Source organism: Acinonyx jubatus, chromosome F2 (genome assembly GCF_027475565.1).
Source record: "Acinonyx jubatus isolate Ajub_Pintada_27869175 chromosome F2, VMU_Ajub_asm_v1.0, whole genome shotgun sequence".
NCBI classification, from domain to species: Eukaryota; Metazoa; Chordata; class Mammalia; order Carnivora; family Felidae; genus Acinonyx; species Acinonyx jubatus.
This window is the reverse complement of record NC_069394.1, coordinates 37,032,206-38,068,625: the sequence shown is the minus strand read 5'-3', so window position 1 is coordinate 38,068,625 and position 1,036,420 is coordinate 37,032,206. Positions and strand designations below refer to the sequence as shown.

The 1,036,420-nt window shown below is 37.0% G+C and overlaps 4 protein-coding genes, 1 long non-coding RNA gene and 1 other non-coding gene across 18 annotated transcripts; 2 read left to right on the top strand and 4 right to left on the bottom strand.

Moving 5' to 3' along the window:
- Positions 1-112,950: 112,950 nt before the first annotated feature.
- OSR2 (odd-skipped related transciption factor 2) lies at positions 112,951-120,700 on the top strand. 2 transcript variants are annotated; one of them, XM_027064150.2, is made up of 4 exons: positions 112,951-113,356; positions 117,424-118,192; positions 119,259-119,358; positions 120,120-120,700. In XM_027064150.2, the coding sequence occupies exons 2-4, from the start codon at positions 117,537-117,539 to the stop codon at positions 120,300-120,302; spliced, it is 939 nt and encodes a 312-aa protein (XP_026919951.1). In that variant the 5' UTR covers positions 112,951-113,356; positions 117,424-117,536; the 3' UTR covers positions 120,303-120,700. The 2 variants fall into 2 exon arrangements, with proteins under 2 accessions (XP_026919951.1, XP_026919953.1); XM_027064152.2 differs by having other exon boundaries at positions 112,953-113,356; positions 120,202-120,700.
- Positions 120,701-188,814: 68,114 nt separating this feature from the next.
- VPS13B (vacuolar protein sorting 13 homolog B) lies at positions 188,815-983,669 on the top strand. Of its 12 annotated transcripts, none has more exons than XM_053208413.1 (62): positions 188,815-189,102; positions 189,536-189,723; positions 213,772-213,915; positions 255,100-255,220; positions 266,276-266,443; positions 270,822-271,003; positions 275,114-275,288; positions 283,981-284,249; positions 289,445-289,540; positions 290,011-290,133; positions 290,639-290,776; positions 291,705-291,792; positions 298,417-298,608; positions 302,963-303,132; positions 306,127-306,321; positions 318,300-318,424; positions 342,518-342,699; positions 430,584-430,718; positions 431,693-431,866; positions 524,862-524,971; positions 530,896-531,040; positions 571,960-572,087; positions 579,220-579,454; positions 615,201-615,421; positions 627,307-627,510; positions 636,721-636,892; positions 637,395-637,509; positions 640,098-640,239; positions 643,320-643,728; positions 653,021-653,132; positions 695,883-696,086; positions 710,262-710,388; positions 712,734-712,877; positions 775,401-776,088; positions 795,092-795,229; positions 820,761-821,156; positions 838,933-839,135; positions 841,757-841,964; positions 842,255-842,439; positions 882,775-882,971; positions 891,001-891,182; positions 892,466-892,815; positions 898,222-898,383; positions 923,844-923,999; positions 932,070-932,333; positions 933,000-933,083; positions 933,261-933,436; positions 934,160-934,330; positions 934,686-934,887; positions 936,015-936,203; positions 938,768-938,914; positions 940,906-941,189; positions 943,694-943,821; positions 944,032-944,231; positions 957,404-957,522; positions 961,247-962,055; positions 966,164-966,340; positions 968,248-968,418; positions 975,056-975,232; positions 977,325-977,427; positions 977,999-978,248; positions 982,088-983,669. In XM_053208413.1, the coding sequence occupies exons 2-62, from the start codon at positions 189,577-189,579 to the stop codon at positions 982,334-982,336; spliced, it is 12,057 nt and encodes a 4,018-aa protein (XP_053064388.1). In that variant the 5' UTR covers positions 188,815-189,102; positions 189,536-189,576; the 3' UTR covers positions 982,337-983,669. The 12 variants fall into 12 exon arrangements, 11 of the variants coding, with proteins under 11 accessions (XP_053064388.1, XP_053064389.1, XP_053064391.1 ...); XM_053208414.1 differs by having other exon boundaries at positions 530,893-531,040; positions 820,764-821,156; XM_053208416.1 differs by having other exon boundaries at positions 530,893-531,040; positions 977,999-978,317; positions 982,088-982,207.
- On the bottom strand, positions 525,716-525,819 carry LOC113600720 (U6 spliceosomal RNA). Its single transcript, XR_003421835.1, has one exon. It is a non-coding gene; the product is annotated as a U6 spliceosomal RNA (small nuclear RNA).
- Positions 543,577-543,906, bottom strand: LOC113600642 (40S ribosomal protein S29-like). The gene has a single exon (XM_053208426.1). It carries the CDS (start codon positions 543,904-543,906, stop codon positions 543,670-543,672), a length of 237 nt encoding a protein of 78 aa, XP_053064401.1. The 3' UTR covers positions 543,577-543,669.
- LOC113600643 (uncharacterized) lies at positions 652,974-671,933 on the bottom strand. Its single transcript, XR_003421741.2, has 3 exons — positions 671,654-671,933; positions 663,094-663,221; positions 652,974-653,174 (listed from the first exon to the last, which is right to left on the bottom strand). It is a non-coding gene; the product is annotated as an uncharacterized LOC113600643 (long non-coding RNA).
- Positions 983,670-984,430: 761 nt separating the features above from the next.
- Positions 984,431-1,003,492, bottom strand: LOC106980041 (cytochrome c oxidase subunit 6C). Its single transcript, XM_015078012.3, has 4 exons — positions 1,003,373-1,003,492; positions 1,002,227-1,002,353; positions 994,432-994,560; positions 984,431-984,550 (listed from the first exon to the last, which is right to left on the bottom strand). Exons 2-3 carry the CDS (start codon positions 1,002,338-1,002,340, stop codon positions 994,447-994,449), a joined length of 228 nt encoding a protein of 75 aa, XP_014933498.1. The 5' UTR covers positions 1,002,341-1,002,353; positions 1,003,373-1,003,492; the 3' UTR covers positions 984,431-984,550; positions 994,432-994,446.
- Between the last annotated feature and the right edge of the window lie 32,928 nt (positions 1,003,493-1,036,420).

The window sequence follows — 1,036,420 nt, the reverse complement described above, 5'->3', positions numbered from 1 at the left end:
TGCTACATTTCACTATAATTACGTCTAATTACAAAGAAAATAATTACTGTAGTGAGATCTCTCAGTGCACCAATTTCAGTGCGCTGTGGTCTTGCCAGCTATTCACTTGGGTAACCTGGAAAACCTATCACAAATTATGGTGCATAGAAAAGTACTCAAGAAACGTTTGTTTTCCTCCTTCTTGTCATGGGCCCTCTCCCCTACCTATTCCCAAGGCCCTTACCTCATCATAATTTGATCCCTTCATTCATTGTTTGTATACCATTTAACCTTGAATTCCATATGTAAATATCTTTCTTAGGACCATATCCAGGTGCTATGTAACGAGTTTCCTTGCTTTCCTTAGAAATTATCAAGATTTAGAGTCATAGAGTCTTTTTGAAGATTAGAATGAAGTCTATGAAGAGAATGTTAAATAAAGGAATTTGATGAACATTAATCCAAATTAAACATGTCTATTTGCAGTTTTCCTCTTTTTTGCATTGTTTTGATATGTAACAAACTTACATGATTTATTTTCAAACCATTATATTCCCCCCTAAATTTAGTTATGTTCAACTTTAGACTATTCATTGTTCACACCTAAAGTCAAATTCTGCAAACAAGAGAGATCACAAAATTTTATACTCATTTGCATTATTAAAGATCTATAGTCTAATACAGAAGTAACAAGACAACAAAAAACTAAATTGTTAAAATGTAAAATCTAGGAAGAACCTTTGAAATTATTTCATTCTATCCCTCATTCTGATCCTCACTTCCATGCCCTAGTCACATCTTCTTATATTTCATCAGAAATATCTCTTTCAGAGAATGTCATGTCATCCTCTTAAAAAAAGTGTCGTATTTTGAAATGGGATCAGTTGTCATACTTTCAAATGGACTCTGAATTGTTACCAATCTTAATCTCCAGAAAGCCTTTCCCAGTCAAATCACCAGCACCACCACTCCTCCCACTCTCTCTGCCATTTATGTTGTGAAAGAGATGTCTCTCTTATATGTGCCCATAACACACCGCGCTGGCTCTTGTATGATGCTTATTGCACTGAATTGAAGTTGTTTATTTGACTATCATCCCAACCAAGTGAGTCTGCTGAGAATCACACTATGTATTTACTCTATCCTTTGCATAGCAAGTACCTTGGATATAGTAAGGTTGGATAGCCAGATTCACTCCATTCTTTTCCATTCCTTTCCATACAGGTTCACCTGTATGGCTGATATCATTGGATTCTAGGCTCTCTGGCTTACAATTGGGTCTGATGATCGGGAGATGCAGCAGGAGATTATCTGAGGGAGAAAGGAGAAAGGCTATTTATTCTCCTGGTTCCCTTCCTGTAAGGTCACCTGGGGCCCAGCTCTCCTTTGTTCCCTTCATCCCATTTGGGCCTACAGGTAGTGATTGCTCTGCTATTCCCTGGGTTTCTCCTCTATTCCCTATGTTCCCTTAGACCTCAACCCTCCTCAAATGTTCTTAATTTGAGTTCCTGTTAGAACCCTGACTGAGATACCCATAAAAAAGTTTTGTGAAAGGAAGAGGAATAGTATCTGAAAATAAATCTCTGAGGCCTTCCCTCAATCTGAAAAGGGCTAAAAGTTGTTGTGTGACTCTAACAGGATCAGACACTTGGCCTACAATATCTCATTACACCCTTAAAACTACCTTGTTAGATAGTTATACCCACGTTAAAAGGGAAGAAACTGAGGCTCAAAGGGGTGAAGGGAGCTACCCCAGGCCAAATAGAAAGTCTGCATTCTTGGGGCGCCTGGGTGGCTCAGTCGGTTGAGCGTCTGACTTCGCTCAGGTCACGATCTCACGGTCCGTGAGTTCGAGCCCCGCATCAGGCTCTGTGCTGACAGCTCAGAGCCTGGAGCCTGCTTCAGATTCTGTGTCTCCCTCTCTCTCTGGCCCTCCCCCCATTCATGCTCTGTCTCTCTCTGTCTCAAAAATAAATAAATGTTAAAAAAAAAAAATTAAAAAAAAAAAAAGAAAGTCTGCATTCTAACCCAAGCCTTCCTAACTCCAAAGCCAAGCTTTAACCCACTTTAAGTCAGTCAACAAATATTTACTGAGCCCTTATGTATATCAGACACTGATCTAGGAGCTGGGGATTCCTCAACGACAAAAGTAAACAGACAATAATTCCTGTCCTCATGAGGTTTACATTCTGGTTGGGGAAACATAATAAAATAAATCAATACTATTAGGCGTTGAAAATTGGTAAGGAAGAAAAGTAAAATGGGAAAGGGGGATATAACATGGAGGGGAAGTGACAAAATTTAGATTGATTGGCTGGGGAAGGCCTCAGCAAAAGGGTGAGTGAGGAAGTCAGGGGAGCATCGTGCAGACTGCAAAGGGAAGAGAACCAGGAAGCCCAGGAAGCAGTAAGTGGTAAGGCCTGGGAGGCCAGCCTGCCTGATGTGTTGTGTTACTAAGTAAAAAGAATTGTTTTTCTCCTGAATTACTCAGAAAACAAAACAAAACAAAACAAAAAAATGCCTCAAGTTTCCATTTTAATTTGTCTGTGGAAAGCCAATCTGAAGATTCCAAGAAGGAAAGCATAAAAATTATCATTAAACCTGCAAATAAAAGGCAGCAGCCTTTATGAACAATGGGAAGCCTTAGAAAAATTTGAGATCTTAGATAAGGGTTAGAAGTAGGGTAAAATGTTTCCGCTTCCAACCATTCTAGTTGGAATGGAGATTAAGTGCACACTCTACTTACATTAGCAAATACCTTACCAGAATTTTTAACTGGGTGTCCTAAGAGAAATGTAAGAAAAATCTGCAATTTGAGACCCAGTTCCTTTTAATAACAAAACTGTATTTGTTGTCACTGAACATGTACACCACAATGTTTTGTGGGTAGAAAAATATTAACATAAAGATTCCTTGCTATATTTGCTGCTGCTTTTTATTGCAACTGTGTATATATGACTGTTTCTATCATTTTTATGTTTCTTTGAAAAATAATACTAATTAACAACTGTTAATCTTTCCTGCCATTACGGGGAAGTGTTTGGGCAGAGAGAAAGTTCTGATCAAATATATTACATTATGTAACTTTTTATAACTTAATTTTATAGTGAGCTTAGAACTAGCATGTTGCATTTGCTTTCAACTACCATCTTCTTTTATGAGAGCAATCTTAAACTTTTATTTCACTTATTTGTTTCCCTGGCCAAACTGTAAACCTTTTGGGAATGAGAACAAATCTTATTCACATATGTCATCTCAAAAGTCTGGCATATCAGTTAACTACAAGAAACATCTTAAGATGATTTTTAAAACCAGGAGCCTAGGGGTAGGTGTTCCTAGGCTTGATCAATTCTTTCATTTACTTCCATTTCCTGCTCTGCAGTGCACAGCCTATTATCACCCTCCCCTCAAATGATGGCTGCCATCGCTTGGAGACATGACAATGCCCAGCAACAGAAGAGGGTTATTTCTTTCTGAATACCACTTTTCAAAATAGTGGAAAAAGCTATTCTAGAAGCCTCTTTGTAGATTTCCCTTCATGTCTTAATGGCCAGAATTGTGTCACAGACACGTTGTTGGCAAAGGAAATAGGATCGTGAAAACCTGTTTAGAACAATTGTGATTCACCCCATGGAGCTGGTTTTACAGCTGAGACCGGCACTGGCCTTTCCTCAAGCTTATGGCCAAGAGAAACATGAGAGAAGAACAAAATTGGGATCTATTACTGTGAAAAAAAATGGAAGAATTGTTAATAGACAATAGCCTACAATTTCTGCTTATGTTTATAAGTACCTAGAACATTATGGTCACTAAGTAAATGCTTATTGAAAGAATGAATGGATTTCTACACACCGAAAGCATCAGGAATTTTAACAGACATAGGTAAACTATATATTAAGTGAAAGTAAATATGCCGTTTGTCATTTTATTTCCTCTAAGTTCCAAATTCATCTTTTTTCCAATTTTTTATCTAAATTCTAGTTAGTTAACATATAGTATAATATTGGTTTCATGAGTAGAACTCAGTGATTCATGACTTACATATAACACTCAGTGCTCAACACAACAAGTGCCCTCCTTAATGCCCCTCGCACATTTAGCCCATCCCCCACCACCTCCCTGCTATCAATCCTCAGTTTGTTCTCTGTAGTTAACAGTCTCTTACGCTATGCCTCCCTCTCTGTTTTTATCATTTTATTTTTCCTTTCTTTCCCCCTATATTCATTTGTTTTGTTTCTTAATTTCCACATATGAGTGAAATCATATAGTATTTGCCTTTCTCGGACTGACTTATTTCACTTAGCATAATACACTCTAGTTCCGTGAACACTGTTGCAAATGACAAGATTTCATTCTTTTGACAGCTAGGTAATATCCCATCATGTATATATACCACTTCTTTATCCATTCATCAGTTGATGGACATTTGGGCACTTTCCATAATTTGGCTATTGTTGATAATGCTGCTATAAACCTTAGAGTGCATGTGCCCCTTCATATCAGTAATTTTGTATCCTTTGGGTAAAAACCTAGTAGTGCAATTACTGGGTGGCTGGGTAGTTGTATTTTTAATTTTTTGAGGAACCTCCATACTGTTTTACATAGCGGCTGCACCAATTTGCATTCCTACCAATAGTGTAAGAGGGTTCCCCTTTCTTCACATCCTGGCCGACAACAAACACATGTTGTTTCCTGTGTTGTTAGTTTTAGCCATTCTGACAGGTGGGAGGCGGTATCTCATCCTGGCTTTGATTTGTATTTCCCTGATGATAAGTGATGTTGAGCATCTTTTCATATGTCCGTTAGCCATCTGGATATATTCTTTGGAAAAGTGTCTATTCATGTCTTATGCCCATTCTTAACTGGGCTGTTTGGTTTTTGGGTGTTGAGTTTGATAAGTTCTTTATAGGTTTTGGTTACTAACCCTTTATCAAATATGTCATTTGCAAATATCTCCTCCCATTCCGTAGGCTGCCTTTTAGTTTTTTTGATTGTTTCCTTCACTGTGCAGAAGCTTTTTATCTTGATAAAGTCCCAATAGTTTTGTTTTTGGTTTTGGTTTTGGTTTTGGTTTAGGTTTTTTTTTTTTTTTTGCTTTTATTTCTCTTGCCTCCAGAGATATGTCTAGTAAGGAGTTGCTATGGCCAAGGTCAAAGAGATTGCTGCACATGTTCTCCTCTAGGATTTTGTTAGTTTCCTGTCTCACATTTAGGTCTTTCATCCATTTTGAATATTTTTGTGTATGGTGTAATAAAGTGGTCCAGTTTCATTCTTTTGCATGTTGCTGTCCAGTTTTCCCAACACCATTTGTCGAAGAGACTGTTTTTTTCCCCTCCATTGGATACTTTTTCCTGCTTTGTCCAAGATTAGTTGACCATATAGCTGTGGGCCCATTTCTGGGTGTTCTATTCTCTTCAACTGATCTATGTGTCTGTTTTTGTGCCAGTACCATACTGTCTTACATTACAGCTTTGTAATATAGCTTGAAGTCCAGAATTGTGATGTGTCCAGGTTTGTTTTTCTTTTTCAAGATTGATTTGGCTACTTGGGGTCTTTTAGGATTGTTTGTTCTACCTCTGTGAAAAATGGTGGTTTTTTTTTTTTTTTTTTTTTAAGTTTATTTATCTTGAGACAGAGCATGTGTAAGCAAGACTGGGGCAGAGAGAGGGGATCTTAAGCAGGCTCCATACTGTCAGCACAGGGCCTGATGTGGGGTTCCAACTCATGAACCATGAGATCATAACCTGAGCCAAAATCAAGTGTCAGACACCTAACCAACTGAGCCACCCAGATGCCCCACTAGTGGTATTTTTATAGGGATTGCGTTAAATGTGTAGATTACTTTGTGTAATGTAGACATTTTACTATAGACATATTTGTTCTTCCAATCCATGAGCATGGAATGTTTTTCCATTTGTTTGTGTCATCTTCTATTTCTTTCGTAAATGCTCTATAGTTTTCAGAGTACAGATCTTTTACCACTTTGGTTAGGTTTATTCCTAGGTATCTTATGGGTTTCAGTGCAATTGTAAATGGGATCGGTTCCTCGATTTCTTTTTCTGCTGCTTCATTATTGATGTATAGAAATGCAAAAGATTTCTGTTGATTTTATATCGTGCAACTTTGCTTAATTCATGTATCAATTCTAGCAATTTGGGGGTGGAATCTTCTGAGGTTTCTACATAAAGTATCTTGTTTTCTGCAAAGAGTGAAAGTTTGACTTCTTCCTTGGTAATTTGGATGCATTTTATTTCTTTTTGTTTTCTGATTGCTGAGGCTAGGACTTCCAGTACTATGTTAAATAAGAATGGTAAGAGTGGACATCCCTGTTTTGTTCCTGACCTTAGAGGAAAAGCTCTCCGTTTTTCCCCATTGAAGATATTAGCTGTGGGTCTTTTGTAATATGGTTTTATGATGTTGAGGTATGTTCCCTCTATCCCTACTTTTTTTTTAAATTTTTTTTTTTACTGTTTATTTATTATTGAGAGACAGAGAGAGACAGAGCATGAGCATGGGAGGGGCAGAGAGAAGGGGAGACACAGAATCCGAAGCGGGTTCCAGGCTCCGAGCCGTCAGCACAGAGCCGGACGCAGGGCTGGAACTCACAAACCATGAGATCATGACCTGAGCCAAAGTTGGACGCTTAACTGACTGAGCCACCCAGGTGCCCCCTTCTATCCCTACTTTGTTGGGGGACTTCATAAACAATGGATGCTGTATTTTGTCAAATGCTTTCTCTGCATCTACTGAGAGGATTGTGTGGTTCTTATTCTTATTTTATTAATTTAATGTAGCACATTGATTGATTTGTGAATATTGAACCACCCCTGCAGCCCAGGAATAAATGTCACTTGATCATGCTGAATAATTATATTAATGTACTGTTGGGTTCAATTTGCTATTATCTTGTTAAGAATTTTTGCACCAGGGATGTCCATCAGGGATACTGGCCTGTAATTCTCCTTTTTAGTGGGGTCTTTGCCTGGTTTTGGAATCAAGGTAATGCTGGCCTTGTAGAAGCAGTGTGGAAATTTTCCTTCTATTTCTATTTTTTGGAATAGTTTGAGAAGAATAGATGTTAACTCTTCTTTAAATGTCTGGTAAAATTCTGCTGAGAACCCATCTTGCCCCAGACTTTTGTTTGTTAGGAGATTTTTTATTACTGATTCAATTTCTTTGCTGGTTATGGGTGTGTTCAAATTTTCTATTTCTTCCTGTTTCGGTTTTGGTAGTTTGTATGTTTCTAGAAATTTGTCCATTTCTTCCAGATCGCCCAATTTATTAGCATATAATTTTTCATAGTATTCTCATAATTTTTTGTATTTCTGTGGTATTGGTTGTGATCTCACCTCTTTCATTTGTGATTATATTTATTTGGGTCCTTTCTCTTTTTTCTTGGTAAGTCTGGTTAGGAGTTTATCAATTTTATTATTTCAAAAAATCAGCTCTTAGTTTCGATGATCTATTCTACTGGGTTTTTTGTTTTGTTTTGTTTCTATATCATTTATTTCTGTTCTAATATTTATTATTTCCCTTCTTCTGCTGGCCTTAAGCTTTATTTGCTGTTCCTTTTCTAGTTGCTTTAGTTGTAAGGTTAGGTTGTGTATTTGAGACTTTTCTTGCTTCTTAGGTGGGCTGTGTTGCTATATACTTACCTCTGATGACTGCCTTTGCTGCATCCCAAAGTTTCTGGACTGTCATGTTTTCATTTTCATTTACTTTGTTTTTATTTCTTCTTTAATTTCCTGGTTCTTCATTCTTTAGTAGGATATCCTTTAATCTCTACATATTTGTGGTCTTTCCAAATTTTTTCTTGTAGGTGACTTCAAGTTTCATAGCACTGCGGTCTGAAAATATGCATGGTAAGATCTTGATCTTTTTGTACTTGTTGAGGCCTGATTTGTGACCTAGTATGTGATCTATTCTGGGGAATGTTCCCTGGGCACTCGAGAATATGTATTCTGCTGCTTTAGGATTAAATATTCTGAATATATCTGCTAAGCCCATCTGGTCCAGTGTGTCATTCAAAGCCATTGTTTCCTTGGTGATTTTCTGCCTTGATAATCTGCCCGTTGCTGTAAGTGGGGTGTTAAAGTCCCCTACTACTATTGTATTGTTATCAATAATTTCTTTATTTTTTTATTAATTGATTTATATATTTTGGGTATTTCCAAATTGGGGGCAAAAATATTTATAATTGGGGTCTTGTTGGATAGACCCCTTTATGATTATATAGTGCCCTTCTTCATCTCTTGTTACAGTCTTTGGTTTAAAGTCTAGTTAGTCTGATACAAGTATGGCTACTCTGGCTTATTTTTGACATCCGTTAGCACAGTAGATGGTTCTCCATCCCCTCACTTTCAATCTGGAGGTGTCTTTAGGGCTCAAAGGAGTCTCTTACAGGCAGCATATAGACAGGTCTTGTTTTTTGTTTTTGTTTTTGTTTTTGTTTTTTTATCAATTCTGATACCTATGTCTTTTGACTGGAGCATTTAGTCCATTTACATTCAGATTGATTATTGATAGATATGAATTTAGTGCCATTGTATTACCTGTAAAGTCATTTTTTCTGGAGATTTTTTTTTCTCTGTTCCTTTCTAGTCTTTGTCTTTCTCACTTAAGGAGTCCCCTTTAGTATTTCTTGCAGGACTGGTTTAGTGGTCACAGACTCCTTTACTTTTGTTTGTCTGGGAAACTGTTTATCTCTCCTATTCTGAATGACAGCCTTGCTGGATAACGTACTCTTGGCTGCATATTTCTCCCATTCAGTATGTTGAATGTATCATGCCACTCCCTTCTGGCCTGCCAGGTTTCTGTGGAAAAATCTGTTGCTAACCTGATTTGTCTTCCTTTGTAGATTAGTGATTTCTTTTCCTTGCTGCTTTTGGGGCCCTTTCCTTATCTTTGTATTTTGCAAATTTTACCGTGATATGTCTTAGTGTTGGAAAGCTTTTATTGATTTTGATGGGAGTTCTGTAACTCCTGGATTTGGATGTCTGTTTCTTTCTCCAGATTAGGTAACTTTTCAGCTATAATTTGCTCAAATAAACCTTCTACCCCTTTTCCCTCTTTTCTTCTGGGAGTCCTATGATATGGAGTTGCTGAGTTCCCTAAGTCTACAATTTGTGATCCAATATTTTTCTTTTCCTCTTCTTTTCATCTTCATTATTTTCCATAATTTCATCTTCTATATCATTTTTTCATTCCTTTGATTCTTCCATCCCTGTGGTCATGAAGCGCAGTCATTTTTGCACCTCAATTATAGCATTTTTTTATTTCACCCTGACTAGTTTTTAGGTCTTTTATCTCTGTGGTATGGGTCCCTCTGGTTTCTTCTATACTTTTCTCAAGCCCAGCTAGTATCCATATGATTGTTGTTTTAAACTCTGGTTAGGCATATTACTTATATATATTTTTGTTAGCTCCCTGGCCATGACCTCTTGTTCTTTCTTTTGGAATGAATTCTTCCATCTTGGCATTTTGTCTAAGTCTCTGTCTTTTGTGTTTTAGGAAAGCCTGTGCCTGGTCCTTTCCACTAGAGCTGAAGCTTTGCAGCACTCTATGATCAGTAGGCCTGGTGTGTGTTGGGAGAGGGGGGAGGGGAAGGAGGGTTGTGCTGGTTTTCTGGGGGAGGGACCTACTGCTTCTCTGGCTCTCAATCACATTTGCGCTATTAAAAAGGCACCTACAGAGGCACCTGGGTGGCTCAGTCAGCATCTGACTTCAGCTCAGGTCATGATCTCACAGTTCACCAGTTCGAGCCCCACATCGGACTCGTGCTGACAGCTCATAGCCTGGAGTCTGCTTCAGTTCTGTCTCCCTCTCTCTCTGCTCCTCCCCTGCTCACATTCTGCGCCTCTCTCTCTCTCAAAAATAAATAAAAATTAAAAAGGCACCTGTGGTGGCACCTGGGTGGTTCAGTCAGTTAAGCAGCCAACTCTTGATTTCAGCTGAGGTCATGATCTCATGGTTGTGAGATTGAGCCCCGTGTCAGGCTTAGTGTGGAGTGCAGAGCCTGCTTGGGATTCTCTCTCTCTCCCTCTGTCTGCCCCTTCCCTGTTTGTGCTTTCTCTCTCTCTCTCAAAATAAATAAATAAACTTAAAAAACAATAAAGGCACCTGCAGATTACAGGGGACCAGGCAGCTCAAGTTTCTACTGTGTGTGCTGCAACGCTCACTGAAGTCCGTCTATGTTGATAGTAGTGGTAAAAAAAAATTGGCATTGGCCTGCTCTCTTCCCTGGAGAGGGGAGTTTGCACCCCCTGCTATTTAGGAAGCCCTCACAGAAGAGCGAACAATTTCCCCTCTTGTGTCCCAGGCTTCTGCCAGATCCCTGCCTTCACCCTGTCTGTACTCACACCATCCACATGCCTGATGGTGACACAGTCTCCTGTGTTTTATCTCAGGCCTGCTGCTGAATTTCAAACTCCAAATTTTAGGAATCCAGTGTGGCATGGACCACACCGATCCTCTGGGGGAGGGTCTCACAGCACTGTGGCTGTTACTGGTTTGTCCCAAAAAAGCAGTTGCATGACTGCACAGGGGCTTAGATTTTATGGTAAAGCATAGCAAGAATCAGGCATCCAGGTTAACTGCCCTCAGCAGGTGTCTCTGCTTGTATGCTAATGAATGGGACAGCTCAATGGTGCCTGGCAGCTTTTTTGTCCCCTGAGAGGCAGTGCCACCTCTCTCAAGTGCTCTCCAAGAAGGGGAACTATCTCTCCCAGAACAACCCAGGGGATCCTCAGACCACACTGTCCACTCCTGGGCCTCTGCTCTCCTCCACACAGAAGCACCACTATACCCACCAGGTTCAACGTGGCAACGGTGTGGACTTCTAAAATTTCAGACTTTCAGCTCTGCTGACTGTAAAATCTTTCACTAATCAGTCCCTTTTGTTTTCCTAGTCAATAGTTTTGGGGAAGTATTTTTCTTGTGCAATCCACTTTGTGATGCTTTATCTCTTTCTCTCTCTTTCTCTCTCTCTTCTCTCTGTGATCAGGGCTCTTCTCCCTTTGCAGCATCTGAGATTCATTTCTCCCCTAAATCACAACTCCACACTTCCTTCCTTCCATAATTCGGTCTCTTTTCTCCCTGTATTTGTGCCGTTTATTCTCTCAGTACTCAGATTGATTTCCTGGGTGTTCAGAATGATTTGATCATTTTCTAGCTGTGTTTGAGGGACAAGACAAGCGTAAGGTCCTCCTACTAATCCTCCATCTTAACTCCTCCCCACCCACCCCCAGAGTCATCCTTCACTGCCTGCCCTGTTAAAATGGAGCCAGGTTCTTTCAATTTTTTTCTTTTTCAGATAGACTGATGTTACACTTTGTCAATAGAGAGCCATGAAGAGACATTGCAAAAGAGCTTTCTTCCCCGGTTTATACATTTTCCATTGGTAGGCTTCACCACTGGAGACTGCTTCTCTGGATCCTGCAAGATGCGCTTCTTTGCCAATACTTGGCTCCTGCAGTGCAAGGCAGCAACAACACTCAGTGGTCAACAGTCTCTCTCCCCACCACAACTTGCTTCTCCCTTGAGCAGTTTCGAGGCAGAGTGTCTCCACTAAGAAAGCTCACCATGAACAGTCTTCCCCAGCAAACTAAAAGAAAGATTTCCAGAAAGTTCCAGAGGGCAGATTTCCAGCAAGTTCCATCACCGTGGCACCACAGCAACTTTTCTGCCATTCAGTGAGGCATAATTGTGCCCTCTCTAACGAAGTCTATGTCTCAACCCTAGGAGACCTCTGAGGGAGTACTCCTGATTTCTGCTATTCTATATTCTTTAGAGTTCTTTTTGCCTCTTACTAGCCTATCTCTTGTTATTCCAACCCCCTGTTATAGTTAATAACTCTTTCTATTAAACTTTCTCCATTCTCTGTCTCTTGTGGTTTCTGTATCAGATTGGACCTTGACCCAAACAGAGAATAATAGCAAAGAATTTCAGGCCCAACCGTAAATTCAGGGGAAGGAATGATAAAATCAGATTGATTCCATTTTTAGTTCAATACATAATTATCTACACCAGCAGTTCTCAAACTTTTTGGTCTCAGGACCTCTTTACACTCAGAAACTATAGATAACCTTAAAGAGCTTTTGTTCATGTGGGTTGAACATCTATCTATATTAAGAAATTAAAACATCAATTTTTAAAACACAAGAGTACACAAGTACACGTTCCAATAGCTATCAGAGGAATGACATCATCACATGTCATGTAGCATCTGTAAAATTCTACCATAAACTCATGAAAGAACAAAAATGAAAGGGCAAATAAAATTTTAATATTGTTTTTTAAATAGTTTGATTTTGTGAACCCCCTGAAGTAAACTTGGGTACCCCCAGAAGTACCTAGATCACTCTTTGAGAGCCACTGAATTTATGGTAACTTTATGTAAACACACATGGTGGAAAAGATATAGAAGATATGGTCCTTGCTATCTAAAACTATAGTTTACTTGAAAATATAAAATTTATTTTCATGTAAGGGTAAAATGATGATTTAAGCCTTATGTAGTAAACTATCAATAAATTTTGTCATTCAGAGAAGTGCTATGGTTCAAATTGATATGGTCTAGAACTCAGCCAAACAAAAATGCCTTCCATTTTACAAAATCCACTCTGCTTACTACATCACTTTTAAGGGGGGAAAAAAAGAAGTTTCCATTATATACAAAGATAAGTTCCAGAACGAGCTGAAGATATCTCAAATACTCACAACAATGGATTAAGTTAAGACACTGAACATGGGGACAGAACTAAGGAAAAAAAAAAGAACCAATGCTAAGAACCTGGCAAACTCCATCAGTCAAAGCCTTTCCATGGCTGGCCTTTGTTGCATTAATATAAGTAACTAGAAATAAATCTGTTCCATGTGTTCATTATTTCTCTTTTTATATTTTTGTTTTTCAAGTTTCTTTTTATACCTGCCTATGGTCTCTGAATAATCTCTAAGTTGGCTTTTTTTTTTAATGTTTATTTATTTTTGAGAGAGACAGAGTATGAGCAGGGGAGGGGCAGAGAGAGAGGGACACACAGAATCTGAAGCAGGCTCCAGGCTCCGAGCTGTTAGCACAGAGCCCGACGCGGGGCTCGAACTCACAAACCAAGAGACCATGACCTAAGCCCAAGTCGGCCACTTAACTGACTGAGCCACCCAGGCGCCCCGTGTAAGTTGGTTTTGACTGACCTAAGCAGAAAGAAGATGTGTTTACTTCCAGGCCCGGAAAGCTAAGGAAATAAGAATATCCCTAGACATGTAGTAGTGACAGCAGTTAACATTGCTGGAAAACTGGACAATGAGACCTAGGGCAATAGGATAAAAAGGGGAGACAGACATTTAATAGATAGACAGAAGCTGAAATAAAGTGGAACCATCCTTAAGCCAGCCTTAGCACATGATGCAATCAAATCAAACATAAATCCAACTTCAAGAAGTTTGGAGAGATGCAGATTTTTACTAACATTCTCACGAAAATGCTGAGGAAGGAAATACATGGTATATTAACACAGCACAACTTACTAAAAATCTTTACCCATCTTTCTCCCTTAAGTTTTCATGACAGCCATCCATATGCTTCTCCCTTGCTCACCAAACTCCTACAGTGCTTCTCTCCTGCTGTTTACCTCCCTTTGCTGTTACTTCAGGCCTTTTTCTACTGAGAATAATCTGACCTCCTTCTCTTCAATTCTGTGGCTCTTCTAGCTCTACTTATCTTTGTCAGCACAACATAGTTCTAGGAGACAAGAAATGAAGGATTCCTCCTTAAAAGGGCAGGGCAAACAAGAGAGAAAAAGACTGTGAATACTCAGATGTTAATATTTTTGTCCCTGTCAAACATTCTTTCAATCAGCATTTTTTAATTGGGTTGCCAGACACAGGCAATGAGGTATGACCTCTACCCTGAACTTATGGGGTTTTCCTATTACAAGATTTCCCATGCTCCTTCTTTTCGATGCTTTTCCAAAGCGAGTGATTACTTTACAAAAGGTAATTTTTTGCTTAATGAAGTGATTACTTTACAAAAATTACCCATGGAAAACCTTTACATGGTTAATTTCCCTCAAGCATTTAAACTATGATTTCAATTTCAGTGTTCACTGAGAAAGAGGGTTAAGATGATTGTGGTTTCTATAATTTCTTTTGAAAGAAATAGTCAAAAGCATTAGACAAAGTTGTCTCATGGCCACCTTCTTAATAAATCACCATTGACGAAGGACTGTTAGATCACCACTTTATATTTGGCCACAAATGAAGGGGAGGGAGAGTAACAGAGAAGCTTCTAGACACCATGGGTTTATGCCAACTAAACTAAATTTTTAAAAATTGTAAATCAAGAGTGAGAGCATTGAAAACATAGATAAACATAACATTAATTTTTATCCATATTAGTTATCTATTGCTGCATAACAAATTGCCCCCAAAATTGCCAACTTAAAACAACACACATTTATTATCCCCTAGTTTCTGTAAGTCAGCAATTTGGGTGCAGCTTAGTAGGGCCCGCCTGCTCAGGGTCTCTCATAAGCCTGTAGTCAAGGTGTTGGCCAGGGCTACAGTCATTTACGGGTTTAATCTGTCAATTTAATATAATCCCAACTTTTTAAAAATTAAAAAAAAAACACTTTTAACGGGATTTAAAAGGCAAACTCTCAATTTCAAATAAAAGAGAAATTACATGAAAAATGCCCAAAGCGTTTGAAAGGAAGAATAATGATGAGAGATTTGCCCTGTCAAAATGGCAAAACATACAATAGAATTATGGTAATTAGGTACATGAAAAGATATTCAACATCGCATATCAATCATTAGTAAAATTCAAGTCAAAAACCACAATGAGATATCACCTCACACCAGTTAGAATGGCTGTTATCAAAAAGACAAGAAATAGCAAGTGTTGGTGAGAATGTGGAGAAAAAGGAATGTCCTTGCACTGTTGGTGAGAAGGTAAACTGGTGCAGCCACTATGGAAAATAATATGGAGGTTCCTCAAAATATTAAAAATAGAACTATCATATGATCCAGCAATGCTACTTCTGAATATTTAACTAAAGAAAATGAAAACAGTAACTAGAAAAGATATATATGCACCCTCCTGTTCATTGCAACATTATTTATCATAGCCCAGATATAAGTGTCCACATGGATGAATGGATAAAGAAAAATACAGTATAACTACAATAGAATATTATTCAGCCATAAAAAAGAATGAAATCTTGCCATTTTCAACAATATGAATGGACCTTGAGGGTGTTATGCTAAGTGAAATAAGTCAGACAGAGAAAGACAAATACCATATCATATGACTTCACTTACATGTGGAGTCCAAAACAAAATAGAACAAATAAAAACCAAGCTCACAGATGCAGAGAACAGACTGGTAGTTGCCAGAGGTGGGGGGAGGGGGGAGGGGATCAAAATATACAAACTTTCAGTTATAAAATAAATAAGACTTCAGGACATAATATACAGCATGGTGACTGTAGTTAATAATACTGAATTGCATATTCAAAAGGTGCTAAGAAAAATCTTCAAAGTTCTCATCACAAGAAAAAACATTTTGTAATTATGTGTGTGCCAGATAAACTAGACTTACTGTGGTAATCATTTCACAATACATACAAATGTTGAATCATTATGCCATACACCTGAAACTAACATAATATGTCAATTATACCTCAATAAAAATTTTTGGTAATTAAAACAATGTGGTATTAATTCTAAATTAGATAAATTAATGTATGTAATGAATAATGAGCCTACAACAGAACCATTTTCATGTGGAAGTGTTGTTTATGATAAAATGACATTTTCTATCATGGGGGAAAGAATGAGCCACTCAATAAACTGTATTGAGACAACTGACTATTTGAAATTAAAAAAAAAGGAAATAAACACAATACATATAATACATACATACATATCATTAGATCTCTGTTTATATACCTCTCTATCAGGATTTTTATTTGCAAGCAATTGCAGACCCAGCCCAAACTGCTTTATACAACAAAGGACTCCTTTCACTAGAAGACCCAGAGATGGAGCAGACTGTAGGGTTGCTTGATTTAGTGGCTTGATACTGACATGAAAGACACTGAGGGTTTTTGTTTATTTGTTTTTCTTTTCTTTCCTTTCCTTTTTTTTCTTTTTCCGTTTCTGAGTTCTGACTTCTGTAATGTTAGCTTCATCCTAACTCTAAATAGCTGCCGAAGTTCCCAGCTTCAAATCTGCACACCAGGCTGCCCAAGAGGAGAAAAAGCATTATTCTGGTAGCTCCCATAAAAGAAGGAGAAACCTCCTCTCCCAGAATGCTTCCACAGCTTCCCCTCTTGTCACATTGTCTCAACGTGTCAGCTTGACCATTCCCTAACAAGCAATGATTTGGCTTCTGCTTAAACAAATGATTGGTCTATCTTACTACATCAGTGTGGAAAATTGGATGGAAATACAATTTTGTTTGGTCTAAAAGAGCAGGGCCCTCTCTCAGAGCTAGAAGTGGTGTCAATTTCCACTATAACTGCCCCAAACAGAAGAAATGCCAATTGCACAAAAGAGGGAAGAAAGAAATAGCCTCAATGTCCACTATGATGATATATCAGAACAAATTGCAGATACATTAGAGATCCAAATGGTTAAAAATAGACAAACAGGATTCTCCACCCTCAAGGAAGTAGAGCAGAACTCCTTATACCTTAAGTGTGGTCTGTACATAGTGGCTTCCTTCCAAAGAGTACTGTATGAAAAGGTGGGTAAAACAAGTTACTTTTCAGGTAGAGAAACAGAACCTCAGCTGAGTGATCAAAGTCAACATCAAGAGCGATAAGTCATATTGGTTATACATACCCTCGATCTGATGTGATGTGAAGGACACTTTACCTCCGTGGTCTTTCTTCCCAAGTCACAAAACTCAGTCTCACTATGAGACAAACATCAGACAAATCCCAACTACGGGATATTCTACAAAATATCTGGCCGGTACTTCTCAAAACTGTTCACATAATCATCAAAAACAATTAAAGTCTGAGAAAACATCACAGACCAAATGAGGCTAAGGAGACATAAAGGCTAAATGTAATGAGGTATCCTAAATATGTATTTCCTAGAACAGAAAAAGGACATTAAATAAAAACTTAAGGGTATCTGAAAAAGGGATAAACTGCAATTAACAATAACATCAATATTGGCTCATTAATTGTGACAAATGTACCATGCTAATGTAAGATGTTAATGATAGAAGAGATTGGGTTTGGGGTATATGGGAACTGTGTTACTTTCACAACTTTTTTGTAAATCTAAAATTACTCTAAAATCTAAAGTTTATTTTAGAAATCTTTTAAAACACATTAAAGACCTCCAAGACATGTTTTAGAAGAGCACATAAGAGAATATTTTTATAATTATGAGATAGAAAATCTAATAAGAAAAATGCAATGCTCAGCAACATAAGAATTCAGAACATAAGAATTCATAAGAAGAAAGATAATAACCAAAATGAGCAGATGCCTAACAGAATGAAACAAAAGTATCTGCACACATATTAGATGAAGAGTTACTATCTAGAATACAATGAGATATAAAGAAACTTACTAGGGTAGGACAATCAAAACAGACAAATGGGCAAAACATCTAAACTGACAAATTCACAGAAGAAATTCAAATGGTTAGTAACCATGAAAAGATGCTTAACCCTAAAAGATGCTTAATAATCAGGAAAATGAAAATAAAGCAACAGCAGTGTTTGTAAGTCATCTGTTTGGGAAAGGAAGGGGAGGGGAAGGGGAAGGAAAAGGTGGAAAGGTGGAAAGGAGGACGGCAACAGAGAGAGTATATGATTGACATTGAGAGCAACTTCATTTTATCAAAAGTGTAGGATTAAAACATGCATAGCTGCTTCAAGGCTTTAGGAAGCCTATGAAAGACCAACTGTAAACTGTGTTGCAAAGCTTAATATAGAATTCAGTGAGGTAGAATGAAAACAATCACTCCCTTTGTTTAGGGAAATATCTTGATAAGCTTCTTTGGGTTGGAAAGGGGACACTGAAAGGCTTGCTCTATATAAGAGGCAATATGTAAACAAAGAGACCTGGAATCGGATTTGGAAATGTATATAAGTTCCGAATGTCTCTGGACTCCAGGAAAAGACTTAGTGAAGCGCTAAAATAGAAACAGAATTAGGTTTGACTGCCACACTATTGAAGTGTATTCAGGGAGACATTGGCCTTAAGGTTAGACACATTTTAAAGGCTTGTGTTAAATTTCATCTTCCCTTAAAATTTAAGTGCCAGTAATTAGTAGCTAGTTAATATCTATTCTAAGTTTGGGAAGTGACTATTTTTGCAGGAAAAATATAGTTGTGGAAAAGTTTCAGCTGTAAGCCTTAGACGTTCCCAGCTGGAGGAAGCCTAGCTTTTGGAACGCAGCCATGTCCAAGCTCAACCACTTACCTGGGGGCACCAAATTCTAGGCATGGTGCCTAGAAGGAAATAAATAACTTCATATGTTTTAATTTATAAAGCCATGGCAAGCATCAAATATACGGATAAGGTTAATTTAAATTTATTCCACAAATATAAGAATATTAGCAAGAGAGGAAGCCCCTTCAAGCTTCAAGAGGCAGTATTAATATTACTAAAAGAAAGTGCTAATGTTTTAGAATAGGAATTCACGAATTCATGCAATCATATAGGTTGAGAATATAAATAGATTTAAGAAAGATTTGAGTATCGTTATGATTATAGTTATCTCTGGTAGTATCACAGACTATGGATACATCATAAACTTTTTTCTTTAAAGAGAAAGAAATTTCAGGCATACTCCAAATATTTTGAAAGTGTCATAATGGAAAATAATCACTTTTTCCCACAAAGTCCCGTTTCATTCTTGAAGACCTCTCCCTGGTTGGTCGGTACCATCACAATTATCTATCTCTACCACCACCATCAGCAACACAGACTGAACACTTTCTTTATGCTAAAAGGTCTACATGAATTTTCTTATTTTTAAGTGTCAGATCTTCTAAAAATGCAAATACCTCTGGATGCTATTACTAGTTAGCACAGTAGCAGTGATCAGAAAGCAAGATTCTTTGAAATAGAATACAGAATATAAACTCTGGGACTTAACAGGAATGTGGCACGAAAGGTGGGAAACAAACACTAATTTTCCTTCCTTCTTAATTTTGCTTAGGATGAGAAGTATATGCACACATAAAGCCAGGACAAGTCCAAGATGCTTGTTATGTTGTGTTTTCAACTGGCTCCTTTTTATAAAATGCTTCAGGGATAGTCATCAGAGAACCTATAGAAAACCAACAGGTGCAGAGCACTTTCCTAAGTGGTATGATTAAATATTTTTTACTTAGAAAAACAAAGTCTCTAATCAAGAAAGCCTGGGAATAAATGGTAGTAAGATAGGTTTAAAAAAAAAAAGCAGTATCGATAGGTATACATCTGGGGTGCCTGAGTGGCTCAGTTGGTTAAGCATCCGAATCCGGCTCAGGTCATGATCTCACAGTTGGTGGGTTCAAGCCCCATGCCGGGCTCTGTGCTGACAGCTCAGAGCCTGGAACCTGCTTCAGATTCTGTATCTCCCTCTCTCTGCCCCTCCCCCATTGTGTTCCCCCTCTCTCTCTGTCTCCTCTCAAAAATAGATAAACACTTTAAAAAATAGGTATACATCCAAAACACAACTGTTTCAAATATTTTAATTACATTTTTAATTAAATGTGGCAATTTTCAAATAACATTGTACCATGAGCATTTTCTGTTAACTAAACAGTCTTTGTAATTATCATGTAATTGCTGTATAGAATTTTATAATAATTTACATGGTCTATTTTTAAAATTTAGATTGTATCCACATTTTCACTATTATATACAATGGTACAATGCACATATTTGTATGGAATTTATTCTGTGTTTTAGTACTATTTTCTGAGATAATGTCCACAAACAAAGTTAATGGGACAAGAAACACGAGCAATTTAAGGCTTTTGGCATATTGCTATCAAAAAAATTGCTTTCCAAAAGACATTTTCATATGCTCATTTGGAAATATAAATTATTAAAGACTTTTTGGAGTGTAATTTTATAGTATCTTTCAAAATAAAAATGCATGTAGCCTTTGAAGCATCAATCCCACTTCTAGGAATCTTTCCAACAAAAATAGTTACACATATATTCAAATACAGATGTACAAGGGTTTCATTTTAGCATTGTTTAAATTAGGAGGAAAATGGGAAATAACCTAAAACAAAAGGCCAAATAAATTGTGTTATGGCTATATTATGGTGAATATAAAGCTGTTAAGAATTAAGTGATTTGGCATGCCTGGGTGGCTCAGTAGGTTGAGCATCTAACTCTTGATTTCGGCCCAGGTCTTGGGATTGGGTCCCTCATCTGGCTCTGCACTGAGTGTGGAGCCTGCTTGATATTCTCTCTGCCTCTCTGTCTCTCTGTCTCTCTCTCTCCCTCTGCCCCCTCCCCCTCTTGCACTCTATCTCCTTAAAATAAAAAATAAAAATAAGAATAATTTTTTAAAAATAAATTTTAAAGAAGGAATTAAGTGATTCTACAATTCTTGACATGGAAAGCTCTCTTAGAGAGTTAAGTAGAGAACAAAAGCTGATAGATAAATAATCAGGTAGAATGATTTCATTTATAAAAAATAAGTAATTAAATGTTTGAAGATTCATTCAAAAATCAATAGGGATTGATTGTGGTATGACATTATGAATGTATATAATACCACTCAATTATACATTTAAAATGGTTAAGATGGTAAATTTTGTTATGTATATTTTGCCACAATTTAAAAAAAATCAGGAGGGATCATACACCTGTGGCTGAGACTGTTAGCTGTCCCACCAAATCCATTCTCCTCTTCTTATACAGTAATAGATTATCAAATTTAGCTAGATACATTTCGCAGCCTCCCTTGCAGTTAGAATTGGCCACGTGGCTAACTTCTGGCCAATAAGGGATAAGTAGAAGTGTTTATGACACTTTCTGAGAATCTTCCTTAAGAAACCACTAATATATTTTGTTGGCTAATTCTCAATAGCTTAAAACAGCAATTATCTATTTTCATGGATCTGTGGGGCAGCGGGGCAGCTGTGCCCCACATTCATTTAACCTGGGCCTGGGATGAAGGGACAGTCGGTCACTGGGGGAAGACCTTCCCCTATGGGCAGCAGGGGTACAGTAGGGCCAGCAGAGCAGTGAAGGTGTAAGAAGCCTGGGCTTGAAGCTAAAACACTGTGACTTCCATCTGCAGCCATTGACCAAGTCTTATGGCCAAGCCAAAAGCCAAGAGGAAAGGAAGTATACCCTGTCTATGACGAGGGCAAGAGAGGATGTAAATGAGGGGGTGGGGTGGAGGAATAGGATAGTTAGGGTCTATACCACATATTTTGCTTGAAGATATTAAGTTAATTGCCTAGGATTACATATCTAGAATGTGTCGTAGCCAGGCATTCAAACCTAAGTTTACTGGATCCAAAGCCTATCTTTTCATCTCACCACTGCGCATTTTTGTATATTTTTACTCTATTTTAATTCTGATAGGATAAATTATCCCTCATTACTCAACTTTTTCATTTTGTCTTTGCTATTGCAATGTGTTCATCATTCCAAATGAATTTTAAAATCACTTTGTCAAATCCCAGAAATCAAACAAATAAGAAAACAGACTGGAAATGAACCTATATGGTAACTTTGGGAAATGCTGACATTGCTAACTTTCCTAAAAGGGATTTTGGTGTGTTCATTGTTATCAATTTTATTCATGTGGGTCTATCTATCTTATTAACACTACCCACAATCCTTTTGGGTTTCCTAGGTATCCAGTTATTTTATTTACAAATATTAATAATGTTGTCACTTTCTAACATTTACAGTTCTTATTTCTTTTCTGCCTTTTTATGTTAGACAAAATTTCCAGAAGGTTATTGGACTTTATTGACCAAAAAATATATGATGATAGTTTAAAAGATTGTTTTTAAATCACAGTAAAGAAGTGTCCTTCTATATGGGGCGCCTGGGTGGCTCAGTCGGTCGGGCGTCCGACTTCAGCTCAGGTCATGATCTCACGGTCCGTGAGTTTGGGCTCCGCGTCGGGCTCTGTGCTGACAGCTCAGAGCCTGGAGCCTGCTTTGGATTCTGTGTCTCCCTCTCTCTCTGACCCTCCCCTGTTCATGCTCTGTCTCTCTGTGTCTCAAAAATACATAAAAAACGTTAAAAAAAATAAAAAAAAAAAGAAGTGTCCTATACTTTTTAAAGAGGTTTTTTACTTAAAGAAATTAGTATTTAAATTGGCAGAAGACATGAATAGACATTTCCCCAAAGACAGATATCTGGCCAACAGACACATGAAAAGATGTTCATCATCACTTATTATCAGGGAAATGCAAATCAAAACTATAATGAGATATCACTTCACACCTGTCAGACTGGCTAAAATCAACAACACAGGAAACAACAGGTATTGGCAAGGATGGGAAGAAAGGGGAACCTTCTTACACTGTTGGTGGGAATGCAAACTCGTGCAGCCACTCTGGAAAACAGTATGGCATTTCCTCAAAAAGTTAAAAATAGAACTACCCTATGATCCAACAATTGCACCACTAGATATTTATCCAAAGGACGTAAAAATACTGATTTGAAGGGGCACATGCACCCCAATGTTTATAGCAGCATTATATACAATAGCCCAGATATTTAAACAGCCCAAATGTTCATCAGTTGATGAATGGATAAAGAATGGAGTAATGGAATTAATTAATTCTATCAATGAACAATGGAATATTACTCAGCTGTAAAAAAGAATGTCTTACCATTTGCGACAACATGGATGGAGTTAAAAAGAATATTATGCTAAGTGATTTAAGTCAGAGAAAGACAAATACCATATGATTTCACTCATATGTGGAATTTAAGAAACAAAACAAATTATCAGGGGCACCTGGGGTGACTTAGCCAGTTAAGCATACGACTCTTGATTTCAACTCAGGTCATGATCTCACAGTTCCTGAGTTTGAGACCCACATCAGGGACACACTGACAGTGTGGAGCCTGCTTGGGATCCTCTCTATCTCTCTGTCTCTGCCCCTCTCCCACTCTTGGGAGCACATTCTCTCTCTCTCAAAACAAAACAAGACACCTGGCCTTCCAAAGTATACTGAATGAAAAAGTAAAACAAAATAAAAATAAACAAATGAGGGGTGCTTGGGTGGCTCAGTCGGTTAAGCAGCCGACTTTGGCTCAGGTCATGATCTCGCGGTCCGTGAGTTCGAGCCCCGCGTCGGGCTCTGTGCTGACAGCTCGGAGCCTGGAGCCTGTTTCGGATTCTGTGTCTCCCTCTCTCTCTGACCCTCCCCCGTTCATGCTCTGTCTCTGTCTGTCTCAAAAATGAATAAATGTTAAAAAAATAAATAAATAAATAAGCAAATGATCACAGGAGGGAGAAAAGAGAGAGGCAAACCAAGAAACATACTGTTAACTATAGAGAACAAACTGATGGTTACCAGAGGGGAGGAGGGTAGGAGATGAGTGAAATAGGTGATGGGGATTAACGAGGGCACTTGTCGTGATGGGCACTGGGTATGGCATGTAAGTGTTGAATTACTAAATTCTACACCTGAAACTAATATTATACTGTGTATTAACTAACTGGAATTTAAATGAAAACTTATTTTACAAAGAAGAATTTGCATTTAATTTATCAGATGCTATTCAACTATCACTACGTGATCATTAAATGATCTTATTTCCTTATTATCTTTAACATATCTTAATGATTTTCCTAATATTGAAACAGTTTCCTGGGTGGATTATTATTTTAGTATGCAGTTAGAACTGATCTACTAACATTTATTTAAGATTTTCAGATCTAGGCTTTAAAATCCAGAAAATATTGTTTCAAATGCACACTACATGGTTTTGTGGGAGTAAAATCTGCCTATAATTTTGACAAGTTCCCAAGAAGGTTTACATTCCCATGGTCTCCTCAAACTTCAAGTTCCTGCTTTTGTTCAATTGGATCAGCTGATGGATGGGCCTGGCATGTTGTTTCTTACTCCTTCTGTTTCAGAGAGTTAACCCAAATGTGGAATTCAACCCATTTCTTAGATTTCCATCAAAAACACACTCATACATAGCATGTATATATAATATACTTAGGTAAAATGAAAACAATATAAAATCCCAAGCTAGACATGTCTGGCCTAAAAGCCCTTTAACAATTTTGGATCTCTTGTCTCCTGCTTCATTGCTTAGACCTCTGCTTTCTCCACTTTATTTCCCTGGCCAATTCCCCCTCTACCAGATAGAACAAAACTTTTCTACTTTCTTATACAAAGAAGTTTAGTTCTCTCTAGTTTATACCCCTAAACTCAAGCTTTGGTGTCACTTTAAATATCTAATCAAACCCATCAAGGTGCTCACCACCCCCTCCAAAAAAAGAAAGAAAAACTCATTTCATGTATGTTAGTCAGATTTACTGCAGTAACAAACAACTCAAAATCTCTATGGCTTCCAAGAACAAGCATTTATATACCGCTCATGGTTTCTGCCAGTGGCTGCAACTCTGTTTTGTGTGTCTTCTTATTCTACAAACCAGCCTAAAGGAGCAACCTCTATTAAGAACATGTCATTCTTGGGGCACCTAGGTGGCTCAGTTGGTTGAGCGTCCGACTTCGGCTCAGGTCATGATCTCACGGCTCGTGGGTTTGAGCCCCGCATCAGGCTCTGCACTGACAGCTCAGAGCCTGGAGCCTGCTTCCAATTCTGTGTCTCCCTCTCTGCCCCTCCACCACTCAGGCTCTGTCTCTCTCTGTCTCTCAAAAATAAATAAACATTAAAAAATAAAGAGAGAAGAACATGCCATTCTTAAGGTATGAAGAAAGGCAAATGAGTTGGCAGAAACACAAATTGCCTTTTAAAGTTTCTGCTTAGAGCTAAAACATTATCACTTCCTCTCATCTTCCATTGACACAAGTCACATGGCTAACTTAGAAACTGTGGTGAGAAAGTACACTTCATCTATTCTCTTACAGAGAAGAGAATAGCTAGAAACATTAACATAATTTATCACAATGTAAGAAGAGTCACCCTCCTTATAATTAATTGTAAACAGCCACTTTCTCCTTTTCCTTATACTATATTCATGATTAAGATGGGTGTAGTAGTGGTTCTGGGAATCATGAGTTGTGAGCATCGGAGGGTGCCTCTCAGAAAATCTAGAGAGCTTTTCTAATATGTGTGACCTCCCTACCCCAACCTTCACCACCATTCTGATTCATCCTTGGAGGTAGAAGCAGATATGGGCATTTCAAAGGATCCTCAAGTGATTTTAACACTTCCTATTCTCAAGTCTTTTGAGCACCACTGGAAATGGGTTTTGGGGGAATGCTCTTATATTGTGTCCACACCATTCCTGACACTTTAAATACAACGAGTCCTCCACTTTCTAACACTGTGACACAAAAATAAACTCAAAATTGATTAAAGACCTGAATATGAGACCTGAAACCATATAAAATCCTAGAAGAGAGCATAGGCAGTAATTTCTTTGACATTGGCCATAGCAACATTTTTCTAAATATGTCTCCTCCGGCAAGGAAACAAAATTTTAAAATAGTATTGGGACTACATCAAAATAAAAGGCTTTTATATAGCAAAGGAAACCATCAACAAAACAAAAAGGTCAACCTACTAAATGGGAAGAGATATTTGCAAATGATGTATCTGATAAGGAAATAATACCCAAAATATATAAAGAACTTATACAACAAACTCAACTCAACTCAACACCAAAACAAACAAACAAAAAAGAAACAAATAGTCCAATTTTAAAAATAGGCAGAGGACCTCAATAGACATTTCCAAAGGAAACATACAGGTGGTCAACAGACATATGAAAAGATGTTCAACATCACTAATTATCATGGAAATGAAAATCAAAACCACAGTGAGATATCACTTTACACCTGTCAGAATGGCTAAAATCAAAAAGATAAGAAATAAGCGTTGGTGAGGATGTGGAGAAAAAGGAAATTTCACGCACTGTTGACAGGAATGTAAATTTGTACAGCCACTGTGGAAGACGGTATGGAGGTTCCTTAAAAAATTAAAAATAGAGATACCATATGATCCAGTAATTCCACTATCCACTACTGGGTATTTACCAAAGAAAACAAAAACATTAATTCAAAAAGATATATGCAGCCCTATGCTTATTGCAGCATTGTTTAGAATAGCCAGTATATGGAAACAACCAACATATCCATCAATAAATGAATGAATAAGGAGTATATGGTATATATATTTGTGATACATATAATATACACACACATGAGATATATATATGAGATATGTATATAATAGAATATTAATAAAAATGGAAGCATAATAAAGGGATGGAATATTCATATTGATATAAATGGCATATTAATAAAAAGGGATGAGATTATGCCATTTGTGACAACATGGATAGACCTAGAGGGTATAATGCCAAGTGAAATAATTCAGACTAATAAAGACAAATAGCATATGATTTCACTCATGTATGGAATCTAAAAAATCTAGCTAACTAACTAACTAAATAAACAAACAAACAAAAAGCAGAATCAGACCTGCAAATACAGAGAACAGACTGATGGTTGCCAGAGGAAAGGGGGAGTTGGGAGATGAGCAAAGTAGGTGAAGAAGAGTGGGAGATACAAGCTTCCAGGTATGGAATGAGTAAGTCATGGGAATAAAGGCACAGCCTAGGGAAAACAGCCAATGATATTATATTGTATGGTGCCAGGTGGTGACTACACTAGTGGTGAACGTAGCATAACATACAGAGATGTTGGATCACTATGTTGTATATGTGAAATTGATGTAATATTATGTGTCAACTATACTCAAATGTTTAAAAATGTTAAATAATAAATACAATAAGTCCTTCAATGAGCATTGCAGTAAGCACATAGAAGACATGAATAGGCAATAATATCTGCCTCATGTATTTGTCCAGGACTCTCCTTTTGCCAAGAGAAGGTTTTTACCTAGCAAGGACTGCAGACATTTGCTACTTTTTTTTTTAAATGTATATTTATTTTTGAGAGAGTGTGAGTTGGGGAGGGGCAATGAGAAGGGGGCGGAGGATCTGAAGCAGGCTCTGCACTGTCAGCGTGCCTGATGTGGGGCTTGAACTAACGAACCCAGGTGGGGCTTGAACTCACAAACCTCAAGACCATGACCTGAGCCAAAGTCGGATGCTCAACCGACTGAGCCACCCAGGTGCCCTGAGATTTGCTACTTTAAAAAAAGAAACTACTGTTGAAATTTTTGCAGGAATATATTTTTAAAGCACTCAACCAAGAAGAGTGAAATATAATTTTAGATTGGACTGAATTTGTCAATGTGGGTGCACTTATCAGAAGTGCTGCTTCCAGAGTGCTGGCTCAAGGAGTTGGGTGTCTAACTGGGTTGGATAAAGCAAATCAGGCTCCACAACGCGCCTCATTAAAAAAAGTGGAGATGCCAAAAATCCCTTGGCATAGGTACAGGAAGGAAATTAACGACTCCTTGAGATAGGAATGCTGGAATAGATCCTACTTATATACCCACAACTATTACCCCAAGAAGGACCGGAATGACTATCCCTTCCCCAAGACCTTAAGACCTGCACTACTGAAGGAAATTCCAGTATCTTTTTCTTATGCTTCACTATTTTCTGAATTTTGGAAATTGCTAGTGATAAATGTTGCAATTGAAATGTGTTGCCTAGTTTCATTTGGGAAAGGAGAATCTTGAAATTGCAGAAGTGAGATAGCCTCCATCAACAATCAGAGGCAATCTGTGCATGATTACAATAGGCAGAAAGATCAGCTTCGTAATCAGAATGATTTCACTTTCATAGCTCTCTGGCTATGCCTATTTGAGCAAAGAGTTGTCACTAAAGTCTTGATTTGTATGACCAAAATACCCTAGGTAACTTAAGGCCTGATTTGAGCCAAGACAATAGTCATGACTCCTCATCCAATTTCCAGAGCTGAATCCACAGATCCACAGGCATCTTGCTTGAAGGGGAGACTAGGTAACATAGTAGCAAAAGTAGATTCTTTGACTATTACCCCTAGGTATTCCTAACGGCCACTTGAAAGTATAACTATGTCCTTGGATGAGAGAAATAATTAAGACTTCTCAGGAACTTTTAGATACTTGCTCTAAGCTGATAGTACTTTCTGGCACAGAGAAATTCACTGAGACCCACCTATCAGAATAAGGACATACCTGGGTCAGGTAAAATAAATGAAGTTTGACACAGTCAGACTCTAAACACATTCATTCTGTCATTTTGTTCCAGTTCCTGTGTTGAATAAAATATTCTCAACAACTGGCAAAAAGTCCCAGATATTTTCCCTACGATGGTAGGAAGAACAAAATGGAAGATACCAGAGTTCCCTCTCCCTATTAAAATAGCAAAGCAAAGGCAATGCTATATCCCTGAGGGAATTTCAGATATTAATGCCACTGTTTGTGGCTAACCCAACAGCTGTTTTTACTTGCTCAACACAATGCCTTTTTTATTTTAAAGTTATAAGACAACCATGTGCCTCCAGGAGACTGAACTCCTCTCTAGGACCAGGGAGTGAATTTTAATTAGACTAAACCCAAACCTAAATAATTCCATTCTCCTTGCATTCATTGGTTTAGGAATGGGAATATGATGCCATTCTGGCCAATGAGATGTGAGGGAAAGCCCGCTAGGAGGCCGAAAGTATCCCCACAGTCTTGAAGAACGACAATGGCTGGCATGATCAGACAGTTGGGACAAAATGGTACAGTCTCAGGCCCTAGAACACAGTGACAGAACTAGGAAATGCTCTTTTCTACATTCTAAGTAATCAGAGCATCTCAATTGCAATGATTTGAGATTGTCTATTAGTTTCTTCTGGATCCCTGGACTTGCTCTGGTTCCTATCCTGTCTGAGACCTGATGATTCAGTATTTTGTGTTTTGATTCTGTGGCTACCCCACAGCCCTCTGATAAATTCCTGTATTTGCTCAGAGTTCATTTCTACTGCTTATAAAGAACTGTAATAGATGTACCTTCCTATGTATTTTTTTAAAAACTCACATATTTTCTTTATAATTGTTTTTGTTTTGCACTCACTTTTATATTTATGAATGTTATTTTTATATGTTTCCTTGGTTTTGTTGTGTGTCACCAGCTTTTTTTCTGCTACAAATTCTCAATTTTTTTATTCTTTAGTTTTGACAAATTTCTCAGTGCAAGAGTGTCCATCATGAGAAATTTTTGAGATAGGACATACAAATGGTCCGTCTCTGAGATCTTTTATATCTGAGAATGCCATTTATTTGAGATTATACATAAATGACAGCATTCCCTCCCTCAAGTTTCTATGGATATTGTTTTATTGTTTTGTGGTATTTGTTATGGCACAGAGGTCTGAAGCTAGTCTGATACGTTTTCCATTGAAAATATCATTTCCCTTGTTTCTATACTTGAAAGTTTCCTCATAGTTTAATTATTTCTGCTCCTTTGTTGGTTTTGCCTTCAGAATTTCTACAAAGTTTTTCTGGATTCTTGCAGTTGCTACTGACAGAAAATCAAATTTATGTATAGTGGTCTGAATTTCCTTGCAAAAAAGAGTTCACACTAGCCAGTTTAAGGAGGGAGATACCTACTAAAGTCTATTCGCTTACTAAGGAATGACGAAAAGGCTTGTAGTAGCAGGCTGGACTTCCAGAACAACCCCACAAGCCACATCTAACATCTACCTCAGTGAAGTTGCTGGTCTGGCTGCTATATCCCTGCTAATTTAAATGAAAACTATGCTACCTCTGTCATGGTCATGAAAGCTGCCAGACCAGGAAATTGCTGTCACCCTTGCCGATCACACAGAGCTAGGGACGGACTAGACATCAGGGCTTCTGTCATAGCTGCTGCAAAAGTACCCAAATGCCTCTGGTGACAGAGTGCTGCCAGTATAGCCACTCCATGATACTCATAACCCCCTTTCAAATCTCATTCAGATGTATCTACTTAGTGGATACACATCACATGCAGAAATCCTCAGTGCAAAGGCATCTGAGTAATGTAGACTTTAGTTTTCCAGCTTGTGGTGTCCACAAAGTCATGCTAGTATGGGCTTGGAGTCTTGTTGAGTGAGCCAGTTTTCAATATCTGCCACATTAACTTAAAAAATAAGGGGAATTTTTATTGGCCGATGTACTTGGGAAGTCCAAGGGGTACAGTTGGCTCTAAACAACTGGAACCAGAAGTTCAAACCATGTTACCAGCATTCTCTCTCTCTCTTCCTATTTTTCAGTTCTGATTTTATTCATTCAACAAACATTTACTGAGTGCTATGTGCCAGACATTGTTATTAGTGCTGGGGATGCCATAAAAAACAAAACACATATTGATCTCTGCCTTCTTGCCTTTCTTCTCTAGTAGTTCTGTTCTCTGGCGGATTTTCTGAAAATGGCAGCAAAATTAGCTCCCAGTAGCTTTAAGCTTTTGGGTTACTTCAGATATCACAAGGAGAAAGGACTTTTCTCCCACAGAAAGCATACAAATTCTACCCTCCCCAAAGAAGATTCTAATTGGTTTCCTTCTCTCTCTCTCTGCACCTCTCCTGCTCACAAGTGTGCGCTCTCTCTCCCTCTCAAAAATAAACATTAAAAAAACCCTTATAAAAAATATGTGATGCACCTATGACCAATCAGAGTATGGAGGGGCACACATCATATGCCCACCAGATGTTGGTCAGGCTGTTCCGAATTAGAAAGAGCATGCTCCATCCCTAAACTACCCAGCATACTACACACACACACACACACACACACACACACAGAGCACACAACCTTATTTCTGTACATTCACTTTAAAAAGTGTTCCTCCCTATGACAACACAAGTTCCTCTTCCACAAAAGAATACACACTCTCTTCCTCCCCAAAAGAAGAAACTTCAAAATTCACCCAGTTACCATATAATGTTCTAAAGTCCAGGATTTCAGGCCCAGATGACTCATCATTTAGCAACCTATGGATAAATGAGAAATATAACTACCCCCGACATATTCAGTATTTCAATTCATGAGGTACAACAGAAAGTTACAACAAAAACCCTTATTTGAAAATGGGAAACCAGCTTCTGGCCCCCACTCTATGGCATATACCTATACTTCTGGCCGAAAGACTAAAGCCCCTGCTCTGGCAGCAGACTAGTTTAAAAACAATTTTTTTTTAACGTTTATTCACTTTTTTTGAGAGACCGGGCGTGAGTGGGGAGGGGCAGAGAGAGAGGGACACACAGAATTGGAAGCAGGCTCCAGGCTCTGAGCTGTCAGCACAGAGCTGGATGTGGGGCTCGAACTCACAGACTGTGAGATCATGACCTGAACCAAAGTCAGATGCCTAACCAACTGAGCCACCTAGGCGCCCCTGGCAGCAGACTACTTTTGCATCATCAACCCAATGGACTAGTAACCAAAACCAGAGATTGGGCAGGATTGTGATTCTTGAACCTAAACCCCTAGCCCAGTGGCTTTTTCTCTTTGCCACAGACTGTGAATGTCTGCCATCCCCCTATCCTTGTTTTAACTGTACTCCTCCTGGCCTCTGTCCCTCAGTGTGACCCAGCACTCCAAAACCCATAATCATTCTCTGGATTACATCCAGTGGTTGTATCTTAGCAGTGGAATTACTCTTGCTTTTGTGGGGCAGAGAAGTAACAGCAGGAAGCGTCTGGGTAAGGCCCAGGGGCCAGCCTTCTACCCTTGCCAGTTTTCTCGTCCACCACACTCCTCACCTTCCTGTTTTTACTCTCACTATCTTTAGCTTCAGGCTCAAGTCAAGAATACTGCTGTTAGAATCCTTCAAATGTATATGAGTTGCTGACTCTTAAGGATCCGAAATTGCTGGTTACAGGCAGAAAGAGACTCTCAGCAAAGTCATATGGATGGTATTGCTTTTCTGCTTGCTGTTGAGACCGGAGTGAGATTTTTCAAAAGAACTTCACTGAGATAAAATTTCCATGCCATGTAATTCACCCATTTCAAGTGTACACATTAACAGCTTTTAGTGTCTTGACAGAGTTGTACATCCATTACCATAATCAATTTTAGAACGCTTTCTTCTTTTTAATGTTTATTTACTTATTTTGAGAGAGAAAGTGTGTGCTCATGAGTGCATGAGCGGGGGGGCGGAGAGAGAGAGAGAGAAAGAATCCCAAGCAAACTCCTCACTGTTGGCACAGAGACTAACCTGGGGCTCAATCTCATGAAACTTGAAATTAGCCTTAGCTGAAATCAGGAGTCAGAAGCTCAACCAACTGAACCATCCAGGCATCCAATTTTAGAACACTTTCATTACCCCAGAGAGAAACTCCACTTCCTCACCTCTTTTTTATTTAATAGTTTATTTATTTTTCAATTTACACCCAAGTTAGTTAGCATGTAGTGCAACAATGATTTCAGGAGTAGATTCCTTAGTGCCCCTTACCCATTTAGCCCATCCTCCCTCCCACAACCCCTCCAGCAACCCTCTGTTTGTACTTCATATTTGAGCCTCTTATGTTTTGTCCACCTCCCCATTTTTATATTATTTTTGTTCCCCTTTCCTATGTTCATCTGTTTTGTATCTTAAAGTCTTCATATGAGTGAAGTCATGTATTTGTCTTTCTCTGACTAATTTCACTTAGCACAATACCCTCTAGTTCCACCCACATATTTGCAAATGGCACGATTTCATGCTTTTTGATTGCCGAGTAATACTCCATTGTATATATATACACCACATCTTTTTTATCCGTTCATCCATCGATAGACATTTGGGCTCTCTTTTTTTTTAATGTTTATTTATTTTTGAGAGAGAGACAGAGACAGAGCACAAGGGGGGAGAGGCAGAGAGACCCAGAATCTGAAGCAGGTTCCAGGGTCTGAGCTGTCAGCACAGAGCCTGACATGGGGCTAGAACTCACGAACCTCAAGATCATGACCTGAGCTAAAGTCAGACGATTAACTGACTGAGCCACCCAGGCGCCCCTTTGAATATGCCCCTTTGAAACAGCACACCGTGTTGTTTCGAAAGGACACATGCACCCCCATGTTTATAGCAGCACTATCAACAATAGCCAAAGGATGGAAAGAGCCCAAATGTCCTCTTTCTCTGAATCCTCGCCAACATCTGTTGTTGCTGCCTGAGTTGTTAATGTTAGCCATTCTGACAGGTGTAAGGTGGTATCTCATTGTGGTTTTGATTTGTATTTCCCTGATGATGAGCGATGTTGAGCATTTTTTCATGTATCGGTTGGCCACCTGGTTGTCTTCTTTGGAGAAGTGTCTGTTCATGTCTTTTGTCCATTTCTTCACTGGATTATTTGTTTTTCAGGTGCTGAGTTTGGTAAGTTCTTTATAGATTTTGGATACTAACCCTTTATCTGATAAGTCATTTGCAAATATCTTCTCCCATTCTGTCGGTGGCCTATTAGTCTTGCTGATTGTTTCCTTCGCTGTGAAGAGGCTTTTTATTTCAATGAGGTCCCAATAGTTCATTTTTGCTTTTGTTTCCCTTGCCTCCAGAGATGTGTTGAGTAAGAAGTTGCTGCGGCTGAGGTCAAAGAGGTTTTAGCCTGCTTTCTCCTAGGGGATTTTGATGGCTTCCTGTCTTACGTTGAGGTCTTTCATCCATTTTGAGTTTATTTTTGTGTATGGTGTAAGAAAGTGGTCCAGGTTCATTTTCTGCATGTCTCTGTGCAGTTTTCCCAGCACCACTTGCTGAAGAGACTGTCTTGATTCCACTGGATATTCTTTCCTGCTTTGTCAAAGATTAGTAGGCCATACATTTGTGGGCCCATTTCTGGGTTCTCTCTTCTGTACTATTGATCTGGGTGTCTGTTTTTGTGCCACCACTTCCTCACCTCAATCCTCCCATCCTCCCAGCCCTTAAAACTGCTAATCTGCTTTCTGCCTCTACAGATTACCTTGTTGTAGACATTTCATATAAGTGGAATCATACACTCTGTGGTCCTCTGTGATGGACTTCTTTCACTTAGCATAATATTCTCAAGGTTCATCCATGTTGTAGCGTGCATTAGCACTTCACTTCTTTTATTGCTGAATAATATTCACTGTATGCATATACATTTTGATTATCCACTCATCAGTCAATGAACATTTGGGTTGTTCCTTCTACCCTTTGGCTATTATGAATAATGTTGTTATAAATGTTCATGTACAGGTTTTATGTGAACGTATTTTCATTTCTTTTGGAGTATCTATGAATGGGATTGCTGGAGCATATCCTAACTCTGTTTAACTGTTTGATGAAAACTATTTTTTTTACGTTATTAAAAGTATCAAAAAGTCACTAACTTACTCCAATATCTTGACATTTTCTTCAAGCCACTAAAACACTAGCCACAGGGGGCATGTGATCAGATTTCCAAATACAACAGGTGACAGTCTAATTTGTGTCTACCCTATAAGCCAGATGTTCAGTACTCAGGTGGGAACAGAAGAATTCTCATTATCGCTTATACCTCAGCTCAGAAATTCTATATTTTAGAGCCTGACACTTGGACTATATTCCACTTCCAGTTACCAATCTTTGTCTTATGATTACAAATGATTAAAAAGTTAGGTCTTACAGGGATGCCTTGATGGCTCAGTCAGTTAAGTGTCTAACTCTTGATTTTGGCTCAGGTCATGATCTCACAGTTCATGAGTTCAAGCCCCGCTTTGGGCTCCAGGCTGATAGCATGGAGCCTGCTTGGGTTTCTCTCTCTCCCTCTTCTTTCTGCTCTTCCTCCACTTGTGCTCTCTCTCTCTCTATCTCAAAATAAATAAATAATTTTTTTCAAAAAATGTTAGGTCTCACATTATTGGGAGTTTGTGAAATCTGATTTCAGATACATCTGGATACAGGAGTTCAAAACTGTAAAGTAAATGCCATCTCTCTACTTTTCAACAATCTTTTTTCTATTTTGGCTTAATTTTCAGGTGGGCTTGCTTTACTTGACTGCAAAAGTGCCCCCTTGCAGCTCATGATTCGAGATTCCAAAAGGGACCCATATTGGTCCCTTCATAAAAATGCTAATTGACCCTAGTGAGGGCAAGAGATCTGGGGAGCACAGGGGAAGCCATTCTTATTCTGGGTCACCTTCCATTTCCAGATCCAAGGGAATAGGATGGTCAGCCCGAGTTCCATACTCATTCTCATGGCAGAGATGGTGGGGTCAAATGATTGACAGCCAGGTATGGCATGAGAGATTTCCAAAAGGAAAAATATACCTGGAAGTCAAGAAACAACTGTCCCATATACTTTCTGTATCTATTATACTCAATTTAATCATTTTCATTTTTATGTCTTTATCAATTTTCTGTGTCCTATGAAATATTTTTCAAATTTGCCCCATACATTATTCATTCAGTTTTCTGAAAGATTGAGTCTGTAATTACCCTCCTGTGCTTTGGGTTTCTGTGTAGTTTTTAGAATATCATTGATGTTTTAAAATATTTATTATGGGGGCTCCTGGTGGCTCAGTCAGTTAAGCATCAGATTTCAACTCAAGTCATCATCTCACAGTTCCTGAGTTCAAGCCCCACATCGGGCTCTCTGCTGTCAGCACAGAGCCCACTTCAGATCCTGTCTCCCTCCCTCTCTGCCCCTCCCCCACTTGTGCTCTGTCTCTCTCAAAATAAATAAACTTTAAAAAGTAAAATAAAAGAAAATATTTATTATGGATCCATTCTTCCCAGGATATTATGCTAGGACAAGGACCCTGTCTTCAGAGAGATTACTGTTTGCTGGAGGAGGACACCAATGAACAGATAATTACAGTAAAGTGGCGTACCTAAAGTAAGCTCAGGGTGCTTGGATGTGCCTAGCACAGGCACCCAACCCAGCCTGGGAGGATTCATAAATTTTCCAAAGGAGACAGTCTTTAAAGAATGAGTGTTCACTGCATAGGGAGTGGAGACCAAAAAATGAAGGGAATTTCAGGTCAAGGCACGGTGTGTGCAAAGGCATGAAGATGTAAAAGCGTATGTCAAGAGAGAGGAACACTGATTACTTCAGGGAGATCAGTACATGCAGTGCAAGGGGAGCAACAAGAACAAGGCCAGTGAGGTACCTAGGGACCACGTCATAAATAACACTGCAGCTGTGTTCCTGGGGGGTTGGGTTTTTGTCCTGCGAGTAATGGAAGGGTTCAAACAGGGATGTGTCATGATCAGAATTGCATTCTAGAAAGGCAATTCTAATGACAAGGTGGAGGATGCCCTGCAGATACAAACTGTTCAAGAGGTTACTGCAGCCACACTAGTGAGCGATGGTAAGGATCTCAATTATGAGTGTGTGGCAGGTATGTGACCTTCACAAAAGAAAAGGAAGTCAGAGCCAAGAAATGGAAGGAGTAATAAAATGGTGGGTAGCCTCCAGTTCCATATCATCCCTTAGACTTTGCAACTAAATGAACCAACAAGCTACCTTTGGAGCTAAGCTCATTTGTGTTGGGTTTCCAGACTTTAAACTAAGAGAGTCCTGACTAACTCAATAACAAATCAAATAATCAATCCATCCCTACCTCTATCAATTAATATGGTGCTTTCTTCAAGGAGATGGTTTACAAATTCACTTGTCTGATTCTTCTCTTTATCTCTTTCTACTCTCCTCAGAGTTCTCGTCTTTTCCTTCAGATGTGAGAAGAGCTGGAGGGTGGAAAAAACTTCGTAGGGGTGATTCTCACAGTTTATTTTTGTTGTGTTTCTCTCAAATCTCCTTACATGTTTATGTTAGATACTACTGTGGGTCTCATGTTATCCACAGAATCTTAAAAGGGATTATTAGCATAGCTGTGGCTTTCTTTCTTTAAAATAGACCCCATCTTACTTGGAATTTGTATTCCTCAAGGGATAGTCTTTTTCCAGATACACAATACTAAATATTTTAATCAAATATGTGATCAGAAATATTTTCCATTTTACTTCTTTTATTTATTTAATGGACTCATGTTACCCATGCTTTTTGGAAGAGAATTATTTGGGATAAAGGCTCAGATTTTATATTCCAAAATATGAGAAAATGATTTCTTGCTTCTGGGACATATAAAATGTCAGTTTAATTGTGCATTGTTTGGTATAGTCATGTATGGTTTGAGAATGGATTTTAAATTATATATACTAATATTAAATTACATTAATTTTTTTTGGTAGTTCTCTGTCATAGTTAAGGGGTTGGGTTCTAGAACATGTCTTGAACAGGTTATATAGATCATTTCAGAATTCTCCCATTATTTCAGTTCTCCTCCTTCCTCATTCCCCAATGTGGTTAGATAGTCCCACACATCTGCATCCTTGAATCCCAAGACACCAAGCTTAGGGAGTAGTTTCTGCCTTCACCACATGCTCAGAAAAACTCCTGGATTAGTTTCTATTCTTACTGCTGGGCTCTGATCTTTCTGCCTAAACCTTAGTCTGCCTTTTATTTTATTGCTTTTTTTCCCTTCCCAGATTTGCATACTTCGTGGTTCTTATCCTTCCCCTGGGGTCTGGTGTCCTACTGGCTCTGATTCATGGCTGGTCCTGACTTCCCTACTAATGCACATTCTGGCTTCTATTGATTCACAGGTTGCTGATCCCTGACTGATTTTTTTTCCCCTTCCAAGTCTTGCAGCCAGCCACACTCATTGTGGTTCATAATCCTGGTGTAGATTTATCACATCTGCCTCCAATGCTTACAGGCAATCAAGTGGAAAAGCTCAGACAGAGAATCAGGAACCAAGAAAGACACATACTACTGAAACTGACTCAAAAAGAAATAGAAAATTGGAATAGAACTATGGCAACTGAAGGGACAAATAAATAACCGCCCCCTCCCCAAAGTGCCCACAAAGTAGAACGTAGGCCCTGATGTTTTCACCATTGAATTCTGCCAAACATTCAATGAAGAATAAATCTAAATTCTTCACCAACTCTTCCAAAAAATAGAAAAGGAGGGAACACTTCCCAAATCATTCCATGAGGTCAATGTTACCCTGAAATCAAAAGCAGGCAAACACATGGAAAGAAAACTATAGAACAATATCTCTTGTGAATATGGAGGAAACTAGGCAAGAAAAAGAAATATAAGGCATCCAGATTGGAGAAGAAGAAATAAAACAGCATTCACAGGTGACATACTCTTCATACACTAAAAAATTATTAGAACTAATGAATAAGCTCCTGAAGGTTGCAAGATACAAGATCAACATGTAAAAATCAATTGGGGTGCCTGGGTGACTCGGTTGAGCATCTGACTTCAGTTCAGGTCATGATCTCACGGCTTTGAATTCGAGGCCTGCGTCAGGCTCTGTGCTGACAGCTCGGAGTCTGGAGCCTGCTTCAGATACTGTGTCTCCCTCTCTCTCTCTGCCCCTCTCTCACTTGCTCTGTTTCTTTCTCAAAAGTAAATAAAAACATTAAAAATTTTTAATAAAACATATGTAAAAATCAATTGTATTTCTACACTTGTAATGATCAACCTAAAAATGAAAATAAGAAAACAACCCTTTTATGAGAACATCTAAAAGAATAACATGATTAGGAATACATTTAACAAAAAAGTGTAAAACTAATACTCTGAAAACTAAAAATAGTCTTGAAAGAAATTAAATAAAAGCCAAATAAATGAGAAAACATTCCCATGTTCATAGATTAGAAAACTTAACATTGTTAAAATGTAAATAATCCCCAAACTGATCTATAGATTCAATGCAATTCCTAACAGAATTACAGATGACTTCTTTTTGCAAACTGACAAGCTGATTATAAAATTTGAATGGAATTGCAAGGCACCCAGAATAGCCAAAACAATTCTGAAAAGGAAAAATAAAGTAGAATTTACATTTCAATTTCAAGACTTAATACAAAGCAACAGTAATCAGGATAACATGGTATGGTCAAAGGTAGACATAAATCAATGGAACAGAATTAAGAGCCCAGAAATAAATTCATACATCTATTTTCGGCAAGGTTGCCAAGACCATTCAATGGAGAAAGAATAGTCTTTTAAACAAATGGTGTTGGGGACAACTGGATAGCCACATGCAAAAGAATGAAGTTGGACCTTACTTTATGTCATATACAAAAATGATCTCAAGATGCATCAAAGATAAATGTAAGAGCAAAAACTACTCATACTATAAAAAAAAAAACTTCCACATACTATATGACTCTACTTATATGAAAGCCTAGAGTAGAGAAACCTATAAAAACAAAAAGTAGATTAGTGGTTGCTTATGGCAGGATATGGCATAAAAAGTGAATTATATGGTATATGAATTATATCTCAATATAACTGTTAAAGAAAAACAAACAATAACCAAATCCACTCAAAGACTTATTAAATGACTTTTCAAAACATTAAAAAGCTTTGAAAATCTACTACAGACTCCTGAAGGTTTAGCTTCACAGATTTGTTTATTTTGCAATTAATGAAGGTTAAGAGAGCATTCTCTAAAATCGTCACTTGGAAGCTTAGAGTTTCTAGTTGTGACTCTAAGCACAAGTACACAACCATCATGTCTTTTAAAAGAGAATTTATTTGCCTTATTAACAAATCAAGAGTACTGAGTTTCTATCAAAGAGAGCAGAATAAAGGGAAAAGATTAAATGTTTTATTTGCTTAGATTGTTTAAAGAAGTATGCTAGAGAATAATAGATGGGTTTAAACTTCTTTTAGAGTTACTAGCATTTCAAGTTCTTAAAAAACGAATAATGCACTAAAGTCCACTTAAAACTTGTAAGAGTGACATCAATGACCATAAAGTAGAGGCTAAATGAGTATTTTAAGGTAAAATTCATCACTATCAACTACTGGCTATAAGTAGTGAAACTAAATACAGAGTTAGTGAGCTAGGGATGAAAGGGGAAAATACACATAAAGCCTAGGGAAGGAGCCATAACAATATTTGGATGAGAGGATAATGACAGAATTATTTAGGAGGGAGGCAAAACTAGAGAAAAGAGAAAAGGAAAAGGAAAAGAAACCCTGTGGGAAATATTTCAATAAGTTCTGGAAAACATAGTGATTTTGATCAGATCGTTTTTTAGTCATTTTGCCACATGTTTGCCAATAGCTTGAATGTGCAAGTGGACAGCAGTTTTTGTGATACAGTAAAATAATTTTCTAAAATAATAAGGTAGGCCTGGTGATTTTTTTAATGTTCTCTTGTACCTGCTCCCTATGTTAGCAAGAAAAGCTGAAAATTGAGGTATAGACTTAATCATTATTTGCCCAGTCTAAAGGAATATGGGAGGGGATTCAGGGCTCTAAAAGGGAGATAGCCACACATTAATGGAATTAAAAATTCCATTAATTATGAATTAATTATTTAATTAACATGAATTAAAAATAGGATTACCAAATATTTGTCAATTAGAGGAAAAAATCAGTTCAGTTTCTGTAAGGATAAATCATGCTTGACTAACCTGCAAAATTCGGAAGGAAAATAAATGTGTAGAGAAAGGGGAAAACATGAATGTATTTTTTTCTTGGGAAAATCTTTGAAATTTTTTCACACCAATACTTGTTTCTTAATTGAGTTACCTAGGATTCAGCAGAAGGTTTTGTTGTGGTAAAGAATAAAATCAAGTTAACAGGGAAAGAACATTATTGAATGGAGTAATGCACTGTGTATTTCCCACGGAATCAATCCTAGGCCAATCTGATTTAAAGATTTATTATGTTTTGGAAAAGACAGTGCACGGTAAAATCTCTAAATTTGAAAATGATACTGAATTTTTATAGGGAGTGATATGCCAAAATGAGAGGGATAAAGTATGCAAAGTAAAAATGGCAGATGAATTTTGGCCTAAGTGCAACTTAACAAACACATTAGTGGGAAAATTACCCAAGCTCTAGTTATAGATGGATTTGATTGCTAAGTTACAGCAGAGCACAGGGTTCAAGGCATCACTGGGGCTATTCTTTAAAGATATCCTGATGTGTTATTGAGGTTCAAAATGTCAATACAAGATTATTGGAGACAAGACAATTAACACTGTCGATTATTCTATCTATGAGAAAATGACTGTCATGACTGATCTCGGCATGTTTCTAAGACCCAGAAGGGTGACTAGAAGGAGGTGGCCATGCAGGACACCTTTTATTCTACCTTGTGCAATGATTATCACATGGCATGAACATACTTATCCATAAGGACAGAATACCAGCTTGGCTGCAAATGTCCTGAGACATTTTCTGAGAAACTACAGTGTGAAAGGCACTCTACTAGGTGCTAGGGAAGATACACAGATACATTTATTTATTTCAGCTCCTAGACTACCCAGAGAAAAAAGACAACTGCAATACAGAGGGGACAATAATTTTGCTCTATGAAAGGTGTGGATGTGCGTGTCCAGAGGAAGGAGAAATCAAACTCCATCTTACTTTTTATTCATTCATTCAGCTCACATTGATTGAATATGACTCTTCATTCATGCATTACATCAGAACTTAGTTACTGCTTACTAAGTGCTAGCCACTGTTCTAGGTGGTAGGGAATAACAGTGAACAAGACAAGGTCCCTGATCTCTACAATTATGATAGATTTTTTTTTAAGATACCCAAATAAACCTGATAACATCAGATAGATAAGTAGTATGAAAAAAAAAAGCAAATGAGTTTGATGGAGAGGCTGGAGGTTGGTGGCTTCTTTACATGGGATGACAGAAAAATTCTTTCAGAGAGGTGACATCTGACTTGGGACATATTGATGAGAAGGAGCCTATCATGTGTAGAGCTTTCTAGGCAGAGGGAGCAGCAGGTGCAAAGATTCTGATGTGGGAAGAAGCATGGTGTGTTTGAGGAGCAGAAAAAAGAGCAGCAATAGCTCAGTGTGCCTGGAGAAGTTAGACAAGGCTGGAGGAAGATCTGGTTCTCCCCTTGGAAGATTCCCTCTGGAATAAAGAGAACATGTCAGCAACTAAGTGATAATATAAGGAATATGCAGATATACAGTTTTATTTTAAATGTGAAGCAGGAATTAAAGATAATTGGTTATGAATTCTATTTTCAGAAAGAGCCAGGAACATAAAGCTGAGGAACAGGAACTATGGATAAGGATACTACAAACACACAAAAGTCCAGCCCTTGAGCTAAGATTGAGCTACACTGTAGGGGTAGAAGCAGCAGCAAGGGTGGGCGATGGAGGTACTGTCCAGGGCTGGGAGGCTAAGCTTCTTACATAGTTGGATTTGAGTGACCCCTGAAAGGTTAATCAAGCCCACCCACCCCCTTTTCCCCTGAAAACCTCTCAGGACTCACTGAGGTCTCCGGAGCTTCATTCACTTGACTTAAACTTTGGTCCAAATAAGATACAAAGAGCCCCAGGAGGAGAAATGCATTATACTTAATTACCCTGCAGTGTATTATTAGTGCTTCATTTCTTTGGGTACTTAATCTTCAAGAGATCTCTGTTAAGAGGGGATGACAGCACCTCGGTATGAATTTGTGTGGATAATTATAGCTCTTCCATCTTTATAATGAGGTGGGAGATAGTAATAAGGCACTTGCCTCTTTTGGATCAGAACAAATTGGGATTTTGGGGGAGGCACAGAGAAGGCCATATGAAACCAGGTTCAAAGTCCAGGGTCTGGCCTCACCTGTGGGACCTGGGAAAAATTATTTAGTTATTTGGAGTCCTAGTTGCCTTATCTGAAGGAATGCCAGACGAAGAGATTTGTTGTGGAGATTTAATTGGATAATTTAAGTGAAAGTGCCTGCCAGACTCGTAAATGTTTAATGGTCTTTCTTTCCCACTCAAGCCTGTGGCCCAAATTCAGGGGCATGGCTGGGTGTTCAGGGAGGCCAGTCCGAGTGGGGCTCCCCTGAGGAGCAAGGGAGAACAAGTCAGGGTCATGAGGAGAATTTGGTACTTCTTTCTAGGCAACACAGAGAAGATATGTGAAAAATGAAATTTTGCTTAATGCCCAAAAGAATCCTGAGTTTGGAAAAACTACAGAACCTCTGGAGTAATGAATTTTCTTCCTTCTTAATTCTTTCTTCTTAATGTGTCCTTCTAACACAGACATTGGTTTCAAAGGTGTTAAAATATAATAGGACTAAAATAATTTACTGCCAGGATTTTGATAACAAAATCCAAACATAAGAACCACCAACTCTACTTGCCAGAATTTAAACCAAGTTAACCTCAAATCAATATACAGTACATCCAAAGAGGGAAAACATTTACATTGCCTGACCTGGGATTCTAGCAAACAAACTCTAGCTATGTCAATTCTTAGGCCTCTTTAATATCTCATTAGTCTAGGTTCACATCAATCGTTTCTTGCCAGGAAAATGGGTTTTTAAATGGGTTTCCATTTGGAGATGGCTCAATGCCAGCCTGAGCAGGGCTTTTTAGAGGCATTGGAACACTCAAATGTCACCAGTTAAAGTCAGTACAATTTCTACTCGTACAATTTTATTTAATGCAATTACTTAAAGAAACAAAAAGGCAGACATAAGGATACTGGTATCAGAGGGAATGCAAAATCCATTGAAATGGCATCTACTGAAGGAGTCAGGTGACCTGTGTTAGGCTCTTAGTTCTATTAATAAGCTAAATATAGGACTTAATTGGATAAAGTGACAGATGTCTAATATTTTTCATTCTTATGTACACGGAACAGGTTCAAACCAGCCCCACATAGATTCAGGCACTCACCCTGTGGATTGGCCAATTTAGTTTGAGGCAAGGAGGCACTCCCAAACATACCAGACTCCTTGGAAATATGTTAAGTGGTATTGATGATGGCCAGAGCTGCCAAGGGTGTCAAATGCATTTAAAAGTAAGCAGAGCCCAGGCCCGCTGCTCCCTGGGCAGCGACACAATTGATTTCAGGAGGGCATGGTTCCTTTTCAGTGGCGTGGGCAGGAGGCTCCCAGCCAAGGATCTCACCCGATGCAGAGCACATCAAGATATTTTGAAAGATGCTAGAGTTGTAGCTCTCGTATTTGTGACAATAGTAAGAATGGTAGCATCATCTTTAGCAACATTTGGCTTCTCTTTTTATTCTTTGTTTGATCTCCTTTTAGGAGGGGCAATACAACATTAAGGTGAAGGACAGACTCGGGTGGATTCCTCAGGTTTGAACACCAGCGCTAACACTTTCTAAATGGATGGTGCTGGGCAAGTCACTTAACCTCCGTGTGCCTCGGTTTCCTGATATATATTGTGAGAACAGTAATATGTACCTCAAAGAATCACTTTGAGGAATTCGTAAAATACAGACTGTTTAGGCAGACCCGGCATGTGGTAGATAAGCAGTAAAGTTAGCTATTGTCATATTTCTGTGGGGGGGATTAGAATAACACATATTTAATATTTATCCATAAATTATGGATAATATGTATGGATAAATATTAAATACTTAATTTAATAAAACAATTAGTACACAAAAAAAATTTTTGTGGATTTAAATTAATAAATTTAATATTTATCCATAAATTGTGGATAATATTTATGGATAAATATTAAACACTTAATTTAATAAAACAATTAGTACACAAAACATTTTTTTAAAGAAAAAACACCCATTTCCATCCACATCCCTACTATCCACAGACTATCTAAATATTTTAGGAAGGAAGTTACCAGGTAATTATAATTATTTGCCTATACAATATATACTTCCCTTCTTCCTTAGTAATTATACCCTGATTTTGTTGTGGCTAGCAAACTGTTTTTCCTACCTTCTTTGCAAATAAGATTCACCATGTGACTAATTTAGAGCCATTGAGATGAAAATGCTCCTTAACAGTAGAATGGATAAATAAGATGTGGAATGGAAAACTACACAGTGATGAGAATGGACAAACCGTAACTAACTCAACAACATGAAAGAATCTCACAAACACACTGTTGAGTAAAAGAAAATAGGCACTACTGAGTACACCCTGGATTATCCCATTTATATAAAGAACAAAACCCTGGCAAAATAATCCCTGCTTTTAGAAATCAGGATAATGGTTACTTTTGGATGGGTAATAATATGGGGTGAGAGACACGGGAGGGGCTTCTAGGATGCTGGTAATTTTCTGTTTCTTAATTTGAGTGATGGCTACATGAGCATGTTCAGTTTGAGGAAACTCACTGAACAAATATACTTATATATACATATCTGCATTTATATTATATTTCAATAAATCTAAAAACCATGCAAAGCTCCGATGATAAAATTCCACACATCAGCCACCAGATGAAGATGGACTGGTGAAACACAAGTTACACAAGTGTTTGGAAGTTGCTGCTTCACCCAGGGGTGAGGTTGGGTCTGTACATCACACAGCTGAAGCTAGTTCATTCAGTCAGCAGTCCTGAGGAAAAGCTTTGCTAAGCAAATGTGCTTCAGAAGGTAACCAGGAGGGGTGGCTGGATGACTCAGTGGGTTAAGCATCTGGCTCTTGATTTCAGCTCAGGTTGTGATCTCACAGTTTGTGGGATCAATCCTTGCATCAGGCTCTGTGCTGACAGTGTGGAGCCTGCTTAGGATTCTCTCTCTCCCTCTCTTTCTCTGCCCCTCCCCCCCCAACATACTTTCTCTCTCTCTCTCAAAATAAGTAAACTTAAAAGAAAAGAAGATAACCAAGAATTCAAGATGATAGTGATATCTTCCCCAAAGTGAGAAAAATCTATATTGATGTCAAGAAGCCACATAAATCCAATAGGGTGTCACTGCATCCAATGTAGTGTAGTGAGCACTTTATGAACTCTGAAGAGGGAATTTTATGCATGCTATCTCCTTGAATCCTCACAAAATCTTTCAGAAGTAGATATTATTCCTTTCATTTTAGAGGTGAGGAAACAAGACTCCAACACATAAAAGCCTCCTTGAGAAATGAAAAATATTATTAGTGGCAGTCCCCTAACTTATTATCAACTCCTGTATTATTCAGGACTCTGTTAGTTGCAAGTAATGATAACCCAATTCAAACTAACTTAAGAAAAATTGGAAATGTTTTTGGTTCCCATGCCTGGGAGGTGTAGGGATATAGCTAATTTCTAGCATAGCTGGGTACAGGGTATCAGGTTCTTTTAAGTTTAGGTCTTACCACTTCTTCAATAGGCCTATGCATGTGTGTGATGTCCTCCCCCATCCCCAGCTTTACATCCTACCAATTCGTCAGTCTAGCAAAAAGCAACAGCCTTCCCAATAACTCTGGAAGAAGAGTCTGGAGAAGGCTCTGATTGACCCAGGCAGGGTCATGTGTTCATCCCGGGACCACTTGATGTGGCCAGGGAGAAGGACGATAACGTGGCTAGAGGAGATAATGGCATTGCCACACAAATCACATGAAATGACTTTGCTGCGGGGAAGATGGGTTCTGTCACCCAAAGAACAGACAAAAACAACAGGCTTCCACTACAATGCCCAAGGAAGATTTCCCAGGCATCCAATCATTGCTGACCTGTGACTATTTAAATATCACTATTTCCATGCAGTATATGAACACCTTTCATTTGGGTAGTGTTTCACATCAAAGAGCTTTGAAATGAATATTCTCATTTAAGTCTTACAGTAAATACTGGGAAGAAAAATTGTTCTCATTTCACAGATGAAGGAACAGGCTCATGAGGTAAAGAACAAATGAGGTTATACAGCTGGTAAGTGGACCCCAGTTTGAAACCATACCTCTCAGCCTCCCAACATAAGCAGTACTAAGTGGACTTCCTATACCACATTAGTTTAAGTTATTTTTCTTAGTTATTTTGAAAGCATAAGAATAGGCCACTGCTCAGGGATACTCCCCAACAAAAGAACATCACAATGCCTTTAAAACAATAGTAGGCTAGTGTTATTGGCTTTAGAGCATCTTTCCAGAAACCAAAGGTGGTCTTCATATCACCTGGCAATACAGTGGAGGATCCAGACTTACTGCAGCCTTGTCACAGCCCCTCAGTGACCATTAGATGGGACAGCCCACTCACTTCTGTGTGAAGCCCAGAGCCTTCCCCAGGACAATGTACAGGGCTGCTTCAAGCTGCTTCCCCCTCTGGCCACACAGTCCCCAGCCTGGGGTGGTCAGAGGCCCCGCAAGCAGTGTTCCCAGGGTGCAGGACCATGTGCCTGCTAGCCATGTGTTGCTGCTGTTCCCTGCTCTGTCTGGGCCCTGTAGCTTTTAGGCCACGGGGCTTAGATTTCTCAGGCATGCTGCTGATGGTGCAGAAATTCCAAATGCTGTGAAGTTCTCAAAGCACTTACTGTTGAGAGAGTGTCTGCGTCTAGTTTGTGAATTCCATCTATTTGGAATTCTGAAAACTGAAGGTCCATTCTTCAGGGTCAGTAGAGGCCTTACATCATCAACAACAAACATTCACTGTAAGCCTTTCTATGTCTGGGGCTGTGGGCAGCTACCGACAAGGTATAACTGGGTCTCCTCTAGAATCAGGCTCACCCTCTGACCACTTAAGGCGCCTAGGAGTTTACACGCACCCTCCATCCAAGTGAAAAGAGACACCGATCCACGACTAACCAGCTTTTACAAGATGCTCCCCCATGGCATTGAGACATGGGATTGCTAAATTTTCATGAGACAGAGGTAGTCAGAGGCACAATAAATTCTCAGGTGGTGAGGCATTGCTGTACGACTCACGTGAGGTGAGTAGGAACCCAGGAAATAATTTACTGACTGTGCACCGTGTGTCAGACATTGTACAAACATTAGCTGTTGTAGGGCAGGTTCCCCAGGAAAGAGACTCTGGGGTGAAGGTTCACTAGGAAGTGATCTTAGCACCAACACCTGAGAGGGATGAGCATGCAAGATTGGGCAGAAGAAGAAGTAGGGTGGTGATGGGGGTGCAGCAGAGGTTTCAGCCAGCCCCGCCACTGGAGCCTCAGGAGGAGGGATGGACCCTCAGAGTGGTCCTAAATTGAGACGGAGTGGTGGCGAGCCTTTGTGCCCTTCCCACACACATAACTGAGAAGTCATGGGATGCCAGATGGCCCTGGAGAGGGAGCATAATCTGATCTGAGTAAGACAGGCTCTGGAAGAGCCTCAGCTGTGAACAGTCAACAGCAAGGGAGGGAGGGTCCTGAAAGGGTGGCCTGCCCTTCTGGTTGGTGGCAACCCAGAATAGCGAAGTTGCCACTGCACTGTATTTTTTAAATCCATTCAACTGTCCTAGAAAGTAGTTCTTATTATCACCATTTTCAAATGAGGAAACTGCACCCTGGAGAAGTTAGCCTGTCTAGGTTCACATACCTGGGATTTGAACACAGGTCAGACTGCATACAAAACCTGTAATCTATCTACCACACTATCCTGCCTCGGATAAGAAGTGAAAGGAAAGGCACAGAGAGGGTGGAGGAACACTGGAAGCAACCACCTAACTCACAGTTTTGTGAGAAACAGATCAGGAGATGCAGATACAGTGACTGAGAACACAGTCTCCAGAACTATCCTGGCTGGCTTTGAATACCAGCTGTACTGCTTACCACTTAACTTCTCTTATAAAATGGAGATAATATTAGTACATGCCTCAAGGGTTTTAATAAAGTTTAAATAAAATAATAAATTCAGTCCATGCCAAGGGCCTAGCACTGTGGCAGGCCTATAGCAAGCACCTAGTAAACATTAACTACTCTTATAATTTTCCCACTTAGGGTAACTTTTGATAGTGCAGGAAATGTTCTCTTTAGGATTCTGCCAAGTCTTTGCCTACTATTTCCAAAGAATGATCCATCTCTCTGGGTACCATATACATGGCCTCATTACCAGTCAAGGCTCTAGATTGTTCCATGGACCTGGGTATTTTAAGAATCTAGTTTTTAGACAGTCAGGGTAATTCCAGAAATCTGAAAAGGAGCCAAGTGCCAACCATACCTACCCCTTAAATACATAATTCTGGAGGCAGAATAAATAAAAGAGAACTGTGAAAATAGCTCTTTCTTGTCTGCCAAACAAAATACCTTTTATTGAAGTCAGCTTTTTAGAAACCTTGGACAGTGAAGGAGTTGAGGGTGTTCTACTCTCAAAGAAGCCTCAGCTGAGTTTTGTAATCCAAATCCCACAGCCTGGGAGAGAGAGATCGTTAACCTTGTTGCTGTGATTTCACCACTACTTCCTCTGGAGAGCAGAGCACAGGGAGCTAAACCCTCAGTGCATGTTTCCTAGGTGTGTGGCCAGTATTTTATTACCGCATACTCCCCAGGAACCACTCAATGACTCAGTGAGTTCTGCCTTCAGCTCAGTCTGCCCACCATGTAGCCAAATAAAAAAGGACCCAGAAAGTTAAGTCAACGACTCCTTTTAAAAAGTAATTTTTAAGGAGAAAATCATTCATCCAAGTGTAGTGAGTTAAATGGTCCCCCTTCAACAACCCCCCCCCCCCGCCCATGCTATGTTCACCTGGAACCTGTAAATGGGACTTTATGTGGAAAAGGGGTCTTTGCAGCTATAATTAAGTTAAAGATATCAAGATGAGATCATTCTGAATTATCTGTGTGGACTTTATAAAGGCAGGCATCCTTATAAAGAATGACAGAGAAGGGCGCCTGGCTGGCTCAGTCGATTGAGCATCCAACTCTGGATTTCAGCTCAGGTCATGATCCCAGGGTCGTGGGATCAAGCCCCACATTAGGTTCCACACTGAGTGTGGCGCCTGCTTAAGATTCTCTCTCTCTCCCTCTGCCTCTCTCCCCCATTCATGCACACTCTCAAAAAAAAAAAAAAAATAGAAGAAGAAAGAAAGAAAGAAAGAAAGAAAGAAAGAAAGAAAGAAAGAAAGAGAGGTTGAGGGAGATTTGGGGCACAGAGTAGGCCAGAGAAGACAGAGGTAGAGGTTGGAGTGATGCCCCAACAGCTAAGGAATCCTATAGCCAGCAGAAGCTGGAAGAGGCAAGGGAGGATTCTCCCCCTGAGCCTTCAGAGTGAGTGTAGCCCTGCCAATACCTTGATTTTGGACTTCTAGCCTCCAGAACCATAAAAGAATAAACTTCTGTTGTTTTAAGCCACCTAGTTGGTACTAATTTGTTACAGCAGCCAGAGGAAACTAATACACCAATTGTTTCCTATATAACCTAGGAGTATATCTGTGCTACCCATCAATATGTTTATGATTCTTTTATACATTCAATAAATAGAAAATGCCAATTTAAACAATATGACCAAATTTTTGTTATAAAACAACACATGAAACTATTCATTGCCCAATGAATACACTACATAGTTTTCAGAATAAAGACTTTAGAAGTCTAGATAGATAGATAGATAGACAGACCCCATATCCTGTTCTCTTGTCCAGATTTGAGGAAGTCACTTCTGGGATTGGACCAGTCTCCCTCAAGGATCTAGAAATATCCAGTTCTTTTCCCTTCAATAGGCCCAGACCAGAGATCAAAAATTCAAATGTCCATAGGAGCCAGGCAGGTATATTTTTCAATGAGTTGGGCCTCATAAAAAATATTTAGGCATATGGGGGACTGTGACACACTGGGAAGAGCATACTTGTCACAAACAGGAACTCCAACTCAGCTCAATGATTATTGTCACAAAGGAGACAGGCTGGTGTTACCAAATCTTATTTTTCAAGAGATACTGGATTCAAATGTTTCTGTATGAAACCTGTGTTTTAAATGTGGACATCTAATTCAACTTCTCTTAAAACGTTTTTCACAGGGCACCTGGATGGCTCAGTCGGTTAAGCGACCGGTTCTTGGTTTCTGCTCAGGTCATGATCTCACAGTTTGTGAGTTCAAGCCCCCCATCGGGCTCTGTGCTGACAGCATGGAGCCTGCTTGGGTTTCTTTCTCTGTCTCTCTCTCTCCCCTGTTCGATTTCTCTCTGTCTCTCAAAATAAATAAATAAACTAAAAAAAAATTATGAACAATTACATTAAAAATGTGTTAAAAAAAAAAACATTTTTCAGGCCACACAGAAGCTCAGACCTTTAGGTTTCCACTTGTGATTTAGACCTTTATAAATAAGGTCATTTGACTCTTCCCAGAGGGTAAAAGAAATGTAGGCTTTAGAACACAATGCCTGGGCTCCTTTGTTGGGAGAGATATGGAAAAATTCCTCTCATTCTTTGCTGATAAGCTTACAGCCTTGAACACAAGACATAGTTAATTTTGTAATCAAGTTATTCTGCCACATGAAAATTTTCATAAATTGCCCTGCGAAGTAAGCATTGTGTCAAGGCACACAGTAAATGCTCAGTGAATGGTAGCTATCACCTCTGCTCTGATGGGTATGAATTTTGTCCTCCTCCTTTGGATAGTCCGACAATAGGGATGGAGTAGAATAAGTGATGCCCAGAAACTGATGAAAGAGCCCCTATTACTCAAACCAAGCCCGCAGGGCCTGTTCAAAGGCAAGTGGCCTTATTCCCTCCATTCCCTTCAGTGCCAAGCAGAGCCATAGAAAGCTTCTACTGTGGCACCAAAGTCAACAGCTCTTGGTGTTCACTCTGGTCCCAGCACTGCTTCTCCCTATTCCTATCAAAACTACAGTCCTCTGTGGGACACAACATGGGAGCAGCTGGTACACTTAGCCTCCGTCAACCCTTAGAGTCCCTCCATCTCTTGGATAACTCAGCCCCAACACCACTAGGAGCCTGGGGTTTGGGGGGTTGGGTGAAGAAAAGGCTTTCAATTCCCCTAGGGGACAAAAGCACCACCAGCACCCAGGCTGCTTGGAAGAGTAGATTAAGGACCAAGAGAAAAATTTATTTCTTTTTCCTTACTGCAGAAACATAAACTAATCTCAGTGGAGATTATCACATTATCATATTAGGGAGAAATACTCCTAAAATCCAGACTTGGGAGTCTGTGCAGGAATGCCATTAGCAAAGTAGTGCCCAAGAATGTCAACAATAGACCAAAAGCATAGGCAAGAGAGACAAGGAGGCATTTTTATTGGGAAGAACTATGGGAACACTCTCGCCACACTGAGCTCCTTAAAGTTTTGGTTTCCCGCGTGTAGGGAAAAGTCTCTTCGGCCAGGATATATAGCTTCTGGGCCTGGGACAATGACTGCTCCCAGGAGGACTCAGTCAAGGTCATTGCTAGATGGTCTCTAAGAAGCTGTGTGAATGAGGGAAGGCCTTGATCTATCTGTTTCAGCTTCTTCTCTAAAATGTGACTAAAATTAGCACATCTATTGTGTGGACCAAGAGAAAAATACATGTAGTATTTTTTTTAATTCAAGTTAGTTATCATACAGTGTAGTATTGGTTTCCAGAGTAGAACCCAGTGATTCATCACTTACATATGACATCCAGTGTTCATCCCAACAAGTGCCCTCCTAAATGCCCATTCCCCATTTAGCCCATCCCCCACCCACCTCCCCGCTAGCAACCCTGTTTGTTCTCTGCATTTAAGAGTCTCTTAGTTTGCCCCTCTCTCTGTTTTTATCTTATTTTCCCTTCCCTTCCTCTGTGTTCCTCTGCATGTACTTTTAAATGTAGGCAACATGCTTGAAAATTTGCATTTTGAAAAGTAAGAAATGCCCTTGAGTAAACTGCCAACTCCTCACAGAACAGATAGAGGAACTTTTATTCTGCCCAGAACAAAAAGTTCCTGGCTACTCTGTTAAAACTCTAACATAGCCTTGTAGTGTTATCTAAGAATTTGTTACATATTTCATAAACTTGGTTAGCGAGGATGACTCTGATTAGAGACACAACTGATTTAGGATTATGACATTTATTCTAAACAGTTTTTGAAACAACATGCATTACCATATAACTAGAGGTTCAAAATAAATAGTTCTTTTAAAGTTTATATAGGCTCTGTAATGACCATGCTGCCCATAGCTAAATACAAAAGGGCATTTTGATAACAAAGCAGTATCAGGTCAGCACTTAGAGTGCAATTATAATTCTATCAACTGTGGGTCTGGAATTTAAAATAGCACCCCAACTGAAACCATCCGTACTGCCTCTATTATACTTCAGGAGACTGACTGTACAGTCTACTTTTCAAATTTCAGAGTTTAAGATGTTAGAACAATGCTTTCAACTGACCTTTTAGGCTTTCTATTCTAGGTTCACTTTTTAAAATTTAGCAATAATACTAGGCTAAATTCAGTCATTCCATGTTTTATGGAAAAAATAACTTGAAAAGACATTGGAATAATTACTACGTACTATTATTTAAGTGTTTTCCAGAACTTTTAAAGACACAGTAATAAAACAAAATAATTATAGAATTTGAAGGATTCTAAAAGAACTAGTCGATTCTTTGATTTTACAGATGAAGAAACTGGGCCCAGAGATCTCGGTGACCTGACCTGCCTAAATTGGTGTAACTAAATCATAGCTAAAGGTATTGCAAAAAAAAGTCTATTGATAGAGAATTCTTTCAGAAAGATGGGTATTATAAATTAGTGTATTTGTGCAACCATGCCTGTCCTCTTACTGTAGATGGGTTGTCATGAGATCAATATAATATTATTATGGAATTGATACATTTTGAAGTTATAAAGGAAAACTTGAAGATCTGCTCCCTGAGGGTATAAAGTGAAACAAAGAGAACCTAATTAGAATGGGTCATCATGGAATATCCCAGAAATTGCCAGTCTATGGTCATCCATATAGGAATTACCTACAACAGCGGCACTTGGGTGGCTCAGCCAGTTGAGCAACTGACTTTTGGTTTCCCCTCAGGTCATGATTTCACAGTTCATGAGATCAAGCCCTGTGTCAGGCCCTGTGCTGTCACTGTGGAGCCTGGTTGGAATTCTCACTCTCTCTCTCTTTCTCTGCTCACTGACTTTCCTCAAAATAAAAAATAGAACCAACCGCAACAGCAGTGTTCAAGGTTTGCCAGTCTGTCTTTCATTCAGAAGACCTTAAAAGAATTTTTTATAAGTTTATGTAGTTGAATAGTTGAAACATGTAATTTCTGACATATTTTAAATATAGACATTCTAAAATAAAATGGTTATATCAAATTTAAATGTATCTAAAATAATATAAATAGGAACACCTGACTGGCTCAGTCAGTAGAGCATGTGACTCTTAATTTCAGAGTTGTGAGTTCAAGCCCCACATTGGGTGTAGAGGTTACTTAAATAAATAAATCTTAAAAATAAACAAACAAACAAACAAACAAATAAATAAATAAATAAATAAAATACCATAATAGTTGGTTGCCATCACACATCATGCATTAAAAAAAAAACGAAAGCCTTAACAATCCCTTCTTTAACTGTTGAAAATTCTACATCTTTCATTTCCTCCTAATTCTTACACAGAATTTCATCCTATTGTGATTTTTTTAATTTCCTGTTTAAAATCTTTTATCAATTTCCCTATCATGTATCTCTGTAACAAAAATATTAATACAAATTGAATTTGTAAATTTTTATCTTGTTTTCTGTGACAATTCTCTAAGTGTTAAAATCATTCTCTGATTTGATTCATTGTTATAATTCCTAATAATATACCATAATATAATGCAATATTTAATTAAAAACCACTAAAACATAAAAACTAATTTATAATAGAACTGTGACTGTCTTAATGAGATTAATAGGACGTTCTTTTTTCAATTAGTTCATGATCCCATGATCCATGGATTAATGTGACTTATTGCTAGAATAAAGTAAGGTTTTCTATCACTTAACATTTCTTTCTCTTTTTTTAAGTTTCTATTTATTTATTTTGAGAGAGAGAGAGACAGAGAGAGCAAGTGGGGGAGGAACAGAGAGGGGGAGAGAGAGAATCCCAAGCAGGCTCTGTGCTGTCAGTGCAGAACTCCATGTGGGGCTCACACCCACAAACCCATGAGAAACCAAGAGTCCCACACTTAACCAACTGAGCCACCCAGGTGCCTCATGTTCCTTGTGTTGTTGTTGTTTTTTTTTTAATAAATGTAAATGCTATTGTTGAAAGTGCTCCTATAAACATTGGGGTACATGTGCTGCTATGAATCAGCATTCCTGTATCCTTTAGAAAAATTCCTAATAGTGCTATTTCTGGGTTGTAGGGTAATTCTATTTTTGAGGAACCTCCACGCTGTTTTCCAGAGTGGCAACACCAGTTTGCATTCCTACCAAGAGTGCAGGAGGGTTCCCCTTTTTCCACATCCTTGACAACATTTGTTGTTTCTTGAGTCATTAATTTTAGCCACTTTGACCAGTGTGAGGTGGTATCTCAGTGTTGTTTTAATTTGTATTTCCCTGATGATGAGTGATGTTGAGCATCTTTTCATGTGTCTGTTAGCCATCTGGATGTCTTCTTTGGAAAAGTGTCTATTCATGTCTTCTGCCCATTTCTTCACTGGATTATTTGTTTTTCAGGTGCTGAGTTTGGTACATTCTTTATAGATTTTGGATACTAACTCTTTATCCGATATGTCATTTGCAAGTATCTTCCCATTCCATTGGTTACCTTTTAGTTTTGTTGATTATTTCTTTTGCAGTGCAGAAGCTTTTTATCTTGATGAGGTCCCAATAGCTCATTTTTTGCCTTTAATTCCCTTGCCTCTGGAGATGTGTCGAACAAGAAATTGCTGCAGCCAAGGTCAAAGAGGTTGCTGCCTGTTTTCTCCTCTAGGGTTTTGATGGTTTCCTGTCTCACATTTAGGTCTTTTATCCACTTTGAGTTTATTTTTGTGTATGGTGTAAGAAAGTGGTCTAATTTTATTATTCTGCATGTTGCTGTCCAGTTCTCCCAGCACCATTTGCTAAAGAGACTCTTTTTTTCCATTGGATACTCTTTCCTGCTTTGTCAAAGATAAGTAGGCCATACGTTTGTGGGTCCATTTCTGGGTCCTCTCTTCTGTTCCATTGATCTGGGTGTCTGTTTTTGTGCCAATACCATACTGTCTTAATTATTACAGCTTTGTAGTAGAGGCTAAAGTCTGAGATTGTGATGCTTCCTGCTTTGGTTTTCTTTTTCAACATTAATGTGGCTATTCGGGGTCTTTTGTGGTTCCATACAAATTTTAGGATTGTTTGTTCTCTCTTTGAGAAGAATGCTGGTTCAATTTTGATTGGGATTGCACTGAATGTGTAGATTGCTTTGGGTAGAATTGACATTTTAACAATATTTATTCTTCTAATCCATGAGCATGGGCTATTTTTTCATTTCTTTGTGTCTTCTTCAATTTCTTCCATAAGTTTTCTATACTTTTCAGTATACAGATCTTTTACATCTTTGGTTAGGTTTATTCCTAGGTATTTAATGGTTGTTGGTGCAGTTGTAAATGGGATCAATTTCTTGATTTCTCTTTCTGTTGCTTCATTATTGACGTATAGAAATGCAACTGATTTCTGAACATTGATTTTGTATCCTGCGACTTTGATGAAAGAGGCTAAATGTCCATCAGCTGATGAATGAATAAAGAAGATGTGGTTTATATATACAATGGAATACTACTTAGCAATGAGAAAGAATGAAATCCTGCCATTTGCAGCAATGTGAATGGAACTGGAGGGTATTATGCTAAGTGAAATAAGTCAGAGAAAGGCAGATATCATGTTTTTACTCATATGTGGAACCTGAGAAAGTTAAAACAAAAGACCATGGGAGAAGGGAAGGGGGAAAAAAAGTTACAAACAGAGAGGTAGGGAGGCAAACCAAAATAGACTTTTAAATACAGAGAACAAACTGAGGGTTGATGGGCAGGGGCAGGGGAGAGGGGAAAATGGGTGATGGGAATTGAGGAGCGCACTTGTTGGGATGGGCACTGGGTGCTGTATGTAAGTGATGAATCATGGGAATCTGCCCCAAAACCAAGAGCACACTGTATACACTGTATGTTACACAACTTGACACTAAATTATATTCAATAAATAAATAAATAAATAAAAGTAAATGCTGAGAAATCTTGTCACATTTTAAAAGTTGGCAATAATGGAAGGAATTTTGTTATTGCAATGCTGATGAGGTTCTGGTTTCCTTCTAAGTTAAATTTCAAAAATCATAAAACGATACATCATCAGAACTGTTGTGTAATGACCTATCAGCTGGACTATATTCTCCTTTAAACTGGTGAAAGCATTGAATTGGAAACCTCCTACTTTACAAAGGAGTTTGTCACTCAATCACTAGAGTCACTAGCTTTCTCTGTTTCTGGAAAATCTAACGAAAAGACTTTACCCAGACTCATTAAATAACCATTCATTATACTTGCTACTCTTTCACTTAGAGGCATCATGTTTAATCCTTTAGAATTGCAGTTAGGAGAACCCGTATCAATCTTAATTTCGTTGTACTTTAGCCAACTCAACTTTTTTTAGTAATGTTCTTAATCAACACATGCTTTACATATATTTTTTCAAGACTTGGAGCTGCCGATATGTCATGTTTGAGTTATGGAAAATATCTACCCAATAACCTACAGAGCTAGTCCTCTTGGTCAACTCAGTCAGTCTTTTTTATTTTCAGAAAAATCCTGCCTTCATGTTTTAATCCAAATGAATATGTTAATTCATGTTTCAAAAACATTGTAAAAACCACTGAGAAATATCTTCAGGAAAGTACCATCTATGAATACTTAGAAAGATTAAATTGATATAATTATAATTCAACTAATGTATTCATTTTTTTAAGTTTATCTTTTATTTATTTTGAGAGAGAGAGAGAGAGAGAGAGCACACAGGAGGGACAGAGAGAGAAGGAGAGAGAGAGAACCCCAAGCAGGCTCCACACTGTCAGCACAGAGCCTAATGCGGGGCTCAAACTCACAAACTGTGAGATCATGCCCTGGATCAAAATCAAGAGTTGGATGCTTAACCAACTGAGCCTCCCAGGGGCCCCTAATGTACCCATTTAATAACATGTTATTAAATCATGATAAGCAAGATAAGTGAAGTTGCTGCTTCTCATCACTTGATTTGTAAAAATGTAACATTACATGTGACTACATTTTTAAGTTACTTGTGAGGTGAGTGGTATCATAAAAGGCATAGTATTCCTCTGGAAAATCTATCTGTATTAAACTCTCATGAAAACAACTATGGACAGTCAAAACAAGGATTGACCATTACTAGAATGGAGCCAGCCTTTCACAGAAGGCTAACTTCTTCTGCTCCTAACAAATTTCAGGGCAACCCTAGTGGAATTGGTGAAATAGTCATTTTTAAAGTTGAATGATTTGATACTCCAATAGTTCACAGAGTAATCAAAGTTCAAGAAAAAGATAATGAAGACATCAGGTTTCTAACTTAAGGAGATAATAATGAAGTTGATGATAGAGGGGCTTACACAAACAAGGCCACAACTAGCTTGAAAAGAAAGATGGGGTGGGGGAGGAGTTACAGGGTTTTTACCGTATGTTAGCATGGCCACCGTAATAATGAATGACTATCCAAACTTCAGGTATGTTCCTTTGGCTCCAATGAGTACCTATGTGTTACTAAAACATGAATCCTAAAATGAGAAGCAGCTCCTGGGACCAGATTCAATTGAATTCTGTTGAAAAAGACAAAAACTAATATACTTAAAATATTCCACTTCTGTATAAAAGGAAACAATGCAGAGATATATGTTTGTCTTGTTCAAATAAATGATTTATCAGTAAAAAAAACAAAAGATGCTTTTCCCTTTCTATCATTCCTTCTGTAGTTATTAATTGTAATTCTACTACATAAAAGAGCTTTCTCTTCTCCCTATTAATTAATTAATTTATTTATTTATGTCAGTACAGAATAATGAATTCTTATCCTATTCTATGAATGATAATCCATGTTCATCTTTATTTTAGTGCTCAAATTGTCCCAGATTTGGCCATTGGGTATCCCTTCAGTTTCCTTTGGACACACCCCTACCATTTGTAAGGGCTTGCTTGCTTTCTGTCATTACAGATGTTCTAGACTCAGGTGTATAACATACTGATTTGACAATTCTAGGCTTACTCAGTGCTCACTATGACAAGTGTAGTCACCATCTGTCACCATGCAACATTATTACAGTATTATTGACTATATTTCTTATGCTTTACTGTTCATCCCTGTGACTTATTTTATAACTGGAAATTTGTACCTCTTAATCCCTTTTCTATATTTCACCCATCCCCCCGCCCACCTCACCTCTGGCAACCACAAATTTATTCTTGTATTTAAGAGTCTGTTTTTCTGTTTGTTGATTTGTTTTGTTTTTTTTGGATTTCATGTATAAGTGAAATCATATGGTACTTGTCTTCCTCTGTCTGACTTATTTCACTTAGAATCATACCCTCTAGGTCCATCTAACTTGGCCTGGTCTTGGTTCAGTTAATTAGCCAGTGATTTTATACTCTTGGCAAGAACAGGTTCTGGTATATTAAAAAAAGTTTGTGAAAGTTCCTAAGGCCATTCCCCATAATGATGCGGTCAGTTACAACTGTGTTATAGGTGATTTGTTCAACACATTTCTCATCGTTAATGGGGTGGTTCAATTGTTTGAGATTTATTTAATCTCCTTTACAAGGCCATGCACACAGGGAACTTGGTAGATGGTATTGCAGTATTCTCTGTGGTTTTCAGCAAAAACAATTCTTTTAACAATGGTTCCCAGCACCACAGAACTTTTTGAAAGGATTCAGTCATTCTTGAGGTCATAGTACATACAGACAGTACTTTAGGTCCTAAGAAAATAATAGTGACCCCCTCAGAGAAAGACATGGTTACAACCATGAAGCTTATGTCCTACAATGTCAGAGACAAGTTAATCATGCAGTCACAGATAAATATGAAGTTAAAACTGGACAAGTTCTAACTTGGGGGAGGTACACGGTGCTACAAAACTGTATAAACAGAGATCTGATCTAGTTGCTATTTTTTGTGGAAAGAGAATGAGAGGTCAGGAAAGGCTTCCCCGTGAAAGTAAAAGTTGAGCTGAGGTTCAAACAACAAGTGAGTATTTTATCAGTCAGGGTTCAGATAAGAAAACAAAGCCCATATGAGGCAGTTCACTAAGGAAGTTTAATTTAGGAGATGAATTATGAATTACTAGGGTATGAAGAACAAACAGGAGAGTTTGGAAGCTGGAGCTACCTCAGGACTTGGAGTGACATAGTAAAGTGCCCAGGAACCAGGGCTAGTGGTGACAGATGGCAACACAGAGGAAGGGACTGTCTGCAGATTCTGGAACCATAGAGGTGATTATAGCCACTGCTGAGAGATGCTTCACAAGTTGGGGATGTTGGGGTTACCTGGCTTTCTACCTTCCTTCTGCCCTCTAATTTTCTGCCAATGATTTCCATTGACCAAATACAGCTAGAAACCAGTTGGAAAGGAAGCATAGAAAATGGAGTTTGCAAGGGTCAGCCCTCTACTATATAGAGCAGAAGCAAGGGAGGAAATAGATCTGAACAAATATCTGGGACAAAGCCAGTGGGGGAAGACAGTGGAGGAAACAGGCAGGGGATAGCATGCTAGGCAGAGAGGTGACACATGACAGAGGCAAAGAGCAAGATGAAGCTGAGAGGAAGTAGGGCCAGACCGGGCAGGTGCAGCAGGCCATCTTAATGGACTTTAATGGAAAAGCAATGAAATGCCAATAGTGTTTTTTTTAATTAGAAATTCTTAATGTCTATTATTTTTCAGAGAGAGAGAGAGCACGCAAGTGGGAGAGGGGCAGAGAGAGAGCGAGACACAGAATCTGAAGCAGGCTCCAGGTTCAGAGCTGTCAGCACAGAGCCCAATGTAGGGTTTGAACTCACAACCCACAAGATCCTGACCTGAGCTGAAGTCAAACACTCAACCAACTGAGCCACCCAGGCGCCCCATGCCAGTAGTGTTTTAAGCTAGGGGTCATTGTAACTGACTAATGTACTTTAAATGAAAAAATAATTTTCAGTTATTCTGCAGAGCTGAGTCTCTATATCATCAGCAGGGAAATGTTTTGAATACTAAGGACTGGTAAGATAAAACAAAACTCCAGTGAGCCCACTGATCACCATAGTGGGAAACCAGATGTATCTGGCATATAGACAGAGTTGGGACCACAAACCACGATTCTCCATGTCTAACTGAAGGCCTCTGCAACAGTAGCTATAGCACTTTTGAGCACCTAGTATGTGCTGTGAAAGGGGCCCAAGGAAGAGAGAAGAAAATAAATATTTTTTTAATGCTCCCATATGCTAAGTGATAGTGGGATACACACACACACACACACACACACACACACACACACACACATTCTTATTTAATTTTTATAACAATCCTATGAGATGGGTATCATCATCCCTAAGTTACAGATGAGCAATCAGAGGCTCAGGAATATTCTAGGTCACCAGCTAGGAAGTGATGGAATCAGGATAAGAACTCAGGTCTTCTTGATTTAAAAGTCTAACTCTTGGCTGTGAATGGTAAACTCAGACCCTCCTCAGACTCAGTTTCTCAGGCACTCCACTGGCGGCTCTGAGGAACCATCTTTAATGCCATCCAGGTTGGAGCAATAAAATATGGCTTCCTACACTGAAGCAATGCTTTCTGCTGTGCTATTTCCCTGGGCCAGGCATGGTGAGCAATAACAAACAAAAGCAGGACACCCAAGCGGTTACCATTTCCTTATTTAAAGTGGGACAAGTACAAAACTGATGGGAGTGAAGCATTCTAAGGACCCAATGAATCAATTCTGGTGGAAGGCTGGCAAGTGGCTTCTCTAAAGATGTACTAGTAGAGATGAATCCAGGGCGAGGAGCAGCCAGCAGGGGTGACTCCATTCTGGACGAGGGCACTAAGAAGAACACCGTATTATTTACGCCTGGACAAATTACCACAAAGCCAATGCTAGGAAGAATCTATGGCTCAAGAGGCCTCCATGTCTTTGAGGCAGGTGCTTGACAAGCTGACTGCATGTCAGATGGTTGGAGACCAGAGTGAGATGGGGCAGGGGAAGCCTTTCACAGGGTGAGAGAATCAAGTATTCATATGGGGGGAAGGACCAGACAGAGTGATGGCTGAATCTGGAGGTAGAGGTGGGTTTGAGGTCTGAGCTGGTAGGCAAAAGCAAGTGGAGATGACAAAAGATGGTCCCCCCAGTGCTCCAGTGTTTAAGCCTTGTTTTGTGGGACAGCAGGTGGACTGACTTGATTTATAGGGCAAGGGTTGGGCTGGACATTTCTAGTCTAAACCAGTGGTTTTGAAATTTTTCAAAGCAGGGAAACATTTTCTCCAAAGGAAATCTTAAGTGGAAGTGTAAATAACCAAGACAAATAAAATGGAATTGCTCTGGTGGAAGCCAGTGATGGGGACCCCAGGTCCTGCCACGTTAGACCTGCTTCTCCCTTCCCAGGCCCCCTGATGGTCCCACACCCAGATGTTGAAGCCAAGAGGATTCATAAATGCAGTCATAATCTTCTCGACTGAGAAGTTAAATGAATCCAATTCTTAAGTATGTAAATTAGCTAGAATGTCTTAGGCCTCTGTTGGATGGAATCCAAAAAGGAAAACTGAATTAGCACACCAATAATCATTTTCAGCTTGCTCTCTCGCCAGGCCCCATGGCCCCTGTAATTTAGCTGGTTAAACCTTTTCCTTGGGGCCAAACAGCTAACCTTGAGCCAGGTGGGCTTACGTGTATGAACCAATTCAGAGTTTACTGTCCAAAGATGAAAGAGAAAAGCCGGCCAGCACCTTCTGCTCATCTACCTAAGGTTCCCAAGAGCAGAACTCAGCCCTCCTCCCTTCCCACTACAAATACACAGAGTAGAGGCCAGCCCAACAGAACTTCAAACAGTGTGACCTTGCAGCCCTCTCAGACAGATTACATGAAAACAAGCCAAAGCGAACACAACTGTCTTTACCAGTTTCATAAAGGAACCGCCTGGGAACCATTCCTTTTCAGACCTAATTATAAAGTCAGTTTTAAATTACAGCGCAAGATGGTATGAAAGCCAGTGTTCAACAAGCAGAACAAACAAACACGCAAAGATAAAATGCAGCGAGCTTTCACCCGAGGGCTGCTGCCAGTGACAGCAGGAATGGCTCTCTTTCACCAAGTCTGGGGTGCCCTGGAAAACTTCATACCCTGCCAGGAGACAGTTCTCAAAGCCCCCCTTTACAAAGCACTCTTGTAATAAATAAATAAACTACATTTCCCAGAAATCTCTTTGCTCTGGCCCGGGGCTATATTTTCAACCACTCTGTAATTGTCCAAGAAAAATAAGTAGAAACGTTTCATGACAACCTTTTGACATAGAGTTGACTCAGCTCATTTCAGATCTCATTTTATCACCAGTTCCCTTGGGCAAGTTTTTAAAGATAAAAATACCAAACTATTAGACTATGCCAGGATCAGCAGCAGCAGCACTTAACAGAGCAACAGTCCAGTGCTTTTTACACTCAATGTATACATCACGCTTCATTCAAACATTAGCATGCATCGGAATCTCCTGAAGGGCTTGCTAAAACGCAGGTTGTTGGACCCCAAACCCGCAACCTCTGATTCAGTGGGTCTGCAGGGGGGGTCCCAAGAATGGGCATCTCTATCAGATTCCCAAGTGATGCTAATGCTGACGGTTCCCAGTCACATTTTAAGAACTACTGATTTAGATGATCCATGTGGCCTATGCCAAAACTGTGCGGGAAGCAGACACCGTTACTGATTTCTACTTATTCTGATTTCTACACATTTTGAACTAGCAGTACCTGTGGAAATGAAGACCCTAGCCTTCCCTAGCAGTGATAGACAGGGTAAAAAGCAAAGCAACTAGTTCGGGAAGATCCAGAAACTGACACTGTCTGGCTCAACGCTTTTCATTTTCCCATTAAGGAAATTCAGTCTCAGAGAGAATCCATTTGTGTAAAGTCTCCTGGTGAGTCTGTGGTTGTGCTGGGACAAAGAGCCCCATGTCTTGTGGGGCTTCCTCTCCAGTGCTTTTGCCAGCTCTGGAGTAAAAAGAGATGAGAGGACCAGGCAAAGAACAGGGAAGCCATTGTGATTCTGATTCATACCAACTTCTCCACTGGCCCCTACCTGGTCATTGTCTTTGCCCTGGCAGAGGTATGGTTCTTCTGCTCAGATCCCCAACCCAAGAATTCCTACCCTCCCTTCCTTCTTCATTTAGCTCCTTTATAGCCTAAGATGGGCAATCAAAGTTGGGCAGCCACATAACCACAACAGCCTTTAGTTATGCTACTGAGGGTGGGGGTGGGGAGGAGGGTGAATTAATGAATGTAGAGCCATTTATTTACTTTACTATCTACCTTGTCTATGTGATAGCAAGCAAGGCTAGAATCTTTGGAAACACTGACCATACTCGCTGCATCAATCCGCTACTCTTGCTATTATAAAGAAACTAACTTTTAAGAAAAATTGTTCAGGTGGGGCACCTGGGTGGCTCAGTTTGTTGAACATCCGACTTCAGCTCAGATCATGATCTCGTGGCTCATGAGCTCGAGCCCCACATCTGGCTCACTGCTATCAGCACAAAGGCCACTTCGGATCATCTGTCCCCGTCTCTCTCTGCCCCTCCTCTGCTCGTGCTCTAAATAAATAAATAAGAACAAAACAACTCCTCCCAGCTCCCTCCTTCTTCTCCATAAAATGAAGTTCCTTCCTTTTGTTTGTAAGACTTGCCTATGATTTAAAAGAAGAAGGAGGACGAGGAGGCGGAGGAGGAGGAGAAGAAGGAGAATTGCTCAGACGCACCAATCACTCCCATCAGCCACCAGGGGTCACATAAATAGAAGTTTTCACTAGACCTTTCTAATTCACAAACCTACCCTCTTCCTCCACGGTCCTTGGTTGCAACACATAATTCAGCAACTAGAATCCCTTGAAGACGAAAAGAAAACATCTATAAAACTAGTCTTTTTCTAATTCCAGAGACATGAAACCATTTAGGAGTTTAGGCCAGGGTTCACAACAATCCATTATCTGAAACACAGATATTCAGATAAACCATTACTTTGGTAAAGATAAACACCAGTCAGCTAGGCGTTGTTTGTCCTTGAATTGAAGTACGATCTCATTTTATTGTCTTAGCCTTGAGTGTGGTTATCAATGCCAGTAACCGAGAGGCTTCATTGAAAGATGACCATGCTGTCCAGCTTGCAAATACCTTTGTCAGTTAACAGGGTCTGCTGAAAGCACATGGGCTTATACACTGTTGCACAAGCGAAAAACTTCTCAACGCTTCTTAAAGGTACCAGCTAAGAGACTGGTCAGTCTGCCCAGGCCAGGGTTGCAAAGACAGCAAAGACCAGGCACCGTGTGGTGCAGCTGTTGTATTGGCCAGAAAAAGTGCTGGCAGCCCCAGGAAAAACAGACTAATTCACTTACAGGAACTTTCCTGAAAGAGTCTTTTAAAAAGGATTTAAGGCAGACCAGGTGTACTTTTTTCTTAAATCTCATTTCTGTGTCAGGTATTCTCATTTATGGTGGTAATACTGTTAATGTGCCACATTAAATATTCTTTGTTTGCATCATAAATTATAATAAAAACTTATAAAACATATTTAGTGCTAATTAATGGTTCCTAGGTAGATTCCTTTAGAAGTGTATGTAACATCTAAATACCTGTGCCACAGTACTCTGTAGACATACACACACACGCACACACACACACACACACACACACACACACCATGGATTGCTATATAGGTTGCCTGGAATTTTGTTAAAGATTTTGTAAGCCACGCATACTTTTTAAAAAGATTTTTTTAACATTTATTTATTTTTTGAGAGACATAGAGACACAGAGCACAACTGGTGAGGGGCAGAGAGAGAGGGAGACACAGAATTGGAAGCAGGCTCCAGGCTCCGAGCTGTCAGCACAGAGCCCGACGCAGGGCTCGAACTCACAAACCATGAGATCATGACTTGAGCTGGAGTCGGATGCTTAACCGACTGAGCCACCCAGGCGCCCCCATACTTTTTTTTAATAAAGCCATTTCTGTATGTGTGTGTGAGATATAAACAGTAGTAATTGATTCGTAATTGAACAGTAGTAACTGCTTCAATTCAGCAATGTCATTGCTGTTAAAAGAGTTCCAGCTGTCAGCTGCTCCCATTATAAAGAGGAGGTGGGAAGATTGTGATCCAGAGGGAAAAGAAATTGCATAAAGGTGGAACTTCATAACATGAGAGGCAGGAGTTGGGACTCATGTCATCATTTAGGTGAAAATTGCCAATAATCCGAATAATTCTAGGAAATACTCTGGCCCTTCACCAGACTTTGAAAACACTCAGGTCACAAACACCACAGTCCTCGCATGACAAAAGATCTCCTTGTGTCAGTAAATAAATATGAATGCCAGAGCCATCCTTAAAGGTGAATATATTGGGAGTAGGCAGCTGTTTGCATAATGTGATTTTAAGTGTGACAAGCACGCACCCCACCCAAAAAATAGCTGTGCTACAGACCAACCCAGGTCATGGATGCCTGCAATTCTGCCACTAAGAGTATTTCCACCCCAGTCAAAACTTAGGAATCAACCTTGACTCCTCTCTCTCGTTCTCTGACCCCATTCAATCAATCACAAATTCCTCCTACACAGCTCTTGACTCTGCCCCTTTATCTTCATTCTCTCCGACAGTGTGATAGCTCAGGTCAACTCCTGCCAGTGTGACTGCATTGCCTCCTGACTTGTCTCTTCCTTCATTCTGGTCTCCACACTGCAACTAATGTGATCTTTTAAGATGCAAATCTGATTATGACAATCCCCAGCTTAAAAGCATTAGCTGGCTCCCCATAGTCCTAAAGATGAAGTCCAGGTTCCTTAACAGGGTTTACAAGGCCCATGTGGTCTGGTGCTTGCTCCTGCTCCAGCCTCGACTCCTGCCCATCAGCACATTCACACCTTTCTGGTCCCTCCTTCTTGTCTCCAGGGCTTTGTAAACATCATCCTTTTTGCTTAGAACACTCCCTCCCACTTTCTAGTCTTCTTCCCAAAGACTACATAACCCTAAATTTATCCCTATTTTAGCATTTCCTTCCTATGTAAGCTTTACCCATTTGACTGATTTTTTCACAGTTAGAGTGTGTATTTCATGAATGCCAGAACTGTTACTTACTACTGTATTTCCAGGAGTTGGCACAATGCTTGTCACACAATAGTCACTCAATAAGTATTTGTTAAATAGATGAACAAGTGAATTCTATTAAAGGTCTTACATTCTATTAACATACTGATTGGGGGAATTTACATTTGTATGGTTTTCCTTATGACAGCTCTCTGAAGATATGTTTGAGATATGTAATGAAATAAAGGCAGAACCGGCTCTGAAAAATCAGAGGACAGTCAAAAGACAATACTAACCGGGGCACCTGGGTGGCTCAGTCGGTTGAGTGTCCGACTTCGGCTCAGGTCATGATCTTGTGGTCTGTGAGTTCGAGCCCTGCATCAGGCTCTGTGCTGACAGCTCAGAGCCTGGAGCCTGCTTTGGATTCTGTGTCTCCCTCTCTCTTTGCCCCTCCCCCACTCATGCTCTATCTCTCTCTCTCAGTCAAAACTAAATAAAACATTAAAAAAAATTTTAAAGAAAAAAAAGACAATACTAACCAAAAGAAAAAGGCACCGGCAAGGAAAGAAAGGACAGGTACTATTGGAGAGATTAGAGTGGCCCTTCATGGGTGTAAAGAAAATAGCAACCAAAACCTGAGTTTCGCCCTTGATTTCATCCCTAAGGCCCCCACTAATGAAAGGTTGGTTCCACGGGGTGGGTTCAACATCAAGATACCTGCATTTGGCCCAGTGACTTTACCTGGGGCTAACCCCATAGCTATGCCCTATTACCAGGCCTATACCATGGAGAAGCTATGAGGGCAAGGCATCGAGGACTGGACAGACTTATTTCACCTTGGCCAGTTTGACTGAACTCATCTAGGTAGACTTGGCTACTTTTTGCTTATCACAGCCTTTCAAAGAAGTATACAAATTTCACCAGCCCATACTTTATATATTTCCATACCCAACTACACTCTTTTATCTATGATCAGTGTAGAAGAGGATAATATATAAAATTAATAAGTTTATTTTCCTATTGACCTGCATCAATCACTCAGTATGTTTCTGAGCAAAAGGGAAAGAATATCTTCTTCCCTCCACCCATTATTAGGAGCATTCCTGAGCCCTCAGCCATGAGTTCCTGATTTTTTCTCTCTGGATTCTTTCCTTGGTAGATTAGTTCCATATCATGGCTCTCACTTTTGGATTTAGGTACCATTCTAATGATTCCTCCATTTAAAACATCCACCCTGACCTTATAAGCAGACTTCAGGCCCACATTTGTCATTGTCTACAGGACTCTTTTTTTTTTTTTTTACTATCTCAACACGAGCGACAAGTTAACATGTCCATAATCTTGCCCTCTCAAAAAAAATTGACCCACAGCTGCAGTGTTCTTATTTTCACCAGTGGTATCACCATTCTCCCAGTGACATGTCAGAATGCTCTACTCCTCCCACTAGAACATAAACTGCCTCCTAAAGAAGTCCCACCTTGACTACTCCATTTAAAATTGCAACTCTACAGCCCCAGCATTCTTGACTTGCCCCCTCACCTGTTCCATTTTTTTATAGCACTTATCACTGTCCACCACACTACATAATTTATTTACTTACAATTTATCAGTCTTTCCCCAATATTAAGTAGAATGTAAGCACCACTGAAGATAGGGATCATGTCTGTTTTTATTCACTGATGTCATCCCAGTACCTAGAATAGTACCTAACACCTAGTAGTGCTCAATAAATGTTTGTTGAATTAATTCACAAGTGTATAGAACAAAGTATATATTATAAAACATCTCTCCTATAACTAGAACTTAAGTTCCATGAAGTAGGGACTTTGTTTTGTTCATTGTTTTATCTTCAAAATCTAGATAGTGCCAGGTATCACAGGTATTCAATAAAAGTCTGTTGAATAAATGAATGAATGAGTAGGAACTCATTGAGTTCTGAGTATGAAGTTAGGTGCTTAGAGATTCAAAGATAATTTAAAGAACTATGATAATTTAAACATCATACCCTGGGAGGAAGATATGTGATAGAAGTAGAAACAAAATGCCATGGAAGCTGAGGAGTAACAGCACTGAAGTTAATTCTTCACTCCTGGGTCTTGAAGACTTAGCTATTCACCTGCCCAAATGCCAGGGAAAGCTCTAGAAGGGATTAAAGCATTCGGTATGGGGTAATGCTTCTCAAATGTTACTTGCATATGAATCACCTGGGGAATCTTGCTTAAATGTAGATTCCAGTTCAGTGGACTTGAGGTGAGCCCTAAGATTTTACATTTCTTTTTTTTTTTTAAGTTTATTTATTTATTTATTTTGAGAGAGAGAAAGAGAAAGCATGAGTAGGGGAGGGGCAGAGAGAGGGAGAGAGAAAGAATCCCAAGCATGCTGTGCACAATCAGCATAGAGCCCGATGTGGGGCTTGAACCCATGAATCACAAGACCATGCCTTGAGCTGAACTCAGGCGCTTAACTGACTGAGCCACTCAGGTGCCCCAGATTGTATAGTTCTGACAAGGTCCCAGGTGATGCTGGGGCTGCTGGTTCTCAACTTCATGTTGAATAACAGGTGTACTCAACTCAGGACCCATTCTCCTTTATTTCTTTTTAGTGGACTCCAGTTTTGTTCATGTATCTGACCATCTCTCCCCCAGAACTCAGAGGAAGTGATCCTCATGCTACTCCAGGGTTAGACTAGGATTGAGCTCAAAGCTTCTTTAAGCTGATAAGTGGGTGAGTGAGAATAAGGATAGGAACTAAGGATTTACAGTCTATGTTTGGGGGAAAGGTTTCTCTTTCCCTTCTGCTGTCCTTAAATAAGGAAACATGTGGCTTGACCACTACAGGCAACTATGCTACATAAACAACATCACCTTACAATGAAGCCAATGTCAAGAGTGCTGAGTGGAGAGAAGGAGAGAAGTAGAGTCCTTAAGGATATCACTTAGCTGGTGACTACATGAGTCTGAAAGTTACTCTACCTGTGATCTGATCTAATAAATTTCCTTATAGTTTAAGTCAATTTGAGGTCAAGACTTCTCTTATTTCCAGCAGAAATCATCCTAATGCTTACATATGACCTTTTTTTTTAAGGGAATAAATATTTATTGAACACCTACTATGTCCCAGGCACCAACCTAAGGAAACAAGACAGATATCTGTATCTTCATAAAGTTTATAGTCTAGAATTTAAGTTAATTTGATAAAGTCCAAGTTGATGAGATTAGCAAAATTTCATTTTATATAGTATTTATTTCCTTGGCTGCAGACTATTTCTTCTTTGCTGGCTCTGCCTCTGAAATTGTTCTTATTAATCATTTTTTGCCCTGAAAAACCGACCTAATCCTAAGTCAGAGCTTTGTCTCCTCACACTTGAAAATTGCAACAATATCCTAATACCACCTCAGATCTAATACACAAACTAGTACCCCATCAATCTTCCTACATCATCAAACTCACAGGACAAAAATCTCCAGAGACACATGTTGCTTATAGCAGAGATTTTCAAACTCATTTTTATTAAAGCTAAAAATGATTTCTTCAAAGGCAAAGAAAGTTTCTTCCATAAAGTCTCAATGCATAAAATGAAAAAATCAGTGTTGTGCTGTGGAAGCAGGGAAGGGTGAGGGGCAGCCACAGTCTCCCCACTCCAACCACCCCTCCATGCACCACCCAACATACCCAGTCCCCTGAAGAGTCATGGAGTTCAACTGGAGCCTTCATTTCACATGGTTTCACAAACACTGGTCTGGTGGTAGGGTGAAATCAAACGCTTCCACTTGTCATCCTATTATCTGCTTCTATTATCTGCCCCCATTCTTGATTCACTTAGGTCAGTCTTCCCACAACATTTCAAGCACACACACTCATTCTCAATCTTTGCTCAGGTTATTTCTTGCATCGGGAACAGTGTATGTCCACCTCGATGTAAAACTGATCCACCTTCACAAGAAACCTGACGCCACAGAACATGCACTCCCAGGGTCCAGACAGCAGGCATTACCAATCAATCCCTATCCATCAGGCATTCTTTCCTTGAAGTCTGGTAGCATGGCAGTCCTTTTCCTTGCATCGTAATCGTCAACCACTATAAACCCCAAAACAGCAAAAAAGCCAAAAAAATTTTTTTAATTAAAAAGAAGAATTTTTTTAATTAAAAATATTTTTAAAAAAGAAATGTCCCTCCCCCGTTGTAAATGCAGCTCTCATTCTATCATTTTATAGATTCAGATTATCACTTAACTATAAAATCACTTAACTGTGAGTTCCTCAGCTAGGTTATAAATGGCTGGAGGGTAAGGACTATTTTTTCTTTCTTTCCCTTGAATTCCTAGCCCTGTTCTAGCCTCCTAGTAGATATTAAATGAATACACACTTAGTAAATGAATATTAAAGTAAATATTTGTTTCTTCTAAAGCATCCTTACATGATCACCACGGAGTGTCAAAACATGAGGCAGCACTAGACCTTGAAAAACTACATTAGGAATCAGGAAACATGAGCTCTTCTCCCATGAGCACAACAAGGTAACTGTGTGCCATACTGTGTTCCGGGCCTCAGTTTCTCTCATCTATAGGAATGGGTCTGATTCAATTATTCTGAGGAATGATGTTAGGGATGGTGTTCAAGTTTGCTGGGAGAAGAAGCACTCAGGTTACCAGGTTGCCATTTGGAAGTGGGGTCCACAATAGGCAAAGAAGATTGTACAATCCACAAAGAAGGATATATACACGGCATTCTCCATTTCCCTGGCTGTATTCCGGGTCCCTAGACTTCCAAGCCATGGCCATACGCCAGGCCTCATGGAGAACTGGAACAACAGCTCCTGACACGGAGTGTGACTGACTACCCTTCTTTGTGTCAACTCATCATCAGTTTATCCTGACCCAACAGACTCTGCCACATCTCACAGCAAACGCTGTCAAAGGCAGTTAACCTCCCACATATCCAGCTTACACATGATTGTCTTTGGATTGGACACCAGTCCCTGGTGCAATCAGTTGGGGCCAAGGTCTCAGGGTTGGTTTCACTCAGAGAATACTCTGGCAACATTATGTAGGAAAAAACTGGTTGGGGCCACTGTTTTCAGAAAAGGGGGCTGCAGGTATGGCACAAACCTTGTGCTCTTTTCTCTCCTTTTTCAAGATGTTTTATGTTATTTGACCAAATACTGCCAGCCCTCATAAAAAGCATTAAGAAATATGCATTATGGGGTGCCTGGGTGGCTCAGTCAGTTAAGCGTCCGACTTCGGCTCAGTTTATGATCTCACGATTTGTGAGTTGGAGCCCCGTGTTGAGCTCAGTCTGTACTGATAGCCCAGAGCCTGGAGCCTGCTTCGGATTCTGTGTCTCCCTCTCTCTGCCCTCCCCCACTCATGCTCTCTCTCTCTCTCTCAAAAATAAACAAACATTACAAAAATTTTTTTAAAGAAATATGCATTATAAGTAAAAGATCAGCAGGACGAAATGTAGCAGTAACTTAATCTTTCTGCTCAGTAGGAAAGTATATGGAATGGAAGTAGAACTAGAGAAGAGAGAAACTATACAAATGCATAAAATCAACTCCCTTAAAGACCTTCTGGGATCCAAGGACCTTAAACATCATACAATATTGCTTCAGTATTCAAAAAATTACATTTTATGTCCATCAACTGACGAATGGATAAAGAAGATGTGGTTTATATATACAATGGAATACTACTTGGCAATGAGAAAGAATGAAATCTGGCCATTTGTAGCAACGTGGATGGAACTGGAGAGTGTTATGCTAAGTGAAATAACTCAGGCAGAGAAAGACAGATACCATATGTTTTCACTCATAGGTGGATCCTGAGAAACTTAACAGAAGACCAGCGGGGGAGGGGAAGGGGGAAAAAAAGTTACAGAGAGGGAAGGAGGAAAACCATAAGAGACTCTTAAAAACTGAGAACAAACTAAGGCTTGATGGGGGGTGGGGGAGAGGGGAAAGTGGGTGATGCGTATTGAGGAGGGCCCTTGTTGGCATGAGCACTGGGTGTTGTATGGAAACCAATTTGACAATAAATTATATATATTAAAAAATTACATTTTAAAGAGGACACAGAGTATGAAAGTGTTTTATAACTTTCTAATGCGTAGCTGATTGAAACACAGCCCGAAATGCATGCTAATTACAAATAGATGGGACATTTTTCTCCCCACCTCCTTGTCATCAAGGGGGTATAGCATGGTGATGAAAAGTTTGGACTCTTGTCAGAGAGAAACCTAGAATAGAACCCTCAGCGCCACCATTTTATCACCATGTGACGTTAGGAAACTTTCGTAACTCTCTAAGCCTCTGTTTATTTGTAAAATGGGGATAACGATTCCTGCATCATAGGATTATTGCAAGGATTAAGTGAGATAAAAAATAAATGAAGCCCCTATGCTTTTATTATTCACTATAAGCTTTTATTACCAACTATAACTGTTCTTAACTCTCAGCTTCCTCTCCCTCCCCATTCACGTTTTCAGTTAATCAATGGCTTTACAGAAATATGCTTAGGGATTACATAGGTTTAAGAGAGAGCAGAGAGAAAGGGGAGAGGAGAGAGGAGAGACCGTGGTCGCAGGGAGGCCCTGCACATGGGGCCTGCCTCAGCCTCTCCTGCCTGCTCAGCAGGAGCAGCAGGGGCTCCCAGGCTGAAATTCCATTCCCAGGTAGCTCACAGGGCAGATCTGGTCACTGCTGGGACGTGTGGGCTGTGCCCACCTGCTGCCTCACGGCAACCTCATTCCACGCTGGCTCCCTCGGGATGACCGAAGCCGCTGTGGCCTGGGATGGAGGCAGCTGGGGAGGGCAGGGAAGCTTTATACGTTCTGTGAGAGCTTCTCAGTTGTCTGAAATCCTCCGCTTTTCAAAGTAGGGCTGATCCCGCACAGAAATGTGAAACTGCTGTGCGTCGAATAAATCATTAATGGGCAAGCTGGGAAAGAATGGGCAGTAAAGAGGACAAAGGGTCAGCCCTAGGCCTTCTCAGAAGGATTGACTTCACATGTGCTCTCCGCCTCCTCATGCCATTCACCAGTCAACTCGCAAGATGATTTTCGCTCTTCCGAGGAGGCGCCTGGGGCTGTGCCAGGAAAACTCCAGGAGCATTCCACCCAGTTGAGCACTCCCTGCTTCTTGAAACTCTATTCTCTCGGCTTCCACGACGTCATCGTCTCCTGGGCTTTCTCCTCCTTCTCCAGCTCACCCTCCTTTGTCAGCCACTTCTCCTCTACTTGACCTCTAAACATCACAGTTCCTTAGGACCTGGCGGTAAGCCCTGTCCTCTTTCTGAGCCTTCCTTCTCTCTGGGTGACCTCACCCATTTTCGATCCTGGTGACTCCCAAATCTTTATCTCCAGCTCCGACCTCTCTTGTGACCTCTACATCTGTAGATCCAGTACATACAAATCTCCACTTGTCTTCCATGGCTTAACGGGTCCAAACGTAACTCCTCCAAATGGCCCCCTCATCCAGTGTTCCTCTCTCAGTAAGTCTCAGTCACACCCGTATCTGCCCAGTCGTACATGTGTACCCACACCTGGGAGTCATCCTTGACACCCTCCTCCCACACCACCCCCATCCAATTCATCACAGATCCTTCTCAATTCCTCCTCGAAAATATTTCCTGCACCCTCCCACTGTCACCATCCTGGACCAAGCCTTCTCTTCTAATAACCTGCCAGCTAATCTCCCTGAGCCCTCCATGTGGCAACCAAGCATCACCTAGAAACATAACAGATGGGATTGTGTCACCATCCTCACAAAACACTTCAACAGCTTCCCATTGCACTTAGTGGTAAGCAGTGTGTCAGACGCTGTGCAAAGAACCCTGCGTGTATCACCTCAGTTACTCCTCACAACCTGCACTTACCATCCTATTTTACAGATAAGGAAACTGAGGCCTTGAGAGATGAAGTAGTTTTCCCAAAATAGGCAATTGGAACGAGCTAGGATTTGAATTCAGTTGATCTGACCACAGAACCTAGGCTCTTTGATTACTGCTATCCTGCCTTTCACTTAATCCAACCCTCTAACAGCCTAAAAGGTGCCATATGATCAGGTTTCTACCCACCTCTCCATTGGTCTTTGTGTTATGTTACAGTCATATCATTCTTCCTTCAGTGACTCTAATACCCTAAGCTCTTTCCTGCCTCAGGGCCTTTGCACATGTAGTACCCTCCATAACATTTTTTCCCCATATGACCTAACTCCTTCTCATCCTTCAGGACTCAGCTTTACAGTCACTTTCTCACCAAGAGAACTTTTCCTAATTCCTTATTAAGTTATTTTCTGATGTTATGCTTTCTTATTGCATTCTGCATTTTTATTTCAGAGTACTTACCAAAGTATGTACGTAATATGTAATTGTACAATATATAATATTTGCACATTATATGGTTATTTAATGTTTATCTCTCCCATAAACATTAGCTCCATGAGAGCAGAGACTATGATCACTTTTTCATCCTATATCCCCTGAGCTTAGCATAGTAGTAGATGCTTCATTAATATTAAATAATCAAACTTATTTATCTTTAAAGGATAAATAATTTATGTCCATCAGTAAGAAAAACACTACATTCCCCAGAAGATAAATAGGTAAGTGATGCAATTGACAATTAACAACTTTGGAATAAAACAAATAAACAGGGTGATGTTCTACCTTATTGAGTAATTAGATAACCTGAAACAGAAATGAGATCTAATTTTTTTCATCTATTTCAATAGCTAAAATGAAAAAAATAAATATAACTTCTTAATACTGATGGTGAAGTTGGCCCATTAATGTTTTTTAAAAATGTTTATTTATTTATTTTGAGAAAGAGAGAGAGAAAGAAAGAGAGAGAGTGGGGGAGGGGCAGAGAGAAAGGTAGAGAGAGAATCCCAAGCAGGCTCCATGCTGTCAGCACAGAGGCTGATGTGGGGCTTGATCCCATGAACCATGAGATCATGACCTAGCTCAAATCAAGAGTCGGGTGCTTAACCAACTGAGCCACCCAGGCACCCAGGCCCATTAATGTTTTGATGGTGAAAGTGTTAATTGATTTCAAAAAAGAAAAAGAAAGAAAAGAAAATCGTACCAAAAAGCAATTTGACAAGCATTAAGAATCTTAAAATATTTATATCCTCTATCCCATCATTCTACTTAGAAACTTCTATTGTAAGAAAATAATGTTAAGACAGAAATTGTTTCATACAAAGATACTTTACCTCAGCATTATTTATAATAGTGAAAAACAAGGTACAATCAAATGTCTAACAATAAAGTCTAGCATACCACTGTATTATGCAGTCATTAAATTTACGTTTATCACAACTTCATAAAGCCATGGGGAAATGGCAAAGCTTCAACAATGAATGTATCAAGTGAAAATGCACAATTGCTTATATTAAGACTGAATATAAGGCAACTATGAATACTACATTATCCTAATGAAAATTTAAAAAATTTTTTAATGTTTATTTTTTAGAGAGAGGGAGAGAGAGAGAGAGAGAGAGAGAGAGAGAGAGAGAGAGAGACAGGTGTGAGCGGGGGAGGGGCAGACAGAGAGGGAGACAGAATTTGAAGCAGGCTCCAGGCTTTGAGCTGTCAGCACAGAGCCCTACACAGGGCTTGAACTCGAAGACCACGAGATCATGACCTAAGCCTAAATCGGATGCTTAACTGAGCCACCCAGGTGCCCCAGAAAAATTTAAAACAATTGAGTTTTAGGGGCAGAAAACTGGAATATGTAAATTTTTAGCAATGAAAATGAAATAGTTAGATATCTCCTTATAATATTTATTAATTTAATTTGAAATATATAGCCCAAATCACATGTATAGAAAATATACTGATAAAAAAAATTTTCCACCCTCATATTTGATGAAAACATTTTATTCTAACTCTTCAGAGTTATGTTTGATAGCAGTATCTTCATCATCTGTAAAGAGATTATCTATCAATTTTTTAAGGATTTACTTATAAATATAACCAACACTTACAATTGTGTAGTCATGACCTCAGTGTATTAGTCAGGCTTCTCCAGAGAAACAGAACCAATAGGATATAAGAGGAGATTTATCTTAAGGAACTGGCTCACCTGATTATGGAGGCTGAAAAATCTTCCTATCTGTATTGGTGCTGCAAGCCGGAGACCCAGAAAAACCAGTGATGTAATATGGAATACAAAGGCCTGAGACCCTGGGGAGCTAGTGGTGTAAATCCCAATCTGGGGGCAGGAGAAGATGAGATGAGATGGCCCAGCCCAAGGAGAAAGGCAGGAAAAAAAGTGACAAATTCTTCCTCCACCTTTTGTCTTATTCAGGCCCTCAGTGGATTGGATGATGCCCATCTACACCAGGGAGGGCAATCTACTTTACTGAGTCTACATTTCAAATGCTAATCTTATCCAGAAGCACCCTCACGGACACACCCGGAAACAATGCTTAATCTGGGCACCCCATGGCCAGTCAAGTCAACACATAGAATTAACCATCACACTAAGGAATGAATTATTAACTTTGTATTAAATTCTTTATTAACTTAAAGATTTCAGCAGATAACTTCAATAAATGCAGAAAACTATCATTGACTGACTTTTTTTTTAAGTTGTTTTCTAAAGTTTATTTATTTATTTTAAGAGAGAGAGAGCAGGGAGGGGCAGAAAGAGGAGAGAGAAAATCCCAAGCAGGCCCCACACTGTCAGCACAGAGCCTGACGCTGAGCTCCAACTCACCAACTGTGAGATCATGACCCGAGCCAAAATCAAGAGTTGAACGCTTAACCAACTGAGCCACCCAGGTGCCCTTGAAGTTGTTGTTTGTTTTTTTTTTTTTTAAGTTAACATGTCTTCCCCCAAACAGTATGTTGTTATTTAAAACAAAATAATTGAGAGAGCTACCTGTGATAGATTTTGTAAAGACTTGAACATAGAATGACTCTCTTTTCTGAGGAATACTTTTCAGGAAACCCTGTCTGTTATTGGATATACATAGTGCATAACTTACAATAGAGTTTTTAAATAAAGCCTTATCCCTATACAACCTGCATTACTGGATGATTAATCATTAGTCCCTCTCAGTTGTTGCTGGGTAGTAAGAGACTGCAGTGTTAAGTGATACTGCACAGGAAGTGTTCCTGAAGTCTATGTCCTGCCTGGGAGGGTATCCTTCTTCAGCTCAAACTCTAGAGGAAATTAGTCTTTCCACCAAAAGGCATTTAAGGTGTCCTTCCCATGGTTATGGCGCTCAAGAGAAATCCAACTGGACAGAGAGAATGCAGCCGCGAGGACAGCCTGAGTGCATAGCCCACCAGAAAGAGCTTAGTGGTCAACCAGCACACTTAGCAAGGGAAACAGAGAGCAGATGCATCACAGGGATCCTGGTGATGCCCATACCCAGCAAGGCAACCGGCAGCCAGCAATTTTTGCAGACTGCTGGAAGGAGCACTCTGGAAAAGATTGTCACTCATTCTTCGAAAGAAAGAACTAGGGACCAGAGTTAGAGGATGCTGTTCATCTTTTTATAGATTGTTGCATATAATCCAGTAGGTAAACTCTAGTTCCCTCTCTTTCTTAAGTTTTTCATTTTATTCTAGTGTAGTTGATGTACAGTGCTATATTAGTTTCAGGTGTACAATATAGTGATTCAACAATTCTATACATCGTTCAGTGCTCATCATTAAGCGTACTCTTTAATTTTTTTTAATGTTTTATTTATTTTTGAGACAGAGAGAGACAGAGCATGAGCAGGGGAGGGGCAGAGAGAGCGAGAGCGAGACACAGAATCCGAAGCAGGCTCCAGGCTCTGAGCTGTCAGCACAGAGCCTGACGCGGAGCTCGAACTCACGAACCGCGAGATCATGACCTGAGCCAAAGTCGGATGCTTAACCGACTGAGCCACCCAGGCGCCCCTAAGTGTACACTTTAATCTTTATTTCTCTTTACAAAGAGTGAGTTTGGTTATTCTAAGTAATTTATTTTGTTGATTCCCTGAAGCTCTAAGTTAAAGGAGCTCTCTTGGTATAGACAAATTAGGTGGACCACAACTAATTGTTAAGTCAAGATTCTGCCCTTGGAGTGATCAGTAATATACCAGCAGCATCCTTTACAAAGTGACAAAGACAGCTACAAGGGTGTGTGTTACTCATAGAAAATATTCTTAGAGCACCTGGGTAGCTCAGCCAGTTAAGAGGCTGACTTCGGCTCAGGTTATGATCTCATAGTTTGGGAGTTCAAGTCCTGCATCGGGCTCTGTATTGACAGCTCAGCCTCTGGAGCCTGCTTCAGATTCTGTATCTCCCTCTCTCTCTGCCCCTCCCCAGCTTGCTCTCTCTCTCTCTCTCTCTCAAAAATAAATAAACATTAAAAAAACTTTAAAACCTTTATAAAAATATATATATTCTTAAGGAAATATTCCAAAACATTGGTTTCAGTATATTTTGAGTGGCAGTCTTATAGGAGTAATTATCCTCTTTTTTTTCTATTTTCCAAATTATATTACTAGGAGTGTACTTTTTAATGAAAACTAATGAAATAAAAAATTTTAAAAAGAACAAAGTTTAATCCTAGATTATTCATATTTGTTACAACGGATACCAGTGTTATCTAGCCTTGAAATATTGATAAAAATTCTTCTTAGTTATAGAAAAAAATTAAGAGTTTGCCTACATACAATCAAAAAGAATGAAATCTTACTATCTGCAACAACGTGAATGGAACTAGAGTGTACTAGGCTAAGCTAAATAAGTCAGTCAGAGAAAGACAAATATCATATGATTTCTCTCATTTGAGAAACAAACCAGATGAACATAGAGGAAAGGAAGGAAAAATAATATGAAAACACAGAGGGAGGCAAACCATAAGAAACTTGTAATTTTAGAGAACAAACTGAGGGATGCTGGAGGGGAGGCGGGAGGTGGGATGGGTTAAATGGGGGATGGGCATTAAGGAGGACACTTGTTGGGATGAGCACTGGGCGTCATGTGTAAGTGATGAATCACTGGGCTCTACTCCTGAAATCAATACTGCACTGTGTGATAACTAACTTAAATTTAAATGAATAAATAAATAAAGAGTTTGCTGATACGACACCATATCTGTCAAGGTTTTAGAGAGCTAAGCCCCTTTTTTCACCTCCTGAGTTTGAAACCAACTGAGAGATAAAAACAAGAATAAGATAGTTAAAGATCAAAACTTTTATCTCCAAGAGTGGATTGGAGGATGTGACTTTAGGTCTGTCGCCAGATTGGCCTTACTCACACTGTGCTTGCAAATTATTCTCTGCCTGGTCACAAGGAAGAGCTAGAGAACCGGAGGCTTTCCTGATGAGGAGGGAACATGCCTTGCTAACAGTCCTACATGGAGAGCGGACCAGAGAACGTTTTTTCTGTAGTCAGCTGAGCCACAAGGAAAGTGAAGTCCAAAAGGCTGAGCCATACCTCCCCGGTTCTAAGGTCCAAACATAAACCAGAGATAGAGGAGAAGAGGGAGCTTGGGAATATTACTTTAAGGAAAGTCTTCTATGTGGAACTATGAGACCAGAGGAAGAGAAGAATCCTAACCCACCTGCAGCATACTGAATGGGAAAAATTTCATTCAGATAACTAAGACTATGTGATCCTAAGGAACAGTTCTGACTATGCTTAAAACTAAATGAAGAAAGGATGGCTGGGTGGCTCAGTCGGTTAACCATCTGACTTCAGATCAGGTCATGATCTCACAATTTGGGAGTTCAAGCCCCACAGCGGGCTCTCTGCTGTCATTGCAGAGCCTGCTTTGGATCCTTTGTCTGCCTCTCTCTCTCTCTCAAAAGTAAACAACAACAAAAAAAACTAAATTAAGAAAAACTTTGGTGTTAGGTAAATGCAAAAAGAAAAAAGTCATTAAACAGAAGGATCTCTTGTATTTTGAAAAACAAATATGAGTTTTCCTTAAAATGTGCAACGATATACTTATTTGATTTATGCTTCATTCATATTCCACAAATTGAAAGTATCTTGACAATTAAATCTAAAATTAGAAAAACATTGTTGTGCCCGATAGAATTCTCTCTCTCTTCTCTAAACACTACCTAGCCAGAAACAAAGGAATGAGAACCTCTGGAAAAGAGAGTAGAGAAACTGTTATTTGTTTTTAAAAAGTCAATCCAGAGTATAAAGCTGGAAAGGAGAGCCCATCCTCTTAGCCTGAGTTGCATAATCTTCAAAGAAGAGTCCCTGGAGAGTCATAACCAGGTATGTTGTTTCAGCACCCACACTTGCTGGGCAAGACTCTGGCCTTCATCCAGGCTCCTTGGGACAAGATGTCCACATGTGTCTCCATGCCTCCAAGGAGATTCCAGGTGAGATTTTCACATAGATATTGCAGTGTTCAAGCCTCTTGCACCATATTTACCCACTCAGGCATTAGACTAACTCCCTTTCTGCAACACAATGTGACTGAACCAGAGGAAAAGAATCTTCCACATCAGGTACAAATGAATATCTCTGCTTAGAAGGAAACAGGAGTCCAGGAAGGGGAACAGAGTCTCCATGGCAATTGCCGTTGGCAGCCAGGGCCTGTTATCTGGGGCATCTCTTGACTGAGAGACCTTGAGACTCTTAGCTTCTATTCCCTTAACTCAAAAGTACCAAGGCTGGATTTATCAGGCTGGAACTGCATTAAAATTCTGATTTTTCAGCTTCTTTCTATCCAGATATTCTTATGGTTAATATAATAAACTAAGGTAAAAGTTAGTTTGGTAATTGTTCTCAGTTAATGCCAATTTTTTTTAAAAAGTCTGTAAGGTAGGCTTGTGAGCGTGCGCGCACACACACACACACACACACACACGCCACTCACAAAGTAAGAAGCTTGAACTATTTCAATTGTTTGTTCACACAGGCCCAAATTACTCAACCTTGCACTTCATGTTCCTGCTATTGACATGTTAATTGTGCCAGGTTGTTTTTAGTACTTTTAAACTGTCCTCATCTCTCTTTAAGTGGCATAGATTTCTAAACATGGGTCCTCAAAACAGGATGGTTGAGCCAGCACCATATGCTCGGGGACATGTAAGAGCTAAATGTACTGATACACTGAACACGTTCTTGAAAGATGGATCTATCACACAAGGGCAGTAAAAGTGGTTGATTGAAGGAAAACGTCCTGAAAAATGGAAGATGAACACATCTTTCATTATATGGAATCACATTTTATGTGTTGTAGGACAATTCCCTATTTAGGACTACATTTTTAAAAGAACACTGAATTTAGGTCCAAATTTATTTATTTCTGCCACTTACCATGTAACTTTAGGCAAGGTCCTCAAACCCTCTCTCTGAGCTTTAGTTTCCCCTCGAATAGTTTCCCCTCGAATGGTTCCCCTCGAATGGTTCCCCTCGAACCATCTCAAATGATGGTTGTGAAAATTGAGTAAGAGACTGTAAAAATGCCTGACAAAGCACCTGATAGATTCAAAAGTTATTTGGATATTAAAACACTTATTTTACCATTTGAGAAATCCTTTTGAAATGCAAATAATAATCAGCAATGATTCTGTGTGTGTGTATGATTTTTAAGACAGAGTCTTATTTACAAATGTGCTCAGGTAAGAAGTATTTGTTATTTTGTAAAAGCCACACCATAAGGAATATGGTCAATGATATTGTAATAGCCATATATGGGGGTCAGATGGTAGCTATGCTTGTGGTGAACATAGAATAATAACTTGTCAGATCACTAAGTTGTATGTCTGCAGCTAAGGTAACGTTGTGTCAACTCTACTCAAATTTTTAAAAAAGTATTTGTTATTTGGGGCTTCTGGGTAGCTCAGTCGGTAAGTGTCTGACTTCGGCTCAGGTCATGATCTCACGGTTCGTGAGTTTGAGCCCTGCATCAGCGCAGAGCCCCCTTTGGATTCCTCTGTCTCCCTCTCTCTGCCTTTCCCTGACCCTCTCTCTCAAAAATAAACAATTAAAAAGTATTTGTCATTCTGTCACATGGAGTACCCACCACTCAGACAACATCCACCATCCTCCTGAGCACATCCAATCCTTCTGCAAGGAGCAATTCCCTCCCTCCCTCCACTGCCTCTGCTTCCATTCCTTTATCCTTCAGCACCCCTCACGGATGCCAACATGGTATCTCATACCTCTTTACTAGTGACAGAAACTGAGCATTAAAGCATCGTTTTACCCTCCTTCTACTTTAGGATAGCTTTTCCAGAAACCATTAAAGGCAAAAGAAAATTCTTCCTGTTTCAGAGACTTACAAAAAGAAGCAGCAGACTCAACACCTCCTGCTGGAAGCTCTGAAAAGAGTCTTCCTTTTACTGTTTCAAATGTACTTCTTTTTCCCCGCTGTGGCATGAGCCTGTACAAGCTCCAGAGGACAAGTCTCCTCGAGATAAAGGGTGTGTTAAACCCCAGCTTCCAGCCTAGTGCTGAACACACAGGGAAGGACGCAAAAATTTTTTTACAGGCAAATAGGGAATAAGCATCAGGACTAGAGTCAGTCTTCACAACTTACACCCAAGTTTCATTTTCTCTGACATAAGTATAATTACCCTCCCTATCTCCCCTGGTTATTGGGAGGACCACATGACTATGTGTGGCTGCAAAGCATTATCCAAATAGAAGGCATTATTATTAACCATAACACATGCAACAAATATTAACTGATGTCACTGTTCTAGGCTCCAAGGATACGGCATTAAATTAGCAGATCATGGTCTCTGTTCCTTGTACAGCTTAGTAATTGTAAGATAATTTCTGTCAGGGATTAGTACTAAGTGGGAAATAAACAGAACTATGTAATTTTTAAAAATCAGAGGAGAGATGGGAGTGGTTCTAGGTTAGTTAGCCCTCTTTGAGGTCAGGGACTTTGTTGATGAGACCTGAGCAGTGGGGAAGAGCCAGCCGTGAGCAGATCTGGAGGAGGAGCATTCCAGACTGAGAGAGCATCTGCACAGGTCCTGAAATGGACATAAGCTTGATGTGTCAATGGAATAGGAAGACGGCCAGTGTAGCTGGAGCATGGTGAGCAAATACGAGACAGACAGAAGGTGAAATCAGAAAATAAATGGTAACCAGGGCATCTAGGTCATGGTGAGGATTATTTCAGAGACCTGATGAAATGCACACATTTCTGAGAACCTGTTTAACTGCCACAACACATAGTAGGCAATTAATAAATATTTAGATTAATTGATTTCCTATGGATAAGCTTTGGATAAATCTGTGATTAATAGCCATCCAATTGACCAGGACTCTTGAACAACTGGGAGATGTACCAGCATAGCTCTTTCAAAGAGGACAGCAATGCAGATTGCATTCCAGGAAGCAGAATCCAGAGACGGGCTTTTCATCCATCTTGGCAGAAACCGTTCCTATCCTGATGTAGATTCCAGATCCCAGCAACCCCTTGCCAAATACTAGGAACTGAACCCAAGTTTAGGGCCATGTCTTTCGGGTCTGAAGACTGTTCCTGTCAGTAAGGTAGGGGAAAGACCATGAGCTCAAGACCCTTCCTTTGCTTCTTACTAGCTAAGCAACCTTGAGTAAGTTACCTAATAATAACAGAAGCAAATGTTTATGTAGTGCTTTCTGTGGGCCAGGCACTGTTCTAGGGACCTTACTTGTATTAATTCATTTAACCTTCAGTTGCACCATCTGTAAAGAGGGGATGATAATAATAATGCTTACTTGGTAGGCTGGGATATCAAGTATAAAACTGACATATAATAAATGTTTCCTTGCCTTCCCCTTTTCTTTTAAAGACTCAAGTGACTGCCTTCAAAAGCACTAGTAGAGATAAGGTATGTTAAGTGCTTGGCCCATAGTTGGTGCCCAATATATCACAGCTATAATGGCAGAGATGTTATCAAGTCTTCCCCGGTAAAGGTAAGTCCTGGTTTCTCTGAAGGGTCAAAGTCCTGCTGAGTGACTTATAGAGACCAGCTATTTGGTGTACATCTTACTGCTAACTTATCCTAGAAGCTGATTGAGTACCTGGCACATAATAGGTGCTCAGTAAATATTCTTTCCTCTCTATTGAGGCACAGATTTACTGTCAAACCAGGAACTACTTTGAAAGGTAGCTGTCTTACCTCAGAGAACACTGTCATCAATCAACTGTATCAACAGTATTATCAACTGTAGAGAAAAAAAATCTAAATCTTCATTTTAGGTGGTGATCTCCAATGTTCAAACTCTTACCTCAGCAGAGAGGTTGGCAACTGGGACATGAGAAGGGGGCCTGGTGCCTTTGCCAGCCAGGTCAGGACTGGCCTCGCAGTAAGGCAGAGCAGAGTAGCAATGTTACAGCCAAGCAGAAGAAAGGGTCAGGGGAGCTTGGGTCAAGCAGATGGGCCCAAAGCAGTGAGAACAAACCCTGCTAATGATGGAAGTAGAGAGAGTTCACAAGCAAAGATTTCTCAAGCAAGATGCAGCTGTGTATCAGTGTACAAATCCTATATCCTACCCTGGTTATCACCATACACACAAGGTCCTAGGGGCTAAGAGTTGAGGGGTCCCCCCCTATATCTCCTCCACCCTAGCTGGCCATGAGACCTCACCTTGGAAGAGGGACCCTTTGGATCTAATGTCTATATCTCCATGGACCTTTGTGAAATGCCAAGATTTGACTTGAAAGGGTAACACATCCATCTATTAGCACCTACCCATAGATGAGAGTGTATTGTTTCAGCAGATAAGCTGACTCTTGTCTTAGGAAACTGAGAGTAGAGTTCAGAGATAGGACACAGGTCAGAAAAATCTTTGTCAGTTCGAAAACAGGCCAAAAAAACACACGTTAAAAAAAACCCTGAGGTTTAAAAAAAAAAATCAGAACAATGATTGCCTGGGGGGATTGACCAGGAAGGTGCATGAGCGAACTTTCTGGGAACATGGAAATTCTATATTTTGATGCAGTGTAAATTACATGAGTGGTGTATCCATTTGTCAAACTTGTACAGCTAAGAGCTGTGATTTCAATGTATGTGAATTTTGCCTTAAAAAGCTGTGAGAAAAATAAGAATGGGGTAGGGAGGGAAAGTCGAGGTAGAGATGATACAGAAACGGCAGCATGTGATGGATATATTGGAGTTTATCATAGTATTTGATTTTTTTTTTGTATATATTTAGAACTTTCTATAATAAAAAAAAAAAGTATTTGTCAGGAGCAAAGGAAGGATGACCAGAGGCCAGGAAGGGGCTCTGCAGGATGAGGGCCCACACAGTCAAAGGGCAGCATGGGAAATGGCATAAGTGCCCAGGGAGAGAGAATTTTGTCTCCTGCACATTGCTTGTCCAGTTTAATTCTACATGTTACTTTTTTTGTGTGGGGGGGAGAAGGAGGGCCTTATTAATCTGATCCTTCTCCGTTGACTTTTCTAACTGTATGAGAGAAAGCTAATATTTTTATGTATTTGTACAGCCACTGTTTCAATAGTTACAAGCACACTAAAGGGAGGGGAAGTAGAAGGTAAACCTGGTTTAAATGTGTCCTAGGACAGTCCCGCTCATTTCCACTGAGAGACTGCAGAAAAGAGGGACCCACAAGCCCAAACTCAAGCTGCGTAAGAAACTTCCACATGAAGATTGTTGTTTTCCCAGAAATGACTCTCCTCAAACAAAAACCCGGGGGTGGGGATAGGGTAGTGAATAGCCTTCATGTGTAGATGGATCACTCCACCAGAGATGCAAACTCATGGAAATTAGCAGTAATGAGACATAAACAGTCAAACCTCAAAATAACATCTTTGGCCTTTAGAATCAACACAGCTCTCCTGTCAGCCTGCACCTGGCCTGTCCGGCTGGGTCCGGGAGCCAGTGGGGTTTTAGGCCCCTTTTAACAGCTGCCAAGAGCACATTACTCATGGCCAGGATGTCGGCCTTTTATGTTGCCACAAGTGGCCCAGCCGTTGTTGGGGCCTGGCGAAGTCCATTGACGGTTTTTCCCAGGGCCGGGGCTTTGCTGTCTGATTTTTCCAGCAGCTCCAATTTGTTCAAATGTTACCAATGTACACTGAATAAGCCCCCCAGGCTCCTGTGCTGGCTTGCAGCCACGCTTGCGTCCAGGCCCACATCCTCTGGTCCCCGGAGAGACAGGGCGGGAGGCTGAAGTCAGAACAGCAAAGGGCTACAACCTCACCGGACAAACTGTTCGACCTGCCTTGTCAATGCCTGGATTCCTCCCACAATGTGAATAGTTAGGAGGTGCCAGTTAAATATAGAAAGTCTACCAAGAACATAACTGTGAAACTGCAAAATAAATAAATAAATAAATAAATAAATAAATAAAGCCTAATAGTAATACTTGTGTTTGAAATACATCCTTGAAATGGGTTGGTCCGTGGCATGGATGGGTGGGTGTAGCAAGTGAAGAGTCTCATCTACATCAAATTAGTAAGGGCCCTCCTGGAACAGTGGGGCCTGGTGAGATTGGATTTGGGGTTAAATCCTAATGGGGTCATTAGTATCTGATGACATAAACTCATTCTGTTTACTGCAGTTATTCATTTACCATCTATTTTTCCTTCTAGACTTTAAGTTCTTCGAGGACAAGGAGTAGTGTCTTTTATTCACTGCTATATCATCATGGTCTGGCCCAGAGAAAATCACAGAGAAAAAGAAAATCTACTGAATGAAGGAATATGTTGAATACTGAATCTCCAAGTTGCTACCACATCTTAGGGCCTGGAGGCATTTCCTTCTGCACTAGGTTCCTTGTTGGCAGACATTGTTAGCTGGATACGGGGCAGCCATGCCCAAACCCTTCATCCCTTTGTCTCTCCCACTGTGGAGATTGGAAAGTCTCCCCTGTAGCTTTGGGTCTCGCCCATAAGGCATAAGAGGGACTCTGCTGAGGTACATCTAGGATAGATTTTGCTTCCTCATCAAAAAAAAAAAAAATCAGACAAAAGAAGAGAAGTTGCTGGTGTTGCCCTTCGTCTCTTGTTTCTGCTCTGAATGTACACTGTAAAGCCTACACTGTGACAGTCATTGTGCAACCAATAGTGACAAGCATGGGGAGGAAAATGCAACATCTAAGAATTATCGAGCAGAAACACAAAAGTAACCTGGGTCCTTGGGCTTCCCTGAGTCACCGAATCATCCCTGGAACCACCCGCCTCTTGCCTTCTTGTTAAGTGAGATAATTCAAACATTTATTCTGTTTGAGCCACAATTAGTCCCATTTGTTTTCTATCGGCTACATTCAAATACTTCATAGCTGGTAATTTTTCTAACCTCCACCTTAGAGAGAGAGGACAAACACTGTTTTATTCAACTTGTTATTCCCAAGTACATAGTTCAGAACATTGTAATAGTAAGGGCTCAATAATTATTGAACAAATGAATGAATGAATGAAGTGAGTGAACTAACAAATCAGGAAATGAATAAAAAGTGATTCAAGAATTCATTTATTGAGCTTCTACTATATAAGGCTTTGCTGGTTGTTGAATGAGAGCTGTTAGATTTTATTATTTAGTTGAGTATTTTAGAACTCTAGTATTTATAAGGTATTGGTTACAAACTATTGTGATTCTTGGTTCTTACTCTCTGATTTATATAAATTATGGATTATTAAAGTGCACGTTGTTTATTTTCTTTGTTTTTGTTTTGTTTTTATTTTTTTTTAACATTTATTCATTTTTGAAAGACAGAGTCAGAGCATGAGCCAGGGAGGGGCAGAGAGGGAAGGAGACACAGAATCCGAAGCAGGCTCCAGGCTCTGAGTTGTCAGCACAGAGCCCAAGACAGGGCTGGAACCCACGAACCGCAAGATCATGACCTGAGCCAAAGGCAGACACTTAACTGACTGAGCCACCTAGGTGCCCCTATTTTCTTTTTTGTTTTTAAGATTTTATTTTTAAGTAATCTCTACACCTGGTGTGGGGCTCCAACTCACAACCCCAAGATCAAGAATTGCATGCTCTACGAACTGATCTATCCAGGCGCCCCTGTCTGATCATTTCCTTAATGCATACATACTCATTTGTTCTCAAAGACTGAAGAAAGATAACTATTACTCTATAATGTTTATTAATGGAACCCTGTCTATAAAATATGGAAACTATTTTTCTTTTTTGAAATTAGCTACAATTGGTTCCACTGAGGATTGACAAAATCTGGCTGTCTGCTAACATCATTTCATTTAGGACATTAGGATGCGTACTATCCATGGTTTTTCAAAATGTTTGATGTTTGGAGCTTCTAATTAAAAAAAAATGTGGAGCCTTGATCAAATGGAAAGGTTTTAAACATATCTGTTGCAAATTGTAATGAAGCAAAATTTATACTAGTTGACAACCAATGACCCATATTAGAAGAAGTTCTAAAATAACAAAAAGAACAGAAAAAATGTATTATGTTAATAAATCTAGGGATTCAGTCTGTGGGCATTATAATAAAATTTCACTTTTCCTTTCATACTATTCTCTAGCAAGGCCCAAGTAAAACAAGTGTAATAAATTTTCCATCAACAGGTGACAACACTTGTTTGTTGTTGTTTTTTTTTTTTTTAAGGTGGGCCTTAATTGCATCTCAGAACAAATGCATCGATAGCTGGTGAAGACAAATATATATTTTTTAAAGCAACTGCATCCAGAAACAACATCCTCATGCAAACAAAATAAGAACTATGGCAGAAGAAGTCATAAAACAACAAACGAACAAGCCTGGAGCCTAACACTACTTGTAAAAATGGCCTGCGAAACCCCAGGGACATTTCCTCAAAGATGGATCCTCCCTGGGCTGAAATTACCTAGAGTCTCACAGTAGAAGGATAAATGGTCATGCAGCCTGAGGCTGACGAACAAAATGGAATACTCTGCAGTTATTAAAAAATCTTACGTCTAGGGGCTCCTGGGTGGCCCAGTCAGTTAAGCGTCTGACTTAGGCTCAGGTCATGATCTCACGGTTTGTGAGTTCGAGCCCTGCATCAGGTTCTGTGCTGACAGCTCAGAGCCTGGAGCCTGCTTCGGATTCTGTGTCTCCTTCTCTCTCTGCCCCTCCCCAACTTGTGCTCTGTCTCTCTCTGTCTCTCAAAAAATAAATAAATGTAAAAAGAAAAAAATTTAAAAAAAAATCTTACGTCTACAATACCAGCCAAGACATGGAAATGTATAGGTGGAATAAAATGAACAAAGCAGAGCATAAAACTGTATGTACACGCAGATCACTGCTTTGCAAAAACATGTGTGTTTGTGTTGACAATGACAGGAGAGAATTTGGAGGTGTGTCAGTGGTTTTATGCCAAGCCAGCAAGTTCTTTAGTTTTTTTTTTTTTTTTTCTTTTTCTTTTCCTTTGGAAGTTGTTTAGATTCACAATATAAGAAAAAAGGAAACCCCTAGCGCTAAAACTGTCGATGGTTCCCTGAAAGAGTTGTCAGGTCTTCTTAAGTGGCTCATGGAGGTTTGAGGGCCCAGAGAGTTCATGTCAGGAAAGTAAGGAAGCATGAACACAAGGACACCATTGTTGCCCCCCAAAAACTTCGAGGAGGGTGCAATGGAAGAAGCAGGCCCACCTCTTGTTTCTTCCAACTGCAGTTTGAATGGTAGGGAGAAGACTTGTCTGTTGAGTAAGTTTGTGAACAAAGGCTGATTGCTTCCCTTGTCAATAAACAAACATTATCTGCTTCTGTTTCTCTGTTAAATTGAATTTCTGCCTACCCTGATTGGTTATATAAAGACTTTATGTACATGGGAAAAAGAAATGACAAGGATGTATAAGCAGGCAGCCCTGGGTAGAGTTGTGAAGTCTGTACATTTTTTTTCTTGGGGATCCTTGCTTATCTTTTATGCATACTTTTCCTTCTTTCAAACCTTCAGATAGCTCACAAAGCCACTATTTCTATCGTGCATCAACCTATTCAGTGACCAATGGATTATTTCTGTCCAGAATTCTTTAAATAATTTTTCTTTAAAAAAGACCATGACAAAGGGTGCAGACAAAGGGATGAATCACTATAGACTGAATTTTGGGCATGGAGGTAGGGTTTATATGGGCATGGAGGTAGGTTTGGGATTGAGAACCTTAAATCATACTGCCTAGGCAACAGTCTTTGTGAAAGCCTGAACTGAGGGACAAAGAGTCTAATTTACTGACTCAAGGTCCAACAACTAAAAAGAGGGAAAGTCAGGAGTGGAAGTCAGGTCTTCAGAAAGTGGTAGGTATAATGAGAAGCTGTGAGAGTTCTCAGGAATGCGGATGGACCCAGCTTTCTTTTCTCATAGGGGAGTGGAATCAGGGACAACCCTCCCCCACACCAAGTTTGGGTCCTACGGCCATAAAATGCATTGGGATTATTTCTGGTTTGTGATACAAGAAGTAGGATGCCGATTAGAAGGAAGAAGACAAAATCCTCTTTTTTTTGATATGGTGGGAAATGACAAGGGAGGAGACCAGCAGAGAAACTGCTCCTATTAATTATTCAAAGCTAGATTCCCCTTGGAAAGTTGTCCTGTGATGAGAATAGTGTCACCAAGGTCCAAACCCTCTCCAGGGTTACCACTAGAAGGCCAGACTGTCTGATCAGAGTGGGTGCTCTCCAAAGTCATCCCCAGATTTTGACTGTCCCCTCTCTCTCTACATCAGGCTGCCAGAACTCTCCTGACAACCCCTATAACAAAGTTGGCATCCAGTTTTAGGCTCAGTCATCTTAATTTTTCTGGTAGCCTTAGGGATAGTAGCAATTTGTCTTTCAATTTAAAATTATAAAATAAGGTATCAGAGTTGCAGTATCACAAGGCATGAAAAGACACTCATTGAAAGTTTAAAGAGAGATACACAGAGGCACCTGCTTGGTTCAGTTCGTTAAGCGTCCAATTTTGGCCCAGGTCACGATCTCATGTTTGTGGGTTTGAGCCCCACGTCGGGCTCTCTGCTGTCAGCACAGAGCCTGCTTGGGATCCTGTGTCTCCCTCTCTCTCTCTGCCCACCCCCCAACTCTCACGCATTCCCTCTCCCCCCTCTCTTTCTCTCAAAATGAATAAATTGGGGCACCTGGGTGGCTCAGTGAGTTAAGTGTCTGACTTTGGCTCATGTCAAGATCTCGCGGTTCGTGCGTTCGAGCCCTGCATCAGACTCTGTGCTGACAGCATAAGAGCCTGGAGCTTGCATCAGATTCTCTCTCTCTCTCTCTCTCTCTCTCTCTCTCTCTCTCTCTCTCAAAAATAAACATTTAAAAAAATTTTAATGGATAAATAACATTTAAAAAATAATAAAGTAAGGAGAGATATACAAATATTCTGCAAAAACAATCATTAGCTCTTTCAAGGTCATAGAGCAGATTGGCAGGAGAACTGGAAAGGAGACTTGTTTTCTGTACTGTACGTTTCAATCACACATTTATCCAAGGGACCAGGATTTTGAGGAAATAGTGATACAAAAACCTTCGCATTTTATGGTATGGAAGGCAGCTTCATGTCAAAACTCTAAATTCATTCAAACGCCTGTAATTTTCATTTTTTTCAGTCCCTCTTTCCATCTGCAATCTGTATTGTTTTTGGCTCAGGCACCATTTTTTGATTGTCCTTGCTGCCTGCTGAGAATGCGATCTCTAAAGCACTCTGTTTAATCTTTGAATCAGCTCAGGAAGATGGAATTACCATCTCTGGAAAACTGCAGTTTCGTGTCAAGGAACTCACTGCAGCTGCAACAATAAGATGGAAATGTGGCTGGCTTGGAGGAGGCGAGGATAAAGGTATGGACAGGATTAAGAAAGCCTTGCTTGCCCCAGTGAGTAGAATGATCACATAAATCACAGGCTAACCTTGGCTCCACTCAGCTCATATTAAAGTATGTGGTGTCGCAGTCTCCCCTTAATTAGGAAATGTCATCTTGAGCATCAGGATGGAAGACACAGGTGCCAAAGAGGGGCCAGAGAGAGAACAGAGGATGAGGAGGAAGTGAATAATTTGGGGGACAGTGACTACTATTTTGATACGAACCAGAACGTCTGCAATATTTCAAGAACTATGTATAAGGGCAAGAGCTCTTGGAAAAGTGCCTTCCAACTTCAAAATGTGCCTGACCATAAGAACACTGATAAGCATGGGGGGAGAGCAGATGGAACACTCTGGGCTGCTTGTGTTTCCTCTCTGGATAGTTATTCCGAGATCACATTTGCAGCTGCTTTCATCTGCTCTTCAGAAGTTCTTGTATTTGGGGAATCGTTAATTTTGAAATAAATACCTACTCACTGACATGGAAATATAATTTATTAGCCAGCTACAGAACTAGTTATTACATTTTTAGAGAATCTGGAACTTTCCACCCTACTCAAGAGGCCATTTGTGGACACTCAAGGTTTTCACACCTCATGTGGCCTCCATATTAGTGTCCTGAGCTAAGACATTAAAAATAATGCTGTCTTCAAGAAAAACATTTAAAAATTACGTTACCCAGGGGCGCCTGGGTGGCTCAGTTGGTTAAGCTACTGACTTCAGCTCAGGTCATGATCTCACAGTTTGTGGGTTTGAGCCCTGCATCGGGTTCTGTGCTGACAGCTCAGAGCCTGGAGCCCGCTTCAGATTCTGTGTCTCCCTCTCTCTCTGCCCGCCCCCCCTCACCTCCGCGCACACTCTCTCTCTCTCAAAAATAAATAAAACATTAAAAACTTTTTAAAAATTGTGTTACCCAATAATATGGATGGGGACATGGGAAGAGGTTTTTGAGTAAGAGACAGAGCCCTGAAAGAATGACCAGCAGAGAAGAGACAGTGTAAAATGTAGTTGTAAACGCAAGTCTATTGAGAAACAATGCAGAGCCTCATCTTGTTAAAATGGGACCGACACATGTTGGGATTTGGGGCAACACAAGAAGAAATTAGGGTAGGGCAGAGGTGACACCATGAGAAAACTGACCCCAGGATATCTAAGGCACAGTGTCTTCATATACAACAAGCTTAGGCATGGTCAGTATCAGCTGGTCCAAACCAGTAAGTAAGGTAAGGTCCTGAGAGGTTTGCAGCAGCAGCAGTGGGTAGTAGTGTGGGAGTCAGTTAGAACCACAGGGGTCATGGGATCAGAATCCAGACCAGGCTGTATAAGGGCCACGGCCAAGCAAAATGAAGTTCACAGTGTGTCCCAGTTCTATACAAGGTCAGGCTTTCGAGGCTGGGTAACCAAGCAGCTATGGAGCTGGAATCAAAACATCCAGATGGGCGCAATCCTGAGAGTGAGGAAGATGGTGCTTCCATTTTAGGGCTACATTAAGCCCAAGGTTCAGCCTCCGAATGTGAAATCATGCTGGCAATCCAACTTTATTCCAGATCATACTAGGGGGCAGGGCTGAGGCTACCTGTCTCATTTCCGTCCTGCTCAATTCCTGTCCTGCAGGATTGTACCAGGTGTTGGCCCTGTAGTAGGCATATGTTATTTGTCTGTCCAACTGCCCTTCTTTTTGGAATGATGCCTCTATGATTCAATGTGATTTGAGTATACTGCCCTCCCAGTACACAAAGGGGGGAATGTGACTCAAGTCTGGCCAATCAGATTACTTCATCCCCCCTCCCACAGTGATTTATCTAGAGATAGGCATATGCACAGGCTGAGCCAAATCTTCTATTCTTCTCCTACTACCAGCATTTACTGAGTGCTTACCAAGTGCCAGGGACTACTCTAAATGCTTCATTCAGATGCATTATCTTATTTGACCCTCCTATCAATTCAATAAGGTAATGCTATGATTACCTTCCCCTTACAGATAAAGGAACTGAAACAAAGATAGGGTACTTTGTCTAAGATCAGACAGCTAGGTGGTAGAGACAGACTGTGTGACTAGGCAGTTTTGTTCCAAGGCTCGGGCTATTAATGTGTAAGGAGACATACTCGCTTCCTCCGGGATTGTAAACTACAAGGATTATGTAAACCAGAGATACAAACCACCATCTCCCCTGGCCTCAGTGTGGGAGTTGTCTTCAGTAGAGGAGAGTGAGGCCATGTAATGTGAAAAGCAAAGGGAGAGAGAGAGAGAGAGAGAGAGAGAGAGAGAGAGAGAGAGAGAGACTCATAATATGGCTTGAATTCCTAAATCCAGGTGTGCCTGAAGCCATTCAATCCATGGACTTGTCAGTTACATGGATCAGTAAACTCCTTTTATGGCTTAAACTAGTCAGAGTTGGGTTTTTGTCATTTGCAAAGGGTCTTGGCTAATATAGGCTTGTCTATAAGATATGTCAGTATCCACGGGAGAGAGGGGATTGGGGAAGGTCAGAGCAGAGGAAATGAATTAGGATGTTAAAAACATGCTGGCATCCTATGACATGCCTACAATTGGGGCATTTCACAGCTCCATTTGTCCTAACATTACCAGTGTGCCCTGCTCCCATCTACTCAGTGATGCTCTGTAGACATACTGACTGTCCCTCTGCAGACAGAGCCATGGCCCCTGGAAAGAAATCTAAAGATAAAGCAATGCAGGGCTCTCACCTCACTAGGAGAAAATGTTTGATCTGTCTTATCAGTACCTGGGATTAGAGCACACTGCAAATAACCTGTAGAATGATGGCTGAAACACACACACACACACACATACACACACACCCTTGAAAGTTGCGAAAAGCAAGATAATCGCAATGCTTGTGCTTTGAAATACACCTTTAAAAGACTGGGGGAATGAGGGATTGGTTGGTTTGTTGGTCAGTCCCTTAGGGATAACTAGATAGAGTTAACATCTGTTCCAACTTCAACTAATTAAAAGTGGCCTTCCTAGGCTCCTGGACTTACAGAGCAGAGCAGTTTGGTGTGGTTTGGTCTTGGGCTAATAACACAAGTGAAGTTCTTAGCACAGTGTCTGCCATGTAATAAGTACTTGTTACCCAAACACCATTGTTTTTTTTTTCCCTCTTCTATGGCTTTCCAAAGATTTTTCAATAACTGGTATTATTTTTCTAATTAACAAATTCTATAGTGGAATGAGTGGGAAGGACTTAATAACTGAATGGGCTATTGAAAAAAAAGAATCTCTAATCAACATTCCTGCACATGGACAAGGGTTAGAGCCAGAAAAGACTTTTAATTCAAACACCAAAACTGGAGAAACTGAGGTTAAGTAAATACCCAGGGTCACACAGCCTATGAGTAACAGCACTGCAATTAAAAGTTCAGGTTGGTACAAATTGTGCCAGCCTCAGTCTGCATAGATGATGAGAATAATCAAATCTTTATGCTTTTTGAGTGTATTATAATCTGAGGTTTTTTTTCTTAATTTAATGTTTATTTTTGGAAGAGAGAGAGAGAGACAGAGAGTGAACGGGGGAGGGCAGAGAGGGAGACACAGAATCCAAAGCAGGCTCCAGGCTCTGAGCTGTCAGCATAGAGCCCAATGAGGAGCTGGAACCCACGAACCGCCAGATCATGTCCCAAGCCGAGGTCGGATGCTTAACTGACTGAGCCCCCCGGGCGCCCCAATATAATCTGAGTTTTAAAATCTGGATTACGGGCGCCTGGGTGGCTCAGTCGGATGAGCGTCCAACTTCGGCTAAGGTCATGATCTTGTGGTTCACGGCTTCAAGCCCCACATCAGGCTTGCTGCTGTCAGCCTGTCGGCACAGAGCCCACTTCGGACCCTCTGCCCCCCTCTATCTCTGTCCCTTTCCTACTGACACACTCTCTCAAAAAAGAAATAATAAAGAAACATTTAAAGTCTGAATTATCACAATTTTCTCTGTCATCAAATGAACTAGCTTAAAAAGTAGAAATTGCTTTGCTTACTCAACAGAAACTTTTAGAACTTTGTAGCAAAATGGACCTTAGAAATCAAATAGAGGTGGGGAAGACCACATTAAACAGATATCTTTAACTGTACGACTGACATCTCAGAGTTTGGGTTGTGCCGACACCAGTTTTGACTCTTCACTAGGAAATCTAGTATACAACTTCTCTCAAGCTTTTTTCTTAATGTTTATTTATTTATTTTGAGAGAGAGAGAAATAGAGAGCAAGTGGGGGAGGGGCAGAGAGAGGGGGAGAGAGAGAATCCCAAGCAGGCTCCATACGGTCAGCGCAGAGCCTGATTCGGGGCTCAACCCCACAAACCGTGAGATGATGACCTGAGTCAAAACCAAGAGTTGGATGCTTAACTGACTGAGCCACCCAAGCTTACATGATACCAGAATCTTTTTTCCTCAGCAAAATTATTAAAATCTTGAGGCATCCTGAACACCATCTAGGAAATGGTGGAGTAAACGACTGGAGTTCCTGCATAGGTGCACATTTTCTTCTATAAATCCTAATTATTTTCCTGTCCCAGAGTGACAGATCCTTCATTTTTCTGCTCAGTGCACCTCAACTCCCCTCACTACGGAGCTCCTGTTGGGGTCTCCAGGTTCCTGTTCTCTTGTGCCCTCAGCCCCAGAGCGTGTGAGAGGGAAGCCAGAAACTGCAGCTGCCGGCCCAGGCCTCCAAACTCCGCTCCCCACACTGCAGTTCTGAATTCCCCCTGCGTGTAATTATAAAGTATGTGTTCAGCTATTTACTTTCCCTGTTCCATGCAGTGTGTAACTGAATAATACAGCTCACAAGTAAGCCCAGCTTTTCTGCTGCAAGGTCTGAATTAAAAAGATTACAACTCTATCATTCTAGCTTAAAAAGAAACCACTACTTACGTAGCTTTAAAAAAAAAAATGGAAACAATGATTCTCTGTCTTCTCAGAGATGCAAGCAAAATGGTAGAATTAAGACATTTACATGGGTTTTGTTGTTTCTGATGGCCCTAAACTGCCTCATTTAGAAAGGTAGAAGATAAAAAATGCTTGTGTTTCTTGAATTTCCAGGAACCGGGTCTGGCAGCTGATTCCCTGTTGTCTTTTAGAGTTTGGAGCAAGAAAAATTACAACCGAAGTGGTGTCAATTTGCTCTATTTATCTTGGGAATTAACTTTAAAGCTTAATTGTCAGAGACAGTGACCTCTAGACTCATGAAAATCCCCAGGGAATCACAAAAGCGGACTACTTGAGTGGAATGTAAATGTCACTCTGGGGTGACCTGGCCTGCACAGCGCCTGAAGGAAAATGCTCAGCCCTAGAAGGAACGAGCTGACCCCACAAGTTTTTGTCCTTCATTTCTCAACATCCAGATCTGGTTCCTAAAGCACTGCTTCTGTCTCCTGCTGCCCAGCTGGTTACAGAATTGCCTGTGGATGTGCCTTGTCACGGAGAGACTGGGTATCTTGAAATGACCTGAGTCAGCACCCAACTATTGACCTCATTCAGCTCCTGAATGCCCCTGAAGAGATGGTGCAGTGGGTTGAAGAAGTTCTGCTTGCTTAAGAAGAGGGTTCCTGGGCAGAGGGGCGCCTGGGTGGCTCAGTTGGTTAGGCATCGGCTTCGGCTCAGGCCATGATCTCACAGTTTGTGAGTTCGAGCCCCGCACTGGGCTCTGTGCTGATGGCTCAGAGCCTGGAACCTGCTCCGGATTCGGTGTCTCCCTCTCTCTCTGCCCTTCCTCCACTCATGCTGTGTCTCTCTCTCTCTCTCTCTCTCAAAAAATAAATAAATATTTTTTAAAAATTTTAATAAATAAAAAAAGAAGAAGAGGGTTCTTGGGCAGGATTTTGTCTGGAAATTTCCCTTTGCTCTGGCAGAATTTGGAACAAATGTTTGGCTGAAACCATATACTATCAAATTAATAGAACAATTGCAGGATACAGGACAATAACTCAGAAAACAAAAATGCAAGCATACAGCTCATAAAGTCTACTTTATGGAAGTAGCACAATGCTGAAAAAGTACACGTTGTACTCAGTGGAATAACCACCCCCACCCCAACCCTTCCCCAGCGTGATCCATCTTGCACACATTCAACTTAAAAAAAGAGAGAGGAGGAGGAGGAGGGGGAGAAAATCATTTGAGCAAATAATGGCCAGGCCTCTGCTGTGGTCAGTGGTAAGCCCAGATGCTCAGCAGATAACATCACCATTGTAATGAGGTAACAGTGGACAGCCAGGAGAGAAACTGGGTTTGCTAACAGTCTTTTCTAAGTACAAAAAATTCTGTCGACTGGCCCTGCCCCAAATCATTGCCTTGTAAGAGAAGAGCACTCATGGGGCGCTTGGGTGGCTCAGTCAGTTAAGCATCAGACTCTTGGTTTCGGCTCAGGTCATGATCTCACAGTGTGTGGGTTTGGGTCCGCGCTGACAGCACAGAGCCTGCTTGGGATTCCCTCTCTCTCTCTGCCCCTCCCTCCACCTCTCTCTCAAAATAAATAAATAAAACTTACCAAAAAAAAAAAAAACCCGACCAATAACACTGAAATAGATTACCCTCTAGTGTATACAACAATACCCTGTTTTGGAATCTGTTAGCATAAGTTCAGAGCTGGGAACCATGGTTAAGAGCTTTCTTTAAAATTTGGAGCTCATTGATTGATTTAACCTCGATTCACTCAGAGCATGTTGTTCTTTTTGACCAAAGCACAACATCAGAAGGGACTTTAATGGAATGATGGGAATGGAGGGATAGGTGCACTTAGCAAACCAGATGAGCCAAATCAATCCTGGTGATCACTGGAATATCAGATAAAGCAGCCAGATGAACCAATGACTGGATCTCAGAATGGTTTAAATAGGCCTTCAGGAGTGTTCACTCCTATTAGTAATGATTAACAAGGAAGTGGAAAGGGAAATTTGGGAATCAAGCATAGTTTATCTTTTCAAATTGGGAGAAAGTGAAAAGTCAATGAAAGAGAAAGATATGAAAAAATATAATCAGAAGGAAAATAATTTTTGTGATTTGGCATCTAAGGAAAACAAGGTAGCATGGAGAGGTGCTTGCTGGTTTCCAAGGTTTTCCTGTTCTAAGTTATACCAAAGCAACATTTTGGATCAATATTTTTTAAACAGCCGATTTAGGGACCCAGGAAAGCTAGTTACCTGGGGAGATCTTTAAATACCTAGATTCCCAACTCCATCTATAGAGAAAGTCTCTTGTATGGGGAGGGAAACTGTACTTATCAAATTTAATACATACATTGAGACTGGACATTTAAAACATTCGCATAGAAACAGATAAGCAATAGGAGACCATCATAGGTTCTTGATGGATCAGAGGAAAGTGATCAAACAGATCTTTAGGGAAACAGTCTGGCAGTAGATAGGGTTATGGAGCAGTTCTTCCCAAATTTAATCTACAGGGAAATCACCCAGGGATCTTTGTTAAAATTCTCATTCAGTGGGTCTGGCTGCATTTCTAACCAGCCCCAGGTGAGGCCAACGCTGCTGGTCTTCCACCCACACTTGGGAAAGCTAAGTCTGGAGGGTGGCTGAGGCTGGAGTCAAGTACTCACAGGCTCACGATGTGGCACAGCAGACTACTGGGGTCAAGTCAACACCTTTTCCTTGGAGAGAAATTGCAGCTGCAATCTAGGTGAGACTGCGAGGTATAACAGAAAGAGGCCCTTCTGAAACCAGGAGGTCCAGCTGTGGGCCATTGAAAGTCAACTGGCTTGAGAAACTTTCTGTCCTCCTGGGCCTCTGTGACCACACAGGCAAAATGATGGAATTGAATTATGTTGTCTCTAAAATAATTTCTCATCCCATGGTCCTAAATCCTCTAAACCCAACACAGACAATAGGGTCAAACCAACTTAGGTGGCCTTGTCTAAATCTGCAGGTTATTAGTAACTGTATTTTAAAGAATCAACATGAGTATCTTGCAACCTTTTGGTATGTTTGCTGTAAAACATGCATGTCCTTCCTATACATCAATTGTGTACGTTACTATTTAGACACGTAATTACACCCTAAAAAGGGGGAAATACATTTGCATGTGGGGGGTTGATAAACGAAAATTCTATTGTATACAGACTGAAAAACATTATACTTTATTTTTAAAATATTGTAAGGGCTGGTATAAACAACTCATCGCTTACAGATGTGTGTAAAAGCTGCACGAATTGTGCACATTTACTATTTGGAGGGGGAAAAAAACCTTGGTTTTAAAAATTGTTTGGACTGTATGTTCTTTTCCTTTTTAGCAGGGTGGGGAGCCAAAGGATTAGAATTACAGGGTAGAATATAAAATACCTCCTTTAAGGAAATAAATGTGTAATAGGAACTATCTAGCCAGTTCTCTCAGGCATGGGAATCCCCTGAGGCTCGTGTAAATGTGTATAACTATGTCCTCCGTGTCACTCCAGATGTTTCTGAAGGGAAAGAATCTTTCTCCCCGCACACTGGCACTAATGCTCTGCATGTGACCTCCATGCTCAGACTTGCCCCAAGCCAAGCAGCATCCTGCAGAGGTACCCCAGGTGAGACTGGGGATCCACAGGCCCTTGCCACTCCCCGCCCTCTATACCTGGAAATTCATGTTTGTTGATAAGTATTCTCCTGGGCTTGGAGGGGAGAATCAAGCCTGTAAATATTAACATGGGGTAAGGCTCAGAAGAAAAGTTTACCAGGCAGAGAGGTCAGGCCAGGACAATTTAAAATGGTAATTAAGTCCTGAGGCGCCTGGGTGGCTCAGTCATTAAGCGTCCTACTCTTGGTTTCGACTCAGGTCATGATCTCACAGTGAGTGCGAGCCCAGCGTAGAGCTCTGTGCTGAGAGCTCAGAGCCTAGAGCCTGCTTGGGATCCTCAGTCTCCCTCTCTCTCTCTGCCCCTCCCCCTCCTCCCCCCACACACATGCTCTCTCTCTCTCTCTCAAAATAAATAAACTTAAAAAAAATCTTTAAAATGGTGATTAAGTCTCTCCTCACTTTTCTTTGGAGATTGTCCTTGGGCTGCAGCCAAGGGGAGGCCTCTGCACTGTGTGTGGGGTCCAATTGTAGTTTTCACTCTGCCCCTCGGGGCAACTGAGCTGCACATTTTCACAGCAGCCTCGGCTGCCCCCGGTGTAAAGAGTCAGATCCTGGCTTCTGCTGCTGCCCCCCAAGCCTGCTTTACATGGTGACAGGGCCACAAAGGATCTAAGGCTTCCACTTCCCCTCTAGGATGTTCTGTCTCATTTCTCACCCCATATTCCAAGAATAAAAATGAAGTACTCCTGCAGAAGACCCACTCACATGGCCCTCCTGACACCTCAGGACCTATCCCACAAAGGAATGCTGCCACGCGGTACCGGTGGTATTCCTCACAACCCACAACAAGGTCATCTCCAGGCAAGTCCTGACACCTCTTGTCTCCAAACCTCACCCACCTTCTTTGTTCACACCTCCCCACTCTAGGCAGAAAGTCACACACCAGTAGCCACAATTAAGTAGTGACAACACGCTGAGGGATTCCAAAACAGAATCCTGGCCACTCAGTATAGGGCTTAAAACCATAAAAGCAGCAAAGGGGACAGTGAACACTATCTGGAACCAATGACAGTATTATGGTACAAACACATATACATATATAAAGAATCAAATACCAGTCCTAGACATCCTTGGCAGAGACTGTTGGCATCACCCAATATCCATTCTCTTCTTCTTCTTTAGTAATAGAAGCCTGAATTTTAGCTGAGCATATAGCCACCCAGACTGAAGACTACATTTGCCCACCTCCCATGCAGCTGGGTGTAGCTGTGCGTCTAGGTTCTGATTTCTGTAGAATCTCCTTAAAGAAGGGGTGCTTGACCTTTATGTCTTCCTCCTTGCTATTGGCTGGAATGCAGTGATTTTGGACTATAAGGTGAAAATCATTTCTTGACGTTGTGGAACAACAAGATAGGAGGAGTCCAAGTACCTGATAATCAAGGAGCTGGCCACCATATTGATTCTGGCTTGCCTATGTTTGTGTGAGAGATAAATAAACTTCTCTGTTGATAGGGTGCCTGGCTGGCTCCGTTGGTAAAGCATGGGACTCTTGACTTTGGGGTTGTGAGTTCAAGTCCCATACTGGGTATAGAGATTACTTAAAAATAAAATCTTAAAAAAAATTAACTTCTCAATTATTTAAACCCCTGTGATTTTGGATTTTCTAATACTCATAGCTCAATTGTATTCTAATGGATACAATTTCCCTCCTCTTAAGATTTCATATGTCAATGGCATCCCATTTTTTTTTAAAAGGGGGGGGTACACCTGGGTGGCTCAGTCCATTAAGTGTCCGGCTTTGGCTCAGGTCATGATCTCACGGTTTGTGAGTTTGAGCCCGACACTGGGCTATGGGCTGACAGCTCAGAGCCTGGAGCCTGCTTCAGATTCTGTGTCTCCCTCTCTCTCTACCCCTCCCCCACACATGCTCTGTTTTTTTTCTCAAAAATGAAAAATAAAACATTAAAAAAATACGCAGATTGATTTCTTTAAAAAAAAAAAGTAACATCCCAAAATTAATTGTATCATTGTTTCATTAGAGAAAATATCCAAAATGATAGCTTTGAAGCTTAAAAATCTATTCCTTGGGGCGCTTGAGTGGCTCAGTCGGTTAAGTGTCCAAATTTTGGCTTAGGTCATGATCTCACAGTCCATGAGTTCAAGTCCCATGTTGGGCTCTATGCTGACAGCTCAGAGCCTGGAGCTGCTTTGGATTCTGTGTCTCCCTCTCTCTCTGCCCCTCCCACTCCCTCTCTCTCTCTCTCTCAAAAATAAATAAACATTAGGGGCACCTGGGTGGCTCAGTTGGTTAAGCACCTGACTTTGGCTCAGGTCATGATCTCACAGTTTGTGAGTTCAAGCCCCACGTTGGGCTCTGTGCTGACAGTTCAGAGCCTGGAGCCTGCTTCAGATTCTGTGTTTTCCTCTCTCTCTCTGCCCCTCCCCACTCGTACTATGTCTCTCTCTCTCAAAAATAAATAAAACATTTTTAAAAGTTAAAATAAATAAATAAATAAACATTTAAAAAATCTAGTCTTCATAAATTTACTCCATGTATTCTCTAATTGCAATAAGACAAAATAACAGAGTACGACAGAATGTAATTAATATACAACATAGTATAGTGTTCCTACTTTTCAGTAAACAGTGAAAATTTCTCTTGATATCTTACTGTCAAGGCAGATAACATTTTTCTCTAGAAATACTTGCTGCAGTGACTTAATTTTTGTACTCTTGACCACTAGATACTAGGCACTGGGTCAAATTTCTTCCCCTTGATCTCCTTCCCAAGTCCTTGGAGGAGTGTGAAAAATAATTGGGGACTGATGAGGTCAGTTCATGTTAATGGATAAGAAATAATTGTAACTACTTATAACATTGATATACATCCATGTAATTTAACCCTCAGAGTATTTTTTATCAGCAGATTCAGAAACTAAGGCTCTAATAAGTGGCATAACTTCTTCAAGATAATAGACTTTGGGGTGCCTGGGTGGCTCACTAGGTTAAGTATCCAACTTCGGCTCAGGTCATGATCTCATGGTTTGTGGGTTCAAGCCCCACATCAGTTTCTGCTGGGACAGCTTGGAGCCTGAAACCTGCTTCGGATTCTGTACCTCCTCCCGCCCCTTACCCCCTCCCCCCCCCCCCCCCCCCCCCGCTTGTGCTCTCTCTCAAAAACAAATAAACATACATAAAAAAAGATAATAGACTATTAAGTAGCGACCTTGGATCCAGGTTTTCTTATTCCTACTGTATCATAATTACCTGTTTATTTGCCTGTCTCTCCACTAGACCATAGCTCCTTATTCATTGTCTCCCCAGCACCTACCACAAGACCTACTCTACTAAACATCACCAATAAATAAAATACGTTAAATGAATTAACAAGTCTAAAATCCCACTCTGTCATTGCTCCCTTGCTCTGCGAGGGTTCTACAAGCCAATGCTCCTAATATATTCCAGGTCACTCCCAGGCCATATGGCCTGTCAAAAGAATGTGGTCAAGGCTGAGATGGAGGGGAGCAGAACTGGTGAACACACCCATATGACACACTCGTGTTCTCCTCCACGCTCTCCTGGGCCTGGGCGGGCCCACCACGTAGGGCATTTGGATGTGTGCCTCATGGCCTGGGAGACAACTTGCACTTTGTGTACTTTTCCAGGGAAAGGAAAAGGCAACCGTGGTCTAACACATGTTAGAAACGCTGCTGCCTGGTGTCCTGACATCATAGCATCCACCCAGACTGATTCCTGGAGGCAGGCCAATTTGCCAGGCATGGGCTGGGGAGGGTAGAGAGAGAGGGGACATGAGAAGAGGGGTCAGGCACTGTGACATGGAGTATGTGGTTAAGATAGGCAGGGTGACCAGCCATTGTGACACAGTACACGAGGTAAGAATAGAATGGAGCCTCTCCGCTTCTTGTATCTGTGTGTCCCGATTCACGGAAGTTGTCTAAGTTTTGAACTTAGAGGCAAAGATAATGGGGCTCATCTTTCATTGCAAGACCTGGATTCTCTGAAGCCAGCTGGATCTGAGCTGGTCCTGCTTTAAGTTCTCCCAAGGAACAATGAGTATGGGGCCAGCCTAGCTGTCTGCTACTTCCTTTACCCCTCCCTCCAGCAAGGGTGTCAGAGGAAGAAGTGTGGTGGTTTGTTTGTTTTTTCCCCCCTGTGTCTCCCTGCAGAGTCAGGACATGAAAACAGCTTGAAGTGAGCCAGTGGTCACCAATCATAAGGAATCTACAGCTAAATTATCACCTGGCATGATGGAAATAACATTATTCTAAAATGTTGTCATGATACTAAGGTCTTCCAGTTGGAAAACCAAAAGTTAAGGCTGTGCTGGCATTCATTTTCCAATAAATGAGCTGGCTTAAATACTGCCTTTCTCTCCTCAACTTGTAAAAATGATCTAAAAATGTAAGAGAGAGAGTTCAATAAACGTTTTAAAGACTGCTATTAAGGAGAAATACTTTAACAATTTAACAAAACCAGAGGAAACCAGCCTTAAAAACCCTACCTTTCTTGTCCTTGCCCCACTCCCAAGTCAGGATGAAATTCAGGGTCTCAATAACACAACTGCCTAGAACCTGGCACAAAGTAGACACTCAAAAATATTTGGTGACAAAGAATTCTATGTGCCTTATGAGTTGGCACCTCACAGACACTTTTAGAGTTTGCTGACTTGGCTTTGATTCAAAAATAGTGTATTAATCCTCTGGGGAATATTCACAGGGAAACAGCTACAGGGATATACATTTTTCTTTGTTAAAACTTGTATCTGTATTCAAATATTGGCCTTGGTATTTCCTAACTAAGTGCTGGCGGCTTTGAATGTTACTGTGTCAAACCATCTGCACTGGAAAGCAAAATCCTGTTAAGAAATATGATCACAGGTTGTAAAGAGATTATCATGTTCTCGACCATCATACATTTCATATTTTCAAAATCCCCAAAAGAAAAGGACATATTAAAATAGCAACCTTTGTCACAATGGAGCAGAGTACTCTTATACAATTTGTGATTATGGTCAATATGAAAATTCATTTTTTTTAAATTTTTTTTAACATTTATTTATTTTTGAGACAGAGAGAGACAGAGCATGAACGGGGGAGGGTCAGAGAGAGGGAGACACAGAATCCGAAACAGGCTCCAGGCTCTGAGCTGTCAGCACAGAGCCCGACGCGGGGCTCGAACTCACGGACTGTGAGAACATGACCTGAGCCGAAGTCGGCCGCTTAACCGACTGAGCCACCCAGGCGCCCCTGAAAATTCATTTTTGTGTGCCTTTTCAGTGGCTTCCCTGCACTGGCTCACTAAAATGCAATCTTTTTTTTTTTTTTCCTGAATCTAAAAATAGACAAGAGGCTTCCAATAGACAAGAGAGCCTGTTTTTTAAGGACCTGCCACTGCTTGTGAGGCAGGGTCTCCTATTGTTCTCACTGCCCACAAACAGAAAATCTTGAGGAAAGCAAGTGGTCCAGCGGGGGTGGCTCTTTGCCTGGCTAAGAACAGAAGTTCAAGTCAGGGTTCTGAAGAGAAAGTGCAAGGTGAAAGTTTGAGGTTGATCTGGCATTAAGAAAATTACCAAGCTGGAGTTTCATTCAAAGTTTTACATACTGGGGGGGGGGGGGGGGTGGTAAATGAGTCTTATACTCCCATGCAAAGGGTAATGGGATTTGACCCAGTCTAAAGGTGACAAATCTGCAGGTGGAGGATCTCTACATCAACACCCAGGTGTACCTGACCTCAGGAAGCTGGGAAGTCAAGGATCCCAAGATGCAAGAAGGCAGCAAGTGGGAATCAGTGAGTGCAGAGTCTGTGAGCACCATGCATGTCAGTTTCAGCTGCCCTAAGAGCGTCCTGTGCAGCCTCAGGGAAACCCAAAGGCACAGAAGCTTCCAGCCCAGGTCCAGACAGGATCCGCAGGTTGTGACACTTGCTCCTCTCAGCTGGTGTCAGGCACTCTGACCCAGTGCAGGGAGGACAGGGAGAGTGTGGGCAGTGTGTGTCAAGATGTGTGAGAAGTGTATGCAGCAGACTCACAGAACCACTAGGATGTGATGGAAAATGGGGGGGGGGGGGGAATACTATCATGAGAATACTGGGCAAGGGAAAGAGTGGAGAGTCCCAAAGGGTCTGAAACTAAAATGAAGTGCAACAACATGTGTGGTCCCTAATAGGGACATTTCCTGAAATTATACCAGTTCCTGTATTAGATAATAATAATAACAACAACAAACTGGCCGTGAAATGAGAAGGCACCCATACTGCTTTCTCTCCCTCGCACTTGCCCACACATCCTGACCTGCCTCCATGAAGGGAGGGTTCGCGCCTAGATCCCTTGACAATCCTCTGCAAATCTCCAAGGACTTGGAAGGTACCTCTGGAAATCAGGTGAATGAATAAATGAATGAACTAATGAATGAGCGAATGAATGAATGAAATAGCTGCCCCAGGCCAGACGTTTACGTCTGCTGTCTGGTGGAAAGAGAAATGAAGGCAAGGAGGGAGAAAGGAATAGAGGGAGAAATAATTCCGCACACCCGCGATGGCCCTCAATGTCAATATGATCGAGGTCAGTGGTTCCCAGACTTTGGTGTGCATCAGACTCACCTGGAGGGCTTGTTCAAACACAGTTCTCGGGCCGCACTCCCACAATTTCTAAGTCAGTAAGTGCGGCCAGAGAATCTGCATTTCTAACAAGTTCCAGACGTTGCTGATGCTATTGGACCGCACTTTAAGACGGATCCCAGCGTCCCAGGGGAATGACCTCTGCAGCGAGTACTGGAAACTCCAAGGTAATCTAAGACATTTAAAAAACAGACCACAGAGAACCGAGAGCACAACTGCTCCGATCCAGCTAGCTCACCGCGGTACAGCGATGGGAGCCCATTGGAAATCAAGATTTTTCGTTTGAATTTTCCCAGTGTTAAAGCGTTGGCAAGTAACTTTGTATTTTAAGTGAAAGCGTAACAAAATTAGGCTTGCAGAGTCTGTCCTAGTCTTTGCTGAGTATCTTTTCGGAGTGCGAGGGCTGGGACAGTCCCACGCTGGGCGAGTGGAGGTGCCCCAGCACCAGCCACAGGGCCGTCCCTCCTGGGAAGCTCCTGGGTCTTGTCCTCTGATGCTTAGGTCTTCTTAGTCACGAACACCAACGAGCTCCGTTAGAAAAGCACCTTGAATTCGAAGCTGTCCTTTGGCTCGGGAGCGTACGCTTTGACCCGGCTCTCTCGAGGCAAACTTCAGGAGATCCGCTTCCCTGGGGGCACGGACGCTGAGCGCGCGCCCCGTCCCGGCACACCGGCCCAAGCCCACGCCCTTGGCTACAGGCGCCTGCCTCCCGGCCTCTGTGCTCCACCCGCGCCCAGCACGTGCCGAGCCAGCCCACGCTGCTACCTGCTCCTGCCCCCCAGCGGGACCTCTCCAGACTCCGCGCAGCACGAAGGCGCGGAGCCGTTCTCAAGGGCCAGGGCCTTCGCAACACCACGCGACTCCAGAAAGGCTGTCGGATCGCGGGGCGGCCTGGATTCGGCGCTGGTCCTTGCTGCTTCGGCATCGGGGAAAGCCAAACACCGATGGGACCCAGGCTTACAAGAGGGTCTCCCCCTAAGCTTGCCCACCCCTGCAAAGGCCACGTAGATCCGACCCGATCTAAGGCCTACGCAGACAGCTCCCCCTTCCCGGTGACTCGATGCCACGCAAACCGGCGGCTGGAAGGGCGCCAGCTTTGGCCTCCAGCCGAGTGAAGCTGAGCGAGGGCACAGACGCAGGGAGAGCGCTGCCTGAGGCTGACCGGCCTGGCCCCATTCAGGAGGTGGCTGGGCCCAGGGATTGGATGGCTGGAAGCGGCGAGTGTCCCTCAGCACCCACACCCCTCCGCCACGTCCTGCTCCGGGAAGGCTCCCGGGGCGATCTGGGAGCCTCGCCACGCGCCTCTTCCCGCTCTCGGCCTTAAGGAGAGCATGGTCCGTCCAGGAGACCCATTCCCGACAGGGCGTCAAATGATGGGGTAGGAGGAAGCATAAGTCGCGGGAGTGGGTCAGCCTTTCCTAATACGGTCCCCAGAGAAACTCTCTTGCCTCTCCCACAGGGACAATGTCTGAGGCCTTGGAATCGGCTGGAATCTGAGCTGATCAGAACAGGACCGCCCACGAACTCCTTGCATTGGGGTCAGACCTGGGGTCTTGCCCTGCCCTGCGAAAGTCAGAGCCTCCCAGAGCGGCGCCGTGAGTCCGAAAACTTGTCTTAGAAATTCTCTCCAGGCAAAAAGTCGAGAAGTGTTGGGGCTGGGGGGGGGGGGGGGCGGGAGGAGGAACCGCGCGGGGCGTTCACCAAGGCCCCAGCGTTAGGGCCTGACAGCAGGCCAAGGCCTTCTCCCCAGAAACCCTGCGGCGCACATGACTCTTCCTCCACAGCAAAGGGGCCCAGGTCGAGGTGAAAGGAATCCAGCGGCCAGCGGGGTCTCTGGCGGCTCCGCACTCTCACCGGGTGGCCGCCCCCGGCGCCCGCGCCAGGTAGTGCTCGGCAATTGCCTCCAGGGGGCGCTGCGGCCCTTCCCGCCGGCCGCGGAGCTCTCTACCCGCGACTGCGCTTTCCAGCCCATCCCAGTGTAGAGCGCCGACTCGAACATACTTTTCTAAAAGATAAAATTCTTAGTCTTTTGGTCCCTGTTCCACACCCTCAGTTCTGAGCCCAATGCCCGCGATCCTCCTCTAGGTTTTCGCAGACCTCCTCACAGCGCCCAAGCCCAGAGGATACCTGGGCTTCCCGCTCCTCGGGGCTGGAGGTGGGAGGGAAAGCGGCTAACAGTGCGCGAAGTTCAAATGCAAAAGGTCTCAGCTCTAAAGAGGCTGAGGAAGTCTGGGGAGAAGGGAGGCAAGTCCACAGAGGTAATGGCAGCTGGGATCCCTGGAGAAAAAAGATGGGGTTACCATAATTTGTATCTTAAGGGGTAAACACGTTTAGGATGTCCGCAGCGCGCGGTCAGAGTGGGAGAGGCTCGGAGTCAACTGCAAGGAAACCTGTTGTCTGACACCTGCTCGCTGCTTTACTGGCAGAGCCTCCTGGGTGGGCCGAGGAGGGGGAGAGGGGACTACTCTGCGGGCCCCCTCCTCCTCCAACTCTGCGTTTCCTGTCTCCGGCCTTCGCCGAGTCCTCCGGGGGCGTAAACTTTCAGCAGTTCGGGTTTGAACACAACTGCTCACGCGCTCCTCGTCGGTCTGTTAGCCATTGCCCTGGAAGCGTCCTTGGTGTCGAAAACCCAGAACCCAGAGCGAAGACAGCAGATGACCGAGTTGGCGGAAATGTCAGAGTGAACCGGCGGCGCAGCTCCGGGAGGGCGCAGGGAGAATGAGGCGGCGGCGCAGAGACTCAGACCCCCTGAGTGGCTGCGCCGCTGTAGGCTCCAGGACTTCCCTCTCGGCACACACGGACCCCACAACTCGCCGAGGGCCGGGTGGCCTATCTTCCCAGCGGGGCGTTGTCGTCTGGGGAGTCCGGCCGGCGAGGCTGCTCCTGGGTGGGCCTCCACAAAACGTGCGCTCTAGACGCTGGCGTGGGCGAGGGGCTCGCCCGGGCTGAGCCTGGAGAAACTCAAGGTCCCCCAACGGGGTGGGCGCAGAGATGGCCGGGGAGAGCCCTGCGTGCAGGGCAGCGCGGCGCTCAGCCCCCCGCTTGCTGTCGGCCTGGGGCGCGCACCTGCCCAGTGCAGCGGCCCGGCCTAGAGGCTCCCGAGGCGCTGCCCCGTGAAGCGGCTTCCAGCAAAGCCCGGAACTCGTCGACTCCTCACTACCGTTCAAGCAACCTCAGCCCTCGGGCCGGCGTAGCCCAGACAACACTGTGGAACTTCAGAGGCTGGGGTGGGCGAGGTAAACACGTTTATGAAAAACCTGGGCCCAGGAGGTTTGCGTAAAGAGGGCGATGCTCGTAGGAAGTTGGAATTTCTGTCTACCCGGCAGGAAAAGCAGGCGGCTCCTTGCACACACTCATACAGGGTGGGAAGGTGTGAAGCCGGCCGCTGGGGAGTTGCCTCCACTTTGGAAGAGGAAATACGAAGCGTAGGAACACTCTTCAGGTCACCACCCCGGGAGTGTGTGTCCTGGGGGTCTGAAAGAAGAGAAAGTTCCCTCCAAATCTTCCAAATTGAGAAAAGCTGCGGAAGGAATGAGGTGGTTAGAGAGAGGGGACCGCAGGCATCCCGGTAGTTGGAACTCAGGACTGAGCGCTGAAATGAAAGGACCCCTAAAGAACCCTCTAGGGAAAACTTGTTGTTTAAAAAAAAAAAAAAAAAAAAAAAAACCTAAACTCCTACGCGTTCTACTTCCATGCTGTTTGTCAAATCTACTTTAAGCAGTTAAATGCTGAAGGATATTAAACACTTGGCTCGCTATTCCAAGCTCACTTTTTAACCTTGGAGAATTTGAAATTGGAAAGAAAGGGAAAAAAAGATCTACTATCCCTGAATTATGTTTTATCAGAAGAACGAAAAATTCCATCCATCTGGACATAAATAAAATAGAAGGAATTGTATCTTATTAATATAATATCTCGTAGCTTCTGCCTGGCTCACCAATTACTGGTTAACCTTTTGACAAATTTTAGGCTTCTGCTTATACTTACCCACTTCCCCGCACGATGAGATTATTGTAATTGTCCTTTGGGGCGGCACATCCAACACCATCTTTTGACGGAACACTTTTGAATTGTACACAGCATTTGGGCTGGAAGATTGGCGCCCCTCAAAGCGCGAACTTGCCGGGGGCTAACGCAAATCCCCTCTGGCGACTCGTCTGGGACGAAAGGCGTTTTCTTCAGTGTTGCTCACACAGATCTCATCTGGAAAGAGGCTGTTTAAAATGAGTGTGTCATTCCCTTTCTGTCACTAGGTCACCCTACTTACGGCTTAGCTGAAGTGCGTTCTGCAATTACGCTTACCCAGGACCAAACCTTTAGAAGAACCTGAAAATTTTATCACTATACTTCAAATTCGATTAAGTTTTCCTGGAGACTGAAAAGTGAACTGCATTTTTTTTTTTTTTTTTTTGCTGGAAATGAAGATGTACATGTTTTGAGAAGCTACAATAGTATTTTCCTAAAAATTTAAAGTGATTGTTCTTCACCCATTCCAGATGGATTCTTTATTGTTTGCCAATGGGTTGCAGATGCCCACCCCTTTAACCAAGTTGGTTAACTGCTTATAAAATGTACACTGGCTGATTAAACCTTAAATACTGGAAGAAAATTCTTCTGGGACATTCCACATGTCTTTGCAGTAATTACGAAATTAGTCAATTGTCACCTCTAAAAACAAACTTCGTTTTGAAAACAGCAAGCAAGAGCAGACTACAGATATAGTCATAATTCACAAAAAGTATGTACAAAGTGGTATTTAAAATTGAAGGAAGGGTGATATATGCTGGAATATACAATCTAGAACTGATTGACTTTACCGTAGCTACGGAGAAGATAGTTATATTAAACGTGTTAAGATGTGGAAATTAATCCGGCGAGCGCGCCAAGTAAAACTACAAAAAGCCCTTTGGGTTTCTCTGCAGGGTCTTCAGGATGCAGAGAACCAGTTGTTTGGTTTCTCACAGTGTAAGGAAAAGTGGCACGGAGAAGGAAGGGGGTGGGCTTTGCTTGTGTGTGAATTTTGAACTGAGTCACCTTCGGCTCATCTCTGTAACAGGGGAACCTCCAGCAAACCTGTGCCTTTAAGACTCAGTTGCTATCCAAACACAAGTAAACAGAGTGGACCATTAGCGGGCGCCGGGCTCGGAGGCGGAGCCAGGCTCCGTGGGCCCCGCGCGGCTGCAGGACGCCCGCCCGAAGGGGAGGCGGGGCTGCTACTAAAGCCCGGGACTTCGGGCCGCGAGCAGCCTGGGGAGGGACGCGGGCGGGGACAGAGCTCCGAGCGCGCGCTGCTGGAGGGTGATGGCCCTGCGAGGCTGCAGACTCCGACCTTACCCGGAGTCCGCGGCAAGAGGCTCGCGGAGACGCGGGGTTCCGGACGAGCGCTGAGCCCCGGTTTAACCACCCCCCCCCCGGGCTTTACAAACTCCACGTCCACAGTCCCCCACGAAGGCGAGGATCCGCTCTCGTTTTTGCTGCTCGTCGTCCTCCAGATCATGTCCGCGGCTCCCGGGATTCCGCTCGGAAAAAGAAGTTTGCCCGGCGAGGACCCAATGACCTTTCCGAGCCGTGCGCCTCACTACCTGGGCCGGGTCTGAGCGAAGGTGCCCAGGCGGACCTTTCCGAGGGAGGTGAGTGTCCGCTCTGGGAAGGGGCTGCAGCCGCCAGAAGGAAGGAAGGGAGGATGGGTGTCGGGGGTGTAGGGGTCACTCAGATTCTCGGTCCCGCGTGCCCCAAGTTCAGAACTGTGAAAAGAAATCATATGGATGCAATCTTGGGGCACTGTGTTTCTCACTTAATCGGATTCCAGGCACACCACTCCCAGCTAACACCCAACGGCACACACTTGTATGCGCTGTTTTAGTTGTGTTTTGCGACATTTAATCTAAGTGTTCGGCAAGGCTTCTTAGAAAAGCTGCTCAACATACGCTCAGATAAAACCCCATAATCCCATGTGCTTCTGATGGTGCCGCAGTATTCCTGGTCCACCCGTCCCGGGGCAGCCGCAGCAGCTCGGGGCAGCCGCAGCAGCGCAGCGCAGCGCAGCGCAGCGCGGACGCGCGGGGACTCACAGTGCCTGCCTAGCCAGCGCGTTGCAAGAGGGAAGTTACAGTTCAGTCCTAGGTAATCCTCCAACCTTGTGCTGGGCTTTTGATTTTCCTCCCAGCCTCCAGTCCTGGAGAGGGGGCAGAAGGCAAATTCCCTGAGGGTTTAAACGCTCGCCTCCTTGAGTAAGAGCAACAGAGAAAGGAGTAGTGGCGGTTGCAGGAAGGAAGGAGAAAAAAGGTGTTTGCGGAGGGAGCGGGGGGGATCCGTCTCCCTACCTGTTAGAACCTAGAGAACAAAAGAGGTCTGGCATTTCCCGAAGCGAAACGGCGCAGACAGCTACTTTCTCAGCTAAACTGCAGTCCTGAGCAAAACAAGAAAATTACTCACGCAGGGAGAGCGAGGGAGCAGAGAGAAACAGAACCCAGATTATGCGGAAGGCATCTTAATTTAATTAACTCCTTGGAAAGGCAGAGGCGCTGCAAAGGGGCAGGAACTTCGCGGCCCTTTTCCTCTGTTCACCTGATCCAGTCTGGCCATCGTTAGTACTTTTTAAATGATCTCCTTATATCTACTGGGACTATAGCTCTGATTTATGTAAAATTCCATTGTGGCTTCGGTTGAAATTCAGCAAGCCTATGGATCCATCAGTCGTTTGTCTCACACTAGCACACAGGTTTTAGCAGATGACCCCTGACTGCGTCTTATTTTTAGATAACTGAATGTAATAACAGCATTACCAAAGAGCAAGACTCTATCAGATTACCACGTACCTTTTTCCTCCCATGTTTTGAAAGCTTCGGTGAAATGAAATTAGTATGTACACATCTCACTTGTTGACAGCCAGTGAATTAAATTTTACAGAACTTCTGTACATGCCTGGAAATCCCTGTGAAGAAGACTGATAAAAGGAAATTAGTCTCAGCTTCACCAAAATATTTGTTTTTCACTGGCTCTTTCCTCGTAAAATTAGAAGTAACTAGTGGTCCAAAAAGGGGTAGTGGAGAAATGACAGCAGAGGATGATGACCTCTGTTACTGCCTGAAGCTCAGGGTGGGAACTACATGCTCCACTCCAGACAAAATGAAAGTACTTTAGCTCTCTTCGTTGACTTAAAACATCTTTCGACATATATTTCCAGCAACTCAGTGGGAGAGTGGAAATCTAAATTCCCTGATTATTTATGGCAAAAGTGTTTGGTGGATATTTAGAGTCGTTCTGCTTGTAAAAGGGTTGTTGAAGTCACCACTGGTTTGTTCTTCTTCTATGAAGAAACTATCTGTCCTGCAAATTAAAATGAAAACTTACTATGCAATAGCACGTTTATGCTGCTTTGGAGCTGAATTGTAATGGAGTTGCTAATTTTTGTGTTACAAACCATTTGAAGAAAATGGCAGGAAGATGGCACTCAACTTTTTGCTGGCAGAATTAATGCATAATGTTTATGGCAGATTTCACTTTGTGCATTTGAAGTGGAAATTACAGGTGGTGATATTCCTTCAGTTGACAACCCCCTCCCCTCATAACAGTGGTGGGAGTTATACTTTGCCTCCTGTATTTATTTCTAAGAAATCTAGTCTGGGAATACACCCAAATAATAATTTCGGTTTCCTCTCTATGGGGGAAACCGCTTTTTAACACTAGGGGAAAAATAATATTTTGAATCTCTGGAAAATCCTCATTACACAAAAAGAAGGAAATAAGTGTGTAATTTATTATTTTTAATGGAAAATGAGATAATCAGATAGATTACTAGGAATGTTAGTAGAATCCTTTTTCCCTGCCTTTCTAGGAGGGCTTGAGGGTTGCCACTGAACAAAAATGAATCGTGATTTGTGGTGGGAAAGTTTATTACTAATGGAGGTTTACAGTTTCGGTTGAATGGTCTGACTGAGACCCTCTGACTCTTCCACACCTCTCATTAACCCCCGGTCTGAACTCCCAGACCGAATACGACCAGGCAGAAGCGGTTCATTAATAAATCCCTGTCTCTGAGCATTCCAGAGGAGGAGAGAGAGAAGGTGTGGGCCTCACTGAAGCGACCAAATTCTGCCTTGTCAGAGCGCTGTGTCATTATCGCAGTCTCCCAAGTCTGCCCTCAGACCCGCGGGCAACACTTCACAGCGCACTAGAATAGATTCAGGCGTGTAAAGGGATGGGTGGTGAAGGAGCACTGGACAAACTTTCCCACCTTCCGGCTGGGTTCAAAAGCCAGGCTTAAAAGGTTGAATGGCTCCAATCGATCCGCCGGCCCCTCGCAAGCACTTAGCTGTGAGTCCCGCACCTGGGGAGCCTCCCTCAAAGGCAAGGCCCAGGTCTGAGGAGCTGGCAGAACAGCTGCTAAAAGGCGGCTGGCGGTGGGAAAAGGTGGGCCTTTCCCTAAAATGCAGGTAGGGTGTCCTGGGGAACCGGGGTCTGAAATCAGACCTCTGTATTGCCATTGGGGGAGCAGGAAGAGGGGAGTGAGTGCTCCCTGCTTAGGCCCAGGCCGCACACATCTCCCAGCAGATAAACGACCTTCCTCCAGGCTGGCAAAGCGGCACTGTACCCGGCCCGCCGTGGCTCCCCTGCTGCCCCTTCCCCAGGGAGTCCACTCTCCTCTCCACTCCTCTCTTCTCACCTCCTGAGGCCTCCCTGGTGTAGGAGCGGCTCCCGGTGCCAGGCCGGGAAGCCGCTCCCGCCTCCCGAGAGCTTGGCGCTCAGTCTGGGAGAAGGGGTTCCGGCCTCAGGGAGGTTCTCCGCCCACCCACCCGTATCCCCTACCACCGCACCCCACCCCCGAGAGCCTGAACCATCTGGAAGGGATCTTGGTCGGGGGGTGGGAGGGGACGGCTCCTGGGAAGGAGGAGGGGGCGATTCCAGGCTGAACCGGCTCCGGAGGTGTCACTTTTCTTTCCTGCGGCCCGTCACCGCTGATAAATGGGACTGAGGCAGAGGAAGGAAAAAGAAAACCTCCGAGGTCAACGCGGGGCGAGACCGGCCCCTCCGAGGGCCCTCCGGCCCTGGAGCGCGAAGCGCACCCCGACTGCGCTCCCGCACCCGCGGCGTGGCCGGAGTAAGCGCGGGAAAGGCGACCACGCGGCGGAACGGCCTGCGGGGGGCGCAGCGCGGGGAGCAGCAGCACCCGGGCTCCGCCGGGCGGTCCGTGTCGTTGCCCGGAGAGCTCGGAGGCGCCGCGGCGACAGAGGCTCGGCCCTGGGCCTGCGGGTGCTGGCGTCGCGGGCCGTCGCGGTTGCCAGACCTTTGCCGGACAGGGTGGGCTGGATGGGCTGAACTGGGTGCTGCCTCGGCTGAAGCACCGCCTTCCCCCAGCCCTCCTTTCTTTCTCCCGGGGCCTGGGTCTTCCGCTCAGTGCGTGCCCGCCAACCCCACCTTCCTCTGGGCGCCCACAGAAGGGCCGCCGGGGCGCCCGGCTCGCCGGAAAGCCACTTCCCGCCCTGCCTGACACCCTGGCCCCGGGTCTGAGCATGGTTCGGACCCGCACGGCAGGCGCTGTGGGGATCCCTCACCACTCCTTCGGGGGGCCCTGGTGTAGAGTGGGAAGGAGGACTTTGAAGGAAGGTGTGGTAACCCGCGCCGGCGCCAAAGGGCAGGCCGAGCCTGCTAGGATAATAGTCACAACTCTCCCCCTCTCTTCTCCTGCCATTTTTAGGGTTTTCTCTGCGTGCCTTTGTCTCTCTGGGTTCTCGCCGGAGCCCCACGCCCACCTGCCTCTGAGTCCTGGAAGACAGGGGCGGCTCCCTCCGCCCCCCAGCACCAGGGAAAATGGGGAGCAAGGCCCTGCCGGCGCCCATCCCGCTCCACCCGTCGCTGCAGCTCACCAATTACTCCTTCCTGCAGGCCGTGAACACCTTCCCCGCCGCGGTGGACCACCTGCAGGGCTTGTACGGTCTCAGCGCCGTGCAGACCATGCACATGAACCACTGGACGCTGGGGTACCCCAACGTGCACGAGATCACCCGCTCCACCATCACCGAGATGGCGGCGGCGCAGGGCCTCGTGGACGCACGCTTCCCCTTCCCGGCTCTGCCCTTTACCACCCACCTCTTCCACCCCAAGCAGGGAGCCATTGCCCATGTCCTCCCAGCCCTGCACAAAGACCGGCCCCGTTTTGACTTTGCCAACTTGGCCGTGGCCGCCACGCAAGAGGACCCCCCTAAGATGGGAGACCTGACCAAGCTGAGCCCGGGGCTAGGTAGCCCCATTTCGGGGCTCAGTAAATTGACTCCGGACAGAAAGCCCTCCAGAGGGAGGTTGCCCTCCAAAACGAAAAAAGAGTTTATCTGCAAGTTTTGCGGCAGACACTTTACCAAATCCTACAACTTGCTCATCCACGAGAGGACCCACACGGACGAGAGGCCATATACATGTGACATCTGCCACAAGGCCTTCCGGAGGCAAGATCATCTGCGGGATCACAGGTGAGGTTGGAAAAGAGGTTGGCCTGGGTAGGGAAATCGACTTTGTTCAGAGTACCGAGTCCTGACAGACAGTCTAAGTGTCACCAAAATCCCCTCTAAACCAGAATATATTCCCAAAGGCCCTCCCTGGCCAGCTACAGCTAACCCCCAACTGTTACCTTTTTCCTCCTCTGTCTCTGGCTGCGTCCTGGTTTGGGATGCGGAAGGGCCTTTCCTCATTCTTAGGCAGTTACAATCTGGTGGGTTGGTCTTTGTATACGTTTCCCAGTTTCCTCCGGGTCGCCAATGGGGGGTGGGGCCAATAAAGCCGAGGGACCCCAAAGACCTTCCCACGGTGGGTACCAGTTCTAGCTGCTGTCAGACCATTTCTAGAAATCTACTCGGGCCACCTCTACTGGGTTCCCTCCTTTCCCTATCTCCCCACCCCCAGGTGTGCCCCAGAGCCTGCCAAGGCGACCTTTCTTTTATTTTACTTATGGGGGTCTTGAGATCACTGAATTTAGAAACGGGTCCCCACCCCTCAACACCCTACGACCTTAAACTCTGCATTAATAAATGGCAATTGAAGAAATACTGTAACATAAGTGTTTTCATCGGGTAAAAGCTTCCAAGGAGTGGGGGTGGGGGTATCTTTTCTTGGACCCTGCTTGTAGTTCTACAGCACTGGGACTCCTGTTGGGATCCTCCGCGGCTGTTTAGGGATTGGGTAAAATCGGTTCCCCTAAAGTCGGCCTTGCCTAACATCCTGATTTGGCCAGTTTAAATACCAGAGAAAACCGAAGAGACCAAGAAGGACTCATTCGGCACGATTTTGAGCTCCAGAATACACCAGAGAGGGCGATCAAGTGTAGATAAAGCCGGCGTCCGGTGAATGTTTTGAAGAATCTGTTAGTTGAGGTTAACCATAAACAGAATTACACAGAGGAAAAAAAATACAATCTATAAACATAAATAATGGGAATCCCGTTTCTTCTGCCCTTTCACGACTTGGTTTTGAGTAACTGTCAAAAGAAACTCCTCACCGTGGTGTAAAACCATTTCAATGAAACCTTATATTGATTTTCAGGTATATCCATTCCAAAGAAAAACCTTTCAAATGTCAGGAGTGTGGGAAAGGATTTTGTCAGTCTAGAACTCTAGCGGTTCACAAAACTTTACATATGCAGGTAAGTTTGTTTTCTTGTTTAAAAACAATGGCTGGTTTCGTTTTATCATCTTTGCTCACAAAGGTGTTCAATGGCAAGCTCTTTCTCTTAAAAGGCTCTGTTTAGATTTAGTTTTCGAGGTGGGGAAAAGCAGCACTCAGCATTTTTTATGCAAAAAATTACTCTTACCTACCATAAAGCATTATTATATTTTTCTTAAGAAAAGGCCATTCTCTTTATTCTAAGTCCTAACTTTAGATTTTTTTTTTTTTTTCCATCTGATCTGCCCTGCATTTAAAGTTTTCGTGTTTGGGAGGAAATAAAGGTAATTTTGATAATGGAGGCATAGTGAAATCCCATATGCTCTCTCTCCCAGGGGCCTCATAATTTGTAGTTTTCAGAACATTGAGGAATAGTTTAATTTTCCAGCAAAGAGGAGCCTTATTACCCGGGAGAATGTCGTTCCTTAAGAGTGGATTAGAGTTTTTTCCTTCCTCCTTTTCCTGCCTGTGACACGGTGATGAAATGTAAAGAGCTGGAAATCACAAAGCCCACCGCGGTGGCCACCGGCAGTTATCAGTGTAATCGGGCCTCTGTGTGTGCCTGCGCGAGTGCGTTCTTGATTGGAGGATTAGGAGCCAGATTTGTTCGTGCAAGTCCCCTCTTTTGTTGTCGTGCGCGTGTTATGTTAACGCTTGTGATACCGATAAGACAGAAACTATTGAGAAGGGTGCGGTGGTGGTGTGAAGGATTAATCCTTTGCTTGCTTCACATCTGAACAGGAATCTCCACACAAATGTCCCACATGTGGAAGAACCTTTAATCAGAGAAGTAATCTGAAAACTCACCTTCTCACCCATACAGACATCAAGCCCTACAGCTGCGAGCGGTGCGGCAAAGTGTTCAGGCGAAACTGTGATCTGCGGCGGCACAGCCTGACTCACACCCCGCGGCAGGACTTCTAGAGAAGCCCAGGATGTGTCCCATGCCGCCGCTGCTCCCCTCCCCAGACACTTCTCCACGCCTCCCACCCAAGGGTCGCACCCCCAACCCCTCACTGACCCCAGCTCTTCCCTTGCTGTAGCCGCACCTGCAGCTCCAGGGAGTTAACTCTTCTTCTCGAGGACTGAGGACTGTAGAAAGCCACACAAGTACATCCCTTCACAAAGAGTATATGCTAGTTTCTTGTAGATATTCACAGCTCATTTTAGAGCTCTGTACATAATGTCGTGGGTCTTCGTTTTGTTGTTTTGTTTTGTTCGTTTTTGTATCTTGTTGGATGCACCTAGATATGGAAAATGGAAGCCAAATTTATCTTTAAAGAGTGTATTTTCAAAATAAAACCTTTTCTTGTTTGTTTCAACACTTCTGCAAAAGTGTCTTGCTATTTAACTTCCGTTCTTCCGATGGGTTCTGGGAGAGTAGGATGCCTCTAAAATACTCAACATTGAGGGTTTTCTTTATCCCTAGGTTTTTAAAATAAGACTTCTCACAATTCTCTGAGACTTCAGCTCTTCCCTTTCTGTGTTATGGTATTTTTGAATTGGACAATTTAGATTTAGAATTTTTGGTTTTCACAGATATTAAAATTGATACCCTCGAGGTTTTATCCTCTTTTGTTTATTCTAATTCTTTGTGTGTTATTCCTTCTGATAAAAAGCAATATAATGATTGTTAATAGCATGCAACTCCATGACTGACCTACCTGAAAGCACAAGATGGAAAAGTCCTTGACCTAATGTCAAAGTTTATGATGGACTTCTCTTACCATTAGACTTTGAACACTATGATTTAGCACTGTAGACAGAGACTTTACCCTGGTTTCAGGAGAGAAGTCTAATAATCCTCCTATAGAAGAGCGCAGGAAGATACAACCTTCAGAAGATGGGGGACAAGAGGAGAAAGGAGAAACTACTTAGCTGTGAAAATATTGCTTTCCTAGGGTGGAGATGTTTTCTTCTAGAAGGTTCAGATTTCTCTGCAAAGCAAACTTGAGCTAGGTCACTTGCAAAGTTTTCATCACTGGTTGGTCTTTTGTCCCTGGGAAAATGCCAGAAGTATAGGTACTCTGTGTGGAGCTCATGGGAAGCATGTCACAATCTTCTGAGGCATTTCAACCTTTCCCAGATGATTCCTGGGGAATGTGACACTGGCATCATGACAACCTGTATAGGATTTGGGTGGAAGACTTTGGATACAGATAAACTGTAGTACTATGCAGAAGTACTGGAAGGGATATAACTGAACTTAAGGAGGGAACATCAGAGGAACCCATGGCCCAGTAGCCCAGAAGGTACTCACAGACTTTAACACTGAACAATAGGGTAAATTAGGTATTCTCAGATTTTTCATTTTTATATTTGTATTAGATGGCATGTTTCATCTTTAGGGACTAGGCATCACATCCTGTGTTTGTACTTTAGAATCCTCCAGAAGGGTACATAGGGACTTGAGGACTCGATTCCAAATTTTTTGCCAGTGCCTTGTTCAACACAATTTACAAAGAGGTTTCAAACGTGTTCCAGATTCAATGCTTACTCTGTTCTCAAGGGAACTGGCTGGAAGTCACTGACGCTTCTCATGAGAGATGAATTCTATCCAACAAAGTGTCCACTCACCAAGCCCATGTGTCTAACGCTCACACAAATGCATTTCCCAACATGAGATGGGCCCAAGCCTTCACTGAGGAGAGGGGGCAGGGAAGAGTGTGAGGGTGCATGTGTGTGTGGTATTTAGAAGACTGAAACTCTTGTTTGTTTTCTTGTGTTTGTATAGAATTAACTCAGTGACCTCCCTACCTCTACTCTCTCAAGATCCTGCCCACCTTGGCACAGAAGATTTGAATACTTTAGGGCAGGGTTACACATTGACTGTCCCTAGAGCTCCCCTAATCCCGCAGGCATTTCCATGTCCTCAGTCTCGCTTCCCCACCCAACCCAACCAACTATAAGTGTCAGAATTCCATTGCACAGGGTTCAGTCCAATTATCAAAGAATGACCCTTGCTCACTATCAAGCTCAGGCATATCCTTGAAGTCAGTGTCACAAGGATATTTAGATAGGAATACGGTTCCTCTGCATTTATTTTAGTTAAAAAAATGGGAATCAGAAGGGAATGAGGAAAAAATAGAGAAAGTGGAGGAAGCAGTTACTCTTCCCAGATACACACTATTTCAAAAATTAATGTTGATTTGTTTATATAGTTATTAATTTAACAAGTGCACATTTTGGGATCTTGACTACTTAGTAATTTGAAAACCTACACTAGGGTTTAATTTAATAGCTCCCTTCCTTCAGTCTGCACTCCTGAAGCCAGCATCCATCTAGACTCAGAAAGAGATCTAGCCTCATTGCTCTCTCTTTCCACACCTCATGATCTCAGGGGAACTTTTGAACAGTGGGTTCTTTCCTCTCCAAATGCAGAGTTTTGTTTTCTTCTTTATAATGTTCAAGTATGCAGGAAATGAATCTTATGTGAGAAAAACTTATAAGACATCATAAGGAAAATGATATCTTGTAGCTTATGAAATTAATCTACTGAGTTTTGGTGTGGTGGTTTTTTTTTTTTTTTTTTTTTTTTTTGGTTTAGGGAAGAGTCATTATTTGAGTTTTAGATTAGCCTGTGTTTTCCTTACACACTCTACCATAGTCAACTCATGAATCAATACTCCTGGCCAGAGACCAGGAATGGGAAATATCACGAGTCATAACCACAGTGCTGAAGAACTTCATGTACAACAGTTAAGTATTCAGCTGTGACTTTAATCTTATTTTGCAATCCATGTGTGGGATTTTAAAAATAATATCTAAAATTAATTACATTGTAACCAATTATTAATGTAAAATTATGAATGTGTGTTAGGTGCATGTATTGAGGCTAATATTGAAATGAAGGTCATTGTAGTACCAGCGCTTTATAATTGCAGTAATTAAAATTGCTATTTTGCCCAGGCACATCCTCTTTTATGTGAGGAAACTTACAAAAGTTTAACTCTAAGACTACTAAATATTTAAAAAGCAAACAAATCTAAAATTTCAAATTATAAATAAGCCTAATTACTACTAATGATGAAATCAGAAGCATATACTGGGAGTTTCTTCTACTGTTCATTTGTCAGATGTTAGTGTAGACGTTTGAACCTCTTCACTTAAATCATGTTCAGTCAGGTACCCTTGCCCTACTTTTGTTTCTAGAGGAGCAGCCTACCCCTGGAAGGTACTTGGGAAACATTAGTTCTTGAAAATTGCCAACATGACAGACTACATGCATTTGGATTGAACACGGAATAGAATCTACAGCAAATTTTACTACAAGAAGGGTATTACCATGGCATAATGGGCTACCTTCCTATTCCCAAAGTAACATTAATATTATTACAATAATAAAGAAAGAGGAAACGTTGATGAAACCATATAACACATTGTAAACAGGAATAACTTTTGATTTTTGAGGATTATTTGTTTTCACATTTATCAGTGTATTATATTGAGACCGTATTTCCCAATTTTTCCTTCTGAAATGTAACTTTCCACTGATAACCACCTCTGCTGACAGCACCTAGCAATAAAGGGAGTGGAGATTCAGAATGATTCAGCTTTGATGACCTGAGATATTTCAAGTTCATTCCTGTTTATTGCTTGTTTTCCCCCTCCAACACAAATTACATTATCATAAGCTATGTAACTTTTCCTATATAATCATCCAAGGCAAAAAATGACAGTGAAAAACTGTAAGTAACCCAAACAGCCTATAAGAGGAAATGGTTGGGTAAATTATAATGCTATATCTGTTATGTATGGCATTATACTAGGTATATATTATACTATTAGGTATAGCTTTCTACTGCAAACAGAAAACCTGACTAAAAGGGGCTTGAACAATAGGGGATTTATTTTCTGACATAACAAGAGGTCTAAAGGTAGGATCCAGAGAGGTATAATTAATTGGACTGACAAGATTATCCAGAGCCCAGTTCTTCTTACTTTTCTTTTGTTCCATCTTTAGTGTGTAGACTGGCTCCCTTCATGGCCACAAGATGGTTGCAACAGCTCCAACCACCAGTTCTAGTGCTTCCTTTTCACACATATTTCACAGGTAGGAAAAGGATTTATTTCTTTTTTGTATCACTTTTTAAGAATTAACAATTTCTGCATAAATCCAACCTGTAGACTTGCCCGTATATCTTATTGGTCAGAATTAGGTCAACCTGCTCATTCCTCAGCCAATCGCTGACAAGGAGAATACAATTATCCTGCAATGGACTAAATAAAACTCCTCTTATAAGCATAGAAATGGAGCTAGCCTTCCCTGAAGCCTCTGATTGCCCGAAAAAAACCCTGATTTCTGTTAGCAAGGAAGAAAGGAAAACAGTGTTGTGAATATAAAGCAGATATTAAAGATGAAGTTTCTGTTAATAACCTTATGTTAGGAGATGCTTATGTTGTAACACAGCAAGATATTCAATGGCATGTACAATATTACCCAAACTATATAAACAAACAAAATCTTGAAAAAACTAAGCAGAGGGGCGCCTGGGTGGCTCAGCCGGTTAAGCGTCCGACTTCAGCTCAGGTCATGATCTCGCGGTCCGTGAGTTCGAGCCCCGCGTCGGGCTCTGGGCTGATGGCTCAGAGCCTGGAGCTGTTTCCGATTCTGTGTCTCCCTCTCTCTCTGCCCCTCCCCCGTTCATGCCCTGTCTCTCTCTGTCTCAAAAATAAATAAAATGTTAAAAATTTTTTTTTTAAAAAAGAAAAACTAAGCAGAAATAAAGACTAGCAGAAAATACACCGAAATGTTAATAGCAGTTATTCATGAGTAGCAAGCTAAAGGTGTGTTTTTCTTCTCCTTTTCTTTTTTCAAAATTTCTATTTGAAAAAAAATTTATTTTTATTTTTGAGAGAGAGAGAGAGAGAGACAGAGAGGCAGGCAGACAGAGATGGAGACAGAATCGGAAGCAGGCTCCAGGCTCTGAGCTGTCATCACAGAGCCTGTTGAGGGGCTCAAATTCACAAACCATGAGATCATGACCTGAGCCGAAGTCTCATGAGCCAAAGTTGATGCTTAACTGAATGAATCACCCAGCGCCCCTCTTCTACCTTTCTTATTTTCAACTTTCCCACAATAAGCATGTGTTAGTTTTATAAAGGAAAAAATAATAAACATTATTTTTAAAATTCAAGATAAAGCCTTAGTTTCCTCAATATATTTTTTCATATGGCTTTATTGTCTCTGACCAGCCTTTGCTTTGTCTCTTGTCCACACAAGCCCACGTATACACTCTTGCTTCTTCTAAACCACTTCTTTAATTTCATTACATCTTTCTAGTTTCTTTCCCTTCTTCCTTGATTTCTATTCACATTTCTTTTTCCTATCTTTTCTCTTTTCTAGGTTTCTGTATACTGGTTCTTTGTTTTCTTCCTTGTAAGACCTTCAGTAATTCTAGCTCAGTGTTCCTCCAGGTATGATCATCAGACTTACCCAGGGTACTTATTTCTGGGCTCTCCCTAATCCAGTGTGTGACTTGGGATTCCTGGTGATAAAGACTCAGAACTCTGTATTTTAAACAAACACTTCAGGTAGTTCTTATGTGTATTACAGACTAAGAATGTCTGCATTAGCCTTTGACACCATCATTCCCTTTATCTTATCCATCAGCCATTTACTATGTGCCTACCGTAATAAACATAAAATAAATTTCAACCCGCTTTTCTTTACTTATTTACTCATGTCCTTGACGTGGTGAAAATTTCCTCTGCCTTTATTCTTATTACTCTTCTATGGTCTCTCTATGTACTTTTCTTTTCTATTGTTGCTGTCTCCAAATTAGATTTATCTTTTTTGCACTAATAGACATTTTTGGCTTTGATATTTTATTTCTTTGTTCTTTTTTGTTCTCTTAATCCATTTGCTAACTTAAAGAGGCAGGAGAATAGAGAGAATATAATAATTGATTAAGATGAGAAAATCACAGAGAAGTAAAAATAATTCTCTTTTGGATTTGTATATTGAAATATTGTCACCAAATGACTTGTTACTTTGGCTTCTGTATAAAGAACATTAAGTTGCTATGAGTAATGCTTTATGTATTGAGCTGTGTGTGTGTGTGTGTGTGTGTGTGTGTGTGTGTGCATAACCTAAAATTTGTTTATTAGATTATTTTATTATTACACTAAAATTTCAGTTGTGATGGAAAAAGCCATGGACATGAAGTCAGAAGATGGATTTAAGGGCACCTGGGTGGCTCAGTCAGTTAAGTGTTCTACTCTCAATATTGGCTCAGGTTGTGATTTCATGGTTCTGGGATTAGCCCTGTGTCGGGCTCTGTGCTAAGCATGGAGCCTGCTTGGGATTCTTTCTCTCCTCTCTCTGTTCCTACCCCATTCATATGCTCTCTCTCTTTCCTCTCTCTTCTCTCTCTCAAAAGATCTTTTTCTAAAGATCTAAAAGATCTTTCTAAAGATCCATCTTTTTCTAGAAGAAAAGATGGATTTAATTTTTTAAGCTCTGGAATTGTTTATAGACAAAACATTTAACCTTTTTGAGGCTCAGTTTCTCATCTGTAAAATGTGAGTTTGCCCTACATAATAAGGTCTTCTCCACTTTGTAAGATTTATGGTTCTCATTTAGGTAAGCATGAATGTATTATTAGATGAGCATTGTTCACTTCACAAAAGCTAGAAAATACCAAGAAATCATATCACTTCTCTCTCATAAAATACGTTATTAACTCAGTAAAAATAAATGTAGGCTTACAAATTAATTTCTACTTGAAACTGTCATATCATGTTTTTCTAAAACTTCTGAAATATTAGAGGCTCTTTGGTTGATTAAAAGTAACGTTTTTAAATTGAAAAGGAATTGTATTTCTTTATCATTTTCAGCTGATAAAAACAATCATGCTTATTGTAAAAAAAATTCAAACCATATAGAAGCCTATAAGTAGAAGTCTCTTATTTCCTCACCCCCACTAATGACCCTATTAGTTTTATTCCCCAGAGGTAGCTGCTGTTAACATTTTTGGTCTGTCTTTCTGGACATTTTGCTGTGGATATTCAAAGGTAAGCATATACTTAACATCACACACACACAAATAGGATCATAGAATAATAGTATTTTGCAACTTCTACACACACACACACACACACACACACACACACACACACTTAACAAAACAATATATCTATTGGGTCTTTTGTTTTTCCACATCAGCATAAATAGATATTCCTCTAAGGTGATGAAAAAAAAAGTCTAAAGACTTCTAAACCTGAGGATTGAATCTCTTCATTAGAATTTAACATGAGAAATAGGAAAATCATTGTTACTGAAATTATTTACAGAATACTATCTTTAACTGACAACCTTTAGTCCCCTATCTTCATGACAGCAGCTGAGAGAGTGCCTGAGGGTTTCGAAGATTCTTCAAGGTGTGTCATATTATGGTTCACATCAGTGCACACTGAGATACCTCTCTGGCAAGAACTGAAAGATACAGTTCTTAAATCCCCTGGTGACCCATTATCCATGGATCATTGACAAGATAGAATGTAATAGCTCCTGTCTTTTTACCAAGGTAAACTTCCCAGTGAAACTGTACTGTTCTTGCCCTATGTCTCTTATCTAAACAAAAAATTAATCTAGGAAAAAGAAACTACATTAAGTAGATAATGCAAATACTCTCATATTCTTTATTGTATTTTAATATTTATCGAATGAGGAAATATTTATTGAAATATTGTAGCTGTTTAATAGTAAAGACTGACCCTGACAAGTTGTTCCCACAACTCAACTTTCCAAACAGATCATGTGAAATTCAAGGCTAAGCAAATTGCACAAGACCCAGCATTTGGAACATAAAGTTCTAAATAAAGAACTAATAGAACATAAAGAACTAATAGATATTTTGTTTATTTAAGACCAGCATTAAAACAATAGTTCAGCTGGTACTATGGGCCAGAATTGAACATATCCTATTATTTTTCTATGGTCTAAAAAGTCAGTATTTCTCTATCCTAAAAATTATTTCACTTGTGCACCGGTCCATAGTCATAAACTCAGTGGGACCCACTCTTAGTCCTCTGCAATGTTTACCATGAGGCACCATGTTTTTGCAACATCATTTATTGGCAGTGCTGTGTTATAAATATTATAATGTGATGACAGGACGTGGCCGTGTTTTTATTTGGTTCTGATCTAGATCCATCTGAAAGTTCCTTATTTTATGTTAATATTTTTTACTTCTATAAGGATTCTTCCTCCATTTATATGGGTTTAGAGATAGAAATGGTTAGAAATAGAAAGATGCTCTTATCAACTTGATTAACACTTTATTTCCTGCCCAGGTCAAAAGAAAAAAGGAAAAAAGAAAAAGGCAGTAACTTAACCAAAAAAGCAGGTTGCAGAATGACAAGTATGTATCATTCATGTAAATTTTGAAGGCATGATATATAGTTTGTATAAATATAGTAAAAATATAAAATGTTCTTGGAAATAATAAACACTAAATTCTGGATATTGGTTACCTTTGGGGAGAAAGACAAAAGAAATTAAGGATGCTACACACTGAAGGGGGACTTCAATTGTATTTATATTTTATTGCCTAAAAACATCTGAAGCAAATATTTAAACAGTTAAGACTTCACAAAACTGAGTGATATGTGTACGAGCTTGTTACGTTAGTCTCCATACTTTTCGATATGCTTGGAAATTTTCATAATAAGCCTTTCTTTTCCCCAAAGAATCTGATTTTAGGGGTGCCTGGCTGGCTCAGTCAGTAGAGCATTTGACTGTTGATCTTGGGGTGGTGAGTTTGAGCCCCACGTTGGGTGTACAGATTACTTAAAAATTAAATTAAGTTAAATTAAGTTTAAAAAATCTGATTTTAGAGCTAAAAAGGACTTTAGGAACTACCTAATATTGATATTTAATGAGCAGCTACTCTATGATGCTAGAGATATACTGGTATACCAGAGAGGCACATTCTCTACACCCTTGGAGCTTGCATTCTACAGGAAAGAGGCAACATTTTTTAAAAAATGTGAATACACAAAAACATATCAATAAGGACTACATTTGAGGATGGGGCCATCGAGGTGAAGAAAAGTGAAGTGATTTTCCTGAGGTTCAATCCAGTTCTAGAGTCTTGCATTCCCTCTCTGCCTTCCCAAATACTTATATTTCCCCCTGGTTTCTCCCTAACTTAATCTAATTATTGATGATGTTAGGCACAAACACATGGACAATGTCTCACTTGTTTTGTAGCCATCTTTAAGATATAAGATATGAGATAAAAAGTTATAAATTTATCAAATGCTAAAATTTAACTGAGTTAGTTTTTAAATTATTGGAATATTTTGAATACAACATGAAATTTACACAACTTTCTTATTAGGTAGGTCAGCATTATCTTCATTTCATGGGTGAAGAAAGAGATGTATGGGGGAGTAGTCTTGGAGTGAAGTAAAATTGCCTAAGGCTCTATAGGAAATAAAAGTGACAGGTTCTGGATCAGAATTCACAAGCCTGACTAATCTAATACAAAATCTTGAGTACCTTTCTTTCTGATCTTCCCTTTCAGGTTACTGTGCCTTACTTCCACACATTCCTGTAAAGCCAGCATTATTCTTTCAAAAATTTTAAGAAAAGAGCCCATAACACTAATATCTTGTGAGACAAACTGAGTATTTTCTCACCTTCAAAGTTGCAAATTCATTGATAAAAATGTTTAATGTAAGCTTTCGTGTCCATCTTATTGTGCAAACCCTTCTCTCCAGATGGTCTCAAAGAATGTTCCAGAAAATAATTTCCCAGACTGCAACTATCCTATTCAGAGCTTTGAAGACAAATTGCAGGTGAGCTCTTATCCACTGTTGGCAAACAAAGGGAGTAGAAGAACAGAATAATTATGGTGACCTAATCTACCTACATGGTGTGATGACATCCATTCTACTTATAAAATCCTATCATTTATAAAATTTGTCTTCATTGCTATTAAAAAATTGTTTTAATATTATGATAGGTAAAAAGGATTGTTTCAGCTTCTTTCTGTATTCAATTTTTAAAAAGCTGTCACTTGTAGAAATAAAGTCTTTGTGGGAAAATTATTCTGAGCAGAATTTAAATATTCAATATCAGAAGCTAGTATGGTCTAAGACTATTGCTACCCAGGAATCTATCAACAGACTTTACCTCTGTGCACTACATGCTTCCCTACAAAGCTGATTATAGGTTTATGTTGTAAGTGCATGATACTGACTGGTACAGGAATACTCCAGAATTACTCATTATCTTCATTTTCCAATGAATTCTTTCTTCCCTTGGCTGATGTGTGAAGCTAGGCTTCTAAGGACTTCTTCAGTGTCCTTATTAAGAACATCTGTAAAGAGCATCAGAATGAAGTGTTGAATTTCACCCATTTGGATTTCATTAAAGTGTCTATAGTTGTCAAGCATTTAGAAAGTCAAGACACTAAGAGTTTGGGGTTTGACCCAAAGGAAATTGGTCCTCATTTTAAGGCTAAACAGGAGGGATAACTGAGCCAAAGTTTTTTAGGGAGTTTTTTTTTTTTAATCATCCCTTTCAGATACATGCCCCTAAAGAATGAACGCTTAAACAGTCATACTTTCTAATGGTAAGTTTTCCATCTTGCCAAAGCAAAGTGTGGGTTTATTGCAGAGGTTCTTAACCCAGGGTTCATGGACTTCTGGTGGGTCCATAGGAAGACCTCAGAGAGTCCATAAACTTTGTGAAATTGTAAGCAAAATTTGATGTGCATATACACATTGTTGGGTTTTTTTTTTTTTCTGGGAAGAGGGAGCTGTAGCTTTCATCAAATTTTCAGAGACATCTGTGCCTCAAAAAAAGTAAGAAATGTTGGTTTATTTTCATGTTATTTAGGTATCTTAAAAACTTCAAAGTATCTGAGGAGCAGAGTTTTTAATTTCTCTTTTTACTAAGAGTACACAGAGTACACAAATGTGCATAACTTATAGCTGCTAATAATAATTTTTAAATATTAACAAATAAACAGTATTTTGGTAATTTGTGAAATCTCAGTTATGACTAACTTGCCCATGTACACACTCTGATCCAATCGGGTTTAACAAAAGTAACTGGATTGATTATTTGGAGTAAATGACATAAAAAGAGTAATTTGGTTGAAAAGTGAAAATACGTGGTATTGGCAGCACAAAGCGGCAAAAAACAAAGCAGCTTGAAAATTTCCACTACATGTAGTAGTAGTAGCAATAGTAACCATTTGGTTAATCGATTATGCTCTAATTATAGTAAAGTGGCATGAATTCATTTACATTGTGACTTAAATGCACTTTCAGTAAAAACAACAATTTCATTTTGTAAAGAATACTAAGTGAAATAAATTCTGATGTGAAAAATCCACTGGGGACTTTTAAGTTTTCTAACATTTAAAATGAATACCAAATAATAGGACCATCATTACACTAATTGTAGCTACATTTATGTTTGGAACAGTTGGTAAAATTTAAGAGGTCATATTTTAAGTTCAAATACAATACCATATCTCTTCTCTGCATGTGATTTTTAAAAAGCCTTATTTTCACTGGATCCTATAATTATATTTGTCTTTAAAAATAGATTATTTAGTATCTGTTGAACTGGAAACCTTTTTTCAGTGTGTTTTTTTTTTTTTGGTGAATCATTCACTTCAGATTGGAATCAACACAGAATGCAGAAATATAGCACGAATCTTTGATTGATAGAGTATCTGCCATTTTTCTTTATATATATACTATATAAATATATTTATATACTATATAAATATATTTATATAGTATATATATACTATATATACACCATATATATATACACACCATATATATATATATATACACACACACACACACATATACATATATACATATATACACACACACACACATATATATATATGTACACACACACTATACACACTTATATCATCAATGTTTCTCTTACTTTTCAGATGCCTTTATTTGCTCCTTAACCTTTGTTTTTCTAACTTTGCCTCAAAATATTTTCTATGTGATATATATCCCCCACACACACTTATATCATCAATGTTTCTCTAACATTGCCTCACAAGTCTAACTTTACAAATATATCTATGTGATATATATATATATATATATATATATATATATATATATACACACATACACACACTTATATTATCAATGTTTCTCTTATATTATTTTTCGGGTGCCTTTATTCTCTCCTTAGCATTTGTCTTTCTAACTTTGCCTCAAAATGTCTTCTGTTTTATAATGTATCCCACATAGTTAAATTTAAATATTAGTAAGATACAGACTCTTGAAGAGTTGCTTGTTTGATTGACTGACTGGTTGATTGATTTTGCTTATTTGTTTTAAAGTTAAGACTTTTGGGGGGGCACCTGGCTGGCTCAGTCAGTGGAGCATGCAACTCTTGATCTTGGGGTTGTAAGTTTGAGCCCCCACACTGGGTGTAGAGATTGCTTTAAAAATAAAATATTAAAAAAATAAATAAGGTTAAGACTTTTTTTTCTTTAGCATCAAGTTTATTTCTTACTATTTCTATAAGGTTAAGAATCAGTAAAGGTTACAGCATATGAATTATATCTTAATTAAGCTATCTTATAAAAAATGGAAAACAGTGGAGGAAAAAATTAATAAAGTAAAGGAATTTCCTTGAAACTGTTTTGAAAGATATAAACTGCAATATGGACCCTAGGTATTTATCATTATTCTAATTACCATTACATGCACTGTTTAGCTTTACAGATTCTCTGAAGCCTTCCTATAAACTGATAATTTAAACTGCTTTGCTAACTCACTGTCCTAGAACTATTTACCCAAATACAGATTAGGTGAAAGCTTCTAGCATAGTGGCTGGCATAAAATAGGTACCCAATAAATGTTAAAATAAAAGAAAAAAGAAGAAGAAGAGTTAAAGTACAATTGATAAAGTCATATATATCAGTATAGGGTTTAAATACTCAAAGAATTTAACCTATGCCTAAAATAGTCAGGAGCCAATTTAAAGTTAAAGTAAAAGGGCTGGAAGCATTGGATTAAAATTTATTTTTTTAGGCCCTTCTTAGAATACTTAAAAAAGCTGAAACTTAGTTTTGTGGAGTAATATGATGATTCCCAATCAGATTTCTTCTCATAATAGGGATTCTCACAGCTCTGGTATTCCAACATGGTTCCTTCTTTTGGAAACAGAGAGCAACTTTTAAATTTTCTGTTAAAATGTCCAACAGTGAATATGAGTTCAAGATGTTTCAGTTGCTCAGGCGGTATTATGTTTTTTCTGAATTTCAACCTTACCTCCCTCTCAGGTTCTCAGAACCAATGAATAAAGAAACATGACTTATCAAAGAAGGTAAGAACCAGAGCTGATGGGACACTAGTTTGCTAGTCAGGACAGCCAGCATATTTTCAAAGGTGTGGTCTTCATTATGCTTCAAGAATAGCAGCGTCTTTGGTTTGGAAGGAACTTTAGAAATGTCTTTGTCCATCTTTCATATAGTATTAACTGGAGAAGCACTCACTCTTCTGTGAAGCCATAGGTTGCATTGTTGATAACTCTGAATGTTATAAAACTCTTATAATCAAGACTTTTGCTAGCTGCACCTTCCAATGATTGATCCTAGGCCTGCCCTCTACTTTCTCTAAACTGCAAACTTATGGGAGGGGGAGGAGAATTCCTCTTACATAAACAGATGAGACGTACATAAACTTTGTAAAATGTTTAGAATTGTCACCACACCATCAGGTCCTCAGGCAAATATACTGCTTATTATGTCTTTATTCAGATTCTACACTAGGAAGTTTTCATTATCCTCATCCAAAAATGCCAGTGAATTTAGGAAATTTTCAGTCTTCCTTGGAGATGTGCCAACAATTATCAATGAATCAGCGTTAGCACAACTTACGGGAGGAGGGAGAAGGAATTAGAAACTTCATACTTTTATTTCCTCCTCTGGTGGTATGGTAGGAAGGAGGATTAACTGGTTAGAGCTGAAGCCTTACTGGGTCTGAATCTTTTAAATCCCTGGCCCAGATTAACTGAATGATCCCAGCACTGAGCACACAGGTTGTCAGGAGGACTTGTATCACACTGATTTGCCTAATAACTAATCTGTTTGCAACCTCCTCCACATTTAATGAAGTTTCATTGTCCTCCTCTTACAAGTTTTAACATGCTATTATTTAACATGCTATTATTCCTATCCTGATTCAAAAGGACCTGAATTGCATGATAGTATTTCAAGGTGCTAAAGGCCACAGCTTCTTCATTAAAAAAGAGAGGGGAGGAAGTAGTATTATAGATCAGGCAGCAGGACTCTCAGAGTCTACACCTGGCTGGCCCAGGTTTGGTTCTTCCTCATCTATTTATTCATTCAAATAAAATCTTCAAGAAAAGTAAGAAAAAAAAAAAAAAGAGTCACCCTGGTACCAAGCCTGAGATAATGTATATCAGCTTTGATCACATGCTCTGAGGTTTGGGAAAATGAATTACTATAAAACCGGGTGTCATCCTCGGCTCTTCCCTGGAAACACTTTTCTTAAATGTTGCTTTTGATCATATTTTTAAGATGTAATTAAGGATTCCTTTCCCTAGTCATGTTTTCTTTCTTGAGCTAAAACCTTATGGAAACAATCCAATAGAATTATATAGCTATGGTTCCACTCACAGGAGCTCTTGGTAATGATTAAGGTTGCCTGGACAAAAGAATATGGAATAGGTGTTTGCCTAGTGGGTGTGTCAATGGTGGGGAGTGGGGAGAGAGTCCTTTTTATCTTTCTACAACCTGGAGTCCTATGAGGAACCCTAAGGCATATCTGCAACAAAGAAATTGTTCTGATTGTATTTATCTTTTTTTCTAGTACTTCTCACTCATTTGATAGCCATTCAACAAATATTTGAGTATCTTCCTGTTAGGCACTGTATTAATCTGTATAAGAGACAAATAAAGAGCAAGAAAAACATTTATAAAGAAAAAATATGTTATGATCCAGATATGTGTTGACTTCTGTGGCAATATGTAGAAGGTTCCCTTGTCAGTGAAGGAGGAACAGAGGGAATAAGGAAGACTCATTGGTGGAGGTGAATGTGATGAGACAGCATTCAAATGACTTTCTCCAGTGGAAGTATGCTATCCCAGTAATGGTCAGGTGGTAACTGCAAATAGTAGTTTTCTTCAAAGCATGATCCATGACACAAAAGTCTCTTTAGACCCTCTGAGGCCAAAAGGATTTGGTAGTCAAATACATCTAAAACTTCACAAAGCACATCAACAGTTAACATCTCTGACAAACCCAGTAGTAAAGAGACCTAATTAACAAAGTTTAACCCAGCATTTCCCACATGGTCTAACCACAACTCTCTTTTTTGTTGCTGTTTGGGGGAGATGCACTGCTGTCCTGACAGATGGCATTAAAATTCTTAATCTAAAGAGGATAATTTCCCATGAAAAATGGATGCTGTGGGTCAATGAAATGCATTTCAGCTTTTCTAAGTTTCACAGGTAACTATTACCATAAAAATGGTTAATGGCTATGGTTTTTCAAATGGGCAAATAGGTCACAACATGGAGTCTCTTGCTTACTAAAGCTCTCTCTGTACTTAGCCCTCAAAAAATCTGTATGGGATCCTCACCTTAGAGGTAAACCAACTGGAGCCCTAGGGCAGAATATGTCTCTACATTCCTTGAAACAAGTGTGAAGAAACAAATAAAAAGAACTGCCATTATGAATTGTACTACAGCCATGATCAAAAGTCTCTATACTTTGAAATACCTAATCATATTACAGGATTAAAAACACATGAGTGAACACTAACCAATAATTTATTCATTTCTATACCTACTTATATCTTTTAAATGTGAAAACATAAATTTGTGGCTCTTTCTCAATTATACTGACAAAACCTTTCTCTTCCTTTCAGTTTGGTAGGTCCCCTTTGCTATATGTCTTTTTGTTGTATTTGGATTATAGTAAGCTTCAGGCTTTATCCAAATTCACTTTTCAGAGTGGCTTTTGGGTAGAAGATGGCCTAAGGATCACAAATGATTAAGAAGAGTTCATATAAGAAGTCTCATCTTTTCTAAGAATTATGAAAAAAAATGTAACTTTTATATGAATGTTGGGCTTATTTTGTCGTGTTCTAGTAAGGCTCTACTGTTGAGGCCATAGTGTAAGGCCATACTCCTAGTGATGGACGTCCCCCATATTAATCATCTGGAAGGGGCATTTCCTTAAACAGGTAACAGGGTCTCTTGGAAGGTGGGTCTTGGCAGTGAGAACTCTTGATGCCCTGTGGAATCACACTCTTACTGGACTTTGCTGTATATTAACTATTTGACAATGCTTCCTGGTGGTTTGGGAAAGACGACTTCTCCAAGGAGTTAGGCAGGAAGGTGCTAACTCTGTAGGAGATCCTAAAATCAAATGATATACTTTCACTTTATCTAGCTTTCTGTTGCTCTCTGTGTTCATTCCCATATGGCTATGCCCACATCTTTAGTAAAGGCTTATCATAATATTGTAGTCCAGCTCAGAACTCAGTTGTGCACTATGGACCTTAGGTGAGAATTTGGAGTCCACGTTTGTGCCAAAGAACTAAAGAGGACACAGTAGCCACTCAAGTTAACATAGTGATATGTGGTTATAGCTATTTATAAGGGAAGTATCAGGTATCGAGTACTCACTCTGTGCCAGGCATTTTACATATGTTATTTCGTCTAATCTTCAGAATAATCCTCAGAGGTAGGTTCTATTTTGGTTCTGTTTTGTGGATGAGGAAATCGAGAGTCAGAGAGATTATGTATTTGCACACATCCCTTAGCTATTGACAGGTGGAATTTCAATCTAGGTTTCATCCGACCTCAGAGGCTAAACATATCCTAGTCAAATTACTTAACTTCTCAGCACTTGAGTTTCTCTATTTGAAAACATCTACCTTTTGGGTTGCTATAAGGATTCAATGAAATAATGTATATAAAGATCCCAGGCCATTGACTAGAAGATAATAGGTACCCCCAAAATGATGCTTATTGTTATGTTTTCCTTCTGCCTTTCTGGTCATTCCTTCTTAGTATCCTTCAAGGTTTTCTCTTCCTCTGATGGCCTGCTAAATGGTGTTTTCCTAAATTGGTTTTTTAACTAAGCACTTTTCTTGAGTGACTTGACCAAACCCAAGGCTTCAGCTACTAGTCTTCCGCTGGTGACTTCTAAATCTTTACCCTTAGCCCAGATCAGTACATAACTCCAGACCCAGATACCCATCATCTGACATCTCTACCTGGGTGTCTCACAGAGAAAACAAAATCAACATGCACCCAAACTGATCACATCATCTTTCTGTTCCAGTCCTGGTTTTTCTCTCAGTAGGTGGCACTATCAAATCTCTAGATACGTAAGCTAGAAGCCTGGGAATCTTTCTCTATTCATTTCACTCATCTCTCACACGCAATTAGTCATCAGGTTCTCTCAAGTCCCTTTTATTATCTCTTATATCATTCCCTCCCTCTCCCCTTATCCTCCCTCAATTTCATTTTACAGCCACTATTACTAAGTTCAGACTCTCATCACTTCTATCAGGTATTACTGCAATAGTTTTCTAACTGGTTTCCCTATAATCTACCCAACCCTCCTTTGTGTCCTTAACATTCCCATCAAAGTGATCTTTCTAAAATGAAAATATTTTCATTTATTTCCCATTTAAAACCTTGTAAGAGCTTCCCCTAGCTTTCAGGGTATAAAGTTCAAATTCAGGACATAAAGTTCTTCAAAATAGAGCCTCTGCCTGAGTCTTTAGCTGTTTTTCCCACTATTCCTTTATTTTTCATTCCTACCATTTGTTTTTGTTTTAAAGGATTACTTAAACTTCTTTAAAGGAAGCTATTTCTAGCCTTGGGCCTTCAGGCATGTCATCTGAATGCCTACTCATTGCCCCGAACCCACGCCCTTGCCCAACTGCCCCTTTCAACTTCCTCCTTAAAGTTCAGCTTAAGGGGCACACCTCTGGAGAGCTTTTCCTTGATCTTGACTCTGTTTTTTTCTTTTTCTTTAAAAAAAATTGTTTTCTTTAACATTTATTTATTATTGAGAGACAGAGAGACACAGAGCGTGAGCAGGGGAGGGGTAGAGAGATGGGGAGACACAGAATCTGAAGCAAGTTCCAGGCTCTGAGCTGTCAGCACAGAGCCCAACGCGGGGCCCAAACTCACAAACTGTGAGATCATGACCTGAGATGAAGTCGGTTGCCCAACCAACTGAGCCACTCAGGCTCCCCTGATGTTTTTTTCTTAATGCTCCCACGATACCTATGTAACAGCACTTTTCAGTCTACCCATCTGTCTCACTAGCCTGTAAATCGGACCCCAACGTTTGTTCCATATAGTATCCCCAGCACCCAACCCCTAGTGCTTAGCTCATAACAGATACGAACTGTTTATTAACGAAGGAGTGAATTTAGGAGGAGAGATTTTAGCCATTGGCTATGCTGTGTGTAAACCTAAGAAACCAAAGGCAGGACTTTGAGTTAAGGTGGCATGTTATTGGTGATGCCTTAAACCACATTTCACTCTTCTGCACCTGGTCCTTATTTCTCCATTTTACATTGGACCAGGTTCCACTACTCACCCCTAGAAGAGTAAGACAACAGCTTTTAGACACACCTGATGGAACAAGCAATTAAGATACAGAGTATTCCATTTAGCAACCTGGGGTGTTCCATTTAGAGTATGATTGGGACCTATGAAGCCAACGCACACCCTGCCCTTGACAAACTTGAGCATCAGTGTTCCTTTGTAAACGTGAACCAGAAGCTGAGGTCCCAAAGACCCCGTTTAGTTTTATTTTCATTGGGGAAATTGGGTACATTTTTTTAAAAGTTACATTAATTGATCTCTTCACTTTCTTTCTCTTTCCCCACTTTTTAAAGACTTCTCTGAATGTTTTCTTCTTTTTGATGTAGCTGTTTCCCAACTTTCCTTCTCTGAATGTAATAGAGATAAAAAGGGTTAAAAGGAAGAAAAGCAAAACCCACTAATTCAAAAGCTAATCAGATTTCTTAAAAAAGCTTCTTTGTGGGGGAGATTCTCTAGGTTGAAACAAGACCACAGTATCATATAGCTTACTCAACAACTTCATTTAGTAAATGATGATATGAAGGGAAAGGGCAAGTTAGTGACTTGCCCAAAGCCACTTACCCAATAGAAGCATGAGTTGTATTGTGGCCCTAAGTCCCCCCAGTTCTAGTCTTGGCTATCTGTTTTTCCTGGAAGACTCTTTTCACTTGTGCGCACTGCTAATACATTTCTGTTAAGAATATATTTGTTATACACAATGTATATTACACATAATTTTTTAAAAACAGATAAGGTCAACACACTAACGGCAAAAAGAAAGAAACCACGTGGGCGTGGGCTCAGGGCTTTGGGTGATTTGCCCCTGGGAGAGTAGGAAAGATTGCCAAGGGAATCCAGGCTCTCGGACACCATGAACCTCGGGCTGGACAGAGCCATTGTTTTTTTCTGGCCTTTCTCCAAAGAATGAGTTGACGCAGAGGGAAAGCCAGGGCTGAGTCCGCGGGCGAAACAGAACCGAGTAACCTGGAGGCGTGCCCTGCTGCTCCGTGGCTGGCTCGAGACGACTTCCAGGAACTGGTCTGGAAGAGTCTGTGAGGAGCTGGGAGGGCCTCACCTTAGGGCGCCAGCTTTGGGGCCACAGCTTCGGGGCTCCGCCAGGGCCACGAGCCTCCATCCCTGCCCCCAGATGCTCACCACTCCGCGTGCCACTCACAACAATCACCATGGCCCTTTGGGGCTCCAGAGCCTAGGCAGTGGCCGGGTCAGAGATCAAAAGAACCGGTGGTCTTGTCCTACTCCCCTAAAAACCCTGAGCGTGGGGATCACGCTCTTTTTTTATGAGTTTGATACTTAGGCTGCGCCCCCTTGTATACCAGAAACTGGATTATGCTAAAAAAGATGAAATTAACCTCATATCCGGAGATTGTTTATTTCCATACAAACTAAGAAACGATTAAGAGGTGATGAGCAATCAAACAGACCCACGTAGAGAGTGGTGGCGGGAGGGAAGGGTAGATGCCGGAGAGGGGAGTGAGAGAGCAAGCGAGCAAAGGGGAAGAAAGAGGGAAGACGGTGGGAGAGGAGAGGGTCCCAGAGGGGAGAGTGGGCAGAAGAGAAGGGAGAGGCAGAGAGAAAAGATGGGAAGGGGGGTGGGGGAGGACGAGAAGGAAAACAGGGCGGGGTGGGGAAGAAGGTGCAGAGGGCGCCTCGAAGACTGGCGGGGTAGGGTGACGTGGGCGGGGATTAGAAACGGAGGGCGAGGCCTAGCTTGTGTCCCACCGGCCTCCCCTCAGGCCCTCTTAGGGGAGAAAAGTCTTACGAGCCCCCAAATAACGATTCCGGGAAACCTGTCTCGCCGAGCGCCGTCTGGCATCTCACCCCACGGCCTCTGAGACCAGCGATGCGCACACCCTCACAGTGGCCGGGGCACGCTGATTCTGAGGTCCCGACGGCCTCGCGCCTGAACCCAACGGCCCTCCTCGACGGCTTTGCGGGCGACACGGAGGCCGGAAGCCAGGTGCGCGCGACCGGAGTGAGACACCCCCCCCCCCCCCGCGCGCGTGCGCGGGTACGCTTGCGCCCGCGCCGCAGGCGCCGCGAGCCGTGGGTCCCGAGAAAGGCGACGCCGGGCGCAGGCCCGGAATTTGGGGGAAAGGCTCCAGCCCTGCGGACAGGCCCGGCGAAGAGGGGGCCCGGAGGTGGTTTCTCATCAACTAATACCAACTCTTTGGGCTACTTCTCTTTGTTTACTCCTTGATAAGCGCACTGGGGGATTCTAAAGGGAACGGGGTCGGCAGTGCCCCCGAAGAGGTGGCGGGAAAGCAGAGCTGAGTCTTGCGCGGGACTGTCGACTGCTCGTGACAGCTATGGCTGGCGCCGCACGCGGAAACAGGCTGTGGCGCGCGGGGGCTGGGGGCCGGGACAGAGCCCCCTCAGCTCGGCCGTCGCTGCCGGCGGGGAGACCGGGGCACTGGAGAGGCGCGGCGCGCGGCCGAGGCGGGGTCGCCGAGCTGGGTGGGAGCGCAGGGCCCACCGAGGACTGCCGGCACGAGCGGGCCGACCGCGGAGCGCCCCGGGGGCGGGGGGTGGGGGCGTTCGGTGTGGCCCGAGTGGGAGTGGCCCTGGGGGACGGGCCTGAAGCTGGTGGGCTCAGCTGAGTCCACGCCGAGGCCACTGCATCTTCGACCCTTGTTCTACACCGAGCGGAGACCTAACGGGATAATGAGGGCGCTGACGGGCGTTTAGGGCCCCCGGCTCCGTCTCCAGGTAGGAGCCGGCCGCCCGGCCCTTCGTCGGGCGCAGGCTCGGGGCACTGGGCGGCTGGCGCCGAGGCCGCTGGCCCTTTCCCGCCTCGTGCGCGCTGCCCAGTAGTGAGCGCGCCTGCCGCCCCGCGGGAGGAGAGCAGTGTGGAGGCGGGCTGCCGAGTCCGGGGGAGGGGGGAGGCGCCGTTCCCCGCGCCCTCCACACCCGCCGCGAGCCGAACTCCTCGGGCCCGGCAGGAGGCGCTGTGCGGACGAATTAAAGCAGAATACCAAGGTTTTAGGGGTGGCGGTTTCGCAGCCCAGGATAGCACCCCTTTAGTTGAGTGACCCAATTCAAACCTCCTCCCTCTCTTTAATATGGGTGTGTGTGTGTGTGTGTGTGTGTGCGCGTGTTGGATTAGTCACAACGATGAAACGTCAGCGAAAGAGATTGAAAAGGAGAAAGTCTTAAATTTTTCAGGTTCGCCGACCGCTTTAAAAGGAAGATGTCGGGCAGCCGTTCTAATTCTTGCTTATAAAGGGCTCGCCTATCACTGCCGTTTGTTAAAGAGGCAACTCGACTCGAAGGGTTTGGTTCAAATTCTTTTACTGAAATAAAGGTTTATACAAGACTATTTCTGGTTATTGCTCTCTGAAAGATCACATCAGGAACAGGAGGTAATTCCAGTATATAATTGAAATTACAATATATTATAACAATATTATTTTTGTGATGCCTTTATCAAACTATGAAAAATCCTGTTATTTGTGAATATTTAGAGGTTTGTGAATCATTCGTGAATCCACTGGAACTGGAGCAGTTATGCAGAAATGAAATGTATTATTTAATTTATCGTCCTACTTAAGTGTAGTGCCAAATGATACTAGTGAGTAATTTTATGAAAACTCTGTGATCAGAAATAAAGGGGAAGGAAAGCAAATCCCTGAACCCATTGTATATATCGTCAATGTGGACTCTTGAGTTCTGTATGAATGGTGGAGTTATGAAGGGATTAAATGTTGCTGCCTCCATTTTGTATGTGTTCTCAGTCTCAAAGAGATGTGCCTTAGACTGGCCTCCCAGTAGAAGTTGGCATTCCTGGAGTTTGGTTTTGCAAATTGATTTCTGTCGTTTTGGAAATTATTAACTGTTTATAAATGCAAGTTACTAAAATGCATGGACTATAAAGAGACATGTTATTCTGTTAATAGTATAATATGTGGAAAAATTAATTTCCAAACTAATGCTCCATTAAAAAAAATCTATTCCTTTATGCTAGTGAGATTTGGAAGTGATGCTGTTCTATCTGAAAAGTGCCTGTTTCAGGACCTCAGGATATCAAACTTAAAATCGGCATGAATCTTCGGTAAAAGGAGAGGTTTATATGGTGTAAGCAGGTGCTAACTGTACCTGGCTAGACAGTCCTTCACAGCGTTGCTCAAACACGTGCTTTGGTCTGATGTGCAAGTTTCTGATAGTGTGATTCTACCTCTTCTTTGAACAGGTTAACCTCAAAGTAGGTACAAAGTAAACCCTTGTTAAGTAAAATAGTGGGTTTTTTTCATTTTGTTTTGTTTTAGTAAAGATTAGGCTAGGTAGTAAAATTAGATAGGAAGTTAAATATGTAATAATCATATTACCTTACCTTTATGTGACGTTTTGTAATTTATGAAGTAGTTTAAGATACATTTATCTCATTTAATTCTCACAATAAACCTTTTGACATAGATACTGTTTGATTTTATAATTGGGGGAACAGGCTCGCAGTGGTGGCCTCAAGTCATGTAGATAGTTTGTAGCACAGCTAGGACTCAAACCCCAGATATTGGCAGACATTTTTTGTATATTTACCTTTTAAATGGTACATTAAAAATTTTTTTGTTTTACATTTATTTATTTTTGAGAGACAGAGCACAAAGGGGGAGGGGCAGAGAGAGAAGGAGACAGAATCTGAAGCAGGCACCAGGCTCTGAGCTGTCAGCACAGAGCCTGACTCCAGGCTCGAACTCACAAACCATGAGATCATGACCTGATCTGAAGTTGGACGCTCAACCAACTGAGCCACCCAGGCGCCCCATTAAATGGTACATTTTAAATATGTGCTTTTAAATTTCCTAATCAAAGTTTCTTTCAAATTACTCAATCTAGATTACTGGATGATCTATTTTACTTCAGTAAAGACAACACAGATGTGTGAGTGATTGATATGTAGCAATATTTCAGATTCAAACAGTTGGGTTAACCAAGACTTAAATACCCTATACATTCAATAGGCATAATTCTCCAATTATGCTACTTTTTATGTTTTGTTACTCTGCTCCTGCTACTTTTATGTTTTGTTGGTGTTATATGTTAGAATATTATTTTTGTTTGTTATTTGAGATACATATCCCTCTGGACTATAGATTCCATGAGGGCAGAGAATATGTTAATCCATCTTGTTGATAGATGTATCCTCAATACCTTACCATGTGCTTGGAATTTAGTGGGTATAATAAATACATGGTAAATAAATAATGCTCATACACTCCTCCACCTCATCTTTTTGGAAATTCTACCCATCCTTCAAACACTGACTCAAATGCTACATCCTCTGTGAAGTTCTCTGCTCTCTCCTGTCTGTAAATTCTTGTGGTGCTTCTGTGTGTTTCTCATTTTCAGCATTCATCTATACCAATTGCTTCTTATTTGTGTACATGTTTTTATCTTACCTCCTGGACTGTAAGCTTCTTGTGGGTGGGATACCTTACCAAGTATAATGCCTTGTATCATAAATTCCATTAATGTTAACTAAGTGAATAAAGCAAAACTGTCTAGGTGTACCATCCAGTATGGATCTATATAACTTGATTATAAGTTATAAACAAAATATAAATTTGCCCTAGCAAAATAAGTTACATGCTCAATATTGGTCATAATTATTTTTATTAGGGGTAATCTACAATTTTTTGTTTCATGATATAAAACAAGCATTTAGCATATTTACAGCAACTTTTTATTTTTAAATTTTATTTATTTATTTATTTATTTATTTATTTATTTAGTTAGTTAGTTAGTTAGTTTTAGAGAGGGAGAGGGAGCCTGAGCTGGGGAGAGGAACAGAGGGAGAGAGAGAGAATCCCAAACAGGCTCCACGCACAGTGCAGAGCCTTCAGTGGGGCCCGATCCCACAACCCTGGGATCATGATGCAAGCTGAAATCAAGAGTGAGCGCTCAAACAACTGAGGCACCCAGGCACCCCTACTGCAACTTTTAATGTTAGCCATATACCTAGAGCAAAAGTTGTAGGGATTTCTAGTATAACTTTTTTTTAAGTTTATTTATTTTGAGAGAGAGACAGAGAGAGCAGGAGAGGGGCAGAGAGAGAGAATCCCAAGCAGGTTCTGTGCTGTCAGCACACAGCCCAACACGGGGCTCAAACTCATGAAGTGTGAGATCATAACCTGAGGTGAAACCAAGAGCCAGTTGCTTAACCAACTGAGCCACCTAGGTGCCCCTAGTATAACTTTTTAGGACTAATAGAATTCATTTACCAAAATACATATCTCTTCTTCTCCAGAGTAGAAATAAGAAGAGTTGTATGCTATACAATACCTTTGCATGTATTTTCAGAGGTAGAGGACTGGTTAACATTTGCTATTATTACACTTTTTTTTTTTCCTCTAGAAAAAAATTAAGCAGTTTAATGGCAATTAAAAAAAAAAAAACCTGAGTCATAAGCAACTATTTTTTTTACCATCAGAATGAAATTTGAGGTAAAAGAAGATTCTTAGCTTCGTTTATTCTTCCAAAATTCAGAATAGTGTATATTACTATTAGAAGTGCACCAGGGATAGATAGATATAGATATAGATATAGATATAGATATAGATATAGATATAGATATATTTATCATATATTGGGATATTTGCTTTTTAAATTTAATTCAATTAACTCTGCTGTGCAACTGGAGTAACCAGCAACTGCTAATATCTTGATTTTCAAATTGCATGGAAAATTTGGTGTTCCTAAGCCAAATGGATGGATTTTGAGCTAGAGAATGCAGAACCGAAGTTGTGATATAGCTTTGAAATGAGTGTGTGTGGTGGTGGGGAAGATGGTGTTTTAGTCTAAAATCTCATATATAAAAGTACAAATTGTGAGTCCTTGAAAAGTAGTGGTGTGATAGGTTTACAACTAAAACAATACTTCTTTCTTAAAGAGAGAAAAAAAAAACAAACCTGTGCAGCTCAAAACTTAAAGTCACAATCCTAAAATGTCTTTTTTGGTTAATTTAAGTAAAGAAAGCAACTTCTAACAGTTATTTCCTTAAAGTTTGAAATGTAATATATTTTAGCTAGGTGACTTGAAATAGAAAACAGATAAAGATGACTTACTGGTTAGTGAAACACCAGTCTAAAACAGACAGCTTGCTTTTTTTTCCCTCTTCATTTCCCCTGGACCAGCTGTTAATGTTTAACCTTCATTTACTACTTCAAGAGTCATATTTACACTTCTCCAGCAACACTTTATCCATATGTTCTGTGGCCTTATACATTATATAAGGCTCTTTTAGGGCAACTTCCTAATCTTCTCATTAAGAAAATGTCACACTCACCCAAATAACCCTATAGAAGATGTCAGATGATATCACCACTACAATAACCCCATAGGAGATGTCATCTGATATCACTTATAGGCTTCCTTTCATTTTTGCCAGTAATAGTCTTTGCCAGGTTGTTCTTCCCATTTAGACAACTAGGATGTTTCCTTTCCTTTATTCAATTGATAGCGGAAAAAATCTTCCAAAAATACTTCACAATTCACTTCATATCAGATAATGAATTCAGCTTCCTTAGAGGATCATAATGCAAAGATAATTTTTCTTTGTTATAATCAATTGTCTTACCTAAAATGAGTGATCATTATTTAGCTCATAAGTTTCATACTGGAGTGTTACTGCTTTAAGACCATGTAGGGGATATGACAAAAAAGAAAGAATGGACTTTACCTCTTGTCTGATAACTTGCTTATTTCTGCTTCTTTTTTAGGTTCCAGAGGTTGACAAGTAAGCCTTAGGAAGTGTTTTTATGAACAAATCAGTCTCACTATTTTTACTTCCTTGACTACCTATCAGGTAGTTATATATATAGGGGGAAAAGGTCGATGAATTTTCAAATTGCTTTGTTTGGGTTTGGTTAATGTTAGTGGTTAATTCAGAGAAGCTGGAGTTAAGATTCTTGTATTTAAAACTTACTATAATGTACTGATTATGTAATTGGCCATTTAATATGAAATTCAAGGTTTTCATCTGTAAAATAGATATATTTTACCACCTTTGAGGAATATTTAACATTTTGGTTTAAGAGAGGCCAGATAAGTTCTATCATAAAAATAAATTTAATATATTACAACCAAGTATTAGATCTCTCATATCTTTAAAATTGCTTAGTGATTTACAAGTGATGTGTGATCTGAGTGAATGCATCTCATTCCTTTCTGATTTGTTCTTGGCTTAAGAAGATACTTTTAGTGGAATCTACCACTCCTTTCAAAGTAGGTTCAATTGACAGAAAGTGGAATTGAAACTTAATTTTGTCAAAAATAATTTCCTTTTTGCACAGAATTTGGTTGTCTCATCTAGGGCACTTCTGTGTAATGCTATGGTGCTGATTCTCCACGGTCTTATACTCCTTCAAGTCTGTAGGGTCACCCCTATGAATATCCATTTCTGGAATCAGTGTGAGTGAAACTCTGCCTGGAAATCCATATGTCTAAAGCAAAAGTTATAGTAATTTTCTGTATAACCTTTTGTGACTAATAGAATTATCTTTCCAAATTACACACTACTTCTCCAGATTATAAATCATTATGCCAACTTTGACAGTTATGAGATATTGAGAGCTCCTATTAAACTAAGTTACAATTTTCACATGTAACTTGCTACTTCCATTTCTAACATCCTTATTGCCTGAATCAGTAATTTTAGCACTTAATCACATACTTGTATTTTAACATTTCTTTTATGTGTTGTTCCTCTTAAGACTGTAATGCCCCTGAGGGCAGGTTCTATGTGTTGTAAGATTTTTTAATGCCTCATAATTCCTGAATAAAGTTTTGACATGTGGTACATACTCAGTGAAGAATTCTTCAAATAAAAGTGAACTGTTTTTATTGAGTGTTGTGCATGGCACTTTTTTAGAAATATGAAGAATTAAAATACATGATCAATGTCCCTGTGATATATGTAGTCATACTAAGGTCCACATAATTTATTAGATCTATAGTTCTTTTTAAAAATATTTATTTACTTATTTAGAAAGAGAAAGAGAAGGAGGGGAGAGGGCAGAGAGGGAGAGAGAGAATCTGTGCTGACAGCGCAGAGCCCTATGGGGAGGAGGGGGCTGGATCTCATGAACCATGAGACCATGACCTCAGTGGAAATCAGGAGTCAGACACTTGGGGCACCTGCATGGCTCAATCCATTGGACATCGCACTTCAGCTCAGGTCATGATCTCACGGTTCCTGGGTTTGAGCCCCGCACTGGGCTCTGTGCTGACAGCTCAGAGCCTGAAGCCTGCTTTGGATTCTGTGTCTCCCTCTCTCTCTCTGCCCCTCCCCCGCTAAAACTCTGTCTCTCAAAAATGAATAAACATTAAAAAAAATTTTTTTTTAAGTCAGACGCTTAACCGACTGAGCTACCCAGATGCCCCTGATCCGTAATTCTTTATATGGAATTACGAAGTCCAAAAATCTCAAAAATTATTTTGTTATGTTTTTGGTAATATCTGGCAGTAAAATCTAATCCAAGATTAACTCATTTGGCTGAAAAACCTGACTTGAACTGATGTGAATGAAACTATAGTATTCATTTATTCCACGTAAGCATATTCAAATGTTTTACTTCAGAGATAATTGATCCTTTTAATTATTATGTTTTACACAGTATATGTATTCTGTTATCTTTTGAAATCTGAAAAATTCTGACTTCTGAGATACATCCAATCTCAAGAGTTTTGGGTATTGTAGATCTGTACAAAAAGTTAAATGATAAGGTATTCAAATAACAACAAATATAATAATGGTAGAAATATCTCAAACCCATCTTGGAAAGTTGCCTAAAGGGTCATGGTGTCTCTGTTGGGTGTTCCTGCAAATGGGCATGTATTCAGTCTTGGATCCCAGGGACCAGAAGCAGATGATGGAGTATTTTCCTGACATGTCCCAGCATAAGAAGAGCCAGAGCGTCTGTGCAAACGAAGTCTTTTAGAGAGCACTGAGGATCAAAACCAGGGAAAACAAATTCTGTCCTCGAGGGGTAAGAGATGGCCTGAAAAAGGAGCCAGAGAGACACCAGAATAGAAGGAGGAATTAAGGGTAAGGTGAGCGTCCTGGGCAGTTGCCACAGCCATGGATGATAGATCTGCAATCCCATGCTGTGTAAGTGGATGGCTTTGATGTAAAGTGTAGCGTTGGAACAGGCTGGTACAGATAATTGTTGCTTGGATATGAAAGGGACCTTTAATACAATCACACCCATACCCTCTCCCTATTTTAAAATGAGTAATCTGAAGTTTAATAATTATTTTTTAAACATCTAGTTAGTGGCTGAGCCACGATACAAATCCAGGTTTTATGTTGCCTATCCAGCGCTCCTTCTATTGCCATAGGGAAATAGTATTTAGGTCTGGAGTAGTCATGAATCACTTTTCAGAAGTTTGGAATGAATTGTAGTAGCTTGCCAAAACTTGAATTATTTGAACTGAATTACTGTCATAGTTTGACGACACTTAAATTTCTGTAAATCTCTGTACTTTTATATATATTTTTGCATTTTTAAGTACCTTGGTGTCAAGGATTGTCGTAACTTTTTAAATCCCTAGAGTACCTAAGAAGTGTGTGGCATATAGTATAGAATGAGAAAAAGAAAGGTTGAAGTGGAAACAGACCAAAAAATAAGTGTGTGTTATAGTAGAAAGAATACCCTGGGGAATTTAAAGACCTGACTTCTATTCTAGCCCTGCACAGATTATCTGGATAACCTGTACAAATCACTGAACCTCTGTGAGATCCAATTGTCCTCTTTAAAAAGAGTAGCTTAAGTGACCTTTAAACTCTTTCATTCTGTAATTTAGTTCTATGTCTATATTTGCCAGGACAACATTATTGCCATTAGTACTTACTGGATTTAATTGGTTAGGTATACAAAAATAGAGGTCATATGGGCTTACATTTTCCAGGGACTCTCTGCATGGAGATCCTTGAATATGTTTGGAATATTGATTAAGACACTTTGGTAAAATGAAAATACAAAATAAATTAATATTAACAATACATCTAGCAATAATCATTTAACATTCAAAACATTGAATAAGATATGTTCTCTGACTTCAAGTTGTTTAGGATTTAGTTAGAATTTACTTTAAATAGTTAAAAATGCAAGTAAGAAACAAAACAAGCTCTCTGGAGCCTAGCTATGTTTAGCTGGAATGAATCAGCCTCTAAAAGTGTGGTATGACTGGCTATTCAACCTTTCATTGGGACTGTTTAAATTACTTCGCATTTCATAATGTAAATATTTTGATACTGTGCACTCCTTGATTAATATGAAAGTGGCTTATCATCTTTGAAGAAAATTGTAACCCTTACAAATCAACTCAGAGTATAATGTTTCTAATTGAATATCGTCTGGGATAATATAACTATATCCTCAAAGCCCCTTTTCTGAGTCCCAAACATGTTAGAGAAGTATCATATTCATTTCCCTTTATGTTGTATTAACTAATGGCAAAAATATTTGGTTGGAACTACATAGCATTGTGATTGACTGGTGAACATTTTAATAGAGAAGATCTAAATAAAGATAACATTTTTCAAAGAAGGACATTGCTGGTGCTTGACTACCTGTTCTGTAAGACATGTATTCAGTCTTGGCAGTTAATTTAGACTAGAACATTTAAAGTTACCAGCCTGTGGCCATCTTTATAAACCATTTTGTGAAAATTTCTCATCGGTGTTTTCCTAAACAAGGTTTTTTCAAACTTTTGGCTGCTATTCATAGTGTAAAATAAATGTTACATTGTGACCTGGTACCCACATACATATATAAGTAACTGAAACAAACCTTTCATGAAATAATACTTACCTTACTTTGTGTGAGGCACAATGAGTTTTTTTAATGTGTTCTATTTTATTTTATTCTTTTGAAATAGTTGGTCAGAAAGTCACTAAATTGATTCCTAACTCTTTAAAAGGTCGTGACCTATGGTTTGAAAACATTCAGCTAAACTCTTTTATGAGGGCAGTTACTATTTCCTATTTAATTTTTATTCTACAGTGCCTAGATCTGTGCTCGGCACTTAGATGGTACTCAATGTTTCTTGAATGCTTTGTTCTTAATCTAACTTCAAAAATATTATAGTATCAATGACACTTATCTATAGCAGCTGCATGAAGCTGTTGAAAGAGATTAGGAGAAAATTATTAATAAGAAGAAGATGAAGGCAAAACACATATGAGAAGAGGCAAAAGTCAGCATACAGTTAAAAATAATAAACACAAAAATAATAAACACAATAACAATGTGTTGGTTCTCTAAGAAGTTGTAGAATCAAGTACTGACTTGTATTTTTTTTTTCAGATTTTAAACTTCAGGTTGAATTTTCTAATAATTTTATCTTAAAACTATACTTTCTCCTAACTTCTATTGTGTTTGTGTGTATGTGTGAAGCTTAATTTTGATTAGGTGTTATTTTTCTAAAAAAGTGAGATCAACATCCTGTAAACTTTATTACCATTCTTTAAACAATATTCTGAGCCAAAAACACTTGTGGATAAATCACATATTTTTTCTTTTTCGTCTTCTAATCATACAAAGTTCTTTTTCCCCATAGTAATGTCTGCTTAATTTTAAGTATGGTCCTTATAACTTAAACTTGTCCACTTATACTCATTAACAACTTTTGGGGGGAGATTTTGTCAAATATTTTGGTTCCCTATAAGTTCAACTCAAATAAAATTCTATTATAACAAATATATTAGTAATTTCTAAAAGATTGCCTGGTATTATCTAGCCATAGCAATAATTTATATACTAGAGTTTCTGTTTAGCAAATAATTAGGTTAGTTCAAAGAAATTTTCTGGGATATGATTCATTCAAATAAATAGAAAATACATAATTTATTACCATCAGATTTTAGCAGGGTTAAATTACATCAGTAGATCAGGGAGTTTTCACAATGGCTATTTTACACTCAGTGGTATTGTGTAATTATTCTAAAAATTAATGTTTTCTTCTCAAACAGATACTAAGTTCATCAATGGAATTTTATCCTCTTTCTTCCTTTTCCAATTTTTCTACTTCTTTTTGTATCACACAAATACTTCTGTGCTTTATACAATATAGAAACTCATTGAATACTTGTTGATTAACTTTAAGCTAAATTATTCCCTAAAACATTTAGGATCACTAGGGCTCTCTGATACTAATGTTATCTAGTGGGTAGTAAATTGGGGTTGGAAGTTAGGGAACTAAGACTGTAATTGTGTTTTTTTATTAGCTCAATGATTTATTCTGTGTGTCCTTTTATGTTTTTAATCTATAATTTACATAGGGCTAATAATTGCTTTTACCTTTTGTCTATTTCACAGCATAATGTGAATATCATATGAGATAGTTATAAGAATGTTTTTTTGAAAATTTAAAAGCATTCTACATGTATAAATGTTTAGTGAGGCCCCTGATGAATGGTTGTGATTAAATGAGAGGTTGTAGGTAAAATGACCAGCACAGTGCTTAACATAGAATAAGCACTTAGTAACAGTGGTTGCTATTAATATTTAACTTGCATATTATATAGTTGCATACTTATAAGTTTCAATTATTTTATATTTCACTTTTTGAAATTTAATAGGATCTAATAGTAATTTTTTGTAAATTTGTTTTTCAAGCTTTTAATTTTGTGTGGTTTTCTTAATTGGAATCCTCCTCCCTCCCCCAAATCTGGTCTTTTTAAAAAATATATATTTGCCCTTTTATAAGTTTTTACATATAAAATAGTTAAAATGTATAACTGAATAGTTGAAAATAAAAATTATAATTTGTTAGACAAGTATTATATGTGTCTGAGTATTTGGAATTCCATATTTTGAATTGTGACCATTTGAATTATTCAATATATAATCATGTAATAAGGCACTTGATTATTTGAGTAATAGCAGTTGCTTTGAATTATTAATTATATTTCATCCTATATCAGATAAGTAAAATTTGTATTGCATTATTTTTTACAAACAGCAGATATTTTATCTACAAGGAGCAATGTTAGCCAGTTGAAGACAAAAAAGTTCAAAAGCAATGTAAACAATTTAGATCTCATACAGGTAGTCATTTTTTACCTACTTATAATTTGCAATAGTTCCCTTCATATTTTTTTCAAATTATGTTTTATTATTTTCCCTGTCAAAAAAAAAGTAATCCCATTATAGAGACTGGATGGAGCCTTCTTTCTGTAAACATTAAAGATACTTCATTTATTTTACAATTCAAAATTATTTAAATTGAAGGTATTCAAGTAGTTTATCACCTCTTCCCAAAGAGGAAAAAAGTGTGTTCCTCTGTTCCTCTGTGTGTGTGTGTGTGTGTGTGTGCGTGTGTGTGTGTGTGTGATTTAATCAAGTTTTTTTTTTTCCAGAACCTTTCCCAAAATGTTAGAAAAAGGATAGAAAAACATTTGCAACTTTTGTTTCACTTGGTGAAGGAATCAGGAACTGTTTGTACATAATAATCCAACATCAGTTTAAGATTTTTGGCTGTCATTTTCTCAAGAGCAAGAAAAGATTTTGTTTCCAATTCCTGCATGTTATTTTTTTTATTGGTTGGATTTCTGATTCAGCACCACTTTACTTTCATGCTTTTTGTTACTAATCTGTTAATTTTGAAAGAATAAGTAATTAAAACAGGTTTGAAAAGTTTTGTGTGTGTTTATGTGATATTTTGTTGGAGCATTTACGAAAGCAATAAAAATACTTGTCCGAATCCTCAAGATGCATATGGTGTCATGAATGTTTTAAAGACAGGAAACCATACAGTCCTATTTTAAGAAATTCTATTTATTTTTAAGTCAAATAAAAATTTTCCCTGCTCTTTAAAGTACCTGACTGGCAAGAGAATTTTTATGGCATCCATTCGCAGGAAAAACAAAAACAAAAACACAATTCTTTTAGTAGATTGAGGTTTGAATATCACAGCTCTTGGAGACTCTAGAGCTTAATTTGGAATTAGTCTATGTTTTCACCCACTTGGTTGCTGTCTTCTTAAACATGCTAATTTTTCATCTGTTTTTCTTTTTCTTTTTTTTTTTTTTTCAGTATAATTACATCATCTCCTTAACCAGGAGAATTGCTGTCTGCTCCTCAGCTCTGTATCATTAATGAAGATCTTTGTTGGGTTTCCTTAACACAGGTTAGTACTTGACTTTTGGTTTGCTCAGACTCACAATCAGGATTTTTCTGACTGTACTATCAGTGCTTTATTTCTTTATTTTTCATGTGATAATTCATTTTCTAAAATTTTTGTATTGTGTTTTCCCATTTTTGTTCTCTATCTTTCATAGAGGTTGTGATAAAAACCAAGCAACCAACCAATTAAATAAACAAAACAAAAACCCCTTCCTGCTTCCTGAAAATCTTGACTCTCTCTATATTTAGTTTCCCTTTCATTTCATTTCTTAATTATTACTACTTTTGAAAACTGTTTGTTATCTCTTTTAATCCCACTAGGTCATACTCTAACACTTCTCAAATCTCCCCCTTCCTTATCAGTGTTGTTATGGTTTCCAGAATCTAATGAAGTGATCCGTCTAAAACACAGATACAAACAGATCACTCCTCCTAAGAGACCGTTTAATAATTCTCCATCACCTACACAGGAAAATTAATCTTAGCATTGAATACAATGATCTAGCCCCTGCCTACCTTCCCCATACTTATTTTGAGAATATGAGAGACCTCATGTAATCCCCAGAATTTACTATGCTGTTTTCTCACCTCTGTGCCTTGACTCAGGTTTTTCCTTGCCTGAAACTTTTTCTTACCCGTTCTTTGCCTAGCTAGGAAGGAAGGCTTTTATCTTTCAAGACTCTGCTTGTATAGGATTACTTCTGGGAAATCTTACTGGCTGGTGGTCATGTGATCCTGTCTCCTTGCAGTCTTTGTTTAACTCTGTCCTAGCTCTTATTTATTTATCTATTGCTATCATTCCCTAGAGAATGAGCTCCTTGAGGGCTCCTTGTAGTTGGTTTTTTGACCAAAGTATTATAAAAAGTATCTCTTGAACTGAACTTTTGTCAGTCCTGTGTAAAAAAAGTTGAAAGTGCTTTGAAAAGTTCTGATAAAAACCATGCCAAACAAAAGCACATTACAGGTTACTGATAGCTTTTATTGACAGAAAGCAACTGATCCAAAAGCCTAAACTTCTTTTTCCTATTCTGAATCCATTCATAATGAGGGAGTGAGCCACAGTATTACACCCTGAAAATCCTGGATCAAGGCAGTTTTCTCTGTTTGCTTTGTGGAACTGTCTGACTTGGACAGTTTTTGGCATGAGTAATAAACTCTCAGATTATTTTAGAAATGATGAGCTCTGTGTAGCAGGTGTATTTCCCAGTGTCTGCTGACAGCAGAAAGAAAAATATAGCTAACTGGTTCCAGCTCCAGAACAACCTCAGTCTGTAGTCATTCTCCAAAAGCCTTTGGCAGGAGATATATTGGAATGCTGACTGTCCATGTTCTTGGAAAGATGGCAATAGGAAAAAAGTTGCTTTCATCAGGCCAGTTTTCTTCATTTCTACAGTTCAAGAAGTTTAACCTCCCAAAGAATTTTTAAAAGACAACAGAATTTTAAACATTTCCAAGAAAGCACATTAATGTTAATCTCTGTTTCTACCCATTCTCATAGAACTTGACTTATTCCCCAAATATTTTGGGCAGAAGAATTTCCCTAGAATTCATGGGAAGTAAGCATCAAACTAACAAGGCTTGTATACATTTTGAAGGATACACATACACTTGTTATTTATTTATAACAGAAAGGATGAAAGTAAAAAATGTTCTACAGTTCATGTGAGTTAATTGAAACAGTTCTCCATTGCATTTTTGCTAAATCAATTAATACTATCTTTTAGCCAATTAATTAGGAACATATGAAATCATCTTATCATGTTATGAAATATAGGGAAATAACCACCTTTTTAGATATAATTAAATTTTATTTATGGTTGGGTAATAATTATACTGATTACTATTTGATGCTATATGTAATTTTTCTATACCAGTGTTGTCTCTTAAAACTTTTTGTGGTGATGTAAATGTTCTGTCAGTGCTGTCCAGTAGGGTAGCTAATAGCTACATGTAGCTATTAAGCATTTGAAATGGGGCTAATGTGACTGAGGAACTGAATTTATAATTTTATTTCATTTTAATTCTAATTTAAATTTAAGGGACACCTGGGTGGCTCAGTCAGTTAAGTCTCTGACTCTTGATTTCAGCTCAGGTCCTCATAGTTCCTGGGATCGGGCCCCACATCGGGCCCTGTGTGGACATCACAGAACCTGCTTGGGATTCTCTCTCTCCCTCTCCCTCTGCCCCTCCTCAACTCATGCATGTGTACATGCACACACACTCCCTCTCTCTCAGAATAATAAGTAAATGATAAGCTTAAAAACATTTATATTTAAGCAGCCACATGTGGCTAGTCGCTACCATGTTGGACAGTGCAGATCTAGGCTATAAAATGCCAGCAGTAAAGTTTTTTTGTTTTTTTTTTTAAAGCTTAGGTGTAAGGAAAGTATCCATTCTCTCCAATGCTGATTATATATCTTTGTCTTAGTTCCCTAATGCAAATTATTGTATCAAAAATATCTTCATGGCCTGAAAAACTCTTTTTTTTGTTTCATTTAAATTCCAGTTAGTTAACATATGGTGTTTCAGGTGAACAATATAGTGATTCAACACTTCCATGCATCACCTAGTACTCATCACCAATGCACTCCTTAATCCCTATCACCTATTTAACCTATCTTTCTCCACACCTCCCCTCTGGTAACCATTAGTTTGTTCTCTATAATTAAGAGTCTGTTTCTTGGTTTGCCTCTCTCTTTTTTTCCCTTTGCTCATTTGTTTTATTTCTTAAATTCCACATATGAGTGAAATCATATGATATTTGTCTTTCTCTGACTGACTTATTTCACTTTAGCATTATACTCTTTAGCTCCATCCACACTGTTGCAAATGGCAAGATTTCATTCTTTTTGATGGCCAAGTAATATTCATCTATTCATTCATCTATTATCTATCCATCAGTCAATGGCCACTTGGGCTCTTTCCATAATTTGACTATTATAGATAATGCTGCTATAAACATCAGGGTAGATGTGTCCCTTTGAATTAGTATTTTTGTATTCTTTGGGAAATACTTGGTAGTGTGATTGCTGGATATATTTGATATTTTTAAGAGAACTGGATATTTTAAAAGGATACTGGCATTGTTCTCAAGGGATCTATAACTTAGGTAGAGAAAAGTCAATGAATGGTACTAACTCTGAATTAATAATTTTAGTATAGATTAACTGGCACCTTTTGTAAAATTCTTTCATTATATTTGCTGAGAATCTCTAAGACCTGGTTAATTGTTTTGGAAAACTGAGACCAGAAATTTTATACACTAATCACTATCTAAGAATTTCACCATTATGATGATGTAATCAAATGATTTTATCAAATTAAAGTCTGCACATTGGTGTTTAAAGGTAGAGGGAATTCCCAAAGGGAGAAAGTTAAAGGACAAGGGCAAAGGAAGGAATGAGGTAAATAAACTGATTTGACTTAGGAACTCTGAAGTGGTCTAGAATATGTTCACAGATTTTTAATTAGTCTTTATTGTGATTCCCAGTTGCTTCAGAGTTCTGAAAAGATAGATATTAGGAAAATGAGAAGATAAGGAAAATTTTCCTGGAAGATATTGTTGCTGAGTGGGAGGAAATGAAATTGATGGATAGCTTGAGTAGTCCATCATCACCATAATCATCATCATCATCATCATCATCATCATCATGATCATCAGAAGTGTGGTCTAACCCCACTTAGTGCTTCTGTTGGATCGGAATTAAAATCTTTTAATTGCTACCCATTCTTTATCTCAACTGGTTCTTTATCATCCCATTTTGTAGAAGAATACTGTCTTCAATGAAAGTATGAAATGTTTGCTATACAACACTTTATTTTTTAAAAAAGTTTATTTGCTTATTTTGAGGGGGAGAGAGAGAGAGACAGCAAGAGAGGGAGCTGGGGAAGGGCGGGGTGGGGGGGGGGGTAGAATCCCAAGCACAGAGCCTGACGGAAGGGCTCAAACTCACAAACCATGAGCTGATGACCTGAGCCTAAACCAAGAGTCTGACGCTAACTAACTGACTGAGCCACCCAGGCACCCCTGCTGTACGACATTTTAATGTTGCTTGGTTAGTGCCTAAGCAATTTTGCTGTGTGAAAAGTCACTGTCACCCTTATCTGTAGCAGTCTCCTCCAAAGCAGTCAAATAAGGAAACTACAGTGAATATTCTACCACACATAGAGGTGAGAGTTCCACCAATCTGAAACTAAGTTAGCAATTCTAAACAATAGAAATGCATTATTTCAGAGTAGATAAAAACGGATTCAAGTCTTTCCCCTTAATTAAAATAAAACTCATTGAAGTGACATAAAGCATAGGGAATGTAGTCAATAATATTGTAGTAACTTTTACATGATAACAGATGGTAACTAGACTCACTGTGGGGATCATTCTGTAATGTGTAGAAATATTGAATCACTATGATGTACACCTGACACTAATAGGATATTGCGTGTCAATTATACTTCATTTGAAAAAAAGGATTTGATTCAATTTCTCTTTTAGTCATATTAAATTTTTAGTGATGTGCATGTACCTCTGGGCAGGCAGGTTCTACTTAGATTCTCAAGTAAAAAAGCCAAATAAAATGTCTTAAGATGTTCTTGGAACAGTTAGAAGCATGAAGTGCCAAAAAATTTCATGAGAAAAAGACAACCTGTTTTCTCAAGATTTCTAGTCCAGCTAGAGAAATTCAAGAAAGAGGAGATTCTTAACTCCTAACATTATCTTTAGTTTGTGGAAGAGAAAACAAAGACCAGAAGTTAAGTAACAGAAAGCAGAGTGGTCAAATCTGCTTCTTTGCTTGATAGAAAAGATAAAGTGGGTGCATGTGTGCATGCATGGTGGGGCACAGATGTAAAGTGTGGGCCTTCAAGGGCTCAAGGTCAGACAAAACAATGAGTATGGAAACTGGCTTGCTTCCAATTTCCAATTTGTTTCCAATTTTTAAAATGGTTTAATGAATATATTCAAAATCATCATCTTCTTTTTATTCATCAGCATCTTTCCTATATGTCTTTTCTTCAAACCATAGCAAGGATTTTATTAAGCAGCAATACATAGACAAAAGAAATCGGCAAATATTTTGGGTCAACATTTGATTTTTTAAGATCTGGCATTTTTTTAAATCACATATTAATTCACTTTTCTCCTCTCGTAAGCAAACTGTCATTCCTCTCAAGCCACACACTTATCTGTGGCTTTGGTTGCCTTCATTTCTCTATTTCATCATTAATGTTACATCAGAACTTTATACAAAAGTAGTTTTTCATTTCCCTTTTATCAACTCCTCTGCCTCTTCCCACTTTTTATTCCATTTCCTTAAAAGGAAACAGACATTTATTATGTGCCTACTATTTGCCAAGGTCTTTGCTTTTCCCATTTGCAGATAAGAAAATGGGAGCTTCAAGAAGTTATGTAACTTGCCTAAGGTCACATAGATAATTAATGGATGACTTTGAAATCGTCATCTGCCTGACTCTAACTCTAACTAAGACCCTTTCTCTCCAGTATGGCTTGTTTACTTGCAGGCACTCCACAGCTCTATTCATGCTTCCACTTTTATTCCCTTCTCTTCTCTCTTCTTTGGCAACAATTTTTTTCTATACATTTTACTTCTTCTTTGTGCCTTTCCAGCTTTCTGTTACCGCTCAAACTCTTTTCCTTTTCTCCTAAATCATAGTTTTGTTATTCTTCTAGTGAGGAAGCAGACAATCGCATTTTTGGATTCAGTGTCTTAAAATTGTTTATATCTCCTGGCCTTGTAATTCTAAATTATTCTGAAGAAATCACCAGAGATGTCTGCAAATGTATATACAAGAAGGAAATCCAAGCATTATTTGTAGTTTTGAAAATTAGAATAACTTAAATACTTAACAGTAGGGTTAAACATGGGTTACATAAATCCTAGAAGATATATTAGGTAATTGACTATTGCAGAGTTAAGTAAGGTAACAAATACTTAATGACATAGAAAAATGTTCATCAGCTATTATTTAAAAATTCATTTCTTATGAAAACTCATTTATGATAAAGCTATTCTGCATATAAAAGAGATTTAAACTATTTAAAGAAAAATGAATACCTATGTCTACCACCCAATTACTAAAATGAACATTACCAACTTCTACAAATCTCCCTGTATGATACCATATGATGGTAAATGCAAGAAACAAAAAAAAATCTTAGAAGATAGAAAAATGGTAGTAGTATTCTTAGAATAACTTAATTTAGTGAAAAAACATGTAGAGTAGAATATTAACAGTTGTTACCTCAGTTGATGGCATTGAAGATAAATTTAATTTAATTTCTAACTTGTGTTTCATTCTTTTTCAATGAATATTGATTAGGTTGTAATAAAAACACATAACAAATGTTTATATATATGCAACTTTATTATTATCTTCAGTGAAAAGGGTAGATTGAAAATTCAAGAAAATCCTTTTTTCCTTGGAGGCTGGAGAGACAAACATCAGAGACTGGAGAAGGGTTGTTTATGATTCACCATCAAACACAAAAGTCTTTCATTATCATTCTTAATCAGTATAGCAATATTAATTCCTTTTGGGCACAAGCTCTGTGCTCGGTGAATTGTGCAAAAGAACCCTAAGTGTGTACGTGTCCTAGGTGTTCAGACTAGGCAGAGGAGATTCTCTCTAGTTGCAATGGTCAAATAGCTTATCGAGGAGGAAGGCTTTGATTTGGATTTTATAGGATATGGAAGATTTAGATCAGGATTGTCAAATTCTTTGGCCTTAGGCCTCTTTTAAAATACTCTCCAAAAGCATTTAGGACCGCAAAGAGTTTTTGCTTATATGGGTTATATCTCTTTGTACTTACCATATTAAATTCAAATCAAGAAAATCAGTAAGTATCTATTAATTTATTTTAAAATAAATTACATGTTAACAAAAATAATATATTCTTATGAAAAATCATTATATTTTCCTAAAATGAAACCAGTTAGTGAGGAAACTGTTTATTGTTTTACATTTTACATTTTAGTATATGACTTAATAGAAGACAGTTGGATTCTCATATCTGCTTCTTTGTGATATTACACATCATATAGCCTCTGGAAAATTCCACTGTACACTTGCAAGAAAATGAGAGTGAAAGGCAAATAGCATCTCAGTGTTATTATGAACATAGTGTTGATGTCATGAACCCCCTGAGAACCTCTGTGAGAATTACTGATTAAAACAGACTGGGAGCAAAATAGAGGGATGGCATAATCTCAATGCTGGGAAAGCATAAGGTATATCAGAGAAAGTGAACAGACCAATCTGGTAGTTGCAAAATATTCACATGGGGGAAAGTGGGAGAGATATTGCTAGACATGTGGGTTTTGGAGAATTGTATTATCTCCAAACATACCAGCTTCCTTATTTACGACTATAGTCACAGATCTCTACTTTTGCCTTCAGAAAGTTCCAGGCAGGAATGATTGAAGAGAAATTTACACTTAGTTCCAGGCAATAATAAGTTATGTGGCTGGCAGTTATTTATTGATTGATTGCTTTATTCATTCAATTTATTTGGTATCTGCTACACTCCAAGCATCAAGTAAGAGATAGTGATGCAAAGATGGTAATGACATAATCCTACCCTAAAGCAGCTCTCAATTAAGTGGGAGATTCAGATATTAAAAGATAAGTGATACATTCTTTAAACTGGAGGATCACAGAGGGAGAGCAGCTAACTCTGACTGAGAGGCATGGTGGACAGGTTGTGGGGTAGGTAGAAAGTCTTAAAGGTTGAAGTCCTAAATGCCAGCGACCAGTCATATCTAACCATGGTGAGAAATACCAGGACAGGGATGACAATTATAGTACCAGAGTTAATACAGTAGATGTGGGGGAATGCTCAGTACTGCAGAATAATAATTCTGACTATATGTTCTCTTTCAGAAAGTAGAAATGTACAAAGCCTCTTTCTCCTAAAGTCCTACAGAATCTTTCCACTGGCATGCCTGGGAGACACCGCCAATTACCTTATTGTCTCTCTTCACTTGCATCATCTTTTTCAGTGTTTTGGCTCTCTTCTGTGACTCGGTAACTGGAGCGAAGGGGAGGAAGAAATGTAATCACCACCACTTTAAACCAGGTACTGGGAACACCTTTACCAGCCCATATCGTTATGAAAAGGTAAATAAACAAAGAACCTGTCTCCCAGCACCACCTGCAGGGAACAAAGAAGTCTGCAGCAAGATTCAATACTTCCTTCTCTGCCAAAGTATCTTTAATTTAACATTCCTTTATTGAGCATCTACTAAGTAAAGAGACTGATTTTAGTTGCTGAGGAGAACACAAAGATCAATAAGAGATCATGCACGCATCCCCTAAGGAACATTATTAGAATTTGGGTATTTTTGTAGTGATGAGAGTAGGTTGGAAGGAACTGATTAAATCTAAGAGAATCAAGTTTCTTTTGAACAGATTGAAAATAAAGCAAATACTGCATTGCTTTTTTAGGTTCTCCATTGATAGAAACTAAGAACAAAGGTGATTTCAGTTTTAAGTAGTGATGTAATGAAGTCTGCTTTTGAGACTTCAAGTCCGTTGAGCTTATAACATGACGAGAAAGGTTTGTGTTGCCTACCAATATATGTGGTCCAGTTAAGGTTGCTCTTTTCCTAATTTAAGGCTATCCCCAAACAGATGCCTTATGGGATAGCTGTCTGCTGGCTATCAGAGGGATTGGATGGAGGAAGATACATGACTTAGTATAAATCCATAAGCACCTATTTGAAATAAAATCAAAGTGTATTCTCATAAGAGCCTTTTACTTTCCTTATCAAGTCATGTCCTAGGAGCTAGGGAGAAAGAGATTTCTAGAAGTTCCCAGACTTGTATAGTCTTAACAAACAAGTATGAAATTTTTTTCTGATTTCTAGCATTTAAAATAGGAGAATGCACAAGAAACAAAATAAATTAAGTGAGCATTTGTAATACCCTTAGAACACAGAAAGACATCTGCTGGCTGAGTGATAAAGACTAGGAATAAAGCTGATCTGCAGGATGGCTGTTATTGTTTTTCTTTGTCTAGATTTGGAGTCTATATGTACAGGCAGGTTTTTAGGGGGAGCACCCAGTCAGTTATTACCCCTATCACCCATCCTAAAAACCCAGACAATGCTTACATGACTTTAAGTAGTCATATTCTTGTGTTTCCAGTCTTTTTAACTAGGCATTCAAACATCCTAATGCAGATTAAGTCTTGAACCAACACTCCCAATTAAACTTCTTCCAAAATCATACCATGAGGTATAGAAGCAATGGACTGGTAAGGTAAGTAAAATAACACACCGTCAGAAGTAAGGGGATCTTAGATATTATGTAGTCTAGTATTTCTCAAAATGTGGGTCATCTATCTGCAGAAGAATTTCTTGCCTCATTACAAATGTAGACTCTTGGGCTACATATCAAAGCTAATCAATTTCTTTTTTTTTTTAATGTTTATTTATTTTTGAGAGAGAGAAAGACAGAGTGCAAGCTGGGGAGGAGCAGAGAGAAAGGGAGACACAGGACCCAAAGCAGGCTCCAGGCTCTGAGCTGTCAGCACGGAAACTGATGCAGGGCTTGAACTCACACTGAGATCATGACCTGAGCTGAAGTCCGACACTTAACCTACTGAGCCACCCAGGTGCCCCAAAGCTAATCAATTTCAATCCCCTGGGTGGCATCCAAGAATATGCATTGTTAACTAACTCCCTAAATTGATTTGTGCATTAAGGTTTGGGAACCACTAATCTCATCGCATTGCTTCATATTACAGGTGAGGAAATAATATCAGAAAAGTCAAGTGATTTGGCCAAAGTGACATAACCAGTCAGAGGCAGGAACTGGACTCAAATCCTTTGACTCCGAGACTAGAATTTTTTCAACTATAAATAGTTTGTGTCTATTTGTAAATTCTCAATAAGCCTCAATGAAAGAGAGAAATTTGAGTTCTTTGTTCCTTGATATTCCCCCCGAATTTAATACTAATAATTTGCCATTGGTAAGTTCCTAGTACTTGCTAAGTAAGCTGTTGCCTTGGAATTTAGGGAATATCAACTGTAGAAGCTTGTGGACAAAAGGATTTTGTTATCTTGTTACTGTCCCATTCACATCACAATAAGACAAGCAAAATCATTTATCAACAAGAATGTGTATTCATTTTTCTTAAATCACAAGAGAACAATAAAAGGTAAACAGAAAATCCTGCTACCAGTGTTAAACAAGAATATCCCACCATCTATAACAACATACCATATGGTATTTCCCTACCTTGTTCAGTATTTCACCTAACAATTTATTGCTAGGCGTCTTGGCAGCAAGCTGTGCAAGTTGAAGTGGAATCTGATTGAGGTGAGTTAATTAATGTGGTGGCAGCTTGGAATGTTGTCCAGCTGCCAGTGAGAATTATGTTTGTTTGCCTTTGGCCCAAGTGTGAAATGGCTGGCTGTTGATTTCAGAAGTGTGAGTGTACATTTTTATATCTCACACGAATGAATACATTTTTTGTATCCTACACATTTGGGGAAATGCTAAAATTTATTGGGTAATGTTATTTACCACTTGTGTGGCAGAAAGAGAAAAGTGGAATTTCGCCCCAGAGGTTGACTTTGCATCTGTAGAAAAAGCAAAAGCAGGTGGCATATAAATCCACGAACAGGTAAATAAGCCATCTGAAATTAGGTCATCTGGGCTAATGTTTTCAGGAATAAGTTTTAAAAGGAGGTAAGCAAAATTTGAACCAGAAAAGAATAACTTTTGTAATGATAAAAGGATTCTGAAAGTAGAAAACATAATTTTAAATTTCCCTTGAAAGGAATGGCTTTTGAATTTACTACTTAGTTACATTTAGAATTTTTATTTTCTTTTCACCAAACACAACCCTCTGTTGAAGACATCATCTCCCTGTGCAATCTTCCTTTCTATCAATAAAGGTGGCGGGATTCCTGTGACGAGTTTTTGATGTAAAGGTACTGTATCACTTTGGCCATTGTTACTGATATGAGCAGGGGTTCTCCAACTCAGGTAGTCAGTAACTGACACTAAGCCAGCACAGTTCAAAGTACATTCGAAGGGTGTCAGATATTACTGTTCTCCTATTTTTTCTATGTAAAATACTATTAAGATACAGTGATGACAGAAGTTTACTTTAGTAGATTAAGGATATGAATACTTAAAATTTTAGTATATACATACATTTATTTCTTTCCATATTTTGAAGACTAAAACTAAAGGAAATGGCAGGCAGGAGATATAAGACCAAATAATACAAAGAAACATTTGCAAATCTAATAAAACAAGGATTACCAGAAAGCCTTTTTGATGATAAAAAGATTTTCTTAAATTTTGATGTTGCCATGAGCATATTAACAAAACTTAAAATAAAAGTGTTTACCCTTTGGAAGATACTAAACAAAATTAGTTTGTCAAGTAAAACTCTAGCAAAAACAGTATTTTAAATGTAGACTGTAGAAGTGTAGAGAAAAAAAAAACACAATGCAGTACTTACCCCCTAAAAGCTTTTTTTTTTTTTTGAGAGAGAGAGAGAGAGACAGAACATGTGCATGTGCACAAGCTGGGGAGAGAGAGAGAGAGAGAGAGAGGAGGGAGGGGGAGAAAGAGAGAGGATCGTAAGCATTTAAATGGGCAACACCCTCAGCAAAGAGACCAAGACAGGGCTGTATCCCATGACCCTGGGATCATGACCTGAGCTGAAACCAAGAGTTGGAGGCTCAAGTGACCGGCCACCCAAGTGCCCTTTTCCTCCCAAAAGCTTTTAATCTAAGAAAATATGATGAGAGGAGTGCCTGGGTGGCTCAGTTGGTTAAGCATCCAACTTTGGCTCAGGTCATGATCCCATGGTTCATGAATTTGAGCCCTACGTAGGGTTCTGTGCTGACAGCTCAGAGCCTGGAGCCTGCTTCAGATTCTGTGTCTCCCTCTCTCTCTCTCTGCCCCTCCCCCATGTGTGCTCTGTGTGTCTCTCTCTTTCTCAAAAATGAATAAACATTAAAAAAAATTTTTTTAAGATAATATGATGACAGTTTTAAAACTTTTATTCAGATAGGTGAGTGGTACTTTGAGCTTTTGATTTTATTTTTTTGGATGGTAGAGAAAAGTAATTAAAAAATGTTTATTTATTCATTTTGAGAGAGAAGGAGAGTGCAAGCAGGGGAGGGGCAGAAAGAGAGGAGAGAGAGAGAATCACAAGCAGGCTCTGTACTCTCTGTGCTGAGCCTGATGTGGTGCTCCATTTCATAAATGGTGAGATCTTACCTGAGCCAAAATCAAGGGTTAGATGCTTAATGGACTGAGCTACCCAGGGACCCCAAGAAAGGTAATTTTTTTGATCACATGCTAAATAATAGAATATGATAATGTTTCCTTCCCCCCTCTCCTCCCCGAGGGTATTTGCTATAGTGTTATTTATGATGCTTTTTCTATGCTAAAAATTTTTAGTAGTAGAAGGATTGTTATAATTATATGCAGTTAGCTACTGGTTACTTTCTTATTTTTCTTTATTTGATATGGCAACTTAAAATATGAGAGAGACATTTTGTGCCTACCTTTCACAACCCTGGTAAATATTATTGTACTTTTCACATTATAGTGTTATCGTATCCTTGACCTTTCAGGCCAAAGTAAGCCTCTGAGTCTTGTTTTAGATTACATTACTGTCAGAGTGAATAAGAAATCAGACATTTTAATCTAATATACACCCTATGAGTATCTCATAAGATCAAACCCTATCACAGATAGCTGACCTGAGAATGAACTTTCATAAATTATTTAGTTGCTATTAACATTTTTTAAATTTAATTTTGCATAGATATGCTAGATAAATGTTTCCCCTTAAACTTTTCTGATGGTTATGGTATGTTTACAAGTATGTAATAACGATGGTGGATACTTTTGTCCCAAATTTGATTGTTGCTCTCACATAAACTTTACATTTACAAAGTTAACATATTAAATACTATTGGTGAGATGCTAAGCTTAAAAAAAAAGTAGGTTTATTTTAGAAAAATTAGGGCCAATTAATTAATACAAATATTAATGAAGTGTCCTCAAATAATTTTAACATCAGATTAAAATAACACTACATTATAGGTTTTCAAAACACTATGAAAAAATCATATACTTTCTATGTAAAAAATGGTACATCAATGAGGAATGATAGAAGTTCAAATAAAATCAGTTCTGTGTCATAGGTAATTTATAAGAAGTTTTCACTGCCTTTAGTTTTTGAGTTCTTCCTTCACTTTGGGCAGTTTCTTAAGTTCTGTGTGATAACATTTGAATTATTTAATGCTAAATGTTAAAATTATTGAAATTAAAAATTATTCTCATCTTAGTGAACTTAAGATTTTATTAAGCATCAAGAATTAATTCAAATGCTTCTTCATTCTTCCATCTGTTCTTTTCAGATATAAGTGGATTAGTGAAGTAATAGAATCATGGATTCATAGAACTTTAGATGTTGAAGAGACTTCAGGTTTTTCAGTCTGTGAAATATAAGGTGAGTAAACCTATGTCTAGAGATTTAAAGAGAGTTGCTGAAAGATCATGAAGCAAATCATGGATGAAGCCAGGTTTGGGACTCAGATCTGTAGGTCCAGTGTGCTTTCCACCTGCATTAAAAATTGTCCTTAATAACCATATATTTAATTTCTTAGAACAGTTTTAGGTTTATAGGAAGATTCTGAAGATAGTTCAGAGACTTCTCCTTTACCCCACATCCATTCTCCCTTATTATTAACATTATGCAATAATGTGGTATATTTGTCACCATCAATGAACCCATATTGGTTCATTATTATTATTAACATTTATTTATTATTTTGAGAGAGAGAGTGCATATGTGCTGGAGGGGCAGAGAGAGAGGGAGAGAGAGAATCCCAAGCAGGTTCTTCACTGTCAGTGCAGAGTCCAATGTGGGGCTCCAACTGATGAACCATGAGACCATGACCTGAGCCAAAATCAAGATGCTCAACGCATAGAGTCACCCAGGTGCCCCCTTGGTCCATTGTTATTAACTAAAGTTCATATGCTTTCAGATTTCATTACTTTTTACCTAACGTTCTTTTTCTGTTCTAAGATTCCATCCCAGACCCCACATTACATTGGGTTGTCATGTCCCCTATGTTCTTCTTGTTTATGACAATTTTTCAGACTTTTCTTGTTTTCAATGACCTTGACAGTTTTGAAAAGTACTGTCAGGTATGTTGTAGACTGTCCCTCATTTGAGATTTGCCTTATGTTTTTCTCATGATTAGATTTGTTCTGGGTTTTTAGGAGAAAGTCCACAGAGGTAAAGTGCCATTATTATCTATCATATCAAGGATATATACTATCACTGTGACTTATCACTTTTGGTGTTGACCTGCATTGGATGGTAGTGTCTGTCAGGTTTTTCCATTATAAAGTTACTCCCCCTGCCCTTTTCCACCTTTTCATACTGTACTCTTTGGAAGAATTTACTATGTGCAGCTCACACTTAGGGAGGGAGGAGTTATGCTCCTATTCCTTGAGGGTGGAGTATATGCATAAATTATTTGGAATTCTCCTGCAAAGGAGATCTGTCTCTTCTCCCTCATTAATTTATTCCTGTATTCAATTTATTAAACTCAGTATAGGCTCAAGGATATTTATTTTATGTTCTGAGTTATAATCTAAGTATTCCCCACTTTTTGGAAGTTGACATTACATTACTTCATTTTTTACAAGAGACCTACATCAGTACCTTTTTTGCTAACTGAAAGAAATCCAAAGAGGATTTTCATATTTACACAAAAAGGCAAAAAGCGAAAATAGCATTCAGCATTTGTTTTTCAGCGAGCTGCTATAGAGGCAGTGGGCACCCTGAGCAGGGAGATTAACACTGTCAAGTCCTTCCCAGAAACTACACTCAGCATTTCAGCATCAAGGTACTGTAGCTTTGAACTCTGTCTGTGAGCATCTGTGCTTTATCTCTATTTATTTTGTGCATTCGTTAGCAAGGTGTGCCCTAAGATATCAGAAAAGCTGAAGAGAAGTTATTTTTTGGGTCTGAGAACTCTCAAGATTTTTTCTGCATAATTAATGGTATTTGCTTCTTCACTTTACACCATTTTGGCTTACAAAAAAGGTTTCATGGGATCGTTCTACTTTTGGACAGCAGGGGAAACCTGTGCTACTCTGTTTAGATCTTTGCTCAAATTGTTCCTGCTTTGGCCGTTGAGAGCTCTTGCAGTTGGCTCCTATGCCTCTTTGACATCCCCCTATTACTGTGTGCGTGTGTGTCACTTCCTTACGCTGGAACTATAAGATGCTCCAGGCTCATTTTATATTTCCTGCCTCAGTCCTAAAATTAGCCAGGTCTCCAAGGAGCTCTGAGACCTTTTATTGGAAAATGGTATTAGAAACCAGGAGGTAGGCACTAGGTGTGATTGTTGCTTATTGCTGTGTCATTGCATCTAGGCTCTCTCAAGTGACAAAGAAAGGACATATATGAATGATACCAGCTCATGTACATACATATATCTGTAAATATTTATTTATGTAACCAGCTCTATATAAAGTTAAACATGAATTCATACTGACAGCTCCAAATCTAATTCAGTATATCTTTTTTAAAGTTCTTTTATTTAGTTTTATATTGCAAATGTAATATATTCTTTTTTATTGAGGTGATGTTCATATAACATAGGATTAACCATTTTAAAGTATATAATTCAGTGGTACTTACAGTATGTTAACAGTCAGGTACCACCTCTATTTAATTCAAAAACATCTTCATCATCCCCAAAGAAAATCTCTGAACAATTAAGCAGTCACTTTCTATTCCTCTCTTTCTCCGCCCCTGGCAACCACTAATCTGCTTTCCTTCTCTGTGGATTTAAATATTCTGGGTATTTGAAATAAATGGAATCATACATGATGTGATCTTTAATATTCTTTTTTTTAAATGTTCTTTCACTTAGCATAATATTGTGACGTTCATCCATGTGGTAGCAAGTATCAGAATGCCATTCTTTTTATTGGGGAGTAATATTTCCATATATATATATGTGTATATATACATACATATATATATGTGTATATATACATACATATATATATGTGTATATATACATACATATATATGTGTATATATACATACACATATATATATGTGTATATATACATATATATATGTGTATGTATACATACACATATATATATGTGTATATATACATATATATATGTGTATGTATATATACACATATATATATATGTATATATACACACACACACACACACACACACACACACACCCCACATTTTTGTTTATCCGTTTATATGTTGGTAGACATTTGGGTTGCTTCCATATTTTGGCTATTATGAATACTACTCTATGAATATAGGTATATAAGTTTCTGTTTGAGTCTCTTTCAGTTCTTTTGGGTATCTACCTAGGAATGGAATTGCTCAGTCATATGGTAAATCTATATTTCATTTTTTTAGAAACTTGCCATACTGTTTTCACAGCAGCTGCACCATTTTACATTCCCACAAGCAATGTACAAGTGCTACGTTCTACATATGCTTATCAATACTGTTTTTTAAAATTATAGCTCTCTTAATTGTTGTGAAGTGGTATCTCATTGTGGATTTGATTTGCATTTCCCTAATGACGTATGATATTGAGCATCTTTTCATGTGCTTATTGGTTATTTGTGTGTCTTCTTTGGAGAAATGTTTTTTCAAGTCTTTTGCCCATTTTTAAATTGGGTTGTTGATCTTTTTGTTGTTGAGCTGTAAGAGTTCTTTATGTATTCTAGATATTAAACACTTATCAGATATATTATTTGTAAATATTTTATTTTATTCTTTGGGTTCTTTTGAATCCTTGATAGTGTTCTTTTCTGCACCAAAGTTTTAAATTTCAATGAAGTTCCACAATGTATTTTTTTCCTTTCATTGCCTATGCTTTTGGTATCATATTTAAGAAACTATTGTCAGTTTCCATTGAAACTGGTTAAAATCAGTTAACCACTGTTGTGAATATTTAGACCTGGGCTCTCAATTCTATTCCACTGGCCTATGTGTGTATCTTTATGCCACTACTACACTGTTTTGAATACTGTAGGTTTTTTTTAACGTTAGTAATTTATTTATTTATTTTTATTTTAATTCCAGTATGGTTAACACACAGTGTTATATTAGTTTCAGGTGTGCAATATAGTGATTCAACAATTGCATACATCACCCAGTGTTTATCACAAGTGCCTTCCTTAATCCCCATCACCTATTTCACCCATCCCCCCGTCCACCTCCCCAGTGGTAACCATCAGTTTATTCTCTATTTTTAAGAGTTTGTTTCTTGGTTTGTCTCTCTCTTTTTCTCCTCTTTGTTCATTTGTTTTGTTTCTCAAATTCCACATATGAGTGAAATCATATGGTATTTGTCTTTCTTTATTTCACTTAGCATTATACACTCTAGCTCCATCCCTGTCGTTGCAAATGGCAAGATTTTGTTCTTTTTTATGGATGAGTAATATTCCACTGTATGTATGTATGTATGTATGTATGTATGTATGTATGTATACCATATCTTTATCCATTTATCCATTAATGGACATTTGAGCTGCTTCTATAGTAGTTTGGCTATTGTAAATAATGCTGCAATAAACACAAGAGTACATGTATCCCTTTGACTTAGTGTATTCTTTGGGTAAATACCCAGTAGTGCAATTGCTGGATCATAGGGTAGTTCTACTTTTAACTTTTTTAGGAACCTCCATACTGTTTTCCAGAGTGACTGTATGAGTTTGCATTCCCACCAGCAGTGCACAAGGGTTCCCCTTTCTTCACATCCTTGCCAACACTTGTCATTTCTTGTGTTGTTGATTTTAGCCATTTTGACAGGTGTAAGGTGATATCTCACTGTAGTTTTGGTATGCCTTTCACTGATGATGAGTGATGTCTCAGCATCTTTTCATGTGTCTGTTTGCTATCTGTATGTCTTTTGGAGAAATATCTGTTCCTGTCTTCTACCCATTTTTAAATTGGATTATTTATTTTTTGAGTGTTGAGTTGTATAAGTTCTTTATATATTTTGAATACTAATCCTTTATTATGTCATTTCCAAATATCTTCTTCCATTCAGTAGATTGGAGTTTAGTTTTATTGATTGTTTCATTCATTGTGCAGAAGCTTTCTATTTTGATGAAGTCCCAATAATTTGCTTTTATTTCCTTTGCCTCAGGAGACATATCTAGAAAAATGTTGCTTTGGCTGATTGTCAGAGAAATTACTGCCTGGGTTATCTTCCAGGATGTTTATAGTTTCAGGTCTTACATTTGGGTCATTAATCCATTTTGAATTGATTTCTATGTATGGTATAAGAAAGTGGTCCAGTTTCATTCTTTTGAATGTTGCTGTCCAGTTTTCCCAACACCATTTGTTGAAGAGACTGTCTTTTTCCCACTGGATATTCTTTACTCCCTTGTCAAAGATTAATTGACCATATAGCTGTGGGTTTATTTCTGGGTTTTCTGTTCTGTTCTATTGATCTGTGTGTCTTTTTTTATGCCAGAAGTATACTGTTTTAATTACTACTGCTTTATAATATAACTTGAAGTCTGGAATTGTGATACCTCCAGTTTTGTTTTTCTTTTTCAAGATTGCTTTGGCTATTCAGGGTGTTTTGTGTTTCCATACAAATTTTAGGATTGTTTGCTCTAGTTCTGTGAAAAATGCTTTGGCATTTTGATAGGGATTGCATTAAATGTGTAGATTGATTCAGGTAGTATAGACATTTTAACAATATTTGTTCTTTCAACCCATGAGAATGGAATGTCTTTCCATTTCTTTGTGTCATCTTCCATATCTTTTATCAGCATTTTATAGTTTTCAGAGCACAGGCCTTTCATCACTTTGGTTAAGTTTATTCCTACATATTTTATTGTTTTGGTGCAATTGTGAATGGGATTGTTTTCTTAATTTCTCTTTCTGCCACTTTATTATTAGTATACAGGAAACAACAGATTTCTGTAGATGGATATTGTACCCTGTGACTTCACTGAATTCATTTATGAGTTCTAGTAGTCTTTTGGTGGAGTCTTTAGGGTTTTTCTATATGTAGTAACATGTCATCTGCAAATAGTAAGAGTTTTACGTTTTCTTTACTGATTTGGATGCCTTTTTATTTCTTTGTGTTGTCTAATTGCTGTGGTTAGGACTTTCAGTATTATGTTGAATAAAAGTGGTGAGAGTGGACATCTTGCTCTTCACCTTAGGGAAAAAGCTCTCAGTTTTTCACCACTGAATATGATGTTGGATGTGAGTTTTTCATATAAGGCCTTTATTATGTTGAGATATGTTCCCTCTAGGCCTGCTTTGCAGAGAGTTTTTATCATGAATTGCTGATGTACTTTGTGGAATATTTTTTATGCATCTATTGAAATGATTTTTGTCCTTTCTCTTATTGGTGTGACATATCACATTGATTGTTTGATGAATTTTGAAACACCTTTGATTCCCAGGAATAAATCCTGCTTGATTGTGGTGTATGGTTTTTTAATGTATTGTTGCATTCAGTTTGCTACTGTTTTATTGAGGATATTTTCATCTATATTCATGAGAGATATTGGCTTGTAATTCACTGTTTTTGTGGTGTCTTTATCTGTTTTTGGTATCAGTGTGATACTGGACTCATAGAATGAATTTGGAAGTTTTCCTTCTTCTTTTATTTTTTGGAATAGTTTGAAAAGAATAGGTATTAACTCTTCCTTAAGTATATTGTAGAATTTGCCCATGAAACTGTCTGGTCCTGGAGTTTTGGTTTTGGGGAGTTTTTTTTTTTTTTTTTTTTACAATTCAATTTCACTGCTGGTAATTGATCTGTTCAAATTTTCTATTTCTTCCTGCTTTTTTAAAAAAAGCTTATTTATTCATTTCTTTTTGGTAATGTCTACACCCAACATGGGGCTTGAACTCACAACCCCGAGATCAAGAGTCATAATTGTCTTCTGACTAAGCTAGCTAGGTGCCCCTATTTCTTCCTGCTTTAGTTTTGGTAGGTTGTGTGTTTCTAGGAGTTTATCCATTTCTTTTAGGTTGTCCAATTTGTTGACATTCAGTTTTCATAATAATCTGTTATAATTGTTTGTAGTTCTGTAATGTTGGTTGTTATTTCTCCGCTGTCATTAGTGATTTTATTTGGGTTCTCTCTCTCTCTCTCTTTTTAATGAGTCTGGCTAGAGGTTTACCTATTTTGTTGATCTTTTCAGAGAACCAACTCCTAGTTTCATTGATCTGTTCTATTATTTTTTTAGTTTCTGTGTCATTTATTTCTACTCTAATATTTATTATTTCCTTCCTTTTGCTGGTTTAGGGTTTTATTTGTTCTTCTTTTTCTAGCTCTATTAGGTGTAAATTTAGGTTGTGTATTTGAGATTTTTCTTACTTCTTGATGTAAACTAGTATTGCTGTAAACTTCCCTTTTAGAACCAGTTTTGCTGCATCGCAAAGGTTTTGGATCATTGTGTTTTCATTTTCATTTGTTTCCATGTACATTTATTCTTTGATTTCCTGGTTGACCCATTCTTTGTTTAGTGGCATGATTTTTAATCTCCATGTATTTGTGCTCTTTTCAGATTTTTTTCTTGTGGCTGATTTCTAGTTTCATAGTGTTGTGGTCAGAAAAGATGTATGGGATGACTTTGGTTTTTTTGAATTTATTGAGGCTAGTTTTGTGGCCTAATATGTGACCTATTCTGGAGAATGTTCCATGTTTACTTGGAAAGAATGTGTATTCTGTTGTTTTAGGCTGGAATACCCTGAATGTCTGTTAAATCCATCTGGTCCAGTGTGTCATTCAAAGCCACTATTTCCTTGTTGATTTTCTGTTTGAATAGTCTGTCTTTTGATGTAAGTTTGGTGTTATAGTCCCCTACTGTTATATTACTATTGATTAATTCCTTTATGTTTGTTAACTGTTTTATGTATTGGGTGCTTTCATGTTAGGGGCGTAAATATTTACAATTTTTAGATCTTTGTGCTGGATTGTCCCCTTTATTATTATATAGTGTCCTTCTTTGTCTCTTGTCTTTGTTTTAAAGTCTATTTTGTCTGAAATAAGTATTGATTCCAGGCTTCTTTTGACATCCATTTGCATGATAAATGTTTCTCTATCCCCCTTATTTTCAATCTGCGGGTGACTTTCTATGTGAAATGAAATGAGTCTCTTGTAGACAGCACATAGATAGTCTTATTTTTTAATCTGGACACCCTATGTCTTTTCATTGGAGCATTCAGTCCATTTACATTCAAAGTAATTATTGATCTGGGTGCCTGCCTGGCTCAGTTGGTGGAGCATGAGACTCTTAATCTTGGGGGTGAGTTTGAGCCCCACGTTGTGTGTAGAGATTACTTAAAAATAAAATCTTAAAAAAGCACAAAGTACTTATTGATAGGTATGGATTTATTGCCATTTTGTCACTTGCTTTGTGGTTGTTTCTACAGATTTTTTCTGATCCTTTCTTCTTTTGGTTTGTTGGCTTTCTTTAGTGCTATACTTGGATTCTTTTTCTTTATTCTTTGCATACCTGTTACTGGTTTTTGATTTGTGGTTACCATTAGGTTTTTTTATTTTATTTATTTTTTAAATTTACATCCAAGTTAGTGAGCATATAGTGCAACAATGATTTCAGGAGTAGATTCCTTAATGCCCCTTACCCATTTAGCCCATCCTCCCTCCCACAAGCCCTCCAGTAACCCTGTTTGTTCTCTATATTTAAGAGTCTCTTACGTTTTGTCCCCCACCCTGTTTTTATATTATTTTTCCTTTCCTTCCCTTATGTTCATCTGTTTTGTCTCTTAAAGTCCTCATATAAGTGAAGTCATATGATACTTGTCTTTCTCTGGCTGACTAATTTCACTTAGCGTAATACTCTCTAGTTCCATCCACGTAGCTGCAAATGGCAAGATTTCATTCTTTTTGATTGCTGAGTAATACTCCATTGTGTGTGTGTGTGTGTGTGTGTGTGTGTGTGTGTGTGTGTTTGTGTATGCCAGATCTTCTTTATCCATTCATCCATTGATGAACATTTGGGCTCTTTCCATACTTTGGCTATTGTCAATAGTGCTGCTATAAACATTGGGGTATGTGTGCCCCTTCGAAACAGCATACCTGTATCCCTTGGATAAATACCTAGTAGTGAACTTGCTGGGTCATAGGGTAGTTCTGTTTTTAGTTTTTTGAGGAAACTCCATACTGTTTTCCAGAGTGGCTGCCCCAGTTTGCGTTCCTACCAGCAGTGCAAAAGAGATCCTCTTTCTCCTCATCCTCGCCAACATCTGTTGTTGCCTGAGTTGTTAATGTTAGCCATTCTGACAGGTGTAAGGTGGTATCTCATTGTGGTTTTGATTTGTATTTCCCTGATGATGAGTGATGTTGAGAATTTTTTCATGTGTTGGTTTGGAGAAGTGTCTATTCATGTCTTTTGCCCATTTCTTCACTGGATTATTTGTTTTTTGGGTGTTGAGTTTGATAACTTCTTTATAGATTTTGGATACTAACCCTTTATATGAGATGTTGTTTGCAAATATCTTCTCCCATTCCGTCAGTTGCCTTTTAGTTTTGCTGATTGTTTCCTTCGCTGGGAATAAGCTTTTTATTTCAGTGAGGTCCCAATAGTTCATTTTTGCTTTTGTTTCCCTTGCCTCCAGAGATGTGTTGAGTAAGAAGTTGCTGTGGCCAAGGTCAAGGAGGTTTTTGCTTGTTTTCTCCTCGAGGATTTTGATGGCTTCCTGTCTTACGTTTAGGTCTTTCATCCATTTTGAGTTTGTTTTTGTATATGGTGTAAGAAAGTGGTCCAGGTTCATTTTTCTGCTGCATGTCGCTGTCCAGTTTTCCCAGCACCACTTGCTGAAGAGATGGTCTTTATTCCATTGGATATTCTTTCCTGCCTTGTCAAAGATCAGTTGGCCATACGTTTGTGGGTCCTTTCTGGGTTCCTATTCTGTTCCATTGATCTGAGTGTCTGTTTTTGTGCCAGTACCATACTGTCTTGATGATTACAACTTTGTAGTACAGCTTCAAATCTGGGATTGTGATGCTTCCTGCTTTGGTTTTCTTTTTCAAGATTGCTTTGGCTATTTGGGGTGTTTTCTGGTTCCTTACAAATTTTAGGATTGTTTGTTCTAGCTCTGTGAAGAGTACTCGTGTTATTTTGATAGGGATTGCATTGAATATGTAGATTGCTTTGGGTAATATTGACATTTTAATAATATTTGTTCTCATTCAGGAACATGGAATATTTTTCCATTTTTTTGTGTGTCTTGTCTTCTCCTATTTCTTTCATAAGTTTTCTACAGTTATCAGTGTATAGATTTTTCACCTCTTTGGTTAGATTTATTCCTAGGTATTTTATGGTTTTTGGTGCAATTGTAAATGGGATCTATTCTTTGATTTCTCTTTCTGTTGCTTCATTCTTGGTGTATCAGAATGCAACTGATTTCTGTGCATTGATTTTATATCCTGCAACTTTGTTGAATTCATGGATCAGTTCTAGCAGTTTTTTGGTGGAATCTTTTGGGTTTTCCGTATAGAGTATCGGAAAACCGATACTTTTCACAGAAAAGTGAAAAGTGAAAGTTTGACCTCCTTTTGGCCGATTTGGATGCCTTTTATTTCTTTGTGTTGTTTGATTGCTAAGGTTAAGACTTCCAATGCTATGTTGAATAACAGTGGTGAGAGTGGACATCCCTGTCTTGTTCCTGACCTTAGGGGGAAAGCTCCCGGTTTTTCCCCTTTGAGGATGATATTAGCATGGGTCTTTCATATATGGCTTTTATGATCTCAAGGTATGATCTTCCTATTCCTACTTTCTTGGGGGTTTTTATCAAGAAAAGATGCTATATTTTGATAAATGCTTTCTCTGCATCTATTGAGAAGAACATGTGGTTCTTGTCATTTCTCTTATTGTTGTGATGAATCACATTGATTGTTTTGTGGATATTGAACCAGCCCTACATCCCAGGTATAAATCCCACTTGGTTGTGGTGAATAATTTTTTTAATGTATTGTTGGATGCGGTTGGCTAATATCTTGTTGAGGATTTTTGCATTAACGTTCATCAGGGAAATTGGTATGTAGTTCTCCTTTTTAGTGGGGTCTTTGTCTGGTTTTGGAATCAAGGTAATCCTTGCTTCTTAGAATGAGTTTGGAAGTTTTCCTTCCATTTCTATTTTTTGGAACAGCTCCAAGAGAATAGGTGTTAACTCTTCCTTAAATGTTTGATAGAATTCCCCTGGAAAGCAATCTGGTCCTGGTCTCTTGTTTTTTGGGAGACTTTTGATTACTAATTCGATTTCTTTGCTGGTTATGGGTCTGTTCAAATTTTCCATTTCTTCCTGTTTCAGTTTTGGTAGTTTATATGTTTCTAGGAACTTGTCCTTTTCTTCCAGATTTCTCATTTTATTGGCATATAATTTCTCATAATATTCTATTATTATTTTTGCTGTGTTGGTGGTGATCTCTTCTCTTTCATTCTTGATTTATTTGGGTCCTTTCCTTTTTCTTTTTGATCAAAGTGGCTAGTGGTTTCTCAATTTTGTTAATTCTTTCAAAGAACCAGCTTCTGGTTTCATTGATCTGTTCTGGTTTTTTTTGTTTGTTTGTTTTTTGCTTTTTTTTTTTTTTTTTTTTTTTTTTATAGCATTGATTTCTGCTCTTGTCTTTGTTATTTCCTGTCTTCTGCTGGTTTGGGGTTTTATTTACTGTTCTTTTTCCAACTCTTTAAGGTGTAAGGTTAGGTTGTATATCTGAGACCTTTCTTTTTTCTTTAGGAAGGCCTGGATTGCTATATACTTTTCTCTTATGACCACCTTTGCTGAGTCCCAGAGGTTTTGGGCTGCAGTGTTATCATTTTCAATGGTTGCCATGTACTTTTTAATTTCTTCTTTAACTATTCAGTTATCTCATTCATTCTTCAGTAGGATGTTCTTTAGTCTCCAAGTATTTGTTATTTTTTCTTGTGGTTGACTTCGAGTTTCACAGTGTTGTGGTCTAAATATATGCACAGTATGGTCTTGATTTTTTTGTACTTGTTGAGGGCTGATTTGGGTCCTGTATGTGATCTACTATGGAGAACATTCCATTTGCACTGGAGAAGAATGTATATTCCAGTGATTTAGGATGAAGTGTTCTGAATATATCTGTTAAGTCAATCTGGTCCAGTGTGTCATTCAAAGCCATTGTTTCCTTGTTGATTTTCTGTTTAGATGACCTTATAATAGCCCCTAAGATATAACTAAAATTTTTATTTCTTAAAGACTTACTGTAAATGATTAAGAGAATCAACTGTGTGTAAATATATAAATGACTTTTGGAAAAAGTAGATTTATAATTCTTTGTAGGTGTGATTGTAAAGTTGAGAAATACTAGTCTAATTGATTAATTTTTTATCAAGTATATTTTGTATATATATAAAATACCTATGTATCCACTACTTTGTCAAATATTAATATTTTCACTTATTTTTAAAGAAATGAAACATTACAGATACAGTTGAAGTACTCTGTATTTCCTTCTCTCTGTTTAAATTATCTTGAATTTGGTATTTCTCTTTGTCATGAAAGTATTCACACTCTAAATATATCTGTAGCTATCACAATATATAGCATTTCTAGGAATGCTATATATATATATATATATATACACACACACACACACACACACACACACACACACACATATCTATGTATATATATTATATTTGTATGCGTTTATATATACAATTGTATACATAGCAAATATATCTATACATGTGATACGTTATACTGTTATTTATTTCTTCTCAATGTGACATTTTTAAGATTTATTAATGTTGATAAATTTGGCTTTATTTAGTGTTTTGTCAACTGTTGTAAACCATTAGTAAGTCACAGTATCAATTTCATAAATATAGTCAACTGAGTTTTGAAAAAGGAGCAAAGGCAATACTATGGAGCAAAGATACCCTTTTCAACAAATGGTGCTAAAGCAACTGGACATCCACATGCAAAAAAGAAATAAATCTAGACACAGGTCTTACAGCATTCATAACAATTAACTCAAAACTGATTCAAAACCTAAATGTAGGTGATAAAACCCCTAGAAGATAAGAGGAAAAAATCTAGATGATCTCGGTTATGGTGAATACATTTTATTTTATTTTATTTTTTTTATTTTTAATGTTTATTTATTTTTGAGAGAGAGAGAGACAGAGTGCAAGTGGGGGAGGGTCAGAGAGAGAGGGAGACCCAGAATCCAAAGGAGGCTCCAGGCTCTGAGCTGTCAGCACAGAGCCTCATGTGGGGCTCGAACTCAAAAATTGCAGGATAGTGACTTGAGCTAAAGTTGGATGCTTAACCCATTAAGCCACCCAGGCACCCCTGAAGACTTTTTAGATACAACACAAAGACATGATTCTTGAAAAAAGAATTGACAAGCTAGAATTCATTGAAATTAAAAACTTCTGCTCTGCACAAGAGAATCTCATGAGAATGAGAGGACAAACCACAAAGAAAAAATATTTGCAAAACACACACCCAATAAAAGACTTTTACATAATACATACAAAGAACTCTTAACACTCAAAAATTAAAAAAAAATATTAACCAAAAAAAAAAAAGGGGGGCACCTGTCTGGCTCAGTCGGTTAGGTGTCTAACTTTGGCTCAGGTCATGATCTCACGGTCTGTAGGTTCAAGCCCCATGTGAGGCTCTGTGCTGACAGCTCAGAGCCTGAAGCCTGCTTCAGATTCTGCATCTCTTTCTCCCTCTACCCCTCCCCACTCACCCTCTGTCTCTGTCTCTCTCTCTCAAAAGCAAATAAATATTAAAAAAAATTTTTTTTAAAAAAACAAATAACTCTTAACATTCAACAATAAGAAAATGAACAACCTGATTAAAAAATGAGCAAAACCATGAAAAGACAACTCACCAAAGAAGATATACAGATGGCAAATAAGCATATGAAAAGATGTTTAATGTTATATGTCATTAGGGAATTGCAAATTAAAACAATAAGGTACAAGTAAACATCTAATAGAATGGCCAAGACCTGGTAAACTGAGAACATGAAATGCTGGCAAGGATATGGAGCAACGGGAACTCTCATTCATTGTTGCTGGAAAAGCAAAATATACACTTTGTTATTTATTTATTTATTTATTTATTTATTTATTTATTTATTTATTTATTTAGTGTGAGCAGGGGAAAGAGACAGAGGGAGAAGGAGAGAGAATCTCAAGCAGACTCCACACTCAGCATAGAGCCAGACATGGGGCTTGATCCCATGACCCTGGGATCATGACCTGGTCCAAAATCCAGAGTCAGATGCTCAACTGATTGGGCCACCCACATGCCCCACAATAATATACTTTGGAAAATGGTTTGGCAGTTTCTTACAAAACTAAACCTACTCTTACTGTGTGATTCAGCAATGGTGCTCATTAGCATTCATCCAAAGGAGCTGAGAACTTATGTCCACACAATAATGTCCACATATGGATACTTACAGCAGCTTTATTCCTAATTGACCAAACTTGGAAGCAAACAAGATGTCCTTCAATAGGTAAATGGATAAACTGTGGTACATCCATACAATGGAATATTACTCCATGCTGAAAAGAGCTATCAAGCAATGAGAAGACATGGAGGAAACTTAAGTATATATTACTAAGTGAAAGAAGCCAATGTCAAAAGTCTACACGCTATGTGATTTCAACAGTATGGCATTTTGGAAAAGGCAAAACTATGGAGACAGTAAAAAGTGCAGTGGTTGCCAGAAATTGGGGAAGGGAGAGAGGAACAGGCATAAAACATATTTAGGGCAGTGACACTATTATGTAAATGTTGGATACATGTCATTATACGTTTGTCAAAATCCATAGAACATGAACCCTACTATGGAGTTTGGATTATATGTCAGTGTAGGTTCACTGATTATAATAGATGTACCACTATGATGGTGGAGTCCATAGTCAGGAAAGTGTGTGTGGGGGGGGACAGGGAATATAGGGGAATCCTGTCCTTTTAGTTCAATTTTTATGTGAACCTACAACTGCTCTAAAGAATAGTTCATTAACTAAGAAAAGCAAAACTTGGGGCTCCTGGATAATTCAGTCAGTTAAGTGTTGAACTTTGGCTCAGGTCATGATCTCAAAGTTTGTGGGTTCGAGCCTCACATTGGGCTCTGTGCTGACAATTCAGAGCCTGGAGCCTGTTTTGGATTCTGTGTCTCTTTCTGTTCCTCTTCTGCTCACACACACTCTCTCTCTCAAAATACATAAACATTAAAAAAAAAAAAAAAGAAAAGCAAAACTTCACCTGACTCTGGAGAACTATTGCCTATATAACCAACCTGCCTCAAAGGTTTCTTGAGAAAATGTAAAACTTATTTTTTTTTGGAAAAAAAAATTACAATAAAAACACATAATAGGATATTTGGGAAAGGCTGTTCATTTTGACATTAAAAGAAAACCATGAACAATGAATGAAACATACAAATAAAAAGTAATTGGGACGCCTGGGTGGCTCAGTTGGTTAAGCATCTGACTCTTGATTTGGGCTCAGGTCATCATCTTACAGTTCATGAGATCAAGCCCTGCTTTGGGCTCTGTGCTGACAGCATGGAGCCTGCTTGGGATTCTCTCTCTCCATTTTTCTTTGGCCCTCCCTGGCTCATGCGCATACTCTCTCTCAAATAAATAAACATTAAAAAAAAAAAGTAATTAAATTTATTTTGAGGAGCTAAGATGGTGGCACAGTAGCAGGATCCTCGGCTTGTCTCATCCCTCGAACACAACTGGATAACTGTCAAGTCATTCTGAATACCCAAGAAATTGACCTGAGGACTGACAGAAAAAACTGCACAACTAGAGGGAGAGAAGAGGCCACATTGAGGAAGGTAGGAAGTGTGGAGACAACGTTTGGGGAAGAAACAGACTGCAGGTACTGCAGAGGGGAGGGAGCCCTAGTTGTAGAGAAAGGCGAGAGAGTGGACCACACAGGGATACACACAAGGAGAGTACTTCCCTAAAGCCATTGGCTGGGAAAACAGAGGGGCTGATTTTTGTGAATTTTTGCAACCAGTTGGGCTCAAAGACTGGAGTTTTAGAGGTCTAAATGGGTTTGGCTGTGATAGAATCCTGACGGCACTGCAGTGCTCCTGGACAGGAGACAGGCAAACAACCCTGGGGAAGACTGTGTGATCTGAGGAACTCCTAAGATGCACAGGGAGACTATTCACTCTTTTTGGAGTGCATCTGTGTGAGGTCATACCCCTGCACTCAGGCACGACTGCCCTTGGTCAAACCTGCATTCCTGCCAGTGCAAAACCAAGAGTTGGATACTCAACTGACTGAGCCACCCAGGCACACCGGACAAACTAGATTTTAAACCAAAGACTTTAAGAAGAGATTAAGAGGGGCACTCTATCATAATAAAGAGGACTATCCAACAAAACAATCTAACAATTGTAAATATTTATGCCCCCAACATGAAAGTACCCAAATATATGAAACAATAACAAACATAAAGGAACTCAATGATAATAATACAGTAATAGTAGGAGACTTTAACACCCCACTTATAACAATGGATAGATAACTGAAGCAGAAAATCAACAAGGAAACTGGATTTGAATGACACACTGGGCCAAATGGACTTAATAGATATATTCAGAACATTTCATCCTGAAGCAGAAAATACATTCTTTTCAAATGCACATGGGACATTCTCCAGAACAGATTGCATACTATGTCACAAATAAGGCCTCAACAAGCACAAAAAGATCAAGACTATACCATGCATATTTTCAGACCACAATGCTATGAAACTTGAAGTCAACCACAAGAAAAAGATTGGAAAGACCACAAATACATGGAAGCTAAACAACATACTACTAACCAATGAATGGGTCAAATGGGAAATCAAAGAAGAAATAAAAAAAAAATACATGGAAACAAATGAGATCCAAAACTTTTGGGATGCAGCAATAGTAGTCATAAGAGGTAAGTATATACCAATACAATTCTACCTTAAGAATCAAGAAAAATCTCAAATAAACAACTAACCTTATACCTAAAGGAGCTAGAAAAAGATCAAACAAAGCCTAAAGCCAGCAGAGTAAGGGAAATAATAAAGATTAGAGCAGAAATAAATGATATATAAACTAAACAACAACAACAACAACAAATCAATGAAATTAGGGGCTGGTTCTTTGGAAAACAACAACAACAACAACAACAAAACTGACAGACCTCTAGCCAGACTTATCAAAAAGAGAAAGGACCTAAATGAATAAAATCACAAATGAGAGAAGAGAAAGAACAACCAAAACCACAGAAATACAAACAATTATTATATTATAAAAATTATATGCCAATAAACTGGAAAACGTGCAAGAAATGGATAAATTCTTAGAAACATATAAACTACCAAAACTGAAACAGGAAGAAATACAAAAGTTGAACAGACTGATAAACAGCAAAGAAATTGGATCAGTAAGAAAAAATCCCCCAACAAACAGAAGTCCAGGGCTAGATTGCTTCCCAGGAGAATTCTACCAAACGTTTTTTCTTCTCAAACTTTTCCAAAAAATAGAAATGGAAGGAAAACTTCCAAATTCATTCAGTGAGGCCAGCATTATTGTGATCTCAAAACCGAGAAAGTCTCCACTAAAAAGACAACTACAGGCCAATATTGCTGATGAACATGGATGCAAAAAATCTCAGCAAAATACTAGCAAATTCAATCCAATAGTACATTAAAAGAATCATTCACCATGGTCAAGTGGGATTTAATCCTGGGCTACAACTGTGGTTCAATATTTGCATATCAATGTGATATACCACATTAATAAAGATAAAGGATAAGAACCATATGATCCCCTCAATAGATACAGAAAAATCATTTAACAAGTACAACATCCCTTCATGATAAAAACCCTTAACAAAGTAAGGACAGAGGAAACATACCTCAACATAATGAAGGCCATATATGAAAAATTCACTTTATTGGGGAAAAAGTGAGAGCCTTTCCTTTACAGTCAGGAACAACACAGGGATGTCCACTCTCACCACTGTTATTTAACACAGTATTGGATATCCTAGCCTCAGCAACTAGACAACAGAAAGAAATGACACCCAATTGGCAAGGAAGAGTGAAACTTTCACTATTTGCCGAAGACACACTATATATGGAAAACCCAAAAGACTCCACCAAAAAATTGTTAGAACTGAGACACAGGTATTCAGTCACAGGATACAAAATCAATGTACAGAAATATGTTGCATTTCTATACACCAATACTGAAGCAGCAGAAAGAGAAATCAAGGAATCAATCCCATTTATGATCACACCAAAAACCATAGGTACCCAGGACTAAACCTAACCAAAGAGGTGAAAGACCTGTACTCTGAAAAGTATAAAACAGTGATGAAAGAAATTGAAGATGACATAATGGAAAAACATTCCATGCTCATGATTGGAACAACAAATATTGTTAAAATGTCTATGCCACCCAAGGTAATCTACACATTTAATACAATCTCTTTGAAAATGCCACCAGAATTTTTCACAGAGCTTGAACAAACAACCCTAAAATGTGTAAGGTAACACAAAAGATCCCAAATAGCCAAAGCAATCTTGAAAAAGAAAAGCAAAGCTGAAGGCATCACTATTCCTGACTTCAAGTTATATTACCAAGCTGTAGTGATCACGACAGTATGGTATTGGCATAAAAATGGACACATAGATCAGTGGGGACAGAAGAGAAAACCCAGAAATTAACCCATAATTATATGTTAAATTAATACTTAAACTAAGCAGGAAAGAATAGCCAATGGAAAAAAGTCTTTTCAACAAATGGTGTTGGGAAAACTGGACAGCAACATGCAAAAGAATGAAACTGGACCACTTTCTTACACCATACACAAAGATAAATTCAAAATGGATTAAAGACCTAAATGTAAGACAGGAAAAAATCAAAATCCTAGTGAACACAGGCAGTAACCTCTTTGACATTGGCAGTAGCAACTTCTTACTAGATACATCTCCTGAGCAAGGGAAATAAAAGCAAAAATAAACTATTGAGACTTCATCAAAATAAGCTTCTGCACAGTGAAGAAAACAATCACAAAACTAAAAGGGAACCTTTGGAATGGAAGAAGATATTCGCAAATGGCATATCTGATAAAGGATTAGTATCCAAAATATATAAAGAACTTATCAAACTCAACATCCTTTTGGTTGTTGGTTATTCATAACCAATTAAATAATGGGCAGAAGACATGAATAGACATTTCTCCAAAGAAGACATACAGATGACCAACAGACACATAAAAAGATGCTCAGCATCATTCATCATTAGGGAAATGCAAATCAAAACTATAATGGGCTACTACCTCATCTGTCAGAATGGCTAAAATTAACAGCACAAGAAACAACAGGTGTTGGTGAGGATGTAGAGAAAAAGGAATCCTCTTGCACTGTTGGTGGGAATGCAAACTTGTGCAGCCACTCTGGAAAACAGTATGGAGGCTCCTCAAAAAATTAGAGATAGAACTACTCTCTGATCCAGCTATTGCACTACTGGGTATTTACCCAAAGGATACAAAGATAGTGATTCAAAGGGATACGTGCATCTTGATGTTTATAGCTGGATTATCAACAATAGCCAAATTGTGGAAAGAGCCCAAATGCCCATCAATAGATGAATGGATAAAGAAGTGGTATATATATATATATACAATGGAATATTATTCAGCCATAAAAAGGAATGAAATCTTGCCATTTGCAATGATTTAGGTGGAGTTAGAAAGTATTATGCTAAGCAAAATAAGGTAGCCAGAGAAAGACAAATGCCATATTATTTCACTCATGTGGAATTTAATAAACAAATGAACATGAGTTGGGGTGGGGGAAGAGAGGCAAAGCAATTAACACTCTTAACTACATAGAACAAACAGTTACTGGAGAGGAGGTGGGCAGGGGAATGTGTAAAATAGGTGATGGGTATTAAGGAGGGCATTTGCTGTGATGAGCACTGGGTGTTGTATGGAAGTGATGAATCACTAAATTCTACACCTGAAACTAACATTACACTGTATGTTAACTGGAATTTAAATAAAAATTTGGAGAAAGAAAAAAATTATTTTGACTGGTTAGAAAACAGGGTGCAATGGAACACAGGTTGGAAACCAATACTTTTTTTCTTTTCCTTAAAACCAAACAAAAAAATCAATGACCAAATAATTTTCTCAAGGCAGGAATCTGGCAAATATTACTTGTTGGCTCCAAGAGAGAAATGGCATCCTAGAACAAAAATTGTCTAGTACATCATTATTTGCTTATACAGCATGGTAAAAAAATCTAGTTAAGTTTATATTAAATCACTGTTCTTATATATTAAATTGCCACACAAGTTAAGACTAGGCCCTTTTTCTTTCTCTAGAACAAGACCTGTAGATTCAATTCTAGACCACTAGGGCTTTCATACAATTAGTGGAGCTATTTTTCTATATTAAGATTTTTGAGACACGGCAGCCTCTTTGCTTTTCAGGTGAAATAGATAACTAACAAATTACTTAATTTACTTTGCTAATTCAGTGGCGTTTAATAAGACCCAGATTACATGGGTTGTTCATCAGGCTTTTTGTGAGGGGACAGTTGCTCTGAATTAGCAATTACCTACTTCCCCCTCCCCCCCCGAAACTTTCATAAACATAAAAAATCTAAATAGCTTGGCATCTTCACTTATGTCTCTTTTCTATTGCCGTTTCTAACACTGTTTCAAGAAATCATAACTTGCATTCCAGTAAAGAGCTTTAAAAATTTTTAAATACTATGAACTATTTTGTTAAATGCAGCAATATGCGTGGGTATTTTAATCACTTTATAACGCAAGTCTATTTTCAAAATGCAGTAATTTTTTTCTTGAGGTTACCTAGAGTAAGTCTGGCCAAAAATCAGGGAGCATGTTCTGTGTAAACCCAGCGTATATTTTTCTGAGTCAGGTGTTTGAGTTTCTCTTGTTTTGTTAGTTTGCAAAATACTGGAAGGAGAGGTAGTATTTTATACATTCATTTCGTCCTAACAAAACCAACATAGCCTCTTAAAAGTCTTGAATTCATTTCTTATCAGCTATTTCTTTTCATTTTATCTCTGGGGGTTTTATATCCTTCCTTCAGATATTCCCTCGAGTTTTCGAAAGTCCCACATCAGACTGCAACCCAATAATAGTTCTTCACGATCTTCTTTTTAGCCATTCCTTTCCCGCCCGCATCAGCAAAGTTAGGCATACTCAACCACTGCTTTGCCAAAGAGCGCGAGGGTTTGTCCACACGTTTGGTCAAAATGCATTCCCCTAAATTACACATCCTAATTCCTTTAACTTTCCACTTTTCCTCCAGCAAGTGAACCTCGGATCGAAATTTAAATCTGCCCCCGCCTGCAACACCTCGCTGCTCCTACCTGCGGCCTTCTCGCTATTGCCCTGCCTACTGAACCCAAGTTCCTCTCCCCAGGCGATCCGTTTCCCAAGAAAAACAAAAGTCACTTGTGTTTTCGGGGCTTTGGTACCCGCTTTCTTCCTACTCATCCGACCAGAGGCCCTCCGTACTTCCCCACCCATACGCGACCTCAACCTCCCGCAGCCGCTTTGCCTCGGAGCGCCACTTCCGGATAGCCGGTGTCTCCTCTTTACCGGTCCGCCCACCTCCCACGCGCATTTCCTAGAGCTTTGTCTTGAAACGCTGGCGGGGTCTGAGCGGGGACCAGGCTAGTCCAACACGAGAGGTCTCCAAGAAGACGCGCCGAGTGGCTGCTACAGCCTGGGAGCTCCGGCCCCGCTGCGGAGTCAAGTGGTGGCGGTGGCGGGACAGTTTGTTTTGAGCACCGAAGGGGCAACACCCGGAAGTGGCTCCGTACCGGAGCTGCGCCGCCGCCGGGGGCGGGTGCCGGGTACCGGGAGGTGGAGGGGACGCCACAGTACTTTTTGGCCTAAGTGTCAGCGGAGGGTGCGGTACGGCCCCGGGGCGGGAGCCGGCCTGGTTCCCGTCCGAGTTCTACGGTGGTAGATCCGGCTGGGTTCCTGGAGGCGAGGGCCTCGTGGGACGGCTGTGCTGGTGAGGGTTTGTGGCGGCCAAAGGGGATCCCGCTCGCTTCATTCTCCCACTCCAGGGGATTCTCTGTCTTCAGTTCAACCCTATTCCTCCCACCCTTCGCCAGGCGAGTTGAGGGGAGTTGTACTAGCGAGGAAGTCGCAGTTGGAGGAGAGAGTCCACTCGTTTTTTTCAGCTTCTGGGAGGAGGCGAGCGGCTGCTTTGGTGGGGACTGTTGCTTTTCGGCCTTTTCAACCCCTCCTGAGAAATGCTTTTTCTTTGGCTGCACCACCGACTCAGTAACTTTTCATGTTTACCTTTACCCCCTTCAGCTTCTGACTTTGACTCCTCTGCACCTTAAAAGATGCTGGAGTCCTATGTGACTCCAATTTTAATGAGCTATGTGAATCGCTACATCAAGAATTTAAAGCCGTCAGATCTACAGCTTTCACTATGGGGTGGAGACGTGGTTCTCAGCAAGCTCGAGTTAAAGTTGGATGTGCTGGAACAGGTAAGCTGTGTAGCTGTCATTACCTGGAAACATTTACAGCTTGTTTAGGAATTCTCCTGCACTTCGGCTTTATGCTTTAAAAGCTTAAATTTTCTGTTAAAGTATTCTGGGTTACCCTGAAACTACAGACCTTCTTTTACGGAAGTTTTTTTTTTTTTTCATGGTTTGTTACTAGTGATGGTTTGTTAGAATTGGGTTCCCAAAAGGTGCCTCAACAAATAGGAAAACAGTTTCATTGTGCATGTCGGAATTGTTCAGTCTGCTTACTTAGTTCTCAAGCATTACCGGACAGGCTAATATACATTGCTAAGATTGTGAATGAAGCTGGAAAATATTACATTGCCATTCTCTTTTGGGGAATGGAAGGGTCTGAAAGATAGCAAGAAAGTGCTGCTTCTTAAGTAGGAAAAATGACATTATCTGTGGCATCTTCAGAGAATTGAGTAAACCCAAATTGAGAATGCCAGCAAAATTTAAAACTTTCTTACTCACTTTTTAGGCTTTTTTTCTGTTAGCTTGAGGTTGGTCTGATGTAAATGAACTGTAATTTAAAATTTCATATATTAATTCATTGAGTTCATTTATTACTAACATGCCAGGCAACTCTCTTAGGCCCGGAGATACAAAAATTATCTGTGGAAACTCAGAAGAGCCAGACCAACTGCTTTGTAGGAGATTAGGGAAGTCTTTTTTTTTTTTTTTTAAAGCGTTAGTAAGGGATTTTATTTTATTTTTTAAATTAAAAAGTAAAAATATCAATAAATATTAGAAATTCAAATCATATGCAAAAGCTATTAAGTAAAAAAAAATGAAAGTCTACTCCCACTATCTAGGGCTGTCCACTATTAATATTTTTATTTGGGTGTTTCCAGACATTTTCCTATGCACGTATCAATGCAGGTATCATCATGCATAGGAGATAAGGGAAGTCTTAATCTGATGGTGAAAGTTAATAATTTTTATATTCCACTCTTCCTGTATTATTGAGTAATCTAGAGTTATCACTAAGAAATAATACTCTTGGTTCCTTCCCTTTCTCTCCAAGTTTATCTTAATATCTTCATTTTTTAAAAGCACAAGTCCTAAGTATATAGCTCAGTTTTTATGTATGTATACACCTGTGTAACTGCTATCTCAATCAAGAAATAGAATATTCCCTGGGCACCTGGGTAGCTCAGTCAGTTGAGCGTGGGACTCTTGATTTCGGCTCGCGTGGTCTCCTTGTAGGATCGAGCCTCCCCTACCATCTGGCTGGAGCACTGAGCCTGCTTGCGATTCTTTCTCTGCTCTTTCCCTGCTCGTGTGGGCTCCCTTTTCCTCAAAATAAAGAAATAAACATTAAAAAAAAAGATACAGAATATTTCCTGCACACTGCATGGCTCCCCTTTGCAAATCAGTAGCCCTATCCCTAAAACAGGTGACTATTATTCTGACTTATATATACACAGAGAAATTTACCTGTTCTTGAACCTTAATGAATTGGAATCACATGTGTGTGGCTGTTTTTGTTTGGCCTTATGGTTAAGGTCAACCCATGCTGTTGCAGGAGCTGTAGTTCTTTGTATTGCTTTGTAGTATTCCATTGGCTAACGATTCACAATTTATTTTTGCATTGATGTACATTGGGATGCTTTCTACTTTTGGCTATTATGAAGAAAGCTCTTGTGAACATTCTTGTACACGTGTTTTGGTGGACAATATCCCTTAGGTGTATACTTAGGGGGTGTGTGTGTGTGTGTATATATTGAACTTTGACAGATACTGCCAAATAGTTTTCCAAAGTGGTTTTATTAATTTACATTCTCACCAACAGTGTTTGAGAGGTCCAGTTACTTTGAATGTTTGCTATTACTTCGTATGTTTGTTATTTTAATTTTAGCCTTTCTGGTGGGTGTGTAGTGGTATATCAGTTTAAATTTGCATGTCCTGGGACACCTGGGTGGCCCTGTTGGTTAAGCATCTGACTTGGGCTCAGGTTATGATCTCACTGTTAGTGCGTTCGAGCCCCACATCAGGCTCTGTGCTAATAGCTCAGAGCCTGGAGCCTGCTTTAGATTCTGTGTCTCCCTCTCTCTCCACCACTCCCCTGCTTGCACGTGCTTTCTCCTTCTCTCTCTCAAAAATAAATCAACATTAAAAAAATTAAAAAGAAAATTGCATTTCCCTAATGACTAATGATGTTGAGCACATTTTCATATGCTGCTTATGGCTATTTGGATATACTTCTTTGTAAACCCTTTATTCTTTTGCCTTTTTAAAAAATTGGGGGGGCGCCTGGGTGGCTTGGTCGGTTAAGCGTCCAACTTCGGCTCAGGTCATGATCTCACGGTCTGTGAGTTCAAGCCCCGCGTCGGGCTCTGTGCTGGCAGCTTGGAGCCTGGAGCCTGTTTCGGATTCTGTGTCTCCCTCTCTCTCTGCCCCTCCCCTGTTCATGCTCTGTCTCTGTCTCAGAAATAAATAAACATTAAAAAATTTAAAAAATTGGGTATTTTTTTTTTTTTAATTGACGTGTGGTGGTTCTCTACATATTTTGGAAATGAGTCCTTTGCCAAGTATGTTTTGCAGTATCTTCTCCCAGTCTGTGGCTGGTCTTTTTAGTCTCTTAAAATTATCTTTGGGTGAATAGAAGTTCATAATTTAATTGAGGTCTAAGTTTTCAGTCTTTTCTTTTGTGTTTAAGAAATATTTACTGGGGCGCCTGGGTGGCTCAGTCGGTTGAGCGTCCGACTTCGGCTCAGGTCATGATCTCGCGGTCCGTGAGTTCGAGCCCCACGTCGGGCTCTGTGCTGACTGCTCAGAGCCTGGAGCCTGTTTCGGATTCTGTGTCTCCCTCTCTCTGACCTTCCCCTGTTCATGCTCTGTCTCTCCCTGTCTCAAAAATAAATAAAACGTTAAAAAAAAATTAAAAAAAAATATTTGCTTATTCCAGGAACATGAAGATATTCTCTTGTTTTCTTTGTGTTTTTTCTTTTGTGTGTGTGTGTGGGGGGGGGGAGTATTTTTATTTGAATCACCCTGTGCTCATCATGATGAGTGCAGTCCTTAATCCCCATCACCTATTTCACCCATCCCCTCCCCCCTCCTCTGGTAACAATTACTTTATTCTCGATAGTTAAGAGCCTGTTAATTGGTTTGCCTCTCTTTTCCTTCTGTGCTCCTTTTTGTTTCTTAAATTCCATATATCAGTGAAATCATATAGTATTTGTCTTTCTCTGACTTATTTTAATTAGCATGATATACTCTAGCTTCATCCATGTTATTGCAAATGGCAAGATTTCATTCTTTTGATGGCTGAGTAATATTCCATTGTGTGTATATACACACACACATCGCTTCTTTATTCATTCATCTATTTACAGACATTTGGTCTCTTTCCATAATTTGGTTATTGTTGATAATGCTGCTATACCTATCAGGATGCCTGTATCCCTTTCCCTGATGATGAGTGATGCTGAGCATCTTTTCATGTGCCTGTTGTCCATCTGTATGTATTCTTTGGAGAAATGTCTATTCATGTGTTCTGCCCATTATTTAATTGGATTATTTATGTTTTGGGTGTTGAGTTTGATAAGTTCTTTATAAATTTCGGATGCTAACCTTTTATTGGATGTCATTTGCAATCTTCTCCCCTTCTGTAGGTTGCCTTTTAGTTTTGTTGATTGTTTCCTTCACTGTGCAGAAACTTTTTATTTTGATGAAGTTCCAATAGTTGATTTGTACTTTAGTTCCCTTGCTTCCGGAGACTTATCTAGAAAGAAATTGCTATGGCTAAGTCAAAGAAGTTACTGTTGCATTCTCTTCCAGGATTTTTATGTTTTCAAGTCTCACATTTAGGTCTTTAATCCATTTCGAATTTATTTTTGTGTATGGTATAAGTAAGTGGTCCAGTTTCATTGTTTTTGCATATTGCTTTTTGTTTTCTTTTAGAAGCTTTATTTTCTTTGATTTATCCAAATTAATTTTTCTATAAGTGTGAAGTAGAGGTTAAGATGTACCTTTTTTTCTTTGATAATCAGTTGATTCACACCACTTGTTGAACCATTGTTTTTCTATTGAATTGAAGTCTTAGTTGCAAATCAGGTTGTCAAATGTATGTGGATTTATTTCTGAACTCTGTATCTGCTCTGTAGCCCAATAGTCTATTCTTGTGTCACTACCATACTGACTTTTACAGTACATTTTGGTATCTCATAGTGTATTTTGTGTAACTGTTCTTTTTTCCTTGTCATAACTGTTGTAAGTCCTTTGCATTTCCATATACGTTTTAATTTCAAATTGTAAATTTTAGAATTAATTTTCCTCCAAAGGAGAAACCCACTGACATTTTTGTTGGGATTACATCAAATCAGATTACTCTGGGAGGAATTAACCTTAACACATATTTTGTTGACATAGTGAGTTTTTAAATCCATGTACAGAACATTACTTTGTGTATTTTTAGGTCCTCAATTTTTCTCAGCAATGATTTGAAGTTTTCTGAGAAGCATTGCACATATATCATTAAACATGATCTTTTGTTATAAGCAGCATTTAAAAAATTTTTCGTTTTCTAAAATACAAGTCAAAACCACAACGAAGTACCACCTTCTACCTGTCAGAATGGCTAAAATTGATAACTCAGGAAGCAACGGATGTTGGCAAGGATGTAGAGCTAGGGGAACACTTTTGTGCTGTTGGTGGGAATGCAAACTGGTGCAGTCACTCTGGAAAACAGTATGGAGGTTTCTCAAAAAATTAAAAATAGAACTATCTTATGACCCAGCAATAAAAACTAGGTATTTATTCCAAAGGATACAAAAATACTGATTTGAAGGGGCACATGCACCCCAATGTTTATAGAAGCACTATCAGCAATAGGCAAATTACAGAAAGAGTCCAAATGTCCATTGACTGAATGGATAAAGGAGATGTGTTATACACACACACACACACACACACACACACACACACACATACATATAATGGAATGTTACTCAGTGATCGAAAATAATGAAATCTTACCATTTGCAAGAACATGGATGGAAGTAGAGTGTATTATGCTAAGTGAAACAAGTCAGTCAGAGAAAGATAAATAGCATATGATTTCATACATATGTGGAATTCAAGAAACAGATGAACATAGGGGAAAGGAAGGAAAAATAAGATAAACAGCGAGGGAGGCAAACCATAAGAGACTTAAAAACAGAACACAAACTGAGGCTTGCTTGAGGGATGTGGGTTGGGGGAATGGGCTAAATGGGTGATTGGCATTAAGGAGGGCATGTTGGGATGACCACTGGGTGTTATATGTAAGTGATGAATCATTAACTTCTGCTGAAATCATTATTACACTGTATGTTAACTTAGATTTAAATAAAAATTAAAAAATTATTTTCTAAGTATGTTATCAGTACTCAGAAATACAGTTGTTTTAGTATATTCACCTTCCATCCATTGGCTTTTCTGACTTGTCTAACAGTTTTTGGTCTTTTCTTTTGGATTGCCTATGTACACAGTCATGCCATTTGCAAATAGTGACAGTTTTACATCTTTCTTTCCAGTGCTTGTACCTTTTATTTCTTTATTGCACTGTGGGGTAGAAAATTAACATTCTTCTTTGTTCCCAACTTCAGCAGGAAAGTGCTCAGTATTTTACTGTTGAGCATGTTACTAGCTATAAATACTCTTAAACGTAAATACTTTTTTGTTCTTCCTTTTTACAAGTTTTTTAAAATCATGAATGGATTTGAATTTTATCTAATAGTACATTTAGTGTAATTGAGATTACATTTTAGTACATTTTCTTTTATTCTGTTAATGTGGTGAATTACATTGAGTTTTAATTTTTTAATTTTTATTTTTTTTAGTGTTTTTTTTTTTAAAGAGAGTGCAAGCACTAGTGGGGGAGGGGCAGAGAGAGAGAGGGAGATGCAGAATTGGAAGCAGGCTCCAGGCTCTTAGCTGTCAGCACAGAGCCCGATGCAGTGCTCAAACCCATGAACTGTGAGATCATGACCTGAGCTAAAGTCAGACACTTAACCGAGTAGGGCACCTAGGCGCCCCACATTGAATTTTTATATGGAGTTTGCATTCCTTGTATAAAACCCGTACTTACTATATATTAACCTTTTTATATGTGGTTGGCATTGATTTGCTAAATTCTGTTTAGTTTTTGTTTATTTTTTAATGTTTATTTTATTTTTTTTAACATGAAATTTATTGTCAAATTGGTTTCCATACAACACCCAGTGCTCATCCCAAAAGGTACCCTCCTCAATACCCATCACCCACCCTCCTATCCGTCCCACCCCCCACCAACCCTCAGTTCTCAGTTTTTAAGAGTCTCTGTGCTTCCGCTCATTCCCTCTCTAACCTCTTTTGTTTTTTCTTCCCCTCCCCCATAGACTTCTGTTAAGTTTCTCACGATCCACCTAAGAGTGAAAACGTAAGGTATCTGTCTTTCTCTGTATGACTTATTTCACTTAACACTAGCCAGTTCCATCCACGTTGCTACAAAAGGCCGTATTTCATTCTTTCTCATTGCCATGTGGTATTCCATTGTGTATATAAACCATAATTTCTTTACCCATTCGTCAGTTGATGGACATTTAGGCTCTTTCCATAATTTGGCTATTGTTGAAAGTGGTGGTATAAACATTGGGGTACAAGTGCTCCTATGCATCAGCACTCCTGTATCCCTTGGGTAAATTCCTAGCAGTGCTACTGCTGGGTCATAAGGTAGGTCTATTTTTAATTTTTTGAGGCAACTCCACACTGTTTTCCAGAGCAGCTGCACCAGTTTGCATTCCCACCAACAGTGCAAGAGGGTTCCCGTGTCTCCACATACTCTCCAGCATCTATAGTCTCCTGATTTGTTCATTTTAGCCACTGTGACTGGCGTGAGGTGATAGCTGAGTGTGGTTTTGATTTGTATTTCCCTGATGAGGAGCAACGTAGAGCATCTTTTCATGTGCCTGTTGGCCATCTGGATGTCTTCTTTAGAGAAGTGTCTATTCATGTCTTCTGCCCATTTCTTCACTGGATTATTTGATTTTTTGGGTGTGGAGTTTGGTGAGCTCTTTATAGATTTTGGATACTAGCCCTTTGTCTGATATGTCATTTGCAAATATCTTTTCCCATTCCGTTGGTTGTCTTTTAGTTTTGTTGATTGTTTCCTTTGCAGTGCAGAAGTTTTTTTATCTTCATGAGGTCCCAGTAGTTCATTTTTGCTTTTAATTCCCTTGCCTTTGGGGATGTGTCAAGTAAGAAATTGCTGCGGCTGAGGTCAGAGAGGTCTTTTCCTGCTTTCTCCTCTAGGGTTTTGATGGTTTCCTGTCTCACATTCAGGTCCTTTATCCATTTTGAGTTTAGTTTTGTGAATGGTGTAAGAAAGTGATCTAGTTTCATTCTGCGTGCTGCTGTCCAGCTCTCCCAGCACCATTTATTAAAGAGACTGACTTTTTTCCATTGGATATTCTTTCCTGCTTTGTCAAAGATCAGTTGGCCATAATTTGTGAGTCTAGTTCTGGGGTTTCTATTCTATTCCATTGGTCTATGTGTCTGTTTTTGTGCCAATACCATGCTGTCTTGATGATTACAGCTTTGTAGTAGAGGCTAAAGTCTGGGATTGTGATGCTTCCTGCTTTGGTCGTCTTTTTCAAAATTACTTTTGCTATTCATTGTCTTTTGTGGTTCCATACAAATTTTAGGATTGCTTGTTCTAGCTTTGAGAAGAATGCTGGTGCAATTTTGATTGGGATTGCATTGAATGTGTAGATAGCTTTGGGTAGTATTGACATTTTAACAAAATTCATTCTTCTAATCCATGAGCATGGAATGTTTTTCCGTTTCTTTATATCTTCTTCAATTTCCTTCATAAGCTTTCTATAGTTTTCAGCATACAGATCTTTTACATCTTTGGTTAGGTTTATTCCTAGGTATTTTATGCTTCTTGGTGCAGTTGTCAATGGGATCAGTTTCTTTGTCTTTCTGCTGCCTCATTACTAGTGTATGAGAACGCAACTGATTTCTGTACATTGATTTTCTGTCCTGCGACTTTGCTGAATTCATGTATGAGTTCTAGCAGACTTGTGGTGGAGTCTATCGGATTTTCCATGTATAATATCATGTCATCTGCAAAAAGTGAAAGCTTGACTTCATTTTGCCAATTTTGATGCCTTTGATTTCCTTCTGTTGTCCGATTGCTGATGCTAGCACTTCCAACACTATGTTAAACAACAGCGGTGAGAGTGGACATCCTGTCGTGTTCCTGATCTCGGGGAAAGCTCTCATTTTTCCCCATTGAGGATGATGTTAGCTGTGGGCTTTTCATAAATGGCTTTTATGATGTTTAAGTATGTTCCTTCTATCCTGACTTTGTTGAGCGTTTTTATTAAGAAAGGATGCTGAATTTTGTCAAATGCTTTTTCTGCATCGATTGACAGGATCCTATGGTTCTTTTCTTTTATTAATGTGATGTATGACATTGATTTGTGAATGTTGAACCAGCCCTGCAGCCCAGGAATGAATCCCACTTGATCATGGTGAATAATTCTTTTTATATGCTGTTGAATTCGATTTGCTAGTATCTTATTGAGAATTTTTGCATCCATATTCATCAGGGATATTGGCCTGTAGTTCTCTTTTTTTACTGGGTCTCTGTCTGGTTTAGGAATGAAAGTAATGCTGGCTTCATAGAATGAGTCTGGAAGGTTTCCTTCCCTTTCTGTTTTTTGGAACAGCTTGAGAAGGATAGGTATTATTTAAATGTGTGGTAGAATTCCCCAGGGAAGCCATCCAGTCCTGGACTCTTATTTGTTGGGAGACTGTTGATAACTGATTCAATTTCTTCGCTGGTTATGGGTCTGTTCAAGCTTTCTATTTCTTCTTGGTTGAGTTTTGGGAGTGTGTGGGTGTTTAGGAATTTGTCCATTTCTTCCAGGTTGTCCAGTTTGTTGGCATATAATTTTTCATAGTATTCCCTGATAAGTTCTTGTATTTCTGAGGGATTGGTTGTAATAATTCCATTTTCATTCATGATTTTATCTATTTGGGTCTTCTCCCTTCTTGAGAAGCCTGGCTAGAGGTTTATCAATTTTGTTTATTTTTTCAAAAACCACTCTTGGTTTCATTGATCTGCTCTATAGTTTTTTTTAGATTCTATATTGTTTATTTCTGCTCCGATCTTTATTATTTCTCTTTCTCTGCTGGGTTTGGGGTGTCTTTGCTATTCTGCTTCTGTTTCCTTTAGGTGTGCTGTTAGATTTTGTATTTGAGAGTTTTCTTGTTTCTTGAGATAGGCCTGGATTGTAATGTATGTTCCTCTCGGGACTGCCTTGCTGCATCCCAAAGTGTTTGGATTGTATTTTCATTTTCGTTTGTTTCCATATATTTCTTAATTTCTTCTCTAATTGCGTGGTTGACCCATTCGTTCTTTAGTAGGGTGTTCTTTAACCTCCATGCTTTTGGACGTTTTCCAGAGTTTTTCCTGTGGTTGATTTCAAGCTTCCATAGCATTTTGGTCTGAAAGTGTGCATGGTATGATCTCAATTCTTGTATAGTTATGAAGGGCTGTTTTGTGACCCAGTATGTGATCTATCTTGGAGAATGTTCCATGTGCACTCGAGAAGAAAGTATATTCTGTTGCTTTGGGATGCAGAGTTCTAAATATATCTGTCAAGTCCATCTGATCCAATGTATCATTCAGGGCCCTTGTTTCTTTATTGATCCTGTGTCTAGATGATCTATCCATTGCCATAAGTGGGGTATTAAAGTCCCCTGCAATTACCACATTCTTATCAATAAGGTTGGTTATGTTTGTGATTAATTGTTTTATATATTTGGGGGCTCCCGTATTCGGCACATAGACATTTATAATTGCTAGCTCTTCCTGATGGATAGACCCTGTAATTATTATATAATGCCCTTCTTCATCTCTTGTTACAGCCTTTAATTTAAAGTCTAGTTAGTCTGATATAAATATGGCTACTCCAGCTTTCTTTTGACTTCCAGTGGCATGATAGATCTCCGTCCCCTCACTTTCAATCTGAAGGTGTCCTCAGGTCTAAAATGAGTCTCTTTTAGACAGCAAATAGATGGGTCTTGTTTTTTTATCCATTCTGATACCCTGTGTCTTTTGGTTGGAGCATTTAGTCCATTGATGTTCAGTGTTATTATAGAAAGATATGGGTTTAGAGTCATTGTGATGTCTGTAGGTTTCATGCTTGTAGTGATGTCTCTGGTACCTTGTCTCACAGGATCCCCCTTAGGATCTCTTGTAGGGCTGATTTAGTGGTGATGAATTCCTTCAGTTTTTGTTTGGGAAGACCTTTATCTCTCCTTCTATTCTAAATGACAGACTTGCTGCATAAAGGATTCTCAGTTGCATATTTTTTCTGTTCATCACATTGAAGATTTCCTGCCATTCCTTTCTGGCCTGACAAGTTTCAGAAGAGAGATCGGTCACGAGTCTTATCGCTCTCCCTTTATATGTTAGAGCATGTTTATCCCTAGCTGCTTTCAGAATTTTCTCTTTATCCTTGTTTTTTGCCAGTTTGACTATGATATGTCATGCAGAAGATCGATTCAAGTTACGTCTAAAGGGAGTTCTCTGTGCCTCTTGGATTTCAATGCCTTTTTCCTTCCCCAGATCAGGGAAGTTCTCAGCTATGATTTCTTCACGTACATGTTCAGCACCTTTGCCTCTCTCTTCCTCCTCCGGAATTCCAATTATGCATATGTTATTATGTTTAATTGTGTCACTTAGTTCTCTAATTCTCCCCTCATAGTCCTGGATTTTTTTAATCTCTCTTTTCTCAGCTTCCTCTTTTTCCATAATTTTATCTTCTCACTCACCTTTTCTCTCCTCTGCCTCTTCAATCCGAGCTGTGGTCACATCCATTTTATTTTGCAGCTCATTTATAGCAGTTTTTAGCTCCTCCTGACTGTTTGTTAGTCCCTTGATCTCTGTAGTAATAGATTCTCTGCTGTCCTCTATACTTTTTTCAAGCCCAGTGATTAATTTTATGACTATTATTTTAAATTCATTTTGTGTACATTGCTTAAATCGTTTTTGATCAGTTCGTTAGCTGTCGCTACTCCCTGGAGTGTCTTTTGAGGAGAATTCCTCTGTTTCGTCATTTTGGGTAGTCCCTGGGGTGGCGGGGAACTGCAGGGCTCTTCCCCTGTGCTGTGTGGAGTGACTTGAGTTGGTGGGCGGGGCCGCAGTCAGACCTGATATCTTCCCCCAGCCCACTGCCAGGGCCAGTCAGACTGGTGTGTACCTTCTCTCCCAGGGGCAGGTCTCACTATGGAGTGGTGTGGCCCCTGTCTGGGCTACTTGCATACTGCCAGGCTTGTGGTGCTGGTTCGATGGGTAATGGCGTATTAGCTGGGGTGGATTGGCAAGGTGCACAGGGTCGGGAGGGGGAGGCTCAGCTCGCTTTGCCTTCGGTGATCCCCTTTGGGAGGGCCCTGCGGCACCAGGAGGGAGTCAGACCTGCCACCGGAGGGATGGATGCGCAGAAGCACAGTGTTGGGTTTGCGTGGTGCAAGCAAGTTGTCTGTCGGGAACTGGTTCCCTTTGGGATTTTGGCTGGGGGATGGGCAAGGGAGATGGTGCTGGCGAGCGCCTTTGTTCCCCGCCAAGCTGAGCCGTGTCCTCCAGGGCTCAACAACTCTCCCTCCCACTGTCCTCTAGCCCTCCTGCTCTTGGAGCAGAGCTGTTGACTTATAACATTTCAGATGTTAAGTTCCGCTGGCTGTCAGAACTCACTCTGTCCGACCCCTCCGCTTTTGCAAGCCAGACTCAGGGGCTCTGCCTTGCCTGGAGGGCTGCCCCTCCACAGCCCTGGCTCCCTCCCGTCAGTCCGGGTAGTGCGCACTGCCTCCCCACCCTTCCTACCCTCTTCTGGGGGCCTCTCGTCTATGCTTGGCTCCAGAGAGTGTTCTGCTAGTCTTCTGGTGGTTTTCTGGGTTATTTAGGCAGATGTGGGTGGAATCTAAGTGGTCAGCGGACGCGGTGAGCCCAGCGTCCTCCTACGCTGCCATCTTCTGATTAATATCGCTTGAGGGAGACTTTAAAGTAACATTCAGAAGGCTATTCACTGGACCTCTTTGATCTTGGCCGCAGCAACTTCTTTCTAGATACGTCTCTTTATCATTTCTTACTGGGTTGTGGAATATAGTGATCAGATGTCCAAGTTTGGTTCATAGAACAGCACTGGGTTAATGGCCTCCATTGTTTGGTCAGGGCGGGCCTGTCTTTGTTTATTTTTGACAGAAAGCATGAGCAGGGGAGTGATAGAGAGGAAAGGGTACTGAGGGTCCTAAGCGGGCTCTGTCTGACAGCAGACAGTCTCATGTGGGGCTCAAACTCAGTAACTGTGACATCATGACGTGAACTGAAGTTGGATGCTCAACCTACAGAGCCACCCACATGCTCCAGTTTTGTTTTTTTTTTTTTTAAAGTTTATTTATTGTGAGAGAGCAGGGGAGGGGCAGAGAGAGGAAGAGAGAGATTGAGAATTCCAAGCAGGCTCGGGGCTGCCAGTGCAGAGCTCTCTCACACAAATTGTGAGATCGTGACCTGAGTCAAGATTAAGAGTTGGACGCTGAACTGTCTGAACCACCCAGGCACCCTTTTTATTTAGTTTTGTATCAGTTATGCTTATAAATGATTGTGGTCTGTGACTTCTCTTTTCTTGTAATGTCCTTATCCGGTTTTGATTATCATAGATTTATTGATTCCACTAAATTATTTGCAAAGAAGTTCCTCTTTTTATAATGAGTCTATGTAAGATATTTTTCCATTTTGGTAAAATATACATGCCAAAATTTACCATTTTAGCCATTTTTTATTGTATGGTTCTGTGGCATTGATAACATTTACATTGTCATACAGCCATTAGTTTTTCAGTTTCCCAAACTGAACCTCTAGATCCATTGAGCCACTAACTCCCTGTTCTCTTTTACCAGCCCCTGGTAGGCAACCACCTAGAATGGCAACCACCATTCTTTTTGTTTTTATGAACTTATGAACTTTGACTACTCTTAACCTTACAAATGGAAACTTGCAATATTTATCCTTTTATGACTGGCTTATTTAACTTATTAGCATGACGTGTTCAAGGTTCGTTCATGTTGTAGCATGGATAGAATTTCCTTCCTTCTTAAGACTGAATAATCTTAATATTCAGTCCATTAATAATAATGGACTTAATAGTCCATTGTATATACCAGATTTTGTTCATTCATCCATTGATGTACATTTGGGTTGCTTCTGCCTTTTGGCTGTTGTGAGTAATGCTGCTGCAAACATGGATGTACAAATACCTATTTTTTGTCCCTTTTAGTTTTGGATATATACCCGAAAGTGGAATTGCTAGATTGTATAGAAATTCTGTGTTTAAATTTTTGAGGAGTGCCTGGGTGGCTCGGTCAGTTTAGTGTCCAACTCTTGTTTTCAGCTCAGGTCATGATCTCATGGCTGTGAGAGCTGGGCCCTGTGTTGGGCTCCGTGCTGGGTGTGGAGCCTGCTTAAGATTCTCTCTCTCCCTCTCCCTGTCTGCCCCTCCCCTCCTCATTTTCTCTCTCTCAAAAAAAAAATAAATAAATACAAATTTTTGTGCAATTGCCATACTATTCTCCATAGTGGCTATACCATTTTTCATCCCTGTCAGCAATGTACAAGGGCTCTAGTTGCTCACTGTCTTCACCAACACTTGTTGTTTTTGACTTTTTTTTTTTTTGATTACAGCCATCCTAATGGGTGTGACATGGTGTTTCATTGTGGTTTTGATTTGCATTTTCATAATGCTTGCTGTTGAACATCTTTTCATGTGCTTAATTTGCTATGTGTATATTTTTGGAGAAATGTCTATTCAAGTGTTCTGCTCATATTTAAAATTGTGCTTTTTTTTTTGTTGTTGTTGTTATTGGGTTGTAGGAATTATTTATATGTTCTGATTACCAGTCCCTTATCAGAAACATGATTCATGAATATTTTCTCCCATTGTGGGTTGCCTTCAAGTCTATTGATACTGTCTTTTGATGAAAAGTTTTCAATTTTGATGAAGTCCAACATATTTTTCTTTTGATGCCTGGGCTTTGGGTGTCCTATCTAAGAAATTATTGTCAAGTGCAGTGTCATGAAGCTTTTTGTTTTCTTGGAGCTTTATAGTTGTAGCTTTCCATTTAGGTCTTCGATTCATCTTGAGTTAGATCTTTATACCATATACAAAAATTCACTTCATTTGTTTCTATAAATCCAGTTTTACCAACACCATTTGTTGAAGTCCTTTCCCCATTGAATGGTCTTGGCACCCTTGAAGATCACCTGGCCATAGATTTGAGGGTTTATTTCTGGGCTTTCAATACAGTTCCCTTGGTGGTTTGTATGTTTGTCATTATATCAGTATCAGTTTTTTTGGTTACCATAACTTTGTAGTAAGTTTTGAAATCAGGAAGTGTGTAATCTCCAACTTTGTTCTTCTGTAAGTTTTTTAAATGTTAGGGAAAATGAATCATGGTGTCGTGGGTCAGGAGTTTTCTCAGTTTGGAAAGTTTTAAATTCTTGATTTATTTTCTTTAGAAGATCTAGGACTTTTTAGATTTTTCATCTTTTGTTAGTTTTGGTTATGTTTTTCAGTGAATTTCTCCATTTCTTCAAAATCAGAGATCAGCAAACAGTGGGCCCACTTTTTAAAGTAACATTTTATTGGAGCACAGCTGTTTTCATTTGCTTACATATTTGTGGCTGCTTTTGCAAACTAAAATGGCAGACGTGAGTAGATAGGACAGAGGGTGCATGGCTTGCAAACACTTAAAATATTTGCTATCTGGGCCTTACTGAAAAAGTTTCCCAGCCCCTGATCAAAATTGTCATATGTAAAACCATAGAGTTGGCTTTTTGGTCCAGTTTAAAGTTGACTCATTTTTAAAAAAATATCTAGGATCTGTTGTGATATCCTTTTTTCCTTTGTGATACTGGTGATTTGCATTTTCTTCATCAGTATTGCTGGAATTTTATTAATTTTATCTGCATAGAACTAACTTCGATTTTTCTAATTTTCTTTTTTCTGCTGTCTTTTGTCATGGAATTTTTTATTTTGGCATTTGTTTTCCATTCCACTTTCTTTGGAATTGATCTTCTGTTGTTTTCTCTAGCGCCTGAGATGAAAACTTTGGTCATTGAGTTTTTTTTTTTTTTCCTTCTTCTTCTACCTTTTTCTGTTGAAATATATGCATTTAATGCTATAGACTTTTTTCCCTTTACCATCTATTTAGCGTTACATAACAGAGTTTTGTGTTTTTCATTATTCAAAAAATTTTTAATTTCCATTTTGACTTTGATCCATGGGTTATTTAGAAGTGTGTTGCTTAATTTCCAAACCTTTGGGGGAATTGCTAATTATCTTTGTTACTGATTTCTAGTAACACTGAATTCCAGTGTTGTCAGCATAGTCTCTATATCAGGTTAATCCATTATACTTTATGAATTATTGTATGGTCTGGTTTTGTAATTGTTCCATGTACAGGTGATTAAAAAGTGTGTATTCTGCAGTTGTTGCTGTATTTTTCCATAAATGTCATTTACTTCAAATTGGTTAATGAGTTCTTAAAATCTTGTAAATCCATGTGGATTTTCATGTGTGCTTGTTCTATCAGTTAGAGAGGTATGTTAACATCTCCAACTGTGATTATGTATTTATCTATTTTTCTTCTTAGTTTTGTCAACTTCCACCTTGTATATCTAGAAATTAAGTGTACACAAATTTAAGTGATCTCTTATTTTTCAACATACTTAAGAACCATTCTGAAATGTGTCCATCTTTCATGCTAGTCATTCTTGCTTTAGTCTTTTTAATCATACTGTTTTAAGAATTGCTTCAGTTGCTTACCCTAAAGGTTACAAAATGCATATTTGACTTATTAGAGTCTTAGTACTTTTACCATTTCCTGAACAATCTTACAACAGTTTGACTGCATATGCCCTCCCACTTCCCTGCCTATTGTGGTCTTATTTTTTTTTTTTTCTTGTTTAGTTTGGGTTAACTTATTTAGTTTACCTCGGTTTAGCTTGTTTTTCTACTATTTCAGGTAGAAGTGTAGGTTATTGGTTTGAGGTAGTTCTAATAGGCATTTACAGCTACAAATGTCTTTAGCTGCATCCCATAAATTTTTGTATGTTGTATGTTCATTTAGCACAGATGCTTTCTGATTTTCCTTGAATGTGTATTTTTGCATTTGCTAGATGGAGTGGTTTATAGATTGCAGGCTTAATTGGTTGATAGTATTGTTCAAGTGTTCCATATCTGGATTGATTTTCTTTCTATTGTGAGTGATTATTAAAGTCTACGATTGTTAAACTATTTTTCTTTTCTTTTTACTTTTGTTTGTTTTTGTTTTATGTATTTTGGGGTTCTGTTGCTATGCTCACATCTGTTTTACAGACCCCTGTATCATTATCAAGTATCTTGTGTTATCTTTAATAATTTTTTTCTCAAAGTCTGTTTTGTTTGATAAAATGTAATTACTCCAGCTGTACTGTGGTTGCTGTTTGCATTATACATATATGAATATATATGTATATTTGTAGGTTATATATGAGTATATGTGAATATATATATGAGTATATATATGAATGTATATGTGAGTATATATATGAATATATATATTTTTTCCCTAATACACTGAATTTTAATTGTCTTATATTTTTGTGTTGTTCATGCCTGGTACCATCTCTTTAAAAGTTTTACTGGCATGTTATTTAGCTTTAACTACCTCTTTTCAAATTTTATTTTGTTCATTGCAATTTCAGGCAATGACTGGGACAAAATTTTCACATTGAAAAACAGTCATATGAAAAACAGGGAGACGGAAACACTGCTGGAAACTAAGATCATAGAAATGAAAATACTGTGTATGCCTAAAAGAGAATCTATACCATTTCCCTAAATAGCAAGAAAATGTCCTGATTTCAGGTATTCCAGGCAAGAAACTAGATCACATGACTTCCTTGGAGTCTAATTTACTGTTGTTGTTTTTTTAATGTTTATTTTTGAGAGAGCGAGAGTGTGAGCAGGGGAGAGGCAGAGAGAGAGAGGGAGACCCAGATTCTGAAGCAGGTCAGAATCTGTGCTGTCAGCACAGAGCCTGACATGGGGCTTGAACTCATGAACCATGAGATTATGACCTGAGCCTGAAACTGGACGCTTAACTGACTGAGCCACCCAGGCACTCCCAATTTCTGTTTTTTGATTGAGGGATAATTGACATAACAGTGTAATATTAGGTGTACTGCATAATGATTCGATTTTTTTTTTTTTTTTTTTTGAGAGAGCAAGTGAACAGGGGAGGGGCGGGGGTGGGGTGGGAGGAGAGAGAATCTTAAGCAGGCTATGCACCCAGCATAGAGCCTGACATGGGGCTTGATCTCACTGCTGTGAGATCATGACTTGAATGAAAATCAAGAGTCAGATACTTAACTGAGCCACCCAGGTGCCATTGATATTTTTATATATTCCAAAAAGACCAATTACCCCAATAAGTGTAGTTAACATTTGTCACCCTATACATAGTTGACAATTTTTTTTTTTGTAATGAGAACTTAAGATTTACTTTTCAGCAACTTTCAGATATACAGTTCAGTATCATTAAAGTCACCATGCTGTACATTACAGCCCCATGACTTATTTATTACATAACTGAAAGTTTGTACCTTTTGGCCCCTTTCACCTATTTTGCCTCCCCTCCACTCTATCACTCTATGCCTCTGGCAATCCCCAGTGTATCTATAAAAAAAAAATTATCTGTTAAAAACCTTTTTTTTTTTAAAATTGTCAACCTATTTTTGAATCCAAAGTATATCTCTCTTTTTAAGTTATTTTTGTAGAGCAAGCACGTATGATGTTGGGGGGGGGGGAGGAAGAGAGAGAGAATCTTCAGCAAGCTTCATGCCAGGGACAGAGCCTGAACTGGGGCTTGATCCCACAACTCTGGGATCATGACCTGAGCCAAAATCTAGAGTTGGATTCTCAACCAAGTGAGCCACCCAGGTGCTCCTAAAGTATATCTCTTGAAGAGAACATGTAGTTAGATCTTTTTAAAAATCCAGTCTGACAGTCTTTGCGTTTGTTAGAGTGTTTAATATTGCCACATTTAATGTTTTTAATCACATGGTTGGATTCCCACTTACCATTTTGCTATTTTCAATGTGTCTTGTGTCTTTTTTGTTTTTCTCATATTCTTCATTATTTTAAGTGTTTGAGAGAGAGAGCGCGAGAGCACAAGCAGGTGAAGGACAGAGAGAGAGCCTCCCAAGCAGGCTCTGTGCTGTCAGTGCAGAGCCTGATATGGGGCTCAATCTCACAAACCATGAGATCATGACCTGAGCTGAAATTGAGAGTTGGACACTTGTCTGAATAAGCCACCCAGGAGCCCTCTTTACTACTTTAAGTAGATATTTTTTAGTGTTTCATTTTAATTCCTTTAATTTTCACATTATTTTTTGTTCCTAGTAGTTGCTCAAAGGATTTCAATATGCATCCATTTTTTAACAGTCTACTTGAAATTAATGCTAAATTTGTTATATTAAAACACAAACTTTTTCCATTATAGCTCCATTTCTTCCCTCTTCTTTGTATTGTTGTCTTATGAATTGCATCTTTGTGTTATTCTAATTTCAATAGTACAATTTTATAATTATGTTTTAGGGAATGGCCTGTTACATCAGGAGAAAACTAGACTTATACTGTCCTTTAATAATTATCTATGTAAAATAACATTCATTGATGCTTTTTGTGTGGATTTGAATTACCATTTGGTGTTCTCCTTTTCAGTCTGATGAAATTCTAGTATTTTGTTAGCAATGAATTAGCAGAGTCTTTGTTTATTTGGTATTCCTTTATTTTGCCTGCACTTTTGAAGAATACTTTTGCTGGATATAGAATTCTTGGTTGACAGGTTTTTGTTTTTGTTTTTTGCTTTTTTAAATTTCCTCCGACTACCATCTTGCCATTATTGTTTGTAATGAGAAGTTAGCTATTTTTTGTCTCTTATTTCAAGATTTTCTTTTTGTGTCTGGCTGTCAACATTTTCACTGTGGTGTGTCTGGGTGTGGATTTTCTGTGTTTTTGTTTTTGTTTTGTTTTTTATTGCCTATTGTGAGTTTTTTTTTAGTGAGTTTTTGATTTAATTTATTGTACTTTTCAATTTCTTAATTTCCACTTGGTTCTTCTTGGTCATTTCTGTCTCATTGATATTTTCTATTTGATGAACCATTGTCTTATGTTCCTTGAATTACTTAAATATGGTTTCCTCTTTTTTTTTTAACATTTATAATAGATGTTTTGAAGTTTTTGTGAACTAAGTCCTTTAGTTGACTACCTTCAGAGACGGCTTCTATTAACTTTGTATACTTTTCATGTTTCATAGTTTTTTGTTGAAAACTGAGCATTTTAGATAACAAGTTGCAACTCTGAATTCTGATTTCCTCTATCTCTTGTGTTGTTGGTTTATTTCTTCAGTGACTTGCCTGAACTACATTTGTGGTGTTGCCCCTGTAATGTGTGGCCTGTAAGGTTGATATTTTTCCTCTCCCCATTCCCCAATTCTTTGTGTTTTCAACTCTGGCTTTCTAGGGATTACCCTGGGTCACTATAACTTAGTCATCAGCTAGTGATTGGCTAGAGGCTTTTTAAACCATTGAACCAGTAAGTCTTTCACTCTTTGTCATGGGACATATGCATAGACTGGATAATGTTCTCAATTTAGGGAGTTTATAAGTCTGACCCATCTATCTATATATCAATATATGGATATATATATATATATATCCATATATGGACATATATATATATATATCCATATATGGACATATATATACATCGATACATGGACATATATATACACACATCGACATATGGGCGTGTATATATAGATATATATAGGTGTGTGTGTGTGTGTATATATATATCCATATCTATATATTTTTAACTTACTGGATTTACACAGCCTCTTGGTCAACCATGAGTGAGTAGCTTGTTAGTTCCCTTTCCTCTGAGTAAGCACAATGGGGCAAATGCAGGTAGCTTTCCAGACTATCAGGGATATGTGAAATCATAGCTAGGCCATCTTTGGCTATTTTGTTCTCACGATCTCTATCTTAATTTTCTGGCAAGTCTGCTGTTTTGTTGCTTGTACCAACAAATATTGTGACCTGAGGCTAGACTTAACTATTGCCCTTGATTTTCTGTTATTTTTAACAACTTTGTCCAGTTTTGTCATTGCTTTTTGGAAAGAGGATTTGCCAGCTTCTTAACTCTGAATTCTTGAAGTCCTGTCCTGTATTCATTTTTATTTTGTAGTAAAAAGCATGTAACAAAAAATTTACCATCTTAACCATTTTTAAGTATTACAGTGTTAATTAACTATATGCACATTGTTGAACAGATCTCTATAACTTTTTCATCTTTCAAAACTTAAAACTCTATAACCATTTAACAACAATTTACATTTTCCTCCCCATACCCTTGCAGCCTCTGGCAATCATGATTTTACTTTCTAAGATTTTGACTGCTTTAGATACTTTATATAAATAGAAACCTACAATGTTTGTCTTTTTGTGACTGGCTTATTTCAGTTAGCATAATGTCTTCAACATGTTCATGTTGTAGCACAAGACAGAATTTCCTCTTTTAAAGATAATATTTGATTCTATATACCACATTTTCATTATCCATTTATCTTTCAGTGGATATTTAGACTGCTTGCACCTTTTGACTATTGTGAATAATGCTGCAGTGAACATGGTTGTGCAAATATCTTTTTGAGATCCTGCTTTCAGTTCTTTTTGGTATATACTCAGAACTGATTTTTGATGGAAGCTCTATTTTTAATTTTTTGAGGAACTTTCATAATGTTTTCTTTAGTGGCTGCATCACTTTACATTTCCTCCAATAGGGCATAAAAGTTCCAATTTGTCCACATACTTGTTAGCCCTTGTTACGTTTTGTTTTTTGATAGTGGTTATTCTAATAGGTGTGAGATGGTAGGTCATTGTGGTTTTGATTTACATTTTCCTGATTAGTGATATTGAGCATCTTTTCATATGTTGTACTAGTTGGCCATTTGTATTGTATTCTATGTCTATTCAGTCATTTGCCCATTTAAAAAAAATATTTATTTTGAAAGAGAGTGAGAAGAGGAGGGGCAGAGAGAGAGGGAGAGAGAATCCCAAGCAGGCTCCGTGCCATGAGCATAGAGCCTGAGGTGAGGCTCAATTCCACAAACTGTGAGATCATGACCTGAGCTGAGATCAAGCATCAGCTTGACTGACTGACCCACCCAGGTACCCCAGTCATTTAGCCATTAGAAAAAATTTTTTTAAGTTTTTATTTTTTAAATATTTATTTCTGAGAGAGAGGCAGAGAGGGGCGGACAGAAGATCCAAAGCAGGGTCCGCGCTGACATCAGAGAGCCCAGTGCGGGGCTCCAGCTCACAAACTGCAAGATCATGTCCTCAGCCCAAGACAGATGCTCAATTGACTGAGCCACCCAGGCACCCCTACCCATTTTTAGATTGATTACTTTTTGTTGTTTCAGCTACTAACCCTTCATTAAATAACGTGGTTTGCAAATAGTTTCTCCCATTCAATATGTTGCTTTTTCACTCTCTTGAATGTTTTCTTTGCTGCCTGAAGGTTTTTAAGATTTGTCTATATTTGCTTTTGTTGTTTGTTAAATTTAAAGTATATCTGTTTTCTTTTAGAATATTTTGTGATAGCCCACCTAGAATTAGGTTTTTGAGAACAATTCAACCCCCTTCTTAAATTCTTTGTTACTAATAAACTTTGTGCAGTCATAGATGTTCTGGTTTTAGGAATGTTTTTCACAATGTATTTCTTAATGGTTATAAGTGAATAAAATATTTTAAAGTTGTACTATATATCTTGAAGTAAAAGGAATGAAAATTGTTTATATAGTTACATTAAGGATGGTATGGGGCGCCTGGGTGGCTCAGTTGGTTAAGCGTCCGACTTCACCTCAGGTCACGATCTCGCGGTCCGTGAGTTCGAGCCCCGCGTCGGGCTCTGGGCTGATGGCTCAGAGCCTGGAGCCTGCTTCAGATTCTGTGTCTCCCTCTCTCTCTGCCCCTCCCCCATTCATGCTCTGTCTCTCTCTGTCTCAAAAATAAATGTTAAAAAAAAAAAAAGATGGTCTGTTATAACAATATTTGTGTTTTGTTTTCTATAAGACATAAATGTATTCTCATTTATTTATCACAACTCTGAGGAAATGGAAATGATCTTGCTTATGGTCAGATGATTAATAAATGTTTGACTTCAACTGGATTTCCAACATGGGTGATATGGTTTAAAATTCCATGTTCAAATATAGAATGCTGCCTCTTGTGTTAGTGTTTAGATAGTAGTTAAGTTGATTAGTAGCATTCTGATGATACTGACTTCTTGATTCCTGTGCTTTTTAAATTTCTTCCTGAGAAAACCCAATTTGTACCCATAAACTGCAACTTTGGTAGCCATTTCACAAATGTATCATTGTTATACCCATGAGAAAGTGGTAGAGATGGCAATATCATGGGCTCATTGTCCAAGTAGGTGCATAGCGAATGGAGAGTATTAAGTGCTCATAATGGAAGTATAGATGCAGTATAGTTGTAGTGAAGAGCAAGGACATCATATTTTCCAGTTTTGAGTCCTGATTTTCCAGAATGTGTCATTTTGGGCAGTTATATGACCTTTAAATGCCTCAGATTGTTTATCTGTAAAATTGGTAGAATAATAGTATTTACCTTTCAGGGCTCTTTTAAGGATTAAATAATTGTATGCAGGTAAAGTGCTTGGTATATAGTAAGTGCTTGGTAAACATTGTTTTGTTACAGACACTGATCAAAATATATGTGCCAGTTGATTTTTACTTGAAACTACTGCATCTTTCAAATTAATGTAATAATGGCAAATACTTAAATTGTGACACACCACTAGAATAATGTGGAAATGGATTTTTAGTATTGTGCTCTTGCAAGAAAAAATACTTATGAGGACATACATGAGGCCCACACATTTGTTGTTACCTTTTTTATAATAATTGCTCTTTGAGGAAGATAATATTCTAAGCACTTTATGTAAGTTCATTTCATCCTCAGTGATACTGTTGTCTAAATTTTACAGATAAAGAAACTGTGACACATACATTAAACAAGTTGCCCAGTGGTTTGCCATACTGCTTAGGTTTAACTGTATTGCTAACTATGTTGCTAAACTAAGTAGGTGGGCAATTGTTGGATGAATGAATAACGTATATCTTAACTTTCACAAATAGAATTAAAATAACGGGAAAATGTGATTGAATTATAATCTACAATTTATTTTTTTCCTTTGTTGATTTGTAACAAAAATTTTATCAGTGAAACAAATTACTGATATATAGTGATTATGGTGACATTTATGTTTTCATTTGTAACCTTTTTTCTAATAATGAAACCAGTCAGAAAACATTTAAATTTTATGACCAGATAGTATCTAGGTACAATCTTTAATTGGATAAAGCTCAATACTTCTTTTTATTTTTCAAGGTTAGTCAATTGTATTTTAGGTCACTCTCCTATTTCTAACTCGGCTCCCTCCATACCCTTTTAACTTGCCTTACGATACTGTTTTGTTTAAAACACATTTTAAATACATATTTTTTAGATGGAGATTTTAAACAATATGCCATTCAGTTATCTCAATGCTGTCTGTTAAGACTATTACAGCCACTACCATGTATGAAACTTTATTATGTACCATGTGTTGTATATTATATCCATTCAACAGAAAAAGAAATGGAGACCTAGGCAGGTTAAGCAGCTTATTAAAAGTAACTTGTACAATACATTTTTGTGTTGTATCTTTAACTATAGTTTAACAAACTATTTGGTACTTTTTGTTGAATAATATTTCTGAAAATGTTTTTGTTTTAGAAACCTCATTTCTCTTTTCAGAAAGTAATTTGGATATTAGAATGAAAAAATTAAGCACTTACTAACCTTTAATATTTTGTTTTAAGGAATTGAAATTACCATTCACTTTTTTAAGTGGACATATTCATGAGTTGAGGATCCATGTACCATGGACAAAGCTTGGTTCAGAACCAGTGGTAATTACCATCAATACAATGGAATGCATTTTGAAACTTAAAGATGGAATACAGGTAAGAAGTTATTGAATCTAGTTGTTTATGTTAACCAATTTTAATAGGTATTGGTGTTTGATATGTCTTTATCTAAAGCTTGCATATACTTAACTGTTTCTCACATGCTTATTAAAGTAACATATTGTAAAGTCACAAGTAACTATGAAAGGTGGTCTTAAATTTGGATAAACATTCTAATGGATATTTTCATACTAATTTTACTTAATGTAATCATAACTATCATAGGGATCATGTAGATGGCTTATTATCTGTATCGACTAAAAGTGGGACTTCATTGTGTCCAATTTTTAGGTGAAGGTTTTTGAATTTTTGCTAAAGACCTGTGTAATTTTTTTGTTTATGTGACATTTCTAAATGAGATTAAAATTTCTCATTTTTTGAGATGAAAATATTTTGAATTTACCTTCATGTCAAAATTTTTAAGTTTTTAGTTTAATTCCAGGTTAGTTAATGTACAGTGTTAAGTTAGTTTCAGGTGTACAATATATAGTGTTTAACACTTACATACCACACCATGTGCTCATCCCAAGTGCACTCCTTAATCCCCATCACCTATTTCACCCCTCTCCACTCCCACCTACCCTCTGGTAACTGTTCTCTATATTTTAAAATCTTTTTCTTGGTTTGCCTCTCTCTCTCTCTCTCTGTCTCTCTCTCTCTCTGTCTCTCTCTCTCTCTCTCTCCCCCTTTGCTGGTTTGAATGGATAAAGAAGCTGTGGTGTATATATACTATGGAATCTTAGCCATAAGAAAGAATGAAATCTTGCCATTTGCAATGATATGGATAGAACTAAAGAGTATTATGCTAAACAAAATAAGTCAAAGAAAGGCAAATATCATATGATTTCACTCATACGTGGAATTTAAGAAACCTGTCAAATTTCTTTGAAGTTTTGGCATCAGAAACTGATTCTTTGTTTTCTTTTTTGTTTTTCTGACTTACCTTTTCTTTGACCCATCTTACATTTATTTTTAATAGTTTTTTCTTGTAAAAGTGTAATACTTTTACAGTTTCTAGCAAAAATTAATCTGGAAAGCTAATAAGTCTGATAGCAACATATTATAAATTTTTTCATTTTCATCTTACATAAAAGTAGTGTCTTTTATTTTTATTACTTTTTCCTTAGCTCATATTTTACTTTCAGGTTTAAAAAATGCTTTTTAGGGGTGCCTGGGTGGCTCAGTTGGTTAAGCGTCTGACTTTGGCTCAGGTCATGATCTCACAGTTCATGAGTTCGAGCACTGCATCGGGCTCTGTGCTGACAGCTCAGAGCCTGGAGCCTGCTTCAGATTCTGTGTCGCCTCTCTCTCTGCCTCTCCCTATCTCGCACGCACATGCGCATGCTCTCTCTCCCAAAAATAAATGTTAAAAAAAAAAAAATGTTTTCTAGAACCAAATGAGTTGATGAGTATTATTAAATTGTTACACTTAAATTACTAATTTATTAAACATTAAGGCAATCTTAGTGTATCCTAAATATAACTCCGGTATCTGTGAAATTAAGGTTATTTATGATGTTAAAATCATTTCCTATTTTAAGAAGATACTTTGAGTTTCATATCAACCCACTAGGCTCATCTTTTTTTCCTTGTATGAAATCTTTGATTCCAAATCTTTTATTATCCAATTTAACTGATATAGTTTCTGGAAGTAAGTAGACCGATGTTATAGTCCCATGAGAATTTATTTTGTAAACTTAAAATACATGGGAGATTGATTTAGAAATCTGTGAGATAGTTATATTGCAGCAAAAGTTTTATTTTACATTTATATTTGGTAATTCTCAAATGGTTCTTAATCATCATTTGTTCCTGGAATTTACATTTTTTTTTTTAAAGTCTGGACTTGGTTATACCACCCATGGAGTGCTCCATATTAAGAGAAAAAGAAAATCCAGACACTAACTATTTTTTTCAATGGGAAGGTGGAAGTTTCAAGGCCAGATGTCCCATAAGAAACACATTTTAAAAGAGGCAAATTACAACTAATTATAGAGACTGCAGAAAAGATTTGTAACACATGACTTAGTGTAACCTAGAACTAATATTTGATATTGGACCATGCAGATGGCTACTGCAGGAATGATCAGATTTCCTGCTTGCATGGTATTTGAGACTTGAATTTTGTGGTGTGTACAGCAAAAGGTCAAGTGTCATGAATGTAAACTGCTCTCAAAATAAGTATTTTTTGCAGATGTTTAAAATTTTGAGGTAGAAAGGATTTTTGAAAATTATAGTTGACATTTGGACAAATTATTCAGTAGTGTACATCCCCAGAGAGTAATACTTAGGTTAGTGATTGGAATTAATTTTTCAGGAAGACAGTATACATGAAACATATTTTTAAACACTTTATTTTCCTGTTTTAAGTTTTGTCTAGTGTAGTAGGAAATTAAGTTAAAAATTACACGTGTACTAGTAAGACTGAATGAGCCCATATTAAATTATTTCAAGTTATTACATTGTAGAATCAAAATGAAGAAAATACTTTGTAAATACAATTAGTGTGTGATGGTTGGTTAAATGAAGGGATTGTTTAGAGTTCTAGATATGAATATGTTAAAAATACTATTGATACTTGAGAATGTAATAAAATACAACTTAAAAGTTAGAAATCTGAGGTCTAATTCTGAAAAGGTCATTATAAAAATATAATATTGCTAAATGCCTTGATAAGAAGGCACGTCTAGTTTGTAAAGTTCAATTTAATTCTACCAACATTTGTTGATTTCCTATCCATCAGTGCCTTGAAAAGCATTGCCAAGATATCTGTATAATCTTCTAAGGAGACTTAGAAACAGAGATTCATTATGATTGAGGGTGACTCTAGTGATAATAGTTACAATATACTGCCTTAACATGTGTCTGTAAGTAGTTTTATAGAGATTTTTTTTCATTGACAAGGTGACCCAAGTTGTTGTGTTAGGTAAAATAAAGGCCACCTTTATGTCCACACTGAATTATTTTTGACAGATAGATATTTCACTGAGAATATTTAACTTTACTCTGAGAGACATCTGTCATCATACCCACCTTTTAGATTCTTCAGATTTTGTTACTTGTGAACTGTTGTTTTTGTTTTGGACCTTACAGAAATTTATCCATGACATATCGTCAATGGTCCAGGACTGATTTATTTGTTTAACTAGCTCACTCTAGTGTAATCATAGAAATACCTGTGGATCCAGCATTAACTAAATGCTCCTATCCTTTTGCATATTCTTGCTTTTTAGCCTCTGTGGGTCTCATCTGTAAAATAGGGCAAAACTTGCTACATAGTTCTTATTCTAGTGTATATGCTTTCTTTGCTCATTGTATTAATAAGTCTTATAAAAAAGGCTTCTTCAGCTTGAAGAGAGTAGTAGTAAATTTGTTTTTAAAGAACTTATTTATTCTGATCTTTTGATCACCTAGAAAGTAAGAAAAGAAAAACTTAAAATCTTTTGACCTGATAAATGTAACCATCTTCAAGTCTGTTTACAGAATACTTCTCATAAAAAAAAAACTTAAAATCTTTTTATCTAAACCAAAACTTTAAAATATTAGTAAAAACTAGTGAAAAGGAACAAAGCTTTTTGTTTATGTGCTTTTTAAAAAAAAATTTATTTTTTAATTTACATCCAAGTTAGTTTATAGTGCAACAATGATTTCAGGAGTAGATTCCTTAATAACCCCTTACCCATTTAGCCCATCCCCCCTCTCAAATGCCTCCACTAACCCTCTGTTTGTTCTCTATATTTAAAGAGTTTCTTATGTTTTGTTCCCCTCCCTGTTTTTACATTTTTGCTTTCCTTCCCTTATGGTCATCTGTTTTGTGTCGTAAAGTCCTCATATGAATGAAGTCATATGATATTTGTCTTTCTCTGGCTGACTAGTTTCACTGAGCATAATAGCCTGTAGTTCCATCCACATAGTTGCGAATGGCAAGATTTCATTCTGTTTGATTGCTGAGTGATATTCCATTGTATATATATACTATATCTTTATCCATTCATCCATCAATGGACATTTGGACTCCTCCCATAATTTGGCTATTGTCAATAGTGTTGCTGTAAACATGAGAATGCTTAAGATCTACTCTTAGCAAATTTCAAGTATATAATATAGTATCATTAACTATCGTCACCAAGCCATACATTAGAATCTCAGATCGTGTTCAGCTTGTAAGTGGGAGTTTGTACCCTTTGACTAATATTGCCCATTTCACCTGGGACCTGTCAAATGTTATTCTACTGTTTCTATGAGTTTGACGTGTTTTTATTTTTTTATTTTTTTTTTAGATTACACTAAGTGGAATCATAGTGATTCTACACCGTATTTGTTTTTGTTTGGCTTATTTCACTTTGCACAATGCCTTCCAGTTTCATCTATGTTGTTGCAAATGGCAGGATTTCTGTATCTTTACAGCCGAATAATATTTCCCTGTGTGCGCGCGCATGCGCACGCGCTCCCTCCTGTCCGTTTCCCCACTCACCCATTGATGGACACTTAGGTTATTTCCATATCTTGGCTATTGTGAGTAATGCTGCAGTGAACATGAGAGTACAGGTATCTATTTGAAATAGTGATATGTTTTCTTTTGATATATACCCAGAAGTAGGATTGCTGGATAATATGTTCTATTTTTTTTCTCCTACATTCTTTTTTTTTCTTTTTCTTTTAACTTGTTTTATTTTTTTATTTTTTTAAATTTACATCCAAATTAGCATATAGTGCAACAATGATTTCAGGAGTAGATTCCTTAGTGCCCCTTACCCATTTAGCCCATCCCCCTTCCCCCAACCCCTCCAGTAACCCTGTTTGTTCTCCATATTTATGACTCTCTTGTGTTTTGTCCCTCCCTGTTTTTATGTTATTTTTGTTTCCCTTCCCTTATGTTCATCTGTTTTGTCTCTTAAAGTCCTCATATGAGTGAAGTCCTATGACTTTTGTCTTTCTCTGACTAATTTCACTTAGCATAATACCCTCTAGTTCCATCCACGTAGTTGCAAATGGCAAGATTTCATTCTGTTTGATTGCTGAGTAATACTCCATTGTATACATATACCACATCTTTATCCATTCATCCATCGATGGACATTTGGGCTTTTTCCATACTTTGGCTATTGTTGATAGTGCTGCTGTAAACATGGGAGTGCATGTATCCCTTCAAAACAGCACACCTGTATCCCGTGGATAAACGCCTAGTAGTGCAGTTGCTGGGTCGTAGGGTAGTTCTGTTTTTAGTTTTTTGAGGAACCTCCATACTGTTTTCCAGAGTGGCTGCACCAGCTTGCATTCCCACTAGCAGTGCAAAAGAGATCCTCTTTCTCTGCATCCTCGCCAACATCTGTTCTTGCCTGAATTGTTAATATTAGCCATTCTGACAGGTGTAAGGTGGTATTTCATTGTGGTTTTGATTTGTATTTCCCTGATGATGAGTGATGTTGAGCATTTTTTCATGGGTCAGTTGGCCATCTGGATGTTTTCTTTGGAGAAGTGTCTATTCATGTCTTCTGCCCATTTCTTCCCTGGATTATTTGTTTTTTGAGTGTTAAGTTTGGTAGTTCTATTTTTAAATTTTTGAGGAATGTCTGTACTGTTTTCCGTAATGATAATACCAATTTACATTACTACCAACATTGTACAAAGGGTCCCTTTTTTCAGTATTCATTATCTCATGTCTATTTGATAATAGCCATCCTAAGAGGTTTGAGATGATACCTTATTGTGGTTTTGATCTGCATTTTTCTGATGGCTACTAATGTTCGGTGTGTTTTCAGGTACCTGTTGGACTTGTGTAACTTAAAAAAGATTTTTTTTTAATGTTTTTATTTTATTTTTGAGAGAGAGAGACACACAGTGAGAGCGGGGGAGGGGCAGAGAGAGATGGAGACAGAATCTGAAGCAGGCTCCAGGTTCTGAGCTGTCAGCACAGAGCCCAACGTGGGGCTTGAACTCATAGATTGCGAGATCATGACCTGAGCCAAAGTTGGGTGCTCAACCGACTGAGCCACCCAGGCACCCAAACTTTTTTTTAATTTTTTTTTTTTTATGTTTCTTTATTTTTGGGAGATACTTATTGCGAGCAGGGGAGGGGCAGAGAGAGAGGGAGACAGAGAATTCGAAGCCAACTCCAGGCTCTGTGTTGACGGCTTAGCACAGAGCCTGATGCAGGGCTCAAACCCATGAACTGTGAGATCATGACTTGAGCTGAAGTCAGATGCTTAACTGACTTAGCCACCCATGTGCCCTGGGCTTGTGTGACTTATTTAGAAAAAAGTTTATTCTGTTCCTTTTCTCATTTTTAATTGGAGTGTTTTTTGATAGTTTAGAAGTTGATTTTTCATAATTTTGATACTAACCCCTTATCAGATATATGGCTTGCTAATATATATTCTCCCATATCACAGGTTGGCTTTTCATTTTGTTTATGGTTTCCTTGGCTGTACAGAAGCTTTTTAATATGATGTAGTCCCACTTGTTTGTATGTGTGTGTGTGTGTTTTTTTTTTTTTTGCTTTTGTTGCCTGTACATTTGGTCTTGTCTCCAAAAAATAATTGCTGTGACCAATTTCAAGGAACCTTTTCCCTTATGTTTTCTTCTAGTATTTGTGAAGTTTCAAGTCTTCCACTTGAGGCTTTAATCCATTTTGAGTTAATTTGTGTAACTGGTATAAGATAGGAGTCTATTTTCTTCTTTCTTTTTTTGTACATGAATATCCAAATTTCCCAGCATGATTTGTTGAAGAGACTATCCTTTCTCCATTGTGTGCTCTTGGTGCCCTTGTTAATGATTAGTTGACCCTATATGTATGGGTTTATTTCTGGGCTATCAATTCTGTTTCATTGATCTGTGTGTCTTTTTAAAATTTTTTTTTGTTTTATTTATTTTTGAGAGAGAGACAGAGCATGAGTGGAGGAGGAGCAGAGAGGGAGGGAGACACAAACTGAAGCAGGCTTCATGTTCTGAACTGTCAGCACAGAGCCTGACATGGGGATCGAACTTAGGAACAGTGAGATCATGACCTGCGTCCAAGCTGGATACTTAACCTACTGAGCCACCCAGGTGCCCCTATGTGTCTGTTTTTATTGTTAGTACCTCCTGTTTTGATTACTATATAGTTTGTAACATATTTCAAATCAGGAAATGTGATTCCTTCAGCTTTGTTCTTTTTTCTCACGATTATTTTGGCTATTTGAGATCTTTTTGTGGTTCTATATGAATTTGTTTTTCCTATTTATGTGAGAAAATGCCATTGAAGTTTTGATAGGGATAGCATTGAATCTGTAGATCACTTTAGGTATTTTTTTTTTTTTGATGCTATTATAAATGGGAATGCTCTTTAAATTTCCCTGATAGTTCATTAATAGCTTATAGAAACACAACTGATTTTTGTATAGTATTTACTTTGTATCTTGTAACTTTACTGAATTTACTAGTCCTACTAGTTTTTTTTGTAGGAGTGTTTAGAATTTCCTATATGTAAGACACGGTCATCTGCAAACTGATAATTTTACTGCTCCCTTTCCAGTTGGATGCCTTTTATTTCTTCTTATTTCCAAGTTGTTCTGGCTAATACTTCCAGAATTATGTTGAGTGGTGGAGTGTGGGCATCTGTCTTATTCCTGTTCTTATAGGAAAATGTTTCAGCTTTTCACCACTGAGTATGATATTAGCTGTCATGTTGTCATATATGGCCTTTATTATGTTGAAGTACATTCCTTCTATATTTAATTTGTTGAGAGTTTTTTTTTTTTATCATGAAAGGATGTTGATTATGGCCAGATGCTTTTTCTGCACCTAATGAGATGGTATGATTTTTATCCTTCATTTGTTAATTTGATGTATTATATTTATTAGTTTGTGTATATTGAACCATCGTGGCATCCCAGGGATAAATCCCACTTGATCATGCTCTATGAGTTTTGTAATGTGCTGTTTAATTCAGTTTGCTAATATTTTGTTGAGAATTTTTTTTAACATTTATTCATTTTATGAGAGAGAGAGAGAGACTGAGCACGGGTGGGGTCAGGGCAGAGAAAGAGAGGGAGGCAAAGAATCTGAAGCAGGCTCCAGGCTCTCAGCTGCCAGCACAGAGCCCAACGTGGGACTTGAACCCATGAACTGTGATATCATGACATGAACTGAAGTCGGATGCTTAACTGACTAAGCCACCCGGGCGCCCCTCTTGTTGAGAAGTTTTACATCTTTATTCATCAGGGATACTTGCCATACTTTTTTTTAGTGTTCTTGTCTAGGTTTGGTATTACAGTAATGCTGGACTCCTAAAATGAGTTTGGAAGTGTTCCATCCTGTTCAAATTTTTTGAAGGGTTAGAGAAGGATTGGCATTAATTCTTCTGTATATATTTGGTATAATTCACCTGTGTAGTATTTTTTTGGGGCTTTGTTTTGTTTCTTTAAAGTTTTTATTTTTTATTTTGATTATGACGGGTGCACTTATTAATCCCTATCAACTCTTTAATCCATTTTCCTATCCACTCCCCTCTGGTAACCATCAGTTCTCTTCAGTTAAGAGTCTATTTCTTGGTTTGTCCTTCCCTTTTTGTTCCCCTTTCCTTTGTTTTCCTTCTTAAATTCCACATGAGTGAAATCATATGGTATTTGTCTTTCTCTGACCTCTTTCACGTAGCTATTATATTCTCTAGCTCCACCCATATTGTTGTAAGTGGCAAGATTTCATTCTTATTTATAGCTGAATAATATTCCATTGCATATGTATATCCCACATCTTCTTTATTCATCTGTTGATGGACACTTAGGTTGTTTCCATAATTTGGTTATTATAGATAACACTGCTGTAAATATTGAGGTGCATATCCCTTTTAATTCGTGTTTTTGTATTCTTTAAGTACCTAGTACTGCAATTGCTAGATCATGGGGTAGTTCTATTTTTAACTTTTTGAGGAACCTCCATACTGTTGTCCAGAGTGGCTACACCAGTTTGCATTCCTACCAACAGTGCAAGAGGGTTCCTCTTTCTCCACATCCTTACCAACACCTGTTTGTTGTGCTGTTGATTTTAGCCATTCTGACAGGTGTAAAGGGTGGTATCTTATTGTATTTTGATTTGCATTTCCCTGATGATGAGTGATATTGAGCATTTTTTTCATGTGTCTTTTGGCCATCTGGATGTCTTTTTTGGAAAACTGTCTATGTCTTCTATTTTTAAACTGGATTGTTATTTTTTGGGATGTTGAGTTTGATAAGTTCTTTATAGATTTTATATACTGACCCTTTATCAGATTTGTCATTCGCAAATATCTCCTCATACTGAAGGTTGCCTTTTAGTTTTGTTGATTGTTTTCTTCACTGTGCAGGACTTTTATGGTTTCCTGTATCACATTTAGGTCTTTATTCATTTTGAGTTTATTTCTGTCTATTTGAAAAGAGAATGGTTCAGTTTTATTCTTTTTCATGTAGCTGTCCAGTTTTACCAGCACCATTTGTTAAAGAGACTGTCTTTTTTTCCATTGGATATTCTTTCCTGCTTTGTTGAAGATTGACTATATGAGTTCATTGCTGGATTTTCTGTTCCATTCATCTGTTTGTCTGTTTTTATGCCAGTGCCATACTGTCTTGATCACCACAGCTTTGTAATATAAATTGAAGTCTGGAATTGTGATGCCTCCAGGTTTGCTTTTCTTTTTCAAGATTGCTTTGGCTATTTGGGATCTTGTGTGGTTCCGTACAAATTTTAGGATTGTTTGTTCTAGCACTGTGAAAAATGCTGTTGGTATGTTGATAGGGATTGCATTAAATTTGTAGATGACTTGGTTAGTATAGACAACTTAACAATATTTATTCTTCCAGTCCATGAGCATTGAACAGCTTTCTATTTCTTTGTGTCAACTTCAGTTTCTTTCTTCATTGTTTCATAGTTTCCAGAGTACAGGTCTTTTACCTCTTTGGGTAGGTATATTTCTAGGTATTATATTATTTTTGGTGCAGTTGTAAATGAGATTGTTTTTATAATTTGTCTTTCTGCTGCTTCATTATTGGCATATATAAATGCAGCTAATGTATGTTGATTTTTATATCCCGTGACTTTACGGAGTTTGTGTATTCTAACATTTTTTGTGGTGGAGTTTTTTGAGTTTTCTGTAAGAATATCATGTCATCTGCAAATAGAGTTATACTTCTTCTTACTGATTTGGATGCTCTTTATTTTTGTTGTTTGATTGTTTTAGCTAGGACTTCTAGTACTGTGTAGATTAAAAGTGGTGAGTATCGCCATCCTTGTCTTGTTCCTGGATCTTAAGGAAGGCTTCTCAGTTTTTCCCCATTGTGGATGATTGTTAGCTGTGGGTTTTTCATATATGACCTTTATTATGTTAAGGTATGTTCCCTCTTAACCTACTTTATTGATGGTTTTTATCATGAAAGGTGGCAGTACATTGTCATATGCTTTTTCTGCTTCTATTGAAAGGATCATATGGTTTTTACCCTGTTATTGATGTGACATATCACGTTGATTTGCAAATTTTGAACCACCTTTACAACCTATGAATAAATCCCATTTGATTGTGTTTTTTTTTTTTTTTCTTTTTTGGTTAATGATTTTTTGCAGTGTATTGTTGGATTTGTTTTGCTAGTATTTTGTTGAGGATTTTTGTATCTATGTTCATCAGAGATATTAGCGTGTAGTTTTTTATTTATTTTTTTGTGGTGTTTATGTGGTTTGGTATCAGGGTAATGTTGGCCTTATAGAATGAATTTGGAAGTTTTCCTTCCTATTTCTATTTTTCGGAAAAGTTTGAGAATCGGTATTAACTCCTTTTAAAATGTTTGATGGAATTCTTTTGTGAAGCCATTTAGTCCTGGACTTTTGTTTATTGGGAGTTTTTTTGCTTACTGATTCTATTTCTTTGCTGGTTATCTGTTCAAATTTTCTATTCCTGTATCAGTTTTTGTAGTTTACATGTTTCAAGGAATTTATTCATTTATTGAGGTTTTCCAATTTGTTGGCATATAATTTTTCATAATCTCTTATAATTGTATTTCTGTGGTTTTGTTATTTCTCCTGTCTCATTTGTGATGTTATTTATTTGGGTCCTTTCTTTTTTCTTTTGATAAGTCGGGCTAATTATTCAAAGAACCAGTTCCTAGTTTCATTGATCTGTTCTTCCGTTTATTTTGTTTTGTTTTGTTTCTGTATCATTTATTTCTGCTCTCATCTTATATCCCTTCTTCTGTTGCCTTTAGGCTTCGTTTGTGTAGGGTTAAGTTTTCTAGCTCTGTTAGGTGTAAGGTTAGGTTGAGATTTTTTTGCTTCTTGAGGTAGGCCTGTATTTGCTTTTGCTGCATCCGAACTTTTGAGGCATTGTGTTTTCATTTGTTTCCATGTACTTTTTAATTCTTTTATTTCCTGGTTGACCCATTCATTGTTTTGTAGCATGTTATTTAACCTCCATGTATTTGTGGTTTTTCCAAATTTTTCCTTGTGGTTGACTTTTAGTTTCATAGTGTTGTGGTCAGAAAAGATGCATGGTATGACTTATATCTATTTAAATTTGTTGAGGCTTGTTTTGTGGCCTAATATGTGATCTTTTCTGGAGAATGTTACATGTGCACTTGAAAAGAGTGCATATTTTGCTGTATTAGGATGGAATGTTCTCAATCTGTTTGTTAAATCCGTCTGGTCCAGTTGTCATTCAAAGTCATTCAATGTTGTTTCCTTGTTGAGTTTTATTTAGATGACTTGTCCATTGATGTAAGTGGGGGTATTAAAGTTCCCTACTATTAGTTTCTTTATTATTGTTTTATATACTTGAACTTTATTGATTAGTTCCTTTGTTACTGTTTTATATATTTATGTACTTGTATGCTTCGATAATAGGGGCTTAAGTATTTATAATTGTTAGATCTTCTTGTATTGTGCCTTTTGTTATTATATAATGTCTCTTTTGTCTTTTGTTATGGTTTTATTTTAAAGTCTATTTAGTGTGTTATAAATATTGCCACTCTGGCTTTTTTTGGACATGCATTTGCATCATAAATATTTCCCCATCTTCTCACTTGAATCTGCAGGAGCCTTTACGTCTGAAATGAGTCCCTTGTAGGCACCGTATGGATAGATGAGTCTTGGTTTCTTTCTATCCATTCTGTCACCCTGGGTCTTTTGGAATGTTTGGTCCATTTACAGTTAAAGTAATTATTGATATCTATTTATTGCTATTTTACTACTTGTTTTGTGGCTGTTTCTGAAGATTTTTTTCTCTGATCCTTTATTTCATGGCTTGCTGGTTATTATTATTTTCTTAGTACTGTATTTGGCTTTTTTCCTTTTTATTCCCTGCATATTTATTAGTTCTTGATTGGTGGTTGTCATTAGGTTTATCTGTAACATATTCTGCATATAGCAGTCTATATTAAGTTAATAGGTGTTGAAGTTTGAACCCATTTTTTACTCCTCTCCTCGTCATGTTTTATGTATATGCTGTCATATTTTACATCCTTTTATTTAGTGAGTTTCTGGACTGCTATTTTACAGAAATATTCATTTCTATTGCTTTTGTGTTTTCTGCCTTCATACTGTCATTTTTGGCCTTTCCACTCCAGAGTTCCCCATTAATATTTCTTGTAGGGCTGGTTTAGTTATCATGAACTCCTTTAGTTTTTGTTTGAGAAACTCTTCCTTCTATTCTAATCATAGCCTTTCTATATAGAGTATTCTTGACTGCAGGTTTTTCCCATTCAGTATTTTGAATATAACTTGCCATTCTTTTCTGCCATAGAAAGTTTTTGCTGAAATATCCACAGATAGTGTTTTGGGGTTTCCTTTGTATGTAACTGTCTTCTTTGGTCTTGCTGCTTTCTTGTTTTAATAAGTATTGTTGTTATTTTAGAGTTTTTTTTTTTTGAAGTTTATTTATTTTGAGAGAGAGACAGTGCGAGTAAAGGAGGGGTGGAGAGAGAGAGAGGAGAACTCCAAGCAGGCTCTGCCCTGTCAGCATGGAGTACTGTGTAGGGCTCGAACCCACAAAACCATGAGATCATGACCTGAGCTGAAACCAAAGTAGGACGCTTAACCACCTGAGCCACCCAGGTGCTCCTAGAGTTTCTGTTTTTATTTAAGTAAGCTGTAGACTCAGCGTGGGGCTTGAACTCAGGACAACCCCAAGATCAAGACTTGTATGCTTTACCAGATGAGCTAGCCACATGCCCCTTGTCTTGGTCCTTTTAATATTTCTTTATTATATTTTGCCATCTTAATTACAATACATCTTGGTTTGGATCTGCTTTTGTTGATTTTGTTGAGTGTTCTCTGTGCCTCTTTGATCTGGACCTCTTTTGCTTCCCTAAATTAGGGAAGAATTCTGGTATTATTTCATCAAATAAACTCTCTGTCCTCTTTGGTCTCTCTTCTTCTGGCTCTCCTGTGATATGAATATTATTGTTTGGTGGAGTCACTTGAGGTTCCTAAGTCTATTCTCATTTTATGTAATTACTTTTTCTCTCTTATTCACTTTGATCACTATTATTACTTTTCTTCTGTGTCATTCATTCATTCCTTTGCTTCTTCCAGCCCATTCATTACATCAGGTGTTTCTCATTTGGCTTACTGTACCCTTTATCTTTGTTATGTTATTCCTTATATCTGTGTTAACGGTCTCACTAATGTCCTCTACTCTTTTCTTAACTCCCATGAGTATTCTTATGATCATTGCTTTAAATACTTTTATTTAGCTGTGTTACTTTTCTCTGTTTTGCTTTGACCAGAGGCTGTGGCCTTCTTTTGTTATTTCAGTTGGGATGAATTTCTCTGGTTTCTCATTTTGTCTCAGTCTCTGTGCCTTTTTCTGTGTGTTAGGAAAGGCAGTTATATCTCCTGTTCTTTTGGTAAAGCCTTATTAAAAAGAGATTTTGTAGTGCCCAGTTGCATAGTATTCCCTGTTCCCCAGGGCATGGTGCTTCCCGGAATGTCTCCAATGTGTGGTTCATGTGCTCTGCTGTTTAGTCCTGGCTGCTTTATCTTTCAGGCCAGTCATCTTCAGAGGCTCTCTCTTTGCCTTTTGTGGGCAGTGTTTGGTCCCTGGCCTGCATATGATGCGTTTTAACGAGGTGTGCTGTGGTCTGCCTCTGAAATGAGACTTGTTGCCTCTGCTGCTGGAACTGAAGACTTGCAGCATTCCTGAGTCAGGAGACAGTGTTGGCAGGGGTTTGGGCTGGTCTTTTGGGGAAGGGGGCCCTCCACTCTGACGAAAGTGTAACTGGGAAGGGTGGTTGCACAGAAGTGTTGTGGGTGGGGCTTTGTGTAAGGGTTAAGTATTGAATGTGGGCGCTGAGCTGGTTTCTGCAGGTGGTTCTGTGCTCAAGCTGAGTGGCAGGGGAGAGAAATGGTGCCTGCCAGCCTCTGTATTCCTGGTGGGGTCTCCTTGAATGTTGCCTCTCTGGGACAATGTCCAAGATGAGCAACTAATCTTCACACTGGGTGCCCCAGGCACTCTTGAGATCTGATGTTTCCATGCTGTTTGTCTGTAGGCTGTTTGCCCTGCCTGTTTTTCCAAGAGCAGCCTCAGTGTCCTCTGAGCTATCCCAGAGCCAAGCACACTGACCTTTAAAATTCTAGGCTTTAAGCCCTGCTCGTTGCCAGAACCCAAAGAAATTTGGGCCCTCTTGCTTTCTAAGTTAATTGCTGTGGAGATTGATTTTCCTCCTGTGCTCCCCTGTGTGCTTGTTTGTCTCTTACCCTTCTCCATAACTGGGGCTCATTTCCTACTACAGCAGTGGCTATCATCCATTTCTTTCCCAAACTCTGTATCTGTATTTCCTACCTTCTTCAGTGTGGCCTCTTTTCTACTTTTAGTTGTGGAATTTGTTCTGCCAGTCTTCAGATTGATTTCTGGGGTATTTAGGATGATTTGGAAGGCAGCTATGCTCACCACTATACTACCAACGCACACTTGGATGATTTGATAGTTATTTAGTTGTATTTGTGGGATGAGGTGAGCCTTGGGTCCTCCTCTTCTGCTGCCATTTTCCCCTCTGAATTTTGGGACATTTTAGATTATTGATAGACATCCTAACTAGTTGTGAGTCTATTCAGATTTTATTTTCTTTATGATTTATGTTTCTAGGTTATGTTTTTAGAAATTTATTCACTCCTTCTAGGTTATGCAATTTGTTGGTGTATGATTGTTCATAGTAGTCTCTTATGATCCTTTATATTTCTGTGGTATCAGTTTTAAAGTGTCCTCTTTAATTTTGGATTCTTTTTATTGGTCTTTTCTAGCTAAAGGCTTGTCACTTCTTTTTAAGAAGCCAATTTATTTTGTTGATCTTTTTCTCTTGTCTTCCTAGTTTTTATTTTACTTATTTTTGCTCTGATCATTGTTATTTCTTTCCTTCTGCTGTCTTTGGGCTTAGTTTGTTCTTTTTCTGGTTCCTTGAAGTATAACATTGGGTTGTTTATTTGCGATCTTTGTTTTTTCTGAAGTAGCTACTTATTTGTGTAAACTACCCACTTAGAATTGCTATAGCTGCATTCATAATTTTTTGGTATGTTGTGCTTGCATTTTTGGTTGTATCTTGTTAGTTTTTATTTCATGTTCGAAGTCTTGTTTTGACACATTGTTTCAGAAGCATGCTTGTGTAATTTTCACATATTTGTGAATTTTGCAACTTTCCTCCTGTTCTTGATTTCTGATTTCATTGTGGTTGGAAAAGATACTTAGTATGATTTCGGTCTTGATTTCAGTCTTCCTAAATTTGTTAATACTTGTTTTGTGACCTAACAATGTATTCTATCCTGGATGCGCACAGAAGAATGTGTATTGTGTTGTTGGATAAAATGTTCTGTATATGTTTGTAAGTTCCATTTGGTGTATAGTTCATGTTCAGTATTTCCTTATTGATTTTTTTGTCTTTGGGTCCATTGTTGAAAGTGGGGTATTGAAGTCTCCTACTAGTATTGTGTTGTTGTATAATTCTGCCTACAGATGTGGTAATATTTGATACATTTAGGTGTTTTAATATTGGGTACATATATATTTACAGTGATTATGTCCTCTTGATGAATTGACCCTGTTATCAGTGTCTTTTGTTACAGTTTTTGAGTTAAAGTTTAGTTTGTCTAATTATAATTATACCTACCCCTGCTATGTTTTTGTTTCCACTTGCACCGAATGTCTTTTTCCATCCCTTAATTTTGAGCCTCTGTGTGTCCTTAAAGCTGAAGTGAGTCTGTTCTAGGCAGCATATAGTTGGGCCTTTTTTTCTCTCCCTCTGTCTTTTTTTTAAGTAGGTTTCATGCCTAGTGTGGTGCTAATGCAGGGCTTGAACTCAGTGACCCTGAGATAAGACCTGAGCTGAGATCAAGAATCAAGACACTTAACTGACTGAGCCACCCAGTCCCCCCCCTCCCCTTTTTTTCATCCATTTAGTCACTCCATTTCTTTTGAGTGGAGAATTTACTCACTTTATCTTTAAAGTAATTATTGATAAGTATGGACTTATTGCCATCTTATTGTTTCCTGATTGTTTTGCATTTCCTTTGTCTATTTCTCTCTTCCTTTGAGTTTTGATTATTTTCTATAGTGGCATGCTTTGATGCCTCTTTATTTTTGTGTATATGATAATATGTTTTTGTTTTATGTGATCATGAACTTACATAAAACTGTTATAATCTACTTTTTTAAATGTTTGTTTGTTTGTTTGTTTGTTTATTTATTTATTTATTTATTTATGGGAGAGTGTGAGCAGGGGAGGGGCAGAGAGAGAGGGGGACAGAGATCCAAAGCAGTCTCTGCACTAATAGCAGCAAGCCCAATTCAGGGCTGAAACTCAGAAGCCATGAGATCATGACCTGAACCGAAGTTGGATGCTCAAGTGACTGAGCCACTCCGGCACCTCTGTTATAATCTATTTTAAGCTGATAAAGGCTTAATTTATACCATATACAAAAATGTTACCCTTTCATCACTACCCTCCCATGTTTTGTTTTTGATGTCACAATTGACATTGTTTATATAGTGTATCTATTAACAAATTGCTCTAGCTATATTGTTAAGATTTTGTCTTTTAACCTTCATAGTAAAGTGATTTGTACACACTACTGTTATAGTATTAGAGTATTCTGAGTTGATGTAGTTTACCAGTGAGCTTTTTACTTGAATAGGTTTTCATGTTCTCTATTTAACCTCTTTTCCTTTCCTCTTGAAGAATTCCTTTTTAACTAATGCAGATCTAGTGATGAAGTCCCTAACCTACTCCTCCCCCCCCCCCCCCCGCCCCCCTTGTTTTTTTCTTTGGTCTAGGAAACTCTTGACCATGTCTGAAGAATAGCTTTGCCTGGTTGCCAAACAAGATATATTCAGTGCTTTGAATATATATTATCCCACTCTCTCTTGGTTGAGAAATCCACTGATAGCCTTATGTTTTTTTTTTTTATATATGAAATTAATTTCTCTTGCTGCTTTCAAAATTTTCTCTTTGTTGTTAATTTTTGACTGTTCTATTGTAATAGGCTTTGGTTGAAGTCCTGTTCAGGTTGAATCTGTATGGAGACCTGTGAGCTTCATGTTCCTGGAAGTCCATATCTTTACTTCTACTTGGGAAGTTGTTGCTATTATTTCTTTAAGCTTTCTGTCCTTTTACTGCTCTTCTCCTGGCACTTCAATAATGTCAGTATTGTTTTGCTTTATGGTATCTTGCAATTCACATAGTTTTCTTCACTCTTAAATTCTTTTTTACTTTTCTTCCTCTCAATGGACCATTTCAGATGATTTGTTCACAGATCCTTCTGCTTGATCAAATCCGGTGTTGATATGCTGTATTAAATTTTTTAAATTATTGTATTCTTCAACTCCAGACTTTGCTTGGTTCTTTTTTCATGATTTCTGTCTTTCTGTTGAACTCCTTATTCACATTTTGTCTTCCTGATTTCATTTAGTTTTTGTCTTCTTTTATAGTTCACCGAACTTCCTTAGAACAATTCTTTAAAAATTTTTTTTCTGGCAATTTGTAGATCTCCATTTCTTTGTCATTGGTTACTAGAAAATTTGTTCTATTGGTGATGTCCTGTTTCCTTGGGGTGTGTGTGTTCTTATAGACTTACATTGATGCGTACGTGTTTGAAGCAGTCGTCTCTTCTATACAGAATGATTTTGGTAGGGGAAGACCTTTACCTGTGGGTGGGTACAAGGGCTCTGGCTGGCTGAAATGAGGTAGTTTTGGTCTGTGGCAGGCCTAGTTTTATAGTCTGTGCAGCTCAATCAGCTGAGGTCAGCATCAGTAAAGGTTGCAGGAGGCCTCAATGGCATATTGCTGTGGTGTCAACAGCCATGGCAAGGGCGTTGGGGTGTTCAGAGGCAAATGCTCCTGGGGAACTCTGATACCTCTTCTCTGATGGGGCTTGTCATGGTTGAAAGTATACGATTTGGCACCAGGCCTGATTAGCGTGTGCCTTTGAATCAACATCTGATGGAAAGGTGCCTGTGGGGGAACCACAGAGATGATGGAGTCCAGGTCTTTGGGTGGCTTGCATTGGTGGTGGCTTTGAAATTCGAGATGTGGGCATGCAGTGAGTGTTGTGGAGCTGAGGTCTTCACAGGTTTGTGAGGAAAGATGCTGGCTTTAGGGTCCTAGGTGCTGGCTGGCCTGCAGGGGTGCTGGCTCTTTCTAGTACCTGATATAGGGGTATACTTGGAACAGCTGTGTTACCAGGGTCTTGAGTGGCATGATGCATGGAGCCAGGGTCAGATGTGTAGACCTACATGGAGCAGATGTGGCTATGGAGTCTGAGGTTTCCTTGAGTTTTGGGGGTACAGTTGCAGCCCTGGTTCTGGAGCCGCACAGTAGCAGCTCCATCGGGGAGCAGTGCAGCTGTGTCTTCTCCCTGGGGTTTGTGGTGGTGACAGCAGTTGGTCATGTGACAAAAGCTTGCCTATGTCCTATGGAGCAGGGTGCTGGAGTCCTCCAAAAAATAATATGTGGAGCCCTCAACTGCAAAAACTGGGGGAGTCTATGGCTGTCCTGAGGGCCCTTGAGGTCTTCAGTTGCAAAAGATGATGGGATCCATATTGTGGCTGATACTGAAAACAGCTGCCCTTCTTTGTCAGCTCTCTGCAGACATCTCTAAGCTGATCCCCCTGGTGATTTCTTTTTCTAGATTCTTCCTTCTGTCTCTCTGTCTCTTTCTCTCTTTCTTCTTCTCGCTCTTTCGTTCTTTCTCTCTGTTTCTCTTTCTCTCTTTCTGTGTGTTGCTCTAGGTTCTTAATTGGACTCGGGTGCCCTTCCAGGGATGTTTTCATTTGTGGATAGCTGTCGTTTAATTGTTGTTTTTATGGGGGGTTGAATGTTGGTGCTGGTATCTTCTACTCTGCCATCTGATTTCACTGTCCCTTATATACACTTTCAATGCTTTTCTTTTGTTGGCTTAATTTGCTTGAAAATCATCTCAGCAGGTTTTGTTACTTAATTATAGGCATAATGCTTTCTAATGGTTGATGTCATCCTTTAAGTTTGCAGAATCATCTGTCACGTCTTTTGAAAAATGTAGGTACTATTATTTCATGTACCTGCAGGTTCTGCTAGAATGTGAACTAAAGTGAAAATATTTTCATGTTTGCCATTGTAACTCAGAAATTGTTTTCTGATTCCCATAAGTACACTTTTCTTAAATACATGTTTAGATCAAAAGCCAGTAATCAGTTTATTTTAAATCAGATTTTGGTTCATTAATATTTGGGCTTTTAGATTTGCTGTACAGTATATTAAACTCGTGTAATTTCCTATTCTAATTCCTACGTATGTGGTTACAATATCTTCTGAGTCTTTTAAGCAACAAATTAATTTACTCTAAGATTTTTCTCAGATATTCAGCAGTCATTGAGTGATGAAAACTCCTGCCCTAAATTACCATCTATAGCCTTACTGAAAAAATTCAATTTTTTAAGTTTGGAAAAGTTTGGTAATGCAATAGGTTTGTTTTACCTTTCTGTACCATACTTGCATTTGCATAGGTTGAAAGTAGGATTTAGTTTAATTCTTGGGACCCAAATGTTGAACACATCCAGGATTGATTTGATTTGAAGTATTACTAAGAAAAAAAATTAGTCCTGATGGTCTAATTTTGGTGGCCTGATTGAGCCATGATATGTTGTTACTCTTAACTGTGACATTTTGTGTAGTGTTGCTTCAGCACTTTTTATAGTTTCATCTTTTAGGTTTATTTTGTTTTTTAGAAGGTCTGTGTCAGATCAAACTAATATCAAAGATGGGGGGGGGTGCCTGGGTGACGTAGTTAATTAAATGTTCAACTCTGGGTATTGGCTCAGGTTGTGATCTCACAGTTGTGGGATTGAGCCCTGCATCAGACTCTGTGCTGACAGCACAGAGCCTGCTTGGGATTCTCTGACTCCCTCTTACTCCTACCCCCCTGCTTATGCATGTGCGTGTGCGCGCTCTCTCATTCAAAATACATATGAAAAAATAAAATCAAAGATAAGACACAGCTGTTTTAATTTGAATGTCTGCTTATGACAAGAGGCTTCAGAATTATTTTTTTCAGTGTAGAATAGCAAATCTCTCTTGGATTCTATACCAGTGTCTACTCCCCCTAGTAGAACTTTCCTGAGATCTAGAGAATTTCTATAATTCAGAGCATACATGTCTTCCCTTTATTTCCATTCAGTCAGGATTTTTCTTTTTCTTTTTACCAATGTGCTAACAATGTTGAACATCTTTTATTTGCTCTTGGCTGGTTTTAAATTGGGTTGTCTTTTGTTGTTGAGTTTTGAATTCTTTATATATTCTGGATACTAGGGCCTTAGTAGATATGATTTGCAAGTATTTTCTCCCATTGTGTAGGTTGTTTGATAATTTCCTTTGCACAAGAGTTTTTAATTTCGATAAAGTCTGATATAACCATTTTTTGCTTTTGTTGCTAATGATTTTGATGTCCTATCTAAGAATCCATTGCTGTATCTAAGGTCATGAAAATCTCCCCCTATGTTTTAAGAGAGATAAATTTTTAGTTCTTATATTTCAATTGTCAATCCATATTGAGTTAAATTTTGTATAAAGGTCCAACTTTATTTTTTTGTGTATGGTTATCTAGTTATCTGATCATTTGTTGAAGGGTCCATTCCTTGGCCATTGAATGCTCTTATAACCCTTACTGAAAATCTACAGAATTGTCTATAGAGTTTATTTCTGGATTTGTAATGATTTCTTAGACAATCCTGTCATCTATAACTAGAGAAGGTTTTATCCACTTGTAATCTGTATCAATCTTTCTACCCTTTTTTAAATTTAGAAGTTAATATTTACACTTTACTGAATATGCCTCCATGATGCCATTGTAAACACTTCAGCAGTGGTCAGTAGTCCATGACTGTTGCAAAATCCAGTGGACATTTTTCATTTACTTTTTAATCCTCATTCAACTGGGATAGTTGATACTTTTGATCTGTTTCTGAAAACTTCACATTGGTGGTTCCTCTGATTCTTTCCCTGTCTCTCTTGCATCCTTTCTCTGGCTTGTCTTGTGACTTCTGCCACCCATTCCAAAATTTAAGTTGGAGTTTCCTACATGTTCAATATTTTAATCCTCTTCTGTCCTTGGATAATTTTATTCCCTGTAGATTTAGTTATTATATGTGCTTAGTTTATACAATTCTGAGAGTCCAGTCTTACTTTCTGAGTTCTAACACCAAGAGCAAAATGGATCTTTGCTTGTATGTCCTATAGAATATTCCAAATTGAATTAATCTTAAACCTCAAATCCTTTTTCTCCTTATATATTTTTCCTATTTGAGTGAACAGTTCCATTAATTGCCTTCAATCAAAACCAGAAACCCCGAGGCCATCCTTAATTTTCTGCATTGCTGTTACTCAATTATTCATCAATCTCTGGATTCTACTGCTGTACTATCTCTCTTTTTAAAAAAAATTTTTAATGTTTATTAATTTTTGGGAGAAAGCGAGAGAGAGGGAGCAGGAGATGGGCAGAGAGAGAGGGAGACATAGAATCTGAAGGAGACTTCAGGCTCTGAGCTGTCAGCCTGACATGGGGCTCGAGCTCACAAACTGCGAGATCATGACCTGAGCCGAAGTTGGACACTTACCCGATTGAGCCACCCAGGTGCCCATACTATCTCTTGAATATTTAGGCATCATTTTTCACACTGCCTCTAGGAATGATATTCCTAAATTGTTGGCTGGATTGCTTAATTCTTGTGCTTAAAATTTATTAATGGCTACTCTCCTGTTGCTTCTACAGTTCTTCTCAATCCTTTTAGCCTTTCCTCCTGGATCACTTCTCTTCTCTCCTATTTCAGTTTCTCTAAATCATTTGTAGCTCGCCATACTGACACTGTATTGTGTATTATGGTAGCCTCTAAAGAAGTCTAATAAGCAATTTATTTATGCACATGGGTAGTAGATGAGAAAGATTTGAGTACCATTTTTGTTGTCTTATTAATAATAAGTCCAGATGCTCTATTCCCATTAATATATTGGCAAGTTAGAATACCTTTAAGTTTAGTATAAGCGGTATCTTAAACTGTCTTTTGCTCATGTAAAAATCCATTGGAAAATTCAATTCCTCACTATTTATGTAATTTACTTGATTGGTGAATTTCACAAAATTTATGTTTTGCCCTTGGCTTTCCTATATTCTCTAGAGAACTTTGACTAATTTTAATATTAGCATAAGAAAATTTAATAGAGGCAAATCTACAAAAAAATTTCAATTAACGTAATCAAAAATTAAATACAAATTCTTCTTAGTTTTCCATTGCGTTTCAACACTGCTATTCTCTTCGATTGGCACATAGATGATCAGGAATTGTATATAATAGTTGTGTGTTATTCTCTCTGACAACATTGAATTTTACTTGTATTACATGAAAAGGCAAAAAGAGAATATTGTATTTAATTTCACTTGCTTTATTATTGTTTGCAATTGGCAGTAATAAAAATCTCCCAAGATATGCAAAATTAGATATTACAGTTTATGTATAGAGTTTGACATTTTTCCAAACTGAAGTATTGTGTTGATATTTTTATGTAGCTATAACAATATAATAAAAAAGCCCATCATTTGTAAAGCAGTAGATGTTTTAAATGTTTAATTTACTTAGTTAAAAATGATTTGTGTTCTTAAATTCTATTGAAGCTCTGTTTTGACATGTGGATAAGCTGTTTAGCTTGACATCATCATTTAAAACATTTTTGTTCTGCCTATCTAGTGTAATTCCTTATGATGCCAGGTATTTAAAAAGACATATTCTAGCTTTAATTTGCTACTACTTTCTTGCTGATAATGATTAAACTTTATCTTCTAATTGTTGTTTTTTTTTTTTTTTAATGAATATCTCTCTGCCTAAATTGGAAAACTTCAAGGGCAATGAGTATGGTTTATTTCTTTCCACATACTGGACATATGACTTTGGATAAGCAAATAGAATTTGATTTTATTTTCACTTATTGGGGGAGAGAATACCTGTAATCTACTTTGTACAGCTATAGTAAGAGAAAATAGAATAAATCATAAATCACTCTCCAGATTATTTTAATTTTTTATTTAAAAAAGATTATTTTATTTTTTACCAGTTACAAAGCTTACATATTTTTAATGGAAATTTGCAAATTGAAGAAAAGTAGCAAAAACATCTTACATATAACATCACAATTGAAAGATAATCCATTTTCTTCCTTTTGATATGTATTTGATATATATTTAAAAATTTTAAAAATTGTGGTAAAATATTAAAGAGTCCTTTTAAACATGGATTAAACGAGCCCTTTTCTTGCATTAACAAAAGGTAATACAGCTCTTATTAATGTATACAATTTTTTCTTCTACTTTCTAATGAACACATAAGCATTTTCTGTATTATTTCAAATCTTAAGTGGTAATTTAGTTTTCACAGTGAGTATTTGCATCCTGACTTTCTTAAGGATTTTTATTAAGAAAGGATGCTGTATTTCGTCAAAAGCTTTTTCTGCATCTGTTGACAGGATCATATGGTTCTTATCCTTTCTTCTATTAACGTGATGTATGATGTTGATTGATTTATGAATATTGAACCAGCCCTGCAGCCCAGGAATGAATCCCACTTGATCATGGTGAATACTTTCTTTCCTTTCTATAATTTATTGTCAAATTGGTTTCCATACAACACCTAGTGTGCATCCCAACAAATGCCCTCCTCAGTGCCCATCACCCACTCCCCCCCCCCCCCCCAATCAACCCTCAGTTCTCTATATTTAAGAGTCTCTTATGGTTTGCCTCCTTCCCTGTTTGTAACTTTTCTTACCCCTTCCCCTCCCGCATGGTCTGTGTTAAGTTTCTCAAGATCCACATATGAGTGAAAACATATGATATCTGTCTTTCTCTGACTTATTTCACTTAGCATAATACCCTCCAGTTCCATCCACGTTGCTGCAAATGGCCAGATTTCATTTTCTCATTGCCAAGTAGTATTCCATTGTATATAAAAACCACATCTTCTTTATCCATCGTCAGTTGATGGACATTTAGGCTCTTTCCATAGTTTGGCTATTGTTGAAAGTGCTGCTATAAACATTGGGGTACAAGTGCCCCTATGCATCAACACTCCTGTATCTCTTGGGTAAATTCCTAGCAGTGCTATTGCTGGGTCATAGGGTAGATGTATTTTAAATTTTTTGAGGAAGGAACCTCCACACTGTTTTCCAGAGCAGCTGCACCAGTTTGCATTCCCACCAACAGTGCAAGAGGGTTCCTATTTCTCCGCATACTCTCCAGCATCTATAGTCTCCTGATTTGTTCATTTTAGCCCCTCTGACCAGTGTGAGGTGGTATCTCAGTCTGGTTTTGATTTGTATTTCCATGACGATGAGTGATGTTGAACACTGTTTCATGTGTCTGTTGGCCAACTGGATGTCTTCTTTGGAAAAATGTCTATTCATGCCTTCTGCCCATTTCTTCACTGGATTGTTTGTTTTTTGGGTGAATAATTCTTTTTATATGCTGTTGAATTTGATTTGCTAGTATCTTGTTGAGAATTTTTGCATCCATGTTCTTTAGAGATATTGGCCCGTAATTCTCCTTTTTAGTGGGGTCTCTGGTTTGGGAATCAAGGTAATCCTGGCTTCATAGATTGAGTCCAGAAACTTTCCTTCCATTTCTGTTTTTTGGAACAGCTTGAGAAGAATAGATAGTAACTCTATTTTAATTTTTTTTTTTTAACATTTATTTATTTTTGAGACAGAGAGAGACAGAGCATGAACGGGGGAGGGGCAGAGAGAGAGGGAGACACAGAATTGGAAGCAGGCTCCAGGCTCTGAGCCATCAGCCCAGAGCCCGACGCGGGGCTCGAACTCACGGACCGCAAGATCGTGACCTGAGCTGAAGTCGGATGCTTAACCGACTGAGCCACCCAGGCGCCCCAGTAACTCTATTTTAAATGTCTGGTAGAATTCCCCTGGGAAGCCATCTGGCCCAGGACTCCTATTTGTTGGGAGAGGTTTTTTTTTTTTTTTTCAATTTTGTTTTCAAAAATTTTTTTCAGCTTATTTATTTTTGAGAGAGAGAGAGACAGATTGTGAGCAGGGGAGGGGCAGAGAGACGGAGACACAGAATCCGATGGGGGCTCCAGGCTCTGAGCTGTCCAGCACAGAGCTCCACGCGGGGCTCAAATTCACAAATCATGAGATCATGACCCGAGCCAAAGTCGGATGCTCAACTGACTGAGCCACCCAGGCGCCCTGATGTTGGGAGAGTTTTGATAACCGATTAAATTTCTTTGCTGGTTATGAGTCTGTTCAAATTTTCTGTTTCTTCCCGTTTGAGTTTTGGTAGTGTGTGGGTGTCTAGGAATTTGTCCATTTCTTCCAGATTGTCTAGTTTGGCATATAATTTTTCATAGTACTCTCTAATAATTGTTTGTATTTTTGTGGTATTGTTTGTGATCTGTCCTCTTTCATACGTGATTTTATCTTTGTGGGTCTTTTGTCTTCTTTTTGAGAAGTATCAGTAGGGGTTTATTTTGTTTATTCTTTCAAAAAACCAGCTCTTGGATTCATCTGTTCTATTTGTTTTAGATTCTATATTACTTATTTCTGCTCTGATCTTTATTATTTCTTCTTTTCTGCTGGCTTAGGGTTTTCTTTGCTTCTCCGTTTCTAGTTCCTTTAGGCGTGAGGTTAGGGTCTGTATTTGGGATCTTTCTTGCTTCTTGAGGTAGCCCTGGATTGCAATGTATTTTCCTCTTCTTAGGACTGCCTTTGCTGCATCCCAAAGGGTTTGGACTGTTGTGTTTTCATTTTCATTTGCTTCCGTATATTTTTAAATTTTTTAATTTCCTGGTTGACCCATTATTCTTCAGTCGGATGTTCTTTAACCTCCATGTATTTGGACGCTTTCCAAATTTTTTTGTGTGGTTGATTTCAAGTTTCATAATGTTGTGATCTGAAAATATGCATGGTGTGATCTCAATCCTTTTATGTTTGAGGGCTGATTTGTGACCCAGCATGTGATCTGTTTTGGAGAATGTTCCATGTACACTCGAGAAGAGTGTGTAATCTGATGCTTTTGGATGATATGTTCTGAATATATCTGTTAAGTCCAACTGGTCCAGTGTATCATTCAAAGCCGATGTATCCTTACTGATTTTTCTGCCTACATGATCTGTCCATTGTTGTAAGTGGAGTATTAACGTCACCTACAATTTCAGTATTATCAATAAGTTTACTTATGTTTGTGATTAGTTTACATATTTGGGTTCTTGCACATTGGGGGTAAAAACATTTACAGTTGTTAGCTCTTTTTGATGGTTACACTCCTTAATTATGATATAATGCCCCTTTTTATATCTTGTTATAGACTTTGGTTTAAAATCTACTTTGCCTGTTACAAGTATGACTACTCCAGCTTTCTTTTGATATCCAGTAGCATGGTGGATGGTTCTTCATCCCCTCACTTTGAATCTACAGGTGTCCTCAGGTCTAAAATGAGTCTCTTGTAGGCAGCATATAGATGGATTTTTTTTTTTTTTAATCCATTCTGACACCCTGTGTCTTTTGATCGGGGCATTTAGTCCATTTACATTCAGAGTGATTATTGGAAGATACAGATTTAATGTCATTGTGTTCTTTGTAGGTTTCATACTTGTGGTGATGTCTCTAGTCCTTTGTAGTCTGCTGCTTTTCACTCACGGAGTCCCCCTTAGGATCTCCTGCAGGGCAGTTTAGTGGTCATGAACTCCTTAGTTTATGTTTTTGTTTTTGTTATTGTTTTGTCTGGGAAGTCTTTTATCTCTCTTTCTGTTCTGAATAACAGCCTTGCTGGATAAAGGATTCTTGGCTGCATATTTTTCCTACTCAGCACATTGAATATTTCATGCCACTCCCTTCTGGCCTGCCAAGTTTCAGAGTTCAGGTCTGCTAATACCCTCATGTGTCTACCCTTGTAGGTTAAGGCCCGTTTGTCCCTAGCTGCTTTCAGAAGTCTCTATCTTTGTATTTTGCCAGTTTCACTATGATAGGTCATGGTGTTGATCTGTTTTCGTTGTTTTTTTTGAAGGGAGTTCTCTGTGCCTCCTGTACTTGGATCTGTTTCCTTCCCCAGATTAGGGAAGTTCACAGAAATAACTTGTTCAAATAAACATTCTGTCCCTTTCTCTCTGTCTCCTTCTTGTGGAACTTCTATGATACGGATATTACCGCATTTCATTGAATCACTTAGGTCTCTAATTCTCCCTTCATGATCTAGTAATTTCCTATTCCTCTTTTTCTCAGCTTCATAATTTTCCATAATTTTATCTTCTATTTCACCTATTTTCCCCTAGTTCTTCCATCCTTGCCGTCACTGCATCTGGTTTTTTTTTTTTTTTTTAATTCATTTATAACATTTATTAATTCCTCATGACTGTTTCTTAGGTCCTTGATCTCTGGAGCAATAGATTCTCTTGTCTTCTATGCTTTTTTCAAGCCCAGCTATTACTCTCATGACTGTTACTCTAAATTCATATTCAAATATATTGTTTATATCCCTCTTGAGAAATTCTCTGGCTGTCATTTCTTCCTGGAATTTTTTTTGAGGAAAACTCTTCCATTTCATCATTTTGGCTAATTTTCTGTCTTTTATGTGTTTTAATAGCTTGTTATGTGCCTTGCACCTGTGAGTACTTCTCTGTCCAGGGCCTGGCACTTCAGGAAATGTTTTTGCAGTGTGTCGCTTGCACTTTGTTGTTGTGACTCTGGTTGCTTCATCTTCCTACTTGTAGTGGTTGGTGATTTGGACCTTTCATTGTGTATGCTTTAATTTGTTCGTTGAAGTAACTCTGGAAAAATTGGAAAAGGGGGAGAGTGGAAGAAGAAGCATATCCCATACAAAGAGAAATGACAGGGGCAGAAAAAAAGGACCAGGAAGAGAATCAAAGAAACTGTAAGTGTCAATCCAGAGAGAGAGAGAGAGAGAGAGATGAAAATAAAGAGGAGGAGATATAGAAAAGGTGTAAAAAGAATAGTCAAAATGCCTGATTAAACAAACAGAATAGAGAAAGAAGAAAAGTATACATATATATAATAAGAATTGACCAAAAATCAAATCAGAAAATGCAAAACCACAGGACAGTTGTCTGTTGGTACGTTGGAACTGGTGGCTGTGTTGGTCTGCAGGAGAGGCCTTCTAGTTTGGTTAGGGTCAGTCTCCAGTAGATACGCAGCTAACAGGCACAGAGGGGCGGGGTTTTGTGTAAGTGGGTCCTGGTTCCACTGGGAGTCACTGACCTGTTCTCTGAAGCCCCATCATGTTGGTGATGGGGAGAAAAATAGCAACACCCTAATCTCTCCTCCCAGACTGGGTGTCTCAAACCATGCTGTTCAGGCAGTTTTCACAGAGCAGCACGGGTGGGCCAGCTTGTCCTGCTCCACAGTCTCCCCCCTCTCCTAGGCGCTCAGCTGGAATTCAAAACCTGATGTCTTACCCTCTTCCCATAGACTCAAGGGAGGGACTCCTGTCTCCCAGTACACCCCCCAGATTGCTCCCTTCCCTGCCGGGCGCACACGCACAGCTGTGGGTTCAGTCCGGATAAAGTTGCACAGCCCTGAGAACTCTGATCTTGACTCCTAAGTCTGTTTGGAAGGTAGAAACTGGCTCTCTGGATTTTTCGATCCCTGGTTGTGGTCTGGACAGGTTTTTCTCTTGTCCAAATACAATCCCACACTTTCACAGCCTCTCTTTCTCTTCCTTTTGTCTCTTGACCAGAGGTGTTCCCTCTTTCTGTGCCTACGCTGCCCATTTTATCTGTCTCAATTTGCAAACATGCATCTCTGTCCCCCAAGCTGTCTCCGTACATTGGTGGAGATGTTTCTGTCACTCAGTAGCCTGGATTCCTGAAATTCCAAGTGTTCTGACCTCAATACTACTGTGTTTGTGGGACAAGGGAAATTCTGGTTCTCTTACTTCTCTGCCATCTTAACTCTCCCTCCTTTCTTCATGACCTTTTATAACACATCTATCCCTTCCTCTGTTTGGAAGATAATGTTATAATGATCTAGTTCTTTAATGATGATCATCTTAGGACAGGCTCTTTCAGTGACCCAAAAGGGAATGGTTCTTAAGGAAGCCAGGGTGTATGCTAACAGTCTTCACCTCTCTGATACCAGATACCCAGTAGGAGAGACTGCTGTCCCTGCCTGTGGATCCAGGATGCGATTATGACCAACCTTCAGAAAGATGGGAGTGGCATCAATTTCTCATCTGTGTTAAGTCAGGGTTAAAAGCCAGTGGACAAAAAGCTATTAGCTACTCTAAGGTGGCTATAGTCACCCAGGAGCCAAATGAGAATTCTACTGCCTTTCTAGAAAGACTGAGGCTGTGACTAAATATATTAACCGTGATCTACAGTCTTTTGAGGGAACGGTCATTCTAAAAGGCAAATTCTTCTCTTAGTCTGCCAAATATCAGGCGGAATCTGCCAAAAGTGGTAAGAGAACCTGGGCCCCAGTGTTAAAAAACTTCTTTCAGCATCATCTAATGTCTTATACAACAGGGACCAAGAGGAAGAGGCTAAGGCTTGGAAGAAAGAGAAAAGGAAATATGGCAGTCAGGCCTAATTGCTAGCGGCCCTGTAGGGCCAAACCTGCTTCAAAAATGCCCAACTGCGTCCTAAAAAAGGGATCAGGAAAATGCCTGATCTGCAGGAGGACTGGGCATGAAAATATCCGAGTAAGAGACCCCCCCACCACCCCCAATGTCCTAAATGTCAGCAGACAGGACACTGCGTGGCTAACTGCCCTTGAGGTAAAAGGACACCCAGTTCAGAAACTGCTACCCCACACATGGTGATGGACTGAAGGGGTCCTCTACTCCATTTGGCCCCACTGCAACAAGTAACCATCCATGGACTGGAGTCATCAGTAAAGATGGATGTGGCAGATTAGAAGCAATAAAACTCTTAACTGGAACTACACCAAGGCCATCAGACTGTACTCAGGACACTTTCATCTACATGAGACTCGTGAATGGATATCGTACCTGGAAATTCTTCCTACCTGACAGACAGCAAGAATAGTGAACCCAAACTCCCTGATGCCCTGCTTCAGCTTGAAGCAGCCAGAGTGGTCATTGCCCTCTTTGCCAGTGATTTGGGTCCCTATTTCTTGAGCAGGGGTAGGGGGGTGGGGGAGGAGGACATGTTAGGACATGCTAGATACTAGGAGTGGAAGGAATTGCCTCCAAGCCAGAGTCCTGAATCCTTAAAGGGGAATGATAGAGACAAGAGCTGGAGGCAAAGATGGTGATAAATAGCTTACACATCAAAAGCCCTGGGGCACAACATCCTGACCTTATGACTTCCCAGACCTTGGGGCTGACAGACTAAGAGCCGCAAGTGCAGAGCCTACACTCTCTCCCTTCCACCTCTGTCCCTCGGTAATCATGCATTTGCACTGCTGTTAACCCCCCGCACCCTTGCCTCCAACCTGTCGTGGAGAAAGGCTGCCCTGATAGTCCCGGTAGAAACTTCATAGGGTCAAAAAAGCTCCCTCCCAACCTGTGGAAGGAGTCCCCCCAAATGATTGGAAGCAGCTTGCATTAGAGACCACCCCACTGTATGTCACAGTTCCTTCCAGCCCAGAGAGACCCAGTAATATCCAATCCCAAAGCAACCTAGGGGCCAGTTCCACCTTGTAGAACCTGCCTGCTCTCCTACCTTGGGAGTGTACTTTTGCTTTAAAAAACTGCTTTGTGCTTGCTAAAAAAATTGCATATACTAGAATCTTTTATTGTGTCATGTATAAGCTTAAAATATATGCCATATGAAAACTGAACTTGGCATAAAGTGGGTTTTGGTTAAATAAAAAGTTTTTTATATAATTTAATGAAGGAGTTTTAATTCTTGTTTGCCATGCTTGATGTTTTTGAGGGATCCTGTTGTGTGTGTTTTATCCTTGGGAAGTTTTTTTTCTTTTCTTTTGAGCTGAAAATGTTATTTTTATTCTCCTAGCTCTTCTGTCTTAGGAAGAAGAAAAGTCACATTTGAATTCAAACAAGTAATGAAGTCTTTTGTTTTAATGAAGGACTTTCTAAGAATGTTATGAATGAATGTGAATATACGGGATTGTAATAGAAGTGCCACTATAACCTTAGTTATAATATTCCATGTTGTGGACGCTGTAATTTATATGTCAAAATGCTGCAGACAGAAAACAATGCTGGTTTAGTACTTTTCAGCTTGCTGATGGTTCCATGTTCTCTTTTCCCTTTTAGCCTTAAGCCATCTCCATGTATTGTCTGGAATTAACAATAATGAAGAACACTGCAGCTTTGAGTTTTTCTGTTTGGTTCACAAGCTAGTCTATAGGTCCCCTTTCAGTTCATAAAATGCAACTGTTCTCTGATTTCCTTCTGATGATTACATACTGCTAATTTTCTTTTTTCTTGAACTTGTTCATTTTCACATGATTTTTTTTTTAAACTTGGGATATTTAGTAATCAGAAACTACTGAGTCTACATCTGAACTGAGTTTGCAATATAGACAGATTATAGTTGGGTTTTAGTAGTCTGATAATTTCTGCCTATTCATTGGAGTGTTTTAGATTGTTTACATTTTATGTAGTTGTTAGTAAGATTGGTCTCAAGTCTTTTTATTTGTTTTCTATTTGTTCTAGCTAATTCTTGTTCCTTTTTTTTCTTTTCCTGCCTTTGTTGGATTAGCTGAGTGTATTTGAGCATTACATTTTATCTTCATTACTGGTTTATTTGCTGTATCTCTTCGTTTTTTTAGTTGTTGTTCTAGGGTTACCAATATGCGTATTTATCTACTTAAATAATATTTCACTTCATGGATAATGTAAATATTGTGTTTTACTTTAGTATGCCTATAACAGTATGCTTCTCTTTATTCCTTGCCATCATTTGTGCTAATATTATGACTCTTCAATATATATTATAAATCAGTGATATGCTGTTATTATTATGATTGCTTTGAACAGTGTTGTAAGACATTAAAAAACAAGAAAGTGTTGTATTTACCCATTTAGTTACTTCTGGCATTCTTCATTTCTTTACGTAGATCAAATTTTTCATGTAGCAGTATTTTACTTAAGTTTGAAGAACTTCCTTGAATATTTTTGTAGTCCATTTCATCTTGATGCAAATTCTTTCAGCTTGTGTTTGAGAAAGTCTTTGCTGCTTTCTTTGCTTAACAATTCTGATTTCTAGATTTAACCTGTGGGTTAACTCCTACTTACCTGCTTATTACTAGGGCTTTTCTAGTAGTAGCTCTATTTTCTATTCAAAAGAGAATAGCAAGAGTTGGGATGAGAGAAAAATGGCCAACTGTAAGAAGATGAAAGGATTTTAGTGAGAGTAATAGAAATAGCTTAAAGTAATTCCTTCCTTTTTTGAACTTTTCCAAGACTTTAACAAAAACTCTCTAATATTTGTCAAAAATTTTCACTTTTTATAAGCTATTTATCCGTATGAACTTTATTTTTGTCATTTGTTAAATGAAAATGACAGTATCTTAGAGGATTTTTGTGATGGTTGTGAAGAATGAATATAAAGCTTCTTGCATTGTTTGTACCCGTAATAGTTATTCAGAATATTATTTTACAGTATAAGACTTACCTGTTTGCTTTTATTTTTATTTTATTTTATTTATTTATTTATTTATTTATTTATTTATTTATTTATTTATTTATATTTTTACCTGTTTGCTTTTAAAATACATTCCTTTATATATAATACTCTGAAGTTGAGGACTCTTTCTTTTTCTACTTACCAACTTTTATCTCCTGTACTGCAGTGTGCAGAGAATTCTGAATGTGATCCTCTACCACCTCCATTCTACTTTACTATCTTCAGACTCTTTTTTTATGTCTAGACTTAATGGAGTCTTTCCCTCTCTTAATCTACTCAACCATTTACTCTTTTTTAATTTGTTTTGTGTTTTTTACATTTATTTTTGAGAGACAGAGAGAGAGAATGTGAGCAGGGATGGGGCAGAGAGCGAGAGAGAGGGAGACAGAATCCAAAGCAGGCTCCAGTCTCTGAGCTGTCAGCACAGAGCCTGACATGGAGCTTGAACCCACGAACCATGAGATCATGACCTGAGCCAAAGTCAGACACTTACCTAACTGAGCCACCTAGGCGCCCTGTCTCTATCGAACTTCTACAATGATCTATTAGAATTGTAGAATTTGAGAATTCTACAATTTGTAGAATTACAGAATTTGTAGAATTGTAGAATTGTAGAATTTGAGATGATTATAAATACTACAGTATTCAGATTTGATATCTTTTTGGTAGAGAATTAAATTTACCCATGTTGTTCAAAGATGGAATCATTTTAAGGAGAGACTCTCCTGGTGTTGTTGTTTGTTTTGTGCATCTGCATACGTAGAGGTGCTCCTGAATGTTCGGTTAGTTGTTGAGCTCTTCCTGAAGTCTAGGCTCACACCTGAACATTAGTGTACTCTTTAGCTCTCTTGGTAGGTTTTATTGTTTGCCTCAATTTGTCTAAATGCAAATTAGATCTTTGTAATTTAGATCCTTGTAAATTAGATCTCATTCTCAACTTCAATATTTTATTTAGTAACACTAGTATTTGCCTCTGCATTTGTTTTATAGGGAAAATAGGAAATATTGAGTATTAAATAAAATTATTCTAATATTTAGAATGCAAATAGCAATGTAATGGAAGGGGAAAATGTTATTTTGAGGTTTCTCTATTAAGTAGTTCACATTAACAGAAAATTGTCATATATCAGAGAAAAGCCAGTAAGAGATTGGATACACCTTTGTGAAATAAATTATTATTCTTTTTCAAATGAGACAAACTTTAAAATGTTAGAGTATTGGCTCTGAAAAAATGTTTATTATTTATATAAATTATAATATTTTGATGGAAAAGAATACCTTCTTCTCATAACAGTTAAAGGTATTTATATCTTAATCACTGTTTAAAGTATCTGAGTATAAATGGACACTCAGGTATAGAGTAGATGTGGAGGGGTTTCAAATACAAAATAAACAAGTGTTTCTTTATGAAACAGGAATATGGTAAACATTATGGCTCTTGAGTTTTTCCTTTTTTGTTAAGCAGCATACTTAATATTATACCACTTTTTTAGGAGTAAGTGTCCCATTGATAGCTAAAGTGAAATGAGTCATTATAGTCTGAATACTTAAGAATTTGTGAATTTTATACTTGTTAATGTTGTAATAGCATATAATTAAACACTTTAAAATCTTCGTTACTCCTTTAAAAACTTTAAAAATTTTAAAAATCTCAATTGGATTTAGTAGTACTATTGAGAAGGTACTCATGGTACTATTGGGAACATTCTGTGCTTCCTGAAAATTTATCTGAAATGCATTTTTTCATTATTAGAATATGAGAATATTCTGGGAATTTCTCCCTTTTTGGAATTACATATGATTAGAAGATGTTTCCCTCCCCCCCTCCCCCCCCCCCCGCCCCCATGCTTATAGATCTTTTTCCAGGTTACTTTTTATATCTTATTTGTTGGCAAAATTTTAACTTTTACATTTGCATATGTTTAGAATATGCTATTTTGATAATAATGCTGTAGTTACATATATTATTTCCTTGCAGAAATGTTTATTTTTTTTTTCTTTTGGGCTCCTAGAATCTTAAGCCAGTTTTCTTACTGCCATTTGGCTTTCTTTCCTTTCTCTTTTTAAACATTTACTTCTTCATCAAAAATTGGCCAAAGGGATAACAGTGGAAATGCCTTGGCTTTTTGGCAGTACTTTTGGTTGCAACAGACTATACAGATTGCAAGCCTAAGGACAGGCTTTTCAAACCTCAAGTCCTTTGTGACATTTTTTTGACTAAAGGGATTGTGCACAATCCCTTCTTACTGTACTCAATCCCTTCTCCTAATATATGTGCTGTTAGTTGGCCTTTTCTCATAGGGAGAAAGTAGAGCAACTGTGGTTAGGATTATGCGATGTGATAGTGTGAGTTTGAACCATCTCTTTATGTCTTAGTTTCCTTATCTTTAAATGGGAATACTTTTAGGGTGCCTGGGTGGCTCAGTTCATTAAGCATCTGACTTTGGCTCAGGTTATGATTTCACAGTTGTGGATTTGAGTCCTGCATTGGGCTCTGTGCTGACAACTCAGAGTCTGGAGCCTGCTTCACATTCTGTGTCTCTCTCTTCTGCCCCTCCCCAACTTGTGTTCTTTCTCTCTCTCTCTCAAAAATAAATATATGAATATAAAAAAATATTAAATGGGGATACTTTTGCATGGAGAACAGTGTCTAATTCATAGCTTTAAGAGGATAAAGAGATGAGTGTAATGTCATTGGCAGTAGGTGACACGTTAGAAGTGTCATAAATTAAAAAAAAGTTTCTATTTGTCTCTTTTTCCTCCCTCTCTGCCTTGTCTTTCTCCCTGCTGTTGGTATTTGTTTCAAGTTCAGGAAAGAGCTCATAGGAGGAGTTTTTCAGACAGACAGATCTGGGTATTTATCCCAGCTCAGTCACTTCCTATCTTTTTGACCTTGGGACCTCTTAAGATCTAATTTCATTCTTAAAATATTTAAGGCCTGGTCTGGCACATCGAAGTGTTCAGTAAAGGTCGTTAGTGTTTCTTTGTGACGTATGATTGCTGACTAACGTACATTGCTTTTAATTTTTTTATGCATATAAGGATTGTTCCTGAAGTAGGTAAGTAAAGTACCTGGATAAGGGTACCATCTATTTATACTACGTATTTTCTCTCAGAGTGGCTAACACATACATACACATTGCTCAGTTCTTTCTTGCTGAAGGAAGTTTTTTGTAAGAAAACAAAGCACAGTTTTATTAATCTAGTCAAGCACCCAGTCTCCTCCAGCCCCCTAGTGAATTCTGGTAAAAATTAGATAGCAGAATGTGCTTTATGCCAGAATGCCTCCATATATACTTTGGTCTTTCTTCCATTAATTTCTGCCTGTTTCACCTTTCAAATATGAGTAGGTCTAACCACTTCAATCCAGTGCTCTACAAAGAGGAGAGGTTGGCAGTAATTATATATGCCTAGTGATAAGAGTGAAGGGGATGTCATAGGCAATAATATACAACAGATTTTCCTTAAATGTGTTGCTGTTAACCAGCACAGTTTGTTTTCTGGCTGGGGAAGTATTCTGGTTCAGGTGGCTCTGTGTGTTTGAAAAGAAGGCAGGAGAGAGATAGGCTAATCTGGCATAAATGGCTCTGGTCCTGTTACTTGAGTAGCATGGATCTCAGAGATAGAAGATAGGCCCCACCACACAGGTGTTTACAGTTAGTACAGTGATGTCTTTCATTATTAAAACGTGGCTTAATGAATGTTTGGCTTTGGCTTGTCAGATTAGCTGTTCTTCCTTTTGGGAGGATCAAGTAAAATAATGTAAGGGGGGGCATCAACAGCATTCTCTTCTTGCCCACCCTCACCTCATGTTCTTACCTTTGATGGGAGAAAAGATGTAAGCAGCCTCTTCTGTGGGCTGCAGTTGATGTGTGAAGACATTGGGGCATACGCATTCCTTCTTTTAAATGTGCAAGGTACTTTTTTTAGTGACTAAAATTAAGTTGATTAATATTGCTGTCAGGGTAGACGTGAGTCAGAGATTCTAATTTCGACCATGAATGTGAGTGAATGTGTTTTCCCGGGCTTGCTCTTGTGTTCTCCAAATATACCTCTTCTTTGGTGACTTTATTTGACTCTCTGACTCTGGAATTCAGGGTTTCTCTTAGAGATTCTTTATTGCATCTGACAATTGCTGTTGTACTTGCTACTGGAGAGGGTAGAGGTGCATGTCCTTACAAGCTCTGTATCAGTTCATTTGCAAGGCCCTTCACTGTATTTCATTCAGGCTTTTTTGGTGACCAGAGCATTCAGGTAAGCCTTCATTCTTTTCTGCTTGTCTGCATGCCATGAGGCTGAAGAGCTTAAAGCACATCACTCATTGATGCTGCCTTTCAGTTTTTTTCCCTTCCATTCTTTGTTGCATTTTAACCTCTTTGTCTATTTTTATTTTATTAAAATTTTTTTAATGTTTATTTTTGAGAGACAGAGCATGAGCCAGGGGAGGGGCAGAGAGAGAGGGAGACACAGAATCTGAAGCAGGCTCCAGGCTCTGAGCTGTCAGCACAGTCCGATGCGGGGCTTGAACTCATGAACCGTAAGATCATGACCTGAGCTGAAGTTGGATGCTCAACCGACGAGCCACCAAGGCACCCCGTCTCTTGGTCTATTTTTAACCAAGGAGTTGAAATGATTCAGCCACCTGTTTTAAGTCCTGTCCTCAATCTTATTCATACCATTGTGAATCTGGGAGTTGATGGGTTTCAAGTTTTAACTGACTCACCCTTATGAGGGCTAAGGTGAAAAGTATGCAACCTGATCCTATCATCTGTCAGTATGAAGGTAATGGATGTATTTACATACATATGGTGTTCACCACATTTTCCCTCTGTTAGGAACTTTTGTAAGGAAATGACATTCTTGCTTGTTTCATGAGGAGCAAAGGGCAGTATTTTCAGAAATAGCTATGTGGTCCCCAAGAGAAAACATTCTTTTACCATGAAATGTACTTACCAGACATTTTGGGAAAATTGCAGCCTAAATAAGAGATATAACTGTAATGTGTTTGGGGTTAAAAATGACCTCAAAACATTTTAGTTTGTATTTTTGAGAACAGGGTATCTTTTATTAGAAATTAGAGACTTTCAATGAAGTAAAATGTGTTAAAAAATGATGCATACTGTTTGGAAGCAGATAGTGAGCTCATAATGATGGAAGTAATTCTAATTTTAATAGAAAATATTGTAATTCTTGTTTTGCTTTTTATTTAATTTGGCTGAGGTAGGATTTGAATGGAAGCTGATCTGTGACTGATGCAATTAAGATGTAATTGAAATGAAAACTAGGTGAAATTATGAAAAGGATTATTTTCTCATTATATATGCAACCCTAATTTCCTAACTATAATTAAGAAAGATTTGCATTTGCACATTTGGTAGTGTTTGTTTTATAGTATATATTCCTGTAAGTACCATGATTAATGGTCATTTTTAAAGTGACTAAAATTTCAGGATTATTACAAATTTTGTTTAAGCAAATTATTTTTTTTCTTTTGAACAATAAAAATGTGTAATTTGTAGGGAAGCTTTCTTCACTGTTATTTTTTTTATTTGAAATCTTATATTTAGTCTATGCACTTTACCCTTTTTTGCTGCTAATCACTTTTAAAAAATAAAAACTTGTTCTCTTTAAAATGTTTGTCATCTCATGTATGCCAGATTTATTGGACTGCAGTAGTTTTAGTGCATTTTGGCTGGAATGTTTATTATGACATCACTGTAATCTATATACAGTATGTGATTTCAGATGGTTTCAGTGTTAAATATTTTCATAATTATGCTAGTTTTGGCAGTTCACTTGGAACTTTTTCACATTTCTTTAATGAACATGTTTTACTTCTGGGCTTTTGAGACAACCATATGTTTCAAAAATTAATAGTGTGTTTTAATGTTAACGTTGTGCAGAAGTGTATGACTACAGACATTTTTAAGGATGTAAGCTGAACTAAAAGTAATTACAGTAAGGTTTTATTCATAGTAGTAGTCCTTTAGTATTTAGAGACTATAACATCCCACCAAAATAACAGAAGATGTCATTATAAAGATTGAATAGTGAAGTTGTTTTGTAGAATGAAACACTGTGAAGTTTGTTTTGCATTAACTTAAAATGACATAAATTCATGTGAATTTTTTTTTAAGATAGCAAATCTGTTACTGTCTGCTTGTCTTGAAGTTTCAAACATTTTTTTTTCTTTTGCTAATATATCACTAGCCTCTGAAGCTGTGTTGTCTTATAAAAGATTCATCTTATATAATTGTTCTCTTAGGGTGGCATTGAATAAAAATTTTGTTGTCTAAAGGTCTTATCATTGTTATTTTCTTTTAGTATCTTATTAGATTGGTAAATTTAGTGGTTTTCCATCTTTTCTTGAATTTTTCTCTTCAAATATGTAAAATAGAAAACTGAATTCCTCACCATTCTTGTATTATCAAATAGTTTTCTTATTGATTAATAAATTGATGAGGCACAGTGCACCATCAGTTAGCCTTTGTATGTAAGGCAAATTGCTTTCTTTTTTATTTTTAAAGTTTATTTTATTTTGATAGAGAGCATGCACAAATGGGGGAGGGATGGAGAGAGAGAGAGAATCCCAAGCAGGCTCTGCACTGTCAGTACAGAGCCCAAAGTGGGGCTTGAACTCACAAACCCTGAGATCATGACCTGAGCCAAAATCAAGAGTCAAATGCTTAATCGACTGAGCCACCCAGGTGCCCCAAAATGTGCTCTTTTATCCCCAAAATGGGGATAAGAAGATGGCTGATGCTTTTACCTCATATTACTACCCAATCTATTTCCTTCCTATATTGCTTGTCTTCTTGAAGGGGCAATCTATGTTTATTATTTACGCTTTAAATTCTTACTCACTTTTTGAACTATTCATTTACTGCTCCTACTCTTGTTCCTCTACTAGAACTACTAAATCTCCTTTCTTATTGGTTATTGGCATCCCAATTACCAAATCTTGAAATATGGCCAAGTAGAATGAAGACTGAGAACATTTTTATAGTTCTCTTAAATTTTTTAAATTTTTATTTTTTTTAATGTTTATTTTTATTTGAGAGAGAGCAAGAGAGCGAGAGCGTGTGCACTTAACCGACTAAGCCACCCAGGTGCCCCGCATCTTTATAGTTCTTAATGTTATCTCACTTTTACTGAACTGGTTCATGCCTTTAGTTTCTGGTGTGGTTCTTTCACCTTACATTGTATACTTTGGCTTTATTTGACTAATCATTATTTCTTGTACATGCTACATACATATATGCTGCTTTTGCTAATGGTTTGCCTCTATGTAGCCTCCAATCTTAGCCTAAAACTTTCCTATACTTTTATAAGCCTGACCTCTCTAGTTCTTCCAAATAGTTCTTAATAGTTCTTTCTGTTCCTAACTTAAAGTACTCTGTAAAACAAGCTATATATGTTTTTAGTGGACTCTGAAAATTAGTATTATATCTAATTTGGCTTTGTACATTCAACAATTAGCACGTAAGAGCATTATATAAACTTGTTGAATCAAGGTAAGAAAAGTGTACTGTTTGCACTGTATAAAGGAATATGTTTTGAAAATGTGTTGAAGTTTTTGCTATCCATATCAAAACCCAATTAAGCCTTATGTTTAATGAGAATAACTCAGTAAAAATAATAGGATGCAAAGGATTCTAAGGATTATTAAGATTAATCATTAAGGTGATTAAGAAGACAGCTTGGATTCTTAACACACACAATACTGGGGGTCTTACCATGTAAACAACAAACAGGAGACAATTAAGACCTTTTCCATTTATTTTGTATTCAAATGGCAAGTGTTTAAAGCTTTGTTGAATAGTCTTTTTTTGCAAAAGTCATATGTAAGGATTTCTTGACATTATCAATTGGTTTGTTTAGATACTCAAGAAAGGAAGAATTTGTGGTTTAAACTACTCGTTATTTTTAAACAGTGTTTGAGAATGCAAATTATAAGAATTGTTTGGTATACAGATTTTTAGAGCTAAAAAATAAAATTAGAGTCTAATCAAATTTAGTAACCCTAAGCTATATATTTAACTGAAATATGTCTCCTAATTCTTGAGTGATGATTGATACTTTACTTTTCTTAAAAATAGGATGACCATGAAAGCTGTGGTTCTAATTCTACCAACCGTAGTACTACTGAGAACACAAAATCATCACTAAAACCCCGAAGAATTCAGCAGGCTGCTCCCACAGATCCTGATTTACCACCAGGTAACTTCTGAATGGGCTTGTTAAGGCCAAAATTACACTTGTTATTAATCATTGTTGTAGCCAATTGTAGAATATACACTTTAGTATTTAGTGTCCAAAAATACTTAGAGTACATGTGTATGTGGGTTTGCTTCATAACATAAGAACACATTGAGTCCAGAGCCCTCCAAAATGTCTTCCGTTCAAATTTTGATGATCTTTTGCAGCAGGTTGTTCCTAAAGTTTCTTTCTTACATCCTGTCCGAGCAAAGACATGCCTCTGCTTTCCCATAGTCTCTTTGTTCCCCTTCCTTCTTGATTAACAGTAAAGACACTAGATTGTTCTGAGTTTCAGTAAACTATAGAATTCACCAGGAGGATCACCATCTCTTTTACTTCCTGAAATATTTATTTACCTAGAACAGTAGTGGCTTACAAATAACAGTTGCTTAGTAACTATTTAATGAAGAAAAAACCACGATCATGACCTATCAGCCCCGTGGCCGGAGTGCATTGTTGCCTTTTTAAGTTAGGGGTTGTTTTTATCAGTCACTTCTCTTTTGATTTTATTCATCAGTCATTTCTTTTTCTCAGAGGTATAGTTGATGTTAGTATATATTTGTTTTCTGCGCCAAAGGTTTGTAGGCTTTCTGTTGGGTTTAACCTTTAAGTTTTGACAGTCTTCTTGCACCATCTACTAACAGACTGGTGTTAGGTACAGCATTTCATAGCCCTCCTCCTCAGATATGTTCTAAGTTAAATTTCAATTGATTAAACATTTTAAACTAGTGTTACAGGGATGTTAATGCTGATGCTTTATATATTCTGAATTTCATCTAACAAGTCTCCATAATACCTCTGGCTTTAGAATAGATTAATTGCTACAGCTGGAGAAGGTGCCAGAAGAAGATATTTTATTTCTGAATGTTTCTAATTCTACTTGGAGTGATGTGATGGTTCCAGAACCTACCTACCTACCTTTCTTCCTTCTTTCCTTTCCTCTCCTCTCCTCTCCTCCCCTCCCCTCCCCTCCCCTCCCCTCCCCTCCTTTTTTTCTGAAATTTATTGTCAAATTGGTTTCCATACAACACCCAGTGCTCATCCCAACAGGTGCTGTCCTCAATACCCCTTACCCACCTTCCTTTCCCTCCCACCCCTCATCAAGCCTCAGTTCTCAGTTTTTAAGAGTCTTTTATGTTTTGGCTCCCTCCTTCTCTAACCCTTTTTTCCCCCCCTCCCCCATGGTCTTCTGTTAAGTTTCTCAGGATCCACATAGGAGTGAAAACATATGGTATCTGTCTTTCTCTGTATGACTTATTTCACTTAGTATAACACTCTCCAGTTCCATCCACGTTGCTACAAAAGGCCATATTTCATTCTTTCCCATTGCCATGTAGTATTCCATTGTGTATATAAACCATTTCTTTATCCATTCATCAGTTGATGGACATTTAGGCTCTTTCCATAATTTGGCTATTGTTGAAAGTGCTATAAACATTGAGGTACAAGTGCCCCTATGCATCAGCACTCCTGTATCCCTTGGGTAAATTCCTAGCAGTGCTACTGCTGGGTCATAGGGTAGGTCTATTTTTAATTTTTTGAGGAAACTCCACACTGTTTTCCAGAGCGGCTGCACCAGTTTGCATTCCCACCAACAGTGCAAGAGGGTTCCCGTGTCTCCACATACTCTCCAGCATCTATAGTCTCCTGATTTGTTCATTTTAGCCACTCTGACTGGCGTGAGGTGGTATCTGAGTGTGGTTTTGATTTGTGTTTCCCTGATGAGGAGCGACGCTGAGCATCTTTTCATGTGCCTGTTGGCCATCTGGATGTCTTCTTTAGAGAAGTGTCTATTCATGTCTTCTGCCCATTTCTTCACTGGATTATTTATTTTCCGGGTGTGGAGTTTGGTGAGCTCTTTATAGATTTTGGATACTAGCTTTTGTCTGATGTCATTTGCAAATATCTTTTCCCATTCCGTTGGTTGCCTTTTAGTTTTGTTGATTGTTTCCTTTGCAGTGCAGAAGCTTTTTATCTTCATGAGGTCCCAGTAGTTCATTTTTGCTTTTAATTCCCTTTCCTTTGGAGCTGTGTCGAGTAAGAAATTGCTGCGGCTGAGGTCAGAGAGATTTTTTTCCTGCTTTCTCCTCTAGGGTTTTGATGGTTTCCTGTCTCACATTCAGGTCCTTTATCCATTTTGAGTTTAGTTTTGTGAATGGTGTAAGAAAGTGATTTAGTTTCATTCTTCTGCGTGTTGCTGTCCAGCTCTCCCAGCACCATTTATTAAAGAGACTGTCTTTTTTCCATTGGATATTCTTTCCTGCTTTGTCAAAGATCAGTTGGCCATACTTTTGTGGGTCTAGTTCTGGGGTTTCTATTCTATTCCATTAGTTTATATGTCTTTGTGCCAATACCATGCTGTCTTGATGATTACAGCTTTGTAGTAGAGGCTAAAGTCTGGGATTGTGATGCTTCCTGCTTTGGTCGTCTTTTTCAAAATTACTTTTGCTATTCAGGGTCTTTTGTGGTTCCATACAAACTTTAGAATTGCTTGTTCTAGCTTCGAGAAGAACGCTGGTGCAATTTTGATTGGGATTGCATTGAATGTGTAGATAGCTTTGGGTAGTATTGACATTTTAACAATATTTATTCTTCTAATCCATGAGCACGGAATGTTTTTCCATTTCTTTATATCTTCTTCAATTTCCTTCATAAGCTTTCTAAAGTTTTCAGCATACAGATCTTTTACATCTTTGGTTAGGTTTATTCCTAGGTATTTTATGCTTCTTGGTGCAATTGTGAATGGAATCAGTTTCTTTATTTGTCTTTCTGTTGCCTCATTACTAGTGTATGAGAACGCAACTGATTTCTGTACATTGATTTTCTGTCCTGCGACTCTGAGGATTCATGTATGAGTTGTAGCAGACTTGTGGTGGAGTCTATCGGATTTTCCATGTATAATATCATGTCATCTGCAAAAAGGAAAGCTTGACTTCATCTTTGCCAATTTTGATGCCTTTGATTTCCTTCTGTTGTCCGATTGCTGATGCTAGCACCTCCAACGCTATGTTAAACAACAGCGGTGAGAGTGGACATCCCTGTCGTGTTCCTGATCTCGGGGAAAGCTCTCATTTTTCCCCATTGAGGATGATGTTAGCTGTGGGCTTTTCATAAATGGCTTTTATGATGTTTAAGTATGTTCCTTCTATCCCGACTTTGTTGAGGGTTTTTATGAAGAAAGGATGCTGAATTTTGTCAAATGCTTTTTCTGCATCGATTGACAGGATCCTATGGTTCTTTTCTTTTATTAACGTGATGTATGACATTGATTTGCGAATGTTGAACCAGTCCTGCAGCCCAGGAATGAATCCCACTAGGTCATGGTGAATAATTCTTTTCATATACTGTTGAATTCGGTATGCTAGTATCTTATTGAGAATTTTTGCATCCATATTCATCAGGGATATTGGCCTGTAGTCCTCTTCTTTTGCTGGGTCTCTGGTTTAGGAATGAAAGTAATGCTGGCTTCATAGAATGAGTCTGGAAGTTTTCCTTCCCTTTCTATTTTTTGGAACAGCTTGAGAAGGATAGGTATTATTTCTGCTTTAAATTTCTGGTAGAATTCCCCAGGGAAGCCATCCGGTCCTGGACTCTTATTTGTTGGGAGATTGTTGATAACTGATTCAGTTTCTTTGCTAGTTATGGGTCTGTTCAAGTTTTCTATTTCTTCCTGTTTGAGTTTTGGAAGCATGTGGGCATTTAGGAATTTGTCCATTTCTTCCAGGTTTTCCAGTTTGTTGGCATATAATTTTTCATAGTATTCCCTGATAATTGCTTGTATTTCTGAGGGATTGGTTGTAATAATTCCATTTTCATTCATGATTTTATCTATTTGAGTCCTCTCCCTTTTCTTCTTGAGAAGCCTGGCTAGAGGTTTATCAATTTGTTTATTTTTTCAAAAAACCAACTCTTGGTTTCATTGATCTGCTCTACAGTTTTTTTAGATTGTATATTGTTTATTTCTGCTCTGATCTTTATTATTTCTCTTGTTCTGCTGGGTTTGGGGTGTCTTTGCTGCTCTGCTTCTATTTCCTTTAGGTGTGCTGTTAGATTGTGTATTTGGGATTTTTTCTTGTTTCTTGAGATAGGCCTGGATTGCAATGTATTTTCCTCTTAGGACTGCCTTCGTGGAATCCCAAAGTGTTTGGATTGTTGTATTTTCATTTTCGTTTGTTTCCATATTTCTTAATTTCTTCTCTAATTGCGTGGTTGACCCATTCATTCTTTAATAGGGTGTTTTTTAATTTCCACGCTTTTGGAAGTTTTCCAGAGTTTTTCCTGTGGTTGATTTCAAGTTTCATAGCATTTTGGTCTGAAAGTGTGCATGGTATGATCTCAATTCTTGTATAGTTATGAAGGGCTGTTTTGTGACCCAGTATGTGATCTATCTTGGAGAATGTTCCATGTGCACTTGAGAAGAAAGTATATTCTGTTGCTTTGGGATGCAGAGTTATAAATATATCTGTCAAGTCCATCTGATCCAATGTATCATTCAGGGCCCTTGTTTCTTTATTGATCCTGTGTCTAGATGATCTATCCATTGCCATAAGTGGGGTATTAAAGTCCCTGCAATTACCACATTCTTATCAATAAGGTTGGTTATGTTTGTGATTAATTGTTTTATATATTTGGGGGCTCCCGTATTCGGCACATAGACATTTATAATTGCTAGCTCTTCCTGATGGATAGACCCTGTAATTATTATATAATGCCCTTCTTCATCTCTTGTTACAGCCTTTAATTTAAAGTCTAGTTAGTCTGATATAAGTATGGCTACTCCAGCTTTCTTTTGACTTCCAGTAGCATGATAGATAGTTCTCCATCCCCTCACTCTCAATCTGAAGGTGTCCTCAGGTCTAAAATGAGTCTCTTGTAGACAGCAAATAGATGGGTCTTGTTTTTTTATCCATTCTGATACCCTGTGTCTTTTGGTTGGAGCATTTAGTCCATTGATGTTCAGTGTTATTATAGAAAGATATGGGTTTAGAGTCATTGTGATGTCTGTAGGTTTCATGCTTGTAGTGATGTCTCTGGTACCTTGTCTCACAGGATCCCCCTTAGGATCTCTTGTAGGGCTGATTTAGTGGTGATGAATTCCTTCAGTTTTTGTTTGTTTGGGAAGACCTTTATCTCTCCTCCTATTCTAAATGACAGACTTGCTGCATAAAGGATTCTCAGTTGCATATTTTTTCTGTTCATCACATTGAAGATTTCCTGCCATTCCTTTCTGGCCTGCCAAGTTTCAGAAGAGAGATCGGTCACGAGTCTTATCGGTCTCCCTTTATATGTTAGAGCATGTTTATCCCTTGCTGCTTTCAGAATTTTCTCTTTATCCTTGTTTTTTGCCAGTTTGACTATGATAGGTCGTGCAGAAGATCGATTCAAGTTACGTCTGAAGGGAGTTCTCTGTGCCTCTTGGATTTCAATGCCTTTTTCCTTCCCCAGATCAGGGAAGTTCTCAGCTATGATTTCTTCACGTACATGTTCAGCACCTTTGCCTCTCTCCCTCCTCTGGGATCCCAGTTATGCCTATGTTATTACGCTTAATTGTGTCACTTAGTTCTCTAATTCTCCCCTCATAGTCCTGGATTTTTTTAATCTCTCTTTTCCTCAGCTTCCTCTTTTTCCATAATTTTATCTTCTCACTCACCTTTTCTCTCCTCTGCCTCTTCAATCCGAGCTGTGGTCACATCCATTTTATTTTGCAGCTCATTTATAGCAGTTTTTAGCTCCTCCTGACTGTTAGTCAGTCCCTTGATCTCTGTAGTAATAGATTCTCTGCTGTCCTCTATACTTTTTTCAAGCCCAGCGATTAATTTTATGACTATTATTTTAAATTCATTTTGTGTACATTGCTTAAATCGTTTTTGATCAGTTCGTTAGCTGTCGCTACTCCCTGGAGTGTCTTTTGAGGAGAATTCCTCTGTTTCGTCATTTTGGGTAGTCCCTGGGGTGGCGGGGAACTGCAGGGCTCTTCCCCTGTGCTGTGTGGAGTGACTTGAGTTGGTGGGCGGGGCCGCAGTCAGACCTGATATCTTCCCCCAGCCCACTGCCAGGGCCAGTCAGACTGGTGTGTACCTTCTCTCCCAGGGGCAGGTCTCACTATGGAGTGGTGTGGCCCCTGTCTGGGCTACTTGCATACTGCCAGGCTTGTGGTGCTGGTTCGATGGGTAATGGCGTATTAGCTGGGGTGGATTGGCAAGGTGCACAGGGTCGGGAGGGGGAGGCTCAGCTCGCTTTGCCTTCGGTGATCCCCTTTGGGAGGGCCCTGCGGCACCGGGAGGGAGTCAGACCTGCCACCGGAGGGATGGATGCGCAGAAGCACAGTGTTGGGTTTGCGTGGTGCAAGCAAGTTGTCTGTCGGGAACTGGTTCCCTTTGGGATTTTGGCTGGGGGATGGGCGAGGGAGATGGCGCTGGCGAGCGCCTTTGTTCCCCGCCAAGCTGAGCCGTGTCCTCCGGGACTCAACAACTCTCCCTCCCACTGTCCTCTAGCCCTCCTGCTCTTGGAGCAGAGCTGTTGACTTACAACATTCCAGATGTTAAGTTCCGCTAGCTGTCAGAACTCACTCTGTCTGACCCCTCCACTTTTGCAAGCCAGACTCAGGGCCTCTGCCTTGCCCGGTGGGCTGCCCCTCCACCGCCCCGGCTCCCTCCCGTCAGTCCGGGTAGTGCGCACCGCCTCCCCACCCTTCCTACCCTCTTCTGGGGGCCTCTCGACTATCCTTGGCTCTGGAGAATCTGTTCTGCTAGTCTTCTGGTGGTTTTCTGGGTTATTTAGGCAGATGTGGGTGCAATCTATGTGGTCAGCAGGACGTGGTGAGCCCAGTGCCCTCCTCTGCTGCCATCTTCCCCTTGAATTTCCTGCAGAACTTTCTAGTTTTTAACATTTATTTATTTTTGACAGAGTCAGAGCATCAGCAGGCGAGGGGCATAGAGAGAGAGGGAGACACAGAATCAGAAGCAGGGTCCAGGATCCCGAGCTGTCAGCACAGAGCCCAATGCGGGGCTTGAACCCAGAAACCGTGAGATTGTGACCTGAGCCGAAGTCAGTTGCTCAACTGACTGAGCCACCCAGGCGCCCCAGAACCTCTAAATTTTTGCCTACTAATTAACTCCTTGGGAAAAATCCTTGGCGAATTAAAATGTAAATTAAACCCTATCTTGTTGGTATTTATTAAATGGGCAGTCCTTTTACTTCTCCAAATTTCTGACTGCATATCCCTTAAAAAATTCCTATATGAGCTCAGTTCATTGTATTAAATATTCTCCACCAGTATCCTGGCAAAGAATAATCGGTTTTAGGTTTAATGGTTAAGTCTTGTTACACATCTTTTTCTTTTAAGAAAGAGCTTGTTTATGATGAATTTAAAGCTTTTGTCAGTTGTTGATTTCACAGATAAAAAATTATTGGCTAAGTTGAATCTACTCAAAACAGTTCGCAGACTTTTAAAGATCCTTTAGAGCCTTTATTAGAATTTACCCTTATAGTCAGAATTGCGAAAATTGTTCTATTTTTGGGAGCATAGACTGTAAAACATAAAAATAACTGAAGAAATACTATTTTTAGAAGCATAAAACAGAGCTGTATTCTATTTTAACTTTAAGGTAGCTTTTGGATTAACAAGTGATTTCCTGCCTTACCTAACAGGAGGACTAGTATCCTCTTTTATGCTGACATAAATCACCGTAAAGGAGTTGCTTAGGAAGTAACTGAACTTGTTGGGCAATTACTGGGAGGCAGAGCAGTTAAAGTTAATCTTACCAAAGGGGGAAAAAAAAGGGATAATTTGAGAATCCAGCTGGATAATGGTAAATCATTTTATTTAAAGTTTGACTCATATGGTTACTTGAGGACTCTTTTCTGGCAGCCTTATCCTGCCTGGGAACCATGTTAAAGTTCTTTCATGGTAGAGCTGAATTTCTGGTCTCAGAATTTTCTAGGGCAAAGTTATGGCTGTGTTTATAATTTTGAAGTTTGAACATTTACATAGATCTAGAGATACTTTTTGAGAACAGTTTGGTGTTGCCAGTAGTCATTTTTTGTACAACCTTGAAGGATGGGTGGCTCTTGAATAGGAAAATAATACAAATCAGCATCTACCTGTCAAAAATGGGAAGTACTGGGGTGCATAAATGGGGTAGTTGGTTGAACATCACGCTTGATTTTGGCTCAGGTCATGATCCCAGGATCATAGCCCCCCTCATCAGACTCCATGCTGAGTGTGGAGCCTGCTTAAGATTCTCTCTTTCCCCCTCTGCCTGTCTTGTGCTCTCTTTGAAATTAAAGAAAAAGTCAAGAATGTTAAAAAGAACTTTACCTGTAGTAATTTGAACATAAGTTGCCTACATGATGCTTCACAACCCTCAAATTGTACACGAAAATGTTTTTAGGTACGGTAACCACGTCATCAACCATGCAATTTCTGAGTTTCAGCAACTTGACTTCCCAGTGAAAACAGGCTAGATTATAGCTGTTGTCTTTGTAACCAAAATTGTTACATGTCATTTAATTTAATAGTATTAGATAGATAGATAGATAAATAAATAAATAAAATCTAGTCTTTGTTCTTTAGGATTTCATAGTTTAACAGAGAAAATAATTATATCTAATCATACACAAATGGCAGTAATAACTTAAGCCTAAGGAAAGTGGTAGAGATGGTCTTAATATTGTGTAGGTTTTGGAGGACATTGGAGAAGAGGATGTAGGGGAGAGGACATTTATCCTGGGCCTATAATGAGTAGGGAGAATGGACAAAGAATATTCTAAACCAGAGAAGAGCATGAGCGAAGTCAGTGAAAGTTCATAGTGTTTTATTTGGTCCTGTGGGCATAGATGTATGTGTCTGGAGGAATGGGATGGGATTTGTGGGTGGGAGAGAGTTGGATAATGGTAGGAATTTCTGGAAAGGTTGATTACTAACAGGGTGTTGTTTTAGAGGCATCCGGTATGACATCTGGAGGTTCTGTTCCCAGAGTGACCTTACATTTTTAGATGCTTGTGGAAAAGACCTGGATTATTGTTACGTCATCTGAACGGATATACTCTGAGGGAGTCCTTAAATATTCAGTGATGAGAGCTAGTAGACCTGCTGTTTGACACTCTTCTTTAGCTCACTTAAAGCTAAGTTATATGCGGGATTAGGGAAATAGTGTATCATTTTTTCCATTAGTTACTGTTACTTTGGTGTTATATTTTTAATAAGGAAATATAGTCTCTGGGAGTAGTTCTTTTTAGATGTTTATTATTTATCTTTGGTGAATTGGCTTATCCATCTCAACGTGTATGCTAGTTTTATAATGAGAAACTGAGGGAAGATGTTAAAAAATAGATGAAAATCTATCATCAGTGTTCTGTCTGTTCAAATACATTTACAGTATTATGTTTCTATTCTCTTGCATTATCTATTTTCTCCAGTTCTATCTTTGAGAGTTTTTCTTTTGAAGGTAATAAATACTCCTGAACTCTTAAGAGTTCCTTATTGATGACACGTTTTTCAGAAATAGGAAAACCAATATTAGTCATGTTCTTGACTTCTTAGAAACAGGATGTTCATTTTTATTTTTATTTTTAACATCTGTGTTGAGTAGTAATAGCATGCGGGAATATACATTCCAAGATTGAAACTTTTGATATTTAAAATTTCTTTTAGAAGCTTAATTTGTTAAGCATTATTTTAGCATTTACTCTTATAAAAATATTTATACCTTACAATTTGTTGATACTGTGTATGTTAATTTTGTAGCATATTGACATATTGTAGCATATTGACAGTCTAAAAGCTGATAATAGTTTCCATATATGAGAAAAACTTGATCTTAGTTGTTTTACATTTCTTTCCTATTTGTATCCTTTGGGAATGAATGAAGGAGTGGGTTTTTGCAAACATGTTATGGTTGAATAGATTTAAATAGGCTTTCTCTCAGCAGTTAGTATAGATGTTAATAACATCAGCTGCTGACAGAAGTTGATTCTGTTTTGTCCAGTTAAGTTCTGAATACAAGCAGATAGTTCATGAAATAGCTGACATTTTAAGTAGCTTTTAAATAGGTTTTATAGTGGGAAATCAAGTGAAATCATTTCTTCCTGTGTTTTTAAAAATGCTGTTTATGTTTTGTTTTATTAATATTTTCAATTAAATTCCTCACTAATGTGTCTATATTCAAATTTATTGCATGAGAAACGTATGAAATTATGGAGTATCCCACAGAAGCATGAAATTAAAAGTTTGGAGATTCTAGGCCGCTAGGGATAAAAAAGAATATTCACTAGTTCTGTTTTGATTTTTTTTTTTGTTTCTCATTCTTATTTCCTTGTGTTCTCATTATGGTTTTCTCTATTCATTCCTTCAATACTTTTCTTTTTGCTTATTCACTGTGTTTTTTCACCTCTTTAAATTCTGTCTACATTTTCTTCCTCATTTATATTCTCTCCTTTCCACTAGTTCATTATTTTATATTAGTAAGTGGAAATACTTGAAGTCATTATGATGGTCATATTTCTCCTATCTTTCCTCCTGCCAGACTAACTTTTGAATATATTTATGGCTATTAGAAGTAGGAAGAACAGATGGCAGCTGGCTCAAGAACAGTCTTAAAGAAGCAATTCTTCTTCAATACATTGAATAATCAGCATGTAGTAATTTTTTTTCAGTTGGGAAAATGTTTTTAAATAGGCAGAAGCCAGACAAACTACTGAATATAGGATTATCACTGAATGGGATATAGTATTATGTTATTAAAAAGGTGTAGTCTCTGTGATTTCTCTTAGTATATGAACACTTCATCATATAGAACTTGGTTATGTTTTTTTGGTGGTGGATCTGCTACATAATAGCTGTGTCAGTTGTGCAAGCCTGTCTACCTATCTGACTGACTGTTAGTTTCCTCTTTGTGTAATATGCTGAATGATATCCACCTATCATGTACATTAATAAGTTCAGTAACATTTTTAGAATAATTATTTATTGACAGACTTATGGCTAATTGAATCCTTTTTTTCCCTATTTTGTAGGTTATGTGCAGAGTCTGATTAGACGAGTTGTAAATAATGTAAATATTGTTATAAATAATCTCATACTAAAATATGTTGAAGATGATATTGTTCTTTCAGTCAATATCACTTCTGCAGAATGCTATACAGTAGGTGAATTATGGGATCGTGCATTCATGGATATTTCTGGTGAGTAAATAATAAAAAGAGTTTAGATTTTTCCATTATTAAAATAGTTGTTTTGGTTTCTAAACCAGTTTTGGGCCAACTGGCTCTTTGATAAATCTAATGAGAGCTTTTTGCCTTCAGCCTAGAAAATGAACATATAAAATATAATTTAGCATACAATTACAGGAGGTTAATAGACCCTCAGATTAACAAATCCGGAACTCAGTTTTTAATATTTTTAAGTTTTACTCTTTCTTACTGCATGCATATTTCAAGTGTATTATATTTTACAATGCTATGGGTTGTAATAATAAAAACAGTTAAATTTTTTAATGGATTTGAAGGAGGAAAAGGAACACTTTGATTTTTGCATTGCTTGGTAATGGCAAAACTATATATCTGATACATGTTTTAGGTTCGTATATTCCAGAGCATATTTGGGACTTATGGATCATCTTAGTTTTGTCAGAAGAAATAGTAATAAATCCTAATATTTCTTGATACATGTTCTGATAGGGTAAGGAGTATACATTTTTTTTTTTTTGAAAAGGTAGTGAGGAGAGTATTGTGAGCACCTTTTATCTATGACTTGCCAGGGAATGTATTTGGTAACAGTGCTGGCACTGAAGTTAGACTACATGGGTTTGGATCCTGGCTGTCCCACTTAGTAGAGATCTATGACCTTGGGTGAGTTACTTTACCATTTCTTAGTTTCCCCTTTTGTAAAATGGGGGTAACTAAGAGCTTGCTTAGAGTTACTGTATTAAATACATTAGAGCACTGAAAGCACCTGTATGCGTATCTTGTACATAGTGCTGAGAAAATGAGCTGTTAGTATTTACATTTATCTTCTCAAATTCTCACTCTGTAACATGATATCCTTATTCCTTTGCTTATATATTCACTTACCCATCTTAAGTCCTACTGTAAGGAAAGCAAAATGAAATTTTGGTCTCAAGGTTACTTAACTTGCCTAGGTTAGGCATACAGCTAGGAACCAGCAGAATTGGATATAGTCTCATGTTTGTCTGTTCTCCAAGCTTCAGTCTTGACTTTTTTTTTTTTCTCTGTAGGCTCCACACTCAATGTGGGGCTCGATCTTAAGACCCTCAGATCAAGAGCTGTATGCTCTATCAACTGAGCCAGCTAGGTGCCCCTCGATCTTTACATTTGAAAATGAAGAATAATGTTGTGAGGCATAAATCAGTGTATATGCAAAGTCCCAAGCACTGTTTCTGAGACATTGTGAATGCCTCCCTCTCATTTTCTGTTGAAAAAATATTCCATACAAAGGCCACAAGGAAAAAACTGTGGAAAATAGAAAACAAGTAGAAGTGGATAATGCAGGATTGATTGAATGTGTTGACATTTTATGGGTAGAAATTTCACCTATAGTTTTAATATACAAGTAATGCCAATATTACTTTTGGAAATAACAGTGATTTATAGAGAGTCTTGGATTGGAAGTTAGGGCATCTTCATTTGAATCTTCGTTCAGCCACTAACTTTGTGTATAACTTTGGGTGAATCATTTGTAAAATGAATTATTACTACCAATGTGATGATTTAAGAAAATCAAGTATCCTACCACCTGAAAGTTCATGATGATGGTGGTGATTAAAACAGCAAAAATGGTGTCTTCCACTTAGTGAGTGCTTATTAACTGCTGGGCCTGGTGCTATGCTTTTTACATTATCTTGTTTTAACCCTTTAACCCTCTGAGATATGTACTATTATTTCCCCTTTTATTAATTTTTAATGCAACAGTTGATATTTACAAAGGGATTTAGGTAACATATTTGTTATAAACATTATAATGAGCAACTACCTCTGAATATTTAGAACATTTACAGTAGTTTACTCCCACCAATCTATTTTTCTCTATCCCATCCCCTTCCTTCCTCCTAGAGTTAACTGCTATATTAAATTTTATCATTTAATTGCTTAAGAAGACTTGTGCTATAAAAAGGAATGAAGTACTGGTGTATGGTACTACATGGATGAACCTTGAAAACGTTCTAAGTGAAAGAAGTAGACAGAAGGTGGATATTGTATGATTCCACTTATATGAACTGCACAGAATAGGCAATTCTGTGTAGACAGAAAGTAGTTTAGTGACTGCTTCAGGATTGGGGAGTGGGAGGTCAAGGAGGCGATTGGAGGAATTATAGCTCTAGGGTACAGAATTCCTTTTCTGACATGATGAAAAAGTTTTAAAAGTGATTGTGGTGATGGATTTGTAATATTGTCAATGTACTAAAGGCTACTTTGTTGTCACTGGAAATCGTTAATTTTGTGTTGTGTGAATTTTACCTCAATAAAAAAGTATCAGATGTGGATGTATACATAAATAATATATTACATGTATTTTTGAACTATGTAAAAACAGTGTGCTCTGTGTTGGGAGTTTGAGGTTTGAATAAAACCTCAAAGACTTCCTGTTTTCAGTGTTGTGCTTTGCATATTTTTCCATATTGTTGCATGTAATTATAGAGCACTTATTTTTACTTGTAAATAATCTACTTAGTCATGCCAAAGTTCAATTGTCTGTTCTCCTGATGATGGGCATTTGGGATATTTCCAGATTTTTACTGTTGCAAACAGTCCTGTTAGCAATCTTTGTGCATACCTTTTCATGCACATGTATAAGCATTTCTTAAGGACATACACCAAGGAGTGGGTTTGTTAGATGGAAGGATTGCGAATTTCACATTTTCAAAATATTGCCAAATCATTTTCTAGAGTGCTCCAGAGTTACACAGACATAATTATTATGCCCATTTTACAGATTAAATTGCAGCACATTATCTAAAGTACCAGAACTAGAATTCATTTTGTAAAGTTTAAAAAAGGTAGTTGCTGTTAGTGTTTAAGAAAAATATTTATTTCAAACTTGATAATATCCTCTGTCAGTGAATAATAATTTTCTAGAATACCCTTGAAATATGACCATTTTATGTTCTTTTAGCGTAATAGATAAACATGTGCACTCTTGAGTAAGGTTGCCAGAGTTTGAATGACAGCTCTGTTCTTTATAAACTAACATTAGACTGTTTCCCCTTACTGTGCCTCAGTTTTCACATCTTTTAAACAGAGGCATATAAGTATTAAAAGGTAGCAGATGTAAAAGACTTAGTGTATTATCTAATAGCAAATACTCCATAAAACATTATCATGAAGAGAGGGAAGGAAATATCTAGCGGGTTTCTTTCATTTCTAGTTCTGTCAAAATTTCTTTAATTTGTGTACATGGATGTAATATCAGTAACTAAATCATTTATTTATATTCCATGTAAATTGAAATAATATGTAAGGTTTGGGTATCATTTCAACTAACATTTAAAATTCATTTGCTGGTAAAACTTGGCTATTTCCACACATGTGCACATTCTTTAGTTTTTACTTCTTAAAAACTTAAATCCAAAAAAATTTAAAAGGTGAATTAGAGGTTACCACTAGAATATACTCAGAAGTAGTTTTATTAAAGAATGGACTCAAGCATATTTTACTGTTTTTGAAGATTCCCATGACCATAGCATGTGCACAGCTGCTAGCTTAAAATCACTGACCAAATAGATTGGGGCCTAACATTTACCTAGGAATTGCTTATTAGGAATAAACCTACTCATTTGCTAAAGGTTTCATTTTCTAGCTTGATGCTTTATCAGCAGTTGTTTAATTTTTATTCTCTTGAAAACAAACTGTATACTGTTTGTAATTTGGTAATTTCTTCATGAGTTATTTAGAGCAGTGGTGTCCACTAGAATTTTCCGTGATGTTGGAAATGTTTTATATTTTTACAGTCTAGTATTGTAGTTACTAGCCACATGTGACTGTTGAGCACTTAAAATGTGGCTAGTGTAACTGAGGACCTGAAATGTTAGTTTTAGATAATTTTAATATATATATAAATTTAAATCACATATCACTGGTGGCTACCATACCTGAGGGTGCAGGTTTAGAGAAGCTGTTAAGTTTTTTTGGTGTGAGATAGTAAACGAATGACAGTTGCTCAGAATGTTTTTTTAAATTTGGTTTCTCAAGAATTTTATCAAAGTTATTTGGTATCTCACTGCAGATAGTGAAATGTAGCAAAATTTTTCATAAATTTTCTCTTAAACTTACAGTTAGACACCAAGCAAAATGGGGACAAGCTACTTCATTTCTTTGTATTTTATTTGAGTCTTCATACTTAGAATGGGTACTGTTGTGCCTATTTCATAAGGTTGTTGGAGGATTTAAATAATAAACGAGAAATTCTTTGCATAGGTTCTGGCATCATGTATTAAATGCTGTGTTAATCTTATTTCTGCTATTATTTTTATTACCATTTGTACCAATAAATAGTTGCCTTTTTTCCCCTTTCCTTTTTAATTAAAATGTTTTCCTTTTCTTTTAGCAACTGATCTGGTGCTGAGAAAGGTTATCAATTTTTCTGACTGTACGGTTTGTCTGGATAAACGAAATGCTAGTGGTAAAATTGAATTTTACCAGGATCCCTTATTGTACAAATGTTCCTTCAGAACTCGTCTGCATTTCACATATGATAACCTAAATTCCAAGATGCCATCTGTTATTAAAGTAGGTGTTTCTTTTTCTAGTAGTTGAATTGCATGTCTTCCTTTTGGTTCTTGGTGTGCTAATTCATTGGTTCTTGTGTGTGCCAATTATTAATCTCAAAAGTATATACCAGTTTTTGTGAGAGTTTTATTTCTATTTATAGTTTTTATGTTATTTTGTTTATTACACATTATAACTTTCTGCATTATGTGTTCTAGTAAAGGGATTTTGGGTACTTTCCCCCTTCTGTGACTATAGTTTCCTTTGTAGTTTGTCCAACTGTTTATTAGTGTTTTTCTCTTTTAAGTAGATAGAGGAGATCCTATGAAAAGTGTAATTTTAGTGGATGAATATCATTGTATTTTTCAATACTTACAATTTAATTAACGTTATCTCATAGCTGTAGTTGTTACCCATCCTTCTTAGATAACTTTAAAAGGCTTAATGCTAACTTAATATCTTAGCTTATTGATTCAGGGAATTTTAGCTTTTCATGTATGGTTTCAAAATATTATTAAAATCTTACCATATAGGAATTTTTCAGGTTATGTCTTTTGATAAATGTGAAAATTTGTTCTCTAAGATACCAGAATATATTTTCAATGTGTATAGTTAAGTCTCTAAGTGTAAATCTTGTGTTCTTTAATTATATAACAGTTTTCTAAGTCTCTGTATATCAGTTTTTGAAAAAGAATTCCATTTGTGATCTTCTTGTTAGTAACTGGTACTGTTGAATGAATTTTCATTGTTGAGTTACATGCCTTTGAATACTAAAGTTCTGTAATGGAAAAGCTGGCCCTGAGTCCGAACACAGGTATTGACTACTGTTCCTGGTTGTGTATGACTGTAGAAATTATTGTTTTATATTTTTAGAAACATATAACTTTCTATTTTATGTAAATTTACTATATTCACAAAATCCACCTGTTTTTCTTTGGTAGTGTTTTAGTGATCAGTGTTTTACTTTTTTCCCCATTATATAGAGTGCACATTAATTTATTGAAATTCTGTTACTTTTTCTTTCTAGTTTTGAATTAGCATTTTGCCAACAATAAGCATAGAAGAGTATTAATTTAATGATATTGATGCCTGTGTCTCAGGTTAATGGGCTTACTTTCCTTCTTTTGTCTTGAATCTGTTAGTAATGTTGGGGAATGTTACGGGTAAATTCAACGTCTGAAAGCAAGTGATGGATACATGGATGCCTTACTGTTTAAAATAAATTTATTGATAATAGTACAAATGTAATTATACATTTTAGAATGTGGCTAAATTAGAGGAAAGTAAAAATAAGGTAACTTGGGGAAAACTTGGTGTTGGCATATAAAGTTTATGTTCTCAAAATTGACTAGCCATGACATGCCATTGTAAAAAGCACCTTAATATAAATAAGTTTATTGACATGTGGTTTTTGACTCTGGAAATCACCAAATATGAGATACCATTATGCTCAACTGAAATAAGATTGAATTTTTTATTAATACCATTGTGATGTAAGAATTTGTCATTTTGAGTTAGACCTATCATTCTTGGAATTCCTTTTCCTAGGACATATGTACTAAATGCACATGGTTAACCTCATTGATCATCTCAAAGAGCGAGTATTTCCCAGAATATTCCAGATACCCTAATTATTCATTTCAGGCTCTCATGTATGTTTAAGTGGTTTTGAATTTATTTATATTTTGGGTAGGCCTTTTATAATTTTTGTTGTGACAAATATGTCCTAGAGTTTGTCCATATGAGATATGGATTATATAGGTATATAATTTATTTAACATTTCCCTGTTTTTGAAAATTTGCTTTTGAAAAAAATTTTTTAGAACAATAAAGCCTGACGTAAATCTTTGACACATTTCTGATTAATTCTTTAGGAAATATTTTGGTTAGTTGCAAATATCTTCTTAATGAGCTTAAAAATTTTAAGTTTATTGCGAGAGAGAAGGAGCACAAGTGGGAGAGGGGCAGATAGAGGGAGACAGAATCGCTAGTAGGCTCCATGCTGTCAGCACAGAACCCAGTGCTGGGCTTGAATTCAGGAAACTGAGCTCATGACCTGAAAACAAGAGTCGGTCTCTTAACTGACTGAGCCACCCCAGCACTCCTAGCTTAAATTTTTTTTAAGACCTGTGTTCTGTATTACAAAACTATTTGCAGATAAATTTAACTAGTGTATATGTTCGTGAACATTAAGGAGGGTGCCTGTCCTTAAATATGATCATGTTAAAAACAGGACAAATTGTTAAACAAAATAAATTTTTAAAAATAAATATTTTTTAACGTTTATTCACTTTTTGAGAGACAGAGACAGAGTGTCAGCAGGGCAGGAGCAGAGAGAGAGGGAGACACAGAATCCGAAGCAGGCTCCAGGCTCTGAGCTGTCAGCACAGAGCCCAATGCGGGGCTCGAACTCACAAACCAGGAGATCACGACCTGAGCCGAAGTTGGCCGCTTAACTGACTGAGCCACCTAGGTGCCCGAAGAAAATAGATTTCAATTGACGTTCGTCACTGGAGTTAGATTTTTAAAAATCTGTCCACTGGCCATTTGTTCTTTGAAAAATCCATTCAGGTGCTCTGGCCATTTTTCTTTCCTTTTTTTTTTTTTTTTTTTTTTAGACGTTTGTTTATTTTTGAGACAGAGAGAGACAGAGCATGAACAGGGGAGGGTCAGAGAGAGAGGAAGACACAGAATCTGAAGCAGGCTCCAGGTTCGGAGCTGTCAGCACAGAGCCTGACGCGGGGCTCGAACTCACGGACCGCGAGATCATGACCTGAGCCGAAGTTGGCCGCTTAACTGCCTGAGCCAACCAGGCACCCCTGGCCATTTTTCTATTAGTGATTAGTCTTACTGATTTAAAAGATATTTAGATTTATTGTATATAAAATATATAAAATACTGTATATATAAAACATTCACTAAAGCATATGCAACATCTTATATATTTTAAAGGTATATTAGGTCTGTGTAATTTCATATATATATTATATATAAATATGAATATAAAGGATTGATTCTTTGTTACTGATTCTGCTAAGATGACTTATCTCTGGTGCTATTGGTGCCATACAATAGTTTAGAAGGATGTGTTAGGGAAATTTCAAACTTGGCAGGCCTGCACTGCATACTCTACCCTCCTGCTCCTAAGCCTTTTCTTACCTCTTCTTGGTCTGTTTGGTGTATGATTTTTAAGTCCATTTTAAGAAACCTGTACTCATACTTAAAAATAGTATTTTACAACTTTCTTCCTTTTCAAATACAATTTTTTGTGCCTTTAACCCCCAAAATATGATTACTAATACTTTTTCATGTTTTATAGACCCTCAAATACCAGTTAGTCAAAATTAACCTTCCAAGAGACTTTATGGCTTAATTGGTTTTATTCCATGTTTATAAAACAGGGAACCATTACACCGAGACTATGTTTATATTCCATTAATATCTTTCTATAAGAATAACTTTGATTGCTATATATTCTATTTGTTAGTAATTAATCTTGTTTATTTCTTATAATTCATGTTATACATTTTATGTCCTATTTAAATCTCTTAAAATTTGTCTGGAAAAACTCTTCTGAGCATGTATGACACTTAGTTTTCCATTGGCAAAATTTTATTATGTTTTTACTTCCATATTGTAATGTTAGTAATATTCCCCCTTAACAGAAGTTTTTAGGATGTGTATGTATTCTTTTGGTTAATAGAATTGGAAAGGGTGATTAAGGTTTTACTAAAGTGACATCATGAAACTTTTCCTGTTGATGTGACAGAAATCTCTGATTTTGTATTCTTCATATTGTAGAGTTGATATTTTGGTTCCTTAACTTTATTTCTGGAAAAATTATTTGAAAGTCTAGAGTGACCACATCTTTTCATTACCGTTTGTTTCTATTTGCATTTATATAGTTTGGCTTAATACAGTTTCTACCTAAATTTTAGTGGTCATTACAGCAAAATTTGTTTTAATTTCTAGGATTTTAGAGTAAACTGTTTTAGCTTACATGTTGGAAATGTTTGGGACATTACTTTTTTCTTATGGTATTCTATTTTAGAACTTTTAACATTTTATGTGTATTAATTACTTCCTTTGAACATGCTTTTTTGTTGATGTGTTTGTTTTTTTCAAATATAGATTCATACTTTAGTAGAGAGTTTGAAACTTTCCATCACAGATCAACAACTGCCTATGTTTATCCGTATAATGCAACTTGGAATTGCTCTTTACTACGGGGAAATAGGCAATTTTAAAGATGGAGAAACAGAAGATCCTACCTGTCACAGTAAAGATATGTTAGGAAACATTACAGGTAAATCTAACAAACTTTCTTTTGAACTATTGTTCGCATAGTGTTTTCACCATTATGAAACTTAAAAAAATAAAACATACTGAGTTGTGCAGTGTTCTAACATGATGGAATGATTTTATTTTGGTTGTTTGACACTACTTTGATTTTGTTTTTGTTTTTGTTTTTTTTACATACTGCATATTACTGTGATTTTCTTTTTTTAAATGCTAACAAGTAACTTTAATATTTCTAATAGGTATAAATGTTCAGAATGTATGTTATACAAAAAGTTAAGGTAGCGCAATGTGTTGACATTTTCTAGTAAATTAGGGTATTGGTAATTTTTTGCAAAGGCTTACCAAGAGTTATAACAGAATTAGATATACTTAATTATAATATGTAATTCTGTTTAACAACTACAGTTATACTTAATTGATTCATTGGAAGGTTCCTAGCTAATTAATTGGAACCTTATTAATGGAGTATATATTTCATTGAAGGATACTAGTGGGTTAACTTCAGTTATTTAGTTCAATGTACTTTTACTGAAGCCTACTGAGTGTACTGAATATTGGTCATCTGGGAAAACACAGAGATAAAAAGGTGCGTTCTCTTCCCTTAAAATCTTAAGGTACAGTGGAGCAGACAGACATACGAATAGTTAGTTTAGTATGGTGTGGGAGAATGATAGAATGTTTAATTCAATAGAAGTATGAATGATCTGAAGAAAACAGATGTTGAAAAGAATGACCGACTTGGCATTGGGCTTGAGGCTCAGGAAAGATTTGGAGAATATGATTAATTGCCATAGTTTGGGCCTTTAGTAAAGGATATTGAAAACTTAGGAACAGGTAACCCAATTAAAAAGTGAGGAAAATACCTGAATAAACATTTATGCACAAAAGGTTTGCAAATGGCCAACAGGCACGTGAAAAGATGCTCACCCTCATTAGTCATGATGGGGAATGCAAGTCAAAAATCACAGTGAGATAACACTTCAAGGTCAATAACATGACATTAATCAAAAGACACATAATAATAACCAGTGTTGGCAAGATTGTAGGGAAGTTTTATGTTGATTATGGGAATGTAAAATGGAATAGCTGCTTTGGAAAACAATCTAGTTCCTTAAAAACTTGAACATACAGTTGCCATATGATCCATTGATGTAGGTTTTGTTTATATGCAAAAGAATTGATAACAAATGTCCACATAAAAACTCATATGTGAATTTTAATGGCAGCATTATTCATGATAACCAGAAAGTGAAACATCCTTCATGTCCATCAGCTGATGAATGGATAAACGATTGTGATATATCCATACACTAGACTATTACTCAGTTATACAAAAGAATGAAAAACTGATACATGCTACAACATGATGAATTTTGAAAATATCATAAGTGAAAGCAACCAGTCAGAAAGGAACACATTGTATGATTCTATTTATATGAAACATCCATAATAGCCAAATCTGTAAAAGCAGAAAGTAGATTAGTAATCAGGGTTTGGAGGAGGAGGGAATGGGGAGTGACTGCTAATGGGTAGAGGTATTCTTTTTGGACTGATGAAAATGTTCTAAAATTAGATCGTGATGATAGTTGCCCAACTTTGTGATTTTACTAAAAACCACTGAATTGTACATTTCTAAAGGCCAAATTTCATAGTATTTAAATTATAGCTTATTAAAAAATATCTGCTTAAAAGCTTAGGGAATAACTTAAAAGCTTAGGGAATAACATGAGTATATGTAGGTATAAATTATACATTTATTTTACACTGGAGAGTGAATTCCTGTTAGACAATGAACTCCTGAAACAGGAACAGCATCTTATATCTAGAACAAAATCTAGCATCTAGAGGGTGCTCAGTTTTTTTCCAACATGCTATTATGACAAATTTCAAATATATAGAAAAGTTGAAAGAGGATTATAGAGTGGACACCCATGTATATACTCATTCTTGAGATTCTACACTTAATAGTTTGTTAAATTTGCTTTATCACATAGCTGTTCATCTAACCTTTCTCTTCATCAGTTCAACCAGTGTTTTTGATGCCTTTCAAAGTAACTTAGACATCAGTATACTTCACCCCTAGACTTCAGCATTGTATTGTTAACTAGCATTTATATTTCTTAATGGTTCTTTTAATTTTTTTGAAGGTGTAATTTGCAAAGTGAAATGCATAAATCTTTATTTTTAATGCTTGTTTTGGGGGAGAGAGAGAGAGCGCACACGTGAGTGGGGGTGGGGTGTGATGGGGGGCGGGGGACAGAGAATCTGAAGCTGGCTCTGTGCTTGAACTCACTAACTCTGTGATCATGACCTGAGCTGAAGTTGGACACTTAACCAACTGAGCCACCCAGGTATGCGAAATGTATAAATCTTAAGTATATTATTCAAGTTTTGTGAAGTGTGTACACCTGTGTGATATATAATATCCATTAAGGTAAAGATTATCAATATCTCTAAAAAGTTTTCTTTTGCTCCTTTATAATCATTTGCACACCCCCCCACTTCCACTCAGGCAAACACTGTTCTGAATTAAAAAGAATTTTTTTGCTAATTCTAGAATTTCATATAAATCAAATCATACAGTATAAACTCTTGTGAAAGGATTTCTTTCATTAAGCATAATATCCTTTTTTACTTTTTATTTATTTATTTTTTTACTTAAGGCTTTATTTTTTTGAGAAGTTTTAGGTTCACAGCAAAATCGAAGGGTAGGTAGAGATTTCCCATATACTCTCTGCACTCTAACATGCATAGCCTCCCGCATTATCAACATCCCCTCCAGGTGACACATGGTTCACTCTTTGTATTTTACATTCTATGGATTTTTGCAAATGTGTAATAGCATGTGTCCATCATTATGGTTTCATATATTTTCACTGTCTTGAAGGTACAATATTTTGGGGATTCATCTATGTTGTTGCATATATTAGTAGTTCTTTCCTTTTTATTGCTACATACATTCTATGGATATACCATACTGTATTTTAGCCATTTTCCTGTTGATGGATATTTGGGCTATTTCCAGTTTTGGTTATTATAAGTAAAGCTGTCCTGGACATTCTTCTACAAGTTTCTTGTAGACATGTGCTATTCTTTGTTTTGTGTAGATATCTAACAGTGGAAGTATATGTTTAGGTTTCTTTCTTTTTTTTTTTTTTTTAAAGAAAGTAATCAGGTTTTTTTTTTTGTTTTTTTTTTTTTCGGAAATGTGTGCCATTTTGCATTCCCATCAGCATTGTATAAGATTTCCAATTGTTCCATATCTTTACCAGCATTTGGTGTTACCAGTCATTTTTTACTTTTTGCCAATGTGATGGATGTGGTTGTGATATCTCAGTGTGGTTTTAATTTGCATTTCATTGATGAGCAATTATTTTGAAGTTTTTCAAGTAGTTATTGACTATTAATATATTTACCTTTTTGAAGAGTATGTTAGATATTGGCTTATTGTTAACTCTTTTGGGTTTTGTTACTGATTTGTGATTTATTTTATATATTCTGAATTCAAATCCTTTGTCACATATATATTTTGGGAATATTTTTTGCCAGCCTGTGACTTGGCTAATTCATTTTTAATAGGTGTCTCTTGGGGCACCTGGGTGGCTCAGTCGGTTGAGCTTCCGACTTTGGCTCAGGTCATGGATCTCATGGTCTGTGACTTGAGCCCCACCTTGGGCTCTGTGCTGACTGCTCAGAGCTTGGAGCCTGCTTCCGATTCTGTGTCTCCCTCTCTTTCTGACCCTCCCCCGTTCATGCTCTGTCTCTCTCTGTCTCAAAAATAAACATTAAAACAAAATTTTAAATAGGTGTCTCTTGAGCAGAGTATTTTTTCGTTTTAAGAATTTTTTTTGGATGATAATTTATTTTTGACAGAGCAAGAGTGGAGGAGGGGTTGGGGGGGGGGGGTGGGTCACAGAGAATCCGAAGCAGGTTTTTTCACTGTCAACCCAGAGCCTGATGCAGGTCTTGAAACTCAGATCATAACCTGAGCCAAAGGCAACTGAGCCATCAGGTGTGCCTTGAGCAGAGAGTTTTAAATTTTGATTAAATGTAAATTTCATATTTTCCTTTTTAACTGTTCTGTCATCAAGAGGTGACTAGATTTTTCTTCTGTGTTAATAAAGGGAGAAAGCAACTTTAGTATTTGCTTGCAGAGTAGTAGAAATTAGTTTTCTCTTCTGTGTAAAGCAGGGATTATTTTATTGTGGGTGCTGTGGATTCCTCGGATACCCTGGTAAGCCTATGAACCTCTTCTCAGAAGGTTTTAAGCATCTTGATTTTGATATGCCATGGTATCTTTTCTACATGTTACATTATGGTTTTTAGGTCTGTGGGTTTATAGTTTTCATATATACTTAGAAAAATTGTGGGCATTATTTCTTTAAAAATTTTTTTAAAAAAATGTTTATTTATTTTTGAGAGAAAGAGAGAGAGTGCAAGAAGGGGAGGGGCAGAGAGAGAGGGAGACACAGAATCTGAAGCAGGCTCCAGGCTCTCAGCTGTCAGTGTAGAGCCCGATGTGGAGCTCAAACTCAGGAACCGTGAGATCATGACCTGAGCTGAAGTCTGACGCTTAACTGACTGAGCCACCCAGGCGCCCCCATTATTTCTTGAAATATGTTTTTCAGTTCTCCTCTTTCCTCTGGAGACAGTAATTACATGTCTATTAGGCTGCCTGAAGTTCAGCAGAGCTCTCTGATGGTCTGTTCATTTTTGTTCATTTACCTTTTATTTTGATTCATTATTGAGAGTTTCTATTTCTGTTCTAGTTCACTAATCTTGTGTATCTAATCTATTAATCACATCTAACTTATATTTTATCTCAGATACTGCATTTTTCATCTCTAGAAGTTGTTTGGATTGTTAAAACCTTTCATATTTCTCCTTGTTTATGCTTTCTTAAATGTCTTTTTATTTATATAGCCATTTTAATGTCCGTGTTTACTAACACTATGAACTGTATCATACCTAGGTCTTTTTCTAATGACTGACTTTTCCCCCTTCATCTGTGTTGTATTTTCTTACATCTTTGCATGCCTGTTAATTTTTGAATAAAAAACTTAAAAAAAATTTTACTTATTTAATTTGAGAGAGAGAGAGAGCACGTGCGCAAACGAGCATGAGCAAGGGAAGGGCAGAGAGAACGGGAGAGAATCCCAATCTCCATACTCACTCATGAACCGTGAAGTCATGACCTGAGCGGAAATCAAGAGTTGGACACTTAACCGACTGAACCACCCAGGTGCCCCATGTGCCTGATAATTATTAATTGGATGCCAGACATTGTAAATTTTATCTTGTTGGGTGCTGGATATATTTGTATTCTAGCAAAAAGTGAAGTTCCTTGGAAATAATTTAATTCACTTGGCTTGCTTTAAATGTTTTTTGTTTTGTTTTATTTTGTTTTTGGTTTAAATGTTTTTTAGTTGAGATCAGAACCGCCATTAGCTTGGGGCCAGTTTTGTCCCACTACTGCCACAATTTGCCTTTTGAGTTATTTCTTGATGTTTTTTTCTTTCTTTCTTCCTGCTGCGAACACAAACTATTCCCATTTTTGCGTTCAGTCTTGAGGATTATTTTCTTTGTTTTTTTCTTGTGGTTCTTTTCATGGCCTCATTAGTTCTTGCATGAACTGATTAATACTTAGCTGAAGACTGGAGTTGGACCCTCTGCAGGTATGAAGAGCTTGCTTGCTCACTCACTCTCTCTGAACAGGTCTTTCTTGTTTGGTACTCTGCCCTGCAAACTCGAGCCACCTTAAGTCTCCCTGGACTCACTACTCTGTCTTCTCATCCGAGGAGACTACCGAGTTCTTGGATTTCCTCTTTCTTATCCCTGGTTTAGAAACTCTGTCGAGGTGGTATGGTGGCACAAACATACACCTCATTTTTCTTGTTTCCCATGTCTCAGGACTCACTGGCTAAACTGCCTGATACCTAGTTTTGAAAAATACTATTTCCTATGTTTTATCTTTTTTGTTTTTTAATATGTGCTTCTATGTTAATACATTAATGACAATTAGAAGGAAGTCTAATAACTATCATAGTTTCCAAGGAGTAATGTGTGTAAATGGTATTTTGAGATAACTTCACAACTGTTACTTGATATATCTGATTTTTGTAGGGTTTACAATTGATGGCGATGCAGTTGTGATTTGTTACTTGCATTAATAATTAAACTCGCAACTGTGATTTGTTACTTTCATAATTAAGCATGCTATATTTTAAATACTTAATATATTTTTTTCGTTGAAATTCATGAAGTTCCTGAATTCTATCAAAAGGCCCAGATTAAGATGCACTGTTCTGGGGGCAGTCGGTTATGCATCTGGCTATTGATTTTGCCTCAGGTCATGATCTCCCGGTTCGTTAGATTGAGCCCCCTGCATTGGTCTCCACACTGACAGCACGGAGCCTGCTTCTGATTCCCTCTCTCCCTTCCTCTGCCCTTCCCCCACTCACTTTCTCCCTCTTTCTCTCAAAATAAATATGAAAAGAAAAAGATGCACTGTTCTGAAGGAAGAGAGTATTTTAGGAAATTCTAACCAGAGATTAGGGAAATGCCTTTTTCATTTCAGGGCTCTAATTCATTCTTTTTGCAAAACAGCAAAGATTTGAAACTTCAGAACCATCTTTCATCAAAATCCCTCTTAATTTTTAATTAATATTAAGTATAAATTATAGTGGCTATTTTTCAGAGCTCTGTTAGTGATGTTTCTTTTGTTTCACAAGATCAAGCAGTGGATACTTCCTCTGTTTTAATGGTTTAGACAATACAGGTTGGGAGTTGACTCAACCTGGTCATTGCTAACTGGGTTGAGGTGACCTGACTTGTTTTATAACTGAGATGATATTCATTGATGATGACCAATTTGAGATCTTACCAGGGGCAGTTAATAACAGGCTTTATTCCTCAATAGAAACTGATAAAATATTTATGGTTAAACAGCAAGATTATACAAAATATTTTCTGGATTGTACCTTTTATAATTTAAGTAAAATGGCTGTGGTACTGGATTTTAGATTCTTTAGTTACTACTTTAGTAAGTCTTTTCCTTCTCAGATGAATGAAGATAAATGGCCATGTTTCATAACCTGTAAGTATAATATGTTCCAAGAGTCTCCTGTCATAAGGATTAAAAAAGTTATGAAGTTATTCTAGCTAGAAAACTGACTAGAAATTCAGATTCAGTGGATCTATATGAAGATGGTATTTAATGGAGTGGTGTTTTATAGATTTCTCACTGGACAGTAAATATGCTTGAATTATGCCATTAATTTTGTAAAAAGTGATTTTTCCCCCTAATTGCATGATGATATGTGTTTTTTGTTTGTATTGTTAGGGTAACGTTGAGGGACTGGGATGGAGTTTGTCTTGATGAAAGTGGCATAATGGAGTGTTTGGAATTAAAAAAAATTTTTTTTTAATGTTTGTTTATTTTTGAGAGAGAGACAGAATGTGAGTGGGGAAGGGGCAGAGAGAGCAGGAGACACAGAATCCAAAGCAGGCTCCAGGCTCGGATCTGTCCGCACAGAGCCCAATGCAGGCCTTAAACCCACCAACTGTGAGATCATGACCTGAGCCAAAGTCGGATGCTTAACTGACTGAGTCACCCAGGCGACCCTGGAGTGGTTGGGATTTAAATTCTTTGTCAATTTCTAACTACATGAAAGTTCTTTGCTATAATTTTTTCATATGTAGAATAAGAAAGATAATTTATGTTACCCACTAATAATCACCAATGCTATCATTTTTTTTAATATCATAAGAATCATTCTATTATAGGGACACCTGGGTGGCTGAGTTGGTTAACCATCCAACTATTGATCTCAGCTTAGGTCTTGATCTCAGGGTCATGAGTTCAAGATCTGCATGAAGCCTACTTAAAAAAAAAATAAAGAATAATTATAATATTTTGCTCTTAGGGATAATTGTTTTTTTGGGGGGGAGTTTGCATTAATTTTTTTTTTCTTTTAGAGAGCATGAGCGGGGGAGGGGGCAAAGAGGAGGGAGGGAGGGGGCAACGAGGAGGGAGGGAGGGGGCAAAGAGGAGGGGGAAGGGGGCAAAGAAAAGGGAGGGAAGGAGGAAGGGGGGGAGAGAGAGAGAGAAGGAGAAAGAATCCTAAGCAGACTTTATCCTCAGTGCAGAGCCTGATGAGGGGCTTGATCCCATGCCCCAGGGATCATGACCTGAGCTGAAATCAAGAGTTGGGCCCTCAACCAACTGAGCCACTCAGGTGCCCTGGAGTGGGGGATGCATTTTGCCTAGGAGTGCTTGACATTTTTTTTATTGGGTGCATCAGAAAATAAAGAAGTTTTCTTAGATATTTCTGATACTACGTTTCTGAGAAAACTCAGTTTCTTAGCACCTTATTCTTGGAAGGTAGTTGTTAATGGAATGCTAAAGAATGAATTTATTCTTTGTATTTATCAGGTAATTTAAAATTATGTTATAAACTCCCCATATAAGATTAATTGTGGACTCTGTAAGGGGATTAATGTAGTACAACATATAGAAACTTGAAAGTAGTAATGCTAAATTACTGGCTTCAAATAATAATAGCCAGTGTATAATTTGTTCATACTTTATATTTCAAAACAAGGATATGGAAGAAATATTTTTATAGAATTTACATTCCTAATTTCCCTTTTAGTCAAATCCTCTTGATTTATTTAAAATGACTTTATTTTGCTAGGTGTTGAAGATGAAACAAGAATAGATATGCAGTATCCTGCTCAGTACAAAGGCCAAGAGCTGTATTCACAGCAAGAGGATGAGCAGCCACAGGGATGGGTATCTTGGGCCTGGTCATTTGTGCCTGCAATTGTGAGTTATGATGATAATGAGGAAGACTTCCTTGGGAATGATCCTACATCAGCCATGCATCAGCAAAAAGCACAGACTTTGAAGGATCCTATTGTGTCTATAGGATTTTATTGCACAAAGGCAACTGTAACTTTCAAAGTAGGTTTCCTTTTTCTTGCTGTTTGTATTTCTTTCATCTTTAATGCATAAATTTTGATTTCTGGAAAGGATCTAGTTGAAAGTTTGTTTTACACTTAGTAGATGTAAGATCGTCTAGCAATCCTTACTTCATAAAATTATTTCCTCTCTAGAGTTCAGATTAGAAGTTTGGTCTGGATATATAAATTTCAGAAGATTTTGTTAAGACTAGAATCAGTGTAGATATAAAAAAGGAAAGGTTCTAGGGCCAAACTCTGGGGCACTGTGGTGCTAAATATTTGGAAAGAAGAGGCAGAAATAGTGTGGGAAACTGAAAATAAGTTAGGCAGAAAACCAAGAGTGTCTGTCTGGAAGCTGAGTGCCATAAATGTTTCAAAGTTGACAGAGTAGGTCGTTTGTGAGAATGGATCATTTGATTTGGCATTGTGGGAATTGTTGGTGATCTTGAATAGAGCAGTGATTTGACACTGGCAGAATCTTAGTTGGAGCTGGCTGAAAGCAAATGGGAACACTGGTGGGAATGTAAAATGGTATAGTTGCTGTGGAAAATAGTTTGGTGGTTCCTCAAAAAGTTAAACATAGAGTTATATGACTCAGCAATTCCATTCCTAGGTATATACTCAAAACTGTACTCAAACAAATAGACGTACATGAATGTTCATGAAAACATTATTCACAATGGGCAAAAGGTTGAACTAACCTGAGGTCCCTGGCTCGCTTGGTTGGGAGAGCATGCGGCTCTTGAGTTTGGAGTTGTGGGTTTGAGCCCGACATTGGGTATAGAGATTACTTAAAATAAAACAAAAATCCTAGAAAAATAGTTGAAACAACCCAAATGTTTATCAGTGAGTGAAAGAATAATAGCCTTTTCAGAAGATTGTGGATATTCTATTTTGGGAGTATACTAAACTCAGCAAGCGGTAGTTTTTAAAAAAGGCTACTTTAAAAAGGTATCTCCAGCTCTTGGAAATTGCCTGGTATATATTCAACAAGCAAATAAATTTATCCATACTACGTATCTCCTCGTCTGCTTTCCATCTTCCAAAATTTTGGGATTCTTTTTTAGATTATACTTCTTCAGTTTTATTTGTCTTTGTTGGTTTATTGTGGAGGCATTTTTCTGAAGGAGGTAAACACCTGTGTTCAACCTGTGACGTTGTATTCCAGGTAACTTGTTAGATACTGGAAGTGTAGCACAGAAAAAAAAAATCAAGTTTTTGCTTCATGGTGTTTTTAATTTGACTTGTTGTTTAACTACTGAAGTATCTTGCTATACAATTTATAACTACAACAGATGGTAGATAAAAATATTTAATTTTTTTAATTAAAAAAATTTTTTTAATGTTTTTTTTTAAATTTATTTTTGAGAGAGAGAGAGAGAGAAAGTACGAGTGGGGTAAGGGCAGAGAGAGAGGGAGACACAGAATCCGAAGCAGGCTCCAGGCTCTGAGCTGTCCGCACAGAGCCCAACATGGGGCTCAAACTCGTGAACTGAGAGATCATGACCTGAGCCGAAGTCGGACGCTCAACTGACTGAACCACCCAGGTGCCCCTAGATAAAAATATTTTAAAGTAAACAGTCTTTAAAGACTTTTCTAATTAAAAGCATTAAGTGTTTTCTAATATGACAAACCCTGAAAAATGTAGAAAGTGAGTTTTAACAAAATTTGAGCTTAATTGGTTTAAAAGATTTTTTTTTTTTTGGTAATAAAATTTGGGGCAAAAATGGTAAAATAGCTGTGCTATTTTGACATCATTTTTTTCTGAATTCTAGGGAACACATTTTTTTTTATTAATTTCACAATTAAAATTCACTGATACAGCTTTGAAAGGGACTATGCATCAGTCTGTAAAATTAAAGATAAAACAATAAAATCTTTAAAATATATAATAAAGCCACTGTTGCCAGCAATTATTACATATATTGTCAATTTTATTTTTTTACTTTATTAAAATTTTTTTATTATATGATCATCTCTGCTTTTAACAGATGTTTTTGGCAACAACTGTAATTGCATTATTTGTAAGTATAAATATTCAAGCTTAAGTTCTAAAAGATACATAAACATATCTTAGTAACAGCAGCATGAATGAACTATTTAGAGAACTTACATTATACTTATAGTTTTTAGTGGTATAATTGTTTTTTGAGTATAGTTGACACACAATGTTACATTAGTTTGAGGTGTACAATGAAATGATTCCACATCTCTCTACACATCTGTATACATTATGGTATGCTCACCACAAGTCTAGCTACCAAATATCACCATGCAATGCTATTACGGTATCATTGACTATATTCCCTATGGTGTGCCTTTTATATTCCCTTGACTTATTCGTTCCGTAACCAGAACCCTGCATATTTCAATCTCCTTCATCCATTTTGCTCCTCGCCTCCCCCTGCCAAGCCCCTCCCCTCTGACAACTGTCAGTTTGTTATCTATATTTATGGTCTGATTCTTCTTATTGTTTGTTCATTTGTCTTGGTTTAAAATAATTTTTTTAATGTTTATTAAAAAAAATTCTTTTTTTCAACGTTTATTTATTTTTGGGACAGAGAGAGTCAGAGCATGAACGGGCGAGGGGCAGAGAGAGAGGGAGACACAGAATCAGAAACAGGCCCCAGGCTCTGAGCCATCAGTCCAGAGCCCGATGCGGGGCTCGAACCCACGGACTGCGAGATCGTGACCTGGCTGAAGTCGGACGCCCAACCGACTGCGCCACCCAGGCGCCCCAATGTTTATTTATTTTTGAGGGAGATACAGAGCAGCATGAGCAGGGGAGAGGCAGAGAGAGAGAGAGGGAGACACAAGAATCCGAAACAGGCTCTGAACTGTCAGCATACAGTCCGACCTGGGGCTTGAACTCATGAACTGTGAGATCATGACCTGAGCCCAAGTCAGGTGCTTAGCCAACTGAGCCACCCAGGTGCCCCATTTGTTTTCGTTTTTAAATTCCACATATTTGTGAAAGCATATGTATATTGCCAGTTTTAGATGATAAAGTTACTTTTAATCTAAGTTTGTGAAGGAAGTTAGGGATTGCTAGCAAAAGTTCTATCTTTTCTGGTGAGTTTTGTTTACTTTTAAATTTGAAATTATTCTGGTATATTTCTCTTCATTGATAGGAAGAATTGTATTAAACTGAGTCAGAATAGTTTGTATTTATATACAAAACTATAGACTTTTGGGGCAGTACTTGTCATTAGTTAATACATTAAAAATTTTTTTTTAACATTTATGTCTCTAAGGTTTCTCTAAGGGAAGTCCGTTGATATTTAGGAGGAAAACATTAGAGTTCATTGTTCAGCTTGGACTTAAAGAATGTATGGAATTAATTTGTGGTTCATATTTTGGTCAGAAAATAAGGTCGTGTTTCTACATTAGCATTCTGAACAGTTGATACGAATCCAACAAAAATCATGCCAAATTAAATGTAGCGTTTTAAAAATCACGTTGAAAATCGTTCTTGTAATGTTTGAGTCCTTTTAATCAATTAATTGCTTTTTCTCTACAATAATTGTAGACAGCTGAAGGGTGATCAAGTTTAAAATACTTTACTTGAGTATTTCATAGAATTGTACTTTAAAATAACGACATTGTGTATACTAGTTCTAGAAGCATCTAAGAAATAAGGGCTCATATGTAATAAACTCTTTGCTATTAAGAAATGAGAATAAGTAGTTGATTTTAAGTATAAAGAAGTTATCATGCTTAAAATAACTTTTTGGTTTGGTAAGTTCTATTTGACCAAAGTTAAATATTGTTTTTGTAACTTATTTTTTTTAATGTTTGTTTTTGAGAGAGAGAGAGAGCAAGCACGTGCGTGCATGAGCTCGAGCCAGGTAGGGGCAGAGAGAGAGGGAGACACAGAATCTGAAGCAGGCTCCAGGCTGGGCCTGTCAGCACAGAGCCCGTCGCGGGGCTCAAACTCATAAACTGCGAGATGATGACCTGAACTGAAGTTGGGTGCTTAACTGAGGCGTGCCCCCGTTTGAAAAATCCATCCACTGCATAGGAGTTTAAGGAAGGGTCTCATTAGCAAACATGGCAGGATACCTTTAAAAAAATAAAAACTTTAGGGGCACCTGGGTGGCTCAGTCAGTTAAGTGTCCGACTTCAGGTCAGGTCATGATCTCGGTTTGTGAGTTCAAGCCCCGCGTTTGGCTCTGTGCTGACAGCTCAGAGCCTGGCGCCTGCTTCAGATTCTGTGTCTCCCTCTCTCTCTGCCCCTTCCTCGCACATGTTACGTCTCTGTTTCTCAAAAATAAGTATAAACATTAAAAAAAATAAAAAAAAAACCTTTATTTTAGAACAGTTTTATATTTACAGAAAACTTGCAAAATACAGAGAGTTCACATATTACTCAGTTTCCCTATTAACATCTTAGGCTATCATAGTACATTTGTCAAAACTAGGAAGCCAACACTGGGGCATTACTGTTAAATTCCAGACTTTAATCGCATTTTATAAAGTTGTTTTCTGTAACATGATCCAAACCAGGATACTATACTGCATTCAGAAAAGTACCTTTGGAAGATAATTTATCTCGTTTTTGGATACATGCAAGTAATGTGTTGTAAGCTTCAGGGGTGCAAGAGTTGTTGTTTTGGCAGCATCTTGAGTAGTACTTGTTATCCAGCTGTCACCCGTTAAGTGCATCACTGAATGAGTCTGAGACATTCTATGAGACACATACGTTGAAAGTAAACACCCACGAACCTACTTCCCTCACAGAATTAGAATAAGTTTTGTTGAATCTCTTTGTGTCTGTTCATAATTTTCTTTCTGATGGAAACTTTGGGAGAAATTTTGTAAATGATTGAACTAAACCTGGTTGAATGTATATTGAATTGAGGCTAAAATACATAAAATTTTGCGCAGAATGTATGAGTAGTTATATAACTATGGGACTTATACACAACTTTACCTTTTCAAGCAATATTGTTAAAACAAAGAAGTTAAATAAAATAAGATGGCATTAAATTCTCTATGTGAGTTTAGACTCGCATTTTCAACCTTTATACCATGGATAATCTGTCACAGCTGTTTTTGTTGCACCTGTTTTCCTGCTTAATAATTAAATTTCCTGAATCTTAAAATTGGCCCTGTTTCCATCAATTCATCATAATAATGACAGTTTATTGCTTTCCTAATACTAATTTTACTTAATATTCTTACATTGTTTCTTAGCTCACTGAAATGCAAGCTGAGAGTAGTTATTATAGCCCTCAGAAAGTTAAATCTAAAGAAGTATTGTGTTGGGAACAAGAAGGAACTACAGTTGAGGTAATCTTTCAACATTGAACATATATTTTTAAAACTTTTTGAATGGCCTTTAATGTTTAATAAATGCAAGCTTTTATCATAAGTGGTATGTTTAAAGTACATTTATGGTTTTATAATTCTATTTTAGTCATCAGTAGTATTGGTTGAAATATTTAACAAAGATTTTATTGTAATATGGAATGTTAATTTATCCTTTCATTTTCTTCATTTAACTTGTGTGAGCTCATATATACGTGTATATTAATGTTCGTAAGGTGCCAGTCATTGAGGATACAAAGATTTGAGGATACAGAGACAAGTAAGATATTTCTTAATTTAATAGGGTTATGATCTGAGGAGAATAAATTTGCAAAGGCCATAATCCTAAAGAAGTTGTTTCTCCTAATTTAGAAGTTTTACAAGAAAAGCCTATATATAACATTTTTATGAAATTCAAATTCCTGGTTCTAATGTTTCCTTCTCTCTTATAGGCCCTTATGATGGGAGAGCCTTTTTTTGATTGCCAGATTGGTTTTGTTGGTTGCAGAGCCATGTGCCTTAAAGGAATTATGGGTGTTAAAGATTTTGAAGAGAATATGAATAGAAGTGAAACTGTAAGTCAGATTCTCCTTTTCCTCCCTCCTCCTCCTCCTCCTCCTCCTCCTCCTCCTCCTCCGCCTCCTCCTCCTCCTTCTTTTTGGATAGAAGACAGGGATAATGAAGTGCTTATTGAAGTGTTTAACCATACCAAAAAACCTGTTAGACTACATATATCTTTGGCTTAAGAGAGGAACTTTACTGTTTTCCCCTATAAGAAATTATAGAGCTCAAGGGAATTTAGAAAGTTGGTAGCACTTAACACCTGGACAGTAGTTCCAAATACTTTTCAATCCATAAATGTTTCTTCTTTCTTGTTTATGGCAGCCACTTGGAGTTCCTTTTTGGTTTGTTAAAATGTTCTTTGCCAATATAGGCAGTGAAAAATGGAGACAACGTTCCTTTTTATAGGACTTCAAGTTGTAGTGACTACTAAATGGGTATTATAAAACCAAGGTTTTATTTTCTTTAGCAGTTCAATGATTTTTCCTCCTGTTAAGAAATTTTTGTATTTATTTTCAGGAAGCCTGTTTCTTCATTTGTGGTGAAAATTTGAGTATGAAAGGTTTGACATACCTCACAAACTCATTGTTTGATTACCGAAGTCCAGAAAATAATGGTACTCGTGCAGAATTCATCTTGGATGCAGCCCATCATAAGGTTAGAGAATATATAGTTGAGCCAGTTTCTAGGCTCTGTTAGGGCAGATGCTTTGTGTGAATAGTTGGGATTGCCATTTTTCTTCTCAAGTAATTTTTCTAAATGCTGGTTGTTCATTGACACATTTAGAGTATTTTTGTCCAGTTTCTACATCTAGAGAAGTTTAAAGAGTGCCCCAAAATCTCTACTTATATATAGTATGTAGCCAGTTAGTTGGTTTATCCATTCTCTAAAGTTAAGATAGTCATGGAGGAAACTTGTAGCGTTGTCTTCTAATTTTAGTTCCTCTGTGTAGGGGATAAATGGGAAGAGATGAAGAATTTCACGTTTTACTGTGTATGTATCTTAGTGTTATTTGAATTTTTCATATAAAATCCGTGTACTTCTATGGAATAAATTTAAACATTCAAAAAAAGGTTACCAGAAGGTTAATATAATAGAATAAATAAAATATATTTTAACTCTTTTTGCTATGTTTACTTTTATAAAGAATTTAATTTTAATCTGCATACTTACATACATTATACATATTTTAGTATATTTTTAGTATTTAAGTTTCATTTAAGTGTACTGGATTATTTAAGGATTAAATATATTTGAGGGTATATATATTATTAGACAGTTTTGTGATGTTGATAAAGGTCAAGGGTATACTATCCTATTCCATTACAGGTGTTCATTAACCAGACATTGATAAAGTGTTCAAAATGTCTAGTAGAATTATGGATGTCCTTTTGTGTGGTCCGTTGTAGTTAACATTACCTTTCTTAGAAGTGAATCCTTTGGCTAGCCTCTGTTGTTTTGGTAATTCTTTGACTTGATACACATTCTGTGTAAGGATGTGTGTCTGATTCTTGACCTATTAGGTTTTAAACTCAAAAGTCTCTTCTATACAATGTGTGTTCTATTTGCTTTTCTTTGTTGGCAGGAGACATACACTGAGATAGCTGGAATGCAAAGGTTTGGGGCTTTTTACATGGATTACCTGTATACAATGGAGAACATCAGTGGCAAAGGTACTAGTTTCTTTCCTTTACATTTGCTTTTCTTTGAACAAGAGAAACAAAAGACTCTTCAGAATCAGTTGGTCCTTGACTGGTTGTCATCTATTACATCAGATTTACCTTCTGTTACTTTGGGGAATGGTTTAATTTTAATATCATGTTAGAATTTGCTTAGACCCTTATTAGATTTTTAATCCTTTCTTATATATAACCAACTAAATTTATATAACCAACTAGATTTAGTTCTATTATGTACCAAGTACTAAAATTTTGATACATCAAATTTCATATTATATTAAGTTGTCCGAAAGCATAAACATTTCCTTTTAGGGTATTAAATACATTTTGAAGGTTATGTAGATCTTGTTATTTAAAAAACTGTTATTTCAAGCAGAGTAGTGGAAATAAATGCTTCTGGAGACTATGGATACATAGTATTTTATTATATGTTTTATTTTTATTAGCAAGTGATGTTTTTAAAAGTTTAACTGATATTTTATGTGCTTGTCAATATATTGTGCTTATTCTATTTTCATATTGAAAGCTTAGCGAAAATACGTTCATTTTTTTGTTAATTTTTCATATGTTAATAATTGATTTCTGTATGTTAGGTGATGAGTTAGATATGGTGAATGCTAAGAAGACCAAAGCATTTCTCAAGAAACCAATAGGTGGTGTTTATGAACTTAAATGATTATAGTATACAGCACGTTAAGAACAGTAGTATAAATGGAGAGCTAAGAGAGGTCTAGGTCAGAAAGTGACTATTTTTATGTGTGGGGTTAAAGACTTCACAGAGAAGTTGATCTTGAAGGATCTTGAAGTTTTGTTAGATGGAAACATAAGGAAAGAGCAGTAATTTTCTGCTTCCTGTTTTTGTAAGGGATTTCTAAATGTTTTTCTCATCGATAAACCTTGGATTTACTTTTTTCCCTAAACTCTTTCCTGAAGTTATTTTATTCTTTTCAATGGATCCAAGTACCTTCTATATGTTCATGAACATATTTGTAATTTTAGTTTAAACTTCTTTCAGTTTAGAATTAAATATCCAATGCATACATGACATTTTTACTTCTTTATGTGTCTCACAAATACTTCAAAAGTGAATACGTTCAAATGGAATTATTAAAATCCCTATGACCACCTACTGCTTCTCTTTTAGTTTCAATCTTGGAACATTGTTCTATCTTCTGGTACCTCAAGCCAGAAACCTAGGGATCCTCATGACACACTCTTCCTTTCCTAGCATCCAGTTCATCAACACATTTTGTCAACATTCATCTACAAAAATCTATCTTCATTTACTTCTTGTAAACTCCACTGTTACCACTCTCATCCATTACGCTGTTTTCTTTGGATTTTAATCGCTTTTTTACTGGCTTCCTGCTTCTCACTGTTTCAGATTGATTTAATCCTGTGCATAAAACCTTCACTCAACTGCCTTTGCATTGCTTTATTTAAAGATAAATTTATATTGTGTATCTGATTTTGATCTGGGAGGGTAAGATAGCCACTAAGGGAGATAGAAACCAGAAAGGATTTTTGTAGGAAAAAAGGGTTTTTTTCTTTTAATGTTTTATTTATTTTTGAGAGAGCACATGTTGGGAAGGAGCAGAGAGAGGGGGACAGAGGACCTGCAGCAGGCTCTGTGCAGACAAGTGCAAGCCCCACGTGGGGCTTGAACACAGGAACTGTGAGATCATGACCTGAGCCAAAGTCGGATGCCCAATCGACTGAGCCACCAGGTGCTTTGGTAAAGATGTGTTTTGAGTTACCTGTGGACATTGAGGCTAAGACGTTCAATAGCCAATTGTGTATAGGAAAGGGCAACTCAGAAGTCTGTGTTCTAAGAACTTTATAAATTGCTATAGTGTTGGATTTACCAAATGTAAAATGGTAGGTTTCTGCTGGCTTAGAATGGAGTCTTATGCATGTGTTGTGGATTAGGTATCTTGTTAGGTGGAGTATCAAGTAGCTGTCCTTCAAGGAAGGAAACTGAGCACTGAAAATTTTATTTGTACATTTACTGTGGAAACAGTTTATATTTGCTACAGTGCTTATATATGGTCTGTGTGAGAAACTGGTAGTTTTTTAACTGTTAAACTTTTCATATTTTCCATTTCCATGAGTAGTATATACAATGTTATAAATATCTGAGTCCTTAACTTTTTAATTTATTTATTTTTGAGAGAGAGAGAAATCAGGGAAGGGTTAGAGAGGGAGACAGAGAGAGGTTTGCCTGGTTTAGCTCTGGAAGGCAGTGGTTTTTTATGAGAATGGCATGCTATTTATACCTAATTAAAACAAAAATTTTTTTAAATTAAAAAAAAATTTTTTTTAATGTTTATTTTTGAGAGAGACAGAGACAGAATGTGAGTGGGTTAGGGGCAGAGAGAGAGGGAGACACAGAATCCAAAGCAGGCTCCAGGCTCTGAGCTGTCAGCACAGAGCCCAACGCAGGGCTTGAACTCACTAGCTGTGAGATCATGACCTGAGCCGAAGTCAGACGCTCAACCGACTGAGCCACGCAGGCGCCCCGAACAAAAATTTTTTTAATGTTTATTTTTGAGAAAGAGAGAGAGAGAGAGTGCTAATGGAGGAGAGGCAGAGAGAGAGGGAGACAATCTGAAACAGGCTCTGTGCTGATAGCGCAGAGCCCAATGTGGGGCTCAAACTCATGAACCGTGAGATCATGACTTGAGCCAAAATCAAGAGTTGGTCACTTAACTGCCTGAGCCACTCGGGCATCCCTTAGTCCTTAACTTTTTAAAAACAAACTATTAGGTCATAACATACAAACATACATTTATGTACAGAATAGCAAAGAATTATAAAGGAAACCCCTGTGTATTCCCCACACCAAGCCAGGAAGTAGGACAGTGTCCGTATCCAATATGCATTCTGTGTGTTCTTTTTTTTTTTTTTTTTTTTTAAATCACATTCTCCTCCCTGCCTCAGCAGAGGAAACTGCTGTTGTGAGATTTATGGTAATTACTTCTTGTTTTTGGTCTCCTACTACACATCTACTTTCTCAGTTACGCAAACAGGGATGTTTTTTGATAAAATTTCACTGTTAATTTGTGAATGTCGCATGTACTTGAAAAATGTATTCATTTATTCAAATAATTTGTTTATTCCTTGCCTGCTTTTAGGTAACTGTGTTTATGTTTGTTTCTCATTGTGGTTTTATATTCATTTATAATACAGTGGTGGTGATGATGGTGATAATAATAGTAATGAATATTTATTAAATGGTTTTAAATGGAAGGTGCTATTTTGAGTGTTTCACATGTATTAACTTATTTAGTCCTCATAATAACCCTAAAGGTAGATAACCTTATCTTCATTTTACAAGTGATGAAAACAGCCAGTCCTAGATAAGTTAAGTAACTTGGTCAAGATTATACACCTATTCTGTGGGATTTGAACCCAGCCAGTCAGACTGTACAGCCTGCATTCATAACTACTGTGTTCAGATTTTCTTTTTTCTTTGATTACTTGAAGCAAGAAATTTGTAGAGTGAACCTAAGAAAAGTATTTTGAATTCTCACAAGAGGTTAATATTAAACAGTTTAAAGAAATATTTTATCTAAAATGCTTGGTTTGGTGTCAGTTGACATTTATTTGTTTGTATAGTCCAAATTATCAAAAAAGTACCCTAAATTTAATCTAAGTATCTAAATACATATTAAACCAATAATTTCACAACGTTTGTAGTGAATTCTGAAATTTTGAAGCTAGGTTTGATTGGTGTGTTTAAATTCATGACAGTATTCTAATTAATGCAAGAAACTAGTATGCAGTACCAAAAAACTTACATTTATTTTTGTTGTGATAAATGATGTAGCAGTTAGTACTTTACCCACATTATGAAATGGCATATAAATAAAAATTCAGTTAATAAGTTTCCTGTGCTACTGCTTGATACTGATAAGCATCTTCTGACAGTTTTTTGTTATGCTGCCTGAAAGCACTCAGTGTTTTGTAAACTAAATTGAAATATTTCTTCATATAACTGTTTGAATATTTGTTACTATGACTAGTGCCTTTCTAGTTTTTTTTTTTTAACTTAGGAAGTTATTGCACATGTTTTTATGGACCTAAAATAAAAGATAGATGAAAACGTAACCTACAAAAGGAAAATTTTAGAGAACTATAAAATTGAAATACTTCCGTTACTGGATTGAGGGAAAGGATGAGAGAGAGGCATCATGGTTCATTGCCTATTTGAATCTGGATGTCTTGGGACAGTGTTGGTATTAATTGAAAGGAATGCTGGAATAGAAGGATTCTTGATTCCTGCATTATTTTGGGTAGGGATTAATTTTCTACCTCATTGAGTAGAGCTAAAACAGACTCTTTTTTCCTTAAAGAAAAAAAAGACTCCTAAGGTAGAAGTTACAAGCAAACTTAAATGAGAAGCAGTGAGTGAAGAAAGGAGGTGAATCTCTAGTGAAAGAGGACAATATGTGTACATTGACAGTACAAATGCTTGGTGGAGTTGTTTTGATAGATTGCAGAATAGGAAGAAGAATGGTTTTCTATCAGTAGGTATAAAAGTAAATATAGGAAGATAGGGGCAGTGTAGATGCTGTTGCTTCTAGCTGTCCCAGGGAGACTGGTAAATCCTTTCTTTTCATTGGGCTACGTGGATGTTGTGTTGACTCTTAATAAGAGTAGCCAAACATTCAGGGGGCTGGATTGACCCAAACGTATTGAGTGTGGGTTCAGTAAATACCTTGCTGAAAAGATTTAGCAAAAAGCCTGTTGCAGTTTTACATTTCAGACAAGCCACTGGCATCTAAATTTAAACTGCCTTGGAATCAAGTTGTATTACCTGGAAAAAAGATGCTTATGGGCTTCTATTACTTTAGAGACAATTTGATGACTAAAAAAAGGGTCTTCTGATAATATTAAGTTCATTTAGGAAGCCTGATAGCCCTTATGGAACTCAATGCCGAACATTTTCTGTGATTTTGTATATTGTGATTTATAACCAAAATTTTTTTTGTTGTCTTCAAGTTACCCTTCCTAACAGGTTTGCCTGGCTTAGCTCTGGAAGGCAGTGATTCTTTACGTGAATGGCATGTTATTTATTCCTAATTAAAAAAATTTTTTTTAATGTTTATTTTTGAGAGAAATGTTTAATATTTAACTTTGAGAGTGCTAATGGGGGAGGAGCAGAGAGAGAGACAGAATCTGAAACAGGCTCTGAGCTGTCAGCGCAAAGCCTGATGTGGGGCTTGAATCCATTAATGTGTGAGATCATGATCTTAGCTGAAGTTGGATGTTCAACTGATTGAGCCATCCTGGTGCCCTTCTACCTAATTTCTAATGTGACTCAGTATTATTTGTCTATATGCATTTATATTTTTATTATGTATATATATATATATATTATATGCGTATCATGTATAAGATTAACTTTGTATGTTTTATTTGATTTTAGTTAAGTCTGTGTGTGGTCCACCTTAATATATGAATAATTAATTTTTTCTTTTTTGTCTGTGGCACTGAGACTAAAGATTGAACTGAACTCCTTTGTTTAAAATTACAGAAATGCATTCTTGAAAAAGTTATTGGAAGGTGTAGATACATAACTTTTGTGTTTAATAGGGCCTTTCTAGATTCTAAAGGTATTAGTGCTGGGAAGCCTTACTTTCCTATTTTTGTTTGAATAAACTAAGAATGGCTTAAGAATTATAAATTACTGGGTGGCTGGTGGTTAAGCGTCTGGCTTTGGCTCAGGTCGTGATCTCACGGCTTGTGGGTTGGAGCCCTGCATCAGGGTCTGTGTCAGCATCACAGCTCAGAGCCTGGAGGCTCCTTTGGATTCTGTATCTCCTTCTCTCTTTGCCCGTCCCCCGCTTGTGCTCTTTCTCTCTCTTGCTCTCTCAGAAATAAAACATTAAAAAAAATAAAAAATGATTTATAAATTACCATATGTTGTCACTTATAACAGATGGTTTATGTATTAAAACTGAATCTCTAGTATAAGGAGTGTGCATGTTAAGGAGAAATACTTGTAGGTAGAGCCAAGATTTTTCTTAGAAGATAGCCTCTGGTTCCTCCTCAATATATGGGGAGATAAGGGATTGAAGAACTTGGGTTCTGCACTATGAATCATGGCCATAATAATTTTATTCTGGAAAAAGTTTAAAGCAGGTAGTACCTCTAGTTCACTTCCATGGTCAACTATACAACTCTCACAGTACCTTGTGAACATGTAATTGTAAACAATCTATTTTTCGTGAAACTTCCAAAAGAGTAAAATGCAACTTCCTCCGCTCATGTTTTCCAGTCAACGTAATAGTATTGTGTATAGAATTATTGGATATTAGCCAGTTCGATTTTAGAGAATAGTTTTCTAAGAATGATTGTTCTAGTTTTATAGCACTTCTTGTAATATTAAATAGATTACAGGGATAGTTTTTATCTGAATCAATTTTTTTTTGATGGTAATACTGTCCCATCGGTATGGAGAAAAATATATATGGTCAGTGTTCCATGTATTCAGCCAATGAAGAATTGGTTTTAAGGCATTAAGCTATAAGCTAAAAAGATAAGAAAAGAGTAATATTTAAATTGGTATATCTGATTGCTTAAAATATTGATGTAAGATTTGGCTTTTTATAGGTTCTGCAAATCAACAAGACTTTTCTTCAGGGAAAAGTGAAGATATGGGAGTAGTTCAGGAGAAGTCTACCAAAAGCCTTGTTATAGGTCCTTTAGACTTTCGTTTGGATAGCAGTGCAGTGCATCGAATTTTGAAAATGATTGTTTGTGCATTGGAACATGAATATGAACCGTACAGTGGACTAAAACCAGGTTGGTTTTTGGCTTAATTTTAAATCTCCTGGTAGTTGGTTTGAATGATTTTATAATCCAATTTGTTCTATTTTTGCTAAATTACACTTTTTAGGTAGTTTGCCTATTTGATTTTCATGGATTTAGTTAATTTAAAGAATATACATGTGTGTAGAAGTTATGGGAGAGGTCAGGATTTGGAAATCGTATAAGTACTTTATTTGCCAGTATTTGTCAGTATTTCATTGCCACACCTTTTTGGTACTCTTTCCAGTATATATTCCTGAAATATAATTTTCTTCCCTTAATTGGATTCTAAGGAACAGACATGAAGATGGACTCTAAATGTACAAATTTAGCATTTAAGGAGACTGAGGTCTTACTGGTAAAAAAGAATTTGCTGTACACCTAATTTCTTCTGCATGGCATGAAGGTATCATAGTTTCCTAAAATACAGCACTCGAGAGTAGGACATAATAGCATAGTAAAGGACCTTTGTGGGGTTAGACTATGGTTTGAATTCTGACTCCTTCTTACCTTAGGGAATTTAAGGAACATTACTGATTTTTCCATTTCTCTGTCTTTCTAATGAGTTTAATTATTGTGACAGAGATGGTTAAATTGTTTCCCCAATATCCATTATCCTCTTATTTTATGGTAAAAGAAGTTTCTGTGATAGAAATTTTTATGATAAGAATAAAGATGATATATGCATATATCCCAAGTATAGTCCTATGCCTCAAGGTTCTGGCTACCAGGATAGGAGCAGAAGTTTATGTGAGTTTTTGGGCCATGACTTTAAAAGGAAAAGTGCAAGCCTGCCTTTTTTCCTTTACCCCTTCCTTCTGGCTGGAAAAAATTAAAATGGCAGGAGCTGGAGCTGCTAGCTTAGACCCTGAGATGAAAGCTGCATTCTGGGATGACAGAACAAGGTGGGATCAACCTAGGTCTTTGGTAGCATAGTATCACTATGTCAACTCTTGGTCCCTTAGACTCAGATTGTTGTGTTAAAGAAATAAACTTTTGCTGTTGTTCGAACTTCTTTATTTGACTTTTGTCATTGCAATTTACTGTTATTCTTAATGTTACACTAATAGGACCAACTTTTAAAGTTTAGTGCATGTAATAGCATATGACACAGTGCCTAGTGCATAGTTAAGTGCTTGACATGTTTATGCATTCATTTCTTGCACCTTGCTTGAATGCCTACTCCATTACAGGCACTCTTAGAAGTGTTAGGATAGTATGTATAGAATGGCTAAAATAAAAAACAGTGATAGTACTGGGAGATGTCAGGGAGAATGTGAAGAAACTGGATCACTCATTCATCCCTGATGGGAATTTATAATATAGAACCACTTCTAAAAACAGTTTGGCAGTTTCTTTTAAAACCTAAACATGCAGCTACCGTATAGCCTAGCAGCTGTACTCTTGGGCATTTATCCCAGAGAAATGAAAACTTAGGTTTGCATAAAAATTAGTACATAATTTGTTTTTCTCATGTATAAGTCCAAGCTGGTAGGTGCTCTAGTGGATTAGGGTAACTGTTCCAGGAGGTTGTCTTAGACCCAGAATTCCTTCTGTCTTGTTTTTCTACCATTCTCTGAGACACGTCTCCTCTATATGGTAAGTGTTGGCCCACCATTACAATATTGAATTTGAATCAACAGGAAAGGGGGAACAAGAGAAAATGGTAGGTATGTAGTTTCATTTCATAATATGGCTCTGTCACCCATTGACCAAAACTTAGTAACATGTCCCTATAAGCTAACAGCAGGGGAGGCTGGAAAGTATAGTTTCTGGGAGTTTCAATACTAAAGTTCAGAGGGTTTTGTTGCTAAAAGAAAGGTTGTAATTAGCAGTTTCTTCTACAGTGGAATTATGCCCTACACACATACACATACACACGTATATATAACAAGAATTTTTATCTGAAGCCGTTTATCATCTCAAAAACATGATTGTGTGTGTGTGTATGCACAAATTGAAATTGTTTCACACTTTTGGATATTTCTGTCAAAACACGAAAACCTCTCTTACTATTGGTATAAATGTATAGAAATGAAAAAAATGGAAAGAGAATAGTAAGAGAATAGTAAGAAAGAGTTTTATTTCTTTGTAAAAAAAAAAAAAAGAGTAGTTTAAATGGTGCTTGTCTTGTCATAGAATTTAGAGTATAGAGTAATCATCTTTCCTGTATTTTAGCAAATTGTTACACTTCCAAGTTTGGATTAGATTCCTGTACACTTTCAATGTTGTGAACACCTCTGAGAGTTCGTTTAATGGGAAGTGTTTTGTTTGGGGTATCTTCTGGGACATCTTCAGATACCTTCATTCTTTTTATCACAACCACTTTCTTCATCAACATCAGTTTTTCTTCACTAAGTTCCCCTAGCTACATAGCAAGAGTCTTTCCAATGATATGCTGTTGATATTCCCACAGTCACCTGTTTCTTCCCTAACTCCTTGTATGTTACCAGTATGTTTCTTTGCTGCACTTTCATCTTTGATTGGCAGTTCTGTTTAAATTATACATTTTTGCAAAATGTCACATAGGTTTATCACTGGTAAACAAGGAGGCAATACAACTACATGCTTTGCTGTCTATACATAGTTAAATAACAGGTATGAGATACCAGTAACCAAACCTGACAGACTTTGAAAGAAGTGACATGATTGATCACTGATCATGATGCACATTTTTTCTTTATGTTATGATTTATGGAAAGAAGAACTAGTAGTAAGTCTTGTACTTTAAGTAGTTGTTATACTGTGGTAACTGATACTTGAACTAATTTTTGAGGGGGGGAACTGGCATTTTTAACTAAAACAAGATAACAAATTCATTCATACATATCAGAACTGTGCAAAGTAAGAGCTACTTGATATGAGTGCATATGTATTTAATCTTAAGTACTTAATTCTCCATTTTTAAACTATTAATGTGTAGGGGTATAGTTCTGTGAATTTTGCAGACTTAACCACATTTGTGTAACTGTTCAAGAAATGGTGATTTAGCAGCACTTCAGAAGTCCCCTTTGTGCTCTCCTCTGGTTACTCCTCTGACCTCAAGGGAAACCATTCTCCTTACTTCTAACATGGATTTAGTTATTTTGCTTATTTTATAATTCATGTAAATGGAATCACACAGTATGTATCTTTTGTCACTGGCTTGAGCTTAAATTATGAGATTCATTTCATTGTTACATAGTATCCCTTTATATGAATATACTATAACTTAATTATCCATTATGTTGGTGAGTAGTTACTAGTTTTTGGTTATTATGATAGTGATGCCACAAACATTCTAGTACATGCCTTTTGGTAAATGTGTACTTTTGGGCATGGAAGAGTGGAATCACTTAGGTAAAAGGATTGCATATGTTCACTTTTAGAAGATAATTCCAAACTGTTTTCCTAAGTGGTTAAACCACTTTATGCTCTTATCAGCGGTTTGAAGAGTTTTAATTGCTCTTGATTGGAGGCTGGCAAACTATGACTTACTGCCTCTTTTTGTGCAACAGATGAGCTGATAATGGATTTTGTGTTTTAAATGGTTGGAAAAAAAAAAGAATTACACTTTATGACGCATGAACTCTATGTGAAATTTAATATTCAGTTTCTATAGGTAAAGTTTTATTAAGACATAATCATGCTCATTCAGTTCTGTATTGTCTGTGGCTGCTTTTGTGCTACGGTGGCAGAGTTGAGTAGTTGTGACACACTATATGGCCCACAAACATAAAATATTTGCTATGTGGCTATGTAAAAAGTTTGCTGCATGCTTGCCAGCACTTAGTAGTAGTCTTTTTCATTTTAACCATTCTAATGGGTCTGCAATGCTATTACATTTGCATTTATCTGATAATTGATGATATTATCTAGCTTTTGATAGAATTTTTGTCCATTTGGATATATTATCTTTTGCTTGTTCAGATGCTTTTTTCACCTATTTTTCTATTGAATTGTTCATTAATGATGTTTATGTGGTTTTGCGTTAAACAGTTTTTAGTATGCTCTGAGTCTATCTATCTATCTACAGCAAATATCTTCTCCCTGTTTGTGACTTGCTTTTGCATTATCTTAATGGTGTTTTAACGAACAGAAGCTGTTATTCTTTTAGCAAAAGAGATTAAAAATTTCTTTAAAATATTAAAAATATCTTAAAATATGTAAATTTTTATATAGTAAAGACATAAATTTATATTCTATAGTAATGTAACTTGTATTTGTTAAAGTTAATATTATTTTTCAACTGTTTCATTGTTGAAAAGAAAAATACAATTTGACCTTAAAATTTGGGAACCAGTTAATTAATCATTTAAAAAAATTATTTAAAACAATTTTTTATTATATTTGTATTATTTCATTTTAGATATTAAGGATGAAAATGAAACCACACTGAATCCTGAAGAAGTGGCATCTTTGGAGGAATATATTCCTACCCGACATACAAGTATTACTCTCCTCAAATGTACCTGTACTATTTTCATGGCTGAATTCAACTTGTTGGATCATTTGTTGCCTGTCATTATGGGAGAAAAGGTATATTTTGGAGTTTACTACTTTTTTCCTCATATATGCATATTTGTAGGTCCTATGCTATTGTAAGGAAGGTGATTGAGTAAAAGAATATGTGCTTATATACTTATCCATGGTGATGTTAAAGCAATGTAACTATGTTAATTCTTAGAAAGTTGTGTGTGTGTATGTGTATATGCATGTGTATATGCATATTTTTAAATCTCAAGCTAAGGCTGTATAAAGAAATGTTGAAGAGCATGGGTCTAGAGGTCAGTCCACATACAAACTATGACACCTTGCTTTTATTTCTAAACTTATTTCTGAAAAACAACAAAAAAACCATTTTTCAGGTGGGCTGACAGATTCAGTTAGCTAGTAAAGAAGCAACAAGCCTAGGTAGATTCAAATGGTTTATTACTTACATATAGACAGCAAAAACAAATCATTAATGGTGTCAGCTTGCCGTGTCCCTTTCAGGATGACCTTGAAACCAGAGGGCCAAAATAACATGCAGCACACATGGTAGGGTACCCTGTTGTCAAGAGTTCAATTCCACACTTCATCTAAGCAGTTGTGTAGCTACAGCTGTACCCTGAGAGGGGTAAGTGGAAACTCTGTGTCTCACCTGAATGAGGGATGCTACTAGCAGTCTCCCTCAAGAGAAGAAGGTGAGAAGTGGTTTTTTAGAAGATCTTTGCAAGACTGGACCAGTTGATTGGGTGTCCCAACTGTGGTTCAGGTCATGATCTCACAGTCCGTGGGCTCGAGCCTCGCATCGGGCTATGCTAACAGTTCAGAGCCTGGAGCCTGCTTCAGATTCTGTGTCTGTCTTTCTCTGCCCCTCCCCTGCTCATGGTCTGTCTCTCTCAAAATTGAATAAACATTAGAAAAAATAAAAAAATTCTTTGCAAGACCACCTATCTTCTCATGGTCTGAGAGTCATGGGATGTTCTACCAAGGCTTAGGTCTGCTGTGGTTGCATCTTGCCTTTGTGTGGTCTACATAGATTTGTGGAAGATTGTCAGGGTGGCACAGAGGTATTCCCTTACAGTATCTAGCTCTTAGAATTATTTTTAATAATAAATGAGATAATGCACATGAATGATTTTGCACATATTAAGAACACAATAGTAATTACTGTTGTTGTTGTCAATGAGGACTTCCTGGATGATTAGTATTTGTTTTAGGCCATACACAATGTATTGCTTTCTGCATTTGCCATATACATAATAAGCTGTTATTTGTTATTTTTATTCTTTTGGCTATATTTCTTTTGATATCTACATAATGATAATGATAGAAGGAAAAAGTATCCTAACTTTGAGAAGAATTTGTGGAAGTATGACAGGAAGTCAGTTGCCTATTATACAGTAGTTTCATTTTGTGTATCTGTGCCCTGTCATCCACTGGCAGTTGTATTGCTGGGTAAAGAGACTGGGGAAAATGTCAATGGAGAAAAAGTGTATTAATATTAGACATGAACTTCAAAACAACTATGGTTAATGAGTTCAAGAAAGAGACAAAAAGGTAGAAGGTTTCAGAAGAGACCTCGATCCATAAAAAAAGAACCAAAACATTCTGGAACTGAAAACTATAGCACAAGTTAGAATAATGGGATGGAAAAAGATGTATCATTTAAATGCAAATCCAAGGAAAAACAGTATGGCTAATCTGATACTGGAAAATTGTAGAGCTTAAGACCAAGAAACCTTTTTAGAAATGGTTATTTCATAATAAGTGTTAACGTCAAGAATAGAACAACATAGATAATTCTTATAGATGGTATGTTGAATGAAAGCAGGCAGTAATAAGTATGTACTGTATGATTCCATAAAGTTCAAGAATAGGTAAAACTAATCTGTGGTGATTGTAATGAGAGTGAGTATTGGCTACCTCTGGTGGCGATCCAATATGTTGCCTGGGAAGCGATATAGGAGAGCGTTCTAGAATGCTTGAAATGGGTGGTGGTTACAGATGTAAAATTTTTTTGAGCTCTTCACTTAATGTTTGTATGCTCTACCGTATGTTATACCTCAGTAATCCAAAATAAAATCACTTGAAAAAGTAATTTCTTAATAAGTGTCATTTAAAAATTACTAATAGAAAAGCATGTTCAACCATGTTCACTCAACATGGTTACTCAACAGTGTTTGTGAGTAATGGCACTGTTGGCTTTTTGGAGTTGATAAGTATTGCATTAGCATTTACCATCTTTAGCCAGTGCCTGCTAAATCCTAGTATTGCTCCCCAATTATTGTGACAATGAAAGACAGGCAAAACTGTGAAGCCACTCTTGTCACACGTATTTTCATGTACGTCTGGATGGAAGGTCATACTGTACCTCTTTGAGAATGACAGTATGGCATTTTAGGGGACTAAGTTATTTCTAAGACCCGAAGGGGTTGCTTGCTAATCGGGGTTCATACTCTGGACATCTTGCAACCTACCTGCATTTATTTGGAAGCTTGGAAAGGTTCTGTAACACTGAAAGTACCAAGACTAATGCAAAATTCTTAGGATTTTATGAGCCTTTAGCATGTATTTTTAGTAGATATGGATCAGGGATTTTTCCATCCTGCAAATTTTACTTCTTGTGTGAGTAGTCTTCTTGGTTTCTTAGTCATCTAAATATGAATAAAGGACAAGAAGACAAATGGTGGCTGGCTCTGAGATACCTAGGACAATATTTAGGAATGGTTGAGCATAGGAAAATACCTTTAAATGTGCTGAAGCACACATAGTGAACTCTTCCAGTTGATTGAAAAATAAAAAGTTTAGCCAAATGGTTAGTAATAATTTTACAATAAATACACATTTTTTGAAATCTAGGACATACTTAAAAATATGTAGAAGATGTTTATATTTGGTTATGGTAAAAGAGTCCCACAGAAAGTCATCATTTTGTAGATTGATTTGATAACATTGCAAAAAATGCTAGTCTGAGACTTATATAGAGGGGATTGCATGCCAATCACTGTTTTCCTGGAATATAAATTGAACTCTGTTATTTTCTAGAACTCAAGTAACGTCATGAATACTACAAACTTCCAGTCTCTTCGGCCTTTGCCATCCATTCAGATACTGGTGGATAAAATTAATCTGGAACATTCTGTGCCAATGTATGCTGAACAGTTGGTGCATGTGGTCAGCAATCTTACTCAGCCATCTGATAATTTGCTTCATTATTGCTATGCACACTGCTACCTTAAGGTAGGAAAAGTGAATTTTGTTTATTAGTACCTCTTTGGCTCTCAGAGAATTAATTAAATAGCTTTTTTCCTGGAGTTGTAACTTCAGAGTTAGTATCCTATAAGATGAGATTTAAATGATATATAATAGATATTCATTATTCAACATAATTAAATAAAAGTGTACCTCTTTTGAAGTTACTTCTTCATTTATTTGGGATTAATGGCTTGATGTTTATAAGATAATGTTAATTATGATTTTTGAAGATTTTGTATGTCACCGATGGTAATTATTAGTGAATTATTAGTGAAGGACCACTTAGTTTATAGGGATTTTTTTTTAATTTTTTTTATATTTATTTATTTGTTTTGAGAGAGAGACAGAACACAAGTAGGGGAGGGGCAGAGAGAGGAGACACGGAATCTGAAGCAGGCTCCAGGCTCTGAGCTGTCAGCACAGAGCCTGACTTGAGTCTTGAACTCACAAACTGTGAGATCACAACCTGAGCCGGATGCTTAACCAACTGAGCCACCCAGGCACCCCATTTTATAGGTATGTTTTAAAAAACTTTTGATTTCTTTGAGGGGAGCATTTATGTGAGATAATGCTTTATAAAGGGTTAGCACATTTGTTTTTTTTAGTTACTTTCCTCTTATTGAATTGATGTTAATTTCTTGACACAAAAGGAGAATCCTTAATGCTTTAAATCAAGTTACAGAAATTATTGGGAGGCATAATGCATAAATAATGCATTCCAGTATAGGTACATAAATAAACCCAAATGTTGAGTAATAAGTAGTTTTGCTAAGCAAACACAGATGTATAGTTTAAGTAGAGACAACATATATCTAATCAAATTCTTTTATGGACGAAAGCAAACTATACAAACTTGAATTCAAGCAGAAGTACTAGATGCACTAAATTTCATGTAAAGGACTCCAAAATTAGAGAACTCCAAAAGCATATTCCTGATTTTATTGGTTTATGCTTTATTGTTCCATGTTTCAAAGTTTTAAAATATTTACATATTTATAGGACATAAAGAAACCAATATAAATGTAACAGTTTTAGATCACCTCTAGTTTAAGATGTTGAAATTTGTTTTCAAACCATGTAGAGTAGAATAACGTGATTTCCTAGAAGTCCATGTGAAGCCCATTTTTAAGAAGATGGTGGTGACTCTACTCCCTTGATGAGAGTGACCCTCTTTCAAAGGGGTGTGGACACAGGAAAGTGTGATTCATAGGAGCCATTATTGGAATTATTTATCACAGTGTTTTATGTCATGTGGAGAGTAGCAGAAAGTATTTTTGAAAGCTAGATATATAGGTAATATTTTATATTTGTGCTTTTTTATTCATTCTTGTAATTCACTGAAGTGTATTTTTCCAAATATTTTTATGACTTGAATATCAGATTATAATGTTCAGAATATTTGCCTTGTTTTGTTGAAACAGGACTAATTTTAGGCAGTTCACTAACCTTTCCAAGGTATTCTGCTTACGTAGGGTTCATCAGTTTGGTAAATATTAAGTTCTTTACATAGTGCAGACACTCAGCATTAAAGATGAATAAGGCATGTCCCATCCTTTAGGAGAATGGTCACCAAAGCCAATGGTCACCAATGTGGTTGTCCTCCATACTGACATAAAAGCTACTGGGATTGTTGTTTACTACTACTGTTGTTAATAACTTAAAAGCTCACTTAATTCTAGTATAATCTAGATAAATTTATGTTTTGGGAAAAGGTCTTTTGCTTTTACACATAAAAGTTGTCGTTTATATTTTGGTTAATTTGACTAGAGCTATCTATAATGGGTAAGTTAAGTATTCCAGGAAGTTTGTTGTTGGGCAGAGCAAGAATATTATATGTAGAAAAACTCGTCATTGACATTAAGAATATTGAATACTTTAAAATATAAAGCCTTGAGTCTTGAATATGTTATTGTATTTTGGGTGCTTGTTCAGTGGCCTGGTACATTTTTAAATGTTCAGGATTTGGTATAGAGAGTTTTAGTTTTTATTTGGACTGTTTGGAACTGACTCAAAATACTGATTTGTTGTAAAGTTTATAGCAGTTCATGTTACTTGACATAATTACTATAACCTTTGAGAAGGTTTCCAAAGATAAATTTTCCTATTATAGTGCTAAAATATTATAGTAGAGGTTTTAAATGTTTTTTTCATGTATGTGGCATTTTAGGCCTTAAGTAATTTTCAGTTAAATACTTAAATGCTCAAGTTTTACTTTATACCTAAATTTGACTATAGTGACTGTGGTGAAATGGTGTGTAGCATCAATTTAATGTAATTAAATTTATTTTTATTTTTTTCTTAAAAAATTTTTAAAGGTTTATTTAAAATATTTTTGAGAGAGACAGACTGCGAGCAGAGGAAAGGCAGAGAGAGAGGGAGACACAGAATCCTAAGCAGGCTCTAGGCTCTGAGCTGTCAGCACAGAGTGCTGGGGCTCAAACCCATGAACTGTGAGATCGTGGCTTAAGCTGAAGTCAGTCACTTAACTCACTGAGCCACCCAGGCGCTCCTATAATTAAATTTTTTAATTGGGAGAGTTCGCATGGATGTGTGAAGAAAACTCGCAGATGGAACTTACTTTTGTATGTCTTATCAAGTCCTCTCTGTTTAACTGCTAAACTCATCCTTTAAATGTGTGTGTGTGTGTGTGTGTGTGTGTGTGTGTAGCATCAAGTAGCAAGGACATTGCAAAGCATCTGATGATTGAAACATGAAGAAAGTAACTTCATGAAAGCACCCTATAAACTACAATAATATATAAATTTTAGGCCTTGTTACTCATAAGGATCAGCTATGGCAGATGCTTCAGAGAGATCAAAGAAATTATAGTAGAATCAAAACCCTTGGAGTTTGTAGATTTGTTAATTTTCAACCTCAACAAAATAGTATTCTCTGGGGGTTTGGAGAAATGGTGCTTTTATACATGTCTGGTAAGTGTATAAATTGGTATCATTTTGGAGAGTACTTCTGCAGGATCTAATTTGAAAAAAATCTGCCTCATACCCATCCATTCCAATTTTCAATGTCTATCCTAAAGCAAGGGTCAACAAACTTTTCTTTAAAAGATCAGACAGTAACTATTTTAGACTGTGGACCAAGATACAAAATTTAGTATCTTATATAATACTTAAATAATAAGAGAACAAATTTCCACAGATTTTGAGTTGATGAAAGTAAAAATGTTTTAGTGTACACTTTTTTCATAATACAGTTTTACTAATGAGAAGAATGGAGTTCTTTTTCTTGGGGTAACATTTCACCTCATTGGGGTTCCCACTTAGTGTTCCCTGTCACCAAATGGATTATGAATGTTCATATGTAAAAATTATTCATAGCTTGTAGGCAGTACAAAAACAGGCATTGGGTGAAATTTGACTTGTGGTTTGCTGACCCCTGCCCCAGAGAAATTTTTGCATATGGAAATATACACAACTGGAGGTCTGGATATGCTCACAGGGATAGCTCTCTCCAGTGTAATTTTTGGCGGGAATCCTAGGAAGCGTAATGGTATACATAGGTATGGCACCATTTATGTAAATGTAGAAAACAAAATAATGCTAAAGATTGTTCTCAGATATATGAAGTATAACAAGTAGATAAAGGTATAACAAACAAGTGGACAGGAGACATCGCAAATTTAACTCCTCCCCTCCTACCCCTTGTAATCACTAACTTACTTTCTGTTTCTATGTATTTGCCTATTCTGGACATTTTCTCTTTCTTTTTCTTTTTCTTTTTCTTTTTTTCTTTTTCTCTTTTTCTTTTTCTTCTTTTTATCTTTTTCTTTTTCTTTTTCTTCTCTTGAGAAGGAGGGAGAGTGAGAGAGAGAGAGAGAGAGAGAGAGAGAGAAGATAGAGAATCTCAAGCAGGCTCCACGCCCAGTGCAGAGCCTGACCTGGGGCTGCATCTCATGACCGTGAGATCTTGACCTGAGCCCAAAATCAAAGAGTCCAATGCTTAACCAACTGAGCTATTCAGGCACCCCCTTGACATATATAAAAGAAATCCTACAGCATATGCTGTTTTGTGTCTGGCTTTTTTCACTTAGCATAATGCTTTTAAGGTTCATTCATATTGTAGCATGTATCAGGATTTTATTCCTTTTTTATGGCCGAAGAATAATATTATATGAATATACTGTATGTTGTTTATCCAATTATCTGTTGATGTGCATTTGTGTTGGTTCTAGTTTTTGGCTATTATGAACAATGTAGTTATGAACATCCGTGTATAGATTTTTGTGTGAAGACAGGTTTTCATTTCTTTTGGGTATATACCTAGGTGTGGAGTTGTCTGGTCAAATGGTAACTCTATTTTTAACATTCTTAGGAACCACAGAACTTTTTTCCCAAAAGGATTGTTAAATTGTTTTTCCTGTTCTACTACCACCACATTTTTTACTTCTTCACATCTTCACTAATACTTGTTATTGTCGGTTATTTTGATTTTATTCATCTTAGTGGTCGTAAAATGGTATTTCGTTCTGATTTTGATATGTTTTCATAATGTTTAGTGATGTTGAACTTTTTTTTTCATGTGCTTATTGGCCATTTAGATATATCTTCTTTGGAGAAATATCTATTCGGATCTTTTGCCCATTTTTGAATTGTCTGTTACTGAGTTACAAGCATTCATTAGGTATTCTGAAGGATTTTGTTTCTTTAAAAGTGTAGGTGACAAGCCAATTTGACAATAAATTATATTTAAAAAAGTGTAGTTGACAGAATGACAGTATTCATATTTTAAAAATTCTGGGTAATGAAAAAATCATTTATTTTCTCAGTTAAATTGTTAGTGGGCTAAGTGAAGAGAAAATATTTAATTTCTCTCCATAAGAAAAAAAAGTAATTGTCATTTTCAGTCCAGAGCTTTTTTGTTTCAGTGGATACATGAGCAAAAACTAGATTTAGAGGGTTTAAAGAATGAGTAGGCAATGAAAAAAAATGCAGCATTCACAGGCTTCTCTGTCAAGATACTTGCTGATTAAAGATGAGAAATGGAATTTTACTGAAGGTTGGAGAAGAGATAGTGGTGAGAAAGTTTTTTCTTTAAGAATTAAGTGGAGGGGCACCTGGGTGGCCCAGTTGGTTAAGTGTCAGACTTTGGCTCAGGTCATGATCTCGTGGTCCATGGGTTCGAGCCCTGTATTGGGCTCCGTGCTGACAGCTCAGAGCCTGGAGCCTGCTTTGGATTCTGTGGTCCCCTCTCTGTCTGCCCCCACTTGTACTGTGTTTTTCTGTCAGTCTTTGCCAAAGATAAATGAACATTAAAAAAAATTTAAAAAGAATAAGTGGAGAATCTAGCATACTTTTTTGAGAGGGGAAAGAGGAAGTGGAGGGAGGTGGAGTGAAATTGTGAGCTAATATATGAGCTAACTCAAATGAAGCATCAAATTGCTGTTCTGGCAATATGGAGTTTTGCAGAAGTCCTTTATCTTTATTGGACCTCACTTTCCCATATGTGAAATGAAGTGGTTTATTTAATATCTAAGCAGTTTTAGCTCTGAGGTTCAGTTTTTAATCAACTAGATCTGATTCCACCTCCTGAAGGCTTTTCCTTCCCCAAATGTTCATTATTCTGTAGAATTTTCACTATAATCCTTCTTTCTTTAGTTTTTGCTTATTCCAATGTATTTCTGTAAATGGATTAACTTTTTTTTTTTTTTTTTTTTTTTTTTTTTACTGTTTTACTGTTTTTATTTTTGTAAAATACACTTAACATAAAAATTACCAGGGTGCCTGGCTGACTCATTCGGTAGAGGATGCAACTCTTGATCTCTGGATTGTGAGTTTGAGACCCACATTAGGAGTAGAGATTACTTAAAAAACAAAACAAAGGAAAACAAAAAAACATAAAAATTACCAGTTACAGAATTTTTAGTTGTATAGTTCAGGAGAGTAACTACATTCATAATTGTGCAAGTGTCATTTCCATCCATCGCCAGAATCTTCTCATGAACCCAAACTAAAACTTTATTAAATTACTCCAAGTCCTCTCTCCTCTGTCCCTGGGTAACCACCATTCTACCCTTTGTTTCTATGAATTTGACTACTTAGTACCTCATATTAGTGGAATCATATGATGAATGTCCATTTAACTGTTGTATTTTATTAAGATACTGTTTCTAAGATTCATCTATGTCATAGCATAATTTAAACTTGCTTACAGTTTGAGTCTGAATAATACTACATTGTATTTATGTACCACATTTTGTAAATACACTCTTTCATTGATGAACACTTGGGTTATTTCCACATTTTGGGTTATATGGATAATGGTGGTAAAAACATGATATGTATACCTGTTAACTTCACTGATTTTATTTTCTATATATAGCCTGAAATGGAGTGCTAAATAATATTGTAATTTTATGTTTAATTTAATTTTACTTATTTTTATTTTTTTGGTTTAAAAATTTTAAGTTTATTTATTTATTTTGAGAGAGAAAGAGACCGGGACAGGGGTGGAGAGAAAGAGAATCCCAAGTAGGCTCCACACTGTCAGTGCAGAGCCTGATGTGGGGCTCGAACCACAAATCATGAGATCATGACCTGAGCCAAAGTCAGATGTACTTAGCTGACTAAACCACCTAGGTGCTCCATGTTTAATTTTAAATACACAGCATATGATTATGAATAGCAGCTGTGCTATTTTATATATTTTTTAAATATTAAAAAAGGTTTCATTTAAGTTCCTGTTAGTATACATGTAATGTTAATTTCAGGTGTACAACATAGTGATTCAATACTCCATACAACACCTGGTGCTCGTCACAAGTACACTCCTTAATCCCATCACTTATTTAACCCATTCCCCCACCCATCTCCACTATGGTACCATCAATTTGTTTGCTATAGTTAAGAGCATGTTTCTTGGTTTGCCTTTCTGTTTTTTTACCCTTTGGTCATTTGTTTTCTTTCTTAAAATCCACATAGAAGTGAAAGCATGTGGTATTTTTTTCTGACTTATTTTACTTGTGTAATAACCTATAGGTCCATCTGAGTTGTTGCATATGACAGGATTTCTTTCTTTTTTATGGCTGTATGGTAATACTTCATTGTGTGTATATATGTATATACCTCATCTTTATCCATTAATTAGTCCATGAGTATCTGGGCTTTTTCCATCATTTGGCTGTTGTGGCTGCTGCTGCTATATAAACATTGAGATGCTTGTATCCCTTTGAATTAGTATTTTTGTATTCTTTAGGTAAATACCTAGTAGTGCCATTGCTGAGTCGTAGGGTAGTTCTATTTTTAACTTTCTGAGGAACTTCCATACTGTTTTCCAGAGTGGCTGCACCAGTTTACATTCTCACTAACAGTGCAAGAGGGTTCCCCTTTCTCCACGTTTTTGCCAGCATCTGTTGTTTCTTGTGTTCTTGAGTTTAGCCATTTTAACAGGTTTGAGTTTTGTATTTGTATTTGTTACAGTTTTGATTTGTATTTCTCTGATAATGAGCAACATTGAACATCTTTTCATGTGTCTGTTGGCCATATGGATGTCTTTTTTGGAAAAAGACATACATATTCATGTCTTCTGCCCATTTTTTATTTGGGTTATTTGGTTTTTGGGTGTTGAGTTTGATAAGTTCTTTATATATTTTTGATACTAAATCACTGTTGGGTATGTCATTTCCAAATATTTTCTCCGATTCTGTAGGTTGCCTTTTAGTGTTATTGATTGCTTCCTTTGCTCTGCAGAAGTTTCTTATTTTGATGCAGTCCCAAAAGTTTATTTTTGCTTTTGTTTCCCTTGCCTTTGGAGACATATCTAAAAAGCAGTTGCTATGGCTGATGTCAAAAAGGTTACTGCTTGTGTTCTCTTCTAGGATTTTTATGTTTTCAAGTTTCACATTTAGGTCTTTAATCCATTTTGAATTATTTTTGTGTATGGTGTAAAAAAGTGGTCCAGTTTCATTCTTCTGCATGTTCATGTCCAGTTTTCCCAATACCATTTGCTGAAGTGACTTTTCCCCATTGGATATTCTTTCCTTCTTTGTCAAAGATTAATTGACCATATAGTTGTGGCTTCATTTCTGGGTTTTCTATTTTGTTCCATTGATCTAAGTGTGTATTTTTGTTACAGTGCCACACTGTCTTGATCACTACAGCTTTGTAGTATAACTGGAAGTTCAGAATTGTGATGCCTCCAGTTTTGTTTTTCTTTTTCACGATTGTTTTGACTATTTGGGGTCTTCTGTGGTTCCATACAAATTTTAGGATTGTTTTTTTCTAGCTCTGTGAAAAATGCTGGTAGTATTTTGATAGGGATTGGATTAAATATGTAGATTGCTTTGGGTGGTATAGACATTTTAACAATATTAGTTTTCATCTATGAGCATGGGGTATTTTTCTATTTATGTCATCTTAAGTTTCATTCGTCATTATTGTGTAGTTTTCAGAGTACAGGTCTTTTACTTCTTTGGTTTGGTTTATTTCTAGATATTTTATTGTTTTTGGTGCAATTGTAAATGGGATTGATTCCTTAATTTTTCCTTCTGCTGCTTCATTATTGGTGATAGAAATGCAACAGAATTATGGATGAAGTTTCATCATGAAGTCAATGCTTGATTTTTTTTTTGGTCCCTTTAAGAAAGGGACATATCTTTAGGATGTTGGTTATACTATTGTACCGGGTGTCTTAAAATGACAATAGCATAAAAATGATTTATTTTACATCACAATTAGTATGTTTTCATTGTCATTTACAGTTAGTGTGTTTTTATACTTTTTGCCTTTTATTATTGAAAATTATAATATAGCATAGTAATTTTGTTAAAAACTTACTAGAAATTTTTTATATTTCTAAATCTACAGTTTCTTCTATTTATGTTAATTCAAGGACATTGTAAAGTGTTAAAATATAGATGATAAATTTTTAATATTCTAATTGGATTTTTTTAAAAGGTGGCACTACATGTTGAATTGTTTATTTAATGTGATGTATAAGTCATCTTATTCAAGGTGACCTTTCCTTCAGCTAAAATTTTTATTGGTATTTACACTTACAGCTTCTTTGTTTTTTGCTGGTTCAGATGATTAGTTGCAGTGTTCAGTACTTTTACTCTGTTTCTGAGTATATAAACTATCCTTGGTGAAAGCAACTTCAATTTATACTGTTTCCATTTTTCTAGATAAAGTTTTTGTAATGTTGGTTAAGGGCTGTGGACAAGTTAGTTAGGTATTATAAATCTATGTATTTTATTACTGTAATTAACATTTTTTTTAGCGTCTATTTATATTTGAGAGAGACAGAGAGAGAGAGAGCGCGCACGTGAGCGGAGGAGGGGCAGAGAGAAAGGGAGACACAGAATCCAAAGCAGGTTCCAGGCTCTGAGCTGTCAGCACAGAGCCCGATGCGGGGCTCAAACTCATGAACCATGAGATCACGACCTGAGTTGAAGTCAGATGCTTAACCAACTGAGCCACCCAGGCGCCCCTACATTTTTTTAATGTTTATTTATTTTTGAGAGAGACGGAGACAGAATACGAGTGAGTTAGGGGCAGAGAGAGAGGGAGGCACAGAAGCTGAAGCAGGCTCTAGGCTCTGAGCTGTCAGCACAGAGCCCAACACAGGGCTCCAACACATGAATGGTGAGATCATGACCTGAGGGAAGTCGGACGCATAACGGACTGAGCCACGGAGGCGACCCCTCGTTATTGTAATTTAAAAGAGAGTCAGGGGCGCCTGGGTGGCTCATTGGTTGGGTGTCCAACTTCAGCCCAGGTCATGATCCCATGCTTTGTGGGTTCGAGCCCCGCGTTGGGCTCTGTGCTGACAGCTCGGAGCCTGGAGCCTGCTTTGGATTCTGTGTCTCCCTCTCACTCTCTGCCCCTCCCCTGCTTGCACTGTCTTTTTCTGTCTCCCCAAAATAAATAAATATTAAAAAATGAAAAAGAGAGTTGGAAATTGGTTATTTTGAATAATTTTTGGGGGGAGAAAGGGGGAAAGAGTGTGTTTTGGGGGTACAGAGGGAGATAGGAAGAGAGAATCTTAAGCAGGCTGCACTCCCAGCCTGGAGCCCTATGTGGGGCTTGATCTCATGACCGTGAGATGATGACCTGAGGTGAAATCAAGATTTGGACACTCACCTGAATATTGAGCCACCTAGGCTGCCCTGAAATAATTGCTTTTGATATAGTAGGTAGGCCCTCTTTCATTATATTTGCCTGAATGTTCTCTTAGAAGTGTCTCTGAACAGCATACAAATTTAATAATAGTTTAAAAAATATTACAGAATAAGGTATGGTTTCCCCAGAGTCTTTTGCAGTTCTGCAAACATCCAGCAGGGATCTCCTCTACACCGTTTCCATCTGAGTATAATTACTGATAGTGTCTGTGATTATACTGTTTGGGCATTTTATAGAATATTAGAAAGTGCCTTGAGAGAGTTCTTAGTTGGACACAGATAATGTAATATGATAAAATATTAACCTTATTCATAGTCTAGAAATATTTGGAGGTTGGGCAATGTTTTACAATGTTTTTTATTAAATGGCATAGTAATTGTAAAGTTTAGAATCTTTTACAATGGGCCTTTTAGAGGAAATGTGAAATGCTGAAATTGCACAGTGCCTAAAAATTCTTTGCATACAGTATTGCTCAGAACAAGTCTGTAAAGAGAATGGATGTGGATAACTTAATTTTCAAGGTTGATCATTTAAGTATTAGAAACATTTTTTTCTCAGTCTGTATTTCTTGCCACGTGGTTGACAGTAGGATTTATAGGAATTAATAGGTGTTCACTTTCATTTTCTTTGATAGTAATTAGGTAGGTCCTTTGAAATGAAGTTTTTCTCTAAAAATATGTAATTCTAACTAATGTCTCATTTCTAAAAAATTATTTTGTTCACTTAAAACTGACTTTAAAGGAAATGATTTGACATTGTCAGTTTGATGAATGATAGGGACATGATAGCTTTTTGAAACCATTTGGGAATAGTTTAATACTTTTTTAAGAAATTGATCATCAGTTTATAAGTTCATTGAATGAAAGTATTTTTGAAAATTGAACAATCTTAAACATGTTTCATTGTAGAACTTATCAGTTAATATAAATCCTAGAGATAGGAAATTCAGTGCTTTATGAATCCAAGGAGTAAAAAATAATAAGGAAAGATAAGTGTTAGGGTTAACTTACTTTAGTATGTTGTTGGAAACCAGTAACTTTGTTTTGTATCCCTGTGTGTTAGCGTTTTATGTTTGAGATGTTTATCTTTTATATTATTGGAACGAATTGGAACTCATTTGTAGTAAGTTCTCTATAGTGGTTCATGTAAAATGTGATGTTATATTGGTTCTTCCTTCAAAGCAAATATACTGTTCAGGAATTTTAAGGAATGCTTTTAAAATTTTTGAGTGTGATCTCGTTTTAAGTATAAACATATGAAGAGTAATGTATGTCATGTACCAAATTTCCTGGGGTGAAAACATTAGCCCTACAATTTTCACAAAAGAAAGGGGTACTTTGTAACATTTTAGGATATATTTGGATATCCTTTTTGTGTGTGCATAATGTAAGTTGAAGGCAAAATACATTTTTGATTGTTTTTGTCGTAATTAATGTTTTTTAGGCATTAAATGATATTAACAGTAATTTACTAATTTTTACAATGTGCACAATACAGGCAGTTTATATTACCAGAAAGTGTGTGCATTTTAGCAGACAATAAAACACTAAATAATAATTATGTTTAGAAACAAAATGTGAAACTTAGAGTTAGTAAGAAGCAGTGATCTTTCAGGGACATGAAAAATACTGTATGTTTAAATCTCTTAATTTGGATTTAGTCAATGTTAAATTGAATAAAAGAAAATGTTGATGTTTGGGAAGTGGAAAAAGACATTGGAACATATTTAGTGTGCAGCTGTTGTAGAGCAAATTGAAACTGACGTATTTCATCCTGTGCTTATTAAAACTTTGTCTCTGTGAACATTTGGATCTTTTCTTTTTGTTTCAGATATTTGGTTTCCAGGCAGGACTGACATCTTTGGATTGTAGGGGATCTTACTGCTTACCTGTACCGATTATTCCCTCTTTCAGCACTGCTCTTTATGTTAAACTTCTGAAACTACCCACATGCTGGTAAGTATTATGTTAAAATATGGCTTAGGGCAATTTTCATGTATTATGAAGGGGAAAAAACTCAGTCGTGTCTCTTATGCAAGTGTGTTAGTTTTATACAAAACCTTAGAAAAATATCTGAAGTTCTTCTGCCTTTTACTGAGACACTAAAAATCTCTCTTTAATGCCTGAAGTATACTAGATCATAGTCTCTCTTGTGGTAATGTTAACTGTTGTCGGGGTAATAACTTAATCCATGTTGGAACTAGAGTAAACTGTTGCTGCTTCATACTGTACTAGTAACTGTAAGGGCAAGTACCTTATTTTTGCCTTTTTAAGAGGATATGGACAAAGATTTTTAAAAGTTGCCATTTAATATCAAAGCCTAAGTATTTGTCACCTAAGTAACAATTTCATGTGTATTCATAGGCACTGAGAAAAGTATACCCATAACATAGATTAGACATTTGATATGTCTGTAGTTAATGTATTTTAGATGAAATGGATTTTAGACCCTATTTTCATTTGTTTTTAGGTTACTTTATTTGGAGGTCGTATTTCTTTAAATTGAAAGAGGTTTATAGAAAGAAAGCCAGTAGTTATGACTTCTTAAATTTTAGTTGAAAACAAACTTTAATATATTAAAAAGAAAATTGCTTGAAGGTATGAAAAAAGGTTTCAAAACATGAAATATATTCTAGTGAAATAGTTCTACATTTTAAAATTTAGATTACTTTTATTATTTGGATGGAATATGTCTTTGCTTTCCCATCCTAATTAGTAAGCTAATTTTTACAGATTGTTAATTTCTATTAGTTATTTATGAAAAGCAACATGACTTCTAGAAAATATATTTTATCTGAAGTACTTCATTTATTAAAAATATATTTCTTTAATGACTTTTAAAATGAAATTTATAAATTGCTCACATCTTCAAAAATTTTACCTATTGATCCAGAAAATTAAAAAAATATAGAAGTTGCAGTTAATTAAGTCTTGGAACCAGTTTTTTTGGTAAAATGAAACCATTATTAAATGATCATTCTTAATTTTCTCTTGATAAGTTTAATTTTGTCCTTAGTCATCCATATTCCACGCGTGTCATATATTATGTTGTATAGAGATTTACTTTTTAACTTTTTATTTGTATATACATAACATGTTGTATTTGAGCCAAATTTTATATTCCAATCTATTAAGAAATACCATGGGATATGTCCCAGTTGGTATGTTGATTATCAACTTTAATAGATGTTTGTAAGTACTGTTATCTCAGTTATGTGCTGATTTATTTATCATTATAATACTGATATTTTTAGAAACGGTGCAATTTACCTTAGAAAATACTTAGCTTTTTTTTAAAGCCAAAATTTTCAAAATGAATTATAGCCTTCATATGAAAAAAATTGAGTATTTAAATAGGCAAGGCTTAGTTTAAGGATGTGAAGGACTTACTGCAAGTATTGTCAAATGTGGTTGAAAATATGCCTGCTGACATCTAGAAGAAAATATTCCATTTAAAATACTAAAAGCATGAGATCACACAATGCTTATATTTGGAAGTAACTTGATTTTTTGTAGTTAAGACCACTTCTGTGATATTCGAGTGATATTTTTCTATGCTTTACATGAGTATTTTGCTTTGAAATAGTTTCTTTATATTATTTTCCATAATTAATAGACCATAAACTATAATTTGTTCTTAGCAACTCTAAATTGAAAGTAATACATGTAAAACTCATTAAATTGATATGTATTTTAGTTAAATGAAATGAATAAGATCCCAGATAAAATATATCATATAGTGCTTGCATTAAATCAAAATCATATGAGAACTGAGAATTTTATTTAACTCATGTAGTGAGTGAGGATTATTTTAGTAAGGCACCCTGTTTGTATCATTTAATGTCAATTCTGTTCCCAGTATGGTATCTCCCTGCCTCAAATCATATAAGCTGTTTCATTTGAATTTTTAAAAATTATATTCCAGTTTCCTAAAGCACATGTATGATGCTATGTATATTTATATTTATCTATCTATCTACCTACCTACCTATCTATTCAATAAGAAGAGCATATTTACTATAGGCCATGGATTTTAAAACCCTTATACCACACTGAAAAAAATTTTAGTTGGAATGTGTAAGTTAGTAATGGAAATCTAGATTTTATATAAAACAAAAATAGTTTTATACTTTTTGTTTAAAAATGTCTAAATTGATGCTAATCATATGTGAAATTTCAGGCTAACATTTATTTTAATCATTTTTGCTAATTTTTAGAAATATATGGTTTAAGTAACATTGAAAATAAGTTATTTTTTTCCTGTATGAATGTTCCTGTTAATATATTTTAACAAGCTAACACTAAACTCCAGTTTCTTGGAATTTATTTTTTTCAAAATATTTTGATCATATTTTATCTTTCTGTATTACACAGTTTCTAAACATAAATAAACATTTCAAAAATTTTTTTTCTTCATTACTTTAAATCAGGTTAACTTTTAATTCTTTTAGTCCCTTAGAACAGGATTAAATTATGTAGGATATAGTGGGAAAGACATAGTGATGATAATATTTAATGACAGAAGTCTTGAGCAGTTAATTCAAATTTTAATTTTTCTCTTTGTTTAGTTATCGGATGTTTAAAAGCAGGCAATAAAGTATTGGTTAAAGGGCAATAAAGTATTATAATGTTATTCTAAGTAGGATTAAGGCTTGGTCTCTTGTAGATACTTTAAAAATTTCTACTGTGGTGATAATGCTTTTAGGCTTCTAGATACATTCTTGGAGTTAACATTTTTTTTTCAGAACAGAGAAACTATAATAAACACATTAACTTTATTTCCAAACTTTTAAATTGAAATACTAATATTTTATGGAAAAGTGCATAAATTATGGTGTTTCATAAGTGAATTGGACCTTTGGTAACCAGCAGAAAGATCAAGGAGAATATTATCAGCATCTCAAAAGCCTCTCTCACTTACCTTCCTGCAGTGTTAACTGTTATTCTGATTTCTAATAATATAGATTAGTGTTGTCTATTCTTGGACATAAATAGAATCATCCAACATATTCTCCTTTTTGACTGGTCTCTGTCACTGAAAGTAATGTTTGGGAGATTCAGACAGCAGAATGTAGTTTTTAGATTGTTTGCTTTTGTCATTATGCAGTATTCTATTACATGAACATTGAACATTTAGACATTTTTGATCTGTAATTTTAATTGAAAAATAAGTATCTAAAGTGTGTGTCAATTTATTTTTTATTCCTTTGCCATTTTCCCTTTTCCTTAAGAAGCTTCAGTTGTTTGGGAGATTGGATGTCATTCATAAATATTTTTTGATTTTCTATGTTGTGATAAGCATTGTGGTACATATTGGAATTGGGGAAAGAATACAGTAGAATGCAGTGAGGGTAAGGGATATCCACAGAGCATGAAAACTTAGTCTAGTGGGAGAGGACACTACACACACAAGAAAACATTTGTCTTTCAATGGCAAAATTGAGGCTTAAGCGAAATGTCCTGTTTAAAGAAAGTAGAAAATTTCCCTGCGACATCGTGGTTGGTTTCAGAGAGAAAGTGGCAGTACAATTGGGTTTTATTGGTTGAATTGGGTAGATATCTAGACATCAGGAGATTGTTTGGGGTGCAGAAGTTTCTATGGGGATAATATTGTCTGAACAAAGTCAAGGTTGGTCCGTTGGATCTGAGAATGGTACTGTGGGAGAGGAATTTGGAAGTCTCCTTTTGGGCCTTGACTTGTACATGATTAAGGGTGTCTGAGCTTTTTTAATCTTAAAAAACAAAAAGGTTAAACTAGTTAATGAAATATTCATTAACCCCATTTATTCCTCACCAGGCTTGTTAAATTGCAATTATACTATAGTCTTAAGTTCATTTTGTCCTATATTTGAGGGTTCAAAAATGTGATCTCATTTCTAGAGAGATAGGTGCAACATACTTTGGAAGTTCAGAGAAAAATTATTTTGGCTTAGAAAGTCATGGAGAACGTGAAGATGGTAACTTCAAAGCAGATTATTAAAGAATGGATACGATTCGAAAGAAAATACTTTTTTATATAGTGTTAGGTTGTTAGGTACTTTAATGAAGTTTTCATTAACAACGCTGTGAGCTTAAGATGATATTCTCTGTTATAAACTAAAGCTCAGGGAGGTTACATAAATTGTCCCAAGTCACACAGTGTCTGGGCAAGGAATCTCATGGAAGGTTATCTGATTCTAAAGTCTTTGGTGCCTTTCTTACCTGAAGGTGTGAAGATGTACATTATCTTTTGTTAATCATCTCCAGAGGCTCAGTGTACTTCTTGCCTTGTAGTAAAAGTGGATTTCTATGTATCGAGAGGACAGTTGAGATAGTACAGCTAATAAATCTGAACTCTCCTAGTATCTCCTAGTATACAGTTAATAGTATATAGATATTATTGTAATGATCTCATAGAATTGTAGATAATAGGGTTAGGTGGAATCTTAGACATTATCTCAATTTATCAGTCTATGATGCAGCTTTTGATTTATAGTTGTTTTTCCATGGGTTGAACATTTTATCCAGAGAGAGGCAACCAGATTCATTTTTGGGCAGCTCTAGAGTTCTTTATTTTATTGAGTCAAAATCTGCTTTCATGTTTCTTCTCTTTCATAATTATTGCTTATATGTGTCATGAGTCATTTTCATAGACATAAGGAGGTGGGAAAACACGTTTCTTTACAAGATTGAGGGATCCCTCTAAGTACCCATTCCTTATTTAACACAGTGGCAAATGTCTTGGTTTTGGCTCATGAAGTTATTGAACAGTTCCTTTGTTTGAGGAAGGTGTTGCTGGGAATCTGTGTTTGAGTTCAGTGTTAATTAGGAAATTTGGCGTTAGTCGGCTCATGGTAATTGATGTGGTGTGTAAAGGCTAAGAGAACAGATACTGATCTTTTTGCCTCCCTGAAACAAAAACTGAAGCAGCCATTTTCCTGCTTTAGCTCAGAATAACACTAGAATAAATGTTTTAAGCTTTAATGGAGGCTAGGCCCTTCAAGATAAAAAAAAAAAAAGCCAATATTTATTTATCAGCAAACATAGAGGATAAGTAACCCACCCTACAGGGTTCAACATCACGTTGTTCAACTGCCCTGTTCTTTATAATACCACAGTTTGAACCTCAAGAACATAGAGTTGGGATTTTTAATACCCCTGGAGATAGAGGTTTTTAATTCACTTTGTTCCAGAGCTATGATTATTTTCATCTGCTTTTGTGATAAATACTGTCTTGAACAGAATGTCTTAAAACTGGTAAGACTTAGTTGGGATGCTACCTCCACTTGAGTGGCAGCAGCCTGATTGTCAGCTTCAGTTCTTGGATCTGGAACATGCTTTCATGGAATATTTTGAACTGAAAAGAAATCCTTTCATCATCTATTACAATCTTCTCATTTCAAAGATGAAAAGACTGAGTCCGGGAGAGTTCAAATTACTTAACCTAAGACCACACAGTAAATATCAGTGCTTCAGTGTGATCCTCCCTTTCTTGATTCAGGGCTCCTTCAACTGTACCACACTACTTAAAAGTTATTATTACTATTATTTTAATTTATGTATGATAAAATATGCAAAACAGAAAGTTTACCATTTTAACCATTTTTAAGTGTACAATTCAGTGGCATTAAGTATATTCACATTGTTGTACTACTGTCACCACTTTTCATTTACATAAATTTTATCTTTTGTACCCATTGAAACAGTAAATTCCCATTACTCCTTACTTTTAGTCCCTGGTAACTTTTTACTTTCTCTCTGTATGAATTTGACTATTCTGGGTACTTAATGTAAGTTAAATCATTAAATATTTGTCCTTTTGTGTCTGACTTGTGTCACTTAGCATGAAGTTTTCAAGATTCATCCATGCTGTAGCATATGTCAGAAATTTTTCTTTCCTCCTCCTCTTCCTCCCTCGTGTCCTCCCTAACTTCCTCCTTCCTTCTCTCTCTCCTTTCATCCCTCTCTCCCTTTTCTTCTAAATTCATTCCATTTTAAGGTTGAAAAATTCCAATGTATGTATATACTTTATTTATTCATCCATCAGTGGACATCTGGGTTATTTGCACCTTTTAGCTATTGCCAAGTGGTGCTTTCAACGTGGGTGTACAAATGTTTGAGTTCCTGTCTTCACTTCTTTTGAATATATACCTAGAGGTAGAATTGCTGGATCATATGGTAATTGTATATTTAATTTCATGACAAACTACCATTTTGTTTTTCACGGTGGCTGTCCCATTTTACATTTCCACCAACAGTACACAAGTGTTCCAATGTCTTTAAATCTTTACCAACACTCATTATTTTAGGTTTTTTGATAATAGTTGTCCTAAAGAACATAAAATGGTGTTTCATAGTAGTTTTGATTTACATTTCTCTAACAACTAGTGATATTAAGCATCCTTTCAATTGCTTATTGACCACTTGCATATCTTCTTTGGGGGAATATATATTCAAATTTATTGCTGCTATTCAGATTATTTTTGTTGTTGAGGTGTAGGTGCTCCTTAGGAATTCTCTATACTAAATTTTTATTATGTATATGATTTGCAAGTTTTTTTTCTCCAATTCTATGGGGAAACATTGCTTTTTAATGTTAAGACTCTATCTTAATCTAACTCCCAAACCAGAAACTTAGTTTACCTCTTCTATAAATCTTTTGCTTTTTGTCTTAAAACGTTATCATTTACATTTGACACAGTTTTTTGTAAAAACTGGTATAGCTTGAGCAAGTAAAAAGTGATCAAATGCATATTTGGAATAGTTCTTACTTTGGGGAGGAGGAAAAAGGTAAACTTGTTAGAATTCTTCGTGTTTACAAGTTTATCTTCACAGTAGTTTTTGCTTTTACCGTTTACAGAGATAGCTAACTTAGATTGGTTTTTCTGCAGAAAGATTTTATAACTTTCTACATTGTGGGGAGATCTTTTCCCGCTTAATTTCTTCTCTTACAAAAAAAACCCAAACATGTTTTAGGGACGCCTGGGTGGCTTAGGTGGTTAAGCATCTGACTTTGGCTCAGGTCATGATTTCATGGTTTGTGGGTTGGTGTCCCGCATTGGAATCTGTACTAACAGTGTGGAGCCTGCTTTGCCTCTCCCCTGTTCATGCTCTCTCTCCTTCTCTCTCAAAATAAACAAACTTTATATGAGAAAAAACAACAACACGTTTTAAAGATACTTATCTGTCTTCAAAACTTACAGGGCTTGACCATCTATAGACTGATGTTATAGACCACTTTAATAATACTAAATAGAATGAAAATTAAAGCAAATGCACAACTGATTAAATCAAAATGATTTTCATCGGATTAAAGCAAATACACAACTGATTAAATCAAAATGCTTTTCATCCAGGATGGGCTTCAGGAGGATGTAGGTCTCAGAACCAGTAGGAAGATTGGGATATTAGTACCTATTTTAAAACGAACTTGTAAATACCTCCTGGTTCTCACATATCTGGGCTGACACATATATGTGTGTGTATGTGTATATATGTGTGTGTGTGTGTGTGTTGTGCGTGTATATATGTCATGTCAAATTCATAAGGATAGGCTTCATCACTTTTTTTAAAATAAGCAATTATGGGGCGCCTGGGTGGCGCAGTCAGTTAAGCGTCCGACTTCAGCCAGGTCACGATCTCGCGGTCCGTGAGTTCGAGCCCTGCGTCAGGCTCTGGGCTGATGGCTCAGAGCCTGGAGCCTGTTTCTGATTCTGTGTCTCCCTCTCTCTCTGCCCCTCCCCCGTTCATGCTCTGTCTCTCTCCCAAAAATAAATAAACGTTGGAAAAAAAAACTTAAAAAAAAAAATAAAATAAGCAATTGTGCTTATTAAATTGGTTTAAGAGGCAGTGTATATTGTCTTTTATAATCTAATTTCATAAAATTGACCTTTTTACTGTCTTAAGCCTTGTAAGGAGACGTTTACATAGGTTTTTTTTTTTTTTTTTTTTAACATTTATTTACTTTTGAGAGACAGAGACAGAGCACAAGTGGGGGGAGGAGCAGAGAGAGGAGACAGAGAATCCAAAGCAGGATCCAGGCTCTGAGCTGTCGGCACAGAGCCCGAGGCGGGCTTGCACTCACAAACCATGACCTGAAGTTGGATGCCTAACTGACTGAGCCACCCAGTCACCCTAGGTTTTTTCTTTTTTTCTTTTTCTTTTTTTAATTTTAATTCCAATATAGTTAACATTTGGTGTTATATTAGTTTCAGGCATATACGTAGTTTTTGATTGCATAATATTTTTGAATTAGTCTATATTTTTCTGTCTAATTTTGTTAATGATTCATATTTGAACTGAAAACCATTTAATTAGTGGTGGATTGGGGGACCTGGGTGGCTCAGTCAGTTAAGCGTCTGACTTCTGCTCAGGTCATGATCTCACAGTTCATGGGTTTGAACCCTGTGTCAGGCTGGTTCTGTGCTGACAGCCCAGTGCCAGGATCCTGCTTCAGATTCTGTGTGTCCGCTCTCTGCCCCTCCCCAAGCAGTGCTCAGTTTTTCTCTGTCTCTAAAATATTCTAAACTATTTTACTCCTTTCATACATATCTTTGTCTTATTAATGCATATACATACAGTGAATAGTGTATACAGTGAATAGTTTTAGATCTATGTGGATTAAGACCCAAGGTTAGTCCCCAGTACCGTTAGTGAGGGAGTGTCTTTAAAAGTTGGCATTAAGTTTGCATTATAAGGAAGGCATCTTCCATAGGAGTAGGCTTGCTAACTTGTATTTTCTTTAATAAACAGATTTGTTCAGGTGTACTTTACATAGCGTAAATTCACTCATTTCAGGTATGTAAATACAGTGATTTCTAGCATCTTAATTGAGTTATGCAGCTGTTACCATGAATCAGTTTTAGAACATTTTCACCCTCCCAATAAGTTTACATGCTCATTTACAGTTAATCCCCAGCTCCAGCCACAGGTAACCACTTTCTTTATAAATTTATTTTTTATGGCATGTGAATAGAATCATACAAAATGTGGTATCCTGTATCTGGCTTCTTTCACATTTCTAGATAATGTTTTTGAGATTCATCTTTGACATAGCCAGTAGCTAATTTGTTTTTCATTCTACATCTGTATGTGGCTTTCTTTAACCGAGTAAAATATATTCAGGCTTGCAAATAACTATCCATACCCTTATTCAGAAATGTTTAAATTCCAGAGTTGTATGCATGGCTTTCAAACCTGGTTACAGTTGTTGCTACAACTGTGACTTGGGATGTTCTGAGAATGTCCTTTGTGTCATTAGCCCCTTCTTCAACATCAAATACATAAAAGCTTTTGCATAATTTTTGTGATAATTGCTTTAAAACTTATTTAAATGTAGAATTTAACTCCTATCAGGGAGATGAATAGCTGGCACTGGGTCTTTTATTAATAGAATTTAAATCTTTGGTAAGTTAATTCATTTTGAAATTGCCTAGTCTTGTCATTATAGGACTTTATAATTTTCGCATCTTGATTGGTTTTATTCTTTATAATTGCCTTAATGGTCCAGGACCTAGCATATAATTGATTTTTAATAAATGTTAATTAAAATGAACCCAAGTAGAATTTAATAATTCTATAAACATTTTTAGATCAGCTAACATAAACTTTGAAGACATTAGAAAAAAGTACAAGTATACTAGGTCATATTAATGTTTAAGGAAGAAAAGGTATGTATATTTTCTTTTTGTTCATCTTCAATTTTTTAAATAAATGATTAGCTTTAATATTGTAAAGCTAATATTCTAGCTTCTGAAGAGAAACATAAGTTAAATGTGCCATTCTTGAATATCTTAAATTTTTTATCCTAATAAGTGCAAATATTCAGATATGAGTGCTCTTGGAGTTTCTGTTTCTAGAGATTGTTTAGTCTCATGATGATCTTTATTTTTTGGGGGAGGAATAATATTTGAAGGTGAATACTTAATTTTTCATAATTTCTCAAAATATTCTTTTATAGAATCCCTATGAGTAATGAAAAAAATCACAAAAGTATTTAGAGGTCTGGCTACACCTGAAAATACTAGATAGAACTGTACCAAGCTTTCATATTACTTTAGAGTTGTGTAGGATGTAGTTTATAAAGTGCCCTGTAATGGATTATTACATGAAGTATACCACTGTTTTCATTAACATAGTTCTCATATTAAAACTAGAGTATAATTTAAATATAGCAAAAATTCAGCAATTTTATGTGTACAACTCAATGATTTGTGACAGATATATATACTCATGTGGCTGCCAAACTTCTTTCTGGTCCCACTGCAGTTAGTCCCTTTCTCTTTTCCTGGAGTGCGTCAACTTTTGGTGAGAACAGTTGGCTCATAATAAGGGGTAATGCCGGTGTCGATTCAGGGGTTGACTGGTTAGCGTGTTAGCTAGTAGACTCACTATTCCTTGCTTTGTTGTTCCATCCTTCACCCAAACTCATCAGACAACTGATTCTTTTCAGTAGGGCTTGTGGGATTTCTCTAGGCCACTGTGTGGCCAGAGACTGAGTCTCATAGCATTTTCAGTTGCATAAGAAAATATTTTGTAAATAGATTTTATATATGCGCATTCACATATTTTGATTTCATTGAGTGAAATCAATGAAGGTAGTGTTTTTTAAAGCATAGTTTAAGAGAGTAATAAGAGAAAAATAGAAACCTAATTTTAACATGTGAGATATCATAGGACTCTAAAGTATTTTAAGTGACAACAAGCACAGTAGTCTAAATCTTTAACAAGATTAAAACTTTTTAAAAACTTATTTTACTGTTCTCTGTATTTCATTTAATTTATTTACAGCCTTGTATTTGTATCAGGGTGAAAAATTGACCTAAATTGCATTTGCAGTCTCAACTACCAGTTTGTTCATATCAGAAAGAATAGTTTTATTGTGTAAATCCCTGTATTTATTTATGTTTCTTTTGGAGAGTTGGGAAATAGAGAATAGACATAAATCTAGGCTTTACCGATTATGACTGTTTTCCCTCCAAAGATGTCATTGATTTTTCTGTGAATTTATCTTGATTGAATGATTTTTAATAACACATCTTAAAGTGAAAAAATACTACCTCCTAAGTAATCTTTATAGGAGTAATAGTCCAGAATCTTAAATTTAATGAATAACATGATTGTTATTTAAATTGCTATTACACTTAATAAATAACATGAACATGTTTTCATCAGATGTTCTGTTGTCTCTCTTAGTACTAACTTTTAAGCCTCTGCTTATGCTGTTTTGGGATTTATTTTGGTTAATTTCAACACTTTGCAACATTTTAGCTATAATTTTCAATTATGAAATTATAAATCTTGTCATTGTATTAATTTTATATTTTACTATATAAAGTACATTTATTTAGAATATTAATGCATTATTGTTTGAAAAAAATTCCCTTGAAAGAACAGTTTTTATAATTTAACAGTCCTCTCAGGCTTTATTTTTTGTCATGTTTTGATTCTGATCTTATAATGTGTTTAAATGACCAATTGAAAAATACCTACTTTAAGTTTTTAGAGTGTGTGTGTATGGGATTAAAAAGACATGAAAAAACACTACTATAGGTAAATAACATCTGTCTTTATATCAGATGTTTCTCTTTGATTTTTTTTAAGTGCATGAAGAGCATGCAACACATGTTAACAACCAGAGAGTGTTGGTCCAATGAGAACAGGAGGTTTTCTTTGATTTTCCTGGTGGAAAACTTGATATTTTCCACATGGAATTTTATGATCAGTTGGGTGTGAAGTTGTATGGGCAAATAGGATTCGTCTCTTTCTCTTGTTAAAAGTTTTAAACTTAGTAAAATTGTTTAGTGGTACCCAAATGAACATTTAAAATTCATTCTTAGATTATTGACTTTAAATTTGATTTTTGGATATTGGGGAATATTATTACAAGACCTACATACATCTCTTTCTATGAGAAGAATTATGCTAGTTTTTCCCCAGTATTTGGTTTTGTCTATGTACAACAGCAGGAGAATATTATCCTGTGACAGCATTTTATTCTAGTGACAGTATCTTTGAAATACGTCTGTGTTTCATTATTTTTTTGGGAACTGAAATGTAAGAGTATATTCAAAAGAATTCTAAGTTATTAATATATTAAGAGGGAAATGGCGTGGTTAGAAATAACTAAATTTAGCCTAAGTTTTTTTTTAACATTGCTTCTAAATTTCTTAACTATGTTTGATTTAATCTCTTTTTAATATATTAATTTGAAATTTAGGAACAAATAATCATTGGAGATCCCCATATCCAAAATATCATACAGTGCATACTTAGAGGCAGGAAGTAATCTCTAAGAACAGCATCATAATACTCTTCTATAGCACTTGTACTTTATTAATTCCACTATAAACAGGGATTTATTTGAACCTCATTATAAACAAGTCATGTGTTCTCGATTTTATAAGATGTGGAAATGAAAGATTACAGAGGGTGATATGGTAGACCTAGAGAGATCTGGTTCTAGACATTTTTTAATTAGTTGGTGATGGAACCCTCAATAGCAAGTTGGTAACTATTAGCAAGTTCTCAATAATAACTTTGTGTTCTTTATTATTTATAACTTTAAAAAATATTGCCAGTTTCCTCGATGAATCTGTTAATACTTAGCTTTTTTCAAGTTTCAACTGATTAATGACTCATTTATTTGTTTTAGAAATAATATTTTGGCACCTATCATGTGAAAACTTGTGTTGTAGGCCCTGGAGTCTCATTATGAATAAGACACAGGCTTTCCTCCTTTCTTATCTAAGTATTTAGAGAGATGTTCTATTTTTTTTTAATGTTTCAAGTTTTTATTTAAATTCTAGTTAACATATAGTGTAATTTGGTTTCAGGAGTAGAGTTTAGTGATTCATCACTTACGTACAACACATGTACACTGAGCACGCAGTGCTGATCCCTACAGGTGTCCTCCTTAATACCCATTACCCATTTAGCCCATCTTTCCCACTGTCCTCCCTTCCAGCAACCCTTAGTTTGTTCTCTGTATTTAAGAGTCTCTTATGGTTTGCCTCCCTCTCTGTTTTTTTTTTCTTTCTCCTACGTTCGTCTTTAATGTTTCTTAAATTCCATTTATGAGTGAAATTGTACGGGATTTGTCTTTTTCTGACTGACTTATTTCGCTTAGCGTAATACACTCTAGTCCCATCCATGTTGTTGCAAATGGCAAGATTTCATTCTTTTTGATGGTTGAGTAATATGCCATTGTATATGTATATACCACATCTTCTTTATCCATGTGTCTGTTGATGGACGTTTGGGCTCTTTCCATAATTGGGCTGATGTTGATAATGCTCCTATAAAAATCAGGGTGCATGTGCTGCCCCTTTGAATCCGTATTTTTATCCTTTGGGTAGTGCAGTTGCTGGGTCATAGTGTAGTTCAATTTTTAACTTTCTGAGGAACTTTCATACTGTTTTCCACAGTGGCTGTACAAGTTGGCATTCCCACCAACAGGGTAAGACAGTTACCCTTTTGCCACATCCTCACAACCTGTTTCCTGTGTTGTTAATTTTTGCCTGACAGGTGTGAGGTGCTATCTCATTGTAGTTTTGATTTTTATTTCCCTGATGATGAATGATGTTGAGCATCTTTTCTAACTCTTACATCGGTAGCTGGGTTTGTTTGATTGGCTTGCTTCTGGAAGATACATCTAATTATGTCCTTCTCCTGCCTAAAATACTTCTAGCTTTTACAGTAAAGATTAAAATCTTTAAAACATTCTGTGAAACCCTCCATGATCTGACCCTGTCTTGGCTGTCCATCTGAATGTCTTCCTCTTTAGTCCCTCAACACTTTTTGCCTTTTTCACTTGCTTGTCTTTCAGCCAGGTCTTTCATCATATTTTTCCACTAGTCAATTGCCTAAACAACTTTTACTTACCCCATAGATACTAGAAATTGACACTTGGTCTGACTAGGACACATTCCCCTAATATATTCCTTCATGTGATATTGTTTCTGTTTTTCACTGCACTTTTCATAGAAGTAATTTTACACTGGTTCATGTGATTATTTAATAGTTCTCCTTTCTTTTTGCTTAACCTCCGTAAGGACCATTTCTTTTTCTATGGAGGATATTTATCCTCAAAACCTTGAATCCGTTGTAGGCACAAGTAAATATTTATTGACATGCAGCTGGTAATTTTTTCAGTGATTTCTTTGTTTTTTTGGTTGTCTCATTGATGAGGTTTTAGATTGTATGTGGTTTTGACAGCCAAGTCTGTCTCCTATTTACTTACATAATATGTGTAAAATGTGCTCTTGGCCCAAGGAAAAAGCCAGTGACTTTAGTTACTGAACTTGAACTAAAATGTTCGTGATTTTTGTAATCAGAATTCTCAAGGTTATATTTGAGTGTTAGTATTACATCCATAAAATATATTCTATAAACACATTTCCTTTCTCTTTTTTCCTGAGTAGTTGAATATTTTTCCATAAGTAGGTGAATTATTTATATTGATTAACCTAAGAGATGATGAGAATATGAAGGGACATTTTGCCCCTTTTGTATTTTGCTCATTTGCTACCACCCATGGTTCATTGTACAGTTTTGGACATTGCATATTAATCAGAAGTTGATTATATTTTTGAGTGATATAAAAGGTTTACTCCTTTTTCTCTGTTATCTAATATTTAAATTGAAATAATATTTCAGAAATTTGAAAAATAGTGAATTATTTTCATAACATAATGATATAGTTAGCATTTTAGAGTTATGTGCAAATGCTACACTCGTGATTAAAAAATATACTGGTGGGGATGTGGTGAAAGGGGTATTCTGATACACTGCTGATGAATGTGAAACTATATTCAAACCGTTATCAGGCATGAATTAAAAAGATCAACGTAAAAGTGTCTGTACTAATGTAGAAAGAGCTTGATTTCTAAGAATGTTGTTTAATTAAAAAAGCAGGCTATAGACCCTTCCACGTCCATTAAAATTTAAATGTGTATGAATGCATAAAATCAGTAGAGGTCTATGGTTGTGTGTGCTAAACTTTAAGTAGTTATCAGGGGTTTGGGTGGGACCAGGAGGAGCAAAGAGGGGCTTTAAGCTTTCATTTTACCTATCACTTAATTAAAAACATTTTTCTTCATCGAGTATTGATGTATTGTGCAAGTTAAAGAGTCGTATATAGAACTAAATACAAATTTCTTAACTTTTTAAACTGCTTTATTTCTGAGTTAGTGAGGTTTTATACTCATTTTATTTTGGAAAAAGTGATCTAATCTTATTTTACTTTGCAGGATATGAGTAATAACAAAAATACATTTTTGGAACCAGTTTGTAGGTTCAAGCTTTGCATTTGGGGACTCTATATAAATCTTTAGATCCAGCTGTTGCTGAGGATATTCTTTCAATTGCTATGAGGTGTGTTGATTTTAAGAGAACGGATGGCTGTTCCTCAAGTGTGTGTATGGCAAAAATTTTGCTTATGAACATGAATGGATTGTTTAAGTTAATTCCTTTGCATCGAGTAGTAAAAACTACTTCCACATTTTCTATTTAAAATTTCGAAGGAAGAATTTTCTTTAAAGAAATGCCCTATTGGTCCAGAAATTTCATCAGCTCTGTATTATGATTTGTCAGTAGATGGCACAAGCAGAGTCTTTTAAAGTGTTTGTTAATTAGGGCATATTCATTTTCAATCTTTGCTACTACACAGTCAAGACCTACTTGTTTCTATTTCCCTAAATTTACCCTGGAGTTTGTCCAAGTTGAGTTTTAATGAGTTGTTTATTCCACTAGTTACATTAGGATTTATTTTTCCCTAGAGGGTAATGTTTGAATCGATAGTTTTTAAACCTATTCTGTAAAGTGAACATATGTTTAGACTAGGACTTCTGGATATGTGAAATAAGCATTTGTTAAATAATTTTATTTTCACCAGCTTAAGTGTTAAACAGTTGGTTTAGTGAGTTTTCAAAAAGCTAGTTAAGTCCAGAAGTTGTTAGATATTTTTAGTATGAACTTGATTGAACTGTTTTTTTTGAAGAAATTAAATAAATGCATAGTGGCCTAAATCACAATATTGTTGATATTCATTACATTTTAATGAGTCTCCCAAATAGCTTAAATAAAGTTTTAAAAGATACTGATCTGTAATTAAATTTCTGAAGCAAATATGGTATGATGTTATGCTTACCTGAATTGGGTCTGATGAAGTGGATACATGGGTATTTATTTTTTTTTTTATATTTGTTATTAAAAATATTTCAATATTTACCAAAACAAAATAGAATGAAACCTCTTTTCTTTGATAGTGTTACACTAACAGGGGCATTGTATAACCTACCATCTTTTGTTAAATTATTCCTAAATAGTTTATTTTAGTTCAGATGCTACTAGAGTACTTAACAGAAGCATAATAAAATTTACTTTTATTTGTGGCCCTCTACAGCTGGAAAATAAAACCACAAAGACATGTACGACACGTATGAGATAGTTTATTTGTTTATTATCGAATTCTGGCTTTTGTACAACGTGCATTCTTTCCTTTGATGTCAAATTAAATTGAGTCTGAAGGAGAGAATTGCCTCCTACCCTTGGGCAAGACTAAATGTAGGATAAATTAATCAATTTGATTTTGTGTATGTTTAAGTTTTTATTCAAGTCTATGTTACCCATTTGGGAACCATTTTATATAACATATGATGGTTTGAAAGTTAGAGTACCATATACAGTAGCTGAATTTGTTAAGAAATAGTAAAGTCTCACTTGTAAAAAGAATCCCACTTTATTTTTTCCTTACAAACAGTTACTGCTGTAGTTATAAGAATATGGCTCTTGTTACGCCATAGGACTTTCCATAGAGTATCTAACTGACGATCGAGTGGTTAGATTAATAGTATATTTTTATATCGTAGGTGTTCCAGATATTTTTTTCTTTAGTATCACTACCAATAAACTTTTTTTGGTAAGGAATTTTTGAGAACATCATGTTTTTAAATGCTTATTAAAATAAAATGATTTATAAAATGGCTGCAGTGTTAGGAAAGCAAAAGTAACTGTAATGGCATTATAAATTTGTGCCTTGGATCCGTTTTGTTTTTCCGTCTGTCTCTTTTGATCTTTGCTGTTTTACCTGTTTGGTTTAAAGAATCTTTTGTTCAGTGCATATTTGTTTTCTGGTCTGTTCATTCCATTCCTTGGGTTTTCCGGTAAAATGGGTTTTCTGGTAAAATGTGACCAGGATTGTGTGGCTTGAAGGGTAAATCTAGGTAGAGTCACATATTGCCATTACGTACTTGAAAATTGTATGGATAAGGTGATAGATATCTTAATGTGAAACTGTTTATTTAAATTGCCTGACATGCTAATTAAAAGAGCTGGGTCATTTTCTTTTTGTTGTTTTGATATTTTTGAGTGAGAGAAAGCAATATTTACTTAGACCACTGTTCCTAGGAACAGAGTTCTGACCACTTGAGAAAAATTTTTTTTTGTTTTAATGAGATAAAATCCACATAATACAATACATTTTAATTATTTTTAGTTGTACAATTCTTTTGTTTTAGTAGTTTCACGCCAGCTTGTAGTCATTGTCACTAATTGCAGAACATTTTCTGAATTCAAAAAAAAACCCTATCTTCATGATTTTGGACATTTCATATGAACACAAACATACAATATGTGGCATTTTCTGCTTGGCTGTTCTCATTTAGCATGCTTTCCAGGTTCATCCATGTTGTAGCATTTACTGGTACTCGATTCCATGTAATGGTCAAATAATCTTGTGTGTGCACATATATATCATATTTTGTTTATCCATTCCTGATTTGGATTGTTGGGTTGGGTCGTTCACACTTTTGGGCTACTGAGAATAATGCTGCTGTGAACAACGTATGTATGAATTTTTATATGAACATGGTTTCCATCCTCATGGGCATATATGTAGCAATATAATTGCTGGGTCATATAGTAACTCTATATTTACTTTTTTGATGAACTGATGGATTGTTTTGCACAGTTGCTTAACTGTTTTCCACTCCTACCTCCTTTGTATGATGGTTACAGTTCCTCTCCTTGACAACACTTGTTATTTTCCATTTTTATTTTCCTTTTATTATAGCTATCCTAGTGGGTGTGAAGTGGCAGCTCACTATAGTTTTGATTTTCATTTCCCCAGTGATGTTGAATATCTTTTAATGTGCATATGGCTATTTGTGTTATCTTTTTTGGAGAAATGTCTATTCATGTTCTAGTTCATTTTTAAATTTCATTTATATCTTTTTGTTGAGTAGTGAGAGTTCTTTCCATATTCTGTACAATAGCCTATTATTACCTATGTGGTTTTCAAACATTGCCTTTATTATCTTTTTTCCACTTTCTGGATAGTAGCCTTTGAGACACAACATTTTAAAATTCTGATGAATTCCAGTTTATCTCTTTTTCCTTTTGTTGCTTTTCTTTTGGTACGATCTTTATGGAACTAAGATCATGGAGATTTACAGCTATGTTTCTAAGAGTTTTATAGTTTTATCTCAGTATCTCAAATGTATAGGGCTATTATGCTAAATCTTATATTCCTCTAGTGGTGAGTTGTGCACACACATTGTTTTTACTAGACTGCAATAGGCAGATTCGGGAGGATAACGAAAAGTAGGAGAGATTCTGGAGAAGTCCTGCTACCTCCACATTACTTTGCCTATGTAAATGCCCATAGGATTTTTTATCTTTCTGGTATAATTTTATAGGATAATGATCATTCCTAATCAGTATTTTCTGTGACTTATTGTATGCTTGGTATGTAGATTTAAGTCTTTATTTTAGGCAAAATGTCTTTTGTTAGATATTGCTGTATACTGTTTCTTTTGGTTTGCTTTTTTCTCCAGGAACACTTGATTAGGTACATATATTGTAGATTGACCTTTTCTGTAATTTATCTCCATGTCTTTTCTAAAATAATTTTATTATTAAAAATACATTTTTGTTTGATTTTGTGAATGTTTCTATCCTGTTTCTGACTGGGTTTTGAGTTATGTTTTCTTTGTTTAACTTCCAAGTATTTGAGCATGTTACAAATATCTTTCTTTTATTAAAAGTTTATAGTGTAATTCCATAGTGATCAGCATATATAATCTGTATGATTGCATTTCTTTTAATTTTATTGAGGCTTGTTCTTGTGGACTAAATGTCCTTGATGAATGTATATTTTGCTGTTGTTGGGAGGGCGTGTCCTGTTAAGTTGGTTAGTCCAAGTTGATCAGTTGTACTGTTCGTCTTTTTTATCTTTAGTGACTTTTTCTTTCTACTTTTTCTAGTACTTACTGAAGAGAGGAGTGTTGAATCTCCAGTTTTTGGATTTGTGTATTTCTGTTTTCAGTTTTATCTTTCAAAAAAATCAAATGTAGTTGACCTACAATATTACATTTGTTTCAATTTTACACCATAGTTATTTGACATTTATATACAGTTGACACTTGAACATGACTGGTTTGCACTGCTCAGGTCCAAGAGTACACGGATTGTTTTTGATAAATACAGTATAGTCCTGTAAATGTATTTTATTCCTTATTATTTTTTAATAACACTTTTTAGAGCTTACTTTATTATAAGAGTATAGTATATAATATACAAAATATGTGTTAATCAACTGTTGATGTTAATGGTAAGGCTTAAGGTCAATAGTAGGCTATTAATAGTTAAGACTTTGGAGAGTCAAAAGTTGTTGTATGTGAATTTTTGACTGCATAGGGGTCAGCCCCTGTGTTGTTCAAGGGTCAACTGTACATTATGAAATGATCAATACGATAAGCCTAGCTAGCATCTGGCATCATACAAAGTTTTTACAGTCTTACTGACTGTATTCCCTATGCTCTATTTTACATCACTGTGACTTTATTTTATAACTAGAAGTTTGTACCTCTTAATCCACTTCATCTGTTTTGCCCTTCTTCCCACCTCTCCACCCTCCCTCCTCTGGCAACCAACAGTTTGTTCCCTGTATTTATGAGTCTGCTTCTGTTTCATTTGTTCAGTTGTTTTTAAGCTCCACATTTTTGTGAAATCACATGGTATTTATCTATCTCTGTCTGACTGACTTCACTTGGTATAACACCCTGAAGGACCATCCATGTTGCCACACATGGCAAGATTACCTTTTTTTTTTTATCTCTGAGTAGTAATCCATTTTGTGTGTGTGAGAGACATCTTCTTTATCCGTTCATTGATTGATGGTCACTGAGGTTGCATATCTTGGCTATTGTAAATAATGGTGGAATGAACACGAGGGTGCATATATCTTTTATAATTAGTGTTTTTGTTTTCTTTGGGTATATACCCAGGAATGGAATTGCTGGATCTTACTGTAGTTTTGTTTTTAATTTTTTGAAGAACCTCCATACTGTTTGTTTTCCATAGTAGCTATACCACTTTACATTCCCATCAATAGTGCAGGAGGGTTATTTTTTTCCCACATCAGTGCCAAAACTTGTCCTCTTCTTCTTTTTCTTCTTTCTTCTTCTTCTTTCTTTTTCTTCTTTCTTCTCCTTCTCTTCCTCCTCCTCCTCCTCCTCCTCCTCCTCCTCCTTCTTCTTCTTCTTCTTCTTCTTCTTCTTCTTCTTCTAATAACAGTATTTGACAGGTATGAGGTGGTATCTCATTGTGGTTTTGGTTTGCATTCCCTGACGATTGATGATGTTGAGCACCTTTTCATGTTTCTGTTGGCCATCTGTAGGTTTTCTTTGGAAAAATGTTTATTCATGTCCTCTGCCCAGTTTTTAATTGCATTGTTTGTGTTTTTGGTGTTGAGTTGTATAAGTTCTGTATATATTTTGGATTCTAACCCTTTTTTTGATCTGACATTTGCAAGTGTCCCATTCATTTGGTTGCCATTTTGTTTTGTTGATGGTTTCCTTCTCTGTGCAAAAGCTTTTTATGTAATGCAGTCCCAATAGTTTATTTTTGCTATTGTTTCCCTTGCCAGAGAATATCTATCTAGAAAAATGTTTCTATGGCCAGTGTCAAAGAAATTTCTGCCTATGTTCTCTTGTAGGTTTTTCATGGTTTCAGGTCTCACATTTAGATCTTTAATCCATTTTGAATTTATTTTTGTGTATGGTGTAAATAGGTGGCCCAGTCTTAATCTTTTGAATGTAGCTGTCCAGTTTTCCCAACACCATTTATTGAAGAGACTGTCTTTTCTCCATAGTATGTTCTTGCCTTTTTCATTATAGATTAGTTGACCATATAATTGCGGGTTTGTTTCTGGGCTTTCTTTTCTATTCCATTGATTTACGTGTCTATTTTTTGTGCCATTACCATATTCTTTTGATTACTGTGGCTTTGTAGTATAGTTTGAAATAAGGGAATGTGATTACCTCTAACTTTGTTCTTCTTTTCTCGAAAAATGCTTTGACTATTTTTTTTTGTGTGTGGTTCCATACCAATTTTACGATTATTTCTCTTCATTCTGTGAAAAATACCATTGGTATTTTGATAGGGATTGCATTGAATATGTAGATTGCTTTGGGTAGTATGAACGTTTTAACAATATTAATCCCTTAAGGATTCAACAATATATAATTTATACATATTAACAGCATATGTCAATAGAATTAGTTCTTCCATCAGAATGGTATATCTTTCCATTTATTTCTGTCATTTTTATTTTCTTTCATCAGTGTCTTAGGGTTTTTAGAGTACAGGTTTTTACTTTTTTGGTTAAATTTATTCTTAGGAATTTTATTTTTGACGTAATTATAAATGGTATGTTCTTAGTTTCTTGCTATTTCATTATTAGTGTACAGAAATGCAACAGATTTCTGTGTATTAACTTTATATTGTACAAGTTCATTGAATTCATTTATTAAAAATTTTTTTTTCTGGTAGAGTCCTTTGGATTTTCTGTATATTCATGTCATCTATAAATGGTTTTACTTCTTCTATACCCAGCTGGATACTTCAAAAAAAATTTTTTTTGTGTGGTTGCTGTGGCTAGAATTTTCAATACTGTGTTGAATAAAAGTGGCAAGAGTGGGTTCCTATGTCTTGTTCTGATCTTAGAAAAAAAGCTTTCAACTTTTCACCATTGTATATGATGTTAGCTGTGGGATTGTCATATATGGGCTTTGTTATGTAGAAGTATGTTCCCTCTATACACACTTTATTCATTTTCATCAGAAGTGTATGTTGAATGTTGTCACCTTTTTTTTCCTGCATCTGTTGAGATGATTGTATGATTTTTATCCTTAATTTTATTAACATGGTGTATCATGTCCATTTAAGTTGTCGATTTTCAACCATCTTTGCGTTCCTGAAAGGAATCCTACTTGATCATGGTATATGATCCTTTTAATGTATTGTTGAATTTGGTTTCCTTATATTTTATTGAGGACTTTTCCACCTATGGTTGTAAGGTTTATTGGTCTGCAGTTTTCTATTTTGTAGTGTCTTTGGTTTTGGTATCGGAAATACTGGCATTGTAAAAGGAGTTTCTGTTGGTTTGTTTGTACCAACTAAACTTGTGTTTTTTTATCCTCTGCCTGTCTTTAAGATTTTCTCTTTAACCCTGGTTTTCAGCAATTTGATTGTAATGTACCTTTGGTATGATTTTAAGTGTCTTCTGCTTGGGGTTTGTTGTTTTCTTAAAAGTTTGGCCATTATTGCCTTAAATATTTTTTTGTTCCGCTTCTCTCAATTCTCCCCTCTATTTTGGGACTTGCAATTACACCTGTTGGATGTTGCCTGACCATGTCCCAAAGCTCATGAAGGCTTTTCCTAATTACTTGAGACCTTTTTCTTTGATCCTTGATCTCCTGGAACTTTCCTAAGAAAATTATGAAATGCGTCTCAAAATTGTCAGGGAAGCAAGAGGAAGGAAAGCATTTATCTATTCATTTCCAGGCTTTCCATACATGAATACAAAATAATTCCCATGGGAGTCTCTCACTGTTCAGTCGCTTTAAGCAATGACTGTAAAAATCTGCATTAATTGGTCTTTATAGCAGGGGTTGGAATAAGAGGTAGGATTGATGGGCCTCTGAGGTTTTATACAAGAGATGCCCAATACCCTAGGTGGATACTGTTGGGAAGATGATAAAGGGTAGAGGTTTATGGGGTTGAGGAAAGTGTAGGGTGCCTGAGTCTACTATGGTAGCATCCTAATTTTTTTCTTTCTCTTGGTTTTTCTTTTTTCTACTTGCATATTTCATTAACTTTATCATCTTGTTGTTCACAGACATATTAAACATTTTCTAACTTTGAAGCTTTGTTATTTGGAAAATTTAATTATACAAGGTACCTCATTCAAAGAAAGAACCAGACGACTAAGACATCAGTGAATTAGATATTCCCAGACAGAGATTCTAAAATAATTTTTTGTGTTATTGTCAAATAATCTGGGTATAATGTAAATTTTTCATAAATACTTATGAGAGGAGGTATAGAATAGAGTTCTCTGGATTAGAATCCCTGGACTTAATTTTTGGATTTTTACTTAATAGTTTTATAATATTTGATTCAATGGGTTAATAGATATAAGACATTTAGAACAATGCAGGACTGGTAGTAAATTTTCTTAGATGTTAACTAGTATTATTTTCATTGTTACTTTTGAAGATTGTCTTGGTTGAAAACTTGTAATTGAACAGTGTGTGTGTGTGTGTGTGTGTGTGTATGAATGTGTATGTGTGGACATTATTTTAGTTTGTATTTTTATTTTTTATTGTAAGAGGTTCTGAAATAGTGAAATTTAAAGTCTGAAATTGTAGGGGCACCTGGGTGACTCAGTCGGTTAAGTGGCTTTCGCTTAGGTCATGATCTCATGGTTCGTGAGTTCGAGCCCCATGTTAGGCTGTGTGCTGACAGCTCAGAGCCTGGAGCCTGCTTTGAATTCTGTGTCCCCTTCTCTCTCTCTGCCTCTTTCCTGCTCGCACTCTTTGTCTCAAAATAAATAAACATTCAAAAAATTTTTTTAAAGTATGAAATTGTATATCTATTTGATTTAATTATTATTTAAAATATTTTTGATATATACTTTTTTTTTTTTGGCTTACAATCTAGGTCATTTCATATGTTGTTATTTGTAAATGCTCTTTACTGTATTGTTCTTTCTCTTTTCTTATGCAGGACCAAAAGATCTCAGATTGCTATAACTGAAGGTATATTTGAACTTCCAAATCTCACAATTCAAGCTACAAGAGCACAGACACTTCTGCTGCAAGCAATATATCAAAGTTGGTCTCATATTGGAAATGTCAACTCTTTATCAGTGAATGAAGCTTTGATGAATGAAGTTTTCCAAACTATAGGTAAGAGCACGATCTTGGCAAGTTTATGGAAAATTCTTATGAGAGGTTACTAATATTTTATTATTCAAATCCATAAGTATAGCCTGCTGAAATTAAATTGTGTCGTGTATTTCTGTGTAAGTGGATATTTATAGCTCCAAAAAAATTTCAGGATATGAGGTAAGCTGTTCAGTTTTATTCCCTGCAACCAATTTCTGGATATATTTTACAGTTTCAAGAGATTATTTTTTACCAGCATCTTGCACAATTAATCCTTTGGCCTCACGTGGATAACTTCTGAGGGGATCAATATAATGTGTATGTTTGAAATGATAGCCAGTATGTTTGGTTAGTAAATTGGAATAAAGTTATTGATCATGATACTTTAAAACATGGTAAGCAAATTATCTTTTTTGTGTACTCTTACACCTTGAATGAATGAGTTAACTACTAAAAATAAAAAATCTGCTTTGATGCCAGAATAGGAGATACTATCTTTATCTTGTCACTTACTTTACAGGCAAACAAAAAAACTTACAAAAGGTTTGCTTTTTGTAGTTGTCTCTGTTTAAAGTAATCTTGTTAGTTTTGTCAGTAACACTAAAGTAGTTTTGAAAGAAGGATATATTTTTATTAAATGTAATCATCATAAATAATAACCTGTTAATTTTCTACTTCATTTGCCTATGAGAATAAGACATTGGCTTTTTTGTTCTTATGATGCTTTTGAACATTTTAATTTGAGATCTTACTATGGGGAAATATAAGTTCTAAAAAAGAAAAAAGGCATAAGTAGAGCCCCGCCCTTTTTTTTTTTACAGTGTTTATTTCTGTGTGTGTGTGTGTGTGTGTGAGAGAGAGAGAGAGAGAGAGAGAGAGAGAGAGAGGGGGGCAGGCAAAGCACAAGCGGGGGAGGGGCAGAGAGAGAGGGAGACTCAGAATCAGAAGCAGGCTCCAGGCTCTGAGCTGTCAGCACAGAGCTTGACACAGGGCTCGACTTAAGAATGGTGAGATCATGACCAGAGCCGAAGTCAGATGTGTAACCAACTGAGCCACGCGGGCGCCCCTGAGCCCTTCTTTTGACACGCCTAGTGACTAATGTAAAATTTTATATAGTTGTTTTGTGTCAGGTTTTATGATTTTGTAAAGAATGACAAGGCAAATGTTTCATTAGCCTAGAGTTGTTAACTTAGATCTTATGAAAGGCCTTTAAATTCTCTGAACCCTCTGAAATAGTATGCAAGTTTTAGTGTGTGTATGAACACATACACCTCCTCCCACACACATAAACATATTTGTAATCTCTTTTTAAATTGATTCTTTTATTAAATGTAGTGACTGTATCCCTCAGTCTTTTGATTTAAATCTATTTTTTCTTACATTAACATAGTTACAATTAACTTTCCTTTGTTTCACATTTGCTTGTACTTCCTCTTGCATTCTTTTACTTAAAACTTGTTTGTCTTTATGCTTTCGGTACATGTCTTGGAAACAGCATATAGCTAGATATTTTAAATGAAGTTTTATAGTCTGTATTATAGCTAGTGAATTTAATCAATTTAGGTTGGTTTGATTGTTTTGTGACTGGTTTTATCGTCTTATTTTTTGTCTCCTTTTGTACTGTTTTAACTATGCTTTTTAAAAGATTGCTATTTTATTTTCCTGTTTCTCCTTGATTAGAATTTGTATGTTGCTGTTGAATTATTGGCTTAAACAATAACTGCTGCTTGGGGAAAAAAACTCGTTGTCATTACCTTTAAAAAGTTAAATGTGGAGTTACCATATGACCCAGCAATTTTACTTGTAGGTATACACACAAGATTATGTGTCCACCAAAATCTTGTATATGAATGTTCATAGCATTATTTTCTTTTGCATTTAAAAGTGCTTATTTTAAAAAGATTTATATATTTAAGGTATTCATATTGTTGTTTTGATGTATATGGTGAAACGATTACTGTAGTCAAGATAATTAATCTATATATTTCCTCACAGTTACTATTTTTTTTTTAATGTGGTGTGAGTACACAAAATCTATCCTAGCAGATTTCCAGGATACAGTGTTAGTTATGGTCATCTGCTGTATATCATATTGCTAGGTCTTACTGATTCTACATGACTGTAATTTTGTATCCTATGACCAACATCTCTCATTTCCTCCACTCTCCTTCCCCTGGTAACCACTGTTACTTCTGTCTTTGTGTGTATGAATTAAACTTTTTTAGATCCCACATATAAAGGAGGTAAAAAAGCATTATTCTTTATAGCCAAAATGTGGAAACAACACAGATATCTATTAACTGATGAATGGATAAGCAAAGATGTTTTATCTCTGTACAGTGGAATATTTTCAAACATGTAAAGGAAGTACTGAAACATGCTATAATATGGATGAACCTTAAAGTATCATGCTAAGCAGAAGAAGCCAGATGCAAAAAGTCACGTATTATGATTCCATTTTTATGAAATGCTTACAATAGGCAAATCCAGAGAGACAGAAAGATTAATGGTTGCCAGAGTCTGGGAAAAAGGAGGAATGGGGAGTAACTGCTATTAGACATGAATTGGTTTTTGTTTTTGTTTTAGCTTTTTTTTTTTTTTTTTGGTGATAAAATGTTCTGGAATTAGATAGTGGTGATATTTTTACACTTGTGAATATGCTGAATTGCCCTTAATTGTGTACATTAAAAGGGTGATATTATATTAATTTATCTCATTAAAAACATTTTAAATTGTTGAATATTAGGTAGACTACATTTTTATGTGCTATGGTCTGAATGTCTTTGTGCTTCCCAAATTCATCTGTTGAAATTCTTATGCTCAGTGTGATGGTGATGGTATTAGGTGATGGGGCCTTTGGAAGGTTATTAGATCATGAGAGTGGAGTCCTCTTGAATGAAATTAATGTTTTTATAAAAGAGGCCTCAGAGAGCTCCCTTGCCCTTTCCATCCTGTGAGGACACACCAAGAAGTTGTCGGTCTGCTACCCAGAGGCCTACCCTGAGGCCTTAATTGGCAGACATTTATCACAGTCTGAAGTTATCTAATTCATTTATTTATCAAATTTCTTTTTCCTGAGGTGTTCACTCCAGAGTTTTTTTTGGGTTAAGTAGCTTAAGTTGCCTGAAAATTCATACTAATAAGCAGGTGATAGTGTTAATTACTTCTGTAATTTCCCTTGTCTCTAACCAAACTAATTAGTATTTCCATTTTTGATTTTATCAAATGGATTGTGCTATGATAAAACATCTTATATAAAATTTCTTGGCCTCCCTGTTTGGGTCAGTTGGTTAAGTGTCCAACTTCGGCTCAGGTCATGATCTCACTGACAGCTCAGAGCCTGGAACCCACTTTGGATTCTGTATCTCTGTATCTCTCTGCCCCTTTCTGCTCATGCTCTGTCTGTCTCTCTCCTTCAAAAATAAATAAACATTAAAATATTGAAAACAATTCCCTATCTTGGAAATATTTTGTTCTAACAGTAGTGGCACAGATAATACAAAATGGATCGGACAAGTAACTACAGGTTAAGTGATTCATAACCTGATTTTTTGTCATTGAGAAACCTAAAATTAGCGTAACCAATTTTTATAGATTAGGGAAAGTCAGGAAAATGGAATGATGTTTGGAGGTTTCTTCTCATTGCCCAGGAATTGTATTTTTTTAATCAAATTAAGCAGCAGTAATTGATAATAGATGATTTAAAATGATCAACTAAAGTATTTTTAAAAGGCCCCATTTCTAAATGGCCAGCTTTCTTACATTTTTTTGCTCTCCCCAGGTCTTACTCTGTTTATTATATTCTTCTCTTTTTCTTTCTTTTTTTTAAATTTAAATTTTAGTTAACATACAGTGCAATATTGGTTTCAGAGTAGAATTCAGTGATTCGTCACTTATATACAACACCCAGTGTTCATCACAAGTGCCCTCCTTAGTACCCATCTCCCATCTAGGCCATCTCCCACCCACCTTCCTTCATCACCCCTGTTTGTTCTCTAAGGGTCTCTTGAGGTTTATTTCCCTCTCCTTTTTTACCCGCTTCCCATATGTTCATCTGCTTTGTTTCTTAAATTCCACATGAGTGAAATCATAGGGTATTTGTCTTTCTCTGATTGACTTATTTTGCTTAACATGATACACTCTAGCTCCATTCACATCATTGCAAATGGCAAGATTTCATTCTTTTTGATGGCTAAATAATATTCATGTGTGTGTGTGTGTGTGTGTGTGTGTGTATACACATGTATATCTCACATCTTTGTCCATCAGCAGTTGATGGACATTTGGTCTCTCTCCATAGTTTGGCTATTTATAATGCTACTGTAAACATTGGGGTGCATGTACTCCTTCGAATCTGTATTTTTGTATCCTTGGGTAAATAGTAGAGCAATTTTTGGGTCATAGGGCAGTTCTATTTTAGATTTTTGAGGGACCTCCATACTGTTTTCCAGAGTGGCTCCACCAGTTTGCATTCCCACCAACAGTGCAAGGGGGTTCCCCTTTCTCCATATCCTCCCTAACACCTGTCGTTTATGTTGTTAATTTCAGCCATTCTGACAGATGTGAGGTGGTATCTCATGGTTTTGATTTGTATTTCTCTGATGATGAGTGATGTTGAGCATCTATTTATGTGTCTGTTAGCCACCTGGATGTCTTCTTTGGGAAAGTGTCTATTCATGTCTTCTGCCCATTGTGTTTTGTGTTTTGGGTGTTGAGTTTGTAAGTTCTTTACAGATTTTAGATAATAACCCTTTATCAGATATTTCATCTGCAAATATCTTTTCCCATTCTGTAGGCTGCCTTTTAGTTGTTTGATTGTTTCCTTTGCTGTGTAGAAGCTTTTTATCCAGTAGTTCATTTTCCCAATAGTTCATGTTTGCTTTTGTTTCCCTTGCCTTCAGCAATGTGTCTCATAAGAAGTTGCTGCCTGTGTTCTCCTCTGTGATTTTGATGGTTTCCTATCTCACATTTAGGTCTTTCATCCATTTTGAATTTATTTTTGTGTATGGTGTAAGAAAGTTGTCCGGTTTCATTCTTCTGCATGTCACTGTCCAGTTTTCCCAGCACCATTTGTTGAAGAGACCGTCTTTTTTCCTTTGCGTATTGTTTCCTGCTTTGTCAAAGATTATTTACTGTATAGTTCCGGTCCATTTCTTGGCTTTCTGTTCTGTTGATCTATATGTCTATTTTTGTGCCAGTACCATAGTGTCTTGATGACTGCAGCTTTGTAATCTAGCTTGAAATCTGGAATCGTGATGCCTACAGTTTTTTTCTTTTTAGGATTATTTTGGCTATTGGAGGTCTTTTGTGGTTCCATACAAATTGTAGGATTGTTCTAGCTCTGTGAAAAATGCTGGTGATATTTTGATGGGAATTGCATTAAATGTGTAGATTGCTTTGGGTAGTTTAGACATTTTAATAATGATTGTTATTCCATTCCATGAGCATGGAATACTTTTCCATTTCATTGTATCATCAATTTCTTTCTAAAGTGTTTTATATTTTCAGAGTATAGACCTTGTACATCTTTAGCTAGTTTTACTCCTAGGTATCTTATTGTTTTTGATGTAATTGCAAACGGGATTGATTCCTTTATTTCTTTTCCTGCCACTTTGTTACTGGTATGTAGAAATGCAACAGGTTTCTGTACATTGATTTTTATATCCTGCAGCTCTGCTGAATTCATGTATTAGTTCTAGCAATTTTTTTTGATGAGGTCTTGGATTTTCTATGTAGAGTATCATGTCTTCTGCATATAGTGAAAGTTTGACTTCTTCCTTGCTGATTTGGATGCCTTTTATTTTTTTTTTTTTGTTAACTGATTGCCGAGGCTAAGACTTCCAGTACTATGTTAAATAGTAGTGTTGAGAATGGACATCCTTGTATCGTTCCTGATGCGGGGGAAAGGCGCTCAGTTTTTCCTGTTGAGGATGATATTATCTGTGGATCTTTCATACAAGGTTTTTATGATACTGAGGTATGTTCCATATATCCCTACTCTGTTGAGGATCTTTATCAAGAATGGATGCTGTGTTTTGTCAAATGCTTTTTCTGCATTTATTGAGATGATGATATGGTTCTTATCATTTCTTTTCTTAATGTGGTATATCATGTTGATTGATTTTGTGAATATTGAACCAGCCCTGCATCCCAGGAATAAATCCTGCTTTATCATGGTGAATAATTCTTTTAATGTACTGTTGAATTCAATTTGCTAATATCTGTTGAGAATATTTGCATCCATGTTCTTTAGGGATCTTGGCCAATAATTCTGCTTTTTAGTGGGGTGTTTTTCTGATTTTGGAATCAAGGTAATGCTGACTTCATATGAGTTTGGCAGTTTTCCTTCTCTTTCTATTTTTTTGGAACAGTTTGAGAAGAATAAGCATTAACTCCTTTTTAAATGTCTGGTAGAATTCCCCCGGAAAGCCATCTGCCCCAGGACTCTTGTTTGTTGGAAGATTTTTGATTTCTGATTAATTGATTTTTATTTTTATTTTTATTTTTTTTATTTTTATTTTTATTTTTATTTTTTTTGCTGTTTAAGGCTCTGTTCAAATTTTCTATTTCTTCCTGTTTCAGTTTTGGTGGTTTGTGAGTTTCTAGGAATTTGTCCATTTCTTCTAGATTGCCGAGTTTGTTAGCATATAATTTTCCTATTATTCTCTTATCATTGTTCATACTTCTGTGGTATTGGTTGTGATCTCTCCTCTTTCATTTGTGATTTTATCTATTGGGGTTCTTTCTCTTTTTGATAAGTCTGGCTAGGGGTTTATCAATTTTGTTAATTCTTTCAAAGAAGGAGCTCTTAGTTTTGTTGATCTGTTTTTTTTTCCCTTTTGTTTGTATATCATTTAATTCTGTTCTAATCTTTATTATTTTCCTTCTTCTACTGTCTTTAGACTTTATTTGCTGTTCCTTTTCTAGCTCCTTTAGGTGTAAGATTAGGTTATATATTAGCGACCTTTCTTGCTTCTTGAGATAGGACTGAATTGCAATATACTTCCATCTTAGGGCTGCCTTTGCTGCATCCCAAAGGTTTTGGACTGTCGTGTGTTATTTTCATTTGCTTCCATGTATTTTTTTAAAAAATTTCTTCTTTAATTTTCTGGTTAACCCACTCATTCTTTAGTAGGATGTTATTTACCTCCATGTATCTGAGGGCTTTCCAAGTTTTTTCTTGTAGTTCACTTCAAGTTTCATAGAATTCTCTTCTGGGAATATGCATGGCATGATCTCGGTCTTTTTGTACTAGTTGAGGACTGATTTGAGATCCCTCCAGAAGAATTTATAATCTACTGCTTTAGGATAATATGCTCTGAATATATCTGTTAAGTATATCCAGTCCAGTGTGTCATTCAAAGCCATTGTTTCTTTTTTATTTTCTGCTTAGTTGATCTGTCTGTTGTAAGTGGGGTGCAAGTTCCCCTGCTATTACTGTATTATTAGCAATGAGTTTCTTTATGCTTATAATTGATTTATATATTTGGAGTTCCAAGTTGGGGGCATAAATATTTACAGTTGTTAGATTTTCTTTTTTTTTTAATTTTTAAATATTTATTTATTTTGGAGAGAGACAGAGAGCAAGCAGGGGAGGGGCAGAGAGATAGGGAGACACAGGACCAGAAGCAGGCTCCAGGCTCTGAGCTGTCAGCACAGAGCCTGGTGTGGGGCTCGAACTCACAGACCACAAAATTATGACCTGAGCTGAAGTCGGCCACTTAACTGACTGAGCCATCCAGGCGCCCCTTTTTGTTAGATTTTCTTGATAATAGACCCCTTAATTATGATATGTTCCTTCTTCGTTTCTTTTTACAGTCATTGTTTTACAATCTAGTTTGTCTAAGTATGGCTGCTCTGACTTATTTTGATGTTAATTGGCATGGTAGATGGTTCTCCATCCCTTCACATTCATTTAAAAAAAATTTTTTTTTAACGTTTATTTATTTTTGAGACGGAGAGACAGCATGAACGGGGCAGGGTCAGAGAGAGGGAGACACAGAATCTGAAGCAGGCTTCAGGCTCTGAGCTGTCAGCACAGAGCCTGATGTGGGGCTTGAACTCTCACGGACTGCGAGATCATGACCTGAGCCGAAGTCGGATGCTTAACTGACTGAGCCACCCAGGTGCCCCTCCATCCCTTCACATTCAATCTGCAGGTGTCTTTAGGTCTAAAATGAGTCTCTTGTAGGCAGCATATAGATGGATCTTGTTTTTTTATTCCATTCTGATGCCCTGTGTCTATTGATTGGAGCCTTTATTCCATTTACATTCTGAGTAATTATTGAAAGATAAGAACTTAGTGCCATTGTGTTACCTGTAGAGTTGGTGTTTCTGGTGATGCTCTCTTGTCTTTTCTAGTGATCCTTTCTAGTCTTTGTTGCTTTTGGTCTCCCCCCCTCCCCCAATCAAAGGGGGAAATTAAAATTTCTTGTGGAGTGGTTGAGTGGTCATGAACTCTTATAGTTTTTGTCTGGGAAAGTCTTTATCTCTGTTTCTAATTTGAATGACAGCCTTGCTGGATAGACTATTCTTGGATGCATATTTTTTTACATCAGCATGTTGAATATATCCTGCTACTCTTTTCTGGACTACTAAGTGTCTGTGGGCAGATCTGCTGCCAACCTGATCTGTCTTCCCTTGTAGGTTAAGAACTTTTTTCCCCTTGCTTCTTTCAGGATTCTTTCCTTGTTTGTATATTTTGTGATTTTGGTTATGATATGTTTTGTCAATGGCTGGCTTTTGTTAAATTTAATGAAAGCTCTCTGTGCTTGGATTTTGAGGTCTGTGTCCTTCACCAGATTAGGGAACTTTTCAGCTGTAATTTGCTTACATAAACTTTCTGCCCCTTTTTCTCTCTCTTCATCCTCTGGGACTCCTATGATATGAATGTTACTAAGTTTTAAGAAATTGCTGTGTTCCCTAAGTCTTCCTTTGTGATCCTATAACCTTTATTTCTCTCTTTTCAGCTTTGTTACTTTTCATAATTTTATCTTCTATTTGCTAATTAGCTCCTCTGCCTCTTCCATCCTTGTTTTTATGGCCTCCTTTTGGTTTGTATCTCAGTTATAGCAGTTTCAATTTTGGCTTGATTCGATTTTAGTTGTTTTATCTCTGCAGAAAGAGCTTCTCTGGTGTCTTCTATGTTTTTTTTTTTCTATCCCAGATAGCATGCTTATAATCCTTTTAAATTCTAGTTTAGACATCTTACTTATATCTGCATTGACTAAATCCCTGGCCGTCATTTCTTCCTGTTCTTTCTTTTGAGGTGAATACCTCTGTCATGTCATTTTGGAGGAAAAAAAAAAACAATAACAGAATGAAACAAACAAAAGCAAAAAACTAGAGCCTGGGTGTGTTTGGTCAGCTTGTTAACAGAAGCTTGATAGAAAAAAAATTAAAAATTAAAAAAAATTTAAAAATATAAACATAAAAAAATTTGCTCTTATGTATCCAAGAAACAAAAGAAAAACAACAACAACAACAGAAACAGAAGCAACAAGAACAAAAACCCAAATGAAACTAGATCTAGTTTCCCCTTGACCTGAAACTTCATAGCAGTCTATGATCAGTAGACTAAGCCCATGGAAGGGATTTGTGCTGGTCTTCTGGGGAAGGAGCCTGCTGCTCTGATTCTCAGGGCCACTTGCCCTATTGGAGATGTGTTTGGAGGGCACAGCTGGGCATGGCTTGGTGTTACCACTCTGTTCTTCACTTGGTGGTGCTGTTCAGCTCCCTGTGGTCAATTGTTGGTGTGCTAATGGTGAAAATGGCTTCACCCTGCTAAGTCTCCCCAGCAGGAAATTTGTGCACTCAGAGATGTGGGATCTCTCACCCCTCCTCTATCCCCTGCTTCTGTCAGCTCCCTGCCTTCTCCCTGTTTATGTCCAAGCTGTCTGCCTGTTAGGCACTGCCACACTAGAATTTTATCTCAGGTGTGGCTGTGTTTCAAAACCCCACACTTCAGAAGACCCCTGTGGTTGGGACCAAAGTGATCTTCTGGGAGAGGGTCTTGGGGCACTGTGGCTGGCATGTCCCAGGACACAGTCATGTTACCGTGCAGGGGCAGCCACTCAGAGTTTATGGTAAATTGCAACATACAGCCAGTGAAAGAGTTTGCTCCCCTCAGCCTGCATCTTTATTCTTATATGGGTGAACATGGCAGCTTGATGGTGCCTGCTGGGCCTTTTGCCCATGTACAGGCTGTATCACTTTTATAGAATGTACTCCATGCAGGGGAACTGCTTTTCCCAGTGGGACCCAGGGGATACTTAGATCTTGCTGCCCACTCCTGGGCCTCTGCCCTGCTTCCTCCAGGGAGCACCACCAAGGGCTGGCTTCTGAAACTTAAGACTGTATGTTACATTGTTTATAAAAAACTGGTGGTTCCTGAGAAACTTAACAGAAACCCATGGGGGAGGGGAAGGAAAAAAAAAAAGAGGTTAGAGTGGGAGAGAGCCAAAGCATAAGAGACTCTTAAAAACTGAGAACAAACTGAGGGTTGATGGGGGTGGGAGGGAGGGGAGGGTGGGTGATGGGTATTGAGGAGGTCACCTTTTGGGATGAGCACTGGGTGTTGTATGGAAACCAATTTGACAATAAATTTCATATATTGAAAAAAAAACTGGTGGTATTGAAGCCTTCTCCATTTTCCCCTCAACAGTGGTTTTGGGGAAGAGTTTTCTTGTGCAGTCCCCTAGGCGTGTTTTCACTGTTTATGTCTAGCTGCTTTCAGAGGGAGTGCTTTTCAGCACAAATCTGATGTGCTGCTCTCTCTCTCCCCTTCTTTCTCCTCTCTGCCTTTTTGTGACCCTGTAGTTCTTCTCTCTTCCAGTTCCCCTCTCTGTGCCATGTACTGCCATGTTCTCTTTCCCAAATTATGCAGACTGTTAATCCTTACATTGATTTCCTAGGTATTCAAAATGGTTTGATGTTGCTCTATTTTCAAGGGATGAGACAGTCCAGAATCCTCTTACTATTCCTCCATCTTAACTACTCCCCTGTTTATTATATTCTTAATAGAGTGCTTGTTAGTATTGTGTCTTGAAATTTTCTATCTTAAGATCCAAGAAGTATATTTAAGATGTAAAGTTTTAACATTGTATTATCTTGCATCTGTGAGGTGTCAATAGACAACACTCAGCACTATTAAACTTTGTTTAATATGCTTGTTTTAAGCATATGATGTTTTGTTTTACATCACAAGTAGTTGACATTTACTACATTAATGAAGTGATTGTGCTGTGTGTTCTTGGGCCTCTCAGGCTTTTATTCTCATAATGTGTGAAGTTCCATCTACAGTTGGTTGTAAGCCAAGTACTTCTCTCCAACATGTATGCCTCACCTTCCATCATAATCTTGTGCTTCTAGCCTACCTTCCTACTAGCCTATCTGCTGTTTTGTTATTGATAGTTAATAACCTACAACATCTAGTTTCTCTTGTCCTTCACCCTAGTGTCTTTTCCTTCTCTCTGTACTGAACATAGTTCTGATTTGATAACATTCTTGTACATTATTCTTTTTCTTGGAGAGCTAGTTCTTTAACACAATACAAGTCAATATTCTACTTATACTTCCACAACACTGAATTTTTTTCCCACTTTCATGCCTTTGCCCAGGTTTACTCCCTTCCCCCATGGCAGAAACATTATGCATTGGTTTCTTTTATTTATTTATTTATTTATTTATTTATTTATTTATTTATTTATTTATTTATTTATTATTTCTTTTCACTAGTCCAGATTTTAAAAAAAATTGTATATGTATTCCAGTATTGTTAACAGTGTTATATTAGTTTCAGGTGTACAATATTAGTGATTAAACAATTTTATACATTACTCAGCGCTCATCATGGTAGGTGTACTCTCAGTCCCTTTTACCTGTTTCATCCATTCCCCCATGCATCTCCCCTCTGGTAACCATCAGTTTGTTCTCTGTAGTTAAGATTCTGTTTCTTGGTTTGTTGCTCTCTCTTTTTCCTTTATTTGTATGTTTAAAAAATTTTTTTTAATGTTTATTTTTGAGAGAGAGACAGATAGACAGACACACAGAGTGCAAGTGGAGGAGGGGCAGAGAGAGAGGGAGACTCAGAATCAGAAGCAGGCTGCAGGCTTCTGGAGAAGCAGGCTTCCAGCACAGCTCTGTGCTGACAGCTCAGAGCCCGATGCAGGGCTTGAACTCACGAGCCATGAGATCATGATCTGAGCCAAAATCAGACACTTAACTGACTGAGCTACCCATGCGCCCCTCCTTTATTTGTATTTTTGTTTCTTAAATTTCACATATAATTTCCAAAAAGTGAAATTATATGGTATTTGTCTTTCTCTGACTGACTTATTTCACTTAGTATTATACTCTCTAGCTCCATCCATGTTGTTGCAAATGGCAAGATTTCATTTTTTTATGGCTCAATAATATTCCATATATATACTATATGTATACATATATAATAAATATGTGCGTGTGTGTGTGTATACACACACATTGTCTCTATCTGTTCATCTGTTGATGGACATTTGGGCTGCTTCCATAGTTAGGCTATTGTACATAATGCTGAAATAAACATGGTGCATGTATCCCTTTGAATTAGTATTTTTGTATTTTTTGGGTAAATGCCCAGTAGTGTGATTGTGGGATCATGGGGTAGTTCTATTTTTAACTTTTTAAAAAAACTTCATACTGTTTACCACAGTGGCTGCACCAGTTTACATTCCCACCAACAGTGCAAGAGGGTTCACCTTTCCCCACATCCTCACCAACACCTGCTGTGCTGTTGGTTCTCACCATTCTGACAGGTGTGAGGTGATATCTCACTGTAGTTTTGATTTGCATTTCCCTGACGATGAGTAATGTTGAGCATCTTCTCATGTGTCTGGTAGCCATCTGTATGCCTTCTTTGGAAAAATGTGTATTTATGTCTTCTACCTGTTTTTTAACTGGGTTATTTATTTTGGGGGTATTGAATTTGCTAAATTCTCTATATATTTTGGATACTGTTTATTAGATGTGACATGTGCAAATATCTTCTCCCATTTTGCAGCTTCTCTTTTAGTTTTGTTGATTGTTTCCTTTGCTGTCAGAAGCTTTTTGTTTTGATGAAGTGCCAAAAGTTTATTTTTGCTTTTGTTTCCCTTGCCTCAGGAGACCTATCTAGGAAGACGTTGCTATGGCCAAATATCAGATAAATTACTGCCTGTGTTCCCCTCTAGGATTTTTATGGTTTCCTGTCTCACATTTAGGTCTTTAATCCATTTTGAATTTATTTTTGTGTATGGTGTAAGAAAATTGTACAGTTTGATTCTTGTGTATGTTGCTGTCCCATTTGCCTAACTCCATTTGTTGAAGAGACTGTCTTTTTTCCATTGGATTTTCTTCCCTTCTTTTACGATGATTAATTGACCATATAGTTGTGAGTTCATTTCTGGGTTTTCTATTTGTTGTATTGATCTGTTCTATTGTCTATTTTAATGCCAGTACCATACCATTTTGATTACCACAGCTTTGTAATATAACTTGATATCTGGAATTGTGATATCTTTGGTTTTGTTTTTCAAAATTGCTTTGGCTATTCGGTATCTTTTGTGGTTCCATACAAATTTTAGGATTGTTCTAGTTCTGTGAAAAATGCTTTGATATTTTGATACGGATTGCATTAATTGTGTAGATTGCTTTGGGTAGTATAGACATTTTAACAATATTTATTCTTCCAACCCATTAATATGAAATGTCTTTTCATTTCTTTGTGTCATCAGTTTCTTTCATCATTATTTTACAGTTTTCCAAGTACAGATCTTTCACCTCTTAAGTTTATTCCTGGATATTTTATTGTGTTTGGTGCAGTTGTAAATGGGATTGTTTTCTTAGTGTATAGGAATGCATCAGATTTCTGCATGTTGATTTTGTATTCTGAGACTTTACTGAATTTATGAGTTGTAATAGTTTTTGGTGGAGACTTTATGGTTTCCTGTATAGAGTATAATGTCATCTGCAAATAGAGTTTTACTTTGTCCTTACCAATTGGGATATTTTTTATTTCTTTATGTTGTCTGATTGCTGTGGCTAGGACTTCTAGAACTATGTTGAATAAAAGTGGTGAGAATGGACATCCTTGTCTTGTTTCCGACTTTACAGGAAAAGGTCTCAGTTTTTTCCCATTGAATATGATGTTGCCTGTGGATTTTTTATATAAGGCCTTTATAATGTTGAGGTGTGTTCCCTCTAGAGCTACTTTGTTGAGGGTTTTTTTTTTTTTTATCATAAATGGATGTTCAACTTTTTCAAATGCTTTTTCTTCATGTGTTGAAATGATCATTTGGTTTTTAAAACAATATTTTTTAATGTTTTTATTTTTTTGAGAGCGCATGAGCAGGGGAGGGGCAGAGAGAGAGAGAGAGAGAGAGAGGGAGAGAGAGAGAGAGACATAGAATCCCAAACAGGCTCCAGGCTCTGAGTTGTCAGCACAGAGTCTGACACGGGGGCTCAAATTCACAAACTGTGAGATCATGACCTGAGCTAAAGTCAGACGCTTAACCGATTAAGCCACCCAGGCTCCCCGAAATGATCATAAGGTTTTAATCCTTTCTTTTAATGATATGAAGTATCATCTTGATATTTTGTGAATTTTTATTTTATTTTTTTAAATAAAAAAATTTTTAATGTTTATTCATTTTTGAGACAGAGCATGAAGAGGGCAGGGACAGAGGGGAGACACAGAATCTGAAGCAGGCCCTAGGCTCTGAGCTGTCAACATTGTAGATTTAGATTTATCTATAATTGAATTCCTATTTTACCATTTCATTTAATTGTAGATTGTGACTTAGTAGTTGGGTTTGAAATTAACTTTGTTGGTTACTACCAAGAGTTTATAAACAAAAAATGTAATAAAATAGAATGAATATAATATAGTAAAAGTATTATGCTTATTTATAAACATGAAAGAGATACATTGTTAGTAAATAAATTATTACTGTAAGTTTTTCCTTGGGGAGAATAGGGATTAAATTTCTGTGCAATTTCCTCTTGAAATTTGAGTTTTGGAAACTGGGAGGACATGAGAAATGCCTCAATAACAAAAAGAAAATCTAGTATTTTTCCAAAGAGAGAGAGAGTTCAAAGAATTTGATAACAAATAATTAATGACATGCTTTTCAAATTCTAAAAAGCCTTACCTTGAAAATGTAGTACTGATATTTATGCATTTCCAGAAGATGTGCTGTGGGATGGCACCTTGTTACTGGCAAAATACATAATCAACTATAAGACATTTCTGGAAAATTTTAAAAATGAACCTGTTTATTCTGAAATCTTGATAGTGAAAAAATATGCTTATTGATTCCCTGTTATAATAACAGAAAGCTCTTAGTGAAGAGTGGCTAGTGATAAGTAGTAAAATAATATAATTTTATCACTCAAAGGAAGCAAATTAGTTTGATAGTTAAGTTTTATATGTGTCCTATTTATGCTGCATTTTTACATAAGAAAACTAAGTATAGAAAGCAAAGTTATTATTGGTTTACAAGTATAGAATTATTTCACAATTTCATTAATTTTATTTTATAAATTACCTATTTAACCGTATTTTTCCTTTTAATAACTGAAGCTGTTAAATAGGTCTGTGTGTATAAAATCCAATAACATTAGATTGAATTTCATTGGTTCTTAAGAAAAACAGAATATTGCAGCAACTTTGTGCTTCAGTCTTAATTGAAATGTTGGAGTAATAATGGTGCTTCAGAAATGCGTTATCGAATTGAATTTCAAATGTCAAATCTACAAAATGCCTTTAGGTAGAAAAGATGTTTTCTTTAAAGTCTCCCTTATGTCACAATAACAAGAGATGATTTTAGTTTGTTGAATCAATTAGTTCTGTTGAGAATATGTGAATATTGAGTAATAATACATGTTTTATAAAGCTACAATGACTTTTTCTCAGCCCTTCCAAAAATCAGAATTAAATGAGAAGATATTAGAATAACTAAAAGAAAAGGGTGCCTGTGTGGCTGTCAATTGAGCATCTGACTCTTGATTTCGGCTCAGGTCATGATCCCAGGGTCATGGGATTGAGCCCTGTGTCAGGTTCCAGGCTGAGCATGGAGCCTATTTGGGAATCTCTCTCCTCTGCCCCTTTCTCCTCCTCGTGTGTGCTTGCTCACTCGCTTTCGCGCTCTCTCTCAACAACAAAAACCTAATAAAATATTCTGTGCTAATGCTTGTTAAGAACTTAATTTTGTGCATTGAATATTGTATCTGTATTATATATATTATATATAATATTACATATCATATATAGATATTCGTATAGTTTAAGTCTTAATATCTATGTCAGGTTGTAGGAATATTTTCACCTTTTAACAACTGAAGTTTAGGAGAGATTCCTGAATTGTAGGGTGGAAAACCTGTCAGTAATTATATGTTACTGTAATTATATAGTTACATATGTAACTAATTATATGTTAAAAGGAAAGGCATTTGTTTCTTTGAATTTCATTTAGCTTTTTCATCTGTATAATGGCTGTATCATCTTCTTACCTTCTCAGAGTTCTTGTGAGTACAAAATAGACTATTTTTTGTGGAATTGATTTGTTGTTAATGTTTTTTCCTGGATATAGAATCCTGCTGGAATCCTACATATGGGGATACTATATATCGAGGTTGTCCTAGGGTATGAAGTTCATGGAGACAGATAACCCATGTGAGAATTGGGGTCTCACAGATCCAGTGTGCTAGCTGAGAAGGTATAGGGTAAAGGTAAATTCATAGAGTAAGGGAAAAAAGTAATTAGGATAATGAATAGTGTATTTGATGACTTACAAATAAAATTCAAGACATTGGTTAGGTGTACTTGTTTGGATTTATTAAGAAACTGTACATTGTGCCCCTTTAAATAGCTATTTATAAGAGGCCATACTTGGTTCACAGAAACCTATAATGAATCTATATATTCTGTCTTCTGCTAGGGATTCCAAAGGGGAGTGGAGCAGCAAATCCTATAAATGGATGTTGCAATGCAGTGGGATAATAGACCTTTTATCTACTTGTACGTACTTTACAGCTGTCAACTAAACATTTTCCCTCTAGTGAGCTGCATGAGGCAGGGACTGGATACCATAAAACTTACGTGAATAGCCTGAATTCGCTCACCTTTTTAGGTTGATGTTTCTCATGGTTTAATTTCACTGGCTTTTTACCAGTAATATTGATGTTGGCAGGTTATATATCCTGTGTTATACATGTGAAGATTTATGCTTAGAATAATTTAGTGTTTTTCCTAAAAATCATCCCACAGATATTCACCGATTAATTCGGTCAAGCTTAAGGTCCTTTGGACTTTCCTGTTGTATTACTTCTGCTACATCAAACTACCTCTCTGGTCAATGAGACCAGAAAGACAGTAATATAATTAGTTTGCTAGTCCATCAGAAATTAAATAAAAAAATAACAAACGTTAGAAATCTTACTAAAATAATAACTTGTAAAGAGTAAACAGGGATGTTAAAGTTGCAATAAATATATTTTAATTAGAATTATTGAATTATATATTTTTATTCATGTTTCTGATGGTTCTCAAATCATTGAGATCCTAACCTTTGTCATTTTCCAGACGATAAAATACAAAGTCACACCTGGCTGTTTTTGTTCAGGGAAACAAGGACTTGGCTACCGCTTTTTCCTTATGCAGGTAGTTCATTGCTTTGTTCAGTGTAGTTCCATTAATCTGGTATTTATAGGAAAATTTCTTTCAGACTTTAAAGCCTATGCTGAAGGTGATCAAATGGACCTTTGAATCCCTCATTTAAGTGATGTCTTAATGTTAAAATAAAAATCTCCTTTCCAGAATCTAACTGTAAAAGTATTTTATGCAAGATTTCATGTGGGATACCTTAATGGTTGAATAATAAATTTTACCTCATAAAAATGAAATTCAATAATACAGTAGCTTTCTCAGCTCAGTAGCATCTGGTCTATTCTCATGAGAGCCAATATTTTCCAACTCATTAGGATCATGTCGTTCTGTATGTCGTCAACATTGACTTAGCCAAGCTACCTTTACTTACATAACCGCCAAACTATTAAATAGGTCTCTTGTGGAGTGAAGTCAAATATTCCTCTTACTTTACTTCTGCCTTAGAAGAGGGGAAGAAAATGTACATACTGTAACATTTAAACATCTGGTCTAAAACCACATCAGTGTAACTCTGAGCAAAGTTACGGATATGGTATTCTTCCCAGGTGTGCATATAAAAAGGGTTTTGGAGTTGTTGAATAGTTCTTTAACCATTTAGGAAAAGGATTGTGATATAGTGATATGCTTTTTCTGTTCCTCTGTTTGCAAACTTATTTTCCTACACCTAGAAAAACACCTCCAATATGTTCTAAAATACATATTTTGAGCTATTATAAAGTTTTTTTCCCCATTAAGACATTGGCTATAAATTTATCCTAATCTTAAATAAAAATGAGTTGAGTTAGATTTATATTAAGAGGTATCAGTAATACTTCTTGATATTCAAATTGGGGTAAAAAGATTTTACTTGTGTGAATCTTGTAAGTTTTAAAGTGCCCTGTATGAATTTTGCATTAATATGAATGTTGAATTTAAAGATTTGATTTCACTTGAATTCGTGTTCACATATTGAAAGTTACAATATACGTGGTAATCATTAAGAAACGAAGAGCCACACAATTATTCATTTTTCTGTGAGTACAGTTTAAAGAATTAAGAATGTCCTAAATATTTTCTGAATATGAGTACAATCCTAGGTAATAAATCAGATGGGCTACTTTTGTGTTTAAATGAATAAAGAGAGGAGGGAAGATGAATGCTCCCTCAGAATCCTGTTTGATTAGCCTCACTAGTACATATATATTCTGGGAATCAACATTCTCTCTCTGATTTTTCCAGAACAGCGTAGCTCATTTCACGTTAGAAGTTTCTGTGCCTCACTTCTAATCCTTTGTCACAGAATTCTTTTATTGACTCCATCATTCTCAGACTCACCTTCCATTGAGCTATGTCCTCTTGAGGTATACTTCTGTAGCACTCTACGTTATTCTTAGTGTTGACCACCATTGGATTTCACTGGATCCGGTCTCAAGTTGTTTTTGCAGTGTTTGTGTATACACACATTATACACTTAGATTCAGTGACCATATGTTGGGATATTCCTGAAACTATTACAAAGTTGGATGTCTGGGAGTTGACCAGTAAACTTACATGTTACAAGGGCTTAAAAAATAAAGCTGCTTACTTGTCTTTCCTATTGGTATGGCATTCTTTGGATTACAAAATTAAGGGTATATGTGAGAACAATCTCAGATGACCAGTGACTAAGGGACAGGAGATGGTACTTGGTTGTAGGAGCCTACCAGCCAGACATCTTTATTTCCCACAAGCCTACTGATTCTTACTTTTACTCCCATCCTTGTTTTGAGTGTAAGGTGAGGCAGCCACTGCTACGGAGGGAATTAGATAGACCTTTTTTTTTTTTTTAATTTTTTTTTAGCGTTTATTTATTTTTGAGACAGAGAGAGACAGAGCATGAATGGGGGAGGGTCAGAGAGAGGGAGACACAGAATCTGAAACAGGCTCCAGGCTCTGAGCGGTCAGCACAGAGCCCGACGGGAGGCTCGAACTCACGGAGTGTGAGATCGTGACCTGAGCCGAAGTCGGCCGCTTAACCGACTGAGCCACCCAGGCGCCCCTAGATAGACCTTTTTTAGTCAAAGATGCAAAAAAAAAAAAAAAAAAAAAAAGACTAACTTTGCCATGTAAAGCTAATTTTAGAGGTATCCTTATATAATGGGCAAGAGTTCAGATTGTATGAAACTATGAGCCTTTTCTGTTAGTATGCTAGTATAGTGATTTTCTCCCTTACTTCTTCAAAAAATTTTTTAAATGTTTGTTTATTTTTGAGAGAGAGAGAGACCAAGGGAAGGGGTAGAGAGAGAGAGAGGGAGACACAGAATCAGAAGCAGGCTCCAGGCTCTGAGCCTCACAAACTGCGAGATCATGACCTGAACTGAAACTGGATGCTGAACAGACTGAGCCACCCAGGCGCCCCTCCTTTATTTAATATCTTTTAGTTTTATTGAATTGGGTATACAGCACTGTATAAGTTTGTGTACAGCATAATGACTTAAAGTGTACTGGGAAATGATTACCTCAATAAGTTTAGTTAGCATCTGTCACCTCATATACACACATACAGAAATGTTTTTTCCTTGTGATGAGTGCTTTTAGAATCTACTCTCAGCAACTTTTAAATATACCACATAGTATTGTAAACTATAGTCATCATGTTGTACCTTATGTCCCTAGTACTTCATTTCTTACAACTGGAAGTTTGTATCATTTGACTACCATCATCCAGTTACCTTATACCCCATCCGCCACCTTTGATAACCACAACTCTGTTCTCATTTTCTATAATTTTTTTTAGATTCCACATATGAATAATATGAAACTATTTGTCTCTGACTTCTTTCACTTAGGATAATACTCTCAAGGTTCATCCATATTGTTGTAAATGGCAGGATTTCCCTTTTTTATGGCTCAATAATATTACATTGTTTACACACACACACCATTTTCTTTATTCATCTGTTGGATGCCACTGAGGTTGTTCCCATGTCTTGGCTATTGTAAATAATGCTGAGTGAACATGGGAGTGCAGATAGCTCTTTGACATGTGATTTCATTTCCTTTGGATATATACTCAGTATTGCTAGATTGTATGGTAGTTCTATTTTTAATTTTTTTTTGGAATCTCCCTACCTCTTTTCATAGTGGCTATGCTGATTTATAGTCCCATCAGCAATGCACAGGTGTTCCCTTTTTTCCACATCCTTACCAGCATTTGTCAATTCTTGTCTTTTTAAAAAGATTTTTAATGCTTATTTTGAGAGAGAGGGAGAGAGAGGGAGAATGGCAGAGAAAGAAAGAGAGAGTGAACTCAGAAATGGGGCTGGAATTCAGGAACCAGGAGGTCATGACCTGAGCCCAAACCAAGAATCAGAGACTTAAGTGACTGAGGCACTCATGTGACCCTCAACTCTGGTCTTTTTTGATGAAAGCCAAATCTAACAGGTGTGAGGTGATATCTGTGGTTTTGATACACATTTCCTTAATGGTTAGTGATGTTGAGCACCTTTTCAATGTACTGGTTGGACATTTGAATGTCTTCTTTGGAAAATGTCTATATAGGTCTTTTGCCCATTTTTAAATTGGATTCTTTGTTTTTCTCATATTAAATTGTAAGAATTCTTTATATATTTAGGTTATTAACTAGATAATGAAATAAATCAGATAAATGAGTTGCAGCATTTTCTTCCATTCTGTAGGTTACCTTTTCATTTTGTTTATCGTTTCCCTTGCTCTGCAGAAGCTTTTTTAGTTTGGTATAGTTATACTGGCTTATTTTTTATTTTGTTGCTTGTGTTTTGAGTGTCATATTAAAAAAGTTGTTGCCAAGACCTGTGTCAGAGTTTTTTATCTCTTATGTTTTCTTCTAGGAGTTGTATGGTTTCAGGTGCTAAATTTAAGTCTTTAATTTATTTTGAATTAATTTTTGTAAGTGATGTAAGATAGGGATCAGGTTTCATTCTTTTACCTGTGAATCTTCTAGCATCATTTATTGAAGTGACTATCTTTTTTCCATTGAGTATTTTTGGTTCCCTAGTCAAATACTAGCTGGGTTTGCATGGGTTTATTTTGGGCTCATTTTGTTCTATCAGTCTACATATCTGTTTTTTATGCCAATACCTTATGGCTTTGATTACTGTAGCTTTGTAAGATACCAAGAAGTCAGGGAATGTGATGCTTCTCTCTTCGTTCTTCTTTGTCAGGATGGTTTTGGCTATTCAGAGCCTTTTGTGGTTCCATGTAAATTTTAGGATTGTCTTTCTGTTAAAAAAAAAAGCCATTAGTATTTTTTTCCAATCCATGAACATGGGATATCTTTCCATTTATTTCTGTCTTCTATTTCTTTCATCACTACCTTGCAGTTTGTACAGATCTTTTACTTCCTTGGTAAAATTCATGTGTAGCTTACTGTTTTTGATGCTATTATAAATGGGATTGGTTTTTTTTTTTTAGATAATTTGTCATTAAGTCATGCTATTTATTTTTATATGTTTTACTTCCTACAGCTTTACTGAATTCATTGAGCTAACAGGTTTTGTTTTGTTTTATTTTTTGGTGTAGTTTTTAGGATTTTCTATATATGGTAGTGCAAAAAGCATTGTGTCTTGGCTCTTGGCACTGATGCAATAATTTGAGAATTAGAGATCAGTGCCCAAAGTGAAAACGGAAAGCTGCTTTATCAAAGCAACAGTGCACTCTCAAGGGGAGAGAGTGTGCAGGCCCAGAGGTAGAAACTGAGCTGAGGTTGCAGTGGTTCTTTCTTTTTGTGTGAGCAGGATATTGCCTTATGGACAGAGTGGTCTGTAATGGAGGCTGCTTCCAGTCATATTGGGGACTTCTCCCACAGGTTGGGAGGGGGAGTTTCTGATCTCACAAGGTATGTACCAGAACTGTCAGGCAGCCTTTCCTTTTTGGTAGGGACTATAACCGTAATGCAAATGTATTATAATGAGTCTAGGGGTTACCCTGGGGCAGAGGTGGAAGAGGAGAGCTTGTGCTTTGTACCTGTGGCTCTTGGTTAGCCCTAAGGTCTTGTAAGCCACAAGGTCAGAAAATGTGCCTTTGGACTTCTAATGTGTAACCTATTTTTCACCATACTTGCCTCCAGGTCATGTCTAACTGCCTTCTTTACATTCATTTCCCGCCCCCCGCATCCACCTTCAAGGACTTGGAACCCTAAAAATCTTTCTGGTCAGTGGATGAAGGTTCGTCAAGTCAGTCCTTCCACTGCACACGTCTAGCCTCTACCTAACATATATTACATCATGTGATCTGCAGATGGACAGTTTTACTTCTTCCTCTTCAGTTCTGATGCGTTTTGTTTGTTTCTTTTGCCTAATTGCTCAGGGTAGGCCTTCCAGTACTATTTTTAATAGGAATGGTGAAAGTGGGCACCCTTGTCTTATTCCTTATCTTAGAGCAAAAGCATTTAGCATTTTGTCATTGAGTATGATATTAGCTGTGAGCTTGTCATATAAGGCCTATATTATGTTGAGGTATGTTTCTTCTCTACTATACCTAATTTGTGGAGAGTTTTTCATGAACAGATCTTGAATTTTGTTAAACACTTTTTCTGTGTCTATTGAAATGATTACATGTTTTTTTTTTTCTCTAATTACCTATTTTGAATCTTCCTTGCATTCCAGGGGTAAATCCCACTTGATCATTATGAATGATCTTTTTAATGTACTGTTGAATTTGATTTGCTACTACATAATTGAGAATATTTGCATCTATTTTCATTTGGGATATTGGCTAGTAGTTTTCTTGTGGTGTCCTTATCTGGCTTTTGTATCATGGTGTAATGCTGGCTTTGTGAAAAGAGTTGGGTAGTGTTCCTTCCTCTTCAGGTTTTTTGAATGAGTTTGAGAACCTTGCTGTGAACCCTGGGCCTTATTGGTTAGAACTTGCTGTCTTGTTGAGGATGGATGATGGGATGATGGATGGATGGATGGAGTGGCTGTGGGTACACAAAGCCTTAAACACACACGTGCACACAGATTGCTAAGGGGAAGAATTTCAGTGAGCATTTCAGCCTGAGGTAGGAGTATATATGTGTGTGCCTGTATGGAAAAAAATAAGTAAATTTTAATGTTTGGATGTATTCAAGAAGGAACAGCATGGAGGCAGTGAAATCAGACCCACCCTTGGATTCTGAATTTCAAGATACTGGAAGGACTGTGCTAGATGGCCCTGATGAATTATGTATTAGGGCCTTTGTTCAATACATCACTGAGTAAATTGAGTAACCAGCATTGTGCCCTGTGGAGCCTCTTGACAAGACCATGGCAGGACCTGATGGTGGGAGTGGAGTGGGGTCAGGTCAGTGGTTTGTGGTTTGGAGAATCCTGAGGAGGTGGCTTTATGCTGTCTTCCCTGCCTTCCCTGGCCCTTCATTTCTTGGATGATGTTTCTGGCTCACCCTTCATAAATGCTGCACTAAGAAAACAAGAGTGACTCCATCACTCTTTTATTCAAGAACTGTTGGGAAGGAAAAATAAGATAAAAGCAGAGAGGGAGGCAAACCATAAGAAACTCATAAATGCAGAGAACAGAGTTTCTGGAGGGGAGTTGGGTGGGGGGATGGGCTAAATGGGTGGTGGGCATTAAGGACGGCATTTGTTGGTATGAGCACTGGGTACTATATAGAAGTGATGAATCACTGGGTTCCACTCAGGAAACTAATACTACACTGTATGTTAACTAACTTGAATTTAATTTTAAAAGGTATTATACTCCTTTTTACTAGGGTCATAACCTGTCTGTATTGATACTTTATATTAGAAATGTTGGTATAAAAAATTTCTGCAAAATAAAGTATTTCTAAATAACTTGAATAAATTTTCGGGTATCAGAAAGAAAAAAAAAACACACTGTCAGTGACTTCTCATTGCCCTCATGATAAACTTTAAAAACTCCTGAGGCACCTGGGTGGCTCAGTTGGTTAAATGTCAGACTTCAGCTCAGGTCATGGTCTCATGGTTTATGAGTTAGAGCCCCGCATCAGGCTCTGCGCCGACAGCCTGGAGCATGTTTGGGATTCTCTCTCTGCCCCTCCCTGCTTCCCCCTCTCAAAATAAACACAAAAAAAACTTAAAAAAACAAAACACAGAATACAAAAAACAAAACTCCTAGGATAGCCTGTTAGGACCCAGGGCCTCCCCAGTCTCATACCTCATGTCAGAGTCAAATCTCACATACCTTGCTTTTCACATTTCTTTGCCTTTGCTAAACAAAGCAAAGCAAAAATGCTGATTGATTACTTCTTTTCTATTTTGACATTTAACATTAATATTAGTATTTAGTGTTAGCATTAGTATTTACCCCGCAAATACTTTTTGTTCACTCACCAAGCAGAGTTATTTTTTCTTTTTTGGTGTTGCTGTGATTAACATCTGCTCAGTTCAGCAGATTCATAGTACCTAGTAAGTGCTAGTTTTGGACTCTATTTTCAGATGTCTTCCAGTCCACTTGGGAAATACAGTATTTAATTTTTGATTACACACATCATTTTATATTGTAATTACTTTTGTATTGAAGTTTATGACAAAATGTAGCATGCTGTAATCATATTTAGACACATCTTATGAACTGCCTTTCAGTTATGACCACTTAGTTGTAATAACTAGATTAAAAATTGCAGATATTCAGTTAAAATAAATTTAATAAGTGATTGGTTTTAATTATCAAACACAATAACATTTAATCCAGATTTTAATATAAAAAGTAAATAGTCCTTTGACAAAAATGATTTTGGTAACTAATTACAAACAGCTTTTTTCTGTTTTGGTAAAATTTAATTGATGGTGAGAGACAGCATTTGAAAATTTGATGTGTTATTAGATTAACATTGTAAATTGAAAAGCAGAATTCCTCATTTCTTCCCTATCTGATTTAGCCTGCCTTTGTAGATCTTTTCCCATAAGAAGTAGTCACTTTTTAGTAATTCTTCACTTCTTTAATGGCCTGCTTGCTATCCACACTCACCTTACTATTCTCTACAGGTAGAACTACTCAATCTCTGCATTTTTTACAGCTTTGAGGTTTGAGCCTGTCATTAATCTGAGGGTTATTTAAGGAAAACACAATCAGGTGACTCAGGAGTATCTACTCCTTTGCAGTTAATTGTTTTGACAACGTGCCTTAGCTCTTATTGATTGAATTTCTAGTCGAGTTTCCCAAGCTGTCTTGTTGAACTGCCATTAGAGTTGCTTGATGCCAGTTTGTTCTGGGCTACATTCTGTGTCTCGTCAAAGAGTAAGGTCATGAATTTACCCTTCCAGACTACCATAGATTTTGGAGGCTTTTCCCTAATTTTAGACCACTACATGTGGTATTCCCAACTAACTGTTACCAGACCTATTTGAAGGCATCTACCTGCTGGCTGCCTACCCCCCCCCCCCCACTTTTTATTAAGATAATTATTGATTATATTACATTTGCTTTCTGAGATACCTACTTCATTATTTCTTATTGGACAGATTTATCTGTTCTATCATTTATCTCAACTTGTGTATTTTTTTCCATTCTCTAGATCAGGAGTTGTCAAATATGGCTCACTGCTTGTTTTGATAAAATTTTATTGGCATGTAACTACCCTTATTCCTTTAAATATTGTCAATGGATGTTCTTCTCCTACAAGATCAGGATGGAGTAGTTGGAGTAGAGACCATATGGTCCACAAATCCAAAAACATTTACTATGTGGCCCTTGCCAGAAAAATTTTGTAGACTCCTGGTATAGTTTATAGGCTTGTACTTTTTATTTGGTGCCTATTTAAAACATTGTACTTTTTATTTCTTAGAGATTTTATGAAAAATTACCATATTTATTCTTGTGATATCCATGTAATTTTTCAGTTCACTTAATCATATATTAGGCAGAGGACATTCTGGACTTCAGATAATCTTCCTAGTTAACTTGCTTTCATTTTTAAACTACATTTTGTTAAAAGTCTCCCATCCAAAAAAGATGGGATTAAGTGATTATGGTAATTGATACCTTCAACTTGTGTTTAATCATTTACCCATAGTGCATCAATCACCAAGTATTGTCAGATTTATTTTCTTTAAAAAAATTTTTTTTAATGTTTATTTTTGAGAGAGAGACACAGAATGTGAGTGGGGGAGGGTCAGAGAGAAAGGGAGACACAGAATTGGAAGCAGGCTTCAGACCCTGAGCTGTCAGCACAGAGCCCAGTGTGGGGCCGTAACTCACGAACAGTGCGATCAGACCTGAGCTGAAGTTGGATGCTTAATCAACTGAGCCACCCAGGCACCCCTGTCGGATTTATTTTCTAAGTACTTTTACAATACCTCCATTTCTCTCCATCTTTATCTTGACACTTAGGGTAACTTCATCATTTCTTTTTCCCCTTCTGATCCATTGTCTAACATGTACCAGAGTGAGCTTTGAAAATTCAGATGTGACCGTAGCACTCTTTCTTGACTTTCTATTAATTGTAGGATAAAGACTCAAATCTGGCCCTGTACTCCATTAACCTTGCAGCTTCTCAAAGGAGCTGTGCTCCTTTTTGTCTTGGGGCTTTTCTTAAGACATTCCATCTTGCTGCAATGTTCTTCTCCCTCTGTTTCACCTATTTACATATATTATCCTTCAGAGTCCAGCTCAAATGTCAGTTCCTAGGAGGATCCTTCTTCAAGTAGAAAATAGGTTCCACGAGGGCAGGTGGCATGTCTCATTTATCCTGTTCTATCCTCAGCAACTAGTGTTTGCTTTGGAGAATGTCTACAGATGGAACGTCTGCTTTTGTCTGCTTTTTCATGATGAGCATTCAGAATGGAAATAGTTCACAAATTTTATCAATTCCTAAGATTATCCCTCTTCTTCCCTCCTACCCCCGAGCATCTGCAGTTTAGTGGATGAGAGCTAGGAGATCTGTCCTGAAAAAAGCTGGAGTTCTGTCAGTAACTAAGAGAGGGGAAAGAGTTTTAGGTGGACAGTTACCAATCTCTTCATTCTAAGATTTTTTCATGTCTCCCTTCTGGATACATGCCTGATTGAATGATTTTGATTGTCTGAAATAGCAAACTGTGTGTGACACTCTTGTTCACTGTGCTTAAGCTGTAGTGATCTTCATTCTGCTCTGTTCTTCAAATATATCATACTGTTTTCTATTTCAGAGTTTCTACCATGTTGTACTCTTTGCCTGTCCTATTCCTCCCTTTTTTGCTTGACTTATCTCTGTTTATCTTTTGTCTTTCAATGTAGACTTCATCTGTCTGTACCTCACTACCCTCTCCCCACCCCTCTAAGTCTCTTAGGTAGCTGTTCCCGCATTACTTTCCAAATGTATTACAATTGTTGTTTACTTGTCTCTTTTCCAGAGGAATATATTCTCATCCTAGCACATCACATGAGTAAATGGTTTAAATATTGGGCTTGGGGAGGAAAAAAAGGAGGAGGAGGAAAGAGAGAATGATTAAAATGTGTATAACATCTTAGGGGCACCTGGATGGCTCAGTTGGTTGGGTGTCCGACTTCAGCTTAGGTCATATCTCACGGTTCCTGAGTTGGAGCCCCATGTCAGGCTCTGTGCTGACAGCTCAGAGCCTGGAGCCTGCTTTGGATTCTGTGTCTCCCTCTTTCTCTGCCCCTCCACCATTCGCACTCTGTCTCTAACAAATAAATAAACGTTAAAATATTTTTTTTTAATGTGTATAACATCTTCTAGAGTTATATATGTAGTAACTCAGAAATGTGCTGTCCCGTATGGTGGCTGCTAGTCACATATGGTTATTGAGTATTTACATGTAGGTAATTTGAATTGAAATGGCTATAAGTATAAAATACTTGATTCAAACACTTTTTGTAAAACAAAAGAATGTAAATTTTTTTGCATTGAGTAAAAAATGATAATACCTGATATTTGGTTAAATAAAAATTTTATTAAAATTAATTTCACTTATTTAAAATTTTTTAAATCCTATTACAACAAAATTTTAAGTTTTGTATGTGGCTCACATTAGATTTCTATTAGCACTTACTCAGAAAGTGAGACATGGATGTTTTACTTTAGTTTGAAGTCCTAAGAATTTGGACTTTGGCTGTAATCAAGTAAAAGTAACTAACTGAAAAAATCAGGTAAGTTAAAAAAAATTTTTTTTAACGTTTATTCACTTTTTTTTTTTTGAGACACGGAGACCGCGTGAGTGGGGGAGGGGCAGAGAGAGAGGGAGACACTCCAGGCTCTGAGCCATCAGCACAGAGCCCAACGTGGGGATCGAACTCACAGACCGCGAGATCATGACCTGAGCCAAAGTTGGATGCCCCACCGACTGAGCTATCCAGGCGCCCCTCAGATTAGTTTTTTTAAAAATATTTTGTATTAGGACTAGTTTGGGGGCAAAATTGACATAAGATTTGCTCTTTACTTTTTCATCATTTAGATAAGCATTCAAAACAATTATAAGGGATCAATTGGCAGGTTTATAAAAATGTAGTAGTCCATGTATGCTCCATTTAATAATAGTAATAATATAATAACAATAATGGCTAACATAGAAGTGAATACTCTATGCTTAGTACTTTTCTAGTGGTTTCTGGGTTTTATCTCATTTAATTCTCAGAGTAGTTTTTTTCTAAGGTATACAATTGGTATTACCTTTCTTCAGATGCAGCAACTGGGGGATTAAGGTATTAAGAGGTATTAAGTAATATGCTCAAGGACAAAGCATGTTTGAATCTTAGTTTCCATATCTGGTACTGATAGTACCTTTGAAGATGATTTGGAGGATTAAGTGAAGTAATATACTCAGATCTCTGGTCATGTGGCTTATCACATACCAGGCTTTAATAAATTTATTATTTTTTAAGTAATCTCTACACCCAACATAGGGCTTGAATTTACAACCCCAAGATCAAGAGACACATGCTCTATTGACTGAACTGGCCAGTCTCCACCAATAAGTATTTTTGATTTGAATCAAATTGAAAATATATATCGTTTTTACTTTATACTATTTAGTTGTAGGATGTGTAGTGTTTAGTGTTCTTTATTCTTAGTAATAGAGTATTGAATTTCAGAATAGAAAAGAACACAAATATGAAGCTTAGGAACCTTACTATCATAAAACATATATGAATTGTCTCCTTTTCTGTGCAAATCCTTCCAGGATAGAAATAGAGCTATTACTATTATCAGCCCACCACCCTCACCCCCCCCCCGCCCCCTCCCCCCCAAAAAAACCCAAAAACCAAAAAAGAGGAAAATAAATCTAGTCTTGCTAGCACCTAGGTTTGCTTTGGGCCAAATCTGGTTGTATCCTTTTGTTCACTTATCATTTATGGCTCCTTTTGTACTATATTGCTGGATTTGAATAGTTGGAGTAGAAATCCTCTGACTCACAAAACTTAAAACACTATCTGGTCCTTTTCATTACATTTTTGTCTGATCTGGGAGTGTATCAGTCCAATAAGAGAATCCAGTGACTGAGCCATAATTAAGCTTGAAATCTAGGTTTCCTTTGGCTGGATGGCTACCTGGAAGGTATAGCAATTAGTCTTGTTAGGCACTACTTTAGGGGGAGAGTAAGGTACATCCTGACCAGGAATGGTCAAAATAGATGTATTAGAAGTCTACAAACAGGTTTCCCCGGGCCAGATCTGGCCTACGGCCTGTCCTTGTATAGCTCACAAGCTAACAGTGCTTTTAAAATAATTTTTAAGAGCTGGGCTCAGAGGAGAAATCATGTGTAGTGCACAAAGCCTAAAATATTTACTTTCTGGCCCTTTCCAGGCAATGTTTGCTGACCCTTTGTCTTTATAATCCCCACTCCTTTTTTCCTGATCATTACCCTGGAGGTGGTCAGGAGAAGATGTACCCTTTGTTAGAATAGCTACGTTTAGTGACCATACTACTTTACTGAATTATGTGGACCCAAAGAAGGTGAGTGAGGTAGAGTCAGAAATTTTCTTCCGTTGATTTATCAGGAGGCCATATCTTTCTTGACAATATTAGATTCTTGTGGATTAGGAAGGGAGCACAGAATGTCCATCAACTATTCCAACTTTTGACCTGTTGTGTGACCTTTGTAAGAGAAGGCATGCCGCTATTAGCTGGTAAATGGTCCTAAACGCCAAAAAATAGGTAACAGCTTAATTTTGAATGCCAAATTGGTATGGCCAGTGATAGCTGATCAGACTGAATAGGAGTTAGGGGTTAAAGGTGTGATGTAGTGAGTTTCTGAAGAGTACCCTGGACATGGATGGGGTCACAGTACCTAGTGCAACGTGGCCTTCACCATGTTATAAATTTGGTAACTTTGGGTAGTTAGTTATGAGTTGGCCTTATTGTGGTAACCTCCGCATCAGAAACAGAGTCTTTTATGCACAATCTCTGATGGTGAAAGTTTAGGCATATCTGATGCAATGATGGATCCAGGCAGCAGTGGTGGCAGTCTTGGTGGTGCAGGTTGAATCAAGTTGGTCTTGGAGAAAGGGCCCCTGCTGTGGGCATCAGAATGAATAACCCAGATAATTTGATCAGCTGTGATTTTTTTTTCCAGTTTTTTTTTTCCTCCTCCTGTAGTTATCATTTTCTATAGTATTTTTTTTCCTAGACTTTGTGATACCTAATCTTTAGCCTTTAATCTGCCAGTTTGTAGTTTCCCAGTGGCAGACTGAAACAGGCCAGTAACTGAAGGGTCAGTCAATTAAAACAAGATTTATCATGGCACCATTAGGCAGTTAATTATGAGAATGGCCTCGAATTTTGCTTACTGAGCTGGTTTATACATTGCTGGAGCTGATGTTGAATGGCAGTAGTAGCACAGTGGATACCGTTATGTTTCATTTTAGTTGAACCCTCAGTGAATCACATCCAGGCCTTTTGGGGAACCTCTATATGTCAAATACCCCGTTAAGACTATGGCTTTGCTTCAGGATGGAGTGGAGGTTAAGGTTCTTTTGGGGGAGGGCGATAGCTGCCGCTTTTTCATGTAAATCCAAAATGTTGTGGCCAAGCCTGGTATGCTGTTTTTAGTTTGCTATTTCCATTTGACTAGGGATAGGTATCTTACCTGAGCTGAGTCCCTTATGGTGTCTACCTTCAAGTTAACAGTCCACAAGTCCAAATTGAGCCAGTCAAATCCTTGTTTGGGATTTTTGAACTTGGAACTAGAGAAAATGAAGTTAGTTTTGTCTGCTGGCAGGAGACCTAAAATGTAAGTATTGGGAGTTATCACTTTGTTTCTTGCTGTGGTGACAAAACAGGGCTGCAGACAAAGTGATCTGAAGAGATAAGGACACAGAGTTCTGGAGTCATTTGAGACTCTGGTACCATTTGTTTTGATTCTTGTCTTTAACTTATCACTGGGTTTTCAGGCCTTCTTTGTATTCTATAAACCAATTCCAGTATTTTGCTTAAGCTATTTGGATTTTCTGTTTCTGTCCAATATAAGTCTTAACAAATACATATCATTGTATTATACAAAGTATATATAATTGCTGATATTTCGGAATCTTCACCAGAGATATATTAATTGGTATTTCACCTTGATCCATTTGTATTTATTTATAGTGGTGTCATGATGGAAGGAAGAAAAATATATGCACATTAAAGTAGGTGTTATTTCTAAATTGGTCAAAGTTGTTATTCATAAAAAGTGAATCTCTAAGGCCAGGAAGAAGTATAAAAGATTAAAATGTGCTTTGGATTAAAGTAATAAAATTAGTAAGATTTGATTGGGACAAAAAAGAAAAGTTAAAGGTTATATTGGACACCTAGGGAATATGAATCTGTAGCTTGAATACGAGTCAGTACATGGGTGAAAGAGCTAACATGATTTTGGGATTGATTCCAAATCAAAAGATTTACCAGAGGAACTGAGGAAGTCTTCTTAATTTTATTCTTACTACTCAGGATTTTGAGCAGTAGTGCTGATCACACATTAGAAAATATTTTTATATTTCACATAAGCTATTTGAAAGACAAAAAGGAAGAAAATTCTAAAATGAGAAAAATGTTAGGTTTTTAAAACGAAAGAGACTCTTTAATGACTGTTCTCTAAAGAATGTCTTTGAAGCTTATCCTTTTATACTGAGGTAAAAACCTTTGTATCCGAATGACTCTTGCTTTTCTAATTTTTTTTTTAACTTTTTTTTTTTTTAACATTTATTTACTTTTGAGAGAAAGACTGTGAGTGGAGGAGGGGCAGAGAGAGAGGGAGACAGAATCAGGCTTGAGGCTCTGAGCTGTCAGCACAGAGCCCAACGCGAGGCTCGAACCCATGAACCGCAAGATCGTGACCTGAGCCAAAGTCAGACGCTCAACTGACTGAGCCACCCAGGTGCCCCGCTTTTCTAATTTCTAAGTAATTCTTTTGGCCAGTTCTTTCCAATCCATAGACATTGCTATGTTCACAGATTTTAAAACTTCTTTGAAATAGTTTCTATGGCCAATTTAGCAGATACATGAGGAAATTAATATTGTAGTTTTAAGTACACATCTCCTTTTCTTTTAAACACTGTATGTCAGCGAGAGAAACAAAATGTAATTCTGCGTATGTGTCCAAAATCGTGCCGTGTGTTAGAATATAATTTGTGGAGATCCTTACCTTACCCATGTTCTGAATGGTATTTCTTTCTTTCAAATATTCAGACTGACTCCTCAAATGATCAAGATTTGTCATCATTGGCACAATTCGGAAGAATGACTTATAGACTATAAATGTTGTCATACATGAGGAGTACCAAAAATGTTTTGATAAATGAAACATTGATTCAGTTAGCTTAGGACCATTTTGAAGGACAATTCTTGGCCGTCTGCTACAGTCAGGACTTTATGGTTTAAATTCTTCTCTCATGTTACCTGCTCCTCCCCATTGCCATTTACTAACTGTGGGATGCTTAGGCAGGTTGCTTAGATTCTTGATTCAGTTTCTTCATTGTAAAATATGGATAGTAACACATTTTTTTGTGGTTTGTCGTGAGAAATTGCATTCATCACAGTGCCTGGCTTAATAATTGGTGTTTGGTGTTACTAATTATATTGACAGCAACAATAAAATATATGCTGGATTACTTCATGATTTTATGAAAGGTAACAGGGTTTTCTAATTCAATAAAGGAGAGAAATGAACTAAAACTAGGAGAATTTGATAGAAGAATCAGTGGGGATCTTAAATCCCTAAAACTAGAATGGAATAAGGTGACAGTTACTTAAAAATGGCATTGCATTTTTTGTTTGTTTTCTAATGCGCTTTCCCTAAGAGAGCACTGTTTATTTTTCTTGTAACATCTAGCATTGTCATAGGATGTCAGTTACTTAAATGTCTCCATTTCCTTTGAGTGGATTTTTAATGGTTTTTTTAAGACATACAGGTTTTAAATGTGTACTTCAAAAGATGGCTGTTAGGCAATTATTAAGTGTTCATTACTGGTGTAATACCACTTTTGGTATTGCAGATGATATTAAGTAGTATGTTGGAAATTTTGTTTTTAATTATAAAAATTACTTTTTTTGCTGTGTATTAGGAAAAAAACCATATCCCACATATCATACTTTGATTTCAGATATTAATGCTTAAGGTAATGGAACAGGAGTTTGCTTATGAAATAAATTTGTCACGAAGCTCAAGTAAAAAATTGTGGATAAGTTTAAAGAAAAATGTTAACAATTGTATTAGCCAATTACTAGCTTACCCTGTGCCAGGCACTCTTTTAAGTACTTGATATTTATTGAGTCATTTAATCCTCAAAACAGTTTTGGGAGGAATATACTATTATTATCCCCATTGTACGATGAGAAACTGAAGCACAGAGAGAGATGAACATCTTCTAAGTGTCGGATCCTTAATATCATCCCATGTGTTTTGAGAGTGTCCAGACTCTTAGCCACTATGTAGTACTGCTGCATCTTTATTAAGTAAATAATAGTACAAATGATACATGGATAGCATAGCAGTAACGTTAGTACACAACTACATGATGTTTGTGAAAACTACTCTAAATAATTAAATACCTCTAATATATAATGAATATATTTCCACATACACATATGGGATTAAATAGACATGGATTCAAACTGTCTGTCAGGGTTTTTCCAAGTATTACATGAAGCATTTTATTTTATCATGTCTTTAATATAATGAAATAATGCTTTATTGAAAAAAGTGTGGTGAGGTATAGTTAACAGTTTTTCACCACCTCGACACCTGTTTTTGTAAAAAAGGAAATATTCATAATTTATAACTAGAGAAAGTTGGTTTTTTATGTCATTCACAACTGTACTCCAAACTGTTTGATATTTTAGTTTCAGGATTTAACTTCTTACAAAAGTCATGTGACATCAGCGAGGTGCAGTGAAAGCTCTCTCAGGAATACTCTTAATAGAAAGGAAGATTTTGGGTCTGTGAGGTTGTGTGGGCTTGAATGTGATTTTTATTTGATATATGAGCTGTGACATTACTATTGCATGACTGAGATGTACTTGTAAGTGCCGTACTATGCAGATGGGTTTTTTTCTGAAACAAAGCCAGAAACAGAATCTTGAATGTGTTCATTTAGTGGGGAAAGAATACTTCATAGAAACATATGGAAACATTTCTAAGTTTTTTTCATTAAATGAGCCTTTTACTTTCTAAGCATTTTTATGATTGTTCAAGTTAATATGTCATTTGCCTCATATTTTCCAAGTTTAGTGAGACATGGAAGTCTTATAGAACTGAGATGTTTTGAAACAACCAGATCACTTTAGGAATGCACATTTTAGGATTAGGTTTGATGCTTATTAGAAAATTAGGATTGAATCATAAATATATTTTTCATTAGATTATTATCATTTTTAGTTATCTTAATATTATGATGGAATTTGAGAAGATGTATAGTAGTTACTCTCTTTTTACTCATTTTTAAATTGTGAAAGCACAGGACAACATTAAAGGAAATCATAAAAGGAAAATATACCACTAGGATAACATGAGTTTTTAATTTTCCACGTTCCCCTCTAACCCATGTCCTTATACATAAAGTTTTACATGGTTCTATATTATGTATATACCATTTTATGTTATGTTTTTCTTTTATAACATTACATTAAAATTTTTTTCTTTTTGGTGGTCACATACTTTGGTCTCTCCCATTGTGGAAAGCATACAAAGAAAATTTCCTTAGATTCTAAGTCCCTCTCAACTTCTCATTTATCTTTCTTTTTTACTTCACAGAGAAGTAACTTAGAATGATATACACGTTGACTTTGCACTTAGCTTTGATGCTGAATCCAGTGTATGTTTTGTAGTTTTTATCTTCCTTGACTGCGTATTTGACACACACAGAACTCTTTGTGATTTGTGAGCTCTTCTCCTTTGTCTTTTATCCTTGACCTGGAGGAAGTACTTGGAGTCATCTCTTCCTCTTATGTGGCTTCATCTACCATTCATACAGGTACAACTGCTTCATCGAATTCTCTAGCCCAGATTTTCTTCCTGAAACTGAGAAGTTCCTTTGCATGTGCCAAGGTTTCTAAAACCCACTATATTCAAGATGAAATTTAACTCTTCCTCTCTCATCATAACTAATGATATCAGCATTTACCTGTTGTCTTACACAAAACACATAGGAGTCATCGTGTTCTGTCAGTTCTTCCTCTTAAATCTGACCTCTGACCTCTACTTTTTGTTACCATGTCTGTATTTCCAGCTGAGATCTTACCAAGTTATCTCCCAGTCCTTTCTTGTTCTTTTCCAGTTCTTTGTCTCCATTGTAGTCTGTGATCTTTAGAAAATGGAATTCTGATAATGTCCTTCAGTGGTTTCCCATTTGTCTTCAAGATAAAATTGGAACTTCTTTGTATGTCAGTCCAAGGTCATTTCATGATCCCTCAAACTCATCTCTGGAAATGTTCTTCAAGCCTTCTCCTTTAGCTATATTGAAATACTGGGTGCCCGAGCGCACATAGTCTCTCATGTTTCTTTATTGTTGCCCTTGGTATTGCATCTGCTGGAAAACCATTTCCTCCTTTTGTCTGCGTAACTATTTCTTTAAGACTTAACTGAAGCTTTGGTTCAGGTATACTTTGGTTTCAGTTAGGTGTACTTTTATATTCCCAGAGTATGCTGTCTTACATGATACCACGTTTATAGTACATGCTTCAAAAAAGTTTTTTAATTGAATTATTTTTTTATTAAATTTTTTTTTTTTTGAGAGAGAGTGTGAGCGAGCAGGGGAGGGGCAGAGGGTGAGAGCGAGAGAGAGAGAGAGAGCGAGAGAGAGAGAGAATGAGAATCTTAAGCAGGCTCTGTACTGAGTGGAGATCATGACCTGAACTGAAATCAAGAGTCGGATGCTTACCTGACTGAGTCACACAGGCACCGCTTAATTGAGTTATTAAATAGTATTCCATGGAATTAATTTTTTAGGGATTCATTAACACTTGGAATTTAGGTGATTGATAATTGTTTATTAGGTAAAGCATTTTGCATCTTCATGCATATTAATACTATTAAAAGTTATTTTCTTGCAAAACATCCCAAGAAATATTAACTCAAAGAAAAAGTCACTTTTTATGACTCTTGGACATCATCCTTTGGGTAGTGATTCGTAGTACCAGTCTTCCCTTAAGTATATGTTAAAGGTTATTTATAGTGATTTTCAGAAATCAAAATTATTGGTATTTTTAACACTTCAGCTATTTAGGGAAGTTTTTTCATCCTTAAAAAAACTGACCTTGGATAGTCATTAATTTTTGCATTTAGTAAATATATATATATCCCACAAACATTGTATGCCACTCTTTGTGCCAGGCACTGGGAACACAAATAATACTAAGTAAGACTCCTCTCTCTTCTTTCTTGGTTAGTTGCAAAATAGGTTTACCAAGAACTTTGAATAGAAATAAACATAATATAATCCATACACACTTATTACACTAATTGGAGTTGCTTGTTAAATATGATGAAAAAATCAGTATAAATTTAACCTATTAATGCCGTAAGTTTAACAAACTTTATATTTGGGCGTGGCTTTATTACTTGAAAAATTGCCTTTTTCCATATTAGCATTGTATTTTTGCTTTGATCCCTTGTATTTAAGGAAGATTACATCAATTAGGATCAGATTTTAATGAGTAATAAAAAAGTTTTTTCTTAGAAAACATAGTAGTTTGCTGGAAAAGTTCAATTTTATTTTTTTTTAACAAGTTGGATGATTAGTATTTATAATATAGTTTATCTGTGTTTATTTCTTGAACTATTCTGATTTGCTTCATATTTCAATATTAAAATATAAGCAGATGGTTATAGTATTTCTTTGTACATGATATCCACACAAGAACTCTTTGTACTGTTGGCAGTACTGTTACACAGTTCCTTACTACAGTAAGTAAATATATTACCTCAGCCCTTAATCAGCCTACCATTGCCACTGATGACCCAATGCTTAAGTTGTAACACTATGCTGCTGACCCACACTCTAGGGGCTTATTTTATTTTATTTTTTGATGCATTGCTGTAGGCAATTTTAAGGGTGTGGAACCAAGCCATTTTCTCCCTTGGACTCATTTCCACTTTTATTTCCTATGGGAGGCTTAGCCTTCCTTTAAAATACTAGGATTGTAAAATTGTTCACCTATTCTGTGATTACCATGTGGAGGAGTAATGCTGTTTGCTCATTTTAACCCACTGAATTTAAAAAAATTAGTAGGCTTAACCATTGGTGTTATACAGTTCTCAAAATTAAAATTTCTAATTCATAAAATGCTTTTTTGGTAGACACTTTATTCTTTTGTGTATGTGTGTTTTTCATGGTTTGGTTTTAGGCTTATATGCTAGGAATGTTTGGCTTGATGTTGTCCCAGGAGGGTGTAATTGAGAGCTGACAGGTTATATGAAGTTGAAAAGAAATTCAGTGAGTTGTAAAAAAGCAGTGCTTCATTTTTCCTTGGTAACTAATATATTGGTTGTTAGGAAGTATACTTAAAAGTTCAAAATGAATAGGCCTCTAAATTGCATAGTAGCTTTTAAGTTTTAACATTAGTAATTGCCTCTCAAAACCATAATGTAGTTTCTTTACTAAGAAGAATAAAGTTATTTTATTTTTAGAATAGAGTATGTGAATGTTTGGGGCTTGAATGTGCTGACTGTAGTTACTCAACCTTACAGATAAAGCTATGTAAAAATCATCTGTTTTTAAAGATTTAAAAAAAAATTTTACTTCATTTTCTTTCTCCCCCCTCCCCCCTTTTTTTGTTTATATTAAAGTTAGTTAACATACAGTGTAGTCTTGGCTTTAGGAGTAGAACCCAATGATTCATCTCTTACATATGACACCCAGTGCTCATCCTGAAAAGTGCTCTTCGTAATGTCATCGCCCATTTAACTCATCTCCCCACCCCCTCCAGCAACCCTCAGTTTGTTTTCTGTATTTAAGAGTCTCTTATGGTTTGCCTCCCTCTGTGTTTTTATCTTATTTTTCCTTCCCTTCCCCTATGTTCATCTGTTGAGTTTCTCAGATTCCACATATGAGTGAAATCATGTGATATCTGTCGTTTGCTGACTGACTTATTTCGCTTAGCATAATGCTCTCCAGTTCCATCCATGTTGTTGCAGATGGCAAGATTTCATTCTTTTTTGTCACTGAGTAGCATTCCATTGTATGTATATACCACATCTTCTTAATCCATTCATCAATTGATGGACATTTGGGTTCCTTCCATAATCTGGCTATTGTTGATAGTGCTGCTCTAAACATTGTGGTGCATGTGCCCCTTTGAATCAGCATTTTTGTATCCTTTGGATAAATGCCTCGTAGTGCAATTGCTGGGTAATAAAGTAGTTCTATTTTTAATTTTTTGAGACACCTCCATAGTGTTTCCATAGTGTCTGTACCAGATTGCATTCCCACCAACAGTGCAAGAGGAACGGTTCTCCTTTCTCCACATCCTTGCCAACATCTGTTTCCTGAGTTGTTAATTTTAGCCATTCTGAGGTATGAGGTGGTATTTCATTGTGGTTTTGATTTGTATTTTCCTGAATGTGAATGGACTAAATTCCCAATCAAAAGATGTAGGGTATCAGAATAGATTAAAAAAACAAGATCCATCTATATGCTATCTACAGGAGACTCATTTTAGACCTGCAGATTGAAAGTGAGGTGATGGGGAACCATCTAACATGCTAATGGACGTCAAAAGAAAGCTGAGGAAGCTGTATTTATATCAGACAAACTAGGTTTTAAAGCAAAGACTATAACGAGATGAAGAAGGGCATTATATGATAATTAAGGGGTCTCTCCATTAAGAAGAGGTAACAATTGTAAATGTTTATGCCCCCAACTTGGAAGCATTCAAATATATAAACCAATTGATTATAATCAATCAGTAAATTATAAACATAAGCAATCTTATTGATAAGAATATGGTAATGGCAGGCATTTTTAATACTCCACTTAGAGCAATGGACACATCATCTAGGCAGAAAATCAGGAAGGAAACAAAGGCTCTGAGTGACACATTGGACCGATGGACTCAACAAATATATCTAGAATATTTCATCCCAAAGCAACACAATACACATTCTTCTTGAGTGCACATGGAACATTCTCCAAAATAGGTCACATATTGAGTCACATAACAGCCCTCAACAGGTACAAAAAGATTGAGATCACACCATGCATAGTTTCAGATCACAACACTATGAAATTTGAAATCAACCAGAAGAAAAAATTTGGAAAGTCTCCAAATACATAGAGGTTAAAGTTCATTTTTCATCATCAAGAAATTTATAGAATACCTCACTTGAACCATGTGTCTCATAAGGTGCAGCGGTTGTGAGTGTGAGGCAGGCGCATATTGAAGGAACTCCATCCTTAATAGGGAAACAGACATAGAAGCACATAAGAATAGTATGGTAGGTATTGCTAGCTGTTCAAAAGGGAGCCACAAAAAAAGAGCAGTTGATTATATGTGAAGGCTTCCTAGGGGAAGATTTATATGTAAATATAAACATAAATATAAACAGTCTGCTAAATGCCATTTGGTTTTATTAGGAATTTGAGGGAGAGAGTGTGTGTGTGTGTGTGTGTGTGTGTGTGTGTGTGTGTGTGAATGTATGCGTGAGTGTTAGTGGAGAATGAGGGTGGTGGTAACTTTCATCAGATGCTTGATATAAAATGAAAGCTCTATGCAGTGTTAAAAATGCCATTTTAATTTCTAGGCACGAGGAGTGATTTTTGAAATGGAAACAGTGCTAGTTGGATTCTTCAGGAAGCAGACACTGAGATGGAGTTAGGACTGCTAAGAGTTTACTGGGGAGGAACACCTATGAAAAGAAAAGAGAGGAATCAAGATTGGTCAGTAGTCATCACCTTGTGATGCTGACTTCACAGAGTCCCTACCAACCCAATGGAGACCTTTGGAACAAAGATTGAAGGAGTCCTGCATTGGGTTGGGTGGAAATGACTAGGCCCTTCTGCCACCATTTCTCAGGTGTTGGCTATGGACTTCCCTGAAAGGAGTATGGCTTTGACTGGCAAGCTGAGGCAAACTCCAAAGAACTAACACCTGGAGCTCCTTGCAGCTAGGCAGTGTGTCCCTTGTTGAAGACTGATCAATAGGGCACATCTTGTGTCTGCTACAAGAAACCAGAGTAGGATGGACCTTGGGACAGTAACATTCATTCAGTCAGTAAATATCATCGGACACTTACTGTGTGCCAGGAGTAGTGCTGGGCATGGGTGTTGTAAGTATGTCCCTATTCTGTCATAGGGCAAAGATCTGGAGGAAGGATATTCCAGACAAGAAAGAATTTGGCCTAAGGCTTGTTAGGAGCAACAGTTTGGCACAATGGAGAGAAAGAAAGAAGGCCGCTTTGGATGGAGGAGGTGGATGGAGGGAAGTGAAGTCAGAGAATTTGGTGGGAGCCACTAGAGCCACAGGAAGGACTTGGAGTTTATTCACTTGCAGTGCGAGGTGATGGAAGGATTTTAACCAAAGGAGTGAGACAATTTGACTTCTGGTTTGGAAGTTTACTTCTGCTTATCAGATTCCACATTCAGTAGTCATAATGTAAATATGTCTTGACTTCTGAGGTACCATATACTATTTAGTTGCTTGGAGAGTTCTTACACATTGTTGACAACAGTATAACATCTACAGAAAAGACATACACATGCACTCGTATACGTCAAGTCCATTATCGGTTTGCTTTGCCCATTTTTAATATTTTTACAGTAACTTATTAATTTGTTTTTATGTATTCAATGATAAGAGTCATATGTTAATTTTTAGCTGACTATATAGAACTTGTTTATTGTTTGGCCTTAGCTCTGAAAAAAGCAAGTAAACTTTGTAGAAATTTTATTTAGGCATTTGAAATTCTTCATGAGAATGTGTTGCTAATTTTTTCAATTTAACTAGTCCCTCACTGGATCCGTACAGCTCTCTGGTATAGTACAGGACAATATTTAAAGATCCCAGGTTTCTTGCATATAGCATTACTGGCTCCCAGAGCTGCTCTTATTTTTCTTGGGATCAGAAGTTTGCCATTGTCCATAGGAATTTTTAGGACTCCATCGCCACCCATATATTAACTTGCCTAATTAAGAATGATTTTAGTTATCTGTGACTCTTACTTAAGGTTTGTACTATTTATTGAAAATTAAGTTCCTGTTCTGACAAGTGTCGTGTCAATTCTAGTGTGAACCTTGTTTAATAATAGCATAACCATTTATTAACCATGTGACTTACGTAAGTCTCTTTACCTCTTGAAGACCCCACTTCTTTCTCTGTAGAATGAGTTAGACCAGTGGTACCTGCTTTGTAGGCCTACTGTGAGAAGTAAGTGGAATAATATAGAATGTTTGTCGTATCATGACTATTGTAGAAATGAAAATTGTTGATATTTTTACTGTTACTTAAATGTTGTTATTACTTTATTAAGGATGCATGCAAGTACACATTCAGTTTGGATATTTATCTAAAGTCTGCTCTTTGGCTTCAGCTCTGGTTTTTACCTTTGAAAGATTGAACAACAGAATAGCTACTTCACCATCATCTCTGGTATTCTTGCATTTGTGTGTAAAAATACTTACCATCATACATAATAGCCTAACAATGTCAATAAAATAAATGAGATTTATTAAAGTCTCAATTTTCACTTTGAATTACAGGTGGGCATTCTCTGTGTACCCCAAATGAGCATTTTCTTACAGGTTTTGTGTGTTGAAATTCTGTCAGTGACTTGAAGTATAAATATTAAGTTCCGGGGTGCCTGGGTGGCTCAGTTGGTTAAGCATCTGACTCTTGATTTCAGCTCAGATATCTTACATTCCGTGAGTTCGAGCCCTACATCGGGCTCTGTGCTGACGGTGTGAAGTATGCTTGGGATTCTCTCTCTCCCCTTCTCTCTGCCCACCTCGTTTGCCTGCTTGTTCTCTCTCTCTGTCAAAATAAATAAACATTTAAAAAATATTAAAGTGTTAAGTTCCAAGAGCTCAGGTTCACAAGAGTAAAATACTACAGAGACCAATGGTTGTAAAAGCTGTTAATTTTATGCAGAAAAGTAATATTTCAATGATTAGGTAAAGAGATTGATGGTTGTATTCATTTTCTGGTGTGTGGTTTTTTTTTTTTTTTTTTTGGCAACAAGTTTCTAAAGAAAAGTTCCTCTTTGGGAATTCATCACCTCTTTTTACATGATGACTCAGAATGATTGAGGAGAGATAATTCAAAATGGTGTCAGTAATATCTTAGAAGATCCTTGATTCAAATATATAATGAAAAAAATATAGAATATGAAAAGGAAGTATTGGGAAAAAATGAGATATCTAGAACACATCCTGTTTTCCCAGTCAAAATTAAGGACTTTAATAAGAATACTTTATAACCATTCCTATGGAGGTTTTAAATTAATTATTATTACGGTGGATGGAAAACTTAATAACTTGATAGAAACATCAGCATCATCAATGTTAGCCAAAAAATGTCTCGTTCCCCTATCTACTTCATTGAAATTGAGCCTATATTGAGTATTGCAAATGGATAGAGACTACAGAAATAGCAGCTGACTGAAGATGAAAGAATGTTTGTGTACAGTACCATCAAATTAAGTCAGCTCTTAAAATGCTTAATAAAAATTTATAACAATAGTTACTTTTTTATTAGAATTTATATTTACTCTTATGTTCCAGAAACATATATTCTTACGGTGATATTTGGCTTTGGCTGCAGCTAAATAGTATGCTGTATTTGAATAGTATAGGAAAGTAGTAAAAATCTTCATCTCTTGTTTCTATGTGCCTAACATATTTATCAATTTGCCATAGTATACAGAATGTTGGGTAATTTTAAACGAAAGGATTTTTAACATCAAAATAATGCATTTTCTAAAATTTTTCAGAGGCTAGTTTCTATTTTAATTAATAGTAGATTGGGGGCGCCTGGGTGGCGCAGTCGGTTAAGCGTCCGACTTCAGCCAGGTCACGATCTCGCGGTCCGTGAGTTCGAGCCCCGCATCAGGCTCTGGGCTGATGGCTCAGAGCCTGGAGCCTGTTTCCGATTCTGTGTCTCCCTCTCTCTTTGCTCCTCCCCCGTTCATGCTCTGTCTCTCTCTGTCCCAAAAATAAATAAACGTTGAAAAAAAAATTAAAAAAAAAATAGTAGATTGCATAGTATATGTAAATTTGAAGGATTTCTTAGAAGTTTCAACACATACTGTCAGAACCATTGCCAAATATTTTTCTTCTCAACTAAGTAATGCATTACATTAAATCCACATTAAAAAAGAAGCTGAAGTACCTTCCAATATCATTTATTTTTATTTTTTAATTTAAAAAAATTTTTAATGTTTTTATTTAAGACAGAGAGAGAGACAGGGCACAAGTGGGGGAGGGGCAGAGAGAGAAGGAGACACAGAATCTGAAGCAGGCTCCAGGCTCCAAGTGGTCAGCAGAGAGCCTGATGTGGGACTCGAACTCACAGTGAGATCATGACCTGAGCCAAAGTCTGATGCCCAGCCGACTGAGCCACCCAGGCGCCCCCCAACATTATTTAAATACAAAGAATACTACCATAAAAACATGTTCTGTGTGTTATTTCATTTCCCCCTTAGGTTAGTGCATACATGGTTTATTCTCAGTTCTGTGTAATATAGTTATTACAACCACTTACTGTGAAATAGAGGGTGATACATAATAAAACAAAATTTTGCTTTTTTGTTTTTGCTGTAGAACACTGTGGTAACCACTTATTGATCCCATTACCAATGAGTGACATGGAATAGTGTTTACTATGGGTGGGAGATGGAAATCTTAAAATTGCAAAGCAGTTGTGTAGTATCCAAATAAGTAATACAGGACACATTTTAATAGTATAATAACTGGTTTAATTTAATTAACAAACAGGTCTAATATGGTGTGCATCCCACTCACGGTAAACCACAGTAGTATTTACTGGCTGATCCTTCAAAGCACTACTGTTTTTCATCCATTTTCATTGACCAAATGTGTCATACAGACATTATCAAAAGTTTGGAAAACAGTTCTTATGGATTTTGCTTTAATGATAAGTCTGATATATAGTTTATTTGTTGATATCAATTCAATGGAATTTTAAAAATCTGTTTTAATGAGTTTTAATTATGAAAAGGTAATGATTTTACCATGTTTGCTGAAGCAGAGCAGATGAATTAGAAGGATTTGTTTCTAGGTACAGTCAGCAATGATCATCATGGCCTATTGCATCCACCGTATAAAATTGCTAAGAGAAGGCAAGTGGAGAATGGGGGGGGGGGGGGAAGGATGACATCTCCTATGTGTAGAAATTTATGGAAACTCTTGGCCATTTCATAGTGCTGTGTCAACTGTCTTAGACATTACAGTAGTTATAAAGAAATTCCAGTTCCATAACCATATTTTAACTTTCAGAATAAATGAGATACCTATTGGTATTTGTTCCCTACAAATGTGCAGTGTTTGATTTTACAGATACGTTTGGATTACTTGATAAGAACTTTAAAAATTTCTGTGAAACAGGTGTCTGGGTGGCTCAGTTGGTTAAGCTTCCAACTCTTTATTTAGGCTCAGGTCGTGATCTCATGGTTTGTGGGATTGAGCCCTGTGTCAGTCTCTGTGCTGACAGTGTGGAGCCTGATTGGGATTCTCTCTCTCTGTCTTTCTGGCTCTTTCTCTCTCTCTCTGTCTCTACCTCTACCCTACTCACATGTGCTCTCTCTCAAAATAAACTTAAACAAATGGCTATGGAAATAGAGGATTATAACCATAACATTCTGTCACCATTACATTTCAATATGTTGCCAATGCAAGGGTAACAGTTGAGGCCTTTTGTGAAATTGGTGGGGCATGTGACCAGGATAATAGTAAACAGAAAAACAAGTCATGAAAATGTATTGTCAGTGAGAAATTAGAAGTGAATAAATATTTAATAAAAACTCACGATTAAAATAGAAAAAGTATCACAGACGTCTTTGGACTATAGGCTGGCTACACTATAGACATATAGAATTAATTAAGGAAGTATTTATTACTTGACTACAGTATGTACTTTTGGGTGATCATTTTTTATTTAGGAATGGCCAAATCCCTAACAAAAGTCTTCGTGATCCTCATTTCTCCAGCTTCATGTCCTGTCACTCTCACCCTTATCACCTAGTAGGTTTCACTCCCACAGAACTTCTGTAATAGCTTCTGAACATAGTCCTTGCTCTTTCCTTAGGTTGGTGGCTCATGCTTTATTTTATTGCCTGGAGTATTCCAATTCACCCTACCCTCACACCTTTTTCTGGCTTCTCTTTATCTTTTAGTATTCCTCTAGGTCAGCCTAGGGGCCCCTTTATATAGTTTATTTTTTATTTAAAAATTTTTAATTTTTTATTTATTTTTTAATGTTTTAAGTTATCTATCTATCTATCTATCTATCTATCTATCTATCTATCTAGAGAGGGAGAGGGAGAGAATGTTAAGCAGGTTCCACGACCAGCACGGTGCCCGATTCGGGACTTGATATCATGACCCTGAGATTGTGATCTGAGCCAAAATCAAGAGTCAGACGCTTAACTGACTGAGACACCCAGTAACCCCATTTAATGTTTCAAATTTTTATTTAAATTCTAGTTAGATAACATATAACGTAATATTAGTTTCAGGAGTAGAATTTAGTGATTCATCACTTAACCTATAACACCCACTGCTCCTCCCAACAAGTGGCCTCCTTAATATATAATTTAAAAGCATCCTATGCTTCTGTCATAGTACTCAACTACGTTTCATTGTAATTTCTTACTCATTTATCCATTTTTGAAGTAAGTTTAAGATAGCTTTTGTGGGAAAAGACAATGTTTGTGGTTAAGCACAAAATAATATGTATTGAGTGAAAGGATTCTGGTTGTGGTATATACCAGTTTTTAAACTTAGGAAACATAAATATTTAAATATTCCCTCTTAGTCCAGCATGGTGAGGTTGGACATGGGGCGAGAACAAGTGGCCATGAAGCAAGGTTAGGCGAAAAGATGATATTTGCACTGAGTTTTGAAGCGTGAGTGAATCTGGACCTGGTAGTTGTTAAGTGTAAGTTAAATTTTGCTAAGAATTTTTTTTCCTGTGTATTCTGGCACTAGTTCAGTAGAAGAAAAGGAGTCAAAGGATGTTAGACTATAATAAAACTTACATTGGAAAAGATAAAAATTGCATAAGAAATTAATTTCATATGAAAAAACTAACAAAAGTCTGAAATGTACAGATGCTTCATATTAATAGTGACAGTTATTGGCCAGTTTCTTATTTCAATTCATAGTCAAAATAAGTAAAACAATCAATTTCAAGCACTAAGAGATTACCTGGGTATTGAAGAATAAATAGTGTTATATACAAAGCACAGTATGCCTTGTGACATTTTGCTGTTCTGTAACGATTATTTAGTCTAGTGAATAATAGTATGTTTTAGATATATTTGTCTTATGATAAAACTTATTTTTAGAACTTTACCAAATATCTCTCTCCCACTCAAAAGATTCAACCCAGGGAGGAAGATATTTATTTGACCTAGTCAACTATAGTGAGAAGATATTTCAAACTTTGATCTGCCTAAGAATCACTTTGGAGATGCTGCTAAAATGCATGTTCTCAGTCCCATCCTATTTTGTATATGAGAACTTTGCATCTGAGTTTTAATAAGCATCCTGGTGCTTTTGAAAATTTTTTTATTTTTGTTTTTAGAGAGAGTGTGATCAAGAGAGAGGGGAGGGGGTGGGGGGAGAGAGAGAGAGGGAAAGAGGGAGGGAGGGAGGGAGAGGGAGAGAGAGAATCAATCTTAATCAGGCTCCACGCTAAGCATAGGGGGCTTGATCCAATGACCGTGGGATCATGACATGAACTGAAATCAAGAATTGGATGCTCAAACCACTGAACCACCCAAGACCCCCAGGTGGTTTTGATTCTAGTGATTGACTCTTATTCTCCTGACTATTTAGTGGCAGGAATTCTACATTCTGTAAAAATCGGAAATTCTTTTTTTTTTTTTTAGTTTATTATTTTTTAAAATTTACATACAGGTTATTTAGCATATAGTGCAACAGTGATTTTAGGGGTAGATTCCTTGATGCCCCTTACCCATTTAGCCCATTCCCCCTCCACAACCCCTCCAGTAACCCTCTGTTTATTTTCCATATTTAAGAGTCTCTTATGTTTTGTCTCCCTCTCTGATTTTATATTATTTTTGGTTCCCTTCCCTTGTGTTCATCTGTTCTGTGACTTAAAGTCCTCATATGAGTGAAGTCATATGGTATTTGTCTTTCTCTGACTAATTTCACTTAGCATAATCTCCTCTAGTTCCGTCTATGTAGTTGCAAATGTCAGGATTTCATTCTTCTTGATTGCTGAGTAATACTCCATTGTGTGTGTGTGTGTGTGTGTGTGTGTGTGTGTGTGTGTGTGTGTACCACATCTTCTTTATCCATTCATCCATTAGTGGACATTTGGGCTCTTTCCATAATTTGGCTATTGTTGATAGTGCTGCTATAAACATTGGGGTGCATGTTCCCCTTCGAAACAGCATACCTGTATCCCTTGTATAAATACCTACGAGTGCAATTGCTTGGTTGTAGGGTGGTTCTATTGAAATTCTTTTGAACAGTTATATCCATACCGTCATTAACTTTGAATTCTCTTTAGTACCTTCAAGGGATGTTACTGTTCGAATGCATGAGGCTTCAAATGTAGATTGATTTTTGTTTTTAGAGAGAGTGTGATCAAATTACTTTATACTTATGCTATGGGTACTAAACTGCAGAATAAATTACATTATAAGCAGTTTTGTTGATTGTAATCTGTGGAAAATAAAAATAAAATAAAACGAAAAAACAGTATTTCTATAAAGATGTCTGAAATGTTCAATAGTCTGGATAATAGTAACATTTATCTTTCTACTGTATAGTTCACTTCAGTATTTATGGCATTCCACCAGTGCCATGTCCTGATAATAAGTTTGTCTTAATAATGTCTACAGTAAACTGTCAATTTGGCTTTTCAAGAAAATCAATTAAAACAAAGTTGGGATTTTTGTAGTATATTTCCCTATTTGGCTTTATAAGATAAAAACTTTCTTTTTAATCTTGGTTATTCTTTGATTATATATTGCTTATAAAACATATGAAGCTTGGGCATTTATCTTTAAAATTTTTATTAAGTTAATACATGTTTGTTTTAACATGTGAAGCAATTTATGGATATATAAAGAAACATGTTTTAGGGGCGCCTGGGTGGCTCAGTCGGTTAAGTGACCAACTTCAGCTCAGGTCACGATCTCGTGGTTCGTGAGTTTGAGACCTGCGTTGGGCTCTGTGCTGACAGCTCAGAGCCTGGACCCTGCTTCAGATTCTGTGTCTCCCTCTCTCTGACCCTCCCCTGTTCGTGCTCTGTCTCTCTCTCAAAAATAAATAAACATTAAAAAAAATTTAAAAAAAATAAAAAAAAAAGATGTTTTAGAGTTAATTTCCTTTTCCAGTCCTCCTTTTTCTACCTCACTTTCTCTGTGGTTGTACAAACACACAGGGTATGTGTTGAATATGTGTGTTGTGTTTAAATGAGATCATATGCGTATTTAGTGATCTGCCTTTTCACTTACTACCATTGTTACAGTTACTGTTCCAGTGTAATAGTAGAAATGTAACTTTTTCTTTTAATAGCTGTATACTACTTTATAGTAGTAGAGGAGTACTGTCATTTATTCAGTCATTCCCTTCATGATGAACATTCTTTTTGCCACTACTCATAGTGGTATAACAGATAATTCTGCTTAATATCCACATATTTTTGATAGTCTTTCTGTAAGATGGATTTAAACTATGGGACTGTAGGTCAAAAATAATGTGTATTACCACTTAAGGAATTCATATATATATTCAATATATAAATTCAATTTAATATAAATATAAGGAATTCAATAAATTAATATATATACATAAAACATTTTATAGACCTTATTTTTTTACAAAAATATATTATAGAGTATGTGAATTACTAGAAAACAGAATGAAATACAAATCATCTGTAAATCTACCACAAAAAGTCAATGTGATAAATTGATGCATAACTTCACAATTGTTTTTCCTCACTACTTTTTTCCAGTTCATGACACCAATTGTGTTATAAGCAGCTAAGGTTTATATTTACCTCATGAGAAATATTTTGCAAGGTAATTGCAAGGCCCTTACATGTTTTTTTTAATGTTTATTTAGAGAGTGTGTACACATATGCAGGAGAAGCCGGGAGAAAGAGAGGAAGGAAAGGGAGGGAGAAAATCCCAAGCAGTCTCCATGCTGTCAGCGTAGAGCCCCATGCAGGGCTCCAATGCTAACTGTGAGATCATGACCTGAGCCAAAATCAGGAGTCGGATGCTTAGCTGACTGAGCCACCCAGGTGCCCACAGGACCTTATATTTAAATGTAGATTCGTCTTTATTTTTCCTACTACTTGTGCTTAGAACAGGGGAAAACTAATGAAATTTGTAATACAGTCTGGAAACTATATCATTTAAAAGAGAAAAGAAGAATAAGCTGTGAATTAGGACTGAGAAAGCTTGAATTCTGAATGTGGCTTCTACCTGATTAGTCATGGATTTTGGTTACGTTACTCGACCTCTTAGAACTTCAGTTTCCTCTACTGTTTTAACATGTGGAAAATAATGAGTTCGTATTTTGAGAGTTGTTTATTTGCAATTAAAGAAACAGTAACAAAGATATTAAATGGTCTATTGATACATGGCCTTCTTTGTCTTAGAACCAGAAATGATTTAAAAGTTTTCCAGGCCCAGGGCGCCTGAGTGGCTCAGTGGGTTGAGTGTCCAACTTTGGCTCAGGTCATGATCTTGTGGTTGGTGGGTTTGAGCCCTGTGTCGGGCTCTGTGCTGACACCTTGGAGCCTGGAGCCTGCTTTGGATTCTATGTCTCCCTCTTTATCTGCCTCTGCCCCCACTCATACTCTTTCTTTTTTTATTTTCTTTCTTTCTTTTTCTTTCTTTCTTTCTTTCTTTCTTTCTTTCTTTCTTTCTTTCTTTCTTTCTTTCTTTCTTTCTTTCTCAATCTCTCTCAAAAATAAACATTAGAAAAATGAAAAAAAAGTTTTTCAGACTCAGTGTCAGGGAGTTTGTTTATGTACCCTTGCAGGTCAGTCCTAATCACCCCTCTAGCCAATTCTTGTGAATTCCATCACTGTAGGTTAGTTTTGGCTATTTTTGAAATTCATACACATGGAATCATATAGTACGTGTTGTTTTGTATCTGGTTTCTTTCAGTGTTTACGTGATTCATGGATGTTATATGAATATACGATATTCATGCTATGCATAATTTGTCATCTATTAAAATAGGTATAAAAACTAAATTGCAGACTAACATGAACAGCATCATGCCAGCTTTATTTATTTATTTTTTTTTTAATTTTTTTTTTCCAACGTTTATTTATTTTTGGGACAGAGAGAGACAGAGCATGAACGGGGGAGGGGCAGAGAGAGAGGGAGACACAGAATCAGAAACAGGCTCCAGGCTCTGAGCTGTCAGCACAGAGCCCGACGCGGGGCTCGAACTCACGGACCATGAGATCGTGACCTAGCTGAAGTCGGACGCTTAACCGACTGCGCCACCCAGGCGCCCCTACCAGCTTTATTTTTAAGACAATGATTGTTGTATTCGTGTGTGTGTGCACATCTGTGTATGTTAATGATAGATGGATTGATAGGTCAGGTAGATAGGTGGATTGACAGTTTTGTGTGGGAAAATTTTTAAGGTACATACAAAACAAGGACCAGTTGTTACCTCTTGGGAAAGCACAGGGTATGGATGAAATGCAGAGTAGAATATGCTAGAATGTGCTTTTTTATAAACTTGAAAAAGCCAGGTAACTATGAGGACTTCGCTGTTTTGTGTTTTTTAATGTTTTTTTTTTTTTTTTTTTAGTATTTTTCAAATGGGGTGTGGTAGAACATCCCCCTGCCAAATGATGAAAAACTTTAAATATTCTTTTAATCCCCCTGTTCTTCTTATTTCATGTCCTGAAAATTCTTTCTAATTGTATGAAGAAATGCATCCTTTAAATTAGCTCTTAGAATTATAGAATTGCTCTTAACCTCCCACACATAAGAGTATTCTTCTCATTATGGTTTTTCATGTATGTTGGCTGTGTGTGTGTGTGTGTGTGTGTGTGTTTGTGTGTGTATGTGTGTAGATAGCTGGCTATTTGTTATAATCAACCCTGCTCCCCTGATTCCCAATTCATTTCCTGTGAGAGGTCTCTTAAATGTCTTTGTAATTGTTTAATAAGTGTAGAACTTTTAATAAGTGATAATGTGATTCATTTAGGTAAATGATAAGCTTTTTAATATTTGTAGCAAATATTTTAAACTCCTAGAGATATTTTCTATTTGGTGACTGAGGCAAACAGAATTAGATTAGTTTTAGTTACAGATTTAACTTCTAAACTTCTAAGGAGTCAGTGAACAGTGAAACAAACGAAAAAAAATGAGACGTGTATCATACCTTGTTGAACCTTAGTTATTGTAATTTTATAATCAAATCCATGCATACTAATATCATTATTAAATAACAAAATAATTTTAATGTTTTAATTATTTTTTTATAATTAATTGCTAGCAAAAAATAGTATTTTTAAAAATCATATTATGACTAGTGATGTGGCTAGTCTCCAAAATGTCCATGAGTCATGCTTCTCAGTGTTTATGTCCTTCTATAGACCCCTCCCCTTGAGTTTGGGCTAGTCCTGTGGTGACTCGCTTTTGACCAGCAGACTGTGGAGAAGGTGTTACTGTGTGACTTCTGAGTGAACGTTGTAAGAGGCCTGGTAGCTTTTGCCTGAAGGTGAAGTTTACCGCCGTGTAAGAAGTCCAGTGTCTCTGAGACTGTCATATTGTAGGGAAGCCAAAGCTAGCCACAGAGAGAGGCTAATGTAAGGAACAAGAGTGTGAGAGATGCTTGCTTATCTGACTTACAAATGTTATAATCATCTTGGCTGATGGATCTGACAGGAGTGATGAAACCATCTTGAATCTCTAGCTCAGATGAGACTTCAGATGGTTCCAGCCCCAGCCATCTGACTAGCTGCATGAGAGAGACCCAGGCAAGAACCACCCAGATGAGTCCAGAAATCCACAAAATTGTAAGAGATAAAAATAGATTGTTGTTTTAAGCCACTAAGTTTTGGAGTACTTCCACTGGAATAAACAACTGGAACAGTTACTGTTAACTAAAATTCGTTTTAAGTGTATTTTAAGGTTGACATTGAGGGCCAAGATACTTTACTCACCCTTTAACATTTGACATTTTTCTTGTGGACACTGTTTTGTGCCAAAAGATACTGTTGTAAACGTTTGAGACAGAATTGTAGATAAAGAGTTGTTCTGAGGTTCAGAACCAAAACTCAGCCTGATCCAACCTAGAGCTTTTTAAGGCTACTAAGAAGCTTTAAAGAGCTATGAATCACACCTCAGGGACCCATCAGTAATATGGGGATCCAGGTTGAATTCCAAGTATTTTCTATTTATAGTTACATGAAAGAACAAAATAAGATGAGATAATTTACCTTAAAAGAATTTTGATAAGTATACGCCTTTAACTCTTTCCTATCATTTACTTTATCTTTTCCAATTTTAGATGATATTTTGTGGCTAAATTAGACTATTCTTGGTAGAGTTAGGTTTCTAGTAGAAATGTGGGATTTGTATCAGGTTAATATGATTTTTAAGTTTCTTTATATCTTCCAGATAGAGGAAAACACGAATCCCCTGATGTCAGTGACTGCTAGTGTTTCTTGATTACTGTTTGACCTCAAGTTCACTGAAGATTAGTATATTAGGCATAATGCATTCAAGCTCATTTTCTAAGTTATCTTTCATGTTTTGTCAACTTCCAGGTGGACTTTGAGCATTTTGGGGCAAGTGTGGTTAAAGTAGTCATAATTATCAACTGCCTGAAGTACTTACCTGGTATTTTAAAGAATATTAATAAGGTCACATTTAATTTGCTTGGGAGCTTTCACATGAATGTAAAATGATCATGTCTTATATTTTCATTTATTTCCCTAGCCATTTGTAGGTTAATGTACTTTTATATCATATTGGAGAACTAATTTCTTGTTTAGTCTAATGTTAATATAGCATGTAACTTTTTATAGTTAAATGTTCTATATAATTTTGGACAGAAATCACATATATCACACATTAATCTTAAATGCATATGAGCTGAAAAGTAGAATTATAGATATGGTAAAATATATTATAGAACTGGCAAATGTTTTAAGGTATATCAATTATGATTTGTAACTATTTAGGCAGAAGTATGCATTTGCAGTTGCTTTGAAAAACCAAAGACAAATTTGAAAACCTTTTCACCTTTTGTATTTAAGAAACTAATTTATAGATTATTGTTTATATGTAAAGCTAAAAACAGATTCCACTTTCCTCCAGCCATACTAACAAAACTTAATAAGTAGGCATTGCTTTAAAAATGACACAATCCACCAGTTATTTGGTAAGACTAGCGTAATCATAAATTTCCCATCCATGCTCTTTCCAAAAATACTAACCCACATTGTTCTCCCTGGACCTGTTGTGAGGATGACTAATCCAACTGCTGAGGTCTCCCTTTATGTGTTTGATGGAACACTTGGCTCGCTGGACTACAGCTGTGTGTTTATGTGCAGTGCACACCTGCAGGGGCCTGACAAATAGCTGTAGTATGCAGAGGATACAAAATTACCCTGGCAGCGCTGCAAATAAGGAAGTTTCTGTTTTGAAGTCCATATGTGTGTGTGCTTGAGATGCCAGCTGGTGTATTTATGTTGCATGCACAGATGTAAAACTGCCAACTGATTTTATACCAAATAAAGTCTAATCTTTTTATACGTACTTTGTGTCAAAGTTATGAAGTGGTATGTAAGAATGTTCTCACGACTTAGGTCTTTTAAAATAAAAGGTGCAGTTAAAAATATGAACTCTTGACATGACTAGGAAAGAGGATAGTGACGTACATAGATGGTATTTTTTAACTGTTACCTTTGTGTGGAAGAATGTTATTACCATATCATTATGTAAGTAAAGCCTTGATTTATTCTAATCATTAATGATATCTATCTATTTTTTTTTGTGGCGAGAGTCCGTCAGGTCTATGTTTAATCCAATTTATGAATACTGAAATGTGAAAGCCAGATTTATATAGTTACTTAACTTGAAGGTTTTCCCCTTTCTATATTATCAGTATACTTAATTTTAGCAAATCGAATTGATAGTGAGTTTCGGGTGGCATTTTTACCATTTGTGTTTAAATTTGTTCTGAAAGAAATACCAGCATTTATAAGGATAATATTTTTTAAGTCCAGGGAAATTTAAACATCAACATAAAAATACTAGGAAAGCCAGTCAGAAGAACTTTTGAAAGGGTCAGGGTTTGGGTTTCTTTTAACATGTTCCCTCTAACCAAGTGAATAAATCTGTTTTATTTAATGTGTCCATTCTCAACAAGAATAATGATTTCATAGTTGGTAGAATTGATCTTCAAGTTAATACTTGCAAATTAGATTTCTCATGTCTGTTACTATTAACTACAGATTTATTTTAGAATTGTAATTTTTCTATCTGATTAGTGTTTGATATAGTCATTTCCTCTAAGAACTATCATGGCTTACCAGCTAATGTATTTTTCAATATGTAGTTTGTAGTAGTAATGGGCATGGCATGTTTCAGTTGACTTATCTTTAAAAGTACTGACTTTTAACATATTTGAAATATGTGTACAAATTAAGAATTTTTAGACATTGCACAATGAGAACTAGTTATCTGAATGATTATATTTGGTTTTGCTTTACATATGATTTTAATGGTTTTTCTCTCTATTTGATCTGTTTAGTTTATAAATATTTGTAAGGAGGGAAACAGAGTTGGAGTGCTCATCCAAAATCATTAACTTTGATTAGGAAAATTTAATGATAGAAAAATATGTTGGCCTATTCTTTCATCCAGTTTTGCAGTTGAAAGACACTGAATGTGTGCTTCACATATGTACATCTAAATATATTAATTGGTTCTTCTTCTGGCATTGATACAAGTTTGTTTTGACTTTATATTTGTAGAACTTTCTTATCATAGTTCCGTATTTGATTTTATTTGTGCTGATGTTTTTGATACCTTACTGATTATTAATTGTGATAACATTAAACCCATAAATATTTTTATTAATGCCTTTATTTTTATTAAGAAGCACCTTAGTAGTAGGCATGATTTCTTTCTTCAGTAGTAAGCATTACTTTGTCACAAAAGGATGTGAATTTGCTTTTATTTCTGGCATGATTTTACTTGAACTTTATCATCTGATTTCAACAAATTGAAGAAGGGTCTGAGCTTTCAGAGTTGTCTCTTAGCCTTAAAGGTATGAATTTTGATTGAATCACAGTTCTCAATTCATGAAGACTGCTTGATTTGGATTAGTTTTATATAATGAGATGGAAAGGTGGAATAGAAACCAAACCATATTTCCTAATGACTAACCTGAGTGATAGAATGGTGTGGTAAAATGTACAATTAATAACATGTCAGAAGTACAATAAGAGACTAGAACATTCCAAACAGAAAAACCTAAAGTTGAAAGGCAGTGTATTGTAGTTGAATGAGCTCGTGTTAAGCCTCGTTACTCAAAATTTTGTGACGTTAGCTTAGTTTTCTAGAGTTAGTTGAGTTTTTCCACCAGAGGAAGGGAATAATAATTCTATTTTAATAAAGTTGATGTGAGTATTAATAAGGTGATAGACATAAAACTTTTCCTAAGGTTAGGGTGTGGAGCATGTATTAGGTATTGAATAAATGTTGACCATTTTTTTTTTTATGGCAGTAGTAGTAGGAACTTGAAATAAATTAATTACATAGGAAATAAAACATACGTGTAAAGTTAACTCAGAAAAGAATAGAAACAGGAAAGATTGTTAATAAATAGAAGATTAATTGTTAATAAAATAAAAGAATATTTTAAGAAGGGACCAAACCTCAAATTTTTACAGCTACAAGACAGAACCTTTTATTACTCATTTGAGAGATTATGTTCCATACATTGCTTGGTTATTTAGTGCCAGGGCCAACTTCTTTTAGTAGGGTATCACTTCAAACACTGCTGCCGCCACTGCAGGTTGCAAGCACATGATTGAAGGCTTCTAGTTCTCAGCTCATGCCCAGATGTCTTTCAATAACTATAGCCAGTAATTTCTTCAAATTGCTCACTTTATCAGCAGCACATGTCATCAATCCTGAAGTGGTTGCTCAAGTCAAACTGCAGAATCTTTAGCTTACAGACGCAGCTGCAAACAGGTGAACAGGCAGAAAGTAATTTGTGCAGCTTGGTGGCTGTCAGACGAAAGACAGACAATCTGTGTTTAAAACAGATTGCAGGCCCTGTATGGGCCAGACAAAAGGGATTTCTCCAACTGCAAATAATTCCAAGGTTAACATATTTTCCTTTCTGCCATTAGGTGATTTGTTAAAATTGGAAACAATGAACATTATAAATCTACACAGAAACTGGAGACAAGATGAAAGAGAAAATCAGATCACTAAATAGGTTTACATTTGTCTTTCCAAAGAAGTACAACTGGCATTCATAGAAGCTATTTTCTCACAAATTAAGCCAAGTTATAAAATAATTCTTTGAAACTTACAAGATTATAAATGTTTCAAGTTGCATTAAGAATTATTGATATTAAAAAATAATGAAACCTGAACCAGTACAGTTTTTATAAATATTTTGATTTTTAGAGTTAATTGTTAATTTGTGAAAGTTACAGCTTACTTCTTTCAAATATTATTTAGTGTTTCCCTTGAAGGTTTATTAATGTAAATGTTAAAAGAATCATATGTCATATATATAAAGCTTTTCAGCACATAAGGATCTATCATGGTTACAGAACAAAAATTCTTACGGAGAAAAAAATTTTGAGGACTTAGGTATTTAAAAGAGTATTCTAACATTTTATTTTCCTGGTAGTTACTGGAACATGGCTCTGAAAGCATCTTAAACCATTTGTAAGATAGTTGCATTTTAGAGAATGTTCCACATTGCATTAGGAATATGCATTTTGTCCATGTATCTTAAAATTAAAACTGTGTTATGAGATTGTAAATCCTCAATGTATTTATTACTTGTCAGTTATTTGTCCGTGTGAATGCTTACTTAAAATAGGAAGGATTATATTACATTTAGCTTTATGAGTACTTCATCATGGATGACTGCTGGAGAAGCTACACACAGATATATTTATATATTTAAAATGTGTGTGTGTGTGTGAGAGAGAGAGAGAGAGAGAGCAAGCAAGCACATGTGTGTATAGCACATGAGAAGTAAAAGGTAAGTCCTCCTTTGTTATTACCTACCTGAGCTCATGTCTCTGATATAGAGAGCAACTATAAATGAATGTGACTGATTTATTCTCTTACTTTTTGGGTCTCTTGTACTTTACTTTCATGTTTCATGGTCATTTTTGTGTTGTTGTAATTGTGTTTAATGGTTAATGAATCTTTGTAATACAGGGTTTAAGTACATAGCTTCAGTGTCAAACTGGATTCAAGTCGCAGTAGGTCATTTTGCATGACCTTGAACAAGATACTTAACCTCTCCAATTCTGTTTTTCAGTGATGATAGTGCTATTTATGTAACTCATGTTGTTTTTGTGATATTTCAGAAAAAGTAATGTAAAGTATTGTGCATGGTGCCTTGCACATATTTAAAGGTTCAATATACCTTAGCTATTTTCTGGTAGAATTTAAACATCCTGAGGAGAGGGAGTGTGTTGGTCTTGCTCCTAGCTGCTTCCTAAGCATTTGTTATCATGCTTGAACACTGTAAGAATGTAACTAGTCAGAATGAACTTATAATTGGTTCTGTACATTTCAGAGTCCACTTTGCTGATAGTTGTTGATGATAAAAATCTTTCTTTGCCAAATACCTTGACTTCAGAAATTAGAACAATTCTGATTTACTTTTTGAGTATAGACAAAATGAAGGGGGATATGAAAATTTTAATTTTTTCATATTGAATTTACCTAAAACTAAAAAATTATTCTGCACTGTAGTCATTTTTTTCAAATGCCATTGATGTTTTTCAGCTTTACTGAGGTATAATTGACAAAATAACAAGATTTGATTTTTTTTTATTTTTTCATTAAAAATTTTTTTTGAATGTTTATTTATTTTTGAAGGAGAGAAAGAGCATGAACAGTGGGAGAGCAGAGAGAAAGGGAGACACAGAATCCAAATCGGGCTTCAGGCTCTGAACTGTCAGCACATACCCCAGTGCAGGGCTCGAACTCATAAACCATGGGATCATGACCTGGGCCGAAGTCAGACGGTTACCTGACTGAGCCACCCAGGCGCCCCTTTTTAACTTTTTTTTTAATGTTTATTTTTGAGGGAGGAGGAGAGACAGAGCATGAGTCAGGGAGGGGCAGAGAGAGAGGGAGGCAGAATGTGAAGCAGGCTCCAGGCTGCTCCCGATGTGGTGCTCGAACTCACCAACGAGATCATGACCTGAGCCGAAGTCGGATGCTCAACTGACTGAGCCACCCAGGCACCCCTTGATATATTGTATTTTTGAAAATAGTGGTGATTTGATACATTTTGAAAGGATTAATTAACACATCCATCACACTTATTTTTATCTGGTGAGAACGTTTAAATTCTACTCTTAGCAGATTATAATTATTCACTACAATTCTAGTTGCCATGTTATACACATTAGATCCTTAGACTTTAATTCATCTTTTAGCTCAAAATTTGTGTATCTACCAATTGCTTCCTTTTTCCCACAGCTGGCAAGATCCTTTTTACTCTCTGTTTCTTTGAGTTTGACTTGCTTTTTTTTTTTTTTTTTTTTTTTTTTTTTTTTAAAGATTCCACATATAAGTGATACCTTGTAGTATTTCTATTTTTCTGTCTGGGCTTATTTCACTTAGCATAATGCTTCCAAGTTCTATCCATATTGTGATAAACAGGACTTCTGTCTTTCTGGTGGCTGTATAATATTCCTATATGTAACACACACACACACCCCATATCATCGATATCCATTTATCATTGTTGTTTCCATATCTTGGCTACTGTAAATGATGATGTGATTAATATGTTAATGTAGATATTTGATTCAAATATCACTGGTTTTTAATGCCAGATTATTTTGTGAGTATAAGCCTCTTGGTCTTCATACTGGCCTACCATTGTTCCATTATTAGGTCCAAAATTGAGGGTGTAAGAACACAAGTATTAACTTTCAGTTTTGTAGGTTTCTCATATTAAAACTGTTTTGCCTATAGAGTAGTAGTTAGAGTTTTTCAAATATACTGATGTGCAGGCCTCACACTAGACCTCTTATTTTGAAATCCTTGAGGGTGGGGCCTGGATGTTGGCCATTAAGGGAAAAAAACAAAAACCAAAAACCAAACCCACAAAAACCTCTTTATGTTAATATAACATGGGTCCAGGCTTGAGAACAACTGCTCTAGAACAGAGATTGGCAAAGGATGGCCCATGGGCCAAATCTGACCCACTGCCTGTTTTTCACTGGTACATAGTTTTTCACTGGCTATTTGTTTACTTGTCTGTGGTCTGTTGTGCTACAACAGTAGAGTTGAATAAGTGCAAAAGCGACCTTGTGGCGCACAAAGCCTAAAATATTTGCTCTCTGACCCTCTATAGGAAAAGTTTGCTCTAAACCTTGCTTTCGATTTAAGTTCTGGTTAACACAGCTTTGCCAGTTGCCTAGCTTTCTTACTAGTCTTGATGTAATTTATTGGTGAATTAGCTAGACTTTTGGTTATATTTTTGTTTCTTGCCTATTGGATTGTGAACTATTGGAGGACAGGCACTATATTTTTTAGCTCTTTGAATACCTCAGCACTTAATATCCTTAATTTTGCCTACTTGTGTCTAAGTAGGAGTGCATTGATGGATATTAGCTACTATCCTTAGGTTATTACATGTGGGTACCAGCAAGGGGCAGCATGGAGCTTTTGCCTTGCACACTCTTTCATCTGTAATATTACAGTATATTAAAATAAATGTTACACTATTTTACACGATTGCCAGGCCATAACTAAATAATTATGGCAAATATCATAATTTTTAAAAATTTCTTTAATTACCTTTAATCTACATTATTCCTCTTATCAGTTCCACTTGTTTCAGATCTGTCTCAGCTACAAAATAGCATGCCACATTTTCATCATCACTATTTTCAATATTGGTCTTCATTCCTGCTTCAAGAACTTTTGGCAATGACTGGGATATTTATGTCTTGAAAATATTTTGGGCTCTGGCAGATAAGAGATTGATCCCACTTTAATAATAGTTTGGCCTTATTTCCAGGTCTTTAATGGGTCAAAATTAGCTTTGTTTTTGTTACTAGTGTGGTTACATTAATTTTTTAATTGTGGGTTGCTTAGGACATGAAGGAATCCCATCTAGGCTTCTGTTTTATTCCCTGGAATTAAGCGTTCAGCTAGTTTTCAACTGTTACTCCACAAAGCTTGTTCAAGCATTGTCTTAGCATTTGTTTTCATGTTATGGTTAGTACACATACATGTGTTATATATTTATTAAGAAAGTAAGATCACCATCGTTAAAAGATTTTTCATTTGAGTTGTTGAATAAAGTGAGTATGTTATTTAGGGCAGGGAAAAAAATAAGCACTCAGGCAGGTTGCTGACTGCAGTCCAAATGGCTGATCAGAGAGTCTTTATATACATCGGTAATGTGTTGTGCAATATAAGCTGAAATATATTCCACAAGGGAGGAAAACGGAATAGGTTACATACGCTGTTCCTAAGTGCAATGAATATAAAACTCCATTACTCACTTCGGGCAGGTGCTTTTTATATGAGGCTTTAAAGAAATATAAAACTGCTGGTGAAATGATTGGTTTGTACAGACACCACTTAAGTTCTAGTGCTTTGACCAGATAAAGAGGTTAAAAGTATTTTTGCAAACATTTCTTGAATGATTCAGGGGTTGAAGGTTAATATTCTCTTGGTGTAATAACCCATCAGTATAAGCACTGTATATAGTATATGAAATTTGTCTCTGACTTGGTTATGAAAATCAGGGACCCAGGAATAATGTTCAAGCTTTTCTTGGATAATGACAAAGAAATTCCACTTACCAAAATTCATTCTTAAGATATATGTATTTAACAGGATTTTTGAAGAACTACTTAGATAATATTTCATTGTAGTTTTCAGTATTGTTCTTTAAGAATTTAAGATTATTTTTTAGGCATTAAGATTAGATGAACTTTTGGAATATAAAATACTTTTTAGGGTAGCTCTACAATTAGTTGATGAATATCATGAAGAATTAGGAAGTATTCTAATTAGTCCATAAAGATATAGAGTGGGTCAACCTATATGAGTCCCTGTATCTCTCTTCCCTTCAAGTCTTAAAACAGGCACCTCCTTACAGTTTAAACACTGAACATTCTTCCACAAATGAATCTTCATAAGCATAAACTATAAGGGGTATTGAAAGAGTAATAAATAGGGATTCAAATTTGTTTTAGGTTTTAAATATGTGAACCAGTGGGTTTTCTTTTTAAACCTGTCCTAGATTGATTAATCAATTGATTTCTCTCTTCTCCTCTCTTTCTTTCTCTCTGTTAATACAGAAGTGAAATTTACAGTATACACAATTAACAATTTTAAAATGTACAGTTCAGTGGCATTTAGTGTATTTGTTATGTGGAGTAACTGCCAGCTCTCTCTGCTTTAAAAACCTTTTAATCACTCTGTAAAAAAACCCCATACCCTTTAAGTAGTCACTGTTTAGTCCCTCCTCTGCCTCTTCTCCTGGTAATTTCTAATTGCTTTCTGTTTTCTTTGGATTTACCTATCCTGGACATACCATGTAAAATGAATTATATAATATATTTAAAGATTGGCTTTTTCTCTCAGAATACTCAGGAGATCTAAATTGTTGTGTGTATCAATAGTTTATTTTTATTGCTGCATCTCATTCCATAGTAGTAGTAGTAGATATATCACAGTTTAGCTATACAGCTAGTAAAGGACATATGGGTTGTTTCCAATTTTTGCCTATTACTTATAAAACTGCTATACACATTTTGTATACTCATTTTTGTGTGAACATAAGTTTTCTGTGGGATAAATATTCAGGAATATGGTTGCTAGGCTGTATAGAAGTTGCCATGTTTAGGTTTGAAAGAAGCTGCCAAATTGTTTTCAGGAATGGCTGAACCATTTTGCTTTCCCACCAGTAATGTATGAGTGATCCATTTTCTCCATATACACATCAGGATTTGATTTTGTCACTATATTTTATTTTAGCTGGCTGGGTAGGTGAGTAGTTGTAATTTCCATTCCCTTGATAGCAATACAAATGATGTTCATCTTTTTAGATGCTTATTTACTATCTGTATATCCCTTTAGTGAAATGTCTGTTTATGTTTTAGCCTATCTTCTAACTGGCTTGTTTGTGTTTTTACTGTTGGGTTTTGGGAGTTCTTTATATATTCTAAATACTAGTCCTTTGTCAGATATCTGGCTTACAAATACCTTTTGTCAGTCTGTAGCTTACCTTTTCTTAAATAGGTTTTATATAAAGCAAAATTTTTAGTTTTGGTGAGGCCCCAATTTTTCCTTTGTGAACTGTGTTTTTGTTAAGTCAGGGAACTCTTCTCTGCCTCTCCCTAGATTGCAAAGATTTTCTCCTGTTTTCTTTCTTTTTTTTTTTTCCTTGAATGTTTACAGTTTTACATTTAAGTCCATGGTTCATTTTGACATTAAAAAAAAATAAGATATTGGACCTAGGTTGAGGTTGATTTATTTTGCCTCTGGATGTCCACCTATTCCAGCACTATTTGTTGAAAAGACTGTCTTTCTTTCATTGAATTGCATTTGCAGCCTTGTTAAAAAGTATTTGGCATATGGGTATTTGTGTATTTCTGGATTCTCCATTCTGTTTCGCGGATCTGTGTGTCTCTTCTTGCACAAATATTGCATAGTCTTGATTACTGTAGGTGTATAATAAATCTTGAAATTAGTAGACTGACTCTTCCACTTTCTTCTTTCTGGAATTGTTTTCAGTTACTCTAGTTCATTTGCCTTTCTATAAATATTGTTGAGTCTTCCATGAACACTATATGTCTCTTCATTTATGTAAATCATTGGCTTCTTTCATCAGCATTTTGTAGTTTTCAACATATAAGTCAAAATACTTTGTTAATTTTACTCCACTGTATTCCATTTTTTCGTGATTATAAATGTTTTTTTAAATTTTAGTATGCACTTATATTCATTGCTAGTTTATAAATGCATAGATTTTTCTATTTTTGTTTTATATCCTGCATTCTTAATAAACTTATTCTGGAAGTTAAATTCCTTGGGCTTTTTTACATCAACTGGACAGAGGGATAGGTGTTTTTTTTTGTTTGTCTTTTCTTTTTTGTTTGTTTTTTCCCCATTTATATATCTCTTATTTCTCTTTCTTCTTTTGGCACTGGATAGAACTTCCAGCATTTTGTTGAGTAACAGCAGTGGGAGCTGGCATCCTTGGCTTTCTTCCAATCTTAGTGCGAAAGCATTCAATCTTTCACCAGTAAATAGTTTTACGTGTTTTTGTAGATATTCTTTCTCATGTTAAGGAAGTTTTCTTTTCCTATTTTCCTGAAAGTTTTTATCAGAATCAGTATTGAATTTTGTCAGATGTATTTTCTTTATCAATAGAAATCATCATGATTTTTCTCCTTTAGCTTATTAATATTATAGATTTCATTGATTTTCCAATATTGAACTAAACATCTATTCCTAGAATAAGCCCTACTTGATCATATATTATTTATATTTGTATTCACACAAACTCATTGCTGAATTCCATTTTCTAATATTTTCTTAAATATTTTCACATGTGTATTTATAAGGAATATTTGTATATAATTTTCCTTTTTTTGTGATATCTTTCTTTTGGAATCAGCACAATTCTGGCTTCATAAAATGGAATAGGAAGTGTTTCCTCTTTTTCTGTGTCCTGGAAGAGATTGTGTGGAAGGGATATTAATTCCTCTTTAAAGATTTGATACAATTCTCCACCTATGCCTAAAGTTTCACTTTTGGGGAGTGTTTTTGTTTGTTTCTTGATTCACTGATCTCTATCATCAAAGCTGTCAAAGCATTGTTTATGGTAGTATCTTATTAATTTTTTGATGTCTGCAGAGTTGATAGTGATAACCCATTTCATTCCTGATAATTGACTATCTAGGACTTAACCTGTTTTTGTTTTCTTTGTTAGTATTGCTAGATATTTGTCACTTCTATTGACTTTTTTAAAAAGCCAGTGTAAATAAATTTCATTGATTTCTGCTGTCCTTACTGTATCCTACCTCTGACTGCTTTGGGTTTATTTTGTTCTTCTTTTTCTAAGTTTTTGAGGCAAGAGCCTAGGATATTAACTTGAGACTTTTACTTTTCTAATAATGTATCCATTTAGTGCTATGAAATTCCCTCCCTGTACTGCATTAGTTGTGCACCACAAATTTTGTTATGTTGTATTTTCATTCAGTTCAGTATATGTTGCTTCCCCCCCCGCCCCGAGTATTCCTCTTTGACTTGTGGAATATCTGGATCTGTTTAATTTCCAAGTATCTGGAGATTTTCCTATTATCTTTTTCTTACTGATTTCTATGTTGAATTTATTATGGCTGGTGAACAAACTCTGTTTTCAATTCTTGTAAATTTGTTGAGATTCATTTATGCTCACAATGATATAATCCATTTGTTATACATTCTTTGGGTATTGAAAATAATGTATATTCTGTTCTATAATATCAGGAAAGGCTTATTGACTGAAAATGTTTTTGACATCCTCTGTGTCTTTGTTGCTATTGTGTCCAGTTTTTCATCACCTATAAGCTATAGATTTTGTGGTTGTGTCATTGGTTTCATATACATTTAGGATTGCTGTGTCTTTTTGGAGTATCTACTCTGGTAATTTTTCTTTGTTATGTCTCTTATGTCTCCTTTATCTGACATTAATAAAACCATTCCACCTTTTAAAAAAAATTGAGATTAAATTCAAATAACCTACACTATTTAATCATTTTAAGGTGTGCAATTCAGGTGTTTTTATTATATTTGTAATGTTGTGCAACCATCACCAGTGTCTAATTTTATAGTATATTTTATCACTCAAAAAGAAACTCCATATCCGTTGATAGTCACTTCTCATTACCACTGCCCTCCATCCTGGCAACTAGTAATTTACTGTGTCTCTGGATTTACTCTTCTCAATATTTCCTATAAGTAGAGTCATGCTTACATGACCTTTTCTATCTGACTTATTTCAATTAGCATGTTTTCAAGGGTCATCTATGTTGTAATATTGCATATCGGTAATTCATTTCTTTTTATGGCTGAATATTTCATAATATTGGTACTCCAAATTTTGTATATCCATTCATTGGTTGGTGGACATTTGAGTTTCCACTTTTTGACTGTTAACAACAATGCTGTTAGAACATCCTTGTACAAGCTTTTGTGTGGATGTATGTTTCCACTTCTCTTGTATGCTTACTGCGTAAGAAAGGAATTGCTTGGTGATATGGTATTTTATGTTTAACTTTTTGATGAATTACCAGATTGTTTTTCACAGCAGCTGCCCCATTTTGCATGCCCACCAGCAATATATGAGAGTTCCAATCTTTATCACACATGTGATTGTCTCTTTTTTTTTATAGCCATACTAGTTGGTGTGAAGTGGGATCTTACTATGTTTCACTTTCTTTTGACTAATATTTGTGTAATCTACCTTTTTATGCACTTTTACAGCTCTCCCACATTATTGTATTTGAAGTAAGTTTCTTTTAGACAGTGTATAGTTGGATTGTATTTTTAATCTAGTCTGCCAATCTTGTCTTTTAATGCTAGATTAGGACTATTTATATTTTATTTTTTAGAGAGTGTACATACATGCGTGCATGTGAGTGGCGGGGAGGGAGGAAGGGAGGGAGGGATAGAGAGAATGAATATCTCAAGTAGGCTCCACGCTTTTTAGCATGGAGCCCAACACAGGACTCCATCCCATGACCCCAGGGTCATGATGTGAGCCAAAATCAAGAGTTGGATGTTCAACTAACAGAGCCACCCAGGCACCCCAGGACCATTTACATTTAGTCTAACTGTTGGTAGGTTAGGCCTTAAGGCTAACACTAGTTGGTTTATACTTTCTGTTGGATCTGTTTTTAATTTTTCTTTTTTTGCCTTGTTGGCTACTTAAACATTATTTAGTTCTCATTTACATATAGCTATTTTGAGTCTATCTTGTTGGGAAGCTTTTATTAGTGATTGTTTTAGGTATACATTTCATATAGCTAACTTATTACAGTCTAATGGTATCATCTGTTTTTCAGTTCAAGTGATGCATAGAAACCATACTCACCTTTATGTTTCTTTACCCTCTTCTATTTATAGTATAATTGTCTTAAATATTCCCTCTGTGTATATTGAGAACCGCATCAAATATTTTTGCTTCACCATGAAACAGGGTTTAGAAAACTTAAGAAAAGAAGGAAAGTCTTAAATTTACCCTGTTTTTGCTTATTGTAGTTTTCATTTTTCCTAGTATTCCAAAGTTCCTTATTTTATTCTTCCTGTTTGGAGAACTTACTTTTTGCATTCTTTTAGGGTAGATCTGCTGCTGAAAATATCATTTCTTTCAGACTAAAAGTTCTAAACCTAAAAATTCTATTAAGTTAAATACTTAACAAAATATTACAAAATTTCTTAGTTTTCCTTCAGTTGAAAATGTCTGATTTTCCCCTTCAGTCCTGAAGGATATTTTCAGCAGTTGAAAATATGCCACTGCCTATGTACCTTTATGGTTTCTAATGAAATCAACAAGCTGCTGTCATTTGAATTGCTTCTCTATGGGTATCATTTCTTTTTTACTCCTTAAAGTTTTTTTTTTCCTCTGCTTTTAGTTTTCAGTAGTTTACAGTGTATTTTTATTTCTTTGATTACTCTGGGGTTAGCTCAGCTTTTTAATTTCAGGTTTATGTCTTTTGCCAGATTTGGACAGTTTTTAGCCATTACTTCTTCAGATGCTTTTTCACCTCTACCTTCCTTGTCTCCTCTGGGAGGAGGACAATCTGATGACATGATTGTTAGATTTTGTGTGATGGTCCCACAGGTCTCTGAGATTTTGTTCATCTATTTTTTCTATTGTCTCTGTAGTTCAGATGAGGTAATTTCTGTTATTCTGTCTTCCAATTTAGTGATTTTTTTCCTTTGTCTTCTTCATTTTGGTATTGAACTCATCCACTAAATTCCTTATTCTGTTATTGTATTTTCCAATTCTAAAATATCTATTTGTTTCCTTTTTTATGTCATTTTCATTCTCTTCTCCTCTTACTATAGTTTTCTATTTCTTTGTTAAATCTTTCGATTTTCATTTATTTCAAGTATACTTACAATTGCTTAGGGAAACATTGTTAAGATGACTGCTTAAAAGTTTTTGTCAGATCTAACATTTCTGTGATCTCAGTGGCCTCTATTAATTGTCTTTTTTCATTTGGGATCTTGGTTTTTGGTTTAAGTTCTTTTCTTTTTTTAAAAGTTTTATTTATCTTTTTTAGTTACATCTACACTCATCATGGGGCTCAAACTCATGACCCCGAGATCGAGTTACATGCTCTTCCCATTGAGCCAGCCAGGCACCCCAGTATAAGTTATTTTTGATTGAAACCTGGATATTTTGGATATTGGTTTCTGAGACTCTGGATTTTATTTAAACTTACATTTTATATGACTTCATCTGATAATTCTCCAGCAGTGGAAAGGGACATAAGCCCTTATTACTGCTGTGTGGGCGTGGAAGTCCAGGTATTCCACTTGGCTTCCATTGCTATCCAAGGGGGTAGGCGGTTCTTGTAACTTCTGGCCCAAGGTGGGAATTTTGGCTCTCATTTAGAACTCCACTGGTACCTTTCAGTCTTGGAATAGTTGGGTTGCCTCATTACTGTTATCTGTGAGGTCTCTGCTGACACCGTGGTGGTGGGGGTGGGGGTGGTGGTGGTGGTATGGCTCATTATTGCTAGAGGTTGGTGAAAGTTCTCTGACTGTCCACTAGGCCTCCTTAACATCTGCCCAGCTGGAAGGTTAAGGGGGCCTCCTTATTGCCAGGCTGAATTGGAAGTCCAGGTTATCTGTTAAGCTTTTTGTATGCTACCTAGTGAGGGCTTGGGGGTTCCTTGTTTTAGAACATGTTGAAGGTCTAGGCTTCCCATTGACCTTTCCTGCTGTTGGTGGTTGTGGGATTAAAGTTTTTTGCTGTGGTGTTTGGCTGGAGTAGAACATTTGTTGTCTAAAAATTTTCTGTCATTCTGGGATCTCCCTTTCAATTCTTTGGCTAGGGAAAACTGGCTTTTGTTGGAAGGCTTTTTGTCTCTCTTGGCATTTCTGTGTTGCTAGGTTCTTCACCCTCAAGTCTGGGATATATTAGGCAAAAACATAACCTGTACACCTCACCACTGTCTCTTTTTTTGGGTCCTGAGTTTCCCCTAACTAGTCTGCCATTTTCTTTGTGCCATTCAGTCTTTTTTTTTTCCTTCTATACATAATATTGTTTTTTTTGTTCTAATTAACGTGAAAAAAGTCTACACTGTCTTCCTGGAAGTGCAACTTGTTTATTTCTATAACAAATTTAGAAGTATCTTAAATCTTAATTGTTACTTTTTTGTTAGAATAAGAGTGAATGTGGGGTGCCTGGTGGCTCAGTTCGTTAAGCATCTGACTCTTGGTTTCGGGTCAGGTCATGACCTCAAGGTTTCCTGAGTTTGAGCCCTGCGTTGGGCTCTGTGCTGAAGGTGGAGCCTGCTTGGGATTCATATTCTTTCTCTCTTCTCTCTCTCTTCCCTCCCCCTTCCTCTACTCATGCTGTCTCTGTTTCTCTCAAAATAAATAAAGGAACTTAAAAAAGAATAGTGAATGTGACCTTGAGTAGTCTGATGTTTGTTGATGCTTTTTTTTGTTGTTTTGTTTTGTTTTTGTTTCTGTTTTTGTTTTGTTTTTTGGCTTAACCATACCCAAGACACCTGACATGATATTTTACTCTGAATTTGGCTGTAGTAAAAAACCTTTGTTCTCTAGGGATGTGGCTGGCACTGATTCATGAATAATTTTGAACTCAGTTTATATGTAGATTGCATTATTGTTTCTATTCTTCCTCTCCTTGCACGTATCTTTTAAACCTATTTTTAGAGTCCAGACATCTTCCATCATTTTATTTGTATATTTGGTTTATTTATTGGAAAGTCTTATTGATACATGTAAATGTATACATTGTACTCTGTTCTCTTTGATTTCCCTTACAGGTTTGGATGTATATACCAAATTAGTAGAGTATTTTTGTTGTAGCCTCTTGATTTTATCTACAGTGATTACAGAGCATTATTTGTCTTTAGTCTGAAACTTTAAGTTTCCAAACATAGTAAGTAAATTTTAGATAATATATGAATATGTTTTATAAAATTTGATTTTTCTACATTTATGACAATTTCTATGTAATTTCTAGTATCAATGCATCTGTGGTTATCACATAGTTGTAACTGTGCTGCATGTATGATTTTATGTTCTATTGTTTGATTTAACAAGTACTTTTAATATACTTTTACATAAACATCAAATAACATAGGTTTTTTATAGTAATGAGGTAATGACATTTCATAATGTACCTAACAATTCTCTTCTGTTGCATCTAAGTATTTTTTGGTTTTTGCTGATGTAATTAATATTGCTATAAGCATTTCTCCTTTCTTTTTAGTTATTTCTTTGGGATAAATTCCTAGGATTGAGTAAGTTGGTAATGGGTTATAAACTTAAAAACATATAGTATTATTGCGTACATTCATTTTTCATGAATACCTAAACAATTGGTAATGAAGGGTAATGATTATTTTACTAAAACCTCAACAACATTAAATATTGTAGACTGCAGGTACAAATGATGCTTCACTTTTGCTTAATTCACTTTTCTTTAGTTACAGCAAAATTGATCTTTTGTCATATATCTTATTATTTGTATTTCCTCCTACATGTATTTCCTTTCATATTCTTTATCATTCACTGATTCAAGGATTCATTTATTCATTCAAATATGTAAGTGCTTTCTTAAGTGATTCATTAAGCTTTTAGTGTATTTATCAAAGAACTTTTAAAAGTTTGTGTTAAGTGTTTGGCTTCTCCCTGTGAATATTTATGCAATCAAAATAGAAACATGTTAAACTGTCAAATAGGGCCATCTTGACTTTCATTTATAACAGTAAATTTTCCCACACGTTCTGTGTATAGACACACCTCAGAGAAATTGCAGGTTCAGTCCAGACCATCAAAACAAAGCAAGTAAAGTGAATTTTTTGGTTTCCCAATGCATGTAAAAGTTATGTTTACAATATGTTGTAGTCTATTAAGTAGGCAATAGCATTATTTTTTTGTATATGTGTGTGTGTGTGTGTATATATGTGTGTATATGTGTGTATATATATATATACACCATATATATATATATATATATATATATATATATATATATACATACACACCTTAAAGAGTACTTTACTGATAAAAAATGGTGACCATTATCTGAGCTTTCAGTGAGTTAGTAATCTTTTTGCTGGTGAAGAGACTTGCCTCAATATTGGTGGCTGCTAACTGATCGGGGTAGTGGTTGTTGAAGGTTGGGGTGGCTATGGCAATTTCCTAAATAAGACAACAGTGAAGTTTGCCACATCTATTGATTCTTCCTTTCATGAACAATTTTTCTGTAGCACGTGATGCTCTTTGATAGCATTTTACCCATAGTAGAACTTCTTTCAAAATTGGAGTCACTATTTTCAAATTGTTGCTGCTTTATCAGTGTTTATGTAATATTCTAATGCCTTTGTTGTCATTTCAACAATCTTTACATCTTCACCAGGACTATACTCCATCTTAAGAATCCACTTTTTTGCCTCATCCATAAGAAGCAACTCTTCATCCATTAAAGTTGTATCATGAGATTGCAGCAATTCAGTCACATCTTTAGACTCCACTTCTAGTTCTTCTTGCTATTTCTACCATACCTGCCATTACTTCCTCCCTGAAGTCTTGAACTTCTCAACGTCATCCATGAGGGTTGGAATCAACTTCTTTCAAACTCTTGTTAAAGTTGATATTTTGACCCCTCCCATGAATGATGATGAGATGCTTAATGGTATCTAGAATAGAGAATCTTCCTTTTTTTGAAAAAATATTTTAAAATGTTTTTATTTATTAGAAGAGTGAATTTTTCTAGAGGGTTTTCTATTTATTTTACCCAGATCCATCAGGGGAATCATACTCTGTGGCAGCTGTAGCCTTATGAAAAGTATTTCTTAAATAATAAGACTTGAAAGTTGATCCATGGCTGCAGAACTGGTGTTGTGTTATCTGGTTTGAAAAAAACAATCTTGTGCATCTCCATCAGAGCTCTCGGGTAACTTTCTACATTGTCATTGAGCAGCAGTGCTTTGAAAAAATTTATTTTCTTGAGTAGTAGGTCTCAACAGTGGGCTTAAAATATTCAGTAAACCATGTTGTAAACAGATATGCTGTCATCTAGGCTTTACTATTCATTTACTAGAGCACTGGCTAACTAGATTTATCATAATTCTTAAGGGCCTTAGAATTTTCAGATGATAAGTGAACATTGACTTCAATTTAAAGTCACCAGTTGCATTAGCCCCTGACAAAACAGCCTGTCCTTTGAAGGGTTAAAGCCAGGCATTCACTTCTCTGTTACAGCTATGGAATCCCCACATGGCATCTTCTTCCAATAAAGGCTGTTTTGTTTACATTGTTTAGGGTAGCTACCTTCATTAACTATTTAGCTGGATCTTCTGTATAACTTGATGCAGTTTCTACAGCAGCACTTCCTGCTTGACCTGGCACTTCTGTTACGGAGATTGCTTCTTTCCTTAAACCTCATGAAGCAACCTCTGCTAGCTTCAGACTTTTTTTCTGCAGCTTCCTCACTTCCCTTGCCTTCAAAGAATTGAAGAGAGTTCGTGCCTTGCTCTGGATTAGCCTTTCGCTTACCGAACGCTGTGGCTGCTTTGGTCTTCTATGTAAACCATTAAAACTTCATATCAGCAGTAAGATTGTATCATTTGTGTGTTCACTGGGGTAGCACTTTTTATTTCCTTCAAGAACATTTCCTTTGCATTCACAACTTGGCTAATTGTTTGGCACAAGAGGCTTAGCTTTTGGCCTATCTTTGGCTTTTGACATGCCTTCCTTGCTAAGCTTAATCACTTCTAACTTTTGATTTAAAGTGAGAGACATGTGACTCACTTGAACACCTAGAGGACATTGTAGGTTATTAATTGGCCTAATTTCAAGATTGTTGTGTCTCAAGGATCAGGGAGGCCCAAGAAGAGGGGGAGAGATGGGGAATGGCTGGTTGGTGGAATAGTTGGAATGCACACAACATGTATTAACATGTATTAACTGTCTGATATGGGTATGGTTCTTGGTCCTCCACAACATTACAATGGTAACATCAAAGAACCCTGGTCAGAGATCACCATAACAAATATGATAGTAATGAAAGCGTTTTAAATATCGTGAGAATTACCAAAATGTGACAGAGACATGAAGTGAGCAAAGGTTGTTGGAAAAGTGGCACTGATGGACTTGCTTGACACAGGGTTGCCATAAACATTAAATTTATAAAAAACACATTGTGAAACACGATAAAGTGTAGTAGAAAAAAAAGTACACCTGTAGTTAAGTAGTGAGTGATCTTACCTATTATTGTTAATATCTTTATGAAAATCATACTTGGAGGTATGTGCCTTTTGAATGAACGGTGTCCACACCATCCATCTGTTGGCTATCCTTGTTGTGACATTGTATCCAGGCAGAGACGGCATTCCAGAAGTGTGAAACTTTGGGTAGCTCTTTTTTTGGCATTTCCATTTTTGGCATTTTGTACAATATGAAGTAGGTACATACTTGTGTAGTTACTGGTTAATGACCAATAGTACTTTTCTCACTAGATTATGGATTTCACGAGAGAAGATTCTAAAATGGTCTCATCTGCCCTTGTAGCTCCAGACTGTGGTTGGTGTATAGTAGTCCGTAGTGAAAACTTAATGAGTTAAGTAAATGAATGAATGAGATATGTAAGTCAAAATTAGTGTGTGCATGAGAGACCATAAGTAGGTGATCATGCTTAGGTGCAGAGAAAACTTGCATTCTTAAGCCAGGATGACCACCTTTTACAGTGAGAGATGCTCTGGAGTTGGATGCAGTAGACCTTTGATTTTATCAAGGATTGGAGGTCAGTGATTGAAGTAGCAAGACTGGATCTTGGCTGCATGCAGTCACTCCTTACAGTAAAAGAATAGCTTGTCAGGGTCAAAGTTTCATAGTGGTGAGGTAATTAGCTTAGCAGTTTTACCTTGTGGTAGAATTGAGAGTGCCTTATGGCGGAATATGAATTAAACTAAGGAGAGAAGAATGATCTTATCCTTCACAGAGTGAGTGAATGCTGTATTTAATATTATTCTGCTGTGCCCTTTCCCAAATCCTTTTACACACATACACACACACACACACACACACACACACACACACACAATTAATTTAAAAAATAGTTTTGCTCTTTATTATGACCTCTTTCACTTTGCCAGCCGTTTAACATCCTCATGCATGTTTAAAAAAATCCTTGCCACAATTTCCCTCTTGTATTTATAATAAAGTGTTTTCAAGTGGACTCTGGGCTTCTTATGTGGTTTTGTCGATTGATTGATCGATCGACCACCTGACCTACCTATCTATCTGTGAGAAAGAGCGCCTGAGCCAGGGAGAAGGGTAGAGAGAGAGTAGGGGAGAGAGAGAGAGAGAGAGAGAGAGAGAGAGAGAGAGAGAGAGAGAGAGAGAGAAAGAGAGAAAGAGAGAAAGAGAGGGATGGAGAGAGAATGAATTCCAAGCAGGCTCCATGCTTAGCTTGTCTCCCTCCCCACCCCCGCGCTGGATCTCACAAGCCATGAGGTCATGACCTGAGTGGAAATCAAGAGTTGGCCACTTAACTAACTGAGCCATCCAAGTGCCCCTTCTGCATAGTATTTTTGATGAATAAAATTAATGAATGAAATGATCTCATTTCATTTTTGCTTTAATGGCTGCATAGTTGCTTTGGTTTTTTCTTAATTTAGTGACCAAGAGTGATAGCTTCTTCTCCTTCTTCCTCACTTTTACTGTCAGAATATGGAGTATATTATGATATGACTTTTGCATAGTAGTCTTGCTTTGGATATTTCTACCAGTGGTTATTACTGAGAATTTAATATCATATAGTTTCTTCCCATATGTGTCATAAAATTACCTCATCTTAGAAGCAGGCACTTTGTGTTTTCTAAGCATCTTATCCTAAGTGTTATTTTTCTAAAGTTCCTATATATGTATAATACTAAATGGTCATAAGTAGCAATTGGGCATTACTATTTCAATCAAGACTTTTATATATAGAAAAACCACTCTAATGCATCACTTTGTTACTTGTATCACAAAGAAATAATTAGCCTTCTTCACCAGGTATTTTAGTTCTAGAAGCTAGGGGAAATATAAAAGGTTGCTGGAGTTATCCTTGCAGTATCAGTTTGAAACATATTCCTTCACATTTTTTTCATCTTTCCCTAATGTCATTAGCTGACTTTATCTTGTCTGTATATTTTCTACTGCATGTACAAAAATATGGTAACTGCTTCATTTAGTTAGTGTAAGTTTTCTTTACCTTTTGAAAAAAAATAGTGACCACATATGAGAATATTGCTTTCTTCAGAGGACACTTTTCTATATCCCATCATGTAGTGTTTAATCTCCTTCCAGTGGAGGTAATCACTGGCTTTTAGAGCTTAAAAAAACAAAATCTTCGAGTCGAATCCAGCCACTCACTTTTTTCTAATGAAGAAACTAAGCCACAGAGGTTTTAAATCAAATTACAGAGCTATTTGATGGCACAATTTACACTAGAATAAAGGTCTAGTAATTAGTGTATCTTTCAGTAAACTCCCTTATTATTCCCTAATGTATGCAAGCTGAAATTCTGCAGTCCAAGCTAGTGTTGTGTGTAATAGTTATAAAAATATGCTAGCTAATAATTATTGAATGCTTGTATGCCTAATGCTGCGTTATCCACTGTCCATTTATCATTTCAGTGCTTATGATTATTCTGTAACATTGCTTTATCCCCACTTTATAGATTTATACCCACTTTACAGACAAGGAAACTGAAACAATATAGTTAATTTCAGGGCTCCTAATGTGTTTAGTATTTCTGTATACCCTCTGTTGAACCTAAAAGGTAATTGTTGCTTCCTCCTCTGTCATGAATGACATCTTATGGAAAAAATGCCTTTTTAAGCTACATTTATTTACTTTGGAAACATGTAGTATATCATGACATGACTTCTGTGCTTGGCAGCATGACATACTAGTTAGCCTGAATGGGGGTGGAGACAAGAAGGGAAGAATTGGGAAGTGACGTTGCATTTCCCTAAGCTTGTAACTTCTGAGTAGAAAGGTAGACTCTTTCAAAACTATCCCCTACTCTTGATTTAACAAAGAAATTTCTTTGTTTTGGCCTTGATGGGGAAGAGGCAGGGTGCTTTCCCTGAGAATTTGTAACCATAGTCCTGTCATCACTCAGATTTTAGTTCCTTGCATAGTCTAGGAACCAACCATCAAGACAGTAAGTTAACTTAAAATGTGCTCCTGCTTGGAGCGTTTATATCTCTGGATATCTAGTAGTAAGCAGATATTTGCTCTGGCATACACCTTCAATTATGGCAATGTATTTGAAGAAGAAAGCCTTGTGAAATGTATACTAAGAATCCAGAAAATAATCCATCAAGAGCAAGATTTAGCAGAGATCTCTGATGACCAATTTAGATTCCTAGAATTTTCAGACAATGTAATTGTTAGAGACAGTATAGGATGGCAATATTTAAAATTATTACAGAAGCAAAAGATGAATTTGAAAATATGAAAGAAGCACAGATGTAGTCCATAAAAACTAAAGAATTTCAAAAAGAAAAATATAATCTTTGTAGTTAGAAGTCACTGAATGGAATAAATAGCAGATTAGAAACAGCCGAAGACACTATTAGTGAACTTGAAGGTGGATACAAAGAAATTATGCAGAGTGTAGCACTGAGAAGAGAGATGAAAATGTGAGATACAGGTAAATAAATCCAGACACTAGCATGAGGTGATTCTATATATATCTAATAAGATCCTCTGGAAGAGAGACTAGGAGAGAGGCGAATATTTAGAGTTTTTAACCCCCAAAATTGATATAAGATGTGAATCTTCACTTTTAAGAATCAGAACTCCTGAACAGGAAAAATAAATCTTTAGGTGGATACATTGTCGTGAAATCCCACTGTGCTAAAGACAAACAAATATTTAAAAGCAACCCAAGGGAGAAGAAATTAATGACATTATCTGCCAACATTAATGTTAATATTTTAGTTTCCTTTATTTGGTAATGAAGATGTCAAGGATAAAGTAAATTACTTGTTTTTGAACAACTATTCTATTTGAGGCACTGTGCTATCTGAAATTCTGTTCTACTAGGCCCATACAATTTAGTGACCCTCCTCTTTCCAATCAAAATGAGTTATTGAATCATCTTGTCAGACTATATTCAGAAGTTGGAAGTTCTTCAGTACTTTGGTTCCACCCCCTTTCAAATAACAAGGTTTTTTCTTCTTATTTCTCATACACAGAAATGTCCATATTCCCACACCTGCAGTTATGACACAATAGGACAATCAACGTTAAGTATGTAAGCTTGAAGAGGAGGAGGAGCAGGTTAATTCTTAATAACGCAGATTAGTTTTCCAAGAATGCATGCATTTAGTATGACAACAATATGTAGGAGTGAGACTCTGATTCCTAGTTTTAAAGCTAGAAGCAAATTTAATTTTGTTAATCTTTATGTTAAGAATTAAGTCATAAACTTAGTGACGAAAGTTTATTGTTTTAAATTAAGGCGTCTCTTTCATCCTTTCAGTATGAAACTGAGTCTTGTCAAATGTATATTGCCATTGTTGATGTTAAAAAAAAAAGAGAAGCTGATGTGTAGATACATGTTGGTCAGTAAATGCTTGTTGATTTTCTTTTTTGCTGGTATTTGTAGCAATGTGGACAGGGAGGGATTGCTGAGATGCAAGTGAGGATGGAACAATGAAAAGTTTTTGCTGTGGAGGACTTCGTGACTTGTTCCTTGTTAATATTTAAAGTTCACTTCTGTCACCTGATTATCACTGGGCACTACACTTTTGAGATTACTTTTTATTTCTTGCTATTTAATTGGGTGTGGCTCAGTGGTTTTATTTTATATTCTGTTGAAAATATTAAATGACTTTTACACAGATAATTTGGCTTCACCCAGCTCTGGAATGTCACTTTATTTGCTTTTCCATGTAGAAGCAACAAAATTATCATCCTCAACAACAGTAACAAAATAATCGCTATCTTTTAAAGTTTGCATCTCCTATTTGCTTATAACTGGGAGCCATTTGCAGTCTTTATCACCTATTGAGTCTTAGATGTACCAAGAAAGCTGGTTAGTTCTATCTTACTTGTCCTTGCCTACCAGGCCACTCCTGTCCAGACTTCTCCTATCTTCTCATGTGATCAGTCTTTCATTTCACTTTCTTCCTTTATTCTTCCCCTGAAAGGATAAATGCTTACCGTTTACTATAAATCAACTATTTGGAAGCTCTTTCCTACTTTATTTTATGTAATTTTTTAAGTTTATTTATTTTGAGAAGTGGGGAAGGGTAGAGAGAGAATCCCAAGCAGGCTCCACACTGTAAGCACAGAGCCCAATGTGGGACTCGAACTCAGGAGCCATGAGATCATGACCTGAGCTGAAATCAAGAGTTGGACGCTTAACCAACTGAGCCACCCAGGCGCCCCTGTGTAATGTTTTTTAATAGCTCTGCTAAAATGGCTGTCCCTTCAATGCGTATTTTAAAAGAATTTATCTCTTCCCTCTTTCAGAAGACTTTATTGGTTTACTATCCTGTTATTATTTTTGTGTATCTAGCATGTGTCATGGCTGCTTGAGTGTCCTGAGTGACATTTTGGTTTATTTTATTAAATTAGAGTTGTATATGGCTTCTAACAAAAATTAAAGTCCTATGGGCCCCTTTCATCTTCACTGCTTTTTATAGAGGCAGTCATCTTCAACTTATTCTTAAGTATTTACCTCTAAATTTCTTTTTTTTTAAATTTATTTTAAACATTTATTTTTGAGAGAGAGAGAGAGAGAGAGAGAGAGAGACAGAGCACAAACAGGGGGAGGACAGAGAGAGAGGGAGACACAGAATCGGAAGCAGGCTCCAGGCTCTGAGCTGTCAGCACAGAGCCTGATGTGGGGCTTGAACCCACAGAATGCAAGATCATGTCCTGAGCCGAAATTGGATGCTTAACCGACTGAGACACCCAGGCGCCCCTACCTCTAAATTTCTAAATAAAATGCTTACATTACAGATTTCTTACCTTCCATGTATAGATATAATCTACATTAATTCTAAACTTTTTTTTTTTTTTGAGAGCGAGAGGTAGTGGGGAGAGAGGCAGCGGGAGAGAGGAAGAGAGAGAGTCTTAAGCAGGCTATACTCTTGTCATAGAGTCTGATGTGGGACTCCATCCCACAACCTTGGAATCATGACCTGAGCCCCAAATCAAGAGTTGGATGCTCAACCGAGCCACCCAAACCACCCAAGTGCCCCTACGTACATTCTACTACCACAAACTTAGTGTCTTAAAACAACATAAATTTATTTCCTTTACAGTTCTGTAGTTTAAAAGTCTGAAACGAGGGGCATGTGGGTGGCTCAGTCAGTTAAGGGTCCTACTTCAGTTCAGGTCATGATTTCATGGTTTGTGAGTTCAAGCCCTGTGTCAGGCTCTGTGCTGACAGCTCAGAGACTGGAGCCTGCTTCCCATTCTGTGTCTCCCTCTCTCTCTGCCCCTATCCCCCTCGTGCACACTCACTCACTCACTCACTCTCTCTCTCTCAAAAATAAATAAACACTAAACAAAATTAAAAAGTATGAAATGAGGGGTGCCTGGATGGCTCAGTCGGTTAAGTGTTGGCTCTTGGTTTCCGCTCAGGTCATGATCTCATGGTTTGTGGGTTCGGGCCCGGTGACGGGCTCTGAGCTGGCAGTGTGGAGCTTGGAATTCTCTCTCTTCCCCTCTCCTACTCGCTTGCTGTCCCTCTCTCTCAAAAATAAACATTAAAAAAATTTTTTTTTAAAAAGTCTGAAATAAGTCTCATACTAAAATCAAGGTTTCAGCTTGGCTGTGTTCCTATTGCAAGCTTCTCATAATCTGTTTCCTTTTTCCATCTTTTGAAGGTCACCTGTATTCATTGGTCTGTGACCTTCATCCCTCATCTTCAAAGCCAGCAACATCACTGTAACAGTGCCTCTGGTATTATATGTCTTTCTCTGATTCTCCTCTTTTGCCCCTTCCTTTCATTTTTAAGGACTTTGGTGATTATATTGTGTCCACCAGGATAATGGATAATTTCACTATTTCAGATCAGCTGATTAGCAAGCTTAATTCCATCTGCAACCTTAATTCTCCTTTGCCATGTAAGGTAACATACAGTATTCACAAATCTTGGGCTTAGGATGTGGACATCTTTGGAGAGGGTAAGTAAGGGGTAGTGGGGTGGCATTATTGTGCCTACCAAAGAGGCTTTAGCTTTTAGGGCTGACACTCACTGACTGTCTCTCTCTTTAGGCTTTTTTTTTCTCCTAAATAATCCAATTATTAGATATTTTTTGCTTAAATTTAGATTCATTGTTAACATATTATGACTGTATATGGATGAATTGTAATGTATACTACCAGTAAATAATTTTTACATGTGCAACTTTTATTCTTGGAGTTAATAACTGCCCTATTAAAATTTGGTTAGTGTTCTATGTATTTATTATTAATTCCCCAAAACTCTTACAGAAGCTTGTCTTCTCTCAGTAGTTCAAATACCTTAGTTTTAATTTTTTTTTGATGAATAAAAATGGAATTTTTTCTTTTTTTCTTTTTTTAGTACAACTTACTGTCAAATTGGCTAACAAACTGTGTGTAAAGTGTGCTCTTGGTTTTTGGGGGTAAATTCCTGTGGTTCATCGCTTACATACAACACCCAGTGCTCATCCCAACAAGTACCTTCCTCAATGCCCATCACCCATTTTCCCCTCCCCCCCCAACCACCCTCAGTTTGTTCTCTTTATTTAAGAGTCTGTTATGGTTTGCCTCTCTCCAGAGACTCTCTGTTTGTAACTATTTTTTCTCCTTCCCTTTCCCCCTGGTCTTCTGTTAAGTTTCTCAAGATCCACGTATGAGTGAAAACACACGATATCTGTCTTTCTCTGACTGACTTATTTCACTCAGCATAATACATTCCATTTCCATCCACGTTGTTGCAAATGGCATGATTTCATTCTTTCTCATTGCCAAGTAGTATTCCATTGTATCTATGAACCACATCTTCTTTATCCATTCATCAGTTGATGGTGTACTCATTATTCTTTTAGTGTACTTTTTTTTCTCATTTCAATTTCTATTTGTTTCTAATCTAGAGAGCTATCTTGAAGTTGCCTTTTATCATTGTCCTGGGAATTCTCTTTTCTCTTATGTTAGATCCCCTGTTTCTTTGCTCACATATGTGATTCTCTCCTGATTTACTCCCTGTTTTTGGTGGAGCACAATTTCATAGTTATCTTTCCAGCAGACAAAGTAAGCTGTTTTTCAGATCTGGTATATCTGATGAATCTTTCTTCTGCTTTCATATGTGATTGATAGTTTGGCTGTCTGTAGACTTGTAGGTTGGGAATAATTTTTCTACAGAATTTTAAAAGCATTGCTTTATTGTCTCCTTGTTTTCTACTATTGCTCTTGAGAAGTTTGATGCCATTCTGATTGTATGTTGTATATTTGTATGTCATCTGTTTCTATTTTTATGCATTTGCTTTTTTACCTCAGAGCTTTTAGGAACTTCTCTACAGGTGGTGGGCTTCTCTGGGTATGCTTTTTCATTTGTTGTGATGGATTTATGGTATACCTTTGTAAGTTGACACTTTCGTTCTACCGGTTGGGGAAATCTAGAATTATTTTTTGATTATTTTCTCCATTTTGTTCAGTAGTCTTTTTGCATTTTGATTTTTAGATATTTGCTTGTTTGTGATGATCCTTTCATTTTATTGTCATTTCTGTCCCATTTTCAATCTCTTAGGATTTTTTGTTTTATTATACTGTAAATTTCTTCAACTCTCTTTTTTTTCCAGTTTTTCTATTTAAGGAGAATTAACATCATATTTTTAATTTCTAAGGGCTATTTTTTTCTTTGAAAATTTTAATGAAACGTCTTATTTTTGTTGTATCTCCTGTATTCTCTCTGAGGATGGTAATTATTATTATTACAAGAGTTTTGTTTTTGGCTTTGTTGGTTTACCCCAGCTTTCTATTTGTTTTTTAAAATCTCTACCTCTTATAGTGATTTCCACATATCTGATAATCCTTTATATTTAGAATAAATTACTAAATCTGTGTGTGAGGTTGGAGCTTGTTGATGCTGGTGTCATTGTAGGGGGATTGGATGCTACTTATTTTTTGTTGGGGAATAATCAGCTACGAGTATAATCTGCTTTTTTCTTGGACTGGCCAGTTTCCACTGAGAGAAATCCTTCCATTTCTTTCCTGAAGGTTATAAGTCTGTCACTCAGAGTTCTTAGAGAGTAAAGAAAAAAAAGATCTCATCATCAAGTATATATACTATATATAGATTTTTAGACAATTTCCTCTTTTTAACATGCACCCTTTTCTTTGGTTATATTCCATAGTCCAAAGTCCTTTTGGTTTAACCTCTCCATAGTGAACTGTTAGTCTTGCCAGGATGAGTGTGGGGTAGTTGCATGACTGTATTGTTTAGGGGAAAGGATCTGTGGCTATTAGATGGACTTTCAGCTGCTCATCTTTTAGCTTCATTTGCATTCCTGCCCTCTGAATTGCCTGGTTTCTTTAATTTTTAATTTTTCAGGGGTTACTACAGATGAAGTTGTTTCTTAGTAGAATAGAAAAAAGTGCCATGGGTAATGGAACAAAGTCACATCTTGTTGCTACTTGTTCATCAAATACTCATCTTTCAAAATTTTGATGATAGCTCTTGCCTCTTTGAATAAGCTCTTATTCAGTTACTGTTTTTTCATTTTTATTTATTTGTGGGTTTAAGGCTCTAAAAAAATTTAACAGTTTTTTAGTGGTGGTTAATAGAGGCAATATAGTTAAACTTATGTGGAGTTTGACTCCTTAAACTTTTACTTAGATATACACACAGATATGTGGGTCATTTTCATTAGTTTATCTTTTAATAGTTACAAGAGTGATCATGAGCTGATTACTGAACTTTGGAGAGTTGGCACTGAGGGTTAAGGTCTCAGGGAGGATGGAAGAATTATGGCAGACAAGAAGTTGGTGGAAAAAGAATTGGTGTTAATGGTGTACCACAGGACTAAGAATATGTGTTACAAGTTGGTATTTTCCAGAAAAGTACTACAAGGAGAAGAAATAACAGTGCATTATTTTATATTAAGTTCTAATAAAAAATTCAGTATTATTTTTAGATTCTTTCATTGATAGTGTATACAGTGTAAAATTATATTTCACTTGCTGTGTCTTAGGGATTCCCTCTCCTCATCCTCTAGTGGACTATGACTGTAGCATTTGAGTAAATGAATGCGAGAGTGCTCTGTGAAGGGAATATTTCAAATGCTAGGTACTGTCATTTTCTTTGTGATTGTCCTCTTGACTCATGTCAGCTCTTCTCTAAATTAAGTTCTGTGTGAAGTTCAGGTAATTTCTGATTTAAATACCTTGAACAGTAACTACAAAACTTTGGCCTTCATATGTAGCAATAGTAAATAGTGGCTCGCCTTTAGCTATGTGATTACTCTGCTACTTAGTTAATGTTGCCTCTATCCAAAGCCATGCTTTTTTAGTTTCAGAGATTTTGTTCTTTTAGTTTCACCATGGGGAGAATTCCTTTTTACACTTTCAGGAAGCATCATTCATGTAGGACACAATGAATGTGCTCTGTGTTCCTTTCCACCTTCCTAGTGCTTACGTTTGGGCATTTTACAAATTTTGGTTTTGAAGGTAGAGTGGAAAGAAACCAAGGTTATTTTTTAAGACTTTTCTGGGGCACCTAGATGGCTCAGTCCATTGTATGCACTCTTGATCTCAGCTCAGGTCTTTATCTTAGGGCTGTGAATTCGAGCCACACATTGGGTTCCCTGTGGGCAGGAGCCTACTCAAAAAAAAAAAAAAAAAAAAAAAAAAAAGGACTTCTATTTTGGATGGGGGCCTGGCTGGCTCAGTCAGTTGAGCATACGACTCTTGATCAGGGTCATAAGTTCGAGCCCCATGTTGGGTGTAGAGATTACTTAAATAAATACACTTAAAAAAAAAAAAACCCACACCTTTTTTTTTTTTTTTTTTTTTTTTTTTAAAGAGCAGTTTCAGGTTCATGGCAAAAGTGAGGGGAAGTTAGTTCCCATGTATGTCCTGACCCACACATGCACAACAGCCTCTCCCTATATCAGCACCTCCCACCAGAGTGGTACTTTTGTTACAATGGATATACCTATGTACTTGCATATCATAATCACCAAGTCCATGGTTTTCATTAACAAGATTATTTTTTTCTAGTAGCTTTTCTTCATTGTTGAAGCCCATCAAGAGATGACTGTAATTTATTATTTTAAATCTGAACTTATGGCATTTAAAACAAATTATTTCATAAAAAAAGATTTTCTTGAGAAATTATGCATAATGATGCTGTAGTTTTTAAAACAAGCTTTGAAAGATTTGAGAAATGTAATCATAAAAATGTAAACTAAGTTCGTGATAGTCTAAAACAAGATAATGTGTATATATATATAAGATTCTTACCAGAAGAGGTTCCAGGCAACTTCTTCCGATAAGAGTACTATATAAGTATGCATTAGATATTAACAGAGACCTACCATTTGTCAGGACACCTGGCTGGCTCAGCTAGAAGTGCATGTGACCCTTGATGTATGGTGGCGAGTTTGAGCCCCATGTTGGGAATAGAGATTCCTTAAATAAATAAATTAATGAACATTAAAAACAACAACAACAAAAGACCTACCATTTGTGATTTTTTTTTAATATATGAAATTTATTGTCAAATTGGTTTCCATACAACACCCAGTGCTCATCCCAAAAGATGCCCTCTTCAATGCCCATCACCTACCTTCCCCTCCCTCCCACCCCCCATCAACCCTCATTTTGTTCCCAGTTGTTAAGAGTCTCTTATGCTTTGGCTCTCTCCCACTCTAACCTCTTTTTTAAATTTTTTTCCTTCCCCTCCCCCATGGGTTTCTGTACCATTTGTGATTTAAGATAAGTCCTAAATGTTGTAAACTGTACAAGAAACAGTGATATAAAATAATTTAAAAACAAAGCCATTTTGGCATATTCATATTCTTTTGCTTTTATATCTACCAGGAACTAATTCAATTCTTTTCATTCTGAACACCATCAGCAACCCTTGAGAGAATCTTTCAGTAGCTCTTGTCTGCTGACCATTATCTAGGTTCTTTATATGTTTTGAAAAATTGGCATAGAATGAAAGTCTCACTGTGGGCACTTGAGGGCTAGAAGAGGATATCATTCCATTTTATATTCCTCTCATCTACCGTAATGATTAGACCCGGGTAAATTATCTACTAATAACTTCCCACAACTGCAATAGATGTTAAATATGTAGGGTAGCTCAGCCTCCTTTCTTACAAGGAGAAATGTGATTTAGGCCTTGTCACTCTCTGACTTGAAACTTGGCAAAACCCTTATTTCTCTGAGTCTTGGTTTTCCCATAGATAAAATGGAAGAGTAATAGTCACCTCAGGATTTTGTTTTGTTTTGATGATAAATAAAATAATAAACTAGACATAGTGTTTGACACTTAGTAAGTGTTCCGTGAATGTTAGGTGCTCTGATAACTAGTACTACTGTTACTATTGTTAATACTATGACGATGTTTATATAAATACTTTGGCATCATTTAATTTTCTGAGATACTTCCTTAGCTTTTAGAATCATAGATTTTGAGAATCTGATAAAAATGTAATAACATTATAGAAGACTGTATAAATACACAACGTTTTAGAGTCCTGCTCTGGGGCTAATTGGTACCACTTGAAATGGAAACATCCGAGGTGGTGAATATTGGAAAATAGCAACCAATCAATACACATTTATATAACAACCACATAGAACTTAGTAAATTAATAGGTCCTTCTGAAGTGAGGGTTTGTATGTAAGAAGGTGTTTAAGATGATGTTTTGTAATTTGCAAATCACGTAGTGTGCTAGTTAAACTGCAGATTCTTGGGCTACATCTCAGGAAGACACTTGGAAGATTATGGGGCTTCTTGAACATACTTAAGTTGAGATAAAAGTTTTCAGAATTATATTTAACATATCTGTCACAGAAAATTTATGGTTTTCTTAATTGTTCATACATTGTTCTGCTTAAAAGAGTTTCAGAGATGAATGATAGTTTATAAGTGATCAAAATGGAATGTAGAAAAGAAGGGAAATTATGTTGGTGGATGTTCATGAATATAGGCAAAATGAATGTAAAGTCTTCTCTGATGGGATCAAATTGTATTAAACACCTTAGCTCTTTTACTAGTGGGGAACTTGGTGCAAAACTTAACTCCTGCAGTCCAATGTATCTTAATCTGAAAATGAGGTTAATAAACATTTTTATTATAGGCCTGTTGTGAGGATTAAATAGGATAACATGCATAATACAGAGTAAGTCCTCAGTAAATGTTAGTCAATTAGGGTTTGTCATTATTATCATTTTAGTGATTTGCAATATTGTCAGTTCTTAAGGTTCCTCTGCCTTTTTGTCACCTAGACGTTAGGCCAAAATGAGTTTTTCCCTTTTGAATTAAGTTTTCCCTACCATTTATATCATGGTAATTATTCTCTTCTGTGCTTTAATATCCTTTGGCAAGTAGCACATAGTAGAGATGTTAATATCTACTTTTTTATTAATTGATACAGAATACCTTTGATTTTTCTTAAATGCACATGGTATGTCAGTTTTGCTTTTAAGCTATTGTATTTTAACCCAGGAGCTATTTCCAGCTGTCTTGTTTGTCTCTCCTTATTCTACCTGACCAAGGTAGTTTGAGGATCCTGTTTACTCTGAATGTTTCCTGTTTAAATTAAATGTCTCTGTCCAGATGAAATTCAATTTATAAGTTAAATTTGTTTCACAAATAAGTCTCTTACTCTGTATTTTAAAACCAAATATGATATTTTAAAGTTCTTCTGTTTTTTAAGCAAATATTTGTTTAAAATATTTACTCGTGTTTCTTGAGCTTCACTAATCAAAAGCTGCCTACATAGGTGTAGTTATGAGAGTTCAGACTATTTATTTTAAAATTGCATCCTTTCACCTCCTAAATGCTAAACTATGAAACCTAACACAAATACTGTAAGAACATCTGAAGCAGATAATTAAAGTATAATTAAGTTTAAATGCCTTGGTGAAGGAGTATAAAAATTATTTAAATTCAATCGGCTAGTACATTTGCAGTTTTCTTTTATTAGGTGTGAAATCTAAGAATCCCCTGCCAACTCTTGAGGGCTCAATCCAGAATGTTGAATTGAAGTACTGCAGCACATCATTGGTCAAATGTGCCTCTGGGACCATGGGATCAATAAAAATTTGTGCCAAAGCCCCAGGTATGTGCAGCTGGACCGTGTAAAACTTTATTGCCTGTATAGGAGAATTGGCCTTGCATTTTACAAGGAGCGTTACTGAAACAAGAATTTGCTCATTGTTCCTATGAATCAGAGGTTTTAAATTTTTATTTTTACTTAAATTTTTTTTAATTGTGCCAGGATGATACTTTTTTATTTGTATAAATTAATTTTTATTTAAGGAAAAAACCCCTGCATAGTTAGGAGAATGGTTAGGAGGGAGAAAATTAAGTTTACTCTTACACTGTTGGGGGGGGGGGGGGCGGATAGGAAGTATAGACATATATGACACTTAAAATTAAATTAAAATGTTAGTATAATAAACAGATAACACAACTGTTTTTCAGTTTAAGGTTGTAATGTTTTTCATCCTGCCAATACTTTATTTCATATTTTCCATAAAGTACTTGTAATTTAAGTTTTTTAGTGCAACCTAAATTTCTAGGTAAGTTTAAAAAGAGGTACAGATTTTACTGGATATTTAGAATACAGTATGTTCAAATTGTTTCCTTCTATAGTCTTATCTGAAATGTTCTACATTCATTAGCTAAATATTAACACTTGGTGTAGAGTTAAAAGTGCTTTTAACTTTATTAGTCCTTTTTAGAACATAAATGTATAGATAAAATGACCAAATATAACTGAAATGTTATATTATGATAGTATATTTTAAGATCAAGCATCCTCAAGCTACTCCTATATATATTTTTTAAAGTTTATTAGAGAGAGAGAGAACATGAGAGTGTGTGTGTGAGCATGAGAGGGGCAAAGGGAGCGGGAGAGAATCCCAAGCAGGTTCTGTGCTGTCAGAGCCCGATGTGGGGCTTGGACTCAGGAACCCTGAGATCATGACCTGAGCCAAAATCAAGAGTTGGATGCTTAATTGACCGAGCCACCCAGGTACCCCTACTCCTATATTTTTATATAAGAATTTTTTCATTAATGTTTCTACTCAGGTGACAGTGGAAAAGAGAAGTTGATTCCATTGCTTCAGGGTCCTTCTGACACTAAAGACCTTCATAGTAGCAAATGGCTCAATGAGAGTAGAAAGCCAGAATCTCTCTTAGCTCCAGATTTGATAGCCTTCACAGTCCAAGTTCCACAGTGTATGGACTACTGCCATAATTCTGGTGAGTTCAAATTTATCATTATTTACTTATTTTGCATTTCCTTTTCCAGTAAGGCTTTTAAAAAGGACTTTTCTTTTAACCAATTTGTGTTCATTGGGATACTCTCTGCGGTTGTGCTCTTTGAAACTTAAGTGTTTTTGTATCATTTTTGATAAATGATGTGTTTGTAAACACTAATGATTTTATTTTATATGAGAAATAATTTCATTTGTAGGTTGTGACAATCTTGGATTCATATCTATTAAATCCAACTGAGTTTTAAAACATACCATATTATGTAATAGGTAGAAAAGAGTAAAAAATTTAAAACATTGGAAACAAAATATTTTTCCTTGAGGTAGTATCACTTTGTGACCCATCATTTGCCATATTAAAATTGGGGGTTTGGGCCTTATCTCTAGTTTTGCAGAAAGAAAGAGATGTTGATAGTGGAATCAAGAAAAAAAATCTGAGGTCAATATACTATTTCTTAGAGTTATATTTTTTTTCTAGTAACATTTTGCCTGGAATTGATTTTATTTTATTCAACCCCAGAATATAGCAAAGCCTCTTCTATTGAGAGGAGATACCAGAAGGATCAATGAAGACTAGGATTAAAAAAAGATAAGTAGAGGCCATTATCAGCCATGAATTCGGTTAGTCAGTATGTGGTTAGTAAAGCCAAAGTGGTCAAAAAGTTTAGAAATAAAATTGCTATATACAGATTTCTTAAAAGGGTAAGGGGTGCCAATTAAAAATTAAATGGCTAGTGAGGAAGTGCTTTCAAATAGCTGCCAAAGAGTAGAACTGTCTTAATATTTAACAAGTATTACAACTTACAGAAAATGTTAAGCATTGCTGCCCGGAGTTGAAAGGAGAAACTATGAAAAGATTTGTAATTAACTAACTAGACAGAGTATATGGAGGCAAATATTAGAAGCAGTGCACAAGGACATGAAAAATATTTGAAAGATGAATTTTGTTACAGTAGCATTTCCAGCTGAGTGGCATGCACATTAGAAACTGCAAATTAGTATTCAACAGTGAGTCAGAGAATCCTCTGTCCGCATACTTCTGAAGACAGTAGTCCTCAAAAAGAAGTTTCAGCCTGGTGAAAGTTGGTATGGAACCCAAAGGAAAAATGTGAGGATGAGGCCCAACCCCAACTAAGACTGTGCATATGGATAAAAGATTTGACCTATCTTTTAAGGCAGGGACTGGTAAACATTTTAATAAAGAGCCAAATAATATTTTAGGCTTTGTGGGCTATATTGTCACTGTTTCGGCTATTGACTTCTGTTGTTATAGCATAATAATAGCTGTACACAAAATGTAAATGAGTGGATAGGAATGTATTTCAATAAAACTTTATTCACACAAACAAGGGGTGGGCCAAATTTAGCCTATGTCATTTACTTCTGTTTTAGGGAAAAGGGATTGGTAGTTAAATAAACATTATGCTTTTTAAAATGCGTATTTAATCATGTTCCTTGAATATGCTGCTTGGTGAACTTTTTAAAATAATTATCCATATAGTAGTTTTTGATAGATTTTGTTCTCAAATCATTACATTATTAAAATGTTATTAAAATGACTGGACCATTCAGTTAGAATTTTGATGTCTAAGAAGGGGCTAACTTATTTAAATCTACCACATATTCTTAAGTTGGAGAGGACCCTCTTGTTTTTTGTTTTGCCATATACACAGTTAGAATTGATCAGTTAAGCTTATAATCTGATCTTTCTCATGACAATATTTATATTATTTTTTTTGTAATTTAAACACATTTCTAGGGTCACAAAAATGTATTTGCATTTCTAACCTTTTATTTAGACCTAAAAGTAAACTATGATTTAAAAAATTATACCTATGATATTTTACGGTAAAGTTTTATGTTTTTTCTTGCTGTAAGAGATTTTGCCTAATCTTCGACATTAGTATTATGTTTAGTGATATGTTTTGGCTTTGTGTGTAAAATTTTAATGTGGTTATGTATTTGATGCTTTGAAATTACTTTTTTGGGTATGTTTTAATCCTAAAGTGTAATGTGTTTTTACTTAAACTACTTACATAGTTAAGTTAGGGTATTTTTAAATTTAAATTTGTCATCCATCTTGGAACTGCCACCCACATTAATGGTATTTATGATATGGTAATGAGAAGACTTATTTTTTAAAGCTAGTTTTAAAATAGTATTGATTAATCTTTTGTTCCTGTAACAAGATTTAAATTGGAGATGGAGATGTGTATGTGTATGTATAACTCAGGAGTAGACAAATCTTCAGTAAAGTCTTGAAGGATTGTTAATAAATTATTTCTTCATTTAAAATTTATTTACTTAAGTATCACCCTTTTAGCAAGTACTTTCATGGCCATTGTATGCAAATTTTGTCTCTCTTAAAAACACAGGTGCAGGTACACACTGGCACACACACATCATATTTTTCTACTCTTCACTTTTTCTTAGTACTTTTCATAGTTTACCATAATATATATGTTGCTGATTTCTCTTGTTGATTTTTCTCCTGCTCTTAGAATTTATGCTTTATTTAGGCATGAGTTTTTGTCTGTTTTGATTACTACTGTATTCCTAGTGGCTAGAACAATATGTTGCATATAGTTGGCTGTCAACAGATATTTAATGAATGAATGAATGAATGAATGAACAAGTAAGTGATGATTACATTTACCTTTTAGCTTTTGAGGTCGGAGCACCTAAGGGGAATGACACAGAGTCAGAATTAGGTATTAATATTAATTAATACCATAATTAGGTAAAAAAGGACTGAAAGAAATCTTACGGTGTTAGTAAAACTCATTATAAAAATACAGTGTTTCTTAAAAAAAGATTCTGGATAGTTAAATACTTCTAGTTGAATAATTAGAGGGAAGCACAGTAATCCTTGCTGTTTCACGGATTTCCAGGTGAGGTTGTTAATGAACGTTTCCCATAGGTTTATAGAATTTGAGTGAAAAATATTTGAAAATGGAGTCATAAGTATCAGCCAGGTGATGGGAGACAAAATGTGTATTCTGGTGGTGTCTGGTGATCATTCTAAGTGGCTTTTGAACATCATGTGTGGAAGACAACTGCCCTTAGCATATGCTCCCAAATTGAAGGTGGGGATTAAAACTAGGGGCCAGCAAATGTTTGGGATATATTATAAAAGTCAGTATGTTGAGCTTCCAACTTCGGCTCAGGTCATGATCTCACAGTTCGTGAGTTCGAGCCCCACATTGGGCCCTCAGCTGTCAGCAGAGCCCTCTTCGCACTTGAGATCCTCTGTCCCCCCTCTCTCCCCCACCCATGCACGCGTGCTCTCTCTCGCTCGCTCGCTCTCTCTCTTTCTCTCTCTCAAATAAACATTTTAAAAAACAATAAAAAAATTTAGAAAGTGAGTTTTGAGAGAAGGTTGGTTAGGATAAAGAGGCAGAATTCTTTTTAGTGATGTCTACACCCAATGTGGGGCTCAGACCTACAACCCCAAGATCAATGCTATTGCTTTTCTGACTGAGCCAGCCAGGCACCTAGAGAGAGTTTTTTGACTTAGATTTCAGAATCTGAGGGAATGGACAGCTTTTTAGAAATGGGAATTAGGTATTAATATGACTGAAAGAAATCTAATGGTATTAGTAAAACTCATTATAAAAATAGTTACTTTACAATTTAAAATTAACTTTCATATATATTTTTTTATTTGTTTATAAAACAGGTTTGTTTTCAGCAAAGCAAATGTTATTTGTTTCTTAAGAGAAGCATGTAGAGACCTAGAAGTTGTCCAAGTGCTTAACAGGTCAGACTGTGAACTTTATCTGGGGCTTCTAACTACTTAACATTTCCCGCTGTCCTAAGCTGTTTATCATTTTGTCTTTTAACCTTAGAGTCCAAATTACTAAACACTGCAGACCTTAACCCTTAAAAGTCCTTCACTTTGAGGAGCTCCTTCCATATTTCATACTAAGTAAACGCTGTCAAAAGAGGCATACTTTAATGATGACACAGCATTTCTTTGTCTTTGAAGCCTCAGCAACTCCCTTTGCATATGCCCCCCCCCCCCACCCCAATTGCTGTCTCTACTTGACTGACTGATTGCAGTGAAGTAGCTGAAGGCTTTTGAGGGAGTCCATTGTGTCAGCCCACATTCTGTATTGTCAGTATTCACAGGAACTGGTTAATGACACTCCATTTTCTTATATTTGTATAGGTACTAGGAATCAAGTAGAGGAATAAGATGCTTTGTGGCTCCTTCAGAGGTAGAAACACTTGGTGACCATATTGATATATGTAAAATATCTTAAGAAGATGGGTTCTAAACATTTTCCCCCTGTCTTTTAAATGTACACTGGCTCTTCTTCATATGCTGTATTTTGCCTGTGGTTTATAGCAGGTTCTGTTTTTTTTTTTTTTAATTTTTAAATTTTTTAATGTTTATTTTTGAGAGAGGGAGAGAGACAGAGGGTGAGCAGGGGAGGGGCAGAGAGAGAGGGAGACACAGGATCTGAAGCAGGGTCCAGGTTCTGAGCTGTCAGCACAGAGCCCCATGTGGGGCTCAAACTCAGGAACCATGAGATTATGACCTGAGCCTAAGTTGGATGCTTAACCAACTGACTGAGCCACCCAGGTGCCCTGCAGTTCTGCTTCTTGAAAAGTTTTGAGTCCTTGTTAATCTTGGTATTAATGTCAGAATAAGTTTTGAGGTGTCTGCTATTTAAGAACATAAAATGATTACAAAGTACTCTATGAATTTAGAATCAAAGGAACTTAGAGGTCTTCCATTTCAATTTCTAAGTCAATGTTAGGACTTTTGTGTGGTTCCCTCTCTCTGTGTGCTCTAGGTCTTTTGGCCTTCTTTGAGTGTCTCACTAATGACTGTGCTTTTGGATATTGCTGTCTTTCTTATTTGGGATCCTCACAATTAACCTTACCCTTTTAACCTTATACCTGTTTAATTCTAGCTCAGTGTTAAGATCATAGCGCAACTACTACTTCTGCAAGAAGTCTTCCCTGATACTCCTTTCCCCCATTCCCCACCACCCAATTCAGTTAAGTAGCTCTCTTACATTCATTTTTATAGTCCACTGTACTTCTCTTTCATAACACTTAATGACAGTATATATTTACATAGTTGGGTGGTTTGAATGCTATCTTTCTTCACCACTTGACAGTGAGTTACATGAGGACAGAGTTAGTTACTAGTTGCTTATCATTTTGTCTCTAGGAGTTAACATTGCCTGACATAGGGAATGGTTTGAGAAGTCATTTGGTGAATGAATGAAGAAATGAACATTTATGACAGATGGTCAAGTGTAGGAGCGTATTTGATAAGTAGTTAATCCGTTAATAAATATTAACAGCCTTCTTCTTTCTCTCCCTATGTTTCTCCCTCCTTTTTCTTCTGCTTATGTACATATCTATCACTGGAGAGAATATCTACCAGATCTTTCTTTGTTAGGCAGCTCTAATTATTATTAGATCCTCTGTTGAACTGTACCTTCTATTTCGTGGTCTAGTTTTAGTGTTATGACATGAAATAATATACCAGCCTTAAATATACCTGACAAAACTTATTTTTCTTTACTTTATGTCTCACTCTAAGTATTCATCCTCTTTAGTTGTTGGAACTAACCCTATGACATACCGTTTCTGTTGAAACCTTAGTCTTTCTTGGCCTCCAGGTGTTAGGAGATGAGTCTCTGTAGGTCTTTTGGATTTTTGCATATCTTGTGAATGGTGGCACTGATTGCCCTTTGTTCTGGACTGTCTATTCAAGGATGTTTGTGTAGTCAACAGCCTTGGAAAGATAGATTTAGTGTCCCTCTGCAGCCAGTGAGGAGGGTATGTTAACTGTGCGTTATAAAAGATTTGGTTCTTCAACTCACTGTTCATCTCTTATCCTGCATTGCTCTGCATGTGCAGACTTCAGTCTGGATACATCTTTGGTGTCACCTCTGTGAAACTTGGCAGAGGGAACTGATGCAAATGAGTTGAAAGTTGTGCTGCTTGCTGTGCCATGAATAATAAAATCCTTTATCTTGACGCAGGAGTCTCTTGTCTTCTGCATCATTCATAACTGTGTTAGGGTAAAATCTTAGGCTCACAATTCTTGACACCAGAGCAGTGTGGTTTCTTGTTTCTCGTTGTTGAACCATCTTCGTGTCTCTCCTCAAATATGGTAGCCCTCCTCATCTGCTGAGGATATGTTCCAAGACCCTCCGTGGATGCCTGAAACTGCAGATAATACTGAATCCTATATATACTATGTGTTTACCTATACATAGGTATATGATAAAGTTTAAGTCATGATTAGGCATAATAGATTAACAACAGTAATAATAAAATAGAGCAATTATGCAATATACTGTAATACAAATTTTACGAATATGGTCTCATTCTCAGAAAATCTTATTGTACTGTACTCACCCTTACGATATAAGATGATAAAATGCCTATGGGATGAAACAAAGTGAGGTGAATGATACAGGCATTGTGATATCAGGCTACTGTTGACATTGTGAGGGTATCAGAAGGAGCATCATCTACTTCTGGACTGTGGTTGATCGTGGGTGACTGAAACTATGGAAGGTGAACCTATGGATAAGGGAGGACTACTGTATGTTTCTTTCCTTAATACCTTCGTCATTCCTGAGATTTTGTTACTGTCCTCTCCTTTAAACTTGTATGTTGTAATCAATACTACTGTTTTTAGCAACCAACCATATGTTATATCTTTTCTTTTGAGATCCAGACTCCAAATTTCAACAATCTCTTGACCATTTCCCTGTGGATATTTTAATGGTGCCTAACACATTTAAAACTAAACTCAATGTAATCCCTCCACCCCATTTCATACTCCATTATTCACTATTTCAATTAATGGTACTATTTTCCCTCTTAATGCTGTAAATTTCAGCACTAGTTCAGTTGTTCCTTCTTTTTCCTCCTGCATATGGTAGATGTTCCATAAAAGCTTTTTTTTTCAAACTTAATAGTCCAGGCTAAACATAATAAATTTATTTTAGTCATTTCCCATATGATTTGTGTTGAGATTCATTGCCACACTGATTACTTCCACTACTTGTTTGAAAATGTCTCTCTTAAAATTTAACACAAGGCACAAAGTGAAGAATATATTCCCAGATTGGTGTAGTGAACTTCTATTTAGTTACTATTTGTTTTGAGTTTATGTGCCACTGGAAACAAGAATTATTCTTCACACAAACTACTTTTAAGACAGTTTTTCATATTTCATGTATCTATGTTAGTTTATGAATTTACATGAAGAACTTCACACTTTTTTTCTGTGAAATTTCATATAATTGATTTTGCCCCACCGTTAGTAAAGAAGATACCTTTGACAGTATCTGGTTGACTGTAGTTATTTGTACAAGTAGGATGAACATGCTGTTTTTGCTTTTATATATAAAATGCAAAAAAAAAAAAACCGTTTCTTCCTAAGATTAGAAAACTAGAATTACGTGATTATGATGTTATTTTAAAATAATGAAAAACAAGTGTTCGTCCTAAAATGTCATTTAAATATAATAGTTTAAGCCAATGTTCCTATTCCCCAGTGTAATCAGTTTGAGAAATAAACACAAAGTTTTCAACTTTGCTAGGTTGTCCTGTATTAAAAGTTGTATTTTACCCATCAAATGTAAGCAACTTTTGATCACTGTTATTGGAAAAGAAAGTCACAATTACAATTATTGTCTCTGGAAATTCAGTTAAATTGGTGGGTAGTTTCCTTTCTTGATTAAAACATACCAGCAAACACACACAATCTTATTTCACCATTCAAGTTGGTTGGTTAGAATGTGAATTGCTAAGGAGTTTCTAAAATGGAGGCAGTACTTTAGATTGTAAAATTTAATTTATGGGGAATGTTTTTTTGTTCCAAAAAATTCTCCTTATAATATAGAATTAAATGAATTGCCTTGAAGTTATGTTTTTAGTATTTTTGACAGGACACATGAGTAAGAATGCTTATATATTGTAGCAATTAAAGACAATTCACATTTGTGGTTTGGGCATAAATGTGTAAAAATTATACCCATCTATCTTATTACATTTCCTCTCTCCTCCCCAGGGACTTTACTATGTACTTTATCTGTAATTGTTGCCAGTTTTCTATCATGTTCCCACTGGGCTTCTGGTGCAAAAAATCTTATCCTCTTGATGACAGAGCTTGCCTGAATGATTTCATGCTCCTAGCATTTTTGTTCACGGGAATTAGGGGCAAAATGTAACTACAGCTGAACAGAACGTCTATTTTTGTAATTTTGGAGTTTAGGCCCTGTTATTGGAACTAAATGAAGAGATGCAGGTGTTCTCCAGTCCAAGCCCTTTGGGAGTTTTGATGGTAGATGCTTGAAAAGAAAATGCATGTGTTTCCAGAGTCAAACAGCAGCTGTGAGACAAGGATTTATGTTTTTCTCAGAACTTTGGGATTTCAAAATGTTACATTTAATCACAAGCACAGAAAGGGGAGCAAATGTTAAAGATGTTACGCATAAAAGTAAGTTTACTGATCTCTTTACCATACGAACTAGTTGTGGGAATATAGGAGCAAAGTGATTTTTAATCGTACTATAAACAATTTGTAAAGGATTATGATAGTTACCAGGACACAGCCTTTTGAGAATGTTGCATTTGTGTCGTAGAGAATTTTTTTATCCTACTAATTACTGAAGTTTTTTTTTCCCATTTAGACGTACATGTACACACACACAATGAAAGATTTGCTAAAGTATTTGCCAAATGCGTTTTGACCATAATTATTTTTCGAAAAGTTTAAGTGATATCTTGTAATAGCACAACACAATGTTTTCAGGTAGAAGAAATGTAAATTTCTGTCTCAGCTAGTAATCAAGGGAATTTCCAAATATATTTAAAACATATATATATATATATATTAGAGCTGATACATATTTCATGGTATTACTGTGTCTAGAAAGTACCCTGTTTTAATCATGTTTTCCTTCAAAACTTAAGGTTTTTTTCTCTTGGGTCTTCTTTCCCACCTTGTTGTCTACATCCAACTGATGACTATTCATTTAAAAATTTTCTTTGCTGTAAGCCTGTGTGTGTGCAGTTCTGAAGCTGGGAGTGAATCCTTTATTGTGCCTCAGAATCTAACCTTCTCCCTGATTGAAATATTTCCTGGATGCCATGATGCTAGGAGACAGGAACAGCCTCAATAGCAGCAGGAAATTACTTTGTTTCTTTGAAAGGTCCCAGATTCTGGAGGCAAGCCAATGGGAGATACCTCTTAAGACTGTTAGTGACCAGTTGTTTCCTTCATTTACAGCACAAGGTCAAAATTTTGCATTTTTTACTGCCTCTATAGTAAAAAAAAGTGGCAAAGTAAAGAAGTAGTAGCTTCATAGTAAATTGCTATACAAGAGGTGTTTCAGATTGAATGGACTTCAAGCAAATATCACCATTAAATGTGTAATGTTTTGGGGGTGCCTGGGTGGTTCAGTTCGTTAAGCATCTGACTTAGCTCAGGTCATGACTCGCAGCTTGTGAGTTCGAGCCTCACGTCATGCTCTGTGCTGACAGCTCAGATCCTGGAGCCTGCTTCAGATTCTGTGTCTCCCTCTCTCTCTGCCCCTCCTCTATGTGCGCGCTCGCTCTCTCTTTCTCAAAATTAAATAAACATTAAAAAAGTTAAAATGTGTAACGTTTTGTTTATATATATGTTTTAAAGTTCATTTATTTTGAGAGAGTGAACGAGTGCGAGCAGGGGAAGGGCAGAGAGAGAGAGGGAGAGAATCCCAAGTAGGCTTCCAGTTCAGCCCTGAGCCTGCACTCAATCCCACAAACTATGAGATCATGACCTGAGCTGAAATCAAGAGTCAGATGCTCAGCCTACTGAGCCACCCAGGCACCGCCCCTGTTTTGTATATTTTTATATGAATCAAAAAGATAACATTATCATTTTAGTTTATATTTTAGAATATGATATGTTTTCAAAGTGAATTTTTGTTTTTGCATTTCCTATCCAGATTTAAAGTTGGCTGTATGGTTGTTGCCATGTTGGCCAAAAAAGAATAGAAGCCTTAGTAAACCAGTAGGAATTGACTTATGAAACACTTAGAAGTGAAATTCACACCAGTGTTTACTACCTGACTCTTCCCTGTTTGTCTCACCCCTTCTAGAACAAGATTGATTCTACAGATGGCTTTTGCATTTCTTCTAGTCAATACAGTATACACAGGAATCATCCTTATGCCATTGCTTTGTTTTGTGAATAAATGATGAAAGTCAGCTATCCATTAATGTACGAGAGTTTAAGCACTTTTTTGGGAGACTTTTTTTTTTTCACCTTCCTCTGACATTAGCCTTTATTCTTCGCCTTTACTTTCTCTCTTCCCAATCAAGAACTCCCTTCTAAGTAGCACTTGGACCATACATATCACATGACAAACAGACCTAACTATTTATAGGATTCCTTCCTCATGAGAAACTTGGCACTCCTAAGGGCAGTGATCATGACAAGTACATGATACGTATTTGGTACATACAGGATAGTTCAAAGGCAATGATTTTTTGCCATTTGGGGATAGCCTTATTATCTACAGGCCCACATCATTTTATTGCTAAATTGGTCTGTGGATGGTGGTGGCGGGGGTTGGGGTGGATATAGTCCAGCTTCAGCCTGTTAAAGAATAATGGGGAAAAGAAAGTACAGTCATGACCCTTGTATAGATATGAAATAGACAAATGTTAAAGATTACTAGCATCATTATCAATGAAAGAACCAGGTACATGTTACAACCAGATCAAGGAGAATTAAAAAAAAAAACCCAGACATTTATAGATCAGTAATGCTGCAATAAATTTGGAAATGGACACAAAACCAGCTTCTTCCATAGTGGGGAAGGGCGGTCTATTGAACTTCTACCTGACAGAATTTATTTACATCTATAGTCAATAATTATTTTGCGTTGTTACCAGTTATGTACAAGGTACAGATTTGTAAGAAAGCTCAAAGGCACTGAAATCTGCAGAGTCTCCATAGAATCAGACTCAGATAACCTGGAGGAGTGTACTCAAAACAATGCAAAGCTTTTCATTGAAGCACAAGTTTTTTCCTACAAGCCTTACTAAATTCCAGATGGCTAGGCTATTTTTAGCTGTGGGTGGTTTAAATATAGAGGCAGGTCAAAAGTAATTTTGTGAGGCAGAGATTCAATACATGGAGGGAAAATTAAAGGGAAATAATGCCACCGGCAGAGGGCAGTGATGAAGTAACAGTTTCCTCATGTTCAAAAGTAGTGATTGTTGAATAATTGTGGGCTAATTCTGTAGACTATACTTGAGTTAACTTTTGAAATCTTGTCGTATAAAGGTCTCTTCAGCCAGGTGCTTTGTCAATACCTACAACTTTCTAGAAAAAAAGGCGTTTCGTTTTTAAGTAAATAAAATGTTCTAAACTGATTTTTAAGTAAATAATGTGTTCTAATTTATTAAAAAGCTTCTCCGTGGAAAGTATTCATACAGAAAATATTTGAATATGTACTCTGTGTCAGGTACTGCTTTAGGTATAGGGGTGTGTGTGTGTGTGTGTGTGTGTGTGTGTGTGTGTGTATAAGAAGGAGGAGTTCCCTAACTTCACAGAGGTAACATTCTCGATTTTAACATTTTAATTTTATTTGCTAATTTGTTATATTGCATTTTGCTTATGAGAATTAAGTGTTCTATGTAGTGTTATCGAAGCTAGAAGGGGCCTCTTCAAATGTAAAAATTATGTCTTTTGTGATTTTTTTTCCACTGACCAGATAGAATTCTGAAATAATGTGAAAGTATTTGTAAGAGTATACTACACAAAGTTGTGCAGAGCTCAATTACAGATAAATTACAAAAACAAAAATAGAAATTCACCACAGCAAAATGTCCAAAGGAGACAAGAGTAAGACACAAATGATAAACACATGAAAACCTTGAAACTAATAACTAAAGAAATAGATATTTAAAAAGGAACACTATTTAACCTGTGAAATTGGTATTTGATAAATTGTAAAACTGAAAACTGAAAAATTGATGAGATGAATACTTTCATAAAGGTCTGGAAGGACTGTGAATTGGTACAGATTCTCTGGAAATCAATTTAAAAAAATTTATTAAGGAACTTAAGAGTGGTCATTTCTCATAATCCATTTCCAGACTATAAGGGACTAATCCAAGATCCGTTTAAAGAATTGTATTTAAAACTTAAGGGTATTCATGTCAGCTTATTTATAATAATCATAGGTCATCTTTGTGGTCCAGTAGTAGGCAAATTATAAAATAGAGTGTATCCATAGAAGAACATTTTTTAAATCAGCCAATAGAAAATACATAGAAAGTATTCATAATTAAAAGCTTATAAAAATATAAACCTACATATGATAAATTTAGTTTTAAATACTCCCCCCGATACACATACATACACACACACTCATGTATTATGTTCATAGAAAAATTGCTAAATTTTGTGACTGTCAATGCTTGCTGCTTGATGTGATTCTGAATCCTTTCTCATTCATATTTGTATTCTTCTATGATAGTTGATGTATTTTTGCAAACATAAATATTTTAAAATACTTATTTTCCAAAGCACTTATTTACAACTGAGTTGTTCATTATTATTGTTTTGCTTAAAGTATGCATTCTTGCACATTAATTTTTATATATAAACTTTAATATTTAAATAAAGTTTAAATTTGAAAGCACCTATGTGCCCTGAAATCCACAGCATATACAGTTCATTTTTTTCTTTTTTAACCATTTTTGAGAGTGAGAGAGACAGAACATGAGCGGGGGAGGGCCAGAGAGAGAGGGAGACACAGAATCCGAAGCAGGCTCCAGGCTCCCAGCTGTCAGCACAGGGCCCAACGCAGGGCTCGAACTCACGGACTGCGAGATCATGACCTGAGCTGAAGTCGGACGCTCAACTGGCTGAGCCACCCAGGCGCCCCTACGGTTTAGTTTTAGGTTTTGTGGGGGCTCCTGGGTGGCTCAGTCGCTTAAACATCCGACTTCAGCTCAGGTCATGATCTCACCCTTGGTAAGTTCGAGTCCTATGTCAGGCTCTGTGCTGACAGCTCAGAGCCTGGAGCCTGCTTTGAATTCTGTGTCTCCCTCTCTCTCTGCCCTTTCCCCCGCTCATTCATTTTCTCTCTCTCTCTCTCTCTCTCTCTCTCTCTCTCTCCCTTCCTCCCTCTCTCTCTCTCTCTCTCATAAATAAATACATAAATTTAAAAAAAGCCTTGAGGGTTTTAGTGTATATCTGAATAAAATACCAGATTTCAAGACAGTATAATTTGCATTTCACCTTAAATAGTTTTAGTCTAGTGACTAAAATGTTTAAAATCACTTAATTTTTCCTATAATTTGTTTTCTATTTATAATTAAAATATATTTTTTCTTTAAATATAGTTGAAATTTTATCATTACTCAACTCTCTGGGATAGTACAATACCAAACCTTCAGTGAGTTTTGATTTAAGTATTTACTTGAAAGTTACCTCTTTAAAATATTTGAATGCATTTTTATGTAAGAACAAAGAATTGTCATGGTTAAAATCCAAAGCCAACTAAGATTTTTTTTTTTTAATGTTTCCTTATTTATTTTGAGAGACATAGAGTACAAACAGTGGCAGGGCAGAGAGTCAGGGAGAGAGAGAATCCTAAGCAGAGCCTGACAAGGGGCTCTAGCTCACAGACTGTGAGATCATGACCTGAGCAGAAATCAAGAGATGGACACTTAACTGACTGAACCACCCAGGCACCCCGAATTTTTTGGTTGTTGTTGTTAAACTCAACAATGAAGTTGAGATATTCTAAACTTTTAATGAAAACTAGTAGTCAATACTTTAGATAGTACTTTATTGAAAAAATAAATCAGTAAACTTAATACTTAAAATTATTCTATTTAAGGTAAAAGTTGACTTAGGAGAATGGAATTGTAAAAAGATATTTTTATTAAAAATTTTTTTGAAAGTTTATTTATTTTGAGAGAGAGCAAGGAGGGGAGGGGCAGAGAAAGAGGGTGAGAGAGAAAATCCTAAGCAGGCTCTGCACTGTCAGCACGGAACTGCATGTAGGCCTTGAACTTACAAACCCTGAATCATTAGCTGAGCCAAAATCAAGACTTGGACATTTAACCGACTGAGCCACCCAAGCACCCAGTAAAAAGGTGCTTTTAGAGACATTTAAAGATATTTACTGACATTTCTGTGACATCAGAAGTTGATAGCAGTATTGTTTTTTATTGTTTTTACCCTCATTTCCAAGTATAGCTGACCCTTGAATAATACAGGGGTTAGGGACACTGATTCCCCACATAGCTGAAAATCCATGTATAACTTTTGACTCCCCCAAAACTTAACTACTGATAATAGCCTGCTTTTCACTGGAAACCTTACTGATAACAGAGAGTTGGTTAACATACACTTTGTGTGTTACATATATTTTTATAATAAAGTAGGCTAGAGAAAAGAAAATGTTACTAAGATCAAAAGGAGAAGAAAATTCTTTTATGGGTTGTATTTGTCAAAAAAAATACATGTAAATAGATTTGCATAGTACAAACCTGTTGTTCAGGGATTAACTGTAGTTTTCTTGTTCTTTTTTTTCCCACTTAACATGTTACTTATGATTATTATTTATGATTAGGATTAATTCTGGACTCCAGTAGAGAGTAGAACATTTTCTTGGAGAGTCTGGATAGGAAGTGACAGGAAAAAGAAAAGTCAGGAATTTCAGTATGCTCCTGATGAGGTTTTGGGGTGATGGTGGGGTTTGTGGAGTTGGGAGCTGACGGCTAAGAAAGAATTCTTGAAGATGTCTTTGATGCAAAAAGGTGATTTTATTAAAGTACAGGTATGGGATCTGTGGGCAGGAACAGCTGCTCTGGGGTTGTGAAGGGTAACTGGTTAGATACCATGGACTTGGGGGAGATAAAGTCAAAAGGAAAGTTTCCAAACTTCTTGCTGAAGACTCAAAGATTACTGAAGGCCTAGCTCTTGTCAAGCTAAGTTGTTGTTTTTCCCTCTGTCAAAACGTTAACATTAAGTTATAGGGGGTTCCTAGAGAAATGTTTAACCCTGCCTTTGCCTCAAGTACTGGTCAGAGGGCTGCAGGCCATAAGGAAATTTTTATTTATTTATTTATTTATTTATTTATTTATTTATTTATTTATTTATGAAATTTATTGTCAAATTGGTTTCCATACAATTTTACCTGCCATTTCCTTCTTGCCTTTGTTCCCAACATCACATGGAGGGGAGGGTGATACTGGGGTTCCAGAAAACTGAGTCTGTCTATTGGTTTCTGGAGATTAGGCTATTGAGAAGATTGCCTTTTTCTTATAATTTACAAGATATTTGTAAACTGATGGAGACTTTATCAGTTTAACCATTTGTTTTCTGTCCTTTCTTGTGTCCTTGAGCAGCCAGGAATGCCTGAGGAATATCACACCTATCCCACCTGGGGGGGAGTGGGGTATACTCCCTTGTGCTTTGCCTTCAGCTTGCCTTTTGCTCCCTCATCACTCCAATATGTGAGCATGAAATTTTATGAGATAATAAGTTATAATTGATGAAAGGCAGGCACAGCTTGGTGAATAATACTCTTTGGGGGGGGAGGAAAGGTAGTGATGGGCCTAAAACTGACAGGGTGATAGGCAGCCACTGAATGGAGAAGGAAGGAAAAATAGACAACGTTAAACTAGAGTTTACTGGGTAGGAGGTTTTTTTTCTTAATTCAGTTTGATATTATTAAATCATTAATTGCCAGTTAACTTTAAAATAAGATTTTAATTACTAATCCTGTGTAAATGCATATATTTTAAGGGAGAGGAACTTTGAAGATCATTTCTAGTCCATAGAAAATAAAGCAAACATTTTTCAGGTGGTCAGATATCCCCAGGGTCAAATAGGTAGTGAGTGGAAGAGATCAGACAGACTGTCTTCTTGTCCTATGTTCTTTTTATTATGTATATTCATTTAAATGGCCCTTTTCAGGTAACTAAGTAGTTATCTTCACTCATTCTGCATGTATTTACTTTGTACTGGAACCTTAGGATATGAGGATGAAAAAGACTAATGAACTTATAGTTCATTGAGGGAGATTTATAGATAAAGCATATAATTAAAAGATAGTTTAAACATTGTTATAAAACAAAGTAGTGTGAATTCACATTGAAGGAAGTCTTTACTTAGACTTGGGAAAAATTTCCTGGAATCAGTCATGTCCAAGATGAGACGTTAATTATGAGCTAGAGGAGAAATAATGCTTTAGGTTTCAGGAAAATGCAACTAAGTTCCCTGGAATGGCAGCTTAGAATGGAACAGGAGCATGATAAGAGTTAATGCCCGATTAGGTTATGAAAGGCCTTGAAAACCATTTTAAAGGTTTTGGACTGAAGGCTAAAGGGAGCAATTGCAACTTTTTAAAGTCATATTTATGCTTTAGAAATCAACTTAGGGAGCAGGCTGGGTGAGGGTAAAAGCCAGGAGGCAGGGAGATCAAGTAGGAGAATGTTGGAATGAAGAAAAGGATAATGTCAATGAAGAGAGTTACATTTTTGAGATTTTAATGTGTTGGAATCAGTAGGAGTTGATAGTTAATTGAAGATGAAGGCTAAGGGAAAGGGCACACAGTAGGCAACCCCCCAGTGTTCTACTTTAGAGAGCTGGGTACTCAGTAGGGCACCTTTCACTGAGATGAGGAATGAAGGAACAAAAAGCAGGTTTTATTTAGGGTGATAGAGGCAATTGGTATAATATTAATATTGTGCTAGTTCTTCCTATGTGCTAGGTATTCCAAGCATTTTAAGTAGAGCCCTAAGCAGTTTGACTCTAAAAATCATACTCTTAACCATTATATGAAAGAGCAAAGACTATGGAGAAAATCGGACCGACCCTAAATCATTGATTATTCAGTTTATGGCTACTAGCTGCATGCACGACAGTGTTAGAGACTGATAAAAAAGGTATTCACTGGGGCACCTGGGTTCCTCAGTTGGTTAAGTATCTGACTTTGGCTCAGGTCATGATCTCTTAGTTTGTGGATTTGAGCCCCTTGTTGGGCTCTGTGCTGAGAGCTCAGGTCATGGAGACGGCTTTGGATTCTGTGTCTCCCTCTCTGCTCCTCCCCCACTTGTGTGCACACTCTCTCTCTTTCAGAAATAAACATTAAAAAAAAAGGTATTCAGTAGAGCTCTATTAAGTTGTATACACATACAGCTAATTCTAAAAACAAGCTCAACTAATGCTGCAACTGATTGGGTGAAAAGTACTATCTGAAAATAGAGGAGAGGCATTAATTTGAATCAAGAATGAAGGATTTAATCATATTAGCAAAGGGTTCTCAAAGAGGGATTGATATTTATGTCTGGAATAATAGAAGACTGCATATGAGTTGAAAATTGTTTAAGCATTACAAGTATTTTAATTGTCCTATCTTTTGTTTTAAATGTTTGGTAATTATTAGTTTAAGTCCCTCTTTTTTTAAAAATTAAAAAACAATTATAATGTTTATTTATTTTTGAGAGAAAGAGTGTGTGTGAATAGAGGAGGGACAGAGAGAGAGTGGGGCACAGAATCCGAAGCAGGCTCCAGGCTCTTAGCTGTCAGCACAAAGCCCGACGTGGGGCTTGAACTCACAACCTGGGAGATCATGACCTGAGCCGAAGTCAGACGCTTAACTGAGTGAGCCGCCCAGGCGCCCCAGTCCCTATTTTTATAGAAGTGTAGAATGTGTAATTACTGTTAGAAAGTGTTTAGTACATATTTATGGTAAAGCAATTTTCTTTCTAAAGTATTTTAGTATATTCAGGTAACTATAATCAAAACATTGTATTTAAAATGTTTCTATTTTATAATGTGATTGTAAAATAAAAAATATTTGGTGTACTTGTTAGTACTGCTTTTGTTTTCTGAGACAAAGCTTTAAAATTAAAATAAGTATTGGGACCATTAGATTGTATTTAGTTTTTATGTGGTTTAGCTTGGAGTTAATTATTAAGTACAACTTGATTTTTAGCCTTAGAAAAACAAATGCAGACGTTAATAAACCTTTTTTTTTTTTATTATTGGATTCATTGTTAACAAAGCATAGCATAAGTAAGTCTCAGCCTGTGAAAGGGATGACTTAACACAACTGTTGATGCATTTGGAGTGAAACATCTTTATCAAGTTAATACAAGAAGCAGTCATGCCCTACTTGAATTACTCATTTATTATAGCCGAACAGCAGCCTGCATGTGGACTTTGAAATCCTGGGAAAATAAGATGCCTGCATACATCCAAATGTTGAAAGCCTTTACTCCTTAGCAGCTGGAAAATGTTGAGCTCTGTTGTCATCCATTAGGTTTTTGGCCTTCAGGGAGATGTGATCAATTTAATTACTGACCAACTTTATCCATTACTTTTAATGACTATAGCCTCTGAAGTAAGCCTCTGAAGTTTGTAGCTTAAAAGATCGTATTTAGATACTGTGCATTTAAAATTTCTAAAAATTAAACACGTAGACCTAGATGATTATACTTTGCTTATATGTTTGTCACATATACTCAGATTCCTAAAAATACAAACTCATTTATATATATTAATAGTGATTAGTTTATTTACTTTAAGTGAAGTCTAAAAGGTGTTTGTGTTTAAGAGTAACAAAATACGCTCCACATATTTGCTGTTCTGGGGTAAATTTTATGTATTATATCCTTTGTGTGTAGAATTTTTACATTTTTTCCTAAAATACAGTCTGTGTATTTGAATCACAATTAATTATAAACAAAACTGTTAATAATTATTGTGTTTCTTGATCATCTCCTTTCCGTTACCATTTTGATGTTAAGTCCAAAGAGAATTAGGAAATATCATGGAGTGATAGAGCATCGCTAAGAAAAGATGAATGTTATATGAAAAAATGTATCTGTAACTCTCAGGCTGTTACTCATAAATTCCAGGTCTAGCTTGGGAACCCAATCTTTGTGTAAATTACTTGATCTCATGTTCAGTGTTTCTTAATTTATTAAATGATTTGATACCAGGCACTGAATACCTTTGTGTTGACTATCCATTATATAAAGACTCCACTTTAAAGAGGTCACTACTTATGTTACAAACCAAGGGAATTTGCTTATTGTTATTATTTATTACAGTGTTGTTTAAACTGATGAAAGTAAAATTATTATTCTAACAAAGTTGGTGTGTTATGATAGTATCCAACACATGGAAGTACAACTGAGGAAAGCACCATGTGGCTGAGTTGATGGCTCTAAGGCAATATTGAAGATACTATGTTTGACTAGTTTGTATTTTTAAGTCGAATGTTAAAATATTTGTCATGATGAAAAAGTGTAAGATATTGGGCCACCTAGGTGACTCAGCTGGCTGAGCATCCAATTCTTGATTTCAGCTTCAGTCACGATCCCAGAGCTGTGGAATCGAGACCCGCACTGTGCTCCGTGTTGAGCACGGAGCCTGCTTGGGGTTCTTGTTCTCTCTGCCCTTCTCCTCCACTCATGCTTGCTCTCTTGCTCTCTAAAAAAAAAAAAAAAAGTATAAGATATCATTCTCATTGACAAACAATTGATGTTCCTAAACTTAGAGCCATTATGCTGGTGCCATACTGAGAAGAACATGGAGCAATAATAACTAAGCAGTAGAAAAGAGTTATGGAGATATATCCGAAAATAATACATTGTTAATACATATGATAATTATTTACTTATATAATAACTTTACAGACTAACAAAATGCTTCTGAGCAATATAACTGGAAAAGAGGTAATAAGTATGTTTTGAAATGTGTTATTAAAAAAATTTAAGTATTAGTTTATGATCAGAAGAGATCTGTTCTGAATTTGAAGGAATGAATCTGAATGGTCATAAATCATGTCAAAATCAAAGCAACAAAACATGTATATAATGTAAATAATTATTAACATTACAAATGCGTTTATAATTGGTTTACTTGACTTTTTTGTGACTCTCTTAATTATGTTTTTAGGTATTACATCTGTACATAGCATTTCTGTGCCAGACCAGGTCAGAAACATGAAAAGCACATGTTGTTCTAGTACCTATAAATTTTTAATAAACTTGTAATTGTGTTTGTAACTTTTTTGGGGGTAAGATCTAGCCATTTTTATTGTTATAAATCTAAGAAATGGGTTTTTGGAAAAAACTGTTGTATGGATTGATTAGGTTTTTTTTAATGTTTATTTATATTGAGAGAAAGAGAAAATCCAAGCAGGCTCTGCGCCATCACTGCAGAGCCTGATGTGGGGCTCAAACTCACATACTGTGAGATCAGGACCTGAGCCGAAATCAAGAGTCAGATGCTTTAACTGAGCAACCCAGGCACCCTGATTGATTAGGTTTCTAAGACATTATTACTCACCATGTTCATATGAATAGTATGTAAAACCGTGTGCTAATTCATTCTTTTTCCCAAAATGAAAATGCACTTTTATTATGATAAATGCTTAATGTAAGAATTCGAACACAACAGGAAAATATATAGAAGTATTAGCAATCATTTGCAAATATTAATATTTTGACAAATATCCTTTCAGATAATATTTTATGGTTAGATATATAAATACACAATTCTCCATGAATAATTTTCATACGATATATTCTCTTTACCTGTTTTTTCGCTTCCATGTTTTTGAAAGCCATCCTTCTATGACAGTAAATACAACTTTTCATCCTAATTTTATATGACATGGTAGCATTCTGTTGTATGATTACATATATAATTAATTTCTTGTTGGTAGATAATATGATTGGTGGGTATTTGTATTTTTCTAATGTTGTACTAATATAAAAAAGGTGATGGGAATAATTTCGTTAACATTCATCTTTGTGAACTTGCCTAACAAATTAAATTATTAAAAGCACATCTTGGTGTGTTATTTTGCATTTGAGAACCATTAAAGTTTATTTTTCAAATACTTAATTAGTGCTAAACAAGTATAACTATAAATTTTAATATGCGAATGGTTAACATTGCAGAAATTCAAATAAATGTTTCTTGCTGTCTTAATACATCTTTGTTTCACGGTAAATTACTCTCTCTGTCCCCCCCCCCCTTTTTTTTTTGGAACTTTTTGAGATATGCAAGTAGCCGTAGACATGTAAGTTTATTTTTTTCTGGAAGATTTAATGCTTACATCTGACAATTATTTTGCAAACCATTTCTTCAGTTTCATTTGTAGCATCATTTAGGAGAAAGAGATTGGACTTTGGAATCAGGCAAACTTGTTTTCAAATACAGATTTGCTTTTACTATTGTTGTGACTTGGGAAATACACTTAAAACTCCAAGTTTTTCATTTTCCCGTCTGTAAAATTTGTCAAACAGTTTCACTCCCTTATAGGGTTTCTTTTGAAGATTAAAGACAGTGAATGTAAAGAGTTAGCACCTCCTACTTAATTTTACCTCAGCTGTACAAAAACGGATGTTTGGGAAGTGCTTAATGCAGTTTGTCAACTGTTTTATTACTAGTGTTTTTTATTTTCGTCAACAGAATGATTCCATATTTAACGTGAATTTATGTTCCAGTTGTTTATTCTGCTACATTTTTAGATTTTTTTCTTAGTCTATCTCTACATTAAAAAAAATTATAATTAACATGAGCTAGGTGGTTTGCTTTGCTGTTTTGATACACGATTCTGTAACTACAACCTGCTGATCTAGAAGGAGCATGTGCCACAAAGAGAAGTTTTATTTACAAGATCAGACTTGAATGTAAGTCTTCACATAACCTTCTTTTGAGTCCTATCTTTTGATATACTTCCCTACAGCTATCTTAAGATCCCATTAAGCAAGTGTGTGTGTGTGTGTGTGTGTGTGTGTGTGTAAAGTTAAGAGTGAGCACAATTATGCAGGGCTCCATCAGTTCATGTGCTCTTGTTTGGGTCATCCCTCTCTTGATTCCAGTTCCCAAATACTACCTGAGTTCCTTTATCTCTGGTTATACCTTAGTGAATAGCACATGGGCTATTAATTTGCTTTGGTTAACAGGTCACTTATTCTAAATTAATTTTATGTCAATTTTGAAAAATAATTTTGTCAGTTACAAAAATCTTAGGTAGAGTGTTGGTTGTGGAATATATACTGTAATAGTATGCAACTGCGACATAGTAACATTGTTGGATACCTTTTGTATCCTAAACAAATGGTGTTTGAAATATGCTTACACTTTTCTCAACAGTGAATAGTAGCTTAAAGTGGTTGCTGTACCAACTAACAAATCAATATGTGACCAAACCTAATACATGTTTGAATAAGAGTACAGTTTCCAGATCATCAATGCTTTGTTTTTTCCAACTTATAGCTGGTGGTAGTTATGAAGGAGAGTTTACTTGGAGATATGATGGCTCTTCTTTATTCTCTTGCTAGTTCTCCTTTTCCTTCACTTAACTTTTCAAGGGCAATTGCCTGCATGTTTCTAGCACTAGGTTCAAATTTCAACGCTATCATTTATTGGTGTTTGTCATTATGTGCTGTGTACCTCAGGTATTCTAAACTGGGAATTAGGAATATTAATAAATACTAGCCTACCTCATAGGGCTATTTAAAAGTTATATGAATATAGATGTCATTTTTTGTCAACTAAGTTCTGTGTATATAATGAAAATATTAAATGCTTTTATTGGGTACTTACTAGTGTCAGGCACTATTTTAAGGGTGCTGTCTCCTTTTATCACAGTAACTCCATTATGGAACATGAACTTTATTTTTTTTTTAAGTTGAAAGTTATAATTGTACATGATCCATTAGAGGTGTTTATGTAAGATGAGGTAGAACTCAAATTTGAAGTTCTTGGCTTTATCTACATACATCTAAAGATTAGTGAGATAATGTACACGTATGTTTTATGTTTAAATAAAATATCTAAGGTATAGATCTATTCTTACGATTTTCACCTTAACTGATTATATTTTCCCATCAATTAAACTAGCACTCAGAGTTTCAAGTGTGAAAACTACCACTGTGGTTATGTCTCTCTGTAACTCCTTACTTAAATGTCTCTGAGAGGACTCAGTCTAAGAAGGCAGGGTCATCCAGATTTTCTGCTGCACCAAGGCTGCTATCAAGACATCTTTCGGGGGTTTGAAGACAGTGAACTTTCTGTCCATTAGTAGACTTGCCTTGCCAGATTACTAGGACAATCCCTAGTAACTATTAGTAATTCCCTGTGCTTCAGATTAGCATTTCAGTATTTTGATGCTGAATACCAGTAAAAATTATGACATATGAATAACATGATGAAAAAAGGTCTTAATTTGTTGTTTAAAAGCAGTTGAGAAAGAAGAGATAGAGAAAGCATGATTATTTTGCAAAATTGATGCTAGAGACAGTGGGCACTCATTTTTCATATGGTTCAGATTTCCATGTAATTCATACTGCGCTTTAACTTTATAACTAGCCGTATATTCTCTATAGTGATACCACCATTAAAGGAATTGAGGTGCCATTAAGAATGATGAATGTTTTAAATATTTTAAAGGCTCTTGGATTCTTGAGATCAGTGAATCCAAAAGTGAAATTCTAGTAGTATAAGATCTTGAAGCAGCTACAGAAATCCTGTCTCCTCATAGCCCCCCACGCAATGCAGCTTTACTGTGCTTGTTTCTTTTGTGTGATTACTTAGTGCTGAGTGTGGCTCAGTGCCTGAAAGATTTTCACTAAGTAAAGATATAGTAAAGATCTCTTACTAGTAGGGATCTGCTTTTCCATTTATGCTCATGATCTACTTATTTGTTTGTATTGGTAGTTCTCCATAGCTTCTGAGTAAAATTTGATGTTGCATAATCCTAATTTATTAGAGTAATATCATTTATGACAGATGGTACAGTATAGCGGTCAAAGCATGGGCTTTGAAATCAGACTGGTTCCTGGCTCCATTATGTACTATCTCTATGATCATGGGCAACTTTCTGGACTCTTCAGTACCTTTTGTCTTCTCGTTGATAAGATAGGAATAATAATAGTATCTGTGTCATAGGTTTGTCATGAAGATTATGTGAACTCACCTAAGTAAAGGATTTATTTAGAATAAGATTTGCACGTACAAATGTTAGTAGTTATCATTGTAATGACGAAAGTATGCGACTGGAACAAAAAAAACCCAAAAAAGTAGTCTTTATTTCGTGGTTAATCTGAAATCACTCTGTTATGAGAGGATATTCAGGTATATGGAAAGAAGGAACATTTTAATGAGGTTCATATTTTCTGTTGGCAAGTATGATTGCTTTAAAAGAAAACCATTTTTTGTATAGACTAAAGTATTGATTCTAGTGGCTAGAAAGAGTTATTATGTATCCGGCATTGTATTGTTCCAGTTGGTTCTGTAAAGATAAAATGTCAAATTTGTGCTATCCCCGAACATGCATAGTGCCGATATTTTCCCTGAGTAGCAGATGAATTTTTGGTTATCTTTAAAAAAAATTTCAGATCATTCACAGGCACATTAGACTCGGCATTTCCAACTTCTTTTCACCATTTTACTTCAAACCTGCACTTTGACCTGTGTTGTTCTGTGTCAGTGAATGGTGGTGTTAGCAGTCTAATCAGAAACCTAGGGATGGTCCTAAACTTTTCTCTTCCCTCATTTTCCATCATTCCTGTTGGGGTAGTCACCAAATCCTAAGACTTCTCTATAAAACTTTGCTGTAAGACAAATTTGGCCCTTTCTCTTCCTTTTGAAATATTCTTTAATGATTCCCTCACTGCTTTCTGGATAAAGTTCAGACTTCTTAGGAGTATTTACAACTCTAATATCCTATGTAGTGTTTTCGTATGCATGCTGTTCTCTCACTATGTGGAACCATTTTCAGTTCCATGAAATGCTGTTCTCCCTTACCATTTTCATTTGTGTATATAATTTCAATACGTAGGAAGCACTCCCTGCTTTTCTCTTCCCCACTCTGTTCCATTGAAGCATTACTTCCATTAAAAATTCATTTGCAGACTTCTTTCACAAGGCAAGTTGGGTGCCCCTCATGTTGGTTTCTTCTCTGCGTTCTGTAACCTTTTATGAATATTTTATTAAAGCTCTTATAAAAATTATGACTAATTTTTGTCAGTGTCTTCCGCTAAATTAGGAGCAGCTCAGATACAGGGACTCTTTCTTATTTATCTTGGGTGTGAGCTCAAGAGCCCAAGATCAAAAGTTGAATGCTCTATAGACTGAGCTGGCTGGGTGCCCCTCTTACTTATCTCTTAATGCTTAATATTTAGGTTTAGGCATATGGTTGGTGTTCACAAAATGATTTTGAATGAGAATCACATCTTTGGTAATGGCCACCTGGTAAATTTATCTTTAATGGGAGATAATGGGAATTGCTAATAGTTATTCTCAAGAGGCAAAAATAAGGAAATGGACTGAAATCCAAGCTTTTGCCCATTTGACATTAGTCATTTTGTTAGTTTCTTTCTCTTATGTATTTACCACTTTGAGAATAACTATTTGTTCTTGTCTGCTCTGTCAAAAGGTGTCTCTTGAGGCGCCCGGCTGGCTCAGTCAGTAGAGCATGCGACTCGATCTCAGGGTCATGAGTTCAAGCCCTGTGATGAGCGTAGAGCCTACTTAAAAAGTGTCTCTCACTTAGTCTACTTAGAGCATCACTATGTTTAATTCTTATTTTATTAATACATATTGTTTTTATTATGACTAGAAATGTTCTAGTTCCCCCCCCCCCCATTTGGCATATTCATTGTAATAAATGTGAAGAGGGTTTATTGAGCTGATTTAAGGGCATCTGGCAAATTGGTTGGGAGGACTAGTCCTTGGAAGATATGAAGTCAGGAAACTGGTATTTAGAGGACAAGAGGGCTGAATGGACAGCATAAATATGTTAGGGAGTTTTCTCTGAGACAGGTAAAAGTCTAAGAATCTTAGTACAGAGGTCAGGGCTTTGTGGGCAGGAGGTAAAAGTGATAACTAGAGTGCTAGAAAGGCCAATGTAGTAGGGATTATATGTCTTCATTATTGTTTAGGGGTATCTGACTTCAGTGGGAAGATGATGTTGTTTAGGGGAGGCTGGCCTTGGGTAGCTGTGAATTCTCATTACAAGCTGATAGAGCATATAAATAGTGGAGCCCCTGAGCTCTGGTAGTGGATGGGATACAGTTCTGTTTATTGTACTGACACTGTTAGGTTCAAGACTGTTTTTGTCTATGAATAACCTAGTTCAACTCAGTCCATAACCAAAAGCAAGAGACTAATGTTCAGATCTATTTAGTGAATAAATTAAGTAGTTTTCTGTGCCATTGGCGGAACAAATTAAGCTTTCACTGGTTGAGTGCTTATACTTCCACGGTATAGTGTGGGAGGATTATCAGCCAGTCTGTCTTATTGGTTTATTGGCAGCAGAAAACTCTTAAACTGAGTTTTCCCATGGAAGAGGTATCTTACTTGAAATCCCAGAACTTTTACTAAAAAATTTATGAAGTGGGATGACAGTAAATTACTGAAGAATCATCAAAGCAAGTATGTTATTAATTGACAATTTATTGACTTCATCCCCCAAGCCAGTTTAAAGAAAAGGGAGGGAGGGTTAGATTTCAAACTACACTTTGAATGCTGTGTGAGGTCTGTTTGAGATATTATGGTTAGGCTGTGATTAATTAACTCAATTAAACAAGTATTAGTACATGAGTAAAAGAATGGTCTCTTACGGATCTTGTCAAAGAGGTAATAATGGGTTCAGTACTGATAAAATTGTGAATCTGAATCTGGTTAACATTAAAGGGGACACAAAAATTCACCTGTCATCTTTAATCTTTTGATAAAGAGTGGCAATAATTCAGGGTTTTATATGTGTATTCTTTATTTTTTAATATATGTATATGTTTGTAATTTGACTTCAGAGATAATAGGATTACGCTTTAAACTTACCTTTTCATTGTTTTTTAAAATGTTAACTTTTCAGTTTGACTTCTAAAAATTGTTAGAATTACTGTCCTTGGGATTAATAACTTGTGTAGTTATATAATTTTACCAAAAAATTACACATATAAAGACAAAGCTTTTGAAACTTTCCATCTTACTTTAAGTATTCCTTAAGAAAGATGTGCTTCCAGTTTATGAGTAAGAAAGTGTAATTCCCTAGCTAGAACTTTGTTTTATTTTTCTCCTTTGAAAGCCTCTGAATGTTGTGATACTGAATCCCTTTTCATCTGCTTCCTAAGTATAATTTCATTTGTTGTTCTTAATTCCTTTTTTAAAAATATTTATTCATGGGGGGAGGTGCAGAGAGAGGGAGAGAGAATCCCATGCAGGCTTCATGCTGTCAGTGCAGAGCCCAACAATGGGGTCGATCTCACTAATTGTGAGATCATGACCTGAGCTGAAATCAAGAGTCAGATGCTCAACTGACTGAGCCACCCACGTGCCCCTCTTTTTGTTAATTCTGAAAACATTTATATACAATTTCATTGGTTATTAGTCTTACAATTTCCCTTATTGTACCATCTCTTAGATTTTCAGGAGTGCTTGTATATTCCATGATATTTTAACAATTGCTAATGGCCTGAGTTCAGGTCAAATTCTGCTAAGAAGGAAAACTGTTTGCTTCTTATAGTATTCTGGTGGCAGTACAGCTTGAGACTACCATAATTTAAGTTGTCTGCTTGAGAGTTTATTGGACTTCACTGGTAGTGTGAATTCAGGCTGCAAATCTACTTGAATATTAGTTTATCATTCAAATTTCCAAAGATTTGTTTTTGTCTCTCTGACCAATGTACAGCTGAAGTCAAACAAGCAAGCTTTCTGCTCTGTGGCTGTATTTCTTATTTCCCATTACACTGGCAGCTTTGATGTGTCAGCTTTCTGCAAGGCTTTTCTATGCTTAGTCATATAATAATGTCTTAGATATAAAATGTAGGGGCAGAGGTGTAACCAAAATGCAACTGCATGTAGGCAACAGGAGCTGGTATGTGGCCTTGGATCTACTTCATTGGTGGCATAGAATGAGCTTTGTAGTTCATCTTTTGTGGCTAAAAGTGGTAATGACTCCATCTGCTATATTGATTGCCATATTTATAATCAAGACCTTTTTGATTATGATTTCAGATCTGGCAATAAAACATAGTGTATCTTGTACAGTCATTTAGTGAGAAGCTTTTGACCTGAACTTTAGAAAAAGGTCTAGAGAAGCTGAACCATTAAATCATTATATAACCAGTGGCATCTTTGTCTTATCTGTGAGGTGAGAGTATTGGAAGGCTTCTGTAAAACAAGGATTTGCAATGGGACAAGAATTATTCAACTCATTCTTTTAAAAAAGTTTTGTCATTGGGGCATCTGGGTCGCTCATTTGGTTAAGCGTCTAAACGCGTTTGTTTCGGCTCAGGTCATAGTCTCACAGATTGTGAGATCAAGCCCCATGTCAGCCTCTGCACTGACAGTGTGGAGCCTACTTGGGATTCTCAGTCCCCCTCTCTCTCTGTCCCTCTCCTCGTTCTTTCTCTTTCTCTTTCTCTCAAAAAAAAGTTTTGTCATAAATGCAGGTATATGCACCAAGGTTCTGTAAAATCCGTAGGTTAGTAGAAAAATATGTGTTTCCTATAGATGTATATATATATTTCTAAACAACTATTGTATTTTGTGTTGGGAAAAATAGGAGACCCTTGGAAAACTTTAATTCACAATTAACGTTTTAAACCTTGACTGTAGTATTCCAATTCAGATATTAATGCCATTGTCTTCCCATTCTAATTTACTGTCTCTTCAAATTAAGCCTTCTTTTTGTGACTTTTCCTACTGGATAGAAGTAATATTTCAATCCATGTACTCAACCAAAAATTTGTGAGTGGAAGACATTTATAAAATAGTTGATGTAGTGGATTATTCAGTTCATGAGCATGCTGATATTAAATAAGAATGCTGTGTAATCAGTTGTCATTGTGTGAATAAACATTAATTGAACACTTAACTAGGAAATACAGTAAGAGAGAGATTGGCAAATTCCATTGATAAAATGCAGCTTCTGCATAGTACTTTCAGTTTAGCTATTCCTAGATCTCCAGACAGAGAACAAACAAATTTGAATTCTAAGGTAAGTAACTTTAGTTCAATATAAGGAAATTCCTTGCTATTGAGAGTAACATATGAAAAATCTTCATGAGTATAGTTGAATCTTTTAATTGGAATGGTTCCAATTGTGTTTTATTAAGGGCAAGGGTATCGCCTAGTTATGTCACAATTAGGGGTACAATGATATAGTGTAGTGGTTCTTGACCCTATCAGATCTAATGCTGCTTTCTGTGACAGGTATTTTCTAAGGCTTTTACTATCTCGATAGAAAATTTGTAGTTAATGTACCTTTTTAAGATGATAACTTATGGAGAAATCAGTATAATGCCACAATCATATTAAGGGAGAAAGAAGAGGAAAGTAATTTATATATACGTATACATATACATGTATATGTATATATACATATATACATGTATACGTATATATACATTTATACATGTATATGTATATATACATATATATATGTATGTATATGTATACATATATATAAATATTAATATTTAGAGTGTAACTAGAAAACATGATGAAATGCTCAGGTAAGACATTTAGCCTGCCAGGTGTGTTACATTGGGACATTTGTAAGTCTTGCCTGCCTACATGTTTGATAAATAGGCAGTATGAACACTCAAGTGGAATAATCATGATGATCACATGAGTGATGTGATTTTCTGAAATAGTAAACACCTCTTGGTCAAATTCTCAATGATTCATAAGTTTTCTCCTGTATCGTGTAGTTAAATTTTTGGAATTCTTGGTTTTTTTTTTTTTAACCCTAAGTTTAAACCACTCTGTTTTTAGATGTAAAATGGAGTTAGATTATAGGCTTAAGTAATTATAAAGAGATTTTTCATTCACATGAATTCCTGGTAGGATATTTGAGAATTGTGGAGGATACAAGACCGTTCTTTGTTGTATAGGGACTGTTTTGAGCATTGAACAAGTTTTAACATTCTCGGCTGATACCCAGTGTCTGTAGTGTCTTTTAATCATTGTGACTACCAGAAACATTAATTTCCAGAAATGCCCCTAGAGGGTGGTACAGTCCTCATATAGAATCTATTGCCTATAGAACAAATGGTACAGGTTGCAGGCAAGAGTTCCAATATTGGATTTGAATTTAAGTTCTACGTACTGACTTGCTATTGACTTTGTGCTATTGGACAAGTTAGCTAACCTCTCATAACCCCAGTATCCTTTCTGGAAACCTGGGAAGATAATATCTTACAGAATGAAGTAGATAAAATGTTATAATGTATTTCAGGTACTTGACATGTGCTTCATGTGGGATGGGACTATTGCTTTTTTAATCACCACGTTATTTTCCAGTACTAGTGGGCACTTGATAAATACTTGTTTCCTGGGAGCCTTGATGGCTAAGTTGGTTGAAGGTCCCACTCTTGATTTTGGACAGGGCTGAGATCTCAGTTGTAAGAGGGAGCCTCCCATCACAGTCTGTGCTTAGCTTGGAGCCTGCTTGGGATATTCTCTCTCCCTCTCTCTCTCTCTCTCTCTCTCTCTCTCTTTCCTGCCCTTCTTCCCTGTTTGTGTGTTTTCTCTCTCTGTCAAAAAAAAAAGTAAATAAAATACTTGCTTCCTGTTATTAAAAAGTCCTATATGTCATCCTATATTCCAATATTGAAAGTATATGAGGAAGTGATTTGCTTACAATAGGCTCCACAGCTATCATCTGTGTCTTTATTCTTGTGTTGGGGAACTTGTGAATCTTAATTTAGAATGCTGTCTCTGGGATCATGGCCTCTAGTTTCCCAGAGAGCATTAGATTAGCAATAGGTTTCTTAAATTCCACATATGAGTGAAATCATATGGTATTTGTCTTTCTCTGATTGACTTATTTTGCTTAGCATAATATATTCTGGCTCCATCCACATTGTAGATGGCAAGATTTCATTCTTTTTGATGGCTGAGCACTGGGGGTTGTTTGTAAGGGATGATGATTCACTGAATTCTGCTCCTGAAACCAATATTGCACTATATGTTAACTAACTAAAATTTAAATCAAAAAAATATGATGGTTTACTTTCAATTTTAAAGAGACCTGTAGGATAAGGGTCTACCTCTAAGTATGTTAGTTTCCCAGAATCTTAATGTTTTTCCTCTTCATTTATGTTGTTTTGCTAATGTTAGTGTGATAGTGCAGGCTATGGTAAAAGGCTAAGGACCTTGCCTCCTTTGTTAATCCTGATATTTGTTACATAGATTTTTAAGATAAAGCATCAATAATTTCTTACTCTTTTTTAGCTCATTTTCTGCTTCCTGTGATTTTGGCCAACCAAAGTTTATGTATTGTGCTTCCTTAGTAAATTATTTGCTACCTTTGTCCTGTTATTTGACGTGTTTAACTCTTATCCGACTCAATTCAAACTACTTACTAACAGACAAAGATGAAATAGTTACTTGTAATTTTAATGAGACTCATTACTTTGAAAATGTTGGAAGGAACTCCTACTCTTCCCTTTAAAATTGCTATCCCGGGGCACCTGCGTGGCTTAGTGGGTTGAACTTCCGACTTTGGCTCCGGTCATGATCTCACAGTCTGTGAGTTCGAGCCCTTTGTCGGGCTCTGTGCTGACAGCTCAGAGCCTGGGGCCTGCTTCAGATTCTGTGTCTCCCTCGCTCTCTGCCCCTCCCCCGCTCATGCTCTGTCTTTCTCTCTCTCTCTGTCAAAAATAAAAAAGTCATCCCATTTATTTAAAAGAGGAAACATTTAATCTGTAAATGCTGCTTTGCATTTTATAGAATGGGAGACCTTACAAGTATTGAGGTTTTCCTCAAATAAATGTTTATTAAAATTTTAACTCACATAAATATCTGATGATTATCCTGAACAAGAGTTTTTTTTAAAGTAGCCACTTTGCTTTGATACTTGCAGTGTGAAAAAGCTAAAATTTTCTCTTCCTTTTATTCTTCAAGGTCACCTTTGGGTCAGGTATTACTGCCTTTGCAAATCTGCTTGCCCTAGACCTTTGGTTTAAGAGTTTAAGTTTGGTTTTGAGTCAGTGCTGCAGTCTTTAAAGCTTAAAGAAATGTTTAGCATTCATATGATTTAAGCAATTATCTTCTTTGAACATTGGGTCACTTCTACAGGAAAAGTAGCTATGGTCAGTTGTAGGTTCTCTTCCCAAAATCCGATTCTGTAGCATTCCATAAAATTACTGAAAACCTATCTGATTAAAATTCATATTGGTTCAGATGGTTTTAAGTTGTTTTTAAAACTGAAGATTATTTTATGTACAATCTTAGGAATCAGCTTAAATAAGATAATGACTATATAAGATAATTGCCATGTTTTTTTTACCTGTAAAAAGTTAAAAACTTTTTAATCTACTCTCCGTTTTTACACTTATATCAGATGAACTGTTTTTTTTTTTCATTTCCAGTGCTGAGACTGTGAGTTTTAAATTTGCATTTGAATAGCATTTATAATTTCACTTTACTTGCAAATAACTTTTTTTTTTTTTTTTTTTGGTCAGTAGGTTTATAAAGCATTTATTTAATTTCTGCCATATAAAAAATGTGATATGGGATATCGTGAGGATTAAGACTTAGCCATAATACATAATTAATTGTATTCAATCTTATTTCCGTTTGCAACACAAGTAGTTTCTAGACTTCTTGGATTTCTTCTGTGTGTATGCAGGAAAAGAGGTGGGATTTTGTGTCCTTTGAGTTGCTGATCAAAGTGTAAATTCCTAAGTCTCTTTTTGCCTTATGTGTTAACAATTATTGTAGGAAGCCAAACAGGCTGCTTTTAAGTGTTAGAGAACACAATAAAATCAGGGCCTGTTTGCCTGTATCCAAAGACTATGTGCTGCTTTAGTTGTATCATTCTGATAAGAGCCTCAGTTGTTACTTTGGTTGCTTTTGTCTTTATTTATATAACTTCGTTCTTCTCTTAGAGTCATTTGTTATTGAACTGCCCTTTACTAATAGTATATGGCAAAATAATTAGGGTTTTCATGAGGTACTTGAGATCTGCTACCTCACTAAAATATATAGGTGCTCTATTAAAATGTATTCATTGAGTAAGAGAAGATTTAATCATTAGATTTAGGGTTTTACTAGATCATTGTTTTCACTTAATTGCAGGTGCTAATCTTTATGTTGCTCTGGATGTATAAATGTAATTTTGCGTGTAAAAAGGCCTCCAGGGGTACCTGGGTGGCTCAGTGGATTAAGTGTCCAACTCTTGATTTCGGTTCAGATCATGATCTTGCTGTTGTTCCTGAGATCTAGCCCTGTGTTGCGCTCTGCGCTAACAGTGTGGAGCCTGCTTGGGGGTCGCCCGTGCACGCGCTCTCCCCCCCCCCCCCCCCGTCTCTAAGTTTAAAAAAAGAAAAAAAAAAGGTCTCCAAATCTTCACTTAGGAGAACAGAAGAGGAAGATAAGAGTAAATTTTTAGTTTGAGAAGTGTTCATGAATTTTCGTCATATTAGTCTAATGTGAATGACAATAACAGTGTTTGAGTTTTTAATATTAATGACTTTTCTTTTAGATTGGTTTTGCTTCTGAGATTGAAAGCATGAATGATCATTGAATTTTTGAATTGGGAATTTAATATGAATACAGTCCACATGTCTGCCAAAGATTCAGATATATATATATACACATACATATATATTATATTAGAGGTTGAAGCATAATTTTGCAAAGGCTTAACTATTGCAAGAGTTCTATGTTGGTTTCTTATCCTGTTCTATTTTATCTGCATTTACAAAGGAATTTGGAGAAATGGGAATGGATTAAAAGAAAGGTAATAATAAGTATTAGTTTGGAAACAAGGACACATGGAAAACACACAGCAATGGTTCTTAAACATTTTTATCTTAATTCCTTGATAGTTCACTCTGATGTATGTTATCCTCTGTACCCTGTACTGAATCACAAAGGTCATTAATGCATTTTTATCAGAAAACTGTTGTACAGAATCAGAGTATGATTTGCTTTCCTTTGGGAAACTAGTGTAGGGCAGTAAATGTGACCTGCTCTCATGTCAGTTCCCTGGGCTATACACATTATTTACTTTGGCTATACCCATTTTTCTGGTAGAGACTGTTGAGGCCTGAAAAATTGATGATCCTTTCCCGGTCCTGATTGACAGTTCTGAGAAAGCTGTAATACTTGGTAGTCAATAGTTGTCCAGCAAGAGCTTTTAGGCGACTAACTCCAGCCCACAGTAGAATGTAGGTTTCAGGTATCATTCGGATAAATTTCTGTCCATTTTGGTAGTCTAAGAGTGGTTAATGTCCACTGTGAAGCTTCTTCAGGAGATCTGTAACATGGTCAACTAGAGAGTGTAAAGATAGATTCAACCATGGACTATTCCACTTAAAAGATATTTGCTTGGAACATAGTTATCCAGAAAGATTTAATAATTGTCATGAGAGCCAAGTACTAGCAATGACAGTGATCATTAACTTGGAGGATGAACAGGTGGTGCATAGGCCTGACCAATTGACCAATTCATAGTCTGTCATTCCTGGTGAACAAAGGAAAAGGTGCAGGTAGATGCATTTAATAGACACTATGCATGTGTCACAAACTGTTCCTTTTATTTCTTTCCCTTTCATATTCACCCTGAATTTCTTAACTCCATGACTGTCCATGCAGTGGTGAGATTTCTTACTTAGTTTATTAACTGTCTCTAAGCCACATAGTTAATAAGTGGCAGAACCAGGAATTGAACCAGTACGTTCATGCCTCCAAGCTCTTTAGTATATCATGCTGATTCAAATTCAGTGTCTGAGTGACTGGAAATGGTTGTAATAGAGAGTTATGTATAATTGTGTAAAAGTGTAAATGTATAATTGTAAGCACAATTAAAAATTGATACAGGCTACCAGGTACGTTTGAAGTTATATTGCTATACTCTTCTCCATAAAGTTGTAGTTCTGAATAATCAGCTTGTGTTCTCATTAATGTTGATTTGCTATGATGCAAATTTTTGTCTTTATTTAACTTGCAACCTGCTTTATAGAGTTAGTGATTTATTGAATATCTTGGAAGCAAGTCCTTGACAGGCAGTATTTTAAGGTGAAATTGCTGGGTGAGGATTTTGTTAACCTGACATTTTGTGGTTTCGCCTCATAAAACTGGCAAAGGACTCTCAGCGTGGAATGTTAATGGGGTGAAGTAATGAATGCAGGCTGGGATATAAGCAACCAGACATAAGCAGTCCTATAGTTCATATTCCATGCTTCTTGGGGGAGGTCTTTGTAGACAGTAGCTTTACTAAAAGATAAAAGCAGTAGGATATCTTTTTAACTCAGCAGTTGATCAAACTCTTTTTCTGAAACTTAGAAGCCAAGCAATGGTATGAACATGGGAAAGTAATTAAAGTTATGCAAGTGCAATCTCTCATGAGAGTTTTCACTTTCTCAGGCTATTGACGTAAATAATTACTGAGTACCTATTTCCTCTAACCAAATACTAGCCTTTTTATTCCATTCAGCTTTTAAGTATTCCTGTTTTACTTGTGTTTCTCAAACTGTCAATATGATGACCGATTTAGTGTTAGTTGTGCAGATTTTAGATTGTTTTCAGTGGGCATTTTGGAGTAGTTACCTTGGGGCTGTTATTTCAGATTGCACTGTACTAGAATTGTTTTGTAAAAGTTAAAGTACCTCTTATCAAAACTTTTTGATCACGTAGGTAATATGTGATCAGATTACTTACAGTGAGTGTATACTTAAGTTTTTCACAAAGTGTCAGGTTAACAAATCCTCACACAGCAATTTCAGCTTAAAATACTGCCTGTCATAGACTTGGTTCCAAAATAGTCAATAAATCACTAACTCTGTAAAGCAAGTTGCAAGTCATATAAAGGCAAAAATTTGCATCAGAGCACAATCTAGATTAATCAGAACACAAGTGAGAAGCCAGAGGGTAGAGAGAAGGCAGCACACTCCAGATAGGATATGAGCAGGGCAGACCTCACTACCAACATGCTGTGGCATGCGGTGTTTATATGTTTTCTCTCCCTCTACTCTTAAAGACTACTAATTGACTCTCTATATTTAACATGTCTTGAGAATTCTACCTATGTTTTATAAGATGCTTGCTTATACACTTTATGAGTTCTGCATACATTTCACAAGATATTAATTTTCTGTGTATGGTTAACATTTCTTACGAATTTTATCCATCTGTTTTTTAAATGTTCATTTACTTATTTTGAGAGTGTCTGTGTGTAGAAGGGGGACAGAGAGAGAGAGAGAGAGAGAAAGAGAAAGAGAAATCTCAAGCAGGCTCCATCCTGTCCACGCAGAGCCCAACAGGCTTGATCTCACGAAGAGATCTTGACCTGAGCAGAAATCAAGAGTCAGAGGCTTAACTGACTGAGCCACGCAGGCGCCCCAAGGTTGGTTCGTTCGTTCGTTCTTTCTTTCTTTCTTTCTTTCTTTCTTTCTTTCTTTCTTTCTTTCTTTCTTTCTTTCTTTCTTTCTTTCCCTCCCTCCCTCCCTCCCTCCCTCCCTCCCTTCTTTTCTTCCTTCCTTCCTTCCTTCCTTCCTTCCTTCCTTCCTTCCTTCCTTCCTTTTCTTCTTTTGATTTATAGAATATTCTCAACCAGTACATAAAATGCACCTTGTAGAAATTGTGCTTCAGTCAAGGTTTAATGAGAGAAGCAGAGAAGCACTGGGAAATGTACAAGGATTTATTAGAAAAGATTTCTCCATACTCGGCTGTGGGAGCTGTTTAAACTGTGTAAGTTGTTCCATCTCTGTTTGTGCTGTTCCCTGAAATCAGCAAGGCAGAAAGTCAAGAAGGGAAGACAGACATGAAGTAAGGGAAAGCAAAGACAAATCAGAACCTGTGAGCATTGGTGGAACTTGGTCCCTTACTATTTCCAACTTTGATGATAGAGGTATCGTGTGAGACAATATGGTATCCTTTATCACATAGCTAACAGTGAACAGTGCTCCTAGCCCAGGAGTCAGATGAGTTAAAGGAGGATGTTGTGCCAAAGCTGGAGTTGCTGTGGGACTGGCTGCTACCTGGGCCAACTAAGCGACCAGCAGATAAACTGAAACATGCGTGAGAAGCAGTATTACCTATTGTCATGCTGGCATTTTGAGTGGGAAAAGAATATGGCCGCTACTTCACTTCTACCTTCCAAGTCTTGCTGAAAACATCTTGGTAGTTAGTACAGGCAAACTTTGAGCTATCTACAGAACAGAATTATAAGAGGTGTACTTCTGGTTTGTAGTCAGGTTGACATTTTTAGATATTCCATTATGTTATATTTGAGATTAAATTTTTCTAAATTGATTCAGCTCCTTTTTAAGTAACAACAAGTAATTACTGAGCACTTACTATGTGCCAAACACCATCCCTGTGCATACAATAGATTACTTAAATGTCAAACTATCTCATGAGGTATATTTACTCTTCTCCCTCTTTTTTTAAAATAGGTGAGAAAACCATGGCACAGAGAGGCTAAGTAACTTACCTGAGGTAGAGGTATAGCTAGTCAGTTATGGATAAAAGAATTCAATCTCAAAGTTGTATTGCTTTTAACCAGATACAAACAGCAAACAAAGGAGGGTCACAGCAATGGGGATGGGTTGGTACATCTTTCCACCAAGAAAACCAAGTAGTAATTTCTTGGTAATGGAGGGCTTTTGGGGAATGGAAAGGTCCAAAATAAACAACCTTAGTGGAATGGCCCTGATAGGCAGTAGATTACTGCAAATACTTTAATACCATTGCTGTTTTAATTAATAGGTGATGTTGCTCCTCAGCTTAGACTTACTGTGCTTATTTTGTCACTTAGAGTTCTCTTTGGCTTATTCTGTGTATGCCTAGGAGTGTAAATACCCTCCTTTGAGAATTCCTGCTCAGGATGGTTTCTTTTCTTTTTTTTTTTTTTTAGTTTTTTTTTTTTTTTAACGTTTATTTATTTTTGAGACAGAGAGAGGCAGAGCATGAACGGGGGAGGGTCAGAGAGAGGGAGACACAGAATCTGAAACAGGCTCCGGGCTCTGAGCGGTCAGCACAGAGCCCGACGCGGGGCTCGAACTCACGGACCGCGAGATTGTGACCTGAGCCGAAGTCGGCCGCTTAACCGACTGAGCCACCCAGGCACCCCAGGATGGTTTCTAAGATTCCAATTAGTTTGGCTGTTCTTGGATTATAGGACTTTTCTTCTTGTGAAGTATGATCTTAACAGTTTTTACATGAAACATATTGAGTGAAATTTTAATTCTGTTGGCATTTTTTTGAGAGGTCTAGACCCTGTATTTTAGTTAAACTTCATCCACTTCAATAAATATTACTTAAGTTAAGCAGCTACTGTGATTAGAATCTACACTATTTCCCAGCATGTTTTAGTAAAATGAATGACTAATTTTGAAGATACATTTTCTTATTTTTAATTTTATTTTTTTAATTTACAACCAAATTAGTTAGCATATAGTACAACAATGAGTTCAGGAGTAGATTCCTTAGTGCCCCTTACCCATTTAGCCCATTCCCCCTCCCACAAGCACTCCGGTAACCCACTGTTTGTTCTCCATATTTAAGAGTCTCTTATGTTTTGTCCCCCTCTCTGTTTTTATATTATTTGCTTCCCTTCCCTTCTGTTTATCTGTTCTGTGTCTTAAAGTCCTCATATGAGTGAAGTCATAAGATTTTTGTCTTTCTCTGACTAATTTCGCTTAGCTTAATACCCTCCAGTTCCATCCACGTAGTTGCAAATGGCAAGATTTCATTCTTTTTGATTGCCGAATAATACTCCATTATACACACACACCCACACCCACACACACACACACACACACACACACACACCCCACATCTTCTTTATCCATTCATCCATCGATGGACATTTGGGCTCGTTCCGCACTTTGGCTGTTGTTGATAGTGCTGCTATAAACATTGGGGTGCATGCGTCCCTTCGAAACAGCACCTGTATCCCTTGAATAAATACCTAGTAGTGCAATTGCTGGGTCCTAGGGTAGTTTTGCTTTTAATTTTTTGAGGAACCTCCATACTGTTTTCCAGAGTCGCTGCACCAGCTTGCAAAGGAGTGTTTGATCTATATTATGTCGTTTGACAAAATCGTCATTGGAAATGCTGATCAAAGTTTTTCATCTACGTTTTTTGCCCTGACGTCAGTATTTGTTAGTGGTTCAAGGAAATCCATGTACTTCAAGAGGGGAAAAACTTGTTAGTTCTTAGCTATAAATAAAATGTATCTTTTTGCAGCATTACTGCCAATTTCAGTTCTGAAGCAACTTACTCCTTCTGAGCCATCAGCTGCATTGGATTCCATTAAACGTAACCACTAAGCATTCCCAGTGATCTTTACCTTCCTGTTCCGTGCTGTTGACAGCATTCTTTCTGGGATTTCACTAGATGATGTCTTTCTTATCATCTTGACAGATTGTAAAAGCAGACTACAGCATAGAAATTCTAACAGTAAGTATTTACTGGTTACTCTAGGTTATTTCAGTATTCTTTCAGAGCTAAATAAGTTTTTGATGGTGGCTTTGTTGACATTTTGGGCCAGAAAATTCTTGGTCATGGGGGCAGTCTTGTGCATTTCAGGATGTGTTGCAGCATCTTTAATCTCTATCCACTAGGTACCGGTAGTAGCTTCCAAGTTGTTAAAACCAATGGTGTGCCAAGAAACCAGCAGCTGTTTGAGAACCACATCTTTAACATGCATGTTTTATTCTGTGATGTATATGTTGACCAATAGAGATGCTATTTAGAAGTGTTTGCTTGGGTTTTAGAAAAGAGCTTAAAATATGGGTATATTTGGAGTAGTTATCTTGGGGCTGTTATTTCAGAGTGTGCTGTACTAGAATTGTTTTATATAAGTTAAAATACTTCTTATCAAAACTTTTTGATCATGTGTATAATACTAAACAATAACAGTATTGTCCTAATTGTCAGATTATTTTTGCCATTCATAGAAAATATGAAGTCCTAGTTAGAGGCTAGTGATGGAGTTTGTTTCTGTGTACTTAATCAACTTTCTTATTTGAAGGGTGGGACTTTGGAAGAGAATGGCAAATTTAGGAAGATAATCAAGTACTGAGTAAACAGGGTGAAAGAATAGGATTGCTTTCTGAACTTCACTTAAGATACTTGGTTCTTACCCTGCACTCAGGCTCCTGCATTATTCCTCCCCTGTGGTCTTCTCTTCTTTCTTCCCTTACTCCCACCCTCAATCTGAATTAATTGTATCTCCTGAACATTCCCTCCATTTTTTAATATCCAAGTGTTTGTCCCACATATTTTCATTCGTGATTGTCTCCTACCTTCCACATTGTGGGAAAATGGAATGCTGTGTTAGAAAGTGAAGGAGTTAGAAGGAAATCATAGTGGTAGGAGAGGTGATATTCAGAAGTTAATTGATCTTGTCATTGTCCTCAAACAGAATTGAAACCATCAATATCTTTTTTTTTAAGCTACCATGATAATTGTTTTAAGTATCTAAAAGCCATTAGTTAAAAATTTATTCTTTGTTTTGTCCTTGTCTTAAAGAACTTTTGGACTAGTTTAGTTCTATATTGACTTATGGTATTAGGTGCTGTTCAGTCTTGAAGAAAATCCATATTATTTTTGGTAAAGAATGTTCTTTCACTTTTCAGCTTTCATTCACATGTATATTAAAGTGCTCTCCTTCAGATTCCTTAATCATAGATAGTTTTATTGCATATCCATTGAACTTCCTTTAATTTTTTTTATATCTTTTTCAGAATAAGGATAGATGGTTCTACTAAACTCTTATCTAGTTAATCACAGAGGATAAGACCTATAGAAGAAAAACGTGTGAAGACTGCTGAAAGTTTACTTAACTGTTTTTGTTATGAATTGGTCCTGTTAAGTTCTTACTTCAGGGATCAGCTTTGTTCATTTTAAACAGTGTGTCTTATCATTGCATTACAAGCTAGTCATTTACTACATTAGCTCCCACAGTGAGTAATAAATGATAATAGAACTGTCAGACTATGTAGCAACATTATTTACAGCCTAATTCTAGCATTTTACAGCTGTAGGGCAGATACGACTCCTCTATGAAGAACTTCTCTGTTTTAATAGACTTATGTTCTCATTAGCACACATGACACTAGGAGTTATATTGAAGTAAACTTTTAAATCTGAGGTGCTGAAAAGTGATACTTTTATCAGCAAATTAAGAATAATTTTAATTTGAAGAGTTGATTATATTAACATAAAACATCTGGGTTATATTTGTGCAGTTTTGTACAAATTAACACAATAAAGTTCTTTATACATTTTGCCTTTAGTGGTGTTTGGTGTAGATGAAATTGTAAAATTTAAGGCTGGATGTGAAATTTGAAAGCTGCTACAGAAAAACTTTATTTAAAGTATTGTTTGTGTTTGTGAGGCAGAAGAATACATTGAGTGATCTTATAGTTTATAGGTAGTGGACAGAAGAAATTTTCATTTTTTTGAGCTCACCATTGTAACTATAGAAGGATAACACAGTAATTTAAGGGAAATGAATAATTAACAATATATTTAGTTTAAATTTCACTTGTTCTAGAATCTCTAGATTCTATATAGATATATCTCTATATAGAGATATATCTATATCTATCTATATCTATCTATATCTATATAGATATATCTCTATATAGATATATCTCTATGTAGAGATATATCTATATATACTCTCTAATTCCATCCACATAGTTGCAAATGGCAAGATTTCCTTCGTTTTGATTGCTGAGTAATACTTCATTGTGTGTGTGTGTATGCGTGTATGTATACACACATCTTCTTTATCCATTCATCCATCGATGGACATTTGGGCTCTTTCCGTACTTTGGCTATTGTCGATAGTGCTGCTATAAACATTGGGGTACATGTGTCCCTTCGAAACAGCATACGTGTATTCCTTGGATAAATACCTAGTAGTGCAATTGCTATAGAGATATATCTATCTATGTAGATATAGATCTATATCTATATATTTTGTTAATTTAAAATAATTTTTAGGGCAAAAAAAAAGTTAACATGCTAAAGAGTCTAGGTGAGATCTTTGTTAAGTCATCTTAGAAGAAAGTATGAAATAAGTCATGATAAAATTTCTCTTGTGCTCTATAATTATGTTATTAAAAAGCAAAATTAGAGTATCTTCTTTTTTCCCCAAATCTTTGCAAACATCTTCATTTATGTATTTCTTAGTATATTTTTGCCTCTTTGGGGGAAGGCTAAACAAAACAATGATAAATTAACAATATCAATTAAGTATTTGAAAACTAATTACAAAATCATCTTTTCAGAAGTTTGGGCATCATTGTCGTATCATTTTGACAACCCCAGCAACATGATTAGAAAAGAGGTTTGTTTCTTATCTGTTGTAGAAAATGTTTAATTTAATCGGTTCTCAACAGTATAGATAAATCAAGTGGCAAAAATTTGTCCTATCTAATAACCTGATGTGTGAAACTATGCCAATTAAACTCATTGAAAGGCTCATTGGATCATTTAAATAATAGCTTGTGCCTTATCTATTTTCCATTATTTGGCATTTGGTTCTTAGAGGAATGACTGGATTTTATATCCAAGATGATTGGATTAAAATATTATTTTTAACAAGTCTTAAGTATTTGCAAGGAAAGAGAAAAATTAGGAATCAGTAAGGCTAAGATTTACAGTTACCATATTAGTCTTTTCATTAAGTGGCCATCTTATGCAAGTAAGGGATCAGGTAACTTTTTTTTCCCCAGTCAGTTCAAGTGTTTTAGGACAAATTAAATTTCTTTGATATATTCTGAGGAGTTCATTTGGCAAATTCTTTGACTGTCCCAAGGGGTTCAGTGTGGAAAGGATTTTACAAGCACAAAGTGAATGTTACACTTACCCTATATCCTTAATTTCAGTACTTTATGTACATTGACTTAGGTTATCCTTTAAAATACCCTTAAAGGCAAAGCATGGGATTCAAGATAAAATATTTAGATTAAAATGTTTTATTCATTCCTTTCCATATTTCCCATAATAAAGGTTCTTCTGTAAATTTTCTATGAGCTGTAAATTTCCTGAGCTGTCAGCACAGAGCCCAATGAGGGGCTCAAACCCACACACTGTGAGATCATGACCTGTGCCAAAGTGAGATGCTTAACCAACTGAGCCACCCAGGCACCCTTATGGTCTTACATCTTTAAATTATTGCTTTCTTAGGGTATCAGAGAGACATAAAATTAATGCCTAGAGATTCTGTTTTTTGGAGAAAGATGTGCAAATAAATAGAGGGTATATTTGTGTGTGTGTTTTAAATTTACTTTTCTAACTTAAGACTTTTATTTAGGGATAATTGTAGATTCACATGCAGTTCTCAGAAATACTAAAGAGATCATATATACTACCCATTTCTCCCAGTTATAACATCTTGCAAAACTATAATACAATATCCCAATCAGGATATTGGCAATTCACTAATCGTATTTATATTTCTGTCTTTTTATTTATATTCCTGTGTGTGTGCGTGCATTCTATGTAATTTTATCACATGTTTAGATCTATGTATCTACTATCACAGTCAAAATACAGAACAGTTCCGTTACCAAGATTCCTTCTTTTACTGTTTTATAAGTCACACCTACTTCTCTCCTTGCTTTCTCCTTCAGCCCACTCCAGCCCCATGTCTTAACCACTGACAACCACTTACCCACTGTCCATTTCTATAATTTCGTTAAAAAAATGTTACATAAATGGAGTCATGTATGTAGTGTGTAACCTTTTTGGCTCTTTTCATTCAGCATAAGTCTCTGGAGATAAATATTTCTCATCGTGTAGCCTTTTGCTCAACATAGTATTTTTGAAATTGTGCATGATTTGTGTGTCAGTAGTTGTATTATTTTTTGTTATATAGTATTCCAGTATATGGTTCTGATAGTTTTTCCATTCTATTGTATTTTTTTAAAGTTTTTAATGTTTATTTTTTAGAGAGAGAGACAGAGTGTGAGTGGGGGGAGGGCCAGAGAGAGAGGGAGTCACAGAATCTGAAGCAGGCTCCAGGCTCCAAGTTGTCATTACAGAGCCCGATGCGGGGCTTGAACCCACAAACCTGAGCCGAAGTTAGACACTTAACAGACTGAGCCACCCAGGTGCCCCTCCATTCTATTGTTGATGGACATTTGGGTTGTTTCCAGTTTAGGGTTATTGGGAGCTGTAAAATTCTTTACAAGTCTTTTGTGGACATATATTTTCATTTCTATTGCATATATATTTAGGAATGGAATCACTAATATAGGATACGTATATGTTTATAACAAAATGCTAAACTTTTTGCCCAAGTGGTTGTGTGATTTAAAATACCCACCAACGGTCTGTGAGAGTTACAGTTCTGTCCATGTCCTTGTCCTTGTCAATATTTGGTGTAACCATTTTGATTGTATCTTTTCTAAGCATGAAAAGATATCCCATGCTGATATTAATTTGTTTTTATCTGATGACTAATAATCTTTTCATTTGCTTTTTGGTACTTCATACCTTCTTTTGTGAAGTGTCTTTTCAAGTCTTTTGGTTGTTTTATATTGGTACTTTGTCTTACTGAGTTGGTAAGGTTCTATAAGGAACCTATATTCTGAATATAGGTCAGGTATATGTGTGGAGGATTTTTTTTTTGTTCCTATTCTGGTTTTGTTTTTATTTTGAAAACAAACAGTGTCTTATAAGGAGCAAAATTTAAAAATCTTGCTGAAGTCACATGTATCAATTTTTCTATGATTAGTGCTTATATTTCAGATTTTTATAGAAATCTTACATAATCTTATATAATTTTTTCTAAAAACTTTATAGTTTAGCATTATTTGTAGGGTGATACATCTTAAATAATTTTTTTGTGAATAGTGTTTGGTTGGGATTAAGGTTTTCAATATTCTTTTTTGCCCTTTTGTTTATTCAGTTGTTAAGCACTGTTGAAAAGTCTTTCTTTTCCTCATCGAATTGCATTGGCACTTTGTCAAAACTCAATTGACGGCATATTTATGGGTCTGTTTCTGGAATGTCTGTTGTTTCATTAATGTGTATTTATTCATGTGTATGCCAGTGTCCATGGTCTTACTTGCTGTGTCCTAAATCTTGCCATCAGGTAGTGTGAGTCCTCTAACTTTATCGTTTTTATTTATTTATTTTTTTAAAATTTTTTTTTTTCAACGTTTATTTATTTTTGGGACAGAGAGAGACAGAGCATGAACGGGGGAGGGGCAGAGAGAGAGGGAGACACAGAATCGGAAACAGGCTCCAGGCTCTGAGCCATCAGCCCAGAGCCCGACGCGGGGCTCAAACTCACGGACCGCGAGATCGTGACCCGGCTGAAGTCGGACGCTTAACCGACTGCGCCACCCAGGCGCCTCATAACTTTATCGTTTTTAAAGATTATTTAAGTTTTTTGTTTGCCATGTAAATTTTAGAATCAACTTGTCAATTTCTATTTAAAGTCCTGTTAGAATTTTGATTGGGATTTCCTTGAATTTGTGTTTAAGCTTGGGGGAAAACTGACATCTTAACAATACTGAGTCTTTGAAATCCTGAACATGGTAAATGTCTCCATTTATTTCGGTCTGCTTTAGTTTTTCTCAGTAAGTTATTTACTTAGTTCTTGCCTACTGCATTTTATTTTCTTCTTTTCTTAATCATTCATGCCATCTGTTAGAGCACCTACAGAATATTTTTCTGCTAGGATATATTTATGTTTCTTTTTTTTAAAAAAATTGTTTACTTTTGTGTGTGTGTGAGAGAGAGAGAAGGGGAGGGACAGAGAAAGGGGAACAGAGGAGCCAAAGTGGGCTGTTAACAGCAGAGGGCCGGATGTGGGGCTTGAACTCATGAACCACAAGATCATGACCTAAGCCGAAGTCAGTCACTTACCAGCTTAACTTATTGAGCCACTCAGGGGCCCCTATGTTTCAAATTTATATAATTATAATTAGTGAGAAAAAGAGTTACAATAATCAATAGTATTGAAGAAATCTGATTATGTATTAAGGATTACCTATTTTATGCACTTTATATTTAAGCTTTTGATTTTCCTTTGAGTGAGTTCACTTTCAGAGCTAGTTAATGAAAATAGTAATATACCAAATTATTTTGATACATTATGATGTTTGTAGTATCTCATTGAAACATTATTTTGAAATCCAGTGTCTCATGGTAGTGACTTTGGAAACCTTTATATGTTGCAGAATTCATTTGCTTCTGAAGCACAGACATAAACATCACTTTGTAATAATTGAGGGAGATTGTTACCATGACATTTTAATACTTGTGATTAATAATGAGAATGAAAGGAAGGGATATTATCCTACTCTGTCTGTGCTAGCTCAATGGTTATTCCTTTTTTCTCTCCTTTTTTTTCTTTTTCTTTTATTTTTTTAAGATTTTATTTTTAAGTAATCTCCATACCCAACGTGGGCCTTGAAGTTACAACCCTGAGATCAAGAGTCACATGCTCTACCAAATGAGCCAGCCAGGTGCCCTTTATTATTTTGAAACAGACATAAAAATAGAGAATAATGTAATGAATATCTCAGCTTTAAAAAAAAATCATTACAAATATATTTTGAGACTCCATTTTTTCTTCCCTAGTCCTGTCCTTCTCTCTCTTTACCATGTTAGCATTGGCCGCTGTTCTGAAGTTAGCAGTCATTATTCCTGTGCCTGTGCCTGTCTTTATGCTTTTAGTATATATGTATGTATGATTTAAAAATTATTGAAGTTTCATATTGTTTTACATGTCTTGATTTCTTTGCTATTTTTACTTTTTCTATTCGATGTTAAGTTTTTATTCTTAGAACTCTTGGTCATTTTTGTAGTAATCTCTTTTGTGAACAAACTGCAGTTTACTCTCTCCCATGGTTCTCATATCTGATCATAACCATCTGATGCCATGTTTCTTATACTAGCGGACAGTTGTCAGGGATAGGACAAACTCCTGAATGACAACATTCCTGAGTGACAACATTGCACAGAGTTAACCTTGCTCTTTTTGATGGATAGCACCAATAAGCAGATTGTTAGAGGTGTTGTCCAGGTATCCCCAGAACTTGAACTAGGTGTCAGCAGTCAGGATATGGTCAGTAGCATACTCTCCTTCGACTTTGCTTTTTAAATATTTATTTATTTTTGAGAGACAGAGAGAGAGAGCGAGCGAGCAGAGAGTTGCAGAGAGAGAAGGGGACAGAGAATCCCAAACAGGCTCTGCTGTCAGCACAGAGCCTGATGCGGGGCTTGAACTCATGAACTGTGAGATCATGACCTGAGCTGAAATCAAAAGTCGGACACTTAACTGACTGAGCCACCCAGGTGCCCCTCTCCTTTGACTTTTATAGGGATCTGTAGGTTGTTTAGGTCTTTGTCATCTCACTTGTCAAAAGGCTTCAGAAGCTACAGGTGCTGGCTGGTGGAGCTCTCATCTACCCCTCCTCCAGCGCCCCCCCCACCCCCATCCCCGTCCCCCTGCTATTCCTGGGGACAGGGACTGGATGTATTGTACCTGGGGGTCGATCTCTACTTAGTGAAGCTCATATGCATCTGGAGCCTCCATCTTGAACTTCCTGCCATTCTTGCCTGTCAGGAAGTCAGTCTCTGAGTTGACCTAGAGGGTGCCAGGAATAGCCAGGGTTGTGATATTCTTTGGCGATGCAATGAAAGTGTGGATCTTAGGATTCACATTGTTTTGGCCAGTGAAGTTTCTGTTGTAGGAGGTTGTAATTGTGATTTTTCTCATGTTGATGTCCTTTTTGTTCTACTGGTCAATGGCACATTGGCTAGGGAATTCCACCCACATCCTGTAGGATCTGTGCATAACTATTCCACTTAGTGATGTAGGTCGGCTTGGATATCAGTGCAATGATTAAGCGAGATGTACTCTTGAACCTGTGAGCCAGCACTGGCCGAGATGGCTTGGCCTCATCTACTGAACACTTCATTTCCTTGTACTTGAGTTGGTGCAGCTGCCAATCAGACCCATTGGGTGTGCAGAGGATATTCTTCCTTCTCTGCCACAGTAGCTCCTGCCACAGAGTGGGCCAGATCAGGGTAAAGGGTGAATTGGTGTACTGCTTCAGCTTGTTGAGGTTAATTTTAGTCAGTTGGTTATAATGACAGCCAGGGTCAGGTGCCAAGAGTACTTGGATTTTATATGTAAGACTGGACGTGTCTCCTTGCCCTGCCTAATTCAGGTATTTCTTAATTTTATGCTTGTAAGAGAACACTGCGGGCCCCAATTTGTGCCCATTTTCAGATTGTCATCATGTCAGGATAGGAGATGGAGTCTACACCACACCTATGCCACTGCACTATTGTACCTATGCCACCTTTCACTGCAAGAATGCCTTCCGTTTTAGGATCGCATCTGTGGGTGAGGTCTAGCTGGAGAGCATCCTGATAAACTTCGCACCAGTCATTTGGGGGAACATCAACTTCCAGGGAGTCCCAAACTTGCCATTCACAGTTTCAAATTCCCAGTGCTGATACAGATGTTCCACAGGCCACCTCTATTGGGAGTGTGGGAATAAATGCCAATCAGAAGAATCCAGGGTGTGCATAGTTCTCCAAGATGATGTGGTGAATGATTCCAGATCCAGGCCTCCTGAAGCCCATGCTATTCTTGGAACCCTGTAGTTGCCAGAAATTTATACATTTCCTGTCTTTGGTGTGGTATTGAGAAGATTGAAAAAAAGTGAAAAAAAAACCAAAGATATTTTCTCCCGACTCAATTTTTAAGCCCTGAATAACTCATGAAGACAGAACCAAGCTCTTGATACATTTTCTTCAACACAGTTAATAGACATTGCATTTACATTAGTTTGGCGAATGCTAGAGGAAAGAATACGGATGGGAAAATATCTATCCAGTGTTGGTGCCGAGCACCCAGCTTTCGCCTACATGACCCTGTGGACATCATTTCCTGAAGCACTTGAAAAGCGGGTGCACGTGCTTCATGAAAGCCTTGCTCTGTGACGAGTGCTACTCCACGTACACACACTATCGTCAGCCCCAGACATGGAACTTGTTGTGCCAAAGCATCAAGATATCTGGCTGGATTTGGAGCCAAATTCTCCTGCTACCACCTCTTCCTCAGCATCCAGGTCAGTGGCTGCCAGGACTTTCTGTAAGAGCTGGTGCTGCTCCTTTCTTGTAGAAGATGCCAACTCTTCGTCCTCCATGCCAGCAAACTTAGTGATCACCTTAAAGCTATAACCCTGATCTACCGAGAACCTTTGCCACTTGGTTGAGTAAGCCATTTCATGTGTGTTTTGGGACACCAATGAGTAGAGGAAGGCATTGTACTTCTCTGCAACCATCCCTTTTGTGGCTTGGAGCACTTGCTCCAGCTTCTGGGTCTCCTGTCACCAGGAGCCATCATGAGATGAGACCTGAAGGAGAACATTTGCTTCTGGTAGATCAAATGATGTGTAGCCTGTTGATTTGGGGGTTATGCTTGAAGTTCTGGAGTCTGTATCCCTCTTTCCCAGGGATAGGACCCTGAGCCAGGTCTTGATCAAGTAGTCATAGTGGATGGTGGAATGGCATGGCCACTTTGGGTACCCAATGCTGATGAACTGTGCCATGACATCCTGCATGGCTCTGTAATTGGGCCACAGCTACAGATGTATCTTAGCCCACTCCATCTCCTGATTGGCTACAGTCACCCAGGTTATTATACCCAATCTTTTAAAGAGGATCAGGGACTAATTCACTTACCTGTGAACAGTGTTCTTCTATAGTAGGTCAGTGTGGATGTACTCATACTGTCTCATCTTGGCCCATTGGCACAATATTGCTGCTATGTGGCATTGCTGCACACCAAGGATTTCTGCATCTGGGTCACTAATAGGCTGGAAGGTATCGTTTTGTAGACAAGAGTAGGTTGCGTTCTACAAACACTTTTATTTTACTTAACAATTTTTTTTAAGTTTGTTTTTGAGACAGAGAGTGAGAGCAAAGGGAGGAGGGGCAGAGAGAAAGGGAGAGAGGTAATATCAAGCAGGCTGTATGCTGTCAGTGCAGAACCTGATGCAGGGCTCAGTCTCACAGATCATGAGATCATGACCTGAGCTGAAACAAGAGTCGGATGCTCAACTGACTGAGCCAGCCACCAAAGCACCCTTTAAATACTTTATTTTAAAAAATAAGTTTTCAAGTTCCATGAAAATTTGTATTTGAGTTTTATTACTTTTTTATGTTTAAGTAATCTCTTCACCCAGCATGGGGCTCAAACTCACAACACTTAACTGACTATGCCAGCCAGGGGCCTCTGTATTTGTATCTTAATTAAAACTTGATTAAACTTACCTGTATTTTATCTTGTGTATATGTTTGTGTGTGTTTGGGTGTGTCTTTTATCATACCCTATACATACAATTTTAATATTTTTTATTTCTTATTTTTTAATTTATTGGCTAGGACTTTTACTGCTAAAAGTGGCAATTGTCAGCTCCTTCTGTTTCTTGATGATAAAAGTCCTAATGTTACCCCATTGAGTGTGATATTTTATTACATTAAGTATGGTGTGATGGTAAGTATATATTTGGTAGATACCTTAATCAGGTTGAGGAAGTTTCATTATTAAACTATACATGCAGTCCTGCAACAAACCCATCTTAGTCATGATTTATTTTTATGTAACTAAACGATCATGGAATAGTGTATGTCAACTTTGTGAGAGATAGTTAAAGCAGTGCTTGAAAAGTAATTTATACCTTTATGTAAGTCATAATATATATTACATATATTATGTAAGTCATCATGAAGAATGCAAATCATATATATATATATTTTTTTTTTCCCCACCCTTGTATTTTCCTTAGTCAACTTGCTGTGTAATTTTTTTTCTTGGTTTGGTGTTAGGGTTTGCTAGCCCTATATAATACATTGGTAAAACGTTTTTTTTTTTTTTTTTTTTTTTTAAATTCTCTGAAAGAGTTTGTAAAAGATTAGAAAGATCTTTAAAAGTTTTATGGAATTTTTCTTAGAACTATTTGGTCCTGTCCCTTCCTACATATTTCTTCCCACCCTCCTTCCTCCTCTTCCTCCTTTATTTAAAAAAATCTTTTGTTTTCTTTGTGCTTTTTTCTTTCCACCACTGCAGCCTCATCTTCCTCACTCCCTCTCCCCACCTCTTTTAATATTTTTAAACTACTGTTTCAATTCCTCTGATAGGTGTAGGATATTCATATTTCCTGTTGACTTAGTTTTGCCGATTTTATTTTTTCTAGGATGCTATATTGAGAGCTTGCCTTACTCATTATTTCAAACTTGAATAATAGTTTATCTGGGTATAAAATTCTGCTTTGATTGTTATTTCCTTTTTTTGAGAAGTCTGCTGTTTGTCATTTCGTTTTAGGTAATATGTCTATTCCCTCTACTTGATTTTATATCTTTTTGTTTACAGTTATTTTATGTAGTTTAACCCTTATTTACTCAGTTGTGGTTTTCATTTTATTTATCCTACTTGGGAATTCATTTTGCTCTCTGAAAATGAGAATTTGTGTCTTTTCATCAATTCTCAGAAAATTTCAACTGTTGTGTCCTCAGGTATTGTTCTCCACTTTTCTCTTCTTCTGAAACTCTGATAAAACATATGTTGGATACTATCATTCCATCATTCTTGTATCTGTATCCCTCTTTCATATTTTAATCTTTCTCTTTTTGTGTTACATTTTGAGTGATTTCTTCAGGTTCACTAATTCTTGTATAATTTGATATTTAGCCTATCTACTGTGTTTATAATTTCATTGAATATATGTTAAAATTCATTTTGAACCTCTTTAAGCACTCTATTCTTTTTTTTATTGTATTTAGTCTTAAGTTTTATATTCCACCTTTTAGTTATTTAATTCAAACATTCTTTTATAATCTACGATTAATAATGTGGTTATTTAAAGTTTTGTCAGATCTGTTTCTGCTGTTGTATTCTTTTCATAGATCATGATGGCCTATTTCCTCATATTTTTACAAGTTTGAATTATTAGCACACGTTGGACAGTACATTATCTAAATTAGTTTTTTTAGTCTATGGATATGTTTAACAATTATTCTTTTTGTTCTTTTATACCAGGTGCCAAATTTTTCTAAATCTACTCCTTTTTATTGTCTTTGTCCTTTTCTGATAATGCAAATAATGTAAAATTGATCTGCCGATTCACTGGGTTTTAAAAAAAACTGTCAGATCTTATTTTGTAGTCTGTGTTTACTAATTGTGTTGAAGTCCTTTTGTAACATAATTTATAGGAATTTTCTTCTAATTCCTTTTTATCATTTAAAAAAAGAAATTAGACATACTAAAAGGTGTAACAATTTATTTTACAAGAACACCCATAGCAAACATGACAAAGCAGAGGTTTAGAAAGGAATTGCATTCTGGAGTTTGCTTTTCTTCATTGGGAATCCTGAGACCACCATATGAACAGTTTTGAGCTAGAATATGAGAAACCATGGTGATGAGAGCTGAGATGCCCTACCCCATAAGCAGTCAGTATCCAGCTTGCCTGGCACCTGACTACACACATCACAGTCAGCCTCAGCTGAGATCAACCAGGGCTACCAGAAAGACTTTCCAGGTGGGGATCCCTGAAATTGGTGATCTAACAAGCTAAGTAAATGATAGTTGTTTGAAGCCTTTGAATTTTGGAATGGTGTGTTACATAGCAAAAACGAGCTGTTAAAGGTATCATGATATATGTATTCTTTCTCCACCTTTATTTTCTTATTCAGCTTATGCTACATACCTCATAGCTATTTAACTGTGGTTCATTCATTTTCGTTCTTTATATTATTCCATTATATGACTGTACTGCAGTGTTTTTATTTTTTTCTTAGTAATTATTTAAATTAACATTTTAAAAAATTATGAATAATCCTTTCATGAGCATTTTTGTACATGTCTCCTTATACACGTGTGCAGGAATTTCAGTGTTTTAAGTTTCAGATCTAAGTTTAAAAAAGTTAAAAGTTAGGGGGTACCTGGGTGGCTCATTTGGTTAAGTCTCTGACTCGGCTTAGGTCATGATCTCACGGTTGGTGAGGTAAAGCCCCACAATTAGCTCTGTGCTGACAGCTCAGAGCCTGGAACCTGCTTTAGATTCTGTGTCTCCCTCTCTCTCTGCCTTTCCCCAGTTCAGGCGCTCTCTCCCTTTCCCCCTCTTTCTTTCAAAGAATAAATAAACATTAAAAAATTATAAGTTAGGAAGTATTGTTCAGACCATGATATAACTTGCCCTGTTCATTTCAGCAAGTTTGGATTTACTGAACTGGTACTATTAATTATACCAGACAGTCTTCATTTTATTGTTATAATCTGCTTGTCTAGGGTGAAACTTGAACTCTGCTGAGGTGCATGTCATAAGGTTTCTTTTTTTTTGTTACTAAGATTAATCTTATGGCCTTATGTGGGTTTTTTGGGGGTTTATTGGATATAATTAATAAATAAACAACCTTAGAGTTTTTTAGTTGCTAACAAAATAAATTTTTTAGCCCATATTTAGCACACCACAATTCTGATCATAGATGAAATCAAGATTGCTAAGTAGAAGGATGATGAAAATAAACTTTTTCAGATGACATGCAAAGTTATTTGTTTTACTTCTGCAATGCTTGAACACCATGGACATAAATTAGATGATGCTATTTCCCCATGGAACCATTTAAAACATCCCTCTATTCTGAAAGTCAGATAAGGTGATTTTGATCAGAGAACTAGTCTTTGCATTAACATTTTAAAATTTGCATTAAATGATGTAAATGGCCGTATTATTTTATCTTCATGAAATACGAAAGTACAATCATCATGATCCATTACTTAGAGCAAGGAAGCTATTACAAAATGACTTTATTTTTCAGTTTCTCATAGACCATTTTGTTTTTAAGTATAAATTATTTGTACTTCTTCCACAGTTTTAATGGCAGCACATTAATACGTACTTTAAATATTTTGAAATGTAAAATTAAACTTGAGTGCTTTTTTCGTAGCATGAAAACATTCTGCCAAGTGCCATCTTTGAATGTTATTTTGAGAAAATTTGCAACTCTCAGATGTTCGCCAGTTTTTCATACTTAAAATAGATTATTTTTTGTCTCATGAAAAGAATAGTTTATTTCTAAGGAATGTGGGACACTTTTCATATTTAAAAATTCCATGCTTTTTCTTCCTCTTTCTATTTACATTGATAATTGCTTATTGGGGGTGCAACTCAGTATCTGTTGCAAATGTATCTTACAGAGAATCTAGAATCAATAATAGAGAAAATCCAGAACAATATGTATTATACGATCAGAATTGTAGATAAAATACAGAATCCCTCATTAAAGTCTCCCAAGAATATACAACAGGATATTAACATTTGTTATTTCTGGTAACTAGGGGTTTTGAGTTCTTTCTTATATTCTCTATATTGTTTTAATATATTGTAGTATGCATGTATTTTTTTATACTGCTTGTGTTTCACAAATTTTGTTGAAGTGATAAAGAAACAAAAATATCTGCTACTTGTAGAACGTGTAAGTGGCAAGGACAAGTAATCACACAGATAAATATAAAATTGAAATTGCAATAGTATCATAAAGGAAAGAATCATAATATTAGGAGAGATTATACAGTAGAAAGACTTGACCTGGTTTGGAAAATTGGGGTAAGCTTTCTTGAAGAAGTGAGGTAATAAGTGTAGATATCAAGGAGTTAGTATAGGCATTATGGAGGTGAAGAGGATCACTTTTCTGACAGAATGGTATGTGAGAGGGTAATATGGTGACTAGAAGGAACTGAAGGAGTGGAGAGAGCAAGTGGGAAAATAGTGCAGATGAAACTGGAGAGAAAGGTAGGGGCCACAGTCTGCTGAGACTTTAGTGCCTTGAAAGGAGTCATGTTTTCATCCATTACAGCAATAGTAAGCCATAGAAAGGCTCAATTATGGCGGTGTTGACAGGATCACATTATATTTTGAAAAGGTCATTTTGGCTGTAGTGTGAAGAAATGGCATGATCAGTACATGTTGGCATGAGAGTGAGTGTTGATGGACTATTACAGAGGCGATGGTAGTAGTTCCTATAAGAAATAAGTAGTTTGATCTTAGCAGGGAGGCTGGATATGGAGAGGTGTAGAAAATTTGAGGATTATTTAGGATGTAGAATTCTCAGTATTTAGTGATGATGTATTGCAGCCATGAAGAGAGAGATATTACAGATAACATCTGGGTTTCTGACTTGCATGGTAGATGCACTTAAAAATAATAAAGCTAATAACAAATTTAAAATAGTTTTCTAGAGAGGTTAGCAACTAAAATGAAATCACTTGGAGAGTTTCTCAAACTGAAATTATTTATGGTGGTAGAAGGGGAGTGGATCAGCAGATTGTAATATGAATCTCTTTTCAAGAATTATCTTGAAATTAATTTTTGTTATATAGTGGTGATGTTCATGTTTAAATTGATACAATTTTAAATTAGTTTTTTAAATTATAAAATATTTCAGTATTATTGGAAAAAAACTGTAATGGTAAATGTGAAATAAAAAGTAGAAATACCCTTCTCAGTTTTTCCCAGGAAGAATTTTGCTATTTTTAATAATTTATTCTGTTTGGAAACTAGATTCTTGATTTGAAAATACTATTCTCAAATAAGGCTATTTGTCAACTAATCAATTCCTAAATGTTTTTCGGTCTTGTTTATTCTAACGTTTATTTTTTAGTATTTGTAGCCTTTTGTTAAATTTCTGTCTCATTAATCCCTTTCACTTATTTATCCATCTTCCCACACAGATTCTTATCAGATACCTCCTTTGCTTCAAAACCATTTGTGGATTCCTCGTATAGCCCACAAGATTTGAGTTTAAGCTTAATTAAGAAAGGCATCACCTGTTTACTTTCAAATACTTGACCGTTTTATATGCATTTCTTTTCTTCTTTTGAACTGTGTGCGTGCGTGTGTGCGTATTACTGCTTCGTTATCTTCAAGTGTGCTTACCTTCCTTCCTGGAATCTCTTTTTAATATGGAAAATACTGACAGCTTTCTAGACCCAGATCAAACATACTCTCTCTTAAAATATGACCACCTCCAGGGCGCCTGGGTGGCTCTGTCTGTTAAGCATCCGACTTTGGCTCAGGTCATGATCTTGCAGTTTGTGAGTTTAAGCCTTGGGTCAGGGCTCTGTGCTAATAGCTCGGAGCCTGGAGCCTGCTTCAGATTCTGTGTCTCTTTCTTTCTCTGCCCTCCCTCGCTCGCTCGCTCTCTCAAAACAAACATTAAAAAAATAAAAATAAAATCCATGACACTGCCTGTAAGACATAGCAGTTTGTTGTTGTTGTCAAATTTGTCTAAATTTGCAAATAGCATCATCCTACTTATACCTATACTACATTATATCATTTTTACTCTGTTTATATTTTGGCTCCCATTAAATGTGAGTTTTCAAGAAAACTGGCACGTGATAGTTATTTAGTAGACCTTTGCTATGAGTCCTGTTATAATGGAGGCAAAGAAAAAGTCATCAAGTATCTTAATATCTAGAGAGAAAAGAGACATATGCATATCTTACTATAAATCAGTGTGGTAGCATTAGAAGAGATGAAAACGTCCTTGAGAGTGTGGAAGAGGGAATGGTCAGGTTCTAATTGGGAAATAGTTCTTCTTCACAGAGGAGCTTGGTAGATCTTAATCTCTTTTAATATAAGGTTCTAATCCATCCTACTTGTGTTATATCGTCATATGGATTATTTTTTTCTGCCCACTTCTTGTAGAATCTTAGTATTCCCAAACATTTATCAAGGAAATATGGTAGGGGCTACTAAAATAGGTCCAACTCCATAGTTTAAAACTGATTTCCAAGTTGTACCAGTAAATTATAGGCAGTCTTCTTCTTAAGTAACTTTGTTTTCAATAATTTCAAATGTACAGACCCTGATAGGTTATACTATGCTGTCATTATTCCTGCTACTGGTAGTATATAGGCTTTACACAAACAAAGTGATCTCATCCAGTTCTTTCAGAAGAGTTCCATCACCTTATTCCAGTCTCACTTGTTTCTGCAGCCTTCCTACTTGGCACAAGGACTCTTGGTTCATAAATAGCTCCATAGAGTTTATTCTTAGAAATGGAGAGTCATCAAAAGAAGCTAATAAAAAGATTGAAAGAAAAACTTCTATTCACCAAGAAAACTTGAGCTTTGGTCAACAAATAAAAGAGAATAAGTTTCTATGTGATTGAAGAAGGATTTTTCTTTTAAGAAATTCCAAGAGACAAATTTGAAAATTTTATGCAATAAGAGCATAGTTTGATTAAATGTTTTTTCTTCCAAATTCCTAGTTCTAATGAATTTACTTAAAAGTGTAAAAACAGACAAAATCTTGTGTTCTTGATAATCATACATGTATCAGTCCTGGGAGAAAAGACAGGTAAAAACGAAATCAGGTTCATTGACTACTCTAAAGAAAGTTGCATGATGGAAGCTCATATAGTAAAACATTTAATCATGTAAAGTTGAAAGAAATAACCTCAGTACTCAAGTCCTTTGACATTGTGAAGTGGTGGAGCTAGGGGTTAAGGGATGATTAATTCCAGGACAAAGAAATGTTGGCTCACTGAGTTTTAAAGGCAGGCTTGTATACAGCGTACCTCAGGTGTAAGTTGAGTGCTCCTTGTGAGAAGATACATTCTTAATATAGCACGCTTCTTCCAGAACAATGCACAGCACTTGCTTGTTAATGTTATCACTTATTGAGAAAAAATAGCACTAGAAGCATTCCTGAATCTATTTCTTGTTATATTTACTTGACCTACGTCTCCCCCAAAGTCTCTCTTTTTTTGAAAGTGATTGAACATATTTCCAATTAAGTCCTGAGTTCCATATCCTTGAGGAAGTCTCATTCATAATTTGTAGCCGTTAAAACAATTATGAAAAAAAGATGAGCTTTGAAGAGTATGCTCTGTTGTTTTATAATATTCTATGATTTCATGTCACTTGTTTTTTCCATGCTAAAAATCTTTGTTTTAGAATAAAATAGGCGTGCTACTTAAAACTGATTAAACATGATAATACTGATTTCCAAAATGATCATATCGATGATTCAGAAAATAACTTACTATATTACCCTTGTTCTGTGAGAAAATGAGATTGCACTTAAGTCATTGCAAGTCAGTTTATTTTCTAATTTTACAACACCCAAAACTGCAAAGAATTCTTTTTTAGATGAATAAAAATAGCACCACAAATTGCTTTTTGAGACTTAAGTAGTATTGGGAAACGTTTGGTTAAGTTGAGAAATAAGTTTTAATTTTCATTCTTAATAATCAAAAACTTACAACTTTGGGGGAAAATAATTTTTACGAGCTTGCTACTCCAGGCGTTTTTTTCCTTTTGTATTTCAAAGTCTGTGCTTTCTAAACAATAGAGAAGAGATATCCTAGGATACAAAGAAATACAACTTAAACTAAAATTAGATATTTCACCAGATTGCTGAGACTGGTTTTAATTTTCCATAGATGTTTTTAGTGTGTTCACATGCTAGGAATTTGAATATCTTTAAATATTTATCCTCAAACTGCATAAAAATTTGCCCACATTTAGAAAACATGTCAGAATTGCATTTTTAAATGGAAATTGCCTGTTATAATGTAGGTTATCTTTAAAGTTTTCTTATTTAGGGTCTTATTGGTCAGAAATCTCTTTATTGAAAGTTGCCTCTATCCAGAATCACAACTTTTTAAAGTATCAAGAATGTTTAATGTAAGCCATGCCAGTAGTCTTTGGAGACAGAAATCCAGTTCTGATTGAGTAGCATCCAGAGTGGATTTTTAACCGAGGCAGAGAGAAAGGAAGAAGTATACAACAAAGAAAGAAAATAGCATCTAGTCATGGGAGAAGGGAATGGAAAGTGAGCGGTGGAAGAATAGAGAGCCTCTGAAAGACGGCACAGAGTTTATCAGAATTTCCTCTTCATTGGTGTTATTTGTGGGATAATGTAATTTCCCTAATGCATTTAGGGTGGGGAAAAGGTTAAGTAGAACTACACTACTTTAGCTCTAATTGTTGTCTCTGCCTTCAAGCTTCCAAACTTGCTTTGTTATATTCTTTACCTCACTCTCAGAGTGATTTTTTTTCTCTTTACTATAAAAAGGGTCATGTTGTTCCCTGCCCTCTCTATTCACATTGAGAACAGAAAATTCCAACTACTTTCCCTAACTTAAAAATCCCCTACCTACCTCTCTGATATAATCTATGATTCTGCCCCTTCATATTATATTCTTACTACACTGTCTTTGTGTCTGCTTAGGGCTGTTGTTTTAGCTGTGCCTTATGTTTGGAATGGTAGTCTTAATGCTTTGCACTTGCCCAGTTCTGTGCTTACATGTCACTTTGATAGAGAGGTCTTCATGACCGTTGAGCATTAAGAAGTCATTAAGCTCTTGGCTATTACTATAGTAAATGTCTTTGAATTATCCTTATCACTATATTTTCTTGGGTGTTTGCTTTTTTGTTTATTTCTCTATAAATTATCGGTAGTGACCAGAATATAGTTGGTGCCAGTAAATATTTGTTGGGTGAATAAATGTATGAACTTCCCTCCTAGGGCTAGGTGTGCTACCCACATAGTATCAGTGTATCTGGTCCAAGTGATGCTATTCTTAATTTTCAGAAACTTGCTTGCACTATAACTTTTATTATAATGAAAATGAGACCTAATAGTAATAGTGTGAAAGAATTTTCAGATTGGTACCTGGAAAACTAGATTTGAATCTTAGCACTTGCAGGTATAACATAAATTAAGCTTAGTCACTGTACTTCTGTGACTGTGTTCGTTCTTTAGTAAAGTAACCTCTCATGGGGTTGTTCTGAAGTTTAAATGAAATGGCTTATTTTGGACTTTTTCATGAAGCATTACAGTTTAAGTTTTCTCTTGTTTCCCACAAAAGAAATGAAATATCTTTACCTATTATTTCATCATAAAGCAGTTTTAAAAGGTGAGCTTTAGGAGCACCTGGGTGGATCAGTCAGTTAAGCATCTGACTCTTGATCTCAGCTCAGGTCTTGATCTCAGGGCTGTTAGTTCAGGCCCCACATTGGGCTTTGTTCTGGGTGTGAAGCCTACTTTTAGAAAGAAAAAAAAGGTGAGCTTTAGTTTTAGAATTGTACTACATGTATTATACAAATACGTAAGTTAAAATTAAATTCCATAGAGAATCTCGAGCATTCCTGGAGTATTTTATGAATTGCAAGCTGGTTTATTTAATAATTTCTTCGGCTTTTCTCCAGTTCTTTAATTTCTGCATCTTTTCCTTTCCTTTCTGTCATAACCAGCCAATTTTTTTGATTGGTTATTCGTGTAATTTGTATCTAGTTTCTTTATGCTCCCTACAGTATTTATTATGGAAAATGTAAATAATTAGCTAGAATCATGGATATATTATTCATCATTTGAAGGCTTTGGAAGAATAAAGTCCATTCAGCTTTTCTAAGTTATTTTTTTCTGTGTAAAAATATTGTGTTTAATCACACCAATCAATGCATGAACACACTTTGCACTTTTCTGCATCCATACTTTCAGTCATGTATTATTAAATTGCCCAGAATGACCTTTATTCCTCTTTCTTAACTATTCAAATCTATCTCTCCATATTCAGTTAATATCTGCCTTCTCTCTAGTGAGTTTCCCAACCTGCTGTATCTAAAATGATTGACTGTTTTTAAAAATCTGTGTCACCCCTTGTTGTAGTTCATCATATTTTACCCTTTTTAATATCATATTTTGTGTTTTTAAGTCATTGGTCATTAATCACTTTATTTTTCCTACTATACTATTTTGTAGTTTTTAACAGTTAGGTTTTTTGTTAAGGGATTGTATGTTTCTATTTAGATTTCAAGCTCTTTGAGATCTCTTTACGTAGTGTCTGCTGCATCATCTTTATTCATTTTATGTGCTTAATAAAAGGTTTTTGTTTTTGTTTTACTCATTAAACAGCCATTCCTTTTGCCCCCAAAGGAAATAGTTGTATATTTTATAAGTGGCAGTATTGTGAAATGGTTAAGTGGCAGAGCTATTCTAGGCGTATTGCTTGAGTCCCAGCTTTACCACTTGTGACTTGTAGGTCCTTGAGAAGGTCACCCCACCTCTCTTTACCCCAATTTTCTCATCTTTAGTGAAGAAAATAATTTATTTTAGGGTTGTTGTGTGGATTAACTGAGAAAATAGATGTAAAATGTTTAACACGTTATTTGGGACATAGTTACCGCTCAGTATATACTATCCTCATTAATATTTTAATGGATATTTTATGGCATAGTGGAAAGAGGCTGAAGTCAGTCCTTGCTGAATCATTGTGACCTGGGGATTATTTTATTTTATTTTTTTTTTGCGGATTAAATGTTACTTTATTTATAAACACACACACATGTATATATAGAGAGAGAGAGGGAGAGAGAGAGGACGCGCGTGTGACAGGGCACGAGAGTTGAGAGAAGGCACACATGAGCGCAAGATCTTGGTTTGCAAGCATAATTCCTTCTGGAAACATGCTTGTAATCCAGAGCACTTGTATATCAAAGCAAATTTCCCCATAAGAAGTAATGGAAACTCAGATGATTCGTTCCACAACCCAAAAATATTCATATAAAAATGATTACAATACTGTAATAGAATACAGAATAATAAAGAAAATACAAAATATAAACAAAAATAAACAAATCAATCCCCACTTAGCTTTGAAAACCTTTGCGGCTGTGACAAGACAGAGGAGGTTATTGTGTAGGACGACTTTCGGTATCACTAATGGAATCACTGCTATCTATTGGCTCAGTGGAATCTTCCTTTTCGTGCAAGTTTAACAAGGAACCTGTCCAGTGACACTTGCTTTTGCCTCTTTTTGAGGATTTCACGGAAATGTGACATTGCATTGTCCTTAAACAGATTCATCGCTTGCACTGCTATAGCCTTATTCAGGTGGTGCTTTTCTGCAAAGTTTTGCATTGTTTCCCATATTTTACACATTTCCCATAACCTTATTTGAAGTGAGGGATTTCTCCACCTTTTTCTTTTCCTCCTCTGCAGGTGAGATGCAGATATAGACTTCTTACAAAATCTTGCAATTTCGGCCACTCACATAAATCGTTTGCACTTCTCAATGATTTCCTTCTCAACTTCCATCATAATCATCTCCTCCTTCTTACTGCCTTTCTTGTCAACCTTTTCTGCGTGGGGGCCATTGTATACACTTGCACAGGTGTTGACTATAGTACAGTAATAATAAACTCTTGTACTGTATTTACTGTAACCGGCCATGAGGCAGCAGAGGAAAGGGTCTATATCTGTAGGCAGCCTGACCTAGAATGAAGCAAAGCATTCCTAAGCTTACGCTTGTATGGAAAAGCAAAGGACTATCCATAGGTACTTTGAAGTGACAAAAAATACACTAGTGCCAGTTGTGGGCACCTTCCAACGTTCTGAAAAATCCCTGATTTCTGCCAAACACTGTGGCCTGAGACTGAGCATCCGAGCATGGGAGACCATCACCCACAATCCCACAGTGAGAGGGAGGAAGAGAAAGGGAGAGAACCATTGGCCCAGTTGTGATCATGTGACATTCGGCCTCATGTACTACTCAGATTGCAAGACATTACTTGTTTATCAAGTTAAAATTTATCAGACATATTTGCTTATTTTGCAGAACACTCATAGAGTAAGTTACTCGCAATCTAAGGTTTTACTGTATATCATAAATATGTAAGTACTAAGCACATGTATGAAGTCATAGAACAATTCTCTCTAGCAACTGTTTATTTTGAATTGCTGTTAAATTTCTGGAAGCAGAATACTGCTTTTCTCTTTCCCTCACTCCCTCCCATTTATCCGTCTGTTCATCCATCCTTTCGTCCATCCATCTGTCTAAAAGGGACTTAATGCAACTGAAGGAAGGAAGTATTATTACTTCCAGCAGTTGGTTTAGTGTCTTTAGAGCCTCAACTGTGAGAAAGCCTAATGTGCTTTTCTAAGACTCCAGTACATTCAGAGGGTGAGTATGTATACAGAAATAAGTAAAAGTGTTAATCTGGGAAACAGATTGTGAAAGTATGAATATGGGTTTTCATAATATGGACTGTTACCATCTGTTACGTCTGTATCAGTGTCCCACATAAGAACACTGCTTACAAAGAAGAGTAATTTATGCATGATGGTAGTTTATTCGTGGAGTATAAATTAGTAATTTTATTTACAGCATAAAGATAGTTGCTCAGAGCTCTTTTTCATGTAAATTATTGTGACTATATGAAAAGAATGTTGAAAACCAAAGGTTAATTGTAGACAAATTTAAATTCATAACCTTTTTCTACTACCAACAATAAAAACCTCCTCAAATTGTTAATGTTTTGCTTTTCCTCTTAGATCAGAAGATGTTGCAGTCGTATCCACCCTTTTGGTCAGAGTCTCACCACAGGTCACATCTGAGGAGTAATGGTAGTGGTCTGTCCCGCCAGTTGTAAGAGGGTATTAGCACCATCTTGTGGTGCCTATTGTTCCCTGCCGTTTAGTTTTATTTAGTGCCCTGTCATTACACAAATCTTGATCACCAGAAAAGGAAAAGTAAGGAAGACTGCAGTTTGTTAGTTATATTTCCAAAACATATTCACATTCTGATGATTGGACACTTTTTACTATTGAATCCTTAACATTTACGTAACATTGTTAATTTCCGATTTTTGCCTGTTTTGGTAATAATTGATTTAAATGCTTCAAAATCTTAGTTATGTACACCAAGATAGCTTTAAAAGTGTGGGAATAATACTTAAGACCACTCTGGTAGATATTACTTTGTTTTTTTCTGAATTATATAAGATTAAAATAAGTCCTGTCAGATTGGGGCACCTGGGTGGCTCAGTCGACTGAGCGTCCAGCAGTTTCGACTTAAGTCGTGATTCCGGGGTCATGGGATTGAGCCCCATGTCAGGCTCTGTGCTGAGCATGGGGCCTGCTTAAGATTCTCTCTTTCTCTGTCCTTCTCTTTCTCTCCCTCTCTCTCACTCTGCCTGCCCAACTTGTGTTCTTTCTCTCTCTCTCTCTCTCTCTCTCTCTCTCTCTAATAAAAAAGAAATTAATGTAAAAAAAGAATCAGAAGGAAGGATCTCCCTCAAGAGAAAGGAATTTTCCACAGTGATGTGGATAATGATGAAATAATCAGCAGTCTATAGAAATCAAAACCAATGTCTCTGAAAGGAAGGGGTAACCTATTGAAGACAACCTTTTTGTTTGTTTTAATTTTTTTTAAGTTTATTATTTTGAGAGAGCTAGAGACAGCACAAGTAGGGTAGGAGCAGAGGGACGGGGTGAGCGAGAATCCCAAGCAAGCTTCATGCTACCAGCACAGACCCCAACGCGTGGCTCAAACCCGCAAACCATAAAATCAAGACCTGAGCCAAAACCAAAGAGTCAGACGCTGAACCAACTGAGCCTCCAAGGCGCCCCTTGAAGACAACCTTTTGAAACTGAGTTAAGTTTACATACCAAAATTGACTCCCACTGTCAGTCAATTTGCTTCTGTCAGTGGTACCACAAATTCTCTTAATTTTCCAAGTTACATAATAGACAATCTATACCACCTTTTGCTTTTGTAGATCATAACCAAGTAGGCATAAATTCATAAAAAAGTCTAATTAGAAAATGGTATAAATCTTCATTCTGAAATTATGCCCTTCCATTTTTTAAGATGTTAACATACCCATGTTGGTTAGATGAAAGTAATTACAAATAATGAGGTTTTTAAAAAATTCCTCGATAAAAAATGTTGGTGTAAAAAAATAAAGTTACATTAATTAAAGAGTCAGCATTGTCTTAGATATAATCTTAGATATAATATCTTCAAGTTTATGACATAATATTTAAAAAAACCAGTGGTTTTCCTTTGTAATCAACTAATACTAATGCATGGGTTTGGTTACCTTCCAATTCTTATGTTTCCTATACTCTTATTCCAGACAATAGTGTTTATGCCCAAAGGCTTTATTTGGAGGAGACTACTGGGATTAATTTACTAGCTATAGGAAACTTGATCAAGTTACCACCTCTCCCTGATCCTCAGATTCCTCATCTGTAAAATAAAGAGGAGAATAGCTGGCATATGGTAATAGCCTAGCAAACAGTGGCTATTAACCTGGTATTATCACCAGAAGAGGACTTCAGAATGGTCTTACCAAACAGTGTTACTGAACAATCTGTTAGATACTTACTGTAATCTTAAGGAACTGTTAGGTATTCAGTGCCCTTCATATGAAAGCTGCAGAGCCATACATACCTCTTGTATATAGTCTTATATGAAGGGTTGGCAACCTTTTTCTAAATGGTTTCTAAATGGTTTCTAAATAGTTTAGGTTTTACAGACCATAGGTATCTATTTCACTTACTCTACTGTTGTAGCAGGAAACCAGCAATAGACAATATGTAAATGAATGAATATAGCTGTGTTCCAATAAAAATTTATAGACACTGAAATTTGATTTTAATATAATCTTTACTTCATGCAATATCATTTTTTTGATCGTTTCAACTGTTTTAAGATGTAAAAACCTTTCTTGGCTTGTGATCTGTATAAACACAGATAGTTTGATTTTGGCTTGCAGGCTGTAGTTTACTGACTCCTTTCTTAGAGTCAAAACATGTGAGAGCAGTATAGCAGACAGTCTCCATAGTAGAGCATCAGAGATAGTATCTCACATAAATGAGGGGTATCAGGGTTGTACTTCTGGTGCAGCTATAAAGCACTCTGATCTTAATTAAGATAGCTTTTGGAGAATACTATCCAGGATTCCTTGGGTTATTAGATAAATTAGTTACCCCCACCCCCTCACTGGGTGCCTAATGTACGGAATTATCCTACTCAGATATTAGCAGCTAGGGGCAGAGTAGTTCTTTGTCAGCTATCGTAAAGACATACACAAATGGAAAAGAAAGTGTGCTATTTGGTATGGTTTCCTAAATTAGATGTATACACCAGAAGCCATTGTCCTCAAGGACCTGTTGCAAAGGCATATTTGATTGAGATACATCACTATCATGTATCATTTTGACCCTGCTAGATTTTCATTTCTTGAATGTGCCTGTCATATCACTGTATACCCTAACCCATCGGATGCTGAATATTTTTCCCCTTATATTTATCCTTTGGAAGACCATTTTGTATGACTGGATACCTTAGGCAAATAATTCAACACATTTTTGGTGCTAGTAAATGACATTCTTAGTACTAGGATCTCTAAAACCAGAATTATTCTTAGTCGCTATCACTTTGTAAGTTTCTATTATGTAACAGATATAAACATTGTCTTCATAACAACCTTGTGAATTATGTGTTGTTAGTCTCATTTCACTTAAGAAATCTACAGTTAAGTGATGTGGTCAGGGATGTGTACAGCTAGTGTCAGTGCCGGAGTCAGTCATATACCTTTGACTCCAAAACTTTCTGCCCTCTTGTGTTTCCATTAACTTTGTACATGTTTAGGGCATTGCTCTATTTTTATTTACTTCAGTGTCTCTAGTAAATAAATATTGGCGAAGGCAGTGATTCTGTTTTAATTTGTCTTTGTACCTTTAGTTCCTATTCTAGTTGATGCGTAGTCAATGTTTATCGAATTACTGAGTGATTAACTGAGGACAGATTCAATATGTTGGTGAAATAAGGGAAGAATGGCCTTATGTAAATTAGGAAGTCTCCATTGTTAGTGTAGTATGAGTAAGTAGGGGCAATTACTGTAAAGTGGGTCTTGCCTATAACTCATTCAGGGGTTCTAGTGGCATCATATAGGACTGTTGTCTTTGGAGACTATCTCTATTGTCAAATTATTAAGTATATAAAGTTACTGTTTCAGTGAGTTGTTTTAATCATATGATTTTGGCACTAGAATAGTGCCAGGTATACGTGAATGTTTTCTGTCCTCTCTGTTTCTCTCTCTCACTGCATTTATGTCTACACACACACATATATATGTATGATATATGTGTGTATTATTTGGGATTGCAATTAATTTGAAGTTAATAGATTGTAATTATTAAAATGAGAAACTCACTGAAACTTTATTAGAAGCCCCATGTATAATATCACACACAAAGGTGAGTGTGTATGTGTGTGGCTATAAAGGCATTCTGTGGAATGAGTACTTCTCCCATAGTGCCATACCTGTATTCCCTAAAATCCTTGCATTCGGCACATAAAATTATAGGGCTTATAGGGAAAATAGGGTTAGAAGCAATTACCTCTCAAAACATATGGAACTGTATAAGCAGAGTGAGGAAAACAGTAACAAAATTAGCACAGTTAAATCTTTGGCAGTTGTAATCAGCATCCATGTTAGGATAGCCTTAAATTCTGAGGCTCATGATTTATTTGGATGCAGATCTTTGAGGAAATTTTCTTTTAGAAATGAACAGTTTCATCAAAATGAAAAAATATGAACCAATGTATAGACTTTCTCAACTTTTTAAAACCAATAAATGGGGGGGGGCACCTGGGTGGCTCAGTTAATTAACTGTCTGACTCTTGGTTTTGGCTCATATCATAATCTCACAGATTATGCCTGCGATTGAGCCTGGCATTGGGCTCTGCACTGGGCGTGGAGCCTACTTAAGATTCTCTCTGACCCTCTGTCTCACTCTCAATAGAGTAGAATAGAATAGAATAGAATAGAATAAGTAAATGTCTTAGCATGTTCTTTGTCTACACTCCTATCTTCTTCAGATAGCTCAACATATGGAAGGTGTAGTGATTCTTGAAGCCCCTGAGGCAGTCACTGCTTGCATGAAAGGAAAGTGCTGTGTTTCGATGGGATTATCATTTTTTCCCCTTAAGATCATCATATATTGTAAAAAGCTTTCTCTTTAATTGTGAGAAAGTGGAAAGCTTCAAATTGTGCTGAGAAAAACTCTTTCTGAATCAATACAAACTTTTGGTTATACATCATTGCCCTACTTAACCAGTCACAACTGAACTAGTATTGCTTTAAAGAAATGTAAACTGTAGTGTAAAAGGCTGTTTAAGCTTTTAGGTCAAAATAAGTAGATATTGACTTAAACTTTTTGTGAATCCAAAATGGGAAGAATTTTACCTGTTTTGTTTTTGTTTTTTTAATTTTTTTTAATGTTTATTTACTTTTGAGAGAGAGAGTGAGACAGAGCGTGAGTGGGGGAGGGCCAGAGAGAGGGAGACACAGAATCGGAAGCAGGCTCCAGGCTCTGAGCTGTCAGCACAGAGCCTGATGTGGGACTTGAAACATGAACCATGAGAACACGACCTGAGCCGAAGTCGGATGCCAAACTGACTGAGCCACCCAGGCGCCCCCATCTGTTTTGATTTTAATCTTTATTATAAGTAATAAACATCTAGTCATGGTGTATGGCATAGTGTTAGACCCTGGAAAATAATGGGACTAGAGATACAGTTAAAAAAGACTTAGGAAATAGAAACTAAAAGAGGTTCCAGCAAAATGTAATTGCACGTGGAGGAAGTAATAAGATTTAGAACTGAAAGGGAATGCGGAGAATATGATATTTACTTGAAGTACTTATTTTATAAAAATCCATTAGTGGTTACTAGAAGTGGATAATAGAAGAGGGAGAACTTACTTGAGAGGTGTTACAGAAAAAAAGTTATAAGTGCAGGGCTTTGTAGTCCTACAGATTTTGTTTTGAACCTTACGTTCTGAGCTTATTAGCTTTGATGATTTTAGTCATGTAACTTCATTTTTCTAGGGCTCAATTTTAACATCTATAAAATGAGTTTAATGTATAACCTACTTCTTTGGGTTGTTGTTGAAGTAAATGAGATAAAGCCTAAGTGTTTAGAGTAGTGCCTAGCACATGAAAAGTGCTGTTATTTTTTTTTTAATTTTATTTTTTTAAATTTATATCCAAATCAGTTAGCATATAGTGCAACAATTTCAGGAGTAGATTTCCTTAATGCAAAATTAGTCAAAAGTGCTGTTACTTTTATTTTGCAACTTGGAAGATCATATGAACCCCAGTTTGATTACCTTTTTTTGTATTCAGATACAGTGGTAAGGACAACAGCTGTTTAAGGTGAGATCATTATTGTGCCAGAAAGTCTTTTCGACATTAGAAAAATACATAGTCATGTTGACTAACTTCATTGTAATTTTAAGAACCTCCTAAAAGCAGGTTCTTTATTTTTTTTTTTATTTAAAAAAAATTTTTTTTTTCAACGTTTATTTATTTTTGGGACAGAGAGAGACAGAGCATGAACGGAGGAGGGGCAGAGAGAGAGGGAGACACAGAATCGGAAACAGGCTCCAGGCTCTGAGCCATCAGCCCAGAGCCTGATGCGGGGCTCGAACTCACGAACCGTGAGATCGTGACCTGGCTGAAGTCAGACGCTTAACCGACTGCACCACTCAGGCGCCCCATGGTTCTTAGTGCTTCTTGGCAATCTTCCCTCTCTCCCTAGTTCACTTACCCTCTGCACTCCAAAGCTTGCTATTGGAAGTGGTTACTTTGGAGCAGAGCATAGATCTGCAGAATCACAATATGCATTTTGATGAAATTTTCCAGGTAATTCTTATGCTTGCTAATATGTGAGAAGCGCTTACCTTAAACCATTGTTTCTCACTCTCCAAACCCTCTCCTCACCCCCAACCCTTTGCTTCTTTGAACCCATTTTATGGATGATAACTTTGCTTCCTACTTTCTGAAAAGAGTGTAGCTATGAGCAGAGACTCTCAGGCCTTCACACAACCAGGTTTATTTTCCTTTAATATCTATAATTAGTACTCTGTACTCTTCCTTCTTGTTACTGTAAAAGAAATATCTGTGCTCTCATGTAAAGCTTGTTCACTATCCCACCACTTCTCCCTACCCAAGGATCTCACTCCAGCAAATCTGTACTCATTCCGTTGTATCATTCAGTTTTCCCTTTCTGCTGGATCATTCTCTCAACTGTAGAAGTATGCTAGGTTTTTTTCCTCCCATCTCAAAAAAAATGAAACACAAATTTCTTTGAATCTCATCCCTCACCAGCTACCACTGCATTTGTTTTTTTGCCATCTTAGCAGTAAAACTTCTCCAAAAAATTGTCTATCCCCACTGTCTCCATTTCTTCTCCTGTTTCTGAATTTACTCCATTCAGTCTTTTGCTCCCTCCATTCCATTAAAACTGCTCTTCCAAGTTACTAGTGATCTGTTAGGTTTCACTTGGCAGTTCAGAGTTTTCATTTTATCTAACGTGACAGCAGTATTTAACAAAGTTAGTCACTGTCTTTTGAAATACTTTCTTCCATTTGCTTCTTTTCTTGGTTTCATTTTTATTTCTCTGAGTGCTTCTTAGCCATATTGTGTGGTTTCTCTTCATTTCCCATTCAAAATGTATGATCTTTTTGGCCTGGCTTCTTTTACTTAGCTTACTGGTTTCAAGGTTAATCCATATTGTAGCATAAAGTAGTACTTCATTCTTTTTTTGTGCCCAAATAATATTCCTTCGTTTGTATATGCCATAATATGTTTATCTATTCATTCATTATGGACATTTGAATTGTTTCCACCATCTGGCAATTGTGAATAGTGCTGAGATGAATGTGTGCATGCATATACTGTATATACGTACGTAATATGTATATACATATATTGGAGCACATGTTTTCCATTATTTTTGGAGTAAACTTAGGAGTGGAATTCCTGGGTCTACGTTTAACTTTTTGAGGAACCTCCTAATTGTTGCCGAAACAGCTGAACCATTTTGTATTTCCACCAGCAATGTACTAGGGTTTCTATTTTTCTACATCCTTGCCAACTTTTGTTATTTCCTGTTTTTCTTTTTTTTTTTTTTATTATGGCCATTCTAGTGGGTATGAAGTGGTACTTATTTGTGGTTTTGATTTGCATTTCCCATGATTAACGATGTTGAATAACTTTTCATGTGTTTATTGGCCATTTGTATGCCCATTTCCCTTTCTTCTCTGTTGAAGGAGACCCTCTGAAGGTCTATGGAATCCTCTCCCTGTGCAGCTCTCTCCCCTATAGTACTCTCTTGAGAACTGGAACCACTCTGATCTTCCTTTTCTCTCAGCTCTGTCTCCTCTAACTGGGAAGAGTGCTGGGCTTTATTTGGTTCCTCTCTCTGCACCATATCCTGGAAGTTGTCTCAAGGACAGTTGTAGGGCTAACCTCATTTGTTTTTCATATGTCAGGGTCACAGTCCTTTGTGCCTGATTTCCATTGTCTTGCATACCTTTGTTTCGTGTATATTTTCTCAGTATTTTTGTTGTTTCACAGAGGAGGGTAAATCTGGACTTGTTACTCTATCTTGGCCTGACATGGATCTCTTTCATCTTTAAACTGGAGAAAATGAGGCTCAGAGTGTGCCAAATTCATATGAACTCTGCTAAGATCCCTGTGAAGAATTCATGTCATCTTTCCATGTACCATCAGCATCTGGGATGTTAAACATTTGTGCTTTGGCACTCTACTACTGGCTGGACTTGGCAGACTCTGGGGGGTTGGGAGGATAGATGTGTAATCAATTGGTTTACTATGTCCGGGGTTGTGAACATTGATTATGATTCACCTGGGAGTGGAGAACTTTCTAAATGAAATTTGAATCTCTTCTAAGACTACTGGCAAGAGCTAAAAAATTCTCAATAATGAAAATCACATGTTTTAAAAGAAATGGACCGAGGAATACTTACTTCGTTTTAGTGATGTTGCATTTTCTTTTTATTTGTAATGGAAATATCTTTTCTTTCCACAAATATTAAGAGACTTTGTGAGACAAACTTTTTTTTTTTTAATTAAGGAGCTTTGAATGTTAGGAAAGACATAAAACTCACATTTGTTCAAAACTACATTTATGTAAGAGCATGTCCTTATTATTAGTAATACACACCAACCTATTCAGAGGTAAATGGGCAACACACATTCATTGTACTCTCAAACAGATCAGTAAAAGATTCTGTGCGTGTGTGTACACACGTGCACGCGTGTGCACGTGCACACACACACACACACACACACACCTATGTCTGTATGTGTAAAGAAATAGGATCCAAATTCAGACAGTTGGTAAATTTGGTTGAAAGATATTGTGGAGTTTCTTGTACTATTCTTGCAACACTGAAACTTGAAATTATATTAAGCTAAAATTTGATCATATTTAGAAACTCATAATATCATGACCAGTGACTGACTCCTAGGTGTGAAGTATGACATTTGTTTTGGCCTGTTCAGCTTCCGTTTTCCTCTTATCTGATAATAGCTCTAAGCTATGACTCAAGTGGGATTGATTTCACAGGACTAGGTACTTCAAACACCTATGTTGTTTCTGATTTGACATGATTGGTGTGGTTATGATCATAAGAACCAACCCAGTCTAAGGAGATTTATATATAAGACTTGTATTGAAATTACTGGGAAAGAGAAACTACCATTGTGTTCTCAAGTGAGAAGGTTATACTCCCGAACCTTAGTGGTGGCATTTGCCACTGTTCATAAGAGTTTACCTGAGAGCAGTGAAACAAATTTAGAAGAAAGAGAACCGACAGAAATAAAACCTTAGTAAGAAGACTGTTGTTATATACATAAAACCAAATGATTTTAAAAGCTTGATTTGATCAGTATTTGGTGCTTTGGGCCATTCTCTTGAAAGTACTGAAGAAAAAGAAATCTTGATCGTTTTGTGTCCTGATTCTATCCTTCTGACCATTCTTTAATTTCTTTTTTTATATTTCTCCTTCTTTTGATGTTCTGTTCATAACCATCTCATTTCCTTGATGAACATTGTCTCTAAGTTATTCTTTCTCTGGCCATAGTTTTAACTATATTTATATGTGCACGTATTACTGTCATTGTCATATTGTATCATACTGAAATTCATGTCTGTTTTTATTTTACATTATGGGTATAATTTGATTAATATAAGCTCCTTCCTTTACTATAACTCAATTATAGTTCTAGCCCCAGGAGTCCACAAAAACGTACTAGCCTCTATATTTTGACTACTAATAAATATCTTTACCTTGGTGTCCCATAGACATCCCATGTTTCCTACTTCCCAATTGCTGTCTTCATCCTTTCCTTCAAGCCCATTTTTTATTTTAGTCCATTTCATCACTAATTATACGACTATTCTTTGACTCTGGTAATTCTTATCAATAACTTATATCTGTTTAGTTATAACATACTATTTTACCTCTCAAATAAGGTATTTGTATTTGACTTTTACTGTCTCAGGTTATGCCTTTGTGGCTTCTGTCCTGAATTTGTGATTAATTGTAAAAGTAGTTTGCAAATAATGTTGTTTACCCATTTTGCCTCTGACACCTCATAGTCCATGCTCCATTCATTTTGATGTTTCTGAAATGCACATTTGAGATTTCATTTCCTCCAGCTTTGAAAGTAGGCAGTGTTACTTAACACCCTCAGAATTAAAACATGATCTCCTTAAATGGGCTTTCATGACCTGCTCATATGTTCTACGTTTCCTTAGTTCCAGCTTTTTAAAGCTACTTGGATGTTCTTAAATATTTTTAATCCATGCTTTTAACAAGTTCATCTCTGTTCCCCAAATGTCCTTTTTTGCTTATTGTCCAGTTGGCAGAATCCTACTTCTTTAGAACTCTACTCTTAAATCACTTGTCCTGTGTAGCGTTTCCTCTTATTCTGAAGCATGTATTCTTATTTTTCACACAGTTCTAAAATTGTTAGTTTCCCGCCCTTTTGTAATTGTTTATTATTCTCCTCCTTTCCCACCCCATCTTCACAAGACTACTGGACATCTTGAGAATGCTGTTTTTTCTACTTATCTTTGCACTTTGAGAACCTTGCACAATCTGTTGTACATATTAGCTCTGTAAATGGTAGCTAAAGAATGGAAGAAAGGGAGGGAGGGTTGGCGAGAGGGGGTTATGTTAAATTATATACACGTAGTAAAATTAAATAGTCATTGATTTAAATAGGCAAATTAAGATCAGCTTAAGATACCTGGTTTCAGTCACATGCATATTCTTCAGGCAGGGAAATATAGAACACCTTGAATGATAATCTCCCTAAAATATATGTGATTTCAGAGGAGAGCATGTGATTCCCCCAGGAGAACTTTTGGCAGAAACAACAAAAAGAATAGTGTCTTGAATTCCTCAAAAAGCAAAGCTTTAGAGAAAGGCTAATGTGCTTCTATTATTGGGGATCATAGTCCCCGGATTAAGGTTATAAATCAGGAAAGGAGGGAGAACTACATGGGAATTATGTAGTTGTCTATACTACTTTCCAGGACAGTTCTTTCTGGAAAAGACTTTTTCCAGGCTGCCATATTCCACTGATAAAGGTTCTACTCCTCAGGGTACTATCTTTGTTGCTCTCCCAGCTGGTGCATGTATTTGTGGGGATGGAGTGAGGAGGTACCACATTCCAAATCTTAGATGTCAGCCAGGGTGACGGGAGAGGTAGTCCAGAGGTAAGGGATGGGCACAAGTCTAGATTCTGTCAGTTTACCTTGTATGGAGTTGGTAAGAACCCATGTAGGGCTGGTCACCACTGGAACTGCTGGAATAAAAGTCAGTTTGGGCTCACGTGGAGAATTAGAAGCTATCTAAGGTGGTAGAGATTAAAATACAATAGCTATCTATTAAAATGGACATAGGAAAAGACTTGTTATAACATATTAGAAAATATATATAGAATGTGATGCCAGTTATGATTTTAGAGGCTTTACTTTTTCTTGGCTACCAGCTTTATGTGACTACAGTGTAGATATCTTGAAACAGCTGGGGTTTAAATCCTCAAATATTAGATGTCTCATCTACACCAAAATGTTAATACTGATTAAAATTTTTTTCTTCTTTCTACTCTGTTGACTATAAAATATCTCCAACTATCTTATATGATTTATATAATCACAAAAATCATGCCACATTGGAATATTGGAACCAGGCCAGAAAACAGATCTGTTTGTTATCAGTAATCCAACTGTGTCTTACATTAAATAGTATTTGGAGTATAGTTTGAAGTATATTTTCAAATATTTGCTTCTGGGTGAAGTTAAGTTATATTTTATAATAAGTGCCTGAAAGATTAAAGATAAATGTGATAATGTGCCGTATATTCATTCATTAAATTCAGTATTTTCTATGTGCCAGACATTGTGCTTGGCATTGAATGTATGTCAACAGTAGAGATGGTCTCTGATCTCATGAGATTACATTCCATCTGAGAAGGTAGATAATGAGTAAACAAAAACTTACATGGTCATAAATGTTAAATAGTAAGAAACAGTGAAAACTGTGATGAATAATAGCCTGGGAAAACCTAATTTGATAGGTTGTTCTTGGAGAGGCCTCCATAGTGTTAACAGAAAGGTTACTGAGGGACTGTAAACAATGTGTTTTGTTCAAGAGCAGCTGGCATATACTCACCATGGGGACAGTGCCAGAGATGAGATTGCATAGGTGAGAGATTAGACGTGGCTTGTTGTCATTTATGTTTAATGCAGAGGGGGTTGGGAAGGCAGTTTTCTGCAGAGAAATAACAAAATCTGCTTTATCACCTAAACACTTGAAATCTGTAGCTTTTTAGATATGATTTTAAGTTGTTGTTTTAAAAATAATTAAATCTTCACAAAGTGGAATGGAAGGTTAAAAGAAATCTAGAAAGCACAAGAAAAATTGACCCATCACCCAGCCACAAGCCATTTAAATATTTTTACATATATTCTTCTAGTTTTATCCCAATTTATTTTACCTTTTATTGAATTGCCTTTAAATTTTCTATATGCTATAAGAATGTTTCCATTATCACAGGGTTTATAACTATTATTTTAAAGATTAATGCTGTGTACTATTTTGTCACTTGAATACATCACACTTTGCTTTACCATTCGTTATTTTTGGAGATTTAGATTGTTTCAAATATTTTCTATTATAAATATATATGAAATTCTCAATATTAACCAATTTTTGTATTTCCTTAGCATAGATTTCTAGAAATGGAATTTATTACTTAAAAGGTATTAAGTTTTTATTACTAAATTCATATGCAAAACTATAAACTACTACCAACAATATGTTACCAGGGGTTGGGAAACTTTTTCTTAAGGGGCCAGATAGCACATGTTTTAGGCTTGTAGGCCATGTAACGTCTCTAGGAGCTACTTAGTTCTCCTGTTTTAGTACAAAAGCAGCCAAAGACAATATGTAAATAAATGGGCATGGCTGTGTTCCAAAATACTTTATTTAAAAAATTTTACAGAAATATATCCTAATTTGTCGACTGAAGCCTGAACTATCAATTATACCATATTCTTGCTACTATTTGGATTTAACCTTTTATTGTATGTCTAGAAGTTTTTGAATTAAATTTATTTGACCAATTTTTGCTCATTTCTTGTGTTTCAAAATAATAAGGTAGCCTGAAATTAATGTGCTTTATAATTGTGATTGTTTTTTTTTTTTTTTTTAGCGTTTATTTATTTTTGAGACAGAGAGAGACAGAGCATGAACGGGGGAGGGCAGAGAGAGAAGGAGACACAGAATTGGAAGCAGGCTCCAGGCTCTGAGCCATCAGCCCAGAGCCCGACGCGGGGCTCGAACTCACAGACCGTGAGATCGTGACCTGAGCTGAAGTCAGAGGCTTAACCGACTGAGCCACCCAGTCGCCCCAAATTGTGATTGGTTTTAATAGCTATAGCAGTAATTCATTAATTTTCCTTCTATTCTATATTTTTATACTTGTTCCATATTAATCTTTGATGTTTCAGAAGACTCTAATCCAATTTAGAATACCTAAATGGTAATGACTTCTATATATCCTTTTAATAGTTGCAGGGATAGATTTGATTTAATACTGGAATGCTGTTCAGAAACCAGAACTCTAATTTTGTTACTAATCCTCACAACTAGGTAAGGTTTGTAACCTTGAGAACTCTGTATAAGGCTTACTGTTCCCTGCTCTTTAAATTTACATGTATCTTAAAAGTGTTTTTATGCCTGTGTTACAGATGTAAAAACTGGAATTATGGTCAGGTAGAATAAAGTATTGGCATGTTTCAGAGACTTGCTGTTCTTTATGGTGTTATGTGTGATGTAAGTAGAATAAGATTCTAAGTAACCATCAAGTGCTCTAGAAGTATTTTTTGGAAAATAGTAAGTAGGCTAAGTTAAACATGCAGATTTATTTATTTTTTTGCCTCAGCCATCAGGTCTTTGCCTCACACACCAAAACAAGCCAAATTAGGGGAACAATCATTTTAGTCTCAGGTTACTTTGTGAAAACAAATACTGGGAGTTTTTATTTGGTTGGTTTTGATATATACAGGAAAATAATTTACTAAAAATGTTTTGGTTTATTGTTGGGACTTGGTGATCCCAAGGTTCTTGTATTTAAAAAGCAGCTTGAGTTTTTGAGGAATTGGAAAAATAGCTTGGCTGGAAAAGGATGACTGCTGGAATGGAGGGCGTATCTTGGACTTAGAACAACTAGAAATTTATTGTGTGATTTATGTGATGAGATTTTAGAAGAAATGAGAAGTAATGTTGTTAAGTACCAGAAAATACATGCTTATCTGGTCTTGATCAATAAAGCATTGCTTTTAATTTCTAAGTTAAGATTTATTATTATTAATAAAAATTTTAGTATTTGTGGATTTGATAATTAAATCAAAATGTACATTTTGTTTTCATAGCTAGTCTGTTGAGTACTATCATGATTTCAAGAGTCCTTTCCAACCTTTACTAGTACATGGAATTTAAAAAGGACAGACGCCATCTAATGTGGATGACTCAAGATTCTTCTTCCAATTTGTTTTAAGAATCATAACAACAAACATTTATTAAGCTTCTTGCTAGAATCTATACCAAAAAATACAAGAATATGGTCCTTCATTGTGTGTGTTTAACATTTAAACCAGATATCGATAACTTTATATAATCAGCAAAATTAAAATTAAATTAAAATCAGTATAATACATATTCAGCATTTAGAATTAAGCATGATCAGAGATGACCTGTATTGGCTTTAAATTATGAAACCAAACTAATACTCTTTTATTCCAAGTTATTATACATCAACTCATATTTTATGCATCATTAATTAAGATAATTGTATCATGTTGTTTATACTGTCTTTTTTTTATTAATATGAAATTTATTGTCAAATTGGTATCCATACAACACCCAGTGCTCATCCCAATAGGTGCCCTCCTCAATGCCCATCACCCCCTTTCTCCTCCCTCCCGCCCCCCATCAACCCTCAGTTTATTCTCAGTTTTTAGGAGTCTCTTATGGTTTGCCTCCCTCCCTCTCTGTAACTTTTTTTTCCCCCTTCCCCTCCCCCATGGTCTTCTGTTAGGTTTCTGAAGATCCACATAAGAGTAAAAACATATGGTTATCTGTCTTTCTCTGTATGACTTATTTCACTTAGCATAATACTCTCCAGTTTCATCCACGTTGCTACAAAAGGCCATATGTCATCCTTTCTCATTGCCAAGTAGTATTCCATTGTATATATAAACCAAAACTTCTTTATCCATTCATCAGTTGAAGGACATTAGGGCTCTTTCCATAGTTTGGCTATTGTTGAAAGTGCTGCTATAAACATTGGGGTACAAGTGCCCCTATGCACCAGCACTCCCGTATCCCTTGGGTAAATTCCTAGCAGTGCTATTGCTGGGTCATAGGGTAGATGTATTTTTAATTTTTTGAGGAACCCCCACGCTGTTTTCCAGAGCAGCTGCACCAATGTGCATTCCCACCAACAGTGCAAGAGGGTTCCCATTTCTCCACATCCTCTCCAGCATCTGTAGTTTCCTGATTTGTTCATTTTAGCCACTCTGACTATATTTCCCTGATGATGAGTGACGTTGAACATCTTTTCATGTGCCTGTTGGCCATCTGGATGTCTTCTTTAGAGGAGTGTCTATTCATGTCCTGCCTTGTTTATACTGTCTTTACAATGCTCATAGCCTCAAGTTATTTACTGTACGCTAATACAATTAAGATATATGATGGAGGTTTGCGTCCATTTATAAAAGAGATGAAGAAATACTTGAATTGATAAAACTATTCATAATATTGGACAGCAGAAAATACTTTATTGAGGTAATAAGTGAATTGAGTAGTTTTATAGTTATATCTTGGTTTATAATGTATAGTTTGATTATATTGTCTTCTAAGACAGTTTAAAGTGAAGAATTGGTTTGAAAAGTTATTGTTATAGGATTGTAGATTTGTTCAAAATGATTGGTGTGGGATCACTGTGATGGAGATTTTGAATAATGAAAATCCTGAATAAAGAATATTGACAAATTGCGGATAAATAAGAGACTTTTATGACATCTGGTAATTTTCTAAATGGTTTTTTACTTGTGGTGAATCAAATTAGGCTTCTGTTTCTTATATGAACCAAAGCTTTCATTGAAATTCAAAAATGGTCAGGAATAATGCTGGTGTAGTTTCTGGGTTTTAGAATATAAATAATTATTACTAAATCATGAAGTGATAGTTTCTTTTACCTTGATTTGTATATAGCATGGTTCCTAGAATTGCCTGTCTTTTCCAGAGTATACTACTTGTGTATTGTCCCCCATACATTCAGAGATACTACTATTTTATGTTTCAGTAAGCATGTCTATTATATATTTTGTTTAATCATACATATACATATGTTTAATACCTGAAATTTCTGTGCAGTATACCTGTTTTTTCACTTTATTTTTAAAAAATGGTTATTTATTTATTTTGAGAGAGAGAGTGAGAGAGAGTGTGTGTGTTCTTGTGAGCTGGGGAGGAGCAGAGAAAGAGGGAGGGAAAGAATCCCAAACAGGCTCCAGGCTGTCAGCAGAGTTTGATCTCATGAACCATGAGATCATGACCTGAGCCAAAATCGAGAGTTGGATGCTTAACTGACTGAGTCATCTAGTCCCTCTATTTTATTTTTTAAGCTTTTATTTTAATCACTTGGTGCTCATCACAACAAGTGAACTCCTTAATCCCCATCACTTATTTCCCCCACCCACTTCCCCTCTGGTAACCATCAGTTTGTCTTTTATAGTTAAGAGTCTGTTTCTTGGTTTGGCTCTCCCTTTTGCCCTTTGTACCTTCGTTTTGTTTCCTAAATTCCACATGTGAATGAAATCATATGGTATTTGTTTTTCTCTAGCTCACTTATTTCACTTCAGCATTATACAGCCTAGCTCCATCTGTATCATTGCAAACAGCAATATTTCATTCTTTTTTATGGCTCCGTAATATTCCACTGTGTGTGTGTGTGTGTGTGTGTGTGTGTGTGTGTGTGTGTGCGCGCGCGCGCGTGCACGTGTGTGTGTGATGCATGCATGCATCTTTTTCCATTCATCAACTGATGGAAGCTTGGGCTGTTTGCATATCTTGGCTGTTGTAAATAATGCTTCTATAAACATTGGGATACATGTATCCTTTTGAATTAGTGGTTTTGTATTCTTTGGGTAAGTAGTCAGTAGTACAGTTGCTGGATTGTAGGGTGGTTCTATTTTTGACCACTTGAGGAACCTCCATACTATTTTCCAGAATGACTGCAACAGTTTGCATTCCCACCAACAGCGCATGAGGGTTCCTTTCACTCTACATCTTTGCCAATAGCTGTTGTTTCTTGTGTTATTGGTCTTACCCATTCTGACAGGTGTGAGGTGATATCTCATTGTAGCCTTGATTTGCATTTCCCTGATGATAAGTGATAATGGACATCTTTTTATGTGTTCGCCATCAGAAAGTCTTCTTTGGAGAAATGTCTGCTCATGTCTTTTGCCTGTTTTTTAACTGAGTTATTATTTTTTGGAGGGTGTTGAGCTTGATATGTTCTCTATAGGTTTTGTATACTAATTCTTTATCAGATATGTCATTTGCAAATATCTTCTCCATTCTGAAGGTTGCCTTTTAGTTTTGCTGATTGCTTCCTTTGATGTGATTTTTTCTTTTATTTTGACATAGTCCCAATAGTTTATTTTTGCTTTTATTTCCCTTGCTTCAGGAGACCTATCTAGAAAAATGTTCCTACAGGAACAGAGAAATTACTGCCTGTGCTTGCTTGTAGGATTTTGATGGTTTCTTGTCTCACATTTAGATTTTGACTCCATTTTGAATTTATTTTTGTGTATGGTGTAAGAAAGTGGTCCAGTTTCATTCTTTTGCATATTGGTTTCCAGTTTTCCTAACACCATTTGTTAAAAAGACTGTCTTTTTTCCTATTGGATATTCTTTCCTGTTTTGTCAAAGACTAACTTGACCATATAGTTCTTGGTTTATGTCTGGATTTTCTATTCTGTTCCATTGATCTTTTTGTGTAGGTATCTTTTTGTGCCATTACCATAGTGTTTTTATTGTTACAGCTTTGTAATATAACTTGAAAGTGGGAATTGTGATGCCTCCAGATTTGCTTTTCTCTTTGAAGATTGCTTTGGCTATTCAGGGTCTTTTGTGGTTCCTTACAAATTTCAGGATTATTCTTGTTCTGTGAAAAATGCTTTGGTATTTTTATAGGGATTGCATTAAATGTGTAGATTGCCTTGGGCAGTATGAACATTTTGACAAAATTTGTTCTCCTAATCCATGAACATGGAATGTCTTTCCATTTCTTTGTGTTCAGTTTCATCCTTGTTTGGTGTGTGTAGCTTTCAGAGTACAGGTCTTTCACCTCTTTGGTTAAGTTGATTCCTAGGTAGTTTATTGTTTTTGGTGCAATTGTGAATGGGATTATTTTCTTAATTTTACTTTCTGCTGCTTCATTATTAGTATAGGAATGCAACAGATACCTGTATGTTGATTTTGTATCCTGTGACTTTATTGAATTCATTTATCGTTCTAGTAGTTTTTATGGTGGACTCTTTTGGCTTTTCTACACATAGTATCATGTCATCTGTAAGTAGTGAAAGTTTGACTTCTACTTTGCTGATTTTGATGCTTTGTATTTCTTTTTGTTGTCTGATTGCTGTGGCTATGACTTCCAGTACTATGTAGAGTAAAAGCGGTGAGAGTGGACATCCTTGTTTTGTTTCTGACCTTAGGGGAGAGGCTCTCAGTTTTTCCCCATTGAGGATGATGCCATCTGTGGGTTTTCCATATACGGCCTTTATTATGTTGAAGTATGTTCCCTCTAAAGAAGGTTTTTATCATGAATCGATGTTCTACTTTTTTGCTTGCTTTTTCTGCATCTGTTGAAATAATCTTATATGGTTCTTGTCCCGTCTTTTATTGATGTGATGTATTACATTGATTGCTTTGCAAATATTGAACCACCTTTGTCCCCCAGGAATAAATCCCATTTGATTGTGGTGGATGATTTTTTTAAGGTATTGTTGGATTCATTTTGCTAGTGTTTTGTTGAGGATTTTGGAGAAATTTCAGAGAAATTGGCCTGTAGTTCTCTTTTTCTGTGGTGTCTTTATCTGGTTTTTCCAGTATATCAGGGTAAGCTGGCCTCATAGAATGAATTTGTAAGTTTTCCTTCCTTTTCTATTTTTTGCAAAATGCTTTTTTCACTTTATACTATTTTCCATTATTTGTTATTATATGTACGTGTACTTACATATAAGTAAGCACATAATTTAATATCTGAATGGTGTTCCATTAAAGAAATTACCATACTTTGTAGATGTTGATGTCATTTACATATTTATTATTGTAGAGACTATTACAAACGAACATCTTTGTGCATGTATTTTTAAGAATATTTACAAGTGTTACTGTAGGATTCCAAAAGCTGAAATTGCTGGGTCAGTGAGTATGTACATTTAAAATTTTGATGGGTAATAAATTGCAAAATGGCCTTCAAAATGCCTGTGGCAATTTCTTTTTTTTTTTTTTTTTTTAAGCATACATGAAAGTGCTTTATCTTCCATGGCCTTATCTGTAATAGAATTTCATTCACTAAAGGTTTTGTTAATCTGTCATTGGAAAATTATTTTTGGGGGGAGTTTTACCTTGCATTTCTTTGCTGTTAGTGATGTTGAGCATTAGTGAAGGCTGCTTGTAGTTATTCTGTGATTTGTCTATTTATGTTTTTGGCCTATTTTTTCTGTTCGGTTGTATAGCATTTTTTTTTTTTTTGAAATTTTAGGATGTTTTCCTGTATCATGAATATTATCTGTGTTATGTATTTTTCTAGTATTTTCTTGTGGTTTGATTTTTGCCTTCAATTTTGTTTATAGTTCATCATTTGGAAGTTCTAAGCTTTTCATTGTGATAGTGGTGTCTGATTATCTTTATGGTTTTAGACTTTTATGTCTTGCACATGAAAACTTTGAAACATCACAAAGTAATAATTGCTGACACAGTTTGAGATGAATATTTCATTTGTGCATTCTTTGCTAATTGAGAAGATACATGAATCAGATAGAAGGAGACCAATTATTAACTTAATGTCTGATAAAATTGATTAACATTTGATCTGGAGAGAATGAAAAACAACAGTAGGAAAAATAAACACACACACACACAGTCTTGATGAAATCCAATTCTTACACCTTCTCTGTGCCTGAATTGGACTGAAGAAAAACATGAAACCACAATGAGTTGACTCACTTTGAATTTATGACCAAGGGACACAATGGCTCCTTAATGCTGTAAAGCGATAAAACGTGTCACAATTTCACACATTAGGCAGTTTCCTAAAATACTCATAATCTTCCCTGCCATCCTTAGCTGAAATGAGCTCTATATTCTCAGTGTTATACTTGGCTAAAGAATGGTAAAATCAGTGGTGGTAGAAAGTCTGAATGGTGAAGGCTAATTTGAATCAAAGGATGCACAAAATTTGGATAGATGGAAAGAAGAAAGTACGTATGGACACAAATAAGTGCTTAATAAGTATTTTTATATGATATGAATTGGACTTATCAGTAAAACTAGTAAGTTTAGAGGACAGTAATGGACTCTACAATAAACTGGAAAATAAGACAAATGTATTGTTACACTATTTTACTTCCAGTTACCACCATCCTGTTCTTTCTGCTCTGTGGGCATATATTTTAGTTCTTTGTGCAATTCGAACCCCCCATAGCATTGTTGTTACTCCTACTTTAAGTAGTCATAAGTGTTTTAAAAGAGATTTAAAGATATATATGCATATGTATATGTACATATATATGTATAAGTATATATATGTGTATATATATGTATGTGTATGTATATATATGTACATATATACATGTATATGTATGTATATAGCATATTTTTTAAGATGTCCTTTTTGTTTACCAACATACTTAGTCTTTCTGGTGTTTTTCATTCCTTTTCTATAATTGAAATTCCATCTTGTACAAGTTCCTTTCACTCTAAAGCACTTCTCATATTTTCCAGTAGCTCAAGTCTTTGGGAGGCAAAGTGTTTTTTTTGTTTTGTTTTGGCTTCATTTTTAAAGCATATTTTCAGCAGATATATCAATCTAGGTTGTCTTTTCTTGTTTTAGCACTTTAAAGATACCATTCCATTATTTTTGCATCACCATTATTTCTGAGGAGTTGTCCTTATCATGATTCCCTTATACGTATTGTGGGTTTTTTTTCTGAGTGATTTTAAATTTTTTTCTGTTTTGGATTTCCTGCAGTTTGATTGTGATGCATCTAGATCTGTTTTTCTTTTTAATTATTCTTTTTGAGAATAATTATTTTTGTATTTCTTTTTAATTATTCTTTTAAAAATTCTTATTTTTTTTAATCTGTCAGTTGGTATTGTTTATCAGTTTTGAAAAATTCAAATAATTTTTCACCTCCTTTCTCTTTAGTTCATGCACACTGTCTACCTTTTTCACTATATTCTTTAACATATTTATCAGAGTTGTTTTAAAGTTGTTGATAATTCCAATATTTTTGGCACCTTTTGAACTTATGCTAATAACTATTTTCTTTTTTGGTAAAAAAAAAAAGAATTATGTGTTTTCATAATTTTTCTAATGAATGTTCAATGTTGCGTGTAAAAAGAATAATAAAAGTACGTATGACAGAAAAACGTTTATGCCCATAAAAGAACATGCCTCTTCTTTTGTCATGTAAAAGGTGTAGTTGAATTGGATCTAGTTTTGGCTTTCTTTTTTTCCCTCTCTTTCACTTTATTTTTAAATTTTTATTACTGAAGTCTAGTTGACGTACATTGTTATATTGGTTACAGGTGCACAACATAGTGAATCAACAATTGCATACATTATGCAATGCTTACCATGTTTAGTGTAGTTACCGTCTATTGCCATATAACATTACTAAGATAATATTGACTATATTCTTAATGCTATATGTTCTTTGCTTTCTAGTCTGCAGTTGTGCTGGGTCTGGTTCTTGATTTATTTGTATTAAGTTCACCATAGGCTTCACAGTTCTTGAGAACAGCATTGGAATCTTTATTTCAGTATGGTTTGTGATTTTCTCTTAGTTCTCTTTGCCTGTACTGAGACCTAAGATGCCTTGTTCACTTGTCTGTATCGCGGGATCTGTCTTATTCCCTCTTTCTTTCTTCCAGTCACAGATAGCCCTGTTTGGTGCTCACTGAAAAGTTGAGAATGACTGTGGGATTTCTTTCATTTCTCCTTGGGCTCAGACATCATCAGCCTCCACATGCCTGTGTGTTAGAAGGGTCTTCCTCATTTCTCCAGGCCAGTCCCCTGCCACTCTCCTGGGTATTTGGTGGAGGTGTGTTGAAAAGAAATGGCACTCCTCTTGTGTCTAGAGTTCTCAGGGATTCTAAATTGTCATGCTAGTCCCCATACTTGTGTTTAAACATTTGTTGAAAGTTCTTTTGTTTTTTTCTTAACAACTTGTTTTTCTTCCTACTGCTATGCCAAGAATAAAACCTACCATTCATTCCTTCCTGCCTACGAAGGGCCTTTCACGTTTATGATTTTTGTTCATTAGGTTTCTTTGCAAATTCTGCTGTCTGATGAAGGTTGAAAAGCTTTGATATGTTGGTTACATGGCTTGTTATTGTTACGATGGATAGAGTTCTCCTGTGATTTTCCAAATCCTATGGGAAGACATGGTAATTGTTAATTAAGTAACATGAGCTACCATATGCACATACCTAAAAGGCTTATTGCATTATACTAAACCTGACAATTACCTTGGATAAATTTGCCACTAGTTGGCGGCTCATCCCTGCTCTGTCATTTCTTAGCCTCTGATTACTTTATCTTCTCTTTATTCTCCACCCATATTTTTGATTCTTTGTTTACAGGCCAAAATTCTTAAAATTATTCTTAAAAATAAGAGTAGCTATTAATTTCTTAAGAACTACACAAATCTAAAAAGTCTGTACTTTACTATAGCTGCGTAATAGAAAAATAGTGAGTTTTAGCCACTGAAACTTAGATGAAGATGAGTATGTCTTTTGTCTCATTCATTAGTTTAAGATAAAATGCAGGGTACTTGTCACTTTTTAGAACTTGATATTTTACAGGGTCATCTCATTGGTTGACATAGTTTCTATAGGTGATAAGAAGCATATATATTTAAATGCTGTGCACCTTTGGTTTCTCACTCTTATTTCATTCTCATTCTACAGCTTAGGATGTAACTGAAAATGATGGTGGTGGCTTGGTTTAACTAATTTGTGAAGCCAGAGTGGAATGTGGATAAATGAGCCATTTTGGCAACGAGCAGAGAAATAAAGCACACTTTTCTCATTAGTTGTTTTCCAGGCTAAAATTAAACAGAGTAGTATATTGCCAAATTTAATGATTTATGGGGGATCTGTTCTAAGTAAATTCAGTATCAGACTAGTTGTCTACACACTTACATGTCAGAACTTGTGTGTTATTTTTAAAGGCTCTGTCTTGTAAATTGAGTTTAATATGAAAATATCCTTTTAAATTTGAAAGAACATTATCTCTATAATTTCAACTAAATTGATAGATTATTCTCTTTTATCACCCATTTAACATTCCCATAGTTCCAGCCTGTGTGTCATTTAGTTATCTCTGATTTAATGTAATCACATGACTTTTATGAACATTAGTTGGTGAAATAGTTTTTAACTTCTTCATTATAATAAAATAAAACTTTCAAGATTAGTTTTCACATGAAAATATTTATTGCATTGGTTTTCCTCCTCCTCTCTCTAAAATCTTGATTAAAAAGGAATTCTAACTTACTGAGAAAGTTTTAAAAAATTTTACTTAACACATTTACTTTTCAATACATAGGAAAAGATTTTTAAATAACTTGCCCAATATGGAGAATGTCTGCAGTTTTTAAATTTACTTTTACCTTTTGTAGTTAGCATAGTATTAAATTTATAAACTGCTTTATATAGGGCGTTGGGGTATACTTTTCATAATTTCAAAAAAAAAAGTTTGTGCCTTGTACTTCAGATGCATAATATTAGGGAGAGAAAAATTATCCTGATAGATTCTTTTTATTTTTTTATTTTTTTAAAATTTTCTTTTACTTCTTCTTCTTTTTTTTTAATGTTTATTTATTTTTGAAGGAGAGAGAGACAGAGCATGAGCAGAGGAGGAGCAGAGAGAGAGAGAGAGACACAGAATCCGAAGCCGGCTCCAGGCTCCGAGCTGTCGGCACAGAGCCCAATGTGGGGCTCGAACTCACAAGCTGTGAGATCATGACCTGAGCTGAAGTCGGACGCTTAACCGACTGAGCCACCCAGGCACCCCATGATACATTCTTTTTAAAAAAATACATGTAATTTTAAATTTTCTTCCTCTATATTCTTATAAATATAACACTTTCTACCTAGACAAGAATACATGTTATGTATATGTAAATTTGAGGTAAAATCATATAATGAATACCATAGATTGTTTTGCTAAGAAGTTGTCAATTTATTTGTGTTTAAAAAAACTTTTTTAAATGTCTGTGTATTTTTGAAGGAAAGAGAGAGAGAGAGCGAGCAAGCACGAGTTAGCCGGGGAGGGGCAAAGAGAGGGAGACAAATCTGAAGCAGGCTCCAGGCTCTTAGCTGTCAGCACAGAGCCCCACATGGGGTTGGAACTCACTAACTGTGAGATCATGACCTGAGCCAAAGTCAGATACTTAACTGTCTGAGCCTCCCAGGGGCACCAATTTGTTTGTGTTTTTATTCCCCAGGTGATCATTCTTGTTGTTTGGAATATTTTTAATCTTCTTTTCCCTTCAGTGTTGGCAACTTCTTTCCAGTTTGCTTAATTAAATGTGTTTATTTTCATTTTTTTAAGTTTTTATTTAATTTCCAGCTAACATACAGTGTAATATTGGTTTCAGGTGTACACTTTAGTGTTTCAACACTTCCATACAACACCTGGTGCTCGTGACAAGTGCACTCCTTATTCCTGATCACTTATATCACCCATCCCCCACCCACCTCTGGTGGCCATCAGTTTGTTCTGTATAGTTAAGAGTCTGTTTCTTGGCTTGTCTCTCTCTCTCTCTCTCTCTCTCTCTTTTTTTTCCTATGCTTGTTTTGCTTCTTAAATTTCTTATGTGAGTGAAATCATATGGTATTTGTCTTTCTCTGATGTGTTTCCCTTAGCATAATGCTCTCTAGCTGCACCTGTGTCATTGCAAATGGTAAGATTCATCCCTTTTATGGCTGAGTAATATGCATTATATATGTATATACCACATCTTCTATATCCATTTATCAGTCCATGGACACTTGGGTTGTTTCCATAATTTGGCTATTGTAGATAGCATCAGGGTGCATATATCCCTTCGAATTAGTATTTTTGTATTCTTAGGGTAAATACCTAGTGTAATTGCTGGATTGTAGGGTACTTGTATTCAAAAAAATTTTTTTAATGTTTATTTAATTTTGAGAGAGAGAGAGAGAGAGAGTGAGCAGAAGAGGGGCAGAGAGAGAGAAGATGCAGAATCTGAATACGCTCCAGGCTCCAAGCTGTCAGCACAGAGCCTGATGTGGGGCTGCATCTCACCAACTGCAAGATAATGACTTGAGCTGAAGTCAGACTCTTAACTGACTGAGCCACTCAGGCACCCTGTTGCCTGGTACTTCTATTTTTAACTTTTTGAGGAACTTCCATACTGTTTTCCAGAGTGCCTGCACCAGTTTACATTTCCACCAGTAGTGCAAGAGGATTCCTCTTTCTCCACATCCTTGCCAACACCTGTTATTTCTTGTGTTGTTGATTTTAGTCATTCTGACAAGCGTGAGGTGATATCTCATTGTAGTCTTAAATTACATTTTGTTTTAATTATACAGTTTGGTTTTCTTGGGCTTCTTCTTGGGTTTTAGGCTTAACTATCTTTCATCAATTCTGTAAAATTCTCAGGCATCATCTTTTTAACAATATTGCCTCTTCCCTACTTTTTAGTATCTCCACATGGAATCTGATTAGACATATATTTGGTCTTCTTAAGTCCTCATATCTCTTCACCTCATTTTAATAATCTTTCATTTTTGTCTTTCAGATGCATTCTAATGATTTCAGGTACTTCTTCCACTTCACTGTTTTTCTCTTCAACTATATCTAATCAGCTATTGAACCTGCCTAATGAGTTTTTTACATCAACAATTAAATATGTCACTTTCATAGTTTCCATTTTTTCTTTAAATATGTTCTTTCCTGATACTCTGTATGATACCATACTTTTGCATTTTAAACATTTTATACAGAGGTGCTTTTTTTTCTCTATATTCTAATATCTCCAGTGCTTGAAAGTCTAAATTAGTTGTTTGTTGATTTTTCTGACTCTGTCTCACAGAGTCAGTTGTGATTTTTTGTTAAGAAAACCATTCCCAGATCGTAATTTGTGGCAGTTATATGACAGTGAATTGGAGATTTTTCAGACAGAATACTTGATTCTGTTAATGGCTAATTAATCGCTAGAGGGACATTTCTCAGCAAGAAAATCTAAGGCTCATCTACCTCTCTTTTCTCTTGACCCCAGTTTGAGAATCCCATTTATATCCTCCCTCATGGCAACTGCTTTTTTTTTTTTTTTTTAATGTTCCCTTTTCAAGAGGTAACACATCTCAGATCTTTTCAATAATTGTTTTGGTGTTTCCATATATTTTAGTTTTATTTTATTTTGTTTATTTTATTTTTGTTTATTTGTTTTACATTTATTCATTTTTGAGAGACAGAGAGCACAAGCAGGGGAGGGGCAGAGAGAGAGAGAGAGAGACATAGAGACATAGAGACATAGAATCCGAAGCAGGCTCCAGGCTCTGAGCTGTCAGCACAGAGCCCGACACGGGGCTTGAATTCACAAACCGTGAGATCATGACCTGAGCCGAAGTCAGACGCCCAACTGACTGAGCCACCCAGGCGCCCATCCATATTTTTTAAATAACATAACTTTTCTTGCTCTTTCTTGATTGTTTACTTAAGAGTATAATTTATTAATGCCTTACAGTTGAAAATTATATTTGGCCAACTTTCACTCTCTCCTCCTATCATACTCTCAATATTGTTATATCAAGTTTGATTAATTAATGCATCTGGGTTTTTTTAGAATTTACATACTTCTGTCTATAAATATAATTCGTGGTACCCTTTATTGTGTACTGACTTTCCTTTATAACATTTGTTTTCCCTGTATTTAATACTGTGTTTTATTGTTACTACATTTTCCATGTTACCATGGAAACTGTTCCAAGTAACAGTTCCATGACCTGTTACTACTTCACTGTTGTCATTTTGGGGATTCCTGTCACTTTTCTCCTGCGTTGGATCCTTTTGTCTCCTGGATCCCATATTTTTCTTTATTGTTGCAAGTGCTGTGTGTCTGTGTGTCTGTGTGTGGAACACATTTCTTTATTGTTAAGCATATATTATTTGTGGTGTCTTTAATATTTATATGATTTTAATTATAAAACAAATTACAGTGGCCTTATGTGATAGGAAATAGTTCATATAATTCAAATCTAACTAATTTCATTTCTTTATTTGGAATTTAGAAACGTCTTTTAACTTTTAAGATTGAATGATATATTCTTGAATTTAAATATTCTTGAATTCTTGAATTAAAATTTTAAAACTCTATTGAAATGTATACAGTTAATTTCTTTAAAAGGTTTTAATAAACAATTTTTATGCATTGTATTACAGGAAAAATACATATATTAAATTATATTTTCTATTTGACTTCATTTATGACTTACCTTTTGCAATCATTTTGTATTTAGTTTCACATCATCATTCCTTCCTGATGTGTATTTAAGCAAATTATTGCTCAGCAGCACATGCATTTGTACATGGAAGTGGATGGAATTGCTGTGGTCTCAGAATGCTGCTTTGGAATCTACACTGATTCTGGGTCCCTGGGAGAACACCTGGCAATTTTTGCTTGTTTGAAAATTCTGTGTAAAAGTTTTATTAAAAAAAATTTTTTTTTAAACATTTGCTTTTTTTTTTAAACATTTATTTTTGAGAGAGAAAGAGAGAGAGCGGGCGTGAGTGGGGGGGTGGGGCAGAGGAGAGGGAGGCACAGAATCCGAAGTAACTCCAGGCTCTGAGCTGGAGCCCGGCATGGGGCTCAAACCCACAAACTGTGATGACATGACATGAGCCGAAGTCGGATGCTCAATTGACTGAGGCACTCAGACACCCCTGTGTAAATGTTTAAAAAGGAAGGGTATTTCTCTTGCGCGCTCTCCTCCATCATTCTATCTCTGTGTCTGTGTGGCTCACTTTTCATAGACCTTGGTAATAATAGTTACTGTGTGGTTTAGATAACCTGCAAAATTATAGAACAAGTTGCACCTAAGTTGAGAACTCAGGTATCATGTACTATGACTCTTTGCCCCTACCATGTGGCAATTACTTTTCTAGATACTGGAGTGTAGTTGAGAGCAAATGTGACAAATACTCCTTACTTGATATTCCATATATTTCAGTGGAGCTAATAATATTTTACCAAAAACTGCATTTGCAAATACAAAAATGTATTTATGGATGCACATAATCTGCACATAAGAATGGGATGTTATACTTTAGTTAAATCCGTGTGTTTCTTTTTATCAGAGAGAGACTGAAATACTTGAGTATTTTAGTAAAATACTTGACTAGGACGGAATTGCAACTTGTTACACTTCAGCTTTGTGTTTTATGTCAGAATGTTAGCCTGTGTTTCATCTAGGCAGATCTCTCTCTTGCTTCTGAACGTTTAACTTTGTAATTTGCAGTGATTTATTGAGTGGTTATAATAATCCTTACTTTAACATCATGAATTAAATTTGTGATATAAACAAAAAGGGAGATAATATTCTGTTCTCATGACCAATATAAAAATTGCTCTTTGCTAAAAAATAAAGCTTCTTCTTATTAAAGACAGATTCACTTTTAATGAGATACAATTCATATTCCATAAAAATCACTATGTTAAAGTACATAATTTAGTGGTTTTTAGTATATTTGCAAAGTTGTGCAACAATCACCATTTTCTAATTCTGGAACATTTTCATCACTCCCCAAAGAACCACATATCTATTAGCAGTTCTTTTCCATTCTTTCCTCCTCCTAGGCACTGGCGTACACAAATTACCTTTTTTCTCTATGGTTTTGCCTGTTTTAGCCATTTCATGTAAGTAGAATCCTACAGTATGTGGTTTTCTGTGACTGACTTCTTAGCACGTTTTCAAGGTAGTGTAGCATGAATCAGTACTTTATTCCTTGTTGTGCAAAAATAATTTTCCATTATATGGCTATACGACATTTTGTATATCCATTTAGCAATTCATGGACATTTGTGTCATTCCCACTTTTTGGCTATTATGATTACTGTTTTGGAAATTTAGCTACAAATTTTTGAGTGAACATATGATTTTAGTTCTCTTTGTACATACGCAGGAATAAAATTGTTAGGTCATATTGTGACGGTATATTTGCTTCCTGAGGAAATGCCAAAGTGTTTTTGAATGTATTTGCACCATTTTATGTTCCAACCAGCGGTATATGACGTCTTGAATCCTCCACATCTTTGTATGCACCTGTTAATTTTGTTAGCTATCCTACTTGGTGTGAAGTGATATAAAGCTTATTATTTTTATGAGGAATTAAAATAATTTTAAAATCTTGATTTTTAGGTGCTGTACTCCTTTGTAGTGTACAAGGACTAGCAGTTAATATTGACCCAGTCTTATATACCTGGCTCATTTATCAGCCTCAGAAACGAACCAGTAGACATATGCAGCAGGTGAGAAATTTTTGTAATTTATTCTCTTAATGAATAAATTGTTTTCTGTTTTCTCAGTCATTTGTTAAAGGTCTATATTGTCTGTATTGATTTTTTTTAATTCCTCTGTCTTCCACTCTTCCCCTTTCAAGCAGTTTTACTCCTTCACTTCTAGACTGGAAACTCCAGCTCAAAGTGGAGTTTCATTGATTACTGAGGTGGATTTCTATGCAATTGCTTATAAAGCAGATACGTTAGAGAATAGTTCAGGTAGTCCTGCTTTAGTGGCCCGTTTTCTCTCATAGTGCCTAGATGTTTGTTCTGAGTGTCTGATACATAAGAATTGCATATTAATAGCTTTAATTTTCATTATCACTGTATTTCTTCTACATCTTTAGGTTTATTCAACAAGCATTCATTGGGTGCCCAACCCTTGGATTGGGATGGTTGGTGCAAAAGAGTTGGGATATGCACTTGTTTAAAAGAGTATAAATTACAAAGTATAAAACAGCTAATTGTATTTTCTGAAATGCTTAAATATATTTTCTGTGTTATGATTCTTAAATGTAATTCTGACAGAGTTTATTCCCATTTTAAAGATGAAGAAATTGATGCTAATTGAGATTTGTTTCCCTATTGTCACACATAGTAAATGGCAGAACTAAATATTTTTTCAGGCCAAATTTATGCTATATTGCATTTTCCCATTAGACTTAATTGTAATTTTGTAATATTCTAATTGGAATAGCTTTTTATCTTTTTTTTTTAAATATGGAACACTTCATGAATTTGCCTGTTATCCTTGTGCAAGGGCCATTCTACTCTCTGTATTGTTCCAGTTTTAGTATATGTGCTGCCAAAGTGAGCACTGTCCCTTTTTTTCAAACTTAAAACCAGTTGATAGAAAAATACACAATTTTATAATTACACAATACAACAAAAAAAAAATTACCTGAATAGTACAATCCATGGCTCAAGGAGCATCTTTTTTGTTTTTAGTGTTTATTTATTTTTGAGAGAGAGAGAGAGAGAGAGAGAGAGAGAGAGAGAGTGAGTGAGAGTGCAGGAGAGGGGCAGAGAGAGAGGGGAAAAGAGAGAATCCCAAGCAGGGTCTGTGCTGTCAGCACAGAGCCGGATGTGGGGATCAAACCCACTAGCTGTGAGAGTAACCAGAGGTTGGGTGGGGGGCGATTAACTTGATAAAAAAGTGACCTTTAGTGGTTTTATCATAGAGCCAAGTAAAAGAGACTGTTAAGAATTGGCACCCAGTTCATAAAAGATTTTTTTTTTTTGTAATGCGAAGTGTTTGAGACTTTATCCTGAAGGGTAAAGAGAAACTATAGGAAACTGATATAAAGAAATTTGAGACATCTGGGTGCCTCAGTCAGTTAAGCATCTGACTCTTGATTTCATCTTAGGTCATGATATCACAGTTCATGAAATTGAACTCCACATCGAGCTCTGTGCTGACAACACGGAGCCTGCTTGGGATTCTCTCTCCCCCTCTCTCTGCCCCTCCCCAGCTCATTCTCTCTCTGCCTTTCTCTCTCTGAAAAATAAAGAAACATTAGAAAAAAAGTGTTTTGAATTTTAGAAAGTTTACTCTAACAGAATGTTGAATTAAACTAAAGAAGAAATACAGAGGTAATAAAAATTACTACACAATTCTTAGTATTAGACACTCAGAACAAACATCTAGGCACTATGAGGGAAAATAGGCAAGTAAAATAGAACTATCTAAGCTAGCCTCTAATGTATCTGCTTTAACCAGCAATTGCATAGAAATTCACCTCAGTAGTCAATGAAACTAATGTCAGGGAGAATGTGAGAAATATTTTAATTGTAAATTCTTTTTGCGATACAGTCGACATATTAGTTTTCAGGTGATGATTGTTGATGATAGTTACTGGTAATGATTTGATATTTGTATATACTGTGAAATTATCACCATAAGTTTGGCTAACATCCATCACAACACACAGTTGCAAATTTTTTTCCTCGTTATGAGAACTTTCAAGATTACTCTTTTAGCAACTTTTAAATACACAATATGGTGCTATTAACTATAGTCACATTGTTGTACATTACATCTCATGACCTATTTCTTTCATAAGTGGAAGTTTGTACCTTTTGATCCCTGTCACTCATTCATCCCCACTGCCCCCATGAGTTTTTTGTTGTTGTTTGTTTGTTTGTTTGTTTTAGATACCACATAATATAAGTGAAATCATATGGTATTTTTCTTTCTCTTAATTATTTCACTTAGCCTAATTGCCTTATTAGGTCCATCCGTGTTGTCACAAATGACAAGACGTCCTTCTTTTTTATGACTGAATAACATCCCATTGTAAATTCTTTGTTGGTTACTTTATAAGTGATGGTAATTAGGTCCAGTTCACTAGAGCTATACCTGAAGGTCAGATAATGTTCTAGCAACTGAGGTAAATTAAAAATTCATTTGATTGATACCAAGCACCTTTATTCATTTTTAATTTTTTTTAATGTTTATTTTTGAGAGAGAGAGAGAGAGAGACAGAGCATGAGTGGGGAAGGGGCAGAGCTAGATGGAGACATAGAATATGAAGCAGGCTCTAGGCTCCAGAGCTGTCAGCACAGAGCCTGATGCAGGGCTCCAACTCACAAACTCTGAGATCGTTACCAGAACTGAAGTCGGATGCTAAACTGACTGAGCCACCCAGGCACTCCAGATACCAAGCACCTTAAGATTTTCATATAATTTTATTTTGATTATACTGTTTCATAACAGTTTGAAATAAAATATAAATATATATTTAAAAATATGTTTTTGAAAGTTCAGAAATACTAGTTTTATTTAAAAGAAAAACTAATAAATACCCATAATCCAATTCATTCAGAGTTATGAAGAATATTGGTATAAATATGTTCAGAGCTAAATCATTATGTTTTTCTTTAAGTATTCACTTAGAATATATTTTGGGGAAGTAATTAGTGTTTAAAGCCATGTATATCAGCATATTTTGAAACCTTTGTTATATTGTCACATAGCTTCCAGAATTACAGTTTACATTTTCGCTAGTACTTCATAGTATTAATACTTTACTACAATTCATCATATTCTTAGCTACTATTTTAGTCTTACATTTTTTTTAACATAGGAAATTGAAAGAATAGTGTAATTGATCCCTATGACCTTATCAGCTAGGTTTAATAATTACCAACTCATGGCTACTCATCTTCACTTTTAAAACTCTGTTGGGTGAAAAAATGCCAATATTTAGTAGTGAGGAAAATAGAGAAAATGGATAAACTCACATAGTAATGTTATGAGTGAAAATTGATGAATTGGCAGTATCTAGTAAATTGAAAATAAACATAGCCTGTAACCCCCAAATTGCACTTTTGGATAAAACTGTGGTCTTAACAAAAGATCCTAAGGACCCTGAAGAGTTGTGTATAAGCCTGTTCTTGCAGTATTCATTGCAGTAGTACAAGACTGGAGACAACCTGAATGACCGTCTCTAAGGAAGTGGATAAATAAAACACAACATATTCACACAATATGATAATTTATTAGTAGAAATTATACAATAGGTCTTAATATGGATGTCTCAAAATTGTATTTAATGCAAAAACCAAATTTCAAAGGAAATATGCAATATGAAAGCATTAATGTATATTTCTCCAAAACAAATAAATAAATAAGTAAGTAAATAAGTAAATAAGTAAGTAAATGGTGTATACATATGAGTGGGTGTGAATAGGGATAGGTGTAAAACATTTCAAGGTTTATATGAGGATCATAATAGTGGTTGATTCTGGGAGGAATGGGTAGTTGGTTCACAATTGGAGGGTATTTTAGTTTTACCTGCAATATTTTGCTCGTCTCTAAAAAACAAGGAAATATAAAAATTTTAACAGACAGTAATTATTGGATATAATGGAATGTGTGTGTTATCTTATTCTTTATAATTTCCTGGGTGGTTTTTTTTTTACATTTATTAAATTAATAGGGAGAATTTTACAGGAACAACAACAGAAGACTTTAGGTATTTTCGGATCATGGAATATTGATGCTGCAAGGGTAGGATAAATCTGGGGCTGGGATACAACTAATATTTGAGGAAATATCCAGTACCAAAAGGTAGAAGAATATTAGAACAATGGGAGTTTGCTAAAAATAGTTTATTTTGATATTTTGAAATATTAAAATATTAAAGAAATGTTAAAATATTTCTTGCCTGACATATGGTGCGTACATTAGCAATCATTCAGGAAATATTTATGGAGGGTCTTTTGGATATCATTGTAGATATTTGGAATACAGTTGCATAGAGGACATATCAGAGTCTTGCTGTCTTGTTAGAAAGGGTTTTTCTTAGGGCTTTTAATGTCTCTTTGCCTATGTGAAAATGACCCAGTTTGAGTCACCCAAAAGAATGATTTTTTTGTTTGTTGTTGGATATTACCAATATTATGGCTTTCATGAATCTCATCTTTCAGCTATTTTAGCTTGAATTAAATATCACCCTATGCTTAACATAATTTTTCTCTAATATGTTAATTTGAATCTGAACATGGGTGTAATGTTTTGGAATACTTAGTCATATTCCAGGTTTATAAATGATGGCCAATATTCAAGGGATTATGGAATCAGTAAATACTACCACCTAAAAGGAACTCCCATATTTTATAGTTGAGTAATTTTAAATGCATCAAAACTTAAGGGTATGTTGAACTTTTCTCATCTTGGTCTTAAGATACTATTTCCTAATTAGGTTTGTACAAATATTATCAGTTTTACTAAATATGAAAGCAGCTACTGTACATTGTAATGTTTCCCACAATATATTTATCTTTCCATTTTCTCATTTTCACCTTTCTTGTCCTTTTTCTTAGCTTAAGTAGTAACTTTTAAAATAATTTGCCTTTTCCCTATATTTCATAACTTGATTGATTGTAATATATAGATAATGTACTTGTGTTCTGATTGGAATATTTACTCACATTCAAAGTAATATTAAATAAGTAATATAGGTTGGGTGAGACATAAAGTTGGATCTTTTAAAAGTATGATTGTTGTGCTGTTGAGAGTAACACTAGACTGCACTGCAGCTTGACCAGCCCCTCCAGATTTACCGTCTGATGCAGCTGTATTACAGTTATCATCTGTTGTTTCCCAAGCTGCAATTTCCTTCTCAATTTGTGGCTAAAACCCAACATTGGATGATTGTTTTCCACCCAGTTCAACATTGATCTTTGATCCTGCAGCAGACTTAAAAAATACCTTTTTTTTCTTTTTTGCCAAAAATCTGACAAGATTGTATTGGGCGTCATCAGCAGTAACATCAGACTTTATTTCACTGAATAAAGATGAAACAGCTGCTTTATTGTCCAATTCAGCACTCATGCATTCAGTATAGGATCATAATGTTTTCCAGCTTTCTCTAGCTACAGATACTTTTCTGTGTTTTCTAAATATGCTGTGGGTATCACTTTGTCAGATAAAACGTAGAAATTTTCAGCAATTCTTTATTAAGTTGAACTGTAACATATAATTAATCACTTTATAGATATCCTAAAAATATTTGATGAGGGTAACCTTTTTCCCCTACTAATTGTAATTCTCAAAGTTATAGTTTTGATTTGCCTTTGATATATTATCTTTATGCTTTTTACTGAAATTTATTTTAGCTTCCGTTTATTTCCAAGCTATCTTATTTTTTTCACATAGAATTGTAATTTCACATTGAAATTGTTAAGTGTCCCTGTGTGATTTTGTGTGTATAAGAGAGACAGATATGAAGAGAGAGGGAGGAACTGAGGGAGGGACACACTGATTGATTTAAAATAGCAAAGCTTCAACACCATTTATGAAGGACTTTCCTCAGTGTTACCATGTTTAACCTTCACTGCTTCAGAAATAGCAAATAATTTCAGTGTGTTTTTTTGCCTCTCTCCAGCAGCCTGTGGTAGCTGTTCCTCTTGTTGTGCCAATTAGCAGAAGGAAAGAGGATGAGGTGTCAGTTGGAAGTGCACCCCTGGCAAAGCAACAGTCCTATCAGGCCTCTGAATATGCCAGCAGCCCTATAAAAACGAAAACAATAACAGGTATGTGTCACAAATTCTAAAAGGTCTGTGATTTTACCCTATCTCTGAGCTAATAAGGTATCAAGTTATCTGGGCCACAGTTTCATGAATTCTGGACATGAGACTCCTAGAATGGAGACAAAAGACTATTATCTTACAGTATTAGCAGTAACTAGAGTATTACCTTTTTCTTGTGTCACTGTCCTAAGTCTAATTACCACAGGGTGGCACCAAGAAGTTCAGATGATACCTATATTCAATGGATTATGTTACAGAAGAGGAACCCTCAATTTAGGGAACCTGCATCTTTTATAATGGGTAGAAAGCATGTCTGCCATTTTCTCTAGAGGGAGACACTCTTTGTATCTTGCAAGGGTGTAAGCAAACTTGCCCTTTGCTCAAAAGGACAGTATCTCTGCCTTTTGAGGCTGAATGCTATGCAAATATCCTTGAAAGGACATTTGGGAACAAAGGCACTCACTGTTTCCACTTTCAAGACATTCAAAAACACTAGAGACCAATAGAGAATTGTCTCCTGATAGTATGTTCTTTCTTAAAGTGAATTCTTGCAAAACACAATATATCTCAATTTTCTACCTCTCCTTTCTTTCATTTTCTCAGCTAGATCATCTATGCAAATACAGAACATAAATATTCTTCCATAAGACAATTGTAGATTTCCATTTGTGTAACAAAACACTTTATCATTGCATTTATAATTTATATTAAATTACATGGCACAGACTATATATGAACTATGATCATAGATTGTTTATGTATCTTCCTTCTTGAATGCCCACCATTTTTACTTCTCTGGAAACCTTGGCGATAGTGCTGTCTTGAGAATGCTGTGTGGTAACCATTTTCTTTGCTTAGAATTAAGTTTCAAAAGTTTCTGTTCTATTTTTAATTAGAGTACACTGTTCCTGTTTGAGTTTTAATTTAAAAAATGTTTTATGAGGGGTCCCTGGGTGGCTCGGTTGATTATTTTTGATTTCAGCTGAGATCATGATCTCATGATTCGTGAGATCGAGCCCTGTGTTTGGCTCTTTGATGGTAGGATGGAGCCTATGGGATTCTTTCTTTCCCTCTCTCTCTGCCCGTCCTCCGCTTGTGTGTGTGTGCTTTCTTGAAAAAAGTTCTATGATCCTTTGTATCCACTTCTAAATGAAGTTACCACTGTTTCACTTATTATTTTTATTGCATCATAAACTGTAATGAATTTGGCAAATGAATTCATAGCCTTTTACACATTTTTTTACTCTTACTATCTTAACCTTTAAATTGTATAGTTCAGTTAGTGTTAAGTATATTCACACCATTATGAAATGCACATTTTAATTTTTCAGCTGGATTTTACAGTGGAGAAATGTGAGAGTTAACTTATTATGCCTGAATTCTTGTTAAAATGAGTTTTTATTTTTGTAGTTTCAGCCTAAGTTAGTCTTGGTCTTAAGTTCATTCCCAACGCTTATGTAGTATTTTTTGCACATGAAGGCCAACAAAGCTTGGTGATCCTGCACTGGGCTTGATTTCACGTTGTGATTATTCAACAGGAAGCAGACATCTTCCCCCTCCAGTCTCAATTAACCAGTATTAAATAGTTGGCTACAGGGAGAACATATGTTTGATGGTTGGAAATGTATTGACAGCAGAACAATACTATTTCAGTGCTATAGGCACATAGGGCAGGCCAAGCCAGGATAAAAGTATGCCTCACATGAAGACAATATATTATCACAAAAATCTAAATAATATTCTAGAGAATCTATTTTGAAAACTAGGAACCCCCTAAAAGGTATGACATGTGTTTATCCTATGTTTTGGAAATGTTATGAAAATTAATTTGGAACTGTTGATGACAATGTCTGTAAGGGAGACGAAAAATTGAAAAAGCAGGATGCCCCATAAGTGATAGCTTTTAAAAAAATACTAGCTATTTTTATCTTACATGTTTATATATTACTTCTCCAGTTCAAAGTACTATAAGTGCACTGTTAAAATAATAGAAGGTCTTTTAATTTGACTTCTTGAATACCACCAAGATAATAATACATTAAGAGATCTGTTAATTAATGATGTAAATTTTAGTAGATCATGCCACAATTTATAAGTATGGACCTTTAGCTTTGACCATGATGGTATAACAGGGACTAGATTTATATTTCTGCTATAAATAAGAAACTTTTCTAAATACGTGGGAGAAAAAAAAAAGTTTCTACACATTAGAGAATATGCAGTACAGAACTGTGATTCATCGTAAAAGAGAAACAAAACAGTCAAGCCCTAGAATTGCCCTGGCTTTCTTGCTAACGGCATGCTCCAGACCATAGAGCAGGGTGCAATATATTAAGCTGAGCTCAGCTGTCTTGCTGAATTGAAGTTTAGGGAGGTAGAGTGACTGAAGCATTAGGAGGTGGAGATGACTGCAAATCATGGAATACAATTCTAGAGAGAGAGAAAGTAGTGTTCTCATTGAATATTTGCTAAATAAATAGTAAAACATGCATGCATGGGATGAGACTCTACACAGTTGGGTGAAAGATGACCAAGGAACTGTGGTCTGAATGATTCCCAGAGCTCACACAGGGCTAGAAGGCATTCAGGTCCTACTGTCCATAAAATGCAATCCCACTGATTATTCAGGATATTCAATAGGGATTCCAGAAAAGCCATGCCTCCATAGTGTTCATAGTGGACCTAAAGTATCAAAAATATGAAGGCTACCCTCGACTCACTTTAAACAGTTTAAAAAAGGCTCTGAGGCAACAAAAACAGTGAATAAGTGCTGGCAAAATGAAGCCCAACACTATTATGAGGAATATAAGAAGATCCAGGCATGTAACAAGTTAAAATCACAGTGTAACATATTCAATCAAAAGCCAAAGGAGATGCAAAGAAGTAGGAAACTTTGACCAGAAAAAGAAGCCAATATAAATAAAGAGATGGCATAGATGATGGAATTAGTAGGTATATTAAATACTTGTACATTCAAACACGTATTGTAACTATGTTAAAGTATTTAAGGAGAGATGAGTACATTTTGTAGGGAAATGGAAGATATAATAAAGAATCAAGCCCAGCTCTAGAGTTGAAAAATATATGTGAATGGAGAAGCTGGGTAGAATTAGCAATAGAGTATACATTACTGAAAAAGAAATCAACCTTGAAGACATAGCAATAGAAACTTGCCAAAATGAAGCCAAATGAAGAGCATAAAATGGAAAAAAAAAGTGTTCAGAACTTTAGTTGATGGGGGATGATAATTTGGATAGAGTAGGTCTCACTGAAAGTTTGACCACATACTTGAAGCAGGTAAAGGTAAAGGAGGGAGCCATGCATGTGTCTTTAGAAAAAATCATACAGGATTGTATATGTATCTTGGAATAAATTATCCAATCTAACCCCTTCACTTTATAATTATGGAGATTGATTAATAAAGAGGTCAGGCAACTTATCCAAGGTTAAAAATGGTTTAGTGAGATTTTTTCCAGATTATGTATTTAATTCCCACCCTCCCCCCCCCCCCCCCCCCCACCTCTCCTCTGGTAACTGTCAGTTTTCTATAGTTAAGAGTCTATTTCTTAGGGGGTTTTTTGCTCATTTATTTTGTTTTCTAGATTTCACATATGAATGAAATCATATGGTATATGTCTTTCTCTGACTGATTTATTTTGCCTAGCATTACACTCTATACCTCCATCCATGTCACTGCAAATGGCAAGATTTCATTCTTTTTGATGGCTGAGTAATATTTCTCTCTCTCTCTCTCTCTCTCTCTCTCTCTCTCTCTCTCTCTCTGTGTGTGTGTGTGTGTGTGTACACATATATACACATACCTCATCTTTATTCATCAGTGGATGGAATAGGTGATGGGGATTAAGGAGAGGACTTGCTGTGATAAGCACCTGGTGTTTCATGGAAGTACTGAATCACTATATTATCATCTGAAACAAATATTACACTCTATGTTAACTGGAATTTAAATAAAAACTGAAAATAAATCTCAATATGAATATTTGTATTGCTTCTTGATTTATAAAGGAAGAATAATAGGTTCAACTATTTAATCCTTTTTGAAAACTCTTTCTAAATTTGATCACTGTTTTACTCTGTGCTTCACATTCCAGTTGGGAAATTTTTTTCCAGTGCTGTGTGAGGTGCTTTGATGAAGCTATTTAGCAGATTATGGAAAATAACACTTGAAAAGTATGTAGCACCCTGGTGACTTTCAGTAGCTAGCATATTTTTTCAGTGTATTAATGAACCTGTAGGAAATTCACACACACTCTCTCTGTCTTTCTCTCTCTCTCTCTCTCTCTCACTCACTCACTCACTCACACACACACACACACAAATTTCCAGATTATCGTAGTCATTCTGTGAATATTAGTTGCCTTCTTTCATTTCTTAGAGGCAAAAGAAGCCCTAAAAATCAGGTCTGTGCAAATTTAGTCATCTACTCTTTTACCTCTAATACGCAATATATAACTGGCTAACTTCAGGGCATTCTTTTTGTCAAGAGATTACTCTAAATTTTCAGCCCAGTCCCATAGGATGAAAATAGTGAAGAATTTTACATCAGAGCTACCAATAAGGATATGATGGGAAACACCTATACCTCTGTGATGAGCATGGAAGATTCTGCCACTCTTTAATTGGGTGTTAATTCAGTGTTAAGTTCCTGGATGACACTCAGAAGTGAAGTGCTACTGCTGACATATTTTTTCTTTCTTAATACATATTTTTAAGTATATCTCACAACCATTGATGTGTTTCAAAAAATAAAAAATTTATGATGTTTCAGATGTTTACATTTTTTGTCAGGAATATGGAAATTTAATCTTATTTAGTTCTCAAAGAGAATTAAATATGAAAATTGTGAAATTTTAAAAACACTTTGTGTATATTACAAATCGAGAAAAACTGCAGAATTTTTTTGAGAATGTTTGACAAGGAACTTAGGTTATCAGGTAAAATATCCCTAATTACATTTTTTTTCTGACCTCATTTCAAAATACAGTATGCTTATTTAATTGCTTTTTTAAGTTTATTTATTTATTTTGAGAGAGAGAGAACAGGGGAGGGGCAGAGAGAGAGAGAGGGAGAGAGAGAGAATCCCAAGCAGGCTCCACGGTGTCGGCACAGAGCCTGACACAGGGCTCGAACCCACGAACTATGAGATCATGACCTGAGCTGAAACCAAGAGCTGGATGCTTAACTGACTGAACCACCCAGGTGCCCCTGAAAATATAGTATTTTTAAACTAAGCAAGGGTTAAACAATGTAGTTATAATAATTAAGGTTGAGTTACTTTTGGCTGAAAATATCAGAAAACTCTCGGTAACAGTAGTTTAAACAAGATTGAGTTTTGTCTGTCATGTGAAAGCTTAATGGTAGACATCGCAAGGTGTTAAGGCTCTCCAGGGTCAGGTACATTTTTATTCCGTTACGGGTGGCCTTTGTTACCAGACTTGACTAACTGTCCACAATGGATGCTTCAACAGTGTATCGTATCTGCATTTTAGTGAGCAGAAATGAGAAACAATAAGTTGCCTTACCTCTTTGAAAAGTATACAGATGTTCTACACTTCAATTTTGCTACTATACTCTTGGCCAGAAACTACTCGTGTGATCATATCTAGAACTGTATAGGGTCTGAGGAGTGTAGTCTGTATTTTTAAAGGCCCATATGCATGACCAAAACACTGGGCTCTAACTAAGAAAAAAAGAGAATAGATACTGCAGGTTATTTAGCAGCCTCTGCCACAGAACTTAAAATGGAATACCATAAGCTGGAGCTATGGGAGAAAGTAGAAAATATTTTACTTTAAATGAGAGTATCAGAAGACAGTGTCAGTGAAAGTGTTGTCATGTTTGAGATGTTGCTTAGATTTTTCACAGTGAGTGATAGAGGCTTATGAGTCATTGACATATGGATCATACACAATCAAAACCACAGAGTGTATCATCTCCCGGGGAAAGCATACACAGAAAAATGAGGAAAAAAGCCCCAAATTAAATTCTGAGCAACTATTTCTTTAAAGATTAAGGAGAATGAGCCAATAGAGAGATTGAGAAGCATTATTCTGAGAAGTAGGCAGTAAAGGTGTAGGCATATGCATGTATACCTGTGTACATATGACATATATATGACATAACTGAACAGCACTTCAGGATGAGGGTGGGCAACTGCCTGGTACGCAGTAGACTCGTTAAGAACAAAGAGGCAGAAAAATTTTACTTGGCCTGAGGAGCTTCACTTATTTGGAAATGGATGGGATTTGAAACAGCCACGGTGTACCCCACTCTGTCAAGAAATTTGAGTATACAGACACTGTTATGTCTTGGGTTGTGGTCTCCTGGTTCGTGGGTTTGGGCCCCACATCCAGCTCACAGCTGTCAGCAAAGTCACCTTTGCATCCTTGATCCCCTCTTTCTCTGCCCCTCCCCTGCTTGTGCTTACTCTTTCTCTGTCTCTCAAAAAATATATAAAATTTTTTTAAAAAATTTTTAAAAAAAGAGTTAAAAAAATTTTTTTTAAATCATTTTGTCCACAGGCAATGTAACTTGTAGGATGGCTTTAAGTGGTGAGATTTCCAAGTTTTGCTAGTAAGAATTGCTCCTGAAGGCACTGATGTATTTTGGATTCTAATTTTAAGAATTGTGCATTGTAAATAAATACAATATAGTTATTCATCTAAAAGTGTTTTAGTCATCCTTAATTTGATTAAACTGGAATGTTCAGTAGGTATGTTCCTAGTTATAGGGTGAGGTTAGTATTAATGTATGCAAAATAAATTTTTTGTGGACTTATGTATATTAGAAGTTGCTCACTTTAATCATGTAGTTTAGCATAAAGTTCCATTCCTTTGTGATCAATTAGGTATTTAATTTCATTGGAAAATATTAAAGCATTGGAAAACATTGCATATTATACAATTGATTTTATTGTCTCAGGGATAAAATGTGGTTTAAAGTATATTTTCCCCTTTTGGAATAGAATAAGGTTTAGAATAAAATGAAGTATATCTAATGAAGTACTTCAAAAAAAACAAAATTGGAAAAACCATCCAGAAAGTAATCAGAGAACTTAAGGAAAATATACATTTACTAAACTGCCTTTTTCCATTTGTATTTTGAAGAACCATTATTTTTTATTTCTAAATCTAGAATTTATGAGATAAAGCATTAACGGTCTGTAGAACTTGACATAAAATTGAGTATTTGAATTATATGTTTATTTCTAAGCTTATCTTCCTAAAGAATTTCAACAGATGCCATACTATAATGTTATATCAGCCATAATAGTCTAGATGGTTGTAGCTATGGAGTATTTTTAACATTTTGTTTTTTTAATGTTTCATAACATATCTATGCATCATTTGATGATCTTCTTTTATAGACATATCTGGTAATTACACTACTCAACTTGGTACTACAACATACCTGAATTTCTTGCATTGCTAGTTTTGATATGAGGACTCCTCAAGTAAATCATCAGTTCATAAAAAAATGTAATTTATACTTTTTTAGTGTGTCTCTTGGTGTGTGTGGCAGAATGTTTTATAGTTAGTGTTTGTTCATTAATTCCAAAAACGTGTTAAGTTTTTTAAGCATACTAGGTTTATTGATTTTTTAAAAAAATTATATTACAATTTATGTAGCATGCACATAATTCTTTCCCTCTTGGAACTTTGATTCTTGAAAAGTATATGTAATTATTATTCATATTTGTACCTTCTTGGCTTATTTTTAATTTCTCTAGGTCTTGTATAGCAGATGACTTATTTAGGTATGATTTCTTTTAATATGTCCAATTTTACTCTCATTTTTTACTTTGAAAGTAGAATATAAACTGTACTAAATTTTCTCAATGGAGATGACTTTAGAAGGTAAAGTATTTTAATGCTGAGAAATTATTTTTAATTTCTACATTCTATTGGAATTATTTTATTTAGACTACAAAGGAGAAAAAAACCCAGAAAAGCACTGTTTTTGGTTTCCATGAACACATCTGAAGCAGGCTCATGTTTTGTTAAAAGCATTACTAAACAGTAAGTGATTAAATTAAAACAAGTACAGAGAACACAGCCTCGTTGCAAATAGTTCATCTTTACTAGCCTTCACCTTTTTTTCTTAGTGCATTCCTATTTGGCAAAAATCTTTGGGCAAGCATCTGGAGTGTACCATTTATTGATATATACATTAAATATGTGTATCACTATACTAGTATACTATAAAACACGAAAGATAATTTCATTAACATTTAAATGTTTTTATTCTGATAGAGTTTTAATATATCAATAATATATCAATATATCAGTAATATTTCAGTGAGACTAATATTGTGCTTCACTTCTTAAAATAAAATTTAATACTGTGTTGTAAAAACTTAAGGTTTAGTTCTTAATTCAGCTTATTTTAATAGTTGATTTTAGTGGCTGACATCATTGAAAAGCCACCTCACTGAGATACATTATATCCTAGAGGGAAAAGACCATCATTAGTGCACTGAGGACACTTATTTTTTCAGTCCTACCCATTTTGTCAAAGGCCTTTGTTGAAATAAGGGTGGTAGATTTCCATCTTCCTTATATCAGTAAGATAGTCTTCCAACTTAATGGGAAAGTGTTGCCTTTTTCTTTTAAATAAATTAGTGATATCTTTAATCCATAGGTTTAGATATGTCTGTTATATAGGAATCTTTTGAAAATGTATATACAAATTATGAGGATTAGTTAAAGGTAGAGGACAAAATTTAGGAATCTGATGAACTTTGTGTATGTAGGTAATATGCCACAATTAATTTAAAGTCAATGAAAGATTGAAGGACCCGTGCCAATTTCTTCTTGTTATTGAATGTCTAATTTTCCTCCAGTATATTTAGCATTTTGTTATCTGTAGCCTTCTGACATAGGGATGGACCTCAATGTAATCCTAATTTACTAAATATTAACAAACTATGTGTCTTTCTCATTTTTAGATAAAAGTAAATATGAACAGACATTGTCATATTTTTCCCCAGAAAGACCATCAATGGATGGTCTTACAGTTTTGCACACTACATTATTGGAGCTCACTGCTATATTAGGATGTTGTTACATGTAAGTTTAGGGTTATCTGAAGGAAGTTCCTTATAAGGCTCAGGTGGGAGAGTGCCAAGGAGCCTAGTTAAACTGGGAAAAGTATTGACTAACATAGTTGAAGAAATCTTCTGGAGATGGAGATAAAATCAATAGCATCTCCAAATATGCAAGTTCAGGCAGTGTCATAGAGACAATGACCAGTGGATATGATAATGGAAGGAGTGAGAGCCAGTTAAGGAAGGCAGGCAGTAAGGTTGGATAGTTGTAGAAGAAGTAAGGTTGTGAAATGGGGAAGTAAGCTCCATGATATGCTTGGGCATTTTGGATGTAGGCTGTGTAATGATATTGTGAGGGCTGGGCAGGTACACCTATTAAGAATTGCCTGGTTTTCCTTTTAATAGATAGGTGACTCTTTTAATAGGGAAGAACACATTTTTAAATTAGGATTCTGGTTGCGAGAGACTGAAACTTTTAAAATTTATTTTAAGTTTTAAAAAGCAGGAATATTTTGTTGATTCACATAACCAAAATGGTAAGAAAAGCAAAGATCTTTCCTTTGGAGTGACTTTGGAGTGACTTTGGAGTGACTTTCCTTTGGAGTGACTTCAAAACAGAGACTCCATACCATCAGGATTCTGCATTTTTTGTTGGTTTAACTTTTTTTTTTTTACTGAACATAGGTTTCTTGGCTTAGCAGTGTACATGGCTGTGGTTCCTGTGGACTCACATACTTAATTCTCTGTGATCAAAGAGAAAGATCTGGTCTAGTATCTGTTGAAAACCTACCTGAGGAGGATTTTGTTTGGCCTCTCATAGATCATGTGCATACATCTTAATCACTGTGGCCCGGGAGGTTAGGTACTATGATTGGCCCAGTCGCAGCCCAAGTTAGGTCATATATCCTTTTCTGTGTTTAGGAGCATGAGATGTTACACCAGAAGATGGAAGAGTAGCAGAAACATGGCCCCTGGGAATAATTTGTGAGGCAGGCAGGCATTCTAGTTTATGTCCACTAATTTTTCATTTTCCAATTAGTCACAACAGGTTTAAAATACAAAATGTTGATTATATAACACTTAGACTAAATCACATTCACAGATTTGTGTTTGATAGGATGAGGTAAATGGTTTATGAAGGTATTGCACATATGAATTAGGAGCCCAGGAGAAAATCTAAACTTGAAAGCTACAGGATGCATAAGACAGATGGCTGCCTACAGCAGGCTTCATGTTTCTTTATCTAGAGTTTATTCATTTGGGGTAAAGGAATTAGGAAGTGTTTTTGATGTTCTACTTCAGACAGTTTATTAATTTTACAACTTTGTTTCATTATAAAGAACTTTTTCTAGTGATTCATTAATTTGAGTTATCATAAGATTTCAAAAGTATGTCAGTTAATTTTGAAGTTCTTTGAGAAAACGTTGTGATGTTAATAAGTACATTGAAAGGTTTTTGAATACAGAGTTCTTTGGAAATAAGTTATTTTAGTTTTTACATGAACTGGCAGGAATTCAGCTAAAATTCAACCAAATTGTTTTGTATGCAGTCTTCCTCCCCCCCCCCCTTTTTTAGCAGTCAGAACAAGATTATAGTTTCCAGATGAAATTCTGAATGTCACATGGTGATGACATATATTTTCCTGGTTGGCTCAGCATGAGATGCAATTTTGCATGCCATGTCACGCTGACTTGCAGAATCCAAAAGCCATTATTTCCCAAGGGGCTTTCAAGAGTGATAGTATCGAATGTAGTTTGTATTTTGATGAAAAGTCTCAGGCATTATTGCAGTTTCTATGGCAAGCTGCTTAAAGCTTTATATACTCTCTAAACTCTAGAAATTTAAAAATAGTCTTACTATGTAAAAATCACTTTTTCTTCAAGTTATTTAAATTTATGTTGCCAAATTAAGTTGCCAAAAATAATGATCAGTGTAAGATACGGATCAAGTTAAGAAGGTATGGTGGAAAAACCAGTAGATTAGAGACCAAAAAAATCTAGCTTTTGATCCTATTCCTACTCCCATGTCAAGCTAACCTCATACACCTGGATTTTCTTCATTTAGAATATGGTAATAAGTATACAAACAAAAGCTCACCGATTTAAGTATTATTATAAGACTTAAATAAAGTGACACCTGGGTGCTCAGTTGGTTAAGTGTTGGACTCTAGATTTCAGCTCAGGTCATGATCTCATGGTTTGTGAGTTTAAGCCCCGCATCAGGCTCTGCTCTGACAGCACGGAGCCTGCTTGGGATTCTCTGTCTCCCTCTCCCTGTCCTTCCCCTGCCTGTGTTCTTTTTCTTCTTCTCTCTTCAAAAATAAATTTAAAAAATAAACATTTTAGAGGAACCTGGGTGGCTCAGTTGGTCAAGTGTTTGACTTTAGCTCAGGTCATGATCTCGCGGTCCATGGGTTCAAGCCCTGCATCGGGCTCTGTGCTGACAGCTCAGAGCCTGGAGCCTGCTTCAGATTCTGTCTCCCTCTATCTCTGCCCCTCCCCCACTCGTGCTCTGTCTCTCTTTTCTCAAAAATAGATAATAAAACATTTTTAAAAATTTTAAAAATGAACATTTTTTTAAAAGGAAGGTATGTGGAAGTTCTAGAAAATGATAAAAACACATTCAGATAGAAAGTAAATTTCACATTTTTTTATGTTTACATTTTAAAAGGAAAGGTATAGGCTCTAAGCAAAGTGAAGCTTATTGTTTTATCTAGTTCCTTCCAGGGTAATTTTATATTTTCTTTTCTCTGTTTGATATTAATCATCTTAAAGTTGCCTTAAAGGCCAGTATTTCCATTCATGCTTACATAATAAAACTTCTTTCACACTGATGATCTATGCTACATTTGTCTTGACTGAGTTGTTTTGTTATACCAGTCTCCCCTTCCTCCCTACCTCCCTCCCTCTTTTCCTTCCTTCCTCCCTTCCTTCCTGTCTCACATCCAGTTGTCTACATTTCTGTTTAGGTATCTTACAGGCCACTCAACCACTCAAGCCTAATGTGTCAGATCTGTACAACTATGTACCCCACCCCCACCACCACCATTGACCATGTTATTCAAGGATGAAACTTTGAATTCAGTGGCTTTTTTCCTCTGTCCATTCTGTTCATATGCTGCATCCCAAATCAGAGCCACACAATTTCTTGTACAGAATAATGTAAGGATGTCCTAAATAGTTTCACTTGTGTCATTTCCAAATTATCTCATCATCTGTTCTCAGTTACCCTAATCCATTGTCCAGATGACAGCAAGAATCATCCTATTATAAATCTAAATTGGATGATTTTATTCCCTGCTTAAAACACTTCAGTAACTTCTTATTGCATTTGAGATAAAATCCAAACTCCTTACCATGGCCTACAAAGTTTGACCTGATTTAGCCTCTGTCCTGTTCTTCCATTCATCATTTGTCATTTTTCTTTTTTTTCTTACAATGATCCTCTTTCTTCAAACACTCCATGCTTTTTCTTGCCTGGGATCTTTTGCATGTGCTGTTTCCACTGTTCTCATTGCTCCCGCACCCCCCACATACACACTAAAACACTCAAAATGGAAGTATTTTTATTTTATGTACAATGAATAGGCATTACAGTAGGTATCTTGGAGGACCCATTCAAGGTGGCTCACATAATCCAATTTAACGAAGCCCATATTCTTCCCATACTGAAGGAGACCCTGGAGGCACATAGTGACACAGTATTTCCACATCAGACCTTGCCGGTTTGTGCAGATGGGGCAGGAATGACAACCCAGGCCAAATTTCCTTGGATGGCCACAGTAGAGCTCCTGGTGACCCATCTTGCTCTCTCAGGTGGAACAAGGCAAAAGTTCATTGCTCTTTTTGTAGCTATGTACTATTCATACTCCTAGTCTTAGTTTAAATGTTATGCTTTCAGTAAAGAAACCTCTATTCAGTCTTTCTCAAGTAGGTCTGTGCCACTCTGCCAGGATTCCCTACCTTAGCACCTCTTTTCTGCCCTTGTAACACCTACCAGAGTTTTTCATTCTTTCTTTTCTTTCTCTTAGTCTAGAATATGTGTATCAAGAACCATATCTGACTTGTTCACTTTTTAAAAGTTGAGGTATAATTGACATATGTTACATTTATCTCAGGTTTACAGCATAGTGATACAATACACATGTACACTGTGAAATGGTCATAATTGGGCTAGTTAATATCCATCCCTATACATAGTTACCAAAAATATTTTTTCTTGTGATGAAAAATTTTTTAGTATTTACTCTGTGAGAGACCATCAAATATGCAATACAGTGTTATTGACTATAGTCACCATGCTGTACATTACATCCCCATGACTTATTTCTTTTATGCTGGAAGTATGTACCTTTTCACCCCCTTAACCCATTTCAGACACACCCTTCACCCATTTCGTCCACCCCTTTTCTCTGGAAACCACCAGCCTGTTCTTTGTATCTATGAGTTTGGTTTTTGTTTTGTTTTGTTTTTAAGTTCCACATAGAAATGAGATCATATGGTATTTGTCTTTCTTTGTCTGACTTATTTCACTGTCCTTGCAACCCATCTCTGTTATTACAAATGGCAAGATTTTCATTTTTTTATGGCTGAATAATATTTCATTATATGTTTCCATATATTATATATACACACACATGCCTATACATATATAGATACATATATGTGTATATGTGTATTAACCTCATTTTCTTTTTCCATTCATCTATAAGCAGACACTTAGGTTGTTTCTATATCTTGGCTAGTGTAAGTAATACTACAGTGAACATGGAGGTGCGTATATCTTTTCTAGTTAGTATTTTCATTTTCTTTAGATGAATACCCAAAGGTGGAATTGTTAGATCATATAATAGTTCTGTTTTTAATTTTTGAAGGAACTTTCTATACTGTTTTTCATAATGGCTTCACGAATTTACATTTCAACCAATAGTGCACAAGAATTCCCGTTTTTCTGCATCCTCACCAGCACTTGTTATATTTTGTCTTTTTGATAATAGCCATTCTCACAGGTGTGAAGTAATATATTAGTTTGGTTTTGACTTACATTTCCTTGACAATTAATGATTTTGAGCATCTTTTATGTACCTATGGGCCATCTGTATGCCTTCTTTGGAAAATGTTTATTTAGATCTTCTGCCCAATTTTTAATTAGATTTTTTGTTTGTTTTTGCTATTGAGTTGTATGAGTTCTTTACATATTTTGGATATTAACCCCTTGCCAGATACATGATTTGCAGATAGTTTCTCTTATTCAGTAGTTTGCCTTTTCATTTTGTTGCTGGTTTCCTTTGCTGTGCGGAAGCCTTTTAGTTTGATATAGTCCCACTAGTTTATTTTTGCTTATGTTGCCTTTGCTCTTGGTGTCAGATTGAAAAAATGATTGCCAGGATCAATGTCACAGAGCTTACTGCCTGTGTGTTATGGTTCAGGTGTGACATTTTGTTAAGTCCTTAATCCATTTGAGTTAGTTTTTGTGTCTGGTGTAAGATAGGGCTCCAGTTTCATTCTTTCGTATATGGCTGTCCAGTTTTCCCAGCACCATTTATTGAATAAACTGTTTTTCCCCAAGACTTATTTACTTTCTTCCCAGAATCTAACACCGATTTCTGGCATTGAGCAGGTATTCAGTAAATAACTATACGACTCAATAAAACCTTTTTCTCTCTTTTTATTTTTTATTTAGGGGCTTAAATATCACATTCCTCAAACTTTTTTGCTCCCATTTCTTTAATTGATTTGTATTGATGTCCTATACCTTTTGATGTCTGTTCCCAGATTTCCCAGGGATATTTATCAATTATTGAGGAGAAGTAGCATCTTGTAGTACATTTTAAATTGGTGCACATAATCTTTCAGGATATTCCTGCTGCATCACACATTTAATTATGTTTTATAGTGTTGAATACTGACAAGAGTAGTCCATGTGTAACCCAAGATATTGATGTTAGATTTTATCTTTAGTCAGATAGTCAGTAAATAGAATTTTTAGTTCCTACAGTGTTCTTAACTCTGTGTTAAGTACTTTGGGAAATTGAAAGCAGTAGATGACATGGCTCTTGTTCTCATGAACTTTAGGTTCTAACAGGTAAAAAAAAAAAAAAAAAGTCATGTACAATGTGGCCGGATTTATAAAACTGAGGAAAATTTAGGGGAAAGGTGCCATTATTATATACTTTAAGAACTGGAAAAATTTTCATTAGAGAAGTACAACTTGTGGTAGGTCTTAAGTAGATAGGATTTGCAATAATCAAGAGGGGGCAGGTCGCTTGGATGGGAATAACGGGGGGGGGGGGGAAGACATTGATTGGAGTGGAGATTCTTCAGTGGAAATAGTGGAAAATAAAGTTGAACAGATTCAGAGAGGCAAGACCAGCTTATACAAGGCTTCGAAAACCAGATAGAGAACTTTGATTTTTTTTATGTATGGTGCAATTAATTCTTGAATAGTATCCTGTGGTTGAGAGCAGTTTGTAGGATGGAGCAGAAGGAGAAAGACCCTTCCAGAAATGTGAGTTACCCTTCTTTATAGAAATGAACATTTTCAGCAGATTGTAGCCATGGAAATGGAGAAAAAAGTACAGAGTTAGGTTATTTATGAACCTGAAAATTGACTTTTTTTTCTTTTGCAAGAGGCATGTTTATATTTCTTTCTGGTGACACCAAAATCATTATTAGGATTAGGAATGAGTAATAGCTTCTTTTCCATTACTGTACGTACGTGATTTAGAACAGGGTAAAGGGTCATTATAAGACAGTGATGCTACAATTATTGCACTACCTGTCCATTTAGTAAGTCTGTTACCCACCTATTTCCCTTTTTCAAAATGTGCTTTTCAAAAGCACAATCTCAGTCTTACACATCTTTCTTACCCTTAGGTCCTAGTTACAAGTAGGCACTCAACCATGCTTACTGAATTGAAGTCTTACTTTTCCATAGCTCATAAGTTTTGGAAGAGGCCAACATTTTCCTCTTTCTCATTTTTAAGTGCTTTCCAAGCCACAGCAACAGAATGGAAGAATAGGTCTATAATAAGATTCACAGACTGGTATCGGTCTGCCTTTATTCCTGCTTTGCTAAAATTCTCCAAATCCTTCTGAAATGTCCCACAGACTTGAGGAAATGGATTGGGAGAAAGGTGGTGGGGATGTGGTTCCTCTTCTACTGTGTTCTCTAACCCAGTATTTCGGCTAGTATTTTTGCTTTCAGGGGAAAGCAAGGAGGTCAGCCAGGCTGGAGCAGAGATCACTGGGAAGAGGGATGGAAGAGGAAGTAAAAAGGCAACGGGGAAGAAAAATCCTGTAGGGACTAATAAGTCATTGTAAGGATTTGGACTAGTAAAAGTGAGTAATACAGGATGCCAGAGAAGGATATTGGTTAGGGAAATGATAGAACTCTTTTTGGCTATGTTAATAGTGTCACTTTGGGTGTTGTGTTGAGACTAGACCATAGGGAAGAAAGTATAGCAGCAAGTGGACCTGTTGACCTGTAGCTTATTGAGGTAGTATCTGCCTATAATCATGGTGACTTGGCTGAGTGAAGTATCACTAGAGGAAATAAGGTCAAATTTATGATATATCTTGAGATGGAGCCAAGAGAATTGCGCCAGCTGTCTAGATGTGTGGTGTGTGTGAGAGAGGGGATCAGTTATTTTCACTGAGCAACTGGAAGGGTAGATTTGCTGTTTTCTGAGACTTTAAAGAATATAAAAGGAAAGGTGTGGGGACAGAGGAAGACATAAGAGTTTTGCTTTGGCCATGTTAAATTTGAAATTCTATTAAACATCTAAATGGAGATGTTGAAAGGACAGATAAATAGTCTGGTGTTTAGAGGCTAGATCAAGAGTGTTTCCTGGGAATTGTCACCATGTAGAAGATACTTAAAGTCATGACACTAAGTGAGATCATCTAAGAAGAGAGCGTTTGTAGAGATTTGTAATAGCCCAAAGACTGAATCTTTGGACACTGCAACATTTAGAGTTAGGGAAAATGAAGTAGCAAGAAAACCAATAAAGCTGGTAGTGAGATAGGAAGGGAACACAGAGACAGCAGTGTCCAGAAGGATTTAAGAAAGTGTGTCAAGAAGGTGGCAATGGTCAAATGTTTCAGTTTCCTCTAATAGGTCCTATTAGTCAGTGCTGTCCACCGGTTCTAAAAAGCAACCACAAAAATCTCAGTCTTTTGGCACAAGAGAATTGATTTCTTATTCAGGAAAAGTACATTGCTGTGGTCACAGTTTAACTCTTTTGCAAGCAGTCACTTGGGCATCTGCCATTTAGTCACACTGCTGATCCTGTGGATGTTCTGCATTCAGCCAGCAGATAAGCAAAGAGAAAGAAATAAGGAAAGCACACTTGCTCTTGATTGCCTCTAAAGCTTAGAGAGGTACTATCTAGCTTTAGGTCATATGTTATCGGTGAGAATCATTCACATAGGCTTGCCTTGCTGCAGACTGAGTAATATAGGGGAGCAGATAGAATGTTTAATGAGGACTCTTTTCTCTGACGCAGAGAGTGACAGTGATCCTGGAGGTAAAATCTTCAAAGAATGTGGGTGAGGGTGTTGACCTCTGGATCATATAGATTATTGCAGTAAGAAGTTGTGATGGATGTATGGTTGGAAGACATGAAATCCAAAGTGAGGTTTTTTTTTTTTTTTTTAGGGAGGAGATAAAAAAAAAAATAGTGGCAGTGAGGATCAGGGAAGCCGTTGAGCCTATTCCCAGGCCCAGTTCTTTGCAGGATATGGCAGAGAAAACAGCTAGTTAAGAGGACTTCCCAGAAAGCAGTGTCCTCTGCTTTGTTAGAAAAAAAATTGGAGAGTAAGTTCAGAGAAAAGTTTTAGGAAGATACGGGAGATTTTACTAGTGATCTGAGTTTTAGAGGGCAGAACAGAAGAGATTTCAGTGTTGTCGAATGAGAGATGGCATCACTTAGGGTTACACAGAGCTCTTTGGTGATGAGCCTGGGTCATAAGGGATGTTTAGAGTTTTGGGCTTCTCCTGTTGGCTGATGTAAATGGAGATGAATGGAGATTAAGGACATGAAAGAATTAACCCCAGAATATTAAGGCAGTGTTATGTGGCAAGTATTGGGGGTTGGAGGGATATGGTCTTTTAGGATCACTCAGGTTGGTTGGTTATTGGTTATTCTAATTTTGTAATATATGTGTATGTATTAGGCACAGTTCTCAGTTTTCTAATCAAGTGTGCAAAATATAACTTTATTTTTCTCTAGCAGAGAGAGAACTTATCTATGATCTTCAGTTATACTGGGCTAAAGAAGTAAGTAATGTAAAGTCAATTCAGGGTCACTCAGAGTTGTGTCAGAGTTTTATGGGGATAATATTAACGAAAGAATTTGACTCTTGTCTGGGTTCTGGGGCATCCTCCTCTCTCTGGGGCAATATAAGTGGAATGCTTGGAGGTATCTTTAGAAGTAGAAACCACTTAATCAACCAATTTTTCTTTCTTTCTCTTTGAGTATTTAAAACAAATTTGGGGGCACCTGGGTGGCTCAGTCGGTTGAGGAACTCTTCATTCCAGCTCAGGTCATGATCCCAAGGTCACAGGATCAAGCTTCGTGTCCAGCTCAGTGCTGAGCATGGAGCCTGTTTGAGATTTCCCCTCTCCCTTTCCTTCTCTCCCTCTCTCCCTCTCTCCCTCTCTCCCTCTCCCCTTCTCCCCCTCTCCCCTTCTCCCCCTCTCCCCCTCCCCCTCCCCCTCCCCCTCTCCCCTTCTCCCCCTCTCCCCCTCCCCCTCCCCCTCCCCCTCTCCCTTCTGTTCCTCTCCTCCACTCACATGCATGCGCTCTTCTCTCTCAACTTTAAAAACAGTTTGAAGAAATGAAACTTAAATGATACTTTCAGCAAATACATAAAATAATATACTTAGTGGATACTTAAAAATGATTGCAATTATATGTCCCAACTTACATCATTAGACAAAAGAATAATGAAATTTTTAGGCCTGGAGTTTTCCTTTGGAGTACAGGACCCTCAAATTAGTCAAAGATCAGAACTTCTTTTTCCTGCTGTCCACTTAAAAGCAAAAGGATCAAATGCAGGTCAAATAAACACAGTTCATGAATTTATTTTGGTTAATATCCAGAGTATGGTATGGGGTCATAATAGATCAATTTCTAACTACTGTAGCAACAATCAAATAAAATGAGCAACATTGAGGGTAAGCAAAACAACTAATAGGTCTTCTCTTTTCACTCTCTCTCCTAATGATATAGCTGTATATTACAATGATAAATATTCTGTGTGAATATCAGAATTTTCTCTTCTAAAACCCAAATTTTATTACATTTCCTTCCATAGAAGTTTTCACCATCTTCTTAATACCTTCAGGATAAATTTCATGTTTCTCAACATGATAGTCAAGGCAGTTCACAATTAGGGCTTAAACTTAACCTTTCCAGCCCTGTCTCCAGTTTATCAGTTTCATTTGCTGTGCAGTATACTTCACACTAAACTCTTCACTGTGTACTTTGTGCCCCTGTGCCTCTGTTCATGTTCTGCCTACAACTCCTTCTTTCTTAAGAATTTGTCCTGAACCCAAACTATGTTACCTCCCTGTGAAGACTTTGCCAGTGCTTGATTGAATTAGACAGTCTGTAATTTGCAGAATATTTTAAAGTATAGCATTCATCATGCTCTTTGACAGTTGTATGCAATTAGATTAATATCTCCTATCTAGATTGTAAGCACTTGGAGGATAAGGATTGTGTCATATTTTTCAGCCCTTACTGCAGTATCCTGGAATATAGTAAATGGATGTTTAATAACATTTTTGCTTATGATTAATGAGATTCCTTTCTGCCTTCCTTCCACACCTTTCCCCCCCTTTTTTCTCCTTTTGCTTTTTACAACATAAATGTGAACATTCAAATTCTAGTAGTGATCTGATTAACCAAAGTTTTCTCATTTATTTTTCTATAATTCCCTGGTTAGCTTCTTAGTTTCCCTCTGAACTCTTACAACTATAAAGATCAGTGTTCAGTTCAGACTACTGCAGAAGGAGAAGCATTGTGAAGTATTCATGAAGGACAAATACTAAGTAACAACACCAATTTTATAGAACTACAGGAAAACCAGCCTCATTATTTTAGAGTTGCACTTTGAATAATTTAATCATCATTGAAACTTAGTTCTGAGTATAAAACATGTAAAAAAACCAACACTAGCCTTGTCAAAAGTTGTAGCTATAAATAGGGGACTGTCTCTTCCAACTTAAAAATTCTTCATGCTCCTCTAAGGTCTCACGATGTTAACTCCAAAAGCTCCATTTCCTCATTTTCTACCCTGTGCTGTTGTTTCTGGTGGTGGTAGTGTTGGTTGTATTGTGGGTACACACACATGAAGAGTCATGGAAGTTTAAACTTCTTGTTGTTACTTATTTTATTTTGCAATTAAGGCCAGGGTGAAAGAATGTTAATAGTCTTGATAGATCAGTGTAGTAATCAGTATATAACTTGAAGGGCAGATTCTAGAGACATTTGTATCTTTAATACTTACGACATGATGGTGTTTCTGAGTGCTTTTTCTCTCCTCTCCTCCTCTTCCCTCCCCTTTCTTTCCTTGCCCTTGATTTTTTTTTCTTCTTTCTTTACAGATAGCAGAATGCCTGTCTCACACCATGGTTTTCCTGTGAGATATAGGCAGCCTTTAATGCTTCTCTCTTGAGAGTTATAGATAAGAACTGAAACCTAAATAGCTGGAGGTATTCTAAGATCGCGTATCTTGAATACTGGAAGGAAAGGTGGCACCTAGGTTTCCTGATTGCAGTTTTATGCTTTGAGGAAGCTTGTATGTAAATATATTTATCCGATTAGTGTCTGCAATTTCACGACTGAGGAGTTTTTTGTTTTGTTTTTTAAAAAAATCTTAAAGCCTACTACATGTATGTATAAACTCCTTGAGAACTGAGACCTTGTCTATTTTATTCACTATGGTATTTCCAGTTTCCAACTTAGTCCCTAATACATAGCAGGTGCTCCTTAAGCACTGTTGAATGACGTCTTAGCATATTGAAATTATGGGATATGTTTTCCTTCCTTCCTTTCCCTTTCCCTTTCCCTTTCCCTTTCCCTTTCCCTTTCCCTTTCCCTTTCCCTTTCCCTTTCCCTTTCCTTTCCTTATTTTTAAGTTAGTTGCACTTTCTGATTTTTTTTATCAAATATCAACATATATTCTGTAATAAAAGTATCTCCAAAAGTAGACCATTTATCAGCAAGAGAACACCTTAAGCATGTGAAAAGCTAACACAATCTTTTATCCTAGTCTTTTATGATGTCTTTGTGAACAAGATAATGAAATGTGATACTACATGTCACTGTTGTATCAACGTCTGGTTTCTCTTCTGAAGCATTTACCCTCTTTCTCTTTCAAATCTCTCCACAGAAACCTAAAAAGTATGCCATTCTAGATAGCCCGTGTTCTCCATTTGGCCTTTAGCTTTCTGAACTTGTAATGAAGAAAAGTGTATCCCTTAAGCTTGCAACTCTCCCCTTTTTTATTAGGAAGTTCTTTTTGGTAGTCATCTTCTTGTTTTGCTTAAGATGCTTTATGTTGCCTCTCCAGGATGATCTACAACCTGAGTTTGCAAGGCTTTTTTCAGGAGGTTTTTTATTTTTATCTTAAGTTTCCTTTTAGGTAATTCAACTCTGCTTAAGGCTGCTACCCCTTGGCATAATAATGTCTTGGCTATGAGTACATGTCTAAACATCGTGGTTTCTTTTGAACATAAAGGAGAAATAAAAATTGGCACACTTTGCATCTTGGTGATTATGTAAAATCTGAAATAAAAAAATAAAATTTGAAATAAACATGAAGCCATAAATCATAAATATATACCTCACACAAAGTTACATTTTTTAAATAAAAGTGTTTAATAATATGCTATTAGGGAAAGATTTTAAGAAAGTACACATAGGATGTTTTATCTTTCAAAAAAGATATTATAATGTATATCATTGGTGAAAATTATGTTATACACCTGAAACTAATATTGTATGTCAACTACAATTAAAATTATATCAATTGATTGAATCAGCCAATATTTACTGAGCAAGTCACTATACTACTGTAGGGTGCTGCATGAAACAGAAGAAACATGGATTGCCTTTTCAGAGAAATGAGTATGTCTTGGCCTCAGTGTTATAATGAATCAAGTGCCTAAACATACAAATTGATGGTTAAATGTCTCAAGTTTAAAGGAAAAAATGCTATAGGAAGTTTTTGTTGTTGTTACTCTCCTATTAGAAATCATTCTCTCCAATTGACCAGGTACTAAACTTGACCTACTTTTTTTTGATAGCACCTTGTTAAGGGTTTTACACAGGTGATGATAAAATCCCAAAACAAGGCGGGGCGCCTGGGTGGCGCAGTCGGTTAAGCGTCCGACTTCAGCCAGGTCACGATCTCGCGGTCTGTGAGTTCGAGCCCCGCGTCAGGCTCTGGGCTGATGGCTCGGAGCCTGGAGCCTGTTTCCGATTCTGTGTCTCCCTCTCTCTCTGCCCCTCCCCCATTCATGCTCTGTCTCTCTCTGTCCCAAAAATAAATAAAAACGTTGAAAAAAAAAATTTAAAAAAAAATCCCAAAACAAGGCTTAATTCTGAGAAACACTATGAAAAATGAATTATATTGTTCTGGCTGAACAGTATTTGACTATTTAATATCATGAAATAACCTTTCTATTGTGAGCATCTTGAACTGAATATTGTAAGCCATTTGGTATCAAATGCAATATTTGGTGCCATTAGTTTATATATACTATAGAGTGCTTAGAGTTACATTTAACCATTGACATCATTACTCAAATCCTCAAAATAAGAACAGAGGGTTTTGACATACTGACTTTGAGTAATTGTTACCAGATTCCAGTTCAACCTCAAGAAGGAAAAGGAATGTTCTGATGTAAATCATTGATTGAGAGGTAGAAGCAAAAAATAGTATCATTTAACTATTAGGCCTGGAATTTCTAGCTTTATTTTTCAGCCAGTTTATCTAATTGGTGTTAGATTAATATGGACATAAGATTATTTCTTATTGGAAGAGTAGGATGATTGGTGGGCAGAGTTCAGAATATATCTTCAAAGTTCAAGCATTAACTGCTACCATTTATTACTATACCATATCATAAGGCTTTACTGCTCCTTTTGGAAAGATAAATATTTAGATGTTTAATACAATACCATTGAGAATTAAATATGTTATACAGAGTTGTGTCAGAATTCTGAGAGATTATAGAGGAAGGACCAAGTCTAATTTGGGGAAATCACTGACCATTTCTCAGAGGAAATGGTATTGAAGGTAGAATTAAAACAACACCCTGATTGTGATAGAAGAGGTGGGAACTTGTGTTTTATATCTGGTAACTTTCAAGTTCTTTTCTACACTTTACAGTTTTTTTATCATCATTTTCCTATATTTATGGTACTTTCATGAACTGTTTTCATATACACTAAAACATTTAACATGAATAGTATTGTTGCCATTCGATAATAGTATTTTCAATTTCTGACACTTAGATTAACTTGCTTTCCTTAAGTATTATGGCAAGTGACACAATGAAACACATAAGTTGACTCCAAGTGTATTACTTTTTCTTTTTTTCTTTTTTTTTGTATACACACACACCACATCTTTACCCATTCATTTACTGATGGACACTTGGGTTGCTTACATAATTTGGCTATTGTAAATATTGCTTCATTAAACAGGCAGGCATACAGATATCTTTATTTTCATATTCTTTGGGTAAATACCCAGTAGTATAATTACCGGATCATAGGGGAGTTCCATTTTTAAATTTTTGAGGAAGCTTCCTACTGTTTTCTACAGTGCATGCACCAGTTTGCATTCATATCAGTGGTGCACTGGGGTTTCTTTTTCTCCACATCCTTGCCAACACTTCTTGTTTCTTGTGTTTTTGATCTTCACCATTCTGACAGGTGTGAGGTGATAATCTCATTATAGTTTTGATTTGTATTTCCCTAATAATGAATAACATGGAGCATCTTTGCATAGGTCTGTTGGTCATCTGGGTGTTTTCTTTGGAGAAATGTCTGTTCCTATCTTCTTCCCACTTAAAGTGGATGATTTGTTTCTTTGGGTATTGAGTTGGATAAGTTCTTTATGTATTTTATTTTCATTATTTTTTTTAAAGTTTACTTATTTTTGAGAGAGAGAGCACGAGAGCAGAGAGAGAGGGAGACACAGAATCCGAAGCAGGCTCCAGGCTCTGAGCTGTCAGCACAGAGCCTGATGCAGGGCTCGAACCCATGAACCCTGAGATCATGACCTGAGCCAAAGTCGGACACTTAACCGACTAAGCCACCCAGGTGCCCCAGTTCTTTATGTATTTTAGATATTAACCCTTTTATTGAATATGTCATTTGCAAATATCTTCTCCCACTCAGTAGGGTGCCTTTTGGTTTTGTTGATTGATTCCTCTGCTGTGTAGAAGCTTTTTATATTTAGTTCCAGTAACTTATTTTTGCTTTTCTGTCCCTTACCTCAGGAGACCTATCTAGAAAAATGTTGTTATGGCTTATGTCAGAGAAATTCCCGCCTATGCTTTCTTGTAGGATTTTTATGGTCTCCGGTCTCACATTTAGGTCTTTCATCCATTTTGAATTTATTTTTGTGTATGGTGTAAGAAAGTGGACCAGTTTTATTCTTCTGCATGTTGCTGTCCAGTTTTCCCAGCATCATTTGTTGAGGAGACTTTTTCCCATTGGATATTCTTTCCTGCTTTGTTAAACATTAATTGACCATGTAATTGTGGGTTTATTCCCGGATTTTCTCTTCTTTCTTTTGATCTCTTTGTATGTTTTTGTATCAGTACCATACTGTTTTGATTACTACCGCTTTATAGTATAACTTGAAATCTGAAATTGTGATACGTCTGGCTTTATTATTATAATTCAAGATTGCTTTGGCTCTTTGGAGTCTTTTTTGGTTCCATACAAATTTTAGGATTATTCTAGTTCTGTGAAAAATGCTATTGGTATTTTGATAGGGGTTGCATTAAATTCGTGGATTGTTTTTGGTAGTATGTACAAATAACAATAACAATATAGCAAATAACAATATTTGTTCTCCTAGTCCATGAGGGTGGAATGTCTTTGTCATCTTCAATTTCTTTCATCAGTGTTTTACAGTTTTCAGAATGTAGGTCTTTGACCTTCTTGGTTAAGTTTGTTTCTAAGTGTGTTATTATTTTTGGTGCAGTGATAAATGGGATTGTTTTCTTAATTTCACTTTCTGCTGCTTCATTGTTAGTGTATAGAAATGCAGTAGATTTCTGCACATTGATTTTGTATCCTGTGGCTTTATTGAATTCATTGATCAGTTTTAGTAGTTTTTTGGTGGGAGTCTCCTTACCAATTTGGATGCCTTTTATTCCTTTTTGTTGTCTCATTGCTGTGACTAGGACTTACGGTACTGTTTTGAATAAGAGTGGTGAGAATGGACCTCCTTGTCTTGGTCTTGACCTTAGGGAAAAAGCTCTCAGTATTTCACCATTGTGTATGATGTTAGCTGTTTTTATATATGTGCTGTATTAGGTTGAGGTATGTTGCTTTTAAGCCTCATTTGTTGAGGGTTTTTATCATGAATGGATGTTGTACTTTGTCAAATGCTTTTTCTGCACTTGTTGAAATAATAATACAGTTTTTATTTTTGGCTTATTGATGTGATACATTACGTTGATTGATTTGCAATTATTGTACCATCCTTGCTTCCTGGGAATAAATCTCACTTGATCAGTGTGTTATTTTTTTTTAATGTATTGTTAGATTCAGTTTTGCTGGCATTTTGTTGAGGATTTTTGCATATATGTTCATCAGAGATATTGGCCTGTAGGGCTTTCTTTTTTCTAGTTTCAAAGAATGAAGTGGGAAGTTTTCTTTCCTCTTCTGTTTTCTGGAATAGTTTGAGATGAATAGGTATTAACTCTTTTTTTAAGTGTTTGGTAGAATTCATCTGTGAAGCCATCTGGTCTTGGACTTTTGTTTATTGGGAATATTTTGATTATGGATTCAATTTCATTGCTGATAATTGGTCTGTTCATATTTTCTATTTCTTCCTGATTCAGTTTTGAGAAATGTATGTTTCTAGGAATTGATCTATTTGTTCTAGGTTGTCCAATTTGTTGGCATATAATTTTTCACAATATTCTTTTACAGTTCTTTGTGTTACTCTGTTGGTATTTTTCCTATTTTATTTCTAATTTTGTTTATTGGAGTCTCTCTCTCTCTCTCTCTCTCTCTCTCTTTTCATTTTGAAAGTCTGGCTAAAAGTTTATTAATTTTGATCTTTTCAAAGGATAGCTGTTGGTTTCATTGATCTGACTTTTTAAAAATTTTTATTTCATTTATTTCTGTTCAAACTGTATTATTTCCTTCCTTCTGGTATTGGGTTTTGTTTGTTTCTCTTTTTGTAGTTCCCTTAGGTGTAAAGTTAGGCAGTTTGAGAGTTTTTCTTGTTTTCTTGAGGTAAGTTTATATTGCTATAATCTTCCTTCTTAGAATAGCTTTTGCTGCCTCTCAAAGATTTTGGACTGTGTTTTCGTTTTCCTTTCTCTCCGTGTATTTTTTTATTTCCTCTTTGATTTCTTGGCCATTTCACTGTTTAGTAACATGTTATTTAATCTCCATGTATTTGTGCTCGTTCCAGATTTTTTCTTATGTTGGTTTCTAGTTTCATATAGTTGTAGACAGAAAAGATGCATGGTATGACTGCAGTCTTTTTGAATTTGTTGAGACTTGTTTTCTGGCCTCATATATGATTTATTTTAGAGTATGTTCCATTTCCACTTGAAAAGAATGTGTATTCTGCTGTTTTAGTTGGAGATTTGTGAATATATCTGTTAAATTTATCTGATTCAGTGTGTCATTCAGAGCTACCTTTTTCTTGTAGATTTTGTTTGGATGACCTGTCCATTAATGTAAGTGGGGTGTTAAAGTCCCCTACTATTATTATTTTACCATGGATTATTTCCATTAAGTTTGTTATTAACTGCTTTATATATTTCTATGTTAGGTGCATAAGTATTTAATACTGTATGTTCTTCTTGGTATGTTCCTTTATGATTATATAGCGTGCTTTGTCTCTTGTTACAGTCTTTGTTTTAAAGTCTGTTTTGTCCTATATAAATATTGCTACCCTGGCTTTCTTTTCATATCCATTTGCATGCTAAATGCTTTTCATTCCCTTCACTTTCAGTCTGAATGTTGCTTTAGGTCTGAAATTAGTCTCTTGTAGGCAGCGTGTAGATGGGTCTTGTTTTTTTTATCTATTCCTGCACTCTGTCTTTTGAGGGAGCAATTAGTCTGTTTACAATCAAAGTAATTATGTATGTATTGTCATTTTTGTTACTTTTTATTATTGTTTTTGTAGTTCTTCTCTGTTCCTTCCCTTCCTCTCTTCTTTCATGATTAGTTGGATTTCTTTGGTGGTATACTTGGGTTCCTTTCTGTTTATTGTTTGCATGTCTATTACTGGTGTTTGATTTGTGATTACCATTAGGTTTGTATGTAAAGTCTTCTGCCTGTAGCAATCCAGTTGATGGTCACTTAAGTTTGAGCCCTGTCTTCATGTCTCTTGCATTTTAGGTATTTGGTGTCATACTTGATATTCTTTTATTTTGTGAGTTCCTTGACTAATTTTTACAGGTATATTAATTTTTACTGCTTTTTTGTTTCCTTCTACTCTTGCTTTTACCTATGGTCTTTCCTTTCTACTCAGAGCATCCCCTTTAACATGTCTTGTAGGATTGGTTTAGTGGTGAGGAATTCCTTATCTTTTCTTTGTCTGGGAAACTCTATTTCTCCTTCTGTTCTTAACGATAGCTATGCTAAATAGAATTTTTCATTTCAGCACTTTGAATATATCATGCCATTCCCTTCTGGCCTGCATTTTCTCCTAAAAAATCAGCTGATAGCCTTATGGGATTTCCCTGGTACATAACTGTGTTTCTCTTGCTGCTTTTAAAATTCCCTATCACTACTTTTTACCATATGAAATACTATATGTCTTGGTGTGGTTCTCCTTGTGTTTATTTTGTTGGGGATTCACTGTGCATCCTTGATCTGGATTTCTGTTTCCTTCCCCATATTTGGGATATTTTTAACTAGTATTTTTTCAAATACATTTCTGCCCTTTTTTCTCTCTCTTCGCCTTCTGGGTTCCTATACTGTGAATGTTATTACACTTGTTCTCCTTTTTGCTTTGGTCTCTTGCTGTGATTTTGTCCTGTTCTTTCATTTGGGACATAGTCTTTTGTTTCCTCATTTTGTCTAACTCTCTCTGTCTGTTCCTTTGTGTTACGAAAGTCAACTACATCTCTTACTCTTGAAGTAATGGCTTTCTGAATAGGTCCTGTAGTGCCCTGCAGTGCAGCATTCCTTGTTCCCCAGAACCTCACATTTCCAGTGTGTCTCTTATGTGTGTTGTGTACATCCTGCTTTTGTGGCTGAGCCACTGTTTCCTTCAGTGCAGTTGTCTGCAGTGGCTTTTTCTGCCTATTGTGCACAGTTATTTGGTCCATGTGGTAGGGCCGCATGGGCTTAAGTTGAGTCAGGTCAGGGATTTGCCCATGATGCAGTAGCACCAAACTGCAGAGCTCTTTCCCTGTGTTGTCCCCTAAGGAGCTTTCATTGGTGGCCAGGGCCAGAAATCTGACCAGCTGTCTGCCATTAGCCCACTGCTAGGGCCACATACAAACTGGTATGTGTGGTTATCTTTCCCAGTTTCTCAAGTAGTAGTTATTTTCAAGTGGAGCTGTCCCCTGTCAGGGCTGCTTGCACCTTGCTAGGCCTGTGGTCCCACTCTGGGGTGAGCTCTGTCCATGAGTGCATCAGAGGAGTGGATCTGCAAGGTCTGGAGGAGGGAGAGAACGGAGGGTTTAGCAAGTTAGGTGGTGAGTGTGGGCACCACTCTGGTTCCTCTAGGTGGCCATGTGTTTATGCTGGGGGTTGGGGGGTAGAGGAAGGGAATGGTGTCTGTCAGCTTCTTTGTTTGTGAATGACTCTCCTCGGAATCTCTGTTGCTCAGGAGTAGACTCTGAGATAAGTAAACTACTCTCCCTCCTATGTGACCCATGCTTTTTTAAGACTGCTGTTTCTGTGCTGTATCTCTGTGGACTTTGGTTGTGCTGTCTCTTTAAAGGTGGGGACTCAGCCTCCTCCTGCTCTTCAGGCTCTCCCAGAGCCTGGTGTGCTGATTTTTAAAGCTCCAGGTTTTAAGTCCCACTGGTTGTAAGAACATACAAAATTTGGCCTCTCTGGTTTTCAAAGCCAAATGTTAAAGGGATTTGTCATTCCTATGTGTGAGGGTCATTTGTCATTCCTATGTGTGTGTCATTCTCCTGTGTGAGGGTCTGTTTCTCTCTCCTCTCTAGGCCTGCAGGGTACCTGCCTTCTGTGGCCCCACCCGAGGGTCCATTTAGCTCCTGACCATGTTACTGCCCATTTCTGTCCTCTTAGATTCAGCTTCTTCTTTACATGTAGTTGTATAGTTTTTACTGTCAGCTTTTGGGTTGTTTTCTGGGTTATTTACACTTATGTAAATGTTATATACTTGTACCCGTGGGTGGAGGTAAGCTTAGGGTCCTCCTACTCCGCATCTTCCCAGACATCCAATGCAGTACATTTTTCATGATGAAGAAATGAAGGATTAATATTGCACCAGGCTGGATAGTATATATCTAAGAACTGATTGTTGATATTATTTTATTACTATTATATTACTTTAACCAGTAAATTTTGTGTCTCAAAAGTACCTTATTTATTGTTGCAAACAGTACCTTAGTTATTTGTTAAAAACAGGAAGTATAATGGATATCAGACTACTGTGTTAAATGTAGGTTTTTGAGTAGCTCTAGTGAGAATGAACACATCTGATGATTTCTAAACAATCAGTGGTACCATCATCTTGAATAAAAATATGGTATAGTTAGTACATATTTGCTGGAACTAGAAGTTACCATGATACAGGATTGGAAAAACAGAAGAGTTGCTATAGCATAGTTAAAAGCATGGACTTTGGAGTCAGACTTCGTAGATTCACATCCTCATTTTGTGATTTACCAGTTGGGTGACATGGAATAAGTTACTTAACCTCTGTGTGATCAGTTTTCTTATCCTAAAATGGTGAGAATAAGAGTCTAAATAATAGTGTGTTGTTCCTTATGGGGTGGCTATAAGGTTTAAACCAAGTAATATTTGTAAAGCTCTTACGGCAATATCTGGCATATAGCAGGCGTTACAGAGGTTTTTGACTAAATAAAATACATATCAAGATTGACAGAATTATAGGAAGTTTTCATATCCTACCTGTGAAATATACATAACTACAGGGAAAATAAATGCCCTTTTTTTAAAACTGTCTTCCTCATATCTTTTAGGAAATAGATACTCAATATGAGTGTATCCAAAATAATGTGATTTTATACCTCCAATAGCCAGATTATGATATTTAATGAGAAGTTTTAACTGCTTATGTTTTTCAAAGCTTTTTGAATCACATATAAATTTCAGGGCCTCTTTAATATTTTTTATTAGGTCATTATATCAGTATATTTACAGTAACTGTATGGCTTTTTGATTAGTAATTACTTGAAATAGTGCTTCACAGTCATGTGATAGTGTTCAAACTGTTTGGTACTGTTAGCATTTATTAGATGGGTTTATTTTGAAATTGAAATAATGGTGTTTATATGAAACTAATATTCTGTACTAGATTTTTGAAATTTGATCATAGAAATTTCTTTGGAAACCTTTTGTATTCATTGTTAAGAGTTTAAAATTTTGACTGCATCTAAAAATTTATTTCCATAGAATTTATTTTTTAAAGAAGTTTTAGGTGTACGGTGAAATTGAGGAGAAGGTACAGAGATTGCCCATGTATCCCCTTCCCCTCACATGCATAGATTCTCCCCCTGTTACCAACATCCTCTACCAAAGTGTTACGTTGTTATAATTGATGAATTTCTATGATTATCACCCAAAGCCCATAGTTTACATTAGGGTTCATTCCTAGTATTGTATATTCTGTGCATTTGGACAAATTTGTATTGACCTTTATCTACCATTATAGTAACCAATATAGTAGTTTTATTACTCTCTTCTCCTTATCTCCTAGTAACTACTGATCTTTTTTACCGTTTCCATAGTTTTGCCCTTTCCAGAATGTCATATAGTTTGAATTAGTATGTAGCTTTTTCAGATTGGCTTCTTTCACTTACTAATATGCATTTAAATTGCTTCTGTGTGTTTTCATGGCCACAGTTTATTGACTCACCTACTGAAGGACATCTTAGTCCTTCCAAATTTTGGCACTTAGGAATAAAGATCCTATAAACTTCTCTGTGCAGGTTTTGTGTGGTTGGTCTAGATTTAAGTCAGTTATTTAAATTGGCAGAATTTTACCATAGGCTTAGGTAACCATTTTGTTCTCATAACTACTAATGGACAAAAGAGAAGTGATGCAATCCAAGTCAATAGAAAGCAAATTAATGGTGTTTTATTAAGAAAATTATAATAGGAAACCCATTGTAAATCATTTAATTAATTCTGAAATATATGGAATAAAGTGTTAAATACCCCGTCGCTCTTACCCTCACCAATTCCATTTTGCTCTCCTCAGAGGAAACCTCTGTCATGGATTTGCTTTTTTACTCTTCTGTAACTTTTTCTGTGTATGGAGTAGACAAATCACACTCAAACTTACACATTGTTGTAAAAACATATTTGGATTATACAACACATATGTATTTTTCTCATTTCACAAGATATCAAAAATGTGCTTTCTATCATACCTGTAACTGTTACTCATTTTAAGTGAATGGATTATAATCTTCTTTGGAGGTATTGTGAAGTTAATTTAACCATTTATTTTTTTTTTCAAAAATTTTTTTTAACATTTATTTACTTTTGAGACAGAGAGAGAGAGCATGAACAGGGGAGGGTTAGAGGAAGAGGGAGACATAGAATCTGAAACAGGCTCCAGGCTCTGAGCTGTCAGCACAGAGCCTGACGCAGGGCTTGACCCACAGACCGCGAGATCATGACCTGAGCTGAAGTCAGACGCTTAACCGACTGAGCCATCCAGGCGCCCCAAACATGTATTTTTTGATGGACAGATAAATTGCTTAACATTTTCCTTCTCCATTTCCGCTCCCTTCTCACCTCTTTTCTTTTTTAACTATTTCAAATAATACTGCTGACACTGACCATTCTTTATAAGTTGTTTGTATGCATGCACTCTCAAATGTTAAAGTATCTCTGTAGCATAAGTTTTTGGAAATGGGATTATTGTAGAAAAATATTGCGTGTTTAAATTTTGATAGCTACAAATTGTCGTCTGTTGCAATTCTACTAAAAAGGCCATACTTAATCATATTCCCAGTATATGAAAAATTCTCAAAAGAGCCTTCAACAACGACAGATTTTGTAAATATGCAAATTGATGCTTTAAAATGTTGCCAATGTGACCACGGAAGAGGATACCTGATTTTTGTCTTAAGTTTTATTTGTTTCTTGGCAAGGGCATTATTAAGTTTTTTGGCCATAGTATATTTTTCTCTTAATTATCTGTTGGTATTCTTTTCCATTTTGTATAGTTGTTGAGCTGTTTGTAACCTTGATATCTTCATATGAACTGATGGAAATTGCAACTTGATAGGTCTAAAAAACTAAGGTGTTTTTCCCCCTGAGTTCTCCTCCTCCTGCAGCTCCATTCTTCCATCTGCTGAGACCTAAAGCCTTGGAGTCATCCGTTCTTCACTTTTCTCTCTTACTGTATGTGTAGTCCATCAGTAAAGCCTGGAGGCTTTATCTTTTTAAGTGGGTACAGAATTTCATCACTTCTTACTACCTCTATTGCAACCACCATCTTTCACATACTGTCTCCCTGTTTTAATACTTACAGCTGATTTTCTGCAGAGTAACCAGAGAAATTCTTTTAAAATATGTCCATCCAATAATTTTATGACTGTATTTAGACTCCATGATCATGTCCCAGCTTCTCCAAAGCAAAAGCCAACCTTCTTACCATGGCCTATATAAGCTCTGTATGACTGGTCCTTATTTATAGCTCTGACTCATTTCCTACTTCACTCACTCTTTGTTTTGGCCATCATTTCTTCCATATTTCTTCCATATTATTTCTTGAAAATCCGAAGTATACCTCTAACCCAGGACTTTTGCATTATTATTTACCTAGAATGCTCGGTTCCCAAATCTCTTTATGGATCTCTCCCAAACTCTTGTTTTAAATAAACGTTCTTTGAATTTATAATATGCATATTGTGGTAGATTGTGAGTTTATAAATATGAGGGAAAAGGGTCTATGATCCATGCCCTTAAGATATTAATCTATGGGGCGCCTGGGTGGCTCATTTGGTTGAGCATCCGACTTTGGCTCAGGTCATGATCTCACGGTTTGTGAGTTCAAGCCCTGCATCAGGCTCCGTGCTGACAACTCAGAGCCTGGAGCCTGCTTCATATTCTGTGTCCCCCTCTCTCTCTACCCCTCTCCTGCTTGCTCTCTCTACCCCTCTCCTGCTTGCTCTCTCTGTCTCTCTCATAAATATTAAAAATTTTTAAAAAGATGTTATTAATCTAGTATAAATGCAAATGAGCCAAGTTGGGAAGATAAGGAAACTGAGTTGAAATATAGCAACTGTAGTTCACATAGTGGTAATATGGCAGCATTTACTTTGGAGAGCATTTTAGGACCATCAAACTTAATTTAATCAAAGTCTTAAAAACCAAGATCTGACTTATTTTATGTTTCTTAAGTACATAAAGTGGTACATACAAATTAATGTTTGTATTAATATATAATGTATAAAAAATATATGGATATGTTTAGAAATAATATATGTTGTTATAGATTATTAAGTTAAGAGTAATTTCTGAAATTTTGCTTTAAAATTGTTGAAATTCTCTGATTTCTGTAATTTAGATGGACAAAAATTTTAATAACATACTATACAGAGTGGAATATCACCTTTTGTTTTCTTAATATAGAAATTTGCCTTTTATGTAAGCACATACTTTTTTGGTTACTTTCAAAATCAGTTTGTAAAGTTGGAGCAATAGGAGCCCATGCCCACACCTCTCAGATCTCCCAGCTGGACATTGGAAATAAATTTTCATGGTTTAGAGCCTCTCTCATTTGACCTCAGGAAATGACCTTTGACTGTTAGGCACCTGGATGAAGAACCCTGTGTTAAGCTTGTCAGAGTCCTGTAGCCTACAAAGACCCTCTGCTTGCACTAGGATCATTCGACTGAAGGAAGATGGTGGCACAGGAGGATGCTGGGCTCTCCTCATCCCACTGATCACTTAGATTCCACCCACACCGGCCTAAATAACCCAGAAAACCACCAGAAGACTAGCAGAATGGACTCTGCGGAGCCAAGCATAGACAAGAGGCCTACAGAAGAGGGTAGGAAGAGCAGAGAGGTGGTGCGTGCTAGATGGACTGGCGGGAGGGAGCTGGGGTGGTGGAAGAGAAGACCGCTGGGCAAGGCAGAGCCCCTGAAGTGTGGCTTGCAAAAGCAGAGGGGCCGGACTGCGTGAGTTCTGACAGCCAGCAGTACTTAACATCTGGAATGTTAAAAGTCAACAGCTCTGCTCTCAGAGAGCAGGGATCTGCACCTTGCAGATCCACCCCAGCTAATACGCCCTTGGCCAGATCCTGTCAAAGGAGCACCACAAGCCTGGCAGTGTGCAACCAGCCTGGACAAGGGCCACACCACTCCACAGTAAGTCCTGCCCTTGCAAGAGGGAAAGATAAGGTACACACCAGTCTGACTGTGGCCCCAGCTGTGGGCTGGGGGCAGACATTGGGTCTGACTGCGGCCCCACCCACCAACCCAGGTTCCTTGGGACAACACAGGGGAAGTGCCCTGCAGTTTGGGGCTACCAGAGGGCCTAGCCAAAATGATAAAATGGAAGAATTCTTCTCAAATGAAACTCCAGGAAGTAGTAACAGCTAATGAATTGATCAAAACTTATTTAAGCAATATAATAGAACAAGAGTTTAGAATAATAGTCATAAAATTAATCGCTGGGCTTAAAAAAAGCATTGAGGACAGCAGAGAATCTATTGCTATAGAAATCAAGGGACTAAAAAATAGTCATGAGGAATTAAAAAATGCTATAAATGAGGTGCAAAATAAAATGGAGGCGGCCATAACACAGATTGAAGAGGTGGAGGAGAGAATAGGTGAATTAGAAGATAAAATTATGGAAAAAGAGGAAGCTGAGAAAAAGATAAAAAAAATCCAGGAGTATGAGGGGAAAATTAGAGAACTAAGTGATGCAATCAAACGGAACATCTGTATCATAGGAATTCCAGAGGAGGAAGAGAGAGAGAAAGGGGCTGAAGGTGTACTTGAACAAAATAGCTGAGAACTTCCCTGATCTGGGGAAGGAAACAGGCATTGAAATCCAGGAGGACTCCAATGGACAGCAAACTCCCTTCAGACGTAACTTGAATCAATCTTCTGCAGGATATGTATAGTGAAACTGGCAAAATACAAGGATAAAGAGAGATTTCTGAAAGTAGCTAGGGATAAATGGGCATAACATACAAAGGTAGACACATAAGTGTAGTAGCAGACCTATCTACTGAAACTTGGCAGGCCAGAAAGGAATGGCAGGAAATCTTCAATGTGATGAACAGAAAAAAATATGCAGCCAAGAATCCTTTATCCAGGGGCGCCTGGGTGGCGCAGTCGGTTAAGCGTCCGACTTCAGCCAGGTCATGATCTCGCGGTCCGTGAGTTCGAGCCCCGCGTCAGGCTCTGGGCTGATGGCTCAGAGCCTGGAGCCTGGTTCCGATTCTGTGTCTCCCTCTCTCTCTGCCCCTCCCCCGTACATGCTCTGTCTCTCTCTGTCCCAAAAATAAATAAACGTTGAAAAAAAAAAAAAAAGAATCCTTCATCCAGCAAGTCTGTCATGCAGAATAGAAGGAAAGATGGAAAGATAAAGGTCTTCCAAACAAACACTGAAGGAATTCATCACCACTAAACCAAGCCTACAAGAGAGCCTAAGGGGAACTTTGTGAGTGAAATGTTGCAAGGACCACAAAGGACCAGAGACACCACTACAAGCATGAAGCCTACAGATATCACAAAGACTCTAAACCCATATCTTTCAGTAATAACACTGAATATAAATGGACTAAATACTCCAACCAAAAGACATAGGGTATCAGAATGGATAAAAAAACAAGACCCATCTATTTGCTGTCTACAAAAGACTCATTTTAGACCTGAGGACACCTTCAGATTGAAAGTGAGGGGATGGAGAACTATCTATCATGCTACTGGAAATGAAAAGAAAGCTGGAGTAGCCATACTTATATCAGACAAACTAGACTTTAAATTAAAGGCTGTAACAGGAGATGAAGAAGGGCATTATATAATAATTACAGGGTCTATCCATCAGGAAGAGCTAACAATTATAAATGTCTATGCGCCAAATAAGGGAGCCCCCAAATATATAAAACAATCACAAACATGAGCAACCTTATTGATAAGAATGTGGTAATTGCAGGGGACTTTAATACCCCACTTACAGCAATGGATAGATCATCTAGACACAGGAGCAATAAAGAAACAAGGGCCCTGAATGATACATTGGATCAGATGGACTTGACAGATATATTTAGAACCCTGCATCCCAAAGCAACAGAATATACTTTCTTTTTGAGTGCACATGGAACATTCTCCAAGATAGATAGATACACATATTGGGTCACAAGACAGCCCTTCATAAGTATAAAAGAATTGATCATACCATGCACACTTTCAGACCACAATGCTATGAAACTTGATATCAACCACAAGAAAAAGTCTGGAAAACCTCCAGAAGCATGGAAGTTAAAAAACACTCTACTAAAGAATGAATGGTCAACCAGGCAATTAGAGAAGAAATTAAAAAATATATGGAAACAAATGAAGATGAAAATACAACAATCCAAATGCTTTGGGATGCAGCGAACGCAGTCCTGAGAGGAAAATACATTGCAATCCAGGCCTATCTCAAGAAACAAGAAAAATCCCTAACAGCACACCTAAAGGAACTAGAAGCAGAACAGCAATGTCACCCCAAACCTAGCAGAAGAAGAGAAATAATAAAGATTGGAGCAGAAATAAACAATATAGAATCTAAAAAAACTGTAGAGCAGATCAGTGAAACCAAGAGTTGGTTTTTTGAAAAAAATAAAGTTGATAAACCTCTAGCCAGGCTTCTCAAAAAGAAAAGGGAGATGACCCAAATAGATAAAATCATGAATGAAAATGGAATTATTACAACCAATCCCTCAGAAATACAAGCAATTATCAGGGAATACTATAAAAAATTATATGCCAACAGACTGGACAACCTGGAAGAAATGGACAAATTTCTAAGCACCCACACAATTCCAAAACTCAAACAGGAAGAAATAGAAAATTTGAACAGACCCATAACCAGTGAGAAATTGAATCAGTTATCAACAATCTCCCAACAAATAAGATTCCAGGACTAGGTGGCTTCCGTGGGGAATTGTACCAGACATTTAAGGCAGAAATAATACCTATCCTTCTCAAGCCGTTCCAAAAAATAAAAAGGGAAGGAAAACTTCCAGACTCATTCTATGAAGCCAATATTACTTTGACTCCCAAACCAGACAGAGACCCAGCAAAAAAAGAGAACTACAGGCCAATGTCCCTAATAAATATGGATGCAGAAATTCTCAACAAGATACTAGCAAATTGAATTCAACAGCATATAAAAAGAATTATTCACCATGGTCAAGTGGGATTCATTCCTGGGCTGCAGGGCTGGTTCAATATTTGCAAATCAATCAATGTGATACATCACATTAATAAAAGAAAAGAATGATATGATCCTGTCAATTGATGCAGAAAAAGCATTTGACAAAATTCATTATCCTTAATAAAAATCCTTGAGAAAGTTGGGATAGAAGGAACATACTTAAACATCATAAAAGCCATTTATGAAAAGCCCACAGCTAATATCATCCTAGTGGGGAAAAACAGAGCTTTTCCCCTGAGAGCAGGAACACCACTGTGGTTTAACATAGTGTTGGAAGTGCTAGCATCAGCAATCAGACAACAAAAGGAAATCAAAGGCATCAAAATTGGCAAAGATGAAGTCAGGCTTTCACTTTTTGCAGATGACATGATATTATACATGGAAAACCTGATAGAACCCATCAAAAGTCTTCTAGAACTGATACATGAATTGAGCAAAGTCACAGGGTACAAAATCAATGTACAGAAATCAGTTGCATTCTTATACACTAATAGTGTAGCAACTCACTAATAGTGAAGCAACACAAAGACAAATAAAGAAACTGATCCCATTTACAATTGCACCAAGAATCATAAAATACCTGGGAATAAACCTAACCAAAGATGTAAAAGATCTGTATGCTGAAAACTATAGAAAGCTTATGAAGGAAATTGAAAAAGATACAAAGAAATGGAAAAACATTCCATGCTCATGGATTAGAAAAATAAATATTGTTAAAATGTCAGTACTACCCAAAGCTATCTACACATTCAGTGCAATCCCAATCAAAATTGCACCAGCATTCTTCTCAAAGCTAGAACGAGCAATCCAAAATTTGTATGGAACCACAAAGACCCCAAAAGCCAAAGTAATATTGAAGAAGAAGACCAAAGTGGGAGGCATCACAATCCCAGACTTTAGCCTCTACTACAAAGCTGTCATCATCAAGACAGCATGGTATTGGCACAAAAACAGACACATAGACCAATGGAATAGAATAGCGACTGCAGAAGTGGACCCACAAAAGTGTGGCCAACTAATCTTTGACAAAGCAGAATAGAATATCCAATGGAAGAAAAGACAGTCTCTTCAACAAATGGTGCTGGGAGAACTGCAGAAGGATGAAACTAGACCACTTTGTTACACCATTCACAAAGACAAACTCAAAATGGATGAAGGACCTGAATGTGAGACAGGAAACCATCAAAACCCTAGAGGAGAAAGGAAAAAACCTCTCTGACCTCAGCTGCAGCAATTTCTTACTTGACACAGCTCCAAAGGAAAGGGGAATTAAAAGCAAAAATGAACTATTGGGACCTCATGAAGATAAAAAGCTTCTGCACTGCAAAGGAAACAATTAACAAAACTAAAAGGCAACCGATGGAATGGGAAAGCTATTTGCAAATGACATATTGGACCAAGGGCTAGTATCCAAAATCTATAAAGAACTCACCAAACTCCACACCCGAAAAACAAATAATCCAGTGAAGGAATGGGCAGAAGGCATGAGTAGACACTTCTCTAAAGAAGACATCCAGATGGCCAACAGGCACATGAAAAGATGCTCAACGTCGCTCCTCATCAGGGAAATACAAATCAAAACCACACTGAGATATCAGCTCACGCCAGTCAGAGTGGCTAACATGAACAAGTTAGGAGACTATAGATGCTGGCAAGGATATGGAGAAACGGGAACCCTCTTGCACTGTGGGCGTGAATGCAAACTGGTGCAGCCACTCTGGATAACAATGTGGAGGTTCCTCAAAAAATTAAAAATACATCTACCTTATGACCCAGCAATAGCACTGCTAGGAATTTACCCAAGGGCCACAGGAGTACTGATTCATAGGGGCACTTGTACCCCAATGTTTATAGCAGCACTTTCAACAATAGCCAAATTATGGAAAGAGCCTAAATGTCCATCAACTGATGAATGGATAAAGAAGTTGTGGTTTATATATACAATGGAATACTACTTGGCGATGAGAAAGGATGACATATGGCCTTTTGTAGCAATGTGGATGGAATTGGAGAGTGTCATGCTAAGTGAGATAAGTCATACAGAGCAAGACAGATACCGTATGTTTTCACTCTTATGTAGATCTTGAGAAACTTAACAGAAGACCATGGGGGTGGTGAAGGGGGGAAAAAGTTACAGAGAGGGAAGAAGGCAAACCATAAGAGACTCTTAAAAACAGAATAAACTGAGGGTTGATCGGGGGGTGGGAGGGAGGGGAAAATGGGTGATATGCATTGAAGAGGGCACCTGTTGGGATGAGCACTGGCTGTTGTATGGAAGCCAATTTGACAATAAATTTCATATTAAAAAAATAAAGTTGGAGCCTGGTTGGCTCCGTCACTTAAGTGTCTGACTCTTGATTTCAGCCAGGTTATGATCTTCAGGTTTGTGGGATCAAATGAAGAGTGGAGCCCACTTGGGATTCTCTCTCCCTCTTGCTCTGTCCCCCTCCCTTGATTGCTCACAGGTGCGTGCATATGGTCGGTCTCTCTGTCAAAATAAATAAACTTTAAAAAGAACTTTAGAGAGTCTATGGATAAGATTTTGTCATCAGGAGAATTCACATTTGGGAAGACCTGTTTCTTCTCTATTTTGGATAAATAAAGTGCTTTGTTGTTCCTTTTTTGTTTTCAAGTAAAGTTTTTATTGAGGTATCTTTATACTCAGAAATGGGTAAATTGTTAGGTTACAACTTAATTTTAGTAAAGTGTGTATATATCCATGTATTCATTAAATAGAATATTAGATTATAACATTGTTCCACAGTGCCATCTCCCAGTCACCAACCCAACAGGAGTAACCAACACTCTCCTGACTTTTAACAGATAAGTTGTGCTTATGTTTGAATAGTTGCAAAAATCAGTAATTCTATAGTCTAAAGTGATCTGATGTGTTATTTTGTAATCTCATTCAGAACTAATAAAGAAATAAATAATCTTGGGAGTAGTTTCTGTATATTTTTCTAAAACAGTAAAGTAAATGTGTGTTAATTAATTAACTGTTCTTATACTTAGAATCTCGACCATTGTCAGTTCCTGTGAAAGCCATGCTGAATATATCTGAAGGCTGTAGAAGTCCTGAAGAAAGAATGAAAGAATTTATTGGAGTAGTATGGAATGCAGTAAAGAGTCTCACACTGCAGGTAAAATAAAAGAAATGTCATGGTTTTAATTTCTATGATCCTTTTTAACTTTTAGCACCTTTGATATTGGTAAAGAAATAATCTCAATCTCAATAATCTCCCTTGTAACACTTGTGTATACCATCTCATTTGTATAACTTAGATGAAAACTGTTGGTGCACTTTACATATTATTAGCAAATTATATGAAATACATCTTATATGCTATTCTTGATAAAGTTACAAATTATGCAAATTTTGAGATGTTTCTCAAATTACAAATTTCATTATACATTTTCTTTATTTTAAACTTATTTAAAAGATTCTAAATGTTCAGTATACAAATCAGAAAACACTAGACAATAGGCCACTTTGGCCAGTGGTCCTGAGGGACCTAAGATAAAGTCAGCATGGCTTAGTGACTAATGCTGAGGGTACTTTGGGGGAATGAGAAGAAGGAGCTGTCTAAGTGGTGTTTCACATTCCAGTTTTGGCATTTGGATGCATAATGATGCATGAAATGGTAAAAGAAGCAGCTATGCAGAATCAGGGGCAAATAGAGAGTTTATACATACATTTGAAACACCTGTGAGATCTCCGGGCTTCTATCGGACTGTAGGATATTCATATCTGGAGCTTCAGGAAGAGATTTCACACTAGAGATATATTTTGGAAATCATCTATAGATGGATAAAACCAGGAGAATTGGTCATCCAAAAAATATGTGAAGTTGAAAGAGCAGTGGGCCAAGGGGATGCCATTTCTAAAGCAGACAGTGGAAGAGAAAGTGTCCTTGAAGGAAATTGTAGTAGAGAGATCAGAAATGTAGGAGGAAAAGCCAGATAGTTCATGAAAGGAAAGGGTGTATAGAATTTCAAGGAGCCAGGCGTTAGCAGTATCAAATTCTATATCTTAACTATGGACTCTACTTTGCTTATCTGCAATATGAAATGGTTAAATTAAATAATGTTTAAGGTTATTTCCAATTCTGACATTCTTGTGAAATTCGGGTTATTTTGCTTGTTTTATCATGATACATTGCCTTCATTAGCTTTATCACCAGCAATAAACTAAATCTTAGCTATCATTATGGATTAGTTATAAGTAGAGATAGTGATTTTCCTCACTTTTTTCTTTTAAAAAATTTTTGTGGTAAGATACACTTAACATAAAATTTGCCACGTTAACCGTTTTTATGTCTGCGGTTTAGACTCATGTTCCTCATTTGACTAAGCTTATTGAGTGTAAATTAACATATAATTACAGGAGTTCTAATGATTATATCTTTGTATATGTTATTTTGAATATGACCCAGGCACTTGCTTGCTTCATTTCTAGTCTCGGCACTGTATTATACATGCTGTATATTTAGACATTTCCAGATGTTAATGTGTTCTGGAAAAGTTTAAAGGTAAAACTTGATTCTGATTAAATGATTAAAATCTAGGCCCTAAAATTCTAGTTTTTAAAATAGTAGTGTCCGTTTTCCAAGATGTTTTATGAACCAAAATATAAACCAGAAAACTCTGAAGTTGTCATCAGATAAAATAGAACATCATAACTTGAAGCCATCAAAGGATTATTCTCTTAATGGCAATTTGAGCAAGCAAATGTGTTCGGAATCAGGATTTCTGGAAAATTGATTTTGGAGCCAAAGTTGATATTTGCTAAGCCCATGTTCTTCTTTCTTGTAATAGACTTATATTGCATTAAGATGTAAACAATATTTTCTATAACCTATTTGTTTTTAGTGGGAAAAGTAACTTCCACATTTCATCTTAATGGATTATATTACAGTACTATATGTAGTCTTGAACCATTTTTTAAAATGGGAACTTAGTTCAGGGGCCTTTTTCACAAAAGATTAGCACAAACTCAGTGCTTTGCAATTTTTCTTTATCAGTTGATCAGTAGAGATCCTATCTATTATACTGCAAAAAGCTACATTTTCATTCCAGAGCACATAATTGGCAATGGCATGCAGTTGACAAAATAGAAATACTCTGGCCTGGAATGCACTAATAAAGGAGTACATTTTCTTGTTTTTTGCCAAACTCAGTCTTGTCTTTTACATTGAAGATCACGTTTCTGTTATATGGCATTTTCTAGATGTTTTTTTATAGTTTCTGAAGCTTTCTAAGTGGCCTGTGTAATGTAGTGGACTCTTTATTTTCCATACCACATTCCTTGATTTCGATGTGTCAAAGTGTCTCAAGTCCCATAAGGTAGTTAAGCTAGACCAATTGAATTCTCTTTCCAGGAAGTTACATACTGAATACGATCAGTGATGCAGTAATAATACTGCATGATACAGATGTCCTCATATCCAGCGCACTTCCTGGCCTATCTCCATGATCAGACAAGGGTAGGCATTTGAGGCTAGACAGACCAAATGCCAGCCACCTTACTTGTAAAAGTAATTATTTACATTTATGCTTAAATTTTTGCAAAGAATCTATCTTTCATTATAGGCATTGAAAAGGTGACAGCAATTGCACGGTAGTTTGTTAGAGGACAAAGTTGGTAATTCAAATGTAGGCATTTTTTCATATTGTCCCTTGGTAAATATGGGGAAATGTAGATTTGTATTAATCTGGAAAAGAAGACAACCAAGGTTCACTATTGAGGTTTTTAACTTAATGCCTTATATTGGGAACATTAAGATTTCTACTATAAATGAAGGTACCCCAAATATTTTCATAGTGTATTGAGAGTTAACAAATAGGACTATGGTGATTTGGGCAGTAGTTAATAATATATTTGTTATAGTGCAAATGGAATACTGCTTATATTGGTGGCCTCTATATACATAAATACTTATAAGCAACAGTGTTTTTAAAGAAAAAGACTGAACATCTCTTATGAATCCATGAGAGCTAATATATGGATCTGACATATAGGAGATAATTCAGTGTATGTTCATTGACTTTATTTAGCAAACCTTTTTGTGAGAGTTAATACATTGTATCTTTATATCGGAGCTGACTCTCACCTCCCCACAATTACAGATGAGTAAACTGAAGTCACGGAGAGATTAATTTGTTAAAAGTTCCACGGTTAGAGTTGAACCCATTTGGCTGACATGTCAATTTTATTAATTACTAAGTTGTCTCTGTAGAATGAAATGATAAACAACAGGTATTAAGCAGTTATTTTAATTAACATCAGATACTGATACTAATAAAAATAATTGTGTTCACTTATTAATTATTTAGTGCCTAGTACATGCTAGACATGCTACTATGTACTGAGACTATAAACACAATAGGCTGATTATCTGACATTACAGACCCTATGTTCTAGTGAAAATTCTGTAAGACTATTAGTAGTTTAAAACCCTCGTTTCAAGTTTTTGGGTGCTGTGTTTATGTCTTTTGTCTCTTTATTCCTGACTTGCAGTTCAGTTTGTGGTCGGTATTAAAGAATGCACGAATTAAAGAAAAAGTGAATGAAAATATAACCTGAAATGTTTCTTCATGTATGTTTTTATTTGAAACTATTTTCTGAATAATACAATGCATACAGAGAACATTTCATTCTTCAGAAATTTTGCAAAATATAATTATCACTGACGTTTTAAATATTGGGGCACCTAGGTGGCTCAGTCGGTGAAGCATTGACTTCAGCTTATGTCATGATCTCATGGTCTGGGAGTTCGAGCCCTGCATTCAGGCTCTCTGCTGACAGCTCAGAGCCTGAAGTTTGCTTCAGATTTTGTGTCTGCCCCTCCCCTGCTCGCACTCTGTCTCTCTCTCTCTCTCAAAACTAAATAAACATTTAAAAAATTAAAGTTTCAAAGGAAAGAATTCATGTTAGTGGGGAAGAGGAAATAGGAATGTTACTTAAAAGTATAGAAGATTGGGGTGCTTGGGTGGCTCAGTCAGTTAAGCGTCTGACTCTTGGTTTCAGCTTAGGTCATGATCTCTGTTTGTGAGTTCGAGCCCCTCATCAGGCTGCATGCTGACAGTGGGGATCCTGCTTGAGATTCTCTCTCCCCCTTTCTCTCTGCCTCTCCCCTGCTCACTCTCTTGTCTGTCTCTCAAAAATAAATAAACTTAAAAAAAATTTTAACTGTATAGAAAATATGGTATAACAATTTTAAGCATTTACTTTAAAAAAATTTTGTTAATGTTTTTATTTATTTTTGAGAGAGAGAGAGAGAGAGAGACAGAGAGAGAGACAGAGCACAAGCAAGGGAGGGGCAGAGAAAGAGGGAGACAGAATCTGAAGCAGGCTTCAGGCTCCAGCTGTCAGCACAGAGCCCCACACAGGGCCGAACTCACTACCCACGAGATCGTGACCTGAGTCGAAGTCAGACATTTAACCAACTGAGCCACCCAGGAGTCACTTAAAGCATTTACTTACAAAATGTTCTGTATAATAGACAGTGGGCTAATTAAAATGTTTAGATTAATGTGTAAGTGAAACCTATCTCAGTCTCTCTTTTTTTTAAACTGAGTTGTGAGCACAGTTATAGAGTGTACAAATTAGAAAAATCTAAGTTTACCAAACCTTACATATGGGAGATGGGTTGGGGGTACACAAAGGCATATATCTTTTCAAATGGCATATAAACTTGGAACTTCCAAAAAATTCATGATAGTCATTTCATTGATTAAAATAAATACCAAATAATTTCTGCTTTATTGGTTTATTCTCAGTGTATCATACTTAAGATTTGTAGCCTTTGACCTAATAGGAATCAAAATAGAGGTGGTTCGACTTCAAGAATTTGTAATAATCCCTTCACTTTAACACATGAATGTGTTCAATATTGGCGAAAGAACACGTTGCTACCAAAACTGAAATAAGATCCTTGAAACAGAAAGGATGTTGCCATGGAAAAATGAAGTAACACTCAGTGCAGCTGTGATGCATTAATGAATAGGATATTTTTTTTAAAAGATCATTTGTGTTTGGTGTGGCTCAGAGGGTCCCAACCAGATGGTTTCCATGAACATGATCTGACCCCCGGTTTGAGGACTTCTTACTGGCAGATTACTTCATTTTCTTTCCCTTGGATTGTCAGATCCTTACATTAATGCAAAATTTACTGCTGCAGATTTATATTCCCTTACATAAATCACTCAACATTTTACATTAAAACCACAATTTTAGACGTACAGTTTAACAGTTATTTTAAAAGTGTAAAAAGATTTATGTGATAGTTGTAGTATATATTAGAGATGTAACATTATAATAAGTTGGAGGATTTTGGATTATGTATGTGTTTTGGTTCTTATCATTATAGAAATCTCCAGAACACATATCACATTTTAGAAAGTTTATTTTTTAGAGTTGTTATGTATCTCAGAATAATCTATTTTTGAATATTTATTGCTCACGTTGTTAAATTTGATGAAATAATTTATTTCTGAATTAGTGGAATTTTGGAATATATTGTTATTTGGAAGTTTCGGCACAACTTAAATTTATTTCACAAGATATATATGTTTATATTTGTATAGTGTGGCATATTAAACTAATTACCTCACATTGTTGAAAACATTTTTTAACATAGCATCAATACCTATATGAAGTGTTAAAAACTGACTCTTTTTAGTTTGACACTATAAGCATAAATAATTGAATAATGAGAATGGTATACTGAGAATATGTTCTCAGTATGCCATAATACTTTGTGCACTTGAACTTCAGCAATTAATTGTGTTAAATATTTAAAAATATAAATGTAATACAGCTGAAACAATGTATGTTTTAGGATAAAAAATGTTGTAATCTTCAATCAATGAGCTACTTAACATATAAACACTTAAATTAGGTTGCAAGATAAAATTCTAGATGAGGTCAGACTTCATGAACCTTATATTTATTTTTATAAAATTTTACTTATATTTTTCTTCACTGAATTCAGTTTGTTCAATGCACAGAAATGTTGAAGCAAAAATGAGTAAGTTTGCTTATTTATAAGCCTGGCAGATTATTTATCATATCAAGGAATTCCAGACCTGTTACGTATCATGCTGTCACTAAGGGCTATATTAACCTCCAGTGAACATATATTAATGTATTCTTAGTTGTCTTTTATAAAATACAGTCTCTTAATTTGCTAGAATATCCAAGTATTTATCAAACAAACAAATTTTAGTTTTTGTTACATCTTCAGATAATGCCTTTGTATGCCAAATATTTTGTAGAAAATTAACAGATGACATTTTGTATTTCCTTGAGAATAATTTAAGTATGCTAGGCTGTTTGAGCAGTTTGTGAACCAGGTACAAAATATTACTTTCTAAGAACCAACTAAGACTAATAGACTTGAGCTTATATTGCTTTTGAATTAAGAACTCATGATGAATTTAATTTTTGATTTGAGATCGCTTAGTATTATTTCACCTCTCTAAGGTGCCGGGCAACCTAAGTAAACTACACTGGGGATAAGAAAGCATAAAAGTTTTACATGAAATCAAAATTTAAATAATAATTTGATGTATGATAAAAGCAGGGAATAATGCTCTAAGTCTTCTGAATTTTCTTCATTACCATGTATCCATATATATAAAACGTGATACACACACACACTTGAATCTTGGGATACGTGTAAATAAAAAAAGAAAATACATGATACAGACTTGTTATATTTTAATATTTGTCTAGAGATATCATCTGAACATTGGAAACATCTTTCCTTATATTTTGGTTTGTAAAGTAAAAACAAAAGGCCAAATTCACATGGTAATAGCTGCTTGTGTGTGTGTGTGTGTGTGTGTGTGTGTGTGTGTGTGTGTGTGTTTTAAGTGAGTACAATACAATACTAGTTGGTTCTAAGGCCTTAGTTGGTGTTAATCTAATGAACTGCAAAAGAAGGAGGATTTTCTCACCTTTTTTTGCCAGCACATTTTCTGATTCAGTCATGTTACTTGGAAATAACTGTGGAAAGGCAGATATGTTTTCATCTCATTGCACTGTGCCTTTTTGATCAAATTCATAGCAAGAAACAATGTCGTTTTAAGTGTTGTGTTCTTCAGTAAAAGTAACTCATAAAGAGGTAAGTATGGCACATTTCTTCTTCTTTTTTTTTTTTGCTTGCCTGTTTATTCTGATAAAGATATTAAGTATTTGAGGGTATATTAACTTCCTTATTTAGTCTGTTCCCAATATTTTAATTTTGCTTTCTTTTTTCTTCCCCCTAGCTTGAAGTACAGTCTTGTTGTGTATTCATTCCAAATGATAGCCTGCCTTCCCCAAGTACAATTGTATCTGGTGACATTCCTGGAACAGTAAGAAGTTGGTACCATGGACAAACCAGCATGCCTGGAATGCTTGTCCTCTGTATGCCTCAAATAAAGATTATTAGTGCTGGCCACAAGTATATGGAACCTCTGCAGGAGATTCCATTTGTCATTCCACGACCCATCCTTGAAGAAGGTACATTAAAAAATATTCTTCCTATGGTTATATTTGATAATAATATTTTTAGTTTTATTGTTTTTTAATATGCCAGTGCTTATGTAAATGAGTCTTCTCATTGAAAGATCCACATGAAAATAGATTCAGTGATCTGCAAAGTGGATTTAAAAAGAAGGGTGCACAAAGTGAATTAAGTGGTGCTGTTTATTGACATCCACACATTTTAATAAAATTCATGTATGTATAAATAGACTACAAAATATCATATGAAACGCAGAATAATCACTAAAATGTGAAGCATAGACAAATCAAGATGACAGTTGGTTTTGGAAGTTGGCATTAAGCTGAATTAAGAATGATAAGTAGATCTTAATTTAAGCTACTTGATTTATTAATAGATATCATATGTAATCAAATGAATATATTATTTACATCAAACATAATATATTTCTAGACTTCTCATTTGTTAAAATACAGTAGATAATATTGTGATGATTGGAGACATGACTCTTCAGTAAATACTTCATTTGTGATACTACAGAATTTTCAGTTGCAAATTCATACCCTTTTGAACTTTGACATATTCATCTCAAACAATCTGTGAACCTGGAAAAGTTTTGAGTCACAAAGTAAATAGTGTGAATCTATATTTTAATAACAGGGTTCAAATGTTTTACAATGGTAAACGGTTCCACACCTTGTTCATATTATTAGCATGTAAGTATATGAATGCTGATATCATTGAGATCACTACACATACTATTATTGAAAAGCAGATATATTCTGTGCAGTTTTTGACTTTGACTTGATGTTGATTTCTCTTTCCTTTTCTCTGTTTTGGTGTTTCCATTGAAATGTAGTTTTCTTAGGTTTATCAGAAGTAGGAATGATTTTACTGCCAGAAATGAATGTTGGTACTTAATAAAATGAATACCATTATCATAAAATCATAGAATTCTAACAGTTAGATGGAACTTCTTTAGATCTCTTACCTGTGTGATTTTGTTCTTGATGCAAGGATTCTTTTTCTAGCATATTGGATATATCCATTCTTTGATATTTGCTTCTGGTTGTAAGGAGTTCTTTATTATCACAACAGCTTTTGTGTATCATATCAAGGACGTGCTAGCCTCAGAAAATGAGCTGGGGAGTGCTTCCCTTTTTTTTGTTGTTGTTTTTTGTTGTTGTGGTGGTTTTGTTTTTGTTTTTTGGGTTTTTGTTTTATTTTAACTCTGGAATCATTTATGGAAGATTCAAATAGTTTGTCCCTTAATTTTAAAAAAGTAAAACTCATAATATTATTTCATTTAACAGCTTTTTAGACATTATTTACATACGCTTTTATGCATACAATTAGATGACTTTTAGTATATTTACAGTTTATACCATCATCACCACCATCAAATTGAGAAGTTGTATCACTCAAAAAAAAAGTTTTATCACTCAAAAAATAATCAATATACCATTAACAGTTACTCTTTCTCCCTTCATCCAAAACCCTGGCAAATGCTGACCTTCCTGTCTCTATGAATTTGCCTGTTCTAGGTGTTTAATAAGAATGGAGTCACACAATATGTGGTCTTTTGTGACTGGCTTCTCATGGGAAGTCACCATAATGCTTTTGAGGTTGACTTATTTATCAGTCTTCATTTTTATGGCTGAAAGTAATCCATTTTATGGATATACCATGTTTTCTTTATCCACTCATAGCTGGTAGACATTTGTGTTTACATCTTTTGGCTATTATGAACAATACTGCTGTGATAATTTTTGCACATCTTTTCATATGGACATATTTTAATTTCTGTTAGCTATGTACCTAGTAGTAGAATTGTTGGGTCGTATGGTAGCTCTGTGGTTAAGGTTTTGAGGAATTAACAGTCTGTCCTCCAAAGTGTTTCTGCCATTTTGCAATTCCACATCAACTTATGAAGGTTCTAATTTATTCAAGTTGTAATTGTCTTTTTGGTGTTAACCATCCCGGTGGGTATGTGGTGGATCTCATTTTGGTTGTCATTTGCAGTTCCCAAATGACTAGTGATATTGAGCATCTTTTCATGTGCTTGTTGGCCATTTGTAGAAGCTGTTTTTTATTTTCTTATTGTTTTCAAATACTTGTCCCACTTTTTAGTTGGGTTATTTATCTTTCCTTTTAATTGAGCAGTTCTTTATATATTCTGGATATTAGATTCTCATTAGATATGATTTACAAATGTCTTCTCTCATTCTATGAATTATCTTTTTTACTATCTTGATTATTTCATTTCTTTTATATTCTTAATTCTATTTTTCCCTGCTGTATTAGACATTATTCCCTTGCTATTTTTTTTTTCAATCTTAGAAATTAACACTCTTTACACAAAGTAAAATTTGGTTCTGGAAATACTAAGATGCATTTTTAATTTAGTAAATCATACAATAATTTATGGTATTTACTCTCCTCCTGAACAACACACAGGTCTTTAAAGTACTTTAATTCATCGATTCTCTCCAGATTGACTGGCTATTACTGTTATATATTTTAATTTATCTCTTATTTTTCTGAATTTTGTAAATTTAAATCATTTAAAAAAATTGCATATATATTACATGTATACAATTAGTGCAGGGTTTGGAAAATTTATTCAATAAATGGCCAGATAGTAAATATTCTCAGTGTCATCAACTATCTGGTTTTCGTAACAACTACTCAGCTTTGCTTTGTAGTACAGAGGCAGCCATAAATAGTAGGTCAATGAATTGACACTCCAGTAAAACTTTATTCACAAAATCTGATAATCAGTCACATTTGGTCATGCGCCACCTATGCTAACTCTATACCAATGCCTTACTAGACATTTGTTGCCCAGCCCATTCCTTTCTTCTACCTCAGATAATTTTCCTTCTGCCTTTTTTTTTTTTTAATGATGTGCTGTTAGGAAACAATTTTTTTTTGTTTGAAACTGTATTTTGCCTTCTTTTTGGAAAGAATTTTTTTTGTTATATATATATATACACAGTTTTATATCTATATATGTGTGTGTGTGTGTGTGTGTGTGTGTGTGTGTGTGTGTGTGTGTGTATGGTTTCTTACTGATAGTTTTGTTTTGGCCATTAAAGATCCTTTTGTGCTTACTTTTGTTTTTCATTGCCTTTCTGAGAAATTCACCATCAGTTTGTGTTTTTTTTAGTGTCTTTCGGGCAGCTTTAAGGATCTTTTTTTTTTTTTTTTTGGCTTTTAAATCTTTGTTCTTTTAAGTATTAGTATTGGTGTCTTTGTGAGCTTTTCAAGTTTTCTGGCATTTTCTCTTCATATATTGCCTCTGTCTCATTCTTTCTACATATATGTTAGACATTTTTTTTTTTTTACTGTATTGTTCTTGTCTCTTTAATATTTTTCCCTTTGACTTTCTGGCCTGTAGTCTGAGTAATTTCTTTGATATTACAGTTTATTAATTTTATTTTCATCTGTATCTAATGTGCTGTTTTTTGGGGGTAAAACTTTATATAATTCTAATATATCATACAGAAATGAAATACATCAACTATTAGTATACAACTTGATACATTTCATAAAATAAACCTGCCCATGTTACTAGCTTCTCAATCAAGATCAAAAATTTTACCAAAACCCAGGAGATCTTCTCTAGTCCCTTGCCGGTCTCTGTTACTTCAGAGGTACATGGTATCAGGATGTCTAAAACCATAAATTATTTTTCCTGTTTTTCAACTTTGTAATACTTTATTAAATTTTAAAATTTGCTTATATTTTCATTTTCATTGATTTTTTTAAAATCCTTGCATTTTATTCATAATTTCCAAGGCTTTGTTATATTTCTTGATACATGAATCATTTATTTTATTGTCTGAGTCCTGCTGATTCTTGCCTGTATGCCTAGTGTTGTTCTTTGTGGTTTTTTTTGTTTGTTTCTTTTTTGCTCCTTTTTGTGGGGGAGAGTCTACTTATTTTTCCTGGAAATATTTGTCTAGAAATTTTTTTGAAGATGAGCTCAAAGATTCTTCCTTTGTAGTTCAAATTTATTTCTGATGTATTGGGAGCATTACCAGTTTACAACCACTTGAAACTAGAGGCTTTTATACCATGTAGATAATAAAAATTCAAGTTACAATCTTTTATGAGGCTTGGTTTGTGGTTATATGTATTTTTTTCCACTCTTCAAGGTTCAGCTTTCTGATCATGTACAGAGGGTAAAAACAGGGCAGTTTTATTTCTAGTTTATTCTAACATTAATATTGTAGCCATATGCATTGAAATCTTATGTTCTATTAGGTTCTACAATGCAAGTGTCAACAAGGATGTTCCATTTCACCAGGTTTGAAATGCCTCAACCAATTTGTTTTGCTTACCTCTGAGTTCCTGACTTTTCTCAGTCCCTGGCCTTAATAAAGCCTTACTTTTTTGGGGAAACTCACTAATGAATTTAAGAAGATATGGAGTGCAGGGGCGCCTGGGTCTTTGTGATACTCATTCAGTTGAGCATCCGACTTCAGCTCAGGTCATGATCTTGCGATTTGTGAGTTCGAGCCCTGCATCAGGCTCTGTGCTGACAGCTCAGAGCCTGGAGCCTGCTTCAGATTCTGTGTGTCCCTATCTCTCTGCCCCTCCCCGCTCATTCCCCCCACCCCCGTCAAAACAAAAAAAAATTTAAAAAAAAAAAGAAGATATGGAGTGCATGTCTCTGTATGTGTAAACCAGTTCATATAAATTTTATTCATAGTGTGATGTATAAACATTTTATGAATATATTCATCCTTTTTGTTTTTAGCACAAATGTCATTCAAGGCACTAAATCTACCAGGTTGCTGGAAATACAGTCCCTCAGTGATTTAAAGAGGTGACAATATCATATCCCCTTTTATCTAATGGATTTTATGAAAGGACTGATATATACTGCCCTACTATTCTTTATCTTTTGAATACTCTTTAAAATCCCTGTTATAGCACTTCTGCCAGCTTCTTTTTCTCCTCTTGTATGATAAATTACTTTCTTCTCACCTTGTTTTTCAAATACATTATGAATGACTTAAGGAACTACAGAAGTTTCCATCTTTAAAGCAGAAGGTGTTATATTCTGATATTTTATTCCTAGAACTGAGTTAGATAGCATCTTAGTTTGTTTTGAACATTTAAAAAAAATCACACACCAGATGGAGAGGGCAAGAATCAGATAGAAACTTCTAAAGTCTATTTTTCTTACTCCCTGGGAGAAAATAGTGTGACAATATAATCAGCCCTGAAACCTAAAGTAAAAACAGTTTTTTGTTTTTTTGTTTTTTTACTACATGGCTATTCTCATTGGCCAAACCTACCTTGAGGGAAGGAGATTATTTCATGAGATTTGAACATCCATTGTCTAATACCATGTTTTGTAATCCCCATATGTTTGTTTTATCCAGATTTTTTTCTTATACATGATTTCTAGTTTCACACCTTTGTGGTTGGAAAAGATAATTGATGTGATTTCATTCTTCTTGAATTTATTGAGACTTGTGTTGTAGCCTAGCATGTAATCTGCCCTGGACAATGTTCCATGTGTCCTTGAAAAGAAGTGATGCTTCTGCTTTTGGATAGAATAATCTGTATGTATCTCTTTAGTCCGTCTGATCTAATGTGTCTTTTAAGGCCAATGTTTCCTTATTAATTTTCTGTCCTGAGTTATCTCCTCATTGATACAAGTGGAGTATTAAAGTCTCCTACTATTCTTATCCTTCCATCTATTTTTGCCTTTACTTCTGTTAGTATTTGCTTTATGTATTTAGGTGCTTCTATTGGGTGCATAAATGTTTAAAAATGTTATGTCCTATTGTTGGATTGATCCTTTCATCATTGTATAATGCTCTCCTTTATTTTAATGCTCTCCTTTATTTTGAAGTCCAGAATCATGATGCCTTCAGCTTTGCTTTGCTTTTTTCAGGATTGCTTTAGCTAATTCTACTCCTAAAACCAGTACTGCATTGTATGTTAACCAGTTGGAATTTAAATAAAATTTGAAAAGAAAAAAAGAGTCTATTTTGTCTGACATAAGTGTTTCTACCCCAACTTCCTTTTCATTGCCATTTGCACGGAATATCCTTTTCCATCCTGTTACTTTGAGTCTGTGTGTGTCTTTAGATTTGAAGAGAGTCTCTTGTAGGCAACAGATATATGGGTTTTGTTTTTTATAATTCATTCATTCAGTCACTCTGTGTGTCTTTTGATGGGGAGTTTAGTCTATTTGCATTTAAAGTAATTATCCATTGGTATATATTTATTGTCATTTTGTTTATTGTTTCCCAGCTGTTTTTTGCAGTTCTTCTCTGTTCCTTTTCTTCTTTTTCTCTCTTATGCTTTGATTGTTTCCTTTAATGTTGTATTTAGATTTTTTTTTCTTTTGTGCATTTACTAGAAGTTTTTTCTTTGTGGTTACTGTGAGGTTTACACATATCATCTTTTGTATATAACAGTCATTTTAAAGTTCACAGTAACTTAATTTTTAATACATTTCAAAGCTTTATATTTTTACTTTCCCCCACCTTATATCTCATATTTTTAAAGGCATAATTTTTTTAAATGTTTATTTATTTTGAGAGAGAGAGAGACAGTGCGGTAGAGGGAGGGGCAGAGAGAGAGAGAGAGAGAGAGAGAGAGAGAGAGAGAAAGAAATCCTTGCTGTCAGCACAGAGCCTGACGAGGGGCTTGGGCCCATGAACTGTGAGATCATGAGCTGAGCCAAAATCAAGAGTTGGACACTTAACCAACTGAGCCACCTACGTGCCCCTTATGTTTCATATTTTTGATGATTCATTTTACATCTTTTTATGTATCCCTGAACTAATTATTATTTTTTTAAATATTTACAACTTTTATACTCTTTCTACTTGGTTTATAAGTAATATGTCTACTACTTTTATTATTTATTTACCTTTTGCAGTGTAATTTTTACTTTTGTATGTTTTCTTATTAAATAGTACATTGTATTTTTAGTTTATTCTTTTGAACATTTCTTGTAGCCTGTTTTAAGTAGATGAACTCCTTTACCTTTTGCTTAACTGGAAAATTCTCAATCTTTCTGAATGATAATGTCTGGGTATAGAATTCTTGGTCGGCCATTTTTTTTTCCTTTTAGCCTTTTGAATATATCATGCCACTCTTTTTGATCTATAAAGTTTTTGCTGAAATATCTGCTAATTGCCTTAGGGGGTTTTCCCTGTATGTAATATGTTGCTGTTCTCTTATTACTCTCTGTTTACCTTTTATCATTTTAATGAGAATGTGTCTTGGTGTGTTTCTTTTTGGGTTCATCTTATTTGGGCCTCTCTGATCGTCCTGGACATAGATGTCTGTTTGCTTCCCCCAGATTATGGATGTTTTTAGCCATTATTTCTTCAAATAAATTTTTCTTGACTTTTCTCTCTTTTCTCCTTCTGGGACTCGGATAATGAGAATGTTATTCCATTTGATATTCTCCCAGAGGTCCCTTAAAGTATCCTTACTTCTTTTAATTCTTTTTTAATTTTTATGCTTTTTGTTTTCCATTCCCTTGTTTTTCATTCATTGATGGTGCTTCTGTTTCATCCATTCTGCTGTTAAATCCCTCTAGTATACTTGTAAGTTTAGTTTTAATATTTCGTGTTTTCTTATTTTCTGTCTCTTTGTGGAAGGAAATTCTTGTTGCTTCTCCATTGCTTAGATAGGTGAGCATCTTTATGACCATTACTTTGAACCCTTTATCTCGTAGGTTGCCTCTCTCCATTTCATTAAGGTCTTTTCCTGTGGATTTGCCTTGTTCTTTGGAATATATTCTTCTGTCTGCTCATTTTGCTTGTTTCTCTGTGTTTGTATGTATTAGATGAAATGGCTATCTCCCTCAACCTTGAAGGAATAGTCTTGTGTAGGAGGTGTTTTGTGTGGCCCAGGTGTTTTGTGTGTCCTGTGGCTACCAGAGCTAGTCATTCTATGGGCATCCCCACAGATGTAGACATCCTGTGGGCTGTTTGTCCCCTGGCTTTGATAGGGCTTCAGTTGGTATTGTGTGCAAGGTGGGGCTCTAGGTACTCACCTGGCTTATGTATCTTGGCTACTGCATGGGGAGAGTGGGCTTCCAGCTGCTTGCCTATTCTGGTTGTGGCTTGCATTCTTGGTGGATTGGGCATGACTTGGGATACTTATCCTGCTTTTTTTACACCTTGGGTGCTACATGGAAGTGGGGAGGGGCAGGAGGCTCACCCAGCCTGTTCAAGGTGAGTGGTGGGCAGACCACACCTACCCACTGGTGCCAGAAGCCTAGAAGGGGTCCACCTAAAATGGTACTTGTTGGCTCCTTCACCAACAAGGTAGGATGAGAATGCAAAAATGGCTGTTGACAGCACATCCGTCCACAGCAGACTGCTTTTTTACATTTTTAAATTATTTAATTTAAAATTACAGATTCCTGTCTCTCTTTAAAATTAGTAAATGGGTCTCCCTGTGTTATGGTCTAGGGGCTTTTTCTTGTTTTTGTGCTGGATCATAGGGCAAATGAGTTTGTGGGCAAACCCTTTAAGAACAGATCTTTGTTCTCTAATGTACTGTGATTCTTCTGGTCTTAATCTTTATTGGTATTCAAAACTAGACATTAAAATTGTTTTAATGTTCATTCATTTTTGAGAGAGCACGAGTTGGGGAGGGACAGAGAGAGAGACACACACACACAGAATTCGAAGCAGGCTCCAGGCTCTGAGCTGTCAGCACAGAGCCTAACATGGAGTTCAAAGCCATGAACCCTGAGATCATGACCTGAGCCAAAGTCAGACACTCAACCAACTGAGCCCCCCAGGATCCCCAAAACCAGACATTTTACACCTTTTCTCTACTATGCCTGCCTCCAAGGTCAGGATTCCTGATTTGGGGCACAATCCCTTAACTTTTCCAGGGTGTATTCTGTATTTGTAGGAACCCTCCCTCATGTGCCTCCTCTGAGGTGGTTTTTGGGGCAAGGTGTGTCTGCCTTCCCACTCTTCTACGTGTGTCTTTCTTGGCTTTTGAGTGGAGGTGCTACTCATCTAGTTCATGGATCCTAGAGGAAAAGCATGCCATATGTAGTTATAAATTTGTTGTGTCCATGGGAGGAGGTGAGTTCAGGGTCTTCCTATGTCACCATCTTGAACTCTCTCATGAAGAATTGATGTTAACAAACCTACAGTGTGTGTGTGTGTGTGTGTTTTATTTGAGAAAGGAGAGAGGGTGGTATTTATGTGTATGTATGCGTTGATATTCTTAGGTTGCAAGGAACAGAAATCAAGTCAGGAGAACTTAAACAAAAATGGAACTTATGATTCATTCTCCACATATTCTATTACAGAAAGCAACTTTAACTTTTAGTTAAAATTTTGATACTAATCTCACTATTTGTCTCTGGTAATTATGAGCACCATGCTTTCAATTAAAACTTTCTCTTATTTCTTTCTTTGTTGTTTTCCTTGTCCTCACAACTCCTCTTGAATTATTTTTTCTTGCTTTGTCTTTGGTGTTGCTTGGTTATTCTGAGTTACAGATTTCTCTTGAAACTAATTTATCGAAACCAATTATTTAAACTTACGGAATGAATAACAATAATATTTCCTATGTAACTAAAGTTTTGTGCTTCAAACCGTTTATTTGATGGAAATATTTCAGTATATTGCACGGGGTGTGTGTGTGTGTGTGTGTGTGTGTATGTCTGTGTATAGTGATGGGGTTGTTAATCATACCGCTCTGATTTACAAAGGAAATTCAAATCCATTGTTTCTGTAGAGAAAAGTAGGGCTGCTCTCCCCACTGCTTGCTACTGCCCACCCCCAGCCTATCTTTTTCTGTGTTTAAACAAGGACAACTCTACTGTTGCAGGGTCTTAGCATATGCTGTATATGTGACTGCCTCCTTCTTGATCTTTTTTCTAGCCTTTCGTCTCACTTTTTAGGCTTCTATGTATTTAACTTGCCAGCTCCGTCTGTTCTGTGATGTTACTGCTTCTGACTCATCACTCTTAATACTCCTATCCCTATTTTAATTATTTTTGTTCAGCTCCTGATTGCCCTCCTAGGGTAAAAAGTGTAAGAAGTGTATCTGTCTTGTTCACGGTACTATTCCTATCATTTAGCACAATTTAGCACAATGAATGGCACAAAATAGGGGTTCACTAAATAGTTGTAGAGTATGCTATTCGGCAAATAATTTTTGGTTACTGTAAGGAGAAAAAAGAACTTAAAGAATGAAAAGGTAAATTTCTGATGTGTCTTCAAGTTCATAAATAATTGAAAAAAATTCTTTGTCATTATGACATGAAAAAAAAAGAAAAACAATTACAAAATGATCAATAGAATGAGCATGGAGGGTTCTCCTAGATTTCAGGCATAACTGAATTTGGACTTCAAAAGTTCATAATGAGGAGCTGTTTGTTGAAATGTGTCATCTGATTTCAATTGCCATAGAAAGGGAGAGATGATCTCTAATGTGGTCAGATCCAATCTGTATAGGGTGTTTGGGTCAAAATCAACATCTTGAGTTTCATTACGAAGCATTTGCAGTGAGGCTTGCAGATGTAATTTGCTACATCTATCTCACACCTCTGAGCAGATGGGTTTCTACACTGTGCCTAGTAGAGGTTTGTTTTTTCTTCTTTGAAAGAGTTGCCTGCAACTTTAATAAAATATTTTGACAGAAATGGAATATTGAGATCATTTATAAATTAAAACTTTGCTATTGTTGGCTTTAGTGAATTTTCATAGAAACTGATGTTAAAATTGTTGAGCATCTATGAAAAACAGAAAGTTTTCCCATGTAATTCTTTTTTATCTTTTTGGTTTATATTGTTCTATCTTGAGTTTTTTAATATCTTAATTTGATAATTATAATTTCTACTTCTTCTGAAAGAAGATGTACTATTACATTACATTTTTTCCAGTTTTACTCAATGTCTTTAATTGTAGTCCTTAATCCATACGTAAATAAGATACCTTGGGGAAAAGAAGAAGCTCAGAAAAAAGCTTAAGATTTGTTCTCGATGCTGCTGCTGTTAAATCTCTTGGATACCATCATGTATGTATTACAAATGAAGTTAAGGTGTTGAAATGCCTAAATGTAGTTAATACAATTGCTGTATACATCATTATTTTCTCAATAGCTCACATCCATTCTGCTCCATCATTTGTTTAGTCATGGATTCTGTGACTTTCAAAGACTTGAGAATGAACCTTACTTAATTGCTTCCCTGTCAGTCAATTTTGTATTTCCCAACAGCCCCCCACACACATATGCGATCAATTTTATAAACAAAAACAAAAATGGCAGAACTAGTGTATATTTTACCTTTAAAATATATAATTTACAATTCACTTAAGATCATAAAAATGGGTTTTTGAAATGATACCAAGGTAACATAGTTTCATTAAAGGAATTTTTTAAAAATTGGGATATAATTGACACATAGCATTGTGTAAGTTTAAGGTATATAACATATCAGTTTGCTACATTTATATATTGCAATATGATTATCATCATGGTGTCAGCTAACACTTCTGTAGGTCACATAATTATCATTTCTCTTTTGTGATGAGAACATTTAATACCTAGTCTCTTAGCAACTTTAAAGTATGTAATGCAGTATTACTGACTATAATCAGTAAGTTGTACATTAGGATTCCAGAACTTCTTCATCTTCTAGTTGCAAGTTTGTAACCTTTAACAGCATCCCCCCAATTTTCCCACCCCTGAGTCCCTGGTAACCACCATCCTACTCTCTGTCTCTGTGAGTACAGCTTGTTTAGATTCCATATGCAAGTGATATATAGTATTTGTCTTCCTCTCTCTGACTTATCTCACTTAGCATAAGTCTTCATTAAAGGAACTTTTAAAGCACGAATATACAAGAGAGAAAAATCACTTTGGTGATAACCAGTGTTAACGATTTAGTTTTGTATTTCTTCCCAGAGCTTGTTTTTTCTATTTTGTTTGATAAATATATACATACATATACGTATATAGTATCCATGTTGTAAAATGATTATATTCATGATGTACAGTTAAGATAATAACTCCTGACAAAATTTTCAGTACTTTTTTTTCCATTTATTATATTCTGCACATTTCACAGGGGCATAACATGTTTTGAAACCATTTCCATCTAAAAGTAAGAGGATTCAAAAAAAATCTGCCTTAACTCTTGGGTTTAGTGTATGTGGACTTTGTCCTTTGTAAATCATATTTTCTCAGGTTACAAGGAACAGAGAAAGTCAAATTATCTTAGGGAATGGGCATTCAGTGATCTCTAATCATCAATAGAAGAGTCTCAGAAGTGATCATTAGCGACCAAAGTATGCCAGAGAGTGGAATGTAAATGAGGACCTTGAACAATAGTAGCTCTGCTCACCCACTGACAAGTTGGGCTTGACTGTTTCCTTTTCTACTACTGTCCTTATATTTTTAAATACCTCTTTTGAAATATAATTTACATTCATAATATTTACTCATTGTATGCCTACAGTTCAGCGATTTTTGAGGAAATGTATAAAGGTATGCAACCATCACTACAATACCGTTGTATAACATTTCTGTCACCTCAGATTTCCCTTATGTCCATTTTGCAATTAATTTCTGTTCCCCACACTCCAGTCCTAACCCCCTATTGATCTGATTTCTGTCTTTATAAACTTGGCTTTTCTGGACACTTATTAAAAGGGAATCATACAGTATGTAGTTTTTTGCATCTTAAGACCTTATGTATTTATGTATCAGTGTACCCAGGGTACACTTTTTTTCACTTAGTATAATATTTTCATTAAAAAAAAATTTTTTACATTTATTTATTTTTGATAGAGACAGAGCACAAGTGGGGGGGGGCAGAGAGACAGGGATACACAGAATCCAAAGTGGGCTCCAGGCTCTGAGCTGTCAGCACAGAGCCCGACGCAGGGCTCAAACTCAAACCACAAGATCATGACCTGAGCCAATGTCGGACGCTTAACCGACTGAGCCAACCAGGTACCCCATCACTTAGTGTAATATTTTTAAAGTTCATTCATTATATACCATGTATCATTATGTACCATGTACATAATGACAATTACGAGTAATAATTCTGTGGTTATGTCACATTTTGTTTATTAATTTTACAGTTAATATTCAATTGTGCAGTCATCAGTTTTTGACTATTATGATTAATGCTGCTATGAACATTTGGGTACATGAATTTATATAGACAAATATTATTTATCATGGATAGAGTCTTTGGGGTAGAATTACTGGATTTTACAGTAACTTTTTATTGAACATTTCAAGAAATTGCCCAACATTTCAGAAGTGATTGTACCATTTGACATTACCACTATTAACGTATTAGAGTTTTACTTTCAATATATCTTTGCCAGCACTTGGTATTTTTGCCATTCTAAAAGAGTATGTAGTACTTTATTGGGGCAGTCAGTTTGCGTTTCTGTAATGACTAATGTTAATGGACTTTTTTCATGTACTTACTACATATTTCCTTAGTGAAATGTGTATTTAAATTGTCCATTTTTTAGTTATCTTCTAATTTTTGAGTTGTAAGAGTTCTTATATGTTCTAGATGCAGGTCCTTTTTCAGATATGTTATTTACTAATATTTTCTTCTAGGTTGGGGCTTTTGTTTGCATTTTCTTTTTTTTTTTTTAATTCAAATTCCAGTTAGTTAGCTTGCAGTGTTATTTGTTTCAGGTATACAATATAGTAGTGATTAACCACTTTGATACATCACCAGGTGCTCATCACAACAAGTGCACTCCTTAATCTGCATCACCTATTTTACCCATCCCTCCACCTGCCTCTCCTCTGGTATCTGTCAGTTCTTTATAGTTGAGTCTGTTTCTTCATTTGCTTCTCTCCCTCTTTACTTTTTTATCCTCTATGCTTGTTTGTTTTGTTTCTTAACTTGCACATATGGGTAAAATCATATGGTATTTGTCTTACTGACTGACTTATTTCACTTAGCATAATACTCAGTAGCTCCATTCACATTATTGCAAACGGGAAGATTTCATTCTCTTTATTATGGTTGAGTAATATTCCATTATGTATATATATACTGCATTGTCTTTATCCATTCATCAGTTGATGGACACTGGGGCTGTTTCCATAGTTTGAATTTGCATTTTCCTAATATTTTTATAACTTAAATTTTAGAATTTAATAAAATCCTCTTTCATTTTCTTTATTAATTGTGCTTTGGGTGACTTAGTTTTAACTCTTACAATATGGTCTATGGTCCTTTTTGATGTTTTTTTTTTTGTATGATATGAGGTAAGAGTCTTAAATTCATTTTATTATATGTGGATATTTAATTTTCTTAGCATCATATTCAAAAGATTGTCCTTATGGAACTGTCTTGGCACCTTTGCTGAAAATCAGTCAACCATAAATCTAAGTCCCTTTTTTCCCCCTGTACTCTCAATTCTATTCCATTGATCTATATGCCTATCCTTGTGCCTGTACCACACAGTGATAATTACTGTGGTGTTATATTGTCTTTAAAATTATGTACTACAAGTCGTCCAACTTCCTTTTTTTTCTTTGAAATTATTTTGTCTATTTTAGATTCTTTGCATTCTTATGCAAGTTTAAACGTTAGCTTATTGGTTTCTACAAAAAAGAGCCTGCAAAGACTTTGATAGGAATGGCATTTAACTTACAAATGAAATATTGGGGATATTTCCCATCTTGACAATGTTGAGTCCTTCAGTTTATGATCCTAAAATGTTTCTCCTTTTATTTATGTCTTCAATTTTATTCAGCAGTATTTTGCAGATTTCAGTGTCTTGAATGCCTTGCATGTCCTTGTTAAAATTTTAAAATGCATTTAAGTTGCTGTGAATAGAATTATGTTTATTTTCATTTTTAAAATTTTTCATTGCCTGTATCTAAAAGTATAATTTTGTATATTTCCCTCATATCCTGTGACCTCACCAGACTTGTTTATTCTAGTTGTTAGTGTGGAGTCTCTGAAATTTTCTATAAAGTGAGCCATGCCATCTATGAATAAAGACTCTGTTACTTCTTTGTTTCCAATCTGCACGTCATTTTTTTTTTCTTTTGTTTTTACCTTAGTACATTGGCTGGAATCTTCGGTACAATGCTGAGTAGAACTAATGAGAACACATATCCTTGCCTTATTCCCAAGTCTAGAGAGAAAGCCTATAGAATGTCACCACTAAGTATTATGGTAGCTATGTATTTTTCATAGATGTCCTTCATCAGGTTAAGAAAGATCCATTCTATTCCCAATTTTTTCAGGCTTTTTACCATGAAATGGTTTGAGTTTTTTCAGATGCTTTTATGAAACCATTCAGATACTGGTGTGTGTGTCTTTTACTATTAATGTTGCATATTAATCAGTTTTACATAATTAATTGATTAAATGATTAAACTAATCTTGGATTTGGAGATGGGTCCTGCTGGGTTATGGTGTATCATCTCTTCATATGGTACTGGACACAGTTTGCTTTTTTTTTTTTTTTTTTTTTTTTTTTTAAGGATTTTGACAGATTTTAGTTTATAGTTTTCTGGCAGCGTCTGCCCTGGTTTTCATAACAGGATAATGCTAGCCTTGTAGAATGAGTTGGGAAGTCTTTCCACCTGTTCTGTTTCTGGAAGAGTTCCTGGACAAATAGCATTATTTTGTTAATTTTGGTAGAAATCACCCTTGAAGCGCTGGGGAATGGGTAGACCTTTTTTTGTAGAAAGTTTTTGAATTAATAATTCAATCACTTTATTTGTTTCAGGTCTATTCAGAGTTTCTGTTCCTCTTCTAGTCAGTCTTAATAAATTGTGTCTAGAAAGTTATCCATTTATCTAAGTTTTCTAAATTGTTGCGGCATACAGAATTGTTCACAATACTGTATTTTAATCCTTTTAAATTTCTTTAGGGTTGATGTAATATTCCTCCTTTAATTCTTCATTTTAGTAAGTTGTGGATTCTCCTTTTTTTGAGGTTAGTCTAGTTAAAGGGTTATCACATTGCTGATCTATTCATAGAATCAACTTTTAGCTTTATTGTTTTTCTGTTGTGTTTCTTAAGGGGATAACTTAAGTTATGGATATGAAATGTATGATACAGACACTTAATACTATAAACTTTTCTTTAAGCATTATTCTAATTTCCAAATACTGTTATTTACTTCACAATATTTTGAATTTTCCTTATGCTTTCTTCTCTGGCCCCCAGTTATTTAGAAACCATGCATTGTTTAACTTCCATGTATTTGAAAATTTCAGGTTTCTATTTTTTCCTGTTTTCTAATTTAGTCCCATTGTGGTCTAGACCATATATTTAATAATTTCAATCCTTTTAACTATATTAAGACTTGCATTATGGTCTATCATATGGTCTATGGTGTTCCATATGTGCTTCAGTGAATTTTCTACAGTAGTTGGTGCAACATTCTATGTATGTCAGTTAGATCAAATGGGTTGATATTGCTTTATACTCTTCTGTACCAATGCTGACTTTCTATCTACTTATTCTATTATTGAGAGTGGAGTATTGAGATATTCAAGTGTTACTGTTTAGTTGCTTAGCTTTAAATCTTGTCAGGTTTTGCTTCATATATTTCCCTATTAAATGTCTTTCTTTCTATAATACTTTCTTAAATTTATTTTGTTATTTATTATAGTTATTCCAGTATTTTTGTGCTTATAGTTTTATGATGTATCTTTCCCATCCTTTTACTTTAAATTTTTAAAAATATTTTATTTGATATTTGAGAGAGAGTGTGTCAACAGGTAAAGGGAAGAGAGAGAGGAGGAGAGAGGATCCAAAGTAGACTTCATGCTGACAGGCTAACAACTGCAAGCCTGATGCAGTGTTTGAACTCATGAATGTTGAGATCATGAACTGAGCTCAAGTTGGATGCTCCACTGACTGAGCAACCCATGTTCCCCTCCCCCATCCTTTTACTTTAAATGTAGTTCTGTTTTTGAATGAAGGTAATTAATTTAGTTAGGTCTTGCTTATTTTTGCAGTCTGAAAATACCTTATTTTTAAGTGAGGTGTTTAGACCATCTATATTTTGTGTCTTATTGACATATTTGAATAAAATGGGTCATTAGCTATTTTTTGTTTTGTGTATTTTGTTCCTCTGATCTTTTTTTACTGCCTCCTATATCTGAAATGTATATTTTAGTGTACGATTCTATTTTCTCCATCAGTTTTTCTTTTTACTATGTATTGTTTTTTATAATTACGGTTCTCTTTTCTGAGGAAACTGGATTTTATCTCTTTTTTTAATGTATTTATTTTTGAAAGAGCAAGCGAGCAAGTGTGTGGGAGGGACAGAGAGAGAGAGAGAAAGGGGGGTACAAAGGATTCCAAGTAGGTCTCACGCTGACAGCAGTAAGCCTGATGCAGGGCTCAAACTCACGAACCATGAGATCGTGACTTGACCAGAAGTCAGACATTCAACTGACTGAGCCACCCAGGGTATACACCCTACTGTATACTTTTTTAAAGGTGACTCTAGGAATTGTATTATTATGCTCCTGAATTTATCACACTTTAACTTAGATATATTTTAACTTAATCTTTTTTTTTTTTTTTTTTTTTTAGTTTCAGGTTTTTATTCCAATTTTCCAATTGTGATAAATCAGTTTTGTCAAGATTTGAGAATTTGGGGGAAATATTGGATGCCCTATCTGCCATATACTTTAAAATATTTAAGTTTGCAAACTTTTTAAACTGATTCAAAAATATTTATTGAATGTGGTAATATTCTTGGCATAGGGATTAAACTGAACTTTTTTTTTTCAAATTTGTTTTAAATTCTAGTTAGTTAAAATTTGTGTAATATTAATTTCAGGAGTAGAATGAATGAATTAATGATCTTGCAGTTGGTCAGATCGAACCCAGGTAGCACTCTGTGCTGACAGTGTGGACCTGCTTGGGATTTTCTCTCTCCCTCTCTCTGCCCCTTCCCTGCTGGCTCTCTCTCTCTCTCTCTTTCTCTCTCTCTTTTAGAATAAATAAATAAGTAAACTTAAAAATTAATGATTCATCACTTACATATAACAGCCAGTGTTCATCACAAGTGCCCTTCTTAATACCCATCATCCATTTAGCCCATCCCCCAACCACTTCCCCTGCCTCGACACTCAGTTTGTTCTCTGTTGTTAAGAGTCTCTTATGCTTTGCTTCCTTTTCTTTTCTCCCTCCTTCCCCTATGTTTGTCTGTTTTGTTTCTTAAATTCCACTTATGAGTGAAATCATAGGATGTTTGTCTTTCTCTACTGACTTATGTTGCTTAGCATAATATACTCTATCTACATTATTGCAAATGGCAAGATGTGATTCTTTTTGATAGCTGAGTAATACTCCAGTGTCTATATTTACCACATCTTTTTTATCCAGTCATCAGACAACAGACATTTGGGCTCATTCCATAATTTGGCTGTTGTTGTTAATGCTGCTATATGTGCATGTGCCCGTTTAAATCTGTATTTTTGTATCCTTTGAGTAAAGACCTAGTAGCTTGATTGCTGGGTCATGCAGTAGTTCTATTTTTAACTTTCTGAAGAATCTCCATACTCTTTTCCATAGTGGCTACAGCAGTTTGGATTCCTACCAACCAACACTGTAAGAGGGTTCCCTTTCTCCATATCTTCACTAGCATCTGTTGTTTCCTGTGTTGTTAATTTTAGCCATTCTGACAGGTGTGAGGTGGTATCTCATTGCAGTTTTGATTTGTATTTCCCTGATGAGTGATATTGAGCATCTTTTCATGTGTCTGTTGGCCATCTGGTTGTCTTCTGTAGAAAAATGTCTATTCATGTCTTTACATTTCTTCACTGGATTGTTTGTTTTTTGGGTGCTGAGCTTGATAAATTCTTTACAGATTTTGTACACTAATCCTTTATCAGATATTTCATTTGCAAATGTATTCTCCCATTCCATAGGCTGCCTTTTTGTTTTGTTGATTGTTTCCTTCATTGTGTAGGAACTTTCTATCTTGGTGAAATCTCAATAATTTATTTTTGCTTTTGTTTCCCTTCCCTCTGGAGATGTGTCTAGTAAGAAGTTGCTCCACCCAAGGTCAAAGATGTTGCTGCTTGTATTCTCCTCTAGAATTTTGATGGTTTCCTGTCTCACACTTAGGTTTTTCATCCATTGTTAAATGACTTTTGTGTATAGTGTAAGAAAATGGTCCAGTTTTATTTTTCTGCATTTTGCTGTCCAGTTTTCCCAACACCATTTGTTGAAGAGACTTTTTTCCCACTGGATATTCTTCCTGCTTTAATGAAGATTATTTGACTATATAGTTGTATGTCCATTTCTGTTTTTTTTTATTCTATTGCATTGATCTCTGTGTCTGTTTTTGTGCCAGTACCATACTGTCTTGATGACTACAGCTTTGTATTATAGCTTTAAGTGTGGAATTGTGATGCCCCCAGCTTTGCTTTTCTTTTTCAAGATTGCTTTGACTGAATAGAGTCTTTCGTGGTTCTATACAAATTTTAGGATTGTTTATTCTAGCTCTGAGAAGAATGCTGGTGGTATTTTGATAAGGAAGGACTGCATTAAATGCATAGATTGCTTTGAATATTATAGATATTTTAACAATATTTTTTCTTGTAATCCATGAGCACAGAATGTGTTTCCATTTCTTTGTGTCATCTTTAGTTTCTTTCATAAGTGTTCTATCGTTTTCACAGTACAGATCTTTTACCTTATTGGTTACATTTATTCCTAGGTGTCTTACGGTTTTTGGTGTTTTTGTAAATGAGATTAATTCCTTGGTTTCTCTTTCTGCTGATTTGTTATTGGTATATAGAAATGCAACGGGTTTCCGTACATTGATTTTATATCATGTGACTCTGCTGAATTTGTGTAATAGTTTTAGCAGTTTTTTGGTGGAGTCTTTTCTTTCCAGGTTTTCTACATAGAGTATCATGTTATCTGGGAATAGTGAAAATTTAACTTCTCCCTTGCTGGTTTGGATGCCTTTTATTTCTGTTTGTTGTCTGATTGCTGAGGCTAGGAATTTTAGTACTATGTTAAATAACATTGATGAGAGTGGACATGCCTATCTTGTTCTTCCCCATAGAAGGAAAACCTGTCTGTTTTTCCCCATTGAGGATGGTACTAGCTGTTGGTCTTTCGTATGTGGCCTTTTTGATGTTTAGATGTTCCCTGTATCCCTACTTTGTTGAGGTTTTTATCAAGAATGGATGGTTGGTGCTAGATGGGTGATGGTTATTAAGGAGAGCACTTATTATGAGCACTGGGTATTGTGTGTAAGTGATGAATCATTGAATTCTGTGTCTGAAACCAATATTGCACTGTGTATGTTAACTAACTAGAATTTAAATAATATTTGAAAAAAAAAATACAAGAATGGATGCTGTATTTTGTCAGATGCTTTTTCTGCTGCATCTAATGAGAGGGTCATATGGTTCTTATCCTTTCTTTTATTAATGTGGTATATCTTGTTGGTTTTCAATTATTGAACCACCCCTACAGCCCAGGACAAATCCCACATGATCACAGTGAATAATTTTTTAATGTATTTTGGATTCAATTTGTGTAGTATCTTGTTGGGAATTTTTGCATTCCTGTTCATCAAGAATATTGGCCTGTAATTCTCCTTTTTAGTGGGATCTTTGGTTTGAGAATCAAGGTAATGCTGGTGTCATAGAGTGAGTTTAGAAGTTTTCCTTCTATTTCTACTTTTTGGAACAGTTTAAGAGGAATAGACAAACTCTTCTTTAAATGATTGGTAGAATTCTCCTGGGAAGACATATGGCCCTGGACTTTTGTTTGTCGAGAGATTTTTGATTGCTGATACAATTTGTTTGTTGGTTATGGGTCTGTTCAAATTTTCTATTTCTTCCTGGTTCAGTTTTGGTAGTTTGTATGCTTCTAAGAATTTATCTCTTTGTTCCAGATTGCCCAATTTGTTGGTACATAATTTTTCATAATATTCTCTTATAATTATTTTATTTCTGTGGTGTTGGTTGTGATCTCTCATCTTTCATTCATGATTTTATTTATTTATACTCTTTCTCCGTTTTTTTTGAAAAGTCTGACTGCCCGTTTATCAATTTTACTTATTCTAGCGAAGAATCAGCTCTTAGTTTTGTTATATATGTTTTCTTTTTAGATTCTATATCGTTTATTTCTGCTCCAATCTTTATTATTTTCTTTCTTCAGCTGGCTGTAGGCTTCATTTGTTCTTTTTCTAGCTCCTTCAGGCTTAAGATTAGGTTGTGTATTTGAGACTTTGCTTGCTTCTTGAGGTAAGCCTGCATTGCTATATAATTCCACCTTGTGACCATCTTTGTTCCATATTAAAGATTCTGAACTGTTGCATTTCATTTTCATCTGCATCCACTTAAAAAAAGTTTTGGATTTTTTAAAATTTCCTGGTTAACCCATTCATTATTTTGTAGGGTGTTCTTTAACTTCCATGTATTTGTGGTCTTCCCAAATTTTTTCTTGTGGTTGACTTCAAGTTTCATAGCATTGTGGTCAGAAAATATCCATGGTATGATCTCTGTCTTCTTGTACTTGTCACCTGATTTGTGATCCAGTATGTGATCTATTCTGGTGAATGTTCCATGTGCACTCAAAAAGAATGTGTATTCTGCTTTAGGATGCAGTGCTTTGAATATCTCTCTGAAGTCCATCTGGTCAAGTGTGTCATTCAAAACCATTGTTTTCTTGTTGATTTTCTGCATAGATGATCTGTCCCTTGTTGTAAGTGGTGTGTTAAAATCCCCTACTATTATGTTCTTGTATTGGTATCAATGAGTTTCTTTATCTTTGTCATTAATTTATATATATATATATATATTTGGGGGCATACATATTTACAGTTGTTAGATCTTCTTGTTGAAAAGACCTCTTTATGATGCCCTTCTTCTTCTCTTGAGTCTTTGTTTTAAAGTGTAATTTCTCTAATATAAGTATGGCTACTCCAGCATTCTTTTGATGTCCATTAGTATGATAGATGTTTCTCCACCCCCTCACTTTCAGTCTGCATCTGTCTAAAATGAGTCTCTTTTAGCTAACATATAGATGAGTATTTTTTTCATCCATTCTGATATCCTGTGTATTCTGATTAGAGCATTTAGTCCATTTACATTCAGAGTGATTATTGACAGATATGAATTTAGTGTCATTGTATTACATGTAAAGTCATTTTCTTCTGGAGATTTTCTCTGTTAATTTCTAGTCTTTGTTGCTTTTGGTCTTTCTTACTCAAAGAGTCTCCTTTAATATTTCTTGCAAGGCTGGTTTAGTGATCACAAACTTCTTTAGGTTTTATTTGGGCAACTCTTTATCTCTACTTCTGTTCTGAATTACAGCCTTGCTGGCTAAAGTATTCTTGGCTGCATATTTTTCCCATTCAGCCTGTTGAATATATCATGCTTCTCCCTTCTGGCCTGCCAGGTTTCTGTGGAGAGATCTGTTGCTAATCTGTTTTGTCTTCCCTTGTAGGTTAGTGATTTCTCTTGGTGCTTTCAGAAGTCTTTCCTTATGTTTGTAGTTTGTAAATTTTACTATGATATTTCTTAGTGTTGGCAGGCTCTTTTTGATTTTGATGGAAGTTCTCTGTGCTTTCTGGATTTGGATGTCTGTTTTTTAACCCAGATTAGATACATTTTCAGCTATAATTTGCTAAAACGAACCTTCTGCTCCCTTTCCCTCTCTTCTTCTTCTGGGACTCCTATGATACAAATGTTATTACACTTTATGGAGTTACTGAGTTCCCTCAGTCTACATTTGTGATTTAACATTTTTCTTTCCTTCTTTTCAGCATCCTTATTTTGCATAATTTTATCTTCTATATCACTTATTCCTTCCTTTGATTCTTCTATCCTTGTGCTTATTACATACTTTCTGTTTTACATCTCATTTATAACATTTTTATTTCAGCCTGACTAGGTCTTTTATCTCTGTAGTAAGGGTCTCTCTGGTTCTTTCTTTGTTTTTCTCAAGCTCAGCTAGTATCCTTATAATTATTGTTTTAAATTCTGGTTCAAACATATTACTTATATCTGTTTTGATTAGCTTCCTGGCTGTGACCTCTTCTTGTTATTTCTTTAGGGATGAATTCCTCCGTCTTTGCATTTTGTCTATGACTTTGTCTTTTGTGTGTTAGGAAAGCATGTGCCTTGTCTTATTTCCATTAGAGCTGAAGCTCTGCAGCACTTTGGTCAGTAGACCTGGAACATGTGGGGTGTTTGTGCTGGTCTTCTGGGGAAGAGGTCCACTATTGTTCTGGCTCTCAATCACACTTGCCCTAGTAAAAAAGACACCTGCAGTACACAAGGGGGGGGGGGGTTAGTGTCATCAGCTCAAACCTCCACTTACTGAAATCTGGCTATGATGATACCTGGGATAAAAACAACATCAGCCTGCTCTCTTCTCTGGAGGGGGAGGTTGTACCTTCCACTGTTCAGGAAGCCCTCAGAGAAGAGCAATCTCCTCTCTTGCATCCCAGGCTTTTGTCAGATGCTTGCCTTCACTGTGTCTCTGTCTGAGTCATTTGACTGCCTGGTAGTGCAAAGCTCCTGTGTTTTACCTCAGGCACATGTGTGGGTTTCAAAACTCCAAATTTTAGGAATGTGGCATGGCTTGGACCCATGCTCATCCTCTGTGGGAGGGTTTCTAGAAGGGCAGTTGCACCAACATGCAGGGGCTTGGGAGTCTGCTGAGGCGCAGCAAAAAGCTGGATTCCAGGTTAGCTGCCCTCAGTCGGTGTCTCAGCTCATTTGCTAATGAATGCAGCCACACAGTGGTGCCCCACCAACTCTTTTGTCCCCTGAGAGACAGTACCATCAAATGCACTCCAAGAAGGGGAACTGTCTTTCCCAGTATGACCCAGGGGAGTCTCAGAACACACTGCTCACCCTTAGACTTCTGCCCTCCTTCTCCATAGGAGCACCACTACACTCACCAGGCTTGACTGGAGTGATGGTGTGGACTTCTAAAACTTTAGGCTTTGAGTTCCATTGCTTTTAAAAGCTTAAAATAATCAGCCCCTCTCATTTCCCCAGTCAGTGGTTTTGGGAAAGTGTTTTTCTTGGGGAATCATCTGCATGCTTCTCTCCCTCCCTCCCTCTCTCCATGATCAGAGCTCTCTCCCCTCTGTAGCACCCACGATTCTTTTCTCCCCCATCACATCTCCTCACTTCCTGCCTTCCACGATATGGCCTCTTTTCTCCTTCTAATTGTGCTGTTGATTCTATTCTCATATCGTTTTCCTCCGTTTTCAGAATGACTTGATAATTATCTTGCTGTGTTTGAGGGATGAGGCAAACATAAGATCCTCCTCCTACTCCACTATTTTAACTCCCCTTTTAGTTCATTTCTTGTAAATTATGAAAGTTTGTTCTAAGATAGTTCTCTACCCCATTCTGTTCACACAGATTATATCTCTATGAATCATAACAATACAGTATTATATTTATTGCTTTATATAATTAATTGCCTTTTAAAGAACATAAGAGAAATGGGAAATAATACATTTGTACTTTTTCATATTAAACCATGTTGATCATATCCATTTCTCTTCATTTTTTCCTGTGGGTTTGAATTAACACCTGATGGACTTACTTTAGTATTTCTCATAAGGCACTTTGCTAGCAATGAGTTCTCTCAGCTCTTTGTTCATCTGGGATTATTTTTTTTTTCATCTTAATATTTGGAACATAATTTTTTCTGACTATAGAGTTCTTGCTTTACAGTGTATTTTCTTTCCTATATTGGAATGTGATTTTTCACTCCCTTCTTTTTTCTTAGTTTTTTTTTTTAATTTCAGTTAGTTTCATATGTAGAATTTAGTAAGTCAGCCCTTCTATAAAAACACCTGGTGATCATTATAAGTGTACTCATTAAATCCCATCACCTATTTCATCCATCCCCCATCCCCCCATCCCATCTCCCCTCTGGTAACCATCCATTTGTTTGCTATAGTTACAGTTATTTTCTTAGTTTTCCTCTTTCTCTTTTTTTCCCTGTAATAATTTGTTTTGTTTCTTTAATTCCACATATTAGTTAAATCATATGGTATTTGTCTTTCTTTTAATGACTTATTTCACGTAGCATAATATTCTCTACCTCCATCCATGTCATTGTAAACAGTGAGAGTTTATTCATTTTTATGACTAATATTCCATTGTGTGTATGTATGGATATGTGTACTTGTGTATATATGGATACATGTGTGTGTATATATATACACACACACACACACTGGAATATTACTACAATATACATAATTATGTGTGTGTGTCTATATATAGAGAAAGAGACACACTCACATACATACATACATACAACTTTCTTTTTATCCATTCATCTATTGATGGACATTTTTGCTGTTTTCATGATTTCGCTGTTATTGATCATACTGCCTTCTGAACTCCCATTATTTTACATAAAAATCAGCTTTAAACATATCAAGTTTCTACTATATGCTAATTAGGTTTTTTTTTTCCTGATTTCAAGAATTTCTCTTGTTCTTTAATTTTCACCAATTTGCTTATAATAAATCTAGGTGTTAGTGTGTTAGTATTTATCATCTTTGGACTTGAATTGGTTGGATATATGTATTAATGCTGTTTATCAATTTGAGGATTTTCCAGGCATTGTTTCCTCAAATATTTTTCTATTCTTTTTCTTGCCTTCTGGGTCTTATGTCACTTTTATATTAGTATGCTTGATGTTGTTCTTTAGGTCTCTGTGGCTCTGTTAATTCTTCAATATTTTTTCTTTTTTTTTCAGGTTGGCTAATTTCTGTTGATAGGCTCATTTTATTTTTCCTTACACCACCATGAATCTACTATTGTGGCCTACATTTTTCATTTCTTTCCTTTTCTTTTAATGTTTATTTTTGAGGGAGGGCTGGGGAGGGGCAGAGAGAGAGAAAGGGAGAAACAGAATCCAAAGCAGGCTCCAGGCTCTGAGCTCTTTAGGGCTCAGTGCTGAGATGAAACTCACAAACCACAAGGTTATGACCTGAGCTAAAGTCAGATGCTTAACTGACTGAACCCCCCACGCATCCCCTTTCTCTTCCCTTTTTAATTAAAGCATAATTAACGACATTTTACTAGTTTGAGTTGTGCAATATAATGAGTCAACAATTCTATACATTACTCACTGCTCCTCAGGATAAGTCTGTGATAATCTCATTTATTTCACCTCCCTTACCCTCTTTCTCTCTGGCAACGACTAGTTTGTTCTCTGTATTTAAGAATGTGTTTTTGTATCTGTCTCCTTTATCTTTGTTTCTTCATTTTGCTTCTTAAATAAAAGTGAAATCATATGACACTTTGCCTACTCTGTGTGACTTATTTCACTTATCATTATATCCTCTAGGTCCACCCATCTTGTCTCAAATGCATGATCTCTTTTTTTTTTTTAATTTTTTTTAATGTTTATTTATTTTTGAGACAGAGAGAGGCAGAGCATGAATGGGGGAGGGGCAGAGAGAGAGGGAGACACAGAATCAGAAGCAGGCTCCAGGCTCTGAGCCATCAGCCCAGAGCCTGACGCGGGGCTCGAACTCACGAACCGTGAGATCGTGACCTGAGCTGAAGTCGGACGGTCAACCGACTGAGCCACCCAGGAGCCCCTGATCTCTTTTTTTATGGCTGTGTAATATTCCATTGTGTATGTATACTCACACACAGAACATTTTCCTTATCCATTTGTTGTCTGTTGATGGACACTCAAGTTGCTTCTATGTCTTGACTGTTCTAAGTAATGGTGCAATAAATATAAGCTTGCATATTTCTTTTTGAGTTAGTATTTTCATTTTCTCTGGGTAAATACCCAGGAGTGAATTTATTGTATCATATGGTATTTCAATTTTTAATTTTTTGAGTAACCTTCATAGTCTTTTCCACAGTGGCTGCACCAATTTGCATTCCCACCAACAGTGCATAAGGGTTCTTTTTTTGCTGCATTGTGGTTTTGATTTTCAGTTCCCTTATGATGAGTGATGTTGAGCATCTTTTCATGTGTCTGTTCGTCATCTGTATGTCTTTGGAGAAATGTCTGTTCATGTCTTTTGCCCATTTTTAATTGGATTATTCATTTTGTGTGTGAGTGTTGTAGAATTTCTTATTTATTTTGGATGGTAACCTTTTATCAGATATAGCATTTGCAAATATCTTCTTCCTTTTCATAGGTTGCCTTTTAGTTTTGTTGATTATTCCCTTTGCTGTGCAGGTTTTTATTTTTATACTTTTTTAATTTAAAAAAAGTAAGCTTTTTATTTTGATGTAGTCTCAGTAGTTTATTTTTGTTTTTATTTCTCTTCTCTCAGGAAATGTATCTAGAAAAAGTTCCTACCGCCAGTGTTAGAGAAATTACTGCATGTGCTCTCTTCTAGGATTTTTATGGTTTCGGGTTTTACATTTAGGTCTTTAATCCATTTTGAGTTTATTTTTGTGTTTGATTTTGGAAAGTAGTCCACTTTAAGGGTACCTGAGGGGCTCAGCCGATTAAGCATCTGACTTGTGATATTGTCTCAGGCCATGATCTCATGGTTTATGTAATTGAGTCCTGCACCTGGCTTGGCATGGAGAGCATGGATTCTGCTTGGGATTCTCTTTCTCCATCTCTCTCTGCCCTTCCCCTGCTTGTGCTTGTGCGCTCTCTCGCTCTCTCTCTCTTTCTCTCTTTCTCTCTCTCTCCCCCCCCCCAAAATAAACATTAAAAAAAAAGAATGTAGTCCAGTTGCATTCTTTTACATGTTGCTGTACAGTTTTCCCAGCACCATATTTTAAAAATTCTGTCTTTTCCCCATTATATATTTTTGCCTCCTTTGAATTGATTGATTGACCATGTGTTTATTTCTTGGCTATCTATTCTGTTCCATTTATCTATGTAGAATTTTTTTTGTGCCAGTACCATATTGTTTTGATATATAGCTTTGTAGCATATCTTGAAATCTGGTATTGTGATGCCTGCAACGTTGTTCTTTCTCAGGATGGTTTTGGCTATTTGGAGTTTTCTGTAATTGTATACTAATGTTAATCATTCTTCATTCTAGTTTTGTGAAAAATGCCATTTGTATTTTGATAGGGATCGCATTGAATCTGTAGATGGCTTTGGGTGCCATGGACATTTTAACAGTATTTTTCCAATCCATCCAGTATCTTTTTCTGTGTTTGCTTTGTCTTCAGTTTTTTCATCAGTGTTTTATAGTTTTCAGAGTACAGGTTTTGTATCTCTTTGGTTGTTTTTTCCTAGATATTTTATTCGTTTTGGTAAAGTTTTATAAATGGATGTTTTTTTTTTAAAGTATCTCTTTCTTTGTCCTTAGTGTATAGAAATGCTACCCATTTCTAGGCATTACTTTTGTATTGTGCCACTTTACTGAATCCGTTTATTCCTTGTAGTAGTTTTTTGGTGGAGTCTTCAGGATTTTCTGTGTATAGTATCATTTCATCTGAATACAGTGACAGTTTAAATTCTTTTCTGCTACAGTTGCCTGTTATTTCTTTTTCTTATCTGATTGTTCTAGCTCAGATTTCTAGTACTATGTTGAGTAAAAGTGGTGAGAATGGACATCCTTATTTTGTTCCTAACCTTCCAGGGGAAGCTCTCAATTTTTTGCCATTGACTGTGATAGCTGGGAAGTTTTCATATGACCTTTATAATGTTGAAGTCTGCCCTCTAACCCCAATTTGTTAGGTGTTGTATCATGAATGGATATTGAATCTTGTCACATGCTTTTTCTACATCTATTGAAATGAACGTAGGGTTTCTATCCTTTTTTTTGTTGATGTGATACATGGTGATGGTTGATTTGCAAATATTGATCCATCTTTTCATCCTGGAATAAGTCACACCTGAACTTAGTGGATTATGTTTTTAATATATTGTTGTATGCAGTTTGCTATTATTTGTTGAAGATTTTTGTATCTGTGTTTTTCAGGGATATTGGCCTGTAGCTCGCTTGCTTGCTTTCCTTCTTTATTTTTTCTTTTTCTTTTCCTTTTCTTTCTTTCTTTTTTTTTTTTTTTTTTTTTGGTGTCTGTCTGGTTTTGCTATCAGTGTAATATTGGCCTCATAGAATGTATTTAGAAACTTTCATTTGTCTTGTATTCTTTGGAATGGTTTGTGGAGAATAGGTATTAACTTTTCTTTAAGTGTCTAGTGGAATTCACCTGTGAGGCCGTTTCATCCTAGACTTTTGGTTTTTGGTAGTTTTTTGATTGGCAGTGCACTTTTGTTACTTGTAAATGGTCTGTTCAGATTTTCTATTTCTTCATGGTTCAGTTTTGGAAGACTGTTATGTTTCTAGCAATTTATCCATATCCATATCTTTTAGGTTGTCCAGTTTGTTGGCATGTAACTTTTAATATTACATGCCATGTAGTTTGATACAATCTTTTGTCTTTCTTTTGTGTCAGTTGTTACTTCTCTCATTTCTGATTTTATTTATTTGAGTCCTTTCTCTTTTTCTTGATGAGTCTGGCTAAGGGTTTGTCAGTTTTGTTTATCTTTTCAAGAACTAGCCCTAGGTTTCGTTGATTTTTTTTTTTTTTTTGGAGGGGGTCTCTTTGTCATTTGTTTCTGCTTGGATCTTAATTACTTCCTTACTTCTAGTCCCTTTGGGTTTTGTTTTTTCTTCTTTTTCTAGTTCCTTTAGGTGTAAGGTTAGATTGTTTATTTAAGCTTTTTCTTGGTTCTTGAGGAATGCTTGTGTTGTTGTATTATTACCTCTTAGAATTGCTTTCACTGTATACCAAAGATTTGGGACCTTTGTGTTTTCATTTTCACTTATCTCTGTGTATTTTTTTATTTCTTATTTGATTGTTTCGTTGACCAATTGGTTGTTTAGTATCATGTTGTTTCATCTCCATTTGTTTGTGTTTTTTACACTTTTTTTCATGTGATTTATTTTTTGTTTCATATAGTTATCAGAAAAGATACATGGTATAATTTCAGTCTTTTGTTTTGAAAGCATTTATAAAAGTATTTTTATTTGCTAATCATGATGTTTACATGTAGTAGCAAAACACAAGCTATATATACAAAAGGCTTTCATGAAATGCATTTAGAAATGTGCATCTCTGTTTTCGTAAGGATACAGTTTGGGACAACACCTACCTACACTTGCGCTTTGCATGAATGCCTTCCTCTCTCTGAGGAGGTGGCTGTTTTCAGTTACTGAAAGCTGTGCATCTGTCTCCTGCTTCCCATTCTCATTTCATTCTTCTTAAATTTATTGATGCTTGTTTTATGGCCTATAATGTGATTTTTTGGAGAGTGTTTCATGTTCAGTTGCAAAGAATGCAATATTCTGTTGGTTTTGGATGGGGCGTTCTGTATATTTCTGTTATATCCATCTGGTCCATTGTGTCATTCAAAGCCATTGTTTCCTTAGTGATTTTCTATCTGGGTTATCTATACATTGGTATAAGTGGAGTGTCCTCTACTATTATTACCATAAATTTCTCTCTTTATGTCTGATAATATTTGCTTAATATATTTAGGTGTCCCATTGTTGCTTGAGTACCTACAATTGTTATATGTTTTTTTTTTTTTTGGATTGATATTTTTGTCATTATGCAATGCCCTTATTGTCTTGTTACAGTCTTTGTTTTAAAGTCTGTTTTGTTTGACACAAGTATTGCTACCTGGACTTTTTTTCTTCCATTTACATAGTGGATGTTTTTCCATCCCTTCACTTTCATTCTATATGTGTCTTAGGTCCGAGGTGAATCTTTTGTTGGCAGCATGTAGATGAGTATTGATTTTTATTCATTCCGTTGCAGTATGTCTTTTGCTTGGAGCATTTAGACTATTTACATTTAAAGTAATTATTGATAGGTATGAACTTACTTACTGCCATTTAAAAATTTTGTTTTCTGGTGGTTTTTGTAGTTCTTTGTTCCTTTCTTCTTCCTCTCCTTTGTGAATGATGCATATCTGTTGTGTTATGTTTGTCTTTCTTTCTCTTTATTTTCTTTGTGTATCATAGGTTTTGGGTTTCTTGTTACCATGAGGTTCTTATATAACATCCTAAGTAAATCGTCTATGTTAATATGATTGTCATTTAAGTTCAAACATGGAAAATTATGTCAAGATTATCATTCATATTTGAAGGAGAGAGTTTCCAAGACAAACAAAAGATACAGGAGTTTATCACCACGAAACCAGCCTTACAAGAAACTTTAAATGGACTTCTTTAACTGGAAAAGTAATGGCCATAATTAGAGAAAATTATGAATAAAAAGCTGTAAATATTACAACATATATATAAAATGTGGAGAAGGGAGTAAAAAGAGAATGTGTGTTTGTTTTTCTTTCAGAATGTGTTTGAATATCTTATCTGTTTTAAATAGTGCTGAAATAACCATAGGTATTCATATATCTTTTCGAATTAGCACTTTTGTTTCTTTGGGTAAATAACCAACAGTGGAATTCCTGGATCATATGTTAACTCATTTTAATTTTTTTGAGGAATTTCCATACTGTTCTTTATAGTGGCTACACCAGTTTGCATTCCCAACAACGGCGCACAAGTGTTCCCTTTTCTCCACATCTTCACCAGTACTTGTTATTTCCTGCTGTTTGGATATTAGCCATTCTTACTGGTGTGAGATGGTATCTCTTTGTGGTTCTGATTTGCATTTTCCTGTAATTAGTGATATTGAGTATTTTTTCACATACGTATGATCATTTGTATGTCTTTTAGAATAATATCTGTTCAGGTCCTCTGCCCATTTTTTAATTGTCAATTATTTGGTTTTTTTTGTGTTGAGTTATATAAGTGCCAAATGTAGAATTCTTGGCTGCAGAGCAAATAAATCTATAGGTTACTCTTTTTCATTTTACCTGTTTTATAGACATTTTGGCTGCTCTCTGCCAGGAAAATTTGTTATATTCATTATTTAAATTAACATCACTTAGAATTAAAGAACCCTTTGTATTAACTGTCTTTAATCAGTCAAGTGCTAAGTGGTTTGGGAAAACAATGGCAGCAGATTTGGCTCATTTATGTATGTAGAATAAAGTGTATCTGCCTCCAAAGTGTTAACCTCACATTAGATAATAAAATATTTCTGTCATTATCAATTCATATTTGAAATAAAAACCTGCTTAAGGGGCGCCTGTGTGGCGCCGCCGGTTAAGCGTCCGACTTCAGCCAGGTCACGATCTCGCGGTCCGGGAGTTCGAGCCCCGCGTCAGGCTCTGGGCTGATGGCTCAGAGCCTGGAGCCTGTTTCCGATTCTGTGTCTCCCTCTCTCTCTGCCCCTCCCCCGTTCATGCTCTGTCTCTCTCTGTCCCAAAAATAAATAAACGTTGAAAAAAAACCAAAAACCTGCTTGAGTCATGCTGAATTGTGGGACATAAGGGAAACGAATTAGAAGACATTTTTGTTGTTTGCTTATAAAGACATTTAGTGACTAAGATTAAAAAAAGAAAAATGAGAGTATCTCCATATTGACCTACTTTTATGTGCCATATTAATGTTTGTAAAGTGATTCACCTTGATCCTAAGTATGTACAGTTTTTCCTGTAGTCTAGTAGAGCATCTTTAGAAAGGGAGAGACCTTTCAGATTATTGATCATTACCCACCAAGATTCAAGATCAGAAAGTAAATTTATAATTCACGTGATGAGGGTCTGATAATTAGTCACTGTTTACTGACCCCAACGTTGATAATAGGAATTTTTGAGTGTGTGTGTAATATATATGTAATTTTCCATGTTACCTAAACCTGTTTTTTATCTTCTGTTTCTAATATGTGTGAAATCATCATGCGATACAATGTAAGGAAATCCACACTGATAATTTTTAAAATTTCTCTCAGTTGTAACTTAATATTGTCTAATGAAGTCCAGTGCCCCTTCCCCATTGTTGACACATGTAGCACACAGTCTTACCGAATTTTCTTTACGTATTTACTTTTCCCCATAGCCCAGTTATATTATGCTCTTTCAGATTATTTAATATGAGTCACATCATTGTGTATTTGTCATTTTCTTGAAAATTATTTTATTGATATCTTTTTCTCTGTCCAAAACAGTGTTTTTACAAATTCACACAGAAATGGCATTACCAAATTTTTTTTTTGTTTTTAGTTTTCTTGCTACTTTTAGATACTTTGAAAACTTGTGAATTCTTCCATCAACAGTTTATCTAAAATAAAACATGTTACAGCATTAGAACTTTACAATTCAAGTAAAATACTAGTCTTGAAGGTCTCAGAATCATGAATGATTCTGGAATGTCATTTGTGGATGTCTGAGCATATTTTGGGGATACCTAGAACATTATATTCCCAGTGTTATAAATGATAAGGTGTTTTTATTTTGTGTGCATGTGCATGTAAAAGGAATATTTTTGCAGCTAACGATTTATTTTGATAATTTTTTCAGAATGATTAATTGTAGGAATTTTTGTCATTACATGTTAAGATCTCATCTTCTAGGTAGAGTGTGCTTTTTAAAAAGACAATCTGTTGGGGCACCTGGGTGGCGCAGTCGGTTAAGCGTCCGACTTCAACCAGGTCACGATCTCGCGGTCCGGGAGTTCGAGCCCCACGTCAGGCTCTGGGCTGATGGCTCAGAGCCTGGAGCCTGTTTCCGATTCTGTGTCTCCCTCTCTCTCTGCCCCTCCCCCGTTCATGCTCTGTCTCTCTCTGTCCCAAAAATAAATAAATGTTGAAAAAAAAATTAAAAATAATAAAAAAAAATAAAAAGACAATCTGCATACTAAATAAATGGGCATAAAGTATTGTTTTAAAGGTTCTGTTTAAGACTTAGAATATGATATACCAAATTTCAATTATTGGTCTCATTCCAAAGAAGAAGCAGAGACACATATCAGATAGTACTAATGTCATTTGGGATATTCATTCTTAATTTAACAAATTTAAATGTGGTGCTCTTCATCCAACATAACTACCATTTAACATTTCTTGGGTAACATAAAATTTGAGAAACTATATATAGCTCACTACCAGTTTTAAAATATGTGACCTGAAATCATTCCAGAATATTTTAAGACAAATTTGGCAAAGCATTTATTTTGTAAATAGCATAGCACTTTGTGTAGGTTTTAAAATAATTTTAGAATTAGTTACAGATGATTTAAAGTTTGTCATTCTTTCTTGGGGGCAAATATTTTAAGTCTTAAGACAGGCACAGTACCACAGTGCTGACCACACATTATTATGCAGTTTTCATTGTTTCCAGTCAAGTTATTGTGGCCTCCTGTGTAGCTAGATTTATTCTATTATCCAAGGCTCAATTTCAAAGATTCTAGTTTTAATCTTATAAGCTATATTTGGTCAAGGTATTTTGAGTGTTCAAACTTGTAAGAATCCGAATCTACTTAACATCACCATTTATAGTTTAAATGCTTATTTATATTACATATAAATAAATATCCCATATATATGGAATTTAAATATAAATGATTCAGTTAGTAATTAAGCATTGCAAAATAACGTGCATCTAAAAATATAGTGTGACCCTGGCTCTGTGTGGGCATATCCAGCACAATGGAGAAAAAACAAGAAGGAAATAAAACTACGTTAATAGTTATTTGGAGCAGCAGGGTTTTGACTAGTTTCAACTTTTCTTTTTTATTTATTTTCTAACTTATCTTTATCGAGGCATTAGTATGTTTCATTTTGACTGGTTTTAACTTTCCTTCTTTATATTTTCTAGTTTATGACTGATTTTGATTTTTCTTCTTCTATTTCCTAATTTATCTTCAGTGGGGTACTAGTAACTCTCTAATTAGAAATTAAGTATTTTCAATTTATTAAAAATAATTTGGCTACTTAAAAAGATGTCTACAATATCTACACATACAAGTGCTAGTAGAACTGCGAAGTCAACGCTATGTCCTAGTAATCTAATTTGCATCAGTTGACATCTAAAGAATAAGTGTTAATAAATATTCCAATACTAAGTATACGGTTAAAAATCACTTCACAAAGTACTTTATAGCTGCATTAAAAAATGGCTTTATCTCATAATTTATATCAATCTTTGGTGCACTAATAAAAAGTATAAAAGAAGAAAAGGAATTTTGCTTTCACTCCTGAAATTTATGAGTGCTTATTTTTTCTCAAGTATATTTTATTTAAAAATAACATACATAAGAATGAAGATATCAAAATGCATCCTGGGTCTTACCCCCAGATATTCTGATCAAGTAAGTCCAAATTAAAAATCAGCCATCTGTGGCTTATATAAGGACGCACCTGATTCTGGTACAGGTAGTCGAAGAGACCATAATAGATTATTCTTTTCCTCTCTTATTCCTCAGCTAGATCTGTGGTCACCTTCACTCCATGCAAAAATCATTGTATTTTCCCAATAGAACACATTTTCTGTGGTCTCCAAGGTAAAATGAATACATCCCAAGCAGTTGCACAATGCAATCCACTAGGATGAAAGAAGAGGAAGTCAGAACTTCTACTTATATCTGTATCTCATTTCCTTAAGTTCTATTTCTACATGTTTTACAATATATATAATTACTGATATAGTAGTGTGTTGCTATTTCTGCGTGTTGTATAATATATATAATTATTGTTACAGTAGTGTTATAATAAATGCAAATGTTAACATTTATCAAAGGTTACTTTTAAATAGCAGTTAAATTATTTACCACATTTGTCTCTGGGATAGTATATTTGCTTTTTTGATGCTATAGTAAATGTTTCACATTTCAAAAATAGACAATAGACCCTTTACTATCAAGCGGCAACTATATTTTATATGTGTGCTTCTCTACTGCCTTTTGTTCTTATTATCAGGTAATGCTTTTCCTTGGACTATCAGCTTGCATCATTTCAGCATGTATACCCTTTTTGGAAAACAAGTGACACTTTGCCTAGTGGAACCTATGGGTTGTACCTCTACTCTAGCTGTTACATCTCAAAAACTACTTGCTACAGGACCTGATACAAGGCATTCATTTGTTGTCTGTCTCCATGTTGACCTAGAGTCACTTCAGATAAAATGCTCAAATCCTCAGGTTAGTATGTTTGATTTATGAAAGGAAATTTAAAATAATGTGATTTAAGAACAATTGTTATCAATTTTGTGACGGGTTTCTCTTCTGTTTCGTGTCCTAAGTTATTTTTAACAGAGTCATCAAGATCAGAATGGTTAGATTAAGTATTGCTTTGAAGCTCTCTCAAGTTTTGTAATTTAAACTCTTCTGAAAATGTAATGGTGGCAGCATAAATGCATCTTTTGGCTGAAAGAATGAAATCAGTTGCAGATGTGAAGTGTTTAAAGCTGAAGAACTACTTTATTATCAGACTGGAAGAGACTTTAAAGTGATCAAATATAATTTTCAGCCAGATTCTCACCCAGGACTTCTTTTGCTCAACATGTAATATTTTTTAAAAAGCATTGTTTAGTACTTAAGAGATATATTTTGCTAATCCTGTAACATTTTAGTTGCTGTAGGCCAAACATACTGAAATCTGTCGTGTTACAATTTCATATGAATTCCAATCCGCGATGTATACAAATTACTAATTGCATACAGATAATTTGTTTCTTTCACCTCAAGCAGACTGTGATATACTTTCTACATAGATTATCAGTGTTGAATACTATTTGAAATTATATTTTGAAATAACAGGTGTTGATTCTGACAGGTCAGTGTTGATCTAAGTTTCTCTCAGCGTTAGTGACTACAAACCACTAATTAAGCCAATTTTAGAGTGTGTTTTTTAGAGCGGGTCCAAATATTATTTCATATTTTATAGAGCCTCCTTACTGATACCACCCTCCTTCCTTCTCCTCTTCTCCCTGCCTGGTTAGTGGAAGATGAATTAAGGGACCTAATGGTTGCCAGATTTCTAAATATCATGTGAAGTGGCACAATGTAAATTCTGACTAGACTGTGAAAGTTTTTCAACATATATAACAATCTCCTAAAATAAGTACTAAAAATAAAATGCAAAACTACCAAGAGACAGCACCCAAAGCCAATAGACATATTAAAGTGAAATACCAAAAAAAAAAAAAAAATTGAAATAATCTAAACAAGTCAAGAAGTGGTAACACGAGTTTAAAAACAGGGTAGAAACAGAAAACAGTAAAATGGTAGGGCTAAGATATTCTTACCAATGATTATATTAAATGTTAATGATATTAACTAGGAGTATTTACACCATGAGCTAGGAAACTAAAGCCTGCAGGCCAAAAACCCATTTTTTACATTTTGTCTGAGGTTGCTGTTCTGCAGAAGTAAGTAGGAGCACCAGAAAACAGCATGGCTCAGAATATTTACTATCTGATCCTTTAACAAAAAAATGTTTACTGTCCCTTTAATGTTTACTCCTATTAAAAGGCAAAGATTGACAGAGTGGGGAAAACAGCAAGATTCCATTATATATTGCTTAAAACCAAAGCACTTGAAATATAAAAAAATGGATACAATATAAATAAATGCATAGGAAAAATATACCATACAAACAGCAGAGGACGGCTGGATTTGCTTATTTTAATATCAAATAAACATAACGAGAAAGGGTATTACCAGAGATAAATAAGGATATGAAACTAAAATGGACAGAATCAAAGGGAAAAAATGGATGATTCTATTCAGTACTCTGTAGTAGGAACTTTTTTGCGACCTCCCTCAGCAATTATAAAACAACTAGATGAAAAATAATAATATGGAGATATAGAAGATGAAAAAAATTGACCACAGACATAGTAGGAAAGTTTTACAACATCTTTCTCAGTGATTGATAAAACAAACAGATAAAAATAAAAAAATAATTGGAGGTAAAGTATGAAATACCCTACCAACTTGCCTTATCTAATTGACATTTATAGAACACCATATTGAACAATCATGGAATGAACGTTTTTTTTTCAGGTGTACATTCTCTCATTTTGTTTAAGAGATCAAAGTAAAGTACTGTATATTATCACAGTCAAAATATATTAGAAATCAGTAATTATCTAGAAAACTGTACAATACACATGCTTCTAAATAATCTATGAATCAAAGACAAAAATCACTTGGAAATAAGAACATATTTTGGTTGAGTGACAATAAAAAAGGTGGATATAGTAAAGTACTCTTCAAGGGAAAACATAATTTTAAATATTAACATTAGAAATAAAGACCCTAAGTCATTCACTTATGGTTCCACTTCAGAAAGCTACGAAAAGAATAAGATAAACCCAAATAAGTGAAAGGAAGAAAATAATAAAGATAAGAGCAGAGACGACTGTTACAATATAAGAAAGATAAACTACAAATTACCAATATTGGGAATGAAGGAGGAGGTTTATCACACAGATCCTACAGACTTTAAAAGCATAATAGAATATGGACAACTTTATGCCAGCAAGTGTAACAATATACGTGAAATAGAAATTTTGACTAAAAAATAACTGATCAAAAAATAATACAGGAAGAAATAGAAAATCTGAATATCCTTATATATCTCTAATAGAAATTGTGATATCAGAACAAGTTTATAAAGACCGTTTCAGGCCCCAATGGGTGAATTCTGTCAAATAGTCAAGGGAAAAAATAGAAAAGTTTTATAAATCTTTTTTCAGGGATAGAGAATGGAGGATTCCTTCTCAACTTGTTTTATGAGCCAGTGTATATTTTTTATACATTTTATTTTAATGTTTATTTATTTATTTTGAGAGAGAGAGAAAGAGAACACAAGCAGGGGAGGGTGGGGCAGAGAGAGAGAAAGAGACTTCCAAGCAGGCTCCATACTGTCAGCTCAGAACATAATGTGGGGCTCAATCCCATGAACCATGAAATCATGACCTGAGCTGCAGTCAAGAGTCAGACGCTCAACCAACTGAACCATTTAGGCACCCCAAAGCCAGCATAATTCTGTTATCAAATCCTGAAAAAGAAGGAATTAGAAATCCCTCATGAAAATAGATGTAAAATTCTTAAATATTACCAAATCGTTGCAGCAGTATATAAAAAAAGTTAATACATTATGACAAAGTAGGATGCTTTAATATTCAAAAATCATTTGGTATAATTCACCATATCAGTAACAGTTGAGAAAAACCATATGATAATTTCTGTTAGAAGCAGGTAAAACATTTGACAAAATTTAACCAACCATTTATGATTAAAACTCTCAGCAAATTGAGAATATTAAATAAGAATTTAATATTAAAGAATACTAAAGAATTAATATTAAAGAATTTTTCAAAACTGTAGAGGACATATATGTAGTAAATCAAACATCATACTTAATATCACACTGAATTATTTTCAACTAAAATCAGAAAAAAGCCCAGAATGTGGGCTTTCACCACCTGTTGTATATCATCCTGGATGTTGTAGCCATTCCAATAAACCAAAGGAAATCAAAAGGCATAAAGATAAGAAAAGAAGTAAAACTCTGTTTGTATCTGACAAAATTTTTTTAAGAAAATCCTAGAGGAATTAAGCAACTATTACTAGAACTAATAAAATTATCAAGGTTGCAGGAGACAATAGTAATATATAAAAAGCTATTTATTAATATATATTAGCAGCAAACAATTGGAAGGTTGAATGAATCCCTTCCATTTATACTGGTTTCCAGAAACATAAACAAATGAATCTAAAGATATCCAAGACCTTTACCGTAAAAACCGGAAAGCATTGCTGGGAGAACTTAACACCTAACTGGAGACATACACCTGTTCACAGATTGGATGAGTCAGTATTGTTCAAAGGGCAAAATTGATTTTGATACTGGGCATAATCAAGTTTAAAACATTTTCTCTTTGAAAGACTCGGTAACAGAGCAGAAAGCCAAACACTAAGAGAAAGTATTTGTAAAATATTCATCAAACTATTATGCAAAATATTTCTTTAAAGTTTATTTGTTTATTTTGAGAGAGAGAGAGAGAGTGAGTGAGCAAGCACATGAGCAGGGAAGGGGCAGAGAGAGAAAGAAAGAGAATCTCAAGCAGGCTCTATACTAACAGTGTGGGGCCATACACAGGGCGAGATCCCATGAACTGTGAGATCATGACCTGAACCGAAACCAAGAATCAGACGCTTAACCAACTGAGCCACCCAGGTGTCCCATGTTATGGAAGATATTTAAAGAACCCTTTCTAGTTGTTAACATGAAGACAAAGAATAGTTTATATAATGGGTGTAAGATTTGAACAGACTTTCACCACTCAAGATGTTATTGGTCATTAAGCACATGAAAAGATGCATATCATCATCATTCATCAGGAAAAATAAAATGTAAAATGAAGACAACCCACTATACACCAATTAGATTGGCTGAAATAAAAATGAGCATTGTGAACCATCTAGAACTCTTTGTATACTGTTGGTGGGAATGTAAAAATTATACAACTTTGGAAACAACTTGGAAATTCCTGAAAAAGTATGACATGCACTTACCATGTGACACAGCCATTCCTCCCTAAGTTTTTCCTTAGAGAAATGCAAATATATGGCTATGCAGAGACTTTTATGTGGATATTTTTGGCAGCTTATTTGTATAGCCCAAAACTGATCACAACTCAAATGTTCATAAATAATTAAACGGTAATTAAACAAATTATGATCTATCTGTATAATATAATACTAGTCAGTCATCAAAGATCTGAATAATTGATAAAATGCAACATAATGGATGAATATTGTAATCACTACACCAAGTGAAGAAAGTCAGATAAAGAGTACTTACTGTATAATTACAACTATATAAAACGTTAGAATATGCAGACTACGATATTGTGACAGATTCCTCATTGCCTGGAGAAGGGAGTGGGAATGAGGAGGGAATGATTGTAACAACAAATTCCAAAAGGATATGAAGAAACTTAAGGAAAAAAATAGAAAAATTTTTTATATTCATAGTTTAATAGTAGTTTAATCTCTATATGATAGACATCCAGCTACTACTTGGAGTTGTCCATCAGAGACCTTCTACTTTAGGAACTTATGAAAGTCATTATAGCCTTGAGAGGATTGTACTACTCTACATGTTCTGGACATCCATAGCCATCCTAGCTGAGAATAAATTCTATTGCTATTAGTGTTTTAGCCTGGAAATATTTTATTTTGAATCTTTTTTTAAAAAAAAAAAAACTTCTTTTACTTTGAGATTCTGAAGGGTATTGTGATTTCTGTGGAATCTTATTAAATGTCATGTTGTCGCTCAAGTCCGAACTCTCGAATATCTTTATCAGATATCCACTTTGTTTGGAACAAAGGTCAGGTTTTGTTGTTGTTTTTAAATATAAACTGGTTCTAAGCAAAGTCATCACATAGGTTTTGGTCTGGTATTTCTTTCTCATGCCTGCTCACTCTTTTTGTCCTTAAACCTCCATCACCTGGCTCCCAAGGCCTCCTTGCTGCTCCCCAAATACCAAGATCTTTTTTTTTTGAGAATTAAACCAAGGCTGAGTGAACCTCATGCCTCAAGAATGCCTTTACCCAAAATGTGATAATTCTTATCTTTTCATTTAATTCCAACTTTATCTTCTTGGTAAGTCCTCATAAACCAGCTCTTTTTAATTGTTATCAGCTTCTATAACCAAAGCTGATCACAAGGTTGTTGGGAAGTTTCAGATATTTATGAAATATGTGAAAATACCTTGTAAATTCTGAAATATTATAGGAATGCCAACTGTGTTAGTTTTTAGATTAACTCCAATACAAAATGTGATACCCTCTTTGTAAATTGTTATGAGTATCTCTGGTAGGATGTAGCAGTCTTCCAGAGGGCTAGGAAGCCACAAAACAGTGTAACACTTTGAAGAATCATTATGTATTCAGAGGTTTGGTAAAGAGTTGATACTGTTTTATATCCTTGTGTGCCAGATTAACCTAAATTTTAATGATAAAATCATGAGATTCTCTCTTGTGAGTGGTTGCTCTAGCATAGGCTTCAGACTCCCTCTGGATTTTCACAATTACAAAAGATGGCTTGATTTTTCTCCCCAATTGCAGAATAATACTGAGTACTACAAGCCCAATACTACATATCCCAACCAGAAATGAGGAGAATAAGGCTGAATAAGATAAACACACTGTGGGGGAGTGAGAATGTCCTGTCTCCTCAAGGTCCTTCTAGGTGGACTAAGAATCAAGTTGACATGAGACAGATTAACAGGAGAAAATAAAATCTTACAGTGTAAATATGGGGAATCCACACAGACATGGAAATTCCCATGACAGGCAAAATTAGTTATATATACCATTTTGGACTAAGGAGAAAGTCTGGGACTTCAGAGAAAATGAATGCAATTTATAGGAAGATGATAAAGAGTAATTGTCTAGTAAGCTAATGTTTGCTGGGCCACTTAGAAACCATGGGACTTAGAGGACTTTGATCAAACAGGCCTTGATAGGTTCCTCCCTATCTACCATGTCTAGTTCATATCATAATGTAGTTCTTTGTGGTGATAATTCTCTTCCTAGTGCAGGTCCTCTACCTAAATTCTTTGAGGCAGTTGTGGGGGAGGCAGAGATCTTTTCGTGAATCTGCTGGCATTGCTTTTTTGATTGTTATTTAATATAAAATAATCTTCATGCCAGAGTGGCTCGGCTCATCATGGGGTGGCCTGCCCTTGGCCCATACAACATGAGAAGGCCATGCCTTTCTTAATGCATCTGTTGAAATCCACAGATAAAGAGCAAATCTTGAAAGTGTCTTTAGAGAAATGACACATTACATACAAGACAACCAAAATTTGATTATTAGCTCACTTCTTCTGAGTATAGAGAGCAGAAGAACATAACATCTTTAAATGGCGGGGGGAAAAATACAGCTTCTCAACCCAGAATTCTAAATTAAAAAAAAAAATACATGTGTATGAATAAATATTAAATAAAGACATTTTCACATAAAAGAATCTATCACCTGTAGAACTGCACTACAAGAAATCCTAAAGGAAGTCCCTCATACTGAAGGGAAATGAAACCAGATGTTTGATCTTTTTTTTTCTTAATATGAAATTTATTGTCAAGTTGGTTTCCATACAACACCCAGTGCTCATCCCATCAGGGGCTTTCCTCAATACCCCACACCCACACTCCCCTCCCTCCTACCCCCCCCATCAACCCTCACTTTTCTCTCAGTTCTTAAGAGTCTCCTATGTTTTGTGATCATCTTTTTAAATGTTTCTTGGCCATTGAGTTTGCTCTTTTGTGAATTGGCAATTCAAATTGTTTACATTAGTTTGTATTTTCCTGATTATTAATAAGGTTGAACAGTTTTTAAATGTTTATTGGTCAATGAATTTGTTTTACTAATTGATAATTCATATCATTTACACAGTTTGTCTGTTAAATTTCCTAGCAATTCCAAGAGCTTCCCTTAGGCACTATGAATACAAACCCTGAATTTGTAATGCAGTTATTTGCCTGTATGGCATCTGTTACCAAAAATGTTCAATCTTTCTTGATGAAATATTATCTATAGGTATTTTTTTTATTTTCTGGGTATCCTGCCTTATAAAGAGTATAAGGGGCCCCTAAAATACAGACATCCATGTGTATCCTAAAATTTCATTTATGATTTTTATTTTTACAATTAATGACTCAATATAACACCGCCTTTTTTGTGAGTGCTTATTCCATCTGTTTGGTTTTTGTGTTTGTGAAGGATAGTGCTTCTTGAGTCCTTTTTTTGTGTCATGGACCTCTTTGAGAATCCAACAAAAGCTATGAGCCTGTTCCCTAGAACAATGTGTATATCCACTAAATTTTGCATATACTATCAGAAGCTTTTATACATTGTAGCCAGTGTATAAGATTCTTGATTCCATTTTAAGGAAATAATTTCTTCTTAAATATCATTTTTTTTGTTTATCCATTAGAGTCATATCAGAAGTTTTGACACTGGTATATTAATTTGATTTATTATTGCTTAGATACAAAGCCTGCAAGTAGTTGATGTATTTCATTCATTCATTCATTTATTCATTCATTCATTCATTCATTTATTTTTAATATTTATTTATTTTTGAGAGAGACAGAGACAGCGTGCGAACTGGGGTGGGGTAGAGAGAGGAGACAGAGTCCGAAGCAGGCTTCAGGCTCCAGCTGCCAGCCCAGAGCCCGATGTAGGACTCAACTCATGAACCGTGAAACCATGACCTGAGCTGAAGTCAAACACTCAACCAACTGAGCCACTCAGGCACCCCGCTGTATTTGAATATATAGTGTGCAACTCTGTATGTAGGGCAGACCCAGGATAAATTCATTGTCATATTAGGCATTATTGTGGGTCTCTGTATCAACTATGGTGAACTAAACTACTATGTCAGTTCCTAGAACTCATTGCCGTTCAAGGGCCTTCGACACTATAAATATTTAACACAGATGAATAATGAGAGTTTTTGTTCCTAGGGATGATTTTCATTAACCCTTCCCTTTATCTTAACTGTTTTACCAAAGTTACCCAATTCTCTTTAATGTGTTTAGTCACTGTTCTCTTCGGCCTTAAAAATTACGTTTATTCTAAAATTAAAGGAGCCTGTAGAATCCTTTTTAATATAATAGAGTTTCAGTTTTCCCTTAGCCAATAAATTGATACATTTTGTCTTGCTATAAGGCATTTCCAGGAACAAAACCATCTTTGCCATTTTGGGTTTTAGGTATGTGAAACTAGAGGAAGAATAGGTTTTATGCTCCTTTTTTATCCTGTTTATTCATAGTTTTATTGGTAAGTTATGTTCAGTTTTCAGTAAGGAAGTAGAATTTGGCATTACTGTCTAAGAGCACACCATTGAGTTTAGACAAAACTAGATTTGTATTTTTTGTACCACTCATTTTTAATTTTTCTGAGTCCCCTGATTTTTATTTTTATCTTTATGCAAAATTAGACTGGGTAAGGATTATGCTTTATATGCAAAGGCTTTTTTTTTTGTTTGCTTGTTTTTAAGTTTTTGACAAAAGTCTTTTTTCTGAAATTGAGTTTTAATGATTAGTGATAACCTGCATACCAAATGAGCTAGCCTTTTAAAATATATATTCACTTAGAGCTCTTTGGTGTTCAACATGGAGTAGTAATCACTTGTTGAAATTCCATTCTCTTGCTTGATTTCCATTGAAATTGTATACCCATGGTTTTCTTCTACCTGCCTTTATGATTACTCTTCTCTCTCCTAATACCTTGCAAAACAAATTCTTCTTCGCTAACTGGATAGAGCCTTTCGATGCCCCTACATCATCTCCTGCACTTGGCTATTGCTCTTGGCATTCTTAAGACTGCAGTGGCTTTTTGTATCCACTTAAATCATGTCTCTTCTTTAGAAATGTATCGGCTTGAGGCTTCTCTCAGCCTCTCCAATCCAAGTAAATCTCCTATGTGATTGGTTATAGAGTAAATGAGAAAATAGATGTGAAATTAAGTTTTAAACAGTGAAACATTATATTTTTGGTATTCATTAGGTATTCGATACACAAGATATTATTGATATTCAGTCATCTTCATACATAGTGTATATAAAGCTGCCTCACATGGTGCTCATCTTTAAGAAAGTTTTAAAGTTTTATTGGGATATACTTACATCCAATGAACTGCACATGTTTAAATTAATGCTAGGATATTTGACATATGTACACCCATGAAACCATTCTCAGAATCAAGATAATGCATACATCCATCATCCTCAAAAGTGTCTTTATGCCACTTCATAATCCTCCATTTTACTTCTTTCCCCATCCCAGGCAACCAGTAATTCTGTCATTATGGATACTTGTCATTTGCTAAGATTTTGTATGAATAGAATCATACAGTTGTATTCTGTGTCTCTGTCTCTCCTTTTTTTTTTTTTTTTAAACCTAGCTTCTTTCATTCAGCGTAATTATTTTCAGGTTAGGTTATGTTTTTCATGAATCCATAGTTGATTTCTTTTTTTGATAGATATTCTGTTGCATGCATATACTACATATTATTTGTCCCCTTACTGATGAAGATTTGAGATTTTTTTCCAGTTGTGGATTATTACAGAAAAACTGCTATGAACGTTTGTGTTCTGTCTTTGTGTGGATATAGACTTTCATTTTTCTTGGGGAAACAAGAGTGCAATGGCTGGATCCTATGGTAGATGTATGTCTTTTTCAGAAACCACCAAACTATTCTACATTTTGCATTCTGATCAGCAGTAAATGAGAGTTTCATCTTTGCCAATATTGTTATGGTTAGGCTTTTTGATTTTAGACATTTTAATAGGGGGGTAGTGATAGCTTTCATTGGCAGTTTTCAGTACAGCTTGAAGGATAAGAATTGAATATTTGTCTTCATATTTTTTCATTTTTTTAAAACCTTTGAATTTGGCAAGTCTGAATTCTGTGATAGTTTCTCCTTTGAAAATAAAAATGTGTTTATAGTTTATGTCTGCGTTTGCTTGGCACATTAATTATGCACATACTGAGTGCCATTCATACATAATTATTGAAGGGTAACAGTTAAAGGAAATAAGAAATAGTGACCATAAAAGCATCACTTCTCTTAAATAAATTAACTTTATGCCCTTAGAAGTATCTAGAAGTTGTTCTCTTTGGTGTATGCTCTCCTTATTTGTCAGTTTTAATTGTTTAAGAAGAAGAAAATCTTTTTCAAAATACGGTTTGCAATAAAATTGTTTCTTTTTAGGGAGAACTCATTCTTGATTATGAAAGACAAAAGAATTTGAACTAAAATTTTTCTAAGAGGTGTTTTGTAAGATCTCTAGCCATTAGATGTTTTTTTTAAAGCAAAAAGAGCTATAACCTGAGATTTGAGACTTCATCACACAAAAAGCAGGAGAAAACTGTAACCTAAGTACTGTTTTATATCAAATAAGGGTTGACAACAGTGTTTTTATGCATCTGTTCTGCCCACATAAGAAGCCAGCTTTATCATCTGGATGTGTCCTGGGGCTGAAACTTCTTATAAATATGAGAATTTCACCCTTTTTTTTTTTAATGGCAAGCAGAATATGGTATCCAGCTGTGGATTTGCTTATATATTTTGTTTGCATTTTTTTCCTTGGGCTTGTTTTATACAGTGTATGGCAATATGTTGTCATACAAATTCCGTGATTAATGCTTATTTATGAAATCTTGTGTAAATATCTTAGAACTTAGTCAAACAATGTGCAAGTTAAACAATTTTTTTCCTCTGAATATTGGAATGACAAATCTAAGGGGAATGGTAGGTTGAATAGTTTATGTTCTTTATCTATAGCAAAGTCTTGTATGTAACATTTTCATTTTACCATTCTATGTTATGTCATTCTTTTCCACTTTATTTTACTGGGTGAGAAATCCTGTTTCAGATTTATTCCTCAGAAAAGTAGGGAGAATTTAAATGTGGAAAACATTTAGAAATAAGAATGGTAATTATTTCATGTGTAATTAAATAATCATATTTACTAGTATACATTTGACATCTAATTCTGATACCTCTGTTTAAGAGGCATTTCTTTGTGTTCTATTAGTTGTATATTAAAAGCAATCCACTCTTTCATAATAAGCTATTTAATTAACATTATTGCTGTATTAACAGTGTTTTTCCAAAAAAAGTAAATTGCTCATAAGACATCAAAGTTTGAATATGTGGCAAACATCAAGTATGAGTAAATTCATTATATCTGCTTCAAATTCAAATCACGATAAAATACTTAAAATTGTAAACTTGCTGTATGAATTGTTCTTTGTATATCTCATCTGAATCATAGTATCAAAATATTCATGATCATATGTATTATTATAATATATATATTAGATAATTATCATAGATTACAGATCATGATATAATATCATGATTGGTGATATACTGATAGATTTTTATTTCATATATTCTTATTTCCCTGGACTTGTTTTAATTTTTTCACATGTAGTAATTTAGTTAATTGTGACTGGAAGTTGAAAGACTCGTTTTCCCTTTTTCTTCTGCTCAGGTGCAGCTTTTCTATGAACTGACTGAGATCATGAATAAGGTCTGGAATAAGATTCAGAGGAGAGGTAATCTCAGTCCTTCATCAGCCTATGCAGAAACCGTGGCGGGGCCTGTCCCTGGTTCTCCAGTGAGAAGCAGTGTAGGCACTGCTCCTCCAGATACCAGCACATGCAGCCCATCTGCTGATGTTGGAACTACTACTGAGGTAAGTGTTTCTGAAAGGTTCTGCTGCCAGTGAAGGGTGATATATACCACAGAGTTCTGTATCAGGGTTGAGAATGAAGATGACCTCATTTCTGTGGAAGCTGCCAGGTTCAGAAGGCTCATGGGGAGCTGTGGTAGCAGTGGCTATTTATTAATGTTCCTTTTAGGTCCAAGTATTTTAATTGCTTTCAGTAGGTAGTGGGGTAGTTCAGGACATTCGGGTTCTATGAAATGGAAAAAACTGAGACACAGTAAAGGTATGTGTTTCCTCAGGAGTATGGAAACTTAAAAGCTGAGTGAAAAAGAGGCTTATGCTTCCCTTTCCCCTACCCTCTCTGCCCCTGCCCTTTTTGTGAACCAGGGTATTATTGTTATCTTTACGTTAGTGGTTTTTAATCCTGTCAAACCCAAAATCCTCACCTTCTCTCTTCCAGTCATAAAAGTCTTTCTTTTCATTTTTAACACCCTAACCTCACCCAACATGCCAGTGCCTGTTTTATAACAAATATTTTATAATGCCCCTTTACTATCCTGAATGAAAAAAAAAATGTAATGCACATATACATAATATTTCAAAAATATCTAATAGCTCAAAATATAAAGGATTAAAGGAATATAATTCAAAGTATAATAATATATATTTCAATATATGTGTAAGTGCTCAGGCATGACTATGTTAGAAGACATGATGAAGTACACAGTACATACAATTACTGTGAATTTGACTGATAACAAATAGACTTCTTCCCATCTGTATCCAGTACCACGAGTGGTACTGTTGTGGCATCATTTATTGGTGGCATCATTTTCTGAAGTAGCAGCAAACTTCGTAGAGTTTTGAATAAAGCAAAATTTATGCTTTCTTTCTTTTCATTTACATTTTATTTACATTTCTGGAACTCTTAGTGTATAATTATAATAAAATTGTGCAGAAATGCCAAAAAAATAATGTTTAGATCTAAAGCTGAATTCAGTTTTATTTCCAAATATATTTCCAAGATTTTCACCTGTGTAAATTTCTATGAGATCATTTTGCTTTTCAGGACTGCCTTATTCATGATAGAAGCTCTTAATTCCCCCTAATCCTAACTCTTAAATGCCGGTAGTGACACCCAATCATTGAGTCAACCAGAAATATCCTAATACATTTCCCAAACACAGGGGTGAACTTGCACCACTGAGAACTACTATAATAGATAGAGGTAGAAGTTATGTTATTGTTTTTGCATGAAGACATGTTCTATGGAAACATAGCTTTGGCAAAGTACAGAATGGGAAGAAGCATCAGGTAAAGGGGATGTTATTATTTTTTTTAAACACTAAAGACAATCAAACTCAGTTAAATGGACCTTTTTTTTTTTTAATTTGCTGTGAGGCTTTAACACATTAGAGTAGATCTGTTTGACAACTGCGCAAGCAACTTCTCTATCCCCGTTCATTCTACATTCTGAGAAACCAGTGACCCAAGTGATGGGTTTTACTCCACACTCCAAATGAGGAATAAGTCCAGTCTAGAAATGTGCAGTTATGAGGTCGATGGGGCATATCCCTTCTAGGGTAAAAACTTGCTTTCATGGAGTTCCTACAGTTAGAATACAAAAGCTCCTGCAGTTCAAAAACAGCAACCACTCTATTGAATGTAATAGTTTTCAAACTTATTTAACCAAAGACTCTTTTCCACAAATTATCATTGCACAGAATACACTTTGTGAAATACTTTAGAAGAGTAATCAAAGCTTGGGGTGACAAGTTCCTAACAAGGATAGTATAAGTGAAATTAATAAGTGAAGTTAAGTCATAGAGACATTCCACTGGCAGAAAGGAGAGTGTTCCATTAAACAATTGTCTGCTAAGTACTTTATTTACTGGGATGTCCAGATAAACATGACTACCTATTTTGGGAAGTGGGATTTTAGAAAGAGACATTTAAAAAAACATTGAAAGACTGGAAAAGACAAGGCTTTCATGGAGTGGTCGCACCTGTTGGTCATAGATCTAGGGACTGCCATTCATACAAAGTACAGTATAAATGGTGCTCTCTATTGTGCACTGTCCAACCTACACAAAAGGACATGGTAGCCCTAATATGAGATGTCATAGAGATTAACATGCCCTGTAATTATAGAAGTATGATTAACAAATTTATTCTCTGGTATCTTTGGGTGTTTTGCAGAGGAAGTAACGCTTGAGAAGAATCTTGAAAATAAATATAACATTAGTAGCAGTTTTGTTTTATTAGGTGTATTATAATAGAAAAAGCCAGAAGAATGATGTCCTCATGAGCCAAAATGGGGAAATTAATAAAGGGAGAGATTAACAAAGGGACAGATTTTCTCAGTCACATAAAAAGAAATTCATTCCAGGGTGTCTGGGTGGCTCAGTCAGTTAAGTTCAAGCTCTGGATCTCAGCTCAGGTCTTGATTGTAGGGTCGTGAGTTTAAGCACACTGGGCATGGAGCCTACTTAACAAAAAAAATTAAAAAAATAAATTCTGATTTCTATAACAAGATCCTTACATTCCTGCAATTCATTTAAATTTAAAATATTGAGGATTCTTTCTGATTGAGTTGTAAACATAAGCAATGAAAATGTTCATTAGTGAGCTTATTAGTTTTGTGTTAGCCATGGATTTAATCTGACCTATGTGAAAAAGATCTGAAAATGAAAGAATCATAATGCAAAAGACGTATTCATTGGAGGAAGACCATGTAAAGCAGCTTGCAAAAGGTAATACAGACTTAAGGAAAAAGTGGCAAATATTTTCAGAATGTACCATCTTCTCTTGTTTACATACTGTGGTCGAGAAAAGAGGTGAGTAGTCCAATATGGATTTGAAACCTACAGTTATTTGGGATACTTGTTCCCTGAGAAATATCTTAAAATAATTTAGCTCCTTTATTTGCCATAAATGGCAGGAAGATTTCTGTGAATACTGTTAGGATAATCAGTGTTAGGGCTTTGATCTAACTTTGCAAATTAGAAGGAGGTGTCTATGTATTGAATATTTAATGTTTAATTTCTCCTCTCAAGAAAATAGTTACGTGGGGATCAATGTTAACTATGTATCCATATGAGTTTAAATTTACCCCTTTGAGAATTAGCCAGTAAATGATGACATCTGAAAATACAATCATTGTTTTCTCCTGTGTGTATGAATGCTCCATCTATGACTCAGTCTGTGGTTTAATTCATCCAGAATTCAAACTTTGTGCCCAAGTTTTCATTTCTCATTTCTTTGTTTATTGTGCTGCTAGAACTGTGTATAAATGATCTTTGTAATTTTCATTCCTTTACTTTTGAGTTCTAGCATATTAGATATGTTACTGTGATCCTTTGGATTCCATTTTTAACTTATTTTTATTAATTTTGAAGAATTTGGCTGTATATTTGAATATGTTACTTACTCAGTGGGAAATACTGGATGTGAAATAACTCTCCACTACCATCCATCCCCTCTTATCTTTATTATTAGTGGATAACCCTAATTTAAGCAACCCGTACAATGTTTGGTGTGCAGATTGGGTTTTAAACACATTGTTCTTGAATATGTGGATGTTAAATGATTTGGGAATATCAACTCATATGACTGAAATAAATCTGATTTATTATACTCTACAGCATGTATATATTAAGTCCCTGCAAATATATTATGATGTGAATTCATAAAACTATATGAGTTTATTTTTTAAAAAGTTTTGGTCTTTTGTTTTAAACATAATTATTTTATATTTTTTATCAGATTTGTCTAGATTTTTTGAGAGTCTAATCCTGTTGTTAACTCTTGCACTTAGTAGATTGCTTCCTTATGTGTTATGTAACCTTATATTAAGAGTTTTTCATTAGCCTATGAGACTTTTACATAGTGGTTGAGGCCCTATTCCCACAGAGGTTTTGTGTGTTTATATCTTTGATGGACTACAGGGGTTGTTTCTAGCCTGAAACCCCTTTACTTTTAATTTCATATCTAGAAGTTTTTTGAAAACATTTGGCAGTATAAAATCAAGCCCTCAAACCTATATATACCTCAGAATTGTGTTTAAAAGTCTCTAGGATACCTTGTCTATCTATGCTAAGATACATAAGTCTTTCCTTTCTGGGGTTTATTCTGTTGTGTTTTCACATTTTTTTAATTGGATACTTAATAACATACATCTTTAAAAAATTAAACATTTAAAACAGAGTCTTTTTATCCTAAGAGGAATTTATAATATGGCATGGATATGTGCATACACATAATATGTAGGTGGACTGCAAAATTTAGCTCATAATGGATTCTGCTTCCTAGAGACAATTCTGTACCACATAGAAGGAGGATCAAAACTTTTGTTGTACAAGAAAAAATATAAAATGCTGAGTGTATGTGAGAATACTGATTTACAACTCAACCAAAAGTAAAAATTAACAGATTAACCTCTAATGTTGTAAGTTTTGCTTCATGGCAAAATTTGACTTACATTCTTATCCTTCATTGATTCAGTGATTAAAATTGCTTTAGTTTAAAAAATATGTGTTTGTGTGTGTGTGTGTGTGTGTGTGTGTGTTTAACATCCATCACCATACATAGTTACAAGTTATTTTTTCTTGTGATGAGAACATTTAAAACCTACTCTCTTACCAACTTTCAAACACACAATACAGCATTATTACCTATATAGTCATCATGCTGTGCATTACATCCCCAGGACTTATTTATTTTATACCTAGAAGTTTTTGTCTTTTAACCCTGGGCACCTATTTTGACCCATATTCACTTTAAATTTAACTGAAAATAAGTGCATTATAAATAATTACTGGAGATTGAGGGATGAACCACCTCATGCCAGACTTTTTAAGTTTTTATTTAAATTCCAGTTAGTTACCATACAGTGTAATATTAGTTTCAGGTGTACAATGTAGTGATTCAACACTTCCGATACAACACCCAGTGCTCATCACAGCAAGTTCACTCCTAATCCCCTTCACCTATTTCACCCATCCTCCCACCCACCTTCCCTCTGGTAACCATCAGTTTGTTCTCTATAGGTAAGAGTCTGTTTCTTGGTTTGCCTTTCTATTTTCCCCCCTTTGTTTGATTTGTTTCCTCACTTCCACATATGAGTGAAATCAAATGGTATTTGTCTTTCTCTGACTGACTTTGCTTAGTATTATACTGTCTAGTTCCATCCATGTTGTTGCAAATGGCAAGATTTAATTCTTTTTATGGCTGAGTAATTTTCCATTGTGTGTGTGTATACACATATACATATATATGTATAATATATACACACCACATCTTTTTATCTATTCATCTACCAATGGACACTTGGGCTCTTTCCATATCTTGGCAATTGTAGATCATGCTGCCATAAACATCAGTGTGCATGTATTCCTTTGAATTAGCATTTTTGTATCCTTTGGGTAAATAGTAGTTACCCAATTGCTGGATCATAGGGTTGTTCTATTTTCAACCTTTTGAGGAACCTCCATACTGTTTTCCAGAATGGCTGCACCAGTTTGCATTTCCACCCACAGTGCAAAAGGGTTCCCCTTTCTCCATATTGCCAACACACCTGTTGTTTCTTGTGTTGTTGATTTCAGCAATTCTGACAGTTTTGAGGTGATATCTCCTTATAGTTTTGATTTGTGTTTCTCTGATGATGAGTGATGTTGAGCTTTCTTTTCGTGTGTCTGTTAGCCATCTGGATGTCTTCTTTGTAAAAATGTCTATTCATGTTGTCTTCTGCCCATTTTGTAATTGGATTATTCATTTTTTTTTGGTGTTGAGTTTTATAAGTTCTTCATATACTTTGGATATGAACCCTTTATCAGATATGTCATTTGCAAATATCTTGTCCCATTCTATAAGTTGCCTTTTAGTTTTGTTGATTGTTTCCTTTGCTCTACAGAAGCTTTTTATTTTGATCAAGTCCCAATAGTTTATTTTTGGTTGTTTCCCTTGCCTCAGGGGACATATCTAATAAGGAGTTGCTATGAGGTCACCTTATATTTGTTGTGCTTATTTATATCGATTATGTATCTAGGGAATACTTTGAAATCACAGTTTTGAGTTTTTCATTTCTAATTAATATTTGCATTCAAAGAAGTTTATAAATTTTTAAAAATTGCTACTATATAAAGTACTGTTTTTCTCATTTGCATCAAATACATTCATTATTTTGACTATGAAGAGTTCACTACAAATGTATCTGGTTTTAAAAAGTACACTCTGTTTGTATTAAGTAGGAGTATTTGTTTATATGATCCTTGGGTGATTTATACTTTATGAGTAATTTTTTTAATGTTGACATGTTGGTAGGAAGTACCATACTTTTCAGTGAATATAGCTCTAGCTTCCTGAATATCAATCTGGATGGTGGTAGAAGGGGAAATAGGCGTAAGAGGCGTAAGTACGAAGCTTAAAAACAGTTCATCATTTTCCCCACCCTTGCATTGAAATAGCGAGAGCAAAGGTAGTGGAAACCACAGCAGGCCACTTGTCACTGTTGACTTAAGTACAAACCGTGGTGGAAGTGTTTAGCCCTTTGGGAAGTTTTGTGATTGAACAAGAATGCTGGAGTTATTTTGATAAGGGAGTGGAGCAGTGTGGCCAAAACTATGATCATCCCTGAGCTCTAAAGCAGGCCAAGGATGAAGGGCTGCAGTGTTTGCTCTTCCAGATGAACAAAGATAAATTCAGCTAGGAAAATAAACTCAGTCTTTTGGTCAATTTGCAACAGAATGGTGAAAGAATTGAACTGTGTATTTTAGAACTTGGCATAAAGAGGTGTGGGAAAATAGTTCAGCATCTTCAATTCTGGCTCTATTTTTGCTATAGATTTGGAAATGGAGCAGAAAATTAATGCACAAACATATTTAACAATACCACACCAAATGTTGTAAATCCAAAATGAAAACTGAAACTGCATGAGGAGGGAGAGCAACTTTTTCAGAAGTGCTTAGTTATTAAATTTGAAGCCACCATGTTCTTAGCATTCCTACTGAATATACCTAACAATATTTAAAAATCTAGGTCTCATTGATTTGAGGTGCTGCTTTCTCCACAGTTTCCATTTTTGGGAGTATGATGTTCTTCTAACTGTTGAAGGAAAATTTAATTTATGAATGCTTCTGCTATAAGAATTTACCCATAAAGAAAGGCGTGTTGACTATATTATATTATCTTTTGTTGAATTTGACTTTGTAAAATGCATCCTTTTCTGGGATTAGTTTGTGCTTTTCATTAGATGTTGTGTTACTTTAGACAGCAACCAAAACCCTGAATTTTTGTATCGCTTCTCAAATTGTAAGAATTTCAGCTGTAGCAGAATTAGGACTACTTATTTTGGAGAAGCATTTATATGAAAACATCACGAACAGGAAGTTGTTTGCCTTGTTTGGTGTAAATGTAACAAGGAATGGCTTCACTATCTTCAGATTTAAGTCTATAATTTTCTGTCACAGTAAATCACAGGACACTATTGCTTTGCTGTGTTTGGTGTCTAAGTATTCCAACAATAAGTACTTGTCTGTTCTTTTGTGAAAATCTTCCCCATTAAGTCTCCTTTGGGGTGTTCAAGGAAATTAAATTTTCTTCTGATTGAAAGAGATTGTAAAACTTATCATGAGGTCAAGGTAAAAACTTCATGTAGGCGATGAATATACCGGAGTAGAATACATGTCTGTGCTAATGAGAGCAGAAATTTTTGGATTTACATAAGGTTTTACTCATCGTCCCTGTTGTTAGCTGTCAGACTAATGGCTTGACTAAGAGATGAGTGGCTTCTGTCCTGAGAAACTATCCATAGAAAGCAATATACTGACCATGTTGTGTTGTCTTCTATTAAATTTTAAGGGATGTTTTGTTCTGGCTGTTGACTACTGGTCATGACTCCTTGGCATAGGAAGTGAACATTTTGTTTGAGACATTCAAAGCAACAAAGAACTATTAGAAGTTGAGGATATATGGCAAAGGAAAAGGTGCTAAAGTTAGACGACAAAATGAGAAAGGCAAGAAGGTATAGATAGAATACCAAATTTTGTAAGACTGTGAGCATACAATTTGTAAGTAGTTGTTCCATTTGTTGGCAATAATTATACCTACTAATTATGAGTTGTTTATTATATGTAATCACTTTATGTTCGTGTTCTTTTTTCTTCTTAACAATTCTAAAAGATAAATATCAAAATAACCATTTTGCAGAGGAGGAAACAAACATGAATAGGGTCTGAAGAAGTCCTTACCCTAGTGTATCATGCTGCTTTACCAGACTATGTTTAAGTACATATAACTAAAGTTTAAAAATATATACACGTCTTTTAAATAAGCATACTGTAGTGTATTTGATCAGTTCTCAGAGAATGGGTTTGGGCTCCTGAGTATTTTTGAAAGTTTTAAATGGACTGCAAAGGTGGGATTTTAAGAGCCCAAATACTTGGTAGCTAATCCTTAAAATAACACAATACGTGAGAGTGATCACTATCCCTGACACCATCTCTTCCTGTCTTGAGGCTGAAGTTATCCAACTCCAAACCAGGATTTATAATTTTCTCCAGACCATGTAACAGCTGCTGAAAACATTTAACGAAAACAAGGACTACCAAACAAACCTTTTACAGAAAGTTTGTTAGTTCCAAATGTGGGAACTTACATATTCGTAATTCATTTTGTATTTGTTGAATTAAATAAGCTCATGGTCTTTACCTTGAGCCGTTTAGCCATATAAGTCATTGTAAAAATCTGTTGTCGGGGTGCCTAGCTGGCTGGCTGGCTCAGTTGGTAGAACATGCTACTCTTAATCTTGGGGTTGTGCGTTTGAGCCCCATGTTGAATGTAGAAATTACTTCAAAAAATTAAAAAAGAACTATTATCAAATCCAACTTTTTAATGTCTTCTTATAATATGTGAGACATAATAAATGTTCTGTTTCTTACTCCATGCTTATTATGGTAATCACTTTGTTATGGATATTGCAGATTCATACATAAGTGCTGTATAGCAGGGGTAGACAAACTGTATAAATGGCTAGATAGTAAATATTTTAGGTTTTGTGGCCCATAGTATCTCTATAGGAACTACTTAACTGCTAAAAAGTAGCCATAGGCAATAGGTAAATGAATGAATATGGCCATAATCTGGTAAAACTTTATTTCCAGAAGTCGAGCCTTCAAAATTTATTTTGTCATTTTTTATAGTTATTTTTCTTTGTTACACACTTGTTTTTTCTGATTCCAGGGAGATTCTGTACAAGCAGGTGATGACTCACCATTTTCAGATTCTGTTACCTTGGAACAAACTACAAGTAACATTGGTGGATCCAGTGGCCGTGTTAGTCTGTGGATGCAGTGGGTGCTCCCCAAAATTACTATAAAGCTCTTTGCTCCAGATCCTGAAAATAAAGGCACAGGTACAGGGTTACTTTTCTTCTCGGCTAAAAAGGTAAAATATTAAACACTATTTTTCAAAGAAATAGTAGAACCTAGTTTTATTTATCACTGTCATTTAAAGTAAACAAACACCATTAGGTCTAATTTAGTTGCTTTCTATTAGCAATACCTAAATTTTGTCTTTTTATATTAAAATTCATTCCAAAAGCCATGAAGTAATTTTTTCATTGGTTTCATTGATGTGTTACATCATTTTCACTAAAAGTATGCAAAGATTGTTAGATACAGTACCTCAAGCATCAATGGATTTCTTCTGTCTTGAAATAGGTGCTTTATCTTAATCGTGAGGCCTATATTGATGTTACTTTTCCTTATTATTGTAGAATCCTGTATGGTCAATGAACAGAAAGTCTCATTTCCTCTAGAGGAGTTAAGGATGTATATATGAACATTAAATGTAAAACACAAGGTTTTAATATTGATTGTGAGGCCAATGCTGATTATGTTTGCTTCTTATTGCAGAGCTTTGTATGGTCAGTGAACTAGAAGATCTCAGTGCTTCCATAGATGTTCAGGATGTATATACCAAAGTGAAATGTAAAATAGAAAGTTTCAATATTGATCACTATAGAAGCAGGTAAATAATAATAAATATGGGAAAAGCTATGCTTTCTTTGAACACAGTCTTACATAAGAATTTTTATATTTTAATTTTGTTATTTTTTGAAGTGCTGTACTTATTCCCAAAGAGAGTTCTTAACAGATAAATTGATTAATTTTACTTGGTATTCATTCATATATGGAATATAACAAAGTTTTGTTTCATGCGATGGCAAATCTATTCATAAATACCCATATTGCCATATTAAATGAAATGAGCTGCTTTTACTACCAGTTTGATAGAAAATAACAAACTCAAACAGTTTGTTATTTTGTATATTTGCAAAGATACTGGAGACATAGTGGATGGTTTTGTTTTTGCTGTATACTTGCTGTCCACTCTCCATATGAGTTAAATCACAGATTAAAATGGAACGACATCTCGTGGCCCTTTGTGCTTTGGAGACTTTTCTTAATCTCTCATTTGACTAATATACATGTGGTAGATATTCCTAGAACCAGATTTTTCTTGCCCTAATAACTTTCTATCAAAAGTATTATTGTGGGCAAATATAATTTATTTATAATAAATAATAGTAAAAAAATAAAGTTTTAAACAACTGTATTTTGGGTTTTTTTAATGTTTATTTATTGTTGAGAGAAAAAGAGACAGAGTGTGAGTGGTGGAGGGGCAGAAAGAGAGAGGGAGGCACAGAATCTGAAGCAGGCTGCAGGCTCTGAGCTGTCAGCACAGAGCGCCACACGGGGCTTGAACTCGTGAATCGCGAGATCATGACCTGAGCTGAAGTTGGATGCTTAACTGACTGCAACACCAGGCGCCCCCAAAAAGTAAAGTTTTACATATCCTCACAAAGATACATAGGAATGTTGTCATTAATTTTTCCCAAATACAAAATAACTAGCACTTTTTGGAGTTTTGGGGTTTTTTTTTTTTTTTTTTTTTTTTTGCTATTCTGGAATACTATTCTGGAATTTGTATTTGTTAATTGAATTACAATAAAACACATTTTTTAAAATTATTTTTTAAACAGCATCATATTTTTAGTTTCATATTAATTTAGTATAGAAACAGCCTTAAAGTCTGTTTTTTGGATTCATAATTTTCATTCAGCAGTTATTTATTGAGTGCCTGCAGAAGCACATCTGTTTCTGTACTTTTACTGGTGCATCATATACCCTAAAAACAGAATCATTTTTCTTTAACAGGTTTCTAATTCTGCATTAAAAACATTTGAATTTTTATTACTTATCATATTGCGTGTCACACATATCCTATTGCTTATGTCAATGACTATCAAATCTATCTAGCCAAAAAATTGTGTCATAATTATGAAGTTCAAAATATTTTGCTGGGTATATATTAAAACCTGTTGTAATAGTAGAATGTTATGAAGCATATATTTTCTTTTATACTAACCATGAATCATTAATTGATCTTTGATAATGTAATGTTTAGCTCTTTAATCCTCCTGAATAGTATATCTCTATATGATAGATATAGATACATGTGATACATGATTATTTCAAGTGATACACGATTATTATGTTATAGCTGTAATAATTTTCTGATGATGTGAACATTATAATCTATGTTCTAGATCATCAATGACTTTACTGTTAAATTATGTAAGTTTTAAATATTTACCCATTGATTTATTAAAAATATTTGTTGTGTATTATGTGCACTAAGAAAAATAAACATAAATCATGCTGTTAGGGGCCTTGTGGTCTCAGAGATAAGGTAGAAATAAATAACCAGTCAATAAGTATACAGTTTTACCAGTAAGACAAATGCTTCTATTATGCAAAACTACCCAGGGTGTGGTGCTAAAATAAATTGTTCTTGATTGCATTGTCAGTTCCACGTTTCAGTTCAGTGTAGTGTTGTTTACATGGTAACTATTTGAAATAGTTATATATGCTCAGTTTTTAATTCAGAAAAATTGAAAAGAACAGATAAGGTGAACTTATGTTTTCCAGGCCAGGGGAAGGTTGGCAGTCAGGACATTTTGAAGGAGTATTTCTACAGTGCAAAGAAAAACCTGTGGTGAGACTCATTTAGTAATTATGATTTTTTGAAAATATATTATAAACTGTTTATCTTTGTTCATTCATGCAATAGGACTAATGGTTGCAAGAATTAGAGCTCAGATAAATTCTTTTTGAGCTATTCTTCCAAAATTACATTACAAAATAAAACTACTCCTTTAAATGCTTGTGTTTTGTAACCATTTTCCTATTATAGCTATTAAGTAAATTTTTCAAAAAGCAAAGGTAGGATTGCTTTTATTAAAATGTTTTATCATTAATGTACTATTATGTTGATGTTTTAGAAGTTTTTCCTATTCATAAGTGAGTTCATGTTGGATTGTCCTTTATCATAAACTAATAGTAGTAATTTGACACTAAAAGCGATTATTTTTCATTTACTTCCATTAACAATGCTTTTGCAGAAGATGGTCCAGACAGAGGCCATACCTAGCAGGGGCTCAAACCTGAGCCCATGCAAACTTGAGCAAAATTAAAACTATCCAGATTTTTTTGCTTATGGCTTTTATTGCTTTTTGTCTTTTCACCTTCTTTGCTCCTGTCCATCACCTCAAGCCTTGGGGAAGAGTGTTGGTCTTTGGGGCAATGTGGAGGTGTCTTCCTTTCCTGTACTGACAAGCTGAACAGACGCACCTTGTTGGTTCGACCCATCAGCAAGCAGGACCCTTTCAGTAATTGCTCTGGCTTCTTTCCTTCTGTAAGAAATCATTTTAAAATTATGCTACAGAACTCCCACTAACAGGAATCCAGAGAAGGAATTGAACTATCCATGGAGTCAACTCTTGATTTTTATCTTCCTCTGTGTCATCCACTTTGTAAATGAACTCTACTTTACTTTTAACTCATAGACTGATTTTCTAGTACCATCTAATTTGTTTCTGAGTTACTTGCATATACTCTTTTTCACTCTGGTTTTGTGATTACAAACTAACTTTACCATCAGCATAAGAAAATAGAAGTGTAGGACATTAAGTGTAATTTTTTTTTAAATTGTGCATGTATTGAATAATCAAGAGTTGACCAGACTGCTTTGTCTTTTCTTTTATGGCTTTTACTTAGATTGCTTTTTTCCCCTTTCTATTATGCCATTTCCTTCTCACAACTAATCCACATTACCGTATTTGGTGATCTTGACTCTGGACAGGGCTATATGCCTGTCATTGCTGGATATAGGATGAACAATAGACGGTCCACCAGTGGCTTTTAGAAGTTTAGAACCTTATTCTTTTCTAAGTGGTACAATATATCTGGATATGTCATTAAGCTAATTATGTTAAACGCCGTTCTTAAAGTCAATACAAATGCATATAATTTAAAAATATTAAGAACAGATTACCACAATGATAATAGCAATTCTCTTAAGAATTTTTTAAATCATTGCAAACATTAGATGTTTTCTTAGCATGTGTGAACTATTTCCCCTTTTTTGTAGCTCAAAAGGAATTTAAGCCTAGATCTTTAAAAAGGTGATAAAAGTAGTCAAATATTTTAAACAGTTGTTTAATATTGTATTTGAATAGCAAATGCTAGTTTCTAATTGGATTCTGATATTTTTTCTGGAATTTTAGTCTGGAAAAAACATCTCTACATGTGGCTTTTATATCAGTGGAAATTCTGTTCAGTTTTATTTTTATTTGAATGGTATTGGTGTCTCTGAGAAACATTCTTAATTTTTTTACATACTTAATAATTTTAATGTATATTCATGAAAAAACCCAAACTTATTAATCCCCTTTAAAATTTTTCTGCATTTTTATAATACTTCTTTAATTATCAGTGTTTTCTAACTTTTCATTTTAAAGAGTGTAAGATGCTGATTATTACCATATGAAAAGTAATATTTACATTATCTCACTCCAGCTAGTATTCACTTGTTTTTTCATTTTGTTCCTTGTACATTAAGGGAGTTGAGGATGCAACAGTTCAAGAAACAAACTTTCTCTCATGGGGAGTTTACATTCAAGAGTACCTACGTTCAATATGTTTAAAATATATTTTCCAAATCAAAACATTCATACACTGAAAAACCTTTTATACTATTTCCAGTATTCAAGCATAGCCATTAAGGAGGATTTGAGTTAGGTTATTTAGATTAGTGGTTGATTGTAGCCCTGCCCCCCAAGTCCAGTTTAAACATCTAAATACAGACAGTGTTGTTGCTGTTGGGCTATATCACAGCCATCGTTCTCCATCCGGTGTTTCCTGTTACCTAGCAAGATGGACGTAAGACTGGTAGCACGTTTTCTTGCTTTACTGTATTTCCTTTTGCGTGTAGAAAGCAAAAGGAAAGGGAAATCAGAGAGGCAGCTAGAAAGTTGGGAACAGTAAAAACAAAACAAAAAACACCTCTGAAGGCAGCAGGACAGTTAACATGAAAAATGATTATTTTGCACATCCATTTAATGCCTACTTCCCAGGGTATTTTTAATGGTCAGAAAATTAGGTTAAAAAAGAACATAGACAAAGATAACTTTTACCTCACCTTTGTTCATTGTAAAGTCCAGATTAAAAACAAAATTAACAGTGGCAGCTGAAATGCCTACTATTTTCCCCTTGCTGTGTCACTAGGTGATAGGTAGCAATGTGAGAGGAAGAAAATGGAAGCAAAAGAGCTTCACTAGTTCTGGGATAACATAGGCCCGGGCACTTTGCTGCTTTGCCACTCTCACTTTTTTCCTGTTTGTTGTTCTTTCTCAGTGCACTTCCTCTCTCGACATCACGCATTGGACTGTAATAACCTAAAAACTTTATCAGGTCCTGGGAAGAGAGGTTGGAAATGTGTATAACACCTTAACTTTAACTTCATGTTGAGTGATGTGTAAAATAGGATTTTATGTACATTAATTGGTTCAGGAAAACTTTAAGAGCTGTCCTTTAATGTTGAGAAATAGAAAGTATGCATTTTATTTCACTCTTCAAAGTATGCTGTTTTACTACAATTTGTTTATAGTGTGTAATTTGAATATAATTGGACATGTTTTGTCAGCAGTATTGATGACATAATGATATAATTTTTACTGTCAGTCAAATGTCGTATGTGTATTTAAGTAGCATTAAACTCTAGGAATAGGAGTTTGAATTGTGAGAGAGTGGATAGGTTTTGTAAACAGAATGATAGCCACTGAAAATAAGCAAGTTCTAAAAGACAGATGTTTTATTTTTGTGTTATGTTACTATCTCCAATAAACATGCATTAAATGATTGGTTTAGTTATCAAAGCATTGTATCAATGAAGCTCTTTTTATGGGCTTAGTCTTCATATACATTAGCCAAATTATTAAAAGAAAAACTCTGTTCTCATAAATGTTAATTAAGTCGAGGGAAGTCAATCATCTTTTCTATTCAGATTGTTTGTTGATTACAAATGGAAGTACATTACATGGTTATTTCAGTTTCATCTGCATAAACGTCTCTGTGATCCATATTGGTACTTTTAATGAAAAATTATCAAGAATGAAAAGATAAAATCCAGAGATGTCTTGTTGCAAATTCTGAATATCACAGAGAATGTAGAAATCATAGACACAGATATAACAAAGTTTAATTGCCTCTCTCAAGATCTAGAACTAGAACTCAGGATTTCTAATTTTCAGTTCAGCATTCCAAGTCTTAGATGGTTTTTCCCCATGTGTGGAATTGATCAGTAATGTGCTCATCAGAGGGTGTAGACATAGTAAAAGATTATAATATCAACTGAGATTATTTTCTGCTTTCACATAGTTTTTTTTTTCTTTTTTGTAATGAAGTTTGTATTGTGATTTCCTCTTTCTGGAACAGACAACAGCAAAACTCCTAGATGGCTCTCATCAGCAGCATGGATTTCTCTCTTTGACATACACAAAAGCTGTAACAAAAAATGTCCGCCACAAGTTAATATCAAGAAATGAGCGAAGAAGTTTTCATAAGTTATCTGAAGGTTTAACGGATGGTTCCCCTCATTTTCTTCATGAAATTCTTCTTTCAGCACAAGCTTTTGACATTGTCCTTTGCTTTCCTTTGCTTAATGCCATTGCAAGTATATTTCAAGCAAAATTACCAAGGACCCAAAAAGAGAAAAGAAAATCTCCTGGTCAGCCCATGAGGAGCCATACATTGACTTCACGCAGCTTACCTTTGATTTATATCAACACAAGCATAATCAGAGTTTTTGTTCCAAAAACAGAAGAAATGCAGCCACGTATTGAAGGTATGGCCTTCAGAGGTTTTTGTGGTCTGATTTTACATAACTTCCATTTAGGGAGTTTAGTTTTTTCTATTCTTTTTTAATATGGCTGGTGGTTGTAGTTTGTACTCTGGTGTGTTTTAGAAAGAGTAACTATGTTACAGTCATTCTACAACTAAACCTTTAGGAGATATGTCAGGATACTGGGTTTGTTTCTGACTCAATTACTAGAATAAAAAGTAGATTGTTTTTTCATCAGGACTTTTGCTAATGAAGCTTATCTTACTGTCATTTGTTTTATTAAACTCAAATGTTAGATTCTATATACCTAAGGTAAGTAGAAATTATTTAAAAAAAATAGCCAACACCCAAGGTTCCTGTGGCTTCTTCCAGGCTTCTCAGTGCAAATTAACTTAGGTTTTAAAATGAAATGAATTTGGGGCACCTGGCTGGCTCAGTTGGTAGAGCATCTGACTCTTGATCTCAGGGTTGTAAGTTCAAACCCATGTTGGGCATGGAGCCTACTAAAAAAATAAATAAATAAAATGTAATGAAATGAATTTAGAATCCCACTGCCTCCAACCGTGAGAGTAACTTTTAAATTTTTGCTTCCCCCATGCTAGAAAACAGTGAAGAACTTTAAGGATATTGAGTGAAGTTCTAGTATAGTGGTTCACATAGTATGAACTTGGAAGTTACAGAGACCTGAGTTCAAATCCCAGATTTACTAGTTAAGAACTGTGAAATTTAAAGCAAGTTAAGTCTAAGTTCCTACGTATAAATGGTAATAGTAGTGCTTGACTTGATGGTAGACCTTACTGACAGCTTACTTTTCAATGATGACTACGTGGCGACTACATGAATAGTGCTAGCTGCATAGTTAGCTTTCAGTAAATGGCAACTGAATCAGCAGATGTGCCCATTCTTTTAAAGTAGAATATCTGGAAGTCCCCCATTTCACTACTGCTTATATACCTCTTTGGCCAAAACATAGTCATATGGCTACACCCTACTGTGAGAGAGGCTGAGAAACAGTATTTCCCTAGGTGGTAGGGTGCCCAGCTCATAAATTAAGGCCATGTGAATTAGAAAAAGAGAGAATGGTAGTTGAGGGATAAGTACTAGCCTCTGCCACATGAAAACAGTAAAGCTTTTTTTCCCCTTTTAGTTATTATGTGGAGGAGGAAGAGCTTGAATGGTCAGTGATAGCAAATAAAAAAAAAAAAAAGAAAAGCATCTAGTTCATTCTGTTTCTTCTTGGAGCCTAGTCTGTCTCCCAAAGGCAAATCTTAATTGGGGAAAGTTATTCTGCCTAACATTATAAATAAAGTTTTATTCAAGGTAATGGTCCTTTTTAAAAAAGTTCCCTAAGTAAAAAATAAATTTGTAGAGCTTTATAGTTCTTAATTACCAACGTGTATAGAGATAAATTCAGTGTATTATACTTAGTGGATATTTTTAAATGTTTATTTGTTTATTTTTAAGAGAGAGGGAGAGCAGGGAAGGGAAAGAGAGAGAGGGAGAGAGAGAGAATCCCAAGCAGGCTCTGCACTGTCATCACAGAGCCCGACGTGGGGTTCGAACCCACAAACTGTGAGATCATGACCTGAACCAAAATGAACTGACTGAGCCACCGAGTTGCCCCTGTACTTCATGGATTTTTAGTATTAACCAGTTCCTATTTTCTTTCTGATTTTTAGTAGAACTGTCATAAAATTGATTATTTTGAGATAAAAAAAATTAGTATTAGCTGTATATGCTGTATTCTGACAGTATTATACAAGTTGTTTTCATCTGTTCAGAGACTTTGTAGAAACACATGAATGGTAAAGAATAAAGTTAGTCTTCGTTGAGCAATTACAAGTGATCTGAGAGGCAGCTACTAACCAGGATAGAGGCTGCATGCTCATTGTAGACACGCTGACCTTTGTGCTTTTTCCTTGTTATTATCCTTTATTATGTGAGTATCTAATGAATGTTTAACTAATACGATTTATATTAAAATTACTTAGGCAAAAAAAGAAACCTATATTTTTAAACAGTATAGCTCTCTGAGTCCCATTTTGTGTCATAATAACACTTTTTCATAACCATACAGAAAGAGGGATAGACATAAAAGGTCATGGAGATTTCAGACCATCTTTTTGATTTTTCAACTGCAAATAGGGGGAAAACACTATGGAAACAGAAGTAGTTTGGCTTTCTTTATTTGAGAAAACTTAGGATTATTTTGGTAAGAGTTTGAAGTAGTCCATTGTATTTTAAAACTATCATTATATTGGGGCACCTGGCTGACTCAGTTGGTTAAGCATCTGATTCTTGATTTTGGCTGGTCATGATCTCACTGGTTCATGAGATTCAGCCCCGTGTAGGGCTCTGATCTGACAGCATAGAGCTTACTTGGGATTCTTTCTCTTCCTCTCTCTCTGCCCCTCCCCCACTTGTTCTTTTTCTCTCAAAATAAATAAATATTTTAAAATATCATTATATTATAGTATCTGTAAGTTTTTCCATTAAAATAAAATTGCGGAAAATTTGTATCCAGATGAAAATAAGAATAAAGTTTATGATATCTATATTATTAACAAATTGTAAATTTTTTTTAGCAATTAAGGGTTTTCTTTTCTACAGATACCTCTCTGGGTATTATAAAAACATTTATTTTCCTAACCAGAATGAGTTTCTGTAATTTCGTTTAAAATAATTTAGGTTAGTAAGCTTTTGTGATTTCCTGAAAATTCTTTTTCTTTTTTTTTTTAGTGTTTATTTTTGAGAGAGAGACAGAGAAAACAGTCAGGGGAGGGGCAAAGAGAGAGGGAGACAGAGGATCCTTCTGTGGGATCTTTCAGCAGGAAGTAAGCTCCTTCCTGTCAGCTCAGAGCAATGGGGGCTGGAACCAAAAACCATGAGAACATGACCTGAGCCGACGTCGGAGGCTTAAATGACTCAGCCACCCAGGCACCCCAGATTTGCTGAAAATTCTTTGTAGTGTGTATTTTGTGTTTTCATTCCATAATTTTCTAATTATTTTCATTTGAGTGTAAACAAGTGGTAAGGCCCAAAACTTCATGGAAATCTAAGGGAAAAAAAGTGTTATTAGAGATGAGAGGGTAGTATGAGGTGGAGAGAAATACAGGAGTGCTGTATGAAAAAATTGGGAAAGGTCGTGCAGACAAATCAGGAAGCAAAGCAACCTATCTGTGGTGAGTTTTTACTGCTACAGAAGTGTTCAGGAATTACAAATCGTCCTCAAATTATGTGATGTAATTGGCGTCTAAATAGTAATTGCCTGCTAACTAATCCTAGATTGAATCCTTCTTCCTCTAATATCCCTAATGCTATTTTAAGGTCTCACACCTTAAACTTCACATCCTAAAACGTCAATATTGATCACAAATACAAATAAAAAGAAAAACCGAATGTATATGCTTCATCTCCCATTTAAGTTTTGAAATTGGGCCTAGAATGTAGAGCAGTAGCAATATGTTGCTTTTTCAGGATGAGCCAGCCTAGCTTAGACTTTTTAAATAGGTGTTCAATAGTATTTTATACTGATAAATCTTCCAGAATCAGACATAGCTTTCCTCTATGTGCACATTTGATCTGCATCCAACATTTGCTTATTCATCATAAAATATTTTACCTGTTTGATGTACTGAATGATTTGAGATGTCTTTGGTACTTGTTAATAGGAGGGACATTTTCATAGTGACTTATTCTTTCAGTTAGACATTCATTCTAGAACTCCTTTGAATAAAATTTTGTAAACATACATACATGTGAGAGAAACTTACATGACAACTTCTTTTCACCACCCACATCAGTGTCATGGCCCTTAGGTGAACCTTATTTATGGTGTTAAATGTTTCTTCTTAAGATAGACTTTATCTATAAAGTATAAATTATCTCAGTCATTGAGTCAGAAGTCTTTTTTTTTTTCAATTTTTTTATTGTGGTAAAATACACATAACAAGATTTTTTCCATTTGTAATTATTTTCAAGTGTACATTGACAGCATAAATTACATTGCCCAGGTTTTACAACCATGACCACTATCTGTTTCCAAATGTTTTCATCATCACAAACTCTGTACTCATTACTTTCTGTGTCTATGAATTTGCTTATTCTGTAAGCAGACAGACATGTAAGCAGAATCATAAATATTTGGCTTATTTCACTTAGCATGATGTTTTTAAGGTCCATCCGAATTGTAGCAGGTATCAGAGCTTCATCTTTGTGGCTGGATAATACTTCATTGTATGGACGTGCCACATTTTGTTAACTTTCATCTATTAGACACTTGTGTTGTTGCCACCTTTGTGTTGGCTGTTGTGAGTAGTGGTGCTGTGAACACTGGCATACAAGTGTCTGTTGAGCCCATTTTCACTTCTTTGGGATATGTACCTAGGAATGGAATTGCTGGATCATATGGTAATTCTGTGTTGAGAATTCTTTGTTTTGGAGGAACCTCCAGTCTGCTTGGACACCTTTTTGACTAAGGCAGGATTTGTGGTATTTTCTGAACAACACTCATGTGCAGGCATAGTTCAGAATATAAGAGGGCTCACTCTTAGTAAGGATGGGAGCACCTGTACACTGAGCACCTCTTCAACGAGACAGAGGTTAGAAGTTCAGTAGTTCACTCTAGCTTTATTTTCCTATCATTTGCAGAGATGGTTTATTGAAACAGGTTCTGTGCTTCACTGATTTGTGTACATGTCAGAAGGAATAAAAATCTGGCTATTTGGGAAAAGGGAGAGAAAACAGCTTTATTTCTTTTGTGTGTTTGTTTTGTTTGTTTTTTGGTTTACTGTATTATAATCATTAATACTACATATCACACAATTTTGTTGGTGTTGTATTAAATTTACCATTCAGTGGGGCGCCTAAGTGACCCAATCTGTTAAGCGTCGGACTTTGACTCAGGTCATGATCTCATGGTTTGTGGGTTTGAGCCTGCATTCTGCTCTGTACTGTCAGCTCGGAGCCTGGAGCCTGCTTTGCATTCTGTGTCTCACTCTCTCTCTCTCTGTCCTTTCCCTTGCTCATGCTCTGTCTGTCTCTCTCTCGAAAATAAGAAACATTAAAAAAATTAAAAAAAATAAATTTACTATTCAGCTGCTTTAACTAGGAAAATCCTCAATTGATTGGAATTGCAAAAATATTTCTAGCCTTTTGCTTTCTTATTTTTAAAGTTCTTTGTTTTTTTGGTGGTGGTTATTGTAGGATTTTTAGGGTAGAATTTCAAAATCCACATGCCTAAGTACTTCCTAAGCAGGTAACCTTGAATAAGAGCATATGGAAAAAAGAGTGCATTTTGTTACAGCCATTTTGGAAAATATAGTCTGTTTCTCTGTGAACTTGTGGTTAATTTAAATCCTTTATACAAACACTTTTTGCAGTAAACACCTTTTTAGTGGCATTTTTCATGACTTGGGTGAGTATGTATATAAATAAATTTCTAGCAAAAAAGATTGCTAGATCAAAGGGCATGTACCTTTAAGATGTTAAGGGATGTCAAATTGCCTGTCTAAATAGCTGCACCAGTTTACTATTTCCTTACTCTGATTCTGACAGAGTTTTGGGTTTTTGTCAGTCTCATTAATTAAAATTGCATTCTTTTTCTAGGTAGTTGCTCATCTTTTCCTTATCAATTAGTAAGAACTCTTTGTGTATTAAGTCTTTTGTCTGGACTACGTTGTATTGCATATATCTCTTCTCTTTTCTTCTCTCCCTCTGCCTCTGTGTGTGTCTATGTCTATGTGTATATCTGTATTTATATCTACATGTATATATCTTATACCTATGTAGTTGACCCTTGAACAATGCAGAGGTTAGGGGCACCAAGCCCCCTTGCCCCCGTTGCAAATCCACGTATAACTTTGGACTCCTCCAGAACTTAACTACTAATTGCCTACTGTTGATAGGAAGCCTTACCAATAGCACAGTCAGTTAACACATATTTTTATATGTCATATGTATTCTATGCAGTATTCTTACAATAGTACCTAACTTTTTCTAAACTTTTTCAGTATTTCTGGGTTACACAGTTCATCAGCATTGTTTTAAATTGTCTCCAGTCTCCAAAATTTTTCTAATATGTTTATTTTTAAAAATCTACATATAAGCAGACCTGCACAGTTCAAACCCTTGTTGTTTAAGGGTCTTATATCTATAAACTATCTCTGAGAAGTAATGACTTTCTAGAATGTGCCTGTCTATAATTTATATAGATAGATATATCTTGTAGGTAGGTAGGTAGGTAGGTAGGTAGTAGGTAGGTAGATAGATAGATAGCCTTCTGTAGTTATATTGCATGCCAAATATTCAAAACTTTTGGCACATTCTACATGTTTTTTGACACTTTGTCTTTCATCATTGCTGCTCTTAATTCAAATGATTAATTCACCCATGATAACTTTGTGTAGGGTTGTCACTACAATTAGGGGTTTATAAAAGTGTAACATTGCACAGAGGCAAGTTCAAATACTCTTGGGACTTGAGATGTTTTATTCTGTTGAGTTTATATTGAGAATCCTAAAGGAAGAAGTCTCTGAAACACTTATTTCTTGCTGGATTTATGAAAAGTTATTTATAAATAACAGTCTTATGTTATCCAACAATTGCATGAAAATTCTGCTCTTTATTTAAACTTCAGGTTCTGGTCACTTAAGCTCATAATTTCAAAGTTGTTCGTAACGTTTTCATTTTCAATACACACTCTTCTTGCACCAAGAAAAGATACAATCTTTCAGACTTACATTTCACATTACATTAACTGTAAAAGTTTTTAATAGTTCATGTGTAAAATCAGTTAATAATAAGAAAAATATACTTAACATTCTAATATTTTATTTAAACAAATGATACTGAAAGTCTGGTTTTCAACTTGAATATTGTTTGCATTATGTGCAATCATTATCAAGATCCTGAATACAGGTGTTTGACTTCCAGTTTAAGCTATTTATTTCAGAATAGAGGACTGTTTTTTTGGATCTAATATGAGTCTTCTAGAGTAAGTAGTTCCGCATGAGCCTAAATTTTTAAAAATACAGTTTAAGCAAAGAAGGAAGGCATTCATTTTCATGTTGAAAATGCATCTAGAGGGAACATTTCCTCATATGGTCCAACTATTAAATGCAGGTGAAATAAACCAAAAAAGGGGAAGCTTACTTTTTTCTAATTATAAAGTAACTAAAGAACTGAATCAAAGCACTTTCTTATATAAATACATATTTTATTATTTTTTCTTCTATCTCAAAGGTACATTTTGATAAGCTAAATACTTTCTATAATAAAATTGATTATTTTTATTTAGTTTGTGAATGATCTGCATTCAGTGCTTTTCTTTATTATTAAAACTTTATAGTCAGTATAATCTAGTGAGAACACTTTTGGCTCTAACAGAAACAGAATTCTGTTCTTGGATCTGGCTTTGTATGTAACACCAAGTACGTCATTTTTCTTCCATATGTACCTCATTTACTGCAGTGTTTCTATTACATTTCAGACTTTTATATGGTGAGTAGTATCTGTAGCCTGGAAGAACAGTTAGCAAGTATACTAATTGCACTTTTGTGGTATGGTCTATTCTCTAGACTTACTATTTATTGATTTAATTGATGCCTGCTGCTTAATCAGAGGTTTTCCCCACATGGAACTATTTGATAAGCTTGGCATAAAATGCAAGATCTGTGAAATGTAAACAATGTTCATAGTATAAGGACCTATAATCAAACCAGACCTCTAGTCATTTGAAAAGAGTACAGCTGCATGAGAAGCCGTTTTCTATTTGATCTTTTTTGCTGTGGACATTTAAAAGTACTGTCTTTATTGCACCATCCACATGCTAATATTTATTATGATAGCTCATCTCTTTTTCCCCCCTTTTCTGTCCTTGTGACCCCCACCTCCCAGCTGTTTTGCCATTCCCTTTATGTACATCTTATCCTGGTTCCTTCTTTTCCTGAGTATCTTTCTTCTAACTTTTTCTGATTTTCTTAATTCTGACTTTCTTTTTTAGTCTAATGTAAGTCAGACCATACTGAGTGTACTGCTGAAGCAGCTGGAAATAATCTCTTAGCTTTTGCATTCTTTGGGCACCACAGTTTGGGAAATATGGATTGTATGCCTTTGTAGGCGTGTTCTGTTCAGGATATTCCCGAGGTCTTGCAGCCAGTCCTGTTCTGTTCCATTTGTGGCAGATGATAGTTTCTTGGGAGAAACGATGAGTTTGAGTATCTGTTTTCTTCAAAAGCCACAAAGTTGTATATTGCTAGCAATTTTAAACAATTTTTGAAAGCTACTACAATGGCATCATCTGTTGGACAAGAGGGAGTAGAATATAAATTTATATTAATATAAATTAATGGGACCATGAAGAACCCTTATCCATTTCAAATGGTCCTTAGAAAAGACATTGAATTAGCCAGTGATTTACAGAAAAATTGTTAAACTTTATAAGAACATGGCAAAATACTGTTGCTTTATTCAATACAAAGGATCAGAATTTAAATATATATATATACATATATATATTGTTTTTCATTTTTTTATTGTTTTCTGAGATTACTTACCTTAGTGTTAGATTCCATTAGGAGGTGGAAGTTTTACATAGGTATGAAATTATTTCTCAAGCAATTTCACAGTAGAAATTACTTAAATTAAAAAGTGCCTAGAATAACACATTGAAATGTCCTTGTATATTAAACAATTACCTGTTTTTTTTTTCTTTACCATTGGCAGCCATTATATTTCTTTTGGAATTTCTGACATGTTAGAAGTCAGAAATTGAAGTGCTGTGACCATGTGTGTACATATGTGTGTGTGTATTGTATTTTATTATTATTTGTCATGTAGATTTAAATGGTTTGAGAATCTGTCACTGACCTTGTAGTGACCTTTAATATCTTTGTTGACAATAATATATGCATACACTGCAATGGCAGTGTCAAAAACCCAGGGCTGACAGTCACTTGGGAGAAAGATGTAGTAGCATAAGATTATGAAATTTGAGAAACATACTACTTTAACACTACTCATACGTAGTTAACATCGTATGTTTTAATGTTGGGATGGAGTTGTTGGGTTTTTTAATTATCATTTTAATTGTGCACAACGGAAAATTACTTAATGGGATATAAAGGAAGTAGTTCTCAAAAGCCTCAAATATTTTTATTTTTCACATAATTTTTTCCTTGCCCTCATTTATTGGTTTTATCTTCATGTGTCTCTACCCGTTATTTACATTTCTCCATATGCATAAAGTACACACAGACCCACTGAATACCTCATGAATCGATTTCTTTTATTACAGTTAATCAGGCAGCAAAAGAAGACACCATGGTTTTGAAGATTGGCTCTGTTGCTATGGCTCCCCAAGCTGACAATCCCCTTGGCAGAACTGTCCTCAGGAAAGATATTTACCAGTAAGTTTATTTTCTTATCTTCGATCTTGCAGCAATTTCATCCTGCAAAGAAGTACACTGATCAATAAAACTTGCTTAGTGTGGCCTGTAGAAATACTTTTCATTTGGGATCTTTTGATATTTAAAACCAGGTTTTTCTGATTTTCTTCAGTTGTGGTTTTTTAAATTCATTCAGACAAATCAAGTATTTCTGTGAAGTGTTGATGAATAACAGAATGTAAGTACCAAGGCCCCATAAAACTGAAGAAGCGCAGTTTGGAAAATTTTAGCAGACTTTAAATTTGACCAAATCTCTAATCACATAAGAAACTGAGGTTCGCTCCAGAACTACCACATCCTACTGCAGTCATTTTCTTAATTTAACTATAAGCCATTATTTGAAACGTAGGTCTGTGGATGTCATGTGGATCAAAGCTGTAAAGAAAAGCAAACTTCTAAGGAGAAATTTCACAGTAAACACTTTCTGTGAAAATGCCATGCTCTGGATTTTGTCACTGAGTATTTGCAAACCACACCAAGCATATATGGACAACTAAACTGGTGAACATGTGTAATCAACATGATAAAAATAATACATCATTCATACTGGCACTGCTGTCAGACATAAAAGTGCAGTTGCAAATAATACCAAGTGAGAAAAATCACAGAAGTACAGATGAACAAGTGTCTTCTTATTCATCCTGCTGGTCTGCTTCTCAGATGAGGTGGTGTCATTCTTTTAAAAATAAATTCCTACTGTTCTCCAATAAATGTTACCGTTAGGAAAGATTCTGATCTTTGTAATGCACTTACCACCTAGAAGTTGATAGCAATTTTTACTTTAAGCAGACCTAGGGATTTGATTGTCTCAGATTTTTCCGTTATTTGTATTTTTTTCTTTTGAATTACATATCATGTTCTCTTTCTTGTATTACTTTTGTTGGTAGCTTATAGTATTCATCCTTTAAATAAGTTCTTATTTTGCTAGCTTACGTAGAATCTCAGAATGTGAGAACTGAAGGAGGCCTTTGGAATTTTCTAATCCAGCTGCCTTATTTTATAGATAAGGAAACTGAGGATCCAAAACAATAGCTGTCTCTGGTTAAGTGATGATGGTAGACACAAGATCACAACTCATAACTGTTTACTCTCTCAGTATCTAGGGGAAGGATTACAGTAGAATTTTTTCTGGGCGAAAATAATTTAATCTTCTAACATTTGAAAAGGTTTTCAGGTGTATTTATCTTTTATTTTTCATTTCAGAAGTAAGCGGCCCTCAAAGAGGGTCTTACTTATGGTGAAAGAAATATGTTTTCTATTAAAAGATCTTATCACCATCAATAAAGTGAACTCCTTTCCTCCTCTGCCCTGTCCACATTCTGGCTCCTTAGAAGTCATTTGTGAAGATATGGCTCCCTTAGGCCTGTTTGTCATTGCTTTCTTCTCATTGTCCTTGAACTATTTTTTCTCAGTCGCTGTCCGTATTTACTTTCCATATTTTCTTCATACTTATTTTTTCCTTCCCTTTCTGTATCTTTATTCTTTATCTTTTCCTTTTCTATATTTCTTTTTCTTTACTTTCTACCTTCTTTCCCTATCTCGTTTCCTTCCCTGTTTCGCTACCTGAATTATTTTGTAGAATATGGAAATATAAAGCCAAAAAGTAAATTAAGTGTAAATAACATAGTATCTCTTTTAGATCTTCAGTGCCTCATATCCTGAAACATGCAAAATATATAAAAATATGTACTAAGTACATAAAAAGTATAAAAAAGGTACTTTATAGAATAAATGCCCCAGTTTTTTTATAATTGACAAACCAAGGTGCACAGAATTTTTGCATGATTTGCCAAAAGCATACACTTAACTAAAGGCAGAGCATTTCAGAATTTTTTTTTATGAATTCCTTTCAGAACTGTTTTTAGATTTGTATTTCTATCATTTAGTCCCTCTCCTTGATCATATCATTTAGTCATTGCACTCTCCCACTGCATATTTTTACTTCCTCTTTCTTTTAATCTTCTCTTAGTGTTTTTTTATTTCTCTCTTGACTTTTCTAACTTCCTCAACCAGATCAGTGGCATCTATAAAAATCCATAACCAACATATTTGGTGGTGAAAAACTATATGCTTTCTCCCTAAGATCAGGAACAAGACAAGGATATCTGCTCTTGCCACTTCTATGTAGCCTTATACTAGAGGTTCTATCTAGGGAAGTTAGGCAAGAAAATGAAATAAAAGACACCCAGATTGTAAGGAGGAAGTAGAACTGTCTTTTTGTAGATGACATGATCTTGTATATACCAAATCTTAAGGAATCCACTGGAAAACTTTTGGGCAAGTAAGTTCAGCAAGGTTGCAGGATACAAAATCAAATTATAAAAGTCAGCTCATAGTAACACTAACCTATGCACTACCTAAAAGTGAAATTAAGAAAATAATTACATTTATAATCGCATCAGAAAGAATTAAATACTTATGAATAAATTTACCAAAAGATGTGCAAAACTTAACCCTTTGAAAATTACAAAACATGGGTGAAAGAAATTAAAGATCTAAAATACATGGAATCATATCCTATGTACAAAGAATCTTAAGAAGATCTAAATACATGAAATAATATCCCATGTGCATAGATCAGAAGACTTAATTAATGTTAGATGGCAGTACTCGCCCAAATAATTTGCATTCATCATAATCCACACATCAAAATTTCAGCTAATTTATTGGCAGAGATTGACAGAACTGGTCCTAAAATTCATATGGAAATTCAGTAGGCCCAAGCAATACTGGAAAAGAAGAAGTTGGAAGGTGGACACATCCTGATTTCAAAACTTAGGATAAAACAGTAGTAATCAAGACAATGGAATACTGGCATGAGGATAGATACATATAAATGAATGGAATTGAGATTCCACCAACAAACCATCACATTTACTATCCATTGGTTTTTGATAACCCAAGATAATTCAGTAGTGAAGCACAGTCTTTTCAACAAATAGTATTCGGACTACTGAATATTTACATGAATTTGGACATTTACCTTATACCATACATAAAAATTATGATGTAAATATAAGAGATATAAATATAAGAAGTAAAATTCTGGAATTTATAGGAGGAAGGAAAGGAATGAATCTTTGTGCCCTTGGGTTAGGTAATGGCTTCTTTAAAATGGCACCAAAAGCTGAGGAGGGGACAAAAGAAAAAAAATAGGTAAGTTCAGTTTTATCAAAATTGTAAATTTTTGTGCTACAGAGAACTCTGTCAAGAAAGTGACAGTCTATAGAATATGAGAAAATATTTACAAATCATGTATCTGATAAGAGACTTGTATCCAGAATACATAAAGAACTCTTACAGCCAATAATAGAAGAACAACCCAAATAATAAATGGGCAAAGGATTTGCATAGATAAATATGCAAAGAAGATATAAACATGGCCAATAAGCACGTGTTAAGATTTTCAACCCAATTAGTCATTAGAGACATGCAGGTCAAAACTATACCCAGTAGGATGGCTATAATAAAAAAGACAACTTATGTGGAGAAATTGGAACCCTCATGCATTTCCGTGGGAATGTAAAATAGTGCTGCTACTGCGAGAAACACCTCATAAGGTTAAACATAGAGTCATCATATGATGCAGCAATTCTACTCCTAGGTATGTCTCCAAGGTGATTAAAAACTGTGTCACACAAACGCATACCCACAGTGGTCGTAGCAGCACTACTCATAATAGCTAGAAGTGGAAAATACCCAAAGGTTTTTCAGTTGACAAATGGCTAAACACATGTGGTATACTCATGTAATAGAATAGTATTCTGCCATAGAGAGGAATAAAGTCTATGTTTTAACATAGATCAACCTTGGAAACACGCAAAGTAAAAGAAACCAGACAAAAAAGCCACATATTATATGATTCTATTTATATTTAAATGGAATGACCAGAACAGACACATCCATTGAGACAGTAGAAGAGTGGTTGCTAAGACAGAAGAGAAGAATGACTGCTAATGGGTATAGAATTTCTTTTTGGGGTGATAGTAGTGTTCTAGAATTAGATAGTGGTGATGTACAATAATTTGTCCAGTGAGTACTTGTACAGTGAGTGAGGTATAGTGAGTGCAATGAGAATATACAAAAAACTAAATTGTACACCTCAAAAGGATCAATTTTATTGGATGTAAATTGTATCTCAATAGAGCCGATCGTTTTAAATCAAAGATTGATGTCACAAATTGGTCTAGAGGAATTAAATTCCAGAAAGAGAAATACCTGTTCTAGGTGTATGGAGACTGGATGCACTTTTCACCTTTGGAATTATTTGCCTTATCTGCTATAAGCAGGGATATTTTATTGTGGAAAGGAATAAATCAAGGGACATTTATTGGTCATGAGCTAGAGTGACACATTGGAATCTGGAGGAACCCCAAACACACAGTCATCCATAGTGGTTTTTTTTGTTTTGTTTTTTTGTTTTTGTTTTTGTTTTTGTTTTTGTTTTTTTGAGTGTTGGGTGGGGAGAGGGAGCTGGTAAGAAGAAATTGAATATCACAAAGTTTCACATTCTTTAAAAGATAAAGCCATGTTGGAGGTGTACTCTTCAATACAGTAGTCACTAACTACTATGGCTTTTCTGCTTTTGGAATGTGGCTAGTCCAGGGGCACCTGGGTCACTTAGCAGGTCAAATGATGGACTCTTGGTTTTGGCTCAGGTCACGATCCTGGGGTCATGGGATCGAACCCCACGTCAGGCTCTGTGGTGAGGGTGAAGCCTTCTTGGGATTCATTCATTCTCTTTCTCTCTCTCTCTCTCTCTCTCTCTCCCTCCCTCCCTCCCTCCCTCCCCCTCCCCCTCCCTCCCTCTCTCCCCCTCTCCCTCTCTCCCCCTCTCCCCCTCTCCCCCTCTCCCCCTCCCTCCCCCCAGCCTCCTCCTTCCTTCTCCCTCCCTCTCCCTCCCTCGCACTCCTTCTCCCTTCCCTCCCCTAACCCCCCTCCTCTGCCCCTCTCCTCTGCTGGCACTCTCTAAGATCAGGTAAGATAAGATACTTTAAAAAAAGCATGTGGCTAGTCCAAATTGAGATGTTCTAGAAGTATAAAATACACACAATATTTTGAATAATTAATAAAATATCTCCTTAATCTTTATGTTGATTTTATATAATGATAGCAATACTTGGATGTGTTGAGTTAAATACATTATTACAACTCTTTCCCACTGTATTTTTAAACCTTTTTTCAGTGTAACTATTAGCAAATTTTAAGTTACAGAGGTGGTTCACATTTGTGTCTTGCATTATATTTCATATATATATAGTACAAGTCTACTAGGAGAGGCCTACAACAAACACAGGACAAGTCTTGCCCTTGGGACCTTTGAAACCAGAGGCAAATTAAGTTTAAAGCTGTAAACCAACCCCAACTTAGCTCAGTTAATGATTGAATCAAAATTATCCCCTGCTTACCCATTCTGCCTGGCAGGAAAATGTGTACCTTCTCTAGGGGAAATAACTTAACTTGTTTTAGTCTTTTTATATATGATGTCCAATACATAATCAAAAATTATAAAATATCAAAGAAGCAAGGAAATTAGATCCATTATCAGGAGAAAATTTAGCTCGTAGAAGAAGACCTACAGATGATTGAGATGTTGGAATAAGTAGACAGGAGTTTTAAATAATTGTTAATAGTATTTTAAAAATGTTGAAAAGATAAAGAGTTCATAGAAACGAGGTCTATTTAAAATTCTAAAACTGAAAAATACACTATCTGTAATTAAGGAGTCATTGGATAGCTATAACAGTAAATGGGCAAAGCAGAAGATAGGATTTAGTGAATTTAGACATAGCTAAATAGAAATTATCCAAACTGAAGCACAGAGAGGAGGAAAAAGTGAACACTGAAAAACATGTGGGTCACTGCCAAATGGTCTAATGTATGTGTAAGTAGGAGAAAGAACAACAAAAGGCATAACTAAAAGGATAACCCTTGAGAGTTTTCTAAAATTAGCAATACTCATTAACCAGCAGACCCAAGAAACCTAGTACCCTATCCTCAATAAAAGCAAAATATATGCAAAGAAAACTACATCCAGGGACAATATGGTCAATTTACTGAAAATCAAAAATAAAGAGACTCCTCCCTGATGGGCTGAGGGAGAATGCTGAGCAAGGAGAGAGAGAATGCAACATCTGTCTCCCCCAGCACAGGTTCGCAGGTCTAAAATATGTCTGTACCTGGGAGAAAGGAGATGCCTTTACCTTTAAAAAGTTGGGTATTTTCAGGGTGCCTGGGTGGCTCAGTCGGTAGAGTGTCCGACTTTGGCTCAGGTCATGATCTCGCAGTTGATGAGTTTGAGCCCCGCGTCGGGCTCTGTGCTGGCAGCTCAGAGACTGGAGCCTGCTTCAGATTCTGTGTGTCTCTCTCTCTGCCCCTCCCCCGCTCACGCGCTGACTCTCTCTGTCTCAAAAATACAATAAACATTAAAAAAATAAAAATAAAAAAATTAAAAGGTATTTTCATTATTAAAAATATGTATGTGAAAATTCAAAAAAATCCTAAATGCAACCAATAAAAAAAAAAAAAAAACTTTGAAGGAACAATAGTAAGACTGAAATAACTGAAGATCTTAAATCTGAAGATGAGAAAACTAGGGGACATAGGACCATTCTTTAAATACTTGACCTGTCATGTGTCACAGGGAATAGTTTTATTCCTTCTGAAGCTAAGAACAGACCTAAGATCATTAAATTAGTGAATATTACAATGACAACTTGCAGCTCAATGGAATGAAGACCTTTCAGTTATAAAAGTAATAACAATGGGGCTATTCTTTATTCATTATTTAACAAATGTTTTTTTGTGAGCCTACGGCACATTAGGCACCTTTCTAGGTATTGGATGAGTGTCAAGACAAAGAAAAAAAGCCTTGCTCTTATGGAACTTATATTTAATGGGGGAGACAGTCACAAATTTAAAATATTTTATAATACTTGTTGTGGAAGCAGGAAAGAAGACAGAAAATGGGGAGTTAGAGATGGACATCATGGCCTAATAAGAGAAGGAATGGCTCACTGAGAAAGCATAAGGATCCTGGAACAGGAGTGTACAAATGAAGCCACTGGCAGCTGAAGCAGTATATGCCTGAATCAGTGTGGTGAGAGACAGTATGGAGGAAACTTAGAGGCCATTGTGAGGCGTTTGGCTACCATTTTGAGTGGGAGGTGGTTGTGGAGGAAAATAATCAACACATGAAGAATTTTGAAATAATGATTTTGTTGTTTACCAGATATCTACCTGCAAAAGGACATGAAGGGATCACCAGCAAGGACTAAAAATATACATTTGAAAACAGGTGAAATCTGCCTTTAATACAAAGGAGTCACAGTTCAGAAGAACAAATGAGAGTTTGACATTGATCTCTAGAGGAGTCATGTTAAGGATAATTTCTGTCATTTGAATTAACCGAATATGTGATATGAAAGTTTTCTGATTTTTGAGGGGTTGATTTCTTCATCAGATGAGAAGCCTTCAGAGAGTTTGAGCTGGAGGAGTGGCAGGATCCAATTTATATTTAAGCAGATAATTCAGGCCAACACGTGAAGAATAGACTGCAGGCAGGGAAGGGCAAGGGTCTGTGACTGTTGCACTAATCTTGGCAGGAGATGATGGTGGTTTGGCTGATGGTAGTGGCTGTGGAGGTGATGAGAAGTGGTCAGATTCTGGACATATTTTAGTGGTAGAGCCAGGAGAAGTTGCAGATGGATTGCACATGGAATTTGAGACAACGGAGATAAGGATAATTCAGTTGTATGGCCTAAGCAACTGGAAAGATGAAATTAACTGAGGGAAGGAAAACTGGGGAGGATTTAGTTTGGGGTTTGGCAGGTGGAGAACAGGAATTTACATTTTTTTGAAATGTTGACAATCTTAGGAGATACTGAGCTCCCCCTTGCTGACATAGCAGAGGCTGATCAACCATGTAGAAGGGTAAGAAGGGGTTGGTTATATGTTGAATTAGACCAGTGCTGCTTTTTAAAAAAAATTTTTTTATGTTTATTCATTTTTGAGAGAGAGAGAGCATAAGCAGGGGAGGGGCAGAGGGAATGGGAGACACAGAATCCAAAGCAGTCTGCAGACTCTGAGCTGTCAGCACAGAACCGGAAGTGGGGCTTGAACCCATGAGCTGTGAGATCATGACCTGAGGCAAAGTTGGATGCTTAACCATTTAGCTGACTAAGCCACCCAAGAGCCCCTAGGCCAGTGCTTCTTAAATTGAATGTATCTATAAATCACCTGCGGATCTGTTCAAATGCAGCTTTTGACTTGGGAGGTCTGGAATGGGGCCTGAAATTCCCTATTTCCACCAAGCGCCCACATGGTTGCATAGAACACTGATGCTGGGTGATATTGATGTGCTGCTTCAAGGGCCACACCTTGTGTTGGTGGTTTCCAAATCTTTTGAACAAACAAGGTTTAAAAAATATATTTTAATAAATGCTGATAATTTTTAATGCCAAACATTCAAACACTGTGACAGCAAGTAAGTATCTTTCATCCCCACATTTTCCTGTTCCCTAGCAAGACCGTCCTCAATGGAGTCTTTTTTTAAGTTCAGAGTTTTTACAGATTTGCAGTTGATAGTGGTTGTTACTTTTGGGGTCTATGATTCAGAAAATGTAAAATAATAAAACATGTATTAAATTACTGACAACTTACATGAATTTGCACCTCATTAGTCTCAAAAGATCTGATCCACTAGAAAACAACAGAGCATATATGTTATTTATCCAGTGTTCATGCCCAGCTATATGTTTTCATGAATTCCTCTCTTGACCCTCTGCTGTTTTTACCTACTTCCTCCTTTTAGTCTACTGATCTTTCTAGTTTCCAACTACTAATTCCTGCATAAGGTGATCTCCCAGTTTCCTTTCACCTCTTTCTGAGATTCTCCTATGATGTGTTCAACTCTTTTTTTCCCTGACTTACACTGAAGTTCTGAAACACAGTTTGGCCTGATAGATTTCCCTCTATCTTACACAATCTCATTCTCTCAGAGATGATTCAGGTTCTTGTCTCTGGCTAAAGAGCAACAGAGAAACATTTAGGGATAAAAGGTTAAAAGGCAGATTAAAAAAAAAAAAATGACCTATGCTGAAAAGTGTTCCTTCATAGGCTGATTTAAGGAAATTAAAATAAGCATTATGAAGTAAACTGTTTAAATGTGTTTGTAACTTAAGCACATTAATGATTTAATAAATTTAGTTATACTTTTTTATGTGAATGATTTATATATATTTTTGGAAACTATGTTCTTCAAATGCTGGTATATCATCTGCAGCTCAGTAACTTGAGAGTTTGTTTGTTTCTACTAAAAAAAAAAAATGGATGTAAGTATCAGTCAGGACCTTATGCCATTCTATAGTATACTCACTGTAGGAAAATTACATTGGATTTATATTATCTCTACTTCCTAGGACTTACCTAAAAATTTCATTGACTATAAACCTGAATACAGTCTTACAAGTATTTTAACTTAATTTTTATTGTTTTAAATGATGTTTAACTATTTTTTTAAATAAGAGAAATAGAATAAATAGCTCTACATCAGTCATTAGAACAGTAGGGATTTTTTGAGACATTCGTGCTATCACATTGCATGTATGTATACATGCATTAATTCATTTATTACTTTAATTCACTTATTTTTAAAATATTAATTATTTCACTTATTCAGCAGATATCTACTGAGTGCCTACAGTGTATGTAACACCAATGCTAGAAATGGTACCTCCCTTCATTGAACTCAAGACCCCAACCATATTATTCAAGTCGATGAAATTACATTGTAAAGCTCTGATAGATTCAATAGCATAATAATTCACACTTTATCTACAACACCTCCCCCAGAGCCTGGATTAATGAAATAAGCAAAATCAGAAGTTATGAACTTGCACCCTAAACTTTTTCGTGTCCTTACGGCATTAAGTCTGTACATCTTCTGAAAATTATGATACGAGGAGAGAATGATTCCGGAAGTTCCATCCAGACAGGTTTCACAGGAAGGAACAGGGAAAAAGTATTCTTCATTTCCATTCAATGATTTTTCTTTTTAAAAGTGGAAGAGAATAGAAACATTGACATTATTATTCATGAGTCTATTTAAGTAAATGCATCATTTTTTCAGTATGTTTTAGTGATCTGTTTTTAAAAATCCTTTTATAAATCCATTTATAAAATATAAATCCTTCCATAAAAATCCTTTAAAAAATTGTTTACAATTCAGTTTATCATTATTTAGTAGTCTTGTTATCAAATTAAAATATGAAAAGTTAAAATAGAATTTTTTAAAATAACAAAGTGTTGAAATGATACCTTTTTAATAGTAAATCTACCTTTATTTTACTCTTTTAATAAGCCTGTATTAAGGTTTTTAAAATAAAAGTGTAGTGTTCATTGTTTAAGTTAAATGATATATGCTATAGAAAATAGAATCCCACTGCTTATTCTGATTGCTGGCTATTTCCTTACTTTGTGGCCATTGTTAACAGGTTGACACTTTTTTAGACCACTTCTGTGTGTCTGTAAGAGAGTGACAAGCCAGCTCTACCTGTCTTAAAAAATGGGGTCTAAATAGTGTTCTGCAACTTGGGTTTGTTTCAACTCAGTATGTTGTAGGCACCCTTCAGTGTCCTCATACTCAGAAATGCTTGCCTGTTTTTGAACCATTTTAGATACAGATCAAGAATCTATTTAAAGACTACTTTTTGTGTCTAGCCAACAAAATGTTCTCCATTATTAAAAAACGCTGTGAAAACTTCTGTAGAACGTATTGTGACGAAGACTTCCAGACTTCAAGACATCACTGTACCTGGGAAACTGTAAAAGGAAAATTGAGTCGTTTCTGTCAGTGAGATAGCTACTGGGTGGTTTTTGAAGAACAAATATATCAGTACCAATAGGAAACTGAAATAATTACAGCTGTTCTTTGTTACCACGTGAATTGAAAAGACCCAAGTGGCTCACAGTCGTCACTACGGTATGAATTAAAATACTGTAGGCATTTGGGCTTTAATGTCCCACTTTGAAACTCTGCTCAGCATCTGTAATAATGCTCAAGTTTTAACATGACAAAATTTCTTTTAACCAAACATGCATCCTCTGCTGTGAGCTGACCTCAGTCTCTATTTCAAGTCTTGCCGTCATCTTCTTACATAAGAGTCTTGTTCAAATTATTGAATATATTTTGTTTACCCCAGTAATGCTTAGTAGGTTCTTTGCTGTGGCCCTTCTTTATATATGCATTTTCAATTTTCTTGAAATGTACTCATCTTCCAGATTAGCCTTTCAAGGAGTTTTTATTATAAAAACTTTACATTGGAGAGGTTATGAATTCTTGAAAAATCTTTTTCTTTGTTCAACATCATTAACGTAAAAAAATTCCTAAGAATCACATCTTTCTTTTTAATGTCTCGCTTTAATCCTTCTCTTTAAAAAAACAAAAAACAAAAAAAATTCATAATTATTTTACTTAGAATGTTTTCTTTCTTTGGCCTTCAATACCAGTGCCTGAGGTACCTTTCTGCAATTGAACAGCAGCAGCAGCAGCAGTAATAGCTAACATCTAGTGAGTGCTTCCCTTGTGTCAAGGATTCTACTTGATGTTTCAGTGCAATGCTTACTTCACTATAACCTTTAAGTAATAAGAGTCAAGTATTATGATTGTCTGTACTTTAGACATAGAAACTGATTCTACAGACATTAAGTGATTTCTCCTGGGTCACGCATAAAATAAGTGACAGAACCTGTTTCCATTGTCCATGCTCTTTACCACTACATTTTGCTGCCTGTTACTGAGTTTCTTATAAGATGCTGGCTTTAATTTTTTGATTTGTGAGCCATTAGAGACTCTTAAACACAGAGAACAAACTGAGGATTGCTGGAGGGGTGTATGGGGTGGATGGATGGGTTAAATGGGTGATGGGCATTAAGGGGAGGGCGCTTGTTGGGATGAGCACTGGGTGTTATATGTAAGTGATGAATCACTAAATTCTATTCCTGAAGTCATCATTGCACTACATGTTAACTAACCTGGATTTAAATAAAAATTAAAAGAAAATAAAAGTAGATCTTTAAAAAAAAAAGATGCTGGTTTTAGTTTAATTTACAGTTAACCAGTGTATAGCTAAGGTTGAACTTAATTTTTTTTGAAGTTTTGCATTCATATTTCATTAAATTTTATGTGTTTAGATATTAGTTTTTTTTCTAACAATATTCTTGTTAACAGTGAGTAAATGGAGGGGCCCTGGGTGGCTCAGTCGGTTGAGCGTCTGACTTCGGCTTAGGTCACGATCTCACGATTCGTGGGTTCGAGCCCTGCGTCGGGCTCTGTGCTGACAGCTCACAGCCTGGAGCCTGCTTTAGTTTCTGTGTCTCCCTCTCTCTCTGCCCCTCCCCTGCTCACTCGCGCGCGCGCGCGCTCTCTCTCTCTCTCTGTCTCTCAAAATCAAACATTAAAAATATAAATAAAAATTAAAAACAGTGAGTAAATTGAAACAAACTAATAGGCAGAAGTTTTAGTGCATTTTCCTTAGGTTTCCTAAAATATTACAAGCTACGATGGCTTAATATTACAGCTATTAGAGCCATAATTTATGATGGAAACTCTTATAATCCTAGTGTTTGAGTTCTTTGGTCCTTGGATGTACTTGAACATAAAATCTATTTTGAAAGAATTTTCATTAGGCTGTACTTCTTACTATATGATCTACATAAAATCTCCCCATTAACATCGCTAGCTAATGATTTTGATTGTCATCAAGCTTTTTCTCACATCTGTTTTGAACTGTGAAATGAATCATGACCAGATGTAAATATTAACATAGATTTGCTGATTAATAAACTCAGTATATGTCTGTGATTTTTATTTCATAAGATATTTTAAGTGATTATAAAACATAATGATAAATGTTTACCTCAGTATAATTATTTCTTTAATTCTGTCTCAAAATTATGAAAGAGAAGGAAAAGTTGAAACTCTTTTTTCTTTGTTGTGTTTCTTCTTCCCAGAGTATTCTTACATATCACAACTTTTCTCTTAAATTGTGTAGAAGAAGGTATTGATTTTCTTCTGTTAAAACAACTGTGTACTGTTTGTTCACATATTTTTCATATGCAAAAGTTATATCAAAGTTAAATAAGCATATTATATGGAGTTTTAGTACCTTGGGCTTTTTTCTCTCACATCCTGTGCAATTGAGAAATACTGTGTTTAAGCTACATATATGAAAATGGGGCTTATAGAATTAGACATATAGATTTGGAAGTCATTTAAGATTATACACAGACTTCCAATGTCATTGCTCTATCATATTGTTTAAAAATTTACAAAAATTTTAATATCTACCCTAAAAGACTTAAACTAGTGATTATAACAATCAAATTTACTTCATACATTTTTCTAAAATATTTTATTAAAGAATTTTAAAATACTCAAAACATTTTTTCTTTTTTACTTTTTTTTTTAATGTTTATTTATTTACTTTTGAGAGACGGCACAAGCGGGGGAGGGACAGAGAGAGAGGGAGACACAGAAATCTGAAGCAGGCTCCAGGCTCTGAGCTGTCAGCACAGAGCCCAACATGGAGCTCGAACCCACAGACTGTAACCTCATGACCCGAGCTGAAGTCAGATGCTTAATCGACTGAGCCACCCAAGCATCCCTCTTTTGTACTCTTAATTACAAAGTTTCTTAATCTTCATCATTTACTTGAGAGAACTATATTCTTCTTATAATTTGACATTTGTAAAGTTCTGCATATAGCTCTTGGTAGGAGCCACAAATATTTGTGGGTCTTCTGAAGTCCCTTCTGGGATTTTATCTGTGACTAATTTATCCCATAGCTTTTTAGAAACTTGCCAGTTGTTGAATTTTTCAGCCATTTCTTCTTTACAGGCATTTGCTAATCCTTTTTTGGTACATTCAGTACTTAATTGATTGAATGTAATATTGGGTTTCAGTTTTTCTCCATAGAGAATTTCATTCTCTTAAAAATTGTCTACAAGCATTATATGAAAACTCCATGGTAATTTTGAGTAAATTTTAAAGACATCTTTTATAAATGAGGCTTCTGACAGGTGTACTCAATCTGTGGCGGTTTCATTTATGGAATTTTACTTTTAAGGAATTACAAACAGAGGAGCTAATTCATTTTCAGCTTATCTTAGAAATCTTCTCTTAGAAGATTTCCATTAGTAGTACTCCTCCAACACTTGTTCCATTTTTTGCTTTTTTTTATGGACAACTTGTGCAATAGTGGTTGCTGTCCACTTCTCACTGTGAGACTGATGTGCTAACCACCCACCACAGTAAGTGTGAAAACATGCTTGTTCTTTTATAATTGATAAGAAAATGTAGCTTTCATTACAAAAATTCATTTTATGGCGATAATTTTGGCAGCATAAGTGTTGACATAAAATACCCATTTTCTAAATGGAAGCTTTACTGAAATCTTGTTAAAGCCGAATTTTTTTTAAACCACTATAAAAAAAGTCTTAATTTTTTTTTGACTTTGATATACAATCACATGAGTTATTTTTTAAATTACAGTTTAGTAAAAATCAGGACTCAAGTATCTCATTTAAGGTTTTAAATAAATAGACCTTGATGCAATCCAAGAGACAGGCATTTGCATGCAACAGAATATTTCACCTACATTAAAACCTTGACAGTATCTTTTTGTCATTTTTAACCTTATAATGGTGATTCTGGCTTTTCATAGGGTTAATGTTCCCGATACGAAATAACATTAAATTGATGTAACCATTGAAATTCATGGTTGAGACTAACTTAATTTTGTTAATCTTGTTTTATATGTACATTTCAACAATATACATAGGCCCAAACAATTGTTAATTGAAACAATATGACCGATAGAAATTCATAGATGAGATTAATATGATTAAAAACTGTGCATGTATGCTTTGAAAAATTGTCTTTATTTACAAACAAGAGATTATTCTTTTTCTGGAAATACTAATGATAGCCTTTCTTTATTCCTAATGAATGTGCAATTCAAGGGTTGGTATTTCTCTTCTATGTCCTTTTACAATTTCACTTAAAACCTAGCTGACCTTCTACTCTAACTCTGAGCTGTATTTTCCAGATATACTGTAAAGATCAAATTTTACAAATCTCCATAAACTATGCCCTTCCCCTCCCAACCTTTAATTTCTTTCTAATTTTCTTTCTGTATGAATGTTCTCAAAATAACCATTGTTTTGGTTTGGGGCAAGATATGTTTCATATCTGGTGACGTTATGTCCCTAATCCTATAATGCTTACTGTTGGTTTCAGATAACTCTCTCTTAGCAAATCAGAGAGATTGGGATAGTAGGTATTTAGAATAACTTGTCTAAAAGCTTTGTTCATAAATACTATTGGCAGACTTTTAGTCCCTGTCGTGTTCTTCAGCTGATCTAGTGTGAAGGCTTCGGATTTACATTTGGCCCTCACCAATGTTACTGCGTCTTTTGTGGCTTCCTGTAGCAGGATGTAGGTTTCCATGAATGTATTTCTATTTGTTGCCAAAAGCTACCTCAATAACAGTGTTGAAATGACTCTAAGTTTTACTGTCATAGATTTTGGAATGTTATATTACATGTATTTAACCCTTTTTATTGATATGTTTAGATGCTTTACACTAGAAATTCATGTTGGAAAGAAGTTACAGAATAATAGAATATGTTTAGTTTCATTTCATGACAGTTTTATATTATAAACTTGGAAAATCTATCTTGTATTTCTTTCAGATACATTTTGGTTATATAAAGTATGCTGGATATATAATATATGCACTTCTGATTGTATATTTTCATTGAGGCACTAACATTATCATGTGAAATTATTATCTGAACACTTCTGGGCTTAGAGACAAGCAAGAGAGAGCATAGTTTACCTTTAAGATACTTAGGAAGACTATTTAACAGAACCACTGTCTCATAAGACTATTCTTTAAAGAACAGTAAAAATTGCTGTTCTCTAAGTGTCTGGTGTACAGGAAGAATTACATTTTTTCTCAATTAATAACAAAGATTGAATATTTTAATTAAAAAGTAACCCTCATGTTTATTCTTACAGTTATTCATATAATGTACCCTGTTCATCACCCTGAATGAATTAAAGAGTAGATATAGAGCATAGAAGATAAACCGATAAATGGAGTTTTAAAAATCTGGTGGTGGCTGGCTGCCTCATTCGGAAGATCTCAGGGCTGTAAGTTCAAGCCCCATGTTGGGCCTTGAGCTTACTTAAAAAAATTAAAATCTTCGACCAGCTTTGAGTTTAAGAAACTTGTGAAAGCGAGCTGTAGTGTTCGCTTTGTAATTATAACTTGAGGAAGACCCCTTTTACTTTGTGTTGACTAGGAGTGTCTACTAAGCCCTTTTTATCTTCTCTATATAAATGTAGAAGCTAATACAAATCAAGTTAGAAGGCATCTATGCATTCATTTAATATGTATGGTTAATAATAAGTTACCTCTACACATTGTATGAGAAGACTTGCTAACCACAAATAAGATTCTATTACCCAAAAAATACTTGTTTTTTTGCATGAGATCAAGTAAGTTTTTATTTTCTAAAGTACCAATTTAAACAACAGCTTCTATGTACACTTATCTTTATTTCTTATATTAGTGTATATTGACTGAGGTCACTGTCCTTAAACAGTCCAATTGTACCTATTTTGTCTACTAGAAATACTTATCCTTTATTTGGAGACCTTGTATCCTCTGTGCTGAAGACAGATATTGTCTCAATCTGAAATACTTTTCTTGCCCATCATTTTTAACATTGAGCTTTGAGCAAAAACTAGATACCTAAAAATTAATCCACATTGACAAAGGTAGAAAAAATTACAAATGAGATTCCAAAATAGATAAAAATTAGCACATAGCTAGTTTTTTTTCTAGTTTGTTCTTTTTTTCATATCTTTATCTTGAGTTATAACTTAAATTTAGGGAAGTGTATTAATTATTTCTATAAGCTTGATGAACTTTTACGTAGGTATGGCCAAGGTACCACCACCCACCACTCCAGAAACTTTTCCTCATTCCCATCCCACCCCGTGCCCTCCACTCCAAAGATAACCATTATTCTGACCTCCATAATCATATATTCTTTTTTGACATAAGTTGTGAAAACATTTTTTCTCCACATAGCTTATATCATGTGTAAATCAACATAGTTTGTGAGCCAGTGTCAAATCACACAATTCAAAAATAAATGATTTTGATCCAAATTAAAGTACAACTTTTAACTTCACTTGGTCATACCTTAATATCAGATTTTCCATGTGAATCTTTAAAGAATGTAAGAAAAACATAAACTCGATATAAGAAGATGAAAAATTTTTATTAATAGACAACTCTATTCATTAGACATATTCCTAAGATACACTTCAATAACTGTGGTTATAATGTGAGCTTTTGAACCAATTTCTATGAATTTTATTTATTGCTACAGTTATTTAGTGCACGTTGTCATATACATACATACATACTTAGGACTTTTGTACATCAGAGTATATAGCTTCTCAAAAGGAAATGCCGCTTTTTATTCCAGGACTCCGTCGTCCTCTAACTGAATTGACTGTCGTCCAGGTATGGGTTTGATAAACTGACACAACAGTGAAAAGAATCCCTGTCCCATGTCAGCTTATCAAACACACTATGGACAGCATGTCTGTGGCATTGAACACATTACCAGTCATTTAAGTTCTGAATAGAAGTCACGAAGCTGATGTTCAGTGAAACGCAACCTCAGTATTTCCAGGTGATTTTAAAGAACACCTGATAAAACTGAGGTATAGTACCACAAAACTTGAAGAATAATGCAAAAACTAGGGAAAAAATACATGCATAGAATTAAAGAATTGCAATGTCATTGGTTCAGTTTGGTGACAGAGTAGATGTTAATGAAATATATGATCATTTCTTAATATCCTGTCATCCTGGTTAGAAAAATGTCAAAATATACTATAAACATATTTACACCATAGAATAACACAGTAAAATCAAATATGTTTTGATTTTTTTAATCCTAGTTAATACAGAACAGATGACTCTCAGGGAAAGTTATCTTTCCATCTGGATCTCTATTTTTTTTCCAACTGAATTTATTGGAAAATGTTCATCCTCAGAAATTTAGCAGCCTTCACTTTGCATAGTGTGCCAGGATCATTTGTTCAGGTTCCAGGCTAAGTATGGGAATATTAAAAAGAGAATCTTAAAATTTATTCATAGTGCCATAAATACTTTCTGATAAGAAGCTAACTTAGAAGATGATTTAGGGCCAACCGTGTTTGCTTACATAATGTTCACCTTACTTTTACATATTTCAAAACAAAATAGTTAAATCTATAATATTTGCGAGTGAATTTGCCTGATACTACCTCATAAAAATATGAAAACATTTTTTATATTTATTTTCTATACATTTTAACCAGGCGAAGAGGAAATGACATGATGTGGTTACAGTACCTCATCAGCGGAGCTCCTTTGAGGTGCTTCAAGTGGAAGTGAAGGGACCAGTGCTGAGCAGAAGGCGCTCTCCTCTTCGGAGAAAACTGCAGTAGCCAAAGAGCTTTTTTAACCAGGGACTACTTTTAAATGTGTCTGGTCACCTCAAAGGATATGTAGAGCATTTCCTGCCAGTAGGATTAGAGGAAGGAAGCACCAGGCCAAAATGTTTGATGTGTGATGTACTGTAATTTCTTTCATGTGTTTGGTGGCTTTTATATGTTGATCAGTGTTCCGCTACCAATTGTGACCCTGGTGTGGTCCAGGTCATTAAAGTTCTATGTTCCTTAATGTATAGGGTCATTAACCATACCTAGGAGCATTATTATAATTAAGGGTACTGTTTTCTTTTAAACTGCCACCTCTCATTTTCATTAAGGTATTTATTTTTCATAATTGGATAATCCTCCTAAGGACTGATTGCCATGAAAGAGATGATTTAGTGCTAGGGACTGCCAGTAGTAACATCACCATAGACAGCCCTTTATGTTTCCTCACTTTACCTTATGTACCTGGTTTTTAAATCAGCATTTTCTTCTCACAGTCTCCTACAGGCATATAAATTTCAAGAAGGAAACTAGCCTCAGAGTGTAGTTTTCCTGGGTATGCGAGGTTTAGAGGCACTAAGAATAAGTATTGACAAAGTCGCCATCAGCACTATTATACATTTTTAATGAAACAAAATTGACAATTACACATGCTCTTTACTCTTCTAAGATCACCTAGAGCAGTGAAGTGCTAAACCACTATAGTTTTAGGCTGCGTTTCAAACATAAATGAGCAACAGTGGCTGATTATATATATGGCAAAATTTGATAAACATCTAAATGCTCAGCTGTAGAGGACAGGTTAATATAATAATGGTGTATACATGCAGTGAAATTCTAAGTGACCATCATCACAAAAAAATGATACATGTGCCTGTTTATTAACATGAAATATGCTTTAGGTATTTGGTAAGTGAACAAAAGCGTTTTTAAAACTGCATATAGAGTAAGAGTTTATTTACATACGTGTTTACATATTAATGGAAAATACCCTGGGGCACCTGGGTGGCTCAGTTGGTTAAGCATCTGACTTCTGCCCAGGTCATGATCTCATGGTTTGTGAGTTCAAGCCCCTAGTCAGGCTTTTTGCAGACAGCTCAGAGCTTGGAGCCTGCTTCCAATTCTGTCTCTCCCTCTCTGCCCAGTTCCCCCCCACCTCCCGCTCACACGGGGTGTGTGTGTGTGTGTCTCTCAAAAATAAATAAAAATTTTAAAAAAGAAGAAGAAAATGCCCTGGATTGTTATACACCAGATTGTCAAAGGTAGTTACCTGTGATCATTGGTCTATGGGAAGTTATTTTCCTTGTTTTTACTGGTGGATATTTTCTAGATTTTTTAGACTAATTTGAATTCTCTAACTGCAGTTTTAAAAAGTAGGAAAAAATGGTAGCTTTATATCCATTCTTTAAGTCTTCAGATAATGTTTTAAATTTTTAGGGTTTTTTTTTTCTGTCTCCTTAATGTAAAATATATGAAAATATGTTCTTTATTCTTTCATATTTATCTTTTCTATGACATTTATATTTGCTTTTGGGCTCTTTTTTATACTTTTAGTATGAAATCGTTAGGTCGCCCATTAGTTATTCAGCACTCAACAGTGGTGGTGCTCAGGAAATATATGCTTTATTCTGGTGTGTGTGTGTGTGTGTGTGTGTGTGTGTGTGTGTGTGTGTGTGTGTGTAGGATTGCTTTGTTTATTTGTTTAAGGAACCAGTTTGATCTTTTCCCCTTGTACAAGTACCTGGGTATTTTTAGTTTTTGTCTTTTGTCTCTCTTTCAGTGCTGGTGCTGGATATATCTTTAATACATTAATTTGAGACTCAGGCATGTACTAGCTTCCAAACAAGCTCTTTCTAAAATATTGAAATAATAAGTTGTCCTTTTTCCTTAAATTATCAGTTTTATTATGCCATTTATTAATTTCTTTAAAAATATTTGTGAGTACTTACTATTTACCAGCTGTTAGGTGGATGTAAGGATACATACATAGCATCTAAAAAGTGTAATAAAAATTTTCACAATCTTTACCTTCATGGAACATAGTTTAGTCATCTTTATAATTGGTCTTAAAATATATTAATTGATTTTTTAAACATCATTTTCTCTAGGTAAAGAAATATATGGTACATTTAAAATATAAAACACTGAATATTTTACATACTTAGTATATTAATGTAGCATTTGCATTTATTTCATCTTGTAAGAAAAGATTTCACTAATATTGTAAATTAAAGTTATTTTCACCATAGTTTAAATCAGTTTCAGATCATGGCTTATGGTGTTAATATTTAGGATCAAAATAATCATGATTATGTTGTAAGCATAATAGTGTACTAAGTAAAGAATATTTTGAAAATTTTTTATTAAAAATATTTTAATAACTAAGACCTTTTATCAGTAATTTGTGGACAGTATTCAATTGGCTTTATAAAAAAGGTACAATTATTTTCTGTACACTTTTTCATTTTTCCCAACATGTTAAGATATAGATAGACAACAATGTATAATTTAAAAACATATTGATGTTGAATGAGAATTCTGGATTTTAATATAATAAAATGATATAATGAATAAATTAGTAAATAAATGTACATAATTGTTAGATAAATTGGTGATAGGAAAGATGCTTATAAGCTACTTTAATACTGTCTTCTCTTACTGGTAGCAGCCATTCTTAGTGAAGGAATATTCTTTTTCTTCTTTTTGGTACCCTAAAGCAGAAAACACATCTTCATTTCTATAAACAGTTATATTTTTAAGGAGTACTTTATGGTGTTCGCAGAAAGAAGAGATTTGAAAATCATCACCAGTTAAATTGGGAGTCATTTTGTAGCATCTTTTTAACAGCTGTTTGACCTCATTGATTCTCAGTTCATAAATTTTATTTTGAACACTTTTGTCCCAGCACACATGCTAAGGTGTGAGAAAAATTCTTTTTTCCACCACTTTCATGTCTCAAGTTTATTGGGAAAATATTTTCTAGCTCTTCCATCACTTTGGACCATGTCTTTCTCAGAAATAAGTTTTTAAATTTGAAGAATTCTTTGGTAAAACAAAATTTCAGCTCCTCTAAATCAGTTTCTTTTCCCTTCCCTTTGAGAGAGAAACACATTTGTGTTTTGGTATTTATTTTGTAACCAAAATTCTAAAAACTACCTAATTGTTCTCTAGTTTCACTGTAGTCTTGAGTCCCTATTTTGAGCAACTTGTACCTTCATCGTTTATATGTTTGTCTTTGCTATTGCTGAACGTTGTTGTTTCAGGGTTATTTTCTTAAATTGTCACAGTATAGAGCACAAATACTAAAGGTTAAATATTTTTGTAGTCATTGTTCTGTTTATAAAAACTGCTAACTTTACATTGTTAGATTGTTTATATGTTGCTTTAATTCTTCCTTTTTCCTTTTTAATTATACTTTAGAAAACGTTGGGGATAATGTACTTAGAAACTGTACTATAGATTAATATTACTCATCTGATTTTAAGATTATAAAAGAGTATTGTTCCCTAGTATCATTTAAAGCTTATATAAAATTTATTAGAATAAATAATATAACTTAGATATTTTGGTTAAATAGTTCATATTTTGCTGACTAACATCAACAATGTCTTATTATGGCATACTTAACTCTTGGTGTACTATTTAGAATAAGTCTATCCCATTTATTATCTCTATATTTTATATTTCTTGCCATGTTAGGGTGTTGATGACCAAAGTAAATAAAAATATCTTTATAGAATAAAATAGGGTAAAATAATTTTATGTTTTTATTTTCCTGAAGAAGAAAAAATTATCTTCATATTAGGAATGACATGACATTGTCAGACTTCCTGAGTAAAATTGATATATTTATTTTCAGCTTCATTAATTTGTGGATACATGGATAAAATACTGTATTTTAAATTCCTATCTATAGTAATATAATTTAAACTTCATTATTTCTGGAAATCTGAATACTGTTCAGTCCAAGATTTAATTGAGATCTTTCTAGAACCTCATCTCATGAGATTAAATTTCTGTAGGGAAAAGTTTCCAAAAGAAGAAGATTCTAATGCCAAGCCTTGGAAAACAAGTCTTGACAGTATGTACACTTATTATTGATAGGAATAGCCTCAGAATGTCCTTGATACAGCATTGCTGTTTAGAATCACAGAGTGTCCTAATTCATATCCATGTAATTAATGACATCTTGATTATAGATGTTAGATAAGGGAGATTTTCTCATAAGAGAAGTCTTCTGGGGCTATAGTACTCAGAGGGCATCTCCATGGAAGAGTTACAACTAGTTGAAACCCTTGAAGGATACAATGAATTTTATCAAATATGCCAGGTAGAGGGAAAGAAGGAGTCAAAGAAGGAAGGCAAGTACATTTAGAGACCTAAGCATTCTTCTTGTTGTATCAGAGGATTGATTACAAGGGCATAATGAGAGAGAGGTAGGGAAAAGCGATAGAGATGACCTTGTAGAAGTGTTGAATTCCCGGTTAAGGAGTTTGTGCTTCATTGCCTGGGTGAATGGGGCGGTTCTGAGCATTTCTGATCAGGTTTGCACTATTTTTGGAGAATTAAACACCATGCCAAGCATATAATAGGTGGTTGAAGAGCACAGATTGTGGTACTAGGCTGCCCGGATTCAAATTTCAGCTTTTCCACTTACTAGCAGAATGTCTTTGGTCAACAGAAGGTACTTAACTGTCTAAGTTTCCTAATCTGCAGTATGGGAATGATAATTACACCTACCTAATAGGGTTGTAATGAGGATTACATAAATTAATGCATGCAAAGCATCTGAATTTGATGGGCACATAGTAAGCTTTCAGAAATATTTACTGAATACTTATTTCTATTAGCTGTTATAGTTACTACAGTGAACATTTTTAAAATAATTACTTGGGGCTCAGTCAGTCGGTTAAGCGTCCGACTTCGACTCAGGTCATGATCTCGTGGTTGGTGAGTTAGAGCCCCACATCGGGCTTTGTGTGGATAGCTCAGAGACTGGAGGCTGCTTCGGATTCTCTGTGTCCCTCTGCCCCACCCCTGTTCACACTCTGTCTCTCCGTCTCTTTCAAAGATAAATAAACATTTAAAAAATTTAAATAATTACTTAATCTGGTTGTATTGTATTGGTTAAATTGGAGAAAGGATTACACCTTTAGTCCTTATGCAGAGTTAAGTAAAATATCACTGACAAACTGAGACAGTGTAATTTTTTTACATGCCACAAAAACCATATCCTGCCTTTATCCAACCTACTCAGATGGTTTATATCACTTTTAAAATTCTCAGATAATTTCCAGTTTGTTGTTTAAGCCCTATTTAATACTAACATTTCATAGCATTTTATAATTTACAGCATACCTTTACACGTTTTACCTCCTTTTTACAGCATACCTTCACACGTTTTACCTCCTTGGATTTTCACCTCATCCCTTGACACTCCTTGGTATTATTACCCACATTTTATAGTAGAGAAAACAAAACTCATGGTTGTCCAAGATCATACAACAAGATGGAGCTCTTAATTACCACACTGTAATTCTGCTTGGCCCTTTTTTATTATTCAAGTATAATTAACACACAGTACTATGTTAGTTTCAGGTGTACAATATAATGATTCAGCAATTCTATATGTTACTCAGTGCTTATCATGATAAGCATCCAATATGGTCCAATATGAGAATCGTCTTCACCTATTTTACCCATTCCCCCCACCTACCCGCCTCCTCTCTGTCAGCTATCAGTTTGTTCCCTATATTTAAGTAGCTGTTTTTTGTCTCTTTTTTTCTTCATTTTATTTCTTAAATTCCACAGATGAGTGAAATCATACGGTATTTGTCTTTCTCAGACTGATTTACTTAACTTAGCAGTATACCCTCTGGGTCCATCATGTGTCTGCAAATGGCAAGTTTTCGTTCTTTTTTATAGCTGAGTAATATTCCATTTTATATGTATACCACATCTTTATCCATTCATCTATCAGTGGACACTTTGATTGCTTTGATATCTTGGTTATTGTAAATAATGCTGCAAAGGAGTGCATATATCTTTTCAGATTAGTATTTTTGTATTCTTTGGGTAAATACACAGTAGTGGAATTACTGGATCATATGATAATTGTGTAATTAATATCTTGAGGAACCTCCATACTGTCTTCCATAGTGGCTGCACCAGTTTGCATTCCCACCAGTAGTGCCCCGAGGGTTCCTTTTCCTCCAATTCTCACCAACACTCATATTTCTTGTGTTTTTTATTTTAGCCATTCTGACAGGTATGAGATAATACCTCGTTGTTTTGATTTGCATTTTCCTGCTGGTGATGTTGAGCATCTTTTCCTGTGTCTGTTGGCCATTTCTGTGTGTTTTTTGCAGGCCCTCTGCCCATTTTCTAATTGGGTTATTTGGGGGATTTTTTGGTGTTGAGTTGTATAAGTTCTTTATATATTTTTACTATTAATCCTCTATCAGATATGTCATTTGTAAATACTTCTTCCATTCAGATTGCGTTTTTGTTTTGCCTTTTGCTGTGTAAAAGCTGTTTATTTTGATGTCCCAGTAGTTCAATTTTGCTTTTAACATTTAAACATTTAAAGAAGAATTAATACTGATTCTTTTCAAACTATTCCAAAAACCAAGAAGAGCTTCCAAATTCATTCTATAAGACTAGCATAACCCTGACACCAAAATCAGCTAAAGACACTAAAAAAAAGAAAACTGCAGGCCAGTATCTCTGATGAACATAGATGCAAAAATCCTCAACAAAGTATTAGTAAACCTAATCCAATACCGCACTTAAAAAAAAAAATCATTAAGGACAGTCAGGTGAGATTTATCCTAGAGATGCAAGAGTGGTTCAGTGTTTACAAATCAAACATGATACATCACATCAACAAAAGAAAGGATAAAAAATATATCATCTCTCGCTCCTGGGTGGCTCAGGTTCAGCTTCCGATTTCAGCTCAGGTCATGATCTCATGGCTCTTGAGTTCAAGTCCTGCATTAGGGCCTGTGCTGACAGCTTGGAGCCTGGAGCCTGCTTTGGATTCTATGTCTCCCTCTCTCTCTGCTCCTCCCCCACTTGTGCTGTATCTCTTTCTCTCTCTCAAAAACAAACATTAAAAATTTTTTTAATTAAAAAAAAATCATCTCAATATATGCACAAAAAACATTTGACAAAGTACAATATCCATTCATGATAAAAACCCTATAAACAATGTAGCTTTAAAGGGAGTATACTTCAATGTAATTAAGGCCATATATTAAAAACGCACAGCCAACATCATACTCAATGGTGAAAAACTGAGACTTTTTCCTCTAAGGTCAACAAGACAAAGATGCCCACTCTCACCACTGTATCCAACATAGTACTGGAAGTCCTAGCCACAGCAATCAGACCAGGAAGGCAAACTACTAGAACTAATAAATGAATTCAGTGAAGTTGCAGGTTATAAAATTATCACACAAATTTCCTGCATTTGTGTATACAGAAATAAAGTGGCAGAAAGAGAAATTAAGAAAACAATCCCATTTATAATTGTACCAGAATACAGTACCTAGAAATAAATATAACCAAGAGGTGAAAGACCTGTACTCCAAAAATTATAGAACACCGTAGAAAGAAATTAAAGATGACACAAATGGAAAGATACTCATTCCGTGCTCATGGATAAGGTGAACAAATATTTGTCCACACTACCCAAAGCAATCTACCGATTTAATGCAATCCCTATCAAAATACCAAAGCATTTTTCATAGAACTAGAACAAACAATCCTAAAATCTGTATGGAACCACAAAAGACCCGAATAGCCAAAGCAATCTTACGAAGAACAGAGCTGGAAGTATCATAATCCTAGATTTCAAGACATTCTACAGAGCTGTAGTAAGCAAAACAGTATGCTTTAAAAGCCTTTGTATTGAAGAACTATATCAGAATAATATAGAAAATTTAAAAATTGCATTGTATACCCACTACATACCTCTGTTCTGCAACTTGCTTTTTGTTTTAATTCTGCCTTTATGCATGTAAGAACCACTCAGATATTCCTAATCTCATTCATAGATTTTTACTTCTGGTTAATAGTCCATTGTGTCACTATGCCACGTGTTTAATCTTTCCCCCCAATAATGGACATTTAAGTTTTGAATTTTTCTCTATCACATGTAGTGATGAATGTTCTTCAGTATTCTCCTTGTATACATATATAATAGTTTCTCTAGGGTAGTGCTTAACAAAAGAACTTCCTGCAGTGATGGATATATTCTGTATCTGCTCTAATACAGTAGCCACTAACTGCATATGTCTGTTGAGCACTTACACTGTGAGTTAAGGAACTATATTTTTTTTAATTGTGTTGAATTTTAACTGACATAATTTTCAATAGACACATACAGCTAGTGGCTATTGTATTGGACAGAATGGGCTCTAAGGTATGTATATCTAGGAGTGGAATTCCTAAGTCATAGGTTAGGCACAGCTTCGGTGCTGCTAGGTATCACCAAAGGGTTCTCCAAAGTGATTGTATCAGGTTTACCTTTCCGGTAGCTCAGTGTGAGAGTTGCCATTGCTCTACATTGTGACAAACACTTAGTATTAATACTGTGATAATAGGCACTAGAAACTAGATTGGCATAGGACTGGGAGTGCCTGGAAGACCCTTAGGTAAAAATATTTGTACAACTAGAGGCAATACTTCAGTGCTGTGATGCCCTCGTGTGATTAGGTTTATAGATATGTGCCCTCTAATGTATGGTGATAGAAGGGTGGTACCCTACCATACAATAGGGAAAATATACCAAATTTTTAAGTCAAATGTGAGTCTGTGTATTGATTATTGACTAGAAGATTATTGCTTGGTACCTTTCCTTAAACTGTCTTTATTCTGATTACTTTGCATGTAGAGGTATTTATTTTTTTTAAGTTTATTTATTTTGAGAGAGAGCACATGCAAGAGAGAGAGAAGCAGACAGAGAATCCCAAGCAGGCTCCACGCTTAGCACAGAGCCTGATGCGGAGCTGGAACTCAGAAACTGTGAGGTCATGACCTGAGCAGAAGTCACACACTTAACCGACTGTGCCACCCAGGTGCCCCTGAGATATTTATATTTTTAAGATCATATGTTAAGAGATTTCCCAAACCATTGATAGCATTTTTTAAAGGTACTGTTTTCCTTTACAAATGGAGAGTTGCTTAATGGTTATTTTACGGAAATCTGAGAATCTTGACTCCTGATCCCCAGTTTTGTGATATTTGTTGGTCTGAAGCAATTATCTTTTCTTTTAATGCTTATTTATTATTTTGAGAGAGAAAGAGAAAGAGAGAGAGGGAGTGTGAGTGGGGGAGGGGCAGAGAGAGGGAGACACCAACTCTGAAGCAGGCTCTAGCCTCCAATCTGTCAGCACAGAGGCTGACGCGGGACTCCAACTCACCAACCTTGAGATTATGACCTGAGCCAAAGTTGTATACTCAACTGACTGAGCCACCCAGGTTCCCCTGAAGCAATTCTATATTTTATAAACTATATAAAATAACATGGCAACATTTTTTTAAAAGGTGTTGGTTTGTTATATACCAAGTCTAAAGGCTCCCTCCCCATCAAATGTCTTATTGTAAATCTACTCTATAATCTTGGAAATATTGTCTTCATTTAATTTAATCTGAAATCTCTCGGTTTTTCACCCATCTGTATACATTTACAATAAAATACAATCTTACATTTCATTACGAAAACTACTTCTCGTATTGTTAGGTATAGAAAAGACTGAATCTGTAGTTGGAAGGTGTGGCTTCCAATTTGGACTCTGCCTTTACCCAGCCTCCTTACCTGAATCATCAGCATCTGCAAAATAAATTCTACGTATCACATCCTGTGGGTGGTGATTTACGAGAGATAATATTGAAAAGCCCTTTGCAAACCATTACACTGTATGCAAATTAAAGTGGTATTAATATTATTACTGTGTATATTTATATATTTTGCAGTACAAAAATACTTAATAGTTTGGTAAGAGAATCAGAATATTGTGGAATAAAATAATGTAATTAAAGAGAAGAAGGTTCAAGTGATAGGCATACTAATAGAAATGAATTTCATAAGAGATAAATGGAGATGGTTTTATTAAAAATTATATTAATGATTTCTTAGGCAAATTAAAATGAGAACTATTTTACATGAAGTCCAGCTAATTCCCCTGCAATTCACTCTTTTTATAAATACTCTTGTAAGGTTAAAGGGTTTTTTCTTATTTTAGAAGATAATCATAAAGGTAGTAAGAACTTGCCTTTCCTGTTTAGTAATGTTCTATGAACATTTTTCTGGGTCATTAAATAGTCTCTTAAAACTTCATTTTTAATTATTGACCAGTGTGTTTAAATACTACTGTTATCACTGAAAACCTTTAGCAGAGATTTTGAACAATTTTGAATCCCGATTTAAATGATTTTTGAAAGGAAGTTTTTTTTTTTGTTAAACATATTTTAGGAGTAGGAGATAATAGATAACAATTGATTAGTAAAGATAGAGGGAATGTTACAAATGGTAGTAGAATGGAGAATTTTGTAGAAAGTTTCAACTAGGATACTCAAATTGGATTTGAAAATAAATAGGGAGCCCATTAACTACCAAAAGCAATTATTTTGAGTAAACAAAATGAAAAAAATTGCATAAAGATTTGAAAAATCTCAGAATGAAAAAGGATATTAACATAGTCGGAATAAAGTCTGGATGGTCCATAATTTATGTGAGAGGAGTTGATTTGCAGCCAATGGTAGATTTTATAGAAGAATCATAAATCAGGAATGTTGCCAGAGATATGTTGTAGAAACATTAGAAGCAAGTAGGAGGTCTGTCTCTATAATAAGGAAACATTATAAATTTCATCTGTTTATTATATTACTATCTTTAGAAGTCTAAAGAAAGGAAATTTAAAGAAACCTAAAGAATGCAGGATTTTGCTAAATTGACAATTAGTTTTTCAAAGTCACCTATGTGGGAATTGTAGTAAAATACACTGTTAAATCAGACCACTCTGGACTCTAATAAATAAACGAAGCTTACTTTTATGCCAGGTACCTGCATTTTTTAGAAATCTGGATTTTATCTGAACGCACCTGTAATATCATATTGTAACATTCTAAAAAAAATCTCTTGGATCTCATGTTGTCAAGGAATTATATATTATTTTAATCGAAGCCATGCAAATAAAATCAATTCATTCTAAAACTTAATGTTTGAAAATTAATGAAAGAATAGTATTTAAGAGTTGTACAACTTTATTAGTGTAATAAGGAAGAGACTGCCTAATCCTGTGAAACTTCATAGTGTGCAGTGTACGTAATGTATTTAAAAGTTAAAAGGCTACAATGGTTTTGTTATTTCTTTTCTCTCTCATAAGCCAGCCTAACTTTTCTAGGCTTTCTTTTGTTCTTGTGTGTGTGTGTGTGTGTGTGTGTGTGTGTGTGTGTGTGTGTGTGTGTGTGTGTGAAGTGTTGTCAAGCAATCTCTTTCACATCCTGGACTTACAGAGTTGGCTATTTGATCCTATGTATGGGAATTTTGTATTTGTTCCTCTTAAATTTCATCTTATTAGTTTTGACTCTCTTCCAGTATTTTGAGATACTATAGAATCCTAAATACTCTCATTCATTATTATTAGCTGTACTTCCCAACTTGGTCTTTTGAAAATTCGATAAGAGTGATTTATATGAATTCATTAAAATTAATGATAAAAACTATTGAATTGAGCCAAATCCTCTGTCATGTTATTAGAAACTTTAAATAATTATTATTTGGATCTGGTATTAAGGCAGCTCTAAATCCAGTTTACTATGTTTTTTGGCAAGTCTGTATTTCTCAAATATATTTTTTTATGTTTACTTTATTTTTGAGAGTGTGCGAGCAGGAGAGGAGCAGAGAGAGATGGGGAAAGAGGATCCAAAGCAAGCTCAGCACTGACTGCAGAGAGCCCGATGTGGGGCCCAAAGTGCAAGATCATGACCTGAGCCCAAGTCAGATAGATGCTTTAACTGACTGAGCCACCCAGGTGCCCCTCCAGTATATTCTAAAAAGTATCTAAACTTAGTCATTTGCACATCTTTATAACATCAAGTTTTATAATAGTGATGTTGTTTTCTCAATGCTGTCATGGTAATATAACCAAAAAGGGGAATAGGCTTGTCTTGATTTATTCTTAGTTAATTCATATAACTCTTTATATCACTTTCTATTCTAAGTGCTCAGAAACGTTCTGAAGAATGAATGAATAAATCAATGTCGTTAAAGATCAAAAACAGTTTTCTTACAAAATTGAGGTAGCACTTCCATTTGTCTATATTCTAGTGTATCTTTCAGTAATTTCTCTGAGATCACACATGGGTTCTTTGATGACATCAACAATTCTTCAATGCAGTGCATGTTCATTTAATTCATTTCTTTAGAATATATTTCTTATGTGATCAGAGTTTTGTATAGTTTGATATACTTTTCACATTGAGCATACATTGTATACTCTGTATCTTCTTAAATCATCTTGCAAGTCTGTACCCCATTTATAACTTTTGTGAGCAGATGAGGACTTACCAGCTCAACTCCAACTGTTTGCTGGAGAAAAAAAGAAAAAAAAAATCAAAGCTTATATTTTCCTTAAGATAGAATGTGAAAATCTAGCTTCTTACTTTTGTAACCAATGAGAATATTTTGAGAAACTTCAGAGGTATGTTATATACTAATGAAATTGCCTATAATTAAGCCATCAGAGGAAAAAAAATGATAAGTATTGTTGTCATTATTACTTTGTCATGTTTTGTGGATTTGTGCACATGACTATTTAATATTTGTATAACTGGAAAAAAGGTGAGTTTTATTATTGCCCCATCATAAAACCATTTTTTGATGTAAAATTTCTTCCTTATTGAAAAGTTTGTATTGAATAAAAAGTAATTTTAATGTGAAATGTATGAAATTCTTAGAAAATAATTTAATAATTAGATGACTCCATTTTTGTTCCTCTATTATTATAAAGCCTTTCTTTCTTTTGAGAATGTGAAATACATGATGAATGTTTTAGTATTGATTTTATCACTTGGACTAGAATTATAGAGAAATCATTTCTTACATAATGTTCTGTTTATACTCATAGAATTATTATAGAGCCTATTTGTTTAAACAGAAGTCTCTGTATCCTCAGTGTACTTTCGAATTTTATAATATGGAGTGAGACTAGTGGATTCAGTCTGAAAGCAGACCAAAGCTGCTTTCTTATCCATTGTTGCAATAACAATAACCAGGTGTCATGTATAGTTTATTAAACATGTTAATTGAAATTACCACTTAATCCCTATGAAAACCTATGTAGGTACCAGTATCCCCTTACAGAAGAAACTGATATTCACTGAGTTAGCTGACTTCTCCAAGGATATATATCTTGTAAGTGGTAGAACCAGAATTTGAATGTAATTGTGACATGAAAATTCATGTTCTTAGGGCGGTACCTGGCTGATTCGGTCAGGTAGAACATGTGACTCCTGATCTCGGGGTTGTAAGTTCCAGTGCCATGTTCGGTGTAGAGATTACTTAAAAATGGAATCTGAAAAAATAAAATTCATGTTCCTAGTACAGTTTAATTATACTGCACTTTCTTTGACCATGGAACTCTAATGGTAGCCAACTGTCTTGCAAATGTATGTCATTCATCATAGCATGGGCTGGGTCAGAAAATGTAAGGGGGTCCTAGGAAACCTATCTCCTTTATTGGAGGTATAATTAAGAAGTACATATCCTGGCATTTGTGAACCAGTTGTGCTGATGAATGTATACAAAACCTAAGATGAAGATGGAGCTCTAGAAATCACTAATATTGAAGGGACAAACAGAAAAGAATCTAGTAAAGGAGATTAAAGAAGGACAGTTGAGGGAGTGTGGAAGCACACAAGCTCATGGAAGAAGTTTTTAATAATGAAAAACATTTCTATAATATCTTCCAATATATATAAATCATTTACTTGGTGTCAGATATTACTTTGCATGAAGTAACTCATTTGACTCTCTTCAGTGACTTCACTTTTCAAATGAATAAAATGAAGCACTGAAACTTTAATTTGCTCAAAGACACCCAATGGTTTGTGACAGAGCTAGAATCATCCATCAGGGCAGGCTAAGTGTGCAGTCTGTGCTCTTCACCACATGCTACACTGCCATTTTGAATTGTCAAATATCCAAAAAGGTTAGGTGAGTTAATGACTAAATGTCACCCTTTATTATTTTTTTAATATGAAATTTATTGTCAAGTTGGTTTCCATACAACACCCAGTGCTCATCCCAAAAGGTGCCCTCCTCAATGCCCATCACCCCCTTTCCCCTCCCTCCCACCCCCCCATCAACCCTCAGTTTATTCTGTTTTTAAGAGTCTCTTATGGTTTGCCTCCCTCCCTCTCTTTTATTTTTCCTTCCCCTCCCCCATGGTCTTCTGTTAAATTTCTTCAGAATCCACATAAGAGTGAAAACATATGGTATCTGTCTTTTTCTGTATGACTTACTTCACTTAGCATAACACTCTCCAGTTCCATCCACATTGCTACAAAAGGCCATATTTCATTCTTTCTCATTGCCAAGTAGTAGTCCATTGTGTAGGATAAATGTCACCCTTTAGATCTGATAATTAGAAAGTCAGTTGGGGATCTTTTCCAGGAAAATTTCAGAGGACAGGTAGGGGTGACCAACCTGATTGTTCTTGGTTAGAGAAAATAAATTGTGAAAAAATAGAAATACTGAGAGAAAAATAAGTTTCTGGTTAAAAGGGAATGTGAAAGAAAGGGTGGTAGCTAGAGAGGATGCAGGGTCTTAGGGAGAACCTCTCTCTCTTACTTCAACATAGTTTTGCCTGAAGGATAAAGATACAAGAGAGAAAAAGAAAAAAATGATTGCTCTAAAAGCCCCAAGGGAAGAGAAGGACAGAGACAAGAATATTTGTTATTTATTCAACTTCGTATGTTAAAAGCCTACCAGGTGTCAAGGCCTGTGGCTAAGTTCATGGAGATGAGTAAATAGACACTGACCCAACTTTCCAGGGTGAAGTGAATTAACAGTATCTTGACCTTTCGAAGAGAAGAGATGCTTCCTCTAAAGGTCTCTGTGAAGGAAGCAGGACAAATATTAATGTCTCTGTTTTATAAATGGAATAGCCTTGGATTTACTGGTTCTTGTCCTTGCTCCTTTCACTTCAGGTACCAGAGATATGATGTTCCAAGTCAAAGAGATGTGATACTCTCCGTATTAGAATTTGGTTTTAAAATCAATACGGGTGCTAGTTTTGATTAAAACAAACAAGGGAGGAAACATATTTTTCAGTCCCAGTCCAGACCTGCTGAATCACAGTTTCTGCAGGTGGGAACTTAACATTTTTAACAAGCTCCCAGGTGATTCTTCTGCACTCTGAGGATGAGAACTCCTGCGCTAAGTCTTTGGTCATGGAAATCTGCCGTAGGTCTCAGCCTGATGGTCAACTATTTATATCCCCTGCCCTGTATACTCTCAAAATTACTATTATTATAGACACTTGGTGATAAAAATGGAGACGTTTAATTTAATCAAGACATATAAATTTTACTTCTTACATTCCTATTTTCTGGCTTAACATTTTGTAAACTTACTGCTCTCAACTGAGCTGTAAGTAATGAATTTTATTTCTTTACAGTGAGCTCCCAAGATAATGCCTATTCAGCAGTGAGAAGTATAAATGGTTCAACATGAGCTGTTCCTTATGTAAACATACAAAAGGCCTGACCCAGACTAAATCAATTTAAAAAGGAAAACATTAAAGCTATGTTTCCTGTTAGATACTTAAGGTCTTCTTTGGTTCCTTATGATTATATTATTGACCCAACTATTGCAGACTTTAGTTTATCCTCCTACACCACCTGCTGAACGGTTCAAATGGTATGGAAGATGAGTTTCGGAAGGGCAAAGCAATTACAATTATAACTCCTACATTTTAGCCAATAAAGCAGCTTTTTGTGTTAAGGGCAAGGAAGTTATGGGTATCTTGACTCACCCCCTTTCCTGATTTGAATTGCTAAGTGGTCTTAAATACTGTAATAAGGAGAGAGAGCAAAGTTGGTAGAGCTAGAGGTATGTGAATTTGAGACAAAAAAATTTGATTCTATTTATGATATCAAACATTTCCAGGAAAAATTTAATTAGGAAGTGAGTCAATATAAGCTTTTCTTATTAAGGTATTTTCATTGTATTCTCTACAAGCTTTATTGAGGTAAATTGAGAAATAAAAATTGTATATGTTTAAGGTATACAAAGTGATTGTTTGATATATGTATATAATTTGAAATTATTACCACCACCAAGCTAATTAACACATCCATCATGTTACAGTTACCTTTTTTAAATGAAAATTCTTAAGATCTGCTCTCTTAGTATATACCATTAATTATCATCGCTATTTTGTACATTAGATCCCCAGAACCACTATTCATCTTATAACTGTAAGTTTGTATGTGTATTGTTTTTTCCCAGGTTTATTGAGAAATAATTGACATATATCACTGTAGTTTAAGATTACAGCACAATGGGGCACATAAGTGGCTCAGTCAGCTAAGTGTCTAACTCTTGATTTTGGCTCAGGTCGTTATCTCATGGTTTATGAGTTCGAAACCCGTGTCGGGCTCTGTGCCAACAGCATGGAGCCCACTTGGGATTCTTTCTCTGCCCCTCCCCTGCTCATGCTCGCTCTCTCTCAAAATAAATAAACATTTAAAAAATCATTATAAAAAAAGATGTACAGCATGATGGTTTGATTTACATATATTGTTGAAATGATTATCACAGTAGATTCAGCTATTATCCATCTTTTCATATACATGCAATAAAAAGAAAAGAAAGAAGAAACAGAAGGTTTCCTTGTGATGAGAACTCTTAGGATTTACCCTTAAAACTTTCCTGTAGATCATGTAGCAAGCGGTGTTAGCTATAGTCATGATGTTGTACGTTACATCCTTAGCACTGATAAATCTTATAACTGGAAGTTTGTGCTTTTTGACCATGTTCTTTAATTCTTCCCCTACCTCTGATAACCATAAGTCTGATCTCTTTTTCTGATCTCTCCCTTTTTTTTTTTTGATTGCACATATCAATGAGATCACAGAGTATTTGTTTTTCTCTGACTTATTTCACTTAGTATAATGCCTCCAAGGTCCATCCTTGTTGCCACAAATGATTTCTTTGTGTGTGTGTGTTTTTTTAATAGCTGAATATTTCCTTGTGTGTATGTGTATATTACATCTTTATCCATTAATTCATTGATGAACATTTAGGTTCACTGCATTTTGTAAAGTAGGCATTAATATTAGGCATTTTGGTTCTTGCTAAAGTTTAAAGCTCTTTTCCTATCGTGAGTTCCCTAGTAAAGTATCATTTTATTAGAATTCTTTGCTCTAATGAGTTTGCAGTTTCTTATGCTATGAAAATGTAGTGCACTAAATCAAAGCTGTCTTGATTAAAATGTATTTTCATTTTTGGCTTTGCAGTCAAATTGTCTTTCACTTCTTTTTTTTTCCCCCTAATTTTTTTTTTTACTGATAACAACCTGTTTTTAAGTTATAAAGTCATATACTTAGGGAAAATTGCATTTTAAAAATTGCAAAATGATTTCTAGCATTTGGAGAAATGAAAATAAATTATCTTCAAATTGTGTCTGTACTTATACCTTCAAGAAAAGATAAATACATCTTTTGCAAGACATCTTGTTCTCTTATTACTTATTTAAAGTTAATATGGTATTTGAACACATTTTGAATGTTTTTTATATTTAATATTGAAAAAACACTTTGAATATTTTATAATGACTGAAATGGGTTTAAGTGTACATCAAACAAAATGGGCATCTTACACTTTAAAAAATAAAGATGAGTATTTTAAGTTGAGGAAAAAAATAAGTACTTTGTGAAAAATGAAGTGAATCAATGCACCATTGTATGTTTTCTGACTTGAATTGAAAATAAGTCATAAGGATCACATAATTGGAAAGAAAAATTAGATTTTATTACCTAAGTCTGAAAAAAAAATTACCCTGTATTCATTTTTAACAGAGAAAAATCAAACCAAACTTGTAAAGCTAATTCTTTAAATATATTTGATTTTTATAGTAACCTAAACTAATAAGCCAAATGGCCTACCTGTATTATTTGTAATAGTAATTTAAATTTTATATTGGGAAAATGCACAAGAATACATTGTTTTTTAGATTTGATATCTCAGGAGGCTAAAAAATTATTGAGGAAAATACGTTTTTTAAAGATGCAACTGTATTTTTAATTGGCCTAAACTTTCCATTACCAATTGTTTGTTATCTTAGAAAATGTGGGGGGCAGGGGGCGGTTATTACAAACTAACCAGCATGCTATTAAAATGTTTTTAGATTGATGAAACAGATCAAATTAGAAAATTTGGGTAGAATTCACTCAGTTTGAGTAATTGAATTGAGGGTCATTCGTGCTGTTTGCTCAGGCTTCTGCTTTTTCAGAACCCTCTTGTGTGCTTTATCTGGGTGAGCCTCTCTTCCTCTCACTTAGTAATCATTTCACTTTCATTTAACATTTTATGCAGAGACTGAAGAGATCATCAAAGTAGGATGATTTTTTTTCTAACACTGAGGTTTTTATGATGTGGCAAGTTCTACGCTAGACTCCTTCTCTTAATTCTTACGATTAAAACAGAAACTAAGCTTTTTCTCTACTCTTGACTACTGTACTATTACATAAATTCTGTAACTTTTATGGCAGAGGAGAAAATGCCAATTTGCTAGATAAGCCTGACCTGTGGGCTGCAAATCTTCATCCCCAAAGCTGGGCCTAGTGCATTCTCGGACATTTTGTGATGGAAGGACCTGTCTTTGGCTTGAAGCCTCACTAGCCTGAGGCTTTACTTCCTTCCTTCTCCATGCGAACCATTCAGAGCATCTTCAAAGTGTCTGGATATGTTACCCTCTCACACATCTGGGCCTTTGAACCTATTGTTCCTTTGCCTGAAATAATTTTTTTCATTATATGAAATGAGATTGGGATTTTTTTTTTTAACTCTGTTAAATTCTGGACCCTTAGGTCTGGGTCAGGTGTCCCACTTACGTGCTTCCAATTGCATTCTATACCTAACCTTTTATAGAATTAACTGTTTTGCTATTGCCTATAAATCCCCAACTAGACTATAAGCTGAATTAGGGCAGGAACCACACAGGAACCCAGTATCCCTAGGGCCTGACATTGGGCCTAGCATGCAGTTGCTCTACTAAATATCCTTTGAATGAATGAATGAATGAATGAATGAATGAATGAATGCAAGTTTGCTCATTGGCCAGAGGGCTAGTTAGGAGAAGAGTTTTGACAGTCTTGAGTAAGACAAGAAATAGGGAAGAACTTGGATGCTTTTCACTAGTTATTACATTATCAACAGTTTTAACTGTCAAGATAAAGTTTTAAAGTAGTCATTTCCACATAGAAAAAGAGCTATAAAAGGACAAGTAGCATTATATTTGGTGGAAGAGATGAGAGGACAACCTTTATATAAATCGCACGGTGAAAAGGATAAGAAATCTCTTTAGGGACAGTGATAAGTTAGAGGAGAGACTTTTTTCTACAATAAATTGTAAAATCTTTGTTCCTATAAATCTTTCTAATATCCTCTTATTATCTGTTTTATCTCTACAGCATCATAGTTGTGTTTTTTTAATTGCAAAATTAATTTATTAGGCTTTCTATCTTTATCTTTTTTTTGTCTCGAATACTAGAGGTTTGTCTCTTTTAGGCTTTGTTGATCCTTCTGTGTCTTTTTTATTTCATTAATTTCTGTTCTTATTTTCTTCTAGTTTTTTTAGTTTATTCTGCCTTGTTATGTTTAGCTTATTAATCTTGGACTTTACCAACATCCCCCATCATAGTAGTACACAGTTATAATTGAAGAACCTACACTGACATATCATCATCACCGGAAATCCAGTTTACATTAGGATTCACTCCTCGTGTTATATGTTCTATATATTTGGACTGATGTATAATATGGTATGTCACGTGTCCATAAGTACAGTATCATACACAGTAACTTTCACTGCTCTAAATTGAGCACCTTTTCATTTACCTGTTGGCCACTTGTATGTCTTTGAAAGAATGTTTATTTCAGATCCTTTGCCATTTTTAAATTGGTTACTGGTGGCTTTTTGTTACTTAGTTGTAGGAGTTCCTTATCTATTTAGGATATAATTCCTTACCAGATACATGGTTTCCAAAATTTTCTCCTGTTTCAGAGGTTGCCTTTTCATTTTGTTGATACTTTACTGAGCATAAGCTTTTTGTTTGATAGACTCCCACTTATTTATTTTTGTTTTTGTTGCCTTTGCTTTTAGAGTTAAATCCAAGAAATCATTGCCAAGACTTTTGCCAAGGAACTTACCCCCTATGTTTTCTTCTCGGAGTTTTGTAATGTCAAGTCTTTCATAACTTCCTGCATAACTATAGCACAATATCAAAACCGGGAAATTGACATCAGTACAATCCACAGCTGTATTCAGATTCAACAGTTTCTGGATGTACTCCTATGTGATTATGTGCATATAGTTCTATGCAATTTTATCACATATGTAGATTATTTTAACTGCCATTGCAATCAAGATACAGATCTTACCACCGAGAGGCTCCCTAGGAGGGCCATTTTTAATTCACACTTTCACTGCTTATGTAGCCCTTTGTGACCCCAGCTTTATATGTAGGGTCTCCACTTAAGCTGATTCATCACCTTGGGTGGGCCTTGAGTTTTAAATCTCCTCCTGTGTAGTTACCAGAGCAGAACATCAGTGTCTGTGCAGGATTCAGCAGAAACCCTAAGAGCAAAAGCTGGCTTTGGCAGGTGCTTCTTTATTAATGTCCCTGGTTTTGCTTGGGCGCGCATCTAGGGTGGGGGAAGTTTGAAGTTTCTGTTCTGTTGTGCCAACTCTGAGAGGTGTTTAAAAAAATTTTTTTTCAAACATTCTGGTTGTTTCAGTCTGAAGATTCGTCCATGGTTTCTGATGTGCCTTATTTTGGAAACAGGTGAACCTGGAAATACTAAAGAACATTTATCTTGAGAGTTTTCATTATGGTTTTACATAATCAGGAAAATGGGCTTTGTTTTATTCTTGGTGGTGATGCATTTATGATTAGTTGTAATTTGATATGTTATTCATTCAGAACCATTTAAGAATCCATTCAGAAATGGGTGTAAAATTTATAATGGACCTTTTTATGAGTAGTTTAATTTCTTGTCATATATTTTATTTCTCTGTATTAATTTTAATATTGAAATAACTAAGGCACAGAGAAGTTAAATATTTTCCCCAAGCTCATGATCATTGGAAAATCTGAGAGTAAAGTTCATATGAATCTTTCAGTTATCCAGTTTTCTACAACTCGGATATAAATGGTTTTACCATTGGCTTTTAAGTTAAATGAACTTTCAAATCACGTTAAAAATACAGATACTTATTTCAAAAACAAAGAAAAAGAGAAAACATGAAATCTCCAACCCTGATTCTTAGAAAGCTTGAAATTTTAAAATAAGCATGCTTAGAAGTATCTGGCTGTTGCTAATTATACAGACCATTTGCATAGGGAAAAGAACCTGTGGGAAGTCACATTTTCCACAGATAGATAGGAGGAATATATCTCAATTTAAGACCAAGAAAAAATGCGGGGAATTTCAAGCCTACATGAAAAACTCTGATGAAATTCAGGGTTTTGTGGTTGTAATCTTATGATTATATATAACGTCCATGTGCCAAGGGAAATAGATTGATGTTAATGCTGGGCTGGGTTACTTTGTCTTTTAATAGAGCGCTGATTATATTTCATAGCATACTTTTTCTTTAGGGATTCTTCAAGTATTTTAGGTCACCTTAAAAATATGTTTACGCAATTTATTTAAAGTGTGGAAAGCATTGGCTAGTTTAAAATAAGGAAATGTAACTTTTCTACGGGGAATAATAATCTAAGAATAGGCTAGACCACCAACTGCCCAAGATATTTGCTGTATGTTTGAATTTATGTGCATACCAATTCGAAGTTTACTGTTTAAAGACTGTGTTCTTAACTACTGTGGACAGATAGGTTCTCCATTTGAGATGTATCAAGATTTGTGTCAGTTCAAATCAGGGAATTGAAACAGCATTTACTGATGGCTTCATAGGAGAGTTGTTCCTGACTTCAAGAAATTTATGGTACGTTGGGAAAAACTGACAAGTCATTGCGATGTTACTGTACTTCTAGAGAGACCCCAACAGTACAGATTAGGGAGAGAAGGAGTTTGGAGAAAGGCTGGTCAGGAAGGTGTTAATAGAAAGTGAAGTCTGAGATGGGCCTTTAAGCAGAATTATACCAATATTAAAATGAAAGAAGGGTATTCTGTCAAAACAGTGATATTCTAAATGTTACTCCGTCCCGTCTGCACCCTCATTCGTTCTTTTTTTTTCTTTGCTTTCATTAGGGCAAATTGAAAAGGTTCATGTCCATTTTATGGGCTTTATTTCTAATGCAATTATTTGGTTCAAGTAAAATTTTAGGCTGTTTTCCTTTGCATGCCCAGTCCTCCTAGATTGCAATTGTTCAAAGTTAGAAAAGAGAAGAAAGGGAAAAACAAAAACAAACAAACAAAAAAACAGCTTCAGCTCTTACCTTAGGGATCCTGAGAATTCATCCATCTCTTTCTCTGGCTCCTGCTATGGTTTCTTGACCAATGCCTGTTTGTTTCCCTATTCCCTCTTGTAACCCCCTCTGATATCTCCCTCTTATAACCCCCTCTGACATCTCCTTACCTGAACTGCCTGCTCATTTAGTTCCAGTTCTCTCCCAGCTCCTCTCTTCACTTGAATTCATTAGTATCAGCCCTCACCTTGCCTGGCGCATCCGATGCTATATCCATTCCCTTGCAGCTGGCCCACACACCTGCCATCTTGAGTCTCAGTAGTCCTCTACCTTCCATCTGTATTTGACCAGCCTCTGGGCATGGTCTGCTCCACACTGCTTACTTTTAGTCTTAATCAGATTCTTACCCTATTTCTGTAGTTTTTACACCACAACCCATGCTTCCCCTTCTCACCACCCCCTGCCAATTAATTTCATTAATGTTCAATTGCTGTAATTAATTTAGTTGTATTTTTTCTAATAACTGAGATTATAGATTTTTTCAATATTTGTACTAGTAAAAATATTTTTATTCTCTATATTATTTCACTTTTTGTGCTGATTGAAACTTTCATAAGGGCCATATATTATTTTCCTTTTGATAACTCCATTTAAAGCATTTATGAACCAAAACAAAACCAAAAAGTTCCCAAGATCACACAAACAGGTTTACCTGACCTCTGAACCTGAACCCAGTTCTTTCCTGCCCACCATATTGTCTTGTTATTTTCATTCTAAAACCCTCATGAAAAAGTTAACAATTTACTTCCTCTAATTTAGCTTTATGTTACTGATAATTTTATTCATTTGCACAGTATTGGGGCTAGTAAGATCAAAGTTTCAACTCTTTATGGGTCAGTTATCCTCACTGTGCCTCTATGTCAGTAAACAATATAGTCTTCTCAACAGGTTAGTCTACTAAACAAGGGCAAAGGGTAAGGGAGTACAAAAGATCAACAAGGCTCTATCACCTTTCCTAACAAGACAGCAAAGGCCTGAGGAAGGGAGGTTATTAGCATTGGAGAGAAGACTGGGTTTAAGTCAGAAAACCTGGATTTTTAAGTTGTGGTTTTGCTACATACTACCTCAGTACCTTTGGCTAAGTCTTTCTACCTCAATTGTTTCCTCTTCAGTAAAAAAGGAGATAATAGAGCCTCCACAACATCTCAAGGATTGAAATCATGTATGTGAAAGTATTTAGGAAAACAACACAGTGCTGGGAACAATATTAAAAAATCATTGTAGGGTAGAGTACTGGACATGATAACTTTGGGGTATACATTCAAGGCCTCCTATGTGGCAGCTTACCTGCCTCAGAGATTTGAATAACCCAGTGAATCCATCAGTAATCCAAAAGAAAAAAATGATAATGTTACTATGTTAGTGAACAAAATAAACAGAATATTTTATCTATTCAATTTTTTTCATTGCCTTTTCAGGAGAGCTTTGAACTTGGGAATTCTTCGAGATCCTGGATCAGAAATTGAAGATAGACAATACCAAATAGATCTGCAGTCCATCAATATTGGTACTGCACAGTGGGATCAACTAAAACCGGAGAAGGAAAGTGGCACACGAGGGGTGCTAACAGAGAGTGAAAGAAATTCTCAGAATCCAGCCCTTGAGTGGAATATGGCCAGCAGGTAGGAAATTATTGAGCAACTTTCTACACTTTCTAATATTTCATTACCAGAACAGTTAGTGATAAAATCTTTAGCATGCCCAACCTAAGTGCTTTGGTACCACTTCTGCATTTCATGACAAACATAAAATATATTTTGTAATTGTAGCTAATGATTTTTCTTGGAAATCTGTTACACTGTAATTATTACAAATTTAAGACTGTGTCAGCATTTTGTTTTTTTTTAAAGCTTGCTATTGATGAAAGACTGTACTTCAGGGCTAAGGATACATTCACATTTTTCCTTGAAATCCGTTGTATTCAAGGTCAGATTATTTAAGTCTCTCCTTTCTGTTTATGATGATAAGAGGAGGAAAGTAACGAAAGCTCTGAATTGCCTTTTTTTTTTAGTCCACTTTAACTAAAAGCACCCATGTTCACAGAGAACATTTTTAAAGGAATTAGTCCTGAATGTGAGTTACAAGATTTGTAGAGAGCCGTTACCATCTCACCAAGACTACTCGTAGTTTCTCATCAGAAAGTTAGGTAGAATTGTTTGCTAGAACAAAGATACTAGGCATTAAAAATATTTTTTTATATTGTAAACCTGAAAGTCTTTATGATTTTAAAAAGCGTTCACTATTTTTTTCACTTTTCATATTGTTTGGTGTGTGTGTGTGTTTGCTTATAAGATTCACTAACATTAGTTGCTTATAACACACCATGGTGGTTTGTTGATTGAATTTCTTTAAAACATTGTGTGTAAACTTTCTTGTATGCCTTTTGCAATGCTGATTGCTTTGGGGTTCTGCCCTTATACTACCAAAACTATATTTATCTACGTCTTGGCATTAATAATAGCAACAACTTTAATAATTGCTTATAAAATGCTTATCACTTACCTAACTTATTTAAATTAATTTTAACAGTAATGCTATAAGGTATGAATTGTTTTCTCTAATTCTACATGAGGAGTCTGAGGCCTACCAAGGTAAATAATGTGCCTAAAACCAAATACCAGGTGGTAGTCTGCTGCTTCTTCAGGCACCCACATTCTTTTGTAATTTCATTGTGGCCCTTTTCATAATGAGCTTCTTTCAGCTTCCTGAAAATAAGGTTTGTCGCTTGCTAATAGGCCTTGGTATGTGAACTCCACCTGGAGCTCTCTTAACCCACCCTGTTCGCTTGCCTAACTCCCATCATTCATCAGGCCTCAGAGTATAAACATCACATTTTCCAGGAAGTCTCCCCCTGAGCTTCCATGAGAACACAGAAAGTTCCCCTTCTGTGTGCTCTTAACATATCACTTAGCTTATGCCCCCTAAATTTGGGGTGTAAATTTGTGTGAAAAATCTCCCACTGCCGACCAAGGTACATTTCAGGAGAGGGATGCAGCCAACACTCCCAGCACTTGGTCCTGCATGGTGGATCTGGTGCACACCTCACATGCACTGCGCCAGTCCTGATCTGTTAACATCACATATCAGCCAGGGCCCCATCTTTCCTCCGCTTCACTCATTTTTCAGATCCAGGAAATTCCACCTTACATAATTTATAGGTCATCTTAAGAACTGCAAATTCTAGGGGCGCTTGGGTGGCTCAGTCAGTTGGACATCTGACTTCGGCTCAGGTTGTGATCTCACAGTTCACGCATTCGAGCCCCATGTCAGGCTCTATGCTGACAACTCAAAGCCTGGAGCCTGCTTCGAATTCTGTGTCTCCCGCTGTCTCTGCCTCTCCCCTGCTCATGCTCTGCCTCTCTCTCAGAAATAACCATTAAAAAAAAATAATTAAAAAAGGACTGCAAATTCTATCAACAAAGAAGGTGGGGTTATTTTCCTAGGAAACTTTATGACCGTCTCTCCTTAACTCAGCTGTATCTCTCCTATTCATTCTTTAATTCATTTTAGTAAAGAGTTTGTGTACCTGTGTGTGTTTTACTAATAGAATTGAAATTGAGGCGCCTGGGTGGCTCAGTCAGTTAAGCATCCAACTTCAGCTGACATCGTGATCTCGCGGCTCACAAGTTCGAGCCCCATGTCGGGCTCTGTGCTGACAGCTCCTGCTTCGGATTCTGTGTCTTCCTCACTTGCTCTGCCTCTCCCCCGCTAGTACTCTGTCACTGTCTCAAAGTAAATGAACATATAAAAAATAAAGAATTGAAATTCACATAATAAGATGAACTATTTAAAATGAACAATTCACTGGCACTTTGTACATTCACAATATTGTGTAACCGTTACCACTGTCTATAACCACTACCTCTGTCTTGTTCTAAAACATTTTCGTCATCCCAAAGTAAAACCCCTTACCCATTAAGCATTTTCTTCTACATCTGTCTCCCTCCCCCTGGCGCCTGAAAAACACCAATCTGCTTTCTGTTTCCATGGTTTTATGTATTCTGGATATTTCATATAAATGGGATCATACAATATGTGACCTTTTGTGTCTGGCTCATTCACTTAACATAATATTCTGGAAGTTTTTCTGCATTGTAGCATGTGTCAGTATTTCATTCTTAGTTATTGTTGGATAATATGCCACTGTATGTAAATACCAGAGTTTGTTTATCCATTCATCTGTTGATGGGCACTTGGCGTGTTTCCACTTTTTAGCTATTATGGATAATACTGCTGTGGACATTTGTGTACAAGTACCTGTTTTGCTACCTGTTTTCAGATATTAGGGATATATACCTAGGAATAGAATTTCAGGGTTATATGGTAATTCTATGTTTAACTTTCTTGAGGACCTGCGAAACTATTTTCCACAGCAGCTGAACCATTTCACATTTTCACCAGCAATGCTCAAGGTTCCAGTTTCACCACATTCTCACCACCACTTATTTTCCTTTTTTTTTTGTTAACTATAACCATCCTTTGGGTGTGGTTTTGATTTGTGTTTCCATAATGATCAGTGATATTGAGCAGTTCTTCATATGCTCTGTGACCATTTTTATATCTTCTTTGGAAAAAATGCTTATTCAAGCCTTTTGCCCTTTTTTAAATTGAGTTGTTTGGGTTTTTGTTGATAATTTATGGGATTTCTTTTTTTATTCTAGATGCTATACCCCTATCTGATACATAATTTATAAATTATTTTTTCATTTTCTTGATAATGATCTTTGCACAAATTTTTATAATTGATCTAAGAGTCCATTGCCAAATCCAAGGTCATGAAATTTTATATCCATGTTTTAAAAATTTTTTTAATCTGTCTATAGTTGACACACCATGTTACACTAGTTGCAGATGTACAACATAGTAATTCAGCTTTTCTGTCTGTTATGCTGTGCTCACCACAAGTGTAGCTACCGTCTGTCACCATACAACACTATTCCAGTATCATTGCCTATATTACCTATGCTGGGCCTTTTATTCTGGTGACTTATAACTGAATGTAATGTATCTGTATCTCCCACTCCCTTCGCCCATTTTGTCCATCCCCTTCACCCCCTTTCCTCTGGCTGCCATCAGTCCTCTGTATTTATAGGTCTGATTCCGCTTTTTACTTGTTTGTTTATTCTTTTTTTGTTTTTTTAGGTTCCACAAGTGAGTGAAATCATATGATACTTGTTTTCTCAGTCTGACTTATTTCACTTAGCATAATACCCTCTAGGTCTGTCCATGTTGTTACAAATGGCAATACCTCACTGAGAACAAACTGAGGGTTGATGGGGGGGTGGGAGGGAGGGGAGGGTAGGTGATGGGTATTGAAGAGGGCATCTTTTGGGATGAGCACTGGGTGTTGTATGGAAACCAATTTGACAATAAATTTCATATATTAAAAAAACAAATGGCAATATCTCATCCTTTTTATGGCTGCATAATAGTCCATTATGTGTATACTTATATGTATATCTTCTTTACCCATTCATCTATCAGTAAACATTTAGGTTGCTTCCATATCTTACCTATTGTAAGTAATGCTGCATTAAACATATATTTTTTCAAATTCATGTTTTCATTTTCTTTGAGTAAATACCTAGTAGTGGAATTACTGGATCATATGGTATTTCTGTTTTTAATTTTTTGAGGACCTCCATACTGTTTTCCATAGTGGCTGTACCAATTTACATTCCCACCAACAATGTACAAGGGTTACTTTTTCTCTACATCTTTGCCAATACTTGTTATTCCTTGTGTTTTTGGTTTTAGCCATTGTGACAGGTGTGAGGTGCTATCTCATTGTAGTTTTGATATGCATTTCCCTGATGTTGAGCATCTTCTCATCTGTCTGTTGGCCATCTGTATGTCTTCTTTGGAAAACTGCCTTCAGGTCCTCTGTCCATTTTTTAAGTGGGTTGTTTGAGGTTGTTTTTTTTTGTTTGTTTGTTTTTGGTGGGGAGGGGTGTTGAGTTATATAAGTTCTTTATAGATTTTGGATATTAACCCCTTATTGGATATATCATTTGTAAATATCTTCTATTCAGTAGGTTGCCTTTTTGTTTTGTTGATGGTTTCCTTCACTGTTCAAAAGCTTTTTATTTTGTCCTGCTCCCAATAGTTTAATTTTGTTTTCATTTCCCTTGCCTTAGGAGACATACCTAGAAAAATGTTTCTATAGCCAATATCAGAGAGATCACTGCCTGTGTTCTCTTCTAGGATTTCTTATGGTTTTATGTCTCACATTTAATTCTTAGGTCCATTTTGAGTTTATTTTTGTGTATGGTGTAAGAAAGTGGTCCACTTCATTCTTCTGCATGTTGCTGTTCATTTTTCCCTACACCATTTACTGAAGAGACTATCTTTCCCCATTGTATATTCTTGCCTCCTTTGTTGTAGATGGGTTTATTCCTGAGCTTTTTTCTCTGTTCCATTGATCTATGTGTCTTTTTTTGTGCTGGCACCATACTGATTTGGTTACTACAGCTTTGTAATACATATTGAAATCTGTAATTGTGATCCATACAGATTTGTTCTTTTTTCTCAAGATTGCTTTGACTATTGAGGTTCTTTTGTGGTTCCATACAAATTTTATTATTATTTGTTGTAGTTCTGTGAAAAATGCTGTTGGTACTTTGATAGGGATTGCACTGAATCCAAAGATTTCTTTGGATAGTATGCACATTTTAACAGTATTCATTCTTCCAGGGTGCCTGGGTGGCTCAGTCGGTTAGGTGTCCAACTTCGGCTCAGGTCATGATCTTGCGGTCTGTGAGTTCGAGCCCTGCGTCAGACACTGTGCTGACAGCTCAGAGCCTGGGGCCTGTTTCGGATTCAGTGTGTGTGTGTGTGTGTCTCTCTCTCAGACCCTCCCCCGTTCATGCTCTCTCTCTGTCTCAAAAATAAATAAACATTAAAAAACAATATTCATTCTTCCAATCCATGACCCTGGACTATCTTTTCATTTGTTTGTATCTTCTTTAATTTCTTTCATTAGCGTTTTATAGTTTTCAGAATACAGATCTTTTACCTCCTTGGTTAAGTATTTTATTCTTTTTGGTGATTTATACCTATGCTTTATTCTGTGTTTTATGGGTTTAGCTCTTATAGCTGGATTGTTGATTCATTTTGAGGAGTTTTTGTTTGTTTGTTTTTATATATGGTACAAAATAAAAGTTCAACTTTCTTCTTTTGCATGTGCATATACAGTTGTGCCAGCACCATTTGTTGAAGAGACTCTTCATTCCCCATTGAATGGTCTTGCCATGCTGTTGAAAATTAAGACTTAGAACAACCATTAAATGCATAGAATGTCTTTTACACTAGAGAAACAAAACGAAATAATTTCTGATATGTGTCCATCCCTTATAGGTCTCATTGTCCAATCAAAGAGTTGATAGTTAAATTACCTATTAGAGTGCAGTGAGTGAAGTACACTGGTAGATGTAAATATAGGATGTTTAGGATTACAGAAAAGCCACATCAAAATCAGAATAAATACATTCCATGTACATAGGACATCTTGGGCTAACAGATGTGACAGACACTTAAACAATAAATCTAATACTGACATAGATACAAAATAGGACATTTAAAGAAATGAATGATGAACTCTATGGGTAGGTTTTCAGGGATGGTTTCAGAGTACACAGCTTCTGAATTTGTTTCCAGAGTACGGGTGACAGGAGTGGAGAGGGGCCATTTTGAACTAAGAAAGCAATAGACCCACAGGCTAGGAGTATGAAAACGTGGCATATTTTATCACTTCTGAATACCCAGTACTTAATATTATACTTGGCACATAATAGGAATATATTAAAGATTTGAGTGAATTAATGAAAGATTGAAGATTAGATGATTATGTAGAGCTAGCAGATCAGGTGGCCCTGAATGTTTCTGAGAGATATTGATTCAAATGAAGACGGAACTTTAGACCTGATGTACTTTGTAGTGCTGATTAATCTTGATAGAAATATAAACAGAACCTTAATGTGATTATATTTTTGTTTTTCAGTAGGTATTACAGGTAAAATTCAAAACATATAAAAAAATATTCACTGACGAATAACTTGCTCCCTCCCCTGGCCAATATTAAATAATAACCTTTACGATGGTTTTCATTCATTCCTTCTGAGTACGTTACTCGGCTTCTGTCTTTAGTCAAAATGTGTTTCTATGTGTATGTTGGGAGAAGGGAATTTATACATAAAAATTATCACATTTTAAAATGTGTAGATCTTCTAAAACCCCAGTTTTTCAGCTGAGGGGATACATTAGGATTCAGTCAAGGCAGCAGAACCATTATAAGTATTATAGCACAAGGGATTTATTGTAGGAATAAGGTCTTACTCAATTGTGGAAGAAGCTGTGAATTAAGGATCTAAAGACAGTGGATCAGAGACATGTCCCCAGGCATGTCCAGCCACTGGAGGGACCCCTGGAGGCTGGTAGACAAGTCCATGGGAGCATTGCCTCTGTTTCTGGGAGTAAGCCTGCAGTTGTTGTTAGTCTGCAGGGCCAGTGGTCAGGAAAAAGAGCCAGTCACAGAACCGAGAAGAGGGAAGACAAGCTGGAATCTGCCAGCACCTCTGAATTTTACTGTATTTTAAAAAGCATGACTTTCAGAGAATATTGGCCAGTATTTGTTTCATTTACACCTCTAAATCTCATGCAGTTTTCTCTCTAAACTCTGAACCATTCTTGGCAAGTTGTTACAGAACAGAACCACTACAAGAGACAGTTTCAGGAGGTTCCTTGCCTTGTGCAATGTCACTTAAAAGTAGAGCTAAGTATAGAACCCTGGTTTGCTACCTCTTCCTCAACTGCTTTTCTTATACTCAGCGCTCTGACCCCTTACACTTGGGCTAAAGTTCATTGTTAGTTAATCACTTTTTCTTTTTCTCTCAGCAACCATTTTTACTGTGTCTGGGCTTATTTTATAACCTGAGGAAATGAAGTGCTGAGAACTCAAATAACGTACTGATGTCTGCCATATGCAGGTTACACATCTAGTCACTATTGCCATTTTACATGGGAATTAGTGCTTCGAGGTGTGTAAGGGGGGGGGGGGGGTGGGTGGGAAATGGTGGCTTTTCTTCCTTACATATTGGCCAAGGATGTCCTTGGCAAGCTGAGAGGGTAGCATGGAGATAAAAGGACAGATCTGTCTTGGCCAGTCTCATTCTTTGTTTCTTATTATAGTTACTGACAGATGAGTTGGTAATCAGAAAATATTTAAATTGAATATAATCATCATAATAGTAGATCATAAAATTTTAAAACTCTCTGTAATGTCAATTAATTTGTGGTCATGTTAAAGCTCCCAACATCATAATTGTTGCATATATGAATATAAGTAATAATTCCTTGGTCCAAAGCCTTAATATTCAGATTTCCCTCCTTCAACATTTTGTTTAATAAGAGAAGGATCCAAACAAGATTACATCAACATTTACTTAAAACTATATGAACAGGGGCACCTGGGTGGCTCAGTCGGTTGAGTGTCCAACTCTTGATTTCGACTCAGGTCATGATCTCATGCTTTATAGGATCAAGCCCTATTTCGGGCCCTGTACTGACTGCATAGAGCCAGCTTGGGATTCTCTCTCTCGTTTCTCTCTGTCCCTCTACCATTCATGCACGCTCCACACCCCCCCCCCCGAAATAAACATTTTCTTAAGTATATGTATAACACATAACTTTCAGTATTATCCAGTATTATTCTGTGAAAACTCCATGTGGTACATCAGTGCATAGTATTAAAGCTTTAAAAATGCAATAAAATAACAAATTCCCCAATCATTTTTCCCTTGGTGGATTCCCATTTATATCCTCAGTTTCAGGTGTCCTTTTCTTTGAGAAACTTCCAGCAGTCCCCCTGACTTTCCCTCCTCCATGAAGTTTTATTTTGAAGTTTTTCCTTGGAAAAAGAGCTATCAAGTAGAATTACATGCAAGAGTTCCACACTACAGATACAAACAACTGGAAACTAACCAGAGCTACTGACTGACAATTGAACATCTCAGTAAAAGTGAATTGTTAATATTTCAATATACATATGCTCATAAGACCTTCTTTTAGAGGCCGAAATAAATGTGATCTCAATAAATTGTGATCTCAATCACAAATATATAAACCATAGTTTTGATTTGTTTGTTTGGATGCAGGTAATTTTTGTGTTTTTTTGGTTTGGTTTTTAGAGAATGAGAACATTGTAACATTTAATTTTGCCAAAATAAAATTTTACTAGCATTTTATTTAAATGTCCCTTAAAAATTATCCTCATTTTGAGTTGTAGTTCTTGAAGCATTATTCAGATATTTTATATGTCTTTACAAGTTAATTAGGTCCCCGACTGAAAGTTTTGACACCTGTTTTTTCCTTACCATTTTACTTCTCCTACCTTATGATTGTTTTTAATTATTTTTTCAGCTAACCTGAGCTGCTCGCATCCAACTCTGCCATTGTATTCCCAGCACCTAGCAGAGGGCCTGACATAATAGTGGACTCTCAGTCCATGTTCTCAAAATTTCACACAGCCATAGATGCCAAGAGAATGATATGGCAGTATACTAGGATAAAAGCCCCTGGGAAATTTATTTACATTAGGGCTCGGGGAAGGCCTGATCTAATACCCAATGACAAGAATGAGCTATCCATGCAAATAACCGTGGACTGCTTGTGCCAAGTGTTCTGGCAGGGCAGAGACCTGTGATTGGGAATCAGTGTTGCACACTTAAGGATCATGACTAGCTGAGAGGAAAGGAATAATAGGTAGAGTTTGGGGTAGGGAAGAGACTATATTATGAATGGTTTTATACATCAGTGGCAGTTTGGATTTTATCTTTATTGCATTAGAAAGTCACTGGATAGTGTTCCTCTTGGGGAAAAGACCCAAAACACTAAAATAGGGTTTAAACTCTTTATTATATATTTTGTTTTTAAAGTTACTGTAGAACTCAAATTATCCTGAAGAACTCTCTATCTAAAAATAAGAGGAATCTCTACAAATAAGTACAGTTAACCAACTGATAACAAATAGTTTTCCAGTTATCATATTTTTAGGATAAATGTCTGTGATTATTTTTTATATTGAAGAATGTCCACTATAAGGGATTATCTCAGTTGATTAGTAGAACAAGACTTAAGTATCTTCTGGTCAGGCATCTTTTGTCCAAAGCTCAGCTGTAATGCCATACCAAGAAAGTCTTCGTGTTGAATAAAAAAACTGTTCACTGAACACATAGACCATCTAGAACTTTTTATTCTTTTTAGTGGAATATTTTGGAAACATCAACACCATTTTTCCTACTTATGGTTTTTCATAATATACAATTTTTGAAATGGGGCTCTTAAATTGCAGTACTATTTCCCACAGAATTAGTCAAGAATGAATGGAAGATGGGCAGAAGAACCTTAGGATAAATTGGCTGAGCCGGGAAAAATGACCATAGCCTTCCTAAACATATATTTTCATGTATGCATGTGGCATATACTTATGCCATCTTGTGTACTGATAATTTCAGAGAATGATTCTTTTCCATATTTATAATCTCTTCCCAGAGATTGACTGAATAGCTTTTGCTAACTTAGATGATTACTTTACTGTTACTTGTTTAGCACTTTATAATTGCCCAATTGTTTTTACCCTCACACAGGGTTTAATATATTTCCACGGGTTTAATCCTGTATGTTAGATAACAGGTGGAAATCACTATTCCATTTCCTTGTTTTTTATGGGCAGTGTGGAAATACATTAAATCACTGTTTTAGTATACTAGAGAAATATTTCTTCTACACCTCTCCTAACCTCATATTCCCTAGCATGCTATAGATAATCTGTTTTCTCTGTTTGCTATCTTTTTTTCATAATAGGTGATCACCTGTTTCACCAGGAGATGTCTGATGGTGGATTTTATTGTATTTATCTGAACCAGGACTCATTGTGCTTCCTGAATCTGTGGTTTCTTATATATCATCAGTTCTGAAGAACTCTCAGCTATTAACTCTTTGCTGTTGTCTCTTTTCCTTACTTTCTATTCTCTCTTTTTGGAATACCAATTAAATATGTTGGACCTACCCCTCTACGTCTCTTTTCTTTTAAACTTGCCATTTTAAAATTTAAGTTAGTACATTTCCTGGAATTTTCTCAAATCTGTATTCTAGTTGATTAATTTTTTCTTGAGCTACGTGTAAAATGTTATTTGCCACATCTACTGTATATTTCATTTTAGTGACTGTATTTTGCATTTCTGGAAGTAGTATTTGTTTTTCAAATCTATTTTGACTCTTGATAATACCTTGGTTTTTTACTCCTCAGTTTTATTCTATCCAGTATGTATTTAATAATTTTAAGCATTTATTTATTTATTTATTCATTTATTATTTTTTAAACAATACAAATTTATTGAGTTGTTCATATGGTGATTTCATTATCAGAAGTTCTTGGTAATGAATTTGATAATGGGGTTGAATTTTCCTCTTGCTAATAAAGAATAATTTGTGGGTGGGGGTATATAAAATAATCTGTTCAGGAGCTTGTCTTTAGTGGTCTTTGTCCCTGAGAATCCTTTTTGTCTATTTGAGGGCGTGTTTTCCAGACAGGTTTTACATGCATCTATTTCTGACAGATGTCCCAGGGTTATGAAAAGTCTGATTCCAGTTTTATATAAATAATTCAGAATGGGTATTCCTAAACCAGTACGGTAATATAAATTACAGCTACCAAACACACATGAGGGATTTCCCATTATTTTTCATCTTCTGGGGAGATCTCTGTTTTTTCAACAAGCTCTCTTGCCAATATAGTCATATTTTCTCATTCTTCTCTATTTCTGATACAAAATGCTTTCTCAAACCTTTAAGGGCCCCAGATCTAGGTAGACAGCTCATTTAAAAACCTTTCCCTCTGAGTGAAGTCACATGATATTTTATATGAGGATTTTAAGATACAAAACAGATGAACATAAGGGAAGGGAAGCAAAAATAATATAAAAACAGGGAGGGAGACAAACATAAGAGACTCTTAAATATGGAGAACAGAGGGTTACTGGAAGGGTTGTGGGAGGAAGGAGGGACTAAGTGGGTAAGGGGCATTAAGGAATCTACTCCTGAAATCATTGTTGCACCATATGCTAACTAACTTGGATGTACATTTAAAAAATAAATTAAAAATTTTTAAAAATCTTTCCCTATTTGGGATGTAAGGATTAGCCTGTTGCCTCTATATGGCCATGGGAAAAAAAAAAATCTGTTCCCTGCTACATCTGAAACTAATATAATATTGGATGTCAACTATACTTAAATAGTAAATATTTTTTTATCTATTTCAAGTTTTTATTTAAATTTTAGTTGACATATGGTGTAATATTAGTTTCAGGAGTAGAATTTAGTGATTAATCACTTACATATAACACCCAGAGCTCATCACAAGTGCCCTCCTTACTGTCCATCACCCGTTAGGCCGTGTCCCCACCCATCTCCCAGTCTGTTCTGTACAGTTAAGAGTCTCTTACAGTTTACCTCCCTCTCTTTTTTCTTTCCCTTTTCCGTATATTTAAGAAACAAAACAGATGAGTATAGGGGAAAGGAATAGTAAAAAAAAAAATAATAATAATAATCTATTCTCTTGATTTAGAGTGGCTAAAACCCTGAAGTCAATAACAATGTCAGTTAATAATTTGAGTTTCACTTGCCGTTTTTGTTATTTTATTTATTTTATTTTTTAAGTTTATTTATTTTTGAGAGAGTTGGGGAGAGGCAGAGAGAGAGACACACACACACACAGAATCCGAAGTAGGCTCCATGCTCCAAGTTCTAGGCACAGAGCCCAGTGCAGGCTCAAACCTACAAACTGTGAGATCATGACCTGAGCCAAAGTTGGACACCCAACTGACTGAGCTACCCAGGCTCCCCCCCCCCGCCTTTTGTTATTGTAAATCCTGTGCACTTATCTAGTAAAATATTGGCAGAATTTAATTCTCTTAATTATTTTTTCAGTAGTTATTTCTTTTGAAGTATTTCAATCTATAAAAATTTTTAATGACTTAAAAAATATGTATCATTACCTCAAAGACAAGAAATAACACAAAATTAAAGTTAACATTATGTTAACAGAAAAGTTATAGTTTTATAATAAAGGACTGTTGACTTACTGATTTTTTTTTATATTTTAAGGTCATAGGTCTTTCATATGTTGTGTTACTGATTTAATTTATCACATGATGGGGAAAAATATGATCTGTATAAGTACTCTTTTTTCCCATTGGGTGTTTTAGTTAATATTTGCTCTTATTTGGTTCCCTGCCATCTTTTCCATTTTAAGGTATTTTTAATACATCATATATTTAAACACTCCCTTATGAGAGCACATCAGATGTTACATGTTTCTCACATTGGCCATTTTATGGAACTTGAGCTATTAAGCTCTAATTATGGTGTCTCTCAGGATCACAGCCTTTCCTCTGTATTCACAGATTTTAATGTTTCTTCCTGTTACCCTCCATTCAGCAGAACTCCTAATTCTTTAAAATTGACTTTCTTGAAATCCAATACTTATGTGTCACAAAACCGGATGATCCAATTTGCTTTTTTGGCAGACACCATGTAAAACTCTGCCCATTGCAAAATTGAACAAATGATACTAGAACTTTCTATTTTCTAGACTACTCTGGTAGAAAAGGATATAGAAAGACTTGAGGGTTATATGAGATTTGTCATGAGATAATTTATGCTAGTTCTCTGATCTCAGCTTTATCACTTTATAAGTGAATAACAGAGACATATTTATAAGGAATATTAATTTAATGGTTCCAAAGAACTTTTGAGATAGAGCTTGCTGGTAAAACGTAGAACTGTGTGTGTGTGTGTGTGTGTGTGTGTGTGTGCGCGCGCACACACATATGCATATATATATATACACACACACACATATATATTTCATAAAAAGAAAACTTAGAAAATGGACTGTGGACTTGAAGAACTGTACTAGCATAAGCTTTAGTTTCTCAATCTTTTCCAGTTTCATCTTCTACCATGTATGTAGTACTCCTTTGAAATTATTAGCAATTTAATGTAGGTAGAAGAGTAGAAATTTTGTGCTAAGTAACTGATCACAGGTGAGAATGTGTAAAGAAGAATTAAAATAGAGGCCAAATGCTGCTCCACTATCAGGCCCTGTTGTGTAACTCTGGTTTCCACTAGGTGGCCTTAGCCTAGCCTCTGATCCTCATTTCCTCATAGGTAATATGGGGTTAGTAATAGTTTTTACTTTCCACAGATGGTTATTGTGAAGAAGCATTCAGTATCAAAGTCACAAAAGCTGTTTCATGAACTGTATATACAGTAATAATCCATGAACTTAGTTCTTAGAACTTGAAAAAAGGAGGTCATTCAGAGATTAAGAGGATATACTTGTGAACCTCATAAGGTTGGAATGGTGGCAGTTGTCAACCAGAAGGTCAGAAATACTAAAAATAGGAAATTAAAAATTATCACCAAAGAGTAAGGTTATTATTGACAACAATACATACTAAGTTATTTGCAAGAACAAAAGGAATTAAAAACAAATTTATTTGTTGAAAGGATAGGACTAATGAAATTAATTGCATCCAAATTTCTCAATAATTTTTTCCTTTTATCAATCTGAGGTAAAGAATTGAAGTTGTAAAACTGTGACTGTAAAATTTACAACTAAGCACTCTCAAAATAATAATGTAATGTAATGTTTGCAGTGCAAAGACTTGTATAACTTTAATGAAAAATATCCCTGAAAAAAAATGAAATGGCTAATCATTTTTTACTTTGTCTTTTAGCATACGGCGGCATCAAGAAAGAAGAGCAATTTTAACGCCCATTTTAACAGATTTTTCTGTCCGAATAACTGGAGCACCTGCTATCATTTTCACCAAAATAATTTCTCCAGAAAATATGCACACTGAGGTTAGAATTTTATTTAGGTTTTATTTCAGTCTATGTAATGGAGTAGCTTCTCTTTGTAAGTTAGGGATTTTCTTAGTTTTAGTGTACAGGATGTCAAACTGCTTATTATTAATAAGTTACTATAACCAGAAATTATTGAGTACTTTCTAGTGCTGTTTAGTTATTGCTTTTCATGTAGTTATTCATAACTACATCAAATCCTCATAATTCTGAGGATTTATAACTACATTCAATCCTCATAATAATCCAGTTAACTCCTTCTATCCTCATTTTATAGATGAGGGAATTGAAGCCTAGAGAGGCTGACTCAAATAACTTGTCCATATTTTCACAAGTAGTAAGTAGCAGAGCATGCATGGTATGAACCCAACTGGTCTGACTCCAAACCATACACTCCTGACCCTGACCTCTACAACCTCCTCCTGCTTTCCAGTGAAAGCAACAACGTTGACAGTGTTCTCATGGATTACTTCACATGGAAAATTGTACATGGATTACCTTAGTCTTCACAACATCCTTGTGAAATAGATATTACTAGTATCCATATTTTTAGTTAATGTTTATTTGTTTTTGAGAGAGAGAGCGTGAGTGGGGTGGGGTAGGGTCAGAGAGAGAGGGAGACACAGAATCCAAAGCAGGCTCCAGGCTCTGAGCTGGACTCAAACTCACGAACCGTGAAATCATTACCTGAGCCGAAGTTGGATGCTTAAGCGACTGAGCCACCCAGGTGCCCCTACTAGTATTCGTATTTTATGGATCCAGAAACTAAGATCAAAAGAGATTAGGTAACTTAACCAATGTTACTAGCCAGTTACTGGTGGATCCAGATTTCAAGTCTGATCACTATGGTATACTGCCTCTATGCTTAGAATAGAAATATAAGAATAATGTGGTCCATCATAATTTTAAAAGTATTCTTCACAGAAATTTATGTTATGCTAAAAACCTAAACTCTTCGATCATTCACAGTTAGAGGCAGTTATGAAAAGTTCAGAAAAATTAAGTAAAGATTAAATATATTAATCTAAGCTAATAAAACCTCACATTCATTTTCTGAGTTTTTAAAAATAATATTTTTATAGATGTTGTTTATTTGATGTTTATAATTGCCCTGTAGGGAAAGCTAGGTTAGGTATAGTATCTTTTCTTATCCACAAAAAAATGTATAAAAATTCAGTAGGTCTACAAATATCTTATTTAGTAACACAGTTGATTTAAAGTACATGAATTTATTTCTTTTCATCATTACTTGAGGAATAAAATTTCTACCTATAATTAGTAAAAGCAGGGAACTTGTGGGAGTAAAAGTTATTTAACCCAAAAAAAAAAAGGAATATTCATTCCCGACTTGCTGTTCTTTATGGCTGTATTAAAATCTACTCTAAGCTCTGTAGTTTGCATTTGGACCAGTCATAAGTCTCCTTTAAGTCCGTTCCCTTGGATGACACTAATAAGGATAAGGTTCGGTGGACGTTTCCAAGCATTCAAACATTGTCCACATTCGCTTCATGACAAGAGGCAGAACTTCTCCTTATTAAGTGAAGCTTCTGGATTGCTTTTCACTTCTTTCTTCCTTTCCTGAATGGCTTTCCAACAATGAATGTTCAAATGACTCAAGTTATGCAGAACAGCATCAGTTAAGTGGTAGACATCTACCTAATGCTGCCAAGATCTTAGCAGCTTGAAAAAGTGAAAGTAATTAGTCTAGCTATCTTTGGCTTCAGCACTCTCTTTTGTTATATATCATTTGGAGGGTATACTTTGGAGGAGACTCAGAACATACCACTTGTAACTGTAATTGCTTGCCTACAATTGCCTGTTTATATCTGTCTGCCCAACTAGATTGTAACCTCCTCAAGAGCAAGTTGCCATTTAAAGCCAATCTATTTTTTGTGGTATCCCTAGCAGTCTACCATAGTGCATGTTACTTAGGAGATGCTCAGTAAATATTTGTTAGTTTGAATGAATGAACAAGATTATGCTAAAGAATTACATCATCTCTTACATATGGAAATGATAGTTTGAGGTATGAAAAAGCCAAATGTATATGAAATGGTAAAAAATTAGTGTTTGTGTTGTTAGTTTGTTTCCCTGCAACTAGTGCACAGCCCAGTGCACAGCGGGACCTCATAAATGTTTATTAAATTATTCCATTAAACTCTGTTGAGTGCCTACGCTGTCCATTTCTGCTATTCTCATTAACATATGAACTTGAGTCCCAGGAGAATTCATCAACGTTGTAGAGGTCAAATAAGTAAGAATGATAAATTATCATCTAATGGCGATCATGTATCTTTATCTGTATTCAGTTTTTTGTTTTTGTTTTTGTTTTTTGCCCCTTTCAGGAGATTTTAGTGTGTGGCCATTCCTTGGAAGTGAATATAACCACAAACCTGGACTTCTTCCTAAGTGTGGCTCAAGTTCAACTCTTACATCAGTTAATAGTAGCAAATATGACTGGACTGGAACCATCAAGCAAGGCCACAGAGGTAACTGTTACCTGATTTTGATTAGTCTTACTGCATTTGTGCCAACTTTATATTCATAATAGGAAAACTATAATTAAATGCTTTCTGCTAATTATTCTATATTTAATTTTATTCAAAATATGGTCATAAATTATATTGGATTGGTGTTCTCTGTTTTTGAAATTTGTTTGGTCTCTCTTTGCCTATCATGTACCTTTGCAGAATTGTTGTGGCTTAGCCTCAGAAAAGCCTCTGTTAAAATATATGATTTTAGTATCCTGCTGCAGTTTTTTAAAAAAGTACAACACAAGAAACCTGGTGTAGCTTTCACTTACTCAGATACATTACAGGGATAGGGCCTCTTTTGGAAGTGAACTTTGTAATCGCACTATGGGAATATCTTCAATAAATAACTTCTAAAGCATTCATTTCCCATGCTCAGTGAAGAATGGATGCAATCATAAAAGTTGAATGCCTGCCTAGAATTTTAATTTTGATCCGGTGTTGGTTGGAAGCCTGCTTTGTAACCACAAAGCATGTCAGTGTGAAACAAAGAAAGCTTCTTATTAGATGCTTCTCAAGATATATTTTCTTTCTTTTTTGTTTCCATACTTCTGTAATCCTATCTGTACTTAGGGTACATCTCCTATAAAAATTCAAGTCAAGAAATCATTTACCTGTGAAAAAGACATTGGTTTTATTTTTGTCAAGAGATACACCGAAGACTCATAAGTTCTGTTTATTAAAAAGGGAGGGAAGGAAGAGGTGTTCACTGAGAGCTACTTGATGCTAGGCAGTGTGCCAGGCATTTTCAGGTAAGTTGAGCATATTATCACAACCATCTTGTGAGATTGATATGGGCATTATTAACATTTTACATATAAGGCTCAGAGATGGTAAGTGACCTGCCTGAAATCATTCATGCATAGCTAAAGCATGGTGGAACTGAGATTTTAATTTAAGTCTTTCAAGTCAGTGCTCTTTCCATTCTACCACAGTTTGTGTACTATAACTATTAGTCTATCAGTCTTCTTTATTTAAAAAAAAAATATTTCAAAATGATAAAGCTGTAAATTTTTATAAATGAAGATTCTCTAACTAGACTGTCTTTTACCATCCATGATTTCTGTTTGCTCAGTATCTTTCTTAAAAGGTCTGTAGAGCTGGGGCTCCTGGGTGGCTCAGTCAGTTAAATGTCTGACTTTGGCCTAGATCATGATCTCACTATTCCTGAGTTCAAGACCCACATCGGGTTCTGTGCTGACAGCTCAGAGCCTGGAGCCTGTTTCAGACTCTGTTTCTCCTTCGCTCTCTACCCCTCCCGCACGCTGTGTTTGTCTCTCTCTCAAAAATAAACATTAAAAAAGGGCAGGGGGGCTGAAGAGCTATGTGGTCTCTAAAACATCAACTTTTTTCTAATATATATTAGACAGTCTATAAGGATATAATTATATGACTTGAAAATAAATAGAGCAAAAGATATTTTCCCATGGCATTTTCGATGAAGTCCTTGAAGAAAGTACGGTTGGAAACAATATTTAAAAAAATTTTTTTTGAATGTTTATTTATTTTTGAGAGGGAGAGAAAGAGCATGAGCAGGGGAGGGGCAGAGAGAGAGGGAGACAGAGAATCCGAAGCAAGCTCCAGGCTCCAAGCTGTCAGCACAGAGCCCAACGCGGGGCTCAAACTCTCGAGCTGTGAGATTATGACCTGAGCCAAAGTCGGACGCTCAACCAACTGAGCCACCCAGGTGCCCCATGGAAACAATATTTTACATTCCTATATTATTTGTGCTAAGTTTGTGAATCTCTCACTCATATCAGTAAAACCAAATTCATAGATTTCTGATGTGTTTTAGGAATTTATACAACTTAGCAAATTTGTCATTAACTCTTTATCTACTTTGGGCAGTTATGAATAAAACTATAAATATTCATCTTCAGACTTTTGTGTGGACAGAAGTTTTCAATTCCTTTGGGTAAATAGAAAGGAGTGTGATTGCTGGATCATATGGTCAGAATATATTTGGTTTTATTAAAAAAAAAGAAAAAGAAAAAAAGAAAACCAGCAAACTGTCTTCGAAAGTAGCTTATACCATTTTGCCTTCCCACTGGCAATGAAAGAGAGTTCCTGTTGATACACATTCTCGCTAGCATTTGGTGTTGTCAGTGGTCTAGATTTGGGCATTCTATTAGATGTGTAATGGTGTCTTTTGTTGTTTTAATATTCATCTCCCTGATGATCTATGAAGTAGAGCATCTTTTCGTATGCTTATTTTCCATCTGCATATCTTCTTGAGTGAAGGGTCTGTAAAGTCTTTGGCTCATTTTTTAATTGGGTTGTTTCCTTACTGTTGAGTTTTAAGAGTTTCTTTGTATATTTTGGATAACAGTCCTTCATCAAATGTGTCTTTTGCAAATATTTTCTCCTAGTTTATGGCTTTTTTTCCCCTAATTCCCTTGATATTGTCTTTCACAGAGCTGAAGTTTTTAATTTTAATAATTTTTTCATGGATCGTATCTGTAGTGTTGGATCTAAAAAGGCGTCACCATACCCAAGATCATCTAGGTTTTCTCTTATGTTATTTTCTAGGTCTTATAGTTGTGTGTTTTACATTAAGTCTATAGTCTCAGTCTTGAGTTCGTTTTTGTGAAGGGGATAAGGTCTGTATGTAGATTCATTTTTTTTTACATGTGAATGTCTAGTTTTTCCAGCATCATTTGTTAAAGAGACTGTCCTTTGCTCCATTGTATTCCCTTTGCTCCTTTGTCAAAGGTCATTTGACTGTATTCATGAGGGTCTATTTCTGGGCTATCTGTTGTGTTCCATTGACCTTTTTGTCCATTCTTTCACCAATACCATGCTGTCTTGATTGCTGTAGCTTCATAGTAAGTCTTAAAGTATGGCAGTGTCAGTTCCCCCAACTTTGTTCTTCTCCTTCGCTATTGTAGAAGCTATTCTGTCTCTTTTGCCTCTTCACATAAACTTGAGAATCAGTTTGCCAATAGCCATGAAATAACTTCCTGGAATTTTTACTAGGATTGCATCAAATCTATAAATCAAGTTAAGAAATGACATCTTGACAATATTGAGTCTTCCTGTCCATGAACACAGAATATCTCTCCACTTATTTAATTCTTTTATTTTGTTCATCTGAGTTATATAGTTTTCCTATTTATATCTTGTATATATTTTGTTAGATTTATACCTAAGTGTGCCATTTTTGGTATGCTACTGTAAATGCTATTGCGCTTTTAATTTTAAATTCCACTCGTTAATTGTTGGTGTACAGAAATGTAATATAATTGATTTTTGCATATTAACCTTATATCCTGCAACCTTGCTGTAATCACTTACTCATTCCAAGAGTTTTTATGTGAATTCTTTCAGATTTTCTACATAGACAATCCTGCCATCTGTGAACAAAGATCGTTCTTTTTTCCTAATCTATAATACTTATATGTCCTTTTCGTGCCTTATTGTACTAGAAGGAACTTCCAGTATGTTGAAAAATAGTGGTGAAAGAGGACATCCTTGACTTCTACCTGATCTTAGTGGAAAAGTTTCAAGTTTCTCACTCTAGGTTTTTTGTAGATGTTTATCAAGTTGAGGCCATTTCTCTCTGTTCCTAGTTTACTGAGAGTTTTTATCATGAATGGGTTTGGATTTTGTCAAGTACTTTTGATGCATCTATTCATATGATCATTTGATTTTTCTTTTCTAATTTGTTGATGTGATGGATTACATTAATTGAGTTTTAAATGTTAAATGAGCCTTGTATACTTGGGATAAATCTCAGTTAGTATAGTATATAATTCTTCTTATGCATCGTGGATTATATTTACTAATAATTTGTTGAAGATTTTTGTGTCTTTATTCATGAGAGATAGTGATCTGTAGTTTCTTTTGCATGTGATCTCTTTTTCTGGTTTTGATATTAGGGCAATGCTGGCCCCATAGATTGAGTTAGGAAATACCTCTTCTGCTTCTGTCCCCTGAAAGACATTGTACAGAATTGGTATAATTTCTTCCTTAAATATTTGCTAGAAATCAGTGACTCCACCTAGGCCTGATGATTTCTTTTTTGGAGGTTATTAATTATTGTTTAAGTTTCTTTAACAGATATAGGGCTATTCAGACCTGTTTTTTCTTGTATGAATTTTGTCTGATTGTCTTTCAAGTTATTGGTCCATTTCCTTGAAATGGTCATCAAATGTGTGGACATGGAGGTGTTCATAATATTCCTTTATTATCCTCTTAATTTCCATAAGATCTGTAGTGATGTCCCCTCTCTCATTTCTGATACTAGTAGTTTTATTCTCCCCCCACACCCCGCCTTTTTTTTTTTTTTTTAGTTAGCCTGGCTAGAGGCTTTTATTGATTTTTGCTCTAATTATTATTATTTCTTTTCTTCTATTTCATTTGGATGGTGATAATATTTCCAGACAGTCTTTGACAAGGTTTTATTTGAGAGATTAATTTAAAAGTTATTCAAGAATGTGGTGAGTGATTTTTGTTAATAGAGGAAACATCTACACTGTAAACAAAGGGGAAGAAAGATGGACAGACCTTTGGAAATAGAAGTGAAAACAGTGGAACGATCTAAGGATTATTGCTTAAATCAACACTTACTAATTTTGACTGTATGGACAACTAACGCACAAACTTTCAAGTACATAGCTAAAAGAGAAGCACTTCAGGGGTGCCTGGGTGGCTCAGTCAGTTAAATGTTCAACTTCAGCTCAGGTCATGATCTCACAGCTTGTGGGTTCAAGCCCTGCATCAGGCTCATTGCTATCAGTACAGAACCTGCTTTGGATCCCTCTCTTTCTGCCCCTCCCCAGCTCTCTCTCACTATTTCTCTCAAAAATAAATAAAACATTTAAAGAAAAGAGAAGCACTTCAGGCAATAAAATGACCAGCTGATGGTTTAGGCAAATTGCCTCTCATATTGATCAAAACTTTTCCAATATATTTGCTCTGAACAATGTACTCTGGATGGGGTGAGGCCGCTAGATCATTCAGCCTATATTTGTCATTTTTGATTTTTACTGTTCCTTTCTAGTGCTTATGACTTTCATGATTGCTGACTCCTAGAATGTTTCTTTTGTTTAAATTAACCTTTTCTTGTTTCTCTATACATATATTGACAAGCTGAAAAAGAACATAGATAAACTTTTAATATTCAAAAATCCAAAGTGCATTCCATATTTAAAAAGTACATGTCCCTTCATATTCCACTCTATAATTCATGTCTATGATGACAATTAGTTCTATAACACAAGAACAGGAGTGTTATTTGGGTTTCTTACATCCTAGTTCCCTGCCATTTACATGAGGTTGGAGTCAATCTCCTAGATAACTTGATAGTCAAGTCCAAATGTACAATTCTAACTTTTCTCTGGAAATGAAGCTCCACTACTTCTCCTTGATTTCTTTCCCATTGTTTAACAGGGCTGTGGTGATTTACACAATTGGTTTACTCTTTAGAAGATTCTTTGCCTTCTTTCAAGATAACCTTGGTCTCATAAAAGCCAATTTTATTAAAGTGATTATTAGTAGTATAATCATGACATTGATGCAATAAGAATTAACAAGGGTGATTATTTAGTAACATGTACCCATAAATGTCAGGAAATCTTTGAAAGAGAATGTGAATAAACAGAGAACTAAAGATTTTAATTTGTGCAAGTCTGTTTATGGAAGAATAATGCAGGCCATTTTTATATAATAAAAGGGGACTAAAATATCATTACAAGTTTTCCTAAAACGGTTAGTATGCAGGACATTATAAGGAATTATTCAAATACAAAACAGACAAATCCTATCTTTATATCATTTTATTTCAGTTGCTGTCACAGCATAAAGAAAAAAACACAGCATAAAGAAAGATCATTTTGAATCACACTTTGAAGTATTAGACCACTTTAAAGTAAGATGAAAACTGAGTAGTCTGTCTGAATCTGTAAAACCATAAGCAATATAGATAAGATTCTACAACTAGCCTGTTAACTTGAAATGCTTGGTTTATTTTTCATAATGTAATGTTATTTTTATCAAAGTAATACATGAACAACTGTTGCTAAGCGAAATATATCAAAATAGTATCAGTCTGCTTTTTAAAAATGTTTTTTAATGTTTATTTTTGAGAAAGAGAGAGAGAGAGAGAGAGTCAGAGCGTGAGCAGGGGAGGGAGAGATAGCGGGAGACACAGAAACCAAAGCAGGCTCCAGGCTCTGAGCTGTCAGCACAGAGCCTGACACAGGCCTCTAACTCATGAACCACGAGATCATGATCTGAGCCAAAGTCAGATGCTCAACTGACTGAGCTACCCAGGTGCCCCTAAATGTTTTTTCAATGTTTGTTTATTTTTGAGATATATATAGAGAGAGACAGAACATGAGTGAGGGAGGAGCAGAGAGATGGAGACAGAATCTGAAGCAGGTTCCAGGCTCTGAGCTGTCAGCACAGAGCCCAACTTGGGACTCTTGTACAGAATTGGCTCACAAGCCATGAGATCATGACCTGAGCAAGGTTATATATTAACCAACTGAGCCACGCAGGCACCCCTCAAAATACTATCAGTCTCCTAATAACCCCACCTAATCCTGCTTAGCCACTTTTAACTCTTCTGGTATTTATCTCCATATTTCTGAATAAGTGAATAGACTACCATCTCTTGATTTACTCATTTTAGTATTACTTATTCACTTGCTATTTATTGTAGATGCGGAGTCCATCTCTTGACACTTCTTCCACTCTTCCATCTTCCCAGTATTCTCATATCATAATTTTATATCATATTTTTAAAGTCAGTAAGAACTACTTTTATTATAAAGACTATGTAAATATTGTTCATTGTTGAGCAAAGTGATAAAATGTGATTTTATTTTCCTGTGATTGTTTGTCCTAATGTTAATCACTGCCACATTTTTTAATTTGCTCAGGTTTAAAAAAAAAAACTCTACTTCTTTTGTCTTTCTCTCCACCCCACGCCCAAGTCCCACCAATGACTCTACTTAATGCCAACAATTTAATTTTTCACACTCTGCAACTTACAAAATAGTGCCTTTTTCCCCCTCACTCAAAACGATTTTTCCTAAATTCTTCTTTCTTCCTTCTCCACGATGGACTAGTAGTTCTCTGAACGTGCTGCCAATGGACACAAAAGAGTCAGATGAGAGGAGACTGATTTTTGAGGTCAATGTAAAGTTAGAGAATTTATAGGGTATCAAGGAACTAATTTGTTTCTATGAATATAAATTAGAAAGGTTGCCAGTATCTTTATCCTACCATTTCAAATGTCAAGTATTTGAGTTCCTATGTAGAACTATATTCATATAGAAAAATGTTATAATAGGATTTATGATATGTATCTAACAGAGTTTACTTGGGTGTTTTTATAGTTTGTTATAAAACAGTATAATATGTTGGATTTTTTGTTACATACTGTGATTGAGTGTATACCCTATGGAGTGGTGGTGGAAGTTTTTTGTTTTTTGTTTTTTTTTTTTGGTTGTTACTATTTTAGCATGGAAATAATTTGCTTTGGAGTTATTCTTCATTTTGGGAATTGGTTTTTAGCCATTGGTGAAAAATTCTTATAATGCATACTTGACCAATCTAAGGACTGCTAGGAATAATTAGAACTAAGAACTTAAGAGTAAAGAAGAGGGGAAGAAACTTTGAGTGGTGGTGCAGTACCAGAGATTTGTTGGAGCAGAACATTAGACAAGATGAGGGAAATGGAGGCAAAGTATAACCCAAGAACACAGGTGAGTGGAGGTGAGGTTTGAAAGCAGGAACTGAGACCAATATGGGAGAGGATGTTGGTGTTCTGGTCTATCTTGATGTAGGCATGAATGGGAAAGGCCATATCAGAGGTAGTTACCTATTTCTGTATTAAAAAAGGAGGTTGGAATTTTGGGTGATGTGCATGTGTTGATTTTCCATCAGTGTTGCTATGCTGAGTATTTGTTTCTCTTTAGAGGCACCTGGATCTACCACTTGTAACCAGGCAATAAACACAGGCATCCATAAAATATGGATTCAAGCAGAGCTTTAAATGGACAAGAGGGCTTGTGAGGAAATACCCTAAATTTCTTAAAATCTAGAGCTGGAAAAGATATTAAGTATTTTATTGCCTATCCTCTCCAAGAGAAGGACTTCTTAGGTACATTGCGCTACCACACCTGTCTCAATTTTACTTATGCCTTGTAGATATTAAAAATAGCATAATTGTATCCTGATAAACAAGCTTATGCTTAGAAACGCATCATAGTTGCTTCAGGGTACATGCTGAACATCAAGAAAACCATAAGAATTTTAATTTTCTAGCCATGCTTATGTTTATCTCATACAGATTTCTTGAACAGAAATCCAGTGAATGTATTAAGTTTTCCAAAGGCTCTCTTAAACTGCCTGTCCGGGTCGTGTTCAGCAGTATTCATTGAGGGCTTACCATATATCAGATACACTGGCTACAGACTGAAAGAAGTATGAAAAATAAGCACACTGTGATTCTTGCCCTGTAAGATTTTATAATCTGGTTGAGAAATAAAGCATAAGTAAATGGGGTTCCTGAGTGGCTCAGTTGGTTAAGCATCTGACTTTAGCTCAGGTCATGATCTCACAGTTCATGGGTTCAAGCCCTGCGTTGGTCTCTGTGCTGACGGCTCAGAGCCTGGAGCCTGTTTTGGATTCTGTGTCTCCCTCTCTCTCTGCCCCTCCCTGCTCGCACTCTGTCTCTCTCTGACTCGAAAATAAATAAACATTAAAAAAAAGGTAAGAAAAAACATAAGTAAATGAATTTATAACAAAGAACTCAATGAAAAGTATTAAACATGCTCCATGGAAAATTAGTATTATAGGAGTGATCCAAAATAGGAGAAGACTTTAGACCATATACTGAGAGATATAGCTTCATGGGGAAGTTGGAATTGAATAGGCAGAGAAGAATGACCTGTTTATTTACTCAGTAAATACTGAAACTTTTCTGTGTATCAAACACTATAATGGATATTAGAGTGACAGCATAAACAAAAGAGATTAAGTTTCTGCTCTCATGTTCTAGTGCTCATATATTTCAATGAAGATAGACAGTAATAAATAATTGGAGCTAGGGGCACCTGAGTAGCTCAGTCGGTTAAGTGTCTGACTTTGGTTCGGGTCATGATCTCACTGTTTGTGAGTTCGAGCCCCGCGTGGGGATCTGTGCTGACAGCTCAGCACCCGGAGCCTGCTTCCAATTCTGTGTCTCCCTCTCTCTCTGCCCCTCCCCCACTCTCACTCTGTGTCTGTCTGTCTGTCTGTCTCTCTCTCTCTCTCTCTCTCCCCCCTCCCGGAAAAATAAACATTAAAAAATTAAAAAATAAATAATTGGAGGTAGATCAAGACATATAGTCGTTTTTAGTTACACACACACACACACACACACACACACACACACACACCTAGTTGCTTACATCAAATGTGTTCCCTTTCCATCAGCCCAAAGTTAGTCATGTGATTGCACCTAGCTGCAAAGGAGGCTGAGAAATATAATCTATAATCTTTCTTTTTTTTTCCTCTTAAAGTTTATTTATTTTGAGAAAGAGAGAGAGCATGAGCAGGGGAGGGGCAGAAAGAGAGGGAGAGAGAGAATCCCAAGCAGGCTCTGCACTGTCAGCACAGAGCCCGATGTGGGGCTCGAACTCACAAACCGTGTGATCATGACCTGAGCTGAAACCAAGAGTCAGCCATGTAACTGACTGAGCCCCCCAGGCGCCCATGAGAAATGTACTCTTTCTAATACATGGCCATGTGCCATACTTAAAATTATTTTACTATGAAAGAAGGGGATGGTGAATATTGGAATTCAACTGACAGCCTTGGCCACAGAGACTTCAGGGTTACCTGGTAGCCAGAGCTAGAATATTCCTTAGAAGTTTTGGCTCTCTTCAATATTTTCAACATACCATCAACTAAAGCCTGAAGTTACATACCATATAATATGACAGAAATACTATCGGCTTGCCAATTGCACAGGGCTGCTATAGGGACCCTGTCTTTGCCCAGTGTTTCTAACCCTCTTCATCTGACAATAGAACTTCCTTTCCTTTGGCTAAACAACATTCTCCTGTGTGGTTTTGCTGGGATGCCCTTTAGAGGGTAGACATGAGACACAGGCCTGGCCACTCATTGTACTCCATCCCCCTATCATTTATTGTCCCAGATAATGGGCACACTTCTCAGGCCAGGGCAGTGTTTTATATGAATACACTGAGAAGAATAAACTCTCTTCCCTGTGGATCACTACGTCCAGATGTTATCATACTGGAGCTTTCTTTGACCATGCTCCTCTCTTCTTTACCACCATCACGTGAAGAAAACGTCTCTTTTTAAAAAGAAAGAAAGAAAGGAGTTGAACTCACAGAAATAAGGGAAACTGAAAGATGGAGAGAAAAAAATCTTTGACATCCTTTGACTCCTTTGACACAGTTCTAGCCAATGAGATATAAAGAGAAGTGTTCAATAGATTTCTAGGAAAGTCTTTACCTTCTTGCTTTTCCACCTTCCTGGAATAGTGACAACGGAAGTGACCAGCGACTTGTGACCGTGAGGCAAAACATGATGACAGAGACGAGGACCAAAAGCACACACTAAGGATACCAAAATGGAGGATAAAATGATCCTGAGATTCAAGTGCCATCATGGAGCCACTGTAACTGGCACTGGACTTTAAGTTATATGAGGAAAATAGGCATAAGTTAAGCCAGTAATTTTTGGCTTTTTATTACATAAGGCCAGACAAAATCTTCACTGATACAGACAGTGTTAAAATATTCTAAGATATAGATGATAAAACCCAGGGAAAGTGCTGATCACACAATACAATTTGAGGCATAACAAGTTCTTAAGTTGATAAATGGATTCCTTAACTCATAGGAATTCCTCTGTCTGTTCACAGAGATGGAAAAGAGAGGTATATACCATCAAAAGAGCTAGAAGGTATTGTGACTGATTGTATGTTTGATGGAGACAGGTTGGGTACATACTGTGGAGGGCCTTGAATACTGGGCTAAAATGTTTTAAGCAAGCAGTAGAGAGGAGTTGAAGTTAGTTGAACTGGTGAATAACTTACAGGTGTCCTGAGCTCAGACCCATTTTAGACTGAACTTCTCAGTTTTCCTCACACACTGTTAGTTAAAATGGTAATGTTACAGTTACCTTTTTCTTTGTTCTAATTCAATACAGTATATTGTATTCTAATATAGTATCCGATTATTTCAGTCAGGATTTGAAATAGCTGTAGCATATAATATCACCCATTGTTTCCAGGGCTACAATTATTCTTAAAAAAAGAAAAGAACACAATGCACACTTTTTTAAAATTGACTAAACAGAAGAATGAGAAGGCTGAGATTGCCCTGGGTGATGTTCATCTGGCTGCAGTAATTACGCAGTTATTCCTGGCTAGCAAGTAACCATCTTATTAAGCCCACTTACAGAAGTAGTGTATGTAAGGAGTAACACATGCTCATTTTCAAATCAGTGTTTTAGAGTAAATAAAAATTTTATAGCAAAATAAAAACCATATTTTTAGGGGCAAAGAATAGAACCGCATTGAGGGGCATCTGAAGGTGGGGTTCTTTGATCCACACACTACATATCCTGAAGAAGAATGTAGACAATTATAACACTAATTGAGCATTTCTTCCTTTGCCCTCTCCTTCCTCCTCCACTTAACCACTTGGCTTTAGCCACATCCTTAGCTCTCCTTTCCTTTCAGTCTCTGGTAATGACTTACTTGGTGACCCATCCAATGCATGCTTGGTACCTGTTCTTACACTCTCTTTGATAGCTAAAAAATCTGTTCCTTAAGAAAAATCTCATTTACGGGGCACCTGGGTGGCTCAGTTGCTTAAGTGTCCGACTTCGGCTCAGGTCATGATCTCACGGTTTGTGAGTTCGAGCCCCGCATCCAGCTCTATGCTGATAGCCCAGAGCCTGGAGCCTGTTTCAGATTCATTCATTCATTCATTCATTCATTCATTCTCCCTCTCTGTCTCTCTCTCTCTCTCTCTCTCTCTCTCTCTCTCTGCTCCTCCCCTGCTCATGCTCTGTCTCTCTCTCTCAAAAATAAAATAAACATTAAAAAAATTTTAAAAAAGAAAAATCTCATTTACAAAAAAAATTACTTTAGCCATCAGAAAATATACAGTACTTATTCTATTTATTCAGTATTTCTAAAGTAATTGTGAATAGTCCCAACTTAAGTAACGGTTCCATTTTCCCAGACTTTCTGCTATCATTTATTGTATTTGGCTTGTCTATAACTACCTAAAGAAAAAAGAACTACATAAAGCACTGTATCCAACTGTCCATGAAGCATGAGAAAGTTACATTTAAAAAAATAATGTTACTACCCTCAAGCTGGTCAGAACAGGTAAAAACCCCTGAGATAAATCTCATCTCCTTTCTCAATTAGCTCCTCTCCTCTCAGGATTGCTAGTCCTTCACATCTGTTCCATGTTAATATTTTTTCCTCTCTGTACTAAGTTATAGGTCTTTTCTCATATCTTCAATCTTATCTCTTAATAACTGCTTTCTCACATTTTTGTGTAATTTCTAATGCTTTCTTTTAATACTTTAATTCTCATGACCTAGAAGAATGCTTGTGTATAAGGAGAAACGCTCTAGGAAAATAGTTCATAAGTAATTCATTATTTTCTGCGTAAAAATACGATAAATGAGCTAACTGTTCAAAATAACTGAGGTTCCATCATTTGCTGGGCTTTCTATATGACAGTTTGTTCTAACAAGCAAGCCTCTGGGATTTCAATTACTATTACATAAAAGAACCAACTTTTAAAAAATATTAACATCAGAGCCATGGGAATGTATATAATTCTCATCTAAGATTTCATACATTTTTAAATTGCTTATTTCTAAAACTTTGGCTCTTCATCAAAGGCTTTCTGCAGCATATGACGAAAAATCCTCTCACAGAGTATAGAGGTATATAAAATAAACACCAAAGCCTAAACCCAATAATCTTCCTTCTTTACTTTTTAAAGTTTCTTGACTTCAGCAAATGTGCTATAGATACCTTCCCACCTTTCATTCTAAAAATTGGCCCATTCAGTAATGCACATTTGGAAGACACAAAAGGACCCTGGGGAGATGGAAATATTCTGTATTGTGATTGTGGTGGTGGTTGCACAATTGTATACATTAATTAAAGCCCATCCCACTATACCTTATTAAGGCATATATTCTATTATTTACAAATTATACACTGGTAAACCTGGCTTAAAAAAATGTTTGGCCACTCAGTACAGCTTTGGAAGACACAAAGTCCACTGACAACAGTGATTTCCATTAATGTCGGAGTATCTGTTACTGAGGTGGCTACCCAGAATCTATAACACCAGCCAACACTTATTGGGTACTTCCTATGTGCCAGATGGTTAAGTGTATTATATAGCCTAACTGCTTTAGTCCTAACAATGACCCTCTGAATTGAGGGCTTTGTCTCAGATTATACAGATATGTAAGCTGAGTCTCAAGAAAATCACATAATTTGCCCAAGGTTATTAGCTGGTAAGTATCAAAGCCCAGATATTTGCCCCACCCCCTACTCTGAGAATGTATTGGTTGGAAGAGGTGTTAACGGTAGTTCAGTGACCTAACTGGTCTGGATGTGGTTGTTTACAGGGAAAATTAAAATCTAAATGAACTGTTCTTAAATAAAATTATCTCTTATTGTATTGCAATGGTAAGCCATCGAAGGATCTAAAACAAGAGTATGACCTAATCACGTTCACATTTGGAATAGTGACAGATGCATTAGTTAGGGAGACCATTGGAAGCCCTAGCAGTAATCCAGATGACGAGAGCCTGAAATGCACTGATTTAAGGAAGAAGAGGAAGAAATCCAGGAATGGGCAGTCTCTGCATTTGCTTGAAAAAATGTATGTAAGGAAGAAAGCCCTGAGAAAAAAGGTTATAGTTACTCATTATTATCCTTTTTGAGTAAAAATATGATAAATGAGCTGGTTCATCTCAGGGCATATGTTGTTGGAAAGATAGTGTTCCAGATCATTCTTCCTCCAGCTATTCTAAATTGGATGACAAAGAACAAAGACTCTTCTGCCACATGTTTGCTGACAGGCAACAGTTAGTTCTAAATTCAGAGGCCACTGATTAGGATTTCCTTGCACTTTGTACCTTCTTGAACTCATGGTCAGCCTCAGTATTTCATTTGTGCCTCCAAAGAAAAATGTTGGAGTGGATTGTTGTCCTTATAAAGGATTCAAGAAATGGTTATTGTTTAGTTGTTTATTGTTTTTTTAATGTTTATTTTCAGAGAGAGAGCATGAGCAGGGGAGGGTCAGAGAAGAGAGAGAGAAAATCCCAAGCAGGCTCCACACCATCAGCACACAGCCCTATGTGGGGCTCAAACTCATGAACCATATCATGACCTGAGCTGAAACAAAAAATTGGACACTTGAACAACTTAGCCACCCAGGCACCCCTGGTTTTATTTCTAGATAAGGAAAAAACAAAGATGTTTAAATATCAATGGGTAGGTTTCAGTTGGAAGGGAGATTGAAATATGTTAGGATGAGAAGGAAAAATCCATAGTGTACCATTCCTAAAATAATATCCTACAAGTAAAAGCAGGGGGGTTGATGTTAGGAAAAAATACACCTCTTCTAATAGAACAAAAAGGGAGAAAAAGAGCATGGTCACAGATGTAAGCAGATGCAAGTATATTCAAGAATTCGGTAGTAGGAAGTTGAGAAGGTGCCCATTTGATTATTTTTTATTCCGGAAGTAGGATATAAGACAACTGTTAAGGAATGATACAGAGCTTGGAAATCTGAGATGGAAGGCAGGTACCTATTTATTTTATTTAAACTTTAATGTTTTCCCTAATAAGTATAGATTATAATTTATAGAGATACATACAAAATAATGGTAAAATATAAAAATTGCTAAAAATTAAGACCCAACAAACAAAAACACAACATAATTTCAGGCTACAAGGCCTGAACCTCAGATTTGACTCTTAATTTCCGGCAGACAAAAGAAAGGAAGATTCAGATCCTAATAAGTTTATTTAAAAGTTTGCTGCTTTTTAAAATGTATAGACCTTTGTAAATGCACTTTTTATTTTAGAATAGTTTTTTTAATAAAAAAAAATTTTAATGTTTGTTTATTTTTGAGAGAGCACAAGAGGAGGAGGGACAGAGAGAGAGAGGCAGACACAGATTCCAAAGCAGGCTCCAGACTCTGAGTTGTCAGCACAGAGCCCAATGCGGGGGTCGAACTCATGAATCATGAGACCATGACCTGAGCTGAACTCTGATATTCAACCAACTGAGCCACCCAGGCGCCCCCATTTTAGAATAGTTTTAGATTTATAGAAAAATTGCAAAAATAGTATAGAGGGTTCTCCTATACCCTGCATCTAGTTTTCACTGTTACTAACATATTGCGTTAATATGTATGGTACATTTGTCACAACTAATGAACCAGTATTGATAAAATTATTAACTAAACTCTATGCTTTATTCAGATTTCCTCAGTTTTCCTAAGAAAATTTTATGAATGTCCTTTTCTGTTCCAACATCCCATTAATATCATGTTACATTTATTATGTCTTCATAGGCTCCTCTAGACTATGACAGTTTCTTATATTTTCCTTGCTCTTGATGACCCTAACAGTTTTCAGGAGTACTGGTCAGGTGTTTTTGGAGTTTCATGTAATTTGGGTTTGTCTGATGTTGAGGGGAGAATATCTACATAAATCTTTTGGAATTGTACTGTACAAGAGAGTTTCCTATTCTTCTTCACTTAGGATATATGTTATAAATAGAATAAAGGTTCCTTTCACACTCAAAGATTGTAAAAATTGATAGTATCAGTTGCAACTGTAGTTTATCCCTTAAGTACCAAGCATCTTCTTAGTCTCTCAGAGCTCTAGTATTTTCATCTGCAAAATGAAAGATTTGGACTTTGCTAGCTGCCTTTCACCTGTTTTTCTAGTCTTTCACTGGTGTGCTTGATGACCTGAGGGAAAGCCCAAGACTGACCTCCAGTGGTAATTAGTGCTTCTCTCCAAGAAATAAATACTTGTTTGTTGACTTGAGAGGAGTTGAAATGAGATAGTTAAGAAAAAGTAACACAGCAAATCCATTTCTAATGTATTCATTTACTGGTAGTTAATAGCAAATCTCAATTTATGATATGACTAGAGAAATTTCTTTCTAGAAGTGACCCCAAAATACCTTTTTTCTGCTCTGAAATTTGAGCCATTTGGGGAGAAATGAGTCTAAACTCTCTTCATTGTATATATAACTCTAATTCTGGATATAACCATTTCATAAATGTCTCTTTTGCTTAGGTGACTTCCTCACAGTAATTTAGTAGAGATTTTTTTGCAGTCATTAATTTTGGTACTCTTAAAATATTTTCTGACATTGACTTCTCACTTTTCTTATTTTTTCCTGAGGCTTCTCTCTCCTCACGGAACCATATTCACATAAATTCTAAGAGATTTTCCCCCCAGTAATCTCGGAAGATATTTGTGAACTTATGGAAGTTGGATGTACCCCTATCGGGGAAATTCCTGTGTTGTTTTCAGCATTCTCCAGGAGTGGATCTAGGTGCCCTGAGATCTGAAATTGTTCCTTTTTACAAAGAATACACATTACAAATATAAAATAACCAATGTTCATGGTCTTGTAAAATGTCATGCAAGCAAGAGGGCTTGAGGCTGAACTTTCTTATTAACTTTATAGTAAATATCCCTCAAGCAGTCTTGAATGAAAATTGACATGACCACTGTATTAGTTTTCTATTGTTGCCTTTCGTAGAAGCCTCCTGCATTCCATTGCTCATGGTCTCTTCCTTCCATCTTCAATGCCAATAATGGCAGGTCAAGTCCTCTCAGTTGACATCTCTATGACCTTTTGTCATTGCATTGACACTTCATCTCTCTATAACCACAGCAAAGAACGGTTCTTAAGCTTTTAAGGACTCGTGGTTATACAGGGCCCAGATCATCTAACATAACCTCCCCATTTCAACATCTGTAACCTTAACCACTTCTACAAAGTCTCCTTTGCCATGGAAGGTAACATATTTACAGGTTCTGGGGATTGGGACATAGAAATCTTTAGAAGAACAGCTTTCTGTCTAACACACCCCATAGGGGTATGATTTTTGCCTTCTATTCACTTGATGATAATGATCAGTGACATAGTCTACTGACTCAGAAAGCCAGCAGTAAACTACCAAACTCAAACAAATCTAGGCATCTTGTCTGGAGTCAAAGGACACAACAAAAAGCCCAAGTGTATCTGTTGGGAGAAGATATGATACAGAGAAAAAGTTTGAAATTGTTTCTTGTATATCCAATTTGAATTTGGAAATTAGTGTTATGCTATTGTAGCAATTTGTCCCTGACTTAAAATAACAATTTTTATGAGCATTATATTGTCCAAAACAAAAATGATTACTGCACTGTCTTGATTTTTTTAATAAATCTCTTTAATGTTTGTCTTAATGGAAGACAGATTCTCATATCAAATTCTATTTTCAATCTGTTGTAATATGTTGTTTTGGTTAAATATAGGGAAAAAATCCAGCCTCATATAGATACAGAGTCAGAAAAAGGAGTATTTTAATAACCTTTAAGATAATTGTGGGTATTCTTCTTTCTTTGTTTTTACAATAAAATTTGAGATGTGGTAGTCTCCCTTTATATCTACTTGACTTTATATTTTTCAACAGTTCTTTTGAGATATAATTCACATACCATAGAATTAGTCCATTTTAAGTGTGCAGTTCTGTGGCCCTTAAAATATTCAGAATTGTACAGCCGTCATCACTGTCAATTTTAGAATATTTTCATCACCCCAGAATGAAACCCTTTATCCCTTAGCCATGGCCCTCCAATTCGCTCATCCTCCCAGCCCAGGCAACCACTAATCTCTTTTCTTTCTCTATGGATTTATCAATTTTAGATGTCTCATGTAAATAGAATCGTATTATATGTGTTCTCTTATAACTAGCTCCTTTTACTTCACCTAATGTTGATATCATTCCTTTATGTTTTAGTCTGTATCAGTGCTTCATTTCTATTTACTCCTAAATTACATTTCAGTGTATGGATGTTTACCACATTTTTAAGTCCATTATTCAATGGATGGACCTTTGGTGAGTTATCAGTTTGGGGCTATTAATAATGTGCTGCTGTAAACATTCACAAGCATGTTTTGTGTGGGTATATATCTTCATTTGTCTTGAGAATACACCTGTAAGTGGAATTGCTGGATCATATTGTAACTCTGTTTAATCATGGTAAGTTCTTAAAAGATTAGCTGCATGTGGAATGTGAAACCATAACAATGGACCTTTCTTATTCTCTTACAATGGACTTCTAGTGACTCTGACCCATGCATGATTTTGTAACATCATTCATTTGGAAAATAATTGTTTACTTAGTTCTACAGATCTTCCAAAAGTTGACACATTTTATTACATGACATCAAAAGTCACGTTTGTTGATATTACCACTTAGCTCATCAGAAAAGTCTAAATCCTGGGAAGCTGTTAGGTTCATGACAGAAAATACAAGTTTTCCATAATGCTAATTTTTGCTTGAAAGTTTAAATATTCAGAATTACATGGAATTGTAATATTTCCAGCTTTGTTCTTCTTTCTCAAGATTGCTTTAGCTATTCAGGATCTTTTGTGGTTCCTTGCAGATTTTAGGCTTATTTTTTCTAGTTCTGTGAAAAATACTGTTGGCATTTTGATAGGGGTGCATTGACTTTCTAGGTTGATTTGGGTAGTATGGATATTTTAACAATATAAATTTTTTCAATCCATGAGCATGGTATATTTTTCCCAGTGTTTGTGTTGTCTTCAGTTTCTTTCATCAGAGTACAGGTCTTTTACTTCCTTGGTTAAGTTTATTCCTAGGAATTTTATTCTTTTGATGCAGTTGTAAATGGGACTGTTTTCTTAATTTCTCTTTATGCTACTTTGTTATTAGTGTATAGAAACACAGTGGATTTCTGTATATTAATTTTGTGCCCTAAAATTTACTGAATTCATTTATTCTAATAGTTCTTTGGTGGAGTCGTTAGGGTTTGCCGTTTGTAATATCGTGTCATCTGCAAATAATGACAGTTTCAACTCTTTCTAATGGTGTTGTGTGGTGACAGGTCGTAGCTACACTTGTGAAAATAGCATAATGTATAGAGTTGTTGAGTCACTATGTTGTACGTCTAGAATTAATGTGTGTCAACTACCAAAAAAATATTTAAAAAAAAAGAATGAGATGTCCCTTTACTTATAAAACTTCTTATTGATGCAAATATGCATAAGACTTTTGCAATAAGCTGAATAAATCTACAAATTAACTTTCTTTATAAAATATAGTAAACATCAAATAAATTGTGCATAGATAGTATATTAACTGGTTGAAATCTGATTTTTGTTAGTGCTTTACTTATGATGTAGTTTTTGGCAGAAATGTTACTATTGGGAAGACTGTTGAAGTGCAAATTATGTGTCTTAAAATTCTCAAGAATCATGTGTTACAAATAGTAATGAAGATGGTGATAGCAATAGGTAGTATTCATTAATTGCTTACCATATGCCAGGTACTATACTGTATTGTTACATGTGTTATCTCATCTGTTTCTCAAATAGCTATGTTAGAATGATTCAGATAGTACTAAGAATAAATAGACAAGAATCCCCACAGCTTTGGGTTTGGTCATCACTGGCATATATTTGTTATAGCACTGTGTGCACTACCTTTAAACAAGCCTTTTCACTCTAAGCATTGATTTTTTAAAAATTTTACTGATTTAAATTCAAGTTAGTTAACATACTGTGTAGTATTGGTTTCTGGTTTAGAACCCAGTGATTCGTCACTTGTATATAACACCCAGTGCTCATCCCAATAGGTGCCCTTCCTAATGCCCATCCCCCATTTAGCCCATCCTCCCACCCACCTCCTTTCCAACCCTCAGTTTCTTCTCCATCTTTAAGAGTCTCTTATGGTTTGCCTCCCTCTCTGTTTTCATCTTATTTTTCCTTCCCTTCCCCTGTGTTAATCTGTTGTGTTTCTTTTTGTTTGTTTGTTTGTTTAATGTTTGTTTATTTTTGAAGGATAGAGAGACAGAGCATGTGTGGGTAAGGGGCAGAGAGAGAGGGAGACAGAGAATCTGAAGCAGGCTCCAGGCTCTGAGTTGTAGGCACAGAGCCCAACATGGGGCTTAAACCCAGGAGCCATGAGATGATGACCTGAGCCAAAGTCAGACACTTAACCAAATGAGCCACCCAGGTGTCCCCTTCTGTTTCTTAAATTCCATATTTAAGACATGATATTTGTCTTTCTCTGACTTATTTTGCTCAGCATAATACACTCTACTTCCATCCACATTGTTGCAAATGGCAAGATTTCATTTCTTTTGATCGCTGAGTAGTATTCCATTGTATATATATGCCCTCTTTTTTATCCATTCATAAGTCAGTAGACATTTGGGCTCTTTCCATAATTTGCCTATTGTTGATAAAGCACTGCTGTCAACACGGGGGTGCATGTGCCCCTTCAAATCAACATTGTGTAGTAAGTAGTAGTGCAATTGCTGGGTCATAGGGTAATTCAATTTTAATTTTTGAGAATCCTCCATACTGTTTTCCAGAGTGGCTGCACCAGTTTGCATTCGCACCATCAGTGCAAAAGTGTTCCCCTTTCTCTACTTCGTCACCCACATCTTTTGTTTCCTGAGTTGTTAATTTTAGCCATTCTGATAGGTGTGAGGTGGTATCTCATTGTGGTTTTGATTTGTATTTCTCTGATGATGAATGATGTTGAGCATCTTTTCATGTGTCTGTCAGCCATCTGGATGTCTTCTTTGGAAATGTGTCTATTCATGTCTTCTGCCCATTTCTTCACTAGGTTATTTGTTTTTTGGGTGTTGAGTTTGGCAAGTTCTTTATAGATTTTGGATACCAAAAGGGTTGGATACCAACCCTTTATCTGATATGTCATTGGCATATATCTGCTCCCATTACATTGATTGTCTTTTATTTTGTTGTTTCCTTTACTGTGCAGAAGCCTTTTATCTTGATGAGGTCCCAGTAGTTCATTTTTCTTATTTCCCTTGCCTCCAAAGACATGTCTAGTAAGAAGTTGCTGTGGCTAAGGCCATAGAGGTTGCTGCCTGTTTTCTCCTGTAGGATTTTAATGGTTTCTTGTCCCACACTTAGGTCTCTCATCCATTTTGAATTTATTTTTGTATATGGTGTAAGAAAGTGGTCCAGTTTCATTTTTCTGCCATCCAGTTTTCCCAGTACTATTTGCTGAAGGGACTGTCTTTTTTTCCATTATTACTCTTTCCTGCTTTGTTGAAGATTAGTTGACCATACATTTTTGGGTCCATTTCTGCATTCTCTGTTCTGTTCCATTGATCTGTGTGTCTGTTTTTGTGCCAGTAACATACTGTTTTTTATGATTACAGCTTTGTAATACAGCTTGAAGTCCAGAATTGTGATATCTCCAGCTTTGGTTTTCTTTTTCAACATTACTTTGGTTATTCAGGGTCTACTGTAGTTCCATACAAACTTTAGGATTGTTTATTCTAGTTCTGTGAAGAATGCTGGAGTTATTTTGATAGGGATTGTATTGAGTGTGTAGATTGCTTTGGGTAGTATAGACTCGCTCTAAGAATTCTTATAAGCAGTCTTTAAGACCAGGAATTATTTTATGGTAGGTGTTTTGTTTATTTTTTATATCATTTTTTCCATAATTTGACTTCAGTTTTTATTTTAACACTAGTAAAATGAACTGGAAAGTCTCCTAGCCTTTCTATAAACTTAAAAAGTATTGTTTTTCTTTTGAGAAATAATGTTCTCATAGAATGGATATGATTTAATTTTTCCATTAAAATATAGATGGAGGAAAGATAACATGTGATGTGTAACAATTTTAGGAGTCGTATCTGAGGACTCAGTGTGGTAAGGATGGTGATGATGATGACAGTCATTCTTTGTATACTTATTATTAGTATGGTAAGTACTGTATGAGCATTATCTCATTTCTCTCTATAACCCCATAAAATTTAGGTATGTTTCTTATTCTCATTTTTCAAAGGGGAAACTGAAGCACAGATTTTTTTTTTAGTTATTTTCCCAAGACTGTATAATTGGCAAGTGATGAAGCCAACATTCCAACCCAAATTGCATGTCTAAAATACTTGCTACCTTTGCCATTAGACTAGCATTCTGGATTCCTGATGCTGGCTTTAGGCATGTTTCTTAACTTCTTTAATCTTCAATGCCCTCCTCTATCAAATGAGAGTAAGAGTAGCAGTTCTTAGCTTTTCATAACTTTTTGAGGGTCACAAAGGGTTTGGGGTCTTTGGGGGCAACGTTGTGAGTATAAATGAGAAAACGAAGTATTCAGTAAAATTCTTCATACACAGAAGTGCTCAGTAAGTGATAATGTCTAAAGCAATAATAATAATGAAATAAAGTGTCTCTTTGCGTACCTCATCTTCAACCATATGGCTCTTACTGCTGTGCTGCAATATAAACATCCTCCTGACTCTGCCTTCTGTCTTATTTTAAGCCAATCCAATGGACAGAACAGCCAAGAGTGATTATCCTAAAGTTGATTTAGGGTTTTAGCATCCCTTTATTAAAAACCTCCAGTGCTTTCCCTTTGCCTGTTGAATTAAAATAAGAACTCAGCCTGAAACTCAAGGCTCTAGCATCTCGCTCCTGCTTTATCTTTCCTACACAGAATCTGTGCAGTTACTGTTTGGGGTGGGGATACAAAGACTTTAGGTTGTCAGGCTTACTGCAGATCCACAATCTGCCTTTAGACTGTTGATGGCAGGGATGCTCCAAGTCCTTCCATGATTGTAACACTCTTAACACAAAGTGTCACTCAGATGTGGGTAGTCAACTTGTACCTCCTGCTCCCTGAAGATACTTCTGATTTTCCTATCATCATTCCTTTCTCCTAGTATTTATTTGAATTTTTCTGCCTCTCCTTCAGAATCTGTGGCTTTTGTCACTTCATCTAGCCTTTAAGGCCAAGCTTAATATCACTTATATTCCCAGATCCCTCCAGTTTCTACCTGAACCAGTCTCACACTTTTTTAATGTTTACTTCTTAAATGTCTTTACTTTTTACACCTGTTTATAATTATTTTTACTGAAGAGGGCCCTTACTACCCTGCAGCTGTTTTTGAAGGAAGGCTCAAATCTGATTCATCTTTGAATGTCCCAAAGTGTATGGGACTGTATGTTATACTTTGCATTTATTTCTGAAGGATAGAGACCCTGTCTTAAGTCATTTGGGAATAAACATGACCTTATTTATCTTATCATTGCTGGTGCCTCCATAGTGCCAGGCACATATCAGGTGATAAATCCATGTTTTCTAAATCAATGTTTTCATCTTAATAGACTGGAAGTTTTTTGAGGCACTTAAGAGCAATATTTATTATTTGTTTGTTGTATCCATTCACTCATTGCCTACTTCATTCAACAAGACTGAAAATGCTGTCCTAAACTGCATCTTTACTTCACTCTGTACGTCAAGCTCTGTACGACAAGCACAATTCCTTTTAGGGACCGAGTGCTTAATATGTTTTGTTGCATGGACTGGTTGGTAGCCTGGAACATAAGTTAAAGGTATAGATGTTTTCATGCTTTCATTCTATTTGGTTTCATCTATTTCATTCATAGATGTCAAAGCATCTCAGAACGTGCAGGGTAGGTTATGTAAATGTAAAGCTAGATAGATACAGTTTAACATGTTGGCATCCTATCAAAAAAGTGTATACACTCTGAACAAACCTCTTTTTATCCTAGAAAAAAAGATGCCAAGAAAGTACTGGTTTTTGGTTTTGTCTTTATGGGAACGGGAGCCTCTTAGTACTTCCTTAATTTCTACTCCTCCTCAATTAAATAAACAATAATAAATTAAATGACAAATTCAAAGGAGTACATAGATTTACACTTAGAGATTACTTGTAGTCTGTATAGACCAATATGATTTCACTAGAGAAACATAACTGCATGAAAATCTTTTATTTTAAATTGTTATTCTTTTAAAAGTGTTTCAGTATGAGAAGGAAGCCTCATGGGGTAGGGTGATTTTAACCTGAGTGTTACATGGGGATTTGGACTTGATCCAGATCATTTAAAAATAGCTCTACACTACTTGATTATTTAAAACACAATTTTATGATTTCATTATTTGGATTAAATATAAATTTATTTGACTTTGCATCATACTAAAGTGATAATCTAGAAAAGAAGGCAGATGCCTTTTATACTAAGTTTCATTATGAAATTTTGCTTGCCAGAATCGCTGTCAGGACGTTCTTCTTTAATGTTTGTTTATTTTTGAGAGAGACACACACACAGAGTGTGAGCAGGGAAGGCGCAGAGAGATAGGGAGACACTGAATCCAAAGCAGGGTCCAGGCTCTGAGCTGTCAGCCCAGAGCCTGATGTGGGGCTCGAACTCATGAATGGAGAGATCATGACCTGAGCCAAAGTTGGACACTTAAGCAACTGAACCACCCAGGCGCCCCTAAGGACATTTTTCAAATCTATTGAAAATTGCCTTTCAGTGTAGTAATTAGGCATTATTAGTCATCTTCTAAATGAAGTGATACAGCAGAGTACAAAAAGCATATAATGGTCAAAAGAGCTGGGTTCACATCCTAGCACAGCCACTTAAGGTCTTTGAAAGCTAGGCAGAGTTTGATTTCTCTGAACCTCTTTCCTCATATGTAAATTTGGAATAATACTCCTTAATTCTTAATATTATTGTGAAGCCTAGATGATATTACATGATTTAAAAATTAGGTTCGGCTATTAGCAGATAAACCTCAGTTGTTGTAGTAGTTACGACTGCTAGAATTTACTAACATGGATTAATTTACAAGTTTTTTTAAAGAGTTTATTCTTTAATAAGGAAAACTGCATACTTAAATAATGTTTTAACAATTGATAATTGATGTTTTTTTTTAATTTCCTTTGGAAATTCCTTTCAGAAATTTCTTTCTGAAAATCTAAACTAAATTGGAATTTATACAGTGTAATATTATGGAAACATATCTGAACTAGGCATTAGAGAAATTGCTGTAAAATTTGCTTTACCACTAATGATAGAATCTTGGTCAAGTCATTTGAGCACGGTGGGCTTTAGTTTCCTCCAGTATAAAATGGGAGAGTAAGGGCAAGGGAGTTGCAGTAAGTGAAATTAAAACCCCTTTCAGTTCTAGAATTCAGTGATTATTTTTGGAATAATATTATTCCAATTCATTCTAAAGGTCAGATTTCTTTTCAGTTTTTTATTGTCCGTGTTTTTTTATTGATGTTAACGATGATGATAATCACCAAGGATGGTCATGAAAACTGGTTAGGGACCTCTAGAAATTCTGATTCAGTATGTCTGGAGAGGGTCACAGGAATCAGTAGTTTAATAAGTATCCAAGGTGGCCAAGTTTAAACTGCTATAATATTTTACCTTATTTTATCTAAAACCTAAGTTGAGTTTTTCCGCTCTTTTTGGGGAAGAGGAAGAGTCAATATGCTGGGTTTGAAAGCTGGGATCCACCAGTTTGTGAACATTTACTTTATTTAACAAATGCTTATTATATATTCACAATGCCAGATAATAAAGGAGTGTATTACCTAGTTGGAGAATTTTTAAAATATCAGGATAGTTAGTAATAGGTATATAGGGGGAAAAGGGGGGGGGGATGAACAGAGATAATCAGTTTTGCCTGTGGGGGTGGAGGACTTTGAAAGCTAAATAGGTATTTCCCCAGCAGAAAATGTGGGCAAGGGTGTCAAAGAAGGGAGGATAATGTGAACAAGAAAGTATAAGAATGCTGGACAACTTTGAGCAATATTGTAGATGGGACAGGAGAGATCTGCTGGAGGAAAAGTGGCATTCAGAGTAGAAAGGGCTATTAATGTAATTCTAAAAGGTTTGGACTTGTTTCTGAGGAGAGTGTGATGGAAGGGATGAAGAGGTTCATAGGAATGTGTGTATTCTAAAATTCACTCGACCCAGGTATAAAGGGTGCATTTGAGGAGTGATAACAAACCAGAAGACCCAGTTAGAAGACAACTGTAATCTCTACTAGGAAGCATTACTAGTTACTATGAAGGGCCCAACCACCGGGGTCAGACTACCTGGCCTTGAATTCTGGTTCTGCCACTTATTGCAGGTTTCTAAAATTTCCTCATTTGTATATTTATGTGCCTAAATTTTTTCATGTATTAAACTGGGATATAACTCTGCTACTTATTGCTTAGGTTTGTTACAAGGATGAAATGAGAGAATATGTTTAAAGTACTTGAAATGGTGCCTGGAGTTACCACTTAGTCACTGTTAATAGCTGCCGTTATTGTCATTGCTATGGTTTATTCAGGGTTGCAAGGGTCATGGGTAGACTGGAGGTGGCAAGAAAAGAGAACACGTAAAAATAGAACAGCTTTTCAAGGACTTGGAGATATTTTAAATACATGAGGATATCTGGACAGAGATGAATCAAAAATGATTACCAAGTTTTATACTTTGAGTGATTGGATACCATTTAGCTCATTTCAGTTGTTCAAAAATGATATTTCATAACCAAATCACATTAACTTGTGTGTTCAGTGCTGCGTGGAATCACAGCTGTACCAATGATCACAATCTGTTTCTGAGGAAATTTCATTTTTGGATTTAATTATTAAAACTACCCTGAGAGTTATTGTTGTTCTTAAACTCTTAGAATTTTAGAACTAGAATGAAAACATTGACACTAAAATTACAGATTATTACAGCTACTGAGTGAAAGATGCAGAACAAGAGTCTAGGTGTTCGGATTCCAAAGAACACTCTTCTCTAACCAACAAACCTAATATTTGAGTAAAATCAGAAATCTTGTATATAAATAGACACATAATATGATAAAGGGTTAATAACACTCTTTATGGAGTAGTTTTGAGTACATACATCCTCTGTGATCTCAATAGATAAAAGGGTGAAAGAAATGCAAAAGCAAGAGGAAATAAAAATAGGTAATACATGTATGAAAAAGCTGCCTTCAATTTAACCAGTCATCATACTTTACTAGTGATAATATCAATTGGTACAAACTTTTTAGAATGTATTTTGGTAGTAGGTATCAAAAGCAGTACATTTCTCATAGTTTTGTCTAGCCGTTTTGCTCCCACGAAACTATCCTAAGCAATAATAGGAATATAGGGTAAGTGTTCATATAATGTTATCCTTTATAAAGTATACTGTTTTTAATATAAGTATATATATTAAGTGCTCAAATACATTATAGAAAATAGAATAAATAACTTGTATAAGTTATATACATACTATATATATACATATTACATACATATATGTAATTTAAATTTATTCAAATATTTATTGGGAATAAAACAGATAAAGTTTGTGCACTGAAATGGTCCTCTAAAATAAAGTTCTACAATGAGAGTTTTAAAAAGTAATTTATTTTTCTTTATTAAAACAACAAAAGCAATAATAATATATTTTAGTGTTGAAAATTCAGAGCATTAAAAAATATATCACCTATAATTTTATTACCTTCCACGAATAACTATTAGAATATTTTCATATACTTCCTTCCAGATTCCCCTTCTCTCTTTCCATGTATCTGTTCATGCATTCACCTATCTATCCATCCCAAGTAATAAGTGAGCCAGTGTGATTTTGTTTGTACCTAGCTACTGAACCAATTTACTGAAGGTTAGCACTTCTTTTTTAGTAAGAAAAAATTGAATAATTAGGGTAAACAAAAGAGTATGTTCTTAAAGAGTTTTATATCCCCCAAAAGCAGAGATACCTAATTTTTAGTAACCTCCATTTGGTACAACAAAACTACAAACTTGATAAAATGAAGGAAGCATTATATTTTTATTTCAACCCATATTTGGCTTTTCAGGACATGAAAGCATGTAAGTGGAGTGAAACTATGAATAATCTTGAGAATGAATCCAGTGTAATGGAAAATTTTTATTATACTTCCTAAGGAGTTCCCCAGAACAGTAAAGGTGAAGAAAGCTCTGTGACTACTCAGCAACTGAAGTAAAAAGACATAGTATTTCTTGGGGTGCCTGGGTGGCTCAGTCAGTTAAGCGTCCGACTTCGGCTCAGGTCATGATTTTGAGGTTCGTGAGTTCGAGCCCCACGTTGGGCTCTGTGCTGACAGCTCAGAGCCTGGAACCTACTTCAGATGCCATGTCTCCCTCTCTCTCTGCCCCTCCCCTGCTTGCACTCTGTCTCTCTCTCCCTCTCAAAAATAAAAACATTTTAAAAAATTTTTAAAAAAGACATAGTATTTCTAAAACCCCACATTTGGGGTACCCTTTTGTATCCTGAAAAATGAATTAGCTTTAAAGTAAAAATCCCTACCTACAGTGGTACTGCATAGCAGAGCTCCAAAAATGATACATTCTCATCACTGAGGACAAACCATATTTTGTTGTATTTTATCAAATTTATTTTTTCCTTGAACCTTCTGGTTCACATTCCTTCTTAGCACTTCATTTTAAAAAAAGAAAAGTGAGGGCTTCAGTTCTCATCCTTCTAGCCATGGTAGAGTAAAAGACCAGACTGACTTTTCTTCCTTAAATAACTCAGAGCCTAGACAAAATATACGACAAATAGCTTTAAGCATTGGACAGCAGGCAATTTAGGACAGGAAGGGATCAAATGAGATGAGCCCTGTAATGACGCCACCTTACTGCCTTGAAAATGCCCAGGCCATGGTATATAGAGAGTGAAGGAACCTGTAGTCTAGCAGTCTTCTTGAGGAGACAAAGTTGAGAGTTTAGGAAAGTCAGGACAGCCAGAATTCACAGGAGAGACATTGGAGGGCAAGAGCTGCACAGATAGGACAGAGTTGGAAAGAGACAGAGAGAAAGCACACAGGAGCGTATGAGCTTGGGGATGGTAAATCAGCTGAGTGCTGATCAGAGAATGAATATGAAGAAACTATCTGAGGTTGGGGAAGACCACTGAAAGGGAGCTGGGTAAATACTCCTTGGAGCCAACACAGGTCTTAGAATTGTTTCCCACCAGCCACAGTTCAAAGTCTCATAATACATAGAGTATCAAGCAAAGTACTCCAAGGGGTATTCCCTCAGTAGTAGGGAAAAATTAGCCACAGACTGAAGATGGCTCTAGTCCCGTCTGGGGTGGGGGCAAGGAGCTTAAAAGCAAGAACTAAAGGATCAAAGTGTTTCCAAATAATTATACTGCATCTCAAAACAAGTATTGAAAATAATGTTTAAAGAAATACAGATATTTAGAGTACAGAAATACCTTGCTGTAAAGTTAAATTCATAATGTCCAGCATCCAATAAAAAATATGAAGTCTGAGAAGAAGCAAGAAAATATAACCCATAATAAGAAAAATTAGTCAATACAAAGAGACCTCAAAATGACAAAGATGATCACATTAGACAAGGACCTTAGTACAGTTATTATAACATGTTATCTGTATAAGATGGTAGAGGAAAGCATGAACATACTGAAGAAAATCAGGAAAGATTATTTTAAAAATTGAACTTCTAGAGATAAAAAAGTACAATGTCTGAGATTAAAAACTAAACTGAATAGACTTTATAGCTGATTAGACAAAAAATAGAATAAAATATTAGTGATCTTTAATACATGGCAGTAGAAACAGAAAAAAAGACTAGAGGAAAAAGCAATAGAGCATCAACAAGCTCTAAAAAACTTCAGCCTATTGGATATATATTTATGATACCTACAGGAGAGGAGAGAGAGGCAGAGAAAAAAAATTTTTAAGGAAATATTGGCTGGACGTTTTCCAAATTTTATAAAAACTATAAACTTAGGAGATCCAAGAAGTTCATGAATCTTACACATCAGAAATATGAAGAAAACTGTACTGTCATCAAATTGCTTAAAACCACTATGATAAAGAAACAATCTTGGAGCACCTGCATGGCTCAGTCAGTTAAGTGTCGGACTCTTGATCTCAGCTCAGGTCCTGATCTCATGGTTGTGAGTTCAAGCCCTGCGTTGGGCTCTGCACTGGGCATGAAAGTCTACTTTAAAAAAAAAAAATCTTTACAGTAGCCAGAGGGGAAGAAATCATAAAAATGATAATGCCAGTAGATTTCTTGGAAATGCAGACCAAAGACCGTGGAATAACATTTTGAAGTAACGGAAAACCAAACATTTTAACTTGGAGTTCTATATCCAGATAAATATCGTTTAAAAACCTGAGGCAAAATCATGATTTCTTTCAGAAATACAAAAGCTGAAATAATTCATAACCAACAAACCTCCACAACAAGCAATGTCAAGGGAGCTTCTTTAGACAGATGGAAAATGATACCAGGCAGATATCTGCCTCTACCCAAGAGAATGAGATCATTAGAGATGATAATCACGTGGACAACTGTAAAAGACCTGTTCCTGTCACATTTTTTTAATTGAAGTGTGATTGACGTACAACGTTATGTTAGTTTCAAGTGTACATCATAGTGATTTGACAGTTACATCATGACAAAATGCTCATCATGATAAATGTAGTTACCTTCTGTGACCAAAGATAATTTCTACAGCATTATTGACTATATTCCATATGCTGTACTTTTAATCCTTGTGACTTATTTATTTTATAACTGGAATTTTATATCCTCTTAATCCCCTTCACCTATTTTACCCACCCCCACACCTATCTCCCCTCTACAAGGACCAGTGTGTTCTTTGTATTTATGAGTCTATCTCTGTTTTGTTTGTTTGTTTTGTTCTTTAGATTCCACACTTAAGTGAAATTATATGGTATTTTTTTTCTGTCTGACTTACTTTACTTCTAGATCCATCCATCCATGTTATTACAAATGCAAGATTTCATTCTTCCTATGGCTAATATTTCATTGTGTTATATATACCGCATCTTCTTTATCCAGTCATCTAGCAATAGACATTTAAGTTTGGTCTCCCATCTTGGCTACTGTAAATAATAATCCAGTAAACATAGGGTTGCGTATATATCTTTTCAAATTAGTCTTTTTGTTTTCATCCAGGAAGTACCCAGAAGTGGAATTACTGGTCTTACGGTATTTCTGTCTTTAATTTTTCAGGGAACTTCCATACTGTTTTGCACAGTGTCTGCACCATTTTGCATTCACATCAACAGTGCATGATGGTTCCCTTTTCTCTACATCCTTGCTAACACTTGCCATTTTTTCTCATTTTGATACTAGCCATTCTGACTGTGTGAGGTGATACCACATCATGGTTTTGATTTGCATTTCCCTATTGATTAGTGAATTGGGGTACCTTTTCAAGTGTCTCTTGGCCATCTGTATGCTTTGAAAAAGTGTCTATTTAGGTCCCTACCCATTACCTAACTGGATTGTTTGTGGGTTTTTTGCTGTTGAGTTGAATGCATTTTTTATTTTTTATATTTTGGATATTAACCCTTATCAGAGACATGATTTACAAATATTCTCTCCCAAATTGCCTTTCTGGTTTATTGATGGTTTCCTTCACAGTGAAAAAGCTACTTAGTTGGACGTAGTGCCAGTTGCCAACTTTTGCTTGTGTTTCTCTTGTCTGAGGAGATAGATTCAGGAAAATATTGCTAAGGCTAACGTCTAACATATTGTTATGTTTTCTTTTAGGAGTTTCATGGTTTCATGTCTTACATTTAATCCATTTTGAGTTTATTTCTGTGTATGGTATAAGAAAGTGGTCCAGTTTCATTCTTTTGCATGTATCTGTCCTGTTTTTCTAACACTATTTATTGAATAGTGTTCCCCATTGTATATTCAATATATGCATTCATTGTCATAGATTAATTGACCATATAAGTATGGGTTTATTTCTGGGCTCTCTGTTCTGTTCCATTGATCTATTTGTTTAATTTTGTGCTCTTTTCATATTGTTTTGATTACTGTATATTGTATACTTTGAAACCTTGGATTGTAATACCTTCAGTTTTATTTTTTCTCAAGATTGCTTTGACTACTTAGGGTCTTTTGTGGTTCCACACAAATTTTAGGATTATTTGTTCTAGTTCTGTAAAAAATGTCATTGATATTTTGATAGGGATTGCATTGAATCTATATTTTGTCTTGGGGTATATGGACATTTTAATAATACAAATTTTTCCATTCCATAGGCATGGTATATCTTTCCATTTATTTGCATTGTCTTCTGTTTCTTTCATTAATGTCTTATAATATTCAGAGTACACGTCTTTCACCTCCTTGGTTAAATTTATCCTTAGGTATTTTATTCTTTTTAATTCAATTGTAATTGGCATTGTTTTCTTCTTTCTTGCTTTCTTCTCTTTCTGCTACCTTGTTTTTAGGGTAAAGAAATGGAACCGATTTCTGTATATTAATTTTGTATCCTGCAACTTCACTGAACTCATGTATTACTTCTAAAGGCTTTATGGTGGAGTGTTTAGGATTTTATTTATATGTATGTATATATATATATGTATGTATGTGTATATATATATATATTTATATGTATGTGTATATATATGTATATATATACATATATAAAATGGCAGTTTTATTTCTTCCACATTGGATGCCTTCCAGTGTGAATGACTTTTATTTCTTTCCTTTTCATCTCTTTCTGCCTTTTTTTGTCTAATTGCTGTGGCTAGGTCTTCCAGATGAGGTTGAATAAAAGTCGCAAGAGTGGGAGTGCCTGAGCAGCTCAGTCGGTTAAACATACAACTCTTGGTTTCAGCTCAGGTCATGCTCTCATGGTTCATGAGTTTGAGCCCCATATCCAGCTCCACATTGACAGTGCAGAGTGCAGGGCCTGCTTGGGATTCTCTCTCCTCTCTCTGTCCCTCCCCTGCTCACAGTCTGTTTCTCCAGATAAATAAATAAACTTTTTTTTAAAAAAGTGGCAAGAATATTCATCCATGTCTCATTCCTGATCTTAAAGGAACACCTCTCAGCTTTTCACCATTGAGTGTATTTTTAGCCGTGGGGTTTTTCATGTATGTCCTTGATTATGTTGAGGTATGTTCCTTCTGAACCCACACTGTTGAGAGTTTTTATCATGAATAGATGTTAAATTTTGTCAAATGCTTTTTCTGCATCTATTGAAATGATTATGTGATTTTTTATCCTTCATTTTCTTAATGTGGTATATCACTTGGTTTGCAGATATTGAACCATCTTTGCATCCCTGGAATAAATTCCACTTGATCCTGGTGATTGATCCTGTTAATGTATTGTTGAATTTTGTTTGTTAATACTTATTGAGGAGTTTTGCATCTATGTTCATCAAGGATATTGGCCTGTAATTTTCTTTTTTTGTAGTTTCTTTGTTTGGTTTTGGTATTAGGGTAATGCTGACCTCATAATGAATTTGGAAGACTTGATCCCTCTTCAGTTTTTTGGAAAAGTTTGAGAAGGATAGGTATGAGCTCTTTTGTTACATGTTTGGTAGAATTTACCTGTGACACCTTCTGGTCCTGGATTTTTGTTTATTGGGAGTTTTTCAATTACCAGTTCAATATGATTACTAGTAATCAGTCAGTTTAGATTTTGTTTCTTCCTGATTCAATCTTGGACGATTGTATGTTTCTAGGAATTTACCCATTTCCTCTAGGTTGTCCAATTGTTGGTATATCATTTTTTATAGTAGTCTCATAATCCTTTGTATTTCTGTGTTGTTGATTGTAACTTTTCATTTCTGATTTTGAGTCTTCTCTCTTTTCTTCTTGATGAATCTGGCTAAAGTTTTATCACTTTTGTTTATTTTTTCAAAGAACCTCTTATTTATTTTTGTTCATTCATTTCTGCTCTGACCTTTATTATTTCCTTCCTTCTACTTTGTTCTTCTTTTTCTAGATTCTTTAGGTATAAGGTTACATTGTATATTTGAGATTTTTCTTGTTTCTTCAGGTGACTATAAACTTCCTGCTTAGAATTGCTTTTGCTGTGCCCCAAAGATTTTGAACTGTAGTGTTGTATTTCCATTTTCATTTGACTTCGGGTTGTTTTTAAATTTCCTCTTTGATTTCTTCTTTGACCTATTGGTAGTTTACTAGCATGTTGTTTAACCTCCATCTTGTTTATGTTTTTTCCACTTGGTTTACTTGTAATTGATTTCTAGTTGCATACCATTGTCGTCAGAAAAGATGCTTGATACAATTTCAGTCTTCTTAAATTGATTGAGACTTACAGTGTGGCCTAACATGTGATCTCTCCTGGAAATGTTCTATGTGTACTGGGAAACAATGTGTCCTAGTGTTTTTAGATGGAATGTTCTGTATATATTTGTTAATAAGTTCATCTGATCCAATGTGTTGTTCAAAGCCACTGTTTCCTCATTGATTTTCTATCTGGATGATCCATCCACTGATATAAGTTGGTGTCAAAGTCCCCTACTATTATTGTATTCCACAGAATTCTTAGAATTCTATTCCTCCCTTTACTTTCCCCTCACTTTAGAAGTCTCTTTCAAAGACAATTGTTTGAAGTGAAAATAATAACAATGTAAAAGGGAAGGGGGGGGTTATAACACATACGGAATGATAATACATTACATTTTGTATAGTACGTTACGCAATTGACTGGTACGTTTGTACCAGGTACAAAAGCTGACAGAGGAAGAATCAAAGTGTACTGTTGCAAGGTTCTTAGACCATAAAGAAAGTGGTATGATATTACTTTAATATTACTTATTATGCTAGGTTAAATTTTTTTAAGTAATTTGAACAGATACACGCAAACAGCAATTGAAGATTCATAAAATGTAACAATTCAAATGGGCAAATAAATTTGGAGCTAAGGATTGTCTCTGTCCCGTATTTCAAAAATAATTTCTCACATATTTGTTTGATCTATTTTAAGATTAAAAATGAAGGATGGTGTGAGATATCTATAAATAATATTGCTTTGAAACAGTAAAACCTAGATTTCTTAGTCATACATAGCTTGCTTTGGATAGAATTGGGTGTAACTCTTTTTAAGAAACAGGAGGACAAGAGCCTGTACTTAGACATCCATCACACTGAAAGATTTATAAACAATTTTTCTACCCTCATTTCTAGGCTTTTGTTGTTTTAAGAAGGCAAAGTGAATAAATAGTGCCAGCCTCAGCTCAGGCAGAACTGTTAAGCAGAAAAAATGTGTGGTCCATTTTCTCTCTTCTCCCGCTTTTTTAAAAAATTCATTTATTTATCTGAGAAAGCGAACATACAGGCAGGAGAGGGGCAGAGAGAGAGAGAGAGAGAGGAGAAAGAGATAATCCCAAGCAGTCTCCACATCGCCAGCACAGAGCCCGTTATAAGAATTTAACTTCCCAACCACGAGATCATGACCCGAGCTGAAGTTGGATTCTTACCTGAGTGAGTCACCCAGGCTCCCCTCTTTCCCACTTGTGTTGGCTACCAACTTTATACCCAGCCCTGGCAGCTGATACGTGATCTCTAAACTATTGCATTATGTTATTTTCTGATACTCTATTTCTCCAAAAAAGTAGGCATGTCAGGTTAGCTGCATTTTGCTTTCTAAAGTAATAAGTATTAGCTTTAATATTAATAATGCAGATCCTTGAAGAACTGCACTTTGTTCCAGCTCCATGTGCCAGCCAGCTGGGAAGGAGAAGAGGAAAGGGGAAAATGATCTACTTCTTCCTCTGTGTGATATTTTGGCAATTATTTTTAGCATTGTTTCTTATTTAATAGTGATGGATTAAAAAAAAAAAACCCTTATACCAGTGTGCAATAGCAAATGTACTATATTTCCTTAATAACAATTCCTTGTATTTGTATTTCACAAATACTCAATCGTTTGCTCCTTAGAGCCATCCCAGGGATTTTCAGGTTTGGAAACTGTATCTTAGGGAGACAAATGTCAAGGGTAATCGGATAGAGCCAATACTAGAACTTAGGTCTGCTGAACTTCTAGTTTAATTAAAATCTCCAAAGGAGAACAGAAAGTGTTGAGATTGGGTGACAAAGTGGTTGCCTGTGTGTGGGAGACTGCTGGCAAGAACTCGCCCAGGCTTTTTAAAGCCTGACTAGAATTCATTTCTTTATAATCTTTGAGAAAAATATAAGGACTATTCTTTATGGAAGTCCTAAGAATTCTGTGCATGAACAACCTTGGGAAACTGCTGCTGCTGCTGCTGTTGCTAAATCCATGCCTGGGAATGAAATTCCACAGGAATCCGTTCTCTTGCTAACTCACTAAGATTCATAAGAAGCACTACAGTTCGCTGCAGCCTCCTCAACTTGGTGGACCCTTCATACAGCCTTGTGAATATAGTCTTTAACTATGTTCTCTTTTAGCTGTTTCATATTTTTTTAATTCTGTCGTTAGTATCATTCTTTTGACTGGTTTTCCCAATCAGCTGTGATGTCTATGGCTATAAATAACAGAAAACCCAAAATTATGATACAATAAGAGGGTATATTGGCTTCCACAACTTGAACTCCAGATGCAGGGCACACTTGAGGGCTCTCTCAGTTGAATACAGTTTCTTTTCTCTTGACTTCCTCTGCTACTCTTGATATGTTGGCTTCATCCTTAGACTGCTCTCCTCATAATTGCACTGTAGCTGTAATAATTCCTGGCTGTGTGTCTGTACTTCATAGCATCCACTTGTTTCCCAAAGCTCTCTGATGGGGGTGGGGAAGCTTTTTCCCAGAGGCCCTGAGGAAACTTTTTCCCATGAATTATTAAACCATATTGGGTCATGTGCCCATTCCTCACCCAAGCCCTATGATTTAGGGAGTTCCCTCTCTGAATGGCTTAGGCTTGAATTTCCAAATCAGTCACGGGAAAGGGACTTGTTGCACCCCTGGATCCTGGCAGTGGGGTTAACTTTCCCTGACATAGAGTGGGGTTGGGGGCTGAGGGTGTGAAAAATGAGATTTCTCTAAGAATAGGGGAAATTAAAATAGAATGATGGACAGGGAACCAATAATGTCTGCCTCCATTGTTTGCTTTGGTTTGGTTTGGTTTTTTCCTCTTTTGGCTTTTAGGGTCAGTATGGAATATTGAAGAGTATGAGTTTGGGTTTAAGTCTAGCTTTCAGAGAGCTATTGTGGCACCTAGCCAGGTTCCTTAACTCTCTAAGCCTCAGCTTCTCTGTAGGAATCTTGTAAGGATTAAAAATAAGATAGGTAAAGGATTTACCCCATAGGAACTCACTAGCTATTAACATTTTTGTTAACTCTTAAAATTATAAATAATCAGTGAAATGAAAGTGCCATTTTTTTCTTGCTGAGACCCATTCTATCCCTAGTGATTAAAACAAGTGAACCAAAATGAAGTTTTGTAGAGAATCTAGGTTATAGGTATACAGATGCTTACTATAAAATTATTTCATCTTTTTGTGTCTTTGAATACTTTTATGATGACATGTTGAAAATAATGGATTTACAAGAATAACAGTGTTGCAATAAAAAACACTAAGGGTGAGTCAGAAATACCAAGCCAAAAATTCCTCTTCTCAAGACAGCAAAGTGTAATCTAAATGATAATTCCATTGAATTGCAGGAATGGTACTGTCCCCTTATGTGTCAAGCATTTCATTACTTTATAAGGAAGCGTGTGGTCTGAAATCCTGGGTTTCCTGCCGTAAGTTGTTTGGCATTCATTAACCATTTTGTGTGAGCAGCCCATGACACGAAGGGCATGCAGAATTCAGGATAATGAAGTATATATGAGATCTCACTATATGAGCTCTGAAGTTAGCCTTTCAGAAATAAAGGTGTAGGAGGGAAAGCTGTACATAGAAGGGAATCAAGAAAACAAATTTTATTGATTCTCTATTGTGTATGTTACAGGGACTCTGTGGTTACAAGGATTAATAAAATATCTTCCCAACCTTGAAAAAGCTCATATCTTAGGTCAGAAGACACTCCCAGTAACTAATTATGAAGAAATGCCCTAATAAAATTGCGTCTGAGAATATAGTGCAGGAAGAATTACAAAAAGATCCTCATAGCAATGGCTATACCAGACCCTTCAGTTAGGGTAAAATTGTTAATGCTTGAGATTATTTCCTACAGCTTTGTTTATTTAAAAACATAGTAATCTGTTCTCTTGCTAACTCACTAAGATTCATAAGAAACCTGGACTTCACCTCCAAAAACTAGGTACACACTCCCTTTTGTCAACAAAACTCCCAGTCTCTCTGCAATCATATCATGTGATTGAGAAAGATTACCTGCATACTCTCTCTTCCCCATAAATAAGAATGAAAGGCCATCAAGGGTAGGCCAAAGTTCTTACAAAATAAATTGGGAATAGTCAGGGCCAAGACTTTGACATTAACCCCACTTTTTCCTCTCCTGCCATATATCATCATTCTCATCTCCCACAGGTCATATCTTAAGAGTTGGCTCTGTTCTGACCCCAGCACTTTGGAATCAGTCCAGTTGACTCTTCCAGTGATGTGTAACATGGCTCACCTTTCATTGCTGTTTCCATTTTAGCAGGTTGCCGGCTATTATTTTACCAGGACTTTTTTGTCCTTTCATTTTAACAAATGTTCAGTTGCAGAATTCATTGTAATGGAATCAGACCCATGTAAAGTATATCATTAAGATAAGGTAACTACTGTCTAAGCAGCTCTTAGAAGGGCATAGAGTAAAAAGGGTGAAGAAACCCCCAGAAAATTTCTCAGAAGTCTTTCACCAATTTGTTAAGAGATTATTCCAAGAACTTCATTCCTTTATGTAAGATGGTGGGATGCGTGAATGAATGAATGAGCAAAAGAAATAGAAAAGTCATGTGTAAAATGTTTGGCAAGCTATAGGCAATATAAATAGCTTCTAACATTGGTATAACTCTTTACAATGCATGGAACTTGTTCACTTATACCATTTAATGTAATCTCACACCATTCCTATAATGTAGGTGTTTTATTTATTTTATGTTGTCATCAGTGAGATACAAAGATGTTAAGGCCCCCTCACAGGTAAGTGGAAGAACCAGAGTTTGACCTATAGATCCTCTGATTCTAATTCCAGAGCCATTTCATCTTGCCCAAATTGTTCTTGAATCTAGGAGACAAGAAGCTGTAAACACATTTGGTTTTGGTAAGTGGAAGGCAAGCAGGAACTTCACTTCTAACTGGTAGACTAGAATTTCCAGCTACTGTAGTGAGAAAACTGTTGGTTCTAATGAATAAAAGATATGTAAGGTTTCCAGTACAATTCTAACTAGCATGCCTGAAAAAATGCCATAGATTTATTTTTAATCTACATTAAATGTATGATGAGGAGAATGAACTGGGATTGTAATGTGAAGATTATGCCATTTCACCCTATGAGGTTAACATGTTCAAAATGGAACTCCTGATCTTTCTCTTCCTTCAGACCTACTCCACCCATGGTTTTTTTTTCATATCAGTCATTGACAACTCCCATTTTTCCAGTTGCTAAAGCCAAAATTTGTGAAGTCTTACTCACCTCCTTTTCTATTATATATCATATCTAATGTGTCCGCAAATCCTATTGGCTCTACCTTCAAAATATATCCAGAATTCAACTTCTTCTCACCACCTTCACCATTTGCCTTGGCCCAAGCCATCATGTCTCACCTACATGGCTAGGTACATAGCTTCCTGACTCATCTCCTTTTTGTACTCTGTTATCTCAGCCTCATATTCTCAAAACAGCAGCCAGAGATCCTTTTAAAACCTAAGCTAAATATTTGTGTTGTTCTCTCAAAAGCTTTCTTCACTGGCTCCTGTTTCTCTCAGAGAAAAGTTAAAGTCTTTACAGCAGTGGCTTTCCAGGACCTGTATGATCTGGTTCCTCCATTAGTCTCAGACCTCTACTCTTACCGTGCTTCCCAGTCAGTGCTCCTAGGAGAGCGCTCCTATTCTGCTCCAGCTGCACTGGCCCCCTTGCTATTTCTGGAGCATGCCTAGCACTATTCCTGCCACCAGGCCCCTGTGGGGACCTTTCCCAGTAGCTCCTTGCTCAGATGTCTCCTTTTTAATGAGGCCTACCATGACCACCCTTTTGAAAATTTCTGTCCTTCTGTGGAAATCCTGATGTCCCCTACCTGCTTTTGTTTTTCTCACACTACCTCTGATTTAGTAACATACTGTATGGTTTACTTATTAGATTTATTACTTCTACTTATTAGAATGCAGGCTCCACAAGAACAGGTTTTGGGGGTTTGTTTCAGTTTGGTTTTTTGTTCATTGATACATCCTCCATGCCTAAAATTATTGGACACGTAGCAGGAGCTCGGTACCAATGTGTTAAATGAATAAATGATGGATGTATTTAATGAATGTCTCTAAGCAAAGATTTTACAGTTGTTGAGGAGATCCTCCTATGCTGTTTCTGACAGCAGTTGACCAATATAATGCCCTATGCAATAAAACTATCAATAGAGGTGATAGAAACAAGAGAGATCCGTAGAGCTGAAGAGTTAGTCTGGTTACAAAATTCCTCAGGTAAAGACTAATGGTCTTTGTTATTCAAGGGAAAGGAGAATGTATGATGTAATTGCTATGGCTTCCTAAATATTACTTACGTAATAAGTAATACTTGACATGATATGGCTTTTCCAGATTTGTAAGGGAATGAGATATTTTGCATTCATTTATTCAACAAGTATTGTTCAACATGTGTATTATGTACCAGGCACTGTGTAACTAATTTCAAATTAAAATGTGCAGCAACTACAAAGAATATACTTTAGTATATCTGTATTTAATGAGGGAAAATGAAAGTTTCACTGGTTTAAGTTTCGCTTGCCAGCATTGCTTGTGTGTATTCCCTCAGCTTTTTGAAAATCAGGTACTCTCCACATGCAGAGATAATGGTCCTCACCTATCATTAGTAGGACATATACTTGGACTTGTTCTTTTGCAGTAATAATGTGAATAGTGGCTCACATTTGCAAAAATGTTAGCCAGAATTAGGAATGTAGACTATGTCTATGAACAGATATTTTTCTGTATGAAACTAACTTAACTAGATACTAGATGAACTGACTTGCCTAGACAATCTATTATGTGGGCCCATATGATACAGAGATTGGAAAAGGTCATTAGCAGGTTATGTCTGTCAGTTGGTGGCCAGTGCAGGATTGATCCTAACTGGTTTTTTCGTGCTCTAGATCGCCTAGGTTTTTTGGGTTGAAGCTCCATTTCCCTTTTAATGTAGTAAGCACTTTTTTCCCCCTATAAAATAGCCTATTCTTTGGAACGGAAACAGCATTAGGTCTTTGTAATTTGGGTAGTTTTTAGCACTGGATTGTTTAGTTTGTAAAAATATTTGATTTAGACCAAGCTTGTGGCCTGATGATGTTTAGAAGAGTGCCAAAGTGTAACTCATAGAAGATGCCAGTAAAAACCATAGTTGGAAGAGGTGAATAATGGTTGCGTCACTTTCCTGGTAGGTGTAACCAGGCCTGAAAATCCATCACTGCCATTTTTTAAATGTGTTCCTAAGAATAAAGTCAGCTGGTATTCTGTGAATTGCATTAAGTATCAAAATAAAATATCTGCCAGTGCCTTGAGTCACTGTCCCACTGTCTTTACATTGTTCGGGAAGCTTTGTTTCATCATTGTGTTTTATTGCCAAAAATAGCAGTAATATTTTTCCATGACTTTTAATAAGCATTTTAGTTCCAGTGAAAACCTTGAACATACCAGATTTTTCATTGTGACTTAACTTTGATATCAAACAAATTATTGTTAACAAACAGGTTCTTGTAAAATATTTTAAAATCTCAGTTCCTAAAACACCTTCTCTGAAATAAAGTCTAAAGACCAATACAGCAGGAAAAAAGTAAGCACATTTGGTGAAAATAAAATCAAGTCTCTTGAGTAACATGTGATAATCAAGTCAACACAACAGATCAGATTCCTAGACTAATAAGGAACAAATTATTTTAAGATTGAAATGAAGTACACTAAATGTATTTAATTCTCCTTAAGAGTGCCGAGTTTTTCTAGAAATACTGAATGTACAGTTTCCAGATTCCTGTTGTGAATGAAATACAGTGCAATAATTGATAAAAGTGTATTTGTTCGTTTGCATATATGCCTTTGGCTATGTTAGGAAAAGCAGAGGTGCCTGAAGTAGATGGAACCACAAAACCATCTCCTGCCCCATGGAGAGTATGGGTCTAGGACAGAATGGGGAAAGGACCAACAGAATGGAATAGAAGGTGAATTATTGGCATCTTGCAGCGTTTGGGTACACTGATTAGGTGTGGGGAGGCATGGAGCAAAAGGAAGTAGTGTGATCCTTGTCTTTTCTTGAGCCCTTAGACCTGTAACCTCTCTTTCAAAAGTAAGAATATTCCTTCCCCTTCGGAAGACTGGCATTGTCCTAAGGAATGCTGTCTTCACTGGGGAAGAGTATGTGCACACGTGTAGTTGGAAAATAGAATATAGGGCCCTGCCCCATGGTTAAGTCAGTAACCCATGAAGACAGACTGCTTTATCCACAGCAGTTCTTGAGAATATTTGTCTATGACCTCAACCTCAATTTGTACTTGTTTATAAAAGAATAAAAAGAACAGTGACAGAGAGACACAAATAAAGACAAAGAACTCTTTTCCTTTTTTTGTTAGTTGGTGAGAATTCTCAAAAACTTCTTTTTTCACACCAATCTCACTGCAACTGTGTCTCTTCAATCCGCGGTTTGTATTACTTTATCCCTGAGGCCAGGACCACAGAGAATATTCAAAAAGATGGGACTGGAAGGAAGCTGGATAGAATCTACAGAAAATCCCATTTCAGCCCAGAGCTCTTGGTATGTGACCATATAATTTATCATCTGAACCGGAAAATTTGAGAAATAATAGTGCACACTATTGATAAATCAAACAACAGGTGTGAATAAAAGGACTGGCTTGGGCCATCCCAGATATTGTGGTCATTTGAATGAAGGGATGGGTAGGAAGCTTCTACTGCCTTAGCCCCAAACTCTACTTTCTCTAAGGTTTCTATAAAATGTCAAGGGGAGATAGAAAAGCAATAGAGAAAATCAGCAGAACCAAAACTCAATTCTTTGAAAAGATCAGCAAAGGTGACAAACTCTTAGCTGGACTTAGCAATAAAAAGAAGACTCAGATTACTAAAATCTGAAATAAAAGAGGGGATGTGAATATTGACTTTATAGAAATTAAAAGAATAAGCACCATGTACAAAATTAACATAAAATGGATCCGGACCTACATGTAAGAGCTAAAACTATGCAACTTAACCCAATTACAAAAAATGGGGTAAGGATCTGAATAAACATTCTCCAAAGAAGGTATTCAGATGCCCAATAGGTGCATGAAGAAACTATCAATGTCATCAGCCATCAGGGAAATGGAAATCAGCACCACTTATGAGATACCACCTCACACCCACTAAGATGTCTGTAATCATAAAGACAGATAATAACCAGTGTTGCTAAAGATGTGGAGAAATTGTAACCTTCATACACTTGGTAAAAATGTAAAATGTTGCAGCTGTTTTAGAAAAAGGTCTGGCAGTTCCTCAAAAGATTAAACATAGAGTTATATATATAGCCTAACAGTTCTACTCTTACGTATGTAATGAAAAGAAGTAAAAACATCCGTCCACACAAAAACTGGTACCTGACTATGTATAGCAGCACTATTCATAATAACAAAAGTAGAAGCAACCCAAGTGTCCCACAACTAATGAATGAATAAATAAAATGTAACGTATCCATAAAATGGAATATTACTCAGCCGTAAAAAGGAATGCTACAACGTGGATGAACTTTACACCGTGCGAAGTGAAAGATGCCAGACACAAAAGACCATGTACTATATGATTTCATTTACATGACATGTGTAGAATAGGCCTATCTATAGAGACAGAAAGTAAAACAGTGGCTGCTAAGGACTGGCAGGGAGGGAGAAAAATGAGGTAAGAAAGTGATTATTAATGGATATGGCATTTTGTTTGGGACTGACAAATGTTGCAAAATTGACTATGGTTATGTTTACACAATCCTGTAAATATACCAAAGCCCAAATGTCCATCAACAGATAAATGGGTAAAGAATATATATATACACATATACATATGTATACATGTGTGTATATGTATGCATACACACACACACACACACACAAACATATATATATGCATATATATGTCCATACAATGGAACATTACTCAGCCATAAAAAATCATGGAATCTTGGCATTTGCAATGATGTAGATGGAGCTAGAGAATATTATGCTAAGTGAAATATGCCAGAGAAAGGCAAAAAGCATATGATTTCACTCATATGTGGAATTTAAGCAACAAACAAACATGGGGGAGTAGGGGGAGGAAAACCAGGAAACAGACTCTTAACTCTGTAGAACAACCTGAAGGTAACCAGAGGGAGGTGGGCTGGGGGATGGGTTAAACAGGTGATGGTATTAAAGAGGGCACTTGGGAGGAGCACTAGGCGTTTATATGGAAGTGTTGAATTACTCTATACTTGGAACTAATATTATACTGTGTTAACTAACTGGAATTTAAATGAAAACTTGGAAGAAAAACATTGATTTGTATACTTTAAATAGATGAATTGTTTGGCATGTGAATTATCTCAGTAAAGCATATATTTAAAAACTATATCAATCATTCTCTTGTGGTTCAATATAAATTTTAGGATTATTCTAGTTCTGTGAAAAATGCTATTGATATTTTTTTAATTAAAAAAATTGTTTTAATCTTTATTTTTGAGAGAGAGAGAGAGAGCGCGCGCGCGCAAGCAGGGGAGGAACAGAGATAGAAGGAGACAGAATCTGAAGCAGGCTCCAGGCTTCGAGCTGTCAGCACAGAAACTGATGCAGGGCTCGAACTCATGAACCATGAGATCATGACCTGAACCAAAGTCAGACGCTTAACCAACTGAGCCACCCAGGCACCCCAATGCTGTTGATATTTTGATAGGGATTGCATTAAATGTGTAGATTGCTTTGGGTAGTATAAACACTTTAACAATATTTGTTCTTCCAATCCAAATATTGTTTCTTAATTTCTCTTTCTGCTGCTTCATTATTCGTGTATATGAATGCAACAGATTTCTGCACCTTGACTTTGTATCATGAGACCTTACTAAATTCATTAGACGTTCTAGTGTTTTGGTTGAATCTTTCAGGTTTTCTATATATATTATCATCTGCAAAAAGAATTTATACATTTCTGATATGAATGCCTTTTATTTTTCAGTCTTTCATCAGTCTGATAGCTGTGGCTAGGGCTTCTAGTACTGCATTAAATAACAGTGGGGAGAGCAGACATCCCTTTCTTGTTCCGGACATAGAGAGAAAGCTCTCAGTTTTTCCCCATGTAGGATAATATTTGCTCTGGGTTTTTCATATATGGTCTTTATTATGTTCAGTATGTTCCCTCTAACCTACTTTGTTGAGAGCTTTTATCATGAATGAATGTTATACTTTGTCAGATGCTTTTTTTGCATCTGTTGAAATGATTGAATCTTTTGTTGTGATGCATCATGTTGATTAATTTGCAAATAGTGAACCACCCTTGCAACCCAGGAATAAATCCCACTGATGATGGAATTTGTATAGACCCACAAAAGACCCTAAATAGCCAAAGCAACCTTGAAAATGAAAAGCAAAGCTGGAGGCATGACAATTCTAGATTTCAGATTACAATATTCACAATTCCAGATTACCATATTGTAAAGTTGTAGGAATCAAAACAGAATGGTACTGACACAAAAATAGACACAAAGACCAGTGGAACAGAAGAGACAACCCAGAAATTAGCCCACAATTATATGGTGTATTAATCTTCAACAAAACAGGAAAGACTATTCACTGGGGTAAAGGCAGTCTCTTCAACAAGGAGTGTTGGGAAAAGTGGACAGCAACATGCAAAAGAATAAAGCTAAACCACTTTCTTACACCATACACAAAAATAAATTCAAAATGTGTGAAAGACTTAAATGTGAGACCTGAAACCATAGAGATTCTAGAGAATAACACAGGCAGTAACTTCTTTGACATCAGCCATAGCAATTTCCTTCTATATATGTCTCCTGAGGCAAGGGAAACAAAAGCAAAAATAAACTAACTATCGGGACTTGATCAAAATAAAAAGCTTCTTCCGCACAGCAAAGGAAACAATCACCAAAACTAAAAGGCAACCTACAGAATGGGAGAAGATATCTGCAAATGACATATCTGATAAAGGGGCTAGTATCCCAAATATTTAAAAACTTCTACAACTCAACACACAAAAAATGCATAACCTAATTAAAAATGGGCAGAAGACATGAATAGACATTTCTTTCCAAAGAAGACATATTGATGGCCAACAGACACATGAAAAAATACTCAGCATCACTCAGCATCAGGGAAATACAAATGAAAACTACCATGAGATATTACCTCATACCTGTCAGAATGGCTAAAATCAACAACACAAGAAACAACAGGCGTTGGTGAGGATGTGGAGCAAGGGGAATCCTAACCCTCTTGCGTGGTTGGTGGGATGCAAACTGGTGCGGCCACTCTGGAAAACAGTATGAAGGACCCTCAAAAAGTTAAAAATAGAACTACCCTATAATCCAGCAATTGCACTACTAGGTACTTACCCAAAGAATACAAAAATACTAATTCAGAGGGGTACATGCATGCCAGTGTTAATAGCATTACCTGCAATAGTCAAATTATGAAAACAGACCAAGTGTCCATCGACTGATGAATGGATAAAGAAGATGTGACATATGGCCAATGGAATATTAGCCATAAAAAAGGAATGAAATCTTGCCATTTTCAACCACATGGACAGAGATAGAGAATATTATGCTAAGCGAAATATGTCAGAGAAAGACAAATACCATATGATCTTGCTCAGAAGTGGAATTTGAGAAACAAAACAAAGGCAAAAGAGAGAGAGAGAGAGAGGCAAACCAAGAAATAGACTCTTAACTATAGAAAACAAACTGATGGTTACCAGAATGGAGGTGAGTGGGGAGATGGATGAAATAAGTGATGGGGATTAAGGAGTGTACTTGCTGTGATGAGTACTGGCTTTTGCATGGAAGGGTTGAGTCACTATATTTTATGCCTGAAACTAATATTACACTTTATGTTAACTAACTAGAATTGAAATAAAAATCTTTAAAATATTGAGGGGTGGTTGGTAGCAGATTTGAGTTTTGTGGCCTGTCACATGATACAACCATCCTAGGGTAACTTTGCTTTTATCTGTTTTCCATATTGTGCATATTGACTACCTGTCCCTACCCACTACCCCATCACCCCATAAGAGTTTCTTTGAAAAAAGAGTACTATGACTATAAAGTAGTTTGAAAATCTCTGGAAACAATGAGCTCCAGAACCTCTTCCAGCTCTCAGAAGCATGACTCAGATGCACTGAACTGAGAATTTGAATTTGGCCTAGATTACCCTATTTTAACTCAATGTCGACAAAAGGAGAGCTGTGAACAAAGACAGTTTTTTCCCACATAGCTGCACACAGGTGTGACTTAGTGGAAACAGTGGAACTCAGCCAGCTCTTCAGTTCCCTAGTGCAGTGCTCTATCTCCAAGCTCTGCTTCCTGTTCTTGAATACAGTGACTGCTAAAATAGACACACCTGGTCCCAGCACCTTGCAAATGGATTTTTCCTTTCAGCATTTCAAAATACATTCATATATTGATGAAGGCTTTCTCTGGGAAGCCATGTGTCTGAAATCAGTAATAAAAGCCTTGCTGGTCCCTGAGGTACTCATAATGGTATGTGTTGCTTCATTCCTCCACTCTTTTGTCCTACTTCTTTTTCCTTATTTTTTCATTCATTCATTCATTCGTTTACAAAGTGTATATTTGTAGAGCATCTACCTTGTGCTTAACACTTGATATGTAATAGTGCACAAAATTGACTTGTCCCTGCAATTATGGATCTTGCCATCTAGTTAGGGAGACATTAACAACAGCAACAAGATTTACAAAATTTTTAAACTGTGGTAAGGGCTATGAAAGAAACAAATAAAGGTCCTCAATAGAGACTATGTAGATTATGATTTTATAAATTTATTTTATTTATTTTGAGAGAGAGAGAGAGAAAGAAGGGCAGAGAAAGAGGAAGAGAGAATCCCAAGCAGCCTCTGTGCTGTCAGAGCAGAGCCCAACACAGGACTCGATCCCACGACCATGAGATCATGACCTGAGCCGAAATCAAGTGTCAGATGCTCAACCAACTGAGTCACTGAGGTGCCCCTGTAGATTATGGTTTTACAATGAGCTCTGTGTTCAAATATCAGCTACACCACTTAACACATGTATGTTTAATTTTGTGTGATTTTGCACAAGTTATCTGGGCCCCAGTTTCCTTATCTTTTTTTATTTTTAAATTAAAAAAAAATTTTGTTTATTTTTTGAGAGAAAGAGAAAGGGAGACAGAGAATCCCAATCAGGCTCTGTGCTATCATTGCAGAGCCCAGTGGAAGCTCAGACCCACTAACCATGAGATCATGACCTGAACTGAAATCAAGAATCAAATGCTTAACTGACTGAGCTACCCAGGCACCCCCTTTTTTTTTTATTTTTAGAAAGAGCACGCAAGTGGGGAGAGGGATGGGGGGAGAGAGAGCGAGTGAGAAAGAGAAGCTCAAAGGGTCCACGCTCAACACAGAGCCTGACGCAGGGCTCCATTTCACAACCGTGAGTGAGATCATGACCTGAGCTGAAATCAAGAGTTGGATGCTCAACCTATCGAGCCACCTAGGCGTCCCCTCAGTTTCTTTATCTTAAAATGGGGATAATAATAGTACCTACTTTACAGGGTTGTTCTGAGGATTAAATGAATTGATATAGAAAAGTGTCTAATGTATACTAAGTGCACATAGAAAAGTGCACCTTCTAAGCAGGCAGTAAATGCTCTCTGTGCATTGTTATTGCTTTAGAGAATATCAGGGAATCAACTAGTTAGGTTATCAGTGTTGCCATCTTAATCACCAGCATTGTGGTCATCCAGCATACTTATCTCACCTTGTATGCATATTTTGTGCACAGTATTTACAAAAATGAGCATAACATGTTTCTGGACTCAAGAATCTTACAATCTAGTTAGAAGGGAAGGCTTAAAAGAAAATAGCAGTAGAAGGTAGTATATGCTAAGTACCAGATAAATGATATAAGATAGTATGTCCTACAGGACTGTAAGAGAGAGAGGAGTTATTGTGGGCTCATAAAGGGAAGGCTTCATAGGGGAAATGCCCATTATGCTATGAATACTTAATTTCACATCCCCATCTTGGTCATCTGGCCAATTGCTTTCTCAATGGTGGTGCTACCTGCAGTCTCTTTGCCCTCCAATCTCTACTCCCAGTGCACATTTTGATTACATTTATTTTTCCCAAGCACTGTTTGCCATTTATTTGCTTAGAAAGTTTAGTTTTCCACTGTATATAGCAGTGTTTCTCAAATATTAGTGTGCATAAATATTACTGGAAGTTTGTTATAAGTTCAGCTCACCAGGTGTCACCTTCAGGTAAGATGCTTTTTGGCGTGAGGCCGGAGAGTCTCTGTTTTAACAGGTGCCCTAGGTTATTCTGATTCAGGTGGCCAAAAGGCTATAGTTTAAGGAAGACTGGCATAAAACTAAGAATTCAGTTTCCTTAACTGCTACCTAGAATCTTGCTTTTCCTGCCTTTCCAACCTCATCCTCCGCCCTTCCCATCAATACCTCTCTTGTTTGAGCCAGATGGGGTGTTTCCTTTGCCATACACTTACCCACTCTCTTTTCTCTCTTTTGTCTCTTTTTCATTTATGTGGTTCCTTCAGCCTCAGTGTTCTTACTGCCATTTGAACAAGTCCAAATCCTGGTTTCTTTCAGTCTTGGAACAGACGTGTTCTAAAAGCATCTTTAGTAAAGTATCTCTAACCTAGAAGGCAGGCTCCAATTTTTTTTTTTAATTTTTTTTTCAACGTTTATTTATTTTTGGGACAGAACAGAGAGAGACAGAGCATGAACGGGGGAGGGGCAGAGAGAGAGGAAGACACAGAATCGGAAACAGGCTCCAGGCTCTGAGCCATCAGCCCAGAGCCTGACGCGGGGCTCGAACTCCCGGACCGCGAGATCGTGACCTGGCTGAAGTCGGACGCTTAACCGACTGCGCCACCCAGGTGCCCCAAGGCAGGCTCCAATTTAACTGATCCTTGTGTCTCCTTTTTCACCCAGGGACCTAAATAAGCACTTTGCAAATTATTCACTTCAGGTTTTTTTTTTTCTTAATTCATACATTAAATATTTATGGAATGCCTACTGTGTACCAACCACTATTTTGGGTGTTGGTGATAAAGTAGAATTATAGACGCTCAAAAAGTCTGTTTTCAATAACCTTACATTCTAGTGGGACAAGTGTTTGTAAGTAAATATTTAAACTATTTTGAGAAGAGTAATCTGTCAGTACTATATGGGATAGGTTAGGAAAGAGAAATACCAGTGAAAGAAACTAATTAAGGAACTCAGGCAATTAGCTAGTGGGGAAACTGGGAAGGGCCAGTAAGAATAAAAAATACAAAGGAAAAACAGCAAGAGTAATTACTGAAATGAAGGAATGACCAGCAGTACTTGGTAGGGAACCGAAAGGTGTATTTAATATTTGAGCCCTTTGGGAAGGAAGAAAAAAGAAGTTAACTTATAAAGGTGATATTTTAGGGAAAAGGTAGTTTAGAATGATATGGTAATGTTTCATTTATTTATTTCAATTTTATTTTTTGCCAATCTTATTTATTTAAGCTATCTCCTGCCATAAGCAAAGGAATGGAAGATCAGTATACTGGTCAACAGTTGAAACAAGTAAGGAAAGATGTGGAGAAACGGGAACCCTCCTGCACTGCTGGTGGGAATGTAGACTGGTGCAGCCACTCTGGAAAACAGTGTGGAGTTTCCTCAAAAAATTAAAAATACATCTACCCTATGACCCAGCAATAGCACTGCTAGGAACTTACCCAAGGGATACAGGAGTGCTGATGCATAGGGGCACTTGTACCCCAATGTTTATAGCAGCACTTTCAACAATAGCCAAACTATGAAAAGAGCCTAAATGTCCATCAACTGATGAATGGATACAGAAATTGTGGTTTATATACACAATGGAGTACTACGTGGCAATGAGAAAGAATGAAATATGGCCCTTTGTAGCAACGTGGTTGGAACTGGAGAGTGTTATGCTAAGTGAAATAAGCCATACAGAGAAAGACAGATACCATATGTGTTCACTCTTAGGTGGATCCTGAGAAACTTAACAGGAGCCCATGGGGGAGGGGAAGGAAAAAAAAAAGAGGTTAGAGTGGGAGAGAGCCAAAGCATAAGAGACTCTTAAAAACTGAGAACAAGCTGAGGGTTGATGGGGGGGTGGGAGGGAGGGGAGGGTGGGTGATGGGTATTGAGGAGGCCACCTTTTGCGATGAGCACTGGATGTTGTATGGAAACCAATTTGACAATAAATTTCATATATTGAAAAAAAAAAAAGAAAATGACAAAGGGGAAAAAAAAAAAAAAGGAAGGTGAGCTTAAGGTCCCATATACTTTTCTGGTCTATGTGTATAACCATACCAGTGCTGCGGTCCACACTGGGTAGTGGTCCAAGTTCTCTTTATTCATCTTCATAGTCAATCAGAAGTGGATTCACATGAGAGTTCTGGTAGACAGTATAATTACCATGTTCCCAGGGAAAGGACTTGGACCTGGTATGGAGATGGAGGTAGGTGACAAACTCAGGTCTCTTGTGCTCTCTGTGATGCAAATTCAGGAAGACACTGAGCATGCTCACTCCTATTCCAGGGAGCACTAAGAAGTAGGTGAGGACTTTCCACATGTGAGCTGTGCCCAGGACCATCCTACCAGCCCAGAAACCCAGTACCCAGCTGCCACTGCCCTCTTAGACCTAGACCTATGGTGATCTTTTAGATGCATAATGTTTATAATGGGACATACAAGTTGAAATGCTCAAAAGCAGTTAGAAATAGGAAGGTCTTGTAAGAGTCCAGCCCTCTCTCCTTCCTTTCTCCAACTCAACTCACTAATATTCTCAGTCTTAGCTGTTCCAAGGCCAAATTCCTCCCAAAAAATATTCTGCATCTCGTTTTGATTTTCTGGGGATGTGACATGACTCCCACTATTTTGTACTCCCAAGTGTTTGTGCAGAATGAGGTCTAAGCTCATCCCCAGAAAACCATCTCTAATAATAGCCCTCCCTTGCATGGTTCTCAGCTGACTGGGGTTTGGTTTGCTAGAAGAACTAGGAAGCCATCATAATTAAACTAGAGAGTCCTTTGGGACTTTGGGTATGGTGGTGAGGATCACTGTGGTCATTTATGACTTTTGGGGAAATAGGCAAAGTTTGGAAGATGGATTGTCAAAGCATTAGCATAACACATAGTTTGAGAAGCTACTTGCATTACCTGGAGAATCCTCTTCTTCCGTTCTTGTAATTGCTCAGGCCAAAAAATTCAAATCACTTTTGTCTCCTGTCTTTCTCTCATAATATCCAGCAATCCAGTCCATCAGCAAAAAACAGGTGTGTGTGTGTGTGTGTGTTGCGTAAAATTTTATGATCTGATTTCCCCACTAGGATGTAAACTCCATGAAGGCAAGGACTTTGTTTCTGCTATATCCCTAGTAGTGTCTGGAACATAGTATATGCTCAGTAAAAATTTGTTGAATGAATGAATAATGTGAAATACTTTTTACACATTTTGCTTAATAATTTTGACATTTGCTCCATCTTCAAGAAGCTAAGGAAGTATTTTATCACAATAAAATTATTATAGCTAAAGTCCAAACATTAACCGTACTTGACTGAATAACATTACCTTATAAATATCATTAAAAAAAATAGAATCTTTATTCTTTAAGTAGTTTAGAGAGATACAAATTTTAAATACTAAGAACACTCCTCTTTAATGATGCTAATTTGGTAAACTGTTATGAATATGATTTTCTGAAATTTAGTATTAACGAGAGACATTGTGATAAGATCAGTTAGTACTCTTATAGCTGCTATGATTAAAATTTATGAAAAATTTAAAAGTTTTTTGAGAAAGTTTTCTCCTGAGTTTCCAGACTTGCTTCCTACTTTAATGTTTGTAGAGATGATGCTTGATATTTGGGAGGAGGTAATCTAACATTTTCTTTTTTTAACTTCTAAACTTTTATGCAGACAGTTCCACATGGTCAAGAATATCCTTAAGATATATGTTGGATTACCTTCATTAATATACAGTAAGTTGTTTTCTTAGAACAGCAAATATTACTTAGGACATATAAGGATATGAAAATTAACTGATGGTGTAGGGCCAGCTGACCCCAACTATTGTTAGGAATACAGTATTTACTTGGTTTAGAGAATACTTCAAATTCCTAGGGATTAAAGGAGAGGTTATGATCAAAGCAGTTTGTGTGGAAGGTCATTTTAGTGATGATTTTTATGGAGTAGCAGCACAGAACAAAGTTCTTCTAATGGAAAAGAAGAATTGGCTGCAGGGCATAAGCAAATGTTTTTCTCTAACATCTTGACCATTTTGCATTTCAAGTCCATTGTCCATTGCATCATTAAGGTATTGATAACATAGGACAAACAGAATCAATATGTAGCTTTAGTTCAGTTTGGATTTGATCTGCTATCATGAAGTTAAAGGGTAGCCAATAAAAGTTAGTAAGTGAACCTCTATTCTATGTCTTGATGGATTTCAATAAAATCAGCTAAGTAGTGGAGACTACTGAGATTCAGGTTTACTTTGAAGAGAATCTACAGTTAACCGAACCAGATTTGTTTAGATTTAATAAATAGAATATATGATAATGAAAATCAGCTCAATATTTTTGTCAACTATTTTCTGTTTGGCAATGAAAACCAGCTATTGGATAAAGTTAATTATGGATATACTTAAACCCTTTTCATTGTTTTTAAGTTGTACTGAAAATGAGGGGAAGATTAGTTTTAAGAGCATGCTCTTGCATCACTTCCATAAACCCTTCATAGTTTCCTTAAAGGACTATATGCGATTTGAAGGATAAAATAATCAAGAGTTTGTATTTTCATCAATAGAAATTTCACCAAGTTCACCTATAGTTTTCTTATCAGAACTCTTATCAGGTTCAGAGTTGCAAGGCAAAGGACAACTGGAATAGTTAATAAGCATATTCTACTTCTGCCCTTCTGCAGAAACTACATGCAAACTTTTCTGTGACTCTTACAGAGAATGCATAGGCTCGGTAAACTTTCATCTGCTTCAGGGTCAGGGCTGATTCAATCTTACGGCAAGTTTATGAGAGTGGCTGATGTGATACAGTTGTTTCTAGTAAAATCAGACTAGCTCTAAGGAGCCAATCTAAGTCCGTCTCTGAGTAAAATTCTATGAGAAACAGACTCCAGCTCAGACACAATTGTAAACCCTGATATAATAAGGACTTGCAGCTGATTTAATCCTATTGAAAATCTTTAAGCAGCCATGAGACAAAATGGTTTCCACATTGACATTAGTGGTATGAACCTTGGATTTCATCAGTATGAGAGGTAGTTACCTGGTACACACAGTAGCCACTTTTTAAGAATTAACATCGTGGTCATTTCAAAGCAGGGTGTTTTTTCTAACGTAGAGGCATCTGTTTTGATAAAGATCCAAGTTCCCACAATGTGTTAAGTTTTATTTTTTAAAAACTGAATCATTACAAAAAGCAAACAAGTCAAACGTAAGTTCAGAAGTTAGTATAAATCAACTAGATCTAGTCTCCTTGAACAAAAATGACCAACCTGTTCTAATTTTATATGTGACAGACATAGAGAGAGAGGGAGAGAGAATGAGAACTTGTATGCAAAGTTTCACCTGGGACTAATTTTTTTCATGAATTTAGAAGCTCCTGAAAATAAGCTTATGCTATGAAGTCATGTATGTATAAAAAGGACAGACAGACACAAAAGTCTAAAGGTCAACACTGCAGATAAAATCTCAAGAAGTATGATTTGAACTTGTGTGGAGAGGTTGGTGTGTAGACTTTTTGTTTGTTTGTTTGTTTGTTTGTTTGGCTTACCATATTGAAACACACTGATAATAACCAAGGTCTTATATAGGGCGTTTGGCACTTAGAACTGGTCCGTTTTTGTACTTTACAACTTTAATTAGAACAATAGACCAAACATGGACTATATAGTAAAACACAACCTTGCCTGAACTATCACCATGCTGCTTTTGTTGCATTTAGCCCTGGTCTTGAAATGTGAATATGTGAACTGACACTTAGCAGGCTGTAGTGGCCTCATACTGTTACTTCAAAGAGCCGGAAAAGTAACTTCATGAAAGGGAAAACTTGAAACTGTAGTACTCTTTACCATTCTATTTGTTAAGCAGTGATGGGTATCATTAGTTCTGCTCTTTTGCATAATTACTGCAGTATTGTGAAAACTTTTTTTTGCCGTCCAACTGGGAACAATTATATTATGTGGAATCTGGTATAACATTTGGCTTAGAGAAATAAAATCTAAAAAGCCCTCTTTTCTAACACTGTGTATCTGTAGTACCCAGTGCTTGTTCAAGTTTGGTTTTTAAGTTAAAAATAACATGGATTGGTGACAGTTAAGGAGATGTTTCATAAAGAAGGTAATTTATTCTTTATAATGTTTTAGTTAATTTCTTGTGCTTAAATTTTACCTAGCACATCACTGAGCTCTTATGGTAATTCATGCATAAAGTGATAACAAGTTTATTAAGTACAATGCCGACATCACTGAAAATTTGAGACTTAAAGATAAACTTTGTTTTCTTGATTAAATTAATTCACCCAGCAGAAATTAAGTATTGCCAATAGTTACGACAATTTGCTATTTATGTAAAACTTCCAAAGTAGGCTGTTTTGGGGTTAAAAGTATACAACGACCTTCTCCCAGCAGCAGTACCCCACCCCATCCCAAAAACCAAACTTCCAGAAGATGCAGCTAGAAGAGTATGTTTGCAAATGTTTAGACAGTGAGGCACATAATTTTCTCAAGCTTGTAAAAATTCTTTGTAATGCCAGTATGTGAAGCCATTAAAATACTGTAACTGATTTTGTATTGTATTTGACTTTGTGTAAGATCTTTGCTTCTTTGAAGACACTACTACATTTTAGCAGGGATAGTAAAATTAGAGTAAATGTCACAGTGATATACCGATAGTGATTGTCACTTTGGTTTTGTGGTTTCACACTTGATTTTCCATAATTTATAAGATGTGAAAAATGATCTTCCGATCGGCAAAAGATATTGTGATGAAGGTTAAAGTATGACTGTCGCGTGGTGGAAATATTACTTCTGCATTGCTGTTACAGAACCATAATTACAATAGGAAGGTGGGAAAATACGTAGATATATCTGTGCTTGGTGTATGGTTAAGAAGGTTTCCTTAAAATGACAAAGCGTTGGAATAGATGCTGAATTGCCCTTTTTTTTTGGTCATCCATCAGAGCACAAAATGTGTTTGTTTGAGATCTTGCTAATTCTCAAGAGGTTGGTTTCTACATATTTTTCTTTAACAATGTAAATATCCATTTATTTGAAGCATTTTTATTAATGAGGCTGACTTTTGAATGTGCCCATAAAAACGTTGATATGGCCAAACCAGAAGTTTCAGTCAAGCTTATCTTTCTGTGCTCCCAAATGCTACTGAAGAACATCTAATTAATGTCATTTCAAATTATTTTAACACATTCTTTGGTATTGTCACATACTCAAGTATGGCTTTAGCCCCTGCTCCTGAGATACTGTGGCTCTCGCCAGACTCCAGGGTGAGCTAGTAAACTTACCTATCTCCATGTATTAAAAGAAGGAATTGGCTCCAGCTCGCCAGCTCCCAGTACAGCTTTCAGCACCTTTCCCTGGGTGGCTAGGGTGTGTGCCACGGCCAGCTGGGAAAGGATGGGAAAATGCGCTGAAATGATCTAAGAAGTAAACTATCAACTTGATGTGTTTTCCTAGCTATCGAAAATCTTCTCGTATTGAAACCCATTGATAGTGAAACCGTAGAATTCCTCTGATTTAAGCACCATCTGGTTGTGCTCAAAGCTTTAAAGCTGTTATCTCCGCATAAAATTTCAGAGTCCTATACTTTTTACTTCACCAAACTATCCATTTTTCAGCCACAAATATTTTTCCAGCTCTTTCAGATTTTATCTAAAAGTATATTTTAACAGTATTTAAATAGTTCTTAAACAATAACAATTTATCTTGATAGATGGCATGGCTGTGTTTTTTCATTTTATTTTAATTAGCCATTGTGGAACCAAATTCCCTTTTGTTTTAGTCTTTTAAATATTGTTTAATTATAGTTATCATGCCAGATATCTTAAAGGTTATTTTACCAATACAGTTTCATTTAACATAACCCATATGGAATCAATAGCCCAGTTTCCTAAAGTGAATGCTTGGAAAATCTTACATTCATATGTTAAGAGTACACATCCTTTCCTCATTAGTTGGAAAGTACAGGGATTTTGGCACGGGTTCTGTGTGGAAGCATTGTGCAGCTTTTATATGGATTTTGTTTTTAGCCTTTGATGACACTGTTTAGAATAGGAAGTATCTAATAAGTAAAGCATTTTGTCTCAAGTGCTGCCAGTGTGTTTAATATATGCCTGGAGGTCTGAAACATTATCTTCTTCACTACAGTAATATGCATTTAATTCTCTGAAAGCAGAAGGTCGAACTTTTAAAAGGGACGCAAAGTACATTTTCAAACAGAATAATTCAAAACACATGGAAGAGGGGACCAGAGTAATGTACAGTTGGTTTTTATGGTTTAATCATGATCATGTTAATGCACACCAGTAGCTAATTAAAGAAAACTTTTATTGTCCATTTTAAATGAGTTAGGTAAAGAGTGGGAGAGCTGATGTAACAGCACTGCCCAGAGATCCATGTTGCTGCTGCATTCACTAACAGCAAGCAGATATTGCTGTTTTTTGACAACTTAAATTATTAGTCCCCTCAGACAATAATAAAGCAAAAGTTATTTTCAGAGTTATTGCATGTTGAACTTTTCTCTTTCCACAAAGGAATAGTAAATTGATGCCCAAGTTTAGGGCTTAGCACACATAATTAATTATAAAACTTCTCAAGAGCAGGCCAGATACTCTTTAGTATAATAGATAAATCTGCAGTGAACTGGTGACAAACCAATGGATTTTTAAATATGTCTCAAAAATCATCAGCTTATTTATTTCATTGCTACAAATAGTGTGGAAACTTAGAAAAATGGAGGAAATCTTGGCTTTTAACCCAGTTTTAAGAATTTAGTTTCCTAGTACTGAGAAAGTTGTACTTTTTTTTTTTTTGCCAGTGAGAGTCAGAGTCTTTCATCTCTGGGTCATTGGTTCAAATTCCATTCTGCTCAGTAGTGACTAGAATTAGTTACCATCTGACTTCTGTTCAGTAACCTGCATGACCCAAGCTGATAGCTGCCATCCTGCCCTTGCTGATTATTTATATCTCAAGATCAGGCTACCTGACATTCACTAGAGCCTAATGTGGCAATCTCAACACGAAATAGGGCTGAACACTAAATATCTTTACCTATGGGAGGTTTATTTTGTCATGTTAACACTGTTGGGGAACACTTAATTTACTTTAAGGAAGGAGAGACTAGACTTTAAATAACAAATCTGTAAATCAGAAAATGTAATGCTCTATTCATAGAAAGTAGTCTCATGTAGTTAACTGTGTTCGCCTTTCCTGACTGAGAGAATAAAAATAGTTGACTTCTGGATTTGGGTGTTCCACGGAACTCAGCCTAAAGGGATTCTTTATTATTTCTTTATTACGTTGTATACAGATATTTAGTTTGTGATGCCTCAAAACGTGGGCACTAAGTCCTAGACTGCTTTTTTCACATATTATTTGAGAATTCCTAGTTGGTAATAGATCTGGTGTATATTTGAAATTTTTATAATAGGGATAACTAAAAGCTTTAAAATTAAGTTATCATTTGGTAATTGCCTTGCTCTTTATTTTACTGAATTTTTATGTTAAATATGCTCCTTTGTTTATTTAGCCAGCACACAATTGTTAAGCTCTACTATGTTACAAGGAATATCATGTGTGCTAGGAATACGAATGGCGTTCCCTCTTACCCATTGCCTAATATCTGACTGACCTTACATCTATTGATCAATCCCTTTAAGCCTCAGGTTCCTCAGCTGTGAAATGGGGATAACGGTACTCCTTCAAAGGGTTGTAACACTTGGTATAGAAAATGTACGTGTGTGCTAACATTTGGCAAATAACAAACGTACTCAGTGAGTGGTATCTTATTTTTTTTATTTTCAGTCGCTTACATTGAATTGCTCTGAGACAGAACACAGTGTGAAAAGTGCTAAGATAATATTAGTTTGTTACAAAATTGCAAAAGCTGGTAAGACTGGCACCATCTGGCAGGGTTGAGGAAGTCTTCGCAAAGAAGGGGACTTCTTTTTTTTAACTTACCCTTAATTGCATGCTGCTGTGTGTGTTGAACACATTAACTCATTTAGTGCTGCAGCAACTTTGTTGGTTGGATGTGAATGTCCCCAGCGTGAGGTTGAGGACCCAGCAGAGACTATGAGGATTGCGCGAAGTGTGGTCAGCTCCCAAGGTAGAGTGCAGATCAGGAAAGAGCCCATGAATATATTTGGAAAGACCTTAAAGAGAACAGTATATGGGGAGGTCTGTGTCCACGTGTTTATATACTAACAATCATGTATTTCTAGTCTGCAGAGCAATTTTTTTCATTTCTTATTCTGTCAGAAACTAACATATCCTCAAACATTTCTGGATCTTCTCTTCAGCATGTCAGGCTCTGCACTAATCCTTAGTGATAAATAGAAGCCAAGTGACATGGCCGAGTCCCTCCAACAGTCCTTTACCTGGTAAAAGAGACAGGCATATGGCAGCTGCCCATTATTAGGTGCTTACTGTATACCAGACATTATGCTGACTTCTGTAGGCAAATTAGCTCATTGAATCTTCAAACCCTTTGAGGTCAAATTTAATATCCCTATTTTACAGATGAGGTTATGTAGCCTTAGAGAGGTTTGTACCTTGTCCAGAATCCTACAGTCAGAAGGTATTGGACTTGACCCCACAGCCATCTGCCTCTAAAGCCTATAAATATTTTAACACTATCTAATACTGCCACCACAGAACATTTTAGGAGAAAAAATCGAAGTATGTGTAAAGTGCTAGGATCACCAAGCAGAAAAAGAATGAGAGAATAATTCTCAGACAAGTGTCATTTGTTCTGAGTCTTGATGGATAGCTAAATGTTTGCCAGCTACCAGGAGCTCAGAAGGGCCTCTCCAGGCAGGAAAGAGCACCACACAGATAGAATGGCTTAAGAGTACATGATATCTTCAAAGAACAGGGTTAAGGGGTGCCTGGGTGGCTCAGTCGGTTAAGCGTCCGACTTCAGGTCATGATCTCGTGGTCCCTGAGTTCGAGCCCCGCGTCGGGCTCTGGGCTGATGGCTCAGAGCCTGGAGCCTGCTTCCGATTCTGTGTCTCCCTCTCTCTCTGCTCCCCCCCCCCCCCGTTCATGCTCTGTCTCTCTCTGTCTCAAAAACAAATAAACGTTAAAAAAAAATTAAAAAAAAAAAAGAACAGGGTTAAGTTGTTTTTGCTTCAGATAGTTCTTGTTGGACTTTGATAACAATATGTCTCCTTCAGCTATTTTAAAATCAACTTGCAAGAAATATTTTTAAATTCTAATGAAAAAAATAAAATAAAATTCTAGTGTCTCTTATATCACTGTCTTGAATTAGTTAACAGCCTTCAACATTTTCGTAAGCAACTCATAATAATTTGTACCATGTGGAAAAATGATACTATATTTATCAATTAAATTAAAGAAGCCTAAGAAATGATAAGCGATACCCAGTACATTAGGGAGTATTTTTCCATTGCTGGTGCTAATATAAATTAATGTAGCCTTTTTGGAAGGGTGTTGATAATATTCAGTAACCTTAAACGTTTTTATACCATTTACGTAGTAATTCCACTTTTAAGAGCCTTTTCTAAGGAAATACTAAGTGTTTTTCCACACATGTTTATTGACAAAAATTAAAAACTGGAATGTTCTGGGGCGCCTGGGTGGCTCAGTCGGTCTAGCCTCTGACTTCGGCTCAGTTCATGGTCTCACAGCTCATGAGTTCGAGCCCCACATTAGGCTCTGTGCTGACAGCTCGGAGCCTGGAGCCCGCTTTGGATTCTGTGTCTCCCTCTCTCTCTGCCCCTAACCCACTTGCATTCTGTCTCTGTCTCTCTCAAAAATAAATAAACATTAAAAAAAAATTTTTTTTAACCTGGAATGTTCAATGATATGAAAATGGTTGAACAAATGTTCCTAACACTAAATGAAATATTATGCAGCCTTTTAAAACTGCATTTATGAAGAGTATATTAGCATTTTTAAAAACTGGGATATACTTTGTCTCTATGGTATGATCATAACCATAAGGGGACCGAAGGCAGGGGGGACCTTTGTACAGGTGGAGAAAAAAATACTGAAAGGAAGTACACTAAAATATTACCATTGGTCATGTTTGGTGATAAGTGATAGTCGGTAGGATTTGGGTTTTTCCTCAGATTGTCCATGGCTTCTTTAATGAATCTGTGTTACTTGGATAAAAAAGCAAATGAAACATCTAGGTCTCGAGTAGCATCTCACAAACTGATGGTTGGCAGGACCTAAGAAAGGGGAGCAGAGGAGCAAACTAGAGATCTCGGTGCTGTGCTGCCACAGTGATGGGAACTGCCGCTGCCACCAAATTGTCCTTTGTTCTCCACACAGGGAGTGGTGGATGGAAATTTTTGAGAATAAGTAGCCTTTAGTGCACAAAAGAAGAATCCACCTTCAGGGGCTTTACTTACTTGTATTTTGCTTCATCACTTATGTATACTCTTGGTTCAAGTCCTATTGTAGGGAAAAATGAACTTCATTTTTAATAAAATACACTTTATTTTACTTTTCTTTTCCTTCATAATTTAAGACTGCTGACTTTTCCCTCTCTTTCCTCCTATCCAAAAACTTATAAATTAATTCTATAATGACAAGGGTAAACAATATAAGCTACTTCTACCTAAAATAGAATTTCAACCGATAGTAATCATGATTTGGCAATACGAGTTTATTACACTACTTGAAAAAAAATCACTGTCAAGAATACTAATATATTCTTTAAAGAGGCATTTTTAAATCCATACTACTGTTAGTATTAGTCCAGAGACAGGAAGTCTGACTCAAAATATACTCCAAGGTGTATGTTAATAATAGAAATGCACATTTGATGCTTTTTCTCAAGTATTTCCTCGGCATTTTAATATGAATAATTTTTTGAATGGTTACTTGATTTTTAGGATTACTCTGATATAGGTAATACTGGAGCCATTTGAACAACATATTTATATAATGTCCTTTATATAATAACACTTGGGATGTAACTAGTTTAAAATATTTTATTTTTCCTTACAGATCTCTAAGCAAGAACAGAAAAAAATGGATACGTTTGACGGAAACGTGGCTGAAACCTCATCTCGGTACAGTGGTGCTCAGGATAGTGGAATTGGCAGTGACAGCGTTAAGATCAGAATAGTACAAATAGAGCAGCACAGCGGTACCAGTCAGCATCGCATCGCCCGTCCCTCACGCCAGTCATCAATTGTAAAAAATCTCAATTTTATTCCCTTTGACGTATTTATTACCGCAAGTAGAATCTCACTAATGACCTATTCCTGTACGGCCATACCCAAATCAAAATCCCAAGAACATAAGGATGATGAAAAACCAGGCAAGAGTTCATTAAATCTCCCAGAAGTTGATTCAGATGTTGCTAAGCCCAGCCAGCCATGTATTTCTACCGTAACAGCAGAAGATCTCTTGAGCAGCAGCGTATCTTTTCCTTCGGGGAAGAAAATAGGGGTCATCTCTCTCGAAAGCCTTCATGCATCCACGAGGTCATCTGCTAGACAGGCACTTGGTATAACTATCGTTCGGCAGCCTGGACGAAGAGGAGCCGGTGACTTGCAGCTGGAACCTTTTTTGTACTTTATTGTGTCCCAGCCTTCCTTGCTTCTAAGTTGTCACCACAGAAAGCAGAGAGTGGAAATATCCATTTTTGACGCTGTGCTTAAAGGGGTAGCCTCTGATTACAAATGTACAGGTAAGAGTCTTCAGCTTTACTGAAGTGCTAATAACTACTACTACTACATAGTGAGTTTTATTCCCAACGTATCAAGCTTGATCAAACAGAAAACAGCTGGCAGACCAGACGAGACTCCTTTTCTCTGCGGAATATGTAAATATGTAAAGTTCACGTCCCACAGCTGAATCATGTTTAAGTAAATGTTTGAAATGTATCAAGGTTTAGTCCCAGTGTTCTTACCGTGCCTCTGAATATTCATTTCTTTTTTCAAGAGCTGAATGAAACAGGGGTTCTTTCTGGCCTATAGAAATGCTTAAGAATTTCCAGTGATTGGGAAGTAAAGCTTTTTTTCGTATTAATGGCCCCTGGGTATGCTTTCCATATTAATGCAGCTGTTCAGGTTGAAAACAAAACAAGAGGAAAAGGGGCTGTTGTAAACAGAAAGTCCATTGGATGAAAGAAAAAAAAAAACCCTTAGAAAATGAAGTTTATTGTTTTGGTATTCTTTTGATCTAATCATCTTGCTGTAACAGCATTATATTAAATGTATTTGAGAAAGTTTATGAGTAAGGTAAGATCATTTAAAGATGTTTATACGTGTATAAGAAACACATTTATTAGTGGTATTTGCCAATTGGCTCTTGTTTCTCCATCCATACCTTTCTTACAACCAGAGAGCATCCTCCTACATTATAATAATTATATTGAACTTCTGAAGCTTGTTGCCTTTTAAGAGTAGGAAGCGATCAGGGGTTTGGATTTAAAACATAATCGCTGATAGTAACAAGGGCTAATGGAAACGGGGTCAGAGTATAGAGACTTTTTCCCTGTGTTGAGGTAGAATCGGAGATTTGGCTGGAGAACTGGAATGGGTAGCTGGCCATCTAAGATTCAGTACTGGAAGAAGGTCCTAGCAAGCTCAGGTATAAATCAGGCATTTTTATTGCTATCAGGTGGTCCCATCTAGCAGATGGAAGCCAGCAGTGAGGCATTTGGAGAATTTGTCCAATCTGGAAGTCAAGCTGGTTTGTTCTTAGCATAAAGGAGAACCATTTTACGCAGCAGGCTCCTGGAGAGTAGATGGCAGGTGTGAGGATTAGGATTCATTTCAGGCCAAGGAAGTAGGGTCAGAGGAGCCCTTGGCTCTTGCTCAAGTGTAGTACAAGTCCTCTACTTTGGAAAAGGGTAACTAGCCAGTTGCTAAGGAAGAACAACCTAGGGTTACCTCCTAGACTGCATCCTAGCCTTCTCTCCATTGATGTGCTGCTGGAACTAGCTCAGACTGGCTTGCAAGAGCCAATCGTTAAAGTTTTTAGGAACTTTGAAAGATAGTTGTTAAACCACTGGTAGTTTAAATCGGCTATGGTGAGAATATTTAGCTACATAGATGGGCAAATGCTGTCAGTCAGCTCTCCTGCTCTGAGAGCCAGTTTTTAAACATTTGCCAGTAACCACTACATCCCTTCCTCAAACACGTTCTCATTTACTGAGTACATAATACAATAGGAAATACAATAGGTCCATCAGGGGCACTGAAGATGGGAATGGTACTGTGATTGATGTCTCATGTGATTCAAGGACTCATGCCTATATACCTGATACCTGTTTGGGAGTCTGCTTAGCATTGGCCAAAACTATGTGCAGGAATGGGAAAATAAGTCTTAATTCCAAGGCACTCCTTAAGTTCTTTCAGCCATAGTTGCTTATAGGCTGGTAGCTTCAGTGGCCTCTACTACGAGATACTGATACTGAATTCAGTGAAATTATCAGGGCTCATATCAAAGCTGTGCATTTGAATTATAATCAGTTCTTAGGTTGAAATAATGAAGTATTTTTTGTTTAAAAAACTCCTTGGGGGTGCCTGGCTGGCTTAGTCAGTGGAGCATGTGACTCTTGATCTCAGGGTTGTGAGTTTGAGCCCTGTGCTGGGTTTAGAGATTGCTTAAAAATAAAATCTTAAAAATAATGTTAAGAATTAAAAAAAAAATTAAAAATCCTTGTATGTAGACCAACATGGAACCCAAATTCTGTAGATGAAGCTTAGAGTGAAGATGATGGGCCAGTTCTCTACAGGGGGTCCTATGTGGGAGGAAAAAGGTTTACATACCTTCTAAGGAGCATCCTTTGTATAATATTCTTGTAGGTGCCTTTCTTTACACAAAATGTGTCTACTTGGACATTTACATTACCCCAAAAAAGAATTATCAATATAAATTATCACATTTCTTAAAAACAAATTTTATCATGGGGCGCCTGGGTGGCTCAGTTGGTTAAGCATCCGACTTCAGCTCAGGTCATGATCTCACGGCCCATGAGTTCGAGCCCTGCGTTGGGCTCTGCGCTGACAGCTCGGAACCTGGAGCCTGCTTTAGATTCTGTGTCTCCCTCTCTCTCTGCCCCTAACCCACTAGCATTCTGTCTCTGTCTCTCTCAAAAATAAATAAACGTTAAAAAAAATTTTTGTAATGAATTTTATCAGAAAGTAAGTAGTTAAAATATGATAGCTAAAAAAATTAAAGAAGCAACTAGCATTTATTAGATGTTCATTCTGTGCCAGTGTACTAATTTCTTTAAATGTATTTTCTCATTTAATCCTTGTAACAACTCTATATGAAATGCTGTATATAATCCCATCTTAAAGAAGAGGAAACTAAAGTGTGCAGAAGTTAAGTAATTTGTCCACGATTACAGACATAGCAATAAGCAGAACTAAAATTCAAAACAAGATTTATTGGACTTGTTAAGTCTGGTCTCTCAGTGGATCCCTGGCGTAAAGAGAAAGACGTGAATCCACAATTCTCTGTCAGCCTTCATTGTCCAGGCCAGGATATGCAAATGGTTCCCTCTGTAATGTTTTAACTGGTGGATTTTTGTATGTTAAATGTGTCGTGATATGACTACACAGTACTGCCTCTCTTGGTATTATGACAAACCTAAGTTTTAATTCTAGCTCTGTTATTTACAAGATGTATACCTATCTATAGGGCAGTTGTAAAACTGAAAATAGGTAATTCATGAAAGTACTTAACATTGAGTCAAGCAGCTAGTAGGCCCGAATAAATGTTCACTTCTACTGCTTTAGCTATTATGATTATACAGCAAAAAGATTACCAAACTGGGAACCAGGAATTTAATATTAGCTTTGCCAGTAATTAGCAGGGTGATCTTAACCAGGCAATTTACTTTCTCGAGTTTCTGTTTTCTTATTTGTAAAATGTGGTGATTATAATAGATACTAACAAGGTCCATTCCAGTTCTAAAGCTTCATTATTCTCTAATTTGGAATTCATCTTCCCATACTCACCTTTCTAAAAATATTTATACTCAGGTCAACTCAGGGAGTTGACTTCTGTGAGTACCCTATAAGAATAAAATGTATTCTGACTTGTCTTAAAGATGCAGATTTTCTTTTGACATTCTAGTGGAGCACTAATTCGTTTATTCAGTGTTTTAAATGCATAAATTTTATTAAATATTAATGAAGTTATTTTTTAAAGCTGATCCAGGGAATTTGTTTTTTTTTTTTTAATTTTTTTTTTCAACGTTTATTTATTTTTGGGACAGAGAGAGACAGAGCATGAATGGGGGAGGGGCAGAGAGAGAGGGAGACACAGAATTGGAAGCAGGCTCCAGGCTCTGAGCCATCAGCCCAGAGCCTGACACGGGGCTCAAACTCACGGACCGTGAGATCGTGACCTGGCTGAAGTCGGACGCTTAACCGACTCCGCCACCCAGGCGCCCCCCAGGGAATTTCTGTTTTAAATTGGTCCCTTTGAGTGAACTGTACAAGTCCCATTATCAATTTAGTAAGCTAGGAACACTTGTTGTAGCACTTTTCCATCCTAAAGACAAGACTGTTCTGTTCCATGTTCAGGATTCTTTTGAAGCCCTGTAATCATGTGGGTAAGAAAAAAGAGAAAGATAAGAATGCCTATAATGTTAACATTCAGGGGGAGGAGAAAAGTTGAGGTGGCCAGTTTCATTTCTGGATTCTAAAGTGAAAGTCATTGCAGTGTCATGATTGGAAGGATGAAAAGGGGTGTCATCATGAAGCTAACTTTCTAAGAAAGATCCAGGAAAAGTTAAAGCCATCATAAGTTAAAAATGAAAGAGATAACATATTACATCTTTCTGCCATATTTATACTCTATTTATTGAGATATAATTGGCATACAGTATTAGTTTCAGGTATAAAAACATAGTGATTCGACATTTGTTTACATTGTGAAATGGTCACCATAGTAAGTCGTTACCATCTGTCACCTTACAAAGTTAATCCAGTTTTGTTGAATATATTCCCCAAGCTGTATATTATACCCCCATTACTTAATTTATTTTATAACTGGAAGTTTGTACTTCTTAATTTCCTTCACCCATTAGGGCCCTCCCAACCTCCCTGCCTTCTGCAGCTGCCAGCCTATTCTCTGTATCTATGAGTCTAGGTTTTATTTTGTTTTGTTTTTTAGATCCCACATATAAGTAAAATTATATGATATTTGTCTTTCTCTGCTTGATTTATTTCACTTTGCGTAATAGCCCTCCAGGTCTATCCATGTTGTCACAAGTAGCAAGATTTCATTCATTTTACTGGCTGAATAGTATTCCAGTGTGTGGGTGGGGTGTGTGTATATATATGGTAGCTCTAACTTTTTTTAAAAGTTTATTTATATATTTTGAGAGAGAAGAGAGAGAGAGAGAGCGTGAGTTGGGGGAGGGAGCAAAGAGAGAGAATCCCAAGCAGGCTCCATGCTGTCAGTGCAGAGCCTGACGTGGGGCTTGAACTTAGAAAGCATGAGACCATGAACCACCCAGATGCCCCAAATGGTAGCTCTAACTTTTTGAAAACCTTCATGCTGTTTTCCATAGTGGCTGCACCAATTTACATTCCCACTAACAGTGGACAAAGGTTCCCTTTTCTCCACATCATCACTAACACTAGTCATTTCTTGTCTTTTTGATAATAACCATTCCCACGGTGTGAAGTGATATCTCATTGTGGTTTTGATTTTCATTACCCCGATGATTAGTGATGGTGAGGATCTTTTCATATGCCTGTTGGCCATCTGTATGTCTTCTTAGGAAAATGTCTATTCAGATCCTCTGCCCATATCATAAAAAGATTATTTGCTTTTTTGTGAAATTATAAGAGTTTTTATGTATTTTGGCTATTAACCCCTGATTGGACATATCATTGACAAATGTCTTCTCCCATTCAGTAGGTTGTTTTTTTAGTTTGTTGATGATTTCCTTCATTGTGCAGAAACTTTCTAGCTTGATGTAGTTAGGCCTTTGTTTATTTTTGTTCTTGTTTCACTTGTTTCTGGAGTCAGATCAAAAGAGACATCACTAAGACTGATATCAAGGAGCTTACCGGCTATGTTTTCTTCCAGGAATTTAATAATATCAGGTCTTACATCGAAGTCTACTCTGTTTTGAATTGATTTTTACATGGTGTAAGATAGTGGTTTAGTTTCATTCTTTTGCACGTAGCTGTCCAATTTTTCCAACACAATTTACTAAAAAGACTATCATTTCCCGATTGTATATTCTTGCCTCCTTTGTTGAACGTTACTTGAACATATATGTGTGGGGTTTTTATTCTATTCCATTGATGTATGTGCCTGTTTTTATGCCAATGCCATACTGTTTTCATTACTGTAGTTTTGTAGTATAGTTTGAAATCAGGGACCCTGATACTTCTGGCTTTGTTCTCCTTTCTCAGGATTGCTTTGGCTGTTCGGGGTCTTTTGTAGTCCCATACAAATTTGAGGATTATTTGTTCTGTGAAAATGTCATTGGAATTTTGATAGGAATTGCATTGAATCTGCAGATTGCTTTGGGGATTACGGAATTTTAATAATATTAATCCGTCCAGTCTGTGAGCATGGAATATCTTTCCATTTATTTGCATCATCTTCAGTTTTTTTCATCAGTGTCTTATAGTTTACGATATACAGGTCTTTTACCTCCTTGGTTAAATTTATTCCTGGGTACTTTATTCTTTTGTATGCATTTGTAAATGAGATTGTTTTCTTGATTGCTCTTTTTGCTGCTTTCATTTTTAGTGTATAGAAACATAACACATACACATTTTTATATATTTTTTATCTTGAAATGTTACTGACTTCATTACTTCTAATAGTTTTTTCCAGTGGGGTCTTTAGACTTTTTGTTCCACTGTTTTCTTCCCTCTGTGCTTTCTGATGAGAAATCCACGGTAATCACAGTCATTGTTTCTGTATATGTAACGTGTTGATTTTCTCTAGGTGCTTTCAAGATTTTTTTCTTGATATTTGGTTTTCTATAGGTTGATTATAATGTGTCTGGGCTTGATTTCTTTGAATTTATCCTGTTTGAGGTTTTCTGGCCTCCTTAACTCTGTAACTGTATGCTTTCTAAAACTAAATTTGGGAACTTTTAAGCTATTATTTCTTTAAATGTTTTTCTGCACCAATCTTTTTTGGACACCAGCATTAAACTTGTTATATTATTCCACAGATCCCAGAGACTCCATTCTTTTTTTTGTTTCTTTTTTCCTATTTTCTTTTTTCTTCTCTGTTCTTCATATTAGATAATTTCTATTGAATTTTCCGGTTCTAAAATTTTTATTTGGTTCTTTTCTATGGTTTCTGTTTCTCTTCTGAGAACTTCTATATCTCTACTCATTTTAAGCACGTTTACCTTACCTCATGAAACATATAATAGCAGTTATAATACCTGCTAAAGTCTTAAATGCTTTGACGCTGCTAACACAGCACAGCCACTGTAGGACCTGCCCCCATCCCCCGCGTACACACACACTGTAGCCACCCTTGGGGCAAAACCAGGAGACAAAAAAAAAAGTATAAAAGACAGCAGGTTTTCCTACACTCTTGAAATCACAGAGGCCTTAATTCCCAGACATAAGGACATTTGACTGTTCTTGCCATCACTGTGCACCACAACCCAAGACTCACTTTCAAGTCAAAGTTGTGAGAGAAAAGAGGAAAAACGAAACAAATTGAGAAACACCACCGTAGCAGTCCTATCTGCAAGTTCGACTCTCCTCCCCAGTCTACATTGTTCTTGTTTGCTTTTTAGAGCCCTCAGGCCTTTTTTTTTTGTATTTTCTCTCTCGAGTTTTTTATTGTAAGCAGCAGGAGAGTTAGGTTGAAGTGAGCTTATTACAACTTTGCCTGGCACCAGACGTCCTTCAATTTTAAAATAATAAAATTATTATCTAGTCTATTAGCAGAGACATGGTCTTCTGAGAAACTTAATACAGGATTTCCTCCAAAAGTGATATTTTAATATCTTTACATCTGTGACACAGATCGGTTAATATGCTGTAATGAATAAACTGCTCCCAGGGAGTTGTCAGCATTAACTTGATTCTGCACATGTCACCGTTAAGCAAAGAACATGTCCACATACTCAAAGGGTGGTAATAGTGTTCTCTTTCTCTGTTCCTGAGGGATATCCTTTCATATATTATAAAATCAAATTAGAAGAAGAAATGCTGTGAAATTCATTGTCCCTCATGTCAGTCTGTCTTCTCAGCACATGTGACTGATAAATACACGTGTGTATATTATATATACCACTTATGCATATACATATTTAAAAACCTAAATTCTATGAGAGGCTACCCAGAATACATGATAAATCGAATCTATATTTATACCTATACCTGCCTCTTTTTTTTTTAGAAACCTGAAGTGATATAGAACCGGTAACAACTGCTTATAATTTTGAAAGATTAATAAAGCATCATCGCCAGTCTGCATAATTTAGTGATCTTAAATTATGCCAGCTCTACCTGCAAATGTGTGTGTGTGTGTGTGTGTGTGTGTGTGTGTGTGTGTGTGTGTGTGGTCATTTGCTTTACTCGCCCTAGTTTATTTTTTTTTTAATTTTTTTTTAACGTTTATTTATTTTTGAGACAGAGAGACAGAGCATGAACGGGGGAGGGGCAGAGAGAGAGGGAGACACAGAATCGGAAACAGGCTCCAGGCTCTGAGCCATCAGCCCAGAGCCCCACGCGGGGCTCGAACTCACGGACCGCGAGATCGTGACCTGAGCTGAAGTCGGACGCTTAACCGACTGTGCCACCCAGGCGACCCTACTCGCCCTAGTTTAAATAACAGCAGGTTATCTAAAGCCTAAATTATCAACTTGCATTTCTTTTATGACTCTTGATATTTATAGTAACCTATAAATGATCTTCCATTCAGTCCTGGTAGACAGCACATCTGCAAGTTAACAAGTTTCTTTTTAAAATATTAAAATAGGGGCGCCTGGGTGGCGCAGTCGGTTAAGCGTCCGACTCAGCCAGGTCACGATCTCGCGGTCCGTGAGTTCGAGCCCCGCGTCAGGCTCTGGGCTGATGGCTCAGAGCCTGGAGCCTGTTTCCGATTCTGTGTCTCCCTCTCTCTCTGCCCCTCCCCCATTCATGCTCTGTCTCTCTCTGTCCCAAAAATAAATAAAAAACGTTGAAAAAAAATTTTTTTAAATAAATAAATAAAATATTAAAATAATGTGACAGTGGGCTTTTCCATGTCCCTCTTACCTGAAGCAACATCTAACAGAAACGAGATCTTCTGCCAGCACCTTTATATGTAGCAGCTGTAATATTGGCAGTTCTCATTTAAATAAAGATGAATGTAGTTGTTTTTAACATAATCGTATTAGTTGTGTTTATAAATATTTAAAAATTGGTATTTATTTTGTTTAAGGTAATGGAATCCAGATTTGAAGTTGCCTCATATCTTGACTATGCAGCCCAAGGCAGACTTAAAAAGTCATTTTTCTTCTTGTTTGTTTGGGGCTTTTTGTTTGTTTTTGAAGAAATGACTGTGCCATCTGGACAATTGTAAAGGAGTTGAACCATTCTGAGGGAATTTAACCAACCCCCGTACTTCCTCAGCACACAGACAGTCCAGTAGCTTGTTACTCATTGTTTGCCAGGAACCCACAAACCAATTTGAAGACAATTACCTCATCTCTCCCGCAACTTCTTTACTTATTGTAATTTTTCAGGCATCAGCTAGACTAAAATAGAGAAATTAAAGTTGATTAGAATCCGTACTGAAAGAGTGGGTAATAACACACTTCTGTGTATGACAGAACTATCCACAACATGGTATCTCTAGTATAGGAGACCTTCTACATTTTAAAGTTTTATACAAGTTTGCATCTATGACTTCAGCTCTAATTAAGAGGCAAACATGGAAGAGTTCAATAAGAGCTCAAGATTTGGAGTCAGCCAGTCCTGAGTTCTAATCCCAGCTCTGCTGCTTAACAACTGTGTGATCTTGGGCAAGTTATTTCCTCTTTCTCAGCCTTGGCCCCTTATCTAGAATACAGGGGGAACACTGGTAGTGATCTGCTAGAGTCGATGTGAGAATGAAATGATGTATATGAAGCTCTTAGCTGAGTGTGTAGCACAGAGCTCCGTATGTGTTAATACTGTTGTTGTTGTTGTTTTTATCATCACTGTTAACATCTTTAAGCTGAGTTTAAAAATAGTGGTTGTAATCAGCCAAAAGCATTCACGTCATTTTAGTTCAATTTATAGCTATTGTGTAGTTTGAAAATTTTCAGTTACAGTAATTGGCTTCTTTACCCTTTCATGAATAGGTCTGCAGAAAATGTGCCAGAGACATCTGAGTAAACCAACAGTTGGAAAATCATAAACTGCCTTCTTACACCTCATAAATCATATCTTGATTTCATTTAGTTATTGTGACTAAAAGAGAAGGATTAAATTACATGTCTCTTCAGAACTAAAGGTTTTGCTAATGTCTCTGGAAAGGCTTAGAATTAACCTGTGACTTTAATGTCATAATGATCACAACTTGAACATTTATCTGAAAATTTAGCTGCTGGGAACATTTCTTGCCGGCCAGTAATACGAAGTGAAATTATTACATTGACAGAAATCAGCCACTAAGTGGTTCTCTTAAATGAGAGGAACTCTAGAGCATCTCTCAGGGAGAGTTGTGGGGAGAAAGTTAAATAAGATGTGACCCATGGGTGCCTGGGTGGCTCAGTCAGTTAAGCGTCTGACTTCAGCTCAGGTCATGATCTCATGGTCCATGAGTTCAAGCCCCACATCAGGCTCTGTGCTGACAGCCTGGAGCCTGCTTCAGATTCTATGTCTTCTCTCTCTCCCTCTCCCTCCCTCCCTCCCTCTCCCTCTCTCTTTCTCTCTCCCCCCTCCACCCCACTCACACTCCGTCTCTATCAAAAATAAATAAACATTAACCAAAAAAAAAAAAAAAGATGTGACCCAGCCAGTAGGGAGAGTTAACATATAGGGAAGGATATTGGAAGGGAAATCAGAAACTGACTTTTAGTCTTGACTCATTAGCCAAGATTCTTTGATGCAAATAACTAAACTTGGTGCTTTAGTTTCCTTATCTCTAAAATGGGTATAATAATATCTGGTCTCTGTAGTTTCATAGTTTAATCTTAGCTCCAAGTGAGATATCTATGAAATGCCTTGGGACTATGAAATATTGTTCAACTGTAAGTGGGGCTTCTTTAGTTATTAACAATAGAAGGAAGAGCTTAATGGATCTTTTTAAACATGAGGAATACTAGTGCTCTGGCCCTTTTGACATCCATCTTGATCATCAGGATTTACTTAACAGGAGAAATGGAAGGAATCATTTAAAACCACTAAATTGGCTTTCAATGTTACAGAACCAAGACTTTGCTCAGAGCAGACAAGAGGTTTAAAATTGGGATTAACTTGATCTTCCTTACAGATATATATAGGTTTATATGACTACATTTTTTTCTGTACAGCACCCTATATTTACTTGCATTGAATTTTAATCAAATGTTGTCATGTAAAACATCTGAAACCCACATTAGAATTTAACATGAAAACAACCAAATAGAAAAGAGAGTAAGAACACCACAAAGCAGCACAGAAAATAAATTAAAAGGAATTCACTGAAATGATATTTTGCATATTATCTGCTGGACAGCATCATTAAATATAAGTAATGTAATTCCTTTTATTTTAGCAAGATATGGAAGACTTGGTTCTAAAAGTAAGAGCTAATGGGCACTGATGATCACACATCCCAGTGGCCACATTAATCCTTCCTGTTCCTCTTCTGGGCTCTAGGCTTGGGATTTCAAACCAGGAAATTTCCTCTTCCCTTTCCTATCAAATCTTAGTACGTACAAGGGACAGAGCATGGGAAAAAGTGCTTATGGAGTTAGCCAAATGCCTGGATATCAGCAAGGACATGGCGGCACTTACTTTGCATCCACAGCAATTTAGAATTGGCTTCTTGGGGGGTTTGCTGTTCTGACAGTGAATTGTTACTGTGTTTTATGGATCTAGGTTCCTTCACAATTTAATTTTCAGGCATTTTGAGGGTTTTTTGGACCACATTTGCTTCTGTGGCTACATTAAAAAAGAGGAAAAAGATGCCATTTAAAAACTAAGGATCATAAAGAAATATAGAAAATAGGAGAAACCCAGTAGGTCTATATGTAGCTTTGCCTTTTTTATATACAGTGGTCAAAAGGTGACTGTTCTGATCCTGACCTCTCACTGCGGGGAGTTACACTGCCAGCCGTTGAGTGCAGCCTAATCAAGCACAACAGTGGCTTCTGAAAGAGGTCCCTTTGGAGGTTAAACAATATTAATTTCATAGATAGAGGCAAATAGATCTAGATCCTCCAAAAACACTTTGCTTTAAATTTTATTCAAGTTCTATGAAGAAACACGTTTGTGTATTCTTGGCTGGGCACAAAAGGATTAAGCTAAAAGACCATCTGGGAACATCTTGTCAGGAACTTGGAGAGAGGAAGGGAGAGTAGGGAATCTCTAAACCCTCACCTACTACTCTGCTTCTTCATTAAGTATTTTCTCCCTTTCTACTCTGGCTGTGAACTCTGCTTGATCTTCCTTAACAAAAGAAAGCTGTGTGAAATTTAAATTCTGATGCACTAGCCATGTTTATTGGACATTGTGTCGTTTCAGTCTTTTCTTTGTATAAAAGTTGATATACCCAGACTTACTAAAAGGAGTCTCTAACTTCTAGTTTAAAAAATGGAAAAGAGTCTGTTTGGTTTGCAGATTATTTACTTCCTTGATTCATACATTGGCCAGATATTTCTAAGGAGTGGAAAAGAACACAAGAATATAATTTTGATAATTATCAGAACCACAGTGCAGAGAAATTGTCAGATCTATAATTTCTCCTCAGCCAGGAGAATTTAATAGAGAAGTACATTGACAAGTATTTTAAACCTCAGTAATAATTTTAAGAATTAAATATAAGTAAACTTATTACTGGTTTTTAAGATCAAAACTGGGTATACTTTCCACTAATAAACAAAGAGTTTTATATTTTACCCATTATCTTCCTCTTAATTCAGATCAGTGATAAAAAAAAAAAGATTTTTCAAAATTAAAAAGCAAAAACAAAAACTAGAAGGAGTAGACACTTGAAAGCACCACACGTACATACTCCTGTATTTTGTTTAAAGTTTGTGTTTTAGAAACAAAACATTAACTGTTATTGAACTTTTACCATGACGTGTCCCATACTAACCATGTTATATATATTATCTGATATAATATTCTCAACAACCCACAATCTCGTGGATTGTCCCCATTTTGGAGACTCCGTGAAGTTAAAATTAAATTTACCCAGTTTAAGGAATCAGGACTTAAACCCAGATCTGTCTGCCTCCAAAGTTCATGTTCTTTTCATTACCCTGAATTTTCTACTGTGTTATAAACTGATGTAAACTCTCCCATAGAACAAAATGTGAGAAAGCTCAATCAAAGTAGGGCTGTCTGTGTTCAGTAAGTCCTAAGTCAATGACAGACCATTTCGTAAACCTCTTCTATATGACAGTAGCCTATCATCTGCCAGTTGTCCCTCAAGAGTTCATCAAAAGTCACTTAAACGTTTTTTCGTAAACTTAACAACCCTGTGTACCTCAGACCAAAGAGAACCAGTCTCCCTAAGCTACCATAGATGCCACTTTGGTTCTTTGGCAGCCCAGGACAGGTCTGGGCTAATTAACTGTGGCAGACTACAGAATACTTGTAATCCATAACACGTCATTGAAGATTTTGCAAAAAAAAAATTAAAAAAAAATAAAAATAAAAAGCAAATAAAAGCCTAGTCTTATTTCTTTTAAGAAACCAAACATTAGATCCTTCTGGACTTTCTGGAACTGATAAAATGAAGACAGAAGTAAATCTTGAGGCTATTTGCGGTGCTACATCATAACAAGCACTTACTTTATGCTTCTGAGGAACTTGCAATATTTTGATCATGTACTACTACTGTCAGAAAGGAAACTCAGTGCAATATGACATCAAAGCAGAAAGTTACTGAAATTTAAATCTGCAATAGTAGTTTAGGGAACACATTAATTTTAATCATAATGATTCAGGAATGATAACATTTGCAGGACTACAAATGAAAGCATGCTGTAATTTCAAAAGTTGTTGATAATACAGGGCAGGATTTTATTACCCAGGATTGCAAGCACCAACAGGATCTTGCTGTATTAACAGCAAGAAGCTAATACCAGGAGTAAGATGATAAACTGTTTACCTACTGGAGAAAACATGGTTAAAATGAGATACCCCATTAATCAAAAGCTTATTTTTCAGCACTCATCCCCCAAATTTCAATTAATAACATTTCTTCCAGTACCACAAGTTTATAAGAACTGTCCACCATAGGAAAATTTCGTATCCTTGACATTGCTCCATATTTGCATTAGCACTCATTTTCCACAAAAATGTAAAAGACAAAGGTACCATGAGAACACTGAATCAAAGGGGCAAAAACATTATTGTAACTGTAGTTACTTGCATCTTCCACAATAGAGTCTTTGCCTGGAGCTGCCAGGGAAAGTCACCATTGGGCTGACTTTGCTTTCTGCCTTCCTTAACCAACCTCCTCCTCATAGAAATGTTCTTGAGCATAGAAGTGGCTAAGAAAAAGCAGAAAGAGGCACAGATTATCAACTGTTTTGTAAACCTGAGGTTGATAAAAGCAACTGTTAGGGAAGATGGGGACAGTGAGGAAGAAATAATGGTGGCTTAGAGTCTCCTTCGAGTCCTCTTTATAAGAGATGCTTAGTTTTCAAATAAACAACTCCTTCTGGCATTGGGATTTTTAAAATTCAAAGTTCTTTATTCACATGGCAAAAGAAATGGAAACGTTGATTTTTGCAATGGCTAACACTTAGAAATATCTGGTGTAAAAGTGACTGGACTTCATTAAATATTCAGTGTTATGTCCGTCTTTAAAGTGGGGAAATTATCACTGAAATCTGTGGGGAAATGTATTCTCATTGGAGCCTCAATAAAAATTCAGCTTAATTATGACAAAGAAATTTCCTGCCACATAGTAGAGCAAAACAGAGTAGTATAAAGTAGAATCGAATAAAGCTTACAAAATTTGTAGCATTCAGCTGCTCTCTATGAGCTTAGAAAACAAACTTTTTGTTAAGTAGAAGATTGCAAAGGAAATAAATGAGTTTATTTTCCAAGTTTCATTTTGAGTTGGTCACAATGAATCATGTTGTATTTTATTATATTTTGTATAATTTAAATGTTACGCAAAACATACTTAACTCTGTGAATATTTGCTGAGGGTTAAAAAATAATGAGCAGCCGTACAAAGACTACTTTTATCAGATTCAGAGGAAGACCTCCCAAGCAGTTAAGTGAAATGAAGGTTTATGAAGAAGAGCAAAGTAATCTACAAGCACAAAGAATACAATCTGAAACAAGTCTCTGTGAAAGCCAATAATATCTTGATCCATCTGTGAACAGACTGGAAACTTTCTGAATCTTCTCTTTGGGTGTTCTTTGTGACATGATATGATGAAGTATTTTCTTTTGGAGGCCAGGTCAGCCCAGAAGAAAAACAAATAATATAACTTTGTCAATACCAATGCCTTATTGAAGTGAATTCTTACTGACTTTCAACAAGATTTATGGCTATGAGCAATTTGTCATTTGTTCTGACCCATTTCCCCCACTCTGCAACTCCTAATAAGGTACTACTTTCTCCTGTTTCTTAGGCTTAGGGACAACAGCATAAATGTGCTCATCTACAGCAGCAGAAGCTTACTTTTTTTGAGAGCTTCCTGTGCTCAAATAGGTGTCTCATAAATATGGAGAAGAAAACTAGCAAAGTCTGAAGGAGCTTCCATATGAAGTAGTCATCGCTGCTTGTCACTCTATTTACATTATATTCACAGACTCCTTTAATCTTAATTTATCTGGTGCTTTCCCAGCTACATTGACCCTGAGGAATGTGTAATATGAATCCCATTTTCCAGACTTGATGATGGAATTAAGGAGAAGTTAAATTGAAGATATTAGAGGAAGTCTAAAAGTCATGCCCCTCATCATCTAACCATAAGGGATTAAATAGTGACTTGCAAACCTGAGCTTTTTCTGTGGGATTCTCATGGATCTGCTACTGCTGCTGCGGCTTGTACCCACATGACTAGAGGCATATCCAAAGTAGAGATTTTAGCTAAAACTGGGAGAGTAGCCTCTCTCCTGTCACACATTCAATATCCATCAAACACGCAACCTGTATTTTCCTGGATGTTCCTAATTTGTTATTCTGCTCTGTCAGCTCTATAAATACAGCTGTACTTTTAAACCAGTTGTATAGCCATATTAACCCAATAATATCATTAAACCAGTAATTTGGGAGGGTGAGGAAAAATAGTCATTGAAAGTTTGACTTCTTTAGATAAGTTTCCTAGACTTTTCCATGTTTTTAAATTCCCATTTCCCATTCTTCTTCCTAGTATTGCCAGTTTGTTTATTTCATCTCTGGTAAGTCCTATCCCCCTGTAATTGCCCCTGTAATTGTAAGTGCAGCTTCCAAGGCTGGGTACCAGATGGCCAGGCCCTCTAACTTCTATGAAAAGAGAAGCAACCTCCATGAAACCTATCTCCCCTATATGGAAAACCCTCATTCTTATTATCAGAACTTGGTGCTTCCCCATCTATACCTTGATGAAGGTAGAACATCAAAATATTATTCCTTTGAAATGTTTTTTTTTCTCTCCCCTTCACTTCAGTTTTTCTTTTAGATATTTTGTGTGTCATTTTTTTTTTTTTGAGCTGTGAACATAGGTCTCTATATCATTATGTGCTTAGGATCATCTTAAAGGTGATTATCCTCCACTGTGTATGTATGTGTGCAGCTAGGTGTATTTCTTTAAGATAGAGTGCCACATGTGCCCTTTCTAATTACAAAAAGTATGGATATTGAGAATTTTGGTAGTCACTCATTTTCAACCCTCTCCCCTACTCATGCAAAAATACTTTATTTACACTCTCATCGACCATACATGGGAGGATCCATTTCTCCTTCTCCCCTACACAAGATATTATCAGTCTTTTTAGTTTATGCTAATCTGATAAATAAAAAACTACTTCTTTTAATTTGTGTATGGTTGATTGTTGGGCAGAAAATTTTTCTTATTTTTCATAAAACTCTAGAAGGATTAAACAACTTAAGGTAAAAACAGAAATCTTAAAAACGTTTCAAGAAACTATAGGAAAATACATTATCACCTAGGGATAAATCCAATAAATAAAAATTAGATTTTTTTACCACATCTATAAAAAAAAGTATGTATGCAGAAAGCATCAGAATGTATTTCAAGGACAACTACCATACCAGAGGGAAGCACTTGCTATGTATGACAGACAAACGTTAACGCTCATAATATAGCAAGAGAAAAAAACTAATAGAAAAATGAGTAAGTAAATATTTTGTAGAAGAGGAATCAAATGGCCAATAAATGAAAAGATGCTTAACCACTCGCTTTTTACTACTAACAATATAAAATGGATGTCTTACTATGTCAGTACATATAGATCTTCTTGATTCTTCTAAACAACTGTATGGATTACCATTGTTTATTTAAGCATTAGTCTGTTGATGGACTTCCAGGTTGTTTTCTACTTTTTGCTATGATTAACATTTCTACAGTGTGTGTGCATGCATGCACTACACAGGCATTATCAGTTCTTTTTAGTCTTAGGCTATCTGATAGATGAAAATTTCTACTTATTTAAAATATTTTTCATTGATTATTACTAAGATCTAGTATCTCATAATGTTTATATGCCATTCGTTTTCTTCATCTGTTAATTGCTTCTTTATTAATTTATTCACTTAATAATTGCTTATTCTTTCCTCTACCCATTTTTCTAGGTTAATATCTATATTGATTGCATGAACTCTTTGTAGATTAATGATACATCCCTTTTCTGTCACATGAGTTTGAATATGTAATTCCTGTAACTTGTTTGGTTTAGCCTAAGTTTTACTTGCCAGTCTTTTACACATCATATTAACATTTCTGCATCAGTGTAATTCTTCTCTGTCCATTAGTTAGTTACATCACTTCTGTCTGTTTTCTTTGTGAGGTCATTGTTCTCTCTCTAGATTATGTTCTCTTCATAACGAAGAACTATGCCTCCTCTTACGAGTCTAACACGGTACTATTTACTTGATAATAAATGCTTGTTGATGATGGCTACGTAGGTGAGATTCTAGAAGTAGACACTCAGGTCCTGTCAAGTTACATAGCTCCTTTGAATTGATTGTGGATCCGACCAGCAACAGACTTTTGCTATCGTTTCATGACACCTGACCATTATATTTTAAAGAGAGAATAATATAGTGTTACTATGTAATGAATCTACTATGCATATTCTCACTGCTTTAAATTCACTGATTGTATAAAAAGAGAAGAATGCACTAGCTTAGTGTTTGATCTTTACCACATAGATCTAACGTCACGATCAATTGCTTTCACTATTTTCTTTGAAATCACATAAAGGTTCATATGTGCCATATTTCATAAGAATCACATGATAAGGTCAAGAAATACAAATTCCAAGGCAGAATTTATATGCCCAGTTCACATATGACGGTAATACTATATAACCATATGTTGAATATAATACACTGTATGTAAATGCTATTCTTGAAAGCAATCCAATCAATAAAACTTAAAATAAATAACACTTTAAGAACACATCCCAAATCGACTGAAAATGGAATAGATGGACTCTATGGCAAGAACATCCCTATAAAATTGACATTCAGAGGCTATTAAAACTGAGAGAGTAAAACAATCTTGAAACTAAAGAAAAACTGTGAATATTTAGAAGTTTTTTTTTAAAGCCTACTACGCTGTATGCCAAGATGCAGCAGTCGTTTTTATTTAAAGAGCTATTTCAATAAAAACTGGATTGCCAAGCAGTAAAAAGCAAATTCAGTTTGCCATCACCAATAGCTAACAAATACTTCTTAAAGAATATACTACATAAACCCAAAAAAGTAAGAAATACACACTAACAGAAAAAGTCAAAACAGAAAAAAATCAAGATTTAGTCATTATTGGGACTAATAAAAGATTGACCAATTTTTATCATTAAAGAAGGTTATGAGAAAGCTACTGAAGTTAACTTCAAAAGCCTAGCAGTAAAAAGTGATTGTAATGTCAGTAAAACTCTGAAACAGATCAAATAGACCCTAAGTAGTACTAATCCACTGCATCTTTGAACATATATTTGCCTTTTTTTAAAGCTGAAAAGCTTGCCTTTTTTTCTTTAATTTGTTTCCAACATCCTGTTTAAAAAAAAAAAAGAAGAAAGAAAAGAAATCCAACTATACAACTGTTAACAGCAACTCAGAGCACAGAAACTTTACCTTCATTCAGAGATGATATAAGTTAAGATTTGAAATGACTTTTCCTTTGGTCTGATTTTGAAAAACATGGTTTCATCATTCCAATGATTGGAGAGAATGAATGATTCCATTCTCTTTCTCCATAAAGTACTTGTGTGACTAGTATACTTACAAACAAATGAATCAGTGAAGGTTATATACAGTGAATTTAACCATTTTTTCTTCTTCTTTGTCAGCTGAAGCTCTTACACCAAAATGAGATGTTTGGGATGTGATTGACATTTTTTATTTAAACTTTGTCACTTCAGATCCTGGGAAGACTCTGCCTGAATCCCTTGATTACTGCACAGTTTGGCTACAGACAGTGCCTGGGGAAATAGACAGCAAAAGTGGTATTCCACCTTCGCTGGTAACGCTACAAATTAAAGACTTTCTTAATGGACCAGGTAAGAAAGTCACAATTCAAATGTGTATACATTTTCTTCATGTGAGTATATTAACATGTACTTAGGGTGTTAGTGATTGTGACATTCCTTGCCAAAAATGAATAGTTCATTTGTCTTCCAGAAGTGTATTCTTCTCAGCTTGCCCATTTCAAAGACTAAAAGGCAAATATTAATAGGCACTAAAAATTACCTTTAGTCCGACAAAAAGTAGTTACCAATTAAAGAATAATTGACTAGTATAAGTAATTATAAGTCAAAGACCCAAAACTTTCTTTCTGCCTTTCCTGCTAATTGCGTGACCTTAGGCAGTTGATCTAATCTCCTATGCCTCCGTTTCCTTACTGTAAACAAAGTGGATGGATGGATGGAAGAGACATATGATATGTGTATACACACACACACACACACACACACACACACACACACACACACACATAAGGCAGTATACATCAATATATTCAATTAGATAAATATACTTATTTCAAATGCATAGCAAAGTGCTTGAGGCATATCTAAACACTCAGGTTTAGATAGACAGATACGGTCATCAAAATGTATTGAGTGCATATTAGTCCCAGGTACTAAGTGCTTTCTGTATTAATACAGACCCAAGGAGGAGCCTCTACAATTATCCCTATTTTATGAATTAGGAAGCTAAGACGGAAACGTGAAGTAAATTGCTCAAGGTCTTAATGGCAGAGGAGCCATTCAAACCCAGGTCTTTATGATTCTAAAGACCTAGATCACTTCTGTACCACACTAATTTTAACAGAACTAAAGGTTTTTCATCTCTTCTCCTCCTCCTCCTCTTTCTTGCTCTATTTCTTCTTCATCTTATGGTGTTCTTCCTCACTGAGGAGAGCTCAGTGAGATCTTAGCTGTTTATTTAACAAAAATTACTATTTCAATTTTTCTTTCATTATTTTATACTTACAGTGCTTCATATTATTATCAAAAGAATATTAGTTTCCTCATTAAGAATTTAAAACAATGGGGGCACCTGGAAGGCTCAGTCAGTTGAACACCCAACTCTTCGTTTCAGCTCAGGTCATCATCCCACGATCATGGGATCAAGCACAATGTCAGATTCCATGCTGACCATGGAGCCTGCCTAAGATATTCTCTCTCTCCCCCTCCCCCTCCCCCTCCCCCTCCCCCTCTCCCTCTCCCTCTCCCTCTCCCTCCATCTGCCCCCCTCCCTCACTCACACTCTCTCTAAAATAAAATTTAAATAAGAATTTAAAACAATGGTGTCACACTGTCTTAGATCTCTAGCAATACTCTGCAAGACATGAATTTTGATAAGTGAAAACTATACGTGGACCTGGTTAAATGTGTGTCATGGCATAACGATACACTTATGATCCATGGCTACAGATTGAAGAAGGCTGCTTGTCATCATGCCTGGTGTAAAGAGAGCCTAAAGAGGGCCACCTATACTGGCCCTTTCACCAGGGCCCAGTTCTTCTCAAGTATGATTCTCCGGTTCTGGGATTTAAAAGGTATAGAAGTATGAAGAACTATTTCTAATCATTATAAGTACTTAGATGTCGTTTAAAAGACTCAAATGAAAGCGAAAAGCTAATGATGAAGACTAAGAGAGTCAGTAAAGTTGGAAGAAGCCTTTGGGGTGAGGTAATGGATAGATTGAGAGTGATGTGAGGCCTCGTGGTTGGCTAGTAAGTGTGAAGTACCATGTTGCATAGAATCCAAGCCATCATCAATTGTAGGAAAATACATTTTATGTACAAAGAAAAAATATCTGCTATTTAAACTATGATACAGTGCTTTCTTATTACATGAGTTGCAGGGCACTTCCTGACTTCAGAGTTGTTCACATGTAAAAGACTGAACATATAAGAATGGGTGAAACTGGGTAAGAATATATGGTTAGTTCATGGAGAAGTGAGAGAGAAACTTGGGTTTCCCTCTTCTCTTTTGTAGTTTCTGATTTTTTTGCTTTTAGGCACAGTCTTTCACTCAACTTTAGCTATAAAGTTGGCTTCTAGTTTACATTTGATTGATTTATTAAAGGATGGGACCTACAAGTCAGTAGTTGTATACCATATTTTTATGGCAACCAAAGAAAGTGAATTTCAAGAGAAATGTCAATGAATGAAAGATGATGCATATAATTCTAGCAATTAATGTGACTATGTAGTAGAAATGGGATTTTTTAAAATAGTTGTACTTTTGTGTTTCTAAGTTGGAAATTATATATATGCCATTCCTTATTTTTATTCAAATAAGAGTCATGATCTATCTGGAGATTCCAACTTTTAAACAAATGAATTGAAAGCATTATTTTATAGTAGCGCTTCTCAAACTTGAGTGTGCATTTGAAACATCTCTGGTGGCCTTGTTAAAATACAAATAATTCAATAGTTTTAGAAGGCAGGAATGAAATTTTGCATTTCTATCAAGCTCCCAGGTAAGGTGGATGCTGTTGGTCTGGAGACTAAACATTTGTAACAAGTTTTCATATGAATCCTATATGAATGAATGAATGAATGAATGAATACACACGCACGCATATGCACACACACACACACGGGTGTTGAGGACCCAACTGCAAATATTTTGAGGCATAGGAAGAGGGAATGACAAAAAAAATGATCAGTGGTTTTTTTAAATGTACTTTTATTATGAAAAATCAAATACAATGTCCAGTTAATGGTTTAAGTTCTTCCAAGTCTAAAACATTTTAACCAAGAGTAGTTTTCTGTTTTCTTTAATAAATTGAGGGAAGATTAGTTGGAATGATGTATCAGCTGTGTGTGATTCCACTAAATACTAAGCTAGCATCTTTGAAATGCTCCAGAATTTACTCTTAGACAAAAATTTCCTTACTGTAAATAATTTGTCTTGTAAAGTATGTACGTAGACATTATTGCATAGACTAATTATATTCTCTTACTACACAGCCAGTTTGCCACTCTATATTAATTTAGAGATCATTGGAAATACAGAACACATAAAGCATTTCTTACCATAGGAATGTATTATTTTATAGATTTTTGGCAACTCAAGAAAATTAAATTTTTTTCCAGCTTTTAGATAATAGGATATATTAAGAAAGCTATTATTTATGCTGAGACTGGGGGAACAAGTTTCAGCTTTATAATATTCCCCAGTGTCATTCCCTTCCTTTAAAAAATAAAAAAAATAAAACTTTTTTTTTGGTATTGCAAATAATGCTTCTGATTTTTATACAGTGTGAACTCATTAAGAATCTTTTGCTACTGTTAGTTTTTTGAATTCAGATGCACATCTTTTTTTTTAATTTCAGAGAGAGAGAGAGAGGGAGGGCATGCAAGTGGGGAAGAGGGGCAAAGGGAAAAAAGAATCCCAAGCAGGCTCCACACTCAGCACAGAGCCCACCACAGGGCTCAGTCCTATGACCCTGGGATCATGACCCGAGCTGAAATCTAGAGTTGGACACAACCAACTGAGCCACCCAGGCACCCCTAGATGCACCTCTTATTCAAGTATTATTCCCAAAGTTTTATGCTCCAGCTCTAAAATGGTATGTTATTCTTTTCTTGCTCCTGAATTAACATTTCAGGAGCAATAAAAGTTACGACCCTGAAGAATACAGGAAATACTGATTATACCTACCTAACCTTAAGTTTTCATCTTAAAGGTACAAACTTAATAGCTTTTGAATTCATCCTTACAGATTTACTTTTCAGGGATTATTTATCTAAACAACATGATACAATGCTACTATTTAGCATTTGTTTTTGGAAAAATAATTCAGAGTTCTTGAGTATTCTCTTATTTCCTCTGTTCACTTAATACTACCTTAGAGCAAATGATAGGTCCCAACTTTTACATCAAAAACCCCTTCAAAGCTCTCTCCACCCCCATCTCCTTCCTTCAGAGGCAACAATTGTACCCATTAGCAAGGTCAGTGGCTTGGAGAAACCTGGAAAACAGCAGCTACCAGAAACCCACTAGAATAATATCTCCAGCAGGTGATAGATTAGTTGGAACAAATTGGAACCATTGCAGTTCAGCAATCCTGGTTTCTTTCAAGCTGTTTTTAAAATGTCGTCATTTTAATACACAATCTAAGCCCTGCGGAACAGTCCACAGCAGGTTAATTTGAATCATATGATGTGTCACTGCCCTCAGCTGACATGAGCTCTATTCCATGTGTGAAGCCATAATAAATCCATTCCCAACCGGGGAAAATTCCCCGTGAGAAGGTGAACTAATCCAGGCCTCACACTGGCATGCTAGCCCTCCATAATTGAAAGCAGGGCCACCTGTTCCCAGCACAGTTAGCCTATAGAGAAAAAATTAGCATTAGATCAGATACTTCTTATATTGAAAAATCATTCATAGTTCTTGCAAATTCAAATTCCACTGTGAATTGCTTGGTATGACATCATACAGAAACATAGGAATGTGCCCACTTGATCCCAGTTTAAAAGTTTTGTTAGCCATAGGATTCCTTAACTTTGAAATGAGAAAAATTTTTTTTTAATTTAATGAGAGCTGACACGTGAGAAGAAGAACTGGGAAGGGTGCATATTTTTCTAATTAACTCAGGGTCATTTGTAAAAACATTTGAGCTCCCTGGTATTTTTTTCATTGTTCCTTTGCAGACATATTTTTGAGCACTGTCACTGTAATGACATTTAATGAAATGACATTTAAATGACAACAAAGAAAAATCTGATGCCAAATGGGGAGAATAGTACCACATCATTTATGTTTTATTATAAATTAATTAGCATGCTACAGTCTTCATATAGTTTAAGTAACAGTTATTTCAAAGACAGTTATGACTGCAATTGCACATTTATTTTACTATACCAGGTGTCTCTAGATGAAACACGTAACCACTGAAATTTTTTTCTCATAATAAAATTATTTCTTTAGCGTCTCTCTGTTTAACCTGTTGTTTAATTTACCCATGTAGTCTTTAGGTCTTTTTAATTTCATTCTGGTTTTAGACTGGTTTCAGCTCCGATTTTAATTGATTTTTGTTTTAAAAATTTATTTGACTTTTAATTGGTCGTGATCCTATTTTGAATACTGTTTTCTTCCATTTCTTCCATTAACTTGCTGTTTTATAGGTTGCAATGATTTTTTCTTACTTGTAAAAATTTTCTAACCATTCCAGTATAATCCCATTTCCATAAACTTCTTTGATTTGAATGAAAATATATACTTATTAATGTAAAATATTACTTAAAAAAGCTCAGGTACGGTAGCACACCATTCAAATAGGTTTATATAAATGTAGAGATTTTAAGTTGTTTACCCCAAGATATGTATTTTTGAAATTTTTTTCTTTTCTTGGTGAACTCTGCTTTTATATTCTGTAATTACTGATTTTTTTTACTCAGTGTGGATTAATTGAGATATATCTTGAAAGCACAGGTTCAGAGGAATTAAGATACCTGAAAAAGATGACCCAAATAGCCCCTTGACATTTTCTGGAGTGGAAAGTGAAGAATAAGTAACACAGCATTTAAACATAAGATTTTATTGTGAAAGAAAGCACCTTAAAGAACTCATTTTAGGGGCGCCTGGGTGGCTCAGTCGGTTGAGCGTCTGACTTCAGCTCAGGTCATGATCTCACAGTCTGTGGGTTCGAGCCCCGCATCGGGCTCTGTGCTGACAGCTCAGAACCTGGAGCCTGCTTCCGATTCTGTGTCTCCCTCTCTCTCTGCCCCTCCCTTGCTCATGCTCTGTCTCTCTCTGTCACAAAAATAAATAAAAACATTAAAAAAAATTTTAAAAAAAGAACTCATTTTAATTAATCCCTCTTAATGTTGCCCTGATAGTTAACCCTTTGCCTCTTTTCTCTTTCCACAAATGGGGCCAAGGCCCATACCTTAATTTAGCTTTATAGCCATATCAGCAAGCTATCTTCTATATTTAAGAAATGTAAACTAGTTAATAAAACTATTAAGAACCTTGACTTTTACATTTCCTGAGTTTTATGGGTTCCAATTTGCGGTGTCAGCATTACAGTTTCATAGTTTATTTTCCCCATGATTTATCAAAATGAAACTATAAACTTAATGTCAGGATGTCAAATGGGGACTGGACCAAGAATTTTTAAAACACAGGAAAGCCTTTCATTATTTCAACCTAATTTTTTCAACTATAACTTGTATTGGAAGAAATGAGAAAAGAGGATGACTTTTAATTAATTTTTTAATTAACTTTTTTTTATTCCTGTAACAACATGATTTTAATAGCAAAATTTTCACTGCAGACTCAGTAAGTCATATGAAGAGACTTTAAGTCTCCTTTGAAAGGCTGACAATAGTGCCTCCAGGGGACGATGCTTGCTAAGTAATAGGACCAGAAGAGTCACAGAAGCTGGTTGAGGGGGCCGCAAAGTGGTTAAGAGGCGGCTCAGGGTCTCCTGCGGAGAAGTCAGCGGTATGGCAATTATTTAGATTCTTTATTTCTTCACGTGATCTAATTGTCAGGATTATTTCCTCTGCTGAAGAGAATGAGGGTAATGGGAGGGATGTCTTTCTAGGATCATGCGACAGACTAAGGCTGAAGAGAACATTATTTGGCTTCTCCTAAATGTAACCTTCCAACTTTGTGCTTGCATGCACGTCTTCCCTCGCTCTCTAACCTCTGCCTGCCCAGCGACATGGTCTGGGGCCTTTTGTTCGTCCCTCTGTACAGACAATAACCTCAACTATCTCTTTTACACTAACGACTCCCAAATGCCTAGCTCTGGTTTTGACTTACCCAACTCCAGAACTATTCCTCCATCTGCCTGGTAGATATGTTTAGTTATTTAAAATTCAGTATTTCCACATTAAATTAAACCATTTTCTCTCCTCTCCTGATTTATCCCTGCCCTTAGTATAGTTTCCAAAGATCTTTACATGTGCTAGTGATAGCAGCAACATTATTCCAGTCATGTCTTCTCACAATTTTACTGTCATTTTTTATTCTTTTTTTTTTTTTTATTCCAAGTCTCTTTGTTTTTCCTTTGAAATGGTCCTCCATTTTGCCTACTACCTGCCTGGTTTAGGTTTATGCCCTGATTACTTCCTTCGTCTGTTTATGGGCAGCCCTCACTCCAGATTCTCCTGTTACTCACTAATCCTGTTGTCCCCTGGGCCCTTGCTAAATTAGCCTCACCTGCCAAACTTCCATGATGTTGACCACACACCCTTCTCAATTCATCTGGTCAAAGCTCTCCTCGGCCCTCAAGGCTGTCTCTAATCTGGTGTCATCTGGCTTAGCTGTCGCTAAGCAGGTGATCCTAAGATGTTGTAGTTCTTTGGGCCTCAATATTTTCTTCTAACATAAGAGAGCGGTTTTAAGATTGCTTCGAGTTCGAAAATGATGGTTGTAATCACTAATGGAACTCTTCCTTTATTTTTACAACAGAGATTTATGAGCGATTGCAGTATGGCACACGTTGCTTTAGGCATTGAAAATACAGTGGTGAGCAAAAGATAGCCCCTCCTCTCAACAAATGCATATAAACCGGTAGAAAAGATAGTTACAAAAAAGTTACAGAAAGTAGTAGATAATGATAAGCTAATATATGTGTCATGAGGTTCTGTGGATTCATAAAAGAGTAGAGATTCAGGGAAGCTTCTCTGAGTGACTGACACTGTAGCTGAGTTGCACAGGATGAAAGGGAGTTAACTAAGGACTGTGGAGGGAAGGGTGGATCTCTGGGAGAATATGTGCAAAAGACGCGATGGTGAGAGGTATCTGTGTCAGATTAAATGAAGGCAGGAAAGAGGAAACCAGTGCTATCAGGTGAGGCTCCAAAGAGAGGCAGAGGCCAGGCCTTTCTGATCATAAAGAAGGATTTTAGGACTTTTATCTTGAGTGTGGTAAGGAGCCATTAAAGAGCTTTCAGTAGGATGTGTACGTGGTGGGGGATGTAGGACGTGGGAGGTGTGTGTGTGTTGCATTTTGAAAAGATAACTCTAGTCAGGGTGGAGAATCAGTAAGAGGGGCTAGAGTAGATGGAAGGGAGCAATTAGGAGAATATTGCAGTAGTACTGATGAGAGGTAATTGTAAGTTGGATCAGAGAATCTTGATAGAAATGGGACACCTGAGTGGCTCAGTCAGTTAAGCATCTGACTTCAGCTCAGGTCATGCTGTCACAGTTCATGGGTTTGAGCCTCACATCAGGCTCTCTGCTGTCAGCGCAGACCCCTCTTCAGATCGTCTGTCTCCCTTTCTCTCTGCCGCTCCCCCATGTATGCATGTGTGCACACAAACAGGTGCTCGCTCGCTCTCTCAGAAATAAACATTTAACAAAAAGAAATGGAGAGAAGTGAAAGATTTGGCAGATAGTGGGAAGGCAGAATCTACAGACCATAGTAATGGAGTAGAGAGATAGGGGGTGAGGAAGAAGATTTAAACATGGCTTCTGGTTTTCTGACTGGTCTAACTGGATGGGTCGTGCTTTGTCCCCACAAAATTCATATGTTGAAACTGTAATCTCTACTGTGATGGTATTTGGAGATGGAGATTTGGGAGTTAATTAGGTTTAGAAGAGGTCATGAGGGTGGAGCTCCCTCATGATGGGATAGTACACTTAGAAGAGTTATCATAGGGCTTGCTGTCTCTCTTGGCATGTGAGGACACATTAAGAAGGTGGCCATCTACAAGCTAGAAAGAGAGCCTTCACCAGAAACCAATCATGGTGGCACCCTGATCTCAATTCCAGTCTCTAGAACCATGAAAAAATAAATTTCTATTGTTTAAGCCACCAAGACATTGCATTTTGTTATGGCAGCCCAAGTTGAGACAGGTGATTTACTGAGATGAAAATACTTGAAGAGAACCACTTTGTTTTTGTTTTGTTTTCATTTGTGAGAGTACAGAGAGATCATAAGTTTTGACCTAGATATGTTAAGTTTGTGGCAATTATTCAGACAGATCTGGAGCTCACAAGACGGACACTAGTGATAAACGATTGCATGTTTTGGAGTCTTTGGGATACAGATTCTAATTCAATCCAAAGGGTTGGAAGAGAGATTACTCAAGGAAAGAGTAGAGAAAAAGTAGAGAAAAGAGCCTAAGACTTGACCTTGAAGACGTCCAAACAGGATTTACTGGCCAGGAGGAGAAGCCTAGAAAGGAAATTGTGAGCTAAGAGGAAAATTTGAAAATTGTAATTTCGAAGAAGCCAAGTTAGTAGTGCTTTGACATTAAGAAAGATGAGAAATTGGAACTGTCTCGTGGATTTATAGATATTGTGACTGCAAGTGTTTTCTCCCTATTGGGTTATTCTGGATGGAAACTAGTCTAGAATGCATTGAAGTAAGCAGGAGGGAAAAAGTAGTAGAGGTAGAGAGTATAAATAACTCCTTTAGGAAGTTTGTGAAGAAGAAGAATAATTAAGGGTAGTATATGAAGGAGCATTTGGGATCATGGTTTGAGGATTTTATTTTTATGATGAAAGAGACTTGGAACTCTTTCCAAGAGGAATCCAGTGGAGAGAATAATTGGATAAACTAAAAAGAGAAAAGATAAAGGTGGGTACACTAGAAAAAGGGAAAAATAGGGGCACCTGGATGGCTCAGTCGGTTGGGCATCCAGCTTTGGCACAGGTCACGATCTCACAGTTTGTGTGTTTGAGCCCCACATCAGGCTCCATGCTGACAGCTCAGAGCCTGGAGTCTGCTTCGGATTATGTCTCTCTCTCTCTCTCTCTCTCTCTCTCTCTCTCTCTCTGCCCCTCCCCCATTCACACTCTGTCCCTCTCTCTCTGTCAATAATGAATAAACTTCAAAAAAAATGTTAAAAGGGAAGAAGAATCCAATATGTATTTGAAAAAAAAGTTTTAAATTAGAGAAGCAACAGATGCTCTATTTTATATAGCAAATTAAGGAAGGAGAGGAAAAGGACATATGCAGGTAATTTTTCAGTTTGGTAGCAAGAAATTGAGGGTAGCAAGAAATTAACTTTATCCATGAAGCTAGAAGCAAGATCACCTATTGAAGTTGAAAAAGGAGGAGAGGAGTTTGATGGTTTTGAGGCAGAGTGGGTTGAAATCATCTTCCAGTATGATTTTTTCATATCCCATACTCACTCTCATCTCTGTGCCTTTTCTTAACTTTTATATTATGGAAAATTTCAAATAGATACAAAAGTAGAGTGAATAGCGTATAGAACCTCCTGCTTAAATAATTGTCAGCTATTGACCAATCTTGTTTCTTGCTTACCCCTATCCACTCCCTCACCTTCTGTATTATTTTGAAGCAAATTCCATGCATCATCTATCATCTGTAATATTTCAGCATAAAGTATCTCTAAAATACAACAACTTTAAAAAATATAACCACAATACTATTATCAAAGCTAATCATTCTTCAGTGTTATCAAATATGTAGCTAGTGTTCATTCAAATTTCCAATTATTCCATACATATCATAATGTGTGTGGATATGTGGGTATTGGTGTGCATGTATATTTCTTAGGTTTTTTTTTAAACCAGGAGCCATATATGTTCTACGCATCACTATTGGTTGATATGTATTTCTAGTATCTTTAATCATTAGGTTTTCTCCTCTATTATTTTTCATCTCTTGTAATTTATATATTGAAGAAACCAAACTTGTAGAGTTTACAACAGTTTGGATTTTGTCTATTCCCCTGTCCTCTGTACTTCCTACATATAAATTGGTAGTTGGTTTAATCTATTCAGGTTTGCTTATTGTTACTATTATTTTCAGCAAGACTGTTCTGTAAAATGGTTTGTATTGTTCCATCAGAAGGCACATAATATCTGAAGGTCTCTTTCTGTGATGTTAAAAGCCACTGATGCTGAATGCCTGAATTCATTGGAGGTTGCAAACAGTAATCTTTTCATTCTAACACTCTTTTTTCATGTATTAACTAAAGTACCTCTAGGGCGTCGGCTAAGCGTCCAACTTCAGCTCAGGTCATGATCTTACGGTTCATGGGTTCGAGCCCCATGTCAGGTTTTGTGCTGACAGCTCAGACTCTGGAGCCTGCTTCAGATTCTGTGTCTCCGTCTCTCTCTGCTCCTCCCCCATTCATGCTCTGTCTCTCTCTCAAAACTAAACACAAAATAAAATAAACAAAATAAAATAAAATTAAATTAAATTAAAATAAAATAAAAGCTTCTGTAAAAAGAAGCATTCCTTCATCTACTACTTGGTTACTCAGTAGTATTGTTCATCTTAAGAAATGTAAAATAAATGCTTAATTCTTTTCCTTTATTTACCCATTTTCAAAAAGGAGCTGATTTTCTCAGTGAGAGGAGTTTTTCACAATGTGTACATATATCAAATCATCACAATGTACACTTGAAATATATTACAATTTCATTGGTCGTTGCTACTTTAATAAAGCTGAGGGGAAAATGAATTATTTTTCTAGCATATTCCAATGGTGGCCAATTAGTTATTGCTTGGTATTCTTAAGTCATTATTTTTAATAATACTCACATTATCTTATCTTTGGAAGTGGGAGCCTCTAGAAATTGGCTTCTTCATGTTTTTAATCTTCCCTCACTGTGGAATCCTTGTTCCCTTATCTCAAAACAAGATTTGGCTGTTCCCAAAAGGCAGCTCTGCCGTCTCCAACCAAGGATGAGTACGTGCCATCACTGAGAAAAGCAAAATAAAAATAAAAAAAGAACACGGACGCCAAAAGAGCAAAGAGCTGCCAGAATTATTAGAGCAGTAGAATGTGCTTAGCCCTTTTTGATGCCTATTTAGAGGGAAAGAAGTTCATTTAGATAAGTTGAGTTCAATGCATTCATTTTAGAAAACCAGTACAATTCCCTATAATCAAAGCATTTTTGGGGAGATACAATATAGTCAAAAACTCAGTGTGTGATCATAAGAATGTGTGCATGAGTAATAATAGTAGTGATGATGCTCACGTGCCAGTTGTACTCACCATGAGCTGCTGCTGGCTGACCCAGTCAAGAACACGTGTCAGTCCATGTGTCTGGGCAGCACGTGTGACTGCTTGTTTGTACCCAGTTCCACTTGATATACTGTTGTTAATTGAAGCACTCACATCTGCCACCATTGAGGTCTTTACACTTCACACCTTCAGTAAAAACACATTGATCTCATTGTCATGGGCAACTTTCCAGGTTTGCTAGCTCTCACACCTGTGAATACTCAGTCTCCACTGTCCGTTATCATCAGGAATACATTTACGTGGACACTGTCACAAAAATCTCAATTTGAACTGCTGAATAAGAGGAAAAAATGTACTATGACCTAATAATAAAAAAATATTTTTTATTAGAGATGCTATAATGCATAAAATGAAGCTTGATTATAGATTTGTTCTGTGTTTTGCATTTACCTCTCTAAAATGGCACGGGGGCACCATCATCCCTGTGCCTATACGTAGCCACCACCCTATATGCACTGACTGTTTTTTTAGCAAGGCTTGCTTGTCTAAAAAAAAAAATACATATATTTATATCTTTTACAAATAAAATTCCAAAGGAAGAAACACTTAACAAAGAGGTTTTCTTTCATAAATGTTATGATTTGGGTATAACAAGACATATTGAATCCATTGGGTTTTTGGTAATAGATTTCAAAATACATCATAAATGTAAGTAATATGATGACTAATGGGTCAAGTAAAGTTGGAACATTTTAAATGAGAAAATAGCTGGAACAGTTTTCAGGAAACTTTTCCAGTTGATGTTTGGTCCCCCACAAGGTGTGTATTAACATAAACTTAGGGGAATCACCTCTGGGGCTTGAATTTGCTCTCTGATTTCATTACTACAATATGATTCTTTTCCTTTAACTATTAAGTCATCTCCTAGGGTGATAGGAACATAAAATAAGTGTAATTTATTTGTATTTGTCTAATCTCCTTTTAACTCAATAGTCATCTCATCATTCTGTTTCCTGGTAGCTGTTCAGAAAGTTTTGAAAGGTAATTAGAATCTAATAATTGACAGGCATGGGTTTACTTGGTAACTTAAAGATATGGAATGTGTTCTGGGGATGGTGAGAAATTATATCTGGCAGAGAAATAGATGACTCAACTGGGAGATTCTCTGTTACTGCATATTCTTAAAACCTAAACTTTGAAAGTAATCTATTTATTAAAATTCAATGAGGATTATGAAAAAATTCTCAACCTTTTTAAAACAATCTGGTAATAATTCGAATAAAATCCACCTTAACGATCTATGCCTGGTTCTTTATCCAGGTATATTTCCAGTTCTCATAAAACATTATTCTATATAGTTTCCGCTATGTCTCTGTTGAATAAAACTTTTCTAGTCCATTTTTATTAATGTTTTCATCTTAATGGTGAAGTTAATGCATTTCATCAATTTTTAAGTATAAATACCAGAAAATATATTGCTCAGTTTTTATTTTTATTTTTTTATGTTTAAACATGCCAGACTTTTTTGTTGCATAATTTTTCACATTTATAAAAATAATCTTCCTGTCATTATGAGACTGAAAATATTTACATTAAAGGCGCTAATTTTCTTCCCCCAAAAAGTGACTGCTAGTTCAAAGATGTAAAAGTTTTAGAGGCACTGCGTAATAAATGTAACAATACAAATTTGTTAAATTTGTCACATTTTTATATTTTTTTATTTTTCTTTTTAATGTAATTTATTGTCAAATTGGCTAACGTACAGTGTGTAAAGTGTGCTCTTGGTTTTAGGGATAGATTCCCATGATTCATCGCTTACATACAACACCCAGTGCTCATCCCAGCAAGTGCTCTCCTCAGTGCCTATCACCCATTTCCCCCTCTCCCTCACCCAACCCCCCATCAACCCTCAGCGTGTTCTCTGTATTTAAGAGTCTCATGGTTTGCCTCCCTCCCTCTCTGTTTGTAACTATATTTTCCCCTTCCCTTCCCCGATGGTCTTCTGTTCAGTTTCTCAAGATCCACATGAGTGAAAACATGATATCTGTCCTTCTCTGACTGACTTATTTCACTCAGCATAATACCTTCCAGTTCCATCCATGTTGCTGCAAAGGGCATGATTTCATTCTTCCTCATTGCCAAGTAGTATTCCATTGTATATATGAACCACATCTTTATCCATTCATCAGTTGATGGACATTTAGGCTCTTGCCATAATTTGGCTATTGTTGAAAGCGCTGCTATAAACATTGGGGTACAAGTGCCCCTATGAATCAGCACCCCTGTATCCTTTGGATAAATTCCTAGTAGTGCTATTGCTGGGTCATAGGGTATTTCTATTTTTAATTTTTTGAGGAACCTCCACTCTGTTTTCCAGAGCGGCTGCATCAGTTTGCATTCCCACCAACAGTGCAAGAGCGTTCCCATTTCTTTGCATCCTTGCCAGCATCTGTTACTTCCTGAGTTGTTAATTTTAGCCACTCTGACCAGTGTGAAGTGGTATCTCAGTGTGGTTTTGATTTGTATTTCCCTGATGATGAGCAATGTTGAGCATCTTTTCATGTGTCTGTTGGCCATCTGGATGTCTTCTCTGGAAAAGTGTCTATTCATGTCCTCTGCCCATTTCTTCACTGGATTATTTGTTTTTCGGGTGTTGAGTTTGTTAAGTTCTTTATGGATTTTGGATATTAACCCTTTATCTGATATGTCATTCGCAAATATCTTTTCCCATTCTGTCAGTTGCCTTTTAGTTTTGTTGGTTGTTTCCTTTGCGGTGCAGAAGCTTCTTATCTTGATGAGATCCCAATAGTTCATTTTTCTTTTAATTCCCTTGCCTTTGGAGATGTGCGAGCAAGAAATTGCTGCGGCCAAGGTCAAAGAGGTTGCCTGCTTTTTCCTCTGGGGGTTTGATGGTTTCCTATCTCACATTTAGGTCTTTAATCCATTTTGATTTTATTTTTGTGTATGGTATAAGAAGTAGTCTAGTTTCATTCTTCTGCATGCTGTTATCCAGTTCTCCCAGCACCATTTGCTAAAGAGATGGTCTTTTTTCCATTGGATACTCTCTCCTGCTTTGTCAAAGATCAGTTGGCCATACATTTGTAGGTCCATTTCTGGCTTCCCTATTCTATTCCATTGGTGTATGTGTCTGTTTTTTTGTGCCAATACCATACTGTCTTGATGATTACAGCTTTGTAGTAGAGGCTAAAGTGATGCCTTCAGCTTTGGTTTTCTTTTTCAATATTACTTTGGCTATTCGGGGTCTTTTGTGGTTCCATACAAATTTTAGGATTGTTTGTTCTAGCTTTGAGAAGAATGCCAGTGCAATTTTGATTGGGATTGCATTGAAAGTTTAGATTGCTTTGGGTAGTGTTGACATTTTAATAGTATTTGTTCTTCCAATCCATGAGCATGGAATGTTTTTCCATTTCTTTGTGTCTTCTTCAGTTTCCTTCATAAGTTTTCTATAGTTTTCAGCATATAGATCTTTTATATCTTTGGTTAGGTTTATTCCTAAATATTTTATGGTTCTTGGTGCAACTGTAAATGGGACCAATTTCTTAATTTCTCTTTCTGTTGCTTCATTATTGGTGTATAGAAAGGCAACCAACTTGTGAACACTGATTTTGTACCCTGCAACTTTGCCGAATTCATGTATCAGTTCTAGCAACATTTTGGTGGAGTCTTTCAGGTTTTGTATGTAGAGTATCATGTCGTCGGTGAAAAGTGCAGTTTGACTTCTTCTTTGCCAATTTTGATGCCTTTTATTTCATTTTGTTGTCTGATTGCTGATGCTAGGACTTCCAACACTATGTTAAACCACAGTGGTTAGAGTGGACATCCATGTCGTGTTCCTGATCTCAGTTTGTCACATTTTTAGATGTGACAGTAGCTTCATGATTTTACTTGAAGGATTCATACGTGTTGATGGACTTTACACAACAGTAAAGGGCACTGTATCATGTTGTGTGCTTCCTGTCTCTTGGTGGAGCTGGTACTTTTGAAAGCAATACCTGGTATTACAGGATAGCCTCATTTCAGCCCTGTTTTGGGGGCTCTTGGCTTTCTAGGATTGTCCAGCTTGCCCTAATGGGACTGCCCAGCCCCCTGTTTACACATAGATCTAGCTCTAGGGGAACAGGAACGAGGAACTGTGCATCCCAGTGGGGGACACCATGCACAGAGGTTGCACTGCATGCAAGCAAACATAAAAGAAAAATTTTAAGGTAAATTACTTAAATGTTTTAAATATCAATTTGTTTCTTATAAAAAGTTAACAATAGCTGTCTTGTGCTATGTATATATAGCTCTACTAGAGTTTTAAACTTTATGAAAGCTTTCATCAGCTACTGTTCAGTAATTGAGAGATTGTACTTCTAAGTTTAAGATCACCCAAATGAAGTTTTGATGCATACATCTAAGTTTTGACATGACCCACAGGAAGGATAAATCAAGTGACCAGAGTATCCAAATAAGAAGCCCTCCTTGACCAATCTGCTGGTCTGAGAAAGGGTGTTCCAGAAACCAACACCACAGAAAATTAACATTAAAAATTCACATTTCAAAGTCATGAAATAAATATAAGAAATTTAAGTAATTAAACTTTCAAAATATGTTTAAAATAATTCTGTAGCATTTATGCTTCTAAAGTTATTCAAGTTTAAAATCACACTGACACTCTTGGGACAAACTGTATGAGAGAGGGAGATCCAAGATACTGGTTCAGAATGTCTTTTTCCTAGGATTCGTTGAGTCCTGATTAATTGTTATGTGTAACTAGTAACCTAATAGAGATTCATGACTTTTAAAGATAGGAGACAAGAAACTGTAAATCATTATGTATTTTCCATCTTCATTTCAAGCTGTTAGATTTGTATTGAATAAATATTATGGGCTGTCCTCCATGTTGCTTTTGGAAATGGATCTTTCTGATTTCAGGCTATTCAAAGAAGAAGTTATATTTGGTAAAATAAGGTCAATTATGTGTGTCAAATAGATTCATACTTGAAATTCACCAATTTGATTAGATTTTAGTACACATTTCTTTATCTGAATTATCAGCATTTGAACTTTAATGACAAAAATAAACCTTTTAAAATATGTTTTATAATATAATATATTCACTCTTGTGAATGAAACTGCTTTAGGTAGCACCAAAGTGACCTGTGCTTTTGAGTTTTGCTGGCTTAACTGACTCTAGTCTAGCTGTTAAAATGCCTAATTTTCATGTGCCACATTTGGTATTAGTAAGATCAGGAACTGTCCTGCGTCTTCCCTAACATTTAGAAGTTGTATTCCATCTTTTTCACTTTCTGTAGAAGGGCCACCTGTAATCTCACCATTAAAGGTATGAGAGCGTTCTACTTAGTACCTGGTTGGAGGGGTCATGGAGAGGTTTAGGAAAGCAAACCTAAAAAGCTAACCTAGTACACGTTTGGTTAACACTTAGGCCTAAAGTAGGTTTCTGCTACATATAAGAGCCATGGACATACTCAAGCCGTTTGGCATTTTGAGAAACACACGTGAGACTATAAAATAATGCAATGGAGTGGGAAAAAAATATTCTATCATGCACATGACAAAGGCATTGAAATAACATTGTGTTTTATTTTTTTAAATTAATATGCAATAAAACTGTCCTTTTTGGTGTACAGTTCTGTGAATTTGAATACATACACAGATTTGCGTAACTGCTACCACAGTCAGGGTATAGAACAGTTCCATCATCCAAAACAACACCTTTCATGGCATTTCTTCATAATCACACCCTCCCCCAAACCCTAATCTGTGATAACTACTGTCCTCCATCACTTTAAGGGGTTTTGTTTGTTTGTCTTGCCTTTTTGAGAATGTCCTACAAATGGAATCCTGTAGCATGTAGCCTTTTCAGACTGGCTTCTTTCACTTTCACTTGAGGCTCAACCAAGATGTTGCATGTAACTATAGCATATTCCTTTTTATTGCTGAGTAGCATTCCATTATGTGGGGGTCCTATAGTTTAACAATTCATCCATTGAATGACATCTAAGTTGTTTCCAATGTTGGTGATTATGAATAGAACTACTTTAAACATTTGTGTGTAAGTTGTGTGGACATAAGTTTTCATCCCTTTATGATAAATACCTACGTGTGAGATTGCTAGGTCATATAAATTTTATATGAAACTGCTAAAATGTTTTCTAGAGTGGATGTGTCCTTTGGCACTCCCACCAGCAATGCAGGAGAATTCCACTAGCTCCAGCTTCTCTACAGCACTCTATATTGTCAGTATTTTTTTTTATTTTAGTCATTCTAAACTTAATTTATACTTTTCTAATGACTAATGATGTTGGACATCTTTGTATGTGCTTATCTGCCATTCATGCAACCTCTTTGGTGAAGTGCCAATTCAGACCTTGTGCCAATTGTAAAATTAGGCTGTTTGTTCCTTATTATTGAATTTTGAAAGTTCTTTATTATATTCTGGATACAAATCTATTGTCAGATAAGCAACTTTCTCCCAGTACATAGCTTGTTCTTTTTAGTCTCTAAATAAAAACTTTTTACAGAGCAACAGTTCTTAGCAGTGAAGTCCAATTTATAATTTTTTTAATGAATATAATTTTTTTGGTACTATATATAAGAACCTTGCCTAACTCAAGGACTGGGAAGATTTTTCTCCTATGTTTTCATCTAAAAACTTAATTTAATTTTATATTTTGTATTTAGATCCATGATGTGTGATCCATTTTGAGTTAATTTTGTATATGGTATAAAATCGGGTTCAGGCCCTTCCCTCCCCCCTCCCCCCCCCCCCGCATGTGGATGTCCAGCATCGTTTTTTAATAAAACTATTCTACTTCGTTGAATTGCCTTTGTACCTTTTCCAAAAATCATTTGACATTTTTTTGGACTCTATTTTTGTTTTCTTCCACTGATATATGTGTATATCCCTTCTCCAAGACTATACTGTCTTGATCACAGTGGCTTCATGCTAAGTCTTAAAATGTTGTAAGTCCTCCAATATTACTCTTCTTTTTCAAAAGTGTTTTTGGTATTCTAGTTACTTTGCTCTCCTGTATAAATTTTATAATCAGCTTTTCTGTATCTGAATAAGTACTAATGAGACTTTGATTGGAATTGTTTCAAATCTATAAATCAGTTGGGAGAAGATTGACATCTTTACTATGTTGAGTCTTCCAGTCCATGAATATATATACAGTATGTGTTTCTATTTACTTAAATCTTTCTTGGTATTTCATTAGCATTTTGTAGTGTTCAGCATATAGATACTGTATGTATTTTATTAGATTCATACTTAAGTACTTCTTTTATTTAGAACTATAATAAATGTAATTTTTTAAAAAAAATTTATTCCAACCTCACATAGCTACTTTGTAGAAACTGAATTGGTTTTTATGTGGTAATCTTGTATTCTAAAATCTTGCCAAATTCACTTATAAATTCTAGGAATTTTTTCTATATATTCCATGGAGTTTTCTACGTGAACAATCATGTCATCTGTGGAGACATTTTTTCCCTTCCAATCTTTATTTTTATTTCTCTTTCTTGCCTCATTGCTCTTGGGTAGGATGTTTAATATTATGTTGAGTATAAGTAGTAAAAATGGATATCCTTGCCTTGTTTCTTCTGATCTTAGGGGAAAAGCATTTGACCCTTCATGACTAAATATGATGTTAGCTGTAGATTTTCACCTATGAACTTTATCAGATTAAGGAAGTTCCCCTCTACTGATAGTTTCTTAAGAGTTCTTATAAATGGATATTGAATTTTTCAAAACATTTTCCATATCATCTTTTTGCTTGTTTGGTTTTAACTGTTAACATTACTACTTTGTTGTGGGGTTTTTTAATGGTTATTTATTTTTGAAAGAGAGAGAGGGAGACAGAGGATCCAAGCAGCCTCCGTGCTGTCAGTGCAGCCTGATGTGGGTTTCAGACTCATGAACTGTGAGACCATGGCCTGAACCAAAGTTGGCTGCTCAACCGACTGAGCCATCCAGTTGCCCCAACATCATTACTTTGATTTTCTAATATTGAGCCAACCATGTACTCTTAGCATAAACCCTCTTGGTCATGGTATGTTATTAGTTTTATGTATTGCTGGATGTGATTCCTAATTTTTTTTTTTTTTGAGAATTTTTATGTCTCTGTTCTTAAGGTTAGTTTTACTGTCTTTGTCTGGCTTTGGTATCAATAATGATGGTTTCATAAAAATGAATTGAGTAGTGTTCTCTCCTCTTCTGTTTTCTGTGGCACAAGAAAATGAAGAAAACGAAGATAAAAAAAAAAGGATTTTCATAGACCCTCTTGCGAGCACTAAGAATTCTCTTCTCACTTCCTAAAGCCAGAAACAGAGGATTTCTCCTAGTATTCCCTCTCTCCACACCTCACGCTCACTTTGGACTACCTTGAGTCCAGGCTGGGGGATACAGGAAGAAAAATTACAAACTCATTTCTATTTTGATGGTATTTTCCAATCTAGTCATCTTTTCCAGTCTTCCTGTTAGCATTTACTTTACAGCATCCTCAAATCGCTACTCTGTGTAAGTTTTATAACTGCATTCTCTCCAGCTTCTGGATCTGCTTAGAGTGAGAGGGACAGGATTCTATCTTTCCTGGAATCCTTAAATAATTTTTAAAGAAAGGGAACTGGCAACTAATGAAGAACAAGGTATATTAGATATTTTTGCTTTGAGAGAAAAGATAAAAAAGAAGCCGAGGCAAACATTCCTAGGCCTTGAAACTTAATTTATACTCCCATTAGAAACTGGAAATGTTGTGTAACTAAATATACATGTGGAATTTGTGTTACTTTGCTGTTAATGGATAATAAATTAACTCCAAATGTGGTGGCATGCAGCAACATAAATTTATTATGTCATAATCCTGTAGGTCAGAAGTCCATGTGGGTTCTGCTGGATTCTCTGCTTAGAATGTCACAGGGCTAAAATCAAGATGTCAGTTGGACTGGGCTTTAATCTGGGAGCTCCAGAGAAGAAACTCATTCTACTTGTTCACATAATCTGGTTCCTTGTGGTTGTAGGATTGAGGTACCTAATTACTTGTTAGCTGTCGGCCAGGGTTTCCCTCAGTTCTAGGGCCGCTCATTCCTTTTCACCTGACCCCCATCATCCTCAAAGCAGCAATGACATATAATAGAGCCCTTCTCATGCTTCAAATCTCTCTGACTTCCCTTTCTGCCTCCTTCATATATAGGGTTTATATATCAAAGGGTTTATATATCTAGGCCTACCAGATAATTTCTGTGTTTTAAATTCAACTGAGCTAGTCTTTTTATCACAAGTATAAAATCCCTTCACAGCACAACCGTACCTAAAGTAGCGTTTGATTTAATAACCCGGGGAGAGACATCTTGGGCAGGGGAGTCATCTTTAGAATTCTGCCTACCACAGAACCAGATTAGAATGTTTGGCAGTGCTCCAGCATGATTAGACCAAACGTACTTCGTGCTGAGTGGAAGGCCCAGTGCTACATATTAATGATGAAAAGTAGGCACTCGAGGAACTTCTTCATTGGTGGAAGATATAATCTCATAAAAAGATACTTGTGCAAGGCTAGGTTTGTGGATCAACTTTTTGCAGAAAATGCTGAGCGCTATCCTGAAGATTAGGCATTAGGCAGAGAAAGAGTACAGTAGACAAAGGACCAATCTGAGCAAAGGCCTAGTGATATAACATAGCAGGAGCTGGAGGAAGTGGGCTTTATAAACTCTGTGATATTTCTGGAACCTTAATGTGCAAGGGGGAGAATGGCTGCAGATAAAGAAAGGCAGGGATTTTTTTTTTTTTTTTCCATTCTAAGGAGCGTGGTCTTTTGCACCATAGGTAAAGAAGAACCCTGAAAGAGTTTTAAACAGGAGTGAGCCAATCAGGATCACATTTGAAACAAATCATTTGGAAATTACTCTGGAGACTGGATTAACAGGAATTGTCTAGACAGATCATTTAGGCGGCTTTATAATAGCTGAACAATATCAAAGCCATGGAGGGGGAAAAAAATGGGAAGTGGCTGGAATGCTGGAGAGAAGGAGATTGGTTTCAAGCAATATTTTGGAAGTTGAACTTAATCATTGAGTAGATTTGGACCAGGAAAAGAGGACATGAAATGAGTCAAAAAGTCCGATTTCTGATTTGAGCCACTTGGTAGATTATAGAGCCATTAACTGCAACAAGGAATATAGCACGCGCAAGAAGAGTTAATGGATTGTTTTGGATAAAAGGATGAGACTATGGGAGTTCAGTAGAAAGGAAAGATTCATTCATTTTTTCCTTCATTATATCATTAAATACACATTTAGTACTCACTGTGGACTGGACAGTAGTTTAGACACTCAGAATATTAAGATGTAGGACAGCCCTTACTCTCCAGGAGCTCACAGTTCACTGGACTGTGACAGATACATAAGAAGGTAACTATAAAAATAATATAAACAGGTGCCTGATGAGCCACGATGCACAGGGTATTCTGGAAGCATTGCATGAGCAGCATCTTACTTGGCCACAGGGGTCAAGAAGGATTTCCTGGAGGAAGTGACTCAAGGACTAAGTCCCAAAGGATAAGTTAAGGTAATAACCACAGATGTAAACAGTCACTGGGACCACAGTAGGATCCATATCAAGGTAGTAGTCAGCAACTCATACATAGCATTCCACCAGTGACTTGACAGTCTACAGACAGGGAAAATAGATCCCTTAGGCTTTGCCGTTGGTTTAGGTGGATATTGGGCAACTTTCTGAATGGATCACTAAATTGTGTCTAGAGCTGCAGAAAGAACACTTCAGACCCTTCGCTTAGGTTGTGCATATTACGAATCCAGACAAAAGCAGATGGCTTCTGGCCCCAACACTTGAGTCTTCTTTCTGCTATAGCTTTGTTTTGGTTTCCTGTTGGTGCTTTCATCTATTAAGATTGTCCTCTTTTTCATTGTGGCAAAAGGCAGTATTATTTTCTGTGAGGCCATGGAATTTGGAAGCCCATGTAAAGGGTGGGTAGGCAGAGCAAATAAATGTATGGATCATTCGAACCATCCAGTTTTCCTAAAGTATTTACCCACCAGCTTCTTTCAGTACCCCCAAACCTACAAATCTAAAATAATGCCTTTCAACAAGTGGTGCTGGTATAACCGGAAACTCCCAAGTAGAAGGAAGAAGTTGAACCCCTACCTCACACAGTACTCAAAAGTTAATGCAAGGACAATCACAGGCCTACATGTAAGAGGTAAAACTAAAAAACTTGTAAAAATAAAACGTAAGTGTCAGTCTTCATGACATTGGGTTAGCAATGGTTTCTTGATAGGACCCTGAAAGCATAATAAAAATAATAAATTGAAATTCACAAAAATTAAAGTCTTCTGTGCTATAGATGATAGCATCAAAAAAACTGAAAAAAATCCACAGAATGGGAGAAAATATTTGCAAATTCTCTATTTGATAGGGACTTGTATCCAGAATATACAAAGAACTCGTATAATTCAATAATAAAAAGACAACCCAATTTTGAAATGAGCAAAACATGTGAATAAACATTTCTCCAAGAATATATACAAATGGCCAATAAGCATATGAAAAAGTGCTCAATATCATTCAGTGTTAGGGAAATACAGATCAGAATCACAATGGGCTACCACTATATACCCACTAAGATGACTGTAACCAAATATAACCCAGAAATCCCACTCCTAGGTAGATACCTAAGAAAATTGAAAATATGATCACATAAAAATTTGTATGTGAATGTTCACAGCAGCATTATTTATAATAGCCAAAAAGTAGAAACAACTCAAGTGTCCATTAACTGATAGTGGATGAACAAAATGGGGTCTATCCATATGATGGAGTATTATTCAGTTACAAAAAGGAATAAAGTACTAATACATATTTCAACATTAACGAACCTTAAAACCTTTTGCTATGCTAACTGACAGAAACCAGACCCACAAGGCAAGACATTATATAATTCCGTTTATATGAAATGTCCAGAATAGGCAAATCTATGGCGACAGAAGTTAGATTAGTGGTTGCCTGAAGCTGGAGGTGGGGGATGGGTGAGAGGGACTGCTAAGTGGGCTGGGATTATTTTGTGTGTGGTGATGATAATGTTCTGGAAGTAGACAGGCAATAATTGCACACTCCTGTGAGTTTACTAAGAAACCATTGAATTGTACACTCTAGGTAAACTGTATGGTGTGTGAGTTAACATGTCAATAGGAGGTGAAAAAATGATTCATTTAAGTTAGGGTGTTATTTCTATTTAAAAAAAATAGGGGAGCAGGGGACATTTTAGTATTGCAAAGGGCGAGTTAGATATCTGATCCTTTCTAGTGGACACCTAGTTAGAAGCAGGACTCTCAGAGTTTTGCTGGGCCTGATTAAAAGAAACACATGGGAAGGCACACTTAAAAAGGATGGCACCCTGAGGGAACCTGGGTGGCCAGGAGAAAACTGTAAGCTGAGGAAGGTGAGAAGAGGTCCTCCTTATGAAGAAAAGTATAGAAATTAACTTGATCTGCTTAATGATCTTGCCAGTAGCTTCATCTGGGTTTATATCTTGTATTACATCCCCAGTCTCCAGTGAAAAGAACACTTGTTAGGTTAAGTCAAGCTCACACATAGGCAAGACACAACGTGCCAGGCACTATGTATAATGATGTATGATGTGTTCTGCCTTCACGGTGCGTATAGTCTTATGTCTTGACTGACAACAAAAACAGAAGTAAGAAGAAAGCAAAAACAGAAAATTAAAGCTAGTTAGTTTTAATATGAGGTAACTAAGCAGCAAATAAGGACAACATCTGGTGTATGGTGTATGGTACATATAAAATGGACTGTAGGTTTTAGGAGATCTCAGTCTACACTTGCTTCATTCGATGGGGTGTTTAAATTTTTTAGAATGCAGAATGTAGGGAAAGATGTAAAGGGACTCTTCTGGTTTGCAGCAGGTCACAAAGGGGAAACAAACTTTTTCTGCATATACTCAATCAGAGAAGGAAAGGCTACTTCAGTTAGTTGTGTGTGTGTGTGTTTTTTTTTTTTAATGTTTATTTTTGAGAGAGACAGAGATGGGGGAGGGGAGAGAGGCAAAGAGAGAAGGAGACAGAGAATCCAAAACAGGCTCCAGGCTTTGAGCTGTCAGTACAGAGCCTGATGCGGGGCTCCAACTCATGAACCATGAGATCATGACCTGAGCTGAAGTTGGACACTTAACTTACTGAGCTTTTCAGGCGCCCCTGGACAGATATTTTTTAATACTGATATTTGTGTCAAGCATTGTGCCAGTTACTAGGAGGTGTCCTTTTGCCTTGGAAGAAAGAACACCAGTTCCAGTAACTAACTGAAATAGCTGCTTAATTTTGCCTCAGAGTGAGAGGGCAGAAGTAGATGTCCATGGGTGGCCTTCAGTCTATCAGGAACAGTCACATGGACTGAAACAGGAAGGTAGGCATGTAAGTAGTCCCGGGAAAGTGTTCCTTTGAGTAACTACATGGAAAGAATAGTTAAGTGATGAGTAAAAGAATGATAACATCTGGCATCCTAATGAGTCTGCTGTGCAAGTGCAGGGAAACTTAAATAGGAGCTTGCCAGGGAAGGAAGGGCTTATATTCAATGACAGAACTTCAACAATTTTCTTATCTTTTTTAATTCTGTAGCAGATATCAACTTGGATATATCAAAGCCTTTGAAAGCCAACCTGAGTTTTACCAAGCTGGATCAGATAAACCATTTTTTAAAGAAGATAAGAAGTGTACACAACAAAGAGACCTCAGCCCCATTGGACACCATGTTGAATAAGGATGAGTTTCCAGCCTCCAAGTGTTACCGTGGAAAGTTGTCTAAACCTAAAGTTCATGGTGTTGGAGCACAAAAGGTTCCATTTCAAGAAAACCTGTGGAGAACTATTTCTTGCTTTCAAAAAATCACTGTCCATACTACTCAGATTGTGATCTCCATGGAAACTGTTCCCCATCCTAATAAACCATGCCTGTTAGCATCTTTATCAACCCTCAGTGGAAGCCTTAATGTCAAAGCAGCACAAAAAGTACCTGGTAAGTCACAGAAAGGGGGAGAGGGGAATGATAATATGATTTGTTAACATCTGAAAGTGCATAATTTTGAAGATTCATAGAGGTTAAAAGTTTGAAGGACCACTACAAATAGAGACATTTCTGGTCTGTGACCTTATTTTAACAGATAATTTTATAACAAATCCTTCGAACCTAAATATTTTAACACCCTGAATTAAAGTTGTATCCGTCTCTTCAGGCATATTCCTACAAAGGCCTACAAAACCAAAGCCATCCATTTCTAAATTTCTTTTTACCTAGAATAGTGGTAATGGAACAGTGGAGTATCAGGTTTTGTTAACCCTTAGAGCAGCGGTTCCCAAAGTGTGGTCTCAGAACCAACAGCATCAGCATCACCTGGGAACCTGTTAGAAATGCCGGTGTTCAGACCCTACCCCCGACCTACTGAATCAAAAACCCTGGGCATGGAGCCCAGAAACCTATTCCAAAAGCTCTACCGGTGATTCTGATGGACTGTGTTAGGTCACTGGTCACACTTTATTTAAAAAGAGAAGAATTGTTCTGGTGGCAGGTGTGCTGCACAAAGCGTAGTAATAGAAACCAAGGCTCAACTGTGCAAGGACAATACCATTGATGGTGCCAGCAATACCTGGCAGAGAAAAGGCTGTGCTTCAGTGCCTCACCTAGCAAAGAGTGGCACGCACTCTGCAAACTGGATGTCGTTGATGGGTGGAGAGCTGAGGAATTAACGGGCAGTGACATCTACGTTTTCTTCTTTTGCTACCATGACTGAAGTGCTATGTGCTCTTTCACACTGAATCAAAAAGTGTAGGCAGAAGGAGTGGGAGGAGGGGAAGAGGAAAGACAAGGTACAGGTAGGAAGTAACACTTTTCAATCACAGAACCTGCTAGCTACTGTGGGAGTTCGGGGCACAGTGCCAGAAATTTTACTTTGAAAGTAAAAGTAGCAAAAGGGAAACATTTTCTTCCACTTTAATTTGCAGGAAAGAATTGGGGCTAAAGGGGATAAAGCAAATCCTGAAACTATACGCAACTTAGTTGCTTCCTAAGAAGTAGTTAAGTGGCAGCTGGAGACTCACTGGAACTTAGTTCCACATAGCCATTTTGGGCACAGTAGTTTAAGAGATAAAGGGAAAGTTTTATGGTGGAGAAGTACAAATTTTAGGCCAAAAAGTAGATGATTTATTTCTTTCTCACCAGAAATATTTGTGACCAAGCCAGCTAAAAGGACTGTATTTTTTTTATTGTCTTAAAAGTTAGAAGTGAAAAATGTAAGGTCCATGGGACATGAACGACTATGAAACACTGGAGGCTACAATGCCTGATTTATCCACAAATAAATTGCAAGCCAGACAAGGTTGGGCCCGTTCCCACGCCTTTCCAGTTGTACCTTAATCATAGTAGGGAAAGGTTAGCATTCAGACACAGGAAAAGAATTTAAATGGACTATACTCAATTCTAGGTCCTTTTCTGTTTTCATCCTCATTTCTTGTTTTATTCAAGTTTTAATGGTGTTTGTCCTCAGTAAACATCTCTAAAATGTAGTTAAAATCCTCTCACTGACCTCTACAAGATAGTAGCCTCACTCTGCTTTTGTAACTTGTGTTTTCCCCCTCATACCAGAAAAACTACCTACCCCTATCCCTTTTACAATCATGGGCTTCAATGTAGTTAAACACAGAATTAGAAACTATAGCTCCTACAAAGATATACTTTATATAAGTCTAACGTGTAATGGCCAACAAACGTTCTAAAGTAGTTACTTGTGTCAACAAATCAAATCAAATTGAAGTTAGCTATTTAACAGGAACAATTTTATTATGAGAACATAACTAACACCAAATCTGTTTTCCCTACATTCTCCTCAATGTAGTGGCATGCTCAAACAGTTTAAGAAGATAACAAAGCCAGCAAAATAATAATTAATTACAATTAAATAAAATTGGGGTACGTTCTAGTTATTGCTGATGGATGATTTCTGAGAAATTATAATTGAGAGACTATTACATATTTGTCAAAAATTGATTTTTTAGCTAAGCAAAACTTTTTAAGTCAAATATAATTTAAGCTTTGAACATTAATTTCATTATATTGAATATCTTAAAAATTCACGCTTTGCAACCTGGATGAAATATACTCAAATCTGTGTTCAAGGTATATTTTTGACGAGTGGTAAAAAGTATCCCTCACAAAAAAAAAAAATCCGCTTTTACCAGTAGTTCTATTTCTTTTCGTATTCTGCAAGCGACATCATTCTGCACTGAACTAAACTTTTTTTATAGTGTATCTTTGAGCTCAACAGAGTTAATGTTAGAGTTTTATAGTTTGAATCTAATACAGAAATACTTAACTGTGTCTTTGATTTTACAGTTTATATAACTATTGTGACCATCTGCAGCAGCTGCACTTTTCACATTATTTGCTGAACCAAATTGAGCACAGTGACAAAAGTAGTCATCTCAGATGTACTATTAAACAGAGAAAGAAAAGGGAGCATTGCCTGGGTACAGTATAGCCATCTGCTGTACAGATGTTATTGTATAGAATGACTTAAGATAAAATAATTGTAGAAAATTTTCATTAAAACCTCAACAATTTGCACTTGTTTATGCGAATCTGCATAACTCCCCAATGAGACAACACACTTGGGGTTTCTTTGGTTCTCACTCACTTTCTCTTTGATCCTTTTTGATGTGCTGACTTTAATAAACACAGTCAAAAACACTGCAAAAACATCATGGAAAAAACTACAAAGGAACAATTATAGCAGCAGAAACTACTCTAATCCCTAACTTACGCAAGCTATTTTTAGTGAAATATTTTTTTTAACACTCTTTATGTGACAATGTTATATAAACAGGGTAAAACGGTCCTTTCCAGATGAGTTTTAATTTAGGAGCTGAAATAGACTTGTAATGCCAGAGGAATCTTATGTTCTAAGTAATATTTAGAGAAACACAATGGGGAATGTGTTATAGTCTGTAAGGTACAAAAAAATATTTGAGTTCATCTAATGATTGTATTTTTTATCATCTAAACCATCCTAAGTTTAGGAGAAGAATATAGGGAAAGGGAATGATAAAAGCCTGACAGGGGAAAATTAATCTTCTTCCCAAGACATTGATAATAACACTTAAATCGAGAACCACTCTAGTGTTCATTTACTGGCTTTTGCAACAAAATATGTACAAATTATTTACTGAAATGTTTTCATCATTTGAAACAAAATGAAATGGTTAAATATTTTCAACTTAAAAGAAAAAAAAGGAAATCTACAAGTTTTTCTTAGCCTTCTGTCCTATCCTGTGACGCTAAACTATAAGAGTTTCAAGGGACTTGATTTTTTTCTTAATTCTACTCTGCAGATGCTGGTGTAACAGTGACTTAAAATAACCTAACCCATATTTCTGCTGGAGTACTTATGTTCTTCCATATGTCTTTGGTAAAAGGCCCCTAAAGTTCTGATTTTAGTAGATGTAACGCTTAGTTTTTTTTTTTAAGTTGGTATATAATATTGAAAAAAAAAATAACAGTGAATCTCATTTAGAGATGATATCTTATTTTCTGAAACATTTTAAGGCTGATAGTATTTCTTTTGCTATCCATTAAATCCGTCCCATTCTACAGTGTGTTCTTTTAAAAAATAATCCCCTTCCCCCTACCTACACACACAACACACAATCTTTTTGCCGTTTGAAGTATGTCATTTTGGAGAAACCATAAGTATATAGCTATAAATTGTGAACGTAGTGCTGCACTTTCCACAGGCCGGGTGGGGAGTGAGCTGCAGACTTTAGCTCCCCTTGTCAGAGTAAATTATGGCTCTATTAGGGCAGCACTCCTTAGATTTTGGCAAACAAGGGTACACAATTCAGGCTGTGAAATAGCTGTCCTTTAGGCTGCCTTGCTCTTGTTCAGGGACACTTGGATTAGCAACTTCCATGTAAATAAGGAAAAGGGAAATAGGGTATGAACACGCTAGATGGCACAGAGGGTTGGGGGAAGAGCCTAAGTGAGGCCACCGTGGTTTGCATTTTAGTCTGACCTGGGGAAAAGTTGCAAGGATCCTCCTTCCATAGGCACGTAGGGGACTTTTCATCCACAGCAGAAAGCAATGAGTTGAACCCCTTTTGGTCAAAGAGCTGTAGTTCAAATAACTTTCACTACCCAGTCTCTGCCATCCAGATGTACTGTCTTTGTGTATAAACAAGAGTAGAGAGGAAGAAAGCATAACCACATTATCTTTCACGTACAGCAATGCCTCTTCTTTTGTTCACTGAATTCAGGACCAACCAAATGCAAAGAACCTAAAGTTCCTTTTTATGTATTGAAAAGTGAAACCCAGTCATTAATTGATACAAAGTGGAGTTCCAGCTTTTCATTCCATGGTTAACTGGATCTCCTGAGGAAAATCTCTTAAGGCGTTGTCATAGCGTTGGATGCTGCAGAAATGCAAGTAAGCCTAAGGAGAAATAAAACGTTAAATTAGATATGACTACCTAAAATAATATGTTGCAATAGCAAGCCATTTACAACACCCCAAAGACTTTTGTTACTTTTAGAAAGAAACAGCTTCTCTTTCCAATGCCTGAACAATAGGAAATGAATTCCTTGACAGTGAAAGTCAGAGGACAAACTTAGCTTTCAAGCCACCACTGAGGACTGAAGTAGGAGTACAGCTTGTAGACAGCTATACAAATCACTAACAAACCTTAATGAATATTGGGTGTGGGCATCAGGGTCCTGTCATTTTTGACACTATGTCCCAAGTAGCTTAAACCCAACACTCAAGGAAAGGTGGAGACCTCATTGGGTCTGTAACATCTGGGATTTTATTTGTCATTTTGGCATACCCCGCAAGCGCAAAAGAAAGAGTAAAAGGGGATTATCTTGACAATGAAATGAGTTACTGAATCTTGTGATAATGAAAAGCAGAAGAATTCTAATGCCTTTCTATAGTCCCTGAGGTAGAGGTGCGTTTATAGTTTTGCAGAAGTAAAATGTAGGCAGGCAGAACAGATGGCCTAGAGTCCCTGAAACATGACACCCCTCATCTCAGAACTGAGTACCACTATTAATCCTGGTCAGATTCCCTCTTATTACTTTATAACAAGGTTCAAAGTTGCTACTGATGAACTGGCGTATCCCTCTTGTTTTACTCTTAAATTACCTATATCGATTACTCATTTTTTTCAACAGTGATATTTTTCTGTATATACTGATGGACTATTGAGACATTCAAAAGAAGTAGAATAGGAAGTTCTAAAAATTGAACAAGAAATAAGTTAGCAGAAGTAAAATTCTCACAGATTTTTTTCAATATAATGTGTCATATTATTTCTCTAATATGGTGGGAAATAAAAACCCTAAATGTATAAGATACTCTCTTGGAGAATAATTCTCTCGTCCTCTTCTTAGAAATCACATGCAGTGGAGAAGAAATCCCACCATACAAATGTTATGCTCCTTGTCAGAATTGTTCCCATAATGTATGATTAACTAGAGTTTAGGACAATCATAGGCAGTATTAATATTGTTATCTTGGATCTTTTTTTCACACCCTCAAAAAGAGAGGTAAAAAATTAAGCATGTCTTTTGTTTTTTAAAAGAAAAAACCCACTGGGAGATAAATGTTGTTCAGATGTTTACCACGGTTACTTACTCTTTTGTTTAACCAAATTATATTAATGCAGTCTTCTAGGTCTTTTCTCTTGGGATACTTAATTTTTTCTGTTTTAAAAGGTGTGTGGGTTTTTTGAAATGTCTTTTAGGTGATTATTGTTCTTCATGTACATTTTTTGTTTTAGTGCTATGTGGTTACTATAGCTGCTTTGGATTCCAGTGGGAAGCCTTTAAAATACATAGGAGAGTAACTTTAGAAATTAAGAAGATAACCACTGGGTTGAATTTCTAATGTGTTAAAAACCGTCTAATAAGCAGCCACCTTAGGATGCTGAGCACTGCCATGTGCTGTGGTGTGGTGAACATGATGTACCTGCCCAGCCTTTCGTAGAGGGAGATGAGCTCATCTCAGAGAGATAACCATCTCTGACTTTTTCTTCTGATTCATCATCGACCTGAACTCCATTTGAACCTTGTTAGACAAAAAACAAGCAGAATTCCTGGCCCAAACTATAAAATATAATTAAGCCCTTTTGAAATGATGTGTAAAAGAACATTGCTGTACCCCCACTTATAACCACTACCACCACCACAACCAATAAAGTTAAATCAAGCACTGCCTGTAATGGATTAAAATAATAAATGTTCCTGGATTTCAGTGTTTGAAGTACTTGAAGAAAACAGGCTCCCAGCAACCCGGGTAGCTGAATGCAGGAGAGACATTTATTAATGACGAGTTCAAGGATTTGGCCTGTTTAAGATCATTACTTTGTGTTTACTGTGTGTTACACATCTTTTATATTTTTACGCAGCCCACATGTGTCCACATGCAATAATGAAAGCTTTTTTTCCAACAAAAGAATTGTTAATTGTGTAAATGTGGTTCTCTTGGGGAATGTGAAGTCTTCCTAGGACTCTGCTCCTTCTAATGAGAAATCCAGTACAATTATACTCTTCCAAGTATATCCACCTTCAGTCCTGTCTCGAGCTAAATTGGTCTATTTCTTCTATCGTTTTTAGTTACCAAATTCCAAACTTAATCTAGACAACTAGAAAACCGTTGGCCTTAGGTTATATATTTTACAATTGTGTCCCATTGCAGTGGACTTTTTGTATCTTAAGTACTGTAGAAAAAAAATCCTTTTTATTTCTTCTCCAAAGAGTTTTAACAAAGGTACGGTAAAGAATGATTCTCTAGTTTTAGATACATTTTGAGATAACAAAAATACTATCAGTTGACATAAAGATATCTCACTGCGAAGTGCTTTTAGAGAAGAAAGTTTCCAGTCTTAGCTGGTAATTAAGCCTGGAGATCTTAATAGCTTCTCCTCTGTATCCTAATGATAGCCCCTTATAGGTCACTATTAGGTGAAATGGACAAGAACTGTCACAACCCTCAGTGCTAGGACTGTGGAAAAAGATTAGCATTAATCTCTTTCCCCCCCTCCACTGAATCTGTGACAGCATTTACTTTTGCCCGTGGTCACAGCAAATTGCCCTCTCATCCACATAAGCCATGAGTAGGCTATTTGCTAGGAAAGTTTCTGGCAAAGCTACCTCGTCAGTGATGAGTGACTAAGGACACATCTTAGATGTTCTTTTTCTCTCTGGCTGGGCTTCTCTGGACCTGTAGGCTATGTTGGCATAACATACTGAGGCTGTGAAAGACAGCTAAGGACAGGAAAAAGCATTTATTCACAACCCTATTGCCAGTTGGAAAAATGAAATTACTAAGAGCTAACTAATAGCAGTAGTTTTTATAGAGCAACCTGGTGCTGGAGGGGAGGCAGACAGAATCTGAATCCTAGCCCTGCTACTTACTGGCAGTTGATCGTGGTAAAAGTTACAACACAGCTCATTTCCAAAACGAAGGCAAAAATACTTAATTCACAGGCCTCTTGAAAGGATTAGGTGAAATAATTAACTCTGAGTACCCTACACATTTCTTGGCACAAATTTATTTAATTCCTCTATAAATGTTGGGTTTTTTTGTATCTTCTTTCCTTTCCTTCTCCCCATACCACAGGAATACTAAAGTCATAGATCATGAAATGTATTAGTTTAAAATTATATTAAAGATCATCCTTTTTTTTTTTAAATGTTTATTTACTTTTAAGAGAGAGAGAGTTCCAGCAGGGGAAGGTCAGGGAGAGAGGGAGACAGAGAATCTGAAGCAGGCTCCAGGCTCTGAGCTGTCAGCACAGAGCCTGACACGGGGCTCAAACTCAGGAGCTGTGAGATCATGACCTGAGCTGAAGTTGGATGCTCAACCGACTGAGCCACCCAGGCACCCCAAAGATCATTCTTTTCTTTATCAAGAACCCTCTTTTCCCTTTTCTCTCATAGACCTCATGATCCAAACACATTGCATTTAGGATTAGATAGCTCACGTAACTGTATCAACTTGATATGACTGTAACCAAAAAGAAAAGTTTTCGTACATTCCCGAGCCTGTTTTAGATAGATCCAGGATTTCTTTCGGGCCCTTTGAAATACTGAAAATACCTCATGAACCCCCATTACTATGTGGAACTCCCTCAGGGTCAAAGAACCCTGGGTTGAGGCCCACTGAGCTAGTCCTAACTCCCTCCTTGAGTTAAGGGTGAAAGATTAAGTGATTTGCCCAAGGACATTCTGCGGTGGAATAGGGGCTAAACCATGTATCCTGGCTTTCGGTCATCAGTTATACTAGTCTTAAAACACCCGAATTATGCAGATCAAGACCAATCTCTAAACCATTGTAGTAAATTATTAAGCAAGTCATTTTGCTTTCAACACTGTTTGATTAAGTTTATACCAGTTCTTCCATCCATGCAACTTACAAAAAAAAAAAAAAAAATCACAGCAGTTTCCTCATGTAATTAAATTAACCAGCTACTGTATTCCTCTAAGAAACTTTTGAAGTATGTATTTATTGTTGTTCTTTCCTCTGGAAGAAGGTTGTCATATACTTTCCAATATGCACAGTCAGATCTGCCAGTCTGCTGAAGAAAAAAACCAAAACCAAAAACAGAGCCACATGGTCCAATCAAGTTTTATTTTTCTAACAAACTGACACTACTGTGAAAACAGTGAGCATGGCAGCAGGTTGGAGAAGAAGGAAGAGGCAAAGTGTATCATCCATTACTCTTCGGTGTTTTTAGTTTTTTTCTAGAACCTAAGAGTTCTAAAACATTTCTCAAAAAATACTTTTCCCAGACAAAGGGCAAGTATAAATAGCCAATTCAGTAGACAGTTTCACCTTTGATGAGTGATTCCCTTTTTCTTTACGTGCAAGAAAAAAAAAATCATGTTTCTGCTTCTTGTCATTTTATTATGGCTAAAAGAAGAGGTTTGGGTTAGAGTGGGGGGTGTCAGCTTTTACTCACTGGTGAGTGACTGGGTGAGAGTACCTGGGGATTGGAAATCCCACCCAGGAGAAGTTATCAGATGGGATGGGATACATGTTAGCAATGACCAGTTGGGCTCTTTTTTTGGTGGCTAGGCTTTTTAGTAATTTTGAGAGCACCAGCATCCCTTTCAACATAAACATCAGTATCCATGTAGTTCTCTGACAACTTTGTTATGTTTTGATCCATACATTAATCTTACTCTATAGTTTACTATATTAGTAGGTACAAATATGTAGGCATATTACAAAATAGGAGGTAACTAAGTACAATCTGATCAGCTTACATATTCTGATTAAGAGGGATAAACAAGGGGTTTTTTTCATGGTTAAAATACCCAAATGCCATTTTTATGTACTTCAGCATCATTAGTTGAAGGAACTAGAAATGAGAAGTGTCCTAATCATCTCTTTATGCACCATACTTATAAAATCTTTTTCTGGTCATCTAGTTACTTATGGTCATCTCTTTACAGATCATCTGTTTATAGACCTTTATAAATTTTTTTTCTTCCTCACCTTTTGAGGCACCCTGATGCTTCACTATTATGCAAATTGACCTATAGATGTATCTAACCCATGCTTGCTGATTTTCTAGTAGCCTTAGATTATTTCCAGCTGTATAAAAAAATACCTGGATATGTTTTGCTAGCACATGTCTTCACTGAGTATTCTTTCTCATGACACACGGAAGCATTGATTTAGACTGCGTTTTGCATAGTCAGCATGTAAAGAATAGGAGCCTTACCAAGTGTCTAGGAGAGACTGACGATGTAGGGCTGGCAGCATCTTGTAAACATTCTCCCAAACAAGTGGTTTGCATTTATTAGTCTTGTGAAGGAGTATTTGAAAGGTCATGAAACTACTTGTTCCTTGAACTAGGTTTTTACACCCCGTGAAAAGTATGTCAGGATGCAAAGCAAGCAAGATTATTTGTTTATCGTACCAGTTGTTTCTGAAATTACTTCTCAGTGTTGTTACACCTCATTTAGTTTAATTAAATATCTGCCGTGGGTTTGCTAGAGCCGAAATTAAAAATACAAACACAGACTTTTGAAAGAGGCCAATGGAATAATCAGGCAGAAAAGCATGCTGTTGAATGGAAGGAGGTAGAAGATGTTATACACTGGGTCAAAATGACCTAATCACACAATCGCTCAGTGCAGTGTGGGGTCCTCAAATGGATCCTGGAACAGGAAAAGGACATGAGGGGAGAAATGTGAAATTCAAATAAGCTCTATAAATTAATAGTACTGAGGTTAATTTACTGGCTTTTGATAATTGTACTATAGTTTACATACATTGTTAACTTTAAGGGAAGCTGAGTGAACGAGATCAACTTTGCTAAGAGCCTAAAATTATTTCAAAATTAAAGGATTTTAAAAATGACCTGATAAATGATTAAGTAACTTTAATAATATTCATGCTTTCAAAGTGTAAGTGACCATTTAAAATCTAGACTTTCACAGTATATTTCTTTAATTTTTTTCTCCTCTCCATACTGTTTCTGGAAATCCAGGGGGAAAATAACAGTTCAGAAAATCTAAAGGATAACACATCAAACACCTATAGATTTACCAGCTAGGACAAATGTAAACATTGTGTCCTATTTGCAATATGTGCACAGACACGTGCACGCACACACACACAGATGAACCGTCACAAAACCATTCAGCCTTTTCCAATGCTAAGAAGATAGCACTTTATAGTTTTTATATGCAATCATTTTGTCCAACAATGCATTAGTTCTCTAAGAAGAAGAATAGTTAGCATTCCTGAACTCAATTTCTCTAGCCATTTATACCAGATTTAAAATGTATAAGTATCCAGTTTACATGAGCTCTGAGTATTCTCTGTGGTCCTGGGATCATGTGTGTGGTGATATATAAGACAAGATTCACTTTATCCCAAGGAAGGTATTTAACATACTTCCTGATGCAAAAACAAAGAGGAGGGGATGATGTCCCATAGGCTGGCTTCTCGCTGAGTGAAAGAAAGGGAAAAGGAAAATTAATAACCCTGTCATGAGTCCCAGGGATTATTTTCATATTTTGTGGTAAAAGTGTAAAGTTTGGCTTACCATTTATAAATGACCCTTTGTGAAATTCATCACCACTCTTTATTAAGTGATCATCATAATTTCTTATTACTGGTCATTTGCGCCAAGATTAAAACCACTTGAACTAACATGTTTTTCTATTATTTTGTTGTAGCTTTTTAAAAATGTAGCAGGAAATGTTCAAAAGGAAACAGATTCTATTTAAAAACATTTTTTAATGTTTATTTATTTTTGAGAGAGAGACAAAGACAGGGTGCGAGCAGGGGAGGGGCAGAAAGAGAGGGACACATGGAATCTGAAGCAGGCTCCAGGCTCTAGGCTCTGAGCTGTCAGCACAGAGCCTGATGTGGGACTCGAACCCATGAACCATGAGATCGTGACCTAAGCTGAAGTTGGACGCTTAAATGATGAGCCACCCAGGTGCCCCCAGAGATTCTATTTTAAACTTAAAAGCTGGTGCTTGTGGATGAACCTTTCTGTGGTACCACAGATCACTGGAACCCCTCATTGAGGAGCAAAGCCACAACAAACTGTATAGCCAGTGTAGTGGGCAAATGGGTACATGGGTATGAGTTAAATCAGCTGCATAAGCCTCAGGTATGAACCACACCTCATCTCCTTGCAGGTGTATGGCACAAAAGAGCAGACAAGGGACAGAAGGGACCAGGCAGGGCACATTTGTGTCTCCAGTCGTGTGTTTTCTTAATGCCTTTAGACAGTGCCTGTTCTGTGTCCTCACTGCCAACATAAGCATCTTAAATTCTCAGTGCCACCTGTGTGTTTAAACAAGTCCATCATCATTGCTGGTAGACCTGATACAGAGGCAAGTACACACCGTAAAAGGATTACAAAGGTGTAAGAATAGAGTGAGGAGTAGACTAGTGAGGAAAAGAATGAAAGGGAAAAGAACAGAATGAAGAGCGACCTATCAAGCAAATACTTGATCAGAGTGAAAGAATTGACAGCACAAAGGAGAATAAAAAGTATAAAAAAAAAAAAAAAAGATTTGTACGATAATGGGGAAGTGTCCCATGTTTTTCAACAGTTCGCTTGCTTAACAGTCAATACTACAATGTTTTTGGGTGTTTCATCCCCTCTAGTACTTCCTGAGATCTCAGAACGTGAGGCTGTGAAATTGCTGAGGAAAAATCTGACATGAAAGAAAATTGCAAATTATTTATTTTACCTTTGTATAGCCAGTATACAGTAGATAACCAGTGAATGTTTGTTGAATAATGAATGTATGCATGCATAAATATCAAGGTGGCGGTGATCCTGTATATCCAAAAACTTTACAAGTAGATAGAAGCATGGGAGTAACACTTGCTTAAGAAATTAGGCGTGGTTTTTAATACTGTCATAAGAAATTGTTCGTAAAACCGTAAGAGTAGAGAAATTCACTGGAATAAGAGATTGAGGGTGGGAGGAAAAATAGAAGACTGTGGATTACCCTTGGCAATCCCTTTAGTTAGAAAATGTATATCAGTTGGGATGCTCTGAGTTATAAGTGACAGAAAACCCAACCTCAGCTGATTTCAGCAGTCTCATAGGTGAAAAGCTTGGACCCAGTGCTGTCCTTAGTCATGGCAGAGTCCATTAGATCTCCCTTCTGTGTTACACAGCTGCAGCCTCAGACCCCACACGGTGGCTGCCAGCAGCTCAGGCACCTTCGTTTTGTTAACTTCAAAACCAGGGAGCAAGATGGGGCGCCTGGGTGGCTCAATCGGTTAAGCGTCCGACTTCAGCTCAGGTCACGATCTCGCGGTTCGTGAGTTCGAGCCCCGCGTCGGGCTCTGGGCTGACAGCTCAGAGCCTGGAGCCTGCTTCCGATTCTGTGTCTCCCTCTCTCTGCCCCTCCCCCGTTCATGCTCTGTCTCTCTCTGTCCCAAAAATAAATAAACGTTTAAAAAAAAAATTAAAAAAAAAAAAACCAGGGAGCAAGAGGAAAGGTTACTGTCCTGAAAGTATTATTAGTGTATCTCATTGATTTTCATTGAAATCCATGCTCAGCTCTGAGCCAAATCAAACTCCAGAGAGTATCAAACATGAAAATCAAAAAGTATGGCAAGTTTCCAGCTCTACTAGCCTACATTCTGGAAAAGCAGTCCTAGATTCTGCTATTGCTGAACTAAAGCTACACCTGCCTCAACTGCAAGGTCTCTGTATCTCAGGCACATGGTCTCCTCCCGCCTCCTCACTGCTCACCTGAGTCTGACTGGCTTTCTTTCCCCTTACTGCAGGCTCCCAAACATTGGCCTGACCATTGGCTTCCGACTTCTGGGCCATTTTCCTGAGGTTACAGTCCCTACCTTTATCTCTGTTCTCCCGAGAATTCTAAATATCCTATTCTCCCTACCCAAGGAAAAAAGAATAGGATTTGTAGGACAGCAGTGAGGTGTTCATGTGTTTAAGCTGTCAACACTTCGATATTTGTTTGTAATAATTCAAGTTCAGAATTTTTCTCACATCCTTCCTCACCCCAGTCAATAAATACTTCTAATCGTATAACTTAGGGGAATTAAGAAGAACCTTCCATCAATCCTACTTAAGTTCTTCTTTGAGAAGAGATAGGCACTTTCTGAGGAATATACATAAGATATGATGATGCAGATTTTGTCATCCCAGTACTAGATATTTTAGGCAAAACCTCAGCAACTAATTTAGACAGTACAATAGCAGTATTTTGAAGTAGTTCCTACATTGTAGAAATATCTAGTAAGATCCAAATTCTGTTTAAATTAACTTCTACAGAGATTTTTATCATATGCTTAAAAATACCTGTGTATAAGTGAAAGCTGTTATAGACTGAGAAAAGTAATCTCATTCATCTATACACTCCAGACAAAATGTCAAGCCCATTCTTAACGAGACTCCTAGAGATAAATATTAGCCCTTTCTTTTGATAGTCTTTTCTTTGATAATTACCTTTGCTCCCATGAAGTTGTCCTTTATGTCTGTCTTAGTTCTTTTTCTTTGATTTTGACCACGTCAAAGTGATATTTTAGGAATGATTAGAAATAACATATTAGAAGAGGTACTTGGCAGGTTTTTCACTCTCATAGGAAGAGATACAAATAAGCAAAGGAAGAAGGCTAGAAACCACTCTGTGGTGCTGGATTAGAACCAGAGGTATCAATGTGAATTCATGATTTTTAATATATTTTCTGGTGGATAGATAGATACAGAAAAATATAGATGTGTGTGTAAACATGGCTGATACACACACACACACACACACACACACACACACACACACACACACACATATGCTTCTTAGCCCTCTCTGCTCAGACAGCCTGGAAGCAGTGACACCCTAGTAGCAATGAGCATACCTACCCCCCAGATTTTGTTTTCTAGATACCATTCTTCAGCAAAAGAAACCCAGGCTCTTTGGAGAAATGGAGGTTGCCAGAGATGAGATAGGAAAAATACAAGATAAGCCTAAAACATCATAGATGGCCAGAAAATTAAAAAGTTCTCAAAAAATGATGGGAGTGTATCAAAAGGACACAGGACCCAACTTGAAGGAGTTCTCAATGCCCAAAGCTGGTTCAATTTAGGCAACAAAGTAAATGATAGTATTAGATTATAACTCATAACATAAAATAAATACCTATGAGTCCATACGCATACAAATATATAATTGAATTAATAAATGGGGTAGAAGGGACAGTTCTTTTTACCACAGAATGCTAATTAAGAAATGTAGAAGAATAAGAAAAATTGGAAATCAACATTATCACATACCACAGTAATAATCATTGCATGTAAGAGCCATCAATGGATGCTAAAACATGAGTGGGTAAAAGTTTGATGTAAAAGAGGATACATTCATGGTCTTCCTGTATCTCCCCAAGATATTTGTTATTTTCAAATGGAAAAATAGCAACATTACAGTGACAAAACCTGGCAGACACCACTTTAGCCGTGTGATCAGAGTTAATATTGCCAATAGTAAAACATCAACATCACTCCAATATGTTACACTGAGAAGGGCATCACTTCTCTGGGATTCTTGCCAAAAACATAACTTAATTCTAATGAGAAAACATCACATAAACTCAAATTGAGAGACATTCTGCAAGTAATTGGCCTGGGCTATTCAAGAGCATCAGGATCATTAAAGACAAAGAAGGCTGGAGGATCGGTCACAGATTAAAGGGGACTAAGGAGACTTGGCAGCTAAATTCAGTGGGGATCTTAGTTGGCATCCTGAGCCATAAAAAGGACATTAGTGAGGAAAATGGGAAAATGTACATAAGATCTGTAGATTACTTAATAGTATGATATCAGTGTTCATTTCCTGATTTCAGTATTTCTGCTATGGTTACACAGCTGGATGAGGAGTATATGGGAACTCTATATTTTTGCAACTTTTAGGTGATTCTAACATCAAAATAAAAAGTTTTGTGTGATTTCTTTTAGAGGAGGGGGACTTGGAATGGATGGTTTCTTTTTTTTTTTTTTTTTTTTAGTGTTTATTTATTTTTGAGAGAGAGACAGAGTATGAGCAGGGGAGGTGCAGAGAGAGGAGACACAGAATCCGAAGCAAGCTCCAGGCTCTGAGCTGTCAGCACAGAGCCCGTCGCAGGGCTTGAACTCACAAACTGTGAGATCATGACCTGAGCCAAAGTTGGACACCCAAGTGAGTGAGCCACCCAGGCGCCCCTGGAATGGATGGCTTCTAAGGCTTCCTCCACTCGGCCTTATTATTCTAGGACACAGTGATGCAAAATGAAGAATGACAGAAATTTCGGCACTTTTCTGTTTTGTCTGTCAATTAAGAAGTATGTTGAGACAGATGAAAGTAGGATCAGATTGTAAACTGACAACTCAGTTTGGTGGGATATATCCTGAAGAGCTACTGTTGTTCCCAGCACTATACTGAGTACGATGGCCTTTGCCTCCGGGATGGTCAGTGTACTGGAGCTTGAATATGATGTGGTCTTCCCTGTTAATCACTTAGATTACCAAAGTCTCTCTTCCTAGATGTTTTAAAATAATGGAGATGGATTAGAATGATATATAAATTAAGTCTTGAGATAAGAGAACAAGAGCCCCCAAAGCGGACCCTGAGATTTTTTTAATCTGGGGGTCTGACAAGGCAATGAGAAACATTCAATAAGATAAGCAATTTAGAAGGCCTTTGGAATTAAACATTTTGTGTATGAGGAACCAATAGAATATTCACATTAAGATTACTGTGAGATAATTGGGTATTTCACTCTAGGGCAGAATGGAGATACATATATTTGGGAATAAAGAGAAATGTAATTCTGGCATTCCCTTAATACTATTTGCCAGATGATTGTACTGAATCAAGCCTATACTTTCATAATCCTGTTATGACAAATTTCTCAGTAATAAATTGGTATGTTTCATTTAGCAGATATTTACTGTTAAGAAGTAAATATTTCAGCAAATGTCAGGAAGTTACGACATGAGTTCTAAACTCCCATCAATGGAGATGATTTTTGGTTCTTGGGTATTTGGGGGCCTGTTTCTTTTTTCTTTTTTTTTTTTTTTAATTTTCTGTGTCATTTTTTCTTTAAGTGAGGTATAGCAGTGAATCAAGAAAATTGTGTCAATGAAATGGAAGTCTTAGTGCCAGAATATAGTGGAAAAATTTAAGAAATTGATTTTTACCATCCTAATTGTTAACAAAAGTCTTAGCCCTAACTTATGTGGGTGTGATGTCTTCCATGGAAGATTAGAAGTTCTGTATCTTATTTCTGCAGTAGGAGCATACAACCTATATGAAGTTTTCAAGTCTCCACAGAATTGGAAAGTCAATGTGGGCACTGTACTTTGAAACGTGTATACTGTGGGCCGAAGGTGTTTTTTAATCTTTCATCTCTTTTAAGGATCAAATATCATTAGAAAAATAAGCCATGGGCATTACAAACGTGGTCTGGTGAAATTCAATATTCACAATGACAATTCAGAATATGAGCTCCTTGGGGGAAAGTTAACCCACCACTCTAACTTTGCATCCAAATATCTTAAAGTGTGCCATTGGTTTTATGAAAAGGTTTTGATCTACACTTCTAGTTTAAGTTCAAAAGAAAACCTACATTTTAAAGTGTATTCTTTTTCTGAGTCTATTGACTTTGAACTATAGCATATAGTTTTTCTCATAAATCTAACCTGCCACTATCTGTTTTTAAGACTTTGTAAACTTCAAGTGGTTATGATGTGTGAAGTTTGGATTAAACTAAAATTTTTAGAAAACACATGTTATATATTTTGATTGTTTTGAATTTTAACATGGGCCAGTCAAAAGCTTGAGTGTCTAGCAAAGTAATATACTATACTCTATTACTATAAGAAATCACAGAAAATTGCCCTTTCCCATCGTGTTAACAATAGACCAATGAAGCAGCTGTTCTTATTCTTAATGTAGTTGTTTGAAAAACTTGAACAATTTAATGAAAATGTCTCTACTCATAAAACTTAAAATGCTCACACATGGAAAAAGTCATAATGTTTTGGCAAATATCTCTTTGTTAGGAATGTGAATGAGGTATACCTGCTTCATAACTAGAATTCTGTATAAGTGGTATAAAAATGTGGGGAGAGGCCAACTGAAAAAGAAGATTTTGACAAAGGATGAAGGAAAGCTCTTTAAAAATGTAGATAGTTCTTGCTCAAACATATTTTTTGACAAGGAATAATTATAATATGTACCCCTCTCTTGTTTTCTCTAGGTGTAATTCTTGGGTCATCATTTCTACTCAGCATAAATGATTTTCTGCTTAAAACAAGTCTCAGAGAAAGAAATCGGATTCTGATAGGACCATGCTGTGCTACTGTCAATCTGGAAGCTAAATGGTGTAAACACAGTGGCAATCCGGGCCCAGAACAGTCCACACCAAAAATATCCATTGATTTAAGAGGAGGTCTGCTACAGGTCTGTGGGGTTGGCCACATTTTTCTCCTAAGTTTTCAACTAGCCTTTGTTCATTTGTTTTGTTTTTGTTTTTGTTTTGAGAGAGAACGCATGTAAGTGGGGGAAAGGGGAAGAGGGAGAGAGAATCTTAAGCAAGCCCTGTGCAGGGCTAGATCTTAGAACCGTGAGGTCATGACCTGAGCCAGAATTAAGAGTTGGACACTTAACAGACTGAGCCAACAGTCTGGGCCAACCAGACTGGGGCGTCCCCCAGTCCCCAGGCGTCCCTACCTTTGTTCATTTTTTGAACTGTTACACTAAATTTTGGTATGGTGAAGAAGAGTATTATCAGATTGATTTCTCATTAAGGTTTTTTAACAGCTTTATTGAGATACAACTCACATACCATACAATTCACCTAATTAGAGTGTATGATTCAGTGGTTTTCTAGCATATTCCCAAAGGTGTGTGATCATCACTACAATCCATGGTAAAACATTTTCACACACACACACCCTCACAACCCTGTACCCATTAGCATTCATTCCCCATTACCCTCTAATCTCCTCTCTAGGTCTAGACTACTAATTTATTTTCCGTGTCTACGTATCTGACTGTTCTAGACAATTCATGTAAGTGGAGTCAGACAATATGTGATCTTTTGTGACTGGCTTCTTTCACTTAGCATAGTGTTTTCAAGGTTCATCCATATCGTAGCAGGTACCAGTACTCCATTCCTTTTTATGGACCAAATAACATTCCATTTTATGGACATACCACATTTTATTTATCCATTCATCAGCTGATGGATACTTGGGTTCTTTCCACTTCAGGCTATTATTATGAATGATGCTGCCAGGAACATTTGTGTACAAGTTTTTGTGTGAACATATGTTTTCGTTTCTGTTGGATATGTTACTAGGAGTAGAATTGCTGGGCCATTAAACTTTTTCTGATTATAGACTTTTCTAATTACAAAAGAGTCAACTTGTTTCCAGCACAGTGTCATCAGCAATATGTAAGAACCATTTGCTAATCAGGTTCCTTAGATATTATAAACACCTGATGATTAATACTTGACATACATTCAATTGCAGTTTTTTAAGCATTTGATTTACAGCCACGTATGGCCTGTGTGAGGGTATTCAACTCATTCCTTGGTAACTTTCTATTTGGTTAGATGTGAATGTATTCTTTATACGATTTCATGTCCCCCGAGTTTGACATAAATCCAAATATCTTGAGAAATCCATAATTACAGAAAATGGAAATGACTAATTTGTTAATAATGGAGACATATTATATATGAACTTCTTGTTTTCATCTAAAAGTTGTATTGCCTCAACTCTTTCACCAGTTTTCTTACTGACATGGAGCTAGATGTGGAAAGATCCTAATAAGTTTTTGCTTAGTATTGCTCTGGAGATTTTGGGCATCCATCAGCAACCTTCATGTATTTAACAATAAGCATGTATTAACATAAGTTAATAACAATATTAACTATATTGTCATTTTCCCAAGACAGCAAAGTAACTCCACATTAAAATCAACAATAAGACAAAAATATAGTATATCATCTCTACATTAGAAAGTCGCTCTCTCAACAATTTAAAGCCTAGAGTGTAGTGTTCAGTTCCCCAGCTCGACTTTCCACTTATTTCTATTTTTCAGTATCCAATAAAACTAACATTGATGAGAACAAAAGTAGACTTAGTATCATATCTCTTGCCTTCATTTCTGATGCCTTAATTCCAGAAAGCAGGACCTAAACTTAGGAAACTTACCCACAGGTATAGGGTTATTTTTTTCCTACTTTATATATTTTTTCATGTTAAACTGGTTCTCTTAGAAATAATGGTTGTATTGCCTTTATCTAATATCTTCAGAAAAATAGAACAGTGTTGACATTTTGAGTCCTCTGACATTAATCACTGCTACCCACTGGTCACACTTCTGTTATATACTAATACTCTTCACATGCAGAAAAAGAGAATTTCATCCTCTTTATTACAGGAAACACCAAGGCCTTTGTTCTAAAACTCTACTGTACCTCCTATATGGTTAATTCTCAGGGGTTGTGGAATACTATATGTTGGCACATTCTCACTAAACACAGAAGTTGGGAGGCTTCTGAGTTCAGGTGCACTGAGCACCTTCCCTCTCTTTTTCTCTGACAAGTAAAACTGCAAAGAAAGGAACCCTCTAATTAAGATGTGTTTATTTAATCTCATGACAAAATGTAGGAAGCTATTCCACAAGGTTTTTATTACTTTATTAACATTTCGGCCTAGATCTTCAGTGCCTTCTCTCGGACCGCAATAGATATTGTTTTCTCTCTTAGCTAAGTTAGCTCATAAAAATGACCTTGCATTAACATAATTTCTTTGGTAATTCAGCATTGAAAATTGATGGATATTCACACAATATATGATGTAATTGATTTCTTGTTTTTATATATTTACTCAGGTAATAGAATTTCATCCTATAGGTCAATGACTTCTTAGAAATTATAGTTTAGTTATTGTCAATAATTAAATTGAGCATAATGACGTCCCACATTAATTCAAGTATGATTGTGCCTAATTATCCTCATGAAATGTTTGTATTTAAAAGCCACTAATTTTTTCATATGATTTTTAAAGGTTTTCTGGGGTCAAGAACATTTGAATTGTTTAGTTCTTCTACGTGAATTACTCAACGGATACCTTCACGAGGAGCGAAATATTGCAGTGCACGTTCCTGAAGCAGTGCCACAAATGCCCTCTCCTATAGAAAAGAACCAGATGTTTAAAAGTGAACAGAGTTCAGATGACCTACGGACAGGCCTATTCCAGTATATACGAGATGCTGGTAAGTAGCAACAGCTTCATTATGAGGGAGAGTTTTTAACTGCACATTCACTGAGTAACACATCAAGATCACTGGAAAAGTACATTAATACCTGCAGTACAAGAATAATACATTACCGCTCATTCTCTTAAGGGAAAGTTCTTAATTTGTTCCTGTCTCAAACCACATAAAAATGTAAAACTGATCAACCAGCCTATTATATTCTTGTATCTTCCTAATTTTCTCTTTCTGTAAGAAATCCACACGTTCCCTTCCAAAAGCATACAAATAATTATCTTTTCACTTAACAGAACCTTTAAAAATGCCTGGTGTCTATGAAGTCTTGTTTTACAATGAAACCGAAGATAGCCCAGGGATGATGTTATGGAGATATCCGGAACCTAGAGTGCTCACCCTTGTACGGATAACTCCCGTGCCCTTCAACACCACAGAGGATCCAGATATTAGCACAGCAGACCTTGGCGATATGCTACAGGTAGGTTGTGACTATTCATTTTTTAATAAAAGCAGTGGAAAAGTACTGATTAGGTACTAGGAAAAAAAGATTAGAGCTACCTATTTTTTCCATCAGTAGCATCAGGGAAATACACAATATATGTATGTATGTACGTATGTATGTATGTACATACATATACACACACATATATATGTACACATATAGATTTAGAAATTTTAGAAATTTTAAAATAGGGAATAATGTAATTCAGATTTATGATACATGCCAATTTTGGGAGCTCTCAATTCCACTTTTAGCCCTTTTGTAGGTAGGTTATGTTACATAGTCTAACTGTAACAGAACAGGTGTCATTCAGTTCAACACACATTTTTTAAATACCTACTGTGTGCTCACAGTCTTAAGCATTTCTAGAACTGCTTTATGAAATAAAATATGTCCACATAAGGCCAGAATGGATGACTCCATTTTCATCTTCATTTCCAGAGCTAGTCTTAGGTTTCAGGTAGGCTGGTAGGAAAACCGTCTAACCAGTGATCCTATTCCATATGATTTTGTGAAAATTTGTTGCTTGTCAGTTCTCTAAGTTTAATATAAATGTCACTGTGGATATCACTACATTATCATTCTACTTATTAATATCCTACAGATCTGCATTTCTCCAAAAATTTGTTTTCCTCTTAGTTTTCCACCTGTTACTAGATCACACAACCGTCTACTCAGAGCAGTGCGTCTCTCTATTTCCTTCACTCCCCACATCTAATTCATCAACAAGTCCTTTCAGTTCTGCCTCCAAAATAGGTCCCTATTCCATCTACTTCTCTCTTTTTACTGGTACAACTCTAGTCCAGGCTACCACCTTTCTGTTCCCTGCTACAGTAGCTTCCTAATTGGTCTCAATGATTCCATTCTTGACTCCCTGTAATGCATTTTCCATGCAGCAGCTAAAGTGATCTTTTTAAAATGTAGATCAGGTCACATCAGTCCCCTAAACCTGTTGGTGCCTTCCTCTACTTCTTAGAACAAAATTGAACCATCTTGCTGTAACCTGTAAGGACCTCTGATCTGTGCCCTGTCCACCTCTCTGACTTGGTCTCATACCAGGCTCCCCATTTCTCACTGTGCTCCAGCCATACTGGCCTCTTTTTTCTCTTTGAACATACCACCTGAGAGTCATTTCTGTTGCTCTGTTCCCCAACTTTGTTAGTCAGGTACCAGCTCAAATGTCTTATTGTGGCTGGTTCACATTTCTTTATTCTAAATTACATTACCTTGTTTTACTTTCCTCATAGCTCTTACTGCTATTTAGAATTATTGTATGCATTTATTTATTTACTTGCTCCTGGTCTTTCTCTCTCCACCATTAGAAAATAAGCTTCTTGTATTTCTTCATCACTTTTATCCAGCCCTTGGTACACAGAGATATTCACCAATTTTTTTTAATGACTACTCTATACTTAACAAATAGGAAAAATTCAAGATTCATTATTAACATGATGGCATGTTAGCGTATTAACATTAACATATGCTTATTTAATTCTTGTTTAAATTCCTGATTATAATATATTTAGTCAGATATTCATCTTCTGATTTGGTAACAATAAAATGTGTTCAGAACTATCTGATTTGCTAAGATGTCAACAGTCTCTACTTTGACTTTTTTTCTTATGATGAGAATTTTTAAAATCTCTCTTAGCAACTCTACTTTGATTCTTTAAATTCTTAAATTTGTTTCCTCTCCTATTAAGATCATATTCATGATTATCTTCTCTACCAGCATTCTTGGATTATTTTTGCTAAGTAAAATAGCAATATCTTTTTTTTATAATTTTTTTAATGTTTATTTATTTCTGAGACCGAGAGAGACAAAGCATGACCAGGGCGGGGTCGGGGGGCCCAGAGAGAGAAGGAGACACAGAATCCAAAGCAGGCTTCAGGCTCTGAGCTGTCAGCACAGAGCCCAATGCAGGGCTCGAACCCATGGACCGTGAGATCATGACCTGAGCCGAAGTCACACACTGAACCAACTGAGCCACGCAGGCACCCCCAATAGCAATATCTTTGAATACTCCTGTCTTATGAGAATCATCCAGATGCAGAACATCTTTAGTATTTTCAATCAAAATGAAAAGTTTTGCATCACGTAAGGGCTTCTCTCTAACTGCTTTTAGGGTTCATAGTTATAACTACATGTTAATACATTAACTATTGGTGGTAGTATTGTGCCAGTTGTATTGCATAAGGCATGTGAGACAGTAAGTACATTCACCGATGACATGTTCCTTATCTTCGCACTGACAGTAGAGAGGCATTATGGTTCAGAGGATGAACTCTAGCCAGAATGCCTGGGTTCAAATTCTGACGCTGCCACTTGCACACTATGTCACCTTCGACAAGTAACTTAATCCCTCAGCCTCAGGTTTTTTGTTTTGCTTTCTTTCCATCAATAAAATGAAGCTATTGGTAATGTGATGATTAGAGGAATTAATGTTTGAAAGACACATAGAATAATGCCTGACACATAGTGTGTGCTATTTAAATGTGAATACTACTAATTACTACCATGATGATAATTGTCAAAAGTTTTTTTTTTTTTTAATCAGGTATAAGCATAGGCTAGACCAAGCTAGACCAAAGCGAGTAGGGGCTGATGATTTTGCAGTCAGCTGGCATAGTCCAGAAGATCTGGGATAGTTCCAGGGTCTAGACAGCGGACTTGTTACATAAGCAAAGCAATGCACGGAAGGAAGCCTGGCAGGTTGCAACAAGCAGAGTTGGTATCAGAGGGTTCCTGCCATATTTCACATCTTGTTGGAGAGACGGGAACTGAGATGTGGTCAGAGTGCAAAGACGAGGATGCTGGTCTAAGAACCCAAGAGAGGGTTGACCTACTATAAGTTGAAAGGGAGAGTTTGATCCCAACAGTAAGAAGGAATGCGTAGAATTTGATAACTGGGATAGAAGAATAAAGCAGGACTGGCAGAAGGTTGCCATACTGCTGCCATGCTGGTCTGATCCTTATGTTCGCCTGACTAGGAGCAGAATTTGCCCAAAGGGTTGGGGTAAGCCTCATTTGTAGAAATACCTCTTGGGGTTGCAATCTTAGAACTATACAAACTATTTTGTTTCTTTGGAGCTTCTGTTGAGAACAGAAAATATGTTGCATGAATCATAGCTTTGATTCAATATGACTTTTTCCCTGAGCACTTGCAGTGCCAGACCTTGAGCTTGCTCCTGGGGATACAGCTCCTCGACTGAACACTGAAATTAATGTTATTTACCTTTCAGAGATATTGTAAGAATTGAATGAAATTTTATAGCTAAAACAAATAAATGCCTTACACATAGTGAGCCTTCAACAAATGTTAATTTCTTTCCCTCCATTCCTCCCTCATAAGCAAATGCCTGGACCACTAAAAGAACCTTCTAAATAGAATTCCAGCCTTCAGTCTTTCTTCCTTCATGCAATCCTACTAAGTTCTTAAAGGAACAAGTGGATTATATCACTTCTTTGAGAAAACCTTTCAGTGATTCAGTCTCCCTAGTAGACTGACCTTGAGGGCCCTGCATAACCTCCCTAGTCCCCACCCAGCTTTAGCTTTCACTCCATTACACGTGATCTACCTTCTAGTCAGACATCTATTCAGCATTTACCAAACCTATCTGTGACAGCCTGACTTCCATACCACTTCCTTCACTTGAATCTCCCTTCTCTCCTTGAAATCCTACCTATACTTCCAAACACCCGCTGTGCCCTCTACTCCTTGAAGCCTTGCCTGGAAACCATTTCCAAACATAGTACCCTCTTCCTCTGTAGTCCTGTGACACTCCATAGCACCACTTTTATGCTATTTCTCACCTTATCCTTCACATTTTAACTATGTGTTCATATCTTGTCTCGTAAATTATAGTTTCCAATGGCAGTGATCATATCAAATTTGTCATTATGTCTCTTATAGTATCTACTGCAGTGGAGATGCATCAAATGGATGCGTGAATGTCCATGTTCCTATTTTGTATTGCTCAAAAATATTACATTGTTTGTCATTATTTTATGGAGCTGTTGAATGAGTTTGGGTTTTACAAACTGAATTATGTCAAGATGCATTGTGTTATGCTCCAGTGGTATTATCTACGGTAAACACACAGTCTAATGTCATTACGTTACATAGGCTCTTGGTGAGATCACTGAATATACTGCCAAGCCCACTGCCCCCTGGACAGAGGCTAGTTCTTAAATATAAAGATAAGTTAATCTCTTTGGTTTTAAGCCTAAAAACAGAAATCAAGTTTGGTTGACTTTTTCCTTGAGGATCGTTTAGTTCATAAAAAACTGACCTTATAAAGTTCGCTTAGATAGAACCCTCAGATTTGTCCATTTGTGTATGTTTCCATGATTGATAATGGGATTTATAAACAGGCTCCCCATATGAGTTTATGGAATTTATTTTGTAATTGTAATGAAAAATATGGAAAACATGTTTATAGTATTAAATCAAACGAACCATAGGTTCTGAATAAAGACCCTGAAATTAATGTTCACAGAAAGCAAAGGGAGCTTATTTTCTGGTCAGTTCATAGTTTTTATCATGTGAAATTTTAAGTATTAGTAGTATACTTAGGTATCAATAAAATTACAACCTGTAGGGTAGAGTAATGCCATCAACCTAGATGGAATTTTGTATCATCTTAAATGAGGTTAAATATCAGAATTTCTGGCACTATGTATTCTAAGTTTTCCTTTCCTCGTCCTATTGTTTTCACTGCCTACTTGGGATTCAATTTTGGAAATACAGATATACCCAGATTGTAAAATTTTAATCCATTTTTGGAGTAAAATTGACAATGGATGTTTTCATTCTCACACGGATCTGTCATGGTGCTTATTCTCTTCTCTCGGTAATGCATTATTTCTGTTTCATATTTATTTTCACTTATGTGTTGCACTAAATTTTTAGGTGTATTCATTTGGTATGTGAGAATAGGCCAAACTAAATATCATCTTTCTTTGAAGATTTTAAGAGTAAAAGCTTGAGCATTACAATTCAAGACAAACACTAAGGGGATTGAGATCACTGAAGCAATTTACACAGATGGGAAGCAAAGTGAAAGAAGTAAAATGGTGGAAGTTAAGTTCTGTATTGAGTACAATGCAGACTAAAAGGAAAGATGTAAAGGCTAAAGTTGGGAATTCCTTTAATGCAAGAAACATCTATGGTGTACATCAGATTCCTGGCGTGCAAGTCAGAGGAGAAAGAAAGAAAATGTTTAAATAGCTTGAGGAAAAGTTAACACAGGTTCACAAAACTTTACACTAGAAGAATTCGATACTTAGATTCAAATCTATACCTTCAGAAAATATGAATATAGTATGGAGCTCCCTCAAAAAACTAAAAATAGAACTACCCTACAACCCAGCAATTGCACTACTAGGCATTTATCCATGGGATACAGGTGTCCTGTTTTGAAGGGACACATGCACCCCCATGTTTATAGCAGCACTATCAACAATAGCCAAAGGATGGTAAGAGCCCAAATGTCCATTGATGGATGAATGGATAAAGACAATGTGGTATATATACAATAGAGTATTATTCGGCAATCAAAAAGAATGAAATCTTGCCATTTGCAACTACGTGGATGGAACTGGAGGGTATTATGCTAAGTGAAATTAGAGGAAGACAAAAATCATATGACTTCACTCATACGAGGACTTTAAGACACAAAACAGATGAACATAAGGGAAGGGAAACACAAATGATATAAAAAGGGGGAGGGAGGCAAAACAGAAGAGACTCATAAATATGGAGAACAAACTGAGGTTACTAGGGGGTTGTGGGAGGGGGGATGGGCTAGATGGGTAGGGGGCACTAAGGAATCTACTCCTGAAATCATTGTTGCACTATGCTAACTAATTTGGATGTAAATTTTAAAAAATAAAAAATAAAATTAAAAATAAATAAATAAGAAAAAGAAAAAAATAAATATAATTAAGAAATGACAAGATAAACATCTCTGTTACTTGTATTTCCAAACTCATACCATTTCTCACCCACAAATACTTATTTAATGTCCCCTTAATATAGCATAGGTTACTACAGGGTATAGACAGTGAGGATATAAAGAGATAAATCTGTCCCTGCTCATATAGGGTTTATCATCTACTTGAAAATAGAGGGCATAATTGCATATACAAACACATAAGGTGGGATAGTTGAATAAAAAGGTAAGCCCGCACATTCATATAGGAGGAATCATATAACTTGGGGAATTCTGGCATCTGAAAAGTAAATTGAATTAACGGGGACAAAAAGAATTAATTTGTTACTAAAGCTGTATGATTTCATAGCACTTTCTCAGTAAAAAGGCATTTTCAAGCATCAGAATTTAGTACAGAATTCTTCCATGAAAAAAACATGACTAGAGTCCATAAACGATATCTTCACAAGGATGACAGAAAGAAAAAAGACAAAAGCAAGCTGTGTCATTTGTTTATTTCTGGTGGAGAAGGAGAAAAGCAAGCCAAAGAAATCAGTGCACTCACGTCCAATTCGCTTTTGTTTATTCAGTTCAAAAGCCATGGAAATTAGTTTTTAAAGTAACGCTAATATGATTATAAAAATCAAAGTGAAACCACATTGGAAGGATAGTGAAAAAATTGCATATTTGGAAACCAAGGAGAGAATCGAAATGGTGGAGATCTGGGTTATTTTTGCTCCAATGTGTTATGATCATTTATCTTTTACACCCAGAAATGTGTTAGGTGCTTTGCATAATAACCTCCTTAAATCTCATTCTATTCTGTGAGGTGCACATTATCCCCATTTTATAACTGGGGAAACTGAGGCCAAGAAAAATTAACTGGACTTTAATTCTAAGACTTAAAATGGGAGAGCCAGAATTCTATCCCAGGTCTTTCTGACTCCAAAACCCATGTGTTTTGCCCTGTTTGTAAAACATTGGGATAATAATTTTGTAGATGATACATTCTGGTGATAGCGAGTGAGCTACTCTGTTGAGAAATGTGGAAAGAAGAAAAGTAAAATTATCCTTTTGCTTCAAACTATTAAATCGTGACTCAGACCCAAAATGTGCAAAATAACCTTAAATAAACAAAAGGGCTCCTAGACACACAAGATGGACTGCATATTAAGATATCTAAAGGAAGAATGTTTCCTTCAGAAGGAAAACTGGTCAGCTGTAGAAGCCTAGGAGGGTCACAGAAGCATTTGTTGGCAGATCTTCTGGCAGCATCCAAAGAAATGGTGCCCAAGCGTCTGGTTCACCTGGTAGCTAAATCCCCTTTATGGAGATGAATGTATCAGCTGTCAGATCTCTGTGTCTAACATTCAAATCATCTAACCACCCAAATAACCTTCTAAAACTTTGGCTCCCAGAGCAATCTGTCTACAGAGAGAGTATCATACATTGCTCAGGCCAGCATCAATATCCAGGCTGCTTGGCAATTATACATCTCATGGTACATTAATAACTTGGCATCTGGTTTATATATCAGTCTCTAGTGAACTTTGTTGCATGACTCAGCATTCCTAAGTCTAGGACACTGTGGAAATTTTCTGAGACTGCAAGACCAATGGCCAGATCTTTAATCATGGTGAATCCATCATGCTAAGGACCCTCTTGTGGCTACCTGCCTTCCTAGCAGGCTGGTCTTTCCCAAATGACATCTCTATCGTTCATTGTGTCACAAACCTTTCTAAACAAAATTACACTCCAACTACCTTGAAGAGTTGTGAGAAGTAGATATACTATATTTAGAGCACCAGCGTAGTGTCTTATGTAAAGGCTGAGTAAATTATTATTCCAACACACAGTAAATGGTAGCTGGTATTGATACCATCATTATCATCGTCATCGTATCACTTGATCAAAGAACCTGGACCCTACCTTGTTAGACCAAAAAAGCCCTTCTGAGAAAGTCTTTCTCAGAAAGACTGTATTCATAGCCTGTTAATTTCAGAACAGTTGTTAGGAATGCTGGCCGTGCCTGTGACTAGTGGGGTGCTTTCACTGACTGGGAATAGCTGCTCTAGGAGACACTACTTTCCCAAAGCTCGATGGTCAGGGCTTCCAAGGTAATAAATATGTAAGCTATAGTTGTATGGGTTTCAGGTAGCACAAACCCCACCGAAGCTGGACTTAAAAACAGAGGGATCTAGTATCAAGATACAGTGGGGAGTTCTAGAGGCCAAGGGCAGCTGAGCCTCTTGAAAGACGAGGCCAGAAATGGAAGATAGGAACCCAGCGGAGTATTTATTCACTATCACTTCACTATGCTTCTTTCCCTATGTTTGTTTCATTCTTCCTTTTCAACAGACTAGCTTTTCTCCTTCTTCTCAGGCCACCTGGTAGTCTCCTCACAATTCCCAGAGCACAATTTCCAGAGTCACATTTACAAGTCCAGCATTCAGTCCAGTTCTACATTCCTGGTTGACCTAGAGTGGTGTCAGGTGCTCTTGGCTCATTCAGCTATGGCCACGACCAACATGTGAATTAGGGGTCATTGTGAACTTTGCAGATACCCCCAAAAGAGATCCATTGTATGTCAGACTTCTCTTACTGTTCCTGTGTTTTACCCTGGCTAGTTTGGCCACACTCATGGTCAGTGCTGGCCTTACACTGACAGCTGCTTCTTCCCAATCTGGTGGACTCTGAAGGTCTGCACAGCGTATTCTGCTCTTCCAAGAGGAAAACCTGTTGTATATGGCCTATAGTGTTAGGGAAGAATCACCACTGGCAGAAAATCTCCAGAAATACAGCCTCAGTAAAGAAAAAAACTTTACTCCTTTTTGCTCCGGTTTTTCCAGCTTTTCCCTTTGCAGAGCTGTTTCTCTGTGTACATCAAAGTCTGGCTGTCTGCATCTGGAGAAGAGTCTCATGTCACTTTTTAAATCTTCTCATTGTCCTCCCCTAACATCCTCCCAAAATATCAATTAGGCAAGCTCCTATGCCTTACTGACACACAGGGGATACTTGCTTGTGCCCAAAATGCTTAAAAGCAGTACCTTTCTTGGTCAGTGTTTCCTCTATAACACAATGACTATGTCGCAGCGTCACAGATTCTCCACTCTCCCAGTTCTAATGGTGCAGGAGAGCTTCCTATCTAAAATAATTTTCTAGTTTTGAAATCAAGTGTACAATGTGATGTTTCATGTCTGTAGCTTAGTGGGGATTTAATTGTGTATAGTTTTCTGATAATATTCTATCGTACCTACTCACCCACAGACAGAACTGAAGTTTCATTAAAAATTGTAGTGGTCTTCTTTTTCATAATTACATGGAAACATGTTTCGAGTCAAACAGTGATACCCAATATTATCCAATAAATTAAAAACTAGACTTTTGCTGCTTTAAACTGGACTTTACGAGCTTCCTGTAATTCTAAAGCACATGTACCTGATAGGCAAAGGTTATGATATTAGCACATGGTGACACTACATAAAAAGAATCCTTCTGTGAGTTACTTGCAATCTAATATGATGTGCCTCTTCCATGTACAGCTTTAAAAGAATAAAAGGAAATATTCTTGGGTGTTTCTTTTCAGCTGTGTTGGGCGGTTCACTTATAGCTGCAAATATGTTCCCAAAATCCTGAGCCTTTTTATTTTATAAGCACCTCCTGTCACTGGCAGCTGTACTAATGTGTCCCAAAAGGCTTTGCTCCTATCCATCATCCTTAGGAGGGGTGCTCAAAGCCCAGATATGAGATACATTGTTGTTGAAATGCAGAAAGAAAAAAAAGAAGTCTTGGGGGCTTTGGGGAAGTAAGAGACAAAGCCAGACTCTTAGGAAATAAAGGAAAAGAAAAAGTCCTGTGTACCCAATGGACACAATAATAAATGGTTTTGAATGATGGGTAACAGTGCTGGATCGACTACTAAGTGTTTCACATCCAGAAGCATTGCTTCCTTTTTTGGACAATGTGGGGGGAACCTAAAATAGAGTATTCCCTGAACACACTTTTAATCATTCTGTCTTTGTACTGGTGTAAAAGTACGAAAAAAGGATCTAGGAGTATACTGAAAAGAGCTCTACTTTAAAACTTTGAGGTTAACTCCATAAATACAGATACAAGGACGTGGGCTAGGGCCATGCAGGCTGCAGAGACAGACAGGGCGCTAGTTCTGCTCTCAAGGCATCTATGGTCTTTCAGGAGGGGTAATAAGTACACAAAATAAGGCAAGGTAGACCCATGAAGTGCCACAAGGAGAGTTTACATGTGACTGGAAAAACAGGAAAAGGCTTCACAGAGGAGATGGCAATTGAACGGCTCCCTGTCGGCTGAGTAGGGTTTCAGCATAAAACGAAGGGAAAGGGGATATAAAGAAAAAATCAGTCTGAGCACAATTTCAGAATTAAGAGAAGACAGAATTTATTGTCTGGGAGGTGGCAAATAATCTGGTCTGGCTAGCATAGGTTACATAAGTAAGGGATTAGCACAAGGGTGATAAGCTGCAGACATGGTTTTTTAGTCCATGGTCCTTTCCGTGGAGGGAAAGAGGAAAGTAACACGTTCATTGTGAACCTAATATGTACCCGGCACAGACCTTGTGCTTTTCTGTGTCATGTCCCCACGATCCTCACTGTAATGTTGTGTAGCAGGTAGTATCACCTCTGCTTCTGTACTTTAGAGCTAAGGTAACTCAGGTTCTGAGAAGTCATATGATTTCCCAAAGATCACAGACAAGTAAGGAGCTAAAACCAGGACTCAAAGCTAGGTTTGTATGAATTTTTTTTCTTCTGTGTTGTGCTACCTTGACTCCTTTTAGATGGAATTGTGTTTGATTCGATAAGCAGTGGAGAGCGATGGGCAGTCCCGGCCTTTGGGTAAATTGATTTACTAGTCTGGTAAAGAGTAGAATGTAGAAAGAAGAGACCAAACATGAGAAGACTGTTAAGGGTCTCAGAGAGGAGACAACAGAGGCTGTAGGCTGGGGGCGGAGTGGGGGCAGGGTATGAGGAAAAAGAAATGAATACAGGAGGCACTGTAGAGAAAAAAAATTATGCTCTTGACAACTAACAACAGTCAATTAATGGGAGGGAGTAAGGGAAGTCATAGATGACTGCTAGATTTAAGCTCAGTGGGTAGTATGATAAGACTATTCATAAAATTTTGGAAATGAGTGTGTCTTGTGCTAGGCACTATTCCTTATGTTAGGCACCATATCCAGATTATATCTACTCCTGAAATCAGCTCTGCAGAGGTGAGCGTTCTTCCCTTGTTATAGGCAAGAAAGCCAAGAATCTGAAAAGTTAAATGAGTTGCCACGGGCCTCTTCTGCACATAGATTCACCATACAGTTTCAAGGAGTTTATAGATTCCTGTAAAGTATACATGAATCCTCAAGGAAGAATCCCAACAACACAGGAAAAACACTGTTGGAGCTACCGAGATCTGCATCAATTAGGATTAGGTTCAGATAGGAGAGACAGAAAATACCAGACAACAGCAACTTAAACAAAACCCATGTTTCTTTTCCCGTCACACGTGAGAACAATCTGAAGGTAGACAGACTAGGACTGTCAGTATCTCCACAAAGTTGAGAGGGCCAGGGCATCTTCTTGCTTCCTGGTACTCTGTTGTCCAGAATTGTGTCATCTGGCCACTCCTGGTGAAAGGGGAAATTGGGGCTCTTTGCTGAGGAAGAAAAGAAGGAGAGTTAGTGAGAGACAACAAGCATTCCCTGCCGGCACCACTGATGTGACTCCCACCGGTCCCCCCTGCTGCGCTGGCCACCCCTGGGACCCAGTCCTGCTTCTCACCTGGGGTTGGGGGGGAGTCGTTCACTTTATAAGGCAGTAAGAGAACTCGCTTTCTGGTTCACTAGTGAACTATCTGCTGAAGCAGCATTTGTAGAGAAAACTGAAAAAGCAAATGGGATTTTGGATGGATGGGTGGGTGGGTGGGTGGGTGGGTGGATGGATGGATGGATGGATGGATGGATGGGTGGGTGGGTAGGTAGGTAGGTAGGTAGGTAGGTAGATAAAGTAGGTAGGTAGGTAGGTAGGTAGGTAATTTGAAATGCTAGCATTCCTTGCCCTTCAAAAATAAGAGGTAAGGAAGGAATCTGTCAATAAGACATGCTTTTAAAGTATATGGTAGTGCTATTGCCAGGTCGTGGGGTAGTTCTATTTTTAATTGCAAATGGGAAGAATAGTGAAGTCATTGTTGTCCTGTCACTTTATTTGGTGGTAGAAATTTTATTCATCTGTTTCTCTTTTCCTATTAAATACTCATGCATTAAAAGGTGAGGGGAAGTATTTCTTTCTGGAAATGAAGAACTATGCTTAGCAATGTGTTTAATGTGTACTTCTCAGTAAGAAAAATGTTTGGGATGTTAAAAAAACATGAAAGGATAGTAAATATGAGTTGATGGTTTATAATCATCTTTTTATGAATTATTCTTTCCCAATAGAAGTATTTTTGCCCTATAAAAGTCAAATAAAACCCATTAATCATAAAGTATAAATTATTTCTTGAAAGCTACAATGTTGAAGAGAAAAGCGAAATACAGGCAGAGAAAAATAAAGTGCAGAGAGGTAATATAGCCCATTTGTTAAGAACAAAGATTCTCAAGGGGCACCTGGGTGGCTCAGTCAGTTAGACATCTGATTTCAGCTCAGGTCATGATCTCCCGGTTCATGACTTCGAGCCCCACATCGGGCTCTCTGCTGTCAGTGTAGAGCCCGCTTCAGGTCCTCTGGCTGCCCCCCGCCGCCCTTCCCCACTCAGATGCGCTCTCGCTCACACTCTCTCTCTCTCTCTCTCTCTCTCTCTCTCTCTGTCTCTCCACCCCGCCCCCCTCTCTCAAAAATAAATAAACATTTTTAAAATTTTTTTTAAAAAGAGCAAAGATTCTGGAACCAAAGTAGCTGAGTCCAGATTCAAGGTCTGCTGGCAAGACCTTGGGCAAGATACTTAACTTCTCTGTACCTCAGCTTCCTTATGTGCAAATTAGGCATAATAATAGTTCATACCTCTGAGTTGCTAGGAAGAATAAATGCTTGCTAGATGTAAAAAGCACTTAGGTCAGTGTCTAGCACATAGTGCTAGTAATTACTACTTTCCTCTAAGGGCTTACCATCTCCAGGTGCCAATTTGACTCGTGCTCTGCCCTAGATTTTGAATGTTGGAGAAAAACTGAACGTTTATCACAAACTACAAATTCTTTATCCCTTTACCCATCCTGTTCATAAAGACATTGCTGAAAAATTCATTTTTGTCATATATTTTCAACCATGCATGCCTTCCATTTTTTTACTCCTAGTTAGGAAAAAAGAAATTAAATTTTAGAGCCTTACATGTTTTGTAGCAACCTCTTTATATACTGCATCAAAGTTAAGAATCCTGGTTCTGTTACATGTTAGCACTTTTTTGTACTATTTATTTATTTATTTTTGAGAGAGCGAGCAAAAGTGGGGGAGGGGCAGAGAGAGAGAGGGAGGGAGGGAGACACAGAACCCAAAGCAAGCTCCAGGTTCTGAGCTGTCAGCACAGAGCCCGGTGCAGGGCCCAGACCCATGAACTGTGAGATCATGACCTGAGCTGAAGTTGGATGCCTAACTACCTGAGCCACCCAGAAGCCCCAGCACTTTTTTTTGTTTTGTTAGAAGCTTTACTGAGAGATAATTCACATCCCATCCAATTCACCTACTTACTGGGGATCATTGACTGGTTCTTAGTCTATTCACAGACTTGGGCAATCATCACCACAATCAATTTCCAAATATTCTCATCATCTCAAAAGGAAACCCAGTGCTATCACCCTCCAGTCTTCCCAACCCCCAGCCCTAAACAACCACTAATTTACTTTCTGTGTCTACATATTTATATATTTTGGACATTTCTTGTGAATGAAGTCATATCATCTGTGGTCTTTGTGACTGGCTTTTCTGTCATGTAGCATAATGTTTTCACAGTTCACTCATGTTGTATCATGGACCAGTATTTCATTCCTTTTTGTTTACAAATAATACTCCATTGTATGGATATACCACATTTTACTTACCTACCATTCATCAGTTGAAGGGCATTTGAATGTTAGCACTTTGTGAATCCTTTCCTGCTTTATTTAGCTTCTGTTCTGTGCTACAAACTTGGACCAAAGGTGCTGATGATGATTAATAATATTTGCAAGGTGTTCTTACAAGCATCTTTCAAAGAATGCCCAAGCTTAATGAAACAAATGCACCGTCACCCAGTTTTATACATTAAGTGTTATTGGAAGTGCAGAGAAAGAAGTTAATATGGTAGTTGGTGAGCCTGAAAAGTAGGTTTAAAGCCAGATAGTAGAGGATTTTAATGCCATATTGAGACACTTGGGCTTTATTCCATAAGCACCTTATTCTGTGAGAATAGTCATTAAGGTTATTGAGCTGAGTAACAACCATGGCTGATTACAGAGGGAAAGATGAATGAGAGACTAGAAGTTGGGCTGCCTGGAGACCTATTCAGAGCACAATTGCTCAGCAGTAGTGAGAATGATGGTTGGAATGGGAAGGAGGAAATGCATGTAAGAGAGAAACAGCTGGAGGTAGAATAAATAGATTTCAATGTCTGGGTGCAGATGATAATAGGAGGGGAAAATTAAATGACTCTAGCCTGAGTTACTGGTTAGATGGGATACTACTAATGGGGACTGGAAATGTCAGAGAAGAAATGGGGTAATCAGGATTGTGGAAAAGATACTAAGTTCTGCCCTGAACACTTACAATTGAAGATTTTAGAGTACTAATTATGATGAAATGCCTACCATAAGTTTGGGAATGCAGGAAGCCAATTCAGAAAAGAATCAGGTTATTTAAGAAATGGTTTGGGAAAAATCCTCATAGAAGTAAAAATTGAAGCCATGAAAGTAAAATAGGGAGAAGTCACATGCAGAGACTCTAAGTGAAGACCCTAAAGATAAGAGAACTGAAAATAGAACCATGAGAAATCTCACTATGTCTAATAAATAAATAGTAGATTAGGAATTGTGGTGGCTTGAATAGTGTCCCCCCAAAATTCATATCCACCCAGAACCTCAGAATGTGACTTTATTTGGAAGTAGGGTTTTTGCAACTGCAATTAAGTTATGATGAAGTCATAGTACATTAGAGTGGGCTGTAATCCAATGATTGGTATCCTTATAAGAACAGGGAAATTTGCACAGAGACAAATATACATAGGGGAGAAGGCCATGTGAAGACAGAGGAGGCAGAGGCTGAGGTGATGTAGCTACACACCAAGGAATACCAAGGATTGCCAGGAGCTACCAGAAACTGAGCAAAGGCAAGGAAGGGTTCTTCCCTAGAGCCTTCAGTGGACCATGGCCCTGCTGACACTTTGATTGTGGACTCTTAGCCTCTAGAAATGTGAGAGAATTAATTTCTGTTGTTTTAAGCTAGCAAGTTTGTGGTAATTTGGTATGGAAACTTCAGGATATTAATACAGAAGTCAGCAAAGAAGCAGTCAGAGGGGAAGACCTAGGGAGACAACAGGGTCAGTTTAAAAGCATAGTGAAAAGTTTAAGTAGCACGGGGAACTCTGCGGTATCATGACTACCAACAAAGTATGTTGTAGACTGGGGGGGGGGGGGGGGGCGGGGAGAGAAAGCTGTGAATTTGACAACTTGACTTGGAGAGAAGTTTTAGTCACCAAGGCACCATGGAACAGCGATTTCCCTACAATAACCCATCTCCTTCTTGGGTCTGTGCTTGGGTCCCATTGGGTTTAATTGTTTGACATTCTCACTAGACTGTAAATTCCGTGAGACTAGGGCCCTGTTCTTCATTCATCAGTGTTTTCTGGTCACCTAGAAACTGGAATATAGTAGTTACTCAGTATTTGTGGGGAAGTAATTGAAGGATGGAGAGAAGAAGCTAGGTATTAAAAAATAAGTTATTAATTTAGTTTATGCTTGATCTATGACATTACTGGTAGGAGATCTTCTAAGTAGAGAGTTGAGTGATAAGGTTAATTCTTTAGAGACAGAAGAAATTAGAGACAAAATGTCAGTTCTTTAAGAAAGGTCATGAGATAACAAATGGCAAGGCCTAGGTGAAGTTTTGGTTGATATTCATATGCTGTGTATATTAGCCAACAAACCTTGGTAAGCAGTAGTATGCCAAGAGCGATATATATACACACACACACACACACACACACACACATACAGAGAGAGACAGAGAGACAGAGAGAGAGAGAAGTTGGAAAAAGACCCTAAGGTTTCAGGATGGGAAGAGGCAATTTTTTAACCCCTTCCCCCTCATTTATTGTGTTCCTATTTAGTGCCATCCACAGTGCTAAGAGCACTATATGATAGTCTCACTTAATCCTCACAATGCTATAAAAACTGTTATCATTCACATTTTACAGGTGAGGAAACTAAGGCTCAAAGAGATCACATAACTTTTCCAAGGACACACCACTACTGAATGGCAAAGGCAGGATTCTTTCTCAGGATTTCTGATTCTAGAAGCTACATTCTTAACGAAAGGGATGGATCTGTGCTTGTAGATTGATGGAAAAAGTCGAAGTCATATTGAATTTGAAGTTCTTCAGGGGATCTTCTTCGTGAAACACGCTTTCACATATGATCAGTGTTTCTTAAGTTTTGCTTGTTTGTGGGATGGTCAAAGCAGCAGCTTCCTCTCAGCACAGACTTTTTGAAAATACCTCTTGTTCTCCATTCAGATTCTATACTCTCTAATGCATTTTTATTAGTTTTACTATTATAAAAGAGTATTCTATGTCATTACCCATACTGTTCGTTAATGGGAGAGATCGTCTTGCATTTTATAAAGTCAACCTAAGCCAAAGCGTGTGTCAGTTTCACCATCTCAGTGTCACAATGTTTCGAAAGCCTAGACTTAAGTCAATAAGTAACTGCAGACGGCAACCATTTTCTCACTGCTTGATCAGCCACATAGTGGTGAATCACTGAATAGAGATGCTCACAATACTGCCAAAAGCAGTTAAATAATATGTTGGTTTTAGGTTAGTATTAGAAGGAATTTTGTTAAGTATGTTTTCTTGTTGACAGTTCACTTGTATAGTGGACTGAAATGGTTTGCTTACCTGTTATACAGGAGACACCCTCGTCAAACTACCTCAAGGAAATAATGCTCATCAAAGGGCATTTTCAGTGAAGAGAGATGACTGATGTGGTTCTTTGCTTTTGTGAGAGTCACCTTACGTAACCTGCACTAGGATTCTCAAAGGCCTCCTCTTCACCACAGCCAGCTTCTTTAACACAGCTCTCAAACTTCATTTTACTGCAGTGGTCTTGCAATATACATAAAGTGCATTCAGTTTTATATTTGTTGATTGAAAAATAATTAGCCTTTGAAAAATATTTGCAACATAAGCCAACTTTGAACCATTCTTTGAAAATAGACCATAATTCTCTTAATCTTACCCATATTTTTACCCTTTATTATGACTTTTTTTTCTCTGTGAGGAGAAATAAATTCCAAACATTGACCAGTAACTTTTTCTCTTTAGCCAAATGACAGTATATTTCTGTAAAAGAGTAGGCTTTCAGACTTTCTTCCTATTTCGTTACAAGTTTGTCTTAAAAGATGAGCACTCAAATTAGTGATTTTTTAATCTTTTTAAAAACACTCTATAGAAAAGTGTCTATTCATGTTTTATGCCCATTTCTTCACTGGATTATTTGTTTTTCAGGTGTGGAGTTTGGTGAGTTCTTTATCGATTTTGGATACTAACCCTTTGTCCGATATGTCATTTGCAAATATCTTTTACCGTTCCGTTGGTTGCCTTTTAGTTTTGTTGATTGTTTCCTTTGCAGTGCAGCAGCTTTTTATCTTCATGAGGTCCCAATAGTTCATTTTTGCTTTTAATTCCCTTGCCTTTGGAGATATGTCAAGTAAGAAATTGCTGTGGCTGAGAAAACATGAATAGACACTTCTCTAAAGAAGACATCCAGATGGCCAACAGGCACATGAAAAGATGCTCAACGTCACTCCTCATCAGGGAAATACAAATCAAAACTACACTCAGATACCACCTCACGCCAGTCAGAGTGGCTAAAATGAACAAATTGGGAGACTGTAGATGCTGGCGAGGATGTGGAGAAATGGGAACCCTCTTGCACTGTTGGTGGTAATGCAAACTGGTGCAGCCTCTCTGGAAAACCATGTGGAGGTTCCTCAAAAAATTAAAAATACATCTACCCTATGACCCAGCAATAGCACTTCTAGGAATTTACCCAAGGGATACAGGAGTGCTGATGCATAGGGGCCCTTGTACCCCAATGTTTATAGCAGCACTTTCAACAATAGCCAAATTATGGAAAGAGCCTAAATATCCATCAACTGATGAATGAGTAAAGAAATTGTGGTTTATATACACAATGGAATACTACGTGGCAATGAGAAAGAATGAAATCTGGCCTTTTGTAGCAACGTGGATGGAACTGGAGAGTGTTATGCTAAGTGAAATAAGTCATACAAAGAAAGACAGATACCGTATGTTTTCACTCTTAGGTGGATCCTGAGAAACTTAACAGAAGACCATGGGGGGAGGGGAAGGAAAAAAAAAGTTAGAGAGGGAGGGAGCCAAACCATAAAAGACTCTTAAAAACTGAGAACAATCTGAGGGTTGATGGGGGGTGGGAGGGAGCGGTGGCTGGGTGATGGGTACTGAGCAGGGCACCTGTTGGGATGAGCACTGGGTATTGTATGGAAACCAATTTGACAATAAATTTCATATTAAATAAATAAAAACACTCTATTAAGCACATTAAGAAAAGTCAAAGCTAAACTTTGATGTAAGGTACTCCTAGTGATTGCTGTAGTGTATTTAGTGTGTTAGTATACGCAGAATAAAAAATGGTCTTGAAGAATCAACTTCCCGACAGTTTTATCCTATTGTAGATTAGGCTGTGTCTAGACACACAACCCTACATTTGTTCCCAAGCAATACTTTGATCTCTTTAAAATTTAGATACAGTGTTGAGATGTAGTTATTTTATCATGATTATAAAATAGACCCTCATAAATGCCATCACATTAATATAGTCATCATAGACCAATAAAATAACTAAATCACTAATGCTAATGGTAAGGCACAGAACCTCAGTCTATCAAGAAATTATTCAAGTATGCATTCTGAGTATACTAAAATGTACTGTTTGATAGTATCATCGATGGCAATTTTTTTTATTGAGGTATAATTAACATATAGCATTATGTTAGTTTCAGGTATATAACATAATGATTTGATAGTTGTGTATGTTACTAAATGATCACCATAAATCTAGTTAACATCCATCACCATACATAATTCCAAACAAAATTTGTGTGTGTGTGATGAAAACTTTTAAGATATACTCTCTTAGCAACTTTCAAGTATGTAACACAGTATTAACCATAGTCACCATGCTGCACATTACATCCCCATGACTTATTTATTTTATTACTGGAAATTTGTACCTTTTAACCCTTCGCCCATTTTGCCCACCTCCACCCTTGCCTCTGACATCCACCAGTCTGTTCTATGAACTTGGTTTTATGGTTTGCTTGTTTTTAGATCCTACCTATAAGTGAGATCATATAGCATTTGTCTTTGTTTGTCTGACTTATTTCATACAGCATAATGCCCTCAAAGTATATCCATGTTGTCACAAATGGCAAGATTTCATTCTCTTTTATGGCTAAATAATTTTCCATTGTGTATATATCCCACATTTTCTTTATTCATCTATCAATGGATACTCAGGTTGTTTCCATAACTTGGCCATTGTAAATAATGCTTCAGTGCTTATAAGGGTGCATATGTCTTTTCAAGTTAGTGTTTTCATTTTCTTCAGATAAATACCCAGTAGTGAAATTACTGGATCATATGGTAATTCTATTTTTAATTTTTTTTAAGAACCTCCATATACTGTTTTCCATAGTGGTTGCACAATTTATAATCCCAACAAAAGTGCACAAGGGTTCCCTTTTTTCCATATCCTCAACAGCACTTGTAGTTTCTTGTGTTTTTGGTAATTGTCATCTAACAGGCATGAGATGATACCTCACGGCCGTTTTGATTTGCATTACCCTGATGATGTGTGATGTCAAGTGTCTTTTCTTGTGCCTGTTCCCCATCTGTATGTCTTCTTTGGAAAAATGTCTATTCAGATCGTCTGCCCTTTTTCAATTGGGTTGTTTGTTTCTGTGTTTGTGAGCTTCTAGTAATTATTTATATATTGTAGATATTAGCCCCTGAGTGGATATATGATTTGCAAGTATTTTCTCCTGTGATGGCACTTTTTTTTTTAGCTCTTTTTTTCCCCTTCTTCCTTTTTTTCTTGTTTTTGATTCAATATCAGTTTGACCTTTTCTAAGATATGTGCATGGTTTTATAAATTATTTCTGTTACATGAGCTCCATCTGCTAACATGGTTCTTAAACTGGGGCACCTGGGTGGCTCAATCAGTTAGGTGTCCGATTTCGGCTCAGGTCATGATCTCACTGCTCTTGGGTTCGAGCCCCGCATCGGGTTCTGTGCTGACAGCTCAGAGCCTGGAACCTGCTTCAGATTCTGTGTCTCCCCCTCTCTCTGCCCCTCCCATGCCCATGCTCTGTCTCTGTCTCTCAATAATGAGTAAGTATTAAAAAATAAAGGGGCACCTGGGTGGCTCAGTCGGTTGAGTGTCCGACTTCAGCTCAGGTCATGATCTCACGGCTCGTGAGTTCGAGCCCTGCATCGGGCTCTGTGCTGACAGCTCAGAACCTGGAGCCTGCTTCCGATTCTGTGTCTCTCTCTCTGCCCCTAACCCACTTGCATTCTGTCTCTGTCTCTCTCAAAAATAAATAAACATTTTTAAAAAAATAAAAATAAAAAATAAGTTTAAAAAACATGGTTCTTAAACTGATTTTGAAGGAAACTTCAAGCAATTTTTTTAATTTTTTTAAATTGATATGCTTATTATATTATTCTTTAAAAAAGACTTCTATCATTCAATCAGTTTTAGTTGGGAAAAAAAATCTGATGATTCCCTGTGAAAACAATTCTAAGCCTGTGTTATGAAAGAATTTCAAATATACAAAATGGAGAGAATACTATAATAAACTCTATATTTCTTTCACATACTTTTTAATAGTTGTCAATATCCTCTTGACCTTGTTACATCTATTCCCCTCAACATTTTTTGTTGATACTGATATTGGTTTTCTGGAGTATTTTTTTTATTTTTTATTTTTTAATTTTATTTTTTTTATTGAGAGCGAGCAAGTGCACACACAAGCAGAGAAGGTACAAAGGTAGAGAGAGGGAGAGAATCTCAAGCAGGCTCCACACTCAGCAGTGGAGCCCAGTGCGGAGGCTCAGTCTCACCACCATAATGACCTGAGCCAAAATCAAGACTTGGATGCTTAACCCACTGAGCCACCCAGGCGAATATTTGTTTTAAGTCCCAGTTATCATGTCATTTCAACCATAAATACTTAAGTAAGCATTTGGTAACAGGTAAAAATATTTAACTGTAACTTCAATATCTTTATCATAGCCAACAAAATTACAATAATTCCTTGACATCATATCATTGTCTACATTTAATTCTCCTCTATTGTCTCAAAAATATGTTTTAGAGTTGGTTTGTTTGAATCAGGATCCCACTGAGGTCCACGCTTTATGTTTGATTGATACAGTTCTTGCCTATATAGCAGTTCCCCCTCTTTTTTTTCTCCCCTATGTCATTTATTTGTTGAAGAAATTGGATCATTTGACCTATAGAATTTTCTACATTTTGAATTTTGACTCACAGTTTATAATAATGTTTAATATTTTGTTTTCTGTGTATTTTCTGTAATCAAGTTGTTATGGGGGCTCAATTAGATTTCAGCTGTTTTGTTTTGTTTTTTTTTTTTGAAAGAATACTTCCCAGAGGACACAATATTCTCACATTGCATCACAACCAGAGGCACATGATGTCTGCTTATTTCACTGTTAGTGATGTTAAAATTGATCAGATAAAGCAGTCAGGTCCATCCTTATCAAGTCTCACCCATCAACCTTTTACATATTGATTTTTAGTTTGTCAGCAGCTTCCCCAGCCCATAGAAATTAAATTCACTGATTCATTCTTCCCTAAAAGGAAAAAAGCAGCTTGCATTTATTGGCAATTTCTATGTGCCAGAAATTTTGCCGGGCAGCTTATCTGCATTCTTTCATTTGCTCTTCCCAGTATGCATTCCATATTTTCATTATAGTTTAATAGGTAAAGAAACTATGAATAGAATTTACTCAAGGTCATATAGCTAGTAAGTGAACCCAGTTTTGCTAGTTTTAGTTGGTTTTGTTAAAAATTAACCTATAAAATAGTAATTCTCATTTATACAGAGAAGTAGATAAGATAGATTAAAGCTAAAAACCAAACTTAATGAGAATGACAATGTCTACAGCATTTGTATTACTATCAATAAAGGTATGTTAATGGCATATAAGCTAAGTACTTCCCATGTCCCAGTTCTGTACCATTGGAGCCCAGCAAATAATTTATCTCAGTCTTAAATATCCCTTTAATGGACAAACATATATGGTAGTTCATTTTATGGAAAGCCATGAGACCTGCCAGATAACATTTTTGTAAAATGAAAACTATATCATAAAACATTTTCTAATAGTGAGGCATGTTAAGCACTCCAGTGTTGATGAGAGAAATCTCAAAATCTTTTCTACATGTCTTTAAACATCATTTGTCTTCACGGTTTGGGGTTAGTGTCCAGAGCACCAAGTTGATGTCTATATGACCTCGCAAAGTCCTTTGCAATCCTGTGATTCTCACACTGATGAATTCAAACAGGAAAGGATTATTGGGCCAAAACTGGGAATATCTTCAGAGCCAGAATGTAGGAAAAGTTACAAAATACAGATGTCTGTCAGGGATGAGGTCCAAAGGGAGAAGCAGGCCAGAAGTTAGAAATAGATATGTTTTTGTACAAAAAAAAAAAAGAAAAAAAAAGTTTTGAATTTGGCTTTTAGCCAGAGGAGTTTTTTTTTTAATACTTAGATCAAACTATTAAGCTATAATATTCAGTTCAGAGCCAGTAAAGTCCTGGGGTTGAGGATATATAGTTGGAAAAAAAATCATAGTTTATTACATTTAAGGAAACTCAGAAGAACTCTCAGTTCCTTAAACCTGTGCCAGACTGTACCTTTTAGAAAATCTATAATCCTATATTTTTCTTTCATGGGCAAAATCATTCTGATGCTCTTTGGAATTGCCAGTTTTTGCATATCAAGAATTATAAATGAAAATCAGAGCCTTCAAATATTGTATAATCATGGAAGATATGGCAAAAATGTTTATGCTTTTTAATCCTAAAAATAATCTATTTTTTATGGAAAATTCTCTGAAATTAATACCATCTATTTTATTTTTTTAATGTTTGTTTATTTTTGAGAGAGAGAGAGAGAGAGAGAGACAGAGCACAAGTGGGGAGGGGCACAGAGAGAGGGAGACAGAATCCAAAGCAGGCTCCAGGCTCTGAGCTGTCAGCACAGAGCCCAACGCGGGGCTCAAACTCACAGACTGCACGATCCTGACCTCAACCGAAGTCGGATGCTTAACTGACTGAGCCACCCAGGCACTCCAAAACCATCTATTTTAATTGCTTACTAAATTTTTAAGAATTGCTTATATTAGGGAATATAAAAGAATTTGTTCTTTGTGGGGTTTTTTTGTTTGTTTGTTTGTTTGTTTTACTTTTTCAAGAGTGACATGTTCCAAGAATACTTTTATTCCCTTGGGCAGCAGGGTCAAGGGAAGATCACAGTGGGGAACACCCACGAAGGTGCTGGCCATTCTCTGTAAATATAAAAATTGACCTACGGGCACAACTATTTGCTGGGTCTTTCTTTTTTACCCCTGTCCGTACTCTTTGTTATTTTTCTGTGTTAACATTTTTTTCCCCATGAATCTTAAAGAAAAATTTGCCACATAAAGCCTGTGATGTACCCCCAAACAGCAAAGTAGGTGTCTGTGGCTTTTATTCTAGCCTATGATGTGTTATGAATTTAACTAAATCATCTAAAAAAGCATTCCCAAAACTCATCTTTTCCACATTACATTCTTTTTACATGATGATTCACTTAACAGGACATAGGTCACCACCAAATAATGGTGGTCAGTACAGCCAGAAATTCTATCTGCATATTTATGAAGAAAGAGACAGTCATTCTAACCCAGGAAACTTGCCTCTCTGTAGATTTTCTAAGAGGTGATTTTGTAAGACTTAGAAAATTATAGGTATTTATGAGAGCCTCCTTTGTTCCCTTAGCCACCTGAAACCTGAAGACAAACCAAGTGGTCTGATAGGTTTAGTTGATACATAAACAGATATATTTTCTAACACCCTGTGGCTCTTCTTAATGGTAAAGCAGAAAAGTAAAAGGTTAGGAGTGATTGGCACTAAACTACTATAAGTCATTATTTCAGGCAAATCTGACATGACAGGTAATAGGAAAAGAATCATGATTAGTTCCAAAGACATTCATGTTTTCTTGTAAGAGTATATATCATAGATCTGCCCGACAACTTCCCTTTTGCATTCCACTCTGGGGCTGTATGCTGAGGTGGTCATTTGAGAATATGATTGTCTTAGGAAACTATACAGTCTACTCATGTTTGCTTTATCAGATTTGAACATATAATTTCAAATTCCAAGTGCTTATATGTGTTGTGAACAAAATTATATACCTAATAACAAAAAATTAATGCTTCCTGATTTTGAAGTTTATATTCAAATACATGTTATTGATTTTTCAAAATAGATACTCCACAATGGTTTGTGCCAATTACATTGTCATTTTTTGTCAGTTGAATTTATGTATATCTGATATATAACAGTTCCCATTTAATGTAATGATAGGAATTTTGTATTCATTTGCAATGTAATATTTCCAAGGTAGGAAATGCCTTAAGTAGAATCTTGAAAAGATAAAACACATCTTGTACATGTATGATTTGTTATTTTTATATGTTCATTTCTTGATCCTTCTTCCAGGAAGCCTTCCCTGATATTTTCTGTCTCTATGCAGGCAGGGAACATTGCCCCTCTTCAGCATACCCAGATTATCCTGGGCCTATTTATATTACTGATTCCCACCTTAACTTTGGGCTTCTTGAGGGCAGAGTTTTATGATACTTATCTTTGATTTCTAATGCTTGACATAGTACCAAGGAGGTATTGATTGTGACTGAGTGAAAGCCTAAAAAAAATAGAACAACGTTAGCTTGATGCATTGAGTCTGACTCCTCAAAGTAACTGCCCAAGTAAGGCCTTGCCTGCAGGCAGTGTAGTCTGGGTTTTACATACTATTGTCCTGATCCGTTTGGTGGATCTGTGAAGCCTACTGAATGAGCAGGCTGAAGACCAGGAGACCCTTGCAATGATTCTGGTAGAAGTTTTGAACAAAGAGAGCAGCAGCTGGGATTATGTGCTTACTCTACCCAGGGTTCCTGTGAGGAGAGGCAGGAAGTTACAAAGTATTCATATATAACTACAACACAAAATAGTATTACTAAATGTCATAAGAAGACATTAAGCTATGTATGTTTTGGGAGTACAGAAGAGAGATCACTTCTAATTTGGATGATTAGAGAAGGATGTTTTGTTGTTTTGTGGGAGGAGGTGAAGATAATAGTTTTGAAAGATGGAGGAGATTTCAAGTAGCATTGATGGAGATAAATTGATGACAGCTAAAGGCATATGTAATGTAATAGTAGGATGTTAGCCTGGGAAGATAGGGAGGGGCCAGAATTTGCACATAATTCCTTAGGAATGCTAATGGAATTTGCACACGGTATCATTTTTATCACACAGAGATTTATTCCCCTAGGACACTTACCCAGAATATCAGAGGTCAACCAAGGTTACTATTTTGAAAACTACACAGTACAGTCTGCCCCTTACTCAGGAGCTGATTAGGTAGGCTTGGTTTCTTTAATTTATTACAATTTTTTTCTTTTTCCTTCCTGTTATGTGCCTGAAAATAAGTCTTCTCATCACATTTCCATCAGAGTCAAAATCACAAGTCACTCTCACCTGCTTGTTAGCAGCTTGCCTTTATCACAGAAACAATAAATACTTGGCAAATAAATTAAGCATAATTGATAAGCTAATTAATCTCATTCTTATGTATACATTTATGTGTATGTGTGCCATATATGATACATATAAATATATATACTAAATAATTTATAAATATTGTCAAAAATTACGAAGAGTCTGAGTTTTATCCCATTTTCAGTCTAACAACTCAGCCTGCCACACTCCCACAGATACTGGTAGAAAACACAGAAGTGCTGGATCAGAGATGAAGGACAGCTTATTACCTACAACAGAGTGCATATGTGCTGGTTTCCAACCCTCAATTTCCTTAGGGCAACTTGAGAAGAGCCAGGTGACACTTGCACACACACAATGAGTTACATTGCAGGAGGGGAACTCAGGACTTGGGGAACCTGAATCTTTTATAATGGGCAATAAGCATGCCTGTCCTTTTCTTTGTAGGGAGACATTGTCTCTTTCTTCCATAGCTGTTTGCTATACATATGTCCTTGAAAAGATAGTCTGGAACAAAGACAATGCTTTTCCCTCTAAGATGTGTGGAAACATGATAGACTCACGAAGTTTTTCCCAACAGACATATACTCTAAAGGGCCTCTGTAAGGACAACAGTATTCATCTAATTGAGGGATCAGCAAACTATACAGCCTGCAGGCCAAATACAGCCCACCACCTTTTCTTGTAAATAAAATTTCATTAGAAGACAGGCATATACTCATTTAGGTATTATCTATGTGCTACAATAGGCAAAGTCAAGAAGTTGGAACAGAGAGCACATTATTTGTATCTGTGTGGGTATATGTGTGTATGTGTGTGTGTGTGTATGTTTATATGTATATAATACACACACACACTTCCTCATGTGTTTGATATCCAGCCTTTTCCAGAAAAAGTTTGTTGACCCCTGTTCTAGTTTAAACATTTAGGATAAGCTTTTATAAAATATGCTGAGCTTACTTTGTGTTTTAAGATATTTCAGATTTTTAAGTTATTCTGTAATCCCTGTTGACTTCTTCCCAATTAGTAAGGGTTATACTATCTGTACTATAGTTCTTTCTTATTTTAAAGTGTTATTAAGAGCAATTATCAATGATTACTGTATTTATACTTTTTAGTTTTAAGAAGTCATAAAGCAAATTCTTGCAGTATATTTAGTTTATGAGCATTGCCTTTCTGTCAGGTTGCATAGTTTTGAAATCCTGCAAAATCAGGTAACTAAAAGACAAGAGTCAATATACTGAAGTGAATAAGGTCTCTGGGTTCTGGAATACAGCAGTCCAGGCTCTATAAGTGACTATCACTGAGATCTTTGGCAAGTTGTGTAGCCCTTTGGAGTTCTTTGGTCCTCATCTGTAAAATGGATATATCCTTAACTAATTTACAGAATTACCACTAGGATTAAAATAAAATAATGTAAATCTTGACACATAGTAAATACTTTTGGAGTTTTCTTGTCCTCATCTGTAAAATGGATATATACTTAACTAACTTACAGAATTACCACTAGGATTAAAATAAAATAATGTAAATCTTGACACATAGTTTATACTTTAAGATATAAACTCTCTTCCTAAAATATAAACTTTAAAAAGCAAACTCTGTATTTATATGTTACTTTAGAGTTGAGAAAAGCTAGAATGATCTTATCTTACCCTCCTAATTTTTTATAGATAAGAAAATTGAGGTTCAGATTGGTTAAGTGAATTCAACTCAAGGTGACAAAACTAGCTAGCAACTAAATTTAGATAAAAATTAAGCTCTCCCTGATTCCCAATTAGTATTCTTTACAGTATACCATGTACATTTCATTGTTCCATACAAATGAGTAAAATACTTGAACAGTTAGAGATGAGACTAGAACACAGTATTGAGTTTAGGACTTGTATTCTAATTAAAAGAAACCATAAAATAGTAAAGGAGCCCTTGCTTTAAGTTAGTTTTAACACAGAAGTTCTGAATATGTTTTTGTTATTTCTCTTTAAGGAAAAATATTATCTTGAAAGATGTCATATTACACACCTGCATTTGCTTGAAACTTGGTAGCTTGATAAATTGATAAGATAACTGGGTCATATGTTAAGTTTTTTGAAAAACCAACCCAAACATAGATCCTAATAAAAGAATGTTACATATTTCCTTTTAAAGGCTAAAAAGTATTTCTCAGGGCTCTTAAATTACCATATTTTGATACCAAGGGAAAATAAAATCTGGACTTAGACTCTTGTTTGTACTTAGAGGGTTTTCCGGACAGGAAGGCAGTCTTGATGCAATGCAGTAAGCCACAATACCAGTGGGGCATTACAGGTGAAAAATCTGCAGCTGTACCCCTTCACCACAATGTATTACAACTGTATGCTGGAATATTTCCTGTACAGAAATAGGGTTTGGTTAACTTTGTTTCCCAAGAGTAGATCACATTCAAATGTTATAAAATCATGATTTCCTGCATTTGAATACTTGTGGTTTCTCAACTGGTTCCAATATTTTAAGTTCTTTTTTTTTTTTTTCTGTATGACTTCTATTAGTTGAAGATGTATAGAAGCTTTACTTTTCCTTCTTCAAAATCAACTAAGAAGCAGATATATATAAAAAGAAATATTATAAACTAAAAACATTCGAGATTGCAAACATATTCATATTATATGTCATCATTAAATGGTAGATTTATACTTTGAAGTAGAAATAAAACACTCAGCAAATATTGTCAGAATACATTTTTTAATTATTAACTATTGAAAAGTATCTCTACTCAGTTGCATTTGTTCTCTGTAATGTTTTGTTGTTATAAATAACTGCGAGAAATGTTCTTCACATTTAGAAGGACAGTGAAGTCCAATCATAATTATAAATAGAAACCTCTTCTGTATTGTATAAAGGCAATGCTGGGTTGTTGTCTTTTTTAGCTTATTGGATTTTAATGATTATATTGTTGTCCATATTTCCCAATTTCTACATATACGCTGTCTCTTCTAGTCACCCTTCAATCCACTGTTTCATGCTCAAATCTTACTTTTTATATTCTAACTATTACCAAGTCTCTTCTGGTCATCAATTAAAAACTCTGTAACCTATCTATCTCTAATCTTTCCAGTCCATTCCCTGTGGGGAATATATTTGGTGTTAATACCACTTTGATACTGTTATAAATGCAGTGTATACTTTTCATTGGTTAATGAGGTAAAACAACTGTATATTAACAAAATAAGAGTTTCACAACAATTACTCTTTCAAAAGTTATCAAGTAAAAACATTCCAGTGTGAAAAGCCTCCACTCCACCCCACCCCAGGGGTGTATGTCAGAAAGAATTTGAGGAAATTGATTACTTTTAAGGCTGCTTAAGTCAGTAGATAACAGATACAGTTTTCAGCTAACCAAAAAATTTAAAAGGAAAAATTGCAGAACGAAATGTTTACAGAGACTTTGAAAAGCTCTAACAGATTCCTGGGAAACCAAGACAACATACACATGCCTAGGGCTCTGTACTCTCACTGACCTCTGCACACATCCAAGATTAACGGGAGAAAGCCCAATCTGTCACCTCTGGCTAACCTCAAGGCTCTGCACAAGCAGGAAAGGAAAGCTAAGGCAGAGTTGAAGGCATGTCTCAACAGGCATATAGAGCCCTTCAGCAAAGACTTGGGGGCTTATTGATTCTAGATCTTTAAGAAAATCTCTCATCATTAACTGACCACTAAGCTCACCAAGTGGAGACTTCAGTGGCCGCAGAACAAAGAATATGTACTTTTTAGAATTGATTCATAAATGTTACCAAACACAAACAATAACTGCAGGAAATAACAATGACAAGAAACCTTGGGCAGGGGAGAGAATCTGATGTCCATAGTTGTCACTATTTATTAGTAATATAATAGTAATATAGTTAATATCCATTAACATAATACAATTTTGTATCATTTAAAATGTCCAATTTTCAGGGGCGCCGGGGTGGCTCAGTTGGTTAAGCGTCCAACTTCAGCTCAGGTCACAGCCTCATGGTTCATGGGTTTGAGCCCTGCATTGGACTCTGTGTTGACAGCTCAGAGCCTGGAACCTGCTTTGGATTCTGTGTCTCCCTCTCTCTCTGCTCCTCCCCTACTCGTGCTTGCTGTCTCTCTCTCTGTCTCTCTCTCTCTCTCTCTCTGAAATAAATTTTTTTTTCTAATTTTAAAAAATAAATAAAATCCAATTTTCAACAAAAAAGTATGTGATATGCAAAGAAACAAAGTATGGCCCATATATAGGAAAAAGGAATCAATAGAAGCTGTCCCTCAGAAGCCCAGATATTGATCTTGCTAGACAAAGACTTTAGCCACCTATTTTAATATGTTCTAAGATTCTAAAGCAAGCCATGTCTAAAGAACTAAAGGGAAATATGAGAATGACTTTACACCAAATATATCAATAGATAGAAATTATAAAGAAAAAAAATTAAATAGAAATCCCAGAGTGAAAAAGTATAGTAACTGAAATGAAAAGTTTACTAGAGAGGCTCAACAGCATATTTGAGTAGGGAAGAAAGAACTAGTAAACTTAAAGATAGGTTGATTAAGATTATTGAGTCTGAAGAGCAGAAAGAAAAAAATAATTAAGACAAATGAACAGAGCCTCAGAGACTTGTGGAATACCATCAAGTATGTCAAGATATGCATGATGATAGTCCTAAAAGGAGAGGAAAGAGAAAGAATATTTGAAGAAATAATTAATGGCTGAACACTTGCCAGATTTGATTTAAAAAAAACACAAAAAACCAGAAAACATTAGTGTACACATCCAAGAGTTCAGTGAACTCTAGGTAGAATAAACTCGAAGATTTCCATGTCAAACCCAATCAAACTGTCAAAAGACAACCTGTTGACTCATCATATATATAAAGGATACTCAATCAGATTAACAGCTGATTTCTCATCAGCAACTATGCAGGCCAGAAACAGAGAAATAACATATTCAATGTGTTGAAAGAAAAAGCCTACTGAAGAGAAAACATTTGCCAAATTAAGTAACTAAAAATGACAAAATGGATTCCATATTCAGATTTCTTCCTGAGTATCCACTTTAAAGGAATGGGAACTGGAAATTGTAAATGACACATTATGAGGTCGGTTTTTCTTCTTTAATATAAAGATAATTAGTTGAAGAACATAAGATTTATAATCAATAGGTCTGTCTTATTAAATGTATGTTCTTGAACACGATACTGAACTTCCCTGAGCCACAGTTAACCTATCTGTAAAATGGGATTAATATTTTCCTCACTAAGGTAATCTATAAGAAAAATCTTGGGGTGCCTTGGTGACTCATTCGGTTAAGCATCTGACTCTTGATTTCTGCTCATGTTGGCAAGATTGAGCCCTGTGTCAGGCCCACTGTCTGCCCCTCTTATGCTCGCTCGCTCTCTCTCTCTCTCTCAAAATAAATAAACATTTTTTTAAAAAAAGAAAAATCTTTGTAAATTGCAAAGGTCTATTCACAAGGTAGTTTCTTCTGCCACAGCTGCCATCAGTGTTATTACTACAGAAACATAGGTGATGGTGGAAAAGCACCTGTTCTTCCCCTACTATAATCACCTGTTCGCTTGGTGTCCTGGAAGTCTGGAAATGTGGTGGGAGGAGTAATAAAGATGGTATCCTCTGCTGTGACCAGGCTTTGATAACTTAGTCCTGAGTGGAAGTTTCAGCTTTGTACTCCCTAACCCGACACAGCTACTCTGCCTCTCTTTCGTCTAATACAAAGTAAAGGACGATTGAAGCAGACAGACTACATCACTGGTTAGATCTTTCTCTCTACCATAAATACAAGGAAGACGCTTTCTCTGTATCCTTTTCCTAGGTTGCTCAGTGTGACTGAGTGGGCAGAGGGGCATTGGCCCAGCTTCAGCAAGCAGCCCCTGCACAAAGAAATCAAAGCTATTTATCTGTGAGGACAGATGGGCATTTGCAACCTCGCTAATAGTCTTGGCAGTGCTATTAAGTAATAAAAACAAATTAAGTGCCAAAATATTCTTTGTACCAGAAATATTTTTAAATAGCCAACACACATGCAAATCTTCCCAAATTAGCCATCAAATGGAAACAAATTGTGGAATAACATTTTCAATGCAAAAATACATGTGCTCTTACCAACTGGCAGATATACAACCTAAAATGTATTCATATGCAAAGACCACATATGCTTAGAGTACAGTTTATTATGTATGGCTGGCTAATTTTTTAGGTTCTGTCAAATAATGGATAGGAAAACAAAATGTTATAAAATATATATATATATATATATATATATATATATATATATATATATATATAATCTTGACAGTCATTTGAAATGTACCATGTGTTACATGTGGAATGTTTTCCAGTGAAACCAATTTACTTGTTCCCACTTCCCATGACTCAGTATTAGATATTCAAGCTTTCTAAACTATTTTTTGGCAACCAAGCTTCCTTGGAATAGTCCTCTTCCCTTCAAGTTATTCAGTGCAGGCATTAATAATAAATCCTCAGTTATAGATATGTAACTAAAGATCATTCACATCATCTCTTTCAAACCGAAAAGCACATAATAAAGTTATTTTAAATAGATCATACAAAACAGAGCCCAGGGTTACTCCTTGAGAATAATTAATTGCTACCATATGAAGCACAATCTGAGTGCGTTCAATTTTTAATTTAATTGTGTTACTACTAACCTAGAGATTAGCTGCGCAATGTCAGTTCCTAACTGAAAGGCAAAGGAAGATGAGAGAGCTAATGTAGAGCTTGTTGAAAGTAGGTGTGATTGCAAAATAAAATGGAAGGGCTCAGTATATACAACAAGACCTTTGTAGAATAGAAGACTGTTTAAGAAGGTAAAAGTGTTACCTTTTCAGCACCTATCTTCATTTTAAAAACCTTGTTAAGCATATACCACGTATCAGACTTTGTGCCATTAATGCACCAGAGCAATAGCTAGAATTCTTTAAGAATCCTTCTCAGAAAACACATAGAATACAAGCCAGACCTCAGGAAGGAGCAGTAGGCTAACATTTAGAACCACAACCATTGTCCCTGACCCTCCTAAATCAGGACTCACTTCCAACACATGCCTCTCTTCCCTCCTTCCTAGTCACTACCCAGAGTAGGAGATTTATCTCCTCTTGTACAGATACAGATTCACATCCCTTTTTCCTCCTCTTACCAGCCTCCTCTCTTCTACATCCGAAACCCTTCCACTGAGCCCTCTGGAACACTTGCTCTGTGATTAGTGAACTCCCCTAAACCTCAGCCTTTCTTTGGGTATTTCCCCTCCCCTTTACCTTGGATGAAATCTTACTGTCCCCTGGGACTCTGTATACCACTGTAACCCTCCGAAGTGGAGACTGTTCATCCCCTCACATCTCTTGTCACCTCAGAGTCAGAAGATGAGATGTTCTTGCTCACCAATGCCATTTGCCTTTACTCCTCTACCCTCCTGTAAAATCTCCCTGCTCCTTTGAGACTCACTCCATCTAATTATTGGTCATCCCCACCCCTCTTTGTTGTTGTCATCTACTACCTTTTTGCTCACCCTAATTCTCAGAGTGTTTGGCCCATGGCTTCTTTTTTTTTTTTTCAAATTTTTATTTAAATTCTAGTTAGTTCACATATAACACAGTATTAGTTTCGTGAGTAGAATTTAGTGATTCATCACTTACATAAAACACCCAGTGCTCATCACAAGGTCCCTCCTTAAACCCATTACCCATTTAGCCCATTCCTGCCCCTGCCCTTCCCTGCCATCAACATCCATGCAAGTGACCCAGCCAACACCTCGACTTGATCTCCTCACTCTAGTGATCTTCTCCACAACATCTAACTACTCGCTGTCACATACAAGCCCCAGACCTTGTCATCATCCCAAACTGTTCTGCCTCCTAAAGCATTCATTCTGGCATCTTATCTCACCTACAATCTGCCTCTCCAGCCTGTTCACTCAAGTCCTACTTAGTCATTCATTAAACTGTATATAAACCTACCAAATATAAACCTATCCCTACTTTCTCCCTGTCCATCAATCCGTTCTGTTTCCTCATCTCCTTTTAACCAGTTTATTTATTTTATTTTATTTTTTCAAATGTTTATTTATTTTGAGAGAAAGAGTGGGGGAGGGGCAGAGAGACAGAAGGAGAGAGAGAGAATCCCAAGCACGCTCTGTGCTGACAGCGCAGCTGACAATGGGGGAATCGAACTCGTGAACCATGAGGTCATCATCTGAGCTGAAACCAGGAGTCAGACACTCAACCAGCTGAGCCACCCAGGAGGCCCTTGACCAGTTTATATGCTTAACTCATCATATAAAACACCCTTTTGCAAATAAATACCCTGAACTTTGTTGCTCTCTGTCTTTCCATTACACTCTCCTAACAAAAGGCTAAGGCTGGACAAACCAATAGCTGTGTATCAACACATTAACTCCCTCTTCCACTCTTCAGAATAGCCAACTCCTTATTTCAGATTTCCACTTGAATAATTCATTGGTACCTCTAACTCTGCTTGTCTAAAAATGAACTCATAACGTCCCTTCCCCTACCACACATATACTACAACCTACTCACCAGTGGGACAGATCAGCCACCCATCTCAGTAAATGACATCAGCATCCACACAGCTCACAGGCCAGAAACCTGGGAGTCATTCTTGACACCTCCCTCTCCTCGTATCTAATCAGTCAACAGATTTTTATGTCCCCAGAATCTCCCACCCATCACTCTGCTGCCACCAACCATACTAAGGGTAGACCGCTGCACTAGCCTCCTGCCTGGCCCTTTCACATCCAGGCTTGTCCCCCTTTTAATCCATTCTGTACACAGTATCCAGAAGCTTTTAAAATATAAATTTGACTGCATTACTTCTTTGCTTAAAACTCCTCAAAGGTATCCCATTGATATGAAGGTGAAGTCAAAAATCCTTAACATGTCCTAAAAACAATGTGTTTTTCTTACCTACGTTTCACAAATGAAGGAACTCAGGCCCAGAGTCGTTAAATATATTGCCCAAGTTGTAGAGCAGTGACTGAGGTGTCAGGGCCAGGATTTTATCCTATGGGAGTGTCATACCAAAAAGATGTTTTATGATGAAGAATTAAGAAAATATAAAGATTATATCTATATGGTTTATAAATTTGTGGCTTAATATATATTCGAATGGACAATTGACCAAAATTACCTTTAAAATACTAATTGTGGGGTGCCTGGGTGGCTCAGTTGGTTAAGTTTACTATTTTGGCTCAGGTCATAATCTCAAGGTTCATGAGTTCAAGCACCATATCAGGCTCTGCACTGACAGTGCTTGGAGCCTGCTTGGGATATTCTCTCTCTCTCTCTCTCTCTCTCTCTCTCTCTCTCTCTCTCTCTCTCTCTGACTCTCTCTCTCTCAAAATAAATAAATAAACTTTAAAACATAAATAAAAATAAAATATTAATTGTAATCATTATTAGCTTTGCTTTGGAAGTTTTGAAGACAAATACTTTCTTATAATGAGGTAAAGGATTAAATGTGCTTTTGCAAATGTAATTCCAGACATACAGTTTACAATTATTTCAACAGAATTTTATTTAGAGTGAATTTACTAATACCCCTTTATGTACCAAGGAAAATAGGGTTGTACAGAGGAAAAGTGTGACAGCCACATAGCTGACATATTTGGGGGGTTATTTCTCTAGTAGTTTTCTATTGTTTTCTGAATTTTCAGAGTTGTCTGTAATGTTCAAATTTAAGTATGTAACCACAGAGCCAGCCTCACACAAAGTTGTAAACTAAATAAAGTTTTTCTTTGGCTTTCCTCCAAATCTCTCTTTTTGAACTCTTCACAGCTCCTCCTCCCCTAAGTGCCCGTGTTGGTACAGTCCACTTTCATTGCCCTTAAACTGTCTCATGGCTTCCCGCAATGTTTCCCAGCTTGGGTTGCCTTGTATTATGGACCTATTCCAACCCTTGCCTTGCACATCAAAACTTACTAGATTTTTTTTCCTTAAAGCCCCACTCTGCTTTCCAGTTTGACAGCCAATTTTCATAAGCTATTATATATTAATTTTAATGGAGAACTTCTGGAGACAATGCCAGAAACAAGTCTTTTCACTCTATTTTCTGTGTAACCTCTCTACCAAAAAGATAAGTTTGGACTTTACATTCTGTTATTTGCATTATAAAAAACAGTGAGTATATTAAATATGCTTTTCTAAACTCATTTGCCCTCTTCCACTGAGATTCATACATCTTACTCCTGCTTTATACATTTTATCCACCTCTGGTTATGATTGCCCTAAACCAAAGGACTGACTCATTGGCAGTCAGTGGCAGTCCAGAGAGGAGATAAGCAATGAGATATTCCTTTATCTCTCAAGTCACAGCCAACATGGAGGGCCACATTTTAATAGATATATAGCAGATGACTGCATTGAACTATGATTACAGTATTCCTTTATATCCAGGTTCAAGGTTTATTATTTTCTTCTCACGAGCCCAACCCATTGTTAAGAAATCTAGCAAGTAGGACCCTTAATCACAACCTAGCTGATTCTGACAACAATACTCAAGCTTTAGAAGTGTTCTTTGAGCATGAGAAGGATAAATACTTCATAGCCAACATTTTTTGAGCTTTTACTATGTGGTATTATATGAGATGCTTTGTCTCCTTTAAATCTCACAGTTCATGAGATAGTTCTGTTATTATCTCTTTTTTAGAAATAAGGAAACTAATGTTGGAGAAATTAATTTGCCCAAGAACTCATAGGTAATAGAGCTAGGAAGTGAATCCCATTAGGTCTGACTCCAAAGTCCATGCTTTCATCTTCTATACTTCTTTGTGGAGAATTTTTAATGTGCCAGAGGTGGGCTGAATCACCTAGTGTATGTATATACATTCATTCATTCATGAATTATTCATTCATTCATTTTCATTCAGCAGCTTTTTTTTCTTTTTGAACATTCACTGTGTACACTTTGCCAAGTGCTGTGAACATCTAGAGCTTAGCCAAATGGAAATTATTCCCTCAAGGAATGTGCCTACCAGGGAAGATGTCATGTATAGAAATAACTATAATGTGAGGTATACAGTGATAAGAGCTATGAAACAGATTCCCTTTTTAAAAATACTATTGGAGTCCAGAAAAAAGGGAGCATTTTTCCATCTGGGGAGGTGAAAAGGCTCAAAGAAAAGTGGTATTTCATTTGGACCCTGATAGATGGGAAGGATTTAAACATGAGACAATGAGAAACGAGGGAGTGTATGGGTATTTCAGGCTGAGAGAGAATATTGAAACAAAAGACCCAGAGAGGGGAAAGTTAGAAAAAAGTATGTCATGGAAAGCAAGAAGGGAGACAATTTCAAGAAATGGTGGGGAAAACTGGATTAGTGTGAATGTGTTACTTCAGCATTAACCAGAACATACACCTCTATTTCGTTACACTGTTAGCCTCTTTTGCATATCCATTTTGTTCCCCTTTTTCCCATTTAGCATCTCTCCATACACAAATGTTCAAGTCTCTCTTTAAAGAAAAGAAACTTTGTTATGGGTGGAGGTAAATAACTCCCATTGAAAAATTAAGAATCACTTATTTAGAAATGAAAGGTTAAAGAGATATCTCTTCATTTGAGAAGCTTTTGTTAAGATCCTCTTATGTCCCAAAAAGGGTGTTTAGATGCTAGGAATAGTTTTTTAAATAATGTGTCATTTTTACCTCAAGGATCTCAGAGTCAGCTAAAGGAGACAAATGTGTAAATAGAGAATTGCAAAGTGTAATTAGTTTTATGACAGAGGAGTGTATTAGACATAGAAGTGGCACAAAAGAGACAGCAATCAGCTGCCTTAGAAGAGGAGATGCTTCTAAAAGGGGAGACGCATCTGAGCCCAGTCCTTTTTTTTTTTAAGACAAATGGGATTAACCTACATGTTCCATTTTAAAGCTTTTTTTAAATTTAGTAATATATCTTGAATGTCTTTTGTGTCAGTAGATATAAATATTCCTTATTCATTGTAATTGTTGTATAGTAATCCATTCTGTAGCTCTGCACAGTATATTTAACTAATCCCCTATTGATGGATATTTGAGTTGTTTCCAATTTCTTACTAATACACCCAAGTGCTGAAATAAATACACACTTGTATTGGAATCCCTGTAAACAAATTCTTAGACATATACTTCCAAGGATTTAATAGATCTTGCTAAATTACCTGTCAAAAACAGTGGGTGAAATTGTACAGAAATTGGAACTGTTGGTTTTTTAAAACTGCCAGAGTAATAAACTAAAAATATCACATTATTAATTTGAATTTGAATGTAAGTATTAGGGAAGTTGACCATCTCTCTTTTTTTTAAGTTTATTTATTTATTTTGAAAGAGACAGAGACAACAAGAGTGGGGAAGGGGCAGAAAGAGAAAGAGACACAGAATCCGAAGCAGGCTCCAGGCTCTAAGCTGTCAGCACAGAGCCCGACGTGGGGCTTGAACTCACAAACTGCGAGACCATAACCTGAGCCAAAGTCGGATGCTTAACCGTTTGAGCCACCAGCTATCTCTTTTTATTTTTTTATTTTTTTATTTTTTGGTTGAGCACAAGAAGGGGAGAGGCAGAAGGAGGGAGGGAGGGAGGGAGAAAGAAAGAGAAAGAAAGAAAGAACCCAAGGCAGGAAACATGCCCAGTGCAGAGCCCAATGTGGGGCTCGATCCCACAACCATGAGATCATGATATGAGTCTAAATCAGGAATTGGATGCTTAACCGACTGAGCCACCCAGGTGCCCCTGAAGTTGGCTATCTTTTCATATTTAGTAGCCAATTGTTTTTCTTTTTCTGTGTACTAATTACTGTCAGAGTCTAGGATTTTACTGTATGCAGGCTAATAAATTAGCCTATTAGTGTTTCATGGCTGCTGGCAGAAGACCTGAGACTCATGGATTAGAAACAAACATTATTGCTCGGGATACAGCAAGCAATTTGAGCATCACATTTGTATTTTGCCCCAGGTCCCACAAGGGCAATGCACAGGGCCCTCAGGGGGATGGTTTGCATGCAGTAGGTATGTGGGAGAGCCGAGGGACAGGGACGTGGAGCTTGTCGAATCCACCACTTTTAGAGCAAGTCTGCTCTTTGTCCTAAAAAGAGACTTTACCTCATCCCTCAGAGTCACTCTCTGTGAACACAACCTGAGAACTAGCCCCAGTTAACAGCTTTCAGAGCCTTGTATCCTCTACATACCCAGCAGCAACATACAAGGAAGGTCAGGGCCCATGGCTAATTGCCTTTTCCAACATCTTCCCTTTCTTATTTTTCTATATAGTTATTTATCATTTTTTCATTGATTTGTAAGCATTCTCTGCTCTCACAACAATTCTAGATCTGTCATTGAATATCACCTATCTTATCCTAATTTGCTTTTTTTTTTAAATTTGATTTTATCCACTGTTGTTTCGTGGAGGGCTTTTCTTCCATAGGTTTCATGCCATACCTATAAAAAGAAAGCTGTTCTATTATGATAAAGATATTAACTGATTTTTTTTCTCCTATGCTTTCAGTTTGGCCTTTAACATTTTGATCCTTTTGGAATCTACTTTCATGTAGGAATGATGCAGGGACCCAGTTTGGTTTTACAAAAATAGCTAGACAGTTCTTGCAATCTAATTTCTTGTCTTTCCCCTCCTTGTTTGAAATGGTATCTTCCTTACATACTAAAATTTATCTGTACTTATCTTATACTGTTTTTTGTTCTGTTTCTTCTAATCTGTTTGTAGGTTACTATCAAACCTTATCTTTTAATTACTATAGCTTTATAATATACTTAAGATCTGGTAGAATTTGTTCCTCATCGTTTCTCTTTTATTTAAAATCTTTCGTGGCTGTTTTCACATATTATCCTTGAATGGGTCTTTTAAAATAAAGTACGTGTGACGCCTGGGTGGCTCATTCGGTTAAGCATCCGACTTTTGATTTCAGGTCAGGTCATGATCTCACGGTATGTGAGATCAAGCCCTCTGTTGGGCTCTGTGCTGAGCATGGAATCTACTTGGGATTCTCTCCCCCCTCTCTGTTCTCCTCCACTCATGTGCTCACTTGCTCAAAATAAATATACTTTAAAAAAAAGTAGATATACAAGGTGAATATAACTATGAAAAGAAACTCTAAACTACTCTCTTTTTACAACCTTACCCTTTATAAAAGTCTCATTGTTCTAACTTTTATGGTTTACTTTGCATTTCAATAAATACAGAGCTGTATCATAGTTTCTATTTGCAACTTCTAAAATCTTCTCTCTTTTAATATAGATTCCTTGTAGTTTGGAATACTGGGATGAACTCCAGAAGGTTTTTGTTGCATTTCAAGAATTCAGTCTGTCTGAAAGCAAAGTTTGTGAACTGCAGTTGCCGGATATCAATCTTATGAATGACCAGAAGAAATTGGTATCCTCGGATCTTTGGAGAATTGTCTTGAACAGCAGTCAAAATGGTGCTGATGACCAAAGGTAACTCAGTGAAAGATGAAATAGTGCCACTCTGCTAGGAAACAATCATCAAGTCAACTTCTCTAATGACCCCTCGCTGGGCAGTATCTTGGCTGTCAAGCCACTGTGTGAACTACAGATGAGAACTAGGAATTAAGATAGAAACTGATATCTCAGAGTCTGTGTACTAACAATCCTAAGTTGTATTCAAAATATGGCCTTGTGAGCCCTCACTAAGAACCTGTTCCTTAAATATAAAAACAAAACAAAAGGTGCAGAAAACAAACTACCAAAAAAAAAAAAAAAAAAGTCTAGTCATCCTGAACCAAAAAATATAAAGGAATGAGCCACTAATCCTTCAGCAGACTCTTAATGACACAGTAAACCATGTGTGTAATGATAACCCTGGGGCATTAGGAGAAAGATTAGATAAATTGAATTGTCTCCCTCAGTAACCTAAGCTTCAGCACTTCTTCCAGTTTACATATCCCTGTTAATTAAGCCTTTCTGTTCATGCTCGCATAAAAGATGAGAAAAAGATACTAAATCACAATCAGTGGAACAATTTTCTTGGGTCATGTGATAGTATGTGCACTGTGGGCCTTGGCCCATCTTGCTGTCCATCACTTTCAGTGTCCTGCCTTCCAGTTCTCCTGATGAGTTGGCTTTAACATTATCTTACTCCTTTTATATAATCCCTCCTTCCCCCCCCCCCAACAACATTCTGATACTAACACAGAGAAAAAATACCCATCATTCATTACACCCTGCAAAGCAACTGTTTTCTCTTTTTTGTTACCTTTATTTTTGCCCATTAATGTATGCCTTTACAAGGTGATAATTATAGCACATCATATTGTATTCTGATTCCTATTTTATATAAATAGTTCTGAATGCTTTCTCTTTTTTTTATTAAATAATGATACATGTTCATTGAAGAGCATTTTGGAAATAAAGAAAATTCCACCACACGTAATTGTAATCGTATCACACTGATAACCTCTGTTAACATTTTAATAGTTAACATGTTAATTTTAATAGTTAAAATATTAACATTGTAATAGTAGCCTTGCTTCGATTACTTTGTGTGCTTAGTAATAATGTTTTATACTTTATATTATCTATTTCTAGGTCATTTGGGCTTTTTAAGAATAGTTACTTTTCTATTACCTAGTAATTACAGCTAGTAAAAAGATGTTAAAGGAGTGGGATCTTAATTTTACCTATATGCATAATGTAGCAATGAAAATAACACCTATCCTGTGAAGAGTTAGCAAATGGATAAGAAGATTGCCTATTCTAAGCTATAGGTTACCTAATCAGAAACCAGGAAATCTCAGAAAATAAAGCTATAAGTAATGAAATTATGTTTTTTTTAATCTGAGTTTCATTAGTAGTATCAAAGTAGAAATCATTTCTTGATTCTAATCATGAAAGAATGCATTTTCAGCATTGAAAGAAGCACTTCAGACAAGGTTAATTCCCCTGAATCTGAAACATTCATAAAAATTACTTTTGTGGTAGGCTTAACACTACAGAAATGTGGAACCTTTAGGGAATGGAAATTTATGCAGACAATCAAATTCAGGCAATTTTTCACCAAGCTTTTGACAGTGTAATCACAGATCTTTTGTCCTCACCTGGGATTTTTCAAGTTACCTAATATTTCACAACTGATCTTGCTTTGTTTGACATTAACCATTTTTCAGATAGAATTTGATATTAATGAAATTAAATTTAAAGAGTTGGTTTAAAAGTCCACATAATCAGACCCTACTAAGACACTTTTCAAAAGGAACAGTAAATATATTTTATCCAATTTCTACAAAAAAAACATTAGTGCTATAATAATATGTTAACATTTCATGTAGAAAGAAAACTGTTACAGTTAGCTCCAGCATATTCTGTCATGAGAAATTTAGAACTGGACAAAAACCTGATGCTTTTATGATTAGAGATTATCTTAATATTCTCAGTGGTTTGAGAAGGATATTCATCAGATTATTGTACATTCCAGGAAGAAAGTTTATAAAAATAAGTCCCATGAAGCTTAATGTTTAAAAAGAAAGAAAAAAAAGAAAAGCAAAGAGAATCTTGTCTACAATTGGCATAAAGTTACAACAGTGTAGGGCAGCTCAGTGGTAATGAGCTTCCCTGTATGTATGCAAACGGAAGCACTATTTAATAGAGAAGTCCAAGTTAGAAGACCTGGATTAAGTCCTGGATTCGTCACCAACTAGGTGTTTGGCCTTGAGAAACTGATTTCTGATTTGAGGCCTTAAGAAATGAATAGGAGCTAACCAGTCCAAAGGGTGCCAGGTACCCTTCATTACAAAGGACTGGAGACAAAAGAGCCAGTCTCTTAAGCCTTTGTCTGTTTATCCCATACAGGTAGATTCTCTTTAATTCATTGCCTGTGGATTTGTAATAATTGTATCCCACCACCTTTTTAACCAGTGGTTTGCTTGATCATATAAAAATGAATGATTGGTAATGATTATGCTTTTCCAAAGGTAGCATTTGAAGTAGAGTAACATCAAAACTGTGGGCAGGATTAAGCGATGGTACAGCATCCTGGGGCTAGGAATCCTGGGGAACCTTCCCGTTCTTAGGCCTGAAGGATAAAGGGAAATACCTGCCTCAGCCCACTCTCCTCTCTCCTTCTAATCTCCTATGGGCACCTCCTGCCGGCTGAACCAAAGAACAAGCCAGAGGACAAAGCAGCTTGTTGATAGAGTCCAGTGGCAGAGAAGAGGATGAGGAATGGTGTAGAAAGTGGATCTAGAGAACAAACAAAGTAGCCAGTAACTACACACTGTATTTGGAATTTACAGTTTCTTACCCAAGTGACTGTCCCTCGAAGGAAAAAAAGGGAAGCAGAATGGTGGGCCCAGTTCTCAGGCTTTGGACGTCCACACTCTGCTGTTTCCTGGGTTTGGAATCAATTAGATGTCTTCTGATGGACCAGAACAGCTGTCTAATTTGTTTCCCCCTCTTACCTTCACTCCAATAAATAATTCCAGAAGTATGTGACTATGTCAAGTCACACAAATTACAGGTAATTATCATGTAGCACAGTAATCACTGTGCAGATCTTGATATATATGTCCAGTTAACTTTATTACCAGTTGTTTGATGATAATGCTAAACTCTCTTCACCTGTGCCAAGTCTTTGGTGGTTTGTTGTACATATTGCATGGTCATTTTCTGACAATATTAGAACATGTGAAAGCATATTGCTTATCAGGACTTTTTATCCCCACCCCCAAAATGCTGGTTAATGGAAGAAGGCAGCTTAGGAAAAAAAGTGGCTTAAGAGTGTGTGGCTCTCTCTCCATGCAATGAAAAATTGAAACTTGGGTGAGATTTTTGGAGTACTTTCATCTTTGGTTGTGCCGAAACAAAATATTTTCTCCTACTCCCACTTTTCTCATAAAAGAGGCCACAGTCTCCTCATATTTGGTAATCTTTGAGACAATGATCAGCAGCTGTTTGTTTGTTTGTTTGTTTGTTTGTTTGTTTTTTGAAGAGGAGAGGCTCTTCATTTTCCAAAGCTTTGATTGTTGCATAGACAGTGAAGAAATTAGAGAAAGAGCATCGTGATGATCAGGTCTCTGGATTGTTTCTTTCCTCTCTACCAGTTGAACTTTCTCTGGCAGAAGATGACCATGGCCTCCAGATTCTGTTCCTTTCCATTTGGCTACTTGGATATGCACTTTTAGATATACCTAAATTTGTTTATGCACTTTTAGATATACCTAAATTTGTTGAGTACCATTTTAAAACATCTTTTGACTTTCATAAACCATTTAGGTGTAAACCAAACGTTCTTTGTAAGGCAGAACGTATGTTTAGCCTTCTCTCCTGGCGGGGGGGGGGGGGGGGGGGGGGAAGGGATGCTTGTATTTTTCCCCAGGTGTCTTTTTGAAGCCTTTTACTATTTCCTTTGAGTTGGTGATTGAACTTTATATAACAACAGGGAGTTGGTCTTTTGCTAGGTAATCCTTTTCCCCTTAACACATTCCCCATAGTATTCAGTGTTCACCTAAAGTTCCTAGGCTGATGATGTTAACATGACACAGAAATATATATGTCATGGTGCTTATTCTCTGAACTGTGGAAGATTCTCTTTCTCTTTGTAATGTCAGATACAAAGGAGTCCTTCACCTGAGGGCCTGTTTAAGCCTGTTTTGTAAGCCATGGATTACAACCCATTTAGTGGCTCATGAAATCAATTTAACAGGTTGCAGCCTAAATTTTTTTAATAAAACAAAAAATATTGGTGTGAAAAGGACAAATATTGAATAATTTCACATATGCGAGATACCAAGAGTAGCAAATTTATAGAGACAGGGTAGAATGGTATTGCACAATAATGCAAATGTACTTAATTCCACTAAACTGTATACTTGGTTAAAATAGTCAATATGTTACATATAATAGTATATTTATAATATATTCATAATATATATTGTTCTATAATATATAATAGTATATTTATGTTATATTTTTTTTTTATTTTTAATAAACCTACCTGTCCCCCTCTGCCCATTTTATCTGTATACTAGAGTATAATAAAAGTGTATTTTTTACCTTGGGTTATAATTAAAACATTTTAAAAATGATGATTCTAAGGGGTAGAGAGAACTTGATGCAGAGACACACACACCTTCCCTTGTCTTCTCTTAACCATGTAGCTCTCTCCCAGGATAGACAGAGCAGTATTTTGCAGGAGGCAGGAGAGAGTTTAGGTGAACTAGTGTTGGGAGACCATGCCACATTGAGATGAATGTCAATGTGATATTGTAAGACCCTTTTTGGGAGCTAAAAGTAATCATCAACAGTTAACGTTAAACTGAGTAACCAGTATGGTACCCTGTTTGCCAACTAGAAATAGAATTTTTTTTTTTCTGTTAAGGAGTGTTAGATATTATACTGAACATTTCGTATGCAGGATCTCCTTTGATACTCAGTCATTCAATTACTGTACCCATTTTACAAATGAAAAAAACTGAGATTTAGCCAGGTGGTGATATAACTTGTCCAAGGTTGTAATATCAATGATAGAAGTGCAGGCATGTTCACAAGTTCTCTCACCCAGTTGTTCTCTGCTTAATCTCTCTGCTGTATTTTGCTATATTATGAAACTCTTCTTACTACAGAGGGATCCAGAGAAAAGCTCAAGCCTTCGTCAGTTGAGTCAGATCATTGTTGAGTACCTGCACTGCTCTAGGGGTTTACCCCAGAATGGCATCCAGGGGTGAATCTTTAAGGACTATGCCTTGGTCCGAGCAATGCGTATGGATCAATCAGGACACAGACTTACTAAAATATTCCTTGTTTAAAAAGTGATACCCCTCTATAAGTTACCCTTCCAGTTGATAAGTAAGCTTTTGGCTAAAATGAAGATGTGGGTATGTAAAACTCTTGCCATACTTTCCACTTTTTAGAATATTTCCACTATTCTAAAAAGTTGGGTTTCCATTAGGATCTTAGAGACATTTCAACTAACTACTGAATCTTGAGTTCTGTGTATTCCTGTTTGAGAGGTGTTACTCCTAGGAATCGCCATTTTTACTTTCCTATTTCTGCTGATTACACATCTCATAAATTATGTTTTTCCTTTTGATAATTGGATCAAAGTTCATTGTACCTAATTACGGCAATTATACAAATACAGCTGCTCCTAATGTCCCCTAAGAGGGTCATTACTCTCATATATGACTGTTGAGATCGATTTTTTAATTTTTTTAACGTTTATTTATTTTTTGAGAGACCGAGAGTGAGCGGGGGAGTCACAGAATTCAAAGCAGGCTCCAGGCTCTGAGCTGTCAGCACAGAGTCCAACGCGAGCCTTGAACTCATGAATCGTGAGATCATGACCTGAGCTGAAGTCAGACACTTAACCGAGTCACCCAGGCACCCCAAATGTTGAGATCTTTTTAATCCTTGTGTAAGAAGTAGACATACATAGGCTACTTTTATAGTAATGACAATGATCAAATTGAGTGTGGAAAAACTATAATTTTACTGATTCAAAATACATGTAAAGTATATTCAGATTGTGTATACCATGTTAATTTTGTTTAAGAAATTTTAATTTTGATATGACTCCAATTTTTTAGTAAGTCTGAATTTTTAAATATAGATTAGCTCAGCAACTATTTTAGTCAGGATTTTAAGATTAAAGGAATATTACTAACTACTTGAGTATGTTAGGAGTTGCTATATAAGCCTAAAAAATTATCTCTTTAAAAATTTATGTGTATATCAATTTAGAAAAAAGTAAAAAATTAATCAATTTGTTAATAATTGTAGCACATACTCATGTTTTAGCAGCCTTTTTCAATATGTTATATATAGTATCTGCCACTCTCAAGATAGGAAAATAAATCTTGGAAAATCTCAAGAGTATCAAAAATTGTAGTTGGCAAGAAGAGCGTTTCAGATAAACACCTCAAATTGTGTACTCACTATTTTAAAACTGATCTCATAGAACTCTTGCCTGGATTTTTAATAATATTTTGACTAACATTATACCTTATTTCTAACAACTTCTGAAAGTAGTTCAAATGTGTAAAACACATGTACAGCTAATACACTTTGCTCCTTCTGATTAAATACAAGTTTTAATTTTACCTGGCGAATGAAATCTGTTATTTGTAACACCACAAATAAATTCCTAGAAGGCAGTTTGGATTAGTATGCCCATTTATAGAAGTTTCAGAATATACTTAGATGCATTTCTTGGACATAGCATTTAATCAATAACAAACTGCCTCGAGTTTGTGTTTTCCTTGTAGACACTGGAGATTTACTTACATTGCAGTAAATACCACTACGTAACTATAAACCTTTTAAAGTTAAATACCCAATAAATGTGTTGGAATGCTCCTAGCTTTCATTTTCACAACCTCTTTCAACACTTAGCTGAAGATTCACACCCTGAGAATCTCACATGATGCACCTCACGCCATTCTGAGTTCCTCTCATGTTTCTACTCTGGCAGCACTCTGACTTTCCTGTTCCTGGGTGGTTGTTCTATTTGATAATGTTTCTAAATGTCTACATATTTTATATCACCGGTTAGACGGTGAGTTCTTTGAAAACCAAGGATTTATTTCCTTAGTTTTCCTCTCCTAGTTCTCCCTAGGATACTGTAAATCACAGTGTTTCTCCTTTAGGTTCCTCATGGACTTGGAAGCCAGGCTATGATAGCTGTAGAACAAATGTCTGGTTTGGAAAGAAGAGGGTGGACAAGGATGAGAGAGAATGGGGCGGCATCCATTCAGTGATCCACATTTACCAGAATGTCCCTTGCCCCATCCCAATCCTCAGTTCTCATGCCTCTGCTAGCCCTGAGGCAAGGCAGCTAGGTGGCATGTTTCACACATACACCAGAAGCCAGCATGTACAAACTCTTCCCTCCTACAGATGCATTCACTATTCCTTTTAATCTGATTTTACTTGTTTAAAATGGTGTTAGGAGGATGGGAAAGTGAAGAGAGGACCCATGCAGTATAATTGTCCACGGGCCCTTGTTCTTCTGGACATGGCCATAATTTTATAGCTCCTAGTAATTAGTGGGTGTTCAATAAAGCATATTGACTAACCCATAGCAATATGGATATGGACAATCTGAAGAAGTAAAACAAAGTGAAACATTTATGGTGACACCGACAGTAGTGGGTTTTTGAACAGCAGAGTCATGCTCCAAATTGTGTTGGTCTTAAACTAATGAAGACCAAGTTGTCCATAAATTATGTGCGATGTGGATGGAAGAAAATTGGGTTGGAGGTAGGTCAACATGACCTGGAGTTTGAGGAATCCTTTGAAATGTTTCAAATAATAACTTATAGACAATAATCAGCATGAAATTAATTTTTAAGCACAAATAGGTTATGTGGGTAAATATGGAACATTTGATGATAACGTATTAACTATAGGATTACGAGTGCTAGCTTTGGAAACCCTTATAGAAAGACATTTTACATATATGGTACTGGGAAATCTAGGTTATTGATCTTCTTTTATTACTTACTTCCCACAGCTCTGCAAGTGAATCTGGTTCTCAAAGCACTTGTGACCAACTTGTAACTCCAACAGCCCTAGCTGCCTGTACCAGAGTCGACTCCTGTTTTACCCCATGGTTTGTCCCATCTCTTTGCATTTCCTTCCAGTTTGCCCACCTGGAGTTCCATCTTTGTCATCACCTTGACCAACTAGGCACAGGTACTCTTTACTTTAGCATCAGAATAACATCCACTTAATACTGTTTTTCTTGAGTGTTCTCAAGACACAATTCATCAATTTTTACCCAGAGAACTTATTTTCTTTTCAGGAAGTAAAAAGTCGTGGATGGATTTTCATTCTGTAAATTACAGGATTAGCGATGTTTCAGAGTACTGTGATTGCTAATCCCTTCCACTACCCAAACCTCCCTCACTACTGACTGCCACCCGTGTGGCAATTTTTAGAAGGGGCATTCATTTCCCCTCATGACACTGGCAAGATTATTCTGACGTTGATTTCATGTAACAGGTGTACCTGTTACTTATTTCATATGATGTTAAACCATCATGTGGCCCTGTTGTATAGATTGCCAGTGGTATTGAACTGACATGATTTTGCGTGCTTCCTAATGAGAATTTTCAAGGAAGTTACCAAAAATTGCAGGTTTTACTGTTATTCCAATTAGAATCTTTTTGAAAGAAATACATCTGTTCCTGTTCTATGTCCTGAGCCATTACATTAATGATGGGTAGATTCCAGAAGTATTTGTTATTACCTGATTGCAAAAGCATGAATACATTCTACAAAACATGGGCAAATTCTCCAGTAATTGAAAGGACTGTCAATTTTACAAGTTGGTAAGGTGGAAGATTAAATTTTCCCACACACTGTAAGTGGCCTTTTATAAATTTGCTAATGTTACATGAATAATTATGCCTAAAAGTTTATACCAGACCATTCCTAGTTAGAACATTTTGATTCAGGTTTTCAACCTACGTGTAATGGAAAAGGAAAACAAATCAGATTCAAAAAATCAGATTCAAACGAAACACAGCTGCTGTTAAGCATCTTGCCTTTTCAGCAAAAAAAAAAAAAAAAAAAGGAATTTAACCTGCTTTTTCTAACTCTCTTTGAGTCGTGTTTTTGTTTTTGAGATTTGGTTGATAGATACAGAGCATTTCATGAAACTCTTCCTTAGATAATTACCTCCTTCTCATTTTATTTGTTGTCTTCTGTGATAAAATTTTTGTCTGTGATAGTGAATGTAAACCTTGGACAATATGTTTGAGACATGCTGATTGAACGAGACAGTTTTGTTTGCAAATATTGAAGGTTCATAGTAGTTCATATATTACAATGCCTTCAAGAGAATCTTAGCATTTATTATACAGCAAATAAAGAATTCAGTCACCAAAGAGTACATAATTTAAATGTCATCTCTTTGTTTCCGTAAAATATTGGCTCATCTCAATTGCTGTTTTTCTTGTTTGTTTTCTCAACAGCTCCACCGCAATACCTACAGCCGTTTATTTCTGATAAAAATGTGCCCTCTGAACTTGAATACATGATTATTGCCTTCAAAAAGCCACACCTGTATCTTCGACAATGGAACAATAGTTCTGTCTGTCAGGAGATCCGGTTCTCAGCTCAAGCTGACTGTAAACTTCTGGAGTGCAGAAATGTCACAATGCAAAGCGTGGTGAAACCCTTCAGCATCTTCGGGCAGATTGCTGTTGCCCATGATGCAGCAGAGAAGCTGCTTGACTGCACCGTCATCGTGGACTCTATATTTGTAAACTTTGGGCAACATGTAGTTCATTCTCTCAACACTGCAGTACAAGCTTGGCAACAGGTATGCACATCCTACAACGGTTTACAGTGTGTCTGCGTGTGATCTTTTACTAGGCGCTCTGTGTTACCACTTCTAATAGTAAGTTAAGCACAAACAAAAATGGGAGAGAATGAAGAATTTGATGGGCACCATAATATTTGGGGTTTTCTCTGTTTTGGCAAAGTGATGCATGTTATTTTTCAAAGCTTTGGAGAGTATGGGTTCTCTACACATGCATAGGAGATCATGCCCACATTTTTGTGACTAATGTACCACATCTGTGTGGAAAGTAACATATTCCCAGAAATTTTTTCCAAGTATTACGGCTTTCCTTTGCCAAAGCTTCAACTTAGTTATGTATCAAATTGTCTAAGCATCCGTTGCAGAAATGAAGAACCTGTGTGAACCTTTCTGATAGTGAGCATTTCAAAGAGAAAAAGCAGTGAGAAGAAATACGTAAGCCCAAAGAGTCTTAGTCTTTTCCCCTACTATCCTGCCATTTTTCAATCAGTTAAAGACTCTTGATCGGTCATGTTTTGTACTTTTACCTCTTGCCAGAAAGTAGCCATATCCAAACAGGGGATGAAGCATAAGTCTCTGCTGAACAGCATATTTAAAATGAGGAACCTGCCTGTGCCACTAGCATGAAAATAATTTGAAAGAATGTTTGTATAATAATGTGCTCGGCAATATAAGAACAAATCATTTCTACTTCCTTGCCGATTGTCAGTATAATATTGTTTTTCCATAAAGTTTGTGTTGCTATCTAAGCTGAGACATTTCCCCCACATTTTGCATATGCTACCTGCATTTGTGCAGAGCTGACTCCCCAGGAGAGATGGCCCTTCATCCTGCACTGACCTCATGTAGAGAGGGGGGCGGGAGAGGGGGGCTTTGAGTTCGCTAACTTAAGAATTTTTGTGGGAATAAACTCTGTTCTTTATATGCATGAAGACCTATATAAGACTAAGGAATTAATTACCTAACATGGCACTACAATAGCAAAGGGAAAGAAGATAACACATCTGTTTTGCATTTTAAAATTCTTTTTTAAGGGCATTCCATGGTTTTCTTGTTGCAGAGGACATGCGTAAAATAAGAGCTAGTGTGATCTAAATCTTTGCAGCTGGTTCGAATAGTGATGTGAAAAAAACCTCCATGGCTCCAATTTCTGTTTTTTGTCATATTTTGAACAATGCATTTAATAAAAAACAAACCTAGAAAATATAAAGGAGTCATTGATAGAGCATTTAAACCCAGGATATTTTTGTCTTGGTATCAGGGCCATTATTAGAGGACTCATGTGTAGCAACTACTGCAAAATGGCCTTCAGAAATATCAGTTTTCTTCCAGGGTAAAAATATTCTCTTAGACATAGCTATACATATAAATAAAATACGGTGCATAAATATTTAAATGTTTTAAACCACATCAGAGTGTGAATGACTGACTGGCTAACACAGTGCCTTGAAGGAATATTCTGAGTTTTTTTAAAAATGGAATTGTATATTTGATTAAGTAGAGCCATATGTCACGTAGCATATTGCTGACAGGTACATTCTATGAATAGTTGATTCTGATTTATACAGGGATTTGGCAATGTTAACATGAGCCACAAGAGGATATACTTCTGTAATTGTTGCTGTAATTTTCTTGTTTCCTCCCATGTCAAGGGTACTTGCCACCAAGTTTTAATGTGGTAGGCATCTAACCCTGTGTATTCTAAAGTAAATACAAAAATGCACCACTTTGAAATTATAGGACATTTGACGTTGAAATGGGTTTATAGAAGGTTATTAAGTTCATTGTTTCTAAGAAATTCTGAATGTGGTTTATTCCCTTAGTGGGGGAGCTTAATTTCCCAAGCTTGGATTCTGCTGTGTGTATAATGCTCAGATACAGTCTCATTATTGCCAACGAGAAATATGAATTTAATAAGAAAGGTGAGTTATTTGAATTTGCCACATACTTTTATCAGATTCATATCTGAGACAAGTCATTTGTATCCAGTGTGGATGGACCAGACAGTTGAAGCATGAAACAATTTGGCCTCTCACCTTTAGGTCACAAGTTCAAGATTAACAGAAGCCTTCATCAGTGTCTGATTTCTCTGGCTGTAGGTTGTTTGTTTGTTTTTTCTCTTTGGTAAATGATTAATGTTTTGTAAAACCAGATTAAGGACCCAAATGCCACTTGCAGTTTGCTTTATATTTCTATGCCATATTACACAATTGGACAAAATGACATTTTTATTTAAAAATGAAGGTTATGCTCATGTATCTTATCTTACACCAGAATGATGTCTGTGTCTGTTTTAGTTGCAAATGCCTGCACAGCACTCCAGCACAAATCTTAAATGTAAATAAGTCATCTTTAATTACAAATCTGAGTGAGCATCCTGAGATTTAGACAATAATGATGTCATATAAAATGTGTACGAACTGTTTTATAATATACTAGAATTTAAGACACTCCAAGAAATACTTAAACTTATTACAGTTGTAATGAACTCCACAGATGAAGGGACAGTAGAGAAATAGTTCCCTGAGGACTTTGAGTATTCTGTAGAAAAATGTAAACAACCCCCTTGTGTTCTTCCATTTACATTTTTCTAAAACAGTCATCATTTATTAAAGGTCAGTTTTTAGAGAAGAGGAAAGTAATATGATTTTTTTTTCTACTCAGGCTGCATCTGGTAACTTAACCTCTGAGTTACCAGTGGATTGATCCCAATTCATTATGAAAACTGACTTTCAATCTCAGGATATCTACCTAAGTGGGAGTTTAGAATCATATCCCTTTCTTCATGTTTGTACTCCAAGACCTAAAGGAGAGAAAAATGTTTATAAGGAGAGCAGTTTATGTTGATTATATAGCGCTAACTGGAAAAATCTCACCAAAATAATTATACACTATGACTCCAGTTTGATTAAAGGTTTATAAACCTTTAAATATGTAAGGCATATAAATAGGATTAGATAGTATTGACTAGAATAGAAATAGGCATGACACTCCAAAGAGGAAAAATTGCTAGAAGAAAATCCACCAAAATATTAACAGCAGTTGTTTGAGTGTAAAATTAGAGGCTTAAAAAAAATCTGTACTTTTGTATTTTCTGATTTTTCTACTGTGAACATGTATTCATTTATAATTTTAAAAATTAAATTTACTCATGTGTTTGTTTCGTAAGTGTTTATCGAGTACTTATGTGTCAGGCATTATGCTGAGTACTAGAGATAAAACTGTAAATAACACAGACCTGATTCCTGCCCTTATGCAGCATAGATTCTAATGATGGAAGCAAGAGTGAACCCGAAGTCAAACAAATAATTGCTTAGTCCCAGTAGGGAAAGTGAAACAGTAGAGTATTATGTGATCATAAAATAGATGGACATGACCTGGTCTGGGGGTGTCCCAGAAGACTACTCAGAAGTAACCTGAAAACAGGAACCTGAAAGCTGAGTCGAAAAAAGTTAGTCAAGCACAAAGGAAAAGAGGTCCAAGCAAGGGAAAGGCACTGAGGCAGGAAGGAGTTTGACGGGTGAACAACTTGAAAGGGGGCCAACGTAGTGTTGGAGGAGCTGGAAAGCGCTCACAGGCCTGGAGTGTAGCAAGCAAGTAGAGAGTGGCTCAAGATGCGGAAGGGGCCAGATCAGGCAGGACTTTTTTTTTTTTTTAATTTTTTTTTAATGTTTATTTATTTTTGAGACAGAGACAGAGCATGAACAGGGGAGGGTCAGAGAGAGAGGGAGACACAGAATCTGAAGCAGGCTCCAGGCTCTGAGCTGTCAGCACAGAGCCCGACGTGGGGCTCGAACTCACAGACCGTGAGATCATGACCTGAGCCGAAGTCGGACGCTCAACCGACTGAGCCACCCAGGCGCCCCAGGCAGGACTTTTAAACACCACTGGTAGCCAAGCTTTGAAATCATAGCTCATGATTAAAAGCCACAGCAGAGAGTATGGTAGACAACAGATAATTGTGGGTTATAATTGCTTTCGTCTCTCTTAACCCGAGACTCTTTATTGTGATTCATGTGACTGTCAAGCAAGGTCCTGCTCCTTGAGAGCAGGGAGATTGGTGAGAATAGATGGATGACAGAGTGAGAAGTCCTCAGGGGTATTTGGAAGAGTGAGGTGTTAGGACCTCTCCATCAACTGCAGCCAGAAGGCACTGCCCACCCACTTAGGGGGCCTTGTTGACCAGGAGTGGATTCTACCTCTGAACATACCTGTTCTTGAAGAGGTTCTAGGTTGCGTCTTGATCAAGGCCGGATTCCAGTTACTTTCATCCTTAGACTCCTTGGCTCTAGGTCTCATAATCACTTAAATCACTACATTCATGAGTAATGTGTCCCCTTTGACTCTCTCTCCCCTTGGGAAAATGGCAAATGACCAAGTGTGACATCGTGACTTTTAACTCCACAACCAGGAAATAGGAGCCAACTGGGGAAGCATCTATGACCATTACCTCCCACTGTCCACAAATTGATGGGCTAAGATTTTTTTCTTGAATTCTCAACTTGAGCATCTATCCAACTATTCTTTTCATTTGCCAAAAGTATGTTTATTGTTTTTTAAGCCATAACCTAACCAGAGTGATAAATGAGTAAGCACAAAAATGCTCCATCACTCTGCCCGTCTTTTGATATAACAGCAACCAGTGGAGACACCATTAAGTTGAGAGGGAAGGTGTCAACACAAGAACATATTACTAATTTGTTGAGCCTCAGCAGATTAATGGAAGACGTGAGCTGATTGATGACTATTAGCTGAAACAGACACCAACAACTGTTTTTCAACTAACGTGATTGCTCTTGAAAACTGCAGCTTGGCTTACAGGGACTCTGGAGTTGATCTGTTTTGTGTGTTCAGCCTTTTAACAATGGAAGGAAAGTTATGGTTTTATTTACATCTCTCCCTGAGCAGATTTGCACACACACATCCACCCTCCCCCTTAAGGGATCTGGGGATGTATTACCTAAATGATCCTTGCTTTCTGTAGGGTACAAACTGTGGCTTTGGTAATTGGTCTTGATTGTCGAGTTTAGAAGGCCAGGAACATGGTAATTCTAGCCTCCAGTACTCTGCTCAAAAACGTGCACTACTCAGTACGGCATTCTTTGTAGCATGTTAATTCATTTTAAAATGTTAAAAGTTTGAGGGATCTCATTGTTCTTTTACTCTTCTGTGTGTATGATTTATTTTGCAGGAGTATAAATCAAAACATATTCTTGGAACATTTAAGATCTCTTTAAGGTATTTTTTGTGCTTATCCTGGAAGTATAGAATACTTTGTATACCAGAGCTAATGACAACAGATCTTTTAGTGTTTCTGTGTTGTAACAATCGCCACCGGGCAGACAGCTGCCAAACATCTTGCAATTAATCTGATGCACGTTGGCTTTCGTATTCTTTTTCTTTCAGAACAAATGCCCTGAGGTAGAGGAGTTGGTCTTCAGCCATTTTGTGATCTGTAATGACACACAGGAGACACTGCGGTTTGGCCAGGTGGATACTGATGAAAATATTCTGCTGGCGAGTCTCCGTAGTCACCAGTACAGCTGGCGCTCTCACAAATCCCCACAGGTATCTGAGGAACAGCCTTGCAAGCACAGCAATTGTTAAGGCTCGGGATTCATTTATTCTGCATGTGTGTGCCTGTGTCCAGTTATTTCTCTTTCAAAGTCTCCCAAGGAACCACACGGTGTAGCCGCATCTGACACAAACCCAGAAAGGTTTAGAGATGGGAGCACGGCGCAACCATGCTTCTCTTGGAAGGGGACATTCTCCTGTTCAGCACAGGTGGCCGGGGGGGCGGGGGGGGGGCGGGGGTGTGCAGCATGGTGTGGTGATGATGAGGTTGGACTCTGGAGCCAGAGTTCACAGGCTTTGATCCTGGCTCTGCGTCACCTTGCTTTACTTTCTGTGTCTCAGTTTTTTCATACAGAAGATGGGAACGATGATAGTACCTGTTTTATAGGGTTGGGAGGACTAAACGAGTTGCTGTGCATAAAGGCACTAGAATAGTACTTGAGATACTATAAGCATTACATGTTACCTATCATTATTTATGCATTTATTCCTATCTTTACTGTGTACATTCTCTGCCAGGCTTGCACTGGGCCCTGGGAATTCAAAGACAGGGAAGTCACAGTCCTTGCCCTCCAAGGACAGCTTACAACCTGTGACCACGGGGGCACTGAGAAAAGACATACCAAAGGATGTCTGTTTTCCAAGTAGTATAATTCCATTTTCCTGTCAGTTTAGATGGGAATAATTAGAGGGATATGCCCTGCAGGGATAATATGAGGATGAATTAAATACAAAGAAGTGGTCTTAAATGAGTAAAAGAAATCCTAGGAAGTCATCTCAAGAATAATGTATTTCTAAAACTCTGGGTAATAAGGAAACTACTGCTTGTGATTAAAAGAAAGTCATTAGATTAGAGAACAAGTTTTCCCATCTGGTCTATAGACCAGCTTCACAATATGTTATGCCCTCAGGGTTCCTCTTGCTTTTTTTTTTCTTTCTTTCTTTTTTCTTTCTTTTTTTTTTTCTCCCAGTAGCTAGATTCTGATTTCTTATTGCTCTTTCATTATTGTCACACTACTAGTACAAATTTTGGAAAGATAGCTAAATTACAGTCTTATTTAAGAATATTTATTTTATTAAAAAACCACATAAATCCTTTTTTAATAGAAATTCTTAACAAAAATTTCCCAGATGAGGTGAATGTTGTACTCCTGTTTTTAAAGTGAATAGCATACCCTTGTTTTCTCATGTTTCTCTCGAGAAACTTCCAGGTTAGAGTTATTGTTTACTTGTTTGCCCTTCGTAACCTAAAGGCCAGTTTGTTTGTTTGTTTAAAAATATCTTTTTTGGTTTTTTTTATTAACTAATTGCAAAGGGGAGAACATACAGATATGTGGACAAAACCAAAAAACACCCATAATCCCAACGACTCTGAGACAACCCATGTTAAGACTTGTTGTATAGCCTTTTAGGTATTTTAAAAGTTTCCACAGTAGTTGCATTTTCATCAGTGAGCTGGTAGGGACAGGAGAAACCTCTGGGAAGGCACAGCTCTGCCCTGCACCTGTGGCCACCGCACCTACGCCCACACAGGCTTGGGCCTCAGCCCACAGAAAGCAAAGTGGAGGAAGCTTACCTCCCCTCCCAGTCCATTGTAAGATGCACAGACCACCATGGTCCTTGGTGACCCTCAAGATTCTGAGATACTGGAGCCAGGATAAGAAGGGTGATCATAAGAGCAGCTGGCTCAGGGGTGTGGACGAACAGGAGTCTTCATGTTAAGAGACATGCGGTGTCGGCCAGCCCTACACCTTCCTATTTATATCCTTTTGCATGTTTTCAAGGTCTTTTCATATTTATTACTAGTTTTGTTTTCACAATATCCATGTGTGGTTTGTATTATTTGTTATGCGTATGTTATAGATAAGGCGACAGAGAAATGTTAAGCTGTCGTCTGGTTGGGACTGAACCCCGTATCTTTTGATTCGCCATATAGTGTTATTTCTACAACATTGTCCAGCCCTCGGTTTGGGCTGCATGATTTGTCTGCTAGCATAGCCAAGCTGTGAGGTTTCAAGAGATAGGCTGAGAAATCACTAGTCTAATACTCCATATTTACAGCTAGACTAATATGGGATTCTTAGTCCAAGTAAATCCCTTGCAAAGTCTTAAGGGTATTACCAAAAACAATAAGAACCTTTTTATGACAAACTGGAAATAAGACAAATATCTATTAAAACTTTTTTTTTCCTTTTTAATATGTAACTGCATCCTCTGAATACAAATTTTACTGAGCTACAGTCATTATAATCTTCAGGCTAAAACTTAGATCAACTTTGTTAAAAATCAACAACAACAATGTCTCCTTACAAAGCTCCGTAGGTTGCAGGAAGTGTGTTTTAGGACCCTCTGAAGCCAGAAGTCTTAATGGGCCCAGAGGGTCTTCGTGGAATTCCTTATATCCACAATTGCAAATTCTGTTGTGTTCTAATGAGAGGTTACATCTGAGGATCAGCAAAACTAGCCATTTAGCTTCAAACTGCACCTGGAGGTAGTCATAGACTTGCAAGTGAGCAAACTGTTCCTTTGTCCAGACTCCACGTCATATCCTGCATTGCCCAGCAGGCTTGGTTTTAGGAACATTTGTGTCTACATGTTTATGCTACCTTGGGTGTTAGTCAATTCATAGTCTCAGGGAGGATTTCCAAAGTTCATAGAACTTAACTCCACTAAACAATGTAGCTTATATTGCAGAGATCAAGAAAGTGGCAATGACACCTGGAAAGGTTTCAAAGAGGTCAGCATGTCTTAGAACCACACAGGAGGTTGCTAACAACAGTAAGTCCCAACAGGATGGGAAGAAACATGGACACAACCAATTCCAGAAATCCAAAGCTGACTTTAAAACTGAAAAGTTGTAATCTCTCCTTATAGTTTCTAACACATGCTCTGAGGCAGAATCACTTAAAATGCTGGATATCCCGCAACAGTTGCTTGCCTAAACAAACACAGGAAGAAGAAAACTAATTCCTAGGGAATAGTTGAGCATATTCAGCTGCACAATCCTATATGCCACCACAAAGGGCCCTTAAATATCCCAATTCAGTAGACTTCAGGTCAAGTTGGATGAGAACAATAACCAGCAAGAGGTCTGTCTTCAAAAAAGTGCTTCCCATTATATGAAGTTGAATCTAAGGACTGTAGGTGTGAGTTTATGGACCCTTTCCCCAGAATATGGGCAGCTTAGAGTCAAGAGAAGTTTTGTGTAATGTAGCCAAACTGAATATAGGGACACCTGTCAACCAGTAGGATTTGTGTATAGACTGTTCAAGTTAACTTCCTTTCCTGGTTAATAGAGAGCACTGTTGGCTAATTAAACTTGAAATAGATGTACCTCTACCTTGTGTGTAAGGAATTGCATTTGCTTTTACCCTCAAAACATGCATAATTTATAGATGAGGCATTTTTTAGAATTGCAGAATTCCAACTACCAGGGACTTAATTTAGTAATCAAGCCATCTCTCTAGGTGAAAATGGGCTATTGCTCCAAAATGGACACGATAGAAAGTTTCATAAGCTCATGAAAAATAGCAGATATTTTAAAATGCAAACTATAACAAGGTTCAGAATTGACTTTTGAAGAGCAGCAGAGCATCTGGGACAAACTCATTGAAGCAGGCAGATTTAGTGAAGAAAATAGAAACCCTGTATTACTCCATGGCAGAGATTGGCAAACTTTCTCTGTGTAGGGCCTGGTAGTACATATTTTCAGCTTTCAGGGCCTTCCTGTCTCTCTAACAGCTGTTCCGCTCTGCACAAAAGCAGCCATGATGAAAGACTGTGGCTGTGTTCCAATAAACCTTCATTTATAGACTATGAAATTTAAATTTCAATAATTTTCACACATCACGAAATTGTATTCTTCTATTTTTTTTCTGACCATTTAAAAATGTAAAAACCATTTTTAGCTCACAGGCTGTACAAAAATAGGCAGTGCACCACATTTGGCCCACAAGCCATGGTTTGCCAGCCCTGCTTTAATGTCTCTCAGTTGACAAAACTCCACACACTAAAGGCTTTGATATTCAGTTGTTTCACTCTGACCTCAATACTATTTCTATCACTTGAAAACTTGGCAAAATGTTTCTGAAATTGAGAAATTACAGGTAATTGTTTAAATCTAACACATATAATCAACCTGTACTCCCTACGTAATAGTAAAATGTGTTTATTCGACTTCTTCAGGGCCTGTATAGAGAGAAAGTTCTCCAGTTCACTGGTTGTATATAAAAATATTTTAGAGTGAGATCTTACCATTTTCCTCCTGTCTAAAGGGAAAGTAATAGGTTTTGAGTATCCACCTATCTTATGGAAAGTCCAGCCTCTTGTCAATTTCATTAACTAGACTGTAATTCTTAGTCACTTACCATTCTTTCCATGTCCATTTCTATAATGCATACGCATACACATATAAAGAAAGAGTATGTTCCTTGTTGTCACACTCAGTTTTAAAAATTGAAAAGCACACTTAGGGAGACAAGGAAATATTCTGTTAGCAAAACTGTTTAAAGTGATAAATTTTTCAGCTGTTTGCTTTAGCTGTTGTATGGCACATGGCATGCATGTTGAAGTTTGTTCAGAAGGTGCAAATGAAATTAATACTTCCTTTCTAGAAAGCAATTTGATAAGAAGCAGACAAGCTATTAAAATGGTCATAACCTTCGATGGAGTAAATCCCCTACTAGTAATCTACTCTCAAGAAATAATCCAGATTAAAATGAAGGCTTAAACACACACACACACACAAATATTTATCACAATTTTATTTACAGTATCAAAAAAATTAAAAACCAAAATATTTACTTTTAAGGCAATAGTTGAGTAAAAGCTAATATAGTTGTATAATAAACAATTATGGGGCCTTCAACTTTTAACAAAGAAAGAGGAAGTGCTATCATATCCTATCAGTCAATAAACAGAACATAAATTTCTATATATGTAGTATGATCTTAGCAATATAAGAACAAATGCACAGAAAATACTGGAAGGAAATATGTCAAAATGTTGCCAGTGGTTGCATCTGAGTGGTAGATTAAGGTGATATTTTCCAATTTATTACATTTTTTATATAGGTCTCAACTTTTTTAAATGAGGGATATAGGGGCGCCTTGGTGACTCAAGCATCCAGCCCTTGATTTCGGCTCAGGTCACCACCATCTTGCAGTTTGTGAGATTGAACCTCGCATCAGGCCCTAAGGTGACAGCATGGAGCCTGCTTGGAACTCTCTCTTCTCTCTCGCTCTCTGCCCCTCCTCCGACTCACCCATGCTCTCTTTCTCTCAAAATAAGTAAATGAACATTAAAAAAAAAAAAACGATAATAAAATACAGTGAGGGATATAGATTATTAAAGCAGAGAGAAGTAGAAACCCTGAAAAAATTTGTACATAAGCTAAAAGGAATTTCAAATACTAACAGAAGAGTGGCAAGTGCAGTGATTTATCAATAACAATTATCTTTATTCTCGAATGAATGATTCCAAGTTTCTCTTAAATGTTCTCTTAATTATAGCTTGGTCCCACTTCAATCTGTCTTGCAGACTACATCTCAAGCATTGCTAAATAATGCTTTAATTATTATAATTTGCTGTCCAAAAATCTTTATAGCCTCTCCATTATTTATTAAATATCCAAATTATCTGGCATCCACTAGGTCACTCACAAGCCCTCCTTTCTGCCATTATTTCTTTCTAGCTGCTGATTTAGTCTCCTTCCCTCCCATTCATTTTTAATCAATAAATGTTAATTTGTTGTGACCTATTGTGTGTAATTAAATATGTTCCTTTTTGTAAAGAACTTACTCTCTAATGAGGGAGTCAGAAAAGCAAGCAAATTTCTATAGCCACAATCAGTATCTATCAGGATTTTTTGAGCTAGTCCAAGACAGGAAGAAATGATGGGTAAATGAATTAAAACAATAGCCATAAGGAAGTAAAGTGAGGGATTCAGAAAATACAGTCCATTGCTTCTGGATATGGACAGTGTCTTCAAGGGAACTCAAAAGAAAATGTTTACAGATCTCACGTGAGGATGAGCATCTGGCAAGGCTTCCTGGCGGAAGGCATATTTGTATTGAATTTTCGTGTTGAAGTTAGAGTTAGTTAGGCAGTGAAGTGAGGGCGGTGGTGGTGTTCCAGATAAAGGACTCAGCATGTGTGAAAGCCGCAGCAGCATGACACAACATGGCGCGGAAGGACAACCAGGCTGATTTGACTGCGGTGTAGAGTATATGTGTGAGACTTCGAGAGGGCCCCATGAGGGCTGGTTAGCTACGTTAACCAGCTTTGATGCTGTCTTACAGCAGTGGTGACACAAAGGCAGGAGAAAGTACCTATTGGAAGAGGTCAGAGTTGGCTTTCCGCAGAGGCTGGGTTTGAAGGTTGAGTAGACGTTGGCCCGGTGAACAATAGTGGGGAAACAAACGAGGCAGAACCAGGGAGATAAGTATGTATATATAACTAGCACATCATGTTCCAGGGAATTCGGCTTTTGTTCAGAATAACTCAGGCGTGGAAATTGTGTGCCCCACTGAAGAGATGTGTGTTGGTAAATGGGCTCTTTGGTGCTGATGGGGAAGCCCCAATATGTAGGGCTGACTAATTTGAAGGTTGTGAATATTCCCAGCACAGTTGATCTTAAGCTATCAGTGATGTAATGACCAGCTCACAAAATTCCTGAATGTTCAGAAATTCTTTTTCACAAACGAGTAGAGCCAGCTTCAGTACACCCCCGTTTGGAGAAATTATGTTCCGAAGAGCCTGGCAATCCATTTTGAGGAGATACACCTGTATGTGATGGGCAACTTTTGCCTACTTGAGGGCTTTAACTAGAAGGATCACAGGATCACAGTTGCATCTTGGAAAGATCCCTGTGGTGTGGTTGAAAAGATAGCCTGGAGGAGATTGAGAATGCGAACGGAGAGTACTGTGGACCTTGCTGCAGAGCCCAGCAGTGACAGAGGTGATAGGCACTGAGCCAAGACAGAGGAGAAGTCATAGCTTGGTGTGAATGTTTACCAAACTCATCCTTCTGTGAATAATAGCTGTAAATTCTGAGCAAAACACGAATACTCCTACCTCTGGAAACTGAACAAAGGCAGGCAGATTTTGGAGGGTATTCAAAACGTGAGCAAGTGATCTGCAGAGTGAATTCCCTATTTTTTGTGGCTTTGCCTTGAAAGCAACTGCAGTTGGTTCATTACAGGGGTAGCCCATCATCTCTCTGGCTCAAGGTACCAGAGGAAAGAGCTCAGGCCACCAAGGCTGCTAGGGAGTGAGGAGGAAACCTTTGGAAAGGGGAATGCCAGAAAGTGGGAAGATAATTTGGCTCATCTGTCAGCTGACTGCTGAACCACATGTGCATGGGGAAGACTGAAAGCAGCCCGTACCCAGGGCTTAAAGAACTGGAGTAAGCTGAGCTGCCACTTGCCCAGGTGTGAGAGTTTTCAGATTGATTACTTACAAAATCAAAAACCTTTAAACCCTGGAGCAATTATAAGGAAATCCAGAGTCTCCACCACAGAACATTTACAGTATCCAAAATATAAACCAAAATTATTTGACAGATCCCAGGAATCTCAAAAAAAGAAAGAAAATGTAGTTCAATATCAAGAGAAAAATAGTTAACAGGTGCCAACACTACGGTGACCTAGAGGTTAGAATTACCAGACATAGACTTTAAAGCAACTATAGCAAAGGTGAAGTAATTTTACAGATTAATTAAGGTCCCAAATTAGTTGATTTTTAATTAATCAAAAGAGAGCTTTGTGTGGACATGATTTAATCAGATAAAAGCCCTAAAACAGGGACTGGACCCTTTTGTGGGGAGAGAGAGAGACACACATATGCTCCTGCTGGCCTTGAAAGAAGCAAACTGTCATGTCGTCCCTGCCTTTGAGGAGGCCATGGGGCAGGGAGCTGCGGAAAGCCTCCACGACCTGCAGGTGGTTGCCAGTCCCAGTTGTTAGTAAGTCAGAGCCCTCATCCAGTAGCCACAGGGGAGTAGATTCTGCCAACAACCTGAGTGCACTTGGAAGCGAATCCTTCTCTGCTTGGAATCCTGACCCACAGACAGAGTGATGGTAAATGTATGTTCTTCTAAGCCGCTACATTTGTGGCAATTTGTCATTCAGTGATAGAAATATAATACAACATGACAGAAGAAAAACGTCAGTAAACTTGAAGATAGATCAGTAGAAATGATCCAGCCTGAAAGAGAGAGAGAGAGAACATTTCAAACAAAATGAGCAGAACTGCAGGGACCTGTGGGACAATTTCAAAAGGTCTAACAAATGAGGAATTGCAGTCCAAGGATGCAAGGAAAGTGAGAGCCCAGGACCACAGAAAGAAAAAGAAAAAAATAATATCTAAAAATGTCCTAAGTTTTCTGAAAGATAGAAATTTGCAGACCAAAGAATCTCAGAAAACTCCAGACATTTCAAAGAAACTCACACTCATGCACCTCATAAATAAACTATTAAAAACCAAAGATAAAGAGAAAATCTTGAAGATTAGCTGGAGGAAAACTGTAGGGGAAACAGTAACAATGAACTTCTCTTTAGATATCCCAGAGGCTAGAAGACAGTGGAACAAAATCTTTAAAGTGTAGGAGAAGGTTTACACGGGAAGTGATCTGTTTGGAAGCTATTTGGGAGTTACAGTCACCAGGATTTGGTTATTGGTCATGAAAGGGAAGGGCCAAGTTTGACTCTGAGGCTTCAGACTTAGGGGACAAGTTGGTAGTATTGCTGTTGGGCCAAGACAGGGAACTGAGTAGAAAGAAGACAGGAACTGAGGGTACAGAGGATGGAATAGGGTATGAGAGCACGACACAGTGATTCTAAAATCCATTTTGGACACATTGAGTTTTGGATTCCTTGGAAGGGCAGAAAGGATGATCTATTAGAAGAAACACAGATTTGAAGCTAGAAATGCCTGGATTTCACTCCTAAGGTTTGTTAGCTATATCAGACTGGAAAAGTTTCTTAATTCCCTGGAGCCTCAGCTTCCTCTTCTGCAAAATCAAGAGATTTTTGTGACTATCCCATGAAATATTATAGAGTGACTAGTAAATTACAAACTCAGTTCTCTATAACCAAAGGTTCCTTTCCTTCCCTTTCCCCATTCTAACAAGACATCCAAGTGACCATGTAGAGTAGGCAAATTGAATATAAGGGTCAGGATCTCAGGAGAATATTCTGGCCTGGAGGTAAAAATTGGGTCTATCACCAGTGCCTAGGTAGCAGTGGGAATAGATAAGCATGCCCAAGGAGACAGTGCTAACAGAAGAGGACTTTGTTAGTTACCTCTTGCTGTACAATGCTGTACAACATTGGTACGGGCACAGGCTGACTACTATAGACACTCCATTCATGAAAGAAGAAGAAGGGAGTCCCATCAAAGTTCCTGGTACATAGAAATTCTAATATCCAACCAGTAACTCAGAAGTTTCTCAATTAGTAATCGTTCATACTCCTGCTCAGGAATGATTGTCCATGGCTCATGGCTTTGGACTCTTGGCTAAAGCTCTGAGTCATCCATCCCTTTCCATGAAAAGTAACCTTTGTTTGCACTTCAAAGTTTTCTCAGCCTGCTTTCTATCAGAATTGTGAAGAATCACAGGCCTCTTTACCGTTTTGCACTGTCTTCATCTCTTTCAGTCTAAATTGGCCTTGTTTCTTCCAATACAATTCAGTAAACAACTTTGTGGGTCTCTTATTAATCTTGCTGAGGTTTGCTACAGTAGACAAAATCATGTATCTCTTCAAGATAATTCCTTCTCTGCTTTGGAATTTGGTGACACCGCTGAGGGACATCACCCCTATGTGTCTTAGAAGCCCTGTTGTTTGAATAGTTTGCTGAAACACCAGTTTAGGTTTTTCTGAGATCCTAACAAAGGATTTTATAGCCACATCCTGAGCTTCATCCCTAAAGCCAGCTTTCCTGGTCATGTCCTGGATTTTATCTTTGCCTAGAAACCATTTCTTGAATTTAGCATCATTTGCCTTCTAGAAGGCTAGAAATGTTCAAAACTCGCCAGTCATGGCTCCTGTTCATCTAACAGTTCTTCCTTATGCTTCTGCCACCCCTCTCAGACTTTAATATAAGCAACAGATAGAAGCCAGAAGGTACTTCAACACTGCCCAGAAAACTCCTTAGCTAGGTCACATAGTTGATTAGTCACATTTCTTTTCTTTCTTTCTTTCTTTCTTTTTTTTTTTTTTTTGAGAAAGAATGCCAAGCAGGCTCCACACTGTCAGTGCAGAGCCTGACACAGGGTTCAGTGTCACAAACCATGAGATCATGAGATCCTGACCTGAACCAAAGTCAAGAGTAAAATGCTTAACTGACTGAGCCACCCACACACCCTGAGTGGGCACATTTCTACTTTTCCTGTCACTGCAGGTTGTAGTGTTGCTAAACTCTCTCTGCCACTACATAACAAAGATTCCCTTTCCTCTGTCATCCACCAACGTTTTCCTCACGTCCTCACTGACAGCTTCTCTATGGCCTTGAAGTAACTATTAAAAATATCTTTCAAGTATCTCAGATATTCATCAACACTCTTCTCAAGTCCTTCCAGTTTCTGCCCATTTGCCTGCTCCAAAGCCCCTAGCATTTTTAGGCTTTTGTTATAATAGCACTCCACTTGGAGATACCAAAATCTATATAAGTTGCATTTTGCTGTTTAATAAATTATCCCAAAACTTGAGTAGATAAAATAACAAATATTTTTTTTTACCTCCATTCCATTAGCCAAGAATTTTGGGAGTGGTAGTTGTAGCTAAGAGTCTCTGAGAAGGCTGTAGTCAAGACATCAGCTGAAACTATAGTCATCTAAAGGCTTGACTGGGCTGGAGGATCCATTTCCAAAATGGCTCACTCTCATGGCTCTTGACAAGACTTGGCTTTTTGCTACAAGGATCTCTCCATAGAGTTGGTTGAGTATTCTCATGACATAGCCTCTGGCTTCCCCCAGATCAGGTTATCCAAGATAGAACAAGATAGAAGCCATAGTGTCTTTCATGACCTAAGCTCAGAAGTCATTCATTGTCATTTCTGTGATATCCTAGTGGTTACACACACTAGCCCTATTTAGCGTAGGAGAGAGCTACACAAAGGCACAAGTAACAGGAGACAAGGATCAGTGGAGTGATCTTGGAGGTGGGCTGCCATAAGGAATAATAGTAGAATTGGGGGGGTTAGGCTGAGGAATGGGATCCATTGGAAAAGAATAAGAAGAAGAGGAAAACTAAGTCATAACAGGAAAACTAGGACATACAGTGTTCTAAAAACTAAGAAAGGAGAATATCTGGAGGTACAGAATTATCAGATGCCTTATGGTGGAAATTGAATGAGACAAGAACTGAAGAGACCGTTGTATTTGGCAATTGAGAGGTCACTGATGACTCAAGGAAAGCATTTTCATGGCAAAATAGGGGTTGAAGCCAAATGAAGTGGGTTGAAAATGAACAGAAGGTGAGGAAATGGAAAGAATCAGCATAAAAGAAGTTTTTTTTTTAATCTTGATTGGGTGTTAGCTAGAGAAAGCTGCAGGGTAAAATGTGGGTTTTAAATGGAAGAAACAAACATGTTATATATGAGAAGAAATAAATAGAAGAGATTTATATGCAGAAGAGGAAAAATGATTAGTGGCATAAAAGCTTAAAAGGGAAGAAGAGGAAAGAATCCTCCAGATGGGAGGAGGTTTATATCATATCTATTGCTGCTTAACAAAGCACCCCAAGGCTTAGTAGCTTAAAAAACCTTATTAGCTCATGAGTCTGTCGGTCAGAAATCTAGATGCACTCAGGAGGGTCCTCTGCCGGTGTCTGCAGGGCTCACTTGTGAGGCTGCCATCAGCTGGTAGGCCACCTGGGGCCCGCTGGTCCAAGATGGCCTCACCTACATGTGTGGTAGTTGGCAGGCCATTGGCCAGGGTACTCTTGGATCTCTTCCACGTGACCGCCCCGGGAGCCTCGCCCAGACAGGAAAGCAAGAGCAGAAGCTGCAAAGCCTGTTGAGCCTAAGCTCAGAGCTCATGCACAATCTCCTGCCACACTGGTAGGCAGAGCAAGTCACAGGTTTAGGTCAGGTCCAAAGAATAAGGACCTAGGTTTTACCTCTTACTGAGAGTTGCTGAGAAAATCTGCGGCCACATGTGACTTAGTACAAAAGCCTCCTCCTATTTTGAGACAGGAGAGAAAGGATGAGTGTGAATGTAGATGAGGTTTTGATGAAAGTAAAAAGAGAAAAAGAGAACAGGAGGCTTTATAAAAGTAATTTTCCACAGCATCTAATCCTGTAGCCTGCTCATATTAGGCATTTGGTAAATGTTCACTGGATAAGGGTTTTTACTTACTTATAACATTTCTTACATTTCTCAAGAACATAAACTTAAAAGCTTAATTGTTTTAACAATATGAAAATTATAAGTAGTGCTTTTTGCATCAGATTGGATATTTTGTGTATACTTTACGGGCATACAAAAAGAGGTCCTCCAGTCTCAAAATGTATGGTTCTGTATACTGTCAATGAAGTTGGACTTTCAATTAAGAGTGTTCCTGGTCTCCCACACCTCCTCCCCTGTGACTTCCCACTGGCCTCTAGTGAAAATTCTGACGGAATTAGGAGAGCCCTGCAAGAGGGGATTCACCACATACTCCAAACGAGAGCACCTTTCAGGTCCACGTGCATGTCCAACTCTTCCCAATTAATTTTTTTAAATTTTATTTTAAGTGAACTCTACACCATACATGGGTCTCAAACTCACAACCCTGAGATCAAGAGTTGCATGATTTACCGACTGAGCCAGACAGGCACCCCCAACTCTTCTCAGTTAACTGTGAAAAATTCTTAACTGGTTTGTCATAAGACAAAAGTACATTATATGTTACCAAATATTACCTATTTAGAGTAAATCACTTCAAGTCAACTGTGCCACACATTATCTCCTTCTCTAGCCATGGAAGTAGATTCCCAGAAACCTACAGTATCACCCTTGTGGGGTAGGGCACAGCTGTCTGCAACTAGCAATTCCATGTGGAAAGGACGGATTGTATGCCTTTGCTCCCCAGTGGCAGTAACAGGCTTCTTTTTACTGTTGCTGACATTAAGATAGCTAAAATCAACAGTGAGGTAAACACTTCTTGGGACCATCTGGCAAGGATTTTAATCCAAAATTTTCTGTAGACACTGACTCCATTTGAGTACCCAGAACCTACCGTCCAGTCACCATCGACTGCATTTTTATTTCAGTCTTAAAGCAGTAATTGAAATGACAAAATAGTAGACTGTAGGCTCTGTCCCTTCACCTTTCTCTCTTAAAATATTTCAGTTTCATGAGAGATTCCAGAAGACTTACATTCTCTAAGGAAGCTTAGAGGGCCTTGTGAGGTCACCAGTAAAGGTAAATGGGGCCCTAACAGTTTTAGTCGTTAAATATCTAGTAGCTAGAGCATATTTAGAATTTCTCCATTTTCTATTGGGAAATGCATTTACTCTAAATGAGAGGGAGAAGTTTGGGACTGAGTTTTCTTACTCCTGTATATTTCAAAGCTTCTTTGTAAAAATCATTTGCAATATGACCTAGTTAAGACTTTTAAAGTCTTTCACCAGAAATGGCAAAGATAGGATTGTGATAGAGCACTTTATTCAGTCCCAGGGCTGATTTCTGGAGTTTCCTATACGCCTGCATGAAAGAGAACAACTGGGGATTATTTCAGCTGTGAAGCACCCAGAGGAATGACTGCTGGTGCTGCTAATGGTCTCTCTGTCCCTCCTCTGGCAATAAATTTTAGATATTGAAATATAGCTTTGGAGAAAAATGTACTGAAGATTCCTTAAGCTTTTTACAAGACACTCAAAAGGCTTTTCACAAGCCCATGCTCTGGAAATGTGAATTCTTGATGTCTAAACATAAAGGTCCTTTACTGAACTAATTTTAAATGTGAATTTTAATACAGAGTACTTGGAGAAAGGGAATGCAGCTGGACCATTAAAGCATGGTATTTTGCCATTTTTAAGTAATGGGAAATACTGATTAAGAATGTTATAAAGATTTCAGCATACATAATGTGATTGTGTCTAATCATAACCTATTAGCACAAGCCTGTACCAAAAGCATTAACTCTGTTAAAGACAATGGCATACCTATTATACTGTGGCACTTTTTAATTATTTCCATACTGAACAGGATATTGAAGAGCTTATTATCTAAAGGTCAGAATAATGCCCAAGACATGGCCAAGCCCAATGAGTGTCAGATGCATGGAATGTTGGATGACTTCATAGTTATGAAATTATTTCATTTCTCATGATAATTCCTGACTTGCCAAGTTAGTGAATTTTAAGAACTCTGAGAGCAGATTTTAAGATAAATGTGAAATAATCCATACTTTTGGAGTCAGGGACTTCCCTTCAGGCATTAGTTCATATTTGACTTGCTTGACTTACACTTGGGGATAAAATGAGTTAGGACAAGGTCTTAGATACCACATTCCCTTACTGGGAAAGAAAACCAACTTGCACAACTTTGGCTCATGTTTCTTGTTATACAGGCACTGAGAAGCAGCGGTTGCCATGAAATACTTTATTTAACCTTTACAAAAATGTTTTCTTAGTATGGCAAGGCAGTTTAGTTAAATGAAAATAAATAACTATAAAAACTTTGGATTTCTTTTATATCCATCTGTTGACTTCTTTTTTTTTCTAATTAAAAATTAGGGATAGTAATTATAATTGTCTAAATTGCCATAATGATTAAAAATGAGGATTTCATAAAACTATTTTATCTTGTCTTAGGACACATGTTGGCATGTCTTCTGTTTTACATTAATGTAAATTTTGCTGAATGATGAATGTTGTATTTGAGAACAATTTAAAAGAAAGTTTTTATTCAAACCTTGGTTAGGTTTCTCTATTGTTTATATTTGTATTAAGTCAAAATTGATTTTCAAACAAACAAAACTGTTTGGCTCACAGACTCAAAATATCTCTCCAAACCTGAATGGCTGTTAAACAGTATCTCTAGTGTCTTTTCTCATTGGCTTCCATTTCTCAGCTCACCTAAATTAGTCTTTATTATTTCTATCCAACATACTCTTTTCTCTTCCACTGAAGAGTTGGGTCCAACCAAGAGCATGGCGACCATCGACTTTCATTCTGTCGAAGGAGTGTGTCTACAGAGCACCAAAATCTCCTGGCTGTTGGTGCAACTCAATTAAGCAATTAAAGTTTCTATTTATTTTATTGAGTTACTGTAAAAGAAAATGTGAATTTCATATTTTATGAATAAACCATCCTTTTCTGTACTCCCACGGACACATACATATCACATTTTTCTGAATTTTTACTTTTCAACCCTTGGTAGTAGTATCAGGGGTAAACAGTCTCAAAGACTGTCACACAGTTCTGGACATAAGGCAGCCATTAGTATCATGGTTTTTTTCGGTCACATATCATTTAAATATCAAAAAGTCCACACCCTTTAGAAACATGAAAACAATAGATATGTGTAATGCTGAAATGACCTTTTTTTTTTAAGTTTACTTATTTATTTTGAGAGAGGTGGAAACAGCGCAAGTGGGGGAAGGACAGAGAGAGGGGGAGAGAGAGAATCACAAGCAGGCTCTGTGCTGCCAGTGCAGAGCCCGACCCCGGGCTCAAACATACGAAACCGTGAGATCATGACCTGAGCCAAAACCAAGAGTCGGGTGATTAACCGACTGAGCCACCCAGGTGCTCCTGAAATAACCTCTTCAAAGCAAGCCTGTGTATCATTTCATACTTTTTTTACTGTACATATTTATATCTTATTTCATGATTAATATGTCCCCAAAATTTATGCATAAATTATATTTGTAATATATGAGAGAATTTGCTCATGAAATCTTTTTGCAAAATTTTTCAAGTATATTATTTTCCCTAAGTTAGATAATTTAGATTTAGATTATTTTTTTAATAATTTTTTTTAATGTTTATTCATTTTTGAGAGACACAATGTGAGCGGGGCAGGGGCACAGAGAGAAGGAGACACAGAATCTGAAGCAGGCTTCAGGCTCTGAGCTGTCAGCACAGAGCCTGATACAGGGTTCTAACCCACAAACTGAGAATTCATTACCTGAGCTGAAGTTGGTCACTTAATTGACTGAGCCACCCATGTGCCCCTAGATTTAGACCATTTTTTAGCAGAGAATACACATTAAGCATCCCATTGTTTTGTAGATAATGAATATGTCAAATGTATCATAATTATTCATCCTACTCTTCTTTTTTAACTTATTTTTTTCTAAGTATATAAATTTTAGCCAGAAACAGAACAAAGACTGATGTCTGAACAGTGAAAAACTGTAAATAAATTTTTGAATTTAGATTTCTGTTTATAGATACTTACAAAATATGAATCTCTTTTAATTTTAATAAGATTCTATGGCTTGATTATAGATATGTCAAAACACGGATTAAGCCTTAATGTTTGCTAGAGATGTGTGACACCTGACACATGACCCACGGAAACTCAAACTGTGATAGAAGGGCACAATGCACTGTTTTAAAGCTATGAAGACTTATCAATACAATATGTGATAGACATGTCTTCTTTATATCAATTATGTATATTTTGTTTTTCTTTCGTACCTGTGACATTTTCTCTCCTATTCCTTTATGTATTTGTCCTTTTGCTTTGTGTATAATCGTAAAGGTTTTCAAATTTTTCTTCCCTAGTAGTTATTCATACTTGCTCTACTTCCATCAGTGTAGATTGTTACTCTATAAATGCATTTTTTAGTTTCCTTGCATTTATTGTTTTATTTTTTTTAATGTTTATTTATTTTAGAGAGAGACAGAGCACAAGCAGGGGAGGGGCAGAGAGAGAGAGGGAGACACAGAATCCAAAGCAGGCTCCAGGCTCTGAGCTGTCAGCACAAAGCTCGATGCGGGGCTCGAACCCACGAACCACGAGATCATGACGTAGGCTGAAGTCAGCCACTTAACCGACTGAGCCACCCAGGTGCCCCTCCTTGCATTTACTGTTTTATCTAATCTCCTTTTTATATCATATTCATTTTACCCTCATACCAGACTGTTCTTTCCTCTCTCAGTGGTTTTCTACAGTTTTCCAGAAATCATGTATTTTGTAACAGTTTAAAGAAAACCAAAAACTGTCCTGATTTTTTTTTTTCCCTAAATTCTGCAACAGGGTGTTTATGGTAACTAGTGTCTTCTTCCCCTCACTTTTTAAGATGATATTCTGTTTCCTCTGCTTTGTAGTATTTTTTGACAGGTCTCATGGCTTATTTTCACTGTTGGTGATTATAGTCTATGGATTGTCCTTGGTTAGACTGTGTTATCACTCAAGGAATGGTGAACTTTCTCTTCTCACTCCCAGCAACAGGCCAGAGTGATTAAGTATATTCCTGTCTCACTTCCCATTTTCTAGTTGGCATGTCCTAATATCTCTCAACAATACAGAGGTAACAGCTTCTCCTGCATCTTTTCATGCTTCTCTGATACTTCAAATTGTCAAAATTTATGAGAAACTACAATTTCCCTTGTTCACAGCTGTTTTTGTTGTTTGTTTTTCCTGACTCTTTCTTCCTCCACAATGTTTGTCTTGTGATGACCTCTCCTAAAATACAGTGGAGTACTGCTACAATCTGTTTTTCCCTGGGAGCTCCTATCTCTGTATAGACACAGAAAGACTAGGGAGACAGTGAATAGCATGACATCAAACAGCCCAAGAAACTGTCGGTTACTTTGTATCAGTGTCTCTGTGGCTTTAGTCCCTGCTGTTGCCTGATGACTGATGCCCTGAGGAAAAGTGGCAGTTGTGACCTAACAGTTCACTGCCTCTTCGGCCTCCCTTTCTATACCACTCTCTCATGGGCAGGACTTCCCAACCCTCATGTCTCCTCATCCCGCAGAACCTACAAATACGCCTCTTGGCTGCGCGAGAGCAAGATCTGGCCTCCTAAACCAATGGTTTTTATTCTCGTAGGACTCTTTCCTTTCCAGGATCAAAACTCAGTGGTTCTATTCAGGTTAGGATCAAAGCTATTAGAGGAATGTAAGCTGATGAGTTCATACTATAAAGTTAATTTTCCAAATTACATTGACAAGAATATGACAAGAAGTTGTTTGCACAAATGGTTTGAAGCTATAGCTTGCTACTTTTATGACTTGTCCTTGTTCGTAATGCAGTGTGCCTTGTAGACATTAAGTTTGTACAGAAAGAACCACTCCGAGTGAGGCTGTCGCCTGCTTTTGTTTATCAGAAACGATAGTCCTGTTTATCTTTTATTTACTCTACTTCAGCATGTCTTTTTTCATGTTATTTCTCTGGGTAACTAAATATGTCCTCCGGTCAGTCTTTTAACTCTCCAGCAGAATACCCCTGGAGTCCTACAACAACTTTTCCTTCCTCTCATAAAATTGTGCAGCATAATTTTTCTTGTTAAATATCTGTTTCTTCCACTATATTGTGAGAATTTTCAGGGCACGTAATGCGTCTCATTCCTCTCTATATCCACCATGTGTACTACAGTTCATTGGCTTGTGGTAAACATTTAATAGATGTAGATCCTAAAAATATTTGCTAAACTGAAAAAAAAACCCAAAAACCTATTGCTCTAGGAAATAAAGCTCAAATAAGTAAACTGCTCCAAGGATCATCTGAATAAGTACGAGAGCAAGCCAGACCCTATGGGAGGAACTCTGAGGCTACAGAGATGAACTGAACACCATGTCACCCTTTTAGCAAAGTGCCGGCAGTGCAAATGGGAAAGCTGCGATACTGCCTAGGACAGACGGGGAGATTTCACGCAGGAAGCTGAATTTGAGTTTGTAAAATAGAAATATGTCATTTCTTAGTCCTTAAAATGTAGGCTCTGTATGCTTTCTATTAGACATTTTTATTTTTAATAACATTAATGTTTATCTGATTGCAAAATAATACATATTTATAGTATGAAATTTGGGAATTACATAAGAGCACACAAAACACACAAAGGAAAACTTAAAATACATAATCCCACAACCCCAAGATAACCACAGTTAGCATTCTGGCATTATTTCTAGCCATTTTCTCCGCTAGAAATAGGCATATATACTTTTTCTTCATTTTACAAAACCAGAATGTATATTGCAAGTATCTTTTTGTAATGTGCTTTTTTTCAGTTAATCTGTTGCTAACTAATAGTGCTAATGTGTTTGCATGCTGTGATTTTTTCTTCACCAGCTTGAGAGGATTCTACAATATAGGTATGGTTAAGCACACCTTACCCTGAGTAAACGTACCTGAGTTCAAATCTTGTCCCTTGCCCTCCCCAGCACTGTGGCCCTGAGCAGCTATTCAGCGTCTCTGGAACTCAGTTTGCTTTTCGTCTGTAAGATGAAACAGAAGTATCTACTTTGTAAGATTATTTTAAGGAATAAGTGAGCAAATCTATAAAAAGCACTTAACCCAGTGCTTGGTACATAGTATGTGTCTAACAAATGATAGCTTTTATTGTTTTTACAATATTTTATTTGATCAATTTCCTACTAATGCATAATTTTCATTATTAAAACAATACTGGAATAAGTTACATCTAGGTTAATCTTTGCACATATGAATAATTACTACCTTATGATAAATTCCTATGTAGAATTGATGAGTCCGTATCTAAAACTAAGATTTTTGACAAGGATTTCCCTCCCACTGCAATCTATATTCTAATGGACATTTTGTGAGTATGCCAGGTTTCCCTTTTTTATAAGGGGCTGTTTTAGGCTGATTACACAGTGTTTGTGGCTTTCTTTGAGTTCATTCATGAGGGAAAACCTATAAGCACTCATATTTTATGGAAGAGCAAACTACCCAACACTTGTGTGAAGACAGTGGAGCCTCCATTATATCACCTCCTGGACTATCGATTTGGAAAGCTTTCTTTTTCTTTTTCCTTTTTCTTCCAAAATACACTGCATCAAAGAGTCCAAGTTATCCACTAGAAAATAAATCAATATGATTTATTTCCGCTTTCCTCATTCCTTACTTGTGAGATTGTGTTCTATAAATAAATGTAAAAGAGTGTATAGAGTGCTGAGATTTCCAGTATTGAATCAGGGTGACACCAAGCATTAGCCTTTATCTAGAAATTTTTCCACTTGGTTTTTTAGCATTATGTCAGATACTCTGAACCTCCTGAAATTTAACTGCCTTAAAAAAACAATAATGAGCAGCATATTTCGATTTATTGTGATGTTATTTTATTGGTGTGAAATGTACTATCAGTTCTACTTGTACGTTTCAAACAAGCACTTAAACTTTGATCTCTGTTATTTGATCTGTAGCTTTCCAGATATTATTTTAGATAGACAAGAATTTTAAAAAATACTTTAACTTAATTTGCACTCATAATGTTCACTATATCATCTGAGATCTACTTTATGCTTTAATATCAATATTGCAGTATCTGAATTATGGATCTGAGAGGTTATATTGATTTGTAGTTTAATCTAGTATCGTTATCCACATAAGGCAAATCTCCTGTGTTGAAAGGTCATTCAAAAAATAGGAAGTTTTTAAGAGTGTACTGATCTTGGTGAGCACCAAATAATACACAGACTTGTTGAATCACTATATTGTATGCCTGAAACAAATATAACACCGTATGTTAACTACACTGGAATTAAAATGTTTAAAAATGTATAGACAAAAGGAAAAATTTAAAAATAGGAATTTCTAAACATTTTGATTTAATACTCAATTTTATGATATTTTGTACACAAGTATCACCACTAAAAATTTTTAATGTCTATTTTGGGTTATTTTTCAATAATCCCCACTCATTTATTAAATATCTATTGAATGCCTACTGTGCACTAGGCTCTTGGGATATAATGATAAGTTTAGAAGTTTAAAAAATATACATGATGCCTAAGCTTTAATATATGTATTAATGTATACATATATTGAAAGGTTTATTTCACTTGGATTGAATGTTAATTTTTTAGAACTCCTAAAATTTCTACAAAGAATATAATGGATTGGGAAAATTTTTGAAGTTATTTTAGATTTTCAGTTTCTTTGTAGAATATTACATATTACTGTACAGTATATTACTATAAAATGCAAAAAAAAAGTATAAGTGAATCTGAAGACAAATTTTTTGTCTTAGGTAGAAATTATCTCGATAACAGTTTTAAAATGAGTCATGAGGGGTGCCTGGATGGCTCATTTGGTTGAGCATCCGACTCTTGATTTTGGCTCAGGTCATGATCCCAAGGTCATGGGATTAAGCCCCGCATCAGGGTCCACACTGAGCATGGAGCCTACTTAAGATTCTCTTTGCCTCTGCCCCTGCCCCTCTCTCCACTTGCTCGCTCTCTCTCTCTCTCTAAAATAAATAAGTAAAAATAAAAATAAAATAAAATAAAACAAATAAAGTTCACAGACAAGTATCCAGTACCTTCATTTATATTTAAGATATAATTTTTAAAATTTCCTCTTCCCCTTTTCTTTCCCTTCCTTGGTGTACCCTCTGTTCCTATATTTCATCCTGTTTTTCTTTCCTCTGTAACTGATTCAGGAATTCTCCCTTTGGAGGTTACTGTGGGTGGTCCTGAGAGCTGACCCCAAACCCCTGATCAGCAATTCAGTTTTAATTTTTATTTTGTATTGAAAAAAAAAATGAACAGAAGGCTGTATATGCTCCCATTTGAGGTCTTCAGTGGAAAAACTATGAATTTAGTCTGGCTGCCAGTACAGTCCTGGGAAGGGGTGGGGGCAGGGTCTGCTGGATGAAAAGAAAATGTAGTCTCTTGGGACCTTCCAACAAGTGTGGCCACTGTACAACCTGCCTTATTGCTTAGTTGCAGTTCCCATTGAGAAGTTTAAACAAGAATTGTTCCTATTTTGACTTCTTCCCCAATGGAAAGTATTAGACACTAGCTAAGTAGGCCAAAAAGAATGAAAAGCCTGAATAGAAAAGATGGTAGAGGAAGTGAGTCAGTAAGGGAAATGTAATAGGAAAGAGGGGAAAGAAAATTTCCAAGTTGATAAGAGAACATAAAAATACCATGGGCTCCAGGCCATAAAGGATAGTGATTTTTTTGCTAAGGCCGTTGCTTCTTCTTTCTCATGTTTTCATGTTTCTGGCCCACCTTGCCTCTCCTCCTGACCGTTGCCCTCCTACCTCCACACTCCACTCTTACCCTTCTTTCAACACACTGCTCCCCTATACAGAAGGCTTCATTCAAAAGGCTCATTCTTCAATAAAGCACAAATTCCTCACTTAGTACATCAGTGCTGGCCGCAATCTACATCTGCCTCTCCGACCTTGTGCCTCACTCCTGTTTTTTCATGTTCCCTTTGCTCTAGCCAGTCAAGACTATTATTTTGCCCCCAAGCATACCTTCTGACTTTCACATCTCACATTGTCCCTTTGGCCCAGAAAGGAACCTTCATCTTTGCCAATTGAAATCCTGTGGTAACTCTGAGACCCAACTGCTCCATGAAGTTCTCCTTATCATAGCAGCCTAGAGCAAGCCCTCCTTTCTCTAGATTCCTGTACCATTTTGTTCCTCCCCTAATGCTTCCTGTTATTTGTTTGTGCATGCTTTATTTTCCCTATAAGATCATAAGCTTTTCGCAGGACAAAGAACACAGCTCGTCCTCCTTATTTCCTCCATAGGGGCTAGCATATCACCTTCCTTATAGTAACCAAGTAAAAAAAAAAAAAAAAAAGCATTGGGTGAATGATCAAAAGAAATGTTATTAGGATCAAGTAGTCGAACACAGATTGCAAATTTTTATGCCTGGTTTATTGTTCCTTCAGTATAGAAATAAAAATTGACCTATGAGTATTTATTATTAAACGGAGAGTTCAGTACCTATAGCAGTGAAATTTAATCATTTGGTTCAAAAAGAACAGACCATGCCCCACTCACCTGATGCCCAGGAGTCTCAGCACTGCTGTCTAGTGTCTGGATTAGTCACTCATGGGAAGGAGGACCAAAGTAGTGCTGGGCCTTCTCATTTCCTTTTTGTAGATTTTCTCTCTTAGGAATGCAATTTCTTTCTTAATAAAGTATATGTGTTTAATAGCTATTTAGATGTTTTTAACAGCAGACCAAACATTACAAATATTCTACGGGTGATGCATATGGGGAGAGGTGTTTTGTTTTCCCCCTCCCAGCTTTTCTGTGTGAATTAAATCCAAACGTATCTGGATTCTCATAATTCAAAGAAAATATCTGCACCAACATTTTGAGAACAAATAGCTGCCAAGCGAAACCTGACAGCATATTCCTTGGTGACACTCAGTAAAAGCTGTGTAGACAGAGTGAGCGGCTACCTAAAACTGAGCTCATATGCAAATGTGAACACTCTCCAATTAAAATTACATTGTGTACATTAAGCCTCTCTTCAGAGGCTGTGGAATTTTCAGGAAAAATATCGCCGAGCTTGACCTTAAGTACCTTGCCTCATTATTTTTTTGTCATTTCCAGCTACTAGTCTCTCCAAAGAAAACAACTCTCTTGTTTCTTTTAGTTTTGTGTGTGCCCTGAGCTCTTATTCCCAATTGGTGCTACAAAAAAACTGAAATGGTTCCAAACACCACTATTGTTTTTCTTTTTTTCTCTCTGTAACTAATATTTAAAGATCAAAGATAACTCTGGTACTTTTATGTTGTAGAGTGTAAGACCAAATTTTCCCTAAAGGTATTTGCTGTCCAGGATTTTTTTTCTTTTCTTTTTTCTTTTCTTTCCTTTTCTTTTTTTTTCTTTTCTTTGTCTTTCTTTCTCTTTTTCTTTCTTTCTTTCTTTCTTGCTTTCTTGCTTTCTTGCTTTCTTTGAGCTGTAAGCTTTCTTCTTGAGAAATCATCTGAATGGTAGCTTCTTGATTTCACAGGGTCACTGGCAGTTGTATGCAGGAAGAGCTGGAGTGGGACCATATTAAAAGGAGGGAGATGAGTTAGGAGGTTTTTAAAAAATATTTTAGTAAGGTACTTAAAGACCAAAAAAAAAAAAAAAAAAGAAAAAACCCTCCCTTAACTTTCCACCAAAATCATATTGTGATAACTAGCACCTTGGGAAATTTTTTAATTTAAGCACTTTCTAAGGATCCTTCTAATGCTGAAACTAAAAAATAATCTTTCCATCAAAAAGCTTTTGTTATAATAATTCCCATGTAAATTCTTATTAATGTATTCATTTTAAGGGTCTATTATGATAGCTTTTATACAATATTTTTAAAGTTTTATTCGTTCTGTTAGTTTGGAAAATGTTTCATATGATTAGCCTTGGGTTCATTCTTTTAAAGAATTATATATATTGGGGCACCTGGGTGGCTCAGTTGGTTAAGTGTCCGACATCAGCTGAGGTCATGATCTCGTAGCTCGTGAGTTCAAGCCCCACGTTGGGCCTGTGCTGACAGCTCAGAGCCTGGAGCCTCCTTCAGATTCTGTGTCTCCCTCTCTCTCTGCCCTTCCCCTACTCATTCATAGTCTCTCTCCCTCTCAAAAAATAAAACATTAAAAATTTTTGATAAAAAATCATGTATGAGATGAAAGAAAATAGTGAGTTTGTATGTCATGTAAATGTTTTTCCTAGAATGTCAGTTCTATTTTCTTATCCTTAGTAATTGTATAGAACATTGTTTATCTTCATTGTATCCTAAAGAAGCAGTAATTATTATATTGTTTTGGAATACTTGTTCAGTTAAACTGATTTTCTTAGCCGCATTTAGTAAGTAGAAGTAGAAATAGAAAATATTTGATGATCATGAAAGAAATCTAAATATTACCAAAAGTGGCAGTACTATATGAATAAATATAAATGTGAATGAATAAATATGAATGAATCAGGAGACTCATTTGGTAAAACTGACAACAAATACACACTAGAAGAAAAATAGAACAAAGACATTTTCTCATACTTTAAAAATGTTGAAGGTAGTTCTAATTTGATATATGTGATCTCATAAAAACAGTATATTGAATGAACTGCTTCCTCAAATTGCCATTTTGTTCTTCATCAAAAGCAAAAATAAAGAATGGCAATTTAGGGTCAAAAATAATGCCACAAATGAAATTTTGCTTTAATTACTGTCTAGCCATAAGAAGGAATAAACTATCAGCCAAGACCAATGTTCTTTGATCTTACATTTCAACCTTGTCCTCCAGATGATTGAAATGGTCTTTTCTCAAATGTTCAACAGGCCTTTTACCATTTGATAGGACAATTATTTTTAAGAAGGTTTAAAATGTGATCTGGAAAACCACATTGACTCTCTGTGGCATATTTGCTATTCTTAGCCTGGTTGAATAAGCTGGAAGTGGATGAATAATGCAGGTTAGAAAGAAAACAGATGCTAAATATTACAAATAAGAAGGTTTTCCAGCAACGAGACTTTCATTTTAGGACTAGACTTTTGTTGGCACTTTTGGCATTATGATGATTATTGTTTTTCTCTCCAGCTGTTACACATCTGTATTGAAGGCTGGGGCAATTGGCGCTGGTCAGAGCCCTTCAGTGTGGACCATGCCGGGACTTTTATTAGGACTATTCAGTACAAGGGTCGAACTGCTTCACTCATCATCAAGGTTCAGCAACTCAATGGAGTGCAAAAGCAGGTAAGTTCCTTGTGTTCATGGCCCAGACAGCTCTTAATTATTTGATGTAACTAGTGGAAGGGAAACTTAAAGAAATGAAAATAATTAAATAATAAAACAAAATCCCAGTGGTATGTCTAGTTCTGCCTACTACTACTGTGCACAAGTTTCTTGATGATCCTGAGGATGATGATGGCTTCAAACCCTTTGTCTCACATCTTTTACAAGAGCTGCTAACGAGCAGTAAAATTTACTGATTTTAGTTTCACCTCTTCTCTCTGTCACCACCTACCTTCTGGTAGAGGTGCTAATGAGCTGTGAAATGGCCAAAAGGCCTTTATTAAGAAGGAGAAGAAGGACAGGGTGTTGGGGACTCTGGATAACCCAAAGGTGGATAACCAGGAGTTGGTTCTCATACATGTAAGGGTAATCTTTGAGAAAGTGTTGTGATACCTCCCATGACAGAGTGGGCCGGGGTCTCCAGCAAGCTTTCTTTTCCTAGGAGTTAATATTAACTGCAGTAAAAATTCACTACAGTCTAACTCTTGGCATATAAAACCTCAGCTCTCAGCACATATTTTTACGTATTTTATAAAACTTCCTTTTGGCTGTTTTTGAAGTTCTAAGACTGCAAAGGGGAAAAAAAGTATCTGACACTTTTTTTGTGTTCTTAAGATGTGAAAATGTGGTTTTTAAAAGATGTTTTTCAAGCATGGCACATATGACAAGAGTAGAAAGAAAAAAAGGAAGTATTAAAATCTGAAAACTGGCTTCACTGCACACATAATAACTGGATTTGTCATAAGAGTTTTAACATATACATCAGCATCTGGATTGTAACAGTCTATCCAGAGCTTATGTGAACAGAGGACATGATAGAAACAGCCCCCCAGCCTCTGGACAAGGAAAAGGGGAGCTTTCCTTAGCAGGCAACATGGGCTCCTCCATTGCCCATACTTGGCAGACAGGAAGCAACTGGTGAGGTGAACAGTAGGACCCGTACCATGTACGTCCCTGGTCTGCACCTAATCAGGGAGCTGGACTTCATGTTCTCATTATTGTGGGCAACAGGAGTGAAAAGAATATAGCAGAAGAGTTTCCCCAATGAACTGACCATTCTTCAAGTAGTCGGTGACTGCCTGCAGTGGAACAGAGTAAAATGGAAGACACTGTGTGACACAGGCTTCACTCTTAAATTGCAAGTGTGTATAAACCCAACAATGTACACAACCGACAGTAAGTGTGAAGGACTCTTAGAGGTTTCACTAAGAAGATATGACTCGAGTTGGGCTTTGGAAAACATGTAGAATTTGGATTAAGAGAGGCCAGTCCAAGTAGACAGTATAACCTAAATATAGGAGCACGGGACAGATGGGTCTTCCTGGGGCTCCTGATGGAAGCAGCCTAGCCAGTGTGAGCTTTGAGCTAGAAAGTCGTAAGAACAAGACGTGTCTCTGACTGTCATCTGGCTTCAGGACTCTCTTACTTGGATACGCGCTCAACAGATACCTGCCCAATGAGTACGTTCTGGTTTGTGATTCTGTCACTCATGGTCTTTCAGAAATTCCTTATACACCTTCCCATTCACCAGTGTGCCTGAGAAATGGTCACTCAGCATCCGTTTGAACACTCCACATGATACAAGGCTCCTTTTCTCACACGGTACCCCTTTCCATAGTTGGTTACCTCCAGCTACACAGGAAGCTCTTTCCCAGTTTCGAGCCAAAATCTCTCACCATTTGGCCAGTTTATACCATTCGTCAGAACTTGAGGGGTACACCACTTGTGGTGAGGGCTCTGTAAGTTGTATCTCCCCTGTATTACAGCCCTTTGGAAACATAAGGGAAGCTAGGATGATTCTTTCCTCTTAGTTGCCTTTTCGTTAGGCCACTGGTTCTCAAACTTGCATGTACGTCAGAATCACCCAGAAGGCTTAGTAAAACGTAGATGCTAGGTCCCACCCTCAGAGTTCCAGATTCAGGAGGTCTTGGGTGTGACGTGATAATTTGTTTTTCTAACAAATTCTGATGATACTGGTACAGGGCTCCCACTTTGATGGCCATTGCTGTGGTCTAAACTTCCCCAATTCATTCAGCTCTTTTGCCTGTGGTTGCTAGAACAGTGGCCAGTTAGTGGAATGGGGGGGTCACTCCATGGAGAAGTGGTTCTCATGGTGTATCCTGGTGGTTAACATCATAGCCAGTCTGGCTGTATCCCCTTGCTGGCTGTGTGACGTTCAGCAAGTTATTTAACCTTTGATCAGTTTCCTGATCTGTGAAATGGGGAGAGTGATTGTGCCTTTGTCACAAAGTTAGTGGCAATTAAATGAGTTTGTATATGTGAAGTGCTTACGGTAGTGCCTGGCCCACTGTCATAACTCAGTAAATTATAGGCACAATTATGAAATATTCCCAGGCATGAGTAACAGTAAATGGACTTTGTTGTGTTAAAATAGTGCCTCCTTCTTGCATAGATATTATGTATCTTTAAGGAATAATATTAAATTTCAGGGATAAATTAATATATACAGTGTTCCTGAGCAGATATTACGCTTCGCAACAATAAACCCTAAGTCAAAAAAGTTGGCCATGAAAAGTACCTTTTTTGAAAATTTTCACAAAATGTTACCTACCTTTTTTTTTCCCCTGATAATAAAAGATTTCTCAGCCTTACTATTTATTACCTGATACCTTAGGCAAATCTCTTAACCTTTCTGTGCCTCCATATACCCCTTGTAAAAGAAAGCACCCAATAAATGTTAGTTTCTTGTGGTTATTTTTATGTTAACTGTTTTCAAATATTTCTGAAAACACAGGAAAGCCTAAGGTAGAAAAGAAAAATTACCCATGTTTTTGCCACCCAAAGGTAAATACTTCGGTGTGTTTTTTCCTACTGTTTTTTTCTATGCAGATATTTTTTTTGACTAACTTGAGATCTGATTATAATTAGTTTTTCAACTTGTTTTTTTCACTTAACATTATATGATGCTTATCTTCTCATGTTATCTGAAATTCCTGAACTGTCTTTTTAATGGTTGCATAGTAATTTGCCCTGTGTTATGTTGAAACCCACTTAGACACCCATCCCCTTGTTACCGCACTTTTAGATAATTTCCAATTTGTTGCCATAATAAACCCTTAAATGAATATCTTTGTGTATACATATGTATGTCCAAATGTCTGTGTCTGTCCTGAAAATAATTTGCTATAAAACTTAATTACCTGAGCAAAAATGTGAATGTTTTTGGGGTGCTTGATACATCTTCCCAGACTGAAAAGATATACTTTATACTTTAACCAAAATTCATTGTTTTGTGTCACCGGATTCTTCTTAGGGCCACATTAGTCCTTCAAATAACTAAGTATATATATTCATCCCAACCTTCTGCTGATTTTCTGAGTTTTCCAAACTATTAGCAAAAATAGTTTGTTAGTTTTAGACTAACAAAAATTTTTCCATTCATTAGAAGTTTAAGGAATCCTTTTCATCATTGTCTCTGTTAATGTCAAATATACAGATTTTTAAGGCATCTGGTGCAAATCACATTTCAGGATTTCCAAATGTTATTTGTACCATTGAATGTTGCATAATTATTTTCTGTAGCACTCCCTCTCACACTTTTCTCTGCTTGTATTCTATAATAAATGCTGTTATTAAAAAGAAGAAGAAGAAGAATCTAGCCAAATAGGAAAGGACTCTTCAGAAGCCAGTAATGGAAGCAGAAGCCACCTTCCCATTGCATGTACCTTTTTGAAAGAAGTGCCATCTTGTGCCGCAGGAACTGGAGGTCCATTTTCCATTCCCATTGTCATAGAAGGCACATACACACAAAATTTATATTTTGAGTTTTAGAATTTATTGTCATAGCCAAATGAGACTGGGCTCTAAATTAGGGCCATTTTAAAAACTTAGCGAAATAATGGAAAGTGGAACACAAAAAGAGCAGTTTGTTTAACCTAGAATGAAGCAAATGGAAAATGGTTGGTACTGAACCCAGGTAATGCTGAAAGGTTCAGCAGGCCACCAACTTCAAAACAACCGCTGCATACGTCAAAGTTGTGATAAGTCTGTCTAGTCTTTCAGTTGGATTTAATTTTTTGTCAGGGTAGATCAACCAAAATTCAGATTAGCTCCAGTTAAGGTACATCAGAGACACAGGATTTCCTCAATTAGCCAGGTTGGGAAGGCAGATAGGAATCAAGGTTTCAGAAGAACTTCACGAATTCCTTCCTCTCTCTCATATTGGCCTCTTTCCTTCTGTCCCACCTGGGCTGGGAAATAAACTGCAGCTGCCTAATTACCAAGCTCCATTTGGGGAGGTGAGTGTGCAGCTCCCTGATGTACCTTAACTGCATTAACATGCCCCTGGATGATGGAGAATTGGCTAGTGCGCATTTGAACAGTGCCCTTTGGTTGTACCCTGCCTTTCTTATAACCCTCTCATTTCTCCAGTTGAATGAAAACTGACCACATACAAAATTTCTCAAGAACTTTGTACATTATACAGCTACCCCTGTACACATATTGGCTCCCACGTTTGCCATCCCCTCATTGAGGAAAACTTCACCACTTTAAAAACTTAAATGTACATATGTATGTATGTATGTATGTATATTTGTATCTTTATACATACACTTTTAATCATAGCTAAGATATCATTTTCCAGTGCATCTGGTGTTCTGGAGTTATTCTTTAATATCACTATTCTTCTTGGCACTGATCTAATAAGAGTTCTGAAACCTGCTAAGTAAAATCACATGTGGAAATCTTCAATACACGTCTTTGTGGCTTTGGGGAAAGAGGAGAATTAGTGTGAAACCTGGAAATGTGTATTAAAGAGAAACCCTACATTAAAAAAAATTAAGTAGCTGTCTTCAACTGATAAATTAATCTTGAAATTTTAACCATAATTTTCAAAATAAAGGCATTGTAAGTGTTGCCACGTTGAAGAAAAGCAGACATGGCTCTCGCTGAACCCTGCGTGGGAGCAGCCGTGAAGAACACCGCTCTGAGGAGTAGCCATTTTGGATTTCCCTTCATCTAAGTAGCCTTCCCTCCCTGGCCACTTTTAAGGGTTTTCTTTTTATCAAATTTGAAAGCCTATTTAACAGGCTTTATAGTTGAAAATGAAACTATAAAAACCCACCAAGAGGATCTTTGTCTTTAAACAAAGTGAGTCCCAGATGGTTGCAGAGATTCTGTGGTTTCTGTGAGAGACAGCAAAATTCTCTCCTAAATCTCATGGGGCCCAAAGGTTCTGAAGCAAGAGCAGTGTGCATACATTGCCAGGCCTGGGCACACCAAGAGTAAGAACAAAATTGAATACTGCCTCAGAGCTTTCATGTGTTTACTTGAAGTTAGGCGACGCTAAGGCCTCATAAGACTTAACCATGAGTGCCTGGTAACCCCTAGCATATGCTAAAGAAAAGCTTGCCTGCTAACTTAGGACTCATGGTCCAGTTGACTTCTGTGTTTGTTACTGAGAAAACATTGTTTTAAAAGATTATTATGGCAGAGTATCTAGGAATAATATAACAATTAAGCACAGTTTGGTTTTTACAGATGTTCTCCTTCTAAAGAAAATTCAAAGGAATAGATAGTTAGAAAATAAGTGTTTAAGAAAATGCTAAATTTCACTGTTCAACTAATACCATTTGAAACAACAATGACATCTTATTTTTGGTCTATCAATCTAGCAGGTTTATTTGGGGTAAGTAATAGTTCATTCATAAATAATTATTCATAGTTATTTGTGTAAATAATAGTTTACTTACAAAGGTGTTTACAAAGTACCCTTAATCACATAGGAAAATGTATCCATTAGGATGTTTTCAGTTTGAAGTAACAAAATAGGCTTTTTAGTCTTCATAATAAGTTAATGAGGCAGAACTATTCCTCTTTTACATTTATTATCTCACATAATAAGAATGAAGAAGCCGAGTTAAGTGTTGGTTGATTAAGCAACTCAGTGCTGTATCTGCTGCTCTGCTGTCCTGTTGGATTTGCCTTTTTTGTCTTAAGATGCCTACGAAAGATGGATGCATATATATCCTCTCATAACATCTTCCACGACAGACAAGAAGCAGGGCTTTTGCTTCTCAGATTGTCTCCCTTATCAAGGAGGAAAATGTTTCCCAGAGCCTTTTAGCGGTCTTCCCTTTTCATATTATTAGCCAGAGAGCGTCCCATGTTCACCCCTAAAGTAATCACTGGCAAAAGGAGAATCGATTTACCAGGATTCGTTTGTAACAATTATAACAGATTCTGGGGTTCATGGAGGTGTCCACCTTCCCTGAGTACTTTGCTGCTTTTTGAGACCTAAACCAAATGAGGGTTATTCATAGCAAGGGAAAGGGAGGAACCACCTATTTAGAATAGAACCAATGGGATCTACCACATTTACCTTATGATGGGCAGTTTTTATTCTTTTCTATAGTTTCTACATTTTCTTAATTAGTAGGTATTAATTTTATAATAAACAGACTTTCAGAGTGATTATCAGCACAGACTCTAGGCCAGAGAGTCTGGGTAATGTCCCGCAAGTTATCCATCATCTTTGTGCCTCTGTTTTCCCTCATACATGAGTCATAGCAGCACCTATTTGATATGGTTGCTGTGAGAATAAAAGAACTAATTTGTAAAAGTGAGTATATACACACACATACACATATATGTGGGTGTACATATGTATGCAGAGAAGGAGAGGGAGAGATTTATTTTAAATTGGCTCACACAATTATGGAGGCTGAAACCCAGAAGAGCTGATGTTTTTTGGTCTGTGTCCAAAGGCCAGGAAAGACCAAAGTCTCAGCTCAGTTGGAGGAGTCCCTCCTACTCAGGCTCTTTGTTCTATTCAGGTCTTGAATTGACAGGATGAGGCCCACCCACATTGGGGAGGGCACTCTTCCGTACTCAGTTTACCAATACACAGTGAACCTCACCTTCACAGGCACACTCAGAATAATGCTTGATCAAATACCTGTGCAGCCTGTGGCCCATTCAAGTCAGCACGTAAAATTAACCATCACATCCTTAGACCCATAAGTAAGCCACATATGTATGGGTATGTGTGTACGTGTGTGACAGAGAGAGAGATTACTGTTTTTATAATCTGGAAAAAATATTACAAACAAGAAAATCCAGTATATGAAAGTCCTTTGTTTTCCACTCATGGTGAATATTTGTATTACAGAAGGATTCACTGCATAGGAATAAATTTTGCGTTATCTTTTCAACTTCAACTGATTTCAGAGACATTTCTTAATGCCTACTGTGAACCATACTCTTAGCTGGATGACAAATTGGGTAATACATGGGTTTAATGGGTAATTACGTGTGTTTTACAATGATACATGCTTCTTCTCTATGGGGAAGACCTGAATAAAATAAAATAAGGCATCTGAGTTAAAAGTTATTTTTTTATTATCAATTTATAAAATGATCTCTTACTGCGTAAGACTGCAGGAAGCCCTTGGAAACCAGCCTTGGGAATAGATAACATCACCAGTTGGCCTCTCAGCCACCAGAGCCGAAGTCTCGTTTTCAACCCCCATCTTTTTTGACTGCCACATTATGGACACCACTCACTACCACATCTTGGTCGGTCTCTGCTCTTGGAGTTTCAGCAACACCACTTCTCCTGGTTTACCTCCACCCCTCTTTGCCTCTTCTTCTCCGGCCCCTGGCCTGGCTTCTTGCCTCTGAGTCTGCCCCTAAACTCTTGGTCAGTTGCTAGTTTCAACCTCCACCTCTTTTCCAGGTCAACTATCTTTTGTGTGTGCACATTTGCAAGGCTTTCATTCCATAGGTCTTTTATCTCCTGCCCCACCTCACTCTCAAGCACACAATCAGTGTTTCTAGCTGGATGTGGACCCTGCCTGTGCCTCTTTTGAGTGCTGTAAACTCAACATGAACAAAGCAAATACGACCAAACCTTTCTTTTGGTATGCTCCAAATAAGCTAATGACTTCATTTTCTTTCTGTTAAAAGCAACAAGTTTACTGTCAGAACAGTTACGTATTTCCAGTTCATGAAATCTGAATTGATGGAGCTTTATTTGTGTTATTTGTTTGTTTATTTATTATCTTTTAGATTATCATCTGTGGAAGACAGATCATCTGTAGTTACTTGTCTCAAAGTATAGAACTAAAAGTCGTTCAGCATTACATTGGTCAAGATGGAGAAGCTGTGATTCGAGAACATTTTGACTGCCTCACAGCCAAACAGAAATTGCCTTCATACATACTGGAAAACAGTGAACTGACAGAGTTGTGTGTAAAGGCCAAAGGAGATGAAGATTGGTCAAGAGACGTGTGTTTGGAATCTAAGTCCCCTGAGTATAGCATTGTCATTCAGGTATAAGAAGTAGTACAATCTGGAATAGAGCAGCTTTAAAATTAGCATTCCTCGTTATGTTCTTTATTCAGTATAGCACTTTATCTAAAAAATGACCTGTACAAAAGAGGGAGATCTGAAATAATATAAAAAGACTTTGTTGCTTCTCAAAGTGTTTCCTCCCATCCCACAGCCACACAGGAGTTCTTAGAGCTAAGACACTACTCCTTTCAGGTGGAGGCAAGTTCTATCTTGAGAAAGATCCTGATGCAGCAGGGCTTGGGGTGGAGGTGTGGGGGAGGGGGTGAGGGAAGGGATGGTGTTCTCCCCACTCGAAAAATCTCGGCAGTGGGCTATCAGTTGCTTATCTCTTTCTTGCCTTCTGCCATCATCACTTTCATTCCCACGAGGGACAAATCTTCTCAGCCGTTCTCCCACCCAGTCTTGTGTCAGTCTCTCCTCATACCAAATCCCCTTGTCTTTAAGAAAGCGTTGGCTTCATGGACTCACTGCACGTTCACTTGATACCACAATGAAATCTGTTTTTGCTTAGTTATTCTTTTTTTTAGTGGCTTTTTTCTATAACTTTAAATTGTTTAATTCTCGAAACTGACATTATATCTGTGCCTCATTTTGATTAATTAATAAACTAGTGTTTAATAGAAGCCTTTACTACCTCATATGCAGGTGCCATCTTCAAACAGTTCCATTTTTTATGTGTGGTGCACAGTTTTGACATTAGAACCCAACTCTCAAGTGCAACAACGAATGGTGAGTGCTTTCCAATCCTAAAATATGGTATATGACTCTGACCTCTCCTGTTCTGAAATAAATTAAGGTCAGAGTGACCCAGAGAAGAGATTTATTACAAGTTTGTTTCAGCATCAAACAGCTGGAATACTGCAACAAAGCAAATATGAAAGTTGTTCTGTCCTTTTATTTTTATAGATTGTGTTCAGCCCTCTTTTTATCATGAGAAGTCATCTTCCAGACCCCATTATCATACATTTGGAGAAAAGGAGTCTGGGATTGAGTGAAACACAGATTATTCCAGGAAAAGGACAGGAAAAACCACTGCAAAACATAGAACCTGACCTTGTACATCACCTAACATTTCAAGCAAGGTACTGGAAAAGTCCTCACATTTTTCCTAAGAGAGATTCAGTAGAAAAGCAACTTTGTATTATGGAGGGGAAGAAGGGAGGTAGAATTTTTTGTAGCGTTCCTTATGAGAATGTTATTTTAAAATTGCCCTGCCTAGGGGCGCCTGGGTGGCTCAGTCGGTTGAGCGTCCGACTTCAGCTCAGGTCATGATCTCGCGGTCCCTGAGTTCGAGCCCCGTGTCGGACTCTGGGCTGATGGCTCAGAGCCTGGAGACTGCTTCCAATTCTGTGTCTCCCTCTCTCTCTGCCCTCCCCCGTTCATGCTCTGTCTCTCTCTGTCTCAAAAATAAATAAACATTAAAAAAAAATTTTTTTTTAAATAAAATTGCCCTGCCTAGTGTTCTCTTATCCTCTTCAATAGTTTTGGATAAAATTCAGCCTCTTTCGTTAAACTTAGAAATAAATAAGAGGGATCAGAAAATTTAATTGACACATAATTTCTCTAGTGGAAGAAGAAATGAATAGAGCTCTCACCCAAGAACATGGGGAGCAGGGGCAGGGAGAAGGGGCCAGGGCCCATATTATGCAAAAACTGTGTTACCAATCCCTAAATCACCAAAAATTGCCTCAATCTCACAAAAAAGTATTGGTCTATAATACATCTAGGGTTATATTTTTTCAATAAATTGTCTGCCACTTTAGAAATCTGGTATTTACTCCTATTTTTTCCTTTCGACTGCCTAGAGAAGAAGATGATCCCTCACACTGTGCTGTCCCCATCTCTACATCCCTCATTAAGCAAATAGCCACTAAGATACACCCTGGATGCACAGTTAATCAGATCCTTGATGAATTCTATGGGCCAGAAAAGTCCCTTCAACCCATGTGGCCATATAATGAAAAGGATTCTGACAGGTAATGTTCTCCAGCAATCTTTGTCTACAAACACTTACCAATATTAATAAATGACCATTCACCAAAACGCTAGATACCATAAAAGGTGTTTTTAAAAAGAAGATATATGCATGCATCTATCCAATTCTGACCTTTTATTGTCTGGGTAAATGTATTTTGTAGACTGCTTTACTCATAACCTAGAACGTAATTGCGTGAAAAGTTTCTTTCTCCTGGATGCAAATTCAGCGTTGGATGAGTCTAGTGTGAAAAGGTGTCATACAAGAGCATTGTGTGTCTGGAATCCTAAACATATTATATGAATACTGAAATTATCATTTTTCATTGAGTCTCTTGGATGTGATATTTGGAACAGGAATGAACAGCTGAGTCAGTGGGATAGCCCAATGCGAGTGAAGCTGTCAGTCTGGAAGCCATATGTTAGAACGTTGTTGATAGAACTTCTACCCTGGGCCCTGCTTATCAATCAATCCAAGTGGGACCTCTGGTTGTTTGAAGGAGAGAAGATTGTTCTACAGGTTCCTGCTGGCAAAATTATTATCCCTCCTAATTTTCAGGTACTATAACCTTTTTTTTTTTAGCTAATGTGAATTCTTTGCTTTCAACAGCTAGCCTTTATTCTGAGGTTGCATTTATGTTCTTAATAGAATCAGTTGTAGAAAACTGTCGTCTTAGATGCATGTGTAAGGGGTATGGAATGTTCTTTGATATTCAAAGACATTTCAGATGTCTTTTTTCCCCATCAGCAGTATTCATGCTTGAGTCATCATTAAATTTGATAACTTCTAGTAGTTACATTTTCATTTTCATTGTGTACAGGATATTTGACAAGCATTAGGATTGGCCTACCCAGGGTATGTTAAGGATATAGAGTCATATTCTGTGCTAACCCACTCCCTAGATAGATTTGTGGTTCTTACAGAAATTCTCTGGGATCTGCAAGGTGGGTAAGAATTGAGGATTTCTGAACAACTGTTTTTGTCAGGGCCCCTTTTCCTTTATAAGTGGACTTGGATATCCATAATCATAGATGTCCACCCATTTGTTGATAATAACAATATGGAGTCATTGCTGGCAGAGGGGGAAACCCTAATGTAAAACAGAATTTTGCAGCAAGACTGTACTCCATCACAAGAGAACTTTCTTGATAAGGCTAACCCATTTCAAGAAGTACATAAATCTATAAGAAAACAGAGTACATGGAACTCCTAAATAAAATGTTTTCCTCGTGGGGAACAATTGAAGAGTACTTTTTTTGAGCTACAGTTCATGAACATCTTTATTCCATTGCATTTTCCTATTTTTTTTCTTTTTTTTTTAATTATCAGATGATGTTACCTTATGGAATTAGAATGCTGACCTACATGTACCTAAGGTTGCATATTATTCTTCTGTCAAATGAAATGAAACCCTTGGTTTTTAAGTTTTTGTTATTTATAGGGGAGCCACAGTTGGGGTTGTTTTTTTCCCCCTTCCATAAATATGAATTCCATTGTGAATCAAAGAAAACATTGGGAACTGAAATAAAAGGTATGTTGCCATTACAAAAACAAAAACAAAACTCATAAAGGGATTTGGTTGCCTAAGTAGACCTATTATATAATATAAAAAAAATTCCTGTGAATTGAGGTAAAAATGTCACGGTTAAGAAAAATACTTTATAATTGAGGCATTATTTTTCCAGGAGGCTTTTCAAATTGGAATATACTGGGCAAATACGAACACTGTGCATAAGTCAGTAGCAATTAAACTGGTCCATAACCTGACATCTCCAAAGTGGAAAGATGGAGGTAATGGTGAAGTTGTATCATTGGACGAAGAAGGGTTTGTTGATGCTGAAATAAGACTCGGTGCTTTCCCAGGACATCAGAAGGTAGGATCAAAGTCTGCATGGCTCAGGGGAAACAGCATGCCTACCCCTCCACCTGTTTAAAATGAGTCTACCCCTTTCTTTTTAATCCAGTTTTGGTACAACTGGCTCTAGACAATTTATAACAGTCCAACATGTGATTTCTTAGACCTCTGTCTTATACAGGGTTTTTTTTTTCCTTTAGCAGTGATAAAAGCCATGTCACATAATTTATCCAATAACCACTCTATTTCGGAACACTCCGTGGTCACTTGATTGATCGTATGTGGGGGAAAAATGAACTTATTCCAAAATATCCACAAATGTACTTGGCCTCCTTTTCTTAGAGCAGGAAGTACAGTTGCTAACATTCTGTGCACTGAAAGGACAAACCTCCTATAGCAAAGGTTACGTTCCTGGAAAGGGCATCCTGAGCAAAAGCCGCTCTAATTTTCCCATGGTGCCAAATGTTATGAGGAAGTTATATTCCTAAACAGAGGACTGGTTCTCACCCTTTAATGATATGAATGCAGAAAACATACTTAATCGGCTATTTAACTAAATACAAATGGTGCATGATCTTCAGCATCAATCTTTTCTAAACTCTGTGAAAACCAATTAAGTTCAATAATATAGTAACAAATCACAGCAACCGGTATGCATGAAAGCACAATATCATAGTGTACCATGTTAAGGTCTCATGCTGTACTTAACAGTATCTTCGTTATTTTAGCCCTCCCAATCAGAAGAAGAAGGGCTACTTCATCATAGTAGTATGATTTAGAATGACCTTTCTCTGGAGAGAAGTTAGATTTTGACAGGCATCTTTGAAGAGCCTCTCGAAAAAAAGTTAGGGTCATTTGGTGACTTTTTAAAAATAAATTTCTCTATACAAAGAAGTTGGTTTCTCTTCAGTATTCCAGGCTGGTATCCATTTCCTCAGAGTTGTCTGGGCAACACATGTTTATGTTCTGCCGGCCAAAATACTGTAACATGGGTGTAAATGGCAAAGAGCTGCAAGCGTGAATCACCCAAAGCTGAATAGTTGTAAGTTGAGAACGACCATCAAAACCTGGAAAAAAATGTGATGCCATACAACCCAACACCCATACCTCCAGCACCTCACAAAGTGGCCACAGCAAATGCGGAATAAATGTGAATGAATGAATGGACTGGTGGAAAATATATTATTGCCTATATTTATATCATTATTCTTTCCTGGTGATTCTCAAACTTTTTAGTGTCAGGACCCCTGTACTCTCTTAAAAATTTTTGCAGACCTCCAAAACCCTTTTGTTCATGTGGGCTATGGCTATTGATACTCATCAAACTAGCAATTAAAGCAAAACTTTAGACCCCAAGAATACACAAACATACATTCTGTATGTATGCCACAACAGTAATGACATCATAGGTCATATAACCCCTGGAAAACTTCACTGTACACTCATGAGGGAATTTGAATGGAAAAGACAATAGCGTCTTGGTATTTATTATAAAAATAGTTTTGACCTTTGGACACCCTGAAAGGATCTCATAGACCCTCCCCCCCCCACCCCCAATACACACACACACACACACACACACACACACACACACACACACACACACGGATCCCAGGCCACACTTTGAGAACTGCTGTCCTGACATTACCATTTACTAAGCGAATATCTTCTGTGAGCACCAGTCCGTCATACAACATGGTAAGGTAATGAGATGATACACGCAGAGGTTAAGAGCTGTACCATAGGACCAGACTGCTTGGTTTTCAATCCCAACTAGACCCTCTCTGTCTTTTTGACCTTGGGCAGGCTACGTAACCTCTTTGAGCCTCATTTCCCTCTTCTGTTAAATGGAGACAATAGTAGCTGCCCCATGTGAGGATTCTGTGAGTTAGCATGCGTAAGTACTTACAAGTGGAGCACAAGAAAGCAGTATGCCACGGCCACTCGATGCTGTTCTTAGGGCTCCTGTTGGTCCCTCCCAGGCCTTTCGTGAGGTAGCTGCCACGATGAGCATGAGGAAGAGGAGGAGGAGTGCTCGACTTCATGTTGAAAACCTGAGTGACCTCTGTTTACATACAAGTGTTCCTACATAAATACTTTGTGAGGGAATTGGCTAAATAACTTGGAAACACCAGAAATAACTGGTGTGCGAGGACACCTGTTGTAAATAGTGGCCCTTTGGGGAGCTGGGATGTCTTTGAGACTGAAAGGGGACTCTGATAAATTATGCTGGAACATGGGGCGCCTGGGTGGCTTGGTCGGTTAAGCGTCCGACTTCGGCTCAGGTCACGATCTCACGGTCCGTGAGTTCGAGCCCCACGTCGGGCTCTGTGCTGACAGCTCAGAGCCTGGAGCCTGCTTTAGATTCTGTGTCTCCCTCTCTCTCTGCCCCTCCCCTGTTCATGCTCTCTCTCTGTCTCAAAAATAAATAAACGTTAAAAAAAATTTAAATGTGCTGGAACAAAAGGTAAAATTGGTATTGTCGTGGGCAAGCTGAGAGATAAAATGGCCCTTTAAAAAAGGAGAAAGTTTTACGTGCCTTATAATGTTTTCAAAATCGTTCTTTCCTCACTTGTCTTGCAGTTGTGTCAATTCTGCATCTCCTCCCTGGTTCAGCAGGGTATACAGATTATTCAGATTGAAGACAAGACTATGATAATCAATAATATGCCCTATCAGATATTTTATAAACCGCAGTTATCTGTCTCCAAACCCCACTCTGGAAAGGAGGTAAGCAATCGATAGCATTATTGATTTGTCTTAAGTTTCGATCAGTTAGCGATAAGTAAGATTAAGGTTTTAGCCTAGAATAAAGAAGGAAACTAACACTGAATGTAGGTAAAGAGAAATTTATTTTGTACTGAATTAAAACCACGGATGTCGTGGCCAGCGCTTCCAGGTAATGAACACGCAGCAGGTCCCGACGCACTGCTGGATTCGTGTCGTGTGTGCCCCAGCCGCTGGAGGCCACAGCACACTCGGCTAGCATGCTCGCGAAGGCAAAGCCCCGCCCGCGGGGCAGTGGCCTGAGGGCTGGCTCCCGGGGGTGTCGTGGAAAAGAGCATCTGCCTCGCAGGCTGCGGTGCCTGGAGGAGCCGTGTGGGCAGAGGGCTCGGCCCCAGCTGAGCCACGCGTGTGGGAGCCCTGACTTCTCTGCCCACGAGGAGAGTAACTGTGAAAAGGTACCAGCCCATTTATGTTAGCATCCCACTGGCAGAATATGCAGAAAATAAATCCAAGAAAGATTTTTGATTCTCTTCTTTATACAATTAAAGTGAACACTTCTATTTTGAGAGAGTAAGGAGATATTTTAAAAGGACTTAAAAACATGATATGCTAAGTGGTAAGCTGTTGTTTTATGCTATTGAAACTATCACGTAGGAAAGTATTTTCTTTCTTTAGCTATGTCTGCATTTATTTTTATCCCTTTCAGCTCCTAAAAATTACATTAGAACACTAAAACAGGATGAAAGTCTTACTCTTCTAAGCTTACAGTGCATGATAGTATTTACAAAAATGTCAGAATAATCGAATTTCATTTTGGTTCTTCAAAGTATCAGTAGAATAACTATGTGACCAGAAGTACCCGGTCGGGAAATAGAAGTCAACAATGTTTCCATTTTAGGTGAGGATTTGGCAAGAGAATCAGCATGTGTGCAGATAATTCTCCTGCTCCTCCCCACCTTCGGGCTTCCTGAGACCTTCGGTCAGGGCTTTCCACGCTGACATTTCCTCCTCTGAAAATAGGCATAATTTTTCATTCCTTACAGGTTTTTGGTGACAATTAGATGAGCTAATATGAGTAAAAAGGCCAGGCACTCAGGAAATGGTAGTAGCCGGCGGCAACCACAACCCCAGCATCACAGTGAACTCCTGCTTTGCCTCAGCTCCCTGGAGAAGAGGGATGGGCCCATGTACTTCCAGGCAGCTGAGGAGTGTCCCCTTTTTCAACCATACCCTGCTTCAGGCAGGTGTAGGCATGACGGTCCCTAGCCTCTCAGAGAGGTGTGTGGAACAGTGGGAAACCCACCAAATGGGAAGCAGGAAGCCTGGCTCCAGCTGGGCTTTGCCACTCACTGTCTTTGTGATGTTGGACAAGTCAGCAGCTCTCTGGAAAGCAGCTTCCTCAGATGTGAAAGAATAGTTTTAAATAAAGTATCTCTAAAGGTCCTTTTTAAGTCAAACTTCTGAGACTTTCTAATGTGCCAGAAACCCTGTGGAATTTCAACTGAGGGTTGGGATCAGAGTTTCCTCCTCCCTCAGGATGAGCCTTAAACAGAGTTTGTCTTCCGAGCTCCCAGTTCACTGTTCTGTATCTCATTCAGCTCTCTTCTTCCCAAGGCCCCTCAGAGCGCACCCTTTCAGTCCGGTCATACCCATCCAAGAGGACTCTCTCCCCAGCATGTGGCATGTCGACCCTTATGACATCTGGATTTTTGCAGTACCTGGGGGACATTGAGAACTTTGCATCACCTTCTAAGTCACCCCGGCCCTATCATGTTTCATTATGCCTAGAAAAGCAGACCCTGCCCCTACTGCTTGTAATAGTCTCACTGGGGCTTTCTCATGGGAATGGGATTCTCACATGCCCATGTCCCCCACCCAGCCACCTCCTGAGACTACATGGTTATGGTTTCTTAGAAGCTGTGCTTTCAAAAGCTTCACTTCTCTCCATTGGTGCAGTAACCGTGCTCTCTCGGCATTGTCTTTTCTTTTCTCAGTATTTTCACGTTCCAGACAGTGCCACTTTCAGCATCTGCGCAGGTGGAGAGCAGCCTGCTGTGAAATCCAGCTCCCTTCCTTGCTGGGACCTGATGCCCGATATCAGTCAGTCACCACTGGATGCCTCCATGCTGCAGAAGCAGATCTTGCTGGCCTTTTCTCCTGCCTCAGGTGCCAACAGTTCCCAGTGCTGGAGCCTGCCGGCTATAGTTAAACAAGAGTTTCCCAGACAGAGTGTAGCCGTGCCCTTCGGAAGTTGTGGGGAAAATGGATTCTGCACCAGGTATTTTACCTCCGTGTGAATGCCCTTCTTAGCTTGTTGCGATAGCTCTTCATCAAGGCACCAGGAGAGACAAAAACAGCTGCATTGCTCACCACGTGTAAAACTGGGTTTGACTTTTACTTTTTTTTAATGTGTATTTACTTTTGAGGAGCAGGAGAGGGGCAGAGAGAGAGGGAGACACAGAATCTGAAGCAGGCTCCGGGCTCTGAGCCGTCAGCACAGAGCCTGATGCGGGGCTTGAACTCACAGACCGTGAGATCGTGACCTGAGCTGAAGTCGGACGCTTACCTGACTGAGCCACCCGGGTGCCCCAGGTTTTACTTTGATTTTTAATGGCTTCTAGACATCGTACACAATTGGGCAAACATTGTGATCACATGTGGGTTGCCCCAGCGTACTCCTGATGAGATTTTTCCCTTATTGCAGCTTATGGGGGGTGGGGGTGGGGGGGAATGATGGTGTTTGTGGCATGAAATAGCAGCAATACATCAAAATGAAAAGATAGCCTTCTATGATGACTTCTTAGCCTCTGTCAAGGGTTAAAATATGAGAGAGTCAAGTTGGAAAACCTTTTTCCTTTCCCATATTTTACATCTACTTCAAAATGGAATTTTTCTTTAAAAGTCATTAGCAGAGATAACTTAGATAAACACAAGTCACAGAAGACTCTGTTCTGTGGTTGTTCCTGCACGCAAGTTGCTCCAATTACCGATTACCAATTATGCAAATAACAACCACAGAATCAAGCCGGAGACATGTAATGGTTTGTTCATACTGGACTTTTATTTTGTGGTTGTTTTGCATGCAATACGTCCTTTCTGTAGCTGTCGGGAATAACTTATTTATGGTATATGCAAAAAGTACAGAAGAAAACATCTTGTGATCTTCTTAGAGGTGCCTTTTTCCCGTGATTGTGATTTTACAGACTTCATTTGAGATTCGAGCTATTCTAACTTTTTGATGTCTACAGAGATTTCTAATAGTAATATTTTAAACGGTAACTCCCCAACTTACGTTATCCATAATAGTAAGGCCCTGTTCCCTACACATGTCCCTTCTTCTTTCACAACATTCAGAAACATCCTGATTTTAGAAACACTTTTCATCCCTGATTCTGAAGAGGAGTGGTTATATTTATATTCTGGCTGGAGAAGTTAAGTGTGGTGAGTTGAAGGAAGTATTTTTGAAAGTGATGTGAACCTATGTCGAGAAAACAAAATTTATTTTTAAAACTGAAAGCCAAAATTTAAAATGAAATTGCATTTGGAAATGATGTTTAAAATTCTAAGAATTCTAAGACACGATTGTATTAATATAACTTAATCTTATCTACAAATACTAAACTAGATATTAGATTGAAAATACCATATGTCAGTCCTGGCCCCCAGCTTTCTTGGCTAGCAAGAAGAAATTCTCTGAGGTTGGCTTGCCCCAGCTCTTTCAAAATTAGGCTGGGAAACGAGCTTTGGTATGAATCCAGGGACTGTACTCAGCAAGTGAATTCGCTTCCTACAAGCCCCATCTCCTCTTCCCCCTCCTCCCCCAGTCCTGCCATGCACCTTTGATGTGTTATTAATGTGATTTCCCCAAACGCTACTGGACAATTCACTTTGGCATTTCAGGCAAATACTATGGGAAGAGCTCACCTTGGTGAACAGGGTAAATGGCATTTGGGGAATTCTTTAATGCATCATCAACCCCTTTTAATCAGTGTAAACTGAGGGCTACATTTGGCAAATACCTGATTTCTTTGATTAATTTGATCAGTCCATGTAATTTAAACCTCCGAGAGGATTTTTTTTGTCCTGTTTTGATACGAAATACTGTTTGGTAGTCTATGATGTAGACTGGAAGAGTCTTGTGTCTCCGCTGTAGAGGACAGCCTATGCCCACACAGCACTTTTTCTAACGCCGATTAATACAGCTTTGCTCTTGGTATGCAAAGTGGAGGTCATGTCAATATGATGATGTGAAAACTGACAGCAAGCATTATGAGCCTACCTACCTTTTGTAGAGCAAGTACCCATGTTCTCTAGAGCAAGTACCCATGTTCTCTAGCAGTCTTTCTAAAAGCATATCATCTCCTCTTAAGCCAAAATTTACCAAGCACTTCTGAAGAAGAAGGCCCTGCATGTGTAGAGTTTAAGGCACATCTGCACAAAGGAGAGCAGAGCAGGAGGAAGAGGTTAGCACACGGTTGGCCAGAATTCTAAGTGGTAGAAGTTATGGTTTTCCTCTTTGAAGTAATTTTTTACGTCTTTGAATATTTCATGATAATTATGTGATACTATTGTCAAGAAAAAGTCGGTAAAGCTGTAATTAGTATAAGTCCGTTACTAGATGAGAGGATGGCCTCCTTTCTCTGGAAAACACTTCTTCTGATTGATAAAAGAGATGGTGTTGTGCAGTTGTGAATATTACAAATCTAAATAAACATGTACCACGAGAGGAAGCATTCATTTTTTTCTAAACCGCTTCTGTCATTTGATTTGATTTCATTCCAGGGCAGTAGCACTGACATATCAAGAACACTTTGGAGTGACTTATTTAACCCTCTCAGAAGACCCTAGTCCTCGGATAATTTTCCACAACAGATGTCCAGTAACAATCCTTATAAAGGAAAATATTAAAGGTATATTTTATTGCATTGAATCTAAATAATATAAAACCTATAATCTTCCTGGAGGTTTTTAATTCAGTAGCTACCTGTGATCCTGTGAAGAACACTGAAATAAAAGTATCATTCATCTCTCTTCGAGAAGTTTCTCCTGCCACATTATGTTTAATATCCCTTCGTCTTTGTCAAGGCCTGAGTCTGCATATGCCTTTTTTTTTTTTTTAGATATTCCAAAGTTTGAGGTTTATTGCAGAAGAATTCCTTCTGAGTGCTCAATTCATCATGAACTGTATCATCAGATTTCCAATTATCCAGACTGCAAGACCAAAGACTTACTTCCTAGCCTCTTTTTGAGAGTAGAATGTCTGGGGGACACAACAACTGAGTGGAGCGATGCCATCGACATCAACAGTCAGGGAACACAGGTCAGTGAGCCACACGTGTTCCCATCAAGGCCCCAAGACACATTCTTTTGTCTAAGGTTTCCATGCTTGTCTGCTTCTAAACAGCATGTTCTCAGTGCTAAACTTCTTATCTCCAGATGAGGATGCATGTATCCATTTCTACGTCCTCGTTAGGTTATAAATTCTCACATACAATAGGTACCTCCACAATGTCCTATACAACTGTTTACCAGAGAGAAGCACTCGGTAAAGGCAAGCACACTGGGTGTGATCCAAAGTCGAAAATGAAATAAAATTGTTAGACTCCTCTATATAGAAGGTGGTCCTACTATCCAGATTTTAATTGTTTTTTAACATTTTTTTATTTAACATTGAGAGACAGAGCATGAGCATGAGAGGGGCAGAGAGAGGAGAAGACACAGAATCCAAAGCAGGCTTCAGGCTCTGAGCTGTCAGCACAGAGCCCGACAGGGGCTCAACCTCACAAAGTGCGAGATCATGATCTGAGTCGAAGTCGGATACCTAACCGACTGAGCCACCCAGGAGCCCCCTAACAGTCCAGATTTTAGGACAATCGTTATGCCAACCCTAGATTCATCCCCTCTTTAGAATTTAATATAAAAATATACACATTCTTCCTAGAAGTACATAACACTCTACAAATACAAGTATAGTTTAAAAACCCTGAACAGATAAAATGTCCCGATTTGTCTCTGTCTTAATCTCAGTGCTAGTGGTGTTTATTTTTGTTAAAAATGGCATGTGAACCTAACATTTCATTTCTGCTGTACTTAAAATTTTCCCATTTTATGTGTATAATTCACGGGCATTAGAAAACATTCACAATGTTGTACAACCGTCAGCACTCTCTGTTCCATCATCCCAGACAGAAACTCTGTACACGGTAGGCAATCCCTCTCCATTCTCCCTCCACTCAACCCCTGGTAGCCCCTGTTGTACCCTGTGTCTCTGAACTTGCCAGGTTCCAGGTGCCTTGTGTAACTGGAACCATACAGTATTTGTCTTGCTGTGCCCGGATAATTCACTTTGCGTAGTATTTTCAAGGTTCATTCATCCGTGTTGCAGCGTCTGTCAGAACTTCATTCCGTTTTGTGGCCAAGTGATATTGTGCTATCCTTTGTCACAGTTCTTTCGTACGTATTAATTCATTTGACCTTCACAACAAGCTTGTGAAGTAGGTCTCTTTGTCATGGTTACAGGACACATATCAAAGTCATAAATATATTTACTATAATAATGACTCTCACTTCGTAATCGCTTACTGCATACCAGGCATCATGCTGAGCACTTTACGTTCATTCCTGTCTAACCTTTCCAGCAGCCATACAAGATGGGACTATCATCCCCATGTTACAGAAGTGAGAACTGAGGCCTCCAGAAGTAACACGGCTTAGTTCCCATGTGTTACAAGAGAAGGGACTGGGATTTCATCCCGACCTGCCAGACCCCAAAGCACTGCTCCAAGCTACCATGCTGTAAATGCTGCTTCCCTACCTGGGATTCCTGAACGCCCCTCTTCCCCAGCTGGCACATTCTTTCTCATCTCCCAAGAGATTCTCTGTCTTCACTCCTGTGAAATCTCCTCCCCACCACCGGCCCCTCTCCATGTTCACTTATCATTTGTAACATTAAGTTGCATTTATTTCTTTAAAAGCTCTCCTACCAATTTAGTATTCCTGGCAGTCAGATACCTGCCTTATTCATCCTCAGGCTACAGCAGAGTGCCTGTCAACACAGGAAGATCTTAGTAAACATCACATCAGCAAATGAGTGACTGTGTGAATGAGAAGATGAGGTCAAGCGAGAGAGGTCCTGTAAAGGAGGAGAAGAGAGCCCCCAGCCCTAACCTCGGGAAACGCCGGCATGTCAGTGCAGAGCAGCAAAAGAGACTGAGAGGGAACAAGCAGAGTGGCAGGAGGAGACCCAGGCAGGGGAGAAACAGAACGCCCCTGATGGACAAAGCTTACAGGCTGTAAAATGGTGGAGAGAAGGTAGCAATTGGAAATGACAGGTTCAGAGGCAGTGGGAGGGAGGGCGTGGAGGAACATGAGAATTGTGTTTTCCAGGAGTGAGGCCATGAAGCAAAGGAGGTCAGAGAGGAGGAAGCTCTTTTCTGTACTGCAGGGATGGAGTCAGTCAAGAAGTGGAAGAGACGGTGAGGAGCTGCCCAGAGAGACGAGTCCCAGGCACAGGGAGCGTAGTTCTCCTTGGACAGAAGGACCACGTCCTCTTCCCTGGCTGTAGAAAAGAGGTGGGACTGGGCACAGGGAGGGAGAGCTCTTTGGAGGGAGGGGCCAGGAAATTGAATTGATGCACGGTGGCCTTAAGGTTATTGTGAAGTTTGGAATAAATCGTCGGCCAAGAGAGAGAGGGAAAGGGCTGGGGGTCTGGGGAGAGAATTAGCCACAGAAACAGGTGGAGGACATGGCCAGGGACAGGGACAGATGCAAGAATGGATGAGCAGCCTGGGGGCCGCCCTCACCTCGGAGACCCGCGTATGTACTGGCTCCACATTACACAGGGGTGTGGTTTCTTCTGTCCGCAGCACTCATGAGATGAATGCTGAAAATCTGTTAGATCCGTGCAGACTCGGGAGACATTCCTGGTCTCATTAATGTACAAAATAAATATTGCAAGCTTCTCAAGCGTTCCTGAACTCCTCTGCATCGGTTTAAAGATTTTCAAAACTTTGCTTACTTCTCTATGTCTGGGGGATTCTTTACAATAGGCATTCTGCCTGCCAAACCTTATTTCAGGGATTCCCATTCACTCTAAATTTCCTCAAACCTTTGTAGTCACAGATACTTCAAAGCTAGGAAGAGGTACTCTTTCCAACACCCTTATCATCCCTGGTCTGAGGACCCAGCAAAGGCTCATGTTCCCATTAATCTTTGAGGAGCTGTGTGCCATATGTCCTGCAGACCATGGTTCACTTCCTCCTCTGCAGGAAGATTTGTTTCAGACCCTCACCGACATCTCCTCAGTAATACACCAGGGCATATAAATCACTGGGGAGCGAAGGGAGCTGTGTCCTCTGATGAAAGGAAGCAGCCCTTCTGTAGGAGTGAGATCGTCTTCCAGGAGCCTTTCCTCAGCCCTTGGTCTGAGGCACATGATGCCAATTTCCAAGCTGACCTTAAAAAGCAGGATTAAAACACTGTAAAATCCCTAATATTGCCTCCAGAAAGAGAACTCCTTTAGCTTTTGCCAGAGATAGGCCCCTCGCCTCAGTTTTGGAAATAGAACAGTGCCATGTTGCATAATTTTGAAATGGACTATGAGAGGGAACATGCAGAAAATGAGTTTATAATCACGCAAAGAAGTGTTCTTCGGATCAGGAGTCACCGGGAAGACCCGATAGCATGTAGGCCACAAAATCCGGACTGCATTTGGCATGGGGTTTCCAGGGTTGTGTTACCAGCTCACACCTGGCTAGGAGACCTCTCCTGGTGGTTCAGACTGAGCCCCTGATGCAGCAGCTGGTGCTCTTGTCCATAACTTGACAGGCAGTGGTAGCCTGACTGACTCGAGAGGAAAACATCTTTAGATTCCAAATAAATAAGCAAAGACGTAAAAAATGAGCTTACATTGGCCATTTTAAGCCACAGTTTTGATCCTATCTGGAAAACAGGTTAGAACCCTGCGTAGTTCATGGGATTTCAGTTCCTGTTAATCAGAAGCCTTATTTTTGTCAGCGTTAGCCAATGTTTTTTTGAATAAAAAGGTACAAAGAAAACGTAGTTACCATTTAAGTAACATAAACACTAAGAGGCATGCTTCAGTCATCAGCCACCAAATACTCACTGAGTTTCTAATACGTGCCAGACATTGTAACTTAGTACTGGGACTACAGGAAGCAGAGTGAACTAAAGGGAACAACACCCTCACCTCCCAGGAGATGACAGGTGGAGGAGAGGATAAGCAAGTGATCGCCTAGGTGGCTGTATTGTGAAGTCCAGTAGGAACCATGAAGGGAAGGTACAGTTGTCTTGTTAGGATATACAGCAGACTAGTTTGAGAGGCCAAGGAGTATCTCTCTGGTAAGAGACCTGGCATCTCTGCCTTCAAGCTGAGCAGGCATTAAGTAGACAAAAAAGTGGGAAACTTTTCTTGGCGGAAAGAGCAACATGTTTGAAGCTTCGGTGCTCAGAGAGGGAGCGTGGTCCTTCCGGGAACCTAAATGCCAGTGTGGTCATAGTGCCAGCTGAAGAAAAGGGGGGTGGGAGAAGGGTTTAGTGAGACAATTCAAGGCCAAATCCAGCAAGATTCTGTGTCTGCACCTAAGGACTTGGGTTTTTATCTTAAGAGCCTTGGGAAGTCTTTGAATTGGTTATGAAACGCAGTGTCTGAGCCATTGAAACAGCAAAGAAGAATGGGCGATGTGATTCCCCAGAAAGTTTGCAGGTGAATTTTCTTCTAAAAAGATTCAGTGAATTCTCATGATCTTTGACTCTGAGCAGAAGTCTTTAGTGGAGTCAGTGTCACCAGTGTTTTCTTCTCAGTGTGTGAAAGATGGGGAATGACAATCCTTCATGGTTATAGAGCTCTATACCATTTACAAAGTGCTCTCACATCCACGGTCTCAATTCTTCCATTCATTTATTCAGCAAACTTTTATTGAGGAACTATCAAGAGCCAAACCCTTTGCCCTAAATAAGGCATTACTCCTGCTTCTGGAACCTGAGTGTAAGTAAATAAATGTAGTCAAGTGGAGTAAGTCCTAAGACAGAGCCTTTGATCATGGCAAAAATTCTGGGATCGTTAAGGCAATAATTTTATGTTTATTTTCCTGATGAGAGGATTGAGGCTTAAAGAGTAATCAGCTAGGTGGTTTGTAAGTAAGCAGGATCAGGCTGGAACCTGGATCTGCCCACATGTGGCCCAGTCCTGTTTTTCCTGCACCAAACTGAGCTCACTGTCTATCCTTTGGAGTCCAGCCCTGGCTACCAATATCACTACCTGAAGGTTCATGAAAGCACAGGTTAGAAGAGGTTTTCTAATCTCCACTTTACCTAGGGCAGGAGTCCCTTCCATGACATCTCCCCTCAGTGTCCTGGCTGTGGCTTATTCCTGCAGTGACTACAGGAAAGTTTCTGCTTGTATCAAGCTGAAATCTGTCCCTCTGTGGCACCCACTCATTCATCCTTGTTTCACCCTGTGGGGCATCACAGATTGTTTACTTCCCCCTCTAATATAGCAACACTACAATTATTTGAAGGCAGCTTCAACATCTTCTCTAAGTGTTCCCTTATCCAGGCCAAACATTTCTGGTTCCTTGAATCATTCCTTCAGTAAATGTGATTTCCAGACCCATCACCACAGTTACCCTTGTCTGAATACACTAGTGTGTTATGTTCCCTTTTAAAAATCTGGCAGCCAGAATTATACATAGTATTCCAAATGTGGTCTAACCAGCTATTACCTCCCTGTGCTTCCATTAATAAAGTAGAAGATTGAGTTAGCTTTTTATTAACAAGTTCAGACTGTTTGTTATTATTGAACTTGTGGTCAACCACATCCCCCAGGTCTTTATCATATGACTTGCTGTACAGTTGACTTTTTGAACCCAGTGACAGGACTTTACATTTATCCCCAATAAATTAAATCTTGTTGCTATTGGCCTAGTCCCGCCTGTTGAAATCACTTAAAAAAAAATTGTGATGCTGTCATCCAACATATTAAGTATCCTTGGTAGCTCTATGTCATCTATAGATGTGGCAAGCATGCATTCTACATCTTCATCCAAGTCATTAATAAATATGTTGAACAGGACACGTCCAAGGTCTACTTGCAATGGTGAATCACCAGCTACTTCCCTAATGCATGGGTTTGGTCAGCCACTAACACACCAAACTGTACTGTCATCTAGCCCACATGTCTTACATAAGAAAATGCATCTAAAAGCACTTTTTAAACCATACTATATAAGATATTTCTTATCTTGCTTACAAGGTTACCATGAGACACTTTGGTAAGTGCCTTGATGAACCAGGACTCAAGTGTGTAATCCGCCCATTTGGTGCACAACAGACAGAGGTAACCCTGAGCACTGATGCTTAAAGAGCATGTAGTGTAGTCATTTTCTGAGACCCCTTTAGCCTCCATCCAGGAATTTTCATGCAAAAAAAAGCCACCAAATCCAAGTGAGTATCTGACTTATCAAATGCACAGTACAGATACTTTGGCTTCTTGCTTACTTCACTTGCCTTCCCATATATCCCGTATCAGGACCAGAAGGGGTATCAGCAGGTTGGTACCCACTTCTGAACAACTGCCAAGTGCCTTCCCTGGTCTAGAGTCTTCTGTGTGTTTACAGTTTGTTCCAGCTGAGTCACAATGCGTTTAAAGATGCTTGAGAGTAAGGATTTCCCTAAGTATTTTTCAGTAATTACACAGAGGGAAGAATTCTACCCAGGATAACGCTATTTTGTTTTCATGCTTATCCACCTTTTTCTCACTTTAGAAATTGATCATTTTAGAAATTCGTTTCCCTTCTTTTCCTCTCTGAGAGATCTCATCTCATTGCTTTAGCTACCAACTATCATCCAGTCACTCTCAGATCTCTCTCTGGCCTCTGCGTCCCTCCTAAGCTCCAAGTCTGTGTTCTTACCACTCACCAGATATCTCCACCTAAAATTCACAAGCACCTCAAACCCAACATCTCTGAAATCAAAGTGATCATTTTCCATTCCCCAAGCCAGCTTCTCTTAGAGTTCTCACTTTAGTGATTGTTATCGCCATTTTCCCAGTATAAAAACCTTCAATAATATTTATGCAAACTTGTTTTAAATTCCTGCTTTATGTCAAGCACTCTACAAATATCATTAGTCCCTGCCACATCCCTTAAAGGTAGATGCTACGTGAAGCTCAGAGAAGTCAACTTGCACAGAGCAAGTGGACCTGGGATCCAAACCCAGACTGTCAGGCTTCCTGTACTTTTCCTACTGCAGCCCAGTGCCTTCCTTTCCCTCTCTTCCCCCTACACATCCAGGAAGTCATCAGGTGCTGGCAGAAATCCTCAGAAATGTCTCTGGTTCTGCCCCTTCTCTCTGTGACCATGGTCTACTCCAGGCCTTTTATCCATCATTCCTCTCCCAGATTTTAGCAATAGCCTTTAATGCCCTTTAAGGGTCTCTCTGTTGTCAACCTCTTCACCCTCAAGTCTGTCTCCACAAGTACCACAAAAGTGATTACTAACACACAAGAGTCCAGCCCAGAGAAGGCTCTCTAGGCCTGAAACTCCGGGCCTTAAACTGCTTAAAACAGACGACTGACTACCTGAGACCAAGCAGGCTACATTCAACTCCTTTATTCCCTCTACACGTTAGGGATCAGTCCTGTAGCACATAGTCCCATAGTACACATGCAAATCTCTTCTTCCCTTCAAAGCCTAAGCCTTGGCTTCTTCCATATTATGGTTTTCTTTCTTAACATATTTCTTACAAGCCACTTCATCTAGAGAAATAAGTAGCAACTTTTCCATTTATTCCTTCCCAAAATAGGGAGTACAGTTTTTTATGAAAGATGAGTTTTAGCCAAAGTTCAGAACAAATAACATGGCTGATTGATTTATCTGCAGTTCTACCCCTGGAGGCTAAGTATCTGCCTTCTGCAAGCTAGAGACCCAAGGAAACATTAGCATTATTCAGTCTGGGTCCAAAGGCTTGAGAACCAAGGGATTTGATGGCATAAATTCATCAGGAGAAGATAAAATGAGAGGTTCTAGCTCAACAGTGTGGCAGGAGAAAAGGGGGTAGCCCCTCGACAGGCTGGATGATGTCCCCCACACTGGAGAAGGCAGTCTGCTGAGTCCATTGATTCAAATGCTAATCCCAACCAGAAACAGCCTCACAGACACATCCAGCAATAATGCTTAACCTGGGCACCCTGTGGCCAGTCAGGCTGACACAAAATCACTCATCACAGAAAAGAAGTGAAAATCTGAGGTGGGGGCAACATGACTTAGGTAGAAGAAAGAGAAAGGGAGGAAGCCCAGTAAGATGTTTCCTATGGCTATTGGAACCCAGTTGAAGAGGAAATCGGTAAAATATTGAAGGAAGGGAGTATGGAAGGAGTTTTAATAACAGTTCTACCTATTATGTAAGTCTACCTCAGCTGCAGTCCTGGGACACTTTATAACTCCCTCCCTCCAAGGATTATCCTTGGATTGTCGCATATGGCCTCTAGGGAAAAAGGGAGACAAGGGAAGAGAGACTTTCAAAATTCATTCTTTTATTTCTTGTGTCCCCCTGTAACTTATTAACTTAGTGTTGTTGTTGTTGTTGTTTAAGAGAAAGAGTACAATCTAGAGCAGTAGAGGGAGAAAGAGAGAATTTAAGCAGGTGCCATGCCCAACACTAGGGCCCAACATGGGGCTTGATCTCATGAACTGAGCCGAAACGAAGAGTTGGATGCTTAACCAACTGAGCCACCCAGGCACCCCCCCCATAACTTATTAACTTAGTAAAATAAATTAGTATAATTTTTTTTAATATTTTTTGCTACATATAAATGTAATCAATCATTTTAATGCTCAGTTGTTTGAGCATTAGACTCTTGATTTAGGTTCAGGTCATGATCTCACAGTTCATGAGATCAAGCCCTGTGTCAGGCTCTGTGCTGACAGCATGGAGCCTGCTTGGGATTCTGTCTCTCCTCCTCTCTCTGCCCCTCCCCTGCTCGCTCTCTCTCTCAAAATAAATAAATAAATTTTAAAAAAGATAACTGTAGAAAAGCACAAGTTATGTTGAAGTGTTTCTTATTTGTAATTGTAGTAAAAGACAATGTACTAAGGGCATTGTGGAGGGCAAGACATAGGCCCAGAGTAGTGTTCTTATTCCCATATGTGTGAGAGAAAGTCTTACTGGTCATAGTGCTCCAACACAGATACAGAGAGTATCCTCCAAGTGTTTTGTGGCCAAAGCAGCAAATCTCTTGACTATATGTTGCCCATAGCATCCCCCACACCACCAGTGTGAAGTGAAGGAAGAAAAAAACACCTAAATGATGGCACTGATCAGGACTGGCTAGCTTATTCTATAATAAACTCAGCAACAACAAGCAGAAATCCCCTTGGTCATTACTCATTTAATTTAGTGAATTAAATGAGTGTTTGTTTGTGTGCAACAAACACACTGCCTCCCGAGGGTTCCGATGAGTCACGACGTCCCACTGGAAATCCAGGACTTCTGAGTGATGCTCTCTTAGTCTGGACTTGACTCCTTTCACCTGGAGACCTGTGAGCTCATGCTGTTCTCCCCTCCCCCCATTTTACAAGACAGGATCATTGTTTTAACCCCTCCAAATTGGAAATGGGAAGGATGAGACATAGCAGCAGCCTCTCATCTATGACAAGTCCAAAAAGTTTCTGAGCACGTAACTGTGGGGTTTATACCTTGAAACAAGGACTGGTCTTTGAGCCCTGTCTCTGCTCTTGGAACTGCGCTCTCACCATTTTTCTTCCAGCCCCTGGACCTACTCTCAGAGATCTTTCTTGGTCACATCTGAAGCTCAAATAACCTCAGTCTCTTGTAGTCCAGACTCATGAGTGTATTCATCAGTAGTCATTTCTCAAACACTATTTGATTCCAGAGAATTTATGTACCGATAACCACATCTATGCTCCTTTTCAAGGCATATTCCTGTGCTATCTTGATTCCTTGCCTCTAACTTTAGAGCTTCTGTGGCAAAGTTATACTCTTAATCTAAGCTTTTTTCTGAGTCACTTTTATAATTAAGAGGTTCTAACAGTGAGTGTGATGCCTGTACATAGCCCTAAGGCTGAGTATTAATCTGCTCTCATATTCAAACACTAAACTTTGGTCTCTTGCTGTTTGAGGTCAAAAGCACTTCTAGCTTTGCAAGACCCTGAGTTTCTGGAATCTCTGTTGTTTTTCATTTTTATTTGCAAACTGGCAAATTGTTTGCTGAGCTCATCTCTTCTTCAGAATGCATTTCCAGAGACAGCCAACAGTAGTCAACACACACTACTAATGTTTTTGTTTTCACACCTCATCTTCTGGATTAGGTTTATAATCTGCCTCCCAGGTAATCTCAGGCAACAGTTCTACTAAATGTCTTGCTACTTCATAACATGAATTGCCATTTTAATCCCTTTCAATACCAGTTTCTACTGCCTGACCATTAAGCCAAGGACTCATGCATTAGGTTTCTGCTGGAACCCTAGTTCTGTTACCAATATCTATGGTAGTTGGTATAGGCTAGGTTATGCTGCCTATCAGAACCCTAGAATTTGCTTCTTGCCCATGCTTTGTGCCCAGGGAGCTCTGTTCTCCATCGTCAGTCAAGGATGCAGGTTGATGGAGTTTCCATCACTTTCTGTCTGTCCCATTGTAACAAACCACCCCAAAACCTAGAGGCTTGAAAACGCTTGACTTCTCGTGAGTCTGAAGGTTTGGTAGCATGATTGTTCTGCAGGATGAGCCTGAGATCACTCATGCGGCCACATTCAGCTGGAAGTTGGCTGAGGAATGAATTCAGCTGGAAAGTCTGGGCATCTCTCTCACCATGTGGTCTCTCTTTAGGGAGGCTAGGCCAGGCTTCCTCACATGGTTGGCAGGAGGGCAAACCCCAGTAAGCAAGCTTTACCAAGCTTCTTGCCCCACGTTTGCTGAGATCCCATCAGCTGACGACAGCCACATAGCGAAGCTCTGTATCCGTAGGAGAGTGGACTAAGCAAGGGCATGGGTGCTGGGTGTGCGGCTGCTACAACCAGCTAGACTAGGAGTCAGCAAGGTTTTTCTTCAAAAAGTTTCTTCTTCACTAAGTATTTGAGGCTTTGAAGGCCAAACCTTCAGACCAAAACAAGGACTTATTTTGAAACCTCTGGGGGAACCTAGGTACAGGTGCCTAATTTCTCTGGTAGGTAGATACCTAACTCTCTAATCCCTAGAGCTGCCACTGTACAAAATGCTTGGCCTTGTGAGCAGTTTCTCTACTGGGGGAAAGAGACAGGGATAGGCTCCTGAGAATTAAAGTCCATGTTTCTTCCATTCTAGTGGTGAGTGAAAGGGACACCCAGCAAATTTTTCTGCAGAGTCCAGGTTTTTGACCAGAAGAAGTACCTTTAAAGGTTTGGGTTCATTTGCCTGCTTCAAAGTCCCTTGGGCAGTTAACAGAAACCATCAGCTTGCCTAATCTTCACTCTTAGAAGGTACTAGTGTCCTCATTTCCTAAGGCCCAAAGATGACTGTGAGAATGAGCAGAACAGTAAATATGTCCCTTACTGATCCTCTCCCTCCCTCCTCTGAGGGGTGGTAGTTCTCTGCTAAAACCCTGGGACATACGCTGAAGTTACGCAGAGTCACTGAGAGAGGAAAATATAGATGTTTGTTCCAGATGAATAATCCCACATCTATAAGCCTAGTAAAAAAACAGTTGACATCCTTTGCATATCATACAAAATAATAAATGTGAGTGTTTCTCAAATAATACCTGTTTTGCTTTAGATTCATGAGCTGAGCCATTTTTTAAGTTGGCTGCATTCCAGATTTTATCACAGTCAACTACAGTTTTTATCTTAGAACAGATAAGGCAGATTCAAGATACAGGGTCTTTTGAAACAGATATTTCTGCAAAACAATCCGTTTGGGAAACATGTCCAGAGAGAACAAATGGACTCTGCTCCTGCCCTCAAGAAGCTGACAATCTAGCAATTGAGTCAGGTGTATAAACAGGCGACTGTACTACAAACAATTCAGGCTTGTGATGAAATAGAAATATGGTTAAAATGCCTCAGGAATGCTGGAGTTAGTATCAAGATGAGGAAAGGAATAGGAAAATGAGAGAGTACCTTCAGGGGAAAAGGTATCCTTAAGGAGCATGTGCAAAGAGACACAGGATTTGGAAAGAACCTGTGCTGGAAGGCATCTTCTGGGCGCCGGGAGTGCTGAGTGGCAGACAAGGGCCTAAGCTAAAGCAGCAGCCGTAGGATGAAAACGAAGGCCCTAGGGGAGGAGCCTGCAGAACTGGGGCATCTGAGGACTGCTGTGCTCCAGGAGATGAGAGGGAGGAGGCAGAGGTGACGCCCAGGTGCCCTGGGTGCTGCACACGGTCAGGAGCCACTATGCAAGAAAGAAACCCAGTGACACTGAAGTCCCTTCCGGGTTTGAGTCTGTGACTGTCCCCTGTGGCTCTGTGCATACTCTTTCTGGTACCTCTTCATGTGGTCAGAATTCCAATACATTCATTACATGTCAGGCAGGCACCTAGCTTTGTTCCGTCGTCCGGAAATTTGCAGTCGTCTTTTATTTGCTGCCCTAACAGTAATAAAGGGCCCAGACTTGTACTGAATTGATACTGCAGATTATCAGAATGAACATTCCCAAACATAAGGAGGTTCTTGCCCCTACTCTCAGGTAATGCTGGCTGTGAACATGATGTTCTTGGAGTTGTTTTTCAAATAGTTCTGTTCTGTTTTCAAATATTTATCCATTTAAGCAACCTCGGTATTTAATGCTGAAAGGACATCTGTTCTGCTGGCCTGGCACCTGGCTTCTGAGATCGAACTTTTTTTAGGTCTTAGTCCACCTTCCCATGGAAGCAAAATTAATTTTGACTCCAAGCAAATGAAGTTATCTGACACTATTGTTACAAGTTACATGAGAGACTAAGAGACCTTGAGGGGATTATGACATGTCAACAGCTGTTGGTAGGTTTTCTGGTATGTTTCTGTGTCCCCAGGATATGAAGACATCCTCATGGTAGTAAGTCAACACTCAAGAGCCTGGAAGTTTTTTGCATGTTGCATTTCAAGTCCTGAGTTTCAGGGTTTGGTTTTTTTTTTTTTTTTTTTTTTTTTTTTTTTCCACAGAGGTTGATATGCACACGTAAAGCTGGCCCATGGCTGGGCTCCAGCCCATACAGAGCTATTTGCCAATTCCAAAGAAGCAGAGAAGGAAGACACACATGCCCCACCATCCATCATTGTTTTTTCCTACGAACCTTACAGCTGGATATTGAAAAATCTGGATTTGATCTTTCTTTTTTCTTTCTTCATTTCAAGTCAGCTGTATAGCCTGTACACATAGATATAAAGAAATATAACCAAGAAGTGTTTGTGGTATTGAATCAGGACTTAAGACATTTGAAAGTACCATTTCAGTAGTGTTTCTTATTTCTTTTTAATCAGATTCTGAATATTCTTTTCACAGGTTGTGTTCCTGACTGGCTTTGGCTATGTGTATGTGGACGTTGTCCTTCAGTGTGGCACAGTCTTCATCACTGTGGCCCCAGAAGGAAAAATGGGACCTATTTTAACCGCTACCAACAGGTAGGATTAATTATTATCCCAGTCACAGCATGGTAAGCTTGCCCATTAAAAATTTGTAAACCTGGGTGCCTGGGTGGCTCAGTCAGTTAAGTGTCCAACTCTTGATTTCAGCTCAGGTCATGATCTATGTCATGGTCGTGAGCTCGAGCCCCACATGGGGCTCCGTGCTAAGCTTGGAGCCTGCTTAAGATTCTTTTTCTCCCTCTTTCTCTGCTCCTCCCATGCTCATATGTGTGCCCATTCTCCCTCCCTCCCTCCCTCTGTCTCTCTCTGTCTCTCTCTCTCTCAAAAAGAAAGGAAGGAATAAAGGGAGAGAAGAAAGCAAAGAGAATATAACATTGAATATATAGCTATGATTAGTCATGTATCCTAGGTATGTATGTATGTGTGTATATAACACACACACACACGTAAATACTTCTCTGTTCACACATTCTCACACACACGTTCCCAGAAAACATTCCTAGAACTAAGACTCAAAAGAAAGAATCAAGAGGCCCCTGCGTGGCTCAGTCAATTACGTGTCTGACTTCAGCTCAGGTCATGATCTCTCAGTTTGTAAGTTCAAGCCCCGCATTGGGCTCTGGGCTGACAGCTCAGAGCCTGGAGCCTACTTTCAATTCTGTGTTTCCCTCTCTCTGTCTCTCCCCCACTCACACTTGGTCTCTCTGTCTCTCTCTCTCTCTCTCAAAAATAAATAAACATTAAAAAAAAATATATATATATATATAAATTTTTTTTAATGTTTATTTATTTTTGAGACAGAGAGAGACAGAGCATGAGTCGGGGAGGGGCAGAGAGAGAGGGAGACTCAGAATCGGAAGCAGGCTCCAGGCTCTGAGCTGTCGGCACAGAGCCCGACGCGGGGCTCGAACTCACGGACCGTGAGATTGTGACCTGAGCCGAAGTCGGGCGCTCAACCGACCAAGCCATCCAGGTGCCCCAAAAAAAATTTTTTTTAAAGAATCAAAATTGTTAGTATATGTGGGAGTTATGAGTGATTAGCTAATAATTTTCTGCATTTTAATTTTATACAGAAGAATGTATTTTATAATAAAATTTATTTAAAAATGTATTTAAAATATAAAATAACAATACTAACTTCCATATGTTTGTTTAAGCCTTTTTAAAAAAAAGTTCCTTGTTTTTCATATATGGTTAAGAACTTACTAATTTGGACCTGCCAAATCATTATTAATTTGAATTTACAATATTTCAAACAAGGTTGGGTAGAATGTTTTCTTTGCCCAGAACTTTGTAAAAAATGAATAGCATAACAATTGGAGAGTAAATATAAAATTACATAACACAAAATTTCAAGCCTGCACACCAGTTTCAGAAACATTTGTCTATGGCATTAATAGGGCATTAATCATACTAGCAACAAATTATACATTGAGTGATAGAAATAGGAGAGGCACAAGTATTTGCTACTATCTGTTGAATCAGTGAATAAAGGAACTATTACACCCCTTGCTTTGAAGTGCTTACTGGATGCCAGGTGCTATTCTAAGGATGGGGATACAACAGTGACTAAGAAGACCAGAATCTCTGCTCTCAAAAAGATGATCACATTTTCCTAGGTGTAGAATGGAAGACAGAGAATAAACATAATAAATAAAAGACTTTGTGGGACAGTAGAAGGTTGGCTTTCTGCAGGGGTAAAAACAGCCAGGTAAGAAAGACCAGGAGTGCCAGGGCATAAGGACGGAGAGGACACAATTTTAGAAAACCAGTGTAGGTAAGCCTTCCCACGAAGTTGACATTTGAGCAAAGACTCAAAAGCTGCAAGGGGGTTAGTAATGCGGGTATCTGGTGGAGAGCTTTCCAGACAGAAGGCACATCTGGTTCAAAGGTCTGAAACAGTGGGTCTGACATATTGGAGGCTCAGGGAAGAGGCCAGTGTGGGCCAAACAGAGTGGATGGAAGTAGAAAGAGTATCTGAGGCCAGAGCGGTAAGGGCTGGGAGAGGGGGACATGGTGTAGGACTTAGCTTTATTTCTGAATGAAATGGAGAAATCATCGGAGCATTTTGAGTGGAGAAGTGACATAATCTGACCTAAATTTTTAGAAACTTATTTATCATTTATTTGTTTGTTTGTGAGGTAGACCATATAGAAGTGAGGGTGGAAGCAGTGAAACTAGTTAGGAGACTGTCACCGTTACTCACACGAGAGATGCTGATGGCTTAGACTGCAGTGGGATCAGTGGATGTGGGAAGGAAAGGTCAGAATCTGGATGTACCTTCTAAGAAGAAACCATTGGGTTTTCCCTGATGCACTGGATAGGGGTTAAAAATGGAGACATCAAGGAGGACTCCTAAACTCGGGCTGTAAGCAAGTGATAGGATGTGGTTGTCATTAATTGAGATGGGAAAGACCATATGCAGGTTGGGGTGGGGTGTATGATCTAGAGTTTGATTATAGACGTGACAGGTTGAGGTGTTTTTTAACAAAGAAGTGACAAAGTGGAGAGGCAGTTAGATGTAGGAGACTGGCACTTGGGTGGTCCTGGGCTGCCTATGTGACTTTGGGAGCCATGAGCACTCAGACAGCAAATCGGGGCCGTGGGAATGAGTGAGATCTCCCAGTGGGGGGGCCCAGACACAGGAACAGAAGAGGGCAAGGGCGGAGCCTTGGGCACCTTAATTTTCAGTGATCAGGGAGAAGAGGAAGGGGTCACACAGTGACTGAGAAGTAGAAGAGAAGACCTATAAAGGAAGTGTTTCCAGAGGAAAGGAGTTATCGACAAGGTGAAATGCCATTGTAGGTCAAGTGAGCCACAGACTGAAAAGCCATCATTCAGTTTAGCCACACAGAAGTCACTTGGTGAGCGTTGCTTTGGCAGACTATGGGGGCAGAAGCCTGCTTGGACCAAGGTGAAGAGAGAATGGAAGGCAGCCAGCAGACAATGTGTGTAGAAGTTTTTATGTAAGAGAGGGCAGAAAACTGAGTAGTAGCTAGAGAAGGAAGTGGTGGAGTTACAAGAGGGATTTTGAAGACGGGAGAAGTAGCATCATGTTTATAAGCTGCCGATAATGAAAAAAAAAAAATGAGGGTAAAGGAGACGGGTGGGTGGCTAAAGTGATGTCCTTAAGAGGTGAGAGCAGAAGGATTTTGTGCACCGTGACAGGTTGGCCTGAGGCAGGAGCACCACAGTCCAGATCTGGAAATGGTAGGGAGAGCGGAGCACATGGCCCAGATGCCACTAGAGGGGCCGGGATGCAGGGGGCTCAGGGTGAGTTTTCTTCTCTTTGCTTTACTTCAAGGTGAGGAGTCTTGGTGGTTTGATTTTACCTTTCTGCCTTGAGATGATCGTGATAGAGAATTAGTGCGCAAACGCTAGAAGAATTTTGGAGTACAAATCTGGCGTTGACAAGGGAAGCATGTACAGAACATGACAAGAGCTTGTACTAGTCCCTTGGGGGACATTCCCCAGTACTGTCGGGAACGTGGCAGGTTCTGTCCAGACACCACAGTCTGAAAGTTGAATTCTTATTGTTTCTTGCGAGAACCTGATGGAATATCAGGAGGGGTGTAATAAGGCCCTATTGAAAGGAAGGGAGGGTGGGAGGGAAAGGAGGAGAGAAGAAGAAAAAGGGAGGGAGGGAGGGAGGGAGGGAGGGAAGGAAGGAAGGAAGGAAGGAAGGAAGGAAGGAAGGAAGGAAGAGAAAGAAAGAGGAAAAAGAAAAGAGGGAGACTTATGTTGTTTTCCCTTTCTCTAGAACTCTGGAGAAGATTGTGACATTTAAAATGTTCATCACTCAGTTGAGCTTGGTGGTGTTTGATGACCTCACCCACCACAGAGTATCATCTGAACTTCTGAGACTCACACTGGACAGTGTTTTCCTCCAAATGGCCCCCATGACTGGCCACCTCCGCGGGGAGGAGGCCGCTGCAGCGCCCCTTCGGCCTCACTGTGTGGAAGTCTACTGTGGGGACCTGCAGTTAGACAACCAGCTGTATAACAAGTCCAGTTTCCACTTCGCGGTCTTAGTCTGCCAGGGGGAAAAACCAGAACCCATGCAGTGTCCCAAAATGCAAAGCCTCCTCGTATCCAGCAGAGAGCTGGAAGAATACAAGAAAAATTGTTTTATCAAACTTTGCCTCACCTTAACCGAGGGCAAGAACTTCTTATTCGATGATATTAACGAGTTCAGTTTTGAATTGAAACCTGCCCGGTTATATGTGGAAGATACATTTGTGTACTACATCAGAACTTTGTTCCGGACCTACCTTCCTGACGGCAACCTGGCCGGTCACCCTGAGGTACTCACAGGTGGCAAACAGGTGTTGCCCGCGCAGGTCAGACAGCACGCCAGGGCCTTGGTGAATCCTGTGAAGTTACGGAAACTGGTGATACAGCCGGTGAATCTCCTCGTCAGCATCCACGCTTCCCTCAAGCTGTACATAGCCTCTGACCATACGCCACTCTCCTTCTCAGTGTTTGAAAGAGGCCCCGTCTTCACCACGGCCAGGCAGCTCGTCCACGCCCTGGCGATGCACTATGCCGCGGGGGCTCTTTTCAGAGCAGGTGAGGTCACACGCTGGGGGTCCTTGATGAACTAGAGCCTGGGCCAAAAGGGATTGTTCCTGGGAGTGCCTCATCAACGTCAAGAACTAGGGAGGCACTACTGTGAGAGGGGAAGAGTGTGGGCTTTGCGGTTAGGCATGGATTTTTTTTTTTTTAAGTGGGCTCCACACTCCAACTTAACTGAAAGTGGAGGGCTTGAACTCACAACCCTGAGATCAACACCTGAGATCAAGAGTCGGAAGCTTAACTGGCTGAGCCACCCAGGCGCCCAAGTCAGACCTGGATTTAAATCCACACTCCACCACTGCCTAAGGCCTTGGGCAAGTTATTGAACCTCCCCAAGTCTCAGTTTCCTCATCTCTAAAATGGGTTTTAAGATTTCTGAGAGGATAAAATAAAAGGACTTGGCACTTAATAAACACTCAACCAATAGTAGCTTTTATATTTGCTATGATGCAACTTAGACTGTTAATTCCATTTAGCATACACTTTTTAGATCCCTGCAGGTCCAAGGCTCTGTATGGGCACATCAGTGCAGTCTGGAAAACCAGCCCTGGGCTTAAAAGAAATCCAGTTGTAGCTTGTTGGCTTCCTTCATTAAGGTCCATGAATAGCTGTAGGTGAGAAATTCAGAGGATTTGTATGCTCATAAGATGCGTAAAGAGCCCTCTACCTACCCAGTGTGGCCCTGCCAGTCTAGACAGATCGCAAAAAGAAAGTGGTTAGTGTCTCGGCTTGTCCACAGACGTGAGATGGAAGTTTGTGGGGGGGGGGGGGGGGTTGTTTGAATATGAATATGAATATTGTATGGTGAGTACTGTGTGCTGAAAGACAGAGTGGTCTCAGAATATTCTATGGTAATTGGCAACAAAACACATGTTCCTGACCTAAATTCATTCCAACATGGTTTCAGTTTGATTACTCAGCTCCTTATGTTCCCATGAATTCAGGCAACAAACACCAACCAGTGTTGGGTCTTGTAGGTCCTTTCTAGCAAAAAACATGGCAGCCTTCCTGAGAGTAACAAAGGAGAGAATGTTTGTAACATTGTACTTAGTGAAAGCATTCCCATATAAGCTTAACAGTGTAACAGTAAATGACCCATGTTGTTGCCCCACTGGTGAGATTACATTTTCTCCATAATGACATTCATAGAGTCAATAAGGTTACCTAGAAGTCTTAACTGAAAATGACAAGATCAGGGGAGGGCCCTGCCTGCACTATTGTTTTGATAGCTTGCACAACAATGAAGAAAATATTTCTCTCTTGCTAAGAAATCACTTAAAAATAAGCAGTTAACATTTCAAATTTAATAGATGGGTATATTTATAAACAATTCCAGAAACTTAACCTTTCAGGCAGTGTTTGCTTTTAACATGAGAAGCGGGCACGTAAGTTACTGAGCTCTGATGTGGGGCCTGGGAAGAACTAAGCCTCCCACCAGGCCACCACATAATGCTGAGGTGTGGGGGGACAACCATGCAGGTAATGAGCTGGCAGAGAAACTCCCAACTGTGGCACCAAGGAGCCATGTCCCTGCAGCCTGTGTGCTAAAAATGCTCTGTTTTGTTTTTTGTTTTTAATGAGCTTTCACAAGAACATTCTGTTTGGATTTTTTGTAATCTACCTAAAAATCCTCTAAGCTGTTGTCCCAACCTCATTATACTCTGGGACAAGAAATTCTAATATAGAGGGCCAAGTTTTTAGAGCCTGTTGAGAATTCTGTTACTAAAAACCTACAGACAAAAGGAGATGGTAGCAGGTTACCAGCACCCAGGTAGAAGAGGCTTCGAGAGAATGTACTAGCATCCTCTTAGAGGAAGAGGGAGGGCTGGCCTGGGAGTGAACAAGTTGCATCTGTATCTCACGTGGGTCAGGATTCACCCACTGAACTTGACTAGAAGGTTCTTAACTGGGATGGTGGAAATACCCTGACCTCATTTCTAGGGAAGTTTGTGGATTCACCTTGAGGAGGTTTTAAAAGTAAACAGTCAAGTAATTAGAAATGAATAGCCTATTTGAAGGAAAGAACGTGGGCTTTCTAATCTCCTGGGGTCCCTCTACACCCAAGTCTCAATTTGATGGGAAGTCAGACCGATACTCTTGCCCAACAAAATCTCCAAACATACAGGCAAAGGATACTTGCTTCTGGACGATAAAGAAGGAGTGTCCTCAGATACTTCCTGCCCGTTTCTGGCTAGCTCCCATGCTGCTGAGAAGTAACTCTGGTCCACACATGGCCCTCCCATCAGGCAGTGCTCCTGATCCAGGAGACCTACCCACCTTCGGGTGGCTGGGGGAGCCAGATGGGGAGGCTGGGTGGGATCCCTTCACTCTGTGCCCACCGTGCTGACTCTGAAGGGCCCATTGTAGGTGGTCTGTGCTTGGCAATATCTTACTCTCCTTTCTTTATCCTGTGTGTAAAATCTATGGAGAGAAGGGGAATTAAGATGTTTCTAGAACAACTTGCTACCTGCAGGTAGAACCTTATGACTATTCCAGGTTAAAGGGAATCTGCTGTTTCTTTACCTGCAGAGTGAGCCCTCCAGGGAACCATATTCCACAACCTTCTTCAGTACCCTGCCTGCCCATTGCAGCCCAGGCTCACAGAAAGAGGGTGGGTGGGCTGAGCAATGAGGTAAACCTCGTTTGGAAACCCAGCCCACGTGTCCAAGCAGCGGGGAGATTGTGAGCCCTTGACCTAATCTCAGAGCCACACTTGGAGACAGAGTAACACCAGGTCAGCCTCATCTCGGTCCCCTGAGGCTGCTACCCCTGAGCCCAGGGAGAAGCCCAGTCATTAACTCATCCTTATGTAAAGGGATGTAACAGCACTTCATTTGCACAGTGACCTTGAGCATGAAATAAGCTGAATGCCTGGCACCCAGAGGCCCTCCCATTTATAGTTCTTACCTTCTGGAACTGATTCCCTCTTTTAACCTAAACCCTAGTGGTATCCTCCTGATGTTCCAGAAAAGAGGAATGGACTCAAAATTTAAGAATGTCTTTCTCTATGTATAGGGGCTGGGCCCGGAACCCTTTAGGGTTCTGGCGTGGTTCTTGCAGCCACACCTTGCTGACCCTCTGGGACCAGTGACTTGACTGAGGGTCTGTCTCAGGCTTGTCCTCCAAGAATCTACTGGTGAGGCAGGATTCGCTCCCACACGCGTCCTGTCCCCACGGCCTCCCCACAAGAGCACTCTTGGCCACAGTCTGGCGGGGGGTCCGTGGTTCCCAGAGGAAGTCACCTGCCTAGAAACCTGTGCGTAGCCCTTGGCCCTGCCAGCCCCTCCAGTCCACTGGGTGAAAGTGCTGAGCCCCCTCCCCGGGGAGCAAGGTGAAGGGAAGCCACGGTGAAGTTCACGCACAGCCACGTTCCCACGAGGCAGCATACACCGCAGTCAGGCCACTGAGCAGGCCGGCCCCTGGCAAGCCCCTGCTCAAATAGGAAACCAGATCCAAAGCTCCCCTCCTGGGACACTGGAAGGGAACACTCCCTCTCACTAACCTAATCAGTATGTCCATGTCACCAATGTTTACACAACTGAAGCTGGGGTTGAAGGGGAGACATTTGTCTGGCTTCAGCTCTGCTCCAAAGGAAAGCACTCAGCTGGGTAGGATTGGGAAAGATTAAAAATAACTCCTCCATCCTTGTCAGAACTTTGCCTCTCCTTTGCAACACCCCATTTAGCATCTGGCCTCCTCCCCCTCCTGGTGCCTCCGCTGCCCTGAGGTGGTTCTAAAGACAGCTTCCCAGCCTGCAAACACCTGCACCCTGGGAGACCGCCTTTCCTCGGGTGCATGGGAACGTGTGTCCCCTCGCACGCGGGTCCCTCTTAGCAGGAATACAGGAGACTCGGGCAAGGAAGTCATATTAAAGCTATTTGTGAGGCTGCCAAAGGATCGCTTTGATTTATAAAGTATGAAAGTTTGCCATTTATGAATTCACAGTGAATGAGTTATTTCCCAGATTGTGCTCCAGAGGAGCTTATAACATTCTCAATTCCAGTGTGAAAAATGAATTGCAGGGAAAATGGGTCACTGTTCCCCAATGTTGAGAGTGCCGCATTGAAGGTCTCAGTAGCCCCTTCCCGTTGGTCCCTTCCAGGCTGGGTGGTTGGATCTCTGGAAATCCTCGGCAGCCCCGCAAGTTTGGTGCGAAGCGTCGGGAATGGCATCGCCGACTTCTTTAGGCTTCCGTACGAGGGGCTGACCAGAGGCCCGGGAGCCTTCGTGAGTGGAGTCTCCAGAGGGACGACGTCATTTGTAAAGCACATTTCCAAAGGTAGCTACTTTGGTTTCTTTTCCTAAAGCCTCATGTTCATTCCTCCCCTTATTTTTCCTTTTTGAAGAACACATTACAGCTTTCAGGGCCTTCAGTGTGCCTCTACCTTTGTTTAGCCCGTTCGATTGCCGTGAAATGTTGGATTTGTAACAAAGCTCACATCTAATGCCTTATGTTTTAAACAGATCGCTGCTTGCCTGCAGTGTGTGAAAATGTTTCAGAAACTTCAGAATCTTAAACCTCCCATTGGGAAAACAAGCATTGGCTCAACTGTTATTCCATGCGATAAATACAGAAATATTAAAGGTGTTCAGGACTTCTGCTACACATCAGAAACCCTACACTGTGTTGCCTCTTCATTTTTTTAAATGTAGATACAGTTGTCATAACTTGCGGAAGGACATGGATACGTTTGGACATGGAAGCGGATTTGGAGGGGACCAGCCAGCTTTCCTCCAGCATATGCCACATCAACAGTGCCATCTTGTGGCCCGGATAGGTCATGGGGCACAGAAGCCAGACTGCTGCCCGCATGAAGGGGAATGTTTTCGTTTTACCCCTGTGTGTGCTTGACGATATTTTGGTCAGGTTGGCAGTGACTCGGGAACTAACAAGGGCCATCTGAGTCCCCTTTTCTTCTCAGCAGGAGGCAGGGAAAACAGGGCAAAGGGCTTCTCCCCCATAAAAGGCTTTTTAATGTCAACAGTGCTGCAACTCTGTTATGAGCGGGTAGGTTATAGAAGTCTCCAGAAGGCTCAAAAGCAGAGGAGCCTGAAATATGAGCGCCCGTCGTGCTAGAGGGGGGCTGGCAGGAGAATGGCAAGAGCAGTAAACCGAGTTGTGTGGACGAGGCCGGGCCCACTCCCCTGGGCCCCGGCCGTCCGGGAGGCCTGTGAGCTGAGAGCCGGAGGAGCTCACCGATGAGTCACTCCCGACACTTGAGTCTTTGTGGTTCTGTTGTTTTTATTTTCAAATAAGACAACCGACACCTGCTAAACTGAAGCCCGCAGTAATTTTAGCATACTGACTCACTGAATGTGTTTTACACTTGTTCTCTCCTTCTCTTAGGGAAATCTGTCTCATTTGCTGCTGTCTGCGTGTGCACGTGGACTTTTTCTTTTTAGATTACTGGTAAAGATGCAGCGGCAAAAACGACATCTTCCGTCTCCTCTTGGAGCCGGACATCCTCTCACAGATGAGTGAATTCGTTAGTGTCAGGATCTGTCCATTGATGTCTTTCAGTGTGGCTTCACTGAGACCTGTACAGACTTGCCAGAAAACCCGACATAGTCATGGCTTTCCCGTGTCCTCTCTCCTTTATTGTCCTCACTGTTTTCAGTTAACACCCCGAGAATCCAAACCGCACATGTTCTGTGCGGCACCAATCGTTGTTGCCTCTGAATGTCTGGTGATACAGTTTAGGGTCTCCCTCTGCTATGAGAGATGAAGGGGGGAAATGAATTTTATTCCTAAATAGAAATATTTCTTTACAATCTAAGATTCAGCAGCATGACCTTAACCTTTAAAATGAGAGCAAATTTTAACTTTCAAAACTGGGCCTCAGTGAGGACTTCAAAACTGAGTGCTCTAGCCAAGCCTCCACCATCAAACAATAGCAAATGCTACTTTCGTCTGAAACTCTGGGCATTTTTCTGGCAACAGAGATTCTCGCCTGACCCGTTTTGAGGTGGGCCGTCACCCTGGTGAGCAAGTGTTAATCTTCGCCTTTTTTTCACAATTTTCTTCAGGCTGTTGCTTCAAGCTGCCCAAAGGAAGCCCCCGTCACTCACCGCCTGGGCAGGTCCCAAGGCACCCCTCCCCCCCCCACCAGCCCTGTGAGGACCGCTCCCCGGGGGCCCCCCATATATGTGACCATAAGGCCAACCCACGTGCTCTTGTGCCCTCAGGTACCCTCACCTCCATCACCAACCTGGCCACGAGCCTGGCCCGGAACATGGACCGCCTCTCACTGGATGAGGAGCACTACAACCGGCAGGAGGAGTGGCGGCGGCAGCTGCCCGAGAGCCTGGGCGAGGGGCTGCGACAGGGCCTGTCCCGCCTGGGCATCAGCCTGCTCGGTAAGGGGCTGTGGGGGACGCGCGCTCATGGCTCTGCGGGCCGGCCAGGTGCTCAGTTCCCCGGGACTAGGGGTGGTTGTATGGTTTCCATCCTTCCTGCAGGCAAAGCTGAGGCTCAGGGAGAGGAGGGCACTCCCTCTGCTTCCTGCCCTGCATCCATGAGGCACTGGGACAGGACCTCCTTACCAAAGCCATCAACAGCCATGATGGGGCCGTCCCCTGACCTTCCCGGATAGAGGCTCACCTGCACAGATGCCCAGGCTCTACCCACCCCCCCCCCGCCCACATAAGTGTCCTTCCATAGGCGCCCCCCAAGTGTGGGGGTGTCAGCGCAAGGACAGCAGCACAGGGCCACTGTTCGCTTGTCAAGGTCACAGGCAGACGTTGTGCCACGCCCTCTCCGCCATGCACTTATGGCAGATGCTCACCTTTGAGAAGCACTTCAGCGGCGTGCGAACGTCACATAAACTTCAGTGAGGAGCCCGCTTCTCCCCTTTTATTTTTTTCAAGAGTGCAGGCTCAGCCTCAGAGTAATTACTGTTTGTCGAGCAGCCAGATGGTATAGTTAGAAGTGAAGATTACCGTGGATATTTCCAAGGACTACAAATGTTCGAAAAATAAGTTGCTTTGGAAAGATCTATAAAAAGGAAGCTTCAGAGCTGAAATTTTGCAGAGCAGGATTTTCAAGGGTATCTTTTGTTTATTTGTTTGCAAAGGAATTTAAAACTGTATTGCTTGGCAGCTGGCCTGCTGTGCATCAGAAGGAGTGTGCATCTCAGGGAGATCAAAGTGCCCAGAGCGGGGAGAGCAGAGGTCAGACAAGATGAGCTTGAAAGGATTTGTCCTCTCTCCCGTCTGTAGTTCTAGCCTCAGCCCGCAGCACAGCCAGCCGAGGCCCTGGGAGGAAGCAGTGAGATGTTAGCTCAGGTCAAGTTACTGGAAATTGTTTAAGTCGTAACATTCTGTGGTGTGGGGCACTGTCGTGTGATGATGCGCGTGTAAACTGGGAGGCTTACGTATGACCTGGGATGGAACTTTCAGGTAGAGGAGCAGTCCGGAGGCCAGGGTGTCTGCTCCAGGGAAGGCACAGTGGCGTGGGAGCGAGCCACATTCCTGAGGGGCCAGCGGACCCAGACGAGGGTGTCAGGGTCCTTTCTTTGTGACCTCAGGCATGTTCTTCTCTTCTCTGAACTTGGGTTTCTCCTTTATAAATTGGGGCTGGTAATAACATGATTTAGAGGTAATAATAATGACCTGTGCCAGGCAAAGTGTCCGTGTTTGGTAAACAGCACCACTGATACTCATTATTAGGTTCTGGTAGCAAAGAAACTGTAATAGTTGCCTCATTTCAAAGAGCGTCCCACCAGAGAAAGACAAGCAGACAATGGCGGGAGCAGTCTTGCTTTAGTTTCAGTTCAAGGGATCAAGTTGCTGGAACCACAGGAAGTGACTGAGGTTATCTTGGAGGCTTCAGATCATTGGTTGGGGTCTTTGGGGTCTTTGGGGCCTTTTTTGGCTAAGAATCATGGGCTTCTAGGCCCTCTACACTGGGCAGGAGAGCTTCCTTCCCTCTAGCCAAGCTCTGTTTGGGGTTCACAGGTGCTCAGCAGAGGAGACCCGAGCTGGCTGGCCTGTGGCTGTGTCCCTCCCAACCAGTCCGTCCTTTTCCCACCCAGACAAGCCCACACCCGCTACCCAGGTGCCACTGTGTAAAATTGGGCCTGGTGGTAGAAATCCATTATGTGAGGAACCACGATCCTCCCTCTGCGGTGTCCCACTTTTTAATTCGGCGCCTGTTGTTAACCAGGCCAGAAAGTCCTAAAACTCTCATCTTTGCTCTGTCACGTCTTGTACAACTTCATATACATGCTAGGGAATCATTTAGTCTGTCTGTGAAACTTCTTCTTCTGTGAGTGGGCTCACAGTCTTTCTGCATTTCTGGTAATTTCCAAAGACCTGGGAGTTCTGTGGATGATGGAAATCCCTTCTAGGTGTGTGCTGACTGCACGTGCAGGCAGCCGCCTGACCTTGGGCCCCCAGGAGCACTGCCTCTAGCCACGCACCCTGAGCGAAGCGCCCATTGCCATGCTCCTCAGACATTTTTAGTTCCCAGTGAGCATCTCCGAGTTGGCTCCAATCTGCCGCCTTCCCTCTGGGAGTTCAAGAACTCTCTGTCCTACTCAATCACCGGGTCATCTCAAAAACGTCCAGTCCTAGAACTACCTGATGTGTAGCAGGAAGACAAGAGGAGGGACAAGAGGAGGACCAATCAAGTCCCTCACCTAGGAAATTCTAGATTTATCACCGTTTAATTTGTCCCCAGAAATGGTGCTTACAACTGCTAAATGCAATGAAGTGCCTGATTGAAGTTAGAGCTATTATCATTTTGTTTGAAACCCATGCTGAGTGAAACCAGAATATTAGTTCCTCGGTTTCTTCCTCTAGAAGAAACATTTACAACCCAGTTAGCAAAAATATATTGAAAGACCACTTGAGAGTTGACGGAGCATTTTCACATGTGTCATCCTGTCTGATCTGCAAGCCCTGGCACAGATAGGAAGTTAAGTGACTTGCCCATGTCACACCTCCACCAGGACAAGAGCCTGGGCTTTTTTCTACATGTCACCCACCCTGGAGGGCTCCGAGCCTGGAAACAATCAGGATGTGGGGAGACTGAACAATTGAAAGTTCCAGGGTAGGAAAAACACATTTTCCCCAAATGTTTATGGGTTTGGTGGGCCTTCTTGCCTCTGTTTCACCCTCATGGGGACACTGTGGAGTGTTACGAGGTCCTTGAAAAATCAAAGGGAGTCGTTAGCTGCCGTGCCCAGCCGCGTCGCCCCGAGTCAGCAAGGAAGTGTCAGCCGGTGGAGAGATGCCGCCGAGGCGCTTGGACGAGCGCCACCAGTTTTGAGAGAGCAGTGGCTTTGGGGAAAACTCTGTTTAGCCTACAGAATTGGTAATAAGGCTTCCCCACATTTACCAAACCGACTCCCCAAACACCCCCCTTTCTCCTGCACCCTGGAGTCCGTGCTGGGAGAGGATGTGAGCTCCGTGTCACGGTCACACGCCGTGTTCCCTCCCAGACTTCTCTCTCGTGAATACCAAAGGCAGGATGTCAGAGCTTGCTTCTGTCATCCCCTTCTCTTGGGCCGCTGCCTGATGGCCGAAGCACTGCCGGATTTCCCAGCAGCTGCACCCTCCGTGTCCATGCCACGCTTGGTCTGCCCCTCGGAATCCCACCCAAATCGGCCTCTCCCAGGTGAATCGGGACGTTTGCCCTGGAGTGAGTGAGGAAGAGCCAGGCACCAGGACTTGGCACCGACGAGCAGTCCCGATGCCACTACCGGCCGTCGGCAGGCGGGTTGCAGTTAGTGGAGAATCTGGGAATAACAGAAGTGCTTCCTCCCCGGTGAAATTAATCTGTTCTGGCCTCAAGCTAGAATACCTCCCGTACTCTATGTGTAGGTTTGGTTCGTCTCTGAAGTGCTGTGCCGTACTGCCCGCCTTAGGCCTGTGCCTCTGCTGTTGCGATCTGAAAAAAAAAAAGTGTCCAAAGTAAAATTACAGCACGTGGCGAGGGCAGCACCAAAATAGCCACGTAGGCAGGAAGCTTCATAGAGCGGCGAGCAGTGTTTTACGCCCAAGGCTGGGGAGCTGGTCCTGGAAGAGTGAGGGAGCCCCCCGCTTGCTTCACAAAGAAAGCCTTCCTCCTCCAGCTAAAGGGTAGCAAAGGGAACACCTCCCGCCTCTGCCTCGCCCGGCACGCGCAGAGCGCACGGAAACTCCCCTCCGAGGCACGCTTCCTTCCGCACCTCCCTTCATCACATCACAGCCAGCTCCATGTGGCCGCCCGCCCCGTGGGCCGGATGCCAACAGACAAGTTTGGGGATCAGTTTCCACTACTTAGAGCAGAGGTCAAGTATATGACAGTAAATAATTTACCAGTCGTGGGATTTAGGTGGATTAGACCTAATAAGAGAGCCTGCTGAAGCCCTGAGAGAAGCTGCCTCTCTCCGGGCAGGGCTGCAGATGCCGCGAAATGGCTGCTAGTCTCTCACGGCCTCTCTGGTCTCCGGCTCGCACCTGGTGACCAGTGAGGTGTTGGTGTGTGTGACAGGCCAGCTTTTCCCCTCCAGAGTCTGGTGCTGGGCGGGGGCATGGGATCTGACAGCTCCTTCTCTACCTCTGAGAATCTAACACCTTGTCATGAGGTTCAGATTTTCCACTCTCTGGGCTGCCCAAAGAGTTTATCTATCAAAGCCGCAGTTACTGAGCCCTCCCTGTGGCTGGTGGCCGGAGAAAGTGGAAGATCAAAGGGAAGTTTCACTGTGATACCTGTTTGCACTTAGGCAGGTAGAAGTTAGAAGTTAGAGCTCTGTATGGATACTCACGGCCATCAAGGCTCTATGTTCCTCGTAGAGATTAGGCCTGGCACGTTAAAGGGAAGTGGAAGCTTCTCCATGAAGTAACCACAGGCCCCTCAACTCAATTTTAATAGTCTTAATGGAAATCTGTCCTTGAGAAAAGGCATTTCTTAAATAATTTAATCTATTGGTGAGTTTGTATTTCCCTCCATTTTCCTACTGACTTAAGCTTGGAGACCTTTCAAAGAAATCAGATCATGTCGTTACAAAAGCTGTATTTTTTTTTTACATTTATTTTATTTTTGAGAGGCAGAGAGAGAGCACAAGTGGGGGAGGGGCAGAGAGAGAGGGAGACACAGAATCAGAAGCGGGCTCCAGGCTCTGAGCCGTCAGCACAGAGCCCAATGCGGGGCTCGAACCCACAAACCGTGAGATCATGACCTGAGCCAAAGTCGGACACTCAACCAACTGAGCCACCCAGGTGCCCCACAAAAGCTATATTCTTTGATTTGATGCTATTCCCTTTGAACTGTCTACCCTGAGATGATCTGAAGAGAAGACCCCCATGGTTCTTGCCTCTGCCGTGCACCAATGGTGGCCACCACCCCCATTGACACTTCCCAGCTGCTCTGACTCCCAACCTCATGGATGGACAGCAGGGCATCACAGTCCTCCTCCTATACACACGAGGCAAGCTCCCCAGCCTGAGTGCCGGGAGGGGTGTCTGGAGGGCGCTGAAACAGTGACCCCTCGGCCCTCCACAGCCAGGGAAGCTGGGGCCACTGGGGAGCAGCGTCCTCTGCCTCCTCAGTCAGTTGCTGAGAAGGTTTGGGAAGCTTTGGTCAAGGCTGAGAAACAGACCTGTCGCCTCAGGTCATTCTTAATCTGTCGATACATAAATTTAAATGGCTCTGTCCAAATTCAGAGGAATGGAATCCATGAAGAACTTTCCCTTTACAATTGACCCGAAGGAACTGGCCTTTGTTTTACTGGATTTTGTTCAGGGAAATATTACTTGAAATTAGCAGGTCATTAACAGAGACCTGGAAATCTCCGTTTACCCAAGAGACTTTGAATTAGTGGCATTTGGAATAATGGGTTTTGACATGTACTAAAATTTCTACCAGGGGGACTCTGCATTTTCCATCCTTGCCATTAATCCTAGCAGGACTGAGTTGAAAACAGAAAATTCTGTCAAGAACTGTAATAAAATGTTTACCTCTCACTGAGCTAGAGAACCCTCCACTCCATCATTGGGGGAAAGAAAAAACAAAACAAAACTGGGACCAGTGAAGCCCTTATGAAGTCTCAAAGCAAGAGGAACAAGAGGAAGGACCCACAGGAGGCGGAGGGATTCGCCCTCCAGGATACCTGACCGGGCTGCCCTCTGGGAAAACCGCGGGAGCAGACTGCTGAGAGCAGGGTAGCTGTTCTGAAGTGAAGAGCAAGCGGCCAAACCTCAATGGAAGTAGGAAGGAAGGAAGTTTTTCTAAGACTGGCAGACCGGAGAGCCTCTTTTATAAACAGGATCAGTGAACAGCTTGGTGGTTTAGAGCTGGGCTGGGACTCTGCCTCTCTCGACTCAAACCCTGGCTCAGGCATAGGACAGCTGTGTGACCTTGGGGACAAACTCCTTAACCTCTCTGTGCTCCTCGGCCTTATCTAGGAGCTGAGGATAAAAACCACGTCCGACTCCTAGGATTATGAGGATTAATGATCTCATACAAATAACACTCGATATAGTCCCCAGCACATAGCAAGCACTCAAAACAGATTAGCTATAATAGAAATAATTGCTGTGTCAACAATTACATTAATGTATTATTAAAGAATTTCTCTTATCACTATTAAAAGGGAGAACATGGAAAGGGGACGGTCTCTTCCAGTTTTTTTCACCCTCTTACTTCAGTGAAAATGTATCAGGCTGAGCAGGCTTGCTCTCTCCTCTTTGTCTTCTGGACAAAGGCGTGTGAAGTGTCACTTTGGAAATAGTCTGACTTGGTTATTAAATTCTGAACCGGACTTCACAGATCCTAACTGTGATGGACCAAAAACCCAGGCTGAATATTATGTTCTGGTGAAGATCATACATGTCTAACTCAGTGCTCCATGAACTTACGTAATTGATGAATAAATGTATAGTAAAGAACTTCCTAAGGAGGGTGCATTTTCATCTTCAATCCACATAAAACTGTCTTCTGGATTGAAGGTTTTCTCTCTCTCGGGATTTTAAGCCTCAGTCCTCACTGGAGGCATTTGCTGTCTTTCAGGTGCAATTGCTGGCATAGTCGATCAGCCCATGCAGAACTTCCAGAGAACATCGGAAGCTCATGCTTCAGCAGGACACAAGGCCAAGGGTGTCATCTCGGGCGTGGGGAAAGGAATCATGGGGGTGTTCACAAAGCCCATCGGAGGAGCCGCTGAGCTCGTGTCACAGACTGGCTATGGTAAGTGGCGGGGCACCCGACAGGCCAGCTCAGACGTCACCGATTAGTTTGCGGTTAGGGTCTCCGAGTTAACGTAGGCCTTCGCATGGCAAAGCAGTGAAAATAGAATGGATACATCTACAAGTAGGCAAATAGCCGTCTTTCTCAGCTCCTTACACTTATTTGTGCAAAGGGTAGAATCATACTACTAATCGTAAATTATAATAAGGGCCCAGGAAATCAATTTGTAATTTCATTATATCTATCTCACAGAATCTTTTTTTTACAGTACATCTAAATAAAATAGACTTTAGTGAGAAGAAACCAGTGAGAGGCTGAAGGCAGTTGAGAGCGATATGTAGAAAATATTGAAGCAGAGGCTAGAACTATTGCTTTTTCTGGTGACCAGTTTGAAAGGAAAAGTAGGTTATAAGGCAGGAAGATATCTGTGTGGAGGCAGCATGTATGTATTCGGAGAGAGAGGAGCGTGTGTGTGCCCCCGGGCGTACGTGGGTTCGCGCACACGCGCTCACAGAGCCCTGCTTCTGCGGACTCTGGGCCGAGTTCCCGGAAAGCCTTTCCCCGAGCAGACAGCTGTGGGGAACGGGCTCGTGGCACCACCTGCTCTCGGATGGTGGGGTGCCGGGCCCCTCCCACGCTCGTGTACACGCAGGAGTGATGGGTGTGCCGCAGGAAGCGCCTCCCCCCCCCCCGGTATTATGTTCTGCGCTCTTCGCAGAGCGCACCGCAGTACCCTGACCAACAGGTGACTGCGACTGTTCCCTTTTTACCGACACTCCGTGCCCTCATTCTGGTCCTCGAGCCGGCTGTCTGGCCACTCTCACAGACCGCAGGAGGGCTGGGCTGTCAGACACACGAGCCCTCTGCCTCCGGCCATAGCGGCCGGGGTTCATCTCACCGCAGGCACCCCGCGCCTCCGCGGGGCCGACAGGAGTGTCTGAGAAGGAAGAGGAGAGCGGGAGGCAAATGCCCACGCTCCGGCAACCATCCGGAGGGGCTTTCAGAGACCACACAGATGCGAACATGTGTTCCCTTTGGCTTTTCCCCTCGCCTCCTCCCTCCCCGTTTCTGTCTCTGTCTCTCCCTCCCTCCCTCTCTCCCCCGCCCCTCCTTCCGTGAATGACATTTTCACTCACAGGGAACGGGGCACAAAGAACCGCCGTAGCCCGAAAGCGGCCCAGGCACACTCCCTTTATCAGATGCTTACACATCAGTAAACAGCGTTCCGTGGCTGCAGACCCCAGCCCATCCTTCATAAATCCCTTTGTTCCTCACCGGGAGTCTCCCGGGCCGAGGACCCCTCCCGTAGGTCAGAGCATCTCGGAGCAGAGCTTCACGTGGCCTTGTTGCTTTCCATCATTCTTGTAAAACTTTTATTACCGCACTGAAGGTTTTACAAACCACTAACTCTCAGTCTAATGACTGTGCCTCGTTTATAAACATTTACAAGCCCTCGGGAAGCACACATGCTGTACCATCTTTGGTTCTGGAGAGTCTCTTTGGAGGCCGCGTGGTGCTGCTGGGTGCCCTCGTTCGGTGCCGGCACCAGGGGGAGCGTGTAATAAACCGGAGGCCCCACGAGTGCTCATAAATGTAAATGGATTCGTGTTTAACAGCTGGATTAAGTCACTGAAATACTGTATCTAGGCAAACCATGTGCCTTTGTGTGCATCTCTGTGTGTGTTGTGTTTTTTATTGTTTGCCCAGCCCAGTACAGATACAGAAGTATTGTAACATTAAGCAAGGAAGTCAGCTAACAATCTTGACTTTATCGCATAAACTGTAATGGCGTGTGAGCTGTTGCTCAGGATGGATTACTCCCAGGAGCGTGATGCTTCCGTTAATTGCCAGTCCGGCCTATGCTTGGACTGTCGTTCACTCATTTTTCAGTTTGTAGCTAATGTAAGATCGCCAGAGTTCAGAGCGTTGCAGTGTTTAATGACTATCTATCCATACGACCGCTTCCAGAGACTTGACATCATTTTGGATCTGTAGTGTTTTATGGATGGCTATAAGCAGATGACATCACTATACCGTGGAACTGGTTTCCAGAAAAACAACTAGTAAAACTCCCTTACTTCTCTCGCCACAGGTATTTTACATGGAGCTGGACTTTCTCAGCTTCCCAAACAGCGCTATCAGCCAAGTGATCTACATGCTGACCGGGCCCCGAACAGCCACGTCAAATATGTCTGGTAAGATTATCTAGACGCTTGTTCAGCTGCACACGCATGTTAACAGGGCCTGGCTTGCTGTCGAGCTAACGGCCCCTACTTCCAGGGGAGCCCCGGCGGGGGGGGGGGGGGGGGGGTGGTGAGGAGCGGCCACGTTCGGCATCTCAGGTGGCGCGAGGCCATCATAGCGCCAGGGAGAGGCTGCCGTCCCCAGATGTGGGACGCCTCTCGCGCACCCCTCGGGGGAAGCTGCACGCTGACGGAGCAGCCTAGGCCTGCGAGGGGACCGGGGACTCTCCATGAAGGCAGCGTTCTGATAAGGGGTGACGTTTCTAATGGGAAGAAAAGGAGCTGGTCAGAGCCAAGGGAAATCCTTGTCCCCAGGAAGGAGCTGGATTCGATTGACCAGAATCAGTTTGCGAATGAAAGTGGCCATTACGTGTGAGGCTAAAGTTGATCATCAGATTGGCGAGGGCCCTTTGCCTTTGGGGACCTTCGCGTAAGAATGCCCCAGCCCTTGGTACAGTGCGCACTGATACAGGACCATCTTTTCCAAACTGGCTTCTAGCCTCACTTCTCTCCTCTGAAACAGGAAAATGCTTCAGTCTCTGGGCAGACCGGAAGTCCACATGGCCCTGGATGTGGTTCTGGTGAGGGGCTCAGGCCAGGAGCACGAAGGGTGCCTGCTGCTGACCTCGGAAGTGCTCTTCGTGGTGAGCGTCAGCGAGGACACGCAGCAGCAGGCCTTCCCTGTCACGGAGATCGACTGTGCACAGGACAGCAAGCAAAACAACCTGCTCATCGTGCAGCTCAGGCAGCCGCGAGTGGCCTGCGACGTGGAGGTACATTTCAGAAAACGGGGTGACTGCGCGGCTAACGGCCAGGGAAGTGGAGATGCAGGCTGACCGCCGGTAACCAGGCAGTTGGGGCTGCAGCCTGTGGAGGCTGCTGGGGACCGGGAGGGCCGTCACAGGAAGCGGCGTGGGGGAGGGGGACCAGGGGGCCCGTGCGGAAGCAAGTTGGGAAGCCCCAACCCAGGTGTGTGTGTGAGGCTTCCTTAGGGGAGCCCAGCAGCGGGCCAGATGGACTTGAGGCCTGGGGCTATGCCACCATACGAACTGAACGAGGCGTGGTCGTCGGGGCGCCGGGGTGCTGAAGGAGACGGGACAGCGGAGCTCCAGGACACACAGGTGTGTCCAAGAAGGGCCAGGGCCGAGGCAGCAATTCTGTGCTGCTGCTCCACAAAGCAGGCACAAGTCTGGTGGCACAGGAGAGGACTGCCACGGAAGTGAGGGGACCGGGAAACAAGTTCACAAACCAGGAAGGAGGTCTCACTCTCTCCCCCGTTTCCACTCCAAGACCTCACGGGTCAGAATTCTGGGCACGAATCTCTTTCCTCCCCCTGCTCTGTACTGTGTGTGGCTCAGCGTTCCCTTTCCCACGGGGCAGATTCCCATCCCTTAAGTACCGTGGGGCACCCCCTGGGCTGCCGCTTAGGCTCTGGGGGCAGCTCTCTGGCCCAGCCTGGCCTGTTCCTGTACTGCATGCTGGCTCCCGACCACACAGAAGTTGCCACGGGATGGAGGCCCAGGCAGGGCACACTGGGTGTCAGGGGTGAGCCCTGACAAGAGCGACACCAGCTTCCTACAGTCCAGCGGCGAGCAGGTGCACCCCGTGGAAAACTGCTCTGTTCCTGCCTCCCCATTCACTGCCTGATCCAAGGGTCTCTAAGAGTTGACCTACGAAACAGACCTGTTTTTCCACTCAGCAAGGGGAGTGCAGGTCAGTGGCAAGCTGGAACCTGCTGGTCCTAACCTGAGGACTGAGTGGCCCCAGGAAAGGACAGCAAACCTGCCTGCGGCGGGTCCTGCCCCGTTCTTTATTTCCTTCCTGGTATGGGAGCCTGTGTCTCCCTCGCACCGCTGTTTGGGTAAAATTATCTGAGAAGAGGGAAGGCAGCCAACCACAACAACTCTGAGATTTCTCTAGCTTCTTGGATCCTAATCAGTCAGGCTTTAAGCTGGGGCTTGGCACTAGGCGCACATTGCTCTTCGAGTTGATGACTTTCTGGGAATAAACAGAGGTCAGATGTCCAGGCTGACTTTAGATCTGCCAAAATCTTCTGATCCAATTGACAATAAAGCAGCAGTGATCTGGCTACAGGATTTGGCAAGGGACGGTGTCATTATCTTCAAGTCCTTGGTCCCTAACGAGAAACTTCCAAGGCCCTCGGGAATCTAGCGTTATTCCTTAGCTGCTTGGGAAATATCTCGTATCTGAAACTGAAGACTGGAGATTCAGCTTTTGTTGTTAAAACGGTCTCTACTGTCTTCAGTTGTGATCCTTCTCCCTTTGGCTTTTGTTTGAGGAGGGTACTGTGGGGAATTATCATAGCTGGGAGGGAACAGGCCTGCTTCTCTAGGAGTTAATGAGATGATAGCTGGAGTCACCACTCCTAGAAGTTGCCAAGGTTAATTGAGACCATGGGATCACCGAGTTAGAGGCAGAAAAGCACCGATGCTCTGGACACCATGCTCAACACTGGTCTTCCATCGGTACTCGGGGAGAACAGGGGGCTGGATTAAGGGGGAAGAGGCCGGAAGAGATGACTGAGGGCAGCAATAGTGCAGGGCAGCTGTGGAGTTTACCCAGCAGCACCTGGCTGTCCCGGCACAGGACAGAAATGGTGGAGATCCAGTACGCAGTCAGCCCCCAAATTCTTTCTCTGAACCTATCCCACTTTACCTCCCCCAACTCCTAAAAAACAGGAAATAACTGCCCCCTCAGTCCTGTGTCCAAACCCTACCCCCCTTCCCCACACACCCCGAAGGAGACCCAAACTTTACAACAAAATGCCCGTTTCTTTTCTGAGACAGCACACGCTTCCGTAGGAGTGCTGTGACCCAGTGTATGCGCAAAACGAGGCGGGGGAATCACCCGGCAGTGCTGCTTGACACGGGGTCTTTTCCTCAGCTGCCGTGCTCATGTCAGGACTAGTCACCTGCAAACTGAATCCACAGATGTAAACCTGGGTTAAGAAGCCTACCTGCTGTCTTCCAGGGAAAACTAAGAACGGTATTTTTAGATCTTCATATAAAATGGCTTTTCTGCTTTTTTTGCTTCAGATACTAGGAAACACAGCTCCTTTGAAATTTGGAAGGAATTAATTTGTAGATGACATCACTCAGTATATTGAAATGTGGCAGGATTCAAATATTTTTAAATCAGCATTTGCTTTTCTTGGTTAAATGCAGCCATTTTTAGGGTAATAATTGCTTAATATGCCTGGCACATTATTGAAATCCCTTATGAGAGGCTCAACATGAGTCAGAAGGTCAATTTATTCCTTGGCCAGGTTCCTTTCACAGCACGGGTTTTCCTGTGCTGCTGTTCAGGAGGAGCAATTAAGACTTTCTGTGTTTTCAAAGCTTTCCAGCTGAATTCTGACCCCATCAAATGATATCATCAGAGCTCTGGCCTTTGCCTGGTGGTACACAGCTTTCATCTGTCAGTGAAACTTTGGGGGCCTTTATTTTCTTTCCCAAGCTTCAAAATAGGAGATCCGAACTCTAACGGATGCCCTACTTATTTTTCTGGCAGGCCCTTACTCCTTACCGTCTGTCTACTGGCTTTGTACAGCTTTTAAGACACCCTTGGCTGCACTGTTTCTGTGCCCTACACAGAAACACAGAAATTCTTTACATTACTACTACTTTGAGGACTCAAAAGCCCTTGTTAATTCTTACCCGGAGTGATCTTGCCAACATTTGGTAGGTACAGAACCACCGAAAAGGCCAGTGGCTACCTGATTCCCACAGATCAGTAGTTTATACTGGAAACGTCCCAGTCCACGTGATCTACACCCCAGATAGCTACAAAAGCTCAGGGTGGGAAGAATTTATAGATCCAATTGCCTTTGATGGGTGCTTTCTCAGAAAATCTCACTTAAGAACTTAGGTAGTATATCTCAGTTCTCCTGTTTGAGTTCCACTGAAGATGAGCCAGACTTTTATGAACCATAAATGTACTTTGCATCCTCCCTTTTTTTCCATAAAAATTTCCCCTTCCTCTGCCCAGTTTCCCCCACCACCACTCCCCCCCCCACCTCTGGCTTTAAATCCTAGTGTTTATAAAAACAGAAAATGTTACAGTTCAAAAGGTATTTATTTTTTTAATGCTCTGTCCAAAGCCACTGGTTTGAAAGAGGTGCTCTTCTCCAGAATTTTTTCTGTCAAACTTTAGAGGTTTAAGGAGACAGGCAAACAGAACTTTTATTTCAGGATGCAAGTTTAATGTTGATTCATGCAGAGGAAAGACACTCTTCTTTGTTCCTGAGCTGGTTAGTAAAGAGCAGTGACAGATGTTTAACAGTTAATGAGTAAAATGTTACCAAATCATCAACTTCAAACATGGGAATTTCACACAACACCAAACGCGTATTCAAAGGAGGTTGTCCTAACAGTCCCATGCAGAGCTTCGTTTGTACTGCTGAAAGCGCAGTGTTATCACTGCCACAGCTCAGAGGAAAAATAAAAAACACAGAGTTGGATAAAAATGGCTTTATTAGAGGACCTCAAAGCATAATGCACAGATGTAGGAGTCAAAAACAGAAGGAATACTTTGGTCATGGGAGTCCCATTATGAAAATTTGGCAACTCAAGACTTTATTTTTGGATCCTAGGTGGATGGAGCCCGAGAGAGACTGTCAGAACAACAGTACAATAGACTTGTGGACTACATCACAAAGACATCCTGCCACCTGGCCCCCAGCTGCTCTTCCGTGCAGACAGCATGCCCAGTGGTGGCTGTGGAACCTCTCCCCTCCACGGTGAAAACATACCATTATATGGCCGACCCACATTTTGCTCAAGTCTTCATTAGTAAATTTAACATGGTAAAAAATAAAGCCCTGAGAAAAGGGTTCCCCTGAGTACCCTCTGAGGTGTTGATCCCTGCTTGTACAATTTATTTTTGAAAAAGAAACGTAACTAGTTCTGATAGTATCTAAGATGAACACAAGGCCAATACTTTAATTATAGGTAGTTTTTCAGCCTCTTCTAAAATTAATTCCTTTCCCTAAAACTAAAATGCAGTAAATAAAAAATGTGTTCCTTTCCCATTTGGAGACATATGATTAAAAGTCTCTGTTGTCATCTCATCACACATGTATTCCCTTTTGCTCTCTAATAGTATTTGCTAAATTGTTTACTATAATTAAGATCTTTTAACTCTCTGCTCTAACACAAAATGTGGTCAGGCCTTAGAATGGAGAGACTGGTTACAACTTCATTCCCAACCGCATCTGTTTCTAGGCTAAAACACTATCTTGGCCTAATACTCTCGTCTGCAAATGTTTGGAATCTTTAAGTGCTTAGGATTTTATTGTTTAACTTGTTAAATTTATTACTTAAATGTGATGCTCTTCTTTAAGTGAAACCTGCTATGTATGTTCCTACTTTAAAGTCTGCATTTTACTGAAATTTACAAGACATTCTCATGACTGTCCAGCTACACTGTGGAAAAAATGTCTCTCCAATTCGTTTTAGCAAACCAGCTTAGAGTAAATCCAATGTCCGTCAATGAAAACAGAGCACCCAGAGTGCTCAGACAACTAGGTATTCCCTTTGACACTCTCTTCTGGAAGGGTTTTAACAGGATATTCATACTGCCCTGGGATACTGGAGGGGAGTCAAGAACCCCAATGTTACTTAACCTTACCAATGAACCAGTCCAAATAGTTTATTCTGAATTGATCCAATACAAAAATATTCCCAGTGACTGATATTATTTCTGCATTTAAGGATGGATTTTTATCAAGACTCTGGGTTACCAGATATCATCTTTAATAGTAAAAATCTCACTCTGATTAAAACATTTTTACTGACTATATCCAAATTGGGTCTACAAACTGTTACATACAACTGTGAGATGCTAAAAATTCAATTTCAAATGCCCACTAATTTTTAATTAAATCTCACATGTCATGGGGCACGAGAAGTCACTATGTAGTTGTTTCTGGAAAGTGAGACTATTAATGAACAATTCAGCCTGAATTCGAAAAACTGATTCTTCCACTAGTTTGTTGTGTCACACTCATTTGGGATAGTGACAGCTTTGTCAACCTCAAGAGTAACTATTTTTAAGAATGTAAATATGTATTAATTATTGTATCTTTTATGGTCATTTTGGCATACTACTTCTAAGAACTGTTATATAAATTGTTGAAAATAAAAGGAATCCTTGAATTACTGACCACACACAAATGTGTACTGTCACCAGGTGTTTTTCAAATGCAGGTTTTCACCAATTCCTGGGTTTAATATGGCTCACATTAGGACCCAAGAATTCTGTGGGAGTTAAAATGGTTAAGAAACAGTTTTTGTTATCCTAATAAAGTGCCAATCAGTGGTAAAACTAGCTTAGGCTAAAATAAACTTGATTTTTAAAATTCTCTGTATTACTTTGATCACAAAAAAAGCATTAATAATTAATATAGAGGAGAAAGGTCCTAAGTCACCCCCCGACCACCACAAAAAAAAAGTTCCCACACTCTTATTAACAGACATTAATTACCCTAATACAACTTTTTTGGACTAGATCTATATTCCAACTTACATATACATACTGATAGCTCTTTAACAGTGAGTAAAAGAACCTTTATATTTTAATTATCTATTACATCTGGCAATTAATCCAGCAGGGCTACCAAACAGTGACAATGAAGCCCAAGGACATATCTTACAAAAACCGTTCTCTGTCCCTTCTAAGAGCACAAAGAACAGTAGCTTTGTAGACTCCTATAGACCTCCTTAATTCATGACACAGGACCAAGAAAGGCACCTAGCAGTATTTCAGTGAAATTAACCTCAAAGCAATAAAAAATATCCTAAAACAATGAAACCGTTAAGAAATCTTGAAATCAAGTTATCTTCCTAAGGTTCATAAATACACACAGTTAAAATCTCTTAATTCTGATGCAAGCACACTGAAGTATCAGTAAGAATAAATGAGCAAAGACTTACTGTCCACAGTATCTGTTAGTTTATTTATCAAGACAAACTATTCCATGACCCAATATTCATGTTTCATACTTCTGGAACACAGGTCAGTGACAAACTTCCACGGAACTCAACCCAAAGAAATTCTGTGGAAAAAACACAGTGGCTTAGTTAATGACAAGCATTCTCTGCTAACACCTCACCACCCTTAAGGTCACATAAGGTCTACTCCTGCTACTGGAGCCTACACTTGGCTCACTCACCTTTTGCCCAGGAGAAAACCATTTCAGGCAGCCTGGGCTCCAGGTTCACTCTCTGCCAAGGTCCCTGACCATCCTAACCAGTTTTGGGTATATGACACCTTACTCTGACTTCTTTCCATTCACCAAATTCTGCCTTTTTCCTCCCTCTCAAGTCCACTCTCCTCCATTCCCTTCTCACATCCATATACTGTTCTGAAAAGCAGCAGCCAGTCTGTTCTAAAGAGTATTTCTATCTTTGTCTCCAAATCTTTTTTTCTTACTGGTTTTTAAACACAATCAGCTTCTCATTTAAAAAAAAAAAAAAAAAAAAAAAAAAAGGTTAAACTAACAAGTATTTAAAAATTAGCCTGTTAACATCTGATTATGAAATGCATACGCACTGTGGTAACTGTGAAAATGTCAAAGTTATAAGAAAACCAGCACTTAAGATGCAATACAGAACCATTAATATTTTCTTGATCTTTTTATTTTTACCTTCAGTCTTTTTTCTTCCCTGTGTAATTTTTACTAAACATAAAACACCCTTGGAGCACCTGAACGGCACAGTTAAGCATCCAACTCTTGGTTTCAGCTCAGGTCATGATCTCACAGTTGGTGAGTTTCGGCCCTGCATCAGGCTGTGCGCTGACACTGTGGAGCCTGCTTGTGATTCTCTTTCTCCCCATCTCTCTCTGCCCCTCTCCCACTCACACTGTGTCTCAAACTTAAAAAAAAAAAAAAAAAAAAGCATACCCTTTATATAAAATATTTTCTATTATATAGTAATCTCATGTTACTTTGTGAATAGCATTTCTAATGGACACAATATAGTCCATAGTATGAGAAAAATCATAATTCCTTATCAATTTTCCAACCTTTAGAAATAAAGTTCTTCTTATTTTTTCTATCGTAAGTTATATGGTAGATACTTCATACATACATCCAACTGATTTCAGATAGTTCCTTTAAGATAAATAACTCCAGGGGTGCCTGGGTCGCTCAGCTGAGTAAGTGTCAGACTCTTGATTTCAGCTCAGGTCATGATCTCCCAGTTTGTGAAATCAAGCCCTGTGAAGGGCTCTACACTGAATTCTCTCCTCTCTCACTGCCCTTCCCCCACTCACTCTCTCTCAAAAAATAAACTTAAAAATTAGCTACAGCAACCAACACTAATAAAACAAGAAAAACACACAAAACGGCAGGAAATATCATGGACTTCTTTTCCTTGCTCTTGCCCCACCCCATCCTTGGTGCAGCACAATGTGCTCAGGAGGAAACTGACAATTCCTGGCTCTTCCCTCAGGACAGATGATAAAGAATAAAAATCGCTTACAACATTCTGACTTGTTTGAGAGCTTCCCAAGGGACTTTTCTCTAACTTGCCTATCTCAGAACACCGGAACTGTGTGGCACACTTGAGATATCAGACTGCAAGCTACTGAAAGTTGTGGTGGGTCCCAGGACACAAGAGCTACAGAGGACCTTCAGGCTCACAGGCACCTATGGGCAAGAGACTATGGGCAGAGGAATAAAACAGAACAGCTAACGCTCTATACAGGAAACAGGATGAGACTCTTAGAGAAATTAACACTTAAAAAGCAACTGAGTATATACAAGAACTGGAACAAAAATGCATGCGTACACACACACACTCAAGAAAGATGTATCTCCAGAAAAAGTGAGACAACCCTGAGCCTTTATGCCGGGTTGTTTAGTGAAGATCTTCCCCTGCATGGAGGTAATCCACAAAGATGGGGAGGGAGTGGCTATTATTCAAATAACCTAATATCAACAAAAGACATACAAAGAAAGGGAAATATGGTCTATTCAAAAGACAAAATAAATTTTCAAAAACTGACACTAAAGAAATACAAGCCTCTAACTAAAAAGACTTTAAAACAACAGTCTTAAATACTGCTCAATGAGCTAAAGGAGAACCTGGACAACTAAATGAAATCAGGAAAATGATATACAAACAAAATATCAACAGAAAAATTGTTTAAAAAAATCAAAATTATGGTCCACAAAAACACAGTAACTGAACTGAAAAAAATCTCTAAGGGGTTTAACAGCAGACTCAGACAAAAGAATCAGCAAACTTGAAGAAAGTTCATTTGAATTATTGAGTCTGGGAGGAGCACAAAGGAAAGAAAATGAACAAAGCTTACGGGACCTGTGGGACAGCATCACAAACATCAATATATACATTATGGAACTCCCAGAAAAGCAAAGAGCAAAAGGCTTATTTATAGAAATAATGGCCAAAAACTTCCCAAATTTGAGGCAAGAAATTAATATACAAACACAAGAAGTTACTTGGAAGGAGGATAAATTCAAAGAAGCCCACATCAAGACGCTATAATCACGCTCTCAAATCCAAAGACAATGGATCTTAAAAGCAGCAAGAGAAAATCGATTCATCACCTACATCACCTCTGTAAGATTATCAGTGGATTTTTCAGCAGAAACCTTGCAGGTCAGAAGGTTGTCAGATGATATATTTAAAGTGCTCACAAAAAAGTCAACCAAAAAACAGTATCTAGCAAAACTGTCCTTCAAAAATGAGGATGAAATTAAGACACTCCTCGATAAAAAAGCTAAAGTATCTGGAGTTCCTCACTAGACTTGCAATGGGAGTTCTCCAAGTTGAAACAAAAGTATACTAAAGAGTAACTTGAAGCCATGTGAAAATATAAAGTTCTCTGGTAAAGGTAAATATATAGACAAATATAAACCAGCATCACTGTAATTGTTTCAGAACTCTTAAGTTTGTAGGATTTAAAAAACAAAAAGCATTAAAAAACTATAAATCTATGTTAACGAGTATGCTATATATAATTTGTGACTAATAAAGTGGGGGAGGAGAGTTGTTAAAGAGTAAAATTTTTATTTGCGATTGAAACTATCAGTCTGAAGTAGATGGTTGTCATTTTTTTTTTTTCAAATATATTTACTGGGGTGCCTGAGTGGCTCATTCGGTTAAGCGTCCGACTTTGACTCGGGTCAGTATCTCATGGCTGTGGGTGGGTTCGAGCCCCGCATCAGGCTCTGTGCTGACAGCTTAGAGCCTGGATGGAGCCTGCTTCTGTCGCTCTTCCCCCTCCCACTTGCACTCTGTCTCGGTCTCTCGCTCTCAAAAATAAACATTAAAAAAAAAATTTTATTTATTTATTTTGAGAGAAAGACCAAAAGCATGCATGAGCAAGGGAGTGGCAGAGAGGGAAGAAGAGAGAAAATCCCAAGCAGGCTCCACACTGCCCGCACAGAACCCAACACAAGGCTCAAACCCATGAACTGTGAGATGATGACCTGAGCCAAAATCAATAACCTGAATCTTAGCTGACTGAGCCACTCAGGTGCCCCAGATTACTGTAATTTTAGCATGTCCTAGAAAATACCAAAGGTAACCACAAAGAAAATATCTATAGAATTTACACAAAAGGAAAACGAAAAGGGAATCAAAACATGTCACTACAAAGAAAAAAAAAACAAAAAAACAAAAAAAAACTAAATGCAAAAGCATTGAGAGGAAAGGAAGGACAAAAAAGCTGTTCTACAGAAACAATAAAATGGCAAAAGTCTTTCCCTATCGGTAATCATCCTAAATATAAATGGTTTAAACTTCCCAAATGACACAGAGTGGCAGAATAAATAAAAAACAGGATCCAATTATATGCTGTCTACAGGAGATTTACTTTAAATCTAAGGACACCACACAGTTCTAAAGTGAAAGGATACAAAAAGATATTCCATACAAAATAATAATCAAGAGAACAAGAGTGGCTGTACTATCATCACACAAAACTTTAAGTCAAAAGTTACAAGGGACAAAAACATTATATAAAGAAGGGTCAATTTACCAAGAAGACAGAACAATTACATATGCACCAAACACCAGACCTTTCAAATATATAAAGCAAAACACTAACAGGTTGATGGGAGAAACAGCTCCATAGTAATGTAATATCCCACTTTCAGTACAGTAGTCCCCGCCCCTTATCCACTGGGGACACATTCCAAGACCTCCACTGGCTACATTCTAAAACCTGCAGTGGATGCCTGAAAACATGGATAGTACTGAAACCTGTACATACTATGCTTTTTCCTACATATACATCCCTATGACAGTTTAAATTATAAATTAAGCACAGTAAGAGACTAAAATAGGACTTTCCTAATTGTTAACAGTAGACTGTAAAAAAATTTATTTAACTGTGGTCTCTCTCAAAATATCTTACTGTACCATACTCATCCTTCTTGTGATCTAAGATGATAAAACACCTACCAGATGAGGTAAAGGGAGATGAATGACATAGGAACTGTGGCGTAGCATTAAGCTACTACTGACCTTCTGACAATATTTCAGGAGCAGGATCATCTAAAGGACCACAGTTAACCACAGGTAACTGAAATGGCCGAAAGTAAAACCATGGATAAATGGGAACTACTGTAATGGCTAAAGAACTAGACACAAGATTATTAAGACAAGAGGACTTGAACAACACTACACACCAGGTGGACCTGACAGGTACAGAACAGAACATGCTACCTAACACCACCACAAAACACAATTTTCTCAAGTGCAGACACTGTCCAGGATAGACCATATGTTAAACCACAAAACAAGACTTAATAGATTTAAAAGGCTGAAATTATACAAACTGTCTTTTCTGATCACAATGGACTGAAACTAGAAATGAATCCAAGAAGGAAAATAAAAAAACCCCACAAAAATGCTGAAATTAAACATGTTCTTTTTTTTAATTTTTTTTTTCAATGTTTATTTATTTTTGAGAGAGACAGAGGGCAAGTGGGTTAGGGGCAGGGAGAGAGGGAGACACAGAATCAGAAGCAGGCTCCAGGCTCTCAGCTGTCAGCACAGAGCCCAACGCGGGGCTCGAACTCACGAACTGTGAGATCATGACCTGAGCCGAAGTCAGACGTAAGCTGAAGTCGGACACTCAACCGACTGAGCCACCCACGCACACCTAAACGTGTTCTTTTTAACAACCAATGGGTCAAAGAGATCACAAGGAAAATCTTGAAAGATTTCAAATCAACGACCTAAGTTTAACACCTTAAAAACCTAGAAAAACTAAACTCAAGGCTAGAAAGGAAAGAGTAAAAATTACAATAATATAGATAAATCAACAAAATCAAAAGCCAGTTATTTGCAAAGATCAACAATACTGGCAAACCTTTAGGCTAAGAAAAAAAAAACGGGAGAAGACCCAGATAACTAAAAACAGAAATGAAAGGGAACATTACAACTGATTTCACAGAAATAAAAAGGATTGTAAAACAATGCTATAAACAACTCCGTTGACAAATTAGACAACTTACATGAAACAGATTAATTCCTAAAATATAAATCAGGAAGAAACAGGTAATATTAAACAGACCTATAACTAGTAAGGACCTTCTAATAAAGAAAAATCCAGAATCAGATGGCTTCACAGGTGAATTCTATCAAACCCTTAAAGAATTTACACCAATCCTCCTCAAGCTCCTTCCCAAAAGAAGATGAGGAGGAGGAGGAGGAGGAGGAGGAGGAGGAGGAAGAGGTTGTTTTAACATCTTAAACATTTCTGGGTGGGGAGACTGCCCCCTACTATGTTTTCCTAACCATTTCCTATGTTTCCTCTTGTGAAAACATGATTGATAATTTCATTAAATATAAAACATTCTAGAAGGCCAGCATTACCCCAACACCAAAGCCAGACAAATATATAATACAAGAAAACTACAGAATATCCCTGATGAATATAGATGCAAAACCCTTAACAAAATACTAGCAAACAGAATTCAACAACTCATTAGAAGGATTTTACAACATGAGGAAGTGGAATTTATTCTTGATGATTCAACACACTACAATCAATGTAATATACCACAGAAGTAAACAAAAACCACACATCATCTGAATGGAGAAAACTCAACTGAAAAATCTGATACCTTTTCATGATAAATACACTCAACAAAATACCTAGTAATAAATCTAACCAAGGAGGTGAAAGACCTACACTCTAAAAACTAAGACACTGATGAAAGAAATTGAATGGAAAGATATACCATACTAATGGATTCAAGACTTAATAAACATTGTTAAAATGTCCATACTGCCCAAAGCAGTCTAGAGATTCAATGTAATCTCTATCAAAATTCCAAGAGCATTTTTCACAGAACTAGAACAAATAATCGTAAAATGTATGTGGAACCACAAAGACCCTGAATAACCAAAGCAATCTTGAGAAAGAACAAAGCTAGAGTTACCAATTCCAAATTTCAAAATATCTTACACAGCAACAGTAATCAAAACAGTATAGTACTGGCACAAAAACTGACACACAGATCAATGGAACAGAGTAGAGCCCAGAAATAAATCCACACTTATATGGTCAATTAATCTACATGACAAAGGAGGCAAGAACATATGGGGGAAAACACAATCTCTTCAATAAATGGTGCTGGGAAAACTGGACCACTTTCTTATACCATACACAAAAATAAATTCAAAATGGATTAAAGACCTAAATGTGAGACCTGAAACCATAAAATTCCTAGAAGAAAGCATTAGAAAGTAATCTCTTTGATGTCAGCCTTAGCAACATATTTATGGACATGTCTCCTCAGAGAAGGGAAACAAAACCGAAAATAAACTATTTGGACTATACCAAAATACAAAGCTTTTGCACAGCAAAAGAAAGAATCAACAAAATGAAAAGGCAACCTACTGAATGGAAGAAGGTATCTGTACACTAAGTATCTGATAAGGGGTTAATATCCAAAGCATACAAAAAACGTGTACAATTCAACACCAAAAAACCCCCAAATAATCCAATTAAAAATAGACAGAAGACCTGAACATTTTTTCCAAAGACATACAAGGCCAACAGATAAAAGATGTTCAGTATCACTAATCATTAGGGAAATGCAAAACAAAACCACAATGAGATATCACTTCACACCAGTCAGAATGCTAGTATCAAAAAACCAGGGGATAACAAGTGTTAGCAAGGATGTGGAGAAAAGAAAACTCTGGTACACTGCTGGTGGGAATGTAAATTGGTGCAACCACTGTGGAAAATAGTACAGAGATTTTTCAAAAAGTTAAAAATTGAATTACCATATGATCCAGTAATTCCACTACTGGGTGTACACACACACACACACACACTTCTTACTCAGCCATAAAACAGAATGAGATCTTGCCAACTGCAACAACATGAATGAATCTACAGGATATTATGCTAAGGGAAGCAAGTCAGGAAACAAACACACAGAAGCAGATGTAAGGGGGGAGGGTAATAGGGAGATGGGTAAAACAAGTGAAAGGTTTTAAGAGGTACATACTTCCACTTACAAAACAAGTCATGCAAATGAAAATTAACAGTACAGGGAAACAAATAATAAATCAGGAACAAATACAAACTACCACAACATAATAAAAGCCATATATGGAAAGGCCACAGCTAATATCATACTTAACTGGTCAAAGCCTGAAAGCTTTTTCTCTAAGATCAAGAAAAAGATAAGGATGCCTATTCTTACCACTTCTATTCAGTAAAAAACTGGAAGGGCTAGCCAAACCAAGTAAGCAAGAGAAAAGAAAGAAGACATCCAAATTGATAAGGAAAAAGTAAAACTATCTGTTTGCAGATGACCTGGTCTTATATGTAGAAAACCCTAAAGATTCCACAGGGAAAAAAAAAAAAGAAAAAGAAAAAGATACTTAGAATAAACTAACTGAGCAAAGTTGCAGGATACAAAATCAACACACAACAGTCAGTTGTGTTTCTATCTACTAACAATGAATAATCATAAAAACATTAAGAAAACAATTCCAATTACAAAAGCATCCAAAAAAATAAAATACACAGGAATACTTAACCAAAAATGCAAAAGACCTATACACTGAAACTACAAAACACTGCTGAAAAAAAATTACAGATACAAATAAATGGAAAGGCATCTCATGTTCATGAAGTGGAATACTTATAATTGCTAAGATGTCCAAAGTGAGCTACATATGTAATGCAATCCCTACCTCAACAGCATTTTTGCAGAAGTAGAAAAATCCACCCTAAAATTCAGAGAGACTATAAAGGGACCCTGAATAACCAAAAAACAATCTCTAATTTCAAAACTTACTATAAAACTACAGTAATTAAAATAGTGTGGTACTAACGTAAATATAAACCAATGCAACAGAACAGAGCCTAAAATAAACCCTGACATATACAGTCCAAAAATTACCAACAAAGGTACCAAGACCATCCACTTGGGAAAGGACCGTCTTCTCAACAAACACTATTGGGAAACTGGATAGTCACAAAAAATAAAGAAGTTGGACCCTTTTTGAATCTCTTATCTCAAAATTAACTCAAATGAATCAAAGACCTAAAGGTAAAAGCTAAAACTATAAAACCTGTAAGAAAACATTAGAGAAGCTTCAAGACACTGGAACTTATAAGAAAACATGACAGGGGCACCTGCGTGGCTCAGTCGGTTAAGTGTCCGACTTTGGTTCAGGTCATGATCTTGCAGTTCATGGGTTCAAGCCCTGCACTGGGCTCTGTCCTGACAGCTCAGAGCCTGGAGCCTGCTTTGGATTCTGTCTCCCTCTCTCTCTGCCCCACCCTACTTGCACTCTGTCTCTCAAAAATGAATAAACAGTAAAAAAAAAAAAAAAAAAAAAAAAAAATTTTTTTTTAAATAAAAAAAGAAAACATAACAGAAGCTTCATGACATTGGATTTGGCAGATTTCTTGGATAGGACACCAAAAGCACAGGCAACAAAAATAAAAATTACATAAATTAGACCCCATCAAAATTTTAAATGTCTGTGCAAAGAACGCAATCAACAAAGTGAAAAGCAATCTTTAGAATGGGAGAAAATACTTTCAAATCATGTATCTGACAAGAGTTTGAAGAACTACAACTCAACAATAAACCCCAATCTGATTAAAATGGGGGAAGAACCTGATTAGCCATTTCTACAAAGAGGACATACAAATGGTCAACAAGCATGAGAAAAGATGCTCAACATCATTAACCATTAGGGAAATAAACATGAAAATCAAAATCCAGTACCACCCCACATCCATTAGGATGGCTATTGGAGGGTGGGGGGGGGCGGCGGGGAACAGAAAACAAGTACTGGCAAGGTATGTAGTGAAACTGAAACCCTCCTGCACTGTCGACTGAGTATAAAATGGTGCAGCTGCCATATTAAACGGTATAGTGGTTCCTTACAATAAAGATAGAACTACTATATGATCCAACAATTCTACTTCTGGGTACCTACTCCAAAGTATCAAAAAGAGGGAATTTAAAGGGATATTTACATACATCACAGCAACATTATTTACAATCATCAGAAGGTGGAAGCAATCCAAATGTCCACCAAAGGTGAATGAAAAAGCAAAATGTGGTATATACATACCATGGGATGTTATTTAGCCTTAAAGAGGAAAGAAATTCCGACACATACCAAAACAGATGAATTTTGAGGACATTATATTAAGTAAAATAAGCCAATCACAAAAAGACAAATACTGTATGTTTCCACTTAAATAAAGTACCTAGAGTGGTCAAATTCAGAGACAGTAAGTAGAGTGGTGGTTGCCAAGGAATGGGGGGAATGGAGAGTAGTTCAATGGGTAATTGTGCAAGATGAAGAGTTCTGGAGATTGGTTGTACAACAATGTGAAGGTACTTAACAATCTGTATTTTACCACAATTTTTAAAAAATTTTAAACAGTAACTTCAAACAGCTATATTACCTTTACATTCCAAAATCACTTTGCACTCTGAAAGATACCAGCCTTCTTCATCTCCTCAAAATCTTTCATGGAATCATAATTTCTGTAGAAATCTGCATACGCCTTCTTTCTTGGTTCGGCCACAGCAAACTAAAAAGTAACATATCCCATTAGGGCTTATTTTTTAAATCATTAGAAACAATATCCAAAGACAACACAAATCATAATGTTTGTGTTCGTTCACCTTTAACTTGAACTCTGTATTTCCTAAGACAAAGGTTGGAAGCACTGACACAGATGGAAAGGAAGAGCCTCATGGAAACTACTCAGCAAGAGGGGCCTTCCTTGCTTGGGGACAGATTACTCCTTTTGTTGGGTGTGAGTGTGTACACTGGTAAGAGCCAAATGAAGATACCCAGAAAGCTAAAAGGTTTTAGGGAGAAGACAGCTGCCTTCCCTCCAGCAAAACCCAAATATCCCCACAGCTGACACATGCTAAAATATTCTGGTTCAATTTAAATTACATTAATTTCAAAGGAGTCAGATCAATTCAGTACCCACCTGCCTCTAAAAGGCACAAGAAGCTTTCTATCTGGTAACAACAGTTCCAGGTAATTTACACTTCAACATCATTTAAGCCCTTAGAATAGATATTGAACTGTTTTACAGATGAGGTATTGGAACTCAGAATTTAAGTAACCTGATTAAAGTCTAGGAAGAAGCACTAGTTGGTAGATGGGTCAGCCAGGATTCAAACCCAGGTCTTTCATTTGGCAAAGGTTTTATTTTCCACAAAACACTACCTAGTGGATTTCAATGCATGGGTTATATAATACAAAATCAAATCCCATCCTGCATAAAAAAAACCAGTAAAAATTCGTCAAGTGCCAAACTACATCCATTAAGGTATTGCAGACATACACAGAATCACGACACTTGGTATGAATATGGTAAGAGCCCTTTACTTGACAAGTTTGACTGCCTCACCTCCTATCTAAATTCCCAACCACTTTCTTCCAGGGAGACCAAGAGGCAGGAGCCCCAATGCAACCCTCTGAATGCTAGCCCATTACCCAGAAGATAACTGAGCATTTCTTGTTAGAACAAAAAAAAAATTTTTCCTTTTAAAAACATGGTATGCTAGGGGCACATGGGTGGCTCAGGTGGTTGAGCGTCCAACTTTGGCTCAGGTCGTGATGGCATGGCTGGTGAGTTCAAGTCCCGCATCAGGCTCTGTGCTGACACCTCAGAGCCTGGAGCCTCCTTCAGATTCTGTGTCTCCCTCTCTCTCTACCCCTCCCCTGCTCACACTCTGTCTTTCTCTCTCAAAAATAAACATTAAAAAAAAATTTTTTTAATGTATAAATAAAAATAAAAACATTGTACACTAAGGCAGACAAAAATAAAGTAAAAGGCTCAGTGAACCCAAAAAATAACAGCAAATGGGTGTTACAGCTCTACCTAAATTGTTTTGTTTTGTTACACTTGAACTAGACTCTTTTTAGGTCAAAAATCTGGTAGTCAAAAAAAAAAACTATTAATTTAGATCCACTACACCATGAGTTACTTGAAAGCCATAAAATCTATATCTGAGGCCTTACACAAAACAAGCTAATACCTGAAAATTTAGAACAAGCCTAATTTATATAACAGTAATTGCTCTACCTACAGGGGAAAATCCCTTCAGGATAAGTCTTGTCTCAAAATCTAACCCATATTCATGAATTTTGGCTTAGCAGATTAACTTAACCAAAAATGATTTACTGGTGGGCAACTTCATGTAAAAAGCATAAAAGCTGATTAAAATTGTTGAGTATAAGTCAAACTAAGAATGAAGGCCAAATGAACAAAGCAATCTACACTAACTGGACAGGGGAAATGAAGGAAGCGAGCATCTACCAAGAGAATCAAGTTTACACCTGCCTTAATTCTTTAATAAGAATTTGGATTCCTCAGTGCTTTGGGAACTTTCCATCCAATCAAACACTAACTGTACACAAACACTGACTAATCTACCAAGCAAACTTTAAAACTTTTCATTCAGAATAGATGGACCATGGGTCTGCCATGGTCCCAGCTCTTAATTTAGTAGAAGAGACACAACCTAAAGCAAGTACTATTTAAAATACAATGTGCCTAGGGGCACCTGGGTGGCTCAGTCGGTTGAGCGTCTGACTTTGGCTCAGGTCATGATCTGGCGGTCTGTGAGTTCAAGCCCCACGTCAGGCTCTGTGCTGACAGCTCGGAGCCTGGAGATTGCCTCAGATTCTGTGTCTCCCTCTCTCTCTGCCCCTCCCCTGCTCATGCTACGTCTCTCTCTCTCTCTGTCAAAAATAAATAAACATTAAAAAAAAATTAAAAAAAAAAAAATACAATGTGCCCAATACTGTAAAAAACAGTCTGGTACCAAGTGACTGAGAACCTAGCAAAGCACAACCAACGCATCTGGAGGAATAGGCTGCAATTCTATAAAGGAACATTTGAGAATCTTGAGGATAAACTGGAATTTGCCAGTTTATTTATCCATCTCATTATGAGATGAAGACATTACTGTTGTATACAAACTCATGGGAGAAAGCAGAATTGGGTAACAGCAACTACTTACAAAGGGCTGGAGAACAGGGTGTAGTAGGACTGCTGGAAAGAGGATGAAAAGGCAGAAAGGACTAATCAGAAAGTATCTTAAAATCAAAACTAAGTTTCAGCAAATCATCCTTGATCCATTAGTAAGCAATGAAACCAATTTAGAAGATTGCAGCCAGTAGTTAATATATTTACTACAGAGCAAAAATTTGAAAGCCACTGCACACTGGGCATTCAGGAACCCAATGACACAACAGATCTATTCTGGGTTTTTTTTTCTTTAAGTTTATTTACTTATTTTGAGAGACAGCAAGCAATGCAAGCAGTTGAGGGTGAGAGAGAGAGGGAGAGAATTCCAAGCACTAACAGTGTGGAGCCCGACATGGGGCTCAAACTGTGAGATCATGACCTGAGCCGAAACCAAGCATCAGACACTTAATCAACTGAGCCACCCATGCACCCCAAACAGATCTATTCTAGAAGCCAAGGTTCAAAGCGGCAAGAATCCACACAAGTTACAAAGGCCTCAAGTTTGATAGTAACAATTAGGACACTGAGAGTGAAGAAATGAGTCCCCCAAATTTCTCTCCTTACCCCCACTTCATTTACTCATCCATCCATGCTTTTCCCACATTTATTTCATGCCCACTATATGCCAGGTAGAAAAGATCTCATGGAGCAAAGAGTTTATTTACTTTTTTGTGCTTGTCTCTTCAAAGGGGCCCAAAGCAAAGACCTCTTAGTGCTTTTCCTCAAGCTGTTCTCCCTCCCCTTAGCACTTCAAATTCACCCTTTCAAGGCACAAATTCTACCTTCTCTTTCAAAGAGCTATGATCCACAGTGTGACCCACAATATCCTCCTCTCCCACTGAAACAAAGACATCAATCAACTATCAGAGTACAGATCCCGAGTACATGGAGGACAGGGTCCTTTCTCTCCCACCTTTATTCTTCCAAACTGTATATAAGCTGCTCCAGAACAGCTCTGGGAAATGAAATGTTCTTTCATTGTTACTGTCTTGCAAGAATACCTAATTTTTTCACCTCCCCCAACTTGACTCTAACTTCTTTAAAGACACATATTTAGAGGTATATACACTTAGTATACTCCGAAGCACCTGGAACTCTATACAATCTACCACTGTACTGAATTTTAGATACTACATCTTTTTCAACAGATACTTTTAAGCATCTATTTGTGGGTCAGCCAACTGACAATGGGGTGCCACTGTAAACAAAAAAAAGCACCCTGCTCTAATGAGGCTCACAATATACTAAAAAATACTAGAACTAAACACTAAAATTATTAAGTACAAAGCGTTGCAAAGCTTTAATTCTCTCATGGGCCACTATGACACATGGTCATAAACACATGTAATACCATAAACATTTTTATAGAAAAAAGTTGTAAATGTAATGTGGAGACTTAGAGAAATATAAAGCATAAAGAGTATGTTGGGAAAAAGGTGGCATAGGAAACACCAGGAATCTCTCCCAACCTATACAACTGCACTAGCACAATGTGTCTAGTGTAACTTTCCTGAAACTTTGGATCTCTTGAAGGCATACAACAGGCAGGTGGCCACTGTTGTTGCCCCCACCCCGCCCCCGCAAGACTCTTTTTCACCTGAGCAATTTCTAGGGAACCTAAAAGGATAGAGCACCTTTCCCCCCGCCCCTTCATTTTTCTCTTTTTCAGAGCCAGACATTAAAGACTAGGACATTCAAAGCCTTCTACATATACAATTCTCAGAGAAATTGCAGAATGGATTAAAAATGACCCAACTAGGTGTGCATGGGTGGCTCAGTCAGTTAAGCATCCACCTTCAGCTCAGGCCATGATCTCACAAACCATGGGTTCAAACCCCACGTTGGGCTCTGTGCTGACAAGTCAGAGCCTAAAGCCTGCTTCATGTTCTGTGTCTCCCTCTCTCTCTGCCCCTCCCCTGCTCCCGCTGTCTCTCAAAAATGAGTAAACGTAAAAAAAAAATGACCCAACTATATATGCTATCTACAACAGACTCATTTCAGATCCAAAGACACAAATAGATTGAAAAGGAAAGGGTGAAAAAAGATGTCCTATGTCAACAGTAACCAAAGAGAGTGGCTATACTAATATCAGACAAGGTAGACTTCAAATCAAAAAAATTACAAGAGACAAAGGACTTTATTTATTCATAAAAGTTTCAATAAGGCAAGAACTTATAGCAATTAGAAACATTTACTCACCCAGTAACACCAGCAAAACATATAAAGCAAACACTGACAGAAATGAAGAGAAAAATATTTCTCCAATAACAGTTAAGACTCTAATAGCCCAATCTCAATAATAGATAAAACCAGACCTAAGTAAGGAAACAGAGGACTTAACTCATGAAACCAACCCGATCTAACACCTATACAAAGAATACTCCACCCAACAACAGACAACACATTCTTCTCAATTTCACATGGGATATTTTCCAGGATAGACTAAACAGGCCACAAATTAAGTGTCAACAGATTTAAAAAGATAGATATACAAAGTATGTTCTCTGATCACAATGGGATGAAATTAAAATCAGTAACAGAAGGAAAACTGGAAAATTCACAAAACTATAAAGTTTAAGCAACAAACATTTAAACAACCAATGGATCAAAGAAGAAATCAGGAATGAAATTAGAAAATATTTAGAGACAAATGAAAGCACAACACACCAAAACTTATGGGATACAGTGAAAGCAGAGCTAAGGGGGGAAAATTTTTAGCTATAAACACACATATTAAAAAACAAGAGATCTCAAATCAACAACCTAACATTATAACTTACGGAACTAGGAAAAAGAACAAAATAAACCAAAAGCTAGAAGGAAGGAAATAATAAAGATTAGAGCAGAGATCAACAAAACAGAGACTAGGAAAACAAAAAAGAAAAATCAACGAGGCCAAAAAACTGGTTCTTCAAAACCATAAATAAAATTGACAATCCTTTAGCAAGATGGGCAAAGAAAAAAAGAGGGAAGATTCAAATTGGTAACATCAGAAATGAATACTACAGATTCTACAGAAATAAAAAGGATAATAAGAGAATAGTATGAACGACTGTATACCAACAGACTGGATAACCTATATGAAATGGATAAATTCCTATAAACACAAAACCTACCAAGACTAAATTACAAAGAAAGAAAAAATCTGAATAGAACTATAACTATTAAGGATATTGAATCAGTAATCAAAAATCTCCCAACAAAGAAAAGCCTGGACCTGATGACTTCACTGGTCAATTCTACAAAAAAAAAAACCTAAAGAATACCAGTCCTTCTGAAATCTTTCCAAGCAACTGAAGTAGAGGAACACTAACTCACTTTATGAGACCAGCATTATACTGATACCAAAGCTAGACAAAACACAGAAAACTACAGGCCAATATCCTCCACGAACACTGATGCAAAGATCCTTGACACAATACTAGCAAATTGAATTCAACAGCATATTAAAAAGACTGTACGCCATTACCAAGTGAGGTGTATTCCTGGAATGCATGGATGGTTCAACATACAAAATCAATGTAATACACATTAAAAGAATAAAAGAGAAAAAAACCACAATAATCTCAATGCAGACAACGCATTTGACAAAGTCAATACCCTTTCATGATGAAAAAAAGAACACCCCATCTAGGAACAGAATGAAATTACCTCCACATAACCCATAAGATGTCCACTGTTGTACTTCTATTCAACACAGTACTCTAAGTTCTAGGCAGAACAATTAGGCAAGAAAGAGAAATAAAAGGCATCCAAATGAGAAAGGAAGAAGCATAATCATCTGTCTACAGATGATGTATGTAGAAAACCCTAAAAACTCCACACAGAAAAAAAACTCGTTAGATAACAGCAAAGCTAGCAGGATGTAAAACGTAAGATGGTGCCACAGAAAACAGCATGGTGGTTGCTTAAAAAATTACACACAGAATTACCAAATGATCTATCAATTCCACTTCTGGATATATACTGAAAAAAATTAAAAGCAGGGTCTCAAAGAGATACCTGTAACCCATGTTCATAGAAGCATTATTCACAATAGCTAAAACATGGAAGCAACCCAAGTGTCCATCAAAGGTGAATGAATAAGCAAACTGTGGTACCAACATACCATAGAATGTTATTCGGCCTTAAAAAGAAAGGAAATTCTGACACACGCTATGACAAGGATGAAACTTGAGGATATTATGCTAAGTGAAATAAGCCAGTTACAAAAAGACAAAATAATGTAGGATTCCATTTACATGAGGTACCTAGAGCAGTCAAATTAAGACACAGAAAGCAGAACTGTTCCATGGGCTGGGAGTGGGGAAGGGATGGGTTTACTGTCAAATGGGTACAGTTTCAGTTTTACAAGATGAAACAGTTATGGAGGTGAATGGTAGCAATGGTCATACCACATTATAAATGTATTTATTACCACTGAATTGTACACATAAAAATGGCTACATTTTGTGTATTCTACCACAATACGAAAAAATTATTTAGAAAAACCCAAAGGGCATAATGTTAAAATTCACAGGAGACAGAGCGTTAAAATGCAGTTCTATGGCAACAAATCCATTAAGGTTACTTACCAAACAGAACTACTGCCTTCCTGACATCCCTCTGCTTTAATAAAATTATATCCTTGTGTTATGGACTGAACTGTGTCTTCCAAAACTCATGCGTTGGAATCTTAAACCTCTAATACCTCAGAATGTAACCAGATTTAGAGATGGGTCTTTAAAGAGGTAAATTAAAACGAGGTTTGTGAGTCCCAATCCAGTATGACTAGCATCCTTGCAAGAGGAAATTCAAACAAAAACACAGTAGCACAGAGAACCATGTGAAGACAAAGGGAGAAACCCACCTACAAGCCAAGGAGAGAGGCTTCAAAAGAAATCCACCTTGCGGTCACACTGATCTTGGATCTCCAACCCCCAGAACACTAAATAAATTTGTTTAAGCCACCCAATTTGTTGTACTTTGTCTGGCAGCCCTTAAAAACTAATACTGCTTCCTTTAAAGTTGAAGAACAAGCTATCTAGAGAATATGAGGTATTTTCCTGCCGCACTGAGGTAAGGGGAGGAAAGGGGAAGGGAGCACATTAAAGAGGGAGTTTCTTTAAAAGCCTCAGAACTACTTATGAAAATAAAATACATTTTCAAATTTAAAACACATTTTCTGGACCATAGGCACAAAGTAGAAATCAAACATACAAACCTTATAGAAAGCTGCAACCCCCAGGGAAACAGCGAACGCTCCGACAATATGAAATCGCAGGCGCTTGGCCAGAAGGCCTCGCATCTGAGGTTTCGCCAAAGCACCGGAAGTCATGGTAATTATTCTCCTTCAAAGATAAAATAATAATAAAAACAACTCTGAGAACATAAAAAGATATCTAAGGGATCCTTACAATAACGCACTTTAATACCAAGAGGGGCACAGGCATGATCCCTCCCACAAAGCCTAAGGTGTTTAAAAGTTTAGTCTGCTTCATGGTCGCACGCTGAACGACGACCCTAAACAAACCAGATCATTGCGGCCCAACAACAGAAAGCAGGGAGTATAAACTACAAACAAAATTATCTCGACCCCAGGAAAGACAAGCAGTGGCTCTAGACTGACAAGTGCAAACGCATTTAGAACGTTTACTCTCGTGCGAACTATCAGCTCATAATTCCCACTTCTTTGACGACAAAACTGGGGCACACGAAGGAGACTTTTCCAAGGTCACGCGGTGAAAGATTTAAACTCGGGCAGGAGCCCAGCCGTGACCTCCAGGGCCCACCCAGTGACCGCGGCGCGGCCCCAGACCTTCCGCCAAGGCGGCCGGGGCGCTGGGAGGCTGACGGATGCCCACCTTCCACCCCCCCCTCCCCGTTCCACCAGGCACGGCAACCCTTTTCCAGCTTCACGAGAGTGGAATCACCAACGTTACCACGCAGCGAGCACCAACCTCGCGCCGACGCAGCTGGCTGTTTCCCCTACGTAGCCCCTTAGCCTCAAGACCGCCTGAGGAAGAAACCGCCGCTCCCTTTGCACAGGTGAAAACGCTGGGGCCAAATGAAATGACCTAACCAAGGTCACACTAACTGGAGGAAAAACCACAGCAGAGACCAGGTCCGGGCCGGCCGCCTTCGAAGCCCAGCTGCCTCCTCCAGACCCCTGCAGCCCAGTCGGCCCCCGGGGGCGCTGGCGGTCAGCCCCCGCGACCCTCCAGAGGCCGCGGCGGGTGCGTGCAGGGGTCGAGCCAGCGAGAAGTTAGAAGCTCCTGACCGCAGAGATGCAGGCCAACTCAATTCCAGGGCAGAGCGAGAGCAGGCAGCGGGATGCGGCAGTTATGAGAGCTCAGACGACAACACTCACCTCAACACCAACCTTAAACCCAACGTCCTTCCTGAAACAGAAATGGACGGCGGTACAGCTGAGCGCAGGCGCAGAAGCAGCGGAGAGGACCCAGCGACGGTAGCCGGAAGAGTTCAAAAGACCTCCAGCGCTCCTCCAGCCGCTCACGGCTGAAGTTCAAGGGTATGGTTCATTTCTTCCCTGTGAGACGTTAGACTAAAGACCTGACCTTCTGAGTTGGTTTTCTTAATAAATTGGAGATTTTATTCTTACTCATATACATAGTTGGTATGAATTTATTAGAGAATACAAAGATAGTTAATATGTGAATATTTTAAAATGTACCTTACAAATACAGAACAAATCATTCTGGGCCCATGGAGTGCGTGAACCGTGTGCACAAACTGCCATTTACATTACAACTACCCTCAGGTGAATAATCGTTTGGTTTGGGTAAAGGTTGAATAAGATAGCCAAGTTCTAGGACCTCAGAGCCCTGCTGATGAGACAGACATAAACAGATTTACATTAATCCCAAGTGGAGGGCACTTCCACAGAGACATGACCCAATGAAACATTACCCTCCTGACAGAGCTGATACAAGGAATATTTGTGTGGGGTTTTTAGTAAAAGACATGTATCTTTTTAATGTTTATTTTTCAGAGAGAGAGAGACCCAATGGGGGAGGAGCAAAGAGGGGGCAGAGGATCCGAAGTGGGCTCTGTGCTGAGAGTAGAGAGCCTGATGGAGGGTTTGAATTCAGGAACTGGGAGATCATGTCCTGAGCTGAAGTCGGCTGCATAATTGATTGAGCCACCCAGGCACCCCAAGAGACAAATATCTTAAAGGAAGACAACTGGAAGTTTATGGAAAGTGATGTGTAGGGGTAATGTGCTTGTGCCTTAGGGGTGTCAAGCTTGGTTTCTATTAAAATAACCTTGATTTACGGTGTTCTTTAAGTCAACTCAGCAAGCACTGTGGAAGATACACTAGGATACAAAATATACATGATATAGATTAAACATATATTGATTGAGCATTTACTATATACCAGGCTCTGCTATATAGTAGGACAAATCTTCAAGGAGGTACATTCTTGTCAGGGAGTCTTTGTTCTCAACAGACACTCTATAGAGAGACTATTTTCTATTTCAGCCATATAGAAAATATGCTAATTGAGGGCCAAAGTGGGTTTGTACCTCAGTAACACTCTTTTCAGACCTCTTGTCAACCATCTACCCCACTAAAAATCTTTACAAGGGTTTTCCCAGGCTGTAACCTGTTCCTATTTTCTTTCCATCCGCACTCCCACAACTGGCCCAGAGAGAAAACAGTAAATTTCAGAATTTACAGGGATTGCTGTGTATTGAATACTCAGGGAAGGCTTCAGGGAAGTCATGGAAGAAATGGAAATGGAGCTGAAATTCAGTCTAATGGAGAAGCCTAGATAAGTGGAGAAATCTAAGAGACAAAATTGGTCAGAAGACTATGGCAAAGACAGACACACTCAGGGAACAGAGCTTAGCCTGGATGGAGTGTTTATTGGTGGTTTAGGAACACTGGATGGGTAGAGAAGCACATAGTCAATCACAATAATCCAAGGTGACACATGAATAGAACCTGAATTATAGGGGTGAATAGAAAAGATGGCATATGTGGGTTCTGTTCTGGATCCTAACAGACCTGTATTTGAGTCCCAGCTCATGACCTCCTGGCTGGGAAATTTCTTAATCTTTCTAAGTCTGCTTTCTCCTCTCTAAAATGACATCCTTTTTTCTTTAATGATATATTTAACCCAGTATATTAGTATTAGTATTATTTTAACACGTAGTCAATATAAAAATTATTCATAAGATTTTTACATTCTTTTCTCATACTAAGTCTTTTGAAATATTGTATTTTTCAAGTATAGTACATCTCAATTCAGACTAGCCACATTTCAGTTTCTCATAGTCACATGTATTATTGGACAGCATAGTTAAAACACTTTAGTCATAAGAGAATGCTCAAGATCTATTGCTAAATAAAAAGGCAGACCGCAAAACTATGCTGTGTGGTCTAATTGTGTAACACACGCATGAAAATATACATATGTATGGATAGTAGAAAATAGTATTGAAAAGAGTCCACAACAGAAACTTGTATTGGGGATAATTTTTTATATTTTGTCTACTTTTATGTATTCTCTGTTTGATCATGCCTTTCTTTTATAGTTAGAAAAAAAATGTGATTTTCTAAAGGAGAGATATATTTGTTTCTTATTATCACTGTAACAAACTACGAAAAACTTACCTTAAAACAACACAAATTTGTTACCTTACAGTTCTGTAGTTCATTAGTCTGAAACAAGTCTCACTGGACTAAAATCAGTGTGCCAGCAGGGTTGTATTCCTTCTGGACACTTTAGAGCAGACTCTGTTTCCTTGCTTTCTCCAGCTTCCAGGGGCTGCCTACATTCCTTGGCTCATGGTCCCCTTCCTCTATTTTCAAAGCCAGCTATGTTGCATGTCTCTGATCCTGATTTCGATGTCACATCTCCCATTCTGACTGTTCTTTTCTGCCTCCCTCTTCCATAATCTCCCTTGTGATTACATTGGGTTTACTTGGATAATCAAGGATAATCCTCCTATTTTAATGTCAGCTGATTAGCGACCTCAATTTCATCCGCAACTCCATTCCCCTTTGCTTCATAACATAACATGATCCAGGGATTAGGCCATAGAACCCAACTTGGAAGGGTCATTATTCTGCCTACCACAAAAGGCATAGTCATGATTGCACTATCTAAAAAATATCTCTATTCTCCTCTCAGGGATATGGTAGGACTATACTTCCCTGATGCCTTTAAAGTTAGGATATGACTCGCTTTGGCCAATGCAATAGAAGTGGAAGTGACATGCGTCAATTCTGGGTAGAAGCTTTACAACACAACGTGTGTCTGCCATGTTCTCTTTGCCCTGACTTTGTTATAAGGGAAGTATTGATTGAAATGGCACTTATGTCAGCTGGATCTGAGAAAGATTAAGATAAGCAGAACCTTCCTACTATTTTTCACTGGCCAGACTCTGTGAGTGAGAAATAAATGGTATGGTAGTGTGTTATTCCACTGAGATTCAGGGGTTGTTTGGTCCTATAGACAAACTTAGCTTGTCCTGACTGGTAGAAGAGGTTAAGAAATGTATCTGTTTTAGTTAGGGGTGTGTGTGTGTGTGTGTGTGTGTGTGTGTGTGTGTGTAAATGCTGAGACAGGTTAAGTGATAGAGACCATGAGAGTGTGAAGAGGAAATGGGGACATTAAGGGGGTGGGGGACACTGGAAATAAGCTATCTTGATCACCATACTTTCTCCTAAGTTAGAACAAAATGGCTTATCCATGTTAGGGGCATCTTTGGGCCCACCTTTGACCTCTAGAGAAGCCCTAAATTTTGTAATAGAACCCATCTGCTGCTCAAGAGCCCTTCAGCTGCTAGCCCAAGGGAACCCTGGATGTTTGGGGCCCTCAGGAGGGGTTTTCCCTGAGGCATCACCTCCCCAAGGCTTCTTAGGCTGGTAAGGTACTATATTCTAGGGGACTCTGGACTCCCTGAAGTTTGTATGTGGATCAGGGACATGTTTTCATGCCATCCCAAGACTGAGCTACTGCCTCACTGTATCTGTAAGCCGTATGAAGCATCCAGTAGTTTACAAAACATGTTCACTTTTGTGTTTCCATTTTGTCCTCTCAATAATCCCATGAGATGAACAGGGATTTTTGTTTTTTATTTTTATATTTTATTTTATTTTTTTCAACATTTTTATTTATTTTTGGGACAGAGAGAGACAGAGCATGAACGGGGGAGGGGCAGAGAGAGAGGGAGACACAGAATCGGAAACAGGCTCCAGGCTCTGAGCCATCAGCCCAGAGCCTGATGCGGGGCTGGAACTCATGGACCGCGAGATCGTGACTTGGCTGAAGTCGGACGCTTAACCGACTGCGCCACCCAGGCGCCCCTATTTTTATATTTTAAATTAAATGTTTATTTCTTTTGAAGGAGAGAGTGTGCATGCACATGCATGGGAGGGGCAGAGAGAGAATCCCAAGCAGGCTCCATACTGTCAATAAAGAGCCCAAAGTGGGGCTCGATCCCATGAACTACAAGATCATGACCTGAGCCAAGATCAAGGGTCAGACACTCAACTGACTGAGCCACCCAGGTGCCCCAGGGACTGTTTTTTAGATTAAGACACTGAGGATTACAGTGGTAGAAAAATAGAAGAACTGGGAATAGAATCTAGGGTGGGATTTGTCCCATACCAGGGCTGTGGAGAGTGCTTCCAGAGGAACAAATCTACCTCAGTGAACACCACTCATTAGTCTGTGATGATTTGTTGAGCACCTACTCTGTGCTCTGTGTTGCTCTCCCTAATGGCTGAGAGTATAGTCCCAAGAAGCCACAAAAGATACTCCCCAAATCAGTAGATAATTTCATAACCTTCCATTTCTGTTTAGTTGAGTAGATATATCCTCCTAGGTCCCACTTAGAAAATCTAAGAAGTTATTAATTCAGACTAATAGTAATGAGGTCTGTGAAACAGCTAAGTGCCAGATGTTGTGCTTTTCTGGCTACTTCAGAGCTAGCAGTAATTAAAAACAATTTTCCTGGAATTGAGCTGAGATCATCCACAGAAGCTCTACATAGAGATGTTCTGACCTGATAAAGCCCTCTATGAAATGAAGCTATTAACTGAAAGAGTCATGTTAAACTCAACTGCATTAATAATACAGAAAGGGGGAAAAATCAAAGTTTACTAGATAGAAAAGAAAAAACAAGCAAACCAAGAGAATATGGAAATACCATATTTTAACTTCTAAGAGGGCACAACAAAGCCAAAAGATATAAATTATCACTCTAAGATAGGACACTTGAAAACTTTTTAATTTATTTGAAAAAGAGAGTCTCTTAGTAGTTACATTGCGATCTCTCTTTGAACTTGTGTCGATTTTCATTTACAAATGTGTTGAACTAGTCATGGGTGCCTGGGTGGCTCCGTCAGTTAAGCATCCAGCTTCCGCTCAGGTCATGATCTCATGGTTTGTGGGTTCAAGCCCCGCATCGGGCTCTGTGCTGACAGCTCAGAGTCTGGAGCCTGCTTCAGATTCTGTGTCTCCCTCTCTCTCTGCCCCTCCCCTGTTTGTGCTCGGTCTCTCTCTCTCTCTCTCTCTCTCAAAAATAAACATTCAAAAATATTAAAAATAAATCGGGGTGCCTGGGTGGCTCAGTCAGTTGGGCATCCGACTTTGGCTCAGGTCATGATCTCACAGCTTGTGAGTCCCAGCCCCCTGTCGGGCTCTGTGCTGGCAGCTTAGAGCCTGGAGCCTGCTTCAGATTCTGTGTCCCTCTCTCACTTTGCCTCTCCCCACTGGTGCTCTGTCTCTATCTCAAGAAAAAATAAACATTAAAAAAATTTTTTTAATAAATAGATAAATCAAGGGGCCCAAGCAAACCTTTCAGAAAGGCCACCTCACCCATTACTACCTGAAAAAAAATGGATCAATCTGGCCCCATTCATACACCAAACCCCCTCACATTTACCTTTAGCCTTCTCTGGATTAGAAAAAGCCTGAATTTAAAATGTACCCAATATTCAAATTATAGCATATGAAGAATCAACAAATCTACATGTGGTATTTTGAGCATTTTAAACAATAAGCTAAACCAAATCCTCCCACTATAATTCAAAAAGTATTTGCATAGCACTTACTATGTTCCCCGTTCTGTGCCAGCCATTAGGGAGGGTGGTAAGGAATTGCAAAACCCAGCCTCTGTACTTTAGTATCTGGTAATTTCATTAAAGAGAAGATTCGTGAAACCCTATACAAGAGAATAAAGTTCAAACCAAAATGAGATGGAAATAGCTAATGCAGAGGAAAGTTCGGAAGAGGAAAGATCTGTGTGAGACGGACCATTCATTCATTCAACAAATATTTACCAAATATAGAACCGTGTGCCAAGCACTATTCTATACACTAAAGATATGGTATGAAAAAGACAAAGTTCTTGCTTTCATGGAGTTTATGTTGTCACATGGGACACAGAGAGCACACCAATAAACAAACAAATACATGCTATAGTGTCTGATGGTGGTTAAGTGCTGTGAAGAATGAAACAGAGTGCTAGTGTGGTGCCCTTTTAGATGGAGGCCAGGAACACCCTCTCTGAGGAGGTGACCTTTGAGCAGAATCCCTACTGATATGAGGAATGAGCCCCATAAAGATCTGGGAGAAGAGTGCTCTCTGCAAAGAGATCAGCAAGGGAGGTGACATGACGTGGCTGTGTTCCAGACAACAAAAAAAGGCTAACGGAACTGGAACTGAGTAAGTGTGGGGGAGATGTCCAGTCTGGCCCCAGAGACATCACTCAAGTGAAGTCTTGTTGTGGACTTGAAGTCCATGTTGACTTGACATGGGATTAGTTTGTCATCCTGAGCACATGGGGAGAACATTCCAGCTGATCAGTTAAATTTCTACCACCTGGTGCCATAAGGACTTATAATAGGGTTAGAGAAAAGTAAAGAGAATTAGAGAGTTACATTTCCTACATGTCTATAAGGCGTACATTTGAGGACTCAAGTTAACAGTTCTTATAACACATCTATTTGCTCCCTTATCAACTACTTTGGGTTTTAATTGCTAACTCTTTTTTAAAAAACTGTTCTCAGGGGCACCTGCGTGGCTTAGTCAGTTGAGCGCCTGATTTTGGCTCAGGTCATGATTTCATGGTTCGTGAGTCTGAACCCCACATTGGGCTCTGTGCTGACAGCTCAGAGCCTGGAGCCTGCTTGGATTCTGTGTCTCCCTCTCTCTCTGCCCCTCCCCTGCATTCTCTCTCTCTCTCTCTCTCTCTCAAAAATAAACATAAAAACATTTTAATAAAAAAATAAAATGTTTAAAAAAAACATTCTCAGATTGATGATGATAAAGGAAGCAAAATGGGAATGAATAATCCTATCTTCACACTGCCTTCTGTAAGCAGTGGCAACGGTCTTGCCTCTTTGAAGAGCTTTAAAACCCCTTTCAAGGCCTCTAAATTGAATTACCAATTTATAGGAAATACAAGGGACAGAGGACCATGTTAAACACCACCACAGGGATGTAGTTGGCAGAATCCAGACTGTGGGGAACTCTACAGAACAACCTGGTTTCTTCCAAAAAATTGTGAGGAACACAAAAAGGTAGACAGTGAGAAATGTAGGGAAAACCTATAGAGTAAAAGAGACTTCAGGAACATGTCAACCAATCACAATGTGCAGAACTTATATGGATCCCGACACAAACTGCAGAGAGGAAAGACAAAAAACCCTACAAATATTTATGACCTGGAGGTAACTGGAAATTTGAACATTAATAGTCTGTTTATGATATTAAGGAATTATTGCAGGAATAACTGTAGGAATTATTGTAGGAATATCATAAGGAATCTCTTTGTAGGATGGTAATGGCATTATGGTTTAGAAATACATACCAAAATATTTTCCAGTCTAACAAGATAATGATTAGTATTTACTTCAAAATCATATAAGTCGGCTCGGCAGATAGGTGGACAGGAGTAGGGGGCATTGATGGGGAGGGAAATAAATCAGGAGTCAGCAAACTGTTTCTATAAAAGGCCAGATCATGGCTGTGGGCCAAGGTCTTTGTTGCCACTACTCAACTCTGTCACTATTAAAGCAGCCACAGACAAAATATAAAGAATGAGTATGATTATATTCCAATGCAATGTTTATAAAAACAAGGCGTGAGCTGGACTTGGCCTTTAGTTACCCCTGGTCAAAATGATCATTATTGTAGCTGATTCATGGTTACATGGGAGTCCATTACATTACTCTGTCTACTTTAGCATATGTTTGACATTTTTCATCACACAATATTTAAAATGAGTTAACGTCTTTATCACATTATTCTCAAGACTCAGATCACTCATCAGCCTTCTCAGCATTATTCTTTAATTTTTTTTTTCTTAGAGAGGGGTGGAGGGGCAGAGAGACAGAGAGAGCGAGAATCTGAAGCAGGCTCCACACTGAGCACAGAGCCCCATGCAGGGCTCAATCTCGCAACTGTGAGATCATGACCTGAGCCGAAATCATGAGCCAGACACATAACCAACTGAACCACCCAGGCGCCCTCAGCTTTACTCTTGTGGGTGAGTGTCCTTCTTCTACTTGACTTGGTTCACATACCCTTTATTTCTCCTTTTGTGTATTGGCTTTTAAACACCAAACTCACATGAGGGCCCTTTGAACAACCACATTAATTTCATTGTGGCCTCCCTACTTTCTGCCATGTTGAGATTATTCTTCCATATATGTTTTTTATTTTAAAGTTTCTGTCTTGTTTTGTTTTATTTTCATTGTTTGGTTTTCTCACTCCTCTTAAGCTATCCCACTGTAAGTGGAATGAGGCCACACCCAGCATTTCTCTAAATAACTTAAGAAATATAAAAGCCCTGCTTCTCTCAGTCTAAGGTGCTTATTCCACAAATATTTACTAAGGCTACTATGAGCCAGATTTTATGGCAGTATCTGTGGAAGCAAATATAAATATGATTCAGTCCCAAATCATGGGAGCTCCCAGAGTTCCACAAACCCTCCCTTTCCTCTCTTCAACACCAAAACACTGTCCTCTAAGTTTCCCATCTCTTTAATATCACCAATTATTCTCATTATGGGTAGAATTCAGCTCAGTATATCAATTGCCTGTGCTTTTCCTTTTGCATTCTAGAAAGACAGACTGACTCAGGGTAAGTAAATACGGGTGCAGCCCCAGGGAAGAGGGAACCTGGAGCTTAACAGAGTTTCCTGAGCTTCAATTATCTGCACATTATAACACTATTACTTACTTAACACTTTTTAATTGATTCATTTTAAAAAACTGATGTAGCCATTAATATTTGGAGATGCTAACTTGGGCTTTCCCACCATCTATACCTCCAGCATTCACCTGGGAGAAAGACCTTTCTGTACATACTGTCCTCAGGGTTATCAACTTGCTGAGGTTATTTTAAAACCCCCAGTTTATTTTTTTAATGTTTATTTATTCATTTTGAGAGGGGGGAGGGACAGAGAGGGAAAGAGAGAGAGAGAGAATCCCAAACAGCCTCCATACTGTCAGCACAGAGCCCAAGGTGGGGCTCTCTCACAAACCATGAAATCATGACCTGAGCCTAATCAAAGAGTTGGACTCAACCAACTGAGCCACCCAGGAGCCCCTAAACCTCCCAGTTTAGTCTTAAAAGCCACAGCTTTTGATTAGTGTGAGCCTTCTAGGGGAAACAAAAGTTTTGGAGAATCAACAATTAAGTCCATCAGGAAGAAGGGCATAAAGAGAGTGGATTATAAGCAGTAAGTCCAAAATATGCATGATCCTCAAAGGGAAATGAAACAAGATGGGAGTAGGAGCATCAGGAAAGATGTGACTGGAGCTTGAATGCTTTGTGGATGGCAGAGAGGGGTTCAGGCTAATTCTCTGTGAAGGAACAGAGCAGACGAGACACCCTGTTCTTCCCTGATGCCAGAATAAATGTCACTTCAGGGTGAAGGGAAGGGGAAGGGGACATCATTCTAAGGAGAATCCTGAACTGACCACCAAAAGATTGAATTTTAAATTGGGGTTGATTGAATTTGATCATTCTTTCTGTTGCTCAGGAAGAAATAGAGCCCAAGGCTAATGTGATATCAATTATAGGGAAATAAAATGAAATTTCTGCATATGAGAGCACTGTATGTAAAATTTCATACCTGCTAAAATGTTTACTTACCATTTTATAATACATTATAAATTATATGTAACATAAATTATATGTTATAATTTAAAGTAAATTCTATGTAAATTTAATATCACTACAGAACAAAAGCCAAGATAACTTGAGGACCAAATCATTCTATTAATGTCTGATTGAAGGCTCTGAATCTAACTCTATAAAAAGGATTAAAGAATTTCTCTTTGGCTAATCAGATGAATTGATGGAGTATTGAAAAGGGATTAATTTCTTCATGGTATGAGTCAATATTTTTTAAAACTTTAAATTTGGAAAATTTCAAATATACATGAAGTTGGCAGGATAATATAATGAAGGGCACCATCATCCAGCATAGTCAACCCAGGACACAATTGTTTCATCTGAAACCCTGTCCCCTTCTCTCATTGATTACTCTGGAGGAAATTCTCTATATCATATATCTCTATATCATATAATTTCATCTGCAAATAGCTCATTTTATATATCTCTAAAAGACAACATCTATTTTATAACATAACTACAATATCATTATCACACCTACACAATGATAATCACTATCATCAAATATCCAGTTTGCAGATATCTAAGTGTCTTTTTTCAAATTGAAGTATAACTGACATACAATATTATATCAGATTCAGGTGTACAACATAGTGATTTGACAATTATATACATTACAATGTGTTCACCACGATAAATGTCGTCACCATCTGTCACCATACAAAGTTATTACAATATTATTGATGATATATATTCCCTATGCAGTACTTTTCATCCCCATGACTTATTTATTTTACAACTGAAGGTTTATACCTCTTAATGCTCTTTACCCTTTTTTCTTCTTTTTCAAACTGCTTAAATCAGGTTCTGAATAAGGGCCACACAATGCAATTAATGGAGATAAGTTTTTTACATCTCTTTTAATTTGTAGGCTCTTCTACCCTTTTTCTTGCAATTTATGCTTGCTTTCTTTTGTTTTGTTTTGTTTTGTTTTGTTTTGTTTTATTAATGCAGTGGCCATGTACCTGTTAAAACCATCTTGTGGTGAAAGTTGTCCCACACCTCAGGGAATGCTTTCTAATCAATAATTGTAAGGCACTAATGTTCCTGGCAATAGGAGGCACTCAGAAATATTTGTTGAAGGGAAGGAAGGAAAAGGAGGGAAAGTAGGGAGGGTTGGGAAGAAGGAAGAGCTAGTGGGGTTATGGGGTCCTCCTCCCAGTCTGAGGGACCCCTCATCAGTGACTCCTACATGGGTTAACCCCACACAACTGACCACTTCCTCCCCAAATTAAGATCTTCAATGCCTTCTCATAGCCTGCAGATCAAGTTCAAGCTTCTAAAAGTAAAAGAGCAGCCTACCTTTCCAGTTTCTTGCGCAGAGCCACCTGATTATAACGAAACTAATCCATGCTCATGGCTATGAAATCAAATACCGCAGATGGGTTTATGATGAAAAGCTGCCGTCCTCTCTTGGTACATCCCACTGTCATCCTGCTCTCCAGAAGCAACTACTTTTACTTACCTCTTCAGTTATTATCTTCACCTTTATGAAAATACGCCATTATGCAATCATATACTATCATGTCAACGCATAAATAACTGCTATTAAACAAATTTCTTGATAGAAGTTATTATCTATTCCTTCCTGTGATAGATGAGCATTGAGCTCACTTAGATCTCCTTACTACCCTACCCTTGCAACTCCCAATATCACCTTTTCAGCTACCAGTATGAGTTACTAACAGATATGAAAAATAAGGTCTCGATACGTGTGTTAAATGGTCTTGCCCCCCTCCCCTTTTTCCGTAATAGATGTCTTCAGCTTTTCAAGCTGATTTTCCCCATTAGTGATAACCAAGGATATTTCAGGTATTTTCCCTTTAAACTGCTGGGGAAGGAAATCTAAAAGATAAAAGAAAAATGTTTCTTCTTCCCAGAGGAAATAATAAAACCATTTAGGATAAAGTATTCTATTCATGCTAGATAAGGGCACTCTATGACCAGGAACAACAGCCTGATCAGGCAGACCCAACTGTCACAGATGTTGCCAGGGTTCAGGGGCTCAATGTCAGTCTGTCCCGCCTCTTCACCAGATTCTGGAGAAAAGCAGAAATCTCATGCATCACAGAGCGCACTCCTCAGAGGTGGTGAATTGGCAACAGTCCCCAAAGTGCCCATCTACCTTTCTTCAATGTAGGAAGCCGTGTGAAAACAAATAATCCTATTCTGTTTTCTGTCACTAAAACTTCCCCTTTAAGTTATTTGTATAAAGAAGACTTAAGAACTGTGGACTTTAAAGTTCGATGTAACTCTGACCCCTTACAAGTCCACAGTTATTGTTGGTTGTCCTCTTTGATAAACTGAGCACTAATGCTAATACTTAAATTGACATCACTTTTCTGAAAGGTGTAAATAACTAGGACATTTCTTTCACAAGTTCCTTCTTTTATTCATGAACGTAAAACTGATTCTATGTTTGTGTTGAAGCTTTTTTTTCAAATAGAGAATTTGAAACTTTTGTTTTATTTTCTATCACCCAAATTTTATAATTCGTACTTTGGAGGGGGGGATTCCTCTCCGCAAGGGTCTGTTTATATTACCAGGGTTTTTTAAATTATGGTGAAATACACATAACATAAAATTTATCACCTTAGCTATTTTTTAAATGGACAGTTCAATAGTGTTAAGTATATTCACATTGTTATGCAATCAATTTCCAAAACTTTATCTTACAAAACCCAAACTCTATATCTATCAAACAATTCCTTTTTCCATGCTCCCATGCTCCAACCTCCTCCCCACCCCTCAAAGCCCCTGGAAATCACCATTCTACTTTCTGCCTCTATGAATTTGACTGCTCCAGGTACCTCATGTAAGTGGAAACACACAATATCTGTCTTTCTGTGGCCGGCTTACTTCACTTAGTACAATGTCCTCAAGGTTCATTCATGTTGTAGCATGTGTCAGAATTTTCCTTCTTTATTTCCTTTCTTTGTAAGGCCATTGTATGCATATACCATACTTTTTTATGCATTCATCTGTCAAAAAACATTGACATTGCTTCCACTTTTTGGCTATTTTGAACAATGCTGCTATGAATACAGGTGTATAGATATTGGTTTGAGACATTGCCTTCTGGAATCTCTCTCTTCTCTCTCTCTCAGAAATATATGTCTGAGGACACTAATTATAACTTTTAAAAGTTTTTTTTCCCATGAATCAACTCCTAGGGATTAATTTTAGTTGTTTTGTTTAATATTACATAGTTCTGTTCCCTGAAGATTTTGGTTCCCCATCCATACTTAAGAATGAGGCAATATAAAAGCTTGCCATCAGCTCTGTGCCTATGGCAGGGTTTGCCAACTACCAGGCATCACTTTAGGTGAACAGAGAGGGGACAGACATTAAGCTTTGGACCTCATAAAATGGAATGGGAAAAGGCTGTGTGTTGACTGAGGCACCAATTCACACACTCAATGCTCAATCTCTCGTGAGACAATTTTTCCATTTCTTTACTTTTTTTTTTGGTGCTTTTGTTTGTTTTGTTTTATGAATTTGCTTAAATTCTTTTTCCCCCAGCTTTTTAAAGGTATACTTGAAAAATAAAAATTCTTTTTATTTAGGTTGTACAATGTGATTTTTTTTCTTTTTAAGGTGTACAATGTAATGATTTAATGTATGTATACATTGTGAAATTACACACGATGAAATGTTATTCAGCCATAAAAAAGGAAATCTTGCTATTTGTGACAACATTGATGGCATTAAGTGAAATAAGCCAGACACAGAAAAACAATTACTATATGCTCTCACTTACCTGTGTAATATTAAAAGGCCAAACTCATAAAATCAGAGAGAAGATTGCCAGAGGCGGGGCTTGGTGGGAAATGGGGATACGTTGGTTGACGGGTACAAACTTTCAGTTATAAGACGAATCTAATGTACTACACGGTGACTATAGTTAGTACTATTGTATTACATTCTTGAAAGTTACTGGGAGTAAATCTTAAGTGTTCTCACAACACATGCAAAACAAATGGTATCTTTCTATTTCTTTTGAAACTGAACCAATCAGTCAATCAATCTCTCCCTCTCACTCTTGCTGTCTCTGTCTCTCTCTCATTGGTTGGAGAGAGTGAGGCATTCTCTGCAGAGATGCACAGGTGTTGAATATTCTACCTACAGACTTTCCAGTAACTACTCTGTTTCCAGCCCCATATTCTGCCCTCTCTGCAGACCTGTCACTTCTGAATTCCAAGCCCTCCAGGCCTCTGAGGAGTAGTTGTACAGTCTCCTCAACTACAGCATCCACCATGCATTCTTTTTAGTGGGGCTTCCTCCTCCCCGCCTCGTTTAATCCTCTACTACCCACTTCAGTCTCTAGAAATTTGTTGAAATCTCTGATCAACTGATGCCCTCTACTTATTTTTGTGAGTTCATAACTTTACCATTTATGGTAATTTTTAGGGGTTTGGAGGGAGAGGAGCTAAACACACATGCTTAATCCACCATATTGAATTACAAGTCTGAAAGTGTAGTTCAAAAGTCTTACCATCACCACTGATCTTCTTCCTGCAGATGTAGGCTCCCATCTGGGATCATTTCTATTCAGCTCTGGGAACTTCCTAAGTATTTCCTGCAGTGCAGGTCTAGTGCCAACAAATTCTCTCGGCTTTTGTTTTTCTGAAAATGCCTAGATTTGGCCATCATTTTTCCATTTAAAAAATTTTTACTTTGAATTAATTTTAAGCTTACAGAAAATTGCAAGAATAGTACAAAGAACTCCCAAGAGTTCCTTTTAACTGGTAACATTTAATTGTTAACATTTTGCCACATTTGCTTAATCATTTTATCTGTCTTTCTCTCTCTCTCTGTCTCTGAATATGCTTTATATATTTTACAATTTTTGACATTATACATAACATAATTTTGTACAATATACATACTACATATAACGTAAGTTTTGAACCCATTTGAAAGGAAGTTGTGGATATAATAACTCAGATTTAGGGAATTAGCATAGAAACAATACTATCATCTAATCCACAGACCCCACTCACATTTCACTGATTGTGCTGATAATATTCTTTATAAGTCTACAATCTAATCCAGGATCACATGTTGCATTTAATGATCACGTCTCTTGAATTTCCTTTAATCTGAAAGATTATACGTTTTTGTCTTTAACAACCTCGACATTTTTGAAGCATCTATGCCACGTATCTTGCAGAATATCATGCAGTTTGGGTTTGTCTGGTATGTCTTTATCATTCAAGAGAGGTTTTTCTGCCTATTTGGTAGGAGTAACATAGAAGTAATTCTGTGTCCTTCTTGGTGCATCCTATCAGAGGGCACACAATATTAGTTGTCTTCATTACTGGTAATGCTAAATTTTACTACCTGGTTAAGGTGGTATGTATCCCTAAATAATCAAAACAGTGTTGAAAAAGAAAAAGTTGGAGGGACTCACTTTTCTCAGTTACAAAGCTACAGGATCAAAAACAGTGTGGTACTGCCACAAAGACAGACATATAGGCCAATGCAATAGAATAAAAAGCCCCAAAACAAACCCTTACATATACAGTCAAATGATTTTCCATAAAACCATTTAATGGGGAAAGGACAATCTTTTCAACAAATGTTCTTGGGAAATTAGATATTTACATACAAAAGAAAGAAGATGGACCCTTCCCTTATATTATATCCAAAAACTAATTCAAAATGGATCAAAGACCCAAAGGTAAGAGCTAAAACTATAAAAGTCTCAGAAGAGAACATAAGAGAATCTTCATAACATTGGGTCTTGGCTATGACGTCAAAAGTACAACAACAAAAATTAGATAAATTAGTACGTCAAAATTTAAAACTTTTTTGCACCAAAGGATACAATCAACAGACTAAAGAGGCAACTTACAAAATAAAGGAAAATATTTGCAAATCCTCTATTTGATAAAGGGCTAATAAAGAACTCCTACTTGGGACACCTGGGTGGCTCAGTCAGCTAAGCATCTGATTTCAGTTCAGGTTATGATCTCATCGCTCATGAGTTCAGCCCCACATTGGGCTCTCTGCTGTCAGCGTGAAGCCGGCTTCAGTTCCTGTCTCCCTCTCTCTCTGCCCCTCCCCAGTTCATGCTTTCTCTCTGTCTCAAAAATAAATAAAAACATCAAAAAAAATCTTTTAAAAGAACACTTACAACTCAACAATAAAAAAAAAAACCCAATTCAAAAACGGACAAAGGACATGAACAGATACTTCTCTAAGATATCTGAATGGCCAATAAGCACATGAAAACATGCTCAATATTACTGATAACTGGAAAATGCGAATCAAAACCACAATGAAATACCATTTTACACCCATTAGAATGGCTATTATTGGGGCGCCTGGGTGGCTCAGTCAGTTAAGCGGCTGACTTCGGCTCAGGTCATGATCTCGCGGTCCGTGGGTTTGAGCCCCGCGTCGGGCTCTGTGCTGACAGCTCGGAGCCTGAAGCCTGTTTCGGATTCTGTGTCTCCCTCTCTCTGACCCTCCCCCGTTCATGCTCTGTCTCTCTCTGTCTCAAAAATAAATAAACGTTAAAAATAATTAAAAATAAATAAAAAATAAAATGTTAAAAAAAAAGAATGGCTATTATTAAAAAGAAAACAACAAAAACCAAAAAATAACAAGTGTTGGAGAGGATGTGAAAAACAAACAAACAAACAAAAATATGCCCTGCTGGTAGGAATACAAAATCATACAGCTATTATGGAAAATAGTATGATAGTTCCTCAAAAAATTAAACATGGAATTAGCATAAGATCCTCAAAAAATTAAACATGGTATTAGCATAAGATACAGCAATTCTACTTCTGGGTACATACCCAAAAGAATTGAAAGCAGGGTCTTGAAGAAATATTTGTACACTCATATTCATAACAGTAATAGTTATAATAGCTAAAACATGGAAGCAACCCAGTGTCCATTGGTTGATGAATGGATAAACAAAATGTGCATATACATATAATTGACTATTATTCAGCCTTAAAAAGGAGGGAAATCCTGCTACATGCTACTATAGGGATGAACCTTGAATATATCCTCATTATATCATTTGTCAATCAATCTTGACCATATCAGCCATCTAACTCTGCTTCCACCAACAATGCTAGCCAAATCCTTGACCCTGGCCCCACTGATGGTGCCTGTTGAATTCTTGCATCTGATAAAAGTGAAATGAAAGCCTTCCATTTCGGAGGATATTTTCACTGAATATAGAATTTTAGGTTGACAGATTTTTTTTTTTCATTACTTTAAAGGATGTCATTCCATCTGGCTTCCCTTGTTTCTACTAAAATGTCAGCCATCATTCCTATTATTGTACTTCCAAATGTATCATGTTTTTTTCTCTGGGTGCTTTTAAGCTTTTCTTATTCTTTTTGTTTTTCAGCAGTTTGACTATGATAACTATGATGCCTGAATAATTGCCTCAATCTCGCTTCTCCTTCCACAGTGACCCTGTATAATGACCACATTACAAGATGGAAGGAGCTTAGAAATCAGAATCAGTGCTTGAAGGAGACCCACAAAGAAAAGCCGACTGCCCCACTATGACTGGGATTGGTAAACAAACAAACAACAACAACAACAAAATTTTTTGTGATTTTAAGCCACTTAGATTTCAGGGTTTATTACAACAGTATAGCCTGGCCTATGTGACTAGTGTATTAATCAAAGCATGTAGTAAAACTATTTTCAACTCGTAAAAAGGAAGCTAGTTAGCATGTATATTGTTATCACCCTTGAACAATACCATGAGCATATGCTTTGTATTAGTATTCAGATGAAAGCTAACTCACACACACGTGCACATACACAAACGTATTTAAACTGCAATGCCATGAAAGTAGATCTCAGAGATCATTTCAAACATAACTTCCATATTTAAAAATGATTGACTTCCTCACTTCATGCTTTGAGAGTTCAAGTGGCTAATCAAGTCTTATATGACCAATAATACAAAATTATACTCACAAGCATCATATTATCAACATATTTTGTAACAGAGAAAAAAAAACTATGTCTTCTGAGTTAGTGTCTATAGGCCAGGTATTGGAATCTAAACCAAGGCCAAACATCACATTTTAGAAAAGCAAATACTTATTTTTATTTTGATTTTTTAGTGTTTATTGATTGAGAGAGTGAGAGACAGAGTGAGGAGGGGAGGGGCAGAGAGAGACGAAGACACAGATAATGTTACAATCATCATCATGGTCAATATCATCATCCGTCTAGTAAGGGAATTCAGATATTATTAGTCCTGACCACAACTTCATCATCCACCTGGTGTAAGAATGTGAAAAAAAAGAATGTAAACAATATCGCTTTTGATCTTTCTTTCCACATCCTTTAGTAAAATACAAGTTTTGCTATAAATGGCATACATGTTAAACACCTGAGAATTGTGATAGGTGTTTTTTTTAAGTTTTATTTATTTATTTTGAGAGAGAGAGAGAGACAGAGAGAGCACATGACAGGAAGAGGCGGGGGGGGGGGGGAGAGAGAATCCCAAGCAGGCTCTACACTGGCAGCACAGAGCCCAACACATGGCTCAAACCCACAAACCATGAGATCATGACCTGAGCCAAAACCAAGAGTGGGACATTTAACCCCCTGAGCCACCCAGGTGTCCCATGTGATAGGTGTTTTAAAAGTAGAAGTCAAAAAATACATTTCTGAACTAGATTTCTCTATATTTCAAAATAAACTTTCAATTAAATGTTAGAAAAATCAGAGCATGCCATCTTGGAAAAGAAACTTAAATTATGAGGAAATCAGCCTTAAGCAAGCCATATGCAGATTTTTTTTCTCATGCTTTTTTTTTAATGTTTATTTATTTATTTTGAGAGAGAGCACAAGTGAGGGAGAAGCAGAGAGAGAATCCCAAGTAGGCTCTGTGCTGACAGTGCACAGCCTGGCCTGACACAGGGTTCAATCTCACAAACCGTGAGAACATGACCTGAGCCAAAACCGAGTCGGATGCTTAAACCAACTGAGCCACCCAGGCGCCCTTCTTTTTTTTTTTTTCTCATACTTTAAAAGACTGTTTTGGAACCAACTTGTCATTCCTTTGTGTTTGCACACACACATATTAGACAGAACACAAGGGTTATATTAATACAAATACAGCCAATCAGACCTCAAGGTAAACGTATTATAAATTATCTTTTCATTAGTTAATCCCAGATACCCAGGTTCTTGGAAGTATGGTGGAATCACATTCATCAGAAGGTCTCAAGGGACACATAAAGCTTTCAAACATGTGAGGATTCGAATAAGGTAACCTGGCAAAAAGAGCTTTGAACTTGGCAGTGCAGCTTGCTACATCTACAGCACAGATTCCCAAAGTATCCTTTCCATCTCTCTTGGTTTACAGGCGGCCAACTAACACGGCCAAGTCAGTCGACTAAACAAGGGTGTTATGTTCCAGGCTCACTGAATTTGGCGTTTCAAGAGGAGCTTGTTTTCCTCTTCATCAGTTAGCTAAGGTTGGAAAATCCAAGAGTAGAAAATTTAACTATAACCTCAGGAGCTCGAAATACAATGCTTATAAAACCACCCGACTATTTCTTCAAAGGTTTTAAATCTACCAAAAGGCTCACCGCACATGCTGCCCAAAAAAACACTGAACTGACACGTTCTAGCACAACCACAAGGCAGCATGCTGATAAGGTAACCTTAGGGCCAACCAAAAATATATGGCACCTTCTGGATCTGCTAAAATCTTAGCAGGCAAATTAATACAAATAATTGTGGGTTTATTTAACTAAAAGATGATGGCTGTGGCATAGCGCTAACCAAAACTCTTAAAAAGTTGGTCACAGACAAAGCTTCTTCAAGCATGCAGCTGCAGATTTGAGCTTGATTGTCTGTACAGGATTTCCAGGTGGGCCAAAGACCTATGGAACTGGAAATGGTCTCTTAAATTGGCATTAATACATTCATAAGGGATTTACAAAGCTATGGAACTGTCCATTTTATAAAGCTGGAATGCTGCTGGATTATGCATTATTTGAGACGTTTTTTTTAAAAAAATCATAAAATGACCTGGTTTTAGTTTATTGTTTTTTCTTGAAAAAATCCAATTAGGAAAAAGTAGATCTCATATTTCTGTTGCATTGAAAGGTTTGAGCTCCATGATTAATAGTATTGGCAGCAAAATAGAGTAAACAGTCCTCCTTAAATGTATTTTGATTACATTTAGAGTTCCACTTAAGATGCACTTTGCCATGTTCAGTATGGTGCTAGACATGGGTGGAAAAACAGCAGATATTTTCCCAAGCACGAGGCATGAGATTGCTAAAATCCTCAGCCTCCACCACAACATTAATTAGTGTGTTTCACCAACCAAGGCTGTAAGATTTGTAAATGAAACTCTAGAAGGGGCATCAAGCTAGAACAGGATATGGAAGCCAAATGGAAAACATGAACTAATAAAAGAAAAAAGCTAAACTAGCGAGAAGTCTTAGTTTCGTCTTTGAAGTCAGTTCAAGTCTTGCATGCTTTAATTCTGATGTAATCTTAAAATGGTGGGTACAAACAAGAACTCAGAAACAGCTTTTGTAACTTTTGGACCAACTGCACATGAATCAGTTTGTTGATGGCTATAATGATTACACAGTGGTCTTCGCTGAATTACATCTGAATTAAAACCGTCATTCTCCTTAGGCTGAAATATAATGAATACTCATGAACAACAATAGCCATCCTGCAAACACATCCTCTCCCCTATCACATACACACTTATAAAAACTTTTACACAGTATGTTACATTTTGTTGATATATCACATTATTATAACAGCATAAGCTCTTGCACGCCAGCACATTCTTCCTGTATGACAATGTGTTTGTTCCTTCTTTGTCCTGTCATTTGTCTCATTTCACATTCTAGTTAATGAGATGATTGCTTTTCTGTGTGCAACAATATTTTTCTGAGAAGACAGAATTCTCTTGATTTGAAAAGAAATATATTTCTGGCAGGATGAGAACTTCAAACACATATGGCATACAGGACCATGCGCATAATAATCTTAATGGACAAAAAAATTCTTCAATTAGAGTCACAATCCATTAAGTGTATTCTTCTTATCTACTGACAAGCCTTAAAAATGAATAGTACATGGAGCCTGGGTGGCTCTTGATTTCAGCTCAGGTCATGATCCCAAGGTCATGGGATCAAGCCCTGCATCAGCCTGCTTAAGATTCTCTCTTTCTCCCTCTGCCCCTCCCCAACTTGCTTGTGTGCATGCCAATTAAAACATTTTTTTTAATAAATAGTACACAAAATGAAAAAAATGTGCACTGATTTTTTGTAACATCCATATAAAATTCTTAAGCGGAATAAGTGTTATCACTGTATTATAGTGTTCTTCATAATTATCATTATTATTAATTATGCTTAGAAATAAATTTAAGCAATTTTCTTGTTTTGATGATAAATGGAAAAGTTTAATTCATATATGCTATTTTGACTTAAAAAGCAGGGTACATAAAAGATAAACTGATTTGGAATGCCTGGGTGGCTCAGTCCGTTGGGTGTCTGACTTTGGCTCACGTCATGATCTCAGGGTTCGTGGGTTACAGCCCCATGTCAGGCTCTGTGCTGACAGCTCACAGCCTGGAGCCTGCTTCAGATTCTGTGTCTCCCTCTTTCTCTGCCCCTCCCCCACTTGTACTCTCTTTCTCTCTCAAACATTAAAAAGAAAGATAAGCAGATTTGATTAAAAGTATTATACACGATCACAGTACTCATGATGGGAATTGAATAGGTGGGGTTATATATATTTATAGAATGTATATGTGAATAATTAACAAAAAAGGGACCTAAGAACCACAATTATATAGGAATAGGCTGTGCCACATATGCAAGTGCAGAGTAACATGATGACAGTACTACTGTATTTTGACAGTAGAAAACAGCCCACAAGAATAAGAAGAAAAAGTCACTGTCGTGGTTTTCTGGTAGGCAATTATGAAATTTCAGCTTCACTAAATTACTGAGTGCCTAACAAGTGATGAGAATATGCGTATGACATCTAAGCAAAAAGTGCAACACAATTGGTAAGTGCTATAGTACTATAGAAAGAGATGTACAAGGTATGCAGGACAAAGAGAAAAAGATCAGCTGGGCTGTGTTGAGGCGGGAGGGGGACAGGGTCAGAGAAAGCTTTGAGGAGAAGAGAATGCTTGAATTTGGTCTTTGGAAAATGAGTAGGGCTTTGCAGGTAGAAGAGGGAAGGTATTCCCAGGCAGATGGAACAGCTATGGAATTGCAATGACCTACTTGTGAGTTGTAAGTAATGCATTCAGTGATTTTCAAAGTGTGATCTGTAGACTTCTATTTCAGGGAACCCATGAAATCAAAAACATTTTCATACTAATACTAAGATGTTATGTGCCTTTTTCACTGTGTTGCTATTTACATTGATGATGCTAATGCAATAGGGGGTGAGACAGCTGACGTCTTTTCTATATATCAAGGCAGTGGCACCACATCTCTTCAATGTCTGGCTTAATAAAAGATGGTTGAATTCTTGTATCTGCTTCTGTTTTCAGTCTGCTGCAATATGTATTTGCAACAAAAATGTAAAAAAGTGTCATTCTCTTCCCTATTGTTTCAAAAGTATAATTTTTAAAAATAAAAATGTGTAATTGCTGTTAACACATTTATTATGTTTTATATGTTTGTTATTGATGATTAATAAATCTTTTTGAAAGTTCTGTTTTCATTTATAGTTGAGTAAATATCAATAGACATAAACCACATAAGCAAAAGATCTTTGGGGTCCTTCATATTTTTAGGAATATAAAAGGGACTTGAGACCAAAAATGTGCATACTCTCTGGTTTTATTGCATGCAAGAAGAGATGACAGACACGTTGGGACATGTGAGATAATAGAGGGATGTACTGGATGCTGAGGCCTATGGTCTTTTTCCTATAGGAAAGGCTTCATCTTTGATAATACCAGCCAACACTTTAAATACACATGAAAAATAAAAATACACATACCATACCCTCCTTTGCTGTAATTTAGGAGTAATTCAGAAATTTTTTGGACATTGCTTTATGGAGATATAATTTACACACCATAATATTCACTTATTTTAAGATTAAACGATTTTTTAATAAGAGCATGGCAACCATCACCACAGGCCAGCTTTAGAACATATCCACGTCCCCAAAGAGATCCCTTATACCCATGTATGTACAGTTAATTTTTCCATCCTCCACCCCAAGCAACCACTAATCTCATTTCTGTCACTACAGATTTGCCTTTTCTGGAAATTTTATTTGAATGGAACCATATAACAAATGTCATGTATCTGTTTTCCTTCACTTAACATAATGTTTTTGAGGGTCATATATGTTGTAGCATGTATTAGTAGTTTGTTCTTTTTTATTGCTGGATAGCATTCCATTGTGTGCATCGGCAACATTTCATTTATCTGTTCATAAATTTGATCTTTGTGTAGTTGATTTTTGTGTTGTTATTCACATGTTGGCTTTTATGAATAATGCTCTGAATATAAGCATGCAAATTTTTGTGTAGAAATGCTTTTGTTTCTCCTGGGTAGATTCCCAGGAGTCAAACTGCTAAGAAGCATACTCAATACATATTCAACTTTTTAAGGAACTGCCAAATTTCTTCAAAGTGCCAGTTACATTCCTACCAGCAATGTAATGAGGATTGCAGCTTCTCCGTATCCTTGCCAACACTTCTTAATGTCATTTTGATTATAGCTACCCTGGTGAGTGTGAATTAGTATCTCGTGGTTTTCATTCACATTTCCTTAATGATTAATGGTATTGAATATCTTTCCATGTGGTCATTGGTGATTCACATATTTTCCTTGGTGAAATGTTTATTCCAATATCTTGCTGATTGCAAAACTGGGTTGTCCTCTCATTATTGAATTGCAAGAATTCTTTATTTTTCTAGACATAAGTCCTTTGCCAGGTATATGATCTGCAGTATTTATTTCCAGTCTTTGGTTTGTCTTTTCATTTTCCTAATGGGATCTTCTGAAATATTAAAGTTTTAGAATTTTATTAAGTGCTTCCATTTCTATTTTTTTGAACAGTTTGAGAAGAATAGGTATTAACTCTTCTCTTCTTTAAATCTTTGGTAGAATTTCCCTGGGAAGCCATCCAACCCTGGACTTTTGTTTGTTGGGAGATTTTTGATTACCAATTCAATTTCTTTTCTGGCTATGGGTCTGTTCAAATTTTCTATTTCTTCCAGTTTCAGTTTTGGTAGTTAATATATTTCTAGGAATTTTCCATTTCTTTATGATTGCCCAGTTTTGGTGGCATATAACTTTTCATCATATTCTCATAATTGTTTATATTTCTGTACTGTTGGTTGTGACCTCTCCTCTTTTATTCATGATTTATTTGGGTCCTTTCTCTTCTCTTTTTTGATACATCTGGCTATGGGTTTATCAATTTTATTAATTCTTTCAAGAACCAGCTTCTAGTTTCATTGATATGTTCTACTGTGGGGTTTTGTTGTTACTGTTTTTTCTATATCATGTATTTCTGTTCTAATCTTTTCTTTAAATTTATTAATTTTGAGAGAGAGAGAGAGAGAGAGAGAGAGCGAGAGTGGGGGAGGGGCAGAGAGAGAGAGGGAGAGAAAGAATCCCAAGCAGGCTCCACACTGTCAGCACTGAGCCCAAAGCAGGGCTCAATCCCACAAACCATGAGCTCATGACCTGAGCTGAAATCAAGAGTTGGATGCTTAACCAACTGAGCCACCCAGGTGCCCCCTGCTCTAATCGTTACTACTTCCCTTATTCTGCTGGATTTAGACTTCATTTGCTGTTCCTTTTCAGCTCCTTTAGATGCAAGGTTAGGTTGTATATTTGAGAGTTTTCTTGCTTCTAAGGTAGACTGTACTGATATATATACTTCCCTCTTATGACTGCTTTTGCTGAATTCCAAAGATTTTGGACTGTTTTATTTTCATTTTCATTTGCTTCCATGTATTTTTAAAATTTCTTCTTTAACTTCCTGTTAATCCATTCATTCTTTTGTCCAATGTTCTTTAACTTCCATGTACTTGTGGTGTTACCAAATATTTTCTTGTGGTTGACTTCCAATTTCATAGCATTGTGGTCAGATAATACACATGGTATGATTTCAATCTTTCTGTATTTGTTGAGGCCTGATTTGTGACCCAGTATGTAATCTATTCTGAAGAATGTTCTATGTACCCTCAAAAAGAATGTGTATTCTTCTGCTTTCGGATGAAATATTATGAATATATCTGTTAACTCCATCTGGTCCAGTGTGTCATTGTTTCCTTGTTGATTTTCTGCTTGGATGATCTGTCCATTGCTCTAAGTGGGGTGTTAAAGTCCCCTACTATTATTGTATTGTTATCAGTGAGTTTTCTTATGTTTGCAATTAATTGATTTATATATTTGGGAGCTCTTAACGTGGGGGCATATATATTTACAATTTTTAGATCTTGTTGGATAGACCCCTTTATGATAACATAGTGCCCTTCTTCATCTGTTACAGTCTCTTGTTTAAAATACAGTTTGTCTGAAACTACAAGTTGATGGAAGGAGGTGGGTGGGAGATGGGCTAGATGGGTGATGGGTACTAAGAAAGGTACTTGTAATGAGCACTGGGTGTTGTATGTAATTATTGAATCACTAAATTCTACTCCTGAAACCAATACTGCACTGTATGTCAACTAAAATTTAAATACAAAAAGTTAAAAATAAATCTAGTTTGTCTGATATAAGTATGGAAACTCTGGCTTTATTTTAACATCCATTAGCATGATAGATGGTTCTCCATCCCCTCACTTACAGTTTGCAGGTGTCTTAGGTCTAAAATGAGTATCTTGTAGGCACCATATAGATGGGCCCTGTTTTGTTGTTTTTTTTAATCCATTCTGATACCCTATGTCTTTGGATTTGAGCATCTAGTCCATTTACATTCAGAGTGATTATTGACAGATATGAATTTAGTGCCATTGTATTACCTGTCAAGTTGTTGTTTCTGAAGATTTTCTCTGTTCCTTTCTAGTCTTTGTCGCTTTTGGTCTTTCTTTCCCACTCAAAGGGTCCTCCTTAATATTTTTGCAGAGCTAGTTTAGTGGTCATGAACTCCTTTCGTTTTTGTTTGTCTAGGAAACTCTTTACCTCTCTTATTTTGAATGACAGCCTTGATGGATAAAGTATTCTTGGCTGCAGATTTTTCCCATTCAGCACATTGAATATATTACGCCACTCCCTTCTGGCTTGCCAAGTTTGTGCAGAGAACTGCAGCTAGCCTTATGGGTCTTCCCATAAGAAGTTAGGAACTTCTTTTGTCTTGCTGCTTTAAGGATTTTTTTATCAGTATATTTTGTAAATATAACTATGATATATCTTGGTATTGTCCTGCCTTTGCTGATTTTGATGGGACTTCTCTGTGCTTTCTGGATTTGGATGCCTGTTTCCTTCCCCACATTAGTGAAGTTTTCAGCTGTTATTTCCTCAAATAAACCTTCTGCTCCTTTTTCTCTCTCTTCTTCTGGGACTCCTATTATATGAATGTTATGATGTTTGATGCAGTCACTGAGTTCCCTAAGTCTATTCTTGTGATCCATAATTCTCTCCTTTGTTCAGCTTCATTATTTTCAATTATCCTATCTTTTATGTCACTTATTCGTTCCTCTGCTTCTTCCATCCTATGGTCATTACAATCAATCTGTTTTGAATCTGTTATTGCATTTTTCATGCCTGATTGTTTTTTAATTCTTTTATCTCTGCACAGGGTCTCCTTGATGTCTTCCATGCTTTTCTCAAGCCCAGTGAGTATCCATATGATTGCTGCTTTAAATTATCCATCAGGTATATCTGTTTTGATTAGATCCCTGACCATGACCTTTTCTTGTTCTTTCTTTTGGGATGAATTCCTCCATCTTGGCATTTGTTTAGGTCTCTGTCTTCTTCTGTACATTAAGAGAGCCTGTTTTCTGTTCCTCAGAGTAATGGTTTTATTAAGAAATGATAATATATATTGTCTAGAGCCTGGCACTTCAGGACAGATTTCTGGTGTATGCTGTATGCACTCTGCTGCTGTGTTTTGGCTGCTCTCTCAGGTCAGTCTTCTGCAGTTTCTCCTTGCCTGCAGTGAGGAGTGTTTGGACTTTGCCTAGCATGTGGAGAGTTTTAACTAGGTGTGCTTTGGTCTGTTTGTTCAAAAAAGCCAGGTCCTATATTCACTAGAGCTGAAGCTTCGCAGCACTGTATGGTCAATAGATTTGGTGCATGCAGGGGGGTTTGTGCTGGTCTTCTGGCAGAGGGACCTGTTGCCACTGTCTCAGGCACACTTCCCCTAGTAAAAAAAGCATCTGCAGAGTGCAGGTGGGTGGGGCTTGGCGTAAGTGGCTCAAGCCTCCAGACTGAGCACTGTGCTGCTCACAGCAGTCCTTCTGTGCTGATGGGCAGGGGATAAAAATGACATCAGCCTGCTCTCTCGTTCCCAAAGAGGGGAGTTTGCACTTACTGCTGTCCAGCAAGCCCTCACAAAAGAGTGAACAATCTCCCCTTGTGGGTCCTAGGTGTCCTTGAGATCCCTGCTTCCACCCTGTGTCTGGCCCATCTGCCCGCCTGGTGCGGCAGTGCTCCTGTATTTCATCTCAGGCACGCTGGCTGAGTTTCAAAACTCTAAATTTTAGGGACCTGGTATGGAATGGATCCACACTGATCCTCTGGGGGAGGGTCTTACTGCACTGTGGCTGGTGGCAGTTTGTCCCAGAAGTACAGTCTCACAAACACACAGGGGCTTGGAGTTTATGGTAAAGCACAGCAAAAAGCCTGCATTCAGATTAGCTATCCTCAGCAGGGGTCTCTGCTCCTATGCTAATGAATGGGGTAGGGCAATGGTGCCTCACCAGTTCTTTTGTCCCCTGAGAGGCAGTGCCACCTCTCCCAAATGCACTCCAAGAAGGGGAACTATCTCTCGCAGTGTGACCCAGGGGAACCTCAAACCACATTGTCTGCTCCTGGGCCTCTGGTTTCATTCTCCATAGGAGCACCTCTGTGCCCACCAGGCTCTACACCCTCCACAGCACAGACTTCTAAAACTTCAGTCTTTGAGCTGAGTAAGTATAAACTTATGATAATCAGCCCCTCTCATTTTCCCAGTCAATGGTTCGGGTGAAGTGTTTTTCTTGTGCAATTCCCTGTGCAGTGCTCATGTGCATGCTCTCTCTCTCTCTCTTGCTCCCTCACCTCTCTCCATGATCAAGACTCCCTCCCCTCCACAGCATCTGCCTGTGATTCTTTTCTCCCCCAAATCATGTCTCTGAAGCTCCTACCTTCCACAATGTAGCCTCTTTTCTCCCTATTTTTGTGCAGTTTGTTCTCCTAGTTCTCAGATTGATTTCTTGGGTGTTCAGAATGATTTGATATTTATCTGTGTTCGAGGGATGAGGCAAGCAGACGGTCCCCCTACTACTCTGCCATCTTAACTCCACATCTCCATTTATTTAGATCTTTACTTTCTCCCAGCAATATCATACAGTTTTCAATGTATGAGTCTTACACTTCTTTTGTTGATATCATTCATAACTACTTTATCTAGCATGTTATTATTATTAACAAAATGTGTTTGTTGTGCCTCTTTTAGTTTCTTTATTGCTAGTACAGGGAAATACAACTGATTTTGTATATTGATCATAAATTCTGCAACTTTGCTGAATTTGTGCATTGCTTCTAGTTTTTGTGGACTCCTTAGAATGTTCCACACACAGAATCATGCCATTTGGAAATAAAGACAGTTTTACTTTTTCTCTCCAATCTGAATACATTTTCTTTTTCTTGCCTGATTGTAATGGCTAGACTCTACCACAATGATAAAAAAAAAAAGGTGGCAAGGATAGATATCTTTGCTTTGGTTCCGATCTTAGAAGGAAAGCTTTTAGTTTTTCACTATTAAGTATAATGTTAGCTGTAGGGTTTTGTAGATGATCTTTATTAGTTTCCTTTTTTTTCTCAATTTATTGAGAGTTTTTATTAAAATAGGTGTTAGGTTTTGTCAAGTGCTTCTTTGTCTATTGAAATGATCAATAGATCATTGGCTTTATCCTTTTTTAATACAGTGTATTACACTAAATGATTTTTGGATTTTAAATCATCCTTGCATCTAATGTGCTTTTGAGATCCTTGGATATGAAGATTAGTGTTTTCTATTAATTTTGGGATATTTTTGGCTTCTCTTTCTTGATTTTTTTTACCTCTCTTTTCTCTCCTTTCTTTCAGTGACTTCTTTAATGCATATGCTGTGTGCTTGATGTTGTTCCACATTCCCAGAGGATCATTTATTTTCATTTTTTTCTTTCTGTTCTTCAGATTGGCCACTCTCTATTGATCTATCTCCAAGTTCACTGATTCTTTCTTCTGCCAGCTCAGATCTGCTGTTAAACTCCCGTGGTAAATTTTAAAATTTCAGTTATTGTTCTTTCTAACCCCAGAATTTCCATTTGTTTAAAATTTGTTTTCTATTTATTGATATTCTCTAATTATTGTCAGCATTCTTTCTAGGATTATTTAAAGTTTCCTTTATTTATTTTGGCATGTTTATAATAGATGATTTGAAGTCTTTGCAAGTTCTAATACGTGGGCCCCCACCCCGTTTCCATTGACCACATTTCTTCCTGTGTATGGGTTATATTTCCCTATTTCTTTACATGTCTTTAATTTTTCTGTTGAAAATTTGACGTTTGAAAATTTGGATTCTGAATTCAGAACCCACCTCAGGGGGTTGTTGTTACTTTTGTTTGTTATTTGTTTAGTGACTTACCTGGACTAATTCTATAGAGATTCATCTATAGTTTGCAGTTGCTTAAGTCTCTGTCATTTAAAAAAATATTCCTGGGGTGCCTGTGTGATTCAGTCGGTTGAGCATCTGATTTCAGTTCAGGTCATGATCTCACAGTTCATGAGTGCAAGCCCCACATCAGGTTCTGTGCTGACAGCTTAGAGCTTGAAGTCTGCTTCAGATTCTGGGTCTCCCTCTCTCTCTGCCCCTCTCCCACTCACACTCTGTTTATGTCTCTCAAAAATAAATAAACATTTAAAAAATATTCTTGCTTTTGCTTTAAAGCCAGCTTCCTAGGAGTCACCTGTGGATTAGTACCATTTAGTGAGCAGCCAATGATTGGTCAGAAGTTGCACTTAAACACTTTGAGCTAGTAAGATTTTCATTCTTTGCTGATGCATCGATGTATGCTTTAGGGACTGTAATCAAAGTTTATGCAGTCTATAAGACTGCCCCAACTTTTACTTTCTGAGTAAACAGGACTCATGTTAATTAAACAAGCTATGAGTAGACAGGGTTCTCTCTGATTTCTGGTGAACATGTGTGTGACCCTGAGCAAGCCTACTAGCTTTCAAACCACTAGGGATATGTAAAAGGTTTCCAATGACCACTATGCCTCTCTCATTTTTAGCTGGTCTTGTTAGTACATTGCTTGCCTCAGCCAGCGGGCAAGACCTCACTCTATCTGTGAGGCGTGGGGCTCAAACCCATAAACCGTGAGATCATGACCTGAGCCAAGATCAAGAGTCAGACACTTAACTGACTGAGACACTCAGGTGCCCTGCACTGCCCTACTGTTTTGGAAAAAACTCCTGGGCATGAGTTTCCCCATGTTCCAAAAATCAAATCAACCCCCTCTAAACACAAGGTCCTTATGGCCTACACCACTCTTACAGAACTACTACATCATAGAGCAGGATGGAGGGAATGAAAACAGCCCTAAACCAAGCCCTTAAAAATAGGGTGGACCAACTGTTCCTACCAAGGTTCAGTAGTTTTTCTTGAATAAACACTATCTGTTGTATATCCTTTCAATTTATAGAATTCCCAAGGGGTTGGGACAATGTTGTCTAGTTTGTGACCTCTTTTTGGTGAGATAATTCACCGAACTTCTCACTTAGCCATTCCAGAAGTCCCACTCTATTAAGCAATGCAGTTCTTTTTAAGGTGCTAAAAACACCAAATTTATATGCCAAAACTAAGCACATACTTTATAACCTCTTTCGAAAACCCCCCACAGATATGATAATAAAGAAGCCCCAATAGAATGAATGTTTAACAGTACTGAGGATGAAAAAGGACCCTTCAGTGGGCCAGAAATTTTGACAGTACTTACAAGGTAGAAATCTGATAGGACCATGTTGACATATAAACCAGAGCTGAAAACAGAAACTACAATTACGATGCTTGGAAAAAGGAAGAACAGACAACACATAGAAGTTACAATTCATCTTCTTGGCAGGAACTGTGAAAACACCTTGGGTAATGGATTGAATTTTTATGTTCCTTCCTAAATTATTTTACTGAAATCCTAATGGCCCATGTGATAGTACAGGAAATAGGGCTTTGGGCAGGTGATTGGTCATGAGACCAGAGCTCTAATGAGTGATATTCATATCCTTATGAAAGATACCCCACAGTGCTCCCTTCTCCCTTTTGCCATGTGAGCACACAATGAGAAGACAGCCATCTATGACCCAAGAAGAGGGTTCTCACCAGACACCAAAAACTGCTGGGGTCTTCTTGATATTGGACTTCCAGCCTCCAGAACTGTGAGAAATAAATTTCTGTTGTTTATAAGCCACCCAGTCTAAGGTATTCTACTAAAGCAGCCTAAACTAAGATACTTTGTTAAATCCTGATTCTACTCCGTGGGAGAAATATCATTTCCCCTAGTCCTCTAGGGTCCCTGGTTTTGCCTTCTGAAATAAATTTTCCTCATCTATTATCCTCTAGGCCACATTTAAAGTTGGCATTGGAAAGTGGGTCTCTTTGGAGGTTGTACAATTTTCACAGCCTGCTTTCTAATGATGCAAGTTTGGGGGCCTGGTGGTTGTTTTATAGATTGAAAAATTACAGGCATTTTCAGGCCAGGCTTGTGGTTTTGTTGAGAATACAATTCCATCAAAATTTAGGAAGCTTTCAGTCTATTTACTACCAGTTGGTTCCATGTCAAAATCTCTTCTGGTCTCAGTTCTTAAGCCTGCCAACTCCCTTATTTTATTTATTCACTTCTATGCTTAGCACATTTCCCTGTTATTTTATGGTGGCTATTTTAAGGTCACATAAAACAATAGGCTAAATTAGGAAGGCAATACCTCTACTTTGATCTTTGTTACAAGGTCACTACTGTCCAGATGAAAAGTCTTAATGAGAAGCTTTTGAAAGGGCATTGACCAAAGGCTCTGCTTAGTGGGGGCATAGTTGCAGCTGACTCTCCCAACTTTGAGGGCCAAAATTATTATATTTTATATTAATTTTAATTGTAAGCCACAGTCACAGGATGTGATTCCCTTAGCTTCCATTTCTACCTGTAAACAGGTTCATTATATATAGATACAGATATAGATAGATAGATAGATAGATAGATAGATAGATAGATAGATATAGATATAGATATCTTGTGTGATATATCTCTCATGGTATCTAGCTAAAAGCAACAAGGACCAACAAACCAACATAAAAACACATCTTTTTTTTGGATCACTTCTTTTAGAGAGCTATGGGCATAGCAGGCACATGGTCTGTTTTCCAAGTTATCAGAAGTAACAGCTTCACTAAATATTATGCCATGACATTACAAAGGTCACCAGCTTTCTCGCCTTCAATCTGTTTCCTTGTGTCCAAAAACTGACTGTTAAATGGATTTCACATTTTAGGCTTTTGTTATGGCAGTAGCCTACTGGTAGCAATTTTTATATTGCTTAACATCTAGGATAAGCTGCTATTAATTTAAAAAAAGGACAAAAATAAAGTGACTCAAACGTAACAGTCCAGGGTAAGACATCTCTCCTCCATGAGGTCATCCAGAGACCCAGGCACCATAATTCCTTAGGAAGGTGTCCCATCTATGTGGTGGGATAGTGTTAGCTAACACCCCACTGTGATCCAGCTTACAGGAAGAGAAAAGAGAAAAATGGTTGGCAAGTATTTTCATTTTTAAAAAAGGCTTGAATGGATATTTCACACTTCTTCTCATATTCCCTTAACCTGACATTGTTCACATGGCCAAATCTACCTGTGGGGTAGACAGGGAAATGACAGTTAACTCCAGTTAGGTAGTCATGGGCACAGCTAAAACTTGGGGATTCCATTACTAAAAGGAATAAGAGTAGGACGGTGCTGGGAAACAGTCTCTGTCCTGCTGGGGGTAAGGAGGGAGATTACCACTCAATATCATCATGTACTGTTGAATTTTTTT

Coding starts and splice junctions, on each gene's coding strand:
- OSR2 (XM_027064150.2), top strand. CDS start 117,537: ATGGGGAGCAAGGCCCTGCCGGCGCCCATCCCGCTCCACCCGTCGCTG. Junction 118,193..119,258: donor GATCATCTGCGGGATCACAG/GTGAGGTTGGAA, acceptor ATTGATTTTCAG/GTATATCCATTCCAAAGAAA. Junction 119,359..120,119: donor ACAAAACTTTACATATGCAG/GTAAGTTTGTTT, acceptor ACATCTGAACAG/GAATCTCCACACAAATGTCC.
- LOC106980041 (XM_015078012.3), bottom strand. CDS start 1,002,340: ATGACTTCCGGTGCTTTGGCGAAACCTCAGATGCGAGGCCTTCTGGCC. Junction 994,561..1,002,226: donor GGGTTGCAGCTTTCTATAAG/GTTTGTATGTTT, acceptor GTTACTTTTTAG/TTTGCTGTGGCCGAACCAAG.
- LOC113600642 (XM_053208426.1), bottom strand. CDS start 543,906: ATGGGTCACCAGGAGCTCTACTGTGGCCATCCAAGGAAATTTGGCCTG.
- VPS13B (XM_053208412.1), top strand. CDS start 189,577: ATGCTGGAGTCCTATGTGACTCCAATTTTAATGAGCTATGTGAATCGC. Junction 291,793..298,416: donor GGAGAACATCAGTGGCAAAG/GTACTAGTTTCT, acceptor GGCTTTTTATAG/GTTCTGCAAATCAACAAGAC. Junction 891,183..892,465: donor CCTTGACCAACTAGGCACAG/GTACTCTTTACT, acceptor TTTTCTCAACAG/CTCCACCGCAATACCTACAG.